General features: G+C 44.8%; 1 protein-coding gene and 1 non-coding gene across 9 annotated transcripts; both read right to left on the bottom strand.

The window, feature by feature from the left end:
* Positions 1–31,564: 31,564 nt before the first annotated feature.
* On the bottom strand, positions 31,565–862,605 carry CDH4 (cadherin 4). Of its 8 annotated transcripts, none has more exons than XM_028735371.2 (16): positions 862,257–862,605; positions 858,516–858,627; positions 386,009–386,232; positions 354,367–354,543; positions 228,468–228,623; positions 208,935–209,079; positions 182,837–183,009; positions 115,476–115,613; positions 78,612–78,797; positions 68,990–69,243; positions 64,060–64,202; positions 58,179–58,412; positions 56,126–56,359; positions 44,850–44,989; positions 43,316–43,480; positions 31,565–36,104 (listed from the first exon to the last, which is right to left on the bottom strand). In XM_028735371.2, the coding sequence occupies exons 1-16, from the start codon at positions 862,314–862,316 to the stop codon at positions 35,898–35,900; spliced, it is 2,748 nt and encodes a 915-aa protein (XP_028591204.2). In that variant the 5' UTR covers positions 862,317–862,605; the 3' UTR covers positions 31,565–35,897. The 8 variants fall into 8 exon arrangements, with proteins under 8 accessions (XP_028591204.2, XP_077785463.1, XP_077785464.1 ...); XM_077929337.1 differs by having other exon boundaries at positions 354,367–354,540; XM_077929338.1 differs by having other exon boundaries at positions 386,132–386,232.
* Positions 612,852–612,925, bottom strand: TRNAK-CUU (transfer RNA lysine (anticodon CUU)). The gene has a single exon. It is a non-coding gene; the product is annotated as a tRNA-Lys (tRNA).
* Positions 862,606–998,723: the final 136,118 nt, after the last annotated feature.

Below are 998,723 nucleotides of genomic sequence, written 5' to 3'. Positions count from 1 at the left end.
TCTTGTTCTCACAGTGGTCGACCAGATGCTTGAGGAAAGCCTGCAAGCTGGGCATGAGCAACGCAGCAGCCAGGTTACCTGTAACTTAGAGCTCACCCATAGTTACTTTTTGCCCCTTGCTTTCTAGGCACAAGTCCACTCTTTAAAGCTCCATGTCTGACCACTCCCCCCCCTCCACCACTTTCCCTGGGAAAACCTGCTCTTTAATGCTGATTCGGAACAAACAGCAATTTAGATTTTCTGCAGATTCCCGTTTGCTCTGATTCAGCAGTAAAGAGCGGGGGTTTTTTTGCCAGGAAAGCGCTGGAGAAGCAGAAAAAGAAAAGAAAAGTGCTCAGGCATAGATATTTAAAAGGGCAGACTTGTGCCTCGAAAGTGTGAGGCAAAATGAAGTCTTGATGATCCTGAAGATTCAGAGGCACAATGCCTGACAGTGGTGGTAGAAACTGCATGAAAGACATTGATGGATGCAGAGAAACCCAATCTATCTGCCTGCTCCTGATGAAAGGCCCATGAATGAAAATTGTCCTCGGTAGTCAGATCTCCTAATTTCTGCAACAATTTGCATTTTTTTTAAAAAGCCGCCTGAAAATTCACCAGTATTTAGTATGAATTATTTCTATTAAACACATTTTTTGGGGGGTGGGGGCAAGTATGTTTAACACACACATTTTCACAAAGCAATTGCCCTTAATATAACATATTTTGGGATGCTGTTTTCCACTAATGTCTGCATTCCCGTGCACATTTTCCTTGAAATATAATGCATTTTTGTATACATGACCTGACTGGAGAACTGCATTGCAGAATTTGGAGAAGGGTGAATTTCAAAAGAAGCCTGAATTTCAGTTTGTGTCTTGTCTCAGAAAGTGAAATTAGGAATGTTCACCTTTAAATGCAAACTGAATGCAGTTTCCTCTCCACCCCTAAAACTGCATGTTGATGGAGACAGAGGAGCCCAAACTCTGTGCTTGCTCCCTACGAAAGGTCACTGAGTGAAATCCATTCCCTCCAGCCGCCTGAATCATGCTAGATTTTAGGCTGCTATCCGATGTGAGAACTTGCTCTTAAGTATTAGCTGTGATTACTATCCATAGTGTCAGATCCAGCCCAGCAGTGCCAACAAGACGGGAGTTTTTGACATCAATTACTGTGGCTCTGTCTCCTCTCTGGGTTTCACAGCAGCCCACAGAGCACATTTCCAAGAAGCAGAGATTTGAATTGCCAGATGTTATGTAAAGCAGCACATTTCAAGGCAAGATGCCGAGTTGAATGACTGGCTCCCTTGCTCCAGAAGAAAGCAGTGGGTTTTAGAAAAACATGATCATGTACAGGCAAGCCAGGCTCCTGGAACAGTTCGTGGAAGGCCAGAGAGCCTGCTGTTTGTAATAAAAGACAATGTCTTTGGGGCTTTGTAGAGAAATGCAGACTTGGTGAGGCGGATGTGGGAATCCAAGGGGTCTGGGAGCATTGCTGATGAAAGTCACCTCAGCAGATAACTGACTTCTCCTGAGATTTACTTCTGACACAGAAGAACACCTCATTTATTTTAAGTTTTGATATCTCGGTTGCAGTGGACAGAAATGGAGAGTTTGGGGAATGGGGTGGGGTGAGGAGTCAGAAATGGACCTTCCCAGTTCAGAAATCCGTGAGCCATTGGGAGTTGAGCTCAGTCCCACTCTGAATTTTGCCCCAGCTCAAAATAGCTCAGTTCTAGCCTTCTTGCCAACCCATTTCCCACCTCCTCCTTTACACATCCTTCCCTAAAAGCACTGGGCCACAGTTGTGGGTGGTGAAGGAGCAATGGGTTGAAGGATAATGGGTGCTGTGACTCAAGTTGAGTGCTGCTTCTAAGGTACGGGTCACCAGCCTTTTTGGGTCCATGACTACATTTGCAAACTGGAAAAATCATTGTGAGCACCACACATGAGGATGCATGCACACACACACACACACACACACACACACACTCCTCCCACCAGCAATGAGGCCCGAAAAAAGTGTTTTTGCTTTTCTTTCAAGTTGAATTGGGGAGGAGGCTGATTTTCCTGCAGAGTGAAGCCGGGAAGGGAAGAGTTAATATTCCCTGCCCAGCTGAAGTCTCTCAGAAGATCCAACAGTCACTACATCAACCATGCTAGAAAAGAACCTTTTGTTGGAGCCTAATTGCAGTGGGGGAGGGACCAATATCTTTATTTGTGAGGGGACCTAGTTGCTGGGAAGGGAAGAGTTAACCAAACATTGCTCTTTTCCATTGCAATTAGGATTTTTTAAAAAAGCATTCTGATGACTACTGTTTCAATTAAAATGTAGATTTCAGATGGTTGAAGTTTCTCTTTCTAAGAAACAAAACGAAATGAAAAACAAAACAAAACCTTATTGCCTTTCAATTTCTCTTGAGTTTTGTATTTAAATTAAAACTCTGCATGGGAGATATTCTCGACAAACTGCCTTGGGAGGAACGTAAATATGATCAAGCAATTAAGCCCATCAGCTTATAGGAATGATGCCGAACTGGTTGGCTAGTTCTGAAGCCACAGCTATCTCCTTTGGAAGCCATGTCATCCAGGATCCCTGGCACTTCCCCCTTAAATCAAGTGTGGCCATGCTTGGTGGGACTGATGGGATTTGTAGTTCTGCAGGGGCCAGAGGTTCCCCACATCTGCCTTAGATGGTAGAATTGAAGGGTATGGCTTTAATCACCAGGGACTGGCATAGGAAACCAAGGAGCTGTTCTAGGTGCTGAAATTCTATAGGGCTGGAAACCATCTATTGCCTGTCTAATGTAGGAGCTTGAAGCTATGGTTATTGGTGTAAATCATATTATGTCTACAGTATAATGCCCGGACAGAGCTTTCTTTTTACATTGGTGTTGCCTGATAACTGATGGTGGACCAGTCCCTTTCTTCTAAAATAAGTGCACAATCAATCCTAATATGGACACTGGAGGAATTACTGCTGGACTCAAGAGACCCCTGCCTTTCCTTTCCGCCCCTGGTAATTGCAGGGACTGGGGCATCTGTGTGGATCTTCTGCATGGGATCTCAAGCTCCCTTTGACTCGATGCAAATGGAACTTGAGGCTTGAGAGAGTTGAAATGAGGATGTTACAGAAGATGAGACTGTGCCTCACAAGTGACCCAACACACAGAAGAGGGTTGTGGGTGGGGAGCATCTCTCTCTTGTGGGAGTGGGGAATCTGTGGCCCTCTAGATCTCGTTGAACTACAACTCCCATCAGCCTCAGCTGGTATGGCCAATGGTAAAGGATAATGGGATGTACAGAGGCAGATTTAGGGGAGTGTGACTGGTTTGGTTGCACTGGGCATTGGACCTTGGGAGTGCCATAGGGGTGCCATAACTATGCTGTTGAAAAGAAGGCAAGAGGTGGGGGTGCTGAATTTTCACATCACACAGGGTGCCACTAAAATTTGAGGTGCAGCTTTTTATTAATTTTTAAATGTTATTTGCCATCTCACAGAAACATTTTCCTAGACAGGGTTCTTCAGATCATAGCATCCCCCTCTGAGGCACAAAGCACTAACTGAGTCTATTTTAAAGCCTAGAGTGAATTTAATTGACTTGGGTGTGATTGACATTATCTGATTATTATTATTTTTTAAGTTCACCTTGATGAACTACAATGCAGCAGAGGTGTATGTGTGAGAGTGTGGCCTTGTGTAGCCACAAGATACCCAAGGCAGAGGGCTGATCTGGCAACCTGCTGCTTCCATGGTCATTGATGGCCCAAACAAATTTGCCAAAGGAAAACTACAGCATCTACTGAACAACTGAATGATGCAGTTTTGTCGCACAATTCTTAATGGCCTCAAACATTTGGTGAGCTGCCTTGAACGGAGAGTGTCTACAGCTTCCTCCAGCCAGGCACTGATGGGAATTGTGTGCTTGAAGAACAGAAACGAAAGCAAATTTATAATATATAAGGTAATATGTGATAGCCACTTTGACCTCTGTGCAAGGCAATTGCCTCCATAGCAGGGGAGATCTAATTAGAGTCATACGTTGGTAGACACCAATCTTCCCTGTCCCTCTTGCAAGTGTGGAGCTATCTATTACTCAGTGGGTACTCTAGTTCTGAGCAGCTGCTGTTTTTGTATTTTGTCTTAGTTTCTGCTTCATTATTGGGATGAGGCCTGTCTCTGTGCTGAAGGGTCCTTGTCCCCTGCAGATGGCACTGCATGTGGGTGTAGTACTTCTCTTGGCACGTTCTCCTGTCATTGAAGATCAACAACCCTGCCCTTGAAAGCAGCCTAACACAGGCTTCAAGGATCAGACTTCATTTCAGACTGTGCACCATGCATCACAATCCTACAAAGGAAGTTCAAATGAGTTTAATGAGACTTAGGACTCCGCTACATCCATAAAGATAGTGCTTTATATACTTTATAACACTGTGACAACAAGATGAGTCCCATCTTTCGCCAATGGGATTTCCCTGTATGAAGTTTACATGAGTTTAACTCAATCACTTTTTTGATGTGTCTAGTTTCAGTCTTATATGTATATGTAGCTTTACAACACAATCCTATACTTGTTTGCTCAGGAGTATCCTATTGATTCCATGAGGCCTACTCTCAGGTAAGTTGGTTGTTGGTATAGGATTTCAGCCTTCATAAGCCTTTGAGCAGCCATCTCTTGGATCAGGCTTCAGCTGGTGGAATTAACAGCAGCAGCAGCAACAACAACAATTATTCCCCACCCATGTAGCTGGGTTTCCCCAGCCACTCTGGGCAGCTTCCAGGAAAATAAAAAAACATAATAAAACGTCAAACATTAGAAACTTCCCATTACAGGGCTGCCTTCAGATGTCTTCTAAAAGTTGTGTATAGTGGTACCTTGGGTTACAGATGCTTCAGGTTACAGACACTTCAGGTTACAGACTCTGCTAACCCAGAAATAGTACCTGAGGTTAATAACTTTGCTTCAGGATGAGAACAGAAATCGCATGGCGGCAGCGCGGTGGCAGTGGGAGGCCCCATTAACTAAAGTGGTACCTCAGGTTAAGAACAGTTTCAGGTTAAGAACGGAGCTCCAGAACGAATCAAGTTCTTAACCCGAGGTACCACTGTAGTTGTTTATCTCCTTGACATCTGATGGGAGGGCATTCCACAGGGAGAGCACCTCTGCTGAGAGGGCCCTCTGCCTGGTTCCCTGTAACTTCACTTCTTGCAGTGTAGGGAACCATCAGAAGGCCCTTGGAGCTGGACCTCAGTGTCTGGGCTGAACGATGGTGGTGGACGCACTCCATTATATCATAAGGTGAAATACAATGGATGGATGCAACCAATGCCAGAATAATTTGGTGCTTGAAGTAAAGCTCTTTTCTGAAAGGGATGCTTTCTTAAGGCTCGCCCCTTCCAGTACTTTCCTTGAGTGAAGTATCCTGCAATAACATGGTCCTGCATTTTATATACTGCTTTAAGAAGAACAGTGTATCCAAAATATAGACCTGCAATGGAAAAAGACATCTCAGCCATCATCACCTTTATAGGAAATTGAGAGGACAGGCAGCTGAAAACTGAATTATACGGAGGTCTTAGCTGTACAAAAATAAATAAATGGTGCAGCTAAAAATGGCATGGGCATATGAAATTGTCCTGGGAGTGGTGATGGAAATATGTCCCTATCACTGGCTATTAGTAATGATTATTGTTCATGAGTTCCTATGGGAGGAAGGACGGGATAAAAATTCAATGAACAGCAACAGCTACTTCCAGGTTCAGAGGCAACAGGCAGTATTCAACAAACAAGTGGCACTAGGATTATCCCTAGCACAATTGGATCTGACCCTCCCATTCTCTTGCCCCTGCACTGCCCCTAAATCTGTCCCAGAGGATTGTGGGAAATGCCAGAGAAGATTTAGGGGTGCATGGGAAGAGGAGATGGGAAATCATTCCATTGCCCATGGAGAAAGCCTTGTGCCAACAGAATGTTCACCTTAGTATTCCCTTAAATAAAACCCTCTGTATAGTTGAACACCAGTTTTTGAAGGGCAACACTGTTTGTGGACTTCCCATAACTATCTGTCCGGACCCTGCAATGTGATCCAGCAAGGCTCTTCCAATGTTCTTATGTCAGGTGTTTGTGGAGTTTTTTGTTTCCTTGTTTTTAAAAAAACCCCTCTGTTTTATAAAACTTTTGAGAGCTACATCCAATGATATATTATACATAATGCTGCCTTGAGTGCATGGATGTTAAATCTTGTTTTATACACTACTTTATATTAATATTGTATATTATGTATGGTACAATATTTTTTTTTATCCTGCATTTCTTGCTTCTGTTTGCAAACAGCTGCAACTCTCTGACCCAGATTTCCATCTCCTTTCAAGGCTTTTAAACACAATGAAGAAAAATGTACAGTAAGTTAATTTTTCTCATGGATGGATATATATATATGAATCTTTCCCCTCTTTCTTTGACAAACTTCACTTTCTGAAAACTTTAACATCACCGACATGCTGGATTTTTTTAGCAGAGAGGCAAGGCAACAGTTAATGAGATTGTCCTTTAGCTTCCAATGTCAGCAAACATTTGAGATTTTCATTGCATGCTTGGTTCAGTTTTCATTCTTTTCCAGTCAAATTTAGCAGCTGAAACTGCAGAGGCCTGGGCAAAATTGACTTTATGTATTCAAGATGTGTCAAGAAGAAGAGGCTAAAAGGTGGTGGCAGTGGAGTGAAAAAGTCAGCTTTATTTATTTTGCTGAATGGTAAACATATTTTATTTATGTATGCAGAGAACTGCTTGCCTGAGATTCTCCACACACCGCCCCCCCCCCCCACTACTACAAGCTCAGGCCTCAGCTGGGCTGACACCATGCACCAAACAGGCTCTGTGTTTGGCTTATTTCCCCAAGAATGAAGCACTCTCTGACACCTCTTGAATTAATGGGATGTGACAGGGATTAATCAATTAATAAGTATGATTAATTGATTATAAAGGCTTGAACTCAGGTTAAAACCTGCCCTCTTATTAATGATAGCAAGTGAAGTCTGTAGAAGTCTTTGAGCTTATCCATACTACAGAGTTGCAAGAAATAACTGTGTATATGTTCTCCCCGTATAGTTAAAGGTCCGTATAGTTAAAGCTATGGTTTTCCCAGTAGTGATGTATGGAAGTGAGAGCTGGACCATAAAGAAGGCTGATCGCCGAAGAATTGATGCTTTTGAATTGTGGTGCTGGAGGAGACTCTTGAGAGTCCCATGGATTGCAAGAAGATCAAACCGATCCATTCTTCAGGAAATCAGCCCTGAGTGCTCACTGGAAGGACAGATCCTGAAGCTGAGGCTCCAATACTTCTGCCACCTCATGAGAAGAGAAGACTCCCTGGAAAAGACCCTGGTGTTGGGAAAGATAGAGGACACAAGGAGAAGGGGATGACAGAGGATGAGATGGTTGGATGGTGTTCTCGAAGCTACGAACATGAGTTTGACCAAACTGCGGGAGGCAGTGGAAGACAGGAGTGCCTGCCGTGCTCTGGTCCAGGGGGTCACGAAGAGTCGGACACGAGTGAACGACTAAACAACAACATGTTCTCCCCACACCAGTAAAAAGAAGTTTCAGTCCGAGCAAAACCATGCAACAACAGCCCTAAGTATATTCTTATACACCATTTTATGTACGTCTTGCTCTTAAAAAAGAAAAGCAAAGCTAGCTGGAAGTGTGCATTGATGTGCAAATTTTACCAGATCATTTTAATAATGGATAGTGCATCTTTTAAAGGGCCTCTTTTTGGTGGAATGCCATGCCTTTTTGTGGAGTTGAAGTATTTTGCTGACTAGGAAGGGTCCCATAAATTTCCAAACGCGGCACTCATTCATCACCCATTTATAATTGCTAAAAATGATTGGTCTCCTCTTATGAAGATCCTATATTACGAACATCCCTTAGAAAGCTGCTACCTTTGATGTTCGCTTCAAAGGGAGACCATGCAACAGTCTTGCTCACTTTGCAGGCAGTCGTGGGCCTACATTACAAATGCTTTCCATTAATCCCACATGCCATATTTTAAAAGATGCCGAAATTAACTGCTCATCTCTTTTCCTCCATTAGGTAGGGGAATAATCTGGCAAAATGGTTGCTAATGAGGCCTTTGAGCTGTGTGCAATATGAAAAAGCATTTCACGGAAATTAGGTTTCTCAAAGTAGCGTATTTATAATTAGTTGATTTCCTCTGTTTCGGGAGAAACAACAACACATCACCCAAGTTGATCATTATGTCTCAGTTAACTAATTATTATTATTATTTTATATATTGCCATCAGTGTACATAGCACTGTACGCAGAAACATCAACAAAAGGCCAAGTTTCTGCTGGAAGTACTAGGCAGACTAGATCAGGGATTCCCAAACTTGGGTCTCCAGCTGTTGTTGCACTACAACTCCCACCATCCTTAACTAGCAGGACCAGTGATCAGGGATGATGGGAATTGTAGTCTAAAACAGCCAGAGACCCAAGTTTTGGAAACACTGATCTAGATGATGACACTGGGCAACACAGGAACTTAGAAAGTTGTTTTATATTGAGTCACACCCACTGATCTATCTAGCTCAGAAATTATTATTATTATTATTATTATTATTATTATTATTATTATTATTATCATCAAACTTTATATCCCACATTCATTAGTTTCAATGGGTCTGCTCTAAGTAACACCTACTTGCCTGCCACCCCTTGAATTAAAATTCATCATGGAACTTTGGCTAGCAGAAAGAGCTTAGATTAATCAAAGTTTGCCTTCTTTCTTTCCTGATGACACTTAGCTTGTGGTTTTCATTACTTTTTAATGATTAGAGCTTGATATACTAAACTATTAATATGAATCTTAAAATATATCAGATGGACGCTATGGGGAAAAACTCCAAAGGTTTGCATTAAAAATGTAGCCTGCTGGGCTTGCAAGATTTTTTTCTGCATCTGTTTGCAACCTATAAATTTGGACATTTGGTATATATGAGGGAAGGATCGTAGCCCTTGCCCACTCCATTTTGAAGAGGTAGATATGAACCTAAAGTGGGCTAACTAATTTTCCTGTTGTGTCATGCTAATCCAACCCATACTTCCATTATAAAGAAGCAATCATTTCCCAAATATCAAAGGAAGACACAGCAAAGAGTGCTTGTTTACTGTGCCAGGATAAACATTGGTCAAAATCTGCAGCCAGAGAACTCAAATTTAGTAGGACATTCTGCTAAAATAAAATAAAATAAAATAAAATAAAATAAAATAAAATGGGAGCTGGAAATTGGCAGCATGACCAATAGGGAAGCTATTTGTGTTCCTTCAAATATTCTGCCATTTTCAGCTTTTCAGAACCTTTCATTCTCTTTACACTTGAGATAAGCTTTTGAGGTTCATGTGATGATTTGGGCTGCACACACGCTAAACCTTTAAAGCACACTTTCTCCCACCCCAAAGAATTCTGGAGACTAGTTTGTTAAGGGTTGGTGGGAACTGTAATGCTGTGAGGGGTAAACGACAGAATTCTTTTAAGGGAAGAAATAATCTTCTCTGCATGTACTTTAAAAGTATAGTGTGTTCACACTCTAAAACCAACGTTTATTTAATTTCCTGTATTTTAATTAATTTTCTTCTGGACAATCTTGCTGACTGCTAATCACTTCAGGCGTTTGCAGTTTATTAAAGCTCCCAGATTCCCCCCTTTCACTGATGTCCAATCCATTGTTAGTAACGAGATGTCCTGTCCCCAAACAGGAATGGAAAATGGGGGAAAGGAGGCTCAGACAAGCTGCTATTCACAATTTGAGTTGGTGTTTTTTGTTTGTTTTTAAAATAAGTGCACCAGTGCTGATTTGGCACGTTGAGGAGAGAAGAGAGGGCACAGTCAGCAAAGCACCTTTTTAGAAAACCAGTCAGTGCTTCTGAACTGACAATCCAGTACTATTTTCCTGCTTATGTGATTATCTCTGAGTATGGAAAATGGCCCTGACATGCTTGCAGTTGTTACCTGTGTTCTATCTTTACATCTACTTCCTCATCCTTTTTGGACTTGGTCTCGTTTCAGCCAGTTCGAGAAACAACAGCAAAATACTTTTGCTGGCAGAGAGCAGCCAGAGAGTACCTGTCAACAACCTTGACAATGCAGAACGCTTTAAGTGAAAAAGGCCTATGACAATCAAAAGGTTAATGCGGACAGGAAAGATAACAGAGCCTGATCCCTTCAGACTTCTTATGAGATATGCTCCACTGACTGATGTTGTCTGCTAAGAGGTGTTCGTCCTGCAAACACAGAGTGAATGAAAATGCAGCAACAGTGGCAGAGCACAAATGGTACAAGGAAGGAAGGTTGTGTGAGCAGGATTTATGCTAGCAGTGAAAATTAGAAACGTGTCTCGGAAGAAAAAGTCTGTTCAAGTCAGTACTCTCTCGGTCATTACAATATCAAGGAAGAGAATCCCTATGGGGAGCCCGTCTTCTGTAGAATTCTTGGGAGCTGAATATTTGAGTGGATGCCAACAATGGTCCGTATAGTTAAAGCTATGGTTTTCCCAGTAGTGATGTATGGAAGTGAGAGCTGGACCATAAAGAAGGCTGATCACTGAAGAATTAATTCTTTTGAATTGTGGTGCTGGAGGAGATTCTTGAGAGTCCCATGGACTGCAAGAAGATCAAACCTATCCATTCTGAAGGAAATCAGCCCTGAGTGCTCGCTGGAAGGACAGATCGTGAAGCTGAGGCTCCAATGCTTTGGCCACCTCATAAGAAGAGAAGACTCCCTGGAAAAGACCCTGATGTTGGGAAAGATGGAGGGCACAAGGAGAAGGGGACGACAGAGGACGAGATGGTTGGACAGTGTTCTCGAAGCTACCAGCATGAGCTTGACCAAACTGCGGGAGGCAGTGGAAGACAGGAGTGCCTGGAGTGCTCTGGTCCATGGGGTCACGAAGAGTCAGACACGACTAAATGACTAAACAACAACAACAACAACAACTACAACAACTACAACAGTACACATCATATGGAACCTGCACTTTCTCCTCTCCTGATTTGTTAGTGAGAGCATCATAAGCACCCTGCTGAGATTTGTTAGTGAGAGCATCATAAGCACCTTTCTAGTCCAGCATCCTGTTGCCTATCATGGTCAACCAGGTGTGTTTGGAAGCAGGACATATGAGCATAAGAGCCCTCTTCCACTTGTGTTCCCCAGCAACTTGTATTCAGCCACTGGAGGCAGTATAGTCCTCATAACTAGTAGCCGTTGAAAACCTTCTCCATGAATTTGTCTAATGCAAGTTGGGTAGCAAGTTGACCAACCCACCAGCCTGTGGTTGTAACTCAGCCATCCAGGTCTTGTCTGCCCCGAACGTGGACCCAACTGTGATGGCTAAAACTGTTGATTGACTAAAGAATATAAACGGGCGAATCACCTGCCCCTACCACCAACTGATTAAGTGACTCTGCTTATATAAATAACATATAGCCAAAACCTCAAGATAGATACATTTCCAAATTACTGAAGTACAAAATAATGGCAAGCAGGGACTTGCCCTCTTGCAAGCTGCAAAGCACTATACATGTTGTAAGTCTATATTAATAAAGAACCAGATAAAGAAAAAAGTTAATTAGCTTTTTGCTAAATTACATCATCTATGGCCGTTTAAACTGTGTGTCCTTGTTGTTTTTTGTTACTATGTTATGCATTTTTGTGCTTTTCTGTTGTGAACCACCCTGTGATCCTCGGATGAAGGGCAGTATAGAAATAACAACAACAACAACAACAACAACAACAACAACAACAACAACAACAACAATTCTTAATGGGTTATCATAGTCCATGTTCCACAATGCGAAATCATTGTAGCTGCAGAGATCCTGCGATTCTTATCCCAGTGTCAGTGTCCGTACAGACCCAACAGGATTGTAAAACATTTCTCATCCAGGGATCAGCGAGAGGACAAAGACAGCATTAATGGGTCCTCAGCAGTGGGGAGTAATGTACATTTCATGTCAGCCTCTTGTCCTGGATCTCCTGGGTTGAGGTTGCCACTGTGCTGAAATGATATTTGGTTGTTGCATGATGGATATTTCTTCTTGACTGCATGTATCTTACAAGGACACATCATGTAATGTCAAGAGAAGCCACTTTGATGATGTGCTCAGAAGCTAAATATTTAATATGGCTCTATATTTATTCTGTGGTGCATTTCAATCTTTAATTTGAAATATACTCAGAAACATGAGAGAGATATATATATCTATATACCTTTTATATTGTTTCATGCCTGTGAAGTCATTTTACATGGCCTGCTTCTTAAGATTTTACGTCCCTTTGCCATGATGCACAGGTTGAGAAGGTAGTAAGCAAGCATGCAGGATGGCAATTAATGGCATACTGTGATCCTGCATAGGTAAAGGGGCCCCTGACCATTAGGTCCAGTCGTGGCTGACTCTGGGGTTGCGGCGCTCATCTCACTTTATTGGCCAAGGGAGCCGGCGTACAGCTTCCGCGTCATGTGGCCAGCATGACTAAGCCACTTCTGGCGAACCAGAGCAGCGCACGGAAGCGCCGTTTACCTTCCCGCCAGAGCGGTACCTATTTATCTACTTGCACTTTGATGTGCTTTTGAACTGCTAGGTTGGCAGGAGCAGGGATCGAGCAATGGGAGCTCACCCCGTCGTGGGGATTCGAACCGCCGACCTTCTAATCGGCAAGTCCTAGGCTCTGTGATTTAACCCACAGCACCACCCATGACCCTGCGTAGGACTGGGCTTATCCGTACTCTTCAGTGCATGACTGGAATAAGAGCTGGTCAGCATCTTGAAGGTGGCAAAGTGTTAACTTCCACACAGAACCATACTCACCGTTCACTCTTTTTTCTCCTACTGTGGCAAATTCCTTCATTTTCTTCACATGGCAATGGTGCCCACCTGAGTTCCAGAACTGAGTTCCAGAACTGAGGTGCCAGCCCCGCTCTCTGAGGCCACCCCCATAGAAACCTAGTGGGAAGAAGTCAACATCATGTTGTTCTGATGTTGTGCTTCATCATCAGCACAAGTGCTCCAGATTGCCAGATGGAACAATCCCTCCTTTGCACCCTCTGCATGCTGTTATTGGGGTTCTCCTGACCCCCTAAGAGCCAATGTGTGTGTGTGTGTGCTTGCGTACGCAAGGAGATGAGAGGAAAAAATCTCCATTGTGCAAGTGGAAATCCTTTGTGTAGAGCTTGTGCTGATGGGGACTCCTGCCCAGCATCTCCAACTCCTAACCTATGGAGATGACCTAAGGGGATAGCATAGTTGATGGCATCCGAAGCCACTGGGAGATTTAGTAAGTGTCAGGAACGTGGCCCCCCAGAACACAGGGGATGAGTTAGACTCAGAGAGTGAATTAAGTGAACGAGGGGCCGGCTCTATAGATGAAAATTGGCTGTCAGAATTGAGAAAGGGCAGTTCGACCCCCCCTTCCCAGAGAAGACTCTATTAGCTTTCACAGAGAGGAAGAGTTGGAAAGCAGCCAGAGCGTTGCTAGGCAATCAGCAGATAAGCAGAGGTCTGAGTCCGGGTCGAATTGGACTGACCAGGAGGGGGGAGGTCAGCCTTTCGATCCCCGATCCAGGCTTCTGGATAAAACCAGAAGGCAACAGAAGGGCAAGAGGGGAAAGACGGAAGTCTGGCGTCCTTCCTGCTGTGGGAGGGGTGAAATTTCAGACTGACCAACAAATGTAAATGCGAGCAGGCAAGATGCTGGGCTCTGGATGTGTCTTTTTGTAAAATAAACGTACATAAAACTGCCGGATAGTCATTACTCCTTATCGGGCTTGATTGCCTGCCAGAGATCATTACAGTAAGAGTAACAGGGTTACACTTCTCCTACCCCTCTCCTGTTAATGCGACCTGGCATGGCTACCAAGGCTGTTTATGTCCCCAAACTGGTTCTCAACTCAGACTGAAATGGGGCTAGATAACCACCCTCTCAATCACCTTGCCTGAAAAGGGGTATTAGTAACTTGGCAGTAGCTCAAAACCTCTAAGTTCTTTGTGTGTGTCCTTTGGTGCTGCATGCGCCCTGCATTTCTAGGTGACTTGATTGCCCACTAATCAGCCCACCAGCTAACTCAAGTCGTAACAGTGTCAACTTATCCTTGAGTCTTGGAAGATGTATCACTAGCTGGCCATGTGATTTCTCAAGAGCAATGATCTATAATGAGCAAGTTTGGCAACTCCCATCCATTCGGCCCAAAGCAAGCAGTTTCTGAACCTTCCTTGTGCTGATGCCTCCTGGAGCTTCTTTGACTTATTGCCTTCAAAGTAAAATAACTGTCTCTGTCTGAGCGCTGTCACCAAGTTCCAAGAGTGTCAGCTTGCATAGCATAACATCAATCATGCTCGTTTCTTTTCGCTCGGGAAAACAGATCCAGAATGTGACCCAAGGTGATAGCAACTCTGAGGAATGTGGCTATCTAAATTGCTTGCCAATATCACTTGAAGGAAATATTAAAGCTTCTCATTGACCTGCCTCCTTTTTCTTTTAGAATATAAGGTTCTCAGACCCTGGAAGCCTCTGCCATCGTGCTTCATGTTAAGCACCCCGCTGTCTTTGGTAAACTTGACTCAGACAGAACTAGGTTTTCCTTGTCAATGACAGTTGATTGAAGGTGAGTTGGCAAGGCTATGTTTCTCCCACCATGAGATCACCCCATGGTGAGATCAGCGTGGAGCCGAGTCTTCTGAAAAACTTCAGCATGCCCTCATATCTCCCATCACCACGTAATTGATATGTCTGGGTTTTGAGGCTAGACATTTAGCTGGTAGTTAGGAAGGCGAATGCATAGAATCATAGAATTGTAGGCTTGGAAGAGAATCCCAAGGGTCATCTAGTCCAACCCTCTGCAATGCAGGAATCACAGCTGAAGAACCCATGGCAGATGGCCATCTACCTCTGTTTACAATCCTCCAGTGAAGGAAACGTCATCACCATCTGAGGCAGCCCATTCCACTGTCGAGAAAGTTATGCCTAATGTTTCATTGTGTGTACGTTATTTTCACAAACAGATGCATTCCCGTGCACAATTTGTCCGAATACAGTGATACCTCGGGTTAAGAACTTAATTCATTCTGGAGGTCCATTCTTAACCTGAAACTGTTCTTTTTTTTTTTTTAATAATTTTTATTAGTTTTCCAAACATGTAATAAAAACAAACAGTAAAACAAAACAAAACGTACAAACAAATAAACATGTATAATTTCATAAACTCATTTTCCTTCACCTTATTTCCCGGACTTCCCCATACCTCCCTTTTTCTGCATCCTTATTTTTCCTTTTAACAGCAACCCTCCATTTAATTAATTAACTCATCTTCTTTATAATTCCCTTAAATTTATGATTTACAGCTGCAATTCTCTGTTTCTTAACACCATAACATCTCAGCACTCCTCAATGTTACAACAATTTTTAAGGTATGTTTTAAATTTCTTCCAATCTTCTTCCACTGTCTCACTCCCCTGGTCACGGATTCTGCCGGTCATCTCTGCCATTCCCATGTAGTCAATCACCTTCGCTTGCCATTCTTCCAGAGTGGGTAGCTGCTGCGTCTTCCAATACTTTGCCAGAAGAATTCTTGCTGCTGTGGTAGCATACATAAAAAAAGTTCTGTCCTTCCTTGGCACCAATTGGCCCACCATGCCCAGGAGAAAAGCCTCTGGTTTTTTAGAAAATGTCCATTTAAGGACCTTTTTCATTTCATTATAGATCATTTCCCAGTAGGCTTTAATCTTCGGGCAGGTCCACCAAAGGTGATAGAAAGTACCTTCAGTCTCATTACATTTCCAGCATTTATTATTGGGCAAATGATAAATTTTTGCAAGTTTGACTGGGGTCATGTACCACCTGTAGATCATTTTCATTATGTTTTCTCTCAAAGCATTACAAGCCGTAAATCTAACACCAGTATTCCATAACCTTTCCCAGTCATCAAACATAATGTCATGACCTATGTCTTGTGCCCATTTGATCATAGCTGATTTTACTGTTTCATCTTGTGTATTCCATTTCAGCAGCAAATTATACATTCTTGACAAGTTCTTAGTATTGGGTTCTAACAATTCTGTTTCTAATTTCGACCTCTCCATCTGAAAACCTATTTTCCTGTCCTGTTTAAATACCTCGTTTATCTGAAGGTAGTGCAACCAATCTCGTACTTTAGACTTTAATTTGTCATAACTCTGTAATTTAACCCTTTCACCATCTTGCTCTAAGATTTCGCAATATTTTGGCCATTTGGACCTTAACCTGAAACTGTTCTTAACCTGAGGTACCGCTTTAGCTAATGGGGCCTCCCACTGTCGCCTCACCACCGCCGCATGATTTCTGTTCTCATCCTGAAGCAAAGTTCTTAACCCGAGGTACTATTTCTGGGTTAGCGGAGTCTGTAACCTGAAGCGCCTGTAACCCGAGGTACCACTGACTATGCATTTCTGAACACATGATTTTGCTGGAGAACTGCATTGCAAAATTCAGGGTGAATCTTCAAAGGGTGGCTGTGTTGGTACTTGTGCTGTTTCGGAGAGCACAAACCAGGTGGGTTCTTTAAATGTGAGCTGAATAGAATTCCCCCCTCATCCCCACGTGAGTGTGCTTTGCAAAGGGACAAAGGGTCAGTTTTGGGGAAGGGCTTCATTACTGCAACTGCCCCTGAGCTCAAATGCAGCTGAGGAGCACTGACTCGACCAGGCAGGTCCAGAATGTTTCCTCTCTAATTAAATGCAAAAGTACATGAAGGAACCCCTTTGTCAAGTGATCTAATTAGCCTGGAAACACGCAGGGCGGTTTGAAAAGAGGTTCTCTTTCCATGTTCCACCAGGTAACGCTCAGTGCCCAAGAGAAGGCAAGGGTTAGGACACTTCAAAAGCAAGCAAATGGCAGGGAGGTGGTGGTGGTGGGGTCAGGTGGGAGAGGTTTCAAGCCACCTGCCCAAGCTGTGTAGGAATATATAAAAAAGCTGCTCGGAGCTCCTTGTTCCAACCTCCCCTTTTTATCTCCCTCATTATGGGCTGGGAAAAAAGAGAGCATGGAAAAGAAAGGAACGACAAAGGAAAGAGAGAGCTGGTTCAAGAAGCAACTTCTGTCTCTTTCAAGCCATGTTACAGCAGGAGAAAGAGCCATAAAGGATTTTGAGTTATCTCAAAGAGTTGGGTTTGAAATTGTTTTAAAGATAGGCAGTTTTAAAAACTTTTTAATGCATGCAATTCCTTTATATATGTCTAAGAACATAAGAAGAGCCTGATGGATCAAACTAGCGCTGACCCATCTAGTCCAGCATCTTCTTTTCCCAGTGGCCAACCAGATTGTTGTTGTTGTTTAGTCCTTTAGTCGTGTCCGACTCTTCGTGACCCCCTGGACCAGAGCACGCCTGGCACTCCTGTCTTCCACTGCCTCCCGCAGTGGTCAAACTCATGTTCGTAGCTTCAGGAACACTATCCAACCATCTCGGCCTCTGTCGTCCCCTTCTCCTTGTGCCCTCCATCTTTCCCAACATCAGGGTCTTTTCCAGGGAGTCTTCTCTTCTCATAAGGTGGCCAAAGTATTGGAGCCTCAGCTTCAGGATCTGTCATTCCAGCGAGCACTCAGGGCTGATTTCCTTCAGAATGGATAGGTTTGATCTTCTTGCAGTCCATGGGACTCTCAAGAGTCTCCTCCAGCACCATAATTCAAAAGCATCAATTCTTCGGCGATCAGCCTTCTTTATGGTCCAGCTCTCACTTCCATACATCACTACTGGGAAAACCATAGCTTTAACTATACGGACCTTTGTTGGCAAGGTGATGTCTCTGCTTTTTAAGATGCTGTCTAGGTTTGTCATTGCTTTTCTCCCAAGAAGCAGGCGTCTTTTAATTTCGTGGCTGCTGTCACCATCTGCAGTGATCATGGAGCCAAAGAAAGTGAAATCTCTCACTGCCTCCATTTCTTCCCCTTCTATTTGCCAGGAGGTGATGGGACCAGTGGCCATGATCTTCGTTTTTTTGATGTTGAGCTTCAGACCATATTTTGCGTTGTCCTCTTTCCAGCCAGATACTTGTGGCAAACTGGCCAGCACAACCAGAGCATAAGATCACTCTCCTCTGATCCAGCTTCCAGCAACGGGAACTGTATTCAGAATCATTACGGTCTCCGCCATGGATGCAGAGCATAGCCATAATAGCTAGTAGCTATAAATTGCCTTCTCCTTCATGAATTTGTCTAATCTTCATTTAAAGTTGTCCAATTTGGTGGCCATCATTGCTTCCTGTGGGACTGAGTGCCACAATTTAACTATATGCATAATAATAATAATAATAATAATTTATTGCCCGCCCATCTGGCTGGGTTTTCCCAGCCACTATGGGTAGCTCCTAACAGAATATTAAAAACATGATAAAACATCAAACATTGAAAAAGTATTATTATTACTATTATTATTATGATTATGTCACTTTGAAATGCTTCACAGGAAGCAATTCATAATCAAGACAAACAATTTGAGGGAGTAAATTGATAGGTGTTCTTTTCCTCGCCTCTCAGTTATACGGCTGCAGTGAGCTTGTGGTCTATTTTTTAAAAATATTTATATTTTATTAAGGTGATTTCAGTTAAAAGAAATAAAGTGATATGGGAAAAAAGAAGGAAAAGCGAGAGGGAGTAAAACATCAACAAAGATACATATAAAAGTGAAGAGAGAGAGAGAGAGAGAGAGAGAGAGAGCACGATATACGTTATTCCCATACATTCTTCTATCAATTGGTATAGTGTTATTGTCCTAGTGCTTCTGTAAATGGTAATAGGCTACTACATTTTGTATAAACTCATTCCAAATGTTATCGTATTTATTTATTCATACATACAGAGTCTGCGCCTGTAAGCAGTCCATTCATAAATTGCCAGTGACGTCATGTCATCAGTCCCTTGACTGATGCGTATCATATCTTTATTTTATGATGTGTAAAGTAAAGGTAAAGGGACCCCTGACCATTAGGTGCAGTCGTGACCAATTCTGGGGTTGTGGTGCTCATCTCGCTTTATTGGCCAAGGGAGCCGGCATACAGCTTCTGGGTCATGTGGCCAGCATGACTAAGCTGCTTTTGGCGAACCAGAGCAGCGCATGGAAACACCGTTTACCTTCCCGCCGGAGCAGTACCTATTTATCTACTTGCACTTTGACGTGCTTTCGAACTGCTAGGTTGGCAGGAGCAGGGACCGAGTAACGGGAGCTCACCCCGTCACGGGGATTCGAACCGCCGACCTTCTGATTGGCAAGTCCTAGGCTCTGTGGTTTAACCCACAGCGCCACCCGCGTCCCTTTTCTGATGTGTATCATATCTTTATTTTTCCAGTTCCTCAATATCAATCTCTGGGTCCCCATTAGGGCATGGAAAATCCATTCCTAGGGAAGGCAGCAAAATCAGGAAGAGCTATAAGGTGCTCTGCAGGCACAGAACCCAAAGACCCTGGGATTTACCACCGATACCTGAATCCACCAAAGGACTGCCGCTTGGTTCTGAAAAAGGTGTTGCAGCAAAAAGCAACCAAACAACAACAAAGCTTCTTAAAAATTGCTGGAAATTATATATATGGAAGATATGGATGACAAATAGGTAAGGGGAAAGAAAGCACACTTCAGGCCTGCTGAGTTTAAGGGGGCAGAACTTACTGGTGGAACTTTGTTACGTTCTTGTTTCAGGAAGTGTAACTTAGGTAAGTTTGCCTTTCAATGTGATATGAATTGAATTTCTGCCCCATCACTACTCGGAAGGGGCACCGTTTGTTTAGCAAAAGGTTCTGTTGCACCCTCAATTCTGGGACTCTTCTTTCCATTGTAGTCAGCCTGGTGTGCATCATTTTTGTTGAAAGCACTTGGCAGCACCGCCTGGAACACAGCGGATCACAAAACAGTGGTTCATCTCTGACTTTGATGCCTGCTTGGCCCCGATCTATAGTGTGAGCCCATATTTTGGGGGAGGGAAAAACCTTGCATGTTCCAATCTCTCTGCCAGCCAGGCTGACATAAGGCAGCTGCTACTGTCAAGACTTTTAAGAGGCATGGCTGTTTTGGTGAGACTTGTATACTGCAGGGATGAGGCTTGGAGGAGGAGGAGATTTTCCTCTTGCTACAGAGAGTGTGAAAGAGACTTGAAAGACCATCCTTCATAAAATGCATATACGGAAAGGATCATCTCTAATTACCCTACAAGGAAGGGCCACCTGGCGTTGCATCAAAATTTGTTTTATCCATGACATTTAACTATGCCGTAGAAGAACAGAAGAAATAAATAAAAAAATAATATCAAACCTATCCATTCTGAAGGAAATCAGCCCTGAGTGCTCACTGGAAGGACAGATCCTGAAGCTGAGGCTCCAATACTTTGGCCACTTCATGAGAAGAGAAGACTCCCTAGAAAAGACCCTGATGTTGGGAAAGATGGAGGGCACAAGGAGAAGGGGACGACAGAGGACGAGATGGTTGGACAGTGTTCTCGAAGCTACTAACATGAGTTTGACCAAACTGCAGGAGGCAGTAGAAGACAGGAGTGCCTGGCATGCTGTGGTCCATGGGGTCATGAAGAGGCGGACAAGACTAAACAACTAAACAACAACAACAAATTTTGTTCTGGGTATAAGCTTTCGTGTGCATGCACACTTCTTCAGATACACTGAAACAGAAGTCTCCAGACCCTTATATATAGTGGGAGGGTGGGGTGGGATTTTTCTCAGAAGGGTAGTAGGAGATGGGTGATTGACTCAATGGGTGTGGTAAACCTGTTGACTACTGTTGACGACTGCAATTAGTCCTACATCCTCCCACTATATATAGGGGTCTGGTGACTTCTGTTTCAGTGTATCTCAATACATGTGTATGCACATGGAAGCTTATACCCAGAACAAACTTAGTTGGTCTCTAAAGGGCTACTGGACTATTTATTTATTTATTTATTTATTTATTTATTTATTTATTTATTTATTTATTTATTTATTTCGCCTGTGTCAGACCAACACAGTTACCTACCTGAATCAAGAACAGAAGAGACAGAGATGTGAATGGAAAGCAGAAATGATTGATATTATAGTTCTTCCAAACCGGGTCATGAACTACAGGCTTTGGGACCATCGCTATGTGGGATATGGTTAACAAAAGCAAGAGCTGATCATTGGTGAATGCCACTTAAATGGCTTTTCCCTTTCATCCAGTGGAGGCTGCCCTCACCTTCATGCCTTCTTACATACAACCGGGGAACGGCGCTGCCTATTAGTTAGAGTCACTGTTACCTTTGTAGAATTCAACACAGAGGAAGTTGAGGACCAAATTTATTTTTGTTGGTTCTCCCTGGCATTGGCTCCACCAACTCTGTCTTCCACCTCCACCAGTTGGCACCAGTTGGCATACACAGTTCTTCACTTCCTTAATTGCTCCCCATAACAATCTTATGAGGTAGATTAGGCTGAGAAACTGTGACTAGCCCAAGCTCGCCCCATGACTTTCATAGCAGAGTGGGGATTTGAGTTCTGGTCTTCCAGGTCCTATACCACAATGACTCTCATGAGTCAGTAATGACTTAAGTTGTGCCTCTACAAGGCTTTGTGTGAAGACAGAGGCATGACCCAGGTCTGGCATACTGTGAAACTCTGATATGAAATACAAGCCATATTATGTACCATTTCAGGTAACTCAGTAACCTGAATCTGCTGAAAACTCAACTCTGATTATGTATCTGTTCCTTGACACAGGAATAAGTGCTGGCGCTCCATACCTGAGGTCAGGATCTCTGTCTCCTATTATGGAGGAAGATCTAAAATGCAGTGTACATGACACATTTCCAGAATAAAGGTACAATAACATGGATGCAATGGACAGGACTTTTAGGGTTCATAGTAAGAGGTGATGGTGATGTCTTACCGGTCTGGAACATATGATTTGGAGAGGATAAGGGAGAAGGGATCCTCCATATGACCTGTTTGCTGAACATTCATCCTGATATCCTTGCATAAACCTTAGAGGTTAGACTATGTCTATGATTTGTACGATGATGACTATTCAATCTGATTTGTTTGTGTAGTGTTCATTGTTGTTACCCATTTTTTTTAATCCCACATTTTTCAAATGCATTTCCTCATCACTTCCCAAGTTTTTTTAAAAAGTGGATTTTTTGTGTTGGGGTGACAGCGCTCTTGAATCCACCTTAATTGCACCAACCTAAATTCCTGTTGTTCGGTCCCTGCTTCTGCCAACCTAGCAGTTCGAAAGCATGTCAAGTGCAAGTAGATAAATAGGTACCGCTCTGGAGGGAAGGTAAACGGTGTTTCCATGAGCTGCTCTGGTTCTCCAGAAGCGGCTTAGTCATGCTGGCAACATGACTCAGAAGCTGTCTGCGGACAAATGCCGGCTCCCTTGGCCAGTAAAGCGAGATGAGTGCCGCAACCCCAGAGTCATCTGTGACAGGACTTAATGGTCAGGGGTCCCTTTACCTTTAAATTTCCTGATATATGTGTGCATCCCCCCTGCAAAAAACTCCAGAGGCTATTGGTGGGTATTATTAGCCACAACACCTAAAAGGAACCTGCATATCCAGAGGATATCAAATGCTAGTGACAATAAACAGATGCTTTGGGGAAGCCCAGGGGAAGTGCATGAAGACATCAATCAACAAAGGACAATCCACAATCCTCAGTTGATTGATGTCTTCATGGGCTGTGCATAGGCTTCCTTGAAGGATTTGATTGACCACTATTAGAATCAGAATTCTAGACAGGAAGGACCTTTGTTTCCTCCAACAGAACTCTTATGACCAGTTGCAAGGAACTGTGTCTGGCTATGATAAAGGATTTTGTAAGAAATGACCAAACAAAGCTATTTAAAAGGAGGACTTTATTTATTACACTGGAGATTGGTGCCAACACACCAATTCAGCTTTTATACACAATAAATCAGCAAAGCTCTTATTCGTTTCTGAACCAAGATTGCAGTGGCACGGAAAACACTGAAAACATCAACTTTCTTCCCTTTTTGTTTTTTATTTCTCTTTTTTCTGTATTATTATTTTTTGGTACAAAACTGGTACAAAGAACAATACAAAAAGAGTTGTGCTGTTTTGATGGGTTACAAAAGAACATTTGAGCTCAGTTTAACTTGTGCACTATTTTTTCCCCCTTGAGCTTTTTGCCACCCTTTCAGCACCCTGTTTTCCAAACATCAGGGATACACCAAGGCTCCTTCTGAATCAGAAAAGGATAATGAGAAAACAAACAGCCTCTCCTCTAAAATAACCACAATCATGCGGGCTTTTCCCCACTGGAAAAGGAAACATGCAAAAGAAATATGAAGAAAGCATCCTCTGTTGCACATTGATATTGGTTTTATGCTCGCCACTTTGATTGACAGCAGCAAGCAAGAGCTAAACTATAAACACAACGAGCAAATTGGAGGTGGCTTGGTCCAGTACCTAATATTCACTATCTCTGCCAAACAAAGGTGCTTTCTGAATTTTGACAAAGCTACAGTGTCCAGTGTCTCATTTTTTAAATGCACACAGACTTTTTAAAAAATGTACCTACTATTTTCACAGACAGTTACTCTGAAGAATTCCAAACACCCTTTTAGAGTCTAGCAATGCTTTGAGCTGCAGAGTGTTCTTCAAGCAAATTGTACTACGTCAACTGTCCAAGTAGTATAGCAGAAATCAGCAACAGAAGTCCCTAGTGCTAAATCTGCCCCTTGAATAGAATATGATTGTATCCCACACCTACAAGTTGCCACCCCAAGGGAAATATGAGTACGAGGAAGGTGAGGTGACCTTGCTTGCAGTCTCTTTTGGAGAATAAGGACATGTTCTGGTCCACCACCTCCCATTCTCTCCTCAAAAACAAATCTCTATGTATAGCAACCCTATGAGCATCTTTCAGGTTGTGCAAAGGGGTAAATCCACTTTTAAAAAACCACACCCGTGCATTATATACATTAATTCATCTTAAAGCGTAAAATAAAAAGTAGGGCTTAAGTTGGGAGAAGCTGTTGCTCAGTGGCAGAGCACATGTTTGATATGCAGAAGGACTTGGGTTCAATCCCTGGCCTCTCCAGGCACCCCCAGTCAGTGTAGAGCAAGCAATACTGAACCAGATGGACCAATAGTCTGATTTAGAATAAGGCAGCTTCATTTGCTCCAATCATGGTTGCTTCTGTGGCCAGGTGACTTGGTTCATTCATACAGGGTCCTCAGCTGAATGCTGATACAGAGATCTGAATTATATCCCTTCTCCTCCTCGCAGATAATTTTCTTGATCCAAGCCCAGACCAATGTGATGAAATGGGTTCTAGTCCAAGAAACCTTATACCAAGCTATTGGTTTTTGAACAGAGGTTGGAAGGCCATCTGTTTTGGATGCTTTAGTTGAGATTCCTTCACTGCAGGGGGTTAGACCAGATTACCCTCAGGGTCCCTTCCAACTCTATGATTCTATAATTCTACCAAAGTGCCACAAGACATTTTGTTGTTTCTGCTGCAATAGACTAACATGCCCTCTTCTATAATTTCACAGGGTTGGTGTATCAAACCAAGAAACTTGCTCTGAGATCCATTTATTTCCAGTATTTCTATTTAGGGCATTTGAAAGGATATTGGTATTGCGAAGATGCCTGGTGGTGATGTTTCTGTTATTGGTGATAGTGATGCTTTTATTAACAGTGAACACTGTAGCTCTCTGGCCCAAGGTGTACTGTGGGATATGATCTGGTAGGACTGGAATCTAGAAGAAAGTCGGGAGAATTCTCCGTGGTAGACGGGAGGTTAAGGATGTTGACCTCTGCTCGGAGCTTGGAAGACCCCTGGCTGGCTTTTCTAGTTGAAGTAATTGCTTTGTCACCTGCAGAGGCCAAAAGGCAATGTCTTGGTAAGAGACCTAGGGGGATAAGTAGAAAATATACACTTTCTGACTTGGACAAGGGCAACTCTTCATCGTGTTGGAGGCTGGTTTCTCTTTCTGTGTTTCCTTGTAGGACTTACCTAGCTCAGGGCACCATTCTATGGCCCCCTAAGACATTCCAGGGGCCACAGGCTATTTCAGGCCTCCTGCTCCAATGTTGGAGACACAAGGTTTCTCCAGAGTGGAGGGCCTCAGTATGTAAGTGAGGCAATAATTGTGCATTAAGGGAGGATTTATATCCGACCTTCCACAAATCGTTCCACTTTATTCGTTCTTCTACAATGCTGCCTCAATGTTATTGCATTATAGCCATTTGGAGGGCACAATAGCATAGCAAAAACCGGACTCTCCCCCAACATTTCTTGGATGAAAAGTTGAAGGATTTCAGCAGGAAGTTGCAAAGCATGCACTGACTAGAAATGGAGAAGAGAAGAAGAGAAGAGTTTGGACCTGATATCCCGCCTTTCACTCCCCTTAAGGAGTCTCAAAGCAGCTAACAATCTCATTTCCCTTCCTCCCCCACAACAAACACTGTGAGGTGAGTGAGGCTGAGAGACTTCAGAGAAGTGTGACTAGCCCAAAATCACCCAGCAGCTGCATGTGGAGGAGTGGGGACGCGAACCCGGTTCACCAGATTACAAGTCCACTGCTCTTAACCACTACACCACACTGGCTCTTCATACTGGCTCTGAAGCAGTATGTCCACTCTGAAACTCTGGCAAGTGCAAACATTATTGAAAGCGAGATCGCATATAGGTACCCTGATACCAGCACAAATAATTTTGACTGCATTATAGAAAGGATGTGTAGAGGATCCCAGGGTTCTGACATGGCAAAGGGAGATATGATATTTGATCCACACCATCCCTGCTGCTGCAGATGTTCTTGAGCTCTAACTCTGGAGCTCTGACCAGTGGCGTAGCGTGGGGGTGCAGGGGGGGCCGGCCGCACCGGGCGCAACATCTGGGGTTAGGGCAAATCCACAGGTTAGGGGGCACAAATCCACGGGTTAGGGGGCGCCTTGCCCCGGGTCCTGACAACCCACGCTACGCCACTGGCTCTGACATCAGCAGGACAAAAAGGATGTGTGTTGGGGACGTATCAGGGACATACCAGGGAAGACCGGGAAATGGCTAGGATCCAAATGATGCTAAGGCATCCCAGCCTCTTGACATACTCAGGAGTGTGCCCAAATCTCTCCCTCCTGTTGCTTCCAATAGGAGAGGAAATGTAAAAAAATAAAGAATAAAGATTTAAGCATAGGACACTTCAGTCTCTCACTATTCTCAGGTGAGATTCAATCACACACTGGTGAATTCAGGTTATGCAATTATAGCTGATCGGGAGGTCTTGCACCTTCTTCCCTAAAATGATTGAACTTTTTGTAATAAGGAAAGTGATGAGAAAATGCATGGAACAACGCTTTCTTTTATGCAATGGCACCTAAACTCCCTGCGAATAAATCAGGACGAATGCTCAGTAAACAAGTCATCTGTAAGCACACACAGAAATGGATGGAGAATTGTAAAATCATTCCTCTGCCCTTACTTTTGCCCTGAGCCTAGCTGATCACTGGATATGATAGAAAAACTGCCCTGCAGACCAGACACCTTAGGATTTCAGCCTTATAAATTATATTTGTTAAGAACAAATTCTAGCAGTGAAGGCAAACACATGATGCTACTCGTCTTGGGTATGCTTCTACATTTTCATATCCTTTTGTTTCATAACCCTTATGAATAGGGATGCAAATGAAGCAAAGTGTGCCATTCTTTTTCACTGAGTTATTATTTCTTAAAAAAGCCATTGCCTTGTCATTACCCACAGTCATGCTCTAGCAAGAGTTAGGCACTTTTACATCCCATTGGTTTCAATGAGAGCACTAAGCACATGTTTGCCCATCGTCACTGAAGCAAATGAGACTTAAAATTAACTTTGGTTGGATTGTACCTGTTCTAATTATCACTACTCACTTTCTATCTACCTGCCCACTGGCTCCAGAAATAGCACAGTTGTTACATCTTTGTATGAAACTACCTTATAGAAAGCCAGACCATTTGGTCCATGTACCCAGTGCTCTGAGTGGCAATGATCCCCCAAGGTCCCTGGCAGAGGTCTTTCCCAGTCCTACTATCCGAGACCCTTTTTAACTTGAGATGTCAGGGACTGGAACCTTCTGCCTTCAAATTGCGCACTCTCCCACCAAGCTAATGCCTCTCCCACAAGCCCTTCCCGCAGCTCTCTAGCTCATGGGATCTAACTAGCCTGAAATTTGGTTACACGCAGTATTATTTTTCTAGAAAAAAAGGTGATGAATGCATCCAGATAATGGCAACGGTGCCCACCTGTGAGGTACTGGAACTGAGTTCCGGTGAGGTCCGTCTGAAAAAAAAGCCCTGGTTAGATGGCAATGAATTGATCAGTTTCAGCATATTTCCAAGCAGTTTTTGAGTAAGGCTGCATTACACAGGATATAGATAAATGCTTCCAAATTACCAGCTTTTCTAATTTCGAAGCACTTGCACATTTGGGCTCAGTTTTCAGAAAAATAAAGGCTCATTTATTGCAAAAATAGTAGTGTCACTGCATCTTCCAGGACATGGGTTATCACATAAGTGACCTATGGTCGTCTGAACATGGAATCTAACTGGGGTTCTATGCATTCAAAGCCTACAAGGCAAGGAAGGACCAGGGAAGCATCAAAGCTGACGCCACATAAATCCAATGGGAACGTCATTTCCGCCCCCTCAACATTTGATGGCCACATCCTTAGTGAATGTAGATATATAATCAGTTCCCTCACCTTTAGGATTAACTGCATCTATCAATGTAGAAAAGTCATGAATCCTTGAGATGCCAGTCTTCTAAAAAATGAAATGGCAAAAAAGTATCACCTCTGAAGGCCTCTCTGCATAAGGCATAAACCATTAAGTGACACTTTCTGCCATGGTGTTGTTGTTAATACTCTGACATGCCCCAGACACATGTTCAGCTTGCATTTGTCTACCTCTTGGCTAAATTGACATCCTGGGATATTTTCAAGGGGGCTGTAAACAATGTGTTCGCAATCAACCAACTGCAGGACAGCATGTCAACCAATTCCATAATGTGGTAAGAAAGTCACCTTGTCATCTGGTTACCCATTTCCTTGAAAGGATTGCTTGTATATGAGAGTCTCTTCAAACTCTAGTAAGAGCTGGCTTACATCGTTGGGGCTGCTGCATAGTCATAAGGACATAAGATAGTTCCTGGTGGATCAGAGCAAGGGGTCATTTTCTTCAGCATCTCAGTGGCCAAAAAATGCCTATGGGTAACCCAGCAAGAAGGACCTGAGTGCAGTAATGCTCTCCCCACTTGTGACTCCCAGTAACTGGTATTCAGAGGCATATTGCCTCTGACATTGTGCTTAGTCAAAGAATCAAGGCATGCAGTGGCTGTTTTGAAGTGGCAAACTCTATAAATTGGATGCTTGTAGCCTCACCACCACCAGTGTGCAAAGGGAGAGGATTGCTGTGGCACGGAGAAAAGTGTGCAGTTATCACAGAGAGCCACCACACACAAACACCTGATTACCAGTTACCACGTGGAAGCTCTGTTAAAGCAGAACCTTCACATGGCAAATATAATGCATGCTCATATTAAGAGTGTTGATGGAATTATATGGCATGCTAAATACTTACCTTTTGCTAGCTTCAGCTTTTTGATCTACAAAGCAAGCCCCGAGCCCTTCTGTTCCTGTTTTTAGAGTGAATCGTTACTAAATACCACTACCAAAGCTCTTTATATGGTGCATGCTCTAGTTATCTCCCGCTTGGACTACTGCAATGCGCTCTACGTGGGGCTACCTTTGAAGGTGACTCGGAAACTACAGCTTATCCAGAATGCGGCAGCTAGACTGGTGACTGGGGGCGGCCGCCGAGACCACATAACAACGGTCTTGAAAGACCTACATTGGCTCCCAGTACGTTTCCGAGCACAATTCAAAGTGTTGGTGTTGACCTTTAAAGCCCTAAACGGCCTCGGCCCAGTATATCTGAAGGAGCGTCTCCTCCCCCATCGTTCTGCCCGGACACTGAGATCCAGCTCCGAGGGCCTTCTGGCGGTTCCCTCACTGCGAGAGGCCAAGTTACAGGGAACCAGGCAGAGGGCCTTTTCGGTAGTGGCGCCCGCCCTGTGGAACGCCCTCCCATCAGATGTCAAAACGATAAACAACTACCTGACATTCAGAAGACATCTTAAGGCAGCCCTGTTCAGGGAAGTTTTTAATGTATGATATTTTAGTGTTTTTTGGTTTCTATGGAAGCCGCCCAGAGTGGCTGGGGAAACCCAGCCAGATGGGCGGGGTACAAATAATAAATTATTATTATTATTATTATTATTATTATTATTATTATTATTATTATTAATATGGAGTCAGATAACTTGTACATCTAGCTGATTGTTTTCACCAGGGGTGGGGAAAGCAGAGGCTGCTGGGTTCCACCTCTCATTGACCAGAGAGGTCAATGGCCATGAAGGCTGAGGTGGATAAGTTCTATCCAATAACAGCTGTAGGGCACCATGGTCCATATCTCTTCACTCACTTGCACTGACTAACAGTGCCTCTTCAGGGTTTCAGGCACAAATTGCTCCCAGGTCCAACCAGAATATGCTTCAGATTTGAATCTGGGAACTCTTGCAATGCATAGTATGTGCTCTACCACTGACCTATGGACCTCCCCCTGGAAGAAGCAATCAGAGCTAGAAAGCTTCTGAATGTTATCTGGTGTGGTGCTCTCCACTGGAGCCAATCAGATACTCCGATAATTTTTGGGGTGGGTGAGTACTTGGTAGTAAAAGGCTCATCTAGAAAGATTTGAGACAGGGGCCAGTCAACATGAACTCTATAGTATGCTGGTATAGACTAAATACTTTCCAAAAGGTTTTCTGGATTCCACATTCGAGCAGAATAGCGTCCTTTATGAGAGGTGGTTCTGGTTCTGGCAGCAAGGCATGAACATGGGATAGTTACTAAGAAACACTGAAGCTCTTCAAAATAAAATCCCACCAGTTTTTTCCATGAACCAGATAGTGTTGCTCTGTAGTACATAATCATTTATGGTCTTGAGTTTGATACTTTCCACCCGTTGTAATTTTTCTTCTCTTTTTAAAAAGGTAAAAGCAATACAAAATAGCTAAAGATCACGTGACTGCAAAAAGAAAGAGAGAGAAATGTATGCAAGGGGCATGCAATTCAGAAAGAGAGGGGGATGAGGTTTGTTTCATCATTTAGGAGATCAGGTAAACTTGGTGCTTGAAGGACACTGGAATGTCAGGTTAAGGGGAAGGAGTGATGTTATGAAGAAGATAGTTTTCATCATGTGTAAGTGCCAGAGTGAAGAAAAATGAGGTCCCAACCTCAAAGCAAGTCTTTTCAGCAGGCATTGGTATCATTCGGTTGACGGGCAGTATACTTCCTCCCGGGAGAGACATTGGTGGACATCCAAGTACTGTTTCACAGAATCTATCGGAACGTTCTCCTGCAGGGTAAAAATGGGAGTTGCCTGATAGCCCAGCCTCCCAGTGGATTGTCATTTGTTAAGCTTCCCTGTTTCCCAAGGATGCCCTCTTCACAGCTTTGCTTTTGTCAAGATACTGAAGTAGAAAGTCATGTTGGTTAACCGTAACGCTTTCCCCAAATAATCCTGGGAATGGTAGTTTGATGAGGATTTGGTTAATAACCCACAGGCATCATCACAGTGGTTCCTTAGGAAGAAGAAACAGCTGTGAAACCAGTTTAAGACTGTTCATGTTGATAGGCCCAGAAAACCTTCACTGGTATCTTCTTCATCCATAATCCCAACCAAAGAAAAACCAGTTAAACCAGAATACTTCAATGTAAGTCTATTTGCAGTCTGGTTCTCTAATGAGGAGAGCTACTTGTGTGTGTGTGCAGCTTGCGCTTAGCATGAACATCCTTTTCACACCAATTTAGCACATGCTGGTAAAGTGGTTGGCAGCCACTTGTTCTTGCACACCCACATGGATGAGCAGGTCTCAATCCTTGCACTTGGTACACAGGAAGCTGTGCCCATCTAGCCCAGAACTGTCTATTTTGGCTGCTGATGGTTCTCCAATAGGGTTTCCTTTCTGGGAAGAGGGACACCTCGTCCCAGTGTCCCAGCCCCAGTCCAGTGCAAAGATAGGTTCGATTGCCCAGTGACTTATTAAAGTTGGGAGCTGGGGTGCAAATGACTTAAATCCAAATGCTCTGGCTTAAGTAGTTGATGGAGACACAGGCCACGGTCTCAACAATAGCACAACCAAGTCATGTGCAAGCAATAGCAGCCCCTCTCCTGCTATGTTTGCATAGTTAACCATTTTCTTTTTGTAATTTTGGGAGTTTCAAAAGTAGCTTTTGATATAGCCTGCTGTTTAAAGGGTACGAGGTGGCAGGGCGAAGGGGGGAGAAGTTATGTGTGTGGGAAGTCTATATGCACCAAAAGTGTGGATTGTGGCTGGTTATCAAATGGCAATGAAATTGCATCCCCAGTGAGTAAAATCATGAAAGATAAGACAGAATGTTCCCTCCAGAATACTTTTTTTAAAAAAAAGAACCACATTCCATTATCAGACACGACACATTTCAAATGCTCGTTAATTTACAGAAATTGCATTTTATAGAAAATATGATACAATGAAATATAAAATGCGCGAGGAGCACTTTCAAAGTCTATAGACAAAGGAGCTTGCATTCTGAGACAGTCTTTTAAAACAACATCCACTTGAAATACATTTCTCCTCGCTCTTTCCCCTCCCTTTTTCAACTTCCAAATGAGAATTAATTTGTAGATTGGAAAAAAAGAAGGGGGGAAGCAGGATCAGCCCCATCCCTCATGGATAATCCGATATCATTTCCCTAAAACTGTGCACATTCTTGGATTTAACAGAAATAATATCTAAGCTCTCCTACATTTTCCTCCTCCTCCTCCAACCTGCTGCAGCAGGACATGTTTCTTATTGTTTAACTCATAGATAATCCAAGATTTCATAGCACAATTAAGTGGCTCATAATCCATTAAATGTGGTTTTTACATTACACAGCCATGCAATCTAAATAATTGTACAAACATTAGACATAAACCTCACTAGTCCAAATCATTAAAGGGGAGAAAAAAAACCTTTTGTTTGATTAAAGAAAGCACATAATCTAGATGGTTTTTTAAAAAATAAAAAATAAATACTGACCCTATTTAAAAACAAAAGGTAGTATGCTACCATTGATAACAGTGAGGTCCCATCAGAATGCAGCAAATCAGTGGCTGAATTGTCACCATTTAAACACATTAATCACAAGATACCTATTTATACCTCTGGCTCTCTGTTCTTATCCAATAGGCACTGGTTACACAACAAAGTACCTACTCATCAGGACAGACATGAGCTGGTTTACATATAGTTGCATCAAGCTGGCTCATGACATTCAAGAGATGATCATGTTGTAGGCCCCAGATGGCATACTGGTGATCCCCAAAGCAATTTTGGTACCTGGTGGCCCAATCAAATTTTAATCAAGGAGAAGCACACAGGTTGTACAACATATAGATAAGTCACACGCCAACATTTCACTTCTCTTTGGGTTTCACATGCAATGTCCCAACCATGCTCAAGTGGCAGGTCTTCATATCTGGGAAGCCTTCAATTCTACATGGCGCCAACTTCAATACAGAGGCTGATCACAGGCGAGGGGCCAGTTTGTGTGTCGGAACACACTTTGCCTCCCAGATTACTGTCTGGAAAATAGCACCCCTTACGGACGTTGACCATCTCTGTAGGACAAAGGGCAAGTATTTAGTGGTTCTTCCCCAGAGAGCTGGGATGGAGAACTTGTGGCCCTCCCAGATGTTGCTGTGACTACAGTGCTTATCATCTGTGACTATTAGCAATGATGGCTGGGATTTGAAGGAATTTAACAGCATATGGAGGGCCACACCTTCCCCACCCTGTTGTAGAGGCACAGAATGATACTAAAGACATCTCTCTTGGGGATATCATTAGTACGAATAACCCAGCACTGTATCCAATAGTTCTCAAAATGTGAAGCTGGCCACTCTATGGCGGTGCAGATTCTCGCCACAGGAAATGCAGTCTCTTCTTGGACTCCACCCTGTGGATATCATATGAATTATGAAGTGGTCTCATCATGAGTCAGACTGTGGCGTATTATCTATTCTGGCTGACAGCAGTTCTCCAGGTTGACGCATTTCCTAGGCATTTCTCTAGGCAAACTTCGAACGCCAGGGGCTGAACCAAGACCTTCTGTACGCAAAACAGGTTAATCATCACTGAGCTATGGCTTCTCAAGGTCTATGTTAGACTGAGAAAAATAATAGCTCACTACCATTCCTTTCAAATAATTGCAGAAAGGAATGCTGTAGTGCTTACTCTCTCTTGAGGATCAACAAGCATCTTCCCTCCTTCTGTGTGCTTTCCTGAGGGTCTTTATTGGACATACTTACACTTCTTTCCTTTTATTTTTCTGGTTTCTTCCCTGACTGAGGGCAAAGGAGGCTGTCTTAATTTTGCATTAGGCCTGATCTGCCTGTTAGTTTTTGACATGATTATAGTTATTGCAACATAACTGTCTCCCATTGTTTTTATAACCTTAATCTTTTCTTAATGCTCCTCAGTACATGGCAAGAGCTGGTGCTTTCTATGTTCTGGAGAACATTAGTTCTAGTAGGCCTCAGGAGAACATGATCAATGCCAGAACACACCATGTGAGCTGTATTCAGAAGCAAAACTCATCATGTGGCAAATGCCTGTTGGATATAATTTTAGCACATACAAGCAGTTTTGAATTTGAGATTTGGACTGGGCTGACTATTCAAGCAGCCCAAAAGCTTGTCTGGGATAGCAAAGTTTTGTTGAGTACCTATATGTGCGAGCAGCTCAAGGGTCCTGGGCTCCATTACTTGGATCATGTGCAGTACAACTGATTTGGGCAGAAATGTTTCTTGAACCAACCCTGACCAGCACCTCACATTGTGGGGACTTAACTCTCCAAAACAAGGACCCTCTGAAGTACCTTCCTTTTGACAATGGAGCAACATACAAATAAATGGTCAGGTAAATATGCTAGATTAATTGCTATGCTCTTTCAGTCTGCGTGTGCTTTTAAAATTAAGTTCATTGGTTTTCCTTGCTGATTCATGGAACAGATTATGTGGGCAAGTATATCAGCTGACTTGACGCAATAAACCATAGACTAAAACCATTCCAGCCGGCAGGCCTAACTAGTCTCCTCCTTAAAAATCTCAAGAGAACAAATGGCGTAACCCTAGTAAGATAGTGGCTTTTGCTGGGTCTACTTCTGATGGTGAAAGAGCACGCAAACTATTTCAAGGGCCTCAAACACCTGCTTCTATGGCACTGAAAACTGACCTATAGCAATGGCCCCCTATACTAAGTTTGCAACTCTTCAAAACAGAGATGGGCAATTTCTTCATTTGGGTACTTACTGATTTCCCGTCCACCAACCCACCTTCCAAATGGCTTATATCTACATTTTTCTTGTGTTTAGCTTCACCTACCTGCTATGCTATGGAAAGGGTGGAAATTCTGGCCAACATCACACAGGCTTCGAAACAGGTAATCTGGGGCTGTGCACGATGCAACTCAATGCATTAGAGTTCATGTGGCTGAACAATGTATACGAGCCGCCCCCTTTTATAAGCTCCGGTGACAGAGCTTCCGCAGCCTCCCTAAAACCATTTCTTCAGTTTGCCCACCGTTCTGCATTCCGAACATTCGCTCAGAATTCCACATTCATCAGGATGAACGTCTGATAAGAAACGTAGTACCTAACCATGGTGGATGGGATTCAGCAGGTGGAGGGAGCTTCAAAGAAAATAAAAGGAAGAAATACAACTCTCACACACAAGCGGCCTTTGGTCTTGTCATCATTTACTGTTGGGCTTATGCAAGGTCTTTTGTGTCACGCGCACCAAAGGCTAACCAATGCTATTGTTCTAGGAAGCTACATCACGTGTGACCAGGTCACAAAGAGAAAACCCAGGTCGATAGTTTGCATCGGCTAAACAATGAATTATATATACACAACAGGTTTACTCAGTTCACCATCTGCTTTAGGCCAAAAGATAGCAGTTTTCTTTTTTGTGTTTTTTTTGTGTTTTAATTCAAAGCATCTTTCTTCCTTAGTTCCCCCCCCCCACCCCACAAACAACTTGCCCACTTTTTTTTTTAAATAGCAAAAAGGCCCAAAAAGAGAAACCATTCCATAGTTCCTGGTTTTTGTTTTTGTTTTGTTAATTCCTTCCCAGCTAGAACTGGCATAGGGTCATATAGAGTGTGGTGTCCAAGACGGTGGAAACGTAAATTATTTTTGTTTGTTTCTTTTGAACACTCCTGAGATTGAGGGAATCTGATACGTGTACCAAAAGGCACTTTCAAATATATATGTCTGTATATATATTTTAAAAACAGTGCTTCTGTTCTAAGAAATTCAAGTTAAGACAGAGTGCCTTTCACTCCCTTTAGTCATAAAGTGGATAGACCAAGCAATATCCCTGCTGACACATCGGGAAAAAGAAAAACAAATTTTTTTTGGGGGGGGGGACAAAAACACACACAACCGCAGCAGAGACGAGTGTTCATGCTAGACAGCTCGATGTTCTTTAAAAAAAGGGGGGGGGGAGAGAGAGAAACAGAACTAAAGAAAAAAAAAGAGGAAAATAAACTTTCTAAGTCACCACTCAAAGGAATACAGTCAGCAGGAGATATTAATTTTAAAAAAGCTGCCACTTCTGTACAGTTCTTGTTTAGTCTGTTTTCACTCCTTTCTTCCTCAACACTGGGTTTCTTCTTTTACTTCTTCATCTTCATCATCATCATCTTCTAATGCTATAGCTTTCCTTTCTTTCTTTCTTTCGTCCTTTTTCCTTTTGCAAAACAATAAAGTGAGGTCAGTTTAGTCGTCCTCGCCTCCCCCGTACATGTCCGCCAGTTTCTTGAACCTTGGCCCCCAGTCGTTAAGGTAGTCATAATCTTGATCTCCGGAGCTCGAGGAGTTAAGTGAGCTAACGGACCCTGCTGTTGAACCACTGCCCTCATAGTCAAAGACAAGAAGGGAGTCGTACGGTGGGGCCGTCGGGTCGTTATCTGCCGCTCTCAAGCCCTGGAATGTCAAAGGAGAAGAAGGAAGAGGTTACCTCGCGCCAGAAGCATCGCTCGTAGGAGCAACCTAAACGTGGCTCCGTGGCTCAGAGCTTAACGCAGAAGGGTTGCATCCGGCAAAGTCACCCCATCTGTATCAGGACTTCAGCCACATTCTTGCCATTCATTTGAGGCAGTCACGTGCCACTTTAAGCAGCTGTGGCTTTCCCCTAAGGCATTCTGGGTACTGTAGTTTGTCAAAGGTGTGCTGAGACTTGTTAGAACAGGCATAGGCAAACTCCGGCCCTCCAGATGCTCGGGACTACAATTCTCATCATCCTTAGCTAACAGGACCAGTGGTCAAGGATGATGGGAATTGTAGTCCCAAACTTCTGGAGGGCTGGAGTTTGCCTATGCCTGTGTTAGAAGGCCCCTGTTCTCCTCACAGAGCTACAGTCTCCAGAATCATTTAACAATAAATCCCTCTTCCCAAGGAGTTAGGGGAATCGTAGCTTCTGGGATGGGAATGGGTGTCTCCTAGCAACTGCCACGACCATTTAAAGTAGCATCATAGTGTTACTTTGCATGGTGTGTATGTTGGACCTCCCCTTGTGCAATGGAACTTCCCTTCCCTTGTCTCTCGCTGTGCTCCCCACCTAAATTAACTCTGGACGGTTGGGGAAACCCCCAGAAGAGATTTTGGGTTCAGGTGGGAGAGGAGAGGGAAGGGAAGTTCTGTTGTGCTAGAGGAACAGGATATTGGTTGGATACAACCCTATGGCCACATCTCTACACTGCAAATGTTTATGGTTTTTTTAAATAAAAAAAAAACAGTTTTACTGTCAGAGTGTCCCTTAAAGAATTGTGATAACTGTACCTTTGCGAGACTACTGTGGAGCCTTGGTTCTTGAATGGCTCAGTTGACGAAAAAATTGGCTCCCAAATGCTGAAAACCCAGAAGTGTTCTGGTTTTTGAATGCTTTTTGGAAGCCAAATGTCCAATGTGGTTGTCGGCTATTGTTTCCGGGGCGCCTGTGCCACTCGGAAGCCGCGACTTGGTTCGCAAATGTTTTGGAAGTCAAATGGACTTCCAGAATGGATTGAGTCAGTGTGGTGTAGTGGTTAAGAGCGGTAGACTCCTAATCTGGTGAACCAGGTTCGCTTTCCCGCTCCTCCACATGCAGCTGCTGGGTGACCTTGGGCCAGTCACACTTCTCTGAAGTCTCTCAGCCCCACTCACCTCACAGAGTGTTTGTTGTGGGGGAGGAAGGGAAAGGAGAATGTTAGCCGCTTTGAGACTCCTTAAAGGGAGTGAAAGGCGGGATATCAAATCCAAACTCTTCTTCTTCTTCTTCTTTGAGAACCAAGGTACCACTGTACTGATATTCCTAGCCTCTCTTGTAGAGTTACTGTTGGCAGGGTTTGCTGGTGACAGCAAAGAGCCATTAGACCAGTTTAAGACTGCAATGCATCGTATGTATATTTGCCTGTGAATAAGGCCCATTTAAAGGTGCTGGACTTACTTCCAAGTAAACATGCACAGGATCATGCTGCATATATATGTAGCATCAATCCAACTGTACCTGCATGAAACCATGAATTTGGTTTTGTGCTGCTAAAACAGAAACCAACCTGCTGCACTTGTATGCCTGTGTGCGAGTGTGAGAGAGAGGAATAATTCATTCGCGTTCTCATAAATCAAATTAGCAGATGCTAGTTTGGGCTACTTATTTGATGAAGATTCTCTCTCTCGTCCCCTGCTCTCTCAAAGGAGAGGGGGGATAAGCTCTGTAATCAGCCCTCTTTTACAAGAGTTGCACTTAAAATCAACGTGCTATCTATTGCTATTAGTCATGATGGCTATTTACTAGTTCCAGCATTAGAGGCACTATGAATACCAGCTGCTGAGAAGGACAAGTGCAGAGAGCACTATTAGGCTCACGTTTGGCTTGTGGGCTTCCATCCCGTACCTGGTTGGGCATGGGAAATAGGATCTTGGACTAGATGGGTCTCAACTAGGGCCAGGGCCTTTTCAGTACTGGCCCCGACTTGGTGGAACGCTCTGTCACAAGAGACTAGGGCCCTGCAGGACTTGACATCTTTCCGCAGGGCCTGCAAGACAGACCTGTTCTGCCTGGCCTTTGCTTTGGACTCAGTCTGACCCTTATGTTTCCCTCCCCTTATGGTCTTGATTTATCGGCTACTTTTAAAATGAGGCTGCATTTTAAATTGCATTTTAACCTGTATTTTAAATTGGTCCCGTCCCCCCATTATGTTTTTACTGTGATTTTATTGGTGTTAGCCGCCCTGAGCCCGGCTCTGGCTGGGGAGGGCAGGGTATAAATAAAATATTATTATTATTATTATTATTATTATTATTATTATTATTATTTGCAGCAGGGAATTGAGATGGCACCACTCAACCCAGTCTGCAAATTCCATGTGCTTATTCCAGTGACCAAACAGAACCTACAGCTCTGTTCTGAACTTAGGGCTGATTTATAGATGTTGAGAGCTGGGCCAGCAGGTACTGAAAATCACAGGGGAGGGGAGTGTTCTTGTTCCTGGATTCTGCTTACGGGTTTCTTACAAGCATCTATTGGGTTACTGTGAGAAGAGGATATTGAACTAGATGGGCCACTGTCGTGATCCAGAAGGGCTCTTCTTATGTTCTTGTGTGAGGGAATGCCATCAGACGTCAGATAATTCCATCCAGAATGGAAACGGGAGCAGAAATGGCCACAATTTACATGCTCATCTGAGGTCAGAAATGGAAATCATGGGAGGGAATTCGAGCGGTATTTGCCACCATTGCATTTAGAACCTGCTAATGTTATTGTTAGGTGTATCGGTTGGTTGCTCGAGAGCAATCAGGGCAATATGCCTCAATAGTCTGTTCTAAAGCTTTCTTATTGGTGGTAAAAATCTTTAAAATGCAGAGCGCCTCTATTCCGTGTCTTGCTTATTCACTGGCAGAATCTGAGAGTGGGCGGTGCTTAAATCTTCCCCAGCAGAGTAGTTTCTTGACCCCCAGTCTGCGCCTCCCCTCTCTGCACGGAAGCCTACTGCGCACGGACGGCTTGGGTAAAGGAGGACCTCCCTCCTCCCCGCTTTGCTCAGGCAAGGTGTCCTGGCACCGCCTTGCCTCCTCCGAGCCCTGCATCTCCTCTCCACTAGAGGCGTGGCTTCCTTCCTCCGCTGAGGAAGTGCTGCTTCCCATGATCTTTGGGGGCTCTCTGTAATCCCCTCTTGCTCCTGAGCCGATGGCAGTTCCCTGACAGTTATGTAAAATTATGTTACTTTCTGTTTTGTTTTTGACATTTCCCCTCCATTGAAATGGACTACATTATTAATTATGTTAATTTTGGCCACAGCGGATACTGAGATGAATAATGTACGTTTTGGTGGAAGCCGAACTGCAGTGGAATGGGAACAGCGCTGATTGAGAAGAACACAGGATGGGATGTAAATCGCTGTCTCCCTACTTCCCTATCAACAGGCACAATCCTTCTCCCCTTTATATGCACTGATTATGTGTGTGATTATTGTGTGAAAAGAGTAACAGGGGGCACATTTTTGATGGGTGAGACCCTCGCACACAGTGTGAGGAATGAGAAGCATGAGTTTAAGGAGAGGAATTCCTGCCGGGCTCCAGAAGCATGTAAATGGGGTTGGTGTGCACCACAGAGGGCAGAGAGGAAGAATTTTTTAATGATTAAAAACCGAGAACAAAATGTCTCAAGAGCAGGAAATGGATATAATAACAAAATTAAATTGCTCCCACATTGATGTATCAGGCTTTATGAAATGGATCACATTTTCGCCTCGGAGGAAATAAAGCATCGATTGGTTTGCAAACACGCCGCCTGTCTTTTCAATAGTAAAAGGATCAAGTTGGCAAATTAAAGAAAAATATTAAATGCACAGTTTCGAGAAATGCACGGGGGAATTCATTCCTTTTCCGGAAGGCTCAAGTTCAGACAAGCAAGCATGGGAGACTGCATGACCGTGATTGCAAATGCTGTGGAATCTGGGGCTGTTTCTATTATTCTTAATTTAAAAACATGTTTCCAGGCCAGATTGGTGGCAAAGAAAATTGTGGTACTGCTAAACATTTGCTAAGGGACACGGGTGGTGCTGTGGGTTAAACCAGAGAGCCTAGGACTTGCCGATCAGAAGGTCGGTGGTTCGAATCCCCGCAACAGGGTGAGCTCCTGTTGCTCAGTCCCTGCTCCTGCCAACCTAGCAGTTCGAAAGCACATCAAAGTGCAAGTAGATAAATAGGTACTGCTCCAGCGGGAAGGTAAACGGTGTTTCCGTGTGCTGCTCTGGTTCTCCAGAAGCGGCTTAGTCATGCTGGCCACATGACCCGGAAGCTGTACGCCGGCTCCCTCAGCCAATAAAGCGAGATGAGCGCTGCAACTCTAGAGTCGGTCATGACTGGACCTAATGCTCAGGGGTCCCTTTACCTTAAACATTTGCTAAATCCAGTTGCAGTGCCTGCTTAGGGAGTTATCCTGTACTTTTGGCAAAGCCCTGATTCTCCAATCCCTGTTGGCACCTGTGTGAGCTGTACCACTTGCTGATTTCTTCCCTCTCCCTCCCTGTGGTGATACTTCCACGCATGGCCACTGAACACACATGGGGGAATATTGGCACTCTTGAAGGGCAGTGGATTGCACCTATTGGTCCTGTCCAGGGGCTCATGCTTATGCATCCCAATTCTCATGGACCCCGAGAATGCAATCTGTACCGGGCAAGAACAGAGAGTACAGGTACTTTATTACACTCACTCCCCACCTTTCCAGGTGGAATGTCCACAGTATCATGTGTGCAAGAAAAGACAGAGATCTGCTGAATGAGGCCAAAGATCCTTCTGGTCTCACACTTTGCTCCCTGGATAAAGCAATATATCCTTTCATAACTCGTTGGATGTTGAACTTGTTGAATGGAAGTCATGAATGTTGGCCTTTTGGAACACCTATTTAAAGAGCATAACTCATTCACAAAGTCTCCAGTGCCCCTAGGTTTGGGGGTGGGGTTCAGGTTCCATAGCTCTGCCACCATTATTAGGTTTCTCGTGTGCTCATGTCTCTTAGGAGCTCTGTGACTTCTACCTCCCTGTGTTTGAAGGCCATCACTACACGAAGCAACCCATTCCCCTCTTTGCTACTTTGCAATGTGTATGTTGCATATATGGTTTTGATTTGCTGTTAAAATGGGATTTTATTGCTTGATTTGATTTCAGATAGGCTTGCTTTATGCTAGGCAATCTGTTGGAAAGTCGGAATACAAGTGCTGTGATTAAGCAAGCAAATAAATGAATAACACTGCGTGACATTTCAGAGTACGCAGGAATTTTCAGGCGCATGGTGCAGTTCTACTGCTGAAGCCAAGTAAGTTCAGCCTTGGATGGTAGACCACCTGGAAATGATGGCTGAGGTTCAAAGGACTATCCAGGGACTTGGGCATGAAAACTTCAATTTTTAGTATTTTCTATTGACCTTGACTATGAATTTAAGACTCTGTTGATGAATGTCTTGGTTAACAGAGCTCTATACAGCTCCCTCCCTGGGCTCTTAATAAAGCCCTACTTCAGGGTTTCTGCTAGGCTAAGGGGCGAGTGGGTTGGTGTTAAGTGGACATTGTTCATTGAATTCACCATTCTTGAATACAAATGCACCCTTGGAGCAGCAGGACTTCCACAACATGCCACACATTGCTTTGGAAATTTGTCTCAGTCCCGAAAGACTTTTTTCACGCAGCATGGAGAGCAAATGTTTGAATGTTTCATATCTAAAGTTCCCTTGGTGTGTACAGAACTAGCATTGGAGATCTTCGGATCAAGGCCCATATTATAAGTCTCGCTGGAGGATAATTTTGGGAGAATATCGGAGTGTACTTGTAATATATGATAATAAACAACTGTTTGCCACATAGAAACCTACAACTGTTTTGGTGCTAGGTTAAAAACCTTGGGTTGTATCTAAAGTAGTGCTATACAACTTGTTCTGTTAGTGCAATAATTTCTGCTTGCACAATGGAACTTTGGAGCTTCTCCCCTCTGTGAGCTCCCTAAATCTGTGCTAGCCTCCGAAGCAGATTTAGGGCAGGCATGTGTTGTGTGTGTGTGTGATGTTCTGTTACACAAGTGTAAATTTTTGCACTTATGGAATGAGTGCATTGGGTATTGCCCCTAATTTATCCAAGCATTTTAAGCACTGATTATGGTACTGGTCTGCTCTATTGTTTTAAGTGTGGTAAAATATACTTTCTTTCATGAATTTGTTCTTGTTGTACTCTTTCTTGGTGGGCAAAATTCAGCAAAAGCGTCCCACCAGTGCAAGCCCACACAAGGATTTCTGCAAGTGCAACATGGTTTTCCTGTTCTCTTTCCCTCATGTACCCCAAATTGGCTATGAGGAAGTTCTGGAGAACCCCTGGAACAGCCTGCAAGGGAAGGGAAGGGCAGATCATTCCATCAGGTGAGTTCCGGGAATTATCTGCTTAGCACTACGTTGAATTCCTTCTGGTACGCTTAGCTCAGCAATGCCCATTTTGCACTATGTGCTAGTATCTTTAAGGGTTAAGGAGGGTCCAAAAATATTTCCCCAGTGCAACCCTAGGCACAGTTAAAGGTAAAGGTAAAGGGACCCCTGACCATTAGTTCCAGTCGTGACCGACTCTGGGGTTGCGGCGCTCAACTCGCTTTATTGGATGAGGGAGCCGGCGTACAGCTTCCAGGTCACGTGGCCGGCATGACTAAGCCGCTTCTGGTGAACCAGAGAAATGCCATTTACCTTCCTGCAGGAGCGGTACCTATTTATCTACTTGCACTTTGACGTCCTTTTGAACTGCTAGGTTGGCAGGAGCAGGGACCGAGCAACAGGAGCTCACCCCGTCGCGGGGATTCGAACCGCCGACCTTCTGATCGGCAAGTCCTAGGCTCTGTGGTTTAACCCACAGCGCCACCCACGTCCCTAGGCACAGTTACCGGGGAGTAAATCCCAAATAAATAAACTGGAACTTACATCTGAACAGACATGCTTAGGATCTTGCTGTTAACGACTAAAATAGTAACAATTTTTTGGGAGCTATCGGCAAAAATTGACAGGCCCCATTTCATGCACACATGCATCTAATTTTGAACTCTGTGTAAGTTAATTGCATCGGTAGCCTTTGCGGGCTATACGAGCCTCCAGCAGCCGTCCTGGGAAGCCTTCAAGAATGTACCTCATTAATAAAGTCCCCGATGTCCCCAGGATGGGGGATTACAGGTCTTATAGGATACTGGGGCTCAGCAACAACTGGTCTCTCGTCTACCCGTCTGACTCCGTTTGCCTTGTTCAAGACGTGATCCATACTCTCTGGCTGCTGAAGTTGACTTAAATCATAATCCTGTAACAAATGGAGAAGCAGAGAGTGAGGCTCAGGCGGCTTTTCACTGAAAACCCTTCAAGTGCCTCTATGCTGCAGAGGTCTGTAAATAACCTCACTGGCTCAAGTTCAACTGGAATTGAGGCAGAACCATTCCACCATGTGGCATTCAGCATTGATGCCTGCACCTATTTAAACATACGTGACTCATGTGATATTGATTGTTTGCTGGAGGCAGCTGAACAGTGCTCCAAGGCACATTGGGGAGTTAAAGACAATCTAGCATTGCCCTTTAATAATCAGTTATTCAGCTCATATTTGGACACCTGACAGCAAAGATCTCAGAGTGAGTTGAGGAGAGGAACAGAGTCCAATGTACCTGTTTTGCTACCTTACAGGCTTTAGGGTTGAGTTAGCCTTCCAAGTTCTGATCTGCAGTTTATTTAGAATAGCCGCACTGACTTCCCAGATTGTCGTTGGACTCTGCAATCCCTTACACTCTTTACTCAGCAATCAACCCCGTTAAGTTCAGTAAAGCTTGCTACCAGGTAAGCAGGTATAGGATTGCATCCCAAGTAAAATAAAACTAGATTACAAATTAAGTGCAAACTGGCATGGCAGGTTACAGAAAACTGGCTCTGGGGAGGGCTGTATGTCAACTATGAATGTTCTGTTATACAGAGCATTGAGCAGCCCTGAACTCATGTTTGACCCTTTTTTGGATTGGGCATGGATTCCATAAAGTATGGAGTGCTGAAACCTCAGAATCCAGCAAAAACCAGTTTGCTGGATTTCAAATAGGGTGTCCTCAGCAGCATATGGAAGTTTACGAATTGCAGCACAACCCAGTCCTGTCTTTGGGCTGATGTTCAAGTACCAGTCGAGGGATGGGGCAGAAAGTCAGTTCAGCTTGAGTTTTAAAGTGGACCTACTTAATTCACACTCCCTGAAACAAACCATGAATCGAAACAAAGCTATTATTAAAAATTCACACTTCTGCGAATCTTGTGGCAAAATTCTCCAGCAAAATAATGTGCACATTAAGGTCAAGTGCGCACATAAATGCATATATTAGTGAAAGTAACATACAAAAAGCCATTGTGTTAGGGGAAAATGCGTATATTGGGGGGAATTAAGGCAAATCTGTGTCTACTGGGAGAAATTCACATGGAAAGACCGGTGAATTTTCACAAGGATCTTAAAAACAACAGCCAGGAACTGATGCAGAAATGCGGAAAAGTAAACTTCGGAAAAATGAGAAACTGGCAAAAACCAAAATTGCCAGGCTTGTCCATCCCTAAATACATGTGGCAGCCATGGAATTGTTACAGAGTGGTCTAAACTGTGAGTCTACATGTAGGAAGCTGGACCATGAAGATGCTCTCCTCACCTGGTCTTCTTCTCCACCTCCTTCCTCATCATACTTCAGAATATTATCCCGGACATCATCCTCAGGGTCGATGAGAAGCTGTTTTGTGTGACGCTCCTTTTCCCTGCGCTTCATCCACACCACAAACAGCAAAACCATGGCTGCAGGGAGAAACAGAAACACAATGGAAGAGACACAGCTGAGTGAGATGATTAACAGTCCCCCATGGGCTAGCAACCCAGCCACAAGGAGGGCATTAAAAGTGCCCTCACCTTTTCTCTATAATTGATGATTATAGAGGTGATGGTATGTCTGGGAGTGGAGCTGCAAAACTCAAAACAGACGGGGGAAATAAATGCCCCCCTCTTGTGCTATTAGGAGCCATGTTTATTAAGCCAGAGTTAAGGGTTGAGGTCACTGTAAATAGTTCCATCACCTGAACACGGAATACCACCAAGGTGCATATTTCAGCTAAACAAGATGGGAACAAACTGTATAGCTCCTTGCTTTTAGCGCATCACACAGCACAGTCTGAAATGAGAGATAACGACTTCCTGGTTAGCTATGAGGTGCTCATGTTAACCTGTGCTGCAGCTTAGATACTTCTATATTATGTGATTTTTTTAAATTTTCAATTGACAGCAGCCTACTTCATCAGAGGCAGGAAGTAGACTGACATGGTAGTGGGTTGGGGGTTCATGAAGAAATGATGAGATGCTCAAGTTCATGGGAATGCCAAAGAGAAACTTCTGAAGAGCTGGAGACCTGGACAAAAATATTACATGTAACCCAATTTTCTGCTGCTGCATGAAAACTGTCTTAGGGAACACCTATACCAACAACAACAACAACAAATACATTATTATTATACCCCATCCATCTGGCTGGGTGCCTACATGAAAGACCACCTGCCTGCAAGATCACTTGAATCATCTGGGGAAATTCTGCTCATGGCACCACACCCTACAGAATATCACAAGGGGCTTTTTCTGCTCTTTCCTTGTACTGTGGAATGCCTCTCCCTGTGCCTCATGTGAAAGAACAACCATCAGTCGCTACAGATATATCTGTTTGCCAAGGCTTTCCCTGACCCGTAAGATCAGACCCTGTTCATCATTATCGGAATTCCTGTTTTTCGTTTGTTTAGTAATATGATTTTATACTCTCGTGGATGACGGGCTTTGTGTTGTATTTTTGTTTTAATGCCATTAAATAAAATGTTGAACAGAACTTGGAGATGTTTAAAACATTAAGCAATTTATAAATGCTTTGAAAAGAGACAGGTAAATATGTCTTGGGGACACTGAGAAACAGGTTTGGGGGTCATGGTCCCCGTGCCAGTGCTTAGCAATACCCAAAGCACCCAATACCTAAAGTTCTCTTTACTACACTCTAGAGCAGGGGTTGCCAACATGGTGCCATCCAGATGTTGCCAGACTCCAATTCCCACCAGCCCCAGTCAGCATGGTTAATGGTGAGGGAGGATGAGATCTGTAGTCCAACCACACCTGGAGGGCAAGCCACTTGCCACCTTCCTAGAGGGCATGGAAACACCTTGAGATGTTCTTCCAAAGAAAACCCAGCTCTCCATTTTGTTGACTTCAATCTGTAAAGGGATATCATTTGCTTACGAAGGCATTCCAGGGCAATTTAACTCCACCGTGATTCCTGGGACGGTGTTTAAAATCTAGCTGTACGACAGATATGCTGGATTTCATTTTAAATTAATAGTTGTTGCTTGCCGCTTTGATTGCTTTGGGAATTTCTACTGTGGCATTCCTATTACGGTGTTGTTACCAGCGTGGCATGTTGCTTTGCGGCACGGAATGTGATGCACACTTCAAAAATGAAAGAAATGTAAATATTAAGCTGTTGCTGGCCTGACTAAGCAACAATGCTGAGGGGAAAAACCAAATGGCGTTCTATTGCTTTCCGTAGGTTGATAAGCACCCTTATTAGTCAGCTTGATTAATGAGCTTTTCCTGATCAATTATATTTGATTAAATTATACACATTTGATACGATCCTTCCTCATGTACATTGTGCTTGCAAGAGTATCCCCGTAAGGCTGAACAAAGTCCTATATTTCTCCACTTCTTCCTGCCTAAGTGCAGAACCTTACATTTGTCCCTACTGACATTCATTTTGCTAGCTTGCACCCAGTTCTCCAATCTGTTAAATTCATTTTGAATTGTGATTTTGTTTTCTGTGGCATTAGCTACCCCTACTACAGTGGTACCTCGCAAGACGAATGCCTCGCAAGACGGAAAACTCGCAAGACGAAAGGGTTTTTGGTTTTTTGAGTTGCTTCACAAGATGATTTTCCCTATGGGCTTGCTTCGCAAGACGGAAACGTCTTGCAAGTTTGTTTCCTTTTTCTTATAACTGTTAATACAGTTGCGACTTGACTTCGAGGAGCAACTCATAGCACGCGGTGTGGTAGCCTTTTTTGAGGTTTTTGAAGACTTTGGTGATTTTTGAAGCTTTTCCAAAACTTTTCCGACACCGTGCTTCGCAAGACGAAAAAAATCGCAAGACGAAAAAACTCGCGAAACAAATTAATCTCGTCTTGCGAGGCACCACTGTAGTTTGGTGTCATCTGCAAATTTGATGAGCATCCCCTCAATTCCTTCATCCAAGTCATTTATAAAGACGTTGAACAACAACAGGTCCAGGACATAACATCATGCCATCTAGTCCAACCCTTTGCATTGCAGGAATCTCAGCTAAAGCACCCATGACAGATGGGACCACAGTGTCTCTCTCCCTGGGACCAAGGCAGCCACAAGCAAAGCATTCCACCCAAAAGAAAAGTGGCCATTTTGGAAAAGAATTGTTTTCATTCTCAAATGCACCCAAAGAGGCACACCAACATGTTAAAACCAGCCACGAGGCCAGCTATTTCTATAGGCTGCTTCCCCTCCCCCCCCCCACCCGCTTGGCCCTACTCTCTGGAAAGAATAAATCCTTTTGAATTTGCAAGTTGTTGCAGCTGGGCTAATTTCATTTTAATGATGTGCGATTCTCTCAGAAGGAATGCAACAGAGGCTGGATAAAACATTAGCTCGCATAATCAAATTTGGACTTATTCTCCTTCTCTTTATGGGCTTTCTATATTTCCGAAATCACATTAACAAATGCACTGTGATACTCTTTCAGCTGCTCTACTTGGAAAGCAGATCTGAGCGTCTTTGAACTCTTTACTGAAAAGTGCTGGTGGGTTTTGCTGAAGGAGAGAAAGCAAATCGAGGAACTGCAGATCTGGTTTGGGCCAGCCTAGATAAACTTCCCTCTCTTCTCTTTGCTTGAAGAGGAGCTTAGTGAAATTAAAAGAGTTGACTGCTGCTTTCGCCATCAGAAGTTGTCCTACCCATTTCCTACCTGCCCGGGAAAATGGCCACAATTGGTATGCAGAGCCAACGCAGTGTCAAGGTTGGAGAATCGGACTATGGCTGGGGAATGTCCAGGGTTAAATTCCTCCACCGCCATGAACCACATTGGGTCTTTGTGTGCTCAACACTATAAGGCAGCTATGGAGACTGGTCTGTAACAGTACACGGAATGCTCTGTACAGTGTAGTGTCAGAAAACGCTTCAGCAGTACTATCTACCTGGTAGCGTGCTGGGCCCATAACCCATGAACCTCAACCAGCCCTTGTCCAGGGGGTTCTGCCACTTGCCAGTTTCCTCCTCTTAGTTTCAGTGCCACCTTAATAGGACACAGCAGTCGGAAGGATGGGGACCAAACTAGAATTAGTAGTCTCTGCCTTCAATGGATTCTGGCTCTACCTACTATTGGTCTCCTTGCCTCCCATCCTATCAGTCCCAATGGGGAGCAGCCATTGAGCGGTGGGGAACCTCTGCTCTGTAAATGGCCTTCCAGGTCTCTCTAACTGACATTCTGGGCTCTTCCCAGGCCACACCATTCTTGAGTGCTTTTGCCTGGCTGGAATTTGTCCTTGGACTATGATAAGGTTTCTTACTTGCCTTGAAGGAGGATGGAGAGGTATGTGTGGGTATAGAAAGCGCTGACTTTTGCGTGGCTGAAATGTAACCAACCATACAAAGGTAAGAGTTACTTTGCTCTTCTACATCAGACCCCATCCACCCCTAGCAGCTGATCCCCATAGGGATGCTTGCAAGGGAATGGGACCATTAGGCTGAAACACAGGTCCCCAGTATCTGCAATACGGTCATACTCCTATATGCTGGTCTTGAGGTTTTGCCATGGATAATTGCCTGGGTGCTAAAATGCTACGGAACGGCATTGGGGGAGACTTCATTTCAGAATAATGAGGAATTATTAAGTATTTATGCTAAGGGAGCTCAATTGGAATAGGAGTGTGTGCTGTCATCTTGGGTATGCCTCTAGCCAACAGGTTTGGAGGTTTGCTTAATATTGTTCCCAAACCCTGCAAATGCAGAGACGGCGGAAGCGTAATGAGAAATCTCCCCCAGGCTCAGACTGGCTTGGCCTGGGAAGAAGCCAAGCTCCTTCGCGCTCACCCAGCCCTGCTAATCAGGAAATGGTTCAGCTTGTTTCTGAATGAATTGGAATGAGGCTGTGTAAACGACATACATTAAAAGCATATGGCACACTCCCCAAGAATCCTGGGAGCAAGTACTTTGCTAAGGCTGCTGGAAATAATTACAGTGGTGCCTCGCAAGACGAAATTAATTCGTTCCGCGAGTTTTTTCGTCTTGCGATTTTTTCGTCTTGCGAAGCACGGTTTCGGGAAAGTTTTGGAAAAGCTTCAAAAATCACCAAAGTCTTCAAAAACCTCAAAAAAGGCTACCACACCGCGTGCTATGAGTTGCTCCTCGAAGTCAAGTCGCAACTGTATTAACGGTTTTAAGAAAAAGGAAACAAACTTGCAAGACGTTTCCGTCTTGCGAAGCAAGCCCATAGGGAAAATCGTCTTGCGAAGCAGCTCAAAAAACAAAAACCCCTTTCGTCTAGCGAGTTTTTTGTCTTGCGAGGCATTCGTCTTGCGAGGTACCACTGTATTGTATTATTATGTGGGGTGTGTGGGGTGTCAGAGGAGTGGTATTATAAAACATTAGCTTGCATAATCAAATTTGGACTTATTCTCCTCCTCTTTATGGGCTTTCTATATTTCCGAAATCACATTAACAAATGCACAGTGATACTCTTTCAGCTGCTCTACTTGGAAAGCAGATCTGAGCGTCTTTGAACTCTTTACTGAAGGCTGCTGGAAATTATTATTGTATTATTATTGGAGTGTGTGGGGTGTCAGCGGAGTGGTATTATCTCTGGTAGGGGGCACATCATGCTTCTTCTGTGGTAGCAGCAACGAGGAAGGAAGGAAGAAGGAAGGAGGAAGAAGAAAGGAAGAAGGAAGGAGGAAGGAGGAAGGGAAGTGTGTCCTCACTCCCAGTTACACAAAATGCTAGGCACAAGTAACACCTGGGAAACAGTTTCCCCAGGAGCTACTGAAATGGCAAGGGCATATTTCCGAACTGCAAAGTACAGATTTCAGTGGCATCGCTACACAGCAGAAAAAGTGCAACCTGCTTCTAATTACTTTCCAGTTTTGTTTTGTCTTTTTTTTTTAATTAAAAAAAATGGTCACCCAGCTTCAGTATTTCCTTTCACCAGCATGTCACCAAATGCAAGATGGAACACAGAGAGAATGTCTTTGGATGTGCACACACCAGCAGATTCATATCCAAAGAATCCATTTGGAGGAAGGTGTTTGGCAGGGAAAGCCTCATGCTTCTTGTTGATGTCCCCCCACCCCACATTCCCCCACTCCCTTTTCTCTTTTCCAAGGGCTTTCTGCAATTTCTACCCAACAAAAATTCACTGAAGTGAGGACAAGAGAACCGGACAGCTAATTACAGCCTCCATATGTCAATTGGCCGCCCTCCCTTCTTTTCTAGCAAAACAAAATTGTTTTCAGAGTGCTTTGCATTTCTTTACCACTTTCCCTCCAGGGCTATTTTTTTTTTGGGGGGGGGGGAGGAATAAAACACAAATGTAACAAAAGAGAGAGATTTCCTCCTCCCTTTAAAAAAGCTCTGTTATTTAATGCCAACTATTGAAGTCCTGCCTACCCACCCCACTTTGTCTCGCACAATAAGCAAACTGCCTGATATGAGAAAACAATATTATAATGGCTGGTTCTCCCCCATCCCCTCCCCCCCGAAAAAAAGATATATCTTTTTTGGTCACACTTATAGAAAAACTGTCCCATTAACAGCTTTACAGCTTTCTTGAAAAAGAGGCTTTCAAAAGTGTCAATAGCAGATCCAGCTCAGCCTTTTTTTATCCGCTCGCACAAATACACAAAGCTCTATTACTGCTGCTAGGCCTGTTTTTTGCTCTGCGCAGAGCTTTCTTGAAACCCATTGTCTTCCTCCGTCACAGTTTTCCCTCTATTGCATTGCTTTTCTCTCCAGTGTCTTAAGAGTCACAGCTTAAGATGCCAAGCACTTGGCGGCTGATGAGGCATTTTGCTGGCGGATAATTTAAATGCCTTGGACAGAACTGACAGGGGACGTGTTGAGGCTACAGGGCCGGCCCTCTTACTACGCAAGGTGAGGCAGCTGCCTCGGGAATAGAAAGTAGCCGCAAGATGTTGGTGGTAGGAGGCTTTTCAATTCAGCTGCATTATTTGTATATTTATTAATTTCTATCCAACTGTATTCTGCTCTGGTCAGACCTCACCTGGAGTACTGTGTCCAGTTCTGGGCACCACAGTTCAAGAAGGACACTGACAAACTGGAACGTGTCCAGAGGAGGGCAACCAAAATGGTCAAAGGTCTGGAAACGATGCCTTATGAGGAACGGCTAAGGGAGCTGGGCATGTTTAGCCTGGAGAAGAGGAGGTTAAGGGGTGATATGATAGCCATGTTCAAATATATAAAAGGATGTCATATAGAGGAGGGAGAAAGGTTGTTTTCTGCTGCTCCAGAGAAGCGGACACGGAGCAATGGATCCAAACTACAAGAAAGAAGATTCCACCTAAACATTAGGAAGAACTTCCTGACAGTAAGAGCTGTTTGACAGTGGAATTTGCTGCCAAGGAGTGTGGTGGAGTCTCCTTCTTTGGAGGTCTTTAAGCAGAGGCTTGACAACCATATGTCAGGAGTGCTCTGATGGTGTTTCCTGCTTGGCAGGGGGTTGGACTCGATGGCCCTTGTGGTCTATTCCAACTCTATGATTCTATGATTCAACCCTCCCCACCTGAGGAGCAGCAGTAAAGCAGCCTGGACGTGAGGGTGGGATGGCTGGGGTGAGGTTATCGCCCGACCTGAGTTATGGCAGTGCTGTGTGATAGCTCTTTATCAGGGCTGAATCCTGCGCCCTTCCTAAATTCTGAAAATAAAAATGAAAGTAGGAAAGATCTTCCTAGTCCCCCAATTCCATTTTTCACCACCGATATAAGCCTAGGGTGGCTGCCGAACATTAAAAAGTCAATTAGAATGACAATGAATGTAAAAAAATATGTGTTTGCAATAAAATCTGTAATTTAGAACAGGGTAATGGATTTGAAAATGGAAAAAGGGTTCTCCTAAATCAAATGTCTTTCAGCTGTAGTTAATTTCAGTCAACAGAATTTTCTCAAGTGTTTAAATCATACTTTAGACTATGATTTATATGTAGAGTATGCGGGGGGGGGGGGGGGAGTAAAAAGACATCTTGTGCTTTATTGCTCCTGTTACTTCCCATGCAAATTTTTTCGCTGTGCAAAACACAAAGGGGGGGGGGGAAGGCTTTAAGAAGCTTTATTACATTCAACATTCTTAAAAAGCAGATGTGTATTTACTGCTCATTATCATCACGTCACTATAAAATTAGCATGTGTATATTAAAAATTGTGCAGGAAATCAAAGTGCTTATTTTGCATGTGTAAATTTGAAGGCTGTTGTCTGTTCCACGTAGATCTTTTTTTAAAATGCCTGAGCACTTTTTTGCCATTCCTGGGATGGGACAGTATCTTCAGAGGCCTATGAGATGCTGCTAAAATGCTTCCTAACATGTAGTGGTGCTTACTTATATCGTGATGGCAGAGTTCTCCAGCCATTCTTCCTCTAATTGGTTGCTGCTGGTGGGAGTGAGGAAATGCATAACACAATGACATCACAATACAGGTAAGCATCTCTAAGGACCACAGTGAGAGGTTGGGGCCACTCACCGCTGGGAGACGGGAAAGACTTGACATGGGCTTCTGGTGCTTCTGTTTTTGTAGGTTTCCGCATTCCACACATAATGTGCAGTGGCACCCTTAGATGGATACCTTAGGGCAGGGGTGCCCAAACTTTTTAAAAGGGGCCAGGTTTGATGAAGTGAACATGTGTGTAAAGGGTAAAGGGACCCCTGACCATTAGGTCCAGTCGGGCTGACTCTGGGGTTGCGGCGCTCATCTCGCTTTACTGGCCAAGGGAGCCGGCGTACAGCTTCTGGGTCATGTGGCCAGCATGACTAAGACGCTTCTGGCGAACCAGAGCAGCGCACGGAAACACCATTTACCTTCCCGCCAGAGCAGTACCTATTTATCTACTTGCACTTTGATGTGCTTTCGAACTGCCAGGTTGGCAGGAGCAGGGACCGAGCAACGGGCGCTCACCCCGTCACGGGGATTCGAACTGCTGACCTTCTGATCGGCAGTCCTAGGCTCTGTGGTTTAATCCACAGTGCCACCCACGTCCCTTGAACATGTGTGAGGGCCGACCAAAGTTGTTGAGCGTTTTTAGGATTGAAGTTGTTGATCTGTTTTTTACAATTTTACCCCAGGACATATACTGCCATGGGGGCTGGATTAAATTGACTGGCGGGCCAGATTAGGCTCCTGAAATGGACTTTGGACATACTTGCCTTAAAGGTACCCCTGCCCGTACGGGCCAGTCTTGACAGACTCTAGGGTTGTGTGCTCATCTCACTCTATAGGCCGGGTGCCAGCGCTGTCTGCAGACACTTCCGGGTTACGTGGCCAGCGTGACAAGCTACTCTGGCGAGCCAGCGCAGCACACGGAACGCCGTTTACCTTCCCGCTGATAAGCGGTCCCTATTTATCTACTTGCACCCGGGGGTGCTTTTGAACTGCTAGGTTGGCAGGCGCTGGGACCGAATGACGGGAGTGCACCCCGCCGCGGGGATTTGAACTGCCGACCATGCGATCGGCAAGTCCTAGGTGCTGAGGTTTTACCCACAGCGCCACCCGCGTCCCTTGCCTTAGGGTCTGCCATAAAACAGCAATGGCTTTTCCCACCTGCCTCTGTTCTCCAGCCCTTGGGAGCCTTGACTTTGAGAACAGAAGAAGCAGTTGGGGAGAGAGAAGAGGAGTTCAGGAATATTTCTTTAAAATAATTTTATATGTTGTGTGTCCTTGTTGCTCAGTTTGACCCTTTTACATGGTTTTGTATGTTTTGTGGTATTTTACGCATTGTGACTTGCCATTATTGATTATAGTTTAATAATTCTCCATTGCAATTTACAAGTGTAAACTGTTTAATTATTGTTTGCTGATATTTAATTTTACCATTTACTATTCTAATGGATTATTGAATATTTCTGAATTTGATATGAGTTGTTTATTTTCAAGTTATTGTGACTTTTTTGTATTGGATCAGATTGTTATTATTACGTGTGTGATCTTTGCTGTCTATTTTGTTGTTTTTTTCAGCTTGTAAACCGCCTTGTGCATAGTAATATACAAATTAAAAATGGAGTGAAAAAGTGAAATGAAATGGAAATCTTGCCTTCAAATTGTGAATGCTAACCAATCAGGCTTCCTACTGCCATCCGGACACTCAGCATTTCCTATTTGTAGCAATTAGTCATGGCAATGAACTCCTGAATAGTTAGAATAGTCATGTGCTACCTGTTTGAAAACTGCAGCTCTTAAGTGGCCACAGCATCTTTGCAAGGGATGAAGATTGGGAGAAAACCAGAGTCACTTGGCCACACCTCTGTCATCTCTTAGCAACCTCGAGTAGGCACCTACAACCACTGTAAACAGCTTAGAGACTGATTTCGTATTAACTGCTACATAAATACATTAACTAAATACATTTATAATAATAAATAGAAAAGGGGTGGGGCTTTGCATTTCTGAAGAGCTAGCCCAAAACTGCTGATCTGCTGTAACCTTGAGATAACTGGGAGCAGCAACTGTGCTGAATGACCGAGAAGATAGTGCCTACGTGTTGAATGAGGTTGTGGCTCCAATGTGACTCTGTTTTTATGACTGAGAAAGTATTTTATGAAAACGGTGGGCTCTGTAGTGTTTTTGTGTGTAAACAGGGACGCGGGTGGCACTGCGGTCTAAACCACTGAGCCTCTTGGGCTTGCCGATCGGAAGTTCGGCGGTTTGAATCCTTGCAATGGGGGGAGTTCCCGTTGCTTGGTCCCTGCTCCTGCCAACCTAGCAGTTCAAAAGCACGCCAAAAAAAATGCAAGTAGATAAATAGGTACCACTCTGGCAGGAAGGAAAATGGCGTTTCCGTGTGCTGCTCTGGTTTCGGTGTTCCGTTGCACCAGAAGCGGCTTAGTCATGCTGGCCACATGACCCAGAAAAACTGTCTGCAGAGTGGACAAACGCCAGCTCCCTCAGCCTGTAAAGCGAGATGAGTGCCGCAACCCCAGAGTTGTCTGCGACTGGACTTAACTGTCAGGGGTCCTTTACCTTTACCTATGTCAGCTGATACCTAACTGGATCAGTCAGAAGCCTCTAGTCAGGACTCTCATGGCAAACCTGGGTCTCTAAACTAACGCAAAGCAAGGAGGAGGGGATCTGTAGCATAAAAGCAGCAAGAAGGAGGGTGTGCTTTAATGCTTCACCCACTAAGTTTCCCTTGAATACCATTGGAGGGGGGTCAGAGTTTGAATGCAGTAAAAAAGGTAAAGGTATGCAGGTGGCACTGTGGTCTAAACCACTGAGCCTCTTGGACTTGCCGAATGGAAGGTCGGCAGTTTGAATCCCCACGACGGAGTGAGCTCATGTTGCTCTGTCCCAGCTCCTGCCAACCTAGCAGTTTGAAAGCATGGCAGTGCAAGTAGATAAATAGGTACCACTACAGCAGGAAGGTAAGCATCATTTCCGTGTGCTCTGGTTTCCGTCACGGTGTTCTGTTGTGCCAGAAGTGGTTTAGTCATGCTGGCCACATGAGCCGGAAAGCTGCCTGTGGACAAACGCCAGCTCCCTCAGCCTGTAAAGTGAGATGAGTACCGAAACCCCGTAATCGCCTTTGACTGAACTTAACTGTCCAGGGTCCTTTTCCTTTACCTTTTTAAGAACTTGTGTGCAGGTACTTTTGAATTGCAACACTTACTTAGTAAAATGATGATGCATATCAGGATAGCAATGATAGCTCCTGTTCCCAGCCCAGCTGCGGCAACGGCTCCTACGGTGGTGCAATCTCCGTTTTCATCACAAGGGCACACCTTGACCTTAATGACGGACGTGTTGTACAGAGGAGGGTTTCCAGAATCTGTCACGATGACCGGAACATCATAGACGCCAGCTTCCAAATACATTATTCGTAAACTGAGTTGGGCGTAGTCACCTGCGGGGAGCAAAAAGGAGACAGCTGCAGCACTGAGGGAGTCATATAATCGTGGGGTTGGAAGGGACCACAAGGAATCTTAAGAACATGTCCACAGGGAAAAGTTCCTCTCCCCGCCCCCATGACCTATGTTAAGAACATAAGTAGATCTTTGCTGGCTCTGGTCTAGCTCTCTGTTCTCACAATTGCCAACCAGATGGCTAAGGAAGCCCACAAGTAGGCTAGGGGGATAAATTCAATTTGGTTTGTATTTAAAAGCAAAACTACTGTACCTAGTTCACATTCTACAAAGCATGTTCTCCCTAAAATGAGAGCACGTGTTGCGGTGGGGGCCGCCGGGCCAACCTTCTGTTGCCAGGCAGGTTAATGGTTATTGCCTGAAGCAATGATTGGATGACCGGGTTGCTGGGGCAAATTGCATGTTTCAAATTGGGTGGGTGGGACCAAAGGCTATAAATATTGGGGGCACACTGCTTTTGCTTTCTCTTTCGCAGAGTGCTTCGGATCACCCGCCCGCCCGCCCGCCCTGTGATCCAGTAGACCTTGCTATGCCTGTCATGGGGTTGTCTGCTGTTGGGGCAGGGGCCTAGTAGGAATTTTATCCATTTGGCTGATTGGCTGGTGCCGCTTGGTTTTTGCCTACTACTTAGCAATTCGTCACAACTTGTAAGGTTGCGGTTAGGCATTGGTTATAAAAATTGGTGGTGGAGGGGTCAGGATAGGCTGTGCCTGCCCCTCCAGTGGTGCTGGAAGGGAATTTCGTTAAAGGAATCCTGGGGCTTGCCACGATTTCGTCCAATCCCGGAAATGGGACCAGGGCCGGCAAGCCTTGGGGAGCTGGTTGGGTGAGCGGTGAGGGACTGACGCTTAGCTCAACTAATCCCCAACATTGTTTTCCCTTCGCTGGCTTCTGAGGGAGTTCGGAATGTCAGTTCTGTCCCAGGCGGGGGGACAGATAGTCATAACCAATGCCTAAGCAACCGCTCACAGATTATGTATTTTAATAAAGTTGTGGCCAAAATAGTGCCAGAAACCTTAAACTAAAATTATGTGTGATTTGTGAATTATTTGAGGGGTGGCTTGGGGACCTCCACAAGCAACACATTATGAGAACCAAAACACAGTCATCCTTTGAAATCCGGACGTCTTTGAAATTGTTATGGAAATGCGAGGAACTGAATTGAAGTTTGTAGACGTGAGAAACTTAGGGAGCCCATACTGACAGATTTCCCCATCCCCAGCTGCCACTGAGTGAGGTTTATGATAAGCCAAGCAATGAGGTCAGTTACAGCTCGCTGATTTCAATAGCCTCTCCACTTCCCTCTTCCTATGACAATGAACGAGCCGTCTTCCTACTTTCCCGTCCTCAAAAGCTACTTCCTTGTTAAAGGAGAAAAGGAGGGTGACTTTTATGCAATTACAGCCGGAGGAATGATCATTGATCCTGATTGTGGCTTGTGACAATAAAAATGGAACATAAGGAAGACTGATAATAGCTTCCCCCCCTGGGCTATTACTGATGATTTATTCCCAGTTCAATCCTGATAACGGTGCGTAATTATGAACTGCATTAAAACCTAGAGGGCGGGGAAGCCGAGTGCCAATGAAAGCGCTTAAGAGATCTGCTCAAGGCCCAATCCATGCAATTTCTTATTAACTACCTTGCCTATAATGTCAGCCAGAATGTGGGGTTTAAAAAATAAAATAAATCAAAGGGAAAGGACTGAAGGAAATTTGAAAGGGCGAAGGCTGATCCCCTCCATTGCTTGCGTCGTGTGCCAAGCTGCAAATGCCGCTGGGTGTTGCCTGCCTGGTTTACCATTTAGCCGCGTAATGGTCCAGTTCTTCCTGATGGCAGATGGCACACTTGGCAGCTCAAAGACAAAGGGCCCGATGTTTGGATCGATGTCAGCATCGGCGGCTGTGATGTTGATGACATTCAGGTTTGGCTTTTCACAGATCTGTGCCTCCTTTGGCTGGAGCTCCGGAGCGTTATCGTTGATGTCAATTAGATAGATCTGGAGTGTGCCAGTGCCGCTGGCTGGGGGGATACCTAAATGAAGGAAGGATCATTTCCGTGAGTGATTGTTAAGGTTGGCATAGAAGTCGCCAGGCAGAAAGAGGGACCTGCTCTCACCATGGCCCCCTGTTTAGAAAGTACAGGAAAAGTCAACTACAGTTACCAAGGCATTGGGACACAGCCACTGAGAGCAAAGGCTAAAGTATTTCAGACTTTTAAAAAAAGTACAGTACAAATACAAACAGGAGAGACAACATGATACTTTATGAATGGTGTGAAGAAGGTGTATTGAGAAATGGTTCTGGACTTGGTTCAGAACAGACACAAGAAAACGTTTCTTCCCACAACTTAGGTCACATCCATACCACTATAACAGACATGGCTTCCTCTGAAGAGGCCTGGGGAACTAGTTCACTAAGAGTTGTTAGGAAACCCCTCACACAGCTACAGTTCCCAGCATCCTTATGGAATTTTCCATCCCTAAAGGTCACGAAGAAGTTATTTTATGGCAGAAATACTTAGAGATTACAGTACCTTGAAAGTCGAACAGAATCCATTCCAGAAGTCCGTTTGACTTCTGAAATGTTCAGAAACCAAAGCGTAGCTTCCGAATGGCTGCAGGAAGCTTCTGCAGCCAATCGGAAGCCGTGGAAGCCCTGTCGGACATTTGGCTTCCAAAAGAACATTTGAAAACCGGAACACTCACTTCTGGTTTTTGATCGTTCGGGGGCCAGAACGTTTGACTCCCAAGGCGTTCGGGAGCTGAGGTATGGCTGTACCTGTGTCCATTCTAGTTCGGTTTCAAACCTGGCAGTGGTACCAAAACTGCCTTGGTTGCCCATCTGATGATATTTGTTGGGAGAAAGGGGTAATGAGACCCTGCTCTTTCTCCTTGATCTCTCAGCAGCTTTTGATACGATTAACCGTGATATCCTTCTGGAAGTTACTATGAAACTCACTGAATCTTGGGTTAGACACTGCCTCTCAGTCTAATGTATCATATTTACTTGAGTCTAATGCATCATGGAATCTAATGTGGACCTCAATTTTCAGAACCTTGAAACCAAAAAAGTATTTGGTGATGAATGTAAATGTGCCATCGTATCTAATGTACGCCTCAATTTTTGCAATGTCATTTGGCCAAAGAAGGTGACCATTAGATTCGAGTAAATATGGTATTTCAAAGGGTCATTGTGCTGATACAATGCAGTTAGGAAGGGAGAACCATGTATGTCACTTTGAGCTCCTTGGAAGAAAGTTGGGATCGAAATGTAATAGCAGATAAACCAAACCAAACCAAACCAAACCAAACCAAACCAAACAGAACCAAATCAAATCAAACCAAACCAAACCAAACCAAACCAAACCAAACCAAACCAAACAGAACCAAACCAAACCAAACCAAACCAAACCAAACCAAACCAAACCAAACCAAACCAAACCAAACCAAAGCAACCCAAGATGAACTGAGGCTAAAAGTAGTACAAGCAACAAGTAAAAAATAACCACTCTCACATTAATAGGAAGTGAAAATAACTAATGTTGAAAACACTAAGTCAATAAAAGATGTTAAAAGGGTGATAAGTCCTGGGAGGGGGAAAAAGGTCTTCACTGGGCAACAAAAACACATTTAAGTAAAGGCAAAGGGACCCCTGACCATTAGGTCCAGTTGTGACCGAGTCTGGGGTTGCGGCGCTCATCTCGCTTTACTGGCCGAGGGAGCCGGCGAACAGCTTCCGGGTCATGTGACCAGCATGACAAAGCCGCTTCTGACGAACCAGAGCAGTGCACGGAAATGCAGTTTACCTTCCCGCTGGAGTGGTACCTATTTATCTACTTGCACTTTGATGTGCTTTTGAACTGCTAGATTGGCAGGAGCAGGGACCGAGCAATGGGAGCTCACCCCGTCACGGGGATTCGAACCGCCAACCTTCTGATCGGCAAGTCCTAGGCTCTGTGGTTTAACCCACAGCGTCACCCGCGTCCCTTAAACACACATTTAAGGAAGTGCTAAGTGAGCATCTATGGGGGCAACATTCCACAAGTTGGGGGCTATGACCGAAAAGGCCCTATATCTAGTTGACACCCTCCATACCTCAGCAGAACAGGGGCCCCAGAGGAGGCTTATAAGGCCCAGGTAGACACGTAGAAGAAGAGGTGTAATTTCAGGCTACCAAGATCCCAAGCCATGTAAGCCTTTCTAGGCTAAAGCAAGCGCCTTTAATTAGGCCCACAGATGAATCGGAGGCCTTCATCTCCTGCTTTGAAGCTTCCAGAGGCATCTGTTGCCATTGGCAACAGAATGCTGGGCTAGGCAGACCTTGATCTGACCCAACAAGGGCAGTTCTTCGAGTCCCAGGTAGTATCACAGTGAAGGATTTATAGCCACATATAACAAAGGTGCAAGCTTTCCCCCTTCACACCGCTGGAGTGATGAGAGTAGCTGAAGGCATCAACCATCTCCCAGGCATGTAAATATTCAAGGTTCAAAAAGCATCCTTCAAGGTTCTAACACTGGTCTCCCTCCCCACAGGGGTCCTGCAAGATCAATGGCTAAGCCTCTAACGAAGGGTCAGCTGTGCCGAAGCTGCCAGATCAGCCTCTCGGCTTTGAGTTTGACTTTTATAAAGGTTAAAAGCCATCACTGTCCTGTATAATCCTTTGCAACACACACACACACACACACACACAGAGAGAGAGAGAGAGAGAGAGAGAGAGAGAGAGAGAGAGAGATATTCTTCAACTCTCCAGACCTGAATGCTTCAGTAACTTCCCTCTAGTTAGAGGGGGGAACACACCACTTTTAAATTGTTTAATATTCTTCTTTTCTCCCATCTACCATCCCCAGTGAACTGCAGACAGTTTTGTTCCAGGCCTCTACCCAGACTATTTCCTCTAAAAGCCTTGCCTGGGTAGTTTTTTTAAAAGCTCATGTTCTTGGCTGGTGTTTTTTTTTAAAATGCTTTGAAAAGAAGAAGAAATAAATAAAGCAACCCTACTCTTAAAAAAAAAGGAACGAAAAGAAACCTTCCACTGATTCTTCCTGGCTATTTTTATAAAGCTTTCCGTCTTACTCTCCTTGTTTGTTTTTGCTCAGAATCCCCAACGAAGCCCTTCCAATCCCTTTCTGATTATTGTTATGTTAACTCTGCCAACCTCAAGGTCTGGTACTGAAGAAACTTTTCATTCAGCCTGGTGGCCCCAGACAGAACTCCTTCTAGGCTTGGTGCCTTGATCAGGCATTGAGTTTGCTGAACAGTAAAGCGAAGCCCAGGGGTTTTTCCGCGACTACCTGCAACCGCTGAGTTAGTTATCATTATGTAGGAATGCTCAAGTGACTCTTCGTCTTACACAGTGCTCAGGTTATGGCTGGCGGGGGCTTAAATCTCATCTATTTATTTTACAACTCACAAACCTCTGAGTTGTGCCTCTAAAAAAAGAAAACTGTCCAAATGTGATGTACATTTAGAGGTGAAGCAGTGAAAACAGACATCAAGCACACACCTGAGTTTAAAATAGAACATTTGTTTTTGACTCGAGCTCAGTTACCAAAACAGTCTTTTAAAACGCGTTTTATTTACTGTTAAAAGGCATCTCTCTCTTTTTTCAGCCTGCTTTCACTGCCCCCTCAAAAACTTCATCTTTTTTACCTTGTTTGTCATCTAAGTCCTAGATGCTGATGACAGAACAGAAGTCTGCAGCAGCCTCGAAAGTGCTAGTTTTAAGCGAGATCACAGGGCGAAATACACAGAGGTTTTATGAGTCGGGGACCTCAATGGTCAGGGACCAGGAAATCTTAGATGGGTACCACGAAAAACCAATTTCACAGAAGCAGGCAAACTTCAGAACCCATCCCTTAAAACAACAGGTAAAACACCAACACCCCACTCCAAACAAACAAAACAGGCATCATCTCCAAGAATAGGCAGCAGTCCCTCCCCAAAACACCTCACTAAAGAAACAACCCCTTCATTTAAAAAACAACAACACAAAACCAAATTTTTTTTAAAAAAAAACAAATTGTATTTAAGTATTATTAAATAAAAATAAATATTGAAAGTCAGTATGTATTGGTTGGTTGGCATCTGCCTGTCTCAGGAAACAATGGAGTGTGCCTTTGGAGGTGAAGTCAAACCCTGGAGAATCACAGAGCCTGTTATGGCTGCAGAGACCGTAACGCCTAACTGCTGCTTCACACATTGTTTTTGCTGCGTGAGCAGTGCTGAAGTGACCTCTCTGGGGCGCAAGCCGGGGCAGCGGGTATGCCCAGACAACAAGACCCCCCTTCTTGACCTCTGTTATGTACTGAGTTGAATAGGATCCAAAATGCAGCAGTCTGATTGGTCCTAGAACAATAGGATCCAAAATGCAGCAGTCTGATTGGTCCTAGAACAATGCAGCAGTATGATTGGTCCGCAGGGGCCATCCAGTCCAGCTCCAGGTGGAAGTGAATCCACAACCTAATTGGCTTACAGGAGAATCCCGGAATTAGCCAATCACGTGCAGCCCATTGTGTAAATAATGTATATTAAGCAGATATGTCTGGTTCCCTGTAACTTGGCTTCTCGCAGTGAGGAAACCGCCAGAAGGCCCTCGGCGCTGGACCTCAGTGTCCTGGCAGAACAATGGGGATGGAGACGCTACTTCAGGTATACTGGACGGAGGCCGTTTAGGGCTTTAAAGGTCAGCACCAGCAAGACCGGTGTTATGTGGTCTCGGCGGCCACTCCCAGTCACCAGTCTAGCTGTCGCATTCTGGATTAGTTGTAGTTTCTGGGTCACCTTCAAAGGTAGCCCCACATAGAATGCAATGCAGTAATCTAAGCGAGAGATAACTAGAGTATGCACCACTCTGGCGAGACAGTCCGCGGGCAGATAGAGTCTCAGCCTGCGTACCAGATGGAGCTGGTAAACAGCTGCCCTGGATACAAAATTGACCTGCACCTCCATGGACAGCTGTGAGTCCAAAATGACTCCCAGGCTGCGCACCTGGTCCTTCAGGGGCACAGTTACCCCATTCAGGACCAAGGAGTCCTCCATACCCACCTGCCTCCTGTCCCCCAAAAACAGTACTTCTGTCTTGTCAGGATTCAACCTCAATCTGTTAGCCGCCATCCATCCTCCAACGGCCTCCAGATACTCACACAGGACCTTCACTGCCTTCACTGGTTCTAATTTGAAAGAGAGGTAGAGCTGGGTATCATCCACATATTGATGGACACCCAACCCTGGTGATAGGATTATAAAATCCCTTCCCTTTCATCCTCGAATTGTTTCTGATTTCCTGAAGGAGCATCTCCTCTTCTGTCCTCAGCTTGGAGCATAATAAGGAGAAGAAACGTACAGCAGACTACCTATTTCTCCTGCCCCATCTTTCTACTGGTTTTACACACTCACGTATGGTGAGAGTCTACATCTTCCCTCCCATCCATCTCCCATTTGTTTCTTCATCATAGTCTGGGACAATTTCACGCATTCAATTTATTCTGGCAATCTCCCGTCCCAGCTTCATGAGGTCTTCCTTCCTCTCCCTTTCTACTTTTTTTTTTGCTTTTTTATTTGAAAACCTGGGGAAAAATATATATCTAACTTACCCTGACAACTCTGTCAGGGCAACATTCCCATTTATGCATCACATTACAGTATTATTGAAGCATGGATGATGTAGGACTTGGGCCTACCGTTGTCAACTGCCAGGAACGTAGCCTCGTAGACGTTGTTCTTAATGTAGGCCGACTCGCGATCAAGGATGGCAGCGGTGGTGATCTGACCATTTGTGGCATTAATGTTCAGCCAGTTTGCAGGATCTGACAGCTTGGAGTATCTGCAGAGAGCCGAGAATAAATACATGGCAGTCTCTTCCAATGACATGTCCTGAATATGGCTTGAAAATAAGGCTTGAGTAGTGTTTGGGCATTCTTGGTTTTCAGACTCCTGGCTCTTCATTTCGAAAGAGCACTTGGACATTTAGTCAGGCCTAAGGTGCATGTTATGTGTGAGAGACCCCCATGACTGGAACTTGCAAGACACACACACAACAGAGTTCTGGGAAGCTGCCAATTTATTGGAACTGTGGCAAGGGCTGGGAAGGAGTGGACGAATCTCTCTATTTTGGTTCCTCTCAGTTGCTCATTTTTCCAATTCTAAATTCAGTTCTCCACATTTTCCATTCACCGTATTTTTCACTCTATAAGACGCACCAGACCATAAGACGCACCTAGTTTTTGGAGGAGGAAAACAAGAAAAAAAATATTCTGAATCTCAGAAGCCAGAACAGCAAGAGGGATTGCTGCGCAGCGAAAGCAGCGATCCCTCTTCCTGTTCTGGATTCTGGGATAGCTGTGCAGCCTGCATTCGCTCCATAAGACGCACACACATTTCCCCTTACTTTTTAGGAGGGAAAAAGTGAGTCTTATAGAGCAAAAATTACGGTACTTTTTAAGTCCTCATGAAAATTCACCAATATTGTAGAGCACGTTTATCCCAATGCACTAATTTTCATCTAGAATTTCTCCTGATTTAATGCATTTTTGTATCTTTACTAAGATATGCAATTTTAAATGCAAACTTTACCCTAGTTATATGCATTTTTGTACACATTACTTGGCTGGAGAACTGCATTGCAAAAATTGGAGAAGCGTGAATTTCAAAGGACAGCTGTGTTTTGATTGGTGTATTGCTTCGGAAAGCACAAATTAGGTAGCTTTGCCTTTAAAAGTGAAATAAATCAACCCCCCCCCCATTCCTATCTCATTGTACTCTTTCCCAGATCAGAACTGTACTCCCCCATGACTGCCTGCCCTGAAGAGAGAAATTGTGTGAAATGTATTTTCCCCACCCACGTCCATGGAGCAAGCAAGAGCCTGAGGTTGAAAATTTGATGTGGAAACAATTCTCAGGTTGCATCTCATTTTAAAAGAAAAAGAAAGAAAGAAAATGTTTGGGGAGCCAGTAAAGGATCTTATGCCTAATGTGCAGTTTGCTCTTTATTGACAAAATAGGGCCCTACAAATGTTTGGCAATTCTTATTTTGACCTCTGTAACTGCACAATTTTCCAGGAAAGTCTTCATGCCCTGTTGTCAGGCTTCGGGGCAACTGGCTTCCTCCCCCATGGCAGTAAATAAGAAGTGATCAAACGAAAGGAACGTCTTACCAGTTAGATACTTTAATAATCACAGGGAGAGACAAAGAACCTGTCTACCTAGAATGGCGGTGCTCCCAATTAAGGGATACTCCCCACTCTGTCCCTATTAATCTACGTCACTCCTACGTCTTGTAATCTCATCTTGTACCTTCTGTGCTTTCTGTTCTGAGACTTTCTGAGTTCTTCTGGACCTTGGGCTGAGCGGAGGAATGCTATCCAGAGACTGTGAATCAATCTGTTAACTCTCTCTCTTCCTGTGTTTCTTCTCCTAGATGTTCCCCATCCAGTATTTCCCAGCTTCTGCCTTCTGAACTATGTCCCTCTGCAAACCACTGTTCCAAATCTATACTGTCCTCCTGCTCCTGGGAAGATTCAGGATCAGGGGGAGGGGGGGGGGGGCTCCCACCATTCCTCTTCAGTGTAGCCCTTCTCAGCACGGTCCCTGACACCTGTGATAAGTGCTGCTTATGGCATGGATACTGCCATGCTAGTGGTAGCAAAAGCATTATTTAGTGATACATGAACAGTAATAATATTGCCAGGTTAAAAATTATGAAACCGACATCACAATATGGACTTCAAAATGGTATTTGATGATATATTGCCCAGCCCTGGTTAATGCATAAAGAGACTCAGCAAAGGATCCTGATCAAGACTGTTCAAATCGAAGGAAAGGAAAATGGAAAAAATAATAATCCAGAACTTTCATCTAGAAAAATAAAAATGCATGCATTTCCAGACACTCTTTATTAGAACTCGTGGACATTCAATGAAGCAGAAGACTCAGGACACACAAAAGGAAATACTTCTTCATCTTGATGGCCAACAACCTGGATAGCTTTCGAAGAAAATTAGGCAATTCATGGAGGATAAGGCTACCCATGGCTATTAGCCACAACGCCTGTCTTCTCCCACTACAGTTGCTGGAAGCCACCAGAGGGGAGAGCGCTGTTGCACTCAGGGGTTCTCCTGGGCATTGTGAGAACAGGATGCTGGACTAGAAGGGCCAGCAAGAATCGCTGAACTTATGGGGAATTAAACTGTGGCTCTTTCTTTTTTTTGCTGTTTCGACTGTGCCACTTGAATTGGACCTGTGGAACATGGCTGGGAAAATCAGCCACAAACAACGAAAGAGACACACAGGCCTTCTAGCACTAAAGCTTGCAAGCGGAAGGAAAGCCGTCCAAGCAATAGCACCACCACCCAATTGTTCTGCTCTTGGACCAAAAAAATCCTAAGCTGGGTCTTTCCCACTCCACACAGCTGGGATGTACAGCCTGCATTTGATCGGAAGGCAAACAGTTTTCCGTCTGCACACCTCAGTGCCGCTACGAGCGAGGAAGGGAAATAAGCACCCTTCAAAAGCCCGGGAGCTTCAGAATGAAACAACTAAGAAAAATGGCCTTGTTAGCTGAGACATTCCCTCTGTCCTTAAAGGTTTCACTGCCTGTCCAAAGCCAACAGGCAGAGGCAGTGAGTAACCACCGTCATTTTCTGCTCCAGACAGCTCCATCCCAGGTGAAATATCTCAACCCTCTAATGATTATAAAATGTCACAAGTGATGTAAGTTTAATTGGCCCCGGCTCTTGTTCCACAGTGTGCCCTCCTGCTATGCCAAATATATCTAGCATTTGCAATAAAGGAGCAGACAGATAACCAGTGAGGCTGGGAGGCAGGGAGGAGAGTTAGAAACCCCCTTTTCCTTAGGATTCAGCTGAGCGTACTGTGGAGAACACGGGTCCTTCTCATTCAAATGGTATTTAAGCTCACCCAGCTGTGCAGTGGGTTGCAGTTAGCAGCTCAAATGGATGGTTCAGTGGCACTCTTGTCTCTGGAGTATGTGTGTCTCTCAGCCACCATAGAGCACGAGAAGGTAAGAAGAGACTGCTGGATCAGACCAAGGACCCATGAAGCCCAGCTCTCTGTTCTCACAGTGGCTAACCAGATGCCTATGGGAATGTCAGGATGCTGTCAGCAGCTCCTGGCTGGTTGCCCGGGAAAGTATAAAGAAAAGGAAAAGTTTCTTACTGTCCTTTTTTATTTCAAACTTCACAGAGAGAGGCTATAGAACCCAGCCTCTTAGATAATGTCATTGTCCCTAGTGAATCTCCACCCCCCCCCCCACTTCTCTCCCTTTCCCTAATTAGTAACCTCTTCCTCTATGGGTGCCATCAATCTTTGAGCTCTTTGCTCTCCTACTTTTAAGGCTCGCCAGGTTCTGGGAGATGCTGGGTCTGGAATGCTTTCTAGTGACAACATGTAAGCCAGCTGCTGCTCTGGTTCTGTCTGCTCCTCCTCTCCCATTATTTCCCAACTTTCCCCTTCATCTGCCTCTGAGCTGTGACCTCCCGCAAATCTATGTTGTAATCTATACTGTCTTCCTCTTCCTCCTCCCTGGAGGAAGATGGGGAGGCAGTCTCCACCATTCCTCCTGCTCTGCCCAGCCCCTGACAGGGAAGCACAACAGCATTGTCCCCACCTGCAGTTCCCAGAAGCTGGTATTCAGAGGCATATTGCCTCCGACCACAGAGGCAGAGCATAGCCATGATGGCTAGTAGCCACTGGTAGCCTAATCTTCCATGATTTTGTCCAATCCTCCTTTAAAGATGGTGGCCATGGTTTAATTATGAGCTGGTATAACTACACTTTCCTGTGTCTGTCCTGAATCTTCCAACCTCCAACTTCATCGGATGACCCAGAATTCTAGCATTATGAGAGAGACACATGAAAAAGTATGGGGCAATTAATACACGATAGGTGGAATTCAACAGCATGCAATGACAATTGTTCTCTGAGTACAAGCATTTCTGTAGATAGTAGTGTTTAGCTGTGTCTTGTGTCTGGAGACAATAAACGCTTTCTTATTTTGAACCATGTGGGAGAGGAGTTTCCCCCTCAACCGGGGACTCTGGAAGAAGCTGTCTGCTGGAAACAGGAAACTTCTGAAGACTCAACCAGGGCTTGGCTGATACATCACACCGGTTGAGGTGTGGTAAACTACCAACTGACTTTCACAAGTCACCAGCAACCAACATGGTGCCTATTTGACTCTAACCCCCATCACTCCCAACCAGCACAATCAATGGACAAAGGCAGTGGGAGTCCAGTAATATATGGAAGGCACCATGTTGGCTATCTCTATAATATATATTCTTGCATATATTTCCCTCCACATCTGCACATGATTTATGGTAAAAAAAAAAATAACAACAACCCTCTTAGCAGGGTGATCCTATGATAATGCTACCCTGTATTCAGAGAGTTCAACCCAGAGCATTTTATCACCATGGTAGAATTGACTACACTACAAGCATCTAGGTCACAAAACTCAGATTCGAGGCACAACATGTGCTAAATCATCTTCAGCATCCATATAGACAAAGGATAGTATTAAACAGACAGCGCCCCTTCTTCCCTGATACTTTCCAAGGAAATGCAATGTTTTAGATGGGGGTTCCTTCTCACCTGACAGCTTGCTGCATGAACCGGTCAGGATCCACAGCTGAAAAAGTCATCAATGCCGTCCCCGTAGGTACTCCTTCCTCCAGCCTGATGAGCTTGTGGTTTGTGGGGAAGTAGGGTGGTTCATTGACATCAGTGACGGAAATGGTGACTCCTGCAGTAGACTGGAAGGACATTTGGATGCCGCTGGCTAGGGGAGCTTGGTTGGACACCATCACCGTCAGCATAAAGGCTCTGTTCATCTCATAGTCAACTTCCTAGGAAATGCAAAGAAATACACAAAAGAGACAGAAAATCTGTGCACGTGAACTACAGACTGGAAATATGATAATCACTAGCTATCTCATTATCTCACGGACATTTCAGAGACATATTTTTAACTTCCAAGGGCAATAGCCACGGTCATTTTGAAAGAACGCCTTTTTAATGGCAAACAAACTTGACTGTTTACTTGGCATGTGTCCCTCATGGTTGAGTACCTGCATTTGTCACATGGTCAAATTGCTTTAGCTGATGTGGGACTGTCACTCCTCCAGAATGCTGGAAGACAGCACTTCAGAATAACATGACCTATGCTGTCTGGTCTGGATAGATGCTTTCCCTGCATCCCACAAAGGCTTCCAAAGGCAGATACAGCTCTAGGTTTGTGGGGGTAGTCGCCAAATAATCCCTGCTGGGCACCCTTCTGCCTTAGCAGTCCTAGGTGGTGGTTGTGGTGCCACAAGACAACAGCAGTGCTGCAGTGAGTGTCAGGTGACTGTCAGCTGCTGTTTTCATTTCCCCACAATGCCATTGGAGTGAGACTATGTTGGAGACATTGTGGGAAAAGTAACTGGTGGCTCCCAGACCTAGCAATGACCCTTTTCCCTCCCTAAAATGGGGAAGCAAGGCAGGCATCTGATGTGAGTCCTGCTGGAATCCTAAGCTCTGTCATCTGCCCAGTGATGCTGTTTCTTGTGGCCTGCCATATTAGCCTGTTGCAGGATGGATAAAAATATGTCTAGTGGCACCCTTAAAGGGTGATTCATATTTATTTCAAAAGCAAGTGATGGCTCTTCAAGTGCTCTGCCAAACAAAGCAATACAAAGCAAAATATGAACAAAATAAAACTGTCAAAATAGTGTGCATTCAGTAAAATGCCTATAGTATGCATTTTTGCACATATTGATTGTCTGCATAAACCCTTGGAAGCAAGATAGAACACACAGCCAGCTTTATCTGGCATAGCTGATTGAACTGCAGTGTCACAACAATAGTAGTATCAATAATCATTATTGTTAGGATTTGTGTAACAAATTTATATACTGCACAAAGAAAAATTTACCTAAGCAACATAAGAATGACAGAAAACATGCATTAAACAAAGAATTGAATTCAAACTTATATAAAAACCATTTGGTCACTCAGATAACTAACAACACATGGTTGCCTGCACTTTGCAGAAAGCTTGATTTGCCACGAATACTATTAATATTTATTTATTTTATTATCCATGCTTTCATACCAAGATGGCTTATGTTTCCCCACCCTCAAAAATCAATAAAACATATATCCATAAAAAATCAGTTAAATACTAGTGGATACTGGTTGGTTAAAAGGGGTGGAAATCGTATTATGAAGACCTGTCTAAATAGTACAGCTACCACTGCCGATGTCTAAACTGTCCCTCTGATGATGATTATGATAATGGTGAAAATCAAGAAACCCTTTTGTCATAATTCTGTGCAAATCTAAATAGGATTGAAATGGTGGTCATAGCAATGCGCAACTCTTTTACCAGTGTAATTTCAGATTTCTAAGGGAGCCTTCTTTTTAAATCTGGGCTCCCAACCTGGGGGTTAATCTGAGTTACAGAAGACCAGGGCTAAGATCTGAATCATCCTTTCAGTGGGAATACTGCATGCATAACCGCACATAAGGACTTTAGCCTATTTAAATGTGCCAGATCCACAGAGGCAGTGCCAGACAAGTCGCTCACCCCAACATATTTAAGATGGAAGTGTTAATATGATAGATATCACTTCTCTACTTAGAAGTTTAACCTGTGAGACAAAGTTTCCACACCACCCTTGAAATGCAATTTGTTCCTGCTGTGTGTCCCCCAATATATTTTGTGTGCTATCCACCAATTTGCTGGCCACCTAATTCCTGATACATTTATGTCATAGGGCTTAATAGTCAGAACCCAACCTGTACATTTGCACTGTCAGAAGTCAGAAAGCATACAAATCTATCTATCTACTATCTTCTTCAACACTCAGGAGCTCAGAGCAGAACACAGGATATTCACTATGAACACATGGCTTAATAAAAACTTGGTGGTGGCACGTTTGAACAGACCGGCGAAGATTAAGTAAGCTTTCTCTAATATTTATTAGTTCACATCTCAAGGGGCCAGAACGGTGCTGTTATGTCAGGCACTGAAAACAAAAGTTACATGGCTAGGAGGCATTTAAGAAAGAATAGCTTACTGCAAGTAAAACATCTCAGGAGGAAAGGTTTAATTTCTCTCCCCCCTGCTTCGGTTAACCTTGAGTGGAGTTATCAAAATAGAATTTGCTGAAACAGTTGGGTTGGAGACACTGAATGGAATATAGGGTTTGATAGCCTACAATGGCCTGAGTAAATTCTCCTATAACATTGAAAGCACTCTTTTGCCACTTCAAACTGCCATGGCTTCCCCCAAAGGACCCTCTTATTCCCCTCCCAGAGCTACAATTCCCAGAGCTCCCTGGGAAGAGTGATTGAATGTTAAGCTACTTTGGGAATTGCAGCACGTTCATAATCTAACACTTTGCTCACCCACAGGGAGAAGCCCTTTGCACCTCTCCTGAGTTTCAAAGATCTGGGAGGGTAGGGGTCCAGTCTTGGCACTCAATGAAATGTGGGTATGCCTAAGGGGACATGTTCAGTGTAGGAGAGGCAGAGCCGGTGCAAACAGGAAACGAGCAGGAAGAGCAAAGCGTCTCTCAAGCACTATGGACTTTTGAGGAAATGTATAGGAAGACCACCAGAAGCACTGGCAAGCACACTAGCACCAATGGGCACTGCGTTGGCGACCCCTGTTGAAAACTTCATGGTACTTTGCTCCAGTCTATGCCAGTATGTCTATGGGACACGGGTGGTGCTGTGGTCTAAACCACAGAGCCTAGGGCTTGCCGATCAGAAGGTCGGCGGTTCGAATCCCCATGACGGGATGAGCTCCCGTTGCTCAGTCCCTGCTCCTGCCAACCTAGCAGTTTGAAAGCACGTCAAAGTGCAAGTAGATAAAAAGGTACCACTCTGGCGGGAAGGTAAACGGTGTTTCCGTGCGCTGCTCTGGTTTGCCAGAAGCAGCTTAGTCATGCTGGCCACATAACCCGGAAGCTGTACGCCGGCTCCCTCGGCCAGTAAAGCGAGATGAGCGCCACAACCCCAGAGTCAACCACAATTGGACCTAACGGTCAAGGGTCCCTTTAGCTTTTACCTATGCCAGCAATTGGTAATTAGTAGCAGAGAGTTTTCTACATGGAGAATGTCCAATAATATGAACACAGTCTGCAGCCTGAATCATAGAATAGTACAGTTGGAAGGGACCCAAAGCGTCATCTAGCGGTCCAACCCCCTGCTATGCAGGAATCTCAACTGAAGCATCCAAGACAGATGGCCTCTGCTTAAGAACCTCCAAGGAAGGAGAGTCCACCACCTTTCGAGGGAATCCATTCCACTGTCAAACAGTTCTTACTGTCAGAAATTTCTTCCTGATGTGTAGTCAAAATCTCCTTTCTTGCAACTTGAAGCCATTGCTTTGAGTCCTACCCTCCAGAGCAGGAGAAAACAAGCTTGTTCCATCTTCCCTCTGTGACAGCCCTTGAGATATTTGAATATGTCTATCATATCTCCTCTCAGCCTCCTCTTTTCCAGGCTAAACAAACCTGGCTTCTTCAACCGTCCCTTAGAAGGCTTAGTTACCAGAGCCTCGATCATCTTGGTTGCTCTCCTCTGCACATATCCCACCTTGTCAACATCCTTGTGGTACCCAGAAGGACCACAACAAAGTGGTGGAACATCTGCATCACACACTAAAGGTCCTTGGCTTCTCTAGGTAGGGGCTGAGAATGTCCCTGGTCTGAAGACCTGGAGAGCTACTGCCAGTCTGTGTAGACATCATTGAGTTGGATGGACCAATGGTCTGATTCAGCCTACGACAACGTCCCATGTTTGTTCTCATGGAGGGCAAGCATAATTTTCATAATAATTATTAAATAATAATAATAATAATAATAATAATAATAATAATAAGTCCATAATTTCCCTGCTTTGGGCCAACAACCCCTCCTGCCAGATTTGAGGAAACCCTTTGAGAAATTAAAGCTTTGGGCTGACTGTTTATGATGAGTCGACTATACATTTTGTCCCATTGTCACTCAGATGCCCTGTTTATTGCATATTATTTCATTGTGTCTCTAAAAGCTTAGACAGGTCCTTCCTGGCGGCTTTGGAGTTTGAGAGGATTGCTGTGACCTCTTTCTAGTGGAACTGAGAGCACATCATGCAGATAAATCGAGCTATGTCTGAGAGTTATTATTTTATTATTACAATATATATAAATATATATATATAATAATAATAAAGTACCTTTTTGTTCTAAAGGCATCTTTAACTATCGGGAACAAGCTACAACTTCTTGCTGTTATGTCAGGAGTCAGACAAACAATAATGGAGAATGCCTCCATTTCAAAATCATTTCTGTAATCCACTAGGGTTCATATTAACATTTTATTGAGTCAGATGCCACAGGGTACCTATTGCAGCACTTGGAGATTCTATGTAGGCCCTACGTGGAACGGAAAAGCCAGACTCCCCTCTCCTCCTCGTCCCCCACCCCCACCCCTGTTTACAAGGCTTACGAGGGAGATAAGTATCTCGCGCCACCAAGGAAATAGCTTTCATTGAGATGAAAAAACAAAATTGAAATTGTACATCATTCGTTGCCTCTTGGCACACAAAGTTCGCGTGGCAGACAAACTTACAGTGAAAGCCAGTTAAAAGGGCTGCAGCTACACAGGTTTAAGTGAGGGATCCCGAAGTCTCTGAAGAGTTCTTTGACTGATGTGATTTTTCAAAGTGCGCCATCCAGCTGTTTGCGATATGCTGGGTCCTCAACCCCACTTGATCAAACCACAGCAAATTTGTCAATTTAGATTTCTCTCTGCTTTTTTATTTTGCCTTTTCTGCATCTGTTCACTTTTCTTCTCCTCATAGACACATGTTTCTATTTATTTAAGGCCTTTTAATTTATTTACTATTGATTATATTTATATCCTGCCTTCCAATGACCTCAGGGTGGTGTACATGGTCCTCCCCCTCCTAATTTTATTCTCACAACAGCACTGTGAGGTAGGTTTGGCTGAGAGACTGGGACTGGTTCATTCAGTGAGCTGCAAGACTGAGTGAGGATTTGAATCCTAGTCTCCCAGGGCCTGGTCCAACACTCTAACCAGTATAGTGGTACCTCGGGTTACATACGCTTCAGGTTACATATGCTTCAGGTTACAGACTCCGCTAACCCAGAAATAGTGCTTCAGGTTAAGAACAGAAATCAGGTTCCGGTGGCGCGGCGGCAGCAGGAGGCCCCATTAGCTAAAGTGGTGCTTCAGGTTAAGAACAGTTTCAGGTTAAGAACCTCCGGAACTAATTAAGTGCTTAACCCGAGGTACCACTCTACTCTTTGCTTAATATACACATTTTTGCAAGGGATTTCACTGTGATAAGGTAAATTTGTTCATTATTTTAGCTAATCTACAAATTGATAGGTACGTTAACTTTGCTCCAATTATACTTCTTTGCCCTCCTCTTTTGGATTAAGGACAGCACTGCAAAATTGGGTGAAGAGACAATCCCTAATATAAAAGCTTCTGACGAACGCTAGTAAATACCGTACTTTTCCGTCTATAAGATGACCCCATGTATAAGACAATCCCTATTTTAGGGGACTCAAATTTAAGAAAAGGGGGGAGATGGCACAGAGTTTTGTTGAGCTTTTTTTAAGGGGGGATTGATGAAAGTCGCTCACCTGTGCGCATCGCTAAATCATACGCCTCCCATTCATCCCAACTGCCAGAGCACCAGCCAATCAACACCACCCATTAACGCAGCAACCAATAACACGCACAATAGGCACTGACAGCCTTGGCAGCAACCAATCAAACATCCACCCTATGCACTACCCATGTATAAGACGACCCCCACTTTTTAGCACAATTTTTAAAGCAAACAACCTCATCTTATACACAGAAAAGTATGGTAAGTCCTTTTATTAAGGGTGGGCGAACAAAGCATGGAATTTTTTTGACTGTTATATATGCAAATATATATGTTACGTATCATATATAACAGAAAAAGTGGCTTTCATCCTAATTTCAAGGATGATTTCTTGAAGAAATTGTTCCTGTTTCTGGCACGAGGCCACTAAATGGGGATGAAGGCAAGGCTTGATGAACTCAAGATGCCAAAAATGATCAAGGGGCTGTAGAAATTCCCCTGTTGAGGAAAAGTTATGACGTTTGGTGCTTTTTCCTTCAGAAAAAGGCAAGAGAGGGACAACATGATAGAGCTGTGCAATATTATGTATTGTGGACTAAGAGGACGGGCGGGAGATTTCCTCCATCTCTTGCAACATTAGAACTTGAGGCTATTCAAGGAAGACGAATGGTGGGGAATTCAGGGCAGATTAAAGGAAGTATTTCTTCACATGGCAAAGATCTAAACTGTGAAATTCACTCTCCTACAAAAGGTAGTGATAGCCACCAGTGTGAATGACACCTAGTAAAGGTAAAGGTAAAGGTACCCCTGCCTGTACGGGCCAGTCTTGACAGACTCTGGGGTTGTGCGCCCATCTCACTCAAGAGGCCGGGGGCCAGCGCTGTCCAGAGACACTTCCGGGTCACGTGGCCAGCGTGACAAAGCTGCATCTGGCGAGCCAGCGCAGCACACGGAACGCCGTTTACCTTCCCGCTGGTAAGCGGTCCCTATTTATCTACTTGCACCCGGGGGTGCTTTCGAACTGCTAGGTTGGCAGGCGCTGGGACCGAGCAGCGGGAGCGCACCCCGCCGCGGGGATTCGAACCGCGACCTTTCGATCGGCAAGCCTTAGATGCTGAGGCTTTTACCCACAGCGCCACCCGCGTCCCATTAGCGTCACCGGCGTCCCATTGACACCTACACTTCTTTTAATAGTTCTCCGAGACATGGAGGGCAGGTAAAAGGAAAACCAGGACATTCCAGATCAACTCAGAAACTGAGATGGCTTCTGCAATCATTTTTAATAATTTCCATGCAATTTTACACACATTCCTATTTACCAAACAAAACTAAATTATATTAATTTAGCTGAAATAGCTTTTGAATCCCCAAGTCATGTTACAACTCTTTCTTTTCTTTTTAAAGCAGCCCTCCTTTTTGAAATTTGAAAATTGAAAAATGCAACATGCTGTAATCCAATCTTCAACAACAGTTCTTACTATCTCACCCAAAACCTTATGTAGTAGAGTAGAAGGGACCCGCTTTTCAGCTGAAAGGCCACATTCCCTCATAAAGAACTTTCCAGGTGGGTGGGACCAAAGGCAAAAGTTGGGGAGCAATGTATGGTAACTCTTACTTTGGGAAGTAGCTTGCATTCCAACCATGCAAAAGTCATAGGGAGTATGGGAAGCTGTCTTAACAGCAAGTCAGACCATTGGTCCATTCAGCTCAGTATTGCTTACACTGACAGGCAACAGCATCTCTCCAGGGTTTCAGGCAGCAAGTATTTCCTAGCCCAATCTAGAGAGTCCAGGGATCACAGAATTGTAGAGCTTGAAAGGACCCTGAGGATCATCTAGTCCAACCCCCTGTCCCATATGGGGATCGAACCTGCAACCTTGCCGTTATCAGCACCGTGCTCTAACATACTGAGCTATCCAATGAGGACCTTCGGCAAAAAAAGCAGATGCTCTGCCAGAGGTTTCCACACATGTATCCATCTGGGCAAACAAGAGACATCAACACAGGTCAAGGACACAATTCAGCTGAGAAAAGCACTAGAGGGGGACATGGGGCAGAGCCAGAGAAGGGTGTTGCTTGGACAGGGAGCACGGCCTAGGGCAGGCACCCCCAAATTTGGCCCTCCAGAAGTTTTGGGACTACAACTCCCATCATCCCTAGCTAACAGGACCAGTGGCCAGGGATGATGGGAACTGTAGTCCCAAAACATCTGGAGGGCCGAGTTTGGGGATGCCTGGCTTAGGGCATCCGAAGAGCCAGACAGATTCAGACTCCAGGCTCTCGGTTTCCTTCTCTGTCAGAGAGTCATTCTCAGGCAGCAAGGCTGTTGGATTCCATAGGAGAATTCTGAATGGATCAGTAAAATGCTACCATTGATGATGAAGAAAGATGCAAGCAACAGAAGATTGTCTTATAGGTCATGGATTGAATCCAAGATAAGGGCGATGAAAAGGGGTGAGGTTTTAGGTATGTGTGTGTGTGTGTGTGTGTGTGTGTGTGTGTGAAGGTTGCAGGAACCACAGATGGAGCAAGTTAAAATGACTTTAAAAATAATAATTGCTTAACCAGGTAGCAACTGTGAATGTCCCCAAGGTCAATGCAAGAACAAGCTCACAAGCTTCTCCCTCCATCCTTGTGGCATTTCACGGATGGCATTGCATTCGGAGGCAGGGCAGTTTGTTAGGTAGCAGCAAATGTTCTTTGCCCATGAATCACTCTCTCACAATGCTGCTCTTTCAACTTTAGCAGCGCAGCATAGTACATTAAAAAAAATTGCTGCTATGGGAAGGTCACACTTTTCAAAAGATTGAAAAAGCTCTGTTCTCAGCAACATGCTTGCAAAAAAGAAGATTCTTTTCGAGAACAGTGTATCGGACACACTGCGCAGGTCCTTGCCGATCAGAGCAGCCTATTCATTCGCACATCCTTTCTTGTCTTGATGGTCTATGCCACAGACTCTATGGAAAACAGCGGCAGGAATCTTATCTGCTAACTGATTCACTTGATGTTCTCTGTGCATAATAACACAAGGGGAGAGAAGGTGTTGACCCGTGCTGCTGATTTTCTAAGCAGCGTTTTCAAACAAATAGCAAATGTGGGTTTCTTTTTGGAAAGACAAAAGGCAACAATCACCTCCACATGCAGGTTAATGGTATGGGCATTGCGCTCAGGGTCTAAAACTTAAATGAGATATTATCAGGTATGCATAGTTACCACTGATGTTGGTAATGTCTCGTTTTGAGGAGAATTGGTTAGATCCAAAGTTGGACTTGGTTCATGTAGAACCATTGAAATCAATAGGGTGAATTGGTCATGCTAATTTAAGGGCCTATTCAGTGAGAGACATGGCCTGGGAAGAGGAGCTGTGGTGGGACAGGTTCTGAGGAAAGCCCTGAGGGCAAGCTAAAAATTGGAGGTAGAGTGTTGCACCCATGGTCTCCACCCTTGCAAAAGTCCTTTATGGTCTAGACCCCTTCATTAGAAGATCTTGACTAACTCTTCTACAGGCAGAGATCTCCAATAAATTGCCCATGACAGAACTCCAAATGGGGTGAGTAGAAGGATGGGGCCCCAAATGAGGTGAGCAGCACAATGTACATACCCTCACAACTGTTACCAACCCTTCATTGGTAACGGGATCTGTCCTGATGGTGAAGTGACCAGAAGGGTCTCCACTGATAATCCGGTAAACGGCATTCCAGTTGGGCGAGTGAGGCTGATCTCTATCCATGACTGTCAAATTAGCGACCACAACTTCCACTCTGTTTTCTGGGACCTCACCGGAATACTGAAAAAGAAAAAGAAAGTGCTGTTAGAAGCATGCATGTTTGTGTGTTCTTCACATCGTCACATAATGGAAGACCAACTGGGATGGTACAGAAAACGTGTGGGCCCAGTGTTTACTTTTTCAAGTGCCCTTTTCAGACAACCAAGCGAACTCTTGGAGTGTGTGTGTGTGTGTGTATTGGGGAAAGTGCCCATTGTCTCTTTAATGCGTGTTTACCTTGTCGTCTGTATGCTTAGAGGCTCTGATCAATCAGAGTTAAACACAGAGGTTCAAGTGCATTTCCCAATCTGCCTCCCCTGTTTATTTTGCTAATTAATTAATTAAGAGTTTTCTATACCACCCTCCAACAAAAATGATGATACCGCAGTTTACAACAACCAAGGAAATATTTAAAAAACACTTAAGAAATAAGAACACTGACAGTAATTATCATAAAATACATAAATTGCCACCGTGACTTAAAAACCTCTCAGTGGTCGTCTGAAGGACAGTTCTCTAATGGGAGGTCTGTCAAGTCCAAGTCCAGTTTAAAGATAAAGAACCACAAGGAGGGAGACTGTGAGGGGCCATGAAGTTGGCCATCAATAGTCAGCACCTGAATAGCAGACTGAGAAGGTCCACAGGTCATCTGGTAACAGAATCTCCCACTACAATACAGTGGAGGCTGATCCAGTAGGCCAAATGGGGTGTTGCCATGCCAACCTCAGCCAGTCCCACCTTGCCAGCCTTCTTACTTACAACCAGTCTGTTATGTACTAAGCTTGGATCCTAGAACAATAGGCAAGTAGGATCCTAGAATGCAACAACTGATTGGCTTGCAGGAAAAGACCAGTCAGGTTCCAGGAGGAAGTTAATCAGCCTATTAGGCTGGTAGGATCGTAGAATGCAACAACTGATTGGCCTGCAGGAAAAGACCAATCAGGCTCCAGGAGGAAAGCATAACCAGCCAGTCAGACAGGACTCATTGTGTAAATAATATATATAAAAGCCTGAGGTTTTGGGGGAAATTCAACCACTGTTTTACAAGCTACAAGAAAGAACACGAAATCACTACAGGTCTCCAAGTATATTTCACAGTCCAAAGGGTCATTCTACCTGTCAGGCTTCCTCCTCCTTACTCTCATTGTTGTTCTTGCGGAAGTTGGTAGGGAGGAGGAGCTAGAATTAGTTGCCTCTGCCTGCCATTGGCCCTAGACCCACCTACTGTTGCCCTTTCTGCCTTCCAGTGGCTTAGGATGCCACCTGGGAGGGAGCGAAACAGACGGCAGTACGGATGCACATTCAACTGCCTAATAGTGTCCACGACTTTCAGGAGATTGCAGCCGCAGAGATAAGACACGAAGAGTTGTCCCGTTGTCTGGAGAGGTTGCTTCCTGGTTCGCATGGAGAAGCCATTTTCAATGGAGTGTCGGGATTCACAGAATGCTGTGTGAGATAGTAAGTCTGCAGGCTTGAGTTTGCTGGCTGATGCAGCTGGCTGATGCAATCAGCCTGCAATACTTTCTATGGAAGTGCTGCGTCAGAATGACTCGGCAGTAATGTGTTGACAGTTGATTGGCTGTCATCGGTTTAAAAGGGTAACCCGTCCAGCAGTAAAAGTGGTGGTGTAGAGGAGTGTGGTCAGAGAGAGTGAGAGAGAGTGAGTTAGAGGTCTTCCTATTTGCCTTAAGGTGCAGCCAGGTACTCTGTTTGACTGTGTGAACTGCTTGTGTAGCCTGTAGCCTGTAGATATTTGTATATATTAAAGGTAAAGGGACCCCTGACTATTAGGTCCAGTCGTGGCCGACTCTGGGGTTGTGGCACTCATCTCGCTTTATTGGCTGAAGGAGCCGGCGTACAGCTTACGGGTCATGTGGCCAGCATGACTAAGCATGGCGAACCAGAGCAGCGCACGGAAACGCCATTTACTTTCCCGCTGGAGCGGTATCTATTTATCTACTTGCACTTTGACGTGCTTTCGAACTGCTAGGTTGGCAGGAGCTGGGACCGAGCAACAGGAGCTCACCCCGTTGCGGGGATTCGAACCGCTCACCTTCTGATTGGCTAGTCCTAGGCTCTGTGGTTTAACCCACTGCGCCACCTGCATCCCTATTTGTATATATAGCTCACAATAAATATACTGCACTGGAGAACCTGGAACTCTGAGCATTTCTGCTAAAGCGCCGTGAAGAATTCACGACATGGAGTGCAGCGATGGAAGTGTGCAGCTGTATTGAGGCAGCATTGGGTGTTGAAATTTGGCACCCCTTAACAATTTTGCACCTGGGGCAACCGCCCCTGTACCCCTCGCTTCAACCAACTGAGCTATTTAGGAACTTGGGAAGCTGCCTTATAGCAAGTTCAGTATGGTCTACGCTGGGGTAGCACGTATCCAGAGTTTCAGGGGGGAGGCATTCCCAGCCTTATCTGGTGATGCCAGGGATTGAACCCGTGGCCTTTTGCATGCAAAGGAGATGCTGTACCAAAGAGCTGTGAGCACACACAGAAAGGGGGGAGGGTGTGTGGAGAAGCCTTCGAAGCTTGCATTAGACTTTCACAGGAAAACTGTACTTTTATCTGTATTCAAAAGCTAATAAAGAGAGAAGCCCTTTCATCAAACTACTTGACTTCTGGGGCCTTGTGTATTGCACAGAAACTCGCAGAGTCTGCCTTTGAGAACACAATAGCCTTTCATCTGTAACCCAACACTCCTGTACGCTCCAGCCCTGATACTATCATCTTGTTAGGAAGAAAAATTGTGAATTTATCCAAAATGGGATCTCATCCCAGTCTTAGTGATGGAGCTCCTGTGCCAATGACCTTTAAGAGCTCTTTGGCTCAACAATAGAAGATCTTTATCTCGCCAACTCTTGGCGGGGGTGAGGGTGAAGAGGACACGTTAAAATTCAGATCTGATAATAATAAAAAAAAGCAAGCAGGGACTTCCGTTTTCAAGTTTTGTCGAGCTTGCTTTCTCATTGAACGTACCTTTGTTTCGGGCCCGAGGAATAGATAACGTGAAACAGGAGCCACCCCAACATTATTTGGTTGTGGAGGGTAACCCAATAGTGCTGCTTCAGTGAGAACTGTTTGAATATATATATATTTTGTAATCAGCTCAATGTAGAATCACAGAGTTGGAAGTGACCACAAAGGTCATCTAGTCCAACCCCTGCAATGCAGGAATCTTTTGCTCAATATAGGTCTCGAACCCACGGCTCTGAGATTAAGTGTCTTGTGGCACCTCAGGTGAATGGGTAGTTAACTAAATCTTCCCTTGATTTCAAGCAAAATCCAGTTTCTGCACCAAGGTAACCAAAATAAGCTGAGGCAGGAATATGTTGTGCAAATTAAGCACATTATTCTACAATTATGTTTTTGTGGGGTTTTTTTGCTTCTGGAAAACACAACAGACCAAAAAGAACAGTAGTCTTGAGAGCATTTTGGACTGAGAATTTGGAGAATTTCTAAGCATTCCTTTTAACCTCTAGAATGGGGTAGGAAACCTGTGGCCCTCCAGAGGTCATTGGACAACCAGGTCCCATCAGCCCCTGCCAGCATGGCAAACAGTCAGGTGGGAGTTGTATTCCTGAAAGATCTGGAGGGCTGAAGGCTCCCTGTCCCTGCTCCAGAAGAAGTTATCTAGAAAATGTAAGTCTATTGCTGTGAAGTAAGAGAATCACAGAGAATGTGTTCCAAAGTCTCAAAAGTTATTGGAAAAATGTCCAGAAGTAGCAGGAATCAGTATTAAATCTGTACATGAAAACTTGCTGAAGTATACACTCTAAGATAAGATTGCTTTTATCTGTGCTCGGAGCGGAATGCATTTTCAGTTTCGTCCTTCGCTGAGAGCACACCCTCAAGATCACTTTAAGCACAATAGCTATCCCATAACACTTGAGTTGGATGAAGCATGCATTAGGCTGGTGCAGTCACAGTAAGTGGATAATCTTCATCTCACACCGCCCTTCAAGGAAGAACAGGATTCTAACCAGTTTTGGGGACCCTAATTGCCGACCCAGGAAGTAGTAGTGACCCCAGGTGGATTGTTTTGGATGAAAGGATATCCGATCCTAAGTGTGCAGCTGTGAATTCTTAGGCTGACTCCATACTGTCACTGTGGTATGGGAAGGATTCAAAAACATATTGAAAATTCAGGTTAGCCCCAGTAAAGTGGATTAAAGGGTACTATGGCTCTCGCATAGCCGATTCACTTGTTGTTGTTGTTTTATTACTCTTTCCAGTTACGGAAATGATCAAGAAATGCATTGAAAAGTGTGTGCTGAATGAATGGGAAGAAGCGTAAGCACCACACAAGCAAAAAAGGATGGATGTTCATTGTCATGTAACCACCCCGCAAACAAATCAGAACAAATGCTCCATAAAGAACAGTCATAGAGTTAGCACCGTGGAAGCGTTGCGCCAGCAAATCAGGATAGATTGGCCACTTACTCATCACCAAAAGAAGAGGAAACATATCACCCCAAAAGAAGACAAAAGGGGACACTGATTTGCTAAATCTATTTGCATATGCTAATTTATATGCATAGATGTAAATCTAGCATATAACTGAACAAGACATACAGTGCATCTCACCAAGCTGACCAGGTGAATTGTGTGGTTACCTGGTTTTCTGTCCAGGTGCTAATTGTTGACCAGCCCATGATTTCGTTTCCAAATTTTTAAAATCATTAAATGGACTGAAGACTGGGCAGTTCTTCAAATGAAGGACTTCAAATGAAAGACTACCCTCTGTAAAGTGGGACTCATACATTAGGAAGCGAGGAATATAATAATAATAATAATAATAATAATAATAATAATAATAATAATTTATTATTTGTACCCCGCCCATCTGGCTGGGTTTCCCCAGCCACTCTGGGCGGCTTCTATAGAAACCAAAAATACAATAACCTATTAAACATTAAAAGCTTCCCTAAACAGGGCTGCCTTCAGATGTCTTCTGAATGTCAGGTAGTTGTTTATCGCTTTGACATCTGATGGGAGGGCGTTCCACAGGGTGGGCGCCACTACCGAGAAGGCCCTCTGCCTGGTTCCCTGTAGCTTTGCTTCTCGCAATGAGGGAACCGCCAGAAGGCCCTCGGCACTGGACCTCAGCGTCCGGGCAGAACGATGGGGGTGGAGACGCTCCTTCAGGTATACTGGGCCGAATGCCATTGAGAATTGTTTGCCCAAAATGCATTAAATATTAGCAAACAGTATGTTTGGAAATGCATACACTAGGATAAAATATGGAGTTAAATACAGACTTTATATCCTTTTTTTGTTATGAAATGTGTAATTATTTACACACTTTTTTGTGTGTGGAGTTCATGCAGGAGGGGCTGATATGGTTGGATTAGTTTTATTTAAACATCATTTTCTGATGGAAAAATCCAAATTCTTTCCACAGTGTCATTTCACTGACTTTGGGGCTATTCGTTAAAAAAAAGGGGGGGGTTGGATTTAGATAATAAGGAATGAAATCTTCAAGAAAGTTCTGATTTGCACTCTTCTTTCTCAGGCATCAATTCAATTCCCCACCTCCCTGGGACACACCGTTTTCTTGTTCTGCTCCAAAGCCTTTTGAGTATGTTCTTCTGGTAAAACTGTCACACCCTTACACGGTTGCAAAGGGGATGGAGAGAGAGAGGTAGGGATGAGCAACAGGCAGCGCCGGCATCTGTAAATGGGCTCATTAGTTAAGGCTAATTGTCTCATTAGAAAAGGGTGTGTGCATAAATGCAGAGATAATTTATAAGATATCCCAGTTGGGAACAAAACAGCTTCAGCCACCCTTCCCCAAACTGATCACCTCCAGATTTTTGGGCTACAGTTCTCATCAGCCCCAGCTAGCACAGCTGGAGGGCAACCAAGTCAAGGAATGCGGCTTTAAAGGGAGCCACTTAAATTAAAAAGACTGACATAAATAGCTGCTTCAAAGCTGTAAACTTCCTAGCTGAAAACTGTCTTCCATAAGGATGTTTTTTACTTTGCTTATTCATCGTTCTTGAGCATTTTTCTTCTTTCCATTCATTGCAACAGAGAGTTTTTATTTCTATTGGCTATAAAATGGAGGAGGTTGGGAGTAAGAGCATAACAAAAGCCCCGTTGGAGAAGATCAAAGGCTTATCCACTCCACCAGAATGCTCTCACAATGGCAAACCAGAGGCCGATAGGAATCCCGCAAACAGGAGATGGTAGAAGGCAAGTTTAAAACAGAATCTGGATGTCAGAGAACGGTAGCCATGGGGCAACCTGTATGTTCCTTTCGTGATGGATTCCACCCTCCCCCAGGTTAGCCAGTACAGAGCAGATGGGGGTGGGTGGGTGGGTGGGAACCTGCTTCAAAGGGCCAACCATGAGCAAGCAAAAGATTTCTATTTGTCCCTGAAGCAACCAGTCACAACTGAAGTGCATCTTAGGAGCCAAGTTGCCAGGAATACAAAAGGGCTGGGTGGAGCTCAGAAGGGGTTTATGTAGTCCTTGAAGTCCTTCTTCTTCTTCTTTCTTTGGCGATCACTTGTAGCCGAGTAAGATTGTCTTCCATAAACACGGTTTTAACAATGAGTCCTTAGGTGACTGTGGAGGCCAGTTCTGGATCCACACGTCCTTCTACAGTGGGGACATTGGTTCCCCGGGTGGGAGTTGATCATGTTGTGGATTTGCCAAGCATGCCTTCCTCTTAGCACATTTCTCCCTTGCGTTCTGAGTTCGAGTGTCTTCAAAGTCCATGACACTTTTGGTAAACACTGTTCTCCAACTGGAGCGCTCGCAGGCCAGTGTTTCCCAGTTGTCGGTGTTTATACTACATTTTTAAAGATTTGCCTTGAGACAGTCTTTAAACCTCTTTTGTTGACCACCAGTATTATGCTTTCCATTTTTAAGTTTGGAAGTCCACCCCCCTCCAGGAATAGAAGAAGCTGTCTTCTGAGCTACAGCTCTACCTCTGAGCTACAGCTCATTCCAGTAGCAACTTCTCGATAGCAACTTCCCTGGCCCATGTTGTTGCACCAGCTAGGGAAGGAGCACCAATCTCAGGAGGTCTCAGGGCCAAAGGATTTCAACTTGCACAGCTTGGAGAATATTATTCTTGAGATTCCACTGAGCTACAGCAAGGGGGAAGAAACAACTCTGGCTCCAGTGATCCAATGGTCCGACTCACCAGATGCACATTGCCTTCTGTGATGCCACGCGACACCCAGAGATTAGCATAATATATGCCGTGAACCCCAGAATAAGTTGCGCCATTATGGCGTCTTTGTTTGTTTCTTTGTAGTGATGCTGTTGGAATTTGCAGAACAGGTGGTTGCTTGGATCGGAAGACTCTGTGCCATTGGAGTCTGCCAGCCAGGAGAAACAGTTTGCTTTATTCTGCCAACAAACACTGCTTTATGATAGCAAAGATGTACCCCAGACTGCTGTTTATAGGAATCCAATGTGAATACATATTAGCTCAATAAAGCTACTACCTGTGGTTTGCTTCCTGACTAAAGCGCAACACGGGGAAGGTTGGAGACCATTTAATTGAATTGTGGACATTTTTGTCGGCAACATCTGGCAACGTTACATCTCATTGCACACATCTAGAAGAGCAGCGCCTTGGCACGGGCATCTCATTTTCACTTTGGACATTTTATCCTCATTATTACATAATACATATTACAGGGGCATTGGCTAATGGATTCCTTCCTCCTGGCTCCACACATATTAATGGAAAAGTGAAAATTGCAGAGAGGTTGCATTGAAGGGAGAATACCACAGCAGGGGGATGTGTAACACGGGCAGATGTTACAAATGAAATGGTTCATGACAAATAGGCTCAGGACAAGCTGACAGGGTACCTGGCATGGACTAGGCTGCACAGTACATAAGCTGTGTAACAGCCCTGGAGAACACATGGCTGCCATGAAATTTAATGCATGGTCCATCAAAACCACCTTGCTTGAAGATCAAATATTAACCACAACTATTCATGCTATCAGGAATATCATGCCCTCAAATAGTCAGGTGTCTATCTGTTTCAAGGTAAAAAAGAGACCATCCCCCAAAAACAAGTACTAATTTTGACATATTCTGGGGACTTCCTGGATGCTGCCATCATGTCCTACTGTTGCTTGCAAATTAAATGTGTTTTATAACGGCCTGATAAGGACCTGCGAACTTTAGGATGTACAAAATGTTGAGGTGTTCATTGAAGGGAAAAAGAAACTAGAGGTGGGGTACATGTTTGCAAACCCAATGGTCACATAAGGCGAGAGAGTCTCATGAGTGAGTGGACAATACCTTGTCTTTAATAGCATGGTGGGAGTGTTGGGAATCATTCTGCAAAGAAACAGTAAATATGTTTGTACCTTTAAGAACAGTTTCTGTAAGCTCTGGGCAAATTGGGTACAGCTGGCCATGACTACAAAAGGAGGAAAAGCTGCAGTTTGAACTTTACCTGCAGGAAAAACACCCACAAACTTTTCTGTTTGTTGCTTTATAATAAAAAACTTTATTTGATTTGGTTTTACACTAGTCTCGTGGTGCCATAGTCTCTGTTATCTGCCACCAGAGGAAAAAACCCCTCTATAACAGGTTATGGGCCTAGTCCTGAGTGGGCAGAGTGTGAAAAGAACCCAGAGACTGGAAGCAACTCAGTGTTTCTCAAGCAGTTGGCTGTGTGAAGGCATCAGCAGAGAGTGTCTGTTTGAGACCAGGAGCCGAACATTTCTTCAAGCCACGTGTGAGTAAGGACTGAGTGGAAAGCTGAAAACTGGGTGGAGCCATGGCTGGACTTGGAGCTGGAGCTCAAGGGGGAGCTTCATGTTTTCCAGTAGAGAAACTGGGAGAATCCAATTATATGTTATGGAGTTTACAGATGCAGGCATTTTTAAAGAGGAAAAACAGGGAGGAGTGTGGAAACTTGTTGGGACATCTTTGTTGCTTCTGACCAGTTTTGAATTTCTTGCCCTGCTCACTCTTGAGCACCGTCTGCTGCTGGGCCTGAATAAAGATCTCTTACTTTCAAGTAACAGCTTTTGTATGTTGGGTGTACATGCATTAATAATATGAACTGATGGTTCCCCCACTTGTCCCCCATTTCTCTCCCCCCTCTCTTAATGAGTTTGCAACAACAATGGTTAAAGGTCACTTACTAACTAAGGTTTATTTGGTTTATAAGCCTTAGTCAGCTTTAGCCTTCCATGTGAAACTGGACTTCCTCCTTAAGGAGTCTTCACCACCCAAAAACTACTGAGCTGTGACTGCAGAGTGTCAAAAAAAATTAAACCGCTCTCAAGGCTCAGCTGCTCTCACTGATGTTTTAACTATTCTGGAACAAAATAGGCCAAGGTTTAAATGATCTTCTGTGAAATGCTTCAGCTCTAACCATGGTTTATTAACTGCGGTTAGCATAGACTATGGTTAATGTTACCCATTGCTTAGCATGGTTATGTGCTAATCAGGCCAGTGTTGTGATTTTGGATTTTGCTTACTTGAATTTTGAGGGTCCTTGGCTCTGACAATGCAAAGGCATTTGTGGATGATGTACTTGTTTCAGCTTTAAGTGGCTTGAGATTGGAACTTGAAAGATCACATTTTGTCACTCTGAAATTTAAACAAGTAGGTTTATATTCCAATTTGAGAAAAGCAAATGTATCTGTCTTCCTTTTTTTGGCAACAGGAAATTGACGTCTACTAGTTTTTTTAAAAAAGAAATGCCCTAATCTTTGGCAATTTTAAACTCCAGGGTCTGAAAAATTCATTATTACTAACTCCCATCAAGGGGGTTCATGAAGCCAAAATTACTTAATCATCTCCGTTTAGCTTCGTGTGTAGACCTCAATTTGAAAAAAATTATCTTCTTGAATTGTTATTGCAATTAATTTTCTCTTCCTTTTTTTTCCTACAGCAGACTATGTTACAGTAATTAGATATTTTATAAAAATGAGTTATATTCATTCAAGATAGCTGGCTTCACTTTTACATTTGATTAATCATATTACCACCGAGGTCTGAGGTTTGTCTCCAGGGAAACTTTAATGACCTCGTTTTAATTCTTCTTTTAACCATAGAGAAGGTGTAAATGAACAAATATAAAACTATCTCCTCCCCCCTCCACAATCTCAAGATTAGATCTTAGAGAGCGTTGGGTTGTTATCCCTCCCCCCCCCCCCCCGTGTGGCTGACCCATTTTAAAAAGACAATCTACCAATTCTAATTAGATATAGGGTGCATTCAGACCTAAATAGAGACTTGAACTATCTCTGATAACTAAAGTTCAGCTTGATCTTTATGGATGAAAGAATTTTTAAAGGAAGGTTTAGTGTTGAAGAGTCTTGTGCCTGATATGCACACAGCTTCACCATCTTCAAAGGCTGCCCTATTTATGAATGGAGGAAATACATTTGCATCTGTGGATGTGCTTACTTTGAAATGAATGGACAGGCCATATATACAGGAGCTAAAATGTACACCAAGCTGCTTTTTACTGACCTACTTCACATTGGAAGGGAGGACTTTTGATGCCTGCTATTGATGGCTACTTAGGGGCGCGGGTGGCACTGTGGGTTAAACCACAGAGCCTAGGACTTGCTGATCGAAAGGTCGGTGGTTCGAATCCCCGCGGCGGGGTGAGCTCCCGTCGTTCGGTCCCAGCTCCTGCCCACCTAGCAGTTCGAAAGCACCCTTAAGTGCAAGTAGATAAATAGGGACCGCTTTCTAGCGGGAAGGTAATATATAAAGGTAAAGGGACCCCTGACCATTAGGTCCAGTCGTGGCTGACTCTGGGGTTGCGGCGCTCATCTCGCTATATTGGCCGAGGGAGCCGGCATACAGCTTCCGGGTCATGGGGCCAGCATGACTAAGCTGCTTCTGGTGAACCAGAGCAGCGCACGGAAACACCGTTTACCTTCCCACCGGAGTGGTACCGATTTATCTACTTGCACTTTGACGTGCTTTCAAACTGCTAGGTTGGCAGGAGCAGGGACCAAGCAATGTGAGCTCATCCCATCACGGGGATTCAAACCGCCGACCTTCTGATCAGCAAGTCCTAGGCTCTGTGGTTTAACCCACAGCGCCACCTGCGTCCCTTCGGTGTACCTGAGTGTATAGTAAAAACCCATTAATTCTACCCCACTGGATGTCGTTCCACTAAAACTACCCCTCGCAAAAACAAAACAAACCACCCCTACCTTTCTCCCACAGGAAACAAAGATACAGCTATCTGCATATTTTCCTTATGTGGTAAACAACACTTGTGGGGGCAACCCAGCCAGATGGGTGGGGTATAAATAATATTAAGATTATCATCATCACCATCATTTGTAGTGGGAAAACTGCAGGAAGAGAAAGTGTTAAGAAGTACTTTACCCTACTTTAGATGGCAGCCCATGTATGTGCATTTTGTAAGACAGTGGTGTCCAAACTTTTTTCAAAGAGGGCCAGATTTGATGAAGTGAAGGGCCACGAGGGCCGACCAATGATGGGCCGAGCTTTTTTTTAGGACTGAAGCTATTCAGCTTTTTTTAAGGATTGAAGTTGTTGAGGGTTTTTTTTAGGATTTTACCCCAGGAAATATGCCTGTTGTAAGAGGAAAAAAGTTGAGCCATAGTTACTCGTGGCTGCAACTTAGCCTTCAGCCTCACTGAGCTCAGTGGGACTCACACCCTGGTAACCCTGCGTAGGACTACCGCCTTGGAAACCGAAATTAAAAGCCCATTATCCCTCGCTTTCTGTGCGCTGCTTTGTGACAAAGAAATGTTATTTCCCATGGAGTGTGCTATGTAGCTCCATTAAGTCAACATCCTTGGATCTAAGCCAAATCAATCTAATCGCCTCTATCGCTGCAAACAGTTATGTGGACATATGTCCTACTCAAACCAATGAGATTGATGCATGCGCAGACCAGAAATAAGCTGCAGAGTTCAATAGGATGCAATTAGCTTAAATTCAAATATGTCAGTTTAACTGGGTTGTAAATGAGGCTGTTAATTACTCGAAGTTGTTGGAAATGACAAAGTTAACTCCTCTCCCCCATTCTTCTAGAAATGTTATTGAAAGAGACAAAAACTAATAATTTTTTTGCGGGGGTGTGGGGAGGAAACCTTTGCAAATTATTTGGTCAGCTTTATCGTAATAATTTGCTGAAATGTGCACACAAATGGGGACGTTAAGCATCAGTCACTTTGAGTTACTTTGAAGTTAGCGGTGAGGAGTATACGGAAAACCCTCTTCAATTCTGGCAGCTGGGAGGAAGAGACACAACGGCGATAGAGGTTCTATGGAAGAATAGTAATAACAATCCTGTTTAATTTTCAGCTAAAAAGCAAAGCTCTGCTGCAACACATGGAGATCAGGGCATGGGTTGGGTGAGCATACATAATATACAACACATAGTATTGTAGCTCCTTGAGATGTCAATCAGAGATGCCTGTTGGCCCCTTTTCTATCTGACTGTTACTTTAATGACAAGGGGAGGGACTTACAGAGCCTAATTTCCCCCTCCCTCAGTTGCAAATGGCAAGCCACCTGTTCTGCTATGGTCCTTTATCCAACTCTAGCTCAAAATAACCATTTCCAAGAGTTGCGGTCATCTTTCCTTCGCTGTTTTCTTTTTTCCAAAACTCTAGACTGACTCCAAGGGTGAGCTAAGAGTGGGAGCAGAATGCATGGCTAGAGGCCACTTTTACTACTTAGTCCCTTTGCAGCTCAAAACCACACTCCCCACGGCTTTCTCCCTGCAGCAGAATATGATTCTAAGCTGAATTATGACGAGAGGGTAAAGAGTTGACTAGCTTCTCCCTGCTCACCTTCCTTCAGCTCATATGTAGCCAGCCTAGGGGAAGAATTGCTGGGGGAGAACCTGCTGAGGAAAGACTCACAGAAATCCAGGTAACTTAAAGTTTGAATATTGCAGCAAGTTGCCCGGCAGCCAGTGCAACTGTCCATCTAGAAGAGTATTGTCTACCATGGGAAAAGTGCTCTAGTGTCTCAGGTAGGTACCCCCTCCAAAGGGATGGGTGAATCTATCAATTATGATTTCTCTTAGTTTCCCTTTTCCACCAGTTTTAGGTTCAGTTCTCCCCATTTCCACATCAGTCTGCAAGTTTTTTTAAAAAAAGTCTTCATGAAAATTTGTCAGCTTTTTAAATTTCTCCTAATATACAGAGTTTTGTCTCCAAATGTTTCTAATGTACACATTATTGAAGAGCAATTTCCCCTAATGCAATGCACTTTTGCATGCTATTTTCAGTAACATATGCATTTTTATGTACAATTTATCCCAGGGTGTGCATTTTTGTGCACAGAACTTGGCTGGAAAACCAAATTGCAAAATTGGGGAAAATGTCAATTTTGAAGGCTGGCTGTGCATTGTTTTGGAAAGTGAGAATTATGAAGGTTGGCCTTTAAATGAGAACAAAACTACATTTCTTCCCCATCACCTGTTTCTCAATCCCTTGAGAAACAGGGATTGAGCTTGAGACCTTTCGTGGGCAAAGCATGTGTCCTGTCACTGATGGTAGCCATGTTAGAGAGAGAAAATATCCACAGCGTACTTTGCAAACAAGAACACTAAACCAGAAATTAAAATGAAACAGAAGTGATGGTGTTCGCTAATAAAAAACACAAGAACCAAAGTGGCTTACGGATAGTTTTGGCTTTAGCGTGGTTCCATAATTTAAATCTTTGACTGTCCAGGGACATTTGTTGACTATCAAGATTTACTTCTGCTAGATTTATCCAAGCAATTGGAAATGCTTCTGTCTGTGGGGAGGAAGGAATCTGGTGGCTAGGGCCACAGTCCATGTAAATATACAGAACAGAATTGTGGATCCAATATTTGTAATCTTTGTTGTTGTTGTTTAGTCGTTTAGTCATGTCCGACTCTTCGTGACCCCATGGACCAGAGCACGCCAGGCACTCCTGTCTTCCACTGCTTCCCGCAGTTTGGTCAAACTCATGCTGTAGCTTCGAGAACACTGTCCAACCATCTTGTCCTCTGTCATACCCTTCTCCTTGTGCCCTCCATCTTTCCCAACATCAGGGTCTTTTCCATGGAGTCTTCTCTTCTCATGAGGTGGCCAAAGTTTTAGAGCCTCAGCTTCAGGATCTGTCCTTCCAGTGAGCACTCAGGGCTGATTTCCTTATGAATGGATCGGTTTGATTTTCTTGCAGTTCATGGGACTCTCAAGTGTCTCCTCCAGCACCATAATTCAAAAGCATCAATTCTTCGGCGATAAGCCTTCTTTGTGGTCCAGCTCTCACTTCCATACATCACTACTGGGAAAACCATGGCTTTTACTATACAGACCTTTGTTGGCAAGGTGATGTCTCTGCTTTTTAAGATGCTGTCTAGGTTTGTCATTGCTTTTCTCCCAAGAAGCAGGCGTCTTTTAATTTCGTGGCTGCTGTCACCATCTGCAGTGATCATGGAGCCCAAGAAGGTAAAATCTCTCACTGCAATCTTTAGAATCTTGTAATCTTTAGAAGTGGGGAAATCAGTTTTTAAAGATTCTCCTGTGTTATCTGGGGGGAAACCAGCCCCCCTGCAACATAGGAAGCTGCCTTATATCGAGTCAGACTATTGGTCTATCTAGCTGAGATGTGTCTACACAGACTGGCAGCATCAGCTATCCAGGGTTTCATGGCCAGGGATGCAGAGGATTGAACCTGGACTCTCTGATGTGCAAAGCTCTGCCAATAATCCTTCTCCGAGACAAAGGAGGTTTGCCGTAGTATCAGGAAGTCACCAGATCCTCTTGGCTGAAGAGGCCATAGATTGAACCTGGGACCTTCTGCCTGTAACTGATGTGTTTTGTCCCTGAGCTATGGCCCTTGTCTCTAAGCCAGGGGTGAGGAACCTGTGGCCCTCTAGATCTTGCCTGGTCAGAACTCTTATGGCTGAGGCTTACGGGAGCTGGAGGTCACCCACCTATTGCCCCAAAGAGATGACAATGAAGGTCATGGTGCCCAGTGGATTCTGTTGTTGTTTTCAGTAGTGAATAGTATTGGGAGATAAGTCATTATTTTTTAAAAAAATGTTTAAGGGAAGTTTTTAATGACTGATGTTTTAATGTACAGTGGTACCTTGGGTTAAGTACTTAATTCATTCCGGAGGTCCGTTCTTAACCTGAAACTGTTCTTAACCTGAAGACCACTTTAGCTAATGGGGCCTCCTGCTGCCGCCGCGCCTCTGGAGCACGATTTCTGTTCTTATCCTGAAGCAAAGTTCTTAACCTGAAGCACTGTTTCTGGGTTAGCAGAGTCTGTAACCTGAAGCGTATGTAACCTGAGGTACCACTGTATTTTCAATCTTTTGTTGGAAGCCGCCCAGAGTGGCTAGAGAAACCCAGCCAGATGGGCAGGGTAGAAAATAATAATAATAATAATAATAATAATAATAATTATAATAATTATAATTATTATTATTATTTTGGCAAAGCACACATTATCTTGTACCTGGTCAAAATGCTGTAAAGCACCCTTGTCGGAGAAATGTTGCTTATTGTTGAATATGGAGAGTGTGAGGAAATTAATCAAAGATAGAGGTTTTGGCAAAGACGCCTGTTTAGATCTGGGAATCATCCAAGGGACTTATTTTTCTAAATGGTACCATCTGTTGGAAGCGGATTGCATCCAGCAAAGGTATTTCCACGAGTTGTCAATTTCCTCTACAAGGCTGCATTTCTAGACAATGCTGTCTGCGTATCTCAATGGCAGATGTTCTGGCGTGCTCAGCCCTTTTCCAGATACAGACAAAACACTTGGAGTGGGGGCAGGGCTGGCTCAGCCCCCACCCTTGAGTTCCTCGTTGGCCCCGTTCCACAAATGCCTGTGCGTTTGGCAGGACAGGTAAAAAGGGGAACTGATGTGCTTACAGTTGAGCGCTTTCACGCTGTGAGCTGCTGTATTAGGCATGGGCGGGGAAAATCTCCAGCCATGGGCCAAATTAGGCCCACCAGGCAGTCCTAATTTTACCCACAAGGCCATTTTCCATCAGCCATGTTTACCTACCTCACACCTGCCATCATGGCCACATCAATAACACAGGGATGAGTGGCATTAAACAATAAGCTGAGATGAGATAATGGATGACAACTGTTATGTACTGAAGTTCTCACCCTGGGCCAGCAGGGGGATACTGTAGATAGTTTTCACTCAGGTCCACGCCAGTTATTTTAGGCGGGAAACCCTGGGTTGTTGTTGCTACAATGTTGACAGCCGGCTGCCTATAAAAGCAGGCTGGCTGAGCTGTTTGCTGTTCAGTTCTGTTCCAGCTTACAAAATAAAGAGCTGCTTTGGAGAAATCGTCTGCCATGTCTACCCACTATTCAACAACAACCATCTGTGTGAGCAGATCAGACCTTCTTCACTCATGCTGGGGTCTTCCTCTCCTGCCCCTACAGCCCACTGCACCCCCTCCCAAATTTCCTCCATAGGTTTGGGGTACCACCCACAGCTAATTTGGGGAGGAAGGGAAAAAAAGGAAAAGGTGAGTCGTGTTGCACAACTGGGAGCTTGCTGACACAACAGTGGATGTCACCCCACTTTTTTTAAATTTCCATTTTCCCAGTTGCCACTTTTGCCTAAACCCCCTAGTTTTGCAATAAATCAAATAGTTTGGAAGCATCACAGATTGCGTCTGCTGTGTCCCCTGCCACCTGCCCCAAAAGGAAACAGTGCTCCTTAATTCTAAGTACGTGGAAACAGCCTGCAAGTTTTCTATGATGAAGGAAAGGCACTTTTAGGAGTCCTTTCCCTTTATTATAAGCCTAAACTGTCTTCTTGGGGTGTGTGTGGTGTCAGGGGAGGTGTATTACCTCTGGTGGGGGACATGTCATGCTCCTTCTGGGGTAGTCCATCCACCTTTGGTCCCCATCCTGCACTCAGCTTTCACCTGTGACTCTTAGAAGCTGTTCGCATGCAACAGCAGCCACAACCCAGGAATGGTTTCGACTGGCCTGCTAAACCGGGTAAAGGTAGGATCAATTCCTGGCATTGGCAGTTAAAAGGATGGTGGGGAAAACCTCTGCTGCAGACCCTGAAGAGTCTCTGCCAGGCAGGTTAGACAATATAGGGCTAAACGGACAAATAACCCAGCTTTCTATGGAAGAGATTCTTCTCCCCTCCTATACACCATTGCACATTTGGCAATCAGAGATGCTCGACCATTTAGAAAGCTATTTTGGAGGGTATGGTTTTGACAAATATTCATCCAGCGACAGCCAGAACAAGACTAAGAAGCATTTTCTATTCTCCTTGGCCTTGGCCATCAAAGAGCAGCTTTCTTCCCTCCCCGCAGCATTCCCTCCCCTGCCGCTGCTGAACCAACAGTTTTGCTCCTTTTAATTATTTACAGGAGTTTTTCTCTGGACCTGAAATGCAATTAAGAGCAGATCGTCCATTTCAACTGAAAAGCGATGAATTCTTTCTTCAAACCAAGCAGGCTGATTTGCAACTTCCTGGATTGGTTGTTTGCGTTGAACTGAGAGGCGCAGGAAATTAAGGGTGCAGTCTCTGGCATCAGGTGAGGAAGGGCTGTGTCAGAAACACGGTGAATGCCACCATCGAGAGAGGAAGATGACTGTTACTCGGTGCAAGTCAGACAGCCATATTTTGTACCTCGCTGCTAAGGCAGTGAGAAGAAAGGTCTAAAGCACAGATGGGGGAACCCTGCAGCCCTCCAGATGTTTTGTGCACTCTAGCAATGTCCAGAGGGCCACAGGTTCCCTATCCCTGTCCTGACTTCCATGTAAAGTAGGGGTAAGAAATCTTGGGCCTGGGGTTCAAATGCTGCCCTCCAAACTGCACACCCATCACTGGTCCTTTTTGATACCCTCCTCAAATGCTTTCGCTTGGCTGGTGTGCATCCTTGCTGGGATGGAGGATGGAGGGGGATGTCAGGAGCTTGGCCTACACTCAAGTAGGACCCTGGCAGAGACACATGCCTGACTGGCATGTTCTCTCCCTCCTGGTCAATTGCTCGGGAGCTTCATTAGCTTTCTTCAGCCCGAACATCACAGCGACCGATGCCAACAGACATCGGCACACTTAGGGATCCGCAGAGTCTTCGCAGTTCACGTGACATACCTCAGCAACTCAGCATTTTAGCTAATCTACTTTATTTACATATCAACACACACGGAGCACTGCAACATGGCTCCCTCTCTCTCTAGCATCAGACAGCAAAGAGAAAGAACAAAGGACAATAGTCCCACTTCACGGAACACAGTAACACAAACATCCTGTCTCCTTCACTTCCCACTCTGCGGAGTCAAAACATATACCGTCATGTGGTAGACAACAATCCCATGACTGTAGTCATGGAGCAGGAATTCTAACAGGGGATCCCTGTCTTGCTTCTATTCCCCCCCCCCAAAAAAAGTTATAAAGAGCTGCCATCTGATGTATTATGAATTGTCAGTTTTCCCTACAATTTCTGCAGCGCGTTGCAAAGTTCACAAATCCTGAGTGCATTTGTTTTTTTTACATATACGCGACAGATGTGGATTCATTATCACAGTGACTGTAGGGTTTCGTTTTATTTAAAAAGAAACCTGGCTACTCTTCATCCATATTGGTACTTCTTTTGTCTTTGTTTCCCTCCCAAGCCACTTCATTAATTACTTGCCTGATACCATGCTTAGCATGAAACGGCTTTCATGCCTGGTATCAAAAAGTCTATGTGGAAAGCTTCTAATAGATGCTCAAGGCAGTTCACAAAGATTCCCCCACAAACCCAACACAGTAACAGCTGAATTAAGACCACATATTTCTCCAATAGCATACCATGTACCATCCAAATCAAAGTGCCTCCTAAAAACTTAAAGAGATGGGAGTTCCAGAATAGATGTATCTGTCAATTTTGGTTTCTTTCAATTTTTCATTCCCTGGTCCCAATCGTAAGTTCATTTTGCTACATTTCCACATCAGCTTGTGAATATATATATATATATATATATATATATATATATATATTCATTCCTCAGGAAATTCAGTAGCAGTTTAGCCCACATTTATCTTTAAAATCAAGCTTTTGCAAGCAATTTCCTGTAGGTATGTCTGTATGTCACTAATATATGAGTTTTATGCATACTTTACTATATACTTTTTGGACACATGATTTGATTGGAGAATTGCACCCCCCAAAATTGGAGGACTGCACATTTCAAACAATAAGAACATAAGAAAAGCCTGTTGGGTCAGGGACCCAACGAGTGCAAAGTCTTGTTATCAGAGCGGCCAACTGAGTTTCAGTTCATATATTGTTTTAGGAAATGCACGTCACGTAAGTCCACATTAAATGTGAACTGGAATGAATGCCTTCCCCATCCTTGTTGCAGAATCCTGAAAGCACAGTAGAAATGGCTCAATTCCATGACCTATCATCATACATCTCAAGCCTAGCTATACTTTCATTCATTTTAACTGAACTTACTTAAGTTCAGTTAAAGTTAAGGGTGGTTAAGGATTACATGGAGCAGACCATGTCCGCCATTTTGTTTTCACAGAGACCACCCAAACTCTTAACCTCACAAGAACGGCACAAAAGCAATTGTTTGTTCCAGCATCTGTAACTCGGAACATTTTTCAGCACAGAGGCAGTTGTGGCTATATCCCTTTTTCCTTCCTCCACAATTCTTCCCTGTGGCCTCATCAAAGTCTGCTTTTCTCTTCATGCACAGACTTGCGAAAGAAAATCCAAGTTGTGATTAGGCAGGGCAGCAACTGAGAAAATGGATATCCGTAGCGTGGTTGCTTTTAAATAGGCTCCTTTTCTGCTTTGGATTCTGGCACTCAACAGGAGTACCTCAAAGCGATGCCAAAGGGCGAAATTTAAAGTAGCTTTTAATAAGACCTCCTAAGGCTTGGAGAAGTGGAACGGACCAGTGTGGTGGTGTGTTTTTTTTAAAGAAGGAAAAGGAGCTTGATTGCAAACGCTCTCTCCCACCCGCTCCTGCCCCGCCACAAATCCACAGCTCTACTAATCACAAACACTTCAGCCTGGCTAACATATTATTTTCCTTACATGGGCTACTGCGAAAGGGATAAGGAAAAAAAATAGAGAAGTTCTGCACAGTAGGCAAATTTAAGCTAACTTTTAATTAACATTTAAGGCACAGAAGTGTGATCATGCAAATTTGTCTGCGTCTCCTCTCGCTTGCTTGATTGTTCTTGATTGAATATGATAAAAATAGACTTTATTTGAGTTGTGTGTGGGCATGGATCCCCCTTTCGGTCCCATTCCTCTCTGATTAAGCATTTGCTAACTTTGAGTGGATGTCCTCCGAAGGCGAAAAACCGCGTCGTAGGCAGAACTGTGGAATGGCATCGTAGGCTTGAAGTTCTGGAATCAGCATGACCACGCAAGTTGGGTAAATAAACTTCTTTCCATCACATGTGAAAAGCCCTTGATTAAAAGGGTTTTCCTTCACAGTGCCAGCATCAGCCTATGGAGGGAAGGAGTGCCGTTCCATGCCTTGACTCTTGCGTTTCAGTTTGCATGCGGCTATCACTCAGGGGTGCAGCATTCACTCAAGGCTAACATGGCTCAGCAGGTCTGGTTCTCCTATCAGCACTGGGAGGGTCAGCACATGGAAACACAGTGATCTCGCAGCAAGACAGAGCACCACACACAGCCTTATCATCCCCAGATACATGCATGCACAGAACAAGAGCCAGGAGCTGCGGGACTGCTGGGCCGGATCAAGCCATGGGCTTGGAGTTCCCTGGTCCTGTTGTAAGTGATGCCGAATTTAGTGCTGCTACAATGCATTTTGATTGGGTTGTGTGCAGTGCTAACCCTACTCACCCATTGAAATGAATAGATAAGACCAAGCACCCCCAAATCCAGCCCTCCAGGTGTTTTGGGACTACAATTCCCATCATCCCTGACCACTGGTCCTGTTATCTAGGGATGATTGTAGTCCCAAAACATCACCTGGAGGGCCAAGTTTGAGGATGCCTGAATAAGACTAACTTATGGACTATTCATTTCAGTAGGCCTAAAACTTAGATAGGGACTCGGGTGGTGCTGTGGGTTAAATCACAGAGCCTAGGACTTGCCGATCAGAAGGTTGACAGTTCGAATCCCCACGACGGGGTGAGCTCCCATTGCTCGGTCCCAGCTCCTGCCAACCTAGCAGTTCAAAAGCACATCAAAGTGCAAGTAGATAAATAGGTACCGCTCCGGCGGGAAGGTAAACGGCATTTCCGTGCACTGCTCTTGTTCACCAGAAGTGGCTTAGTCATGCTGGCCGCATGACCCGGAAGCTGTACGCCGGCTCCCTCGGCCAATAAAGCGAGATGAGCGCCGCAACCCCAGAGTCGGTCATGACTGGACCTAATGGTCAGGGGTCCCTTTACCTTTACCTTTAAAACTTAGTTGCATGCAACCCATTTTTTTGTTTTGTTTTTGAACACTCTAAAGGGCTGGGTATTATCATTCGGGTATCCAAGAAAAAAATAATAATAATAATAATAATAATAATTTATTATTTATACCCCGCCCATCTGGCTGGGCCTCCCCAGCCACTCTGGGCGGCTTCCATAAAAACCAAAAATACAATAAAATATCACATGTTAAAAACTTCCCTGAACAGGGCTGCCTTAAGATGTCTCTTGAATGTCAGGTAGTTATTTATCACTTTGACATCTGCTGGAAGGGCGTTCCACAGGGTGGGCGCCACTACCGAGAAGGCCCTCTGCCTGGTTCCCTGTAGCTTTGCTTCTCGCAATGAGGGAACCGCCAGAAGGCCCTCGGCGCTGGATCTCAGCGTCCGGGCAGAATGATGGGGGTGGAGACGCTCCTTCAGGTATACTGGACCGAGGCCGTTTAGGGCTTTAAAGGTCAGCACCAACACTTTGAATTGTGCTCGGAAACGTACTGGGAGCCAATGCAAGTCTTTCAAGACCGGTGTTATATGGTCTCGGCGGCCGCTCCCAGTCACCAGTCTAGCTGCCGCATTCTGGATTAGTTGTAGTTTCCGAGTCACCTTCAAAGGTAGCCCCACGTAGAGTGCATTGCAGTAGTCCAAGCGGGAGATAACCAGAGCATGTACCACTCTGGCGAGACAGTCCGCAGGCAGATAGGGTCTCAGCCTACGTACCAGATGGAGCTGGTAAACAGCTGCCCTGGACACGGATTTGACCTGTGCCTCCATGGACAGCTGTGAGTCCAAAATGACTCCCAGGCTGCGCACCTGGTCCTTCAGGGGCACAGTTACCCCATTCAGGACCAGGGAATCCTCCACACCTGCCCGCCTCCTGTCCCCCAAAAACAGTACTTCTGTCTTGTCAGGATTCAACCTCAATCTGTTAGCCGCCATCCATCCTCCAACCGCCTCCAGACACTCACACAGGACCTTCACCGCCTTCACTGGTTCTGATTTAAAAGAGAGGTAGAGCTGGGTATCATCCGCATACTGATGAACACCCAGCCCAAACCTCCTGATGATCTCTCCCAGCGGCTGCATGTAAATGTTGAAAAGCATGGGGGAGAGGACAGAACCCTGAGGTACCCCACAAGTGAGAGCCCAGGGGTCTGAACACTCATCCCCCACCACCACTTTCTGAACACGGCCCAGGAGGAAGGAGCGGAACCACTGTATAACAGTGCCCCCAGCTCCCAGCCCCTCAAGACGGTCCAGAAGGATGCTATGGTCGATGGTATCAAACGCCGCTGAGAGATCCAGCAGAACTAGGAAACAGCTCTCACCTTTGTCCCTAGCCCGCCGGAGATCATCAACCAGTGCGACCAAGGCAGTTTCAGTCCCATGATGAGGCCTGAATCCCGACTGGAAGGGATCCAAATGGTCCGCTTCTTCCAGGCGTGCCTGGAGTTGTTCGGCAACCGCTCGCTCAATCACCTTGCCCAGGAATGGAAGATTTGAGACTGGGCGATAGTTGGCCATCGTGGCCGCATCTAAAGATGGTTTTTTAAGAAGCGGTTTAATAACCGCCTCTTTCAGCGGGTCTGGGAAGGCTCCCTCACGGAGGGAAGCATTCACCACCCCACGAAGCCCATTGCCCAGTCCTTCCCGGCTAGCTTTTATAAGCCAGGATGGGCAAGGATCCAGGAGACAGGTGGTTGGTTTCACTCGTCCAAGCAGCCTGTCCACATCCTCGGAGGTAACAGGCAATTGGCTACAAAATAATCAACTCCAATTGCTCTGAGTGCATACTTTGGATGAGCATTGGCCCAGAAAGCAGCCTAATAATAATAATAATATAATAAAAGAGCATTTGTTGTGGCTACATTTCCCCCCTGCCACATAATAATCCAATTCAAAGGAGTTCCTGAGGAATAATACATGTGGCACAGCACACAGGCTGAATTAGGATTCCTGCTTATTCTTCAAGTCACAGGAGATTCAGGACAATGATCTCTACTAACTGACCGAGGGAAAGTGGGATCCCCCCCCCCCAAGAGTGCAATCCTAACTTGGTCTACTTAGAAGTCAGTCGAAGGCAGACAAAATAATGAAAAGAAATACTAGATGCTCCTTCAGATAAGATGAGATGCAAGCAAAGCAAAAACACCACCATTCTCTGGTGTTGATGTCCTGCATAATAATAACAATTTATAATAATAATTTATTCCAGATACCCTGCCCATCTGGCTGGGTTGCCCCAGCCATTCTGGGCGGCTTCCAACATAATAAAAACACAGCAAAGCACTGCCCGTTTATTGTCTGTGAAAAGTAGCTGGGAAGAGATACCTAAGGAGAAGAAGGCCTGCATGGTCCTTTGAGCATCAAGGGGTTCATGGACTAAATATGCCCCAATTTACATATTAAGATAATTAGTTCTTTATCTTCCTTGCACAGACACTTCCTCCTATTTGACATATAGCTATGGGGACAGGGCTTAGCTCGTTGCTTCATTCATGCAATCATTTCCGTCAAAAACCATCATTTGGGGAGAGGGCATTGTTTCTTGTTAGTGGTTTCTCGGCCGTTCTTGTTGGCTATTGCAGATTCTCATTGGCTCTTGATTTAGTACCTTTTATGTGAGTAAGTAAAGGTAAAGGTACCCCTGCCCGTACGGGCCAGTCTTGACAGACTCTAGGGTTGTGCGCCCATCTCACTCAAGAGGCCGGGGGCCAGCACTGTCCGGAGACACTTCCGGGTCACGTGGCCAGCGTGACAAAGCTGCATCTGGCGAGCCAGCGCAGCACACGGAACGCCATTTACCTTCCCGCCAGTAAGCGGTCCCTATTTATCTACTTGCACCCGGGGGTGCTTTCGAACTGCTAGGTGGGCAGGAGCTGGGACCGAGCAGCGGGAGCGCACCCCGCCGCGGGGATTCGAACCGCCAACCTTTCGATCGGCAAGCCCTAGGCGCTGAGGCTTTTACCCACAGCGCCACCCGCGTCCCTTCTTTATGTGAGTAAGTCTGTCTTACTCCACCCTTTAACCAGGAAAAATATATATCTAATAATCATAATAGTATTTGTTTGCTGCTTCGTCCAAAAGAAATGTCTCAAAGGGACTTAGCAACAAAATGAAATACTGACAAAAGCCAAATTTAAAACAACGCACGATACGATATTCCTAAAATGCTCATTCTGCGACGCAAGAAAAAGGATAAGTCCTACTCCACTCCACTAAAAGCACCACAACAGAGGGTAAATTAACCACTAAAAAGCACCTTAGCATGGGGCCTAGTATGGTTGTACAGTGGTACCTCGGGTTAAGAACTTAATTCATTCCGGAGGTCCGTTCTTAACCTGAAGCACCACTTTAGCTAAAGGGGCCTCCTCTTGCCGCCGCACCACCGAAGCACGATTTCTGTTCTCATCCTGAAGCAAAGTACTTAATCCAAGGTACTATTTCTGGGTTAGCGGAGCCTGTAACCTGAAGCGTATGAAACCTGAAGCATATGTAACCCGAGGTACCACTGTAGTGGTTAGCACCTCAGACGAAGACCTGGAAGACCAGGGTTCAAATCCCCACTTGGCCATGAAGCTCCCTGGGTGACCTTGGGCCAGTCACTGTCTGTCAGCCTCACCTACCCCACAGGGTTGTTGTGGATATTAAATGAGGAGGTGGTGAGTCATGTACATGACCTTGAGCTCCTTGGGGTATAAATGCAATAAAATAAAACTGGCAAGCGCGGTGCCAGACATGTTTCTCACAGCCTGGGAGCGACCACTGAAACAGCCTGTTCTTGTGTAAGCACCTTCCATACCTCTTGAAGATGAGGCCCCTGGAAAGGGGCTTCTGTGAAGACTGCAGGGTGTATTCGTGTACAGTGGACACTCGGGTTATGAACGTGATCCGTGCAGGGTGCACGTTCGCAACCCGCAGCATTTGCAACCCGCGTCTGCATGTCTGTGCATGTGCGGGTTGTGATTCGGCACTTTTGCGCATGCTCAAAGCACGATTTAGTGCTTCTGTGCATACGCAACTGCCGAAACCTGGAAGTAACCCATTCCAGTACAGTGGTACCTCTGGATGTGAACGGGATCTGTTCCGGAGCTCTGTTCGCATCCTGAGTAGAACGTAATATGTGACTGCAGATCTGCGCATGCGCAGGTCACATTTTGCTGCTTCCATGCATGTGCGTGACATCATTTTGAGTGCGCATGCGTGAGCAGTGAAACCTGGAAGTAATGCGTTCCGTTACTTCCGAGTCGCCGCTGAGTGTAACCTGAAAACGCTCAACCTGAAGCTTATTCAACCCAAGGTATGACTGTACTTCCAGGTTTCGGCAGTCCGCAACCCGAAAAAACGCAACCTGCAGCAGACGCAACCTGAGGTATGACTGTATATATTTGCACCATAGTGTGTATCACACGCACAATAACTTAAGAAGAGCTTGCTGGACTAGGCCAATGGCCCATCTAGTCCAGCTTCCTGTTCTCACAGTGGCTGACCAGATGCCTGGAGGAAACATCACCGCAGGATTTGCTCCCCTGCAGTGGTCTCCAGCAACTGGTGTTCAGAAGCATTGCTGTGGAGGCAGAGCCTTGCCATCATGGCTAGTATCTATATTCTCCATGAATCTGTCTCACCCTCTTTTAAAGTCATCCAGGTTGGCGGCCATCACTGCTTTCTGTGGCAGCGAGCTCCATAGTTTAACTATGTGCTGTGCGAGGAAGTATTTTATTTCATCTGTCCTGAATCTCCTAATATTCAGCTTCACACTCCTCACTTTGTGCCTCAGAAGCTCATCCACCCGTGTCTTGTGTCTAAAGCCTCGTCCGAGTTATATGAACAAGAAAACCAGATTGCATTTCTCCAGCTGCATGGCTTGACTGTCCCAGTCGACCACCAGCACAGCCAATTCCTTTTTTTGCTCCGGTCCAACTGCTAAGTTTTACATAGCAACGTTAATTCCCGTTGTAGAACACGTGGGGCTTAGCAGCAGTGTATTGCAAAGCCCCCCTGGGCTATGTTTATATCCTGAAACTATTAAGCTTCAAGCCTCCTGCTTTGATTGACAGGTAATTTGAGAGCAAGATAGGATGTGCTTTTGTGCGCGTTAGTGGTGAGCTCAGCCCTTGATTTCTCCTCCGTCGGCGCTGTGCCAAGCGCAAGCCTCCGTTGCCATCTTCCAGCCTCTTTCCTTCCCCCGCCATAACTCAGAGCAGAATTGCTTCAAATAGAACTGTGCGGTTCTCTTGCTGCTGAAACAAATCCTACTCTGAAAAGACACGGTGGGGCTGCAGTGCTGGTGGTTTGAGATATCATAAGAGGGAGGGAGAACAGAGACAGGGCTTTGTGCCACTCTTGCATTTCACAACATCCAAAGCTGGACATGGTTCTGATTGCAAAAGTCAAAGAGAAGCACACTTGACCTGCAGGTGGAGGTGAAGCAATTTGCCATGGATACATTGCAGGATGAAGTCAAGGCACAAAACCATTCCCCACTCCCCTCCAGCTGCTGGATAGAGCAAACATGTGTCTTAAATTCCGGCTGGGGTAACCAAATGTTAGGGACACGGGTGGTGCTGTGGGTTAAACCACAGAGCCTACAACTTGCCGATCAGAAGGTCGGTGGTTCGAATCCCCGTGACGGGGTGAGCTCCCATTGTTAGGTCCCTGCTCCTGCCAACCTAGCAATTCGAAAACACGTCAAAGTGCAAGTAGATAAATAGGTACCACTCCGGCGGGAAGGTAAACGGCGTTTCTGTGTGCTGCTCTGGTTTGCTAGAAGCGGCTTAGTCATGCTGGCCACATGACCCAGAAGCTGTACGCTGGCTCCCTCGGCCAATAAAGCGAGATGAGCGCCGCAACCCCAGAGTCGGCCATGACTGGACCTAATGGTCAGGGGTCCCTTTACCTTTACCTTTACCTTTAACCAAATGTTACATGAGGACTGGCCAGAAATTGCTCACCTGCTTGGATAAGGACCATAGCTTTGTGGTAGAGGGTCTGCTTTGCATGTGAAAAGTCCCAGGTTCAAGACCTGGCATCTCTAGGATGCCCCTGGGGAGCTGCTGCCAGTCATCACAGAAAATTCTAGACTAGGTGGACCAATGGCCTTCCTATACTTAAAGCAGCTTCCTACATTATCATTTGCTTAGCGCATTTAGGCCAGGGTTCTGCAAACCTGGGTCTCCAGCTGTTTTTGGACTACAATCCCCATCTTCCCTGACCACTGGTCCTGTGAACTAGGAATGATAGGAGTTGTAGTCCAAAAGCAGCTGGAGACCCAAGTTTGGGAAACCCCAATTTAGATCCTGCCTTTATCTCACCATGGAAATCAACGCAGGCACATCTGAAATGTCAAGGTGGACTCACATCCAAGCACCAGTCTGATCTATACCAGCTTTCAGGGCTCTGACCATGACCTGGGATGCCAGGATTTCTTGACAAGCAGTGCAGCGCCAGATTTAGTGTGGTGTGGGTGGTTCCCCTGCCCAGGGTGCTGAGCAAAGGGGGCTCAAAATTGAGAAGATCCATCATTGAGAAGATCCATTTGGTGGCATCTGATTTTGTCCACGCTCAGAGAGCCTTGCTACCAAAGATTACCAAAGTCCACCCCTGAGAGGTGGATCTGCTTTTTTGGTCCAAATATGGCAGGTGGGATTCTAGATGCCCTACACCCATCTTTCATGGCAGGGGTGGCTAAGCTGTTACTCTCCAGATGTTGCTGCACTACAACTCCCATCATTCGTGACCATTGGCTATGCTGTCTGGGGCTGATGGAACCTGACACCATCCCTGTTTTAATTTATGATTGTAATTTGGTTGCCCAGAATAAAACGTGGTTTGTTGTATCGTTTGCTGCCTTGATTGCTTTTTGCAAAAATCCAGAATATGTAGGAGATAGCAAATGCTTAGGCAACAGTCCTTGCTTGGGAGCAGGGGCCATCAAACAAATGTGGGGCTCATGTCTAAGAAAACATGCCCAGGACTCGGCTATTAATATTGCTAGAACAAGGCTCTATTTTTGTGCCTACCTGGAATGGATTTCTGACTATAACCAGGAGGCTGATTTATTTTAAAGGTCACTTTTGCTAAAGAGCAGTAGTTTATATAACTGTAAAATACCCTCAGGTTTGAATTATGGAAAAGAGCAATGGGGAACGTGCAAAGCTGTTTCTGGCCCTTGCAAAAACTTTCTGCTCAGTTCTCAAATTTAGAGAAATGGGTGAGTTGTCCTTTATTCCTGCTCGAGGGGGAGGCAGCAGTTTTTGATCCGTTTAAGCTGGATTCTAGGCAGAGATGTCTTGGTGACCGTAATGCCTTGTGGGCTTGCATGCATGTGAGGACTTTTAATGCTCAGCGGATGTTTGAATGCCGCCTCCCAAAGCTTCTCTTCCTAAAGTTGTTGAATAGGCAGGGTGCTCTAAGAGGGGGCAAATGATTTGTGAAATCAAGCCCCACGATCCGCTTCTCCCTTTGCAAAGCGTCTTTCAGAGAGGGATGCTTTGAAGCAAAGAAGAATGTATAGGGAGGGGAGCTCTTAACCCTTCAGCTGCCAGGTGGTCCCCCAATTTTTCTTCTGGTGGCTTCCTTCGCACCAAGGTTGCAGGCTGGTGCTTGGAAGGGAAACATGGGTCTTGAATGCTGAAGTGAGTGGTGGGTAACAGAAGTTATGGGGAAGAATCAGAGGAAACCAGCTGGTAGGGGAAGGGGTTAAGCATTCCCTTCCAAATATGGGAGTTGTTTTAGTGAAAGAAAAGCACACATCATCCATGACCGCCTTGCTACAATACGGGAAGCTCAGTCCCACACTGAAAATTGCAAAGGGCGAGGCAGAAAAATGGAACCGCCTTTTGCTGAGGAAGAAACCTTTCGGGATCTGGAAAGGCAGGCTTGGATGAAACGCTATCATTATTCATTTCAAATCCCTCCCCCCCCCCAATGTTTTGCAGAGGAAAGGGGATGTCAAGACTTCATTGCAAATGGCTTCAGTGTAACCTATAGTTTGCCTTACAACTTCGCACTGGGAAAAGTGAATAATTGGCTCTACTAACTCATCCTGTCATGACCCTGGAGTCAGATTCCCTTTCTCCAATCGCTTGGAACTTAGGAACCTGCCTTATAAAAAGCCAGTCATTGCTCTATTACTATTATTATTATTATTAATAATAATTTATTTCTATACCGCTTTATATTTTTAAGAAAAATCTCTATCCAGTTCAGCACTGCCTACACCAGCAGTTCTCAACCTGTGGGTCCCCAGATGTTGTTGGACTACAACTCCCATCATCCCTGAGCTCTGGCCTTGCTAGCTAGGGGTGATGGGAGTTGTAGTTCAACAACATCTGGGGGCCCACAGGTTGAGAAAGGCTAGCCTACACAGATGGGCAGCATCTCTCCAGGGTTGCAGGAAGGGGTGGTGTACCCCAACCTTACCTGGAGATGCCAGGGATTGAACATTGGAAGTTTAGCATGAATGGCAGGTCTTGTACCACAGATCTATTGCCCCTTCCTTCATGAGGATGTGGACTCTGAATCAGAAGGGGAATGGCCCAGAGGACCAGCCCCAGAAGATGGTACCACTGCCTCTCTGTCCTCAGGATGTCATGCTGCTGTCCTCATAGAATCATGGAATTGTAGAGTTGGAAGAGACCCCATGGGTCCAACCCCTTGCAATGCAGGAATCTCAACCAAAGCCATCCAACCTCTGCTTAAAAACACCCAAGGAAGGAGAGTCCACCACCTTCCACTGTTGAACAGCTCTTACTGACAATACGTTCTTCCTGAGGTTTAGTTGGAATCTCATTTCTTGTAACTGGAAGCCATTGGTTTGCGTCCTACCCTCCGGGACAGGAGAAAACAAGCTTTCTTCATCTTCCACATTAAAGCCCTTGAGATACTTGAATCTGGCTGTCATGTCTCCTCTCATAGTGGATTCCATTGCAGAAGCTGCAGTAGGACCAGAATCTCCCCTGCTCTGCAGGAGTAGTGGATGGCAGGAGAGGATTATTTAGTTGTTTAGTCGTGCCCGAATCTTCATGACGCCATGGACCAGAGCACGCCAGGCACTCCTGCCTTCCAGGAGTGCCAGTATGGTGTAGTGGTTAAGAGCAGTAGACTCGTAATCTGGTGAACCAGGTTCACGTCTCCGCTCCTCCACATGTAGCTGCTGGGTGACCTTGGGCTAGTCACACTTCTCTGAAGTCTCTCAGCCTCACTCACCTCACAGAGTGTTTGTTGCGGGGAAGGAAGGGAAAGGAGAATGTTAGCCGCTTTGAGACTCCTTCAGGTAGTGATAAAGCGGGATATCAAATCCGAACTCTTCTTCTTCACTGCCTCCTGCAGTTTGGTCAAACTCATGTTCGTAGCTTCGAGAACACTGTCCAACCATCTCGTCCTCTGTCATCCCCTTCTCCTTGTGCCCTCCATCTTTCCCAACATCAGGGTCTTTTCCAGGGAGTCTTCTCTTCTCATGAGGTGGCCAAAGTATTGGAGCCTCAGCTTCACGATCTGTCCTTCCAGTGAGCACTCAGAGCTGATTTCATTCAGAATGGATAGGTTTGATATTCTTGCAGTCCATGGGAGGGGGCTAGGTCCCTTTAACTGGAAAGGTTCCTTCCGGTGAGGGTGGGGCCAGCAATTGGGATGCAGCTGTGCTACTATATGGGGCTCAGTCTCAGACTGATAGTTGCTGAAGCAACATCTGAGCCCTGTCATTAGTACATGCATAATAATATGCTGGTTGCTCCTTATGCCAGAAAGCACAGCAAGACATCCAATTTTTCTTAGGAAAGGCATTTTGTGTGTGTGTAGATGGTCAAAATCATTATCTTTTTAAACTGGAAGGGCAAAGGAGGTGTTTACTAGGCAGGACCAGCCCTGCTATTAGGCAGGGTGACACAGCTGCTTTAGGCAGTGGAGGGGAAAGGGACACAGCTGTGTGTGACATAGAGCATGCCATGGGACACTCCCATGGCCTGCACCGAATTAAGAATCGACTGCCAGCCTAGTGAGCTTCTGTGCAAGAAATGGGAAGAAGCAACATCTTGTCCTTTGCCTCAGGCAGCAAAATGACTTGGGCTGGCGCTGTTACTGGAGGCTGTGCCCTTTACATTAGCTCCGGATACAGCTACCACAGAATACTCTTCTGTAATGATAAGAAGTTGGTGATCATTTCTGTTTGAATTTAGCTCTTTTGGGGAACTATATCTGTAGCCTTGATGACAAATGTCTCAAAATTGTTTGTAAACATATGAATTGACTCTGCTTTAATTCTGCAGATTATTTTTTTAGTCATTTTGCTTTATGGCTGCGGTCTTTGATTCTGGTAAAACCGAACTAATTCAATAGCGAATAAGGCGTTAATGAGAGTGAGTCATCTGTACATTATGCAGGATAAAAGCAGGGATTTCTATATTGCAGTATTTCTGTATTACAGATACTGATGCTAGACAGCCGGTAGTTGCTTAAACTCTACTTATTGCATTTACAAAGTATTTGCTCAGGCAGGAGTCAGACCCTATACACTTTGGGTTTTTAATTTTTTAAATAAAAAATGGCCACTAGATGTCACTACCTTTCACTGAAATGAATGTTAAAAGGGAAGCCTCTCTCTCTCTCCCCCCCTCCCCCCACCCCGTTTTTCCTGACAGTTTAAAATGTTTTACCATCTTAACCCCTGCTTTGAGTCTTAGGATGCTGTGAGTAGTCTGTGCTGCAGTGCAGTATGGAAGATGCTTACAAGGCAAGAACCAGTTTAGCTTACTGGTTGTGCTGGGATGGGGAGTCTGTGGCCCTGCAAATATTACTAGGCTACAACTCACATAATCCCTTCATGTGCCTCCTCCGCGAGAGGAGTGTGGCGACATGAGAAAGGGCCTTTTTTGTGGTGGCTCCCTGTTTGTGGAATGCTCTCTCCCCAGGGAGGCTCACCTGGGACCTCCTTCTCCTCATGGCTGGTGGAGTGAGGCCCAGACAGATGGACTACGTCTCTGGCCATGCAGACGGATAGGAGTGAAAAGCTGAACAATATTTGGAAGTCCTCACGCTCCCTATCCCTGCCTTAAATGAGGAACATATCACAGTGTGGAATGTGTACAGCTCTGCTTAAAATCCCCCACAGCTCAAAACATCACAAAACACTGTGAACATCATAAAAAAATAAAATAAAATAAATCCACAGCAGAATACAGTGTACTTACTAACAAGTGAGAAAGTGTAAATACCAAACGTGCCTTTCCAAAGCATTACCTTTGATCCAGATTCTCACACTAGGTGAGAACTCTCTTATGAAGGCACACTCAGATCTGTTTGGATGTTCAAAAGCAATCTATTTACAACTTCCACAAGAAGGCATTTCCATGAGAGAACGATAGGGGAGTCACAAGAACATAAAACGAGTCCTGCTAAATCAGAGCAAAGGACTGTCAAGTCCAGCATCTTGTTTAGCTTTGTGAAAACGATTGTCTAAATTCATGCTGCAGAACGGGCTTTGCTTCCTATTTGCTGTCTTAACTGATAACTGCATTTGAGCTGAGGAAGAAATATTCTGGAACAGAGATATTTCCAGGGTCTGGTAGATCCTGTCAACATCTGGAGGTTTCCAAGCCAGGCACATGCAGGAAGACAAATATGCCACTAGGTTCACACCATACATTTCAAGCACTATGATATCGCTTTAAAGAGTCATGCCTGCCCCAGGAGGATTCTGGGAGCTGTGGTTTGTTAAGGGTGCTGAGAGTTGTTAGGAGACCCCTCACAGAACTACAATTCCCAGAGAGGTTTAACAATTAAGCCTCTTCACAGGAAACTCTGGGAACTGTAACTCTGTGAGGCGAATAGGAGCCGCCTGGCGCTGTGGGTTAAACCACAGAGCCTAGGACTTGCCAATCAGAAGGTCGGTGGTTCGAATCCCCACGACGGGGTGAGCTCCCGTTGCTCAGTCCCTGCTCCTGCCAACCTAGCAGTTCGAAAGCACGTCAAAGTGCAAGTAGATAAATAGGTACCGCTCCGGCGGGAAGGTAGAGCCGTTGCTCTGGTTCACCAGAAGCGGCTTAGTCATGCTGGCCACATGACCCGGAAGCTGTATGCCGGCTCCCTCGGCCAATAAAGCGAGATGAGCGCCGCAACCCCAGAGTCGGCCACGACTGGACCTAATGGTCAGGCGTCCCTTTACCTTTAACAACTCTCAGTACCCTTAGCAAACCACAGCTGCCATAATTCTTTGGGGGAAGCTTCGTCAGTTAACACAGCACTTCAAATACAAACAAAACAAACAAGATGAACTTTAACAGGGAGAAATGTAAAGTATTGCACTTGGGCAAAAAAAATGAGAGGCACAAATACAAGATGGGGGACACCTGGCTTGAGAGCAGTACATGTGAAAAGGATCTAGGAGTCTTGGTTGACCACAAACTTGACATGAGCCAACAGTGTGACGCGGCAGCTAAAAAAGCCAATGCAATTCTGGGCTGCATCAATAGGAGTATAGCATCTAGATCAAGGGAAGTAATAGTGCCACTGTATTCTGCTCTGGTCAGACCTCACCTGGAGTACTGTGTCCAGTTCTGGGCACCACAGTTCAAGAAGGACACTGACAAACTGGAACGTGTCCAGAGGAGGGCAACCAAAATGGTCAAAGGCCTGGAAACGATGCCTTATGAGGAACGGCTAAGGGAGCTGGGCATGTTTAGCCTGGAGAAGAGGAGGTTAAGGGGTGATATGATAGCCATGTTCAAATATATAAAAGGATGTCATATAGAGGAGGGAGAAAGGTTGTTTTCTGCTGCTCCAGAGAAGCGGACACGGAGCAATGGATCCAAACTACAAGAAAGAAGATTCCACCTAAACATTAGGAAGAACTTCCTGACAATAAGAGCTGTTCGACAGTGGAATTTGCTGCCAAGGAGTGTGGTGGAGTCTCCTTCTTTGGAGGTCTTTAAGCAGAGGCTTGACAACCATATGTCAGGAGTGGTCTGATGGTGTTTCCTGCTTGGCAGGGGGTTGGACTCGATGGCCCTTGTGGTCTATTCCAACTCTAAGATTCTATGATTCTATGAAATATGTGGTGTGAATTGTGGACTAGGACATTTTAATGACCCATCAGAAGATGTTCCAAATTCTGAATCCACTCTGATGCTTGGTGGATAATTCCCTGCCGCCACCCTCAGTCTGCAACAGTATTTCTGGAATGCAACTAAACAGCTCTGCCCGCTCCTAGTTTTCACACATAACACAGTCTTTTTTTTTTTTTTAGTTCTTTTGTATCTGCGTAAGTTAAAACCTAAACTTTCTTCTTCTTCTAAAGCTTTTCTGCAACAAGATTCAGACACACACACAAACAGTGCAGAAGAGTGGGTCCCAAGTTTTGTTGGTGTTGGGTATGAAAACCAAGGTGGCCATGCAATCTGATTTATAGAGGACAGTTCTCTATTTGAAGGCACCTTTGTTGTGAAAGTCTGCCTGGCATAAAGGTAATGATCCCTGAGCAGGGACACTAGCATTCACCTTCTGGAAAGCAGCCTGAGTGGACCCAGAGATCACCCAGTTACAGTTTCCTCACTATGTTGAGATGCACTGTATGGAATTATGGTAATCATGTCCAATTATGACCCTATTCATATAATTTAATGGGCTAAGTTCAAGGTGCTGGTTTGGGTGTATAAAGCCCTACTCGGCTTGAGACCAGGATAGGTTAGAGATAATCTCTCCCCTTATATATCCAGTTAAAACATTTTAAGTGCAATATACAATGTGACACTATATGGTGGTGGCGAGCCTTATGGAAAATTCAATGTACAGTGGTACCTTGGGTTACAGATGCTTCAGGTTACAGATGCTTCAGGTTACAGACTCTGCTAACCCAAAAATAGTACCTTGGGTTAATAACTTTGCTTCAGGATGAGAACAGAAATTATGCGGTGGCAGCGGGAGGCCGCATGAGCTAAAGAGGTACCTCAGGTTAAGAACAGTTTCAGGTTATGAATTAAGTTCTTAACTCGAGGTACCACTGTATGTGTTTTAAAAAGCGTTTTTAAAAAAAGCATTTTCAGAATGTTTTTTTAAATGTGTGTAGATTCCACCTAGGTGAGGGGCTTCTGCAGAAACCATCTTATCAGGAAGTCCATTCTGCACAATATAGGAATTAAGTCTTTAGCATTGTGGCACCCAGGGGTGCCAGTCTACTGTGAAACTGATGAAGCTTAAAAGCTTCAGGGGCCCTAATCCCAGAGGGGTTCCAGAAACGACTTTAGTCCACATCGCTTAAAAAAATTGGGTCTAGTCGACTCAATTTGAGTCACACAACTCAAATTGGTTAATTTTTTTGTTGCCTGTGTTTCAACAATCCCAAAGTTTGAGAGTCAGTAGCACAGATGTTGTAAAGATGTGGTGATCTGCTGTGGAACGATTCCATTGAAGAAGATAAAAGCAGTTACCCAGACCTCATTGCTGATTGCGAAGCCCCCCCCCCATGACAGTTCAAGCTTGAGGGCCCCCAAAATGTAGGTCCGCCACTGGCGGCACCTACCTTTTGAAACTCCCTCCTGTTATATATCAGATGGGCGCCATCTTTTCAGCATCTGCTGAAGGTTTCCCTCTTCCAACAATCCTTTTAGGTAGACATATTTCACAGACTGCATCTGTGTTGCAACCAGGTGGCTTTTACTCAGAGTAGCCCCATCAAAATGGATGGACCTTGACTTCGTCACGTCCACTGATTTCAGCGGGTCGACTCTGAGGGAAAGCTAACTGAATACCGCCCATTGTTCTTAGACATTTTTATTGTTCTATCAATTGTTTGTTTGCCACCCTGGACTCCTTTAGGAGGAAGGGTGGGATATAAATTTAAATAATAATAATAACAACATGCCATTTTAATGCAAATATGTGGCTTCTTTTGTCTTCTTTTTCGGCAATGTGTCTCCACTATTTGTTGGTGGTGCCTAAGTGACCAGAATAGTGAACATAAGAGGAAGAAGAAGAGGAAGGAGAGGAAGAAGAATATAATGGAGGAGGAGGAGGAGAAGGATGTGAACATCTCATGACATGGAGAGAATATATATTTCCACAATCTTTTCATTTTCTCAGTATTCCACTTCAGAGCAAACTGGTAGCCAGATAGCGGAGCTTCTTCATGAATCATTTCTCACATCTCCCTCTCTCTCTTTCTCCCCCAACCCCCCCAATTTTTATTTGCTGAAAGTCTTTGTTACACAGTTATCTATCAAGTTCTTTCTATCTGCCAAACCGGCAAACGGAGACGAGCCGTATCAAATGTCCATGAATTACAAACACGTTGTGTGTCCATACATCATTGCGCTGATGTATTGATACTTACGGTGCTGGCAGTGAATTCGGGTGGGTTGTCATTCACATCTGTCACCATAATGATTGCCGTCGCCGTGTTCGAGAGACCGTAGTTAAGATTTCCTTCCATATCTGTGGCCTGAACGATGACTGTGTACTGCTGAACTTTCTGGAAGGGGAAACAACAAAGGGGACAAGAATGTGAAATGTTTTTCCTGTCTCTCCATACTTTTCTGCAACTTCATTTTTTAAAAAGAAAAAAGAAAAATATCACCCTGTTGAGATCTATCTCCGCTGCAAAATGTTTTCTTAGGACAAACTTTTGTCTCCCCTGTAAACACAAGTGACAGCAAAAAAAGCCTCATTCTTTCTCTCTCTCTGTCTCTCCTCACAATAAATGATGCATTAATATCTAGCTGGTTCTAATGGAAACTTTTCTGAAAATAGTAAGTTGTATGTGAGGTGAATAAAACTTGCAAGCCGTGTTTACATGAATCCTGTAAGTCCTATTTGGGTGTTCAGTTTCCTCACATGGTTAGAATTGTGTGAGGGAGAGCTAGTTCAACTATCTTGATCATCGTGCCTATGGCTACTTCCAAATAACATTTAGGGATGAGTTAATCTGTCAAATTCAGTCCCCCCACCCCTTGTCTTAATTTCAATTCTCCACATTTCCACACCAGTTTGCATTTTGTTAAAAAACCCAAACCCCTCATGAAAATTCATTGGCATTTTAGTGCAAATTTCTCTTAATACACTTGTTTTTGCACACCATTTTGCTTAATGCACCCTTTTTTTTGGCAAAGCGATTTCCCCCCAAAATAATGAATTTTTATGTTATTTTCATTTGCATTTTTTTGTTTATGCTTTACCCTTGCATATGCATGCATGCATGCCTGCATTCATTCATTTATTTACTCATCTGATTCCATCTCCAAATTGCTTCCCACAAAACATCTCAAAGCGATTTCTCGGTAAAAACATTAGCAATAGAAACAATTACGCAATTTCATATATGCAAAGCAGATGTAACAATTAAACATAAAATATAGAAAAAACTTTGATATGTTAAAAAACCAGCAGCAATTTCATATTGATAAAAACCTTGCCTCACGGGACTGTTTTGAGGATAAAAACGGGCAGCCCTATCATTAGGCAGGTGGAGGAAATTGAATTTATGTTGGCTCCTCCTCAGCCGCCTGATCATTCCACTCTGCTAGAGACCAGAGTTTTGTGTGCCACTAAAATAGCCTGGTGCAGGTGAGAATGCTGCCTCCTTGCCAGTTCCCAGTCAACTTCTGCTTGGACTGGTCCTGAAAAGGGGTTACATCCATGGACACAGACCTAAAATCTCCTGGAAAACACTAGCTATAAAATGTGATAGGGTGAGGGGAAGGGTGAACAGAGACTTTTTGTTGTGGTATTGTTTTCCCTGGAGGTATAAGAGGTTCTGCTTTCCCCTTATGGAAGCCAAAATAAAAAGGGAGAATTATCAGAGCAATTATCAGGCAAACAACTATAAATACCTGCAACACCAGCTCAGTGAGTTCACTTAGGCAGATGAAAATCCATTAAATGAGCTGCTAATATTGATGTGGAGCTTTAGAAAGGGAAGGGAATCTTGACGCAACAAATGACTTATTGGCCTTATCATTTCAAAGTGTCTCCTTTACTAGGAATCGCTGAAAATTGAATTTCCTCAGAGAGCCAGGATGTCCCATCTGCTATTGACTGGGATCATCAGCCACAGATGATTAGGAATGAACAAAAGCAAGTTTTATTTTTGAAGCTGGTCAGACCCACAAAGCTGAAAGCAGCCTCCTAGAAATGTCTGGACACAAGACGCTGGAGAAAGATCGTCTCCTGAAAGCCACTCTCCCAATGCTACTCTTTGGACTCAGTCCTGGAGGTGGGATTGGAACCAATGTAATACAGGGCCCCCAATTCCCATTCCCCAGAGCCAGTTCAGGAGGATCCCATGGTAGATAGCATCAAATACCAATGGGAGCTCAAAAATATAAAAATAATATCAGCAATACAAAGGAGATAGTGTTGGAGTTTCGGAGGAAGAGAGGGGAACTAGCCCCATTGTACATTGGGGAGGGCTGTGTGGAGAGAGTCTCTTCCTTTAAATTCCTAGGAGTTTATCTCAGTGAAGACCTTACTTGGAAAATAAATACAACCCAGGTGGTTAAGAAAGCCCAACAGAGACTCCATCTCCTCAGAGTATTGTGAAAGAACAATGTCAATCAACATTTGATGATCTCCTTCTACCCGTCCACAATCAAAAGTATCCTTTCATACTGCATCGCGGTGTGGTACGCTGGTTTGACATCAAGTGATAGGAAGTGCCTACAGAGGGTGGTGAATACAGCACAAGATATTATGGGCTGTCCTGTGAATCCACTGGATGAAATGGTGGAAGAACATTGCCGCAGGAGAGTGAGGAAAATTCTCAGGGATGAGTCACACCCTGTCCGGCACTTTCTTGATCTCATGCCCTCGGGCAAAAGATATAGAAGCATGATTAGTCACACCAACAGGGTAAAGAACAGCTTCTATCCATGGACTGCTGAATGAAAAGATAACAACAGGGCAACTGACTTTCGGGTTTGGTGGGTGTGCGTCAGTAAACGAGGGGAATTAAGACTAAGAGAGCTGAGTGGGAGGGGTGCTCGTGTAATCTCACTGTATACAAATTGTACAAGTGACAAAGGAAAGGTCATCCATCAGGGTGACCAAGGTCAACTCAATTTCGTGGCCGGGCCTGGACCCAAATTGGAATGGATCTAAGTACAGTGGTACCTCGGGTTACATATGCTTCAGGTTACATACACGTCAGGTTACACACTCTGCTAACCCAGAAATAGTGCTTCAGGTTAAGAACTTTGCTTCAGGATAAGAACAGAAATCAGGCTCCAGCGGCACAGCGGCAGCAGGAGACCCCATTAGCTAAAGCGGTGCTTCAGGTTAAGAACAGTTTCAGGTTAAGAATGGACCTCCGGAACGAATTAATTACTTAACCCGAGGTACCACTATAATCTGCATCCTCCAAGAATATTTGCAGCTGTGTCCACCACCTTCTCCCCAAAAGCAGGTATTGGCAAAAGGTCCCACCCAAAAGGTCCAGAACCAGTTTCTTTAGCAGTGGTTGCAGCACTGCTTCTTTCAGTGCAGCACATTCCCTTAATATATGAATCACAATATTCAGATAAGTGTGAATTTTGAAAGACGGCTGCGTTTTGCTTTATGTATTGTTTCGGAAAATACAAATTTGATAGATTTTCCTTTAAAGGTGGACTGAATCAAATCCCTCTCCAATTCCTACTCGGTACAGCAGGCCCACAACTTACATGCATTTAACTTGTGCACATTCAGCTTTACGTGTGTTGCAAAAAAACATATTAAAAATTTAGAAGGGGGTAGGATTCTGATCGCCGAAGAATTGATGCTTTTGAATTATGGTGCTGGAGGAGACTCTTGAGAGTCCCATGGACTGCAAGAAAATCAAACCTATCCATTCTGAAGGAAATCAGCCCTGAGTGCTCACTGGAAGGACAGATCCTGAAGCTGAAGCTCCAATAGTTTGGCTACCTCATGAGAAGAGAAGACTCCCTGGGAAAGACCCTGATGTTGGGAAAGATGGAGGGCACAAGGAGAAGGGGACAACAGAGGACGAGATGGTTGGACAGTGTTCTCGAAGCTACCAACATGAGTTTGAGCAAACTGTGGGAGACAGTGGAAGACAGGAGTGCCTGGCGTGCTCTGATCCATGGGGTCATGAAGAATCGGACATGACTAAACGACTAAACAACAGCAACAACAAGGATTCCAGGAAAAATGGCACTGGCAAGCCTGCTTGCCATTTAACCCAATAGGTTTTGAGTATACAAGATTTTGGGTTTAGGTATGAACCCCAGAACTTAACCTGGACAAAACTTCTGTCTACAACAGAAGTGAAGTGGGAGGGGAAAATAATTTCTCCTCCCTGCCCTCCCATCCATCAAAGAATCACGGCATCTCTCTGCTTTCCTGCGCAGCTCCTTCCTCCCATTTAAACTTTGCGGCGCTCTCTTCTACCTTGTTTTCAGCATGACCCCTACAAAGCAGTGTCTGGGCTCAGAGGTCGTCACTTGCAGATTTATCAGTCGGAACAACCTGGGACTGTCAGAGCCGTTTGCCGCTCTTGTCTCACTGTCTTGCCTCCAGCTAGGGCACCGCAAAGACAGCATGGTTTCTGTGTCAAAAGTAATTCGGGAACCCATGATGCAGTTATGCAAACTTTCATCTGAACCTGAAAGCTGAACTGCAAGAGAAGGTCACGCAAGTCTGAGAAAAAGACTTTTTGATAGCAAGGCTTCTAAGTGCTTGCTCCGGCGAAGCCCCATTGCATTGCATTGCATTGCAGAAGGCCTTGCTGGGTGAAGCTGTTTGAAGGTGGTTGTTCCAGTAACGTTGCCTTCTGTTCTGCAACCCACCCATCCCCTGACTTTTGCTCTTTTGGCTTGTCTGTTATTCAAAGAACATTACAGGAGAAAAGGCATCCAACCGCTGACCCATGATAAGAAATCTGAAAAGTTTCATTTTAAAAAAGTTTATTTTTATTTCAAAAACTTCACTATCTTGCCATTCTTGTCCTCCCAGCCCCTCCACCCAAATCCAGGTCACTTATGAAAGCTCTGATTTTTTTGAATACTAATAATGCTATATTTATACTGTGGTACCTTGGTTCTCAAAATTAATCCGTTCTGGAAGTCCGTTCCAAAACGAAAGCGTTCCAAAACCAAGGCACGCTTTCCCATAGAAAGTAATGCAAAATGGATTAATTCATTCCAGACTTTTAAAAACAACCCCTAAAACAGCAATTGAACATGAATTTTACTATCTAATGAGACCATTGATCCATAAAATGAAAGCAATAAACAATGTACTGCAGTCACACAATCAATCAATCAATCAATCAGTAGCTGAACTGGGTTCCACACAGTCACAAAAACAAAGAAAAAAGCTGCAAAAACAAAAACTCAAAATAAATAGCAAAAACAGACAGACCTCAGTGTAACATTCAAAACGAAAGTGTGGCACTCAAATCAGAAGCGTGGCCCTCAAAACAGAAGCATAACACTCAAAACAGAGCACGTTTGGTTCTGAAAAAAGTAAGGGACACTTACTTCCAGGTTTGCAGTGTTTGGGTTTCAAGTTGTTCGAGTACCAAGGCGTTTGAGAACCAAAGTACCCCTGTGCATTGCTAGCTAGGAAAGGTCCCTGCATATCTCAATAACAGCATAAGAACCAATGTCTCTTAGGAACATAGAAAGCTGTCAGTGGCCCATCTAGCCCAATACTGTCTACTGAGACTGGCAGAAACTCTTCAAGGTTTTAGATGGGGCATTCCCAGCCATACCCAGAGATGCTGAGGATTGAACCTGTCTCTACATGCATGACAGAAGTGCTATCAATGAGGTACAATCATTCCATAGACACCTACAGTCTTGCAAGACATCTAAGCCAGGCATAGGCAAACTTGGCCCTCCAGATAACAGGACCAGTGGTCAGGGATGATGGGAGTTGTAGTACCCAAAACATCTGGAGGGCCTAGTCTAAGCAGTGGGAAGGGGTAGAAGATAGAGTGTAAACCAGCTAAACACAACTTTATAAAATTGAGCTACAGGTGATATCCATGATGGAACACATTCAGGACTGGAAAGGTCACCTTACCAAACTAGACCACTGGTTTCATCTGGAATAACATTACCTACCATTGTCTGACAGCAGCTAGCCAGGTTTTTAAGCAAAAGTCTTTCCCGATGCTATCTGGTGATGACAGGATTGAACCTAGGACCTTTCCCCTGCACATTATTTCCCCTTCTACTGAGCTATATGGAGCTCGCTTTGGAGAAAGAGTCATCTTATGGCCCAGAGTTGATGTAATATGCAAGGACAAATGGACTGGATCCAACAGTGTTCCAGTGCTTTTTCACTAACATAAGGAGAGTGGAGGATGACGAAGGAGTTGCTATGACCTGGAACAATAGCCTGCAATCTTCAGTTCCCTTCAACAAGGTAAAGACTCAAACATGTTGAATGTGACAAAAAAGAGAAGGGGGTGGGTGAATGCACCATTGCCTTCAGAATTCTGTTTTTTGCACCTCTGTCCCATCCAAAATTGCAGATACAGTCATACCTTGGTTCTTGAATGCCTTGGTACTTGTACGTTTTGTCTCTCGAACGCCAAAAACCCAGAAGTGTCCCGGTTTTCGAACGTTTTTTGGAAGCTGAATGTCCAACACAGCTTCCACCTGAGTGCAGGAAGCTCCTGCAGTCAACCAGAAGCCACACCTTAGTTTTCAAACATTTTTGGACTTCCGGAACAGATTACATTTGAGAACCAAGGTACGACTGTATGTGCAAACTCTCATTGTGAGGACAGTTCCCCGTTATAGGAAATGCGAAAGAGATGAATAAAGCTAAGACTGAGATCAGTGTGAACACAAAGGAGCAAGGATTGGCATGATAGCTGCTCCATGCACCATTGGTGTAATGAACTTCAGTTTTTCTGGGAAGCCACTTTGAGAAGATTGTATTTGTTGGGATTAGAGGGGAATTCTCCTTGCAGCAGCAGCTTCTCCATGTCCCCCAACCCCTTCGCCACAGCCAAACGACCTTTTGTGGTGCTGTGGTCTAAACCACAGAGCCTAGGGCTTGCCGATCAGAAGGTCGGTGGTTCGAATCCCTGTGACGGGGTGAGCTCCCGTTACTCGGTCCCTGCTCCTGCCAACCTAGCAGTTCGAAAGCACGTCAAAGTGCAAGTAGATAAATAGGTACCACTCTGGCGGGAAGGTAAACAGCATTTCTGTGTGCTGCTCTGGTTCGCCGCATGACCCGGAAGCTGTACGCCGGCTCCCTCGGCCAATAAAGCGAGATGAGCGCCACAACCCCAGAGTCGGTCACAACTGGATCTAATGGTCAGGGGTCCCTTTACCTTTACCTAATTCCCATCCCAGCCTGAAGATGAGGATAAGAGGAGGGGGTGTGATTTCCTCCTTCCTTCTGAAAGGCCAACCAGCACACTCAGAAAGTGGCCTACAGGCTGCCAGTTAGTTGATGATACCTATCTCAGTAGATCTCATCAATGTTGCTACTGAGATCTTTGGCTTAACAAATTCAGCTGCCTAATGGATATCACTGTAGTTGGAAGTGCAGTGACATTTTATCCTAAATAGGAAGTAATGGGTGAAAGCATAGAAGGATAAAAACAAAAAAGAACACCTAGTCTGTGCATTCAGGAAATTAAAGATACCCCTGAAAAGCAGAGAATACCCCAATTATTTTGAGAAGTGATGAAAAATAAGAGGTGATCTGTAAAATATTAGCCATCAAATGCTATTTCATTTGAATGTCTAGAGCCCGGATTCATAAGGCATAGCAATTTCAGATAAGCCTCTTCAGTTATCTCTAATTAAATCACCAGTGAGGCATGCCCCAATATGTGAGAAATTTGAACGAAGCTTCCCCCCTCCCTGAACACTAACTTTTTCATGCTTGTGTGTTAAGCTGATTTTATTGAGCCATTCAGAAAATTACCATTTCAATGTGTCTTTACAATTTGTCACAGCATTTCTCTGGGAAAATCTCCACCCTCCCGCCATTGAATTTTTGGGGATATCATATAGTTATTAAGGCTGCTTGACAGACAAAGAAAGGGCCAATGTCTGAGGCCCAGAGTTTGCAAATACTCAGGTATAACTCAGGTGCTTAAGGATCAGCACATTAAGAGGTGACTTGTTCTTTGAAGGCTCTATAGGACTTGTACAGTCATACCTCGGGTTACAGATGCTTCAGGTCGTGTGATTTCTGGTTGTGCACCGCGCTGAACCCGGAAGAACCGGAATGAGTTACTTCTGGGTTTCAGCGCATGTGCAGAAGCGCTAAATCACACTCTGCGTATGTGCAGAAGCGCCAAATCACAACCCATGCGTGTGCAGACGAACGGGTTGAGGGTTGTGAACTCTGCGGGTTGCGAACGTGCCTCCTGCACGGATCATGTTTGCAACCCGAGCGTCCACTGTACTCTCAGTTTGCTTCATGCCCTGCCTCCAAAGCCAGGTGTTATTATGGGTATGCTATAGTAGCATTTCCCAACCTGTGGGTCATGACCCACACATAGTTGGTGAGGCCCCTGCAAGTTGGTGGTGGGGCTTTTGAAGTAAACCCCAAACAATTGCTTTTAATCCTTAACAAATATGATGAATACCACTTACAACGTGTATCCAAACCTCTTACAACTTGTAGTGGAACATCAGAAAGTCTTAAGACTTATGTTTTAACACTTGGGAACCAGTCTCTGCTGGCTGGTGGCACATGTGGTGAATGTTCACCACAAGGGAGTTGTTTTAAGTGACTATTGCAGCTCCCTTCCGGGTATCCAGCAATCATGTAGTTGGCGTTCTTACATTCCCATAAACAAAACTGTGAATAACTTTGTAAGTACAACAAATTTCACATTAATAGGGGTGTTACGTACATTTTTGCTCGGGTGCCTCAAGCCATGGTTATAAAATTGGCAACATTTCAGTTAAACGTGTACAAAACTGACTTCTGCCGAAGACCTATGGTCTAAAATTCATGTGATGATAAATCAGTGGACCACAACACCAAGCAAATTTGGGTTGGTGGGACGCCATATTGAAAAGGTTGGGAGCAAGGTTTATAGCAGCCATAGGGCTTCAGACAAATCAAAAATTAAGATTAGAATGGCAATGTTTTGAGGAATATATGGGAAAACACTGCTCTGAAAAGAATATGTTGATATACATGGATTAAGTATGTAAAGTATAAGTGAGAAAAATAATTAGAAAGGCGTATAAGAGGTGAATTATCCAAAGAATGCAATGACAATATTTAAAGTCGAACCAAAGGAAGTCGAGTTGTGGTGGAAGGAAGTCACGGTGGTATGTAGAGTCTATGTTTGTAGTATAGGGGGTATATTTATTTTTTCTTTTTTTAATCAGTATTTGTTTGTTTATTTTATTTTCATTTTTTGTATATATATTGAGAATTTTTATTTTATTTTAAAGAAAAGGTTGGGAACCACTATACTACAGCACAGACTGCAGGAGGAAAATCTCAGGCCTGGGGGCAAAATGAAGTCCTCCATTCCCCTCTCTCAGGCCCCGAGTTTCTCCTTTGGCCACGCCCCTTCAGTAAGCCACACCTTCACCAGCCCTTCTTCAAACTCTGCTCGCATGTTTTGCCTGCCTGGAATGTGTTTTTCAACTGTGATAATAACTCTTGCCTCCCTGATGGATGGAGAGATGTATGTAGGGTGCATGGTTTATATAGAAATCACTGAGTTTTGCCTGGGTGGAATGTGGCCATCTGTGAATCTGTTGCTATGCCAACCCAGTCCACAATGGGCATGTAGTCCCTGGAAGGGAATATGGCCCTGGTGTAGAGGCCTCAGAGTCAGCCCAAGTCATTTTAGACCTTTGGCTGCAATTTGGGCAGTTCACCTGGGCTCCCAAACACACTCTGTTCTTTAATTTCATTTGTATATTTAAGAGACTTCAAAGCCACCAATATCTTTTGAAGGATATACTGTATTTTTCGCTCTATAAGACGCACTTCCCCCCTCCTAAAAAGTAAGGGGAAATCTGTGTGCGTCTTATGGAGCGAATGCAGGCTGCGCAGCTTTCGCTGAAGCCAGGAGAGCAAGAGGGATCGGTGCGCACCGATCCCTCTTGCTCTCCTGGCTTCAGCGCAGCCTGCATTCGCTCCATAAGACGCTCCATAGCTGCCTGAAGCCTCCCTTCAGCAAAGCTGGAGGAGAAACGGAGCCCCTTCCATTTCTCCTCCCACTTTGCTGGAGAGGCGCTGAGCAGAGAGGGAGAGAACATTTTTTTTCTTGTTCTCCTCTAAAACTAGGTGCGTCTTATGGTCGGGTGCATCTTATAGAGAGAAAAATATGGATTAAAAGCATTTTAAAGCAAACAAAAGGCTTGCCAGATGGAACAATTACACCCTCTCCCACATTCTGTTCCAGGGATTCTTCCGATCTCCCCAGAACTGATTTTGGGGGGCACAGAAGGAGGGGGTTAATCCCCATTTTGTGCAAGTGAGAGTCCTTGTGCTTAGCTTCTGGTGAAAGGACTTGAAGGGTACGTGGGTTCCCACAAGGCAAGACACAGTGACAACAGCAAGAACCTTTATTAAATTAACAGAACTGGGCAACGGGGCAAAGCAACTGCTTATATATATTTCTAAAGACCTGGGCCACTCCCACTCCCAACGTGATTGGCTGTCTAAACTTCCAAGCTGCGAATCATAACTCAGAGGCCTAAATCCTGAAATGTTCTGTGATTGGATGTCATGTATCGAATCAGAACATGGGCTCAGAATCTGTAGCTCAAGCTCAGACAAACACAGACCACTGAATACATAACAGGACTCATTACTTGAATCCCTCCCAAAGAGTTGCAGCCAATGCTAGCCCTACTCAGAGTAGACCCACTGAAATGAATAGACATTACTAATTTAGGTTTGTTAATTTCAATGGCCCTTCTCAGAGCAGAACTTAGTTGAATACGACCTCATAACAATAATGATATTGGTTAAAAAAAATCACCTTTTTAAAATGCAATTTACAAACGTACCACAAATCAGCTAAAAATAGTTTTAAAAACAGCATAAAAACAACTGAAGATAGGGTGTTCCCTCTTTAAAATCAAAGTAAACATCTAAGACCAAGACCAGGTGGACAAGCTAGGCAAAACAAAAATGTCTTCAGTTGTTTTCAGAAGGCGCAGTTAGTGGGTGCCTGTCATATTTCAACAGGGATGCTTTTCCACAGAACAGGGGCGGCCAAAAGCTCTACTCCACATTTCTCTGGAGCAGTCTTTAAAGAGAAAATACTCTGCAGAGTAGAGCGATTTAACTGGGTGTATAAGGGATAGTGCAGTCTCTCAAGTTACCTTGTACTGAACTGGATCTAACATTACATGTTAGTGACAAAACCTTGAGCTTAACCCAGCAGACGACAGGTAGACAGTGCAAATCCCCCAAACAAGGTGTTATATGTTGGTGGCATTTATATTAAAGGTTCCTATCACCCTTCATGCCTAAATTTTATCTGACTGATTTAAAACAGCAGTCTCGTGAGAAGAAAACCAACAAATACTTAAATGCATTCGTACAATATCAGAGGTGATGATCCCCTTTCCTCCTTCTCTATCAGCTGTGCCAGGGATTGGCATCAAGGCGACAGGGGGGTGAGAATTCCACGTAATCCACCTGATTTACGATTTACGATTTCTGGTGTGGCACTTTGAAAAAGGACAGCCGTTCAATATGCAACATTTAGATCTATCTTAGGTACTTATCTTCGCCTAGATGCCATAAAGTCTAACTCTTAAATAATCTTTTAACACAATTCCGTGATCATTTTAAAAAAGGTAGATTAAAGATTTGTTTGTAATGTTTTGGGTTTCGTTTCTTTTTCTTTTTCTTTTTTTTGCAGCCTAGCATTTAGCACTGAAATTGTGATCTGCTGAACAGTGACGTTTAAATACCAGTTCCGGTTTCACAAGGAATCAATTAATTATTATTTTTTATGGCGTAGTTGCTGTTTCACATCTTCTTGGCTGTGCAACACACAGTGTTTGCCATTAAATTCTGAAGAATGTGCAGCGGCAAAGCAAGGCCTCCTTCAGACACTTCAAAATATATTAGTTATTTCTGTGTAAAAATAACATACATATGTTCAGGGTCAGGCCGAAGGCTGTGGATGGCTATCGCTCTTTTCCAGGCATGGCCAAACTTGGCCCGCCAGCTGTTTTTGGACTACAACTCCCATCATCCCTAGCTAACAGGACTGGTGGTCGGGGATGATGGGAATTGTAGTCCCAAAACAGCTGGAGGGCCGAGTTTGGCCATGCCTGCTCTATACTATATTTGCACTTGATTATCATCAGGCCACACCCCCATTGGAAGATTGACGCTGCTGCATCACAATCCTGAATTTGCATGAAGTCAGGGCAGCGTAGGGGGACGGAAAGAGGAGGCAGTTTGCACTGCAGCAGTGGTCACGGCATGGGAGCAAAAGGGGAGGCACACTGAATGGGGGACCTGGTTACAACAGAACCTTTCCCAACTTCCTTCATGCTCTACTCTCTCATTGTTTAAAACTGCCGTTTCCCCTCCCTCAGGCTGCATCTAGTAGGTACTGCAGTGTGAAAGGAACTGCAGTGTGAATAGGAATTGCCCCTTCCACTCGACAGCTGTCAATCACAGACCGGTGCGGAGGCCAGATGAAACAATTCATTTTGGTTTCCCAAAGGCCAGTGGAGGGCTAGTGAATAAGGGGGAAGATTGATATCCCAAGGTTGGGAGCTCAGCATGCTGGGTGTTGCAAAAGAGAAGCCCCCCTTTTTTTCTTTCACCCAACCATCCTTCTAACACAGCAGGACTTCTCCGCCTGATCTTTGTGGACTGGCAGAATCATATGTTTAGTCATGTTTAGATATCCTGGTCTCATGCCATTTAGTGTAAGCCGTATTAAAAACGTATCACTGAAGTTCAGAGAGTTCACTGGTGGACTAGTGAGCATTTACTCATGAGGATAAACCTTCTTTCCCCTCCTACTGTCCCCAACCACCAGGGATTGTCATGGCAATCATCAGGCGATAATCCCAGGTGATTAATCACCCTGGAAAATTTGTAAAAAACCCCAAAACCCCAAATAAAATGGAGGTAAGTGTGAATTTCGAAGAACCGTTGTGTTTCAGTTTGAACATTGTTTCAGAAAATGCACATTCAGTAAGTCCGTCTTTAAATGCCAATTAAATCAAATTTACTTCCTACATTTACCCACCACTGCAGCCCCTGGAGAATATAAGGTGATCCAGTTTTGGGGCTGAAAAATATGAGCCACCCCTGAAATGGGGCTACTGATTGCTTCCCCTGACCAGTAAATAAATACACATAGCTTCTGCTATCTGCATGCTTGCTATATGATTTTCTGTGAACGCATCGTGTTTGTTAACCAGACCTACAAGTAAATAGATAGATTGATGAACGATAGATAGATAGATAGATGCCCCAAATGTTTTGGAAAGTCAGCTGAACAAGCTGATAATAGATCTTCTTGAGCCCCTTCGCATTTGTTTCCATTTTCTTCATTTTTTAAAATAACCTTCACTAAAACATGGAACTTTGCCATATCTAAGGTTAGCAACAGAAAGTGTGCCCTGTCTTATCAGATACTTGCTCTTGATTAGGAGATGCAAAGAGTGGGGATAGAGGCCATATCTTTTGTTTCCTGAATCCTTTCCGTTTATTACGTGCCAGCAGGAGTCGGGAGAATAAGAAGAAGGTGGGGAGGGAACAAAGTGCTGGACCTGAGTATGAAAAACCGATGCTGTTAAAATCCAAAGAATTTGCTCGCACCTAAATAGTGCCTTTAAATTCACCTCATTCTTCAAAGTTGACACAAGGCCTGGTTTTCTAAATTGCGCATCTATCGTTAAGTTTGCATGTCAGCGATATCTATTTTCTGGGAGTCTGCAGCTTGACTACAAAAAATTGTGGGTCCCCCCCCCCCTTCTTAAATCCAAAACTTGGCAAGCACACAAATGCTCAAGGAAAAATGGGTAAGTGCAAAGGGGGTGGGGGAAAAGGCTGAACTGATTCAATATTATAAGAGTAAAGAGGAATGCAGAGGGGTTTTTTGTTTTTGCAGTCCTTTTAAAAAGTGGCCCTGATCCTTCATGCGGGCGGAGCGACAAACACTTTTGCACAGTATATTAACCTCAACGGAGACAGCAGGCTCCTCAAGACGGATAAATTCCTTAATATACCGTGGCATATTTATCACAAATAATATAAAATTATGCAGCCCTCTTAATGGCAAAAGCATAGGGCACCATCCAATGCGCTCAGCGCCACTAGCATAAGGATTTATGCTTGCGCAAGGGAACTTTCCCCTCTTTCCTCCCTCCCCCCCAGTGCATCCATGCCCTCCCCAAATCTGCTATGGAGAAGTGTGTTTTTTTTTTTGGGGGGGGTGAGAAACCCCAGAACATATTTAGGGACTGCATGGGGAGGAGAGCAGGTGTGTTGCATTGCACAACTATAAATCCTTCTACCAACAGAATGGGTTACTTGGCGCTACATTGGATACAACCAGTTTTTTTTCTTCTAGAAGGAGAAGTGCTGCAGCGAGTGGAGGGGGGGCTTTCTCAGTTAAGGGCTGGGAGGTTTCTTCCCTATGCCTCAGCTCGGTGGATCTAGGAAGCTGCCCTGCCTCTCTGGCTGGAAGGACAGAACAACTTTCCCATGTGTCAGCTGTTAGCAGGGATGCAGAAGAGCCCTAGCAAAGCCCACTTGCAAGGAGACGCTCTCCGGAGCCTGTGTAGATGATGTCTGGTCCAGGCTCCGGGGAGGGTCTCCTTGTGAGGTGGAAGTGCAGCAGGGCTTTCCTGAGGTTGGTCAGGTGCTTCCCACTTGAGATGTGCCGGAGCGCAGCCCTGGATATGACCCTTTGAATCCAGCCAGTTTAGACCTATTCAGTGTTACAGAAAGCAACTTGTGCCTACCGTAGCAACTCAAAATTCCACAATGGGGTGCAACTGATTTGGCGTCAGGGGTACGGAATCACAGAACTGCAGAGCTGGAAGGGACCCCTAAGGGTAATCTAGTCTGCCTGCTGCAACGCAGGAATCACAGCTGAAGAATCTTGTGACATTGCCACCCAACCTCCATTTTTAAGCTTCCTAATGTTCTTCCTGACAAACCTAGACAACATCTTTAAAAAGCAGAGACATCACCTTGCCAACAAAGGTCCGTATAGTTAAAGCTATGGTTTTCCCAGTAGTGATGTATGGAAGTGAGAGCTGGACCATAAAGAAGGCTGATCGGCAAAGAATTGATGCTTTTGAATTATGGTGCTGGAGGAGACTCCTGAAAGTCCCATGGACTGCAAGAAGATCAAACCTCTCCATTCTGAAGGAAATCAGCCCCGAGTGCTCACTGGAAGGACAGATCCTGAAGCTGAGGCTCCAATACTTTGGCCACCTCATGAGAAGGCTCCCTGGAAAAGGCCCTAATGTTGGGAAAGATGGAGGGCACAAGGAGAAGGGGACGACAGAGGACGAGATGGTTGGACAGTGTTCTCGAAGCTACCAGCATGAGTTTCACCAAACTGCAGGAGGCAGTGGAAGACAGGAGTGCCTGGCGTGCTCTGGTCCATGGGGTCACGAAGAGTGGGACACGACTAAACGACTAAACAACAACAACAAATGTTCTTCCTAATGTTTAGTTGGAATCTCCTTGCTTGTAATTTGGTACTGTTAGGCATTGACCAAGGCAGCCCAAGCCCAATATCTTTTAAGGTAGTATTTGGACAAGGTAAAACTGCAGCGGAAGGGAAACAGTGTTGCATGTGATCCATTTTTAGGCAGGGCATGAAATGATACCTAGTTACATCCCCACAGGAATGTGCCTCCTTGAGAAAAGATGAGCAGAGGCTATCGCTTTTCCCTGTTTTTCCTTTCAGGGAGCACAAACTGTTAAGATGACTCCGGAATTTGCATTCAAGTCAGTTCCAGAGCCATAAAGAGCCGCATGCTCATTTTTAGCACAAAAGTTCTAATTCTTGGAGCTCCGCATTCAGAGCCATATGCCAGTTTCTGCACCTGCAGATGCACTGAGTAAACACTCTCTTCTATAGCATACGAATCTGAATTGAAGTCCCGTACCAATCAATATGTTCAATGCGCTTGCAATTAAAAACAATTCAAAAATTGTATCAGAAATGACCAAAATATTTGTCCCTTTTTATGCAGCTCCCCGGCTTCCCAGAATTCTGATAAATAACTCCGTGCAATGCTAAGACTTTGAATTAATACTATGCCAACTCCAAGGGTGCACAGGAAAATGTTTTTCATGTTGTACTTCCATTCATTTTCATTATCAGACTTCATTTGTTTTGCTATTGATTCGTTAATTCAGCATTCATTTCACCCTCTCCTCCTCTTTTTTGGCAAGGTGGGGCATAGAGGAACTGATTCCGGCAGCTGTCTTCTAGAGGCTGCCATTTTATTCTTCCAGAAGGCATGGCCTCCATAAAAAGAAAATGGCAGCCTTCCCTGATTCTGGCTAGAGAAAGTAAGCCCCCCTAAACCTGTATGAGTGATAAGCAGAAATGAATGATCTAAGAACACAAGAAGAGCCTGCTGGATCAGGCCAGCCAGGTGCCTCTGGGAAGCTTGCAATCAGGATTTGAGCACAAGAGGACTCTGCCTTCCTGTGGTTTCCAGCAACTGCTATTCAGAAGTATTGTGCCTCTAACCCTCAAGGCAGAACATAGCCATTAGGAATAGTAGCCAGTCAGTGGCTGAGCATTTCTTGCTGTTGTCCGGGTGCGTGCGCATACATGGGGTGCACTGCCAGAGCCCCTCACAGAAGCCAAGCAGGGCTGCACTGGGCCACCTGCCTGGCCACGAAGTGGGGAGCCTGGGCCAGCCAACTGCTTTGAAGGGTGCACTCACAGCGCCCCTGTGAGCGGTGGCGCTGTAGCCTAAGTCACTGAGCCTCTTGGGCTTGCCAGTCGGAAGGTCGGCGGTTCGAATCTGCATGACGGGTGAGCTCTTGTTGCTCTGTCCCTGCTCCTGCCAACCTAGCAGTTCGAAAGCACGTCAAAGTGCAAGTAGATGAATAGGTACCGCTCTAGCAGGAAGGTAAACCAGTGGCGTAGCGTGGGTTGTCAGCACCCGGGGCAAGGCAAGTAATTTGCGCCCCCTAACCCGTGGATTTGCGCCCCCTAACCTGTGGATTTGCCCTAACCCCAGATGTTGCGCCCGGTGCGGCCGGCCCCCCCTGCACCCCCCACGCTACGCCACTGAGGTAAACAGCGTTTCCGTGTGCTCACGGTGTTCTGTTGCACCAGAAGTGGTTTAGCCATGACCTGGAAGGCTGTTTGTGGACAAATGCCGGCTCCCTTGGCCTGAAAGCGAGATGAGCGCTGCAACACCATCGTCATCTTTGACTGGACTTAACCGTCCAGGGGTCCTTTACCTTTTACCTGCTTTGAGAAACTTGCAGAAGTGGCGCAGTGCTGGCAGGGTACATGCCTGCTATATCCTTCTCAAGCTGCCCTCCAGCATGAGGAATGTGACCCGCCCCAAGAAAACAGTGCTCAATATTACAGCCCCCCCAGTCCCACCCTTGCTACACTTTTGCAGCTAATCTATATCCTGTCCTTCTCCCCCAAGGAGCTCATGCTCATGTTCAACTAAACCCATGCACATAGCTCAGTACTCTCCTTCCTTGCCCTGCATGTGTCATCTGAATAGGACTTTATTCTGGTGGACTGGCATGGCAACAGATCTCTATCATCATCACACTATTTAAACATGAGACAGCCCCCCTACAAAGGTGGGTTGACAAGGAAGCGTGCAAGAGACCTCGGCAATGTTCAAGGAAGCAAATAACTCTTTCCTATCATCCGAGGGGAGCTTTTGGGTAAAGGTGAGCATCTCTTCAAGGTAACATCATCCTAACGAAACCAACAGTTGCCAGGAGATGCCCTCTGGTGAAGATGTCAGGGCTGACTTCCTGCTGTCTGAAGTTTGTTTATTTAGTTGTCATAATGGTCGCAGCTGTCAGAGGGGGGAAAAAAACTAATCAGGAGACAAAGATGAATGGAGAAGACTGTAAGAAAAGGTCCTTTTCTACACTGCTCCAGCGCAAATAAGCTCTATCTCCAGCTGATGTGTAGCATCACTTTGATTCCCTAAAGGGAGCACTCTCAGGTGTTTGTGTGAAATCCTAGCTATGTCCGTTGCTGCTTGATAACGTGCAAAACAAAAATAAAACCAGCCCCCAAATTTCAGCCTTTTGCTGTCACATCCTGCCAGAATCATTTTAATATGCATGGCATGGCAAACATATTAATTCATTCTGAAACTTTTTGTTTTGGTTTTAAAAATATGAATCCTGAACATCTTTAGACCCAAGAAAGCTATTTGCTTTCCTGCTTTTAGTTGCTGGAGCTTTTTTTTCCAGACTGCAATTTTGGCTTCCACTTGGCCGCCTATGCAGGTCAGGGCAGATTTGGTTCATACATCGAGATGAAAAAGATAAATGTAGGTCAATGAGTGCTTGCAATATGGGCTGCAAAGTCCAACATATATCTTGGGTGCGTGTTGCAACAAGGTGGGAGGGAGTCATCTTTCACTAAAAAAAATATTGGTGAACTTACTCACCCATTGCAACCTCAAGCTTGACAGCTTCACTTCAAATGATATGCACTTTCCTTGCAATGCAGGGATGCTGGAGGGCAGGAAAATGCCCACTATGTGTCAACCTTGTAATTGCTTCTTGGAGAAAGAATGGTACAGAGACCAGTGGACCTTTTGCTTCCTCAATGAAAGGGGCCATAGCTCAGTGCTAGGAGTCCTGCTTTGCAGGCAGAAGGTCCCGGGTTCAACCCCTGGCATCTCCAGGTAGGGCTGAGAAAAGATTCATATATGGAACCATGGAGAGCTGCTGCCAGTCAGAGTGGTCAGTACTGAGTAAGATGGACCAATGGTCTAGCTCAATATAAATGCCACTTCCCATATTCTTGTATTTTAAGACAACACCTTTAAAAAGCAGAGACATCACCCTGCCAACAATGGTCCGTATAGTTAAAGCTATGGTTTTCCCAGTAGTGATGTATGGAAGTGAGAGCTGGACCATAAAGAAGGCTGATCGCCGAAGAATTGATGCTTTTGAATTATGGTGCTGGAGGAGACTCTTGAGAGTCCCATGGACTGCAATAATAATAATAATAATAATAATAATAATAATAATAATAATGATAAATTTTATTTATATCCCGCCCTCCCCAGCCGAAGCCAGGCTCAGGGCGGCTAACAACAATAAAACAGTACAAAAGTACAGCATAAACAACATTCTAAAATCATTCATTCTAAAATTAATTAAATCAAGCCACTGGCAACCATTGGGCCAGAGCTCCGCGAAGATTGCCGAGGGAGGGAGTCAGGCTGTGCCCTGGCCAAAGGCCTGGTGGAACAGCTCTGTCTTGCAGGCCCTGCAGAAAGATGTCAAGTCCTGCAGGGCCCTGGTCTCTTGTGACAGAGTGTTCCACTAGATCGGAGCCACAGCCGAAAAAGCCCTGGCTCTAGTTGAGGCCAGCCTAACTTCTCTGTGGCCTGGGACCTTCAAGATGTTTTTATTTGAAGATCGTAAGTTCCTCTGTGGGGCATACCAGGAGAGGCGGTCCCGTAGGTACGAGGGTCCTAGGCCGTATAGGGCTTTAAAGGTTAAAACCAGCACCTTAAACCTGATCCTGTACTCCACCGGGAGCCAGTGCAGCTGGTATAGCACCGGGTGAATGTGATCTCGCAGCGAAGACCCCGTAAGGAGTCTCGCTGCAGCATTCTGCACCCGCTGGAGTTTCTGGGTCAGTCTCAAGGGCAGCCCCACGTAGAGCGAGTTACAATAATCCAGTCTGGAGGTGACCGTCGCGTGGATCACAGTGGCTAGGTCAGGGCGAGAGAGGTAAGGAGCCAACTGCTTAGCTTGGCGGAGATGGAAAAATGCCACCTTTGTTATAGCTGCAATCTGCGCCTCCATGGAAAGGGAGGTGTCGAAGATTACACCCAAACTCTTAACGGACGATGCTGGCACTAATTGCGCCCCTGCAAGAGATGGGAGTTGCCCCCCCATCCCATATCGCCCTGTCCCAGCCACAGGACCTCTGTCTTCGAAGGATTTAGCTTCAACCGGCTCCCACGTAACCATCCAGCCACAGCTTCCAAACATCTGGTCAGTGTGTCTGGGGCCGAGTCAGGATGGCCATCCATCAACAGATAGAGTTGGGTGTCATCGGCATACTGATGGCAACCCAGCCCAAAACTCCGAACAAGCTGGGCGAGGGGGCGCATAAAGATGTTGAAAAGCACCGGGGAGAGAATCGCACCCTGCGGCACTCCACACACCAAGGAGTGGCGCGATGACAATTCCCCCCCAAGCGTCACCCTCTGTCCCCGACCAGAGAGAAACGAGTGCAGCCATTGAAGGACTGTGCCCTGGATCCCCACGTCGGCAAGGCGGTGGTCCAGAAGTTTGTGATCGACCATGTCGAAGGCTGCTGACAGGTCTAGAAGAATCAGCAGCCCCGACCCGCCTCGATCCAGCTGTCTGCGGAGATCATCTGTTAGGGCGACCAGAGCCGTCTCGGTCCCATGACCAGCGCGGAAGCCGGACTGGAATGGATCCAGAGCCGATCCAAGAAGATCAAACCTCTCCATTCTGAAGGAAATCAGCCCTGAGTGCTCACTGGAATGACCTGACCCCGGGGGGGGGGGGGGCAAAGCTGCACCAGGCACAAGCGCCACAGCCAAGGCGCAGCTCCTTCTGGTGTGGAGCCAGGATCAGATGAAGGAGCTTGATGCAGGGGGGCCTGTTGGTGCCTCCTCTCAAAATTGTGCCCGGGGCCATGGCACCCAGGGCTCTGCCTCCTCTGGTCCTTTCCTCAGAGGATAGAGACCTTCCTTTCCTCCTCCCTCCCATTGTAACCTTCTCCGCTTTCCAGGCACCTTTACTCAACCTGCAAGGAGTTGCAGGGGGTGGTATCTGCCTAACCCAAAGCTGTTTCATGGCTAGGGGGTAGAGCAAGCAAATTAGGAGGCACTGGGCAGGTTGTGATACTGAGTGAGCCCAGTGCCAACTGTTTGAGAAACACTGTGTTGGCAAGTTTAAAGAACCCCCCTAGATGAATCAGGGTTCATGCTACATTCCCACCATGCCCTGGGCAAAACTGTTCTGCCAACATTAAGGAAAGACGAATCTGGAAGTGCTGTATCCTGGTTAGAAACGGCTCCAAATCACAGCCTACCCCATTTTGACCTAGCAGGGGCATTCTGTTTAGGTAGGATGCAAAGGGATTTAGATTCCGGTCCAGGGTCTTTCGTAAGCAGAAGCTGCAGATGGTGATAAAACTATGTGTCAAGGTTTTTGCGAAGTGGATTTGTAGCCCTGTAGGGAGAAAGGTGAAAGCATGAAATATGTTTAATTTTATCGTGTGCTGCAGTCATATTTGTATCCAAGAGGGGAAGGGGCACTCTTTGCCTCTGAGGCAGCCAGGCTCACGTATAGCACTATTTTTCTGCCTTGTGTCCTATTTATATGGCTCTATGTGGCTTCAGAAAAAAAAAAAATAAACATCTCTTTTTTCAGTAGCAAATGTCAGCCCATTTCAGGTTTCCACTGGCGGAAGAAACTGGCTTAGTTGTAACAGTTCCCCTGTTTCTTGGGGTGATCCATTATTGAATCAATGCTCTTTAATGCGGAATGCATACTGAACCTGGTTGGTCCACAAGAGGGGAAGACAAGGTGGGAACAAGCACCATGTGACACATCGCCCGGTCCTCTGGCCAGTCATTGCTGGATCCAAATGCTCGTTTGAAAGAACATCACTTCCCACATTAAAGTTCTCACCACAACTGCTAATCTCCTAGATAAACGTAAAGGTAAAGGGACCCCTGGAGGGACGCGGGTAGCGCTGTGGGTTAAACCTCAGAGCCTAGGGCTTGCCGATCAGAAGGTCGGCGGTTCGAATCCCTGTGACAGGGTGAGCTCCTGTTGCTCGGTCCCTGCTCCTGCCAACCTAGCAGTCAGAAAGCACGTCAAAGTGCAAGTAGATAAATAGGTACCGCTCCGGCGGGAAAGTAAACGGCGTTTCCGTGCGCTGCTCTGGCTGACCAGAAGCGGCTTAGTCATGCTGGCCACATGACTCAGAAGCTGTACGCCGGCTCCCTTGGCCAATAAGGCAAGATGAGCACACAACCCCAGAGTCGGCCACGACTGGACCTAATAGTCAGGGGTCCCTTTACCTTTACGCCGTTTACCTTCCCGCTGGAGCGGTACCTATTTATCTACTTGCACTTTTATGTGCTTTCGAACTGCTAGGTTGGCAGGAGCAGGGACCAAGCAACAGGAGCTCATCCCGTCACGGGGATTCGAACCGCCGACCTTCTGATCGGCAAGTCCTAGGCTCTGTGGTTTAAACCACAGCACCACCCTTAATCTCCTGGATAGACTACTGCAATTGACTCTATGTGGTGCTGCCCTTGAAGAAGGTCCAAAAGCGTATGCAAAATGTGAATGCTCAGTTGCTGAATGGATCACTGGTCCTGAAAAAGTTGAACTTGAGAACCAAATACTCAGATGTTATTGAGTTGCAACTCCCATCAGCTCCAGACAACATGGCCAATGGACAGGGATGTTGGGAGTTCAACGCCTGGAGGTTACCAGGCTGGAGGAAGCTGTGTGACTAATCCTGCAATTTAAGATGGCACAGGGGTAGAATGAAGGAATGGGATTCTAAACAAAATGTTTCCCGCTCCCCCCTTTCTGGAGTCTATTGCATAGCATCAGTTGCTTTTCACATCAAACAAAGAGGGAAGCACTCTACTTTTCTCATCTTGACAGCAAAGAACATCTTCTACCTGCATTTGAATAATGTGAATATATTAATTAAGGTTGATAATGGTTCTTAATGATATCCATCAGCAATGGAATGAGGCTATATTTATCTTTACTTTTGTAAAAACGAGATGCCTAAATATAATTCCCCATATTATGAAGGCCTGAAGCTATGCAAACTTTCTGTCTTTTATTAAGCATGCTTTGTACAACGAGAGTTTTAAAGAAACAGGTATTTTCTCAAGGGGCGGGTTGTATCATGCACCAAGCTTATTGGGAAACATCAGCATGAAACGGGCTGTTCATGGCTACAGCTGAAGCTACTGCTATGGACAGCTGGACAAAGCACAATTTCAATTCCATAGAAATGGGTGTTGGTCTTCTCCATACACAGCCCATGGATGCTTGTGTATGACGGGATGGTACAGTTCCATCTTCCATTCAAGAGTCTGAAGATCTCTGCATTCAAAAGGTCCAGGTTAAATCTCTGGCCATCTCTAGGTAAGGTAAGGACTGGGATTGTTCCCTCTCTGAAACACAGAGAGGCTGCCAGTTGGTGTGCACCAGCCTGCCTCATTTGCAAGGATAAAATACAGTCTGAAATCCAGAGGACAGGTGTTGCCTATCAGTGCAGGTAATACTCAGTAAGATGGACCAATGGTATAACTCAATACAAGGCAGCTCTCCTAAACATCAGGTACCTACATGCTACCAGGATCTCAGTGGCAGAGGTGGTCCTTAGGGTCTTAAATTTCAGTGGCACTCAGTGCAACACCAAAATTCTCCCTGGCCTCTGGTGCTCCATTCTAAATAATAGTTGTGGCATTCCCTGCAGTGGCCAGTTCAACCGAAGCGGTCATGTTCCCCTAAATCCACCTTTGTCCATGGCCTACAAGGCTTCCTCTGACTCTATGATTCTAACATTTGACTGGTCAACTGACATTCCACTTATCGGTTCTTCACATGTGAGACTCTGTGATCAAAGATTCTAAATGAGAAATTTTATTTTCCCTACAGGAAGATCTGGCAAATGCTGCTTCTCATTATTCTGGCCAGAGTTCTGTCAGAACAAAACGCAGCAAAACTTTATTTAAACATTTGCAGATGAAATAAATCGAGGACGGTTGTCTAACAGTGCATTAGTAATTACCCCATACATTAATCAAAACAGACAACACGCCTTCTAACGAATGCCTTTTCTCACCTTTGGAACAGTTTTGGAGTGTCTTGTTCACCTACTTATTAGTCCATAAATATTCTAATTAGGCTCCTACTCCAGATGAATAGGATTAGCAATAAAGACATTTTAGACTAGGTACAAAAGAGATACTCCAAACCTCCCTGTCTTGTCTACAGCTCTCCTGACATTTATAATCATGTAGAAATGTTAAATTTACATAGCTTTGCCTAGTTAGACATGGTTGTAATTATCCCCCCTGCCCAAGTATGTCTCCCCACTGTCAAAATAGGAAGACAAAAGCTGAGAATGGAAATGACAACTGGTGGGGAGAACACCTTTATAACCCCCTTTCTCAATATGAAATCTGACATTTTATGTTTGAAATTAGCGTTCCTTAAATCCCAGATACAATCAGTATGAATCAACACATCAGAGGGGAATACACAAACAACCATGATGGCTATACATTGCCCTCTATGGCTGCAAGCAGTTATGTTTCCCAATACCAGTCGCTGGAAGCCATGGGAGAGGAGAGCACTCTTGTGCTCGGATCCTGCGTATGGGATTCCCACAGGCATCTGGTTGGACACTGCAAGAATAGGATGCTGGATGGGTCACTGGTCTGATCCAGCAGGCTCTTTTTGCATTGGGTAGTTTGTATATTTTTGGGAGAATGTTTCTTGAGTAGGGTTACCGGACGTCCCTGGTTCCTGGGGAGAGTCCCCAGATTCACCAATCTGTCCCCGGACAAAATCTGTCCCCGGATTTTAATTAACGTCCCCGGATTTATGCCTGGGGACTTCCGGTGAGGCAACATGGTGGGTGCCATGGCAGTGAGCAGCACCACAGGTCCCAGCCACGTCAAAGTTCCAGCCAGCCAATCCGCTGGTGGGGGGTGGGGCTATTTAAACTGAGGTGTGAGCCAGAGAACTTCCTTCTGGCTCGTTTCCTCAATCAACGCTCGCCCTGCAATCACGCAGAGCTCTGCGCACCCGAGTTCGGGGGTGGGTGGGTGAGCGAGGCGCTGAGGCAGTGAAGAAGAGGATGAGAAGCCTAGAAAAGAGCTGTGCTGTGTTGCGAGACAGACAGAGAGAGAGAGAGAGAGAGAGAGAGAGAGAGAGAGAGAGAGAGAGATGGAGCCTTGTGTGTGTGTTTTAATGCATGTTTTCCCAAGACCAGCGAGCGCCTTTACTCGATCTCTCTCCCTCCCCAAACTCTTTTTCTTGGGCGTTTGTGTGTTTGTAGATTGGCTTCTCTGCCTGCCTTCTGTCGAGGTGCGCACCTGACAATTTTGGGGTTCCTCCCCCCTAAAAAAGGCCAAGAACTCTGGGCAACCCTTTCCTAAAATAATAAAGCATGATTATTATTTTTTAAAGTGTCCCCGGATTCCTTGAAAAAAATCTGGTAACCATATTCTTGAGTGTGTCTGGGATATTGTCAGGGCTGCCTCAGGTCCCAGCTCACAAGAGACCAACGCCAAGTCCAGTTTATATACAAAGATGTTTATTGCAGTACATTGTTCGCTCCACAGCCGAGGCGCGCAGCCCCACGTCTGTTACGCTTAGACCGTTGAAGTCCCCTCTGAGTCAGTCCCTCCCCTGCACCAGTTTAAGAGGGCTGTGCTGCTCCACCTCTTCCTTTCTTTCCTTTTCCGCAGGGTCTTCCTGCCCCCTGGGGTTTCGCCCCTCCTGGATTCCCCTGACGCGGAATCCCCAGACAGCTCTTCCCCCCTCCTGCGTGCTTTGGGACCTGGCTCCTCCCCCGGGCTCCCTGTACTTCCGCGCGCCTCCACATTTGAACTTGGCGCGCGTTCGCAGCCTCTAACTTTCCTCTTGACAGTTACACTACTCCCTGCACTACTCCCCTCCCCTTCCGGGAGGATGTCTTGCTCCGATCTCCCCTCCCTCTCTGCTTTCGGACTTGCTCCTCCTGTCACTGTGGAATCTCCACCCCCTTCACTGCGCTCTGGCGTGGAAGCCGGTCCTGACTCCCAGCTCCCACTCTGGGTTCCCCTGCTGGTCCCCTGCTCCTGACGGGTCTCCCCTGTGACTCCCCTCGACCTGACCACAGGCGCCCCCCTCTGGGAATCCTCCGAATCACTTGAAAGGCTCATGGAATCCCTCAACTCATTGTTATCCTCTTCCTTGCTGTCTCGGGATTCCTCCCCCTCGCTCTCCGTCTCCTCCCTCACCTGTGCCTCTGTCCCTGAACCCCTGACAGATATGTTTTGTATTTGTGGTATTGTGGAAAATCTCCCTATACAGTCAAACCTTGGATCCCGAACGCCTCTGTTTTGGAACGTTTCGGCTCCCAAACGTCAAAAACCCGGAAGTAAAACTCCGGTTTTTGAACCTTTTGTGGAAGACGAACATCTGACATGGCTTGCACTTGAGTGCAGGAAGCTCCTGCAACCAATCAGAAGCTGCACCTCAATTGCCAAACATTTTGGAAGCTCAATAGGCTTCCGGAACAGGTTATTGTATGTTTGACAACCAAGGTTTGACCGTATTGAGTCAGACAATTGGTCCATCTAGCTCAGTTCTTTCTGTACAGACTGGTGGTAACTCTCCAGGGTTTTAGATAGGTATATCTCCAACCCTACTCAGAGAAGACAAGGACAGAACCCTGGTCCTAATTAGCAGCTCCGTGATTGCTTGATCAGTTTGCAACCCAGCCTACTTTTACTTGGTACAGAGAAATGCCAAAAGGGGATTGTCTGATGATGCGATGAACATGGGTTCAAGCTGCATCTGTTCATTGACCTTTTCATTGATGCATGCTATAGAAGTTGAGCAAGTAGGTCTTTCCCCCTAAACACTGATAGGAGACACTTTAGCTGCTGAGCAGATGTGAGCGTCATCGGTGTTAAGGGAGATCTGCTCTGCATATGGATACAGACACTTTTTTTCATAAGCTCCAGGGATAAACTTTCATCATTCAAATCAGATTCTGGGACTGCATCTTAGTTCAAGTTTAAAAGCAGATCAATACCCTTGTCGCAAGTAAAATAGAGTCGGATATAATCAACTCTTGTCTTGTTCCTTTCTAATATAATTTTCCACCATATTAACAGCCCTTTATGATAGCTCGCCTTCTTTCAAACAGATATAATTCAAAATCACTACATAGTTGAATTGGATTAATTTTGTGACACACACACACACACACACACACACACACACACACACACACACGTCCTTTCTCCAGGAATGGAATGCTTCATTTCATTAGCATACCATCTGTTTCATGGGTCAGTGAGAAGGTAATATAGGCAAGGCCAGGGCTGCTGGCACACAGAGGAGTGATGCACAACACCTTGCAAGGGAGCTATTTCCAAAATTAAAGGATCTAACACATTTCACTGCCCAAATAAGGAAAGGGTGCATAGCTTGGTGCTGGTAGAGGTTGGGGAACACTTTCAAGGGCTGCATTCCCTCCAGTGGAGATGGATTTAGGGCAAGTGGGACAAGTTCCAGCACACTGGGTGCCAAGCCTAGGGTTTGCCACAGAATGTCACAACTATGACATAGTGAATTGAGCAGAACGGAAGGCGAGGGACGCCAAAAATTGTGGACTTGCACAGGGCGCTGCTTAAATCTGAAAGACCAAAGCCTGCCTCTGCCTCCAGGGGTTGTAAGTGATTGGTGGGGCCAGGGGCAAAAGTGGGTGGAGCAATGGTTTATTTATTTGTTTCATAAAATTGTAAAAACCAACAAACCTCAAAGCGATTTCCAAAATTTAAAACAACGAGGAGACTCTTTGTACAACTGGCTATATTTCAGCCACGCTAAAGCCAGAGAGTTCTACACACACACACACACACACACACACACACACACACACACACACACCTCTATCCAGGTAATCAAGAAGAATTATCGCCGTTCAAGAACACATTCCAGTCTGGCAAAAACAACTGACGATGGCTTGAAGCAGAGCCATTGTTAGGTGTAGCTTGGGGAGGAGATGTGGCCTTGGGGAGAGTCCCAGGGGTTGGACAGAGAAGCCCTGAGGACCACATTTGGACCCTGAGCCTGAAGTTCCCCACTCATGTGGTGGAGCATTTCCTCTGCAGGCAGAATTATTTGTTTGTTTGTTTGTTTATTATTCCACACCTACCTGGCTGGGTTTCCCCAGCCACTCTGAGCGGCTTACAACATATCTAACAACATGATTAAAAACATTAATCCTTAAAAATTTCCCTAAACAGGGCTTCCTTCAGATGTCTTCTAAAAGTCAGATAGTTGTTTATTTCCTTGACATCTGATGGCTGGGTGTCACTACCGAGAAGGCCCTCTGCCTGGTTCCCTGTAACTTTGCTTTTCACAGTGAGGGAACCAGGAGAGGACCTCAGTGTCCGGGCTGAGCTCAGTGGAGTCGCTCCTTCAGGTATAGTGGGCTGAGGATGTTTAAGGCTTTAAAGGTCCGCACCAACACTTTGAATTGTGCTCGGAATACCCCAATTCCGTCTTCTGCATCTGCATTTACTAAGCTGAGGAAGATGTCTCTGCCTGACATTTTGAACAGTGGTCAGCTGGAAAAGACAGTTTTATCAATCATTGTCAAAACAAAAAAAATTCCTTCCAGTAGCACCTTAAAGACCAACTAAGTCAGTTCTTGGTATGAGCTTTCGTGTGCACGCACACTTCTTCAGATACCAAATAGTATCTGAAGAAGTGTGCATGCACACGAAAGCTCATACCAAGAACTAACTTAGTTGGTCTTTAAGGTGCTACTGGAAGGAATTTTTTTTGTTTTGACTATGGCAGACCAACACGGCTACCTATCTGTAACTTATCAATCATTCTTCCTGCACAAATAGGTAAGAGCACAAAGGGGACACTCTCATGGGCAAACTTCGCAACAGGAGAGCTCCCATAGCTCTTGAGCTGCTCCCATTAATTTCAGTGAGGCTTGCACAAGAGGAAGAAGGTGGATTGTGCCCCCTTTGTTTCCTCCGGTATTTTCAGACCCACTTCCTGCCAGCCAAGTGCCTGTCATACATTTCACACTAATGCCATGACGATAAAGGCATTGTCCTGTGATGATGACCAGTCGCCGCCCGATTGCTTCTTCAACAACTGCCGTGCGACCCTCCAGATGATTCTTTCAGATTTCATTTCAGCTCGGAGGGCGGCGGAGAGAATTCAGAAAAGAGCTCAGTACCTCACATCGCTTGGCTTGTTTCCTTATTTATAAAACCTGGGGAGCCACTAGAGAACATTTCAGTGGTGCTTAAGGAACTTCCGAGAAAATGTCACAATTTATCAGGTAATTGCCTCCTGTTAGATGATAATGCATTAGCAGTAGGCTTTCAATAATATCACCTCAGATCATGACATAGCACTCTTCCTGAATAGTAATAATCTTCGCTTTCAGAATAAGTGGTGGCGTGCAAGCCAGCTGCTGGAATATCTGTCAGGAGCCACACAAGTGCACTAAAAACAAAGTGTTTGCAGTCGCTGGTTTGGTGTACGGGAGGGAGGGTGGGTGGAAGCAAAGGGGAAGGCAAAACAAAACGCAATAGCAGTGTGAGGTTATTCTGCTAACATATGCATCCATCCAGCTACTGCATTGTTGTGATTATTATTATTATTGCTATTACTATGACTATCGTCACCACCGTTTATGAATCACTTCCTATGAAGCATCTCAGAATGATCTGACTGCACAATAAAAGCATATATAAATCAGCTGCATATATAAAAACAATTTGAAATCAAATGCAGGGGTAAAAAAAAAAAATCCACTTAGGTTTGTTGAAAGAGAACAGTGTCTTTTTTCTTTCCCCCCCTTTTAAATAAGTACATCTATCTATCAATGTCTTCTGGATCTTGCCCTTCCAACAAGGAGCTCCAGGGGTGTGTGCATGGGTTTTTTGCTTTCACAACAACCCCATGAAGGAGTTAATTTTGGGAGACAGTATGGGTGCCTCCTCAGGGACGCGGGTGGCGCTGTGGGTTAAAGCCTCAGCGCCTAGGGCTTGCCGATCGAAAGGTTGGCGGTTTGAATCCCCGCGGTGGGGTGCGCTCCCGTTGCTCGGTCCCAGCGCCTGCCAACCTAGCAGTTCGAAAGCACCCCTGGGTGCAAGTAGATAAATAGGGACCGCTTACAAGCGGGAAGGTAAACGGCGTTTCCGTGTGCTGCGCTGGCTCGCCAGAGCAGCGATGTCACGCTGGCCACGTGACCTGGAAGTGTCTCCGGACAGCGCTGGCCCCCGGCCTCTTGAGTGAGATGGGCGCACAACCCTAGAGTCTGTCAAGACTGGCCCGTACGGGCAGGGGTACCTTTACCTTTACCTTTATGGGTGCCTCCAGATGGGGGCTTAATTTGCAAATGCATTGCTGTTGAGTTACAACAACAGGGTTGTTGTTGTTGTTGGGCTTTGTTAAGAAGATTTTCCTCAGAAAGGGTAAATCTGGTGTTGTACAGGCTGAAATTTTGATGTCAACAACTTCAAGTTGGTGCTGCAAAAACACTTGCATGCACGTGGAGTACTGATGCCACAATAAGCAACCATCTGGAAGCACCCTGAGTGTCACAGCTGGGATGGATCCAGCTGCTCAGAGGCAGAACACAAGGCGAAGATGATTTTTTTTTTAAATGAAAACTTTGTTCTTCATGGTTTGGGGTGGGTGGGGAGAAGTTGGTGCCTGAAACTGGGAGAAACTTGGGAGCGGCAGCCAACATAGTGCTCAAAGGCCTAGGTGTAAGATGTATGGTTTTGTAGCAGCCTGCTGTCAGATACGCTGGCAGGCACGGGAGTTTCCCCTTCTCTCAGAGCTTCTGATAAGAATTAATAAGCTTCTGGCAGGTTTATAGCCCATTTTATTTATAACAATGTACAGAGAGCAGCCCCAGGCCACCCTCCACCAGAATAGCAGTTGGTCACTCTGAATCCCCTCTCCTTCCGCAACAAGGAGCACGTCAGCGTCCAGTTTTTCCTCCCCTGTATTTCCATTGTTCTTTAACCCTTTCAACCCTCCAAGTTCGGGAGGAGTGAGGGAAATCCCCCCCCCTCTCGAATGAAAAGCCTTACAAACGCTCCCTATCTCCTGGTTGCTTAGCTACTATCTCAAAGCTGTGCAACTCTTCCCCCAACTGTGTGGCCTCTGAATCTACTACTGGGAATGTTGAATGAAGTTGGGGGGGGGCAAATTCTCCCCTTCTTCATCTGTCAGAGGCTGCTCTGTCTCTGACTGCATTCCTCCATCTTCAGAGTCAGACCAGTCTCTGGCATCTGACTCTGACCAGCCCCTGACACCTGCATTCTGCCAGTGAATGATGGCAATCCTAGGGATATAGTTTTATGGTCTGTTTCAGGTATGGCAAGATGGAGCAGGCCTCTGCAGGTGATAAGAGACTCTGAGGAAGCTAGAAGCAGCCTTCTGGCAAATGTACCACATAGCCTTTCCATCCTGCCCCCTCAAATTTCAATGAAGCTTATTCTTGCCAGAGTTTTAAAGGGGAATGTTTTGAATTTTATATGCCCTATGTCAGGGCTGAGAAACCTGTGGTCCTCCAGATATTGTTGGACTACAACTCCCATGATTCTTGCCTATCACTGCTCTGTTGCATAAGGTCAGCCCTTCCACTGCAAAAATAGAGGCAGCCACGTCACACAGCTGATCTGAGATATCTTGACATGTCAGCAAATTGCTAGGTGGTTTATTTATGTATTGTATTTTTTGCTGCCAGAGAATGGTGCTTGTGTGTTTTTTCTGCCTCAGGTGCCAAAATAACTTGGCTGGCCTTGGGTATTATGCACCTTGACGTGTGTGTGTGTGTGTATGCGCGCGTGTGTGTGTGCAGGGGAACCACACATGTGCCATCTGTTCTGCCTCAGGCACCAAAATAGCTTGGACAGCATTTAGAATATGGCTTGGCTTACTTGCATTATTCACGCCTGGGCTGCTTCTTCATTGGCTGGAAGACCCGCTGATGGCCTCCCGCCCTAGGGCCTGCAAAGGCTTGAAGCTATCCTTGGATACACTGAGGCTGTCTGCCCTGAAATCCTCCTTTGCTTCCTTGCAGGTGAGCACCAGGAATGCAAGCAACTAAGTGATGCAGAAGCAGCGTGCCTGTTGACTGTCTCTCCAGGGGTGTAGAGAATGAAACATTGCTCCTGTCCCAGACAGCCTGAAGCCATTTCTGGATATATAGGAAAGCTGAAGGATGGGATGCTAAAGCCATTTTGATAGACAGCTGTGTGGTAGCAATTAAGGCTCCTTGTTTCCGGCTACATCTGCCCAGAGGAGAAGACATCTTGATAAGCTTAGGATGAGCCAGTCGAGCTATAAGGAGGATGAAGTGTTTTGCCAAGATTTTGCTGGTGCCCGTTGCCTTCCTGCTGCGAACATCTGGTTGTCATTTCCTCTTAACAAAGCTTGCTTGTGGCACAGGAGGAGGAGACCGTCTCACCCACTGTGCTCCTGCCTGCAATATTCAGAGGCTGCAGTGTGTAATATGAGCAGCAAAATGAGGGAAAGTGTCACCCAGTTACTACAAATGCCCTACAGGTGAGGATACAGCAAATGAGGACACCCAGATAGTGGCAGCTCCAGGACATGTGTGTGTGTGTTAAGGGGACAAAAAAAGAAATCTCAGTGAGCACTTTTGACTTGGGAAATGTGTGGTGTGCAAAACTGGGATTTTAGTCACCATGTTGACCACTACTTGCAGATTGAAAAGGGCAGGATTGTTGGGTCAGGGGTGCAGTGCCTTGGAGTCTAAGAAAGTGTGACTTGTTTGAAGCTGGCTCTGAACATGCTTTTAACTTAAAGAAATGAAATAATGGAATTGCATGTTCTCCAACATTTCTCTGATGAAAATAGGGACATCCTATTCCATTAATGGGACGTGGGTGGTGCTGTGGGTAAAACCTCAGCGCCTAGGACTTGCCGATCACATGGTTGGCGGTTCAAATCCCCGTGGCGGGGTGCGCTCCTGTAGTTCAGTCCCAGCGCCTGCCAACCTAGCAGTTCGAAAGCACCCCGGGGTGCAAGTAGATAAATAGGGACCGCTTACTAGCGGGAAGGTAAACGGCGTTCCGTGTGCGGCTCTGGCTCGCCAGAGCAGCGATGTCACGCTGGCCACGTGACCCGGAAGTGTCTCTGGACAGCGCTGGCTCCCGGCCTATAGAGTGAGATGAGCGCACAACCCTAGAGTCTGTCAAGACTGGCCCGTACGGGCAGGGGTACCTTTACCTTTACCTTTTTTTAAAAAAAATAAATTTTTTATTGACATTTTCCAAATTTATATAACAACAAATCAAACACAACAAACAACAAAACAACAACAACGGAAAAAGAAAAAAAGAAAACAAATATAATTTCAATTACCTTATTTTCTTATGCCTTACTTCCCCGACTTCCTCATACCTTCCCTTTCTGAATTCTAATTTCCAATTATTGATTCAGCAAATCCTCTCCCTTATTTTCTTTTAAATTTTTAACCTTTCATTTTTATACTTAACCATTATCACTGTAAGCCACATATTCTCCAATCCAGCGTCATTCTAACACTCATTAATTTTACAATGTTTCTTAAGATAGTCCTTAAATTTCTTCCAATCTTCTTCCGCTGTCTCTCTTCCCTGGTCTCGGATTCTGCCAGTCCCATATAGTCTACCTTTACCTATTCCATTAATAGATCCAGCTCCAAGGACCTTCTGGCGGTTCCCTCACTACGAGAAGCAAAGTTAAAGGGAACCAGACAGAGGGCCTTCATGGTAGTGGCACCTGCCTTGTGGAATGCCCTCCCGTCAGATGTCAAGGAAATAAACAACTATCTGACTTTTAGAAGACATCTGAAGGCAGCCCTGTTTAGGGAAGTTTTTAATGTTTCATGTTTTATTGTATTTTAAATATTTTGTTGGAAGCTGCCCAGAGTGCCTGGGGAAACCCAAGCCAGATGGGCAGGAAATATATATACCCCACCCATTTGACTGGGTTGCTCCAGCCATTCTGGGCAGCTTTCAACATATATAAAAACATAATAAATTATTAAACTTTTTTTAAAAAACTTCCCTATACAAGGCTGCCTTCAGATGTCTTCTAAAGTTTGTACAGTTACATATTTTCTTGTCATTTCTCTGCTGAAAATGGGGACGTCCTCTGGAAAAACGGGGCAATCCAGAATCAAATCAGAAACTGGAATGGCTTCTGTAAATCCGGGGCTCTTCATAGAAAGTAGGGGCACTTGGAGGGTCTTGGAATTATTCAGAGGTTTTAGAAATTACTGCCCTTACTTAGTAACTAGTTTTGCTGGAAAGCTGTTTTGAAAAAGCACCATTCCTACCTGTACAGCTGACATATCCCACTGCTGAAGCTATCACTTCTCTCCACATCCCTATTGCCTCTTGGTTGGTCATTTGGAGAACAGCCCAGTCCATCACCTTTCAAGGGGATGGAAGTGGAGCCTCAATCTGCAGGTTCCTTCTCTTCACCATGGGGTGAGGACATTTTTCTGCCTGAGGCAGAACACCAAATCCACACCCCTCTCAAGTTACAGGGCACAGTTCCAAAGGCCAGGCAAATTATTTTGGCAGCGGAAGTGGAAAATCCCACAGGCACCTCTTGCTGGCAATGAAAAGACCATCGCGGTTTAGGAAATAACAACTAGCTGCCACCTCGTGACATCCAAAATCAGTTGCCCGAGGAAGCTGTCTCACTCTGTTTAATGATAGGACTGGCCCCATGCACAGCTGTGGTAGCATATGTGTCCCTGGTTGGAACGAATCGAGTTGACACACACAGTTGACAGTGTACCAGGTTGCATTCTGTTTTATCTGTTCTACTTTGTTGCCACACTCCCCACCCCAAATCCTGAGGGAGGGGAATGTTATAGTTCAGAATTTATCTGGTTAAATTCCCTGGTGTGTGTCACCTGCTGACGTCAGCTAACAGCTGGGCGGAGACAGAAGCTTTAGAAGCTGGGCGGGACTATTCCCTGTTTGTTCAGTTTCTCTCTGTGTGTCTGAGAGAGAGACATGTTTGCAATGGCTGCCAGCAGCGATGGCTGAACTGTTTCAATAAAGAGCTGTAAATAGACAAACCGGACTGCGTGTGTTTGTCAAAGGACGTGATAGTTTTCCCGCTGTGTCCAACTCTGCTAAGCCGTGAACTGGAGGGAGCAACAATGGCGCAGCTTTTGAAGAAGTGTGCCGGACCCGTTGTAAACTGTTGATTGACGTTCGTAAAGTAATCAGAGGTCACGGCTCATCGATCAGGCTCTGCAGATCGAATTTCGTAACAGGTCATGGGTACTTAATTACCGCTTGTAAAACTATCACGGAAGCTTTGAAGTTGCGTGCAACGGAGCACGGCAGGAGACGGAGGCCGGAATCTGAGGCAAGCGGCTAGCTGAAAGTAATTGCCTGCTTCTGAGAGGCATGAGGAGCTGCTGAAAGAGAGCTGCTGGGACACAGAGCTAAACAGAAAAAAAGCAGCTGAGAAATCGTCGTTTCTCCGGACGGGTGCTGGATAAGCTGTAAGTAGGCTTGGGCCCCCTGGGAGAACGGGAGAAGATGGCAGACTGCCAGGATATACCAGTGGAAAAGCTCACTCTAAAGAGTTGGGCAACCTGGAGCAAAAGAGTGAAGGGGTGGTTCCTGGTCCATGGGCTTTGGGAAGCATGGCAGAGGGAGCCCCTACCACCAACCCCCAGCGCTACAGCGGCTGGAGACGTTGCAGGCTGTGAGGCTGCGTTGCCGGAAGATAGCCAGCAGAAAATGCAAAGAGAGCTGGAGATGCTCAAGGCATGTGTTGATGCATCACTGAGACCCCACTTAGAGGGTGTGAAATCAGCGTGGGCCGCCTGGAATAGGCTGAAAGTTTTGTGCCAAGCTTCAGCGAAAGGCCAGAGCCCTGGAGGAAGCCCTGGAGAGGCAGAAGGATGCCCAGAAAGCCCAATGGGGGCTGGGACAGTGTTGGGGAGCTGTTGTAATGCTTCTACACGTCTGTGTGATGGACTGAGTCCTGGAAAGGCTGGACTGGCAGGCCCTGTTCCCGATGTATTGGCCTCTAGGAGCGCTAGTGAGCAGATCGGGGGGGCGAAGAGTTCCAAAGGCAAGTTTGAAAAACTTTCCCTTTGTGCTGAAGCGGAAAGCAGCTTCAGGGGGGGCGAGGCTGGTGGGAGGCGCCGTTCCAGAAGGAGGAGGGCCAAGCCAGCTCAGAGCCCCGGGCAGTGTTTTTCCACTGGAGTTCGTCGATGCTACGTGTGCAATTCGGCGCAACATCTGAGTGGCAGTTGCCCCCACCGGTGCAGAGAGCCGCGGCAGGATGTTGTGAAGGACATTTCCCATGGGAACCAGGCGGGTTTCCATGGCAACAGGCCTGGGAAGACAGGCAGGCGTGGAACTGAGCCAGGTGGCCGTGGTAAACAGCAGGGAGAAGAGTCTTATCAAGTCTCAGCGAGTATGGCAGTGTTTGAGGAGGGCCGAGTGGAAAATTCCGAGATGGCCTTTGTAATAGACTCTGCAGCTAACCGCAACATGGTTCCAGAGACCCCTGCAGTCGAGAAGTGGAATTGCACGGCAGTTCCGAAGGGACAGACTATTAAGTTTGCAAATGGACAGAAAACTAGAGTTTCCAAGTGTACTAATGCCTATCTTTCTGTTTTACAGGAAACGGTGGATTTTTGTATTGTTCCAGAGATTCAACATTGTTTGTTATCTGTGCCTTATTTGTTAAGTAAGGGGTTCAAAGTTTGTTTTGAAAATGATGTCTGCACAATCTCCAAAGGGGGGAGGTTACTGGCCAAAGTGAAAAAGGGACAGAATGATCTTTTCATTCTTAAAACGTCTCTTGGAGGTGAGGGGAAGGTTGAGAAAGCACAAGCGTTGCGTGCTACAGTTCCCAACCAGCGTGCTACAATTCCCGCTCATAATGTTACATGTGCATGCGTATGGCATCAGAGAACGATTCACAATCCTTTAGAGGATTTGCAGGTGTTACCTGAGGTTGTTACAGGTTGTAAGATTAAAAATTGTCAAAGTGCCATTAATTGTGACACTTGCAAGCAGGCAAAGGTGAGAGGGTGCAGTTACCCAAAGGTGGAACGTGTAGCCGCTAAACCTTTTGAGCTGGTTCACATAGATTTGTCCGGTCCTGTCAAGGCACCAAGTCTGGGGGGGGCCAGGTTTCTGCTAACTTTTTTGGATGATTTCTCGCAGAATTCTTGGGCTCACGGTCTCAAATCCAGGGAGGATGCAGCACAGCTGATCAAGAGCTGGATTGAGGGGGTAGAACAGAGGTTCTCCACCAGGGTTCAAACTATCATCAGTGACAGAAATGCTAAGTACACTGGTTCTGCTTTGCAGAAGTTCTTTCAACAGAAAGGGATACGACACACAGTTCTTTCACCCCAGCAAGGTGGAGTGGCAGAGCTGAGAAGTGGAGCTCTGATTAAAGCTGCACAGGTGATGCTGAAAGAAGCCAGGTTACCTCCTGAGTTTTGGCTGGAGGCTACGAGGGCTGTGTCATTCACCTGGAATCGTGTCTACAACTCATTGGTAGGTGACACACCGTTCTCTTTGTTAAATGGCCGAAAACCCCAGGTTCACTTTCTGCGGACGTTTGGGACTCCTGCGCTTGTCTCTGTGCCTGAGGCTTTGCGAGGGCCAGATGGAGCCAAAGTCCAGAAAATGATCTTCTGTGGGTATGAGCCAGAAGCCCGTGCATGGCGATTTGCTTACCCGTCAGGTGATCAGAGTAAGGTGCTGATCAGTAAACACGCTGAGTTCTTAGAGGAGGAGGTGAAGTCAAAGACTCCTGTTAGGCGTGATATTCTCTCAGATTGTCTCTCTGATCCAGAAGACAGTTCTGATGAGGCAGAGGAAGAAGGGGCTGAGGCTGCTGATGACGACCAAAGTCAGGAGCAAAGTCAGGAGCAGGATGAGGTTTCGGTAGCTTCTCCACAAGATGTTAAGAGAGCACCCAAAAGCGAGCCTAGTTCTCCTGTGAGTGTAATGGAGAGGATTCGAAAACGCTTTAAGTCAGAAGGAGAATCCCATGATGCAGAGGACACACCTGCTGATCAAAGTGAGTCAGAGGAAACACCTGAGTTTGTGCCTAGGAGGTCCAGTCGCCCAACAAAGGGTGTCCCACCAGAGAGGTATCAGGCCACAGGTGCGTGGATAAGTTTCGCACAGTGCGATTCTGAAAGTTGTGAGGTGGTTCCACAAATGCCAAACAGGTTTGCCAAGGGAAGGCGCAAAGCATTGGGGAAGGAATTGATCTCACAAGGTACTGAAGATGTTGCACAGGTATCACGCAGGGACACAAGGGGGGGTGTTATAGTTCAGAATTTATCTGGTTAAATTCCCTGGTGTGTGTCACCTGCTGACGTCAGCTAACAGCTGGGCGGAGACAGAAGCTTTAGAAGCTGGGCGGGACTATTCCCTGTTTGTTCAGTTTCTTTCTGTGTGTCTGAGAGAGAGACATGTTTGCAATGGCTGCCAGCAGCGATGGCTGAACTGTTTCAATAAAGAGCTGTAAATAGACAAACCGGACTGCGTGTGTTTGTCAAAGGACGTGATAGTTTTCCCGCTGTGTCCAACTCTGCTAAGCCGTGAACTGGAGGGAGCAACAATGGCGCAGCTTTTGAAGAAGTGTGCCGGACCCGTTGTAAACTGCTGATTGACGTTCGTAAAGTAATCAGAGGTCACGGCTCATCGATCAGGCTCTGCAGATCGAATTTCGTAACAGGGAAGGCTCAAGGTAGCTTGCAACCACCTTTTCCAACTTGGTGCCCTCCAGATGTTTTGCAGTGGGGACAGCTGACAAACTGCCCCTCCTAATGAACAGACTCCCTACAATGGTACTTAACCTGGGTGATTTCGTTCTGAAGGACAGGTTAGCTGTGAAGGCTGATTCAGAATGTGCTCCATATCTGCATTATCAGAGACCTGCTAAAAAATTCCCCTGAGTGATATTTGCTCCTCAGAGTGCTAAAACAGCTTCTTAGTGGCCAAATACATACCCTCCAGCATTCCTCCGATGAAAATAGGGACATCCTATTCAATAATAATAATAATAATAATAATAATAATAATAATACCTTATTAAAAGTTGTATATGTGCTGGTCCCAGGGGGGATAAGGTACTATTACCGTAGGCCAAGATCAGTCCAGAGTCTCTAGCAGGGTAGATGATCACTAGATGAGACGCGAGGTCCGAGACAGGGAGCTGGGCGGGGTAGCAGGAACGATGGTAGGGCAGAAGCAGGAAGCCAGGCGAGGAACAGGAACACTGGTAGGGCAGAAGCAGGAGTCCAGGCGAGGAACAGGAACCCCGGAGAGTCAGAAACAGGAAGCCGGGCGAGGAACAGGCACACTGGGAGTGCCGAACAAGGACTGGGTAAAGCAGATACTTCACAACGACGTTGCTCCCGCAACCTGGGACCGGGCTGCCTGACCTTTATCTTCTTCTAAGGCCGGGGGCGGTCCCGGCCCCCAGAAGCCCCGCCTCTCTTGGCCTTAAGGCGAGCACTCCTCCTGGGAGACACCAGTTCCCTTCGCCTCTCTGCCCTAAGCCTCTGCAGATCAGGAGAGGCCGAAGGGTTACTGGGCCCCGGGGGAGGCTCACCTGTAGCCACTGAGTCTTCCAGCACCTCTGGGGCCTGAATGATTTCACCTGGTGCCTGCTCTTGAGTTTCCTCAGCATCTAGGCCTTGCCCCAGTTCAGCCGGCCCTGGAGGCAGGGACTCCTGTGCCGGCTGGGATTCCTCCGGATCGCTCTCAGACTCGGAATCCCAGGCCATCACACCATCCCCCCTCCCAGGCCCCCCCCTCACTTGAGGGTCCGGACCCGGCTTGCTGGGGTACGCCGCATGAAACTCCCGGATGCAGGCAGGTGCGTGGACGTTGACCGCTGGTTCCCAGGAACGGTCCTCTGGCCCATACCCCTTCCAGTCAATGAGATACTGCAGCCTTCCCCTGCGGTATCGGGAGTCCAGAATGCGTTCCACCTCGTACTCAGGCTCTCCCTGCACCAAAACTGGCTGCGGTCGGGGACGGTCCGGGTGGAACTCGTCGGGTGGGGCCACCGGACTCAGAAGGGACCTGTGGAATACCGGGTGAACCTTCAGGTTTGCTGGCAACCGGAGACGGAATGCCACAGGCGAGACCTGGTCCACGATAGGGAACGGGCCGGTGAACCGGGCGTCCAGCTTCCGCGAAGGTCGAGAAGGGTGGAGGTGGCGAGTGGAAAGCCATACCAAGTCACCGACGTGAAGTTCCGGCCCCACCTGGCGGTGGCGGTCGGCCTGGACCTTGTACGCCTCCTTGGCCTGGCGCAGCTGCTCTATCAACAGCTGTTGCTGGGACTGGAGCTCCTGAAGCCACTCTGTCACCGCAGGGACCGCAGATGCCGGCAGTACATCCGGAAACAACCGTGGATGAAGGCCATAACTGGCTTGGAACGGGGTCTGCTGGGTGGACGCATTCACCGCGTTGTTATAAGCGAACTCCGCCAATGCTAGGTGGTCGACCCAGTCGTCCTGCTGGTAGCTGCAGTAACACCGGAGGTACTGTTCCAGCACTGCGTTCGCCCGTTCCGTCTGGCCATCAGTCTGTGGGTGGTAAGCAGATGAGAGACAGACCTCTGTTCCGAGGGTCTGGTGCAAAGCACGCCAAAACCGGGATGTGAACTGAACGCCGCGGTCGGACACTACACGCTCAGGTAGGCCATGCAGGCGGAAGACATGCTGAAGGTACACCTGCGCAGTTTCCTTAGCTGAGGGTACGGATGGGCAGGGGGCACAGTGCACCATCTTCGTGAAGTGGTCAGAGAAAACTAGAAGGCAGGTGCAGCCACGAGACGGGGGTAACTCCACTACAAAGTCTAGAGAAACTGTGTGCCAAGGACGTGGTGGAACCGGCAACGGCTGAAGAAGGCCGGGGGGTCGCCCGGTAGGCCCCTTGGCCCGCCTGCAGACGTCACAACCAGCGACGTAGCGAGCCACGTCAGCCTTCAAACGGGGCCACCAAAACTCACGGCTTACCAGATGGGTGGTCCGATACCGCCCAAAGTGCCCCGCCGCTGGAGCGTCATGGGTCATCCGGAGAACCTCAGCCCGCAGCGGCCCTGGTGGGATGTACAGGCGCCCGTGGTGCAGCAGAAGACCCTGATGCGAGACCAGCCCTGGATACTGAGGGCATGATCCTTCGGCCAGTTCCCGGAGTCGTTCCTGGGCCCAAGCGTCGACCCGCTGCTGTTCCCGCACCCGAGCCTGCAGTGGCTCAACCTCCTGGGTGGCCAGGAATGCAGCTGGTGGTAGGATCGTGGTGGGTGCTGCTTGCTGAACCGTGTCTGCGTTGTCTTCAGGTTTCCGGGACAGGGCATCCGCCTTCTGGTTTTGGGAGCTAGGGATGTAGCGGATCCGGAACTGGAACCGGGAAAAGAACAACGCCCACCGGATCTGCCTTTGGTTCAGCTTGCGGGTGGTCTGGAGGTATTCCAGGTTCCGGTGGTCGGTTCTCACCTCCACCGGGTGTCTTGCTCCTTCAAGATGGTGGCGCCAAACCTCAAAGGCCACCTTGATGGCCAGTAGTTCCCGCTCCCACACGGTATAGTTACGCTCTGCTGGAAGGAGCTGGCGAGAATAGAAGGCGCAGGGTAAGAGTGGCGCTTCCGGTCCGTGCTGCTGAGACAAGACGGCACCGAGAGCCGTACTGGAGGCGTCAGTCTCTACCACAAAGGGTCGAGAAGGATCCGGATGTTGCAAGATTGGCGCTCTCTGGAAACAGGCCTTCAACCTTTGAAATGCCTCCTCCGCCTCCTTGTCCCAGGAAAACGGCGTCTTGGGGCGCAGAAGCCGGGTCAACGGGGTGGTGCGGTGAGCATAATCCGCAATGAAGGTCCGGTAATAGTTGGCGAACCCCAGGAAACGCTGTAGGTCCTTGCGGTTCCGAGGTGCCGCCCATTCTCGAACCGCTGCCACCTTCCCAGGATCCATCTGCACCCCACCTGGTGAGAGTCGGTGCCCCAGGAAGTCCACTGACCGCTGATGGAGCTCGCACTTGCTGAGCTTTGCATACAGACGATGCTCGCGCAAGCGCTGCAGCACGGTCCGGACATGGCCCTCGTGGCACGCCGGGTCACGGGAGTAAACCAGAATGTCATCCAAGTACACCACCACGTACTTGTCTAGCAAGTCCTGGAACACGTGGTTGATGTACCGTTGGAACACAGCAGGCGCGTTGCACAAACCAAAGGGCATAACCAGGTATTCGAACTGTCCGTACCGGGTCCCGAATGCTGTCTTCCACTCATCCCCGGCGCGGATCCGAATCAAATTGTAGGCTCCCCGGAGGTCTAGCTTGGTGAACACCTGCGCCCCTTGCACCCGCTCCAGTAACTCCGAAATAAGGGGCAAGGGGTACCGGTCTGGGATGGTAATTTTGTTCAGGGCCCGGTAATCATGGCAAAGGCGGAGTTCCCCACATTTCTTTTTAACAAAGAGCACTGGCGCAGCAGTGGGCGAGGTAGAAGGTCTAATGAACCCACGCTCCAGGTTCTTGCGCAAGAAGTCCTGCAAAGCCTCGCGCTCTGGCTCTGTTAACGAGTATAAGCGACTCACCGGTAGAGGCGCTCCGGGCTGGAGGTCTATGCCGCAGTCAAAGGACCGATGCGGCGGCAGCTGGTCTGCCCCCCGTTCCTCGAACACGTCGTAATAGTCCCGGTACTCAGCGGGGAGCGTTGCAGCAGCCTCCTCAGTGGGTGCAGCTGCTAGCATCTCAGTCTCAGCAGGAGAACTGGGGTCTGGGAAGTGTACAGTCCGTTTGACCCAGTCAATCTGCACATTGTGAGCCTCTAGCCAGTCCATCCCAAGCACCAGGGGGAACCGGGGCATGGAGGCAATATCCAGAGTTCGCATCTCACGGTGCTGCTGGAGGCACAGGACCAGGGGCTGGGTCTCTTGAATGACGGCGCCCGAACGCAGGGGCCGTCCGTCGATTGCCTCCACCTGTACCGGTTCTGGCTTGTTCCGAAGTGGCACCCGATGCTGGGCAGCAAAAGCAGCGTCCATATAAGAGCGGGTTGCCCCTGAATCCACCAGAGCATGGGTAAGAATCCATGGCCCTCCTGGAGGGTATAGATGTACCGGAACCATAAGGTGTTGTAATTCAATTGGTGCGGCCCCATTCTGTGCTGTTTGGGACCCCAGGTAGCCAGGGCCATCAGCTACTGGGGTTGGCGGTTTCCCTGCGGCTGGCATTTTCTCAGGACAGGACCGTGCATAGTGTCCGCTTCCGCCACAATAGAGACATAGATTCCCCTCCCGACGCCGCGACTTCTCTGCGGGGGAGAGGCGTGGCCGCACTGCCCCAAGCTGCATAGGTTCCTCCAATGACTCAGCTGGGCCTGTGGGGCTGCTGGTAGACACTGGGGCCGAGAACTGGAGGTGCCGGCGGCCCCGAGCCTGACGCCGGTCCTCTAGCCGATCGTCTATCTGTAGACTCCGTTGAATGAGGGTGTCTAGCGTGGTGGGGCGTTCCATTGTGGCCAGCTGGTCCAGTATCTCATCTGAAAGCCCCTCGAGATACTGGTCCCGAAGAGCAGAGTCGTTCCAGGTCAAGTCCTGTGCCAGCAGCCGGAATTCTGTGGTGTATGCGGCCACCGTGGACTTGCCCTGTCTCAACCGCCGAATCGCCCGGTTGGCTTGACTCCCCTTCTGAGGGTTGCCGAACGCGGCCTCCAACAGATTGCAAACCCCCCCGTAGTCTGCCAGCAAGGGGGAGTCTTGCCTGAGCAGCGGCAACGCCCACTTGGCCGCCTGGTCCTTTAACAAACTAATCAAAAAATGCACCTTGGTGCGGTCGTCAGGGAAGTTCCGGGCTCGCCCCTGAATATACAGCTTGGCCTGGGCCAGGAACATGGGAAAGCTGGCCGGGGCCCCATCAAATTTCTCAGGCAAGGCCACTGGGTACTTGCCAGAAGCCGGGGCGTCGGTCCCAGGAGCCGGTAGGGCGTCCAAACGCTGCTGTAGTGCCGTAACCACGTTACTGAGCTGCTGCACGGTGTGCCTCAAGGCCTGGTTCTCCTGGGCTATTGCCAACAATGTAGCCGCTTGGTCAGCCATGGCCTCTGACTCTTCCCGAACGCACCCCAACAAAGAGGGAGTGCGGGTGCGGCGGGAGCAAACTGTGCTGGTCCCAGGGGGGATAAGGTACTATTACCGTAGGCCAAGATCAGTCCAGAGTCTCTAGCAGGGTAGATGATCACTAGATGAGACGCGAGGTCCGAGACAGGGAGCTGGGCGGGGTAGCAGGAACGATGGTAGGGCAGAAGCAGGAAGCCAGGCGAGGAACAGGAACACTGGTAGGGCAGAAGCAGGAGTCCAGGCGAGGAACAGGAACCCCGGAGAGTCAGAAACAGGAAGCCGGGCGAGGAACAGGCACACTGGGAGTGCCGAACAAGGACTGGGTAAAGCAGATACTTCACAACGACGTTGCTCCCGCAACCTGGGACCGGGCTGCCTGACCTTTATCTTCTTCTAAGGCCGGGGGCAGTCCCGGCCCCCAGAAGCCCCGCCTCTCTTGGCCTTAAGGCGAGCACTCCTCCTGGGAGACACCAGTTCCCTTCGCCTCTCTGCCCTAAGCCTCTGCAGATCAGGAGAGGCCGAAGGGTTACTGGGCCCCGGGGGAGGCTCACCTGTAGCCACTGAGTCTTCCAGCACCTCTGGGGCCTGAATGATTTCACCTGGTGCCTGCTCTTGAGTTTCCTCAGCATCTAGGCCTTGCCCCAGTTCAGCCGGCCCTGGAGGCAGGGACTCCTGTGCCGGCTGGGATTCCTCCGGATCGCTCTCAGACTCGGAATCCCAGGCCATCACAGTATAGTTATTTATCTCCCTGACTTGGGTGTAGCATGACTCCATAACCTCCAACATTTTTCTGATGAAAACTGGGACATCCTAAGGAAAATGCTTTTGAATTATGGTGCTGGGGGAGACTCTTGAGAGTCCCATGGACTGCAAGAAGATCAAACCTCTCCATTCTTAAGGAAATCAGCCCTGAGTGCTCACTGGAAGGACAGATCCTGAAGCTGAGACTCCAATACTTTGGCCACCTCATGAGAAGAGAAGACTCCCCGGGAAAGACCCTGATGTTGGGAAAGATGGAGGGCACAAGGAGAAGGGGATGACAGAGGACGAGATGGTTGGACAGTGTTCTCGAAGCTACCAGCATGAGTTTGACCAAACTGCGGGAGGCAGTGGAAGACAGGAGTGCCTGGCGTGCTCTGGTCCATGGGGTCACGAAGAGTCGGACACGACTAAACGACTAAACAACAACAACAACAAGGAAAAGCAGGACATTCCAGGATCAAATAAGAAACCGGGACGGCTTCTGGAATTCCAGGACTGTCCTTGGAAAAAGGGACACTTGGAGGGTCTGCAAATAGCAGCTGAGGGTGGGGATGCAATTTCTGCAGAAAACTGGGGTGCAGAAGCAGGTTCTGGATTGGAGCCCTGTGGCTACTTTTACTTCAAAATAAATGCTGGCCAATTTCCACTCACTTTTTTTTTTTTTTTAAGTGGAAGTGGGTTTATCAGAATGGTATACTTTGTCCCTATGCTATGTAGTCAAAAGGGAGCAAACTTTAATACCGTAAAGCTGCAGTTTCCAAACGTGTAGCAATGTCTGGCCTATGTGAACATTTCTGCCTCTGGACCACCAAGGGTTAACAGACTAATCCTGTCTTTAAAATGCTAATACCTAACAATGGTCTGTGGATAAGTTAATTAGTGGAGCCAGCTTGTGTTTAATTATTTCACTTGACCTGGTGCAGCTTTATACAATAATCCCTTTAGAGAGGCGGATGGGGCTATTGGAAAAAAAATATGTGATTTAACCAAAAGAAAACTTTAAATCGTTTTTTGAGCCGAGCAGGTGCTTTTCTCTAACTTGAAATTGGAAGGGTACACTATTTTTCCACCGCAATGCAAGCTCATGTGGGAGAGGGGGGGGGGAAAGAAAAAGTAGATTTAAACTGCTAAGATTATGCTAAAACCTGGTGAGCCTTCCAGTCGAATACTTAACATTTTTTCCCCTTATTCAGCTGGGATTTTATTTATTGAATAATGTAAAAAGCAACCAGCTGTAGACAAGGTGGAGGGATTTGTGTGTGTATGTGTGTGTGTGTGAGAGAGAGAACAATCTGAATCAAAGTGCAGCACCCAGGGCTGGATGTGAAGTTACTCAAATGCACATGGAAATCAAGTGGTCTGCGAAAGTGGAGGTGCTCATAGAGCGTCCTGCCAGGTGGGTTGAATCTGCCAGCTTAACTTCCTGGCAGGCAGTGCTTTATTGCTCCCTGGGAGGGAGGGTGTCCTGGCTCCCAGCTGCTGAAGAACAAGGGCTCTAGGGAGAATTCTTTCCAAGGTCTTTAATGTTTAGGATGATGCTGGTTAAAGACACAGCAGGCAGTTAATCCGAAGAACAGTTATACAAAGGCATGGAAGGTGTCTAGCTAAGATGCTGATCTGACACCAGCTTAACGGCCTCGGTCCAGAATATCTGAAGGAGCGTCTCCACCCCCGTTGTTCTACCTGGACACTGAGGTCCGGTGCTGAGGGCCTTCTGGCGGTTTCCTCACTGCGAGAAGCCAAGTTACAGGGAACCAGGGAAAAAGGCCTTCTCGGCAGTGGCACCTGCCCTGTGAAACGTCCTCCCACCAGATGTCAAAGAGAACAACAACTTTTAGAAGACATCTGAAGGCAGCCCTGTTTAGGGAAGCTTTTAATGTTTGATGCATTACTGTATTTTAATATTGTGTTGGGAAACCCGACCAGATGGGCGGGGTATGTATAAATAAATAAATAAATAAATAAATAAATAAATAAATAATTCCCCATGCCTTCTTTGGTGGATTTGGCAGCTAGGTGATGGGTGTGTGTGTGTGCGCCTCTGCCCCCTCTGGAGAGGCAGGGATATATGCAGCATCAGGGGCACCAACTTGCCTCCCTCATTGGTGAGGCACATCATGTGATTTCACGTGACGTGTCCTGCCCAGTGGGACATTCTATGGGGAGGTGAAAGCAGAGCATCGGGCATGGGGGGGGAGGAGGTAGAATACAACACTGGGCTCCCACGGCTCCTGGGTGGGGGCTGGGGCACCTGGAGGGCACTCGGCAGGGGCGGGGGATGTCGACCCCCTTAATATTGGAGGGGGCCCTGGGCCCCCTGATTCAAAATATTGAGGGGGCTGGAGCTCTATACCTGGTGCCAGTGCCCAGCATCCGACAACTCCAAGGTGGCATGAGAGGCACTGTGGAAGTGTCACAGATAGGCTCTGAAGGCTGTGGAGAGAGTAGCAGGGCTTGGAGAGGGAGGCAGGGCTTGGGACTGGTGATTCGAGGGAGCAGGTTGAGAGGATCCCATACACTTGGAAGCAGGATCCTTATTATCAGACTCCCCCAAGTCTGGCAGAGACCTCCTCAACCTGCTGGAGCTCTCCTCCACATACCCAACAACCCATCTATCTGGATTGTCCTGACTTGGCCAGCCCATGAGAGAGAAGGTGAGGCAGTAGGGAGGTCAGCATGGTGCAAGCAGCCTTTCAAGTTGGTCAGATTGGTTCTGCCAGTGCATTTGCACCATGCCACCCTCGCTGCCCCCCACTCTCCCTCCTGGGAAGCAGCAGTAACCAAACTGCCAGGAATCTAGCTTATCCAACCCATCTGGTGAGCTGCTTCTAGGAGGAACCATATTCAGGATCTTTGGAAGCTTGGTGGTGAATGGGAAAAAGGATATACCTAACAGCAACTTACTGAGATACAAATGTACTGAGTGAGAGACCTAGGGGCCATCCGATATATATACATAGTTTTGACCCTTCCACATGAGAAGGTAAGAAAAGCTTGCTGGATCAGACCAATGGCCCATCTACTCCAGCATCCTGTTCTCACAGTGGCCAACCAGCAGAACCGGATGAAGACCTTTAGAGGGCCTGAGCAATGAAAATATTATGGTGGCCCCATACGGAATTCAAAATGAAGGCAATACATAATGTACAATTAAAATCCAACCGGCTGTGCAGTTCATTCTGCCTTAACATGAGAACACAGATGCAAGTGATTGGAAGCCCTCCAGGCATCTCTATCTGGCCACTGTGATTTTTTCCTAGGTCTCATCATCTCCCTAGCTACACTCCTCACTTCACATCCCCCTTGAGAGGTCTTCCCTGGCTGGAATGCAGCACTGAACTCTGATAATTCTTCCTTGCTTGGATGGAAGTGTTATGTACTGAAGTTCTCAGCCTGGGCCAGCAGGGGGATACTGTAGATAGTTATGCAAATAAGGGATCGAAAGTGACGTTCAGTGATTGGATAGTTTCAGAAAATTGTTGCAGTTACATTGTACTGGAGCTCTATATAAGCAGGCTGACTGAACCCTTCAGTTCAGTTCTGTCCTGGCCTGTGAATAAACAAGAGCTGTTTGAAGAATCGCTGTGTCGTCTGATAATGTTCACCCACAACTTAACAGGAAGATAAGAGATGTGTGGATGCATTCAGAAATGGCCTACCTTACAAAGGCAGATTTCACATCAGTTGCTCCACCCACAATTGCCTCTCTCCATGCCCACTGTTAGCATGTTGCATCCCAAAGGGAATGTGGCCTTTTGGGTTGCAAAAGGTTCTCCACCCCAACATACAATAACATCTGTGATGGAGGTGAGGTGCTTTTAATGCTCACTGTGAGGCACTTTGAGCAAGAGAAGTTGGGTAGAAATATTTCAAGCCAACAAATAAATGTATCTGCTTTCATTTCTAGGAATCCTGAGGAGAGAGCTAAACCTTGAAGAGTGTTGCTAGCAACTCACCCTCGCTAAATATTAATACGGCATCCCCCATTCTTCCCAAGGCAAAAACAGGGCCTGTGATTCAGCAGGCATAGTGAGCAAAATATAGAGGCTGTGTCTGCATTCATACATCAGTTGATTCCGTTCTCCTAGCGTTTCCCTAACTCTTAATTTCAGCATTATATCTGAGCTTCCACACAACTTAAAAGCCAGTTCCAGAAATACACTGGAATGCAGTGCAAGTTTAGCGCTCATTTCCATGTTATTTGCAAATGGATTTCCCCCCCGGAAGCAAAGAACATGGAAATGAGCACTAAACTTGCTATTTTCCCGGAAGTGGCTTTTATGTTGTGCAAAAGCTCAAACATGATGCGGAAATTAACAGTTAGGAAAGCATTGGGAAAACGGACTGAACAGCTGCGGGAATGCAGCCTGCGTCTGGTACACAGGAACAACTCTTGCCACATACCTATGCATGGAAACCCTTAAGAACTTTTCTCCTCATTTAGGTCTTCTAATGAGGCCCTCCTGTTAGGGAAAACTAGACATGACTCCATTAATACAATTAGCAATTGTGTGAATGGCTTTTTAAAAAAGTAAATTGATTGATTGATTACTTGTTTAACAAAATTTACATGCAGCTTACTCGGCAGATGACCTTTGAGTGGTTTACATAGGGCAATTTAAAACAGCCAATGTACAGTGGTACCTCAGGTTAAGTACTTAATTAGTTCTGGAGGTCCATTCTTAACCTGAAACTGTTCTTAACCTGAAGCACCACTTTAGCAAATGGGGCCTCCTGCTGCCGCTGCGCCGCTGGAGCCCGATTTCTGTTCTTATCCTGAAGCAAAGTTTTTAACCTGAAGCACTATTTCTTGGTTAGCGGAGTCTGTAACCTGAAGCATATGTAACCTGAAGTGTCTGTAACCTGAGGTACCACTGTAGACCAACTCTAGGGGGAGAAGGTGTCACCAGCCCCCTCAAGATTCCCCAGCAGGTGTCAGGATGCTGTCAGCAGCTCCCGGCTGGTTGCCCAGGAAAGTATAAAGACAAGGAAAAGTTTCTTACAGTCCTTCTTTATTTCAAACTTTGCAGAGAGAGGCCACAGGACCCAGCCTCTTGGATAATAGAATTGTCTCGAGTGAATCTCCACCCCCATCTCTCCCACTTAATCATTTGTCGTCATCATCACCTACTCTACGGGTGCCGCTAAGTGCCCTCTGTCTTCGAGCTCTTTGCTCGCCTACTTTTAAGGCTCGCCGGGTTCTGGGAGATGGTGGGTCTGGAATGCTTTCTAGTGAAAACTTGTCAGCCACCTGTTGTTCTGGCCCTCCCATGATTTCCCAACTTTCCTCCTCATCGGACTCTGAGCTGTGACCTCCCTCAAATCCCTGTAGGGTCAGGATGGGGAGGCGGTCTCCACCATTCCTACTGTGCCCAGTCCCTGGCAGCAGGGGCCCCCCCCATCCCAATATTAAGGGACGGAGGGGGCTGAACAGCTGAGCTGAGTGCAGTGCGGCATCAAAGGCAGGCTCCTTCTGAGCATGAGAAGAGGCGCTGCAGCCATTGATGCTACATGGCACTGGGCAAGGCCTCCTCGTGATGATGTGCCTCCTCCTGATGACATGCATGTGCTGTGTGCTGCACACGTGATGCCACGGGTGCACATTGGGCGTGTGACATCATTTGTGCAAAATGCTGCCGGGCCCCCAACTTTCAGCCCACGGCGGTGCCTCTGCTCTAGCTAGACATTAGGGACTGCAATTCTCACAATTTCTGCCTATTGGCTATGCTGCCTGGTGCTCAGGGATGCTGGGCACCCAAGTGCCAGGCTCTCAGGGGTGCCAGGCCGAGAGTCCAGGGCCCAAGAGTTGAATCCGGGGAAGAGCCCGTCCATCAGGTGGAGTGCCGCGACGGGCTCTTCTGCTGTGGGTGGCTCTGTGCTATGAGTTTGGGGGCAACTGAGCCAGCAAGACACCGAGGTGGCCAGCAGGCTCTGCCCTCCTGCGCGCCTGGGACTGGACAACCGGGGGGGGCACCAGGTGGATCTTTGCACCCCGGCACTGCAAATGTTTAAGGCAGCCCTGCTGGTGCTGATGGGAGCTGGAGTCCAGCAACACAGGGACTCCACTGTGTTGGATACCATGAATCCATTCATTTACAAATACCTATAAATGCAAACATTAAAATGCAGGTTCAAGGAGGTCCGATCCAGAAAAGGACCTGGGAGGCAGATGAGGTTTCAAGCCTTTGCTTAAATTGGGATGGGTTTGGGCTCCTGTGCCTGCTGACTGGAAGCTTCTTGCCTAGTGGGAAAGGCCATTGCTCAGAGATAGAATGTCTGCTTTGCAGGCTGAAGAAGGTTCTGGATTCAATCCCTGGTTCCTCCACATACAACTGGGAATGTCCAACGTCTAAAATGCTGGAGACCCGCTGCTAGTGAGTGTTGACAATACTGGGCTAAATGATATGACTCAGTATAATGCATTCCTGAGTTCCTATGTGCAAAATGTGATCCAGATTCTGAGTGCAGCGGGGGCAAAGCCCATGCAATCCCCACCACCATGACATGGACTCGACCCTGATCCATCAGAAGTGTGGTGGATGCCATTGTGCAAGACTAAATATTTTGTGTGTGTGTGTGTGTGTGTGTGCGTGCTTGTACTTTTAAAGCTGCTTCTTTCTCCTCCCTCCACAAACCCCTCACGTCCTTGCATTACGACAATTAATTCACCAGAAGGTGCAGAGCACATTTCTAAGAGTATTAGCTTGGGTTACACAAAGAAACTCCTCTTGCTAATGAGTGACATTATACACGACACTAATGTGCTATTAAAGGTCATGGTTGCACATAATGACAAAATCAAAATGGAGCGAGGTGAGATTATTTTATACACTTCTCGTACTAACACCAGCTCCCAGCCAACAGTTTAAATCTATGGCTGGCTAAATTCGGTTTAGCACTAATCAGCTGTTTCCTTTGACAGGAAATGTTGCTGCAGAAATAGGGACAATTTCCTAGTAGAATAATTTCAACCGTTTGATTATTTTAGTAATGATACCCAAGCTTATTAACATATAAAACCTTTGTATTTATGTTTTTATTGCACAGGCCCACAGAGTTAAGAGCTAGCAGCAATAATGCCATAGAAATGAATGCTGTTCATAGAGGTTTGCAGTTCATTACATGCAATGAATGTTCAACTTCACAAATCTCCTGGAAGGGGGCAGGACAAAGAAGCAGCAAATAAGCCATGTGGAACAACTGGCGAAAATGAGAGGAAAGGGTCAATTCATATCTCCTCTTGGATCAGGACCTATTTTTTGTGGGGAGATGGAACACAAGCTCTTGTGGTCCCTGAATTGTTCATTTTTCCACTGGAACATCTTTAATGGCTTCCTACAGCTGAAACCCAACGATCATTTCCCTTACTTCATGGGACAAGCGTGTAAGAGCAGAGCATCTTTGTCCCTTCTCTCTTGCTTCTTCACGATTTCTCTCTCTCTCTCTTCCCTCCCACAACCCCACAACCAAGGATGGAAATAATAAAACCCGAAATAAAAATAAACGCAAGGCCGCCTTGCAACAAAGGTGTCATTTTCCTTATAGCCATTTGTTCTCATTTGACAAGAGACAACCTGCACACTGTGGGAAGTCACAGATATGTAACTTGGTTGCACATCAAGGTCTTTCTGGAGAAATTCTGCAGCAGATGGTGCAACATGCCTGCTCGAAGATGAGGGTAAATCTTTAGACGGGCAAAAAACCAGAAGGAGAGGAAACTGATGAGAAAACGGCAACAGCCAAAAATAACCACCAGCAAAATAGATGAACATAAGAAGAGGCCTGCTGTATCAGGTCAATGGTCCATCTAGGCCAATATCTGGTTCTCACAGTGGCCAACCAGATGCCTTTGGGAAACTCATAGGATCCAAGCAGAAGAGCACTCTTGCCTTCTGTGGTTTCTAGCAACTTGCATTCACAAGTGTTACTGCCACCTTCGTCTGATACTCCCAAGTCAGTGTTTCATCCTTCTCTTCCCAGCTTAAAGAAAGCATAAAATGGCCATGGAAGGAATTCACTTGTTGCAGAGGGAATCTCTAGTAGAGATCAACTGCAGGGCCAGGGTCAAGGGATGGTGAATCCCATGAGCAAAATGCCTAGTTGGAATGATCAACTGCACTGCAGTGAATCAAGAGCCCCAAGTCCAAAGTCTGAGACCTGGTGTACTTAGAGGATTACCTGCTCCCATACTCCAGGGTTGGGGAACTTGATCGCCTCCAAATGTTGTTGGACTACAACTCCTATCATCCCTGATGGCTGGGGCTGGTACAAGTTGGAGTCCCACAAGATATGGAGGGTCACAAGATCTCCATCACTTTACAGTTTGAGCATCCTCTATCTGCCTCCATTGTCTAAAGTGAGACAGGTGGTGACCAGGGAGAGGACTCTTTAGTTATGGCACACAACCTATAGGATGTCTTTGTCATGGAGTCTTGCCTGGCACTCTCATTTATGTCCTTTTGGCTCCAGGTGGGGTCCTATTTATTCTTCCAAGCTTTTAATCTGCAGTGGGAACTGTTCTGATGCTTTGTGGTTTTTATGATGCTATTTATTCTGGCTTTGCCACATTTGGACTGCCACTATTTGGAGGTGGGATTCACTCGTATACTGTCAAATTCTGGTTGCACAATTAAAGTTGATTTGCACAGTAAACCTGTTTTCCCCAAAGACTTGACTATTTGCAATATGGAAAGCGATGGGAAAGTGTGAGATAAGACTTGCTATGATGCAAAGTCATCTAACTCCCCACGGAACATCATCCTGGCTTGTTTTCATATTTTTAAATATTACTATTCATTATCATTTATTTTCTTTTCTTAAATTTAATCCCCACCTTTCCTCCAAAATGAGCCCATATTATTGTCAGGATTTGTAAGATGCCCTGGAAATGCTCTCCATTAAACAGCACGAGGAATATTATACCCAACCCGTCTTGCTAGAACGTTGGGATTTTGTTAATAATAAAAGCTAGAATGAGTGAGCATGTCCAAACCCCTACAATGAAATAGATTATCTGATTTTGTACAAAACTTTGATCTAGCATTATTGGTTCCTTCCACCAGTGTATGCGGGAAAAGGAAATATGATGAAGAAATCTTCAGTTCCCCCACCCCCACCACATTCATAACCAAACAAGCCACTAACTCTTCGACCAGAAAGCTCTCCCTTTTATCTTTCACTTGGTGGAGAAACCCAATCTCAGAGTGCTGCAGTTTCTGAGAGCCAAGCAGCGGTAATCACAGAGCTGGGGGTTCATGCATTTTTTAAAAGCGCTATGCGCGACCCTGCTCCAGTAATTTTTGGAAGAATTTTACTAGGGAAATTCCATATGAAGAGATTCAAAAGCCTCTGACTCTTTGGTTTTTAAGAGGAGATGAATGTGCTAGTAAAGACTATGTGTTTAAAGAAGATTGGGGGAAAGTGAGTGCCATTCCTGCTACAAGCGACACAGAGCTGAAATACTTATTATCTCAAATAAGTCCTGGTGGCATTTGAGAAGTCTCAACATTTATTGCCATGCCAGCAATACGCATGGAAATGCAGTTGCTTTCTCTGCTTTCCCCTCTCTCTGTGTCCTCCCTCCCTCCACTTTTTATGCGCTCAAAGTCCTCTTTTATAAAATATTTAGTTCAAGCTCTCCAGAGGGCTGGATCGCCTTTGCTGTAGACCGGATGAAGCTTTACAAGGCTGCAGAGAAATATACCCAGCCGCAAGAGAGATCAGTGAAGTTGTATCCAAGAATGCTGGGAAATGCTATCAGTATCTCAGCTGTTGGTAGGAACTATGGATGGGGCAGAAATTCAATTCAGTTCGCATTTAAAGACAACATTCAGACTTTCCAAAACAAGTTGAAAACCGAAATGCAGCCATCCTTTGAAATTCACACTTCTCCAAATTTCCAAATGGAATTCTCCAGCCAAATAATGTGTAGAAAAATGCATATATTATTGAGAATGATATACAAAATACATTAGGGACAATTGCGTGGCAAAAATGTGTATATCAGGAGAAAATTGCACTTATGAATTGCACTGATGAATTTTCAGGAGTACTTTTTATTTATTTAAAAAACCTCAAACCAAAGTGAAGAACTGAAGAGTGTTTAAGTTTAAGTTTAAGATTGAAAAAAATGAGAACCTGAGAGAAATCAAAACTGACCAATTGGCCCATCCCTAGTTAGGAACCCAGGGAGATGGCTTGATATTGAATCAGATGGATAGCTCAGTTGGTTAGAGTGTGGTGCTGATAATGCCAAGGCTGAAGGTTCAATCCCTATATGGGACAGCTGCATCTTTCTGCATTGCAGGGCTAGATGATCCTCAGGGTCCCTTTCAACTCTACAATTCTATGATTCTATGACCATAGGCTCATCTAGGTCAGTATTGATCACATTCACTGGCAGCGGGTCTATAGGGTTTCAGACGGGGAAATCCACAGCCCTACCTGGTAATTCCAGGGATTGAATGTGGGACCTTGTGCATGTAAAGCATGTTCTCTACCATTGGGCTTTCCACCCATCTCCAGCCTTTGACCTTGGGTGATGACTGTGGTCCTCTTCAGTGCCACCAAAGACATTCTGACTCTCAGATACAATTAAAGTGGTGCCACAAGAAACTCATCGGGTGTTTCCCCAATCAATTAATAACAGGTAGTCATTCAGTTGGGGACATGGGTGGCGCTGTCGTCTAAACCACATAGCCTAGGGCTTGCTGATCAGAAGGCCGGTGGTTTGAATCCCCGCGACGGTGTGAGCTCCCGTTGCTCGGTCCCTGCTCCTGCCAACCTAGCAGTTTAAAAGCATGTCAAAATGCAAGTAGATAAACAGGTACTGCTGCGGTGGGAAGGTGTTTCTGTGTGCTGTTCTGGTTTGCCAGAAGTGGCTTAGTCATGCTGGTCACATGACCCGGAAGCTGTACACCAGCTCCCTTAGCCAGTAAAGCAAGATGAGCGCCGCAACCCCAGAGTCGTTCACAACTGGACCTAATGGTCAGGGGTCCCTTTATCTTTAGTCATTCAGTTAATAGTAATTTGGTGATAGTTTGCCAATGAAAGATGGTCTATCTCAACACACAAGGCATGTGTTGTGCTGTGTTGTGAGTCCTATACCAAGTCAGAAAATTGGTCCATGATCTGAACTGACTGGTAGATGTTCTCCAAGTGTTTCAATCAGGGATCTCTGCCAGCTCTAGTTGGAGATGGAGGGAGTTGAGCCTGGGACCTTCTGCATGTGGAGCAGGTGCTCTACCACCCCATCAAAGCACAGATGACCATGAGATGTCCATCCTCCTTCGTCTGCTCTCTGTGCTGCAAGTCCTGTACCACATCCCCAGCTCACAGCCTTCCTCCTGTCATGAAGTAATCTGAAATATCTCCTTACTCCATAAGATGCAGGATAGCATGACAAAGAAGACCAAGGATATCATCTGTTTCAGGGAGTCAGCTGAGAAGCTTCTCTTCCCTGCAGTTGTTTCATGGCTCAGGTGCACCAATTTAACATGTGTCATTCCTGGAAGCCATATAATCCCTACAAAGAAAGCCCATACAGATCCCTTTGTTTGTCAGTATCAGTGGCGTGAAGAATAATCTCGCCCAAGCAAGCTGTGCTGCCTTTACAACCCTAGGTGGGATGACACCATCTGTGGTTTATTCTGCACAGCTTCTTTTTAAGATAACTTTTTCTTTGCTGGATTGTGAAGCATTGAAACAGGAGGACATGATGGTGCGATAATGCCAAGGCTGTGTATGCAAGCATGTACATTTGAAGTATGTTTGAAGCACATGAGTTTCTCCAAATAATCCTGGGAATGGTAGTTTACCCCCCAATAGAATTACAGTGTTGGGGCATGTGCAGAGTGCCCATTCGACATGCTAGCAGAAGGTGCCGATAGAACAGAAAAACACCACACAGTTTGGGTAGGGTCATGTCCTTTACTGACAGTATAATGCAGTTCCACGGCTCATAGGATACATGTTGCTGTTGTTTAGTCTTTTAGTAGTGTCTGACTCTTCATGACCCCATGGACCAGAGCACACCAGGCACTCCTGTCTTCCACTGCCTCCCGCAGTTTGGTCAAACTCATGCTGGTAGCTTCGAGAACCCTATCCAGCCATCTCATTCTCTGTCTTCCCCTTCTCCTTGTGCCCTCCATCTTTCCCAACATCAGAGTTTTTTCCAGGGAGTCTTCTCTTCTCATGGAGTGGCCAAAGTATTGGAGCCTCAGCTTCAGGATCTGTCCTTCCAGTGAGCACTCAGGGCCGATTTCCTGGAGAGGTTTGATCTTCTTGCAGTCCATGGGACTCTCAAGAGTCTCCCCCAGTACCATAATTCAAAAGCATCAATTCTTCAGCAATCAGCCTTCTTTATGGTCCAGCTCTCACTTCCATACATCACTACTGGGAAAACCATAGCTTTAACTATACGGACCTTTGTCGGCAAGGTGATGTCTCTGCTTTTTAAGATGCTGTCATAGGATACATACAGTTGTAATATACAGTCCTTCCAGCAGCATACAGATTCCCATGGGAATCTGGTCAGTCACTGTGAGAACAGGATGCTCAATCCAGCAGCCTTTGCTTATGTTAGTGTGATCAGAAACCCTACCTTTATAGACAGGGTGTATCTCCACATGAGAGAGAGGTAGCTTAGTTTCACTCCAAAGAAAAGGCTCCCTATGTTTAAACAAGTATTTAAATGAATAGCTTGAATTTCAATGGGTGGAAGTCAGGGTGGAGCCAGCCACTACAATGCTATTGTATATATATCTCTTTTTTAATTGAGGTCCATGGGCTTGGCAAGAAGGAAAGCTGTTGGAAATGTTGCATGTGGAGCTTTGAAATGTGTTTTGTTTGCCTGTTAAAGCACAGCAGTGGAGGGTCTGGGTTTGTTTGTTTTTAAAGAATACTGTGGCTACAACCCAATTACCAGGGAGAAAAGGGGCCGATATGAAGTTGTAAACTTAAACAATAACAACAATAAGAATAAAAACCACTTGGCCACATCTTGATTATTTTTAAGTCAGAAAGCTACATACTTCAGCTCCCCTCACCCACAAGAGATTATGGAAGAAAGAGAATCATTTTTTACATCACATACAAAAAGTCCCTTTGACCCCCTTGTATATAATTTGGCAACCTTAATTCCCTCTGGAAGAGCTCCTGTGCCTGCAGATTTTATCCGCTTTGGCCAAAAAGATTTTTTTAAAAAAATAAATAGATTTGCCTCATTTTATACAAGCAACTTGGAACCCCAAACACAGATAGAAGTGCAGAAAGCACAGTGTGACTCAGAAGCAGACTGGAATGTTTTAAAAATGCACAGACACAAATATGGTGCAAATCTCAGGGCATCTGCACACTCCTAGTATATTTCTGTATGCCTTCTGCAACAGCTCTAAAAATTCCCTTCCACCAAAATGTCTAATAACACTCCTCTGTCCCTCTTTCTCCTGGCTGTGCATTTTTCTTGCTAATCCATATATTGCTTGCCGGTGCCTGACATTTCCTCTTTAATCTTGAAACATTCCTTAACAAACTACTTTCTTCTCCTTTGCCCTTTACATGTTTCAGCAGCAACATTTGCTTTCAACCTCTTAATTTTTTTCTTTTACACTCACATGTTTATTTCAATGCACCTTTGAATCTCCCATTGATGAAATATCATCTGAACATCCTGAACTACAAACTACCTACTTGCCTAACAATCCCTTCATTAGCTCAATGGAAATGACAACCTTTTGTCCAGCTATGGCATTTTACGCTGTCATGCGAGGACGGAGCTTAAAGCAGGCTGCTGCGAAACCAGCTCCCTTTAATATATTTTTTAAGAACTATAGTCCAATTATCACTATCTTCTTTGGGGATCCATTCAATTAAGCGCAGTCATAATGAGTGAATGGACACATGGCTCTGTCACCATATCTATAGCCTCATTAATGGGAGCCAGGTAATATAGCTGTAAATCCATCAGTAATTCATACGATGCTTCCCTCCTTCTTCTGCAGTTTGGGTGGCTTTTTCTATCTTTACTTATTGAAGACAAAGGTAATATTTCAAGGGGTTAAAGTGTTTTTTTCAACCATGGTATGGGCCTGACTTTATTCAGTTTTGCAAACGGCATGGCAGTATTTGAAACTGAATGCTGGTTCAGCCATGAGCCCCTAGCCCCTGTCCCGCTATTGATAGGCAGACCGTTTATAGTAAAGGATGCTCTAGTGATGTTTCATCAATGGGAGGTAATTGCTGCAAGATGGCCTCTTGACAGCTGGGGATCTCTCTGTGAGTTTGAATGGGATACCCATCAGGGTTTAAAGAAGGTGGCATTTCTCCATCTGAAGGAAGGGAGAATGGGTTCGTGTTTCCATTTGGGAAAGAGAGATAGGAGGTAATGAAGAGCAGAGAGTTTTTTTAAAAAGGCAAGGAGGTTGGAAGAGAGAAAGCTTCTAGCTAGAGTTAGCTAGTACTGGCGGTGTACTGATCACATTGCTCTCTGAGGCTCTACCACATGGGTAGGCAAACTAAGGCATGGGAGCTGGATCCAGCCCAATCGCCTTCTAAATCTGGCCTGCGGACGGTCCGGGAATCAGCATGTTTTTACATGAGTAGAATGTGTTATTTAAAATGCATCTCTGGGTTATTTGTGGGGCATAGGAATTTGTTCATTCCCCCCAAAAAAATATGGTCCGGCCCCCCACAAGTTCTGAGGGGCAGTGGACCAGCTCCCTGCTGAAAAAGTTTGCCAACTCCTGCTCTACCATGTAAGCATGCCTATTGATCAATGGCTGAACAGATGCTTTGCTTGCAGAAGGTCTCAGATTCAATTTCTGGAATCTCCAGTTAAAGCAGATAATGCAGACCACTGTATTAGGCTGTAACATCATTCATTCCTTATTTACACATAAAAATTCTATCCCACCTATTTCTCCAAAGCAAAGTGACTATATCTCCAGCCAGTAGCAAAAGCAGAATGAAGAAAAGATAATGCCCAACTCACAGATATAACTTCAAATTAGTAAGCTAACAATGCCCAACGTGTTCAACAAATTACATCAGCACAAAGATAACACAGAATGAGGTCTTCTTCAACCATCTGGGGCCTGATGGATCTCGAGTAGCAAGGCATTCCAGAAGGTCGATGCCACAACAGAAAACATCCTGCCCCAAGTTGACACCAGCTTTGCCCCCTGAGGCCCAAGCAATCAGAGAAGGGTCCCAGGTGATGAATGAACCATATTGGGGAGACCATAAGTGGTGGTGAAATGCTCCTGTGTACAGTGGTACCTCGGGTTAAGTACTTAATTCATTCCGGAGGTCCATTCTTAACCTGAAACTGTTCTTAACCTGAGGTACCACTTTAGCTAATGGGGCCTCGTGCTACTGTTGCGCCGCTGGAGCACAATTTCTGTTCTCATCCTGAAGCAAAGTTCTTAACCCGAGGTACTATTTCTGGGTAGCAGAGTCTGTAACCTGAAGCGTATGTAACCCGAGGTACCACTGTACGTATAGGTGCCTGTGCACATATAGGTGTCTTTTTCCTTTCTTGTGCAAAGGAAACAGCCATGCTGTCCACTGGGAGCTCTCACCTCTTGGGGAAATGGAGAATATGTAACAGATTCTGCAGCTTCTAACCTGCAATTAATCAATCTGTTCAAAGCCATTGCCCAGAATAATGTTCTGCTGGAAAAACAGGAAGGCAAATGTTGTCCCCAAGCCTTGCTAAACGAAGAGCAACACCTTCAGCTTTTCTTTGGCTGCTGTTCCAAGTAGTGACAGTAAGCCTCCTACTACCATAGGAAGCTGCCTTGTACTTGGTCAGGCCAAATCATGGGTCTATCTGGCTCAGCTCTGTCTACACGGACTGGCAGCAGCTTTCCAGGAGTTCAGGCAGGGGTCCCTTGCAGCCCTAACCTGGAGATGCCCAGGATTGTACCAGGGACCTTCTGTTTGCAAAGCAGGTCTTCCACTGAGCTACGACCTTCTTTGTTAAATTGCCCTGTCTGGGGATGAAGCCAATGGAAGCAATTTTCTCAGGCTCTGTTCAGTCGCTGACACTCGCAGCCTCTTTAACATTCTCCACCTACCCAACTGACTTACCCAACGCGAGCCGATTCTGCTGCCTAAGGGTCAGTTGTAGCTGACAAGTCTGCTTCAGGCGAGCCAGAGAGCTCCATGCCAGCTCCACCTGGCACCCCTCCTGTTTTCTCTTTCCAAATCTTTTTGACGGCCCATCAGGTCCCCCACTGCTGGCTGCTGACTGGCTGTCAATGTTTCCCTCAAGTTCTCTGAATTCACCAGTGGCCACCTTCCTTCTGCTCAGAGGCGGCGTTCAAGGATTTCCGCTCTGAGGCTTGGCGGGGATGTGTCAAAGCAGCCCAGAATCCTTAAAGCCTTTATGCAGCCTCTGAGCAGAAAAAGGCAGCCCGGGGTGTTTGAAAGAAAGAGACAGAAACGCTGGTGCGGGGAGGGCGGGAGCGGAGAAAGGAAGAAGCAGGGAGGGTGGGAGAGCAAGAGTTTGGGCAGCTGCCTCTCCTTGGGAACTTGGAGGCTTTGAGGCAGCTTGCAAGGATGGGAAGAAAGGGGTGGGGGTGCATTACAACTGGCCTCTCCCTGCACATTAGATTTTGGCACTTTAGATCCATGGCTTTCAAAGAAGGAGGCAGGACTCTGAAAGTTACTGCAGTCAGTGCCAGAAGAGGCAGAGTCTCCTCCCGATCTCTCTGACCCTTCACTTTCAAGCAGGAAAAGCATGTTTGGCACAGTCACTACACGTCTGGGAGCTATAGCTCTATGCTGCAAAAGAGGGGGGGGGGTTTCGTCACCATCATCAACACCATTATTTTGTCATCTTCACTATTTACGAAACTTGCTAGTCACTAGCTGTGACTCACAACCCCTTTAAAAACATAAGCACAACTAAAAAGATATTACTCTGCGAACCACCCTTATTCTGTGAACCGCCCTGAGATCTTTTTGATTGAGGGCAGGATATAAATTATAATAAAAGAATCATACTATATAAACCTATTTATGCAAAAACACATGCGATTCATATGAAAATACACAAAGCAACCCTGCTTCCCTCAAGCAACAACATCATAAAGGTTTGGCAGCACATTTATAGCAAACAACACCATCATAGTCGATCAAAAGCCTGGAGGAAAGGTACGTTTTCACCTGGCACAGAAAATGTGTCAGGGAAGGTGCCTGGCAGAACTCACTGGGGAGAACATCCCATAAATCTGAAGCTGCAACTGAAAAGGCCTTTGAATCTGTCATCAGCCTCTGAAGCTCTCCCAAAGGAGGGACTCGGAGAAAGACTTTGGGACCCCTGACCATTAGGTCCAGTCGCGGATGACTCTAGGGTTGCGGCGCTCATCTCGCTTTACTGGCTGAGGAAGCCAGCGTACAGCTTCCAGGTCATGTTGCCAGCATGACTAAGACGCTTCTGGCGAACCAGAGCAGCACATGGAAACGCCGTTTACCTTCCTGCCAAAGCGGTACCCATTTATCTACTTGCACTTTGACGTGCTTTCGAACTGCTAGGTTGGCAGGAGCAGGGACTGAAAACGGGAGCTCACCCCATCGCGGGGATTCGAACCGCCAACCTTCTGATCAGGAAGCCCTAGGCTCTGTGGTTTAACCCACAGTGCCACCTGCGTCCCAGAAAGACTTTAGATTGAGATCTAATGGTCCATGCGTATGGTGGAGATGCAGCACAGGGGAGGATGTGTTTAACCCACCCCCTACCAGCATCACATCCATATCTTCCTCACCTACATTAGAACTGGGGTTCTGGATACACATTTGTCATATCAAAAGCGGAAAGTGGCTGGGAGGCAAGTTGCAGGAGGGAAAGCAGTGCATGGGAGAAAGGGTTAAGAGTGTTGGGATTCGCAGGATACTGGATAAGTCTGCAGGCTTCAACAGGATGATGCAATACTCTGCTGGGTCAGAGTGACTCAGCAGGAGTGTGATTAGTGTAATTGGCTATCACCTGTTTTAAAAAGGAAAGCCTGTTTAACAGTGGTGTGGTGGTTGTGCTGTAGTGTGGTGGTGCTGTGGTGGAGAGTATTCGTTTGTAAGTACTCTGTATGGACTGTTTCTTTTGTATATAGCCTGTGTATAGCTCACATTAAAAAGGACTGCACTGAAAAACCTGGAACTCTTAATGCTTTGCTGAAAACGCCGCGTGGAATACGCGACAGGGTTATGGGCCCAGCACGCTTCCGCTGCGCAAGAGTACAGGTGGCAGTTATCTAGCCGTGGGTGCTGGAGGTGAGCTGCAGGGATGGAGCAGTCCAGAACTGGCATGTTGCTGGAGAAGCTGACGGCCACGAACTACAGCATCTGGTCGGTCCGCATGCAACACTTCCTCAAGCGTGAGGGCCTGTGGAAGGTGGTGGAAGATCCACCGCAGCCCTCTGAGGAGGATGAAAAGGATGAGAAAGCTTTGGCTACAATCATCCTTGGAGTGGACGACAGCCAGCTAGTCTACGTAGCTGATAAGGTGACGGCAAGTGAGGCGTGGAATGCGCTCAAGGCTGTCCATGTGCGAGAGACAGCTGGCTCACTGATAACACTGACCAGGAGACTGTACCGGTGTCGGAAGAAACCGGGGGACTCCCTGGTAAACCACCTAAAATTCCTAACAGGCTGTTTCCAGGAGCTAGCCTTAAGAGGGAGGCCTGTGGGGGAAGAGGACAAAGTCTTTATAGTCCTGAGTTCCCTTGATGACAGCTATGATATGCTGGTCAACTCCCTCGAGTCGGTAGAGACTGATAAGCTGACTCTGGAATACGTTACCGGACGGTTGTATGCAGAGGAGGACAGGCGTGCAGAGCGAAAGATGACCTCAGCCCAGCTGTTGGAGCATCCCAGAGGGAACAACAGCCGGGAAGAGCAGAGGTGTCGGGAGCCGGAGAAACAGCCAGGAGGAGCTGCTGCAGACCAGCCGGTGGTCAACAAAGTAAAAAGGTGTTTTTGCTGCAAGTCCAGTGGACATCTGCTGCGGGACTGCCCAAGAAAACAACAAAAACAGCAGAAGCACAGGAGGCAGCAGAGAGAGTCTACCGCTTGGGTGTCTGCAGATGGTCAAGAAAATGAAGAGCTGTGGGTTCTGGACAGTGGAGCTTCTCAAACCTTTTGTAAAAGAAAAGGACTGCTAACTGATGCTAGGGCTTCAAACAAAAAACATGTAAGTCTTGCTACGGGCCAGAAAGCTAATGTGGTTTGTGAGGGGGAGGTTGTGTTCCCACAGCTGAGACACACATTCAGGAATGTGTTGTGTGTGCCTAGTTTGCAAAACAATCTCCTGAGCATTCCTGACTTGGCAAAAGCAGGCTTTGAAGTAAACTTTGTGGGAGATCAGTGCCAGATAAAGCAAAATGGGGCAGTGTTGGCAAATGCTAACCTTAGAACTAATATGTATGTGCTGCAGTGTGAGTCTAATGTTGCGAATGTGCAAAATGTCCCAACCCATGATATGTGTATTCATCTCCTGCACAGGCGTCTGGCTCATGCTAGCTATAAGGTGCTAAACAAAACATTGGAGTTGTGTGGGGGGATGAAAAACATAAAAAGTTGTGATAATTACTTAGACTGCAATATCTGCAAGGAGGTTAAAAGCAGGGCTTGCCCAGTAGCAAGAGCAAGCCAGAGAGAAACCAAAAAACCACTGGAGTTGATTCATGCTGATGTAACTGGTCCTTTTCCACCAAGTGTCTCCCACAACAAGTACTGTTTGATCCTAGTGGATGACTATTCTAGATTTGGCTGGGTCTATCCATTAAAGCAAAAGTCTGATGTTGCCCAAACTTTGAAGTTTTGGGTAAGAAGGGTAGAAAGGCAACTTGGCGAAAAGGTGTGCTCTATTCAGACAGACAGGGGAGGAGAGTTTATGGCAAGCTCCCTAAGAAACTGGTTGCGTTCCCAAGGGATTAAACATAGGCTTACCAATGTGGCGACGCCTCAGGAGAATGGAGTAGCAGAGCGTAGGGGAGGTGTCTTGCAGACACAAATGAAAGCATTGTTAGCAGATGCAAATCTTCCAATTAAGTACTGGGCTGAGAGTATTAAGACTGCGAACTATATTGGGAATCGCTTGTGGTCAAGGGTACTAGATGACATACCCTATAAAATTCTCTATAACAAAAGTCCCAGTTTGCAACATTTGAGAATCTTTGGGACAAAGGCGTGGGTTGACATACCTGTAAAAAACCGAAGAAAAGGTGGGAAAAGGGCACAGCAGTTGCTATTTCTTGGGTATGAAAGTGGTACGAAAGCCTACAGGTTTGAAGATGATAAAAATCTTTTGAGTTATAGTCGATCAGCCAGCTTTAATGAGCAAAGAAATTGGCCCAAGATACATGCAAACCTGCTGCCAGAAAAAGTTTTACTGCCGAGCATACCTGATAAGGCAGTTGAAACAAAGCTGAGAATTGGCAGCTCTCCCAGAGAAACTGAAAGGGAGGAGGTAAAGGTTGAGCATTTTTCTCCAGCTGCTAGCATAAAGCAGGGGAGAGAAGAAAGTGCAACAGGGACAGGAGGAGGTAGATCTACAGAGTCAATCCACCCCAAAAGCAGTCCTGAAGGTAGCCCAGGGGGTGAGATTGATGAACCAAGGAGGTCTGCAAGAAGTAATAAAGGTCAACCTCCAGACCGTTATGGGTTCCCAGCCACCATAAACCAGGTTTGTGTAACTGAGCCAGAAAACTTTGAAGAAGTGCAAGAGTTACCTACTCTAGAGAAAGAGGCGTGGTTAAAGGCAATGCAGGCAGAGTATAACTCTCTGCTAAACAACAATGTCTTTGTACCTACAGAATTGCCTGAAGGTAAAAAGCCCATAAGCTGTAAGTGGGTTTTTAAAGTGAAAAAACTGGCTGATGGTAGTTGTCAGAGGAAAGCCAGGTTGGTTGCAAGGGGCTTTACACAAAGGAAAATGATACATTATGATGAAGTGTTTGCCCCAACAGCAAAGGCTGAAACAGTAAAATCAGTTTTAGCAATGGCAAGTCTGAGAGGGTTAAAAGTTAATCATTTTGATGTTGCCTCAGCATATTTAAATGCTCCTATCGACGCTGAGGTGTATTTACAGCAAATACCAGGTTATGAGCTGGAAAAAGACAGCATGGTGTTAAAACTGCAAAGGGCACTATACGGTTTACACCAAAGTGCACGTCTATGGCATGAATGCATAGACACAACTTTGAAAAAGATGGGATTCAAACAAAGCCTGGCTGATTCCTGTTTATATTCAGCAATGGTGCAAGGAAGTGTTTGTTATTTACTTTTGTACGTTGATGATATCTGTCTAATAACAACTGCACAAAAGCAAGTGTCTTGGTTTATAAACAGCCTAGGTAACAAATACAAACTGAAGTATTTGGGAGAGATTCAGAATTACTTAGGAGTAGAGGTTCAGAGAAATGAAGAGGGCATCTACTCTCTGAGTCAGAAGGAAAAAATCGAAAAGTTACTGAAGACATATGGAATGGAGAGGGCAAATGAGGTTGACACTCCCATAACTACCCAGTACAAAAATGAACCAGAAGGGCAAAAATGTGAGAATGCAACAGCGTTTCATTCTCTGTTGGGTTCTCTGTTATATTTAAGTTGTTGGACAAGACCCGACATAACATTGGCAGTGCATATGTTAAGCCAAAGAAGTGCAGACCCGGCTCTGAGAGATTGGGTAGCACTTAAAAGGATCCTAAGGTATCTGAAAGGCACAAAAGATTACAAACTGGTGCTGGATACAGGATATGATCAGCAAGTGTATGCATACGCTGATGCCAGCTGGGGGGACAGAGAAAATGGAAAGTCTACCACTGGCTATGCCATATATATTGGAAATGCCCTGGTTCAGTGGAAATCCCAGAAACAAACATTTGTTGCCACAAGTACCTGTGAAGCAGAGTACTCAGCCATAAGTGAATGTGTATCACAAATAGAATGGTTTGCTTGCCTAACAAAAGAGCTTGGAATACCTTCAGAAATGCCAATCACTGTGCTAAGTGACAACATGGCTGCACAACAGCTTGCTAACCAACAGAACTTTAAAAGCAAGAGTAAACATATTGCGATAAGATACGGAAATGTGAAAAATGCTTTGGAAAGAAATGTGTTAAAGGTACAGCACTGTAACACAAAATGTAATGTGGCAGATTTGTATACAAAATGTTTGGATGCTCCTAAATTTCAAGACTTAAGAGAATTATTGGGTCTCAAGCCTTTGACTTAAGGAGGAGTGTTGGGATTCGCAGGATACTGGATAAGTCTGCAGGCTTCAACAGGATGATGCAATACTCTGCTGGGTCAGAGTGACTCAGCAGGAGTGTGATTAGTGTAATTGGCTATCACCTGTTTTAAAAAGGAAAGCCTGTTTAACAGTGGTGTGGTGGTTGTGCTGTAGTGTGGTGGTGCTGTGGTGGAGAGTATTCGTTTGTAAGTACTCTGTATGGACTGTTTCTTTTGTATATAGCCTGTGTATAGCTCACATTAAAAAGGACTGCACTGAAAAACCTGGAACTCTTAATGCTTTGCTGAAAACGCCGCGTGGAATACGCGACAAAGAGACCCTCTCCCACCCACTGATTCTCCTCTGCAAATGTCCCCTCTGCTTCAACTCAGAGGCACATCAGGGGTTCCCAGATGCATTCTAGCAGCTGAATATTTTGTTCAGATAAATTACCCTAAATTAAATAAACTTAAGTTAGGGTAAGAGGTGCCTGGGCTTGTTGGAGCTGCTACTTGGGTACCAAGGCACGCGTTGGAGGTGTTGCACTGGGATGGAGGCAAAGGCCCCCACCCAAGTGTTGAGAAGCCATCATGCATGCTCATTCTGCTTCTCATTGAACTCTTACCTCTCTGTCAAGCCCAGCAGCCACCGTGACGATGTCTCCAGTCTCGCTGTTAATGGTGAACATGTTCTGTGATGGGCTCTGTGGGGTTTGCGTCACGATCCGGTACCTCACCATCCCGTTGGCTGTAGTGACGTCGTCTGCATCGTTGGCCGTCACTGTCATCACGTAGGTTCCTTCACACAAGGTGGAAATGACAACAGAATCAATCATCATCTGAAATGGAGTATGCCTGTGTGTGTTGATGAAAGGGTTTAACTGGAAGATTCCGTAGAAGCTAAAGAAGATCAGGAAGAGCTCTCTAAACATCTTGATTGGTTGATTAATTGATGTTAACTTTTGGTTAACTGTTGTTGTTCTCTGCTAGCCAACACACGAATGTTTAACCTTAAATCACATGGGAGGATATTGAATTGCAAATTGCCATCTTGGTCTTTGAAGTACAATATACATCAGGAGGCTTAGTTTGGTCAGAATCAAGTATACACTTCTGGAGTTAACACTAAATACCGTATTTTTTGCTCTATAAGACTCACTTTTTCCCACCTAAAAAGTAAGGGGAAATGTGTGTGTGTCTTATGGAGCGAATGCAGGCTGCATAGCTATCCCAGAAGCCAGAACAGCAAGAGGGATTGCTGCTTTCGCTGCGCAGCAATTCCTCTTGCTGTTCTGGCTTCTGGGATTCAGAATATTTTTTTTCTTGTTTTCCTCCTCCAAAAACTAGGTGCGTCTTATGGTCTGGTGCGTCTTATAGAGCGAAAAATGCGGTGCATTACTTCTGGTAAATGAGGCACTGTAGCTGCTAGAGGGCTATAAAATTTGGGTCCTGGGCTTTACCAAAAAAGACAAGAGGACACACAGAGAAAACTCTGCCATTGTTATTGCTCATGAAAGTAATCCCCTTCCAGGGAGCCATGAAAAAGCAAACAAATTCCTCCCTCTTGAAAACACTGACATAAGAAGAGACCTGCTGGATCAGGCCAATGGTCCACCTAGCCCAGCATCCTGTTCTCACAGTGGCCAACAAGATGCCTGTTGGAAACCTGCAAGCAGGATTTGAGAAGAAGAGCACTCTCCCCGCAGGAGAGTGAACACCAGCAACTGGTATCCAGAAGCATTGCTGCGTCCAACAAAATGCTGCCCCACTTCCACAGGGGTTGTGAAAGCGGGGCGGCGTTTTTGGCAGCGCTTGGAAACGTGGCTCAATAGCGGAGCGTCCATTTAACCTTTCGCAACCACCACCACAACAAAAAAGATGGTATTCACACAAGAATATCAATGGAGATGGCAGGCAGAGCTGCTGCGTTGACCTGGAGCACTTTCCTGAGCACACAAAAAAATGTACTTAACTTATCTCCCAGAAATTTACAGAGGCAGCAAGGTTGCAGGCTGAAAGCAGCTGAAATCATCAAACATCCCTGGGCTGAATCACGTAGGGAATGCTATCGTACTGGAGTGCACTGAAAGGAACAAGCCACAAAGAAGCTGGAGCTGAAAGCTTCAGGGTTTGAGTTGGCAGAACCTTCCAAGATAGTCTGTTGCCTGGAAGGACCCCCCCCCCCCCAGCTCATATGCTATAGTTCAGGGGTGGCCAACTCCCAAGAGACTGTGATCTACTCACAGAGTTAAAGACTGGCAGTGATCTAACCCCTTTTGGGGAGTTCAAAGTTGTTGAGCTTTATAAGGGAAAGCCCTGGTTTTTTGGGTTGAGATCAAAGTTTCTTTTAGGAGACCCGAACTTGTTGAGCTTCTTTCGGGGGAGCCAGTGATCTTCCAGTGATCTACCACAGACGTCCAGTGATCTGCCGGTAAATCACAATTTACCTGTTGGGCGTGCCTGCTATAGTTGATAAGGGACACAATACACTGAGCAGTTATTTTGCACAATCCTCACTGAAACGAACACGCACGGGCACAATAGTCAATTGTGCTGCATGTATCAGGTTTGCTCACTTTGCAGCCCTTAATGGTACTCAAAATTGAAGATCAGAGGTGACCACATCTCCCCATCTCACATAGGACTGTTTATGGAGCCTTCTTTGTACTTGGGGCTCACGGGGTTAACCCAGTTGGAAAGAGAACCAAATGCAAACCAAGCGTTGGACCTTCCAATTTCTCACACAATGCCAATAAAAACAAATAGTTACATAAATAAACGACCTGCCCGCGAGACGCTGACACAAAACCCCTGCACAAACACTATGCAAAGGTCATCACCCCAACCCTCCCTCTCCCCTCTCATTTCCCCCAATGTCTATGACAATAGTGTCTCAAACCAAATGTAAACGAGCTGTGAAAAATGACTCTATGAATTGAAAGTGGGGATGCTATATGTACTTTCCCTTGTTTATTTGTTTGTTTTGTATCACAAAAAATCTTTGATAAAAACTAAATTACAATAATAATAATAATCTTGGACATCTTAGCAGGGCAGGGATTTTCACAGAGGATAAGGCCATCGATGACCTGTAGGTGTGATGGCTATGCTCTAGCATCACTTTTGGAAGCAATATGTCTCTGAATACCAGCTGCGGAGCATTGCAACATCCCATAATCACATGGTCAGCCACTTTGAGAGTAGGGTGCTGGACTAACTAGACAGAGCTCTTCTTACACTATTATGTACACCCATTTTTTGTCCTTTCCCTGAGAAATGGATGCTTTGTCTCAAGGTAAATGCTCCATAACTTTCTCCCTAAGGGAGAAACACTATTCATGTCTCTCTCTCTCTCTCTCTCTCTCTCTCTCTCTCTCTCTCTCTCACACACACACACACACACACACACACACACTCACACATGCACACACACACACACGCACACATCTCCCCCCCTACCCATTTTTTATGCTTGGACGAAAACTTATTTGTCACCCAGCTTCCTATACAAAGCACCACACACTTCCACCATGGCTTATTTAAGTAGTTAGGAACAAAGCACACCCCATTTAAGTAACATGGGCAATGATGTCTTAAGACACAGCTGCAAGGACCACTCACTAGTTCTTTATCTACTTTTGCAGTCTATTGAAACTGAGATTTCCTCAGCACTCCTACTGGTTTAATCCTCTCTTACATGCAGGAGAGGGGACCACTGTGATCATTCCATCTAGCCACCTGCCACTGCTTTCCTTGTTCCTCCCATAATTTGATATATCAGGAATAGGGATGGATGAACCTGTCCATTTCGGGTTCTCTCGGTTTCTCATTTTTCCAATCTTCAGTTCAGCTCTCCATATTAGTTTGCACTGATTAGCATTTTGTAATGTGAATTTCTCCTAATGGAAATATTTTAGCATGTGATTTTTGACCAAAGCACACATTTTGCAAGGGACGCGGGTGGTGCTGTGGTCTAAACCACTGAGCCTAGGGCTTGCTGACCGGAAGGTCAGCGGTTCGAATCCCCACAATGGGGTGAGCTCCTGTTGCTCGGTCCCTGCTCCTGCCAACCTAGCAGTTCGAAAGCACATCAAAGTGCAAGTAGATAAATAGGTACCACTCCAGCGGGAAGGTAAAGGCGTTTCCGTGCGCTACTCTGGTTTCGCAAGAAGCGGCTTAGTTATGCTGGCCACATGACCCAGAAAAACTGTCTGCAGACAAACGTTGGCTCCCTCGGCCAGTAAAGTGAGACCCCAGAGTTGTTCACGACGGGACTTAAATATCAGGGGTCCTTTACCTTTACCCATTTTGCAAATTAATTTCCCCTGTTTAGCAGTTTGGTACGTTAATTTCACCAGTATAGGTATTTTATGGTGAAATTTACCCTCTGGTATGCATCCTTGTGTACATTAGTTGGATGGAGAAGTGCACTAAAAATTCAGAGAAGCACAAATTTTGAAGGGTGAATTAAGTAGGCTTGCCTTTAAATGTGAACGGAATCAGATTCCTTCCCCATCCCTAGTGAGGGCTCCTCCTTTATTCTAGTATCTTCTTCCGCTATCCTTTGATGTATTGGGAAGGGACTTGTGCCTCTCTCTGTTTTTATTCCACCCCACACTCACTCTTTCCCCCTGCTCTGTTCACTCCTCCTTCCCACAACTCTTTCAGTGCCACTTTTAATACTTCGCCGCTTCAGGCACTACAAGCCTAGGTTTGATATTCTCATTCTGGCACCTCCTTTGGCGCCTCTCCAACCTTTGTGACGAAAGAGCAACACTTCTTTTTCCTTTTTTTATTTAAAGAAATGTTCTGCATTTGCATTAGTCTAGATTTACACCGGATGTACCGAAAGCCACTTCAAGCATGACAAAATCCCTATTTGGGGCAATGCTCCTGGCTTGCAACTCAAGAGTGGATTAGGATGTGTGGCAACTGCACACATGTGTATTTTATTGTGTCAGTGCACATGCCATTTCCGAAATCTAAGTGCTCTTCCTGAGAGCACCTTTATCGCTCAAGTGATAAATGACCTTCTTGAATTCAAGGGGGTAACGGGCAAACATTTATTTTTCTTTCTAAATGGCTTGGTCTTGATCAGTGTTCGCCTCTTGACATTTCCCACTAACATGAGAACTGCCAAAGCTCTGGTCGATGAGCTGAAAAGGTTTCCTGGTTGACTGTTGCCTCTCCTGGCACCTGTGGAAAGCCACATTTGATGGATCTAGAATTGATTCCTATTATTATTATTATTATTATTATTATTATTATTATTATTATTCCAGATCAGGAGGAATGCTTTGTCATTCCCCCGGGCTTTTATCCACACAATGACCTTGTGAAGTAGGCAGAAGACAAAATCAAGATTCAAGATTACCTTAATAGATTGGAGAACCGGGCCAAAACTAAGAAAACAGATTTAAATAGGGACAAATGTCAGGTTCTACACTTAGGCGAGAAGAACCAGTTGCACAAATATAAGATGGGGGACACCTGCCTTGTCCGAAGTACGTGTGAACAGGATCTAGGGGATTATTTAATCTTTTCTAAAATTCTGAGCCTGTGCTGGACAGCACAAGACATTGTATGAATCAGAGGTCAGCAAACTCTTTTCAGCAGGGGGCTGGTCCACTGTCGCTCAGACCTTGTGGGGGGGGCAGGACTATATTTTGGGGGGGGGAAATGAATGAATTCCTATGCCCCACAAATAACCCAGAGATGCATTTTAAATAAAAGGACACATTCTACTCATGTAAAAACTGTCAGGAAAAAGCAGCAATGCAAAAGCAAGCTGCAGGTGTCTGGAATGCAAAACACAATGTTGATGTCTGTGACTGCACTATTGGAAAAAGGAGGCAGTCTATTCAGTGTACTGAGCACCGGATGTTAGCTCAGAGTGTCATGTGACCTGTACTGGAAGTACAGGGGTGGAGTCAGTGTGGTCTTCTGCTGGAGACTGGAGTGTACAGACATGTTTCTCTGTACTGCTAGAATGACAGAAATAAAAGAGATGTAAATAGATTTCTATCTGTCTCTTTTCCCCTCCCTGAGGGTAGCAGGGAGGAGGAGGGTGTGTCCCTCTCACATTGAGTGGGATCGCCGATTTGTGACCTTGCCTGTATCCTGCTGGGGGAAGCAGACGGGAAGGTCATCAAGGATCTCTAGCCGAATGCCTGGTGTGAGGCCAGTTACCTCTGACTGCGGCTGGGAGAATCCTGACACGCTGATTTCCGTGGGCCAGATTTAGAAGGTGATTGGGCTAGATCCAGCCCCTGGGCCTTAGTTTGCCTACCCATGGTATGAATGTTTTGGATGTATCATTTTAATTTTAATTCTGCTATGAAGAAAGTTCTGCAGGTGAAAGTTTGAATAACATTTTTCTGTCTGGAAAATGATTTATTCCAAAAGGAGTCTGTTCTCGTACTTCCAGGTGCTTCAAGCTGCACAATATTAATTTATGAAATGAGGACAATATTAATTTCTGTAATAAGGACAAAGGCTAATTCTGGATGGCTGTGATAGTTTCACAACCACAGCTCCTTCCTTTGGCCAGCAGCACTGGCAAAGCAGGGCTGTGCCTGACCCACAGAATGCTTGTCATTTTTGTCATTAATGTAAGTTAATTGCCAAAAATTATGTGTCCAAAATGGAAGGAAGACCCAAGGGCATGCAGTGTGGAATTATGACCGCCTCTGAAGTTCTAAACTCTTTGAACAGCTATCACCCAAAAGCTTTATTTTTATAGCTGCGTTAGAATTGCCATTATACCAAGCTAGGTTAAAGCAAGATTGATGTTCATTAGTTAGACTTAATGCATGTTAAAACAGAGAGGTAATGGGGCATTTATCAAGAGGCCAAACCCTCGACTAAAAACCCTTTCACTTTGCTCTTTATGCCTCCAAGCAATGTACAACCTTTCCCCAACAACACTTTGTCTAGTGCTGTGATCTAAACATAAAACAGTGATAATTATTCTTTACTGAGCTGCACCTTACAGTTTATGTTTATAAATTCTTATTATTGCCAAATCATTAAAGGTTGGTTAACCTTTTCGGTCTAATTTCCGAACTACACGATAGTTAATTTAATCATTCCCCCATAGAAAAAAAAAATTCAATCATTATGGGCAGACGTGTAGTAACAGCCATATTATATTAGATCTTCATTAACCTGAGCTAATAATGTCTTTCCGTTGATGGAAAGTTTCCCTTCTGGCGATTTTTCCTCCTGAATATGTGATGTTTTGCGGAACGGATAGTGTGCTTATGAGCATTTGAGGGGAAAGGACAGAAGTTGAGTGTGGGAGAGGAGCTTCGCAAGTATGTCATGGGTTCTGAAATGAACTCCTTCAGTTCAGATATCACTGAGTCCTAAGGTCATAAGAAGAGCCTGGTGGATCAGCTCAATGGCCCATCTAGAGCAGCCTCCAGGTCTCACAGTGGCCAATCGTATCCCTGTGGGAAACCTGCAAGGAGGACCCAAACACAAGAGCCCTCTCCCCATTCATGATTTCCAGCAACTGGTCTTCAGAAACATTACTGCCTTTCACCATGGAGGTAGAGCATAGTCATCCTGGCTAGTAGTCATTGATAGCCTTATCTGCCATGATATTTTTTCTATCTATCTATCTATATCGTATTTTTCGCTCCATAAGACACACCTAGTTTTTAGAGGAGGAAAACAAGAAAAAAATATTCTGAACGAAACAGTGGATGTATGATTTTTGTGGTTCATGCTGTGGCCACAGACATGATATGTGATTTTACGGTGAGTTTGGAGGTAGCCCAATGCAAAAATCCTGAGAATCCATGTGGATCTGTGCTTTGTAACCACGTTTTTGCACCATTGCGGCCCCACGAAACAGTGGATGCGTGATTTTTTTGGTGCAGGCTGTAGCCATGGACATGCTATGTGATCTGATGGTGAATTTGGGGTGACACAGTGCAAAAAATCCTGAGGATCCATGTGCTTTTATATCCCCCTCCCAGGCAGCCTCCTTTATTGCTAGAGTCCCTCATCTCCCTCCCGATCGCTTGCTGATCTGCTGCTCAGTGGCTTTGTTTCAACACCCCCTTCCCTCTTGTTTGCCTTAGTGTCTTTTCCTTAGCTGGAGCAGTTTCTTGCTCCTCTTCTAATTTCTCTCCTCATTGCTTGTTTTAGTATTCCTGTCTCCTCTCCTTGCAAGTTTGCTGTCTTTACCTCCCCCCTTCCAGGCAGCCTTTATAGCTCCTTTAGCGCTAGCGTCCCTTATCTCCCTCCCGATCACTTGCCGATCAGCTGCTCAGTGGCTTTGTTTCAACACCCCCTTGCCTCTTTCAAAAAGAAGAAGAAGAAGAAGAAGAAGAAGAAGAAGAAGAAGAAGAAGAAGAAGAAGAAGAAAAGGAAGAAGAAGAAGAAGAAGAGGAAGAAGATGAAGAAGAATCACGTTCTGATCCAGGACCCACGCATTCGCTCCATAAGGCGCACAGACATTTCCCCTTACTTTTTAGAAGGAAAAATGTGTGTCTTATGAAGCAAAAAACACTGTGTGTTTTTTACATTTTCTGTTTTGCAATTTACAATACTTTATTCTTCCATGTATAACATGCCCCCATGTGTAAGACGCCCCCTCTTTTTGGGGACTAAAAATAGAGAAAATGGGGGGAGATTGTCCGGAGTTGTCCAGCTTTTGGGGGGGAGGGATTGCCAGAATTGTTGAGTTTTTTTGGGGGGGGTTGCCCAGATTTGTTGAGCTTTTTTGAGGGGGAGAGGGGTTGCCGAAAATTGCTCACCTGCAGGACCGCAGCAGCCACTCATACACACATCGGCGAAGCAACCAATCATCTGCACGCTCTCCAAAGACAAGCGCCAATCGCCTGCCCAATTGCTGCAGCAGCCAATAGCTAGCGGACTTTCCCGCACCCATCAATCACCCACAAAAATATTGCTGGCAATCTCCTGCTCGCTGCATCCACCAATCGCCCATCCCATCTCTCCACTACACGTGTATAAGACAACCCCATTTTTTCAGCCTAATTTTAAAATAAAGAAACCTCGTCTTATACACAGAAAAATACAGTACTTATTTTACATCCTTAAAATATCAATGACTTCCCTTCTTCTCTTTCCATGGTTCATTTTACATATCATAAATCCCTGCATATTTTACAAAAACCATACCATTCAGTATTCCGTTATTGCATCCATCAACACTTATGTACACCGTTGAATTTACCTTAATGCTGCCAGCATTTTCTGATATACACAATTATTTCCCATATATTCAATAAACGTTTTCCAATCTTCTTTAAATTCTCTGATTCTATATGTTAAGTCTGCAAGTTGTGCACATTCTGTCAACTTAAGTTGCCATTCTTCTTTGGTTGGGACCTCGCTCGTTTTCCAATTTTGGGCTAACAAAACATGGACCGCAGTAGTAGCATACATAAATAACCTTTTTTTGACACCTGGGGATTTCAGTCTGAATTATCCGCAACAGAAAGAACTCTGGGGTTTCTTGGGGGTGGGGGGTGGGGAGGAAGTACTTTTAAACTGCTGGCCATCCCAGCTTCCTGTGGAAGTGAATCCTATACATCTGTGTGAAGAAGTGCTTTGTTTTGTGTGTCTTGAATCCTCCAGCATTCAGTTTCATTGGTTGTCTATAAGTTCTGAGCAAGGGAGAAAACCTTCTCTCTCTCTCCACGCCATGCAAAATTATATAAACTTCTACCATGTCACCTCTTATTATAAGTTAAATGTTCCAAACACTACAAACTTTCTACATGGGGCAGTCCATGGGGCAATCACTTTGATCATTTTGGTTGCCATTTTTGGAACCTTTTCCAACTTTACAATGTTCTTGTATCCAGTGCTATTTTTTCCAGAGAAAGAGGTGCCAGAACTCACCATGAACACCTTCCTTGTTCTCTTCAAATGGCAATGGCACCCACCAGAAAGATGCCAGAACTGATTTCTAGAAAGTTCCAGCAGGAAAAAAGCCATATGCATATCCACTTCCACTTGTGATTCAGTTTTGAGTGGCTCAGTGCCAGATCTTTCATTAGTTCTGTTTTCCTCCTTTCTGCTTTCCCCACACATTTTCACAAACTTACCATATTGCAAGAGAAAGTTGAGGGTTGGTATCTGAGTTGTCTCTCACTATCCGCAAGGAAGTTTTCCAGATTTGCTGGAATTGGGATGGGGGGGGGGGGGAGTAATTTTATTCAGTTCACATTTTAAAACGAACCTACCTAATTTGCACTTTCCAAATCAACATGCAAACCGAAACACAGGAACCCTTCAAAAATTCGCATGTCTCTGAATTTTGCACTGCAGTTCGCCAGGCATGTAATATACAATCAACTGTGTATATTAGGGTGAAAACTGTGCAAAATGCATGTTAGTGAAAGCAGCCTGCAGAAATGCATTATATTAGTGAAGGGTGCTTGGCAAAATGCTTGCCAACATGTGTATATCAGGCAAAATTTAATATATCAGATGAGGAGAAATTCGCATTAAAATAACAATCAGTTTTCACAAGGCCGCCTGACAAGAATTCAGAGCCTGATGTAGCAATGTGAAGAATTGAATGTAAGACTGACAAAACTGAGAAACAGAGAAACTGAAATGGATACATTGCCTCATCCCTCCTGAATTGCAAAGGAAGTGATTTATTGACCAGGAGGGAATACCTCCCCTCCACTGTGGTTTCCAGAATTCCCACTGGCACGGGGGATGCATTACTCATATTCTTTTACATGGAAGCCCTCAAATAGCTCTACCCATTGCTTTCACCCATGATGATGATATGGAGTCTCCACATTTAGAGGAAGTATGTACCACTGGATACCATTTGTTGGGGAACCACAACAGGAGATGGCTATGGCCTTCTCCTCTTCCTCATGGGCTTCCTAGAGGCATCTTACTGATCATGATGGGATCTGCACCGGGGGCGGAGAGCAGGTGGGGGCGTGGCTGGTGCATGCCCAGAGGCATGGTGTGCCACCTGCGGGGGCATGGCATGTGTCCTGGGGGCGTGGTGCACTGTCTGCGGGGGCGTGGCACTCAGTGCAGTGGGAGGGTGTGCGGCACATGTCCAGGGGTGGCCACGATGGTACCTGCTCCCCGATGGTGTCGGGGGCGGTGCGCCCCCCCATTCCTGCCAGTGCGTGTGTGACTGAAATGCAGCCTAGGAAACTGCGCAAAGGCAAGAGAAACATCCATTGCTCCACCCACATTGGCTGTTGGACCTGCCTACTGCTAGCGTACGGCCCTCAGAAGGTTGTCCACAAGACAATGTGGCCCCTGGCTGGAAGAAAGCTTCCCTACCCTCTTCTATAAGGTATACAAAGCAACTCCAACAAATGCATTTAATATAAAAGGCACTGCTTTTCTCTCTCTTGCTTTGCAATTTAAACTTAATAATATCCCTGCGGGCTTTTATAGCTTGCTGTGCATCATGTCGTTCCCCTTATAATCTCCTGGCCCCTTGGTTGCAATCTGGGTGCACGGAATGAAAACATCTGTATCTACATTTAGATACGATTACACATATATGGTTGACAAGGTATGGCGCGAGCAGAGGCAACCAAATAATAGCAATTCATATCCTTGTCTGAAAAGACGTCAAGAAAAAAGAATGGGAACGGGGCTGCCCAAATAACAAGTAACAGCAATCATCAAGAATTTTAAAAAGTCATGCGTAAGGCAAGAAAATGAATGAAATGCCTTCCATTCTTCTGCAGAGGCAATGAGTTGAAAAGAACCTTTGAAAATACAAAAAGCTTCAGCACCAGGAGCTACTATGGCCTCTGCGGAGCTAGGAGGATAGGGAATTGGTCCATCTAGCTCAGTATTGCCTATCCCAGGGGTAGCCAATATGGTGCACTCCAGATGTTGTGGACTACAAAACCCATCAGCCCCAGCCAGCATAGCCAATAGCCAGGGATGATGGGAGTTGTAGTCAAAAAATGTCTGAAAGGCACTGTGTTGACTATGCATGACCTAAACTGACCAGCAGTTGCTCTGCAGGGTTTCAGGTCCTAGAAGGAAATGTGGAAGATCTGAGACCCTTTGCAGGCAAAGCACCACCAGCGAGTGTTGGCCCTTCCATATGTATACCCCACACATTTCTATAATCCCTTTCAAAGTAATTAAACATGTGCAAGTGCAAACAGCTGCAGATGTTAGTGTGGCAGGAATGCTCCCCCCCCCCAAGCCCTCAGATGTCCTTGCTTGAAGCTTGGCCTTCCCTGTAAGATATATTTTGCAGTGCTCTACTGCTATGAATAGGGGACGCGGGTGGCGCTGTGGGTAAAACCTCAGTACCTAGGACTTGCCGATCGTCAGGTCGGCGGTTCGAATCCCCGCGGCGGGGTGTGCTCCCGTTGCTCGGTCCCAGCGCCTGCCAACCTAGCAGTTCGAAAGCACCCCCGGATGCAAGTAGATAAATAGGGACCGCTTACTAGCGGGAATGTAAACGGCGTTTCCGTGTGCTGCGCTGGCTCGCCAGATGCAGCTTGTCACGCTGGCCACGTGACCCGGAAGTGTCTCCGGACAGCGCTGGCCCCCGGCCTCTTAAGTGAGATGGGCGCACAACCCTGGAGTCGGACACGACTGGCCCGTACGGGCAGGGGTACCTTTACCTTTACCTTTACTGCTATGAATGTTCCTCAGCAACCACTGTCCTTTGCTGGTCACGAGGGCAGCAGGGAAGACTGAGAGCATTTCAGCTGCGTGCTGCACTGGCAGCATTTAGTAACAGTGGCTGAAGTTCTTTTCAGGTGTTCAGTGACCACATGGAGAGGGTGAGAATTGGGATAACACTCATGGTTGCTTGGAGAATAGGTCAGTGGGCACCATCCCAAGGGCCCCTGCGCACTTTCCCTGAATGTGTGAAAAGGGCAAGTTACCTTTTGTGTTTGCCCACAAACTGCGAGACATGCAGGAGAAATGCAAAAGATTAGAAACTGAATCTCCAGGGGCACCCAGAAATTGAATTCTGAAATGTTTTGTTTTGTTTTCTGGTGTTTATTTTTACATATTTTTTTATTCTTGTTTTACAGAAGTATGTTTAATGTCTCTTGTATTTTTTCCATGTAACATTTTTACAAATCAGTTTCATTTGTTGAGACATGGGGGGGGGGAAGGGGGGACGATGGGTGGGGGTGGGGTCGGGTGTCAATGTTTCTATTTTGCTTAATGTATGTAGGGTTTGGTGTCAGCGTTTCTCGTGCTGTTCATTTGTGTTTCTTTGGTCGTGAGAGAGGTTGCGGTTGGCCTAGGGTGTGATTGTTTGTTTGTGATTGGTTGTGGTGATCTTTGTTTTCATGTGTGAGTGGGGTGGGTGGGTGTTTTGGATCAGGTAAGCCATATTGATTTGTATGCTGTTGGTGGATTATTGTCATTGTCCTGTTGGGCTGTGTATGTGATAAAGAAATGTTGATATATTCCAAGATAGGAGTTGGCGATGCCTCGGTCATATCTGACCCCTAAGTGGCAACATCTGTCTTCCCAGATGCCGATGCCAAAGGCAGGGGCTGGCTATTTTGGAGATGGAGGCCTGGGGTCTGCTTGCACCCAACTCCCTTGTTAGATTTCCCCTCTGACAAGTTAGTCCAGCTGTCTTGTTGCCCTAGCAGGGATCCCCAAACCAAATCTGCTGCAAACCCAGGATCTAAAAAAAACAACCAACAATTTGCAGACAACAGTAACAGCCTTTTGACACCACGCACTATCGAGCTCCAATTGGAAACTCCAGCCATTCTCATTCACTGTTATTTGTTGTAATCAATGGCAGATTTTGACCTTTCAAGCAGCTAACCTAATTAATAAAGGACGTCACTTCCTAACTGCTGGAGATTATCAGCTTCATGAAAGGTGCAGTGAGATGCCTTAATGAGGATAAAAAAGAACAAGCTGGCCTGAAGAGATTTTTTGGGGAAGAATGCAAGACTGTGAGCCCTGTCGTGAGCGACTGAAGTGATGCCTTTCATGTTAACAAAATTAAGTGCTTGGTTAAGAAAACAAACAAACCTTTTCTTTTGCATGGAAGTCTGCCGAGTTGTGGTCGCATTGTTGGGATGTGTGTTCTGCATGTTTTGTGGAGGTTGATAATCATAACTAATTAACCCTGCAGGAATCGCAGGAGAAGGACAGGAGTGTAATAACGACTCATGGCAAAGCACAATCTGTATCTTCAGAACAAGCTTCATGCATGTTAGCAAATCCACATGGCCTCCATTGTATGGCAAGTCAATGAGGAAATCAGGGGTGACTGTAGGGCCCCATAACAGTCAGAAGTCCTGGGCCCTAAGGAAGTCAGATTATCCTCCACCAGGTCCAGGGCCTTCTCAGTGATGGCTCCGACCTGGTGGAATGCTTTGTCCCATGAGACCAGGGCCCTTCCTTCCGCAAGGCCTGTAAGACAGAGCTATTCCCCCTGGCTTTCAATCTGAATTTAGCTTAATCTTTTATTCCCCTTCCTTCCCTCCCCCTCCCCTTTTTATGAAGATTACCCGTTCTGGGATCCCACAGCTAATTCTCCCCTGGTCTCCACGCTGGCCCAAATAGGACTAATTTAGCCAGCTAGCCCTGGTGATCATCTAATGTTTATTGGATGGATTTCCCCTCTAAATAGATTTTTGAATTCTGAATTTATTGTTATTCATGTTTTATACTGTATTTTATGCTGTTTTTGTTGTTGCATCAATTAAGTGTTTTAAATTTGTTGTTAGCCACCTGAGCCCGGTTTTTTGAACCGGGAAGGGCGGGGTATAAATAAAAAAATATTATTATTATTATTACTACTACAAGGAAAGGGTTGTGGTTCGGTGGCCTATTTTGCATGCAGAAGGGCCCAGATTCTATCTTCTGGTGTTTCCAGGTAGGGTTGAGCAAAGACCTGTATCTGAAACCTTTGAGAGCTGCTGCCAGCCAGAGCTTACAATGCTGACTCAAAGACAGCAATCAACTCTGGTTTCCTTCATTTGAGACAAGGCATGGAGTGTCTGTGAGTGTGTGCTTCGAAGCACTGAGGGCAAACCTCCAAAGGAGACGAGCGTTGCTGGTGTTATTGCTTATGTGAAGAATGTTGTAATTAAAATCCTTTTTGCCTTCTCTAACTCGGTGCCACGGCAGTAGCTCTGCTTCCCCCCCCCCACCCCACCTCCCTTCCACAGTCTTCTTCTTGTTATTGATGTCCCTTTTAAAAAATTAAATAGCTGGGAGTGAGATCTACATGTCACAAATTAAATTGGAGAAATCTCATAAAAATAAATATTCTACAGAATGCCAGGAACGGTGTTTTTTTAAAGAAGCCAAAAAACAAAACAAAACAAAACAAAAAAGAGAGGAGATTATTCTATTAGTTCTCCTGTTGTTTATTTATTTATTTTATTCCTCTGCCGGCGGAGATCCCCCTGAGAGATTAAAACTGTGGACTAATGCACAGATGGGGCGAGATACTTGAAAGTCATCTGGATATTAAGAATTTAAATCTTTTAGCCTCAGCGATTTGAACAGAAAGCCAATTATGGGCCTGAATTAGTTTTCAAATTAAACTGCAATTTAAAGGTTTGTGAAATTAATCCTTTAAGGCATAGCCTTGCATTTCTACATAAGCTCACACAAAGATCCCAAATCTTCTGCCAAGTCTTGTTGGGGGAGGGAAGAGGTGTTCCCTTTTACCTGCTAGTGCACTTAATGAAGAAAAAGCTCCACATCCTGCCACTTGCGTTCCTGGTAAAAGGACACGGAAGAGCGTTGCCGAACGAGTTGGTAAAATTATAGGAGAGAAGGAAATGAAAGTGTCAGAAGCAGAAATTGCAGAGCAGTCGGATGTAAGAAGAGGAACCGGTCATTTTCAAGTGCAGCAGGTGGACTGTGAAAACAGCTCCCTTCCCTGACAAAAGCTGAAGCTTCCCATTAATTTCAAGAATAACAAACCCCCTCTGAGGAAAGGGCTGTAGCTCAGTGGTAGAGCACTTGCTTTGCAAGCAGAAGGTCCCAGGTTCAATCCTCAGGCAGGGCTGGAAGAGAACCCTGTCTGAAATTCTGGAGTGCCTTTGCCCATCAGAGTAGACAATATGAAACTAGATGGACCTTTGTACAGTGGTACCTCAGGTACCAGTTTGAGTGTGACCAAACTGCGGGAGGCAGTGGAAGACAGGAGTGCTTGGCGTGCTCTGGTCCATGGGGTTGCGAAGAGTCGGACACGACTAAACGACTAAACAACAACAACAACCTCGGGTTAAGTACTTAATTCATTCTGGAGGTCCGTACTTAACCTGAAACTGTTCTTAACCTGAAGCACCACTTTCGCACCACTTTAGGCCGCCCACGTCAGGACTGGTGAACAGTCATTCACACCAACGAAGATCAAAATGTGCTGAAACAGAAGCCTTGCAAATAGGAAAACCTTGTGAAAATATTATGAATACACGACAGCAAACCTCCCTGGCAGTTTTGTGGCGGGGTGGACTTGTGCATAACATCTGACTAGGAATGCTCTCGGGGAATTCAGTCTTTACCCATTTGACTGTCCTATGCTAGTGACCAGATGGCAACTGAGCTACCCACAAACATTTGCAATTCCTAAATAGTTTGATTCAGTTCTCGGCTCAGAAAGCAGCAGAATGAATGTGTAAAAAAGAAAGAAATAAAGATGTTTAAAAATACATATTTTAATGCAAATTTTGTGTGGAGACTTATAGGTAGGGATGGCGCTTTCTGAAAATCTTGATGTCAGAATTATCTGCATGGATTTCTCCCTTCTCGTTCCTATCTTGCTGCTTAATCTCAATGAAAGATGAGTCTCCATGCAACAATTCCACTAAAAATGCTGGTTTCCTAAGTAGCCAGCACATACACAGAAACATACTGTACTACAATGTTTATATATTAGGTAAAGGTAAAGGGACCCCTGACCATTAGGTCCAGTCGTGGCCGACTCTGAGGTTGCGGCTCTCTTCTCGCTTTACTGGCCAAAGGAGCCGACGTACAGCTTCCGGGTCATGTGGTCAGCATGCTTCTGGTGAACGAGAGCAGCGCACGGAAACACCGTGTACCTTCCCGCCAGAGTGGCACCTATTTATCTATTTGCACTTTGATGTGCTTTCAAACTGCTAGGTTGGCAGGAGCAGGGACCGAGCAACAGGAGCTCACCCCGTCGCGGGGATTCGAACCGCCGACCTTCTGATTGGCAAGTCCTAGGCTCTGTGGTTTAACCCACAGCACCACCCGCGTCCCATTTATATCTTAGCATATATCTAAAATTATGCTGCATAAATATACAACATATCCGTCCTCCCATTCTACTTGCAGGTGAACACATTCAAAATTGACCTGCACTAGAAACAGACTGGCTCACCCCTTCTGCTCTATTTATTTCTTTCATAAAATATATACTTGATTGCCTGCATAAAATGTATGCTTGATTGCTAAAAATAAAGAACCCTCAAAGCGGCTTACGAAAAAGATAAAACAAAATTATAAATAGGGGGGGGGGGGAAATAACAAGAAGAATTTAAGATTTTCGAAAAGTTAAAATAACAATAGGCTAAAAACAGGTTTAAAAAATCCACACCACTTTCTAAACACAATATGGGTAGGTTTGTCTAAACAAAAAGGCTTTGGGCAGGCACCGAAAAGAGGATGGTGAAGACACCTGCCTGATATCAATAGGCAAGGAGTTCCAAAGATTTTGTTCTTACAAACATGAAATGGGTTTTATGTGGTATCTGCAACATTCTGCTGATGGGAGTGGTTGAGTTGGCATATATGGTTTAAGGAAATCTTTCTTCTGTTGTTGCAGTATGGCTTTAAAAGGTAAAGGGACCCCTGACCATTAGGTCCAGTTGTGGCCGACTCTGGGGTTGCGGCGCTCATCTCGCTTTATTGGCCAAGGGAGCCGGCATACAGCTTCCGGGTCATGTGGCCAGCATGACTAAGCCGCTTCTGGCGAACCAGAGCAGCTCACGGAAACGCTGCTTACCTTCCTGCCGGAGCGGTACCTATTTATCTACTTGCACTTTGACGTGCTTTCAAACTGCTAGGTTGGTAGGAGCAGGGACAGAGCAACGGGAGCTCACCCCATCACGGGGATTCGAACCTCCGACCTTCCGATTGGAAAGTCCTAGGCTCTGTGGTTTAACCCACAGCACCACCCGCGTCCCTGTAGTATGGCTTTAGCTATGCCCAATTTGCAACAAGGAGCATCTTCTGGGGATGGAAAGCGTACCTGCCACCTGTACACCACTGAAAGAGGAAACTGTGGAATCTGGAGACCTTTATCTACTCTTGAAAGGAAACTTCTGCAACCGGAAAAGAACTTTGCTGATTAAGACTGCTGGAGGCTCCAGTGGGAATTTTCAGTTCTGGCTTTGCAGCTGCTATTTTTTTTTTTTTTTTGAAACTTAGCTATGTTCTTCATAGAGAGGCAAAGTTCAAAGAAGCAGAACATTATTTGAGGAGAGTAAAACATGGCCTTTTAAGATACACTTTCAATCAGCAGCAGTGCATTAAATCAAAACAGCTCAGGAAAAAGGGGGATGCTGATTTGGGGTGTGTGTTTTTAAAAATGGTTCAAATCTATTTCATGCTCTGAACTTGTTTCAAAAGCTCAGCAAAGACCCGTGTTTAACACGTAATAAAAAAAAAAAGCGAACACTAAAGGCTTCATCTGCATAACCTTACGCTAATGACATGAGAAGCAGTTAGGGAGAATTTATTCTTCGGCATTTTTAAAGCAGGGAGTTCCTTTTTAATGTGAGCCGGGGGTGCAATATATAGTAGGCTTGATATGCCTTTTCTTACATGGGCTAGCAGTTTAATTCCACAAGGACTATCTTGCTTTCAATATAATAATGTACTGTTTGGCATTATAAAACGACTACTCTCCCCCCTTTCAATAAAAGAAAGAAATAATTTCTTAGAAATCACAAAGGCAACCATAATATTCATGGGCCTCCCTCCCACCTTTATACGAGGAGATTTTAAACTCGCCTCTATCCAAAAGTCTGAGGGTGAGTAACTCAGCTGAAGCAAATCTCCCCATCCCAAACTCCTCCTCTGCAATTCTTGTCTGGGAATTTTGAGGGAGAATATTCTCCAGTGTCTGGCATTTTGACATCTGATGGCATTTAATAACTGATTTCAATATTTGATATGAACTGACAGTTGGTATGATGGTATTTGATAGCTGACAAACTGTGACAGGAAACATCTGTCTGTCTTCAGTTTTTGACATCTATCTTGCAACAGCAGTTCGTTATTTTTGTATTAATGTAGTTAATACCTTTATCCAATTAGGTGATAGGCAGACCTGGATTTTAAAGCATAATGTCAAATTTCAGGATTCAATTCCATCCTTACTAACTACATTTCAAAACAGAAAATCTGCAAAATTTGAATGGGTTAGAACCTTTCAAATTGCTCTGTGCAAAAGCCTGTTGTAGGAGCTACCTTGGCATATTGTCCATTGAAACAAAGCTGAAGAGTTGCACCCAGCTTGTCTCTATAACCCCTCACAACCCTACGTTACCCAATAAACAAACTTGTACACACTTCAATTCCCAGCATTGTTGGTTGTCAACTGTCCAGAACTTCTACTGAACAAACTTCCCCAGGAAAGGAAGTCTGGTGATCAGTAGTAATGTATACATGGGTAGATCTTTTCAAAGTAGGGTTGAATGACCACAGATTTCAGGTTATTCACCACTGTACCTTCCCTAAATGTGACATTAATAACAATAAAATAATAATAATAATAATAATAATAATAATAATAATAATAATAATAATAATAATAATAAAAATAAAAATAAAAATAAAATTTTATTTCTATCCCGCCCTCCCCAGCCGAAGCCAGGCTCAGAGCGGCTAACAATAAAGTAACACAGCATTCTAAAATCAATTCAAAATCAAATTAATGGCAACCATTGGGCTAGAGTTCTATGAGGATTACCAAAGGAGGGGGTCAGACTGTGCCTTGGCCAAAGGCCTGGTGGAACAGCTCCGTCTTGCAGGCCTGTGGAATGATGTCAAGTCCCGCAGGGCCCTAGTCTCTTGTGACAGAGCATTCCACCAGATCGGGGCCACAGCCGAAAAAGCCCTGGCTCTGGTTGAGGCCAGCCTAACCTCCCTGTGGCCTGGGACCTCCAAGATGTTTTTGTTTGAAGACCGTAATGACCCAGCCAGCAAGGTTTTCCCCATAACCTAAAGTGCATCTTTTGCTTCAATGGGCAAAAAAAGAGTTAATTGCTCTGGATAAAGAAAAAAGCAGAATAAAAGGACAAGGCTGAGCCAGTTGGCGCCCACACTTGCAGCTGTCAAGGCACCCATAGGCAGGACCATCTGACTGCATGACCTTGTCTTTTTTCTCAAAGGCATAACATCACCATTATTGCTGTATGTGCAGAATGAGGGCCTCTCATGGCTCGGCCCCCATGAAATTTAGCAAAGGCAAGGAAGAGAAATTCAATACCCAATATAAACCTTTTAAGAGAATACAGATTAAGTAACGGGTTGGTTCTGGGGAAATACATCAAAGGAGAATGTAATTGCTTCTGAATAGGAGAGGCAGTTTTGTACCCGTATTACGGTTTGGGATAGATAGTAAAACAACAAGAAAGGAAAAAATCCCACCCAAGCCCATAGCTCTAACCAGAGGAGCAAGCATTTTGTAGTCAAAGGTATCCAATTCTGATTTAATAGCTTAAAGGCTTATCCGGATTTTAAACAGGAAGAAGCTGCAATTTACTCTATCTATCATCCTAATGAGCAGAGCTAGTTTAACATCTGGTAACTCTTTTCTGTATTGATTTGTTTTAGAGTAAGACACAGGAAGTTTGATTTGCCATGGAAGTGTCAAGAGGACATCAGCTCATTTCAACGTACATGCGAGCTCATAGCAGTTTTTCGCCCGCTAAAATCCTGATGGAGTGTGGGATCCTTCCTGCACTAAGAGCATTTAAAGCGTGCTGAAAACATCTGCATGCACCTGAACGTCAAAGGAATTATCCAAATGCATTCCAGAAACCCAAAGCTTGCTGCCAAAGCTCCTCCAAGACATGCTCTTGTAAAATAGAGGTCTTGCAGGAGAAGGGCTTGCTGTATACTATATAATCACTAAGGCTCACTCAGGTTACTTAGCGGGTGGTCAGTGAGTTCAATCATGTCCTGAGTTTAAAAACTAATCTGAACTTACAGGCAATGTATAAATTGACGGTTATATGTTTCAACCTTTAAACACCTGCTGAATTTTTTTTCTGTGCCAACAGGCTTATGCAGACAATTATGAAAATATATTTCCATAATAGGTTGTTGGTGGTTCCTGACTTTTATTTTTAATTTTTTTTAATTACCATCGCTGCACAGTGAAAGCAGCAATCCCTCTTGCTGTTCTGGCTTCTGGGATAGCTGCACAGCCTGCATTCACTCCATAAGACGCACACACATTTCCCCTTACTTTTTAGGAGGGAAAAAGTGAGTCTTATAGAGCAAAAAATACGGTATATAGATAGATATAGAGATATAAAGTTGTAAACCACTTTGACAATTTTAGAAGATTGTCTGTCTGTCTGTCTGTCTGTCAGTCAGTTAGTTAGTTAGTGTGGGCATGTAAGGGCCCAATATTCAACAATTCTGTCCATGAATCATACAATCATACTGCAGAAAGGCAGAATTGAAAAGAACCCCAAGGGCCATCTTGTTCAACCCCCTGCAATGCAGGAATCTCAGCTAAAGCATCAAAGAAGCAACAAGGGATGAGGGCAGGAGCGGAGGGACTCAGACTTTAGGCAGAATGTGCCCCCCTCTGCCCAGTCTGGCCATTGGCACTCTCCCCCGGGCCACACTCTGCACTGGCCTTGCTCAATAAACTCATTGATTGCTGCTCTTGGCTGGTTGTGTCCTTGAAAGGGTGACCATGCTTGTCTGGCTGGAGAGCAGAGGGGTGTGTGTGTGTGTGTGTGTAGAAATCTGTGACTTTTGCATGGCTGGAACACAGCCTACTCTACCAACGTAAGCATGGCATTCATTGCTCCACACATTGTTGTGGCCCCACCCACCGCTCTCACGTGAGGAAATGCAGTCCTCCTCCAGCTGAAAGAAGGAGGTTGGGGCAAGAGTATTGTTAGCCCAGAAATGGAAGCAAGAAGAAACCCCGACGAAAGAAGAATGGCAGACAAAATTAATGGACTACGCAGAATTAGATAAAATGACAGGAAGGATTCGAAACCTGAGGGACCAGAGATTCACAGAAGACTGGAAGAAATATACGAACTATTTGAAGAGCAACTGTAATCAACGAATTACGCTAGTAGTAAGGAGAAATATATGAAATATCGCAAAGTAAAGAAAGAATAGAGATGTTAGTTATGAGATTTAAATGTAATAGTGAAAGTAAGAAATGTATATTAAGTGAATAGATTGGAAAATTTTCAGATGTGATTGATGGAAGTAAAAAAAAATAATGGTACAAGATATGAAAGTATGTTTAATTATTGTTGAAAATGATATGTTGAAAAGTAATAAAAAATTATATAAAAAAGAAAGAAAGAAGAAGGTTAGTCCCCCCTAGACTAGATAAAGAAGGAGTAACGATGTAGGCAGTAGAATGAAGCAGGCATGTGGGCTGCCCCACAACAAGCTACAGGTAAGGAAGAGCACTTTTGAATGTTGTATGACCTTCAAAACAAAACAAAACCCTCCATGCAGCCAAATGAAACCTTAGCACTTCTGGGAGGCAGGTTCTAGCCTGGACATTCCTGGATGTGTGTCAGGGACTGGCTGGATGAAGAAGAATGGTGGAACCTTGCCTCCCAAGAGACCTCCAGGGAGGGCTCCAAAGATGACACCTTAGAGCCTGGAGCCTGGTGGTGGGTCTAAAGTGGTGTGGTTTGCTCTATCAGCTCATTCTGCTGCAGGTGTAGACCCAGTGTCAGTACAACAGCAAAACAAAGCAAAAGAGAAGAGGTGTGGACTTTCCCCCCTCAAGGCATGAGTCAAAACACTTTGTCCCTGCTACGCATTTTGGTGCCCTATTCCAATTCCTCAACCGGCAGAAAGGCAATCAATCCCAATTGCCTTTCCTCTTGTTAAAAATGGTGTCCTCCAGAGGTTTTTTATATGACAACTACCCCAGGCAATGGAGAAGTTATGACAAATGTTTGCTGACACAATCCAGGAGGCATGTGATATTTAACCCTTCCACCAGGTAAACAACAGTGGAAGACAAATTTATCAAGGGAAAACAACCTCATTAAGTCTGCCCTGAGATCTTGATTTCACAGCACGTTCCCTACTGTTCACAAAATAACCTACATTTCTCCTAAAAAAAATACACCAAACACTGAATTCCTTCACATTTGTTATTATTAAAGCTCCAGACAGATGAAATTTGCTGTCAATTAGCTGCCTTAAATTTGTCAGATGGACCGATTTAATGGACTAATTACTGGAAATAATTGATTTATCTCAATGCAGGTGGTCACATTTTGAAGACGATGAAGGCAACAGTTTCTCTTGACGAAGGAACATAGATGGTTTAAAAAGAGCATTTTGAAGAGCTAACGGGGTGGATAAAAAGCAGAGACATCACCTTGCCAACAAAGGTCTGTATAGTTAAAGCTATGGTTTTCCCAGTAGTGATGTAAGGAAGTGAGAGCTGGACCATAAAGAAGGCTGATCGCCAAAGAATTGATGCTTTTGAATTATGGTGCTGGGGGAGACTCTTGAGAGTCCCATGGAGTGCAAGAAGATCAAACCTATCCATTCTTAAGGAAATCAGCCCTGAGTGCTCACTGGAAGGACAGATCGTGAAGCTGAGGCTCCAATACTTTGGCCACTTCATGAGAAGAGTAGACTCCCTGGAAAAGACCCTGATGTTGGGAGAGATGGAGGGCACAAGCTACCAGCATGAGTTTGACCAAACTGCGGGAGGCAGTGGAAGACAGGAGTGCCTGGTGTGCTCTGGTCCATGGGGTCACGAAGAGTCGGACACGACTAAATGACTAAACAACAACAACAACAACAGGGGTGGATATAAGGTACGGAAACCCTTTCGCAGTGTAGTGTTTCATCATTTTTTGCTATAAAAAAATGTATTTATAAATTGTGGCTAGTGGGTGAGGGGCAGTGACAGTGGTGTGGGAAGTTTGACAAGATAGAAAGAGTGGTGGCGAGACTGGAGGAGTTGAGGGTTGGTAGTGGCAGCCTGGAGTTCCCCTGACCCCACTGCCACCTTGGCTTTCTCCATTCTGATAAATGGAGTTCTACCAGCAGGAAGATCTCACTGCTGACTCCCGCCTTTCACAAGCCACTACTGAAGCTTGGCTTGTTGGGTTAGGTTCACAACAACTGGGAATGCATCCGGGCCCAATCTCTCTCAAAGATTGCAAATCGCTCCGTTCCTTGAGCCGGTGCAGTGATATTCTCCATGGAGGTTGGTTCATTCAGGCAAACTGGGCACTGTCCCACCAACCTTGGCCTGCCCTCGGCCAGCCCCCACCTGCCTGCCTTCCTCCTTAAAAGCAGCCCTGGCTTTCAGCCCTTAGCCTCAGAGTTGCCTGTGTAGAACTCTGCAGGGAGGAGAATGAGCACAAAAGAAGGATTAATTGGCTCTGCCTGTCACTGGCTCCAGTACTAGTTACTGTTGGTCTCCTTGCCTTCTGCCCTACCAGTCCCAATGGATGCTCTGAATAACTGATTTTCAACTGATGGAGAGTGATAGAAGATCTAAGTCCTGCCTAACTTACATTGAATTGCATTACTTGCTATCTGAGACCCAGAAGTGGTTCACGTCCCAGCCTAAGCTGCATTATGCAAGTTTCAGCTACATCATTTCTTCTGTTTTGTTTTTAATTTCCTTCTGCATTTTAATGAGAAGGGAAAAGAGAGAAGCAGAAAAAAGGGGAAAGCCTAGAATCATAGACCAGGAAGGGAGAAATTAGGCTGCCTAAACTAGGATTTTGTGTGATGCAGGAAATCCAAGGGAGTCAATGCATCCCCAACAAATGGCCATTCAGCCTGTGCTCAACTGACGGAAAACTCACCATATTTCCAGGTGATTGCCTCCATTGTTGAACTGCAAGGACATGGATGGTCAACGTGGTGCTCTGCAGATGTTTGTGTCCCTCCAGATTTTGCTGTATTACATATTCCATAATCCCTGACCTTTGGCCATGCTGGTGGGACTGTTGGAAGCTGTAACAACAGCTGGAGGGAATTGCATTGAGTTACCCCACTCAAGGAAAGTCCTTTGGGAATGGAACTTTTGCATGGAAGTCAAAGATAGGGGCTACTCAGCACTAAGCACAGGTCAACGTGTCAGTTTTGGCTTCTGTCAGTTTCTTGTTTTCCAGTATTATTCTCAGTACTACATGAGTTTGCCAAAATAATAATAATAATAATAATAATAATAATAATAATAATAATAATAATAAATAATCATCCTCTCAAAAATTCAACAGCATTTTAGTGCGGATTTCTCCTAATAAACACATTTTTTTATTTGCAGTTCCCCCAATTTATCTATTTTTTGCAAATCGGTGTTTCCTAATATAATACATTTTCATGAATATATCCATTTTTATGCACATTTCAGCCTAGTATATGCATTTTTGTATACATGACTTGGCCAGAGAGCCGCACTGTAAAATTTGGAGAAGTGCGGATTTCAAAGGCTGCCTTTGTTTCAGTTTTAAGAAAGTGCAAATTAGGTACATTTGCCTTTAAATGCAAACTGAATCGAATACCTTCCCCACCCCTACTCATCTCACACAGCCCCCAGAGTTACTTAGTACAGCTCATACCAGGCCCATGCAGAGCTTGTCTGAAACCCAGGGCAGGAGTCTTGAGCATGAGATGTGCTGCCTCAGCTCTGCTGCCTAATCTGATCTGATGCTACACGCAAGTATGCAGTAACTCAGGCCCAGATTTTACTATTGAAGACTTCCATAAAAAAAGGTAAAAGGTAAATGACCCCTGCATGATTAAGTCCAGTCACAGGCGATTATGGGATTGCGGCGCTCATCTCGCTTTCAGGCCGAGGGAGCCGGTGTTTGTCCATGGACAGTTTTACGGGTCATGTGGCCAAGCATGACTAAACCACTTCTGGAGCAACAGGACACCGTGATGGAAACTAGAGTGCACGGAAACTCCATTTACCTTCTCACTGCAGCGGTACCTATTTATCTACTTGCACTGGTGTGCTTTTGAACTGCTAGGTTGGCAGGAGCTGGGACAGAGCAGTGGGAGCTCACCCCGTCACAGGGATTCGAACTGCTGACCTTCTGATCGGCAAGCCCAAGAGACTCAGTGGTTTAGATCCATTACATCATTGGTCAGCTGGGAGGCAAGGGGCATTCATGGCATAACAGTTTAAGTCTGGTGGAGCCCCCAACCAGCTTAGCCCTCTGAAGCCCAGGGCAGGTGTACCCCTGCGTCTGTATGGGTCTAGACTGTGCTTTGGGCTTGTAACGTCTAAATAGGGGTCTTGACTAATAGCATCAATTTCTTTGCACTAAAAGAATCTTGTCGTTTTTATGATTTGGTGTGAACAAACCCAATGCTGTTCAAGGGCTGAATGTGTCAACTGCTCTGGGATTCCTCCACACCCCCTCCTGTTCTTTAATGGACGCTCTACATAGAAATAAACAACAATGCCAAGGATGGGCAAGGGACACAATATAAAACAGCACTTTATTATCTAAAGACTTGCAACAGTTCCACAGGCAATTCCTACCGTACCTGGTTTGGATCCTTCATCAACGGATCCGTTATAGACCTGGTTTATGAACTCTGGTCTGTTGTCATTCATGTCAATAACGTAGATGTAGAGATCAATGGGGTTCTCTACTTTGTTTCCATTCATATCCACTGCATGCGCTCGAAGCTGTTAAGAAAAAGAGAGGAGGGGGAAAACCACGTCAGTAATGGGATTCAGCACTCGGCGAGGCTATGTGTCATCTTCTGTCATTTAGACTCTTCGACAACATTAGGATTTATAACTCTCATAATAATGGAAATTTTCTATGGGGTTTTCTATAGCAAAGCTATCCAGCTGATTTTGGTATGCATAATAATATGAACCTTGAAGTTCTGCTGCAGTTTTAGTGGCTTGCTTGAATTTCTGTGTTCTGGACAAACCTCATGGGTAGTGCAGCTATACATATGAAAAAGCTGCTTTTTCTATAAAAGAGAAAGGAAGAGGAAGAGGAAGATATATTGACTTTCTTTAAGCAAATCCCATCATAGTAATGGGGAAACCTGACCTCATTTCTTGAAAGTTCCACTGGATTTGCACTAAACTCTAAGTGTGGGGTATCAGTTTTGGGGGATGCTATCTGGGATAAGGTTTTTGGATTTCTCAAAAAATGGAGGACACATTGTCATATTTTGAAGTCCTGTTGGGACCTAAGAGTTCTTCATCCTTCCTCCTGGTTTCTGTTTGGCACAGTTTCACTGTGGCAGCCTCACCAGTGGGTTACTTGGTCTCTCAGGCCACTGTGTCAACAAATGTCCATGTACAGGACAGCAGAAAATGCCTTTATAGAGACATATTTTTTATTTTTGCAGCCCAAACCCAGAAACGATAATGGCAAAAGCAGTCAATCAAGAAGAAAGGAAAACTTCCGGAACTTTTTTCTCTGCCAAGCCGTTATCAATACAAATATTAAGAACACATCATTTCTTCAGAACCACCATCTGTTTTTTCATCCTAAAAAAACCCATCTTCCATTTTCTCAGATGATTACTCATTGTTCTGTCTATTTATGTAGGTAGTTTTTAAAAAAATCTTTTTCCTGTTCCTAGTGGGCCATTTTTGTGGTTATTCACACTGATACTAAAAATGATTGAACACAGCATGCCATTTCAGCTGAGGACTCAACAACTAATTGCAAATAAATAATGTGTTGTCGTAGGGATGTAGAGGAGAACTTTGTAGAGTCCTTTTTCTTATAAAAAAAATGAACTGGTCTAATTTTCACCTCCTGGATGGGGATACATGAATCAGAACAATTATTATCTTTCCAATAGTCCACTTCTCTGAATGTTGCAATACAATTCTTGGCTCAATAAATTTTAAAGTCCATCTTTTAGGATAAAATCTGCTTCAAAACCATGTATTTTAGAAACCAAATTTTGTGCAGGTTTAATCCTGAAATGGGATGAAATGGATTTAGGAATAAACACATGCAAAACTGATGTGTACTGGAAAGAAACTGACCTGCCCATTTCCACTGATTAATAATAATAATAATAATAATAATAATAATAATAATAATAATAATAATATATTATTATTTATACCCCACCCATCTGGCTGGGTCCCCCTAGCCACTCTGGGTGGCTTTCAACAAAACACTAAATAACCTATTAAACATTAAAAGGTTCCCTAAACAGGGCTGCCTTTAGATGTCTTCTAAAAGTCTGGTAGTAATTTTTCTCTTTGACATCTGGTGGGAGGGTGTTCCACAGGGCGGGCGCCACTACCGAGAAGGCTCTCTGCCTGGTTTCCTGTAACTTGGCTTCTCTCAGCGAGGGAACCGCCAGAAGGCCCTCGGTGCTGGACCTCAGTGTCCGGGCTGAAAGATGGAGGTGGAGACGCTCCTTCAGGTATACTGGACCGAGGCCGTTTAGGGCTGATGCAGAAATATCTGAATGTGAGCAGCCCAACATGCATCACCTTTGTAGTGTGGGAGCTGCTACTTCCACAGTTCCTTCAAATGCATGAAGGTGATATCAGGAAAATCTTGCTGGTGCTGCTGCTATCCAAGTGGCTTCAGGGGGCAGGGAGGATCATGAAAGAGGAGAGGCTCTGGAAGAATGAGAGGTCTGGTGGGAAAGGCATCCCCCTACCTTCTCCTGTGAAAATGCTGCTGCTGAGTGCCCCCCCTTTCTCCTTTCTCAGCCTTGTCACTCACACTTGCCTCTTCTTCCTGCCTGATGCCCCTCTCCACTGAAAGCCCCAAATGGCTCTGGACTCTCAACCTGACCTGCAGCAATCTGGGACCCAGATCTCTCCAAATAGGTGCACATTGGCTCAGGGTTTGGGCCACAGATAAATCTGGTGACCAGCCCTTCTGATTATAAACCATCCAACACATTGAGGCTGAAAACCAGGACCTGCGTCTTCCAGGCCACTCTCCCAAACAAGTCACGTGACACTTGTGAGAGCATAAAGCTCAAAAATGTGTGGTTTTGGGTTCCGGGCTCTCGTGAGAGATATCACACATACAGGATGTCCTGATTTAATCAGGGCAGTTGAGGGGTATGTGGTTAGTAATGCGACCTTGAGTGTATTGACTTCCAAGAAAATTCCATTGAGAGCAATGGCACTTCTGGATGTAAGCAGGTCTGGAATTTGTTTAATAAGCCCTCATAATGAAGTACTGCCCTGCTACTGAACTGTCTCCACATCCATGGTATACATTTTAAGGTTGCACAACTGACAGTGTGTAGTAGGCTCTAAGCATGGATGGGCCACAATGGTACTAAGATGTTCAGTATTTTAATTTTAGGACCTTCCCTTGGATTTCCCTTTTACCTTGTTCCATTTTCTTTCAGATTTTGTTCGATGAGTTTGCAGCTCTTTCTTGGGGTAAAAGGTAAAGGTAAAGGGACCCCTGACCATTAGGTCCAGTCGTGACTGACTCTGGGGTTGCGGTGCTCATCTCGCTTTATTGGCCAAGGGAGCTGGCATACAGCTTCTGGGTCACGTGGCCAGCATGACTAAGCTGCTTCTGGTGATCCAGAGCAGCGCACGGAAACACCGTTTACCTTCCCGCCGGAGTGGTACCTATTTATTTACTTGTACTGTGACGTGCTTTCGAACTGCTAGGTTGGCAGGAGCAGGGACCGAGCAATGGGAGCTCACCCCATCGCGGGGATTTGAACCACCGACCTTCTGATCGGCAAGTCCTAGGCTCTGTGGTTTAACCCACAGCGCCACCTGCATCCCTCCACTTTCTTGGGGAGATACAGCCAAATGACACCAATCAAGAGCATAAAAAGGTAAAGGTAAAGGTACCCCTGCCCATACAGGCCAGTCTTGACAGACTCTAGGGTTGTGCGCCCATCTCACTCAAGACGCCGGGGGCCAGCGCTGTCTGCAGACACTTCCGGGTCATGTGGCCAGTGTGACAAAGCTGCATCTGGCGAGCCAGCACAGCACACGGAAACACCGTTTACCTTCCCGCCAGTAAGCGGTCCCTATTTATCTACTTGCACCCGAGGGTGCTTTCGAACTGCTAGGTTGGTAGGCGCTGGGACCGAGCAACGGGAGCGCACCCCGCCGCGGGGATTCAAACCGCCGACCTTTCGATCGGCAAGCCCTAGGCGCTGAGGCTTTTACCCACAGCGCCACCTGCGTCCCGATCAAGAGCATATACAAACACTTAACAAATATATTGGATGTCTTGAATTCCATTGCGAATCACTTTGCTTACATTGAATCTGAGCTGGCATTCTCTTGTCCATTCGCCAACATTTAATGCAAATTTAGCTCACAGGCTACATAATTTACTGTCACAAGATGGCCAACTTTAAAAGGGGTTTAGACAAATTTATGGGAAATAAGACCATCAAGGGCTGTTAGCTATCATGGCCATGTGCTACCTCCAGCATCAAAGGCAGTAGGCCTCTGAATTCCAGTTGCTGGGCAGCGCAAGGGAAGAAAATGCTGTTGCATTGAGGTTCTGATTGCAGCTTTAGGACACCTGGTTAGCCACTGTGAGAACAGAATGCTGGACTAGATGGGCCATTGAGCTGATCCAGGAAGTTCTTCTGGTCCTGGGTTTGGAGAAATCCCTTTGGAGCTCTCTCTAGTCTGCTCAGAATTCCAGCCTTCGAAAAAGGCTGGTTTCACCTGCAAAGTTGCCCACTTCGCAATCTATCCCTGACCCTGAAACATTTTTAAATATGCTAAATAATATTAACAGGAGGGGAAAACAGACACACACCTTTATGCTGTTTTCCCTTGGTTGTGAAAGGTTATCCATTTATTCCTAACCTCTTGTTTTAAAATCCATTAACTGGAATGGTAGGAGCTCTGGTTTTCTCATCCAAATATTGCTATGTTTCTTTAGGGTTCTTTGGTGAGGAATTTGTTAAAAGGAAAGGTTAAAAAGTTAGCGAAGGGAAGCATCCCTTTGCAGAAGCCTTTTCCTAAGTGAGGCTTATTTTTCTAAAGGTTTAACAATTCTAGTCTTAATCATGCTTTCGACTGATTTACTAGAGACAGAAGTTAGGTTGACAAGCCTATAATTTCTTGGATCCCACCTGACTCCTTTTGTAAATTGGTTTTACTCTGGCTACCTTCCAGTCAATGGGTTAAGGTATTTTTTTCTGGAGAAGTTGCATATTTTAGTTAATAGTTCAGCAGTTTCATATCTTAGCTCTTCAATAATCCTTAAATGCCACCAATTCTCCATGACTTGTTATTTTTAAATGTCATCCTTTGTCACCTCTATTTGACACAGTTCTTTTGATGCATTATCTGAGGGGGGAAAGTGGTTTTGTGCACATATTTCCCCAGCGTGTCTTGATGTGAAAACACAGGAACACAATTCACTCCATTTCTCTTCCATTTCCCCCTCTCCCCAGGCCATGCTCCCTCTCCCCAGATCATACCCCCTCACCAGCCTTGCTCTGCATCATTCTTGAATGCTTTTGCCTGGCTGGAATTTGCCCTTGAACTGGGATAACGTCTCTTGCTTGTCTGGGTGGAGGTGTATGTGAAGAGACTTAGGGACATAGGAACCTGCCTGATATTGAGTCAGATCATTGGCCTATCCAGATCAGTATTGTTTTTGCTTGGGGGCAGTGGTTCTTCAGGGTTCCATCCATAATTCCTCCTCACCTCTACCTGAAGATGCTGGAGAATCAATCTTGGTCCCAGTAGGGCCTTCTCAATGATGGTTCCGACCTGGTGGAATGCTCTGTCCCATGAGACCAGGGCCCTGCAGGATTTAACTTCCTTCCGCAGGGCCTGTAAGACAGAGCTATTCTGCCTGGCTTTCAATTTGAACAATTTGAAGCCCGATCTTTTATTCCCCTTCCTTCCCTCCCCCTCCCATTTTTATGAAGATTACCTGCTCTGGGATCCCACAGCTAATTCTCCCCTGGTCTCCTCACTGGCCTAGATAGGACTAATTTAGCCAGCTAGTCATCTAATGTTTATTGGATGGATTTCCCCCCTAAATTGTTTTTTGAATTTATTGTTATTCATGTTTTATACTGTATTTCATGCTGTTTTTTGTTGCATCAATTAAATGTTTTAAATTTGTTGTTAGCTGCCCTGAGCCCGGTTTTCTGAACCGGGAAGGGTGGGGTATAAATATATTTTTTTACTATTATTACTAGTATTACTATTATTATTATATTTTTATTAAGTTTGTATACTGCCCTTCATGCCAAGATGGCAGGGTGGATCCCAGCACAAAAATACAAAATAAAAATATGAGCAAAAGCAAACCAACAACCCTCCTCTCACAGACACATTTAAAAGGCTGTAGAATGTTAATCAGCCAAAGGCCTTGTTGAAGACAAATGTTTTTGCCTGGTGCCTAAATATATGTAATGAAGGCTCCAGGCGAGTCTCCTTGGAAAGAATATTTGACAAGTGGGGAGTTACTGCAGAAAAGGCCATTCTCATGTTGCCAACCCCTTGTGTAGGAGTTGCATGAAGAAGGGCCTCAGATGATGATTGCAGGGTTTGGGCCGGTTTACATAGGTTTACATTATGGTGCTGGAGGAGACTCTTGAGAGTCCCATGGACTGCAAGAACAAAAAACCTATCCATTCTGAAGGAAATCAGCCCTGAATGCTCACTGGAAGGACAGATCCTGAAGCTGAGGCTCCAATACTTTGGCCACCTCATGAGAAGAGAAGACTCCCTGGAAAAGACCCTGATGTTGGGAAAGATGGAGGGCACAAGGAGAAGGGGACGACAGAGGATGAGATGGTTGGATAGTGTTCTCGAAGCTACCAGCATGAGTTTGACCAAACTGCGGGAGGCAGTGGAAGACAGGAGTGCCTGGCGTGCTCTGGTCCATGGGGTCACAAAGAGTCGGACACGACTAAACAACAACAACAACACAGGGAGAGGCGGTCCTTGAGGTATTGCAGTTCTGAGCCATTTAAGGCTTTACAGGTAAAAACCAGCACATTGAATTGTGTTCGGAAACTAATTGGCAGCCAGTGCAGTTGGGCCAGGATTGTTGTAATATGCTCAAATGGTTTTGCCCCGGTGAGCAACCTAGCCACTTAATTCTGCACCAGTTGAAGTTTCTGAACCGTTTTCAGAGGCAGTCCCACACATAAAATATTGCAGTAATCTAACATAGAGGTTTCCAGAGCATAGATAACAGAAGTTAGGTTTTCATGTGCAGGTAGGGATATAGCTGGGTCACCAGCTGGAGTTGACGGAATATGCACAAAATTCACATTTAAATACCTATTCTCAGAAAGTAGGCATTTCTAAAAGTATTTATTCTCAAATTATGCCTTAATATTTTTTGAAAATATTTTTTTGAGTGGAGATCTGCACTGGAGGTGTGAAAGGCAGTGATCACCTGAGGCTGCAAGCTCAAATGTGTCTTCTCAGAAGTAAGACCTACTGAATTCAGTGGGGCTTACTCCTATGTACAATTACAGCCATAGTTTTGATTTGGGTTGGTTTTTTTCTGCACAATTCCTCCCGAAACAGCATGAAACCCCATTGCTCCATGGGAAGGGGGTTGTTCTATGTTGATTCAAGGTGCACAATATCAAGTAGAGAACTGCTCAGGCTGTGAGCAGCTGGATACACAATTTCAGAAACGTTAAAGGGGGAAAAGTTGGGGGAATGAAAGCAGAGCACAATCCTCGGACCACACAGTAAGATGCTTTTAAATGTATATTTAAAGCAAACTTTCTAAATGGAGATTCTGATCCCAGTAGCTACTTGAAATTGTTTTTTATTCATGTAATTGCTTTATCTGTTTATATAGATGTAGTGGTTTTGAATTGTTCTTACATACCCACTCGCTTTATCTAAGCGTTTTGTGAAAATGTGCTTTGAGATGTGTCACAAGAAGAGACTTATTAATCAAATAGATAGATAGATGATAGATAGATAGATAGATAGATAGATAGATGATAGATAGATAGATAGATAGATAGATAGATAGATAGATAGATAGATGATAGATAGATAGATAGATAGATAGATAGATAGATAGATAGATAGATAGCATGGTGGGTTTGTAAGGACATTCAGTTAAAAATCCCTGGAAGCAGGGCAGAATGGGTTGAGTCCTGTTCTCTCTGAGAACTGGGATGGACCAGATTACAGTGCGTCCCTCCTTCCCTAGAACTGATTTGCAAATTCATGTGGAAAGCTCAGATCAGGTTAGTTCATATCGGTATCCGCAAAGTCTATATTTGCCAAGCATCCTTCACCGGAACCTCTGCTTGGGGAATCCCCACTTGCCAGCCCAGCTCTTGACACAAATGTGCCATTAAACAGATGTGTCAACCAGGGCTTGTCTGTGTGTATCATGGCAGCAGCTTTAAGTGAGATTACGAGATACTTGCTCGCTGAATTGCTTTTTGCTCGAGTGCAGACCGCGAGCGAATGCATATGTATGTGGGGCAGTGCAGGCGACACGCCGATAGGCTTACAGTGCAAAGAAATTACTTAACTCCTGGAGATTTCAAAGAAGAGCTATCAAATATAATTAAAACTTTGTCTGGGAAGGGTGGGGAGGATGGGGAGGCAGATGTGAAAGGATGAGATATCTGCTTTGCTCTCTGCTTTATCTCAGAAAGGAGGTGTTTTTTTTTCTGAGCTGGAGATAGAGCAAAGAAGGAATCCATCGCCATTTCAGTTTGAAGATAATAACTTTAATTCTAGCTGAGAATTACTTTTCCCCCCACCCCAAGGGCAATCTGCCCTTTGCCCTTTGACATTATTGAATAGCTGCATCTAACACAAGTGGGGATTGCTAAGCAGCGAAGCAGCAAAGCCTTAAATACACAGGTGGGGAATGGACGTATCATACATATTTCATGATTTTAGAATTACACAGTAAAAAATATACATTTAAAGACTAAACATGAGGCTCGGTTTCTTCTTTGTCTTTTTTTTAAAAAAATGCAATAAATGCACTCTTGTCGTGGTGGCCAACCAGATACCTCTGGGAAACCCACAAGTAGAACTTAAGCCCAAAGGTACTTTCCCCAATTTTAATTCCTTAAAACTGACATTCAGAGGCACACTGCCTCCAACAATAGAAGTGGAATGTAGCTATCAGAGTTAGTAGCCTCAACCTCCATGCATATGTCTGATCCTCTCCTAAACTTATCCAAGCTCATCTTACAGGAGTGAACTCCATCGTTTAACTCTGTGCTGTTCAGGACTGAAGGGCAAACTGGGTGGCAGGATGACGGACCAAACTAGAAGTCAGGACCAAAGATTGAGCAAGGCTGCAGACGCACACAAGGGTTCATGTCAGGAATGAGACAGCTCTCAGTGAAGATTTGCAGTCGACTGCAAATCGCAGCCAGGAACAGAGAAGCTCAGAGGTTAATCAGGCTGAGCAAAGGATACAGCAGTTAGAGGCAACTCCTCTGGGCAGTGGAATGCAGGTTGCCAAGGGAACATTGGAGAGTGGGCTGGAAGACAGCCAAAACTCTCCAGACATGCAAAAAGACGCGAGCTTACACAGTGACAGCTTGTCAGGACAGGAAGAGGTTGGAGCTGAGTCAATCAGCCCCTGGTGTCATTGAATGGGAGGGCTGTTAGACAGGAAGCAGAGCAAGAGACATAAAGTACATAAGTTCAGTATCTTCTGTCAAAACCGGAAGCAGTCTTCAGAGGGGTCAGCACAATTGATAATGCTGGCGGCTTGTTAGGACCGTCTGGAGATTTCTGTTTGTTGTTGCAATAAATCTTCTTTTTTAACTATGCTTGCTGTGTTATTAAGCTGGGAACCTGGACTCATGACATCAAGCTAGGCTCAGGAGAACCCGTGAACTCATTTTGTACTCCTTGCTATCCAGATGTGACCCAAATGCCCACCCCCTGGGAGGTGGAGTCAGTACAAGCCCAAAAGGTGCTACCTGCAGTTCAGTAGTTTGCCACATGGGAACGGCTGCACATGGATCCATTAGAGCAGGTAGCAGGATGGCTGATTTTTGTCTCTATGAACCGCAGACCTCCATAGCACATCACAGGCTACTTTTGAAGCTCAAGCTACATGGGGCTCAGTTGCAACAATCTTCGCTATGCACCTAACTGTACTGCCACCACAGGCCTGATTTGCCTTGTTGGGGCAATGGACATACCCTACAACATTTCTCCAATGAAAATAGGGACATCCTAAGGAAAAGCAGGACATTCTGGGATCAAATCAGAAACTGAGGCTGTAAATCCAGGACTGTCCCTGGAAAATAGGGACATTTGGAGGGTCCGAATGGAGTCAGTGGACAACATTGGAACTCAGGGGGAAAGGAGACAGCTTAGTGGCAGACCAGAGGATCTGCTCTGCAGGCAGGTGGTCTCAGGGCCAAATCTTGACATCACCAGCTAGGGCTAGGAATGCCCCCTAGCTGAAACCCTGGAAAAACCCAGTCAGTGTACTGAGCTATATGGGCCAGTGGTCTAACTCTGCCTAAGGCAACTCCCAATGTTTCTAACACATGCACATGGAATCTACACTCTGCTTGTGGGCTTCCCTGAATTACTGAAGACAGAATAAATCACAGAGAAACCAGAGGCGTTAAAAAATGCTCAAAAATGCATTATTCATAATGACTGCAGACTATGTATGCTCGGTGTGCAGAAGCTGGGATTTTGTGCTATGGAGAATTCACTACCTGGCTATTTTTCTGTGATGAGGTGGACTTCCTTTAGAATAAATACAAGAGGCCACTGTTGAAAATGACGTATTTGTCTAGATCGACCATTGGTCTGATCTTGTCAGGCTGCTCTTAATTAAAAGATGAAGGCCTGGAGACTTAATGAAGTCCAAAGGCTATCAACTTGTCTATGGAATTAATTAAAATCCATAGACTGGAATGATTTTTCCCCTGTACTTTGCAACTGGCACCACCACAGGAAGGCACAGAAGGTTAAAAAGGAAACCCTTGCAATTTCTGATATGGGCTGTGCAAACATTTATCCGCTGGCTTTCCTGTTCAGAGGTTTGGGCCACAGCTACTGACTCTTAATCCAAGAGGTGATCTTGTTAGACTAATCAACTGTCAATATTTTTTAAATGTAGGACATAGGAGAAAATGGGCTCCTAAATAAGAATGGACAATCAGCATTCTTAAGGTTTTGGATAGGATTCTGGTATTCTGTACCATTTAGACTAAAATTGTCAACCAAAAGCTTTACTTTTCTGGTTTTTCACCACCACAGTTACTAACACTGGGCTTCAGTAAAACAAATCATTTAATTAGACAGCGCCTATATGATACCAAAGGGACACGGGTGGCGCTGTGGGTTAAACCACAGAGCCTAGGACTTGCCGATCAGAAGGTCGGCGGTTTGAATCCCCACATCGGGGTGAGCTCCCGTTGCTCAGTCCCTGCTCCTGCCAACCTAGCAGTTCGAAAGCACATCAAAGTGCAAGTAGATAAATAGGTACCGCTCCAGCAGGAAGGTAAATGGCGTTTCCGTGCGCTGCTCTGGTTTGCCAGAAGCGGCTTAGTCATGCGGGCCACAAGGTACGCCGGCTCCCTCGGCCAATAAAGCGAGATGAGCACCGCAACCCCAGAGTCGGTCACGACTGGACCTAATGGTCAGGGGTCCCTTTACCTTTTATATGATAGCAAGCGACAGAATAATCTGGCCACAATAAGGAAATTTTGTCCATGATATGATTATTTCCCAACTAGTCATTTTGACACTTTGGCACCCTATTTGCAGAATTTAACAATTCCAAAATACAGACGTGCTTTCACTTTCATAAGATTGAATATACTGCCTTTGACTGTACTTGAGGGTCGATTTCAAAAAATTCCACTGAAAAAGGGTTGTCCCTGTGGAGGGGGCAGTACTGATTCAGTAGCTCATGTGAGGAGTGAGGTTATTACCCCTCTATTATTGTCCATGCTGGGTCGCTCAACCATTGCTACTGTGTCTTTTCTTCTAGCAGATCAAGATGATCAGGTGACAGCAAAAACTGCAAGGTTTTTAGTGGGGGAAATTAGAATAAGATCTATTATTTGATTATTGAAGTAAACCCCCAAAATGTATTTTCTATGGTTAAGTTTCTACCTCTATCTTCAGTGCATTTTATTATATTTTATTGCTATGGCTAGTGGCTGATGCAAATAAAGATTCTATCATCTATCTATCTATCATCTATCTATCTATCTATCTATCTATCTATCTATCTATCTATCTATCATCTATCATCTATCACCTATCATCTCTATCTACAGTGGTACCTAGGGTTACAGACACTTCAGGTTACAGACTCCGCTAACCCAGAAATAGCACCTTGGGTTAAGAACTTTGCTTCAGGATGAGAATTTGCTTCAGAATGAGAACAGAAATCACGCGGCAGTGGCATGGCAGCAGCGGGAGGCCCCATTAGCTAAAGTGGTACCTCAGGTTAAGAACAGTTCCAGGTTAAGAAGGGACCTCCAGAACGAATTAAGTTCTTAACCTGAGGTACCATTCTTTCTATCATCTATCTATCTATCTATCTATCTATCTATCTATCTATCTATCTATCTATCTATCATCTATCTATCTATCTATCTATCTATCTATCATCTATCTATCTATCATCTATCTATCTATCTATCTACCTACCTACAATCTATCTATCATCTATCTATCTATCATCTATCTATCTATCTATCTATCTATCTATCTATCTATCTATCTATCTATCTATCATCTATCTATCTATCTATCTATCTATCTATCTATCTATCTATCTATCTATCATCTATCTATCTATCATCTATCTATCTATCTATCTATCTATCTATCTATCTATCTATCTATCATCTATCTATCTATCATCTATCTATCTAATCTATCTATCTAGATGCATGGCAGAAGCACAATTCTTACAGTTGTTCCTGCTCTGGGTAGCTTTGTCCAAAGCTCTTGAGTATCATTCTCATTTTGGGCAGTTTGTCCGTAGCTTGTGTCTTTTTGAATTACTCTGAGTTATATTTAGACAATTATTTATACCTCACTCTTTGGCTTGCAGAGCTCACAGAAGAGCTTCACAGAACACCCATACAGAACACACACAAACATCAGAAAGCTCTATGGAGCAGAAGTCTAAAACAGAAATACAAAAGCTGGCAGCAGCAGCAGTAGTAAAATCTTAAACAGTAAAATCCTGTTGAAAGAGGAAAGTTTCGGCTTATAGTGAAAGAAGTCCAGAGAGGGAGCCTGGCTGCGGGGTCTTTTTAGGAGGGCTTTTTAGAAGTGTGGAACTGCCACCAAAAGTTTCTGTCTCTTGTGCTGCTGGCCTGAGGTGATGGCACAGAAAGCAATGCCTACCAAGCAAATCCTGACACCAAGGTAGGCTTGGGAGACACTCTTTTCCTCAGATGTCATTACATTCAGGGCTTTTTTTCAGCCGGAACTCACCAGAACTCAGTTCAGGCACCGCTCAGGTGGGCGCCATTGCAATTATAAGAGAACAAGGGATACATTTGTGGTGGCACTTACTTTTCTAGAAAAATAGCACTGATTACAGTACGTTCCATGCAAATGACTCCTGGAATATCTCTTTCCTATGAACCTTGTTTTACTACCCTGGAAGGAGTTTCTTTGGATGGAGGAACGTTCCATCATGCGAGCCCCCACCTGCAGTAAGAAGTGGTCCAGCCCAGCCGCAGGTTTGCTAACTCAAGGCAGTAGCGTTGCAATGGGGTGTGTGTGTGTGTGTGTGGCAGGTTCCATCTTTGCAGGGGTGCCACGAGCAGCCATTGCGCTGCCTTAGCCGCTTTTGGAGGATCCTCTGTTTGCGGCTGCAGCCGCGAGCATAGGATCCCGGCACTGGCAGCAAACCACTAAGTACAGCGCATGTGCAGCTTCACACACATGCGCCGTACATAGTGATGCCACACATGCGCTATATAGTGGTTTGCAGCCAGCGCCACTCCAACACCGTATGGACGGTGCTGGGATCCTCTGCTCGCGGCTGCAGCCGGAGCGGCGCCGGCGGCAAACCACTATACAGCACATGTGCGGCGGCGCTACGTATGGTGCATGCGTCGTACGTAGCAGCGCTGCACATGCACCCTATGTAGTGACGCCCGCCCCGGGTGTCATGACGCCTTCCTTCGCCCCTGACTCAAGGTGAACTTGGTCTAGTCATAATTGGTTGGGCGTAAGGGGGTGTCTCTAGTACTCTTCCCATCACCGCACTACTGTGATGAGAGAATACATTCTGGAATTTCTCTCAGCCTGGAAAACTGCACTTGAAGGCATCCTCAGGGGACCCCAGGGATCATCTAGTCCAACGCCCTGCAATGCAGGAATCTCAACTGAAGCATCCATGACAGATGGCTATCCAATCCCTGATTTACAGCCTCCAAGGAAGGAGAGTTCACAACCTCCTGAGAGAGTCCATTCCACTGTCAAACAGCTTTTACTGTTAGAAGGTTCTTCCTGTATTTAGAGTAGACCCACTAAATTAAATTACTGAATAAGTTGAAGCTATATGAATTTCAATAGCTCTACTCTGAGTAAAAGTCGGTTTAATTCCACCCTAAATTTGTATCTATACATATAAACAAGTAGGTGTAAATGTTTTGTAAATCTATATCTTTTTAAAGTTCTCTTTCCCCCCAGTGATGCATGAGAACCTGGTAGTGTGTGTTGTATCTTTGGTTCCAAAGATCTCCCTTCAACATTAATTGAAGATTGAAGTATTGAAGATTTTGCCAACAGTTCTATTCCAAGCAACTTCCATTACACATCAACCAAATTAATTCGAAAATTACTCTATTCCCCCTTGGTACACACAAAAAATAAGGTTGGTGTTAATTAGGGAAATGGATGATGAACACGGACAATTAAAAAAAGACACACAATGATATAATAATTGTGATCACGAAGCAGTGCAATTAGGTTAAAAGGAAAGCATTTGTTGAAAACTAGGGATGGAATTAAACAGAACTCTGATTAATATCTACACTAATTCTGATTTTAATTGATTTGGAAATTGGACACCGAAAGGCAATAGTAGGAAGACGCGGATCTCTGCATGTGCTCAAAGAGGGTTTATGTGAATCTGCTAATCTAGGTATCTTCATTGCATTTCATGCCTGTAGGAGACCCTCCAAGTGTCCCTATTTTCCAGGAATAGTTCCAGGTTTACAGAAGCCGTCCTGGTTTCTAATTTGATCCCAGAACATCCCTATTTTCATCGGAGAAATGTTGAAGGGTATGGAGTTCTGCAACCCCCAAGCCAAGGAGATAAATAACAATACAACCTTTAGAAGACATCTGAAGGCAGCCTGAGCTCTGTGAGTGCAGCTTTGAAGCGCAGAGTGTTTGAGGACTGGGACATAGCAGGGAAACCAAAATGCTTGTTTACAAAGCTATTGTATTACCAACTTTACTGTACGCTTGTGATATATGAACCACTTATAAAAGCCATCTCCAACTCCTCGAAAGATTCCATCAAGGCTGTCTCTGAAAAATTTTGCACATTGCTTGGGAAGACAGGCGAACTAATGTCAGTGTACTGGAAGAAGCAAAGATCACCAGTGTTGAAGCAATGATTCTTCAACATCAACTTTGTTGGACTGGTCATGTTGTGCGGATGCCTGATTATCATCTTCCTAAGCAACTACTCTATTCCGAACTTAAAAATGGAAAGTGTAATGCTGGTGGTCAACAAAAGAGGTTTAAAGACGCTCTCAAGGCAAATCTTTAAAATGTAGTATAAACACCGACAACTGGAAAACACTGGCCTGCAAGCGCTCCAGTTGGAGAACAGCCTTTACTAAAGATGTCATGGGCTTTGAAGACACTCGAACTCAGGACGCAAGGGAGAAACGTGCTAAGAGGAAAGCACACTTGGCAAATCCACACCGTGATCAACTCCCACCCAGAAACCAATGTCCCCTCTGTGGAAGGACGTGTGGATCCAGAATTGGCCTCCACAGTCACTTAGGGACTCATTGTTAAGACTGTGTTCATGGAAGACAATCTTCCTTGACTATGAGTGATCACCAAAGAAGAAGAAAGAACCCCTTCAATCCAGGAATCTCAGCTAAAGCATTAATGAGACATCGCATTCCTCTGCTTAAAAACCTCTAAGAAATGAGACTCCACCTTCTGAGGGGACTCTGTTCCACTGCCAACAGCTCTTACTACCAGAAAGTTCTTCCTGATGTTTAGTCGGAATCTCCTTCCTTGTAACTTGAAGCCATTGGTTCGGGCCCTACCCTCTGGAGCAGGAGAAAACAAGCTTGCTCCATCTTCCATGCGAAAGCCATTTAGATAGTTGAAGATGGCTATCATATCTCCTCTCAGTCTCCTCTTTTCCAGGCTAAACATACCCAGCCTTATGATTAAATGATTTTAATGTATTGCTAGACGGCTAAACTCAAGATCTATGATTAAAGGAAGTTCTTTTTGGAATTATAAACTCAACGTTTTCACCCCTAGCCATGAATATATCATAACGAGATAGAGGCACCCATTTCTAAGCAACCTTGAAAGCCATTGTCTTAACTCAGTATATTTATTAATGAACGCTTTTTATAAAGTAGTCCCAGGTCGCCGAAAGTCGTCATTATGACAGATAAAGTTATTTCTTTTGGACTGCGAGTTTCTAATGCTGGAATCCTAATGACTCCATCAAAGGCATTATTCTGAGACCATTTCCCCCAATTATCCCCCAGTTATAATGGTCTGCCACCAGTGAAACATTACTGACAGCTCCGAAGCAGCACAAAGCCCAAGTCTCAAATATTCCTTTTGCTTCATATTTCGCCAGGATCACTGGAGAAAATAATTGCTTTTGTTCAAGGAGGATAAAATAACTTTCCCTTAGATTCCCCTTTAACCCTGGGGAAATCTCTTCTTCCCTCCAGCTAAGGAGGTAATATAGTTTAGTCGTCCCTCCACCTCTGTCCACAAGCAATGCCAACAGAGTTCAATGTATGACAAAGCAAACACAGCTTGGCGGGATCAGTGCTTGCCATGGAACTCTTTAAGAAGATGAAGTCAGTGCAAGCAATCCTTACAATTTCATAGTTACTTGATTGTATCCATTTGGAAAGCCATTTGGCTCAGAGGCTCTGCTCTGCATCCACCCATTGCCAGCACAGGAGGCCAAAGGCTTCAGATATTTTCTGGGGATCACAGGAGGTCATTCAGTATATAGGATGCAGACAGGTCTTTGCATCCATGTGTGGGAAGCAATAGATTTTGAACAAGGGCTATAGCTTAGTGGTAGGGGTGCAGGTGGTGCTGTGGGTTAAACCACAGAGCCTAGGACTTGCCAATCAGAAGGTCGGTGGTTTGAATCCCCGCAAAGGGGTGAGCTCCCATTGCTCGGTCCCTGCTCCTGCCCACCTAGCGGTTCGAAAGCACATCAAAGTGCAAGTAGATAAATAGGTACCGCTCTGACGGGAAGGTAAACGGCGTTTCTGTGCGCTGCTCTGGTTCGCCAGAAGCGGCTTAGTCATGCTGGCCAATGACCCGCAAGCTGTATGCTGGCTCCCTCGGCCAATAAAGCGAGATGAGTGCCGCAACCCCAGAGTGGGCCACGACTGGACCTAATGGTCAGGGGTCCCTTTACCTTTACCTTTATCTTTACCTATAGCTTAGTGGTAGAGTAAATTCCTGTATTTAAAAGGTCCTGGGCTGGCTTCAAATTCATTTCTAGACCCAATTCAATGTGCTCACTTTAATGCTTAAATCCCTGAATGACACAGGCCCCAAATATCTGAAAGACCACCTCCTTCCCTATGGAGCACCACCATGAAAATTCATCAGGATTTTAGTGCAAATGCTCCTAATATTGTATGCAATATTGCCTATATATACTCATTTCTGCAAAACAATTTCCCCCAATACAATGCATGTCTATATGCTATTTTCAGTAATATATGCATTTGTATGTGCAATTTTCTCTAATATATGTGTTTTCTACACATTTGGCTGGAGAACTGCACTGCGAAAATTGGAGAAGAGCACATTTCAAAGGGCGGCTATGCTTCGCTTTGCAAAATGTTAATTCGGTAGGTTTACCTTGAAATGCAAACAGAATTGAATTAATCCCCCATCCCTATATAATGAGGATCTTTCTTGCAGCCTCTGTGTAAGAAGCAAACCTGGCCCAGGTGGCTCTGATTTCCAGAAAGCAGCTGACTATTTTCTTCAGACTCTTGTATTTCTTCAGGGAAAACACAAAAACCTGAACTCTGGTGTACTGAGATTGTTGTAGCAGATGAATGTTGGGAATGGGAAAGACGGAGAGGGCTGGACAGAATTTTGGGTGCCAGATGGGCAGGTGGCAGACTGCTGCGCAGGACAGGATGTTGGCAAGACATTTTAGCTTGCAAGAGAATAGTAACAGGTTTGCAGTATCAAGAAGGAAGAGGCACAAAACTATTGGTAAGGTTTTGGTGAGTCAGTGGTTGATAAACTTGCGATTACTAGAGCAGAATTGAAGGATGAAGATAGAAATATAGTGCAAGACAGGAAGGGAAAAATGCTTTTGAAAAATGCAAGCACACAGATGCAAGTTGCAGGGGGGGCATAGCTAAGTTGTAGAACATCTGCCTTGTACACAGGAAGGTTCTGGGTTCAATTCCTGGCATTTCCAGGAGTGTGGGAATGGCTCCTATCTGAAACAAGTACTGCTGCTGCCAGTCACTGTAGACCAGGCATGGCCAAACTTGGTCCTCCAGCTGTTTTGGGACTACAATTCCCATCATCCCTGACCACTGGTCCTGTTAGCTAGGGATGATGGGAGTTGTAGTCCCAGAACAGCTGGAGGACCAAGTTTGGCCATGCCTGCTGTAGACAATCTTTAGTAACGTGGACCAGTTTTCTGACTCAGTGTAGAGCAGTTCCCTATGTTTCTAAATGTAAGTGGAAAAACCAGGCACTCCATAAGCCTTCTGCATATTTTCTGATGTGATGAAAACTCTTATGCCAGACAGATAGTCACCTCTTTGGGTTGGCATGCCTTTAATATCTGAATATAGCAGCCATCAGGTTCTTGGCTCCAAAGTGATGTAATAAATGAATAAATGATAAACGAAATTTAAAAACACCTGCAAAGTACTTCAGATACCAGACTTCTCATGCAAGCAAGCAAGAGAAGCCTGATACGGACATATGGGCTTCCTATGGGAGGCCATGCAATGTTTAAAAAGGAGCAACAAGTGTCATGATTGCTACATGAGACATTTTAGTAGGTAATACTGATCGCCGCAGATCTTCCTCTAAGACAGACAGAGGTGGCGAAGGGGATCCAGCTAGAAGGCAGGATCCTTATCTCCCCCACCTCTCATGGGCCAAGTTTGATAGATAAGGAGCTACAATCACCTGACATCACAATGATCCCTTTTTTTTGTCCATTTGGACAATCAGCTGATCACTGTGGCTTGAAAAGTACAAATCTGCCTTGGCCCAAGCACATCTTTAGCTACCCCACACCTGGTGTCCTAGGGGAGGTGGCCGTGGTTTGGTGAAAACGGTCTGACATGTCAAATGGGGAGACCTGGAAGATGTAATGAGGTTCATCACTCCTGCCATAAGATGTCATTCTGGTTATTTATCTTCTTCCTAATCAGCTAGATGCCTTGTTCCACGGGTCTGGATGTTTAATCACCAGCTCTGGTCAGGAGATCTGACCTATGAGGAAGGGAATGCTCTAGCACAGACCCATAGTAACATTAAGAACTGGTCCTTGAGCTAGTTTTGTCCTCCTCCCTTTCATTTTTCCTCATGTACCAGAGACTCTCTTAGAACTGATTTTTGAAAGCTGCTCTGAGAACCTTTTTTTGGGGGTGGGGGTGGGGTGGGGTAGAGGGAAGGGTAGAAATAAACCAGGAGCTCACTCGTTTTCAGCCTTTCCGTCAAATAATTTCTAAAGCACAATTGTTGCTCTGCCCTCATGCCCCCAGTTAGGAGCTGACGGATTGGTTTCGGTGTTGTCAAAACTGTGTATTCTATGCTTAATTCTGATTGAGCTGTGCTTTGAGATTGTCAGCTCCAACCAGAAGGTAAGAGAAGAAAAGATTTGAGGGCTGAAAGCCTCAAGATACTAGAAGCTGCATGCTTACGTGATAGGATGCTCTTTCTTCTCTGTCCATCGGACGGGTCACGTACATTCTCCCAGACACAGGGTCAATGTTGAAGACTTCCATAGGTGGCTGGTCAGCTCCCACGCCAGTGATGCTGTATCTTATGTGGATCTCGCTGTCCTTATCCGAACGTATCTGAATAAAACATGAAAGGGAACCATGAGAGAGCTTGGAATGCAAGGCAGGTGGGAAAGAAAGTTCATGGTGCCATGCACACAAAGACACACAAAGCTTTCAAGAGTAGAGAAAAATAGCCTATTATTCTACACACATGTGGATTTAGGCAGGGGACAACTCAGCAACCTGTTCACAAAAGACCAAGGAGATGCTTGTTTTAGGAATCTTCCCAACATCTTCTGTGACACAATGCACGCTGTGTGCTTACGCATTTCAGCCATGCGCGGACCCTGTGTTATTTATCCAAGCCCCTGAGATCACAAACAATTTCTGTGAGATCCACAAGCCACTGGTTCATGGGTCCCATGGCTTGCATCAGTAATAGTGCCCAGTGGGTTCCAGAAAGGCAAATGGGAATTTGGGAAACAAAAGATGCAGTCGCTGCCAGACTGGTCTGTTTTAACAATCTGTGAAAATGCACACACACAATCTTTTTATCTGATCAAAATATTTGCATGTCGCCTGCCCTACAGCCATATTATCAGGGCAGCTTGCAACAAAGAAAGAAGCAAATTAAATCTGCATACAATAAATCAATAAAACCTGTGAAAGCAGCATATCACTAAACCATAATACAGATATATATATAAAGAAGAGGCAGATTATGAGACTTGGGAAAATAAAAATGACATCAGGGTAGATGCTGGGTAAGCCTCTCTGGAACAGGTATTCCACTGCTGGAGTGTGACTACTGAAAAGGACCATTTTTTTTTAAAGGATCTGCTGCACATCACATGGAGAAGGTGGAGCCATTCAGAAAATAACACAGTTTCCCTTCTCTTCTCCATTGCACAAAATGGCTATCAGCCCTGATTTGTCAGAAACAGTATGCTTCTGAGTTCCAGTTGGTAGAAATTTGAGAGGGGAGAGTCCTGTTTGGCTCATGTCTTGCTTGTGGTCTTCCCACGGGCAACCATCTGGTTGGCCACTGTGAGAATGAAGGATGCTGAACAGGACAGGCCAATTCTGAGCACAATTCCAAGTGTTGGTATGGACTTACAAAGCCTTAAACGGCCTCGGCCCTGTATACCCAAAGGAGCATCTCACCTCCATCATGCAGCCTGGACACTGAAGTCCAGTTCTGAGGGCCTTTTGGTGGTTCTCTCACTGTGAGACCTGAAGCTACAGGGAACTAGGCAGAGGGCCTTCTCAGTAGTGTTGCTCACCCTGTGAAACGCCCTCCCATCATACGTCAAACAGATAAAACAACTATTTGACATCTTGAAGGCAGCCCTGTTCAGGCAAGTTTTTAATGGTTGATGTTTTACTGTGTTCTTTATATTTTTTTGGAAGCTGCCCAGAGTGGCTGGGGCAACTCAGTCAGGTGGGCGGCATATCATCATCATCATCATCATCATCCAGGAGGGCTCCTCTTATATTCTTAAAATAGGTTTTTACTAGCAGAGAAGTTAATACTAGATAAAGCACTGACACAAACTGATAGATGGCTTTGACTCAGGGTAAGAAAGAGGGGAAGCATCACTCACCATAAAAAGAGGACATACTGTATGAAGATACAGTGGTACCTCGGGTTACAGACGCTTCAGGTTACAGACGCTTCAGGTTGCAGACTCTGCTAACCCAGAAATAGTACCTCGGGTTAAGATCTTTGCTTCAGGATGAGAACAGAAACCGCACGGCGGTGGCGCGGAAGGCCCCATTAGCTAAAGTGGTGCTTCAGGTTAAGAACAGTTTCAGGTTGAGAACGGACCTCCAGAATGAATTAAGTTCTTAACCCGAGGTACCACTGTGTGGGTTTGTTTAAAATGTGCCTATGCTAATTTATCTGTATAGGTCCAGATTTAGAAATTACTTTTGTTCTTTAAATGCAATATGTTTCGCCATTGTCTGCTGTGTCCAGGCAGCATAAAGACCTTGTGTGCAGTGGGACCGTCCCTCAAACAGGGGACCCCCTTCAAACAGCGGTTTCTCCTGTGTAAAGTAGGCCATATTGCTACCCTGTTTCGACTGCGCTTGCAGTTCACCAAAAGTCAGTTTCAAGGCCACCTCTGCCACCCCATCATGCATATTTTCCCAAGGAAAATAAAAGCAAATAAACAACAAGCTCTGCAAAGATAATTTCATTCACGTTTCCAGCCACCAGATACAAGACAGTAAGTAGGCCGGTTGAGACGTAACTGTGGCAACCTTGACCTGTTATCGCTCTGCAATCTGAAGTTAATTTTCTGATCAGCAATGTAAAGGAGTTCTTGTAAGATCAGGACTATTTCTGAAAGGGGTAAGAGAGGTGCAAGGTACAAGGGAGAAACAAACCATCTTGACACCCCTCTCAGCTTCAGAAAACAGTCTGATGAGTATCGTGGTGACAAGCAAATGCTCTCTTTGACATCCCCCCCGCCCAGATTTATGAAAGAAAGAATGTGGAGGGGTGGGGAAATGTGGGTGGAGAGAGAGAGAGAGAGAGATAATAGAAGCCCACTTGACAGCAAAAGAAGATTGAAACTTCACATCTCGATGGCAGCCACTTTTCGGGGTGAGTCGGGATGTGCTGATGAAGATGCACATCCATGTGCAACAGGCACTGATGGGAAGTTTTGTTTCTGCACATGACTCTGGCAAACCGCTCTAAGCTGAAGCATTCCTTCCTCAACCACCCTAGAATGTTTAGTTCACATTGAGTTCATGAAACATCGTACCCTGACCTGTTCTTAATGCATGGTTGACCACATCTACGGAATGCGATGGTTATGCTCTTTTAAGCTTTGCTATATCAATCACTAGTAATAGTTTAATAAGGAGGTTTTCATTCCTGTCCAACTCTGTGTTCCCTTTCCCAACCTTTAATCTATTGATGATTAATGCCTATATGCAACCCTTGCATTGTATTTGTGTTAACCAATCAGCAACAAGCACATATGTGGCAATGCTGTAATATTCAATAAAAGGGACTCCCCGAGACATGCTCGAGAGATGCCTCCCATATGACACTTGTCATTCGTCTGTCGTTTATTTCAACCCAACAAGGCACAAAGGAGATGGCTATGTTAATAAATACTGTATTTTTTGCTCTATAAGACGCACCAGACCACAAGACGCATCTAGTTCTTGGAGGAGGAAAACAAGAAAAAAAATATATTCTGAATCCCAGAAGCCAGAACAGCAAGAGGGATCACTGCGCAGCGAAAGCAGCGATCCCTCTTGCTGTTCTGGCTTCTGGGATAGCTGTGCAGCCTGCATTTGCTCCATAAGACGCACACACATTCCCCCTTAATTTTTAGGAGGGAAAAAGTGAGTCTTGTAGAGCAAAAAATACGGTAAATAAATAAAAGAGCAAGCAAGCAGGCAGGGAAACAGATAAGTTCTGCTCTGGCTGAACGGAGGCAGCTATGCAGGTAGCGACGGCAGGAACATTTTGTCCTTCAGAGCAGAGGTAAGTCAAGGAAGGGATGTAGGATTCCTGCTCTCCCTCACTGGTGTCTTTTAACTTCAAAAGCTATCAACCATTCTTTACAAGTCGGGTGTCAACTGATCAACATATTTTCTAAAAAATTGTGTTGTTCTCAGTGTCTCCTAAAGACTTCATTTATTTAGGCAAGCCTAGCCGGATGTGTAACGTTAAGATGTTATTTTATTTTATTATCCGTATTTTAAACAACTGCTGATTTTACTCACAATTTTTAGGTTAACTTGCTTTTTATAAATTATTTCTTAATGAGCGCTTTGTACACTATGTAAACAGCTTAGAGGTTATGGATGATTAAGCATTATAGAAATCCTGCTAAATAAATAAAAATAAATCATATCATTTGCCTTTTAACTAATTAATCAATTGGTGAGAGTGGATGCTACCCAAACTTCAGTAGAAGAGTTTTTATGAGATACTGAAGGATTTTAAAGATAACTTTCAGCTTAATAAACATGAGCTTCCATTCATTGTTCTAAGAAAGAGCATCTCTCATATTTTGTTTGTCATTTCCCACTGTAGTCTCACACCAGGAATAAAACAGTTCCAGTAATTAAGAACTGTGCTCTCAAATCATCACCCCATTGATTAAGGGCCCCCGTGATTCATTAACTAAAACTTAGCTGATTGATCTACTGATTAAACCACTTGAATCTTGCAACCTTTGTTATTTATTAATTACACCTGTACCACACTCTTTCTCAGAAGACCCCTAAGGGCCAAGCCGTATTTAACAATAACTGGCATAGGGTAGGAGTTCAGACCACGGTGGTGGCAGGGCTTCCATCCTTTACCCCACTGCAGTCCCAATTGGAAATGCTTCTCCCTGTGCCAGTTATTTGCAATGGGAGGAAAGCATCCATTAGAAAGACAAAAGAAATAACTTCTTCACACAATGCATAATTAAACTAGGGAACTTGCCTTCACAAGAGGTGGTAGTGGCCACCAACTTAAAGGTAAAGGGACCCCTGACCATTAGGTCCAGTCGTGGTCAACTCTGAGGTTGCGGCGCTCATCTCGCTTTATTGGCGTACAGCTTCTGGGTCATGTGGCCAGCATGACTAAGCCACTTCTGGCGAACCAGAGCAGCGCATGGAAATGCCATTTACCTTCCCGTCGGAGCGGTACCTATTTATCTACTTGCACTTTGATGTGCTTCAAAATGCTAGGTTGGCAGGAGCAGGGACCGAGCAATGGGAGCTCATCCCATTGCGGGGATTCGAACCACCGACCTTCTGATTGGCAAGTCCTAGGCTCTGTGGTTTAACCCACAGCGCCACCCTTATGGCCACCAACTTGGATGGCTATAAAAGAGGATTAGACAAATTCATAGAGGATAAGTCTATGGATGGCTACTAGCAACCCTTGCTATGTTCCACCTCCAGTGTTGTGGTGGGGGGGACATCCTTCCTGAGTGGCAGTTGCTTGGGAACCACAGGTGTGATGTGTGCTGTTGTGCTCATTTCCTGCTTATGGGCTTCCCATATGCATCAGGCTGGTCGCTGTGAGAAGAGAACGTTGGTCAAGATGCACCTTTGGCCTGATTCATCAAGCTCTTCTTATGTTCCAGCAAAGAGGCTTTCAAGTTTATCATTGTTTGTGTTGTATTAGCAAAGACGAAGCCAGAGAATGAGGCCAGCCTAGTATTCTCTGCTGACTCCAAGATCTAGAATGAATCAACACTTGAGGGAATAGCTTTGGGAGGATGATGAACTCTTGAATGTACTTCTACAACACCACTGATGGGTCACAAACCATTTGGAGGACAGAAGGATCTGGCTAGGCCAAGACTCTGATTGGTGCAAGGGGAGGACAGATGAAAGAGAGTCATAATGGAAGCTGAGGTCAATTTCTAAAAGCAGCCAAGGAATATAATGCAGGCAGTAGGAATAACAACACTGAGGAGTCAGAGAGATGCTTGCAGAAACAGTGATGTGATGTCGGGACTTAGACAAATCTGAATGACTCAGTAACAGGGTCTTTTCACTGTTTTGTTTGTGGTGGGCTAACCCACATGGAAGGCATTGAAATCCAGGAAGCATTGTGCTCACCCTCAATTGCCATCCTTGTCCTTGTTAACTGCTTTGTGTGCAGAATGTCCCAGCTCCAATATGCAGCCACATCATCATGCTGCAATCTTGCACAATCCTGAGATCTTTTTCATTTGTACTATTGTCAAGCAGGACACACACACACACACACACAGTGTGATGGCCTGGGAATCTGATTCAGAGGCTGAACCTGAGGAATCCCAGCCTGCACAGGAGTCCCCGCCTCCAGGGCCGGCTGAGCCGGGGCAGGGGACTTGAACCTGAAGGGCCCTCACCTGTGCCGGATCCTCAGGAGCAGACACCAGCTGAATCCACTCTGGCTCCGGAGGTGATCAAGGACCCATTGCCTGCAGGTGCTCCTCTCCCAGCCCTGTCAGGGGAAGGTGAGGTTGCCTCTGGGTCCAGTAACCCTCCAGCCTCTCCTGAGCTGCAGAGGCTCAGGGCAGAGAGGCGGAGGGAACTATGTTCTCGCAGGAGGAGTGCTCGCTTCCGGGCCAGGAGAGGCCGCCCTATGCCTCAGAGGAGATAAAGGCCAGCCCGCTCAGTCCCAGGTTGCGGGAGCAACGTTGGTTACCTGTTCCTGCTGGCACCCTGTCCTGCTTTCTGCCAGAGTTCCTGACGACGCTCAACTCCCTGCCTTGGACCCCCCTTCAGCCTTGGTCCAGACACGGATCACGCTGTACGGTACCCCCCCCCCCCCAGGACCAGCACACACACACACACACACACACACACACACACACACTCCTACTCCTACACCTGGTGCATTTCATTCCCCTCCCCTAATGGCAGACCTTCTTATTTGTCTCTTTTGAATTTCATTTTAAGAATATAAGAAGAGCCCTTCTGGATCAGGGCCGTGGTCTATCTAGCTGAGCAACCTGTTCTCATAGTGTCCAACCAGCTGCCAATGGGGAGCCCACAACCAGGACCTGAGCACAACAGCAACACTCTCCCCTCTTGCAGTTTCCAGAAATTGATATTTTGTTTGCTTCCATCCCGCTTTTTCTATTGCATTTTGAATTTTATTCCTATCTGCTGAGGTGTTTGCTGTCACCCCCAGTTTATGTGAACCACAAATATGGTAAGATTTCCCTCTGCCCTTTCCTCTAGAAGTCATTGATGAAAACTGTTGCATCCTCTTCTACCTGTAGGTAGGCAGAAGTTCATGGTAGGGCAAACTATACCCTGTTATAAATTCTGCTTCTGGCATTTGTGGAAGGCAAAGGTTTTGGCTAATAGCAAGATTAAAATCAACTGCTGAACTTCAGACTCCAGGGCTGGTTATTTTTTTAAAAAACAACAACAACATGGTCCATTACTGCTGTACTAACAGATTTAATTTCAGAGCTGGAAGATTATAGTCCTTTAGTTATCACTTAAAACTTAAGAGTTTGAAGCAAGGGAAGTGTAGCTCAAGGAGCTTCCAAGTATTTAAAGCTCTGAGACATGATTATGTACGGTCAATGGGATAACACGCTTGAAATATATATATATTATGAACCTAGTCACCGAAATTAAAATTACTTCAAGATGAGGCTATACAAAAATGGTGAGACAATCCGATTAATTTATTCCAAATGGGGAGAGTGGCAGAGTGCAGTCCCCAGCCCTCCCTCCCTGCCCCTGCCAAAGGATGTTTAAGTGTAACAAAAGGAGTCAAAACAGCACAGGAGTTTGTAAAATCCAGAAATGGCAGCAGAAAATCATTTCGGATATTTATTTTTGTACTTTAGGGCATCAGCTGGCGGTGTGGCTTGACACTGCTTCGGTATTAAACTCCGCATTACCACATGTCATCTTAGAAGAGCTGATAATGTGACTACTCCTTGGACAACTCACGAGGCTTTTCACAAACCTCTGTCAAACCAAATCTCTCTCTCTTGATCAATAACGGTGCACAGAGAAGGGGGCTATTTGCAGCGTCTAAAAGGGCTGGATTAGCAGAATACTGTAAATACAGATGGCAGGGACTAATTCCAGCTCTTAAGCAGTGATCATGCAAATCACTTAGGCATGCGAACAGCTCCCTTGAGTTCAAAGGGATTACTCACATGAGCAGAGTAGCTTGCGCACCCTGCATATTAGCTGAAATCAAGACTTATTTTGTGCAATCAGGGCAGCCTGGCTTGGCACCATGCATGCAAACCCAGCGGCTTTGGCCATGATAAGTGCACGGCAGCTGATGTTGTCCTTAGCTTCCCTGCTGATAAGAATTCCAGTTCCTGAAACAGCAGTGGTAGCTGGTGCCATTATTGGGACTGGTAGGGCTGAAGGAAGGGAGACCAGCAATTTTGGAGGCAAAGGCAATGCACACAGCCTCCAACATCCTGGTGAGGAAAATTAGGACACCACGTCAGCGGAGGCCCTGTTCCCTCTCACTCAGACCCCCCTATCTCTCTGCTCTCTGTTCCCCCTTCCTTCACTGTCTCCCTTGGGGATCACAACTCTCACCTCCTGCACCATCACGATGATGGGTCCTTATACACCTTCGCCCACTAACACTGCCCGCCACCTGCCAAGTACAGAAGGAGGAAGGGGGATGGTGGAACGTGACCATAAAGTGAGAGCACAACAGCAAAATAGTCTGTATTTGGCCCCACTCTCTGATGGGAGCCAACTGATTCATGCCAGAGTGCGAGACACAAAAACAGTGCATTATTTTTTTTTGGGTCCCACACTCTGGCACAGCCAGAGTGAAGGAGCTGAAATGGGACACCCTGGGGTGTGTGTGTGTGTGGAATCAGAAGCTGGGGTGGCTTCCGTAATTGTGGGATGTCCTGCTCACCGCATGACTGGGTGTTAGGGAAGAAGGGAGGCAGGCAGTGGTGGAGAGCAGGCGGGGGCAGGGCTGGCATGCATTCTAGGGGTGGGGCGAGCGGGGATGTGGCACCCAGTGCGGGTGGGGGGACAGCCACGATGGCACCCTGCTGGGATCATGCTGCCGGGGGCAATACGCTCCCCCCGCACTCCTCTTCCTCCGCCAGTGGAGGCAGGTGGGTGCTGGCTGAGAGTAGACTGAGGTTGATGGGGCAGTGTTCCTGTCAATAGCTCATCCTACACTCAAGTAGGACCCTGGTGGAGACACATGCCCGACTGGTATGTTCTCTCCCTCCTGGTCGATCATTCGGGAGCTTCATTAGCTTTCTTCAGCCCGAACATCAAAGCAACCGATGCCAACAGACATCAGCACACTTAGGGATCTGCAGAGTCTGCGCAGTTCATGTGACAGACCTCAGCAACTCAGCATTTTGGCTAATCTACTTTATTTACATATAAACACACACGAAGCACTGCAACATGGCTCCCTCCCTCTCTAGCATCAGACAGCAAAGAGAAAAAGGACAATAGTCCCACTTCACAGAACACAGTAACACAAACATCCTGTCTCCGTCACTTCCCACTCTGTGGAGTCAAAACATATACCGTCATGTAATAGACACAATCCCATGACTGCAATCATGGAGCAGGAATTCTAACAGTTCCATTCATGCTAATGGACCAACCTCCACTGTGCAACAGAGAGCTGATGTACATGACCACTGGAGGCACAAAGGCAGACGGAAATCCAGCTCAAAGCACTGCATGCACTGACTTCCCATCTGTGGCATCTAAGCGTGTCAATAAGCACTGGAAATGCACTATTGGGATGCTAAAGTGATAGTTCACCTATGAATAAACTAGGGACATGGGTAGCGCTGTGATCTAAACCACTGAGCCTCTTGGGCTTGCCGATCAGAAGGCTGGCAGTTTGAATCCCTGTGATGGGGTGAGCTCCCGCTGCTCTGTCCCAGCTCCTGCCAACCTAGCAGTTCGAAAGCACACCAGTGCAAGTAGAGAAATAGGTACCGCTGTGGCAGGAAGGTGAACAGCGTTTCTATGCACTCTGGCTCCTGTCACAGTGTTATGTTGTGCCAGAAGCGGTTTAGTTATGCTGGCCACATGACCCAGAAAGCTGTCTGTGGACAAACGCCATCTCCCTTGGCCTGAAAGTGAGATGAGCGCCGCAACCCCATATCGCCTTTGGCTGGACTTAACCACCCAGGGGTCCTTTACCTTCTTTAGTTTACCTATGAATGGGAAGAGAGCAGCTATGTCCAAGCAGATAGGAAAATCTGAACCACACTGATATGGTGAGAGCACTTCTCTGGACCATGGACCTTGCCTCCCTATCAGTGGAGAAGCTTCTCTTTCTCCAGCTGTACAATGCAAAATCACCTTGCACACTTCTCCATTCCACTGTTGATTAACAGCCAACGATCTGAATTATACCAGCTCATCATATTTGTGATGTGATATTGCACACAGACACCCTGCCCCCCCAAAATAGGTTGGCACTTCGGGAAATAAAAAGAAGCATTTTTGCACCTTAAGGAAATCAACAAGAATGGAAGTGACTTGAAGAAAGCTTCTTTGCCTCTTTCAAGTATCCATGAGTTTTCGAGTAAGTGACATGAAACACTGGTAAATGGAAGGCAAATAAGCTTTAAATTGCAGGAGATGAAAGGCAATATATGGAATGGAAGCCCAGGGCCAGACCAGTTAGGGCACAAGAAGTTTTCAGGATTTGTTTCATTGGTCAGCACTTAAAGGAAGCACTAAAGGAAATAAAAATGTCCTTTTATGTATTAATCCACAACTGCCACTCTCCCCTCTTCACTCCTGCCTGAGTCTGTAGATTTAGTACTTAGTTGCTAAAAATACACTGGCAGAATTTTATTATCGGGATTTGTTGTTGTTTTATCTGAGACATAAAGGCGTTCACCCACATTTGTACAAAATCTCTTATTTCACTGTCAGGTACAGCCTCATGAGAGTTTTAATTAAGGGTGCCACTGAGTGTCAGCATGGGGGAAGAGTGGAAACAAACTCCCCCATTTCAGAAAAGGCAATCCAGCTATGTGCTGAAGAAAATTCCTTACTGAAACTTGCCTTTGCTCATTATGACCTTGCTGGGGGAGTCATCTGCAGCACCTTGCTCGTCAAATATGCAGATAACACCAAATTGGGATGGGTTGGTCTTGCCGCAGAAGACAGAATCAGGTTACAAGATGACCTTAAAAGACTGGAGAACTGGACCCAAACTAACAAAATGAATTTCAACAGGGACAAATGTCAGGTTCTATACTTAGGCAGAAATAAACAGCTCCACAAATATAGGATGGGGGACACCTGCTTTGCCAGTAATACATGTGAAAAGGATCTAGGGGTCTTAGTAGACCATGAGCTTAACATGAGTCAACAGTGTGATGCAGCAGCAAAAAAAGCCAATGCTATTCTAGGCTGCATCAACAGACCTCTAGTGTCCAGCTCAAAGGAAGTCATAGTGCCGCTCTATTCTGCCTTGGTCAGACCACACCTGGAGTCCTGTGTCCAGTTCTGGGCATTACAGTTTAAAAAGGATATTGACAAGTTGGAAGGCGTGCAGAGGAGGGTGACCAAGATGATCAAGGGTCTGGAAACCAAGACTTATGAGCAATGGTTGTGGGAGTTGGGAATGTTTAGCTGGAAAAGAGGAGACCTGAGAGGAGATACGATAGCTTTTCTTTCAATATCTTTAGGGCTGTTATATGGAAGATGGAGCAAGCTGGGTTTCTCCTGCTCTGAAGCCACAAACCAATGGCTTCAAGTTACAAGAAAGGGAATTCCAAATAAATATCAGGAGCACTTTTCCGACAGTAAGAGCTGTTTGACAGTGGAACAGACTCCCTAGGAAGGTAGTGGAGTCTCCTTCTTTGCGGGTTTAAGCAGAGGTTGGATGGCCATCTGCCAAAGATGCTTTAGTTGAGATTTTTGCATTGCAGGGAGTTGGATTAGAGGACTCTTTGGGTCCATTCCAACTCTACAGTTCTATTATTCTGTGTTCCAGGATTTCCACCGCTGGTTGTCAGTGCTAATCCAGGGGAATCCCTCTGAGCCATCCTAATGTAACTGCAGAGGGGAATCTGTTTATTTTGTCAAGACGGTTAATCTTTGATTCTTTGGGTGTGTAATATTAGCGGCAGAGTGGCACTATTTATTTCGTTCTTCAATTTATTTACTGCATTTATTCATTGCTTTCCCTGAAAAAAGTCTCTAACACCTCCAGATATATAAAACAAATAATTGTGCTTGTCCCTCCTTTATAGAATGATAATACAATAGAACAAGAATATCTGAAGGGTTTCACCCAACAAGACTCAAAAAGGGCATATCTAACATACACTTTCAGGTCAAAGGGTGACAGTCTTTAGGTATTAAATTTCTGCCAACAACTCAAAAAAAAAATCTAAATCGAAGATAAGCTGTCTCTTGAAGTCAAAAGCTTTCTTCTTTTCCCTGCTTTCACAGCAGCAGCAACAAGAATCAGATGGAAATCCTACCATAGGTATCAGCTTACCCAGTCACTGTCTGGGATACTAATCAGGGATAATGTTGAAAGTTTCTGACTATTTCCATAGGAAAACTTATTCCAATAAGCTATCATTTTGCTATATTTACTAAAGACGCCAATTTTAGTAGATTTGCTTTGGTTCTTAAGGATGAGGACGGCAAGCCATATTGTGCCTAGAATATTGTCCCAAAATTCTTATTTTTAATGGATTCAGCACTTTGGGGGGTCCACATGACTTCAAAGCTGTGCTCCATAGAGCAATTGCCCCACTGCCCTTGCCTGAAAAGGTTAAAGGTGGGATTCATAGAATCATAGAACTGAAGAATTGGAAGGGACTCTGCGGGTCTTCTAATCCAATCAGAGGGTCATCTAATTCAACCATCCAACCTCTGCTTATAAACCTCCAGCGAAGAAGAGTCCACCACCTTCAAAGAGAGTCTTTTCCACTGCCCAACAGCTCATACTACCATAAAGTGTTAGGATCATCCTACTCGCATGTAGGACCCTGGCAGAGACACATGCCCGACTGGCATGTTCTCTCCCTGCTGGTTGATCGTTTGGGAGCTTCAAAAGCTTTCTTCAGCACGAACATCACAGCAACTGATACCAAGAAGCATCAGCACACTTAGGGATCCTGCAGAGTATTGCAGTTTGCATAACAGAACTCAGTAGCACAGCATTTTGGCTAATCTACTTTATGTACATATAATACCCTCAGAGAATTCTGACTCAGCTCCTTCCTCTTTCTCATCAGACAGCAAAGAGAAAGAACAAAGGGCAATAGTCCTACATCACAGAACACAGTAAAATAAACACCCTGTCTCCGTCACTTCCCACTATGTGGAATGAAAACATACACCGTCATGTGACAGAAAACAATCCCATGACTGCAAACACGGAGCAGAATCCTAACAAAGCTCTTTCTGATGTTTAGTCCAAATCTCCTTTCTTGTAACTTGAATCCATTGGTTCAGGTCCTTCCCTCTGAAGCATGAGAAAACAAGCTTGTTCTATCTTCCTCTCAGTCTCTCCTCTTTCCCTCGCTAAGTATACCCAACTGAGTTGTGGCCCTTCTGTATATTTGATCTAACTTGCTTTCTAGGTTCAGTTTCATCTATTCAACAGGAATGGGCCTTTTGTCCAAGCCCTACATGTTATCCTAGCTGAAACCAAGCTACGCTTACATATGCTTACATTCAGATGGTAATATAATAAAATACAATGTAAGACATAAAAGAACAATACAAGTGCAAATCAATACAGATATTTAATTTGATGGATGTGCTGTCTCCTGCCTTCAACTACAGACATGCCACAGACCACCTGAATGAAGCCTAAGGACCATGAGACCACAATTTGGGAATCCTTGTTTTAAGCATATGGCGAGGCCAAAAGCTTTCCCTGCCAGAAACCCTTCCTGGGATTAGTAGTCAGGAGGTGGAAAAAAACTGTTGGTGAACCAAACATTTTAGAACTCTTTCAAAATTAGCTTGGTAAACTGCTTTATCTTTGTAAACTCCTTTGAAGTAGTTTTTTAAACAACAACAACAACCATGCAATGTATAAAATTTTATGGAATGATGTTCCAGGGGTCAGCAAACTTTTTCAGCAGGGGGCCGGTCCACTGTCCTTCAGAGCTTGGGGGGGAGCGGACTACAGTGGTACCTCGGGTTACATACGCTTTAGGTTACAGACTCGGCTACCCCGGAAATATTACCTCGGGTTAAGAAATTTGCTTCAGGGTAAGAATAGAAATCGTGCTCTGGCGGCGTGATGGCAGCAGGAGGCCCCATTAGCTAAAGTGGTGCTTCAGTTTAAGAACAGTTTCAGGTTAATAACGGACCTCCGGAACGAATTAAGTACTTAACCCGAGGTACCACTGCATATTTTTTGAGGGAAATGAACGAATTCCTATGCCCCACAAATAACTCAGAGATGCATTTTAAATAAAAGAACACATACTACTCATGTAAAAACACGCTGATCCCCGGACCGTCCGTGGGCCAGATTTAGAAGGCGATTGGGCTGGATCCGGCCCCCGGGCCTTAGTTTGCTTACCCATGGAATAAACCAACCAACCAACCAACTAACTAACTAAATTGTGGGCAGGTTTTTAGCCTTCTGCATTGATGTTTTTAATTATGCCCTAATTCTGATTTGAGCTGAAGTCTGTTTGCCTGTCACCAACTCTACGTTTGGCTAGAAGGAACCACTTTTTATTATGCAAAAACAAAACAAAAACAAAAAACTGGGATAAGGAGAAGCTTGAATAGCTCATGTTTCTTCTCCTGCCAGTTCTCCATATGTACAAATCGCTCACAATTGCCGCAATATGTTGGGGCGAGGGAAGTGAGGTGGGGGGACGGGGGACAAGCCAATACTCAATATGCTTATTTAGTATCTGAACACAGCTTTGGACTATTTAAACATGGGATATGGCTTTGGTCCTTTACTCGAGAGAAAACAAAGGAAAGTTCTTAAGTTGCACAAAAGTTGGGCAACAGCAGGAGGCTCGCCAATGCCAACGTTAATTAAGAGCATTTCGAACAAAGCATAGCTTATGTGCAGCGGGTTATGCTTGTAAGCATTTGAACTTTGAAATTGCTGTGGCAGGCAGAATGACTGCAAACTTCCTTTAATGAGACCAAGGGAAGAAGAAAAAACACACACCCCAAGAGTTGCTTTGGAAGGGCATTCCATTCATCCGTCTTTATGGCCATATTCCCAGTCATTTGTGCTTTTTTTTGCCCATCCCTTAATGCTCAAGATGTCTTCCCTCTTTGATCATCCCTCTTGCTTACAGACTGCTGCTGTGGGACCATTTTTCTCCTCTAATTAGACAAATGGGAGGATCCGCCTGCATTTCCTGCATCCCTAAGCACCCAGGAAGGAACTGTTCATAGACACTTGTCAACTTTCCCAAAGATTCATAAACACGGGGACATTCCCATGGGCCATCTAAAGTCAACACTGCTTCATTCATGACAAGCCTCCACCTTTCCCCCTTTGAATGCCCCCAAGGAACACGATTCCACAACTCCCCTAGTCAACCTGATCCATTGCTGAATGCTAAGTTCTGGTGGGATGTTTTCCCCCCAATGCTTTCTTTAAATCTAGCTGACTTAATTTCAAAACCCTGTAAGCTAATGCATTAGCCCAAAGTTGAACAGCAAGATTCAGAGCTGAACAGGGTTTTCAACCCAGGATCACGATCCATGCTTTGTTCCATATGCCTGGAGGCTTTTCTAGACCCACTTCATCCCCTCCACCAAAGGTGCTCCTGGAAGTCAAAAGACCCCTAGGAGCAGCATCTGACCCTGCTTCCAACTAGCTTTCATTCAGAAAGTCATCCGGAGGGGGTGTCACTAAAATCCTGCATTTCTCAACTGTTTTCTCTGGGCAACAATAACTCCTGTCCTGGAAAAGAAAGAAAGAAAGAAAGAAAGAAAGAAAGAAAGAAAGAAAGAAAGAAAGAAAGAACTGGCTTCAAAATGAACAGCCCTCTACATGGGCTGAATCAAGACATACACTCCAAGGAAGAAGAAGAAGAAGAAGAAGAATTTGGATTTGATATCCCGCTTTATCACTACCCGAAGGAGTCTCAAAGCATGTAACATTCTCCTTTCCCTTCCTCCTCCACAACAAACACTCTGTGAGGTGAGTGGGGCTGAGAGACTTCAGAGAAGTATGAATAGCCCAAGGTCACCCAGCAGCTGCATGTGGAGGAGCGGAGACGCGAACCCAGTTCCCCAGATTACGAGACTACCACTCTTAACCACTACACCACACTGGCTCCCTTGTGCCCTTGGCAAGTAAATGTATCAGTGTCCCACACCTCGGTCCCTCGTGCCCTTGGCAAGGAGATGTATTGGTGCCTTCCAAGCTGGGAGAGATCATGGCCCAGAAACTCAAAAAAATTGCTTTTCATCACCTTTCGTGTTTTGCCAGTGACTTCTTCTGTGGCCATTGGGGTTGGGGCTGCTCTATTCTGCCTTTCCTCCTCCTCCTCCACTGGTCTTCCTTCTTTCCTGCCTGCCTCCCTCTGCTAGCTGCTTCCTCTCCTAGCCACTCTGAGCCAGAGTGGAGAGACATGATTTGTACACTTACACACAAACAACAAACACCCCTGGACCTGCGCTCTTGGCAGATCCCAACCTGGTAACCCCTAGATACATCCCTGGGTGGGAGCAGGCTATTTTCTCACAAGCTGGTTAGAATGCTGCCTATACATTTTGCTTCGATTGCTTTATTCATAGAGACCTACTTTTTCTTTTTAAATGAAAGCTACACACCTGGCCTCTCTGCTGACTTTGGACCTGGTACATCCGTATCCCCTCTACCCCTGCACATGTCAGCCCTGGAAACATTTTTTCCTCCATCCCACTCTTTCCTTGTATAAGGAAAGAGATCCTTCTGTATGCTGAAAGCTAGCCAAAATGAAGTTTCACCTCTAATAGGAGGTGATCATTTTATTACATAGTTTCCATAAGCATATCTCCTCGTCTCTTTTCTGAAACATGGAAACAGACAGGTAGATAGCAACCTCCCAGCGATGCCAGACGCTTTCCCTTTCGTTTCAGTTATATTGCCAAGGAGGGAGAGGGTTTCATCACAGAAGGAAAGGTGCTTTAAAGGCAAATGACTCATCTCCAAAAAATGGAACAGCTTCACCAAAACAGATCATCCCGACACCTGCTTTCACAACTGATGTGAAAAGACATTACAGTGAATCACCCCAGCCCTAAAATCCACCTAACCTCTAGCATTAAAACCAGAAATGATGAAATCTAAGCGAAGGACCAGAAGCTCAGCAGTGGGGCATGAGGATGGGAGGAAGAAGGAATAGTAGCAGTGCCTTCTTGCTAGCTGCAACACTGCATTTCTCAGGGTGGGAATGGGGCTGGTGGCGGCAACTTGCAGTTGGGTACCAGGAACCCAAAGCACCTCCAGCATCTTCACTGCCTCATGCCTCCCCATCACTTTCCCAGCAAGGACAGTGCTGGCAGGAGGACAGCACTGCTATCACTGTGCTGCTGCAGCCATTAACACAGAAGCAAAGGAAGGCAGATATTTTGCATTATCTCAATCATAACCGGCATGTCCAGTGATGAATGCTACTCCCTTCTAATGAAAATTACCTGACTCCCCAAAAAGCAAAATGTCACATTGATGGGGCAAGGCTAGGCTGGGAGTAGGCCTTCCCAAATATTCTTCCAGGCAGCCCAAAGGCAGGAGACAAAGCTGGAGGCTGGAGTGCCAGCAAGTAAAAACCAACTAAATAAATAATGATTAGGCAGAAAGGTAGGAAGTGGCAGCACACCTGTGGGAGGTCATCCCCAAGAAGGTGGAGCTCCCATGATCTTGCTGACACTTCCCCCCAGCCCTGTCAATGTAGCATCACTGGTGCTGGGAAGCGGCTACTACTGCCTACCCACCCCCTCAGGTGTGCCAACTTGAATAAAACATTGGGGGTTCCAGGTAAGTCCCACCCTGCATAACTGATCACATGACACAGCACGCACACACCATCTGAATGCCCATTTTATTTTTATATTTTATTTTTTTGATTTTATTGGGGAGGCTGAAGCAAAAATATGTCAAAGACTGGGAAAATGTGAAACTGAAAGAAACTGAAATGGGACGGATTTTCCTGAGCAGTGATGCAACACTGGGGGGCACTATGGGAAATTAACATGGCAACCAGACCCAACTACCCAGCACATTTTGGAGCAGTGCTTTCCACTATCAGGAAAATGGAGCTGAGGAGAAGACTCTCCAGAGGTCATTTGCTCAGGTCCTCCTTGTATCTGGGTGTGAGCATGGTGAAGCAGAAGGGAGGTGCCAGAAAGGAGCAAATCCCAATGTCACGAAATGGATGTGAGAAAAGGAGCAGAATCTTCAGCAAACAGCCCTAGAGTTCCAAGAGTGAATGCTTAACCTTCCCGTATTGAGCGTCCCAGGAGCTCAATAATGAATGACAAGAGCAGCATCAAGGGCCCTTACAACCGCACTTGCAGCGCCGGAAATGTCAGCTCCGAAATCTATTATGATAGGGCACGATCCAGCAAAGTTAAGCACTTTTCATTGATTTCAATGGGAGAGTTAAGACAGTCCGTTTGTGCCTGGAAAACGAGATAAGGGAGCCTGCCCTAATTTGCCTGGCACAGGAAGTTATGAAAGTGACAAGCTGACTGCAGCAATAACAAGCCAAGGTTGAAAACATCTCATGCTGGGTTTCAAAGAGTTCCTTCTTTGAGTCCTTTACTTTCTGAACACTAGTAATCGTGGAACATATCCTGTGTGTGAATTGCACGCCTGTGGGGCAGGGGCAGAGGAGTGCTTCTGGATCCACGATGGGTCGAGCTTTCATCAAGCACAGAATCTAGAATGCGACACAGGTGAGTTTTAGTAGATGCATGGAATCATAGAACTGTAAAGTTGGAAGGGACCACAGACGTCATCTAGTCCAGCCTCCTCCAGTGTAGGAATCTTTCATCCAATGTGTGCCTTGAACCCTTGGCCCCGAGATTAAGAATCTCATGCTATACAGGTGGAACCATTTTGCAGGATATAGATGGGCGTTTGTGCAGCAGGAATAAATGGAGGGGGAGGTTGGGACCCAAAATCAGAGATGAAGAGTTGCATCAGGAGTGAGGATGTAGGAGAAATAAGAGCTGGAGGAGGACCTTGGAAGTGCAGATCTTTGCAGAACACCCACTTCCCCACTCTTTTCTTTACAACCATGCCCCACTTACCATATGGAGCTGTGTGCTCCCTACTCTTTCTGCGTACATGTATGTGTGCTTGTGTACAACATGCAGAAAATTATTAGGGGGGTTGCTTTGCCTTGATGCGTTTAAATAAATTTGCTGAACCTCAATTTAAGCAAACACACACAGTTTTAGTAGAGTCAGATAACTACAGCTGTTATTTCTCTTTCAGAGCCTGCTCAATTTTAGGTCTTTCCTGTGGGAAAAGGGTGCTCCACTCGGCCTTTGTTAAGAGGGATGAAAAGGGGCACTGGTTAATTATCAATAAGGTTCAGCAACCTTCTTCCAGAAACTTCCACATTCCATGCTGCAAAGGGATGGCCATTTTAAATTCTGCTAACTAAATGCTAGGGACACGGGTGGCGCTGTGGTCTAAACCACTGAGCCTCTTGGGCTTGCCAATCAGAAGGTCAGCGGTTCGAATCCCTGTGGTGGGATGAGCTCCTGCTGCTCTGTCCCAGCTCCTGCCAACCTAGCAGTTCAAAAGCATGCCAAAAAGTGCAGGTAGATAAATACGTACTGCTCTGGCAGGAAGGTAAACGGCGTTTCTGTGGGCTGTTCTGGTTTTGGAGTTCCATTGCACCAGAAGCAGCTTAGTCATGCTGGCCACATGACCCGGAAAAACTGTCTGTGGATGAACACCGGCTCCTTCGGCCTGTAAAGCGAGATGAGCGCCGCAACCCCAGAGTCATCTGTGACTGGACTTAACTATCAGGGGTCCTTTACCTTTACCTTTTAACTAAATGCTAAACTCACACAAGTGAGAAAGGCGAAGGATATATATATATAACAAATAATACCCCACTCTCCAAATCCAACCCAACACTTCCAACCCATGCTTTACATCTGCATCCAGGAGCTATTTGGGTCAAAGAACTCTGAAAACCTTTTAGTCCTTCGGTCCTTCCATTCTTGTCTTTGATGAAACCATTTGCAGGTGGGATCCTTTGTACCTGCTCGTCTTGCCGAAAGAGACCAGGGGGCCCAGAAAGCTTCAAGGATGTCTGCTTCCCTAGTCTGCTTCACTGCTTGTCATTGTTATGTTGCAGTTCCTTGCTCTGCTGAAGACAGGGATGGGCGTGCTACTCTTTTTCCATTTCTGTGGATGTTCCCAAGAGATACGGCAGTGATCTCCAGGGGCCTACAGCCACAGACTTTCTCTTTGTTCCTGAACCTCTGGCAAGCAGGCTTCCACTCTGGCCTTTCACAGTGTCATTGTTCCTATTTGGATAGTGCAGGTAGGCACACATGAGACAAAGCTGCCTACAGCAATAGCAAGCCAAGCCTGAAGAACAATCTTTCCCCCTTTTTTTTAATGCTCAGATTTCCAGCTTATACTGTGGACACTCTTAGCTCAGTCAGATGAGTCCCAAGAGCAGGGTAGGCAGCGGGCAGCATCTCAGGAGAGCCAGGGAGAAGGATTTAGGCATAAACAATGGCATCCCAAGTGACCCAATAATTTCTGCATTACCGAATATAGAGGAGATAACAGCTCATCCTTTAATGTGCTGTGGAGAGAGATCTCAGGAGGGAAACATTACCCGCCTTCAGAGCAAAGACCAATACTCTGAAAAGGCAGAAATCTGTGTCAGGGGGAACCATTACAGGAGTGGAATGAATGTTCACAAAGATATAGGGGCTCGACACTCTTTGGAAATTGCTAAGGGCAGAACTAAACATTGCAGAGCAAATGCAGGGATTCTAAGCCCACGTCCCCCTTGTAAGGCTAGCGCAGGTGAGGTGCAGACAGGCATAGAACTGAGGTGAATATTTCTCCCCTGGACTGCCACTCCTCCTTGCAGCTCCTTTTCTGACTGATTTTCTCCAGCTAGACTTTGGTGGTAGTGCAAGAATAATAATCAGACAGGGAAATAGTCAAGTACCATCAACCAATGAATGTTGTTGTTGTTTAGTCGTTTAGTCGTGTCCGACTCTTCGTCACCCCATGGACCAGAGCACGCCAGGCACTCCTGTCTTCCACTGCCTCCCGCAGCTTGGTCAAACTCATGCTGGTAGCTTCGAGAACACTATCCAATCATCTCGTCCTCTGTCGTTCTTCTTGTGCCCTCCATCTTTCCCAACATCAGGGTCTTTTCCAGGGAGTCTTCTCTTCTCATGAGGTGGACAAAGTATTGGAGCCTCAGCTTCAGGATCTGTCCTTCCAGTGAGCACTCAGGGCTGATTTCCTTAAGAATGGATGCGTCTGATCTTCTTGCAGTCCATGGGACTCTCAAGAGTCTCCTCCAGCACCATAATTCAAAAGCATCAATTCTTCGGCGATCAGCCTTCTTTATGGTCCAGCTCTCACTTCCATACATCACTATAGGGAAAACCATGGCTTTAACTATACGGACCTTTGTTTTCAAGGTGTTGTCTCTACTTTTTAAGATGCTGTCTAGGTTTGCCATCGCTTTTCTCCCAAGGAGCAGGCGTCTTTTAATTTTGTGACTGCTGTCACCATCTGCAGTGATCATGAAGCCCAAGAAAGTAAAATTTCTCACTGCCTCCATTTCTTCCCCTTCTATTTGCCAGGAGGTGATGGGCCCAGTGGCTATGATCTTCGTTTTTTTTATGTTGAGCTACAGACCATATTTTGCGCTCTCCTCTTTCACCCTCATTAAAAGGTTCTTTAATTCCTCCTCACTTTCTGCCATCAAGGTTGTGTCATCTGCATATCTGAGGTTGTTGATATTTCTTCCGGCAATCTTAATTCCGTTTTGGGATTCATCCAGCCAAGCCTTTCACAAGATGAATTCTGCATATAAGTTAAATAAGCAGGGAGACAATATACAGCCTTGCCGTACTCCTTTCCCAATTTTGAACCATTCAGTTGTTCCATATCCAGTTCTAACTGTAGCTTCTTGTACCACATAGAGATTTCTAAGGAGACAGATGAGGTGATCAGGCACTCCCATTTCTTTAAGAACTTGCCATAGTTTGCAGTGGTCGACACAGTCAAAGGCTTTTGCATAGTCAATGAAGCAGAAGTAGATGTCTTTCTGGAACTCTCTAGATTTCTCCATAATCCAGCGCATGTTTGCAATTTGGTCTCTGGTTCCTCTGCCCCTTAGAAATCCAGCTTGCACTTCTGGGAGTTCTCGGTCCACATACTGCTTAAGCCTGCCTTGTAGAATTTTAAGCATAACCTTGCTAGCGTGTGAAATGAGCGCAATTGTGCGGTAGTTGGAGCATTCTTTGGCACTGCCTTTCTTTGGGATTGGGATGTAGACTGATCTTCTCCAATCCTCTGGCCACTGCTGAGTTTTCCAAATTTGCTGGCATATTGAGTGTAGCACCTTAACAGCATCATCTTTTAAAATTTTAAATAGTTCAGCTGGAATACCATCACTTCCACTGGCCTTGTTATTAGCAGTGCTTTCTAAGGCCCATTTGACTTCACTCTCCAGGATGAATACTTCCCCCAGAATGTCACCCCCGCAATTCACATTACTTTATTTTGGAATCCATGTTGGTTAATAACAAGTATTTCTGCCTTTAGCAAATCCAAGAATTTTGTTCATCCCTGAACAAAAGTTTCCTTGGGATGCACTTCCAGAGGGGCCCCTCTCTGTGGTGAATCGATCTATGTGCCCATTGTCACTGCAGGGGGTTGGACTGGATGACCCCTGGGGTCCCTTCCAACTCAACAATTCTATGATTCTATGAAGTGTGAATCTCAAAGGATATCTGCATTTCACTTTGTGTCTTGTTTCAGAAAATGTGGGAGTGATGAAGGTTTGCGTTAAAATGCAACCAGAGCAAACTTTCTTCTCCCTCCCTAACTCAGGTTTGCATTTGCTGTCTTCTAGTGCAATCGGTTAGCGTGCGGTACTTATACAGCAGTACTTGTGAAAGCAATGCCGAGGTTGTGAGTTAGAGCCTCACCTGGAGCATAAATTTAGGGGACGTGGGTGGCGCTGTGGGTAAAACCTCAGCGCCTAGCTCTGGGTGCAAGTAGATAAATAGGGACCGCTTACCAGCGGGAAGGTAAATGGCGTTCCGTGTGCTGCGCTGGCTCGCCAGATGCAGCTTGTCATGCTGGCCACGTGACCCGGAAGTGTCTGCGGACAGCGCTGGCTCCTGGCCTATAGAGTGAGATGAGCGCACAACCCTAGAGTCTGTCAAGACTGGCCCATACGGGCAGGGGTACCTTTACCTTTACCTAGTGCAGTATAACCACAAAAGCAAAAAAACAGCGACACCCCAAACAAACCCACCTCTGCCACCATTCAAGGATAACACTTGAGCCTTCAGCTGGGATTTATCTGTTTACTTCCTAAACCTCCTGAATGAATGAAAGCTCAAGAGCTCTAACTCTGGAACTGAGCATAGCAAGGGCCTGTTAGCTATTTAAACCGCTCTTTCACTTCAGCCCCTATAAGTGGGAAAATAGACCTGATTTCTTTCGGAGATGCAGGAGTTAATTATGCCCAACTCTGTCAATCATATAATATTACCAAGGGCAGCAAAACCAAGACCCCCACACTTCAAAGAATTGACTTTTTTATTTCCCTCATTCCTCATCAAGAGATGAGATTGTCTCTGTGCCTCGCTGGCTCCTAAGATCCCTTCTAATGGAATTTCCTGGCTCCCATATCAATGCAGAGCTTTAAATAAAAGTCAAACATTTTTTTATCATCTTATGGCATGAGGGTAAACCAGGATGTGTTTGTGGCAATTATGTGTTGTCCAAGAAACCAAGATGGAATGAACCATTATGCTTTTTTTAAACAAAACAAAACAAAACAAAACAAAACAAAACCCAAGCTTCAGAGAAAGGGTCAAGTGAAACTGATATCTCTGTAAGGAGAGTGCTATGGAAACAATATGAAATTCTTAAGAAACTTTACAAATCATTGCCTATGCTATTAGGAACCAGTTTGGCTACTTGACCCAATTCTCATACTAGTAGTTTTTTATTCACTTTCAATTTTATTTCTTTCTCCATTTGTATACCACTTCCCATCAACCAAAGGACCCGAAAGGGTCTTGCAACTGAAACTAAAAACATCACATACAATCATAACCTATCAACAGCTAATGCGGTCCAAGGAACAGCTTAAAATAAACGTCCACTTACAATAAACACGGTTATCGCTATCTTCAGACAGGAGATTTTATACTCGTGTTGTAAAAGAGGTGTTTTTCACAGCATTTTGAAAGGTGGAGAGGGAGGGAGCCACCACTGAAAAGGACCTGGATTGTGCACCCACCAATTTAGGCTCTTGCTGCTGTAAAATTATAGAACAAATGGGATCCACCTATTGTTATGAGATAAAATCATAGAATTGTAGAGTTGGAATGGACCCCCGAGGGTCATCTGATGCAAACCCCTGCAATGCAGGAATCTCAGCTAAAGCACCCATGGCAAATGGCCATCCAACCCCTGCTTAAAAACCTCCAAGGAAGGAGAGTCTACAACCTCCTGAGGGAGACTATTCCACTGCTGAACGGCTCTTACAGTCAGAAAGTTTTTCCTGATGTTTAGTTGGAATCTGCTTTCTTGCCATTGAAGCCATTGGTTCGAGTCCTACTCTCCAGAGCAGTAGAAAACAACCTTATTCTCTCTCCCATGTGAAGCCCCTGATAGCTTTCATATCTCCTCTGTAGATAGCTTTCATATCTCCTCTCAGCCTCCTCTTTTCCAGGCTAAACATACCCAGCTCCTTCAACTGTTCCTCATCAGGCTTGGTTTCCAGACCCTTGATCATCTTAGTTACTCTTATCTGCACATGTTCCAGCTTGTCAACATCCTTCTTAAATTGTGGTGCCCAGAACTGGACACAGTATTCTAGGTGTGGTCTGACCAAGGCAGAACAGAGTGGTACTATTACTTCTCTTGTTCTGGAGACTATACTTCATTTTGAGAAGTTCTCCCACCCAAAAAATGTATGCATGAAAAAGCATATATTGGAGCAAAGTGGGCATGAAAATGCATAGAGTTATGAGTTTTTTTTGGGGGGGTCAGTCTGGATGGAATCATGGGTCCCCTTACAGAACCTGTGTTCCTGATTCCATGGGGGGTAGAGTATATAAGATGAGGAAGCTTTCCAAACCAAGTTAATGGCTTTGGCTTTCTACTAAAGTACCATGATCTAGCATAACCAAAGAAGTTGCTCTGTGCCATAGAATAAATGAGTGGACACCATGTGATCCTAGGTAGAAGAAGTTGGATGTGAGCTGAGCTGCAAAACAGATAGGGAGCTGAAGACATGTGTTTGCTTTGTTCTGAACTTTGGGACTTCCCTGGAAACCAATGGGGAAGCAAGAAGTGCTATTGTTGCGAGCTCCTCTGTCTTAAGCTCAGGTTGCATATATGGGTAAATAAAACCATATATTCTAAAGCAGAGTCAGCAAACGTTTGCAGCAGGGGGCCGGTCCACTGTCCCTCAGACCTTGTGGGGGGCCAGACTATATTTTGAAGGGGGGAAAAAATAACGGATTCCTGTGCCCCATAAATAACCCAGAGATGCATTTTATACAAAAGTACACATTCTACTCATGTTAAAACACCAGGCAGGACCCACAAATAACCCAGAGGTGCATTTTAAATAAAAGGACACATTCTATTCATGTAAAAACACGCTGATTCCCGTACTGTCCGTGGGCTGGATTTAGAAGGTGATTGGGCCGGATCTGGCCCCCAGGCCTTAGTTTGCCTATCCATGTTCTAAAGACACCATGATTTCTGCTAACCCCTGAAACTGAACCCTGCATAAACCCAGGAACCCCTAAAGTCTCTTGCCACTCAAAGATCGGGGTGGCACGTACAGTGAAAATAACATTCTCAAATGCATTACGTTAGAGATGCGTGCTTGCAAAAACATGCATATTGGGGAAAATGCACTTGAAAACTCTTACGTTTTTCATCCGGGAGGAAAGACAGCAACTAGAAGAAAGTTGCCACTGGAATCTGCCCTACATGGAAATTCAGAGGCAACACTCTCAAAGACTTTCAGAGAAGTCCAGAGCCGGGAGAGACCCCTGTCCAGAATCCTGGAGAGTTGCTGTGAGTCAGTATAGACAATAAAGGACTCCTAGACGGTTAAGTCCAGTCAAAGGCGACTATGGGGTGAGAGACTCATCTCTCTTTCAGGCTGAGGGAGCTGGCGTTTGTCCATAGACAGCTTTCCGGGTCTTGTGGCCAGCATGACTAAACCGCTTCTGGCACAATGGGACACTGTGACAGAAACCAGAGCGCATGTGTCAGAGACTGCCTCCCGGTCTCAGCTCACAGAAGACCAACGCTAGCCATTAGAACTGTACAGAAGTCTTTATTGACATTTAGTTTCCATTTTCAAGCACTAGCGTGCGTCTCTACGTCTAGACCCTAGACCAGCGAAGCCTCGTCTGAGTCTCCGCCCCCTGTACACCAGCTTAAGACTCTAGCCTTACTCCACCTTCTACGTTTCTCCTTCCTCCTCTGGGTCCTACTACCCCCCTGGGTGCCTTCCTTCCTGGATGCCTCGGAAGCGGACCCTTCGGACTCCTCCCCTTCTCTCCGGCGGGCTTTGGGACCCGGCTCTCTCTCCGGACTGCCCATTGCGCCCCCCTCTTGTACATTTGAACTTGGCGCGCGCGCGCTGCCCCTGACCTTCCTTTTGACCGTTACCTCGCTCTCTGATGCAGGCGTGGCTAACCCTGACTCCTGTCCTTCCGCTGACGGAAGGCTGCCTGCTGCCGATGTTTGGGACTCCTCCCCCTTACTGCTCTCCGGTGGGGAAGCTGGTCCCGATTTCCAGCTGCTGCTCTCTGAGTCCCCTCTGGCCCCTCCTTCCTGGGGTGTTCCCTCTGGCAACCCCCTGGCTCTGACCACTGGGGCCCCTTTCTGTGAATCCTCTGATTCACTGGAGAGACTTAGAGACCTCGGATGGCTACCCTCGCTGACTTCTCCCTCAGATTCCTCTCCCTCGGTCTCTACTTCCTCCCTTTCCTGTCCCTCTGCTCCTGAACCCCTGACATCCATCCCCCCCTCGAAGCCCCCCCTTCCCCCCTCCCCTCCTTCCGGTGCGGGTACTGGGTGCTCCGTCGTAGCGGGGGTGCTTGCAGGATACAGTTCGTCCCCCATGTACTCGTCAACGTCGCTCTCCTCTGCTTCCATCTCTCTGTCTTCGTGCTCGAACCCCACGTTGTCCCCCAACACGTCCATGTCCGTCTCGCCCCTCTCCCCCTCTTCGTGTGGTCCCATCCAAGGACCCCTCAGCCACTTCCTGCGCCACTGCTCCTCTGGTTGATCGTCCCACCAATACGAGTGGTCTGAGGCAGACCCCGGTGGCGAACCCACCTGGGAGCTGGGGACTGGTGCCTGTTCCTCGTCCGAGTCGAACCCCAGGAATGTGCTGGCTGAAAGAGTGGGTGTGAAAAGCCAGTCGTCGAAATACTCTGCTGGCATGGGCCTGTGCGGGAAGAGGGCATGAAACTCCTCTTTGAGCAGCGGTTCCTCCAAGGCATAGTCCGGTACCCAGCTGTTGGCACTGGCCGGGGTACCCTCTCTGGCTAGGAAATATTCTACTCCCTCTTCCCCCCATCTGGAGTCCAAAATCTCTGTGACCTCATTGATGTGTCCCCTCCTAGGCGACCCCCTCACTCTGGGCCCTTCACTGCTCTGGTCTGGTGCTGTGTCTGGCTCCTGAAACCTATGAGGTGCTTTGTAGGGCGTGAGCACCGATCTATGGAACACCGGATGCATTCTGGAACCCTCCGGAAGAGCCAACCGGAAGGCCACTGGATTGACCTGCGCCTGGACTTGGTAAGGTCCTAGCTGCTTATGTCCTAGCTTCTTCTTAGCTAATGATCTGGTCGGCACTGCTTGCGCTGCTAACCAGACCCAGTCACCCACCTGTATGTCTTCCCCAACTCTTCTGTGTCTGTCGGCCTGCACCTTGTATGCGTGCTTTGCTAGTTCTAACTGCCTCCTGAGCTGTTCGTGGACCTCCTGCAACTCCGACGCTAAGGCTTCCGCTGCCTGTGGCTCCCCCTCCCCCACTCTCTCTAAACCCGGGAAGGTTCTGGGATGCCTCCCGTTGTTGGCGAAGAACGGCGTCACCCCCGTCGACACGTGCTTCGTATTGTTGTAAGCGAACTCGGCGAGCGGCAGGTAGTCCACCCATGTCGTGGGCTGCTGGTTGGCGTAGCATCTTAGGTACTGCTGCATGACGGCGTTGACCCTCTCCGCTTGTCCGTTGGTCTGTGGGTGTCTCGCCGACGCCAAATTGACTTTGACGTTCAGAATGCCCATCAGCTTCTGCCAGAAGTTCGAGATGAACTGTCGCCCCCGGTCGGAGAGAATAGACCGTGGCAGACCGTGGACTTTGAACACGTGGTCTATGAACAGTTTGGCGGTCTGCTCTGCCGTGGCTACCTTCGCACACGGAATGAAGTGTGCCATCTTAGTAAACATGTCCACCACCACTAGCACTGCTGTCTTTCCCCTCGAGCTGGGCAGATCCGTGACGAAGTCCAGGGCCACCCTCTCCCACGGTTCAGACGGTGTCTGCAGCGGTTCCAGCAGTCCCGCCGGCGGTCTGTGAACTGACTTGGCCCTTTGGCAGGTGTCACATCTCGAGACGTAATCCGCTACTTCCCCCCGCATCTTGGGCCACCAAAAGTCTCTGGCTACGAGTTCAACAGTCTTTTCTTTGCCAAAATGCCCTGCGGTGGGAGCGTCGTGTAGCTGCTGCAGGACCCTTGCGCGGAGGTCGTCTCCCGGCACGTAGAGTGCTCCCTTGTGGAGGAGCAACCCATCGCGAATCTGGAACTCGTCGGCCCTCGCTGTGCCCCTGTGCACCTCCTCCATCTTGGCCCGTGCGAAGGGGTCTTCCCGCAGCGCGCGACGTACGGCGTCCAGGTCCACGGTTGCCGACGCGCATGCCCACGCTTCCGGTGCGAAAATGTGCTTGGCCGCCGACGGTGCCGCCTCCTCCAGGTATTGCGGCTTTCTGGACAATGCATCCGCCATCACGTTGTTGTCGCCTGGGATGTACTCTATCTTGAAGTCGAAGTCCGCGAAGAACTCTGCCCATCTAATGTGTCTCTGGTTGAGGAACCTAGCCGTGCGCCAGTACTCCAGATTCTTGTGGTCCGTGTGGACCTGCACTGTATGTCTGGCTCCGATGAGGAAGTGCCTCCATGCCTTGAATGCTGCATGTATGGCTAGCAACTCCCTGTCCCAGATAGTGTAATTCTGCTCCGACTTGCTGAGCTTCCTCGAGTAGAAGGCGCACGGCCTCCAGTCCCCCTGCTGGTCTTGTTGCAACAGGACAGCTCCCACGGCTCTGTCTGAGGCGTCTGTCTCCACCCTCATGGGTCTGCTGGGATTCACATGCAGCAGCTGCTCTTCGGACGCGAAGAGACGCTTGAGTTTCTGAAAGGACTGCTCCGCTTGCTCCGTCCAGATGAATTTCTTCTTCTTGGAGCTGAGCGTGTCGGTGATGGCCGCTGTCTGCATGGCAAATCCCTTGATGAACTTGCGGTAAAAGTTGGCAAAGCCGACAAACCGCTGGACTTCCTTCCGATTGCGTGGGCTTTTCCAGTCCAAAACTGCGCGAACCTTGGCGCTGTCCATGGCGAGCCCCTTGTCCGACAACTTGTAGCCCAGGAAATCCACCTCCGTCACGTCGAACTGGCACTTCTCCAGTTTGGCGTACAGCCTGTGCTCCTTCAGTCTCTGCAGAACTTCCCTGACATCCCTCTCGTGCGCCTCTCGCGATTCTGAAAAAATCAGGATGTCGTCCAGGAAGCATACGCACTTCTTGTAAAGGAGCCCCGCCAGCACGTGATGCATAAAGGCTTGGAAAGTGTGAGAGCCATTTTGTAATCCGAAGGGCATAACTCTGTATTCGTAGGTGCCCAGTGGCGTGAACATGGCCGTCTTCCACTCGTCGCCGTCGCGCATGCGAATCAGGTTGTACGCGCCACGTAGATCCAGCTTGGTGAAAACGCGTCCTTTCCGCACCGTCGCGAGCAGGTCGTCTATCTTGGGCATGGGGAAAGCTGAGGGCTTGGTTTTCGAATTTAAGATTCTGAAGTCCACCACCAGCCTCCGTTGGGGCGTGTCCCGCTTCTTCACAAAGAATACGGGACTGCCTCCCACCGCTTTCGACTCCCGGATGAACCCACGCTTCAAATTGTGATCTATGAACTCCCTGAGTTCTTGCAGTTCATCCTCAGACATGGAGTACAGTTTCCCAGTTGGCAGCGTCGCCCCCGGCAGGAGGTCAATCTTGCAATCATAGGGTCTGTGAGGGGGTAGCTTGTCCGCCTCCTTCTCGCAGAATACCTCCAAAAACTCCGCATACTTGTGGGGTACTGCTTGCAGCGTGCCCAACTGTAACTGCGGGTCCTCCTCTTCCCCTTCTGGGCTGGGTATAATGCAGTGTTCTGCACAGTAGGAGGAGCCAAAAGTCAGTTGGCGCTGGTACCACGCCAATGCTGGGCTGTGTCTGTGCAGCCAACTCATGCCTAATACTATAGGCGTGTCGGACAGTTGGGTGACATTGAAACTGATGACTTCCCGGTGATTCCCAATTTGCATCACCATAGGGGGCGTCTGCTGCACCACCTGCCCCCCTAGCAGTTCCCTGCCATCCACCGTGACAACCTTCAGGGGCAGTGTGGCTGGCAGTAATGCTACGTTGTGTTGTTGAATGAACTCCAATCCTATAAAGTCTGCGTTACTGCCAGAGTCAATTGTAATAGGCACTTCTAAGGTGAGTCCATTGGGCAGCTGAAGCGATGCGGTTAGCTGCACCACTGGCTTGGGCGGGAGGGGGTCTGTGGGCTGCAAAATCTCTGGGGACTTCCTCACTGACTCGTCTGGCTGGGCCCCAGTGCCTCCTCTTCCAGCCAGACTTGGTCGTTTCCCTGCTGTGGTGCTCTCTGCTGAGTTGTTTCCAATACTGTCACTGAAGCTGCAGTGTGCTTGAAAATCCTCTGGGGACACTCTTTCGCCATGTGCTCTGCACTCTCACATATATAACACTTCCTGTTCCTTCTAGGCAGCTTCGATTTTACTGCTCCCGGCGTTAAGGCTCTGGTAGCTGAGTGAGCCCTAGCACCGCCAATCTCCATCTGCTCCTCGCCCCCTCCCTGTGGAGGCGTGGACTGCGCACGCGCTGCCTCTCTGGGCAAGAGGGAGGGCACTCTCGCTGGTGAGCGTCCCCAACGCCCTTCTTCTTTGCTCCACGGGCGTTCTTCCTGCCTCACCCCAATAGACAACGCTCTTTCAACCACTTGTTGAGTGGTTGTGGGTCTCTCTCCCCTTGCCATCTCATCCTTGATCTGTGCATTCAGACCCTCCCAAAAAAGGTCTCTAACCGGCGGAGAATCCTTATCCCAATTCAGCGCGTTGACCAATGCAAAAAACCGGGAATGATACTGCCTTACGCTGGCTTTCCCTTGTCTTAGCCCAAATATGTCCCTCCGGGCAATGTCAAGGTCTATTTTGGATAAGAAACAGGAGTCCATCGCCTTAATGAACGCATCTGCGCTTTGGAGCGCTGGATCCTTATCCCTCCACAGGTTGCGCAGCCATGCTTTCGTGTCCCCATGCAAATGAGACAAAATAAACCCCACTTTCTCCCGCTCATCTCTAAAGTCTCTTTCCAGCAGCTGCAGCGCAAACAGCACATCTGCTCGGAAATTGGGGTACTGCTGCAAATTCCCATCAAAATGAGATACAATGCTGCCTCCTCTCTTCCCCAAACCGATCCCCTCGGATCTGGGTACTGGGATCCCCTGCTTTACAAGCCCTTCCAACCTGGCTTGAAGATCTCTGCAGGCAGCTGCCGCTTCTTCCTCTCTCTTCCTGGATGCGATTATTTCAGCGTTGAGTAGTGTCACCGCTTCTTGCAGGGAAGCTATTTTCTGTTCTGTAGTCATCTTGCCTGACTCTTGTGAGCTCGCAAGGCACCAGTCTTCTACCCTCCCTGCCTCGCTTCCTTAGCGATGCTTGAGGCGAAGAGAACCGATGATACTAGAGACGAGGCTTACTGTCAGAGACTGCCTCCCGGTCTCAGCTCACAGAAGACCAACGCTAGCCATTAGAACTGTACAGAAGTCTTTATTGACATTTAGTTTCCATTTTCAAGCACTAGCGTGCGTCTCTACGTCTAGACCCTAGACCAGCGAAGCCTCGTCTGAGTCTCCGCCCCCTGTACACCAGCTTAAGACTCTAGCCTTACTCCACCTTCTACGTTTCTCCTTCCTCCTCTGGGTCCTACTACCCCCCTGGGTGCCTTCCTTCCTGGATGCCTCGGAAGCGGACCCTTCGGACTCCTCCCCTTCTCTCCGGCGGGCTTTGGGACCCGGCTCTCTCTCCGGACTGCCCATTGCGCCCCCCTCTTGTACATTTGAACTTGGCGCGCGCGCGCTGCCCCTGACCTTCCTTTTGACCGTTACCTCGCTCTCTGATGCAGGCGTGGCTAACCCTGACTCCTGTCCTTCCGCTGACGGAAGGCTGCCTGCTGCCGATGTTTGGGACTCCTCCCCCTTACTGCTCTCCGGTGGGGAAGCTGGTCCCGATTTCCAGCTGCTGCTCTCTGAGTCCCCTCTGGCCCCTCCTTCCTGGGGTGTTCCCTCTGGCAACCCCCTGGCTCTGACCACTGGGGCCCCTTTCTGTGAATCCTCTGATTCACTGGAGAGACTTAGAGACCTCGGATGGCTACCCTCGCTGACTTCTCCCTCAGATTCCTCTCCCTCGGTCTCTACTTCCTCCCTTTCCTGTCCCTCTGCTCCTGAACCCCTGACAGCATGGAAATGCCGTTTACCTTCCCACTGCAGTGGTACCTATTTATCTACTTGCACTGGTATGCTTTTGAACTGCTAGGTTGGCAGAAGCTGGGATAGAGCAATGGGAGCTCACCACTATTGCGTGGATTTGAACCGCAGACCTTCTGATCATCAAGCCCAAGAGGCTCAGTGGTTTAGACCACAGCACCACCCACATCCCCAAATAATAGGTGGACCAAGGGTTTGACTCAATATAAGACAGCTTCCTGTGCACAAAACAAAATAAAAACCTAACTCAAAGCACCTTAAAGGAGGCATATTCAGAAAAAGGGAGCAATGGAGATGATAGGAAAGGAGACAGTAAGAGCAAACCATAAGTAATATTCTTACTTGCACCCTTTTTTTGCACCCCACCTCCTCACTATGTACTGCGATGGATTGCAGCCATAGTTCCCAAGAGGAGTTTCCAATCTGTCACTAAATGTGTAGTAAATACAGAGGAGAAAAGTGTTTGCGATGAAAAAAGGTTCTTGTTGAAAGTCTCCTCGCTGAGAGAGGAGAATGTCTCACTCCAAAAAAAATATAAAAAAATAGAGGAGAATCACACCCAGATGTTGTGGGGTGTGTTTGCTTTGAATGACAGAAGCATTTAAAAAGGATCGCCCAGAACCAATTGGTTTGCCCCCTTCTGGAGCCTTAATGGGAAAGGCAACCAAAATGTTTAGGCTAGGATACCATTTGCAAGGAGTGTCCTCCCCCCAGAAAGCTATAATCTTGGTCAGCAGGAATTCAAGTGACATGACTTGAACAGCGCCGGTGCAAGGCTGTGAAAGAACGGAGCGAAGAACTGTCAGCATTTTTAACTTTGCAGGAACATTCCCTGTCGCTGCAGTGTGTGAACATGTGAATTAAAAAAATGAGAGAAAGACTTGCATTTCTCTGGGGAGCAAGGCGCGGGGAAAGGGGGAATTAGCAAAACCAAATCTGCTTGCCAGATGCTCACACTTCAAAATAATAAGGCATTCATGGACCCAGGGCTGAATGTGGCCCTTTTAATCTCTGTGTCTGGCCCTCAGAATTCTGCTCAGGCCACACACCCTCCCCAACCCCACCCTCTTCTGACCTTGATCCATACCCTCCTTAAGTTTTTTTGTCTGACTGGAATGTGTCCTTCGATCACACCTCTTGCACCCTTAGATGGGCGATGGAGAGGGGTGTATAACCCGCTAGCAATGGATGATGGGAGTTGTAGTCTAACTGCATTCTCCCACCTCTGCAACAGGAGGCCTATTGCCAGTCATGGCAGAAGTCTCTGCAACAGTCCATGGAGATCTTCTCCTACCATCGTTGGTTGGATACCTGCCCTTGGAGCCATCTCCGATTCTCTCAAGAGCAAAAGGCTGAGGCATGAGTCCATGGACGGTGCCAACATTTAGGCAACCCAGAAAGAGCTTGCAGATGAAACCAGCAATTGATACGGCCTCCCCAAGGCAACAGTGTTCGATGTCCTTTCTCTCGTTATGAATGCTTTTAATATAAGCCTGGTCCCGCTTTTTATGACCCAGTATGTCCCTTTCTGATTATTTGGAGAGTTGCAAAAAAAGAGCTAGTCAGCACTTTGGCGCTCCCCACAGCTCATAAGCGATGGATCCAAGACCATCAAATTGAGCTCCCTCAGAGGACTCCTGTTGTCATCTCTTTCTTCATAACCTCTCCAGAGAGAGAGAAGAAGTAACGAAGCACATCAATAACCTTTTTCTCTAACTCCTATATAGGGGTGACGACAACTCATTCCTTTCAATGGCCAGCCATAGACACTGGGGGCTTGATTTTACACTGCAATTTCGGGTGACACCATTTAGCTGGCTAAATGACCCACCACCACCACAATCAAACCCATTAACGTATATTTCTATTCCACCTTTTCCCTCTAAGGACCTCTAAGGTGGCGTGGCATGGTTTCCCCCCTCCTCATATAACCCCCACAACAACTCTGTGAGGTAGGCTATGATTAGCGGCAGTGACTGAGCTTCATGGCCAAGTGGGGATTTGAACCCTGATCTCCCAGGTCCTACTCCAACGCTGTAACCACTACACTACATTGCCCCTTGGTGCTGGTGGGAGACAGAAGATGGTTAAACCTCTCCATCAATTGCCCTTCTGGGTTTTTGCCAGCAGGGCACAAATGAGAGCAATTTCTCACTCATTGTTTTGGTTTTCTTAGTTTATGGTTTCATTCCCATTGGGAAACAACAAGGATCGCAGTAGATCAATTTCTGGGCTGCTCTAGATCTCACCTTGGTTTGAGGGGCATAGTAAGTAGATTTCTCATAGACAAGCTTTCCCTTGGAGCTGTCCAGCATGCTCTCAATGTACCCCACCAGACCCCCTTTTTTTAAAAAAACAGGTGATCTGTGTTCCTGCTCTCTCTCTTGCCTGGGTGCTGCTACCTTCTAATGAGAAGCCCTTAGGTCCCTGCAGTTCTTTTATGTTTATTTTGTTTTAAACTGTACGTCTGACTGTTCACAGCCATGGGAATAGAGGACTGTCAAGTGAAAGACAGGACACCTAGGTACCCTGGTAGAGACAGAGGAAATTTATTCCCACTCACATAATACTGAAAGTTGATTGGGGGGGCGAGGGGAGGGGGAGGGCTCGCCCTGATAAATCAAGTGGCAGTGAAAACTGATCAAAGGAAGTACTCCTCCAAACATCACATGATGAATTTGTAGACTTTAGTATTTCAAAGCATGGTGAAAGCTTAGAGACCATTAAGGAAAAAGCAGGCAATTTCATGGAGGCCAGGATAATCAATAGCTACTTACTCAGATAACATGGTTAGTGCTATTTGATTTGGTATTTACATGCTGTTTACTAGTCATAATTTCTAAGCAGTGTACAGAATTAATTTTTTTTTAAAAAAAAATCATACCAAGAACAATTAAAGAAGAAGAAGAGTTTGAATTTGATATCCCGCTTTATCACTACCCAAAGGAGTCTCAAAGCGGCTAACAATCTCCTTTCCCCTTCCTCCCCCACAACAAACACTCTGTGAGGTGAGTGAGGCTGAGAGACTTCAAAGAAGTGTGACTGGCCCAAGGTCACCCAGCAGCTGCATGTGGAGGAGCGGGGAAGCGAACCCGCTTCACCAGATTACGAGTCTACTGCTCTTAACCACGACACCAACAATCCATCATAAAACCAGAAAACTACCTTAAAATGAGCTTGTACCCAAGAACTGGTTCTTGAGTTTACTTATTTCCTCCCTCCTAATCCATTTTCCTTTCGTGCCATGTCTTTTTGGATTGTAAGGCCAACACCAGGGGCTGCTTTGCTTTTATTGATTTGTAAACCACCCTGAAAGCCTTTATTTATTTTTTTTTTTTTGCTGAAGAGCAGGGTAAAGCATGTTTAAATTAATAAATAAAGCCTTCTTCATGTTTTCAAGTATACCCCTTGGTACATGGGATGGTCTATATAGGCCTTAGCCATCACATTAAAATCCTGCATCATAGTTCAGTCAGTCAGTTTTAGACTCTGAACTTAATATTCACACCCACACCCTATATCTTTAGATAGAAAAGCGTATTACTTCACATTTCAAACTTCCTTCAAAATAACCCTGTGAGGTAGCTTAGGTTGAGAGATTGTGACAGGCCCCAGGTATTCAGCTAATGAACTTCATGGCTGATGGGGGGATTTGAACCCAGGTCTCCAAGGCTCTAGTCAAACACTCCACACCACATTGGTTCAGCAGGGTATGCAAATGAGCTCTAAGGCAGACCTGGCCCAGTCTTCCTGCTGTCATCTAGACAGGTAGGAGTTTGATGGTAGGAAAGCTCCGTTGCTGAAATTAAACGGTGTGCTTGAATTATAGTGAATAACCTTTGCTATTCTCCTCTCGACTTTATATATCTTGCCTTCTCCAGCAGTGTCAAACGAATGTCAGCAGGGAAGATCATTCTTCTATTTATTTCAGATACCTTCGCCAGGATCCTGAACTGCTTTTTTTTTCTTTTCTCCTTTTCCTTTTTAAGAATTGCCAATTACCCACATACCAACTGTCCCACTGACGCTCTGATCTCACCGTAGGAACATTTAGTTCAGAGATACAAAAGCTCTTTCTCTGCCCCCCCCCCACCTCTCCATATTGCAGCAACCATTCTATGGGTTCTAAATTCAGAGCTGGCATAAGGAGGTGCGTTGCAGATGACCTCCCCATAAAAGCTCCCAGACTCAGCTGCCTCTGAATTTCTGCCCTCCGCCACCTTGCAAGCTGACAGTAGGGTGGGGACAAGGCAGGAGTGTAACAAACCCCACAGTGCATCTTTCAAAGAAGTGTGGAACTTCCAGAATTAGGAGAGATACAGAAACACAGGCCATCTGGTGGAATATTGTCTGTGCAGACTGGAAGTGGCCAACCATGGTTAAAGGCAGAGATCTGATGTCCACCTGGATGTGCCGGGGACTCAAAGCAGATGTGGTACCACTGAGCTGCAGCCCTTTCCCTTAAGAGAGGATCACATGCATACATTTTGACGTTGGTGCTGTCTGTTTGTTGAGCATGGAATTCAAATCCTACACAGATGTTGGTAACTGAGCTGGTTTATTAACAGCAGGGGTGAGGAACCTCAGGCCTGGCAGTTCACCACATAAAAATGCAAGATAAAAAACACAAAGTACGATACATAATAAAAAGAACACAAACAAACCAATAGTTTCCCCTTCCCAGACACAAGATCTACCCACCCTGGAAGAATCGCAGATGAAGGTGATGGATTATGGAATTGGCGGAAATGACCAGCAGAATCCGAGACCAGGGAGAAGAGTTGGTGGAAGAAGATTGGAAGAAATTTAAAGATTATTTACAGAAATATTGTAAAATTAATGAATGTTAGAACGATGTTGGATTGAAGCTAAGTGGTTTTCAGCAGTAATGTTATAAAGATGCGTAAAAATGGACTGATAATAGGGGATAATTTAAAGTTATAATATATTAAGATTAAAGATTAGGATAAAAATAAAGAGGGAAAGGATTTGCTGAACCAACCAATTGAACTGGATACAAAAAAGGGAGGTGTGAGGAGGTCTGGGGAACAAGCGAATGAAAGATAAGACATGAAAAGATTGAATTGTTTTTAACTGTTTTTATTTTGTATTTTTTCTTTTTCTTTTTGTAATACTTTGAAAACTTTAATAAAAATCTTTTTTTTTTTTAAAGTTCCCCTTCCCTATCCCCTTCCACAACCAGGGCTTTTTTCAGCCAGAACTTGCCGGAACTGAGTTCCAGAACCTTTCAGGTAGGTGCCATTGCCATTGAGGGAGGTGTTTGTGGTGAGTTCTGACACAGATTGTGCTTCAGGGAACAGTGGATAAAGAAGAAAGTGTGCTTGAATCATTTTTTGAACTCGCTGGATGTTAGCAAAGTGGGTGGGTGGGGAACTGAATAGGGTTTCTTTTGGAGCAACGTCTGCTTTTCCTAGGAGCTCCCCTTGGTGCTGATCCTCACCCTGTTTCCTGCTTTGCCTGCTGCATAATTCCCACTGAGTGACCCCCTCCAACAGTCTGGCTGGAACAGAAGACAGGTTAATGAAGTTGCTGCTGTGTTGTACACAGCCCTATTGTCTGACATGACCTTCTTATCCAAAGCACCCCAGAAGAGTTACTGCCTGCAGCTGAGTGGCTGGATAGACTTGAGCTGGGCATTGGAAGGAATGAGCAGTAAAAAAAACCCTCCTGACCTCTGAACTTGGCTTCCATGGCTGGCTGCTTCTCACAAATATTGGGTTGCCATGGCATCGGAAACTAACCTTCCTGGGCATGCAGCTGGAGCCTGGGTTTTATAATTCTCCTTTTTGAAAACAAAATAAAAAACCTGTGTTCATATTATTTTCATTGCAAAGTCGTGATAAAACATTTTTCACCTAAACTCAGCCATCATTTGGGACTATAAATGTGCCAGCCTTCCTGTGGCATTGTCTCCAATATGAACTGCGGAGTAATATTCTCAGCATTATATGCAACCGTTATTCTATTAACATGATGGAATGACAATTGCTTTTATGATGTGAGTGTCTCTGTTGCAGGGAATGAGGCTCCAGGAAGGAATAATAAACACATTATTCATAGAAACATTGGGGAGTAATCCTCTGGTTTTGCATACTGTGATGATGTAAAAATAATATGCTGAAAAATCCTGACAAATTAAAGGTATGCTGGATTATATAACAGACCGATCCTTTAAAAATCATGGAGAAAGGAAGCAGTGGTCAGCGTCTGTATCTAGGGATGGGGTTGGAACTTCACAGGACTCCAGTCATAAAACAAAAATATAACAGAATTATTATATTACATTTATATGCCATATTTTCCTCCAAGGAGCTCAAGCTGTCATTCATGTTTCTCCCCCTCCTCATTTAATCCCTACAAAAACCCTGTGAGGGAGGTTAAGGTGAGAGGCTGTGGGTGTCCCAAGGTCACCCAATGAGCTTCATGATGGAGTGGGGATTTGAACCCTGGTCTTTCAGGTCCTATGGGATGCAGGTGGTGCTGTGGGTTACACCACAGAGCCTAGGACTTGCCGATCAGAAGGCCGGTGGTTCAAATCCCCGTGACGGGGTGAGCTCCCGTTGCTCGGTCCCTGCTCCTGCCAACCTATTTTTTTAAAAAATAATATTTTTTATTATACAAATTATTATACATATATCCTTGTTTGGACTTCCTTCAGCATCTCTGATAGCCTTCCGTCTTGATTATTTCTCCTGCAATTCTTAACTTAATATTGCCTTTACATTTTCTAACAAATCATTTCTCCCTTTCCATTTTTACAGTATTTCTTAAATTACTCCTGCTCCTGCCAACCTAGCAGTTCGAAAGCACGTCAAAGTGCAAGTAGATAAATAGGTACCGCTCCAGCGGGAAGGTAAACAGCGTTTCCGTGCGCTGCTCTGGTTCACCAGAAGCGGCTTAGTCATGCTGGCCACATGACCTGGAAGCTGTACACCGGCTCCCTCGGCCAATTAAGCGAGATGAGCGCCACAACCCCAGAGTCGGCCACGACTGGACCTAATGGTCAGGGGTCCCTTTACCTTTACCTCTCAGGTCCTAGTCCAACACTCTTAACCGCTACCCCACACTGACTCTCAGAAAATAAAGATCACATGGGATCCCTCTTGTCATGTGACAGGCAGGGGGATCCTGATTTTATAGGATGAGCTTGTGGTCTTCACCATTGTGGGAAAGAAAACTCTGGAAATCACTTATTAATATTTGCTGCGATGAAGAGAAAAAGCAGTGATTTCTTTCTTCACTCTTTGCTAGCAAATAGTTTTTGTGTCCCCTCTCCTATTTCTGGTTCCTTTGTCCTATAGGTGTGCCTGTGTGTTCCATTCACACACCCAAAATTATTAGAACACAAACTGTCTCACCGATGGACCTATGTAAAGAAAAAGATAAATGCCTCTAAGCTAACTGGATGCAACAGCCTGAGCTGCAAGTAGCCCTGAAAAATAACTAGCTCAGACAGCTGGCTAGTCATATCACTGGTCTTCTGACGCAGGTCTATGAGCACAGAGTCCCGCTCTTTGGCTAGTGAGAGAGCAATGTGAAGTGCACAAAACAACCTTTTGCAAAGGCAGTTCTGTACCCAGCACATGAGATGTGCACGAAAGAGTGTTTCTGCAGGTATATGCCCCAAAGCTGGATTGGGGAACAAGTGCATTGGTATCAAACCTGGGGGTCAAAAGGAGATTCTGCACAGGCTTTGCCAAGTGCCAACTATCAGCTTGGTAAACACCAGGGAAGGGGCTTTGCAACTGACTGACAGTACCTGCACAGCACCTTTTGTCCAAGACCCACTTTCCCCATGTCGTGTATGATGTCATTGGCCATGCTTCCTTGGGCTGATGGGAGTTGTAGTTCAGTAACTATGGAGGGTCAAATATTCTCCATGCCTGCATTAGTGCAACACCACTAAAACCAGGCAAAGTCTTGTTTGTGCACATTGCTTTGACGAGACTGTAGGGAAAGCATGTCGCCCCAAACAGAACTATTCCGAACCTTTTGATAAATGTTTGGGACATGGAAATTGCAGCCATCTGACTTCTAGCCATGACCTTGGTTTGCTTTATCTGCCAGCATCTCCAAACAGGAGCAGGAGCAGTGATGATTCGATGTGGAATGTGATAAGGACGCAGATGGAGATACTGTTAGAGATAAGACCGCGGAAGCTAAAAACAGAAAACAAAATGTAAAGCAAAAGGCAAAATGGATCGGCTTGCTGCCTACTTAGCAAGACCATATTTAAATCCTGATTGTAACCGTTGTTATGTTTGGTTTATTTGTGTTTAATTTTAAAAGAGTGCCATTGTTTAGCATTGCCTTAAGAGTTCTATGAAAATAACTGCTTGGATTTGCCTGCCATTCAACACTTCCATATTAATGCAAGTCTGTTAGCATTTAAAATTCATTACACCTTCTCAGAATTTAATCCAACTGCTGTGCAATTTGTTTGTTTTTTCCTCATTAGCATAACATTATCCATTGCATTAAGTCTCTCTGTTCTTATTGTAATAACTGTTGTTTTCAAAAATCTTATCTTAGGCTTGCAACAGTTAGGTTGCAATCATATACACACCGACCTAGAGGTAGATCCCATTGAACTCAATAGGGCTCCCTTCTAAACAGAAAGGTGTGAGATTGCACTGTAGCATTCTTAGGGGCTGCATTTGGCCCCCTGGGGCTGGGTTTCCCCTTTCCTGGCTTCTGCCACAGCAAATTTTTAGCCTTTATTGTTACAGGCAGAGGGTCTTTTCGGTAGTGGCGCCCGCCCTGTGGAACGCCCTCCCATCAGATGTAAAGGAAATAAACAACTATCTTACTTTTAGAAGACATCTGAAGGCAGCCCTGTTTAAGGAAGTTTTTAATGTTTGATGTTTTATCGCTTATTATTATTATTATTATTAATAATATTAATATTCTGTCGAGAGCCACCCAGAGTGGCTGGGGAAACCCAAACTGATGGGGAGGGTATAAATAACAAATTAGATTAGATTAGATTAGATTAGATTAGATTCTTTATTGTCATTACACAAGTGCAACATTGCACAAGTGCAACGAAATTGGATGCCATCCCTTAAAAACAACAAAAGCAAAACAACCACAACAACCAAACAAACCACATTCCAGCCACACCCACACCCACACCCATCAAACTCCCAGGTCACACTATCGAGTTACAGCATTCAAAAAGGCCACAGCTCTTGGATAGAAACTGTTTTTCAGTCTATTTGTCCTTGACTTGATGTTTCTATATCTCCTGCCAGAAGGCAGTAGTGCAAACAGACTGTATCCCGGGTGAGATGAATCCTGCAGGATGTTGTTTGCTTTCCTAAGACAACGGGAACCGTACAGTTCTTCCAAAGATGGGAGAGGATGACCAATAATCCTTTGGGCTGTGGTTATGACCTTCTGGAGCACCTTCCTCTCCCTAGCTCCCTAAATTATTATCATTATTATTATCATTATTATTTTAAGGTGCCACAAAACCCTTTGTTGCTTTTAATTAGACAACATTAACATCAAAACACTTCAAAATATGACAATTAGGGATCTTGGGTGTTCAGAAAGTTTATAAACTAACACCAGCTCCCTGTTTTATTTTTTTCTAAAGTGAACCAAATAATTTAACTTAACTTAACCCTGTTCTGAAACTTTCTCTCCCCCCCCCCCTATTTCACATATTGTGGGCAGGGTAATGATCTCTCTCGCACACCAAGCTATTGCATTTTTAACATACCACTTTAGACTCAGATCCTCAGAGTCCCTATGTTGCTGAGTTCCCTGACAGAAAGCCAATGTTTGTGAAGGAAAACATTTTCACCCTCTCCCAGGGAGAACTAATCTGCTCATTGCCGTGAACAGTGATCCTTGACTGCTTGATTCAACCATGGAAACCTTGTCTAGGAAACCAAATTTCTAACTCAAGCAACATAGACTTGGGCCTTGTCAATATTAGGCTGTTGCCACATCTGGGTCGCCTAGCTCCCCTTTTGTGTTTTGCAATTTGCCACCAGGCGACTCTTTAAACTTTGCATTGCTCCAGAGTTCCTGTCTTTGCAACAGCGCAAAACGTGCCCTTTTCGATGCAAGCTAAGAATGTGTGCTCAGAGAAAGGAGAAGGAGAAAAACAGAAGAGGCAGAAACCCAAATTGGACAGCAATATGTTGCAGCACAAAGAGCGCTCCCATTTGGGGTTGCAGCCAGGCCCCCTTTCCAGGTTATCCTATTTTGCATCCACCCTGGTTTTCCTTAAAAAAGAAGCCTACACCAGTCAGCATTCCAAACCCAACTCACAAACTATAACTCACATCATCCCTGGCCAGTGGCCATGATTGCTGGGGCTGATGGGAACTGTAGTTTAGCAGCATCCAGATGATTCCCTACACTTGCTGTGTCTGAAAGGCTTTTGTGTTCTGTGCAAGTCCAGTTTAAAGATAAAGAACCATAAAAAGGGAGATCAACTGGGGCCTTGAAGTTGCCCATCAACAGTTAGAACCTGGACAGCAGACTGAGCAGGCACCAAGGTCACTTGGTCACAGTCTCTCTGTCCCTCCCCTCACTATGGGGAGATGCATTGTATTTCTATTTTAATTACTGGGTGGGAAGCAATGTAGCACTAAGGAGATGGTTATGTCAGAGTGAGCATTTCTGATTGTCCAGTCAAACCATCTCTCCTTTCCTCCCCCTGAGTGGTGGTTGAGGGGTTATCACGACCCTCCAAAGCAGATTTGGGGAAGGCATGGGGTGAGAAAGAGGGAAGCCCTGTTGTGCTAGCTGGAGTCCTTACATACTTACATACCTAGGTAGTTGAATCCAAGCCATAGTAATTATTTCTAAATGTATAAAGGTAAAGGTAAAGGTACCCCTGCCCGTACGGGCCAGTCTTGACAGACTCTGGGGTTGTGTGCCCATCTCACTCAAGAGGCCGGGGGCCAGTGCTGTCCACAGACACTTCCGGGTCACGTGGCCAGCGTGACAAAGCTGCATCTGGCGAGCCAACGCAGCACACAGAACGCCGTTTACCTTCCCGCTGGTAAGCGGTCCCTATTTATCTACTTGCACCCGGGGGTGCTTTCGAACTGCTAGGTTGGCAGGCACTGGGACCGAGCAGCGGGAGCGCACCCCGCCGCGGGGATTCAAAATGTATACCCATGCATATAAATCAACATATGCAATTTTCATGCAAATCTGTGTCTTCTTTTTGGGGTGATGTGCAAAAAAAACCACACCCTAGATATCAGACTTGAAGCTGGCCCCTGGCTAAACCAGCCATAACCGTGAACACGATAACCTACCAGAAACCTGATAAACTCACCCCCCCAAACTTTCTGGGACTTCAGAAACAGGGAGATTGTCAAGCATCTAGAAGAACACAATACATAGCTGCACCCTTGTGCAAATTAATTGAAACAAAGCATGTTTTCTATCTTATTTGTAAACCTGTACTCAAAACAAACATGGAAAGTCAGTTGATCATTATGGTGTTGGAAGCCTGAAGCTAATAATAATAGTAATAATAATAATAATAATAATAATAATAATAATAATAATAATTTATTATTTATACCCCGCCCATCTGGCTGGGTTTCCCCAGCCACTCTGGACGGCTTCCAACAAAACACTAAAATACAATAACTTATTAAACATTAAAAGCTTCCCTAAACAGGGCTGCCTTCAGATGTCTTCTAAAAGTTTGGTAGTTATTTTTCTCTTTGACATATGATGGGAGGGCATTCCACAGGGTGGGTGCCACTACCAAGAAGGCCCTCTGCCTGGTTCCCTGTAACTAATAGCCAATAGAAGGAATGATGCGCTCAGCACAATATATTGAGGTTCTACAAAAGAGAGTTATTCCAGAGCTGGAAAAGAGGTATCCTGACAGTACTGGGATATTGCAGCAGGACCTAGCCCCCTGTCACACATCGAAAGTGGTGAAGAAATTCATGACAGAGCAGCAAATACAGGTACTTGATTGGCCAGGGAATTCCCCAGACGTAACCCCCATTGAGAATTTGCAAAAGTCGCCTCCATGCTGTAGACTGTACAACTATGAAGAAGCTCATTCAGGCACTGATTCAAGTGTGGTACAGTCATACCTTGGGTTACAGATGCTTCAGGTTGTGTGTTTTGGGGATACGGACGCGCTGAAACCTGGAAGTACTGGAACAGGTTGTTTCTGGGTTTCAGTGCTTGTGCATGTGCAGAAGCGCTAAATCACGCTTTACACATGTGCAGAACGCCGAATCGCAACCTGCGTGTGTGCAGATGTGGCGCTGCGGGTTGCGGATGCTGCGGGTTGCAAACATGCCTCCCGCACGGATCATGTTCGCAACCCGAGCGTCTACTGTACAGGGATCCGAAAATCAACAGTGACTGCTCAAAACTAGTAGACTCCATGCCAAACCATATACAAATGCTGCTTAAAAATAGCGGAGGTCATATCCGTTACTAATGTACATATACATGAGTTTTGTACATGTATCTGTGAGTTTTGTAAAATAAACTACATTGTTTGTTTCAATTAATTTGCACAAGGGTGTACATTCTTCCTGTTGGGTTGCAAGTTGTTCAGGCTTGGATTAGTATCTGCAGCTCTGGGTGATAATCTGGAATTGTTTGTTCTGCATGGAATTGGCTCCATTTCTTTGACTGTGGCACCAATCAATCACTCAATCAACCAACAGCTGTGGAGTCTGGCACAGTTCCCCACCCCCAGCGAAGCTGTTTCAGGGAGATGTGAACCAATGTTTCCAGCTCAATTGCCAACTGACCGGAAAAATGGCCTCGCCTGCTGTGCTGCCTTTAATGGAGCTTGATCTGCAGAAACCAGCCATTGATGTTTTTCGCTGCTTTGGAGCTGGACCCAATCACCTGCTCATATGTGTGGATCAAACTTCTGTTGAAGGCAGAAGAGCCAGGAGCTAGTAAAAATTAAAAAAAATTGGCAAACCCGAAAGAAGAGAGAGAGAGAGAGAGAGAGAGAGAGAGAGAGAGAGAGAGAGAGAAGGTCCTTTCTTTCCAGATACACAGTAAGGAAGAAAGGTTTGTAATTAGATGTGCATTTTAAGTAGCCAAGGCGCAATGGGGGGCTTAGAGCATTCATATAAATTATACCAATCAGCAATGAAAGGGAAATAAATAAGGACATCAAATGTGACACTTTCTTATAAGTGATGTACACCAGTACTAAATCATGGCAAACAGTGGCTTAGAAAACAAGGACTGAAATGTCATCGCGAAATGAATTTTCAGCACCAGCCTTGCTAGATCTGTAAATGCATATGATCATCTTAATGATGTATGTTCAAGAGACATGATGAATCGCTGTGTTAAAGGGGGACTGTGGAATACGCAGACATTCTGAGATTATTCTTTAGAGAAATGAATGGCATATTGTAAACGAATCCAATGAACGGTAGCATTAAGTTTTATGCATTTGTTGCTGCTAGATCAGGCGGTTAAACAAAGGATGAAATGTTTTCCAGTCCAAGAGAGGGGGATCTGGTCCCACATTTGCACCCCTCCCAAAAAGAAACAGTCTGAATTTTAATTTGCTCCCCTTTTACTTTGATGATGGTGATGATTTTTAAAAGGTGCAAAATAGCACTGTGTTTCTGAGTCAGGGTCAGTACTGTGGAAATCAGGCATCTAATCGTAAACAGAGTTACAATAAAGTAATCCCCACTCAATTTATTTCTAATTTTGAGAAGGAATGCATATGGCTGCAATGTAAATTAAGCATATGACCCAGCTTCCTGGGCTACATTCATACCATGAATTTAAAGCACTATGCCACTTTCAACAGTCATGGCTTCCTCCAAAGAATTCTGGGATTTGTAGTTTGTTAAGGGTGATGACTGTTGTTAGGGGGTCCCTATCCCCAACCCACCATAGAGCTACAATTTACAGAGTTTCCTGCGAAAAGGGATTGACTGTTAAACTATTAATTACGAATTAAGCTTGATTTACCAGCAAGTCAGTTTGTAGTGAGTTAGTACAGAAAAAGCAGTATACAGTATTTGATATTAGATGATGGGAAGAACTCTGTTGGATCAATCTAAAGGCCCCACCTATTATCTTGTTTTTACTTTATTTATTAAATCTATATCCTGCCCTTCCTTCCTAAGAAGGCCTGGGTCACAAACACGTTTAAACAGTACAATCAAATATGGAATACTTAATTTAAAGACAATTAAAAGCACCCAAAACATTTAAAAACAATCACATACCCTCACAACTAATAATTTCAAGGTTGCCGGAGAACTGTATCATTCAGCCATCAAATGACTGGGTAAACCGGAATGTATCTAAATTCCCCCTGAGCATTAACAAGGAAGAAGGATGCACCATAATAGGGATGGTATTCTGCAAATGGGCACTGAGAAGGCCCTGTCATGAGTGAACCCCAACCAAGTAGTGACCAATAGCACCTCTTGTTACAATGGCCAATTAGATAGCCCCAAGCAGGACCTGAGCACAACAGCACTCTCCTTACCTGCAATTCCCAGAAACTTTGATCTTTTTTTTTGCATGCCAAAGCATAAATGAACACAACTTTGGCATTGGGAAAAACTATACTCAGAAACCCACGGGAAAACATTTCAATATACCGTGATGCTCCATTGTGGAGCTGACAGTTGCCATTGTGAAACCTTGTACTGCTTATCCCTCTTAAACTACTTTATGCACTGAAATGTGGTTTGATACTGGCAGCTACCAGAGCTAGAAGAAGAAATATGCAGAATTGTGGGCTCCTGCCCATTGCATTAAGTCTTTCCTGAGCTGTGATGCATTCCTAGGCTCCAAGACCCCTGAACAAAAGGGAAAAACGAGAGGGGGAAACCTTATAACTCAGTGTTGTGGAAGGGAGAGAGGAGCTATTGTCCATAGCTTGTTTAATATTATCATTTGTGTCCTGATCCGATTACTCAGAAGCAAATCCCACTAAATCCAATGGGACTTACTCCCTGCTAAGTGTGCTTAGGATCTCTGTCCTAGCCACTTCAAACAAATTATGCAATTATTATGCAGTTACGGAGCTAGCTCCATAAACCTATGACGGTCATAATTAAAATCACATTCACAGCAATGGCATGTCAACTGCTTAACATTTTCTTCGAAGAAAATTGAGACAATATCAATTAGCCAAGCCAAAAGTAACATTTAGTTTTAAATACATTCATAAAGATGATTTTTATGGGTTACGGGTGGAAGAAGTTAGCATTTTCTGTCACGCAGTTACAAAAACCCTGGTTTCACTAGCAATGTAAGAACATTTTTCCACATAGATTCCGGATGGGCAATAAGATACTTGCTAAGCAGATATTTTCTTCAATTCCTTACTCTCTCCTCAAACCATTTCTTGATTCCTGTGTTGCTTGAAAGCTCAGGGTTCACAAAGTTGTAGTTAAAAAACACCAGGGCAAACAGGCAAACAGCACTCCCTCAGGAGGTGGTAGTTTTGGAGATTTTTTAAAGCAGTGTTTAGATGGCCACCTGTCATGGATGTTTCAGTTGAGATTCCTGCATTGCAGGGGGTTGGACTAGAAGACCCGCAGATCATTCTCCTACTTTACCATTCTATGCCTAACAGCCAACTCTGCCCACTACTGCCCACACCAGCTGGTATGCAGTCCCCAAGCACCTACCCATTGTCAAATGTGCCCACCCTGGAGTAGATAGACTTATCCGGTGAAAGAAGAGTTTGGACTTGATATCCCGCCTTTCACTCCCCTTAAGGAGTCTCAAAGTGGCTAACAATCTCCTTTCCCTCCCTCCCCCACAACAAACACACTGTGAGGTGAGTGAGGCTGAAAGACTTCAGAGAAACGTGACTAGCCCAAGGTCACCCAGCAGCTGCATGCAGAGGAGCGGGGAATCGAACCTGGTTCACCAGATTACGAGTCCACTGCTCTTAACCACTACACCACACTGGCTCTTGTGTAGGGGTCTTGTGTCCTCCTGCTGCTTTTAACACTTATGTTTTCCTTTCTGGCAATATTTGTTTATTTCATTTGTGTTTGTGATGTTTTGATACACCTGCAAAGCACAAAACGGTCAAAGGGAAAGGTTTCGAAACACGGCACGTCTCTTGCCTTTATGCATTCATCTTCCAACTTTGTCCTTTCCCACTAAAGTTATCTGAAGGTCACCTGCTCATCCAAATCCCCCAAACCCTTTACCTCTGGCATTCCAAAGGCAGCTTTGCAAGAGGGAAGAAAATATCCAGGCACAAAGGCTGCATTTTAAAACAACAGAGCTCGACACCCTTTATGGAAGCCAGGTGCAAGGAAGCATTCAAATGTTACCTCTTGCCCAAAGAATCAATTTGTGCATTGTTTGTTGTGCAGCCTGTTCTATTCTTGGTGTGCTTAGTACGCAGTTCAAAATAAATGACTACTTTTAGACTCCTTTTTATTTATTTATTTTGCAAATGAGAAGAAATTAGAGGTTTGATCAAACAAACAATTATAACGACCATGATGTAATTATGATGTGCTATCTATAGACAACAGAGTGGGCACAGATAACCTGTTAGAAATGACTTTCAATCTGAAGGGTCACTTATCACAATCTAAGTATACCCATGAAGAACTCCTTCACCACATGTTTGGGCTGTGCTCCAGGAACAGGTTGGCAACATATAGAAGAGGCTGTGGCTTCTGCAACTTGAGAGTTCTATTGAGAGCTAGACCTACCCAGAGGAGAAGCCTTGAAATTACTGAACCCAAGCCAGCCATGTTGCTTAACTACAATGGATCTACAGTGGACATTTGGGTTGCGAATGTGATCCGTGTGGGATGCATGTTCACAACCCGCAGCGGTGCATCTGCGCATGCGCAGGTTGCGATTCGGCAGTTCTGCGCATGCGCAAAGCACGATTTAGCGCTGTGCAACCGCCAAAACCCGGAAGTAACCCGTTCCAGTACTTCCGGGTTTCGGCAGGTCCGTAACCCGAAAAAACGCAACCTGAAGCGTCTGCAGCCCGAGGTATGACTGTACTTTGAGGAAGACCATCATTGGATATACGTAACCCTTAAAAATGGTGCACAAGAGGGAACTTCAGCAACTGTAGCCTATCTGGGAAACACCTAGAGCAGAGTGCGGCGGAGAAAGGCACTTCTCTTTTCTTGTCCCCAACACCTGGGAGATAGTCAGGGCCAGCCCTGTCATGAAGCAGAGTGAAGCAGCTGCCTTCAGGTGGCAGATGTTGAGTGCTGAGGAGGAGGCAGAGCTGCGCACACCACAGGGTCTAAGCTAGCCTGCTGCTTTCAGGCGGAGTGGAGAACGCTGTCCAATTGCCAGTGCTGAACTAAGATCCAGCTGTCATTCTGGTTGGCTTTTGTACATGGAATCAGGTGGTGGGCAGGGAGGGAGCACCATTTTGTCCTTTGCCTCAGCCAGCAAAATATCTCGTGCCAGCCCTGGGGATAGTTTTCTGTCTCAAAAGTCCAACCTGGGATACATGGATCTGGTTTTCAGATTACAGTGGTACCTCAGGCTAAGTACTTAATTTGTTCTGGAGGTCCGTTCTTTACCTGAAACTGTTCTTAACCTGAGGTACCACTTTAGCTAATGGGGCCTCCCGCTGCCGCCACGCCACTGGAGCACGATTTCTGTTCTCATCCTGAAGCAAAGTTCTTAACCTGAAGCACTATTTCTGGGTTAGCGGAGTCTGTAACCTGAAGCGTCTGTAACCTGAAGCGTATGTAACCTGAGGTACCACTGTATTTGAATTCTGGCCTATGGTGTCACTGAGCATTCTGTTTGCATCATAATTTTGGTTTTGCACCTACTTAAGCCCAAGCCGTGGAACATGGATGGCTACTCTTACACCGTTCTTTCCTCTGGGAAAGGATAGTGGAATCAATTTATCTAAAAATGTATAGGCCGAGCAGCCTTTGGGACCGCATACCTCTAGCAGTGATAATTCCATAGGAACATCTAGGCAATGCACTCGTTCCCACAAAATCAGCTCACAGCATAGGGAAAAAAACCAATAATTTTGCTTCTCACAAGCCCTGTGAGTAGCTTATGAAGACAGGCCACCCTAATTCTGCAGAAGGAACTACCATATTTTTCGCCCTATAGGACACACTTTTCCCCCTCCAAAAATGAAGGGGAAATGTGTGTGCGTCCTATGGGGCGAATGCAGGCTTTCGCTGAAGCCTGGAGAGCGAGAGGGGTCGGTCTCCAGGCTTCGCGCACCCTCTCGCTCTCCAGGCTTCGCGCACCTCTCAGTAAGCAGCGGGAGCCAGCGCTGGGCTCCCACGGCTTGCAGAGAGCTGCCTGTTTGGGGGCTGGGGTCAGGGGAAGCTCGGGCTTCCCCCGCCCTAGCCCCGTGCCTGGGGGAAAAAAAATAATTCCCCCCCTTTATTTCCCCCCCAAAAAACTAGGTGCGCCTTATGGGACGGTGCATCCTATAGGGCCAAAAATACGGTAATTTCTCAAAGAAACCCGTAGGCTTCCCAGAAGCATCTTCTTTGATCACTGGATTCTGAGATGGACCTTTCATCTGATCCATTAAGGTTTTTCATATGTTCTTCAGAAAAGCTGTGTGTGTGTGTGTGTGTGTGTGTGTGTGTGTGTGTGTGTGTGTGTTAGAGCCTCCATTCTATCCAAACAGGTTGAAGCTTCTCCGCCATTCCTATCTATCCATTAGCCATTTTAGATCACCCTTATCAATGATCAGACTCCATCTGAAGAGAGTACTCATCTAACATGCAGGCAAATGAAGGAAATATCTCCACTCGGAGGAAGAAGCCATCAATAAAATATGGATAACATATTGATGGTTTAGTAGAGTTAAGGAGCCCACTATTTTTTATTTTGGCAAAGCCTACTTAGGACTGAATCTCTGACCCCACCCCAACCAGCCATTTTCATTCCTCAAAATGAGATTTGCCATCCCCACTAGAATACTAGCTCGCAAAACTGGGATTCTAGTAAAACACAGAAACGGGATTCCTTTCTGTTACCTTTTCTTCACTCTTGATGAATGAGAACATAGGAACACAGAAATCTCCCTCATTCATCTAGCTCAGAAATGTATATTGGGTGGGCAGGTCCAAATCCATGGACAAATACAGCTAATGTGTGTTTTTTCGGAGGATGCTTGTTGAGCGAGTCTATGATGTGTTTTGTGTGAGTGAGAAGAAGCCATCTTATACCAAGTCAGGCAATTGTTCCATCTCAGGATTGCGTACACCAGCCTTTCTCAACCTTGGGTCCCTAGACGTCGTTGGACTACAACTCCCACCATTCCTAGTACGCATGGCCAATGTTGAGAAAGGTTGGTCTACCCTAACTAGCAGTTGGCCCTCCAGTATCTTCAGGCAGGAACCTTTCACAGCCCCACCTGGAGATGCTGGGGATTTAACCTGGGACATTCTGCATGCAGAGCATGTGCTCTACCACTGAGCTAAGTCCCTTCGCTAGCTGCAGTGTGGGTGGCAGAGGGCGCTGAGCTGAGTGGGTGCAGAATAGTAATAATAATAATAATAATAATAATAATAATAATAATAATAATAGTAATAACAATAATACCAATATTTATATGTGTACCTGCTGAGAATATCCATAAAAAACAACTGTACCAAAATGAATTTATGTGAAAATAGGGGTGCGGGTGGTGCTGTGGTTTAAACCACTGAGTCTCTTGAGCCTGCCGATCAGAAAGTTAGCGCTTTGAATCCCTGAGACAGGGTGAGCTCCCGTTGCCCCGTCCCTGTTCCTGCCCACCTAGCAGTTCGAAAGCACACCAGTGCAAGTAAATAAATAGGTACTGCTGTGGCGGGAAGGTAAACGGCGTTTCTGTGCTCTCTGGTTTCCTTCACGGTGTTCTGTTGCACCAGAAGTGGTTTAGTCATGCTGGCCACATGACCTAGAAAGCTGTCTGTGGACAAACACTGGCTCCCTTGACCTGAAAGCAAGATGACCGCCGCAACCCCATAGTCGCTTTTGACTGGACTTAACTGTCCAGGGGTCCTTTACCCTACCTTTTACCTTTATGTGAAAATAAGATATATTTAGGAGGCGTGCCAAGTTTTCTTTCCACTAACTGATTCCTTTGCCAACAAACAAGCAGGGGGGAAAACCTGCCTGTCTATAGCTGTCATAGGTAGGAGACAGAGAATAGTCCAGAGATATGGAAGTAGTTCAGGAGAGGTATCACATCACTTAGTACACAGACACAAGCACATTGTTGCCTCTGATCAAACAGCTTTTACAGCGTTTTGAAGCCGTATACAAAACCTGTTCACCAGAGGACGCAATGGGATGAGAGTACATACTACGGACAGCCTTTCCTCTGTAAAGGCATTTCAACTCTCTGTCTGTCTTCAGGCTCAAATCACCAGCTGCGGACGGCAGATTTGGAGAGCTGAGTTCCTAAGATAATAACAACATGTGATATGACACACACATAGCCAAGTTTGCTTGATCCTAGAGAAGGTGAAGGCGCATAGAGGGAGATTAAGGTAGGAACCTAAATAAATCTGTTTCAAGTAGAATCAAGACTCAGCTTATTCCCTATTGCTGTGCCTTGTGGTTTCTGCTGTAGCGTTGAGGTGAGTGACTCAAAGATTTGAAGTACAACGGAGAGCTGGGCAGTTGTACCAAAAGAAGAAGCAACTGCAGGAGCAGACAATTACTCTAAAATGAATTCTAAATGTTAGCTTTCAACCAACTATATTAATGTATGACACATATGGGTTAAAAATAGCTCAACTAGTACAAATGGAGTATAATCCCATCGTGACAATTACTCCATCTCCAGCTGTTTCGGCACTGCTCAATAGAATCTTTCTTTCCTGGCAAAAGGAATATTTAAATGCTACTTTATCAAATCCTTTATCACTCAATTGTAAACGCCATTCAGTTACCAAAGCATTTCATAAAGGTAGTAATTACAAACAGCTTCAATATTGCACATGTATTTAGGGAAGAGAGTCTTTGAAGAATTTCTAAACGAGATTTGCTGGTGTGGTCCAAATTGATTTTATTTTGGTTTTTTTTGCCTTTGGTCTCCTTTGTAAATTAAATATTGCCTCTTTTGTTTTTGTTTTTGTGTGTGTGTTTTGGAAATGTGATTAGCCAGGAGGGGATAGGATTAAGACCATACTTCAGGTTGCTCCTTTAAAAATGCCACACAGATCAAAGACTATACAAATGAAATAAACGTCAGTTGCATATGAGAACAGGGATACACAACTCCCCGTTTAATTTAGCCTTTCCAAGATGTTGATGAGATAGCTTTACAAATATTGAATTTGTTTTCAGTATCATGATGGCTCATATGGTGTTTTTTGTTTTAAAGACAGTTGTCTTCAACATCTTCAGAGGAAGGATCTGCCTTTAACTCAAACTTGTTACTTCACACTAAGGTTTAATGGTCCTTCTCTCTATTCCTCTCCCTGCCCCTCCATTCTATCTCCCATCGCTCCCCCTTTTAAATACTTAACAAAAATGTGACACCTGGAGTAGTCAGGTGTTCTGGCCTGGCCATGCCTTCTTACACCTGGATGGGCTGTAGCTCAGTGGTACTGCACCTGCTCTGAACGCAGAAGGTTCCGGGTTCAATCCCTGACACAGGATATGAATATTTCAGGGTGGAGGGAAAGGAGAAAAATGAAATTCCGAGTGCTGGAAGTCGGCAAACGGTGTAGGCTCCTGCAGCTGGGAAAAAGGAGGGAGCTATCACATTTCCCAATCTGCATTCCCCAAAAATAAAGCTCTGCAGTAAAACATAAGACATGAAGATACGCCGGCGCCTGTGGAGAAACAAACACTGCAGAACCGAACATGAAAAATCTCCTCTGCTGGAATCCATGCAGCCTTTTAAAACCAGTAAACCTTTATAGAACATAAAACATTTAGATAGCATTTGTATGGCTGCATCTTAAATAGTGTAAAAGAAGGGTAGGTTTGTTAGTTGCACATTTGGAACCAAAGCACTACTGAACCACTCCTGCCCGCTCTCAGCTGCTGAGAATGGACACACATTTTCCGGGAGTCAGCTGTCTCGTCTATACTGCCCCAGCAGCTTTCTTTGTACAGTGGTACCTCGGGTTACAGATGCTTCAGGTTACAGACTCCGCTAACCCAGAAATAGTATCTCAGGTTAAGAACTTTGCTTCAGTATGAGAACAGAAAAATAAATAGCAAAAACAAAAGCGCCAAATACAGTGGTACCTTGGTTCTCAAACTTAATCCATTCCAGAAGTCCGTTTGACTTCTGAAGTGTTCGGAAACCAAGGTGCAGCTTCTGATTGGTGCAGGCGCCCCGCAAACAATAGCTAACAACCACATCAGACGTTCGGCTTCTGAGAAAAACATTCAAAAGCCAGAACACTTACTTCCGGGTTTTCGGTGTTTGGGAACCAAGGCATTTGGAAACCAATGCGTTTGAGAACCAAGGTACTACTGTAGTAATAATAAAGCAGGTTTGAAGAATCCAGTCAAAATGTGAAAAATGCAAATGCCAATTTCTCCCCAACTTGTACTTTGGACAGGTTCTCCTAGCCCAGTCTACTCTGACTGACAACAGATTTTTAGGATCTCAGGAAGACTGTGATCCAGCGCCTGCTACCAGAGATTCCTTGCCCCCGGGGATTGAACCCATGTCTGGCACGGAGCCCCTGCAATGCTCCCCTCTGTTTGCTTCTATCATCCCAAACTCTGCTTGGAAGCCTTTGTCATTTGCAGCTGACAGCGTATGACTAGCTTTGTGCGTGTTAAGCAAGAATCCATTGGATATGCAAAGAGTAATTGGCCAGAATAAGGCCAGGACAGTGCCATTGATGGGTTTCCCTCCTGTTGCCCCTTTGCACCTTCAGCAATGCTTACTGGATTTTAAAAGAGGTTGACCCATGCTCACATGAAACCCTTTGCAGACTCCTGCAGCCTGCACCGCACCTCACTTTTCTATTATTGCAGTTACAAGACGGAAGATTCATCATTAAGAAGCAGTTTGAGAAATTACATCTCAGATGGGAAGATTGAGAAGAGGGAAAAGGTTATGCAGATAAAGACTGAGGAGCCAGTTTTCTTCTTAATGGGCCTGACCTGCAGGTTTCTTCAGATGCTTAAAAACCTTTTATTCATGTTCTACATTTTCTCTCTTCTTCCATGCATTTGAAAAGCACTGGAAGCCAAGTGGAGAGAGGGGGTGGTGGTGCATGGAGAGATCTGTAATGCTTAGATGGGGAACGATGGACTTTTAAAAACTTTGTTTTTTAAAAAGGAAGCATCTCCAAAAGCCTCTGATCAGAATTTGTCTAGAAGAAACCACGCAATTGATTGTTAGAAATAAAAGTCTAGGAAAAAGGAATTGATCCTAATGGTAAATATTGATTTATGCCTTTTCCTCTGCTTTGTGTTCTGGTGTGGAGGAAGAGCAGGCGGCCACAGAAATTTTCGGAAGATTAAAAGAATTGAGGAAATATCAAACCAAAGAGTTGAGCTACTGGTATGTCTGCTGAATTTTGTGAAGGTTAATGTGCAGAGAAAACCAAGAGAGTTAGTTTTAGAGCGACACAAACTTTGGACAGGAAAAAGTGAATCAAGTATGAGATAATAGTTTATCTTGTTTTTGTCTTGTACAGTATACTTGTGCAGGATTTATAAAACGAAAACATTGATTTATGCAGTTGAAACGCTTAAAATTCCTCGCTAATATTATATCGACTTTCCGTTCCTCCTCCCTGTCTCTCATCACCACTTTTGTTGAAATTTAAACTGTAAGCTCTTGGAGCAGGACTAAGCATGCTGTCTGGGAGTACTGACTGCCTTTGGGGGTGGAAAATGATACCCCCCCCCAAAAAAAACTAGGCAGGGGGAGAGAAGAAATGGCTGGCTGAACCCCATACTGGAGGGTTCTGTGTTAAGTCCCCTCCTTGTTTATTCTGATGTCCTTGCAACATTACTGACTTTATATGGCAGAAGCGGGGTGGTGCTTGTTGTGTTTATTCAAAACAGATCCCACACATTTATTTTCTAGAGCTCTATACCCTCCAACACCGGAATAAGGGAAATCAGGATACGACCTCAACGGAGGCTGCACCCCCTCTCACTCCAGCCTCAACCCTTCTTGGCTCCCTCCCTCCCTCGCACCTTTGCCCACCTCTGCGGCCTCTGCCTCCACCATCCATGTGGAAACCAGTAGTGTTGCCATAAATGCAGTGCCAGCATCCAGAAGTATGTCGGCTGGAAAGTCATGGCGGAAGGAGGAAGAGTGGTGATGCACAGGGACATGGTAAGTTTGACTTCTTATTTTGGGTACCATGCTCTGGTGTGAGCCAGCTGACTTGCACCACAGCATGGTATGAATAAATGCGAGTGTTTTGGTCTTCTATTTTGGCATGGGAGCCAATGTCTTGGGATCAGAAGCTGGGGCGGCTTCTCTAAATCCAGGGTGTCCCGCTTAAAATGGGACAGTTGTGCAGTATGGAGGTCTGAGTTCTGCCCCAGGGGCAATTGCCATGACCTTCCTGGCACTTTGAATTATGGGAGGGAGGAAGAATGTAGGGTTGGGTCCAAGAGGATGCAGTCAATACTGTCAGATCAGGAATTTCAGTTCTGGGGAATGAATTCATCATGGATTGGTGCATGAGCTTCCTTTCGGAGCCATGAAACAGGCGCTCTTCTTTATTTAAGTTTCCATTTTAGCTTAATGTCATTTTTTTTTTTTAAAAAAAGGCTGTTATATAGCCAAGGAGGGGAAGCCTTTTCATTCCCAGGGGGCACATTCCATTTTGGGAGACTTTCTAGCAAGGCACATGCCCAAGGTGGGAAGAGCAATGAATGCAGGTGTTACCTTTGCTTGCACACACACACACACACACACACACACACACACACCTCTTTTCTATCCCTCACCCAGGCAAGCAAAAGGCATTATCAGAGTTCAAGGACATCATAAAGCAGACATTTCCACCCTTCCCATAGGGTGAAGCGACGACAAATGTCTCTTTGTAGAAGAGCACAGTGGCATTTTATGCAGCTGGCTTTGCAAAACTTGAAACAAATCCAAGGAAACAGATTGTTATCTTTTAAGGTTAGAAATCAGACCTTGCTTGTCTGAATTGCAGATATCTTAGCAGCCTGCTATGACCTAATACTAAAAACCCCAGCAAATGCAATCTCTGTCACTAAGTAATGAGGGATCCTTGCCTCTCTCTGTGTTCTCTATTGGCTTTTTTTAATCTATTCACTGCAGTCTCATGCCATTATTAAAAAGGCACTATCAACACATCTCTATAGCGTTCACCATTCCATTTCTCCATTATTATTTCTCATGAAGAATCTGACGCCTGAATTTCACTTTTCTTTCTTATGCACCCTCCCCTTCTTCCAAGTGGGCTGTGATGTGGCGGTTTCTGTATAGGGGCTCAAAGAGAACAACGGTATTGAATGCATTTCCATGTTAAGCATGGCATTGGGGATATTTCCAACATAGACTGAGTTGTGCCATAGTTGTGAGCCACTTCGCACTTTAAGATCTTCAGAAGAGATCCTGTTGAGGGCAGGGCAGTCAGGACTGGCAAACAGATCTAGAATGCAGGGTTCATGTGGCAGCAGCCTCTGGGTGGATTCCAGGAAGATTGCCTGCCTAGCTAACAGTACAATTCTAACTCCTGCTGAAGGTGGTTGAAAGGGCTTAAGATGGGACAGGAAACCCCATCTGTTGGCCAGAGATTGTTCTGCTGGCAGGGCAGCATGTCTTCCTTTAAATCCCCTGGTACTTAGATGCAGATCTACTCCACAGTGCTTCAGTTGGTCGTAGAGATTGCTGCAATGCTTCATACATAGGGCTGCCTCTGCAGATTGTTTGGAAACTTCAGCTGGTGCAAAATTCAGCAGCCAGATTGCTCACCAGAGAAGAAGAAGAAGAAGAGTTTGGATTTGATATCCCGCTTTATCACTACCCAAAGGAGTCTCAAAGCGGCTAACATTCTCCTTTCCCTTCCTTCCCCATCACAAACACTTTGTGAGGTGAGTGGGGCTGAGAGACTTCAAAGAAGTGTGGCTAGCCCAAGGTCACCCAGCAGCTGCATGTGGAAGAGCGGGGAAGCGAACCCGGTTCCCCAGATTACGAGACTACCGCTCTTAACCACTACACCACTCCTGGAGCAAGACGGTTTGAGCCAATTACAACAATCCTGGTCCGAATGCACTAGCTGTTGATTTATTTCCAGGCCCAATTCAAAAAGCTGGTTTTTTACCTATAAACCCTTCAATGGCCCAGGACTGCAATACATCAAGGACCACCTCTTTCCATATGAACCTACTTGGACCTTGCAATCATCATCTGAGGCCCTTCTTCATGTTCCCCCTCCATGGAACGTCTGGAGGGTGGCAGAACAAGAGCGGAGCCTTTTCAGTGCTGGCTCCCCATTTGTGGAATCCCTCACCAGGGAGGATCACCTGGCATCTTCATTCTACACCTTTAGGCGCCAGGCAAAACCATTCCTCTTCAACTAGGTTTTGGGTTGATTAACATCCTATACCCTTTTAAATGTGTTGTGAGAGGGAGGGGGGTTTATTGGTTTGTGGTTTTTTTTTGTTATTGTCTTTAGCAGTGTTTCCCAACCTTGGGCCTCCAGCTGTTTTTGGACTACAACTCCCATCATCCCTAGCTAGCAAGACCAGTGGTCAGGGATGATGGGAATTGTAGTTCAAAAACAGCTGGAGGCCCACGGTTGGGAAACACTGGTCTTTAGCATGTATTTCATTTTTGAATCTTGCATTTTTATGTTGTGAACTGCTCTGAGATCTACAGACGAATGGCAGCATACAAATAATAATACAGTGGTACCTTAGTTTATGAACTTAATCCATTCCGGAAGTCCGTTCTTAAACCGAAACCATTCTTAAACCAAGGTGCACTTTCCCTAATGAGGCCTCCTGCCGCTGCTGCCCTGCCACCGTTCGGTTTCCATTCTTAGACCAAGGTAAAGTTTGTAAACCGGGACACCATTTCCGGTTTTGCGGAGTTCGTAAACTGAATCATTCATAAACAGGGCTGTTCTTAAACTGAGGTAAAGGTAAAGGTAAAGGGACCCCTGACCATTAGGTCCAGTCGTGACCGATTCTGGGGTTGCGGCGCTCATCTCGCTTTATTGGCCGAGGGAGCCGGTGTACAGCTTCCGAGTCATGTGGCCAGCATGACTAAGTTCTGGTTCTAGCGAACCAGAGCAGTGCACAGAAACACCGTTTACCTTCCCGCCGGAGCGGTACCTATTTATCTACTTGCACTTTGACGTGCTTTGAAACAGCTAGATTGGCAGGAGCAGGGACCGAGCAACAGGAGCTCACCCCGTTGCGGGGATTTGAACCGCTGACCTTCCGAACGGCAAGTCCTAGGCTCTGCTTTAACCCACAGCACCACGCGCGTCCCTATTAAACCGAGGTACCACTGTAATAAATAGAGACCAAACTGGGGTGGTGTTGGAGCTGCCAGATTGGACGTCCGCTCCCTAGGATTGGGCCCTGTACTTACTTCAACTTTGAGCTGGCACCAGTATTCCCCCTGTCATCTGAAAGCCTTGTCACGCCAGACGAGGAGCATTACTGCTTCAGGGTTCTAGCACTAAGACTTGCTTCACCGTAACTTCTGCTAATGAACTGCATGTCATTTTCATAGCTGAGTCACCACATATCCTTGGGATAAAACTGATGTGCATCTTACCATCCAACACAGGCAACTGGTCTGCATGCACTCTCTTACTAATCAAAGAGTTAGCTCAGTCAATAGCATTTCATTCATAACTGGGAAGGGGAGAGAAATTTGGGGTTGACTTGTTGTTGTTGTTTAGTCGTTTAGTCGTGTCCGACTCTTCGTGACCCCATGGACCAGAGCACGCCAGGCACTCCTGTCTTCCACCGCCTCCCGCAGTTTGGTCAGGCTCATGTTTGTAGCTTCGAGAACACTATCCAACCATCTCATCCTCTGTCGTCCCCTTCTCCTTGTGCCCTCCATCTTTCCCAACATCAGGGTCTTTTCCAGGGAGTCTTCTCTTCTCACGAGGTGGCCAAAGTACTGGAGCCTCAACTTCACGATCTGTCCTTCCAGTGAGCACTCAGGTCTGATTTCCTTAAGAATGGATGCGTTTGATCTTCTTGCAGTCCATGGGACTCTCAAGAGTCTCCTCCAGCACCATAATTCAAAAGCATCAATTCTTCGGCGATCAGCCTTCTTTATGGTCCAGCTCTCACTTCCATACATCACTACTGGGAAAACCATGGCTTTAACTATACGGACCTTTGTTGGCAAGGTGATGTCTCTACTTTTTAAGATGTTGTCTAGATTTGCCATCGCCTTTCTCCCAAGGAGCAGGCGTCTTTTAATTTCGTGACTGCTGTCACCATCTGCAGTGATCATGGAGCCCAAGAACATAAAATCTCTCACTGCCTCCATTTCTTCCCCTTCTATTTGCCAGGAGGTAATGGGACCAGTGGCCATGATCTTCGTTTTTTTGATGTTGAGCTTCAGACCATATTTTGCGCTCTCCTCTTTCACCCTCATTAAAAGGTTCTTTAATTCCTCCTCACTTTCTGCCATCAAGGTTGTGTCATCTGCATATCTGAGGTTGTTGATATTTCTTCCGGCGATCTTAATTCCGGCTTGGGATTCATCCAGCCCAGCCTTTCGCAATTGGGGTTGACTAGGTCCCATCAATTTTGGCGTTGGGCAGCAAGTTCTTAAAGAAATGGGAGTGCCTGATCACCTCATCCGTCTCCTGAGAAATCTCTATGTGGGACAAATAGTGAGAGATTTTACTTTCTTGGGCTCCAGGATCACTGCAGATGGTGGCAGCAGCCACGAAATTAAAAGACGCCTGCTTCTTGGGAGAAAAGCAATGACAAACCTAGACAGCATCTTAAAAAGCAGAGACATCACCTTGCCAACAAAGGTCCGTATAGTTAAAGCTATGGTTTTCCCAGTAGTGATGTATGGAAGTGAGAGCTGGACCATAAAGAAGGCTGACTGCTGAAGAATTGATGCTTTTGAATTATGGTGCTGGAGGAGACTCTTGAGAGTCCCATGGACTGCAAGAAGATCAAACCTCTCCATTCTTAAGGAAATCAGCCCTGAGGGCTCACTGGAAGGACAGATCATGAAGCTGAGGCTCCAATACTTTGGCCACCTCATGAGAAGAGAAGACTCCCCGGAAAAGACCCTGATGTTGGGAAAGATGGAGGGCACAAGGAGAAGGGGACGACAGAGGACGAGATGGTTGGATAGTGTTCTCGAAGCTACCAGCATGAGTTTGACTAAACTGTGGGAGGCAGTGGAAGACAGGAGTGCCTGGCGTGCTCTGGTCCATGGGGTCATGAAGAGTCGGACACGACTAAACGACTAAAAAACAACAACAACAAGGAGCAAAATGCTGCGGTTAATTCTTCACTTCCTTGCAACGTGTGTTCTAGGGGGTGACCGAAACAAACATATTATGTACATATTATCTTCTCTACTTGTGTTCCAGGAGCTAATTCTGCTGGGAACCCCTAGAGAGCATTGCTGAATGAAGTAACCTTTCAGCCTTTGTTAGCAACAAGCACTTCAAGAATCTAAGCCGCTTCTTGTTTTCTATCATCCAGCACAATCTCTTTTCATCAGAGAAAGACTGAAAACATCTCTGCTGGGTAGATCTGACGCTCCCAGAGGCAAAATCTTTAGAGGGGAACTTTGCATACCATCCAGCACTATAGTGTTTACCAGAATGTGGGAAGGAGTTCAAAGCCGCCTTTTGAAAGGTGTGATCCAGGGACAATGTTGAAATCCTTCCCTTTTCCTGCAGCCCTTGGCTTGCTTTCCATTCCTTTCTCTGCTCCGTGGATAAAATAGCACCCACAGTCCCTGGAGCAGGGGCACAAATTAACCTGTAAGCATTTTTTTTTGGCAATCTGAAAGAATCCCTCGAGGTTCAAAACCATGGCAATTCCTGGCAATTTTACTCGGCCTCCGAATGCATATCATGCACAAGGCCTTTGCTGTCATATTTACCATTTGCATAAGATGGTATTTGTCATTCCCCCCCCCCACCCGAGGAGGAGGGGAAAAATATGCGAGAGGAAAGGAGAAAGAAAATGTAGATTACTGGAAAACTGTCAGTCTAGCTTGTGTTTCTGCTCAGATGAGAAGGATGTGGATAAATAATGCCTTTGATTGCCTTCTGAGAGGGTGCGGGTGTCAGAAGTGTTCAAATTGCATCAGTTTCTTTCTGTGTTTCTTCTGCCAGGCATAAACAATGTGGACCTTCCTTACTTTGTTAAGAGATGCCTTTAATTCCACATGCTAATTTGCTATTTGATCAGAGAAAAGGTGCCCTGAATGAAAACTCTTTTGCTGGTGACGGAAGAGAGTATAAGGGGCCGCCGCCGCCCCTTCTGCCCGTTCCTCATACCAAATGCTCATTCTAGTATCATGAGGTCTGAATTAGGGGAATGTGTAGAGAAGCAAACACACACACACACACACACACACACAGAGAGAGACATATATAATTTACTTATGCTATTTACTTACTTATCCTGTATCCCTTATGCTTGAGGGGGCTTGCAAACAACCAAAATGTCCAATAAAAAATGAAATGGCCATCCCCATCACATAATAGTAAAACCACCACCATAGCAATTATAAACATATCCAGTTACCACGGAACAAGGAAGAGCTCACGACCAGCCAGCCACGATGATCCATTTCCAAGTGCTGTCTTTGAAACGTAGGCTCTACAGTTCCATTAAGGTGTTCCATTTTGGGGCAAGGGTCATAGCTAAGTGGTAGAGCATCTGTCTTTCATGCCTTTCAATTCCCAGCATCCCCAGGTAGGATTGGGAGAGACCCCCTTTCTGAAATTTTGGAGAGCCAAGTATTCAGAGCAAAGAATACTGAACCAGGTGGTGTCAGACCTAATATTTAGGAACACAGCATCCTGTGTTCCTAAATAGCTCTGACCCCACTTGCCTGCCCTTATGCCTGAACAGCAACATACAATGACTTTTCTTTTTGCCTTCAGATACTTCTTCAAAGCCCACATTTCCCTGTGAACATTCCACTTAGCCCTTTAATTCTCACCTGCAATGATGAGGAAGTATGGCTTGCTGCCTTTGCCCTCATCTCTTGCTTCCTGCTGCATCCCAAGGGCCTCTTCCAACATTGGTGGGCCCCCAGCTACCATTTTTAAATTTCCCATCGTGCCCCAGGTTGCTCTGGGGTGCTGTGAGAAATGGAAAATGGTGGACCCCTCTGCTAGTGGGAGCCCTGTGCCAGGTTTGGACACTTATTCCCCACCTCTCCTAGATAATGTTGTGTCAGGATCTTAAAAGGCTCGCCTTACATGCTGTATACCTGAAGGTATACCCCCATCGTTCAACCTGGACACTGAGGTCCAGCTCCAAGGGCCTTCTGGTGGTTCCCTCAATGTGAGAAGTAAGGCTACAGGGAGCCAGGCAAAGGGCCTTCTTGGTAGTGGCGCCCGCCTTGTGGAATGCCCTCCCACCAGATGTCAAGGAAATAAACAACTATCTGACTTTTAGAAGACATTTGAAGGCAGCCCTGTTTAGGGAAGTTTTTAATGTTTGACCTTTTATTGTGTTTTTAATATTCTGTTGGAAGCTGCCCAGAATGGCTGGGGAAGCCTGGCCAGATGGGCAGGGTATAAGTAATAAATAATAATAATAATAATAATAATAATAATAATAATAATAATAATTTCCCCAACCCTTCTGTAGACCTTTTGGACAAGGGACCTTTGTGCAAGGGACCTTTGTACTTGTGGACAGAAAATGTTGGGTGTAGCCCACTGTATCATGAAAACCTGGAGAAAATTACACCAAGCATGAGGCTTGGGGACTAAAGGGCTTTTCTATCCAGCACAGGATGTACTAAACACTTCCTTCTATACATAGGTATTCAGAAAAGAGTGAGTTGTTCAGAAACCTTTCTTCAGCTGGCTTACTGGCTTAAATGTTTGATGCACCCGTTCAGCAATGGGGATTGTGCTGAAGGGATGTGAAATGATATCATTTGGTTAAGTTGATCCACTGTGATGCAGACAATGTTCACTGCTTGATGGAACATGAGAAGCATGGTCTCCAAAGAACGTGGGGTGTGTGTGTGTGTGTGTGTGTGTGTGTGTGAAGAATCCTGCAACAAGCCCAATCATGAAACATAGAGAAATTCTTATAGAAAGGCTTTTGGAAGGGAAATTACAATATCTGTTCAAGAAGCGGCAAGGATATTGTATTGGGATCTGGGAGGCTTTAAGGAACAGGACTTAGAAGATGGATTGCAACCGACTAACACTCTGATTTCACCACCCCATGATATTGTAGAGATGGAAGAGGTTCAGAAAAGGACAACCAAAATGCAACAAAGGTTACAATATTTGGGACCGTGGGAGGGGGGAGACGAGGACAGAGAACATGATGGAGGCATTTACTCACAGTGTTGACAAAGTGGATATATATAAATTTCCACCCCGCTCTTCTGCTACTAGTAATACTAGGGGCCACAAATGAAGCTGGTTGGGTTTTTTGGGGGGTGGGGGGAAGGTTAAGGACAGACCTCCTGACCAAAAAGTATTTCTTCACAGAGTTAAAACTATGAAATTCCATTCCCACAAGTGATGGTCACTGAGTTGGGTAGCGTCGCAAATTTACATTGAAATGCGGGACGATCCTTTATTATACAGGATTGGTGGCAACCCTAATTCAGTGCCACATCCCCCTTTGGGGAAACCTTTTGGTGGCCAAATACAAGGGGTGGGTGGAACCAGAAGAAACAGTACACAGAACTATTCGTGTAATTTTTGCTTTTGTACTGTAGGCTAGTTTCTACACCCCTCTCTATCCTGCATCCAGGCCAACAGAGGTATAATCAGGTTACAAGGACGCACATCACAGCCGAGACAAAACAACAACCACCCTTCAAGGAGGCTTCAGTGCAGGGCAAGTCAAGGATGTGACCTGGAAAAGGTCCAATAGGACCAGATAGGGAAGCCTAGAGGGTCACATCCAGGCCCCTCACTGCTGATAGAGGCTAAACCAGTGTTTCTCAAACTTGGGTAGCCAGCTGTTTTTGGACTACAACTCCCATCATCCCTAGCTAGCAAGACCAGTGGTCAGAGATGATGGGAATTGTAGTCCAAAAGCAGCTGGAGACCCAAGTTCAGGAAACACTGGGGTAAATGCAGGTAGCTAGGAAGTTCTGTAGTAGTAATGAATAATAAATAATAAATAACAATGTAGTAATAAATAAATTTTATTTATACCCCACCCTCCCCAGCCAAGACCGGGCTCAGGGCTGCTAACACCAATTATAAAAACAATTGATTGAAACACTTAAAAACAAGATTAAAATACAACATTAAAATGCGGGCTCATTTCAGTAGGAACTCAAATCAAAAACTTTTTTGGGGATGAAAACGTCAAGCCAACTATCCAGACTGGTCCTACGTGGGCCAGAAAAAAGCCAAGGAAGTCCCCAAATAGGAGTTCCATCACAGAAGGAGAAAGGTAAAAGGAAAGAAGGGGAGGGGATCAAGTTGATTCCAAGCCAAAGGCCAGGCGGAACCACTTACAGGCCCTGAGGAAAGAAATCAGATCCTGCAGGGACCTGGTCTCATGAGTCAGAGCGTTCCACCAGGCCGGAGCCAGTGTTGAAAAGGTCCTGGCTCTGGTTGAGGCTAATCTGACTTCCTTAGGGCCCGGGACCTCTAGGATGTTGCTATTTATGGACCTTCGGGTCCTCCGTGTTGGGATTCGCAGGATACTGGATAAGTCTGCAGGCTTCAACAGGATGATGCAATACTCTGCTGGGTCAGAGTGACTCAGCAGGAGTGTGATTAGTGTGATTGGCTATCACCTGTTTTAAAAGGAAAGCCTGTTTAACAGTGGGTGTGGTGGTTGTGCTGTAGTGTGGTGGTGCTGTGGTGGAGAGTATTCGTTTGTAAGTACTCTGTATGGACTGTTTCTTTTGTATATAGCCTGTGTATAGCTCACATTAAAAAGGACTGCACTGAAAAACCTGGAACTCTTAATGCTTTGCTGAAAACGCCGCGTGGAATACGCGACAGGGTTATGGGCCCAGCACGCTTCCGCTGCGCAAGAGTACAGGTGGCAGTTATCTAGTCGTGGGTGTTGGAGGTGAGCTGCAGGGATGGAGCAGTCCAGAACTGGCGTGTTGCTGGAGAAGCTGACGGCCACGAACTACAGCACCTGGTCAGTCCGCATGCAACACTTCCTCAAGCGTGAGGGCCTGTGGAAAGTGGTGGAAGATCCACCGCAGCCCTCTGAGGAGGATGAAAGGGATGAGAAAGCTTTGGCTACGATCATCCTTGGAGTGGACGACAGCCAGCTAGTCTACGTAGCTGATAAGGTGACGGCAAGTGAGGCATGGAATGCGCTCAAGGCTGTCCATGTGCGAGAGACAGCTGGCTCACTGATAACACTGACCAGGAGACTGTACCGGTGTCGGAAGAAACCGGGGGACTCTCTGGTAAACCACCTAAAATTCCTAACAGGCTGTTTCCAGGAGCTAGCCTTAAGAGGGAGGCCTATGGGGGAAGAGGACAAAGTCTTTATAGTCCTGAGTTCCCTTGATGACAGCTATGATATGCTGGTCAACTCCCTCGAGTCGGTAGAGACTGATAAGCTGACTCTGGAATACGTTACCGGACGGTTGTATGCAGAGGAGGACAGGCGTGCAGAGCGAAAGATGACCTCAGCCCAGCTGTTGGAACATCCCAGAAGGAACAACAGCCGGGAAGAGCAGAGGTGTCGGGAGCCGGAGAAACAGCCAGGAGGAGCTGCTGCAGACCAGTCGGTGGTCAACAAAGTAAAAGGGTGTTTTTGCTGCAAGTCCAGTGGACATCTGCTGCGGGACTGCCCAAGAAAACAACAAAAACAGCAGAAGCACAAGAGGCAGCAGAGGGAGTCTACCGCTTGGGTGTCTGCAGATGGTCAAGAAAATGAAGAGCTGTGGGTTCTGGACAGTGGAGCTTCTCAAACCTTTTGTAAAAGAAAAGGACTGCTAACTGATGCTAGGGCTTCAAACAAAAAACATGTAAGTCTTGCTACGGGCCAGAAAGCTAATGTGGTTTGTGAGGGGGAGGTTGTGTTCCCACAGCTGGGACACACATTCAGGAATGTGTTGTGTGTGCCTAGTTTGCAAAACAATCTCCTGAGCATTCCTGACTTGGCAAAAGCAGGCTTTGAAGTAAACTTTGTGGGAGATCAGTGCCAGATAAAGCAAAATGGGGCAGTGCTGGCAAATGCTAACCTTAGAGCTAATATGTATGTACTGCAGTGTGAGTCTAAGGTTGCGAATGTGCAAAATGTCCCAAACCATGATATGTGTATTCATCTCCTGCACAGGCGTCTGGCTCATGCTAGCTATAAAGTGCTAAACAAAACATTGGAGTTGTGTGGGGGGATGAAAAACATAAAAAGTTGTGATAATTACTTAGACTGCAATATCTGCAAGGAGGTTAAAAGCAGGGCTTGCCCAGTAGCAAGAGCAAGCCAGAGAGAAACCAAAAAACCACTGGAGTTGATTCATGCTGATGTAACTGGTCCTTTTCCACCAAGTGTCTCCCATAACAAGTACTGTTTGATCCTAGTGGATGACTATTCTAGATTTGGCTGGGTCTATCCATTAAAGCAAAAGTCTGACGTTGCCCAAACTTTGAAGTTCTGGGTAAGAAGGGTAGAAAGGCAACTTGGCGAAAAGGTGTGCTCTATTCAGACAGACAGGGGAGGAGAGTTTATGGCAAGCTCCCTAAGAAACTGGTTGCGTTCCCAAGGGATTAAACATAGGCTTACCAATGTGGCGACGCCTCAGGAGAACGGGGTAGCAGAGCGTAGGGGAGGTGTCTTGCAGACACAAATGAAAGCATTGTTAGCAGACGCAAATCTTCCAATTAAGTACTGGGCTGAAAGTATTAAGACCGCAAATTATATTGGGAATCGCTTGTGGTCAAGGGTACTAGATGACATACCCTATAAAATTCTCTATAACAAAAGTCCCAGTTTGCAACATTTGAGAATCTTTGGGACAAAGGCATGGGTTGACATACCTGTAAAGAACCGAAGAAAAGGTGGGAAAAGGGCACAGCAGTTGCTATTTCTTGGGTATGAAAGTGGTACGAAAGCCTACAGGTTTGAAGATGATAAAAATCTTTTGAGTTATAGTCGATCAGCCAGCTTTAATGAGCAAAGAAATTGGCCCAAGATACATGCAAACCTGCTGCCAGAAAAAGTTTTACTGCCGAGCATACCTGATAAGGCAGTTGAAACAAAGCTGAGAATTGGCAGCTCTCCCAAAGAAACTGAAAGGGAGGAGGTAAAGGTTGAGCATTTTTCCCCAGCTGCTAGCATGGAGCAGGGGAGAGAAGAAAGTGCAACAGGGACAGGAGGAGGTAAATCTCCAGGGTCAATCCACCCCAAAAGCAGTCCTGAAGGTAGCCCAGGGGGTGAGATTAATGAACCAAGGAGGTCTGCAAGAAGTAATAAAGGTCAACCTCCAGACCGTTATGGGTTCCCAGCCACCATAAACCAGGTTTGTGTAACTGAGCCAGAAAACTTTGAAGAAGTGCAAGAGTTACCTACTCTAGAGAAAGAGGCGTGGTTAAAGGCAATGCAGGCAGAGTATAACTCTCTGCTAAACAACAATGTGTTTGTACCTACAGAATTGCCTAAAGGTAAAAAGCCCATAAGCTGTAAGTGGGTTTTTAAAGTGAAAAAACTGGCTGATGGTAGTTGTCAGAGGAAAGCCAGGTTGGTTGCAAGGGGCTTTACACAAAGGAAAATGATACATTATGATGAAGTGTTTGCCCCAACAGCAAAGGCTGAAACAGTAAAATCAGTTTTAGCAATGGCAAGTCTGAGAGGGTTAAAAGTTAATCATTTTGATGTTGCCTCAGCATATTTAAATGCTCCTATTGACGCCGAGGTGTATTTACAGCAAATACCAGGTTATGAGCTGGAAAAAGACAGCATGGTGTTAAAACTGCAAAGGGCACTATACGGTTTACACCAAAGTGCACGTCTATGGCATGAATGCATAGACACAACTTTGAAAAAGATGGGATTCAAACAAAGCCTGGCTGATTCCTGTTTATATTCAGCAATGGTGCAAGGAAGTGTTTGTTATTTACTTTTGTACGTTGATGATATCTGTCTAATAACAACTGCACAAAAGCAAGTGTCTTGGTTTATAAACAGCCTAGGTAACAAATACAAACTGAAGTATTTGGGAGAGATTCAGAATTACTTAGGAGTAGAGGTTCAGAGAAATGAAGAGGGCGTCTACTCTCTGAGTCAGAAGGAAAAAATCGAAAAGTTACTGAAGACATATGGAATGGAGAGGGCAAATGAGGTTGACACTCCCATAACTACCCAGTACAAAAATGAACCAGAAGGGCAAAAATGTGAGAATGCAACAGCGTTTCATTCTCTGTTGGGTTCTCTGTTATATTTAAGTTGTTGGACAAGACCCGACATAACATTGGCAGTGCACATGTTAAGCCAAAGAAGTGCAGAACCGGCTCAGAGAGATTGGGTAGCACTTAAAAGAATCCTAAGGTATCTGAAAGGCACAAAAGATTACAAACTGGTGCTGGATACAGGATATGATCAGCAAGTGTATGCATACGCTGATGCCAGCTGGGGGGACAGAGAAAATGGAAAGTCTACCACTGGCTATGCCATATATATTGGAAATGCCCTGGTTCAGTGGAAATCCCAGAAACAAACATTTGTTGCCACAAGTACTTGTGAAGCAGAGTACTCAGCCATAAGCGAATGTGTATCACAAATAGAATGGTTTGCTTGCCTAACAGAAGAGCTTGGAATACCTTCTGAAATGCCAATCACTGTGCTAAGTGACAACATGGCTGCACAACAGCTTGCCAACCAACAGAACTTTAAAAGCAAGAGTAAACATATTGCTATAAGATACGGAAATGTGAAAAATGCTTTGGAAAGAAATGTGTTAAAGGTACAGCACTGTAACACAAAATGTAATGTGGCAGATTTGTATACAAAATGTTTGGATGCTCCTAAATTTCGAGACTTAAGAGAATTATTAGGTCTCAAGCCTTTGACTTAAGGAGGAGTGTTGGGATTCGCAGGATACTGGATAAGTCTGCAGGCTTCAACAGGATGATGCAATACTCTGCTGGGTCAGAGTGACTCAGCAGGAGTGTGATTAGTGTGATTGGCTATCACCTGTTTTAAAAGGAAAGCCTGTTTAACAGTGGGTGTGGTGGTTGTGCTGTAGTGTGGTGGTGCTGTGGTGGAGAGTATTCGTTTGTAAGTACTCTGTATGGACTGTTTCTTTTGTATATAGCCTGTGTATAGCTCACATTAAAAAGGACTGCACTGAAAAACCTGGAACTCTTAATGCTTTGCTGAAAACGCCGCGTGGAATACGCGACACTCCGTGGGGCATATCGGGAGAGGCGGTCCTGTAGGTACGTAGAGGACATCCCGTAGAGATTTAGGTAGGTCCTCCATTGTTCCAGTAGCTCAGGTTTGGGGAACCTGCAGCCCTCCAGATTTCTGTTGAACTTCCAACTTCCATCAATCCCAGCCAATGACCAGGGATGATGTGAGTTGCAGCCCAGTAACATGTGGAGTGCTACAGCTTCCCATCCCTGTAGGAGTTGACCCCCCCAAAAAAAATACACATTAAGAATGCTAATTAAAGTTCACACCATTTTACACGGAGGGGGAAACATAGTATGCAGAGAGGAGCAGGTGATGGCGCCGGCACCGAGTGTCGAATCGAATACAATATCCATCAAATCATATAGAATTAGAGTAATCATCTGTTTAATTCGATTTAGCTTGTAGCCGCTAAATGAAATGCGCGTCATGTCCCACAAATGCATCATCATCGCCTTGTAAAATGAAATACATGCAATATTAAAATGGAGATAACATTTATTAAAACCATTATGCAAAGAACCTGAGATGATATTTGAACGGCTCGCAGGGTGTGATGACTTGTTATGGTTACTCAAGCAGCTTAGATATTTATTCACAGACTAAGCAGCTGCACTTTTTTTTCCCCCGATCATGGAAAGAGAAGGGAGGAAGATGCATGTTTCTAGACCTTTCTCCAAAGGCTCAGTTATTAGAATTATGGAGCCCAAAAATTTGTGTAAGGGTGTGAGAGACAGTGGGGTTTGTGTGTGTGTCACGAAGAGTCGGACACGACTAAACAACTAAACAACAACAACGATGGGATGAGCTTTACAAATGGAATGTACTTTTCACCTGCTTAGTTCATTGACTACACACTGTATATTGTGATGTCATGTTGTATATTGTGATGCATATTGTCACTGTCTCATGGTGGACTGAGTTTCTGCCACATTCTTTTTTTAAACTTCTGGGTCATTTTGTATTTTTAACAGGTCTGGGGGGAAAATCCTTTTGTAACAAGGTTGTATTATATAAATGCAACAAACACACTTGACGTTTGCAGGGCAGTGGCCTTACTAAGACCAGTGTAGTTTTAAATATTTCTTTCTTAACAGAGTTTGGCCACTACAGCTGCAGCAATATCACAATGGCCCAGTTCACATTTAACATTAAGAACAACCACAAAGATCACACAACCCTTCCCCCGTCCATTTGCCATCTCAATACCTGGGGAGTAAGCCACAATTTGGCTTAGAGTTGTGTCCGAACCTGGGCTCATGGTTTCTCTTGTTCCAGGAAAGCCACAGGTGGTGAACCAAGAACAAACCTTGCTTGCATCTTGTGGTTCATCTGCATCATGGCTTAGCTCTAGGTCACATGTCAGCAGGACAAGAGGAGGAACACAGTGGCCACAATCTTGGTTCTGGGCATGCTCACATTTGCTCAATTGCACATGGTTAGTGATAAATGTGAACTGAGTCAGGGCCCTGGTTGAAACACAGCTATACCATGACATAGCATTGTTACAGAGGCATTATTGGAAGGTGGTGGTGGCAGGTCCCACTGGCTAGTGACTTTTTCCAGTAGCCCACCCCCAATTCCTGAAAGTTTCTAGGATCTCTTCCACTCACCTGAACAAAATGAAACCCCCTCCCCGTGTTTTGCACCCTGAAAATTGAGCTATGAAGGTGTGTCAGGGGGATGGTGGCATATTTTGGGCTCTGTTATACTTGAAACGGGATGCGGGTGGTGCTGCGGGTAAAACCTCAGTGCCTAGGACTTGCCGATCGCATGGTCAGCGGTTCGAATCCCCGCGGCGGGGTGAGCTCCCGTCGTTCGGTCCCAGCTCCTGCCCACCTAGCAGTTCGAAAGCACCCTTAAGTGCAAGTAGATAAATAGGTACCGCTTTATAGCGGGAAGGTAAACAGCGTTTCTGAGTGCTGCTCTGGTGCCGGCTCGCCAGAGCAGCTTCGTCACACTGGCCACGTGACCCGGAAGTGTCTGGACAGCACTGGCTCCCGGCCTCTAGAGTGAGATGAGCGCACAACCCTAGAGTCTGTCAAGACTGGCCCGTACGGGCAGGGGTACCTTTACCTTTACCTTATACTTGAAACAAGCCTTTGTGCTGATAAACACAGAAACAGAATATGAGCGGTGGCTATGGGTGATGTGCCTATTTACTCAAAAGTAAGCCCATTGATTCCCTGGAACTTACTTCCACGCAAGACTGCTTACACCAGCTGCCTGAAGGAAATAAATTACAGATACATGGGGAAATCGTGCAATGCTTATATTGGTCCACCAAGCCAAAACCTTGAAATTTTTCTACACAAAGCCTCCACGTGTATTTATGCATAAATAAATAAATACACCTGCACTCATCTGTTCCTTTTCCTGCAGCCCCCTTCTTCTTTGCTTACTCTTCCAAAGTTATCCCTGGGCTCACCTGAATCAAACATTTTGCAAGATGGGTTGTTTTGCACATTTTTAATAAGTCTCTGTTTTGCCATCGGAAACATTTGCCAACAGTGCACATTCTGTTTGCCGACATTAACAACAGAAATTCCCTTTGAACCAACACAATCTCAGCAGGTTGGATGACCTGCTGCAAAAAGAGGTGTCTCTCCTCCCCACCCCCGCTTTTGCTGTCTTTTTGCAAACGAGGAAGAGCTTAATTCCTTGGAAACAGCAAGCAAAACTTTCATCCAGAGGTTCCAGCTTAAGCACATCCTAATTATTTTGACTAATCACTGCAAGTCAAGGTGAGAGATCAGCACTCTGGCATGCACAGACAGACTGGTACCTTTGCAAGGTCACTGACAGTGGTAACTGAGACCCATTGGGACTGGTAGGGTGGAAGGCAAGGAGACTGACTGTAGGTGGAGACAGAACCATTGACCGGGAGAGCCTACGGATCCAGAACTGGCCTCCACAGTCACTATGGACACACTGTTAAGACCGTATTCATGGAAGACAATCTTACTTGGCTACAAGTGATCGCCAAAGAGAAGAAAGACAAATGTTAGATTTGTCTCCATCATCCTCCCTGCTGAATTCTACAACAGGCAACATTGACCCAGCAGGCCTCTTCTTAATAATGTTCTTTCCAATCCCAAATCATTGCCATTTTTTTGGGATTTTTGTTGAGCCTTTCAAAGCTCTGCTCAGTTACACAGGAACATAGGAAGCTGATTTTTACTGAGTCAGACCATTGCTTCACCTAGCTCAATATTGTCAGCATTGACCAGACTCAAACCCTGGGTGAGTTAGGGAGTTTCCCTAGATGAGAAGACAGGCTCCAGCAGATTGAGCAAAAACCACAGTTTGCCTTGACCCCTGGAGGCGCACTCCATCGTCTCTTGAGACAGACGGATGCCAACAACAACAACAACAATGGCTCTCTGGGATTTCAGGACGGGGACATTCCCAACCGTTCCTGGAGATGCTGGTGGGGACCTTATGGACTGCCTGTTCCCATGTGAAACTACTCTCACACATTGGTCATCTACAGAGACCCTCTTCCTCTTTCTTCTCCAATCAAAGGTCTGGAGGGCGCTGATGTGGGCTGGGACCTGCCTAGGAGAGGCACCAGAGTTATGAAACTCTCTCCCCATATGAGATACAGCCTGCCCCCTTTCTCGCTTGCTTTTAGATGTTGGATGAAGACAGTTCTGTTCCAGTGGGCATTTGGGATCAACACTGAGTCATAGCTATTGTGTAATTTCCGGTTGCTTTTGTGGTTTTGGGTTGGGGGCATCATCCTTTTGAATCTCTCCTACCGTCAGACGATACGGTTAATGTTATACACGGGGTTGTTTTTTTTTGTGCAAGCTATTTTGTGGTGCCTGCATTTGCCGCACAATAAAAGCAGGATGGTATATTAAACAGATACATTTTTACTACCCAGCTGCAGGGAAATTTGCTTTTCAGAGAAGCTGCCCAGCAAGATTTCTCTTCTTTCCCCGCTGCTAGCTTTGATGAGTCACAAAATGCTGAAGACTTTCTGACCAGGCAGCATCTCGAGAAAGGATTCAAATCAGCTGCGGAAGATGCTGAGAAAGAACACAGTGACATTAGGCATCCTCTTCCTCCGCTGAATAAACAGCAAAGTCGGCTCATTGTTAGGGAACAGGGGGAGAAAAGAGACGTTTGCTGTACAAGAGAATGAAAATACCCCGGGGACACTTTGTCCTCCGAAATCTCTCACCTTCCTACATTCCCTCCCTTCTGACACTGCTGTAGATGGCTGTTGCGAAGAATAATGTGATTGCTGTATTTGTCTATTTCTATATATATTTGACTCTGGGTCTTTCGCAGGCAGCTGGCAAAATATGTTGTAGCGCCTGGCAGATATTATTTTGGAAGGCGGCAAAGTTAAGTTTGTCAAAGTAGGGCTGGCTTCACAGATAAGGCAGGGGAAAGGGTGGAGGGCAGCGGTTCTGGTACAAGAGGAGCTACAATTCCCAGAGTTCGCTGCGAAGAGGGATTGACTGCTAAGCTACTCTGGGAATTGTAGCTTCATGAGAAGAGTAGAGGGTCTCCTAAGAATTCTCAGCACTCTTAACACAACAGGGCTCCCAGGATCCTTTGGGGGAAGCAATAACTGCTCAAAGAGTTATGATGTTGCTTAGTTCTGTGAACTGCCCTGAGACCTCTGGGTATAGGGTGGTATATAAATTCTAATAATAATAATAATAATAATAATAATAATAATAATAATAATGTACAGTGTAGATGGGGCCACAGTTCAAGGACACATTCTAGCTAAACAAAAGCACTCAAGCCTTGGGAGAATTACATGGGCCAGTGTCACAGTGCTGCCGGGCAAGGAATGTCCAGAGTGAGGAATTAACACTTTATTGTCAAAAGCACACTTACAAGCTAGGGAAAGACTTGTCCATCAGTCCTACATCTCTCAGCTACTCCTAGGTGTGCACTCATTGAGGCACCTGCCCCCACCCCCTGCCAACCTCAGCTTATATATTTTCAACCAAGCTGTGCACAAGCAGGCAGAGACTATGCCTGCATGTAACCTGCTTCTGCTCCTCCCTCTTCAACCCTCTTCTGGTCCTGGGAGACAGTGGGACAGGAGAGGTGGAGGTAGGAGGAGGAGGAGGTGTGGAAGCCTTTGGCGTATCTCTTCCTTCTCCTGCACCAATTCTTCACTCTCCAGTCCTGCAGCTTCTCCTGCCTCTGACTCTCATCTCCTGGCTGTTACTGCCTCCCCTAGATCAGTGATCCTTTCTTCCAAGTCAGCCTTCAACCCCGCTTCTCCTGATGCCCACTCATCAGAATCCAGCCACCACCTCTCCTCATCCAGTCAGTCCCTGACAGCTAGACAGAGAGGCTTGGAGGGCCACATGGAGCCCTCAGGCCTTAACTTCCCTGTTCCTAGGGTTCAGGGTTGCCATATTTGCGCATGCACCAACTTCTCCAGTGATTTTCCTAGTGGCACACTATGACAACTCTTCAGTGCAAAACTTTGGGCCATATAATACTAATAATACAAATAATACATACATATAATATATATAATAATACAAAGCCAATGTGATGTAGTGGTTAAGAGCGGTAGTCTTGTAATCTGGTGAACCAGGTTCACATCCCCGCTCTTCCACATGCAGCTGCTGGGTGACCTTGGGCCAGTCACACTTCTTTGAAGTCTCTCAGCCTCACTCACCTCACAGAGTGTTTGTTGTGGGGGAGGAAGGGAAAGGAGATTGTTAGCTGCTTTGAGACTCCTTCGGGTAGTGATAAAGCGGGATATCAAACCCAATCTCTTCTTCTTCATCATCTTCCCAAATGAGTTGCCTTCTTGGAGCAGCTCCCTGGGAAGAGGGATTGACTGTTAAGCCACTCTGGGATTTGTAGTTTCCGTTGTTTAATTAGGCTTCCTTGTTCATATTGTTTTTATCCAGTGGTGTTTAGTTTAGGCCAGGGGTCAGCAACCCGCGGCTCCGGAGCCGCATGTGGCTCTTTTACACCTTTGCTGCGGCTCTGGGGCGGATACTAGCGAGGGGAGGAGGCGCATTGTGTGCCCCGACACTCCCCACTGTTTTAAATGTCGCAATGGTTTTGCGGCTCCCAGTTGTTTTTTCTTCGGTCCAAGTGGCTCTTTTTGTCTTAAAGGTTGCAGACCCCTGGTTTAGGCTGTTAAATTAGCTTATTTGTATGGTCACGTGGATTAATTGGATGGCATACTTCTCGATGATGGGACTTATCATTGTTTCAAATGTTTCCAAATTGTTATGCCTCTTGCTCATCCGATATGTTGTGAACCACTTTGGACACAGTATGCCTCGGCAAAAGAGGCATACAAATAAACAGACGGGCCTCCCAATAGGTTCTTCCTCAGTCCTCTTTTTCATTTGCCCTCTCAACTATTGGGCAACGTAGCTAGAATTCTGTTTTTTTAAATAACTTTTTATTAATTTTCCAAACACATAATAAAAACAAACAATACACAAAACAAAAACATACAAACATATAAACATGTATAATTTCATAATCTTATTTTCATACACCTTACTTCTCGGACTTCCCCATACCTCCCCTTTTCTGCATCCTTGTTTTACATTTCTTCAGCAACTCCTCCAGTTAACTAATTGTCAAGTTCACTTTCATGTAGGTTCTTTTTTAACTTATTAATTACAGCTGTAATTCTCTATTTCCCAGATCCTTAACATCTTAACACTCCTCAATTTTACAGTAATTTTTAAGATATATTTTGAATTTCTTCCAGTCCTCTTCCACTGTCTCTTTCCCCTGGTCACGGATTCTGCCGGTCATCTCTGCCAGTCCCATGTAGTCAATCACCTTCGTCTGCCATTCTTCCAGCGTGGGTAGTTCTTGTGTCTTCCAATGCTTTGCTAAAAGAATTCTTGCTGCTGTCGTAGCATACATAAAGAACGTCCTGTCCTTCTTTGACACCAATTGGCCAACCATGCCCAGAAGAAAAGCCTCTGGTTTTTTAGTAAAAGTCCATTTAAGGACTTTCTTAATTTCATTATAGATCATTTCCCAAAAGGCTTTAATCTTCGGGCAGGTCCACCAAAGGTGATAAAAAGTACCTTCAGTCTCATTACATTTCCAGCATTTGTTATTGGGCGAATGGTAAATTTTTGCAAGCTTGACTGGAGTCATGTACCACCTGTAAACCATTTTCATTATGTTTTCTCTTAAGGCATTACATGCCGTAAACTTAACACCGGTGGATAGAATTCTGCAACAAGCAGAGTTGTGTGCATGAGTGATATGAGACAACAAGGTATGGGAAGGATGGAGAGGTCTCCTCCTCTGCTACATCAACAGATTTAAAGGCACTGATCCAATGTCTGGGTTGCAAGGTCTACCTGAAGTCACACCAGCAGCCTCAAAACAGTTAAATATCCTGAGATGGTCTAATTTATTCTCCACCAAATGGGAGTTCACAGCCCATCCAGATTAAGTCCCAGCCCGGTTTATGCATGACAAACTACGAGGTGCCAATCAGCCCTTTCTGCCTAAATAATAAAATGGATGATGATGGATCCTGTCACTTTAAATACAGTCAGGCATGGTATTTTCTTCCCCTCTCCTCATCCCAATCAATCTGTTTTCAGCCTTCCAGGGGGTCATGACACTCTTGTGTCAAGAAGCCCTAGGGATGCTCAGTCAAGTGGAGTCGATGTGTGAAAGATGGATTGATTGTAAGACACAACTAGCTAGAGAAGAGGCTGGAAGGGAGGTAGAAATATATAGAGAGCCAGAATCTCCAGACTCATTTTCTTTCTGTATTTGCAATAAATAAGTGTGTGGTGGGGATAAAATGAACCTTTATATAGCTGATAGCAAACCCATGTCTTTCTGTATGCATGCTGGATTTGATGGTGGGGTTGTTGTTTTTTTGGCATTTAAATAATGAATTTCAAGAGGTAAAGGTCAGACATTGTGTTTCCATGCCAAGGAGGGCATGTCAGTGCTCACAATCTCCGTGGAACATTCTGCAGTCCAAGCAAGGCAACATATTCAAGTTGTAGCAAAACCATGTTTTCTAATATGCCTCTGCCTCCCGATAACACAGAAGAAAATTAAACGGTGCTCTTTTTATTCCATTATGGTAAAGCCGCTTTCGGGGAATCTCAGCAAATCTCCAGCTATAGATATAAAAAAAGGAGGGCCTGTCTGAAGTTTGACTGGAGTCACAGAATATTCCTATTCTGGCAAAATGATCCTAATAGGACAGCCTCAGATCCTGGTTTTGTGCAACCCGCAACTGCATTTTGAGCCTGAAAACTCTTTCATGTAGAAGAAAAACAACCACCCTGAAATGTACTTCTATAACAAACTGCCCTAAGAGAACTCTTTAGAAAATGGTCCTCAAGATAGCACAGTCCGAAAAGGAAACTATATCATTGCACACTTACTTTTCATTAGTTATATGGTGTCACTGATCTGGGGCTTAAACAGCAAACTTCCTTGCCTGCAGTTGGAAGCCAGGATCAAGAATAAATGTGTTCGTGCCCTGTTCATACTAACATAAGTTAGCCTTGGGTAAGTGCCATAGCTCAGTGATACAAAATCTGCTTTCTATGAAGAAGGCCATGGGTTCAATCCCCAACACCTCCAGAATGGTTTGGGTATGGCTTTCTAGACAATACTGAGCCAATGGTTGGACTTTGTACACAGCAGCTTCCTGCCTTTCTCAAATACATCCTGGAGTCCACTGCCTCCTCAGAGACCGGCTTTAAGGAGAGGGGCTGTCCCTCAGACGTATAGGTAGTGTTTTGCATGCAGAATTTTCCAGACTCAATCCCTGCCATCTCCAGGTACAGCTGGTAATTTTCCTGGTCCAAAATCCTGGAAAGTGTCCACAATGCTGAAATGAACCAATGGTCTAACCTGGTATAATATAGTTTTCTACATTCCTAACCTTGGGCCACCAAATTGCTTCCTATCATGGAGGAGCAATTGTGTACTTTTCCTCATGCATTGTATGGATGTACACATCATGACCCTATTTCCACAATATCCCCCCCCCCCACTGCACACCTTTTGGAGCAGGTATCTCTGGAGACTATGGGAGTTGTAGTTCAGCAACATCTGGAGGGCCACAGGTTCTGTATTCCTGCCCTACTGGATGAGGAAACAGCTGGCTGGAACCCTGAAGAGCACTCCTGCTAGGAGGTAAGGAATACAGTGGCATAGCATGGGTTGCCAGTGGCCAGGGCCACGTGGAGGAAGGGAAACGGATGGAGTACTCATGCAAATTAACTCCCTAATGGTGTCCACGTCACCCAGGAGACCACAGTCACAGAGATAAGAAAAGAAGAGTTGTTCCATCGTCTGGAGAGATCACTTCCCAGAGAAGCTGTTTTCAACAGAGCCCAGCAACGAAAGCACACAGCTGTATTGAGGCAGCATTGGGGGTTGAAATTTTGCGTCCCTAACCATTTTGTGCCTGGGTCAATCACCCTGTGGCGCCCCACACTACGCCACTGAAAGAATATACCGCAAAATTTGTTGCAGGTTCCACTTGTCTGCATCTGAATGAGGAATTCTAGATTATCTCCTCAATGCAGGGGTTTGTTGTCGTTGTTTTTTTGTTTTAAGCTGGTCACAGCTTTCCATTTTCTGCCCAACCTCCCACAAGTATATTTCAGCTTCCGTCGGTTTTGTGCAATGAATTTGCCATGTGCTGTTTGCGTCCCGAGAACAGTAGCCGCGCCTGGTATTTATAGAATGTTTCGACACATCTAGTGCTTCAAAGCGCTTCACAAAAGGAGATAACTCTCTAGGACAGCCAGCCACCTATCTATTACAAAATAAATAAATCGGTTTTAAGTTCAGACTTCAAAAGGGAAGCGGTAGCTGGCCTACTCAAATCTCAGTGGGCAAGGGAATTCCGCAGAGCCAGTCATAATAGCGAAAAAGAGCATGTTCGTGGGGTGGCACACTGCTCCCCTTGCCCGGTATAGATTAATGAACAGCAGGAATGGAAATGTTAATCATTAAGAAAAGGTTAAAATGTTCTTGCTGTGCAAGAGCGCCGCATAAAAGGAGGCGACAACTGTTCGGAATACACCACATCAACGCAGAGATCTTGCAACGGCTAACTTCCAACTGGGAATATATTAGGAAGGAGAAACAACAACAGAAAAGGAATCCTCAGAGGATAAAGAGGATGCAAAAACAGCAAGCGGAAATCAATCGGAACCAGGGCACGGCTCTGGTTGCTTGCTGTAAACTTCAATTTACTCTTTCCAAACTGAAAGCCAAATGCTGTGGGGTTGGAATTGGTACCACATAGCCTTGCCTACCATCCTTTTACCACATTTATAGCTGGAGTATGGCGCTGTGGGTTAAACCACAGAGCCTAGGACTTGCTGATCAGAAGGTCGGCGGTTCGAATCCCCGCAAAGGGGTGAGCTCCCGTTGCTCAGTCCCTGCTCCTGCCAACCTAGCAGTTCAAAAGCACATCAGAGTGCAAGTAGATAAATAGGTGCCGCTCCAGCAGGAAGGTAAACGGTGTTTCCGTGCGCTGCTCTGGTTCGCCAGAAGCTGCTTAGTCATGCTGGCCACATGCTGTACGCTGGCTCCCTCAGCCAATAAAGTGAGATGGGCGCCACAACCCCAGAGTCGGTCATGACTAGACCTATGGTCAGGGGTCCCTTTACCTTTACCTTAGCTGGAGTATTAATCAATTAAACACAGGCTGGAAGCAACTACACATTGTGGGAAACTCCTTCCAACCTGAATGCTAATGGGAAGAGAGGATGCTTCCTGAGGAATCCAACTTGCATCTGATTTGGCGTACATGTGCTACATGTGCTTCATTTTTCTCCCCTCCAAAAGCCAGTGCATGCAAATTTAGCTTATGTTATGTTGTTGTACAGTCAATGCGCATGTACAGGAGAGGCAAAAAGATTAGGCCTGAGGCCTCCACTCGCCTCCTATCTGTGCTCAAAATTCCCCAGGCACCCAACAGGTACATTTTGCTACTGGCGCGAAGGCCCAATTGCGACTTACATGGAGATTTCTGCCTGCCAGGTTGGTAACCACAGTTTAAAAGCCTCTGTCTTAGTCCATAGTTAATACCATTTCCATTTCCACTGTGTGTCTCTCCTTCTTGTATATCAGGACAAGTGAACTGTTTTAAAAGCAAGCTACAGTCAAGCGGGTTGCCATATTCAGGGTTGTTGAGCTTATTGGGGGGGGGGAGAGGGGGAAGTTGTCAAGCCATACATCCAGATTTTTCCTGGACGTTTCAGCGATTTCCGTCCACTCTTTCTGATTGCCGGAAATTCTGTCCAGGAAATTCTGGATGCATGGCAGCCCTAACAACAACAACCAACTTATTATTTATACCCCGCCCATCTGGCTGGGTTTCCCCAGCCACTCTGGGTGACTCTCAACAGAATATTAAAAACACGATAAAACATCCAAAACCTCCCTAAAGTTGAGATAATAGAATCCTAGAATTTAATCCTAAAATGGTGGCATTGGAAGGGATCCCAAGCATCATTTGGTCCAACTCCCTGGCAAACAGGCATTCTCCTGTATCCTAGGTTTAAGGTGCCCTTTGGTGCCTATCTTATATATCTGAGTTTCTAACACTGATGGGGAACCAAGACCCGGCTCAGTTACCCATGCCTTAATTACTGCTGGGATGGATTGCTGCAATGCTCTCTACATGGACCTGCCCTTAGAAACAGTCTAGAAACTTCAAAGGTTCAGAATGTAATGGCCATTTTGCTATCTGGAACTCGAGAGACATCATTTGCACTGGCAATCTCTCTCTCTTCCCAGGATTAATGTCAAGTGCTGGTTTAAGGCCCTAAACAGCGGTGGTGAAACTGTTGACCCGTCAGCCAAGTTTGGCCTGGCACGGGGTAGTCGGTCTCTGTAGAAAGCAGGCTTGAAGTCACAATCTATCAGGCATCAGACAGTGACTTCCAGACTGCTGATCAGTGGTGCCTGACTCTGATAATGAAGGTTGAATAATTAGCAGATATTTAATATGCAGACAGGGAGTGCAGTCTACCACCTGTATTCGAAGTGCCACTGCATTCCAACTTTAACCCACCAAATCTGCTACATGGCCTCAAGAACACTAGTATTGAGAAACTCTTGAGGTCTGGTTTACACTGCTCACAATGAAGAGGGCTGATAATCCTTCAAAAACCTTGGAAGGATTCCATGAAATCATAAGGATGACAAAAGTGCAAGTAAATATCTTTATTAATAAACAGTGGGGGGAAAGCAGGAAGCTCATCCCAACACTCTTCACACCCCCAGAGATTCCCTGAGGTGGCATTATGAGGATTAATTAATCTCTACAAAGCACCCTGCGATCCTGGGGAAAAAAGGTATTATGAGAGGGCAAAGAATTATTAAAGTCTGATTAATCATGTAAGGGGATGTGGGAGGTTGCACACGTTGGTTTACAAAAGTCACCAAAATAAAGAAAAAAGTTAGAAGTTCATAGAATCATAGACTTGGAATATAGGAGGCTAAGTATAGGAGAAATAAAATAACTGAGATTGACAGATTCACCTATTCCTACTCCAAAGTAAGCTCCACTGAGCTCAGTGGGAATTATTCTGTAGTATACAACTGCAGTCTTAAGTTTATCCTTTGAGAACAGGATGCTAGACTAGATGGGGCTTTGACGTTGTCAGATGCGGGTGGCGGTTGCTCGTGAGTAACCAGGCAGGACTCCAACCTGTCTTTTACAGGTTTTATTGGTGCAAAATATTTACAGACTCTTGAGAGTCCCATGGACTGCAAGAAGATCAAACCTCTCCATTCTGAAGGAAATCAGCCCTGAGGGCTCACTGGAAGGACAGATTGTGAAGCTGAGGCTCTAATACTTTGGCCACCTCACGAGAAGAGAAGACTCCCCGGAAAAGACCCTGATGTTGGGAAAGATTAAGGGCACAAGGAGAAGGGGACGGCAGAGGACGAGATGGTTGGACAGTGTTCTCGAAGCTACCAGCATGAGTTTGACCAAACTGCGGGAGGCAGTGGAAGACAGAAGTGCCTGGCGTGCTCTGGTCCATGGGGTCACGAAAGTCAGACATGACTAAATGACTAAACAACAACAACAACACATTTACAGTGCAGAAACACAAAGTTTATGTCCATCTTAGTCACTTGCAGAATCTGGGAGTGGCCCCTTCTGGTTTCTTCCCCAACATAAGAACTTCGGCACCCCAAGCCTCCTCCTCCCCTCCTTACGTTTCACCCCTCTGAGCGGGCTGGGCGACGGAAGGGGTGTGCGTCCCTCCTGGCCAGCCTGGCTATGTGAGGCGCTGGGGCTCTCCGCAGCATCCTCAAGCCCTTTCCCCACTTGGCTAGCCCCTTCCTTCTCTCCTTCACTGGAGGTGTGGCTTTCCCCACCACTGGAGGAGGAGCTGCTCCTCAGGATTTTTGTAGGCACTCTGTATCCCAATGGCCCCCCTGCCTCCCTTCCCTGTTCCGATGGCAGTCCCCTGACAGACATGATCCAGCAGGGGTCTACTTATGAGTTTAACTAAGCAGCAATACCCAGGTGGACATGATTTAGTGATCTTGCTAGTGAAGTGGGAAGGTGGGATTCATTATACAATTGGAAGGGATTTCATTCAGAAACCAATCTCTTCCTTGTCTTTTTCTGTTTTGTTTTGACTAGAGAGCACTCAAAAAAATCTGCAGGGCAGAAGGATTGCATGTTCGCTCCTTCTCATTACAGCAGTCGTCATTAGGCTAGGATGATGTGACTTTTCTCAGGGCTCCATCACCTGAATTTATCTTGGCTAACAGCCACTGATTTCTCTTCTGCCTAGGATGTATGTTTACCTATTCAGAGGGTGAATCAGATGCAGAAGTGAGCTGAGAGTCAAGTACTCCCGGCCAGAAGACCAGTGATTCTCGAATCACCAAGGAAATGATCACATAAACAAGAGCAGGATTATTCTCTTGGGTGAACTCAACACACCATTCTGGACAAAAAAAACAGTGACCTGTGAATGACCCAACGCAGTCAGTGATGGCTTTGTCTGAAAGCTGCTGGAACTCTTAAGTTTGTGCAGGCAGGAATTATCATTGGATAATGCTCCTCAGATAGCAGTGCTGAAACCTTAAATTGTACAAGCAACCAAAGTATTATAAAATATAAGAAATGGCTTGCTGCATAAGGCCCTGAGTCTATCTGCTTCAGTCCTCCGTTTCCTATAATCACCAACCAGAGTCCCCTGGGAAGCAGGGCAAAAAGGAAACTTCCCAACAAAATATAAGAGCTATTCCTCTGCAGCATCCATTTTTCAAAGATACACTGCCCACGAACACGAAGGCCCCATTTAGCTATCAATGCTAAGAGTTGTGAATAAACATAACTTTTCTTAAGTATGCCTTTAAATAAAACCCATCTAAACTAGCCTGTAAGTCTTTGTCGTTGCTACCGAAATGGGCCTTTGAAGGAAGAGAAACTGTATATATATATTTATTAAAACTTATATGCTGCTCTTTGGCTGAAAAAAAATGCCCCCAAGGCAGCTTACAACAGCAATGAAGAGCAATCTTGTTTAAAAAAATATTCCGAGCACAATTCAAAGTGTTGGTGCTGACCTTTAAAGCCCTAAACACCCTCAACCCAGTATACCTGAAGGAGCATCTCCACCCCCATCATTCAACCCGGACACTGAAGTCCAGCTCCGAGGACCTTCTGACCGTTTCCTCACTGCAAGAAGTGAGGTTACAAGGAACCAGGTGGAGGGCCTTCTCAGTAGTGGCGCCTGCCCTGTGGAATGCCCTCCCGTCATATAGCAAGGAAATAAACAACTACCTGACTTTTAGAAGACATCTGAAGGCAGCCCTGTTTAGGGAAGTTTTTAATGTTTGTTATTTTATTCTGTTTAATATTCTGTCGGGAGCCACTCAGAGTGGCTGGGGAAACCCAGCCTGATGGGCAGGGTATAAATGATAATAAGTATTACTACTACTGGGGACGCGGGTGGCGCTGTGGGTAAAAGCCTCAGCGCCTAGGGCTTGCCAATCGAAAGGTCGGCGGTTCGAATCCCCGCGGCGGGGTGCGCTCCCGTTGCTCGGTCCCAGCGCCTGCCAACCTAGCAGTTCGAAAGCACCTCCGGGTGCAAGTAGATAAATAGGGACCGCTTACTGGCGGGAAGGTAAACGGCATTTCCGTGTGCTGCGCTGGCTCGCCAGATGCGGCTTTGTCACACTGGCCACGTGACCCGGAAGTGTCTCGGGACAGCGCTGGCCCCCGGCCTCTTAAGTGAGATGCACGCACAACCCTAGAGTCTGTCAAGACTGGCCCGTACGGGCAGGGGTACCTTTACCTTTACCTTTACTACTACTACTACTACTACTACTACTACTACTACTACTGTTGTTGTTGTTGTTGTTAAAAAAAATCAGCAACAATAATGAACCAGATAAAATGAGCAGCAATAAACATGAAGAACTAGAGGCTTAAAAATATATATACAACAATTCGCTTAAAATGCTCTCCAAATGGTACACACCCACCCACACCATTCACCAGTAAACACACCACACTTTTTCTTGTGGAAACTCAGTGAGGTTGCATTGGAGCACTGAGGCAGCCACCACATCCTGCCTTATGACAGGGCTGCCTCTGTGCCCTTTAATACTGCCAGTCAACTAGTATTTTCCTGTGAAACTGCACATTCCTAGGTAACCATCACAAGACTCAAACAAAATAGTAATCTTCAGACTCTGGCACGCTCCATCCATAATCCACCATCTTCAGCCCTGGCTACACCCTTGACTGGGAAGATTCTGTTCTTGTTTCTTTCCTTAAACTTAGGTTTCGATCCTAGCTCCTAGATGCCCCAAACGCAACTTCTGATCTACCCAATTCCCCCAGTCTCAACCCTTAACACATCATTTCCTGCCTAGGCTCCACCCACCCTGATTCTGCTTCCTGTCTATGGACCTAGTTTTTCAAAATCAACACCTGGCATCTCTAGTCCTTATTAGCTCACAGGGGCCAGGATTATTTCTCCGAAACTCCATTTTCAATCTGGGGTGCTTGTGCTATCCGGAGTCAGGTTTGCTATTTCTGGCGTCTTGTCTTCCTTCTCCTCTAAAATGGATTTTTTTTTTAATAGCTACTGCAGAAGGCCAGCATGTTGCAGAGTAACAAAACCATTTCCCTCCTCCTGCCCGCCTTCTTCATGATATCACATCAAATTGCTGAAGTAGTACCATATGGTGCTTGAGTACTAAGCCAGAACAAGTTGTTCAGCTTGTCATAATCTGGAAAGCTGCAGGAAACTTAAATAATTTCTCTGCGAAGTGGAAGAACTCAAGGCACTTTGCATTCCCCCCCCCCTCTTCCTCCCCAGTTTTTTCTTTGATTCACACACCATTTCCTGGCACTTGCCATCAGCAGAAGTGAATGTGTGCAGTTCCCAAAAGGGATGATGTATATATTTTTTTAAAAAAAACCCTCAACAAAACCATTTTCTCCCCCATTGAAGCTTTCTGATTCTTCAACAGCAAAAGGGATTATACAAGTCCTCATCTACTGTCTGGTGGGTTTGTTGTTTAGATTTGTTTTTTTTTTTTTAAGAAAACCTTCCCACTCATGGGAAACATCATCTTTGCTCAAAAAAGTATGTATTAATCTTATATGACTCTCTCTAAAGGCAAACCTAGGTGGTGAGAAATCAGGATGAACAATATCCAATGAAGTCATGCTGTCTGCGCAAGGCATTCTGGTTGTGCAACGAATTCCTGTTTTCTCCGGGCATCCAGTGCCCTCCCCAAATTTCCAGGGGGCTGGGGAACCCCAATAACAGATTTAGGGGGTGAAAGGGAAGGAAGTAGGGAGGCAGTTCCAGCGTACAAGTGGAAAACCTTGCTCAGATGGAACAAGTTAGTTAGATGCTGCCCTATATGTAGAAATTATGGGCTGTATTTGACTAATTGCGCTAGTGCGGTGGTTCTCGGGGTGTGTGTGTGTGTGTGTGTAGCGCACTACGTTGTTGTGGCAACTTTGGTGGGAAGATTCAAGGGGGGAGAACCATGTGTGACATCCTGGAAGAATGCTGGGATATGAATGTTGTTCTCATTATTATTAGTAGTACAGTGGTACCTTGGTTTGCATACGTCTTGGTTTGCATACGTTTTGGATTACAAACATGTCAAGCCCGGAAGTGTGTGTCCCAATTTGCAACCTTTTTTTGATTACAACCCATTTTTGGGGGCATTACGAACAGTTTTTTGGGGGAGGCTCCATTGGCGAAAGCACACCTTGGGTTACAACCTGTTTTGGTTTACAAACGGACCTCCGGAACGGATTATAGTTGTAAAGCAAGGTACCACTGTAGTATTGATGATGTTAATACAGCGGTGCCCCGCAAGACGAATGCCTCGCAAGACGAAAAACTCGCTAGACGAAAGGGTTTTCCGTTTTTTGAGTCGTTCCGCAAGACGAATTTCCATATGGGCTTGCTTCGCAAGATGAAACGTCTTGCGAGTTCTTGCGAGTTTGTTTCCTTTTTCTTAAAGCCACTAAGCCGTTAATAGCCGCTAAGCCGCTAATAGCCGCTAAGCCGCTAATAGCCGTGTTTCGCAAGACGAAAAAACCGCAAGACGAAGAGACTTGCGGAACAGATTAATTTCGTCTTGCGAGGCACCACTGTAATGGTGCAGCCGTAAAACCGCTAGCAGATTTGCAAAGCTAAGCAGGGGCCTGTATGGTTCCAAATTGGATGGGGGACCGTGTGCTCAGATTCCTGCACTGAAGGGGATTTGACTAGGTGATAATATTGGGGTTCCTTCCAACTGTACAAGTCTATGATTCTATAGTCTATGAATAATAATGATACGGTTGTCATCTTATAAGGAAACCATAAGCCACTATGTGTTTCCAAGAGCTGCTCCACGCCCCCAACTCAAAGCAACAACAATCCACAACCCATTGAAACCAATGAAAATTGGGTATTGTTGCAAATCGGGGGGGGGGGCATTTTGTGTCAACCCTAAATACTGGGAACTTAGGCTGCAGACAAACCATACATTTAAAGCACACAACGTCCTCTAAAGAATCATGTGGACTTTACTAAAAAATGCTGGGGATTGTAGCTTTGTGAGGGGCAAACTACAATACCTAGCATTCTTTGAGAGACATCATGGGTTTAAAATATATAATACAGTGGTACCTCGGGTTACATACGCTTCAGGTTACAGACTCCACTAACCCAGAAATATTACCTTGGGTTAAGAACTTTGCTTCAGGATGAGAACAGAAAGAGTGTTCCGGCGGCGCAGCAACAGCAGGAGGCTCCATTAGCTAAAGTGGTGCTTTAGGTTAAGAACAGTTTCAGGTTGAGAACAGACCTCCAGAACGAATTAAGTTCTTAACCCGAGGTACCACTGTATATAATTTGCATCTTCTCTACTGTCTATGTTTAGTCAACAGAGCAGGAGTAAACCACTGTATTTCTTGCCCCTGGGTTTGGGGACCTAAGTGGGAGATGTGGAGATGGCATCTGCTGGCTTTAACTGGGCCCTGACCAGGCCCTGAAATAAGGAGAAACACTGTATTACAGGCTTCCTCAACCTCGGCCCTCCAGATGTTTTTGGCCTACAGCTCCCATGATCCCTAGCTAGCAGGACCAGTGTTCAGGGATGCTGGGAATCGTAGTCACAAAACATCTGGAGGGCCGAGTTTGAGGAAGCCTGCTGTATTATGTTGCATTATTCTTATCATGAGAAAAGGTCTACAATTTTCATCTTTGCACTGAGCAGAAGAGAAATAAAATGGTGGGGGAATAGAGATGACGTTTCATGTACGATGGGAGGATATAAATACATTTCTTTTTTAACCCACCTGTGTTGTTGTCGTGTTTATTTGACATTGAAAAGTTGGGAAGTAACCCAGACATATGGAGGCTGCCGAAAATAAATATATTAAATTCATTAAGCGCATCAGCCCCTTCCTCTCTTGATGGAAGAAGTGGAGTGAAAATAAGAGATGCATTGCCAGTGATGCGTGCACATTAACGGTGGGCAGGATGGAGGAAATTAGTCACTTCCCCGTCATATATGTTCATAGCAATACAGGTGAGATGATAAAAATAAATACAGGGAAATTCACCAAAGGAATAATACCACTGCAAAAGGGAATAACGGAGGAGAATGGCAGCTACATGTCTCCGCTCCCCCCAAAAAGCCACAAGCATTTGGCCCTGATTCAGAGCATGCTTGATCTTCTCCATGAGTTGCTTGAGATACTCCTGAAAGTAATCCTCCCCACCCACAAAAACACACAGTTGCATCCTGTGCTTTCCCCCCCGGGGGTACGCAGGGGTACACATTGTTGTTGTTTAGTCGTTTAGTCATGTCCGACTCTTCGTGACCCCATGGACCAGAGCACGCCAGGCACTCCTGTCTTCCATTGCCTCCTGCAGTTTGGTCAGACTCATGTTTGTAGCTTCGAGAACACTGTCCAACCATCTCGTCCTCTGCCGTCCCCTTCTCCTTGTGCCCTCCATCTTTGACAATCAGCCTTCTTTATGGTCCAGCTCTCACTTCCATACATCACTACTGGGAAAACCATGGCTTTAACTATACGGACCTTTGTTGGCAAGTACACATACCCCTAAACATTTTGTGAATCTTTGTACTTTTGTCCATTTACTGTATTTATTTCCCCCGATTTGAACTATCAAATGATGGGTTTTTTTGAGTCAAAATGAGAGTACCCCTAAACATTTTTTTAGAAGAAAAGAAAAAAGTACTGGTTGCATCACCCAGATTAACTGCCCCCATGTTTTTACACTCTCCCACCCTCTATTCTGTGGGGAAGCGATACCATGAAAGGAAGGGTTGCCTTCTCTTTTATTTTTTTAAAAAGCCTTTGTTAATGAAGTCATTGCTTCAACAGTGGAACGGTCTCCCTTGGGAAGTTGCACAAAGGTAAACTTTAGATTCATTGCTCTGCTCACTTAACCTCTGACCCAGTGGCGTGCAGCGATTTATTTTATTTTTTTGGTAGGGGGACAGTTAGAGCCAGAGACACCAGCTTGCGAGGGCAATTGGGAGTGTGGAACATCATGTGCGTGAGCATCGTTCCTCCCTTCATAAGCCGAGCAGAAGCTTCCCAGACTTTGGGAAGGAAGCACCAGACTTTAATATTTTAATACTCTAATTTACTGGGAACATTTAGGGGACTGGCTTTGTCCCCCTAATCCACTGACCACACGCCACTGCCATGTGGCTGCTGTAATGTTGAGTAGGGGGAAGGTGCCCCTTGGGGTTAAAAAAAATCCCCACCTGAAGTGTAAGTGGGTTCCCACAAGGCAGGACACAGTGATAACAGCAAGAACCTTTATTGAATTAACAGAATAAGGCAGCAGGGGCTTATATGCATTTCTGAAGGCCTGGGCCACTCCCACTCCCAACGTGATTGGCTGTCTAAACTTCCAAGCTGCGAATCATGACTCAGAGTGTAAGGGCCAATGGCAGAGGCCAAAATCCCGAAATGTTATGTGATTGGATATCATGTATCGAATCAGAACACAGGGGCTCAGAATCCTGAGTCCAGACTCAAGCTCAGGCAAACACTGACCACTGAACACCACCCATCCCTACAAGTGAGCAAGGGTGTTCACCTGGGACAGTGTCACAACTCATGGTGTCCCTCCATCAAAGGTTTCAGCCATGGCCTACTTGAAGTGGACGGTGTCTCCTGTGTTGTGTCACTGACGTGATCTCAGTCCAAATGCTATTTCATGGGCACTCCAGCTGAACATGGTCACTTTAGTGAGGCAGGTGCATAGCATTTGCCCCATCAAGACTGAGGGAGTTATATGACTTCCTCAATGTGCACCATGTTCCTATATAATAATAATAATAATTTATTATTTATACCCCACCCATCTGGCTGGGTTTCCCCAGCCACTCTGGGCGGCTTCCTACCGAATATTAAAAACAATACAGCATCAGACATTAAAAACTTCCCTAAACAGGGCCATCTTCAGTTGTCTTTTAAAAGTAAAATAGTTGTTTATTGCCTTAACATCTGCTGGGAGGGCGTTTCACAGGGCAGGTGCCACTACCGAGAAGGCCATCTGCCTGGTTCCCTGTAACCTCACTTCTCGCAGTGAGGGAACCGCCAGAAGGCCCTCGGCGCTGGACCTCAGTGTCCGGGCTGAATGATGGGGGTGGAGAGGCTCCTTCAGGTATACAGGGCCGAGGCCATTTAGGGCTTTAAAGGTCAGCACCAACACTTTGAATTGTGCTCGGAAACATACTGGGAGCCAATGAAGATCTTTCAGAACCGGTGTTATATGGTCTCGGTGGCCACTCCCAGTCACCAGTCTGCTGTAGGCGACATCTAGTTCTAGTTACAGGAACTGTAGTTTGGGAAGCATGTCGAGAGTTAAGGGGCGCCTATTCCCCTCCCAGAGCTACAGTTTCCAGAGTTTCCTGGGAAGAGGAATTTGTTGTTAAACCACTCTGAGAACTGCGAGGAGAATGGGGGATGCCTAACAACTATCAGCATCCTTAGCAAACCACGACGGACTCATGGGCCAGCCAAACAGAGACATTGAGGCCATTCCCAGGGATCTTGGGCAGTTAACTTCCAAACGGATTCCTGCATCGCAGGAGGGTTGGGCTAGATGACCCTTGGGGTCCCTTCCGACTCTACAGTTCTATGTTTCGATGAAACTACAGCTACCGGAATTGCCCTGGGGGAATTCTCCATGACTGTGGGGATCAGCGCTTTAAATATATGGAGTGAATGTGGCCCTGGTCTTTTCTTAGCTCCGAGATTGTCACTTCCCATCTGGTTTCCTTCCTGGGAAAGTCTTTGTTTCCCGGCATGCACTGGTAAATGTTTCGTGACTAAGAATGCAGCAAAACGTCTCTGTCTGCCTCTCCCCGCCCACATAGAAATGAGGCAAGTGGGAGGTAAGGACTTGTTTACTTCTCAGATATACGAACATGCATGAGTGGACACAGCGAGCGAGAGATTCATTATCTCCTCCCGCTATATTTTTCTTCTACTTTCCCTTCCATTTTCCTGTTCATGGGGGCAAGCTCCATGAATCAGCACTGTGACTCTCCCGCACACCTCCAGCTGTAAATCTAGGCACTGTATGATTCAGCAGCATGTGGATGATGAGCTTGGGTGTTTGTGCAGATATTGCACATATGCGATGCTCACCTTTCCTGCCTGTGACGGCTGGGCCAGAGTCAGTCCCAAAGAGAAAGTCTTGCCTTCCCTGCAACAGCATTCCTGAATAAGGATGCTCAGCTGTTTATTTTTTCTCTTCTTTTTTCAAATAATCTTTATTAGTTTTTCAATTAGATACTCCACAGACACATATTGCATTACATTTTACATTAAGACTTGCTCTTCAGAGCTGACTTCCCTCCCTCCTTCTTCTGGTTTTTTATATCACATATAATTTTATCACATTATTTTCTTCAATTTTATATATTGTTATTCATTTTCCATATTTGTACATAGCGTATCAATAAACAAATAAGTCCTCATGTTTATACAATTCTTGTTGTCTGTCTGTATTCATTTACCACTGCTAGTTATATTAGTTTCCTTATACATTTTGCTTCTTATTATTTTCTTTATCCATCACTTTTCTTAATCTTTCCCATTATGAGGTTTGTTTCCAGTTCTACTGGTTTTACTATTTCATCTTCCCTATATACAACATAATGTTTTCCCATTCTTTTTGAAATGTTTCCTCGCCCTATTGTCAAATTCCCCCTGTTAGTTTGGCTATTTCTGCATATTCCATTACCTTCTGTCGCTTTTCTGTTTCTGTTTCTTTCTTCAATCAGTCTGCATTTTAAAGTGAACTAATCCGATTTTAAGACAGCTAATCTAATTCCTCGGCTAATATGTGGATCAAGAGACAGTCGTCCTTAGGTTCTCGCACATCTCTAGCTTTTCTAGTGCAGTTCCTGGCTAGCTCCCCGCTCCCAACAATCCATAATACTCCTGTCCATCCAAATTGTTTGTGGCAACAGGAACATGGAAGGAGGAGTTATTTGATTTTGCTCGCTTTTCAGTGACCTGATTCCCACTTCTTGGACCAATATACACACTGACCTTCAATATTCAAACTTCTCTGAACTTTGCAATGCCGTTCTCCCACCAAACTATATGTACAACGTGCACTATATTGGCGGGGGGGACGGGACATGTGCATTGAAACATCATTCATGGGAATAAATGCATTATATTAGGGGAAATTGCTGAGCCTGGACAGCTCAGTTGGTTAGAGTGTGGTGCTAATAATGCCAAGGTTGCAGGTTCGATACTCGTATGAGACAGCTGCATATTCCTGCATTGCAGGTGATTGAACTAGATGATCCTCTTCCAACTCTATGTTTCTATGAGTGTGTTGGCTAAAACTGCATACAAAACAGATCAGCAAAAAGATGCTGACGATATTTTCCTGAGCTGTTTTTTTTTTAATCACAACTTTCTCTGAAAGTGTGAAACAAAATTTAAGATTGAATGAAAGATGAGAAACCGAGAAAATGAAAATTGACAGATTCATCCATCCCTAGATGGGACTGAATCCATCCTGTCCTGTTTCCATGTGAAATCTGTGCAGAAATGCAGTTATTTCTGTAACAAAATAAAATAAAAATAATAAATATTCTTACAAAGCTGTCCAAGGGCTGCAGCTTTGCCTCTGATCCCCCCCCCGCCCCCGCCTTTTTAAAAACTCCAAAGCTAGTTGATCCAGACTGTGGTCAGCTGGTTGACCTGTTTTGGAGCTTTTTGTAACGAGGCGAAGAACCAGTTATCAGACAGGAGCAGCTGTGTAGCCCTTGGAAATACAGGACTGTGGATTCTGAAGTGAAGCAAACCTATGATCTGCCTGGACTGAATCAGGTTAGTCTGTTTTTGAATCTGATTTCTGCAGATTCATCTCCCATTTCTCCTCTGGACCCAGTGAGTGTATCTGGAAATGTACTTATTTTTCACCTACCACACCCAGAAAAAGCACACCCTTCACTGATTTCGGTAGGATTGCTTTAAATGATTTTATCCAAGTCTCCAGTCAGAGAAATAAAGAGTGAATTTACCCAGTGGGGGAGGGGGAGCATAGGGTGTAATTAGACCCTCTCTTTGATGAACAGGTTCCCACATCTTTAAGTGAACCTGTTTCCTGCCTCCAAAATGGTGTTTGATGTTGCTAATACAGGGAGGACTTCAATATCAGATCACATCAGTGCAGAATACAGGTTTTTAAAAAAGGAAATGTTTATTAACCTGGATCAGAGAATAGCCTTATTTCCTACATTAGCATCTCCAGAAACTCTTAAGTATTTTACCCAAATTTTACTACAGGAAAAAAAGAAAGGAAGGAAGTTTGAAATACTTCTCCATCTTGGCTTCTGGCGTTCATTATATATTTGGTAAGGTAAAGGTGAAGGGACCCCTGACCCTTAGGTTCAGTCGTGACCGACTCTGGGGTTGCGGCGCCCATCTCACTTTATTGGCTGAGGGAGCCAGCGTACAGCATGTGGCCAGCATGACTAAGCCGCTTCTGGCGAACCAGAGCAGCGCACGGAAACACTGTTTACCTTCCCACTGGAGTGGTACCTATTTATCTACTTGCACTTTGACGTGCTTTCGAACTGCTAGGTTGGCAGGAGCAGGGACCGAGCAACAGGAGCTCACCCCGTCGCAGGGATTCGAACCACTGACCTTCTGATCAGCAAGCCCTAGGCTCTGTGGTTTAACCCACAGCGCCACCTGCGTCCCTATATATTTGGTAAGGACTCATCAAATCTGATGGGATTCCTCCTTTGGTCAAAGGCTGCATGCTTCTGAATTCCAGTTGCTGGAAACTCCAGAGGAAGGGCATTTTCCTATTCCTACCAGACGTGATAAATGCAATGGTGTGCTGGCTGCATTCTTCTTTGGGGTGGAGGTTCTTAACTTCATCGGGTATTCATGCGTCTACCAGTTGGGTGCACAGCACCTCATGCAAAGTGTTCTCCCTTTAGGTGCGTCTTGTGGTCTGGTGCATCTTATAGAGCGAAAAATACGGTACATTAAAACATCAGTCATTAAAAACTTCCCTAAACAGGGCTGCTTTCAGATGTCTTCTAAATGTCATATAGTTGTTTATTTCCTTGACATCTGATGGGAGGGCGTTCCACAGGGCGGGCGCCACTACCAAGAAGCCCTCTGCCTGGTTCCCTGTAACTTCACTTCTCACAGTGAGGGAACCGCCAGAAGGCCCTCGGCATTGGACCTTAGCATCCGGGCTGAACGATGGGGGTGGAGACGCTCCTTCAGGTATACAGAGTATAAGGCGAGCCTTTTAAGATCCTGACACAACAATATCCGGGAGAGGTGGGGAATAAATCTGATTCAATCCACATTTTAATGCAAGCTGACCACTTCTCAAAGCAACACACGGTTCAAAATGTAGCTATCCTTCAAAAGCACACTTCTCAACATTTTGTGGTTCATGGAGGGTAACACTATCAGCAGCTACTAGTCATGATGGTTATGCTTTTTCTCCATGGTTGGAAGCAGAATCAGGGTTGCTTCCGAATATCAGTTGCTGAAAACCGCAGAAAGGAAACGTACTCTTGTGCTCAGGTTCTGCTTGCTATGTTTCAAAAAAGATTGGTCAGATTATGGCTCTGAATGCTAAAGATACAAAAGTTTAATATACATAAAATGCTGTGATCAAATGCATTGTTTTTAAAATGATCGTAAAGAGAAGTTTAAATTAGGTGGAAACTTTTTACTTTAGCTAATACAGTAAAGCCAAGCAGCTATCCCCAGCAGGAAGTTGAAACCTGAGAAACTCAGCTGCCTTTGCCTTGTGGGAAGCCAGCAGAAAGATCACCAGATCAGATTATTGGGAGAAGGAGCTTCCAGAATAATTGAGGCTCTCTCTGGGATCAGAGAGAGATGTTCCTAGGCTGTATTAAAGGAATGAACAGCTTTGCCTGCAGTACATTACTTTGTTCTTAGTAATGTTCAATTGCAACTAGTTTTAAGACTGCTCTGCAGTAAAGCTTTGGGAGGTGGAAAGCTCGTTCATTTCTACACAAAGTCCAGATCAGGGATTGATTCCGCTGAACAACTCTTAACACTGAAGACTCTTTCAGGGCCAAAACAGACAAGGCAGCAGGATACCTAGGCCTAGAACTCTCACCATTTCCCCCTAAAGCTTAAGAGTAAGTAGGGACAGAGGAATAAATTGGGTCAGGGCCACGTTGCTGCAGGAAGATTTTCATTTGTACCATTTTCCTGAGGCTGCCTGAGACTGCCTAGTCTAAATCAAGCATTCTCACCACTGCACCTTACTGACTCTCAAATATCTCTGTAAGCCCTGATACGCCATTCCTTGCCCTTCACGGTGTTGGTGTTACCAATCTGTGGGTGCTAAATGGTTGGGTTTTTATAACTGTTGGGATTTGATTAGAACTGATATGTAAGGATGGAGGGATAGCCAGACCCAAGTGTATATATGGGGTGGTGAGAAGTGTGGTGGACCCACTCATAATCAGCACACGTAAAAGCTAGTTAAATAGACATACTTGCTGGGCTGTGTATTAGGGCAGCCATCCTAGCAAATCAACAAGTGTTAATTGAAAAGACTAATTTCCTTGTGAGGTGACTGCCTGGAGGAGATAGACCATTTGAAGTTCAAAGCATTGAAAGTGTTAAGTGTGAATAAGGTGTGGAAAGCTAATCCCCTTTGAGGTAATGAGCTTTCGCACATCAAAGGAGGGACCTTCCTCTGGGTTATAAAAGAGGCCAGAACTTAGGCTAGCAGTGGAGCTATGGGGTTGGAGTTGAGAGTGATGCAACCAGGAAGCAGAGATGGAATAAACTGGTGCGCTTTGGGATGATGATGCTGTGAGCCCCTCTAGTAGAGGTTGTATATATGTGTAAATAAACTATAAAAATGCTATAGCCTCCGTTATGCCTAATTTTTTAAATTTTGTGACAGCAGTCACGAAATTAAAAGACGCCTGCTTCTTGGGAGAAAAGCAATGACAAAGCTAGACAGCATCCTTAAAAGCAGAGACATCACCTTGCCAACAAAGGTCCGTATAGTTAAAGCTATGGTTTTCCCAGTAGTGATGTATGGAAGTGAGAGCTGGACCATGAAGAAGGCTGATCGCCGAAGAATTGATGCTTTTGAATTATGGAGTTGGAGGAGACTCTTGAGAGTCCCATGGACTGCAAGAAGATCAAACCTCTCCATTCTGAAGGAAATCAGCCCTGAGTGCTCACTGGAAGGACAGATTGTGAAGCTGAGGCTCCAATACTTTGGCCACCTCATGAGAAGAGAAGGCTCCCTGGAAAAGACCCTGATGTTGGGAAAGATGGAGGGCACAAGGAGAAGGGGATGACAGAGGATGAGATGGATAGTGTTCTCGAAGCTGCCAGCATGAGTTTGACCAAACTGCGGGAGGCAGTGGAAGACAGGAGTGCCTGGCGTGCTCTGGTCCATGGGATCATGAAGAGTCGGACACGACTAAACGACTAAACAACAACAAATGCCTAATTTTCCAAAGGAAACACAAATTCTGGGCAAGTGCCTGAAACCATTGAAGTCTTGCACACCACTTGGCAGAGACTGGGGTGCTGTGTAACAGCTAGGTATTCTTAGCCTCCTGTAAGCCAAATCGCAATAAGACAGAGTGCTATTGATGCAGATGTGATAATGTTATGATCACATGCCCTGAAGTGGCACAATATTGACACCCTCCCTGGCTTTTATATTTCATGATTTGGATTTCGGTGTGGAAAGGAGGATACAAGAGGCTTGAAAATCAGTACGGCTCCTTCTCTAATTACTGATTAATCACAAGTGAAGGTTGCTTAAATAATGATTCATGGGGAGAAGAAGGAAGTCTCATTAAGAACAAGAGGTTAAGAAGGAAAGGGGAAAATATCCCAAGACGTGTGTTTTTACAACTCTATGCAAAGAGAGAGAGAGAGGCCAAAATGTAGTATCAGCACATTATGAAACAGGAAACTATTGCCAAGATTTAAATTGTGCATTCATGTCTAATCATACAGCGTAGAGGAAATGTTCTCTCAAAAGCGGCAGGTAAACCATAAGATGTAATTGAAAGGGAACGACAGAGAAATTCTTTTAATGGCTTCAGAAATACATAATAGTGTCACTGTATCCCCAAGACGCTTTACAAGGCCTAGCAGCTGTTTCGTAAATTCTGAATTGCCTCTTAAAAAAAAAAAAGATCTAATGTGCAGAAAACTGCGCCATAAACATAATGCTTGATGCAAAATTATTTGGTAGAACCTAGGCAGTTGTTTTAAAGCGTGCATCGATCTTGGAGTTCCTATTTAAATGCCCGCCTTCCTGCAAAGCCAGATGCTACCCTGTAGTGCTTTCCTGCCATCAAGCTGAATCCATATGCTTGCTAGGTGTGTGTGTGTGTGTGTGTGTGCTTGCGTGTGCACATGTGTGGATGTGTACATTTTCACTCGTGCAAAAGGCATTGCCAAGCTGTACTTTCCATCAGCGACAGAAATCTCTTGCCTTGCCTCTCTAAGTTCTCCTCTGTCAAATGCATAAATAACTATTACAGCCTCGGGAAAATGATTTATGTGCTGATGATATCTGATTCTTTTTGCCCCTAAATGATTTTGTTGTTAGATGCTGCAGAATGCTATTACCAGTAAGTAAATTGTATCATCAGTTTCCTCTAAATCACAATCCTCCCGGTGGAAGGGAGCCTAATACACGCCCCTCCCCCACTGCCACTCTTTAAAATACATGCAAACATCCATACAAGTTTACACACACACACACACACACACACACACACACACACACACACACGTAGATCTCTAATACGTGTAGATCTATAATACAAAGGAAGAATGGTGCTGCTTCCTTTGTAGCTTCCTATGCCAGGGGTCAGCAAACTTTTTCAGTAGGGGGCCGGTCCACTGTCCCTCAGACCTTGTGGGGGGCCGGACTATATTTTGAAATAAAAATAAAAATGAACGAGTTCCTACGCCCCACAAATAACCCAGAGGTACATTTTAAATAAAAGGACATGTAAAAACACACTGGTTCCTGGATCATCCACAGGCCGGATTGAGAAGGCGATTGGGCCGGATCCAGTCCCCGGGGCTTAGTTTTCCCAGCCAAGCCCTATGCTATCAAGGAGGTACATAGATGCATGTACACAGCTTGTTTTTTCATCACCAGGGAAAGGGCTGTGGCTCACTGGTTGACCTTACGTGAGGAAGGTCTCAGGTCCAATCCCTGGCCTCTTCAGGTAACACTGGGAATGTCTGATGTCTGAAACTCTGGAGCCACACTCAGTGCAAACAACCCTGAGCTAGATGGACCAGTGGTTGGACTTAGTAGCAGGTCTTCTTCTGTGTTCCCCATGACTGGTGGTTGGATGTTGTAGAGCTGAGTGCAGACCCTCCAAGTGTCTCTATTTTCCAGGGAAAGTCTAGGATTTAGAAAACAGGCCAGGTTTCTGATTTGATCCTGGAATATCCCACTTTTCCTTAGGACCTTCCTATTTTCATCAGAGAAACGTTGGAGGGGATGGAGTTATGCGAACCCCGAGCCAAGGAGATAAGTAACTAGACAACCTTAAGAAGACATCTGAAGGCAGCCCCGTATAGGGAAATTTCTTTTTTTTAATGTTTAATGTTTTAAAAAGGTAAAGGTACCCCTGCCCGTACGGGCCAGTCTTGACAGACTCTAGGGTTGTGCGCCCATCTCACTCAAGAGCTGCACACGGAAACGCCGTTTACCTTCCCGCTGGTAAGCGGTCCCTATTTATCTACTTGCACCCGGGGGTGCTTTTGAACTGCTAGGTTGGCAGGCGCTGGGACTGAACAACGGGAGCGCACCCCGCCGCGGGGATTCGAACCGCCGACCTTTCGATCGGCAAGCCCTAGGCGCTGAGGCTTTTACCCACAGCGCCACCCGCGTCCCGTTTAATGTTTTAGTATGTTTTAAAATATGTTGGGAGCTGCCCCAGCCACTCTGAGCAGCTTCTAACGTATAACATGTTGTTGTTGTTGTTGTTGTTGTTGTTATGGAATAGGACTCCCCTATTTTCATCAGAGGGACGCAGGTGGCGCTGTGGTCTAAACCACTGAGCCTAGGGCTTGCCGATTGGAAGGTCAGCGGTTCGAATCCCTGCGATGGGGTGAGTTCCTGTTGCTCAGCCCCTGCTCCTGCCAACCTAGCAGTTCGAAAGCACGTCAAAGTGCAAGTAAATAAATAGGTACCGCTCTGGCTGGAAGGTAAACGGCGTTTCCGTGTGCTGCTCTGGTTCGCCAGAAGCAGCTTAGTCATGCTGGCCACATGACCCGGAAGCTGTACGCCGGCTCCCTTGGCCAATAAAGCGAGATGAGCGCCGCAACCCCAGAGTCGGCCACGACTGGACCTAATAGTCAGGGGTCCCTTTACCTTTACTATTTTCATCAGAGAAATGTTGAAGAGTGTGTGAGTGAAAATAACCCCCATTTGGAGTCTGCAAATATGGGGATGAGGAAATTCAGGGGGAGTGTTGCAAAGTGTGTATGTATGTGTGTGTGTGTGTAGAAATTCACCAATCTCCTCAGGCAATTGGCCTCCATTTTTATTTTCCACCAACCCCCCAGAATGATACTTAGCATAGTTTCAAGTAGCATTCTCAGGGGGTAATGACAGTGAGGCTGCCATCCCCCCCAAGAGTGTCCCTTGGAATTATGCTGTGTCATGATTAGGGATGGGTAGATCGATCAGTTTTAGTTTCTCGTTCTTCCAGAATTAAGTTTCACTCCCCACATTTCCACATCAGTTTGCTTCATTTTTAAGTCCCTCATGAGAATATCATCAGCATTTTCATGCAAATGTCTGCTAATATGTGCATCTTTGCAAGCAGTTTCCCCCAAAATGCATTTCTGTATGTTATTTTCACTAGCCTATGATTGTGCACACCGTTATCCTAGTTTGTGCATATTTGTGCACATTATTTGGCTGGAGATTTGCACTGCAAAACCTGAGGATACACACGTTTTGAACGATGGCGTGTTTCAGTTGGCATATTGTTTCAGAAAGGACAAATTAATCATTAAAATGACCAGTGGCTGGTCAAGAATATGCATGCGCAGCAATGATTAGGATCTGTGTGACAAAAACAAAACAAAACACATTTTTGCTTTTGTAGGTTACTGTTCTGAGCATGTGATGAGGTGGAAGGATATTGCTGGAAATGCCCCTGCAGCGGTTGGTTTCTTCATCTTAGGTACAGTGGTACCTTAGGTCAGTGTTTCCCAACCTTTTTTGGGCAAAGGCACACTTGTTTCATGAAAAAAATCTCGAGGCACACCACCATTACAGCCCCGTGACGTCAGCGCGCAGCGTCACGCCGGGAGGGACGCACGAAAGTGTAAGTTTCAATTTTTTCCCCTCCCCCTTGCCTTCCTTCTGTGCCAACCGCCAAAAAGCCAAGAAAAAAGCCAAGACTTTAGGGCAGCAGGTCGACACGGAAGAAGCTCCTACCTAAGGACAGGTGCGACGGCCGTGTCCTCTTCTGCCACACTTGGCAGCCCTGCCTCACGGTCGTGACTCCCACCCTGATTTCTCCCCGCAGGTCGAGCGGCACAGGCAGCCCAATGTGTCCAGCCCAGACACAAGCCCCGCTTCCCCACTCTAGATCCTGAATGCGACCAAGTGCTCTGGACTCCCGAGCAGGGTGGGAAAGAGGACTCTCATCTGGTAGCCTCCGGGCTCCTCGCCTGCTCGAGGGATGGCATTGCAGGCAAGCTGCCGGCCGTCGCCATCGCCGCCCCCTCATGCGAGTGGACCTGCCCGGAGTGGTGGGCCGGGGGAGGCTCGCTCTCTGTGGGGATGTGGCCCGCACGCGCGGCCCCGCTTCCTCCTGCCCAGGGCTGAGCTCCTTACCCGCGATCTCGGTCTCGCGCACGTGGATCCCACTTATTCCGAAGCTCGCGCCACTAGCCGGGGCTCTCACACCGTGCCAGGGCGAGGCGGTGCGGCCCACTGACGTCATCGCGGCTCGCCGCCGCCCTCAACTTCCCTGTTCCCTCCCCTCCCTCGGGTCGCCGTGGTTACCGAAGACTGCAAGCTGCTCGGGCGAGCGTGGGGCATTAAGTGGGAGAAGGAAAATTAAAATTAAAACTCGCCTGAAGGCCGCCTCTCCGGATATCTTTCGAATTTTTTAATTTTTCCCGCGGCACACCAGGCAACGTCTCGCGGCACACTAGTGTGCCGCGGAACACCGGTTGGGAAACACTGCCTTAGGTTACATACGCTTCAGGTTACAGACTCCACTAACCCAGAAATAGTGCTTCAGGTTAAGAACTTTGCTTCAGGTTGAGAACAGAAATCGTGCTCCGGCAGTGCGGCAGCAGCAGGAGGCCCCATTAGCTAAAGTGGTGCTTCAGGTTAAGAACAGTTTCAGGTTAAGAACGGACCTCCGGAACGAATTAAGTACTTAACCCAAGGTACCACTGTATTCAATATTGGGCTACGGTTTTTATTTCTGGCCAAAAAAAAAAGTTTAGTAAACAACCATAAAGGTGCACTTGTCAGCTAAAACCCACTATGAACTATCAGAATAATAAGATGAGGTTCATAAAGTGAAGGATTTGGAGGGGGAAGATACCCTCCCTGCTTTGTCAGAGGAATATTAAAAGGTGCTTATTTGTGTCGCAAAGGTTTCTGAAAAACGGGTAGACGATGCACAAGCATTCTCTCACACAAACACATATCCACCCCTCCAATTTTAGGTGCCTGACACCTCCTTGACAGCTCCACTGGGATAAACACCCATTTCTGAGCAAACAACAGAATGCCTGTAAAGACCGCCTTGAGACAGTCACCCAAATTGTTTAGTTACCCAGATTGTCATCAGCGATTGTCTAATTATACAGATTTTGTTTAACAGAGGTTCCTAACAAGTGTCTGTCAACTGGAGCAAATTAGACACAAATACCAAATGCCATCAAAGACATGATCAGCTGTCCCTCGGGAGTTCTCATCAAAAATCGAAATGCCGAGAGAAGGATTGTATCCCCAGTTCGAAGGAAGTGTTAGCCAACAACGCTCCTGCGGCTCATTCTTGAAACACAGACGAAACGGCACCATTGGGTGAGAGGAGAAGCATCTCCATGAGGATTGACTCTGGAAATCTCAGCCGCTATAACAGCTTGAAGTCCAGTGCAGTTGAAAGCAAAGAAAATGGGCTGATTCCTTCAAATTAATATGTGGACTCCAGCCACTACTTGCTTGGCTGCAAAAACCAGAAGACCTGCTCCCTGCCTTGCTGGTCTTCTCCCACCTAGCTTGGGAGGGCCAAGGGACCTGACTGACTCCAGCTACAAACTCTATGGTTTTCCCAGTAGTGATGTATGGAAGTGAGAGCTGGACCATAAAGAAGGCTGATCACCGAAGAATTGATGCTTTTGAGTTATGGTGCGGGAGGAGACTCTTGAGAGTCCCAAGGACTGCAAGAAGATCAAACGCATCCATTCTTAAGGAAATCAGCCCTGAGTGCTCACTGGAAGGACAGATCCTGAAGCTGAGGCTCCAATACTTTGGCCACCTCATGCGAAGAGAAGACTCCCTGGAAAAGACCCTGATGTTGGGAAAGATGGAGGGCACAAGGAGAAGGGGACGACAGAGGACGAGATGGTTGGACAGTGTTCTCGAAGCTACCAGCATGAGTTTGAGCAAACTGCGGGAGACAGTGGAAGACAGGAGTGCCTGGTGTGCTCTGGTCCATGGGGTCACGAAGAGTCAGACATGACTAAACGACTAAACAACAATAACAAACTCTGGGGCTGCTGAAGAGGCCGGAGACCACCTGGGCTATCTCTTAGGGACACAGGTGGTGCTGTGGTCTAAACCACTGAGCCTCTTGGGCTCACCGATCGGAAGGTTGGCAGTTCGAATCCCAAGGGTGGGGTGAGCTCCCATTGCTCTGTCCCAGCTCCTGCCAACCTAGCAGTTCGAAAGCATACCGGCATGAGTAGATAAATAGGTACCACTGTGGCGGGAAGGTAAACGGCGTTTCCATGCACTCTGGTTCCCGTCATGGTGTTTTGTTGCATCAGAAACAGTTTAGTAATGCTGGTCACATGACCCGGAAAGCTGTGGATGACTGCCTGTTGGCTCGGCCTGAAAGTGAGATGAGCGCCACAACCTCATAGTCGCCTTTGGCTGGACTTAACCGTCCAGGGATCCTTTGCCTTTTTTTACATATCTCTTAGTGCAGACCCAGGTCATCAAGCTTGAGCTTCTATAACCACTACCCAGCATGAATCACCAATGGTTGCAAAGTATGCTTTTAATGCTTATTCTCTCGCTGATTGTGCTGTTTTAAATGTGCATTTTGTATTTGACTTCCTTTAGTAATGTTTTCTTTTGAAATGTTTAAGATAAAAGGTTTTTTTGTTAACTTTGCTGCATTAAGTGTGCATTATGTTGATGACCTCCTTTGTAATATTTTACTTTTGTAATCTTTTAAGATAATTTTAGTTTCCTGCTAATGATTGTTGCTTTGAATGCATACTTTATATTTGACTTTCCTCAGTAATGTTTCATTCTAGATTGATTCATTTGATGTTTTTATGTAGGTTGTAGATAGCTTTGAGATTTTTTCCTTAAAAATGTAAGGTGGTATTATTATTATTATTATTATTATTATTATTATTATTATTATTAATATACTGCCCTATACCCACGGGTCTCAGGGCGGTTCACAGAATAAAATCAAGATATAAAACCACAAAATACATAATAAAAATTAAAACAACAACCCAATAACCCACTCCCCACAAAAAAACACACATTTTAAAAGGGCATAGGATGTAAATCAGATCAACCAAAGGCCTGGTTAAAAAGGAACGTTTTGCCTGGTCCCTAAAGGTGTATAATGAAGGCGCCAGGCAAACTTCCTCGGGGAGAGCATTCCACAGACGGGGAGCCACTGCAGAGAAGGCCCTGTTCTCGTGTTGCCACCCTCTGGACCTCTTGAGGAGGAGGCACATGAAGGAGGGCCTCTGAAGATGATCTCAGGGTCCGGGCAGGTTCATATGGAAAGAGGTATGATGAGGAGGAGTTTGGATTTGATATCCCGCTTTATCACTACCCTAAGGAGTCTCTAAGTGGCTAACAATCTCCCTAAGCAGCTAACAATCTCCATTTCCCTTCGTCCCCCACAACAAACACTCTGTGAGGTGAGTGGGGCTGAGAGACTTCAGAGAAGTGTGACTGGCCCAAGGTCACCCAGCAGCTGCATGTGGAGGAGCGGAGACGCGAACCCGGTTCCCCAGATTACAAGTCCACCGCTCTTAACCACTACACCACACTGGCTCTCATGATGATGATGATGCCAATTTTTCACTTTATTTTTATTTTTTTTTAAAAAAATTACCCTACTTTTCTGCTCAATTCAGTGCCACTCCCGCCTCTCACCTTCTGTTGTTTGTTATTGTTGTGGCGCCCCCTGCAGTGCCCCCTTAAATCCACCTCTCCTCTGAGAATGTGGTCCTCCCTTTTAGACCAAGTTGGACCCCTGGTTCATCTAACTCAGTATGTGTCTACATTGACTGGCAGCCCCTCTTTCCAAGCACTACCTGGAGATGCCAGGATTGAATCTGGGGACCCCCCCCCCACATGCAAACCCCTTAGCTATGTAGGCTCTTCTTATTGTTTGCTCGAGGTGGTTAGATTGGTCTCAACTAGGGCCAGGGCCTTTTCAGTACTGGCCCCGACTTGGTGGAACACTCTGTCACAAGAGACTAGGGCCCTGCGGGACTTGACATCTTTCCGCAGGGCCTGCAAGACAGAGCTGTTCCGCCTGGCCTTTGGTTTGGACTCAGTCTGACCCTTATGTTTCCCTCCCCTTATGGTCTTGATTTATCGTCTACTTTTTAATTGAGGCTGCATTTTAACCTGTATTTTAAATTGGTCCCCCCCCCCCAATTATGTTTTTACTGTGATTTTATTGGTGTTAGCTGCCCTGCGCCCGATTCTGGCCGGGGAGGGCGGGGTATAAATAAAATTTATTATTATTCTTATTCTCTCCATATTGCTTTTTCCCAGAACCTTGTCACAGTAAGAGAGACGCAGCAAGCCAGGATTCAGTCTCCTTCTGCCGCGAATTCAGTGCTAGCGAAGAAGCATTTTATGCCACGGAAAAGCAAGCAGAGAGAGACACCCGTTTGTGGCAGGTGTTTTAAGAGCTCACACTCTGCCCACGCACAGCGCTGCAGCAATTGAAGGGCTAAATTAAATCTCTGAAGATTAAATTAATGATGGAAATCTAAAATATTAATAAATTCTAATTGAATATTCTCCGATAAATTATCGAGGCATTCTCGGCAATTTGGTTCCACTTGCGGTTCTTGGGGAACTTTCAACTGCATAAATACAGCTTTTAAAGCAATTCAGGAAAAGAGGAACATTCCCCCCCCCCTTGCTCAGACAAGAGAATTCTAAATACAAAAGGGGCTAAAATTTCTTTCAGATGATTGATTAAATGATAGAGTCTGAGACAGCTGAAATCATTAAACGACGTTTTTCTTTTCAGTCCCACTGGCTGCAGCAAGGACAGCGCAAAATCCCCATAGGTCTGAATACAAGGAAGTACAATAGGTATAATTATAATATAGTCCTGAATGCTATTGTTAAGAGGAATTCAAACGGTGGATGCATTATTCATTCCATAGTGCAAAGTACGTATGTCTAATGTCCAGTAAACAGCAGCAGTGGAGTTCTGTTGCTGATCGTCTTTTATTTGAAAGAGCTCTTAACAGATTTCAGGGTGGTAATTTGCTCGCGGGTGGAAAAAAATTGGAAGAATCCATGTCCGCAAGGGGTTCAAATATCAGCAATCGTGACACTGACGTATTTGTGGAAAAGCAATATATCCAGCAATTGCTGGATGTGCAGAAAGCCCCAGATTTAATCTCTGACATCGCCAGGCAGGACTGGAAAAGACTCAACTAACTGGATCCAACTAGTTGGTCTCATCACCAGAAGTCCTGTGCAAGAGTAGTAGTAGTAGTAGTAGTAGTAGTAGTAGTAGTAGTAGTAGTAATATATTATTTATACCCCGCCCATCTGGCCGGGCCTCCACAGCCACTCTGGGCGGCTCCAAACAGAAAATTAAAATACAATAATTCATCAAATATTACAAGTTTCCCTAAACAGGGCTGCCTTCAGATGTCTTCTAAAAGTCAGATAGTTGTTTATTTGTTTGACATCTGGTGGGAAGGCATTCCACAGGGCGGGCACCACCACCAAGAAGGCCCTCTGCCTGGTTCCCTGCAGCCTCACTTCTCGCAGTGAGGGAACTGCCAGAAGGCCCTCGGCACTGGATCTCAGTGTCCGGGCTGAACGATGGGGGTGGAGACGCTCCTTTGGGTATATTGGGCCGAGGCCGTTTAGAGCACTTGCACAAATGAGGCTTCCCCCTCTCCTCCCTTCATGCACCCCTACAGAGAGGTTGTGGAGAAGATGGTTAAGAGCAGTGGACTCGTAATCTGGTGAACCGGGTTCGATTCCCCGCTCCTCCACATGCAGCTGCTGGGTGACCTTGGGCCAGTCACACTTCTTTGAAGTCTCTCAGCCCCACTCACCTCACAGAGTGTTTGTTGTGGGGGAGGAAGGGAAAGGTGATTGTTAGCCGCTTTGAGACTCTTTAGGGTGGTGATAAAGCGGGATATCAAATCCAAACTCTTCTTCTTCTTCTTCTTCTTCAACAACGGGCAAAGCCCTTGTCCCACTCTCCGTCTGAAGCTCCAGAGCTTCTGCCAGCTACTGTAGACCAGGCATGTCCAACTTTCAAGAGACTGAGATCTACCCCACACTATAAAGAAATTGGCAGTAATCTACCAAAGTTGTTGAGCTTTTTTAGAGAGCCAAAGTTGTTGAGTTGTGAGTTGTTGTGGGTTTTTTTGAGTGAGGGGGCCGCAATTTACCACGGACCCCCTCTACATTCCTGCTGTAGACAGTACTGAACTAGATGGACCAGTTGCATGACAGAATAAGGTAGTTTCTTGTGTTCTTGCATGCCATACATTTATTTTCTCTGTTCAAACCATCTAAGTCTGTGGACGCTATCATATCTTGTGACAATGAATTTCATGTGTGGGTGTGCTTTACAATACTAATAAAAAAGAAAGATTCCAAATTCTGATGTGTTTCAAGCTGGCCGCATCATTAAATGGAGGATTGTTAGAAATTATTTTAGCTCTTCTCTTAGGAATAATCGAGTAAGATGTCCCCAGGGATCAAAAGAATTTGTTTCTTTGCACAACTATGGCAGCTTGAGTGGTGTATGCTCAGAAATGGAGGGAGGGAACAGTACCAACAAGGGAGAAATACGCCGGATTGGCAAGCTTAACCACTAGAATCAGAGATTGAGAAGAAGAAAAAACATTTTAGGAAGATCAGAAAATGTTTTTAGAATATTTGAAGAATCGTTGTAAACAGGTTACAGGTTTAGATTAAATTCAGCAGTAGAAATTAAGCTGGGATAAAATGAGAAAGAAAAACACACACAGAGCAATCAAAATATGCAGCAGTAATGGATAACTGACAGAGCAGTTCAGCAGTGGAACAGACTCCCACAAGAGGTGATGTAATCTCCTTCCTTGGAGGTTTTTAAGCAGAGGTTAGATGGTCTTGGATGCTTTAGCTGAGATTCTTGTATTGCAGGGGGTTGGACTAGATGACCCCTGGGTCCCTTCAAACTGTAAGATTCTATGACTCTATCAACTAGAATGAACCATGGATGGGGTAAGGGAAGTCGATGACTAATATATGGTTTTTCGGTGAATGTGAAAAATTTGTAACAGTGAAAATTATAAATTATTTATTTTTAAAAAAATATTTTAGACACTGCTCCTTGGAAGGCTGATCACTTTTGATTTGTACAAAGCTCAGGGTTTGAAACCTGTTCTCTCTCTCTCTCTGGCAATGCTGTGGTCACTTCCACTGACACTTTCTGGTCATCTTGGATCACATCCATAAACCAACCGGGGATGACATCAACAATAGTGATTTCTTCATCCTTAATATTTATTTACTAACATCCTTTGATCCATATAAAGAACCTCTGCCATGGGGCACTCCAGTACAGTGGTACCTTGGTTCTCAAACTTAATCCGTTCCGGAAGTCCGTTCCAAAACCAAAGCGTTCCAAAACCAAGGCACGTTTTCCCATAGAAATCAATGCAAAATGGATTAATCCGTTCCAGACTTTTAAAAACAACCCCTAAAACAGCAATTTAACATGAATTTTACTCTCTAATGAGACCATTGATCCATAAAATGATAGCAATAAACAATGTACTGCAGTCACACAATTCATCAATCAGTAGCTGAACTGGGTTTCACACAGTCACAAAAAAAAGAGCCGCAAAAACAAAAACTCAAAATAAATAGCAAAAACAGACAGACCTCAGTGTAACACTCAAAATGGAGACGTTCAGCTTCTGAAAAAAAGTTTGCAAACCAGAACACTTCTGGGTTTGCAGTGTTTGGGTTCCAAGTTGTTTGAGTACCAAGGCGTTGAGAACCAATACAAGGTACCACTGTAAATCTACTCCATGACAACTGATGTTCTGTGCTTGTTTTCTTAAGATGCTTTCAGCAAAACGAATCCTGCCCCAGTGCCAGGGATCATAACCAGAGGCCTAAATTCACACCTGTTCCAGCCTAGCTTTTTGTCCCTAGTTGTTCCCAGGAAATGGGACTTATCGCAAGCACATTGCAGCTACATGAGTCATTTCTCTTTCTCCCTTTCTTCCCCATTAATTTATGCAGGAGTTTTGTACATTTTGTGCTGATAAAGAAAGAAAGAAAGAAAGAAAGAAAGAAAGAAAGAAAGAGAGTTCTTGGTGCAATTCTCTGCTGTAGCAGCTGAGATTGAAGCTTCAATTACCTGTGACTGACAAAACAAGCATAATCTTAATCACCGTGGTGTTGGGTCCAGGTTGCATCATCAAGTCGTATACTGCAACATGCATTAGGTACTGCTAATAATATTATCAGTTTCTGAAGACTTTACACATTTATATATATATACAATGACCACTCTGCAACCTTAAGCAACCACCGTGTGGCAGGACACTCCGGCAGTCCTGTCCACCATGCAAAATGCTCGACCAAACCTTGGGTTTCAAAGCATTTTGTTCCATCTTAACGTCCTTTGTTATTGGAAGCCACAACCAATTGTCCCAATTGGACCACTGAGAGCAGTTTGTCCAGGACCTACCAAAACTTGAAACTGGGCCATGAAGCCAATTGGATTTGGCTATATGAAGATACAATTGAGGGCAAACTCTGGTTCCCTCGGCCTGAAAGCAAGATGAGCGCCGCAACCCAATAGTCATCTTTGACTGGACTTAACCTTTTACCTTTTTTTAACCAAGGGAGAGGGAAGCTGGTAAAAAACCTTGGAGGTTTCCCCCTCCCCACTCTCCTTTTCAAATGCTCAGGAGAAAAACAGCCCTTTAGATTTTTCAAGCATTTTAAAGCAACAAATGAAAAGCACAAATGTTTTTTTAATACAAGCTGGGATGTGTGTGTGTGTGTTTTGTGAGTGGGAGGTTGCTTTTCCACATCACTAATTTTGACACTGCATTAATAAATCTATATTGTCAAGCAGTTATTTCTCTTAATTGTCCATTAGCTTGAGAGAAAGCACAGCACTGACATGCACGTGATAAAACAGGTATTCTGGACAATTTTTCTTAATTGGCCATTAGCTTAGGAAAAGCTTTTACTGGCAGCCATAGCAACAGCGCACATTTGCTGCATGCAAGGTACACAGAGGTGTCTAAAAAATAAGTTTTAAAAATTAGTCTTAAAAGGTCTACATTCAACAAGGATGGACATATTTGTCAATTTCAGTTTCTACTTTTTCCATTCTTGCCTCAGTTCACTCCGTCTCTGTCTCACTTTGCAATTTATTTATATTTTGCAGTTTTTTAGAGACGTCTGCAGAAAAATTGTATGCATTTCCATGCATATTTCTTCTAATAGATGCACATACAATTTCCCCCAACATGTTCATTTCTAAGCTATTTACCCTCATGCAATGCATTTTTAAAACATTGGTTTCTGCTAATCTATGACTTTCTGTGCACACATATCTCTAATGTATGTTTTATTGTAAGCCTCCTTTGGTTGTGGGGAGCAAATGTTGAAGGATTTCAGTTTGCGAATTGGTTTGCGTACTGTAATTTTGGTAGGTTTGCATTAAGATACAAACCAAACTTAATTTCTCCTCTCTCCCTAAATCCACCTTCAGAAAAATCCACATGCCAAACACTTTCTGTGCCTTCAGCCTGACTGACCTGAAACATTGATGCATGCAACATTACTCTTTGAAGAACAGAGGATTTTCTCTAAAACGTTATTGAGAAATCCCATGCTATTTGTTGGGAAAGCCAAGATTTCCACACGGAGAATGCCTTGTTTGATTCATGCTTTGGCTCAATGACAAGAGTTAAGCTCTGCTTTAGCCGGGGGATTTTCAAGATGCACACTTTGATAGCCTCTTCTGTGACAAGTTAGCAGCAGCTGATGAACCTTAGGACTTAGCCAGGACTTTGCATTGTTTTTCCTCTGTGGCTTAACAGTGTATTACAGATGATGCTATGTTACATATGATGTTGGTATGCTTTTTTAAGAACAACAACAACCTCCCTCTCTTCTGAGTGCATAGATCTGAATACCCTAAGAATTCTCTTAGCATTAGACATTGATATTGGTAGACTTGTGGTTTCGCCTGGTGCCTTTGTTGTGTATTTGTAGGCACCAGGCGAAAAAGTTCCTCTTCAACCAGGCCTTTGGCTGATTAATATTCTGCAGTCTTTTAAATGTGTTTGTGGGAAGGGGGGCGTTAATGTTCAGCTGTTTTGTTTTACTTATTTGCTTTGTTTTCATCCTGCATTTTATTCTGTGAACTGCCCTGAGATCTTATATAATGAAGGACAGTATAAAAATGTAAATTATTATTATTATTATTATTATTATTATTATTATTATTATTATTAGCAATGACAAACCTAGGCAGCATCTAGATCTAAAATCAGCCCTGAGTGCTCACTGGAAGGACAGATCGTGAAGCTGAGGCTCCAATACTTTGGCCACTTCATGAGAAGAGAAGACTCCCTGGAAAAGACCCTGATGTTGGGAAAGATGGAGGGCACAAGGAGAAGGGGACGACAGAGGACGAGATGGTTGGACAGTGTTCAGAAGACCTGCTCCCTGCCTTGCTGGTCTTCTCCCACCTAGCTTGGGAGGGCCAAGGGACCTGACTGACTCCAGCTACAAACTCTATGGTTTTCCCAGTAGTGATGTATGGAAGTGAGAGCTGGACCATAAAGAAGGCTGATCACCGAAGAATTGATGCTTTTGAATTATGGTGCTGGAGGAGACTCTTGAGAGTCCCATGGACTGCAAGAAGATCAAACCTATCCATTCTGAAGGAAATCAGCCCTGAGTGCTCACTGGAAGGACAGATCCTGAAGCTGAGGCTCCAATACTTTGGCCACCTCATGAGAAGAGAAGACTCCCTGGAAAAGACCCTGATGTTGGGAAAGATTGAGGGCACAAGGAGAAGGGGACGACAGAGGAGGAGATGGTTGGACAGTGTTCTCGAAGCTACAAACATGAGTCTGGCCAAACTGCGGGAGGCAGTGGAAGACAGGAGTGCCTGGTGTGCTCTGGTCCATGGGGTCACGAAGAGTCAGACATGACTAAACGACTAAACAACAACAATTATTATTTTATTTTGCTCCTGGCAAGGAACAAGGAGGAAGCCACAGGGCACCAAGTGTAATGAAAGAGTATGAATAAAGCAGTATCTTGAACGATGCTGATGGCATTCTTGGAATCTGCACCTGCGTGTAACATTCAGCTGAGAAGCCACTCAAGCATTGGACGTTTCTTGGAGATGATTATTTCCATTTATTTATTTAGCACAAGAACTGCAGGGGGAGGCCATCTTTGGAGGCCCTTCTCTGGATGCTACATCCAATGACAAACAACTGGTGGCCACTGGGAAAAGGAACCTTTTGGTGGTGGAGTGATAAAGATAATGTCTCTTTCCCCTCTGTCATGACCCAAAGTGGCTTGCCAAAAACAGTATAAATATTAAAGCCAGTTGTAGCAAACAAAACCAATAAAAACTGTGAAATACATCTATGTAGATAAAAGACAGATCCTGCCCCACTAAAAGAGGCCACAACTACCTGAAACCTTTCAAACCAAGGACCAAAATCCCTGGCACCTTGAAATAGATAAAGATGGCACTAGGCATGGGGAAAGCATTCCACAAGCAGGGTGCCACCACCAAAAAGGCCCGTTCTCATGTTGCTGCCCTCTGGACCTCTTGTGGAGGTGACACATGAAGAAGGGTCTCAGATGACAATTGCAGGGTCTGGGTCAGTTCACGTGGGGAGAGGCGGTCTTTGAGATATCGGGGTGATGAGCCGCAACAGTCTTTATAGGTCAAAATGAGCAATTTGATTTGAGCCCAGAAACTAATTGGTAGCCAGGGTAGTCATGCCAGAATTGGTGTTCTGTGTTTGAACTGCCATGCCCTGGTCAACGATCTGGCTGCTGAATTCTGCACCACCTGCGTGGCTGCTTTTGAACCACTTTCAAAGCAGCCACACATGTAATGCATTGCAGTAATCCAGTCTAGAAGTTACTAGAGTGTAGACTACAGAAATTAGGCTCTTCCTGTTTGCATAGGGGTGTAACTGGGACATTAAGCTATGTATCTACTTCTTCAGAGAAAGTGTAACTCCATCCAGAGCAGGCCACATCTAATCCATCCAGTCTAAAAAGATCCACTAACTGTCTTATCTGCATTAAAGGTAAAGGGGTAATGGGACCCCTGACCATTAGGTCCAGTCGTGGCCAACTCTGGGGTTGCGGCGCTCATCTCGCTTTACTGGCCGAGGGAGCCGGCGTACAGCTTCCAGGTCATGTGGCCAGCATGACCAAGCCGCTTCTGGCGAACCAGAGCAGTGCACGGAAACACCATTTACCTTCCCGCCGGAGCGGTACCTATTTATCTACTTGCACTTTGACGTGCTTTCGAACTGCTAGGTTGGCAGGAGCAGGGACCGAGCAACAGGAGCTCACCCCGTCGCGGGGATTCGAACCGCCGACCTTCTGATCGGCAAGCCCTAGGTTCTGTGGTTTAACCCACAGCGCCACCTGTGTCCCTTCTTATCTGCATTAAGCTTCCATTAATTGGCTCTCCTCCAGTCCATTACAGAAACAAGACACTGATCTACACCATTCACCACAGCACCTGCCGATGCAAAGAAACCTGGGAACTGCAGTTTGTCAATGGTGCTGGGAATTCTAGTTCTGCAAAGGTGAAACTATATCATTTCCAGGTTTCCTGGGAGAAGTCCTGCACTTTAAATGTGCTTCAAATGAATGGCATGCATGCAGCCTAGAACTGAGCCTGAGGGAGAGAAGGACTTTCCTGTTCATTTTGACCGGCGACAGAAAATTATAGGTGGTCTGCTTTTGTTGTGCCTTTGTCCAGTGTTTCCTTAGTAAAAAGAAAGGTCCTTTATTACCTTTTGAAGGAACACTTGCTGGGCCTTCATTCAACAAACATCGCTTGACTGCAGGCAAATACCATCTGTTGTTTTGCCCCTCATACAGTTAGAGGTTAATGGATACTGAAATGTTAAGTTCCAAACAGCAAGATACATTGAGAACACTGGGCTTGTGATTGATAATTCCACCTCTCTTTTTTTCCTAGGCAGTTGTTTCAAGGATGTTCAAAGAGATGCTGGAACGTTCGTAGCCAAGCAGAGGTGGGCTCAAGTTTCCTTTGACTTCCCTTGCTTGAACCAAATGGTTCTGCTCGAGGCAAAGAGAAGCAGGTATGCGAATGGGCAGACTGTCAAAAGCAATAAAATAGCATAGAAAGTAAGTGCTTAGGGAGGAGTCCAACATGGACATTCCATTGAAGCATAGATTTTTGTCGGAGCAATGGAACATTCTCCTCCTTCTTCTCCCCCCAGATGCTCCCCACACCTGTTGGAGGGGTTACTTCAACCCTTTGGAGAAGATTTTGGTAGGGCATGGGGTTATGCAAGGAACAGAGGAAAGGGAAGAAGTCTCACTGTGCACAGAGAAGAGGGCAATTGATGGCTACTATATACTTCCCCAGGTGTCCCATTTTAAGCGAGACATTCCAGATTGACAGAAGCTGCTCTGGTTATCAGTTACTGGAAACCATAGGAGGGGAGGATGCTCTTGTGCTAGGGTCCTGCTCGCCTGTTTCCCACATGCATCTCGTTTGCCACTGTGAGGACAGGATACTGAACCATATGGACCATTGGCCTGATCCAATAGGCTCTTCTTATGTTCTTCTGTTTAAACAGAAATCCTTCCATTGACAGGACTTGTTGGTAGAACACTGCGCTTGGATTCCCGGGCTGTGTTCACACTTACGTAGGCTCACTGCATTTCTAGAGCTCAGTTTTAAATCTGCATTCACAACACATTATATATTTTTAGGTGTCAGGTGCAAACGTTCCTATTCAACCTGGTCTTTGTCTAATGAATATTCTACAACCTTTAAAATGTGTCTGTGGGAAGGAGGGGCAGGTTATTGTTTTGCTGTTTTGTTTTTAATTATTTGCTTGTTTTTATCCTGTATTTTATTTTGTGAACCACCTGAAATCTTGTAATGAAGGGCAGCATATAAATCTTCATCATCATCATCTCTAGAGTGGATTGGCAGGGAGGAATGTTTCATATTTCCACCCCGAGTTAATGCCTTTTGCATACATTTATAGGCACAGCAGGCTCTATATGGCCAGAGTGTTGGACTAGGAGCTAGGAGACCAAGGTTCAAATGCCCTCTCAGCCAGGAAGCTCACTGGATGCTCTTGGGCTGCTCATTCACTCTCAGCTTGGCATACATCACAGGGTTGTTGTGAAGATAAAATGGGGAGGGGGAAACTATGTATGCCACCTTATATGCCTCCTTGGAGGAAAGATGGGATATAAATGCAACAACCACAGGTAAAGTAAAGGTAAAGGACCCTTGGATGGTTAAGACTAGTCAAAGGTGACTATGGAGTTACGGCACTCATCTCGCTTTTCAGGCCAAGGGAGCCGGTGTTTGTCCGCAGCCAGCTTTCTGGGTCATGTGGCCAGCATGACTAAACCACTTCTGGCACAATGGAACACCGTGACAGAAGCCAGAGCGCACGGAAATGCCGTTTACCTTCCCGCCACAGCGGTACCTATTTATCTACTTGCACTGGTGTGCTTTTGAACACACCAGGTTGGCAGGAGCTGGGACAGAGCAAAGGGGAACCCACTCCATCGTGGGGATTCGAACCACCGACCTTTCGATCGGCAAGCCCAAGAGGCTCAGTGGTTTAGACCACAGCACCACCCGCATCCACAACAACCACAACAACGTACATGTTGGAATGACTGTGCTTAGGTCAGAGAAGGAGTTTCCTGCCCAAAGTTGCTGTCTGAAATGAATCGTAGCCTCTCCTCTGTTGCATCCTTGGCGTACTGGTTCATCAAGGCCCTCGGATCAGATGCAGCTGAGGCTCAGAAAGTAAATTCATGGAATGAAGAGGGATTGCAATTGACAGGGAGGGCTGAATACGTTTGCAAGAATAACGTGGCACGTCTTGTTTCGTTTACCATATTTTCCCAAAGAACGAAACGCTTTAATGAGCAGAGAATTACTGCTCATCCCAGCAGAACTGGAAAGGGGGCTGTACTTTGGGCTTATGTGGGCGCCATCCAGCTTTATTCACCTTGGCAAGGATTGAAACTTCATTCAGGCGGAGCCTCGCTCAAATACTGACAAGCAGCTAATCAACTTCCCATAAAATGGAACTTTCTGTATTCACAATAGAAAGCCGGGTGATGGGGGGAGGGAGCCAAAAAAAGATTTGCCCATGAATTTCAAATTAGTTTGACCTATAAAAAAATGGGAAACAGGATGCAGGCAGCTGCAGGGAAGGCAAATTCAAGTACACTGTAAAATGCTCTCTGTGTTTGTTCCTTGCTGTTGTTTATGAATGGGGTACCTTGGATTCTCTCACTTTTGGTTTGCTCAAGGTTCTCATTTTTAAAATATTAAGTCCACTTCTCTACATTTCCACATAACTTGGCAAAAACCAAAATTAAGTCATTAGCAAAGATTCCTTAGCATTTTGGTGTGACTTGCAACTTTTGCAGAGCAATTTCTCCTTCAATAATGCATTTTTATAGCCTCCCCTCCCCCATGAATATATACATTTTAATGAACATTTTACCCCGGCATATGAATTTTTGTACATATCACTGGACTGGAGAACTGCACTGCAAAATCTGGAGAAGTCCGAAGTTTGAAGAACGGTTGTGTGCTTCAGTTCTTGGGTTGTTTCGCAAAGTGGAAATCAGATAGGTCCACTTCTAAATGCAAATGAATCAGATTTCTCCTCCATCCTTAGTCATAACAGTTGAACCTCCTCTCTCTCTCTCTCTCTCTCTCTCTCTCTCTCTCTCTCTCTTTCTCATGCATACACTGATTTCATTGCACGTGGATGGCAAATGGAGATTCAGAGAGATTGTCCCTGTCATAAAAGAGAGGTCAGTAGGAAGCAGCTCTCTGTTTCAATTCTCACGGTAAGTTGCCGTAGCAACATGGTATAAATGAAGAGAATAAAGGTAAAGGTAAAGGTACCCCTGCCCGTACAGGCCAGTCTTGCCAGACTCTGGGGTTGTGCGCTCATCTCACTCTATAGGCCGGGAGCCAGTGCTGTCCGCAGACACTTCCGGGTCACGTGGCCAGCGTGACATCGCTGCTCTGGCAAGCCAGCGCAGCACACGGAACACCGTTTACCTTCCCGCTAGTAAGCGGTCCCTATTTATCTACTTGCACCCGGGGGTGCTTTCGAACTGCTAGGTTGGCAGGCGCTGGGACCAAACGACAGGAGCGCACCCCGCCGCAGGGATTCGAACCGCCGACCTTTCGATCGGCAAGTCCTAGGTGCTGAGGCTTTAACCCACAGCGCCACCTGCGTCCCTGCAAATGAAGAGAATAAATAAATGTAAAGAATAAACGGATACATAAAATTACTGCATATGTGGAAAGCTCATTGAAGCTTTGGAGAGAGACACCTGGGCTACAGATAGTTTAACTTCCAGGCAATGCCACGATCGATTCAAGGTTTCTGACGCCTGACAAACAGGAGTCTTCGAAACCAGATCAGAACTGTTCCCCTAGATCTTTCCGACAACAGAATACCCTGGGGTGATGATTATCACGAGGACCTGAAAAAGCACTGAATGGTGGTCTCTGAAGACATACAATTTTGTCCTAAATGGTACATTAAAGAGAGTAGCACTTTATGGGTCAAACTACCCTTGATGTCAGATAGTTCACAGTTCTGGCTCATGCTATTTTACTTCAAGTGAAAAGCTTCATTTTGAAACCTTTAAGGTAACGTTTTAGTTTCCTGTTAATTATGTTGCTTTGAATTTATACTGGCTTTCTTTTCCAATATTTTGTTTGGGATTGTTTTATTTGCTATTTTAATGTAGGATTTAATGTAGCCATGGTTTTCCCAGTAGTGATGTATGGAAGTGAGAGCTGGACCATCAAGAAGGCTGATCGCCGAAGAATTGATGCTTTTGAATTATGGTGCTGGAGGAGACTCTTGAGAGTCCCATGGACTGCAAGAAGATCAAACCTCTCCATTCTGAAGGAAATCAGCCCTGAGTGCTCACTGGAAGGACAGATCCTGAAGCTGAGGCTCCAATACTTTGGCCACCTCATGAGAAGAGAAGACTCTCTGGAAAAGACCCTGATGTTGGGAAAGATGGAGGGCACAAGGAGAAGGGGACGGCAGAGGACGAGATGGTTGGACAGTGTTCTCGAAGCTACGAACATGAGTCTGGCCAAACTGCAGGAGGCAGTGGAGGACAGGAGTGCCTGGCGTGCTCTGGTCTGTGGGGTCACAAAGAGTCGGACACGACTAAACGACTAAACAACAACAATGTAGGATCCTCAAGGATCTCTTTACAGGGAGCTGGCTTCAGGCACCAGACCAGTTGGCAGACCATTACAAAGATGTCTGCAGACATGACATGAATGCTGTGTAGGAATCCCCTGCGAATGACCCCAGTGCCTAGAGACAGGCAGCCAGGTTGTGTATCCACAACAGTGACCAGAGACAGAATGACCACTGGGAGGAGCACACCTTCATCTGCCCCACCCAGTGGAGAAGCGTCTTTTCATGTGGAGGCGGGATATGTGCTGCACACCAGCCCAAGCCCTCGCGCCAACCCCGAGCTACTTTCCCCGAAACCAGAAGCTCTAAAAACAGCAAAACTGTATTTAAAATTCATGGGCAATTAATATTCCATAAATGGCTGGGTCAAACCTCAAAGGAAAGAGAAACATATTCAGTAGGCACCTAACATCATAATGCCTAATTTCAGCTGATGACCAATGCCAGAAGGCTGGAGCTGAAACACTAAAAGCCTGGTTTCTAGTAGCCCGTATGCACACCACCTCAAGGGCATGTGTAGGGCTGGATTTAGGTTTGATGAGGCCCTAAGCTACTGAAGGTAATTGGGCCCTTTATATGTCCAGCTGTCCTTTGTCCACAACAAAATGTCACTGTATTTTTGTGTTGAATATATGATATACGGTAATTTATGGACCTAATAGGTATCTAAAGCCATTTGCACATGCAGAATGTAGGCACCCTATATATAGAAATGAACAAACCAGTGATAATTTAGGGAGCAGGCTAGCAGGCGGGGCCCATTATTTACATCATAGGAGCCTACACAACACAAAACACTGTTGCTGTATGTAGGTTTTATTTTATTTGTTTTTTATCTTATATTTTGGAAATGTACATCCAGGGTTTTTTCCTTTAAATTTTTTGAGGGCCCCCAAGAGAGTGAGGCCCTAAGCTATAGCTTGTTTAGCTTATATGTGAATCCAGCCCTGGGCATGTGCTGCTTTCAGTAGTGCTCCATCTGTGGGGTGCAGTTGTTGGACAAAGGTGGTCCCTTAGGTAACTTGGTTCAGAGCAGCTTATAGTATAATCAAACTGTCTGGTGTTCACCACACAGTTTGGCTTACCTCTCTCACCTTTAGTTATGTCTGTTTATGCCTCATACATGCAGAAAATAGAATGTTTAAGACTTGGCAGCTGTGAGGGTCACAGTTTTAGTTACACAGTGGAAAGCATACTGGAAATTATTTTATGGGAAGAAGGGGTTAACTAAAGAATTATGCTCCACTGCAACCCAAGGATTATTCTCCGCTGCCACTTTTTTCAATGCCTCTGTGCACATGACAGAGTCAGCCAATCATGGAATCCATACCTTACAGAATTAATTACTCAACTTAATTGCTTAATGACTGCTGGCAATTCTTAATTGTAGTTGCTTTCTTAACTCTCTGATGCAGGATAGCTTACCGTGAGCATGATCAATCCCCGCAGAATGTTTACGAGTTCTGCGCTACACTAACCATGACAATTTCAACTTGTACTCCAATCAGACTCTGAGTATGTGTCAGCTTCTCAAAATTTAAGTTTGGATACTGATAATTTAACTATTCAAACTGATTTTTATTTTTAAAGATGCTTCATCAGTATTCTCATAGCTGTCAACCTTCCCTTTTTTTTTGCGGGAAATTCCCTTATTCCAGCGCCATTTCCTGCTGCTTCCCACTGCTATCCCGGATTGTTAGATATCTTGTAGACGGTCCCCAGTACAGGTGAGGCTGCTGATCCCTTATTTTTGAGGCTGATGATCCCTTATTTTCAAATCTGAAAGTTGACAGCTATGCGTATTCTTCAATCCACACTCCCAAGTTATCATCACAATAGCCATTTTGGGGATATAGGATCCACTGCTTAAAACAACAACACATGGGGGCGGAGGGGGGGTGAAGTGGGGAGAACAATACGAGCTGCACCCCTCCACTATCATCATTCCCATCACCCTCTACTCATGGAGGCTGCTTTTGTGAAGGAGGAGAATCCATGGAGGTTCCCTGCGCATTTCACAACTCTGGCTTTCCAGGGCTCCAAATTTCCCAGAGAGCCTCTGCAGATCCAGGAAGCCCCTTGCTTAGCACAGGTGTGCTCCGTGACTTGAAGGAGATGGGAATGATGACAAAGTAAGGCAGAGCTAGAACACTCCTCTCCACATGGTCCTAATGCCCAAAGAGGCCTAGGATCTTCTTGCTCCTGACCCACCAAAGATGGAAATGCAAATGTTAGCCATTCCAAAATGGAGGCACTGTTATTGCATTATCAGCTCCTGCTCAATTATTTCCCTTCTTTGTTTTGTTTTTTTTAAAACCCGTGGGTGAGCAGAGACTATTACTGAATCAAACTGGAATGGTTGGCAAGATCAGACACGAATCCTACCCAGAAAGTGAGAAGCTGTCCAAGCCATGGGGTGCTTCCTACGAGCTTTCATTGACCATTAGATTGCTGCAGTGCCTGCTAGGAAAGTGAAGCCTGGCTTGCCCAGCCTTTTCATCTTTTACATGTGGCTTAAGGGAGCTGCCAGGACACTGCCAGGTACTGACGATTCCATGGTCTTCCTCCCTCCCTACAGGTGGCTTGTGTGATGGAAGGGTGAGAGGGCCAGGTTCCACGATTGCAGGAAACTTGGGTAAAGTGTCCTTTGGTGGGGACCCTCCTCTGGCAGTGGACCAAAGCAGAAGAGCCATGGTGGTAGAGCTCTAAACAGCACTGACTAATGTTGTGCAGAACCTTGGGGGGGGGGGGGCTTGTTTCGTTTTTACCATTCAATAGGACTGGAGTTGGAGGCGAAGCAAACATGCCTCCAAAATGGGTGGCTAAAAAAGGGAGGTGGGCGAGGTGTTATTTATCTTATGAGGTGACCTGGTCTTTCCTTCTTCCCAGTGAATTCCTTGAGGATATTCACGGTGTCTCTTTTTAAATGGGCTTCCAGCCTGGGAGCGCTTCCTGGAATGACCACATCGCCATGTGATCTTTTGTCCCAGTGGCAATCCAGGGGGCATGGGGGAAGGCAGAAAGAAGGCTGCGTGAGTCGGCCTCTAGCACTCAAGACACCCCACTTATATTTCATGTGTCATCCCGGAAATGCATTGGGTTAAGGAGAGTATACATTTTCAGATGTAATTTATGTTATCAAGACTGCGCGTACCTCGGAGGGATTTAACAAACCACTTTTCGCTTCCGAGTGTCATGTGCTTAGCGAGGCAATGGCTAATCAGTATGGAGCAGGTAATGACAGCATTCATTTTAATCTTGGAAAGGACTCGGGAAGTATTGTTTCCTGACAAGGCATGCAAATGATGCACCCTCATTTTGTCCAATTATTTTCTAAAATTTCTTGCAATTACGTTGCAATTTTCTTCCAGAGGACAACTTGACAAAATGTTTGCCGGTGGCTTTTACTTCTTCCTTCATTTGTTTTACACAATATTTGTTTGGGGAGGTTGTTGGGTTTTTTTTGCTTCCAAAATAGAAAGCCTGGTAGATGCAAGATACACAGCGTGGGTTTCTGTTTTGCTTTGGCTATTGACAGCAAACATATATCCATATGTACTCTGCGTCATTCAAACTTCCCTGTGCCATCTTCTTGTAAGTGAACTGGACTATAACTTAAAAGTCTCTGCCTGTAGCCTGTCATTTCCAAGAACACCATTAGTGATGCTGATGTCATGGAATGATCACAAACTTTCTAACTTGCTGAAGGGGGTGATGGCCAGTTACAGAGTTTTGACAACTATGCACCTAGTGGGAAGTTTGTTGGGAAGAGCCATCAAACAGGGCCAATTAACAAGGGTGAGTAATGCTGTGAGTGCCAGCTGGCAATTGCCTCTCTGGGAACCGAAGGAGCTAAGCAAAAGAGGAGCAGCTGACAATGAAAGGCGAGGAACAGAGGAGGCCAAAAGCTTTGGAAGAAACCTCAGGCCTGAGGTTGAGTGTGGCCCTCCCCAGGCCACATACACCCTCCCCAGCCACATACTCCTCTTCCCAGGCAACACCCCTCACTGCACCACTATGCATCCTTCTTGAGCATTTCCTCCCCACCTGGAACGAGTCCTTGAGCTGCAGTGCAGCCTATAACCACAGCTAAGCACAATCAACTGAAACAAACGCAGATGGGCGGGGTACAAATAATAAAATTATTATTATTTATTATATTGCTTTCCAGTTCAGCCATGCATTCCCTCCTTCTGTTTTTTCCACCATGCTGGTTGTTGAAATCTAAGTGCCTGATGGAGGGACCTGTCCCCAGGGGCAGAGGAATGGGGATGCGGTGGGGGCGGACCACCCCAGGTGTCTTCGCTGAGGGGGGTGACATTTGGCAGTCATGGGCAGGTGGTGTGCTGAATGTCCACATTGGCGGCTTGCTCTGCCCCCATGGGTGGCTCACTCCAACCCCGGCTGCAGGGTGCGCACGCTGCTCCATGCACCTGAGCAGCTATCCCTGGGAGGGTACCCTCCACGCCCCGCGCCCCTCGGGAGCACGCCCACCCTGGGCAGTGCAGGCATAGGCTCTGACACTGCCTGTCTCCTTGTACTGTGTAAATTGTCATGTTCACTGTCATCACCATAACAATTAAACATCAAAAATAAAAGTGGGTGGATAGTAAGCAAGTAAGAAAAAGAGGTGTCCATGCTGGGATTTGGTAAGGAGCATGTAAGGTAATAATAGAAGCCGTAATGCCTCTAAGCATGTGCAGAGTGTCTCTCCCCCACCCCATGTAACCACTAGCCTTGGATCAGAGTGCAGGACTTCAGCTGAATGGCTACAGCTTCCCTGGGGTAACAAAGCATTACAGATTCATTGCAACTGTGCTTTGATAAGTGTCCCTGTTCCTGTACCATTGTTCTTGAAACGTGCTTTGCTTAGGGTGTCTCTGTGTGGAGAAGCTGTATACCAATGCAAAGAATGATAATGATACAACGGTACTTTCAGCTCTGAGCATCTACAAAAATATGGTGCACCGCTTGGAACTGCAAACAGCCTATCTCCAAAACACAGCCAGCCATCTCCTGACTCATGACAAAACTAATATTACATTAAACGTCTCACTGTGCCTTTAAGTGCAGGTCTGTATGCAGTCACTCAAATTGCCAGCCTGATGGATCAGGACCCTGACATGGGGGTAAAGGGGCTTTAACTGCTGACCCCTTTGCTATAGTCACAGCAAGGTGTGTGTGGGGAGAGCTAAAGACCCCTCCCTCATCCTTTTGCTAGTGTCCCAATCTGGATCACCCCTTCTGAAGCAGCCATTTAAGTTATGGAAGGGGAACCTCAGGCCAGGGGGACAAATGTGGCCCTCCATGTCTCGTTTCCTGGCTCTCAGGACACTCCTAGGTCAAAAAAGCACCTGCCACTGGTGCTGCTTTGCATCTTTGTTGAGTTCCCCTCTTCCAGGCTGGCGTGCGTCCTTCAACTTTGATTATGCATTTCACTTGCCCATGTGAAGAAAACTAGCCCACTGTACAAAGGTAAAATGCACACTCATTGCTCCACCAACGTTTGCCTCTGGCCCTTCCCAGCGCTGCCATGTGGCCCTTGGAAGGCCGCCCAGAATGGAACGTGGCCCTTGAGCTGGAAATAAGTTTCCCATCCCTGTGTTAAAAAGCAAAACCCACTTAAAGGCACAGGTATACTGCTAAAGTTGCACTGAGTTTGGCCTTTGGCGTTGGAGAAATGGGCTTCCTCTCCGAAAACGACACCTCAAACAAGCTTTGGGAAATGTGCAGTGTGACATCGGACCAACAATCAATCACGGGTATCCATTATCCAGCCGTCCCACTCACCCTAACCAGCTGCTGTGGGAAGGGTCCTCTCGAATTCTCTGGCACGTTGATCGGCGGGATGACCCAGTCTCGCTTCTGCCGCCTCAGCCCATGAGAATTCTGCTGATGGCGCCAGGGCAGGAGAGTGTCGCTCGGCTGCTGCAGGAGGTCTGCTGACGTGTTCTTCTTTCCTTTCTGCTGATTTGGAAGGGGGGAGGAAAACAGGTATTGTTTTGATTTTGCTTAGTTTCATTTACAAAAAAAGGAAGACAAAGCAACATTGCAATGCATGTAAGGAAAAATCAACTCCTCGGGACTCATTCGGGTTGAGAAATAACTGGGTGTGTGTGGGGTGTGTGTGTGAATTTTTGTTATTACAATGAAGCAAACATTTCTGCATTACAAAAGCGAGCGGCACTCCTATTGACAACTTCATTTTTCCACACGTATGGAGCTGTCATTAGACAATCAAGCCTTCTTCCACGACGGATTGTCTTCATTATGCCAACTGCAGGAAGCTTTATCAGCCCCTTGGAGGATAAAATCTGCAGATTCCTAATAAATATAATAAATCACAGGGACGAAATGAAACAAGCTGAAAACATCCCTGGCGTTACCAGTGGTAGGTCTGGGTCCATTACGCAGTATTAAGCTCCTCGCTAGCCTGGAATTTTAAAGCACTGCTGACTTATTTGCAGTCATCATGGAATGGGATTCAGGCAGTCTGAATGCTGTCTAAAGAGATCCATCATCTGGTGGACACAAGGTAGAAAGGAGGGTCTAGAAGAAGATCTTGGTACGTCTTGGAGGTCTGCTTCAAACTATATTTACTTCCACACGGATCTCTCCAAATGATGACTGTAAAAACTGTGATTGGCATGATTATGTGTGTGGTCTTTCGTCAGTGGTTCTGGTCCTTAAAATGGGAACCCCATGTATTTAATTTGGCACCTAGCCTACTAAGCACCATGGGACCATGTGTACCAAGGGCTCAGCACCCTCTTGAAGCAGAGAAATGAATATAAATGTGCAACATTAGCCCTTGTGATTGGCAGATGATGATGATTGACATGACTTTGGCTTATGAACCAGATGCAGCTAAATACCAAACCAAAGAGTGTCAGGCCTCCCAGAATGATGCAGGCAAAATCAGGGGGTGGAATGTCAAGCAGAGAAAAAGGTGAGGTAGGCAGCCTCTGCAAAGAGCAATGCTTTAATTGTGCACTCCTGTTACCAGCAGGGGAACACATGGACACAGTCAAACTGTGTAGGATTCCAACACTCACCAGCTAGTGAGTGGAGGATTCAGTCCTGCTAACTGCAGGGTGCTTCACAAGGAGCACCTGGCAGGATTGTATGGAAGGCTCAGTTCTTCTGGCTGAAGGGTGCTTGCAACTTGGCAAGCATGTTCCCCACAGGACAGGCACTTGTGAAGCACCACCCAGCAGAATTGAACTCTCCGCTCACCAGCTCAACCCCAATTAAATTTTCCCACTCCCCATTGATACAGGGCTGCATCTAGGTCAAGGGAGGGTTCTGGAATGGCCTGATCAACAGGAGAGTGGCTTCTGTCTGCTTGTCCTGTTCTGGTATAACAGAGAAGTCCACAGGGGAAGAGAGCATGGGATGTTGCCTGCTTCAGGACCAAGGAGAGCTCCTAGCGTGTGACTTGCTCCATAAGCATTGGAAATGAATTGAGGCCTTATGAGCATCTGACTCCTGTTCGTATCTTCTAGGCTCCTCCTCATTTTAGAGAACCAGGGTGCCTTAAGGGGCAGGCCAAAGTTCAGGCGAAAGCCCCCCAGTCTTCATGAATTCCCCCCTCCCCCATGAACTCAAAATCTCTCCACTACCCAGTCATGCCCTTCTCAGTTTATGTTTGGGGGAAACAAAATGCAGATTTAGATGGTGTTCGGGTTTTCTTCTAGATTGTGTGATTTTGCATTTGCCATCCTGATTTAAGCAAAAACCTGTGGCTATACAACCCATATGGCTTAACTGGGCTCACTTGAGAATTGGGATGGGGAAGAGGGGCATTGGTTCTAAAGCCCCGGGAAACCAAATCATTCCTCCATTTCTGAGCTTGCTCAGAGCTGTTTCTTGGTGCTGATAATGCCAAGGCTGCAGATTCGATCCCCGTATGGGACAGGTGCATATTCCTGCACTGAAGGGGGTTGGACTAGATGATCCTCAGGGTCCCTTCCAACTCTACAATTCTATGATTCTATGAAAGGATGTTATCATGGTTCCCACATCAAATATAAGCATTGAGTCCAAGTGAAAATCATTTGTTGAATATCACCCAAGGGTGTTACAGCTGTACTTTCAATACAATTCTCATATTTATAAATCAAATGTGCTAGTTATCAGACCACAACTTCCGTTAAGGGAAGAACTACAGGCTAAAAAATCAAGCCTGTGTCTTACTGGCAGAAGGTTCCAGGTTCACTACCTGATATCTCCAGGTAAAACTATCACATAGCACTGGGATGGGGAAACTGCAGTCCCTGGCTGTTATCAGATTCCAGCTCCCATCACTTCCAAACAGCATGGACAGTGGTCAGGGATGATTGGAGTTACACATGGAGGGGTGTGTGTATTTCCCATGTCTGATGTAGCAGATGATGTGAAAGACCTGTCTGAGAGTTTGAAGAGCCACTCTAAGTCAGGACTAACAATGTTGGGTTTGATGGGCATATAAGAAGAAGAAGAGTTTGGATTTGATATCCCGCTTTATCACTACCCAAAGGAGTCTCAAAGCGGCTAACAATCTCCTTTCCCTTCCTCCCCCACAACAAACCCTCTGTGAGGTGAGTGGGGCTGAGAGACTTCAGAGAAGTGTGAGTAGCCCAAGGTCACCCAGCAGCTGCATGTGGAGGACCAGAGACGCGAACCCGGTTCACCAGATTATGAGTCCATTGCTCTTAACCACTACACCACGCTGGCTCTCAGATATAATTCAGATATAAGTCTGAATTGGTATCAGGCAGTTTCCTACCACTGTCCTCCTAGTAATTTGGCAACAGATTTACAACACAGGTGCTAAAGGCTTTCCAAATCTGAAGAGTACAAAGTCTTGCTTGTGTGTGCTTATCTCCTTCCTCTTACATTTTGAGCTTTTCTAGCACCCGTCCTTAATCCTCTTCTTGAATATGCTCATTAATAAGTGGCACCAGGAAAGGTAAAAGGGCACCTAGAAGCTCGACATGCATTTATGCATCCACGAGACCTAAACACAATCCACATTTGCTCCATGGAATGGACCCCTTTTAAAAATCAGTTTTCAATTCCCAGCTGGGGGATCTTGAGAGAGCAGAAGCTTAGGTCAGTTTTGATAATTGGCATGCAAGAGTGAGAGACAAATTACGAAGGGACGGTAACATAATTTGTGCTCTGGCAAGTTTACACCAGGGAATGGATGTGGGCTAAAGAGAGACTTGAGAATTAACATGACTCCCAAAGCCCTCTGGATGCAGAAATAATTAGTATCGGCTCAGCAAGACCATCCTGGTACTTTCATTCTTTCAGAAATATTTGATGGCTAGTGAGTGGAACATCACTCTTTGTCACTTGTAATGAGGTTTTCTGACATTAGCATAGATTGCCAACCAGACTTTGAGGTTGACTGTGTGCACTGAAGCTAAGGGGCCAATTTGGACATTTTCAAAAGGGTCTCCCCTCCTCGCCCACTGGCTTGGTCCTCTCCATCACCATACAAAGAGGAAAGAAGTGCGATATCAAACTGTTTTCCATCATGCTTCCAGTTTTCAGCTCCACGTAGGGAGGGGAGAACTTAGTGGGATGCTAGAAGCCTATTGTGCTTTTTCTAAAAATGAAATAAATAGAACTAAATAATTTCCTTGCAAGGGGAGCTGGGTTACTTATATGTATTGATCAGATGTTTCTCATTGCTGAGATATATTGGGCTGGAAATGCACCACAGGACCCAAAGGGAAATTTCCTTCAACTATGCTCTTTCCAAGCCCAAAGAACGTTGGGATGTGCTGCTTGCAAGATTTCTCATCACACTAGGCAATATCAACCCCACAGTTTGCACTGGCAGTGGGTAAATACAAGTGTCTCTCTGCTTCCCACCTGGTCCAGGTGCATGAGGTGACCACATCCCACCTTCAAGCAACTGTGCTTCTGAATAAGCTGAAATTCTCCCATTTACCAGGGACAGCCTCTATTTTCAATCCTTGTCCTTGATTTGCTTCTTAGGGGTATGTTGTAAGTATCAAGGTATTTTGTTTCATTTTTTTAAGTTACAGATTATACAGTGGTACCTTGCGTTACATATGCTTCAGGTTACATACGCTTCAGGTTACAGAGTCCGCTAACCCAGAAATAGTGCTTCAGGTTAAGAACTTTGCTTCAGGATGAGAACAGAAATCATGCTCCAGCGGCGTGGCGGCAGCAGGAGGCCCCATTAGCTAAAGTGGTGCTTCAGGTTAAGAACAGTTTCAGGTTAAGAACGGACCTCCGGAACGAATTAAGTACTTAACCTGAGGTACCACTGTACATCTGCCAAGTGTCCCTTGCGTATTTCACAGATACCATCTCTTTTGTCAGATTAAACATCCCACTAAACTTTTTTTTTTTTGTAAATAATACTTATGGTGAGCTTGCTAACACATCTGCTGCAGAAGTCAGTACAACAGAGATGGGCGCCCTCATGGATACAACTCCCAGCATCCCTGCTCATGTTGCTCAGGACTGATGGGAGGTGCAGTTGAACAATATCTGGAGGGTTACAGATTCCTCATCCCTGCAGTAGAGGATAGGGTATCATAGAGGAAATGAAAGAGATTGCAGAGCAGGTGGAAAAGTCAAGGAAGACCCAAGCAGTGATCTTTCATGCAGGATTCAAAGCATGCAGACTCCATACATTATGCACATAGATACCCGTCTGCAGATGTTTAAAGTTGAATGCAGTTATTGGGAGCAGCACCATAGGGTCAGAGGGGATTACAAAGTCCTTGATATGTTAATATCTTCTATGCCGGCTCTATATACTACAGCATCCATGATAGCATCATATGTTCTATGGATGAAAAGGAACTGTATTGCATTTCACAGGGATTTTTTTCTTTCCTTTTTCTTTCCATGGTTTCAGAATTATGAAACATGCAAAATAGCAATTGCACCAGCGTATCACCAACATAATTCGCCCTACCTAAGCATTACTGATAATGAAAAAAATAAAATAGAATATGAGCAGTGTATGCCAAACCACAGTGACATATTTAATTATAGATAACATAGATCAAATCTCCCCAGTGGCATGCAACTCAGATCCATCCCAAAAGAGACTAAGGTTGAGCTGCATCACTTTCATTCAATACATTCTGGTTTTGAATGAAAGACTCCAGTTATCAATGAGTTGTTATGTTGGAGTCTCTCCTCTCTTTAGCTCTTCCAGATTTGTGAGTTCAATTTCAAAAACCAGTGGTAGAGTTATCTCCTTCCCTTTTTTAAAAGAATGGTCAATTGTGCTGCAGTCGAAAGATGAGTGACCATTTCCACATTCTCAGGTTGCACTGTGCCCTTTAAAAATCCTAGTAAGATAACCAGTGAGTCAAATGGCTCTAATTTTTAAAATTTCTGTCATCAGCTTCTAGGTAGCTCTAACTCTTTCCCTGGTTTAGGGACATGATTTTGGGAGCCAAGCTGTTTCCCAATCCTTTGCCAGCATGACACTAACTCGGCTGTGTTACACCAGTACAGTCAGTTACAACATGCTTCACTTTCTAGAGTGGACGGAGACAGGGGGATGTGTAACTTTCTGTTCCTGCTGTAAGTGACTCAGCAGATGAGTGAGACTCCATAAAAGCAGAGTCACATAGCCGTTTTGTCTCAATTCGAGTCAACTCTCAGTTAAGACTCATCCATTTTGCTGTCTACTTTTTTTGTTTAAAAAGCAGAGACATCACCTTGCCAACAAAGGTCCGTATAGCAAAAGCTATGGTTTTCCCAGTAGTGATGTATGGAAGTGAGAGCTGGACCATAAGGAAGGCTGATCGCCGAAGAATTGATGCTTTTGAATTATGGTGCTGGAGGAGACTCTTGAGAGTCCCATGGACTGCATGAAGATCAAACCTATCCATTCTTAAGGAAATCAGCCCTGAGTGCTCACTGGAAGGACAGATCCTGAAGCTGAGACTCCAATACTTTGGCCACCTCATGACAAGAGAAGATTCCCTGGAAAAGACCCTGATGCTGGGAAAGATGGAGGGCACAAGGCGAAGCGGACGACAGAGGACGAGATGGTTGGACAGTGTTCTCGAAGCTACCAGCATGAGTTTGACCAAACTGCGGGAGACAGTGGAAGACAGAAGTGCCTGGCGTGCTCTGGTCCATGGGGTCACGGAGAGTCGGACACGACTAAACGACTAAACAACAATTTTGCTGTCTGCTGGCGCTCAGCCAGCAGCACTTGGGCCCATCTTCCCAAAGCACGCAAGCCACGTTTTGTGTTTGTAACACACAACGTGTTGTAAAGCCTGCCTTCTAGGATGTGTACTGTGAACAACTTGTGAGTCAACTGATACTTATAAAGACAGACTCGTGAGTCTTTATTGTATTTTAAGAGGGAGAAAAGGGGACACCAGGAATAATCCAAGTGGGGAAGCCAGATTGGATTAGTCATCTTGTAAAGATTCAAATGACTCTAATCAACTAGCTTCTCTGAATATAGAGGGGATTTGCTCTGCTACTTCACTCACTAGTGTGAGTGAAGGAAGGATAATACTTAACAAATATTTCCTTACCTATTATCCTAAACAACCCCACACAAACTGTCATTGACACCACTATATAGCCCTACAGACATTGAAGCTCTGGTGTCACTTGAGCCAGAGTATTTGATGTTTCTGTGGTGGTGAGGTGAGGAAATCCACAGCACTGTCTCCAATGTCAGAAAGGGAGTTCTGAAGGGAACCATGTTTGCTGGAATGCCCTCCATAGGATTGCAGTGTCAGGGAACCAATCCAAGCTTGCGCTCTGGTGCATTTATCCAGTGTAAAAAATAATAATACAAAAAGTACAGAGACTACATGAGAACAAACATGAATCACAAACCTTCCCTTTCAACAAAGCCTCCTTGTCTCCACCCCCAATACCTTCATGTCAAACCAAAACAATAACTCTCTTTCATCTTCATTTGTTGACAATGTGTTCTCATAGCATTAATTTCTCCCATGGTGTTTAAATAAGTTATGCATGTTCTCTGGTGTTCAAAAGCTAAGTAAACTGTGTGAACAAAACTGGTGGTGGGGCTGAATGCCAGATCCGTTCACTTTTCTGTAAAAAGAACAAGCTATGAAAGCAAGAGAGGAAAAGGGAGCGCTATACGCACACATAGAGATTTCCTTTTTCTACAGGATCCTGCAGTTGTAATAAACCTAGGGTGGACTAGATGATGCTTCTCCATGATCTGGACCATGTATATATATTGAGGGCCTCCAGAAGCCCATGCAAATCCATAATATTTGGATGTGGCCCAAGTCAGGGGTCACCAACCTGGTGCCCTTAGGTGACAGCATGCCCACCATTACGTTTTATGCAAGGTGCGGCTCAGATCAGCATGTACCAGAATTTACAAAGATTGCTCAGACATCCATACATATACATTTCACAGCAGGATGCACACACCACAAAATACAAGTGGGTTTGCAATGTGAGCACTACAAATCCCATTGTGAAGCACACCCTAAGTTTGAAAAATGGTGCATATGCCTGTATGGAACCACACAATTTTGACATGTCCTCATTGGGAATACCTGGCTCTCTGGGAAACTTTTTGGGCAATCCTTCCTGCTCTTTTATCCAAACCAACTTCAGTAGAACAAGTCCCTGGGCTACGGGATTCATTTAAATCCCTAGCTTCACATCTCTGTGCCTCTGGTCCTCAACTGCTTCCTGGCCAACACCTGCCTTGACATCGCAGGTGCACAATCACAGGCTTGATGACCCCTTGTCTATGGGCCTCGGCATTGGCAGACAGAGGCTAGGACAGAACTGCATTTTTCTCCGAGATAAAGGCTAAAGTGATCTAGTTAACAGTTGCCACTACCTCGGAGAGCAATGCAGAAAGACTCCAAAAGCCACTGCCTCCTCATTTGGCTGAGAGCAGAACCAGTGAGTGTGAAACAATACCAGCTTTCACCTTACGCTACAGTTAGCAGTAACCAGTCCAGCCAGCTGGCAGTTCTCCCCTTCCAGCCAACCTGCTTTTGTTATTAGTCAGCCCCTGGCTAGAGAGACATCTGGACATTATTACCCAGCCAAGCGTGGACCACCAGCACATTTACATAATACAAGATCAGATTTTGTGTACCAGCTTAACGGCACCTTTTGGATTGCTGTAGGTTTTTTCAGGGGACAGAATAAGCCACCATTGTGAAGCTAAGTGATGGGGTGTCTTAATGCATCCCTTGAAGGCTATTAATTTTATAGTTATCAGCTTGATAAAGGAAATATTATATGTTCTGCATGGCGATGCACTGCTTTGACGCCATGAAGAAATTAGGAATGGAGGAAGGTTTTTTTTTTAATAAAATAAAATAAAATAAAAATAAATACCCTCCCCAAAACCTACCATGTTATTCCTGACATTTTTGTTTCCCTGCCATTAAGCTTTACTCTTTTCAGTTCCTCTTCATACGTGTTTGTCACATTTGTTAGCAACCTTTCAGCAATATGTTCTCACGGCAGCTTTCAATTAAAAGAAGAAACAACCAGCAACAAACCTAACAACTGAAGGAATAAAAAACACAAGGGGAAATCTCCACCCCAGCAACATCCGCCAATAAAAAAAAGAACAGTCAAACTATAAAACAACAATTAAACAGAACTGTATGAGAGCTGTGTAACATATGAAGTCTTTGCTTGGCAACAAAAGACGTCAAAGTAGAGGCCAGGAAAGCATTACTGTGGAGGGCATTCCAAACATAGGGCAACAGACATATGCACACACAATTATGTTTTGGAAAGCGGTTTGTCCATCTGTTCTCCATGGGTTTGGCTACCATTCGAGATATCATCACCAAACTTGGCAGAAGGTGTTGCTGAGCTGGGGGCACAGGTCACTGTCAATGTTTGGATGCTGACCGCCATGTTGAATCAAGATGGCAGACTCAACAGTGACTTTGGTGTGACATTTTTGGCATAGGTTTGGGTGCCTCTCAAGACACAGTTGCCAAATTTGGCATGAGGGCTCATAGATGTTTGGGTGCTGGGTGTCATTTCAATTCAAATTGGGAGATAGTGGACTAAAACATGACTTTTACCTCTCTTTAGCTATTTTGTTTAGCATAGGTTTGGCGAGCTGTTGAGATATTGTTGCCAAACTCTGCATGAAGGTTCCCTCGGTGGGGGGAGATCATCTTCACTGATGTTTGCATGCTGGGTGCCATTTTGAATCAAGATGGCAGATCAAAACATGCCTTTGGCATGACTTCACCTGATTTTTGGCGTGATGGGTCCAAACTCAACAACTGCACTATCCTTTATTATTATTTATTTCACATATTCCTGGGCAGCACAGGGCACTCCCTATTGGTGTGTGTGTGTGTGTGTGTGTGTGTGTGTGTGTGTGTGTGAGATGGGATTAAAGGCAGCTTACAGATAAAGACAAGAGTTACTAAAAGCATAGAAAAAACAATAATTTTTAAAAATCATGTAAACATTAATAGAAACAAAACTATATACATATATGAAATCTGCTTAAAACATACAAATAGTTACAATAAAAAAGCACAGCACCAGCCCTTTCATGAAAAGCAGTCAGTTCCCAAAAGCCTGTTGGAACAAGAAGTTCTTCACTTGTTGGTGGAAGGACAAAAAAGAGGGAGCCACTCTAGCTTCTCCAGGGAGAGAGTTCCAAAGTCTGGGAGCAGCCACTAGGAAGGCCCTGTCCTGCATCTCCACCCAGTGTAACTTTGAGGGTATCGGGACTGAGAAAAAAACCTCCTCTGAAGATGTCAAAATCCATGCACGTTTGTATGAGGGAAAGCCATTCCACTTCCGAGAGGGATGGTGCTGCGGTCAGACCACATGGCCTCCACACACAAGCGGGCGCTGAGGAAGCCCTGTGTCATGGCCCCCGGCAAGCCAATCCGGTTGGCTGGGGGCGTGGCTTACACCTTTTAAACCACAGTGCAGCAAGGGGGATCGCTTTTCATGCATTCATCATATTAGCCTTGCTATGGACCTCAGTTGGTCGCCTGTTGAAGAGGCCTGGTAGGAATTCTTCCCACCTGGCAAATTGGCACTGGCCATTTGGTTTTCCGCCTACCTCGTAACAATCATCACAACTTTGTAAGGTTTGGTGGTTAGGCATTGGTAAAACCTTGTTCGGGGGAGGGGAGGTGTGGCCATCACCTGCCCCTCCATACTAAAGGGTATTCTGTTAAAGGAGGGCATGGTCTCTGTCCAAAGCCCAGACAGGGGCTAGGGCCATGGTATGACCCCTATCGGTGACCCTGGGGGAGATCCTAGTTGATGTGCATCAGCAGGGCTCCCCCTACTGGTGGTTAACCCTTGTGAGACTTCCTACAGGTGGGCAGGAGTCAGATATAGTCGGTTCAATTCCAATGCCTAAGCCAATACCGCTCACATTCTGTAACTAATAAAGTTGTGGCCTAAATTTTGCCCATTAACCTAAATATGGTGTCCACGTGTTATTATTCAACACAAAAGTGGGGGGCGGTCCAAGGTTTTGACATGCAATATGGTCTTTCAGATATCTTTGACTTAAGCCATGTACAGCTTTATAGGTCATAACCAGCACTTTGAATTATGCCAGGAAACAGACTGGTAGTCAGTGGAGCAGTTCTAATAAGGGAGTCATAAGAGACATTATCACAGTTCAAGAACGCATCCCAAGCATGCCAAAATGTGCTCAAGGAGGCTGCAGAGCAGGGCTGGAGAGGACGATGGGTTGAGGAAAAGGGCTCTGGGTTAGCATCTTTTGGGCCAGACTAAGAGGGTGGTATTCAGCCCACGAAACTGAGGTCACCAGACCCTGCACCAAGTTCATGGTGGTGTTCAGGACAGGACATGTACACATTCCCACCCCCAAACTGCCAGTGCTGGATTCATTTCTCAACCAGAATGGACTCCTTCATTACAGAGGAACTCAGTTTCCTGCAATACTTCAGACAATGGCTGAGAAGGTACTGGATTTGCTGTTTTAGATACTCCAGGGTACCTACTCAGGAGCACATCCACAAACCGTGTGGAGAGATGAAATGCGAAGAATTCAATCGAACTTAGTCTGACAACAACAAAAATCACCTTTGCTTGCTAAGTATTTTTTTTAAAAAAATAATGCTAGTGGAGAAACAGAGTGATGTATGAATTCTATTCTACATGTACAAGACATTCAGCTGCCATTGGCAACTGTAAAGGTAACAAACAAGATTCTTTTCATCTTATGGATGTATGTTTATATCTTTTTTTAGCAAATAGGGTGAGATTTCATTTGGCATTGTCATGCAGAAGAAATGAAAGGTTTGTGGACCGAAAGCAGAACACACACACACACACACACACACACACACACACACACACACACACTTGTTTGCTTAAATAATTACTGTGTTTGCATTTAGGTCACTGCCGAATTTGCCAGAACTGAAGCATCAGCAATCCTGAAAATCTGCAGCAACAGTAGACGAAACTACCATGTCCAATGATCCTCTTTATTTCAGACCTTGATTTGCTTCTGCCTATTGATGTTAAGCTGTTCTCTTTGTCAGGGTGTCATCCCCTCTATTTCCTAGCATGTTCCCGTCCCCCTGTTGAAAAGCTATAATGGCTACCTATCAGCCATATTTACAAATAGTTGTAAGCTCCGTGGTGAATTTAATCAAAGGCAGCTTCGCATCGCGTCCTATTAGCATCAAAACACAAATTGCTATTCATGAACGATTTGTGTCAAAGTGCTCCGAAAAACTGGCATTTTTAGCTGCAAGATGCTCTCCTGAGCACAGCGCTTCAGCAAGGGCATTAAATTAATGTGTTTGCATAAAAGGCATTTGCTAATTGACAAAGAAATGGGAATTGGGCATCTGACTTCTACTTTAAAGATAATGAACAGCATTGGGAAGGAATATATGTACAGGTAGACAAGATCACCTCTTTGCTCATAAAAAAAAAAGTATCTTAATTTCGGAAGCAAACAGGAACCAATCCTAACAGGCGGTTTGAAGTGCCAGATCAAACTGTTTGATCATCGGCACTTCCAAAGGCAAACAGAGGCTGTGGCACATTTGCGACCTTTATCAAAACAGGCGGCATACAATCGAGAATGCTATGTTTGCTTAGGAACTCATTAGATAAAATTACCTCCCCGTTTACAGAACAGTATACAATTGCAGGGTGGTTTTTATATTTTATTTTCTGTTAATCAGCTAGTTAAGCAAGAAATTCATTACTTTCTGGGAGGGGTGGTTTCAGTTAACAGGAGGGCTGCATAGAACAGTTCACATTAGAGTCAATTAGTAAGAAAAATTGTCAATTTTGGCAAGCACGCAGAATTCGTCGGTTGACAGACGGGGAAAAGACTGAGTGAGAGACTAACACAGACATCTCATCATGACCAAAAAAAAGGGAAGGAAGGGAAAGAAGGCGGGTGATATCAGATTTGCAGAATGTTCAGTGCAATTGCACTTTGCAAATCTGGTGCGATAAAGGGGGTGTTTATGAAAGTCAGAAGTGGCCAGTTTCTTTACTCTTAGAGGGCACTTGCTTTTGCAAATAAGAGTTTGGGGACCAGAAGTTCATAATTTGTTTAACAAACAGGTTTCATTATGGATTATCAGGTTCTAGGCTCATCTAGCACAATGGTTTTCCACTGGTCTAGACCTGACTCCCAGGCTGCAACATGGAGGCCATATTCATGTTTTCACATTTGTCTTATATGTCATAGTGCTAATAATGCACATTATTAATCATCAAATGGCAATTTGCAGAAATATGCATCTTATTAAAAAAAATGGCTCGTGCCTTTCTCCTGCCACATTGCAGCACTCATAGGAGCTGTTAAAATGAGTGCCTCGTCAGATTAATGTGTCTTAGTCTGGACATGCACGCCGTGTTCCTTTGGCTTGGTCAGAATGACAGCAACAGCTTTGCTGTGACCCATCTGATGTGAACCAATGGTGGGTCCCAAGCTGCTGGTTGAAGATCTATGATCTAGCAGGGGTTTGCTGGTTATGGAGCATCGGTGAAACAGCAGCATTAGATACAAAATCCAATGAGAAGTAGGGATAGTAACATAAGATCAGCCCAGCTTGATCAGCCGAACAGCCCATCGAGTCCAGCACGTTGTTCTCACAGTGGCCTATGGGAACCCCACACGCAGAACCTGAGTGCAACAGTGCTCTCCCCACCTGCATTGCCACCTGCATCAGATGGACAGGTGTAATAATGTGGCCCTCTCCATCAGCATGTCTGAGGACTGCTTCCTCTTAGTTTCTTCTCTGGCACAACTGACTCCATCAGTGATCATTTCTCCTGCAGACATGCATTCATAAAAGGCATATGCTCTTCTGCTATGGCTATGGCTTCTCTCCTCAACGGAAGAATGCACCAGCACTATGGGGTGGCTCGAGGTCCAGCTCTGAGGGCCTTCTGGCGGTTTCCTCACTGCGAGAAGTGAGGTTACAGGGAACCAGGCAGAGGGCCTTCTCGGTAGTGGCACGTGCCCTGTGGAACGCCCTCCCATCAGATGTCAAGGAAATAAACAACTATCTGACTTTTAGAAGACATCTGAAGGCAGCCCTGTTTAGAGAAGTTTTTAATGTTTAATATTTTATCATGTTTTTAATATTCTGTTGGAAGGCGCCCAGAGTGGCTGGGGAAACCCAGCCAGATTGGGGGGATGATAACTATTATTATTATTATTATTATTATTATTATTATTATTATTATTACAAGGTTGAACGGTCTTCAAGTTTATTCCTTAGGCTTCTGCTGCAATTTGCTTGAAGGCTGCAATCCTTTCTCATTCACTCCTTTATAATTGCTTTTTAAATGTTTTTGAAAGAGATGTTATTGCACTGCATTGCTTTCATTTCTTCTGCACAGTGCAAAACTACCTGCATTGCATGTCTTGAGCCCCATTCAACTCCAGTAATCTCTGGTTATAGCACTACAGAGAGCAAAGGGTGGGGAAGAACCCTCCCCTCCCCTCCTGGAAGGTTGTGGCTGCCCATCAAGGAAAACATTACTGAGATAGAGACATCAACCACCTGCCTCCATCTAAAGCAGCTTCGAAAGGGTGCTGTAAACATAAAGCACACAATCAAAGCAAAATTAAGCATGCATAAGTACCATTAATTTAAGTGAGTGAATAGAGCACATAGTTAAATCTCTCTTATTGCAAGTAATATGATTTAATGGTGCTTAACTTTGGCTGGATCACACCCAAAAATACAGTTCTAAGTCTAGCTGTGTTGCAGGAAAAAACAACAACTCAATAGTACCTTAGAGATTAACTAATTTGTTGTAGCATGGGCTCTTGTAGGCAAGAGTTTTACTTCATAAGATGAATGGAAAATGAAAATATAGGCACCCAGAAGTCCAGAGGTGGCATCCTGATCCATGAGGTTGTCTACCACCATGGCTAGGTGATGGCCCAAGCAAGAGGAGGTCATAAATTGCAAGGGTTCCATGCAGATGGCAAGGCAAGGTCAGCACCTTGGAGAGCGTTCCAGACACGCATTTCAGAACCACACTTGGTGATCGTAGAGCTGAGGAGGAACATGCAAATTGCCTCAACCATGTCTTGGGGCATCTGGCAGATTTTTACACCCTAGGCTTGGGATTCATGAAATTCAGGGCCCATTTCCTGAATTCTGCATCAGGGCATTTAAAGGGCTGGTGTCTTCTTCTGCAGCCATTTGCTTCCACTAGGCTCTGAGTTTTCAGTCCGGGGATATACTGCCACAAGGCTCCCCTGATCCTCAAAGGAACCTGTGGACCTCTGCTATCAGAGTCTGGGGGCAAAGGAGTCTCCTTGGGATTAAAGAGAAAAGCTGTGGTCTCTGGTGTCTGCTGCTGCATATAGGACAGACCAGAAAGAGGAGGCATCTCCTCCTTGGGGCTGCCAATGGAAAATAAAGACTCTACCACAAGGGTTTCTGGTCTGCAGCCATGACAAGTGGTGTGTACTGTTATGCAAGTGAAATGAACAATTAAGAATCATGATTAAAATAACAAAACATGTTTAAAACATAGCCTTTTCTCTTTGGGCCATTTGCCATAGCTGAATGCCCTGGTAAAATCTGGGGACTTTACAATTGCTCTGAGCTTAGATTGCTATTAGCAGGGCATGAAGTGAATGATATGAGCCGTCAAGACAATGTCGAAAAAGGACTCAGTCTGAATCATGTAGTAAAAGTTTCCAAATGTCAAAAGTATTTCTTAAATTAAAAAAAACCCCTAGAATTGCACTTTTTTTGTTTTTGTTCCTAACGTTGTCGCTCGCTGTGTTGGCAGTCATGAAACACATTGTCAAAAGTCTCTTAAGATGAAATTTAGAGACCTTCATATTTACCATCTAATTGCAAAGCTTCATCTGAAAACTAGATTTCTCCCATGTCAGTTAACCTGAAACAGGAATGCAGCTGGTGAAGGAGGCAGCAAGCGATAAGAGCATCTGTTCCAAGCACACCTAGAGAAAGTGTGCAAAATGGAAAGCAACGTTTATACAATTGCCTGAAAGTTATTTGGGAGGAGGCTCTCAGTTGCACAAGTGAAAGCATCTTTCCAATGTCATTTGGGTTTGTCAGAAACTTCATGTCAGGTGGGATGAGCCTGGGATATAGGGCTTGCTTTTTTATGTCAATGTCTTACATTCTGGAAGAGTTGCTATTGCCATGAGAAATAACCTAATGGAGATTCACCAAATGACCTGCTTATTGAGCATTCATCCTGATTTAATTGCATAAAGCTTATATTGTGGTTAGAGTATGCCCACATACAAAGCATACATGCAAAGAACTATTATCCCAGTTTAACAGTCATGGCTTCCTTCAAATAATATCGAGAACTGTAGTTTGCTAAGGGTGTAACCCCTGTTTGTCTCCCAGAGCTATAATTCCCAGAGTGGTTTAACATTCAAGTCATCTAGCAATTTTCACTCTGTAAGGCAAACAGGAGTCTCCTAATAACTCTCAGCACCAGTAATAAAATACAGTTCCAATAATTCTTTGGAAGAAGCCAGCATTGCTAAAATGCTATAATCCTGCTTTAAATATCTGACACAAATGTGGCCTATGTCCAGTTGTTCTTGAGCATTTGTTCTGATTCGTTTATGACAAAGAACATTCATTTGGATTAGTCTTCCCTATATCATTCATTCATCCCACATTTTTCAAAGCATTTCCATTTTCCAAACCACAAAAAGTGTTGTTTTTCTCCTTGGTGCTCAGGTGGCAGAGAGCTCTCATTTCCATTGTGCAAACCTAATGCTTTGGTATGCGCTTGAATTCCTCCTGCAAAATATTGACAGTCTGGAGGCACCCATTGTCAGCTTTTCCCAACTGACACCACATTACCAAAGCAGTGTCACAGCAGCGCTGCTAAGCATCTGCCAGAAGAGGCCCTCAATATGTTCTAGAAGTGATGAAAGACCTCTTTATGGAGCAACTCTTTTGACTGTTGCACCACACCTTGAGCAGGATGAAGAAGTTCTGCACAATCAAAGAGCTGCAAGCAAGTAAGTTCAAGACCCATTCAAATGAATTGACCTAAATTAGTTATATTCCTTAATTTCAATAGGGTCTATTTTTAGCACAACTAAAGTGGTTGTATGCAAACCCAAAATAGCATCTATGGACATTGGTTCTATGCTCTTCAGTCGACAAAAGAAGAAAAATGTGACTGAAGGGAACAGAGGAAGCTGCCTTATATTAAGTCAGACCAATGGTTCACCTAGCTCACTGTTGTGTAAACTGACTCCAGGGTTTCAGGTAGGGTATCTCTCTTGGTCCTACCTGGGGATGATGGGGACTGACCCTGGGAGCTTCTGCATGCAAGGCTATTGCTCTACCGTTGATATAAACTATGGAACTTGCTCCCACAGGAGGCAGTGATGGTGGCCAACTTGAGAACTGAAAAATTCAGAGAGGGTAAGGCTCCCAATGGCTACTGGCCTGTTAAGATATTGCGTTCCACCTTAAGAGGAACAGGCTGTTGTGTGTCACATGCCTGTTTACACTCCAGCACAGCTTGCTGTGAACTTCCGTTTTGTGTATAGCTTTTGCTTATGCTTCTTGCTTGGACACGAAAGGGAGAAAACATGTTTTCCCCTTTGTCTGAATAAACTGCTTGTAAATATGCTTTAAAAGGTAAAGGTAAAGGTACCCCTGCCCGTACGGGCCAGTCTTGACAGACTCTAGGGTTGTGCACTCATCTCACTCTAGAGGCCGGGAGCCAGCGCTGTCCGCAGACACTTCCGGGTCACGTGGCCAGCGTGACAAAGCTGCATCTGGCGAGCCAGCGCAGCACACGGAACACCGTTTACCTTCCCGCTATAAAGCGGTACCTATTTATCTACTTGCACTTAAGGGTGCTTTCGAACTGCTAGGTGGGCAGGAGCTGGGACCGAACGACGGGAGCTCACCCCGCCACGGGGATTCGAACCGCTGACCATGCGATCAGCAAGTCCTAGGCGCTGAGGTTTTACCCACAGCGCCACCCGTGTCCCTTAAATATGCTTTACACAGCCTCTATTTGCGCTTCTGTTGCGAAGAGTTTTTTACTCTGCTGGCTTGCGTGCTCAGCTTCTGAAGCTCAAGTCTCAGTTACATGCTGATCCAAGGACTGGAGATCGCCCACCAACCGGCCAGTGGGCTGGAGCCAGCTGGGGGCCTGCCAAATGCCCCTGATTCCTTGGAAGCATCCCAACATGGCCACAATGGCTATGCTCTGCCTCTGTGGTTGGAGGCAGTACAGTGGTACCTCGGGTTACATACGCTTCAGCTTACAGACTCTGCTAACCCAGAAATAGTGCTTCAGGTTAAGAACTTTGCTTCAGGATGAGAACAGAAATCATGCTCTGGCGGCGTGGTGGCAGCAGGAGGCCCCATTAGCTAAAGTGGTGCTTCAGGTTAAGAACAGTTTCAGGTTAAGAACAGACTTCTGGAATGAATTAAGTACGTAACCAGATGTACCACTGTAAAGCTTCCGAATACCAGTTGATGGAAACCACAGGATGTGAGAATGCTCTCCTGCTTGGGTCCTTCTTGCAGGTTTCCTAAGGGTTTCTGGTTGGTCTTTGTGAGAACAGGATGTTGGTCGAGATGGGCCACTGGTCTGATTCAACAGAACTCTTTTTACAGCCCAGTGCTTTAAAAACAACAATAACACCCCACAATGTTTCAAGTTGTGTTCCTTCCTATAAATCTCTTCTCAAGGTTACTCTTAAAACTCCTGCTTCTGGAAACTTGCTTATAAAGAATCTCATATATTTTAACCATGAGGAATCATCACAGCGGTGATTGTGTAAGTTGTGTGTTGGTGTTCTTTATGGAGCTTTTGTTTACACCAACTTTTTGATGCGGCATAATGTGACATTGGCAGGCGGAAATAAGAAACAGGGAAACTGGAGGTCAAAGGGCTGCGATCAGGCAGGGTAAGAAACATACATCATGAGCAGGCGTACCTGGGTCTCTGTGTCTGTTTTCTTTTGTTCAAGAGAAGTGATTTATTAGTGCATGGGTGGCTCGGTTTTATGAAAGACAGGCAGCAAACAAATTTCACCTTGGGGTGAGATTTTAATACATTTCAGGACCTTGACAAGATTAGCATATTATCTCTTCAATGCCTTATACCTTGAGCAAATGAGAGCTCTGTCAAAGTGAACATATTTGTGTGCTAACAGATCTATTTATGAGTATGGCTTGCCTGGGTGATGTGGCAGAAAGTACCTCACATATAACAAGATGGATGTCTTAGCCTGGCCTCAGTTGTTTATGCTCTGATGGCCTCCCATCTGGATCACTGTACTGTGCTGTAAATGGGGCTGCCCTTGAGGATAGACCGGAGGCTGTAGCTGGTGCAGAATGTGGCTGCTAGGTTGGTACGTGGGGTAGCATGATGGGACCATGTGACATCAGACCTGAAAGCACTGTGCTGGCTACCAGTGAGCAACTGGGCCCAATTAAAGGTGTTAATACTACCATATAGTGCCCTCTTTGGCCTGGTGAGGTTGTCTCACTCATCATTGACTTTCAAAAGGAATTTTTGGCTTCATGGGCAAAAGTGTATCTACATGAGACAACTCTGATTGGTGGGTGGGACAACCTACCTATCAATTGTATGGTAGCATCATGACATCAGCTGACCCACCCACCTGTCAAAATCCATTACACAGTGGTTGTTTGGGTGTTTGGGTTGACGTTCGATTCCACAGTGGTTCCCAAGTACTCAACAGTCAACCAGCTATTGGGAACTGAAGGATCAGCTCTCTATCAGCTGCAGAAGAGCCCAAGCCCACCTTCCCTTGCCAACGCACCCTTTAAGACTCCTGATTACACAATCAGCCATGTTTTTACCTGCCCCACATCTGATGTGGGGTCTCACGGGCCAAATTTGCACCCCTGCTGGACCACATCTGATCCTTGACTTGGAGGTTCCCTTGCCCAGGATAGGACACATGGTGGTTGTATGACAAAGATGTAAACAATAACTCCTCAACAACCTATCTAGTATTTGTGGTTTTGATCATCTGACTTTGATTAAGCCAGCAAATACACGCTTCCTAAGATACCCACAAGGAAAGCCCTTATAAGCCATGCCCAGCAAAAAGAGAAATAAAAAGGCTTCCCCTTTTCCCTGGGAATGCAATTTCATTCAAGTGTATCTTTCATAAATGCTGACATGAGCTAGAAGGCCAAATTATTCATTTCATAAACAAGGTTTTCGCTCTCCCCCCATTTCTTCCTTTTGCAGAATATACCCACAGGCGCCATCAACACATTCAACTGCAAAAATAGCCAGTTGGATGAGAACAGTGTGAAAAAACTTTTATCTTAAGTATTTACTGTTATTCCAGAATATCACTCCACTTTTGGGCAGGGAGGGGGGGAAGGCGGTAATTCAGCACTCTGGTGGTAAATCTGTGACCTCATTTGCATTTTCTAATTGAATTGCTATCAGGCTTCTTGCAAGAGTGAACAACCAAAAAGAGAAAACGGGGGGGGGGGGGGAACCACCCTGAAAAGTTCTTACAGTTTCATAACACCACTTGGATTAGCTGGGGGGGGGGGGAGAGAGAAAGCTTACTTTATGGGTCTGTTTAGCATGAAAAATATTGTTAGTTCATGGAATGCCATAGACTTTGCCATTGAACAGACAGCCTCAAGAAGCTGGGATTTCTCCTACATCAGCTGCCATTTGAAGTGCCCCACAATGTCTTGGAATGTCGCTACATCAGGCATTGTAGGGAATTTTCAATGACAGACAACGCTCAGATCTAAACCCCATCACAGGGAGCCAGGATTAATGCCAACAGGGGTTCCTACTGAGCTGCTTGTGCCCAGGCTTCCCCCCCACAGATATTGCCGCCATTCTGCTTAAACATATCCTGAAATGTTTGCCGGGGAGAGGGATGAAAATACCATGCTTTGTTTCAAGGGGGTGACCGGGACCCAGCTTATCATTGGGCAAGACGACAGAGTCCAATTAAAGAGCAAGAAATGGTGAATTATTTAGCTTATCATCAATTTATCATCACCACCATATGGATTTTCTGCCTTAAGCACCAACATGTTTTGGTCCATCTCTGTAAGTGGAAAAGGTTACTTGGCAACTAATAAACAACTGCATCTCCTTTAGGCAATGTGAAGCAAAGCAAATAACACCACATGCATGGTCAGTTATCTCTGGATTTACAGAATTTATATAGGCTGCCCAATGATATTGTCCCCTGGTCAGGTCACTTTTCTGGGTATTGCCACTTTTATATTGTAGAGCATGCCACTAAGGCAGGCATAGGCAAGCTCAGCCCTCCAGATGTTCTGGGACTACAACTCCCATCATCCCTAGCTAACAGGACCAGTGGTCAGGGATGATGGGAATTGTAGTCTCAAAACATCTGGAGGGCCGAGTTTGTCTATGACTGCACTAAGGCATGAGTAGAGAACCTGTGGAGAATCTGTGCCACCCCCATTACTTTGAGCCAGTATGGCCTATAAGGGGTGATGGAAGTTGTTGTCCAATCACATCTAGGGGGCCACAGGTTCTCCACTATGATCATGCAGCTCTGGAATCGACTGGCACTGGGAAAACGTGGGCTCAATCTCAAACAAGGTGCTGTAGGTTGTAGGTCAGAGAAGTCCTGTTGAGATTAATGAACCTAAATTTAGCATGCCCATTCATTTTCAGCAGGTTTACTCTGATTAGGACTAGCATTAATGAGCTGGAGGATCAAGGCCACTGACTAGACAGAAGCTGAACCCTGAGAAGACCTAGAATTGCTATTTTATTATCATCCTTGCTGGAAGTTGCAAGTGGGAAAAGAGTGCTGTTGCTTTCAGGCCCAGCTTGCAGGCTGGCCACTGTGGATGCTGGATTAGATGGGTTATGTTACATCCTTACTATGTTCTGATTATTGAAGAAGGTCTTGCTTAATCAAGTGTGTGTGTGTGTGTGTGTGTGTGTGTGTGTGTGTGTGTGTGCTATTTGCATGCCTATTAAGACATCCAATCCCCCACTTACATCATGCAGAACTACAGTCTAGCTGTAGATTCACCATATGAAGAATTCTTTGTCTACCCTTGTCCTCAGAGAAACATGTGAGAGGAGACCCAGCATGTAACAAAAAGCATATTTTAATTACTGCAAAAAACACACACAACAACACAACAACAACTCTGTGCATAACCTTCAGTGGCCGCTAAGTGTGTGCATGTTTGTTTTAATTCTATTGGATTTCTGAAAAACAACATACCCGATCAATTTCCCTGAACAGACGTGTCAGGGTCAGTGCTTCAAAAGCACTGGGATTTTGACTTGATAATGTTTAGTTTCAGTGCTGTTTGATATCCTTCAAATAATCCCATGGACCTGTTTCATTTCTTTTGCAAACAAAACTCTTGTTTTGTTCATAAAAGCGAAGCAAGAGGCTTTAAATGAAGCAGAAGCTCAGCCTCCCACTATGATGACACACAATAATACAGTCTGTGACCTTGTCATTAGTCTTGTTTTCCACTGTTTTTTCACCCTCCAACTATACACTAATAAGGCTTTTAAGAAAAGAATGATGTGAATTTTAAAAAGCCAGAGTTCTCTCTGTCTTGAACCAGAGTTCAGCTTGTATTAATATTCTACAAATTTCCAATCAAATATTTTGCTAAAGTTGAAATGCACTGCAGCTTGTATTCTCTTCACCGGGGAGAAATTTTACGTAGCTCACTCGAGACGACAGTGTGATCTGTAATACTGAAACGAAATGTGTTCCTATTTGCAGAGTATAGGGCACTCCGGCTCAATTGCAAAAAGCATTAAAACAGTGTTGCTCTATGAAGGACTCAGTTTCAATAGAATCATAGAATCGTAGAGTTGGAAGGGACCCTGAAATTCATCTACTCCAAACCACTGCAATTCAGGAATATGCCGCTGTCTCATACAGGGATCAAACCTGCAACCTTGCCATTATCAGCACCATCAGCCAGTGTGGTGTAGTGGTTAAGAGCAGTAAACTCATGATCTGGTGAACTGGGTTCGATTCCCCGCTCCTCCACATGCAGCTGCTGGGTGACCTTGGGCCAGTCACACTTCTCTGAAGTCTCTCAGCCCCACTCACCTCACAGAGTGTTTGTTGTGGGGGAGGAAGGGAAAGGAGATTGTTAGCCGCTTTGAGACTCCTTTGGGTAGTGATAAAGCGGGGTATCTATAACATAAAGTTGCTATATCTGACCTGGTCTCTGGAGTGAGCGGAAAACAAGTCTTTGCCCTCTTCAGATATTTTAGAGTATTATGCCATCCTGCTCCCCCCACCCCCTCAAGTCTTCACTTCTGCAAGCTAAACACAACCTGCGCCTTAAGTCCTTCTTCACAAAATCCCCCTCCCCTGCCCCGTCCCAGAGCCTATGCAGTCATTGCTTTCCCTAAAGGTCAGGATGAGCTGGCAGCTAATTTTCCAAAAGCGGTCCCTCCAACCTGACAGTCCTCCATCTCTAGATAATAAATCTTCAGGTTGGAAGTCTGGATTACTTCTTCAATAGCAAATGGCACGTCTGCGAAGCTACAGGGCCAAAGAATGGGGTCAATGAAGGGAAATTTATTGCCGTGGGATTCTCTGCTGAAGAGCCTCAGGTACATATTCAGATGTCGGCAACACAGGCAGAGTCAGAGTCAATGTAAAAAGAGGGGCTTGGCAGAAGCTCCAGGAGCAGAGGAGAATTAAGCTTCCCTTTCTACCCATTTGTCTGAAGGCTGTATCTCAACCAAAGGGGACGATACATCACCACAAAAGGGGACGTGAAGGCAGGAAGTGGGTGAGAAATTCTCCCCAGTTCACCAAAGTTCAATCTAAAGGATGATCGAGTGGCCTTTTAAGAATAAGGAAGAACCCAGCTCAAAAGTCAATTCCCCCCTTTAGCTACATTAACCTGAAAGTCTGCACATGGGGAATAGAATTCACAGCCGCGAAATGATTCACAAGGGTCTCACTACTGTGTGTTGCTGCGCCTGTTTGGAAAAACATGCCTGGTCTGATTTATTTATTTATTGCTCACATCTCCCGCCCGCCTTGTTTCTAATGTTTGGATGGCCAACAGCAAGATGAGGTACCATTTTGGGATGGATCCAGGGCCCTGGGTTCTTAAACAAAAGACTAAAAATAGCAATAGCACCCTCCTTCACCCCAGCCTGAGTTTATTCCTGGCCACAAAGGCTGTTGGGAAATTGAGCAAACATCGTAGCCCTTGGTTTGCTGTCTACTATGAATGCAGGGGCAATGGGTGTTGATGGAAGAAAAGAGGCAGGAAACCGTTCCACCATTCATTGATTCTATTGTATAATTGCTTCCTCTACAGACACTTCCCCCTAGCCTAGCTAGCCTAGAGAGCCAGTGTGGTGTAGTGGTTAAGAGCGGTAGTCTCGACTTCCGGTGGAGCGCGGAACCCGCTACAGGCAAGGGCTTTTTCTGATGGGAGAGCCCTAGCTTTTTGGCCGGAAAAAAGGAGGTTTTTGGGGCGCAAAACCTCTGGTTTTACCTCTGGAGGGTGTCTAGGGGTTCAGGTTCCCGGCGGTGCCTGAAAACTGCTGTTTCGGCCGCCAGGTAGCCTCCGTAAAAAAGAGGTGAAGAGTGCGGCGGAACGAGCAGTGGCGATCGGGAGACCATTGCAACGGCTAATAAGCAAAGCCCCGAGCCTGGGGGGGATAGCGCTCCGCTCTCAAGACAAAGAAATTCGGACACAAAAATCTTTAAAATAGCTGGAGTTAAGGAGTGGTAAGAACAAGGAAGTCTCCGAATTAAAAAGAGAAGAGCTCGAGTTCAGCGGACGTCTGTCTTCGTTAAAAGACACAGGCTGTATGCAAAGCCGAAAATGAAAGTAAGTTGCCGCTAGCGGTTACTGTTTTTGTCTCCCCTGCAACAAATTAACTTTGTGGACTTTGGCATGGAGAAATAACTCTCTTCAAAGAAGAAAGGGGAGCAGAAACCTCTGTGATTGAAGTGGGGCCCCAGTGTGGGTGAGCATAGGAAAGATAAAGAGAGCTGTATGAATATATCCCTGTGAACTCTGTGAGACGTTAAGAAAATCTGTGAGTGACTACCATACTAAGAAAACCTCAGACGCCATATTTAGGAGGGCTCTAATGTTATAACTAAAAGATTTTCTAAGATATTTGCTTTACGTTTTTCCCTTTGATAAAGAAGAAAAAAAGAAGGAGGGCCCTGGGTGATCAGCTAAATGACTATTGGTATCTATTTTTATATTGGTTTGGGATTGTAAATTGGTGAAAATTGAAAATTGAACTCTAAAGAGAACTGCCGGAGTAAAAGGAGCCATTTTAGGGCTTTCTCTTCCTGTTTCTTCAAGAACTCTCTCCACGACCTGATAGAATTAGGCTCCCTCTAGGGGTCTAAACTAAACATCACTATTTAAAGTACTAAAGCAGGAAATCTGTGTGGAAGCAATTTAAGACTGCGAAATTGAAGAAGATTGTCTTTAAGACTTCTCTAGCATCTAAAGGAAAATCCTTCTGGAATTATTGAGTATAGAGACCTACTTTAAGGGCCAAATTTATTCCTAAGGGGAATTAAAGATACTTTGAAATTTGGAGGCGAAATTTGAATACATCTGGAATCATAATTTGACTTTATACCCAATATCTTTACTTTTTGAAGCTGGGGATCTGCCTGTTTTACTTTTATCTTCTGAAAAGTTGGGAACTTGCCTCTTTTATTTTCATCGTTCATCTTTCATCCTCTGGAGTATCTTTGAATTATCTTTGGACTATCAAACTAAAGGGACACTATTTTGTGCCTCCTTTGGAGTGCTCTTGGACCCTTAAACCAAAAATAGACTATTCAAAGATCTGATTGGATTAGCCCGAACGGGGGCAAGAAGATTACGGATTGGATTAGCCCAAATGGGGGCAGGAAGATTACAGATCAACAACTAATACTCTTTTAAATTCCAGTGGAGACGTAACAAAACTTTTCATGTGACTCTGAGGGTAAACTGTTAAATCATCTGTAATTTATAACTTACCTCTCTGTGGTGTATTGTTAACCTGCAACGGATATCCCAAATAGCATTTAAAGATAATAACAATTGTAATTGCAAATATTTAGGAATTGTTTAGAAATTGTATAACTTAATTTGTTTTTGTTTTTTGTTTTTTTTATATCCGATATTTGATATTTGGGGGAATGTCGCATACACAAAAAAAGGGGATGGAGGGGGGGACCCCAACAGATAGAAGAGCTTCAAAACAGGAAGCAGAGTTCAAAACAGAAATATTGAAGATGTTTGCAGAAATCAAACAGAGTGAAAAAAATCTGGAGACAAAATTAGAACAGGTTGATAATAAAATTGAGAAAATGGATAAAAAGATTGAGGAGACAGTTAGTGAACTAAAGGGACAAATTAAAGAGGTTTCTAAGAGAGTGGATGAAGGTCTTAAAAAAACAAAACAAGAAATAAAAGAGATGAAACGGGAAGAAGAGAAGATGAAAAACGAGATTGTAGACTTAAACAAAGTACAGGAAGAAATAAAGGACTCTATCGCAATGAATGAACTAAAACAGAGAGAAGTGAATTTGAGATTGAGGCAAATACCGGAAGTACAAAATGAAAATATAAAAGAAAGATTGATAAAAGAGATTGCACAGTGGATGGGGTTATCGGAGGAAGAAGTGGGGAGAACAGTACAAAATGCATTTAGAATGAAAATAAGATCAAGTAAAGCAAAAAAATTCCCTGGTGACTGCCTAATAACATTCAAAGATAGAGAGATGAGAAATCAGATTTTACAAAGAAACAGAGTGAAAAGATTATATATTGATGGGAACTATATAATCATATTTAAAGATATTCCAATAAGACTGCTGAAACGAAGAGAGACTTATAAACCATTGGTGCAACTGCTTAAGAAAAATAAGATCGACTTCAGATGGGAGTTCCCAGAAGGAGTCTCGTTTTTCTATAAAGGGGTCAAAAGAAGATTGAGTAGTCCGGAAGAGATAGGGAAATTCACAAGGAGATATAAAGAGCTTCAAGTAGAGGAGGAAGAGGTTGAAGGGGCAGTAGGAGGACTAAATTTAAGGGAGGAATTTGAATCAAGAGAAGAAGAGGAACAGGTAGAGAGAGAATCAGAAGAAGAGAAAGAAGACGAGGGAAGAGAAGAGATAGAAAGACTATAAGGTAAACTCAAAGCCAAATAGTGACAAGAAAAATGGCGTTAAGACTATGGAACTGGAATGTGAATGGGATGAACGATAAGAGAAAACGGAATAGGATTGAACATATGTTAAAAAAGAAAAATTTAGATATCATATGTCTACAAGAAACCCACGTGATTAAAAAACATAGGAAAATTTTAATAAATAAAAGGTTGGGAAATGAATTTGTATCCTCGGATAAAGAGAAAAAAAGAGGTGTTGTACTTTACATTAAAAATAAAATTGAATCTCACCAATTATTTAAGGATGAAGAAGGTAGAATTATAATGGTTCAAATTAAGTGGCAAGGTGAAAAGTTGATAATTGTTGGGATCTACTCACCAAATGGGAATAAGAGGGAATTCTTTAGATTGATGGAGGAGAAATTACTTGAATATATGGACCAAAAAATTATAATAATGGGGGATATGAACGGGGTGGTTTCATTAGAGATGGATAGACTGAGGAAAACGAAAAATAAGGAAGGAAAACTGCCTAAAACGTTCTTTGAAATGACGAAGAACTGTAACTTAGTAGATATTTGGAGGCTCAGACATCCCTTGGAGAAGCAATTCACATACCACTCAGAACCAAATCAAACAATGTCAAGAATAGATCAAATATGGGTATCAAAGGAGTTAACTCCTAGAATTCAAAAAATAGAAATACAGGCTAAGGTGATCTCAGACCACAACCCAATAGAAATGGAGTTAAAAGGCTTTGAAGAGCGAACCTTCAGGTGGAGGTTGAATGACAACATATGGGACGAGCAAAAATTTGTAGAAAAAGCACAAAAAAACTTATCTAATTACTTTAGAGACAATATGGATAAGGGGACAAAAATGAGTGTGGTATGGGATGCAAGTAAGGCGGTGATGAGGGGCCTTTGTATCCAACAGAATGCATGGAAAAGAAATAACAAAGAAAAAAAGACAAAGGAGATTTTGGAACAGATCATGAGTAAGGAACAAAAACTGATCAAAAAACCCAATAACGAGAAGATAATACAGGAAATAAAGATTCTCCAAACCCAGTTTGCGATGCTAATAAATAAAGAGGTTGAGTGGAACATTAAAAGGTTAAGACAAAAAAATTTCGAGTTTGCTAATAAATCAGGGAAATGGCTTGCTTGGCAAGTTAAGAGGAGAAAAGAACAAAACACAATCAGCAAAATTGAAGTGAATGGAGAAGAAATAACAGATCCGAAAGGAATTAGGAAAGGATTCGTCGACTTTTATAAACAATTATATAGGAATAAAGAAAGGAACAACAAGAAGAAAATAGAAAGGTATTTGAAAGAGAAGATGGTGAAGAAGATCCCAACAGATCAAAAAGAACAGTTGAATGCACCAATTTGCAAAGAAGAAGTAGAAGAAATCATAAAAGAACTAAAAAGAGGGAAAGCACCGGGCCCGGATGGGTTCACCTCAAGTTACTATAAAGAAATGAAAGATACGTTGACGACCCCGTTAATTAAAGTTATGAACAATATCTTAAAAGAAAAGGATATCCCAGGGACATGGAAAGAGGCATTTATCACAATAATACCAAAACAGGATTCGGATTTGACCCAAATTAAGAACTACAGACCTATATCGCTTTTAAATACAGACTATAAAATCTTTACAGGAATCTTAGCAAAGAGATTAAAAAAGATATTAGTGAAAATTATACATAAAGACCAACAAGGCTTCCTACCGGGCAGGCAATTAAGGAATAATATAAGAAATATAGTCAATGTTATAGAGTACCTGTCCGATAGGTATGACAAACCAGCAAGTTTAATATTCATAGACGCGGAGAAAGCCTTCGATAATGTGATCTGGGAATTTATGTTGAGAAATTTGGAGGTTATGGAGGTGGGTCAAGAATTCTTTAATGGTATTGAAGCAATATACACAGAACAGAAGGCAAGGTTAATTATAAATAACATCATCACTGAAGATATAAAAATATCCAAAGGAACAAGGCAGGGTTGTCCGCTTTCGCCATTGTTGTTTATAGTGGTCCTGGAAGTTCTATTAAATGCCATAAGACAAAATAAGCAAATTAAAGGGGTGACATTAGGTATTAATGAATACAAAGTAAAGGCCTTTGCGGATGATGTGGTGGTGACTTTGGAAGAACCGACAGAAAGTACAAAAGAAATTTTGGAAGAGATGGAACAATTTGGGAAATTATCAGGATTCAGATTGAATAAGACGAAGACTAAAATGATAGTGAAAAATATGGACCAAGATAAAATTGAAATACTAAAGCAACAAACGGAAATTGAGGTAGTTAAAAAGATTAAGTATTTGGGAATTTGGCTTTCAGATAAGAATATAGATTTATACCAATATAACTACATTCCTATGTGGAAAGAAATAAAGAAAGATTTGGAGGTCTGGAATAGACTGAAACTAACACTATGGGGAAGAATATCAATGGTAAAAATGATGGTGCTACCTAAGTTGTTATTTTTATTCCAAACTTTACCCATATTAAAGGGTACAAAATCTTTTGGGGAATGGCAAAAGGTGATATCAAGATATGTCTGGGAAGGAAAGAAGCCCAGAATTAAATTTAAGTTATTGACAGACACAAAGGAGAGAGGAGGCTTCGGTCTTCCAGACATGAGATTGTATTACGAGGCAGCATGCCTATGTTGGCTGAAAGATTGGGTAAAATTGGAAGATAAAGAACTACTAGACTTGGAAGGGTTTAATAACAAATTCGGGTGGCACGCATACCTATGGTGTGATAAAAAGAGGCAACATAAGGGATTTGGGGACCATATCTTTAGAGGAGCATTAATAGAAGTTTGGGATAGATATAAAAACATACTAGAACCAAAAGTCCCACATTGGCTATCCCCGTTAGAAATAATGTGTGTTAAGAAAATCAACATGAGAGGAAAGTGGGGAACATATGGAGGAATGGTCATCAATGAAGGAGGGAAGTGGAAAATGAAGCCGTATGACCAAGTCAAAACGTTAACATATGACTGGCTACATTACTTCCAAATTAACGAAATGTTTAAAAAAGAGCTGAAGGAAAGGGGGTATGTAGAAAAAGAATCAATCTTTCAAAAAGAGATAATAAATAGTGAATTTAAAAATCTATCAAAAATGTATAAAATAATGTTAGAATGGTATACGAAGGATGAGGAGGTGAAGTCGGTGATGGTGCAATGGGCAAAGGATTTGGGATACAATATTCAACTGGAGGATTGGGAAAGGCTGTGGAAAGAGAATATAAAATTTACTGCCTGTATGACATTGAAAGAAAACATGATGAAAATGCTCTACAGATGGTATTTATCTCCTGTGAGACTGGCAAAGATGTACAGAGTAGATAACAAATGCTGGAAATGTAAACTTAAAGAAGGCACATTCTTCCACCAGTGGTGGGAGTGTAAGAAAGTTAAAAGCTTCTGGGAAGAGATCTATAACGAGATGAAAAAGATATTGAGGTATACCTTTGTGAAGAGACCAGAGGCTTTCTTATTAGGTATTGTAGGGAAGGACATCAGAAGGAAAGATCATAAACTTTTCCAGTATGCTGCAACAGCTGCCAGAATGGTATTGGCTCAGAGGTGGAAGCAGGAGGAAATTCCAAAGGTAGAGGAATGGAGAGCAAAATTAATAGAGTATGCAGAATTGGATAGATTAACAGGGAAGATTAGATATAAAAAAGATCAAAAATTTATAAAGGACTGGGAGAAATTTACGTGTTATCTGGAAAATAATTATGGTGTAAATACAACGCTGGTGGGGTTTAAAGAGGCTTTGTAAAGAACTAATGAATATTGTTTACTAAAAATATAGGAGGAAAGGAGGTGTAAATGGCAATATGGAAGAATGGAATGTGTATCAAAAGAATAACTATGAAAGAATGTCAGCAACGTTGAAGGAAGTCGAAAATGGGTATGATTTGTTGTAAAATGGATAAAATGTATAATGAGTTGGATTTAATAAAAGCATTAAAATAATAAAAAAAAAAAAAAAAAAAAAAAGAGCGGTAGTCTCGTAATCTGGGGAACCGGGTTCACGTCTCCGCTCCTCCACATGCAGCTGCTGGGTGACCTTGGGACAGTCATACTTCTTTGAAGTCTCTCAGCCCCACTCACCTCACAGAGTGTTTGTTGTGGGGGAGGAAGGGAAAGGAGATTGTTAGCCGCTTTGAGACTCCTTAAAGGGAGTGAAAGGCGGGATATCAAATCCAAACTCCTCCTCCTCCTCCTCCTCTTCTAGAAATGGACATTCTTGGTTGATTCAAACATGATACAGTCTGTCTTGGATTGTACCATTTCAGACTGCAGGTGAAGGATCTGCTTCTGGGATTTATTTATTTTTAAACACCCCGCAGGTCATGGAGAGTTAGCACATTAGGGAGAAGAGTCTATATTGCTTGTTAACATGGAGACCTTTTAAATATACGATTCCCACATTCCAGCCAAGATATTAGCATGCACTGTTTCTGCACATTTTAATTGACCATTAGAGATTGTGGAGGCCTATAATGATGTACAAGGTCCTTTGAGCACAGGGCTCCAAGCCTTTCTGGGCTATAGGCAAAAACACTAACACCTTGCACCAAGGCCAGATTAAGGTGGCGGTGGTGAAATTCCCATAATAAGCCCCCCACCCGCTGCCCACACAAAAGCTTGAAACAATGTGCCACAAAAAGAGTCTTGTGGCATCATAAAGCCAACAAATGTATTGGCAATTCTCCCCCTCCCCTTCTCTGAATTGCCATCATTGTTATTTTTACCTTTTGTCCCTTGTGTTGTGATTTTTCTCCCACCAGTAACCTGACCATAGTTTCCCAGCTTTCTACGGCCTGGTGGTCCCATGCCGTCACCATAAATATTGTCTGCTCCGAGGGGATTTGCACCTGTTGGGTGGCGTAGATAGTCCCATCTGTCCTCACCTTGAAGTCCAAGTTGTCAGTTTCATATTGGATTCCTTTGCTCTCAGAGCAGCCGCTAAATTTCACTGGGGAAAAGGAGACAAAAAGAGAGGACGGTGGTTATTGAAACTGTTATTATGCCCTCGATGTGCGCAGCACTTATCAGGGTAATGTAAGCAACAGCAACAAAATCAAGATAGGTTCCTGCTGTGAGGACCTTGCATTCTAAATATGATGACAGAGGAGAGGCGAATAGAGGGAAAAAAGAAAAGAAAAAGGAGGACAGTTGCGAGAAAATGCAGTTGCACACATTTGGGGTGTGCTTTCATTGGCAAAGAGGGCTATGACATAGCTCAGGGAAGTATGGTATAAAGTTAGAGAATTAGACTGGGAAACCTGGGTTCAAATCCCTTCTCAACTAGAATGCTTAAGAGGTTACCTTGGTGGCTCTCTCAGGTGGCTCGTGTACCACTTAGAAGGGCAAACAAAAATGATCAGGAGGAAGACCACCTATGAGGAGAAGCTACATTGTTTGCATGCTGTCCAACATTTTTGGATCTGAAACTGGGACACGTGTCTTCTGGGATGCGCTTCCGTTCATGTCACATGACCTGCACAGAGTTCTAGCCACCAAAAACACTGGGGGGGGAGGGGCTAGAACGTCACAGCACCCAAAATGGCTGCTGAGATCGCACGTGAAAAAATGTGATGTTCCATTTTTTTGGGGCGCTTGGGAGGTCTGTGTTTGGGACACTTCATTTCACAAAAAAGATAGTGATATGACTCTGAGTGAAGTATAGGTGGGTTCCCACGAGGCAAGACACAGTGATAACATCAAGAACCTTTACTGAACTAGCAGAACTGGACAACAGGGGCAAAGCAACTGCTTATATGCATTTCTGAAGGCCTGGGCTACTCCCACTCCCAACGTGATTGGCTATCTAAACTTCCAAGTTGCGAATCATGACTGCCGCATTCTGGATTAATTGCAGTTCCTGGGTCACCTTTAAAAGTAGCCCCACGTAGAGCGCATTGCAGTAGTCCAAGCAGGAGATAACTAGAGCATGCACCACTCTGGCAAGATAGTCTGCAGGCAGGTAAGGTCTCAGCCTGTGTACCAGGTGGAGCTGGACATTTTGGACAGCTGTGAGTCCAAAATGACTCCCAGGCTGCACACCTGGTCCTTCAGGGGCACAGTTACCCCATTCAGGACCAGGGAGTTATGAGACCTTTCTCATAACACCAGAAGTGATGAACCACCAATGAAGCTGGATATTGGAAGTGTCAGGACAGATAAGAGAAGGCACTACTTCACACTGCACAGAGTTAAACTCTGGAACTCGCACCCACTGGGAGCAGTCACGGCCACCAATTTGGATGGCTGCAGAAGAGGATAAGACAAATTCATGGAGGCTGTCAATGGCTACTAGCCATGATGGCTGTGCTGTACCTCCACAGTTGGAGGCCACAATGCCTCCACATACCAGTTGCTGGAAACGGCAGGAAGCGAGAGGGCTCTTGTGCTCAAGTTCTGCTTCCTGGTTTTCCACAGGCATCTGGTTGGCCGCTGTGAGAATGGGATGCTGGACTTAGATGGGCCATTGGCCTGGATCCAACATCTCAATGATAGACTCTTCTTTTAATCATCACATCTGGAGCCAGCCTAACTTCCATGTTTCAGTGTGTAGCTTTTGGGCTCTTTGTGGGCATCTGGCTGGCTCCTATGAGAACAGGATCTTGCACTAGATTGGCCTCTGGCCTGATCCTGCAGACTTTTCTTATATAAGCTTATCCATCAGGGTTCTTCTTAGGTTCAACCTAGGCTAATTCCCATAATTATTGCGAGGACAAAGTTGTCATGGCGGCCACTTAAGCTGAAATATGTTCTTTTGGGAGAAAGGGCAAGGCAGATCTCTGATCAGCAACTTCACATAAAGAGGAGGTTGGGGGAGAGAGCTGAAGGGAGAAAGGAAAAGGAGGACGAGAGAGTTCAGATGGGAAACAAAACCCCACAAAAGGACAGTGGCTGGATGTCAGACCATTTCTGACAGTGTGCTTGATGTTCTCAAAGAAACATCAAGGAAATTATATAACGGTGTATTTGACCTTTCAAGAAAGCTCTTGAACTTTACTACCATTCCCAGAGAAACTGCTAGTGGCTATTTCTAAAAAAGTCCTTTCTAAAGTTTCATTACATCTGAGAGGCAGTCGATCCCCACTGCTATGAGTAGATTCCTCTCCTGCCTCCATTATCCACTGAATATGATGAGAAGCAATTAGCCACATGGCTGGTCTGTCATTTTGTGAAGCCTACAGCTACCTACCTAGTCTATGGGATGCTTACGCATGCCTTAATGGCAGCTTAAATGTCCATAATCATTCCGTTAACAGATTTTATTTTTTTACTTTGTGGTCGGACGACAATTAAAACACACCACTGAAACCGAATCCTTCTCTCCAACTCAGACATACACTGTCAGTCTTCTTGACAGCCATCTTGCCCTTCCTTATGAAAGAGATTTGAGACACTGTGACACGATACATACTAAGGAAATGCAGCTTAAGTAAATGCCATCCGATAAGCGCGTTCATACTGTAGAAACTACAATTGTGTTTTAATAGCTCGTTAATTGAAAAAAAACAACAACAACAGAGGCCTAAACAGATGGCGGGGAGGTGTGTGTGTCAGCAACAGGCTGGGTGAGAAACAATGGGAGCCACCAGCCCAAGAGCTCCCTGGGGAGGACTCTGAAGATGACACCTTAGAACCTGGAGCCTGGTGGTGGAACACTAGGCAGCAGAACGGAAGAGCTAGGAGCTGATATAAATAGGAGACAAGTGATCAAGGAGAGTCCAGGATAGGATTAGAAGCTGAAAGTCACAGAGTGCACACAGACAGTCCCAGTCCTGCCGCCACCTCCCCCTCTGACTCCCGGCTCAAGGAGGATCCTGCATGCTGAGCAACGTGCCAGACAGGTTCAGAGGAGGAGCCCACCTCCTCAACACAGCCTTCGTCTGCTTGGGAGGGATCCAGAAGGAGAGGCTAGAGGGGAAGGACATGCCTAGGGCTTAGTTTCAGCAACACCTACACTGAGTTAGCACAAACCAGGGACATTGCTGTTTTGTTGTTTTTCTGCTAATGAACAGCTAATTGCATTCCGTGCCTTCTGTGTGTGTGTGTGTGTGTGTGTGTGTGTGCCTGCCCTGTGGATGACCTGCCTTGTTGACAGCTCCTTGATGGGGGTGGAAAAGAAACTTTATATTTTATCCTTAGAAACATTATGTGCGGGAGTCTTCATCCAGTGCTAGTGCTAGGGCTATGATGCACACCCTCTCATGTAAAGCAGGGTTGGGGCAAAGCTTTTCTGTGGCAGATAGGTGGCGAGTGGAAGCTTACCTTAAAATGACGGTCAGACCTACAGGACCCTGTTCACAATCAGTCAAATGCGCAGAAGATGAGGTTTTAAATTTGCCACCCCCCTTCTCTTTTTCTGCATATATCTGTACATATAAAGGTAAAGTAAAGGGACCTCTGACCATTAGGTCCAGTTGTGGCTGACTCTGGGGTTGCGGCGCTCATCTCGCTTTATTGGCCAAGGGAGCCGACGTACAGCTTCCGGGTCACATGGCCAGCATGACTAAGCCGCTTCTGGCAAACCAGAGCAGCGCACGGAAATGCTGTTTATCTTCCCGCCAGAGTGGTACCTATTTATCTACTTGCACTTTGACTTGCTTTTGAACTGCTAGGTTGGCAGGAGAAGAGACCGAGCAACGGGAGCTCACCCCTTCATGGGATTCGAACCACCGACCTTCTGATTGGCAAGTCCTAGGCTCTGTGGTTTAACCCACAGCGCCACCCGCGTCCCATCTGTATATCTATAATGGTGGCAAAATAGCCACATTCAGGCATCCAGTGCCCTCAAGGGATTCTAATGCGCAATGGTCTGGCCCTGCTGCCACTCCATATACATAGGTTAAAGGCCCATAGCAGGTTCAGGTATGTATGTAGACTCCCTATGCAATTTAGAAGCCCAGTCATGTGGGCATCTAAATTGTATGGAGAGCATGAGCTCATATGTCAGAGAATGGGCTTTGGCTCTTCCACTCATGGACCATGGTGGGACTCAGCTGTCAGGGATACAATAGATGTGGTGGGAACAATGGGTTCAGCTCCACTCTCCCAGCCCACGGAATTGTATACATGTTTGCCACGATGCCCAAAGAGAGCTTATATAAATGTCAGTCAGTCAATCAAGATATATTAGTCAGCAAACCCTAATACTTATGTTAATGTATGATGCTCTGGATTTGAACCCTGGAGGCATCTAAGGTACTGCGGTTAAATGCATTTGGCTAATATCTTTTTAATCCACCGTTTTTTACTCTAAAAGCCATCTCACAGCTTCACTTTGACTTGCAAAACTGCCTGGTAACATCCAAGAGAATAACTTGTTTTTAAAACATTTACTCTCAAATGGACAGTCACAAGATGATTTGCAGCTTCAGCTTGCTTTAATGATTTATACACAGTTTGGGGGCACAGTCTGAATATTTTTTGTACATATTTGATACTGTAATATTTTAATGTTATACTTTTGTTTTGTTTTTACCTTGACTCTCCCCGCCCCCCACTTTTTCTTTTAAATAAGCCTTGCTGCAACCGGTGGTTTGGTGCGAGTAGACTAGGTCTCTAGTGACAGCTAAAAGATAGTTTTGGCATTTGATTTGCAGATGCATTGAATGGAGACTAGACACAGACTAGCACATATATTTTTAAATTACTCTCTCCTGGCTCATTTTAATGGCAGACATAAGTGACACCTTCTAGACTAAGAACAGGAACAGACAACAGTTTCTAAAGTCATGAGCAGTTGCTGGAGAAGCATTTTCCATGGGACAAGGCCTCATTTCATTTGTCCCTCCCTCAGTTAGGGTGGCCATACTTAATAAAGGTCCAGAGGTTGAGTCTAGCTGTTTTTGACTGGTTCTCTGTTTGGGAGTCTAAACTGTATATTATTTCCAGGTATGGATGGTGTCTGATGGCAACTTTCACCTACTAGAAGGAAACACAGCAGCATAAGAGGGAGGGGGATAATTTTCAGCTAATCCCCCCCCCCCGCCCGCAGTGTATGTTAAGTACTGTATGTTAAGTACTGGAATTTAATTCATTGAAATTGTTAATGCTTCTATGCATTAAAAAGGTAAAGGAACCCCTGACCATGAGGTCCAGTCATGACCGACTCTGGGGTTGCGGAGCTCATCTCACTTTATTGGCCGAGGGAGCCGGCATACAGCTTCCGGGTCTGGTGGCCAGCATGACTAAGCCGCTTCTGGCAAACCAGAGCAGCGCATGGAAACGCCGTTTACCTTCCCACTGGAGCTGTACCTATTTATCTACTTGCACTTTGACGTGCTTTCGAACTGCTACTAGGTTGGCAGTAGCAGGGACCGAGCAATGGGAGCTCACCCTGTCACAGGGATTCGAACCGCCGACCTTCTGATTGGCAAGTCCTAGGCTCTGTGGTTTAACCCACAGCGCCACCTGCACCCCATTTTATGCATTACTATGTGTTTAAATCTGATCGGTTGGTAACTGAATTCTAGAGAGTTCTCATGGGATTGGCTAACGTTAGTCACATGGGAGGTATCTAGTGAAGGAAAGACTTATGTGAAGCAAGATGACTGTCTTTAAGAATCCACTGTGAACACTGCTAAGCTGAATTGAGTGTTGGAGTGCCTCTTCTCTGCCTGAAAGAAAGAGCAAAGCTGCAGGAGAAGGTAAAAACGGAAATATCTCATAGGAGCTGCAAGGCATATAATTGAGATACAGAAGGGTGAAAGTGCTGAGCTCCGGAAAGAGAGGAAAAATACAGTTGTTTGGAAGTTAAAAGAAGAGACAGTGAACCCATGCTTGGAGAAGCATGCACATATTATGTTTTAATTCACCCATAAGTTTCTGCAAGAAAAGTTTTTGAATGTTAAAATCTGGACAGTGGTTTAATTTCCAAAGAAGTGTGCCAGTCATATATGTGATTTGAGCTTCTCAGCTGCATTTTCGCTCCCCTTTCATCAACACTGTACCCCTTTAATCCTTCTCCAGAGGGTTGAGGAACCCTCCGAAGCAAGTTTAGGGTGAGTGTGGGTTGCTGCAGGGGGCATTGCCGCAAATTGCTTTTATTCCCTTCTGGATATGGATTCTCTTCCATCAGCAGATGGTCACTGTTGGAGATCTCCTTTTGTGTTTAGCCCACCATTTTCTGGCACCAAGCAGAGACCTTTTCATTTGCTCAAGGTGTGTGTGTGTGTGTGTGTGTGTGTGTGTGTGTGTGTGTGGAGTCAGAGAACGAAGTCCCAGGTCTTTCTTTTTCTTGTCTGCTGCCAGCATTGTTGGGATGCTTACTTCAGAGCGTGCATTTCTGAACGTTTTATATTGCTGTCATTTCATGCCACCATTAGCCCGCTCCCGGCTTGCACTCGCAGGCTGCAGAAAGCTATGCACTCTCGTGATGTTAAAAACCTATCAGTAATTCGAAATACTTCTCACTGCTGTTCCTAGGCTTCTCCAGCATCCCCCCCCCCACCTTGCAAATATTTACAAGGGTGGAGTAAAGCAAGTCCACTTTAATGAAGTGGATTGTACTCCTCTTAGAATGGGTGAGAAGAACCCAGTTTTTTGTGCTGAAGGAGATAATCTCCCACAGCCTATTTGTTTCAACACATTGAAATATTTGTAGGTATGAACATTCATTCATTTATTTGGCAGCAGATGCCTTTGAAACCGTCACCTACAGAGGGGTGGAAATGACAAGCCAAGCCAAGAGCAAGTGTCACATTTGACTGATAAACAACGATGGATAATGTCCTAGGTTTTTTTTGTGGGGTGGTTGTTAGTGGGGGTATCTATGCAATTACTGTGGGAGAATTAGGTTTTAAGCAATTTCACTGTCACAGCTTGCTCAGTTTAATTACAGTTTATTCCAAAAACCCAGGAGGGGAAAAGGTGCTTCGCTGTTTTGTTCCGTGAAGTGAATTCCACCCCACCTCAGCCTTTGCTTTCACCTTTTTATTGCCATTTGGCATGTGAAAATGATCTCGTACACCTGCGACGTGCAAAGCATCTCAGTCTTGACATTTCCGCCCCCACAATCAATGCCTCCCACCTCTGACGCTGGGTGGGGGGGAGAGGAAAAGATTGGTTTCTATGGACTAGGTGAAATAGGCATTTCTGGACCCCTTTCTAAACCGGTACATTCAGGAAATGGTATGTTGCCATTAAACTTGTCTGTCATTTCTTTGGACTATTTTAAACACAGGTTGCAAAAATCAAAGCGCTGGGTTTCCCAACTGCACTCAACAGCTTCGAAGATCAATCGTGGAGGGAAAGGACCAATTCCCTGTAGATTTTGGGGTGCTGATTCACATGTGCACGAGAAGGGCTCCCTGACTCTTGTAGCATCATTTGTCACTCCCTCCAACAGCGCCAACAGGATTGGACTAAAAACACAACACTCCACAACAACAATAATAAAAAAAATTAGCCCAGTTAGGATCCAGCATGTCCAGCAGCCACATAATTTTGAGTGTCAGTTGGAAAGGAAAACTGGAGGGTAGGTGAAATGGAGTATACTGGGGGAGGGGGGGAAATGGATAGCTGGCTGGAACAGGAGAACTCCTGTTAGGTGAGGATACACACTGCAGCATTTTGTTGCAGATTCTGCTTAAAAGAGCAACTTTAGAACACTGTTCGAATGCTTGGGAACATTAAAGTCTCCAAGTTATATGTTATCTTACAATCCTTACAACAGTCCTGTAAAGTAGGTATGGACCTCTGAATATGTGCAGGCCTCCATCACATTGTCAGGTGTTCTCATCAGATTCCTAAATATATGGAAGAGCTGTCGATATGTAGAGTCCGTTTTCATATTAACAACAGCAATAGATGCACAGGGTTAAATACAGTGGTGCCTTGGTTCTCAAAAGCCTTGGTTCTCAAATGCCTTGGTTCCTGAACACCGAAAACCTGGAAGTAAGTGTTCCAGTTTTTAAACTTTTTTTTTTTAAGCCAAATGTCTGATGCGGTTGTCGGCTATTGTTTCTGGGGCGCCTGCACCAATCAATAGCCACACCTTGGTTTTTGAACATTTCGGAAGTTAAACGGACTTCCGGAATGGATTAAGTTCGAGAACCAAGGAACCACTGTATTTGGCGCTTCTGGATTTGCTATTTATTTTGCGTTTTTGTTTTTGAGGCTTTTCGGTTAATTTGTTTTTGTGACTGTGCTGAACCCAGTTCAGCTGATCGATTGATTGTGTGACTGCAGAAATGGAAAAAAGTCCTCCCTCCAAACAATGACCATCATCAAAGCAAGTAAGAAAAAAAATATTTTTAATTTTCATCATCTACAATACTGTCTTATTTGTCAATGTACAGTACATTGATTATTGCTTTCATTTTATGGATCAATGGAGTTAGAGAGTAAAATTCATGTTAAATTGCTGTTTTAGGGGTTGTTTTTAAAAGTCTGGAACAGATTAATCCGTTTTGCATTACTTTCTCTGGGGAAACCGCTCCTTGGTTTTGGAACACTTTAGTTTTAGAACGGACTTCCAGAACGGATTAAGTTTGAGAACCAAGGTACCACTGTATATATACACTTTAGCGATACTGAGAATACTTAAACATCTGCTTAAACCACAGCAGGTTGCTCCAATATGCTGCTCTTGAGTCTTGTGTCACTATGTTGATTTCTGTGCTCCATTATCTGAAAATGACTGCCTCAAAGACAAAAGGCCCTCTGTGATTTGCTAATTATTTCTATTAGCTTAAAACAACGCTGGTTAGGGACAGGGGAAGCCAGGAGAGAAATCAACTCTCCTTTTAGAAACAAGCTGAGGGCCATGGTTGGTACTGGGCTTCCCTTGTCAGGAGGCAGAAGGACAAGAGAAACCACCAAGGGCATCTTACGGGCAGAGATGCTGTTTCAGGTATCCGGAGGGAGGGCAAAAGGGATTGCAGGAGGGCAGGACTGGAGAATTTGTGGTCCACAAGGTGTGGCTGGGTTCCATCTCCCATCACCCTGAACCATCAGCCTTGCTGTTTGGAGCTGAAGGGAGTTGGATTCCAACAAGATTTGGAAGCCTACTCCCCAGCATGCCCTCCTACATACCTCAGAGGAAAATAGGGACAACTCTCACTCCCTCACAACTGACCCTCCTTGACGCCCCATTTTTTTGCCCCTGTCCCAGAGCATTTCCTGTCAGAAGAAGGGCGAGTTCCCACCACCACTTCACCAATGGGACACAGCACACACCCCCTCTGCCATCCCGAGAAACCCCTGTAATCCTGATTTTATTTTATTTTATGGTAAGGTAAAGCTAAAGCTAAAGGGACCCTTAACCATTAGGTCCAGTCGTGGCCGACTCTGGGGTTGCGGTGCTCATCTCGCTTTATTGGCCGAGGGAGCCGGCGTACAGCTTCCGGGTCATGTGGCCAGCATGACTAAGCCGCTTCTGGCAAACCAGAGCAGCGCACGGAAACACCATTTACCTTCTCGCAGGAGTGGTACCTATTTATCTACTTGCACTTTGACGTGCTTTCAGTTGGCAGGAGCAGGGACCGAGCAACGGGAGCTCACCCCGTCATGGGGATTCAAACCGCCAACCTCCTGATTGACAAATTCTAGGCTCTGTGGTTTAACCCACAGCGTAGATTAACAAAAAGAAAGAAAGAAAGCACACCGATAAATACATTTTAGAAAGGGGCAAAATTAGATGCAGATGCACAAAGCATTTTCTTTTTTAATGAAGACTCCTTGAACTCTGCTCCCCCTTTCTTCCTGCCCAGGGCAGCCCTGTCCTCTGTCTGCCCCTCAGAGTTAGCACATCATGGGGGGCTGCGTCACAGTGATGACAGCTTCTCCTCTTCTTCGCCTGATCTTCAGCAGTCACTACAAGCTGCCCAAGGAAGGAGGCCAGCAGCGGCCAAGGAAGGAGGCTGCGCAGCTATCCCAGAAGCCAGAACAGCAAGATTGCAGCTGCTGTTGCCCAGGAGAAGCACCGGTTTGTCCTCCTGGGGGGCTCGGCGACAGCAGCACTGGCTGGGAAACAGGGACACTCTGGGACCAAATCTGAAGCCGAGATGGCTTTCATAATTCTGGGACTATCACTGGAAAATCACGACTCTTGGAGGGTACGCAGTAGAGGATGCAAAGATTGACAACCTGCTCTTGGAGATATTCCAAATTACCGTATTTTTTGCTCTATAAGACTCACTTTTTCCCTCCTAAAAAGTAAGGGGAAATGTGTGTGCGTCTTATGGAGCAGATGCAGGCTGCGCAGCTATCCCAGAAGCCAGAACAGCAAGAGGGATTGCTGCTTTCACTGTGCAGCGATCCTTCTTGCTGTTCTAGCTTCTGAGATTCAGAATATTTTTTTTTCTTGTTTCCCTCCTCCCAAAACTAGGTGCGTCTTGTGGTCTGGTGTGTCTTATAGAGCGAGAAATACGGTATATTGCAAAACAAAAAAAAGCAACAAGGGATTTTACCCAAACCTGGTCTGGCTCTTTTTCTATACATTTGCAAGGTGTCGCAGACTCAAATCGAAATCAAGGGAAGTAATAGTGCCACTGTATTCTGCTCTGGTCAGACCTCACCTGGAGTACTGTGTCCAGTTCTGGGCACCACAGTTTAAGAAGGACACTGACAAACTGGAACGTGTCCAGAGGAGGGCAACCAAAATGGTCAAAGGCCTGGAAACGATGCCTTATGAGGAACGGCTAAGGGAGCTGGGCATGTTTAGCCTGGAGAAGAGGAGGTTAAGGGGTGATATGATAGCCATGTTCAAATATATAAAAGGATGTCACATAGAGGAGGGAGAAAGGTTGTTTTCTGCTGCTCCAGAGAAGCGGACATGGAGCAATGGATCCAAACTACAAGAAAGAAGATTCCACCTAAACATTAGGAAGAACTTCCTGACAGTAAGAGCTGTTCGGCAGTGGAATTTGCTGCCAAGGAGTGTGGTGGAGTCTCCTTCTTTGGAGGTCTTTAAGCAGAGGCTTGACAACCATATGTCAGGAGTGCTCTGATGGTGTTTCCTGCTTGGCAGGGGGTTGGACTCAATGGCCCTTGTGGTCTCTTCCAACTCTATGATTCTATGATTCTATGAAATGGGGGAGAAACTGGTTCAGTTTGCATTTTAGTTTGAAGCTATCTAATTTGGATTTCCCCAATCAATAAATGCATCAACATGCACCTGCCCATCAGGAGTTGCACTTGGAAGTTTGCAACACAGTTCTCCAGCGAGAACAACAATGTGCACAAAAATGCCATATGCTAGGGGAAATTGTGCATGTGTGCGTGCGTGCGCGCGCACGCACACACAGTGTCTTTGTGAAAATGATGTCAGAATGCATCATATCAGGGGACGATGCTTGCACAAATGCATATGTTGGGGGAAATAAACAGGCAAATGCACACAACTTTCAATGAGGGCTTTTAAAAAAGTTTTCGAATCGGAGGAGCTGAACGTAAGATTGCAAAAAATGAGAAACAGAGGGTAACCAAAACTGACAGATGGATCCAAGTTTGAGGCTTGGATTCTGGCACAGGAGCCAGGTATCTCTCTTATGACTTGGATAGCACTCAGGTGCAAGGAACTTTGGGTCTGATCCCTGCTGTGACATTTGTGCAATTAGGTAATTTTAAACTTAATTCTAGACTCTGCGGTCTGAAGGAGGGGGGCTCCCTCTTTAGATAGCAATGTGCATTGCTTCACTTACTTTGAAATGCTGCCTTGCAGCAACTGAGAACCTTCATGCTCATTTTGCAGAGCAGGAGATGAGACGTTTGTCCCATGAGACTAGGGCTCTGCTCTGCCATGCTCTGTCCCATGAGGCCAGGGCCCTGCAGGATTTAACTTCCTTCCGCAAGGCCTGTAAAACAGAGCTATTCCACCTGGCTTTCCATTTGAACTTAGCCTGATCTTTTATTCCCCTTCCTTCCTCCCCCCCCCTTTTATGAAGATTACCCGCTCTGGGATCCCACAGCTAATTCTCCCCTGGGTCTCCTCCCTGGCCCAAATAGGACTAATTTAGCCAGCTAGCTCAATAATGTTTATTGGATGGCTTTCCCCCCTAAATTGATTTTTGAATTCTGAATTTATTGTTATTCACGTTTCATATTGTATTTTATGCTGTTTTTTGTTGCACCAATTAAGTGTTTTAAATTTGTTATCAGCCACCCTGAGCCCGGATTTCTGAACCGGGAAGGGCGGGGTATAAATAAAAAATTATTATTATTATTTATTATTAAATATTTGGGCCTGGCTGTTAGCGTGGTAGAATGAATGCTTCAAAAAGGATTGATTCAGAAATGCACAGTTATGGAAAGGCAGTGTTCTTCTGCACGCTTCTTGAATACAACATGCGGCACATGAACGAACTCGCTGGACTGCTCAATTCATCACCTGGGATGCCTTCCCCCAATCCGACACCCGCCCTCCCTTCACAGAGCAAGCAATTAAAAATGACGAGGGTAAAGGGTTAAACCGAAAACTCCTGCTAATGAAGGTACCATGCCTGCTTTCTCTCTGGTGGGCATTTGATGCGCCTTCTGGCATAAGCTTCTGATAAGCATCAGCGAAGCGTTCCACGGGCTGATACGCACATATATTTTTAAACACGGTTTCCCCTCTCCCCAACCCCCATGTAAAATTGATAAAATGCAAAGCTCTGCTGTTTATCTCGAACCCTAATTACAGACGCCGCAGCCTTTGAACGCTAACTGTCTACAGTGGTTCGTGAGACTTTAGGCTGGTCAAAGGAACATAGATCTGAGTCTGGGGAGATCTGAGCTTTGAGTAAAGGCAGCTATATCCCGCCCCCTTTCTTCTTTAATTCAAAAGTTGCTTCCCTTGCAAATTGCAGCCATTCTCAGCTTTCTAAATAGAATTATGCTACTGTAAAAGGTCCTTGTAGGCCCAATCTCCTGTCCGGAGCAAGAGTTAGAGCGCAGGATGCAAACACAACATCCCCTAAAGCCAGGAGGAAAGTAATTTCACCAGCGTGATTTAGAAGAAGAGTTTACACCCATTAAGATTGATTGCTAGCTTTCTTTTCAAGGCAAGCTATTGCATTTATTACAAGGGCTATCCCCGTTGCTTTAGCTCGTAAGAAGCAGTGTCTACACCAGGTAATAATGAATAATAAATAATATTTTTTTATTTATACCCCGCCGTTCCCAGTTCAAAAAACCGGGCTCAGGGTGGTTATTGGTGATTTTAATTATATTTTTGAAGATCTTAAATAGTTGTTTTTATGGTTCTTCACCAATAATATTATTGTTTTATTCTTTTTGTAGGCTGTATTCCAATCAAACGATATATACATGTTGTGAAATATAAATATGATAAATTCACATCAGCAAAAAAAAAAGGGGGGGGACACAGATTTGCAAGTGCTAATCTATGGGTGTATACACAAATTTATAAATGTTGACTATAGGTTAAATAGAAATACGATACATCCCATAATATGGCATGTGTGCTGCTCTATCTGCTGCCCAGGTACTAACTGTTGACGGGCAGTTTAAGGCCTTTTTTCCTCTCCCTTCACAGAGTTCTTTATTTTTAATTTGGACTTGGCATGCTAGTCCTTTAAATGAATTGCTCCATCAAACAGAGGGCTGTCCTCTGACAACTCTTCAAACAGAGGACTGATATCTGTAAGGAAGGGCACATAGCCTCTGTATGCTGGCCCGCTTTAGAACTGATGTTCCAGGTCAGGTAAACCATGGTTTGCTAGAACAGGCATGAACAATGAGCTTGAGTTCTCCCAGTCTTCCTTGAATCCCTTAAAATAAGCAGCACTAAAAAAAAAAAAAAAGTTGGGTTCACTGTAGGGTGCTCTCTCAGTGTGCAATGAGATGAGAAAGGGGCAGGAGACCCACCATTTGACAGTGGAACGGTCTCCCTTAGGAGGTTGTGGCCTCTCCTTCCTTGGAGGTCTTTAAGCAGAGGTTGGATGGATGCTTTAGTTGGGATTCCTGCATTGCAGGGGGTTGGACTAGATGACCCTTGGGGTGCCCCAACTCTACAATTCTATGATTCTATGATCTTCTGTTTTTTTTGCATTAAAAAAGAAAGAGAGAGGGAGAAGTAAAAATGGTGGTGAATTTTGGATCAGTGGTTATTTAAACTCACAGGAGAATTGGAATATAATACAACAACAACAACAACAACAACATATTTATACCCCACCCATCTGGCTGAGTTTCCCCAGCCGCTCTGGGTGGCTCCCAATCAAATGTTAAAAACAACACAGCATTAAACAAGGTGCAAGGCAGTGGCGTAGCGTGGGTTGTCAGCACCCGGGGCAAGGCAAGTAATTTGCGCCCCCTAACCCATGGATTTGCGCCCCCTAACCTGTGGATTTGCGCCCCCTAACCCATAGATTTGCTCTAACCCCAGATGTTGCGCCCAGTGCAGCCGGCCCCCCCTGCACCCCCACGCTACGCCACTGGTGCAAGGTGCCGTGTTTCCTGTATTGCAGGGGGGGAGGGTTGGACTAGATGACCAGATACTTCCCAACTCCACAATTCTACGATTCTAAGCCTTCTCCAAAGAATTACCCATTAGCATGAATCTGGCCTGCTTCCTTATTCTGTCTCGGGGAAAAATTGAGCCTACACTGCCCCCCACTTTCAGCCATGTATCTGCTCACCCAGCCTGCGATGCAACCCAGCGCCTGCATTAAGTGATACTCATTCCAGTAGAAGCAGAAGGCTTTTATTTTGTAAGTAAACACAAGACATTTAGTTCCCTGCCACTCTCCTGGGATTGGATTGTACGGATTACAAAGAGCTAATGATGTAGAGTTTAACGGAAGACACAAAAACTCAAAGGATAGGATTTAGCTCTGCTTTTGCCTGGGAGAACACATTTAGCTCCATGAAATTTTTATCACCTCTAAATGCACCCTTCTTGCAGGTAGAATCTTGGTGGGTTTGTTTTTTTTTTATTGCACTTGGAAAACTAGTTGGCAATCATCTGCTGGCTTCCTCTCTCTCTTTTTTAACACAAAAACTATTGAGTCAGCAATAGGCTATTGCTGTATTTTTCCATGTACAGTGGTACCTCGGGTTAAGTACTTAATTCGTTCCGGAGGTCTGTTCTTAACCTGAAACTGTTCTTAACCTGAAGCAGCACCGCTGCACAATTTCTGTTCTCATCCTGAAGCAAAGTTCTTAACCCAAGGTAATATTTCTGGGTTAGCAGAGTCTGTAACCTGAAGCGTATGTAACCTGAAGCGTATGTAACCTGAAGCGTATGTAACCCGAGGTACCACTGTATAAGATGCCCCCTATTTTTCGTGACTCAAAATTAAGAAAATGCACCATGCACTATCTGTGTATAAGACGACCCCTTATTTTAAACTTCAAAAATTTAGGAAAAAATATAGTCTTATACATGGAAAAATACAATACGGTATATTTGCAGTTTAGCACCAGTGTAAAAAAAAAAGAACCTTTTGTTTATTATTGCAGGCCCATCAGGTTGTGGGAAAACCACCAACCCACAAAGTGTCTCAGCAACATGTCAATGGGTACAGATATGACATCCGGGTGATGGAGGAGAGAAAGGATGCAGTGAAAGGATGCAGCCAACAAAATCTGTGATCCACATCACATAGGAGGCTGCCTTAGGTTGAGTCATTTAGTTCAGCATTGACTGCACTGACTAATAGCAACTCTCTAGGGTTTCAGACAGTGGGTTTTTCCAGCCCTTACCTGGAGATGTCAGGCACTGGACCTGGGACAGACACTCTGCCACAGTGTTTCTTCTTCTCCTTTTTCCTTGACCAGCTGCAATTTACATTTGCAGAGGCTGATTTGCAAAGGCCAGGGGTTGCCATCACACAGCTGGAAGGCAGGCATTGGTGGAGAAGTCACAGGGTGCCCCACTCAACCATGGAGAACTGAACCTGCCTTTCCCTGCCACCAGATCAGCAAGACCAGTCTAATCCCAAGGAGGAATCAACTACAGGACGGACCCAGAAGATAAAATGAAAGAACGCTCTGTCTCATGAGACCAGGGCCCTGCGGTATCTGATTTCTTTCTGCAGAGCCTGTAAGACGGAGTTGTTCCACCTGGCCTTTGGCTTGGAACCAGCCTGATACCCTCCCCCTCTTTCCTTTTCCTTCTGTAATGGAACCCCTATTTGGGGACTTGCCTGGCTTTTCTGACCCACGTTGGACCAGTCTGGATAGTTGGCCTTGGCGAAAACTTGATGTTTTCTCCCCCCCAAACAGTTTTTGATCTGGGCTTCCACTGAAATGAGGCTGCATTTTAAGTAGTATTTTAATCTTGTTTTTAAGTTGTATTTTAATCTTGTTTTTATACCTGATGCTAGCCACCCTGACCCCGGTCTTGGCTGGGGAGGGCAGGGTATAAATAAAATAAAATAAATAAATAAAAGAAGTAAACACCACTTATTGTCCCCTTTAGCTTCCAGTCAACACCATTCCGAAACTTCATTAACAACACAACCTGGAAAAAGTGATATCTCTTTCATACTCTATGGGTGGTAAAAACTGTTCTTGTCTACAGGTAGAATCATAGAATTGTAGAGTTGGAAGGGACAGGGTCATCTAGTGCAACCCACTGTGAGGCAGGAATCTCAGCCAAAGCATCCATGACAGATGGCCATCCAACCTATGTTTAAAAACCTCCAAGGAATGACAGCCTACTACCTCCTGAGGGAGTCTGTTCCACTGTCGAACAGCTCTCACTGTCAGAAAGTTCTTCCTGGTGTTTAGTCGGAATCTCCTTTCTTGTCATTTGAAGCCATTGGTACCTTCTGGGGCGGGAGAAAACAATATTTCTCCATGCAACAGCCCTTGAGACATTTGAAGATGGCTATCATCTCTCCTCCCAGTCTCCTCTTTTCCAGGCTAAACATACCCAGCTCCTTCAACTGTTGCTCATAAGGCTTCTAGATAGTCTCCTAACCTAAAGCAGCTCCTCACCCAAAAAATAGGACACAGGGTGAACCAGACTCAGAGAAACAAACACAAGGGCCAACAGAACCTGTAATAAGTCCAGATACCAACTGAGTCAGCACAGCAAAGCACTTAAGAGTGCTAGAGACCAGGGCTCAAATCCCAATTCAGCATCGAACCTCATGGGGTGACCTTGGACCAGGAACTCTCTTTTAACCTAGCCTCCCTCACAGGGTTGTAGTGAGGAGGAAATGGGGAGGGAGAGAAGCAGTACACCACACTGAGCTCCTTGAAGGAAAGGTAGGATAGATAAGTAATAATAAATAAGTATCCACCCTGGTATAACTATCATGGGACCCAACAACGTCAGCCATAGACCCAGGTTCAATTCCTGGCAGCTCTCCTCTCCAGGTACAGCTAGGAGAGATCTCTGTGTGAAATCTTGAAGGGTTGCTGCCAGTCCATGTAGACAATACTGAAGCAGATGGACCAATGGTCTGACTCAGTATAAGGCAGCATCCTTATGCAACATCTGCTTGTGTCTAGACTTCAGCTATAGAATTGATGCTTTTGAATTATGGTGCTGGAGGAGACTCTTGAGAGTCCCATGGACTGCAAGAAGATCAAACCTCTCCATTCTGAAGGAAATCAGCCCTGAGTGCTCACTGGAAGGACAGATCCTGAAGCTGAGGCTCCAATACTTTGGCCACCTCATGAGAAGAGAAGGCTCCCTGGAAAAGACCCTGATGTTGGGAAAGATTGAGGGCACAAGGAGAAGAGGACAGCAGAGGACAAGATGGCTGGACAGTGTTCTCAAAGCTACCAGTATGAGTTTGACCAAACTGCGGGAGGCAGTGGAAGACAGGAGTGCATGGCGTGCTCTGGTCCATGGGGTCACGAAGAGTCAGACATGACTATACGACTAAACAACAACAGACTTTAGCTGCAGTTTCTGGCTGGACAGCTCCACTGCTCTCTCTCAAATCCTCACCCAGCCTGAAACATGCTCCTTGCTATGTATGGTTGCACAGCTTCCTTGCCGTGCTTGTAAATGGGCAATCTAGGCTCTTGGATATATATAGATAAGGAACGCACAACTCCAGCTCTCGATTGGTAAAGCACATTTGCTTAGGAGATGTGAACAACTGCTATGTTTACTCCTTTCTAATCAAGACTATTGAAAATCTGGAAGAAATTTAACCAATTATATCTCCTTGGTTAAGCTCTCTCACTCTCGAGTCAATGAATCTTCTGCCTTCGTCAATATCTGTTTAGTAAACTGCATGCCAGAAGCTTTCTAATGAATACGATTAGCCTTACATGCAAACAGAAAAGTACTTAGGGCAAAACAAGGCAGTTTACACATCAACTTTGTCTCAAGTCAATTTTTCTCTTTTGGAGAAGTCAATAGCGGACATTATGCTGATGGTCTGAGAAGATCATTCTTTGGCTCACCATTTTTTTTTGGAGTTATTAAACAATATTTGCCCAATATGTCATGGGTTTGCAAAACAGGACCATGATTTAGCTTTGGATATTTATTCAAATGAAGCTAAAACCAATGCATGGGATACAAATAGCATGATGAACTGCAGCTGTTATCATAAAGCACGCTTCGATTAAACTATGTTGTACCAGCTCCAAGGCTGAGAACAATAGGTCCTGTGCTGCTAATAAGAAATTGAACCACCTGTGGCCTATTGTTTTAACTGCAGGGACCAGAAATATCTAATTTAGACTTGCATCTGAGATCATAAGAGAAAGCATTATGGTGACCCAATTAGGGATGGAGGAGGAAACTGCTTTAAAAGGATTTCTGCACAGAATTTGGTGCCTGGTTGAGCCTTTCCTGCATTGGACCACCTCTTTCATCAAGAACCCACTTAATTTTGAGCTGCTCACATATTGCCATTTTTATTTTATTTTTAAAAGCCCGACTAATTATATGCAAAATTATACGCAATATTTTATACATAAATAACATATAAGAGAGTCAAACCCCATGTGATGCAATATTACTGCAGCATAATTTTGTAAGTAGCAATGTACAAGCATTTTTATTGCCATATGAACAGCTGTATGTATCTGTTTATGTCCTGGTTACTTTAGGGAATCTGGTGTGCGTATTCATATACAGCAGTAATGGGAGGAGATGGGGTGATCCAATTATCAAAGATCAGTGGTCTTATTTGACACAGTTTCTCCTGATTGCTCCTGTCCCACCTTCCACAGTGTTCTAAGGACCCCCAAAACCATGGAACTGGTTTTTTGGGTGGGGGGAGAGGCTAAGGGGTAGATAGCAGAAGGAATAGGCAACAATTCCTTCCCTCTCTCTTCTGCTGATGGCAGATTCTGCTGGATTCAAAGAGCCTTCCATCAGCCCAAAGACCATATTCATGACATCCTGGCTTCCAAAGACATCTGGGAGGACTGCTGTTGGAGACTGAAATCCTGAAACTAGAAATAAATCCAGCAAAGGACTTCTTACTCCCGCTAAAGCTGCCCATCTCCCAACGTCCCCCAGTGACGTCCCCCCATTTGCCTGAATCCAGTTTGACTCAAACAGATGTTGCTGTCTCTCACATTTGGGATGGGAGTAAGAGCACCTTGGAGAGGATGACTTCCAGAAAGACTAAGTGGAACCCCCCCCCCAAAAAAAAAGATGACTTATAGCAGCAAGCAGGCACAAACTCATTCTGAATATGCTGGTTAAAGCAGCCTCCTTTCTCCACATAGAACTGCTATTTACCCTGCAGTCCTAACCCCATTTAGGGACACGGGTGGCGCTGTGGGTTAAACCACAGAGCCTAGGGCTTGCCGATCAGAAGGTCGGCAGTTCGAATCCCCATGACAGGGTGAGCTCCCGTTGCTCAGTCCCTGCTCCTGCCAACCTAGCAGTTCGAAAGCATGTCAAATTACAAGTAGATAAATAGGTACCGCTCCAGTGGGAAGGTAAACGGCATTTCCATGCACTGCTGTGGTTCGCCAGAAGCAGCTTAATCATGCTGGCCACATGACCTGGGAGCTGTACGCCGGCTCCCTCGGCCAGTAAAGAAAGATGAGTGCCACAACCCTAGAGTTGGCCACGACTGGACCTAATGGTCAGAGGTCCCTTTACCTTTACCTAACCCCACTTAACTGGAATAAGCCCCATTGAATTCAACAGGACCCACATTTGGAGAGGCACGGTTAGGATCACAGCCTGAGTTAGGTGTTTGCTTGGTTTTATGTCCTCCATCCTTTGTCCTATAACGGAAGCATTCGCTGTAGATTCTAAAAGGCTGATATGCTTAGGATCAATCATTCTGCCTCACCGGAATATAAAATGCATCCGGTCAAATGAAAAAATGAACACACTAGGACAATTTTGAGATGGAAACCATTGTGTTGCAGTAGGGGAGACACCTTATTAAAGGTCCCCCCCCAACCAGACGAAAAAACACTTTCTAACCTACCTGCTCTTATACATATATCTATGACAGTCATTTGAGGCTTAAAATGAGGGGAAGAGCCAATTTGTATAAAGATTCATTGTCTAATGGTCTAGAGATGATGCCTGCTAACCACTGAAATCCAGGTAAATGAATATTTACAAGCCTGTCTCACGACATACAATATTTAAACACAATGTTAGCATACGCACAATGGATCTAGGCCAGAAGTTGCTACAGGGAAACTTCGAGGACACCACTCTGCCTGGCCATCTGCCCTCACTAAGCCTCTGAGCAGCTGACAACTCACTTTTGCTTTATGATATGACATTCAATGTCTACTTTCTGCACCTGCCCAGTTTCACCTGCGCTGCTCTCCATGCCATCCACCCTTAAGCAGGGGCATACTTTGGAAACCTCTCACAAAATGGCACCCTGCGCAAGGCCAAAATTTGCCACTCCCAAATGGAATTCCTGATGGTTCTGCTCTCTAAATCCAGCACTGCCTTAAGTACCTTGCTGTTCTCACACGTTCAGTAAGTCCTCAACTCTTGCGGCAGTTACATTCTGGGGGTCATGCCCAAGGCCCAAATTGTGCAGTCAGAAGACATTGGGTGCAGTGCCAGGTCGGATTTCCAAAGTCTTTTTTCCCAGATGCTGGCCCCCTTTTTATTCTTTTATTTTTTTGCCAAGTGCATATAGCTGAATGTGCACAAGCTGAATGTGCATAAATTGTAAGCTTACCGTACTGTATCTATGAGTCCACCCCAAGGTTTTCTGTATTAATTAGTGCTTGGCAACAAGGGGGTGACTGTGCAATTGCGGCACAATCATTACAGTAATAAGAAGGCATGGAATTAAAAAAAAGTGATCCAGCTTAAAAGGGTGTGAAATATACGGTATTCAGAGTCGAGTGTGAATTTCATGCTCTTTGTCCAGCTCATAGTAGCAATGAATGAAACTTTCCCCAAAACGTCTAGCTATATATACATTATTTACACAACAGGCCCCGCATGATTGGCTAATTCTGGGCTGCTCCTGTAGGCCAATCAGGTTGCAGATTCATTTCATCCAGGAGCCTGATTGGGTGGCTCCTGTGGACCAATCAGACTGCTGCATTCTGGATCCTATCGTTCTAGGGTTCAGCTTAGTACATAACAGGGTGCTAGCTTGACACATGTTTAAAGGCTCCATTCAGAAGTGTCAGCTCTTTGCAGCAGAACCATTCAAAAAGCATACATGCTATTCGTGTTCGCCTGAGGGATATTCTGTATTCCAACCCACCTCAATCAATAGGTGGTTTACAAGATTTGGGAAATACGTCAGCTCTCCCCCCCCAAAAAAAAACCCTTTTTTCTTTCTTTTTGGACAATTTCCCTTTAGTTCTTGATTCTATTTACAACCCCAAAACAAATAATTCCACATTTAATATGGCTTAGTTGGCTGCCTGAAAACCTAAAACTAGAACATGCCACACTGTAACATTTTGTTGCAGCCCTAGGATTATTATTTTCTAACCATTCATCACCGGTGCTCAAACATGCTTTCCTTAAGTTCCCTTTTTTTTTTTTTTTTTTTTTTTGCTGATCAGGCTTATCGCATCCTTACAGCTACTCTTATGCAGCAGCAAGGTTGCATTAAATGGTTATCCCGGCTGCACCTTTCCCGACAGGCAATTGCAGCCTCCTTCGTTAAGGGCGAGTCTGCAAAGGAGATAAGGTGCTCTGTGGGTTGTCAGGCCACACAATTTACACCCCAGTAGGCTATATAACCTGTCTATGGTCCTGGAGCATGGCACGTGGAATCACACCACCTCCTCGTTAGAGTCATCAGGTTTACCGATAAACTAATGAGATGCTTTGCAATTAAAGGTTTCAGCTAGCAGGGAAGCTCTTTTTGCCTTTGCTCAGGCCAGCCTGGGTGCTTTCCTACCTGCCAATAAATAATCCCACACAGCTTCTGGCCTTGTTGCAGGGCTTTCCATGATTAACTCTGCATAAGTTGGCCCAAATGACCTCATGGATTAATCAATGTGTTCCGTCTCTCGGAGAGCAAAGTTCAAGCTGTAGGAGCTACCTCCGATAGGGCTGCGTGTTTTAATTATGACTGGAGTATGAAGTAAATAAATCCCAGTACAGTCAATTTGTCAGTAAAAAGAAAAAAAAGTCTCCCGTTTTGCCATTGTAGCACTAACGATTTATTTTTATTTGGAAAAGCACAGGCGTTTGCTAATATATTTATAAAACTGAACATTTCAGACATCAATATATGTACAGGAGGCTGGCTGCAGATGTAAGCTTTGCAAGCAAATGGTAACAGCAACACTTCAAAGGTGAATAAAATTAGGTAAAATATGAACTGCCCGCATCTAGACAGACAGCTCAAGGCCTGGCCGTTTATTACGTCCATGACAGGCATCAGAACTGAAATGGGTTTGCTTCAAAAGCTGTAGATTTTGACATAAAGTCTTTTTGAATATTCAAATATTCACCACATGTTTGCTAGCCGAACCAGGCAGCCCGCCATGTTTAACAGCAGGGCTGTTTCTGGTTTCTGGTTTCTGACAGCATTCGCTAGATGGATGACATGCAGCGGTGCTTTGAAATTGATGGTCTTTGATGGCTGGCATGCAATAGCATGCAGTATTTAGCTAAAAGAGATCCAGTAAGATCTCTCCCCAGCCTGCCGTCTCACCCAACCAGATGGGAGGTCAGAGAAAAATCCCCGCAGTTTGAGACTTGGTCTTCAAAGCATCAGATTAGGGTGGATGCTTTGGTTTAGGCAATTACAAGCAGTTCCTAGGCACTTCATTCCTCATCCCCACCAATCCTTGAAATGCATTTTTTTTAACCACAGATCACTTGAGCTTCCCTGCTTTCTTTTCTTCCAGTCTCCCAGCAGCCCCTATAAAAGGAAGCACTTGGGATGAACCTCCTGCTATTTTGCTTTCTTTTGCTTCATAAACTGTAGTTTTCTTGCTGTGCCAACTAAATCCTTGGCTTCTCCACCCGCCCTCCGGACACTAAGAGAAAATAAGCAAACATACACCCATAGGCACGACAGCCAAAGTGTTCGGGGGCTGGGGTTAACAAAATCAAATCGCCAAAGAGGCACACGGAACCATTCTGATAAGTTTCTCCCCCCGCCCCACAACACCTTCCTTTAATTTACAATTTGAGATGAACCGTTTGGCAGCTCGATACGCCTGGCACCGCGTCAGCGTCGGTTTGCTGGGGCTGAATCCAAACACGAACCTGAACTTTACCAGCTCCGCTCGTTTTTGTAAACAGATTCTCTTTGCCTGCCAAGCGCTTTCCGAAAGGACACAAAAGACGGTGGCTCCCCCCCCCCCCACACACACAAGGGGGGGGGGGAGATGCACAGCCCTTAGCACACATTCTTTTACTTAATTAAAAAAAAGAGAGAGAAAGCGGGAGAGAGGCACTTCATCATTTGAGTTTCGTTGAGAAGCATGGCAGCGTTCCTGCTGCAGCTTCAGTTGCGCCTGCGCCATCCAGCTGCACCCAGAAAGGTTGGGATAGAAAGCATACAACTGCAATATTTGAATCCCACTTCTGCCAAATGGTACAGCTACAGCCTCTGTGGACTTCCTGGTATTGGTGTGGGAGTCTGGGAGCTAAGCTGTGCTGCCTTGAAGATCTGGAACACAGCTTGATCTGGTAGGGGGCCTTTCCCCGCCTCCAGATTAGGGATGGGAAAGGACATCGGTTTGGTTCGCATTTAAAAGTAAACCTGCCTCATTTGTGCTTTCTGATACAGTATGCCAACCTTTCTCAAACTTGGGTGCCCAGATGTTGTTGGACTACAGCTCCCATCATCCCTGACCACTGGTCCTGGTAGCTAGGGATGATGGGAGTTGTAGTCTAACAACATCTGGGCATCCAAGTCTGAGAAAAACTGCAACAGGATAAGGGAAATGTGGCCATCCTTCGAAACTCACACTTCTCCAGGTTTTGCTATTCTCCAGATAAGTAATGTGTGCATAAAATGCACATGCTACAGAAAAAAATGGGAATAGAAATGTATGCATCAGTGAAAGAAACATATAGAAATGCATTATACAAGGGGGAATAATAATAATAATAATAATAATAATAATAATAAGAAGAAGAAGAAGAAGAAGAAGAAGAAGAAGAAGAAGAAGAAGAAGAAGAATAAGAATATATTTATATCCCGCCCATCTGGCTGGGTTTCCCCAGCCACTCTGGGTGGCTTCCAACAGAATATTAAAATACCATAATCTATTAAACATTAAAAGCTTCCCTAAACAGGGCTGCCTTCAGATGTCTTCTAAAAGTCTGGCAGTTGTTTTTCTCTTTGACATCTGGTGGGAGGGAGTTCCACAGGACAGGTGCCACTACCGAGAAGGCCATCTGCAAAGGTGTTTATGTGCCTGGAGATGCACACCTACAGAGTCTCAGGTAGCTCACGTAGCTAAGGTTTTAGGCTCATACCAAAATTTCAAATATCAGAGACGCCCTGTGCAATGCCAAAATTTGGCACCCCTGCCTCTTGCCTTCAATTCAACATCATTGCTGTGGTACCCCCTGTGGTTCCCCCAAGGCTCCATGCCCAGTGTAATCGAACAGGTCAACCTCCTATAAATCTGCCTCTGACTCAGCTCCCATAGTCCCTAATACAGGCATGGGGACTTGTGGTCAGCAAGTTTTGTGTGCCTTCAATCACAAGTCTGTCCTGTCCTGTTTTCTGAGGATTTCTTTTAACAGTGTGAAAAATTCTCCTTTATACTGTTACCTGTTTTTATTTGCACTCACCCCTAAAATAAGCACTTTCTATGCATTTTCCCCAAAACACATATTGTGCACATTGTCTCCCTCCCCCACCAAAACTTATGCATCATTGCATGCATTAAAACAAAAACTTCACTACAAAATTCAGACTGTGCAATTTGATTGTTAGCTGAGTTCTGCACTGTGTACAGGCCTGGAAGCTATGAATTAGGTCAGTGCACTTTAAAACACAGACTGAATGAAATTCACCTCTATCCTAAGAGATGATGGGAGTTGTAGTCCAACGACATCTGCAGAGCCACTGTTTCACCATGCTTGCCCTAATGAGTGTTCAAGGCTGAATGTATGGAATACCAAAAGTTTTGCCTCATTTTGACAGGGGCTTAATGAAAAAAAGGAGCAATTCATTCAGCTTTTAGGATGGGGCAACTACACTCACTGACACTTGAAGCTTTCCTGCTGCAGCTGCTTCCAGTGGCAGCTGGGACCTACTGGATCTTGGGTAGGTTTTTTTCCCAACACCCCAAAATTTGTCTCCTGAAGAGTCCCAACCCTATAGACAGCCTGCAAATGAGATCTCAAAAAGGGTGTGTAAGAAAAACCCTGCAATGTGCATTGATGGTGTTGCAAAAACGACAATGCAGAAATAATTGGAGTGGATTGCAGATCCTGCTTCCCTTTGGCTGAATCCTGTTTGTTTCTTTTCTGTGTGTTTTTAAAGAATGTAACTGTTCTGCTGTCTTTGGGAAAATCCTCCCTTGCAATTGCTTTCTAAGCAGGAAACTACATATTTTCTTGCTTCAAATTGTTGTTGTGTGTTAAAGCTGCCCTCTTTCCGGAGTGCCTGAGTTGCACAATACACCCAGATTGCGGCGGATATTACAGGTTATCAGAACACCCTGCTGGGTGCATGATTGCTTGGACAACCCCGTCACATCTGTGCTTTGCCTTCAGAAAGCAGCCCCAGGTCAGGGGGCCTCTCTCCCAGCACTGCACACTGCCGAGTTGCGGTTTATCAGACGGTGCTCTTTGTCCTGAGGCACCAATTGCCCATCATTTGTTTCACATCAGGCTTTTGCCATTAGATATTGCTGTCAACGATGAGGGGCATTTCTCCTGAGCTGTCAATCACAGGCAGCACAATTTTAGGGGACTTGCACAGATCCTCCAAGCAAATCACCTAGCATTTGCTCACATCTGTTGAAGACCTTTCTTGTAGAGCTTCTTTAAACTGAGTCAGAATACTAGTCCATCTAAGGTCAGTATCATCTGCTCTAACTGGCAATGGTATGCCATGGTCTTCTTCTTGTTGTTGTTTAGTCGTTTAGTTGTGTCTGACTCTTCGTGACCCCATGGACCAGAGCACGCCAGGCACTCCTGTGTGCTGGTCCCGGGGGTAAGGTACCGTGGGTGTAGCAGAGTCCACACGAAGAGGGGCGAGGTCCGATGCAGAGAGCCGGGCGGGGAACAGGAACGCTGGAACAGAGGGCTGAGCAGGTAACAGGAACACCGGATGGACGGGAACAGGAGGCCGAGCAGGGAACAGGAGTACCGGATAGTCAGGAACAGGAAGCCGAGCAGGGAACAGGAGTACCGGATAGTCAGGAACAGGAGGCCGAGCAGGGATCAGGAACACAGGAAGGTCCGAAGCCAACAACGACGTTGCTCCCGCAACCTGGGGCCGGGCTGACTGGGCTTTTATCCTCTTCTAAGGTCAGGGGCGGTCCCGACCCCCAGGAGCCCCGCCTCCTCTGGCCTTAAGGCGAGCACTCCTCCTGGGGGCAACCAGTTCCCTTCGCCTCTCTGCCCTAAGCCTCTGCAGATCAGGAGAGGCCGAAGGGTTACTGGGCCCTGGAGGAGGCTCACCTGTGGCCACTGAGTCATCAAGCCCCTCTGGGGCCAGAAGGACTTCACCTGGGGCCAGCTCCTGATGCACTGCCACAGGTGCAGGCTCTTCAGCATCTAGGCCTTGCCCCAGTTCAGCCGGCCCTGGAGGCGGGGACTCCTGTGCAGGCTGGGATTCCTCTGTTTCATCCTCCGAATCGGAATCCCAGGCCATCACACCATCCCCCCTCCCAGGCCCCCCCCTCAACCGAGGGTCCGGACCCGGCTTGCCGGGGTACGTCGCATGGAACTCTCGGAGGCAGGCAGGTGCGTGGACGTTGGCCGCTGGTTCCCAGGATCGGTCCTCCGGTCCGTACCCCTTCCAGTCAATGAGATACTGCAGCTTTCCCCTGCGGTATCGGGAGTCCAGGATGCGTTCCACCTCGTACTCAGGCTCTCCCCGAACCAACACTGGCTGCGGTTGGGGACGGTTCGGGTGGAACTCGTCGGGTGGGGCCACCGGACTCAAAAGGGACCTGTGGAAGACCGGGTGAACCTTCAGGGTTGCGGGTAACCGGAGACGGAATGCCACAGGAGAGACTTGGTCTACGATAGGGAACGGGCCGGTGAAGCGGGCGTCCAACTTCCGCGAAGGTCGAGAGGGGTGGAGATGGCGAGTGGAGAGCCAAACCAGGTCACCGACGCGAAGTTCCGGCCCCACCTGGCGGTGGCGGTCGGCCTGGGCTTTGTACGCTTCCTTGGCCTGGTGCAGTTGCTCCACCAAAAGCTGTTGCTGGGACTGGAGCTCTTGAAGCCACTCCGTCACCGCCGGGACCGCGGATGCCGGCAGCACCTCTGGAAACAGCCGTGGATGATAACCATAACTGGCCTGGAACGGGGTCTGCTGGGTGGACGCATTCACCGCGTTGTTATAGGCGAACTCTGCCAATGCCAGGTGGTCGACCCAGTCATCCTGCTGGTAGCTGCAGTAACACCGGAGGTACTGCTCCAGCACCGCGTTCGCCCGTTCCGTCTGGCCATCGGTCTGTGGGTGGTAGGCTGACGAGAGGCAGACCTCTGTCCCGAGGGTCTGGTGTAATGCTCGCCAGAACCGGGATGTGAACTGAACGCCCCGGTCGGACACCACGCGCTCAGGTAGTCCATGCAGGCGGAAGACATGCTGAAGGTACAGCTGAGCAGTTTCCTTGGCTGTGGGTACAGATGGACAGGGAGCGCAGTGCACCATCTTGGTGAAATGGTCGGAGAAAACCAGAAGGCAGGTACAGCCACGAGACGAGGGTAAGTCCACTACAAAGTCCAACGAAACCGTGTGCCAAGGGCGCGGTGGAACTGGCAATGGCTGAAGTAGGCCGGGGGGTCGCCCGGTAGGTCCCTTGGCGCGACGGCAGACATCACAACCAGCAACGTAGCGAGCCACGTCAGCCTTCAGGCGGGGCCACCAAAACTCACGACTGACCAGATGGGTGGTCCGATACCGTCCAAAGTGCCCCGCTGCTGGGGCATCATGGGCCATCCGGAGAACCTCCAGCCGTAGTGGCCCTGGCGGGACGTACAGACGACCGTGGTGCAGCAGAAGGCCCTGATGCAGGACCAGCCCCGGATACTGTGGGCTGGACCCTTCAGCCATCTCCCGGAGTCGTTCCTGGGCCCAAGCGTCGACCCGCTGCTGTTCCCGCACCCGAACCTGCAGTGGCTGCGCCTCCTGGGTGGCCAGGAATGCAGCCGGAGGTAGGATCGTGGTGGGTTCTGCTTGCTGTACCGTGTCTGCGTTGTCTTCAGGTTTCCGGGACAGAGCATCCGCCTTCTGATTCTGAGAGCTAGGGATGTAGCGGATCCGAAACTGGAACCGGGAAAAGAACAACGCCCACCGGATCTGTCTTTGGTTCAGCTTGCGGGTGGTCTGGAGGTACTCCAGGTTCCGGTGGTCGGTTCTCACCTCCACCGGATGTCGTGCCCCCTCAAGATGGTGGCGCCAGACCTCAAAGGCTACCTTGATGGCCAGTAGTTCCCGCTCCCACACAGTATAGTTACGCTCCGCTGGTAGGAGCTGGCGGGAATAGAAGGCACAGGGTAAGAGTGGCGCTTCAGGATCAATCTGTTGAGACAAGACGGCACCGAGAGCCGTACTGGAGGCGTCGGTCTCCACCACAAAGGGTCGAGAGGGGTCAGGATGTTGTAAGATTGGTGCCCTCTGGAAACAGGCCTTCAACCCCTGAAACGCCTCCTCTGCCTCCTTGTCCCAGGAAAACGGTGTCTTTGGGCGCAGTAGCCGGGTCAACGGGGTGGTGCGATGAGCATAATCAGCGATGAAGGTCCGGTAGTAATTGGCGAACCCCAGGAAACGTTGTAGGTCCTTGCGGTTCCGGGGTGCCGCCCATTCTTGAACCGCTGTCACCTTCCCTGGGTCCATTTGCACCCCATCCGGAGAGAGCCGGTGACCAAGGAAGTCCACAGCCCGCTGATGGAACTCGCACTTGCTGAGCTTTGCGTACAAACGGTGCTCACGCAAGCGCTGCAGCACGGTCCGGACATGTCCCTCATGGCGAGCCGGGTCACGGGAGTAAATCAGTATGTCATCCAAATACACCACCACGTACTTGTCTAACAAGTCCTGAAACACGTGGTTGATGTAGCGTTGGAACACAGCAGGCGCGTTGCACAAACCGAAAGGCATAACCAAATATTCAAACTGCCCGTACCGGGTCCCAAACGCTGTCTTCCACTCATCCCCGGCTCGGATCCGAATCAAGTTGTAGGCCCCCCGGAGGTCCAGCTTGGTGAACACCTGTGCCCCTTGCACCCGCTCCAGCAGCTCCGAGATAAGGGGCAAGGGGTACCGGTCTGGGACCGTAATTTTGTTCAGGGCTCGGTAATCATGGCAAGGGCGGAGTTCCCCACATTTCTTCTTAACGAAAAGCACTGGTGCCGCGGTAGGCGAGGTGGAAGGCCTAATGAACCCACGCTCCAGGTTCTTGCGCAAGAAGTCCTGCAAAGCCTCGCGCTCTGGCTCTGTTAGAGAATATAAGCGACTCACTGGTAAAGGCGCTCCGGGTTGGAGGTCTATGCCGCAGTCAAAAGGCCGATGTGGCGGCAGCTGGTCTGCCCCCCGTTCCTCGAACACGTCCTGGTAGTCCTGATACACGGCTGGGAGCGTGGGTGCTGCCTCCTCTGAGGGCGCGGCCGCCAGCGTCCCGGATTGAGCATGGGAACATGGGTCTGGGAAGTGCACGGTCCGTTTGACCCAGTCAATCTGAACGTTGTGGGCTTCCAGCCAGTCCATCCCGAGCACCAGGGGGAAGCGGGGCATAGAGGCAATGTCCAAAGTTCGCAACTCCCGGTGCTGCTGGAAACACAGGACCAGGGGCTGGGTCTCCTGAGTAACGGCACCTGAACGCAGAAGTCGTCCGTCAATCGCTTCCACCTGGACCGGTACTGGCTTGTTCCGAAGTGGCACCTGATGATGGGTGGCAAAAGCAGCGTCCATATAGGAGCGGGTTGCCCCTGAATCTACCAAAGCATGGGTGAGGATCCAGGGCCCACCTGGAGGGTATAAACGTACCGAAACCATAAGATGTTGCAAGTCCATTGGTGCAGGCCCATTCTGCGCGGTTTGGGACCCCCGGTAGCTAGGGCCATCAGCTACTGGGGTTGGCGGTTTCCCTGCGGCTGGCGTTTCTCAGGGCAAGACCGAGCGAAGTGTCCACTTCCGCCACAGTAAAGACAGAGATTTCCCTCCCGACGCCGCGCCTTCTCTGCGGGGGAAAGGCGTGGCCGCACTGCCCCGAGCTGCATAGGCTCCTCCGTTAAATCAGTTGTGACCGTGGGGCTGCCGGAAAAAGCTGGTGCCGTGAACTGGAAGTGTCGGCGACCCCGGGCCTGACGACGATCCTCCAACCGGTCGTCTATTTGTAGACTCCGTTGAATGAGAGTGTCTAGCGTGGTGGGGCGTTCCATTGTGGCCAACTGGTCCAGTACCTCGTCCGAAAGCCCTTCGAGATACTGGTCCCGCAGTGCCGAATCATTCCAGGTCAAGTCCTGTGCCAACAGCCGAAACTCCGTGGTATATGCGGCCACCGTGGACTTGCCCTGTTTCAAACGCCGAATCGCCCGGTTGGCTTGACTCCCTTTCTGGGGGTTGCCGAACGCGGCCTCCAAACGATTGCAAAACCCCGTATAGTCTGCCAGCAAGGGGGAGTCTTGCCTGAGTAGCGGCAACGCCCACTTGGCCGCCTGATCCTTTAACAAACTAATCAAAAAGTGCACCTTGGTGCGGTCGTCAGGAAAGTTCCGGGCTCGCCCCTGAATATACAGCTTGGCCTGGGCAAGGAACATGGGAAAGCTGGCCGGGGCCCCATCAAATTTCTCAGGCAAAGCCACTGGGTACTTGCCAGGAGCCGGGGCGTCGGCCCCAGGAGCCGGTAGGGCTTCCAAGCGTTGCTGAAGTGCCACAACCGCGTCACTGAGCTGCTGCACGGTGTGAGTCAAGGCCTGGTTCTCCTGGGCCAAAGCCACCAGTGCAGCCGCCTGGTCAGCCATGGCCTCTGACTCTTCCCGAACGCACCCCTACGAAGGGGGAGTGCGGGTGTGGCGGGAGCAAACTGTGCTGGTCCCGGGGGTAAGGTACCGTGGGTGTAGCAGAGTCCACACGAAGAGGGGCGAGGTCCGATGCAGAGAGCCGGGCGGGGAACAGGAACGCTGGAACAGAGGGCTGAGCAGGTAACAGGAACACCGGATGGACGGGAACAGGAGGCCGAGCAGGGAACAGGAGTACCGGATAGTCAGGAACAGGAAGCCGAGCAGGGAACAGGAGTACCGGATAGTCAGGAACAGGAGGCCGAGCAGGGATCAGGAACACAGGAAGGTCCGAAGCCAACAACGACGTTGCTCCCGCAACCTGGGGCCGGGCTGACTGGGCTTTTATCCTCTTCTAAGGTCAGGGGCGGTCCCGACCCCCAGGAGCCCCGCCTCCTCTGGCCTTAAGGCGAGCACTCCTCCTGGGGGCAACCAGTTCCCTTCGCCTCTCTGCCCTAAGCCTCTGCAGATCAGGAGAGGCCGAAGGGTTACTGGGCCCTGGAGGAGGCTCACCTGTGGCCACTGAGTCATCAAGCCCCTCTGGGGCCAGAAGGACTTCACCTGGGGCCAGCTCCTGATGCACTGCCACAGGTGCAGGCTCTTCAGCATCTAGGCCTTGCCCCAGTTCAGCCGGCCCTGGAGGCGGGGACTCCTGTGCAGGCTGGGATTCCTCTGTTTCATCCTCCGAATCGGAATCCCAGGCCATCACATCCTGTCTTCCACTGCCTCCTGCAGTTTGGTCAAACTCATGCTGGTAGCTTCGAGAACACTATCCAACCATCTCGTCCTCTGTTGTCCCCTTCTCCTTGTGCCCTCCATCTTTCCCAACATCAGGGTCTTTTCCAGGGAGTCTTCTCTTCTTATGAGGTGGCCAAAGTATTGGAGCCTCAGCTTCACGATCTGTCCTTCCAGTGAGCACTCAGGGCTGATTTCCTTCAGAATGGATAGGTTTGATCTTCTTGTAGTCCATAGGACTCTCAAGAGTCTTCTCCAGCACCATAATTCAAAAGCATCAATTATTCAGCAATAAGCCTTCTTTATGGTCCAGCTCTCACTTCCATACATCACTACTGAGAAAACCATAGCTTTAACTATACGGACCTTTGTTGGCAAGGTGATGTCTCTGCTTTTTAAGATACTGTCTAGGTTTGTCATTAGGCCAGAGATATTTCCCATGACATCAGAAGATAAGAGGACCCTGCTAGATCATTCCAAAGACCCATCTAGTTCAGCATCCTGTTCTCATAGTGGCCAACTAGCTGCCCCTGGGAAGCCCACAAGCGCAAGACCACTCTCTCCACCTGCAACTGGTATTCCAAGGCATATTGCCACCAACTCTGGAGGCAGAACTACTGGAGGCCCAGCTACTTGAGATCCTTTAACTCAGAGATGGAAAACCTGTAGTCCTTTAGACTGTTGGACTCCCAACTCCCATCAGCCCCCACCAGCATAGTCAATGATGGGAATTGTAGTCCAACAAGAGTGGGGGAGCTGTTCTGCCAACAGTTTCCTTCTTTCTGCAGTCATTTTCCAATTGCTCCACCACCGAGCTTTAACCCTCAACATGCACACAACGTTCTTATGATTCAGTGCTGCTATTAGTATTGCCATTGTTCCTAGTCTCCAGAAAGCATAATGATGAGCATGAAAGCGTGTGAGTTCTGGGCAGCATGGATGTCAGAGAATTCAAAACCAAAACAGGCATAGTAACGTTTGATTTTTTCCTGGAAGATAAATTAATCCAGCGAATATTATTGCTATTTGATGTTGTTTCAGCCTATGGATGATGTGTCACTGATTATGTCCCTCCGCCCCATTTGCTTTGAGCTTCCTTTGCGTTGAAATAAACGGGGCTGCAATAATGCAGTGACACTGTAATTTATGTAATTAATTACATAACTTGCATGATTTTGCCACAGCAGACAGCGAGACAAATATTGTAGGTTTTAGCAGAAGGTGAACTGCAGTGGAATGGAAACAGTGTTGCATGCAATGCATACAGGGCGGAAGAGGAAGTGATGCCTCTCTACACACTTAAATAGTCCTTTGTGGGTCAGTGTTCTGTGTTCTGCATGGCTCTTTGCCCATCCATTACCAGCAGATGCAGAACGAATTGTGCGAATTGGAATGTACATGAAATCTCTTAAACATCTCTTAAGTCACAGAATCTACCTTCTCTTGGCAAAGAATTGAAATCCTGGTGCACACTTTTTTTTATAACACACACACACACACACACACACACACACGGAAAGCATGTCTCCTTGAGGACTTAGCAGACATTCAAATGCAGTCAAAAACCATTGCTCTCCTACTGATTACACCAGTATGCTGTATTTGCTGTCCCTCAACTGTTATCCATCGGCTCTGCTAAGACAAGCCAGATTGCTTGCTTGCTTATGTATGTATGTATGTGTAAGCATGTGGGTTGGGAGTGTCTTGTTCCAATTTCATTTCAGATGGGCGGGGTATAAATAATAAATTATTATTATGTTATTATTATTATGCAAGCCGCTCTGGGAGTCTTTTTGGCTGATAAGTGGGCTACAAATGTTACCAACAAACTCAGCATTTAAAATCAATTTTGTTGAGCGAGTCACCCAAGCTCTCAAATGACACCAACGTTGCTTTGCTGCCAGCTATTGATTATTTTCCGTTTGTTGCATTCTTTATTTTTATTTTATAATGAACGGAGGGGGGGGGGGATAAACGAAGGGAGGATTAACGGCACGCAAAGGATGCCCGCATGAATCATTCATTGCACGTTGTTTTGCATACCTTACACTTCGGGAGGGGTATAATTTCGCACGCCAACAAAAAGGCCCACTTTGCAGTGCTCTGCGCAGGTGCGTGAGCGCGCTGCTACCAGACTCTGTCGAGCGACTGCCTCCTCGCTTGCCTCCTCTTCCATCTTTCAGAAACACTGACATTGCTACATTCATCCTTCTGCAGCTAAGGGCCATTTCACACATTACAGAGAGACAAATCTAAGTTTGCCACCGACTGTAAACGCAGCAGGAAAGATGCTGGCAAGCGGGACTCCCTGAGGAGCGTGCTTGCATGATGCATGCCTTTAAATTAAAAACACCTCTTTGTTGCATTCACACTTAACTCAGTTGGAGCTTTTAGCTTATTTGGCAGTTGTCAGGTTTATTTAGATGCTTGTGGTTGTTGTTTTTTTAATCTGTACTTTACATATATATCTATTTTACATATTTCTTATTTCTTTATTGCTGTAAATGCACGTTTCTTTGCTGTCGGATGCCTCAAGTGCTCAGAGAAGAAAAGTGAGATAAAAATGGAAACACAAAATTGTTTATCAATTTATGTTGTTGTTGTTTAATCGTGTCTGACTCTTTGTGACCCCATGGACCAGAGCACGCCAGGCACTCCTGTCTTCCACTGCCTCCCACAGTTTGGTCAAACTCATGCCGGTAGCTTCGAGAACACTGTCCAACCATCTTGTCCTCTGTCATCCCCTTCTCCTTGTGCCCTCCATCTTTCCCAACATCAGGGTCTTTTCCAGGGAGTCTTCTCTTCTCATGAGGTGGCCAAAGTATTGGAGCCTCAGCTTCAGGATCTGTCCTTCCAGTGAGCACTCAGGGCTGATTTCCTTAAGAATGGATAGGTTTGATCTTCTTGCAGTCCATGGGACTCTCAAGAGTCTCCTCCAGCACCATAATTCAGAAGCATCAATTCTTCGGTGATCAGCCTTCTTTATGGTCCAGCTCTCACTTCCATACATCACTACTGGAAAACCATAGCTTTAAGTATACAGATTCATACTATATGGATTTATCAATTTATAGGCTGCTTAATTACCAACATTTCTACGTGGTGCAAGTAAAAATGAAAAAGCAATGGATAAGATCAATTAGAAATGATCCTAGCAACAGAAAAGTCTTTGCAATGCACCTGAAGTTCAACAGGGAGAGGGACTGTGTAATCTCAGCCTGGAGGGAGTTCCAGAGATACAGGCCCACAATGCTGAATGCCGTGAATATGAGCCAGGCAACTGAGCAATGGGGGGGATCACTAACAGAGGATCCCCCAGAGATCCCAGTGAACAGGCAGGGATCCTTGAAACATCCTAGTTCTAAGTTGCTAAGGGCCTTGTAAACTGATACAAGAATGTAGAACTTGGTCCAGTCAACTAACACTTTAAGACAAGCTCCATTCACTTTGAACAATCAAACCCGCAGATCACTTCAGGATCCTGCCTCTGGGGTGAGCATCCCCCTCCTGGCCCATCACTTTGAATGGGCATTGCCTGGAAAAGCAGGCGAGAACGGGTTTATAAAATAAATTTTAAAAACAAGAGAAATCATTGCAACCACTGACAGTGATGCAGAGGCATACAGATGCTACAGCTGCATCCTCACTAGAGCTTGTAGTTCAGGTTCTCCCCGATCCACACAAAACTCCAGCCAAGTTTTAAATGTGGGCTCGACATGTGTGAGCAACTGCATCATGCTGGAGTTAAGGCATTTCTGAATAGATGCCTTCGCTTTGTAGCAGGGACTTTTGGTTGGAAAACGTGCACATTTATTTGCAACCGATGAAGACTTTCCAGATTTAAAACTCAGTCTGCCTATCTATTTATCCGTCTAACTACTTTGCCTATTTTCTCTATATACACATAACTGAATATACTCAGAACCCATTGATGTAGTGGCAGATTTTGAAGTGTAGAAACTCATCATAGGTATATGTAGGTAGCTATCTTATTTTGATTCAGACCACTGCTCCATCTAGCTCAGCATTGCCTAGCCCAGGAATGGCAAAACTTGGCCCTCCAGCTGTTTTGGGACTACAACTCCCATCATCCCTAGCTAACAGGACCAGTGGTCAGGGATGATGGAAACTGTAGTCCCAAAACATCTGGAGGGCCAGTTTGGCCATGCCTGGCCTAGCCTGACTGGCAGTGAGCGGTTGCAGCTCTCCAAAGATTTCCTCCACCTTTTCAAAGTGCTGGTGCTGACCTTTAAAGCCCTAAACGGCCTCGGTCCAGTATACCTGAAGGAGCGTCTCCACCCCCATTGTTCAGCCCGGACACTGAGGTCCAGCACCAATTCATCTTGCCCTGGCCACAAAATACTGCACCAGCTGAAGTTTCCGGTTGTATCAGCTGAGCAGGGGTAGGGCAGATCACAGGGAGGGGAGTTTTAGCATCCCATCCCCACTGACCAGCTGATCGGTTAGCAATTTTGCTGTGGCAAAGAGGAGGCTCTGTGTGTTTGGCCACACATGCATGGGTGTTTGGTCTGTGCCTGTTTGTGTCTGTGAGATAGGGAGTGAACACAACCACTTTTGCCACACCCATGCTGATGCAAGTTGTCCAAGAGAGAATGTGAGCCCCCACCTCAAATCTTTGACATTCTCCCTGGTTTTTGGAGTTCCGCTTGATTATATCAGCTCATAACGCATCTCCCATAGGGATTTACACCACTGGAGTTTATATTTTCTGCAGCAGCTATTAAGGAACATCTCCATCTACAGAATCTCAAGCTACAGGGAATTAGGTTTGGGGAAAACAAGACCAAGCTGCTGTCTTACCATTCGATGTTTCAAGACAGGGAAAGCTGCCTCATCAAAGCAGATTTAGGACAAAAGACAGAGGAGGCCAGAGGAGGAGGAAAAGGATCAGCCAGGAAGGCCTCAGGAAGATTTCAAGTCAGGCACGATCCCTACTGAATTGCGGTGATCTCCCAGCACACATTCCACTCCCTCTCTAGGGCTGAGAAACTAAATTGCATCTGCTTATAACCACATATGAAGCCATCCCACAAAACCTTAAAAAACTAACAGAGTTGCTACTTTGGGGATGGTTTGCCTCTTTGGGTATTCAAGTGTTCAAGTGGGAAATGGATCATTTAAAATAAAAATGATATAGCACCATTTTTAGGCTTCTATCGTTTATCTGTATGTTGCTGTGTTTATACACAGCATATCCTCTCCAGGCATGCCATCCCTCCAGGGGTGAATTTATCCCTCCAGATCTCTCAATATGGCCCCAGGGGGCCACACCCTTCATCTGCCCTGCTTCCCCCCACCCCTCCTGGAGAGATTTTGCCTTGCTGGAATGTGGCCTTGAACTCTGATTGTGCCTCTTGCTCGTCCAGATGGAGGTGTGTGCATGAGCATGTAGAAGCTAGCTGGTTGGCATCCTTCTGTCTCGGGAGACAATGGGGGGTGGAGTCAAACTGTTAGAAGGTTGCAACACCTGCTGTGTGTGTAGACTTATAACTGCTGCCTCCTGTGCTGCTTTTGCTGTGTTTGTAGAACCAAAGTGACCTCCCCAGGGTGCAAGTCTGGGCAGGCCCTGTATGGAGGTCCTGGGATGCCCAGACGAGAAGACCCCTCTCTCAGCCTCACTGATGTGGTCCAAATAAAAGCAGAGCACCAGGTTGGCTGCAGGAGTTGCGGGAAGGAGGCATACAAGACACCATCCAACCACCATACGGCCTGCACTCCAGATCTGTGTAGGGTTTATTCTGTAGCCTTTTCTTCTCCTGAAGATGTCCCACAAGGCATATAGGCGCACTGCAGCAGAGGTTTAGGATAATCATTTTCCTTCTCCTAGATGGACTACCTTCCCATGTTGATGAGCCCCATCTGTCCCTCATTTCCCTCTGCAGCATATACAGAAACCACCTTCTTGACTGTTGGACCCACTATTGGTGTCATCCACTTCATCCACCAGAGCCTGTCTTCACATCAGGGAAAGTCCCTAGCTCATCGATGGTTTGGGACCCACCGGCTACCCTCACCTAGTTTAGCCTGCTAGTCAAAGCTGTTCCCAGGGTGTGGCCATTGTCACATGCTGACAGCTTCTAGGAGCCACAGGTGAGAGCTGAATGCCAAAGGTGGACAGAGTACCCCATAAGAAACATGACATGTCCCTCACCAAAGATACTGCTGTAGAAACTGGCCTACTGTACAAAGGTAAATTTCACACCATTGCTCTGCCCACTTTTTTCTCTGACATGTGGCCCCCAGAAGGTTGCTTCCAAGGGAATTTGGCCCTCAGGCTGAAGAAAGGTTTCCTACTCCTGCTTTGTTGGTCCCCTCTCCCTGTCAACATTTAAATGGTAAGCTCCTTGGGGCAGGGAGCTGGCATTTCCGTCCATGCCGCTGTCTCAACAGAGTCTAAAGCTCTGTGTGAATTGATGGTGCTGTTTAAATAATAGATAGCAATAGCAGCAAAAGCATATTTTAATCGTACTTGAAGCAACAAAACGAGCAGCTTATGCCTGCCTAGAAGGGAAACAACAACAAAAGTGGTGAGTTGATGGCAACACATATATTGCTTGCTTGCAAATGTAAAGCAGTTATGTCTGAGATCGCATTAAGATGCTAAGACGACGGAGGCCTTGATCATTAATTTTGGATAGTGCTGCCCATTAAATTATCTCTGGGAAAGCTCTCTGCGCTTCACCTCCACTCCCTTTCGTCTCAGGGATGCTGAAAGCTAACACTAATTGCTGATGCCTCTCCACCTTCCCTAAAATACTTGGGAGGAGGGTGTAGATGCATGCGCGAGTGCATGGGTCCATGTGGCAAAACGGAAATGCAGCAATTAGCAGCACCCATATCATTAGGAGAAATTATGGAGGTCTTTTGTTAATCATTCAGAAATAATATGATAAATATGCAATGCAGAAGTGTTTGCGGAATAAAACATGATAAAACTAAGTGGTGCAAGATTGAACTTGTCTCAGAGAGAGAGAGAGAGAGAGAGAGAGAGAGAGAGAGAGAGAGGAAAAGAGGGGTTACATTAACATAATAGAATTCAGTGCAGGCGGCCATCTGTTTTAATTGAGCAAGCTTATTCGTACAATGCTCTGCACCGCTAATCTTGTTTAGATTAATGTTAATGTTCTATTAAAAGGCAGTTTATCATCTCACAATGTGAAGTTAAAATAAGCACACCCAGATTCTGCCGTTAAGGCAGAGGGAGAAAATGGATAGCTCATTACCCAGCTATTGATCTCCCTACAACACAACTATTAAGGCTGGGAAGTTTTGCTGGAAAGTAACTCATGATCTTCTTCCTTAAGGTTGAGTGTAAATGAACACAGATGAAAAGTTTGGCTTCCCTAGTTAAAGATTTAAGACAGGCTGCTTGGCAAAATGGGCTCAGATATGTACTGAGGCTGAAGGGGGGGGGGACGGTGGGGGGAGACAGAAGGCGAGTACAGACGGGATCTAATGGCCAGTAAATTCTTTCAAGTCATGAAAGTAGAAATCAAGACAGCTTTTCTTTTTCTTTTTTTCACCCACTGTCATAGCTTATGGTGAGAAAACAGTGTCTATTCCCTCCTGGTCTGTATTTTAATGAGAAAGCCAGGAGTTGACCATTTCTTGGAAACATGCCTATCATTAAGAACAATCCCAAAGGCAAAAGAAAGGAGCTCGCTCTGCGAGCCACAAAGCACATCTGACACGAGAATCAATATAACAGAGATCAGCATTATCAGCAGTGGCAACGGGTATCATTTTCTGCAAACATGGTGGCTCCTGACAGTTTTTCTCGGGACCTCTGACAGCAGAAGTGAAGTCCTTCTGGGGGGCAGAAGAGTAAGTAAGCTTGCTCTCTTAGGCAAAGTCTGCACTAGGCTTCCACAACCTTAATATGCCATGCATAATGCAGTCTAAACACCGTGTTACTGAAACATATTATCAGTGGGACTGCTTCTGAAGACAATTCGGAAACCTCTGCTGGTGCAGAATTCCGTGGTCAGGTTGGTCACTGGGGCAAGGCAGTCTGAACATATAAATCCAACCCTGGCCTGTCTGCTCTGATTGCCAATTAGTTTCTGGGCCCAATTCAAAGTGCTGGTTTTCACCAATAAAGCCTTAAGGACCGCCTCTCCCCATATCAACCTACCCAGACCCTCCAATCATAATCCATGGCGCTTCTTCGTGTGCCTTCTCTGCAAGAGGTCCAGAGGGTGGCAACATGAGAACGGGCCTTTTCTGCAGTGGCTTTCCATTTGTGGAATGTTCTCCCCAGGGAGACTCACCTGGAGCCATCATTATATAGGTGGCAGTCAAAAACTATCGTCTATAACCAGGCTTTATGGCCTTTAGCTACCTGTGGTCTTCTAGTGGGTGGTTTTAATGTATCTACATGGGCTTGTTGGTGGGTTGGTTGGTTTGGTTGTTAGTCACTTGACCCAATCTAGTTGTATGTAGTTGACTACTTGGGTAAGAATATGGGTGCCCATGTCAAATGCACATCCTGGTGTGAATAACACAGCGTGGCTGGATGTCATTTACATCCTTTCTTCTTCTTCTTAGACCATTAGTTTCTCTTGCAACACATTTGCCATCTTGGGATGGAATTGATCAGTGAAATGCAAACAAAACAAACCACAAGGGGAAGAAGATGAAAAGTCAGCTGCAATGTCACAAAACTTCCCTCTTGCACTATTAGCAAATCACTCCTCTCTTCCCCAGATTTCATTCCAAATCTGAACCCAAAGGGTACAATTTAGTACTAATTGTGCCTACATGAACTGGAAACGAATTGAAATAGCACTAAACAGAGCAACCATCAAGCAAGCTCATGTGCTCATTGCATTGCGGTAGAAACACAGGGATAAAAATAATTAACATCCCATTTTACCTCCATCCGAGGATTTCATAATGGTTTGTGGACATTTAATAAACGCCACCATGCGTGTGCTTTAGAAAACGGTGACTTGGAATAAAAGGGGGGCATAAACGGCCGTCGTAGATAACTACCTGACCATTAAGCCTCAGTTCATCGCTGCAGCTAAAAGAGCTAATGTGATCCTTGGGCAATAATCAGGCAAGAATGTTATCGAGAGGAATGAAGAGAGAGAGAGCTTTACCTCCATTGCAGCATGCCATGCATGATGAAATGGCAGCGTTAAGAAAATAACCGCTTTAATGTTCCAGTAGACACCAGGATATGAGCCCATTCAAGGGGTCTTGGGGAAAGAATTCAGTCTGTACAGCAACACAGAGAAAGGGACTATCGGGAGGCAGGCTGCACCAGCAACTAAGTCTCTCAACATCCACAAAGTGGAAACCTCAGACCCAGGGGACTGTACACAGTTCACATCCTCTCCCGACACCAGCCCTGATTTGCACCCACCTCTAGTGTTTTTGCTTGGCTGGAATGCAGCCTTAAACTCTGATAATGCTTCTTGCATGCTTAGATGGAGAGGGGTGTGCATGTACACAAGCGCATGTAGAAACTAGACTACTAAGGTAGAGCTCACATTTGTCGCTCTCCTCACATTATACTCTGCCCCCTCCCCTACCAATGGTATAGGAAGGCCAGATTTCCGCCTTTATTTACTTTCTGGTCCCCAGCAAAATGCTCCCACCACGCCTTACAATCATAACCACAGAGACCGACACATAATAAAAGGCTTCCAAAAAACATCCTATTGTTTAAACCGGAGGCAGTCAACAAGGTGCCCTGCAGACATTGTTGAACTCCAGTGCCCATCCTTCTCAGCTGGTGGACCTGATAGCTGAGGCTGATGGGAGCTGTTATTCAACATTATATGGGGGGGGGCACCATGTTGACTACTGTCGATTTAAATCATTGTGAGAAAGACAACAGTTATAGCAGCCACCTGTGGAGATGCATCAACTCATTTTCCAAGTGACAGGAGGAAGCTGGCTAGGGTCGCCATGTTTCAAACAGTGAAAATCCAGACAGAAACATTGTTGAGCCTTTCTGGCTAGGAAAACTTCTCTGGGGAGGGAGTTCTGGAGATATGGTGCCACCACCAAGAAGGATCTTATCTAAGGGGGCAGCATCTACAGCAAGGTGGTCCAACCCATTGGCCCACGAGGCCATTTTTGGTGGTCCTCAGCAGCATTCAAGAAAAAAACACACATATGAAACCCTTTTTTAAAAAAATAATGGTTGGCTGTCATGTATTTTTAATGAATGCACATACATCTATTTGTGTATTATTTGTGTTTAATAATTAAATATACTAATTCTATTGTGTATTTAAATATCTATATTTAATTAAATATATTCAGTAATATTAAATATATTGTGAACACATTAATTCGCAAAATGGAAATTTAATTCAGCATGTGTTGGCCCACGGTGGTCTGAGAGGTTGGCTGGCCCTCATCTACAGAGTCCCCTCCAACATCCATCAGGCATGAGGATATTTCTATAGGAGCAAAGGTTTTCCTTCATATAACTAGGGCTCTGGCTCTTTAGGGCTTTATCCTCTCGCCCAAGACCCCAGGAAAGAAGAGCATTTGCATATAAATACATATTCATGTGCACATTTCCTCTGTTATGCAAATTGTCACGACACATATTGTGTTAGCTTCAGGCAACTCACATTCTGAAATGAGCAGTGGCCCTTTGGCTCCTGGTCTATTCCTGATTTGGACCTCCTCGCCGAAAAAGCTGCCCACCCATGGACTAACCTTGTGTAAACAGCATACCAATTTTCTGATTATCCAGATGCTTCGCTTGTCCCCATGGCCAATCAGATTAATGAGTTTGCAATGTAATTATTTCACATGCACACACACACAAAAAATATGCATGCAAAGCAAACACATCTTTGCAAAGAAGCGGGTTCTGGCTGTGTCTCCTCCTGGCACTCCCCAGCCGCGGCAGCTCCATCTAATTCCTAAGGTGCATTACATTCTTGGCCCATTTAGGTAATTTGTTGGGATGGACGGAATACACTTTATGTAATCAGAGGCCGGAGGAATTAAAAGAGCTGGCGGAAAGGATCCTGGGAAAACGCATGCAATGCAGAGAATGGGAGCAATCAATACAAAGCATCACACCTTGAGAGCTCTACCCTCTGGCCAATTCTTTCCCCAGAGAAACCTATCCAGAAATAATAATCGGGGAGATGACAGCTGAATGATGGAGGCACAACAGAATATCTATTATTTATTATGTGCCCCTCCAACGCTCTGGGCTGTGTACAGAATCCTGACAACGCTACAAAAAAGAAGAGGTCAAAAGGCAACCAAACCTCAGCAATTTCCCATCCCCCCCCCCATTATGCCAGAGGGGAGGGGAGGTGTCTATCTGGCTACTATTCAGCCAAAATTAAGCATTGGTCCTATTGATTTCAACAGGAGAGAAAATCCCAGGCTTTAGTCTCTCTGGCAGAAATCAATGGGGCTTCAAAGTGCTTAGCTTTGGCTGAATCATGCCCAGTAATAGTTCCCCCATTGGTTTAATATCTTGGAGACCTTAGACCAGGGTTTCCTAGTTTGGGCACCACGGTTTGGTTTAGGTAAAAGGTAAAGGTACCCCTGCCTGTACGGGCCAGTCTTGCCAGACTCTAGGGTTGTGCGCCCATCTCACTTAAGAGGCCGGGGGCCAGCGCTGTCCGCAGACACTTCCGGGTCACGTGGCCAGCGTGACGAAGCTGCATCTGGCGAGCCAGCACAGCACACGGAAACGCCGTTTACCTTCCCGCTAGTAAGCGGTCCCTATTTATCTCCTTGCACCCGGGGGTGCTTTCGAACTGCTAGGTTGGCAGGCGCTGGGACCGAACGACGGGAGCACACCCCGCCGCGGGGATTCGAACTGCCGACCTTTCGATCGGCAAGTCCTAGGCACTGAGGTTTTACCCACAGCGCCACCCGCGTCCCACTCGGTTTGGTTTAGGAAACCACAATAATATCCTAAAAGCTGTGCATGCCCTGGAAGCGACGGCTTGTTCCCAGGCCAATAAACAAAGGTGTTTGGGGTGGCGGGGGGGGGGGGGAGAGGAAAGATTATGTTATCTCATCCACACCACAGAGTTTTCTAAGTTTTGCACATGGCTTGGCTTAGCTTCGTACCCAAATCCAGGCTGGTTTGTCCCCCACGGACAAACCACAGGTGGTAAGCCAACAATAAACCTTGGTTACAGATTCAGGTGGGTAGCCATGTTGGTCTGACACAGTTGAAATATAATAAATAAATAAATAAATAAATAGTCCAGTTGCACCTTAGAGACCAACTAAGTTTGTTCTTGGTATAATAAATAATAATTTATTTATTTTTTATACCTCGCCCTGCCCGGTTCAAAAACTGGGCTCAGGGCGGCTAAGAACAAATTTAAAACACTTTAAAACACTTATTTATAAAAGCAGCATAAAATACAGTATAAAAACATGGATAACAATAAAGTTCAAAAATCAATTGATAACCCCCAGGGCTAGCTGGCTGAATCGGTCCTACTTGGGCCAGCGAGGAGGCCAGGGGAGAATTAGCTGTAGTGTCTCAGAGCGGGTGATCTTCATAAAAGGGGAGGGGGAGGGAAGAGAAGGGAAATAAAAGATCAGGCTGAATTCAAATTAAAGGCCAGCTCTGTCTTACAGGCCCGACGGAAGGAGGTTAAATCCTGAAGGGCCCTAGTCTCATGGGACAGAGCATTCCACCAGGTCGGAGCCATCATTGAAAAAGCCCTGGCTGTGGTGGAGGATAGTCTAACTTCTTTATGGCCCGGGACCTCTAAACTATGGTTATTCATGGACCTTAAGGTCCTCTGTGGGGCATACCAGGAGAGGCGGTCCCATAGATACGAGGGTATAAGCTTTAGTGTGCATGCACACTTCTTTGGATACACTGAGACAGAAGTCACCAGACCCTTATACAGTGGAACCTCGGGTTGGGGACATAATCCGTGATGGAGGCACGTCCGCAACCCGCAGCATTCACATCCTAAAGCACCACATCTGCGCATGCGTGTGAGGCAAAACCAGGTAGTAACCCATTCTGGTACTTCCAGGTTTCCTGCAGTCCGTAACCTGAAAACACATAACCTGAAGCATCTGTAACATGAGGTATGACTGTATATAGTGGGAGGGTGGGGTGGGGTTTACAGCTCATAGTTTGTTTGGAGTAACACCAGACACCTATCCTGGGTTGAGACATAACCATAGCTTAGATCTCAGTTTTATGGTGGCAGCTGGACCAGGGGAGGAGTAAAGTGACTATAATCTACGCTGTGCTTACCAGAAATCCTTGCTCATTCACACTATGTGATAGCTTGGTCCCTTGCGATGTATGTACCATGCCATTTTTGTCACTTTGCAAAAATATTTCATATGCACGTGAATTTTTGATGCAGAAAGAACTCAGCCAATAGGCAAGTCTCCTATTCAACCCATGTAAATGGGGAGTTGCCTATAGCATCTGGAATACCACAATGAGCAACTTAGGCTTCAGACCTAAGCACCCTTACTAGGGAATAAGCCCCACTGAGGACAGCCAGATCATGGGGACCTTGAAGACAGAGCGCAGGATTGCGCTGTTAATTGCCCACTACTGATTTAGACCATTAACCCTCTTTTCCGCCAGCTGCTTTTCCAAGACAGATTGAGAAACATGCGACTTGAGCTAAATGAACCCTGAGCCAAATTTGCCAAGGCATTGTTATCTTCCCCGGGATAAATTATGCATTCACCCATTGTTTGAAAGTTTGGAAATCACCATTGGTGGTAAACTTTTCACTAGAACACACAGATGGTCCTGCCTGATCCTGTTAATGAAAAAAATCTCTCACGCAGCTACAAAAACTGACGCGATCATCTGTTTTTCAACATTCTGGGGGAAAAAAGAATATCGAGCGAGGTGTAAGGTGCGATACAAATGAGAATAATTAGCTTGTGCCATCTGTGGACATTAAAAAAAAAAAAGTAGGGGGAGAAGAAGAAGATGAAGAAGAAAGGAGAGTCTCTTTATTCCAAGGTTTTCTAATGGTAAGCATTATATCTTCAGCAAAGTATGCAGTTAATAACTTTTCAATTTATGGCGACCTTCTGCTCTGATTTACTTAAGGAACTAAGATACTTGCTGCGCCTCACACCTTTCCCACCTTATAATTAGCAAGTAATAAAAAATGCCATTAAAAAGTAATAAGTCTGCAGCTCTCCGACAACCCACTGATTAATTCTACAGTTTGCAAAGCACTTTGGAGGTTACTTGGCCGAACCTCCAGTTTTTAACCCAGTTCTCCGGAAGTAAGGAAGTCTTCCTGCGCCACAAAGTCCAGAAGCCTAGTGATGGCTGTTGAGAGGTGTCCTTTGGGATGACAAATATCAACGCAAGGCTTTTCAAGGTTCGTGAAGGGGTCGCGGTGGGTCTTTGGGGGGCAAGCGTTCAGTCACAGTCTCTTGGCGGTATGAAGGGCCTTGGCGCCACGCTGATATTTACTGAGCTGTGCTGTACCGTGGCTAAATGCCCGATGGAGACCCTTCGTTGAGAACTAGGTCTTGACAGCACATTTCTAAAATGCTGCAGGAGGGTGTGATTACAAGGGGAAGCAGTGAGTTGGGGAGGCATACTTAACTCTTTCCTCCCCTGGCTTTTTTCTTCTGCAATCCCCTCCCCGTACCTGTTTTTCCTCCTATGAACACCACAAGCTCAGCATGCCGTTCTTGCAGTGGCCAACTAGATGCCTGTGGGAAGGTCCTAGGTGCTTCTAAGAACCACATCTGGGGAAAAGAAGCTTGGGGAGGGGTGTGCAAGGCAGAATCAGCAGGTAGGAGACGGGCAAAGCATTCATTTCCCCCCTCCAAATTGCACTCTTATCTAGCCCCTTTTTTTGATGTTCTGCAAGGTCCAGGCTTTGCAGACCAGTCTCATTTGCTTAATATCTACTTTGACTCCAACTTGTACCTTTTCAGAAATGCTGTTTTAAAAGAAACAGCTTCCCACACCACTCCCATTTTGTACCACCCGGCAGAATTGGCCAGCACAGTAGAAATATCCGCAGGTGGAATCCCTTTGCTTCTCATTCCAGCACGCTTCACCACAGTATGGGCACATAGTCAGAAATATATTGGATTGCGGAAGCCTAAGGGTGGCACTGTGGGTTAAACCACAGAGCCTAGGACTTGCCGATTGGAAGGTCGGTGGTTCGAATCCCCGCGACAGGGTGAGCTCCCATTGCTCAGTCCCACCTCCTGCCAACCTTGCAGTTCAAAAGCACGTCAAAGTGCAAATAAATAAATAGGTACCACTCTGGTGGGAAGGTAAACAGTGTTTTCGTGCTCTGCTCTGGTTCACCAGAAGCGGCTTAGTCATGCTGGCCACACGACCCGGAAGCTGTACTCCGGCTCCCTCAGCCAATAAAGCGAGATGAGCGTCGCAACCCCAAAGTCATCCGCGACTGGACCTAATGGTCAGGGGTCCCTTTACCTTTAAGGGTGCATTGCAATGGGAGTTTGCAGGGGGCAGTCCATGCATAAGAGTCAGACTCAGCCAGGGCTGCCAGACATTAACCAAGGCAATGTGGGACCCCAAAGTGGCAAGCCATGCCAAGGTATGATAAGACAGGAAATGTCAGGGGATTGTTGAAACATTTTTCAGACAGGGCCTAAATGCCTGGAATCATAATTTCTAATCACATGCACTTAAAAAAAGAAAGAAAGTAGAAAGGATGTCCCATTTGGGAGCTGCCCACAGGTAATTTGTCTGGTCACCGTGAGAACAGGATGCTGGTCAAGACAGGCCTTTGGCCTGATCCAACGGGGCTCTTGGGATCTTAGAAACCAGGAGCATTGGCCTCTAATAGGAAATCTATGCTGGTCTTCAAATTGTACCATACATTATGCATCCCACTTGGGAGATGTTCCCACAGAAGAATATGCACAAAACACCCTGATGTACAAGGACGGTGCATGAAAAAGATCTTAGCTGCCACTCTCATGCTGTTTTAAATACCATCAAGAAGAAGAACTTCATATATTATTGAGGAAACATGCAACACTTCCTTGCACTTTTCTACCAGGCTGAAGAAGCCATGTTTGGCCTTGTACAATCACCATCAGTAAGTAATGGTACATTTAACTAGTTCACATTCTCCCTAAAAAAATACATTCCATCTTTTATGATGTTGGGTCTGCAATGAACTTCGTGCTGGCATATGCATTTAATCCTGAGTATTTGTTTTCTCCGTTTCCTCTGCACTACCACAATCTGTTGACGAGTGGAGCTGAATCCCAATGAGACTTTCTTGGGAAGCGTCCAAACCAGGATGTGGTCATTGGTGGTGCAAATCCCAATACAGATTCCAGAGAATATGTTTTCCCGCTTAGGAACCCTGAGGTCCATCTGGTGGGAGTTGAAAGCTTGAGCCAGAGCAGGAATGGAGAGCCTTTGTCCCTCCAGATATTCTCAGGCCACAGTTCCCACCATTGCTGCTCATGTTGGGAGTCCAGCAATATCCACAGAGCCACATGGCCAGCACCTGATCTGAGTCAGAAAATTACAAAACTGTGCAAGTGAGCTGGACACTAAGGAGCACAATAACCAGCAAAGCTTCAGAAGAAATGGAAATACTTCTGTCCTCACTGCCAGCTCCTTCTCTTCCTGGCTATCTGCTGAGTTATCTGTTCCTCCAGAGTAGACTCCCTGACAACAGAGGCTTCTGGCAGCCAAACCAATGCTGATGCTGAGCTTCCCTCAAGTCTGCTACCATCTTTGCTATGGAGGTTCAGAGGGCGAGGCGGGGAACACATTATTGAGGCAGTGTTCAGGATGAGAGGGGTTTATTGGAGAGGGCAGACAAAACATCCATGTTCTAAGGCATTTGGAGCTGCCTCGGGATTTGGGTCCATGCCTCTGCTTCAACAGAGTTCTTCCTGGGGTCTGTGTCAGGCAGGATCCTGACCGCTGGATGCTGAAGAAGCCCACAGGCACTATCTTCTGCTCCACTGACTGGAGGGGAGTAGTCAGGCTCCCATTAATAATTATAGGTTTTGTGTTGCCAATCAGTCCCACAAGCTGATGCTCCATAGCCTTTCTTAGTCTGAGAGTCCATGGTCATTTACGAGGCTAGAGCCAGACTGTCTAGGTCAAGCCCTGGAGTCCATGACCAGATGATTCTGTGGAGAACCATTCTCCCCACACTTAGGCCACTACCAGACTGTCACCATTTTGCAGGCGGAATGTATAAGAAGAGCCCTGCTGTATCAAGCCAGTGGCCCATCTGGTCCTGCCCCCTGTTCTCACGGCAGCCAGTCAGATGCCTAAGGGAACCATTTGGATTCTGTGATGTAAAGTCAAATTCCTGTTGCACAATTAAAACAGAGCTGGCCTTCTTGTGTAACAATCCCTCTTCCGCCACCCCCAACTACGCTTTTCGCAGTAAGGAAAGTGATGGAGAAATGAACCAGAAAATATGGGATGACAATTGCTTAACAACGGCCTTGGCCCTGTATACCTGGCGGAGCTTCTCCACCCCCATCGTTCAGCATGGACACTGAGGTCCAGCTCCGAGGGCCTTCTGGTGGTTCCCTCACTGTGAGAAGTGAAGTTACAGAGAACCGGGCAGAGGGTCTTCTCGGTACTGGTGCCCACCCTGTGGAACACCCTTCCTTCAGAAATAAATAACCTTTAAAAGACATCTGAAGGCAGCCCTATAAAGGGAAGTTTTTAATGTTTTTAATATTTGGTGCTTTGGATGTTTTTATATATATGGAAAGCCACTTAGAGTAGATGACAACCCAGTCAGGTGGGCTGCTTGTTGCTGTTGCTGTTGCTGTTGTTTAACCTCACCACAAAACTGTGTGAAAACAAAGATGCTCCACAAGCAGAGCATCTGAAAGTGGCCTCCGTCTGATGGCAACCCTGAGTTGGTTTTGGATTCTGCTTTCCTGTTGCTGCTGGATGATTCACTTGCCCGAAACGAGTTGGGTTGCTGCTCTTGTTTTTTGCCGCACACGCATTCACCTGCTCTCTGCTTGTGACACACTGTGGCTGGCCTGGATTCTCCCTTTTCATCACACATCACAGATGCCGAGGTACATTTTGAACTGAGGCAGTATATAGGCAGCCAGCAATGTTTTTGGTTTTTTTTTCCTGGTACAGCTTTAACCAAAAGAACAAACACAATCTTGGCTTTTAAAATATCCAAAGGACAGCAGCGTTGCAGAGTAAATAAACATTAAGTCGGGCATCTGTGTGTCTCAGAGTTGAATGTGCAATACACAGCTACGTGGTTTCATCAGGGCTTAATTGAAGACTTGGCTTGAATTTTAGGACCACAGCTTAATAAGTGAGCCAGTGAGCCAGTGTGGTGTAGTGGTTAAGAGCGGTGGACTCGTAATCTGGTGAACCGGGTTCGATTCCCCGCTCCTCCACATGCAGCTGCTGGGTGACCTTGGGCCAGTCACACTTCTCTGAAGTCTCTCAGCCTCACTCACCTCACAGAGTGTTTGTTGTGGGGGAGGAAGGGAAAGGAGAATGTTAGCCGCTTTGAGACTCCTTTGGGTAGTGATAAAGCAGGATATCAAATCCAAACTCTTAAACTCTCTTAATAAGAAAGGGAATCTGAGCATACACTGAGTACTGTTCTGCCACAGGACACAATTGGGATGACTAGGTAAGGCTGCAGAGAAAGTAGATCGGATAGGGTGACCATGTGACCTACTTTAGAGAGGACAGTCCTCTGTTTTGACAGGCAGTCAGAATATAGTTCCCTTTATGAAGATGTCCTCAATTTAAGAACTGTTCACGTCAGAATTATTAACAATTAGGTTTTTTTTCTTTCCCCCTCAACTAGCATCTGTGTTGCCAGACTAGGTGGGGTTGAAGAAAGGGTTAAATTCTGCTCAGCCTGAAAACCACCAGGGATTTTGCAAAAGGAGCAGAACTTTGATAAACATCTCCAGTCTTGTATTAGACAAAAGCCTACATGCTACATCAATCCAGGCACTCGCATGCAAAAGGTCTTTCAGCATACCCTGAAGGTCAACTGATGCTGAATACAGATTTGATGCAAAAGGATAAGGAGATGGCCCCATCAAGTCGAACTCAGACCAGGTTCCACATAGGCTGCAGAATTAGGGTGGTGTCCAACTAAATAACTGCTTGTGCAAGGATTACTGCCAGAGCAATGGACTTTCCCCTACCCACCTGCACCCCACAACCCCAAAATCTGTTTCAGGGGATTGGGGGAGACCCCAAAACAGATTTTGGGGTGCAATGGGTGGAGAGGAGGGGAGAGAACAATGATAAATCCTTGGTGGAATGTTCACCTTCGTGCTATAACCCTAAGGGAGTACAGCTTTGTGATGGTGCAATGCAGTATCTTACATCAAAGTTCAGCAGGCCACCTGTGTGTCTGTTTTCGAAAGGCTGCCTTCTATTTGAAGATGCTTTCTGCTTGAAGGTTTCCCAGTTTGAGTCTGGATAAGACGGGAGAGTGAGCCAGAGCCTCAAAGTTGTCCATCTGCAGGCTATGTTGACGCAAAAGCCACTTGGTGTCTTGCTCACTAAATTAGAGCAATTCTTTCTAAACATGCCCCAATAGATATATATTATCTATCTATCTATCTATCTATCTATCTATCTATCTATCTATCTATCTATCCATATACATACATATACATTAGAGATACAATAAATATACAGTAACCTAAGCATACTTCATGATAATTGGTATCCTTTTTGTCCTATTTTTGTGTGATACAAAACCTTGTATTTGGCAATGTACAGCTGGCCCCATCTTAGGACAGGATCCCTGGCAAACATCACAAACATCACAAAAAACCCACCAAGAAAGGGGTCAGATAAAGCAGAGCAGAGGGAGACAGAAAGAAGGGGTGGAAAGAATATCAAGATTCTTATTCATCATTGGCTGCTGAGTAGCATCTCAAAGCCAGCACTTCTGGCAGGGGCACTGCACACCTTACAAATTCAAGTTGTCAGCTAAGGTGTCTTAAGTGGATGTGTGAAAATGTAAAGTATACATTTGATACATTTGCAATGCAGACCAGCCCAATTCACAGTTCTGGAAACAATACATTAATATCCTTTGAAATTCACACTTCTCTGAATTTTGCACCCACCTCAAAATGTGTACAGGAATGTTTATTTTTGTGGAAACTGTGCGTAAAAATGCATATATTAGAAAACATACCAAAACATACAATTCATTATAAAAAGCACCCCCCCCCCCGATTATGAGAAATTGCATATGGCACAGAATATGTTAACAACCATGCAAACAAAAATGCCAATTACTTTTCATGAGGATTTTTTTTTAACCCTGCAAACTGATACCGAAATGTGGCAAACTCAATTAATGACTATGAGAAAATGGGAGGGCCTGAAATTGACAGATTACACCTATCTCTACCTGAAGAGCATTGCAGCTGCTTCACGAGAGCATTAAAGATCCTTCAGCTGAACTTCTTCAGTTACAGGAAATGCTAACAAAACTCTCAGACTTATTTATCTATTCATTTATCACTATCCTAAATTAAACTTCAACTGGGTCATAAGTTCCTGCGAAACTGCAGAAATTGCAAAAGAAAATCTGCCTCCCAAATTCCACTAACACACACATCACACTCCTTTTTCGTTTCCGTGGCTCCCTGACTCCTCCTAACTTGTTGCAAAAGCCACCCTCTAGAGATTTCCCACCGCTGATTGATAGCGTGTCAAAGTGTCCCTTTTAAAGAGTCTCTGAGGCCATTCTGCTGCCTGCTGTTTCCTTCCGCTAAGTGCTGTCTGTCATGTAGCAGCAGTGAGATTTGCAACGATACAGTTGTGGGTCATCCCACAACCCCTTTCGCAAGCCTTTTTAGCCTCACAGTGTATTCAAACAGAAAAGGTCAGCTGTGGGCATTAGCGAGTTTCCTTTGCATGGGGGCAATATTTTATTTTATTTTTTTAACAGACACGAACATTTCAGAACCTAGTTTTGACATCATTGTGCCTTTAAAAAGCAACAACCACAGAATCAAAGTGTTGAAATAGATCCTTGGAGGTCACCTGGTCCAAACCAATGTTCCATGGAGGGTCTGCAATACACACTGCAACTACAGCATCCCTGACAGAGATGGCTGCCCAGTATCTGCTTAAATACCTCCAGCAAATGAGAACTCACCACATCTCAAAGGCGGTCTAATCCATTGTCAAGTGGCTGTGACTATTGGGAACAGCTTTCTAATCTCTAGATCATGGTGGACCAATTTTCCATACTGAGCAGGTCACAAGAGTACTTCAACATGGAACCCACAGTCTGCACGCTGCCTTGTTGCAATGAGGGGGGGGGGAGGGAGCAAGGCCAAAATTTGACTCCCCTTCAGTCTCTGTGCTGCCTTCCCAAAGCCAGATAAGCAAGGCACTAGGGATGCGGGTGGCGCTGTGGGTTAAACCACAGAGCCTAGGACTTGCCAATCAGAAGTTCAGCAGTTCGAATCCCCGCGACGGGGTGAGCTCCCATTGCTCGGTCCCTGCTCCTGCCAACCTAGCAGTTCAAAAGCACGTCAAAGTGCAAGTAGATAAATAGGTACCGCTCCAGCGTGAAGGTAAACGGCGTTTCTGTGCGCTGCTCTGGTTTGCCAGAAGTGGCTTAGTCATGCTGGCCACATGACCCAGAAGCTGTACGCCGGCTCCCTCGGCCAATAAAGCAAGATGAGCGCTGCAACCCCAGAGTCGGTCACGACTGGACCTTTACCTTAGGCTTTGGGAAGGAGGCACAAGGCTCTGGCAGGGTCCTAGAGCACTCCCAGCTCCTTCCCAAAGCTGAGAAAGCATTCACTAGGCTTTGGGACGAAGGTGGAAAGACTATGACCCTGTCATAGAGCTCATGCCTTCTTCCCGAAGGCCAGCACCTGTTTTTTGGGGTGCCAGCACAAGGGCAGAGAAGAGTCATCAAATGTTGACAAGGGTCGTGTGTTGGACCGCGGTGCTGTAAAACAATACAAAACTATTTTTTTAAAAAATGATCTCACTGTGAAAATACTATTTTCCCATTTGGGAAAAGTGGGTGGCATTACTGAGAGCCGGGGATCTAAGATATGGGGGCCAAATGCAGCCCCCACCAAGCCTCTCTTATCGGACCCTCAGAGTATTTTCAGGCCACATCCTAAACTGCCCTTCCTCCACCCCCATCGTTCTACCTGAGGTCCAGCACCGAGGGCCTTCTGGAGGTTCCCTCATTGTGAGAAGCCAAGTTACAGGGAACCAGGCAGAGGGCCTTCTCGGTAGTGGCACCCGCCCTGTGGAACGCCCTCCCACCAGATGTCAAAGAGAATAACAACTACCAAACTTTTAGAAGACATCTGAAGGCAGCGCTGTTTAGGGAAGCTTTTAAGGTTTGATGTATTTTAATATTTTGTTGGAAGCCACCCAGAGTGGCTGGAGAAGCCCAGCCAGATGGGCGGGGTATAAATAATAAATTAATCATCATCATCATCATCATCATCCCATAATGCCTTTTGAGATGGAGGATAGAGAGGGTTGTGGGTGTGTTTAGCAGCCAGCCTACACCCATGGCTCCACCCACTTTCAGTTCTGGTCCCGCCCACCACTGGAACATGGCCTCAGAAGTGAATGTGGCCTTCTGAACCCCAGCCTACTGCCTGATCCTTTTAACTGGAGATTCCAGAGGTTGGACCTGAGTCCTTCTGTATGCAAAGGACGAGGTGTCTTCATCGCCAGCTCCGGACTCCTCCCAATGCATGCAGACAGGGCCACCCCCTCTGGAAAATGTGGGCTATTTCCCTGTCCCTAGAGGGAGCTGCTGGCTAGGCAGTGTTTCCTACGTGCTTCAGAGATGTCAGATCACAGCCAAGGTGTTTGGGATGGGTTGAGCATAACAGTTTGGGGACGTTGCGCAGAATATAAAGACCATCATCATATGCTAGTGAATTAGCAGAAGTGTTTGTTTGATAAGACTATCGCCCTCACCAAAATGCAGAAAAGAAATGTTAATTTAATTGGATTGCTTTGTTTCCTATTTATCTTAAACACATCAACAATGACGGTCGCACTAGACAACATTCCTTAAAAAGAAAAGAAGCCAGACTAAGAAAAGCTGCATTTCTTTTATTCTCTTTGATTTAAATGTAAATTGCCAACTATCTTTACTACCAGAAAGTGTGTGTGTGTGTGTGTGTGTGTGTGTGTTGAAAGAGTGGTGGGTGAAAATATATGAGAATCCACAAAATACATGCTAAATGTTGTGGTTCTCGCTTGCTTTATGGTGCCGCTGACAGATGTCGGCCAAGAATGGTAAATTCCAATCAAGTGAAACTGAAGATTAATTGCAAAATCCTTCAAAGCACTTTTTTTTTTTGGAGAGGGGAGGAGGGAGTAAGGGGAGTGACGGGATGGGTGGGGGGAGGAGGGAACGGGTAAGTATACATAAAGATGCAGAGACTCTCACAAATTTACATCACCTATAATTAGATTTGCTGAATGCTACACAGTCGGAGGACTCAAAACTACAAAAAGTGCCTTTGTGTGCAATAAGATGCACGCTCAGATACATGAGATGTGTATAATTATAAACAGTTGTTGTGCCTGCCCATGTTTAATTCCTATAAAGCAAAATCAAGGCAGCGACAGCCTTCTAAGTAAAGCACAATGATTAACTGAAAAATAAGGAATGCTGACAAGGACACACAACACACACACACACACAGAGAGAGAGAGAGAGAGAGAGAGAGAGAGAAAGAGAGAGAGAGACCTTACAACTCATTGATGAATGTGCTCAGAGCCCCACTCAGACATTTTGATAATATGATCAGTAAACATACTTGGGGATGAGTGCAAAAGATTCACTTAAAATCATAGTTGGAAGGGATCCCATGGACCATCTAGGTAAAGGTAAAGGGACCCCTGACCATTAGGTCCAGTCGTGACCGACTCTGGGGTTGCGGCGCTCTTCTCGCTTTACTGGCCGAGGAAGCCGGCGTACAGCTTCTGGGTCATGTGGCCAGCATGACTAAGCTGCTTCTGGTGAACCAGAGCAGCGCATGGAAATGCCGTTTACCTTCCCGCCAGAGCGGTACCTATTTATCTACTTGCACTTTGACATGCTTTCGAACTGCTAGGTTGGCAGGAGCAGGGACCGAGCAATGGCAGCTCACCCCGTCACAGGGATTCGAACCGCCAATCTTCTGATCGGCAAGTCCTAGGCTCTGTGGTTTAACCCGCAGCGCCACCTGCGTCCCCATGGACCAGCTAGGTGGTTGTTGTTGTTGTTATTATTATTATTATTATTATTATTATTATTATTATTATTATTATTTTATTTATACCCCACCCATCTGGCTGGGTTTCCCTAGCCACTCTGGGCGGCTTTCAACAGAATATTAAAATACCCCCTGCAATGCCCCCAAACGGGGATCAAACCTGTGACCTTCCTCATTTTTACGTTCATCCGCCTCTGTAGGTTGGAAGGGGGCTATGGCCACATTCACACAATACATTTGAAGCACTATGATGCTACTTTAACCAGTCATGGCTTCCCCCCAATAATTCTGGAGCGGTAGTCTGTTAAGGGTGCTATGACTTGTCAGAAGGTCTCACACAGCTAATATGCTCAGAGTTTCCTCGAAAGGGGCATGGACTGTTCAACCTCTCTAAGTTACCATATTTTTTGCTCTATAAGACTCACTTTTTCCCTCCTAAAAAGTAAGGGGAAATGCTTGTGCGTCTTATGGAGCGAATGCAGGCTGCGCAGCTATCCCAGAAGCCAGAAGAAGCAAGAGGGATTGCTGCTTTCACTGCGCAGCGATCCCTCTTGCTGTTCTGGCTTCTGAGATTCAGCATATATTTTTTATTGTTTTCCTCCTCCAAAAACTAGGTGCGTCTTGTGGTCTGGTGCGTCTTATAGAGCAAAAAATACGGTAAATTCGCAGCTTTGGATTCAACATGGAGCAGACGTGCTCCATCCTAGGATGACATGGCACCCAGGAAGGTGAGGTGAGAAAACACTCATCCATTTGTCTCTATGGCAACTGAGCTCACTCTTTAAAATGTGGACGATGGGTACTTAGCTGAGCAGCTAAGACCATTACCTTGACAAAGGTTTGCTCTTATGGATTCTACAGAAGAGGGTATCACAGATAGCACCCAAACTGTATGTAGCACTTTAGCATGTGAAAGAAATTGTGAGTTTCTCTTACATCAACTCCATGCTGGAAATCATATTGCAAATGTGTTTGCATTCCCCAGTAAAAGCAGAATTACAATATTACATGTTACAGTGTATTTAACAAAAAGGCATCTACACACATAACATACACAAACACTCGCAAAGGCACAGCTGATATCCCTTCAAAAGCAAAATTACAGCTGACAATCTTTAGCTTTTATTGTTCCATATAGCCTATATCTGCCAACTAGCGAAAAGGAAAAAGAAGAAGAAAGAATCTGCCTATCAGCGGGATAGCTGGATTATTTCAGAATTAGCTAAACAGTTTCCCCTCCTTCCCTTCCTCTTATTATTAATGGCATATGCATATTTAATTTTAGAAGTGTAAATCGTATAATTAAAGCTCTGCCTGAAGAGATTATTATGTTTCGAACACAGCTCTGCATGGTAGAAGGAAATGGGAGAAAGGGAGACTTTCCTATTTCTAAATTTAATTCAAAATCTAGACAGGTTCGAAGAAAGGAGCAGCGGAGATGGTCTTTGCTAGAGGGGCAGATTCACCATGGTCCTTCGACGCCTGAGGGAGAGTAAATAGATTGGCCTCATTTCGGAAGCTCTAGCCTTTAAACATTATGGAGGTTTAATCTGGGTCTCAACTCAGCATCACATAAGGCATACTGCAATAAGGCACTGTTCCCAAGTCATGTACCCCCTTTTGAGACTTTAGTCTTACAGGCATACCCTGTCTTGGGAAAAGATTTGAATTGTTCTATGCAGCTAAAAAGGGACGCGGGTGGTGCTGTGGGTTAAACTACAGAGCCTAGGACTTGCCGATCAGAAGGTTGGCGGTACGAATCCCCGCGACGGGGTGAGCTCCCATTGCTCGGTCCCTGCTCCTGCCAACCTAGCAGTTTGACAGCACGTCAAAGTGCAAGTAGATAAATAGGTACCGCTCTGGCGAGAAGGTAAATGGCGTTTCTGTGCACTGCTCTGGTTCGCCAGAAGTGGCTTAGTCATGCTGGCCACATGACCCAGAAGCTGTACACCGGCTCTCTCGGCCAATAAAGCAAGATGAGCGCCGCAACCCTAGAGTCAGTCACAACTGGACCTAATGGTCAGGGGTCCCTTTACCTTTTTATGCAGCTAAAAGAAACCTCCAATGGTAGGTCTGCTCACCTTTTCCCGGTGGGCGGTGTTGCAGCCAGATAGCCAGGTCTCAACAGTTTACCGGCCAAAGGAGCCGAGGGACATCACCTCTCTGCTGCGTTATGCTGGCTGTGTCATTGTTGCTGGGGTTCTGCCCCTGTGGGACAGCCCCAGCCAGTCAGCTTTCAGGATGGGAGTGGCCGCTGGTGATTTTACTGCGGCGCAGCTGGCCAGCCCCCTCTTTGAATTGTTTAATGCAGCTAAAAAACCCCCCAAAGATAACGTAATATTTAAACAATCTGCCATGCACTCTTTGGAACCCCAGGGGGTACGTGTACCACAGTTTGAAAAAGACCGAGGGAAATGCTAAAGATTGTTATGAGGCACATGACCTTTGGCATAAATGTACAATTCTGGTTTTACTCAAAGCTCTCGATAAATGAAAAAATTGTCTTCCCAAGACAGCTTGCTTGTGCATTCTCAGAGAGATGGCCACTGTAATGCAATCGTCTAGCAACCAGAGATGAATTATTAAAGCCTGTTTTGTTATGTGCATGGCAAAGTCCACTCCTGGCCTATTCTTGAGGCTGCTAAATAATCACTTGTATGGGACTGGAACTACTATGTCTCCACTGACACCGAGGAGATTGATCATTTTTAAACAATGGCAACAATGCAGACTCCTGGCCCCTTTTGTCATTCACTTGCATAGGAGGAGGCAACAAATATCCATTCCCCATTCTCTCTCTTTGTTTAAGGCAGCGATGAACGTAGAAAGCCGCCTTTAATGGGCAATTCTAAATGTGTTTAAAGGTCGTAAAATTAGACACAGGAGAAATATTGAAGAAATGAATGCCCAAGAAATAATGGTCATATGCTACATATACACGTTCACACTCTTTGAAAACATCTCATTATGGTTTCTTAAAATATCAAAACCATGCCATCCAGGTTCATACCTACAGTCGTGAACTATATGAATGTAACGGAGACTGTAATATTGCAAAATTCCACAAAAATATGAAATGGTATAGAGCCAGGACAGTTTAAATTTCACATCTCCTTAAAAAGTTCATATTGCTATAAAGCAGTAAGATTTTACAGCAGATATCCTTCATCAGTCCTCCATGGCTCACCCAACATCTAACATAATATCTTTCATAAAATATACAATCACACTCTTTAACTCCAGATTAATCACTATATCACTAGTTCCAAACTGACAGTAACTAATGAGATTTAAGCTCATGCAGATTTGGAGGAGGATTATACAAGTGCAATCCACAACTTCCCCAATTAAAGGTTTTGTTTGTTCATTCATGTGTTTTTTTAAAGCAGGGCTAAAACAGACTGGTATTTCAGACAACAGAGTTTCTGTCAGGTACAGTTGGTTGTTGAACGTAATCCGTTCTGGAAGACCATTCAACTTCCGAAACGTTCAACATCAGAGGAGCAATTGCCAGCAGGCAAAATCAACTGAAAAAAAATGGAGAAATGCGCCTGAGGCACTTTCAAAAATGGAAGTATTCACTTCCGGGTTGTCGGCCTTTGAAAGCCGAAATGTTCGCCTTCTGAAGCATTCGACAACCAAGGTTCCACTATAGTACTAGAGATTGCAGATCACTGGTCAGATGTGGCACGAATCCTGTTTTGGGCAGGTCAACCTCTAATCACTCTAACATCACAGTGATATTCTAATACTAGGTAGGAATGGCCAGGAACCAGAACTGAATAAGAACTCCTCAGAGGATGATTCCACCCAAATCCCTAGAATGTACTAGGACATAGGAGAGTTGGCATACCTTGGAGTACACCATGAGGCTGCCACCTGGCTATATGCAGTGCAGGGGTACCTGTAAATTGGGGGATATTTGCACTTTGATAGCACATGCCCCACAGTCCCAGACTCTCCATAATCAGCCGCAAGACCAGAACCAGTGAAGGGCTCAAACTAAACCCTGCACTAGAAGCACACATCTACTGGCAGAAACCTTTGAACAGTACAGTGGTACCTCGGGTTAAGTACTTAATTCGTTCCGGAGGTCCGTTCTTAACCTGAAACTGTTCTTAACCTGAAGCACCACTTTAGCTAATGGGGCCTCCTGCTGCTGCCGCGCCGCCAGAGCACGATTTCTGTTCTCATCCTGAAGCAAAGTTCTTAACCTAAAGCACTATTTCTGGGTTAGCGGAGTCTGAAGCATATGTAACCTGAAGCCTATGTGATCCGAGGTACCACTGTACTCTGGAGCAGGAAAGAAGAATCTAAGCCTTTGGTGGGGGATCTTTCTCAGTTGCGAACTTGCATCCCAACATGGGCAGCCTTTTTGGAGTCTGCATGCCAGTGGTGGGTGGAGCCAGAGGCAAAAGTGGGAGGGGCGAAAGATGTGAATCTTACTCTTGTATACTAGGCTACATTCCGCCCAAAGAGAAGGCAAAGGTTTCTATATGCAAACACACCTCTTCATTCCTCCAGTTGCCAGCAAGCAGAATGACTTATCCCATTCCAGCCAGAAAAAAGGATGTGAGGAGGACAGTCCATCACCACCCATGCCCGCCACCTGAAACAATCATCTCATCTTGCCTGAAAGCCCCTCACTTTAGATGTTGATGGAACAACATCACCATCTGCCCATCTCCATCTCCAAATCCTTGGCTAGACAGCTCCCCTGTTACTGTGGTAAACCTTGCCAAGGACCTGATCCTTGTCCAACTGGTCAACTGTCCACTCCTGCTGGTAGAATAATGAATCTAAGCGCACCACTCAGAATTGGCAGAACTGGGGCAAGTACAAAGAGATAGCTTTGTTGGGTGGGCATGGCCATCTTAAAATGGCCACACAAGCCCAACTGGGTGGCCTGTGGACCTGATTTGTCTCACTGGTTCCCTACTCATGATCTAGAACATGGATGATTGGCACATTGGACCAACACTGATCCATTAAGGTACTGACTTCCTATCTCCAGCCAAGAGTACAAGCATGTGTTTTCCCACATGTAAGGCAAAGAAGGCTACAGATATAGCAAACAAAGCTCTGTGAGATCCCTGTGGCTGGCTGACAAGAGTGCTTGGTGGCTGCATTTGTCACTGACTTCTTTTTCTCCACCACCTTGAAGCTCTCTGCTTCCATTGGTAAACTCCATGAGTGTTGGAAAGGTAGCACCAGAATTGCATGCAGCCAACAACACACAGTATTGTAACGATTTGTGGGTTGCAACGCCAGGCCATTGCAGCAGGAAGTCTTGAACGCTGAGTAATCCTGAACTGTGAATTACAATGTTAATCACTTGATCAGGCCAATTTATTATGTACATCTGACCTGTTTAGAACATTCCGTCTCCAGATGAATGTTTTTTCGCTATAAAAAGCCAAAGATTTGTATTTTGACTCTAAGGACATAATTGTGAGGACAAAGTTAATCTTAAATGCTATTATGGAGGCAAGTTAATTCGCTTTCTCCCAGTGTACTTATAATCCACATTTTGCCAGTTAATTAGATGAGTATATGCTCCTCCATCCCACTATATGTGACACAATTAAGGAACTGGGCTTCTTTGTTTTAATTACAGCAATGTTTTGACATGTTTTGACAGCATCAGTTTTCTACAATTTGCTTGTCTGGGTAGTGGTGGGATAGAGTTATCTGTTTACAGCCTATATAACCTTTATGAAAGAATCATACGGTCAGCCAATTAAAACTCAGAAGATTGAGAAGGTCAATGCTTAGCCTCTCCCATGGTATTTCACATTAAAATGTAAGTAGATCATTCCTGTGGCAGAGGCCATAATGAGAAAACACACAACAGCATGAAATGCAATGCTTTCTTTCTGCCCTTGAGATGAGGTTGAACTACAACTCCCATAATCCACTGGCCTCGGGGTGGTGGAGACATTTGATTCAGTTCACATTTAAAGACGAACTTTTCTAATTTGCATATTCTAAAACAACACCTTAACTGAAACACAGTCATCCTATGAAATTCACATTTCTCCAAATTTTGCAATGCAGTTTTCTAACCAAGTAATGTTTCCCAAAAAATGAATGCACATTTTTTAATGCACCATGGTAAAATGCACATTTCACTGAAAATGACAGGAAAAAGTACAGTACATTACATTTGGAAAAATTGTTTCAAAAATGTGCACATTAAGTGAAATTGCATGCAAAATCTGTATTTCCGGAGAAATTGACACTAAAATGCTGTTGAATTTTCATGAGGACTCAAAAATCTGGAAACTTATGCAGAAATGTGGAGAGCTGGAAAAAAATGGCAAATGGACAAAACTCGAAATGGACAGATTCTCCCATCCCTCTATAGGCAATGCTGGCTGAGGCTGACAGAAGCCTCTCCTTCCTTGGAGGCTTTTAAGCAGAGGTTGGATGGTCATCTCTCATGAATGATCTAATTGAGATCCTTGCATTGCAGGGGGTTGGACTAGATGACCCTTGGGGTCCCTTCCAATTCTACAATTCCCTCCCCAATCCACTGCAGGGTGTGCTTGTGTAAGTGGTGGAGGTCTCCCTCTTTCCAGCCCATAACAGCTTTACTAGCCTCATTCTACCAGCGGAGAGCTTCCCATTCCACCCACTGATGGGCTTTCTTCTGGTGGCAGCCTTGTTGGACTTTCTTCACCAACCGAGTTTGCGCAGTGACTGGGGCGATGGAATAAAAACTTGCCTGCAATATCTTTGCTTACTTTATTTTTAAATAATAATCGAACAGCTGCAACTCACCACTCTACACCAGCCAGTACCATACAAAGCATTTGGTCAATTTAAATACAGTTGTCAAACTAATCAATTACCCTATCACATCGCCGCATTCGGTGCAGCAGGTAAACTCCCCCTGCTAATTAGTTGAATTGTTAGGATGCTACAGGTGTGCTGAATTGTCAAAAGCTCACAGATGTGCTGCCGTGCAGGTTATACAGTCATACCTCAGGTTACAGACGCTTTAGGTTGCGCGTTTTCGGGTTGCGCACCGTGCCAAACATGGAAGTACCGGAATGGGTTACTTCCGGGTTTCGACGCTCGCACATGCGCAGAAGCGCTAGATCGTGCTTTGTGCATGTGCAGAAGCGCCGAATTGAGACCTGTGCGTGGAGACTTGGTGCTGCGGGTTGCAAATGCTTTGGGTTGCAAACGTGCCTCCCGCACGGATCACGTTCGCAACCCGAGCGTCCACTGTAATTACGAACACACACACCTCTGAGCAGCACCATTGACCACATCAATATTAAGACAACCTCCAAAAACAGGTATTCCAGGGGTAGAGATGGATCTCCAGTGCCATCAGTTGACAGCATGGGTCCAATTCGGTTCCGATCTCTATGCCAGCTCCAAGCCGGTGTGGACTGGAATAGGCTTTTGCCTGCTTCCTTGCCTGCTGTCCTGGCCAGAGTGAGTGACAGGCCTGCAGATATGGTGGTGTCTGAACGGCTGCCCCAAGCCCCACTACTGCCCAGACAGAGTTTGAATCATTCTGCAAAGCTCCATGACAGATGACAACAAGGAAGCCTCTTGGGCTCTTGCAGATCTGATCCGCTAATCACAGGCATCAGAGCACCCAATTCTTCATCAGCTTTTCCTGCATGAGCACCACAGAAATGAAGGCCGATTGCATAAGCTTATTCCCTTAAAGAGAATCTATCTCAGACAATTTATAGTGGAATCTAGGTAAGTATGCATGCCATTGCAGCCTTATTGGAGGCTTTTGCCCAGGCATCCGTTAAAGTTTTTATGACTCCTCCATATGGGAATTCCAAATGCGAAACACTAAAAATAAACTTCCAAGTTTGTTTTATTGTGCTTGCCCGTGACGAACAATTGCACACTCAAAAGGCAATGGGTTTCACACTTTACAGTAAAAAAATCCTCCTACATAAACTGCTTTCCTTATAGCAGCTGTTTTCTGTGGCTGTTGGATTCCTTTTTATAACTTGCTGCCTTGCCCCCTTGGCATGTTCTTCCACGGGTGTTACAAAATAGGAAACAGAAACATATTTTATGGGCATATGATTTGTGAACTGGCAGTATTGGCAGGATTATATTTTAACAAAAAATTGTACTGGATGCTGGAGAGGGATAAAAACCCTTGGGTCTCTGATGAGAGAGAGAGAGAGAGAGAGAGAGAGGTTCAGAAAGCAATTATTTGAGGGTGGGTGTTTAGAGCTTTTCTTGCAAGGGGATATAAACTATGGAGCTTGCATATTTTGCATTAGGACCTCTTTCTGGGTATAATGTTTCGGGTCCTTTTAATCCTGAGTCAGAGGCCTGATTAGTTCAAGAGGCCTAAAATTCCTCCATTTGGTCAGAATCTTCTGGCTGGCTGTAACTGATAATGGTTCTGACTATGGATGATGGTAAAATTTGGACATGGGTGCAGTGGTGGAAAGCTCTTCAGTTTGGAAATCCCGAAGCAATTATTATGAGCTGAACCCAACCACCCTGTCTAAATTTTGACTCGACTCATAATTAAATGACATACTAGCTCAGTGCCAATCCTCTCATCCACCAGCTTTCTTCTTACCCCCAAGAGTAAGAGGGTGGGTGCAGAATTTAAGCTTACGATTACTTCTACTTTATCTCAATGATTCTTTGCTCTTTGCAATGAAGGCTTCTTCTGCTCTGAGCATGCTCAGTTGCTTCCCCTGCTGATATAAACGTCCTGGACCAATAAAGCATGGGGCCAGTCACACAGGCCTCTTAGATTAAGCTAATTCCAGCAGAGGAAGTGCATAAACAAACAAGCAAGCAAGCAAGCAAACAAACAAACAAACAAAGTGATCTCAAACAAGCAGAACTGTTTGTTGCCCAAAGTGTCCCAGACAATGTCATCAGAATCACATCCTGCAGCCATGAGGGCAACCAGCTCATTTGCACACACTGATGAAGCCACGGGACATGGGAGGTCTCCTAATTAGCTATATTACTTTGGCTAAGGAGATGATTTAATGAAACCTTGGTTATTTAAACAGCCGGAGGATGTCCAAACAGACAATCCAATTAGCAATCAGACGGTTCAATCAATGAGATTTCTCCTTACAGAAACCAGTATAAAGAAATTACTAGGGACACCTATGATACGGTTTGATTTTCAGGGAATTCCTGGGAGAAAAGGAGATGCACTAAAATGAAAGTTTTCCCAGGTAAGAATCTAAGAAGAGCCTACTGGAGCAGGCTAGTGGCCCAACTTGTCCAGAGCCCTGTTCTCACAATGGCCAATCTGATGTCTATGAGCCCACCAGGAGGACTTGAGCAGAAGAGCACTCTCTCTAGCTGCAGTCCCCAGCAACTGGTATGCAGGGGCTCAGCCTCCAAGATCTTAGCCATCAGGGTTAGTAGCCCCTGATAGCTTTATCCTCCATGAATTTTCCTAATCCCCATTGAAAGCCATCTAAATTGGTAGCATTGTTTAACTACTGAACTGTGTAAAAGAGAACTTGCATAGTTCGTCCTGGATCTTCCAACATTCAGATTGATCCTTGCTCCCATTTCTCTTTCTGTCATACGCAGGAGATGTGACACACAACACAGGGTATAGCTCCCCAAAAGGTCAAGCCAAGTTGAGTTCCCTCTCCTCCCCCCACCCCCAATATGTCATAATGTTAACAGATTATTGCTTGACATTCCTCAGGCCATGAGTGCCTCTGTACTGAATCAGCCAATGACATAGAACAGGGGTCAGCAACCTTTTTCAGCCATGGGCCGGTCCACTGTCCCTCAGATCATGTGGTGGGGGATGAATGATTTTTTTGGGGGGGGATGAATGAATTCCTATGGCCCACAAATAACCCAGAGATGCATTTTAAATAAAAGCACACATTCTACTCATGTAAAAACACCAGGCAGGCCCCACAAATAACCCAGAGATGCATTTTAAATAAAAGGACACATTCTAATGTAAAAACACGCTGATTCCCAGACCGTCCGTGGGCTGGATTGAGAAGGCGATTGGGCTGCATCCAGCCCCCAGATCTTAGGTTGCCTACCCCTGACGTAGAGGATCAGGGCAACCCACAATGTGGTAATATTGCACCACACAATTACATAAACCATAGTTCTTTCTGCAGAGTAAATTATGCAAATTGGCAGTTTGTGTGTGTGTGTGTGTGTGTGTGTGTGTGTGTTTATCTATCTATTCACGCAATGCAACCTTCCTTCCAGAAACAGCCTTACAAAGACGTAGTCTTTTTGGCACAGACCTGATCAGTAGATGAAAGAGGAGTTGAGAAAGCTGCAATAAGGTGTGGGCATTCTGGGACACTGAAGTATACAAGCTGTTATGACCTTACCCAATAACTTCTGGAAGGGTTTTTACAGCAATTGTCTGCATATATTCAAGATTTTCTCTGTGGCAGTGAGAGACAGTTGTAACTGGCGTTTTTTTTTTTTTAAATTAAAAAACCTACAGTTCTCATGATGTTAAGCCCACAGTTATGCACCTAACTTGCTCAAATATTGATACAGGAGTTGTTTTTCACTCTGCCGTGTGAATTTCTTTATCTGTAAAGAAAGCCAGACTGACCTAACTTTCTCTTCCGCCAGATAGCCACAGTTATGTTTACAAAGTACATTGCTAATCACTCGGAGCAAGTATCAGCTTAATATCATTAGCTTTGACAATCTGGATCTGGGATTTCAAAGAATTATTATTTTTCTCCTAGACAACGTAGGCCTCTTTTTGATCTTTCCACAGAGCCAGGCAATTGGGGGGGGGGTCCTCCATATTTTCTGCACCTATCCAAAGAAATTTATCTTTCACACCCTGCCTCGTGCCATATGTTGGAAGCCAAACGAGTGAAGGATTTAGCTGTCAGCTTCTGAAGGCACTACAGGCCCGGTTCCAACTCCTCAGAGCATCAGATCTGAAAAGTATTGAGGCATCTGAATATAGACTGCATTTTTAATCAAGGTTTATATTGGCTTATATTTTGATCAGATACCTGTATTCTTAAAATGAGCTTAAAATATATTTTAAAATATCTGTATCTCTCATGCCAGGCAGCATCTCTCGTGCCAGGCAGTGAGTGCATCGGCAGATGTGCTCATCTTAAAGAGGGCCCCTTTGGTTTATTGGTTTATTGCGGTCATAAAAAGGCTGAGAAGCAAGGTCACTGAACTTACAAATTACAGAATAATCAAGTTGCAAAAACACAATTAAGCTGGTAAATAGTAAGAGTATTGTGCCACAAATAGGACAAACGGCAGGAGCTAATGGAAACAGCAACTGGCTAGGGAAAGGGGGGCTTCTCTCTGAAGAAAGTGTTTTTAAGTTTTTTCTTACTGTGAACGTCTTTGCTTATAAAAAAAACTATATATGTTATGTATTAAATATATTGGCTTAAATGTAATTATGCAAAGGATTTAGAAATTTAGATTCTTATGTTAGATTCTTATTTCATGGAGTCATGGAATCATGGAGTTGGAAGAGACTACAGACCCTGCCGGGCAGGAAGCACCATCGGAGCGCTCCTGACATATGGTGGCCGAGCCTCTGTTTAAAATGAGATTAAAAACCATCTGGTTTGTAGGGAATAGGGAAAGAGGGGCCAAAGGTTATCTGGTAATTAAGGTGCCTTGTAGAGGTTAATGGCTACTTGTTTGCCATTTATAAATAGAAGAAAATATAGCTCTCTGTCTCCCATAAAAGGTAATAGGAAATGGGTGTATCTTTTGTGATTGGATATAGCAGGCAGCCAATAGGAATTTCAACCAGGCTGATTGGACAGATGCAGCCAAAGGAGGAGCAAGGGTGCTGGGCTGAGGGAATATAAGTGCTGGCCATAATGGCAGGAGGCAGGCCAGAGCTTGGTAACCATATACCACTGTGCCTCTCATTTATTTGTCTGACAAATAAATTATTATTTTAATTTCTCTATTGCTGCGTTGAATATTTCATTCCAGCTAAGCGTTAACCACAAGCAGGGTGCTACAGTATGACATTTCACTTTAGCTTCTGTCAGCACTATCTGCAGTGCATCACGGGCACCGTGCGGAAAATATTCTTGATCGGCAGCTCATATGCACTGGATAAAATGTTCATTAATCTTTTGCTATTTTTTGTGGTGAACGGCTGAACTTTTTTGTATGTGTGATGCAAGAAATCTCTCATCTGGCTAGCACTCCCAGGAACATAGGAAGCTGCCTTAAGCTGAGCCAGAATAGTGGTCTGTGTAACACAGTATTGTCCACACAAGGGCTGAGAATGGCATTCCCTTCTGGGCAACTGACTGGGAGTCACATGCCAATGGCAGACATGAGTGTTTGTAGACACCCTCTTTTGTAAAAACAGCACCTCCCCTTCCCATAGAAAGCTAGCACAGCAAATAGTTGTTGTTTAGTCGTGTCCGACTCTTCGTGACCCCATGGACCAGAGCACGCCAGGCACTCCTGTCTTCCACTGCCTCCCGCAGTTTGGTCAGACTCATGTTTGTAGCTTCGATAACACTGTCCCACCATCTCGTCCTCTTTCGTCCCCTTCTCCTTGTGCCCTCCATCTTTCCCAACATCAGGGTCTTTTCCAGGGAGTCTTCTCTTCTCATGAGGTGGCCAAAGTATTGGAGCCTCAGCTTCATGATCTGTCCTTCCAGTGAGCACTCAGGGCTGAATTCCTTAAAAATGGATACGTTTGATCTTCTTGCAGTCCACGGGACTCTCAAGAGTCTCCTCCAGCACCATAATTCAAAAGCATCAATTCTTCGGCGATCAGCCTTCTTTATGGTCCAGCATAGTAGGTTAGTCTATAACTTTTCTCCAGACACGCGCCAAGCTTTTAATTTGTCATTTAGTTGCTGGTCATTTTCCATTAGTGCAGTCCACACACCTCTTCCACCTACATGGAAACCAGGTAGGGCCATGGAGCGTCCCGATTCTCAGAGGACAGAAATGCCATCAGAAATTGGTTAAAGATAAGAGACACATATGATAGAACTCCAAAGTTTATTAATGAGCGTCAACACTTAGATTTTTGAAAGCTCAATAGATTTACGAAATCAAAAGAAACATACAGAATTGCTCATGCATTCCACAGTGCACTATAAGCACATGGTTTTTGCTAAATAGAAGCTTTGGGATATACAACTGGGCACACTCTCTGCCTCTTGCCCCAGCACTGTAGTGCTGGCTCTGACATTAGGCACAGTGAGCCACTTGCCTCAGACAGTGGGTGCTGTGGAGACTGGGGCAGGAAGTGTTGGGGAGGTGCTAGGAGTGCAGAGCTGTGTGCTCAGTTCACCCATCACTGCACCCCAAATCAATGTTCAGCGGTGAGTCAGGTTTATTCTTATTTATTTATTTATTAGCCCTCATCCAGTTCACCTCTGAGTCCAGGTTATCACGTCTTCTCCTGATTTAGAGGTTACAGAGAAACAGAGCTTGGTCCCATCAGTGTTTTGATGGCATCTCACTTTAAATCTCCTAATCCCTGCTCCCTACAGCTTCATATAGCTATTATACAGCACTGGTGACAAGATGGCATCCTGCAGGACTTCACAGCACAACCACCGGGGGCTGAAAGACAACTACCCTACTGACCCTGGGGGTGATGAGAATAGTTTATTACTTATATCCCACCCAACTGACTGGGTTGCCCCAGCCACTCTGTGTGGCTTCCAGCAGAATATAAAAGAAAAAAAATGAAACACAGGACATTACAAACTTCCTGAGCCACCTTTTCAGATAAGACTAGAACCTCTTTAAAACAGTGTCTCCACTACCCATCCCACAATGTCAGCTCAGAAGGAAGCCATGGTCAATGCTATCAAAAGCCAACAGAATTCAAGTAAAAACAACAGGATTGCACTCTACTTGCCCTCCTCCCAAGAAAGGCGATCTTTCTGGGTGACCAAGGCCAATTCATTTCCATGACCAGGCCTGAAAGCAGTTTGAAAGACGTCAAGGCAATCTGCTCCATCCAAGACTACTTGCAGTTCAAATTGGCTTCAAATGGTGCAGGGATACCACCTTGCTTTTCACCTCAGGCAGCAAAATGTTTTGACCTGGCCCTGACGGTCCCCATCCTCTGTGATGCCTCAGCAGCCATTTATGCTGCTGATTCAGTGGTCCTTGGAGAACTTCAACGCTGCTCAGCTTGGCCGTTGCATTTCTGAAGAAGGAAGCCTAGAGAGCAGGGATAGGGAAACTTTGGCCCTCCAAAGTTGGACCCCATCTCCCATCAGCCCCAGCCAACATGGCCAATTTTGCAGGAATGCTGGGATTTGTAGTTCAGCAACACCTGGAGGGCCCTAACTTCTCTACCCATAGTCTAGGGGGTAGGAGATAGGGCTAGAATTCATGCCTTCCACCACATCATGAAGGCCTGATGGCTCTTTTCCACTACAGCTGGTTTCCCATTGTGCCACACATTTGTTGGGAGCATTTCTTGTTGCTGTTTCATCTCTATGTGAAGGTGTTCACTGAATTATGCAATTCGACTGAAATCCTTAAAGCAGCTTGCTTAAAAATAGCCTTGCTGACAACCCTAGAAACATGCCAGAATAAATGTTGCGAGAGATCACAGTTAAGCCTGCTTGAAATATTTTTGTTCTTGTTTGTGTTTCATTTTCTGTAGCTTTATTAGTATATAAAGAGATGCATAATAATAATAATAATGTTGTTGTTTAGTCGTTTAGTCGTGTCCGACTCTTCGTGACCCCATGGACCAGAGCACGCCAGGCACTCCTGTCTTCCACCGAATAATAATAATAATTCATTCCAATTATCATCGTCTTCATAGAATATATAGTTAAGCTCAGGCATTTGGTACAGCAAACCTAAACAGGATCAGCGGAGTACCCACATGTTAGGTGATGGGTGAGCAATTCTGTATTGGCCATCAGAGGATGGACTTGTCTACCCACCTTGACCCATCCTCCAGCCCTAGGAGTCTTCAGAAGGGAGCTGCTGCTAGAACAACTGGAAAGGGTGAGAGGCCCCAGAAAGGAGTGATTTCCAGAGGAAGAACTGCGAGGGGAGAGTGTCTCTGTTGTTGCCATCATGGGACGATTGGTTTCACTGGTGCTGCCCAACCCTTCAGCCCTAGCAGCCTTCAGAAGGAAGTTGCTTAATGGATACTTGAGCTGTGTGCTTCATGGCTGGAGGCAGCAATGCCTCTGAATACTAATGGTGCTTCTGAACACCAGTTGTTGGAAACCACAGGGGGCAGGGGAGAGAGTGCCCTTGTGCTCAGGTTCTGCTTCCAGGTTTCCCACAGGCATCTGGTTGGTCTCTGTAGCTTCCAGGTCAAGCACAAGGGAAGCCTCATACATTGCAGTAATCCAGTCTTGAAGTAACGGATGCATGAACTATGGTGGCCAGGCTCTCCTGGTCCAGGAATGGCCATAGCTGTCCAACCAGTTGCAGTTGATAAAAGACCCTTCTAGCCGCTGAAGCTACCTGACCCTCCAGTAACAGAGATGGATCCAGAAGCACCTCCAACCTGCTCCTTCAGGAGGAGTGCAACCACATCCATGGCAGACAGTTGTCCAATTTCTGGGACACAGGAACTACCAACCCACAGTACCAGTCTTCCCAAGATTCAGGCTCAGCTTTTTTTCCTCATCCATCTCACCAACGGCCATCCAAGCGATGGGCCAGGGACTGCACAACCTCTCCCAATTCAGACGTCATGGAGAAATAGAGCCCAGTGTCATCAGCATACTGATGGTACCCTGTCTCCAAACTCCTAATGACTGCTCCCAATGGCTTCATGTAGATATTAAATAGCACTGGAGATCAGCTAGTGCCCTGCGGCAACCCATGAATAAATAAGCTAAGTTTCCATTTGCACATTGCTCTGTGAGGTGTGGATAAGGTAAGATCATAAAGACAAAATTCACCAAGTATTCCTTATTTAAATAGATTAATCCAAACTGCTCCCAGATCTCCCAGGTCTCCTGGATAAACCAAGCTCACACCAGCCACTGAACATGTAGCCACGGACATTCATCAGCATCAACCTTATGTGGACCACTTATAAATGCCATCTCCAACTCCTTGAAAGTTTCCATCAACGGTGTCTCCAAAAAATTCTACACATCACTTGGGAAGACAGGCAAACTAATATCAGTGTACCGGAAGAAGCAAAAATCACCAGTGTCAAAGCAATGATTCTTCAACATCAACTTCGTTGGACTGGTCATGTTGTGCGGATGCCAATTTTCATCTTCCAAAGCAACTACTCTATTCCAAACTTCAAAATGGAAAGCGTAATGCCGGTGGTCAACAAAAGACGTTTAAAGACTCTCTCAAGGCAAATCTTTAAAAAATGTAGTATAAACACCGACAACTGGGAAGCACTGGCCTGCGAGTGCCCCAATTGGAGAACAGCCTTTACCGAAGGCTCCTCGGGCCATACCAGGAGAGGCAGTCCCGTAGGTACAAGGGTCTTAGGAAGGATGTGTGGATCCAGAATTGGCCTCCACAGTCACTTACGGACTCACTGTTAAGACCGTGTTTTTGGAAGACAATCTTACTCAGCTACGAGTGAGCGCCAAAGAAGAAGAAGAGCCACCGGACATTCATCAACATGGTTTGGAGGCATCAATGTGGAAAACGCAGTCTAATCATGCCTGAGCTTTGAAGAAACAAGGCCAAGCTCTTCAGATATTTGAAAGTGACCATCATATCAGCTCTCAGTCTTCTGCACCTTGGCATGCCAGATGTGGCCTGCAGGTCAGCTGTTCCTACTCTGAACTTTCCACAGTCAATCTGGCTGCACGATACAAAAAGAAGTCCTTTCGTCTGCCACGTTGGACTGTACAGTTCCGTTTTATCTGCTCCTAAGCCATCGTCAGTGGAGCAGAACCAACATGCTTATGGGGAAAGCCGCTTATGCCGCCCGTCTCTCTGCAAGTTCTCTTTCTAAAGCGCCATGAAATAGATACACAATGACGTTATTTTCAACCTGTGTTCCAGTCCCTCTAAAGTGAGGACGGGAATTGAGGACACATGTCAACAGCGTCAGCTCAGGCCCGTCACGCAGGGACACAAATGGGGTTGTCTCTTCCGTGCTGTTTCAGGATTGGTGGGAAACGGTGTGTGTGTGTGCCAGCTGTGGGCTAAGTATTCTAGGAACACAGGGAGCTATCTTATACCAGATCATGCAACTTGTCCACCTAGCCCCATATGACTTACTCTGGCTGGCAGCAGAGTGTGCTCTGCATTTGTGAGTATTCACTGCCACGGTATGTGCTCCGGAACTCCCTGCCTAGTGACATTATGCAGGTGCCTTCACTCTACTGTTTTCAGATTCCTGCCGAAAACCTGTCGGTTTCAGCAAGCCTGTGCCAGCACTTGATCTATTTGAATAGTTACATTTGTTTAAAAAGAGTTGCAGGTTGGGCTTTTGTTTTTTTAAAGCAATTTATTTATTCATATTCATTTAAAAATATTTATATATCACTATTTTTTTAACAAAAGGGTGTTGTACAACAGTAAGCCATACCCTGCAGATGATATCAGTGATCAAGCTGGGATATAAGGGTTTAGGCGGTCCCTAATGTGCCCTGACCTAAGTTGTCCAGGGCATTGTAAATTCATACAAGGTTTTAGGCATCATTGTTTTTAATTGGTCTCTATGTTTTAGCTTGGGACGCGGGTGGCACTGTGGGTTAAACCACAGAGCCTAGGACTTGCCGATCAGAAGGTTGGTGGTTCAAATCCCCGCAACGGGGTGAGCTCCCGTTGCTCGGTCCCTGCTCCTGCCAACCTAGCAGTTCAAAAGCACATCAAAGTGCAAGTAGATAAATAGGTACCGCTCTGGTGGGAAGGTAAACGGCTAAACGGCGTTTCCGTGCACTGCTCTGGTTCGCCAGAAGCAGCTTAGTCATGCTGGACACATGACCCGGAAGCTGTACGCCGGCTCCCTCGGCCAATAAAGCGAGATGAGCGCCGCAACCCCAGAGTCGGCCACAACTGGACCTAATGGTCAGGGGTCCCTTTACCTTATGTTTTAGCTATGGATCTGTACACCGCCTAAAGATTTTTATTTTTGAGCAAGCAGTATATAAATTATCAAGAAAAAACAAGGGAAAAAATCCCTGTTCTGTCATTCTGTCAATGAAATTCATCCCCGTACTTTGGTATCTTCAAATAAAAATATGTCTGCAAACATGTACAGACAGAGACTTATACAGCCTCCCACGAAAATAATATTAGGGTAAACCTGCACTTGTGAGCACTCAATAATGTGAAACTGAACACCCCCAGGGATTCTCTAGTGCAGAATACGTGGAGGAAAAAAACACACTCCAGGCTTTCATTATCTCCCTCTTTCATACTGAGTTAATTTCAGGAGGCTTTGCAAACTTGGAACATGTGAAGTCGAAGGATCTAATGAACAACTATGTATGGGTAAACATGGCTAATTAGGCACCATCAAACCGTTACAAACTGACAACTACAATTTTCATTTATTGATGTGGTATGGATCTTCTGCTCTTTGTAAACAATAGCTAAAAAAGTGGGGCGGGGGGTAAGGAAATTTTTTTGAACTATTAGGCGCAGGATGCATAATTAACTCCTGGGAGCAGAGACATCACCTTGCCATCAAAGGTCCGTATAGTTAAAGCTATGGTTTTCCCAGTAGTGATGTATGGAAGTGAGAGCTGGACCGTAAAGAAGGCTGATCGCCGAAGAATTGATGCTTTTGAATTATGGTGCTGGAGGAGACTCTTGAGAGTCCCATGGACTGCAAGAAGATCAAACCTCTCCATTCTGAAGGAAATCAGCCCCGAGTGCTCACTGGAAGGACAGATCCTGAAGCTGAGGCTCCAATACTTTGGCCACCTCTTGAGATGAGAAGACTCCCTGGAAAAGACCCTGATGTTGGGAAAGATGGAGGGCACAAGGAGAAGGGGACAACAGAGGACGAGATGGCTGGATAGTGTTCTTGAAGCTACCAGCATGAGTTTGACCAAACTGCAGGAGGCAGTGGAAGACAGGAGTGCCTGGCATGCTCTGGTCTGTGGGGTCACAAAGAGTCGGACACGACTAAACGACTAAACAACAACAACAACAATTCACTGCCCCAAGAAGTTGTGATGGCCACTAACTTAGATGGTTTTTTAAAGGGACAAAGGGAAACTGCAACAAATTGTTGCAGAATGTTATGCTCCTATTCACTGTTGGCAGCCTTGTCCTCCCCCATGAGGCTCCAATCTATCCCCAGTTTCACATTTCCCTCCCACATTTCCCTCCCACAATAGCTACTGAGCATGAACAGTTCTCATAGAGTTGGGTCCCCCCTCCCCCCAAAAATGGTTTGTATGTGCGTGTTTGTGTTTGTGTGTGCTTTTGCAGACTTGCGGATCCCCCGTCGGGCCTTCATTGGTGGTTTTTAAGCAGAGATTGGGAAGCTACCTTTCTCGCCCTGATCTGGCCACAGTGATCCATGCGACGGTCACCTCCAGGCTTGATTATTGCAACTTTCTCTATGCGGGGCTGCCCTTGAAGCTGACCCAGAAACTCCAGCGGGTGCAGAATGCAGTGGCGAGGCTCCTTACGGGGTCCTTGCCGCGGGATCACATTCATCCAGTGCTTTACCAACTGCACTGGCTCCCGGTGGAGTACAGGGTCAGGTTTAAGGTGCTGGTTTTGACTTTTAAGGCCGTACACGGCCTAGGACCCCCATACCTACGGGACCGCCTCTCCTGGTATGCCCCGCGGAGGACCTTAAGGTCCACAAATGACAACATTTTGGAGGTCCCAGGTCGCAAGGTGGTTAGATTGGTCTCAACTAGGGTCAGGATCTTTTCAGTACTGGCCCCGACTTGGTGGAACGCTCTGTCACAAGCCCTGCGGGACTTGACATCTTTCCCCAGGGCCTGCAAGACAGAGCTGTTCCCCTTGGCCTTTGGTTTGGACTCAGTCTGACCCTTATGTTTCCCTCCCCTTATGGTTTTGATCTATGGGCTACTTTTAAAATGAGGCTGCACTTTATATTGCATTTTAACCTGTATTTAAAATTGTTTTTCTTTTCTTTTCTCCCCCCTCCCCCATTATGTTTTTACTGTGATTTTATTGGTGTTAGCCGCCCGGAGCCCGGCTCTGGCTGTGGAGGGCAGGGTATAAATAAAATTTATTATTGTTACTGTTATTGTTATTGTTATCTGTCATGGATGCTTTAGCTGAGATTCCTGCATTGCAGGTGGGGTGGGCTAGATGACTCATTGGGTCCCTTCCAACTCTACCATTCTGCAATTCTACTGCTAATCTTTCAATGGGACTTCTATTTCTTCATATGCAACCAAGAAGATTCTGCTCACAACCACATAGCTGGCCGACATTATTTTACTTTCTAAATACACTCATTTATTTCTCCAAACAATGAGCGGACAAAGGGTGCAGAAGTCTGAATATACTAGGTTTTCTTTGTTGGTGAAAAGATTACCCTCCCTCCTTTCAAGAAGAGATGCCTGAACGCAGTAAGGGCAAGGTGTGTGTGTGTGTGTGTGTGTGTGTGTGTGTCTATGTTTACCGCTGGCACAAACAGCTAAATCCTTCTTTATCACGGACCATGAAGGAATGTAATCACACTCATAAAATGAACACCCGCTCATAATAGGTTGGAGATGAAATGCCAGATAGTAGAAGTATAAATCTGGAAATCCCATACTCCCAGAATGCCAGGCCCCGCTGCAGATTTTTGTCAGAGAAATGAGGTTGTTTTGTGTGTTCCCGATAAAGTCTATTGTGAATTTATTCAAGCAGCTAAGTAAGACGGCAGTTGCCTGGAAAGGCAAAACGCCTATCAGGTACGCAACTCCAGGGGCTACACTCATCCCACACGACTTTGATCCATCTTCACAAAGATAGGAGAGCTTGTTGCCATCTGCTGTCTTCCGAGATTTGTTTTCTAATAATATCACCAATTGACGGAGCACTTTGTAGCAGCCACAATGAGCGTTTATGAAGAGGGGTGGGGGAATAATCTGCTAAATACATAGTGAAAGCTTCTCTCTTCGGAGATGAAAACAAAAAGATTTGGTAGGGGCAGCTCTCACATGTGTCAATATCACTTGATTTACTTGGCACTTGTGCCTGGGCCACTGAATGTGGGAATCCGAGTCCCTTGAAAAACTCCCTCGACTGTTCCTCATAAGGCTTGGCTTTAAGACCCTTGATCATTTTGGCCACCCTCCTCTGCACATGTTCCAACTTATCAACATCCTTCCTAAATTGTGGTGCCCATAATTGGACACAGTATTGTGGCGCTGTGAGTTAAACGACAGGGCCTAGGGCTTGCCGACCAGAAGGTCGGTGGTTCGAATCCCCTCAACGGGATGAGCTCTCATTGCTCAGTCCCTGCTCCTGCCAACCTAGCAGTTGGAAAGCACGTCAAAGTGCAAGTAGATAAATAGGTACCGCTCCAGCGGGAAGGTAAACGGTGTTTCCCTGCGCTGCTGTGGTTCACCAGAAGCAGCTTAGTCATGCTGGCCACATGACTTGGAAGCTGTACACCGGCTCCCTCAGCCAATAAAGCAAGATGAGCGCCGCAACCCCAGAGTCGGCCACGACTGGACCTAATGGTCAGGGGTCCCTTTACATTTACCTTACCTATTCCAGGTGTGGTCTGACAGAGGCAGAATAGAATGGTACTATGACTTCCCTTGATCTGGACCCTATACTTCTGTTGATGCAGCCTAGAATAGCATTAGCTTTTTTCGCTGCTGCATCACATTGTTGAAGCTTGTGTCCTACTAAGACCGCCTAGATCCTTTTCACATGTACTACTGGTAATCCAGTTGTCCCTCTTCTTATATTTGTGGAGCTGGTTCTTCCTGCCTAAGTGTAGAACCTGACATTTGACCCTATTGAAATTGATTTTGTTATTTTTGACCCAGTTCTCCAATCTGTTAAGGTCATACTGAATCCCAATTCTGTCTTCTGAGGCCTCCCAGTTTGGTGCCATCTACAAATTTGATGAGCATCCCCTCAATTCCTTCATTCAAATCATTCATAAAGATGTGGAACAGCAACAGGCCCAAGACAGAGCCCTGCGGCACCCCACATTTCATTCCCCCTCCAGGAAAACAAGGAACCATTTATGAGTACTCTTTGGGTTCATTCAGTCAACCAGCTACAAATCCACCTAACAGTTACCTTGTCCAGTCAGCATTTCCAAGCTGCTCCACAAGAATATCATGGGGGATTCTGTCAAAAGCCTTACTTAAATCAAGATACACTATGTCCACAGCATCCCCCTGATCATCGTGTTAGATCAGCGATGGCTATATTACATCAGTGACTTGCTATTTCAGCCGCTAAGGGTACTTCAGATTAACCGTTAACTCCCAAGTTGCACACAATCTCTCATTCTTTAGCCTTATTTATTTCAAATTCCTCCAACCGCTTGCTTCAAAAGTAATCTTCATTGGGACTACTCCAGAGAAAATGGAGCACAGACGTTCTCCAGACAAGTCTGGGTCTCTGAAATGCAGAGAAATCTCTCTTCGCAGCACGGGGGAGAGGAAACCCAGAATAACCAAACCTTGTCCTTCATGCATGGAGACCGGCAGCCATTAGTTTCCATTGGCAGACCTGAAGAACAAAATTTTCTTTTTGATTCCTTCTGTACACTGTGCCGATATTTTATGACCCACTGCAATAACCACAAATTGCTAACATTTATTAATCTCGAAAGTTTTCCCCTCTCCTAAGCATGAGCTATAGTACAGTACGAGTCTTCTATAGAGGGAATCCAGCTCACAGAGCAGGGGTCAGCAAACTTTTTCAGCAGTGGGCCGGTCCACTGTCCCTCAGACCTTGGGGGGGGGGGGCAGACTATATTTTGGAGAGAGAAAAAGAGAACAAATTCCTATGCCCCACAAGGAACCCAGAGATGCATTTTAAATAAGAGGATACATTCTGCTCATGTAAAAACATGCTGATTCCTGGACCGTCCGCGGGCCGGATTGAGAAGGCGATTGGGCCGGATCCGGCCCCTGAGCCTTAGTTTGCCTACCCATGTCACAGACAATGCCTCCCTCCAAATCCAAACTGAAATGTAAAGAATGGTACAAAGGAGCAGAGAAAGTGAAATTCGGGTTACGAACTGCCAAGCAAAATCTGAGCTGGACTTTTCCAGAGAGAGAGAGAGAGAGAGAGAGAGATTCACTCTCACAGGACTCCTACCTGGGGTTGTGCAAAGGTCTGCAGCCAGAGCCCCTCCAACCTCAGAACTGTGACATCAGAAAGGCCCAAAAAAAGGAGGTTGTGTCAGGAGCATGTCATGGGTGCACCAGGAGTAGCTGTGAATCTTCAGGATCCAAAATCCTCCCATTTGCCTGTGTGGTGCAGTGGTCAGAGTGTTGGACTGGGACCTGGGAGGCCAGGGTTCAAATCCCCGCTTAACCATGAAGCTCATTGGGTGACCTTGGGCCAGTTACTTCCTCTCAGCTTAATCTACCTCACAGGGATGTTGTGGGAATTAAATTAAATGAGAGAACCATGCACACCACCTTAAGCTCCTCGGAGTAAAGGGTGTGCTATAAATGCCGCAAATAAATAAGGCAGGAAGCAACTAACCAGTCTTGGGAACAAGGGGAAGAAAAAGGTTTTCGGAACATATCAGTGGTAGAAGGCCAAAAAAAGGAAGAGGACCCTCATTTTCCTATTCGCAATGCAAGCTAACAGGGCATTGGAAAAGGCGGGTCTTATTCTGCCTTGATTCCTCCCTTTCCTATAGGATTACTCTTTTAATCAATTAATATAACCAATTAGCTGATGAAGCATTGCAGCATACCCCAAACTTGTAGGCACTGGGACAATTCAAGCTTTAAGAAATCACCCCACATGGCACTTTTGAATCAAATCAAACAATACGCACTTTCTCTAAATTTTCTAAATGCAAAAGTTAGCAATGCAGCTATGAACCATATTTTAATTTTTTTCCCTTTTGCATCACTGAATACTTACCGAGCAGAAGGTACTATCTGTGATAAATGCTACCTGTCAAAGCTTTTACTTTGATCATGCTTGAAGGAGGGAGGGGGGCCAGAGGAGGAAGGATTTCTAAATCATTTGCTTGGAAATTTTTAATTCTTAAGTGGGTTGTTTGTTTGCCTCAAAGGGAAGCTCTAACCTATTTTACATTGTCAACTCTATTTTTAAACAAAGTTCTTCTTTGTACTTTAAAGCTTCCCCCTAAAATACTTCTTAGGCTCATTTTGTAAAATTAAAACGGGAGAGATGTTTTTAAAACTATCACCTGCATCAGCAAACTTCCTGGCACTTTTATTTATCCGCCGGCTCCAGGAAGCAGAAATCTGACTGAGGGCTCCATTTGCTCAGATTAAAAGCATCTTGCTAATTCTGTTGTTTTGTGTGGCACCACGACTGATCAAAGTGAGTCAAACATCACACAGCGCTGATCTTCGAGGGGTGGGTCAGGATCCACTAGTGCGCCAGGACCTGATCCAAGGTGAGTCACAATAAGAGCCCAATCGCTCCACAAAAACATGGTAAGGGATTAAGGGAATGGGTCTCCAAAGGCATGGTTGGGTTAAAAGTGGGTGGTGGGTTTGAAAAGGATGGAGGCTACTGCCATACAAGAAAACTTCCTCTTCTCTTCACATTGTGCGAGGACCAAACTATATATTGGGGGCATGGATTCATGACATGATCTCATGCTTAAAGATCCACCAGCCCAGCTGCACCCTGTCAACTTCTACGAACATATGAACATAGACAACTACCTTACTCTGAGTCAGACAATGGGCCGACCTAGCTCACTGTTGTCCACACAGACAGGCAGCTGTTTTCCAAGGGGTCAGGTGGGAAACATTCCCAGATTTACCTGGAAATGCCGGGAATGGAAGCAGGGACCTTCTGTACACCATGCAGATGCTCTGCTACTGAGCTATTATATATTTCCTTTATATACCACCTTTCTTTTCAAAGCATCTCAATGTGGTGTAAATGGTTCTCCATTTCCTTATTCCCATCTTTCATGATGGGCTCTGAGTGAACTCCAGGCATGATGCTGGCACATTGCATGCCTCATGTGATAAAGCATTACAAAGGGTATGAAGGGCTGTTGACCCTGATGGCAGCAACACACTCCTAGTGCATACAACAGACCGCCCAAATGTCCCTATTTTCCACGGACAGTCCCAGATTTACAGAAGCCATCCCAGTTTCTGATTTGATTCTGGAATGTCCTGCTTTTCCTTTGTTGTTGTTGTTTAGTAATTTAGTCGTGTCTGGCTCTTCGTGACCCCATGGACCAGAGTACGCCAGGCACTCCTGTCTTCCACTGCCTCCTGCAGTTTGGTCAAACTCATGTAAGTAGCTTCAAGAACACTGCCCAACCATCTTGTCCTCTGTTGTCCCCCTCTCCTTGTGCCCTCAATCTTTCCCAACATCAGGGTCTTTTCCAGGGAGTCTTCTCTTCTCATGAGGTGCTGGAGGAGACTCTTGAGAGTTCCATGGACTGCAAGAAGATCAAACCTATCCATTCTTAAGGAAATCAGCCCTGAATGCTCACTGGAAGGACAGACCCTGAAGCTGAGGCTCCAATACTTTGGGCGCTTTCCCTTAGGATGTCCCTATTTTCATTGGAGAAATGTTGGAGGGTATGAAGTTATCTGATCTCCGAGCCAAGGAGGTAAGTAACTAGACAGCCTTTGGAACACATCTGAAGTTTTTAAATGTTATTATGTTTTTAAATATGTTTGAAGCTGCCCAGAGTGGCTGGAGCAACCCAGTCAGATGGATGGGCTATAAATATTATTATCATTATTGTGAAATAGGACATCCCTATTTTCATCAGATAAATGTGGTAGGGCATGCATATAACAGGGATGGGGAACCTCAGGCAGAAAGGCCCTCCAGGCCTTTGAATCTGGCTCCCAGGATTCTCCCTTGGCCATCTTCCCTCATGAGCCATTTGCCTTGCCTAGCCCTCTCCTTAAGCATTCTTGCCTGGGTGGGATTTGTCCTCCAGCTTGAAAATGCCTCTTGCTTGTCTGGATGGGGCACAGAGAGGCATGTGTAGAAGTTCGCCCACTGTGCAAAAAGTAAAATTTGAATTTGTTGCTCTGCCCACTCCCCCCCCCCAATCCCACCCTCCTGCTGGCATGTAGAAAGGTTCCCTACTTCTGATGGAGAAGTCAGTCAAGAACTCCAGGATCTGCGAAAAACGTCTCTAGGCACAGTGGGTGGGGGGAGATGGAGAGATTCAGAAAGAGGCGTGCCCTCTTATTTTATTTACAGAGAGGTGTAAGCCTCCTCAAAACCTTAAGCTACTTTCACTGGTTGTCTCGTAGGCGAGCGAAACAGATGTGAAGAAGGCTGCTTTCTAACACTGGCGCTTTCGCAGCAGGTCTGCCAACTGTCAATAAATTTATGAACAGTTTGTAGATCTACAGGAAGTTTTGAAGGGGAGGCAAGAGAGAGAGAGAGAGAGAGAGAGAGAGAGAGAGAGAGAGAGAGAGAGAGAGAGGCAGCCCAGGAAGGCAGAGAGGAAACATATTTATTGAGGACAAGCTGGCAAACACTTCTGGTTATAGGCAAGGGAAAGAAGTGTGAAGTTGCAGACTCAAGCCACAGCTGTCTCTTTCCACGAGGGAGAAAAAGAAAAAGAAACTCAGACACAGTCAGAAAGCCTGTGCTCATAAATTATATCATGATAAATACAACCAGCAGGCTTTCAAGATCGCCACCCAAGCAGAATGAACAGGCGTGGTTCTTGGTGGAGCTTCTGATCCCAGATATAACCCTGCTGGGATTCAATGGCATTCCCAGAAACCTGCTGAGATTTTTTTTTAAAATTAGTTGCTGTGGCTGTATGAATCATGGCCACTGCATGTCAGCTCCCACTCTCACATGAAGGAGAGCTGTTTCAGACACCTTGTGCCCCCATGCCATCCTGGTGGGTTTCTGCAGTAATAGTGTGGGAGTTATAAATCATAATCAATCAATCAGAGTATTGAACTAGATTGCCCTTTGAGAAACTTCCAGTACTACAATTCTATGATTCAGTAAAAGGCAATTTGATTTTTTTTTATTATTTTTAAGAAATCAAAGCCATACAAATGTGGCTGCATGAAGCCAAGCCATAAAAGCAGGGACAGGCCTGAGGGAGTTTCGATGTGGGGACCCTAAATTTGAAAATGTGCCCAGTTTCCAAATTCCTATGAGGGCTCGGGAACATCCCTCTTACCTTTCTGATGAACTCATTGCTTTCCTGTCCTTGAACACCTCAGCAAGGGTTAAATTATATTAACAGCGTGAATGAAATTGGCAGGCCTTTTTGTTATGCAAATGGAAGCTGGCACAGCCTCTGAGTTGTGGGGAAGGTTTAACTCTTTCTCTTCCTGCCATGGTTCCCAACAAAATCACTTCTTTGAAGCTTTGGTAAGAGCAGTGGCGTAGCGTGGGGGGTGCAGGGGGGGCCGGCCGCACCGGGCGCAACATCTGGGGTTAGGGCAAATCCACAGGTTAGGGGGCTCAAATCCATGGGTTAGGGGGCGCAAATCCACGGGTTAGGGGGCACAAATTACTTGCCTTGCCCCGGGTGCTGACAACCCACGCTACGCCACTGGGTAAGAGTGAGTTCTGGTGAGAATGTGGCCCAAGAGGAACACATTAAGAAGCCTGCATTTCTCTTGTGTCAAACTCCCCTTGTTGAATTGCAGCTCCAGTGGCTGAATCTTATAATAATGAAAATTTTCCCGATCAAAAATCACAGATATGCAATATTGGATTCTTGTCTCATTACACATGCTAAAGCTATTTTTGGTCAACTGCATGCTTTCCCATGCTTTTTCCTGTAGGACTAATTGCAGTTGTTAACAGTTGTCAACAGGTTTACCATACCCATTGAGTCAATCACCCATCTCCTACTACCCTTCTAAGAAAAACCCCACCCCACCCTCCCACCATATATAAGGGTCTGGTGACTTCTGTTTCAGTGTATCTGAAGAAGTGTGCATGCACACGAAAGCTCATACCAATAACAAACTTGGTTGGTTTCTAAGGTGCTACTGGACAATTTTTTAAATTTATTTTGACTGCCACAGACCAACACGGCTACCTACCTGAATCTAGATATGCAATGTGAGTCTGCTCTCTCAACCTCTTCAGTGAAGAGGTCAGTGCACAGATCAAGGTTTAAAACCCATGTAAACAATATGCTAGACCTCACGGAATCCTGCAGAGGTAGGTAATTTTCACATACCCCAAATCCCATATAAACAAGCCCTATATTTTAACAATCAGGATTCTCTCCAAAACTATACATTGAATGACTTTCTTTGTCAAGTGCTTCCTCCCTCCTTCGTTTCATTAGCATGGATTTACTCTCAGTCTGCATCCACTTTATTTATTCCTGATAGTTTAAAGAAGGCATAATAATGAACCTATCCCTGAATTTTTGGTTACACTAAAAATGCATATCCATGAGGTACTCTTTTGAGTTTCCTATTTTTGTTTGAATTAATTATTTGCTAGGCTCTCGCATGAATAATGTTGCTAAAAGGAATCCTTGACTTTGCTTTTCTATACATTTTCAAAGAGCATGGTGGCATTTTCTTTCCTGAGCTGGGAGCAGAAAGTTCTGAATCAAGCTGGAATACAAATAGCACAGCAGGAGAGAACAAACTTTGGAGGAAGAGCTTCTACTTCCCTGATTTCCTTTTTCCTTTTTCCTCAAATACAGATGTGTTTGGACCTCCAGACAACAACTAAACAACTCCAGACATTGCTGAAATTATCTGTCATCTATCTATCCTCTATCTATCTATCTATCTATCATCTATCTATCTATCTATCTATCTATCTATCATCTATCTATCTATCTATCTATCTATCTATCTATCTATCTATCATCTATCTATCTATCTAATCTATCTATCTATCTATCATTGATCAATCTATATCTATCATCTATCTATCATCATCTAATCTATCTATCTAGCTATCACCTATCATCTATCTATCATCTATCTATCTATCTATCATCTATCTATCTATCTATCTATCTATCTATCTATCTATCTATCTATCACCTATCTATCTATTATCCATCTATCTATCATCTATCTATCTATCATCATCTCACACAAACTGATGTGGAAATGCAGAGCACCAAACTTAATATCAGAACCATGAGAAACTGGTAGAAACTAACATGGACAACTTTGCCCATCTCTAATCAGGAGCACCCTTCAAGTCCACCTCCAGTAAGAGGAGGGCAGGACTCTAGCATCTTTCTGAGTTGTGCAGTAGAGGGAATTTCAGTGAGAGTGGTGTGTTGGCGATCACTCATAGCAGAGTAAGATTGTCTGCCATAAACGCGGTTTTAAAAGTGTAAATGACTTTGGAGGCCAATTCTGGATCCATATGTCGTTCCACAGTGGGAACAGAGGTTTCTGGGTGAGAGTTGATTATGGTGAGGGTTTGCCAAACGTGCCTTCCTCTTAGCATGTTTCTCCCTTGCGTTCTGAGTTCAAGCGTCTTCAAAACCCATGACACTTTTGGTAAAGGCTGTTCTCTAATTGGAGCGCTCGCAGGCCAGTGTTTCCCAGTTGTTGGTGTTTATACTACATTTTTTAATATTTGCCTTGAGAGAGTCTTTGAACCTCTTTTGTTGACCACCAGCATTACACTTACCATTTTTAAGTTTGGAATAGAGTAGTTGCTTTGGAAGACAATAATTAGGCATCCATACAACATGACCAGTCCAACAAAGTTGATGTTGAAGAATCATTGCTTTGACACTGGTGATCTTTGCTTCTTCCAGTGCATAGTTTTCCTGTCTTTCTAAGTGATGTATAATTTTTTTGGGAGACATTGATGGAATATGTTGTGAAGTTGGAGATGGCGATGGCGTTTATAAGTGGTCCATGTTTCACAAGCATACGGTAAGTTTGGTAGTACTATAGCTTTGTAAACAAGCATTTTGGTTTCCCTGAGAATGTCCCAGTCCTCAAACACTTTGCACTTCAGTCGGGAGAAAGCTACACTCTCAGAGCTCAGGAAATGCTGGATTTTGGCAGTGTAGAGCAGGCAGTGTAGACCAGCCTGAGCCAGTTGGGCTAATAATCTGGCTTGATTTATGTCATCTCCTGGTCCTGTGAAGGTTGAATGGTCAGGGCTGCTCCTGCTTCCTGCTCCAGCTGCCAAAGAGAGGATGAGGCATAGAAGAAAGGAAGATCCTTCCTGTCAGAGTGGCAAAATGCTTACACAATTTTGCTCAGCGTCCAATGAGTTACCAGCTGACCAGCCTGGTCTCGAGTCCCTAGGCAAAAAACATGCTTCTTCTTCTTTCTTTCTTTTTGCCTAGGGAAGACTGGAGATGTGTGAAATTTCTCAGCAGGCCTAATTGCTCTTCCGATTCCACAGCATCATTGCTAATATCACATGCAATTAAATGGGAAATGTAGAGTGGCAGCCCAGCACAGAATACCAGTGAGTCGTTCGTACAGTAGAAACTTTGGGATGACAGTGGCAGGGAGCAGGGGAGGGTAGAGGGAAAAAAGGAATGTACAGTAACTGCGGCCTGGGGAACCAGCAGAAAGCACACGGCATACAAAACGCTGGGAAAGTCTGTTCACAGCCGGCGTTTCATTAATTTTGGGAAGGGAAGGAGATTGCTTTGCCCAGCTTTACTATCTCTCTGTTTGGGGGCAGGTTGAAAAGCACAACACAGAGCGCAGCCAAAAGTGCCAAGTTTCATACAGTAAAAAAAAAAGGGGGAGGGAGAGGAAAAGAGAGAGGGTGGGGAGGGGAGAGAAGGGGAAAAGGGAAAGGAAGGAGAATCATCCTCATGCAAATTCCTTTTGGCAAGCCACAGAGAGATGTGCAATCAGTCAGAACTCAAGGCTTAGCAGAAGACCTTTTCAACAAAGCCGGTACTCAGGCAGGGGGAGCAGGTGAGTTTCACACAGTAGCAGGTGCTGCAGTGAGCTTCTTGTATAGTTCTGCCTGGGATCTCTGCAGCAAGGCAGCCACCAAATGAACAGGCTTAGCAAAGGAGCATTTCAACAAAGGCTGGGGGAGCAGGTGGGTTTCAAGCTGGAGTAGAAATGAGACACCTGTAAGGCTCTGCTTGGGATGAACAGTGGCGTTGTCCTCCAGAGTGAGCTTTACAGAAGGCTGTGCGGAAGAAGTTGCCTTGTCCAATTTGCCCATCCATCCCACTATTGTTTATTTTGATTGGCAGTGTCTTTTTGGGATCACAGGCAGAGATCCTTCCCAGTGCCGGATTCCCAGAGTGAGTAGGAAGTGGCCTCCGGGCCCTATGCCTTTTAGGGGCCCCGTGACAATAATAATATTGATTTTATCTTGAAAGATAATTTCAATCAAGCTTCCTTAGTTCAGTGTGATCCCACAAGAGCGCATGAACAAGAAATCTCCAGATACGAAGCTTTCTGCTAGTTAGTGTGTTGCAAGTTCCTGCCATCTCCAGATCCTAGTAGAATATTCGCAAGTAGCTGATAATTTGTGATGAGCCCCCCAAGATTTTGACTGCCTAGGGGCCTCCGCAGGGTTTAATCCAACACTGGTCCTTCCTATCATGCCTTCCTGGTCCAGGGTATATCCTGGGAGCTGTAAGTCCTGTTTTCCTCCTTCCAGGTGTCGATAAGAACACACGGAAAAGGGTGGTGATGAATTAACAGAGAACTTGCCTTCCTCCTTTAATGGCATTTCATTTTTTCCTCTTGGTTTTTTAAGGCTTCTAACTACTGAGGTTCAGCACCTTAACAGCAGTCTGACTCCATATATTAAGATGTCATCTGGCTTTCCAAAAGCACACTAGACCTACGCCAAATATTCACTATATCCACGGGTACGATTTATTTATAACCTACCCTGTCCTTAGTTAACAACTTTATCTCAGTCACCGTGGGGAGGTGAAGGGGAGAAACAAGCATTTTGGAAATTCCTATGGAACAAAGAAATCTACAGAAATCCCTTCATTATCAGCACTCAATCACACAGCTGACAATCAGAGAACGAGACTAAAAAGAACCCTAAATGACAGCCATTGAAAAATTAAAATACTCACGACACAAAAACAAATACACAGGGAATAAAGTTTCAACAGAATGATTGATAGTATGGAGAGTTCAACAGCAACAGAGACGGGTTTGTTACATTGCAATGCCTTTTATTATTTTGAAAGGTTTTTAATGAATATGTCGCAACTCGCATTTTCTGAACCAATAGGCTTTTGACTTAATGGATTTAGATCTATACTCCACTGTAATAATAGGGATAGGTTAAGTTAACAGCCCCTTTTCAGCTCATTCAACAACATAGGTAGCATTCCTAAATAGGGAACAGAAGCTAAGATACTGGTTTGCTTGAGGACCAGTGGATACATATCCAGATTTTGCAGGCATTGCCTTCTCATTCTGGATTCTTATTTCTCAGAAATGCACGGAATCTGCATGAGTTTTCTCCAACACAAATGTCATTCACCTTAGTAGCTCATCCATCTTTTCCACAGCACAAAACTGATTTCAAAACTAAAGGATGTCAATTTTTTAATTGATTCTTTTTACCTCTTAATGTTTTTTGTTTTTTTTTTGAGGTTTTGGGTAAAATCTCAAAGACTAAAGCTTCCTTGCTCCCCCCTCCCCCAAATCCATAAAAATATGGATTTTAAACCAAAACGCTTTAAACACGGAACAAACCTGAGTCCTCTAGATACACCATGTGCCACATACAAGAATTCCCTAAAAAATTGATTAGCAGATCCATGGTTTTCAGCTCTACTAGAAATAAATTGCCAAAAATAAGTGGTCAGAGAATGATTTGAAGGCATCTAATGCGGCTTTCCTGCTGACACTAAGCATCTGTGTTCTTCATGCTGCCTAGACATACTGGTGTACACGTTACCAGTTTAAAATGTAGCTAGGTCACTCTTTTTCTCAATTTGTATCAAACCTGGTTTGGAAGGGGAAGCACATTGACAGGACAGAGGCAGGATAGATGTGGATTGGGGCTAATGTAAGCAGCAGTGGGAGTTAGCTGGATGCAGAGTAAACAGGAGTGTGTACACAACCCCATTTAACAACCACATGTAAACTACTCTTGAATGCCACAGAGCCAAAAGACACATAGCAACAATTTCTTTTGCTGGCAAAATGTTTTGCAGAACATTGTTGTGAAAGAAAATGCATACACAGGTCACTGGTGACTTTTAACCAGTAAGTTTAAAAAGAAGGAAATTTTGGTCTCATACAGTGCTCTCTGTCCATGAATGAAAGGGTGTTTTTTTGTTTTTTTGCGCTAGCAGTCGGTTGAATTTTAATGCTGTGCAACAGAGGAATCCAACGCAAAAGGTAGTGGAAACTCGTTGTGCAACAGAAACAATGCAAGAAAGGCAATAGTCACACTATACAGGTGAAACTCGGAAAATTAGAATATCGTGGAAAAGTTCATTTATTTCAGTAATTCAACTTAAAAGGTGGAACTAATATTTGAGATAGACTCATGACAAGCAAAGCAAGATATGTCAAGCCTTTATTTGTTATAATTTTGATGATCATGGCATGCAGCTGATGAAAACCCAAAATTAAAATGGTAGATCCAGATTAAATGATTAAATTGGGGCAATATAGGATGGCTTCATTGATGAGGACATGTGTGAAATTTTCATGGAAGTGGTTACGCCGTTGACTTTTGAATAAATAAATAAAAATGCAGCTATTGGAGAGCACGTATTAAGACTTGTGCATCTCATTGTCAAGACCCCTGTATTTCTTTTGTGCTTGTATGTGTGTTTGCGGGGAGGGAGTTATGTCATATCTGATTATAGTAAATCTTCCCCATCTCCTCCATTCCATCTGTCCATAATGTTAACATACACTTTAAGGAAAGAGCGGTCTACATTGTCTAAATGCACCCTTCCCCTCAATTTTAATGGATTTGGTTCTGCCTGCAGAGTCTTAGGGAAAGGGTCTTTTTGAAGGCGGCTGCTATGTATTCATGAACAAGCATAATAGGACAGGTAATGTGCATCTGCAAGTATCAGAGGGTAAGACTCACCCTTTAAAAATAATGGCTACGCTCAGATAGTACTGGCCAGGGAGTGAAATACATAAAGCCTTTTCATGTACAAGAGGCATTTATGGATTTGCAAGATAGTATATCTGTTATTTTCCCCTCCCCCTGAGGACAGCATCTTTTGAAGTAAATAATTCACTTCAAAAAGAGAGAGAGAGGGAGAGAAGCAGGGGGAAAGCGAGAGTAACATTTATGAAAAATCAGCAATTGTCTAACCCCTTCTTGCCACCTGCACAGCAATTTACCCTTATTTTAGGCATTGCACTTCATCTCAGCCATTCAGGGAGATTTTGCTGTTATGGTTTTGACTGAGGGGGAGGGCAGGAGGGAGAAGAGAAATCGTATTAAATATTCTGAAGGGAAACTAAGCCAGACTGCATACAATTTGAAGGTAATTTGTATTAAATTATGTCTCCTGCTTCACTGTGTATGGCGGGAGACAATGTACATTGGCAAGAACAGCAGTTGCTCTAAGTTTCTCGGAGGGGTACGGGAAAGGCTTTCTAAGGAACAAAGATTATATATGATCTCAAACGCCAAGGAACCTGCAATGAAGTTGATACTATCTAGAAAGGGCTGCATCTTAATGACATTCCTTTCTCAAAGGGCTGTGTGTTTCTGAGAGTGACCCTATGCCCTGCTTTACAGAGGACAGCCTTCTTTTTGAAGGATTGTTCTGTCTCAGAGTTTCCCAAACTTGGGTCTCCAGCTGTTTTTGGATTACAACTCCCATCATCCCTAGCTAGCAGGACCAGTGGGAGTTGTAGTCTGAAAACAGCTGGAGAGAGGCCCAAGTTTGGGAAACCCTGCTTTATCTGAAGGGTTGTCCCAGTCTGGTTGAAAGGCAAAGATCATAAGCAGCGAGGAGAAGGTCCTTGAAATGGTCCACCCATGGTTAGATCTCAACAGCGGACTTAGCAGGCCCTTAAATCACCTTGTCCAAGTCTTCTCTTCTGTGATGAGATGGACTGCATGTCAGATTTGTTTTCAAATTTCCATCTCTCTGCACATATTGTATTTTGTATGCGTTCTCTTTTGGCATAAGAGGCTACTCTACTCTAGCAAGATCAGACCAAAAGTCTAATTAGTCCAGTATCTTACTTCACAAAGCAGCTAACTAGAAAGCCCAGAAGCAGAGCTAGAGGGGAACAGTCATCTCTCAGTGGTGTTTCCCCAGGGATTCGTATTCAGTCTCTACCAAAGGCTGGGAAATAAATGGTGCTATCAAATAACTAAAAACTGAAAATTCCAACCTCAGGGAACCACAGCTGCTACAGACACGCACACACGCAAGCCACCCAAGATCTCGACACAGTTCCTATTCACTTTCCTGGCAACTGTTTGTGTGAACTCACCCCACTGAAAAGCACTGTGCCTGAGGTGACGCCAGCGGTTTGTTATCTGAGGCGTTGTGTGCTTTCCAACACCCCACAGATGAAAATAGGAACATTTCTCACTCCTCCCCAACTGAACCTCCTTGCCCCCCCCCCCCCATTTCCTGTGGTCCCCTCCTGCAGACCTTTTCCACCACAACTACACCAACCGGACACAGCTCACACGCCCTCCATTGCCCTGAGGAAACCCCTCAATCCATTTTATTTTATTCTTTCATAGGTTTATAAAAAGAAACACACACACACTGTAATGGCCTGGGACTCGGGTTCGGACTCGGAACCAGAGGAGACTCAGTCTGCACCGAATCCTTTGCCTCAGGCATCATCTGAACCAAGCCTGGGGCCTGACCCTGAAGAGTCCCAGTCTGCACAGGTTCCCCTGCAACAAACACCAGCTGGGATGAGTCAGGGGCCTGAGCCTGCCCTGGCTCTAGATGCGGAGGTTACCTCATAGCCTTCAGCTGGGCCATCACAGCTGCTCTGCTACCGGTTTGGTCAGGGGAGGCTAAGGCGGCCTCTGGGTCTAGTAACCCACCAACATCTCCCGAGCTGCAGAGAATAAGGTCTGAGAGAAGGAGAGACCTGAGTACTCGCAGGAGGAGTGCTCGCCTTTGGGCGAGACAGGGAGGTGAGTCACCGGGGGATCAGGACCTGCCGCTACCCCGACAAAGATAAAAGGCTGTTGGACCCCGCCCCAGGTTGCGGTAGCAACATTGCTGTGTGCTAGATTCTGCCTGAGATCCTGTACCTGTCCTTGCCTGGTATCCTGCCTTGGCTCTGTCGGACTGACTCCTAGCCAAACCCAGTGGCGTAGCGTGGGGGGTGCAGGGGGGGGGCCCGGCCGCACCGGGCACAACATCTGGGGGGGGGCGCACGCTCGCACTCGCAGCTCTCTGCCCCTCCCGGGTTAGGGGGCGCAAATTACTTGCCTTGCCTCGGGTGCTGACAACCCACGCTACGCTACTGGCAGAACCTTCGGATTCTGGACCGGTCCTGGACGGTGTTTCACAGGTTACCCCTGGGCCCAGCGCACACACACTAATTTATAAACTATAAAAGGAGCAATGCTAGAAACAGACGCACAAAGCACTTTTTAAAATTAAAAGAATCAAGACTCCTTGTGCTCCGCTCCCCCTTTCTTCCCACCCTGAGTGGCCCTGCCCTCTGCCTGCCCTTCAGAGCTGGTGCACCATGTGGGGCTGGGCCCCAGCCATGGCAGCCTCTCCTCTGCTGCTACGAGCTGCCCAAGGGAGGAGGCTGGCAGCAGCAGCCATATAGAAGCAACAGGATGGTTCCTCACAGCTGCTGTTGCCACCGCCATCATCGTCACTTAGGATAAGTGCTGGCTCATCCTGCTCCCCAAGCTCAGAAGGAGCGGTGCTGGTGGGGGGAAATGGGGACATTCCGGGATCAAATCAGAAGCCGGGAATTCTTTTCGAAATTCCAGGAGTGTCCCTGGAAAGTCTGGACACTTGGAGGGTATGTACGTGTGAAGACTCAGTTCCCAGACGCAATGTGTCTCTGGGCGGCTTCCAATGCATACAAAAACATAATAAAATGCCGAATGTTAATAATACCAGTCTGATCCAATGCAAAAAAAATATAAATTGTCATGATAACTTAAAAATAAACAACTTATATCAAATAAAGCAATATTAAACAATCCATTAGAATTGAATATTAAACAGTAAAATTAAATATCTGCAAATAATAAACAGTTTGAACTTAGCAGTTACGATAAAGAATTGCTAAACTGCAATCAGTGAAAGTAACGGCAAGTCGCCATGCATAAAATTCCGCAAAATGTACAAAACCATGTAAAAGAAACAAGGACTCTATCTATCTATCTATCTATCTATCTATCTATCTATCTATCTAATTTATTTTTTTTTTAATATCCCTGAATTCTTCTGATTAACAGGTGATTAACAGGCCAGCTTTTATATGTCTGCCACTAGCTCCAGCTCCAGCACCAATTTCCAGGCCACAATAGGCCTATATTATCAGACTAGTGTCTGGAAGTCCCAGCCCAGACACATTGCGTCTCCTGCCTAGAAGCCTCTAAGCGCTTTACAGTCCCCATGCATGCCATAGAGCTGAAGTATGCGTTGGACACATGCTGGCATTTGCAGAAGTTTAATATGGCTTAAAGCACGGCATCTGTGAAATGGATGATAACTTGCAGCACTTGTACGGTTCAGCATATTCAGAGGTTTGCCAATCTGGTATCTGTCAGGGTTCAAAAGTTAATTAAAAACCAGCAGGCAAGATGTATGTATGTATTTATTCCTCATATTTTTTTAAATTTTTTTTTTTACTTTTTGCACATTTTCAGGGCAATTCCATCCCTGCAGTACTTAGCCCATTCAACTCCCTTCTTGGCAAATGTTCCGTATTTTTCGCCCCATAGGACGCACTTTTCCCCCTCCAAAAATGAAGGGGAAATGTGTGTGCGTCCTATGGGGCGAATGCAGGCTTTCGCTGAAGCCTGGAAAGCGAGAGGCATCGGTGCGCACCGACCCCTCTCGCTCTCCAGGCTTCAGGAAGCTATCCGCAAGCCTTGCGAGCCCGGCGGGAGTTCCCGCGGGTTCACAAGGCTTGCGGGCATCAGCCTGCAGCCCGAAGCACGGGGAGCCCTCCGGAGGGCGCCCCGTGCTTCGGACAGGTGTGCGCAAGGCTTGGGGCAGCAGCCGCGGCTGGGGGGGGGATATATTTTTTTTTATTCATTCCCCCCCAAAAAACCGAGGTGCGTCCTATGGGCCGGTGCGCCCTATAAGACGAAAAGTACGGTAATCTCTTAAGTATAATTTCATATGATCCTGCAGGTTTCATGCCTCCCAAAAAGATGTGTGAGGGTTTCGTGTTTACTGTTCCTTCCTCTCATTTTTGTTTTGTTTTTGGAGGGTGTGTGTGTGTGCGCGCACGCACGCACGCACGCATGTGTGTGTGTAACGGATCGTATTGTCAGAAACGGATATGTGATTTTGATTTGCCCCCTAGGCATCGAGGTAATTTCCCCATGCTATTTCCTCTGTGGGCATCTTCGCAACACATTGTGAACGGATTTTGTGATGTCTCATTGAAAGCGCTGCATGCACAAGACATGTGGAATCAAACTAATGAAGCAACCTCTCTCTCTCTCGTTCTCTTTCCTCTCTCCCTGGCTCTCAATACTCTTCTCTGATGCTTCCTCAAGCTTATACAAAAGAGGTCTCGGATCGGACACTGACAGACAAATATTAAAAATAGAAAGCTCTTGGAGTTGGCCCGCATGTTCTTGAGATAATGAGGTCTTAAGAAAGACGTGGATGTTCACCTGGAACATTAGATCTGACATCCTTTTTGAGGTGAAAATTGCTAGGCTTTCTGATGACCTGCTTCTTTGCCAGGTACACACAGGGGGAAAGGCTAAGGGCTAAAAGAGGAAGAAAAGAGAGGCAGAGATGAAAGATTTCAGAGAATCGAAGATCTGGAAGGGAACACCAAGTCCATCTAGTCCAACCCCCTGCAATGCAGGAATCTTTGGCCCAACGTGGGGGTCAAACCCACAACCCTGAAATTTAAGAGTCTTATGCTTTACTGAAAGACAGCATAATAATAATAATAATAATAATAATAATAATAATAATAATAATAATAATTTATTTATACCCCACCCATCTGGCTGGGTTTCCCCAGCCACTCTGGGCAGCTTCCAACAGAGTATTAAAACACAATAACCTTGCTGTTTTCACATCCCTAAGTATTTTAGATATTAAATTTATGAAAAAAGGGATGGTACCAGAAACGTGTTTGTGAGAACAGAAGTTGCTGCTTTATGCAGTGTCAGATCTTTGGTCTGTCTGACACTAAAACTGCTAGCACGTTTACAAAGCTAAGCACTTAATAGAAACAGCAACGTTTTGTGCCTGGGGAAAAGGCATTTCTCCAGTCTAGCGACTGATGGGGAGCTGTGTGCAGAAGGGGCTGTGGTGCAGCTGCTACGGTATCTTCCCAGCAGGTGGGTCAACGTTGCTTACCAGGAGGGAGAGGTGGCAGGGAAGTTCTCACGGTGCATGGAGGTTGGCTCCAACAGTGCATTTCCATGGCATCAACCTCCTTACCATCTACCCCTTCCTCTCTTCCACCTGGGAAACATCAGCACTCTACTTGCAAGGATGCCCTGTTCTTTACTCCTGAGAGTGATTCATGCCTGAGGAGCCCTTGCCTGTAGTTGGACACTTCACCAAATGGGCCAGGTTTCCATGGCACATTCACAGGGCCACCTTTCTGTCTGGCTGAGGACCTGATCAGCCTTGATGACAGAGGATGAACTCATCTTGGGGGTATGGATGGCTCCTCCTCAGCCTTGTTGCAGGATCCTGGCTCCTCTTCCCCTAATTGAGTACGACCCAGGGTTTGGTGTAAGGCCAAGGCCTCCTGGCCCTCCTTTAATGAGGACTCCCATGGCTGACTCCACAGGAATTGAGTGGGCCACACCTAGTGAGTCGCTTTTGTCTCTATGCCAAATATGGTTGTAGGAGTTGACTTCCCGTATGGCAAACATCTGAGGAATTCAATCTTTGTGAATCCCTATGCAAAATGATCTCCCTCGCTGATGGAAGCCAAGTTACAGGGAACCAGGCAGAGGGCCTTCTCAGTAGTGGCACCCGCCCTGTGGAACGCCCTCCCACCAGATGTCAAAGAGAACAACAACTATCTGACTTTTAGAAGAGATCTGAAGGCAGCCCTGTTTAGGGAAGCTTTTAATGTTTGATGCATTACTGTATTTTAATATTTTGTTGGAAGCGGCCCAGAGTGGCTGGGGAAGCCCAGCCAGATGGGCGGGGTATAAATAATAATAATTAATAATAATAATAATAATAATAATAATAATAATAATAATAATAATAATAATCTGATCCACCCCTGTGCAGGTCAGAATTTAGCTGCCCACCAAACTCCCCATTTTTCCAAACATGGCAACGTGGTTCTCAGCAGCTTAAACACATACAAACACAAACACAGATACACACATGAAAGACCTTTCCATTCTATTTTTGAGAGAAAACTTACATTTAAATTCACATTTTGAGAGAAAACACACATTTATACACATTTTGAAGGGTTTTTTTAAAAATTGCCAGTGAATACAGAACAGAATGGAATTATGGGTAAAAACATTCAAAAGCAACACGGACCAGAAAGAGACAGGTTCATCCACCCCTATTCCACCTTCCCCTGCTGTGAACACAAATTATGTCTCTTTTCTCCTTAAAAAGAGATAGAAAGGGGAGGGAAAGTGAGGGGGGAGGGAGAGAGGAAGAAGGAAGGGGGGAGACCTGCATTTTTTTGAACTGCTTAGAAATATATATTCATCTGTATTTCGCTGTTGATTATGAAGGAATTGTTTGGCCAAAATCCTAAACGGTTCCAGTGAACAGTAATATTGATGTATGAGCAAACACTCACAGCAAGAAGGCAAGCAAGCTCCACAGAATTAATTTTAATTATTATGCCTCTGTTATACAATTAGATCTTTTTTGTTCCAACATTATTTCATTTATAAATTTTAATTAAAAAGCCCAACCCTCCACAGCGCTTACATTTATGCAGGTATTAAAAAAACCCCAGTAATAACTATAGATTTCCATATATATCTGCTGTTAAAGGGGAAAGCAAACAATAGAGTCATCTCCTAGACGGTCTTTAATTTCTCAGCAGGCATAAGCACTCTATCATTTGAAAAGTGAAAGATACAAATGGCATAATGTGAGAAGAAAACTGCTTTTGTGCACTTAATATGCTATTTTTACATAAAATAAAAATTTGCTAGTGCACACTGACCTCCCTGACTACTGAAATCTCCTCCCTCTACCCCTGTGGGCACATTTGCATAACAGATATAGTGTTGCCAGCACCATTCATCCACTGCAACCTACTTTATAGTGACAACAACAGAATGTGACTTTCAGGGGGAGGGTCAAGGGCCTTGCGGGTGCCAGGAAAAGCCTCAATGAGCACATGCACATCTCTGGGTGCCACACGGGTGACCAGTGTTCTTCCATGTAGGACTTCCACATGCCAAAGTTCTAGGTAGGTAGGTTCCCACAAGCATATGTACATTTCTCATGTGAGATGAACCTCATCTACCTGAATACTCGAGGTAGAAATAAAGAGTGCAAGGGACATGGGTGGTGCTGTGGTCTAAACCACTGAGCCTCTTGGGCTTGTTGATCAGAAGGTCGGCGGTTCAAATCCCTGCAATGGGGTGAACTCTTGTTGCTCTGTCCCAGCTCCTGCCAACCTAGCAGTTCGAAAGCACACCAGTGCAAGTAGATAAATAGGTAACGTTGCAGCGGGAAGGTAAATGGTGTTTCCGTGCGCTCTGGTTTCCGCCACGGTGTTCCGTTGTGCCAGTAGCAGTTTAGTCATGCTGGCCACATGACCCAGAAAGCTGTCTGTGGACAAACGCCGGCTCCCTCGGCCTAAAAGCGAGATGAGTGCCACAACCCCATAGTCGCCTTTGACTGGACTTAACTGTCCAGGGGTCCTTTACCTTTTACCTAAAGAATATTTGTCTCCTACCAGGGTAATAACCAGTTCATTCCCATGTAGCAGGAACTGATTTCTTAAATGTATTCAACGTAGGACAAGTTCTCTCTGAGGGGCGCCTGGGGCAGAATTTCCATTCAGTTGTTATTGTTGTTGTTGTTGTTGTTAATAATAATAGAATTTATATGCTGCCCTATACCTGGAGGTCTCAAGGCAATTCACAGTTTGCATTTAATGGCAGGCCAACCAGATTCACACATTTTGAAACAACCACAGCCTTCCTTTGAAACTGGAACTCCCTTATTTATTAATTTTTCAAAAAAGAAAAGGAAAAAGAAAAGAACCCACAGAGTAGGGCCATGGACGGCTCGGGCTCAGCCTGCTCTGTATGCCAGGGCTGCTGCCAGCCCAAGCTGGAGAAAGAGGCGCAAGGGCGAGGGCACTCTGCATGCTGCAGCTGCTGTCACTTTAAATAGTCAGAGCTCCCTCCCCCAAAGAATTCTGGGAGCTGTAAAACGTGCTGAGAGTTTTTAGGAGACTCTTGTCCCCCCCCCCCCCCAGAGCTATAGAGTTGGCTGGGAAGAGGGATTGATTGTGAAACCCCTCTGGGAATTGTATCTCTGTGATGGGAATAGGAGTCTCCCAGCAACGCTCAGCACCCTTAACAAACCACAGCTCCCAGAATTCTTTGGGGGAAGCCATGATTGTTTAAAGTGGTATGACACCACTTTAGATATATGGTTTGAATGTGACCTTGGACTCACCAGGGTCAGCCTTCCTCAACCTCAAGAGTTTTTGGTCTCCATTCCCATCAGCCCCGGACAGCACAGCTGCATTGTTTGGGGCTGTGCAGAGCTGCAGTCCCAAAACATCTGGCTGCATCAGGTTGCACTGTGCCTAAGTTTAGATCGGGAGCAGGGGCTTCTCTTCGGCTTTGCAAACTGCTGAGCATATTGATGGCGGAGGAAATAATCAATGGCAGCTTGGGAATTGGATTTTTACATATGCTCCTAAATTTACAGCATATACAAAACTAACTCACATTTGCACATGTATGGAGATTGGCATCCACTTTTCAACCAATAGTGCTCTCCTATCCACACACACCCTGCCCCCACGCCCGATGCAACTAATTTATGGAGGTTTGTACTTTGGGATGCTACATTATTCCAGGCCTGTGCCAAATCTCTCAGAGCTCAATAGCCAGCCTGCCGACTTAAATTAAAGGATTCATCAAGCCCCCTTTTTATTCATCCACAATCTGAATGTGCCCATTCTTTTGCACTGCCTCCTTTCCCGCCGCTGCCCTTTTCCCCCCTCTCCAGTTCAGTTCAGCTTGAATTTCATTACAGCTTTTCTTTTCCCCATCTCTTTGTAGGTCCGCATTCATCACATTTGTTCTGAATGGCAAAGTCTCCCTATCTGCGGGGAATGTTGACAACAGATTGTTTCACAATTAATTGAAAAGCAAAACCTGGACATTCTCAATCACCTGCTGATGGGAATTCCTTGGTACAACCTCAGTAAATCAACGGTGCGTAGCTGCGGAGAGGAAAGGCAGCTCCGAGCAAACAGCCAGCCGTCGCTCCAACCATATGAATGCACAGTGAAAATCAGGGGTTAGGTGGGAGTAGAGAGCCTTCGGAAGAAAGATCCCTCTCCTCCACCAAAGCTTGAGTGTGACCAAGGAGATGTCATTTGGCCTGGCGGAGACAGCTCAGCAGGGTTGCCAACTTTTCTGTGAGTTTTGCTCTTATGCATTTAACATCAAACCCAAGGATAGCTATTACACACGGGCAAAAAAGAAAGGCACAGAAGTTTGCATATGCTAAGGTAAAGGTAAAGGGACCCCTGATCATTAGGTCCAGTCGCGGATGACTCTGGGGTTGCGGCACTCATCTTCCTTTATTGGCCGAGGGAGCGGGCGTACAGCTTCCAGGTCATGTGGCCAACATGACTAAGCCACTTCTGGCGAACCAGAGCAGCACACAGAAACGCCGTTTACCTTCCTGCCGGAGTGGTACCTATTTATCTACTTGCACTTTGACATGCTTTCGAACTGCTAGGTGGGCAGGAGCTGGCAAGCCCTAGGCTCTGGGGTTTAGACCAGAGCACCGCCTGCGTCCCTGGATGCTAAGGTACATACGCACATTTAGAAGCAACAGCTATAATTTAAACAGAAATACAATACATAGTGGGAGAAACTGTTAGAAGATCTGCCATATCTCAGGAGAAACTGGCCACTCTCCAGGCACCCGGCATGATCCCCGGTGACCTCCCTGTCTGCATTCCCGGCAGATGCAGGCAAGGTCTCGATCGGCAATCCTCCTCAAATGTGAGAGGAACACACCACTCTTCCCTGCTATCCCCAGGCAGGGGAAAGAGATAGACAGAAATGTATTTACATGCCTTTATTTCTGTCTTTGCAGCGTTACAGAGAAACACGTCTGCTCTCATCAGACTCCATCAAAAGAGAGAGACAAAAACTCCTCCTCCTGTACTTCCTGTACAGGTCACTCTGAGCTATTTCCGGTGCTTTGCACTGAAAACAGACCCTCCCTCTGTTCCCACGGAACAGTTCTAACATTCCCATTATGTTTTGCTTTCAAGCCACCTGCTGCTCGCGGTCGCATTGCATCCATATCGTAACAGAAACCAGGTGTTCTGTGCTAGTGATAGAGCATATGCTACCACTGCCAGGGGTGGGTGGGTGGGGAAGCACCTGCCCCCCGAGAGGGGCAGGGTGCAGAGGGAGCCCGTGGTGGGAGCACCAGGCTAGCCCTCACTGCTGCTTCAAGGGTGCTTTGCAAAGCAGCACGGGGAGCACCTCCTCTTCTCTCCTTCTCTCTGCCCTCAGGTCAGACCTGACCCAGGAATGGAGCTATGGCCAACTGGCTGTGTTGGGCCCTTGTGTGAGGGAGGTGACTCCCTTGCACATTGGAGTCAGGCCCCGAAGGCTCAGCCCAGCCGTGGCTTCCCTCCCCATGGCCTTGATGAGAGAGCCTGCTGTGGGGGTACCTGAACACACCCCCTCAAAAAAATGTGCCCATGGGTCATGTCCCCCATGCTATTCCACTCTTCCTTGTGCCATCCATCTCAGTTGGCTGTTTAGGTGCTGACTGTGGCTGTGCCCCTCCTGCTCTCCTGCTGGAAGATATGACTGAGTTGTGAATGCCATAAAGCCCAATATGAGACTTAGAACTTAAACTACTTCAGATAAGCTTGAGATTCCTGCATCGCAGGGGGTTGGACTAGATAACCCTTGGTATCCCTTCCAACTATGATTCTATGGTCCTCCTAGATCAGTTAGGTTCATCTAGAACAGCCTTTGTCAACCTGTGAGTCCCCAGATGTTGTTGGACTACAACTCCCATCATCCCTGAACTCTGGCCTTGATAGCTAGGGGTGATGGGAGTTGTAGTTCAACAACATCTGGGGACTCACAGGTTGACAAAGGCTGTTCTAGATGAACCTAACTGATCTAGGAGGAAGGCTGGCTCAGAGTATCACTGTCAAATAGGTTCAGCTGACAGCAAAGAGAAGAATGGTTTTGTCTGTAATGGCCCCCAAAGCTAAGGAATAATTGTACTGACAAGATTTAGTAAGCAACCTCCAATTTAGCAAGTTCTGAGTTGAATTAGAGCAAGGGGGTTGCAAAAAGCACCCTTCTCTCATTTACACCTCTTTTAGGTAAAGGTACCCCTGCCCATATGGGCCAGTCTTGCCAGACTCTAGGGTTGTGCGCTCATCTCACTCAAGAGGCCGGGAGCCAGCGCTGTCCACAGACACTTCCGGGTCACGTGGCCAGCGTGACAAGCTGCATCTGGTGAGCCAGCGCAGCACACGGAACGCCGTTTACCTTCCCACTAGTAAGCGGTCCCTATTTATCTACTTGCACCCAGGGGTGCTTTCGAACTGCTAGGTTGGCAGGCGCTGGGACCGAACGACGGGAGCGCACCCCGCCGTGGGGATTTGAACCGCCGACCATGTGATTGGCAAGTCCTAGGCGCTGAGGTTTTACCCACAGCGCCACCCGCGTCCCCACTACACCTCTTTTACACCCCTTTAAAAAGAGGCAAAATGTTTGCAAAGGTATATGTCTCTTGCAGCGCCAGCCCAAAGTGTCTTAATGCCTACAGTGAAGGACAATATGATAGTGTCTCCTAATTCCATGCACAGAAGCTAACTGAATTGGCAGCTTCCTCATGGCTACAGGATGATATTATGCATCATATAACAGAAAAACATGGCTGGGGGCTCATAAGGAGCTGATATTACTGCCCCAAGCATCTCCAGCCCAAGGCGGTTGCCTCACTCTGCCTTATGTTAGGGCAAACCCTGAGTCGCTTGTGTGACTGTGAAATAACCTCCAAGCGTAACAGCAACTTGCCCCATGGTGTACCGTGACCTTGTACGAAAGACCCAGGAATACATGCGTTCATTAGGTCAATGCATGCACATGAATCTGTGTACACACGTAGGCAAGGACATTAAAAAACCCCAGCAACCTTGCTGACACTCTTTCACCGCAAATTAGTTGCATCCTCCTGACATTCAGCAGAAGGCAGATGAGGATGCCCATCTCATAATACGGTCTGGATGGTTGACATTCACAGTTGGCTATGCATTGAAATGCAATGGTGTTGATCTGCATTGAACGCCTTTTAATGGGATGCACATTCAGTGATCCTTCAAGTGCACATTCCCATCGCCATCTTGTGCAACTAGAGCAGGACCAAGTTATGGAGATCTTGCCCTGCAGTGCTGGTGGGCAACAAAATGGCCAGTACAGTCTAGCAAGGCAAGAAGTGCTGGCCCAATAGCCTTAGCAACTGGAACAATTTCCCTCTGCCACCCATTCACAGTGAGGGCAGTGAGAATGAGCTCTGCTCGTCCTCCCTATCGTCAGGACAAATCTGATTGGCTACCTGGTGAATGTTGCCACCACATTCATCCTGTGATCACTGATTGGTTGGAATCACGGTGAAAGAGAAAGAAACTCTAAAATGCATCCCAAATATCATTATATTAGGGCTTCAGACAGGCATGAGGGGGGAAACCTAAAGGTTTGGCTTTTTACTGCTGAGGAAATTGCTATGGTTGAAGAAGGTTTTAAAAGGGCCTTCTTTACCCCACAAAATTCTCAGAAATTGTTTGAATGGGAAGATTTGGCACAGCAATACTCTTTTTCTTTTTAACTTTCCCAAAGGTATTCAACACCCATCTTATCAGGGCGGCATTGGGATACTGATACTAATGCTGGCTAGTTGCAAGTTTCCGGGGGGGGGGGGGGCTGTGTCTACATTCTGGTGCATGTTGAAGATTTTGCAGGCATCATGAAAATCAGCGTATCTAAGGAACTGATTAAAAAACCAAAACAAAACTATGTTGCCTCTACGCCCCAATTCAGATGTTGACTAACAATATGGAAATGTCTCCTTCTGTTCTGTGCAAAACGGTTTATTAAAACAAGAGTCAATATCATCCTATATATTAAAACATCACGCCAAGTGTCAGAATAGTAACGGATCTCTCAAGCTTCCCCATTGCAAAGCCCTATTTCAAGCCATAAAAATCCCCCTTGGGCTGAAAATTGGCATACAAGCAAACTTGAAAGGAAGCCATTATGTGGGGTTTGAATCATAAGAGTGCAAAGAAAATTGATTTAAAATGTTTGAGAGACTTTTTTGTGCTCATATAGCTGTCAAAAATGAGATACACGCTTTAACATCCCCCCACCCCGGGGGGGGGGGGGAATGCTAGCTTTTGTTTTGTTTTTTGTTAAGTCCCCACAGAAAAAGTCAAAATAAAGATAGGGAGAAATGGTCAGACTGAAGAATCAGGGAAGATCGGCTATAAATGATTGGGATAGCTCAGTTGGTTAGAGGATGGTGCTGGTAACACCAAGGCTGCAGGCTCAATCCCTATACGGGATATCTGCATATTTCTCCATTGCAGGAGATTGGACTAGATGATCCTCAGGATCCCTTCCAACTCAACGATTCTATGATTCTATGAAGAACATAAGAATACCCCTGCTGGATTAGGCCAAAGGACCATCTAGTCTAGCATCCTGTTCTCACAGTGGCCAATCAAATGTCTCTAGGAAGTATTAAATCTCCAGGAACATAAGGAGTGATGCCTGCTGTCTACAGAGAAGTGATGTTTGCCAGGAGGTCTTTGCTCTATCTGTGTTGGCAGAAGCAGACTCAAAATCTTGTTGTTCTGGGGAGTTATCTTCTTAGGCTGGGGTGTTAAGAGGCCAGAAGAGGAGTTCATCTCTTATCTCCTACAAGGCAGCATCAGGTCCCCCGCTGTCTCTAGGAAGCTCACCAGAAGGACAAGAGCACAACAGTGCTCTTCCTCCCCACCTCTGAAACTGCAGGACACCTACGTGGTTTGGGTTCCCCAGCAGCAACCATATGCCACTGGTTGGACCCAATTTAGGGACCAGGTGGGGAGTTTGGGGCCAAACTGAAATTGGAAAATGGTGGGTTGTCCTTCCAGACTAAGGAGCACCTTCAACGCTATGTGTTGCACCACTGCGTCTCAACTAGGATGCTTAGAGCAGGGCAGGCTCTTTCTTAACCAAAGTCAATGTGCGATGGCACACTGGATTGACACCACAGCATATGGGGAAAGGGATGTAACCCTTTCTCCCTTGTTTTGCTTCCACCGTCTCCTGGTGACCCTGGGCAGCTCCAGATATGTCCCAGGAGTGTTATCTGTCTGAAACCCTGGCGAGCCACTGTCAATCAGTTCCAGCAATACTGAGCTGGATGGACCAGTGGTTTAACTCAGTATAAGGCAGCTTCCTATGTTCCTCTGCTATATCCTCCAGATACGTTATTTAGTTACTTAAAATTTCAGCTTTAGGAGCAAACAGTAGTATTGGGAAGGTGTAGTCCTGCACATTCTCCATCATGACCAAGCTCCACAATTTTGGGGCCATTACAGAGAAGGCCCTCCTGCAAGTCAGAGGGAGATGGCACTGTAAGAGCCTCTCCTGGAGACTGAAACATCTTGACTGGCACACGGGCAGGGGGATGCACTCTTGTGGGTATTGGGGGGGGAGCTGTTTAGGGCTTAAACACAAAGTTGGGTAGCTTGAACTGGGCTCAGAACAAAATAAGCAACCAGTATAACAGGATGGACATTGTGCTTGTCAAAAGGCAGTGATGGCCATCAGCTTGGGTGGCTTTAACGGAGCAGGAACATCATTGGAACAGGGTTTCCCAAACTTGAGTCTTCAGTTGCTTTTCAACAAAATTCCCATCATCCCAGACCTCTGGTCCCGCTAGCTAGGGATGATGGGAGTTGTGGTCCAAAACAGCTGGGGACCCAAGTTTGGGAAACACTGCTTTAGAGAATATGGCTATTAATGGCTACTAACCCAGATGGTGCAGTGGGCGTGTAACCACAGAGCCTAGGACTTGCTGATCAGAAGGTCGGTGGTTCGAATCCCCGCGACAGGGTGAGCTCCCGTTGCTTGGTCCCAGCTCCTGCCAACCTAGCAGTTCAAAAGCATGTCAAAGTGCAAGTAGATAAATAGGTACCACTCTGGCGGGAAGGTAAATGGCGTTTCTGTGCGCTGCTCTGGTTCGCCAGAAGTGGCTTAGTCATGCTGGCCACATGGCCCAGAAGCTGTACGCTGGCTCCGGCCAATAAAGCGAGATGAGCGCCACAACCCCAGAGTCGGCCACAACTGGACCTAATGGTCAGGGGTCCCTTTACCTTTAACCCATAAGTCTATGTTCTACCTCTACAGTCAGATGTGGTATGTTTCTGAATATCAGTTGCTGGTGGGCAGATTGCTTTTGCTTTCAGGTCCTGCTTGCATGCTTTCTATGGGCATTGGGTTGGCCACTGTAAGAAACAGGATGCTGGAGAACCTAGGCCATTGGCGTGATCCAGCAGGCACTTATTATGTAAGGTCAACATCAACCCAATGCCTACAGCCTCTCATTTCTCACCTCTCTTTATGCTACGATATTAAACCAAGGCTCTCCAAATAAGAGCGGGTTTCAGACATAACTAACTTGAAGAACTCTATTAGCCTTTGGCAATTTGAACTAGGATTAAACTATGTATACATCAAACTTCAGCTGCAGGATGGATCCATTTGTGTTGGGGTAAAATCTGTACGTGAGCAAGGTCATATGCCGTAGGGAACAGGAGCTATTGGAGTTCAAAGCCTGATTGTTCAAGGGCACTTAGAAATAAGGTATCTGAGTTGTTTAAGGCAACCAAAGTATCAAATAATGTTGAGTGCCATATGAACATCAACTCATTTCGGGGCAATAAAGTGGACCTTTGGGAAATAAATAAACTGGTTAATTTATCACACAAAGAAGCGCTCTGGGTATTATCCAGTGTAATTTTCACACTGGTGAAGAGGATCATAAAACAAAAAGTGATTCAAACAACCCTTTGCGGCGTTTGGTTCATTTCCCTTCCCCTTGCAGAAATCAATACAAACTTTTGATTTACCTTGAATCTGCTCTCTCTCTCCAATGCACCTTGTGTGCATAACTCAAACATTCAAAAGCTTCGCATCTCTACAGAAGGCAAGGTAGGTGTTTGTGGCACTCCTTCCTAGCACAGCACACAGAGCGAAAAAAGCACTTATGTTTACTCATATTAATTTGAGTGCTGGTATTACCAGACAAGAAAAGATTATATTTGTGCTCTTTGTTTGCTTCTAATTTCTTTCAGTATTGAAAAGCGATTACCATACCAAAAAAGAAAAAAGAAAAATCTCTCTGCTGTATGAATGCAAACAAGAGGTCAAGAAAGAGACAGAAAAAGCTTGTTGCACAGATGTGCTAGATTTTCTTCATTGTCCCAATTTGCATTCTCCAACTGGAAATCAAGCAGGGCTTGGAAGCTCGGCTGTATTAAAGAAGAAGAGGAAGAGGAGGAGGAGGAGGAGGAGGAGCAGGAGGAGTTCGGACTTGATAGCCCGCTTTATCCCTACCCAAAGGAGTCTCAAAGCGGCTAACAATCTCCTTTTCCCTTCCTCCCCCACAACAAACACTCTGTGAGGTGAGTGAGGCTGAGAGACTTCAGAGAAGTGTGACTGGCCCAAGGTCACCCAGCAGCTGCATGTGGAGGAGTGGGGAATCGAACCCGGTTCACCAGATTACGAGCCTACCACTCTTAACCACTACACCACACTGGCTCAACTAAGTCATTCTGATAAGGGCAATTAGAGAGTATATGAGAGATGCCTCACTAGTGCTTTGGTAGCTGGACTATGGAATCTAAGAAAATAAGAACATAAGAAGAGCCTGCAGGATCAGTCTAATAGCCCAAGTAGTGTCGCATCCTGTTCTCAGAGTGGCCACCCAGATGCCTGTGGGAAACCCGCAAGCATGGCCTGAACATAAGGGCATCCTCCTCTTCTGTGGTTTCCAGCAACTGGTATTCAGAAGAATTACTGCATCCAACCATGGACAAATAATCTAAGACAAATCTTTTCACTGGATGCTGCTGATTTGAAACCAACATGTGCTATTGACATTGTCAGAGTTTGTATAGTTTGATAGCTTGCTATCCAAAATGTCAGGAGTCCAGTCCCCGGCTGATAACACAGTGAGCATAGTTAATTTAAAAGGATGATTTATTGTCAAAACAAAATAGATAACTCCGGACGGCTCTAACATAGCCTCCACCATCATCAATCATGATGAAAAATGCTTCCGGCAAGACCAGAAGCAACTGAACTTTCACTTCATACGTCTTTTGTTTTGCTTCCTATCTTGCAGCCCTCCCATAAGTCGAGACCTCGGTCTGAGGGGGTTAGTTCCCTCCTCTTCCCCATTCTCTAAGAGGCTGTCTCTTAACTCTTTCCCACCTTTTTGCTCTCCGCCATTCCCTTATCAGGCGGCATTCCAAGGGGCGGGGGAGTTGGCACTAGCCGATGCTCATCCTGCATGGCAGTTAACTCTCTCTGTTCCTGACTGCTTTCTTCAAGTGGCAGCAACCCTTCCGTGGGAGCTGGCTGCAAACCTTCCCTGGAAGCTGGCTCATTCATGACACAAAATATCTCATATTCAGAGTACGCTCACTAAAATTGATAAACTGAAGTTACTTACATCTTTTGATTTCACTGTGTCTGCTCTAAAATTGGATATTGCAGGTATCAGCCATAGTTTCCTCATTCTTCCCCTAACCTTGAGCTACAAGCCAAGCTGGAAAAAATCTCCTATCTCCTACTCCTCCAATTCCTAGTTGTTGCTGTGGCATCACCAGTGGCAGGCAGGCAAGGAAGTCTTTCTCACTTTCTTTGGAGTTTGGACATGTTGTTTTCAAGGTGACCAACATCCATAACCAGGGATATCAGATGACTTGGGGAAATCTCACTTTCCAGGGTTCCTGGAGCATAAGATACTGCTGTAGCCATGTTTCAAATGCCATGAAGGAAAAGGGGAAAGATATCTCTATGACCATAGCAGCAGCCAGAGAACTGAATTTAGGAACTCATGGAGAGAAGACTGGAGTTTCAGACTCCATCAAATTTTGGATCATGTCATAGTGAACATGATGAAATCTGAATAAGCATTGGGATTAATCAAATAAAAGCCACTCAAGTTGCTGAAACCAATCCTGTTTTGAATTGGGAGTGTGGGGTGTTCATCACCTATCACTGAGTGTCCTAAAATCCATTACTGCATTAAGATGGCAAAGCTACATCTGTCAGAAATCAGACAAGAGTTTCACAGACAGCAAATTATATGCTTTATCCACCTCCCAATGCTCAAAGACTTTGAGGTTGGGGAAAACATTTGTCCTAAAAATTCAAGTTCTTTTTCATTATCCTGAAACAATACCTTTGAAGAGTCTTGATCCAATTAGCATAATTAGCATAATCCAATATAACCAATATCATTTGAAATTTATGTTGTTGTTTTTTAATGATATACAGTGAATTTTACCAATGAACCGGATGCTCTGTTATTTCCAGAGGGGAAATGGTGTATGTGTTAACCATCACTTTAAAATATGCCAACATTATAAATGTGTACATTTCACTACTCAGGAGCAGGTGGAAGGAGAGAGAAAGAGGACGAGACCCACAAAGTTTATAGCTGTTAAAACTGCAGAAATATCACACATCCTACAAGCTAAGCTGCTGCTTTTCCCGAGAGCTGTCAAACAACCATTACATGGTGGGTTTAATTAAGGAAAATAAATGATAAACTATTCCAAATTTCAGAATATATTTCTCGCTTGAAAACTCTAAAATAACAACAGTATGTGTTTGTGTGCTCATGCACTTGTGTGTTTATGGGAAAAGCGAAAACACAAAATTAATCATCTTCAACTTGGAAAGAAAAGATGAGCAGCACCGTATCTATCTGACAGCCAACATCTGTAATGATTATGAACTGGCTTATTAATTACCAATACTGTGATGAGACCCAAGGCGCCATCGATCCGCTGCATCCAGAAAGTTCGCTTGCAGAAGGAATGAATCTTAAGGTGCTTAACTGTTGCACCTGCAGACATTTAATTATTACGCAAGGTAAATCATTGCAAGAACAACATTTAATTTCAGGGTTAGTTTATTTACTTGAAAACCACTGGGCATCCCAACACAAAGCCCACTAGTTCTTACAACCCCATTGTCTATTAATAAACCAAATTTCCTAAGGAAAAGTGAACTTCAGAACTAACCACGACCTCAGATGCCACATGTTTCTGTTTAATGTTCCCAATGCTGCCATTTATAAGCTGTGTTATGGGCTAGAAATGAATGGTGAGGGTTGTGGTTTAGAGGGAAAGTTCATGCTGTAATAAGGCAGTGATGATGGTGATAACACGTGGTACCCAACCAGGGCATCCTTTTAGCACAAGGATTTACACTTGAGCAATGGTACTTGACCCTCCCCTCCCCTCAAATGTGCCTCACACCTAGAGATCTGAAGTCTGGGGGGGGGGGGACAGAAAAAATCCCATCTCCCCAAAACCCAATCAAACCGTTTCTCCCCCTGTTTTCTCCTTGAAGCTTTTTTTTGCCCCCCCTCCAAAAAAAAAAAACTGAAGAAAATAAAGGCTAGTGAAATATTTTCTTTTAGAATGATGAACAATTTTTTAAAGGCCAGGTCTTCATATATTTACTCCCCATTAAATGATTTCTAAAACTGTGTAACAGGAAGACATGACTGAATAACTCCTTGAAAGATTCCATCAATGGTGTCTCTGAAAAAAATCACACATCACTTGGGAAGACAGGTGAACTAATACCAGTGTACTGGAAGAAGCAAAGATAAGTAATGATTCTTCAACATCAACTTCGTTGGACTGGTCATGTTGTTCGGTTGCTTGATTATCATCTTCCAAAGCAACTACTCTATTCCAAACTTAAAAATGGAAAGCGTAATGCTGGTGGTCAACAAAAGAGGTTCAAAGACTCTCTCAAGGCAAATCTTTAAAAATGTAGTATAAACACCAACAACTAGGAAGCACTGTCCTGAGAGTGCTCCAATTGGAGAACAGCCTTTACCAAAGGTATCATGGGCCTTGAAGACACTCGAACACAGGACGCAAGGGAGAAACGTGCTAAGAGGAAGGCACGCTTGGCAAAGCCACATCGTGGTAAATTACCACCCAGAAACCAATGTCCCCACTGTGGAAGGACGTGTGGATCCAGAATTGGCCTCCACAGTCACTTACGGACTCATTGCTAAAACCGTGTTTATGGAAGACAATCTTACTCAGCTACGAGTGATCGCCAAGGAAGAAGATAGATAGATGATGATAGATGATAGATAGATAGATGATAGATAGATAGATGATAGATAGATAGATGATAGATAGATAGATAGAGTTGATATAGATATAGATGATATAGATATAGATGATAGAGATAGAGATAGAGATAGAGATAAGAGATAGAGATAGATGGCATGAGGATTTCTACTTTGGGGAAGGGGAACACACAGATCAGGCTTCATTCTTCTCTGTGGCTGTGCACCAGAGCTTTCCTTGTTGGTGACACACTTTTTAGACATGCATCATTTTGCGACACAGTAATTCAGTTTTACTGGCAAACTGGAAGTTAAACTAACCCCTTTCCAGCCCCAAGAGGAGCGTGGGGAGCATTCGTGCGACACACCTACACACTGCAGCCGACACACTAACGTGTCGTGACACACCGTTTGGAAAGCTCTGCATTATACCTTTAAATCACAATTGAAGCATATTTCCCCTGTCAAAGAATTGTGGGGACTGGAGTTTGTTAAGCATTTCTGGGAAATGAAATTTTGTAAGGGATAAACTGCAGTTCCCATAATTTGTTGAGGAGGAAAATGTGCTTTGACTGTGCTTTAAAGGTATATTCTCTCATTCTTTCTCTTGTTTAGGGATGGGCAAATCTGCCAGTTTTAGGTTCTTTCAGCTTCTCTTTTTTCTTTTTGCAGTTCTACGTTTAAAAAGAGAGACATCATGAAAATTCATCATTTCAGTGCAAATTTCTCATAACATGCATATGCTTGTATATACTTTTGCCTGGTAGCTTGGCAAAGCAATTTCCATAAATTTAATGTATTTTTGTTATTTTCTCCTATACATGCATTTTAATGCACACTTTACTATGGTATATGAATTTTTGTATGTGCAATATGGCTGGGGAACAGCACCTTGCGAAATTTCAAGAAGTGAGGATTTCATAGGATGCCTGTGCTTCAGCTCTTGTGCCATTTTGAAAACTGAAAATTCACCAGGTTCTCCTTTACACGCAGCCTAAATCAAATCCCCCCCCCCAATCTCTCCTCTCTTTAGACAGAAATTAATCTCAGTGAAGGAAACAGTAACATTTCAAATAGCCTCACTCTCTCAGGTGTCTCAGGACTGTCTCTTTTTATAGACTAACACAGCTGCTCTGCTAGAACACATCCCATAGGAATTATGATCTATACCGCTATGTATTTTGCATTCAAGGAATGATACAGAAACCGAAGGAGAGAGTGACGGCAGGGCATTGAACACAACGGGTTGTTTCAGGTCAACCAAGTTCCATTTTGGCGTTGCAAACGCTTAAGCGAAAGCTCCTGTTTGAAACCCTTTCTGTTCCTTCCACAGACAATGTTGTGTGAAACATGTAAAAAGCTCAGAAACAAACACACATTTGTTACGCAGCAAGCTCTGAAGATCTCGTGCTGAATGCTTTGTAGATTATTCCTCAGCGTTTCTGGGAGGAAGCCAACACACACACACAAAAACACACATCAAAAACCCTGAACTGAACGCCAGAGATAAATAGCACCAAAAATCTGTTTATATTTCCAATCCATCCACCCTTTGCAGACGAAGCTCTGGGAGTCTCTTGTCAGTGACAGTACCATGTGTATGCATGAATCCATGATATACAAAGACACATCTTATGCATTATGAAGACACTATTTCTGTGCCATTTCGGCATCATTCGTATGCTACGGGAGACTCTTGTCCCTTGCAATCAGAGGACCTGGTAAAAACGATACCACTGTGCCATGTTTAATTAACAGAAAGTTAGCTAATGGAGTATTTAATGCCACGCCCTTTGGTGACTGACACTCAGGCCGCATCTGCACTATGCCTTTAAAGCCGTATCACACCACTTTGGCTTTCCGCAAAGAATCCTGGAATTGTAGTGTTTTTTAAGGGTGCCACTCCCCTCAGAGAGCTACAATTCCCACTGCAATTTTACAACCAATCTTCTCTTCCCAGGGATCTCTAAGAACTGCACTTCTCTTAACAGGTCTCTTAACACCTTTGAGCACCCCTAACAAACAACAGTTATGGGACAGAGATGGCTTTGGTCACCTTGGCAGATAACTTATGTCAGGAACAATGTGTGTCCCTGTTCGTTCTTCTGGAACTCTTGGTGGCTTTCATGCTTCGCTGGGATGGGACTTGGAGGTATTTATAGTGGTTCTTCCTGGAAAGGAGTACCTAGAAGGTGATGCTGGGGGACTTGTGTTCAATGCCTTGCCTTAGTCATTGGTCTGTGGGGTCCCTTAGGGTTCTGTTTTGTCCATCGTCCGCCCCCCCCCCCCATGATATGTAACATTTACATGAAACTGCTGGGAGATGCTGTCCGGAGTTTTGAGGTTTGGTGTCACCAATATGCAGCTGACAAGCAGCTCCATTTCTCCCTACACCCAAAGAAGCTATCTGGGTTCTAAACCAGATTTTGTCATCAGTAATGGGCTGGATGAGTGTGAGCAAACTGAAACTTAATCCAGACAAAGCAGAGGTGATTTTGGTCAGTCAGAAGGCAGAACAGGAAATAGGGCTTCAGCCTGTGCGGGATGGAATAACACTCTACCTGAAGACACAGGTTTGCAGTTTGAGGATATAGCCCTGAGCATGGATGCCCAGGTCTCTGCGGTGGGGCACAGCCAAAGCTGGTGTGCAAGCTGTACCTGTTCCTTGAGATGCTTGATTTGGCCACAGTGACCAGTGCCTTAGTTACATCCTGTTTTGATGATGATGATGATGATGATGATGATGATGATTAATAATAATAATAATAATAATAATAATAATAATAATAATAATAATTTATTTGTATCCCACACTCCCTGGTCAAGGCCAGGCTCAGAGTGGCTAACATCATAAAAACAACACAATCTGCATAAAAACAGACACCAGTTAGAATCATAGAATCATAGAGTTGGAATAGACCACAAAGGCCATCGAGTCCAACCCCCTGCCAAGCAGGAAACACCATCAGAGCACTCCTGACATATGGTTGTCAAGCCTCTGCTTAAAGACCTCCAAAGAAGAAGACTCCACCACACTCCTTGGCAGCAAATTCCACTGTCGAACAGCTCTTACTGTCAGGAAGTTCTTCCTAATGTTTAGGTGGAATCTTCTTAATTAAAATACATCTTTAAATTAATTCAGACAAGTTAAAATCTGGGCAGGTGGCAATTATCAGGTTGGAACTGAGAGTGGTTAATGCTTGCCAGGACCAACTGTTTCCATTGATCACACAAGGACCCGTGAGCAGGTCGGAGGCCTCCTTCGGGCTTGTTTTATACAAAGGAAAGTAAGTCAAGCTGCATCCTGCCCCAAGGTCTGGTGGAACAGCTCCGTCTTGCAGGCCCTGCAGAAAGATGTCAAATCCTGCAGTGCTCTGGTCTCTTGTGGGAGAGCGTTCCACCAGGCCGGGGCCATAGCTGAAAAGGCCCTGGCTCTAGTCGAGGCCAGTCTAATTTCCCTGGGGCCCGGGATCTACAAGGTGTTGTTAATAGACCGTAAGATCCTCTGTGGGGCATACCAGAAGAGGCGGTCCCACAATGTGCTCTACATGGGGCTGCCTTTGAAAAGCGCTCAGATACTTCAACTGGCTCAAAGAGCTGCAGCCAGATTGCTGACCGGGGCTGACTATAGGAAGCAGACAATTCCTTTGCTAGAACACCTCCACTGGCTACCAGTCTGATTCTGGGCACAATTCAAAGTGCTTTTCATGACCTATAAAGTCCTACACAGCTTAGGTCCAAGCTCTCTGAAAGACTGTATTACCCCATACAAACCTGCCTGGGTTTTGAGATCTTCAGGGGAGGCCCTTCTCTTTGTCCCATCACCTTTACGGGCACACTTGGTAGGAATCCAGGAGACGACCTTCCCGGTGGCTGCTCTCAGACCTTAGAACTCACTCCCTAGAGAAAATAGATTGGCTGCTTCCTTGTTGTCCTTCCTATGGTAGATGAAGACTTCCTTATCCAACAGGTTTTGGGGAATGGGCTGCTTTTAATAAAAGCCCCAGTGGTGTGCTATTTCTATTGTAATTATTTGTGTGATTTTAATAGATTTTAATATATGCAGATAGCTTTAATGCTATTAAAGTTTAATTCTTGTTTTAAATAATAATAATAATACTTTATTTGTACCCTGCCCATCTGGCTGGGTTTCCCCAGCCACTCTGGGTGGCTTCCAACAAGGATTAAAAATACATAAAAATGTCACACATTAAAAACTTCCCTGAACAGGGCTGCCTTCAGATGACTTCCAAATGTCAGGTAGTTGTTTATCTCTTTGACATCTGGTGGGAGGGCGTTCCACAGGGCAGGTGCCAGTACAGAAAAGGCCCTTTGCCTGGTTCCCTGTAGCTTTGCTTCTCGCAGTGAGGGAACCGCCAGAAGGCCCTCGGCACTGGACCTCAGTGTCCGGGCTGAACATTGGGGGTGGAGACTCTCCTTCAGGCATACTGGGCCGAGGCTGTTTAGGGCTTTAAAGGTCAGCACCAACACTTTGAATTGTGCTCGGAAATGTACTGGGAACCAATGTAGGTCTTTCAAGACTGGTGTTATGTGGTCTCCGCGGCCGCCCCCAGTCACCAGTCTAGCTTGCTTATAATGGTGTCCCGTCCCCCCGTCCCCCCGCACAATGCCTTGAGTCCCATCAGGGGAAAAGGTGGGATATCAATCAATCAATCAATCAATCAATCAATCAACTCCTGCAAGTCTTTGAGGAAAGCCATGACTGTTTAAAGTGGCATGATACTGCTTAAAATGTATAGTGCAGACGGACCCTAGCTTAGATGACTCTGGAACACAAACATTCATGGAAGGCTGTCAGTTATTGGGCAAGTTAGTTAAACAGAACACCCATGCAGAAACAACAGAACTATAAATACCAGATCCATCTGTCGGGCCAGATGAACCACTACCTATGGGTTGCAAACAACAACAACTACAGCCCGCACTTCCACAGATGCACTTGCCATAAGGTCTCATGGTCCAGGTCATGTGGCAGTTATACATACCAACAGCAAACCTCCCTGCTGTATATACCTGCCAGCTGATCCAGTCATCTTGAGAGGAAACAGCTGGTTCCAGATGTCACTGCAGCCATTTGTAGCCCGCAACTATGCAGATAAATATTTGGGGCTTGCTATCGAATAACTATTATCCATAAGGAAGCTGGAGGAGGCTGAGGACCCCCAAAAACCACCTAAAAGAACCCCTCATTAAAGCAACATTTAATATAGGACACAATGAGTACAGGATCAGTGGGTATCTTTAAACCTGTTTGCAAAAGAGCCTTTGGCTACAATCCAGGATGTTGCTAAACATGCTTAAGCCCCACTTATTTAAATGGGGCTTAAGCGTCTGTAACTGTGAACTGGATTGCAGCCTTTGTCAATAGCTAATGTTTACTGGATATATACGTCATTGGGTTCTAACCGTTGTGTGTTTGCAATCTTTGGAATGTGCATGGTACCATTAATGAGAAATCTTCCCCAAAGAGCTGAAATCTGAAAGGGGGGAAATAGAGTGTTTGCAGTTGCTTTATCTCTGTATTTATGCAATCTTTTTTATGATGCTGTTTCTGGCTTCCTCCACAGTGATGGGTGAGGGGGGGGGGGGGAGACAAATCTGCAACAGAAAATAAAACACAGGACCTTTGTCATCCTTGGCACGTAGCAAATTTGTGTTTGATTTTGAGCTTCTAAACATTTCAGAGGCATCGCTCTGGAAATAAATGAAAATGGCATGTACAACAGAAATAGGTGTTTTTCCCTCCTCAATAACAAAATAAAACTGAAATAATACTTATTGCTGTAGGCTATGATCCTAAACCCACTTAACTGGGGATAAGCGCCACTGAGTTCAACAGGACTTTCTAAGAGACATATATAAGATTGTGCTGTTAGGGAGCTTCATGCATTATTTCAACACTGCTTATAACAACCCCAGGACGCGGGTGGCGCTGTGGTCTAAACCACTGAGCCTCTTGGGCTTGCCGATCAGAAGGTCGGTGGTTCAAATCCCCGCAACGGGGTGAGCTCCCGTTGCTCGGTCCCAGCTCCTGCCAACCTAGCAGTTCGAAAGCACACCAAAAAGTTCAAGTAGATAAATAGGTACTGCTCCGGTGGGAAGGTAAACAGTGTTTCTGTCCACTGCTCTGGTTTTGGTGTTCCATTGTGCCCGAAGCAGTTTAGTCATGCTGGCCACATGACCTGGAAAAACTGTCTGTGGACAAATGCCAGCTCTCTCGGCCTATAAAGCGAGATGAGCACAGCAACCCCAGAGTCGCCTTTGACTGGACTTAAGCGACTGGGGGTCCTGTACCTTTTTTGCCTACCTAGATAAACTTAAGTCCAGTGGCAGTTAAGTTATTTAACTGTCAGGGGTCCTTTGCCTTTACCTTTTTTTTATAACAACCCCATAAAGTAGGTTCGTACAACCACCCCCATATCACAGAAGGCACGCTGTGAACAAGAGACAGACAATGGTTTGCCTAACACAGCAGTGGAGAACCTAGCCTAATCCCTTTTGGGCAACCTTCCAGGGACCACATGCCAAAGGTGGGCGTGGCCAGAGGCAAAAGTGGGTGGAGCAACACGTGTGACCCTTACCTTTATACAGTATGCAGTCAGAGGTTTCTGCACGCACCCTCACATCTCTCCATCTCCCATACAGGCATGCAAGAGGCATTCTGACAAGACCCACAGAAGCACTCAAGGAGTGTGTGGAGCAGGGACCATGGTCTAGGGTGCAGGTTGTGGCTTGCGGAGCATCTCAGGGGCCAGGTAGAGAGACCTGCAGGGTGCATTCAGCCCCTGGGCCTGAGGATCCCATCCAGTGGCCTAAGACCAAATTGAGAATTCAGGATGGACCCACAATTGGAATCAGCTCAGCCTGTTAGCCATTGCACCACAGTAGTGCTCAGGGTTCCAGATTGTGGTCAGTCTGGTAAACATGCTTAGCTAAACGTCCTTGTCTTCAGGCTGCCTCAGACAATGCAGACAGCCTTGGATCTGGAGCAGGCAGGAGCAGCACATAGAAGCATAGAATTGTAGATTTGGAAGGGACCCTGAGGATCATCAAGTCCAACCCCCTGCAATGCAGGAAGCTGCAGCTGTCCCATACAGGGATTAAACCTGCAACCTTGGCATTCTGAGCACCAGTCACTAACCAACTGAGGGCAAGCTGAGGGAGAGCCAGTGTGGTGTAGTGGTTAAGAGCGGTAGTCATGTAATCTGGGGAACCGGGTTCGCGTCTCCGCTCCTCCACATGCAGCTGCTGGGTGACCTTGGGCTAGTCACACTTCTTTGAAGTCTCTCAGCCCCACTCACCTCACAGAGTGTTTGTTGTGGGGGAGGAAGGGAAAGGAGATTGTTAGCCGCTTTGAGACTCCTGAAGGGGAGTGAAAGGCGGGATATCAAATCCAAACTCTTCTCTTCTTCTTCTTCTGTGCACCTCCACAACAATTAGACATTTATACCGTGGCCTGGTACCTCCTACACGATAAGACATTTATAATGCTTGGTGGTTGGCTATATTTGCCTTTTCCATAAAGATGCGGAGGGAATTAATGTAAATGTTTCCTCAATGTTTTGACTATGCAAATCGCCATATGCCTTATGCATGATTCTCATTTGCATCCTATGGTGAAAATAAATGAGAGCTCCGTTAAAAACGATGCCACGGCACACCAACAAACCCTCAAACTTTGGCATAATGGAAAGCCTTCTCACAAGTTACCATGGCTGAGCTGCTCAATGTTATCAGCACACATTACATAATGGAGCAGCCAAACAAACGGCACCACATTAAAATCTAGATTTCACTAGGACTGGCAATGTGAATAATCACATGACTCCCTGCTGAAGTTCAGTGCAGACACAAAGCTTGGCACTATTGGGTGTGGAATGAAGCCATTGGAGGATTCCTGCTTTGATTTCTTCCTCTTTTTTTCAGAAAAGGAAAGGCATTGGCAACTCACAGGGCTTCAGAAATAGGGTCTATCATTAGTAGACCATGGGAGGTGAACTCAGAAGTGGCAGGGGGGCTGGGAATGCGGAAAGAACAATGGGAGGGAGACCTGCTGCAAATGGATGTTTCTTTTTCATCACTCCTACAATGTATTCTGCAATCAGAAGCTGCAAGAAAGTACATACATGCAAATGCCTCTCTTCGGAGTAACACAGAGGCCAAACTAGACAAGCTGGCGGGACAGCCACATTTAGACTACTGCAATGCATTGTCTGTGGGGCTGCCCTTGAAGGCAGTTTGAAAGCTGTGGTTAGTGCAAAATGCAGCCTCCAGAATTTTGACTGGGAGAGCTCAGTGGGAACACACACTATCAGTTTTGAGGGATCCGTACTGGTTACTGGTCTGAGCTCAACTCAGTGTGCTGGTGCTCACCTTGGAAGTATTTCAGGGCTGGGGAAACAGGAATCTTAAAGATAACTGTCACACATACTGACCTATCCATGCACTGAGACTCTACTCAGAGTGCTGTCAACTTCAGAGATCATGGAAGTGGCAGCATAGAAGAGGGCACTGCCATCTGTGCCATTCCCTGGTTGCAGAACTCCCTCCTCAAAGAGGATCGCCTGGTCCACCCTGGATTCTCTTTCACGCATTAGCTTAAGACCTTTTTATTCTACTGGGTGTTATAACAGTTTGCATTTTAAAATAATACTGAGAGCATGGTGCTATATTTTTAAACCATGGAATCGAAGTGTTTACTTTGTGGTTGAATTGCTAATCCAATTTGTGCTAATTATATTATTTGTTCACTCCTGTTAATTGGTTTATTGCATATTTTTTATTATTGTGCTTTATTTCAAATTACGTTGAAAAGCTCCCTGGAATAAAGATTACCAAGGGTGGTGTATGAATACCGGGAAACAAACAAAGAAACAAATGAATCCATGACTAGATCTCCCACAAATTCGCTACGGCTTCAAAGATGCTGCGTTGGACTCAATCAGCTTTGGTAAGCCATTTGCCTTGCACTCTCTCCTGTGGTTTCCAGCAACTGGTATTCAGAAATATGGTACTGCTGCCTCCAAGGGTAGAGATGCACCTCTGTAGGGAAAGAGTTCCACATGCACGGAGCTGCCAATGAAAAGGTCCATGGCACTACTGGTTAAATATTAGGAATAACTTCTTGTTGGGACCAGGGGAAGAGTCATACTCAGAAACTGAACTAAGTAAACAAGGGACCGACTCTGCAGATGAGAGCTGGCTGACAGAGCTGAGAAAGGGCAGTTTGACCTCCCTTCCTGGGGAAGACTCTGCTAGCTCTCAAGAAGAGGAAGAGTTGGAAGGCAGCCAGAGAGTTGCCAGGCAATCAGCAGATAAGCAGAGGTCTGATACCATGTCAAGGGGGGGGGGGCCCGCCAGCCTCTCAGTCCTCGTTCTAGGAGACTGGATAAGATCAGAGGGCAACGGAAGGGCAAGAGGGGAAGGGCGGGAGTTTGCCGTCCTTCCTGCTGTGGGAGGGGTGAAGATTCAGACTGACCAACTATCATCAATGTAAGCAGGCGAGAAGCCATGCTCTGCATGTGTGTGGTTTTTTTTGTAAATAAACGTACATAAAACTGCCGGAGAGCCATTACTTCTCATCGGGGCTTGCTTGCCTGCCAGAGATCATTACACAGGCTGCCTTTGGCAGGTGGTGGACTTTCTTTTGTGAAAGTTTGCTAAGCAGAGAATGGCTATAAGGGATGCTGTAACAGCAGATTTACTGCATCAAGAGCAGCCTGGACTAGATAGCCTTTGAGGTTCCTTCCAGCTCTGTGATTCTATGATTGCACTGCAAATTGGTTTCTCAAAAGGCTACGTTGTTGACTTGGGATAATCTGTTAATGGCTATTGTGGATATCCCTTAATTTTGCAAACCAGTCCTTAATTGCCTCATATTCTAGCTAAATGCCTTTGTAGGGCTCTAATTTGCTGACGATCTGCTTTATGAATTTTCAGTTTTACGAACTCTTCCTTAATTTTATGAACTTCTCAATCCTCAATCAGCTCATAAAGATCTTGAAGTGCCTATTTTACTAATTATCTCCTAAGCATCTTGTTTAGCAGTAGAGATCCCCCCCCATCTCAAACACACCTTAAATCATGCCTAATGGGTTTCTATTGAATGCCCACAAATATGACAGCGACGTCAACATTAAGGAATTGCTTTGCCATATATCACTGCATAGTGTGGGTGGGTGTGGGGGGAGTCGTTGATTTAAAGGCTGAGGATCTTTCATCATGAACATCAATCACAGCGATGCTTTGTGGGAAAATCTTTCAAAACACACAAACATCTATTCACTAGCATGGCTATTCACCAGATTTCAAAAACATTAGAATGTTTCAAATGCTTGTGATTTATCATTTGGCATTTGTTTTTGTGACACCCCTCCCACCCCACTTTTCAAGGCAAATAAGGAAGCCTGATTGGTTCGCTGGCAAGGAAAAGAAAAGAAAACCACAAACAGGAGGCTGCTGGCCCATTTGTGATCCAGTCTGAACTGTGGGGATTCTGTGTGAATGGGCTTCTCCCTTTAATGTCAGTCATTTGCATGGATTTGTCCAGAAATGAACTGGGGGGCTTGTAGGATTGTGGAAGTTTGGTGTGCACATCCAAACAGCCGCACCCCAAAGAAACAGATGGATTGGGCTATGGGGACTTGTTCATTAATTTATTACAGTTATAGTTTGGTGGTTCCTCATACCCTATAACAGACCCTCCAAGTGGCCCTATTTTCCAGGGACAGTACCAGATTTACACAAGCCACCCTAGTTTCTGATTTGATCCTGGAATGTGCTACTTTTTTTTTAGGATGTCCTTATTTCCATCAGAGAAATGTTGGAGGGTATGGAGTTATCTGACCTCTGAGCCATCTGAAGGCAGTCCTGTACAGGGAAGGAATTTGTGTTTAATGTTTGATTATGTTTTTATATATGTTGGAAGCCACCCAGAGCCACCCAGATGGGCAGGGTACATAATAATAATAGTAACAACAACAACAACAACAACAACAACAACACAGTGGTACCTCGGGTTAAGTACTTAATTCGTTCTGGAGGTCCTGAAACTGTTCTTAACCTGAAGCACCACTTTAGCTAAGGGGGCCTCCTGCTGCCACCGCGCCGATGGAGCACGATTTCTGTTCTCATCCTGAAGCAAAGTTCTTAACCCTATTTCTGGGTTAGCGGAGTCTGTAACCTGAAGTGTATGTAACCTGAAGTGTATGTAACCCGAGGTACCACTGTAATAGATAAATGAAGGAAATTTTGGCACAGCTGTAGGGTAATCAGAAACTTTGGGTGTGTTTCCATAGCAGAGACTGAGGCAGTTCATTTTGAAAGGATGAAAAGGCTTTGCTCATTAATAGTACAGAACTGTAAAAAAACTAGAACCCACCCCCCTGTCCAGGGCTTGAATTCTTCACTGCCAATCTCAGCTCCCCCCTGCCCAACATATTAACTCTCAGCTCATCCCCCCACAAGCAAGCTCTGCTTCTGAAACATAGCTAGTAAGATGCTGCAATCAATTGCTGCATCTAAGAAAACATGCTGCCATACATTTCTTCCCTCTCTCTTTTAATCAACCAGGCTTAACTAAACCAGTCTCTTTGTGCCAGATAATCTCAGAGGAGAGGGCTCACCCACTTGACCACCTTGGGAAAGCAGTTCTCTTCCAGGGTCTCTACATATAATACGTATCACCTTTTTGAAAGATGATTGTGGTGAGAGCATTCTTCTGTATCTCTGCTAATTATTCTTCAAGCTAAGAACACCAGTAAAGCCTAGTAATGCCCATTTTTCTTCTACAATAAGCACTGTGATGTTCCAACACAGACACAACTAAATAAAATAAAAATACATGGGAAACAATGGCCTATTTTGCAAGTTGACGAAAGCAAAAAAAAAAAAAAAAAGTTAACTGATGACTTCGATCTGGGAACTTTCTTCAGGGATACTTGCATATCCAGTCATTGTTCAGACTCGTCTTCAGTTTCTACCAAAGAAATAAATAAAATGTTCTTGTTCCTAAGCAACTTCGATGCTGAAGCATGAGTCACGTCAGCCAGGGGGGTGGGAAGAGAACAAGCTGCCCTTCTGCGACTCAGAAGGAAGGCGATTGAAAGGGAAACATTTAGCTAGAGCAATTATGTAGGAATAGAACACAATGGAGATTTCATAGAGGAACATCTTGCTCTACAATCCCAGCAGGAGCTGAAAGATGCAAAGGGGAAAGGGCTCCAGGGAGAAGATCTGCACACAGAAAAAAAGACTGTCAGTCAGTGTTACTGAATATCTATACATACTGGTAGATCAGGTGTAGAGAACCTGTGGCCCATAGGCCTCATTAGACTTGCCAAGCCCTGGAGGATGGCCTCCTGGGCTGCTTGGGGCAAACGGTGCCCATGTTCCATGCGCCTGACATGACAGATCACATCAGGCGCTGGGAACTTCAAGCCATGGCTGAAATGAAGAAGTGCGCTCTCAACTCTTCATCCGAACAGAAAAAGCTGGCATTTCTCGTACTTGGCACCTTTTTCTGTCATCCTGAAGTCAAGTTGGAGATGCAAAGGAGCCGTGACATGAGCTTCACCCACAAAGTAAAAAAAATGAGTTGTCTGAAGTCATTGTGACATCAGGTGATGGTCAGATGAATCGCCATACCACCCCCCCCTCAGGATCTGGACCAATGGTTGGAACTTGTTCCCCACTCTGCAATAGACAGACAAGGTTGCTGTGGAGAAGAAACACCTGCTTGTTACCCTCTGGACATCGTTGCCAAATCCTGCCCAGAAAGTCCAGAAGTTTCATGGGAACTCTCCTGAGGTTGATTGGCACAGCCCCAACTAATTTCCCTTGCCTTTGATACCCTCTTCCCTTACCTCCTCTCCATATTGGTCAGGAATCTTTAGAGAACAGGAAGCCACAAGTCCCGCCTGGAAGCATAATTACTGAGAGTGGTTTAGAAAATCCAATTAGTTCTTTGGGTACCACACTGTCCAGAGGTTAAGGGTGATCTATAAAGGTACGTCCACCTTCAGCCAGCTCAACAGTGGCATTACCTTTGATGTGGACTGGTTAATGTCAGAAGGAATCGTGCTCAACCACAGCAGAAGCTTTGATATGTATGCATTTTTCCTTCAAAAAAAGGAGCAACTATGGGTTTCAAAACATGTTTTCAAAAGACGGCAATGTTGGAACATTCAGTAATACGAAAGCTGCTAGATAACAAAATTCTGATTCACACATTATCCTGGGATACGTGGATCAGAATTCGCAAAGACTGAATTCCTCAAGTATATATTGTGTATGTGCGCGGGCGGGCACACACACACACACACACACACACACACTACATACAGCACCTTGAATGGTATTCACATACTCAGTCCCTCTTCAGGTGTTGCCTCCCTGCATGATATAGAACCCTCAGAGTAGAAGCAGGTCTCAAGCTTCAGACATCTCCTCTCCAAGTTGCATAGGCAATGCGGAAGGGGGTGGAAATATGTTCAGCCTCGTGCAACCCTCACACATCACCTAACCCCAGTTCTTCAATCCCTTGAGAGGGCTACAGTCTAGTTACAAGGCTGCTGACCACTTCCATATCATCCAACCAACAGCACATAGCCCCATCGGTCTGTAGACCTTGGACAGCCTTGTGCATTTCTGAGCAAGTGGAATTTCCATTAACGTTCTGTGGCACAAGCTAGGAAAGGCTTTTATTGAAGCCAGAGCACTTGCAGCCACTAGTTAAAACCAGTTTCAAAGACTGCAGCTTATTTCTCTCAACACCCTGCTCTTAATTTGTCATATTTAGCTGGTTTTACGAGTCAGCTGTAAGAAACCCACTATATTTCTGTAAATAGATGTGCTCTGTACTTTAAACTGATATGTCATTTATCTCGTAGTTAAGTGCCCTATGAGGTTATGCAACTCGTCTTTGTCTTTGCAAACAGGTATTTTTGGAATGCTTGCTCTGGCCATTGGCTACTTTATATAAAGCAGTTGAGTCACCCGAAGAAAAGAAAAGAGAAATGTTTATACCTTTGATCAAGAGTCTTTGAAGGGCTCATTAAAAAGGAGAGGCAACAGATAGTTCTAAGGGTACACAGACAGGCATGATTTGTGTGGTGATACAACACAAATTTCCGTTTCTGTGTGCTGCGCTGGTGCTGGCTCGCCTGAGCAGCTTCATCACACTGGCCACGTGACCTGGAAATGTCTCCAGACAGTGCTGGCCCCCGGCCTCTTAAGTGAGATGGGCGCACAACCCTAGAGTCGGACACGACTGGTCCGTACGGGCAGGGGTACCTTTACCTTTACCTTTACAACAGAGAAACCACACTCGTCATGCTATTTTGTTCAGATACATTATATTCTACCTTCAATTGAGCTAAAAGTTGCCGAAGAAGTGGGAAATGCACAGTACTGACTGGCCAGAACCAGTTCAAGCACAACCCCTGTATGCTAAATATGTATATTGTACACTAAATACCTCAATGTAACACATACTATAACACAAAACAATGCAAACTCAAATACTATATGCAGTGACTCAAATCAATATTGGAGAGATATATACAATATTACAAGTTACTATTCAATGTCACCGAGTTCAAGAGTTCAAGTGTAATGTAAAGAAGGCCAGAGTGCAGTTTCTCTGTGTTAAATCTTGTAGATAAGAAGATGTCTATGAGGAGGATGAGAAATCCGGGTAAAAACTCTGTTTCTTCCCCTTCCTTCAGGCTGGTCCAAGAACATTGGTCTAAGAGCTGACTGCCCACTCAGGAGCTGATCCAGTTGCGAGCATTGATTTGCCTGTTCACCAATGCAAAGTGGCCATGGCTGTCTGCTAAACGGCAACAACAACCAAAGACAGAACTGAGATGTGAGAACAAGATGGGCCTGGTCTCTGGTTCTTACTGGGAAGTCTAGAGCTTGTCTTGCAGATGTTGCTGAACTACAACTCCCATCAGCCCCAGCAAGTATGACCACTGGGCAGGAATGTTGGCAGTTGTAGTTCATCAGCATCTGGTGGATCAAAAGTTCCCCACACCTGACCTAAGGAGTATTCACTTCATTTCAAAAACCAAAAATCCATATGCCTAGAATGTGAAGGAGCAAATATCCACCACCATCCAAAAATAATCACTCAGAAACTAGTGGCGACTGTTTAAGTTAATATTCCACTGTGTTGGCATGCTTTCTGTAGTTTAATATATTTTTAAAATGGTCTGATTTGCAATGTTACTTGCTTTACACCAAGGAAATAATGCCACTAGTGGCGGCATGCCTTTCATCCTTTTTAGAATGCTTGTTTATTTCTTCTAATTTAGAGCCACACTATAAAATATTAAGGAGTTATTAGTTTAAAATATAGAACGGAAAGCGTCTGAAAATAGACCTATACTGTAGCCAAAGCATTCACGGCTCTTCATACATTAATCAATAGTTCATATATAAATAATTAGCACCAAGTTCACTTGGTGATGAAAGTGGAATTTCTTTGAATAGAAGGGAAAATATGAATATGAAAATACTGCTCATTCTAAAGTTCATTCTAGAGACTCTTCCCTGCTGAGAAGAGGGCAATAATGGATTTATTTTTTCATGGTCTGAAGCTTTTAGAACTTTTTGAAAAATATATATTTGTGTTTCTTTTTTTTCTTTGAAACATCCAAAAATGAAAGGGCACTGGAGTTTCTTCCAATCTGTCTTTCAAGGTTTCATCATAAACAGAAGTTCTCAAACTTAGTCATACTGAGATGCGGGTCTTCTTGTTCATAGGAGGCTCAGTGTACACTGAATGAGACCCTTGGTCCATTGAGCTCAGTGTAGCAAACCCTAGATGGCAGCAGCTCTCCAAGGTCCAAGATGGGGTGTATCCTAGACCAGGGCTGTCTGGCAGGGCAGGATGGTGACGTTTACATGACCTCCCATCATAAAACTCCTTCCTTGGAGGTTTTTAAGCAGAGGTTGGATGGCCACCTGTCATGGATGCTTTAGCTGATATTCCTGCATTGCAGGGGGTTGGACTAGATGACCCTTGGGGTCCCTTCCAATTCTACAGTTCTATGATCCTATGAAAAGTCTTCCCTTAGAAGTGTGGGCAACTCCCTGGTCCTGAATGGGGCAACTGTGCCCCTGAAGGAGCAGGTGCACAGCCTGGGAGTCATTTTGGACTCACAGCTGTCCATGGAGGCACAGGTCAATTCTGTGTCAGGGCAGCTGTCTACCAGCTCCATCTGGTACGCAGGCTGAGACCCTACCTGCCCATGGACTGTCTTGCCAGAGTGGTGCATGCTCTAGTTATTTCCCGCTTGGACTACTGCAATGTGCTCTACGTGGGGCTACCTTTGAAGGTGACCGGGAAACTACAACTAATCCAGAATGCGGCAGCTAGACTGGTGACTGGGAGCAGCCACCGAGACCACATAACACTGGTCTTCAAAGACCTACATTGGCTCCCAGTACATTTCCGAGCACAATTCAAAATGTTGGTGCTGACCTTTAAAGCCCTAAACGGCCTCGGCCCAGTATACCTGAAGGAGCGTCTCCACCCCCATCGTTCAACCCCGACAATGAGGTCCAGCACTGAGGGCCTTCTGGCGGTGTGTGTTTAATACGCAGGAATATCCAACCCCCTAGGTATAGGAGGACTGAACCTTTTCCACTGGAGAGTCAAATTCCAGGTTGGTCAGCCCTCCCAGGGTTGCACACCAGTGGTAGGCATGCCCAAAGCAAAAAGTGGGTGTAGCCAAAGTAGGTGTCACCACCCACACCTTCCCTCCCTCCCCCCATATCTCATACACATCCACACATACAGACTAAATGCTCACATATGGGGAAAACTTACTCACCCTTGCAGCACACATATTCACGCAGCTCCACCACCAGACAGCACAGCACTTTTCATTTTCATTTTCAGGAGATGATTTCACACATCTCTCATACTAAGCCTACCGGTAATTTGACCCTAAGCTTCTGGTGAAAAAAACCAGCCCCTTATTTCCTAGTACAGGGACAGTTTTAATGGCTCAGGGATGCCTTAGAAACATAGCAAGCTGCCAGAACATTGGCTCATGTAGCTCAGTCTTGTCAACACTGATTGGCAGTGTCTCTCCAGGAGTTCAGGCAACAACTTTCACAGCGCTAACTAGAGATGCCAGAATTTGAACTCGGGACCTTTTGCATCCAAAGCAGATGCTCTGCCACTGAGTTACAGCCCTTCCCCAAGAACCACGGCTGCACCTTCATCTCCTTCGCTTTCCCCAGAGAAGATACCAGCACCACACTTCCTCCCCATCATTATATGGTGAGAGGGGGGAACTACTGCAAGAGATAGAAAGGCGGCACAGAGCACTGAAAGAAAACAATTAACTCTTATCTCCTTCACTTTTTCCATCTTGCAACTAAATTCTGGGTGTTCAGCATAAAAATCTAAACAGTGTTAGCGATCACAAGGCCCACAATCCGCAGCAGTAAGACTCTCTATGTTTTGGCTCCTTTCAAGGATCATCCAAAAGCACCCTTTAAGAAAGATAACAGAAGAAAGTGCACCACAGACAATACACATTGGTCTAGTCGACACACAATGCTAAACCAAACCATTCTCAGAGAGATTATCATGGCTCCAGTGCTCCTTCCCTGGTTCTGCTACTACCATGCTACTGGCAACTAAACCATGGTTTGGTTTACCACTGTATGCAAATATGAGCTAGCAGTCTATTGGCTTCAGATACACCATGTTGGATGAGCCAAGAACAAACCTTGGCCGCAGCTCTTGGTTTGTTTGCAGTGAGACAAAGCCACTCCCGAACTACGGAGGGGGGGGTTGCGGGCGCACGCACCCATCCACATTCTCGCGGGGCTGGTGCCAGCCCCGTGGGACTCCTTTCAAGGATCATCCAAAAGCACCCTTTAAGAAAGATAACAGAAGAAAGTGCACCACAGACAATACACATTGGTCTAGTCGACACACAATGCTAAACCAAACCATTCTCAGAGAGATTATCATGGCTCCAGTGCTCCTTCCCTGGTTCTGCTACTACCATGCTACTGGCAACTAAACCATGGTTTGGTTTACCACTGTATGCAAATATGAGCTAGCAGTCTATTGGCTTCAGATACACCATGTTGGATGAGCCAAGAACAAACCTTGGCCGCAGCTCTTGGTTTGTTTGCAGTGAGACAAAGCCACTCCCGAACTACGGAGGGGGGGGTTGCGGGCGCACGCACCCATCCACATTCTCGCGGGGCTGGTGCCAGCCCCGTGGGACTCAGGGATCCCATTAATATTCATATCTGGCAGCACCAGCCAATGGGCTGGCGCTGGGGGCGGGGCTACCTGAGGGCACTTAAGGTCAGGGCAGCCCGGGCTCGCCCCTTTTCATCCTCGGCAGCAGCCGTGTTTTCCCACCCACCCACCCTTTAGGCATTCATTCGGACTTTGCTATGGGCTTCGGCTGGTCGCCGCAAGGAGCCTGGTAGGAGTTTTTCCATTTGGCTAATTGGCTGAATTTTAAGCCACTTGGTTTTTTCGCCTACCTCGAAGCAAAACGTCACAACTCATTGGTTTTGGCGGTTAGGCATTGGCCGGGGTATTGTTATGCAAATGAGGTGGGGGGGAGGATCGCCATCACCTCCCCCAATGCTTGGAGCGTAGTTCGTTAAAGGACTCCGGGGGGCGTCGCCTCGTCCGAAACCTACGGAGGCTAGGGCCTAAAGCGCGCTCCCGAGCGGTAACCCCTTGGGGAGCGCCTACGGATGTGCATCTGGGGGGCTCCCCCTGTTGGTGCTTAACCCTCTCCCGGTTAGACCGGATAGTCTGTTAGGGGCCAATGCCTAAGGCCAATACCGCTCTTACCTGTAATCAATAAAGTTGTGGCCATTTTTCGCCCATTAACCTAAATTCTGGTGTCCGGCATCTTTATTTATTCCATCTGTGGGAGGGGGCGGGTATCGCCACGCAAACCATAAGCTCAGATTTGGACATAATGCTAAACCATGGTTGAGTTCCTGGTAACATGGCAGAAGTAGAATTGGAAGAGGTGATGGGTCCAGGAAGTTGCAGTGTTTGCTCGTACATGCTATGCCATAGTTTGTCTTAGTGTTAAGTGCAACTTGGGTCATAAGAGAAGCGAATTCCCCAGCCCCCTCGTTTCCTGAGTTGCTCACTCAGCACATGAACCCATCCACTGAGAGAAGTTAGGGCAGTTTTGTCACCTTTCCCAAGCAACTAAGCTATTATTTCTCAAGGGACAAAGAAACACCTACTCCATAAGACCAGCAAAGTTAATAGATCATCATAAGCCTATTGGCTGAGAAGTGAGCTTTCAGAAGAGAAATAGTGTCTACCTCGTATATTTTCAAGGGATTTGTCCTCTGGCTCTCTCCTCTTCTGTCAGCTTTATGTTTTAGAGATGAAACTGTATGTCTATATTATTTCGCAGCTTGTTAACTAGCAGCCTTAGGAAGACATACAAACTATAAGGGATTATTTCCTCTTAATAGTACAATTTTATCTCCGCCATATTTTAATCAGAAAGAAATACTGGAAGAACATTTGAGAAAAGGTTGTTTAAAGGGGTTGAAATGAGAGCTAGTGCGGCATAGACACAATGGCGATGTTCTACCTCCACTGCTGTATAAATTATGCCTCTGAATACTAGTTGCTGAAAACCAGAAGTGAGGAGAGCACTGTTACACTCAGGTCCTGTTTCCAGACTTCTTGTAGGCATCTGGTAGGCCCTTGTAAGAACTCCCATCATCCCTGCCCACTAGATGGCCTGGATGGGGCAGATGGGAGTTGGAGCCCAACAATATGTTTAGGACCAGAGATTATCCACACCTAGTCTGCAATAAAGCCTCCTTTACATATTGCCTAGGGCAGTGGTGGCCAAACTTGGCCCTCCAGCTGTTTTGGGACTACAGTTCTCATAATCCCTGACCATTGGTCCTGTTAGCTAGGGATGTTGGGAGCTGTAGTCCCAAAACAGTTGGAGGGCCAAGTCTGGCCACTACTGCCCTAGGGTGATGTAATCCCTATTGCTTCCTTTGTGGATGTCCCAGTTCTGCTCTAAATAACAGGTACATCTTCTACCCACATGGTTAGGGTGGAGAGCATGCAGTGGTATGACCTCCACAATTAAGCAATATATCACCAGCACTGTACATTGCCTGCCCAAATTATAAAGTAGTGGTTGCCTTCGGAGTTATATATACATGCAGTGCATGTGTGTGTGTGCATTCACTTGTGTGTACCTAACTGGTAATAGAATGGTGGTTGCCCCGGATGCATAACTGTTAGGTGCAAAATTGCAACACCTGGTGCTGCCTCAATACAGCTGTGCACTTCTGTCGCTGGGCTCCATTGAAAGCGGTTTCTCCATGTGAACCAGGAAGTGACCTCTCCAGACAACAGAGTGACTCTTCTTTTCTTATCTCTGTGGCTGCGATCTCCTGGGTGACACAGATGTCATTAAGCAGGTGAATGTGCATCTGTACTCTGTCTGTTTCCTTCCCACCCACTCCCCTCCACATGGCCCCGGGTGCTGGCAACCCATGGTACGCCAGTGAGATCTGGTAGGGTTCTTTTTATGATTCCTTGAAGAATAATTCAGCCTTCTCCCAAACCTCCATTGTTGGAGGCCATATGCTTTTGAATACCGGTTTCTGGAAACCACAGGAGAAGACAGGAGAAGTCTTGCTTGTGGGCTTCCTACAGACATCTGGTTGGCCACTTTGAGAACAAGACGCTGGACTAGATAGACCACTCCTCTGATCCAGGATGCTCTTCTTGTGTTCTGATGATACCCTCCAGATGTTCTGAGCTACAGCTGCCATCCGCCCCAGTCAGCAATGGCCAGCTGCAGGCTGGGGAAAAGAAATAGCACCACATACGAGACAGCGCAAATGAGAAAGTGAAGCTAACTGACATGCCTCTGTGTTGCATTGGCATCTCAGACAGGGCATCTCTTATTATGAGGCGCCCTTAGAGAGTTCAGCTGGATGGAACCGCTTAGCGCAGCAAATGGATTTGCTAAACTGAGAAGAAGTTGGCCCTTTTCTGAACACAGCAATCTGTGCAACTGCACATAGGGCAGGCTGTTTCCTAATTGTTATGGATAAGGTACAAAGCTTTTTAACAATGGTCAACAGCAAGTGAAGAAAAAAAAGGAACTTAAGAGAGGAAAGATTGGGTTTTATGTGAAACTGAGATTAACTGCTCCCTTCCCCATCCACCTCCCTATAGAACCCTATCCAAGGTGATAAAGCTTCACGGGTGCTTTTAGGAAGGTAATTACCTCTAAAACAGAATTAATGTAGCTCAAGTGAAGTAACTGACCTGCGAGCTCAAGTGGCATAAAGGTTATCTCCACGATAGTGACTAATGCAGACCTTTCTGACCACAACCTGATTCTGACATTTAAAGCTACTTCCCAACATTTATTTTTTTTCTTCACTTCTTTGAACACTGGCAGGATTTGCTCTTTCACCATGGCAATAACAGCCCAGACCTGGAAAACGTGTCTCTGCTATACAGGTGAGCCAGCTACAAGCTTTGCTTTTATAACAGCACTCTCCAAAAAAGCATTTCTCAATGTTTTATTCACAACATTGTCACCTTGCCACCTCAGCTATCGCAAAGCTCATTGCTATAGTTCAATTAATCGAGGCCAGAGTGATAATGCTTGGATTTGTTTCTTAACAGCGATTTGCGATGTTCAAAGGTAGACCTGTGGGAGTAAAGTACATTAGAGAAAGGAGAGGTAATCCATATCTCTTCCTCACGAGCCATTTGCTGTCTTCATTTAGCCCATCAGTTGCTAAATACAAGAGGACACCACAAACTGATTGTTACAACTTTGTGGGCACATAGGTTGACTGGAAACTCGGGTGCCTTTGATGTACCCTTCCATTATCATCATGTCAATTACTTCAGACCTATTATTTACATTGTTGCTTGCGGACCATCTAAAAGTCCAATGCCTGCCACTACTGGACCATCAGATAGAGATAGATAGATAGATAGATAGATAGATGATATAGATAGATAGATGATATATGCAGACAGGCAAGTGTCAGGGACTGGGAAGAGGAGGAATGGTGGAAACTACCTCCCCATCCTGACCCTTCCAGAGAGAAGGAAGAGGAAGGCAGTATAAGGGTTTGAGGGAGGTAGCAGCTCAGAAGCAGATGAGAGGGGAAGCTGGGAAATCATGGAAGAGCTAGAACAACACCCAGCTGACACGTTGTCACCAGAAAGCATTCCAGACCCTCTCATCTCCCAGAACCCAGCGAGCCTTAAAGGGCCTTAAAGAGCTCAAGGGCAGAGGGCACACAGCAGCACCCATAGAGGAGGTGGTGGTGGTGATGATGATAGAGGAAGTGGGAGAGACGGGTGTGTGTGTGGAGATTCACTCGGGACAACACCATTATCCAAGAGGCTGGGTTTTATAGCCTCTCTCTGTAAAGACTTTTTTTAAAAAAACAACACCACACACACAATTTTTTCCTTGTCTTTATACTTTCCTGGGCAACCAGCCAGGAGCCGCTGACAGCATCCTGGCAGCAGGTATGCCATCTGGTGCTGATGGGAATTGTAGTCAAAACATCTGGTGACAAATTTCCAATTTTCCTCTTTATTTCCATTGTGGTATTTATTGCACTATGGGTATGAATGTCAAAATGTCAGTTGACCATTGCTGGGGAAACCTAGCCAGATGGATGATGAAGAAGAAGAAGAAGAAGAAGAAGAAGAAGAAGAAGAAGAAGAAGAGTTTGGATTTGATATCCCGCTTTATCACTACCCAAAGGAGTCTCAAAGCGGCTAACATTCTCCTTTCCCTTCCTCCCCCACAACAAACACTCTGTGAGGTAAGTGAGGCTGAGAGACTTCAGAGAAGTGTGACTGGCCCAAGGTCACCCAGCAGCTGCATGTGGAGGAGTGGGGAAGCGAACCCGGTTCCCCAGATTACGAGTCTCCCGCTCTTAACCACTACACCACACTATTATTATTATTATTATTATTATTATTATTATTATTATTATTATTACATGTGTATGCATATATTAACCATCTTCAATCATTGTGTCTAGGAGCTGTGGAGTATAGGGAGTGATGGTAAAAATAGAGCCCCATTTCACTGGGAATCACAATTCCACACATAGTCAAGTGAGCACCGGACAAAACGAGTTTCGCTTAGGAAATATGGCCTTCTATAAGGCCATAAAATTATTTCACTACTGACCATAAGTTTACATTGGGTGCCTTTAAAAGAACACACCCCAAAGCAAACCCAAGTCCATGAGAAACCACAAGACAGAAAGCATCTCTCCACGATGAAAAAGAAAATAGTAAAACACAGCAAATTGTACACAGCAGAGCGAGAAATCAATTAATTCAACAAGACATAAGATGCTAAATTATTGTACCAGTAGATGTAGCCAGTGGTTATCATCAATAGCCTGTTGAGTAATTGCCTTTGCTACTGCAAGAATACAATGTGGTGCCTGTTATGTATTTTAGACACTTTCCAGACTGTACTATAATTTTATTGATCACCAGATCAGCGGCAGGGGGGTCAGTGAGCGGCATTATAATTTAATGTCGATCTAGCATATTCAATTCATTGGTTTTCATGAACTCTGAGAACAGTTGCCAAGTTTCATACATTGCACTGAAACTACTTGGAAAAGCACCATGTGTGTATAAATCATGTTGCCCAATATCAAATCAAGAGTGCATTTTCTTAATCTACTCTGAAGCAGTGACCAGCTCAAGATTTCTAGACACTTGCTAGAAATCCATCTTTCCCCACTTCAGCAATTCCTCCTCTTCAACTTTCAGGGGAGCAAAACTGATGGGGTCATTGACATTGATGGTGGAAAAACCAATGCTGTAATCAACGTGAGACTGATAATGTTTTCCTCCTTAGTACGCCAGGAGACACAAGCATCAATGGCTGGGACTCATCCAGACAGACCTAATTACCAAGTCAGGAACTAAGTCTCTCCAGCATTCTCACAGTCAAAATATGGAGAGCTCCTCCCATGCCCATTGGGGATATCCTGGAAAGTGGCTTTCCCCTGCCTGGACAGAGAGAGATTAACTTCTGTAGTCTGTACTTCTTAGCTACCACCTTCCAGCTCCTGAAATTTCTCCAGGCATTGTCCTGTTACTTTGAGCCTGTACTCAGACTAAGAAAAAGGATGCATGTTGCAGAAGTTTGCAATTAGGGGAAGCAGATGAGGGACTCTCTACAAACAGGGAATGGTTTCGAGGCCTCAGTTACGTTTCCCAGCAAAGAAAGGGGAGTCCTGAGGGGAGTGTGTATGGTGGACTTCTCAAGTTTCTAGGACTCATCATGCTTCTGGTGACATCATCAGAAATGCAAGGAGACCTGGAATTCAGAATGAGTCCAAATTAGCTCCATTTAGGTGAGTTCATTCTGAAGTGTCCTTTAAGACATCTGCAATCAATAGAAATTTTATTTTTTAAATGAAAACTGAAAACTTGCAATATACTGCATTTGTTTGAAACCGTGGACAAAACATCTCTGACAATATTTTCCTTCCAGAAGCATACCTTGTATTTTCTAATTGTTGAACGCTGGACTGGACGTCTCATTTTCTTTTTTAATTGGAAAACTCTTTTTGAGTGGGAAACTTATAGGGTTGTACCCAATGCTAGTGCTATTCATTCCATTTTGTTGGCTATTTTCTGAGTCAATGCCTCCCCTGCTTTTTTTGGTTTCTTTAAAACACAGTTTTGATTCATATTGTGTTACATTTTAGTGTCTCAAAAGCCCCCTTTATTACGTAGAAGGTTCTTCGCTTGAAGTTCAGGGATAACCAATATAAAATGAAGGATGGAGACAGAGGCCAAAAATATGCCAATGGAATTTAAAAAACCTGCTCATTTCCAGATAACCTCCCCCTCTCAAATGTTGGAACATCCTATTTATAGGGAAGGCAAGTTCCCATTTAAAGTAGAAAGGGAACACTAAGAGCAGAAATGAAAGCAACAGAGGCAGCATTAAAGAGCGAGATTATTCAGGAACAAAATGGAAGTGATGGACTTAAAAATGCCACAGGCATCTCTCGGAAAGTATTATTAATAGGGAAGGTATGCAATAATATATTCCTTCAGAATTATATTTTCTACTCTTCAGAAGTGCAAGAAACTTACTACAGGTCCAAGTTCTGATGTGAAATTTTGCAATGGAATTAGAGTTGCTGGCAGAAAAAACAATGCTGCCTGATTTTTGCATATGCTAATCTACTCTCAGGTATTGTCTTGGCTACATTATACTGCTTAGAGATGGATGTGCTTTTAAAGAGGCAACATTAGTCACAATTATGCCTATTACTGCTAATAATGTTCATCCATTTTTATTTTTATTTAAATGATGTGGCTTTGCACTGCAAAAACCATAACCTGCTTTTTGAGGATAAGACATGTCTTAGATACATTATTCCGGTCCGAGCGAAGGGAGGAAAACAACTCAGTGGAAATAAAGAAGTTTCACATGCACCTAATACCCAGCGCCACTTCATGGATCCCTGCCTTGTTGTGGCAAAGGGGCTTGAATAACTCAGAGAAGCTATGAGCTATGCCGTGCAGGGCCACCCAAGACGGACAGGTCATAGTGGAGAGTTTTGACCAAACGTGATCCACCTGGAGAAGGAACTGGCAAGCCGCTCCAGTGTTTTGCCAAGAAAACTCCATGGACATAAAAAAGATGAAGCTTTGAGAAGAAAGTGAGAGTTTCCAAGGCATGCTCTGGTTCATGGGGTCACGGAGAGTCAAACATGACTAAGACGACTAAACAACAACAAAAATACCCAGCCAGATAGATCACTCGGAAGAAGAAATCTAGACAGGAAGAGTAGGTTAAATTGTATCACTGTTGCTTGCTGTAAAGTGGTCCTTGATCAAACAATTGGGGGGGGGGGAGCGACTTCAATCAATAGTGACTGGTGTGACTGAGTCTGGGAGACACTCATCACTGAAAAAAACCTCATGGATAATTGCAGAAAAATGGTTCCCAGTGATTCTTTCTATACAGTTTAGCACCTGTTCCTAGAATGTGAATAAATAACCTCTCCACATCACCTGCTGAAAACATTTCAATGCACCTTCTGTTTGTTTTTCAGGCTTCCTGTCCTTACACCTGTGTTCTAGATACACTCGTAAGCAGGCAAGGTTTCACATTTACACCATGCTGCCTCTCTCCCATTGATTGCGTCTTTTATTTTCTGCCGTTCCTGGAGAGAAAAATAATAATGAAAATACTATACAAATGCTGACTAGAGCGTCATCAAATAGTCATGGGGATGGTTTTTTTATTTTTATTTTTAAGGCTTATAAATAGCTCCTCGACAAAGAACACACAAACTGCACATTTCCAAACAATTACGTGCATGAAACAGAACCGGGTCCAGTTTTTCAAAAGGAATCTGATTCCAATGAGGCAACTCGACTGCTGTATCATTTATAAAGCTACTTCATTATAACATGTTCTGCATGTTTATGGATTTTTACTTCCCCGCTCCACTGAATCAGTATAGAACTATTGTGCTATCCTCTTGCTTTCTGTTGAGGTGCTGCAAAAGTCAGGGGTCCTGATCCAGCTACACACACCAGGAGACAGATGCACACACCTTCCCAGTGGTCCAAGATCAAAGGTTGGTGCTGTCAGATCTGAAGAAAAACTATGAACCTCTCCAGCAGAATATCCAAAGTCTCAATGCATTTGTGGACTTTGCTGTCATTCAGCAGGTTAATATTTGCTGTGTTAAATAAGGCATTCAAATTGTTTGACCTCCACAGGGTGGTGATCAAAGCAGCCACCTACAAAGCTGTTTACACCAGCCTTCTACAAAACATGTCTCTCCCGTATCGGTCTCTACAGTCACAGCAGGCACTGTAACTCTCTAACAGTTTGACTTTACCTGCAAAGGTTTGCTCTTCCATCATCTCCTGAGACAGACAAATGCCAGTGACAACAGCCTCGAACACTGGAGAGAGCTGATGCTGTTATTTCTCTTTCTAAAGAGCTCTCAAGCTACATCTTCAAACTGTGAGATTAAGGTATGCTTTGGGGGTTTCTAAGGGAAGTCCCTGGATGAGACACACTAAGGGAGGTGGATGAGCACATGCATGAATTGCAGTCCTCTGGATCACATCCTAAGAGTTCCTTCCAGTGTTGGCTGAGGCCCATCGGTAGGACAGGAGCCTAAAAGTCAGAGGAGTCAGATCCTACTAATTCTATTTCTGTCCCCTTCCTTTGGTGAGTTCTACTAGAGAAGCACTCAAACTATGGAGGAGGAAGCAGTGCTACCCCTGGACTAGTTGTAAGCAAGAACGGGAAGGGGTTCAGACAACAAACTGAGGTTGGCGGGGCCTTGTTCCATTCATCAAAATGAACCAGCAGATTTTGGAAGTGTGTGTTGTTGGGATGTTCCGTTCCACCTTAAGGCATGATTGTTGTGTGTCACATGCTTGTTTACACTCCAGCACAGCTTCCTGGGAACTTCCGTCTATGTATAGCTTTTGCTTTTGCTGCCTTGCTTTGGACATGAAGGAGATCGGACATGTTTTCCCTTTGTCCTGATGTATGCTGAATAAACTGCTTGTAAATATGCTCACACAGCCTCTCCTGCCACTTCTATTGCGTAGTGTTTACTCTGCTGAATAGAATGCCCTAGCTTTTGAAGCTCGGGTCGCAGATTCATGCTGGACCAAGGACTAGAGTTCACCCGGGACACCGGCGGGTGGGCTGGAGCCCGCTGGGGGCCTGCCAATTGCTCCTGTTTCCTTGGTTGCATGCCAACATGGGGGGGGGGGGGGCTTCAGAAAGAAGGAGAAGAAGGGGAACCCTGCTGTATGAGTGGAAATCTGCTCACACCATGTTTGGTACGACCCCACACAAACAAATGTCTCTTCCCATTCTAATCTCCCATCATAGTTTCCTGTTTCACTTCTTCTCTCTTCCTGATGACATTATGGGGAAGAAAAACACTCTCAACCACTTTTTTTTTTTTTTTTGGTTCCCCGTACATATGTCTAAATAATTATCAAAGAAGCTGCATGGTTTGCTAAGGCGGACCGCATCACTGAACAACTCATTTTCTACCAATGTAGCCCTAGTATAACTTGGTCCTTTCGGTAGTAATTGAATTCAGCCTACTGCTGTCAAAACAGAGAATTTATGAATAATAAACTGATTGTAGCCAGCACAGCTAAGTCCAAGATAGCAAGCTCTGTCAAGGAATCTGATGAAATTTAAAACACAATAAAGATTAATTTAGGCCTAAACTTACGCTGTTTCCACACTGGACAATAAAAAGCAAATAAAGCTGTCACTCTCATGTAACATAATCTATAGAGCTACAAGGTAAAGAAGTGTTGAGACAAAATAAGTTGGCCAGAGATTTTGGGGGGTGGGGTGGGGTCTTATTTAGAAGTAACATGGAAAAAAAATATGCCACAAGTAACTTGAACAGTCTGCACCTCATTCCAGTTAATGTAGTTGTGTTTCTTAATGGGAAAAGTTAGTACCTCAAAAAAACAGATACTAAAACAGATACTGAAGATGTTTATACATGGCCAGTCAGAGGAAGTCAGTCATTCACTCATGATGTAATTTGCAGGTATGCCACTTATTTTTAAAGTTTATTCACAGCTTCTAGTAGTTGTCTCTACGGTGATCCCTAAGTTGGGTTTTCCACAACTCACCCCCTGTCCATCATGAGCAGACTGAGGCTCAGTGTTGGGCTGTTTTGTTGGTCATTGGCCTGATGGCATCCCCAGCATCAAGGCATCTTCAGCCAACCATCAGTGGTGTAATTTGTCCAAGACAGCAGCCAAAGCACATTATCAATAACTCTCCTTGGAGTGGGTGAAGGACAGGGCCTCCACGGTACATAATGTCAAGCTCCCATGGTGATTCAGTTCATATGGCATAAGGCACTGGGGGAGAAGCCCAATTATTTCCACCAGGCTGCCTCAATTGATCCATGAAGCTGTTTTGCCCAAGTAATACCCACCCATGTCTGGATTGAAATGGTTTCTGCAGGTTCAGTCAACCACATGTGCAAGGCCTTGTGCAGATAATCAGTTGCTTGCTGGCAGTTTCAAAGGTGCTGGTGATGAGCTGATAGTCCATAAAGCCAAAAATGGCTCACCAGACACCAGGTGGCTGGCAAAGGGCAGCCCAAATTTTACCTTGCAGGGGTGGGAAAAATAAGGATCTGGCTTGCCATGCAGCTCCAGTCTCCCACCCCATCAGAAGACTTGCTGCGAGTTAGTGAGAAGCAGCAGAAATGACAAAAAATCAAAACAGGAACAATATCTAAATAAAGCAGCTAAGTATGGCAACGCGGCAGCTTCCAAATTTTCCGTTCTTAACCACAGCATTAAAATCATTAACAGGGAAATAAAAAGTACATATTCCTGCTGTCTGGGAATTAATCTTCGAGGTCACCCCGTAAGCCAATGGAGAAGAAGGATGTGTAATCTTATTACAAATTCAATAAAACTATTCCATCATGGGGGGAAAGAGAGAATTCAGCGGAGTCTGTGGCTTCAAACCACAGCCCTCCATAAATCTGTCTATGAACTACAATGTTCAATTAATCTCTGAACCCATTTCAATACTGAGTCATCATCTTTACTGCGGTTGACATCTCTGATCTAAGAATAGGTACCTGTGCATGCTGAACTGTGACTTATGAAGCAAAGCCATTAGCACTTAGCCGGGAAGTTTTATTACTTGAAAATCACAGGTCAGAATTTTGAAATGTGACATTCCCCAGCAGCGCTTAACCAAATTCGGCTGGGAGCTTATTTGTGTAAACTGGCACAGTTGGCCCATTAGTGCACGCTTTGCTTTTTGCAAATGTTGATCTCAGTTGTTGCTTCCACCTGCCTAAGAGGAGATCCAAGTTTCCAGAAAACAATTATTTCTACCTGCTTTATGGGGGGGGGGGACAAAATACACTACAGGGGTCTTTGCAGACCCTGCAATGAGAAAAAAAGAACCTAATAAGAGACCTGATGGATCAGACTAGAGGCCTGTGCAGTTCTCTCAGTGCCCAACCAGATACCTATGGGAAGCCCACAAGCAAGACATGAGTGTAACAGCACTTTCCCACTAAAGTTCCACACAACTGGTATCCTGGAAGTAATGTAGCCATTATGACCAGTAGCCACCAGTACTTCTTGTGGTAGCAGATCTGACTATGTGTTTCATGAATAAGCACTTTTCTTTTCTTTGGCCTGTCTTGAATCTTTCAACATTCAGATTCATTTGACTGTGTGCTGTGTACAGATGGTGAGGAAATTTTGCTCTGTTCATGTTTTAATATGAACCATCCATAGTTCGAAATTCCCTGGAACAAAATGCAGCTATGCTTGACAATTCACTCTTTTCTGAATTTTGCAGTGCTGTTTTCTTTACAAACCAAAATGCGCACAGGGGTGCGTATATTACTGGCAGTAATCTACCACAAAATGCATTCTGTTGGGAGAAATTGCTTGCAAAATGTGTATACTAGGCAAATGTGTGGGCTAAAATATTTCCATCAAAAGCAGTGTACACTGGTGACTAGCATGACTAAACCGCTTCTGGCGCAATGGAACACAGTGACAGAAACCAGAGCGCACAGAAATGCCATTTACTTTCCCACCGCAGTGGTACCTATTTATCTACTTGCACTGGCGTGCTTTTGAACTGCTAGGTTGGCAGAAGCTGGGACAGAGCAACGGGAGCTCACCTCATCACGGGGATTCGAAATGCCGACCTTCTGATCGGGAAGCCCAAGAGGCTCAGTGGTTTAGAACACAGCACCACCCACATCTTTACCTGCAAGCTTCCTGTATAAATAAGCACACCACATGCTTAGAGATTAAATATATATGGAATCAGGGACTGATGGGAATGAAACATGGGCGGTTAACCTGCGGCCTTCCAGGTTTTGCTGAACTCCAGCTCCCATCATCCCTGACCATTTGCCATGCTAGTTAGGGCCAGTGGAAGTCATAGTTCAGAAACATCTGGAGGTCAAGATAAAGCAATTGTGAGGGGCTGTGGAGCTTCAGAATATTAACCAGCCTAGTTTCCTTAACTCCTATACCTGGAGCCTGTCTTTACCTACAAGGGCTAGGGCAAGGCTGTGAATGTGGTGGTATCATAACTCATGTTTGATGCTGGGCAACAGAAACATTGATAAATTGCATGTAGTGGAAACACTCAACTACGTTCGTGACGCAATAATGTATCTGAACGAGCAAGAAAAGGAGGGTGCTACAAAGCCTTCTGCCTGACCCCAACCCCTGCTGGAGGCTTCGTATCTGAATAACATTATTCTGACTGCATCTGCAATCCTTGTTTGCTGTTAAGCTCACCCACCCTCCCACCAGCTCCGGGTAGCCAGAGGTGTTAGCAGAGCAGAGAGGGACAGCTCTACAATTTTGACAGATGCTCCCTTCAAGAACTTTGTTGCTCTCACTGACGATGCAGTGTTTAGGCAAATTAACCTGTCCACAAAAAAATTATTTATTACTATGCTTGAGCACAGATGGAAATATGAACCTGACAGTCCTGGGTACTAGCTCAGCAATTAACTGAAACGTTTCAATAGACTAATGAACTTTCATTCCAGGCATGCTCTCTGTCAGGAAAGGAGACAATCTGTTGTTTGAGGAAATGTGAGAGAATTTCAAATAGATCTTGACAGCAGAGAAATACGAAAGGTTGTGAAAGAACCCAGAGAAAACACTGGAATACCTAAGCAATTGGGGCAGTGGAGGAGGGGGGGCAGTCTTTGTCAACTTGTCCACCCCCTCCGGTGTTCTGGAAGATAACTCCCATCTAATAGGGGCTGATGGAAGTTGTATTCTAAAACATTTGGAGGGCATCAGGCAGGGGAATTCTGTTCTAAGGTAAGCTGGTGTATTATTCTTATATGTCCTAGGGTTTTAGAGATATCTCCACCATGCGGATGCCCAAATGAAAACCTAGCAGGATCTTCTGGGGGTGGCGGGAAGAGAACATCACTTCTTACTGGAGAGGCCAGTCATGGTGGAAACTGTTGGTTCTTTCCATGGGCCAGCTCCCTTGACCCCGAGACACTCATCTTTACAAATAATAGGCTGCTCATGGATGAAGACCAGCTCATAAAGAAGGAAAGAGAGGCTCTGGGGAACAGCTAGATTGTCTGTCACTGTATAGGGCAGATTCCTCTGCTCCTAAGGGTTGAGTAATTTTTCAGAGTGTGTGTAATTCAGTGGTAGGACATCTGCTTTGTCTGCAGAAGGTCCCACATTCAACTCTCAGCACCTCCAGGTATCTTAGTAGCATCTGCTGAGGTAGATGAACCAATGATCTCCCTCAGTATAAGGCAGCTTCCTGTCTTCCAGACAGTAAATGTTAATGGTTTGAAATGGCCTTTGGCTGCCAACCTCAAGAACCTTTCTAGTGACTAAGTTGCATTCATCACAATGGGACTCCCTTCTTTCTGGGTACAGATGCTCAAGCATCTGAGCACACACAGAGTGGTTGGTTGCAACTTTACCAAGTATTTATGAACAGTGAAATCCTATACATGCTGACTCAGAAGTAAGCTCAGCTGACTTGTATATACGATTGCAAGCTAACACCACTATTTAATATGTATTTTTGCCCCTTCTTAGGGCAACACTCTCACAAAGAAATATACCAATTAAAACATGGGAGGATATCTATCTGACAAACCCTTACTTGGGAGTAAGCCACATTGAAGTCAATGATACAAATGTCTGAGTGAATACTATAGGATTGTGCTGAAAAGCTCTTGCATTTTAAATAGCCACGCTATAACCCAGGGAAATAAGTACGTACACACACACACACACACACCACTTAAGATTCATTTATACATTTTAAATACAGGAGACAGAAGAAGCCATTGTGCAGAAACGGGAAATGAGGCATGTTATTCTGTGTAGCAAACAGAATGGTTTGAAAAGGTACGAGTATGCAGAGGTGTTAGCGTAGTTAAATAAGGAATTTGCTCTTTGGGAAATAGATGCATGGTTTTAAGGCATTCAGGAGAAGAAAGTGTATGAAAAATGCATTTGAAAGTTGTAAAAACACATCAGAATGACATTTCTGGGAAGAGATTTAAATTATACATATGGCACACTTTAATGGTCTGTGTGGACTTGGCTTTTTTTAAAAAAACACACAAAAAAAATCCAATAATGACAAAAACATAGTCTGAATCATACTGTTGTGGAGGAGAGGGCTTTCGAAAGATAGTAGCAGTCGGAGGCAGAAATGTTTCTGCAGACCAGTTGCTGCCCTCGGGTCCTGCTTGTGGGTTTGCCATAAGTACCTGTGAAAACAGGATGCCGGACTGGCTCACTGCTTTCTACAGAGACTCTCAGTGCCTCTCCAAGGCAGGAATCTCTCTCAACCCTGCCTGAAGGTGCTGGGGATTGAACTGGGACCTTCTGCAAGCCAGCAGGTGCTCTGTCCCTGAGCAATGGCCCTGCAGGGACACAACAAGAAGCAGAATATATGCACGGCACTTTGCTCTGGTCCAGTGTTTTTCCCTCTACAGTGATAACCACCTATTTGGTTTGTGCAGGTTGGAGCTCCCATAACTGAATGTTCCTGCAGATAAATCAAAATATAGTGTAGACAAACAACTTGCATGGTAGGGAGGCAGCTAGGCTAGAACCCTTTCCCTTGACTTCCAGTTTGTACATGGAGGGCTATTCCCTCCCCACTTTTTGGGTATCATATCTTCCCACTCCAGCTGTGGTTTGAAACTGTACTCTCAGGCAGAGGATGTCACTAGAATTGATAAGTCTGCTAACTGAAAAGGACAGTAGCCATCAGAGCAGGGGGTGGGGCTGTCACAAAAATCAACAACAACCCACAACGAATGAAGCCACCACAACTGTTTTCTGCTTAAGCCAAGACTGTGTGGCTTGTGCCCTACCAAGCTGAAAGTAGAAAAACCCTGCAATTTTAGAAGAAGTTACCTGAGACCTTGATAGTCTGCAGTACATAGTTGGAAACCTGAATTTGGCTGTGTGCGTGTCCACAGTTATGCAAGCTTGGCTTTTCATCTATAGGGAAGCATATTCTTTTGACAATACAAGCTAAGCATCCCAGTAACATATATCACGTTCCACCTGTTTAGCATTTCTTATTGTCAGGGCCACAACTGCATAAACCGATGCAATATTGAAGCTAGCAGAATTTATTGCCTAAGATGGAGAATCCACAAAGGACGTCAAAGTTAACATTTTCCGCGCAGCTCAAAACTTTTGCATATTCAGTAGCTGAATAAAATGGCCCCTTGCCTTTTTGTTTTTGCTATTTCTGAATAAAAACTTGAAAATCTTATTGCTTGCCCGGTGAGTTGAAGGATACAAACAATGACAAAAAAGTATCTATTATTTTTCTGTAATTATCCATCATGTCCTTACTTTGAGGTTTATGGGGGGATAATTTTGCCTTCCAGTTGTATATAACTGAGCACTTAATCTTGGGTGAAAAACTAGCACTGTGATAAAATGGCACATGGCTTTGGCTGCAGTGCTTATAAACAGTTTGCTTCTTTCATAATAAAATATTTAAGCCGAACATTGCAGCTTGTTCCCTCCAAGGATCAGGACTTTGAATAGCCCCAAGCCTGCCATACCGTGGATTGGAAATGCTCCTTTTTTAAAAAACAAACCCAGGAAAAAACCCTCAAAACAAGGTATTAACTGATGTGCTGTGTAATGGATGTTCTTAAGCCCTGGCAGACCTTTTAAAATCTTTAAACTATTAACTTCCTAGGGAGTTAATAGATCCCAGGAATAATTGTTAAAGTTTTAAATGAGTCTTTCCCCCTACCTTTTTATAGGAAAAAAAAGGTCAGCTCAGTAAAAATGTCATCAAGCTCCTAATATTTACCCTCAAATGAGCTGCGTTTGGGGTCAAATCGTTTGGGGAGCTCATTTCACACCGGTTGACATTTTGGGTCAAATGGTCTCGGATCAGCTCACGATGATTGTGCCGAAGGTTTCACCACAAGCACAGACTGGCATCAAAAGTACCTTTCTGTGCTTCCTGCAGGTGCCTCCAAACAAAATGGTGCTTGGACTACTGCAATGTGCTCTACGTGGGGCTACCTTTGAAGGTGACCCGGAAACTGCAATTAATCCAGAATGCGGCAGCTAGACTGGTGACAGGGAGCGGCCGCTGGGATCACATAACACGGGTCCTGAGAGATCTGCATTGGCTCCCAGGACGTTTCTGAGCACAATTCAAAGTGTTGGTGCTGCCCTTTAAAGCCCTAAACAGCCTCGGTCCTGTATACCTGAAGGAGCATCTCCACCTCCATAGTTCAACCCGGACACTGAGATCCAGCACCGAGGGCCTTCTGGCAGTTCCCTCATTGTGAGAAGTGAGGTTACAGGGAACCAGACAGAGGGCCTTCTTGGTAGTGGCGCCCACCCTGTGGAATGCCCTCCCTTCAGATGTGAAGGAAATAAGCAGCTATCTTCTCTTTAAAAGGCATCTGAAGGCAGCCCTGTTTGGGGAAGTTTTTAACATTTAATGCTGTATTGTTTTTAACACTTGATTGGAAGCTGCCCAGAGTGGCTGGGGAAACTCAGCCAGATGGGCAGGGTATAAATAAATTATTATTATTATTATTATTATTATTATTATTATTATTATTATTATTATTATTATTTCTCATTTCCCCTTCTGCCCTTGAAGCTCTTATCAACATCCGATGCCACTCCTAAAGTTTAGTGGAAGAGGTTTGTAGAATTGTTGGATTCCGTTTGTAGTACAGTGGTGCCTCGCAAGACGAAATTTATCCATTCCGTGAGTCTCTTTGCCTTGCGGTTTTTTCGTCTTGCGAAGCACGGCTATTAGCGGCTTAGCGGCTTTTAGCGGCTTAGCGGCTATTAATGGCTTAGCGGCTTAGCGGCTTTAAGAAAAAGTAAACAAACTCGCAAGAACTCGCAAGATGTTTCATCTTGTGAAGCAAGCCTATAGGGAAATTCGTCTTGCGGAACGACTCAAAAAATGGAAAACCCTTTCGTCTAGCGAGTTTTTCGTCTTGCGAGGCATTCGTCTTGCGGGGCACCACTGTATGCAGATGACTACACCAGTCTAATCTGAGGTGGGGATTGGAATCAGATCAGGCCCAATGCCACCATATGGACCCCAAACTTACCCCCCTCCTTGTCCATGGAAGTCCCCATTTCAGGGCTCTCTGTGGGCTTCCAACAACTAGCAGAAGTTCTCCAGAATTTCAGGTCGTGTTATCCTCCAACTTTATCTGGATATGCTGGGGTCTTCTGCATGCCAAGCGGATGTTCTACCACTAAGCTACAACCCTTCACGTTGTGTTATCAGCTGCTGAGCTTGCTAAAAGGAGGAATCCACAGCAGCTTGTGAGTACAACACGAACACCACATTTGGCCTGTCAAGGTTTAGCTATAAAACTAGAGGGGGGTGGAAATAGGCAGATGGCTTATTGACTAAGCGAATCAATTGCTTTTGTTATCCAGGCTCACGAAACCATGCATTATATATCAGCTTTCCATGTCAAACGGTCTCTGCTCACTTCAGGAATGAGGTTTCCTCCACTTAACAAAAAAAGCGCGCAGGTTAATTGAAACAGGTGTTGGAGCAAGTCAATGAAGCTGCTTGGATGGACATGACGCCGTAGCCCGAGAAAAATCTGTGGTTTATAACTGCACGGCTCTCTCAACTCCCTGTGATAATTAAAAATAGAGTCGAGTTTCACTGCAAAGGGGCGAAGAGCTCTGGTGGAGAAACTGAAGGGGGGGAGTAGCAGATGTTATAAACAGACTCAAAAAGGAGGCTGAAGGGATCATGGTGCTGCAAGTGCCACAGAAGGGATCAGATCATTCAGTTTGCAATTGAAGGGTTAATTCTGTTAATGCTCCAGCCAGCTAACAAGATGGAGGCAGGTGGAGGTGCTGCTTAGCAAGCAAGGAGAGTGCCATGATCTTCGCTGAGGTAGCATGTGCTCTAACAGGCAATTGTGAGGGAGTTTTTCCTTTGTATGCTTGATGAAATGTCTTCTTGCTCCATACAAGGCCCGAGCTAGGAAAGGCAAAACCTTCCTGTTCCTTTCTCCTCAAATTATACACAGTTTTTGTTCAGTCGTCCTCAGTAATGACTCTGTGACATGGAGCAGGTTACCCAGCTTTAGCGCATTGGCTATTGTCTGGACATCTGAAGTACCTTTATATCATTTTGGTCCATCTGACCCATAGGGAACAAGTGATAGCAGTCCAAGTGAACGGCATTGCAAAATTCTGAGAAGTGCAAATTTCAAAGGATAACAGCATTTTATTTCGGCAGATGTGTTAGCACTTGTTGTCTGTTCCAAAGCATTCAAGTACCAATGGAAAGAGTCAGTTAACCTTAGGATATTTCCTCAAGCGTTCTGCTGTTAGTCTATAGCAAGCTGAACTGAATAAGCTTGGATCATCATTGACCCATGACATATCTATGGCCATTTCATACTGGGGATCTGATGAGATGACCTGAAAGGGCCCCCAGCTTTCATCAAGATGAATAACTACATTTGTGTGTGTGTGTGATAGGCAGGGTCATCTTGCATTTCAGTTATTTCCTTCTAGATTCTCAGAAGAGTCAGATGTTTTTAATTACCCTTCTACTATAATTTGATTATGGCATCAGCATTCACTGAATTACCCTTCTACTATAATTTGATTATGGCATCAGTATTCACATTGCTGCAGTGCTTTTTTTTTTCTTCCCCCAGCGCTGGCCCGCTCCTATTTTTATACTCCACAGCTGGCAAAGTTTGCTCTTGGTTCAGAGTTGGAAGCAGAAATTGTCAGCCGCAATACAGTCTTGATGGTGAATAAATTTGAAAGCAAACAATGCTTTTGTGGGCTCTCTTGAAGTTGAATGCTGTTCTTGAGTACAGAGAGATTCTATCAGTGACATTGGACGCTGCATGGGCTTGCATACAAATTTGGGTTTAATTCCTTCGAAAAGAAAAGTACTACAATTAGGGATGATGCAAAATTCCTCAAGTGTCAAGGCTAATTCTGATGACAGTGCAGGATCCAGATATTAGGCACATATTGCATATTCCCCACCTTACAAATATTGAAGGGGAATTCAAGTTTTGCATTAGAGAGAGGGCTGAGCGGAAAACTCCTACCCTGTTCTGCAGAATCTGCATCAGACTTGGACTCCAAATGCTGAGATCATTGCAGAAAGGCTACAGCAGGAAGCACTTTGTTTATGACCCCTAATTTATCGGGATCACCCATACTGCTTGTATGTGAGATGTTGCCCTCACTCCAAATGGGTTTCATTTGCCATCATTAGTGATGGTATCAAGTATCCAAACCTGATTGGCTACGTAGTGTTGTGACATCATCATGTCCACTCTAGGATCCCTAACTGGTTTTGATCAGACGAGGAAGAATGAAACATGCTTCATACTACATTGTTTACCATACCTGTGTGCCATAAACTAGGGATAGAGAACCTGTCCACTCACCCACAGATCATTAGCATCAGCACCAGCCAGCATAGCCAGGGGATCATGGGAGTTGTAGTCCAGCAACTGGTTCCCTTTCCCTACCATAAACCCTCAAATTATCTCTGTTTACAACTCCCGTTTTACAGGAACGTTAGACAATGTGGCAAGTGGCTCCTCTTGCTCCTCTACACGTGTTACTGTCACTCTAATTATGACAGGCAATTAATACGGAAACAAGTGTTTGTCACAATAAATCTCCTTTGCACATGCAAATAATACAATTGTATATTTATGCTGCTTTTCATCCCAGAGGATCCCAGAGCACTTCAAAAATGTCCAGGCAGCAGCTGTTTGATAGCAGCAACTAAGACTGAACAACAGTTTAGGGGCAGAAATCAGAGAACAGCGCTGTTCCCTGCTGAAACAACAAGGGGAATTTAGGTAAGGGAAAATGTAATTACCCATGCTGCCATTTGGCCAATATGCCTGGAGGGCTAACATCTTGCCTTATACAAAATGTTGCCTTGAACCACTCTGAGGGCATTCATCTGTTGACAAACAGGGATTTTTTTAACAATGTATTGGGGAAGGTTGTACAACACAAACACAGCTGAGAATTCTAATTGAAGCCGGTTCTAGGTTCTTTATAACATGCAAATGAAACAAATGGCTTATTTCGGATTACCTTAATGATGTGTGTGTGTGTTTTTAAAGCTCCCCTGCCACTGACCATAACAGCTTTATGAACAAAATGAATAAAGAGGGCAAAAAGCATCTGAAACAATGCAGAGCCAGAATCTCTTTGGCACAGATGCAGTAAGCATTTCCGTCCCTACAAATCTGCACTTTTATATATATATAAGAAAAACACAGGCACTGGATGTATTCCTATCTTCCTACATAAGATGTCCAAACAACTCTTTTTAAAAATAAATAAATAAACAGAGATTTTTAAGAGGCCGACTGGGAAATGTTGAACGCAACATTGGTGTGCAGGACTCACATTTAAACCTGTAAATATGAAACTCCATCACATATCCACGCAAGTCAATTAGGCCTATGCATAGGCGCCGACTCCATGGGGCCTGAGGGTTTTTTGAGCCCCCTCAAAAAATTTTATTTCGTCGCGCGCCTTGGCTCCCGCGGCCGGCGAGGGGAGCCCGGGCCGCGCACGGCTGCTGCTGCCGCCGCCGCCTCTCCTGGGGGCGCCGCCTCCCCGGGCGGGAGCGCTGCGGGTGCGCGAGGGAGGAGGGCGGCCCCCGGGGGCTGGGAGAGCCGGGCTGCCGTGGCCGAGAGGGCTGCTCTGCCGGGCGCCGCTGACATTGGAACTTAGAAAACTTCCTGGGGCAGGACCCCGGTATGGGCCCCCCCAATATTTTTTATAAGTCGGCGCCCCTGGGCCTATGGCCAACACAAAATCTTTTAATCTATGAACAAAGTGGCAGAGGGGTACAAGTTAAATTTAATCCATCCAACATCAGGATACAGCATAGCCTATTAGCTAAGTGGAGCCTTGGAGTTCCAACTTAAAGGTAAAGGTACCGCTACCCGTACAGGCCAGTCTTGACAGACTCTAGGGTTGTGCGCTCATCTCACTCTAGAGGCCGGGAGCCAGCGCTGTCCGCAGACACTTCCGGGTCACGTGGCCAGCGTGACGAAGCTGCTCTGGCGAACCAGCACCAGAGCAGCACACGGAACGCTGTTTACCTTCCCGCTATAAAGCGGTACCTATTTATCTACTTGCACTTAAGGGTGCTTTCGAACTGCTAGGTGGGCAGGAGCTGGGACTGAACGACGGGAGCTCACCCCGCCACGGAGATTCGAACCGCCGACCATGCGATCGGCAAGTCCTAGGCGCTGAGGTTTTACCCACAGCGCCACCCGCGTCCCCAGTTCCAACTTAGTTAAGTATAATTAGGGGAAACCCTGGAATCTTGAGAGAGAGAGAGAGAGAGAGAATTATCTTCACCTCCTGTTTCATTGTTATGTGGATTATACACGGGATTCAGGACACACAAAATGAAGTGTTTTGTTCACACAGCACATAGTCCAGCTATGGAATTTGCTCCACAAGCTGTAGAGTTAGATCAGCATTTGCCAAACGTGTGTCTCCAGCTGTTTTTGGACTACAACTCCCATCATCCCCGACCACTGGTCCTGCTAGCTAGGGATCATGGGAGTTGTAGTCCAAAAACAGTTGAAGATCCAAGTTTGGGAAACACTGGGTTAGAGAAAGTCATGGTGAATAAGGCTATCCATGGCTACTAGTCACCCACAGCTGGGAATCAAATGCACGGAAAGTGCTTTTGTGGGCTGCTTGTGGGCTTTCCATGGGCATCTCACTGGCCACTGTGAGAAAAAGGACGCCAATCTAGATTGGCTTTTGGTTTGATCTAGAAGGATTCTGCTTGAGTTCTTACTTTTAATATTGAGCATAGCCAACTCAGTACAGAGATTCTATCAAGTGTATTGAGCCCTCACCTTTCTTTAATGGAAAAAAATATATTAAGGACACCCCTATGTTTACTGCCATTCTTCTATGGGAAAAGGAGGTACTCTATGAATTCAATGAAGTTCTGCCTTTTTCATCAGTCTCCTCCCAAACTGCTGCCAACAAGAAATCAGTTTGGCAAACTGATATAAGCAAGCTCGCTGCACTGCCGAGGAAGAAGAAGAAGAAGAAGAAGAAGAAGAAGAAGAAGAAGAAGAAGAAGAGTTTGGATTTGATATCCCGCCTTTCACTCCCGAGGAGGCACCTTAAACAGAATTTTCTAGCTAGTTTCATCTTCATGAAGGCAAGAAGACACCAAGGAACCTAGTTTGATGTCCTTTGAAACACTATAAAAATAATCAGTGGTGTGTCTATCTCAGGGGATGCGAATCAGTGGCTCTACATATCTTGTTGGACTTCAGTTCCCATCAGTCTTGGCCACTATGGACAATGGAATGATGGGAGTTGGAGTCCAATGACACCTGAAACATGACAGGTCCCCCATCCCTGGGCTAAATATCTATTGACATTTATTTCTGCTTTTTCTTCTTCTTTAGTTCTGTTTTTTTTTTTTTGGGGGGGGGGAGAAATACTTAAGAGGCTCCCCCTCCATTGGCAATTAAAAACAGTCATCAACACTGCATTTCACCCTGGTTTTCCTTGACAATCCCTTATGATTAAAAGACTCAAATAAATACCTGCAGCTTATCCTACGTTTTCAAAAGTAATGAAAACATGCAATTTTAGCAGTATGCCTAATTATTTCTTTTTTTTATTCTTTATAAAAGTGTGTGTTTTGTTCTGACTTGGTGTGATTTCCTCCTCCCACCTCAGTGCAGTTTTTATATCATGATTTCTCCCGCCTGGGACACAAATTGCTTGTTTAGTTATGAGCGTCAGTGATTGGCATACATTCATCCTTAATTACCTTATTTGTCTCATTGTTTCTTTGTGCTGCCCCGCGTTAACTGCTGGCCACCAATTTAGGAAAACTTCACATGGCCAAATTCTCATCTGATGGGAAGGATCGCCGTTGAAGATAATGGGTCTGGAACAAAGACTACTTTGAGCGAACAGCTTCTTCCCGTGACATCACATGGAAACCTCCTCCCCTCCATGCTCATCACATGACTTGAGACACCAGGTGAATATATTTTTATTCTAACATTCTTATTACATCCTGACGGAAGCTTGATTATCCCTGGATATCGTCTGCAGGCAACATTAATTTTTCTGCTCCTCTTGTCTAGGGTTAAATAGCTTTAAAAAAAAGTATGCTTTGTAAAGAAAAGTTTATTAGCAACCTTGAGAGTCTTTGTTAAAGTACAATGGCAGAATTTTTTTAAAAAATGCTTCTAGACATAAAATAGAGTCCTGAATGATTCTTCTTTGTCAGAAATGGAAAATCATACAATTGTGCCACAAACTGGTGACTCAGCAATGCATCTGCATCGTGTGTGACTTTTTAAATTACAGAAGAGGGTGTGAGCACATTCTCAACCTCCTTTACTCCAGAAGCTGGAGTTTTGGCTCAGGTAAGTGTCTGGAAAAGGCCACAATTGCATGAAACCATCATCACTGGTTCATCTGGGCTCTTGTCCACCTGTTCCTCATTACCCACAAATCAGTCGGGAAGGAGAACATCAGATGGGAACCACATGACAATTGAGCTGTTGACAGCAACATTAAGGTCATCATTAAAGCTGTGTTCTAAAACACAAGAAGGGCCTGGTTGGATCTGACCAAAGTCCAAGTAGTCCACCATCCTGTTTGGCAATAGTGGCCAATTGGAACCCCTCCTTCCAATAACAGCATAAAACGGTCCCACCTTATTAGGGGGAATCAACAGACCTGCAGAAACGTCCTACCATTATGACTGGGAATTATGAGAGGCAGAGAGAGAAAAGAACTTATCTCTAGTCCCTTTCTCTATAACCTGCCTACATATTCATTCTCTCTTTCTCTTTTCCATTTGTTGATGCCAATTAGAACTAGGCCCAGGTTGCTGTTGGGGCTGTTGAATTGTGCAGATTTTGTACTATTATTATTGTTACTGTTGCATTTAAATGATTCCCAGGTGCTCTGAATGCTTTTGATCAAAGAGGATAGCACATGTCTTTTTAGAAAAGGACTACAGTGGTACCTCGGGTTACAGACGCTTCAGGTTACAGACACTTCAGGTTACAGACTCTGCTAACCTAGAAATAGTACATCGGGTTAAGAACTTTGCTTCAGGATGAGAACAGAAATTGTGGGGCGGCGGCAGAAGGAGGCCCCAATTAGCTAAAGTGGTACCTCAGGTTAAGAACAGTTTCAGGTTAAGAACGGACCTCCAGAACGAATTAAGTTCTTAACCCGAGGTACCACTGTATAACCCTCTCTGTTCCAGTTTACAAAAGCTTCCCTGCCTTTTTTCCAGACTGTGTGTGATTCTTATTCACGGCTATGTCCCAGGAAGTTGTTTCAAGCCTGTGTCTAGAGATAAGAGATCTGGGATTAATGGATCCTCAGCTTCTTAACTCAGATGGCTAGGGGCAAGCATATTTGTCTCCTATGGGTAGCCTTACAAACCAGACACAGCTGATGGTCAGAGGCTTCTCCAAGGAAACACAACTTAAATCTACAGTGCTGGCTTGGGCATGATTTCTATTAATCGGAATCCAAGTTTTTTCCTCTTCCAATGAATGCATTAACTCTGGCGGCAAAAACACTTTGCAAGACTCAACATTAAATCACTTGGCTTTCCTTTGAAATGTTGGGCTTTTGTAAAAGAAAGAAAAGAACAATCAGTTTTACCTAAAATTTATTTGATTTTATTTTTCCCTTGGACTTTCCTAAAGCGCTCTCTCTCTCTCTCTTCCATTTTGTGTTAAAGAAAGCTGGAAAAATTATGGTAATTTTAATGCCCATTCTTCTCCTCTTTCTCTCTCCCTTTTTTGTGAACCACCCTCAGTTTATATGTATAAATAACTAAATGCTCTTATTAGAGCTAACATACTGAGAAATACATTCACTCTAGCTTGTCTCTGTGTGAAATTGCAGGAAAATCAGCTTCCGTCTCTCGTTTTGATTTTCCCAACACAAGCCCAGTGTTTTTGCTCTATTAGTCCCTTAATGCCTAGTTTGACACTGGGGCCACCTGGCCATTATAGGAAGGCAAAGGACAACTCTTCTGTTGGCAGAAAAACAAAGACAAACCCAACATTTCTTCTAGGACCAAACATATTCATGCCAGCATGGCGGTCAATTTTGGCTTGCATTAACTGAGATGGCTGACAATGACCACCAGAAATGGTATTCCAGCAGAGGCTCTGGAATGTGTCAATCACACAAATTTGTGAATTGTCAACACCAACATCGCCAGGAACCTGCTGTTCCAGCTGGACCACTCATCTAGAACTGCCAATGAGGTCGGCTGCTCTGCTTTATAACTAAGATTTTTTATTTCTTTTAAATAATTTGAACAGCAAATATAACACCAAAGCGACATATTAACCATGCAGTCCTAACCATATATGCTCAGAATTAAGCTGTACTGAATTCAATGGGGTTTACCCACAGGTATGTGATGGTTAGGACCGTAGCCAGCAACACTATTTCCAGACCCAGATTTCCAGAGCCCCCAGTTTCTCAGCAGAGCTTCCATTCACAGGGGGTGAGTAGCAAGAAACCCAGTGTGGAAGCATCAGTTTCTCTGCCACCAAATAATGTCTCTGAACCCACAGGTTGCTCAGAATGCAGCCAAACAGAGGGAGCATAACCCAAGTGGTATTGATGTAAAAGCACTCTACCTCATGGCAGAAATCAATAGCTTAGCAGACATTCCAATACGGAGCCCAGTTGAATGGACCCAAGATCCCTTCTCAAATCCCTGTCTGAGAGTGAGAGCAGGAGGCCAATGGGATCTGAACAGAATTTCCTGTTGAGTCAGGCATAGCCAGAAGTCCACAGATGCCATTCTCATTAAATTCAACATTGCCTTCCACTGACAAGGTCACAGCTGTATTCCTAAGTGAGTACTCCAGCCTATGCATACCAAGTCTAAAGTGGGGTGTATTTTATAACAGAAAAAATAAATAAATGTTAGCTTTCCCCCAGGAAACCTGTCATAACCTGATCATATTGTGGTATACCTTCAAACCTCTCTGTGATTGTTTATTTAAACAACAACCAAAACCACATTTTTTTACCATTTTTTCCTTAAGCTTCTTAGAACCTCAGGCACAGCTTGTGTATACAAATAATAAAAATAATATATTTTTGTTTTTTTAAATGTATCTCCTGCCCACCTTTTTGGGATTCCCCAGCCACTCTGGGCAGCTTACAACATATATAAAAACACAACAAAGCCTCAAGCATTAAAAACAAAATATCCTATACAAGCAACAAACAAACCAAAAAATCAATAGAAACCAATAATAACAACAACAATAACAATAAGAAACAGTTTACAGTTATACTCAAGTTAAAGTAACCGCCAACCCCAACTAAACATTTAACCAACATCAACCCGACAAAAACAAAACAGAGGCGCCAAAATTAGAACCGTTTAAAACATTTTAGCCAGTTGCCCCAACCCAAGAGTGTATGCAAATCCCAAGACTGGGGGATTTCTAGATCTGAATAACGAATGACCTGGCTTCTAGCTTTGATGATGATGTTGTTGATGATGTTGTTGATGATGTTGTGTCCTGATGGCACATGCTTTGGCGATCCTCTGATACATACTTGGAACATACGGTATATCTTTCCCCCACTACAATATGTGCCTCCGATGTTATTTCCTTATTCGTTGAGAACATTACAAGTAGCAACAGAACATACCAATGCTGCTTAAATGCACAAGTGATCCTTTATTGCAGCAGAGGGGGCAGAGGGGGTTGGAACAGATGGCCTTTGGATCCCTTCTCAGTTTGATGAATCTATGATCCAGGGAGCCTAAAGGGTAAACAAGAGTGAACTAATAGTCTCACTCAGACAGAAAGAGACAACTTGTACAGAAAGGGCTGGATAAAATATGAAGCTTGCAGCTGTCTATTTTACAGATTATTATTATTATTTTTCCTTTTACACACCGAAACTTTATGGGATCTCATTAGCTGTTTTATTTTACAAACGAGTGTTCTGATGCTTGCACTTAGAAGGCAAAATGGCTCTTGTATTTTGTGTGTGAAAGAGGGGAGAGATGTGCAGGATAATACCCACATCTACTTAACACAGGACCTCCTCTTTTCAGTTCAAGTTCATGCAGTCATTTGGGGAGGGTACTGTAAGAATAGGGTGCTAGGGCACAAGGGATCTCTTTCTCTCCATCCTTCAAATAAGGTTCAGAATGAATGGGGACAGTATGGGCTGTTCGACAGTGACATGGACTCCCTTGAGAGGATGTGAACTCTCCTTCCTTGGAGAATCTTTATTCACGCATTGTAGGGGGTTAGACTAGTAGACTAGTAGACCTTTGGGGCTCCCTTCCAACTCTACAGTTCTATGATTCTTGATCATGCAGAAGATGAACATGACAACGGTTTTAATTTATTAAAAGGTAAAGGTAAAGGACCCAATGGCAGTTAAGTCTAGTCAAACCTAACTATGGGGTTGCAGCGCTCATCTCACTTCAGGCCAAGGGAGCCAGTGTTTGTCCACAGACAGGTTTCTGGGTCATGTGGCCAGCATGACTAAACCACTTCTGGCACAACGGAACACTGTGATGGAAACCAGAGCGCACAGAAACACCGTTTATCTTCCCGCCACAGCGGTACCTATTTATCTACTTGCACTGGTGTGCTTTCAAACTGCAAGGTTGGCAGAAGCTGGGACAGAGCAACGGGAACTCACGCCGTCACGTGGATTCAAACCGCCGGCCTTCTGATCGGCAAGCCCAAGAGGCTCAGTGGTTTAGACCACAGCACTACCTGTGTCTCTGCCATTCACCCTTTGGTCACAGGCTGGTTTACAACAATTTAAAATATAACATATAAACAGTTTTAAAGTATTATGATTACCAAAAAAAATGTGATCATGAAAAACAACAACCCTAAGGCGTGTTCTGAAAATATAAATCTTATAGCAGACTAAAGAGGTACACTGTCAGCATTCACCAAAAACTGTATAATGAGATTGCCTCACTCTGTGTTGTGGGAGTTCCATAACTTAGAATGTCCTCTTCTGGGCCACTGCCACCCTGAGTGTCTGAGGATGGTTTCTTCTGCTGAACTTAACACTGGGGGGTGGTGTGTGTGTGTGTGTGTGTGTGTGTGTGTGTTTCAGACATTATGATTCCCTCCAAAAGCTGGGGGGAGAATTGTGCAAACAAGGGCTGGTATTCAACTATGTTGTACTCAGATTAGGTCCACTGAAATTAATGGACCACTCTTAGTCATGTTAATTTCAGTTGTTCTGCTCCAAGTAAAATCTAGTTAAGTTCCAACCTGCCCCCCCCCCATTGGGCATTCAAGTCCTGACTCCACTGGATCATGCTGGAAGAGATCTTCATGATGGCTGGGAGGAGATCATGTATCTCTTCCGCCACTTCCGCTCCAAACTAAATCCATGCACAGCAAAATCCTAATACTGACCAAATTACCATCCGTGTACAATAGTCTAAACCCCTGAACTCAGCAGATGGCTTCAGAATAATTCCTTAAAAGTCTGGTGCTTGCATCCACATAAATAGCCACATGACCATTTGCGATTTCAGCTGCCAATCTCTGTAAAATGAATGATGGTAACAGGGTGCCCAGATCTACTCCTGCCTCCTGCTCTCCAACAATTGTATTCAAAAGTACACTAAAAACTAATTCATTCAATGACTTGGACGGGGGCCAGGCTGCCCGAATAATCAGCATAAACAGAAAATTATTCCGAAGGTTCTGTTTGTTGGGTTCTGGAAATGGAGGTGCAATTAATTTTCTGTCTTCCTGGGTGAAAATATTTGGATAGAATGCCCTTTTCGGAAGCAGTAGCCTTTAGGTTCTCTTACTTGCAGTATGAGATGACCGCTATTTTTCTTGTCAGCATGGGAACCAAACAAAGAGAAAGAACCACAGTAAAAATGCCACAGAAACAGGGAATCTTTACTGCGGAAGTTAACTGTCTGAATATAATTAGTAACTTAACACAGTGTACTTGACTGTGGAAGACTTGTACATTGCAGTTTCTATCCAAAGTCAAACTTTTTTGAGGGGGCTTTAACTCTCCTTAATTTTTTCCATACACCTCCAAGTATTTCACTCTCCTTCTTGGTTTATTCCCAGCCAATCAGGGATCATATTGAGAAGGGTGTAATTATGTAACCAATGAGACTTGACCTAAAAGAGTGCAGAGAAATTGTCCAGAAAAGGATGTGTGTGCTTAATGTGTGCACATGTACACACATGTGTGCACATGTACATGCATGTGTGCATGCACACACACAAAAAACTTCTATCATTGTACTCAGAAAAAAGTTTCAGCTCAGCACTATTATGGACCATATGTGATACATGCAGGTAAAAAATTCAAAATGTAAAGGAAGGAATGGCTTTTGTTGTAATTGTTTAAGTCTTTCGCCAAAGCAAAAGACTGCTGTAATAAATAAGCCACTTTTAGCCAGAAACATTAATTTATCTCATTTGACCAGAAACTGAAGAACCATAGAAACTGGTCTAGTTGTCTTTTTATAGCAGCTGTATAGCAAAGCAGGTGTTCCTAATGGAGGGCTTTTTAATAATAATATTTTTTAAAACCCAGTCTTTAATTGTGTCCAGCTATTCAAAAGCAAGCACAACATGAGCCTAAGCTGCTCTTGGTATACTGGCCTTTGACTGAGTCTCGTGAACACAGGGCCCATAAACAAAACAGGGACTTAGGGAAAGCCAACAAGGTCTGGGGTGGAAGAATGTATTCTGTAGAGGGGTTACATGTTCAAACAATGGCACTCCTATTCCTGGATCTCTGGTAGTGGGTCGAGGAAAGATCTTCTCTGGAGATTTTGGCAAGACTTCTTCCAGACAGGGTTGGCTGTGCTGGACTCGATGGAGCCTCTGCCTGACTCAGGAGAAAACAGCTTCTTGTAAAATTATGGATTGTTGAGAGCAATCCCACAACAGTGAGACATGCCAATAAAAATGCATTTGCTGTTTCTGCTGACACTTAACACAATATTATGAATGAAAATATTAGCGTTGGCGCTGTGACAGCTTGTGATGTGCCCTCTTGGATTTAGTATACACACTATGCTAGAAAATGAGAAGGGGGGAAAAAAGAGAGGAATCTTAAGTCTACGGATAGCGGTGGTACTTAAAAAAATAAAAAATAAAGTCAATGATCTGCTTATGAGAAATGGAGACCTACTGATGCAAGCTGCAGTCTTGCTGATAAAAAATGGATTTCCCATAGCTGTGCCAATAGCGGTGGGAACTAATTGGCCTGAGTTTGCTCCTGCTGACAATCCTGCATTTGTTTTTTGGCTCATGGTGGAAGTCCCAATCAATCACCAACCCCAGCTATCTCTCACCCATAAGGAGGCTGCAATTAAGACACAGCTCCTGCGTATTCAGGGAAAGGAAATTGATACAAGATTATCTGAACCTGATAGAGGCTGAGCATGGAATGGCTCATAGATCTCCAGCTAGCCTCCCCAACCCCATCATTAGCCAGCTTTGTATCTTCTGCTCTCTTGTTTAATGGCTTTGGATGTCGCTGAAAGTGCCAGAAAGTGGATGCGTAAAGGACTCGTGGTTCAACTGCAATGGGTCCAAAGGGAAACCTGAACTCAAGGTGAAGGCGCAGCTTGTGCTATTTTCTCCATTCAAGCTTATCTTCAGACAACACATTATTGTCAGGACCAAAAGGATGTAACAATCCCAGTGCCACCAAAAACAAATAAAATGTCAAGTTATCTCCATAACAGACAGCTGTGTTACCGTCCAAAATAAAAAATCCCTTCTGACACAGGCTAACAGCTGTTACTGCAAACAATACTACCTGCTCTTGTCCCTTTGGTTTTGGTATCTTGCGTTTCTTTGTGGCCAATAAACATTCAGTCCCAGCACTGGAACTGGCCAGAGATCGGGACATGAGTAGATGTCTACATAAAGATGGGAATCTAGCAAACAATGAGATCTTGTTATAACCATTTCCCCACAGGAACAAAGCATAGATATACGTGTGGGGTGGGTGGGTGGATGTATAGCTCAGCTTTCAAGAACTGCATAGAGCACATGTGTGCAACTTTCAAAGGTGGAAGCACTTTACTTGAATTTACAAAATAATTTGAGTCACTTTACAGTCTTCAAACAGGTGCTCCAAAATACCCCAAAGCAAACTTAAATAAAATCAAGGTGCACACCCTTTCTGCGTATTTTTAGATGAAATAAAAGTACACATCACTTGCCTCAGTACAACTGAGCCAGCACAGCAAGCAATATAAGGCCAGGTTATGCACAGTCAAAGGGTAAAGCTCTTCCTGGGCTGCATCACTTTGTAAGATTAGCACAATCAAATGCTTCCCTGCACATGGAAAATACACCCTTTTGTGGGAAAGGCTAGACTGAGCCCTTCCTTCCTTGCATGCTAGCTTAACATGTGCAAGGCTAGTATTTGTGCATGAGTTTTGCGCACAGAAATGTGCAAACACGCAGGCCTCCTCATGCATTAAAGGTCACAAACCAAGAAGAGATCATTCAGTTCTTGCATATGAGGGAGAGCTGAGATGCTCTTGCTAGCCTCACAGCCTGCAGTCGCTGAACTCTTGCATCGCAGCATGAAAGTTTGCAGGAGGGACGCCACAATATTTGTGGAGGCTCCCTTTGTTATTTAGAATGCAGACTGCATTGCAATCAACATGGCAGCGGTGGTGGCCACCAATTCTGCTTGGAGAGCTGCTGCCCACCACCGCTGCCAGACAAGCCCACTAGGGCTCATGAACAGAGAAAGAGGCAAACAGGGTCACCTGCCTGCCTTCTTACTTAAAAACCAGACCAAGGGGTTGGCACTGACTTTCAGCTTCCTCCTCCCCAGTCTCTGTAGAACTCAGCAGGGAGAAGGATGGGGACTAAACAAGAATTGATTAGCTTCACCTGTCATTGGCTCCTATCTACTGTTGGGCTTCCACTCTGCCCATCCCAAAGTGCACCAATGACTATTGCCAGGATCTACTCAAACGTGGAGCCAGACCTGGGGGAAGCAGCCTGTGCGGTAGAGAAGTGACAGGAAGTTTAAGCCTCTCCATGCTGATTGCTTCTCCATGGCAACTACCTTCTGCTTCACCCCATAGTGCTCCAAGCACAATGATGGACTTAAAACATGGGTAGGCAAACTAAGGCCCGGGGGCCAGATCCGGCCCAATCGCCTTCTAAATCTGGCCCACGGACGGTCCGGGAATCAGCATGTTTTTACATGAGTACAATGTGTCCTTTTATTTAAAATGCATTTCTGGTTATTTGTGGGGCAAAGGAATTCGTTCATCCCCCCCCAATAGTCTGCCCCCCCAAGGTCTGAGGGACAGTGGACTGGCCCCCTGCTGAAAAAGTCTGTTGACCCCTGACTTAAAACATCCATTGCAAACCATGCAGAATTGAGTGGAAAAGGGGTTGGAGGGGAAGGAAGGGCCAAGAGCCAGTGTGGTGTAGTGGTTAAGAGCGGTGGACTCGTAATCTGGTGAACTGGGTTCGCTTCCCAGCTCCTCCTCATGTAGCTGCTGGGTGACCTTGGGCTAGTCACACTTCTCTGAAGTCTCTCAGCCCCACTCACCTCACAGAGTGTTTGTTGTGGGGGAGGAAGGGAAAGGAGATAGTTAGCTGCTTTGAGACTCCTTAGGGTAGTGATAAAGTGGGGTATCAAATCCAAACTCCTGTTCTTGTTCTTGTTCTTCATCTTCTTGTTCTTCTTCTTCCCACTTTCCTATTTCTCTGCCCCAAATCCCCCCAACCCCCCCACTGTGTTCTCTTAACAAGAGATCATCAGGCTTTTGATGCATGTGTTCGCGTGTAGTGTGCAATCCTACCCCAAGTCTCAAGACAGGGATGGGGATTTTCCAACCTTGTTGTTGGACTACAACTTCCACGATCCGAGATGGCTGTCCATGCTGATTGGGGCTAGGGATGGGGGACAAATTCAATTTTGTTCTCATTTAATGGTTCATCTACCTAATTTGCACCTTTTGAATCAATGCAAGATCTGAAATGCAGACATCCTCCAAAATCCGCACTTTCTGAATGTTGTAATGTTGTAACTCACCAGGCAAGCAATGTGTACAACAGTTCATCTCGTAGAATAAGTTGTGCATAAAGGTGCATGAGTCAGTGGGGAAACACCCATTGAAATTCATTATATTAGGGAGAAGTGCTCTGCATAAATGCGTATATTCAGCAAAATTTCATACAAGCATGTACATGTTATAGGACATAAGAAAAAAGATGAATTTTTATGATTTTTTTTTTAAATGAAAATGGCAAACTGATGTGGAAATGTGGAGTACTGAATTTAAGATTGGGGGGGGGGGGGGAGAGAGAAACTGAACTGGAGATATTCACCTGTCCCTAGCTGAGGAAAATGGTATTTGGGGGCTCAACACCATCTTGAAGTCTGCAAGTTCCCATCCTTGTTTCAAGAAGACATGATATTCTCTATCCTATTGTTTGTAATCTCTCCTGATGAAAAGCATCACAGCTCAACAGTCATTGTGGCTTGCCGTTTTCCTTTAAGAGACCCTTGAGACACACTTATGAAACTTCCTCAGTCACCTTTATCAGTTTTAACTACTTTTATGTCTCCTAAAATTGCCGCATCATGAACCACGGTATTAGAAGAACTTGGTGCTGTCAGCAACTCTCCCTTCGGCTCCAGACACCACAGAATCAAGCGTACTAAAGAACTCTTCACAACTTTGTTTGCAGAAACCCACTTTCATAACACTTCTCATAAATAATAACCGGTCATTTGACTTGGAAGGAATCAAGATTCTCATTTCATTTCTATAAATAGTTCTGGCACCTTTTCATTGAGGACATTTGCAAGCATCGGTTCCATTTTCTGTTGCAAAACCAGTACTTTAATTTTAAGCAAGATGCTGTTTTTCAAGTGGCCAATTCAAGCAGCCTTTTTTCCAGAAATGGAAATTAGTCTTTTGCAGTTCTTTTCACTTAAACCCTAGACAGCGACTGTCAAATTAGGAAACCATTTAGAGTGGTTTCTGTGTACAAGCCATTGTTGCATTCTTTTGGGTCTCCGAAAGCCTTGGGAAGAATATTCCTTTCTACTCCCATGAACATCCTCTGTTAAAATGCTGGGTAAATTGGAACAAATGGCATTTTGTGGAAAACTGTTTGCTCTAATTCAGTGCTTAAAAACAAGGGTTTCCTGGGGGCTGGGGAATGCAGTGGGGCAAACAGAAGTATGGCTGGGCCCTATATTTTCCTGGAGGTAGAAGGTGGGGAGGAAGAGGGGTGAACTTCTTGCTGATTACAGACTTTACCCTCTTAAAATATAGGTGTACATTTATTATTAGTACCCCATCAACTCTGGATGAAAAATGCTGTGAAATGACATATAGGTGTACCTTGGTTCTCAAAAGCCATCCATTCTGGGAGTCTGTTCGACTCCTGAAAACATTCTAAAACCAAGGCGTGGCGTTTGATTGGCTGCAGGAGCTTCCTGCACTCAACTGGAAGCCGCGTCGGAAGTTTGATTTCCAAAAATACATTCGCAACGTAACACTTACTTCCGGGGTTGCGGCGTTTGGGAGCCAAAACGTACGAGTACCAAAGCATTCGAGAACCAAGGTACGACTGTACACTAAAAGCAATTTGATGGAAATGGGACAACTATGAAATGGTCCGACTGTTTGGGAGAAAGGGTGGGATAAAAATTAATAAATAAACACATACCAAAAATGACCAGTTCCTTCCAATTCCTAACCCTGTGCCCTGACAACTGGCAAAAGGAATTTGTAAAGTTAGGTTCATGTTCTCTGCCATGTGGCCTCAGATGTGTGAACCACACATGAATATGTTCTCATCTCACTGAAGTCCTTGTTGATGCCTTCAGAGATCTGCAGATGTTTTATCTGTTCAGGAATCTCAATATTTTCCTTGCACTTCTTTTTTTTGGGGGGGGGCTGCATAAGGACAAGTTCACAAAACACTGGATGATTGTAGCTGTGCAACAGGTACAACATGCAGGAAACACTTCCGTCCTGCACTCGGGGCCCTTTGCATCCTTGTCAACCATTCCTCCTGCAATGTCTGGCTTTTTCTTGAATTAGGAGCAAGGGAGATGAAGTTCTATGAAAAATGCTTAGCACAGCCAGAGGGAATGCAAGTGAGCAGACAGCGCTGAGAGAAAGAGCTAAATGGGGACTCTGCAGGCTATGTCAGTAGTTGCTGGGACTGGTAGCTACCACAGTCATCCAGAGCTCATCACTAAGTGGGGCTTCTTTCACAAGCCCATTTGAACCAGGGCTTGTGTCAGGGACCAGCAGCTGGATTCCTCTTCATGGAGACTGAGAACTCTAGTCCTGAAGAGGAAGGGGATGGAAAGCCAGCCCCAGAGGTATGCCTACCCATCGTAGGAATGTTGCACTGCCCTTCCCTGATTCTGAGGATTCCACTGTGGAAAACCATTGAAGACCTGAGTTTCCTCCACTCCATCACAGTAGATGGTTTATGGAAAAGACTGGGCCCCTTTAAATCTAGCTGCATCTTGCAGTACAGGCAGTACTAACAACAATTAGTAGGCCTATGCCCCAGATTCAAACAAAATCCAAGGCCTAGGATTACTGCTTGGACTCCCTCTGTTCTTCTCAGCTCCTCCTCCTCAAATCTGGAGCAGATTTGGGGAAGGCACAGGGCAAGTGCAGGAGAGAGAGCAGAACTCCGATTGTGCAAGCAGAAATCTTTGTGACATGTTAGTAGAATATTGTCCAATAAACACAAACACTGAATCTCTCTCTCTCTCTCTCTCTCTCTCTCTCTCTCTCTCTCTCTCTCACACACACACACACACACACACACACACACACACAATTTGTAGGCAAGTGGTGGACCAACAAAACTACATCTAAACAGGAATAGAGGGGTCTCTACCAAGAGGATTAAAATTGAAGTACCGGTAGTTGGCTTGAGTGAAGGATGGAAGTTAAAAACAACAGCCTGTTTGCATAGGTATACTAGGGAACTGACAACGACAAGGATCTACTTGAGTAAAGAGATGATGGTTGTAGGTCTTTGGTAAAAAAAAGTAATGCACAGATGGGAAGAAAACGGATACAGACTGACAAGTTTGCCTACAAAAACAGACATATGTACTCATGGGATAAGTGGTGCAGACAGAAAAAGAATGTGCCTAATTATAAGAAATGGGCTCCGTTTATCAGCGTGGAAGGCACACAATCACACAACACAGGATCCAGATAGTTTTCCATAAAGATCAAGATTGATTTGCTGACATACAGATAGCTTTCAGTACCTGACTGATGACTTAACGACTCCCTAAAAACCAAATATTTCAACCCATTCTGGATTATTTAGTGCCTCTTCCATGGCTCGTGCCCATCCTTTGAGGAATGGCTTCCTTCCACCTGGCACTCAAAATGTAGAAAATCAGCATCACAACATTTCGAAGTTGAGGCGTCCATGCACAAAGTGCCAAATGGCGGCAACAGATGGGGAAACCATACATTGCGAAGCACCACCTAAGCAATTTAACATATGCAAAGCCTGGAATTCATAGCATATCACCTGACAAACGACAAAGATGAGTATCAATACCATGAAGACAAAATATGCAAGAAGCATATCTGGAAAGCAACAGAATCCTGCTAGCAACAACAGTAAAAAATTAAAATTAAAATGAGATCATGTAGAATGACATGATCATAGATGTTCAAGGAAATCCATGTCCAACAACTCTTGCTTCTCCTCCAACAATTTCCGAGTGAGCAGACTAGGGTAGAAGAATACTGAAGGAAAACTTGAGCAACCACAGGATCAAAGGCATCTTTCAAATTCAGAAGAATCCCAGCTTCTACCAAGAAGCTAAAATAATAAATCCTACATAATGGGCACAAGGAGAAGGGGATGGCAGAGGATGCGGTGGTTGAACAGTGTTCTTGAAGCTACTAACATGAGTTTGATCAAACTGTGGGAGACAGTGGAAGACAGGAGTGCCTGGTGTGCTCTGGTCCATGGGGTCACGAAGAGTCGGACACGACTAAACGACTAAACAACAACAACAACAAATGGGCTTGTAGGTTGTCTGTCTGCAACAGACCTTAATAGAATGAAAGGAGAGGTCTAAATCTCAAGTTACAGAACACTTTCTTTGCATTGAGAAGGCCTCAGGTTCTCTCTCTAGTATCTTCAGTTGCAGTGGCAGGAATAGCCTCTAGCAGAAACCTTTAAGAGGCACAGCCAATCATAATAAATCATACTTGGCTGGATGGCCCAACAGTCTGACTCATGACAAACCACCTTCATCTCACCCCAGCTCATTCTGTGGCTTTGTCCTTCAATGAAATACATATTGAATGGGATACTTTTCTTCCTTTTTATCGGCCACCGTTCATTATTCAGGGAAGATTTTCTAAGCTAGCTAGGAGTACACACAGAGAGCTCAGAAGCATGAATATAAGCCTAGCTCGTCATTGATCACAGCGGGGATCTGAAAAATAGAGTTGTCACTAAATTACACCTCAAATTGGTAAAAGTTTCACACATTCAAGTTATTGAGTGGTACCTGCAATTACGATGTGTTGGAGGCAAAGTGCTAATAGACAGTTCCAGTGTGTTCGTTCTCACACACACACGCACACACACACGTGCGCGCACACACACACACACACAGAGGAGATATCTGCAGGATGGTTTGACAAAGCGTTTCAGTAAATGAAAATGTTTCAACAGGAGGGGCCAGCTTCACAATTGGATCAAACACAATCCTATCAGCTGAAGATTAAAATGCCAACCAAAGAACCAGAAATCAATTTGTAGGAGTGTATTTCAGCAACTTGCATGACGACTCACACAAATAAAATATTTTTGCAAGTATATATCCATGGGAATTATTCTGCAAAGCCAGCCAGTGTGTGGGGGCACCCTCTCTCTCTGTATGTGTGTGTGTGTGTGTGTGTGTGTGTGTGTGTGTGTTTCCCAAGGCATCTTTGCCTTCCAGCTGAGTTTAAAATTGTGTAAAAACTGTATCTCTCTTTTGACATTTCGTATTGTCAGAGCAGCAGGAGGTTAAAAGTGCAGAAAAGCAGAGCTGTGAAAATTAAGAGGACAAATGCTTTAATTAAGCTTTACTGAACTTCCAAGAAATTCTTGGCTGGAGCTAAGACTTAAAACGACTGCATTTCATCTGAAATTCATGTCCCTGGTCATCATTATTATCATCTGTCTGTCTGTCTGTCTGTCTGTCTGTCTGTCTGTCTATCTATCCAACTAACTGTCTATTTGGAAGCTGTTTTTCTGTTCACTATGAATTTGAACACTTGTTAATATGTCATAACCAAATCTTGCATGGTGGTTCCTGAGATTCAGCAGCATTTTTATGTCTATGTTTGGGCACGGTTGGGTGCCATTTTGAATCAAGATGGCGGACTGAACCTTTCAAAGCTGCACTGACTTTCTCGGGTTTCCAAGGATTCCTGAGCAGCACTGGATATGAGGCTGTTAGTTAGGCTGCAATGTCTTACACACTGACCTGGGAGCACATCTCATTGAACTCAAAGGACTTGCTTTCAGTAGCCATACATAGGATTATGTTGCAAATTATCCATAGCAGACAGTACAAGAGCCATTAAGCAAAATGAGGATTTACTGTTCTGTAAACGTGTACGGGATTGCATTGTAAAAATAGATGCATCACACAAAACTGAGCAAAAAGACCCCCAATTCCTCCTCTCCTGTAGTTTCCCAAAACAGATATAAAAAGCTGAAAAATAGAATGCTGGCATTTTCCCAGTCTTACTGGTTATGTGTTTTCCCTTGGAATGAGATATCAAAGAATATGGAGTTGATAATCTATACTTGTCCAACAGAACGTATCTGACTTGTCCAGCACAATCTATTCTCCACATGTCGACACCACCAAATCTGCCCTGTGTAGACCTTCTTGAAACACATTTGTGATTAATTAAAGGTGTGGTGGCACCTGTACTTGCTTGCAGATATTAAGTGTGCACAGTCCTCTACTCTGAGATGCCTGCTGAACACTTTTCTGTGTTGGTAGGCTTATCCATACAGATCCGTCCTTTGGTTGCATCTCATCACCATCATCATCATCATCATCATCATCATTTTATTTGTATGTCGCCTTTCCACAGTTAAAATAATGCTCAAGGTGACTTACAACATGACAAGGTTTACATAATTACCAACATAACAAAAGCCATAAACAATAAATAAAACACACCAAGAGGTACACAACCAAATGGAAAACAATTTCCACATAAATCATAAAATCTAAAACTAAAAATACAACATTAATATCAATAACATTTTAAAATGACATAGATAAAAAAACAAACAAAAACAATATTCTTGAATTAGTTTTAGGTGTGTTTATTGCTTTTAGATGCTTTTAACTAGTTTAAAGTGTTTTAACTTATTTTATTCTAAACTCCGTGTTGTCATTTTTATTATTTTTATTTTAGGATGGAAGTGATGCGACGCTTCAGGAGAGCTGCGGACATTTGCTGCTACAAAGCTAAATAATTTTCCGCTACACCGTATTGTTTTAACAGGAGCTGCCTTTGAAGAATATATTGTGCTTGTGTTTGCTTGATCAAACATATGGGCATGCTCACCTGCGCCATCTAAATCATCTCTTTATTGGCATGGGGAGTTCTGTGTATCAACAGATGCCCCCAAGCCAGCCCTAGTCTCATATTAATGGAACAATGCACAGGAGTCTCTAAAACAACATCCAAAGACCACGATCTGTTCCGTACCAACGGGCTTTACAGGTGCCGCATGAATGACCAACTGAGCCGCGTGACCGGCTAGCTGATCCCGAAAATAAAAACAGAACACACATGACGTGATAACATTTGGAATTAGCAAATCCAGCACACACTGGAGGATTTGGTAGGGAAATGATGGGAGATGGATTTTTCTGCCCCCTGGAGATGGATAGAGATGAGATTTTCTAGTTGAGAAAGTTCCTATGCAAACGCCATGCATGGTCAAGCTAACTGAATAGTGGACTGTAGAAGGAACTCAGAGCCAAGGAACTCCTTTGTGGTTATCCAGGATGTGGCTGACTACTCAGTGCATCGCCTTGGGCAAACCTCTCCCTGCCTTGTCTTCTGCCAACTGGAACAACACTCACTGACTGCCTGGACCTGTAAATGTCAAGTCAAAGGGAAGAGTTCTGAAGTGTGCATTCTCTTCCCAAATCCCAATATGTTTATTGAACTCAACAAAGGGAAATGTTTTTGGGGGGAGGGGAGGGTGCACAATCATCTGCTCTGATGGGAAACAACATGAACAAATTTCAAAACTCCCTGGAGTTTTGAACCGTTGCAGAGGCAGATTTAGGGGAGCACGATCAGTTTGGTTGCACCAGGTGCAGAGACACAAGGGTGCTGCAGGGGGCATCACCACGATTATTTAGAATGGCATGTGAGTGGCAGGGGGCACCCAATTTTGGCATTGCACAGGGCGTCGCTGAAATCCATCTGTCATGGATGCTTTAGCTGAGATTCCTGCATTGCAGGGGGTTGGACTAGATGGCCAACCATCTAGTAACTGCCTTATATATGCTATTATACAGCAAATAGGGATAGCTCAGTTGGTAAAGCATGAGTCTCTTAATCTCAGGGTCATAGGTTCGAGTTGGGGCAGGGGGTTGGACTAGATGACCCTTGTGGTCCCTTTCCAGTGCTACCATTCTATGATTCTAAAATGGTCTCATTCACCACAGCACAACCTTCTTTCGAACTCGGCCAGGCTGAGGTTGCTGTAGGGTAGAAGTCAGGATTGCCAGAGCCTCTTTTTGGGGACGCAGGTGGTGCTGTGGTCTAAACCACTGAGCCTCTTGAATGTGCCGATCCCGTTGCTCTCTCCCAGCTTCTGCTAACCTAGCTGTTCAAAAGCACACCAGTACAAGTAGATAAATAGGTACCACTGTGGCAGGAAGGTAAATGGCATTTCCGTGCGCTCTGGTTTCCGTCACGGTGTTCCGTTGCGCCAGAAGTGGTTTAATCAGTGCTTTTTTTCTTAAAAAATGTTTAGGGGTGCTCTCATTTTCCTACTCATATTGAAATACTGCCCCTCTATGAGACCAAACTTAGATTCACAAAACGTTTAGGGGTATGTGTACCCCGACATCCCCCCAGAAAAAAAGCACTGGGTTTAGTCATCCTGGCCACATGACCCAGAAAGCTGTTAGCGGACAAACACCGTCTCCCTCAGCCTGAAGCGAGATGAGCACTGCAGCCCCATAGTCACCTTTGAGTGGACTTAACCGTCCAGGGGTCATATACCTTTTTATTGCAATTAAGTTTTGGGAGGCTTATGGGTGGTGATTTAGAAAGGAAATAAATAAATAAACAGACTGACAACTCCACCCTCAAATGCAACCCAGTTTTTGGTAACAGAAAGACCAAAATGTTCATTGAAATGAAATCAAGTGCTATATAATGGTAAGGTTCAAAGATTCAAAAGATTAAAATGTGCTGGAAATGTTTCAACCCAAATCTTCCTTTCATCCTCAGTGCCAGTAACCATTTCACGTGCAATGCTTCCAGTATTCGAAATATTCAAAACAGTGCAAGCCTTCGGCTTCTCGGGACTCGATACGTGACTCTCCACAATCAATGCATCTCATTTTAGTCACCAGAGCCTGAATTCCTACTCCATTAATAAGAGCCAGGGCAATACATCCTAAAAAGATGTTTTAAAGCTGTTCTACGTGTGTTGAGGAGCAAGGCACCATAAGAGAATAAGAATGTAAAAAGAGCCTGTTGGATCAGGCCAATTGCCCATGTTCAGAGATATACCCATTTTACAGATGGAATATTGGAACCGAAACAGAGTGGTCTGCAAGATCCAAAGCTCTAACTGCTCCATCGTGCCAGTTGCTGGGCTCCCCAACCCCTGGAATTGTACTCCAAATGTCTTCTTCAAAATCCATTAACACTATCACTCAAAGGCTCCCAGCCCACTCTCTCATCTCAGTGACCCTTTTCACTTGGGTTAACCTCCCCTTTCTGGTTACCTTTCCATCATCATTTTGTAATCCCCAATGTGATGCTCGGCTCCTATTGTGCGCAAATGCTGCCCGTCCCCTTTTGTTCAGATGCAGAGGCTTGCCTTTGCCACTCTCTCGCTCACATCCTTTGCTCACGACACATCTAGGAGTTTATAGCTTCTTTAAGACACTAATAGCCATCAGATATGGCCATCTTTGACCAGTGCGGAACATGCAAACATACATCTTCTTCACACTAGAAATGGCCTGGCGCGGCCTTAGGCATTCGTAACGCAAGAACTTACAGGCATATTCAAAGGCTGTTTCGGGGGCCTAATCTGGCCCGCCCGTCAATTTAATCCAGCCCCCATGGCAGTATGTCCTGGGGTAAAATCCTAAAAAAAGCTCAGCAACTTCAATCCTTAAAAAACCTCAACAACTCTGGGTTAAAATTGTTTGGGCACCCCTGCGGAGTGAAGCCATCCATACAAACTTTTTCATAGAGCAACAAAGAAGTTCTAGGATGCAATATACTGTACAAAGGGACAAGTTTCACCTTTAACAATCAGGGAAAGCCCGAAGTGAAAAATGTATGTTTTTTCAAAGATTTCTGAAGCAGGTAGCTGATGGTACAAAGGGAAGACAATTCCAAAAAAGAGGGGCAACAGTGGGAAATAAACTTCTACAAATCACCACCATGCGATGGTCTGTAAAATGCAGTGCCACAAGTAGGAGCTCCTCAGATGATGCCCATGATCTATATAGGGGCAGGTGGTCTTTCAGGTAAACAGGGCCCAAGTTGTTCCAGTCTTTATGTGCTATTAACAAGATGTTGCCTATGGCCCGGTGGCTAATTAGCTGCCAGTGCAGCTCTCTAAGCACAGACAGAATGTGTACATGTCTGAATCTCCCATTTAACACCCTGGCTGCAGCATTCTAGAAGACCGTTAAGGGTAGGCCCACAGTGCAGTAATCCAATTGTGAGATTACCAATGCATGGGTTGCAAAGGGCCACAGCTGAAACTGGTACACACCAAGAAGCAGAAAGCAACTTTCCATCTTTGTTTCACTGAGAGTGGGGGAAGGAATGCTAAACCTGTGAAACCTGCCACCAGTAGATGGAAACAGCACCTAAAAGTGCCTTAAAGGTAAAGAGGTAAAGGTACCCCTGCCCGTACGGGCCAGTCTTGACAGACTCTAGGGTTGTGTGCCCATCTCACTCAAGAGGCCGGGGGCCAGCGCTGTCCGGAGACACTTCCGGGTCATGTGGCCAGCGTGACATCGCTGCTCTGGCGAGTGAGAGCCGCACACGGAAACGCCGTTTACCTTCCCGCTAGTAAGCGGTCCCTATTTATCTACTTGCACCCGAAGGTGCTTTCGAACTGCTAGGTTGGCAGGCGCTGGGACCGAACAACGGGAGCGCACCCCGCCGCGGGGATTCGAACCGCCGACCTTTCGATCGGCAAGCCCTAGGCGCTGAGGCTTTTACCCACAGCGCCACCCGCGTCCCTAAAAAGTGCCTTAGAACCATAGAATTGTAGAGTTGGAAGGGACCCTGAGGTCCCAACCCCCTGCAATGCAGGAATCACTGACAGAATCCCTGAGAGATGGCCATCCAGCCTCTGTTTAAAAACCTCCAATGCAGGAGAGCCATTCTAATATTTTAGTGGCATGCTTAGTTTTTATGCAATCATGTAGCAGCTGCTGCTAGTAGACAGAAGCTGAGGACAGAAGCTCTGGTCAGCCATTACTTAGGCTATAAGCTTAGGCAAATAATAATAATAATAATAATAATAATAATAATAATAATAATAATAATAATAATTTATACCCTGCCCATCTGGCTGGGTTTCCCCAGCCACTCTGGGCGGCTTCCAACAGAACACTAAAATACAATAACCTATTAAACATTAAAAGCTTCCCTAAACAGGGCTGCCTTCAGATGTCTTCTAAAATTCTGGTAGTTGTTTTTCTCTTTGACACCTGCTGGGAGGGCATTCCACAGGGTGGGTGCCACTACCGAGAAAGCCCTCTGCCCTGTAACTTGGCTTCTCGCAGCGAGGGAACTGCCAGAAGGCCCTTGGTGCTGGACCTCAGTGTCCGGGCAGAATGATGGAGGTGGAGACGCTCCTTCAGTTGTACTGGACCGAATAACTACTGAATAAGTCAAAGTGAGTACAATGGGACTTGCTTTATAGTAAACATGGATAGATAGGGCTGTACCTCCAGTAACAATAAATCTCAAGTCAATAATAGTCTTGAACTTACACCTGCCTGTCCCTGTCCCATAGCAAAAGGGAGAAAAGTAATCTCTGAAGCAGACTAGAGGGTGTTGATTTAAGCATGGCATCATCCTGACCCATATCTGGAATGCATGGACATTTGGATCATAGCATCCTAGAGACCCCGGCATGCTGTTTGCATCCTGCAGGCTCCTAGCATTTCACATTTTGTCACAAAGAGAGTATTGTGTATGGAGATAGGTTTTGCAGCAGTGTCAATTTTATAAGCAAATGCCGATGCAAATGTTTGCAGCATGTTGCTGGCTGCACACCTGAGATAACATGTTCTATTAAGAAAGCTAGTATCAAAATGTGCACGCACACACAATCTACGGGAATGCTGAAGCAGGTAGAGGGCGAGCTCTATGTGCACATCAAAGCACATATTTACTCTACATTTGTCCCAGCAATTAAGAAATGGCACATGTGGACCCACATTTGTTGATAAAAACTTTCTTAATGAGATTTCCCCACTCAATCATTGATGGCTGTGCTTATGAATGGAATTATACACGCAAAATACTTCTGGGCATTGAGGACTGCAATGTGCCTCCAACGAAACAAGGAAGACCTCCCCCCTCTCTCTCTCACACACACACACCATTAAGTAAGACGAGGTGGAAATAGTCAAGCCCTGTAGTTTGGCTTAGAACCAGCTAATCAGAGGTGTGTGATTGGCTGTGAAAATGGGCCTTCCATTTTTGGCTATCAGTGCTAAAGGCATCAACAGACCATCCCTCCATGGGTTCAACATTTGTGTACAATTTATAGCATTCACAATCTGAGTACACGTCATCTGAACCACAGCTATACATTTCTCTTGCTGAAATTGTCTGAATTTCCTATGCTGCCAGGGGAAACACCATGCATGAATGAAACTACCCACATTCAGCCTGATAGCAGCCTGATATATAGTCTTAATCCAACTGCTAACAATGATGCTTAATCCAAAATGTACACAGGATTGCAACTTTAGATTTAAGCGATAACCCACAGCATATGCAATTATCATAATCCTATCATTTTGCTGTACCTGAGCTCTTCATGATCCTCCATCAACAATGGAGCCATTGGGGGGGGGGGCTTATGGAAAATATAAACAACGTGTTAGGAATTTGGCTGCTGATTTGCCACAGACAATCATGTCTCGTGCTCTTCATCCTATGATTTGGGCAATGAAACCATGCTTAAACTCAATTAGAGTATTTTAAATGTATATCCATCTTTTAATGTGCAGACATTGGTGGTAAGTGAGATTTAACAGGGTAGCAGCTGAACAGATGTTTAGGAAATTGTGTACATCAATCGATGCTGAGTGGGGGGAAAGGAGCCATATTTTAATTTAGCTGTTCAAGGTTTTTGAAGTGCTGCCATTGTGTGTTATGCCTGGAAATTAGTTTCTGGGTTTCTTTTCCCTCCCAGTACAAAGGCCACTGCATTACTTTTGTAAACTGAAAATCTGGATGGAATCAAACAAGCTCCAAATCATTAAAGCCATTCTCAGCAACAAATAAAAGCAGAAAGTCACCAGGGCATACATGTACAATGCTTATTTTAAAAATAAAAGGCACTTTACTCGCATGTGTTCTTCATACATTAGTTACCGTGCTTCTTCCTTGTAGAAGCTTTGCAATGTGCAGCTCATATCTTAACAGTCCACAGATGAGGGTTCACATCAGAATAAAATTTCATTTTCATTCCTCATGCTATTCCTTGAGGGTCCACATTACTAGCAAAGCCACAGACGGAATCCAGAGAGAAAAGATATCCTGACAACACTTTACTGAGCAAAACTGAACAGAAAACAGCATATAATTGGAGGAGATAATAAACAGAGAGCCTTTTCTCCTTCAGGGCTTATATAACACAGGGTTCCTTGGGGGAAGCCATGACGGTTTGAAGTGGCGTCATTTTGCTTCAAATGTATGGTGTGAACATAGCCAATGGCGCCAAGGAGAAGTTGGCCAGGGAATGCAGACGCGATTTGGACAACCTGCGGCGCCATTGCCAAATGACCGCCATCAGCATTCCAATCAGCGGCTGATGGCTTTATTTCCCTGGTGGGTTTCTCTGGATCATCCCTGACAGTAGAGAGGAAGGAGGGAGGGAGAGAGGAAAAAGTGCTTAGTCGTTCGAGTCCTACCCAACAGATGGTTACTGATCAGATATTAGTACTGGAGGCCGAGGTCAGCTGGCTGCCAAGAAAGCTAATCTGAAGGCTGTCTGTTACTTGCCCGCTCCGGGGACGCCGCTTCGCTACCTGGGCTTCCGACAGGTGACTCGCTTGGCAATGTTATTGTCTGTATTGTCTGGAGTGCTCATCTATAATTTATAGCCCTGTGATCCTTCCCCCCGCTACATGGCCGTGGTTGGCACCAGGTCACTCAGGGGAGAATTTTGGACAGACTAGAGGGCAGGAAGGGGCAAGGGAAGAGAAGGGAAGCGGCGTGTTTTAAAGTCAGGGGAATCGTTCGAGAAAAGCCACCTTTACCTCCTGCAACCTTGTGAAAACAACCACCACTATCTGCATTTCTCAGACTTCAGTTTTCACTCTCTTTATTGTTCTCCCGCATCCTTTGCATCCTTGCTAGACTGGTCCACTGTCGGTATACCTCTGAACACCAGTTTCTGGAAGCTGCAGGAGGGGAGAGGGCTGTTGTGTTCAGGTCCTGCTCCTGGGTTTCACATGCATTTGGTTGGCCAGGACTGAATGGGCTTTTACACTCTCAAGGGCTTTTTAAACAATGGTCCCAATGGAGGCTGAAGCAAACAAATGTCGTGTGATGTCCATCACAGGATCTCCAGACTGGGGTAGAGGGATCATTTTCCTGCTCCAAGTTACACCTGTGAGGCTCTTCTTAGTCCCTTAGGGAGGGGGGGCGAGGGGGCGATGCATCAGAACAAATGCCTGAGGATTGCTCTGCTGAGTAAGATGAAGAAGCTGTAACATTACACACTTTTATTTTACAAAATCCATTTACTGCTTACTTGACAGATAATCGCCGAGTGGCTTAAAAATCTAAGCAGTTTGGGTGAATATTCATTTGAGTGAATATTTCACTGGAAATTACTTTAAGGCTGTTCTCTTTGTAGTTGTGTTTTATGCTAGTTTGAAATCAAATCTTTATATATATATATCAAGGTGTGCTTTATAAGCCGCCTTGACTTCACCTGGTGAAAAAGGCGGGGTATATATAGTCAGAGAGAGTTTGCTAAAGACCATTATTTCACTTTCCTCCAGAGCCTGGCATGGATACTCGGTAAGTACACAGAAGTCTTGGCTAAGCATCCCTAGATGCTTAGGATAGATGGACGACGGCGCTTCCTGAAATCAGACTCGTGAGATCCATTAGTTGAGCAAAACCATTATTGCTAAATGAATGGCTACATTAACATCAGTCTAGCTCAAAACAAAACTGAACACAACAGCCATGTAACGATTCTTGTTATTTTGAAGATCAGGTCCACCCCCCCCTCCTCCTCCTCCTCCTTCTTCTTCTTTAAAAAAAGGATCACTTGAAACTAAGGCTAGAGCAAAGATCCACTGCAGCATCTATGTAGGGATACAATTTTGTGAAGTATCTCCCACCCATGCAACCTAAGCACATTTCTGAGAAGGATTTATATTTCTGACCAGTTCATTATTATCCCTTGGCTCTAAGGGACTCAGGATGATGGCCACAGTTCTCTCCCTCCCAGCTTTATCCTCACAACATCCATGTGAGGTAGACACAGTGACCGGCTCAAGGTCACCCAGTGAGCTTCCTTGACAAGGGAGGGTTTGAACCATGGTCTCCCATGTCCTAGTCCAACACTCTAACTCCTATACCACACTGCCTCACAGACAACTTGAGGTAAAGGACCCCTGGATGGTTAAGTCCAGTCAAAGGCAACTATGGGGTTGTGGTGCTCAACTCACTTTCAGGCTGAGGGAGCCGGCATTCATACACAGACAGCTTTCCGGGTCATGTGGCCAGCATGACTAAACCACTTCTGTCACAATGGAACACGGGACGGAAACCAGAGTGCACAGAAACGCCATTTACCTTTCCATCGCAGCAGTATCTACTTCCACTGGCGTGCTTTCAAACTGCTAGGTTGGCAGGAGCTGGGACAGAGCAATGGGAGCTCACTCCATTGTGGGGATTCAAACCTCCGACCTTCTGATCGGCAAGATCAAGAGGCTCAGTGGTTTAGACCACAGTGCCACCCATGTCCCTCACTGCTAACAGATGCCAGGGGAGAAAGGGAAATAGGCTACTGCCAGTCAGTGTAGACAATGCTGATCTAGATGGACTAATGGTCTGACTTGGCAGCCACTTGTTTTTCCTCCTGCTGAGCTGACCCCTCTCCCACCAAAAGGTCATCTGATAGGAACAACAGATTGCCTGTGGAAAGCAATGCTAGATGCCAGTTATTTAAAGAGCACTCTTCATAGTGTGCCCATTTCGTAATTGTTGCAAGCCACTTGGTGGACTCTGGTTGAAAAGCGGGGACAAATAGTCCAAACACAAATACACAAATAAAACCCAATTAATAGAGGCACCAATTCAATCTTGGTTTCACATTATTACAGCTGCAGAGCTAAAAAAAAAACTTGGTTCACTCCATGGGAAGGTGTTGTAAGGCCGCAATTAAAGCTAAAGGTTATTCAACTAAGTATTAACTGACATGGTGAGAATTTTTGTATATCTCATTTCCCCCCCTATGTGTTTCACGTTTCTTCTTTATGACTGCTGTTGTAATAAATAATCCTTCATGAAAGTTACTGCATTACATTCTTAGTTAAATTATCTTTCCGTTGATATATAATTTTATGGTATTGCTCCAAAAAAGTGGTGTTATGAGCCATCAAACCTTGGAAATACACCTTTTCCAAAAGGTTTCCACAATTTTGGCCACTAGTGTAAAAGCTCTCTACCCAAAGGCATGCAAAATGAACCATTTCATAGCTCGACCAAAAAGTGTGGGATGCTAATAGCCATTATGCATCCCATAAACAAGGGACATAATTGCCTTGTTCTTTGGAGAACAATTTGCATCATGAATACACCTAGCAGCAGTCCTTTAAACCTTGCAGAAAGTCTCGCTTCTGGATCCTCACTTTCCCCTGTCCACACACAAATCTTTCACCCCATCCCCATCCCACACAGAGACACTGAAAATCAAGCAGCAGTACTGATCCCATTAAAGGGACAGGGGTGGCATTGTGGGTTAAACCACAGCGCCTAGGACTTGCTGATCAGAAGGTCGGCGGTTCGAATCCCTGCGATGGGGTGAGCTCCCGTTGCTGGGTCCCTGCTCCTGCCAACCTAGCAGTTTGAAAGCACATCAAAGTGCAAGTAGATAAATAGGTACCACTTCAGCGGGAAGGTAAACAGCATTTCCGTGCGCTGCTCTGGTTCACCAGAAGCGGCTTAGTCATGCTGGCCACATGACCTGGAAGCTGTACGCCGGCTCCCTCGGCCAATAAAGTGAGATGAGCACTGCAACCCCAGAGTCGGTCATGACCCTTTACCTTACTGATCCCATTCAGTGAGGGTCAACTATAGTAAGCTAAGTACAGACAGTCTTTCTAAACTTGGGGTGGCCATTTCGCTGTACCTGCTTTCAAGGCATTTGGCTTTCACCTGGGTGGGGAGAAGGAAGCCCCTTACGGCAGGAAGCTAAGACAATCATGATCCATTCATTCATACTGACCCGACTCCACAGGACATTCTACAAATTAATTTATATCACACTTATTAAGCAAGAGCCACACATTCCGATTTTAAGTAGTGCCATTAAGTCCCATTATCACAACTAATAATGCTCATGGCATGAGACTTCAATAGCTGCTCTAAGCTTGCTTTTATTGAAAGGGAACAAGAAGGGGATCAGGACTAGACCTATGAATATCCGCATTGTCTTTTAATAATGATGCTTTTAAACTATAATCTGTCTTAACAGCCCATTGCTACAGGGGAGACATAAGAGAATGGAGTTGTCATCTCTACAGCATGTTAAATACCTTTGAACACATAGCCTTATTCTAATCTGGATTCGGAAATTAGTATTGATTATTTGGTAAGGTGTATCTGTATCTCTTCTCTCTCTCTTTCTCTCCCCCCCCCCCAATGCCTGAGCAGCAGTCATTAAGTTGTTCCACCTAACAGGGGTTTGCGCTCCCCATAAATATGGGACAATCCCCCCCCCCGGCTCAATCAATAGCAAATACTGTTACAACATTGCAAGTATAGCAGAAGGAGTTGTTTGAACAGACCTGGCAGAGTCAAACTTTGTCATTGCAGACCTCCTCCAACCCCAACCCCCCCCCCAAAAAAATCTAATTGAATCTCCCTAACTTGCAGTCAAACATTAATTTACCTGATATACATGTGCAGGAGGGGACACGGGTAGTGCTGTGGGTTAAATCACAGAGCCTAGGACTTGCTGATCAGAAGGTTGGCGGTTCAAATCCCCGTGATGGGGTGAGCTCCCGTTGCTCGGTCCCTGCTCCTGCCAACCTAGCCGTTCGAAAGCACATCAAAGTGCAAGTAGATAAATAGGTACCGCTCCGGCGGGAAGGTAAACGGTATTTCCGTGCGCTGCTCTGGTTCACCAGAAGCGGCTTAGTCATGCTGGCCACATGCCCCGGAAGCTGTATGCTGGCTCCCTCGGCCAATAAAGCGAGATGAGCGCCGCAACCCCAGAGTTGGTGACGACTGGACCTAATGGTTAGGGGTCCCTTTAGCTTTACCTTACGTGTGCAGGAAACCTTGCATGTTTCAGAAAAAAAGCAAAACAAAACAAAAGAACATCAAGCTGAACATTTCTGGTACAGCTCACTACTTGTGATACTACTTTTCTACTTGCAAGGAGTTTGTTTCTGTGCTTGGGAGGGGGGTAAGAGTGTGATCTCTACCTCCAGATGGAAGTGGCACTGTCCATACCTCTACCTTATTTGCATCAAGGGCCTCACTGGGTGGGTTCTGCAGTCATGTGACCTCCAGAATCCTTATCAGTGAGAGACAGACCTTCTGCTGCTAAGGGTGGAGCTCATATTCTGCCCTCATTGCAGCATTGTCCTCAAGAGCAGCACGATTATTTTGCCCATCAGGTATGAGTGGGAACCATTCAATTGCATGGCTAACTGTGCTACTTGAAACATGGTCATCACTATGGCCCCAGCCATTCAATGTCAAGGTGGAACCTATCTACACAGCCATGTCCCTTTAACCACACATCTTGAGTTCCATTCTTGGTCACATTGGAGCGTGACAGAATGTTGCTAAAAAGCTTCGATGTATTTCACAACATTTTGACCACCAGGGGGAAAGAGTGAGCACCATTTGGATTTTTGCCTCTGGCACAAAAAGCCTCTGCTACTTTCTCTTTTTTTCAAAAAAAAAAAAAAAAGTATGAGAACTCTGCAGAAACAGTACTAGCAATGCAATTCACTTGAATGAAACGGGAAGAAGACGTAGAAATTATTAATTCTGCCTTCTCCCTTGGCCGAGTCAGCGAGAATGCTACAGTTTGCAAGGCCTGCTTTGATATTCTGAGCTTGCAGCTTTGCATGTGGCCAATAAGGGAATCTGTTTGATCATTTGCTATTAGACAGAATGTGGCTCTACAAAAGGAAATATGAAACTTTGCATTACAACAAAAGCATTCCAAACTTGTTTGCTTTTAATGTGACAAACACAAGCACACAAACACACCATACACACACACACAGAGGATGTTTATTGCACTACAGATTTGCATTTGACCCTTAGAAAATGAACGCTATGTGTCAAAGCAAACTGCAAAGGCTTCCAGCCCTTTGTGAAGCATTATTGATACATGTCTTGACTATCCTTGCATGCCTCCCCCTGCCTTTCATTTTCTCCAGTAGCTCATAGAAAGTATTAAAATCTCTTATCATAGATTGCAAAGGTGCTTAAAGCTTCCAACATTAAGCTGCTTGTGCAATATTCAGATGAGTGCCAAATGCAATCCTTCAAGATGCCCCCTCCTCAAATAAATTGAGAATAAGTAAATATACCAAATAGCAACTTTTTTTAAAAAAAAGTCTGGAGTGCAGAAAATAATTAGTAGAAGCTTTCTAATGATTTTGTTCAGAGGATGTGTGGGAATTAACCCCCCCCCCCCCCGCTGCCACCCAAGGGATAATATCTACTCAGTCTTGGAGGGTGGAGAGAAGAGGAAAACATTTGCCATCTGTGAAGAACACAGACCTGGTTTTCCTTAGGACAACAGCTAATCTTAAAACTAAGGATTAATATCTGTAGTACAGTCACCTCCTACAATTCAAGACACAATGATTTGGAGCCTTATTCATCTCCAGACAATCCTGAGCCTTCCCATACAACATAAATCCATGGATGTTGGCTCCTGACCAGAATAACCTATTCATACGGAATTTGGCCAGGGCACAGAAGCCTATTCATGCTTTGTTCGATGGCTTGGGCAGAAGAGACCTGTAAGGGAAGCAGGGATTCCATGTCAACAAGTCCCCTTAACTTGCCTACAAATTCAAGGAAGGCCAAAAAATGACTGAAGGAAGCTGTTTCGGGATGCGGATGGGTGGGGGGTGAAGGGAGAAAGCTTCTTATATCTTTTTATAAACACTCTGGAAGTTAATCCCCCGCCAGACTGGATTAACTACCATGGCAGCCTTGTGGGTATGGCGATTGTCAAAGATATTTAAACGAGGAGGAAATGGGAAATCTCTCTCTTTAACCCTCTCCCCGTTCCAATTTCTGCTTTAAGCAGAGGGATGTTCTGGGATCTGTGCGTTGCACTTATATTTGGTTTATGCCTCTCTCTGGGTGAGCATGCATGTGCAAACATGCATGTGCGCAAACATACACACACATTTCAAGATGACAATAATGCCTCTCAGCTGCTCCAGGTCGGTTTCAGAGGTAGACATCACTGGCCATTTGATGAGACTCACACCTTTGCAGTGCCATGGCCCACAACCCATGGACCATGCACTGAGCAATGGAGACACCCAAGGAGGCAGAGGCAGCTCTGAATATCCTTGAGTAAATAAATGCCCAAAGTCTGACCCACCTAGCCTGCTGCTCTCCTCTGATTCAGAGGAAGGGGGTCTCTCTATCTCTGCTTCCCTATGGAGAGAAAAACCGCAAAATAAGGTGAAGGCCATTTAACTGCTCCATCTGCTCCTCTGGGGTTCACTACACTACAGGTCGGGTCAACATTTACAGGGACTGCAGTCTTGCAGTGATGCTTGCAGAGATGTCAGTATGTACAGTTGCCACAGCAGGAGCCGCGGGAGCTATCCAGGGTCCTGAAGGTTCTATGGATGACATGGATCAGGCTTCCTCAAACTCGGCCCTTCAGATGTTTTGAGACTACAATTCCCATCATCCCTGACCACTGGTCCTGCTAGCTAGGGATCATGGGAGTTGTAGGCCAAAAACATCTGGAGGGCTGAGTTTGAGGAAGCCTGACATGGATTCTTGAGTTGGGTCCTCGCCTTGAATTTCTGGCTCAGCCTCTTGATGGTACACTGCTGGGTGTCCCCTGTGAGCATCGGACTCTCACCAAACAAGAAAGCCAGAGTCTCCTGGCACCACTGCTCCACCTCCTTGTGTGCTGTCACTTCCTGTCCACCTGCCCTCTCTGCGCATATAAGCAGTTACAAGAGTAAGGACATGGAACAGCATCCTGCATTTAAGGCAAGAGAGGGCACGAGAATGGGCAGCAAGGGCATCAGTGAGGATGAGGTAAGCCCATTCAGGAACTGGGGCACAGTGAGAGCACCTTGCTCAAGGGCTCTCCAAAACCGGAGAGCAGCCAGCTTTTGAAGTCACATGAGGCCACCACCTTGCTGAAGATAAGAAGGTCTGGATGTGGTCTGGATGAGGATGTGGGTAAGGAGTGTGGACTCGGGAGAGTTCCAAGAGAATGGGAGGTGGAATTTGGCCCATTGCAGACTGAGGCTTCTAATGTTATCAGATGCTATCCTTCTGATATAAAAAGTCCACAGCTTAAGAGCCATAGACATTGTGGCTGCTTCAGTGCTGGGGGTGCAAATGACCCAGGGTGAGACTTTAAACTGAGCAGCAAGATATTATTAATTCTATGGGAACTGACTGTGATAATACTAATTACCAGCACGGTAATGCAGTATTCCTATAATAAAGGCTTCTGCATATAGAAAGACACTGTAATTCTCTCACTAGCCTAGGACCATTAGCGAGGTGTGCTTTGTCATTAGCTATATTATTTGAAACTTTTATTTAAAAGTGTAAATTAGCGGCATGCTTTTTGCAGCTCCCCCCCAACCTGTGGGTTCCCCCCTTCTTTTAAAATCTTTAATTAAACAGAGCTAATGATGGTTAGCTAAATCTGCAGAAATAACTGTAGAGCGTTTCCAGACCAGGATTATTACAAGGAAGCAAGCCAGTGGTATTTTATATCAAGCAAACATGCAGCAGGAGACACTGGGGCAAGGCACTTGAGCTCTACCTCACCATGCCCTTGGCCATGTTTGCAACTGTCCTTCAGATTTCCTTCTGGAAAACAGAATACAGGAAGGTGCCTTTGCTCCATCTCACTCAGTATTTTCTACCCTGGCTGGCAGTGGTTCTGCAGGGTTTCGGACAGGAAATATTCCCAGCCCTATCTGGGGGTGCCAGAGATCCAACCTGGGACCTTCTGCATGCAGAGTAGATCTTCTACCATTGATCTACGGTTGAGCCTACATGGTTAGTAGAGACTTTCCACTTCAGAATATCTCTCTCCAGCTCATGGGGGGTGATCAGAAGGGCGAAGGTGGCAGAACCTGAATACTTATTATATTTCTTTATTTATCACTTTTACATCCCACCATTCCTCCAAGAATCTCTAGGTGGTCTACACACTTCTGTCCCTCATCCTTCCGTCCCTCATCCACATTAACCCTGTGATGTAAGTTAGGCTGAAAGACTGTGACTGGTGGATTTCATTGTGAATTTCATGGCAGCCCATGGAAAGCTAGCACATCAGGGACCTAAGCTAGAATCATCCCTCCTGACATGCTAGTTTGCAATCCAAGGAACATACGCATAGAAACTTAATACTTGGGTCACACATACACCATACATTTAAAGCTCTCTTATACCATTTTAATAGTCATGACTTTCGCCAAAGAAACCTGGAAACTGTAGCTTGCTTGTCACAAAGCTACAATTCCCAACATGCTTAACAAACTGCATTTCCCAGGATGCTTTGGGGGAAAGCCATGTCTGTTAAAGTTGCATAAAGTGGTTTGGAGGTTATGGTGCAAGTGTGACCTTAGTAAAGAAGAAAATACAAAATCTTACCTAGAACATGCTAAGTACTGCAGCTATCAATTGTTTTGGTACTCCAAAAATTAATGGCGACCTTGCCTGTGCAATGGAAGCTTTTGTAGTCCTTGGTGTGGAGGAAAGGAGTGGGGAATTTTATTGTATATTTCATGATTATTACAAATGATTGACCCGATATTGGATAACATGAGATCCAATCGTTTATGCGAAATAATAAGGTAGGCTGCCGAGTAATTATTGAACACAAGGAATTCCTAACTCTCTTCATTGTGAGCGTTTTTAAAAAAGAAATTAATCATTGCAAACGACAGAGAATTCGGTTGCATAATAAAAGGAAGAAACAGCAGAGCACACAATAGGGTATTTAAATGTTAATAGAGTCAAACAGTTTAAAGCGTAGCGTACATTCAAATGCCGGTTTGTGCTGAACCAATTATACTTTCTAAGTAGTGGTGTATACCCTTGATTACAGCTTGATGAACATATTGATCCAGCTGGTGACAAGTGTAATTTTCTTCACTGTACATATCTTTGTTCCCCACCCCCTTTCCTGACCACTTTAACAAGCCATCACACTACCGCACCCTTTAAAAACAAATTTTGTTTCCAGTTGGCACAGCATAGGAGATGGGAAGGGGAAAAGAGCCTGGGTTGTATTTAGGAAAGAATTATCAAAACGTCTTGTCCTTACAGTCAGACGAGAGCATGTAGATGGGAGACCTCTCTGCTATAAAGACTGCATTTTTGTGATATGCGACACCTGTCTCTGTGGAATCACAGAATTACAGAATTGTAGAGTTGGAAGGGACCACAAGGATGATGAAGTCCAATCCTCTGCAATGCAGGAATCATTCATCCAAAATGGGGCTCAAACCCACAACCCTGAAATTAAGAGTCTCATGATCTAATTCTGAGCTAATCCTTCAGGGTCCCCACCACTGATGGCTGAACCAACCATTGTCATTGACTGTGGGCACATTTTGATCTCACTATGACACTATCTTCAAGTGCAACACTTTACTCTTTTCCATAGGAGTGAATGGCAACCATTCACCACAGGAGAAACTGCATTTATGGGCATCACTCGAAAGTATATGCACTGCCCTTGATGACTCCTGCCATTGCTAGTTGAGCCAGTTTCTATCAGTGAGGCATGATTTCTGTTCCTTTGTCACACCAGAATGTGATAGAACACTGAGATGGAGCGTTGCAGCCAATGTTCCTTTTACTCAGAGTGGGCACAATGGAAATAATGGTCATAACTAACTTGGGTTCGTGTAACTGTATAAAGCCCAGAGTCGCAGCATTTTCAGAAATGGCTTTTGCATATTAAATATGCAATGCGATTTAATAAGATGAAAATGTTCACTCCTGTCTAAGTGTAAAATAAATATTGACCTCATTGCTCAAAAGTGTTTGGAATACAGTTAAGCTACACATTTATAAAGGTTTCATATCACTTTACTGGCAAGATTCCTGGGCTGTGTAGGTTGATGAAGAGACAACAAATTCTCAGAAATCCTTAGCTCCCATATAGAATTACTGCTTCTAGATTATCTAATGAGAACGAATGCCTTTTAAAGCAGCTTATTAACTCTGTAGATGTATCCTTCTCTCCTCATCTGAGATCATATTCACATATCGTGTACTTGGTCCTTTCTCCAAAATCAAGAAGGACTGAATATTCACATACTCATTCTAGCTTCCTTTCAGATTTATCAGTTTGTGAGTGCAGGAAATTAATCAAACTTTGAATTCACTAGGCTAAAATCATTCAGGTGATGTGAAGCTGTTTTCTTCCAGCCAAGAAAAAAAACCAACAAAAAAACCCCCGACCCTCATCCACTAATGTAAGTTTCCTTTCCATAAGTCATTAAACTGATTAAAGAAGCTTAATAATTATTGTTTAATGTCAATACATTTGCATTTCATTAACATGCTACACCTGATGCATTAGGTGCACATCAAGTATGTACATAAATTTAACTTAAAGCACAGCCATTTGCTTTTATCTGTTACATCAAAGAGTATCATAATAATAGCTGTGGGGAGAAAAAGAAAAATCCTTTCCCCCTCTCTTTTCTTTAGGTTTTCAGAAACAGCTTACAAGAAGTAGCAGGAACACCAGTGCAGAAATAGATTCTTCCCTATTAACTTTTCATGCTTCTCTAAGACCGCCAGTACCATATAAATACGTCCTTTCCCTTTAATTTCAACTTTGTTCATCCAAGAAATATGAAACCCTGTCCTGGAACCCGGTGTTTCTCAATACTGAATTTTCACTTCTCCTATGGATTTATGATTATGATTTTATTTTTTAAAAAAATAAAGAAATAGATAGGCAGAATTTTCTGACCAAGAAAAAATATATCTGTGTTTTGCTATAAAAAATCATGAAAAGTATTATTCACACGGTGTCTATTTTTGCTGTATCCACACAGAAACCTACAAATCTGGCCATTTTCACAGCTAATTACGAGACAGGAGTGCCTTGATAACGTCTGGCTAACATATTTTTTTCAGAATTTCTACTAAAGCTAGCTAGAGAGATATTTCTGCATTTTGTTTCAGTTTGTTACTGAATTTTTAATTTGCAAATAAGTGATTGTGTATTTAATTGCCGTTTTCATATTTATAACTTTTATTGAGAACATTCAGGCACATATGAGTAGTAATACAAATAAACAGAAACACATGGCTACATACATGACGATATCACAAGTACCAGAAATATCAAAAAGACACATTTAAAGAAGGCAAAGCATTAACATTCCAAAAAGAATCATGATCAAATAATCATACAATCAATTGGCCAGAGGCAACACCAGACAACACCATTTGTAGAGGGGATTTTCCATCTGCATAACAGTGATGTCAACATACTTCAGTTATGAATGCTTCTATTTTAATGTGAATGTTTTTTAGCTTGTATTTTGGCCACAAAAATGTATTTTGTGTTTACATTCCGATGTCTGTGCTGCATGCTTTGATACATTGTGAACAGCTTAAAACCCTACTTTTGGCATTGAGCAGTATATAAATTAATAAACAAAAGGAACAACTTTCTCATGATGCTGGGTTTGGCAATTAAATCTCTTGACTAGGATGGGCTGTATTCAGCCAAGTCCTAATCAGTGTAGCCCCAGCGAAATTAATGAACCCAAGTTATTCACTTGCTGTTTTGTGAGTTGATTATGACGTAAATGTGAAATGCTCTAAGGTTTTGATTTTGGGTCCTATTGCAAGCCAGGGAGGGAGGGGGGAGCGGACTACAACCCTCCAGATCATGTGTAGGCAAACTAAGGCCCGGGGGCCGGATCCGCCTCAATCACCTTCTAAATCCAGCCTGCGGACAGTCCGGGAATCAGAGTGTTTTTACATGAGTAGAATGTGTCATTATATTTAAAATGCATCTCTGGGTTATTTGTGGGGCATAGGAATTCATTCTTCCCCTCAAAAACAACAACAACAAAAAAAAAAAAACACATAGTCCGGCCCCCCACAAGGTCTGCCCCCCCACAAGTGGACTGGCCCCCTGCTGAAAAAGTTTGCTGACCGCCGCTCCAGATGTAGGTGACTTCAGCACCCATCAGCTCCAACTGCTAATGGTCAATGGCGGGGGAATGGTGAGAGTGGTAGTCTTACAACATCTGGGGCAAAGGCTGCAGGTTCCTTTTTTTGGGGGGGGGGGTTATTGGGTTGCTATTTTTATTTTGATTATGTATTTTGTGGTTTTGTGTTTTGATTTTATTCTGTGAACCGCCCTGAGTATAGGGTGGTATATAAATAAATTCAATTCAATTCATCATCATCATCATCATCATCTGTCACGGGATCTTTAGCTATGATTCCTGCACATCAGAGGGTTGGACTGGATGACTCTTAGGGTCCCTTCCAATTCTATACTTCTGTTATTCTATTCCATGAATACCACCCATGAACTTTATATTTAAGCAGTTGATAAGGCAAAAAAACCACCCCACCCCACAAGCTTTCCAAGTTAGAGCCGTTATATATGTGACTGGATTGGGGGCTGGTGGGAGGGATCACACCCTGCCTTCAAAAAAGATCTAGTTGAAATTAGGTTTACCAAATGCCAATTTACGTTTCAGAACGCTCTTATAATCAAAGTATTTTGAGAAGATAAAGAGATCAAAACATGTATTTTGTGTTAAATGCAATTTTGCACTATAGCTAAGAATAAGTCATCCCGCTTGCAATTATTTAGTATATATTTCTAAGCTGTTTGTGTTAGCACCAACAAATCACAGATGTGCTGCACTCTATTTTCCTGGATTTATTTCTATTGCTTAAATTAAATGAAACGAGGAACACTGCTGTGCTCGCGGTGTCAGGAGGGTAACACATTAGTGCTGTGAAATTAAGGGAGGAAAGCAATGCTGATGGAATTAACTTTTTCTTCTCCCACACCAAAACCGAGTTATGGTTAATTGAAAAAAAATAGGTTTAGCAACCAAAAGACATTTCACCTCTGTTAGCATACCCAGGTCAGGTGGCTGTGAAAGGAAGCGCTACACAGGATTTCAGCTATAAATATTATAATAATATTTTAAAAAGAGGGTTTCACTGATAAAGAGTTAACTCCAGCTTTGAACGATGCGATTTACTGACCAGTTTGAACTGTGACACTATGGCAAGCAAGAATGTCACAAAAAAAGTGTAGAACGACACTCACACGCCCATTTGGAGATCTTGCCAATAGGCAAATATATTTAAATTTAATCAATTGCTTAATCAGTCAGTTAAAGGGCAAATGATTAATTAGCTCAAACTTGATTGCCTACAAATAATATAACCAGCAGTGTATACAAACTAGGAGTGAGGGAATCGGTTTACTTCTTGTCTGTCTCATTTTCTTGTGCATTCACTCAAAAGTCTTTTTGCAGAGACTAAAATCATTCCAGAGAGCCAGTGTGGATGAGAAGTTACTATGCTGGACTAGGACTTGCTGAGTGGCCTTGGGCCAGTCAAAGTTTCTCAACCTTCCCTACCTCACAGGGTTGTTGTGGAGACTAAATGAGGAGGGATAACTGTGTACACTACCTGAACTATGTGGACCAAAATTACCATATAAGTGCAATAAATATATATTTTAAAAATCACATTTCCACATTAAGATTTTGAAAATCCATGAAAATTCATATTTCATTGTGAATTTTCCCATTTTCTCTCCAATCTATCAACGTATTTTACTTCAAATTCATATTTCTAAATGTATTTTTATTGGGAAGAAAAGGCTAGGACGGTGTTAAAATGTTCAGGAGGTATGAAACCTGCTGGAAAACTAAGGCTGTAAGCCTTACTTCACTTACTGAGGAGTAAACCGCAATGAATTCAATAGGGCTTACTTCTGAGTAGTCATGAGTCACATCCACACCACACAAGCACATGACTTCTACTAAAGTATCATCCACAGTTTACCCCCTAGAGGGTTGCACTTCCCAGCACTCTTAACAAACTACAGTTGCCAATATTCTTTTGCAGGGAGACCATGAGCTGTGTTGATGTCGCAACAATGAGCATTGCCCTGTGTGAGTTGCAGCCAGCTAAATTCTGCCCAGACCCACTGAAATTGATGGACCTAAATTGGTCACACCCATTAGTCTACTATGACTGTTGCTAGCACTGAATACAACCCTAAGTTTTGATCGGCCTATTTGCCTGTGAGGTAGTGACCTGGACCACTTGCATTTGAATTTGCACCTATCTCATTCATCAATTCCAAATCTCAGTAGAAATCTTTCCGTTCCTAACAACAATTCCATTTTCTGAAAGAAACAATTCAGGACTACTTTTCTAGCAGAATACAGGTGTTGCATATTAGTTACTGCACCTCAGCAGAAAGCCTGTGTAGTTACTTCAGCAAATCCACATTAACACGAAAGATTAACATAATTACAGCAAACATAAAAGAAATCAATAGCAGTGCAGGCTTGCCGTTTCCAAACCTTCCAGGTTCTCTCTTGATACTTCCTGTGGATTGACAGTCACCCCCACTCTCCCTGTTCTGCCTTTAAACTTTGAAGCTACCTGAGTACATTACCATTAACGAGCCACTTTGTACAGCAACTTGAAAGGGTCAAATGTTCTCCCCTGCCAACTTTCGCTTTCTTCCCTGACAGACCCCTTGATGTACCTCCCTGCACAAAAAGCCAAAGATGTAAAGGGCCAAGGGACAGCCGGGGCCCGTGGCGGTGGGGAAAGGAAGGAAGCTTTTAACCAAATAGCTTGCTTGTTTATTACTCTAACTGCGCAGCCAAATGTCAACGCCATCGTTTGGAAGCCACTTAATTCTGCTACTAATGGGGTGCTGCCAAAGCCATTAAGGTTGCTGACTTAGCTATTGGCAGCGCAGATTATTTCTCCGTCTTCAAAGAAATAATAATCTAAAGGCCACTTGCATCGCTCTGAGGAGCTGCACCACGGAGGGAACCGCCACCACTAGCAGAAATAGTCTAGAGAACATGAGAATGTAAGGACTCCCTGGATCAGGCCCATCAATTCTAGCATCCTGTTCTCACAATGGCCAACCAGATGCCTGAGGGAAACCCACAATCAGGATTCGAGCATGAGAGTGCTGGAAGCCACAGTGTTCTCCCCAATTGTGGCTTCTAGCAATGGAAGAAGAAGAAGAAGAGTTTGGATTTGATATCCCGCTTTATCACTACCCTAAGGAGTCTCAAAGCAGCTAACATTCTCCTTTCCCTTCCTCCCCCACAACAAACACTCTGTGAGGTGAGTGGGGCTGAGAGACTTCAAAGAAGTGTGACTAGCCCAAGGTCACCCAGCAGCTGCATGTGGAGGAGCGGAGACGCGAACCCGGTTCCCCAGATTACGAGTCTACCGCTCTTAACCACTACACCACACTGGCTCTGGGTATTCAGAAGCATTGCTGGCTCTGACAGTGGAGGTAGAACACAGCCATCATAAGCTAAAAGTCATTGATAGCCTAAAAGTCATTGATAGACCTACATTGGCTCCCAGTACATTTCCGAACACAATTCAAAGTGTTGGTGCTGACCTTTAAAGCCCTAAACGGCCTCGGCCCAGTATACCGGAAGGAGCATCTCCACCCCCATCATTCAGCCCGGACACGGAGGTCCAGCGCCAAGGGCCTTCTGGCGGTTCCCTCAATGTGAGACATGAGGTTACAGGAAACCAGGCAGAGGGCCTTTTCAGTAGTGGTGCCTGTCCTGCGGAACGCCCTCCCATCAGATGTCAAGGAAATAAACAACTATCTGACTTTTAGAAGACATCTGAAGGCAGCCCTGCTTAGGGAAGTTTTAATGTTTTATCGTGTTTTTAATATTCTGTTGGGAGCTGCCCAGAGGAGCTTGGGAAACCCAGCCAGATGGGCAGGGTATGTATGTATGTATGTATGTATGTATGTATGTATATATGTATAAATTCTTCCCATTTACTTTTAAAGCCATCCAGGTTGGTGACGATCATTACATTTTGTGGGGGGAAATTTGATAGTGTAACTATGCACTGTGTTGATAAATACTTCCTTCTGTCAGTCCTGAATCTTCCAACATTCAGTTTCATTGAACAGCCCTGAGTTCTTATGTTATGACAGAGCAAGAAAAACTTTTCTCTCCATAGGTAAAGGTAAAGGGTAAAGGGACCCCTGACAATTAGGTCCAGTTGCGGACGATTCTGGGGTTGCGGCGCTCATCTCGCTTTACTGGCAGAGGGAGCCAGTGTACAGCTTCCAAGTCATGTGGCCAGCATGACTAAGCCACTTCTGGCGAACCAGAGCAGCGCACGGAAACACCATTTACCTTTCCGCCGGAGCAGTACCTATTTATCTACTTGCACTTTGATGTGCTTTCGAACTGCTAGGTTGTCAGGAGCAGGGACTGAGCAATGGGAGCTCACCCCATCACGGGGATACGAACCACCAACTTTCCAATCGGCAAGCCCTAGGCTCAGTGGTTTAACCCACAGCACCACCCGCATTCTCTCCATACTCCACGTTTCTCTCCGTACCACACATAATTGTCCACACTTTTCTATTGTCCTATCTCCTACTTGCCTTGTCTCTTACTTGTCTTTTCCCTAAACTAAGTCCAAAGAAGAGTCCTTGGGTCAGGAGACGGTGGGATGAAAACTGTTTTCAGCTTACATCCACAGTCTGGGGGTTCCCTACATTTTCCTAGTGTGACCGGATAACATGTCTATGCCATGGGTGAGGAAAAGTCTCTCCCCCCCCTTCTGTGGCCACTTTCTCTCCTGGACAGCCTTCCAGGGCATACAATCCAGTGGTGGACAGAACCATGGGCAATATAGCCAGAAGAAGACTTGTGAATTTTACAGCGATAAACTAGGCTAGCTTCTAAACAGATTAGCAACCCTCCCAATCTATCCTCCAGCCAAGCTAGCGTGAAGCATTTATCAGAGTTCAAGGACACATTCCAGAAGGTAAAAATATATATCAACAAACACAGAGGATGGAAAGCATTTTTTCCAGAGATTTGACCCTCTTGACTTTCCCCTTTAACTTCCTTTTTCATCAGTCCCTCACTTTTGGGATATTTGTAGAAGTCAAATGTGACTGTTGGGTTTTCTTGGCAATTGCCCATTTACGTATATATTGAATTTGATAGCACAATGGTCACTGTTCCCAATCAGTTCAGGAACACTTTCATCTCACACCAGGTTTTGCACACCACTCAAGATGAAATCTGGGTTGCCACCACTTTGGTTGGTTGCACGGCAAAATGTTCCAGAGCACAGTGCATTTACAGCTTCTAGAAACTTTATCTCTTTGTTGGATTCAGGTAAGTAGCCATCTAGGTCTGATGCAGTCGAAATAAAAAATAAAATAAAATAAAAATTGTCCAGTAGCACCTTAGAGACCAACTAAGTTTGTTCTGGGTATAAGCTTTCGTGTGCATGCACATTTCTTCAGATACTTTGTTGGCGCATACATTCATCCAGTCTATGAGAGGTTAGTTAAAGTCACCTATGGCTATAATATTCCCTCTCATTCTCCATCTCAAGGACACCCCAAGCATTTTGATCAGGTGAACGATAGCATGTCCCCAGTAATGTACTAAATCACTCTTGGGGCGTGTTATCACCATCCATGATTTCTGTTTTGAAGTTTGCCCCGTGGGAATTTTTAGCTTGTAGGAGTTATTGCCTCTTGCCCAAGCCAATGATCTGCATATTTTTTTTGCTCTAGTATATGAATCTGTGAACCAGAACCCCCATGCTGAAAAGGCAAGACTGCACTTGCTCCTTAACGAGTGGACAACCGGATAGCTCAGTTGGTTAGAGTGTGGTACTGATAATACCAAAGTCACAGGTTCAATCCCCACATGGGAAAGTGGCATATTCCTGCATTACAAGGGGATGGACTATATGATCCCCAGGGTACCTTCGAACTCTATGATTTTATGATTCTTTTATTCTACCTCTTGCACCCCAAACTCTGCATCTCAATGCTTATCTTCATCAAACTTCTAAATGGCACGCTCAGCTCATACAAGAGTCTTTTTGCATATGACAATCTCTGCATTGAGTTGTTTCAGATGCTCTTCCACCTCCCCAATATTAGTCATACCTTTCAAAATTAACAGCAATCTTAATGATATGTCTAATCCACTCATTACTACTATTTCTTTTGGCTTTCTTTTATTGGCACCACGCAAATCCACCTCTATCACCTGCAGTGTGGAACGTAAACATGCTGTTTGTCTATCCGTCTGCCTGTCTGACACAATATTTCCAACTGGAAGTACAAACAGAATGATTATAGTTCACAGCACTAGATAAAACAGGTTATCATTTCTAAGAGAATGAATGCTAGCTCACACTTTCCTATAGCTGAACAGGCTAATGTACTGATTGGATGCAAACCCGTGCAATGTGAGAGAAAATAAAGCTGGAAACTAAATAGCCCCTGCTCTCATATGCTTCTCATATTCCTATGGGAAGCCGAGAAGGGAGAGAGAGAGAGAATAAAATTCCCTGTGATAGCACAAGTTGCAAAAACACAGACCACATAACACTTGACATAAGCAGCACAATATCTACTTTGTTAGGTTATGCCAGATGAAAGGCGAAAACTCACCCTGTTTCTCCACCTGAAAAACAAGGAAATTGTTCTAAGCGCCCAAGCTGCCTACACAGTAAGTTAATGGAAAGAGACAGAAATTATGCATGTATGGAATATTCCTTACAAGAAAGTAGAGATGCTAACAGCTTTGTTGCTGAGTGCCATCATCATAAGGAAACGGGAAAGCAATAGAAGTGATGGCGAGAACGGGAGCCTTGTACAAAAAAATGGATAATACACTGGATGCAATGGAAGCAGCAGTATACATGAATAGTTCTGGGGGGGAAAGAAGAAGAAGAAGAAGAAGAAGAAGAAGAAGAAGAAGAAGAAGAAGAAGAAGAAGAAGAAGAAGAAGGAGGAGGAGGAGGAGGAGGAGGAGGAGGAGGAAGAGTAGTAGTTTGGACTTGATATCCCACCTTTCACTCCCCTTAAGGAGTCTCATAGCAGCTAACAATCTCCTTTCCCTTCCTTCCCCACAACAAACACTCTGTGAGGTGAGGCTGAGAGACTTCCAAGAAGTGTGACTGGCCCAAGGTCACCCAGCAGCTGCATGTGGAGGAGCAGGGAAGCGAACCTGGTTCACCAGATTACGAGTCCACCGCTCTTAACCACTACACCAAGCTGGGTCTCTAAGTCCCTAAGCAGAGTAAACAATGAAGTCTGTATTGTTATAGCACCCATAGAGACTAAGCCCATTCCAAAGTCTTACATACCCTGTGCACATAAAGTTTCCTTTCATGCAGGCAGCTTCATTTATAAGTGTGCAGACATGGAGTCACTTGTTCCACTGAAACTGAGGAAGTCATTGCAAGATGGGAAGCTCCACACATGCAAAGTAGTTACTATGATGATAGATCAGGGTGACTTAATAGTTATGTCCTCCAATTCAGGGTCAGGACCAAGGCTCGATGGGCCAGCAGGGCTGCACACCTGTCGGTCACCTGACATCACAGTGACATCAGGTGATCCATTTTTTTTCTTACGCAGTTTGGAATCCAACCACACTGGCAAAGGCACAGAGATTTCCAGGCTTGCAGAGTGGTCACCGGTGCTTGCAAAGTGTTGCACCTCCTCGATGGGCAGATTCCTTTCTAATTTATGAGATGATGGTGAAATAGAAACAGTAAACCTTGCTTTACCATACTACCCTTTCAAAAGTGGAAATTAACACAGGGTGCCTCCTCTCCCCTGACTCAGTGGTAAGAGCAGTGCTGAGTAGAGGTTGATATTTTTGCCGCAAGTCATGCAAAAGCTATAGGAATGTAGCAAAACCACCTTATTCAGGCTATTGGTCCATCTGTCTCAGTATTTTTGGCACTCACTGACAGAGGCTCACCAGGGTTTCAAGAAGAAGAAGAAGAAGAAGAAGAAGAAGAAGAAGAAGAAGAAGAAGAAGAAGAAGTAGTAGTAGTATGGATTTGATATCCCGCCTTTCACTCCCTTTAAGAAGTCTCAAAGTGGCTAACATTCTCCTTTCCCTTCCTCCCCCACAACAAACACTCTGTGAGGTGAGTGGGGCTGAGAGACTTCAGAGAAGTGTGACTAGCCCAAGGTCACCCAGCAGCTGCAGGTGGAGGAGCGGAGACGCAAACCCGGTTCCCCAGATTACGAGACTACCACTCTTAACCACTACACCACACTGGCTCTCAGCCCCACTCACTCAGAGAATATTTCCTGCCCTACCTGGAAATACCAGAGATTGAGTCCAGGAGCCTTTGCATGTGAAACATGTGTTCTGACACTGACCTATGGCCTTCTCCTACAATGCCATGCTGGCCCCCGTTGATGTGTTTCCATGCTTCATGTGCTTCCAATGCTGAGAAATGTGCTTCTATTTGCATGTGAAGTAGTATCATTCTTGACTGTGGAGTGTGTATACATGCAAGTTTCTTGCCCAGGTGGGTGGTCAATGTCAAGGCCCCTCCTCATTCACTCTTTACGGTCCTTTATCTTTGAATCCTACTTGGGGCCAAACTGCTCTTCCAAAAGAGGACTCCTTCAGACAGAGGAATGTCCTCTGCCCTATTCCCCTTGCATAGATACAACACTCAGCATGGTTTAACAATCACAATAGTGTCTCATACCAAATATAAACAAACTGTGAAAAAGTCTCTACAGTGGTACCTCAGGTTACAAACGCTTCAGGTTACATACACTTCAGGTTACAGACTCCGCTAATCCAGAAATATTACCTCGGGTTAAGAACTTTGCTTCAGGATGAGAACAGAAATCGTGCAGCAGCGGCGCGGTAGCAGCAGGAGGCCCCATGGTGCTTCAGGTTAAGCACAGTTTCAGTTTAACAATGGACCTCTGGAACGAATTAAGTACTTAACCCGAGGTACCACTGTATGATTGAAAGTGGAGACGCTATATGTACTTTCCCCTGTTTATTTGTTTGTCTTATTACACCAGAAAATCTTTAATAAAAAGTGCTCTCTTTTTTTACAAAAAAATCCCTCTTCACACAGAATTCTAGGAATTGTAGCTCTAGGAGGGAAAATGGGGTCTCCTGAATACTCTCAGCACCCTTAACAGACTACAGCTCCCAGAATTCTTTGGGGGACTGTTTAAAGTAGTATCATAGTGCTTTAAATGTATGGCGTGAATGTGGCCAAAGTGAGAGGCAGGGAGGTAACTGGCCATATAAACTGCTTGCTTGCTGCCCTTCCAGATGCCCTCTAGCCATAAAAAGGGTTAGCCACCCCTGGAGTAAAGGTTTATGATGCAGAATTACTCCTATGGTGAAGCTCTGCATTGGCACCTAAGTGTGAGAGGCCATCTAAGAACTGTACATAAACCATTCTAATCTTCTGGAAGAGCAGCAGAGCCCAAATGCAGAAATAAATAGCAGTCATAGATGATCACAGACTACATTATCAAGAAAGTGGCTTTGGACAAGAAAAGAGGGTGGGATAAGAAGACAAAGCAGCAATAAACATTCTGCCTGCAAAATAGGCTATTTTGTCAGCACACATCTTGAGTGCCATTATCTGTGCACGTCTGTGGGAATACAGCAATCATGGGACGGCAAGAAATAGGATCTCATCTTATGTTTATACTCGTTCTTGCATCCATCCAAAACACCTTCTAAATTTGGTCAACCAGTTCTCTTTAAGAAGTTCGAAACAAAGATCAAACTTTTTGGCTCCGGAAAAGGAGTCGTTCCTGGTGTTTGGGGGTAAAGGAAAGGATTTGTGGGGTTTTTCCCTCTCTGGTTTTTTTCTTTTTCTTTTTTTCTTTTTTAAGCTGAAGATCCAAGATGAAAGCTTGCCATGTTCACAAGTTTCTACACTTGAGCAACACCGGAGATAGGAGCAAACTTTTAAAATCCCAGATAATCCTCACTTTACTAATAAGCAGTTTTATCTAAATCCTTCTTTAAAAATTGTGCTTCCTAGAACGATGCTACGGGAAGTAAGTTGCCACGTCCAATTTACAGTTTCTTTTCAGTGAGTATTAAACCTTGGTGGCGGCTGAGCCACGGCGGCTGAGCAGACCTGCGTGCCTCAACAACCACAAAGCCTTATCTTGATCCCTTGTCCTTAAGTCCCCAACTTCAGCTTGATGGAAGGCCTGGTGGTGCAAAGGGATGATGGCCAGTTGCTCACTAACAAAATTGGTACTAAAAAGCTCTTGGTATTTCACAGCTCCAGTGCTGTTATAGAAATCAGCAACATTTACACACACACACACACACACACACAGAGAGAGAGAGAGAGAGAGAGAGAGAGAGAGAGAGAGAGAGATGGTCAACTCTATTAAATGATTTGGTTCACATGACTCTAACCATGGTTTAGTGTGCTAACCATGGTTTAGTGTGAATGACGGGGGGCTCCTGGAGAGGAGATCACAGTTGCTTCACTCCTCCTCTGCTGCTGCACAGCTGTGAGCTAAACCACGGTTTGGCTTACATGTCATCTGAACCCAGGCTTGTGGTCTGTCTTGCTTCAGACAAACCATGAGTAACTGCCAAGGTTTGCTCTGGCTCTTCATTATTACAGTGGTACCTCGGGTTCCATACGCTTCAGGTTACAGACTCTGCTAACCCAGAAATAGTGCTTCAGGTTAAGAACTTTGCTTCAGGATAAGAACAGAAATCGTGCTCCGGCAACGCAGCAGCAGGAGGCCCCATTAGCTAAAGTGGTGCTTCAGGTTAAGAACAGTTTCAGGTTAAGTACGGACCTCCGGAATGAATTAAGTACTTAACCTGAGGTACCAATGTATTTTTATTTGCACATTCAACAAGAAAAAAAAAGGAAAGAGAAAAAAGTGCAGTTGTACCTTGGTTCTTGAACAGAATGCATTCCGGGAGTCCATCCAACTCCTGGAACCATTCAAAAACCAAGGTGCGGCTTCCAATTGGCTCCCGGAGCGTCCTGCAGCCAATCAGAAGCTGTGGAAGCCGTGCTGGACGTTTGGCTTCCGAAAATTGTTCGAAAACTGGATCACCCACTTCCGGGTTTCAAACATTTGAGAGCTGATTTGTAAGGGAGCCAAGGCATTTGACTCCCTGGAAAATACCCTGTTGTTGGGAAAGATTGAGGGCACAAGGAGAAGGGGACGACAGAGGACGAGATGGTTGGACAGTGTTCTCAAAGCTACGAACATGAGTTTGACTAAACTGCAGGAGGCAGTAGAAGACAGGAGTGCCTGGCGTGCTCTGGTCCAGGGGGTCACGAAGAGTCGGACATGACTAAATGACTAAACGACTAAACAATAACAAAACGATTGTAGCATAGGAACTAACGATGTGAGCCAAAATACCTTGAGTGCCTGGCATGCTCTGTTCCATGGGGTCACAAAGAGCCGGACACGACTAAACGAATAAACAACAACAACAACAACCACCTAATGCAAAAAGCCTACAGCTCACTGGTAGAGCACATGCTTTGGATGCAAAAATCCCCAGGATCAATCCCTGATCGCTCCAGATAGCGAAGCCTCCTGTCTGAAACTGCTAGCCACTGTATAGCAGGCAATCCTCAGTGAGATGCACCAATGGTCTAACTTGGCTCATGGTTTGCTATGAGCTTCCCAGGAGCATCTGGCTGAACAATGTTAGAAACAGGATGCCGTGTAAGTTGCATCTTTGGCCTGATCCAGGAAGGCTTTTCCTATGTAGGTCCCCCCCCCCCTTTTATTTCTTAAGCAAGCTGATAATGAAAAAACCCTCTCAGCAGCAATTTTACACTCTCCCGCCATAGTCTATTGGACAAGAAACTTTTACTGCCTGCAGATGTGCTCCTCAGCATTGTCAAAGTAAATTAGTGTGATGGCATAAAAACCAATCCGTGCCCTGGGATTATATGATAAATAGAATCTATTAAAGCACTTGGTAAGCCCTCCTGTGAGATATTCCCTCCCTGACCCAGAATTTAATTGGAATTATTTAATCATAATGAGACAGTAATAAAGCAGCATCACCTGAATAATCTGTTTTATTACCTGTTCCATAATTAGCTCCTGTTGATTATAATAATTCTTTTTAGATATACAAAGAGTATGATGTAAATGACGTCTTGGAAAATATATTAGAGGCAGAGACTATAGGTATCATACGTAGATGGAGCTGTTATCTGCAATAGGTATTTCCCTCGCATGATATCCCCTGTATCTGAACAACACAGGGCTGCTTCAGACATGGATGTTCATCACCTGATGAATTCTAGGTCAAGTGTTTACAGTGGTACCTTGGGTTACAGATGCTTCAGTTTACAGACGCTTCAGGTTACAGACTCTGCTAACCCAGAAATAGTACCTCGGGTTAAGAACTTTGCTTCAGGATGAGAACAGAAATCGCACGGTGGCAGCGTGGCAGCAGTGGGAGGCCCCATTAGCTAAAGTGGTGTCTCAGGTTAAGAACAGTTTCAGGTTAAGAACGGACCTCCAGAACGAATTAAGTTCTTAACCCTAGGTACCACTGTAATTCCATGTCATAGAGCCAACACTACCCCAAACCACTGGTGGAGGAAGAGGGAGGGCAAGGGGAACACACTGCCCCCGGCACCACAATCCTGGTGGGGTGCCATCACGGCTGCCCCCCCGTGCGCCACGCCCTCAGGATGTGCACCTGATGCCAGAGCATGAAGCTACGCCACTGCCCCAAACACAATGCTTCTTAAGGGTGCTGATCCATACATTCATGTTCAAGTAAGCAAGTAAGCAAGTGGCATGTGTGTTACAGTGATACCTATGGGAATGCACATTGGGGTGTGGAAAGGGTCCTTGCAGGTTAAAAAAAAGTTATTACTTTGAGATGCAGATGGTAGCATGGCACAATTCAGGAAGACCAATGCTTGTATGCAAGGACTTTCATGCATGCATACTGGGACCTAATGTAATTCTAGGCTGCATCAATGGAAGTATAGTGTCCAGATCAAGGGAAGTCATGGTACCGCTCTAGTCTGCCTTGGTCAAAACCCAACTGGAGTGTTGTGTCCAGTTCTGGGTGCCACAATTTAAGAAGGCTATTGACAAGCTGGAATGCGTGCAGAGGAGGGTGACCAAGATGACCAAGGGTCTGGGAACCAAGCCTTGTGACGAACAGCTGAAGGAGCTGGGTATGTTTAGCCTGGCGAAGAGGTGACTGTGAGGAGATATGATAAGCCATCTTCCAATATCTAAACGGCTGTCACATGGAAGATGGAGCAAGCCTGTTATCTCCCGCTCTGGAGAGTAGGACTCGAACCCATGACTTCACATTACCAGAAAGGAGATTCCGACTAAACATCAGGAAGAACTTTCTGACAGTAAGAGCTGTTTGGCAGTGGAATGGTCTCCCGCACTGGAGGTTTTTAAGCAGAGGTTGGATGACCACCTGCCATGGATATTTCAGTTGAGACTCTTGGACAGCAGGGGTCAGACTAGATGATGCTTATTATTATTTGAATGTGTATACTGCCCTACAGTGCTATTTTTCTAGGAAAAGAGGTGCTGGAATTTACCATGAACCCTTGTCCTCTTATAATGACAATGGTGCCCACCTGAGAGGTGCCAGAGCTGAGTTCCAGCAAGTTTCAGATGAAAGAAAGCCCTGCAGATCTCAGCCTCTGGATTCCTTCCAGCCCTACAATTCTATGATTCTATGGCCTCACCCTTTTTTATTTCGGTTGCAGATCTGAAATGACTTGCAAGCTGTTTGGTATTTTACTTTTTTTTTTTTTTTGTAAGTCACTTAAGAGTCATTTTTTATGGCAGAAAGCAATGAATAAATGCAATAAACAACAACAATAACATAATCGCAAGCTTTAAAGCCAATATGAATTCAGTTAAATTAAGAAATAGCAGGAACAATCCCTCAACGCCCGGCAGCTGTGCACTTTCCTTTTCATCTTGATAACTTTTCCATTTTGCTCTCGAAAGGAGTGGAAGTTTGATGGCCTGACAAACCGTTGACACAATTACAATTAGTTGAGGGGGCACATATGGAAGCAGTCCTATTTGCACACCCCATTTCAGATGGATTTCAGTGTGCTCTGAAATAAATGCTAGTTTGAAATATCTAGCCTGCAATAATAATGATTTGATTTCTCATTTCCCTTTGGTGAGCTCCCATGGTGTCCATACGCAGGGCTAACTGCCATTACGACTTTTACTGCTTATAACTCCAGCAGCGAGTCAACTTACTTTCAAATATTTCTGGGAAACGGCTGTGTATTCACAGAAACAAAAATGCCCTATAAACTTTAGTGGCAGCTCGGGAAATTGTAGATAAAGATGCTGCCAGACAATATTTGCAGATATTGTTGATCCATTTTTAATGAACAAGAGCTTAAACTATGCAGCTAATCAGCCAAATTTTAGTGTCCAAACTAATTCCAGTGGATTGAGATAAATGATGGAACCATAAATTGATTCGCGTAAAAAAAAAATAAAAATTGGCTGAGTATAAATACTAGCAGCCAGCCTTTCTGCCCTTGATTGGCCAACAGAGTAGCACCTTCTGCCTTCTGTACTCCAAGCTGTGTTCAACTCAAACCCTTCACTCCAGCTATGGAGTATCAAGGATCTGGGTTCAAAATCACACCCTCTATCTCTGGATTTGAAAATGGGCACCCACAACCACACCGTGGCCTTAATGCTATGAATGGTGAAGCCTACTCTTAAAGTACATCACATATAGACGAATATTACATGCAAAGCAGGTCTTGCTTATCCAGTGGGAGAAGGAAATACTAATTACCTTTTTAAAAAAACTGGAGAGAAATGCAGTATCTGTCCTCTTCAGGACTGTATTGCTCTATGACTGCTGAAACAGCATTTACCATTAAAAAAGCCTTGGACAACCCCTAAGCTTGCACACTCCCCAGTCTACTTCAATGTTCGATTAAGCTCAGCTTGTTGTGTTGTCTGAACCACAGCAAACTGATTAATCGCAACTATTTTTGTGTCACGAGCCCCACAGTGCTGTTAGGATTGTGTTTGGATTCGCAGGCTCTGGTGTAGGAGGAGGAAGAAATGGGGGACACATAATAGCAGGAATGTGGGTTGGAGTAGGAGGATCTCCATTTTCCACCTTGACTCCTTTCAGCCACTTTGCTGGCCTCCCCTTCCCTGACCATCCTGCAAAGCAGAGGCCCTCAGTGGAGGCCATTGAGGGCTTTGAGCAGCTGGGGTCAGGAGATGAAACAAGAGGTGATAGTGACTGAACAGAAGCCCAAACAGGAGGGTGAAGTCTTGTTCCCTAGACCCAAACACCACTTTTTCAGGTGGGAAAAGTCCCTCCCACCCCAATGGGGCACATGTTTGCTATCCTGCTATTTCCAGAAGGAGATTGAGTCTCGTGAGTGAACATACCATGACTCATCCTTAAAAGCTTGCTGGCCAGGGAGTGGAAACTTGTTGGGACATCTTTGTTGCTTCTGTCCAGTTCTGAAGTTCTTGCCTTACTCTTGAACTTCAGAACTGTGATTCCTAAGCCCTGCATCTGCTGGTGAGCATGTATCATTGCCTTTCCCGAATAAAGATAGCTCTTTTACTTAGAAGTAAGAGCCTCTGCTTTAGGAGTGGGAGCAAGACCAGGTTAATGGAACTAGCAAACCCATAGTTTCCACTGACTACAGATATGATTGGCCAGAGCTTAGGGTTCAGACAACATACTAAATTGCAGTTAACCTATAATGGAAGTGAGAGTTTCCTATCTCCATGCAGTTGCATCAGAGAAGGAGAGAGGGAAGTTCACAAATTCAGGGGAAAGGGTGTAGGCTCATTCCTGTAAACTAACTATGGTTTAGTGTTATGTTCCAACTCAGTCACTGGCAGACAAACTCTGTAGAGCCAGACCCATCAGTATTTCAAGGCTAATACATACTGATTACAAAATACTGGGATGCCCTCCAGATGTAGTTAGACTACAACTTCCACCAGCGCCAGCCAGCTTAGTCAATGATCAGGGATGAGGGCACCATTTTGGATCCCCATTAGTCAGGGGGAGCAACAAACCAGATTTGATTATCCCACAGAGAAACCCAACCAAATGACAATAGAGGTAGGGAGGGGCCAAGGAGTGAAAAGATAAAGAGCTCGTGCTTTTATATAAATGTGATCATTCTGCCTAGCTGGAATTACTGACTTGGGGGAAGAGAGGAATGATTCAATTAATACAAATAAATTACTTTTTTTACCAAGTTAAATAAAAGCTAATAAAAATGAAGCAGCAAAGCACATGGCAGATTTATGCTAACGATGAGGAGTTTCAGTCCAAGATGGAAATCACATTCTATGATATTAAAACAGATCAAATTTAAATTTAACAAATGCACATTCAATGACAGATGCTAAATATTCTTCTCTTCCTGTTTGTTTGTTTTTTTTCAGTTGGTGTGGCACAAACTGACCCTCTAGAAACAAATGAAGGGAGAAATAAGAATACAATATGCATTGTCTGTGTGGGAGCGGCAGCTTAAAGCTCAGCAGTTACGCACATACACTTGGAGGTGCTTGCACAAGAGCAAAGGAAGAAAAGAACGGTTGGCGATTATGATAACTGATGACGACAACATATAACAATAGAGACTTACTGGGTTGTAGCTAACAAAGCCATCGCATTAGGCAAGGACTTTCACTGGGGCAATGGGATTCCCTGTCCCTCATCTCTCCACCTGTATGCCCACACACCTCCTTAAATCTGTTATGGGGGCTTCTGCAACTCCCAGAACAGATTTGGGGAGGAGAACAGAGGAGAAGAGAGAGCTGGGGAGTCCTTTGGCACAGATGGAAGTCATGGTACTGACAGAATGACTTTGCGGATACAGTGGTACCTTCGGTTAAGAACTTAGTTTGTTCTGGAGGTCCATTCTTAACCTGAAACTGTTCTTAACCTGAGGTACAACTTTAGCTAATGGGGCCTCCTGCTGCTGGAGCACGATTTCTGTTCTCATCCTGAAGCAAAGTTCTTGATCAGAGGTACTATTTGTGGGTTAGCGGAGTCTGTAACCTGAAGCGTGTGTAACCTGGAGCGTCTGTAACCCGAGGTACCACTGTATAATTATTATTACTATTACTGCTGCTGCTACAGTGGTACCTTGGGTTACAAACACTTCGGGTTACAGACTCCGCTAACCTGGAAGTAGTACCTCAAGTTAAGAACTTTACCTCAGGATGAGAACAGAAATTGTGCGGCAGCAGCAGGAGGCCCCATTAGCTAAAGTTGTACCTCAGGTTAAGAATGGTTTCAGGTTAAGAATGGACTTCCGGAAGGAATTAAGTTCATAACCAGAGGTACCACTGTACTAGGGGCTGCTGCACCAGCTTGCTATGCTCATCAACTCTGCCAACCCCTACCCCATTGCCCCCTCCTATACCACACCTGGTCAACCCCCTCCACCTCCACAGCTCGCCTCAACCCCATTCCCCGGCTCCTATCTCTCCCCTCACTGCTCAGACCTCTCCCCTCAGATCTCTCCCCTCACTCACCTCACCCCCTTCCATCAGAGCTTGTTGAATGTTTAACCAGGATACTGGTACTGTTGCTGCTACCTGTCAACTTCCAGGTAGCTGGGGGATCAAGGGCTGAAATCCCTTAGCAACCACAACACAATCCTCTCCCTTCAATAGCCTGGGAAAAAATGGCTTCCCCAAGATGCCAGGGCTGCTGTAAAAGGTGGTGCCAGGCAGCGTTGGGATATCTGGCTTTTTTAGGATGTGACTTCTTTGCTTTATGTTGCATAAAGCTGACTGAGAACCCAGAGACTGCCCAGAGAGATCCAAAGGCAAGTGGAAAGATTATTGCTGAGAAGGCTGGAACAGGATTCTCCAGGATCTTGGATGGATGTGCAAATCTGTCATTTTCAGTTTTCATATTTTCCAGTCTTAAATTTGGCTCCACACATTTCCAGACCAGTCTGCAAGTTTATTTTAATTACCCCCACCCAAATCCTCATGAAAATTCATCAGCATTTAGGGGTGAATTTCTCATAATATGCACATTTTTGTTGAACGAAGCCCTTTAGTATAATTCATTTTGCATCTCATTTCCCCTGATATACAAAAATTCATGCACACTTTATACATATTTTTTGCATGCATATCTTGGTGGGGAAGGGGAAAGCAAAACTAGAGGAAGTGTGAAATTCAAAGGATGGCCTAGTTTTGGTTCCTGTCTTGTTTGTGGAGAGTGTTGATTAATTCGCCTTCAAATGCAAACTGAGTTGGAATTCCTCTAGTAACTGACCAACCAACAGCAGCCAGTCTGTCCAAAGTTCCTGTGCATGTGGAGATTGAAGGTGGTTAACAGACCCTTGTCTGAACTGGTTTAAGAACATGCTTGTGATTTTAAACAAAGAGGCTTATTGGCTGCATGCTAAGAAGAAATTCAACATTTCGTCTGCTGTAAGGGACTTTTTTTTTTATTTTAGCATAAAGTCACCAAACCACAGAAAACAAAAATGCAAGTTCACAAAAGGCCACCTCAGGAGGTGAGAACGAAAGAAAAGGGTAGAAAAAAAACACAGAGAACAGTTACATGTTTAACAAACTACAGCAGATGTTGTAATTTTAGCTGCTTGGGGTGGAAAGCATTTGACAGCAAACATTGTTATTTCCTTACAAGCAAGCAAGTAAATAAATGCATACACAAGGCCATTTGGAAAACTTTAAGGAGGGATTAAAAGAAAAGACAAGAAAGCTACACAGGCAAAGAAGCAGGGATGCTAATCATGAGTGGGACTCAGCGTTTGAAAAAATAAATGAAACACAATTCAGCAGCAATGTGGGGATCAATCCAGAAGTGCAGGGTCCCTTCTATACAGCTCTGCTCCCTCACAGCCATGCTGCCTTCTAAGATTATGCAACCTTCTAAGATTATATAATGATCTTATAATTATACAATAATAATCTTTAGGGATGCATTGAAATGATCATCACAGTTCTCCACGTGTTGCCTTTCAGTTAACAAGCCAAATCACATCTGAATGGGCAAACAGTTGTAGCATGAGTTTGTCTTTAGGACCTCACAAGTATGGATATGTGAAAGACACATGATTACCAGGGAGCTGGGTGATCCATTTTGACATGGTATTCTGCACCTGCACTGTTAAACCTATGCATTAGCTCACATGTAGACTTCACCACTGCAGAGGTCCATGCTAGTGCATGGAAGTCCAGGGACCTGGTAGTACTATGGCGGACACTGCAGACAACAACAACAATAACTTTATTATGTATGCCCCAGTCATCTGACTGAGTTGCCCCAGTCATGTGGGGATCCATCCCTGTAATTGACAAGTGAATGAGGTTTATCTGGTTAAATAATGGGGAAGGCACTTCAAAATAATATTTTATAGAGGAAAAGAACCTAGGGCAATCATGTCCACAAAAGCAAAAAAGCTGTTCGGTGTGGGAATTCTAATATTTTATCATAATGAAGGCCAGAGAAAAGACTGCTTGAGCCTTCTCATGGCTAACAGTGATTTTCACTTGTTTTGCTTGTTGTGAAGGGCCTATTCACAGAAAGTTGGCACATATTAAAATATGGGTTGCATCGCCTTCTCTGACGTTGTCAGGTCACAGTGACATTCCCCCAAATGCAGTATTTCTGGCAAAGTTGCCGGACTGCACAGCAACCATTCTATCAATGTGATTTATCTCCCAGGAAACCAGTTCACCGGGGACAGTGTTAACTTAATCAATTTCCATCCAGAGTCTAATATGTCCAACTAGAGATTGGCACTGATGTAGCATAGGAGCTAACGATGTGAGCCAAAAAACCTTTGGTTCAGATCTGCTCTTCTTGCATCCTCACTGGGCACTAACCGGGGTCACACCCTAGTCTCCAGACTGCCTGATAGTGAAGGAATTGTCTGATAAATCCCTTATACCAAGGCTATCTTCCCCTGCAAAAAACTTGCCTCCATCATGAGCTGCTTAGCCCTACTCTTTTGCCTCAGCGGTCCTTACTGAGAACTGTTGCCTAGCAACTACCAACAAACCTGGGAAGGGCAGGGGAACAGGCCGCAATAGCTAAAAGGAGAAGCAGTAGTGCCAGGACCTTCCACTGCTGGGGCAAATTCTCCAAACGTTGTTGACGTCCAACCCCCGCCATCATCCCTACTCGATGTCCATGCTAGCTGTGGATGGTGGGAGTTAGAGTCCCACAATATCTGGATGCAGAATGTTGCTTTTCCTTTCTCTGCTTTGTGTGTGTGCAGCTTGGCAGATGCTTAGCAATGATAACTCTTATGGCTGTCCCTGTTTGCAACTTTCACAAATGTAATGAAGTGATGAGGGAATTTACTAGGGATCTAGTCTGTCTCCTTAAACAGGGGATGGGGAACCTCAGGCCCAGGAACTGAATATGGCCCTCTAGACTAGAGCTCTCTTCCTGGCCCTCAAGACCTCCCCCCAACTACATACCTTCTTTGCAGGCCACACCCCTCATTGGTCCTAGATCACACATATCCTTGCCTGCTTTTGTCCATTTGGAATGGGTCCTTGAATGGTTCTTGCTTGTCTGGAGGAAAGTTAGTGTTATGTACTGAAGTTCCCACCCTGGGCCAGCAGGGGGATACTGTAGATAGTTCAGGTCTACATATGCAAATAAGGGATTGAAAGTGACATTCAGTGATTGGACAGTTACAGAAAATGGTTACTGTTGCATTCTAGTGGAGCTCTATATAAGCAGGCTGGCTGAACCCTTCAGTTCAGCTCTGTTCTGGCCTGTGAATAAACAAGAGCTGTTTGAAGAATCGCTGTGTCGTCTGATATGTTCACCCACAACTTAACACTGGCAACAAAGGTGGGATAGATGGACAACAGAGCACAGCCAGATGCAGCCACCATCTGAGCGAAGCTGAATAACTTTCGATCCCTTATTTGCATATGTGGACCTGAACTATCTACAGTATCCCCCTGCTGGCCCAGGGTGAGAACTTCGGTACATAACAGTTAGATAGGGATATGTGTAGCCTACTGCACTTAACTGCTGCTTTGCGGGACATCTTTGGAAGAAGATAAGGCTAAAGAGTCCCTATGCAAATATGGAGTGGAGTCCCTAAGACAGTTGGGTGGCACCTTAGATGCTTCCTTCCAGCAACTCCTGCAGCCAAGCTAGTGTCAAACGTATGCTCTGCTTTCCTTAGGAGCACGTCAGTGAGGCCAAGAGGAGGGTACTGTTCCCTGGGCAGCACCAGGGTCTCCATACACACTGCCCAGGCTTGCACTTCAGTGCTGCTAATGCACAAAAACAATGTCATAAGTGACCTGTCTCTGCAGCCACATGGTCAGCAAGAGAGTGCAACAGACACCATGATATGCTCCACACAAGAAATCCACAAAGCTTAAGCAAACGAGTCAGCGGCAGAGATGGGGGAACCTGACAGTTGTACAGTTTGATGATTTGCATTTCCAAAAACTGATGGGGGAAAAAATTGAAATTTATTATCACGGTCGGAGACCAGCTTGTGAAACACAAATGGAATTACAATCCCCAAAGCAAATCAAACATTTAAAACAATATACAGCAATGGATTTTAGGTTTAAAAATGCGGTAGGCATAAAAACACATAAAAACTTTAAGATAGACTACCATAGAGAAATGACCTAGAATCGCCCGTGGATCTGGGTTTGGAAATTTTCTTAACAAACTAGTTTGTATATACATGGTACCTTGGGTTACAGACACTTCAGGTTACAGACTCTTCAGGTTACAGGCTCTGCTAACCCAGAAATAGTACCCTGGGTTAAGAACTTTGCTTCAGGATGAGAACAGAAATCTTGCGGTGGTGGCAGGAGACCCCATTAGCTAAAGTGGTACCTCAGGTTAAGAACAGTTTCAGGTTAAGAACGGACCTCCAGAACGAATTAAGTTTTTAACCCGGTACCGTGTGTGTGTGTGTGTGTGTGTGTGTGTGTGTGTGTGTGTACTTATTCTTGGATTGGATTGTTGGTTTATTTGCTGTTTAAATGGGTCAGAACTCAAGAGTGTGTAACACTCAAACTGTGACTCAACTGTTCATTTTTTGTTTTACTTAATTCAATTTTCAGTTTACTTAATATATCCTGCCCTTCTTCCAAATGATGGTGAGGACAGCATGCAAGACTGTCTTCCTTTATTGAGAGATGGTGAGCAACCTAAGATCATCCACCGAGTTTCCTGACTGACCAAATATGTGAACCAAGGACTCCCTGGCCAAAGTCTGATATCTGTTGCCCTTCAAGTGTTGCTGGACTACAACTCCCATAATTCCTGACCAATGGACATGGTGGCTGGGGATGATGGGAGCTGATGTCCAATGACACCTATAGTGCCATTGGCTCCACATCCCTGCTCTTCACTGCTTTGTCTTTTCCCATTAGGATTAGAGTCCTTCTGAGACGCAGTTCAAGTAAACCTGGATTTCCGATCCCTTGTCTCTCTACCCCCCCCACTTGTGTTAGGTTAATGAATGTGGATTTTGCCTGGAAAGCAAACAGAATCAATTTCAGAATCACACACACAGATTCCCCTATTAGCAGTAGCAATGGCAGAATCCATAACTGCGGGACATTAATACTACCGTAAATTGGAAAGTATCTATTTCCACGTATCTTATGTAGATCGTATAAAATAAGTATGTGCAATGTGTCCATGCTGCTGATAAGTAGCCTGCAGCAAAGTAGAAAACGTTCATTTCATCTCAATTCCAGAGCTGCGAGACTTGACTTTGGGGATTCGGAAGTCGGCAGTAAACCAAATCACAGCGTTCGCAAGATTTGGCTTCCCCTTTGCTTTTTTTCCTGTCCTCCCCAAAAGTTTGATGAGACTGAGCTCCCTGCAATAGAGGCTGATTGAAGAAGCTGTCAGCTGAGGCGAAGACTGTTCCCATGATGAATTAGTCTGCAGGCATTTCGAGACCAAACATTTTTATAAGATCTCTTCTACACAGCAATAGCTTTTAAATAATTCCATTCTGACATGTCCCAACCATCACTAGATAAACCACCCGTATCCAAACTACGAATATCTGTCAGTGCAGCATTCCTAACACTTGCTGTTCACTCCAAGGCACACCAGTGCACCTCCGCTTCGCTGAATTCTCCTCCAGAAACTAGTGCTTGCTTTGTTTCTTTGGGGAGGGGGGGGGGGCTCAGCCTTTGACATCAATTGCTCCCTTTCATACAACCTTGATCTCAAGGCTAGAGATCAAGACAAGCTGAGGCCCTAAGCGGTGTCAAATTTCCGAGGCCCCGTTGCATTAACTCGCCTCCCTCAAAACGAAAATAGAAATAATGAACTTTTATAATTCTGTGCATGGGTATGGTTTAAGGACGCAATGAAAAAACTAACCATCCAAGTAAAGCATATATCTTGCAATAACTCTTGAATTGTTAATAAAGCAGTATCATTTGAAACTTCCAAAGTATGTTCTATGAAAAGACTAAAATGGCAACAGCAACAACAAACAAGCAATGTGCTGCAGAGAGAAAAATGCTTGGGCCTATCAGTCCTGAGTTCAAATTCCACCTAAGTTTTGGAATTCCTCACCTATTGACATTAGGCAAGCACCTTTTGTATATAGTTTTAGATTCCAGTGGGAAACTTTGTTGTTGTTTTTTCAAGCCTACCCAGACACATAGTTCAATTAGCAATATTTGATTTGAAAGTTTTGTTGAATTTATCTGTGTTTTGATGGTTGATAGAGAGAAGGGGAAGGATTTTAGCTGTGTTTTATCTATAGCTTTATTTTAATACTACTTGAAGAGCTTTTGGATCAAGTGGTTTATAAATCTAAAAACAAATACCACCTCATTTGTGTTCCATTATTTTTCTCACAGCCTCCGCATGCCATATGTATGTATGCATATCTTGCACACCAGGACTAAGACTAACCCACAACCCCGATATCTCTGTGGAGATCATTTGTTTCTGTATGGATGAGCCTTTAATTATGTGACACTGACAGCAGTACAGCTGAGAACACAGATTTGCTGCTTCCTCAGCACCCAGGGTCAGCATCTGGGGTGGGCGGGGGTATTCAGTTTTTGCTTGCATTTCAGATAAACTATTTTGTTTGAAGTTCCCAAACCAATATGTAAACCAAAACACAATCTTTTGAAATTCACACTTCTCCGAATTTTGTGATGTGTGCAAAAATGTATACTGAAATGTGCGGAATGTCAAGAGTTCAAACCAGGTCAGAAACACACACAGAAACACAGACACAGACACACAGACACACACACACTATAGTAGGGGATAGTGCAAAATATCACACTGTATGGGAACCAGAAGTGCTTCTGTTTATTCTTGGACTTCACTGTGAATAAGATGCATGCCTGGTCATCAGAACCTCCTCCCAGTCCAACAAATTGTGTAATTGTGCTAACAAACAAACTAATCTATTCTCTCAACAGAGATACAAAGGCTTTGCCAAATTAAACTTTCATGAAAACTAATGTGCTTTGAACATCTGCTACCACAGCTCATTGAAAACAGCCTTTCTTTAGTTTGTTGTGGGGTGCAATAGAGCATAATTCAGTGTCCCTGTCTGAATAAATATAATAAATAGGGCTATAGGATTTAGCCTTCTCATATTTGGAATTTATAAATTATGTGGTGTTGGGGCCAGTTCAACTCCAATTAAGTAACTTTTAAAAAACAGCACATTCAAACAATAAGACCTATTCCCCAGTGATTCAAACAGAATGTAAAAAAATATAAATCTGTTTTAAGAGTTATTACTACCTATAGTACAGGGATACAATGATACAGTGAATGTTATCCTCAATCTGTAATGAACCACCCTCCCCACTTGGTGTTAATTTTCATGGGGTATCAAAAAACAACGTTTGAAACTTTATTCTTATATTTCCCCTCTCGAACTCAAAACATCCTGGAGCTATGTGGTGGTTTAAATGAAAGAGTTATTAGTGGAAGGAATTCCATTTATACAATTGAGCTTCACCTGCTTCTCCTCAATCCATACTCTTCCCAACAGTGTTTGAAATCTGCCAGGTGGAAGGCGCTTTTGCACATGGCGCGGGTGGTGCTGTGGGTTAAACCACAGAGCCTAGGGCTTGCCGATCAGAAGGTCGGTGGTTCGAATCCCCACAACGGGGTGAGCTCTCGTTGCTCGGTCCCTGCTCCTGCCAACCTAGCAGTTCGAAAGCACGTCAAAGTGCAAGTAGATAAATAGGTACCGCTCTGGCGGGAAGGTAAACGGTGTTTCTGTGCGCTGCTCTGGTTCGCCAGAAGCGGCTTAGTCATGCTGGCCACATGACCCGGAAGCTGTACGCCGGCTCCATCGGCCAATAAAGCGAGTTGAGCGCTGCAACCCCAGAGTCGGTCACGACTGGACCTAATGGTCAGGGGTCCCTTTATCTTTTATTGGCCAATTGTGACCAAGTGAAGATGCCTGGGCTCCTGATGTCTCTACCTGGAGGTGCATGCCTGGGGATCCTTGGATCTTGACTATTTTCACACACCAGAACACATCCTGTAGAATTCTGTCTGTGGTATTTTATCTGCACAATCAGAATGAATTTCGGGAACAATATTTCAAGCCTTCTGGCCCCCAAATGGCAACTAGACATTCCGTTTTGGCGACTGTAACCCTGGTTTAAGGAGCCATTTGGTGCGTAGCTTATCTATCTGAGTTTCTAACACTGTTCTCAAATCTGCTTTGGAGGGCTGCGGGGAACACCAGAACAGATTTAGGAGGTATGTGGGAAGAATGAAGGGAAAGAAAAGGGAGGGGTTTTTCTGCTGCACAGTCAAAAGTCCTTCAAATTTGCTGGATACCACCCATTCATTTAAGAATACAGAATGGTCAGCAACTTAATGTAAGAATTGATGCTTTCGAATTATGGTGCTGGAGGAGACTTTTGAGAGTCCCATGGACTGCAAGAAGATCAAACGGATCCATTCTTAAGGAAATCAGCCCTGAGTGCTCACTGGAAGGACAGATCCTGAAGCTGAGGCTCCAATACTTTGGCCACCACAAGAGAAGAGAAGACTCTCTGGAAAAGACCCTGATGTTGGGAAAGATGGAGAGCACAAGGAGAAGTGGACAACAGAGGACAAAATGGTTGGACAGTGTTCTCAAAGCTACAAACATGAGTTTGACAAAGCTGCGGGAGGCAGTGGAAGACAGGTGTGCCTGGTGTGCTCTGGTCCATGGGGTCATGAAGAGCCGGACATGACTAAACGACTAAACAACAACAAAAAAGTAGCTCGCATGTTGTGAAATGCAATTTGTTCACCACTTTTAAGTATTTGGGATATGACAAAATTCCATTTTACTGAAATCAACAAAGCAAACAAAGGAATGAAGACACTGCAGAAATTAACACAGTCAATTACTTTACTGTGGAAGAAAACATGGAATATGGAAGTGTGGAGAGGAAAAGGTTACACATTTTACTATTTGTTTTAAGCACTCCTGCACATTCAGGATAATGTTAAGCAACAAATAAGTGCATTTTCATAAATGCTTTGCTCACTCCCAATTAATCTTTCCAAACTTTAGCAAAACCCACATTAAACGTATGATTAATGGCCTGCTGTAAGTGCTTAGCGGCTCCTGCGGTAGAACATTTCTGAGGTCTAAAGCAAACTCTGACAAAATCCGCATGCGGAATGACAACCTGAATTGAATTTTGCTGAAGTCATCCTGACTCTTGAACTCCAGGAGTTAAGTCCCTCCGCCCCTTTCTCATATTTCCATGGTATTGAAATGGAAATACGTTTCAGAAGGATAGCCCAAAGCATAGAGAGAATATAGCACTTGGGTAATTGTGGCCAAGTAACAGAACAGACACCATTACAACTCAACTATCGCCGCCCTCGCTACTTACATTACATTGCCAAGTAACCACTGCAATTTCTCCTGCTTTAAATTAGGTCCGACCCCAAAGCTACAATCACCGAAGAAAAAGAAAATTGCCGAATTCCAAATGGAGAAGACGCCTTCCATCTCCCGCATCTAACTCTGATATACTCCCGCTATGTTCCCATATGCATGAAGTAGTTTTAATTGAGAATTCACGATGGAACTCAGGCGCTGTTTAATTAAGGGGTGTATAGGAGGCCTTCGGATCCCGTCGAGAGTTTGCCCTGCCCCTCCAAAGATCTAGGCAGCTTGCCGTCCAACATGAAAACTGAAATGAAGACAAGGAAAATGGGACCTGCAATGTTTAGCTGAATAATCAATCAACCGGATGCTCAGAATTGGGGAGCCAACTGTCCTAACATGATGCCTTGCTGTCACCGGTGTGTGAAACATTTGAAAACAAAGCATGCATTTTTAAAGAATATTTGCTATACCTCATCATCACATTGATGAAAAGAGATAAAAGTGGTTTAATTAGTTGCTTGCACAATTAATCAACATTAATTGGGTGGCAGCCCTACTTAAAAAAAATCACACAATGGCTGAAGCAGAACTCTATATTGTTTCTTGCTGAGAAAAGGCTACTGTTCTATCATTAGTGGGCTGGTTCTAAGGATCTGTGAGATAGATCCCAGGATGGTATAATTAAAATTAAGTCAGTTCAGATTTGCTTTTTAAAATATTTGATGTATTGCATATTAGAATACACACCAGGATAATGTTCCACCATATTTATAGTTTTTGTATTGTGGTTATTTTGCCATTGCTGTGACCTACCTGCACAATATAAAATCATGCAGGGCATTGTTTACCCTGGCAGCACACCTCTTTCCCTTGCACACACAGAGAAGACAATAATATTAATAATCAGTGGTCCTTAATTACCAAAAGCTTTACTGAATAGAGCTTACAAAATCATCTTAAGACTGAAAAAGTGGTAAGCAATGCTAGCTTTTGAGGAAAGTACCACAATCCTGGAACCATTATGAAGAAGGCCTTCTTTCTTGCCACAGATAACATTAATTCCAGGAAGCATACAGCTAGAATCTTAGAATTACAGTGTTATAAAACTGGGAGGTCCATTGGAGGTCATCTATTCCAACTGCCTTCTCAATGCAAGTTTTGCAATCTGGATGGAACTACAGATTCTAAAGCAGATGGCTATCAAACCTCCACTTAATTACCTCCAAGCTCTAGCAAAGGAAGCACTTGATGATGAACTTAGCAGGTTGGATGGTCTATCCACATACAGAATAATAAGCTTATGATACATGGAAGATTTCAAAAGGTCAGAGCCTATGCGCATGCACAGACACACACATGCACGCGCACATGCACATAGTCAGTGCGACAAGTGATTAATAATAATAATAATCCATGTGAGGATCCACATAAAGGAAAACTTAATTCTGCTCCTAGGATACCCAAATTATGTGGTAAGAATACATTACACAAAATCATACTCTTTTGTTGTTGTTGTTGTTGTTGTTGTTGTTGTTACAACTCCAGCAGTGTTTTCCTTTGTACAAATATACCAGTACTTTGCAATTCTTCATGCATCTACCTTGTGGCATGGCTGCATGGTGACTTGTTTTGCACCATCTGCACCCCAGGTCTAGCTTTTCAAGCAATGCAGATTCATTTAAGTTTTGTGTTATGTGAGCAATGACATGGGCATGGAAGAATGGAAGGATTGGGGAGGTATGGAAATCTGTATAACAAGGACCTGCTGGAGGGCAGGTTTGCCTTCCATGTGGTCGGGGGAGATAAAGGCATTCCAGGTGATGCATCCTCTTAGTCAGAAGATGGTGATGGCATGGTCCCAAATAAGGAACTAGTCGTTCTCTTTTTCATGATATGGCCTCGACCTCATTTGATTGGATTCCTCTGCCACACAAATCTGGGACCTCCTCATCTCATGACATGACACATAAGAGTCATTTGTTTGTGCATTTGTGCAGCACTCATGCATTCAAAATGAACCTAGTATGCATATAGAACACATTCGTTAATCTATTATCACACCTTTCTCTCCCACTTCCTCCGTTCCTAGTCCCTTAATCTGGGAGCAGGTGGTGCTGTGGACTAAACAACTGAGCCTCTTGGGCTTGCCGATCGGAAGGTCGGCGGTTCAAATCCGTGTGACGGGGTGAGCTCCAGTTGCTCTGTCCCAGCTCCTGCCAACCTAGCAGTTCGAAAGCAAGCCAGTGCAAGTAGATAAATAGGTACCACTGTGACAGGAAGGTAAATGGCATTTCCATGCGCTCTGGTTTCCGTCACGGTGTTCTGTTGCACCAGAAGCGGTTTAGTCATGCTGGCCACATGACCTGTAAAGCTGTCTGTGGACAAACACTGGCTTTCTCGGCCTGAAACTGAGATGAGCACTGCAACCCCATAGTCGCCTTTGACTGGGTTAAGTGTCCAGGGGTCCTTTACCTTTACCTTTTACCTTAGTCCCTTAATTATGCTCTATGGCTAACTTTGTTCAGTCTAAGACACTCTTTCCTATAGTGAAATAACCCCCTCCATCTAGCCGAATTGGTCAAAAAACATACATTTTAAAATATTATTTAATTTTGTGTTTTTTAAAAAATACTTCCTTGGCACTAGCTATGCCCAGGTAAAAATAAAAGCCACTCTTCTTCCTAAGCAAAAACACTGATGTGAAAAAAATAAAATATAAATGTGTTACCTGGGAAATGGTTTTTACAATCAAGGAAGTTTTTCTGTGCCCTATAATCTCCCAGTGAGGTATGTTGCTCCAGTTTTTATACAAAAAAGCACACACCTTGTGTTTTGCTTTCCTTTTCTGCTAATATGCACACATATACATTTTGCATATGCCCATGGAGAGGGTTTGGGAAGAACTCGTAAAACCACCTGTTCAGCACACCCTGCAGGTGATATTTACAAAACCTTAAGCATGTTGTCAGCAACTGATTGAGGGCTGCAGCAGTTGCCATTCCTCCAAACACATCATGATGTATGAAAACAAGTGCTGTATTTAAGTCGTTGGGAGTATTTATCTTCCCTGAGCAAAACAGTCAGCGTGCTCCCGAGAAACCTTAACTTTCCTTGACAAAGCTCCTATCACAAGTGCAAGAAAAAAATACCAATTCTTTACAATAATCCCCCGCAACGCAAGCACGGAAACCACTGGCATTGCAACGCCTCTAATCGCACAGATGACAGACTAGTTAACAGCCTCCATCACTGCAGAATATCTCATCATATTCTCAAGGAACAGGAGCCTGACAATGGAAGGGGACCTACATTGTTGCCAGAGGTATGATCGGAATCAGTAGCACACAGAATCTGTGATAAGCCGAGATAGAAAAGAGTGAGCTTCCTTTGCGTTACGATAATATTCAGCCATTTCGCTTTAAGCAGGGTTGCCGGTCCCCCTCCCACACCTTCCAAGATTTGTTTGGGTGGTGTTTCTCATGCAGAAGAGCAGCATGTCTGTATCAGGCAGAATGCTTGGCTTGGGCTGAGGTTATCATCATTCCCTTTAATGGAAAACTGGTGGGAGGACAGAATGGAGTATTCTGGAGAAGGGCATGGTTGGCACGATGAACAAGAGCATGGCTTCTAAGATGGACACGCTGCCATGTTTTGTTCCAGGTCCCAATTTGTTTGTTTCCCCAATTTTATAGTTGAGTTGCATATCTAGTCGTCTGGATGTGGACTAGAGCTACTCAAAGTTAAGGCTATGTATTCTACCACACTGTTCATTCCAGAGGAGCAAACAACAAAACTGCAAGCAATACATTTTTTAAAAATGAAACAAATAACAAATATACCTTTAAAAAAATGTTAGAAACATCTGCAAAAAGTTGAAAACAGACACATATCCTCAAAGCTAACAATTTCTAGATTAAAAAGGTCCAGTTGTGGCCAACTCTGGGATTGCGGTGCTCATCTCCCTTTACTGACCAAGGGAGCCGGCGTACAGCTTCTGGGTCATGTGGCCAGCATGACTAAGCCGCTTCTGGCGAACCAGAGCAGTGCACGGAAATGCCATTTACCTTCCTGTCACAGTGGTACCTATTTATCTACTTGCACTTTGATGTGCTTTCAAACTGCTAGGTTGGCAGGAGCAGGGACCGAGCAATGGGAGCTCACCCTGTCACAGGGATTCGAACCGCCGACCTTCTGATCGGCAAGTCCTAGGCTCTGTGGTTTAACCCACAGCGCCACCCACGTCCCAATTTCTAGATTACTGGGAACAATACATTTCAGCCATCAAATGCCAGGGTACAGTAACGGCAAACACACACACGCCAAATACTGCTCTTACTGCTGAGCCTGCACCTAATCTGCAATAACTTCCTCTTGCCTTGCCCATCCCCCCCCCCCCGGGTAAGTGGTAGTGACATGCACCATTAGGAAGATAGGAGATCAAAACAGCTCCACCCACTCAGTCCTGCTGGCTGCCACTTCCTGGGTGAACAGGGATTTTACATTCAGCCTAACTGTTAATAATGAGGGAGAAGGTTGCCTCTCATCAAGGAGAGCATTCCATAAACAGGGAACCACTACCAAGAAGGCCCTGCCACATGTCAGTGCCAGCAAGGCACCACTACTGAGAAGGCCCTGTCATGCTAGAAGCTGTTATTTTAGGAACTTGAGTCCCAAACAATTTGGGGCTTTTTATGCTCATGCTAACACCTTGAATTGAGCCTGGTAGCTCACTGGCAACCAGTGTAGTGCTTTCAGGACTGATGACACAAGATGCCCCACTCACCACCCTAGAAGCTGCGTTCTTCACTAACTGCAGTTTCTGGTCCGTCTTCAAAGGTAAGCCCACATAGAGTGCATTGCAATAGCCCATGCAGAAAGTCACTAGAGTATGGACAACTGAGGCCAGGCTATCCCAGCCTTGAAAGGGGAATTAGTTTAGGAAAAGTTGCAAGGATGCAGTGTACATAAGCCAGAAGGACTGGGCCTCACATTTCTCACCTCTGTGCTAAAGAAATCAACCAGTAAGCATCATTTCAAATCAGAACCAGTCAGTGCACAGTGGATTCAAAGTGAATTATACATGGAGTCCAGCTGAAGCCACTGTTTCAGGGGCAGCATGGCTATTAGGCTGGGTGAGGCAGACTGCCCCAGGTAGCAGATTTGGAAGCATCATTAAAGGGCAGCAAAGAATCAGTTATTCATTGTGATATTTTTACCACCTACGGAGGGGCACCGTTTGGATTTTCTGCAGCAGGCACCATAGTGTCCTGGTTCGCCTCAGAGACCTTTGATTGATACACCTTGCAGCCAGTTTGCAGTGCAAGAGGAGGAAGAGGGAGACAGATCATAATTCTGCCCTGCCCCTTACTTGAAGAGCCAAGCTGGCCGCCACACGGAATAATCAGAAAACCCTGCTGTGAGGACACTGAGCTGAAGCTGCTGCTGCTGCACACTTGTGGCCAATTTTGCAGCAGGAGAATTAGGCCATTGGCAAGAGCACCAAAAGGCATCGGAGGAGAGGCCAGGCTGGTTTGTTGTGGAATGAGATTTGGTAGCCAGTAGCATTTTTCAGGGGTGGGGAATTTTTCAGGACTGGACTCCAACTTCCATCCTCCAGGAACCCTGAACACTGACCAAGATGGTTGGGACTGATGGGATATGGGAATCCAGAAACATTTCGAGGGCTGCAGGTTTCACATCCCAGTGTGGTGTAGTGCGCCAGTGTGGTGTAGTGGTTAAGAGCGGTAGTCTCGTAATCTGGGGAACCAGGTTCACATCTCCGCTCCTCCACATGCAGCTGCTGGGTGACCTTGGGCTAGTCACACTTCTCTGAAGAAGTGTGCATGCACACGAAAGCTCATACCAAGAACTAACTTAGTTGGTCTTTAAGGTGCTACTGGAAGGAATTTTTGTTTTGTTTTGTTTTGTTTTGTTTTGTTTTGTTTTGTTTTGTTTTGTTTTGTTTTGACAATGGCAGACCAACACGGCTACCTATCTGTCACCTCACAGAGTGTTTGTTGTGGGGGAGGAAGGGAAAGGAGAATGTTAGCCACTTTGAGACTCCTTAAAGGGAGTGAAAGGCGGGTTATCAAATCCAAATCCATCCCTGGCCAACTTCATCATATACAGGGAGGCGAATAAACTAGCAGAAGATGCAGAGGCTGAGGTACATGTGAGAATAAAATGAAGTATGAAATCAAGATAATTTCAGTTTAAAATATGCACTAATATTTTGTGAAATGTATCTCTCTTCCTCCCAGAACAGATTTTTCTCCTTCGTAATTTGCCTGCCCCCTGTGCCTTTAGCAGTAACTTAAAACACACGTACAAAGCACGGCTTATACTGGCATCGGGATAAGTGAAGGGGAAACATTTCACTTGCTAGCTTCCCTCATTCCAGCTTACAGATAAAGGCACAGAAGCAGAGCCAGTTTCGTTTCGTTTCCAAACGCAGAAACTCCACCGCTTCCTCTCTTATCTCTTTACCTCCTGAAATGGCTCAAGGGATGGAGAGGCAAGAAGAGATTTGCAGCAGTGGGAGGATAAACAAAGGGGCCTTCTCCTTCCAAGGTCTGGGCTGATGGCACATGAGGCCACCACCCTGCTGAAGCTAAGCCGGTCTGGGCCTGGTCAGTGCCTGGATGGGAGACCCTCTGGGAACTGCCTTGAGTTCCATGATGAATGTAAGGAAAAGAAACATAAAATGCATTTTCCACCCTCTCTGACTCCCAAAGGACAGTAGTGTAAGGAGCAAAAGGTGAGGCTGGCAGAAATGACAATGATGAAGAAAGAGAAAAGGCTGCCTGACTGCATAGAGGGAGATCTTGGTGACCTCCTTCACTGTGACATCCCACAGGGCAGGAGCACATACAGTGGTACAGTGGTACCTCGGGTTAAGTACTTAATTCGTTCTGGAGGTCTGTTCTTAACCTGAAACTGTTCTTAACCTGAAGCACCACTTTAGCTAATGGGGCCTCCCGCTGCCACCGCCCTGCTGCTGCACGATTTCTGTTCTCATCCTGAAGCAAAGTTCTTAACCCGAGGTAATATTTCTGGGTTAGCGGAGTCTGTAACCTGAAGCACATGTATGTAACCCGAGGTACTACTGTACCTCGGTTTAAGAACAGCTCTGTTTATGAACTATTCAGTTTACAAATCCGCAAAACCGGAAGTAGTGTCCCAGTTTGTGAACTTTATCTCGGTTTAAGAACGGAATCGGAATGTTGGAAGGGCACCGGCGGCGGGAGGCCTCAATAGGGAAAGTGCACCTTGGTTTAAGAACTGTTTCAGTTTAAGAACGGACTTCCAGAAAGGATTAAGTTCGTAAACCAAGGTACCACTGTACTGGAGACATTGGCATTTGATTGGCCTCTGCAGGACTGGGGGATTTGGGGCTACCATGAAAGTTTGTCCTCTCCTTTGACCACCAAGTCCAGAGTAAGCCAGTACTGAATCTGCAGGAACCCTGATGCCCCTCTGTACCCAATGACTCCTGCATCTAATGAACCTCTCGAAATGTATACATTCACAGGGGAGAAGGAGGAATGGCCATTTCAAAAATGTCCGTGTTGCGTTTCCCATCCGTTTATGGACTTTACAAGATATATAGACATGTTGGTGGCAAAAATGCCTATTTCCTAACTTGCTAGGTATTGCCTTTCTGGAAGAGAAACCTCTTCTCGCCCCACTACCCACCCTGATGGGAAGCTTTTAACGGGTGGTGTGTTAAATCAAATCGCTCCAGTGTGGTTTTTCATCAGTTAATGGCTGCTGTGAAATGGCATGAAAGACGGTGTACCCTAAGGGGGTGGATTGGGGGGGGGGAATTAACGGGGGAGTCCAGAAGTGGGGAGATGGACGTCGTCTAGGGTTCTCTTTATTAAGCAAAATATTGAAATACACGGCAATGATTCCGAGCAACACAATCAAAAAGGAAACACATATGTCTACTCTTACATTAGGAAAGCTGTGAGCTGATGCTGCCTTTGTTGTTTCATCTCCCCCCCCCCCCCCATTAAATCAGACACTTCTTCTAAATCAAGCCCTCGGGGAGTACGAGACAAAAGTGATGAGAAGGCAGTGTGTGAATACAAAAGTGGAGCATGTGTTTTATAACTAACTCTGCTCAGAGATCAAGGGAAATGTCATTGTTTATAGCCATCAGAAAAGAATCAATGTAATTATATTTGTAGTATCAATTCAGGTCATTATTCTAATACACACACCGCAAAGCCACATGAGCAGTTTGCAGCTGAGCTGATGTGTTTATTGCTTAACTCCTTCCTGTTGAGTTACTTATATAATTATTATTATTATTTTTTAAAAAGACATGTTCCTCTTCCTCCAAATGCATGCACCCAAACCTTGAAGTTGTCACTTTAGCTGAAGGATGTTGTCGGGTCCACATGAGCACACACAAACACACCAAAGTCTCAATGTCTTCACCCTGCACATAGAGGGTCCCTCTCAGTGGCATCTGGTCCATTCGGGCAAATGGGCCACTACCCAACCAACCTCAGTCTGCCTTCAGCCAACCCCACCTGCCCAGGGGAATAAAGATCTACATCGGGACATGCTGACCCCATGGATTCTGCCACCTGAGGCAGTCGCCTCACCTTGCCTCATGGGACATCTAAAAGAGCAGAAAAAGAGGTTGGACCACAAGATGGTGCAGGCAAAATCCTCACCAATGTTGGCCCCATTAATGAAGGAAAGGCCCCGCCTAGATCATCCACTGCAATGCTTGCTCACATAAAGCTCTTTGCACTTCTCCTGTGTTCAGAACAGAGTACACGATGAAATGTCGGTATGTTTAAAGGAGAGGCTGGACCAGTGCAAACAGAAACTGAGCAGGGAGGGCATTGCAGATATTTATTGAGACCTCTCTGACATCCAAGGAGGCACTGGCAGGCACAATGGTGGCCACAGGTGGTGTGTTGGCAACTCAGGTAATCCTTATCCTTATAAAAATTATAAAATCTGCTAAATAAAAGAAAAACAACCCCAAACCTTTGAAGGATGGGCAAGAAACGTGTTTAAAAGCACAAACACCCAGCAACAACAAACAACCGGGATTGCCAAAGTAGTGTCCTCCTAATGGTCTTTGACTACATCTCCCATCATCACCAGCTAGTATGGCCAATGATCAGGGATGATGGGATTTGTAGTTCCAACAACATCAGAATGGCACTATGTTGACTGTCAGCTGTACAGAATCCAGCCATCATCTCAATCCTTCTCAGCTGGCCTTTATTCCACTTACTGACATCCACCCAAGTGCTGATTCCAGGGGAACAGGAAGTGGCAAGCTAGGTTGGGCAGATAATAGTTACGTGCATGTTCTGTAGATGTCCCCTGCCCCTACACAGAGATGCTCAGGAATCCTCCCTCTTCAGAGATACAGACTCACAAAGGATTAGGGTTTCCATCTAAGTATTCATAGATTGTAAAGTCACCTGTCCCATTTGATTCATAGCACCTCAACTGCGCATGTATAAAAACAGCCACAGGGGATTCGAAACCTGGAGTTACACATGTGTTAAACAGAGACTGTGCAATCCCAAAGCCATAAAAGATGACTGAAGCTAAAATCAATAGGACCAAAACATGTATTGAAAGCACAACCCAAAGAAAATTCTACCCATATGGAAAGGGCTAGATTGTTCTTACTTTTCCGCAAAGTTCCAGGATTTTGCTAATCAGAAATATAGGAGAGTCATGTAGAGACATTTTCTTACATCTTTGTGGTAAAGACAGCAGAATCTGGAAGCTGCCAGATGAATTAAGAGCTGAGAGACTTACCTAAGGGAAGAAAAAGAAAGAAAGAAAGAAAGAAAGAAAGAAAGATGTGAATTAATAAATAGAGCTGCATTAGGAAGACACAATCAGATTTGGTTTGTCACGCGCTATGATAAATGACCAGTTTACTTATGTATACTCAATGAGTTGTTGTTGTTGTTGTTATTACTATTAAAATTAAATTTTCAATTATGTTTAGAAGCTAAGCAAATTCTGAGCACTAAGAGAAAGTCATCAATTATTCATCCAGGAGTGACTTATATTATAATCCATATAATCCCTTTTCGAAAGTGTCAATATAAGGTAGGCAGTTTTTCCATTTTAGAATGCAGTCAATGAATCATAGAATCGTAGAGCTGGGAGAGTCCATGAGGGTCATCTAGCCCAACCTCCTGCAATGCAGGAATCCTTTGCCCAAAGTGGGGCTCGAACCCATAACCTTGAGATTAAGAGTCTCATGCTCCACCAACTGAGCTATCCAGCAGCTATGATAAAATAAATCACAGAATACTCTCAGTTACCAGCTGGGCAGAAGACTAAGCAGGTACACAGGGTCACAGTCTTCCCCACTGTGGTCAGCTGTGTTATACTTCTACAGTGGTACCTTGGGTTACAAACACTTCGTGTACACGTCTGTAACCTGAAGTGTCAGTAACCCCAGGTAAAGGTAAAGGGACCCCTGACCATTAGGTCCAGTCGTGACCAACTCTGGGGGTTGTGGTGCTCATCTCGCTTTATTGGCTGAGGGAGCCGGCGTACAGCTTCCGGGTCATGTGGCCAGCATGACTAAGCTGCTTCTGGCAAACCAAAGCAGCACATGGAAACACTGTTTACCTTCCCGCCGGAGTGGTACCTATTTATCTACTTGCACTTTGACGTGCTTTCAAACTGCTAGGTTGGCAGGAGCTGGAACTGAGCAACGGGAACTCACCCCGTCACGGGGATTCGAACTGCCGACCTTCTGATTGGCAAGTCCTAGGCTCTGTGGTTTAACCCACAGCGCCACCCGCGTCCCTCTCATAACCCAAGGTACCACTGTATAATTATTATTACTATTACTGCTGCTACTACAGTGGTACCTTGGGCTACAAACACTTCGGGTTACAGACTCCGCTAACCCGGACGTAGTACCTCGGGTTAAGAACTTTACCTCAGGATGAGAACAGAAATCGCGCGGTGGCGGCAGCAGGAGGCCCCATTACCTAAAGTGGTACCTCAGGTTAAGAACGGTTGCAGGTTAAGAACGGACCTCCAGAATGAATTACCGTAAGTTTGTAACCAGATGTACCACTGTATTTCAATTATTTCTAAATTTCCATCTATTATAATATGCAAATTGCATGCAAATCATTGCCCGCTTTTGGGTAATGCTTCCTTTTTTTCCCACCCTTGCCACGACTCATCTTCCCTTGAAACAAGCAGACATAAAAGGAGCATTTGGTAGGCCCTACTCTCAACTACACATGAGGCTACGGCGGGGGTCAGTTACGCTGGGGGAGTCATGTGCTGAATGCCATCAAAGAAATCCCAGAATCCTTTGCAACACAAATCAGCTCCTCAGTGGGCAGGGCAATAAGAAATGCAGAAAAAGAAATAGAGGGGAGGGGAAAGCCCACATTATTATAAGCAAACCAATACTACTGGATAGTAAAATTCTGGACAACAGCCAACCCCATTATAACTTTATCCCTGTAAGGCTTGAAGACAAGTGTTTTACAGACCTACTATTTCTTCAGCATGCAATTTATAAAGATTAAAGATTAACATTTACAGAAAAAAAAGTTGCTGCTTAATAGTTTGGCGATGCCATAAAAACTAACACTTTTCATTATAATAGCATTTTATGGCACATAAGAGCCAGAACACCCCACAGGTCTTTTCCCTTCCTTCTCAATATCTAATGGGGGTGGGGGAGAGACATATGCACCCTTTAAAGAAAAGAGACCCCTCAAAAGAATAAAAGCTTTCATTGTTGTTTTTCAATCCCCCTGCATCAGCAAATATATATCATTCCTTATGTCCCTACAAGGTGAGGTCTGTTGTGCAGAGAGATAAAGCCTTGAGGAAAGAAATGGTTTAAAATCAAATTAGTCATTGTATATGCATTCTGTGCCCATTTTGACAATGCAGAATTTTAATGAGCCGAAATCTGCAAAGGCATTTGCACTGACAACAAACTGTTTAATTCACTCGGCAATTCCAAAAGCAAGCTGGAGTAATGACTTTATAATTTTTAATTATCATGGAAGAGCCCTCATCTGTGTGTTCCTTTTCTTTCTCTCTCTCTCTCCCTCTCTTTTTCTTTTACGACTGTGCATACTCTATTAAAATTTTAATATCCATATTTTCACCTTCGGCCAGTAATATTTTCATTATTCTGCAAATAAAAACAGTAATGTAAACAAATCGTTGGCAGGCATTCACCAAGAATTTAAAAGAGCGACAACCAGCTGTATTGGTTTGAATTTGCATGCAGATTCAGGCTCTAAACTCCCACACACACACCCTTGCCTGAACTTTATAAAGGACTTGTAAAGGCAAAAATCTCTGCTACAGTTGAGCCCTCAATCCATCTTTTGTTTTTTAATGCAATGGCAGACCATTATTATGTTATATGATGGATAATATAAGATGATGTTTCTGAATATGTGTGGAGTACCTTTCTCAAATCAATGGGTAACCTAAGGGCCCCACACATCTGGAGTGATAGGAAATAGTTTTGAAGACAATTGCATACCCTCCAACACTTTGAACCCCAAATCCAGGACGCCATCTTCCTGGGTTTTTTTAATTGTGAGAGCTCTGCGGCCATTTTGGTTTCTGTGATCTCGCTTGATTTCACTCCACAGCAACCCACCCCCCAAAAAATGTTTTCCCCAAGGCATGCTGCCCTAAAATGTGCAGTTTGGGGAACTGTGCGAGATCATAGCCCTGAAAAAGTGGGGGGGGGGGGTTGGGGGGGAATCACGTTGTGGAATCGCAAGAGATCACAGCAACCAAAATGGCTGCCATTTTCCCATGATAAAAAAACCGGGATGCCCTTTTTCTGGGACACTTAAAGGTAAAGGGACCCCTGACCATTAGTTCCAGTCGTGACCGACTCTCGGGTTGCGGCGCTCATCTTGCTTTATTGGCCGAGGGAGCCGGCGTACAGCTTCCGGATCATGTGGCCAGCATGGCTAAGCCACTTCTGGCGAACCAGAGCAGCGCATGGAAACGCTGTTTACCTTCCCGCCAGAGCGGTACCTATTTATCTACTTGCACTTTTGACATGCTTTCGAACTGCTAGGTTGGCAGGAGCAGGGACCGAGCAACGGGAGCTCACCCCATCACGGGGATTCAAACCGCCGACCTTCTGATTGGCAAGGCCTAGACTCTGTGGTTTAGACCACAGCACTTACAGGGTATGAAATCATTTCCAGGTTGGATTGGGTCCCACTAACTCTCACTTTTGAAACCAAACAATGTCTGATGTAGACCAATGTGTTCGAAATTACTATTGGTTGGGGAGGTTTTGTTGTCAAGGCCAGACTGTCATGAAACACACTGATCTACTTGTATTAGGTGGCAGACTAGGAGGGACAGCAAAACGAGTGTCCCCACACCGAATGTCCAAGACTTATTGGGCCACCAAAATGAGTGAACACAAGTGGTGTCCCATCTAAAGAAGACTGGCAAGTTAAATTAATGGAATATGCTGAAATGGCAAAATTGACTATGAAACTAAGAGGAAGAGATGACAACAAATTTAAGGAAGAATGGAAGATGTTTATTGCATATTTACAAAAGCAATGAACACAGGTTGATACATTATCAGGGTTTTAAGATTACTTGTAATTTTGTTATGAATGTATAATATGAATTCAAATAGGATAAAATTTAACAATAGACATGCAGTACAGTAGTACCTCGGGTTACAGACACTTCAGGTTACACACTCCGCTAACCCAGAAATAGTACCTCGGGTTAAGAACTTTGCTTCAGGATGAGAACAGAAATCGCGCAGCAGCAGCGCGGCGGCAGCAGCGGGAGGCCCCATTAGCTAAAGTGGTGCTTCAGGTTAAGAACCGTTTCAGGTTAAGAACGGACCTCCAGAACAAATTAAGTTCTTAACCCGAGGTACCACTGTATGTTAATAAATAAAAGAACCAAGGAAGGGATTAGAGGGAAGTCAATTTGCTCTGTTTTGTTTTTGTATTGTTGTTGTTCTTATTTTTGTTATTTTGGAAAATCAATAAAATGTTATTAAAAATAAATAAATGAGTGAACACCAGCCATCAAATTCTTGTGGATCCTGGTGGAACAAGACCCCCACACCAGTGCTACAGGATGCAGGTGATGCTGTTGAAATTCTTCATGTCTGGCTCCACAATGATATGATGACTGGTGGTAAATATAGAGGTCATAATGTGACCAGACCCATAAGAGGTACGTTGCCCTTTGCTTACTACTAGTGACATCCGACAGGGTCTTAGACAACAGGGAATTATGCTGGGGGATGTGTGTCACTGAAGAAGTAAATGAATGGATGAATCAATGTAATGTACAGCTTAGCTTTGGATGAAAAGCAGACAGAACGAGCCTTGCTGATGCGGTTCTGCCCACTTTACCTCTAAAGAGCAAAAAAAGAGAAAAGAAAAGAAAAAGAAGGCATATCCCATTTCCCTGATTTAATAGACCATATTGGAAAGCAACCAGAAGCTGAAACGACACCTTTGGTCTCCCCACACACCCCACGAGCCTCTTTCCAGGCCAAGGTAGTAGTTTATGTCATATTTCAGATAGTGTTTGTGCTAGGAAAGGCTAATACGGTTTTATTTTCCTTGAAAAGTTATCCAGCTTCCATCCTTCATATTACTTTGATCTTGCTAAGCTTCCCACCTCTCTGTGTGTACACACACACACACAATTTGGTATCAAGCAGAGTCAGGTACAACAGGCAAATCTTTTCCTCTTCATCAGAGCCTGACAATAGACTCAAAAGTTAAAGGCACCCCGTCTGGAAAAGCTGCAGTGCATGACATTTTATTGAGACAACCCCCATAGGGGAATCAAACAGTGTGAAACATGGCTAACTTCGACTGGAAAGGCAAGCGATTAAAAAGCAACCACATACACAGAAGCGAGCCAAGTTTACAGTCCAGTGCCAATACAAATGGTGCCGAACATCTCCTGTTAAGTTATGCCAAGCCCAAGTCTTGCCCGTCAAAATGTAAACTACGTGGGTTTATATCCAAGCTGCTGGAAACTTACATGGCTTTGGGTGAAACTTTGCAAAACTGTGAAAGGCTTTTTAAAGAGGTGGCAACAGGAATTGTCTAGTTATGACAGCATTGCCGCATGCCACCCCAATCTCTGAGCAGTGCGAGATTCCAGGGGTTGGAGGTACTTACCCAAGATTTGTGTTTCCTTTTGGAAATTGAGGCACAGTGGAGAGTGTGGTGCATTTATGATATGTGGATTATACAACCTGAGGCTAGGATGGAGGGGTTCCCAGCATCAGCACCCTCAATGGGTCTTGTTTCTCTCATAGCCACAGCCTTGGATTCACGCAGAAATCAAACATCATGCTCTGCCTCTCCGGCTTTATTTCTGGGTCACATCATTACCATAAACTTAACTCTAAACTAGCTTTTATCCTTCTAACTTGCTGTGAGCTGGGCCCACCCATTTGCCATCTCACAAACATCCTCCCTTTGTTCTCTTAATGGCCCTTCACCCCAGGTGATGACCTAATGAGGATGCTTGCTTATATTTTAACACTTGCTGGACCTAGGGGTTAGAGAGGAGACTCTTGCGAGTCCCATGGACTGCAAGAAGATCAAACCTATCCATTCTTAAGGAAATCAGCCCTGAGTGCTCACTGGAAGGACAGATCCTGAAGCTGAGGCTCCAATACTTTGGCCACCTCAGGAGAAGAGAAGACTCCCTGGAAAAGACCCTGATGTTGGGAAAGATGGAGGGCACAAGGAGAAGGGGACGACAGAGGACGAGATGGTTGGACAGTGTTCTCGAAGCTACAAACATGAGTTTGACCAAACTGTGGGAGGCAGTGGAAGACAGGAGTGCCTGGCATGCTCTGGTCCATGGGGTCACAAAGAGTCGGACACGACTAAATGACTAAACAACAATGGACCTAGGGGTTAGAAAGGCCTGGCACCCAAACTCATATGACTGTGTCACATTGGTAATGTAGCAGCGTAAAACTACGCAATTCTTGACTGTCAAAGACCACACACTGTCAGTGAACACAAAACGGGGTAGAGGAACAGCAGAATCATCATGAAAGCAAACTTTAGCTATTTTAAAAGTACACTTTGGAGTTGGAGGGGAGTTGTGACCCACAACAATTCAGCCGCCATTTTTTTTCATATGGAAACAAAAAAACAAAAAAAAATCAGCTGATCCATACTTCAGAAGATATGTCCTCAAGACTTCATGGTTAATTTTTCTAAGCACCAGGCACCTGTATTTTTGCAAGCCTGGTCCTGATGGTTTAGCTGGCCAGCACAAAAACAGCCAGGAGCAGCTACCACAGAAAGCTCAGTTTCTTTGGTATGTGGCAGATTCAAGTGTACAGTAGATTAAGATGAGGACGTAAGACGTCTGGGGATTATCCTGGGCAATGGCCGACATAAGAGGAAACACAGATGGCAAGCAAAGGAAGTAAAGCGGGGAATATGATGCTTTATTGTTCAGAAGCTCTCTCTGTGTTGTGCCACATCCCTGGATCTAGGATCCATTGTGAATATTTAGATGACCCATGGGTCACCACAATTTGGGGAAGCCCTCAGCACCCCTTTCTATGCTTGAGAATGTGACTCTTCCATCATCTTCAGACTCTGAAGACAGCTCCTCTTTAACTTCTCCTGCTCCACAGCCATGGAGGACCATGCAACTGCAGAACTGGCTACAGGGCCTTCAGGACTTCAGATCTCTCTCACAGGAGAGAAGTCATTGGAAGGGAAAGCCCAGCCAGCCTTCTTAAGTTTTCAGATGTGTATGGGCCTCTGCTGAGACAACATCTTCCATGGTTCAAGTAACAAGGCCTAATGTGGTCAGAAGAGGTTCTGCTAATTGAGATATAACATTCCTTGAAGCACTAAGTCCAAGAAGGACAGGAAACTGTGAGGTCATATGGAGCAAAGAGTCAGACATGCACAGTGAAAAGAGGAAGAATTAGCCATTCTCTCCCTCTTCCTAACTTATTAGAATCCTCCAGCTTAATGGCAGATGGTTTTGTTAGTAAAAGGAGGCAAGATGGACCCATTGAGGTACTTACTCGCAGCCATTGCTGGAAAGGATTTCCAGTCTCAATGAAAGACAGATTCATTTTCTGTAAATGAGGGCAAAGTCACCCAATAGTCTTTGCTTCATGGATGGCATATTTCTGTTCAGCAACAAGTATTCTGATACATCCTGCTGCATCACTTTGATTCTCTTTCTTCTCCTTCTCCATTTTTATTTTTTAAAAAAATAAGATTTCCACCCACTATCCCTCCCTTCAATATAGATTTCAGGTCAAGTGCAGGGCAGTTTGAAAAGGCTTAGGCAGTTTGAAAAGGAAAATATTAAAAGGGCAGAAGTGACAAGAAAGGCTGCCTCCCTGTCGAAATTCAGGAACAAGGGGAACACTCAGAGGGAAGATCATGACTGTCACTTTGATGAGCGACAAAGTGTGCCGTGCCTGATGCTGTCAGAGAAAGCACACCTTGCACATTTCCTTTTTTGGGGGGAAGCAGGGGATTGTGGAGAATTGTATCATGCATTTGCAGAAATGCATTGCTTTCCATTACTAGAGAATCCTACATGTTGCTAACAATTGCTATAGTTTTTGAATGCTGGGCTGTTACCTTCTCTGGTGGACAGTGAAGGCTGTCGCATTAGAGCTAAAAGCAAACTGCCGCACCAGCCTCTGTCTGTTCTCGGCCAGCTGTCATTTGCCTCCCTTCTTGCTTGCATCCAGTCCGGGGGAAGCCCAGGCTCTCAACGTCCACCTCAGACTCAGTGGTGAAATCAGCAGGGATGAAAGATGGAGGGCAAAACCGGAATTAGTTGGGCCTGTCTGTCATTGCCTGTGACTCCCCCTACTGTTGTCCTCCCTGTCTTCCACCTGAGTCACCTCTGCTTTAGTATTACAGTATTCAGAAAAAATGAGTTCACATTGTACAAGGGTGCGGGGAAAGTTGGCTTTCAACCGAACACACTTCATCTGTTGAAAGATTCCATTCCATCTTTAGTTGCAGACATGGGATTGTTATGTGTCACATGTCTGTTTACAATCCAGCACAGTTAGCTGGCCTTAGACTCAAGGATGCCGACATCATCATCATAATCACCATCGCTTTATTTGTATGCCGCCTTTCCATAGTTGAAACTATGCTAAGGCGCCTTACAACATGACAAGATTGACATAATTACAAACATAGGAGAAGTCATAAGCAATAAATAAAACACATCAAAATGTACACAACCAAATGGAAACAATTTCCACGTAAATCATAAGATCTAAGACTAAAGATACAACAATAATATCAATAACAGCAACAATCTCTCTCAACCCCCCTCCCCAAGAAACAATACTCCAGCCCAAGAATCTGTTCAACAGCTATTGTAGCTGGAGTCAGTCCACACTCTACTCTCCCAGGCCAGATGGAGAAAGGCCACCGAGGCAGGGTGCAGGTCTTCCAGGGCTCACAGCCAAGATGGTCTCATTTAAAACAACACAGATACAAATGAAAAACAATTTAAAAGGGGAGGCCTCGGTGCTAAACAGCAGTCACAGTCTTTGTGAAGCCTGACAAGCCCCTCCCCAAGCCAGGTGGAAAGAGGCAAGGACAGGCCCTGCAGGCCCTCAGTAGGCAGTCCTCCACTTCAGTGTGGTAAGAGATTCAAAAAGGTAAAAGTAAAGGTACCCCTGCCCATACGGGCCAGTCTTGACAGACTCTAGGGTTGTGCGCCCATCTCACGCAAGAGGCCGGGGGCCAGCGCTGTCCGGAGACACTTCCGGGTCACGTGGCCAGCGTGACATCGCTGCTCTGGCGAGCCAGAGCCGCACACGGAAACACCGTTTACCTTCCCGCTAGTAAGCGGTCCCTATTTATCTACTTGCTCTTTGACGTGCTTTCGAACTGCTAGGTTGGCAGGCGCTGGGACCGAGCAACGGGAGCGCACCCCGCCGCGGGGATTCGAACCGCCGACCTTTCGATCGGCAAGACCTAGGCACTGAGCCTTTTACCCACAGCGCCACCCGCGTCCCAAGAGATTCAAAGTCACCATCAATTTACTGATATGCACTGTTTTCCCCTCAGATGTATTGGCTTGACTCCTAACTATCTGCACAATTAAATATTATTTATTTACTGAACTTATTAATCACTATGCAAATAAGTTCTTCAAGTGACTTTTTTAAGTTGCATGGAGCTTAAATAAAAATAATGCACGTGTTTGCCATAAAATACAAGAAACTTCATAAAAAGCCCACAGACAAAGCCCAATAATGCAGCAACCAAAGCTTTGGCAGCAGCAGATCGTCAATAATAGCTGGCAGCTGCCAGTCATCAGAGTCCACCAAATGCAGGAAGGGGGAGGAGGAAAAGAAGTTGTTACCTGGTGCTGAAAACAAGTTAGCGATGATGCCAGGAAGATCCCACTGGGGTAAAATAACTACCACAGTTAGTAGCTCATAGCATGAATGGTTATTTGGGATTTTGTATGTTTGTAAAATTTGCAGGCTGTTTTACATTCAATATTACTGCAATAGAGAAATGATTTGAATATACGCGAGTCACTTTATTTATTGTAAATATGGTTATGAGATGCATATATTTGGACCCTAATTAGGCATCTGCAAAAAAGCTGCTTCCACTCACAGACAGGGCTAAGATAATAATAATAATAATAATAATAATAATAATAATAATAATAATAATAATAATAATAATTTATATCCCGCCCTCCCCAGCCGAAGCCGGGCTCAGGGCGGCTAACAACAACAAAATAATACAGTGGTACCTCGCAAGATGAATGCCTCGCAAGACGGAAAACTCACAAGACGAAAGGGTTTTTGGTTTTTTGAGTTGCTTCGCAAGACGATTTTCCCTATGGGCTTGCTTCGCAAGACGGAAACGTCTTGCAAGTTTGTTTCCTTTTTCTTAAAACCGTTAATACAGTTGCGACTTGACTTCGAGGAGCAACTCATAGCACGCGGTGTGGTAGCCTTTTTTGAGGTTTTTGAAGACTTTGGTGATTTTTGAAGCTTTTCCAAAACTTTTCCGACACAGTGCTTGGCAAGACGAAAAAAATCGCAAGACAACAAAACTCGCGGAACGAATTAATTTCGTCTTGCGAGGCACCACTGTACAACATTCTAAAGTCATTTCATTATAAAATTAATTCAAATCAAATTGATGGCAACCATTGGGCTAGAGTTCTGTGAAGATCCAGCGGAGGTCCCATTGGAAGAAGTGGAGAGAGGCAACTTCCACCATTTCCTGCTTCTTCCTGCATCATCTGACACCACCTCTGGAGCACGTTCCCAGAGGGCATGAAGGAAAGGGGAATCGGCGGAAGTTGCATTCACCCCCACTTCTGCTGAGGAAGCTCTCACTGAGAGAAATTCAAGTTAGGATCTAAGCCTTTGTGATCAGAGTGGTTCACAGAAAATTGAATGTGCAAATACAATAAAAGCAGAATATCCATAATACGCAATTATGCTACACTAACAACACAGCAATGACCATTTGACAAGTAACAGGTCATTCAACACATATCAGAAGATTAACTGAGCACAGAACACGCCAACAGGTCAATTAACAATCCACAGGCAAGCTTCTGCAAAATTCTAGTTGTGAACTGCAAATGAGACTGTGACATGGCATACTGCATGTGAAACTCCTTGTCTTAAAGAGTTTGGCTAATTTCCTTTTTACTCGTGTTCTGCCAATACCTGGAGACACTTCACCGGTGGAGGGGAAGAGTCTCAGCAGCTCAGGGGCGGGGCATCTGCTTTGCATGTAGAGGGTCCTGGGTTCAAATTCTGACATCTCCATTCTTGAAACCCACTTCCAGTCAGAGTCAAGAATACTGAGCTAATTAGACCAAGGAGGAAGCTTCGTGTGTGTGTGTGTGTGTGTGTGTGTGTGTGTGTGTGTGTGTTTTAAGGTGTTCAATCCTATCACAATTTATTTATTGCAAGCTCTAGCCTTCTGTGCTCTTTGTATTATTTCTGGGCTTCTCCTAGTACCGTATTTTTCGCCCTATAGGGCGCACCGGCCCATAGGGTGCACCTAGGTTTTTTTTGGGGGGGGGAATAAAGCCTGCACCCCAGGCTTCGGGATGCAGGCTGCTATCCGCAAGCCTAGGGACCCCAGCGGGAACTCCCGCTGGGTTCCCCAGGCTTGCGGATATCTGCCCAAAGCCCGGGGTGCGCTCCGTTGCGCTCCCCGGATTTCGAGCTGCAGGCTGCTGTCTGCAAGCCTTGGGAGCCTGGCAGGAAGTTGCGCCAGGCTCCCAAGGCTTGCAGATAGCTTCTTGAAGCCTGGAGAGCGAGAGGGGTCGGTGCGCACCGACCACTCTCGCTCTCCAGGCTTCAGCGAAAGCCTGCATTCGCCCCATAGGACGCACACACATTTCCCCTTCATTTTTGGAGGGGGAAAAGTGTGTCCTATAGGGCGAAAAATATGGTATTTGTTGCTGCTGTTTTAGTGACAGACTTGCTTTCTGTCTCATTAGCCACTTTTGGGACAGGTAAAGTGGGACGGAAGGTTTTCTTTTGCTAGAAATGCATAAAACAAAAGCTACTGCAGCCTTATCCTGAGGCAATTTATGGGTCATCGAAAGAACAATCACTCAAAGACTTTTGCCAACTTAAGTGCCAGACACCTAAAAAAGAAAAAGAAATTATTTTTTTGTTTGCCACAATGTGATATTAATTAAATTCTGAGCAGCAGGTCATCAGTAAAGAACAATTCACATGCGTACACCACTCAGAAACAAAACACATTATTTCCACATGAATGTGTGAACTGCTTCAACTGGGGGGGGGGACCTGTGTTAGGGATCATGTGAAGTGACACAAAGAATTACTCTGTGGCGATCAATTTCTGAAATGCAGATGTTCAGAGAGAGAGAGAGAGATGTTTGGAAGACTGGGAGGGTCTGAGGCAGCAGCCATCAGGTGCTTCGAAAACACCGTCCCAGAAATCATGTGTTAAATTAGTCTCGGAGTGCACCATTCTCTTCAGAAAGTGGGACAATGTTTGCTAACCATCGCCCAGACATTAATCTGTGGACATTTGGGATTGCAGCAAGGTTCTTTCAGGGAATATTTGAGCGGAAAGGCTTAAATGCGCAGCTGAAGCAAAGCCAGAGAGACCGAATGAATATAATGCGTATGGCAAGGAGTATGGTGACTGTGAGATAGAGAAACCCCTGTCAATTTATCATTTTAACATTTCTGTTTTCTGTGATCTGGTTGTTGTTGTTTGTATTGCCTTATCCATTTTGTATTTTCTTCCGGTTCAAAGGTGGGAGAACAACAACCATAATTATAATGGTGATAATCAGTGGGATATGAGAGTGACCAAAAAGAAAACAGCAGATTTCTGTGCCATGACACATCCAGGCAGTTTACAACAAAGTCTGATATTATAAAAGGGAGACATAAATTCATAGCGGGGTGTGTGTGTGTGTGGACGCAATCCTTAAATAAGCAACGCAAGAACTCTATGAACTCAAATATCAATATAGCAGTTATACTACTAGCAGTAGCAGCAATTACTCCATTTGTCTAATCCAGTCTCTCTTCCTTTCGTTGCTTCCAAAAAGGAGTGTCTTAACCAACTAGAAAGGGATGGGTCAGATCAGAAGCAGATTTTGGGTTCGCCCGCACTAGGCACCAAGCTGGAGATGCCTAGCGTACTCTCAGAGCCTGAGTTGTGGAACATCAGCTCGTTTGATTGGCAGGCAATATGAAGCCTCTGGATTGGATGGGCCCTATTAAGGGCGAGGCCTCTTTCCCAGACTGATCAACAGCTCAGTTCCTTCAGCATTCAACTCCTCAAACTCAAACTCCAGCACCAGCTCAAGACCTCAACATAAGCTCCAGAAGTGATTTCAGGGATGTGGGCAGGAAAACACATATGCTCCAGGTCTCAATTCAGGTGTGTCCAGCCATGGTCCTGCACTGGCCTGGACTGAAGCACCAGAGCAACAGAAGTCAGTCTGGCCAAGGCATTTGCATTCTCTCTCTCTCTCTCCCAATCTGGTTGATATGTGGCACAAAATTAATGCTTAGCACGCTACATGCCACGCACACCCTGCTCCGTCACAGAAAACGTTAGCTTGAATTCCTGATATGACAACTTGAAGTGTTCAATATTTCATAAAAGCTTCACAGTGGGAGGGAAAAAACAACAATCTGTGATATGGCTCCCATTCTTAAGAGTATCTGACTTTTTTTTTTTTTTTTTAATAGCAAGTATATATAAAAATGCTATAGGCAATCAAGAAAAACAACCACCACCAATATTTTGAGAGTGGAGGAAAAAGAGGCTTAAAAGGTTGGGGGCCATCATAATTATGTTTTAAAGGGAGGTATTGATTGCTTACCGCCAACCACCCAAGGCACGGTGGTTACTAAATTCATAACTCTTTCCATCATACAATAAAAGGAAACCAGCGTCTTAATAATCCAAGAAATATTGCAGTGTCGCTCCCCACCCCAAATTCTCTGGGAATCAATGAAATTTAGAACCCTGGAGGTACTGATCTTCTATATCAGGGGCCATCCCATAATAAGGTATAGTCCTATTATAACAGCACATCTCAGGGGGCGGGTGGTCTTTTTGAGAACAGAGAGGAAAGGCAGTGGGAGTGCATCACTACAAAACCTCAACATGGAGGTCCAGTGATACTCTGATGTGGTCCCCTCATGTCTGTGCCACGAAACATTGGGTACAGGGTCACTGAGCATCCTCAGCTATGGCTCATGCCACATCACTAACATTTTGAGAAATATAGTAAAAGCAGCATTGAGGCATGCTTGTGTTCCCAGCTTTCAAAACCCCAGGAGAATACAAAATAAATTATTATTATTATTATTATTATTATTATTATTATTATTATTATTATTATTTTATTTATACCCCACCCATCTGGCTGAGTTTCCCCAGCCACTCTGGGTGGCTCCCAATCAAGTGTTAAAAACAGTACAGTGTTAAATATTAAAAACTTCCCTGAACAGGGCTGCCTTCAGATGTCTTTTAAAGATAGGATAGCTGCTTATTTCCTTCACATCTGAAGGGAGGGTGTTCCACAGGGTAGGCGCCACTACCGAGAAGGCCCTCTGTCTGGTTCCCTGTAGCCTCACTTCTCACAATGAGGGAACCGCCAGAAGGCCCTCGGCGCTGGATCTCAGAGTCCGGGCTGAACGATGGGGGTGGAGACGCTCCTTCAGGTATACAGGACCGAGGCCGTTTAGGGCTTTAAAGGTCTGCACCAACACTTTGAATTGTGCTCGGAAACGTACTGGGAGGTATTTCTTTGCCTCTCAGAGGTGCGAAAAGATCTAGCCAGGTGAGTATATACAGGACGAAGAGGTATATAATAGCAACATCACAGCAGAAAAGACCTCGTGTCTAACAGAATAAGAGACGGAGCCAGTAGTAATCAGGGGACTTCTTTTAAACTGGTTAGTGGCTGACCTACAGCCCAGCAGCTGCATTCTGGACCAGCTAAACTCTGTGAACTATCTCCCTTCTCAAGGGCAGCCCTGTGCAGAGCACATTGCACTTATCAAAATCAGGACTGGACATACTGCTTCCCCACTTTGCATCGGATTCCAGACGTCTGATATGTTCATCTATTTTGGGGTGCTCAAATGTCTCTCTCCGTGGTGCTGTTTCCCGAGTCTCTGGTGCGCTCATTTCCATAGCCCTCTTGCCTTTTCTTCCTTCCCGGTTGTCTACGTAGATGAGGAACTTCGATTACAGGCAGGCAGAGGAAACTGCTAAGGTTACAGGGACAGTCTGTCAGGAAATGCATAAGAGGTGCTAAAGGACTTTTGAGTTAAAAGGCAAGAGTTCTGCTTTATATAAAAAGCAAATACACAGTCTTTTGCAGATAGATCATTATATTTAGCTTTGCGACATTTAAATGGAGGTTTCCAGCTACACTGTTATTAGTTATGAAAGGGTGGGGTGGGGTGGAAATGTGTTTGGCAGTAGGAATGATTTCCGTTCCTTGGGAAGGCCCAGAACCACTTTGCAGCTTACTGTGCTATGGACTGCCTTGGTATACAGGAATATAGGAAGATGCCTTATACAGAGTCAGAACAATGGTCTACCTAGCTCAGTAGCATCTCCAGTGACTGACAGCAGCTTTCCAGAATTTCAGATGGGAAGTCTCTCCCAACTCTACCTGGAGACGCTAGGGAGTGAACCTGGGATTTTCTGGACGCGAAGTGGATGTTCTGCCACTGAGCTATGCCCCTTTCCCCGGGCAAGAAGAAGTTGACCAGAAGAAGAGAGAAGAGACAGAGGTTCCTGAGACAAATGCTGACCTGAGCATCAAGGAACTGTAAAGAGGAGCCAGGCTAAGGAAAAAGCAAACTCAAGTTTTTCAAGTTACACTTCTTGTAACACAATTACATAGGTTCTGGCTGTCTTGCCCTTGATAAAGGGTAGTCCCTCAATGAAAGCATTCTTCTTCTCACATCTGTTTCAAACACAGAGTGGGTGACAGTGTCTAGGCCAAGAGGACAGCAGGCCCTCCAAGTGTCCCTATTTTCCATGGACAGTCCCAAATTTACAGAAGTCATTCCAGTTTTTGATTTGATCTTGCGTCTCCTTAGGGTGTCCCTATTTTCATCGGAAAAATGTTGAAGGGTATGGTAAAGGTAAAGGGACCCCTGACCATTAGGTCCAGTTGTGGCCGACTCTGGGGTTGCAGCACTCATCTCGCTTAATTGGCTGAGGGAGCCGGCGTACAGCTTCTGGGTCATGTGGCCACCATGACTAAGCCGCTTCTGGCAAACCACAGCAGCCCACGGAAACACCGTTTACCTTCCCCCCACCTATTTATCTACTTGCACTTTGACGTGCTTTCGAACTGCTAGGTTGGCAGGAGCAGGGACCGAGCAATGGGAGCTCACTCAGTCGCGGGGATTCAAACCACCGACCTTCTGATCGGCAAGCCCTAGACTCTGTGGTTTAACCCACAACGCCCCCATGTCCCATTTGAAGGGTATGGTAGGATGGCCCTATTTTCATCAGAGAAATGTTGGAGGGCATGGAAGAAGATGTTCTTATTTTCATTGGCAAAATGTTGGAGGATATGGAACAGAGCAGCTCCCACAACATAGTTCTTCCATTAAACAGCTGACTTGACAGCAGCTAGAGGCTGATGCCACTAGAGGGAGACTGCTCCATGGTACCCACTGCAAAGTTGGGGAGCAGACAGCAGAGGCAGATTTAGGACAGCACAACTGGTTCTGCCACACTGGGCACCGAGCCTAGGGGGTGCCACAGAGCATCACAACTATGTCATGGTGCATGGGAAGGCAAACTAAGGCCCAGGGGGCAGATTTGGCCCAATCACTTTCTAAATCCGGCCCACGGACGGTCCGGGAATCAGCATGTTTTTACATTAGTAGAATGTGTGCTTTTATTTAAAATGCATCTCTGGGTTATTTGTGGGGCATAGGAATTTGTTCTTTGTTCTTTTTTTTCAAAATATAGTCCAGCCCCCCCACAAGGTCTGAGGGACAGTGGACCGGCCCCCTGCTGATAAAGTTTGCTGACCCCTGACTTAGTGAATTGAGCAGAATGAAAGGTAAGAGGTGGTGTGTGGGTGTGGGTGTGGATTTTGGCCGTGCACAGGGCACCACTGAAATTTGAAAGATCAAAGTCTGCCTGTGCAAACAGACAAGTAGGGAAAGCATCAGCCCCCAACAGGGTAAGTGGCAGCTGCCCAAATATGATGGGTGCCAAAGAAGAAGAAGAAGAGGAGGAGGAGGAGGAGGAGGAGGAGGAGGAGTTTGGATTTGATATCCTGCTTTATCACTACCCTAAGGCATCTCAAAGCGGCTAACAATCTCCTTTCACCTCCTCCCCCACAACAAACACTCTGTGAGGTGACTGAGGCTGAGAGACTTCAGAGAAGTGTGACTAGCATGATGAGTCTCTATCCTAGCAAGAGTAGGTACAAGAGAAAACACAAAGGTGCAAAGGCTGGCAGTCTCCCCAATTGTAGGGAGAACTCATTATAGCAATGCAAGCGACAAAATTTAAGAGGTAGTAGAGCCTGGGTCTTTGGAAGTCAGACATTCCTACATTCCATAATAAAAAAGAAGATACAGATATAGATAGTTAGATTCCATCTTTCCCCTCTTTTTGAGTAGATAACAGTCAAATTCATCATTCAAATGAATCAAACTGAGGATGTGCTCTTATGTATCTGTGGCATTAAATAAGATTTGCTCCACATACTGACTTAGCAAAGCAGGATTTTCCGTGTCCAGCACTTGTGTGGTGATAGAAAATTGCTTCCAAGAAATGCAGAGTTTTGTGTCTGACTGCTTTTTTGTGTGTTTGGTGGGGGTAGCTATTGCAAATGCCTTGATGCTTAGCTACAACATTTTGGGCCGTTGAACACCAACAATGTGCAAGGAGAACCTGTCGTTGAAAATGAAGGCTTAACGGCTCATGTCTGCTAAGATGCAAATATATTGAAATAGGAATATATATATTATTGATAGTGCTGTTAGGTGTTCAATACGATCACCAATCTCTCCCTGCAGAAAAGTTGTTATATATTTAGGCCTGTTCAGTGCTGTCATTACTGCAACTACTACTAGAGTTTCCTCCCTGTTTGTAATTTTTTATGGGCTGTTCATATTTTTTAAGCTCTATCCATAGGCAAGTGAAAAACCTATTATGGTTCAGAGTTTTGCCATATTTTCTGCACAAGGCAGAACGATCTGTCTAAGCAAATTTCCATCACTTCAGTTTCAAAAATATGTATTTGAGTCAGCAAAAGAGCAAACAGTAAATATGTTACACATAGACACACACACACACACACAATCTGAACTAAAAACATTTGGGGTTTCTCTCTGTTTTCTCTTCACAGAAACACAACACACAGCCTTGTGGGCTTTTAATAACTGGAAGGCAATTGCGAATTTCATAAATGACATGCAAAAACCTGCATCACATCCATCTAGAAAGCTGAGATGGTTATGTAGGTTAATCAGGATATATATAGTGAAGATTGGACATTACCAAGCTGTTTTCTGCCTCTGTATATAATAAATGAAATCATTATGCTTATGTGATTACATACTCCAAGATTACACCACGGTAGTAAGAAATCTCATTTTGCCCTACTTGCTTCTGTTCCTGATGCCTTGAGTAGCTTGTCCAAAACTTGCTAAGTTAGAGGTTGCAACCCTGATTACTACAGTGATTAAACATGTGCAGTATGTTGTTCAGAGATGGTTAACCTGTGGTCCTCCAGATGTGGCAGGAATATCGTCCCCAAACACTGGCATGGCTGGTGCACATTTGAGTCCAACAATATCTGGAGGGCATCAGGTTGCTTAGTCCTGCTTCACTACTTCCTGGGGGTTGTTTGGCTTCGATGCTATAATGTACAGTGGTACCTCTGGTTACAAACTTAATTCATTCTGGAGGTCTGTTCACGTGCGTATCATCATCACCATCATCTGGAGGGTGTCTCAGGTGAGCTGGCACAGAGCAGCAGGACAAAAACCAAGATGAGGGTGGGTTTAAAAGAAAAAACCTGTGAATGATTCAGAGGTGCCTTTTGGCCACTGCTGCCACATCCACACGATACATTTTAGAGCATCCTTATACCACTTGAACAGTCATGGCTTTCCCCAAAGACTCCCGAGAACTGTAGTTTGTTAACGGTGCCAAGAGTTGTTAGGAGACACGTCAAAGAGCTACAGTTCCCAGGATTCTCTGGGGGAAGCCATGACTGTTCAAGAGACAGAAGAGTGCTTTACAAGCTTTACAATGTATTGTGCTGGCAAATTCACCAGCTCTTTATATGAAGAGGGGCTGGGTAGTGCAGAAAGGAAGAGAGAAAGACAGATAAAACCCTAAAGCATCTTTATATTAAACAGTGACCTGGGCATATCCCTGTGAACATAATGCCTATGGTGTCTTTTCCACCATAGGTCAAAATGAGATAAGTGAGCATTTTGCATTCTTTCATTAAAAATAAATAAATATTATTGCATTGTTTTTATTGCACCACACTTTCCTTATGGTGGCAGAGAAAAAGGTATCTCCCCAACATCAAAAAATAAAATTGAGGAGGGAGTTCCAAACATGGGGTGCCACAGGCTCTGTCTCCTGTCCTCACCTGTTTTCCAGAAGTGAGGAGACTTGAAGAAAGGCTTTACAGGACTATCTTAATACCTGGACTGGTTTGTATAGGAGAAATCCCAAGCCATGTGGGCTTCCAACATTTCAACCAGCACATTCAATTGCTATTGGACTGAGAGCTGGTGCAACGGTGTTACACCTAGTGAGATATACTTCATGAGCTGGCCCCAGTTACCAATCTAGCCACCCTGTTTTAGGCTAGCTGCAGTTTCTGAGCAGTCTTCAAAGGGAAGCCCCATCTACAATTCATTGCAGTAGCCCAGACAAGATTCCACCAGTAAATGCGTAAAGGTAAAGGGTAAAGGGACCCCTGACCATTAGGTCCAGTCATGGCCGACTCTGGGGTTGCAGCGCTCATCTCACTTTATTGGCTGAGAGAGCCAGCGTACAGCTTCCAGGTCATGTGGCCAGCATGACTAAGCTGCTTCTGGCAAACCAGAGCTGCACACGGAAACGGTGTTTACCTTCCTGCCAGAGTGGTACCTATTTATCTACTTGCACTTTGACGTGCTTTTGAACTGCTAGGTTGGCAGGAGCAGGGACCGAGCAACGGGAGCTCACCCTGTTGCGGGGATTTGAACCACCAACCTTCTGATTGGCAAGTCCTAGGCTCTGTGGTTTAACCCACAGCGCCACCCATAGTAAATGGGTACCCCCCCTGCCCGAAGGCCAGTCGTGACTGACTCTAGGGTTGCTTGCTCATCTTGCTCAAGAGGCCGGGAGCCGGCGCTGTCCGAAGACACTTCCGGGTCACGTGGCCAGCGTGACGAAGCTGCATCTGGCGAGCCAGCACCAGCGCCGCACACAGAAACGCCGTTACCTTCCTGCTATAAAGCGGTCCCTATTTATCTACTTGCACTTAAGAGTGCTTTCGAACTACTAGGTTGGCAGGAGCCGGGACCGAACGACGGGAGCTCACCCCGCCGCAGGGATTCGAACCGCCGACCTTACGATCGACAAGTCCTAGGCACTGAGGTTTTACCCACAGCGCCAATGGGTAACCACAGCCAAATGATGAATGAATGAACAAAGAAAGCATTTCAAAACTCTGTGGGGTTGTTGTTGCTTTGTAAAAGTCCACCATAGCAAAAAGAAAAAAAAGGGGGAGAGAGAAGTACAGAGTCTGGATAAATGCACACATTTGATAGGATAAAGCAGAATTCAATACCTAATAGGGAAGGGTAAAAGAGAGGCATTTAGCCGTGTCAAACAGAGCATGGTACCTGTCAAGTATCTGCTCTCTACAATGTCATGCAAGAGTGTACGTGCAATTTCCCAGATGGATCACCCCCTTATACATTTCAGCTCCAAAGAGTTGCTCAGTGCTTCCTTATCTGTTTCCCCATTTTATATAGAAGGCATTTCATATTTGCTAGGCATTCTATTTTGTACTCAGAATGGGGAATTAAAGTCCTTCCATGTTGCCACTGGACAAAGCTCTTGCTAACTTTCAGTGCCTATGATCAAAGTTTCCATCAAGATTCCACAGGGATTTCGAAGTACATTTTTTTAAAAAAAGAAGAAAGAAAGAAAGAAAGAAAGAAAGAAAGAAAGAAAGAAAGAAAGAAAGAAAGAAAGAAAGAAAGAAAGAACCGCATGACACTTTTGGGGAAGGCTGGCCTAGTAAAGAAATCACATTCTACATCTCCAGGCTTAAGCTTATTAAATAGGAGGGAAATGAAAAATGTATGACCAGGGATAAAAGAAGCATTCTTGTCTGCTGGGTTCGCTGGTTTTTGAAGTCAGAATCTTTGTTGTCAGCAATCAGGGCTTGGTGGCAATTTAGCACCCGGTGAATGGAAGGTGGGCTGTGCCGTGAAATGTGAGAAACTTGACACAGATGCCGAACTGGGCTAGGACAGCCGTCCCTTGCTAAGCTGACAAGAAGGCAAGGCAAAATATTATTGCCAAGCAGAATGCTCAATTTGTTCATTAGCTGGGCTGCACACACTAAAGGAGTAAGATCTCGGTGCTGACCACTGGCACAAAAGCCTCCGGACCGCCGTTCTCCCTCTCCCCCACCCCAATTACCCACAGCAATTCACCTCTGGCTGACTTATGTGTAGCACAGACCAAAATATCATGAAATATTAAAGAATGTCTCTGAAGATCATTATCTGACACACTGTGCAAAGTTAAGCACTAACCAAGAAAGCTTAATCGATGCCCTCTTGCTATTTGTTTTTTGCAAGGCAGCACACAGCAAACACCATGTGCCTGTGACTATATAAGCAACCTGAGGGCTGATGTGGCATAGTGGTTAGAGAGCTGGACTAGGAGCCTGGGGGACCAGGGTTCAAATCCCCACTCAGCCACAAAGCTCTCTGGGTGTCCTTGGGCCAGTCACCCCTCTCTCGACCTAACTTGGTGGTCCTGGATTCCAGATTGAATTACAGAGCAGACATAAGGATTACATTCCAGGGCCTTCCCGCATGTAACCGAAATAATGTACATTGGGAGCACCCTGGAGGAGAAGGGGGCTTGCACAGCTTCTTCCCCACATATCAGCTAAGCTGGTCAAGAAGACCTGCTGTCCTTCCACCTTGCACGAGCTGTGTGGCAGCGGGGCTTTCTCAGCTGATGTGCAGGGAAGCAGCTGTGGCAGGCAAACTACCCCACAAGTCAGCTGTTAGTCAGGAAAGCCACCAGCTCACAAGGAGACACTCCCCAAAGCCCGAAGAGGATGTTCTCTTTGGGCTCTATGGAGCGTCTTCTTGAAAGCCAGGAGGACTCTCCAGGGTGCTCCCCATTTCCGGGTTCCCCTTCCACATTCCCAGCACCATGCACAGTCACATGCAAATAGAGTGTGCATAAATACAACCATAGACTAATGGATATTATACACACATCACTGGCTCCCAGTAAGTCTCCAAACACAATTCAAAGTGTTGGTGCTGACCTGTAAGGCCCTAAACGGCCTCAGCCCAGTATACCTGATCCATCCCCATCATTCAGCCCAGACACTCAGGTCCAGCTCCGGGGACCTTCTGGTGGCTCCCTCACTGTGAGGGAACCAGGCAGAGGGCCTTCTTGGTGATGGCACTCGCCCTATGGAACACCCTCCCATCAGATGTCAAGGAAATAAACAACAATCTGACTTTTAGAAGGCAGCCCTGTTTAGGGAAGTTTTTAATGTTTGGTGTTTTATTATCGTGTTTTTAATATTCTGTTGGGAGCCGCCCAGAGTGGCTGGGGAGGCCCTGCCAGATGGGCAGGGTATAAGTTAATAATAATAATAATAATAATAATAATAATAATAATAATAACCATCTTTCCTATTGTTCTTCTGCATCCTATATACCCTTCTACATCCTATACACCCACCCCTTCCTATCTTTCTTCTCTACAGAGGTCAAGGTAGCACAGAGCTCCCAGGTGTCTAATCTTGTCCTCTTCCGACCAAATGCAGGCCTGCTTGCCTCCAAACCTGCTCCATTGTGTGCCTTCAGAACATACCCTTGTCCCACAGTTGTCACGGCTGTGACCTTGAGTGGATCACAGAGGAGGAACCATCTGGGTCAGGTCAGTAGTGCAACCCACAGGGAGGATGAATTAGGCTGCAACCCCACCTCGGAACCAAAGAACCCGGAGCTGTGACTCTCAAAAACAAGAGCCTCACGGCCAGATTCACCAAAGGAAGGACTCACGTTATACCAGGGGCCTCACACATTCCAAGACCTGCTTGCTGGACACAACACAAGGCTGGAGCTCACAAAGCAAAGGAACTAAGAACTGCAGTCCATAGTCAGCCAGGTAACAGAAGGTCCCAAAAAGACTGAGCTTCTTATATGAGAATTCAGCTTCTTGGTCTCAACCCAGAAGTTTCCCAGCTTCCCTACTTCTCAAAACGTGGCAGGGATAAGAAGCGGGAATAGCAGAATTCCCAAAACTATTTATGAACAGGGAATGTTTCTGTGTATCTATTAAGGATAGCACAAGTTGAATTTTAAACAAATGTCTATTTTTCCTCCAGCAAAACAAACAAACAAAACAACAAACCCAGGTATTTAAGTCCTGGACAACTGGATATCCCAAAATGAAAATTGTACACATCTTCTATTTCCTCTTTTAAAAAAAGTTTTAAAAAAGAAACTTCGATGTGACGTGAACTTTATATTGGGGTTACTGTGGAGCCCGAGGGAAGTGGAAGGGAGGGCTGCAGTCCTTAAGAAACCTTAAACTAGGGAGGGGGGGGGGAGGAACCCAGCATTTTCCTATGGAAAGCTAGCAATGGAAAAGTCTAATATACATGGACACATCACAACTTGGCACTTATGTATAATTCCAAAAGCATAGCTCTCTCTGCTCCGCAGCAAATTTCTGATTCCTTCATCAGTTAGTGTTCCGCAGTCTCTCAAGCATGTTGTCAAAAGACATTATCGTCGCCAGGAAACCTAAGGTCATAGGAGCAGCGGAGAAGATTTTTCTTCTTCTTTTTTAAGGGAGGCTGCCGGGCGGGGGTGGGGGGGGTGGGATTCCAAGTATTTACAACAGATTTCAAATTGGTCCTGCTGTACCCTTTGCAAAAATATTTTCTACATCTCTTGGAGACGGATAATCATTTCTAAGAGAGTCAAAAGTGCTTTGTAAGAAGCATCACTACCCCCTAATGTATGTACATTATTTTCTCCCGCTGTCACCTTTGGCCAATTTGGTTGTACAATCTCTCTCTCTCTCTCTCTCTCTCTCTCTCTCTCTCTCTCTCTCTCTCTCTGTGTGTGTGTGTGTGTGTGTGTGTGTGTGTGTGTCTTTGCAAAACCTGTTTAGTGGAGGTAAAAGTGGGAGGGATGTACCCCATTAACTGCTATCCCTATTTCTATCCATCTTCTACCCTTTGGGAACAAAAAGACCAAAAGACCACATTTCCATCTGCTTCTAGTGTAGCCCAACAATATCTCTTTCCTTATACCACAGAAGAGCAGTGATTGGACGTAGCATGTTTGTGTGTGTGGCTGCAAGCATGCATGTGTGCTATATAAGCATTTCTTTGTCAGTTTCTCATGCATTAAAGTATTCACTTTTAATTTTGTCATTATAAAATTACACACACACACACACACACACAAATACATATAGTCAGGTAGCCCCCCCCCCCCCCAATTTAGAGCCCTGTGTGATTAGGCTTTTAAATCACAAGGAGCTACAACAGGTTCATTGAACAGAAGACATTTACACTGACATCCCACCTCTCCTTCAAGGTGGTCACATAGTTTGCCCCCTTTCTACAACAGCCCTGTGAGGTAGGTTAGCAGACCCTACAACTGTTCCTATTTTCCAGGGACAGTCCCAGATTTACAGAAGGTGTCCCGGTTTCTGATCTGATCCCCGAATGTCCCACTTTTCCTTAGGACATCCCTATTTTTATCAGAGAAATGTTGTAGGGTATGGAGTTATGTGGCCCTGAGCCAAGGAGATAAGTAACTCTACAACCTTTAGAAGACATCTGAAGGCAGCTCTGTACAGGGATGTTTTTTAATGTTTAATTATGTTTTTATATATGTTGAAAGCTGCCCTGAGTGGCTGGGGCAACCCAGTCAGAAGGGTGGGGTATAATAATAATAATAATAATAATAGGACATCTCTATTTTCATCTGAGAAATGTTAGAGGGTCTTCTTCTTTAGCGATCACTCGTAGCCGAGTAAGATTGTCTTCTGTGAACACAGTGAGTCCTTAAGTGACTGCAGAGGCTAATTCTGGATCCACATGTCCTTCCACAGTGGGGACATAGGATTCCAGGCAGGAGTTGATCATGGTAAGGGTTTGCCAAACGTGCCATCGTCTTAGCACGTTTCTCCCTTTCATCCTGAGTTTGAGTGTCTTCAAAGTCCACGACACCTTTGGTAAAGGCTGTTCTCCAACTGGAGCGCTCGCAGGCCAGCGTTTCCCAATTGTCAGTGTTTATACTACATATTTTTTAGATTTACCTTGAGAGTCTTTAAACCGCTTTTGTTGACCACCACCATTACGCTCTCTGTTTTTTTGAGTTCAGAATACAGTCTTTGCTTTAGAAGACGGATCATCAGGCATCCGCACAACATGACCAGTCCAACAAAGTTGCTGTTGAAGAATCATTGCATCAACATGGGTGATCTTTGCTTCTTCCAGTACACTGGCATTAGTATGTCTGTCTTCCTAAGTGATGTGTAAATTTTTTCCAGAGAGACAGTTGATGTAATATTTCAAGGAGTTGGAGATGGCATTTATAAGTGGTCCATGTTTCACGAGCATGCAGTAAGGCTATTAGAGGGTATGGTTAAGTTGATAGTTGGGGTCTGGCCCAAGATCACCCAGTGAGGTTTATGGATGAGGAGATTTGAACCTTGGTTCCCAAGCTCCCACTCTAACTACTACTCCACACTGCCTCTCTAATTTGTCTAACTTGATGTGGAGAGTGGTAGGTGAGCCAGGGCCATGGCTGAGGAGACATGGCCTCCATGCGCTCCACCTCACGAATGGCCAGATAGGACTGCTGCTGATCTCTCATTCCTTTCACATTCTCCTCCTACCATACGGCACATGTGTGGGGTTTTATTTGGTTTTCTTTTTAATAGGTGGGTGACTGGCAGCTTGTCAACCCTTCGCTGTTGCTTGCTGTTATGAACTAATCAGCCTTGTTTCTCAGGAACGCTACCCTCCACGAAACTGTCTGCTCTACCCTTTGTTCTTCCTGTCGGCTTTCATTAATTTATTAATCAAACACATTTGGTCGGGGGAAAGTACTCCAACACAAACTGCAATGCACAGCACAACCGCCTCAAACCTCAAACAGCTCCATTAGAAATGTGAGTGCATTTTGTCTCCATTGCTCAAGCTCGGCAAAAAGAAAGAAAGAAAGAAAACAGTGGGTCCAGCCACTAAATGCAACACAGCATATTGCACCAGCTAGCACATTAACCACAAGCCAAATCATGGCTTTACATGAGCATGAAAGGCTCAGAGGGCCTGGTGAGTAGATTGGGGCCGATGTGCTCATCACCTGGTCTCCTGGTTTCTGCACCGCTATGGACTAAGCCATCAGGACATTAGATCGTCACTGGCTCCCAGTACGCTTCCAAGCACAATTCAAAGTGTTGGTGCCGACCTTTAAAGCCCTAAACAGCCTCGACCCTGTATACCTGAAGGAGCATCTCCACCCCCAACATTCAGCCCGGACACGGAGGTCCAGCTCCGAGGGCCTTCTGGCGGTTTCCTCACTGTGTCAGGGCCTCTGCTGCTTGGTGGGGACCTTCAGTCTGGCCAACTGCTCCAGGGAAGGGTTGCTAAGACCAGTAGGCTGAGTCGTGTTTTTGTTTCCTTGGATAAAGAGTTAATTTCACTAGTGCTGTAGTTTTGCTTCCTTTCTTGCAGGCCTGCGTTTGACTCCAGCCCTGACGCATTGCTGGCAGCTTGTGGATTCTCTGGGTGACAACACAGCTTAGGTCACAGTAGACCAGGGGCAGCAGGCCTAGAGGAGGAACAAGGCTGTTATCTTCTCTCCAGGAGGCCCCATGATCACCTATTGCACTCATTCAAACATGAGGATACTGTGGCCTTCCAGATGTTTCCGGATGACAACTCCCATTCTCCTGGGTCATTGGCTATGTATGTGTTCTGGCTGCCAGCAGTATATTATTTATTTATTTTCTTTCTTTTTTTAAAAAAAAGGCTTTCTCCCTGTCATGACCCAAGGCAGCTCACAGTGTGAATTTAAATGAATACAGTTAAAAGCACTTGACCAATATAAACATATATATTTGAAATAAATAAATAACTATTAAAAAACACCACTGAAAACACCTAGAAAGCATTTAAAAGAACAATGAAAAAGGAAATAATGTGCAACACCCACACAACAGCCAGTTAGTGACCCAAGACCTGCCTGAAGAGAAGAGGGCTAAGCCTGCCGCCGAAAGGGAAGCAGAGAGGGGACCATCCTAGCTTCAGGTGGAAGGGAGTTCCACAGACCTGGAGAAGCCACCGAGAAAGCCATTCCTTGTGTCCTCAGCAAATGTGTTTGTGCAGGTGGCAGGACCAAGAGAAAGATATCCTCATAAGATCTCAAAGCCCAGAAAAGTTCCTATAGGGAGATACGGTCCCTCAGACCTTCTCTGTCCAGTCCTGGCCAAACTGCCACAATATATCCTTTGCCAAGAAAGCAAATGTGCCACTGTTCCATAAATTTCTTCCATGAAATCATCAAATCTCTGTCACTCTTTCTGTCTCGGTGCTGAGCATTCCAGGTCATTGCACAGGTTAAGTGAACAACCTCACAAATGCAGAAATAACACAAACAGAGATTGTTCCAATTTCCTACTGGTAACACTTTAAAACAGGGAGAGGGGAAGGCAGAGTAATCAAACCTGCCCTTGCTGTATAGCTTAATCCTACAGGGCTCACTTTCCCCTATTTGGGATGCTTATTTCGTCATTTATTGGCACCTGATAGCTTTCTTGGCGTAACCTCTTAACCCTCCATCGTTACTCGATAGTCAAAGTGTTTTCTCCCACGGAGCGGCTGCTGATTCCAGAGTAGCAAAATGTTCATCACAATGACAGCAGAGAAGGATGTGGAATAAGAGCTTTTATATGGCAGGGCCCTGAGGTGGGGGGGAGGAAGGAAATGTGTCTCTGCATACAGCATAGAGACAGACTGCACTCCCAAGTGGGTCTGCTATAATCATCCCGTGTCCGAAACTGTGGAGCGGAGGGGTATTGTTGCTCACCTCACAAAAGTGCACAAGAGTTACAAGAGAAAATTCACTTTCTGGTTAGAGGGCAATGGGGGCAGAGAACATGGTCCACTCCACAACATGCTGGAGGAGAACTCCTATCAAACCCAGGCAGCATGGCCAATGGTCTGGGATGATGGGAGATGAAGGGCACCTGGCTGGGAAACTGCAACTACTACTTGTTAAGAAGTAAGTTGATTGGCTACACATTTCAGAAGTGGGCAGCTGATCCCCATGGAAAGCTGGACCCAAAGGACTGTTGGTCAAGTCCAGCAGTGCTTTTCTTGTGTTCTGTGGGCTGGGGTGGAACTTGGCACTGCTGAGATGAGATTTTGAAGTGGTGCCTGCCACCTGCATAAGTACACGGGGATGGGTCAACCTGTCAAATTTGCATTACATTTTCTCAATCTTAAATTCAGTTCTGCACTTCTCCACATCAGTTTGTGATTTTTTAAGATAAAAAGATAGTTGCTAAAATTACCAAATTTCTTGCAACAGTCCTGTTCATATGCGATTTTGGACAATATACACATTTTTGAGGAGAGATTTTCCCCAACACTGTGCATTTTTGTACATTCATTTTTATCCACGCTTTACTCTAATACATGAATTTTGTATCTGTGAAGTGGCTGCATTGCAAAAATTCTGAGAAGTATAGAATTTGAAGGTTGGTTGTGTTTAGGTTCTCGTTTTTGCTTTGAATGGTGCAAATTAGGTAGTTTCACCTTAAATGTAGAGCTGATTCAGATTTCTACCCCAAATTACCCAGATAAACACCCCGCCCCAAATTCCCAGCACCACCACCAACCAACAGCAACACAATATAAGCTGGTGTCTTAGATTCAGGATGTAAATTGACTAACTCTCCTTTGTGAGATCTAATGTAGTAAAAACTAAAGACTTGTTCTGCCACAGAAGCAGATGTTTTTAATGTCTGATTTGTCAACACACTTCACCTCCCCACCCCACCCCACCCCACTTTTTAGTACCGGCTAATGTACTTCATTAACCCTGAATAATGCCAAAGAAGATATTCCCTCTCAGAGCAACAACATCTTAAATTTGCAATCCTTTTAATGACTGAAAAATGAATCACTTCGGCACAACACCCTCCTCTCCTGTTAGTTCAGCTGTGGTGAACTTTGCATACTGTTAAAAGCTTTCCCAGGCTGCGGCTAGAAAACAAAAGACTCGTGTAAACAACAACAGCAACGCCATTTAGGTAACACAAAAGAATATGCACACAATAAGAGCTTGGGTTGACAGGGGTGCTATTTACACTGGGGGAAATGCAAACTGAGAAAGAATGAGAGGCTGCTGGCAGTAACTGAAGTTCGAATAAGGCTGTTTCGGTACTGAGAAGTAAGTGAGCATCTAGCTTTTATGGACACACTAGAAACAGCTGATAGCCACTCCTAAGAGTGGCATGGGAACATAGGACCCTGTCGTACACAGAGTTAGACCTATTGGCCCCTGTAGCACAGCATTGTCTACAGTGACTGGAAGGAGACCCTCCTAGACCTGGTGATGCCAGGGTTTGAACCCATAGCAGATGCTCTACCAATGGGCTGTGGCCTTTCCCTAAATGGACTGCTATGTTAGCAGAATATGTACAATATCACACATGACCCCAGTGTTTGTTTTTTCTCAAAAAAAAAAAAGGTGCCAGAACTCACCATGAAGTTGTTACAGTAAGTCGCTGGGCAACTCGGGGTAGCCCTGAACAAATGCTGGCACCCCTGGTTCTGGTGCAGGTCACTTAAATATGCTTCCACCTCCCTTGCTCTCGTAGATTCAGGCAGATGCCTAGGGCAGCTTGCAATGCAACACACGTAAATACATGCTTGTGTGACGATAGAAGCCTAGCTGGAAAGCTTAAAGCCTGCCACCGCTATGCAGGAGATGGGTTAAAGAAAAAGAAATATAAACTGGCCCCGCCAATTGTGGCTAGGAGCTAGGTGGAGTCATAAATCTCAAAAAAATAAATAAAAATGGTGTAGACTCGCACACACTGGCCAGCTTCTGTTTTGACTTGAAATGTTCGTTTTTGGCTTCTCAGAAGTACGGAAAGGCAATATGTGGGCAGGGGAGCACCGGCTCACAATAGTACCCACCTGAGAGGTGCTAGAACTGTGCTCCGGCTGAAAAAAACACACTGCATAACCCAAGGTTCCCAAACATGGTCCCAAGAACTCCTTAGGTGTTCTGATGAATATTGTAATCGTGCAAGGAGCTTGAACCACAGGGATGAGCATGCGAGCTCCACCCCTTTGCTGTTGTTCTCATTGTGCCCCCTTTTCGTCAAAGGGCAATTGTGTGGAGTGGGGAGACTTCTGTACTTCTTGAGGCTCCCCAAATGTTTTGGAACTCTGAGGGTTCAGAGGGTGGAAGACATTAACTATGTAGAAGCTTAAACCTGCCCTGCCCTTATCTCTGCACCAAAGAAGTGTGAGGCAGTTTCTGGTCTTCTGAGTCAAGTATAAAAGTTGTTTTGGGGGTGGGGGTTGCTAGTAGGGATGGGGGATTAATTCAGTTCGGTTTGCGTCCCAGTGAAAAGCTCGGGCTTCTCAAACCAATTCTCTAACTGAAACAGAGCAATCCTACAAAATTCACACTTCCTTGAATTTCATGGTACAATTCTCCAACCAGCGTGTACAAAAATTTCATATATTACGGGTATGTGTGCAAAAAAAGGCACGCAGTAGTGAAAAGAATATACAAGAATGCATTATATTAGGAGGGAAAAAATCTTGCAAAAGTATGTACGTGACTCAAAACTGCATTCAGAACTGGGTGATTATAACTGAAAAATGAGATGCGTGAGTAAGGAATTGTGGCAAATTATTTGTTAACTTCCCTTTTGGATGGCGCTCAGGGCATTTAGCTTGATATTTTAAAGAAGCTACTCTCAGTCTGATCTAATATTTAAATGGTTAAACAAACATGGAGATGTACTTCTGAAAAAGGAGAACTTTAAGCACATTTAATGCACTGAGGGAAAAGCCCCGTCAACCCATTTTCCTGAAAGCATAAGAACCAGCACTAATAAACCCAAGATGAGAAAGCAGCCTCAGATTTATACATATAACTCACTAATTTTCTCTGATATTAAAGTGACATTTAAATTGCTCAGTATATTATAATATCTTCAATTTGATTTTTTTAGCTGAGCCGACTATATCTTTCCATTTCCTTCTGGTATTAAGTGGTTTATTATAAACTGACACGGCTACTTCTCGGGAAAGTTTCATATTCACATCTTGATCTCCTTGCTTAATAAAACCTTTACGACAGCAACACTTCCCAGTGACAGATTTGAAAAGTTTGACAGTAAAAGAGTTTCTAAGTGGGAGATCAAGGCCTGCTCTCCTAAGAAACTTTCTGCTTTGTCCCACATCCTCATCTGTGGAATAAAACTTCTCAAGCAAATACCACACAACCAAACCTTAAAAGAGTTCTATGACCTGGGGGGGGGGGAGCTTTATAAATCTGCAGACTTGGGAAATCTCATTGTATCCTATTTCTCAATGTACCACATTTGAGTGGACTGCAGTGAGAACTTAGTTCTGCTTTAGCAACTGTTTTGCATGTGAAAACCTATGTACCCCTTGGGATGATGGAGTTTAGGTGAACATTGAGTTGCATGATCTGAGTGTTTGTATTCTTAACATAGAGAGGCCAACTTGTTTACTATCCTGGCACGCTCCTTGTCAAATCTTTGTTTGCTGTTCAAGTTGGGGTGCTCGGTCACTAAAGCCTCTTTCACATGATCTAGAAGCGCATGCAATGAACAGACAGGTGAGTGAGATCACACTTACTGACCCCAAAAACTCCTTGGGGTAGATTTTGCAGAAAAGAGAGAAGAACCAGGAAGGGAAAACAAACAGACAAAAGGATAATGAAAACTGTCCATGCTCACAGATAATGCCCACTATGTTACAAGTCTGTGCATCCATTCCCCTGAAATAGGTTTTAATTAATGGGTACATGATCAAACTGCAACAACAGCTAATGAAAATAACTGCTACGACCAGATGTTGCTGTCCGAGAAGACGCTTCCCCAAGTGTCAGCAGTTATGGGGAAGGGAGCCTTTAGAAAGGTCATAATTACAGACATAAATGTCTGTTCGTTCTTATTCATTTCCATGCAGTGTTAATCCTGACACGTAAAAAGCAGCCGCTGAAGACCAAAGGAAAAAAAAATGCCACGTTTATCAAGGAGCAGCATGTAGCATTTTATAAGGCTGAATTGAGAAAAGGGCAAGGAGGATCTGCAAGGAGGACCATCAAGGAGGACCATTAAAATATTTAACCACTTTGTCTTCTTCTTCCATTCTGATGGCAACTTAAGCGCAACGGCCTTGAGCGACCTTTGTTAAATCTTTTCTGTTCCCTGCATTTCACGTGTCTGAAACTTCCTGAAAAGGCTATTGTTCCTTCAAACAGAAGCTGGGTATGGGAACCAGTTCAGACAAATATTGCTGGCTTCCTCTTCCCCATGGTCAAGAGAAAGGAATGCACACACCCTTCTCATGATGGTCCTTTCCCAAGGTGCCTATCAGAATTAAGGAATGCCACAGCACTGGCCTTGGGTTCAGTAGCAGGCAATGTTCAGTCTTAGGTTCAGTCTGGGCAGGGCTGAGTGGAGGTGATGTGGGGGATATGCGGACACCACACTGGAGCCAGTCCAGGGCTGCTGCTGGTGCACCAGTCCCAAACCTACCATCACTCTGTGTTGTCCAGATAAGCTGCAGCAATGCTGGCACCAGAAGGATGGTTCTGCAGCTCTTCCTCACCCCACCAACATTGTTGGCACCTGTCCGTCTTGAGAGGCAATGCAGTGTGTCTCCTGGGGTGAAGTCAAACGGCAGCTTTAGCAGCAATAAAGTGTGTATATGGAGGTCCTGGGCTGCCCAGAGGACAAAACACCCCTCTCGGCCTCACTGGTGTGGTCCAAAGGAAAACAGAGCAATACTTTTTGACACCAGCTTGGCTGCAGGAGTTGATGGAAGGAGGCATTAAAGGTACCATCCAACTGTCTTAGGGACTCCACTCTGGATTTGTGTAGGGTTTACTAAGGGTTTTCTTCTCCCGAAGATATCCTGCAAGGCAGCAGCCATCCAAGTATTTATTCACAGCATCATCCAGAGGCCGGCAAGTAGGAGGCAACAGCACTCTCCCTCTAGTGATTCCTAGCGACTTATATTCAGAGTCACAATGTATTTTCATTACAAAACAACAACAACAATGAAGCAAATTGAGCTTGTGGGTCTTCTTTGCCATTCTCTCTCTCCCCCCCCCCCCAAATCAATGCAAACTTTCTACTTCCTGGTTCTATTCTATTTCCAGGCTAGTTCCTCTTTAACTTACATTGTCTCCCCGCTGCTCCCCACTTCGCTGGAAAGAGGCATTCTGTACGCACTCATTTCACACCAAGTTCTACTATGATTTAGAAGTGAATCCCAGGCAATTGATCGCATTCTCCTGAAGGAACGATCCTACCAGGATTTTTGACTGTTTGTTTTGTTTTTAAATTTGAACAAAACAAATGCTCAGCTCAAACCCAAGTAAGAATAATCTGGATAATTTTCGGTTCACTTTATGTAATAGTTGGATTTCTGTTAGAAAGCACGGTCCCAAAGACGGTCACATACCTGCCTTACAATTAAAGGACTGTTATTCCACTTTATGGCCTCATGGCTTCCCCCCAAAGCATCCTGGGAACTGTAGTTTGTTAAGAGTACTGAGAGTTGTTAGGGAGACCCCTATTACCTTCACTGAGCTACTGATAGTTAAAACCACTTTGTTTCATCCAAACAACTTTCAGCATCCTTAACAAATTCCCAGAATTCTTGGGAGCAAGCCATAACTGCTAAAGTGGTATGAGAGTGGTATAAGGTAAAGGTACCCCTGCCCGTACGGGCAAGTCGTGTCCGACTCTAGGGTTGTGTGCCCATCTCACTTAAGAGGCCGGGGGCCAGCGCTGTCCGGAGACACTTCCGGGTCACGTGGCTAGCGTGACGAAGCTGCTCTGGCAAGCCAGCGCAGCACACAGAACGCCGTTTACCTTCCCGCTATAAAGCGGTACCTATTTATCTACTTGCACTTAGGGGTGCTTTCGAACTGCTAGGTGGGCAGGAGCTGGGACCGAAAGACGGGAGCTCACCCCGCCGCGGGGATTCGAACCGCCGACCATACAATCGGCAAGTCCTAGGCACTGAGGTTTTACCCACAGCGCCACCCGCATGAGAGTGGTATAAGAGTGCTTTAAATGCAAGGTGTGGCTGTGACCTATATTTCTGTTTTCAAGTAGTATCACAAGAAACAGCATATGATCTGAAATAACCTACAGATGAGGACAAAACTACACTGAGCTCCTCTGGAGGGATTAAAGTTCATACCACGTGGAAGTAGATGGGAATTTAGCCCTCAGTAAGGAAGACTACGGGAAAAGGAGGTTATTGACGTTTTTCAGATTATTTAAATCACCCCGGCTGAAGGATAAGAAAGCAATTTCAGAAACAGCACCTCCTCTTTTGCAACCTCCTCCTCCTAGCTTTTGGACGCCATGGTTTTACCCTTTTCCTTTTCTGAGCAAAAGAGAAAGCTGCTGGAGGAAACAATGTGTTATCAGCGGTGGAAATCACAATCTTGCACTACGAAGGGAGGGGGGAAATAATAATAATAAAAAGAACCCAACATTATCTGTGATTAAATCAAATTTGCTTTGTCCCTTTTAAAATGCCTAGGGAACATAATGCATGCTTATTTCAGCACAAACCAAGCCAATATAAATGGGAAATAAATAAAAAAGGCATTATGCTTTTTTGAGGTGATTGGTGGGAAAGCAGGAGAACCGTGAATACCAGGATATATGGTATCCTGGTTCCTGTGGAGATCCTGTGGAGTTATTTTGATTTACCATCCAGCGTGCTTGTCTTGGACAATACAGACTGATCCTCCAAATGCAGAAGAACATAAAAGAATCAGCTGCATCCAGCCAGTGGTCCATCTCGCTCAGCATCTTCTTCCGACAGCAGCTGGCCAGATGCCCACAGGAAGCCCACAAGCAAGAACGGAGTGTGATAGCCCTATCTCTGCATGAGCAAATGGTATTCTGAGGTATGCTGCACTGTAGGCACAGCATAGCCACCATGGCTAGTAGCCTCTGATAGCCTTAGCCTTAATGAATATGTTGAATCCTCTTTTAAAGTCAACTTGCTGGCCACCACTGCCTCTTGTTGGAATGAACTCCATACTTCCCCTATGTCCTGTGCCCTTTTAAAATGTGTTGAAGGCGGTTATTGGGTTGTATTTATTTTGATTATGTACTCTGTGGTTTTATATTCTGATTTTATCCTGTGAACCGCCCTGAGACCTGGGGGTATAGTAGTAGTAGTAGTAGTAGTAGTAGTAGTAGTAATAATAATAATAATAATAATAATAATAATAATAATAATGTAGAAAATCTTCTCTCAATCCGCTTTCTCTATACAACACATAATTTTATTCAAAGGAAAAGAAAAACACAGCAACAGAAGAAGAAAGAAGAAGAAGAAGAAGAAGAAGATAATACCATCTTGTCCCCTGACAGGGACTCAACCAAGGTAGATGTGCACACTTTCAAGGTAGATGCACACAAATCTTTCTTTAGCCAAACTCAGTCACCCCCCACCCAAACAATGAGTTTCAACACTGGACAGCAGGCAATGGAGAACTCCTGCAAAGATGACTTCAGGCAGTTTCGTGTTGAAGTGCTAAGATGGAACCTGTGGGAGGGTTTGCAAGAAATGAGGCAGGGCTATATAATTCCAAAATTTCAGAAGGGGGTGGGGGGTGGCAGAGGCCAAGCAAGAATGCCTTTCTTACGGCCACCAAATGAGTTTGCGGCTAAGGTGAAACCTGGATCAAGGACTTCTCAGCATGCAGCTCACACACTTGGGTAGTACTGCCTGCCAATTATAGTCCCTGTCACCTGAATGTTCTATTTATTATTTATTTGATTTTATTTATTGCGTCTATATACCACCTTTCCTTACAAGGAGTTCCAGGTGGTGCACTTGGTACTCCTCCTCCCTATTTCATCCTCACCCTGTGAGTTGGGTTCGGTTACGAGATTATGAAGGTGAGCTTCATAGCTGAGTGGGGATTCAAACCCTGGTCTCCCAGGTCACAGTCCAGCATTCTAACCATTATGCCACTGTGACAACCATCAGAGAGCACAACCTAGACCCAAGTCTCACTGGGGGGAAAAGGATCCTATTGGAGCAATAAATGCCTTGGTGGCAAGAGGCTATGAGTTTAACAGTGGAGCCAATTAGTTAGAAGGGTGATGGGCTGTCTCTTGTAAGTCCCATCTTCTGGGGATGTCCTAGCCCTGGATTTTCTGCCATTGAGAAGCAGGTGAGACTAGATGGACCTTTGGAACTCTATGGTTTTAGCAGATGGCACACATGGTCCTGGAGCCAGTGTCAGAGAGGCCCAGGAGACTGGGATGGTAAGCTGTGAAAGAAGAAATAAATCTGTGTTGCGGAATTCAAGGAATTCATTTCCCTTTTCACTCTGATTGCCACTTAACACTCCAACTTGGCACATGAGTGTGATGTTAAAAATGAAGAAGAGCTAAATATACAATAGGACTTTGAAAACAGTACAGAGAACCTTGTTCACCTTGGCAGATGCAGAAAAATTAGCTAAAGTGAGACCCAGGATATCATTAAAAATATATTATGGCTTTATTTACTTTTATTTAAAGTGGGACAACAGAACAGCCAACAAAGAAAAAGAAAATGCTGTCCCAGCTCTCCGACATAAATCAAATGAAATCAGAGCTTTCTAGGGGTTTTCTTCCCCCTCTCTCCCCTTCCCCCTTTCAAATTTTATTTTAATAACTTTGCCGACAGTCTTCTTTTGAAATTAATATATCTGCTCTAGTGGCTCCCAGTTTTCCTTGCAAAAATCATGACAGCTAATAAGAAAGCACTGTCATGTATTCTGACTAAAGGTAATGTATATGTGACAGCCGTGTGATCATTAGAAGAAAAGAATTTCCCAAAGACAAAAGGAATAATTAAAATCAGCCTGAAGACCTAGCCTTGGATTTAAATGTTTAAATGTTTTAATCGGAAAGAACAATGGCTCCCTGAATCATTGGCACAACCAATACTGACAACCTGCCATCTATTAATCAAATGTTAAAATAATAGAAGTGCAGCTTTTAACACCAAACAGTAGATTAGTATGTCTGACGAGCCTTAAAAGAGCACTACTTTTTTACCCCTAGATAACAGGTGTATGGAATGAAAGGAACCTTTTGATACATTTATTCCACATCTGAAGTAAGCTTTCATGTGGAACTACAGGTGGGTGAAGACAATCTGGAAAATACTTTGGAGGCATCGCAAGATGATTAGACAAATTCATGTGGGGAGAGGCTCTCAATAGCTACTATCCCCAATGGCTACCTTCTCCCACCTCTAAATACTAGCTGTAATCCATCAATTTTTGGAGGACATGTTTTCCATCTCTGCTTTACACCAGTGTTTCCCAAACTTGGGTCTCCAGATGTTTTGGGACTACAATTCCCATCATCCCTGACCACTGGCCTTGCTAGCTAGGGGCAGTGGGAGTTGTAGTCAAAAAACAGCTGGAGACCCAAATTTGGGAAACACTGCTTTTTACACACACACACACACACACACACACACACACACACACACACACACTTAGAAGAACAAAACACAATTAGCAGCAGTTGGTGGTATCTAAAAAAACAGTTCAGTCAGCACAATGATTCTTCCCCCATCCTCTCCTCTCTCCATGCCTGCCCTGAATCTGTTCTGGGATTTCCCCCAATCTTCTAGAGCAGATTTCGGGAGTGCACAGAGAAAGGATTTGGGGAGGAGGTTCAATTGCCACAAAAATATTTTTGCTCACAGAGCTCCTTTGTTGGCTACCTTCCGATGAGACTAGCTTTGGAGACATTTAATACCCAGCTTGCAGCTTCAGACTCAACTGTTCACTTTTGCCTCTCCTTCTGAGCCCTTCACAGCAACGATATGCAGAAGAAAAAAAGGGGTAGTGCGTTTCTCTAATGCAGCTGATGCTTGCAAACGTTTATTAAAAGCTTTAGCATTCAGCATGTCAAGTATTCAAAGAACAAGATGGATCTTCGTGTCAGAGACGTGATGCATCAATCTTGTCATAGAGAATGAAGTGTTCTAACATTATTTAATTGGCTTTCACCATTAATATGTAGCAGGGGCTTAAAAGAAATAAAGTGATTATTTTTAAAAATAAAACACTAAATATCTGTGTTTATTGTTATTAAACGGTTCAATCTGCGGGGCCCTTTTTAATGCAAGACTGGCTCAGCTGCACTCACTTCCAGAAACTCGCTTGAGCTCAGAGAGAGCTTGAATCTTTTAATTTTTATTATTATGAATTGTACTCTGAAGACCCGCTGAAATTCTGGTATTTTACAGTTTAAGTGATTAATCTTCTTACATTAGCGAACATGCAGCTATTTCCCCCCCTCTATATAAATTAGGAAGAAGTAAATGGATGGCTTTAAAAGAGAATCAGACAAATTTATGGAGGAAAGGTTTTGCATTGGCTACTAGTCATGATGGCTATATTTTAGCCCCTACTGTTGGGGGCAGTATGTCTCTGTGTACCAGTTGCTGGGAACCAGAAATGGGGAAAGTGCTGTTATACTACAGTGGTACCTTGGTTCTCAAACTTAATCTGTTCCGAAAGTCTGTTCCAAAACCAAAGCATTCCAAAACCAATCAGAAATGGAAAGCTTGGGTTACAATGGGGAGGAGGTAAATTAGCAGCGCAACAGGAAACACAGGGGGACGCAAATTAGCAGTGCAACAGGACACATGGAAATGGAAGGCTTGAATTACAATGGGGGGACGCAAATTACCAGCGCAACAGGAAACACAGGGGGGACTAAAAATGGAGCATGTTTGGCTTCCAAAAAAAAGTTTGAAAACCGGAACAACTAATTCTGGTTTTGCAGTGTTTGGGTTCCAAGTTGTTCATGAACTAAGCTGTTCAAAATCTGAGGTACCACTGTATTGGCTTCCTTTGGGCATTGTGTTGTTCAGTATGAAAACCGGATGTTGGACTTCCAAGTTCAGTCTCCAGCATATCCATTTAATATTTTTTTGAAATACCTGTCTCAGAGATTTCAGGGTGCCATTTATCATAGCAGTCAACTTACAGATTTGAAAATAAGGGACCAGCAGCCTCAAAAATAAGGGATCAGCAGCCAAAATAAGGGATTTTCTGAACACAGGTATGTTCAACTGCTGAGCCCCTCCGAGCCATAGCCCAGCCAGCAGCCAAACAAAGCCTCAAGCGATGGTTCCCACAGCGCAGCAACCCGGCAAAGGGGATGCAGCAAGGAAAACCACCGTTACCTCTCCGCTGGGAAGCACTGAGCAAAGGCGAGTCCCCAGGCAATGCAGCCGATTTGATCGGCACAAGGCATGCAAGCTCCATCCCCAGTTGTTCTTAGACTCGTTATTGGGTGAGCAACGCAGCCAAGCAACACAGTTGGGGCCTCCCTCCTCCCTGGCCGGCAGGCAGGGAGGGAGAGGACCTGCCTCCTTTGACACCCGTGAAATTTAAGGGACATCATCAATAAGGGACAGCAGTGGGACACAGCGCTGGGATAAGGGAGTTTCCCGCCAAATAAGGGACGGTTGACAGCTATGCCATTTATTAGTCTCAGTGGACAATTTTAGGTTAGGGATTTAATTCAGGATAAGGCAGCTTTATATAGCTCGGTGTTGATAATGCCAAGGTTGCAGGTTCAATCCCTCTATGGGACAGCTGCATATTCCTGCATGACAGGGAGTTGGACAACATTATCCTCAGGATCCCTTCCAGCCCTATGATTCTATGATGATCTACAGTCATACCTTGCGTTGCAAACGTGATCCATGCGGGAGGCACGTTCGCAACCCGCAGCATTTGCAACCTGCAGCGCCGTGTCTGTGCACGTGTGTGATGCGATTCGGCACTTCTGCGCATGCACAAAGCGCAATTTAGCATTTCTGCGCATGTGCGAGACCAAAACCTGGAAGTAACCTGTTCCGGTACTTCCAGGGTTTGGCGCAGTCCCTAACCCGAAAATGTGCATCCCACAGCGTTCACAACCCGAAGTATGACTGTATCACTTTGCATCTCATTCCCATTTATAGGATATTATGCAGAGGTTTAGAGTTCAGTGGCTTCAGTCCGCTGCTGATCCAAATCCCACATCTCTTTTCCCTTTAACATGGGAAATGCTGTTCGTTCTGTTCTTTCCCAGATTTGTACTGTGGGGGGGGGGGCAGGTTAAACCAAGAAGTTAATATAATACACAGCCCTGCAAGTCAAGAGAACTCGGTCAAAGGCATTTCATGAGTGCTAAGATTGAATGGATGCATAAGAACATTATCTTGCATGGGCTGAAGGAAGAATTCTGCAGAATAAATACATTTGGAAAACTCTGCCAAGAGCAGAAATCTTTTGCGTTTCTGAGATAAAGGCGGAGCTGGCAAGTTCTTTAGACTCCAAACAGTGGAAACAAATTAACTGAAACACTGCAAGCAAAACGGTTCACCCAATGAACCAACAAAATCAAATTACAAAAAAGAAAAGAAAAAGAAAAACAAGACCTGCTCGTCACAAGTGTCAAACCCATGAAGGTCATGCCAGGGAAAAATAAAGAGCAAATAAAGCCTGTAAAAAGGGATAGTTGCAGAAACACCAGCACCTACTGAACAATCCCAAATCCTACAATTTTCAATTTTAATATACACCTTTCTGAGGACAGTCCAACCAAAAATTTAAAATAGGATCTGGGGAAACAGACAAGCTCAATATTAGCTTTAAAAAACATTTTCCCCCTCTCGCAGTACTGCAGTATATTTTCTACTGGAGTAAATTATGCAGGGGGGACCCGGGTGGCACTGTGGGTTAAACCACAGAGCCTAGGATTTGCCGATCAGAAGGTCGGCGGTTCAAATCCCCACGACGGGGTGAGCTCCCATTGCTCGATCCCTGCTCCTGCCAACCTAGCAGTTCAAAAGCACGTCAAAGTGCAAGTAGATAAATAGGTACCGCTCTGGTGGGAAGGTAAACAGCATTTCCATGTGCTGCTCTGGTTCACCAGAAGTGGCTTAGTCATGCTGGCCACATGACCCGGAAGCTGTATGCCGGCTCCCTTGGCCAAAATAGTGAGATGAGCGCTGCAACCCCAGAGTCGGCCACAACTGGACCTAATGGTCAGGGGTCCTTTTACCTTTAAATTATGCAGATCAGACATGGGAAACTTGTGGCTATGCAGGAGTTGTTGGACAACAACTCCCATCATCCCTGACCACTGGCAATGCTGGCTGGGGCTACTGGGATCTGTAGCCCAGCAAGATTTGAAAGGGCACAGGTCCCCCCACCTCTGCCACAAACCGAAATAAACTTCTTTCTTGTTACTGGAGTTACATTCCACCTTTCCACCAAGATGGTTTACAATTTCAAAACATCAGAACAAATGCATTAGATAAAATGAAGTGTGATGGGAGTCCTACCAGGTTCACTGGGAGCTGGTGGCATAATGGGACAGTTATCGCTACCCTGGGCTCCCTCACTTTTCCCTCTGGACACTTAGATCTTTAGCAGCCCCAGGAGAGTTGGAGAGGGAGAAGCTGGCCCAACAGTTCTCTCAGGCCACTGATGGTCCTGTCAGGAGCTGATGGTAAGTAGCTGGTTTTAATGATTTCAATTAGCACTTAGTCTAGGAATGGGTAAACTGTGGCCCTCCTGCATAAGCTTGTTTTCTAAGATTCCTCCTCCTTGGAAGGCACACTGAAGACTGCTTGAGATAACAACTTTAGCCAATGGGGTTCTACTGTTGTCCCAATTGTGACTTTAAAAGAGGATTAGACAATTTCATGAAAGGTAAGGGTAAGTGGCTATGGAATGCCAGTCATTGGGACTCACACATGGGGAGACTGCTGTTGCATTCATGTGCCGCTTGCAGGCATCTGGCTGGCCAGTGTGAGAAGAAGATGCTGGAGAAGACAGGCCTTTGGTCTGGTCCAGCAGGGCTCCTTTTATGTGCTTTCATGGCACAGAGGAACCAGCACAACAAGCAGAAACAAGGCACCACTGCATCTGTTGCTTGTCATAACATCTTCTGAAGCCTGTCCGTAGGGATGGGTGGATCTGATAATTCCAGTTTTCTCATTTTTCCACTTTCAACTTCAGTACTCCCAACATCAGCTTGCTTTTTTTTTTAAGTCCTCATGAAAATTCAGCAACATTCTTTTAATATACACATCTTTGTATACTATTTTACCTATATTTATTTTGCCAAGCAATTTCCCCAATGTATTTGGGGAGCATGTTACTTGGCTGGAGAAGTGCCCTGCAAAATTTGAGAGATGTGAATTTTGACGGATGGGTGTTTGCCTTTGCTTTGGACACAAGTTCACCTTGAAATGCAAACTGAAGTGAATTGCCCTTCCATCCCTACAAAGCTGAACCCATCTATTCCCCCTTCCTTCATGTATGCATGTATGTGACGGACAGCATTTGTCCACTCTATGCAATCTCCCGCCCTTAGTCCTTGGGCTGTGGCTGTATTTAAGCAGCTGTAATTTACATGAATGTAAATGCTGTCTGCATTTCCAATAATGAAAGTTTTAGCAACAAAAACTAGCATTCTGTCCCTGACTTTCCATCACTTATCCCTGCTGTTATCAAAGGTTCCTGTTGTAGCGTACATATTAATTATGCATGCAGGTGGCACTTAAAGGAGAATCGTTTATTTCACCAGCGCTAGTTGGTCAGGAGCAAAGCAATGTGGGAGAAGAAATCTCCAAGGAGAACATAATAACAAAAAAAGACAGAGAAAGTCATGTATCAATATTCTACATATGGAACAAGGGCATTTATCTATGTGGCCTGCGGAGTTGTTAGAAACAGGCAATCGTGTGACTAAATAAATAAACGTATTCTCTCCGGAGGTTGTTGATGCCCATATGACACAACATCGCTGGCTCTTTTATTTTAAAATATCCTGTACTGTGGCACATAACAGACAAACAGGATTTTGTCTGTTATGTGCCACAGACAAAAAGGTTGTTTTCTGCTGCTCCAGAGAAGCGGACATGGAGCAATGGATCCAAACTACAAGAAAGAAGATTCCACCTAAACATTAGGAAGAACTTCCTGACAGTAAGAGCTGTTCGACAGTGGAATTTGCTGCCAAGGAGTGTGGTAGAGTCTCCTTCTTTGGAGATCTTTAAGCAGACGCTTGACACCCATATGTCAGGAGTGCTCTGATGGTATTTCCTGCTTGGCAGGGGGTTGGACTTGATGGCCCTTGTGGTCTATTCCAACTCTATGATTCTATGATTAGCTGAAGGCAAATTCAATCCTCAGTTCCAAACCAGAGGTTGATTGGAACATTCCCATGCAAAATCAGTTCAGGTTCACCTGTCTACCTTGGAAAGAGAAGCCAGTTCTCAGCAGGCTGTCATGCTCTGTGGTGACTAAGAAACTGAACACAGGATGGAGCTTTCCTTATGGTATCATGGCGACTTTTACCCAAAAAGGAACTGAGAATCATCTTCAGTAAAAAGTGAGAAAAAGTTGCACAGAGATACAAAGTTACCTTGACCCAGATCTCTGCATAGCACATAGCACACAGCCAAACAGCCCACCTTTGAAAGATAACTCTCTTAGAAACAACATGGGTTTCTCTCAAAATAACCCAATAAATTCTCTCTCTCTCTCTCTCTCTCTCTCTCTCTCTCTCTCTCTCTCATAGAATCATAGAGTTGGAATAGACCACAAGGGGCATCGAGTCCAACCCCCTGCCAAGCAGGAAACACCATCAGAGCACTCCTGACATATGGGTGTCAAGCCTCTGCTTAAAGACCTCCAAAGAAGGAGACTCCACCACACTCCTTGGCAGCAAATTCCACTGTCGAACAGCTCTTACTGTCAGGAAGTTCTTCCTAATGTTTAGGTGGAATCTTCTTTCTTGTAGTTTGGATCCATTGCTCCGTGTCCGCTTCTCTGGAGCAGCAGAAAACAACCTTTCTCCCTCCTCTATATGACATCCTTTTATATATTTGAACATAGCTATCACATCCCCCCGTAACCTCCTCTTCTCCAGGCTAAACATGCCCAGCTCCCTTAGCCGTTCCTCATAAGGCATCGTTTCCAGGCCTTTGACCATTTTGGTTGCCCTCCTCTGGACACGTTCCAGTTTGTCAGTGTCCTCTCTCTCTCTCTCTCTCTCTCTCTCTCTCTCTCTCTCACACACACACACACACACACACAGTATGCTTAGGTCTTGAAGCAGCTAAAAAACAGTTAGTTTAAAAAACCTAGGAACATAAACGAAAAGGTGGTGAAAGAAAGGAGGGCCTTCTCAGGAGTGGCACCGTGGTTGTGGGAGTCTATTCTCTCTGAGATACTGCTGACACCAGCTCTTGCAAATTTTTAGCACCGGCCGAATGCACATCTTTTCTTTGTGGTATTTAGTGAACATTAATTCCTGAGCTGTTTCTTATTTCCTCCGTTTTCTGCACATGTGTGTGTATATAAAACAGCAACAGATGCACAGAAACACTTCAAACCATGGAGTTGAAAACTCTCTCTCTCCCTCTCCACCCCCATCTCTGAGACTATAACTGAATGCATGACCTCTAATATATTCATGGGGGAGATTCATTAAGTACTTCCTTGAATTGCTGCATGATTTCCACATGATTTTTCTGCATACCAGAAGTGCAAACGGTAGGAAGCTTTCGCCACCATCATAGTAAAATTCAAAGTTGCAAAGCTATATTAGCACCAGCTAGTTTTAGTGAGACTGGTATATGAGCCACTTCTACAGTCTAGGGAGCTTCCTATGTTGTTCTGATGCTCATCTCAATTGTGCTCTACTTCCACATTTATTAGAAACATGAAAGTTAGTGTCTCATTAAATGGGTACTAACTTTCATGCAAGATCTCTTGTTCACAGTTCTGAAAAGCTGTCTTGAGGTTCCCTCCGTCATTTGTTTTCCACACCCAGCAAAAACAATGGTGTTCATAAGATTGTACAGCTGTCTCTGCCTAGCCAGCATGGTGTAGTGGTTCAGAGCAGTGGACTCGTAATCTGGTGAACCGGGTTCGCTTCCCTGCTCCTCCACATGCAGCTGCTGGGTGACCTTGGGCCGGTCACACTTCTTTGAAGTCTCTCAGCCTCACTTACCTCACAGAGTGTTTGTTGTGGGGGAGGAAGGGAAAGGAGATTCTTAGCCACTTTGAGACTCCTTAGGGGGAGTGAAAGGCGGGATATCAAGTCCAAACTCTTCTTCTATATTTAATATCACAGATACTTAAAATTAAACTCCAAGAACTACCCACAATCCTGAGAGGAAAAATCACAGATATAAAAAGTAAATAAAATGTAAACATGGGGGTGCTAATTAAATTGCCACGGACGTTTGAAGTGAAGTGAACATCTGAATGCATTTGGAGATCTCTTCTCTGACAAAGCGTCTGAGGAATGCTCGGTTTCTGCAAAAAGATATGCAACTAAGACACTCAAGGTTCCCCCAGAGATTCTTTACATCCCACATCTTTCACTGTTTTACCTAAAATTGAATTCAACACAAATTCCAAGGTCCCTGAGGCAAAACAGCTGAAGAATTTTGCAAGGAATCTTCTGCTCTGCAAGCAGTGCTTAAGCAACAGTTATTGTCCTGGCTCCTACCCCCAGACGCAATATCCGGACTCACAGACTAAGGAAACTCAGTAAGAAGTCAGCACATGGTCTCAGCACCAGCTCAGAATACTGGACACACAGTTCAAAAGTCCATAAGCAGAGTTCTAGGATGTACGGCAAGGCATAAGCAAAGCCATGCTCCTAACACATGGCACATTCCTCCTGCTCCACTTTAAAGAGTGGGGCAGAGATCATCATTTGCAGAGTTCTCATCCCGAGCTTGCAAGAGAGAACTTCAACAGTTAGTCTGCTTGGTCTGTGGTGCATCCTTAGTGACAGGACCTTAGTCCAACCTTCCAACTCTCACTCCACCTCCACAATCAGCCGGCTCTGCTGATTGGCCAGCCAGCTCTTTGCCACTTTCTCAGAAGGCAGCATAGGGACTGACTCAACCAACTCTTCCTCCAGGAACATCTGGCATTGGCTGGAGCTCCTTCTAAAGGCCCACCGCACACTGTCATTGGGCAGGGCCTTCTCTGCACTGGCACCTCAGCTATGGAATACTCTTCCCTCAAAAGTACCCCTGGGGCAAACACATGCTCTTGGGTGCCTGCTGAAGATATATCTCTTTACCCAGTGTTCTCAGGGTGCCTTGTTTGGTTTGTCCAGCAGATACCTGTCTATGCTTTGGTTTAACTTGAATACGGCTTTTGTTTGGTGCTTCTATACTTTTTTAAAAAACAACAACATATTTTTAATTAAATTTTGTGTTTTACAATTTAAAATACTCATTTTAACATCCTTAAAATATCAATAACTTCCCTTCTTCTCTTTCCGTGGTTCATTTTACATATCATAAATCCCTGCATATTTTACAAAAAAACTAAACCATTCAGTATTCCCTTATAGCATCCATCAAAACTTATTTACACTGCTGAATTTATCTTAACGCTGCCAATGTTTTCAGCTGTAGATAATTATTTCCTATATATTCAATAAACGTTTTCCAATCTTCTCTAAACGTATGTTACTCTTGTTCTCTTATTCTATATGTCTGCAAGCTGAGCATATTCTGTCAGCTTAAGTTGCCATTCTTCTTTAGTTGGGACCTCGCTCGTTTTCCATTTTGGGGCTAACAAAATATGGGCCACAGTAGTAGCATACATAAATAACTTTTTTTGACACCTGGGAATTTCAGTCTGAATTATCCCCAATAGAAAGAACTAGGTTGTTTATTTTTTAGGGGGAATACTTTTAAACATTCCTCAACTCATTATGAATCATTTCCCAATACTTTTTTACCCCTTTACAAGTCCATGGTACTTCTATACTTTTAATGCATAAGCAGCTATGTTTGTGAATCACCCTGGAACCACATGTGAAAAATGGATATATAGAAATCCAATACATAAACAATAAAAGTAACTTTTAATAAAAGCTCTCATAAGTGGCAGTGATGGCTACTAGCCTTAAAAAGGGTGAGACAGATTAATAAGGTTATCACTGTCGACTAGCCATGTTGACTACATTCTGCTTTCATGTCTGAGCCAGTATAGCTCTGAATACAAGTTAATGGAAATAACAAACAGAGAAAGTGCTGTTTGCACACAAATTCTGCTTGCAGGTTTCCCAAAGGCACACGGTTGGCCACTGTGAGAACAAGAGACTGGAGCAGATCAGCCATTGGCTTGATCCAGCAGGATATTCTCATGTTCCTACCTTCCACCTTTTGGCTTCTACCCTTGATCCTCACGTCTATACCCGCTGCTAGGATGCAGTGATACCGCTGGGAATCGAGAGCATCTTTTTACCTGTTCTTGCAAATTCAAGTCCTTGTCAATAAGATACCCCGAGCGGCTTCAGACTTCAATAGCTCGGTTCCGATATGCTTGTAAGTGGTGCTGAATATTCAGAGTGCTGGTGTGTTTTTTGTGTGTGTTTTTTTTATCCCTTCTGTTTCCTTGCCAGTAGGAAATAAAGAACACACTTTTAGCTAAATGAGAACTGAAGTGTATTGGAAGAGTGCTATAAATTATACGCAGGCCACCAAATAAAATTCAATTTTCAGGCAATGTGAAAGTGTAATGCGTCTGGAGAAGCTGTTTTGCATATCACACAAGGCAGCAGGCAATAAGGAGGAAGGAATGACTAAAACTTGATCTGTCACATGTACCTCTTTGATTGTTTCCCCTGCTTTACCTATTCTAATCGCACTGTTGCAGTGTTGATTCAGAACACGGCAGCCCATGAAAAATGTCACCGTTCGGTCGGCGCCGCGGATCCGCTGGCAATTTCGGCAAGCACTGGATGCACATAAAGGGTGATAAGGCGCTCTATCCCGCCATGCTCAGCAGGTTTTCCATTTCCTCCTGCAATTACACATCAAACTGTTTTAGCTTCACAAGCTCCGGCACTATAAATGGCCTGGAGGCAGAAGTCTGCTTCGCACACTGATGAGCCTTTCTTCAAAGCAAGAGTGCAAACTCAGGTTTTGGGTAGGGCTTTCTGGATAAAATAATAATAATAATAATAATAATAATAATAATAATAATATATATATATATATATATATATATATATATATATATATATATATATCTGGTCTCCCAGAGCTTTTAAGCCTCACCTCCAACTTAGTAATGCTACCTAAGCATCATTCCCTTGGGGGATTCCAATTAACACCTAATTTGGTGTCAGCACTAACTGGGATTGTTTATGTAAAAAGGCGGCAAGGCGGCACATCTGAACCCCAACTTTTGCCTTGGGAGCTCAGAACAACACTCATGGGGACAGGTTGCACATAAACAATCTGCTTTCTATTTTTTTAAAAATAGCCCGTGCTCAGTCCCTGAAATCTCCAGTCTGAATAGCCCTAGTTTGAATCCCCATAGAGCACAAAAACCTTGTTCGGATAGCACTCTTTTTAAAAAATTCAACTATTTTGATGGAATGGCATACTTTCAGATCCCACAAAACATGTCTTTCCTGAATAAGCTCTCTGCCTAGTGAGAATCTCTGAAAACCTGCCTACGCGTTTACATTTCTAACGTTTAACTCTGGAATCATATCAGTTGCCATTCATCTGACAACGCAGAAAAGCAAATCATTTCTTGGGGCCAAAGGTAAGCAATCCTCACGTTCAGTCACAGGAAACAATTGCCTATGGAAATTTGCTGAGCAGAAGAGTGGAGTCGAAGAGCAAGTTGGAACTCTGGGTAAATTCATACTAAAGAAGTGCTGGAGCACTGTAACCAGGATACAAACAGGGTTCTGGAAAAAGATCCAAACTTGTGAAGTTCATTCATAAACACTCCATGTCAATGATGAATCAGGCCATGGAACAACAGCTCCTATGTTTTTGAGTGCATATCTGAAGGTTGCTTGTGCTGATTAGAGCAATTTAATGCCCAATGGAAAAGAATACACACACACACAGAGAGAGAGAGAGAAGCAGGAACAAACATACTACTAGAACATAAAGAGAACCCTGCTGGATGGCCACATAACATTTATAGTTACAAAATGGCTGTTGTTGGGTGTGTGGCATAACACAAAATGGCTGCCACCTAAAAGAGCAGAAAAAGAGAGAGGAATGGAAAAAGAGAGGGGAATGGAAAATGGTTGGGGGCATGCTCTCCCATCTCACGAATTGTGGATTTTTGAGAGTATACGTACTGAATGAAAAAATTGTTGGTTATGGTCACAGACCAACAAAATGAGGTATAAAAATAAAACATACAGCTCATTAAAATAATACAAATACAAATAAATACATTTCTTCATCTTGGAAAACATCTCCTGACCTAAACTGAAGTCAGAAAAAAATGGTGACTATCTCAGAAAGGGAAATTTACTGATACCTTTTTACAGGTACCTTAAGAAGCATTGGAAGGCACAGGTGCCCATGGGCATCAGGTTGGCAACCCAAACTACTGCAATCCTCAAGTCCTGTTGAACTCAATGAGTAGACACATACAGGGCAGAATTGTAAAACCTTTATCTTATTTAAGTCTGAATAATTGTTTCACCATTTAGAGAGGCCATGGATGTCCTAAGTATTATCTCCCTCACTGAGTACAAATTTTATAGAAAGCTCTCATCTGCTGTTATATTCCATGCAGAGTTGGAAACTGGATGGGTTGGTTGTGTGTGTGTGTGTGTGTGCGCGCGTGCGTGCGTGTGTGTGTGTGTGTTTAGCATCCCTTTCAGCTCAGCTCTGGCATCGCTCAGTGCTCTAATTTGAGCAGAATTTACCCCATACTGTTTATAATGAAATGATTATTTCCTTCCTGCTTGGCACCTTCTTAAAGGTGGCATTGTTCTAACACTCTCAGATACTGCACAGGAGTTAAAGAGAAGAGGGGGAGAAGCTTGGATAAAAGAATTGAGTCACTGCAGTTTCTTGAGGATAGTGAAAACTTGTAAGGATAGTGGAGGCAACGGATGACCCAAGCTCTGTGGCAACAGACAATGTGGTCAGAAGGGCTAACATCCTCCACAATGCAACTAACAACCCAGGCACAAGCCATCTGCCATACGGTCTTGAAGGAAAATGTTGCTCGTGGCACCGAATCCTACAGAATATTCATAGAATCACTGAATTGTACAGTTGGAAGGAGCCCCAAAGGTTATTTAGTCCAGGAATCTCAGCTAAAGCATCCATGACAGATGGCCATCCAACTTGAAGCCACTTGTTTGGGTCCTACCCTCCGATCAGGAGAAAACAAGTTTGCTCCAATTCCCATGGGACAGCCCTATAGATATTGAAAGAGGGCTACCATATCTCCTCTCAGTCTCTGACACGGTAGTGGCTTGAAAGTGGGCGCTCTTCAACATTTTGCCTGCAAATCATCCATAAGTTGCTTTAGACTTCATGTGAGAATAACGCCACTGGTTTTTATATTGTATCTCTGGTTTTATGGCATTGTCTTGTTTCTGAATACCGCAGAGAGGTTTTTAAATATTAAGTGGTCTAGAAAGGCTTTTAAATGAATAACGTGTTTTAATAGGGAAGGGGACAAAAGTGAAACATAGTGAGAGGGAAAAGAAACATGGGCTTCAGAAACAGGGGGAAAAGGGTCAATGTGCAGAAACAGACTCTGAGGAGAAATGGTATTATGGCTATGGAGGGAAAGGAGGACAAGCAATGATGTGGTTCACATTCCTTGCTGCCTTTCAACCAAACTAGTCCTCAAGGCTAAGTCCAACCCCTGCAATGCAGGAATCCCAACTAAAGCATTCAAGACACAGTAATAACAATAACAATAATTTATTATTTATACCCCACCCATCTGGCTGGGTTTCCCCAGCCACTCTGGGCGGCTTCCAACAGAATTAAAAGCACAATAAAACATCAAACATTACAACTTCCCTAAACAGGGCGGCCTTCAGATGTCTTCTAAAAGTTGTGTAGTTCTTTATACCCTAGACATCTGATGGGAGGGGGTTCCACAAGGCGGGCACCACTACCAAGAAGGCCCTCTGTGACCTCATTTCTCACAGTGAAGGAACCACCAGAAGGCCCTTGGAGCTGGACCTCAGTGTCTGGGCTGAGCAATGGGGGTGGAGACGCTCCTTCGGGTATATTGGGCCGAGGCCATTTAGGGCTTTAAAGGTCAGCACACCTCTGCTTAAAAACCTCCCAAGTAGGATGGTTTCAACCTGAAAGGACAGAAAGGAAGTGTGAAAGTCAAACTAGCCTTATTTTTAAAAATAAAGTGGGATCACGGGGTGTTTACAGGCCCACCTGAGAAGACTGGGGTGGTATCCCACACTGAGCACTGGACTGAACTGGACTGTCCTGTTTCATATGTTCAATTTGAGTCACAATTCTTCAGCTTGAGAACCGGTTGCAAGTGCTGAAATTTAAACAGGCTTTTGCGAAAATTGATCCAATTTCAGCTGTGCCAGTAGTTGGCAGTCTGTCTGTCTCCAGCTCAGGCTAGTTAGAGCACAGGGATTTCCCTCAATCGACTGCAGGCACCCAGGGAATCAATTGCCCCCCTTTGACCTAGCGCTCCCATGAAGGTTACTGATGAATAGAAGGCTGCTGCGTATTGCATTTCATGCAGACGGGTTTCCCTTTCACACACGGGCTGCTTATTGATGCCCTGATGGGTCGTGATCAGCTGCTAAGCTAACATTGATTTACAGAAAGGTGGCGGTGGGAAGGGGGGGGGGGAGGACAAGGATGTTTCGAAGATGGATTGAAGCCTACACTTTTTATTGATGGAAACTTCAGCATACGAATGAGACCGTGGTATCAGGCTACCTGTTTGCTCCGAGGATGACTTTGAAACATTCACATTAAAAGAAACTTTTAAAAGGAAAAAAAGAAACCCAGAAACTCCTTATTTGCAGAAATAAAACAACAAAAAAATACATGGCACTCATCCCTGCCACAAATCATAATATTGTCTATGCACTCAGTGTTGAACACATTCTTACAGAACAGGGAATTGTTCCGATGCCTGTAACCTCAGGTTACATACGCTTCAGGTTACATACGCTTCAGGTTACAGACTCTGCTAACCCAGAAATGGTGCTTCAGGTTAAGAACTTTGCTTCAGGATGAGAACAGAAATCATGCTCCGGAGGCACGGCGGCGGCAGGAGGCCCCATTAGCTAAAGTGGTGCTTCAGGTTAAGAACAGTTTCAGGTTAACAACGGACCTCCGGAATGAATTAAGTACTTAACCCGAGGTACCACTGTACTCTTAATTAGTAGTGTAGTGATTATCAACCCACCTTCACTTGAACATAACTAGAAAGCTCCATGCAACCAGGGACCTGATCCAGTAGGTTCCACAATCACACAAGGCATGACTCAAACTTTGGCCACAATGCAACCCACTAGATGAAGACTTGTGTTCTAGATTCTAACCCCATTCTAGCCCCTGCCCTCCTGCTGGGCAATATTAATCAAACACACTGAGATCAGGCCTGGCCATACGATGAGGCAGAGTGAGGCAGCTGCTTCAGGAGGCAAATGCGGAGGTATGGGGAGTGGCCAAAGCTATGAGTGACATGTGGCCTGCCCTTTAACCCCTATACTAGCCTACTGCCCTCGAGGGCAGTGGAAGACCATTCCCATTTCACTCAAATTCAACCGACAGTCTTATTGGTTTCTGTGTGTGCCTTGAGGGAGGGCGCCATCTTGTCCTCGGCCTCAGGCAGCAAAATGTCTTGGGGCAGCCTTGACTGAAATACTACCAGACTTGTTTCCCCAAGTAGGATCCAGCACAACCAACATAAAGAAAGCAGTCCACAACCCCAAGACATCGTGTGGCAGTAAAGAGGGATCTTACATTGAAGATCAGCATTCACTGATCTCCCTTCCCTTTTCTTGGAGCTTAGTTCTTTCATCTGATCCGCAGTTTCTATGTGCTGCTAAACATGGATTTTTTACATCAAGCAACACAATCCATGTTGCCTGTGAAATATCTTATTTTAATGGCAGCCTGTTTATATCAAGATCAAGCACAGGGAATGTTTTTAAATGCTATCCAGTGATTTGTTTCACACAAACTCAGCAGCCAATTGTAGGCTTTTAAGACATGCCCAGTACACCCTTAGGGTTTATGTTGTTATTTTTGTTGTTGTTTTGATCCATTGTTATGTCAGCATGTTCACCTAGCATTTAAAATCTATGAATACAGGAGACTGATGGCAAAAATAAGGCGCCCCAGGTGTAAAACTACATGCAGAAAAGAAAACCATACATTTATAAGTATCAATGAGATACCCCATTTGATGGGTGTTTGCCACTCAATTGTATACATTCCTAGCAAATAATACAGACCTGGAATTTTTACCACATGGTAGCAATTCACACATTTAAGCATTTCCTTGGGATGATTTGGTAGATTTGCAGTTGTTCAAACTCACTGTCTTTTTGATGTTAGGGAAGGAATTTCCACAAAGATCAGATTGATTTCCAATACTGGAGGCTGAGGGAAGAGGGGACATTTCCTCTCTTAGATGTGTGTGTGTGTGTGTGTGTGTGTGCGCACGCGCGCATGCACACATGCTGCTAGCATTTCCAAACCCTTCATGTTCTCTGGCTGGGCTTCTTGCACCCTTCAACTTTATTATATTGTGTAAGCAGCTTGTGCATAGGTCATCCAAACACCATCCAAATGCATGTATGCACTGAAACATCCAAAACAAGAAATACAAAAGCTCTATATGCTATCAGAGAGCAGATTTGGGTCAAGCAGGGATCAGGATTAACTCCCCTTGCATATAATTATGCACTGCTAACCAACAGACGGCACCTGTAATGAAATGTATAGCCAGAGACCAGATATGTCCCATTTAGCAATCAACAGCATTATTCTTCCCCGCTGTAGACCTTCTGCATTTGGCCAATACACTTTTTTTTTTTGTGAGTGGCTATTGAATATTTCCAAGAGAACATCCTGTCCTCACTCCAAAATCTTTACAGCGGCGCTCACGGTGGAATAGCATTTCAAGCCCGGCGCCAGAGTTTCCACAATCCCCTTTTCTGAAAAGCTTGGGGGTATTCTATTGTTTTGAGGCTTAATTTTCAATTTGCATCTTTAAAAAGGTGCCATTTCATCCAAATTTCACTCGGCCACACATTTATATTTATCTGCAAGGGACCACATTTGAGCTCCTTTTGAAGAAGAGAAAAGGAGGGGAGAGGAAAAACCGTTACCACGCTCACAGAGAATCTGATTTTCTAAAAGAACTGCACACAATGCTGGCTTAACTACAATTTAATTTGAACAAACAACCTGATTTATAGATCTCTTAGGAAAAGCTTCCTACTCAATCCAGAGCTCCAATCAGCTGCAAGAAGTTGGTTGGGTGGTTCTCTACTACTAGAACTAATTATTTACCACTACTACTACTACTAGGGATGTGGGTGGCACTGTGGGTTAAACCACAGAGCCAGGGCTTGCCGATCAGAAGGTCAGCAGTTTGAATCCCCGCAACGGGGTGAGCTCCCGTTGCTCGGTCCCTGCTCCTGCCAACCTAGTAGTTCGAAAGCACAAAGTGCAAGTAGATAAATAGGTACCACTCCGGTGGGAAGGTTAATCTGTGTTTCCATGTGCTGCTTTGGTTCGCCAGAAGCGGCTTAGTCATGCTGGCCACATGACCCGGAAGCTGTACACCAGCTCCCTCGGCCAGTAAAGCGAGAAGAGCACCTCAACCCCCGAGTCGTCCGTGACTGGACCCATTTGAGAAAGACAGAACACCTGGAAAACTGTTAAAAGGATATACATTGAAATTCAACCAAGGGGAAGCGAGGAAGTCACTTAACAATGTCAATAAGTATAATTTTAATAAGGTTATGATTTATGATGTTTGTCTGTTTATCTGTTTGCTTGTTTATAATTTTGTGAAAATCAATAAAAAAAAATTGGAAAAAAGAGAGAAAGACAGAACAGTTGTGCTTCCTTTCCACCATCAAGCCAAGGAAGTGCTGATAGTCCAAGGTTGGGCTTCCATGTTGTCAGACATCAGGACTGTGTACTACTACTACTACTATATAAAATAAACTTTGAGGGCTGGATTCTGAAGAAAAAACCCCATGCGAGTATAGAATATTACATCAATACTGCTCAGTTTAGGGTGCCTAATGATTCTTGACTTTGAGTGACAGGACCCAGACCACCACAGGGTCTTCTGTCAGAGCTGTGTGTCAGGTCCCAACGGCTTGATTTACAAGCTCCATGAGTCAGGCACCAATTAATTATTCCCCACGCATTTATGACCACTGCTTGGATGAAGGGATCACAGCTAGTTCAAGCTGGGATGCTGGAGGCCATAATACAAGTGTATCTCAGTTGATTCCAGAAACTCAATCCAATGCCACAGCCTACTATGTAACTATGATGTGCTCCATTCCTTCAGCCTGGGCAGCCCATTGCAAAGGGAGGCCACCACGCTATCCTTCTGTGTTTCCAGTTATCAGTCTCTCCACTGCTTCCTGTACTCCAATAACTTGCTAGCACATGGACGTGGCCACCACATGGTCCTGATGTCTGAGGTGAGTTGTTGAGAAGATAAAATGGAAGCAGGAAAACTATGCATTCTGCCTTGAGCAGTGGGATCATGTGGATGGGTGGGTGGGTGCATACGTATATGTTTGTGTGTGTGCATGTGTGTGATCAATTGTGTAATATGTGCATTTTTTGTATGCAATTTTGACTAATATATTTCTTGCAACCAATTTTCCACAGTGAAGTGCATATTTTGTGTGCATATATATATGCACATATTGTGTGTATACTTTCCCCCAATCTACTCAACTTTGTAAGCATTTGAGCATGGTGGTGGTGAAGAATTTCATCACAAAATTCAGAAGTGTGTGAATTGCAAAGCACCGCCATGTTTCTGTTGACATGTTGCGAATTAGGTGGGTTCAATGCTGAGATGCAAACTGAATGAATTTCTCCTCCATCCCTAATCAACCTCCTACCTACAGAAACCCCTGCTTCTGCATGTTCGTCCTTTGGCCAACACAACCAGCAAGCTTCCATCCTTTCTCCACTGTATCCTGCTCTTCTTTGCTTTCCCCTCCATTACCTCGTGCCCACCACAACCTGCCTTGATTGATGCTTCCTGGAATGTCAGCCTTGGTTGCCATCTGAGCAACTGAGTAGATCTCTCCTGAACTGGCACTGCAACCTTCTGACCTTGCAATCTCCCATCCTGGTCTCTTAATCTTGTCTTCCTGTCACCAAGCCTGACTCCTAGCATTGTTCAGTGACCAAAAAAATCCATTAACTTCAGACCTAATGCATTAGGTGAAGGTGATTTAAACTCCAGAACTCACATACGCAAAAATGCAGAGCCGTTGTCCTTGCTATCTGGCATGGTAGCTTGAACTTGCTGCTGAAACTTTACCTCTTAATTTGCTTTCTCTTCTCCCCACCAGATTATTTGTCTTCTTAAGAGACACTAGACAACAAAAGCATCAACTGGAGCCAAGTACTTCAAGGTGTTGAACCAAGTGAGAAAGCATTATTCATCATGTAAAAGAACCCTTCACTCTCTCATACGCATTCTAAAAAGGTCAGTTCCCCAATCATTTCCTTCCCATCATTTCCTCATTAAATCAGAATTTCCTAACCTGGTATCTTCCAGGTCTTGTTCAGAAACAGTCAGCATGACCAATGGTCAAGGACAATGGTGTCCAAAACCATCTGAAGGACACCAGACTGGAGAAGGTTGCATTATACCGTCTTGCCTTGGGGAGATTTCAATGCAACACTAAACGGGTGAGAGGTCCTGTGCATGACCTGTACTTCCAGTGCAATATCTATAATGGGAACATGTGGGCAGGTGCTCATTGCAAGAGCAAAGGAAGAGTTTATATTGGGTACAAACAACAACAACAACAACAACAACAACAACAACAACAACAACAATAATGATTCATTCTGCTCTTTTCAAAGCAGTCACTTTCCCAAGAGCAAAAAGGCCTGTTTTTAGTGAAAGTTTATTTGTTTTGCTAGAGTAACAGAGCACTTTAATTGCACAGACTTAATCTTCCCTCTCTATGCTTGTAGCCCTCCCACAAAATATTGACAGTTTAGAGGTGCCCTGTGGCAAAGAGATAGAAAGCCTTCCTGGAGAAAAATTCTATGTCACTCCAATGTTTTCATATCACACTACCCAAAGATTGTTGTAACCAGCTCCTGGGCCCTTGCAGCGAAGGGTAGGTAAGAAATCTAACAAACAAACAAATAATAAAAGGCATCAGCAAGAGACCCAATTTTTTTTTTTAAAAAAAGCATTACTTTTTAAAATATATCTCTTTATCTACTCCCCCCCCCCCATGCTCCAACAGAGCTTTTGTTTTGCAGAATTGCAGCCCTGGTTTGACTCTCTGCTGCTTTTTTTCCTTACAATTAACATTATAGGAACTTTACATGCTGCGTTAACTAGTGATAAAGCTTTCAGGAACCATAATGGTTTGAAAGAGGGCAATTAAGCTGCTACTTATTCCGAACCAAAGTCCCCATTTTCTTGTCCTCCATCTGGCTAAGAGCCTTCGGGCGGCGGAGAAGATGCCACACCAATCACACACAAAAAAGAGAGCTTCCATTACAGCAACGCTTTCACAAGGACTGCACACTTGACTACCAGGAGTTCCATTACCCAGACACAAGTTGTTCTACCCTCCTTAAACCTATTAGCTCCACAGGCATCGTGGACATAAAATGAAACCAAACAGACACAGCCAAAGCAAAGGAGGCGGCACATCAAACTCCCTCCCCTCCTGCTGGTCCTCCATCAGGCATTTCAAGAGAAAACTGCACCCTTCCGAACAGAAGCCAAACTCCAACCTGGATCATGGCTACTTCTGTCAGCATAACAACCTTCCGTTTCCCGGAGACTCCTGTTTTAATTGCTGTGTTGTTCTAATGGGATCGTTTCATTGTGTATTTTAATTATGAATGCTTATATTTTAATGGGAGAGTTTTACTGTGCATTTTAATTATGGTGTTTATATTTTAATGTTTGTTGAACTAGGTCCTATACTTTGTAAATGGCACAGGAGCCTATTTTGGCATTAAACAGAATATAAATGGCATTATTATTATTATTATTATTATTATTATTATTATTATTATTATTTCATCACTACTACCCAAACTCCCTAGATCTAAACAAATTGGGGAAGTATCATTTGTTCTATCAGCAATGTTGCATTTGTTTGTGTAAACTACCACATGACAAAAACTTAATATGCCAACTTTGAAAATCAACATATAAGGACAGTTACTGCCTTGATACCTGGAATCCCCCCCCCCCAAATAAAACACCCCCACATCTCTGTCTGAGGCTGCCTTGCTCTCCTTTCCTTATAATACACCTTTCACCAGTAGCATCTGGCTTAATGCCTTAGCCCTCACCCTCCAACGAAAACCAGACCTTAAGTCCACATTCTCAACCCCAATTATTTATCCATTTGCATTCCTGTTTCTCTTCCCCCTTTCCTCTTCCTCATATGGAAATTTAGATTTATGTATGTATAACCCATGTTGTTAGCCTCATTATTAAGAGTAGGCAAGTACCTTACAAAACCAGCAGAGGACTGACTCCCCTCACTTCACTTTTCTCTAGAGGAGTGGAGCGTGCTCAGTCACTGTCTCCTTAGAGGAGTTCCTGAAGTAGGACTGGAGAGGGAGGCCTAGAATTTTGTTTCAGGCCTGTTCCCTCGACCCCCAAGAGCTGCCCAGGTTTCTGGTCAACCACCAGATTGGGGTCCAGCAGACAGTGCCTGCAAGGAACTGTAAGATTTGTTTCAACCGGAAATGAACTAAGAAATTTGAGGTCTCTTGAACTGTTGGATCTCCAAATTGGTTTGCACCCACCCCCAGTTCAGCTTCTTTTGTTTAGCACAGCCCCAGTGCAGCTGTATAGCCTTGTTTGCAATGCATTCAATATGCCATAGTCGTATCATATATATGTCTGGATATATGAAGAAGCATACATTTCGTTTATAATTTATTTGTTAGGTAAAGGTAAAGGGACCGCTGACCATTAGGCCCAGTCATGGCCGACTCTGGGGTTGCGGCGATCATCTCGCTTTATTGGCTGAGAGAGCCGGCGTACAGCTTCTGGGTCATGTGGCTAAGCCGCTTCTGGCGAACCAGAGCAGCACACGGAAACGCCGTTTACCTTCCCACTGCAGCGGTACCTATTTATCTACTTGCACTTTGACGTGCTTTCGAACTGCTAGGTTGGCAGGAGCAGGGACCAAGCAACGGGAGCTCACCCCGTCGCGGAGATTCGAACCGCCGACCTTCTGATCAGCAAGTCCTAGGCTCTGTGGTTTAACCCACAGCACCACTGCTACTTGTGATTTATTCATTGGATGGGTTAATGCAACTATGGAGGGGTGAGTACCTCCCCTCCCTTCCCCACTTTTGAATTCTGTTTGCAGCAGTGGGCAACTTCAGGGCAACTTCAGGGAATCATCTCTCCTCCCTGCAGTAATAGTCTTGATCCTCCCCAATGATGATATCTGGGAGAAAGACAACCATTTGGTAAGCAAATTGTCTGGTCCAGACCTCAGATGCCTCCTGTGGAAGGCAGCCAGTGTGGTGTGGTGGTTAGAACACAGGACTGGGACCTGGAAGGCCAGGGTTCAAATCCCCACTCAGTCACGAAGATGACCTTGGACCAGTTAACACCTTTCAATCTAACGTACCTCACAGGGTTGGGGGGGGGGGTCATGCATGCCAAATCTTGAGCTCTGTGGAGGAATAATATCAAAGAATGAATGAATTATTCCTGCCCCCTCTGCCTGACATGAGCAGCTCTTTGCTCCGTTCAGCAGAAGAAGTGAGCACATAAAGGGCTTATTCTTGTGCGAGTGCTTCCCAAACATCATGGCGTTAATAGGGGTGAGGAATCAGCTTGAAAAGCTGACACTTCCCTCAGCGGAATCTGCCACTGAGACTACCCCATCTGCTCTTGGTTCTTTTATGAAACAGAAGGTTTCACATATTTCCGATGAAACGAACGCAAAAACATTGCCGCAACATAGCTCCCTTCGACAGAAAATATACACTTAGCAGATTTGCAAACAGATTTCGAAGACATGCAGGAAGAGTTCCCTGAAAGGCTTTTCTTTAAAATAATAATAAAAATAATTAAAAATTGGCTCGTTAAAGAACAAGGGAAATGTTTTATTTTTCACAGGTTTGCTTCTTCCAACAGTTATTTGTTTAGTGATTCTGAAATAGCAGCAAGGCTGCCAAATTTGCAACTTTGCTCTCTTATTGCTTTCCTCCCCCCGCCCCTAATGATCCTGATTGCACAAAGGAGTTGGACCTGCTGGGGTGTTCAGTCTCACCATATATAAGGAAACATGTGCAGAGAAGTGAGGTGCACTGCCAAGCCCCACTCACCCTGGCACAACATTGGTAGGCAGGTGAGGACAGGGGCAGGAAACCTCCAGCCCGCAGGCCAGTTGTTAATTGTGCCACCCATGGGTTAAGATTGGAGGCTGCCCATTGGTGTTGACGCATGACAGGGCCTTGTCGGTGGTGGTTCCCCATCTGTGACATGGCCTCCCTAGTGAGGTGTGCCTGTCTTTCTTGTTACTACCTTTCAGGAGAAATTTTAAAGCAAACATTCCTGCCTACGCAAGCATTTGGTGGTTGAAAGGCCCTGTTCTTGGCAACCCTGAGATCACCGGTTGAGAATATTTTAAATTGTTTTTGGAATGTTTTCAAACTGTTGTCAGTTACTTTAAGAAATGTTTTATCATTGCTGAGTCTGCCACCCTGGGTTCCTTTGGCGAAAAGGACAGGATATCAATCAAACTACTACTACTACTACTAATAATAACATTAATAATGGGGTTAGGAGTTCATTTATAGTGGAACCCAAACACAACATCTGCCAAGGTAAGCAGGTTTGGAATAGGCTCAGTCAGGGCTATGCCAGTGTAAGTCCCTCAACCTTGCAGACCTGGGTTGAAACCAGTGAAACTTAAGCTGGTTTAAAACAACAACAACAACCCACTGTGTAAGTCCCCAAAAGGGGCATCCCAGGGGAATGTTGGGGTGGGATGGTGCAATGAAAGACGTATACCTTTTCCAAAACTCTTTCAGCTGAGTCATGTGACCTGGCGACCTGGCAGAACTTATGCTGGCAACAAAGGATGATGTAAGTCAAAAGATGATGTGTTAAATATGTATTCTGTAGTTGACCTCCTCTGCGATGTTTTATTTTGAAATCTTTAAGATAATATTTTAGTTTCCTGTTAATTATGTTGCTTTGACTATATACTTTATATTTGACTTTCTTCAGAAATGTTTGATTCTGGATTGTTTTATTGACGTTTAATATGCTGCAAACCACTTTGAGATTTTTGTTAAAAATATAAAGAGGTATAGAAATGAAATGGAGAAGAACAAGGAGAAGAAGAAGAAGAAGTCAAAATCAATTTTGAAGGCTCGTTTTTCCTTTCCCAGGCTTAGGCTACCTCAGCTGGCATTAGGCCTGTTCTTGAACGGAGTTTAGGTAACTTACATTGGCTTAAGTTAAACTGGAACAATTTTTATTGGCTTCCTATGCATAGGACTGCTCTGTCAGTAGGCTAATAAGCATGGCTATACACGAGGTTGGTGAGACATCATAACACAATGGAACATTACATAATGGAACGTTAATATGATTTAAACACATACACAGACGCACACACCAATTCAAATTAAAATAAATGAACCAGCTGAAATCAGAGTGTCAAAAGACCAAAGCTGATGAACACTCCCTCCTGCAAGGTGTTTCCATGATGAACCGCTGCCAAGAACAATCATGTTCCTTTGTTTGCCACCATCACAATTACAATTAAATTTCTCTCCAGGCCAGGTGCTGCATGTCGTTTGAATGACATTGGTCGTCCCCCCCACCTGAAATGCTAAGAAGTGTGAAATTTGGCTGATGCATCGAAGCTATAATCCATCCCACCATTGTAAGAGAGAGTGATGGGTGTGAAAATTAAACAAATTAACTCAACCTCTCTTGGGAACACTGACATCCCGAGGGATTCTCCAGAACTGTCAGCTTCAGATTCTGATCGATTCAAGTTTGGTTTTCTGTTTAGATGGGGCACATCATCCTTCAAAGCTCTGAGGAAATTTGAACAGGGATAATGGTACTAAGCAGACATATCCCTACATGGGTGAAAGGCATGTTCTTCTTTTGGGCAATGGAGTTTCAGAACTGGACTTCATTCATCAACATAGCTGCATATTGCAAGGTGTGGCTGTAGGCAATAGGCAGCCACATTCAAGATCTGGAATAGGAGCTGCTCATATGTTTGGGAAAGACCATAGCTCAGTGATACAGCATCTGCTTTGTACACAAAATATTCCAGGTTCAATCTCCAGACATCTCTAGGTAGGGCTGGGAGAAGATCCTGCTGCCAATCAGTGCAGGCAGTTGAGCTAGATGGATCAATGGTATGCCTCCGACTCAGACCTCCTCCTATATTCCAGTAAATGCTTAGTAGAAAAGGCATGGGAGCTGACTGCTGCTCAGGCAATCGCTGGTCATGCAGAATAAATATGGAAATAGAATTAGGAACTTCAGACCAGACGAGCAGCGAGACACTGCAAGTACTTATGGGGAATGTGGGATGAGAAGGGAGCCACCCAGAGCGGCTGTTGCAACCCAGTCTGATGGGTGGCATATTATTATTATTATTATTATTATTATTATTATTATTATTATTATTATTATTATTATAGCTTACACTGAAGTGGCAGTCTGAACACAGAAACAACAACAACTCTCTCTTGACCAAGCAAGGAGAAAAGATCAGGCACTGAGTTTGCCAGTTCAGAGGCATATTACTACCTACCTATCAAATAGGGGCTTAATAGGGGACGCACCATATCAAACAATCTCCCTGACCAGAAGAATAGAGACTTTAGGTTGCTGTTAAAGTAAAATATATATCCACCATTCAGGCTGCTGCATGGATTTCCAGGCTGGAGGAAAAGAAATATTTAAAGAGGAGCTTAGGACAAGCATCTGCAGTGGGTCCTGACAGAGATGTTGGGCTCATGGCAGATGCTCAAGTATTCCAGGTGCTGGACCTCACCCTGCCTGTCTGTATCATTCAGGTACCAAGTTGGAGCAGCATAAGCATGCAGAAGGAGGGTCCCAGAATGCAGAGAATACTTGCCCCACAACTGCCCCTTCTCCTACAATTTCACCATTCTGAGCCTCAGCACCCTCCAGAAATGTCAAAATGGCAAGGCTGGACTGGCATTTAACAGTCAGGGCTGTAGTGGGATCCTAGATCTGGACCTGGAATGGCAAGGAGAAAGCAGAGAGCATTTTGATGGCTTGGAAGGAGCCTTCACAAAGCCTTTTTAAGCTTAAGAAAGAAATGTTCTCCTTTGCAAATCTCAGGTGCCATGACCTAGGGATCTTTCAGTGCATGATGGAGGACTTGGATGAAGATGAGGTTAAGGCTGTTTCAATGGGAAGAGAACCTCGATCACCTCATTTGGGGTCCTCCAACCCTGCCAACATCTTCTGACACAGAGGAGGAGGACACTCCTGTCATACCTCTGTCTCCCCACCTTGTAGAAGCCAAAGGCTACCAAAAAGGTGAGGTGGGCCCTTCAACCAGCCCTACAGAGATAATGTAGCTGCCTTAGTCTGTCTCCTTGGAGCTGTCCAAGGTGCTGCATGCTCTTAGGCTTGTGACCAGACACTTCCCGCTTTCCCTAAGAGCGCCAAGCAGCCACAGAATTGGATACAAGGAAGGAAATGGAGAGCGGATTGCAGAAGATCACCCACACATCTTAAGAAGCATGAGCCTAAAATTGTTGGGGTTATGCTGCAAAAGCAACAGAATAAAACACTTCCCATTTTTGCATGGTTCCACAAAAGTACAGAATATATAGAATATCCAGTAGCTCCTTAGAGACCACGAAAGCTTATACCAAGAACAAACTTAGTTGGTCTCGAAGAAGAAGAGTAGGAAGAGTTTGGATTTGATATCCTGCTTTTTCACCTGAAGGAGTCTCAAAGCAGCTAACATTCTCCTTTCCCTTCCTCCCCCACAACAAATACTCTGTGAGGTGAGTGGGGCTGAGAGACTTCAGAGAAGTGTGACTAGCCCAAGGTCAGCTGCATGTGGAGGAGCGGGGAAGGGAACCCAGTTCACCAGATTACGAGTCTACCACTCTTAACCACTACACCACACTGGTGCTACTGGACTCTCTCTCTCTCTCTCTCTCTCTCTCTCTCTCTCTCTCTCTCTATATATATATATATATATATATATATATATATATAGACTGTGTTAGACCAACACGGCTACTTACCTGAATCTAAAAGTACAGAGTAATTCTGAGGATAGCACTAGCTAAAATAAAGGATACCTCATCACAAACAAATGTACGCACACATACACAGCAGTCTTAGCTGCAGCAAAGCTACCCTTTGAGAGCTTTAAGGAAGGGCCATAGCTCAGTGGTAGAACATCTGCTTTGCATGCAGAAGGTCTCAGGTTCAATTCCCAGCATCTCCTGTTGAGATTTGGGTTGTCTGAAACCCCAGAGATTTGCTGCCAGTCAGTGCAGATGTGGGCAAATGGTCTTACTTGGTATTGGTGTTACAATTGAAAATACTGCCCAGGATTTTTCTGTGGGGGATTGGAGGGGGTCATGTGAAAAGCTCTTTAATCCCTCCAGGAATCTGATTTAACAGCACACTGTTTTATCTGGTTCTTTCCCTTCATTTTCTACATAATTCAGCAAGCAAATATATCCATACATGTTCCTACCCTTTCCTGAAAATGCCTCGCTAAAGGCTAAAATTCATGTTTATTTGCGCAGACAGGAGCTCCATTTCCTCACAAATGAGAAACATATTGGAAGTTAAGGGAGGCTTTAGCATCAAGAAAAGGGCAATGGCTGATGGATCTGAAAAGTCTTCCTAATTCCTTTAATTGCTAAATGCATTTTAAATTACAAAAGGAGCCTTCAGACGACATAATAGCAATTGGAGGAAACATATAAATAGAAAGATTATAGATATATATTGTCCTGTGCAGGACGAGAAGCTAGGGTGTGCATTTTCTGAAAGGAGCATTTCAGTTCATTTTCTCTCTCACACACACACAAAAAGACCAAGCCCTTAGCAATAAATCAAAGATGATGTTATCCTTTGCATGGCACACATCATTAAGCTAGTTCAGGCAGCAACTTGGCTTCCTAGATAGGCCAGAGTTACTATTGCCTCTAAATAAATAAAAAAATGGTATCTGAAGAAGTGGGCATGCACTTGAAAGCTTATACCCAGAACAAACTTAGTTGGTCTCTAAGGTGCTACTAGACAATTTTTAAATTTTTATTTTATTTATTTCGACTGTGTCCGACCAACACAGCTACCTTCCTGAACCACTGTCTCTAAGATACCATGTTTCTCAGTGCTTGATCTGAAAGGGAATCTCTTCTGGACCTCAAAATATACCTGTCCAAGCCATAAAAGCTGGCTGGTTGTTGAGTAGAGGTGTTTTGAGACAAGGATGGTAGCTCTCTCCATTCTTTCTCTCGACCTCACACTCTGTCCCATTACAAACTTCCGCTTTTGAGATGGAGGCGTGAGCAGACACGCTGAGAAGCTCCGCGGCAAGAATGCAAGGAGAAGCATAAATTAAAGGTGATTAAAACCTACTTAATGATTTATGGACTGGAGGAAGGCTGTGGAGGGAACTTCAGAACAACTATAACCGAGCTTATCGGCACTTTACCAGCTGGGGAATATCGGATTTCAAAAAGACGCTGTGGGCTTGCGGAGGGCTAGAAGACCAAGTCAAATAATAATACGGTCTCAAAGCAAATGAAGCGAGAGGCATCAGTCCTAACCCCAGAGTCGTCCATGACTGGACCTAACAGTCAGGGGTCCCTTTCCCTTTACCTTGGAATTTAGAGGATTCATGGATTGGTAATACTGGAATATAATTTATCCAAAACCCAGGAAGGTATGAGGAGGTGGTATCTTAATATATCATTATTAAATGGGGAAAAAAAACTTTATTCAATATATAACCCAAGAAACGCAAATATATTTTTAAAATAACTCCAAATCTTCAACGCCAAGACTGATGGAATGGGAAGGATATAAAGCTTACATCAGAGGGAAGATAATATCCTTCTCTGCCAACAAAGCCAAGCTGCAAAGATTAAAAGAAAATAATCTAAAAATTTCCTTAAAAACACTATGGGGTGATATGGCAATAACCCATCTAAGGTTACATATGAAAGAACACAACAACAAACATTAGAACTGAATAATATACTAGCTCAAAAAGTTGAGTTCAGCCTACTAAGTCTAAGACAAATATATTGGAAACAGGGAGAAAGACCGACAAAAATTCTAGCTAATCGTCTAAAAGAAAAGGAAGCGAACCAAATAATACCTTTAATAAGAAATGAAAATAACATTGCAGCGACCTCATCAATAGATATCAATAATGAATATTTTAAATTCTACAAAAAACTATATGAAGGGCCACAAAATATATCAGAGGATGAGGTGGAGAACTTCTTTCAAGACATTAAAATACCAACCATTGAAGAATATCAAAAAGATGTGCTATCAGCACCCCTAAATAGATCAGATATTGAGAACGTAATAGAAACAATGGGGAATGGGAAATTACCTGGACCAGATGGTTTTCCTATAGAATGGTATAAAATATTCAAAAATCTGCTAGTCCCCAGACTTCTAGAAGTCTATGAGGAAATAGTTCCTAAATCTACTAGTCCCTAGACTATTTTTCATTTTTGGAGGGGAGGGTGTTTAAAGTGATGGAGCAGCCGTTGCTAAGGAGGAATGGAGAGGTCAGGTTTGAATTTCTCAGCCAAAATCAAACAAACAGCTCAACAGAAGCCCATCCTTGCCACAAAAAACCAAACAAAAGTTTAAACCTCAACCCTGTGCATTCTTCTCTGGGAGCAAGAACCACGGACCTCAGTGGGACTACAATCTGAGCAAACATTATTATTATTATTATTATTATTATTATTATTATTATTATTATTATTACCCCACCCACTTGGGTGGCTTACAGCAGATAAAAAATGAGATTCAATGGTAAATTAAGTAGCCCAAAATAGGTTCTGAAGCAGCTTTATTAATTAAGAGGTTTCAGTAACGGCACCTTATTACCTTAAGGCACTGTCTGGAAACAAAGAGCAGGTCTAGTTAAAGGTATTTTCTAAGGAAGGTTATTATTTTGCCAAGAAAAGGGTACTTAAATTTGCCACCCAAGCCAGAATATGCCCTGCTGAGAGATAAACTGCAATTTGATTACTTGCTTCAAAACACAATTTGATTTGATTTGAAGTGGAGGGCTCCTCTCAAACTTCCTTGTTGCAACCACCGGTTAACATGGGCCTGAAATTACGCCTCAGAATTCATAACAATAGCAACGATGGGCCAAGCTATGTGTGGTACCCAGTGGAAAACCAGCACAAGATGGTGATGGGCACAGTTCCTAAACTCCTCACCCACAGTGCCATTTTCCTCATGAAGAATCCCCCCAATTACATTTTTCACCTCAAGTGAAAACATGTGTGTGTGTGTGTGTGTGTGTGTGTGTGTGTGTGTGTGTGTATACATATATATATATCCAGTGGCACCTTAGAGACCAACTAAGTTTGTTCTAGGTATAAGCTTGCGTGTGCATGCACACTTCTTCAGTTACCCAGAACAAACTTAGTTGGTCTCTAAGGTGCCACTGGACCTTTTATTTTATTTTATTTTTTTATTTTGACTGTGTCAGACCAACACGGCTACCTACCTGAAAATATATTCATATTCTTGTAAGTGCACCTGTGTCTGTCCATTTACAAAAAAAAACGCACCTTAAATGACAGATCGTCCTCTTCCTCATCAATTATTATTACAGTGGTACTTCGGGTTAAGTACTTAATTTGTTCCAGAGGTCCGTTCTTAACCTGAAACTGTTCTTACCCTGAAGGACCACTTTAGATAATGGGGCCTCCTGCTGCTGCCATGCCGCTGGAGCACAATTTCTGTTCTCATCCTGAAACAAAGTTCTTAACCCGAGGTACTATTTCTGGGTTAGCGGAGTCTGTAACCTGAAGCGTATGTAACCTGAAGGTACCACTGTATTATAAAACACTAACAATAATATTAGCCTGTCCATTCACCAAGGAGCTCAGGAGAGTCTTCATGCGTTTTCCTAACCCCCAACAACATTTTGGAAATCGAAACCTTAGGCTGGGTGGGGCGATTAAATGAACATTCAAAAAATAGGATGGACAAGCTCACCCCTTCCGCTCTCTCTCTGGAACTAAACATGACTAATTTCTCAGACATCCACTGGAAATGGAAAAGGGTGGCTCCATCCAAGAAACTCATCTGGACTCTGCATTCCAGTCATAGCCCTTGAAGTGTTGTTGCCTGGTTTTCTTCTTGCAGCCATCCCTTTGTACCCTGGTAAATTTTGCACCAGAAAACACACACACACACACACACACACACACGAAGTTCAGTTGCCTCTTAGCAGTGAAAGTAAAAACTGATTTACCGTACTTTTCCGTGTAAAACACGCCCCCTTGTATAAGACGTCCCCTGTTTTGGGGGACTCAAACTTAGGAAAATGGGGGGAATCTGTCCAGAGTTGTTGAGCTTTCTTTGCGGAGGATTGCCCAGAGTTGTTGAACTTCTTTGCGGGGGGGGGGGTGCCGAAAATTGCTCGCCCATCTGAAAAGCCACCTATCAGCTGTTCCCTCACCGCCAAAAGCTGCCAATCGCCCACCCAATTGTGGCAGCGACAACAAATCAACCACAGCCCTTGTCTCAATAACATGACACGGCTATCAGCAGCAACCAATCCCACATCACCAATATGCACTGGCCATGTATAAGCCGCCACCCCCCCCCCCCCATTTTTAAACATAGTTTTTTAGGAAAACAACTCGTCTAATACACAGAAAAGTACGGTGCATTCCTTGGCGGCTGGGGGTACACAGTGTGCATACAGTCTCCAGATGTGCTAGCTGGCTCAGATCTAGGCAAGCAGGCAGGCTGCAAAGGATTTGGCCCAGAAGTAGGGACTGGTGAGCCACCCATTGCTTATTTCAGATTCCCTTGGAAACAAAATGAGGATTTTCCTCCACCTCGGGTTGGGTAATTATAATCACAGATGGATAGTAATGTGGGGAGTTTGCAATGCTCACTTCTTCTCTGGTGGTAAGCCTTATGGAGTGGCCACCAAGACCATGTAACAAGACCATATTTAGGCTTTAAAGCCTAAAGGATCTTCACTGACTCCCAGCATGTTTCTGAGCATAATTCAAAGTGTTGGTACTGACCTTTAAAGCCCAGTATACCTGAAAAAAGCACCTCCACCCCCATCATTCAGCCTGGACACTGAGGTCCACCTCCAAGGGTCTTCTGATGGTTCCCTCACTGCGAGCAGTGAAGTCAAAGGGAACCAGGCCGAGGGCCTTCTTGGCAGTGACACCCTCCCTGTGGAACATCCTCCCATCAAACGTTAAGGAAATGAACAACTATCTGAGTTTTAGAAGACATCTGAAGGCCGCCCTGTATTGAAAGTTGTATTAGGTTTTTATATTCTGCGGGAAGCGACTCAGAGTGGCCGGGGAAACCTAGACAGATGGGAGGGATAGCAATAATAAAATTATTATGAATTATTATGTATGAGCTCCCAGAGTTTGCATCCAGGCCTGAGAGTGCTGAGGTTCAATGGCATCTCTGCCCAGAAGGTTTCCTGGTCTTAGTTAAAGGTAAAGGTAAAGGGACCCCTAACCGTTAGGTCCAGTCGTGACCGACTCTGGGGTTGCGGTGCTCATCTCGCTTTATTGGCTGAGGGAGCCGGCGTACAGCTTCCGGGTCATGTGGCCAGCATGACTAAGTTGCTTCTGGCGAACCAGAGCAGTGCATGGAAACGCCGTTTACCTTCCCACCGGAGTGGTACCTATTTATCTACTTGCACTTTGATGTGTTTTTGAACTGCTAGGTTGGCAGGAGCAGGGACCGAGCAACAGGAGCTCACCCCGTCACAGGGATTCGAACCACCGGCCTTCTGATCGGCAAGTCCTAGGCTCTGTGGTTTAACCCACAGCACCACCCGCGTCCCTTTCCTGGTCTTAGTTACTAGGATACAAATGCCTGGACACTTTTCATTGCACCAGAGTTCGGAAACTTCAGGTCTGGGGGCTGCAGGAAGCCTTTCAAGGGACCCGCACCAGGCCTACTCTGTGTGTTCTTTGAATGCTTCTGCCTGCCTTGAATGTGTTCCTGAGCTGGGATGATGCCTCTGTTTGCTTGGATGAAGAGATGTGGATGTGTGGAGCCAAAAGCTTCTGTCTTTTTGTGCAGTTGGACTACAATAGAGAAGGAAAGAGTTGCATTGGTTGTCCTGGAGTCCTTTGCTGCAGCTACCACCCACTGCTTGTAGGCAGCTCCTCCAAGAGACTGTCCCCACAGCAACGTCCCCAAGGCAACATGACCCGTAGACTCAAAAGTGCTCCCCAACCCTGCTTTCTACCTGTGACTTTCTGTGTTTTTGCAAGGCGGGCGGGGGCGAATAATCAGGTTTCAGTAGCTCGAGTGACACAGTAAAAAGGAAGAGAGATAAATGGCGGAGAGCAATGTGCTTGACATTTCCAAGGAACCGTAGGTTGAAGCGACTGTCCTCTCCCCCCTCCCTCCTTCCCCCTTCAGAAATAAACGTGCAATATTGAATTTCTGGTGAAAGCTTTTGAGACACAGGCCGGGATTCTTTGAAAATGTCAAATTTAACAGCACGAGGAAATGTCTTTTGAATCAGAAGATGAGAACTCAGGGGAGTTAAATTAACAACATAGCACAACATTTTACCAAGTAATAGCACTATATTTTTTCTCTTTTATGGAGCACTGCTCAGGGCAATATCTAATCTCTTGAGTTTAATGAACTTTTAAAACTACTCCATAAATACTCCCGGGCCATGACATATACAGTCCTAAGATAAATTCAAGCCTGACTTCAATGGACGGTATCACATTTCTGTTATTAAAAAGTGTTAATTTTAATATCCGAGGCAATTTCATTTCCTACAAAACGTGGGAGCAGAGGATCTGCACTCAGATCGCAGGGGCAGGCTTTTTTGCTGTACATGTTAAATACAAAGACATTTTAAATATAAAAATATATGCAGAGAAACTCGGCTTGTTGAGCTAATAATAGGACTCTCCAGAACCAGAACAGCCTACAAAAAGGATACTCAATATTTTCATAACCCCATAGCAGTATATTTAGTTTTTCTCTGAATTATATTCACCCAATTGAAGAATAATGTGAGGTCCACTTCCATAGAAAACATTCAAGGAATATCCAACAGAGCTACATGCAAATAGCCAACACGTTTCTTTTCTTCCTTCTGTTCTTCCTTCCTTCAAGTTTTGGAAGGTGAAATATGTCAGCCTAGGAAGCTGCCTTATGCTAAGGTTGCATCCAGACCATACATTTAAAGCAGTATCATACCGCTTTAAACAGTCATGGCTTCATCCAAAGCATCATGGGAGCTGTAGTTTGTTAAAGGTGCAAAGAGGTGTTAGGAGGACCCTGATTCCCCTCACAGAACTACAATACCCAGAGTTCTCTGGGAAGAGGGATATGTTGTTAAACCACTCTAGGAAATGTAGCTCTCATACCCTCCAACATTTCTCCAGTGAAAACAGGTATGTCCCATTCCATAATGATAATTTTACTCTTTCCCCCCCACACATCTTACTGGGTTGCCCCGGCCACTCTGGGCAGCTTCCAACATATATAAAAACATAATAAAACATTAAACATTTTTTAAAAAAACTTCCCTATACAGGATTGCCTTCAGACGGCTCAGGGGCTAGATAAATCCATACCCTCCAACATTTCTCCAATGAAAATAGATAGGGACGTCCTAAGGAAAAGTGGGACATTCTGGGATCAAATCAGAAACTGGGATGGCTTCTCTAAATCAGGGATGTCCCTGGAAAATAGGGACACTTGGAGGGCCTGAGCTCTGCGAGGGGAACAGGGGCTCTCTTAACAACTTTCAACATCCTTTAAAAAACTACAGTTACCAGGTTGCTCTGGGGAAAGCCATGATGGTTAATGTAATCTAGCTGTGTACTGTCTACACGAGGGGCATTCAGCTTGCTCCACTTCCCTCATCCCCAGCTGTTGGCTATGGTCGCTGAGACTGAAGGAAGTTGGAGTCTGACAACATCTGAAGGACACCAGGTTGGCTAATCCCGGTCTACCTGCTGACAGAGCCTCTCTGCCATTTCAGACATGGGACATTCCCAGTCTGCAAATTCTGGGGACTGATCACCAGGCTCCTGCAATTTGGGGCTTCCAGTATATGCTGCAAACATGTCTGGATTTTTTCAATGACATTTTACTGTTTCGTTTGCAAGACATGAAAATGGCAAAGCAGACTGACCAGGTAACATACTAGCACAGGGCAAAGAAAATGACGCCCTATCTTGCATTTCTCTTCCTCTTCCAGTACCATGTGGGCAATTGGCCCTGAAAGCTTGTATCCGCAACAGGCTGAGTTGTGGAGAAATCATTTTCATTTGGCTACTTCCTTAATTTCCTGCAATAGCATTGGAATTATTATTTCAAATCTGGCTGTGTCTCCCCAGCCACTCTGGGCAGCTTCCAACAAAACATTAAAATACAATAATTCACCATATATTAAAAGCTACCCTAAACAGGGCTGCCTTCAGACCTTCAAACCCAGGAGGTAGCCCTCCTGTGTCATTACTAGCAGTGCCTCAGCTAATCCATCAGCAGCAGAAACAGAGTTACCAGGATTCTGACAAGCTACTGAGGCTGCGTTCACATGACAGTTTATTCCATTTTCATGACATTTCCCTGACTGTTAATTTCCAGCTTCTACTTGAGCTTTCATGCATTGTAAACACCTGTTTTTAAATACTGAATAGCTCTCCAAATGTTTCTGGACTACAGTTCCCATCATCCCACACCACTGGCTGTGTTGGCTAAGGCTGATAGGAACTGGAGTCCAGCAGTCTATGGAGGGTACCATTTTGGTGACTATTGGGAGTAAGTTTCATTGACATCATTGGGGCTTGTGTCTGTGTCAAAATGGGCAGCCTTACTCTGCCTTTTCATACAAAATGAGATATTCCCTTCTTCTTCTTCACACAGCTTGAAAAGTCTCTTGTCTAAGGGGCAAACTATTTCTATTTTTCACCAAAAAAAAAGTACCCATAATAGCCATCCATATTTTTGTGCATTCTTCAAAAGGCCTTTTTTCTTCATCACATTGGGGAAAGATGGCATATAATGGTCAAATTGCAACCACATCATCAAATGCTGGGTTCAAAAAAGGAGACCCCCAGTGACCTTTCCACTAGAAAAAGCAAGCTCAGAAAGCAAGCATCTAACTAAAACAAATTAGATGGAAACGAAGAGACACAAATCGGTTCCACAACAGTAAGAAGCAGACAAGACTTTGCAGACAACAGACAAAAGCTTTAAAAAAGAAATCTATAATTTTTCTTTCTCTCTTTCAGACATTGGACTTAAATCCAGAGGACAATCTTGCCAGAATTTGTCTGTGCAAACAAGTTAGAGGAATTGTCTTCTGTCTCCTTGTTGATTGAAACAGTATTCTTTGTTTGTTTGACTATATAGTAAACCCAGCTCCTCAGAGAGAATGAAAGGCTTGCAAAGTTCACAGTGTGCCATATTATGGATGAAGTCAGCCCGATGAACTCTTGCATCTCTGAATAGTAGACTTACAGATAATGCACTAATTATTATATTCTTATTGCCCTCTCCAGTTTACACTCAAGGTTGCTTCATATTACAGACCTAGGAGTTCCAGGAGCCTACTTAAAACATCAGTACACATTTGTGTTAAAAGGAGTTTAGGAGGGGAAAACAGAGAAGGCATCTGAAGGTCATTTCAGCCCACTGGCTGAAAAGCAATAAAATAAAATAAAAGAATAAAATACATAGCTGCAAAACAAAAACTGGATCCCCTAAAATAATCTGGAGAACGGGGACAGTCAGCTCTTTGAAGTGAGAGGGGAAGAAGCAAAAATTATTGGAAGACAAGGTTCCACATTTGAACAGGAAGCCTACATGCAATTATATAATAGTTTTGGTCCAGCTTATACACCACCTAAATTGTGCATTTCTGCAACACTATTCCTAGTAACCAGGGCAACCTGGTTTCCTTGGGCAACTGCTAGGCTCGAAACAGCCTCCTATTGTTATTATTACTGTTGTTCTTTGGCTTTCCTTTTTCTCCCAAGCCTTACCAAATTAGTCTACTTTATATTGGCAGTTTTTTGAAATTTTGTGTGGGTTTTTCAATGTTTTAATGCAATTTTATGTTGGGTTTTATATTTCATTTTTATATATTACTCGGGTATTTTCCTCATGTAGAGAGTTTTATAATTTCTGAAACAAATGCATGCAATTTATTTATTTAATGCACTTCACAAAACAACCTTACAGTCTCTCTCTCTCTCTCTCTCTCTCTCTCTCTCTCTCTCTCTCTCTCGGATAGTTTAGTTGTTAGAATATGAGATTCTTAATCTCAGGGTTTGGGGTTTGAGCCCCACACTGGATGAAAGTTTCCTGCATTGCAGGGGGTGGACTAGATGGCACTGGTCATCCCTTTGAATTCTACAATTCATTCATCTACTGTTCATAACATAAGAATGCTTACGAATGCCTGTCTTGTATCTGAGGTGAATTTGAGGATCACAATTACAAACAAGCATGGCATCATTTTTTTAAAAAAGTATCTTAATAGTTTTCAATGTTCTCATCCCTCCCACTACTTGTTGTTTAGTCGTTTAGTCGTGTCCGACTCTTCGTGACCCCATGGACCAGAGCACGCCAGGCACTCCTGTCTTCCATTGCCTCCCGCAGTTTGGTGAAACTCATGCTGGTAGCTTCGAAGACACTATCCAACCATCTCATCCTCTGTCGTCCCCTTCTCCTTGTGCCCTCCATCTTTCCCAACATCAGGGTCTTTTCCAAGGAGTCTTCTCTTCTCCTGAGGTGGCCAAAGTATTGGAGCCTCAGCTTCAGGATCTGTCCTTCCAGTGAGCATTCAGGGCTGATTTCCTTAAGAATGGATAGGTTTGATCTTCTTGCAGTCCATGGGACTCTCAAGAGTCTCCTCCAGCACCATAATTCAAAAGCATCAATTCTTCGGCAATCAGCCTTCTTTATGGTCCAGCTCTCACTTCCATACATCACTACTGGGAAAACCATAGCTTTAACTATACGGACCTTTGATGGCAAGGTGATGTCTCTACTTTTTACTTTTTTACCTCCCACTACTGGTATTATTTAAACAATGTAAGGGGAGTGAATGCTATCCAGTTTTAATTTTAATTGAAATGTTTCCAACAACAGTAATTTCAGAACAAAAAAGCTGTATTTGTTTGAACATAATAATAACTGACTCCCCAATTGAGCATTTCAATTCAACTACTTTGGGCTACATTCTGCCACTTTTGAAATATCTATACAACATTCAAAATAGAGATGGCGCACATGCCCTGTTTTCATTTATAAATATAAGTCAGTCATGCTAACTCAGATCCCAATCAACTTAAGACATCTGAAAAATGTTCCATTTCAAAATATTTCCATAAAAATGATGGAAGCCTTATTGCAGTGTGTCTGCAATGAGTCCTGTTAAATAAATGAAATTTTGATGATGAAGACCCATGTACTAATCAACAGTCTTGAGGCAGCTTACATTTTGAAACATACAAGAGCTATGATGACAAACCTGTTTTATAGACGTTCCAGCTGCTGCTCTATTCCTGAATCTCAGGGCCTTGACAGACTTCAGAGGATGTGGCTGATCTAGCAGCCCAGAGTTAATCTCTCTCATGAGAAGGATTTCCTCACCTGGGCTACCTGGTGACAGATGTGAGAGGCACTGGGAAGCAAAAGGGTCTCTACAAGAGGAGAACAAGGTGGTATCACTTTGGGGCACCACAGTATGGTCCCACATCTGTGAGGGACACCAATTTAAGATTTATTTGTGTGTGTTTTTTGACCATGGGAAGCAAATGTTTGTCAAAATTTGCAAAAACACAAAATCTCAGGCTGAGCTACCACAATATGAGCATGATCTTCCCTGGACCCAAACTTAAGGCTTCTTTATTTATTTCTAAATGCCTAGAAGGTGGTTAGTAACATAATATCATATTCCACAGGTGTCCCAGAAAAAACACGAGACATTCCGTTTTCTCCATGATAGCACGGCGGCCATTTTGGGTGCTGAGCTCTCACCTTGAAAAACTGCTTTATCAGGGCTGTGATCTCACACGGTGCACCGAAACACACATTTTGGGTGCCATGGGAACACGCCCCCCAATATTTTTTGTGATCTGGCACAGGTCATGTGACTTGCTTGGGAGCATGGAAAAGAGGACACACGTCCCAGTTTTTGGACTCAACAAGTTGGAGGGTATGTCATATCTGCATGTGTGAGAGAGACTATGGCTGCATTTCACATGTGGGGTTTACTGAGCTAGTTTGACTGATTACAGTGGTACCTCTGGTTGTGGACACGATCCGTTCCGGGGGTGCCGTTTGCACCCCAAAAAGTCTGTAACCAGGCCGGCGCTTCTGCGCATGTGCAAACCGCGCAGAACGCTTCTGTGCGTGTGCACGCAGCAAAACCTGGAAGTAAACACTTCCGAGATTGCCATGTTCTTAACCCGAAAAAAAAGGGCACATTAAGCGTTCGCAAGAGGTATGACTCTATAAGGCTAGTGCTTCTGTCCTGTTTTCTGACATTGCTGTCGCACTTTACCTTGCCTGTTCCTTCGCATCTCAATCACTATACAGTGGTACCTTGCGTTACATACGCTTCAGGTTACATACGCTTCAGGTTACAGACTCCGCTAACCCAAGTACTAAGTACGGACCTCCGGAATCAATTAAGTACTTAACCCGAGGTACCACTGTATATCCAAGTTGAGGTCATCCCTCTGTGTCCTCTACATTCTGCCGCTCTTCTAGGTTTTAGCTTTTTGGCAGGGTTTTCTGTACCCCAAACTGGCACACTTTCTGCTCAGGCAAAAACAGAACAAAAGTGCAAGCCTTAAAATGGGCATGGTGCATGCCAATATGCCGCCTCATGGCTTGTCACATAAAAAGGGCAGGAAAACTGTCACACAAAATTCCCACGATTTTCCGGGCTGAGGGGGCTGCAAACTTTCTTTTTTTCTTTTCTTTTCTTTTTTTACAGAACCAAGTAACAGGGAAATGTTACTTGCACTATATTCCATTCCATTCCTTTTCCACGAGCCACGTTTACATCACGTGAAAACTCGACTACAATGTCCACAGTAACAGAGATGTCAGGGAAACAGAATAAACCCCAGTGTGAATGCAGCTAGGGTGTGCACACGCAGGCAGAGAACGTCAGCCCACAATAAATAACAGACAAGAGCTCTCTCTCTCTCTCTCAAAATTAAATCTACCCTATGTCAGATCAGTTTCATATACTCTGTGTTTTGCTCGATTCCCTCCCCCGCCCCAACCAAGAAAAATCTCTCCTAAGCAAAAAGAAATGTTTATCATAAGGGAGCTTGGCACTCAGGATGAATTATCTGAAGCAGTTAAAAACAGGTATTAAGTGCAAACAATGCTAACTGATTATAGCAGTGGGAGAAACATCAGCAGTCTGAATCTGTTTACGTTTGCATTCTCTGTTTTACTGCCATAAAGATTTTTCTTTTTTCCTCCTGCATTTTGCAGCCCTTCCTTTCCAGTTATGGTTTAATCAGAGAGAGACTGGCAGAATGGGATGTGCTTGATGATTCCCACTGAAGGAAGGGGACGTGGGAGCCAGGGGCAGTGTGGCATAGTGGTTAGAATGTTGGACTGGAACCTGGGGGGCCAGAGTTCAAATCCCTACTCAGCCATAAAATCACCTGGGTGATTTTGGCCAGTAATGGTCTCTGAGCCTAAACTACCTCACAGGGCTGTTGTGAGGATAAACTGGGGAAGAGCTCCTTGGAGGAAAGCCGAGGAATGTGGTAAATAAATCTTTGCCAATTCCCCTCCCCCTCCTCTCGTGCTGTTCTGAAGGAACCCCCAATTTTCCGGAGCAGCTTTTAAGGGGACACAGAGAGGCAGCATGTGCAACTGGGGAAATTTGCCTGCCTGCCCCCTTCATTCAGCAAAACTCTGATCAGGGCAATCATGGATCCAGTTTACAGAAATTAGTACTTCCTGAGTTCATAAATGTATTATTCCACCTCGACTGGGATTCAATGGCTCTTTGGGGGAGGAAAAAACGGATAGCAGTTCCAATAAGCAGAGGGGAAAGGAGAGGACGGGATGTCAACAAAAACTAGGAAACAGCAGAAGCAGCATTCTCTTCTGAATGAGGCAAGGAACCTTTCTTAGCCTGAGTGAGTGACGTGGCTTGGGAAGATTTCTGGGGGCCTGGTGAAGAAGACTGGAAGGCCATAATCAGGATCGGCCCTCAGGTTCCCTACTCTTGTCTTCTGACAAAACTGGAATGCATGAAGTCCCAGGAGATAGGTTAAAAAAAACCCACACTTCTGGAACAGTCTCCCTCAGGAGGTTGTAGACTCCACAAGAAGTTTTGAAGCAGAGGTTAGAGGTTGAAGCAGTGGGAATCTGTCATGGATGCTTCAACTGAGATTCAACTGAGATTCCTGCATTGCAGAGGGTTGGACTAGATGACCCTTGGGGTCCCTTCCAAGTCTCTGATTCTATGACCAACATCATTTTACTTTCTTCATAATGAATTGTTTCCTAGTACCCATTGAGGTTCTCCCCTCTCCTGTTTCCTCCGTGTCTGTTTCAGGCCACGTAAAATCTGAGCGACAATCACCCCGCCTCAGATCATGTACATTTCATGTGAAGGCCAAGGCAGCACCATTCCAGAATTCCTGTCCAAAAGCAAGGCGCTTCAGAATTTCAGCACAGAAGGAGAGTGGGATGAAGTTGCGACAAACATGATTAATGTGGAAAACAGTGTCAGCTCAACCGTCGTGGCAGTAATGAAAAGTATTAATTTGTGCAAACATTGAAACATGTAAAGTAAGACGGGGTTTTTTTTAAGAGGTCCAGCATGGCATAACCCTGACACAGTGCATTAAAAACCATTCATTACAATGAATAAATAGCTTAATGAGATTGGAAGCGTCTAGCGGTCTCCACATAAGCAGGTGATGAAGTGAAGCATGCTAACAGCGTCAATGGGCATAAATTATGCAAGAGCAATATTTTTAATGTTGTCTAGTCACTTGCACTGCTGCTTTTGTTAAATATTCAAGCGTACGCCTTTCCGAAACAGTATCAAATTAATCTGGGCAATAAAAAGTGCCTGCAGCAAATGCGACGACCCGATTTGCATAACTCTCGGGGAAAAAACCAGAGAAATGAGAGACCCCGCGGACAGACTCTGCCCGGCCGGTTTTCTCTGCCTGGCGCACGAAGGTTCATCCCTCTCAACCATTCTCAGAAGCCACCTGAGTACTTTGCTGCCTTTGGGCAATGTGGGCTTACAGCTACTATTCCTATCATCCTGATGGTGGCTGGGACTGGTGGGAGCTGGAGCCTAACCAACAACTGGAGGGCACCACGTTGGGTACCCTGGCTTAAATTATGGGGACGAGGGTAGAGGGCCTTATTGAAATCAACAAGCCACCTGACTCCACAACCCCCAAATTATGCCACATAGAACTGGACCATAAAGAAGGCTGATCGCCAAAGAATTGATGCTTTTGAATTATGGTGCTGGAGGAGACTCCTGAGAGTCCCATGGACTGCAAGAAGATCAAACCTATCCATTCTGAAGGAAATCAGCCCTGAGTGCTCACTGGAAGGACAGATTGTGAAGCTGAGGCTCCAATACTTTGGCCACCTCAAGAGAAGAAAAGACTACCTGGAAAAGACCCTGGTGTTGGGAAAGATGGAGGGCACAAGGAGAAGGGGATGACAGAGAACGAGATGGCTGGACAGTGTCTTCAAAGCTACCAGCATGAGTTTGACCAAACTGTGGGAGGCAATGGAAGACAGGAGTGCCTGGCATGTTCTGGTCCATGGGGTCACGAAGAGTCGGACACGACTAAACGACTAAACAACAACAACACAGCTTTCTAAACAGTAGCTAAATGAGGGGGATGAGACAACCTGTCAAATTCTAGGTTTGCCTTCTAATGCACAGTTTTGCTTGCTAGGCCGACATAAAAATAAAAAAGCCACTAGGACCCTTGAAGAGGCAAGCTGCATCAGCACCCAATAATGGCTTCTGCCAGTATCATCCATTGTATTGCACACCCAACCCCCAAAGTACTTTGGCTCCCTTGACCCTGTTCCTTAACCAATGTGCAGCTCCTCTACCCTCTTTCTTAAGTCAAATCTCATGACTTCTCTGCCAAATACCACTGTTATATGTGGCACCTGCAACTCTAGAAGTCCATTATGCTGCATGCTAGACTTCGACACAGCAAGGCTAGCTCCTTCTGGTGGGCTTGCCCTCTACCAGTGGTACAGCATCTGCTTTCTACACAAAAGGTTCACAGCCAAAACCAGAGAAGACCACTGCCTCAAAACCCCTGGAGAGCCATGGCCAATCCATGTAGATAATACTGAGCTAGATTGATCCATGGTCTGACCATAAGGTAGGTTGTTATGTATCAGCAGCCTGTGGTAGTTCTTGAGAGCATCATGGGACATCATGGGACATTAAAATGGTGGCTGGACCCAACTGTGGAGGGTGGAGGGGGCAGTCCAAAGATAGACAGAAGCAGTCAGCACCAGTGATGTGAGGTGAGAATATTCTCTGCTAGAAATTTCTCCAGAGAATATTCTCCACAAACTGTAAATTCTAACATAAGAACCAGTTTTACAACCCACATTTAAAAAATCTAGTAAATAATAAGTCAAGCTGTGATATCGCCAGTGTAAGTAATGAATAATGATTTTTTTCTTCTTCAGTCCAGTTACATTACTGGGCATTGTGTCATTCACCATTGGCCGTTCTGAAATGTGAGCTACAGAAAACATTTCAAAAAGAAAAGGTTTAAAGGGCTATTCATTTAAATTGATGAACATTTGAATTTGTATGTATTTCAACTATATGTAGTAGCTTTTTTTCTATTATGGTGTGACCTTATTCTTAGCAATTCTATACCCTTGGCCATACAGAGTGACTTTTATTTTTATTTTTTTACAGAAAGTAGCTTTAATGCTTTATACACTTAAAGTACCTAGGCCAGGCATGTCCAAAGTCCGTTTCAGGGGCCTAATCTGGCCCGCCAGTCAGTTTCAATCTTGAAAAAAGCTCAACAACTTCAATCCTAAAAAAAGCCAACTTTGGTTAGCTCTTTGGTCGGCCCTCACGGCCCTCCACTTCATCAAATCTGGCGCTCTGAAAAAAGTTTGGACACCACTGACTAGGTCTATATAGATGTGTGTAATAGCACATCTAACACACTGCATTGCCCCATTGAATAAAAGTATCTGTACAGTTTTTGGTTGCCATCTGAACAAGTTTACCCATGAATAAACATTTATATTAACTAATTATATTATTTCCAATGCATTAAAATAATATCATTTTCAATGCATTAAAATGAATATTCTCCAATTTTAAATCAAAATTCTCTAATATTCCCATTAATTGAGAATAATCCAAAAGATTATTCTCGAGAATTTAACATCACTAGTCAGTGCCACCAATGGCTCAAGGTGGCACAGGTTGTGTGTAGGCTAGGCCACACCAACAGCTCAAGAAAACTATAGTGCTAAAGTTATCAAATTTTTGTAGTCTATATTGTGTTTTCATTGCTGTAACCTGCCCCAGGATCTTACGGTGAAGGGCAGGTAATATTTTATTATTCTTATTCTTATTCTTATTCTTATTCTTATTCTTATTCTTATTCTTATTCTTATTCTTATTATGCAAATTTGCATTAATAGATCTTTTCCCACATTTTTTATTCTTAAATTATTACTGATTTTTTAAACCTTTTTTTAGCTAGTCATGGAGATAAGGGGAAGACAAGGGAACAAAACTGCACTGTCATTTCTCCCTAGGCTTTGCCCACATCCTTGCATGCAAATATTCAAAACAATGAGGGCTAGAAACTTGCTTTTTAAAAAATAAAAAAGAACGAAAGCTTTGTTTCTTATAAAGGTGAGATGAGCACCAGAAACCTTCAGTCTGATTTTTCTGTAATTGGGCAGAATCACAGCATACACGAAGCCTTGCCTGTAGGCCACTGCAGTCGCTCAAAGGATCAAACAGAAACAGCTTTAAGGTAGAATATCTTTTTTAAAAAAATAATGAAATAAGACTATTTCTAAAAAGCAGAAGCTTTCATATAACAAACGGTACTGATTTATTTTAACAGCAGGGGTAGTTAATAGACCACTTTAAACTTCAGGAATATTAGGAACATGCTCAAACTTTTTCTTTTCCAATTAATTTAAGGAACTTATTAACAAATCAAACCACTTTATTTAAATTAGGCACCTAGCCATGTAATTAATTAAGTAAAACCATTTAAAGCCCATTTTTCTCCCCATTTTCGATGGCGGTGCTAAAGCAGTTAAATGCTAAAGCAGAGGAGAAAAAAAGCCAATTAATTTACCAATGACTCTCCCCCCGCCCCTTAAACACACACATAGACATACAGTAGCACAGCAAATCAGCTCTCCTCAGCAGAGATGGCATTTTGAATCCCCCCCCCCCTTTGTTTGTTTAATGATCATCTTGGCGGGTTTTCTTTTCCCCTCCCCCCTCTCTCCCTGTGTACAGACACGGCTCTGGTTGTTGGATTAATTTCAATAAACGCAAAAAAAATCTTTATTCTAACTGTTCCGAAGCACTTGTTATTTACATTTCGAAGTGCAGGATTACTCATGCATGGCTGACTGTCAATTAATTCAATATCGCCCTGTGGATTCCTCCATTTGTAATTGGAAAAACAGAGCTTTCCTTGGGCTCTGCAGAGAACAGCAGCTGTTTAACTACAGGTGGTACTTGACGCAGCCACATCTACACACATCTCATTGGGTGGGGGGGGGGGAGAGAGGACGGCCACATCGCCAAGAAAAACGCCTGAGGCCACAATGGCACATTATGACACATGTCACCCTCTAATCCAGGGTTGAGGAACCTCAGGCCCCATTGTGGCCCTCTAAATCTTCGATCTGGCCCTCAGGATTGTCTCCCGGCCACACCTCTTCTTGCCAACAAAGGTCCGTATAGTTAAAGCTATGGTTTTCCCAGTAGTGATGTATGGAAGTGAGAGTTGGACCATAAAGAAGGCTTATCACCGAAGAATTGATGCTTTTGAATTATGGTGCTGGAGGAGACTCTTGAGAGTCCCATAGACTGCAAGAAGATCAAACCAATCGATTCTTAAGGAAATCAGCCCTGAGTGCTCACTGGAAGGACAGATCCTGAAGCTGAGGCTCCAATACTTTGGCCACCTTTTCCACTCCCTGGAAAAGACCCTGATGTTGGGAAAGATGGAGGGCACAAGGAGAAGGGGACGACAGAGGACGAGATGGTTGGACAGTGTTCTCGAAGCTACCAGCATGAGTTTGACCAAACTGCAGGAGTCAGTGGAAGATAGGAGTGCCTGGCGTGCTCTTGTCCATGGGGTCACGAAGAGTCGGACACGACTAAACGACTAAACAACAACAACTGCAATGCAGTCTACCTGGGGCTACCTTTGAAGGTGACCCAGAAACTGCAACTAATCCAGAATGCAGCAGCTAGACTGGTGACTGGGCGTGGCCGCTGAGACCACATAACACCAGTCTTGAAAGTCCTATATTGGCTCCCAGTACGTTTCCAAGCACAATTCAAAGTGTTGGTGCTGACCTTTAAAGCCCTAAACGGCCTCGGCCCAGTATACCTGAAGGAGCGTCTCCACCCCCATCTTTCAACCCACACACTGAGGTCCAACGCTGAGGGCCTTCTGGCTGTTCCCTCCTTGCGAGAAGTGAGGTTACAGGGAACGAGGTGGAGGGCCTTCTCGGTAGTGGCGCCCGCCCTGTGGAACACCCTCCCATCAGATGTCAACAAATACAATTACAATAACCATTAAACACTTCTGCTCCATGCCTTCCTTGAGTGCCTTTACCAGAGTACAATCTGTTTTTTTTAAAAAAAATAAAAGATACAGCTTCTTTTATTTACAACAGTGTCCTGCATTCCAAGGCCCATTGGCTCACACAGGTTAGAAATTTATTTTGTCCAGCATCTCATATCTCATAGCAGGGCCTTCAGATCCATCCAGGGAGATCAACTGCTGCCTCTGTCCCCAAAACCAGTGTTTAGTGGCATGCCACCTTTGGACAATGAAGGTTCCATTGGCCACTAACAGGGCAATCCTCTGTGAATTTATCCAGGCCCATGTTAAAGTCATCTACAGATGCCACAAATCATATATACTGCATGTTCTCCTCTGGGTAGACCCGCTGAAATGAATAAAACCTGACTTAGTCATGTCTATTAACTTCAATGGATCTACTCTGAGTAGGACTAGCACTACAGTCCCATATTTCTTCCTGCCCAGATAGGTTATATACACTGATCTCTGAGGAGTTTAAGGTTGCCATACTCAATTTGGACAGAAATGTTGTTGAGTTTTTTGGGGGGAGGGGGCAAAGTTCTGCAGCAAAGAAATCGGACCTTTTCGAGCTATTTCAGAAGAAAATTGGCAAAAGCGACACTGATGACTCTGCCATATGTCAGACATTTAGCCGATTTTTGCCTGGACACTTCTTGTGATTGCATTATTCTGGATATGTCCAGGAAATTCTGTACGTATGGCAACCCTATTTAATTGCAAAGCCCAAAGAAATCAGCACTGGCTTAGTACAGTAAGCCTGCAACTTACACAGAGGTTACGATTTGCGGGCGGCGCCTAAATGGGCGGGGTATAAATAATAAATTATTATTATTTTTATAAATCCAAAATTTCATACAGTCAAAACCCATTGGGTTCAATGGCAGGTAGGCTTGCCAATGTCATCTTTTCCTGAAACCCTGCTACCTTTTTATTTAATTTTATTTCTTTTTCGCTACACGCATGAAGCTGAATGTGCCCAAGTTAAATGTACATAAGTTGTGGGCTTGTAGGGATATACTCACGTTCCATTAATCAGATGATATGATTTAACCACCACATGCCTTTTTCTTTTCTTTTTTTTAAGGGAATTAATTTGTAATGAACTTAACAACAAGGGTAATTAAAAGGTGTGTGTTGTAAAGGAATAATGCCTGATGACATAGGGTTCTCTATCTCTCTCCCCTTCTCCAAGGATGCTGTAATACAGAGGAAGGGAGCTATGAAGCAGCGATTCAGGAAGCATAATGAACAGGAAGCTTTGATAAGGGGGACAGTTAATCTGTGTAATGAAAAACTCACTAGTTTAATATACTACCAACTCCACCACAGCTTGTTTTACAGTAAGTTTTATGTGGTAATTACATTTAGCCCTCTTATTAAGGGGGTTTAATATCTGATTATTATTAACAACAACAGTAATAGTAGCAGTTGCTGTTACTGTTATTACTAAAATCATCTTTGGTGTAACAACATTATTGAAACACTAGCTTTGAATTATGATTTCAATAAAGTCGGGAAACGCTGTGTGCGTGTTAAGGTCCAAGCTGTTTCTGCCTCCTTACTATTCAAGAGAATCATTTCTTTCAAAGAATGTTTACAGCACCTCAGAGAGACGGCAACTTTCAGAAAATGACTGTTCCTGTAGACCCGTTATGTGGATTTGTGGGGGGAGGGTATCATCTACAATTGGAGAGGGGGGCCATAATTTGGTGCTAGGGCACATGCACAGCACACAGGAGATCTCCAGTTCAGTTCCTGTCATCTCCACCCAAAGGACACAGGTCTTCAAGCAAAGCATGGGCAGGAAGCCTGAGGCTCTTGAGATGTTGCCAGCCTGTAGTTCTCTCCGTGCCTGATCTTTGGCCACCACACCGGGCAAGGTCTGATGCAATCTGGAGTCCAGCAATGCCTGGAGGGCCACAGTTTCCCCAGAGCTGAAGAGCTGCCTCCAGCTGTGAAATATACTCTGAGTCCTGCAGTGATTTCATGCTCTTTATTGCAGCTTGTAAAACAGTGATTGAATTTTCCCCCAAACCTCAGGCCTTTATATACATTATTTACACAATGAGTCCCGTCTGATTGGCTGATTCTGCTTCCCTCTTGGAGCCTGATTGGTCTTCTCCTGCAGGCCAATCAGTTGTTGCATTCTACAATCCTACCAGCCTAATAACTTCATCCTGGAGCCTCATTGGTCTTCTCCTGCAAGCCAATCAGTTGTTGCATTTTAGGATCCTACCTGCCTATTGTTCTAGGATCCAAGCTTAGTACATAACAAACTAGGTAAAGGCTGGCTCAATCAAATACTATTTGGCTACATGTTGCTATAAGGTAAAAGTAAAGGGACCCCTGACCATTAGGTCCAGTCGTGACTGACTCTGGGGTTGCGGCGCTCATCTCACTTTATTGGCCGAGGCAGCCGGCGTACAGCTTCTGGGTCATGTGGCCAGCATGACTAAGCCGCTTCTGGTGAACCAGAGCAGCACACGGAAATGCCATTTACCTTCCCTGTTTGTGGGTTAAACCACAGAGCCTAGGACTTGCCGATCAGAAGATTGGCAGTTCGAATCTCCACGACGGGGAGAGCTCCCGGTGCTCGGTCCAGCTCCTGCCAACCTAGCAGTTCGAAAGCACGTCAAAGTGCAAGTAGATAAATAGGTACCACTCCGGTGGGAAGGTAAACGGTGTTTTCGTGTGCTGCTCTGGTTCGCCAGAAGTGGCTTAGTCATGCTGGCCACATGACCTGGAAGCTCTACGCCGGCTCCCTCAGCCAATAAAGCGAGATGAGCGCCGCAACCCAGAGTCGGCCACGACTGGACCTAATGGTCAGGGGTCCCTTTACCTTTACCTTGAATAAGAAGAGTCAAGAATTTCCATCACGTTTTTACTGCATTTTTTTCCTGTTATTAAGGTTTTGGAGTTGGGTTCCAATTCTAGCCCTACCCATCAAAAATAATGAACGTGACTACCTTAGCTGCATTCATTTCAGTGGGTCTATTCTGAGTAAAAGGGACGCGGGTGGCGCTGTGGGTAAAACCTCAGCGCCTAGGACTTGCCGATCGTCAGGTTGGCGGTTCGAATCCCCGTGGCGGGGTGCGCTCCCGCTGCTCGGTCCCAGCGCCTGCCAACCTAGCAGTTCGAAAGCACCCCCGGGTGCAAGTAGATAAATAGGTAAAAGGTAAAGGTACCCCTGCCCGTACGGGCCAGTCTTGACAGACTCTAGGGTTGTGCGCTCATCTCACTCTAGAGGCCGGGAGCCAGCGCTGTCCGCAGACACTTCCGGGTCACGTGGCCAGCGTGACGAAGCTGCTCTGGTGAACCGGCACCAGAGCAGCACACGGAAACGCCGTTTACCTTCCCGCTATAAAGCGGTACCTATTTATCTACTTGCACTTAAGGGTGCTTTCGAACTGCTAGGTGGGCAGGAGCTGGGACCGAATGACAGGAGCTCACCCCGCCGCGGGGATTCGAACCGCCGACCATGCGATCGGCAAGTCCTAGGCGCTGAGGTTTTACCCACAGCGCCACCTGCGTCCCTAAGTAGATAAATAGGGACCGCTTACTAGCGGGAAGGTAAACAGCGTTTCCGTGTGCTGTTCTGGCTCGCCAGATGCAGCTTGTCACGCTGGCCACGTGACCCGGAAGTGTCTGCGGACAGCGCTGGCTCCCGGCCTATAGAGTGAGATGAGCGCACAACCCTAGAGTCTGTCAAGACTGGCCCGTACGGGCAGGGGTACCTTTACCTTTACCTTATTCTGAGTAAAACTCAGTTGGACACAACCCGGAATATCATTGTACATTTAATTAACATTACATTTGCTTTGCTATTTATTCTTTCAGCTGACATTTGATTCATTTAGTTGCATCCGCTTTCATTTGTCTCTGTTTTGCCCTAACTTCTTTCCTGTTTCCCACCCCCATGAAATAAAATGGACAAAATGAACAGAATTAGCCAGTAAAATCAGCTCCCATGACCAGAATTGGTACATCATCACTCCATCCCTGAAGGGTATGACTATTTGAGGGACCCATTCATTATTCCAAGCATTAGAAGATGATTAACATTTAACAGAATTTATCCTGTTCAATGTAGCTTTTAAGTCCTTCCGAAACAAACACACACCTCCCTTTTCAGTTTCTTCCAGCTCTGAAGCACCTAGGGTTTGTTTGTTCTTTTACTCCGAATCTTTAATTCCTTTTTTCCCCTGACAGTTGTCCACAACACGCACAAGCGATTCACTATGATCCCCAATAATGACTTCCGATACAGGAACCGTCCCTAGCCTCTGCCCGCTCTTCTCCATTCCACAAGCAGAGTTTGTAGCCTTATTGCTATTAACTTGCCTGCACAGTTGCTCAACAAAACCAAACAGGTGTGAGACCAGAGTATGGAACTCAGATAAATGAAAAGGCTGGCTTCCTGCTGCAGACAATCACAGAACAGTGGATGCCCTTGCTTCTACAACCACAGCCAAAACAAACGCAGCGGGATATAATCAGTCTTCCAGTCCAGTTTCACACAGTGCGTTTCCTGCTTCCTAACAGTGTTACTGAGGATTTTGTGGCACAAACACCAAATAAGCATATATTTGATGACACGTTAAAATATGACATCTCCCAAACGGAGTCCTCCCATTTTAATTACTTGTGGGTTTAATGGGAATGCTTTACAGCATATTTTAATTATGAATGTTTCTATTTTAATGTTTTATCGGTGTTGTTATATTTTGTATTTTAAATACAGATGCATTCATTTTAATGAATGCATTTTTATACTTGTAAACGGCTTAGAGGCCTGTTTGGACAAAAAGCAGTATAGAGTTAATAAATAGGAATAGTATTGAAATGAAAATTGAAGACATCCTTAAAAAGATAACTCCTCCTCCAGTATTGTCATGGATCTCCAGGCAAGGGCAGGAAGTAATAAGCAGAATTTGACATTTAAAGAGGATTCTCCAAATGTTCAAAGTAGTTTACAATCCTGTATTAGAATTTGCCCAGGCATTCTGCATTGTTTTAATCTTGCAGTGTGTGTGTTTGTGTGTTTGTATTTGTGTGTGTGTGTGTGTGTGTGTGTGTGTGTGTGTGTGTGTGAGAGAGAGAGAGAGAGAGAGAGAGAGAGAGAGAGAGAGAGAGAGAGAGAAGAGAATTTATTGGGATATTTTGTCTTTTTTATGTCATCCAATTTGTGAGCAAGATTTTAATTTTCTGAAATTCATGTTGGCGGGCTCTAGTAGGGTTTGAAAGGTATAGAAGTGCTCACTCTCACCCTCTCTCTATCCCATTTTAGCCATACTCAAGAGTAGACCTAGTGAAATTAATGGGTTTGACTGTTTTAGGTCTACCATAAGGAATAAATAATTGTATACCACCCAGTATACTGTTGCATACTTTGCAATATTAATTATGTCCCCCCCCCCCCCCGTTCCTACTTTGAGAGTCATCTGGGGGAGGAGTCTTAAAGGAAGGATAGTAATGTCTACAATAATCCTTGTATGGCAATCAGTGTTTTTGTACCCCATAGTTTAGGTTGGGAGGTGAGACAACAAACAAACAGCTTCCCCAAGTTAATTCATGGGGAAGCCACTATGGGATACTGAATATTTTGTAGCTGGCTTCAGTAGTTTGACCTACAACCTTAATTTCAGTGGTGTAACTTAATTTCCTTTTGCTTCTATTTTATTTGCCGTGAACTGGTAGTGGGAGCTGCCGAGAAGGGAAAGGGCACTGTTGACGTGGATAAATCCCAGACTAAAGATCACCACTAACAATTTGAAAGGGGATGTAATCTGGCACCACTGAACATCAGCTTGAGATAGACTGGGACCTTATACTCTGGTTTCCAGAACGACAGACAAGGGCTCACATATAGCATCAGTTCACAATATAGTTGGAAAGCTCCAGCAAACACGTAAGATTAATAATGATATTAAATAGTAATAATAATCATATTGCTAATGCATTTGGTTCCTCAATATCTACTCAGCTTGATTCGTGATTAAGACCATGTTGGATAAAGAGCCAAAAGCCAGTTGATTTAGATTTGCACATTATTATTATTATTATTATTATTATTATTATTATTATTATTACCCATCTGTCAGGGTTTCCCCAGCCAATCTAGGCATCTTCCAGCACATATAAAACCATAATAAAACAGCCCTTGTTGTCTGCTCATTTGTGAAATGGAAATAATAAAAAAAAGGCTTATTTCAGAAAACAATTCTCGCATACGTAAAGGTCCCAAAATATTACATTTATTAATACTGATTCAAAGTGTTTCTTTTGAGCTCTTTATGTACACCATATACACAGGGCCAGCAACATGGTGCTGTTGAGATGTTGTTGGACTCTGGTTCCCATCACCCCCAGCCAGCATCGTCAATGGTCAAGGATGATGGGAGCTGAAGTCCAACAACATTGGGAAGGGAACTTGTCCCATGCCATCCCCAAATCTTGTCTAGAAGGTTTATGGGGTGCACAGGCGTGAGGTGGGGGAGTTCCATTGTGCAAGTGGAAATCCTTGCACCGATAGAATGAGTTCATTCAATAACACTCCCCATGCTACCCACCTTGACACAGGCTGATAATTATGGTAATGGAAAGCTCCTGAATTAAAAACACAAAGAACCTGAGACTCAAGATCCAAATGGAGCCAGCAAGCATGGGCAAAGCTGATTGTTCTTTAGAGAAAGGAGGAAACCCATTACAACCCCTCTAGGAATTCAACTTGCTGGGGGGGGGAAGTACAGCAGTGCTCTGACAGCACCAGGCACCGAAACTTTATTGTTTCAATATATTTCTTTAGAAACCCTACCCATCAGTTGCCACAATATCATTTTCTAATATGCTGTGAGAAAGTTGCACCCTGAAGCCAAAGAGAACCCATTTTTTTTTTCATTTTGAAAGGGGAGAAGATATTCAAAGTGAAGTAAGGGACCGCCACAAAAGCAAAATGAAAGAGAAGCAGCTGTGATCTCTCCATCTCTATCTCTCCCTTCGCTCCTGCTGCCGCACATTCTAGCTTCATATATTGCCAGGTTATTTTAGGGAACTGCTGAGGCAAGACGTTGGTTGCAAGAATGGGCAACCAAAATGATTGGGAGGCAGTGTGAGCCTCCATATAACAGTTGTTGAGGATAATAGGTAGGGCGAGTGCTGTTGCCCTCAGGTCCTATAAGACAGGCTTCCTATAGGCACTTGGTTGGTTACTTCTGGGAACAAGATGGCGCACCTGTTGTTGTTCTTGTTACAGTGGTACCTCAGGTTAAGAACTTAATTTGTTCTGGAGGTCCTGAAACTGTTCTTAACCTGAGGTACCACTTTAGCTAATGGGGCCTCCTGCTGCCACTGCACCACCACCGCGTGATTTCGGTTCTCATCCTGAAGCAAAGTTCTTAACCCGAGGTACTATTTCTGGGTTAGCGGAGTCTGTAACCTGAAGCGTCTGTAACCCAAGGTACCAATGTAATGTATTTATTAAATTTGTTTACCGCCCTATATCCATAGATCTCAGGGTGGTTCACAACATAAAATGACAAATTTTTTTTATAAAAAAAACAACAACCCACAAAATACATTTTAAAAAATTGTTATCAAAGGGCTAGAGCAACTCCCCTATTAAGTTGCTCCAGCCCTTTGAGTCTCCTAATCGTAGAGCCAGGGATCCTCCAATGAAGCTGAAGGATGAAAGATTCAGAAGAGACAAAATAAAGTACTTCTGCACACAGTTAAAACTATGGAATTTGCTGCCGTGAGATGCAGTGGTGGCCACCAATGTGGATGGCTTGAAAACGAAATTAAGACACGTTCATGGAGGTTTTGGTTTGCAATGGCAAGAAGCCTATATAATATCTAGTATTAGAAATGTTGTGCCAGTTCTTGTGGGGCACAGATGGGAAGAGGGCCGGTGGCCTCATGTCCTGCTTGTGGACTTCCCCCACAGGCACCGGGTTGGCCAGTGAGAGCAGAGCACTGGCCCAGAGTGTCCTGAGGTCCCATCCAGCTGGGTTTTTCTCCTGCCCTTTCTTCACAAAGGCCAGTTAGCCTAGTGGGGGGAGAGACTGATTTTCAGCTGGAAGCAGAACTAAAGCAAAGGCTCCACATAACTTTTTAATATTGTGTTATTTATTATCTCCAGCAGTGTCTACTTTGATGGGCAAGTTCCTGCATATATTTGCACAGAAGCAGCGGTGTGTTTTCTGGGAAATTTTGAACTGAATTTTTTCAGGGAAATTTGCAATGCAAATTAGGGCAATTTGTGCTGTCCTTATGCCCTTTAGAGTGATCTAAGTCAGCATGTTTATTTTACTTGTATATAGTAAAGAAAGATAAAAACTTCTGAAACTGCCCAGCTTGCCTTATATTGTTTTTTTGTTTCATCTGACATTCTTTTATTGTTACTAATGAATTTACAAAACAGACAATTTCCCATGGGGGAAAAATAGGGAAATCTTAACTCCCACAGAACAGATTCATTAATTCCAGGAAAAGCCTGACTTCATGTCAGTGACACTCAAACTTTTATCCCTATTTAAGAAATAGCCTTGACTCATCATTTTGATGGGCAGGCAATTTTTGAAGATGTTAGATTATTAAACATTTTGTCTCCCATAAGCCTCCATGTGGGAAAAAGGATGAACATTAACTTATGCAGATCCACGAGTTGACAGTATTAGGACAGAGTAGAGTAATCAAATATTTAATACTAATGATTACATTGATCACATGTATTCTTTAATTAATGGTGCATTCATTAATTAATCAATCGGTGCATAGAACAAAGCGAAATGGTTGCTTTATAAATAAATGCTGTCCAATATCTTGACATTTATTTTAAAATGCTGTTAACAGAAAGAAGAATGGAACAGATTGGGTCCTGATACTAATCCTTGGAGGTAGAAGGAACATTTATTATTTTCCTTGATGTGAGAATCACCTTCTACTTGCGGTTTGTAAGGATGACCTCTCCCTTTTAAGCAGTGCTATTTTTCTAAGAAAAGAGGCGCTGGAACTAAGTTCCTGCGAGTTCCCCCTGGAAAAAATCTCTGCTTTTAACCCATACGTAAAGACACCATAAAATCCATTGGCAAGGGATCAACAGTAAGGTACAATACGTTAGGATGCTAGGGTTATTGCCCTTAGTAAATAACACATGCATCATACTTAAAAGGCTAAAACTCAATTATCTTAGATACGTTCCCATTTTCAAGACAGACAAGAGGTACATTTGCCTGGTGGACTCCAGCATTGAGGTCAAGCTTAGTATGTAGCATCAACTTGCAGAGAGAACGGAAAGCACAAAAACAGATGCCACACAGGCTAAATGGGCACAGCTGGTGAGTTTGCTAACTACTTTCCATGTTCATTGCTCTTTTAACAACATAGGGCCCATTGCCTTCTCTTGATCTGTAATCCACACAGGGCGTCGAGGAAGCAAATGGCCTAAAACAAAATGATTTGTTAACTCTACACAGTGGAGCAAATGAATAGAGCGTGATATCACCTTTGAGCGTAGCAGCCAGCTCCTTCCTGAAGGCGGCGCTCAGAAACAAACCCAAGTCTCTGTGACCATGCAGCTGCAATGTGGAGGAGAAACAGCAGGAGGCTTAACCATTGCCCAGCCCCACTTACCACTGAAATCTCTTCTCCAGCTGAGGCTTCAGAAGCAACTTTGCCATGTTATCATGAAAAGCAACACAGGAGAGGAGGTTGCAAGGGAAACTTAGTGGGTGAAGCATTAAAGCACACCCTTCTTCTTGCTGCTTTTATGCTACAAATCCCCTCCTCCTTGCTTTGCATTCGTTTGGAGACCCAGGTTTGTCATAAGAGTCCTGATTAGAGGCTTCTGACTGAGCCAGCCAGGTATCAGCTAAGGTGGTTAAAGGTAAAGGACCCCTGGAAAGTTAAGTCCAGTCAAAGGCAACTATGGGGTGCGGCGCTCATCTCGTTTTCAGGCTGAGGGAGCCGGCGTTTGTCCACAGACAGCTTTCCAGGTCATGTGGCCAAGCATGACTAAACCGCTTCTGACACAACAGAACACCGTGGTGGAAACCAGAGTGCACGGAAACGCCGTTTACTTTCCCACTGCAGCAGTACCTATTTATCTACTTGCACTGGTGTGCTTTTGAACTCCTAAGTTGGCAGAAGCTGGGACAGAGCAACGGAAGCTCACCCCATCGAGCAGATTCAAACCGCTGACCTCCTGATTGGGAAGCCCAAGAGGCTTGGTGGTTCAGACCACAGCGCCACCCATGTCCCTCTATCAGCTAAGAGACACTGCCTGCAGGAACAGCAGAACTGAGAGGGCAGGGCTAACACTGTACATTCCCACTACCCCCCTCCATGTCTTTGGAAATCAACACCTAAATAGGTGGTGTTGGTGTGTGTGAATTGCTGAAAGGGGAAGGGGAGAAACATCTAAGTGCCTCGTTTTCCCCCCACTAACTGTTCCCATCACATCTTTTAAAAGAGACATCTTGATGAAAGCTATGTTCTACGTTGGAGTGAAATCAAATCAAATGAAGATGGCTTCCCCCCTGTGAGGTGATACTTAAAGGAAAAAAAGGCTCCCGGAAGAGAAAGTTCTTTGTGGAGTAATTAGCTATAATACACTTCTTTGAGACAACAGATCAAACAAAGCCTTTTTAAAAAGCAGTGTTGGAAGGTGGGGAGGAAGAGAGGAGACAGACTTCCTTGAAGGACTATAACCAATGCTTAGAATTGGGTGTTCATCTCAATTCCAGACAGTGCAAAATGCTCAGATATGTAAGTTCATCTGAAGTTGCAGGAAGTCACAGCAAGAAATCTTTTGAGAACTCAATTGTGTCTCTTTAGTAAAGCTCAGAAGCTAGAATCCAAAGACTTGGCTGAGTAGCATGTGCCCAATGGGCATTTTGGACTTACATCAGTCTTAAGAGCAGACACATTATATATTAAAACTGAGGGTGATTTCAAATGACACATGAGATATAGAATCATAGAATCTTTGAGTTGGAAGGGACCCCAAGGGTCATCTAGTCCAACCCCCTGCAATGCAGGAATCTCAGCTAAAACATCCATGACAGATGGCCATCCAGCCTCTGTTTAGAAACCTCCAAGGAAGGAAAGTCCACCACCTCTCGTTGGAGTCTGTTCCACTGCTGAGCAGCTCTTACTGCCAGAAAGTTTTTTCGAATGTTTAGTCGGAATTTCCTTTCTTGTAACTTGAAGTCATTGGTCCTACCCTCCACAGCAAGAGGAAACAAGCATGCTCTCTCTTCCATGTGACAGACCTTAAGATATTTGAAGGTGGCTCCTCTTCTCCTCTCAGTCTCCTCTTTTCTAGGCTAAACATACCCAGCTCCTTCAAGTGCTCCTCATAAGGCTTGGTTTCCAGACCCTGGATCATCTTGGTTGCTTTCCTCTGCACACATTCTATCTTGTCAACATCCCTCTTAAATTGTGGTGCCCAGAAATGGACGCAGTATTCCAAGTGTGGTCTGACTAAGGCAGAATATAGAGGTACTATTACTTCCCTTGATCTGGACACTATACTTCCCACATTTTACCAACCAGCTTCCTTGCAAGAATATAATGGGGGACTTTGTCAAAAGCCTTTCTGAAATCAAGATACACTATGTCCACAGCATTTCCCTGATCCACCAAGTTTGTAATTCCACCCAAAAAAGAAATCCGCTTGGTCTGGCATGACTTATTTTTGAGAAATCTTAGTAATCACAGCATCCTTTTCTAAATGTTCACATACCGACTGCTGAATTATCTGTTCTAGGACCTTCCCTGGTATCGATGTCAAGCTCACCGGTCGCCTCCAGTCTGTAGGGATCTCACCTGTTCTCCAATAATTCTCAAAGGCTCTGAAATTACATCTGCAAGCTCCTTTAGTACCCTTGGAAGCAGCTCATCAGGCCCTGGAGATTTGAATTCATTTAAAGTAGCTAGGTGTTCCCCATACTACCTCTTTTCTTATCTTGGCCTGCAGCTCCCTCCTTACATAATTTATTCTGTTACCACCAGGTTGGGCATTGCTTTCCTTTTGGGTGAAGACAGGGGCAAAGTAAGTGTTGAGTAGTTCCACCTTTTCTCTGTCACCCAATAGCATTTCTCCATCTTCCCCACACAGAGGACCTACCACCTTTTACTTTAGACAAAGCTGAAGAAACCTTTTTTTTTTTAATATTTAACCTCTCTTGCAAGCCTGAACTCATTCTGAGCTTTAGCCAGCCTGACTTTCCCCCTGCAACTGTTGGGTACTCCTTTGTGCAATGGGACAGGGTCTGACATTTTTCCTGCAGCCACCACCAACTTCTAAACCTGGAATGAAGACACGGGGCATCACACCTGGATTTAAATAAAATATGGATTTAAACAAGCTGCAAGCTGCAAAGGGCAAGGTCCAAACTCTGCCACAATCTCCATAACGGTGCCTTCATCTAAGGTGAGCACCAAGAAGTTCTGCCTCAGAGGTAACTCCACCCTGTCTGTAGAGGCTTCCTTAATGTTTTCCATGCAGTTCCTTCATTCAGCCAGAGCTGGATGGGGGTGCAGAGGCTGAATACCTTGCCTGACACCACTCCACAGTCAAGAGCCTAGAGACAAGACAGAACATCACACAGCCTGAAAGGCCTACATCAAAGGGCTCAACCCCTTCCAGCAGAAGCATGACAGCACGGATACCCAACGCAGTAGGAGCTGTTGAAACTCAGACAGCTTCCAGGACAGGATGCCAAAAGCAGGTCTCAGAGTACTAAGCCTGGATTTTATTAACACTATCGAGATATGAGTTCCAATACAAAATTGTGCTCTTGGAGAAGTTAAAATTCTGACACAAAGCACAGCTACAGGTGTGTTGAATAGTAAAGCCCCATTTCAAAAAGGGACAGCGGTTAATTCAGTAGGCTGTTGCATATGAACAAACGTTTAATGCTAGTGCCTTTTTGCTATCTGGTTTCTAGGAATCAAAAGCCTGCGACTGAGCCCCAGTTCCAGCACAAATACACTTTGCCCTCTCTGTATTCTTGAAAAGCTTTGTGCTCAAAGTGTGTCCAACTGATCTGTAATGGCCATCATCGGACAATCAGTTCATTTGCACCAGGCTAAGTAGGGGACAAGTGTGCTGGAACAAAAGTCATTGTATTAGGATGAATTTAGGGGACTTTAGCGGGGGAGGAAATAACTCTACACAGTCATTGACAGACTAAGGACAGAAGGCTTGACAATAGCCATGGTGAATCACACGAAACAAAGACAGACTCCTCAAATGCCCTTTGGTCTTTTGAACTATCACATTGTTTTTAAGTCTTTATTTAGGACAGCGGGATCCTCTCTATTTTTTGAGGGTCAAGATATTTCTTTTGTAAATTTTAGTATATCCTTAAAGGAAAAGAAATAGAACAAAAATGCACTCATCCCAATGTCTTTCCGCTAGACACCTGAACTTGTTTACAGAATGGCACTGAGATGGTGGCAATCTGCCTTGCTTCAGTTTTTTATTTTTTATTTGTGTGTGGGTATAAAAGCAGCTTACCAATTGTTTTCAGCTCCTGGTGCTTCTCCTCCTTACAGGCTACTGCTGTGCCCAAAGATCTGTGCACCTTAGTTAGACCACTACACAAAATGAAATCCTGAAATCCCGTTTTTGTTTTGTGCAGAGTTACAATCGAAGCCGCTCTCCATTTCCACACATCAGAGATGAACACTGCCAAATACTGCAGGTGTCAATTCTAAGATTGATTTTTGAGCTTTTCTTAACTGAAACAGGAAAGCATGTGGAATGAATCACTGGGTCCAATCTACAAACCATAGCCAACCACACCCTAAGCCACCATCTCCTCTCACAACCAAGGAAATACAAGTCAATAGTAAGAGAACCCATACAAGTAATGCTGAAAACAAACTCCCCCCTTCACTAAGTAGAAATTGAAGTATAACCACCTGACCCAACCCCACTCACCATCCCCCCTCTCCTTCCTTCCTTCCTTTCTTTTTCTTTCTTCTTAACTGTTTAAACCAATTCATGAACCAAGAACCTGTACATTGACCACTAACAATGAAAGGTATGTTGTAGATATTTTTCCACATTCATTATGCTATTTTTGTGATATACAAATGACATGAGAAAACTTGGTACTGTATACTTGCTTGTATAACATTATTCTTGTTTACAGAACCCAATAAAAAACCCAAAGTGGAATTGGTGGGAAGGGGACATTCACACATCCTTATTGAGAAAACCAGGCAAAATGGCAGGTTAATGCTTTTATCTGCAAAGATGAGTCATTGTGCGAGTTTCTGATCTAGGTAAGAACTTGGAGTTGGCTTGAGTCGATGATTAGTGACTCCTTGCAGGGAGGCCCGCTCGCAACATGAAAAGAGTGCAACCCGCAGCAGCACATTTGCGCATGCACGGGTTGCGATTCACCACTTCTGCGCATGCATGTGACATCATTTTGTGCTTCTGTGCATGCGCAAGCAGCGAAACCCGGAAGTAACTCTTTTCGGTACTTCCAGGTTGCCACAGGACGTAACCTGAAAAAATGTAACATGAAGCAAACGTAACATGAGATATGACTTTATTTATTTATTTTTGCATTGCACTCTTTCCACATGTTCAGCCAAAAGGTTTGTTTGCAACATAATGTGTTACAATTCCTGCCTTCAAGAGAGGAGTCCTCTATTTTTACTTTTTTTAAAAAAAATGTATTTGCATTTGTATCACCACTGCAGTCTATTGCAACTAGTGCTTGGAAGAAGTGAGCAGCAGATGGATGCATGACAGCCTCAAAATCCTTGGCAGAGAAGCAACAGATGTAACCCTGGCAAAGAGGAGGGAATACGAAGAGGGTTTTGCCAGAAATGCTCTCACACCAGCAGTTAAGGGGAGAGCGCCAAAGAATGTCTTGAGAGAACTGCAATCCATCTCAAGAATTGCACATGTCTATACCATGGTTTGTACATTAATTGCCCATCTTTCCCATGTGATGTAGGAATGACAAAGGAGACATAACATGAATGGCTACAGAATATTAAAAAGGTAAGGTAAAGGTAAAGGAGGGACACAGGTGGCACTGTGGTCTAAACCACTGAGTCCAGGACTTGCCAATCAAAAGGTCGGCAGGTTCGAATCCCCACTACGGGGTGAGCTCCCGTTGCTCAGTCCCTGCTCCTGCCAACCAAGCAGTTTGAAAGCACACCCAAAAGTGCAAGTAGATTAATAGGTACCGCGTTCCCAAGCACTGCTCTGGTGTCGGTGTTCCATTGAGCCAGAAGCCGTATTAAGTCATGCTGGCCACATGACCCAGAAAAAATGTCTGTGGACAAACGCCATCTCCCTCGGCCTGTAAAGCGAGATGAGCGCCACAACCTCAGAGTTGTTCGCAACTGGACTTAACTGTCAGGGGTCCCTTTACCTTTACCTTTAAAGGTAAAGGACCCCTGCATGGTTAAGTCCAGTCAAAGGCAACTAAGTGATAGTGGCACCCATTTCGCTTTCAGGCCAGGGGAGTCGGTATTTGTCCACAGACAGCTTTCCGGGTCATGTGGCCAGCAGGATTAAACCACTTCTGGCGCAACAGGACACAGTGACGGAAGCCAGAGCGCATGGAAACACTGTTTGCCTTCCTAAAGATTTCTGCTTCTGTAGAATGTTTTGGGGTACCTCCTTTCAAGTAAGTAACCTCAGAAGAAAGCCGTGAAGAAATATTTGCTCAAACTGGCTTTAAGGAGCGGCACTGAAGAAGCAAGCGAAAAGGGCAACAATTAATGAGCTCTTGGCAGGATTTCCTCCACTCTGCGATACAAAACAGAGGCTGGTCATACAAGCAGGGCCCTGTGACACCCCTCACAGGTCACCAATCTTTACTTGAACGCAATGTCTCAATCTCCAGTTTTAGCATCACTCTCACATGTAGCAGAAGCTGTTGGTTCATTTCCCTCATTGAATAGTCTATTATTAAACTGGGGGTGGTGGGGGGAAGCAAATGGTTGACATTTAGATTTAGCTCCACACTCCTTGCTTCTAAGATATAGGGAAAGGGAAAGGGACCCCTGACCGTTAGGTCCAGTCGCAGACAACTCTGGGGTTGTGGCGCTCATCTCGCTTTACTGGCCAAGGGAGCCAGCGTACAGCTTCTGGGTCATGTGGCCAGCATGACTAAGCCACTTCTGGCTAACCAAAGCAGCACATGGAATCACCGTTTACCTTTCCGCCGGAGCGGTACCTATTTATCTACTTGCACTTTGTGCTTTTGAACTGTTAGGTTGGCAGGAGCAGGGACTGAGCAATGGGAGCTCACCCCATCGTGGGGATTCAAACAGCCGACCTTCTGATTGGCAAGCGCTAGGCTCTGTGGTTTAATCCACAGCACCACCCGCGTCCCTTGCTTCTAAAGGTATAAATTCTGAAATTTGTTAATGGTATATAAGCCCATTTATAGCAACATGTAAAGGGGCACGGGTGGTGCTGTGGGTTAAACCACAGAGCCTAGGGCTTGCTGATCAGAAGGTTGGCGGTTCAAATCCCCATGACGGGGTGAGCTCCCATTGCTCAGTCCCTGCTCCTGCCAATCTAGCTGTTCAAAAGCATGTCAAAGTGCAAGTAGATAAATAGGTCCCGCTCTGGCAGGAAGGTAAACAGCATTTCCATGCGCTGCTCTGGTTCGCCAGAAGCAGCTTAGTCATGCTGGCCACATGACCCGGAAGCTGTGCGCCAGCTCCCTCAGCCAATACAGCGAGATGAGTGCCGCAACCCCAGAGTCGGCCACGACTGGACCTAACGGTCAGGGGTCCCTTTACTTTTACCTTATAGCAACATGTAGCCAAATAGTATTTGATTGAGCCAGCCACTATTCTAGGATTCGTTCCACCCCCCCCCCCCCAAGCAACTTCTGTTATGGATTTATCTCTCACTCACCTGCAGAAACCTCTCATCTTAAAGTTGCTTTCTGTTTAATCATACCTTTTGTCATGACAAACTGTTATTAGAGTTGCACGCAGCATTGTACTTTTCCATTTCGTATGTGTGTGGGCTGTTCAACAGGAAACAAAATAAATTGCGTGTTTGGCGCTTAATATTGTTACAGAGGAAACAAGAAGAACTAAATAATCATTTCCCCCTGCCTAAGAGCTGCACGCAGCTTGACGCAAGCGATCTGGACAAAAATAAGCAAGTGCAATTTTCTGCAGCAGAGATGGGGGACCTGTGGCCTTCCAGATGTTGTCAGACTCCAACTCCCATCAGCCCCAGCTGACAGGGCCAATGGCCAGGGATTATGGGAGCTGTAGTCTGACAGCATCTGCAGGACTACTAGTTCAGCATTCCGGCTATACAGTAGTCCTAGACATGTGTTACTCATGAGTACAGCCTGGGGCAATGTTAGCCCCCCGCCCCCAGATGTTAGGTCCTCTTTCTTTCTTTTTAAACAACCCCCATGCTGCACAAGAGATCCTCTTTACATGTAGGGCCTCTGTGCTATTTGGGCACTAGGTTCACTGGGTTCCTTAACATGCAAAACCCCCACATCTTTTGGAGCAGCTTGGACACTGGCATAGAAACACAGGTCGGGATGGGATGCCTAATTCCATTCAGTTCAGATGTTCATTTCCCCATCCCCCATTCCTTGTCCCGTTCTGTCCCATTTCCATGTCAAAGAATGGTTTCTTTCCAAAATGCATGAAAATTGTGTGTGTGTGTGTGTGTACATATAAAACTTCCGCTTTGACCATAGGAGTTTTTGTTCCGTTTTGCCACACTTGAAAAATATATTATTTTTGCCATTCCTCTCTATGCACACGCATACCCAAAATGAGAACCTCTTTGCAAAATCAGGAAAACTGCACTACCTGGAAGTTTGATGCGCTGCATCCCACAGAGAATTCTGGGTGGTGTGGGTCAGTTTGCTTCACTTTGGAATGTCAACTAGACAAAAGCCTTGAGCATCCCCAGCTGCAGGGAAAGCTGTGTAGATTTATTTTAATGCTACTTGGCACCACATTTGTATTATTTAGCATAATGTAATGTGCTAAAAGTAACAACAGCTGGCCAAAAGTTCTAAAATTAGAGTGAACCTATAAGTTTTCTTGTGAGAACTTTGGGATTCTGTTTTTATAGGAGGATTATGCCCCTGGTTACAGAAATGGGGCTAACACCAGGGGACTATATATATAATAAAAGTTTGGGAGGCTTACCATGTATGGAAATATGACTCCTTTCTCGTCTGCTTTAAATGCAATGACAGCAACAATGACAGTGGTGGCAGTGACAAAACTGTAGTGCTCAACAGCCTCCAACTTGCACCCCACACTTTCTCCAAACTCCCCTAAAGGATGCCCAGATGTAGTTTTGCTCCATTCTGGAGCAAAATGGCAGCCGTTGGCTGTGTAATAGGAAGTAATAGTGACCCTGTATTCTGCTCTGGTCAGACCTCACCTGGAGTTCTGTGTCCAGTTCTGGGCACCACAGTTCAAGAAGGACACTGTCAAACTGGAACGTGTCCAGAGGAGGGCAACCAAAATGGTCAAAGGCCTGGAAACGATGCCTTATGAGGAACGGCTAAGGGAGCTGGGCATGTTTAGCCTGGAGAAGAGGAGGTTAAGGGGTGATATGATAGCCATGTTCAAATATATAAAAGGATGTCATATAGAGGAGGGAGAAAGGTTGTTTTCTGCTGCTCCAGAGAAGCAGACACGGAGCAATGGATCCAAACTACAAGAAAGAAGATTCCACCTAAACATTAGGAAGAACTTCCTGACAGTAAGAGCTGTTCGACCGTGGAATTTGCTGCCAAGGAGTGTGGTGGAGTCTCCTTCTTTGGAGGTCTTTAAGCAGAGGCTTGACAACCATATGTCAGGAGTGCTCTGATGGTGTTTCCTGCTGGGCAGGGGGTTGGACTTGATGGCCCTTGTGGTCTCTTTCAACTCTATGATTCTATGATTTTCATAAGACAGTCATCACCAAATAGTAGCTGCACTAAAATTGTCTGTGCAAGAACACAAGGATCAGGCCAAAGACCCAACCAACCCAGCTTCCTGCTTTCACTGTGGCCAACCAGATGCCTTTCAGAAGCCCACAAGCCCCAAAACTGGCTGCAGAGAGATGGAAGAACCTGCAGAACAGCGTGCAGGGGGAGGAGAGGGGAGGAATAATTCCATATGGCAAGTTGAAATGCTTGTGCAGATGCAACGATTGGAAAAGTGTGATCTTGGATTCCACTCAGAGAATGGCTCCACCTTCCTATCTTAGGGAGAAGGCAAGATGCTGTGGGAGGAGGCGAGCCCTCAGATACCCTGGGCCCAAACCATTTAGGGCAGGAACAGGGTACCTGTGGCCTTCCAGATGTTGATGGACTTCAAATAGCATCATATCCAGTCAATGGTCAGGGCTAACAGAAGATGTAGTTCAACAACATGTAATTCACTGGTTCAGATAGCTCAGTTGGTTAGAGCATGGTGCTAACAATGTCAAGGTTACAGGTTCGATCCAGGGAAGCTGCATATTCCTGCATTGCAGGGGGTTGGACTAGATGGTCCTCAAGGCCCCTCGAGGATTCTATGATATCCTTCTGTGAGATATCCTTCTATAAACATCTGGAGATCCTGGTTCCTCAACCTTTTCCATCCAGTTTCGACACTAATCATGCACTTAAACCTACATTTAAATACATATTTTATCATATAAATATGCATTTCTAAATGTATTCATTTAAAAATGCATTGTGATCTGTGTATTTTTAGCTGAAAATTGCATGAATCAGGAGAAATGCAAAATTTGGAGACCTACTTTCTGATCCACACATTTATCCAGACAGTTTACAGCAAAATTCACAAATTCCTCAAGCATTCCTAGTTGAGACAATGGTTTGGGTCTCCTGGGTCCCCTTTCATTTGCTGTAGTAAATGTATTCAATTCCTTTAACTTTCCCCATCACACACTTCAAACCTTCTCTTGTCCTTCTGCACTCCTTTATTGTGTTGACTACCACTGCACATGGGACGCGGGTGGCACTGTGGGTTAAACCACAGAGCCTAGGACTTACCGATCAGAAGGTCGGCAGTTCGAATCCCCATGACAGGGTGAGCTTCCATTGCTCGGTCCCAGCTCCTGCCAACCTAGCAGTTCGAAAGCACGTCAAAGTGCAAGTAGATAAATAGGTACCGCTCCTGTGGGAAGGTAAACGGCGTTTCCGTGCACTGCTCTGGTTCGCCAGAAGCGGCTTAGTCATGCTGGCCACATGACTCGGAAGCTGTACACCCAGAGTCGCAACCCCAGAGTCTGTCACGACTGGACCTAATGGTCAGGCGTCCCTTTACCTTTACTTTTTACCACTGCACACAAGATTCCAAGGAAGGTTTAAGCAGAGTCAAGTGGAAGCGACTCTCTCACCTCCTCAAGCCTTGCCCACAAAACCTCTGTCCAGGCAAAAAACTTGCAAAACTGTCACATTGCTGACTCATATAGGCAGCTTGTGTTCTGCTGAAATGAAATTCTCAGATCAAAGGCGCAGTTCCCATTATTGCATGGCATGCTCCCCACTGCCAAACCAGAATAAATATTATATAGAACACCTTTTAACACCCCAGGCATAAATACGTCCTACTGATTTCTATAGAAGAATCCCACCCCCTATACCAAAACTCCTAATGACTTTCTGGACATGGGGAAATTTATTCCTTCTAGAAAGGAAAGGTGTGACACAAAAACACAAAATCAGGTGCGGCCCCCTAGACCCTGGCCTGAATTCTCGTGGGGTGAAGAGACACAGAGCTTATTGATATATAAGCTGGGGTACTGCATTTTGCAGAAATTAATATGGTTGATGGCCACAGTGGATTTAGTTCCAGGGGTCCAGAGGGGGGGGGGTAGTAAGTGGCAGCAAAGACAGATCAAGCGAAATGCCTCTCAGCACAATGAAAGACACTGATTCTGTCCCTTATGTGCTGTATGTTACTCCTCGAAAGATTCCATCAACGGCGTCTCCAAAAAATGTTACACATCACCTGGGAAGACAGGCGAACTAATGCCAGTGTGCTGGAAGAAGCAAAGATCACCAGTGTCAAAGCAGTTATTCTTCAACATCAACTGCGTTGGACTGGTCATGTTGTGCAGGTGCCTGATTATCATTTTCCAAAGCAACTACTCTATTCCGAACTTAAAAATGGAAAGCGTAATGCTGGTGGTCAACAAAAGAGGTACAAAGACTCTCTCTGAGGCAAATCTTTTTAAAAAATGTAGTATAAACAGCGACAGCTGGGGAACACTGGCCTGCGAGCACTCCAACTGGAGAACAGCTTTTTCCAAAGGTGTCATGGACTTTGAAGAAGTTCGAACTCAGGGCGAAAGGGAGAAATGTGCTAAGAGGAAGGCACGCTTAGCAAACCCTCACCATGATTGACTCCCGTCCAGAAACTTATGTCCCCACTGTGGAAGGATGTGAGGAGATCCAGAACTGGCCTCCACAGTCACTTATGGACTATCTGAAGGAGAGTCTCTACCCCCATAGTTCTGCCCGGACACTGAGGTCCAGCGCCGAGGGCCTTCTGGCGGTTCCCTCACTGCGAGAAGCCAAGTTAAAAGAACCAGGCAGAGGGCCTTCACGGTAGTGGCACCCGCCCTGTGGAACGCCCTCCCACCAGATGTCAAAGAGAACAACAACTACCAGACTTTTAAAAGACATCTGAAGGCAGCCCTGTTTAGGGAAGTTTTTAATGTTTGATGCATTACTGTATTTTAATATTTTGTTGGAAGCCATTGCAAGAGAATGGTGAGGTTTGGTGGTGACTGAAAACAATGACTGGCTACTGAGTAATTCCAAATGTTTTGTGTTCCTTTGTAAATACAGGATTTCAAGGCAGAGGGCAAGGTTTGTTTGTCCCCCCAGTTTTTGATGTCCTAAAAAATGGGTGAGTAACAACATAATGCGGGGGGGGGGGGGATATTTCCATATGAAAAGTTGAAAAGGGGGAGGGAATATCATTCTGCAAAAGATTTCTTAACAGACCGGCTGCTTGTTTTGCACTGCTCTGTGATTAGTTAAGGTTTCTGAATGCATGAATGAGAATTACTTGACTGACAGACTCTTTATCAATAGCATAATCAGCTTTCTATTGTTGGAATAAGTCATTTATTTCCAGAGTAGAAACATTTATTTCAGCTGTGGAAATATAGCCTTACTTAAAGTGTATGAAAGCAACCCTCGGTGGTATCAGGAAATTTAGAAAGAGAAAAGGCAGACAAGCGAGAGCAGCTTCTTATCTATAGAACTGTTATTTTAAATCAAAAAACAATGGCATTTATAGGGATTTGCAGAGCAGCCTAGTATTTTCCCACTTTGATTTCTACCTGTGGACCAATATAAACGTCTGGGCTAGAACTAAATTTATGATAATTGCGCCATATATAATTTCAATTGCAGAAACATTCGGGTATTAAACCAGTACTTTATCTCTGTTGAGTGCACTGTCTCAGCAGGAGGATGGAGATACCATTTTGCCACCTGTTGGCATCATTAAAATAAATAAATTTTGATACCAGAAAAAGAGAGGGGGGGGATAATGAAGAACGCAGCCAGGTACTGGCAGGAAGCTGACAGGAGAACATTTTGCTGCAAAATGGACCCACACCAATTTCTGAACCTACTGAATTGCCTGAGTATTTTTAGGCGCCATAATTAATAGCTAGCAGATTTAAGAGTCTAAATGTTCATTATTAGAGGGGGAAATGGAAGGAAGAAAAAAGGTCTGATCCATTTTAAACATCTCTGACAGCTGCCAGTACACTGTCCTTGCGCAATTCATCACAGATATTTGTATTTAGCCAGCACGGGTTTGTGGGAAGCTACATCCTATGGTACATTTCTCTCTCTCTCTCTCTCTCTCTCTCTCTCTCTCATTGTTATAAAGGATCAGAAATACTGGCAGATAGAATTTATGTACAAATTATGCATGCACATACTACAAATGGTGGGTGGAGTTCTCATAAGTCCCTCTCTCTTTCGGCAGACAAATATCTCTCTCTCTCTCTCTCTCTCTCTCTCTCTCTCTCTCTCGTGTGTGTGTGTGTGTGTGTGTGTGTGTGTGTTTGTGTGTGTTTGTGTGTAAATATCAACCCCACTCAGCCATGAAGCCCTTTGGCTAACCTGGGGCCAGTCACTGTCTCTTAGCCTAACCTAACTCACAGGTTTGTTGTGAAAGTAAAATGTGAGCAGACCACTTTGAACTCCTTGGAGAAAACGTGGAATTTCAATTTAAAAATAAATCTCTCTCTTTATACACTGGTACCTCAGGTTATATATGCTTCAGGTTACAGACTCCGCTAACCCAGAAATAGTGCTTCAGGTTAAGAACTTTGCTTCAGGATGAGAACAGAAATTGTGCTCCGGCAGCGCGGCGGCAGCAGGAGGCCCCATTAGCTAAAGTGGTGCTTCAGGTTAAGAACAGTTTCAGGTTAAGAATGGACCTCCGGAATGGATTAAGTACTTAACCTGAGGTACCACTGTATATATAAACACTGTATATATAAACAGAGGGCCAAGTCAGATACATTAAATGTACCTTTGCATTTGCTACTTTGAGGAGGCCACAATTAGGCAGCTGACAAAAGTTATTCTTTCAAAGCTGCTTATTTGCATTGAGAGGAAGACTTCAGTTGACACCAACAGGCTCCCCCGCTCCCCCCCCCCCCAATGCAAGCAGCAGCTCTGGAGTTGCTATTTGCCATTTGGACCAATGAGAAAACAGCAAAGGGTTAAATCCCCCCTCCGCACCTGCTGTGAGCCCAATAACTGTTCTCCCCCCAGGTGGATGCTATCTGCATTTTTTGTTGAATGCGCACGTTAAATGCAAAAACAACAATTTATCACCACATGCAGTTTATCCCCCAGTTTTGAATCATGGAAGTCAAGGTGACAGACACCTGTTTCCCAGGTGAGTCCTCCCCACACATGGCAAGCATCTAGACGCTCACTGGACCCAAACCTGCTTGGCTTCAAGAAGATTGCTTCATCATGCACAGCTATTGGGATATCTTGAGGATAAAAATGGGAATGGGGGCAGGGGTAGAGAGAGAGCCAAGACCTTCGAATTTTCAAAGCTTTTCTTGGCCTCGTAAACTTTCGATAAGAAAACTACTCAAGTGGGGAGACTGAGAGAGTACAGGGGATGCTCGGGTTGTGAACGTGATCCGTGCGGGAGGCACGTTTGCAACCCGCAGCGTTCGCAACCTGCAGCACCGCGTCTGCACATGCAAGGGCCGCGATTCGGCGCTTCTGCACATGGGCAAAGCATGATTTAGTGTTTATGCGCATGAGCGAGCACCGGAGCCCAGAAGTAACCCGTTCTGGTACTTCTGGGTTTGGGCGCATCCGTAACCCAAAAACACGCAACCTGAAGTGTCTGTAACCCGAGGTATGACTGTAATATGCAGGATAGTAGTCATAGAGTTAAGGGATGCGGGTGGCGCTGTGGGTAAAAGCCTCAGTGCCTAGGGCTTGCCGATCGAAAGGTCGGCGGTTCGAATCCCTGCGGCAGGGTGCGCTCCCGTTGTTCGGTCCCAGCGCCTGCCAACCTAGCAGTTCGAAAGCACCCCCGGGTGCAAGTAGATAAATAGGGACCGCTTACTAGCGGGAAGGTAAACGGCGTTCCGTGTGTGGCTCTGGCTCGCCAGAGCAGCGATGTCACGCTGGCCACGTGACCCGGAAGTGTCTCCGGACAGTGCTGGCCCCCGGCCTCTTGAGTGAGATGGGCGCACAACCCTAGAGTCTGTCAAGACTGGCCCGTACGGGCAGGGGTACCTTTACCTTTACCTTTAGTCATAGAGTTGGAAGGGATGCCAAGGGTCATTGAGTTCAACCCCCTGCAATGTAGGAATCTCAGCTAAAGCAAACCATGACAGATGGCCACCCAACCTCTGCGCAAAAGCCTCCAAGGAAGGAGAGTCCACCACTTCCCTACTCCAACAAGTTCTCTGCATCTATGCATCCATTCAAAGACATTAGGAGTTCATTTCTCATTCTTCCTGGGCAAGATCCCTTGAGAGTCGTGCCAATAATGGTGTCTGCCTTGCACGTTGCCTGTCTGAATTAGCAAAGACTACCGCTCCTCCTCTTCCACTATAGCATTCTAAGTGGTTTAAGTCAAATGATCTGATCTTAACAGTCATTGTGCTCTCGGAAAGTTCAAACTTGCCTTTCTTTCTTGTCTTTTCTCCCTCTTCTTTTTCCCCCGGACTGAAATGCACAATTGGCTGCAATCCATAATCCTGACATATATTGTCACCAACGCCAGAGGGGCAAGAATGAGTGCTGCCTTTGCATTTCTGAAGTGTTTTATGAGCTCAAGACTCCAGGATTAGAGCACTCAACGGCTAGCAAGGAACTTGCCCACCCACTAATGCACACATTCCTCCCTGCGCTTCAACAATGTCCAAGAATGATATTGTAATTTTAAATTGCAAGCTGTCCTGTTGAGTGCAAAGGCGCTTGTAGACAGAAAGGTTGAAATAAATACATAAAGCAACACAGAGTTTAACCTGTGCTGCAGGGGTGATGTGGGGGACCAGCAATACCCCCCCAACATTACTGAACTACAACTCCCATCATCCCTGACCATTGAGAATGCTGGAGGGGGCTGATGGGAGTAAATATGTGAAAACATCAGATACAGCGCAAGTCTCCTAACCCGGCTCCATTGTCTTTAATTGCAAAATGATCCTCGGATGTAGGGTTGGGCGATATCAGCTTTTCAACATTGCGGTATATCAGCAGGCAAACCTTGTGGTCTGGCGATATACCATGATGTTGAAAAAACAGGTTGCATTGGTCTCAGACTGCAAGGCGCCAGGTGAAACTGACGTACCTCCCACCACGGGAGCGGAGGTGGTTTCTCCCCAGCGCCTAGCGGGCTGGGACAACACAGCTTTTAAGTTGTATTGGTGCTTCACCAATGTAGCTTTCGTTCTCGCTCTGTCCAGTATGAGGGCAGAATGGGATGGCAGTTTCACTCAATGATATATCGCTGGTGAAACTACCACCACACCTGAGTCCCTATGCTAGCAACGCTCGCTGGAGGAAGGAGTACTGCTGAGTAAAGCCAACATCACGGTCTGCTCCCTTACCGGTCCTGGGTAATATTGATATATTGTCCAGGCCTACTTGGATGAAGGGCAGTACAGTGGTACCTTGGGTTAAGAACTTAAACCATTTTAGCTAATGGGGCCTTCCACTGCCGCCAAGCCGTCAAAGCACGATTTCTGTTCTCATCCTGAAGCAAAGTTCTTTACCCGAGGTACTATTTCTGGGTTAGCCGAGCCTGTAACCTGAAACGTATGTAACCTGAAGTGTATGTAACCCGAGGTACCACTATATATGAGTTTAATAAATAAAAGGTAGATAGATGATAGGTAGATAGATGATAGATAGATGATAGATGATTCATTAATCAATCCATCCATAAAATGTGTGTGTGTGTGTGTGTGTGTGTGTGTGTGTGAGTGTGTGTGTGGAAGAATGCACAAAGTGGTTTGTGAAAGAATAAACCAGTAACATTATCAATCAAAACTCTTTAAAACAATTTTTTAAAACATTCAAAAATAGTTACAATCAACAATAAGCTAAATATATATTTAAAAACACATCAACATTCTTACACGTCTGGGTAGGTTTTCCTAAACATGAAATGCTTTTGGCAGGTGCCAAAAAGAGTTCAGAGAAAGCACCTGCCTGGTGTCAATAGGCAGGGAGTTTCAAAGGGCGACATTTCGTATGTGTATAGAATGAATATTATGTGGCCCAGTAGCAAATTGGCAAACAGTACAGGTCTCTGAGCACAGGAGTTATATGTTGACAAGGTCTCGCTTCTGTCAGCAACCCTGCTGCAGCATTCTGAACTAACGGAGGAATAAATACCGTAATATAAACATAGCTGTCAACTATCCCTTATTTGGTGGGAAACGCCCTTATCCTAGTGCCGTGTCCCGCTGCTGTCCCTTATTGATGATGTCCCTTAAATTTCCCAGGTTTCAAAGGAAGCAGCTCCTCTCCCTCCCTCCCTCCCTGCCGGCCAGGGAGGAGGGAGGCCCCAACTGTGTTGCTTGGCTGAGTTGCTCACCCAATAAGGAGTCTAAGAACGACTGGGGGGGTGGAGCTTGCATTCCTTATGCTGATCAAATCGGCCGTGTTGCCTGGGGACTTGCCTTTGCTCAGCGCTTCCCAGCGGAGAGGTGACGGTGGTTTCCCTTGCTGCATCCCCTTTGCCGGGTTGCTGTGCTGTGGGAACCACTGCTTGAGGCTTCGTTTGGCTGCTGGCTGGGCTTTCTGCCTTTGGCTCGGAGGGGCTCAGAAGTTGAACATACCTGTGCCAGGAAAATCCCTTATTTTGGCTGCTGATCCCTTATTTTCGAGGCTGCTGGTCCCTTATTTTCAAATCTGTAAGCTGACAGCTATGAATATAAACATCTCAGAAAAGTAAAGGAGGGAAAAGATGACCCCCCCCCCATGCAAGAATTTCCACCAGTGTGAGAGACCACCCACTTTTATCAGCCTGAATGTCAGCTTTTCTACCCAAGGTTTCTTTGTGTGTCCTCACCACTTCAATTGGCATAATACTCAGAACGCTCATTTGGAAAACAAGGAATGGGTTTTCTTAAAAAAAATAGTTTGGGAGTGAAATGGAAGAGGTATTGCTCCCTAAGCAGAAGTTATGAGCATGCTAACAGCTGGCACCTAAAATGCCAAGCCATTATGATTTTTAATGTCCTTGTTATCATGATTTTCTTTTTTAAAGCACCCAAAAACCATCGCTCAAAAATGCTTAACAGCACAAAAAGGCCAGAATAAGCCTGTTGCTGAAGGTGGATGTGGTTGATAATATGAGAGACACATCAATGACACTGGACTTTCCCACATTACTGAGCTGGAAACCTAGACAAACAGGAAACACACTTATTTTATAGCTACCCCGCGTACCAGCAAAATATGCATTGCATAAGGCAGTGGCCATCTCATTTTTTTGGTGAGAGGCCTTACCTTTCAGATTGCTGTAGCACACTCTGTGTGGGGTTACCCAGAACTGGTCCAAAATGCAGCAGGCAGATTGCTAGCTAGGGTTCAGTTTACAACTCACATAGCCACCTTTTGGAAGAGCTGTACTGATTGGCAGTTTGTTGCCAGGCCCAATGCAAGCTGCTCACCTTAGCTTCTAAAGCCCTAAATGAGTTAGGTCCCTAATCCCCCAAAGTCCACATTTTCCCCTACAGACCCTCTTGGGTGTTAATATCAGCAGAGGGGGCACTTTGGATAGTTCCACCATGCTCAGAAATTTGGAAGGGGAAAGGTCGTTCTCTGTGGCAGCCACTAAGTTCATACCACTCAACATGACTCTTTGGGGTCCGTACTCCGAAAAGTGCCAGTCCTTTAAAACGTTACTGTTGACTTTGTCACCACCTGTGGTTCAGTGGTAATTACTTACTTACTTACTTACTTATTTTGTTTGTTTGTTTGTTTGATTTATATACACCGTACTACCCTTTGCCATAAGATCTCAGGGCAGTTCACAGAGTAAAATACAGGATGAAAAAAAGTAAAACAAAACACCCAAACTATAAACCACCCCCTTCCCACAGACACATTTAAAAGGCTGTAGAATAGTATTGTGTGGATGCGCTGTGGTCTAAACCACTGAGCCTAGGGCTTGCCGATCAGAAGGTTGGCGGTTCGAATCCCTGCAATGGGGTGATCTCCCATTGCTCAGTCCCAGCTCCTGCCAACTTAGCAGTTTGAAAGCACATCAAAGTACAAGTAGATAAATAGGTACTGCTCCGGCAGGAAGGTAAACAGCGTTTCCGTGCACTGCTCTGGTTCGCCAGAAGTGGCTTAGTCATGCTGGCAACATGACCCAGAAGCTGTACACCTGCTCCCTCGGCCAATAAAGCGAGATGAGCGCCGCAACCCCAGAGTCGGCCATGACTGGACCTAATGGTCAGGGGTCCCTTTACCTTTACCTAGAATAGGAATCAGACCAAGGCCTTGTTGAAGAGAGACATTGAAGGCGCCAGGCGAACCTCCCTGGGGAGAGCATTCCACAAATGGGGAGCAACTACAGAGAAGGCCCCCTTCTCATGTTGCCACCCTTCAGACCTCACGCGGAGGAAGTCCACAAAGAAGGGCCTCAGATGATGAATGCAGAGTCCGGGACAGTTCAAATGGAGAGAGGCGGCTCTTCAGGTATTGCGGTCCTGAGCCATTCAAGGCTTTATAGGTCAAATCCAGCACTTTGAATTGGGCCCGGTAGCAATTGGCAGCCAGTGGAGTTGGGCCAGGATCAGTGCAATATGCTCAAACCTCTTCGTTCCAAGGAGCAACGTTATGTGCTTTGCATTAAGAAGGGCCTTGGTTTAATCACGGATATCTCCAGGTAGGGCTAAGAGAAGATCCTGCCTTGAACCCTGGCAAGAAACTATGAGTCAGAGTAGACAATACTAGACTAGATAGACCAACAGCCTGACTCAATATATGTCAGCTTCCTGTGGAAGAAAGACTAAGTGAAATGAGGGCAGGACTCTTCCCATAATGTTTCTACCTGGCATATTTCCGACTACAATAGATGTAAATGTCTCTGCCGGTTGCAAACCATGCCTGTTGCTTGACTCTTTGTTAATGGCAGGCAGGCTTTCTTCCATAAAAGAACACAATCAATGTCATCGTAAATAACTCTGACACATGTAAAAACACAGTGCACCCCTGCACAGGAAATAGAAAATATCTCTGATCTCCATAGACTCAAATTGTTTTATCAGATGTTAGGATATAATAAGAATATGTGTTCCTCGCCCTCCCATCTCTTTATTCAGAAATAAATCAATAGAATAAAAATGCCAACATAAATCTATGGAGCAATTGGTCCCTGAGAACACCCTGGGAGTGCAGGAAAGAAAAGGAAGAGACGAGACTCTTACCAAGGGCTGCTTCATATAACTTTTCAAGGAGTGTAAGGTGCACTCGGGAGAATTATGCCAATTATACAATGGGAAATGTGTGAGCTAAACTTAACAGGCATATAATTTCAGAGGAGCAGTAAGCACCTGAAATTTTCATTTTCAGCTGTTTTAGAGCTGCATGCAGTTGCCCCGGCTAGAGCAACAAACAGTTTTCAAATAGTGATGGACAAAACTATATTTTGGGGGAGGGACATGTCACTTCCATATGTTTAAAAACATTGTGTTTTTAATATCTTGTTGGAAGCCGCCCAGAGTGGCTGGGGAAACCCAGCCAGATGGGCGGGGTATAAATATGTTGTTGTTGTTGTTGTTGTTGTTGTTGTTGTTGTTGTTGTTGTTGTTGTTGTTGTTATTCCACTCATATATATTTTCCTGCCACAATTCCACATGAAAATTTATATTGAAACTTGTTTAAATAAATAATTCTATTTTCTAAAAAGATGTATTCCCAAATGTTATTTGATGTTTCTTGAGTAAAGAGCTACATTGTCACATTTTGGGGACCCTAATACATATTTGTGGAAATGCCCAAAATATGAGGTCTCGGTGCTCTGCATTTTCAATTGTATCTAAGATTTTGCACCAAGAAGCTGAAACAGAAGCTGGGCTTGCCTTGCTCTATCTTTTCAAAGTTCTGTCAACTGAGTCAGCGTGGGCTGAGCAAGTTATACTGGCAAATCTCTAGCTGAGCCAAAATAAGAGAGTTATGCTGCCATAGCCCCAGTTGAGCCCTGGCTTATCCAGGAGAGCCTGAGATCCTCCTGTTCTGAATTTGCACATCCCAGAAGATCTTGAGTTTGGATTGCACTGTTAGTCTAGTCCGCTGAGCAATAGATGGCTCAAAGACAAAGTGATCAGCACTCAAAACAAAAAAAAATTCCTTCCAGTAGCAACTTAAAGACCAACTAAGTTAGTTCTTGGTATGAGCTTGGGAATTTCTAATATATAATTAAGCCACTGCCCTACAAATGGAACTGTGCACATGGACCTCTGAAAAGGAAGGAAGGAAGGAAGGAAGGAAGGAAGGAAGGAAGGAAGGAAGGAAGGAAGGAAGGAAGGAATAAGTATCTGTACCTTTAGAAAACAATGTACAGTTGTACCTCGGAAGTCAAACGCCTTTTTGAGACAAACATTTTGGCTCCCAAACGGTGCAAACCGCCGTTCCAGTTTGCGAAAGTTCTTTGGAACCCGAACGTCTGTTGCGGCTTCCGCAGCTTCCAATTGGCTGCAGGAGCTTCCTGCAGCCAATCAGAAGCCACGCCTTGGTTCCCAAACGTTTTGGAAGTCAAACAGACTTCTGGAACCGATTCTGTTCAACTTCCGAGGTACCACTGTATATTAATACTAGGATCTATCCCAACCAATTGGGAAATCATAACCTTGAGATTCTATGCCATTTTCACAAACAGGCAATTATAATGAAGGTAGAGCTAGGCTGTGCATCCCATCCCCCTCCCCCCAAAAAACCACAACATGCAATTTGCAACCCCCTCTAGATCCTTACAGCAAAAACATCTCCTCCCACATACCATGATTATGGCCTAGATCCCAAGACCTGCATGCATCATATTCCCTCCTTTACCTCCCAAATGCATCCTCCCACTTTGAGATCAGGTCTCTGCTCCAATATGAGGTCATGAAACCTGGAAATAAAAATGGGGTTCTGGGTGTTTGCATGGGAATCTCTTCTTTGCACTTAAAAGAGCTTCTGTTCCATCCTTCTTCCAGTCTATATAAAAAACCAACCTGTTCAGTAATTCAACAAGCTGCCAAGAAGTGCTAGGAGGCTCATAAGGAAAGGTTTTACAAACTTCCATTGGGGACGAAAACACTGACAAACTGAAAAGAATTCAGAAAGCCATGAAGCTGGTGAGGTGTCTGAAGGGAAAGCTTTCAGGGAAAGCTGGAGGAAACAGTGGATGTATTTGACCCAGAGAGAGAGAAATAAGATCCAGGGAGATTGCTTCAAAAACCTTGTAGAGCAAGCTTCTCTAAAGCTAATGCTTTCCCAGTGCTCTGGACTATGACAGCCATTAACCCCAGCCAGCTCAGCTGAACTGGCTAGGGCTGATGGCAGTTGTAGCATTAAACATCTGGAGGCACCAGGTTCAGGAAGGCTGCTGCAGAGAATGAGCCACTGCAGAGGGAGAAACTACTCAGAGGTGGGCAGCATCCTGTGGAGTAGTAAGGAGCCTTTTAGCACACATTGGATGCAGATGCATAGTACAAGGGTCATCACCTTTAATGGATTAGTACCAAGTCAACTTAAAAAGCAGAGACATCACCTTGCCAACAAAAGTCCCTATAGTTAAAGCTATGGTTTTCCCAGTAGTGATGTATCTAAGTGAGAGCTGGACCATAAAGAAGGCTGATCGCCGAAGAATGGATGCTTTTGAATTATGGTGTTGGAGGAGACTCTTGAGAGTCCCATGGACTGCAAGAAGAGCAAACCTATCCATTCTTAAGGAAATCAGCCCTGAGTGCTCACTGGAAGGACAGATCCTGAAGCTGAGGCTCCAGTACTTTGGCCACCTCATGAGAAGGGAAGACTCCCTAGAAAAGACCCTGATGTTGGGAAAGATGGAGGGCACAAGGAGAAGGGGATGACAGAGGACGAGATGGTTGGATAGTGTTCTTGAAGCTACCAGCATGAGTTTGACCAAACTGCGGGAGGCAGTGGAAGACAGGAGGGCCTGGCGTGCTCTGGTCCATGGGGTCATGAAGAGTCAGACACGACTAAACGACTAAACAACAACAACCAAGACAACTTAACGAACTGCTTCTCCCATATTAAGCTACCCAAGCCTATCAGGGGCCTGCTCTGTATCTTATCTATTAGAAGCAGTGTAGGTGAACACAAGGGACGCAGGTGGCGCTGTGGGTTAAAGCCTCAGCACCTAGGACTTGCCGATCGAAAGGTCGGCGGTTCGAATCCCTGCGGCGGGGTGCGCTCCTGTCGTTCGGTCCCAGCGCCTGCCAACCTAGCAGTTCGAAAGCACCTTCAGGTGCAAGTAGATAAATAGGGACTGCTTACTAGCGGGAAGGTAAACGGTGTTCCGTGTGCTGCGCTGGCTTGCCAGAGCAGCGATGTCACACTGGCCACGTGACCCGGAAGTGTCTGCGGACAGCACTGGCTCCCGGCCTATAGAGTGAGATGAGCGCACAACCCTAGAGTCTGGCAAGACTGGCCCGTACGGGCAGGGGTACCTTTACCTTTACCTTTAGGTGAACACAAGGACTTTTACTATAATGAAGCCTATATTTTGCAAACCCTCCCTGGGCACATCTGTCAAGGTTCCTTAGACAGATCTGTCTTGTTTTAGACAGCTTCAGCTTTGAATCTGTTTGCCTTTTGTGGGTCACATTTTGGCCTAGTCACTGGATGGAGGCTGAAATATGTTATTGGGGTTCTGAACTTGATTTTAACTTTGCGAATCTGTTTCCACCTTGGATTTAGAAATATAGAAATATATAAAAATACATACATGCCCTTGCAGTTCTTGCTTGGGCAGATGGGCTATGCCCAGAGAAGCAGAATAGAACTATTTTTAAATGTGTGGTGTGTCTGTATGTGTGAAACAGAGAGACTTCGTAGTTGTGAGGGTTTTCAAAATGATTATTTAAAAACAAAGCATTATTATTGCTTGTTGTCCACAATGAATGCAAAAATAATGGAAAAGCAACAACAACAAAATAAATCTAAATGGGTTCAGTAAGATGGGCAATTCTCAGATTGACATAAGCTATGACAAGCATCGGCGGGTATCATGTTACAATATTAAATCCTAAATTACACATCTTGGAAATAATAGCTCCTGACTAAAAGAAGAGGGAACCGAAGGAGATCTCATAGTCTCATTCATTGGGGGTTATGTTCAGCACATCACTGAAGCTAAATGAATCCTATTTAGCAGTTCTTCTAGAGGTGACACCTTTTTTTACAAGGAAATGCTGGAAAGAGGTGGAAAGGAAATGTTTTAGCCAAAAAGCTACATCTTTCCTAAGGAGACGTGTAAGCTGCCCCTCAACACAATACAATTTCTGTGAGGCATTCAAGTTCACCACAATGGCTTATTTATTTCTATTAAATACAATTTACTGTGTGTGTGTGTGTGTGTGTGTGTGTGTGTGTGTGTGTTCATATATATATGAATGAGATACCTGCAGAGGCTGGTGGATATATTGCCCTGTAGCCAAGATACTCAACAATGTGCCCCACAGATTATGTGGTCTGCAACTCTCATCAGCACCAGTGGTTAGAAATGATGGAATGATGATAATTGCAGCCATCCTCATATGAAAGGCTGCACGTTGGGTACCACTGCTCTATAGACATATAGATGATTAAGACAAGTCAAGGTGCTTCTCTTACAATATTAGGCACACAGATACAGTTATAATATAGAACCAATAGGAAATCATTTCCGTAACAATATCATCCACCCTATACCAAACATCTGGTTAAATTAAACTGCTTTTGCATGCTTATGAAATCTAAGGAATGGTTGATATGGGCCACTGGAAGGAAGTAAGTTTTAAGAGTTGCCATCAGCATCAACAGCAACAGAGAAGATCATCCTACAAGCACAAAGTCCAAACACATGCCCCAAATACTCAGAAAAGCCAGCAAGTCCTCTCAGGAGTAGAGACATCCCAGCAGGTGCAATGGCCCTATTAGGAATTTAAAGTTTAAAACCAGCACCAAGAATTGAGCCTAGAAGCTGATTGGAATAGTTTGCGTGAAAATACAACGCTCACTAGTGCTCTACCTTAAAGTCAAAGCCTTTGTCGCTATCTTTTTTTATTTATTTCAAACACATATATCTGTCCATTCACCAGGATAGGTGGTAGACACACCTGTTGAAAGCAGGGGGAAATAATCCGTGTTTCCATAAAAATACCTAGCCCTGGAATGTGAAGCTTGTGCATATGCAACCATCATGAATAGGGTGGTTTAGTCCAGTAGAGGGGAGTCACTCAGTTGAAAGAAAGGAGGAGGAAACTAAAATCTGTTTTGCAGGGGAGCTGAAAAATATTTCTGGGCTCTTATTGCCACCTGGCAATAAGACATCTGTACATGTATGGCTACAGTCATGACTCTAGAGCAGTGGTTCTCAACCTGTGGATCCCCAGATGTTGTTGAACTACAACTCCCATCACCCCTAGCTAGCAAGGCCAGAGCTCAGGGATGATGGGAGTTGTAGTCCAACAACATCTGGGGACCCACAGGTTGAGAACCACTGCTCTAGAGTCTTTGGAGACCGTGAGCCCGGGGAGCTAGCATGGGATTGGGAATAGCCCCAGAAGCACCTAACCTACTGAAGGACTTTTGCAGTAAGAGCCTGGCAGGCCAGCTTCCCTCCTCTCCAAGGATACTGCCCTCCTCTGTCTCAGAGGACACTTGTCTCAGAAACCTCAGCACAACTAGAGTCTGGAGTAAAATCGAATAGAGAAGGGTGGGGCTCTTTAAAGGATGAGGAACCTCTTAGTGAAAACAGCTACAGCTCATTTATAAGGCTCAGTCCAGTGTGCTCCTACCTAGTGTTCAGACTGAGCCGTTCCAGGAGCTGTCCATGGTACCTTTGCCTCTGCCCAGATAATTAGCAAGGAGATGGAAAACGCAGGGAGATTTTTTTATTTTCATTTTTTTGTACAGCTGGTATTATTGTTTATAATTGTATTCTAATTGCACAGCTATGTACTCCAAGCTGCAAATTATGTTGTTTGCTGTGCTTGTCCTGTTGCTTTGGGACTGAAGCTATTTGCAAAGACTCGGCTCTGAAGTGCCCAACACCTTGGTGAATTTGAAGAATGTTTGGGCTGGTCAACAACAAAGTCTGTGAGCAAAAATAGACTAATTTTCTTTTTGACTCATGGCATTGAGGGACTACGGCATTGTTCATGTGTTAAACAAATTACTTATTCATTTAGCTCTTTTAGGGCAATTATGGTATTGTTTTGTATAATTATGGTTCCTGACTAAAGAAAGCAGTTCCCCTTAAATACCTCAGTGTTGGAGATGTGGCAAGGACAATGTTTGATCAGTGTTCTTTACTTAACAAGTTTTGGGAGAAAGTGCTGGACTGTGTAACTATGACTGTGCAGAAAATGTTAAATTTTTATTGAATTGTATTGAACTATATCCCTGCAGTATGAAAATTATCTTTTTTTATATTTTTTAATAGTTTTGACTCTGTGCTAGCATTCGAGTGATAAAGGAACTAAAAGGAGGTGGATAACAATTAAGGATTAATTATGTTTTCAGAATGTATTAGAAAAATTATATAGAAAGGTTTATTGTTTTATGTACATTCAAAGAGCCAGTGTGGTGTAGTGGTTAAGAGCGGTAGTCACGTAATCTGGGGAACCGGGTTCGCGTCTCCGCTCCTCCACATGCAGCTGCTGGGTGACTTTGGGCCAGTCACACTTCTCTGAAGTCTCTCAGCCCCACTCACCTCACAGAGTGTTGGTTGTGGGGGAGGAAGGGAAAGGAGAATGTTAGCCGCTTTGAGACTCCTTAAAGGGAGTGAAAGGCGGGATATCAAATCCAAACTCTTCTTCTTCTTCTTCAAATGTAAGATAAAATATATGCAAAGGGACTTGACAGGAAGTCAAAGTTGAAGAAAAGATTTTGGAAGATAAAAGGGGGAAAAATATTTACTTTCATTATTATCATTTTGTGTGAGGGTGTGGGTGTGTGGGTGTCTGCACATATGTGTGTTGTTGTATGCAATCTTTGGGAGGAAATAAGACGGTAAATAACAAATAACAAACTAAATATCAATGTATGTAATTTTTATTTCTTAATTATATTTAGTGGTAGTAAGGCTCTATTGTTTTTTGTAACATAAAATCATTCAATAAAAATTATTAAAAAATAAAGTATGAAAATTATCAATGGGACAATGGAAATGGATTTCCTGTGCCCTAATGGTGGCCAAAAGATTGATATTGAGGAGTTAGAAAAATAAAGATATGATAACCTTCAATCAATGGACTGATGATATGACGTCACTGGCAATTTATGAATGGACTGCTTACAGGCGCAGACTCTGTATGGATAAATTCAATAGCATTTGATTTGGAATGAGTTTATACAAAATGCAGTAGGCTATTAACATTTACATAAGCACTAGGACAGCAACACTATATCAATTTCTACAAGAATGTATGGGAATACTGCATATTGCTTTTTCTGGTATATTTTCGCTTTTATATGTATCTTTGTTGTTGTTTTTCTCCCTCTCGCTTTTCCTTCTTTTTTCCTGTATCACTTTATGTCTTTTAACCGAAATCACATTATATATATATATATATATGCAAAGTTTCATTCCACTTAAGCCCTGCAAGACTCACACAAGCAAAGATTACACATATACTATTTAAAGACCTGAAACCAGCACTTATGGTAGACGTCTTCACAGAGGCTGTCGGTTTGCCAAATTTCCAGGGTCAACATACAGAATGCAACATTAGGACTTCCAGCTACCGGTGAGAAGGAGTCTGAGTGAAAATAGTAATTTTGTACTGCGCACTAAAAGCTTGACATTCTGTGATCCGCACCCACCAAAATGCTATCTTCAAAGTAAACAGCTTAATGTAGTGTAATTACCATCGGACAATGGATACTCTCCTGGGCGTGAGGGGTCCACTTATGGATTCTTAATAGACTCCAATGGGAGAGCTCTCTTTTGGACTAGCGGAGAACACTGCTGGGTATCTAACTTAGAGAACAAAGCCGTAATGGGGGCAGAAGAGAAAGACCTAAGCAGTCAAATCCAATGAGAATATTTTGGGCATTGTACACTCAATGTAAGCACCTCTTTTGGAATGCCCCAATGGAATGCCCCTAGTCACCGCAGCATCCTGCTTTTCTTATTTTATTTTATTTTATAATATATTTTATGATCGGGGCAGCCAACCAGGCATATATATATGCCAACCAGGCATATACATGGTTACAGGTGCATATCATCACTATTTATCTAAAATAAGATTGTTTTCTACTACAAAGTGGAACTTATCCCTAAATAAACTGATTCTATCTGACTAAATTTTGCTCAGAGCACAGTCAAACCTAATAATAATAATAATAATAATAATAATAATAATAATAATAATAATAGGAAGTTGAACGGAATCTGTTCCGGAAGTCCATTCAACTTCCAAAACCAAAGCACAGCGAAGGCTCCTGCAGCCAATCGGAAGCGCGCTGGGTGTTCAGTTTCCGAAAATTGTTCGAAAACTGGAACACTCATTTCCAGGTTTCGATCATTCGGGAGCTGATTTGTTTGGGAGCCAAGGCGTTTGAGATCCAAGGTACGACTGTAAACACATTGAAACAAATGGAGCTAAGTTAGCCATATCCAATAATTTCAATGGGTTGTATTTAATGTCCTCATTTTGGCTGTGCAATGGAACTTTCCCTCTCTCTCTTCTTCCCATGCACCCTCTAACCCTCTAGAGCACATTTGGGGAAATCCTTGGGCTAACAGAGCAAGTGCAATGGGTAATGCCCAGTGGGCATACTCTGAATCCAGCTAATATTTGATAAACATAACTTACATTGGGAATAATGAGAGAGTAACCAAAATGGACAGATTTCTTCCTTCCTAACTAGGACATGGGGTGGACTTTTGTCTTTCAAATTTCAGCAGTGCCCTGGGCTCCCCTGCCTCTCACCTACATCATAGTTGTGATGCCCTGCGGTGCCCCCTAGGTTTGGTACCCAGTGTGGCAGAACCCGCTGTACTGCCCTATATCCGTCTCTGCTAGGACTCCGTAACAGCAATAAAGAAATTCATGGTGACAAGACACTCCATACCCCCAGCCCCAGTTTGCAAGGAAATCTAGCTACAGCCCCCCCACAAGTGTGACTGAATTTTCCAGCCCTTTCATGAGCCCTGCGAAAAAGTATTTGCCAGTCAAGAGTTTGCATTAAATTGCTGGTTAGGCAACGGGCAATTACCATCACCTTTGGTGTGCATGCAAGTGTCACCCTGGAAAAACGTGCCTGCAGAGCATGACGCCCCTTCCTACCACTAGGCTACTGCTCAATGGCGCCATTTGGCTTGCTCTGTGAACACGCTGCCTGTTGTGGTCGTCAAGGCAAGCCTTTTATCCGTCATGCGCAATAAGCTTCACCATAGGCTTCCCCGGAAGCCCAGACTTTAATTTGCCGTTGCTTTGATGCCGAAGCTGTAAACTTTGTATTATTGCACATTTCTGCTAAAATAGCAAACTGGGACCTGTGCAGAACCTAAGCATCGGTCTTTGTGCCTGCTGCACTTGGATGTTCAGTTCAAGCCCGGCACACGGCAGCTGCTTCCGCTTTTTCCTAGTTTAACAATTCAGCCTCCCCTCAGCTCCCAGGGCTGCATCAACAAGCATACGCTGCTGGAGGAAAACTAGTCGCAAGGGCAGGCCTGTGCATAAATTATCATTTTTTTTCTCTCTCCCAATGATTGCTCTGCACTGGCATTTGTCACCTTGTTTTAAACCAAACTCAACTGTGCTTTGACATTGCACTAAGCATTTCCTAATTATACAGTGACCTTTTTTTGTACAATAGAATGCTATTAGTGTTCCATTAATCTGTGGTTCCTGGATGCTAATTTATTTCTTGTTTGGCCTGGAATTTTAATAATAGCATCAGGAGATGTCAAAACTGCAGAAATTTTTTATTGCAACACTTTTGGAGAACAGACGAGGGAGGGAGAAAGCAATATACAGATCACTCCCAGAAGAGACCAAAAACACCCGCCAACCGATTCCATTTCCATTCTGCAATGGATACAGCAGGTCACAGTGTTCAGATTGAACTTGTTTAAAATGAATATGTGCTTTTAGAAACAAACACTCTGGATGCTTAATATTATTTTTAGTCCCAAAATAAACACTTAAGATTAAATATTTATTTCTAACCCTCCTTTTTTCACAGAATAAGGGCAGGTTCTAGTCATTAAAACAAAAGCTCTAGTGTAGAAGAATGGTTAAGAAAATGAGGGAAATCACTCTCCTTCCTTGGAGGTCTTTAAGCAGAGGTTGGATGGCCATCTGTCATGGATGCTTTAGCTGAGATTCCTGCATTGCAGGGGGTTGGACTAGATGACCCCAGAGCCCCTTCCAACTCTATGGTTCTATTTCCTGAAACTGGCTACAGCTGGCCAGGATAAGGATGGAGGAATCTGTCAATCTCTGATCTCACAGTTTCTCATTCCCCCACCCTCAGTTTTGAATTCAGATCTCCACTTTTCCGTAGCAATTTGAAAAATTAATATTATTCTTAAGAAAATGCTCAGAAAAACTTCTCAGCATTTTATTGCAAATTTCTCCATTTGTACATGGTTTTGACTAATATACATTCCGCTGCCCCCAGCAATCTCCCCTAAATGTATGAGTTTCGTGCACATTTCCACCCTAACATATGTATTTTGCACATATTGTTTGGTTGGAGAACTGCATCACAAAACTCGGAGGAGTGCACATTTCAAAGGACAGCAGTGCTTCAGTTCGCATATTGACTCGAGACATGTGAATTGGGCAGCTTCTCATTTAAATACAGTGGTACCTCTGGTTAAGAAGGTCTGTTCTTAACCTGAAACTGTTCTTAACCTGAGGTACCACTTAAGCTAATGGGGCCTCCTGCTGCTGCCACGCCGCTGGAGCACAATTTCTGTTCTCATCCCGAAGCAAAGTTCTTAACCCGAGGTACTATTTCTGGGTTAGTGGAGTCTGTAACCTGAAGCGTCTGTAACCTGAAGCATCTGTAACCCAAGGTACCACTGTACAAACAAAATCAAACGCCTCCTCTAGCCCTACCCCAGGACCTCTGCAGGGGGCTTCCCCATATCATCCTGCTAGTTGTCAATAGATAGATAGATAGGTAGATAGGTAGATAGGTAGGTAGGTAGATAGATGATAGATAGATAGATGATAGGTGATAGATAGATGATAGATGATAGATAGATAGATAGATAGATAGATAGATAGATAGATAGATAGATGATAGATAGATAGATAGATGATAGATAGATAGATAGATAGATAGATGATAGATAGATAGATAGATAGATAGATAGATAGATAGATAGATGATAGATATAGAGAGATATAGATGATGATAGATGATAGATAGATAGATGATAGATAGATAGATAGATAGATAGATAGATAGATAGATAGATAGATAGATATAGATATAGACGCATACTGGGATGTTTCATAGGAAGTGATTCACAGATGAAATGAAATAAATTATAGAAAGTCAAATGAACAGAGCAGGGAAGTGAGTTTGACACCACAATCTCACTCTAATCTCCTGCCATGTCCATTGGGCTCACAACAATCTCTCAACCTACCCTACCTCACAGGGCTGTTGGGAGGATAAAATGGGAGGGGGAGATCAAAGTATGGTGCTTTAAGCTCCTTGGTGGAAACATTAAACGTAAATGTCGCTAAAAACAAATAGATCCCTGCTGCTGGGCTGTCTTCCATGTGTCTCTTTCCATGGCTGCTGTGTGTCTACTGTATCTCTCTGTGTGAGTGAGGGGGCGGGCAGGGATTACATTGTCCCATGTGTAGACCACAATGAAACCATGATTAGAGTAAGCTGCCATAACTGTGTTCAATTTCTAAGACTCCAGCAGGATGTTTGGGTAAAAGATGAGGGAATCCTACCTCTGATAGATAAAGAGAATATCAAGGATGATTGCCCAAAATATTGGACACCTCTAACCTTTGAAATCAAATAATCCTTCTCTCCACTCCATTTCTAAACTGAAGGCAATAAGTTTTGTGCCCAGAAGGCATGTAATAGTATCTGTGTCTTATAGGATATACGAAAGCAGCACCAAAAAGGGGGGGAAACACACAAAGATAAGAACGCCGTGAAGAGTTATCAGTTATTGCAACTACCTCAACTGGATCCGTTCCAGGGTAGCAATTTTCCCCAGGAAAACACATCCACACTTTCTAATGGACCATTTACAACTGGAAATTGCATTTCCATTATTTGTGCATCTCCTTGCAAATGTGTGTGGTTTTTTGTTTGTTTTTGTTTTAAGATATACAGTACAAAAATAAGTTCTGGGTATTTACATTAGGGAACCTCGCTGAGATACGTCCAACAGGAAATCAAGACCAGGCAAGCTAAATTAGCCATCTCCCTGGAAGACAACAAATCAAAAAAGATGTTTCAATGTTATTTCAAGCTGGTCTTAACAGAGTGGGAATCACAAAGGCCTGCAGAAAATGGAACCCCCCTAGAGAATTTTCCTGTAGCATAGTTAAGGTTGCCATATTACTTGAAGCTGGCAACTTCAAGCTAAATGCAGGAGGACTGTGAGAAAATGTCAGTGATGTCCTAAGACATCTGGGTACCTGAGGATGTACTAAGGCACTGAATGTCTCAGGTGTCCTCCCTTCTAGTACAACCCCAAGTTCTCCCACCTCGGTTGCCTTCTCCAACAAGGATAACAAGAGCTGCTGTTCCATCTAACAGCAACAACATTTCCAGGTAGGGCAGGAATGGGGAATCTGTGGCTCTCCAGGTCTAGTGGGACACCAACTCCTATTTGTCTCAGCCAACATCACCTGCCCAGTAGAACCCTGAAGAACTGGAAATTGTATGCATCAAGTCAATGTGTGCCCCACAGGTTCCATGTCAAAGTACTCATGCAGCTCACCTGGTGTGAAAAGTTGGGTCACGCTGATCTTGAGGGTACTGGGTAGGGCTGGATGAGATCTGGTTTTCAACTTTGTGATATATCACTACCTAAACATTGCAATACAGTGGTATCTCAGATTAAGTACTTAATTCATTCCGGAGGGCCGTTCTTAACCTGAAACTATTCTTAACCTGAAGCACCACTTTAGCTAATGGGGCCTCCTTCTGCTGCCATGCCGCCGGAGCACAATTTCTGTTCTCATCCTGAAGCAAAGTACTTAACCCGAGGTACTATTTCTGGGTTAGTGGAGTCTGTAACCTGAAGCGTATGTAACCTGAAGCATATGTAACCCGAGGTACCACTGTATACTGATGCATCAGAATGTCTGAAATCAGGATAGAGCTATGTATAGACATTGGCTGGCTTCATAGCTTTTTCGCCACATTGTGATTTTTGCATAGTGCGCGCGCACGCACACACACACACACACACACACACTTCATGATTCACAATATATTGCCAGGTCAAAAATTCTGACACCAGTATCACGACATGGGCTTGAAACTGGGTTTGGACAATATATCACTTAGCCCTAACATGATTCACAATATATAGCCAGGTCAAAAACTATCAAACGGATATCACAATATGGACTTCAAACCGGTTTTGGGTGATTTATTGGTATATCACCTAGCCTTAGTACGAGGTTGGGTAAGGCTGCATCTGAGTGATGTTTTCCATGGGGTTTATCTGCATACAACAGTGCAGCAGCGATTGGTTCTGTTTTGCAAGCCATTCCAGCCTGCAATTCCTCATTCCCTGCCACATACACAGCTAGTGCATATGATACTACTGTGTTTGACAGTTCCCAAAGCTTTCAGCTCTCCAACGCTGCTAAGTTGGTTTTAGCTCTAAAAACCCTCCAGGCGGTAGCACCACTGATATGTATGATAAACTTCTAGAGCCCAAGTGAGCTTGTGCAGTGCCCTAACTTGTATTTCAGCTCTCAAGTTGTCATATGGATGAATTAACGAATTACGTTTGTAGCAGTAACTGTTCTAGTTACAATTATTACCGGGAGAATGGATTTATAATATGCAAGCTCCCCTTTTCATTACAAGCGTTCTCATGAGAACGTACAATGAGAATTTTAAATGCCTTGCACTCCATATGAAAGACGGCTGTAAAAGGAGCAGCAGCAGCGATATGACCTTTTAAAATAAAATAAAATAAAAAAGATACAGTTATTTGATTCCTTATTGGCTCCCGGGGCTTGTCCACAGTTAAACTTGAACCGGCCTGTTGGAAGGAGATCTGAGTGTGACCTTGTCTGCCCTTTTCCTAACCTTGCGCTAACACCAGTTGCACAGAAAGAAAATCCTTTTCAACTTTTTATCTGCCCTTGGGCAAGACGAGTAAGGAACAATTAGACAGACCAGAACACAATTCTCCAGATGCAAAGCTGTAAAAGATGTAGGCAGGTGCTATGAGGAAGTGCAATGCTCCTCAATCATTTTTTGAAAGGGTCTCAATGGGGCATGTATAGCGAGGGGATAAAATTCAGAATTGGGGGAGTTCGGATTTTTAAACTGCCCCAGTTCAGAAAGCCTTGCTCCACTTTCAGCTTGTCCTAGATCAGGGTTCACTAATGCAACTAGGATCTCCTACAGAACCTGCACAAGAGCTTGCTGGGGTAGCTCAGTTGGTGGAACACGAGATTCTTAATCTCAGAGCCATGGGTTCAAGCCCCACCTTGGGCACAAGATTCCTGCATTGCAGGGGGCTGGACTAGATGACCCTCGTGGTCCCTTCCAACTCTACAATTCTATTATTCTAAGTTCTCAGTCCCCTCAAAAATCCACAATGCATTTGTACCATTTACTCTTCCTGCTCAGTTCCTGCTTGGGGTAGGTAGGTTTGCCCTACCCTTACACAGCTCCAGGTAGCCATTTTGTGACTGGTACCCATGTCTCTTTCTCTAAATTCCAGATGTGCCCATCTGGTCTTTCCAAATTCACACCCAGATCCAGATTTAGTTTGACCTCTGTGCTCTACTAGGCTGCATAGTGTCCAGATCAAGGGAAATAATAGTTCTGCTGTATTCTGCCTTAGACCACGTCCAGAGTACTGTGTCCAGTTCTGGGTGCCACAATTTAAGGCGGCTATTGACAAGCTGGAATGTATGTAGAGGAGGACAACCAAGATGATCAAGGGTCCAGAAAAAATGGGTGGGTGGGGGACCAAAATGTTTAGCAAATTCAGAACACTTTTTCTAGTCCTAGTGAAAACAGCTGCCAAGGGTGCTTTCTGTACAGGTAAGCCTCTTCTTGGGCAAAAAGTTGACCTACGTAGTATGTTGGACTCCTTGCAAGCTTGCTGATATGGTGTAGCGATGGGCTGACATACCTCAAAAAATATTTTGTGGAACTCTGGGCTAAAGAACCTTGTGCCCGATTTGTTTCCAGATGGAACAAGTTCTACCCAGGGCCTAAGAGGGAGAGTCTTCTCCTGCTCTTCAAACTAGATCACTTATGCAGAAAGTGTTAGGGAAGTTTCATTTTTTAATATTCATACCCCACCTTTCCTCCAAAGAGCTCAAAGTGGTGTATACAATTCTTCATGCTGCGGGTATGTTAGGCTCAGGGACTGCGATTGGCCCAGTGAGCTCCATGTTTGCATGGGGACTCGAACCCTGAGTCCCCATGATACCACAGTGGGGACAGCACCCATCAGGCACTGAGCAGACCAATTATATCTGGAAACAGACTCCAAAAGGGTCTGACTCTGATATGTAGTTGAACATAGAAGTCCAGCTCTCAGGACCCCAGTATCTAGCCTCACTTTCCTTTCCAGGTTCGGTTCGGTTCTCTTGCTTAGCAGACCTGAAACTCAGCGAGGGTGTCCCTTCTTTTTCATTGGCTGTTGTGAAAAGAGGAAGCAATAGTAGGACAACACGGCCAGCCTGCAAACAAGGGCGAGCAACTGAGATGTTGTGTATTTGTACCAGTTGGAAGAGATGTAGAAATGGCGTCAACATTCCTTTGGACCATTAATCTGACCTGACTGTTAAGATTTAGTAGCCAAGGGAACTCCAAAGAGCTATTTTTAACAGGTGAGAGAGAGAACATGGCTCCAGCATTGCAACATGGGTCTTTGGAGACAGACCAACTGGCATGTAATAAATAACGACACTTTGGACTGGCGGAGGGAAGGAACAATGAAAAAAATTGGACATAGCAGACTTGCAGGGGGTGGGGAGAGGAAGGAAATAAAAGTTTGGCTACTCTGACATTCCTTTAGCTGTTCTAATTTCAACACGCAAGCACCCTGCCTCATTTGCAAAACAAAGCCAGTGTTGACAATGCCCGACCTCATTTGCTTAGTTAATGAGACACAGAAATCCTCGCAGAAAGTTGCATTTTGCCTTTTAGACGAAAACGAAAAAGGGAAGTCCTGGGTCATTATATTGGCAACCCCAGTAACTTGGTGGCATGTTTGCTGTCACCCTGAAGCCACAGCATACAAGTGACCTTGGGGCATTCTTGCACAGGAACATTAGGAACTTGGCATGTCAAAATGGAAATGCTTTGCGGGAGAAGGAGCTGGTTCGTCACCTTGCCCCTATAGTAATCCCTCTTGCCAGAGCCACAGAGCAGAACCGATGGCAGCCTCCAAGGAGACCCTGCCTCCTGCTCTTTGAAAGCCAAAGGGGGTGGGCAATATGAAGAATGAGACAAATGGGAGATTTATTAAGTAGGACTTCAAAGGTAATGCCAACACATTAGTTCAGATTTCACTAGAGAAAGAGAGAGTTTCAGGGATTTGTAATGCGGCTGAGAGCACCGCATCTCAGAACAAAAACCTGTTATTTACAAAGACACTCCCCCCCCCCATAACTTCCACAGAAGGTACAAATCATCAACACCACAGTGGCACAGCAATAATGTGTGTATTTTAATTAATGCCTTTACAGAATGATTTTGCAATAGACGCTTGCTTTTCTGCTTTTTCTTTGGCAACCCTGCTATTATTAATAGTTGTTTTACAGAACCTTTGAAAAAGTGATCCCAGTACAATTTTCTTCGATAACCTTTGCCAACAAGAAGAAGAGTGGAAAATTAATATTTGCAAGCCGGGCGCACGCAGGGTGGCACCAGAGCACACCCCATGCCCATGCAATTACACCAAGGTTTCACATCATTTCACAAATATTGCCACCTCCCAGAAATGGACTTTGCATCTTCTGTGCCCTCAATATATATGTGTTTCCTGGCATCAGCACTGCAGGCCTACAATATAGATCACTCCTGCTTTGCTGGTCTTAGTAGGAGCCAAGGAACCATGTATGGCAGTGTTTCCCAAACTTGGGTCGTCTGCTGTTTTTGGACTACAGTTCCCATCATCCCTGACCGCCGATCCTACTAGCTAGGGATGATGGGAGTTGTAGTCCAAAAACAGTGGGAGACCCAAGTTTGGGAACCCATGATGTATGGCATGGAATCCTTGCCTGAAATAACCAGAGGCTCAGTTGCAGTCAGCCACAACTCTAGCTTCAGAGTTTTCAAGAAATATGGTCCACGGAGTTCCCAATTTTTCAACCACAAGGGCTAGAAACCTGCATATATATATATATTTGGTGTTTTTTTTAATGGAAATATTTCAGAAAGCTGAAATATTTACTTTTTGTTTTCCTGTGGAACTGTAGCACATAAACACCCTTTGATAATAGTACAGTCATACCTCGGGTTACAGACGCTTCAGGTTGCGTTTTTTCATGTTATGGACTGCCGAAACCCAGAAGTACCGGAACGGGTTAATTCCGGGTTTCGGTGGTCGTGCATGCACAGAAGCGCTAAATCACGCTTTGCACATGCTCAGAAGTGCTGAATCGCAACCTGTGCATGCGCAGACCTGCATGGATCACGTTTGCAACCTGAGCGTCCACTGTACTGTCTTGCATTTCTTCTGGCCAGGAAACACACCCCAAACCCTTGGGACTATTGGATATTGGTGCACTATGGTAGGATGAGAGGGGAGGAAAAAAATTACTCCTTTCCTTGCACGGTCCAGACCATGGAATCACTCCATCAAATGCATAAAGTGAGATAAAATGCAAAAAATAAATAAAAAATTCTGATAGTGACAATTCAGTGGGAGGTAGAATACATGCAAAATATGTATGTAAGTTAAACACCCTTTACAACAGCAGTGGCAGGTGATAAAACAATCGACTTTGAAACGTGGAGTTAATTAACAACTGCAGTGGAAGAGGAAACCATTGTCTCTATTCAGACTCAGATGAATACAGCTGAACTTCTTGATGAATGAAGCCTGCTGTCAACCTGCCTTCTTTGGGCGGTGGCAATGTTACCATGGCAGGAATGCAGTGCATCTGCCGAATCTCCGAGGTGCCTGGCCCCGAAAAAGTACTGTCTATGCATGGCTGCAAATTTCAGCTTCCCAAGTGACCATCAGAAGATGCTGTGGGTTTTACAGATTTTCAGAACTCTGCCCTTATAAAATCCGATAAAGGTTGTGTGGGGAGACACTAATTCAAGGCACCATACATAATGCAAGCTGCATGTCAGAAGACAAGGCAGCAGTCTAAAAGGAATCTTTCCCTGTGCAAATAAATCCTATTGGCCAGCAAAATTTCCTATGAAAGAAATCGGGGTGGGGGTCGCTCCCCCCAATGTTTTTACGACTGCATAAATCATGGGCCACAATATTTGCTTGTGCTAATGTTCAGCCACTTTATCAAATTCATCGAACGCAGTTTATTCGACTTCTGTAGCTTTGCAAAATTAAGCGGAGAACAACCAAGGCAAAAATTATACACAGGGTTTTTTTAAGGGGGGGGGGGATGCTGGGCTTTGCAAAGGCTCCTATTGTCTCTAACGCCCCCACCTGCCACTCCATTGTTCAAATGCATATTGAGAACAACACATTCTGTGCTCATTAGGGTATAATCAGCAATTAGAGTCTCTGTCCCATTTTCTTGGGCACTTTCCTCCCTCGGTTTGCAACAAAATTGTCTTTGTCCAAATTGTGCTGACACATTCAAAACGAGGAGGTTTTTTTGGCACAGCCTGTGCTTCTCCATGGCGAAGCCTGAAACAAAGAGCGATGAGCATGGGAGAAGCTCACACGAAAGTGGTCGACCATGCCATAAAATATCTTTTTTATTTCCTGGGACACTACTCACGGCGCTGGATTTGTCCAATCAGTACGCAAGCACTCCGCTCACACATAAGCATAGCAATTCAGGCACTGTGCAGAAGAGCATTGAGAGAAGATGTTTCCTTGGAGGAGATGGACTCCCACTGAAAATGAGTGGGATGCAATGTCACTTAGAAGTTCCTCAGACTTAGAAGTCCCTCAGAAATATTGCAAAATTAATGAATGTTAGAACGATGTTGGATTTGAGCTAAGTGGTTTTTAGCAGAAATGTTATAAAGATGTGTAAAAATGGACTGTTAACAGGGGATAATTTAAAGTTATAATATATTAAGATTAAAGATTAGGATAAAAATAAAGAGGGAAAGGATTTGCTGAACCAACTAATTGAACTGGATACAAAAAAGGGAGGTGTGAGGAGGTCTGGGGAACAAGCGAATGAAAGATAAGACATGAAAAGAGTGAATTGTTTTTAATTGTTTTTATTTTGTATTTTTCTTTTTCTTTTTTCCTTTTTGTAATACTTTGAAAACTTTAATAAAAATCTTTTTTAAAAAAAGAAAGAAGAAGAAGAAGTCCCTCAGACTCATTGTCCGATTGCTAGCAAGGAAAGGGAGGAGAAACATGCTTGGGCTGCAGAAAGACCCAAATTCATTTCCTAGAACAATTATGAGGAATGTGGGTGTGGCGATCACACAGGGCCCCCCAGACGTTTGATGGTCTATAGATCCCTGTGCCACCACTGTGTTTTCCTCTTCGCTGCCACCAACCCGTTTCTCTCGGGTACACATGGAGTCCAGACAGTTGTTAACATTAACAAATAATCAAGTTTATTTTTATAAGCATGAGCAAGTTTAAGGTTTCAGTTAATTTCTCTTGTTAATTTCTTAATCCTTAACTGTACGTTCCTAACAACTTCAAAACTGATTATCCCAACTATCTATCTGACTCCACCTAACAGTTCCTCTCACTCCCTCACAACACAACTCGACCAACCCACAGACTTATCCTCCCTCTTCCTTCTCCAACTCCCAACTCTCAACTGACTTCCACACAACTCCGACTCTAACTCTAACTCCTCCTATCAGTTTCTCTCTGGCCAATCACATCACACTCATTTAACCCTTTCCTTATGAACCACCTAGGAGGCAAACGCCACAGTGGGTTGCAGAGCAAGAAAGGGGCGCAGCCAAAACTGGCCAAAACTGGGCTAGATGGCCCAAAATGCCGAAGATGGCAGCTTACTGAGTGGTTTTCCATTTAGACTTCACCATAAGCCTTGTTTTAAAAGAGCTGCACCGGTCGGCAGTTCATTTCCAGGCCTAATTCAAACTGCTCACATTATTGCTTAAAACCTTAAGTGACTTAGGACCCAAATACCTGAGGTACCACCTGCTTCCCTCAGACCAGGGGACAGCAAACTTTTTCAGCAGGGGGTCAGTCCACTGTCCCTCAGACCTTGTGGGGGGCCGGACTATATTGGGGTGTGTGTGAACAAATTCCTATGCCCCACAAATAACCCAGAAATGCATTTTAAATAAAAGGACACATTCTACTCATGTAAAAACATGCTGATTCCCGGACCGTCCGCGAGCAGGATTTAGAAGGCGATTGGGCCGGATTCGGCCCCCGGGCCTTAGTTTGCCTACTCATGCCTTAGACCAGTGATGGCCAAACTCGGCCCTCCAGCTGTTTTGGGACTACAATTCCCATCATCCCTAGCTAAAAGGACCAGTGGTCAGGGATGATGGGAACTGTAGTCCCAAAACCGCTGGAGGGCCAAGTTTGGCCATCACTGCCTTAGACCCTCTCAAGTGGGTCTTAAGAACCTTGGTCAGTGGCAGCCTGAGAGAGGACATTCTCTGTGGAGCCCATTAGCTGGGGGGGGGGGCTCATTTCCCACAGAGGGGCGTAGGGAACCTTCACTGTACAGGCATGCCCCATGCACATTCAACTCGTGCATGACCACATATACACGTGGCACTGGGTAACAATTAAATCATTCAATCCATACCTGGAAATGGCAGGAGAGAACTGGCAAGTCCTCGTGGCTCACAAAGAGACTCTCCACAGAGCCCCAAGAGGACGTCAGCGAGGGCGGAGGAAGCCCTGAAGAGACCAGAGGCACAGCGGGGCTTTGTTTAGGCTGTTCCACCTCCCCGCCTAACAGCTGTGTGGGGTGGTACAGCAGCAGTTTCTTTCCTGCGTATGCTCCAGTCACCTGCCAGCCCCAGAACTTCAATTCTGGCTATGGATATTTTCACATACAGTATTTTTTGTATGAGAGAGAGAGATCGCCAGAGAGGGTGCCCAGAGGGTGCTCCCCACTTTAAATGATTTCACTTAGGTCTATAACATTAGTGGGGAGTCGTCTGTATAGCTTTTTAGCATATATACACACACACAATTCTGTATGTAAACTGTTTTAATCTTCTATTTTTACATTGCCGTAACCCACCTAGATTATAATAATTATGATAAGGATGATGATTGATAATTAATAATGCAACCACCACCCACCATTTCCCAAATATAAGTAGATGTTTACATACCCAGTTCTGTGGCCAAAATCCATCCCACATCTGGAGTATGTTATTTAACTCTTAACAACATCCTGCCTTGATTAAATAGTCCAGAGGCAGTTGGTCAGAGCAGGAAATATGGGTGCACGAATTCTGATTCCCTAATTTGCATTTCTACCATCTGCCCATTCCTTGTTTGTTTATTTATTTATTTATTTATTCATATCTCAATACATATACAAAATGTTTACATATTACATATACATTATACTTGTAAATTCACATTTTTCATTTCATTATGTATCAACATTTAGTCATTTCTGACTTACTTCTTGTCTTACCCTATGTCTTCCGTCCACCCCTGCGTGACTTCCTAATTTTTATTTTATAACTTTATTATTGTGATTGTATTCTTCTGTCTTAATAATTAAACATACATTCTTGTATAACTCTTTAAATTCACTTTGTGAGATCAGTCTATACATATCAATAAATTGGCAGAAATGACCGGCAGAATCCGTGACCAGGGAAGAGAGACGGCGGAAGAAGATTGGAAGAAATTTAAAGACTATCTCAGGAAACATTGCAAAATTACTGAATGTTAGAACGATGTGGATCTTAGAAACTAAGGGGTTTTCAGTTGTAATGACTAAGTAAAAAGAAAAGAAAGGTCATAAATTAAACAGAAATTAAGGGAGAGGATTTGCTGAACTAATGAATTAGAACTTGGAATACAGAAAGGGCAGGTACGAGGAGGTCGGGGAAGTAAGTTATAAGAAAATAAGGGATGGAAAGTATACTTGTTTTGTTTGTGTTTTGTTTGTATTATTGTTTTTCTTTGTGTATAACTTTTGAAACTTTAATAAATATCTTTATATATATATATATATATATATATATATATATATATATATATAAATAAATTTTTGTTGGAGCATCTTTTAATTCGTCTACACGCTTCCATTCCTGTTTGAGATTTTGGTTAGACTGCATTCTAATCGTTGCCGTCATTTTTGCTAATTCAATCATTTCAAAAAAATTATATTGCCAATCTGGCACTGACGGTACTTCTTCTGATTTCCAATTTTTAGCAACCAATAACATAGCGGTGGCTGCTGCATATAGAAAAATTCTCTTCATGTCCATTCCTATACACCTCAGTTTCTTGCTGACCTTTCCACAAGGACCTTTCCTCACCACCTAATGGAAGATGGTTCTTCTTCCCGGATGGGAGAAATGCCTCGCATCATTTTGGTAGCATCTTCATCCCCTTGCATTCCTTGTCTCCTCACACCCAGCTAGAAACCCTGCCCTTTCCTTTGAAGCATGTAATAGGCTATGCGCTGAAAAAGGCTATGCAGCCTCATGTTTTGTCTTCCACGGTGGCGACACAGACCTGCCCCGGGGAAGTTCACCAAGAGGGCATGACAGCTACAGCCACCCCATTTGTCTGAAAACACCTGGCAGCTCATCCTTTCCTGTCCATAATTTCCGACGGCGCTGCTTTCATTCCCGTATCTGCTGCCATAGCATCTCGTCTATTAGTTTAGTTTAAACATTAGTCATCTTCCAAAAGGGGCGCAGAAGGCAACTCGCAGAAATAAAATTGTGTCAAGAAATAAGTCAAAAGCAATTACATTACGCTAGCAGCTAAAAAAGGGTTTAGAGTGATTGGAACTGAATGGTTATATTGGGATAGTTTTGGAAATCATGTAGATCTTCACCAATTTTTTATGGAAAAGAATGTGGTGGTGGATGAAAGCTGTCTGTTTAAACCAGTAACATCTGAAGGCTTACTACAGTGGTACCTCTGGATACGAACGGGATCCGTTCCGGAGCCCCATTCGTATCTAGAAGCAAACGTAACTAGTGAGGGCACGTCTGCGCATGCGTGCGTTGCTTTTCGTCGCTTCTGCGGATGCGCGTGACATCATTTTGAGCGTCTGCACATGCGCAAGTGGCGAAACCCGGAAGTAACGCACTCTGTTACTTCCAGGTTGTCGCAGAGCGCAACTCGAACGCGCTCAACCCGAAGCGCATTCAACCCGAGGTATGACTGTACTAAGCTTGACATTAATCCAATTTAAAATCTGGTGGATTCAGAATCAACAATGATCCTAAGCTTTGTCACACTCCTGATATCATGGAGAGTGCAGCAAGACCTAAAGACTTCTCCACTATTTTCACACTCAGATGGAAATCCTCCCTGTAACCCAGGGAGAACCTAAATATATTAAACGCAAAGTATCTGAAGGTCCACCGGATCCTTATGCACCACCTTGATCACTACAGTCTTTTGCTGGGCCTTTAGTGTTTTCAGGTGTTGTCCTGTGGAACTCATTGCCAAGTGATGTTTGGCAGGAGCCACCTCTGCTTCTTTTTAGGGGTTTTCTGAAAATTCAAACAGGCCTTGCAAACCTGAGATACTTTGCCCACCGGCTCTCACCGATGCATTTCATTTTTTTTAATCATTACTGTAATTTGTTCGTATTCTGCCTTGTGATGTTTTATATATTAAAGTGTGGTTTATCAATATTTAAACAAACCTGTGGCCTGCCAGATGTTGTTGAACCCAGTTCCCATCAGCCTTGGTCAGCACGGCCAATACCCAGGGAAGTTAGGAGTTGCAGTCCAGCAACATTCAGAGGTCCAGGTTTCCCATCCCTGTTGTTCTCACCCCTTTCTAAACATTACAGAAGGAAAGGGAGGCTTCCACAGGCCCTGGGGAAAAAGGGACATTCCATTTTTTTCACATGAGATCATGGTGGCCATCTTGGGTGCTGCGCTCTCACCTCAAAAAAAGTCCTTTTTCATGGGCGAATCATTGGGTGTCACGCAAGAGTCATGTGACTCACCCGGGAGCAGTGGCATAGCGTGGGGGGTGCAGGGGGTCCGGCCGCACCGGGCGCAACATCTGGGAGGGGGCGCGCTCACACTCGCAGCTCTCTGCCCCTACCTGGCTCACTCACTCTCTCTCACTGCAGTGCTGGCTGTGCGAATCCGATCTGAGCCGCCGGGTCGCCGCCCACTGTGGAGGGGGGGTGCCAGGTGTGCGGTTAGGGGGCGCAATCCACGGGTTAGGGGGCGCAAATTACTTGCCTTGCCCCGGGTGCTGAGAAACCACGCTACGCCGCTGCCTGGGAGTGCATCCCAGAAGACACACATCGGAAAAAGCTGTGACAGTATGGACTGCAAGGAATGTTGGGCCTCAGGCTGAGAATTGACCCAAAAAACCCCACCATGGGAACGACAGACACAATTTCTCAAGTAAAGGCCTGATCCACAAGAATACGGTATGCAGATGATACCCAGCTCTACCTCTCTTTTAAATCAGAACCAGTGAAGGTGGTGAAGGTCCTGTGTGAGTGTCTGGAGGCGGTTGGAGGATGGATGGCAGCTAACAGATTGAGGTTGAATCCTGACAAGACAGAAGTACTGTTTTTTGGGGGACAGGAGGCGGGCAGGTGTGGAGGATTCCCTGGTCCTGAATGGGGTAACTGTGCCCCTGAAGGACCAGGTGCGCAGCCTGGGAGTCATTTTGGACTCACAGCTGTCCGTGGAGGCGCAGGTCAAATCTGTGTCCAGGGCAGCTGTTTACCAGCTCCATCTGGTACGTAGGCTGAGATCCTATCTGCCTGCGGACTGTCTCGCCAGAGTGGTGCATGCTCTGGTTATCTCCCGCTTGGACTACTGCAATGCGCTCTATTTGGGGCTACCTTTGAAGGTGACCCGGAAACTACAACTAATCCAGAATGCGGCAGCTAGACTGGTGACTGGGGGCGGCCGCCGAGACCACATAACACCGGTCCTGAAAGACCTACATTGGCTCCCAGGACGTTTCCGAGCACAATTCAAAGTGTTGGTGCTGACCTTTAAAGCCCTAAACGGCCTCGGCCCAGTATATCTGAAGGAGCGTCTCCACCCCCATCGTTCTACCCAGACACTGAGGTCCAGTGCCGAGGGCCTTCTGGCGGTTCCCTCACTGCGAGAGGCCAAGTTACAGGGAACCAGGCAGAGGGCCTTCTCGGTGGTGGCACCCGCCCTGTGGAACGCCCTCCCACCAGATGTCAAAGAGAACAACAACTACCAGACTTTTAGAAGACATCTGAAGGCAGCCCTGTTTAGGGAAGCTTTTAATGTTTGATGTATTACAGTATTTTAATATTTTTTTTTGGAAGCCACCCAGATTGGCTGGGGAAGCCCAGCCAGATGGGTGGGGTATAAATAATAAATTATTATTATTATTATATAATACTGGGTGCATGAACTGGGGTGGTACCACAATGGTAACTGTCACTGTCTAGAACGGGGTGGTCCAACCTGTAGGCCTCAAGGCATTTCTTAATGGCCCTCAGCACTATTTGACACCCCTTTCCCCAGACCTCAAACTGTCTTCCCCAAATCGGGGCAAGTGAGGTGTTGAGCTTTGGGAAGGAGGAGTGAGGCTCTGACAGGGTCCCAGAGTCCTTCTGCCTTCTTCCCAAAGCCCAGTTCACACTTTCCCAGCTTTGGGAAGGAGGTGGGAGGGATCTGTTTGATGCTGTATCAGGGGTCAGTAAACTTTTTCAGCAGGGAGCCAGGTACTCTGTCCCTCAGACCCTTTGTGGGAGGCCTGACTATATTTTGAAAAAAGAAGAAGAATGAATTCCTATGCCCCACAAATAACCCAGAGATGCATTTTAAATGAAAGCACACATTCTACTCATGTAAAAACACCAGGCAGGCCCCACAAATAACCCAGAGATGCATTTTAAATAAAAGGACACATTCTACTCATGTAAAAACAGGCTGATTCCCGGACCGTCCGCGGGCCGGATTTAGAAGCTGATTGGGCCGGATCCGACCACAGGCCTTAGTTTGCCTACCCATGCTGTATTGTGTTTTTAATATTCGGTTGGAAGCCACCCAGAGTGGCTGGGGAAACCCAGCCAGATGGGCGGGGTATAAATAAGAAATTATTATTATTATTATTATTATTATTATTATTATTATTATTAACCATTCCAGAGCCTTGTGCCTCCTTACCAAGCTCTGAATATAATTTACCTGGGTTTGGGAAGGCAGTGTGAGGGCTGGGCGGGGTTGTCACTGTCCCCTTGCAATTCTCCTTTGCTGAACTGTCCCGTGCCACAGACGGGAGGCAGCAGCTCAGCACTCCCTCTACAACATTGTCCGCACAGTACTTATTAATGGGTTTTCTTCCTCCAAATGCAGGTGTCATCAGTCAAGAGGATCCCTTCTCCGTTTAATTATCATAGCCAAAAGACAACTTGCTCTCCCCTCAGCACGCAGTGTGATTCATTTTCCCAGACGACATGGCACATATTAGATGAAAAAGGGTAATCTTAGCCAAAAAAGAAAAAAAGAAAAAGCCCTAATCACCGAGACATTGATAAGTATATCCTTTTTTCCCCCTCCAGCCAAAAGATTTATTCAGTCCTCCTTGAAACAATGGATTTATTTTGTCATCACAGCTGTGATTTACGACGACAAATCAGAGCGCTCTCTCTCCCAACGCCTGATTATTATGGCAAGTTCTAAAACTTTGTTAATTATACCGGCTCACGTTGCTTTCCATCTCCTCGGTAAACAAGACATTTCTCTAAGCTTTCGCATGGAGTTACTTGGGGGACAACCCAGATAATGTCAGTAATCAATTCTAAAAATATATTCTCCTCTAGCAGAAAAGACATATTCTGTGTAATACTTCACTTTGTATTTACGCTGTATCGAAAGCTAGCTTCCCCCACTTCTCTTCTGCCCATGCAGGAGATAGCCTTAACATTTGGAAAGGAAAAAGGAAATGACTGATGAGGATGAATGGCCCCCCATGAAAGCCTTGTTGCCTTCTCTTTCCCTCAAGGGAAGTTCTGCCCGCTTTAATTCATGCTGGCATCAACTGGACTATTTGTCGAGAACGATACTATTGGCTCTCAGGGAAGGTCTTAATTTCTACGGTGTTGCTGAAATGCTTCGAGACAAGGGCCTCCGTCAAGTTTTATAGCAGCATTTCCCAACCTAGTGACCTTCAGATGCTTTGGGGGCAGAACTCCCATCAGCTGCAGGCAGTACCATCCAGCCTAGAAAATCTGGAGGGCACTTGGTTGGGGAAGGATGTTTTATAGCATCTGATCAGAATTTATTCTTGCTATCCCAAAGACAAGGCCCTGATGTTGGGAAAGATGGAGGGCACAAGGAGAAGGGGACGACAGAGGACGAGATGATTGGACAGTGTTCTTGAAGCTACCAGCATGAGTTTGACCAAACTGCGGGAGGCAGTGGAAGACAGGAGTGCCTGGCATGCTCTGGTCCATGGGGTCACGAAGAGTCGGACACGACTAAACGACTAAACAACAACAACAATCACAAAGACAAGCAAACACACGTTTTACACAAGATTCGTTCTACTGACATTGGATGGGTACAGCATGGTTGTAAAGCATGCGCATGCACGCGCACACACACACACACACAGACTGCATTGGGATCCTAAAAATAGTTAACGGGCTACATCACTAAAGGTTGATTTCCAAAGAGCACTCCGATCAGACTTCAGAACCTAATGGCTGCAATCTGATATCCAACGAGAGCTGCAACACATTTGATTTGAACTTGATAGGGAAAAAAGGGAAGCAGAAGCACTGCTACAATCAGACAAGAAGCACACATTGATACCTCATCCAAACTTAACATTAGGCAATCGCCTTTGCCATACTGTTTTAGACATCTGCTAAAACACCGGGGATGCGGGTGGCGCTGTGGGATAAACCACAGAGCCTAGGACTTGCCGATCAGAAGGTCGGTGGTTCGAATCCCCGCAACGGGGTGAGCTCCCGTTGCTCGGTCCCTGCTCCTGCCAACCTAGCAATTCGAAAGCACGTCAAAGTGCAAGCAGATAAATAGGTACCGCTCTGGCGGGAAGGTAAACGGCGTTTCCATGTGCTGCTCTGGTTCACCAGAAGCGGCTTAGTCATGCTGGCCACATGACCCGGAAGCGGTAAGCCGGGTCCCTCGGCCAATAAAGCAAGATGAGCACCGCAACCCCCGAGTTGGTCATGAGTGGACCTAATGGTCAGGGGTCTCTTTACCTTTACCTTAAAACCTTTTTTTTTTAGTTAACCCAGCCTACAGGGCCAGATTCAAGCAGTTCAAGCAGAGGGGATTTGGGGGTGGGGGGGGGGACATGCAGGGGCAGAAGAGTAGGGAAAATCCCAATGAACTAAATGAAGTTCTTCCACTTGCTTCTGCTAGCAGAACAGATTAGCTGAATCCAGCCCCTGTTTTCTAAAAATATTTGCCAATTACATACGTATGCTATTGGTAAGTATTTGATGTTCACAGATTAGATATGTTTTCTGTGTTATTAAGTGGTTTATTTTTTTTTTCTAAATAAAATTATTTCCAGCCAAACTGACAACCTCTTCTCCCAGAAGTTGGGCTATTTTGTTGCTGGCAGCTTTATATTGTGAGGAAAGGGGAAATATAGGACCATCTCAACTAAACTGTATTATGGGCAGCTTCCGTGCCAACTATTCAATACAGATGAGTGATGTCATCAGATTGGTGCCTTGCGGTTATTGAAGAATAATTGAGACACAATAAAAAACAAATGAAGTATGCATGGTTGGCCTTTTCTTGAGGAACCAGCCTTTGTTTTGCCAATCATGCATCTCATTTCACTGTCAATATGCCTAGAACATATGAAGAGCTTTTCCAGTTTTGCTCTGCAAACATTTGTTTAGCAAAGACGTTTATATCAGGCAGAATGAGCATGAGGCTCCCAAGAGGTTTTCTGGGTTTTATTTTCTTTCTTTTTTTTAAGGGGAAAAAAAGATCTGTACATTGAAGAAGCCAATATTTATCTGGTATATATATACTGGTAAAAAAAAATGCTTTCTTTAATGAGAAATGAAATCAGTAATAGCAAGGTAACAGTTTTCTATTAGTATTACAGTCATACCTTGGAAGTCGAACGAAATCCATTTCAGAAGTCCACTTGACTTCCAAAACATTCAGCAACCAAAGTGCAGCTTCTGATTGGCTCCTGCAGCAAATAGGAATCTGCGGAAGCCCCGTCGGACATTCGGGTTCCAAAGAACGTTTGCAAAATGGAACACTCATTTCCGGGTTTGCAGTGTTCGGGAGCCAGAACGTTTGACTTACAAGGCGTTCAGGATCCAAGGTTCGACTGTACAGTATTAACAGCAACAATAATTTTATTATTTATTTACTTTATATCCTGCCCTTTGTCCCCAATGAACCCAGGGTGTCTGACAACATTCTAAGCAAACATTCTGAGCAATCTTTGGATTGCTGAAATATATAGGGTTAAACCACAGAGCCTAGGACTTGCCGATCAGAAGGTCGGCAGTTTGAATCCCCGTGACGGGGTGAGCTCCCGTTGCTCGGTCCCTGCTCCTGCCAACCTAGCAGTTCGAAAGCATGTCAAAGTGCAAGTAGATAAATAGGTACCGCTCTGGTGGGAAGGTAAACGGCGTTTCCATGCGCTGCTCTGGTTTGCCAGAAGCTGCTTAGTCATGCTGGCCACATGACCCGGAAGCTGTCTGCGGACAAACGCCATCACCCTCGGCCAATAAAGCGAGATGAGCGCCGCAACCCCAGAGTCGGTCACGACTGGACCTAATGGTCAGGGGTCCCTTTACTTTTATCCAACTAAGCCCCTTCATAGATCACTGCCTTGTTGTGGCAAAGGGGCTTGAATAACTCAGAGAAGCTATGAGCTATGCCATGCGGGGCCACCCAAGATGGACAGGTCATAGCCGAGAGTTTAGACTAAATGTGATCCACCTGGAGAAGGAACTGGCAAACCACTCCAGTATTTTGCCAAGAAGACTCCATGGACATAAAAAAGGAGAAGCTTTGAGAAGCAAATGAGAGTTTCCAATACATGCTTTGGTTCATGGGGTCATGGAGAGTCAAACATGACTAAGATGACTAAACAACAACAAATCCAACTAAGGGCTACTCAGAACACAGCAGACCCACTAAAATTAATAGAACTATGTTTGTCATGTTCATTAATTTCAACAGGTCTACTCTAAGTAGGGCTGGGAACGTCCCCAGTCTGAAATCTCAGAGATCTGTTTCCAGTTAGGGTAAGCCATGTCAAGCTAGATGGACTGGAAACACCCAACAGCACCCCAATTAGTTTTTAAATATAGGGAATGGGAAGCTGTTATAAGAGCCATTAAGGCTTTTGTTCCTCGCCGTGGGACACTAAAGCCTTGCCCAAGTATTTTTAATATGTTGAAGGATAATATCCCACCACACCGACAAAGAGTTTGGGACAAAGAGGCTCCAAACACTCTTAATTCAGGCAGCTGTCAGACCCAATAATCACATTATGCATGTCTTCATAGCAGGACTTGGGTCTCACAGGCCTAGAAACTTGGGCCTTCATCGGTTCAGGAAGGACGGAAGCTATGGAAACAGCTGAGAAGACTGCTTCTGCACCATTCAGATTCATCCTACAGGACGACACTCAACTAACTCTAGTTTCATCACAGGCACTGTGGCACCCATGCTGTATGATGTCAACTGCAGCAGAAGAGTTGAATTTTCACATGTGCTACGACTCTGGACAGAAGTAGCTCAAAATGTTCTGTTTCAACTCTTTTTAACTGGGGTCGAAAAAACTTTTTACAAAGGAGTTTTTTGAGCCAACAAGCTAAAAAGAAGAGGGATGGCACAAATCCCTAAATACGTTAAATACCGTGGAGGAAAAATTTACAAGGACAGTATGTGTAGGTTAATGGAACCCTGGGGCAGCTTTAGCTTATGCATCAGCAACTTACACAGGTTTTACACAACAGTTTACTTTACAGTTCAATAAAACGGGAAGTTACAGGGCAATTACAAGTCCCAGGTCCCTTGCTACTTATACTTTTACCCCTGAGATACCAGAGCACTATCTTCACACTGTGATATCAATATCAAGTTTTTAGGATTGGTAGAAAAGCATATTGGACAAAGTCAAGCTGGTTCATAACATCATAATCCACATTGTCTATGGTGCTGTTGACAAGGGCAAGGAAACATTTAAAAAATAATGTTAAAAAATAAAACCATCAATGGAACAGTCGAAATGTAACAGGAAAATATGGTTCCCCACTGCATGGATGAGTCACATCTTTCATTTCTGCTTTTAAAGAAACTATTTTTAAAATGTGCCAGAATCTAAGTGTGGTTTCCGATACTGCTTGGTTTGAGCTAGCTAGAGTTTAAACAAACCACAGTCTTCCCTGTCAGATGTAACCTTAACAGTGGTTTGTTTAAAAGTCGAAGCAACCGTTTCTGAAGAGCTACTCCTCCTCACACCTAAGAAAGGGGGAAGATGAGCGCTAAAAGCAAGGTATGGTTTGTTCATTTCAAGAAATATGGGGATTTCTCAATAGATCTAAACTAGACCCCCCCCCCCCCGTAAAGTATATAATAGAATTGTAGAGTTAGATGGGATTGCGAGGGTCATCTAGTCCAACCCCCTTCAATGCAGGAAACTTTTGCCCAACATGGGGCTCGAACTGCGCCCCTGGAACTAAGAGCCTAATGTTCTACTAACTGAGCTACATGCATCTCTTCTAGCATCCTTGTCATAGTTTATTACACACCCTGGGACACAATGGATATGATGGGTTAGGAAAATAAAAAATAACACCAATGAGAATACAATTCACCAAATCAGATGGCTACACAGAGACATAATTGTCAGCAATGCATGGAGGTTGACTGGAAGGAGGCCAGAATAAATCTTGAAGAAAGACCGTGGGAAAGCTCTTCTGTCAGCTGATGGCTACTTTGGAGGTTATATAGGTGCTTTATACAGCATACCTCAAAACACACTCTGGGAATTACTGCTTGCATCTAGTTTAAGTCAATAGCTAGACCCAAGAAAAATAGAGAAAGAGAGAGAGAGAAAATAATCACCATACACCCAACAACAACAGATGGTGCAATTTTCATAAAATTAACACACACAAAAATGGAAGTCTCATAAAAATAAGACCTGAGAGACATGAAAAAGATGCAATGAATGCCATTAATGCAGGGTTTATGAAGTTGGAGAATCATTACAGATAAGGTGTGTATTTATTACTCCTACAGGAGCAATCTCTTGGCATAGATTTTGCTATCTGATGCCCAGTGCAGAGACACTTATCTGCAGCTCTATCTGGCTCAAAACTCTCACACGCTTCCCCAGTGATATATTTGCAGTAACTGCTTGTGATATATCAGCATCTTTCCTTTTATTTATTTCCATCTTCTAGCTGGAGGAGAAAAGAATACAGCCCATGAATGCCTTCAGTGAAACTTTGAAGTACTTAAAAAAAACCACCCATCCTCTGATGATACGCTGCCACAACTGGAGCGACGGGGTTCTCTCTTTATATACTGATGATTTGGGAGTGAGAGGAGATGTTGCAAAATTCTTGAAACACAATAACCCAAAGTGTAAAGCTCCAATGCCTGCATAGAAACAGTGAAGCTCCATGTGAACAGAGGATTCATTGTATTGTTTGATTATTGAGGCTGATCTGCAACTTTTGTTACGAGTTACTCATTATTCGCCACCAAAGAGAATGGGAATCACCACCCTGCTCTTGTGGAGCTCAGTGCATGAATGGGAAGAAGAAGAAGAAGAAGAAGAAGAAGAAGAAGAAGAAGAAGAAGAGGAGGAGGAGGAGGAGGAGGAGGAGTTTGGATTTGATATCCCTCTTTATCACTACCTGAAGGAGTCTCAAAGCGGCTAACAATATCCTTTCCCTTCCTCCCCCACAACAAACACTCTGAGGTGAGTGGGGCTGAGAGACTTCAGAGAAGTGTGACTAGCCCAAGGTCACCCAGCAGCTGCATGTGGAGGAGCAGAGACGCGAACCCAGTTCACCAGATTGCAAGACTACTGCTCTTAACCACTACACCACACTGGGAGTCTCGTGGACATTTGAATTGTGGCAAAGACCACAAAACTCTCCAAGAGAAAAGCACTGACAAATGCATTCTGTTCATGACCTACTGTTAATCAACAACCTGTTGTTATTTTGACTCATTGGAGTCAAAAGTTGGGAAAGTAATAGACACAGGGCAGTAGCGGGCAACACACAGTAATTGTGGTAGTGGTCTTTTTTCTATGAACTTGCATTTTAAGAAGCAGACATACAGTACCACCTGGAGATCCCAGCTGCAGTTCAAAATCAGGGATATGCATAATCTTTACTTTGCAGTTTTGTTGCAGATATACCTGCAACTGAAGAGACAAGTCACTGTGCAGGTTTCAGAGTATCTTGTCTCTACAATAGCATGCATGAATCACTTGTAAGAAAGAACATCGCTTTGGGAACACTAGTTATTTACAAAGCCGACTGCAAGATGCCGGTGAACAGGTTTACTACTCCAAGACTGGGAAACAACTGCAACATCCTAGGAATTGGCCAAACCCCTCTAGCTTCCCCCAAATCAAATGTTCATCCACCAAGAGACAGCCAATTAAAAGGTTCCACCTGTGGTAGGATCAATCACATCCCAATGTCTTAAATGGAAAAAATGACCATTAAAAAACCCCCAAAACCCTGAGGTTACAGGAACCAAATGAAGCCCACTAGTCAAGTGTGTCAACCAGCAAGTACTTGATAAACATAATTCTTGATCTCTGGGCATATAGAAGGCAATGGTGCAGGACTCACAAGGAGAACCAGTGCCAGAAGCTGGTGTTCTTGAACATCTGCTAGGGCTCAAGAACCCTGCTAGGGTCTACTGTCGACACCTGCTTTGCATCCTCTGTTTTTCTGACCTGTGATTCCCTGCCCCCCCCCTGCCTTACCATCAGAAAAGCACCAGAAGACTGCATCTAACCGTCCCTTTAAAATTTCCCACAGTGACACCAGCCTAGCACTGTTCTGGGAGATGATGCAAAACTGAAAGGTTGGCTAAGACACAGCCACTCAACGGTGCCAGTAGAGTCAGATAAGCTTGTCAGTGTCCAGTGACAGAGGAGGGGTCAAGCACCCACTCAGACCTGAAGCTGACAAGGTGTGCTGGCCAGTGCTCAATTCTCCCACTGATCTTACAGGGGTTCAAAGCACCTGGACTGAATACACACAGATAGGGGAAGCACTGCATCTCAGTAGTGAAGCATCTACTTTACATACAAAAGGTGATTGGTTCAATCTCAAACATCTCCAGGTAGAGCTGTCAATGCCTCCTGCTTGAACCCTTGGACCCAGTGTAGATAATACTGAGCAATAAGAACCAATGGTCCGACTTGGCATAGGATAGCTTCCTATATTTCTGTACGTTAAGTACAGTTTTATCACCATCACCCTCAGTTTCATAATGTGCCTTAGGCTTTGGGAAAAGCAGGAACAAAATTATCAACAAAATATTCCTTTCTTTGGATCTTGACCAAGAAGAAGAAGAGTTTGGATTTGATATCCCGCTTTATCACTACCCTAAGGAGTCTCAAAGTGGCTCACAATCTCCTTTCCCTTCCTCCCCCAAAACAAACACTCTGTGAGGTGAGTGAGGCTGAGAGACTTCAGAGAAGTGTGACTAGCCCAAGGTCATCCAGCAGCTGCATGTGGAGAAGCAGGGAAGCGAACCCGGTTCACCAGATTACAAGTCCACCGCTCTTAACCACTACACCACACTATGTTTTCAAGTTTGCTCCCAATACAGCAAAATTCCATGAAGCAATATCCTTTAGGTCTGTAACTCTTCTATCTGTGCTTTAAAAAGAGATGCAGAGACAGTAAGAGCTGTTCGACAGTGGAATTTGCTGCCAAGGAGTGTGGTGGAGTCTCCTTCTTTGGAGGTCTTTAAGCAGAGGCTTGACAACCATATGTCAGGAGTGCTCTGATGGTGTTTCCTGCTTGGCAGGGGGTTGGACTCAATGGCCCTTGTGGTCTATTCCAACTCTATGATTGTATGATTCTATGACGACTGAATCACTCAAGAGAAGAACGCTTGGTGCCCAACAAGAATGAAATGTATCCTCCTTGTCCAAAATGCAAGAAAGTTCTGTTTGCACATTTAGAATTTTAGGTCGCTGACAAAAGGCAGTCATCATAGATGCATGACACACCTTGTCATGGGTTTTTGAAAATCCTCTAACTTATTCACATATAAAGTCCTTAAAAAACAGTTTTGCACCATTGAAAGACAATGCGGAGGACCCCACATGGATTAGCAATGCTGAAGGGCGAGAAGGTATATTTAGCTAGAGGTGGCACTGGTGGGTGGTGGGAAGAGAATGAGTAATCTGGTGATGTTGACAGTTTTCTAATTTCAAGAGAGGGAGGAGAGAGAAAACAGTTGCCCACACGATTTGCTCAGGGCATAGCTAGTGGTGGGCTTGGAACACAGCAAGGTAGCATCACAAGGAGAACCATAATAGTGGCAGTTCAGTGATGGGCCCAAGTGCTAGGGACGGGCCTCTTCTTTACTGAAGTCCTCAAGAAGCTGGACAGTCATCTATTGGGGACACCCTATATCTCAATTCCCTAAGGTCACTGAACTAGAAAGCTTACAACACACACACACCGCACCTACTCTATGGTCCCTGAATGCCGAATACTTAAATAGGTTTAAGTAGTGCAATAGGAATGAGAAACAGGACTTGTTGAAATGCCCTCATCTATACAGTTAATATGGATGAAAAACCGTCCCTTGTCTCAACTAGCCTACTTACCTGTAAAACAGGGATGGGAAACCTGTGGCCCTGCAGATGCTGGACCACAACTCCCATGACCATTTATAAATGCATTGGCTAGGTCCGAATAGAGTTGTAGCCCATCATCATCTTGGATAGAAGTGGATTTCCCATTCCTGCTCTAGAGGACATCTAACGTGGTCTATATACTCCCCATCAATGCTGTTTCCCATATGTACCTATTTCATGGTTCTCCTTCTGGGAGTTTAGCTTTCCATTGAGTTTCTTTTGAATGGGGGAACATGGAAGACTTTGTAGTTCTTTTGCCCCGCCATTAGAAATGTTTGGTCCTGTCCCACTGGCCAAATATACAGATATAGGCTGAAGAGGAGGCATAACCTGGGGAGAATCCCAAAGGCCAGGAGGATAGGTCTGGAGAACCACATTTGGGTGCTGAGCCTCAGCTTCCCCGTCTGCTGTGTGCACTATTAAAAGGGTAAATGATGTACCAACGGATGCGGAATTAGGATGTAGCAGAAATCTGCAGGGTCTGCATCACATTAAGAAAAAACACATTTCTTGTTTATCCTTGCAATACAAAGTGCAAAGGAAAAAAAAATCACATAGAAAAGAAAACGAACCTATAAAGGCCCTCATTACTTTTGGAAGGAAGAAAAAAAGAATTAACCTAGAGGAATTAATGGAAATTAATGATTTTTCACATGCAGGTATTAAATGATTAAAAACCTTGTGCCTCCTTTTACTAAGTTTAATTTCGCCTTGCAGATCCCCTAAAAAGCATAATTAATGGGCATTTGTATGGGAAGTGAGCAGGAGGTGCTAAGCCATCGTATAAATAAGAGGCAGGCCATTCGTGATGGCACAGCCAATGCTCCTAGAGGCTCGATATGATATATAACTTGGGGGTGGGGGAAGCCATAAGCTAAGCCTGGAAACCACAGTTTGACCAGGAAGCAGTTGAAGACCCCTAGCCTCCCCACAACTTCCTTAGTCCCCCCCTCCCATACACAACTGCAGTTCCCAAGGTTCCTTGGGGCAAGAAGAGGACTATGAAACTTGGTTAACCCTTTAGCAGATACACCGTAGTGCTCAGCTGTGCTGCCTTTTATTCTGATCCTCAGCTCCCTTTGACTGCAACCATTTCCCCACCGCAGCCCAACTCTCTCCTTTTGGTCAACTGGATCCAACAGCAAAATTAAAATAATCCTCTTTTACTACCGCATTATCCTTTAAGTACTTAAGTTTTAATTATATCCCAAGTCTACCTGAGGACGTTAGAGGGAACCTTCCCAGTAACGTGGCAAACGCATTTTGACTACAGTGTTTGAGTGCATGTAATTTCTGCGGTCCCCAGTTGTTAATGAAATCCCCAACATTCAGATTTTAATTGAACTAGATAAAGATTAAGAAGCTTAGCAGCAGCTGGCAATGTGAATTAGTTCTCAGCAGATTTTTATGTTGTACTCTAAATCATGGCTTTTGTAATCTTCCTAAATTGTCCTTTATCTTCCTAATGCAGATATGATTCTCAGAAAATAACATCAGGCTTCCACTATTCTCCATTGCCTGTAAATTCCTGAACTGTAAAATCTTAATAGTCTTTTTTTAAAAATAAGTATTATGATCTATAGGTATAATGTGCATTCAATAAAAAAATCTTACTGTAATTAGAAGAAAAAGTTTTTTAACGTGACCTGTTTTGCAGATTAGATTTATATTAATGGCATAAAGAGTGCTGAGACTTATTTGGGTCCCTGTAGCATTGAATGAGGGAGCAGAGCTGGATTTAATACTTAGATTTGTTGGCTTAGACTGTCTAGTAAAGTATTCAAAGGCTTTGAGTTTACCTGAAGAATGTGAAACTAAAGACATTGCTACATCACAGGCTTAAAACATTATTATTATTTTAGGCAACAGCAGCAGCAACAACAACCACAGTCATCTCCACTTCCCTGGAAACTCTGGGAACTGTTTTTCTACAGATGACTAAGACTCTCTACAAGAGAATTCAAAGAACTCCAGCCTTAACAAGCAAAACCATGAAGATGGAACAGCTAACAGAGCAATCTATGTCTGTGTGGATATCCCCAAAGTATAAGTGCAGTGGGGAAGCTAAGCAATTCAATGATAATTGAGGATTGTTTCTTAATCACCTACAAAGCAGCTAGTCCACTATAAAAAGTGTTGCTTTTTTAAAAGTTACTTTTAACATTAAATCAGATTAATGTGGGGGAAAGGGTAGTTATTATTTTGCTGTCTTGTTTTACTTCTTTACTTGTTTTTATCCTGTATCTTATATTCTGTGAACAGCCCTGAGATCTTATGATTAAAGGGGGTATATCATAAATAGATAAAGGGACCCCTGACCATTAGGTCCAGTCGTGACCGACTCTGGGGTTGTGGCACTCATCTCACTTTATTGGCCGAGGGAGTCAGCGTACAGCTTCCAGGTCATGTGGCCAGCATGACTAAGCCGCTTCTGGCAAACCAGAGCAGCACATGGAAACGCTGTTCACCTTCCTGCCGGAGCGGTACCTATTTATCTACTTGCACTTTGACATGCTTTCAAACTGCTAGGTTGGCAGGAGCAGGGACCAAGCAACGGGAGCTCACCCCGTCGTGGGGATTCGAACCACCGACCTTCTGATCAGCAAGCCCTAGGCTCTGTGGTTTAACCCACAGCGCCACCCGCGTCCCATATCATAAATAGATAGATATTAAATCCAAGGAGAGGTGTTTCTAGGGCCATGGAGAAACTGTCAAGCTCCCCTGATATTTTTGCTCTTGGGTGTTGTTAATGTAATCTGGTTATATCTTTGGTATTGAAATGTTGCTTTTTAGGCTGTTATATTTGCTGTTGTGCTGCTGTTTTATTTATGTTATTATAACATGGCTTTGCAATGTTTGATTTTGAAATGCATTCCTGTTTCTTTGCTGCAAGTCGCTTTGAGCATGTTTCAGTGTGTGTGGAAAAGGGGAATACAAATAAAATGGGGAATGAATGAATGTAGTCAGTCGTGGGAGGGAAGAAACTTTCAATGTCGTGATGAAAAAGCTTTGTTCTGCACTGTTATGGGCACTTCAGCCAGAATCCACAGACGTACACAAAGGTTTACACAGTTTCTTCTAGCCGAAGAAGATTTCTGACTCTCAGCAACTTCTCCCCATGACATAGAGACTTTTGCAACTCTCTGCAAATTCAAAAGCGGTTGGCCGTGGGGCATTTAGGCAAGGTGCTGGATAAGGTTTGCTATGTGAGAAAAGCACAAGTCTAAAACCCCCACTCCCCAGATCCTGACCTTCATCCTCAGATACTTTGGCTTACTGTCCTTGTATGTGTTAAAAAAAAAATTGGGCTAGGAAAAGCTGAAATCCATTAATTTTACAGTGGCCCCCTCAGCTCTCAGCAGCAGATATAAATTCTGCCGTGTAAAAGACGTATGGATCGCATGACTAAAAGCTTTAAGAGTTACTTCAAAGTAGTATAAAGGCTCTATTTAGTTGTAAACCAATGTTTTAAATTATTCAAGTATGCTCGCTAAATGGTTGCTAGTTCAGGAAATGTATGAATTTACAAAATGGGAAACCAGATGTAAATCAATTATTTAATTGGTCTTTTTTTTCCTCGTTTCCTTCTTGGGCGATTTCAATTGCCTTGATTTAAATCAATCCAGTTTTCTCTAGCATTTGCATTTACCTTCTCAACTTAAACTCTGGATTAACAAAGGGAGGGCTCTTTATGCGACAGCTGCTCTTCGACAGACATACAGAGGAGGCTTATTGCTTGCTGAGCTTATACAGCAAGCCTGCTACATCCCCCCACCAATGTTATGCCCCACTTCCCTGCTGCCCCCGTGCAGATCTTCTAGTCTTCTGTGTGGCCAATGCGACCTCAGATCTGGTTTCTATGTTTCCCTGTAATACGGCAACATATTGGCTGGTGCCAATGGGGGCAGTGCCGGATTTATGTGGTCATACCTCGGGTTACAGACGTTTCAGGTTGCACGTTTTCAGGTTGCGCACCGCGCGAAACCTGGAAGTACCGGAACGGGTTACTTCCGGGTTTTGGCGCTCGCGCATGCGCAACAGCGGTAAATTGTGCTTTGTGCATACGCAGAAGCGTCGAATTGCGACCCACGAGTGCACAGACGAGGAGCTGCGGGTTGCAAACGTGCCTCCCGCACAGATCAGGTTCACAACCCAAGCATCCACTGTATAAGCTAAACAAGCTATAGCTTAGAGCCCCACTCTCTTGGCCCCCCCCCAATTTTTTCCCCCAAAATATAAGATAAAAAACAAATAAAATAAAACCTACATACAGCAACAGTGTTTTGTGTTGTGTAGGCTCCTATGATGTAAATAATAGGCCCTGCCTGCTAGCCTGCTCCCTAAAATATCACATATAAAGGGCCCCATTACCTTCAGTAGCTTAGGGCCCCATCAAACCTGAATCCAGCCCTGAATGGGGGACTTTTAGGGTGGTGCCAGAGCAAATGACAGGCAGTACCAACTAATTCTGCCTTTGTCACCCTCCTCCTCCCTGCTGAGTTCTACAAAGGTAACACTGAGACTGAGGAGAAGGAGACTGACACTGGAGGCCACCTATTAGAATTGGTATCAGTCTGTCTTGAGAGACAATGGAAAAGTGTGCCTTCAGGAGGAAACTGTTGGCAGTGACTGTACCAGCTGCAGCTGTAGAGACCGATAAGGGAGAGACATGTTTTATTGCAAGTGGGGCAGATGAAGGCTTCCGGTTTCGCTGCTACAGGTGCATTATGGCATTTCTTCTCTTTGCACTCCTCCCGGGGGTCATTCTCCGGTCACTGCTTTGGATGCATGACCCACCTGTTGTCTAGCACTGTGCCCCAATATGTGATTTTCCCTAAAGGACTGGACACGATATTTCTGCCCCCCTCACTCACCCATTCCATGCTCGGGGGAGACAAGGGACATTGTCCCTCTCCCCTCCTCCACGTCATTGCCATTTAAAGCCCTGATTTGTCCTGGAGCCCAAATATCTGAGAGAACACCTTGTCCCCTGTCAACTTGACTTATCTACTGAGATCAGTGGGAGAGGCTCTCCTAGCTGTTCCTCCATTAAATGAAGTGTGCATTGCAGAAATCTGTGTGAGAACCTTTTCGGTGGTAGAATGATCTTGCCACTGGGCTGTGTCTTGCACCAACTTCGTATTCTTCCAGATGCCAGTTTAAAAATCCACCTTTAGTGACTGACGGGGTGGCGTCATTTTTGTGGTGTTTCTAAATCGTGTCCTCCCTCAATGAGAGCACGTGTTGCGGTGCGACCTGGCAACCAAACCCTGTGTTGTGGGTGGGTACGATTGGATAGCCACAACACCTTATTGGTAGGTCCCTTGATGCTGGGTTTAATCAGGCCAATGAGACGCTAACCAAACGGATCGAGGGACCTATATATGCCTATGCACATGACCCTGAGCTTCCTCTTTGGGCCAGTGCATCGGAACACCCGCCCACCTCTCCCTATATTTAGGGCTTGTGCTTGACCTTGCTAGTGTGTCGTCTGTCGTTGGGACAGGGGCACGGCAGGAATTTTCCCCACTTGGCTGATTTGGGTTTCGCCTGCCGCGTAGCAAATCATCACAACTTGTAAGGTTGCGGACAGGCTCTGGTTCAGGTGATAGGGATGGGGGAACGCTCTCACCACCCCTTTGAGAAGGGTATTCCGTTAAAGGAATCCAGGGACTCAATGGTTAGGTCAATCCTGAGAGGGGTTGTGCCCGTGCCTGAGTCCAGGGGGGCATCTGGGTGGTGGAGTAGCCTGACCCCGGCTTTCCGCTGTTCCAGGTATTCACCCTAGGCTGACCTATGCTGGTGCCCTGGGTCAGCGCTGCCTGCAAGGGTGCAGGGAGCTAGTTGAACCAGAGCCTATGCAACCACTCACTTGACGTAATCAATAAAGTTGTGGCCAAAATTCTGCCACTACACCAGCCAGTGTGGTGTAGTGGTTAAGAGCGGTGGACTCGTGATCTGGTGAACCAGGTTCGCTTCCCAGCTCCTCCACATGCAGCTGCTGGGTGACCTTGGGCCAGTCACACTTCTCTGAAATCTCTCAGCCCCACTCACCTCACAGAGTGTTTGTTGTGGGGGAGGAAGGGAAAGGAGAATGTTAGCCGCTTTGAGACTCCTTAAAGGGAGTGAAAGGCGGGATATCAAATCCAAACTCTTCTTCAAAAAACCAAACCAAAATTTGAGTCTGGTCTGAATTTATTTAAAGGGGGAGGTTAAAAGGTCTAAACACGCAACTATGCTACTTAGGTATTTTATGAGAATTTTTTTTTTTGCTTTTTATGATCTACTACTTTTATATTACCTTGTTTTTGTAAACCACTAGGTAACCAGATTTGGTGAAGGGTGGTAAAGAATTGGCTGCTGGTGGTTAATGAAATTATGTAACACACTGCATGCCACATGTTTGATTGCTACTCATAAGCAATGATGCAGGGAGGAAAATTCCCCAAACATAAATGGTTTTTGGAAAAGATTCCCAGTGCTTAATTCCCCCCCCCCCCCGTTTCATAGGTTCATTAGCAAAAGAACGGATGCCAACCGCAGATACAGTATTAGGAAATTTTGGCAGCTGTGAAGGTTTCAAGTTTGTTTACTAAATGCAAGTAAAATAAAAGACGGTGATTTAGATCACTCTCTAGGGCAGCGAGAGCCAGGGGATGTTTCAGGCTCCAGCTCCATCAGTCCTGGCCATCATGACCAATGGTCAGGGCTGATGGGAGTTGGCGTCTGAATCATCCAGAGGAAACTACATTGGCAACTCATGCTCTAGTCGACAGCATCAGAAAATTTTCTTTTAAAAAAAATCAATTTTATTCAAGGTTTTCAACCTAATATTACCACAAAATCCAAACTAAACCTTTTCTAAACTAAAGAATTTCCGATGCAGATTGCAGAGGGTTTTTAAAAAGAAGCATACCGTAATATGTTCCTATTTGGAATTTTCTGCAAAGCCCCCGACACTGTCTATAGCACAGGAAAAGGGACTTTTCACAGCAAAAAGCCCATCCTGTCAGTAGCATCTGGTTCTGCCTTATGTCCAGCAGTCCACGTTGGAGGCAGAAGTGATCAGATGCTGAACACATGTCTCCTGGAATACAATATAGCATAATAACTATTCAAATCAAAACACACACACACACACACACACTTTTTATTTATTTTCTCCAAAGAGCTTGGAGGTGGTTTTCATTTAGTTCCAAAACAACCTCCCGTCTTCCACCATTTGACTGCATCATACGCCTTCAGGACCAAGAACCGCTGATCTTTCAAACCCCAGCCCTATTATTTAAAATCGACACACACCAAAAATGCAAATTGAAACCTATTTCGCCCTCTCGCTGCCATTGAAATCAGCTGCTTTCAGAGCAGGGGGTATGTTTGTTTGTTTGTTTGTTTGTTTGTTTGTTTGTTTGTTTGTTTGTTTGTTTGTCATTAGGGGGGGGAGGAAAGCATCGAGGGGAGCCAAGCGCAACAGAAGTTTGGAACGGGGGAAGCGCATTCCTCAGCAGGAAAACTTCAGCCATGAAAGCCTCTCTTACTTTTATACAAGTTGGCTGATGGAAGGGGACGGCCCAATTAGTGTGGTTGTATGTGGTTAGCAAAAGAAGAAATCTAAAGAGGGTGACAACAAGCTGGCTTGAGCTTCTAGACAACTGAGGTGCCCTTGGGGGATAATTAGTGGAAAATTTTAAGACTTCAACAATAACATCTTAGCATAACTAAGCTCAATTTGTGGCTGCCTGGGGAAAGAAAAATATGCTTCACCCCACCCCAAAAGGGAAAAAAATAAATAAATAAGGCATGCATTCATCTAGTAATGCAGGGATGGTGAGAGAACTGCATAAATAGATCAGAAAAAACCAGCTCATATTTTAAAAGTTTTCCCTTCATATTTGTACTAGAAAAAGCTTTTTGGACGAGGAACAGCTCTTAAGTCATGCCAAGACCATGACTGCAAGCTGTCCGTTCACAGACCAAGAGGTTCAACAGTCACTGGGAACCTGTTCAGAAGAACACAGAGAGTTTGAAACAAGACAAACTTTGAGATCCAGTGAGGTGTAGCAGTCAGTGTGCTGGACCTAGGAGACCAGGGGTCAAATGCCCACTCAGCCATGAACCTCAGGGGCTGACCTTGGGACAGTTAATTCCTCATTCTAACCTACCTCACAGGGTTGTGGTGAAGATAGAAAGGGAGAACCAAGTGCCCCACACTGAGAAAGAAGGGCACAAAGGGGAGAGCCTTCTGGAACCATCTTTTCCATCTGCTTTGCCCCACACCCAGCCTAGAAGTGTGTGTAGTTTTTTTGCAGCCATTTGGATGTTTTGTATTTTATCGTTAGCCGTTGTTTTAGGGTTTATTAACATGAAATGTTTGTTTGCCCTCTTGATATTAATGTGACTTTCTATTCCATTTCATAATGGTCTGCCCCGCAGAGGACCTTAAGGTCCATGAATAATCATAGTTTAGAGGTCCCGGGCCCTAAGGAAGCCAGACTATCCTCCGCCAGGGTCAGGGCTTTTCCAGTGACGGCTCCGACCTGGTGGAATGCTCTGTCCCATGAGACTAGGGCCCTGCAGGACTTGACCTCCTTCCATAGGGCCTGTAAGGCAGAACTATTCCGCATGGCCTTTCATTTGAATTAGCCTGATCCTCTATTCCCTTTTCCCTTTCCTCTTCTATGAGGAAACCCTTTCTGGGACCCACATTTAAATTCTTCCTTGGTCTCCTTGCTGGCCCTATTGCAGCAGTTCTCAACCTGTAGGTCCCCAGATGTTGTTGGACTACAACTCCCATCATCCCTGAGCTCTGGCCTTGCTAGCTAGGGGTGATGGGAGTTGTAGTTCAACAACATCTGGGGACCCACAGGTTGAGAAAAGCTGCCCTAGTAGGACCAACTTGGCCAGTTAGCCCTGGTGATCATTTGATGTCTACAGACTGGTTTTTTTGGTCCCCCCCCCCAAAAAAAATGACCCCTGAATTTTTGAATTTTATTGATATTGATGCTGCATTTTATGCTGTTTTATGCTGTTTTTAAGTCACATTTTAATCAATGTTTTATGTTTGCTGTTAGCCGCCCTGAGCCCGGATTTTGAACCAGGAAGGGTGGGGTATAAATAAAAATTTATTTATATTATTTATATAATTGTTCTGTTTCATAATTGTTATGTGTTTTCTTTAAATGTTGTAATATTGTATTCCATACGCTGTTGTGGGCAGCTTTTAGAATGTGGTTCTACCACAGAAAAGCCGCATAAAAATAAACTCAAGATGATCGTAAAAGTTAGAAGGGACTATGCAGGTCATCTAGCTCAACCCAATGCAATGCAGCATTTTCCTTATCCAAAGTGGAGCTCAAACCTATGAATCTGAGATTAAGGGTCTCATTATCTACCAGCTGAAGAAATAATGAAATAAAAGTTAAGGTGGGTGCTCTCTCTCTTCTCTTTAATAGCTGCAGATCCATTTCCCAATTTCTTCCTTCTTGATCCTTTTTTAATCTTTCAGATGAGAAAATCCAAGGTCCCAGTGCCAGAGATGGGACGCAGGCAGCTGAGTATACATGAAATGAGAACAAATCACAAGATCTCATATGAAGCTGATGGGAAGATCCATGGGAGGGCCAATATTGAATCAGAGTCAGAACATGAACTGATACATCTGGAGTGAGAGCCAGAGTGGGAAGGTAAGGAGGCAAACAGCCATACTGACAATGACAACTAGCTAGAGTAAGCATGGAGAAAACTACACAAGGCAGGCTAGCCACTATCTGATGCCCATGAAGGGTGCAGACCCAGCGAAACCTTACAGCCAGACCAGAGAAGAAGTTCTCTGAATGATAAAGTTATCATTATCTAGTTATCTCCCGCTTGGACTACTGCAATGCGCTACCTTTGAAGGTGACCCGGAAACTGCAATTAATCCAGAATGTGGCAGCTAGACTGGTGACTGGGATTGGCCGCTGGGACCACATAACACCGGTCCTGAGAGATCTGCATTGGCTCCCAGTACGTTTCCGAGCACAATTCAAAGTGCTGGTCTGACCTTTAAAGCCCTAAACAGCCTCGGTCCTGTATACCTGAAGGAGCGTCTCCACCCCCATCGTTCAGCCCGGAAACTGAGGTCCAGTGCCGAGGGCCTTCTGGTGGTTCCCTCATTGCAAGAAGTGAGGTTACAGGGAACCAGACAGAGGGCCTTCTCGTTAGTGGCGCCCACCCTGTGGAACACCTCCCTTCAGTGTGAAGGAAATAAGCAGCTATCCTATCTTTAAAAGACATCTGAAGGCAGCCTTGTTCAGGGAAGTTTTTGATATTTAATGCTGTACTGTTTTTAACATTTGATTGGGAGCCGCCCAGAGTGGCTGGGGGAACTCAGCCAGATGGCGGGCGGGGTATAAATAATAAATTATTCTTATTCTTATTCTTATTCTTATTCTTATTCTTATTCTTATTCTTATTCTTATTTATTAAGCCCTGGGTTGTAGCCAATGCTAATCCTACTTAGAGTAGCACCATTGAAGTGAATATTCCTAAAATAATATCAATGGGTCTAGGACTAACATTGGACGCAGCCCTATATTCACACCAAGGAAAGCAAACTAGCTCCTTCTTGAACCATTCATCGGTCAATTCTAGGGGCATCCATACACACAGGTGGAAGATTATGATAGGCTTGTTTTGCATGGTTTTGGAAGCACCCCATTCACCAAGTTGAAATAGGGAACAAGAAAAAAATGTTTGCATCAAATGCTAATTCAGAAGTCTGAGGAGTCAGCTGGTCAAACCACCAGACTATCATAGGCCAGGGAACCTTTGTCCTTCATTATGTTGCTGAACGATAACTCCCACCAGCCCCAGCAAGCAGAGTTGTAGTTCAGCAACTTCTGATAGACCAAAGGTCCAGTTGAAATGCAGAGGGCCGGGAGGCCAGCTGGCTAGCCCCGGCTGGGCCATCTCCTTCCAGCCATCTCGCTGCAAAGACCATCACCTCTGCTCTGACGTAAATCAGCGACCCAGGCTTTAAAGCCAGGGCACACTATCAGCAGATCAAACTGTGCACACAGAATAGGAGTGAGGCTTGTGGAAGCATACTACAACTACAGATTTATTAATAATAAATCAGGACAAAGGAACATGTTGTCTCTCTCTCTTGTCTTCTCAGAGAGAACAGGTAAAGCAAAAGCTATACACAACGGAAGATCCCAGCAAGCTGTGCTGGAATGTAAACAGACATGAGACACGCAACAGTTCCACACATCTGCTCCTTAAGGTGGAATGGAAATCTCAAGAGGTCCCCCACGACTGGTAAGATGCTTTAGACTGCAGGTAGGGGGGCATCCTCATAGCTTCCTGTTCCTCATGGAGTGTATTTCCAGCACATCCTCTGTAAGACAGAGCTGTTCCACCAGGCCTTTGGCCAGGGCACAGCCTGACTCCCTCCCTCGGCAATCTTCGCGGAGCTCTGGCCCAATGGTTGCCAGTGGCTTGAATTAATTAATTTTATAATGAATGATTTTAGAGTGCTGTTTATGCTGTACCTTTGTACTGTTTTATTGTTGTTAGCCGCCCGGAGCCCGGCTTCGGCTGGGGAGGGCGGGATATAAATTATAAATTATTATTATTATTATTATTATTATTATTATTATTATTATTATTCAAAGTTAGTACGTCAGGAAGATGTACACCAGATGTGTTTACATCTGCATCATCAGTGTAGCACAAAGACCTCTCTGTGCATGTATGCCCTACAATGCAGTCCTCATTCACACAATCCATGACCAAAAACCATATGTTGACAGTGCTTTGGTAGTGATATCAAAAGAATCAATACTGGCTCCCACAAACCTAGATGCATTTACTAGGAAACACAACCCGCAGATTAAGAATGGTTTTCCACCCAAAGAATGAAGCTTTGGTGTGAAAATTCAACAAAAAGACATATACTGCTTGATCACAAACAGAACCTCTTAGTGTTTTACAAAAAATTACTATTTTTCTTCCCAAATGCCATTCCTTTATTTCATGGGAATACATTTATTCTCTCATAGCATTGTTGTCTGCGGCCCAAAATGTTATTATATTCTACTAGTGAGAGTGGCAAATGAAGTGATTATTAACCTTTACCTGCTTCACAGGATGATGTTTGGTTTAATTAGCTAATATTTGTAAGGAGCAGAGAAATCCGTTGGATGGAAAATGCCAGGAGTGCTAAGTAATCTCTCCCGCCCCCCTTGGATTGCTAACTTTTTACACATTTTAATGTCCTTTATTACATCCCCCTTCCCTCCTCGTAATCTTATTATAGAATACTGACATTCGGGCAGCCTCTGTTATTTGCAGGGGGGAAATTCGATGGCTCAGCGCACCAGTTAAGGAGACCCGAGGATCATGGGCCACTTTTGTTATTAGAAGTGACAGAGTAGAGAATACGTGATTTGCAACTGCAATCTTTTTAAAATACCTATTCCAACAGTCAGGGAGAATAACCATTTGTCTTAAACTCAGAGTTCAGTCTAAGCTGGTTCGGACCAGGCTATGAACCAAAGCCCTAAAGAACAGAACAAAATTCCCTTAATCATGTCGATACTGTGCAGCACAATCCCATAGTTACTCTGAAGGAAGTCCTAGTGAAATCCAATGTGGCTTACCTCCATGTAAGCATGACTGCTTGGCAGTTTTTGGCCTTCCAGGGATCTTCGTAGCTAATTAATGGATTTATTGGCAGTTTTTGATACATTCATTTGACAGTCATACACAAACATAAAGAGAGACAATCAGAGACAGAGAGATAGAAACAGTCAAGACCGTCCTCCACTAGATCCGATTTTGAAAGGACTCAGTTGTTGTTATTAACCAATATTAATCTATTTCATTTCTAAGAACATTCTGAAGTTTTGACCCATTGCGCTCCCAATGACACCAGGGGTACAATAGAGCCTGAATGCCTACCCCACAGGCATCAATGACCTTGCCTTTGTTTTCCTTCCCTTGCCCAAAAATCTACTAAACGGGCATGGAAGAAAGGCCCTGAAATGTCAATTCCATTATGCCACAGAAACACCAGTAGAGCAGGTTCCATAAATGTTAGTTCTCAGGTCTCCCAGTGTTGGAGGAAAACAAATACATTTCCTTCCCTTAAGCTTCTAGTTGTTGTTGTTGTTGTTGTTGTTGTTGTTGTTGTTGTTGTTGTTGTCGTCGTCGTCATCGTCATCATCATCATTATCATTACTGTACACTACCCATTTGACTGGGTTGGCCCGGCCAGAGTAGAAAAGGGTATAAAAGAACACATGATACATCCGAAATTAAAAGTTTCCCAATATCTACGGGAGGTTGTATAATTGTTGATCTCTTTGACATCTGATGGGAGGGTGTTCCACAGGGCGGGCACCACTACTGAGAAGGACCCTCTGCCTAGTCCCCTGTAACTTCACTTTTTGCAATGAGGGAACCACACATGTTATTTTAAACTACATGAGGGCACTGTTTGTCTAGCAATCTAGCCAATACCTCTTTGTCTAAATTACCTCTGCCCCTAAAGCTAAGCCAATTTGTTTGCTGTTCTTTCCAGGCAAGACATCTGCTATTTTCTCTCTCTCATCTCCACTTATCCTGTAAATATAGTTCCTGCATGAACAATGCCTTTGAACTCCAGAAATTGTAAGTGATTACAGTGGTACTGCAGGTTAAGAACTTAATTAGTTCCGGAGGTCTGTTCTTAACCTGAAACTGTTCTTAACCTTAGGTACCACTTTAGCTAATGGGGCCTCCCGCTGCCGCTGTGCCACCGCCATGTGATTTCTGTTCTCATCCTGAAGCAAAGTTCTTAACCCAAGGTACTATTTCTGGGTTAGCAGAGTCTGTAACCTGAAGCATCTGTTACCTGAAGCATCTGTAACCCAAGGTACCACTGTACTTTAATTTTATTCAGTCAGGCTACAAGGTCTGCCAACAGTTCCTGGGAGGCGAAACTTTGAGAATCGTACCAGGCAAGCCCCTCCTTCCAGCACCATTGCACAGACAAAGACATGTTAAACTCGGGAGAGGCAAGGGACTGTTTCATGAGCACACAGAGGTATTGTGCCCAGGGTATCCATGACTTAAGGCCCTCAGATCAGTAGGCTACTAACTCACATTCTTTCCCCCTTTTTTTTGTAAATTCCCAATTTTTAAGATAATTTTCAACTGCATTGTTTTAGCACGTTGAGTTTTTCTGCCCCGGCTCCTTTGGGAAGAAGGACCGAATATAAATAAATAAATAAGGCAGTGTGTGTATGTGGCTGAACCATCTGATTCACATAAACATCGGAAAAGTAACTATAACCATTCTGCCAGGTGCAGCTATAATCTGACCAATGTGGGCAAAACCACTTTTAACAGCAGGTATCCATTCAAGGCAAGATATTACTCAGCAGATTGTCCAATTAAGGCTACTGCATTAAGGGAAGGATCAGATTGGAGAAGATGGCCTTTATTGATCAATTGTCCCATACAACCACCTTCCTTTTGTCTCCCTGAGGGACCTCTGAGCTTTAATCACAACAGTGCCTTTGCCCTCCCTTCCGTCCGTCTTCTCTCATACATCACATCTCAGATGTACTAAGCACGGCCTCTGTAATTGCAGGATATGCACAGTACAAGATAATGAGTAATGTTATAAACCGAGGCTGAAAGTCGATGTTCCGAGATTCAGGTTCTGGATAACACCACGAAGAAAATCAGCAGGAAACATTAAAGCATTGCAAATAATCTATGGGTTGGCTTCCACTTGCTGAAAGAATTTATACACCACATTTAATTTCGAAGAAACACAAAGGTGGGTCACAACCAAAGCATCACAGCTTGTGAGGTTTGTGCAGAAGGAGCCAGTACAGTGGTACCTTGGGTTACAAACACCTTGGGTTACAAACACGTCGGGTTACAGACTCCGCTAACCCGGAAGTAGTACCTCGGGCTAAGAACCTTACCTCAGGATGAGAACACAAATCGTGCAGTGGCGGTGGCAGCAGGAGGCCCTATTAGCTAAAGTGGTACCTCAGGTTAAGAACGGTTTCAGGTTAAGAACGGACCTCCGGAACGAATGAAGTTCATAACCAGAGGTACCACTGTACTGAGCACTTGTACTGAGCACCTCGCCAAGAAAGCCAAATGTGGACTGAGCATGCTCAGTAGACACAGAATGCTGACTGACAGTTGGGAAAGAATTGGAAATAACACAATTGTGCACTGCATAGAAGGGCATAGGTTTGAACATGGGCAGACCTGCTAAGATGCAAAGACATGCCCCCATGCTTTGCTGCAAACCCCACTTGCTTTTTTCCTAATGGCATCCCCTCCCCCTCCCCCCAATCCCCATTCCGGATGGCAATGGCGTAACACGGGAAAGACAGATCTTTCCTGACAAGCGAAGCGAGCTGCATAATGTTGGCCTAAATGGCAATGAGGTTCATTAATTAGCTGGCTGCTTTAGAGAGTGTTGTTCCCCTGCAGCTATATTCCGCTCAAGGGGCTTTTCAATAGTATTGAATGGATGAAACAATTACTAAACAGAAATCCACTAACTGATAGCCACCATCAGTTTCCTCCAGCTCAGAGTTTTCACACAGGGCTTGTTATGTAACTCACAGAATGCAAGCTAGGGCTGGGGGGAGAGAGGACGTACCGGCATCCTTGCCTCTGCATACTCTTGGGCCTTCACACATGCAGCAGAATGAGGGGTCAGCTGTTCTTCTGCGCCGGCACAGGCTGTGCCACTTCAGACTACAGGTACCAGCATGGCACCGAAGCAGAAGAGCATTCAAAACCCCATGAAACCAGAAGTTTCCAACACAGTGGCTGGTTTTCTGTTGCCACCAACTTCTGAGTGCCTGGAGGCGGATGGAGGATGGATGGCGGCTAATGGATTGAGGTTGAATCCTGACAAGACAGAAGTACTGTTTTTGGGGGACAGGGGGTGGACGGGGGTGGAGGACTCCCTGGTCCTGAATGGGGCAAATGTGCCCCTGAATGACTAGGTACGCAGCTTGGGAGTCATTTTGGATTCACAGCTGTCCATGGAGGCACAGGTCAATTCTGTGTCCAGGGCAGATGTCTACCAGCTCCATCTGGTACACTCCCTATGATGGAAGCTTCGGAAAGCTCGATGGGAAGTGATTCATAAATTGAATAAATAACACCTAGTAAAGATAGGCTCTCAGTTCAGACTGTGGGTGCTGTGTATGCCTGAATGCTCCTCACAAGTAAGCATACAAGAAAGTAGTGCATCTAGTGAAGGCTAAGGATTTGTATCTAATGCAGTGTTAAGTAAGCATCCAATTGGTGCAAGGATTCTCAATTTTCTCCTCCTCCTCCTGTGCACCCCTAAATCTGTTCTGGGTTTTCCACCACGCCTCCAGGGCAGATTTGGGGAGGGCCAGAATTCTTGCACTGACTGGACACTTACTTAGATTAAAACCTAATCTTCTCCCCAGAGTATCATTTTTCTATGTGAAGAATTTGCTTTTCTTTCTTTTTTTAATATAGGGAAGCATCTGTTACCTGATCTCTCACTGGGGATCTGAAATGGGGCAACCCAGGAAAAACTGCTTCATGTCACTCACCGGACCATGTGTTTCGGCTTAGCTCTGAGATGCACACTTAAGGGGAATAAATATAGAACATTTGGATTTCCCACCCCTGCCCGACGGATGGCTAAATGTTTTGTTTTGCCATTTTAAAATGCATTAAGCTTATTTTCATTGTTGATGCCACCATTTTAGTTATGATGCTTTGAGTGCAGCTCATTAAAGTTGGGTGCAGAAGTAAAACAACCTTGAAGCGAGATCATCATATTGAAGGTTTAGGGTATCTGTAATTCTAACTGATCTCCGGCTTGGCATTAAATCTTCAAAGAATGTCAAGGAGCGCCTTAAAAACCAGAGATGCTTGACTGTATATATAGATGGGGAACAGATGCAACTGTGTAATTTGCCCATAAACAAGTAGAAATGGAGCCGTCAGCTATTCAGAGATCCTTGTATGCAAGCTGGCAGGAGCATCCTTTTTCATTGTCTTTTTCTTGTTGTTACAGTTTTAATGCCTTCTGAACTGGTCCAATATGCAGTGCTGTTAAAAAGCTTTTACACTGTCATATGTTTGCTTTCGGGATTACTATCCAGAAGTGCCAGCTCATAACTCGGGTCCTCAGATAAATCCATTGCCTTCAGAGTTTGCTCCCTTCTTGCAACAAAAAAGGACAAAGAATTTTATTACTCCAAGTTAGGCATATGATACTCCTAAAAAGTGGCCATCACCTGCTCCCAAAAAAAATATCTGCTAGGAAATCAGTTTCCTACAATTCACAGGAATCTCAGTGGTGCTGTGTGCTCCATTTCTACCAATATTTTCTCTAAAGCCGGGGTGAACAATGGGGTTCCCTGCTGATGTTTCTGGACTATAATTTCCACTGTCCCTATCCTTGCCATCTTAAGCTGGTGGGATTTGCAGTCCAACAACATATGGGGGCATCATGATAGCTACCCCTGCTCTAAAGGTTTGAGAGCTGTAGACATTGGAATTCAAAGTCTTCCACTATGGCAGTAGTGGCAAGGCCTAATCCTTATAACACCTGAACTAGTCTTCCTTTGTATGGCAGTGGATCTGTGCCGGATGCACGTTCGCAACCTGCAGTGGCGCATCTGCACATGCGCAGGTTGCAATTCGGCGCTTCTGCGCATGCGCAAAGCACAATTTAGCGCTTCTGCGCATGCGCAACCACCGAAATCCGGAAGTAACCCTTTCTGGTACTTCCGGGTTCCGGCGGGTCCGTAACCCAAAAAAACGCAACCTGAAGTATCTGTAACCCGAGGTATGACTGTATTTCATGTTTTCAAGTCCATTATTTTGGAAAAATATAGACTTGCATACACATGATACACGTCACGTGGATCCATATCATAGAATCGTAGAGTTGGAAGGGACCCCGAGGGTCACCAAGTCCAACCCTTTGCAATGAAGGAATCTCAACTAAAGCATCCATGACAGATGTTCATCCAACTTCAGCTTGAAAACCTCCAAGGAAGGGGAGCCCACACAGGGCCATCTTACCCATAGGCGCTAGGGGTGCAGGGCACCCAGGCGCCGGGCTCTCAGGTGCACCAGGCCGAGAGTCCGGGGCCGAGATTTGGAGTCCGGGGATTGGGAAGCGCGAACAGCCGATGCCAAGTGGAGCAGAGCCCGTCGGAGCGCCACAGCTCTTCTGCTCCGGGTGAGCGAGGCGCTGAGGCAGCCGGCCAGCTCTGCCCTCCTGCGCGCCTGGGATTGGCGGGCCGTCGAGAGGCCCACCCAGCACACACTGCTCACACGAGGCTCCCAGCTTTGCTCAGTTGCCGCCGCCTCGGGCTCAACTGTTGTTGTGCTGGGCTCTGCTTGCCCCCCCCCCCGGTACCCGGCCCCGGCCTTGCTCTGCTGCCTCCGCCACCACCTCGGGCTCCTCTGTTGCTGCTGAGGCAGCCGGCCAGGCCAGCTCTGCTGTGCGCCTTGCCAACCTGCCCTAAACAAAGGTCAACAACTATGGGTAATGGGGGGGGCACCGGGTGGATCTTTGCACCCTGGCGCCGCATATGCTTAAGACAGCCCTGAGCCCACAACCTCCCAAGGGAGACCGTTCCACTTTCAAACAGCTCCTACTGTCAGAAAGTTCTTCCTGATGTTTAGTCAGAATCTCCCTTCTTGTGACTTGAAGCCATTGGTTCGAGCCCTACCATATTCCGCTTGTGGTGGTCCAACGTAATCCTCTGGTCTAATATAACCCAAGACAGACTGCGGAGCAGAACAGACTGCCTCATTAGAAACTGCACCTGCCTTTTCTTGGGTTGTTTCTGGAACATTTGGTTGTGACACCTGTCCAAATCAGCAGCTATCATTAACTATTTAGAAAGATAGTTGTATCTGATGATGTGGATTCAAACCTTCAAACGTCTGAGATACACTTACTAAATACCTCCCACATTGATACTGACTGATATGGTTGCCAAGATCCTAGGGCACACCGGAATCTGGAAAGAACCAAAGTTGACTTTGGAAGTTACATAACGCTGAGACAGCAGGGAAAAGAAGAAGCTCACATATAGTTGGCACTTTGTTTCAGAAGCAATGGTGCTTTTGCATGGTGAAATTAACAAAAGCCAGAGGAAGAGACAGCTTGTTCATTTCACCATTGGAGAGAAGTTTGCTCCCCTACTCCTGATGTTCCAAAGGAAGAACATCCACAGGCACATGAGCTTTCTCTGACCCTGTTTCACTTAAAGACACACACATATATATAACCTATTCTAGTATTGACTCTTTCCACAATACTACACATTATTATGTAGTGCTCAAAGCAACACTTAGCACTGTGGAATTGGGGACTCTCTGTACATTATGAGGAAGGGCCACAGGTTAATGGCAGAGCATCTTCTCTGACCACAGAAGACCCCAAATATAATCCCTGACATCTCCAGGTAGGTCTGGAAGAGAGACCTGTGTCTGAAATCCAGGAAGCTGCTTCCAGTCAAGGTTAAGGCAGTTTCAGATGTTTTGGTCTATGTCTCCCATAATACCCATATACTGGCCATGCTAGCTGGGGCCTAGCTGTAGCTGCCCCAGAATATGGGAGAGCAGCAAGCTGGGGAAGAGGATCATATGCAGAACAAACGGTTGAGTCTTCCAACAGCTTTGCATGCTTTTGACACTAAAGAAAGTGGAGACACCTCTGCAAGCTTCCATACAAAAGTATTCCTGGTGATGTATTCTGCATCTTGCATCTTTTCAACCGTTTTGCTCTTCGGGGAAAAATCAGGAGAAGCCAAAACAGCAGAAAGGAATAAGAACTATAAACCTTATTCCCATTTTTCTTCAATTGCTGAGGTTTTGATTCTAGCCTACATTGGTAGACAACTGCAACAGGCACATTTAATTAAGCCCTCTGGGGTTTTAATAAATATGTACCTCTGGAAAAGAAAGGTGGAGAATGTGCTGCTAGGTAGCAATCTAATATGACTATTTTAAAAATATAGAAAAGGGGAAAATCCTGAAGCTTGTAACCTTCATTTAGCATGAGATTTCAGCGAGGAGACATCAACACGAAGGACTTAGAATCAAGGTTTCGGTCAATTCATTTCCATTTAAGAGTGCTTAATTTTCCACTCATTAGGATTAGCCATCAGTTCTTAAATGAAGCAATATATTCATACTCACTAAATACTCAAACACAATCGCTCCTTGGAAATTCAAATAGCTCACAGAGAGGCGCATGGACTGCCACCGATTGGCAGTTGAAATGGGCAGGGAGCTATAAGTTATTATATTACCATACTTTTACGTCTATAAGACACCCCTTATTTTGGGGGACTCAAATTTAAGAAAACGGGGGGAGATAGCACAGAGTTGTTAAGCTTTTTTTGTTGAGTTGTTACCAGTAGCATAGTGTGGGGGGTGCAGGGGGGGCCGGCCGCACCGGGCACAACATCTGGGGTTAGGGCAAATCCACAGGTTAGGGGGCGCAAATCCACGGGTTAGGGGGCGCAAAGTACTTGCCTTGCCCCGGGTGCTGACAACCCACGCTACGCCACTGGTTGTTACCCAGGGTTGTTGAGCTTTTTTTAGGGGGATTGCCGAAAATCGATCACCTAATCAATCACCTGATCAAATCGCAAAATTTGCCTCCCATCTGTCCCATCACCGGCAGCCGGCAGAAGCTGCCAATCGCCCGCCCAACTGATGGAGCGTCAGCCAATCAACACCGCCCATTGACACAGCAACCAATAACACGCGCACTAGCCGCTGACAGCTGTGGCAGCAACCAATCAAACATCCACCCTATGCACTATCCATGTATAGGATTACCCCCGCTTTTTAGCATGCTTTTTAAAGAAAAAAATCATAGTCTTATACGCGGAAATGTACGGTATATTATTACCTTAATTTGTATACTGCCCTTCATCTGTAGATCTCAGGGAGCTTCACAACATAAAAAACTAGATTAAAAAACACAAAATGCATAATAAAAACAAAGACAAAACACCCCAGTCCCAGCCCCCATACATTTAAAAGGGTACAGGATGTTAATCAGCCAAATGCCTGGTTATAAAAAAATACTTTTGCCCAGCTCCTAAAGATATGCAATGAAGGCACAAATGGAGAGTCCCTGCAGAAAAGGGCCATTCTCATGTTACCTCCCTCGGGACCTCTTGTGGAGGAGGCACATGAATAAGGGCCTCAGATAATAATCACAGGGTTCAGGTCGGTTCATATTGGGAGAGGTGGTCTTTGGGGTATTGCAGTCCTCAGCCATAGGTCAAAACCAGCACTTTGAATTGGGCCTGGAAACTACAGTCATACCTCTGAAGTCAAACAGAATCCTTTCTAGAAGTCCGTTCGACTTCTGAAACATTCGAATTTCAAAGTGTGGCTTCTGATTGGCTGCAGGAAGCTCCTGCAGCCAATCAGAAGCCACGGAAGCCCCGTTAGACATTCAGCTTCCAAAAGAATGTTCAAAAACCGTAACACTCACTTCCGGTTTTTGATTGTTCGGGAGCCGGAACATTCGACTCCCAAGGCGTTTGGGAGCCGAGGTATGACTGCAATGGGAAGCCAGTTCAATTGGGCCAGGACTGGCTTTAGAAGCGTTTATCTTTTCTAAGTAACTTTTTACTGTATTTTCGACAGTGATAGTATGCAAAAGAAAAAATGACCACAAGAACCCACTGAGCCAAAGGGGCAAGCAAAATGGCAGGAAAAAAGGAGAAATAAGGAAGAGAGAAAACCATCAAAAAGAAGATTAAGAGACTTCTCCTTTATCTCAGCATGCACATTTTAAAACTCAAAGGGAGGCAGAGAACATCCCGATCACCACAATTTCACCAAAAATGAAAGGAAAGAAGCACGAAGAAAGTGTATGACACTTCCCACTGATAAATCCAGATAAGGCAGGCAAGCTGGTGTTTGGTAGAGGAAACTCTCTTTTTTCCCCCAGCCGAGTTCTAAAAACTACAGTGGTACCTCAGGTTAAGTACTTAATTCGTTCCGGAGGTCTGTACCTAACCTGAAACTGTTCTTAACCTGAAGCACCACTTTAGCTAATGGGGCCTCCTGCTGCTGCCGCGCCGCCAGAGCCCGATTTCTGTTCTCATCCTGAAGCAAAGTTCTTAACCTGAAGCACTATTTCTGGGTTAGCGGAGTCTGTAACCTGAAGTATATGTAACCTGAGGTACCACTGTACAACATCTAATGTGTTTCAACTGGCAATAGCCCTCTCTCCGCCTGTTGTCCTTAGGCCCCTTACTCACAAGGGATCTCTCTCTCTCTAGTCCCTTGAGGAAAATTTCCAATCAAAAGATCTTGCGTGTGCTATGATTTTTCACCCTATGAGAATTAGATTGTTTCTACCCAATGCCAACTGGAGGCTTGCCTCCCTGGTGCTGATCCTCTTCTCCTTCTTTTGCCTCTGTTCCCGAAAAGAGTGCATCTCAGAGCTACCAACAAGGCTGTCTCATACCAGATCAGCCTCCTCAGCCATCTAGCCTAGTTGCTGGCTTTGGGAAGATTCTGTGTCGGTTCTGTGTCGAAGTTCTCTGGCAGCCTACTTGGTATGGAAAGTTGGACCGCCCTGTTCTAGACTGCCTCCCTCCTCGTTGTTCTTCCTCTAGCAGGTGAAGACTGTCTTATTCCAAAAGGCCTTTTGAAAATGACTGTTAGGAAATGATAGGGGTTTAATAGTGCTGTGCATTTAGCTACATAAAAAATATTGAGTTTTAATATAACAACATAAAAGTATGAACTGTAATAACAAAATATAGAACCATACGGATAATTAAAAAGTCATTTTTCTTATTACCTGCATTTAATATATTGTTTTAAGTCTAGAAAGGGAAGGGGTGCCCCTTCGGAGTGGACCAAAATGCTTGGGTTGCATTATGCGGTTTTAAAATGTTGTTTTAATTCTATTAGAGTTTAATTATTTTTTAAAACTATTACCTTGTTGTGTGTTTTTAGCTTTCTGCGTTTTATCTGTGTTTCAATTTGTGTAAGTCACCCTAAGTCTCGGGTCTGGGCAATGGTCGGGATATAAATAAATATAATAAAACAATAATAGGAGCTACCAACTTGCCCACTTTGGAAGTTCTCCTGAGATACTGAAAAGGTCAAAGCTGGTTCTACCACCACTTCTTGAGTCTATCGCTTCTCCCTCTCCATCCACCCTCCTCCAATGCCAGTCGATCATACCACCATGGTACAAAGTCAGGTGTAGCCTCCCCAAAATTGCTGCTTGGCTTGCTCCACCCCAGACTGCCTATGTGGTTGAGACTCTGTACAGTCAACACCACACCCTCATAAGTATCAAGAAGATCTATAGCCCACCCTTCCCTGGTACTTAGGGACATAGGTGGTGCTGTGGTCTAAACCACTGAGCCTCTTGGGCTTGCCGATCAGAAGGTCGGCAGTTCGAATCCCCACGAAGGGGTGAGCTCCCGTTGTTTGGTCCCAGCTCCTGCCCACCTAGCAGTTCAAAAGCTCATCAAAGTGCAAGTAGATAAATAGGTACCACTCTGGCGGGAAGGTAAACGGCATTTCCGTGCGCTGCTCTGGTTTGCCAGAAATGGCTTAGTCATGCTGGCCACATGACCTGGAAGCTGTACGCCGTCTCCCTCGGCCAATAAAGCGAGATGAGCGCCGCAACCCCAGAGTCAGTCACGACTGGACCTAATGGTCAGGGGTCCCTTTACCTTTAAGATGCTACTGGACAATATTTTATTTATTTCGACTACTTTACAAGGTTGTTGTTAGGATTAAATGGGGAGGAGGAGGAGAACCATGTAATACCACCTTGAGATCCTTGGAAGATAAAAGTGGTATATAAATTATTATCATTATCATTATTATTGCAGAGATGGAGCCCCTAGCTTAGCAGCCATACTGCCAAATTGTTATATATTTAGATAAACACATGCACATATACACACAATCAGCAGGAACTTCAAGAACTTTTATCTAAAAGATGAAAATTTTACAACCCACTGCCTGTTCTATTTGTTCGGAAGTTAAGATAATGGAGGGGGGGTTACCTTACCGCAGCATCGTGATATGTTTCCCCCCCTAAAAATGTAATTATAGTTCTCTCCGTCATCCGTGCCTCGTTAATGAGTCCCCCTTCCAGTGTGCAGGCAACTGTAAAATACAAAACCAGTCCACTCTCGACAGAGGGTAAGGCTTCAGCTCAGTTCTGAGCAGAGTCAGGAAGTTTCCTGGCACCGCAGTATAAGCAACTGAGTCATAGTCTCCCCACCATATTTCCCATCTGCCAAGTGTAGCATGTCTTATTTTCTTTTTTTTTCCCTGAAGAAACACCCCCTTTGTTAAGGACTGCCTGTGTTTGCCTTGGGATGTTCAAAACCTCCGGCATAAACTGATAAAAGCTTCTAATCACTTGGATCTTAAAGCAAACAAACAATCCAGATAATGGTTTTAGGAGAGCAAGTATGGACAGCTTCTTCAGACCCTCCAAATGTCCCTACTTTCCAGCGACAGTCCCAGATTTACAGAAGCCGTCCCGGTTTCTGATTTGATCCTGGAATGTCCTGCTTTTCCTTAAAGGTAAAGGTAAAGGGACCCCTGACCATTAGGTCCAGTCATGGCCGACTCTGGGGTTATGGTGCTCATCTCACTTTATTGGCTGAGGAAGCCGGCGTACAGCTTCTGGGTCATGTGACCAGCATGACCAAGCCACTTCTGGCGAACCAGAGCAGCGCACGGAAACGCCGTTTACCTTCCCACCGGAGTGGTACCTATTTATCTACTTGCACTTTGATGTCCTTTCTAACTGCTAGGTTGGCAGGACTGCTTTTTCCTTAGGACGTCCTTATTTTCATCTGAGAAATGTTGGAGGAGTATGGAATAGGGTGTCCTCAGTGCTGAGAGGACGTCTCCTCTCAGGTGGGTGCCATTGCCATTATAAGAGAACAAGGGAGGTGTTTGTGGTGAGTTCCAGTGCATCTTTTTCTAGAAAAATAGCACTGGGTGCCCCTATTTTCATCAGAGAAATGTTGGAGGGTATGGATAGGATGTCCCTACTTTCACTGGAGAGGGGTGTGTCCCCTTCAGAGCAGTCCAAAATGCTTGTGCCACATTTCTGTATAAGCCATAATTGTTTTAACCAGCTTTACCAGCTTGAAGGGGGGGCAGGGAGCAGGACAGAATTGGTCTCCTCCTTAGATGCTCGTCTGCACAGCGTTTACACCCAGGGGTGTTTTTTCTGCATTGTTGTCAAATTACTTTGATATTTCTTTATTGCATGACTAAATTTGCCCTGAGATTTAGATTGAGGTTGAATCCTGACAATACAGAAGTACTGTTTTGCGGGGACAGGAGGTGGGCGGGCAGGTGTGGGGGACTCCCTGGTTGTATAATGCAAAATGGCTGGGTTTTCAGGGAACAGGGTTCTCTTAGGAGCTTCCTTGAATACCACCCACTGTGTGAGAGAAAGGTGGCATCAAAATATATTTAAAATTAAATATGTAATAATGAAATAAGACTCTGGAATACAGAGTTTGAAACTACTTTCCATTAATCCAAGAAATATGTTACAAACAAAAAAACCCCCCAAAAACCCCCTCAATGTCCATATCTGCAGAATCTCGCAAACTCTCAATTCCAGTGTATTTGCAAGTTTCAGCCAGAGAGCTTTTTCCACTTCTGATTTAATTGCATTAATAGAAGGCATCTTCTCTTCACCTTGCAGCCTTCACGCTAAAGCCAAATTATATCACCATATGGTTGCACAAAACTTGCCAACAGGTTGACTAACACTCAAGATCGAGAAATACAATCGACAACAAAACATTGCCTTCAAAAGCTATTGTGAGCGCCCCATGATCAATTCATACCAGAGCAAACAAGTGTAGTGGAACATCTGCAACGACAATGAGCTAATTTAATCACACTTCATCAAGAGCACTCCGCTTTCAGCTACTGTTGTTCCTGGGAAAATGAAGCCTGCGTAAAAATATGTCATGAGTCAATGTGGCATTCTATGGGAACAAGGGGGGGAAAGTTTTAAAAACTGAAGCAAGCCTTCATTAAATGCAATATATCAAATTAGCTCCCACAAAAATGAATGTAATTAGTCAACATATCCAGATTTAAACATACAGAGCTCTTTCTCTCTCACACACACACACTTCTTAAAGATATGTCATTGAAAATGTTTTACATTATGGTGAACTTATCAGGTCTGATCCTGGCAAAGTCAGATTTGCTTATTGTTTATGATGACTTTAGTTATGTTTGCAAATCATTTTTTTTTTTTTTACCTGTTGTAAGCTGCCTTGAAAATGGTTTTGACTTTGGAAAGGCAACATGCAAATAGAGTGGTTGATTATTGTCCCCTGATTTTTTTAAAAAAATGCTCAGGGAGATCTGAGAAGTAGAATGAATTCAAGGAGGCATCTGAAGGAGGAAATGATGCACTCATGGTTGACTTCAGGCAATCTCACATACGCTGGATACATGTGGACCAGTCATGTTATGTATTAAGATTAGCTGCAGTTCTCACTCAGAGCCACCAGTATGCAAATGAAGGATTGAGAACTGCCGCTCACTGATTGGTTAGCTAGTTGGGAGTTGTTACTGTTACAAGTTACTTAGTATTAGGCTGCAGTCAGTCTGACTCCAGGAGCAGTTCTAACTGCTGTAATAAAGAGCTGTGAATCTAACAGAGCTGTGTCCTTCGTCCATCTTTCCCATTATTTAACAAGTCACAACAAAGAAGTGAAATTTCTAGATACCTCAAATGACTGTGTGCTAGTCATGAAACTGACCAGAGGGGCATCAACCATATACTTAATCTTAAACAGGACCTGGTGCAAAAATTAAGCATTGTTGTACCAATTGAGAACATTAAATGCTGGTGCACATCAACCTCCTACAATGTTCTGTTACCACGGTGCAGGACCAGAAGTTCCTCAAAGATGCATCATCCACCCTTTTCTTCCCTGTTTTTGGGTGTCTTATTCGCTAAGCCATATCCACACCAGACCTTGAAAGCATTCTTATGCCTCATTTAACAGTTGTGGCCTCCCCTAAAGCATTCTGGGAACTGTAGTTCAAAGTCACTGAAAGTTGTTAGGAGGTTTCTTATTCCCCCCCCAGCCCCCGAGCTAAAATTCCTAGAATGTTTTTAAACTATCAGTTCTTTTTCTCGTGGAACTCTGGGAATTGCAAGGGGAAATAGGGATCGCCTAATGGTTAAAGCAGCATTAAGAGCTTCTGGCACCTAGTCCAGAGGTTTTCAACTTTTTTTGAGTCCACGGCTCCCTTGACCAACTACAGTCTTTCTATGGCACCTCTGTGGGGCTCAGGAGCCCAGTTATGTCACCCCTTGCCTGCAGAGCTGGCAGCCTCTCCACCCTTTTTCAAACACCCTTGTGGAGTATTTCCTCAGCCTCTTTTCCTCTCCTCTCCTTGGGAGTCCTCTGGGGAGCTGTTGCTGCTGCCGCCCCAGTCTCTAAGCTGCCCCCGCTGCCCCAAAGAGAGGTGCCTTCTCACACTGCTCCACAGGGGTCTGGGAAGTACCCCCTGGCCAGCCCCAGAGGCACCATTCACCTAGGGAGCTTGTGGCTAGGGAAGGAGTGATGTTATGAAGAAGATACTTTTCATCATGTGTAAGTGCCAGAGTGAAGAAAAATGAGGTCCCAACCTCAAAACAAGTCTTTTCAGCAGGCATTGGTATCATTCGGTTGATGGGCAGTATACTTCCTCCCGGGAGAGACATTGGTGGACATCCAAGTACTGTTTTACAGAATCTAGCAGAAAGTTCTCCTGCAGGGTAAAAATGGGAATCCAGCCTCCCAGTGGATTGTCATTTGTTAAGCTTCCCTGTTTCCCAAGGATGCCCTCTTCACAGTTTTGTTTTTGTCAAGATACTAAAGTACAAAGTCATGTTGGTTAACCGTAACGCCTTCCCCCAATAATCCTGGGAATGGTAGTTTGATGAGGATTTGGTTAATAACCCACAGGCATCGTCACAGTGGTTCCTTGGGAAGAAGAAACAGCTGTGAAACCAGTTTAAGACTGTTCATGTAGATAGGCCCACAAAACCTTCACTGGTATCTTCTTCATCCACAATCCCAACCAAAGAAAAACCAGTTAAACCAGAATACTTCAATGTAAGTCTATTTGAAGTCTGGTTCTCTAATGAGGAGAGCTACTTGTGTGGGGGGGATGCGGGTGACGCTGTGGGTTAAACCACAGAGCCTAGGACTTGCTGATCAGAAGGTCGGCGGTTCAAATCCCCGCGATGGGGTGAGCTCCCGTTGCTCGGTCCCTGCTCCTGCCAACCTAGCAGTTCGAAAACACGTCAAAGTGCAAGTAGATAAATAGGTACCACTCGGGCGGGAAGGTAAATGGCGTTTCCGTGCGCTGCTCTGGTTCGCCAGAAGGGGCTTAGTCATGCTGGCCACATGACCCGGAAGCTGTACGCCGGCTCCCTCGGCCAATAAAGTGAGATGAGCGCCACAACCCCAGAGTCGGCCACGACTGGACCTAATGGTTAGGGGTCTCTTTACCTTTTACTTGTGTGTGCGAGGCTTGCGCTTAGCATGAACCAGTGGCGTAGCGTGGGGGGTGCAGGGGGGGCCAGCCGCACCGGGCGCAACATCTGGGGTTAGGGCAAATCCACAGGTTAGGGGGCGCAAATCCACGGGTTAGGGGGCGCAAATCCACGTGTTAGGGGATGCAAATTACTTGCCTTGCCCCGGGTGCTGACAACCCACGCTACGCCACTGGCATGAACATCCTTTTCACACCAATTTAGCACATGCCAGTAAAGTGGTGGGCAGCCACTTGCTCCTGCACACCCACATGGATGAGCAGGTCTCGACCCTTGCACCCCCTGGCCAGCCCCAGAGGCACCATTCACCTAGGGAGCTTGTAGCCAGGGCTGCTGCAACAAACAGCTGTGCAAGCCATTGGGAGGCAGAGACGTGAGAGGGCATCAGAGAAGGAAGGGAAGGAAAGAGGGGCAGAGGCCAGGGTTGCCCACGACACCCCTGAGCATCATTCAAGGCACCCCAGGGTGCCACGGCACTCTGGTTGAAAACCACTGACCCAGTCTGATGGTTCTGTTCTCATTGCCAGCCTAGCTTCACCCAACTCTAAAAAGTGAAAGCGAGTTTTCTCACTGGACATTAGAGAAAACTCACCAACTAATAATTAACGAGCATCTTACATCTGTCACATGCAGGTTCCTTAAGAAAAATCATAAGCCTTGCAAAATGATGCCAGAGTATAGTTATCTGCTGTATGAGAAAGGGGGGGGGGACACCCACTGCCAGCTCATTTCTGAGGAGCTTCAGGCTACTTGTAGCACAGAGAGGAGATGAATCAATAAAAATGTTATCAGTAAAACAGTTTGATTCCTGCACAGTTAAGCAAGTGCACGGCCACCTCCATATCTCCATCCCCTCAGGCCAATATAATTTTACACAGTTACCCAATTTTCAGCAGAGAAAACTATACTGGGAATGTTAACAGATATACTCAAGTGCTTATTTCTGCATAGGAAAGGAGGGGGGAAAGTGGAGAATTTCTCTCCTCACCCCTTCCTTCCATTTTGAAATGTTTTTTGTTTTTTTAATGTAGTAAAAGATATGAAACAAAAACCTCAGACACAAGGAGCTGGGCCTAATCGGGAAACAAAAAACTGCAGAATTCTGTGGTAGAAATACAAAGAAAGGAAGTATTTTTACAGGAATGGAAAGACGTGGATTTGCTTCCCTTATTTAGGCGATTTCAGGAAACAACTAAGGGTGTGGTCTAATTCCCCACTGTAAAGGAACCGTAATAAGAGGACAAGGAGACAGAAGACCAAATATATTTTACCCCTGTGTACATATGCAAGAGGCATCAGTTATTAGTCCAGGTATTCTCATAAGCCAACAGGTGAGGCCATTCTTCAGCACCACTCTCATACTCTCCAAAATTTCTCCGATGGAAATATGGATGTCCTATTTAATAATACCCCTTCATGGATCACTGCCTTGCCGTGGCGAAGGGGCTTGAATAACTCAGAGAAGCTATGAACTATGCCGTGCAGGGCACCCAAAATGGACAGGTCATAGTGGAGAGTTTTGACCAAACGTGATCCACCTGGAGCAGGAACAGGCAAGCCACTCCAGTATCCCTGCCAAGAAAATTCCATGGACAAAGACAACAGGCATATAAAAGTTATGACGCTGGAAGATGAGCCCCTCAGGTCGGAAGGCGTCCAACATGCTACTGAGGAAGAGCGGAGGACAAGTACAAGTAGATTCAGAGCTGATGAAGCGGCTGGGCCAAAGCAGAAAGGTCGCTCAGTTGCGGATATGCCTGGAAGCGAAAGGAAAGTCCAATGCTGTAAAGAAAAATATTGCATAGGAACCTGGAATGTAAGAACCATGAACCTGGGTAAGTTGGATGCGGTCAAAAATGAGATGGCAAGAATAAATATTGACATCCTGGGCATCAGTGAACTAAAATGTACGGGAATGGGCGAATTCAGTTCGGATGACCATTATATCTACTACTGTGGGCAAGAATCCCGTAAAAGAAATGGAGTGGCCCTCATAGTCAACAAAAGAGTGGCAAAAGCTGTACGGCGATGCAATCTCAAAGAGTTGGACACGACTAAATGACTAAACAACAACAACAAATTTAATAATAATAATAATAATAATAATAATAATAATAATAATAATAATTTTATTATTTATACTCCATCCAACTGACTGGGTTGCCCCAGCCACTTCTGGGCGGCTTCCAACATATATAAAAACATAATAAAAACATTAAACATAAAAAAATCACTATACAGGGCTGCCTTCAGAGGTCTTCTAAAGGTTGTACAGTTACTAATATCCTTGGCTTGGGGGCAGCATAACTCCATATCCTCCAACATTTCTCCGATGAAAATAGGGACGTTCTAATGGAAAGCGGGACATTCCAGGATCAAATCAGAAACCTGGATGTAAATCTGGGGTTGTACCTGGAAAACAGGGACACTTGGAGGGTGTGCACTGTCCAGCATGCACTGAAGACATGTGCTGAAGGCACACGATGAAGGCTGCTTGTTGAAGCAAGCTGGCCTGGGTCTGAATGCCATGGCCCTGCTCATCAGACCAAAGGTCCCTGCAGTTAAGAATCCTGCTTTCCATTGAGACCAACCAGCTATCTCTAGGGAAGCCACAATACTACTGCTGCCCCTCCATTACATATACAGTGGTACCTTGGGTTACAGATGCTTCAGGTTACAGACTCCGCTAACCCTGAAATAGCATCTCAGGATAAGAACTTTGCTTCAGGATGAGAACAGAAATCGTGCTCCGGTGGCAGCAGGAGGCCCCATTAGCTAAAGTGGTACCTCAGGTTAAGAACAGTTTCAGGTTAAGAACGGACCTCCAGAACGAATTGAGTTCTTAACCTGAGGTACCACTGTACTCAGCTACAATTGATACAAAGAAGGGATTCCATTAGTGAAACATGGCTTGGACCTTCGCAAGCACAAAACATCTCAAACTCAAGGAATGACCCAGGGGGTCTTGTTGGTGATGCTGCCTGGTTGGTGTGGACCCATGATAGGGGTTTCCCACGGGTGGAGGCAATTCCCAATTTTTGGAATGTCATCCTTACTCTTCAGACTGAAAAAAAGAGGTTGAATGCTATTATAAAGACACCACCCCCATCATTCATCCACCGTCCAGCACCGAGGGTCTTCTAGTGGTTCCCTTACTGCAAGAAGTGAGCTTATAGGGCACCAGGCAGAGGGCCTTCTTGGTGGTGGCGCCCACCCTGTGGAACGCCCTCCCACCAGATGTCAAGGAAATAGACAACTATCTAACTTTTAGAAGACATCTGAAGACAGCCCTGTTTAGGGAAGTTTTTAATGCTTGAAGTTTTATTCTGTTCTTAGTGTTCTGTTGGTAGCCACCCAGAGTGGCTGGAGAAACACAGCCAGATGGGCGAGGTATAAATAAAAAAATTATTATTATTATTATTATTATTATTATTATTATTATTATTATTATTATGATGTCAGAATTTAACACAAGTTGTTAGATGAAGAATAATAAATTTTCTCCATTTCTTGTTTCTTCTCTTCTTTGTCTATTTTCTTTTTCTTCCTATGTTTTAAAAAAATGCTGGATATTTGATGTTTATGCCTGTATACTGTTCTTCTTTCAAGAGTTAATAAAAAATCAAGAAAAAAAAAAGGAATACCATCCTTACTGAGGTGTGCCTGTCTTCTCCCTCTTTATTAACTTTCAGTCGCAATGAATAAGTATGCCTGTTCACCGAAGCATTTGATGGCTGAAAAATACTGTTTTCAGAAACCTTGAAATTACTAGCTGTGACCGCATGTGATTGTTTTGCATGCTTTTAGAGGTTTCTAATTTTTTTAATGTTTCAAATGTGTTATTCTGTTTTTAATTGCAGTGCTTTATCGCCAACGTGTTTGCTGCCCTAGGCTTCTTCAGGAAGAAGGGCAGGATTTAAATGTAATAAAATAAATAAAACACAATTAAACCGTTTGCAGTAAAAAGAAAAAAAGGGGGGGAGTTAGCAATCCCAGATTAAATTTTGCAGATTTGGAGTAGATTGTCAGCAATATCTAGGTGACACACAGCTCTAGTTCTCCTTTCCATCTACAGGTGTGTCAGTGGATTTGCTGGACCAATGTTTTGCCCTGATAACAGGCTGGGAAAGAGCCAACAAACTGAATCCCAATCCAGCCAAATGGAGATGTCAGTCACCAGCTTTGCATCCAGAGATCTCCATGTGGACACAATTGGACCCACACCAGTCACAAAACATGCCTGGTGCCTCGGGAATGTCTGAGAAGCCATGTCCATTGCATGCTTGTAAGTTTCAGATCTGTAACAACAACAACAACAATTTATTATTTATACCCCGCCCATCTGGCTGTGTTTCCCCAGCCACTCTGGGCGGCTTCCAACAAAACACTAAAATACAATAACCTGTTAAACATTAAAAGCTTCCCTAAACAGGGCTGCCTTCAGATGTCTTCTAAAAGTTTGGTAGTTATTTTTCTCTTTGACATCTGGTGGGAGGGCGTTCCACAGGGCGGGTGCCACTACCGAGAAGACCCTCTGCCTGGTTCCCTGTAACTTGGGAACTGCCAAAAGGCCAGTGTAAATCTTTCAAGACCAGTCTTATATGGTCTTGGCAACCACTCCCAGTCACCAATATAGCTGCCGCATTCTGGATTAGTTGTAGTTTCCGGGTCACCTTCAAAGGTAGCCCCACATAGAGCGCATTGCAATAGTCCAACAAGGAACTGTTGTGCTCTAAAACCAACCCATTTCCTTTCCATCCTCAGTTGCGCCCCCCAAAAAACCAATATTTAAAACTTCGAGTGAGCTCTTAAGGCCTTTATTTTGGTGAGCTTTTAGTGCGAGCTGAAGATGCATCTCCCTGTTTTATGCTGAATCGTTCTATCCTGCTCTTCCTTTTAATGTAGAAAATTGATTTCAGTTTCTTGGTCTGGGTTTGCTTGTTTTTCTGCTGTAACTTGAACCGTTTTATGTATTATTAGCCACTCTTGTTGAGGAAAATGGGGCATAGATCTTTAAATGAAAAATAATAACCAAATGTGTGTTTCTATTTTGAGTATACGTGTGCAAAATATTTGCTTTCGTAGATTTGCAAAATATTTGTATATATGGACCCTCCAAATCCACTTTAACTTTATATGGTCTCATGGTTAAGGTGGTAAAACAGGTTCCAATATCTGATCAGCTGTACATTTCACTGGAAGGAGCAATGATCTAGACACAATTTTGGCCTAAATCACCTCACAGGGTTGTTTTGAGGATAAAAGGGGGGGGGGGCATGTATACCCAGGCATTGAGCTGCTTGTAGAATAGGAACACAAATATTGTCATATTTTTCCAAACAAAGTCAATGTCAGTTCAAAAGTTGCAAGTGTTATACAAAATGAGTTTATACAAAATGCAGTAGGCTATTAATATTTACATATGCATTAGGATAATAATATCAAATTTATAAAAGAATCTATGGGTTAGGGTATTTTTTGTATATATTCTCCCCACACACACACACATATTTGTGTGCCTTTTTATTTTCTCCTTCTCTTTTTCTTTGCATCGCTTTATTTCTTTATAATTGAAAGCTTTTCAATAAAATATTAATACGAAAAAACCCCAACAATAATAAAACTAATGCACATCTATGTAAAAATAAACTTTTGACCCCAGCAGAATTCAAGAGGACCAGGATTTACCATAGAGGTGCGGAAAGGAACAATTTACAGCCTCCGAGCAGCACCCCCTAGTTTTGGAGATATAATCTTCCAACCTTCAGCAGAGATTTAGGGTCTGAATATGCCTAGACCAACATAACAGCTATATTTAGCATCTTATAAAGTGTCTTTCAAAGCACTCAAGTTCTGGGGCCTCGTTACAATAGCTCTATAAGAGGCATTTTACAGTCTCCATTGTGCAGGCCGTATCAGATGACACCATTCTTGCCTTGTACTTATATCTTAAGGTGTACATGGAAACTGATGCAGATTTGGAAGTGTTCTTTGAGCGCACCGAAATATGCTAAAATTCAATCTGATGCCTGTAAGAATCCTGAGGTTATCTGCTTTGTGGATTTACTTGTTAGAAAAGAGAATGGCCTTTTAAAAACACTTCAGTCAACAGAAGACACACGACTGGCTAGAAATAAACCTGAGATATTGGTAGTTCACATCTAAAAGCAACAACCCTTAGACAAAATTTGTTCTGCCTATGGTTTTTATGGTTATAATACAATTATTTTAACTGGTAAGTATCATTTTGTGCGTCCAGAGTACTAAATAACCACTTTATAGATGCAGAGATATCTGGAGCAGTGATACAATAGGTTCCGAGTAAGGATGGTGGAGGTGCAAATGACTGTCAGGCTTTGAAAAGCTGGCATCTCTGGATCAAGTGCATCAATGTTATTGAATTAATTAAAGTACATAGTTTTTATTGGATTATGAACAATTATGAAATTAATTAATCCAGCATGGATTCAATTCCTGGAATAGCCAGGCTAGCTTCCTGTTGAGGTAATGGTTCTCTAAGTAACAAAGGAAGTGGCTTTGTGCCGGAGTACTTATGGGTGAGTACCCCTACTTCACTGGAAGGACAGATCCTGAAGCTGAGACTCCAATACTTTGGCCACCTCATGAGAAGAGAAGACCCCCTGGAAAAGACCCTGATGTTGGGAAAGATGGAGGGCACAAGGAGAAGGGGACGACAGAGGACAAGATGGTTGGATAGTGTTCTCAAAGCTACCGGCATGAGTTTGACCAAACTGCAGGAGGCAGTGGAAGACAGGAGTGCCTGGCGTGGTCTGGTCCATGGGGTCATGAAGAGTCGGACACGACTAAACAACTGAACAACAAAATCATATCTCTTCTCAGTCTCCTCTTCTCCAGGCTAAACATCCCCAACTCCCTCAACTGTTCCTCATAAAGCTTGGTTTCCAGACCCTTGATCTTCATGGTCACCATCCTCTGCACACTTTCCAGCTGGTCAACATCACTCTTAAATTGTGGCACCCAGAACTGGTCACAGTACTCCAGGTGTGGTCTGACCAAGGCAGAAGAGAGTGGGACTATTACTTCGCTTGTTCTGGGTGCCATTAGTGTTCGGTTGATGCAGACTAGTATTAGGGTCTTTTTTGGTTTTGCTGCTGCATCACACTGTAGACTCATGTTAAGCTTGTGGGAATCATTCTGTCTGGAAAGCCAAAATGCTTACCCAGATTGAATGCTGAGTTCCTATCAGAATGTTATAGTGGTTCTGTTCCTACCTGTAGCACTGTTACCAGGTAGAAGCATTGGACAACAGCTGCCCTGCATACTTTCAGATTATTCCAGTCTCTGACCTATGTGCACAGCACTGGTTATTCTCTTTTCTACAGTGACTACTAAACTTAACCAGTTCTGAGTGCTCTTCAACTTTCTTGATTTATCCTGGCTCCTTCATTCACTAGAGTTCCACTTGATTCAACTGAGCCAAATACTGTCATTAAGATTTTTTATTTTTTTTAAAATAGATCTTGTGTCTATAGGGCCTTCAGTTGAAATACTGGCATAGAAGGTGAGTCTACCACAGACATATAGGCTTTCATGTTGCTTTGCTGATCCAGCAGTGGATAGAGGATGGATTGATGGTGCCCAAAGTTCCTTTCCAACTCTACAATTCTGTGTCATCTTTACTGCATTTGACACTATCCTTTCAGATCCTCTGGAGAAGTGCCTCCTGTTCCGTACTATCCTCTCAGATTCCCTTTCTCAGGAATGCAGTTAACTTGTACTCCCACAGCAATCTTCAAAGTCTACTAGTTCTGTCTTGGGTCCTCTGAATGATGAAAAATGCTTCCTCCATTCCCAAAAAAATACTATTATTATATATTGTGGCTAGGTATAAATCTTGCATCAGCACTGCTGGCTTCTTTAACTTAAGAATGTTCATTCTCTGTATGAGTCAAATGTCCTTCGATGGCACATTCCTTAGGAATTTTTAATTTTTTTTGCCTATCTTCTCTAGTGCTGAGCATTCTTCCTTTTCAATGCAAATCTGCAGTGAGCAGACACTGGGGACGTTTACTGGGCCATGCAGTCCAAGGGCCTGTTGACCCTTTCCCGTCTGCTTTTAAATTAGCGTACACTAGAGCCTATTGTTCTCGTGTGTTCTTTGGATACTTCATAGGCTCTGTTATCTGAATAACTTTCATCTCAAGTTAATCCAGCCTCAGTCAGTATTATTTTTGCATTGCTTTTTAATTAGATCCAATAAGAATCTTTCAATGTATCACCCTTCTCTGCAAAAAACCCAACCTTGTATTAATTGCATAGGAGTTATGTCGTCTTGTTTTGTTAGTGGGCCTTTGGGTTTCTTACCGTTCTCTATGCTCTGTATAGTCTGTTAATGTATGAACGGTTAATGCATGCCGAGAAAAAGGACAAGAGAGGGTTAAGCTAGGTGTGCTGGTTAATTCTGGGTGTGTTTGTCTCGCACCTGCAACAAGTTCAGCATGTGGGAGTGAGTCAGGAAGCATGGGAAAGTGAGTCAGCACAATCTAAAGTCTAAATATGCTTGTGTTTAAAGCAAGTTTGCTGTTGGCCCCTACCCTTGGCCAGAGCCTGGTCTGTATTGAAATGAGGTTGCAAGGAGACTCTATGCTGCTGGAAGGACTATACAGTGGTGCCCCGCAAGACGAATGCCTCGCAAGACAAAAAACCCGCTAGACGAAAGGGTTTTCCGTTTTTGAGTTGCTTCGCAAGACGATTTTCCCTATGGGCTTGCTTTGCAAGACGAAAACGTCTTGCGAGTCTTGCAATTTTTTTTCGCTCCCCCCCCCTTTTTCAAAGCCGCTAAGCCGCTAAATCGCTAATCCGCTAAGCCGCTAATAGGGTTGCTTCGCAAGACGAAAAAACCGCTAGACGAAGAGACTCGCAGAATGGATTATTTTCGTCTTGCGAGGCACCACTGTATATTACAACTCTATGTAACCTATAAGCTGTGGAACTGCATTATACTGTCAATAAAAGGGACTGACTCTACCTAGCACTGTCTTGTGTTTTTCTGTTCCATTGGCCACACTCCACTGGTGCAACATAGCTGGACGTATCTGAGTATTTCGCCATTTCTTTCCATCCAAGGCCAGCTCTCTGCAGTATTTACAGCTCCAATATCTAGTAAGAGGCACATTTCCTTGAACCCTTGACGTTATTGAACACAATGCACTGTCTCCCAACTATTGTATTCAGGCTCTATGCAGCAACTGTAAATAGCTCAGCTTATTTACCAAGTTTGTATGCAAATTCCTGCCAGCCCTCCTAACCCAGGCCTGAAAGCAGGGTTTCTATAGGCCAAGGGGGAAGCTGGACTGTGTGTACAAGGGTCACAACAGAGTTAACTCACTGCAGTTTAGTAAAATACAATTACACTTCTATGTCTTCATCTTACAGCGCAGTCTAGTGCAAGGCTGAGAAACCTCAGATATGGAGGATATTTCAACCATCCAAGTGCCTTTATCTACCCAGCCTCAGACTCTACCCAAGGGCAATACCTTTATTAGGGCCTATCCAAAACTATGACAAGTAATTTATTCTTATTCTTATACTTATTTGGGAGGGGACTGCATATGAGTTTCATGGAAGTTATACCAGCTGGGAAACCCTAAGATACTGTGTTAATACTTGGAACAAGCGTAGGAAGGGTGTAATCCCTGATGGGGTGTAATCCCTGGATGTAATCCCTGATGGGGGGTGACAAAATCCACACAACCCCCCCCCCCAGCACTGATCACACACACCCCCCGGTGGATTGATGCCGCACTGATCACACACCCTCCGACAGATTGGCACGGCACCAATTGTCCCACCCCCGTAGCTCCGCTACTGTGAACAAGGCAGCTGTTTTTGGACAAGAAAGAACAATGTTGAAGGGTTTAGCAAGCTTTTTAAAGTAATTACAGTCATACCTCGGGTTACAGACTCTTCAGGTTGTGTTTTTTTGGGATGCGGACCGCCGAAACCCGGAAGTACTGGAACGGGTTACTTCCGGATTACAGTGGTCACACATGCACAGAAGCACTAAATCATGCTTTGTGCATGCACGTAAGTGCTGAATAGCAACCCGCACATGCACAGACACGCAGGCGCGGGTTGCGAACACTGCGGGTTGTGAACATGCATCCCACATGGATCACATTCGCAACCCGAGTGTCCACTGTATCAGTGTGACAATAAAAGTTGGGATTTAAAAAACAAAACAAAAACCCTTCGCTTTTCCTACAGCACCATTGCCATTATTATATACCTCAGGTTACATACAGTGGTCCCTCAGGTTACATACGCTTCAGGTTACATTCGCTTCAGTTACAGACTCCGCTAACCCAGAAATAGTGCTTCAGGTTAAGAACTTTGCTTCAGGATGAGAACAGAAATCATACTCTGGTGGCACGGCGGCAGTAGGAGGCCCCATTAGCTAAAGTGGTGCTTCAGTTGAGAACAGTTTCAGGTTAAGAACGGACCTCCGGAACAAATTAAGTACTTAACCCGAGGTACCACTGTAGTACTCAACACACGCAAAACATTCCTTAACAGGAGAAATTGTACCATCTGTGGAAATGTTTAAAACCACAGTCTGTTTTGAAACTTGGTGTGAGCTGGGAGTGAGGTTGGGGAAACAGGTATCCTAGGAGCGCATCAACTTGCAAATCTAGAACTCTGTCGGACACAATCTGACAAATTAATGAGCAATCTACAATCACTGAGGAGGGAGCAGATTCTTTCCACCAAAGCAACTTGCAAGGTAGTACAAACCGTATCAGAGCGCTCTTGGCACTCACTCTTTGCTCCATGCTGTCAGTTAAGCAGTTTAAGGAGTCCGAAATAACAGGCAAAACTCTCTAGCTTTGAATGCACACAGGAGACAGGTGTATTTTTTGCAAGGGGAGAGTGGCACTTCAGAGGTCAGTGGGGAAGGTTGCATTTTGCACACAGCTGAAAGGTTTATTTAAAAGAAGAAAAATAAAGGGGCCATGTGTTCATAGCCCATCAGACTATGACAGTTACTTTATTCAGAAGTAAATAAATAAATAAAATGAGACACCTGGAAGCATGAGAGGGATGGAGGGAACAAAGCTGTTTTGTGTGGCAATAAGCAGTTAGGAACTAGAATTCCCCCTTAAGAGGACCCAATAAAGCAAGAAACTGCAACTGTCAGCACATCAAAGTTCAAGCTGGGTAGGCCCAAGTCTTCAAATTGTCAGAAGGATGGATTTGAAAAGAAGTGAAGTGTATCACTCTGAGTGCTTCAAACTCAGAAAATAAAGTTTGATGAGCTGAAGGGTCTGCTCTTAGAATTTTAGGGGTCACCAAAAAAGATTTCGGTTGAATACTTTGCAGTTGCAACAGACAAAATGCAAGAACACTTAATTCAGGTGGAGAGACTCTCCAGGGAAAAAAATGCAAGAGCTGGTTTATGGTAACAGTGTCATTGTGCTGAGGTTGTCGCGTAAAGCCACATGCAACTCAAGAACCCAGTAGCTAAAGGATTGCCTTTAATCCTGGTTGTTGTTTAGTCATTTAGTCGTGTCCGACTCTTCATGACCCCATGGACCAGAGCACGCCAGGCACTCCTGTCTTCCACCGCCTCCCGCAGTTTGGTCAGGCTCATGTTTGTAGCTTCGAGAATACTGTCCAACCGTCTTGTCCTCTGTCGTCCCCTTCTCCTTGTGCCTTGTGATCTTTCCCAACATCAGGGTCTTTTCAAGGGAGTCTTCTCTTCTCATGAGGTGGCCAAAGTATTGGAGCCTCAACTTCACGATCTGTCCTTCCAGTGAGCACTCAGGGCTGATTTCCTTAAGAATGGATATGTTTGATCTTCTTGCAGTCCATGGGACTCTCAAGAGTCTCCTCCAGCACCATAATTCAAAAGCATCAATTCTTCGGCGATCACCCCTTCTTGATGGTCCAGCTCTCACTTCCATACATCACTACTGGGAAAACCATGGCTTTAACTATACGGACCTTTGTCGACAAGGTGATGTCTCTGCTTTTTAAGATGCTGTCTAGGTTTGCCATCGCCTTTCTCCCAAGGAGCAGGCGTCTTTTAATTTCGTGACTGCTGTCACCATCTGCAGTGATCTTAATCCTGGTAGGTTGTTCAAAAATCTGGAAGAGAGGTCCTTTCTCCATGTACTGCACAGCAGTGGAACATCCTCCTCTCAGACTTTCAGCCAGCATCTATCGCATTATCCTTTGACATCAAGCTTTAAAAACCTATTCCCCCCTGAGCCTTTCAGTGCTGAGATTTTATGGAATCACCTACCACATTTATTAGAATTAGTTTATCCTCATCGGCATCCTGCAAGATCTCCCTCATGAAAACCTCTGAACCAGCCAAGCCTGGTAGAAGGCCACCATATTTTTCTCTGGGTATTGGCTCATACCAACTGGATTCTACTATTTCAACCCAAGCCAGAAAGGCACATTTATTGGCCTATCTTATGTCTTCACTCCTACCCAGATTTTCAGCATGCTGGTGTGTTTTTTGTTTATCGCTGGTTTAAATATTTTGAATGTTTTAATCGTTTTTACTAATAATAGTCATATACTTTCCCTCTTTCCTCAAAACTTTTTGAGGGGTTTTTTTACAATCAAGTGGTTTACTTGACGTAAATGAATATCCATTTATTTCTTTTATGAAGCAAGTAAATGCGTGAGAAGGCGCTGAGCAAAAAGGAGGCAAAGAATGAACTCTTAAAAATCTGTAAAGACTTGATTTCTAGTATGGACAAAATATGGTATGCATCATACCATTTCTGTTTCATTTCTAATTTCACAAGTCTTTGTTTTGAATAGTTTAATTAAAAAGGTAACTACTAGGATTTTCTTGCACTGATTACCAAATTAATGTTGGCTTATACGAAATAGTTTTGGGGGAAGTATACAAAAAACAACAACAACGCCTGCCCAGGCATGTCTTGTTTTCTGTAAATAAAACTTTTTGTGCACTTAAAACAACTAAACCGCCCTGAGACCCCCAGATATGGGCGGTATATAAATTCAATTAATAATAATAATAATAAAAAAATGTTGTTGTTGCTGCTGCTGCTGCTGTTGTTATTTCTGTCCCCCATCCACTCAAATGAGACATCATGGTTTGACATATAGAGAGAATACAAGCCATGAAACTTATTTCCCACTCCTCAATTTCACACAATGATGCCAAAATGTGATTCAGTCAACCCACCCTTAACCCAATGGCCCTATAAATTTAACTCTCTTAGAACTTCTCGTTGTGGCCTCCTCCATTCCACAAACAGCCACTGTTTGTAACTTCATACAACAATATGGAATTCTGCTCAGTATATCTATTAACAGGCAGCACTCCTCATTTTCCCCCTTCGGGTACACAGACAGAAAGTGGGGAGGAAATCATTGTTTTATTAAATCCTGGGTAACAAGAGTCTCAGAGAGGAAGAAGCAGTTGCTAAAGGACTCTAGGGGGTTTGCTGCCCTTTTAATGAGCTTTGCTATCCCTTTGCTAACTGGACCTTAACAGGTAATGGAATATGCTATGAAAGAAATGTCCTTGGCCCCTCTCCAACAGGTGGGACAATTAAAGGGCCTTTCTCCTAAGGGGGAAAAGACATCGAAACTGCCACAGTCTATTCCCTAGATGGTGAAATGAAGATGTTTCTTCAAAGGAGCAACTTAATGGAATATGAGAAGGCTAAGCATTAGGATGCTCTATTGTTTTTTTTTACATTAAAAAGCCAACTCATATAAACTGGAGGGGGATTTTTAAAAGGAAAACCAATTATGTTCTACTTTACTCAGAGCTGGCCTGCGCAGAAAGCCTAAGCGAATTCAGATGTGGCCTTCCAAGGTGAGTGGGAGGAGAGAATAATAGCTAAGTGGTAGAGCAGACGCTTGCTTGGAGAAGGCCCTACATTCAGTTCCCAACACCTCCAGGTCAAGTTGAGAACGTCCCCCGTCTGAATGCCTGGCCAGTTGCTGTCAGTCAGTGCAAGCAATACTGAGGTAAATGGGCCAATGGCCTTACTCCATATAAATCAGCTTTCTATGCTCCTCAGATGCCTTCAACAACCTGTCCATTAGATACAACCAGTGTCAGAAACTCAGATAGATGAGCTAAGTGCCAAATGGCTCCTTAAAGCAAGGTTACAGTTGCCGCAATAAATGTCTGGTTGCCATTTTGGGGCCAGACAGCTTGAAAGTCGTATTAAAGTGGTACATTGGTTCTCAAAAACGCCTTGGTACTCAAACAACTTAGAACCCAAAGTGTTCCAGTTTGTGAACTTTTTTCAGAAGTCAAACATGCTCCATTTTGAGTGCCATGCTTCCGTTTTGAGTGTTATGCTGAGGTCTGTCTGTTTTTGCTATTTATTTTGCATTTTTGTTTTTGAGTTTGACCAAACTGCGGGAGGCAGTGGAAGACAGGAGTGCCTGGCGTGCTCTGGTCCATGGGGTCACAAAGAGTCGGACACAACTAAACAACAACAAAACCATTTATGTGCTCTATCTGCAAGGTGCTGTCAGGAGCTCATCCTACACTCGAGTAGGACCCTAGCAGAGACACATGCCCGACTGGCCGAATGTTCGGGGCTTCAAAAGCTTTCTTCTGCCCAAACATCACAGTGACCAATGCCAACAGACATCAGCACACTTAGGTATCCACAGAGTCTTCACAGCTTGCGTAACAGAACTCAGCAACTCAGCATTTTGGCTAATCTACTTTATTTACATATAAACACACGCGGAGCACTGCAACACGGCTCCCTCTCTCTCTAGCATCAGACAACAAAGTGAAAAAGAACAAAGGACAATAGTCCCACTTCACGGAACACTGTAACACAAACACCCTGTCTCCGTCACTTCCCACTCTGTGGAGTCAAAACATACACCATCATGTGATAGACAAAGTCCCATGACTGCAATCGTGGAGCAGGAATTCTAACAGGAGCAAGCTTGAAATAAGTTATTGTTAAGGGCAATACCTGAGCTGAATGACCCAGCTTCTGCAGTAGACAATTATAATAGCAGGGCAGCTGCAGAATCCCTGGAGACCCCAGCCACCATTACAGGACGGCGTCAGAACCCTGCCTCACGCCTTCCCTTCAGAGTTCCTAAAGCCCCAAGAAGCCTAGGATACCTGCTTGGCTCAGCTGTATAGTACTGGAGTGTGTCTTAATCAATGTTCTGTGAAATACATTAATTGAGTTTTAAGTCAAATCACCAGCCGTGCCAGCTTTATCTCTCCAAGTGTTTTATTACCACAACGAAATTTGCAAGGCGCTCTCAGGCCTGCGCCTGCAAAAGTGGGTTTGAAGCGACTTCAAACAGAGCTGTTGCTTTAAAATATGTCCCACAATTTGATTGTTTCTCTACCAATCACGCGAGAGGAACTTTTGAATCTGCCCAGAAAGTAAACCCTGGCTGCAGGGGTGAAGAACGCACAGCGATGACCGCAGGTGACAGAGCTAGGGAGCTACAGCCATCAGGGTTGGCGACATTTTTCTCCTGGTGCCTTTTTTTCTAAAGGAACAGAAGGCTCTTTTTGAGGCTTGTGCCCAAGTTGACAACACCACTCCTCTGCTATCCTCCATTAGCTGTATGGCAAACCAGTGTCCTCTAGGCAAGTGGTGAGGTGGAGCTGAGTCACTAAGCCGTTTATTTGATTTATCTTTGGAGCAGACTGTTTGGGGAGCCAAGGACACCTGCTCCAAAACACCCCTGGTCTATAAACCTTCTGGATTCAGAGAACAAATATGCACGTTACTGAAATCTTTCACTAGCTAGAGCACAAGTCAAAGTGCTTCATGGTTATGCTTAAGATGAAACTCATTAAAAGATGAAAAGGGCGTCTAAACTCCTCTAACAGAGGAATAAGTGAAAATTTGAGAAACATGGGACTCTGGAGAACCCTAAGATCCTTCGGCACGCTACAAAACAGGGCATCGGGCCTTGTTGTTGTCGTTTAGTCATTTAGTCGTGTCCGACTCTTCGTGACCCCATGGACCAGAGCACGCCAGGCACTCCTGTCTTCCACTGCCTCCCGCAGTTTACCATTTCACAACTCATGGCATCCTAGACCTTTCCAATTTAGTCCCGGAGAACCCAACAGGAAAGGTGAAGAAAGGTGAAGAAATGGAACCAGGAAAGAAATGGAACAAAGCCTGCTCCTACCCAGACAGCCCAGTTTGCCACTTTGGGTTCCATTTCTTACAATCTTTAGAGCACACAGTTGGTGCCTTCCACAGCCACTGCCAATTACACTTCGTAGTATAACAATAGCCTCCCAACTTTTCCATTTCCTGGGTAAATACACACACACACACACACACACACACACACACACACACAGTGGTACCTTGGTTCTTAAACACCTTGGTACTTGAACAGCTTGGAACTGAAACACTGCAAACACAGTAAGTGTTCTGGTTTGCGAACTTTTATCGGAAGCCGAACATGCTCCGTTTTGAGAGTTACGCTTCTGTTTTGAGTGTTACACTGAGGTCTGTCTGTTTTTGCTATTTATTTTGCATTTCTATTTTTGCGGCTCTTTTTGTGTGTGTGTGACTGTATGAAACCCAGTTCAGCTACTGATTGTTTATTGCTTTCATTTTATGGATCAATGGTCTCGTTAGATAGTCAAATTCATGTTAGGGGTTGTTTTTAAAAGTCTGGAATGGATTAATCCATTTTGCATTACTTTCTATGGGAAAGCGCACCTTGGTTTTGGAATGTTTCAGTTTTGGAACCGACTTCTGGAACGGATTAAGTTTGAGAACCAAGGTAGCACTGCAGAAACAATTATTGTCCCTGCAAACCAGCTGCAGCCATCAGAAGGAAGATAAGACACAGAAGAAAACCCCAAAATCCATTTGAACATACTATATTTACTATAATATCATAAGGGGCTCTATCCAGTTCCCATTTGACATAGCAGAAGTCATGCCACTGCTGCCCCCACCCAGAACCTGATATCGTACATTTGAGGATATTTGCACAGATTTACATTCTATCTCCATTTCTTTCCAATTATCTGTCATCCCTTCGTCCTTTGCTATGCAGCTCTTTGCCCTACAGTTGATCCCACAACCATTTTTTTTTTTTTAAGAAAAGAAAACCAGAGGTCATCTGCGGTGCAATCTTGCAATAGTATAACAGCGCCTGCTCTCACATCCAATTTCTCAGGAACAAAATTAATCGCCAATTGTATTGCTAACCCAGAGTCCTACGCGGGGAAGTCTCAAGCTCCTTGCGTTGCTATTGTTTTCTAAGCCTGTTCAGCAACACTCTGTTTACAAGAACCACTTTTAGCAGTGCAGTTTGAACCAGCAAGGTCATTGCAAATATCATACAAACAAAAGGAACGGCACGGAAAAACCTTGTATTATTATTTTTGTTAAAGATGTGCGGGTATTTTATGCACCCATTTTGTCTGTTTCTATATATGTAACACAGAGAGAGCATACTTGCTGCTTTGAGACATTCTGAAAAGCAGGGTATAAATTCCTTTAAGAAAATCAAAGATCCCATCATTATGCATCACTCACATCACACACACACAAAATGAAGCTTATAAAATGCTTGTGACAGGGGAATCTTAGCTTCATGAGAATGGAGGGTGTAGAGGCATTCAGAAATACAAGCCTGCTCTTGCCTACCCACAGTGGCGTAGCGTGGGTTGTCAGCACCCGGGGCAAGGCAAGTAATTTGCGCCCCCTAACCCGTGGATTTGCGCCCCCTAACCTGTGGATTTGCCCTAACCCCAGATGTTGCACCCGGTGCGGCTGGCCCCCCCTGCACCCCCCACGCTACGCCACTGCCTACCCATCAAGATTGTTAAGTCATTAGTAGTTATTATTAAACCCAGTCATATCAGCGACATTAATTTTTAGCACTCAAATAAAGCTGAGCTGTTATAAGAATATTTTTATATGCAAATGGCAAACACAACATCTTCCATACGGCAAATTTCTGCGGGCTCCAGAGCAGTGGTGTCTAGGGACCACTGGGACAGACAGAGCAAAAAGCAGGGAGATCAACAATAAGTAGAGACAAGACCAGTGACAGGCAGAGCCATCTAGTTCAAGTTTTGTCTCCATCCTCCACCATGCTGTGTTCTCCAAAGGCAACATAGAGAGGAAAAGACTGACAGTCAGTGTTGCCCCCGAACTGCTTGTAAGTAAGACAGCAGGTATGGGAGGGTGGGGGCTGGCTGAGGACAGATTGAGATAGGTGGGGCAATGCCCCATTTACCCCAATGTTCCAGAGTGTGCAAGCTTCTGGGTTAGAATTGGCAAGGAGTTTGTCACCCATCTCCTTGGTCACCCATGACTCTTTGTTGGCAAGTAAAGCAGATGGAGGACGCGGGTGGCGTTGTGGGTTAAACCACAGAGCCTAGGACTTGCCGATCAGAAGGTCGGTGGTTCGAATCCCCGCGACGGGGTGAGCTCCCGTTGCTTGGATCCCTGCTCCTGCCAACCTAGCAGTTTGAAAGCACGTCAAAGTGCAAATAGATAAATAGGTACCACTCCAGCGGGAAGGTAAGTGGCATTTCCGTGCGCTGCTCTGGTTCGCCAGAAGCAGCTTAGTCATGCTGGCCACATGACCCAGAAGCTGTACGCCAACTCTCTCGGCCAGTAAGGCGAGATGAGCGCCGCAACCCCAGAGTCGGCCGCGACTGCACCTAATGGTCAGGGGTCCCTTTACCTTTAAAGCAGATGGAAGATTCAGTAACTGGAAACCCTGAAAGAGAAATTGGTCTAACCACAGATTCCCTCCTTCCTTTGGAGCAAGTGATTTCAGCCAATTTGCAAAGCAGGAATATCAAACCCTTTGTTAACACTACAGTGTTGACCTGTGGCACCAAGAACTCCAGCCACGGGGTCTTCAAAAATGCTTCAGTGTGGCATCTATTTCTGCTGGGTCATTGTCTCTTGGCATTACTCCTGTTGGTCTACTCCAGACAATAGCCAGGAGGTAACATACAACACTGAGCCCCTACGACGAATGGACCTCTCTGAAGCCATTCTCACCCAGCCAGTGAGAACATGGCTGGCTAAATTGTGGGGTGTCACAGCCAAATAATGGGACTGAAGATGTACCACTGTGGCCAGCAACACACACCCTTGTTTTCAGTCATTTCGCCCACACATAGGGCAGGATGGGCATTCTTCCTCAGAGGGCAAGGAACTGCTTTTGCATAGCCAACTATTCAGAAGACACAATAATGGGTAACTCTGTATGAGAACCAAGCTTATCACAAACACCACAATATCAAATCCCTTCCTTCTTTGTAAGAACTTCAGAAATCAAATAGCTTCCCAAAGAGAGAGACCAAAGCCTTCTGAATAGCAATTCCATCGGGAGAAAGTAGGTTTAGATTAAAACCACAATACGTTCAGAAATAAATAGATAAGCCTTTCCTTCCACAGTCCTAGCTGATGGAGTAGAACTAGGTCATAGACAACTGTTAAGGATCAACTCCCCATCCATTTGTGTTTTTTTGGAGGGTGGTGGGGGGGGGGAGAATGAAAGCCATCCACGTTAACTACATTTCTCTGTCACACTAGGGATTATAGTCAATGAGGAGTGGGGGAGTGTTCTGTATTGATAACACTTAATTGTAAAATTTGTCCAGCTTTGTATTTAAAAGGAGTGGGGGAGAAAAGAGGTGGTTAATAATAAAAAAACACTACACTGATAAAGCTCAAAAGCAATAAGGGAACTGAAAGATAACCACATGTATGGTCTGCCTTTCTGATATAATACAAGTGGAAAAAAACAATGCAATTAGATACTTGCACTGGTTGGAAAGATAAAAGTTGGCAGTTTTGCTTTATCTGTGCAAATTTCTTAAGCTTTGTTCCCATTTCATTTGAAGGAGGAACGAATTACCTTGGCTGCACCCCAGTTTTCACATAAGCTATTTGTGATTTCGGAGGCAAGAGCAACAAGGTGGAATCTACTGGGCATTCTGGCCTCTTGTCACCCGTCAGAGGAGCAAGGGACATGGGGAGACGGCTTCCTAAGACAGCATCAAAGCAAGGTGAACATCAAAGTGATGCCCAACTATCAACCAGAAAAGGAGTAGCTGCAGGGAGTTCATTGTCCTGCCACAAAAAAATGCTACTCCAACATTAGAACGGGAGTTGAAAGAACTTGGAGGCATGCCAGGTCCAACATGGTCACTGGAGGCTCAGGGTGCTTGGTTCCAGCTGTGGCTGGTCTGCCTGCTACAGCTGCTTTTGGACAGAGGTGACTTGACCAATGTACTCCATTGCTCTGGTAACATCCGAATCAGATTGCTACAGTGTACTGTATGTGAGGCTGCCCTTGAGAACAAGTCAGTCAAAATTTCAGCACACAGATTTCTGGCCATGGTTTCATCTAGAACTCAGACAACCCCCATTTTAAAGTACTTCTTGCCTGATTGCTCCTGGGCCCAATTCAAGGGTGCTCACAGTAGTGAGCCCTAAATGACTTATGCCTCAAATATCAGGAAAACCCTGCCCTTCCCTATGGACTTCCTCGGGTGTTAAGATCAGCAGAGGGAGCTCTCTTGGTAGTTCCATCACTCTCAGAGGTTCAGAAATGGCAGCCTAGCAGAGCGCACCCTCTGCCTCATTCTCTACCATCAATATTTTGCTCTCACCCACCTTGGGACCCTATGGTGAAGGCTGGGTAAAAAAAACTCTATAACCAAGACCAGCCACACATCATAGAAGCTTCCTGGTCAGGTGTAATAGGAGAGCAAGGAGCGCCAGTTTCAAATATGTATTCTCTATATCAGTGACATTCAAACATGTTATGGGAATCCCTTGAGGCTCCTTGAAAGCTAATTGGGGGGGGGGTCTCAGTAAGACACTGGGTCATGGTGGACAATCAGCCTTGAAGAAGAGTCCTGCTCCCTCCCCCCACTGCCAATTAGTAGTGCAACTCCTGGGCAAAGTCTGGCAAAAACCACAGTGAGGTTTATGCATATAGGAAATCAACAGCAATAGGGAAAGAGGCAGTGGCTCGTGCTCTGAATGGGAAGACCAAAAGACTTCATTTAGGCTAAGGATTCCCAATCTACTCTATGAACCTCTTATTAAAGGAGGAGCTGTCCACAGCACCACTTGAAGGAAACAAACACAGAGTTCTGTTCTCGCCTGGCCAACATCTGTTTCCCTTGCTCTGATGAGTTTTGTTACTAAGGGCAGGGCTTTTTTCCTAGACAAAGAGGTGACAGAACTTGTTGACCTTTTTAGGAGGAGCTTTTTTGGGGGAACACGCCCTAAAAAATTCTGACTGTGGGTGTTCACACACTACATTCAGTAAGTGCAGTCTGTACACAACAATTCAGACTTACACATGTAGAGACAGTTTGTACATATGTTCAGTGCAATGTGTGAATAGGTAGAAGACCAGGGGATGGGTCTATAAGATGTATTGGCTAGGCTGTTGTTGGCTAGTCTTCTTTGCTTTAGGATTGACATCTCTTATGGTGGCTGCCAACTCTCTCACTTATAAACTGAGGCTCCCCCATCTGGATGTGATGCACCACTCTGGCACCTCACCTCCCCAGCTCCTGTGCTGTCATCTGACCCCCAGATTCTACCCAGATTCTGGGCATAACTTTCAATCCTGAGATGGTTGCACATCTGCCATTCTGGCCCAGTGTGTATAAACCCATTCTTTCCCAAGGCATCACACATTTTAAGCAACTCAGATTGTTTCTGTAATTTTGTGCCCATCTAATTAAGTTTGCAGTGGCACCTTGTTTTATTAATTTACTGCAGCTGATTCCCACCCCCCCAACGCCCCAAATCCCCACCCCCAGTTCAGTCTTGCAATGTGAAGTTGCTGGGCTTCTGTCTGAAGTTCAGAGCCTTGGGCCTATTCTTATCTCCTTCTTATCTCCTTTCCCTTCGTTGCTAAGTCTCCAAGGAGATAAAGGGACTACATTGTCTCTCATCTATCCCCAGATCATGCACCTGTCATGATCCAAGTGGAAATGTGAAATCCCAATCGATTGGAAAGAATAGCGGCCTTTGACAGAATGAAAAGACTCCACAAATTATGTCATCTGACCACCTGCTCTAAGACAGGGCACTTTACAATACAGATGGCCAAGGTGCAACTCTCAGGTAGTTCATGACAGAGGCATGAAACAGACCACACTGGACCCCTACCCTACTGCTGCCCGCCACACCCAAAGATCAAGCAAGATGAAGACTGTGGAAGAAGCACAGGTTTTTGAGTGCCCAAACACCAAAGAAAGTAGTGACTCTTCCCAAGCGATGGAAGCAAGAAGGAAGGTTCAAGGAGCCAGAAGCATCAGTCCTTGTCAACCCAGCAATGTAGTGAATACAAAGCTCTATATGGTACAGTAGCTATTGCCATCATCATCATATTTTGTGTTAGAGGCTCATTCAACCCCAACAAAAGCCAAGGTCAAATGAAAGCTCAGTTGTTGGTAGCATTCCAAAGAGGAGCTCAGAACTGCAGATGTAAAGTGATGCCAGCGGAAAAGGATATATTACTGAGTACTAGAAGTATTTGCAGATATCAGACAAAGGTATCCATGGGAGATTGATACAGGGCTAGGACTTACAGAGGGAGGGGAGCAGCCAAAAGCTGTCTGCAAAAAATGTCTCATGAGGTTCAGAGAGACAGGTCCTGCTGTTGGTTAAAACACCTTCCACCCATACTTCATTTGCCCCATTGTGTCATTTTAGGAGGTGAAACTCATCTTTTGCAACTATATTCAGTATGCATCTTAAAATTATTTTCTGGGGTGTGAGGAATTCAGATCTGCTATTGTTGTATTTGTGACTGGACAACATTTAGCTTGGTAAGTCCACGTTTGATGAAGAGACACATAAGCTGATTTTGGAAAACCAAATAATTTTAATTTTAGCTTCTGAAAGTATCAGCTAATGCTAAATAAAACTAAGAAATAAAAATAATATTAATAGATAATATAAATGCAAGTCCTTGGCAATCATTTTTAATCATTTTTATGCAATTTTACACATATTTTACTCACCAAGCAAAATTAAATTATATTAATTTAACCAAAATATATTTTGTACTGTCAAGTCATGTTACAACTTATTAGCACCCTTCATTTTTTGGAATTGTAAAACTGAACAATTTGACGTGCCTCTTTACAGGGTTTCTCTCCCAGGGATGGCTTCAAATGTAATACTGAAAGTGGGTGAGATTTCACAAAGTGCAAAGATAATGCATTTAGGTAATAAATGCTTGAAATGCTGCATTGCTGGTGCATTCAACTGGTTTTTAAAAGTTAGTTTTCAGTCTTTTAGCATGCCCTTCTATTCCATGCACACTAGGAGCAAGATCAGTCTTCAACGGTCTAGCCTTCCCTTTTCTAATAAAACCCCCACAAAAAACCTGAATCCACATGATCCATTTGCATGCTCAATTAGGCATAACTAATCTGTTTTTAATGATTTCAAGCATGAACTTTCACTTAACCTGAAGAAGTGTTCTGGCGTGGTGGGGCTGCGTATTTGGTGGAGGAGACTCAGCTGGTGCTCCCAACTGCAAGTGAGACTTTTCGTCTTCTGCTCCAACTTCCTCCAGTATTATGTAAAGCTGGCATCTGGCTCTCAGCCAAGGGTGACCAACCAATTAAGAGCATAAGATGGAGAGGACATTAAGAGAGTGTCGGCCCAGGCACATGAAGACCCACAAGAGGAAGAACCAAATGGCTATAATACGCTAGTGATGTCCCAGGTCTGGAACATTCTCCTCCAGAAGGCATGAATGGTCACATGTTTGTTGCGAGTTCACAGTTTAGCAGAAATTTACCGTATTTTTTGCTCTAGAAGACTCACTTTTTCCCTCCCAAAAAGTAAGGGGAAATGTGTGTGCGTCTTATGGAGCGGATGCAGGCTGCGCAGCTATCCCAGAAGCCAGAACAGCAAGAGGGATTGCTGCTTTCGCTGCGCAGCGATCCCTCTTCCTGTTCTGTCTTCTGAGATTCAGAATATTTTTTTTCTTGTTTTCCTCCTCCAAAAACTAGGCGCGTCTTGTGGTCTGGTGCGTCTTATAGAGCGAAAAATACAGTACTTATTACGTCTAATTTTTGGTGGCTATGGTTATACTGCTTTTGAGTCTTGAGTCTTTTGTTTTAGAATACTAAATATGTGGCTTTATTATTATTGTTGCTAATATTTTACTGATAGTTTAGTTATGTTCTGTGATTTGTAATGATATTTTTAAAAAAATTAACATGAACTGTTGTGAGGTAGCGTGTGACTAAATAAATAAAAAAAACCTTAAATATATACAGTGGTACCTTGGAAGTCGAACGGAGTCCATTATGGAAGTTCAGAAACTAAGGCGTGGCTTCCTATTGGCTGCAGGAAGCTCCTGCAGCCAACTGGAGGCTGTGGAAGTCGAGTCGGACATTCGGGTTCCAAAGAACGTTCGTAAACCGGAACACTCATTTCCGGGTTTGTGGCGTTCGGGAGCCAAAACGTTTGACTTGCAAGGCGCTGACTGTACATTGACTAAATAATACTACTTGGTTGCGCTGCATCCAGACATAGTTCCAGCATTATTTACAAGCATCACATTAATTGGTAGGGCCTTAGAAGTACTACTACAGGGGTCTCCTAGCTTTCCTTGCCTCGGGCCAGTGTCTCCAGCGACGATTGTGCAGTGGGCCGGAGGAGCGCGTGCCCATACGTGCGTGCACACTCTATTTCCAGCACACTTCCAGGTCAGAGGAGCACCAGAAATAGCTTGTGTGCATGCGCATGGGCCTCCTCCGACCTGGATGTGCACTGGAAATAGCATTTGTACACATGTTGTGCACATGCAAACGCTATTTCCGGTGCACATCTGGATTGGAGGAGGCCCATGCGCATGCACACAAGCTTTTTCTGGTGCTCCTCCAACCTGGAAGTGGGTCCCCATGCTGCACTGCACCAGTAAGAGTGGGCAGTGGGCGCTGCCCCGGGCTGGATAAACAAGTCCCTTGGGCCTTATCCGGCCCACAGGCCGTAGGTTGGTGACCCCTGTTTTACTAGTTGCCCTAATTGCCAAGTGGCCCATTGGTACCCTATGCCCAATCCCTACACAAGAGGGGCATTATTTTAGCCTCATGATTGACACCATGTGTCAAAGAGCATACGGTAATACCAAGTGGCATTTTCCATTAGCTCACTGTGCTTATTGTCCAGCATTTTGCAAATACTTCCAACGCACCAGAGAACAGCCAATCAAAGATGACCTTCATCCCAAGGGAGTTCTTGTATTAAGCACATCCCATTTGTGCTCCGTTGCTGAATTAACAAAATCTCATCTTATTGTGAACTGACCAGGCAATCAAAATAGCTTCCCTACTTCCAAAGCGTTACATGCTTATAATGAAGCTGGCAGGCCTGCCTCAAAAGATCATTCATGATAAAAGGGAAGGTTTTATTGTTAGGAGCTAGTAAGCACTATGAAGTGAACACAGCAGGCTAAGCCCAAGGTCTAAGGATGCTATAGAACTGGGTTTCAGATAAACAGGAATCCCTGCTATGGTCAAGTTATCTCAAGAGTTCACTAAAATAAAGAGTGGACTACAATCTTATGCTCTGTTCTGGATGCCATTGTCCTCCCCCAGAATTCAGAATACAGTAGCCATTCTCCTGCTGCTCAGCAGAAGCTACTGCTACTTTACCAGGCTGTGAGAATTTGTTTTTAAAAAGATACCTGGCTCCTTCCTGCATGAAAAAGCAGAATGACCAGACTCTCTATACCGAAGCAGTTTTCAGGTGCCATGCAAACAATGGACTGGCAAGCAACATGCTGCTCTTCTTGCTATTAATTTTGATCTGAGGAGCAGACGAGTTACGGGGCAGTACAGAGCATCTGGGGAGGGAGACAATGCTTACAAAGAATGTTTAAGTATTGTAAAAAAGTATTGTAAAGCTGTAGGATAGAAAGACAAATGAGTATGCGTGTTGAAAGAAACTGATTGGTATGCTTTAAAGTGCACCTGAAATTTGTAATGCAAACTCCATACCCACACTAGTCACTGTAAGCCAGGCATCCCCAACCTTCGGCCCTCCATATGTTTTGGCCTACAACTCCCATGATCCCTAGCTAACAGGACCAGTGGTCAGGGATGATGGGAATTGTAGTCCAAAACATCTGGAGGGCCGAAGGTTGGTGATGCCTGCTGTAAGCCTAAACAGGCTTAAGAAAGAGCCTCAGGAATTCACAGCAGTGGTTAGGACCTAACTCAACCCTTCCTGTGCTCCCCAAGTTTTTTGATTGTGACTCCCATCACTCCTGGTCATGGTGCGGATGAGAGCCTGGAGCCCAACAACATCTCAAGGACATAAGGTTGGTGACAGCTGCCCTAGCCTGTTGAGTTAGCATCCACTGTGGATACTGAGTCCTCATACTTTCGGACACAGAAGAGAATAGGGATATGCAACATGTCCCTGTGATTAGTATGCTTGTTGACACTCTCAAAGAACTCCCAAAGGTTTGTGAGAAGGGATTTGTCCTTGCAGAAGCCATGCTGGCTCCACTTCAGCGAGGGTTGTTCTTCTATAAGCTTAGCTATTTGATCTTCAACAATACTTTCCACCGGTTTCCTAGGGACAGACATCAAGCTAACCAGCCTGTAATTTCCAGGATCCCCTTTGCATCCCTTTATAAAAATTGGTGTTACATTGGCTACTTTCCAGTCCTCAGGTATGGAGGCTGCTATGAGGACAAGTTACATATCTTTGTTAGAAAACCTGGTGATTTGTCAGTTTTTGTTTTGTCTATTAGGCCTAGAACTTCATCTCTGCTCACCGCTATCTGCAGAAAGGGAGTGTCTCATCACTTCCTTCCTGCAAAAGCTCCTTCAGACACTGGGTTATGCCCTATATTTTCTGTTGTGAAGACAAATGCAAAGAATTCATTCAGCTTCGTTGCAATCTCCTTATCCTCTTTTAGCACACCTTTGACTCCCTTGTCATCCAAGGGTGGAAATTGGCCTCCACAGGCACCTACGGACACACAGTTCATGGAAGACAATGTTACTTGGCTATGAGTGATCATCAAAGAAGATGACGACGATGACGACGACGACATCCAAGGGTCCAACTGCCACCCTGTGAGCCTCAATGCTCACATGTTTCCCTAAAGCCAGTGTTTGGCTTGATGTTGCCTGCAGACTGAGCCGCAGACAGTGATGTAGTTTTAAAGCCTGCCTTTGTATTATACAGGGAAGCTTCCGTTCCATTTAGAGTACAGTTTGGGCAGAAGCTGAACAATACCGAGTGATTCAATCTGGGCTCCCGAGCTGCACTTAAAAGTTGCCAGTTGTAACATAAACCAGGACTCCTTGGGGATAACATGGCTTTAAAGCAGAGGAGATGCACAGCCTAATCCAGTGTGTGCCTTCCCCAGGCCTCTCCATTATCAGAACTGCAGGTGCCCATATTTATATTGAATTAATACAAGAACACTCTCCGTAATACCCTCAGAATTAAGCAAGTTGCGCTTTGTTTTTTTATGAATAAAGTAATGTACCCTTTAGGGGGTATGCATGCATTGCAAAGATTTGTATCTCTTTTTATGGCTTTCCACAGACATTTTAAAGGCTCAGGAGGGCATTCTGAGTGCTGAAATAACAGTCTGGCTTTGCTTGAAGATGGCAAACACACAGAGCAAGAATAATCAGAGCCTGCATTACCTCGGCACTCTCAAAGCAATGGAAAGCAATGTAGAGGAGATCTTTAGATTGGTTTTAAGTGCCATCAGTGCCCACACGAACGAGGCTGTGGTAAAGCTGATTATGAGAGAGCTCAGTAGACAAGAGCTGCCGGATGAATTATTGACAATACCCAAAGGGCCCGAACCACTTACTCCAAAGTATTCCCGCAGACTTGAATAAGACTATTTGGGAGCTCCACATTCAGAAACGCCACATGATAATGGGCCCCCAAGGACTGTGGCCTTTCGGGATGCAGACAAAGGAGCGCATGCATAATGGGTTGTTATTATCGCTGGATTTAATACCCATTCTTCACCCGGAGTGTTGCATCCAGAAGGTGTCCTTCTGCACATGGAAAGTGCCTTCCACTCAAAGAATGATGACTTCACAGCAAACACAGGAGCGGCCAACAACAAAGCTGTAGTCAAACCCAAAGAGGATGTCCCAGTGGTCCTCACTTCTGGACTGTTGAACAAATATTCCCCTCACCCCATAAATATGACTTAGGCCAGTCACTACCCTCTGGCTCATCTGTCTCCCAGGATTGTTGTAGAGGTAAAATTATGGGATAACCCACATCCACCCCCAGTGGAGGCTTGGTATTAGGGTAAAATGACGTGGTGCCCTCCCAGCTACACACACAGTCTTCTCCCATGCCACCAACCCTTAACTGCAATGTACAACTCAGTGAAATTGCTTGCAATGTTCTGCTTCAAGTTATTCACTTCGGACTGTTCCATCTCAGTACTGCCTCAGACAACTTGTGAACATATTCCAGAGAGAGGGGGCAGTTTGTATCTCTATGTAACAGCCTCTACTACCTAGAAGGTGCTGTGGGTTAAACCACAGAGCCTAGGACTTGCCAATCAGAAGGTCGGTGGTTCGAATCCCCACAACAGGGTGAGCTGCCGTTGCTCTGTCCTGCTCCTGCCAACCTAACAGTTCGAAAGCACGTCAAAGTGCAAGTAGATAAATAGGTACCGCTCCAGCGGGAAGGTAAACGGCGTTTCCGTGCGCTGCTCTGGTTCGCCAGAAGCGGCTTAGTCATGCTGGCCACATGACACGGAAGCTGTACGCCGGCTCCCTCGGCCAATAAAGCGAGATGAGCGCCGCAACCCCAGAGTCGGCCACGACTGGACCTAATGGTCAGGGGTCCCTTTACCTTTACTACCTAGAATTCCTGCAGTTCCCGGGAGCAGGTCAGAGTAGGCCTGGGAGATATATGGATACAAGGGCAGAGTCCTTCCAACTCTATGATCTACGAAAGGGTGTGAAAGAGAGGAGAGGGATAAAACAACAGATTTGGGGGCTGAATAAACTTTCAAGGGTATTGAGGACCCCCTCTCCCAAATTCTCTAGCTTAATTTCAGGAAGCAGGGAGAAACTAGATCACTGATGGGAAGAACTGAAGGGGAGGTGGACAAAAAAAATTGCCTGCATGGCTAAAAACAACAAATCTATCAACGTGATAACTTTTGCTCAACAGAAGCTTGTGTCTTTCATTGGACTTCATTATTTGAATGAGTCTGAGTGAGTGTCTTGGGAAGGAAGATTGCAACTTGCACTGGTAACTTCTTCTTCTTTTTAATTGCCTTGCTTTTCCTGAGCTTGTCAATGAATTTCTAAATTTTCTAAACTGAAGTTTTGGATGTATGCCTGAGGTGGAGCTTGGAGTGCCACAGCAAGTCTGAGCTCTGCTGTTTTGTTTATTTTAAATGTGGTTTAAATGGTTGTTATTAAGCTAATTTAAACTTGGTAACATATCAGGAGCACAACACCAACTTTTAGAGTTCTATTTTTATTTTATTATCTGGTTGGACGGCAACTCAGTGTTAAAGTACCCGAGCCTACCTGCTTGAAGCTTATCTGTTCAACAGGACCCAGAGCAGCGGAAAGTAATTAAAGATGGAGCTCAAAAAAGAGAGAAAGAAAGAGAAAACAGCCCAGTCAAATCTTCTAGTGAGGAGTTATGGTGGCTGCAATGAGGATTTAGGCCTGCTTAATGCTATTTTTCTAGAAAAGGAGATGCCAGAACTCATCCTGAATACCTCCCTTGTTCTCTTAGAATGGCAATGGTGCCCAACTGAGAGCTGCCAGAACTAAGTTCTGGTGAGTTCTGGCTGAAAAACAGCCCTAGCTGTCATACCTCCTCTAAGTCTCCTCTTCTCCAGGCTAAATAAACCCAGCTCCTTCAACCATTCTTCATAAGGCTTGGTTTGCCAACCCTTGATCATCTTGGCTGCCCTCCTCTGCACACATTCCAGCTGGTCAATATCCTTAAATTGTGGTGCCCAGACACTGTATTCCAGGTATTAATATTTAGTTGGATTTTTACTGTTCTGTGTTTGCACTGGCGTGTTTGCATTTGCATTGTTTGTGAGCTGCCTTGGGGTATCTTTCTGGGCTGAAAGGTGACATATTAACAATAATGTAACATACACTGAACATGGCCCTTTGGAAGTTGTCCTGTGAAAAAAGGGAGGGAGGAGAACAGAGGGTTTGCCATCCCGATAAGCTTAGTAGAAGGGAAGGATGGTTACGAAAAGTGACAGATAAAAAAATGGCATGCAAGATCTAAAACAATTCCTGCTTTCAGCTCAGACACTTGTTCCTAATAATGCCAAACGACTTATAAAATCTTGGGTTTTGTGATGCATCAGGCTTCAAATCTTTTAAAAAGGAAAGAAAGAAATATGTTTGTTTCCCTAAGTAGAAATGTAGTGTGCTGTGCTGCTTTTCTTCTTAAAAGATGCCTGGAAACCCCAAATCGTATTACTTTCCAAGCTAGAGCGAAAACCCATTTTACTTCATCGATTGCTTGACCTGTATTTGTTGTAAAAGGCCCATAGCAAGATACCACAGAGACCAACTTGACTGGTAAAACTGATAAAAAGCTTTGCATAGATCATTTGTTTATAAGCAGCAGCACCCTGTCTTGCTATTAAAAAAAATAAAAATGGTTTCCTCCACATGTTATTCCAGAGTGAAAGGGAAAGCAGTGTCGGGAACTTAAAACACAACCAGACAGAAGCTCTGCAAATTGCAAATATTTTGGCTGGGACATCAATTCAAGAACTGCTAAAAGCCACTTTTGTGGAGTGACTTATAATGGTGGGGGGAGAAAAAAGCCCTGTCCACAACGTATATTTTAAGACTCTTATGCTACTTTAGGCAATCATGGCTTCCTTTAAAGAATCCCAAAAGCTATACCGTACATGGTGAGTTGTTAACAGGCCCCTATTCCCTTCACAGAGCTACAATTCCTAAGTTGCATGGGAAGAGGAATTGATTGTTAAGCCACTGAGCTCTGTGAGGGAAACAGGGGTCTGTTTTTCTTTCTCTGGGGAAAGCCATGACAATTTAAGGTTGCACATGATTGCTTTAAATGTACACGTGAACTTCAAATACAACCTCTTACACACAGCGCTTTTCCCCCATGCCGGAACTCACTAGAACTCTCAGGTGGGCACCATTGTCATCATAAGAGAACAAGGTGAGTTCCAGAACCTCTTTTCTGGAAAAATAGCACTGCTTACATGACAGATGACCCATGGGTCCCTTCCAACTCTAAGATTCCATTATATAGTTTGGTTTGTCTATGTTTAAAGGTAAAGGGACCCCTGACCATTAGGTCCAGTCGTGACTGACTCTGGGGTTACGGCACTCATCTCGCTCTATAGGCCGAGGGAGCTGGCGTACAACTTCCGGGTCATGTGGCCAGCATGACTAAGCCGCTTCTGGCGAACCAGAGCAGCACACGGAAACGCCGTTTACCTTCCCGCCAGAGCGGTACCTATTTATCTACTTGCACTTTGACGTGCTTTCGAACTGTTAGGTTGGCAGGAGCTTGTCTATGTTTAGGTACCAGGAAATCTAGTCCAACCACCTGCAGTGCAGGAATCTCAGCTAAAGCATCCATGACAGATGACCATCCAACCTCTGCTTAAAAACCTCCAGGGAGACCGTCCACAGTCAAACAGCTCTTACTGTCAATAAAGTTTCTCCATATGTTTAATCGGAATCTCCTCTATTGAAACTTGAAGACACTGGGCTTCCAGGTGGAAAAATCAAAATTGGAAACAGAATTGTTAGATCCAAAAATCAAGAATTTGTCAAGAATGTATAACTTGCTGTTGAAATGGAACACTCAGGATGAAATGGTGAAATCAGCTATGGTTAAATGGGCACAAGATGTTGGACATAACATAATGATGGCTGACTGGGAACAGTTATGGACCACAGGTATGAAATTTACGGCATGTAATGCCCTAAGAGAAAATTTAATGAAAATGATTTATAGGTGGTACATGACACCAGTCAAGCTAGAAAAAAATTACCATCTGCCCGACAATAAATGTTGGAAATGTAATGAGATTGAAGGCACATTCTTTCACCTTTGGTGGACATGCCCAAGGATTAAGACATTCTGGGAGATGATTTATAACGAAATGAAAAAGGTATTTAAATATACCTTCCTGAAGAAACCAGAGGCCTTTCTCCTGGGCATGGTCGGCCAATTGGTGCCAAAGAAGGACAGAACTTTTTTTATGTATGCAACAGCAGCAAGAATACTCATCGTGAAATATTGGAAGACACAAGATCTACCCACCTGGGAAGAATGGCAGATGAAGTTGATGGACTATATGGAACTGGCGGAAATGACTGGCAGAATCTGAGACCAGGGAGAAGAGTCGGTGGAAGAAGACTGGAAAAAGTTTAAAGACTATTTACAGAAATATTGTAAAATTAAGGAATGTTAGAAGAATGTTGGAATGAAGCTATATGGCTTTAGTAGAAAGGTTATAAGGAATTAAGTATAAATAGATTAATAGAATATTAAAGGAAAAAATAAGGTTAAGATAATTATAGGATAGAAAACAGAGGAAGATGGAAAGGAATTGCTGAAATAATTAATAGAAGTGGAATACAAAAAGGGAGGTGTGAGGAGGTCGTTGAAATGTGTGAAAGAAAGATAAGATATTGAAATTTTTTCTTTCTTTTTTTTTTTGATGTGTTTTTAAATTGTTTTTGTTTTGTTTTGTTAGTTTAATGTTTTAGTGTTATGTAGTGTTTTTGTATTGTATTGTATTGGTGTGGTTTTGTTTGTTTGTTTGTTTTGTAGCGTTTAAATTGTTGTAAAAGTAATAAATATTATTATAAAAAAATAAAAAGAAACTTGAAGACACTGGTTCGAGTCCTACCCTCCAAAGCATGTTCTCTCTTCCATGTGAAAGCCCTTGAGATATCTGGAGATGGCTATCATATCTCCTCTCAGTCTCCATCTCTGAAGCTCAGCTTCCATCCCTCTATCCTCCACCAAAAGAAGACAGAATGGCCAGGAAGCAAGGAGGGGAGCACCAAACCCTTTGCAGAACCATAAACACTAGACATTATTGTTGCCTTATAAACAAGCCAGACCACTGGGTCTATCAAACTCAGGAGTCTCTCCTGCGACTAGCAGGGAATGCCAGAGACCTCTTCCATACAATGTATGGGCTCTTTCACTGAGTGATGGGCCTTCACCTTCAGTAGTGGTCATATACTTGCTCCAAGTCCATGTTCTGTCCATGACCACAGCTACTACTATGCCATAAGATCCACTGTCTTGTAATATCACATATGTGCTTGAACTACTGATGAAGCCCAGGACGGCGAAACAAGGCCAATATTCCAGAAATCCTTGTTTAGACTCTGTGAAAGGATTTTGTGGAACTGTAACAACCTTTCATGTGGATTGTTTGGACTTTATGAACAGACAGGTGGAATAGACACCATTACACGGATGGACCTTATGCATGAACTGACTAGTGAATGATTTGATCCACTGGGTCTTCTGCTTTGTTCGTTTGTTGAACTTTACGAGATACTTCTGTTGAAAATTACAATTTGATACAATGAATAGTATATCTTATTAATCTAAGAACACAGTCAGTTACATCTTGTGTGTTTATTGAGGATGCTTTACGTGACCATAGGTTTGTTGTTTGTTGTTGTTGTGTTGCCTAGTCCATGTTCTGCAGCAAGCGGGAGCCATGGTAATTAACAAACTTCCCATGCATACCTATTTATTTCTGAATCAGGACTCCAATTTGAATAAATATGAACAGTCTGTTGGCCACAGAACTCTGGGCAAGATTGATCATCAGTCTCGCCAAATAGTTTTGTTTAAATCTACCCATGAGAATGCTACAGTGACTGTGCCCTACTTGCTATGCAGCTAATAGAGATAAAGGATACTGTACACGTAGGAATCTTGAAATTTTACTGGGCACATTTGCTGTATTTGGGGACCAATGTTTCTTTTTTTGGTGTGGGGGGAGGTTGAGAAGACACTCTGTAGAAATACAGAGATGGTCAGTGCTCACAGACATTGCATTATCGCCTTCTGCACAGCCAGGCATTTTGGAAGATAAAACAGGATGGTGGCTTCTGTTGCCACTGGCACCAAACGGGATGCAGCAGAGAGGCTGGAGGCAATCGTGAGACCAGCCTGGAACAGCAAAGCATCTCTCAGACCAAGAAGGGGCAGCAGACAGCTGATCTGATGGTGAGCTGGCCGGCAAGCAGGCAGTCAACATCAGGCAGACAGTGGGAGAACAGGAAGCAGATGTCACCATCGCATCCATTTCAGAAAGGCTGGGTGGCAGACCAGCCAGAACATTTTGGACAGGGATAGGCAACAGGCTTTAGGAGGTGGGTGTTACAATAGAGAAATTGTTTCCTATGGCACTGCGAGCATTTCTTTTTGGTCGTGCTTCTTTGTTGAGGGCAATATGCTTGGCATACTCAAAGTACAATGATGACACCAATGGACTTTAATAACTCGACCATTTATTTCAGCGGGTCTCCATGGAGTATGACTTAGTTGGGAAGAGGGCCCTGGGTCAGTGGCAGAGCATCTACTTTGCATGCAGAAGGTCCCAGGTTCAATCCCCAGCATCTCCAGGTAGGGCTGGGGATGTCCCCTGCCTGGGACCCCACAGAACATCAGTGTAGACAGTACCAAACTACATGGACCTATGCTTTGCCTTAGTGTAAGGTAGTGCTTTAACTATACAGACTGTATAGTTAAAGCTATGGTTTTCCCAGTAGTGATGTATGGAAGTGAGAGCTGGACCATAAAGAAGGCCGATCGCTGAAGAATTGATACTTTTGAATTATGGTGCTGGAGGGAGACTCTTGAGAGTCCCATGGACTGCAAGAAGATCAAACCTCTCCATTCTTAAGGAAATCAGCCCTCAGTGCTCACTGGAAGGACAGATCGTGAAGCTGAGGCTCCAATATTTTGGCCACCTCATGAGAAGAGAAGACTCCCTGGAAAAGACCCTGATGTTGGGAAAGATGGAGGGCACAAGGAGAAGGGGACGACAGAGGACGAGATGGTTGGACAGTGTTCTCGAAGCTACGAACATGAGTTTGACCAAACTGCGGGAGGCAGTGGAAGACAGGAGTGCCTGGCGTTCTCTGGTCCATGGGGTCACGAAGAGTCAGACACGACTAAACGACTAAACAACAACAACAACAACAACAACAAGGTAGTGCTACATGCCACCCCAACCTCTGAGCAGTGCAAGTTTACTAGGGTACCAAACTCACTTACCAGGGTCTGTGTTTCCTTTGCAGAGACTGTGGTGTCTTTAAGATGGATTGTTTATTTACACATATATAGGTAAAAGGTAAAGGACACCTGGATGGTTAGGGCCAGTCAACGACAACTATGGGGTTGTAGCACTCATCTCGCTTTTCAGGCCAAGGGAGCCGGTGTTTGTCCGCAAACAGCTTTCTGGGTCATGTGGCCAGCAGGACTAAACTGCTTCTGATGCAACAGAACACCATGATGGAAACCACAGCACATGGTTCCCTTCCCACCGCAGCAGTACCTATTTATCTACTTGAACTGATGTGTTTTCAAACTGCTAGGTTGGCAGGAGCTGGGACAGAGCAATGGGAGCTCACCCCATCACGGGGATTTGAACCGCAGCATTACACCGCAAGGGGGGTCCTTTGCTTCTCTAGTAAGTGCAGCAGGTTTGGGTCTGCAAGCAGAGAAGTCAGCCATGCTCTGTCTTTGTTATAGCCTGTCCCAAGCCATCCCACATGGTGCTCTCTCCTCCCAGCCTACGTCATCCAAAACCGAAATCCCAAACCCTTCTTTTGTCTCTGCTCACTAATGCAGAGCTGGAGAGCAGCCCCACTCCTCCTTCTCTGACTTGCCAAACTGACACTTTTTTCTGTTTGCTTACATGAGGCAAAGTGGATTCCTAAACCAAAACTACTGGTCTTCTGTCTTACTAACTCTCTCATTTGTGACTGGCACAACCTTTGCTTCGCTGATGGACAATCTTGATGCGTCATGACTCTGTCTTTGTTATGTCAATCATACCAGTGATTACCTCCTGATTTCTCCTCTACCAGGTGGTTTCCTGGACTCTAAAGAACAGGTTTGAACTCCAGCACCTACTACACCCAGGAATTTAGGAGCTTGTTTAAATTTTAGCCCTGTACTGAATGAATCCATATATTTTAGGGGTATATTGATGCCTCCCAAAAACTCACAACAGTAGCTTCCTGTTTTGCTATGACATTGCCCAGTTTAATAGTTTTAGAACACCTGACAAAAATAAATAGAACTGTTTATATATAACACAGAGACGCCGCACAAGCTACAAAAACCAGTAGAAACAGCACAACACACAGTCAGCAGGATTGTAATTGAAAAACAAGCTTAAAGGCTCACCAAAACAAGAAATAAAAAGAGCTTTGCCTGGTGCCTTGAAAGAAGGTGTGCAAGTAGGTAGCCCTCTCTGGGGAGAGAATTCCAAAACCAGGATGCCACCAAGGTGGTCCTCTCTGACGGACACCTGCTTCAGCTCAGATGGCAAGGTCACCCACCCTCCACTGAAGACCTTGGCATCAAAGGTGAAAACTGTTTGGGATTTTTCTTCCAGATCCCGGATGCATTTTTGGAAGAACCACCCAGAAGTACCCCAAGGCTGGAAACAGAGAATACAGCCCAACTGGAGCAATGGGGAAAACTGCTGTTTATCATCATCCACACACCGCAATGCTTTCATCATACAGCTGCCAACTCTGACGGTGCGGGGGGTACTATTCATCTCCAGACTCACTTAACTCCCAACTTCCTCTCTCTTACCCTTGTAACTAATATTTTCACACACCCGAACGTAGTTGTATTTGATAATAAGCGACGAAACATTAAAGCCTGCAGCAGAAAGGAATTCTGCTCAGCTAACTTTTTTTTTTTTTTAATGCACAGCACAGGAATCCACTTGGGAAGGATTCTTGCTCAAGGAAATAAAACAGCCAGCATTACTGACAAATATTTTTGAAGGAAAAACAGATGTTTTCCTTTTATTCTTTACAAAAGAAATATTCATACCACACGGTCATGATTGGGCTTGATGTGCGGCTGTTGTCAGATCTTCATCTCCAGCTCAAGCATTTAGGTCTCGAGTTAATCCAAAGGGGTTTCCACATTGCCAGGAGGAGAAGCAGAGCAGCACCTAAAGAATTCTGCAACTCTCCACTGTGCCACATGCATCACAGACTTGACTAGGAGTGCATTCAGAAGTAGGGAATATCACTTTAGTTTTCCTACTTATAATGCTACCATTTCTGTCCCATTTCTGTACCATAGTTTTTTCAACCAACATCCTGGCATGTCGCACTTGATTTCATTCAAACCAATGGATGTGGTGTGGCACAACAATGGACATCACTGGGCAATGCCACAACTCCCCCATTCTTTTTACTCATGTGTGCTTCTGTTTCCTCATGGTTCCCCCATGAAAACAGGAGAACATTGTATGCCATTGTATCACCCTAAATTCCATCACTTTGGCATTGCAATTTTCTGGGGTAAGGGATTTTGTTCTAGCCGAGTAACATAGAACCGAGCACTAAACATTCCACCGGTTTTCCAGAACCGCCTTCTACATTGTGCGAAAGGTCAAATATGAGTCTGCAATGAACAGTCAGGGAAACATTGGGGAAATGGAATAATCAGCCATGTGAATGCAGCCTAGGTGCATTCTGAAAGCCCAGGCTTTAGCAAGAAGGGGCAGAAGGCAAAGAGGCTAGGCTGACCCAGAACCAATGCCAACCCATTCCAGCTTTGCTCCATAATACTCCTCTGCTGAGTATTCAAGGGCAACACTTAGACTAAGGAGTAGGAATCTGATAGCCAGTGTCACTCCCTGGACTGAATGCAAGAAGATAGGTAAATAAAGGCTGTCTGAAGGGGGCCTCATCTCTAAGACTCTGAAAGTCTGAGTACTGGCAATACCGTATTTGCAGTAGTGGTTGGTGCCCAGTGTGATGGGTAGGACAGAAGGCAGAGAGGCTAGGTTGATCCAGAACCAGTGCCAACCCATTCCCTGCTTATTTGAATGATCTGGGGAATTTTAGTCACCATAGTTCAAGGATGCCTAGAAGGAAAACAACCTGGAACAAGATCTAGAGGCCTTGGTTTACCACCATGATGCTCTTCAGATGATGGTGGCCTGCAGCTCCCATCATCAAGGACACAGAAGCTACCTTATACAGAGTCAGACCATTGGGTCCATCTGTCTCAATCCTATCTATGCTGACTGGGAGCAGCTCAGACAGAGTTTACTCCCAGCCCTACCAAGGGGTGCTGGGGACTAAAATTTCTGCATGCAAAGCAGATACACTGAGCCAATGAACCTGCTAGATGAGGCCGGTGAGAGTTCAACACCTGAAGGGTCACAGGTTGGCTACTCCTGATGAAGATCACAGGAAAGCAGGGAGAGTTCAACGGGAGTGGATATGCATACAGGCATTCCAAGGTTCAGTCCTCAACACCTCTAGTTAAAAGGATCAGGCAAAGGGATAAAAAGACCTGTGCCTGAGGCCATGGGGAGCTGTTGCCAGCCAGAACTCACTACTGACAGAGATGGAGGGTCTGACGTAGGATAATCTATCTCTGTGTACAGTGGTACCTTGGGTTACATACGCTTCAGGTTACATACGCTTCAGGTTACACACTCTGCTAACCCAGAAATAGTGCTTCAGGTTAAGAACTTTGCTTCAGGATAAGAACAGAAATCGGGCTCCGGTGGCACGGCGGCAACGGGAGGCCCCATTAGCTAAAGTGGTGCTTCAGGTTAAGAACAGTTTCAGGTTAAGAATAGACCTCCGGAACGAATTAAGTACTTAACCCGAGGTACCATTGTATTGCCAAGCAATTCAGGTGGAAGAACCAGAAATGCAGCCATAGATGCAACCAGCCCTACCATTGGACAGAGTGAGGAGATTTTGCGTGTTACAAAAGGGCAGAAAATGGTTCACTATTTAACCGGCTATTGTATTTTTACTTCCAATGAAAGGTGCTTACGCAATCTGCTGTCAAAGTAATTTGGCCGGCCTTGATTTGAGGGAGAGCCATGATCTGAGGGAGAGTTGTGGCAGGGCCGCCATTTGCTCCTGTGCCCCAGGAAGCCAAGAGTCACGGGCCACCCATCCTCGCACACAGGTCTCACACTCAAGGCACAAATGCTCAACATCCATGAAGGATCTGATAGCACACCGAGCCCATTCAGTATCACGAATACTGAACAGAAATTAGCAGAAAGCATCAGGTTTTTTCCCTTCAAAATATTTGTCAGCGACGTCGGCTGCTTCATTTCCCCCAGCAAGAATCCATCCTGAGTGGATTCCTGTGCTATGCGTAAAAATACCTTAATCTAAAATACCTTCAATTACCCGGATATTTGTTGGATGTCAAACTCAGCCAAGAGCATAAGGTCAAACAGATTCCTCACTGCCCTTGCAGACAACTTCATTGTCCAGAAAGTGGGAGAAGCAACAAGAGGAACAGCCATTTTAGATCTGGTCCTAACCAATGTTGATGACCTGGTTAGTGGGGTAGAAGTGGAAGGATCATTAGGCGCGAGTGATCATGCTCTTCTGAAGTTTACTATACAGCGGAAAGGAGCAGCCAAGCATACTAGGACTCAATTTCTCGACTTTAAGAAAGCCGACTTCATAAAGCTTAGGGAAGTGCTGGGTGAGATCCCATGGACAGTAATACTAAAAGGAAAGGGAGTTCAAGATGGCTGGGAGTTTGTTAAGAGGGAGATAGTAAAAGCACAACTTCAGGCAATACCAATGAGACGGAAACATGGAAGGTGCCTAAAGAAGCCAGGGTGGCTATCTAAAGAACTTTTAACTGAGTTAAGATTAAAAAAGGATGTGTACAAAAAATGGAAAAGGGGGGAAACCACCAAAGAGGAATTCAAACAAATAGCCAGCACGTGTAGACACAAAGTCAGAAAAGCTAAAGCACAAAATGAACTCAGGCTTGCTAGAGAGGTTAAAAGCAACAAAAAAGGCTTTTATGGGTATGTTCGTAGCAAAAGGAAGAACAAAGAAACCGTGGGGTCACTCAGAGGAGAAGATGGTGAAATGCAAACAGGGGACACAGAAAGGGCTGAACTCCTGAATGCCTTCTTTGCCTCAGTCTTCTCCGATAAAGAAAACAATGCCCGACCTGAAGAATTTGGAGCAAATGATTCAGCAGAGGAAACACAGCCCAGAATAACTAAGGAGATAGTACAAGAATACTTGGCTAGTCTAGATGTATTCAAGTCTCCAGGGCCAGATGAACTGCATCCAAGAGTATTAAAAGAACTGGCAGATGTGATTTCAGAACCACTGGCAGTCATCTTTGAGAATTCCTGGAGAACAGGCGAAGTCCCGGCAGACTGGAGGAGGGCAAATGTTGTCCCTATTTTCAAAAAGGGGAAAAGAGAGGACCCAAATAATTACTGCCCAGTCAGTCTGACATCAATACCAGGGAAGATTCTTGAGCAGATCATTAAGCAAACAGTCTGTGAGCACCTAGAAAGGAATGCTGTGATCACCAATAGTCAGCATGGATTTCTGAAAAATAAGTCATGTCAGACTAACCTGATCTCGTTTTTTGACAGAATTACAAGCCTGGTAGATGAAGGGAACGCAGTGGATGTAGTCTACCTTGATTTCAGCAAGGCATTTGACAAGGTGCCCCATGATATTCTTGTAAAGAAGCTGGTAAAATGCGGTCTTGACTATGCTACCACTCAGTGGATTTGTAACTGGCTGACTGACCGAACCCAAAGGGTGCTCATCAATGGTTCCTCTTCATCCTGGAGAAGAGTGACTAGTGGGGTGCCACAGGGTTCTGTCCTGGGCCCGGTCTTATTCAACATCTTTATCAACGACTTGGATGATGGACTCAAGGGCATCCTGATCAAATTTGCAGATGACACCAAACTGGGAGGGGTGGCTAACACCCCAGAGGACAGGGTCACACTTCAAAACGACCTTGACAGATTAGAGAACTGGGCCAAAACAAACAAGATGAATTTTAACAGGGAGAAATGTAAAGTATTGCACTTGGGCAAAAAAAATGAGAGGCACAAATACAAGATGGGTGACACCTGGCTTGAGAGCAGTACATGTGAAAAGGATCTAGGAGTCTTGGTTGACCACAAACTTGACATGAGCCAACAGTGTGACGCGGCAGCTAAAAAAGCCAATGCAATTCTGGGCCTCATCAATAGGAGTATAGCATCTAGATCAAGGGAAGTAATAGTGCCACTGTATTCTGCTCTGGTCAGACCTCACCTGGAGTACTGTGTCCAGTTCTGGGCACCACAGTTCAAGAAGGACACTGACAAACTGGAACGTGTCCAGAGGAGGGCAACCAAAATGGTCAAAGGCCTGGAAATGATGCCTTATGAGGAACGGCTAAGGGAGCTGGGCATGTTTAGCCTGGAGAAGAGGAGGTTAAGGGGTGATATGATAGCCATGTTCAAATATATAAAAGGATGTCACATAGAGGAGGGAGAAAGGCTGTTTTCTGCTGCTCCAGAGAAGCGGACACGGAGCAATGGATCCAAACTACAAGAAAGAAGATTCCACCTAAACATTAGGAAGAACTTCCTGACAGTAAGAGCTGTTCGACAGTGGAATTTGCTGCCAAGGAGTGTGGTGGAGTCTCCTTCTTTGGAGGTCTTTAAGCAGAGGCTTGACAACCATATGTCAGGAGTGCTCTGATGGTGTTTCCTGCTTGGCAGGGGGTTGGACTCGATGGCCCTTGTGGTCTCTTCCAACTCTATGATTCTATGATTCTAAAAATAGAAGATTAAGTACATAGGGTTCTGGAGCTGGTGAGGTGCTGGCAGATTTCAAATATATTAAGAAAGATAGTTGATGTAGGAAGAGGCAAGTACTGAAGTACCATTTTCTCCCCATATTAATGTGCCCAGTTACTACTGTTGATCATATGAAGCCCTGCAATGGGCGACTCAAAGATTGTACAACAATGACCAGAGAAGGTGCTGATTCGGTTGTGATGGCCTTGTTTTTGGAACCCGCCCCTCACCTCCAGGGAAGCTTGCCACCACAAACCTGATGGCATTTAGGCACAAAGCAAAACTTTTGCATTTTTTCCAGGCCTTTTCAAAAAGAAGTAAGTTCCCCATACAGTGGGTGCTCTCTGCCACTACTGCTGCTGCTGCTGCTGCTGTTGTTTTTAATTGCATTACAGTGGTACCTCGGGTTACAGACATTTCAGGTTACAGACTCCGCTAACCCAAAAATGGTACCTCGGGTTAAGAACTTTGCTTCAGGATGAGAACAGAAATTGTGCACTGGCAGTGCAGCGGCAGTGGGAGGCCCCATTAGCTAAAGTGGTACCTCAGGTTAAGAACAGTTTCGGGTTAAGAACAGACCTCCAGAATGAATTAAGTTCTTAACCCGAGGTACCACTGTATTTTAATTTACTTTTTGGTTTCTGCAAGCTGTCTCAGAAACTGCAATACCAATAGCATTCTTTTTTTTAAGTAAGTCAAACTAATAAAAACACGTTCAGCATACGCATAAAGGGTAAGGCAAGCATCAGATGTTGAGCTAAAAAAGAGGTAGGTGGAAAGGTAATATTAAGAAGACCCCAACTGGATCAGGCCAAAGCCACTTTCTGTACTGACAGTGCCCAACCAGATGCTTATGGAAAGCCTGCAGGCAAGATTCTGCACTTGTGATTCTAAGATGCTACTGTTCAGAAGCATACTACAGTGGTGGGAGAAGATAGCCGTTGTGGCTATTGGCAACCAATATCCTCCATGAATTTTCCCAATTCATGCCTCGGTCCAGTATCCCTGAAGGAGTGTCTTCACCCCCATCGTTCTGCCCGGACACTGAGGTCCTGCTCCGAGGGCCTTCTGGCGGTTCCCTCACTGCGAGAAGTGAGGCTACAGGGAACCAGGCAGAGGGCCTTCTTGGTAGTGGCGCCCTCCCTGTGGAACACCCTCCCATCAGATGTCAAGGAAATAAATAACTATCTGACTTTCAGAAGACACCTGAAGGCAGCCCTGTGTAGAGAAGTTTTTAGTGTTTGGTGTTTTATCACCTTTTATTATTAAGAATAATATTCTGTTGACTTTCTAAGGATAAACCAGGCTTAGAAGATGCTACCTAGAAAGACTGCAAAATCTCTCCTAATGTAAATTGCGTCTGGACTGGCACAGGCTAGCAACATTTACTGTGAGATAGGAGGCAAGTAAATCACCTTAACTTGACCAGTGTCACTGAGTGGATTTTTCTTTCCTGGCTACCTCCCCTAAACAACTTTAACTTTAGGGACTTTAGAAACAAAAACAAAAAACCCCTGTCACAACCAAGTGTTTTTGACGATGAGAAATAGGTTGAATAAGGCAATATCTGACATATTTAAACCCAAAGTTTTTACTTAGCGGGGGGGGGGGGAGGTAAGCAAGTTAAACCACTTTTTAAGCATTGTTCTTAAAATAAGTCTTAAAAAAAAAGTGGACTCCCATAAGAGCAATATTTAAAAAGGTGGGAAGTGCAGCCAACAAACCCTAGAATTGACTGTCCTCCTATCCAAGCCATTACTTATCCTTTCCCAGGCCTCTCAAGAGGTCACTTGCTGGCCAGATTTTCAGCCTTCTCTCTTGGCTTTTCTTCTACGGTGCTCCACACATGGTCTCCAAACTGCACAGTGTTCCAAGCCCCTTTAACTGTGTTTTATCTCTACCCATAATATACATTAGTTCCAACTCAACCCCCACCTCCAAACTCTAGGCCCAGATGAAGAGTCCTGTATTTGTTTCCAAATTCATATTTTTTGGGGGGGAGGGGAGTTTCGTCCTTAAACTACAGTGGTACCGCTACTTATGAATGCGATCCGTTTTGGGGTGCCGTTCGCACCCCGAAAAGTCCATAAGCAGAGCTCTGCTACTGTGCATGCACGAAGCACGATACAGCATGCGCAAAGTGCACAGACTGCTTCTGCGCATGCGCACATAGCGAACCTGGAAGTAAACACATCCGGGTTTGCCACGTTCGTAACCTGAAAAGCCGCAACGTGAAGCAAATGTAACACGAGGTATGAATGTACTGAATCCATTTTTCTCTCTTTTTCCTGTGACCTTTCTGGTGACAACAGCCTATAGAAAGCAGCCATGTGGGTTTGCTTCCAGACTCATGATCTCTGGCCGGCGAGTCATAGAATTGTAGAGTTGGAAGGGACCGTGAGGGTGGTCTAGTCCAAACCCAGTTCAATTGCTTAGCAGCAAATTCAGGTTGCACAATGAATTTGGTGTTCTTATGCTACTTCTTCACACAGTGCATAGTTAACCTGTGGAACTCACACCCACAGGAGGCCATGGTGGGCACCAACCTAAATGTCTTTTAAAGAGGGTTAGACAAATTCATGGAGAATAAAGATACTAGCCATGATAGCCTGGGACACGGTCTAAACCACCGAGCCTCTTGGGCTTGCCGATCAGAAGGTCAGTGGTTCAAATCCCCATGATGGGGTGAGCTCCCGTTGCTCTGTCCCAGCTCCTAGCAGTTCTAAAACATGCCAGTGAAAGTAGATAAGTAGGTACCACTGCAGCGGGAAGGTAAACGGCATTTCCGTGCGCTCTGGTTTCCGTTACGGTGTTCCGTTGCGCCGTTACGGTGTTCTGTTGCGCCAGGAGCGGTTTAGTTATGCTGGCCACATGACCCAGAAAGTTGTCTGTGGACAAACGCCGGCTCCCTCAGCCTGAAAGCAAGACGAGTGCCACAACCCCACAGTCACCTTTGACTGGACTTAACCGCCATGGGGTCCTTTGCTCTGACTCCGCAGTTTGAAGCTAGTGGTGCTTCTAACTACCCACTTACTGGAATCTACAGTAGGATTGGGAACGAGGAGTGTTCTTGTGCCCGGAGCCTGCCTGCAGGTTTCCTGCAGCCGTCTGATTGGCCACTGAGCGCAGGATGCTAGAAGAAATGGGCAATTTGCTCGATCCACCAAGCTCTTCATATGTCCTTATATTCCTGTCAAACCCACTGCCCCGCCCCACCCCCAAAACCAAATTTTGCAATACGGAAAGTGACCCGAAAATGCACCGGAAAAGTACAGAATGACAGTGGCTTTGTAGGTCATATATAAGCTTCCCGCAAACAATATCACCTTCCTGCAAAGAAATCAGAACAAATGTTCCAACAGCAGACACTGTGTAACCTCCTCTGAAACTTTGTGAAAACAAGCCAGGATGAATGCTCATGGGTTGTCTGGAAGTGATCTTTATAACAAAGAACAAAACATAAAAACCCTGGCACAGTTTCATCCCTTCAGAGGGGCTTTGAACTCTCTTCTGAACACCCCTCAAGAGGATACGGTCGGAAGTACCGGCGCAAACCCCAAAACAGTGCAAAAGCTTGAAGCATCAATAAATCCCTCCCTATTATGGATCAATGACATGGCAAGAGCAACTCTACATATCACACACACACACACACACACACACACACACACACACACACACTAAAAGAGCTAGCAGTTTCTCAGTCCCCAAAACAATGCCATAACTCTGAACCTCATCCGTAGCACCCGCTGCTACCTCTGTCACAAACGGAACCCGCGACACAATCCATTTTGTGCCTGGGAAATTGTACTTCAGACTGTGGGACATCTCATCAATCACAGTGACAAAATATCATACCCCAGTGGTATCTACTCTGCAGGCTTCAGTGCCATCAATTGGATAAGTGACCTACATATGGGCATCTAAGGTTGCTGGAATTTTTCCCCCACCCTAAAAAAAGCTGTGTGATAGAAGATTCTTGTACTTTTTTGATGTATTTATTGCTACAAAATCCCAAGAAGGTCTAGAAGAGCCATGTTCTTGGTTTTTACAGATGAGCAGCTGGCGTCCTGAAAAATTACGTGAGGACAGAGATGTTTATTCACTAGCAAATGAATGGATGGATGATCCTAGTGTATCTCAGGACAGACACACCCTCCCCCCAAGCTCCCCATAACTGTATCAGTGATGTCGGGTGGAATTTCCCTCCAGAAGTTTTGTAATGCTCTATTGATGTACTGGAAGTTTTTCCACACCCCCCCCCCCAAAAAAAATCATCATTTTATTTATGCATTCTAACATCTTTTCATTTCAAAACTAATTGTTCAGCATTCCCCAGACACTTCCAGTGGTTTTCAATGGATGTGACTGGAGAGGATAGTAAGTTTGTTGCAAAGATTCAAGGATAATCAAAGACTCATTTGGACATTTCAGCATAGAGTATAGTATCAATGCATCTGAAATTGGGAAACTGGGATGGATGCAAGACTAGCCAAAACTGTAGCAACAGAATGGACAAGACGACCTTCTAAGTACCCTCTCTGATGGGAGGTAGCAACCCTAACCTATTGCTGAAACAGCAGAAGATAACTTACCCATAACTCCTGGAAATAGACTCAAAAATTCTCACTCTTTTGAAAGGATAATGGAACTCTATTATACAAGCAATTTTTGGCAGGTAGGAAGAATCTCGATCTTGTATACAATCGTTACGACATGTTCAAAAGTTTCCCTACTGAAATTTCAACAAGTAAGATCTACTCACCAGCATTCATCACCGCTTTGCACAAACAGCAAGGTATTATGGCTCTTACTAAGAGGTATTTGATCTAGACACAGACTTCCTGCAAATTCACCACTTGGTATTCTGTTTTCTTTCCTTTTTTTGGCCTCCTTTACTGCAGCTACACTTACACCTGAAAGGGTTGTGCCCAGCATATTGGGACAAAAGGTTCAGAAACCACATGATCTATCAATAGAGCTGTCAGTCCTTTTAGACAAGCACAGATTCATTCCTGTGCTGCTTCTGAGGATTTGTGTAAGAAAGAGGGGGGAATGGTACTGTCTGTGTGCATCAGGAAACAAAGGAAATCATATTTCTACAGTCCTTACATAACAGGACAAAACAGAACCAGGCAAAAATGGTTCACAAAGTCCATTAGCCTGTTTTCAACAGAGGCACCCATACCCTGGAATGTCACCCACTGCAAGTCAAATAACCTTTCAATACCTCTTAAAAACATACTGTTGCAAAGGTTGTGCACCACCCACAATCTCTGCTGAGAACCAGTGTGGTGTAGGGGTTAAGAGCAGTGGACTTGTAATTTGGTGAACTGGGTTCCTCCACATGCAGCTGCTTGGTGACCTTGGGCTAGTCACACTTCTCTGAAGTCTCTCAGCCCCACTCACCTCACAGAGTGTTTGTTGTGGGGGAGGAAGGGAAAGGAGAATGTTAGCTGCTTTGAGACTCCTTCGGGTAGTGATAAAATGGGATATCAAATCCAAACTCTTCTTCTAGCAAATTTTCAGAGGGTTCCAGTCACTTACCCTGAGTCGTGTTTCCATTGGGAATTCAAGCACATCAGAGACTGTAGTGTTTTAAGATAGAGGCTTTATTTAAGACCTATATACACCTGGGTCTAGATCAGGGGTCAGCAAACTTTTCCAGCAGGGGGCTGGTCCACTGTCCCTCAGACCTTGTGGGGGGCTGGACTACATTTTGGAGCGGGGGGGAATGAATGAATTCCTATGCCCCACAAATAACCCAGATTCCCGCACCATCCACGGGCCAGATTTAGAAGGCAATTGGGCTGGATCCAGCCCCCAGGCCTTAGTTTGCCTACCCATGGTAGACGGAGGAAGAGAGTTCACAGAATTACATCCCCAAAGAGGTTTGTTCTCCACAGCAGAACAGCGGCAGAGTCCAGGGCATCCTGCATGCCATCTCTGCGCCTCTGCCCCAGCCTGCCAATATGGTTCTGCCCTGCGTGGGTTCTGCCTGGAGTTCAAGCCCCTGCTTTCTCCTTCCCAGCAATATTTGCTCAGTGGTCCCTCACCTTCTTCAAACCTGTTTTAAAATGGACACTTTTTCCTGTGTGACACCATGCCCCCCTCCTCTGTAACCCTGGCAACAAACACCTGTTCTGCACAGACCCAAGGATCTTTCTTTGATGTGTTGATGACTGGGCATCGTTTCATCATGGCTTGCACTCAACAAGCCTGACCAGGCTAGTTTGCATAGGCTAAACCCAGTAATTTCCCTGTTTGGTACACTTCAGGAGAACTGCTGCAGCCTGTATTTTCCCTTCAATATCCCAAATGTTATCTAAATGCTACCATTTTACTAATTTCTAACATTCACTAACTCTAGCAGTTATGGGGGCCTTTGCACCCCTAAACTCTGTTACCTCAAATCTGTAACAATACATTTAGCAAAGCTTTCCTTTACTCCAGTTCCTTGGCTCGCCTCCAACTAAGTTCTCCACAGAGCAGAGCCATTGAAATGTATGTACCTAAATGAGTAGTGTCCATGCATTTCAACAGGTCTACTCTGAGTATGTATGACCAACAGCAGATACAACCCTTATTTTTTGTTTTGTGCATTGTTTGGTTTTATTTGGGTTACACAGAAGTGTTTTCCTTTTATTTTTAAAGATGTTTTATGGAATTCCTCTTGTATTTTTACTGTATTTGTGTAAAACTGCTTATCACATTAGGCAGCATAAAAGTAGAATAAAAGATGCAGTTTCTCACAGTGAAGGTAGCTTCATCTTTTCCACATCCCTTTCATTGTGTCATGGGTTATGAAACTTTGGCCTAGCATTCCCTACGAGAACTGTACCACTTCAGACTTCTATAAAGTGTGCGACTGAACACTCCTTTGTTCAGCAAAATTCCTTGCACAGAAGGTCCCTGACATGCTAGCCATTTATGTGCAGGGATTAATTTGTTTTCATAGAAAGCAGCCTTCAGTTTGAGTGTCCTCACCTCCAGCAGTCTCAAGCAGTACTGTTCAGAGACAGGTTTACTACCCTGAAGATACTCAAGAACAGAGAGGTCTTGGGTGCATTTGCAGACCCTTCAAGTGTCCCTATTTTCCAGGGACAGTCCTGGATTTACAGAAGCCATCCCGGTTTCTGATTTGATCCTGGAATGTCCCTATTTTCATCAGGGAAATGCTAGAGGGTATGGAGTTATGCAATCCCTGAGCCAAGATAAGTAACTATACAATCTTCAGAAAACATCTGAAGGCAGCCCTGTATAGAGAAGTTTTTTTAACGTTTCATGTTTTGTTATGTTTTTATATACCCTGGAACCTACCCATAGTGGCTGGGGCAACCCAGTCCGATGGGCAGGGCACAGATAATAACATTATTACATTATGGAATAGGACATCTCTATTTTCAATGGCACCTGCCAACCTAGCAGTTCGAAAGCACCCACGGGTGCAAGTAGATAAATAGGGACCACTTACTGGCGGGAAGGTAAACGGCATTTCCGTGTGCTGCACTGGCTCGCCAGATGCAGCTTTGTCACGCTGGCCACGTGACCCGGAAGTGTCTCCGGACAGCGCTGGCCCTCGGCCTCTTGAGTGAGATGGGCGCACAACCCTAGAGTCTGTCAAGACTGGCCCGTATGGGCAGGGGTACCTTTACCTTTACCTTTTTATTTTCAATGGAGAAATGTTCAAGGGGATGCATTTGAGAACCTAGCAGATTGGTACTTTCCAAAGTGGTACATGAACCAAAACTCAACTATCCTTCAGAATTCACAATTCTCTGAGTTCCCTGGTGCAGTTCCCCTCCGCAGGGGTGTGATAATGCTCTTTTAAGAAACAACCACGGTATTAGGAAAATTGATTGCAAAAAAAAAAAAAATGTTATTTGAGGCCAAATTGCATATAACAATATTTGTCGTAGGATGAATGAACACTAAAAAGCAAGGAAGTGAAAACTTTTTAATGCAAGCTGATGCAGGAATGTTGCAAATTAAACTAAAGACTGGGAGGTCAGGAAAATAACTGAAACTGAAATTCACAGATCCTTGCATCACTAATGAGAGCTAGGCCTCAAAATTCTGCATTACTTAGGAACAGAGTTTCAGTTCAATGCATTTGTTTAAAAAAAGTTAAAATCAGATATTAATGTGAATGAGGGTTCAGGAAGAATCACAGGGTAGTAAATGGCTTCAACAGCAACATGTTTGCAATTTCTCTCCGGCAATAGACAGATCTCTAGAATAGCCTCTGATAAAAAGCAATTAATCTGAGCCCCTCGGAAGAGAAGGTTACGGTCAAGGGACTCCGCTAAGAAGTAAAGTCTTTTAAATGTTAAACATGGCTCAGTTTATGGAATACTTGAGCTCTAGCCCGTATCAATTATTATTGAACAGAGAAGCGACTGATAGTGAAAGGCTCCTGCAGAGAGAGAGAGAGAGAGAGAGAGAGAGAGAGAGAGAGAGAATATGAAGAATATAAGAAGAGCCCAGCTGGATTCTATGGCCCAACCACCAGATAGAATCATAGAATTGCAGGGTTGGGACCATGGGGTCATCTAGTCCAACCCACTGCAATGCGGGGATGTTTTGCCCAATGTGGAGCTTGAACCCATAGCCCTAATATTATGAGTCTCATGCTCTATCAAGTGAGCTACCCCAAGAAGGATGCTTGGGTGAAGCTTGCAAGCAAGACCTGAGCACAGCTGCCCTCTTCCCATTTGTGAAGCAACTCGAATTCAGAGGTTTACAGCAACCGGTATTCAGAGGCTTACTGCCTTCAACAGTGGAGGGAGAACCCAGCCATCGTGCCTAGTAGCCTTTAACCTCCATAAATCCAAAGCCAATTTAAGGGAAAAGCCAGAGAAGCCAGGCACAGCTCCCTCCACCCAAGGAAATATACAAACATAAATGGCCTCCACTCATAGCCAAACTGTGCTTTGTGTCCATACTTCGCAATTTAAACTCAGCCTATTCTTAATTCCTGAGGCATTTTCCAAGGCGATTGCCTGCCCAGCTTCCTGTATGGTCAGCATTCATCAGACCAGGCTGCTGAGGCCACAGTGTTGGTGCCTGCTCAGAGCCTAATTATTATCCCTGCATTTGTCCTCTTCCATAGTGAAAACCATGCTCAAGGCAGCTCCCAACATGAAAGGATTTACATAATTACAAACGTAGTCCTAAACAATAAATAAAACACATCAAAAAGTACACAGCCAAAGTGAACAATTTCCACATAAACCATAATAAAACCTAAAAATGAAGATACAAAAAAAAAATCACCAAAAGAAACAAACAAACAAAACTCCACCCCCATCATCCAGCCCGGACACTGAGGTCCAGTACCGAGGGCCTCCTGGCGGTTCCCTCACTGTGAGAAGTGAGGTTACAGGGAAGCAGGCAGAGGGCCTTCTTGGTAGTGGCACCCGCCCTGTGGAACACCCTCCCAGCAGATGTCAAGGCAATAAACAACTATTTTACTTTTAAAAGACAACTGAAGGCAGCCCTGTTTAGGAAAGTTTTTAATGTCTGACACTGTACTGTTTTTAATATTCGGTTGGAAGCCGCCCAGAGTAGCTGGGAAAACCCAGCCAGAAGGGTGGGGTATAAATAATAAATTATTATTATTATATAAAACTACAACAACCCCCCTCAACAATCTCTCAGCCCAGGAGTCTGTTCAGCAGCCACAGCTTTTGTAGCTGGAGTCAGTCCCCACCCTCCCAGGCCAGGTGGGAAAAGGCCAGCAAGGCAGAGAGCCAAGATAGTCACAGGAAACTGTATTTCCTTCACAATAGCAAACACTGGGTGGTATTCAACTATGTTTTCCCTGCAGTAGCCCTCATCAAATCAATGGAATTAACTTTCCACTCATTATCTAGTGTTTTTGTTGCTGTTGAACGCTGCAATTTCCAGAAGACTGACCTAGCTCACCATCAGGGGCAGGGACCTCGTCCTCTTACTCTCTCAAGCATCATGGATGCTGACAGTCCCAGCTGGCTTATTATTTCATACACACAGCCAGCCAAGTGATATAAAAGTTTGGCCAGATATGCCAAGGAGTTCAGCATCTCTTCCACACCAATGCTGAGAGAGAGAGAGAGATAGAGATAAATAACTATAAATCCAGCACCCAGGCAACTTTGCCATCACTATTCAATTTGACCATGTGGCTGTGTGGGACTTAAGGATCACACACCCAGGATCTGGAATTAGCAGCACAGATTGTGCCACTCCCCTCACTTTGGACCGCCTTTTTCTGTGCAACAAGCAAAGCATTAAAATATTCTGACTGAGGTTCGTGGGTCCCACTTTTCAGGTACATTGCTTTGACTCAGCTGCTATATTTGGCATGTTGTGTGTGGTCTGCAGATTCTTTCTCATTTGGAATCGCTTAGCAAACAATGTGATTATAGGTTGGGAGATGGCCCTCCATGATCTCTCTAGCTACACCCAAACCATACTACACGGGAGTGAAAGAAGGTCCCACTGACTAGATCATAACCCAGGAATTTTGCTAGAACACCAGAACTTGCCACACTGCATAACCCCCACATAAGCCAAACCTGGCATGCACCTTCCTCCTTTCAGAGATAACCTTGCTCAATTCCAGCATAACTCAAAGCATGTAGATGCCATTACAAACTCACATCAGGAGTGGGGGGTAAGAATATCAAAACACACAGAGCATATGATTAACTCAAGCTGCACCAGAAAAATGTCCAGGAAGTCTTAAGTATTGAGAAGTTAGCCTATATCCTGCACCATCATCAGTGGAGGTGACAGAATACCAATACAGTGGTACCTCGGGTTACATACGCTTCAGGTTACAGAGTCCGCTAACCCAGAAATAGTACCTCGGGTTAAGAACTTTGCTTCAGGATGAGAACAGAAATCGTGCAGTGGCAGCGGGAGGCCCCATTAGCTAAAGTGGTGCTTCAGGTTAAGAACAGTTTCAGGTTAAGAATGGACCTCCAGAACGAATTAAGTACGTAACCCGAGGTACCACTGTATAACCAACTTGACTACAAGACACAGTTGCATATGCACCAAGCATCCAGCCCCATAGTGTGGCTTTCCAGGTACTTTTAAAGACTCCTGTTTACCTGGTTCCAGGTAAGCAACCAAACAAAGGAGGTTTGCAACATCCCTGGGGAGGCACCATAGACAGCTTCATGAGTTGAGACAATGTGTGGAAAGGATCTGGTAGCTGTTATTGCTACAGCATGCAGAAAATAGCTTGCATGGCAGCTGAACCCAAAGCAGCAGTGTGTTGCAATCAGAAGGCAAGATTTAACATCTCACACTTCAAAGCCTGGGCAATTTATTTGCATTTCCCCTCTCCCTTCCCCTCCCCCAACAGGGGCTTGGCATTGCTAATTAAGCTAAATCTTCAAGGCCAAAGATCTTCAAGAGGAGAGTTTAAGTCAGCCTGGAGGAGTCAGCCGGTTCCAGGCCTGACAAAAGGGCACCACAGAAGGGACAATACTTAACTGCGGCTGAGCTTTGAAACACACACACAAACCATTATTTGGTGAACATTAGGTTCAGTCTTAGAAACAATCTCTCTCTCTCTCTTTCTCTCTCTCTCTCTCTATATAAGCTAGGCACCAAATGGGACGTGGGTGGTGCTGTGGGTTAAACCACAGAGCCTAGGACTTGCCAATCAGAAGGTTGGCGGTTCGAATCCCCGCTATGGGGTGAGATCTGGTTGCTTGGTCCCTGCTCCTGCCAACCTAGCAGTTCAAAAGCACGTCAAAGTGCAAGTAGATAAATAGGCACCGCTCCGGCGGGAAGGTAAATGGCATTTCCGTGCGCTGTTCTGGTTCGCCAGAAGTGGCTTAGTCATGCTGGCCACATGACCCGGAAGCTGTACGCCGGCTCCCTCGGCCAATAAAGCGAGAGGAGCGCCGCAACTCCAGAATCGGTCACGACTGGACCTAATGGTCAGGGGTCCCTTTACCTTTTACTAGGCACCAAATGGCTCCTTAAATCCAGGTTACAGATGCCAAAACAGAATACTGAGTTTCCATTTGGGGGCCAGACAGCTCAAAAGTTGAATTTTTCCATACGACTTTTCGTTTACAAAATTCATTCTGATTGTGCAGATAAAATATCATGGCTAGAATTCTGTGGGGTATGTTGCTAGTGTGTGAACACAATCAAGATCCAAGGACTCCCAGGCCTGCAGCTCCAGATGGTGGAGCTGTCAGGCACCATCCCAGCACCCAGGCATCTTCACTTGGTCTCAAGCGGCCGAGAGCCAGGTAAAAAATGCACCTGGTGCCTGGAAAATTTGGAATGCTGATTAGAATGGTCTGGAGCAGGGGTCAGCAAACTCTTTCAAGCAGGGGGCCAGTCCACTGTCCCTCAGACCTTGTGGGGGCCGGACTATATTTTAAAGAAGAAAATGAATGAATTCCTATGCCCCACAAATAAACCAGAAATGAATTTTAAATAAAAGCACACATTCTACTCATGTAAAAACACGCTGATTCCCCGACCTCCATGGGCCAGATTTAGAAGGTGATTGGGCCGTATCCAGCCCTTGGGTCTTAGGTTGCCTACCCATGGTCTGGAGAGATAAAAACATCTCCAGGCATGGCCTTCAGAGTCATCTAAGCGGTAACCATATAACAGGGATAAGACAAACATAGGAACCTGCCTTCTGTAATGGATGAAAATGGTATTCTTCAACCTTGAGTTGCCAGATGTTGCAGGACTGAAACTCTCACCTTTCCCTGTTCATGGGCTAAACTGGCTGGGGATGATGGGAATTTCAGTCCAACACCATGTGGAGACCCACCTGCTATGGACACATCGTTCCCAGATGGTTTTCCATGAGTAAGTGTAGCCTTCAGGCTGAGAAACATCCCTCATCCCTGTTCTCTGGCTAAGAAATGCTAACCAATGAGCAAACTAGTCAAAGTGACTTTCTTAAAGCTGCCTGGGGGAAATGGAGAGAACAGAGCCACCAAGGTTTTTAAACAGTTAATAGCATAAAACAGGTGCTGGCAAACACAATGAGACAGCATAATTAAATACCACCTTCCACTCTCAATTGCTCAACCTCCCTTCTCGGAGCTCTTGAGAGAACCACAAGTGACAGCTGCTAATCATGTTATTTAATGCACGGAAGGCAGGTGTTCAGGAATTACAGCGATGTGATCTGGGTACCAACCCAAACCGAAAAGACGAGCAAGCATCGCTAGGCACCGTGCTTCGGTCTAAATACAGGAGTCAGCCTGAAATTAATTCTTACTTTATTTATTTTTTTTAAAAAAACTTCTTTTTTTACCACTTAAACCAGGAAGAGCCACAAATCCCCTCTCCCCTTTGCCAAATTTCAATCCCCACTGTAAAGTCAGTGTATGACCATTCCAAGTCCCTGACCTCCACGTTTCTCTTGCATCACCAATATTACCAGGCGCTTTCGCCCAACCTTTCATCGACCGCATTTTCCCTTTCTCTTCGCTCCCCAGCCAGCACCCTCCCTAGCCTGCGGCAGGCTGTTCTCACCAGTTTAAGTTAACATTAATAATTAAACAAAGCAGAGAAAGAGATACCAGCGAAGTAATTGTCCTCTGCTACAATGCAGAATTTCTCCCACACACACACTCACTCACATACACGTCTGTTCAATGTTAGCCTAAAGAAAACAGCTATAACCATCTTATTTCATACATTTCCATGCACCAGTGATCATGAGCATAAGTTTATTATCCTGCTAAACAACAAAAAAAGGAAGAAGACGTGGTATATCGAGGGAACGAACAAATAACGGAGCAATAATAAAAGAAACACAAGGCAAAAAATAGCAACACAGAACGCCAATAGTTCTGCAAATCAGTTTCAGCTAAGTATGTCCACATTAAGACGTGGCCTGTGCCGTGGTTTGCAACCTGCTGGATTTGCTACCCTATTGGGGAAAACTATTTGAAGCCTAATTAGCATGGAATTTGGGGAGAATGCAAACACTGGTTTTTTTTATTTTATTTCAGTGAGACATAAAGCAAAATGCCATGGCATTTCCTCCATCCATTCATCATAAACAAGTTAATTACTGTGTAACAAATGGGTGCCTGCTGGATTCCCAATGTTTTGGAGGATGTTAAGAGAGCTGAGTCAGGCAAAGAAGATGAACCACAAAGTAGTAGTTAATAGCTTATGGCGTACTTATAATAAAACAATGACTCTGTGAAAGCTTTTGTTGTCAAATTAAGGCTAAGCCATTTCCATTGGAATAACTCAATTACAAAGTAGTCATTATCTGTTTAACTGAATTCCAACCAGGAAGCCTGGGCTCCCCCCCCCCCTTCTAATCTAGATGCAATGGAAGGAGGAGTCATGCCAGTCCAGGGACCTGAAGAATGACACACAGCTGAGCACTGGAATGCTGATTCAGTTCCAACACACACACACACACACACACACACACACACACACACCAAACAAGAGAACCTCAACAATGAGTCACATCTGCTTTATTATCAGAAGTTCCAAGCATGTGATTTAGATCTCCGTTCTAGAAGGAGGCACAAGCAATTGTCAAGACAATGGCAAACCATTTAAACGCAGCACATCTTTGAAACTAAGGAAATTGTTCCTACAGTGACGGCCACCGATTTGGATGCCTTAAAATAATAATAATGAAGTTTTCACAATACAATAAAAGAAACAAGCTAATCGGCAGGAAATAACGAGAAGAAAGAACCAGAAAAAGAAACTACAAGATCCTCCCTCACAGCTTAACTTCCATCCCCTATGTAGGAAGATGTGTCCTCCCAGATCTCACCTGGGCTCACCCCTCTTCTCACAGCCTCTCACCCTGTGATATCTGTGGGATATATTATTACTAGAGCAGTCAAGTACAACCTTTTCCTGTTGCCTAGAATGGACACACAGAGGAATGTGGCTCCAGACAGGGAGGACTTCCTGTCATACCTTCTCTGGAGCGTCCTCCTCCTCCTGTGTGTGACCAGGTAGGTGGGTGTGACCCTAGCTGACCAGATAAAAGGGCTGGCCACACAACCATCTTTCTCTTCGACTCCTGTTCTCTTATTCTTGGACTCTTGCTCTCCTGGCTCTTAAACAGTGCATGGCTCAACCTTCACATAGGATGGAGCTGACAAGCACAAGTCTGAGATGTAGCCCAGACTTCACTGTAGTTACCACAAGATAAAGCCTGCCTTTGGATTACTGCTGTGAACTGAATGTGAGTAAAACTTTATTCTTACTTTTGAATAAGGCTGTGTTGTGTTATTATTTTAAGAGGGAAATAAAGGGGAAACTTACCAGGAACAATCCAGACTGGACAAGTCAGACTGGATTGCTTAATTAAAGGATTCTAACGAATCATCAGCTTGCTTCCAATAAGTTGCAAAGGGAACGTGCTCTGCTGTTTACTCACAAGCATGAGTGAGGAGGGAAAATAACATATATCCTCTCCTACCTTTCTTAACATTCCCACAATATCTCCCCTTAAGCAACCTCTCACCCGAAATCCAAACTGTCTTTCCCCTTCAGTTGTATACAATTCTTACAATTTGGATGGGTTTTAGAAGAGAATTGGACAACTTCATTTGGGGTGGGGTTATCAATGGCTGCTACAGGGACGCAGGTGGCGCTGTGGGTTAAAGCCTCAGCACCTAGGACTTGCCGATCGAAAGGTCGGCGGTTTGAATCCCTGCGGCGGGGTGCGCTCCTGTCGTTCGGTCCCAGCGCCTGCCAACCTAGCAGTTCGAAAGCACCTTCGGGTGCAAGTAGATAAATAGGGACCGCTTTCTAGCGGGAAGGTAAACGGTGTTCCGAGTGCTGCGCTGGCTTGCCAGAGCAGCGATGTCACGCTGGCCACGTGACCCGGAAGTGTCTGCGGACAGCGCTGGCTCCCGGCCTATAGAGTGAGATGAGCGCACAACCCTAGAGTCTGGCAAGACTGGCCCGTACGGGCAGGGGTACCTTTACCTTTACCTTTTTATCAATGGCTGCTAAGCCTGATGGATATTGTTCTACCTTTGGTGTCTGTTGCAGTATGCCTCTGAACACCAATTCCTGGAAAACGCAGGAGGGCAGGATGCTCTTGTGCTCAAGTCCTGCTTCCTGGATACCATGAGAACAGGATGTTGGGCTACTGCATTGTTAGAAACTCAAGATATGCAAGCTAGGCGCCAAATGGCACCTTGAATCTAGGTTGTGGTTGCCACAACAGAATGTCTATTCACCAGGGGGTTGGACTAAATGTCCCTCGGGATTCCTTCCAACGCTCCAATTCTATGGTTCTGTGATCTCAACTACATTGCGCAACTGTAGCTTGCTCTTACAACAATTCACTTGTCCCAGTATGCAAGGAGGAGAAAAACACAGTAGAATTGGAAATGGAATTAACCATGGAGTAAATCAGAAGTTTTTAACCTGGGGTCACCAATCTGGTGCCCAGAAATCTCCATGTAGTCGCAATTGGACCAGTAGCAAAATGGGCCTGGCTCATTTTGAACACCAATTATTCTCATGTTCTTAAATACGCACACCAGTTCAGTTTGTGTGTTTTTATTGGGCCAAAGAGAAGTATTCCTCTCATTGTCTAAACAGCTCAGCACGTCAGAACACAACTTCCTCCTTGCTGCGCTGATGGTGCCAACGAGATGAGTACCTACTGCAATTGTATTTCTTCATTCTACATCTTTCCTTGGGGTTCTAAAGCAAGAGTAGCTAACATGTGTCCCTCCATATGTTGCTGGATTGCAGCTTGGCTGGGGGTCATGGGAGCTCGAGTCCAACAACAGACGGGGGGCTAAAAGGTTAGCCACCCAGGATCCAACAGAGCTACCTTCCATTGAGTTATCCCAATCTTTTGAGCCCAAGATAAATATCAGAGGTCATGCAGCCATTACACTCCCCTCAGAGACTGGCATCCCAGTGTTATGTTTTCTAACCCCTTCAGGCAAAGAACCTGCTCATCACACAGCAATGTCCTCCATCCCTGCCCCTCCTTATCTATGAAGTCAGCACAATTTCTGCAGAGAGTTCCACTAAGTGGTGCGGGCAGGGAGCTGGGAGGTATTGACAGCCACCTACTGGGAAGCAGTATGCCTCTAAATACCAGTTGTTAGGAATCACAGGTGGGAGGAATGCTAGTGTGCTCAATAGCCTGTTTGCAGCCTTCCCAGGGACATCTGGTTGGCCACTGTGAGAACAAAGCACTGGTGTAGATGAGCCTTTGGCCTCATCCAGCATCGCTTATGCTCTCAGGAGGAGGATGAAAAAGCAACCAAAAAGGCCACTTATTCCCGTAGCAACTACCAGCAGCTGAGGCATATGTCCTAATTTTGATCTCAAGGGATAACTTCAAATTTACCCTTAAAACACTGGTACCCATGTAGTTCTTTTGTGGACTCAGTGCCATGCCTGCATAGGAATATAAGAAACTGTCTTCTAAGCACTCTGACTGCCAGCAGCATTCCAGAATCTCAGGTTATATCACCTGATAGCTGGTCCTCCTAAACTGGAGATGACCGCTGTTGAACCTTGAACCTACTCCATGCAAGGCCAACGCACTGACACTGAGCTCTGTTCCCTTCCCCACACAAAAAATATTTGTGGTCACATTTCTGGTAGTAAACTTGCAGTTCACTGTACCACCAGAGGAGTGGGGACATTTCAAATATGTGAGCTTTGCACGAAATTCCAAGTCAGGGACAACAAATAACCATACTACTTGAAAAGTCTATCTAGACCCTTTGAGTCATGTACACAAAAAGGATATTGAGCAACAAGCATGCAGAAGTACCAATTGATAAACACATATACAAAACCTGTTTGGAGACCTGGAGCTTTTTAGCCTAAGAACAGAAGCACTGCCATATTGAATCACAGTGGTCATCCTGTTTCCATGAGTGACTACAGTATTTTTTGCTGTATAAGACTCACTTTTTCCCTCCTAAAAAGTCAGGGGAAATGTGTGTGCGTCTTATGGAGCGAATGCAGGCTGCACAGCTATCCCAGAAGCCAGAACAGCAAGAGGAATTGGTGCTTTCACTGCACATCGATCCCTCTTGCTGTTCTGGCTTCTGAGATTCAGAATATTTTTTTTCTTGTTTTCCTCCTCCAAAAACTAGGTGTGTCTTGTGGTCTGGTGCGTCTTATAGAGCGAAAAATACGGTAGTCTTCTGATACTAGAAACCCAGAAAAAGCTCCGGTTGGACTTATGTTTAAAAGAAACAAGGCAAACCATGGTTGCTGATGCTGGCTTACTTCACAAAACCATGGAAAGGTCTAACCAGGTACAGACCATAGTTTAGTTGAAATGCAAGCAAAACTTTCTGATCGTCACCTCCCAGCCTCATAGGAAAAACAGAGGGAATGTCACACAGATGGAAATAAAAAGAAATGCATTTATACGAAGTGTCAGGAAATAAAATGAAATGTATCCTTGGATAATTAACTCAATTCATAAGCAAGGAAGAGAATGTGTATGTGGGGGGAGAGTATTTTTAAAGTAACAGATTTATCCCAGTTGTTATACAAATTAGAGATATTTGTTTCACAATGATAAACAGCAACATGTATTTCAGCATACGAATTCCAAAAGGTGCAAAACAGATTTCTCGTCTATTGGCAAACAAAACAATTACTTTTTAAAGATAGATCACAAGGAGTTCCATTGATAAAATTGCTACTCGATTCCCGCTAGCAGAATATGTTCCATAAGCAAACAATGAGGATAGTCCAGTCAGAGTTCTCCAAGGTCAAGACCTTCTGAAATGAATGGGACTACCTGGCAAGGGCATAGTAACCACTCTTCAGTGGAGCTTGTTACTGGCTGCTGCAGCGACATTTCGACATCACTTTAAGCTTCAGCCAGCAACAGAGTCGTTCTGAAGGAAAGGCCAAAAGAACCATGGATCTCAAATGCATCAGATCCAAGCACTGCGTTTGTAGCTGAAAGCTTCAAATATGACCAACAGGATTTTCACGAAGTGAGAGAATTCATACTATGGAGAACAAGGACAGCCCATATTATCAAACTGCTTTGGATGTCTACGTGCACCAAGAAACTCTGGACTCTTGAGAAATTTCCTTCTGCTATCTAGTCTTATGTTAGCTTATTGGCAAGTTGTTCTTTTCTTTTTCTTGGCCATCCTCTGTAGAAGAGCTGGCTCTTTCACAGCTCAAGCTAATTTTAATGGGACTTGCCTGGGTATCTTCCCACTGGATTGTGTCCATTCTCATTATTGCACCATTTATCATATCATGCTCAGATATATTGCTCATCTTGCTCTGGTTCGTTTCCCTCCCCCCTTGCATGTGCAGTACGACATTTATGCTGCAGATCTTGCGATTCTTCCTATTCAATATAAGTGACGCCACTTAGAATCATCAAATTGTAGATATATCATTATATATCCTATTCAATATAAGAGGACTTCCAGTTCTCTGCTGCATAACCATCTCCCCCAAAAAGTTGTGTGGGGGTATTTTTTTCTGGTTGGCTTCTGCTTTTGAAGGTATTAGGTGCTTCTGCAAACCGCAGGGTTCCTGCAAGCGGGACAGTACTTTCTGCTGGTATCTCAATGGCTCCACTCTGGATGCAAACCTGGTGACCTGCACAACCTCAGCTTGCTATCCAAAGTGATAGTCATCTGCTTATTCACCATTTATCAAGGCTCGTGTGTAAGCTCTATATTAGCTCTGAAATGCTAGAAAATATCCAAAAGGAAGAAACTCAGTCAAGACCACGAGGTGTGGCATGTCCATAGGATGCGTCATCCTGTTGTTGAATTCAAGAGGCATGGGGCATGATACATCTGTGTCCTGATTGGGCCACTGGACCACTTTGCCTTTGAAACCGAGGAAGATTCTCTAACAAAACCATGCTGTCTTAAGGACAATTGGCAACTGCTTGCTCCTAGTGTCATAAAACGCCTTCTCTGCAATCAGGCTACAAGAGAGCTGGAGCAGTTAAGTGGCACAACAGTGTTTGAAAAACATCCTGAAAGAGACCCACAAAGACCCTCTCTGCTTGCTTTTGCTTAGGCACAAAGTTAAAGCATGTTTTCCAATGTTTGCTTGCTTTTCAAAAAAAGATGCTAGTTGGTTTTTTCTGCTTGCTTGGTTGGTTGTTTCAAGTATTTCTATGATTTTTGGTTTCTTCCTTGGGATGGCAGCAAGAAGATTTTTTTTGTAATAAATAGCTAGCTTGCCCTCTGCCAAAATAAAAAATAAAAAATCCCCTTTAAAAATACATCTCCCCAGAAACCACTTCTCTTGATATGAATTCAGACAGAAATCACTGGAACTTTTCATTGGCTGAATGAAATTTGAATACATTTAACATATTCCATTAAAACATCCTGGGGCAAAAACTCAGAGTGGGAAATGCCCATGAAAGTAAAAGCCCTGCCCAATAATACCATAGAGACATGCACAAGATCCTCAGCATCTGATGAAGTAAGTTCATGAAAGTTTAGGATACCACAAGAGGGTCGATTTTGTCGCAGCAGACTAGCATGGTTGCTGCTCTGGAAACAGACCCTCTGAAGACTCATAATCTACTCCCAGCATCAACTCAAGGGAGTTTCAACATGATCAGGAGAAACAATCATTGGTGGAAATTGCTCATTCACAGGAAGTGCTTAAATGGCTTATTGTGATATAATTTTCTATTTATTTAAAGATCACAATCAGCTGATGTTATAATTACATGGCAGCTTCTCTGCAGCCTCAGCTGGCACTGCCTTTGAACTGCCTTCCCCAGACCTTCTGTTCCATCTCTATTGTCCAGCCAGCAACAACACAACACAATGCATCAAACACCCAATTGTCATAAATCCCCTTCCAAAAGAACAGGCCAATTACATTGTCTGCAAAGATGAAGAGGCAAGATAAACATTAGGAAAAACACTGTCAGTCAGAGAAAGATAGCAAAACAAGGGGAAGCAGCAGCCTGGGAGCAAATGCATACAAACCACAATGACCCCATTGGATCATGGATACAATGTTAACTCAAAGTATGTGCGAAGCCACTTGTCTGGTTACCTGCTGCAAAGAAGACCCACTTCACCTGAACTGAGCAAGGAACACTTTACGATTTGGAAGATTTAGCTCAATGGAGTAGCAGGTGCTTTGCATACAGACAGACCCAAATCCAGACTAGTCTCCATTTAAAGAGAGCAGAATAAGACCCTGGCCTGAGAGTGGGCTAGATCAGGGATGGAGAACCTGTGGCTATCTAGATATTTGACTTAGAACTCCCTTCATCAATGGCTATGCTGCCTGGGGCTAAGGGCGGATGGAATCCACCAACTTCTGGTGAGCTAAGGAATCCCTATTCCTGAGCTAGAGAGGCTAATCATCTAAGCTTACTGTCCCCATCTCACTTTACAATTATAGAATTGTGGAGATGGAAGGGACAAGGGGGTCATCTAGTAACTCCCTGCAATGCAGGAATCTTTTGCTCAAGGTGGGGCTCAAACTGTTAACCCTGAGATTAAAAGTCTCCTGCTCTACCAACTGAGCTATCTCCTGGAAGTAAGCCCCACTGAATCCAATTGGACACCTAAGCAGACATGGCAATAACCATAGCCTAAGTCAGTATAGGACAGCTTCATGTGTTATTCCCTCCCCACACACCCTTCATGTTGTCAGTCAGTCAATGATCAACCTGCAGGCAGGTGGTGGACGACTGGAAGAAGAAGAGAAGAAGAAGAGAAGAAGAAGAGGAGTTTGGATTTGATATCCCGCTTTATCACTACCCGAAGGAGTCTCAAAGTGGCTAACAATCTTCTTTCCCTTCTTCCCCCACAACAAACACTCCGTGAGGTGAGTGAGGCTGAGAGACTTCAGAGAAGTGTGACTGGCCCAAGGTCACCCAGCAGCTGCATGTGGAGGAGCAGGGAAGCGAACCCGGTTCCCCAGATTACGTGTCTACCGCTCTTAACCACTACACCACACTGGAATAGCCACCAGGCCAACTGAGAAGCTCCCTTCTGCTGCTGCCTCTGATCGTACAAACCCAGCATTAATTCATCCTCCGGAGTGCTTGGATCGAGTCAGTTAAATCCGAAACAGCTCAAACTTTGTTCATTAATTCCAAGTTCAGAGAGGGGGACAAATTAAAATGGACTTCTGAACGTAAGGCAAAGGCACAAAACGGATTGAAAGCCCAGGGTGTAATAAAAGGGTTATAAGACTGAAGTGGCAAAGGTGCACACTCAGCTGCAAATTATGGTCAAGCAATAAAGAAGTTCAGAACTCATATACCTTTCTAAAGGAGTCAGCAGCAGATGCATTGTGCAGCCAACATCTGCTGTATTCTTGGAGGAAGGCCCATATTCCTCTCCCACTTCACCTCCAGCCTGAGGAAATGAAGCCTTTCACAGCCCATGGCCTTCCTCCATTCCTTTCTGAGCTCCCAGTAGGGTTATAAACCCAACACTTGAGGAAATACAGTGGTGCCTCGCAAGATGAAATTAATTCGTTCCGCGAGTTTTTTCGTCTTGCGATTTTTTTGTCTTGCGGAGCACGGTTTCAGAAAAGTTTTGGAAAAGCTTCAAAAATCACCAAAGTCTTCAAAAACCTCAAAAAAGGCTACCACACTGCGTGCTATGAGTTGATCCTCGAAGTCAAGTCGCAACTGTATTAACGGTTTTAAGAAAAAGGAAACAAACTTGCAAGACGTTTTCGTCTTGCGAAGCAAGCCCATAGGGAAATTCGTCTTGCGAAGCAACTCAAAAAACCAAAAACCCTTTCGTCTTGCGAGTTTTTCGTCTTGTGAGGCATTCGTCTTGCGAGGTACCACTGTACTGAACTTTAGACTGCTTATTGTCCACATAACCGGCAAAACACTGACTCGCCCCTTTCTGCCAGTGTCAAGTCACACAGGAATTGTGTGGACTGGGGGGACGCTTGTGGCAAAAATGGTTGTCCGCTCATGTGGTCCTCCCTTGCTCTCCAGCCAACTTTGCTTGCCCTCAGTGGCATCAGATTTGATTGGCTATGTAGCTATGCATCATCGTGACATCATCCCATCCCAGTAATGGTACCCGACTAGTCGGGAAGCAGGAGAAAAAGAGTAGCCAGGAGACAGAGAATTGGGGAGGGTGCAGCAGCAGCAGCAGCAGCAGCAAGATACTAGCTACTCAAGGAAACAATGGATCAAGAAGGTTTCAGCAGCGCACCATCTCCCAAGCCTAGCCAACCTCATAGGGGGGTTGTAAAATGAGAAGAGAGGGAACCATGTGTGTCACTTTAAACCCCTTGGAGGAAATGTGGGATCACAGCTGTCAACTTTTCCCTTTTCTTGCGAGGAATCCTATTCGGAATAAGGGAATTTCCCTTTTAAAAAGGGAAACGTTGACAGCTATGTGTGGGATATAAATGTAATAGTTAAAATTAAGTGGTGGCAGGATATTTGGGGAGGGGGAAATACCCCAAAATAATCAACTCAGTATAAACTGCTACGTTTAATAATTAAAATGGTAGGGGAAAAAAAACAGAAAGTATTTTGCTATGTATAGCTGCACTTGTTAGCATACTGCATCTCAGTAATCCTAGCCTGGAGAAACTTCCGGGTCCCTAGCCAGGTCCTTAAATAAAATTGCACATACCTAAGATTTTGAGCTGTTTTCTCAGGTTCACATAGGATGTTTCCTCACGATATTATTTATATTTCTCAGAATATAATTACTCCTCTGAGATAGGATTTTTAAAAAATGACTCATGACTTACCAGACAGTCCTCTTACATGCCAGTTTCTAGAGCAAGACACACACACACACACACACACACACACACACACACACAAAGCAATGAATGTAACACTGTACAACCATAATCATTCTCCTCTTTCTGGACAGGAAAGACAGGAGGAATGAAATCTTTGCAGAAAATAAAAGGGTTTGGAAGCAGAAAGAAACCATTCAGGACAACGTTCTTGGGTTTCAGTGTGCCATTTTGCTGTCTCATTACAACAGACCCTCAAGGAAACAAAAACAGCCCATCGCAAATTGAGCTTCGTTGGCCTCCTTTGCTAAAGTGTTTGCCATCTCTTGCTTACTCCAAAACTCACTTCTCTTCCTTCAGCAACATCTCCCTGCCATATCAGATTGGCACTGCAGAAGCGGCAGCGTGACATCTACAGCGCCTATTAGCAATTAGGAAGCGGAGTACAGAGAAGTGTTCCAGTTTGGCTTTTAAGATTCTCACAGGACTCAACTAAAGGCTACATTTCCTGTGCCACACAAATAGGAAAGTTTAATTATTGTAATAACTTTAAAAGGCAGAGGCAGGGGAAGGGGACAAAAAGGAAAAGGAACAATGCTCACAAATAAGCTATTTTCCTTCGGATTATGAAGCTGTTTTAAGAGTTTCTAGTCACACACACACACACACACACACACACCAGTTATAATCCTGCAATTACTGTAAAGCTAATTGGTACTTTCTCACTGGCTGTGTTTTCATGTTGTCAGTGGGACAGTAATGAACATGAATGCCACATTTGAGAACAGAATGTCTGTGGGCTTGTTTACCACATAATCCAACAACAATGTCTGCTTTATCAAGCATTGCAAGCAAAGGATGGTTTAAGGATCTTCACATCTCAAATGCAAGGATGCTCTGTACAGAGGTGTGCACACCCACAATATTTAAAAAAATATGACACAGGTACAGATACTTCTGCCAACAGCAGGAAGAGGTTAAAAAACAAACCAAATCCATGAAGTAAGGGCTGGTGTGCCACACTACTCTGACATCCTTTCACTCAAGCCACACAATATGCAACAGAAGAATGTGGTCTTCGTCTCACCAATGCACAAGTCCACAATTCACCATTCATTTTGCTGATGAAACATTTGAGTCTGGGGTCCCTGCTTTTCACATCTGTCAGCTGTTTCCTCTCCACTGGGACAAGTGTTCCTTAACCTATCCCACTGCATTCCCAGTTTATACTTCCTACCTTTGAGTAACTTCTGCCCTTCCATGATGTTTTGGGAAACCAGCGCTGTGTAATCATCTTCCGAGAAGCCTGGCTTGCAAGTGGGTCTGACTGTAAGATCCCCATTGGGCGCCTGCAGAGTCCAAAACAAGAGCAACAGAACACTGTGAATTGTATTGTTGTTTCTAGTCGGAATCTCCAGGGTTGGGGGGGGGGGGGAGGTTTCACAGCCCGTGCGCAAGTGTCTGCAAACAGGCAAGTCTGAGCAACAGAAACAGCGTTCATCAAGTCTTACACTGATAACATGTTTCAAGCCGGGTGGGGAAAATGAAACACCAGTCAGAAAATAGCAGTAGCCTTATGCTGGAGAGATGACTTGGGGGGGGGGGGATATTATTCAGCAAGGTTGCTGGGAATGGTGGAGGCTTGAGTGATGCACACAGCAATAAATCTCCCCAGTTGGATTACAGGCACCCTCACATCTCAGATCAATACAAATCAAGCCGTGGCTGGCAAGCCTGAGGACTCGCATGCCAGAAGCACCCCCCCCCCCCAGGTTTAAGAAACCCATCTGATCACCATCTTTGGCCCTAGTCATTGGACAATCGAGATCTGGAGAGTTACTGTTAAAGCTACAGCAGGATGCTGTTAAGTCTGCATATATACCCAGCCTGTACCTCCCTTAACAAATCAATGCAGAACTGCTGAGCAATCACCACCTGGCAGGCAGGCGGAGGGAGAGGGAGGAAGAGAGTGTACACATGCAAGCATCCCTAGCTGGAACGCAAAGCAAAATCCTGAAAGGTTCACAGGGTAACCCAGAGAAACAGAAATACGCACAGTCCCTCTGCCTGTCCCTGACCACCCCCAGCGAGGCAATTTAGGAGCATCACCTAGACACCCTAACCTGCATGCTACATCCATAGCTTATGCCATGTAACTTCCTCCCTTTAGGGACAGAGATTTGTTTCCAGCTGCACACTGGAGCGAATCGTCGTAGAAAAAGGCTAGTTTCAAGCCCAAGCCTTGGAGGGGAGAATCAATTTTCCTTGTGCCTTGGCTTTCCAGATCTATGTGCTCAATCAGACTCCAGCCAACATGCAGGCACAGAAGCTGAATGGCTTGTTAGCTGGTGATTTGCAAACAAATTCCTATATAGCAAATGAGGTTGGGAAGGTGGTGGTGGTGGTGGGGTGTCACCCCTGTTTTTCTACTACCCCAGGCAAGATTTTTCTAAGGACTCTCCCAAACAGATTAAAGGTACATGCTGATGACAAAACCAAGTGCCCTAAACCCTAGAGAGAGTAGGGGGGGGGGGAGCAAGCCAGGCCAACCCCATGATCACTGGAAAAATTAGGCACTTTGAGGACTTAATATGTAGCAGAAAGAAGCAGGCTCAGTTGAGGTGGCTTTTTAAATAACGGTGGACACGGCATGTGGATGAGAGAGGGAGAGAAGGGGCGAAGAGAACAGAGAGTCTGTCTCCTGGCTTGCAGAGGAGCTTACTAAGCAAAAAGTAAGCCAATGTAATATCGGCGAGAAATCACGCTTGGGAGAGAAATGCCAGCTACCGTCTCTGGAAAGTGCATGAGAGGGACTCGGCTGTGCACTCCGGCAGTCTCCTGGCAAGATCTGCAATTCAGAAGCATTTCAGAGTCTGACAGTAGATAATAGGCTTTGGATTTCCAATCACCCACTTATTACAATGGCCCTAGCAGTGGGGCCACTGCAGCAGAGAGTCGGTGGTAGGGTTACACAGCCAAGCCTTACAAAGCGGCTTTCCCTTGATGGGTTTTTAATTAGGACACTATTCTCTCTCCCCACCCCCAATCAAGTTCTCTCTCTCTCTCTCTCTCTCTCTCTCTCTCTCTCCAGGCTTACAAATAAAGTGCCTCAATTTGTCTAGGGAAAGGAGGTCCCAAACAAGAGCCATTATTGGGGTGCCATTTGCCAGGAAGCTCTCCTGTCCAAGCAATGAATGGCACACTGCTGTAGGCAGATTTATGCAGGAGAACTTCCCAACAGATCGTGTCCGTTGTCAGTCAGATCTCCAGTACTGGAAATGTGCTTAATGATAATAAGACTCTAGAGGGCTTTCCATATCAGCCTGGAAAGGAAGAGAAATTGCAATCTGATCAATTTTAACTCAAAAATGGTTTTGAGAATCAGGCTGATTTGGCAGCCGTGGGTGTCCTTCTGAAATCATCTTAAAATTTAGAAAGAGACAAAATATAGGAATAATCAAAAAGCAGAAAGGGAGCATGGCACCTAATATCCCTCCCACAAAAAAAGTATTTCAGCATTATACATCCCTATCCTTTCGTTTTAAAAGGCAGACCGCATGGTAAATATTCCCTTAAAATACATACAGCACACCAGGATATTGGAAGCAAGTTAGAGCTGCCAACCCAGATTCTGAGCTGCGTTAATACACATTTGCAGTCAAGTAAAAGTCTGTTATTCCCCTAAAAGCTATTAAAGCAAGTTTCTCTAGGGAATACCTATTTTGGGGGAAAGGGGAGGACTTCCCAATTTTTATGTTATGAGTAGTTTTATCAGGTGCGTAGCAGGACTACAGATCTGTATTAGCCTCAGCCATGGGTGTGTCGGGTTGAAAGATGCACAATTTCTGCTCTTAAAAAAATGCTATTAAAAAGCATTTTTAATAGCAGAGGTGAGGCTCAAGAGTCCCACATCCACACAACCACCCTTAAGCCGGTCTCGATTTGCCTGGGTCCTCCGAGTGCTCCAGTTCTCTCTACAGCGTCTGTTGATAAACCGCAACACCCAAGACTTCAGCCACGCCACGTGGGTTAAGCACACGAGGGCAAGATGCATTCTGAAGTTCTGGGAGGACCCTAACAAAGCAAAGCTTTTTAAAAAATAATAACCGATCTCTAATATGCAGATATAATTATATGCTCCTTCCAGCGGTGCTGGCTTTCTTTCTCCCCCCCCCCCCCCGTTTGGATCTCATCGCCAGCTAAAAACAACTTGGGATGCTCTATCCGCGCGGTTGTCTACCAGCCCAGGTCTCTATCCCCGGCTACGGCAAAGAGACACATTTCCGCCCGTTAAGTCGCTTTGCATTTAGCAAAACGACCATCCAGCTTTCCCTAGCACTACCGCCGCCGCCCCCCTACTTTGCTCAATCCTTCCTCCTCCTCTGGATTTTCGTCTGCCAGTTGTCTATGAATTGATAGAGGGGAGAAAGTGGAGGGGAGGGGGGGCTCAGCGGGGAGACACACACAGGCTAACATTGTTGCACATACTCTGCAAAAAAAACAAAAAAAAAGGAAAAGGGAGAGCGCTTAGCCGGCGGGGCGGTGGTGTGTGTGTGTGTGTGTGTGTGTGTGTGTGTGTGTGTGTAAGTGCTGTACGGTGGAGCTTTTGCAGGAGCTCTTCCTCTGCCCCCCCCCCGCTACACACACACATTCACGAGAAACCTCTATTGCACAAGGCATCTGGAGAGGGGGGGGCGCTCAAGCCGCATGCAGAAATAAAGGGGAACCCCTTTCCCCAACACACACACATACATAAGCAGAGCTATAACCCAGCCATCTCCAAGCGTGCAGTTAATGATGTGCGGAAAGAGAGAGGAATTGCAAGGAAAGCGGTACTCTCGTGGCTCCTTCCAGGCGAGCTTCCAAGCCCCGGAACCCAGCACGGTCCCCTTCCCACCCCCCATCCCTCCTCCTCGTCGTCGTCTCCCTCCGGCAGCGCCCCATCCCTCTCCAGGCGGGAGCTGCTGCTGCAACTTACCCGGGCCGAGCCCCCGCAGCAAAAGAACAAGAGAAGTAGCATCCTCGAGCCCAGGGGCATCTCCGCGGATCCCGAGCCGGGCTCGCCCGCCCGCCTGCCCGGCTAGCTGCTGCCGCCTCCTGCCGCCGCTTCCACCGCGCTCAGCCCGGGCAGGGCAACCCCCAGCGCGCGCCCTGCCTGCTCCGCCCGGCGCTGCCTGGTTATCCCGCGGCGCCTCCGAGCCGCCAACTCTTCGCAGCCGCCGCCGTCGCCGCTGCTTCTTCTCCTCTTCCTCCGCCTGCCTTGCCGCGCTCAATTCCTCGCCGCCGCTCTGAACTGCAGGTGAAGCGCTCTCGGTGCTGCTCGAGCGAGTCCCCGCCTCCAAGCCCGGCCCATACGGCGCGGAGGGGCAGGCGGGCGCCCTTAAAGGAGCAGCCGCGGCTGCAGCAGCAGCAGCCAGAAGGGGAGCGCGCGCGCTTGCCGGCTGGGCAGCCCAGCGCGCACACACAAAAAAAGGCTCGGGAGGGAATCCTGCGCTCTCCGGGACGGGCTTACTCGGGAGTCAGCAGAGGTTGGGTGCTGATTCCCAGGATCCACCTAGTAAGGACTTGCCCCAGCTCCAACTCTCCCGCTGGCGCAGGCAGAAGGAAGTTCCGCGGGTCTTACTCCCGAGGAAGCGCCTGCGGGGTTGCAAGGGGCATCATTCGAAGGCGCGCTTCCTCGAGGTTCTCTTGCACGGTTGTGTTTTTGCCGACGATCGGGCCCCGCGGCTGCAAGAGGTTTACTCGGCAGTAGGGCCCGCAGAGTTCAGGCAGGGCTTGCTCCGAAGTAAGCGTGCGCTGCATTAATCGAGCCCGGAGCCCGTTAAGCAGTACTGGGTTGCTTTACCCAGCGATAGCTCGGCCTGCATTTGTCTCCTCTAGGGAGGTGCGCAAACGGGACCTTGAGGCTGCTGCGATCCTGTGCGCGCGAGTGGTGCCCGTTGAATTCAATGGCACTTGCTTCTGAGTAGACATGTGAGCTGCAATGCTATGCACACCTGCTTGGAAGTGGTGCCCCTTCAAACCAATGACCATTGTGATTGCACATCTGTGCTTTGGTTTGGTTTCCTTTTTAAAATAAAATAAAAATACAACGCTTTGCACACTTGCTTGAAAAGGAGCCCACTGAAGTAAACATGGATAAGATCAGGCTGCATGAAAATTTAATAGACTGGATGTATTATGCATGTTTACTCAGAAGTGAGCCTCTCTCTGAGTTTGGTGGAATTTACTCCCAAGTAAGTTTTGCATCCAAACTGAACTCTCTCTCCAGGGCCCCTAGAAAAGCAAAATAAATGTTTTTATCATCTTAAAGTTAGTAGGTTTTAATGATTTTATTGTACACAACAATAACTCAATTTTTTTGAGTTGTGGTTTTTAAAATATTCTTCTAAATAAAATAAAATAAACTAGGTTAGATATTTTAATGACTATAATGATGATAGGATTGTACTCCAACCCAAAACAAGTTTACTGAGAGGTAATATCCCATCAAGTTCTTCTTCTTTTTACCTCTTATAAGAATGAAAAGAAAAGTGTCTTGCCTGGTATTGAATCCTGCTTAAGGCTGCAAACCTAGCCATGCCTACTTAGAAGCAAGTTCTACTGAATTCACTGGAGACTTGAATATGTGGGGTAAGGTCTTCAGGCTTAGTCATGGTCAACCTAGTAGAGTAATAGATTTAAGTATATGTTTTGTTTGGACTTTCCTTTGCCTTTAAACCAGGCTTCCTCAACCTTGGCCCTCCAGATGTTTTTGACCTACAACTCCCATGATCCCTAGCTAGCAGGACCAGTGGTCAGGGATGATGGGAACTGTAGTTTCAAAACATCCAGAGGGTCAAGGTTGAGGAGGCCTGTTTTAGACTTCAATACAGCAAATCTAGCTTCCCTGCCCACCCCGTACCCCCCCAACCCAGGGTAGCCAGATGGAAAGGGGGACTCCTGTACCTTTAATAGTTGTTTGGCAGAGGGGTATTGTTTTCAGCAGGTGAAGCTTATATGACAAGCCACAGCTGCTGACATTTCTTCTTCTACACAACTATTAACAGTCATACAAGCTACAACTAGGGACGCGGGTGGCGCTGTGGGTTAAACCACAGAGCCTAGGACTTGCCAATCAGAAGGTCGGCGGTTCGAATCCCCATGATGGGGTGAGCTCCTGTTGCTCAGTCCCAGCTCCTGCCAACCTAGCAGTTCGAAAGCACGTCAAAGGACCTCCGGCGGGAAGGTAAACGGCGTTTCCGTGCACTGCTCTGGTTCGCCAGAAGTGGCTTAGTCATGCTGGCCACATGACCCGGAAGCTGTATGGCATCTCCCTCAGCCAGTAAAGCGAGATGAGCGCCGCAACCCCAGAGTCATCCGCGACTGGACCTAATGGTTTACCCTTTAAGCTACAACTGCTGAAATTCCTTCTCGGTTAGTCAAAGTCATGTATGTTGCACCTTTGGAATCCCTTCTTGTACTGTATCCCTAAAGGCGCCAAAGCCCTGCCCTCTTTGGCATCTGGTTATCCTACCCACAAGCCTCTTGGCTCAGGCCCTGTAGATCCTCATGCAACAGTTATGATGGACAAAAATCCAATGGCACAAAACATATGAGGAAAAACACACCAATTCAAATAATTAAAAAACAGCACTATTTCTTTCCCAGGTATGGCTTGTTGCATCTCTAATTTGTTTCTCAGAAATGTTAAATTTGGAGCGTGGAAGCTCCTGCCGCTACAATGGGCTGATTGGCACATGTCAGCTCATTGCAGTCTTAAACAATACTCCACCTGTGGGAAACTGCAGCTATGGATCAAAACACCCCAGGCAATACCATCATAGAGAATGTTTTTATTTTCCCCTAGTGGCAACAGCTTACATGCATGACATGGAAGAGAGTACACATGTGGCATGTTCAGCAGCATCTTCGTGGCAACATGGACGCATGATGATGTCGCGAAGCTTTGCAACATGCAGAACGTGCAGTTTTGGGCTTGCTGGATATTTCAGGGACAGTTATTAGTGTACCTAAAGGGGCACTGCCTTTGGAGTATAGTAACAGCCTTAGCCTAGGGCTAATTCATCTGTGAACATGGACGCGAGTGATGTCTCATTATTTGGATAGTCAACATAGCCTCATGGGAAGGAGACATTGGTAGTGGCAAAGGGTCACAGCTTCAATCTTTGGCATCTCCATTTGAAATATATCAGATCATAGAATTGGAAGGGACCCTGAAGATCCTCTAGCTCAGCCTTTCTCAACCTGTGGGTCCCCAGATGTTGTTGAACTACAACTCCCATCACCCCTAGCTAGCAAGGCCAGAGCTCAGGGATGATGGGAGTTGTAGTCCAACAACATCTGGGGACCCACAGGTTGAGAAACGCTGCAACCCCCTGCAATTCAGGACTATGCAGCTGTCCAGGGCCATCTTTACGCAGGGGTACAAGGGATGCGGGGCACCAGGGCGCCGAATTCTGGGGGGTGCCAGGCACCCACAAATGAAGCTGCCTAACTATCTACCTGTTATGAAATAATAAATAGTTTTGATCAAGCTAGGAAAACAAAATACATATATGCCTAGATATTACCAAAATGTATACCGACTGTTTCACTAAATGACTTTTGACTTTGTGCGCTCATTTACCAAAGACGCACCGTGCCTTGTCCTTCACAATGGTGGCACTTGTCATTCTCAACGACGGTGCTTGTCATTCTCACCGGCTCCGTGCACACGAAATTAACTCTTACATCATAATAAAAGTTAATTTGGAGGCTAAACTAAATTTGGGGGCGCTGGGCAGATCTTTGCACCCCGGCGGTGCATATGCTAAAGACTGCGCTGCAGCTGTCCCATACAGGGATCGAACCTGCAACCTTGGTGTTTTAGCACCACAGTCTCACCAACTGAGCTATCCTGAGAGAAAGGGAAGAGTACTCTTGTGCTCTGGTCCTGCTTGCAGGTTTCCCATAGGCATCTGGCTGGCCACTATAAAAACAGGATGCTGGAGTAGATGCTGGACTACTGACCTGACCATTCTTGGCTGTCTCTTTGCGCAGACCCAGGTCCTTCCACAGCCATTGCCCTCCATGAACCACCATTGGCGGGACCAGCAGGAAGAGCAGCAGATACGTTTTCTGCTGATGATAATATTTATTCTCCTGTTAATTATTCTGTTGTGGATGTGCATTTTATATTTGACTTCCTTTATTTATTGTTTTCTTTTGAAATGTTTAAGATAATTTGTTGTTGTTGTTGTTTGTTGGTAACTTTGCTGTGTTAAATGCGTTTTCTGTGGTTGACCTCCTTTGTAATATTTCATTTTGAAATCCTTAAGATAATCGTATTTTGGTTTCCTGTTAATTATGCTGCACTGAATGTATACTTTAGATTTGACTTTCTCCCGTAATGTTTTGTTCTGGGTTGTTTTATCTGATATTTTAATGTGTCATGAAACCACTTTGAATCCCCCCCCCCTTAAAACTATAAAGCAGTAGAGAGATGGGATGAATAATAATGCTAATAATATTAATCCATCAGACTCTTACGTTCTTATGAATGAGTATTGAAGGCATGAGAGAAACCCTTTCACCTATGCTATTTTCATGATTTAGATGTCCATAGGTCTACCACTAGGCTCATGGAGGAAAAAAGGACAGCTGCTTTTATTGAACATCCTTGGTCCATTGGAGCTGGCATGTCGGAAACTAAAGAGGGGAGAAAGATGCAGGAGCCCAGGTCTCTGCATAAGCCCACATTCATTTGCAGATGCCAGTCATCTCCCTCTGACTACTCATTGTCATCCCACCACCTTTCCCCCAGCTCTGAGCTTTCTTCCCTTGGGGGTTCCCCCACTAGCTCCTCTCATCGTTTGTTTGCGTCCAACCAATCCATGACAAAAGTGGACTTGTGCTAGAGAGAGGGAGCAGTGATGGTCTGGAGACATCCTAAATGGCCAATTGACTGAAACCACCCCTCTCCTCAAGGACCTCAATAATAAAGAGAGTGGATGGAGTGGTCTAAGGGAGCACCTAGTTCCAGGAACACTTGATGCTGAGAGCACCCCAGTGTTTTCACCCAGCTTATGCCACCTCCTTTGCTAATTTAATTTTCAGAGTTGGCCATTTGAGTAGGTAAAATGAGGTTGCATGGATTGGGGGGGGGGTAAATTAGGGGGGACCTGACCATTAGATCCAGTCATGGCCAACTCTGGGGTTGCGGCGCTCATCTCGCTTTACTGGCTGAGGGAGCCGGCATACAGCTTCCGGGTCATGTGGCCAGCATGACTAAGCCGCTTCTGGCGAGCCAGAGCAGTGCATGGAAACACTGTTTACCTTCCCGCCGGAGCAGTACCTATTTATCTACTTGCACTTTGACATGCTTTCAAACTGCTAGGTTGGCAGGAGCAGGGACCGAGCAACGGGAGCTCGCCCCATTGCAGGGATTTGAACCATGGATCTTCTGATTGGCAAGTCCTAGGCTCTGTGGTTTAAACCACAGCGCCACCCCATCCCTTTGTGGTTGTGGGGGGGAGGAAGCAGCTAAAAAGAAAGAAAAGGGGAAAGGGGGGTAGAGGGAGAGTTTGGGGGCACAAATAGTTTTATATCTAAAAGCAAGTACTGGGTATCTTGCTACTATATCTTTCTAATATCCAGTGCAGTGGTGAGATGAGACCTGGGGAGGATTATCTGTAAAACTGCCTAGCTTTTGCTCTAGGAAGTTTTGTGGAACCCTACAGGAATTGCTCTACAGTGGTACCTTGGGATGTGAACGGGATCCATTCCAGAGCCCCGTTCACATCCTGAATAGAATGTAAGACGCGACAGCACATGCAAGGGTCGTGTTTTGCCACTTCTGCGTATGCGCGTGACGTAATTTTGACCGTCTGCGCATGCGCGAGCAGCGAAACCTGGAAGTAATGCGCTCCGTTACTTCTGGGTTGCCGCAGAGCGCAACCCGAAAGCGCTCAACCTGAAGCACATTCAACCTGAGGTATGACTGTAAAGAGTTAACTCCAGCCTTCTCAGTGTGATTTACTGATGGCTCGCTCCTGTCAACTTTTTTAAATGACATTTTGCAGTTAGGGAAGTGAGGAGGAAATGCACTGAAAACTCTGGGATAAATGATCAATGGGGAGCCATAGAAACACCCCACAAGTGAATCAGGAAGCAGGCTCATTGTCGTGTAACTTCCCCACAAACAAATCGGAACAAATGGGCAATAAAGACAGTCTAATTTTTGCACAAGTAAATTAAAATGAAGGTTCGATATATAAGTCATCTGGAGATACCCCTCACCTAAAACTGTGCCAGGTTTCTACCTCTTGACTGGGGTGGTTTTTCCTGCCCAGAACACCCACGTGCTACACCCACGGGCACAATGAAGAAATATTAATTCAAATATATTGCCGAAGGCACCGTTTAGAAAAAGTTAAGAGGATGTGAAAGCCCTTAAAAATAAATGAACATCATCTGCCCTTCCTAACTCCACAGCCTGAGGCAGCCCATGCTGATTTGGCTCATAGAAAGGCCAGCTCTTTCAGTGTCTCATTGGTGGTAGGTTTCTTGCAGAGTGAATGTGTGAACAGCCTGCATGTATGAAAATACTGTACATACTGTAACAGGAGCAGAGGGACTTCATTTTTTACTAAAACCCTGATACCTACCAAAAACAGTAGTTCAGGAACGATGGCAGAGAATTTATTTATTTCTATTTAATTCATTGCTGCACTAAGTTAATGATGGCATTATTACATTTTATCCACCCAGTAACCCTGTGATAGAGAGGGAATGACTGGCCAAGGTTACCCAGTGAGCTTCATGGCTGAGGATTTGAACCCTGGTCTTAATCTGATGCTCCAACCACTACAGCACTCTGGAATTGAGGAGCAAAGTGCCTCTGAGCACATGCTTAGCTAAGGAATGCTTTTTTAAAAGTACAGCGGTACCTTGGTTCTCAAACAGCTTAGTTCATGAACAAATCGGCTCCCAAACGCCCAAAACCTGGAAGTAAGTGTTCCGGTTTTCGAACGTTTTTCAGAAGCTGAATGTCTGACACGGCTTCCGCTTGAGTGCTGCCAATCGGAAACCACGCCTTAGTTTTCGAACGGTTTCAGGAGTCAAACGGACTTCTGGAACAGATTAAGTTTGAGAACCAAGGTTCCACTGTACCAGAACTGGAGTTTGCAAACAGATTGTTGGTTTTCTCCTAAGTTTTCTAAAGGAGCCCCACCTCTTTTGCATGTTTCAAGCAAGCATAAAGGTAAAGGGACCCCTGACCATTAGGTCCAGTCGTGGCCGACTCTGGGGTTGCGGTGCTCATCTCGCTCTATTGGCTGAGGGAGCCGGCATACAACTTCCGGGTCATGGGGCCAGCATGACTAAGCTGCTTCTGGCGAACCAGAGCAGCGCACGGAAACACCGTTTACCTTCCCGCTGGAGCGGTACCTATTTATCTACTTGCACTTTGACGTGCTTTCGAACTGCTAGGTTGGCAGGAGCAGGGACCAAGCAACCCCGTCGTGGGGATTCAAACCGCCGACCTTCTGATCAGCAAGCCCTAGGCTCTGTACTTTAACCCACAGCGCCACCCGCATCCCATTCAAGCAAGCATGAAGGCATGCAAAAAATAATAAAATAAAATAAAATAAAATAAAATAAAATGGGATTGTTAATCCTCACAGTTCTAAATGCCCAAAGCAAAAGTTCAATCATTCATCCTCTCCACATTATCCTCCTTTTGCTGTTCTTGACTGTGGTCTCCCTTCTGCATCTCTTCCCCCTCTCCTCTTTTCATATTCTCTTTCCTAGAAGTTGTAAATGACGTGTGTTGTAAAAGATGGGCTGGGAAGGACCGCAGGGGTAATCTATACCACTGACTGTGTGATGTCTTGGGTAGTTTCTTATTTTGAAGAGTTCGTGGCATTGCATCATTAAAAAAAAAAAGTCCCGTAAAATTCCAGATCTTTTTAAAGGCGCCAATTAAACAATTTCGGGAGCAGCCCTCCACACTGCTCCGCGAGACAATTTAGCGACATCTTATCTCTGCAAAGCAAAGCAGAGCACCGTTGTGTTCGCAGAAGTCAGGTTTTCATCTTGGAAATGATTAGGTTAGCCCTTTTTAGTTCTTATTTATGCACCGCAGTGTAATGTTCTGTACAAGAAATATGAGAGGGGGGAAAAACTAACATAGCTAGGAGAAAGCACAGCACGAGCTCAAGCTTGGAATAGCTTCCTTAACAAAGCCACTTGCTGACTGTGAGACTCAATCGTTTCTGCTGAATTTGAAATGTTTTGAATAGGGAAGTGAGGGGGGGGAGCGATGTTAACACAGGTTTCTGGTAGGTATTGCTCTGATGGCCTGACTGGAAATGCTTACAGAAGAAGGAGCTGAGATTTAAAAGGAGCAGAGAGAGTCCTGATGTAAATTTCCATCAGCTCCTTCCCTTCCACAGATCTGGCAAGGCCCCAGGGTGTCCTTCTTAGCGTCGCTGGATGTCTTAGGTGCAAATGCAGAAGTGGGTCAAGGTTTGGCCCAGCAGCACGAGCAAATGCAAGTGACAGAGTTACTTGCGGCAGCAATTTGGGGGACTGCCAGTCAGTGCAGCTAGTACTGAATGAGAGGGAGCAATGGTCTGGGTCAATTTAAGACAGCTTCCTATGTTCGGCTGCAATGGAGCATGGAATCATAGAATCGCAAAGTTGGAAGGGATCCTGAGGATCTAGTCCAGGGTTTTCCAACCTTGGGTCTCCAGCTGTTTTTGGACTCCAGTTCCCATCATCCCTGACCACTGGTCCTGCTAGCTAGGGATGATGGGAGTTGTTGTCCCAAAAAAATCTGCAATGCAGGAATATGCAGCTGGGATCGAACCTGCAACCTTGGCGTTACGAGCACCACCATAGCTGTCAATTTACAGATTTGAAAATAAGGGACCAGCAGCCTCGGAAATAAGGGATCAGCAGCACAGGTATGTTCGACTTCTGAGCCCCTCCGAGCCAAAGGCAGAAAGCCCAGCCAGCAGCCAAATGAAGCCTCAAGCGGTGGTTCCCACAGCGCAGCAACCGGCAAAGGGGATGCAGCAAGTAAAACCACCGTCACCTCTCTGCTGGGAAGCACTGAGCAAAGGCGAGTCCCGAGGCAATGCGGCCGATTTGATAGGCACAAGGCATGCAAGCTCCACCCCCCCAGTCATTCTTAGACTCCTTATTGGGTGAGCAACGCAGCCAAGCAACACAATTGGAGCCTCCCTCCTCCCTGGCAGGCAGGCAGGGAGGGAGGGAGAGGAGCTGCTTCCTTTGAAACCCAGGAAATTTAAGGGACATCATCAATAAGGGACAACAGCGGGACACTGCGCTGGGATAAGGGACTTTCCCACCAAATAAGGGACAGTTGACCGCTATGAGCTGTCTGGCATGCTCAGTAGCAGTACCCAAAGCTCCCCATGCCCATTTTTAATCCTGTCAACAACCCTGTGGGGTAGATTATGCCCAAAGGATGTCCCAAGATGATGACAACGAAGAAATTGGTTTATTACCTACCCTAAGGTTCTAGGGTGGGTTACAACAATCTGGAATGCAATATTAAAAGCATTTTGAAAACAAATGACCGGTGAGCTTTTATGGATGATCCGGATTTGAACCCAGGTCTCTCTGACCCTAGTGCATCCCATCCAATATTTCTGACATGGACTGGCAGGGTCTTTCTAGGGTTTCAGGCAAGGAGCATGGTCTGCCTGGAGAGATGCCAATGACTGAACTCTGGACCTTCTGCATGTAAAACAGATGCTCTCCCACCAAGCTACTGCCCTTTCCTGATATGTATGTAAAACATGCCTCATCAGCCCTCCTCTAAAACAGGGTTGTCAGTTTTATTACTGAACCTGCTTACATGCCTCTAACAGCAGGCTTCTGCATTGCAATTTAGCAGGCAAAGCTTTTCCAGGCGCAGAGACAAAAGCACGCTGTTGAATTTCTGCGCACAAGGCTGTGGTTAAAGGGACAAAACCAGGGCCGGTAATAAAGGGGGCAACACGATTAAAAAAAACCACCCAGAGAATTTTGTGCATCCAGCTTTGTTCCCCAGGTCTGTTCTGCAGTTAACTCAGTCTTATAAACGCTCAACGTGAAACATGAAAGAAACATGTGCTTATTTGTGAAATGCGGTGGTCCTCCCCCCTATTTTTTCAGGAAGAATCTTTGAGTTCTTTCAAAGCATAACCAGGGTTCCCAGAAATACATGGGGTACAGCTGCACTAGACCCAAAGCCAGCAAGGGGGCAGACTCTGAGCTTTTTTAAAAATAAAATAAAATAATTCACCCCACCTAAAGAAAAAAGTAAGTCTCCAGCCCTTATGGAACTAAAGATATGATGGGGGGGGGGGAAATGCACAGACATCATTCAAACTAACAAGTCTGTGGTATACACACACAAATAAGCCTGCTATTGATTGATTGATTGATTGATTGATTGATATGCCATCTATTCCTCCAAGGAGCTCAAAGGAGCTTCCCTGCAAAGTAGCCCAGTGTTGCTATGCTAATATTATATCAGTGAGAAAGGGGGAGGTTGATTTTGAGGGAGTAGTGCACAACAACAAAATAAAATAAAGGGAATTACAAAGGGGTGTGGTTCCTGATCAAAGCAAAAATTTAGTAGGGGCAAGGTTAATAAATTTTGTCGCCGCTCATGGGGAAAAGTAGGGGGGTTACTATGGGTGAGCTCTTGCTGTTGGTATAACGGTTAGAGTTCTGGACTCTAACCAGGGAGGCCAGAGTTCAACTCCCCACTCAGCCATGAAGGCTAGCCTTAGGCCAATTACTCTCTCTCAGCCTAACCTACCTCACAGGGTTGTTGTGCAGATACAATGGGTAAGGGAGAACAACATACGCCACCTTGGGGAGAAACGTGGTTTGTAAAATGTAAGGAATAAGCAGACATTTCAACGGGCGTATTCACCATGTCATATGCCTTTTAACCACAGCCAGGCATACAGAAATTTAGCAGCTGAAGTTTTTCCTAGCATGGAGATCAAAAGATAGCCAGAAACATCACTGGCTTTAGCTATATGCATGCCCGGCTGCTGTTCAAGTAACAACACACACAACGTAACAGGCTGTTTTTAACTATGTAACTTCTATTTCAAACACAATTCAACATATAATATCTCACAAAGTGTAATTCCATAGACCAACACATCGTGCAAACAGAACATATCAAGAGAAATTAAAGTCCAATGGATGGTCAGGAGATGAGGTCCATTTGGTTCCTAAATTGGCATATCAGCAATAACCACAATATAGCATGGTTATCTTTTGATGTTCCACATATCGCTGCTTCGAGGATTCTAACATTCCTTCTTTGTAGATATCAGATCAGATGGAAAACTTGAAGGTATGGCACGACAAGTATTCCGGGATAATACCTTGTTTCATCCAACCAGGCTTCGTCAGCCGTGCATACTCTAAATTAAACAAACATGATATAATACAATCCTTATACAAACTAAGTAACATAACATACAAATTAAACAAGAAGTTTACATACCATATTCTTGTATGACGGAAACATGGAACAAAATAAATTCAGTTAATCCAATCACTGGCCAAAGTTCCTTTTTATACAGAGAGGCAGTGCAGTGGTACCTCGGGTTACATATGCTTCAGGTTACAGACTCCACTAACCCAGAAATAGCTTCAGGATTAGAACAGAAATTGTGCTCCAACGGCATGGCAGCAGTGGGAGGCCCCATTGGCTAAAGTGGTGCGTCAGTTTAAGAACAGTTTCAGGTTAAGAACAGACCTCCTGAACGAATTAAGCTCTTAACCCGAGGTACCACTGTATAGATTCTAACACAGGTGGCTACAATGTCTGCAAATGTAAATGTTTTGCAGGCTGCTGTTCAAAGCATAGGAGCTGAGAGAAGGGGCGAACAAAGAGTTCCTGTGTTCCAGGAGTGAGGTTTTCAGCCCAAGATCATATTTCCCCATGGACACCCCTTTTGGACCACATAGAATAGGTGGGCAGGCTCAGAATCAAGCAAGAGGCATGGTCATAGCTCAAGGAAACATTCCAGCCAGGCAAAAACAGTTGAGGAAGGTCAATGATGGGGTATGGTTTGGGGAAAGTCTTGAGAGCCAGATAGGGAGGCCTCGGGGGCCACATTCAGCTTGAGGCTCCTCATCCTTGCGAAATCCAGAATGCTGCAGCATGATTGCTGACAGAGTACCATATAATACTCATTCTGCATTTCATGGGATCATAGAATCGTAGAGTTTGAACCTGAGACCTTCTGCATGCAAAGAATATGCTCCACCACTAAGCTATGACCCTTCCAGCTCTAATTTGTGCCCATGATAGCTCCTGAAGGAACCCGGGTATCCCTTGCCACACAATTTGAAAACCACTGACCCAGTGGAAGGATTTAGCAATAATCTCTACTAATGCATCGCCTAAATGCGGCCTTCTGTAATCTTCCCCTCGGGACCCAAACATTTGGATGAGGAGTTGCGGGGGACTTGGTGCAGCTGTTGCGGCTGCCATATGAAATCTAAAGATCTCAGGGGGCAAGGATTTGTGCTTCAGCTTCGCTGTGTTGTTCTTCGTTCCTTAAAAAAAATTGAAGCTGATTTGTGTGAGCTGAGTGTAAGCGAGTATTCTCTTGAAAACACCTATGAATCGTTGACTCTGGCTGGACTACAGCTGTTGCTCAGCGTGAATTCTCTCTCAAATAACTATTAGCATGACAAGTTCTGCCGGTATTGTCAAAATAAGTCTCACACCACGAGATACTGTGAAGAAAAAGGCAGAGCAGGAGAAATAGATTTCTTCAGTGTATTTAAAATAGGCTTCTAATCTGGCGACAAAAGCACCGGAGCTGTTTCCCCCACCCTCCGCAGCCAAAGAAACAAGCTTTTTCCATCTTCAGTTTTAGCACATTTGCTACTACCTCCAGACACTTGATAAATATATACATATATTCCTTTCCAAGTTCTTTGTATTTCTTCCAACTTTCTGGAGGGATAAGTGTAGTCATGATAGCTGCATGCTCCATCTAGATGTGGTTGGATTTCCAGCCCCAGGCAGAATCAGGAGTGGCCACAGAGGATGGGACTTGTGGTCCACCAACATCTGGAGGTCAGAAGGTTGGTGAAATAGACATTTCCCTAGGTAAACGTCCATATATGGAAATCCCCTCAAGAAGGCCACAATATCTCAAGAACCCCACTCCCCAAATGAACCTACCCAAGTGTCCCTATTTTCCAGCGACAGTCCCAGATTTACAGAAGCCATCCCTGTTTCTGATTTGATCCCGGAATGTCCCCCTTTTCTTTAGGACGTCCCAATTTTCATCACAGAAATGTTGGAGTGTATGGAGTTATGTGACCCCTGAGCCAAGGAGATGAGCAACTATGCAACCATCAGAAGACATCTGAAGGCAGCCCTGCATAGGGAAGTTTTGGTTTTAATGTTTAATGTCTCACTATGATTTTATATATGTTGGAAGCTGCCCAGAGTGGCTGGGGCAACCCAGTCAGATGGGCAGAGTATAAATAATAAAGTCAGTGTGGTGTAGTGGTTAAGAGCGGTTGACTCGTAATCTGGTGAACCGGGTTCGCGTCTCCACTCCTCCACATGCGGCTGCTGGGTGACCTTGGGCCAGTCACACTTCTCTGAAGTCTCTCAGCCCCACTCAACTCACAGAGTGTTTGTTGTGGGGGAGGAAGGGAAAGGAGAATGTTAGCCACTTTGAGACTCCTTAGGGTAGTGATAAAGCGGGATATCAAATCCAAACGCTTCTTCTTCTCATCATCATCCTCTTTATTGAATAGGACGTCTCTATTATCATCAGAGAAATGTTGGAGGATATGGACCCTCTTATCATAATCGGAGGCCCTTCTTGATGTTCCTCCTCCACATGAGGTCCGGAGGGAGGCAACACGAGAACAGGGGCTTTTCTGCAGTGACTCCCTATTTGTGGAATGCTCTCCCCAGGGAAGTTCAGCTGGCGCCTTCATTATGCACCATTAGGTGCCAGGCAAAAACATTCCACTTCAACCAGTCTTTGGGCTGCTTAACATCTTCTACCCCTTTTAAATGCTTAACATCTTCTACCCCTTTTGCAGAAGAGGAGTGGGGTGGGGTTATTGGTATGGGGGGGGGCTCTTTGTTCTTGTTTTTATTATGTATTTTGCGTGGTTTTTAAAAATCATATATTGTTATGTTATGAACTTTCCTGAGATCTACGGATGAAGGGTGATATATAAATTCAATAAATAAATATATAATAATAATTAATTAATAAACCTTTGACAGCGTCTTGAGATAATTGAACAGATTGCAAATGCATGGATTGTTTTTAATATTCGGTTGGAAGCTGCCCAGAGTGGCTGGGGAAACCCAGCCAGATGGGTGGGGTGGTAATAATAATAATAATAATAATAATAATAATAATAATAATAATAATAATAATTGATGATGATGATGATGAATGAACTGGAGCTGTTTGGAGTGCATGGATCTGAATGAGCTGGCTGATGTCCAGCGTTTATTGAGAACCAGAGTGATGCTGTGAATACAGTGACCGACTAGAATTGCAGGATTCTGGGTTTAAATGCTCACTCACAGCTCAGGTAGGTATGAAGTGGATGAACTATGAATAGGAATACCCACTTTTTTATTGAATAGCAGCCACTGGGAGCATTTGGATCAGAATGGAGGATTTAGTGACTTTCCCACCAAATCCAATAAAATCTTTCTGCCCCTCCCTCCGTACTGCTCTTTGTCCAGTTGGAAAAAACACAGAGAGATCTCTGAGATCTGGATGCCTGAAATGACTTCGGGCTCACAAGTCTCTCACCAGAATGAGATCTGCAATTTCCTCTTTCAATTGTTCTGCTAGAAACAAGGAACTGGAGGGAGGGAATACCTCTTGCTTTAGAAACCCCCATTCCTCGTCTCTCCCTTTTGATTGTCTGAATTGGCGAAAGGGTTTCGATGGGAAAGGGGTGTGTGTGTGGAATGGGAGGTTCATCCTGCACCATCTGAGCTCTGTAACAAGGCACGTGGCTTGCTAGCTGACAACTTTTACAGGAATGTACATGTGTGCATTAAATCAACTTACTAAATGTCTGAAGAGCGAGGCTGTTTCTCTGGAGAGCCAACTTGTTACATTACACCGCACTCGAGAGAATAGAGGGCTCTAAAAGATGAGAAATCCATGGAACAGACTGTGCCAAGATAATGAATGGAATGTGGAAAACAATGAAGGAACTTTCTCCCCTCACTGAGCACACGCAATTCTCAATGACAGCAATGGGAGTTATATGTGCGTGTCAAGGGGATAATGGAACCGTGAGTATTAAGAAGAGAACTATCGGATGTCAGGTAAGGTGCTCAAAATAGAAAATAAGCTCAAAGGAGGGGCAAAGCATCTGCGAAGTTCTATAAAGCAATGTGGGCCTGATCAATATAAATGTATGGGAACAACAGGTTCTCTCAACAGGAAGTAGGGCCACTGAGATGCCACCTAAATTTCTGACTATAAGCTGGGGGGGGTAGCTTTCCATGCAGATGGCTTCATAGGCGCCGACTCCATGGGGCCTGAGGGGGCCCGAGCCCCCTCAAAAATTCGTTTGGGGGGGCTCCGCCCCCCCAATAATTTAAGAAAATTATTAGTTATATTATGCTTTGTAAAATCACAAAATTATGTTGGTATTTTTTATTTTCCTTGTTTGACGATAGTTACCTTTTAAAATACATTCAGTAATGAGTTAAAACAAAGCCACTCCCGATCTAGAGAGGGGGTGGGGTTGCGGGCTCTCGACCCATCAACAATCTCGAGGGGCTGGCATCAGCCCTGCGAGAAGCGGGGATTCCCCCTAGCTCATTAATATTCACCGCCCACGGCGGCAGCCAATCGGCTGCCGCAAAGGGCAGGCCCTCACAGGTTCACTTAAGGTCGGGGCAGCCCGGGGCTCGCCCCTTTCGTTCCCCCAGCAGCAGCGGTTTGGAGGTCTTGGGCCCCCCCCAATATTTTTTATAAGTCGGTATGGGCCCCCCAATATTTTTTATAAGTCGGCGCCCCTGGATGGCTTTAGGTACAATCCCTGGCATCTCTAGGTTCAACAGCATCAGGTAGAACATGCACCTGGGGAGTCAGTATCAGAGTAGTTTAATGCTAGGCTAGATGATCTGGTGCAAATCTGCTTCCTATGGACTAGGGGTAGCTAATGTCATGCCCAGTTGGCTGAACTGACATGGGCACAATGGTCAAATAACATCTGGTAAGCGCTGGGTATCCCTGCATCCCAGGATGCCACTATCCATATAGCAACATGCTTGAGTCTATTGCACCTTGAGTCTATTACAGCTAATAATAATAATAATAATAATTTATTATTTATACCCCGCCCATCTGGCTGGGTTTCCCCAGCCACTCTGGGCGGCTTCCAAAAGAATATTAAAATACTGTGATACATCAAACATTAAAAGCTTCCCTAAACAGGGCTGCCTTCAGATGTCTTCTAAAAGTCTGGTAGTTGTTGTTCTCTTTGACATCTGGTGGGAGGGCGTTCCACAGGGAGGGCGCCACTACCGAGAAGGCCCTCTGCCTGGTTCCCTGTAACTTGGCTTCTCGCAGTGAGGGAACCGCCAGAAGGCCCTCGGTGCTGGACCTCAGTGTCCGGGTAGAACGATGGAGGTGGAGACGCTCCTTCAGGTATACTGGACCGAGGCCGTTTTTATTAATAGCTATTAATATTGCACAGCTTGAACGGACTGGATCAGGCATAGGCAAACTCGGCCCTCCAGATGTTTTGGGACTACAACTCCCATGATCCCTAGCTAACAGGACCAGTGGTCAGGGACGATGGGAATTGTAGTCCCAAAACACCTGGAGGACCGAGTTTGCCTATGCCTGGACCGGATGCATAAAAACTGAGTCCTTTTGGAATGAAACTTCGTCTAGACCTATTTGTTTGATTCAGAACTTTATTTGCAGAACTTTATTCAAAGCAGAACAAACGCATCAAAGATACATCCAAATAGTTCCATAAAGCACATGCCGATCAAAGCATAGGATCAGCATCTTCTTAGAAATAACTTTAAACAGGATTGAGATCATAACTCTGTCTTTTCCTCCATCCCAGCCTCCGTTCCAGCCTCAGGTTGTGCACTCCTGGAGAGATTCATTTACATCCTTACTCCCACAGAGCCTGGGAACAAAGACTCGGCTACCACCCTTCCAAGATGGTGAATTTGCAATTCAATAGCTCTCATGTGATCTAAGGCTATTCACTCAGGTGTTAGCTGCTAGAGGAGATAGTTAATTATCAACCCATTAAGCAGCGGAGAGCCCTCTTTGCTGTTCTTTAGCTTCAATGGATTCTTCCAGTTAAACCCTTTCGGCAATACACACAGGCATTCTCCATTTCAGTGTCAATTAAGCAATTATACTTTACAGGATCTCTGTGTGTGCCATCACTGTAGTGGGGTGTGTTCGCTCTGCAGGGACAGCCATCAGGTTTTAACATCAACCCCAGTGGTGTTCTCCAAATGCACCCCATTGCTTCTCCACCACAGAAAATTTGTTGTTGTTTAGTCATTTAGTCGTGTCCGACTCTTCATGACCCCATGGACCAGAGCACGCCAGGCACTCCTGTCTTCCACTGCCTCCCGCAGGTTGGTCAAACTCATGCTGGTAGCTTTGAGAACACTGTCCAACCATCTCGTCCTCTGCCGTCCCCTTCTCCTTGTGCCCTCCATCTTTCCCAGCATCAGGGTCTTTTCCAGGGAGTCTTCTTTTCTCATGAGGTGGCCAAAGTACTGGAGCCTCAGCTTCAGGATCTGTCCTTCCAGTGAGCACCCAGGGCTGATTTCCTTAAGAATGGAGAGGTTTGATCTTCTTGTAGTCCATGGGACACAAAGAACAATGTAAGCAAATCACTGCCATCTATTCTTATGGGTAGGTAAAGGGGGATCAATGGTACACTTGATAGCATTGTTGCAGCAAGGGTACTTTTTTATCGCCATTTTTTAATATCGGCAACTCAAGCATTGCAGACAGGACTTTCTAGAGGTCCTTGCAGGAGGTACCCACACACACCCTACCCATCATAATGGCAGACATCTTCAAGTTGTAATGAATTGATGTTGGATTGCAAAACATTACTATTCTGAAGTCAAGCAGAGTGCTTAAAAAGAAAAACAACTCCCAGTGGAAGAAGAGAGGATGGAGACAGTAAGCAGATGCCACCAAAGCATGAACAACAGCTGAAAAATCGTAACTGGGAGGCAAATGATCACAATTTTCACCAGGGTGTTTCGATTCAATTTTGTAGCACAGAGGCCAGGGTGGTAGTTCAGGCTGAAAACTCACAAGACCTCTCAATGAAATACATTAGTGTCAACTTAGCAACACTATGTTTAGATGAGGTGACCGAAAGCATGTTGGGGCATCCATGTCTTGAGCTAGTCATTTTGTCCAAGTCGAGAGCACACACACACCCTTTTGAAAAAAATGTAACTAGTGATGCTGCACCACAGTTTGCAGGTCAGCTTAACATGGACTCCCTGGAGATGCAAAATGCAAACTTGTCTCTCCTGAGCCAAAATTGTAATAGGTTTTGGTTTCAGCTCACATCGAAGGAAGAGGATCTGCTCTCCGAATGCAAGACTCAAACAGCCAAACAGTTGGCGACTGGTCAAGTCTTGTTTTTTTCTGTTTAGCATAGTGCCACCTTGCAGATGGCATGATGTGTATGTGTTTGTGTTAAATCAGGCAGTGTGACACAGGAAAGTAACACCCTGATAAGGAGGGGAAACTTGTTGAAGTTTCCTTATTGACTATTTGTTTGGACGGCAAGAAACAAGACAATTAAAAATGATTGAAGATTGATTGACATCCCACATTTTCTCCACCGAGCTCAAGGCAGTGCACATAATTCTCCCTTCCCAAATTAATCCCCCCAACAACCCTGTGAGGTAGGTTAGGCTGAGAAGCAGTGATTGACCCAAGGACACCCAGCGAGCTTCGTGGCTGAGTAGGGACCAGCCTTAGTCTGACATTCAAACTACTGCATCACACTGTCATTGACTTTGCAAGATGAGCTGAGGCACAAAAATGGTGGAGAATTTGTGGAGGATTTCAGCAGCTGCAGCTTGCTAGGCAAGTGAAGTGCTTTCTTCTATACAACTGTTAAAGGTGCAGGAGGCTCCTGTCTCCTTTCTGCATTTGGCCAGCATACCACACTGTGGGAGGGACGCTGGTGGCGCTGTGGGTTAAACCACAGAGCCTAGGACTTGCCGATCAGAAGGTCGGCGGTTCGAATCCCCGCGACGGGGTGACCTCCCGTTGCTCAGTCCCTGCTCCTGCCAACCTAGCAGTTCGAAAGCACGTCAAAGTGCAAGTAGATAAGTAGGTACCGCTCTGGCAGGAAGGTAAACGGTGTTTCCGTGCGCTGCTTTGGTTTGCCAGAAGCGGCTTAGTCATGCTGGCCACATGACCCGGAAGCTGTACACTGGCTCCCTCAGCCAATAAAGCGAGATGAGCGCTGCAACCCCAGAGTCGGTCACGACTAGACCTGATGGTCAGGGGTCCCTTTACCTTTACTTTACCACACTGTGGGAAGTTTGTTGTTGTTGTAGTAGTAGTTGTAATAGTAGTAATTGCTGTGCATTGTTCCCTTAGGTACATACAAGACCCTCTTCTCCTCTTGGCTTACGACAAGGGTGGGGAACTGGTTTTTTTGGGAAATATCCTTGTATGTCCCCCATGGGCCAAGTCTGACAGGTGGGTGTGACAATCCACCTGCCAACCTTATGACATCAGGTGACTGGCAGTTGTCCTCACACAACGACCTGTCAACATTTTCATCGAAATCGCTGCTAAAATGGAAATGCCCTGCTGCAGGCTTGTGTTAAGGGCCCTGCCACAGAGCTGTATAAGAACCCTGCTAATAAGCCAGATAATAAGTCATACCACAGAATAATAGAATTGTGGAGTTGGAAGGGACCCCAAGGGTCATCTAGTCCAACCCTCTGAAATGCAGGAATCTACCAAAAGACACACCTGCTCTGAGACCCAAATGAACCGAATCCTTAACCAAACTGACCTTTCCCTTTGCTCCCAGAGAATTGTCCTGTTGCCCCTATTCTTTGATTGATCCTTCTCCTGCAGCAGCGAAGAAATGAACATTCTGTGACATCACAGCTGCTTGGCCATTGGCCGAGACTCACAGGCAATACGTGGCAGTATATTTGTAGTCAAATATATAGGAGAGACATAGGCACGAATCTGTTTTCTGTTTTGAGGCCAGCTTGGCTCACTTACTTGATTCTGAGGTAAAGGTAGGAATAAACTTGACTGTCAGGGTTCTTTAAAAAAAAAAAAGAATCAAAAGAAAGGATTATAAATTCTATATTCAGACATTAAGCTCATTAATTTCACATTATGGCAGGATAAAGTGTGTTAGTTTAAACTATGTTTAACTTCACCGAATGTGAAAAATGACTTTGAAATAGGGGTTTTTAATTGACTGTAATGTAGCTATTGTTGGATTTCTTCCAGGCAGAGCCTGAAACAGTTCACTGAAGACACCATTGCGTCTTCTCCTTCCTTATGCGAGGTCACGTTACTGTTGAGTTGATTTAAGCAATGTATTATTACTGTCACTACTATCTTTCTCATTACAATGGCATGAAGCCATTTTCCCTGCTTCACACAACCAGTTCAGATTTCCCTTTCTTAAATCAGACATAGAACAGCAACCATCTACTTATTTTGTTTATTCTTGTGTTTCTGTCTCACCTTTCCTTCCAAAGGACACAAGGTGGCATACAATGACTCCTGTCTTCTCTCACAACAACCCTGAGAGGCAGGGTTAGGCTGGGAAAGTTGCCCAGAAATTGTTGTGGCTGAGTGGGAATCTGAATTCACATTTCTCCACATCAGCCTACAATACTTACTTACTTACTTACTTACTTACTTACTTACTTAAAAAGGTCCTCAGGAAACTCCATCAGCATTTTGGTGAAAATTTCTCTCAATACCCACAATTTCTATGCAATTATGTCTAAGATGCCCATATTTGCAATCTTCCCTACTACCATCTATCTATCTATCATCTATCTATCTTAGTGATGTATGGAAGTGAGAGCTGGACCATAAAGAAGGCTGATCGCCGAAGAATTGATGCTTTTGAATTATGGTGCTGGAGGAGACTCTTGAGAGTCCCATGGACTGCAAGAAGATCAAACCTATCCATTATGAAGGAAATCAGCCCTGAGTGCTCACTGGAAGGACAGATCATGAAGCTGAGGCTCCAATACTTTGGCCACCTCATGAGAAGAGAAGACTCCCTGGAGAAGACACTGATGCTGGGAAAGATGGAGGGCACAAGGAGAAGGGGGCGACAGAGGATGAGATGGTTGGATAGTGTTTTCGAGGTTACCAGCATGAGTTTGACCAAACTGCGGGAGGTAGTGGAGGACAGAGGTGCCTGGCGTGCTCTGGTCCATGGGGTCACGAAGAGTCGGACACGACTAAATGACTAAACAACAACAACAATCTATCTATCTATCTATCTATCTATCTATCTATCTATCTATCTATCTATCATCTATCTATCTATCTATCTATCTATCTATCTATCTATCATCTATCTATCTATCTATCTATCTATCTATCTATCTATCTATCTATCATCTATCTATCTATCTAATCTATCTATCTATCATCTATATCTATCATCTATATCATCTATCATCTATCTCTATTTGTATCCTAGTTTAGTAATATATGCATCTCTGTGCACATCACATAGCAGGAGAACTTCTTTGCAAAATTAGGAGAACTGCAGATTTCAAAAGATGCCTGTTTTGTATTGTTTCGGAAACAGCAAAATAGACTAAGCAGTTTTTAATTTCAAACGGAATCAAATTTCAGGGGAGAGATGATTCAGAACATGTGGACTGATCTCATCCATAGACCCCCCCCCCCCGACACACACACCCCAGTCATTCTGCCCTCTCTCCACCAAATGATGCTTGATTAGCATCAGTCTAAAGGGATCCTAGGTGTATATGGCTCCCTCCATTAATAAGCGATGCCTGATTGACTAGGATTCTCACTCCCCCAAGGTACCCAAGGCTACCAAATGCTTGAATTGGGAATATACGCATCCGAACAAAAACAAAACGAAACACCTCCTGCTCCTCCCCCACTCCCCCAAAGTACCGAATGCAAAAAATTAATTATGTGTGGCTGGGTATTCCATTTATTTAATTCGTATATCATTGTCTAGCTGAGCTGATAGAAATAAATATTTTAAAGTGTCATTCTGCCACTAAGTGGTGCTATTTACAGTACAGCGCCTTCATGATGATCACAATTTATAAGGGAAGGAGAGCTTTGTCAGAGCGATTAGACCGATGCAGACTCCTAGGTAGAATCTAGTATAACTTCATTAATCCTTTTGCTCAATGAGATAAATCAGGAAGAAACGAGCAAAGCAGATAAACAAAAGGAATCTTCTAACAGGAATCTTTAAAACTCCAGTTCAAATCTTGACATAGCTCTTTGTATTGCAAAAACTACTGGCTTTTCCAGAGAATATTCACTGGAATATTGGGATTCACTAATCCAACAGGGTCAATTTCTAATGTGGATATTGGTGTGCACAACTATGTGAAACCTTGCTTACATCTAATTCTATGTTGTTTGTTTGTTTGTTTGTTTGTCAGGCAAAATCCATCCAGCAATCAGAAGCTGAATGCATAAGCCCTTGTGCGAACTAGCCAGAGAAGGAGGATATAATAATAATAATAATAATAATAATAATAATAATAATAATAATACCCTGCCCATCTGGCTGGGTTTCCAAGTTACAACGTAACTTAATAATAACATAACAAAAACAACATAATAAAAACATCAGTCTTTAAAAACTTCTCTAAACAGAGCTGCCTTCAGATGCCTTATAAAAGTCAGATAGTTGTTTATTTCCTTGACATTTGATGGGAGGACATTCCACAGGGCGGGCGCCACTACCAAGAAGGCCCTCTGCCTGGTTCCCTTCTCACAGTGAGGGAACCGCCAGAAGGCCCTCAGTGTTGGACCTCCAGGATGAACGATGGGGGTGGAGACGCTCCTTCAGGTATATTGGGCCGAGGCTGTTTAGGGCTTTAAAGGTCAGCACCAATACTTTGAATTGTGCCCGGAAACAGACTTGAAGCCAATGTAGGTCTTTCAGGATTGGTGTTATATGGTCTCGGTGGCTGCTCCCAGTCACCAGTCTAGCTGCCGCCTTCTGGATTAATTGTAGTTTTCGGGTCACCTTCAAATTAGCCCCACATAGAGCGCATTGCAGTAGTCCAAGCGGGAGATAACCAAAGCATGGACCACTCTGGCAAGACAGTCCACGGGCAGGTAGGGTCTTAGCCTGTGTACCAGATGGAGCTGGTAGACAGCTGCCCTGGACACAGAATTGACCTGTGCCTCCATGGACAGCTGTGAGTCCAAAATGACTCCCAGGCTGCGCACCTGGTCTTTCAGGGACACGATTACTTCATTTAGGGCCCCAAGAACAGTACCTCTGTCTTGTCAGGATTCAACCTCAATTTCCTAGCCTCCATCCACCTGCCAACTGCATCCAGACACTCACACAGGACCTTCACTGGCCTCACTGGTTCCGATCTGAAGGAGGGATAGAAACATCTAGTCCAACTCCTTCCAATGCTGGAATCACAATGAAACCAACCCTGACAGATGGCCTGACAGTTTATTTTAGTTCTGCAATAGTGTTGGGACCATGCCTTGCCCTATAGCTGAAGCTAGCAGGCTAGCTTAGGAGGCACAAATAGAGTGGCTGGGTTAAAAAGAGGACAGAGCTTCTGCACCCTTAACAACTGTGTGCAAGATGGATGGAGAAGCTGCAGCTGCTTCTCCCATGGAACTATTAAAGATGCAGGATGCTGTGGTTCAGTCAGCAGAGCATGAGACTCTCAATCTCAGGGTCGTGGGTTCAAGCCCCACGTTGGGTGAAAGATTCTATGCTTCTATGAATACTGTCCTCTATTTCATCTGGACCACCTCAGAAATGTAAGACTGAAGATATTACAGAAAACATTAATGAGAACACTTCATTCACCCCCCATTTCCATCTAGTGATGGCTGGTCCATTAGGGAAAATGGGGCACTGACCTACCAAAGTCTACCCACAGCCAGCCCCCACCTACCTGCCTTCCCACTTACAACAGTCCAGGTGATTGGGTTAGCCAACTTTTCCTCCTCCATCTCAGCTATGCCCTTGTAGAACCGAGGAGAGGAGAGGACAGGGCTAGAACTTGTTGGTTCTGACTGTCATTGGCTTTGGTTCCATCTACTGTTTGGGCTCCCTGCTTTCCACCCTGCCAGTCCCAAAGGGCGCCAGACACCACTTCTCTCTGCAAGTTTCAGGACAGCGACTTAACAATTCTGTTGATGCAAGAAAGTGAAAGAAATGAATGGAAGTGTTCTTTGTCTACCATCCATTAAGTTGGAATCAAACTGAGATTTTAATTATGTATTGAGTAGATGACTAAGAGTGTGATCAAGGTTAATAAAATTAGGGAAAATGACTTTTCTCTCCCCCTCTCATATAATATTAGAAGTCAGTGGGATGCTGATGGGGAGTAGGTTCCGGGCTGACAAAAGGAAATATTTCTTAACACAGTGGATAATTAACTTATGGGTTCCAATGCCATGAGATGTGGTGATGTGCGCCAATTTAGAAACCTTCCGAAGAAGAAGAAGAAGAAGAAGAAGGGGAAGAAGAAGACTTAGACAAATTCCCAGAGAATAGGCATGCCAATGACTATTGCCCCAAGATGGGCAAACAAACTTCCATGTTCAGAGGCAATCTACCTGTCAATACCAAGTTAAGAATATAAGAACCTAAGAATAGCCCACTGGATCAGGCTAATGGCCTATCTAGTCTAACATCCTGTTCTCACAGTCGCCAACTGTGGTGTAGTGGTTAAGAGCGGTAGTCTCGTAATCTGGGCAACCAGGTTCGCTTCCCTGCTCCTCCACATGCAGCTGCTGGGTGACCTTGGGCCAGTCACACTTCTTTGAAGTCTCTCAGCCCCACTCACCTCACAGAGTGTTTGTTGTGGGGGAGGAAGGGAAAGGAGAATGTTAGCCACTTTGAGACTCCTTAAAGGGAGTGAAAGGCGGGATATCAAATCCAAACTCTTCTTCTTCTTCTTCAACCTGTGGGAAACCAGACAGCAGAACACATATAATATAATAATACCTTTATTGTCAATGTACACCCTGTGTACAATGATATTAACCAAACTCCCCCCCCCAAACACTCAATCTCATTGCACTCTGTGTGCTTATCGCACAACACACCACCTTGCAAGTCAGTTGCGCTGTTATTTTCCGTTCAACAGCCTAACCGCCCACGGATAGAAGCTATTTTTTAGCCTGTTGGTATGACTGATTATACTTCTATATCTCCTGCCCGAGGGTAGAAGATTAAAGAGGGGCTGGCCGGGGTGTGAGTGAACCCTGAGAATTTTTCTTGCTCTCCTAAGGCAACAATCCTTTGCGATGTCATCTAGCAGAATCAAGGGACAGTTCATGATATCATGTGCTGTATTCACCACCCTCTGTAGAGACTTTCTGTCCGTGGCTGTCAAGCCAGCATACCACACTGTGATACAATATGAAAGGACACTTTCTACTGTGGACCAGTAAAAGGAGTTCATCAGTTGTTGTTTAACATTATTCTTTCGCAAGACCCTGGGGAAATGGAGTCTCTGTTGGGCCTTTCTGACCACCTGAGTTGTGTTGATTTTCCAAGTGAGGTCCTCACTAAGGTAAACTCCCAGGAATTTAAAGGAGGAGACTCTCTCCACACAGCTCCCCCTGATATACAATGAGGCATGTTTCCCTCTCTTCCTCCAGAAGTCCAACACCATCTCCTTTGTTTTACTAATATTTAGGTACAAGTTATTCTCTAAGCACCATGTGGATACATGAGTACCAGAGCATTCTCTGCTGTGGTTTCCAGCAACTGTTATTCGGAAGCATTATCACCTCCAACTGTGGAGGTAGAGCATAGACATAATGGCTAGTAGCAACTGATAGTGCTGTCCTCCATGAATTTCTCGAATCCTCTTTTAAAGCCATCTAAATTGGTGGCCCTCACTGCCTCCTGTGGGACTGTGTTCCAACCTGGTAGATTTTGGGTTAAGGTTGCCCCATAAGAATATGGAAGCTATGGCCTTCCAGATGTTGCACTCCAGGTCCTGTCACCCCCAGGCATCATGGTCAATGGTCAGGGATGATGGGAATGGTTGTCTAGGCCAGTGTTTGGGAAACACTGGTCTAGGCACATCAAGGAGGCCACATCTTCTTAATCCCTGCACAACAGGGAAGTAACAGCTGTTCTGCTAGTTCTATCTGGAAGATAAAAATGGCAGTGGGCTCTTTCCAGTGTATAGGAGGAGGATGTCTTGCACTGTGAAGCCCACCAGAGCAGATCCCTGATCATCTGTCAACTTAAAAGGCATGGTGCCCAAGCTACATGATGATGTCTGAGTGGAGATAGTCCAATGGCAAAGTTCCAGGAGCAGGTCTAGTCTACAGCCACGGTTTGCACATGTTAGATCCATTAATTTTCTTTGCAATCTCCTTTGCAACTTTTGTGAGCATTTCAGAGGAGGAAGAATACATGTCAATCAAGAGGTGTACTTCCAGAGTTTGTTTTAATTTAAAGTCATATTATAGATGATTTCTACAGTATATTTTGCCCAAAACAACGCTTGCCAATTGTTTGGCCATTCTCATTATGACTGTTCTGGGGAATGTGGTGTTAAGCCACTAAATTAACTTGTCTCAATTTTGCATCTGCCCCCCTCCGAGTCCTATGAATTATTCTTCGAGCGTGAGTTGTTAAGTCCATTTTTGAAACGATATTGATGTGCAGGGGTGCAGCTTCTCCTTGAGAATAAGGGATGATTTATTGACCAAAATTCATAAAAAAATACCCACAAAATTAATGTTTCTTTCAGTGTTTGCACACAAAAATGAGGACAGATGCCAGAAACAGACGTGAATTTCCCAGGGGGAGAAGAAATATCAGAGGTAAATCAGGTTTATGCTAGAGACGTTATTAAAAAAAAATATCTGAAAAAATAAACAAACTCCTATATGCAAAAATCCGGAAAAATAAATAAACTCCTGCATGCAAAAATAAATGCTCAAAACATCTAGAAGAGCTGGCAAGATAATTCAATACTGTGTGCATTCACACTTCCCAGAATGATGAGTGGGCTGCTCATCAATGGAAAGTTCCCAAAGAGGCTTTCTTATTAAGAAAGCATTTTGGGAGAAAAGCTGTAGCTCCATGGTTGAGCATCCATTTTGCATGCAGAAGGTCCCAGCTTCAACCTCTGGTTTCTCCAGGCAGAGTTGGGAATATCTCCTGTTTGAAAGCCTGGAGACCCTCTGCCCATCACTGTGGAAACTGCTAAGAAAGATAGCCTCAGTATAATGCAGCTTTCTGTGTTACTGATTCAAACATGCAAAGAGCTCTTCTTTGCTAAAATCTTAGCTAGCCTTATCTACTTAAGTCCACAGAGGAAATGCCAAGAATATTGAACTGGTGGTTTCCAAACATCCTGCCCTCAGAGAACCCCTTCCACACTGTATTTTCTGCTGCACTATCCTCAGGACTCAGTCCAGTCCCAATGTACTTACCCAGACTTACTTCTGAGTAGAAGTGAATAGGATTGTGCTGCTGCTTAGTATTACTATGGCATTCCTGTGCACTGGGCAGGGGGAGAACCATTTATGCCACCTTGAGCTCTTTCCTTCCATTTTTTAAATCTTATTATAACTTTTTGGTTTCTCACAAAATTCCTCAGATGCATCAAAATGAAGAACTCCCAAATGGGCGGGTGCCACTACCGAGAAGGCCCTCTGCCTGGTTCCCTGTAACTTGGCTTCTCACAGCGAGGGAACCGCCAGAAGGCCCTCAGAGCTGGACCTCAGTCCGGGTTGAACGATGGAGGTGGAGATGCTCCTTCAGGTATACTGGACTGAGTCCGTTTAGTCATGTGACACATGAGAGAGCACAGCCCCAAAAGATGCTCATCCCGATTTTCCTCTGTGGCATGTTGGCAGGTATGAGAGGGTTTGGGTGGCACCCGCTACAATCCAGTTTTCCAATTTCTGGAAGCTTCCAAACTCATCTTGCAGATTCGTGTTGCAAAAGAAATTGCCCCCTCCCAGCATATGAAACCAGTAGTTTTAGATTTCTGGAGAACACCTGTCCAACATGAAACTTCCTGGGGGTTTAGCTTTTTCTAGTTATTGCCTGTAGGTAAACTATGAATGCTTCATATTTAGTCTCTGCGCCTGTTGTGCTCAGTAGATGGTTTGAATGTAGGTGTTATCACAGAGACAGGAAGCAGCTATTTATGTATCATGCAACTGCAGTTTGCAGCATCTGGAAAGAAATTATAGTTCTTTGAGAAGCCAAGGCTACCACATCGTTACCATGTTTATTGACAGACATCCTTGTTTAGAACTTAATAGTTAACCTCACAGCTGGATAGAAGAATCTGTCAAGTCAATTCGGAGACTGCGAAAAATTATTTGAATGCAACCATGATGCATTTGTGACTCTCTTCTACCCTTTCTTAAAAAAAACTCAACAGCATGGCACCTGCCAGTCTCCACAGATGTATAGATGTATCTGACAGCAGGTGAAAAACTTCAGCAAAAGGGTGTTCTTCACCTTCCTTGGGAAAGTGCCATAGCTCAGGAGTAGAACAATGGCTTTTCATGCAGAAGGTTGAATGCTCAAGCCTTGGCAACCCTAGGTAGGAAATGTGCCCAGTCTGAAACCCTGGAGAGACAAGAGAAAGCTAGTGGGACCGGTGGCGTGATAAGACAACTTTCTATGTTTAGTATTTTGAAGGTGGTTCAGAAACTTCAGCTGGTGCAGAATTTGGTGGCCAGGGCAAGACTGCTTGAGCATATTACACCGATCCTGGCCTCACTGCACTGCCTGCCAATTAGTCTCTGGTCCCAATTCAAAGTTCTGGTCAAAACCTACAAAGCCTTGAATGGCTCAGGACCACAATACCTCAAGGACTGCCTCTCTCCCTATGAACCATATTCTGTAACATTTCTCCGATGAAAATCAGGACGTCCCATTCCATAAAGATAATTTTACTGTTTATACCCCACACATCTTACTGGGTTGCCCCCAGCCACTCTGAGCAGCTTCCAGCATATATAAAAACATAATAAAACATTAAACATTTTTTAAAAAAACCTTGCCTTCAGATAGCTCGGGGGTCAGATAACTGCATATCCTCCAACATTTCTCCAATGAAAATAGGGACATCCTACCATACCCTCCAACTTTGCTCCGATGAAAATAGGAACATCCTAAGGAAAAGTGGGACATTCTGGGATCAAATCAGAAACCGGGATACCTTATCTAAATCAGGAACATCCCTGGAAAATAGGAACACTTGGAGGGTCTGTATGAGCTACCCAAACCCTGAGATCATCCTCTAAGGCCCTTATTCGTATGCCTCCTCCATGAGAGGTCTGGAGGCAACACGAAAATGGGCCTTTTCTGCAGTGGCTCCCTGTTTGTGGAATGCTGTCCCCAGGGAGGTTTGGCAGATACTACTTTTGTATAATAGGCCACTTTCGACACTTGCACGTCACTCTCTATCCTTCATCCAGGCAAGTATGGGGTATTATCAGAGCTCAACGACACATATCAGCTAGGCATAAACATGAATTGAGGGTGCAAAGTAGGACTGGTGATGGGTGTACCTTGGGAGAAGGCAGGAGCAAGGGAAGGATGATGGGTTGGGGCAGGTGGAGGCAGAGGTGGGGACGTAGGATGTGTCAGAAGCAGAGGAAGGGGCTGTCCAAGAGAGGGGTGGGCCGGTAGAATCCCCACCACCCCCTGCCTCGCTGTCTCTTAGAACCAGGAGAGGTTTGAAGAGGGAGGAGCAGTGATGGTTTCTGTGTCGGAGAAGTCTCAGGTTGCATGCTTATGAGCGTACATAAGGAAAAAATAAGGGGACACAGGGGACACTGAGCCTCTTGGGCTTGCCGATTGGAAGGTTAGCAGTTTGAATCTGCATGATGGGGTGAGTTCCTGTTGCTCTGTCCAAGCTTCTGCCAGCCTAGCAGTTCAAAAGCATACCAGTGCAAGTAGATAAATAGGTACCACTGCAGTAGGAAGGTAAACGGCATTTCCATGCGCTCTGGCACACATCACGGTCCTCCATGCGCCAAAAGTGGTTTAGTTATGCTGGTCACATGACCCGGAAAGCTGTCTGCAGACAAACGCCGGCTCCCTTGGCCTGAAAAGCAAGATGAGCACCACATCCCATAGCTGCCTTTGACTGGACTTAACCGTCCAGAGGTCCTTTACCTTATAAGCATGCAGGAAGGTGTGCTCCCAATGTTGTTGCAACTGCTCCTTAGGGCACAGAACTGGGAACAGCTGCCTGCTGACTAGAAGTGTATATGTGGAAATTGCTGTCACTGTGTGTCTCCTCCCCCCCCAAAAAAAGAATTAACCCCCAGAAGTATGCCTCCATTGCCTGGGTGCTCTGGACAGCACTTATATTTAGGAGTAAATCCTATAGCACTAAGTAGTTCTTAGGTCTGAGTAGACACACACGTAGGGTGTTAAATTTTGTGTTGGGGATATACACCACCTGGTGGTTTTCTGGCAGGAACTACCACTACTTCTGGGTGGGGAGGTTCAGCATCTCTCTCTCTCTCTCTCTCTCTGTGTGTGTGTGTGTGTGTGTGTGTGTGTGTGTGTGTGTGTGTGTAGAATGCCTTGTAGCAAGAAGTAGGAAGATTCACCTGGGTGGAATGGAGGACAAGAAAGGTCAGGTACATTGTGCATGCCTTCAGGTAGCTGTTATCAAGGAGATCAGGATGCTGGGGGAAAGAGGAGTGGCAGGTAAAGTGTACCGCAGGTGGGGAATGGTGATGTGTGCAGCTGGTGAAGGGGCAAAGTGAGTGTTGCTGGGATCCTTCATAGATTTATCAAGGCAGGAGATGATGCCAGGAACTGACAGAAGCGTTTGGTCCAGGGACGAAGCATTGCAGCCTGTGCTGCGAGGTACAGAACACCTGTGAGGACCATGGGAACTGGCAGGCCTCAGCACATCACTTTGGTACCTGAGCATCACTGAGTACAATCTGGCTAATGCAGAGAACTACAATGTCATCCCACTGCACAGCTTTAAACTGCAGTGTTAACTAACAGATTCTTTCACCCCTCGAAAAAAATTAACCTGCAGAAACACCAAATGTAGGAAGGTGCGGCAAAATGGCATTTTTCATTATTTCAATTAAGATTACGAGTTATGGAGCAGGAAATTTGTTCACAGTCCTTCCGTGAGTAGTGAATCCGAGCTGATGTGGGGGTTTATTTTTTGTATGAACTACATACTTAACATTTTCAAACGGCAACCAAATCCCTAAATAGCACATTTTACAGAGTGGTTCCTAATGAAAATGACTTATATTCACCTTCTGACTAAAATAAGCACAGAAGATAAACAGACAATGCATTCTATCCAATTAGGGCACCATACAGAAAAAGGTTAAATATTCCATCTCAAAATCACACCCCCAAAATGTGAAAAGGATTCATTCAAGGCCTTCTGTTTAAAAATTGCTCAAATGGAAACCTCTGAATGCTCTCTACTAGCTTTGTCTCAAAAATGTACTTATGCGCCTCAAATGCCAAACAGCCCCAAAGCATTGCATTACATGCAAAGGTGTGTAGCAAGACTGAGATGGCTGGTATTTCTGTATCAACAACAGCAGGGAAAACATACTGTGAGGTGGCGGCAACAAGGGAGAGAAGGTGCTTAACCCTTCCTGTATCACTCTTCCTAGTTTGCTCCTTGCTTCCAACCACTTTCTGAAACCTTTTCCTTTTCAGAAGTTTATTTGTGTTAAAATTTCAAACAGAGGCCCCCTGGGTTTCGTACTATTGTGTATTAGTGTGAAATGTTTAGTGGTCACATACTGGCACATGCATTCATTGGGCTTTGGGCTCTTGTCCCAGATCAGGGACCTGATTTTAAACCTTCCATTCTCATCGCTACTGACCCATGAAATGGGAACAAAATTAAAGCTCTGTGCTTATTGCAAGTGATGCACTGCCAAGCCAGAATTGCATGCTTCAAGCTATCTACCACTGGTTGCCGCTGGGTGAGCACTGCAGCCATGAGTTCAACTGTTACGGCATCACAGAATGTTCACAAACATTCTGCATTCCAATGGGGAAAGATTAGGTCGACTTTCACTTTCAGAAGTGCTCACTAAGCCATGCCTTGTTAAACACTAGTTCATAATTTGCTTCATTTATATGTAACGACACTGATTTTATTGTTTGTGTTGTATATTAAATTTCCTGCTTATTTTATGTATGGGCTCTAATTAGCTGTGTTACATTCCACATTTATGTTATGCTGTGTATGTTTTCTGGGAAATAATTGTGTGAAAATTTTTGTTAGCACAGTAATTAGAAGAGGGGTGGGAATAGTGTCAAAGCAGAAGGCAGGGGAAACAAGGACAGTGCCAGAGAATGGGGGTGGGGTGGGAGTGGAATGTGAAATTTCTCACAATCAAGGTCCCTCATCCAGCAATATTTCTCCTTGCCTGAAAGCACTACTTTGAACTCAAAACTGAAATGTAGGAACATGAATCACAGAATACTGTGGATTTAAGACCACACCTGATTTTTGCTTTGCAACAGGAAATTCTAATGCATTGGATAAATTAATCTATTGGGGAAATTTTATATTGTTCTTAACGAAGCAGTTATGCCTGATAATTCTTTGTGCTTAAAAAAAAAATCAACCAAGAGTCTTGTGGCCTGTTCAAGAGTAAAGCATCAATCATGGCATAAACTTAAGTGGACTACACTCTATTTCATCAGATGCATAATAACCCTGAGTTATAGATGTATGTATATGTGTCTGTATATACACACAATGTTTTTAGGGGTGGGCAAATGTGAGATCATAAGGAAATAAAGTGCAGAGTAAAAGCAGTGATAATTGCATACTCAACACCAGTCATTCACAAAACATTTCTCGGTGATACAGACTTTTGGGCATTGGTCAGCCAATTAACACATATCATTGGTTAAAAATCTGTTGTCTTCAATCCACGAGTGGCAGTTCAATCCACGAGTGGCAGTTTGGAAACTCTAGATGTGCTGCAGATCTGGGAGCCTGCTAGCAAATATTTTGCATGTGATTTGAAATGATGTGAACTTCAGCGCTGGTATGTTCTGCAGTTCCTGTGTACTAATAGCAAACTCATTCTCCAAGCGCCAATCCAGCATCTAGCCAAAAGGACATGGCCCATGAAGAAGGAGGAGCTGTGAGGGACCCCAAAGTTCTCAGAAGGAAACAGAAAACCCTGTAGGACCAAAGCCTTATGAAGGCAAGCTCAGAAACTGCTGGTCCATAAGGGCAAATGGGGTCAACCTCAGTCAGCCTGTCTTTCTACCTAGGGGACAGCACTGCATGTCAGCTTCTTCCTCCTCTGTAGAATTCAGCAAGGAGGAGTCTGGGGACAAAACAAGAATTCATTGGCTCTCCCTGTCATTGGCTCCGGCTCCAGCTACTGAATGGGCTCCCTGCCTTATGCCCTTCCAGTCCCAATGAGCAGCAGCCACGACTGCCAGACTGCAACTTTTATTTGCTGCTGGTCCCACCTGGCTTTCCAGCTGTCCACCCCTCTGTTTGCTCCATCTCTGGCTGAATTTCCTGGATTGTCAGCCCCCTTCCCTTCTTGCTTCCCTTATTCTGCTGCCTTCTCAGGCTTTGAAGGCAGATTGTTTTTTTTCAACCTCCCCTTCCTCAGCTGTTCTGGCTGCCTTTTCTTGGCTGAGAACAGCTCAAGACCTTTCTGCCCGCCTCATCCCTCCCTCTGTGACATTAAGGCAACTTAGTCAATGGCTCCATAGTTAGAGGCAGCCATGTTTCTGAATGCCAGTTGGTGGGAGTCATAGGTGGACAAAGGACTCTTCTTCTTCTTCTTCTTATGCATGGATCCTGCTTGCAGTTTCTCGCAGGCCTCTGGTTGGCCACTGTAAGAACTGGATGCTGGACAGAATGGAGCATTGGTCTGATCCAGCAGGCTCTTCTTATGTCTGCTAGATTTTAATAACAATACTACTACTACTACTAATTTATTTATATCCCACCCTCCCCAGCCAAAGCCAGGCTCAGAGCGGCTAACAACAATAAAAGTAACACAGCATTCTAAAATCAATTCATTCTAAAATCAATTCAAAATCAAATTAATGGCAACCACTGGGCTAGAGTTCTGTGAGGATTACCAAAGGAGGGGGTCAGACTGTGCCTTAGCCAAAGGCCTGGTGGAACAGCTCTGTCTTGCAGGCCCTGCGGAAAGATGTCAAGTCCCGCAGGGCCCTAGTCTCTTGTGACAGAGCGTTCCACCAGATCGGGGCCACAGCTGAAAAAGCCCTGCTCTGGTTGAGGCCAGCTTAACCTCCCTGTGGCCCTGGACCTCCAAGATGTTTTTGTTTAAAGAATGTAAGGTCCTCCGTGGGACATACCAGGAGAGGCAGTCCTGTAGGTATGAGAGTCTGAGGCCGAATAGGGCTTTAAAGGTTAAAACCAGCACCTTAAACTTGATCCTTTACTCCACCGAGAGCCAGTGCAGCTGGTATAGCACTGGGTGAATGTGATCCCACGACGAGGACCCCGTAAGGAGTCTCACTGCAGCATTCTGCACCCACTGGAGTTTCTGGGTCAGTCTCAAGGGCAGCCCCACGTAGAGTGAGGTGCAATAATCAAGTCTGGAGGTGACTGTCGCATGGATCACAGTGTCTAGGTCAGGCTGCTTTCAAATAACTCATTGCTTAAAACTCTTGATAGCCACCTTTCTAGGAGATCAGGTGATTCTTTGTTTCATTTCGTTTTTTAAAATGTGTCAAAAAATAAAAGTGAGTTTTTATTACCACTTGTGGAAGCATTCTAAAGCCACAGAGCAAGCTTCAAAAACAAAACTATTTTATATATACTATTTCCCCCCCTAACGGTTAATGCACTGCTCTCCAGAACAACCTTTTAAAATCTTCTCCATCAAAATGGAGTAATAAAAAAGGGGGAAAGAAAAACCAAAAGGGGTTACAGGAAGAATTGGAGGTTTTGTAACGGAAGTCTCAGTACTTTTAATGAAAGCCGAAGTTTCCAAAAAGTTCCTGGATATCATTTCTTCTTAGCTTCCAGACTGAAATATTCCTCATAGCCTTGAATGTAAGTGGAACTATATTTTGTGCCATTTTGTTAGTACTTTAGCCCCAAATTGATTTCCCTTTGGGGGGGAGGGGGTTGAGCGAACGAGAATGTTCAAAAAGTAGTGAAAAAACGGCCTAAACTTCACAGAAGGCTACATAATGTAAGTGAGAAGACTCAAAAGAAGACCAAATATAAGCACTACAGAAGAAGGGCCGTGGCTCAGTGGCTCTTCTTCATTTGCCCCTTCAAGAGAAGGGGTGGGTGGATTCAAGAGAATGGGCTACTCCAGGGGTGGTTCCCTGCTTGTGAAATTCACTCCCTGGCACTGGCAGAAGAACGGGGGCGACGGCGACGGGAGCGCACCGCCCCGGCACCATTGGGGAGGGGGTACCATTGCGGCCGCCCCCGGACACGCACTGCAACCCCCCCACGCCAGTATCACGCCCCTGCAGGTGGCACACCATGCCCCGTACGCAAGCCACACCCCCGCGGGCAGCATGCCACGCTCCTGGGATGCACACCACACCCCTGCGGGTGACGTGCAATGCCCCCGGGACGCACGCCAGCCACACCCCCGCCTGCTCTCCGTCCCCGGTGCCAGAGCATGCAGCTTCGCCACTGCTCCCTGGGAAGGCCTAGCACCATCATTGGCTGTTTCATTCATTTGAGAGCCAGTGTGGTGTAGTGGTTAGGAGCGATAGACTCGTAATCTGGGGAACCGGGTTTGCATCTCTGCTCCTCCACATGCAGCTGTTGGGTGACCTTGGGCCAGTCACACTTCTCTGAAGTCTCTCAGCCTCACTCACCTCACAGAGTGTTTGTTGTTGGGGGAGGAAGGGAAAGGAGAATGTTAGCAGCTTTGAGACTCCTTCCGGTAGTGATAAAGCGGGATATCAAATCCAAGCTCTTCTTCTTCTTCTTGTTTATGTACCAAGCTTTCAGATCTATATTTGGGAGGGTTATGTCTCTGGTTTCTTTTAGTGTGTGTTCAGCTTTTTAGTAGGGTAGCTTGGATTTGTCTATTTTAGATGTATTTATGAATAAGCATTTCAGGCTGCTGCTGCTCTTGCCATTGGTTTGAATGATCCTTGTTATTTCTACTCTGAAAACTACTTTGAGACGCTTCCATGTAAAAAAGGTGACAAATAAATATAAGAAAGAAAAAACAAGCATGCAGTGCTACCGCCAGCATGTGGTGGACCTTCAGGAGGACCACCATGGCCCCAGAGAGGCCCTCTTATCCCCTATTGGCAAGCACAAGCTAGAAAAATGCAAGCAGACATCTTACTTACCCTCTCTAAGACCAGTGTAGCTCAAGCATGGAGGAAGCTCCTTTATCTGGCCGTTGCTCATCCACAATGTCACCCTGATAATTGCTGAAAGGTGTGCTGCAACTTCTTAGCTTCTTCCAGGAATGGGGAACCTTTTTTCTCCAGATTGAGGGGCATGTTCCCTTCTGGGTGTCAGAGACATGGCCCACAGAGAGGAATTGGCAGATGGGGAGGAAGAGGCAGAGGAAAACAGAGGGCTGCCTGACACTTCTCAAAGCAACACTGAGATGCAGCAGCAGGAGGCAGGTGGTCATAAGGGGTTGGATTCAACTCCAGAGGAGAAGGAATTGGCTGCACCTGAGTTTCCTAGAAGTAGGAGGCGGAGCAAGCAATTACAGCAAAGGAAGACCAGCTGATATCTTGGAAGGGGCCGGAGGTCAGTCGAGTCAACTGACTCCGATAGTGAAGAATGAGCTGTGGGAGGCTCTGTTTGCTGTAAGCCTGTAATCGCCAAATAAAGTTAAAGGAGTTAAACTGCCAGCTTTCTGTGTCGTGTGTGAGAGGTGTGCTAAACCTAACACTGGGCAATATTCTGCAGGACACATGCCAGTGATGGGCAGTGCCAGAGGCAAAACTAAGCAAAGTAAGTAGCTCAAATTTTGTGAGAATGGTGCATCCATAATACTATGCAAAGGGTTAATGCTGTAGCATAGAATCTTGTGATGTCATATGATGTAAAAATTGGGGTTTTGCTTTTGCTGCCCAACATCCCATGGGACTCTGGGTCCCCTAAATCCATGATTGGTCAGAGAAAAATGGATGGAGGGGAGGATCCAGTGGAAAACAAGGCAGATATTTATTTTTCTGTTGCAACAGAGTTCCCTCCCCTCCTTCTGAGGAGGGAGAGACCCTGAACAAAAGTATGCAGGAAACTTTAAAGACTTTTGACATTGCCCAACCCCCTTAGCAAAAGACCACCCCAAAATCATCATACATACACCATAGAAGGAGGTGGTCTGCAGCAGAAATCCTGTCTGCCGGGATACCTGATAATGGTCACTGATTGCATTACCTGGGCAGCCTGGCCATTCTTTTGAGATGGTTAATACTTTAGTTCCTGATTCCAGGCTCACCCTGTTCATGCATGCCCTTAAGACAGGATTTGTAAGCAAAAAGACAATGGGAAGGCTTTCCCCCTTTGCCTCCCTTGTTGTTTAGTCGTTTAGTCATGTCCGACTCTTCGTGACCCCCTGGACCAGAGCACGCCAGGCACTCCTGTCTTCCACTGTCTCCCGCAGTTTGGTCAAACTCATGCTGGTAGCTTCAAGAACACTGTCCCACCATCTCGTCCTCTGTCCTCCCCTTCTCCTTGTGCCCTCAACCTTTCCCAACATCAGGGTCTTTCCCAGGGAGTCTTCTCTTCTCATGATTTTCCTCCCTTACTGCAGAGGAATATTTGAGGTCATTGCGAGAGTCAATATGGCTTCAGGATTGCTCTCCCGTACTATTTCAGACACATGGTTTATATATTTAGATATGTGTGCATTCATGAATATTTATTCTATATTTGAGACCTTAAAAATTACAACACACACACACACTGAGGCAGGTTTTTCCAGTTAGTTCGGTTATCAACTGTGTGAGAATTTTAACTGTGAGAGCAGGAAGTGTGTTGCATTATGCTTCTGCCAGCATCAGAGCCAGTCTGTAAATACCAGTCAGATGCAAATTCATGTAAATATAGGTATCACCTGCCTGTCTTGTACATTCAATCTGACAAGAGCAAGTAAAAGTCACATGTTATTTTTAAACTTTAAAAGCAAGTGTCGCATGGTTGTTCGAGGAGAAAAGAGAAGTATTTAAAAGGGTCAAAGGACCTGCCTGTCAAAGGAACTTCCGCACAACTAATTACCACAATTTTTTTTTACCTTTTTCCTATAGACTAGTTTCTACAAGTACCCCCTCCTCACCCACTGTTCAGGCAGGGAAGAATTACCTCTGAGGACCAATTCTAGCCAGATCGGCTGGTATGGATGGGAATAGGGACTCTGCTGGTCTTCAAGTAGGCCACAAAAGTCTCAAGCACTTGACACTTCCAAAAGGAAAAAAAATCTCCTGTAGTCCATATGAGATTTTACCAGTAAGAATGCTCAAGTCACTGCTTATTGGCTACTAGTAATCATGGCTCTATATTACCTCCATGGCCAGAGGCCGTATGTCCTTGAAGGAAACCATCAATGGTAACTACAGTGGCACCTTGGTTGTCAAACGGCTTGGCTCCCGAACAAATCGGCTCCCAAATGCCACAAACCCAGAAATGAGTGTTCCGGTTTGCGAATGTTTTTCGGATGTTGAACATCCTCCGTGGCTTCTGGTTGAGTGCAGGAAGCTCCTGCAGCCAATCTGAAGCCACACCTTGGTTTTTGAAGCGTTCCAGGAGTCGAACAGACTCCTGGAACAGATTAAGTTTGACAACCAAAGTACTACTGTATTCTGCCGCACTCACAGCCTGCTTGTGGACTTCCCATTGGCATCTGGTCACTGCAAGAACAGGTTGTTGAACTAGATGGGCTGTGATGGCCTGGGAATTGGATTCAGAGGCTGAACCTGAGGAATCCCAGCCTGCACAGGAGTCCCCACCTCTAGGTGGCTTGAACCTGAAGGGCCCTCACTTGTACCAGATCCTCAGGAGCAGACACCAGCTGAATCTGCTCTGGCTCCGGAGGTGATCGAGGACCCATTGCCTGCAGGTGCTCCTCTCTCAGCACTGTTAGGGAAAGTGAGGTTGCCTCTGGGTCTAGTCACCCTCCAGCCTCTCCTGAGCTGAAGAGGCTCAGGGCAGAGAGGCGGGGGAACTAAGTTCTCACAGGAGGAGTGTTCGCCTTCAGGCTAGGAGAGGCAAGTCACCTGTGGACTGGGGCTGCCCTATGCCTCAGAGGAGATAAAGGCCAGCCCACCCAGTCCCAGGTTGTGGGAGCAACATCGTTGGTTACCTGTTCCTGCTGGCACCCTGTCCTGCTTTCTGCCAGAGTTCCTGACCATGCCCGACTCCCTGCCTTGGACCTCACTTCAGCCTCGGACCGGACACGGGCCACGCTGCACGGTAACCCCCCCCCCCCCCGGAACCAGCACATGGGCCTTTGTCCTCTGTTTGCCGTTGGGGATGGTTGGTTTCTCCTGAGCTGTCCTACCTCCAGCCTGAAGAACCTTCAGAAGGGAGTGGCTGCCATGGGCATTATGTGTATGTGTATTTTAATGAGCTGAATAGAGTGGAAGATTATTAGGAGTCTTTGGCTGCTATTTTGCTAATGCTGTTAATGTTGTTCTAAGGATTATAAGGGACGCGGGTGGCGCTGTGGGTTAAACCACAGAGCCTATGACTTGCTGATCAGAAGGTCGGTGGTTCGCATCCCCGCGACAGGGTGAGCTCCCGTTGCTGGGTCCCTGCTCCTGCCAACCTAGCAGTTCGAAAGCACGTCAAAATGCAAGTAGATAAATAGGTACTGCTCTGGTGGGAAGGTAAATGGCGTTTCCGTGCGCTGCTCTGGTTCGCCAGAAGCAGCTTAGTCATGCTGGCCACATGACCCGGAAGCTACATGCCAGCTCCCTCGGCCAATAAAGCGAGATGAGCGCCGCAACCCCAGAGTCAGTCACGACTGGAACTAATGGTCAGGGGTCCCTTTACCTTTACCCTTTAAGGATTAGAAACGTTGTACTGATTTGTTAATTGTATAACATGACTTTTGCTTCAGTTGTGATGCTTAACATATTTTTTCAGTGGTTGCTGAACTAACAGTGTTTTATAGATTGTAATTGTTCCACTGGTGATTTGTTAATTATTTGATATGATTTATTCTGCACTTGTGATGTTATATCATGTTGTTAATGTTTGTAAACCGTGTTGGGATTCATTTGAATGAAAAGCAGCATAGAAATATAATAAACAAAAACAAAGTATTTGTCTTGACACAACAGGCCTCTTCCTTCCTTCTTATACTATCAACACAAATTCCTCATCTGCATTCAAATAATAGGAAAACATATGTAGACTTTGCAGTAAATACATAATTTATAAATCTCAAAATTTTGCAGGCACAATTAAGAATCTTGGGTCAACCTTTGACCTACCAAATTCCCCTTCTCTGTCTCAATAACGATATGGTCAATGGCAAACAAGAAACATTGTTTACCAGCTTCTGCCTGAATCAATGGAGGGTTGTTGTTGTTTAATTCATAAAGATATGTTTTCAGAATGAGGTAGAAGCTCTGACATTTAGCCAGAAGCAGGATGTTTGCTTTACTAGTTTCACTGGAAAGCCCAATGCTTCTCATGTGTATAAAGTGAATTATCCAAAACTGAATGTGATTTTGCACATCTATGCCACATTAGGTTTAATGATAACTCAAAATATTGGTACAAATGGAACATGCAGCTGAGGTATTCGCCGAAGTTCTCATACATTGCAATTCTGGGGCAGCTATTTCACACGTGTGTGTGTGTGTGTGTGTGTGTAAATGTGTGTGCATGGCTAGTTGTCACTGAGATGGTGAATTTGTGTTTGAGTCAGTGGAGGTTGATTCATTAGGGTGAGTATCCCACCCACACCAATATGTTCTCAGCCAGCTCCACCTTCCTGCCTTATTACCTTCAGCCAGCTCATGGGCTAGAAGTGGCTATCAGCTTCTTTCTCCTTAGTGCCTGTAGAACTCAACGGGGACTGGGGGGCAAGGCTAAAATTAGCTGGCTCCATCTGTTGTTGGTCTCACGGAAAAGTCTCATTGGGCACCAACCGCCTCTGGTCTGCGCTTTACAAAGTGTAGGAGGAAGCCCACATAGCTGAATGAACAACAGCAAGGAGAAGATCCCTGTACACAGAAAACCACCATGTACAAGAGCAGGGTCTAGCATCATATTTGACTTGCTAGTTTTTGATGTGTAGGAATCTTCCTTCATGCCTGCTGGGGAGCATTCGGTTGTTGTTTAGTCTTTTAGTCGTGTCCTACTCTTCGTGACCCCATGGACCAGAGCACACCAGGTACTTCCGTCTTCCACTGCCTCCCGCAGTTTGGTCAAACTCATGTTCGTAACTTCGAGAACACTGTCCAACCATCTCGCCCTCTGTCGTCCCCTTCTCCTTGTGCCCTCAATATTTCCCAACATCAGGGTCTTTCCCAGGGAGTCTTCTCTTCTCATCAGGTGGCCAAAGTATTGGAGCCTCAGCTTCAGGATCTGTCCTTCCAGTGAGCACTCAGGGCTGATTTCCTTAAGAATAGATAGGTTTGATCTTCTTGCAGTCCATGGGACTCTCAAGAGTCTCCTCCAGACCATAATTCAAAAGCATCAATTCTTCGGCGATCAGCTACATACCCCTCAACCGTCCCAGACATCCCAGAATTACAGAAGCCATCCAAGCTTCTGATTGGATTCCAGGATGTCCTGTTTTGGCTCCCGCAAGAGCACCACCCCAAAGATTCCCTTTGGGGGGGGTGCACTCTCATGTGAGTCACATGACTTGTGCAAGAGTGCAGTCCCCAAAGATGTGCAGGGTATACAAAGGCTATGCATCCCATAATTTGAGCTCCTGCAAGATCATGGCCCTGAAAGATGCACGTTTTGGGGGGCACTCTCGCATGAGTCACATGACTTGTGCAAGAGTCCAGTCCCCAAAGATGTGCAAACCCAATTTTCCTCCACAGCATCTGGGAGGGTATGCATCCCATCATTTGAGCCCACCTGTACATCCAGATTTGCCACTTTCACAATAGACACTAGACTTAAGTATGCAGCCTTCTGTTGTCCGCAACTCACGCTTTGCTTGTATGTTTTTCAATAAGCAGACATTGCTTTTCCAATAAGCAGACCCCCAGCCTCTGTGCTTTCTCATCTAGGGATGGGGGAGGAATTCAGCTGGGTAGGACACACCATGCAGGAGCAGGCCAACAGAAGAGGGCATTGCCACCTACTGGGCTGGTGCAGGGCAGTGTATGTGCCCTGGTGGAGTCAGTTCTTGCTCTCCTGCTCACATGGTAAGCAGCAGCAAAACTGCAACCAGGAGTCTAGCTGCCCAGCTACCTCCTTCTGCTGCTGTGACTTGGCCAAACAACAGCCAAGATTTTGCAGAGGTATGTATTGCAGCTGTACATACACACAGGGCTCACAGCCAGTGGCAGAGCTAGCTGCTCAGGCACCCAGAGCGGTGCACTCCCCGGGGGTGCGGCGATCTGCACGGGGAGGCCCAGTTGGCGTGGTGGCGATCTGCCTGGGGGCCCCGATCGGCACGGCGGTGATCCTCCCAGAGGGGATTTTGTCAACCCCCTCTGAGATGACACCCAGGGCGGACCACCCCCACTGCCTCCTTCCTACGCCCCTGCTCACAGCTCCCCACCCTGGGGGTGATTGCATTGTGAAACCCCTTTCTCTGCATAGAACCCACGTACTCTAATGGCAGGCATTTTGCCAGTGATCTAATACACAGCCAGGCAGCGCAGGCTGCGGATGTACTTTGTTAGAAAGAGGAGTTGCACACCAGCAGAAATCCTAAGCAGCTCGAACTGCTGTCTAGCTAGGCATAGGAAAGGGCAAACAAACATTTTTAGAATGTGCATCTAGCCCTCAGGATTCACCGTTGATTTTGATATAAAATGTTATTAACTTTGGCTCCTTGTACGAAAGGTCGTGATCAATAATTGTTTCAATCTGCCTGTTTCCCCCCACCCCTCCTCCTTCTTTCTCGTCTGTCTCCCGAGACATTTCTGGGCTGCTGCCAATGTAGTTTTTGGCTCACCAGCACATTGCCTTGTATCGCCCGCTCCAGATCTGTGGGTGTTTATCTTATCTTTTCATTAGCTTGAAGATGTGTATATGTGTTCTGCTTTTCTTAAATTTACGCAGATTAGAAGTGTCCATAACTCTTCTGAGGTCAGCCCAAGGAGAAAAGGAAAGGCTCAGCTCTGGCTTACCACTCTATTCTGTCTCGGTCAGACCACACCTGGAATACTGTGTCCAATTCTAGGCACCACAATTTGAAACGGATGTTGACAAGCTGGAACATGTGCAGAGGAGGGCAACCAAGATGGAAACCAAGCCTTATGAGGAGCGCTTGAAGGAGCTGGGTATGTTTAGCCTGGAAAAGAGGAGGCTGAGAGGAGACATGATAGCCATCTTCAAATATTTCAAGGGCTGTCACAGGGAGGATGGAGCAAGCTGGTTTTCTCCTGCTCTGGAGAGTAGGACTTGAACCAATGACTTCAAGTTACAGGAAAAGAGATTCCAACTAAACTTCAGGAAGAACTTTCTGACGGTGAGAACTGTTTGACAGTGGAACAGAATCCCTCAGGAGGTTGTTGGGTCTCCTTCCTTGGAGGTTTTTAAGCAGAGGTTGGATGGCCATCTGTCAGTTGAGATTCCTGCATTGCAGAGGGTTGGACTAGATGACCCTTGTGGTCCCTTCCAACTCTACAATTCTATGATTCTAAACCAGTAGTGTGTGTCTTTTATATCATTGGCTCAACTTATACTCCATGCTGAAGATATCAAGCAGAACAGTTACCCAGAGCACAATGACTTGTATCAACTGGAAAGGAACTTCCCCTCCCTTTCACTGAAGCCTTTCTTAAAAATAAATAAATATGCACACAGTGACATGACACCCTTTTAAGATCTAGACATTTTGAAGTGAATACTGCATTGGTCACCTAGCAACAATCTATCATCACTCCATTGGATATAGTTAAAAAGGATCCCAGGAAGTATGAGAAGCAACCTATTACCTTGTGTTAGGTGAGCAATCCTATATCCCAGTTGTGCTGAAAGTGAAGTTATACTTTGGAAAGTTGATTTGAAGTTTACAGATTGTATATTGTTAAAAGAGAACTACATGAAGATGATGTACAGGTGGTATGTCACACCAACAAAATTGGCAAGAATGTATAAAACAGAACGAAGGAATTGTTGGAGATGTAAAGAAAGGGAAGGTACTTTTATCATATGTGGTGGGAATGTAAGAATATTCAAATTTTTTGGGAAATGATATGTAATGAATTGAAAAAAAAATGTTTAAAATGACATTTACAAAAAAAAAACAGAAGCTTTTTTGATAGGAATATTAGGACAGCTGCCGAAACAAAAATGGACATTATTTATGTATGCAATGAGAGCAGCAAGAATTCTGATAGCACAGAACTGGAAGACTGGAGAAATACCATCAAAGGAACAATGGCAAGAAAAGTTGATGAACTATGCAGAGTTGGCAAAGTTAACAGATAAACTATGTGAAAAAGACAATAATGACTTTGAAAAAGAATGGGAACCTTTTACATCATATTTGCAGAAACAACAACAAAAAATAGTCATTTAAATAAACATTTGCAATTTTATTTATAAAAAACAAGAAACTTAATAGTACGATAATACAGAAGTATATATAAACAACAGAATATAACATGAGATGCAATAAACCAGGGATGGAAGTTGAGGGAAGTCAGCTGGAAAGGGGGAAATTGAAACCTGAATGTAATGTAATGATTACAGATATTGTAAAAATGAAAAACCCAATAAAAAAAGAATAGCGGGGGGGAAATGAAAGAGAGGTTATGCCATTGTGGAGTTGTGCTGGCTTGTCCACACAACTGGGCTGGCATATCTCTACTGGTGGTAGTGGACCATATGTTCATCTGGTGCAGAAATATTTCTCTGTATCCAAAATCCTCCTGCCAGCACCCATCTTTCATGCTGTTACTAGAAGTGCAGATCCTCCAACTGTTGTGCCTGATAATTATTTGTGCCTGCCTTTTTAAATTCAACCAAGAGTCATGTGGCAAGTTCAAGAGTAAGTCATTCATCATGGCATAACTCTTTGTGGGCCACAGTCCGATTTATCATTGCCAAAAAGTATTGTCCTGAGTTATAGCTATTTGTGTGTATACAAATACACAGAGAATTTGGGGGGGGGGGGGGCGGAGGTGTGTGTGTGTAAATTCGATGTAAGAGGGAAATGAAATGCAGAAAAATGCAGAAAAGTACAGAAAGTGATAATTACATACTTAACATTGGTAACCCAAAAAACAGCTCTCGATGATACAGACATCCTGGCACTGGTAAGCCAATTAACACATGCAATGAGTTGAAAATCCTTTGTCTTGTGGTTCAGCCCATAAGTGATAGCACTGAAACTCTTGTGTTCTTCACCCTTGGGAAAGGGACTTGCGGTCTCATTTGTAGTGGCATCCTTCCCTGGACAGTGGCTAAATGTAAGGTGTGATAATGTAAACTCACATAATATAAAGACAATGATCTAGATTAGAAATGGCCACCACTTCATTGATTACAGATGTAGGTGGAATTTTGGCTCAGACATTGGAAGTAAATCCGTTTTAGCCTCCTGATAGAGGTTTGAAACTTTTCCAGGGTCATGCCAAGGATTATGGCCTCCCCAAGATGCCAGTCTACCGAGATGGCCCTCCTAAGGTTGCTGCTGGAAGCTCTGTGGCCCATCTGTGCCATGCTTGGCTTTGGGACAGAGACTTCCACCAAGACCCCTCTAATGGGGGTACCCTAAATATGCTAGTGGATCAGAATGTTGCACCACCTCACCCAAAGTAAAGCTTTATTTCAGCAATGTTAATTCACACTCCTGCGTCTGCCAAGCTCCTAGATTACTTTGCTTTTCAACAGGTCTTGTCTCCCAGCGGTGGCAGCTTCAGCATTCTTCCTTCTCCGGTTTTCCTTTTTTTACTTAAGTCTCCTTTAGAGTAAATCCCAGATTTCAGGGACAGTCAGATCCTGCCAGGGTTCTGTGGCATGCTCTTGCTAAAGGGGATGGGAGTGTCCTAGCTCCTTGCTGTTGGTCTTGTTGTTTAGTCGTTTAGTCGTGTCTGACTCTTCATGACCCCATGGAGCAGAGCACACCAGGCACTCCTGTCTTCCACTGCCTCCAACAGTTTGGTCAAACTCATGCTGGTAGCTTCGAGAACACTGTCCAACCATCTCGTCCTCTGTTGTCCCCTTCTCCTTGTGCCTTCCATCTTTCCCAACATCAGGGTCTTTTCCAGGGAGTCTTCTCTTCTCATGAGGTGGCCAAAGTATTGGAGCCTCAGCTTCAGGATCTGACCTTCCAGTGAGCACTTCCAGTGATTTCCTTCAGAATGGATAGGTTTGATCTTCTTGCAGTCCATGGGACTCTCAAGAGTCTCCTCCAGCACCATAATTCAAAAGCATCAATTCTTTGGCGATCAGCCTTCTTTATGGTCCAGCTCTCCCTTCCATACATCACTACTGGGAAAACCATAGCTTTAACTATACAGACCTTTGTTGGCAAGGTGATATCTCTGCTGCTCTTATGCTTCCCCATGGGGAAGGAGGGCTGGGTAAATCCAGTCTTTGAGTTTTCCCAGTGGAACTTCCATGGATAGTGCAAGTTTCCAAAAATTCCAGGAGGACCCCTCACTAAAGGGCCCAGCTATTCCAGCTTTCTCTCTGGGAGATCCTGTTACCACCACATACCAACAACACTACCAATACCACATTGGAGCAGGGGAATGAGCATGGGATGGTGTAGATGACCTTATTAGCAGCTGTAACAGCATTGCCAGAGGAAATAGTGTCCAGAGTTGACATCAAGGTCTGTCACCAGAGGCTAGTCCTTGGTTTTTCTAAATTTTAAGCCTGTGGCAAGCAGAGTTTTTACTCCAAATGATTATCACCTGCTTAACTGGTTTGAAACCAATTTGCATCTTTGGAGGAGAGAATGACTGTGGCAGGTTTCCTGACTCTGAATTTGCAAGGGACTTCTTGCCCACTGCACATTGCAGAGAAATAACCTCTTTGTAGGAAGCTGCGGAGTGGGGTAAGTCAGAGATCAATTTGTGAATAATAGGCACATCCTTTCATTATGTGAAGCATTTTTTTCCTTCCATACAATTTTGTACCACCCATAGAGATAACATATCTGCTCTTCTGAAGAAGGGTTTTGAGAAATATTTATTATTTCTCCCTCTTGTAATTGTTAAAAGATAACTGAAACTTCCAATGAAGGACTGATTTTTTTGTTTTGTTTTTGCAAACAAATCTAAATGCTTGTTCAATGCCTTGTTGCGTCTCATGCCTTGAATTCACATTATACTAAAATAGATGGAGCCTAGAGCAACTGGTCCCCATTCAAATCTCAAACCACTCCCTTTCCCCTTCCCACTTGCTTTCCATTCAGCCCCTCAACTATTTCTCAACATTTTATGACCACTAGACATTCTCAGCCTTCATTCGCTATTGGGCTCAGTTCTCCACACTGCCTACTCCTCCACCCAAGATACTTATGCAGACCTTGTAGTTTTTCCCCAAATCCTGCTAATTCTTCCCTCTAGTATATGGTCCGTGCCATATTGTCCACACAAGCAAGAGCCTTCAAACCTGACTATTAGAACTGGATGGACTTATAAATGTTGCCAGAGTTTGGGGAAGTCCATTCAGTCTCAAATCTGCATCAGGGACGTTGCACATCACATGCAAAATACACTTTTAAAAAATGATTCGCGCAGATTTCACAGATGTCTTGGAAAACAGACAAGCTGGCAACTGCGTGTTTGATGCCCTCTGTTCCGATTTCATAAATGCAAATTCTGAAACGAAACAAAAGCGCCCCTCCCCGTCCCCAACCCTTATCTGCTCTATGAAGACTTGGCATGTTTAAATAACTATTATCCCTTAAATGTATTCAAGTGATGTTGGAATCATTATTCTAACAGATAGAATAGGCATTAAATCCACAGGGGAGTCATTAAAAGATGGCTATTTCTCTCTGTTTGACCGAAGCAGCAGTTATAATGTATTTATTCAGGATTTAGCAAATGGAATTCAATTAGAACTGAAATGGTGTTAAATTGAGTAATTCCTATTGTGTTTGCTTGACAGACAGGAGTGGCATGACCTGAAAAGCTAAAAGGAGCTGAGTCCCAGGGATTCTGCTGCACTTGTTGACAGCATGTCACTAAACTGTTGTATATCCTGCTTAACTCCTTAATCACCCACTTAACACCTGAGGAAAAACTAAAGGCCTCACCAGTGTATTGATATTAGGTGATCAGAGTCCTACCTTTGTACGAGTAATCCCCTTTATTCAAGATGGCTTGAAGGGGGCTTAGCATTCCCCTCTTAATGTCATGTTAGACTCAGGTGTGCTGGTAGCAATTATACTTTACATAACGAGAGAGAATGGAAAACTATACAGCTTCTTTCCTCTTCCGTGATACCATTCTATGTTTGGGAGGCTTTGCAATTGCAAATGTCTCCGGAGACTTAAAATAAACAAATAATTAAAAAAAGGGAAATGTGTCTACACATGCTCATGATGAAATCTAACGGGGATTGGCATATTAAAAAACAATAACACAAAACCCACCCCTCGACAATGGATATTATTTATTTGTTTCATACAATTTACACACCAGTAGGTTGCAAAAAAAGAAGCTCAAAGCGGTTCGCAGAAAGATAAAACTATAAAATGAATAGTAATATTGTGTTATTCAGTCAAATACATTCTTAGAAATGTTGCCAAATTGGTGCTAGAGATGAATTAGGCCGATGGTGATTATATTATATAATATATTGGTTTTGTGTGTGCATACATAACAAACACACAGAGTAAACTGAGTAAGCAACTCAGGACGCGGGTGGCGCTGTGGGTAAAACCTCAGCGCCTAGGACTTGCCGATCGCATGGTCGGCGGTTCGAATCCCCGCGGCGGGGTGTGCTCCCGTTGCTCGGTCCCAGCGCCTGCCAACCTAGCAGTTCGAAAGCACCCCCGGGTGCAAGTAGATAAATAGGTACCGCTTACCAGCGGGAAGGTAAATGGCGTTCCGTGTGTGCTGCGCTGGCTCGCCAGATGCAGCTTGTCACGCTGGCCGTGTGACCCGGAAGTGTCTGCAGACAGCACTGGCTCCCGGCCTATAGAGTGAGATGAGTGCACAACCCTAGAGTCTGGCAAGACTGGCCCATACGGGCAGGGGTACCTTTACCTTTTAAACTGAGTAAGCAACAGTCGGAGTGAAATGAGTTTGAGCCACAACTGTCCTAAATGTTTCCATTTCCCCTTCACTCAAACCATATAACAAACTTTATTTCCTCCAAAAGTTCGTTTTTATTTATTTTTTTGCTTCATGACATTAAAATCCGTCCAAAAAGACACCTGGGACTTCAGCAGGAAAAACCTATGGGTTCTTACTTCCATATGGCATTAAAGGAAAACAGGTTTCTCTAAACTGATCTTATTTATTCTTCCTTTACAGTCCCCCTAATTAGTCTACTACTTAACCTCTGACAATGCTAACCACCATATCTCAACAAACCATCCTTGACACATCTATGAACTTTTGACCTGTTGGTACTATGACTGCAAGCCTCAGTTGGCTTTATTCGTGAATTACTTAGCTGAACATTTCATCGATGAGTGGCAGCTGGCCAGTTTTAATTGGTGACATTGCAAGCTAAGGGCTAGTTTCAGTAAAGTATGTTACTATCGTAAGGCATACATGGGAAAATATTACAAATCTCTGAGTCCAATCCCAAGTTCCTTTCTTAAGCATTGCAAGAACCACCAGTTTGAGTTGGCCTCTGGGGATTAGGATTAAGTCTAGAATAGACAGATTTAGATGAAACTATTTTCCTTTTTGCTGATTTAGTTTTTCTTTGTTACATGCCTTGAGCTTTCACATTGGGGAGGCCTATAAATCTAAATGGATTGCCAAGGAAATAAATAATAATAATAATAATGGTATCCTCATGGGAATGATGGGTAACTTTTGTTGCATGATCCTATTCTTTTTTCACCATCTCAGGAAAGACCACCTAAATGAAGGCTTTGGTAACTGGCAAATTTATTAAAAGGTAATTGAGCCCTGAGTGCTCACTGGAAGGACAGATTGTGAAGCTTAGGCTCCAATACTTTGGCCACCTCATGAGAAGAGAAGACTCCCTGGAAAAGACCCTGATGTTGGGAAAGATGGAGGGCACAAGGAGAAGGGGACGACAGAGGACGAGATGGTTGGACAGTGTTCTCGAAGCTACAAACATGAGTCTGACCAAACTGCGGGAGGCAGTGGAAGACAGGAGTGTCTGGTGTGCTCTGGTCCGTGGGGTCGGGCAAGACTAAATGACTAAACAACAACAATTGATTAAGCCATTATTTAACTGGTCAAAAGGCAGGTGATTGGGGCATTAAAATCGTATCATCAGTTGGCAGACTTTACAGAAGAATTCTGTCTTCCTGGCAAAGTATTCGGCATTAGCAGAGAGTCTAGTTGTATATTTACACAACCTGCTCCAATTAAATATACTATGTTACCTATGGTGCAGCAGCTACATAGAGTGCAGATGCCTTAATGACTTGCAGAAAAAAATAATCCAGCTCACTTCATCAAACAGAAGGCATCACTATTAATTTGCAGGATTGTCTCCAAAAGGGCATTTACCTGGCTGTGGGCAGAATGTTTCATTTACAATCAAATTTAGAGGTGATGACTTTGCATGGAGGTAAATATATGGAAAAGCAAAATGGAAATTCTGGGCCATCAGAGAAAATAGATGTTCCGGTGGATTTATGAATGCTATTAACACTACAACCACCTACACTCTCTGATACCTTATAATCATTGCTGCGGTACCTCTGCAATAAAATAATGCATTAAAGAAATAATTATAGCTGCAGACTACATACAATGGGGATATAAATAGCATTTTAAAACAGCAGCAAGTCAGAGTCCTTATTTAATGCCTCTGGAGCGCAGTCATACGAATTACTCTAGGCAGCCTCGGTTAAATGGAAAGAATATGTTTTCAATTTCCTTACAAGCAATTCGGCTGCTCTCCATGGTCCTTATCCTGCAATTAGTTAAACACATACATAACTCTGCTCTTGTGAGGGGCCCCCATTCATCTCCACAGACGATTCAGCAGAGCACTAAAAGTGCATGCAGGATTTTAAACAGAGGCAGAGTTTGAGTTGAGGTGTTGTTGGCAATAGTGGGCATTTTAGGTTGGAATAGCAGACTGGGAATCTCTGCTAGGGTTGCCCACTGCATTTGAGTCCCTTCTGCTCTGGAGTTCATGGGCTCTGTGGCAGGTGCTGGGCATGCAAAGAGAGGCCAAACAATACATGGAAGAGGTGGAGACACCAGCCCGCAGAGGCTCATCACACGCCACTGTCATCACAAGCCATAGTTTGCTCACCTCTCACACAAAGCCATGAAAGAATGCCTTCTCAAATATCTGCCATTTTGGGACTTCGGATCACCTGGTGCTGACTCATCATGATGGGGCCTTCTCAGTGCGGTGTGTCTGTCTCCTTCATTATTTACTTCCAGAAACAATTTTAATATATCCCTGTCCACCCAAGCATTTGATGGCTTGAAAGATACAGTACCCCAAATCCTTGAAATTATTAGCTGATGATACATGAGTGTTTTTAAATGATACATGAGTGCTTTTAAATGTCTTTAGATATTTTTAATGCTTTCAAACCACTTTTAAAACAATTAAACTCTTTTCCTGCAGTGTTGTTTCCTGCCCTGGGCTCCTTTGGGAAGAAGGATGGAACAGAAATGTAATTGATAGAATAAATGAAGTATTTGGAATAAACCCACAAACCCGTTAGAAAGCAGTGGAAAACCATGGTTCACTGTGGCCGGGATTCTCTTTGGGGTGGAACTCCTCTCATTTTGGATTCTCCATGGTGAGATTGCCTGTCAATCAGTTTGCCACCCTCACCTTCTGCAACCGCTTGGACAGGTTCATTTGTGCTATAACCCAGTGATAATAGTGGTCAGGGATGAGCCAATTGTCCAGTACTGGCAAAATTATCATGGGCCCAGGTCAGATTTACATTGAGAATCACCTGGATCCTTTGGGAGCACTGGGTTTGCAACATGGCAAGGACTGCACAGAGGTGCAGATGGTATAATACAGTGCTGCAACATTCACATGGGCGGGATAACTTATGGTTGCTTCTGTTTGTACAATTGTAGCAGCTCAAAAAGGTGGTGGTGGGAGCAAACAAATTGCAGAAGCCACACGTCCACCCCCGCACCATCTTGAGGTTCCAGTGATATGATTTGGCACCTACACACAATCCCAGCTGGGTCAGAAGTTGGCTAGCAGCCCAGCTCCTGCAGGAAGTTGTGTGGGGCTCAGTGAGCATCTGCCATGGGAATTCCACAGGCTCATTTCAAAACTTAGCTTTTTAAAAATAGGTGTGTGTGTGTGTTCGTGGGAAAGGTGTTGCAGGAGTTTCAGAAAAACCCACCATTCCATTTCACCGCTGATTGGGATCTATCTCTCAATCTCTGCTCCCTGTCATAAAACAGCAGTAAACCTGTCAAGCAAGGTTGTTGCAAGGACATATGGATCTCGAAGCACCATGTGTAGTTTAAAGGTGTTTTAGGAATGGCAGATGCCAAAGAGAAGGAGATGGGAAGAGTACTAGAAAAACTTACATAAAAAAACAGCAACAAAAACAACCCAGCACTCTAAACTGACACTCAGCATTGACTGGGTAGTTCTCCAAAATATAAGCCCAACTGAAAAGAAAAAGGCGCAGTGTTGTGGACGGAAGCACAACTAACATTTTGAGCAGCTCCCATGCCTTTCAATGGGCTTTCACTGGGGAAGGTCTTGATTGATTGTGCCAGAAAGATATTTAAAGAGACTTGTTTTCAGGGCAAATAGTGGTGGGTTTGGCTTTTCTGTAAATACTGAGATGTTGATAAAAGAGGTAAACATATGACAAAAAAATCCCACTGGACACTGAAATCCCTGCTGCAGTGCAGGGAACCAGATGGCATGCCTTTTTCAATAACTAACAAGCCAAGATTGTTTTTTCCAGAAGGCATGTGCAGCTACATTTTCCATTAAAGAACATGGGTACCCAATAAGGTTTTAGACAATAAAGTTTTGTTGACTTGGGGGAAAAAAAGATTCAAGCTCAGGGTAGAGATAATTACTTTAAAAAAAAAATCATCTAGGAAATAAATAACCCGAGGTTCAATTAAATTAAAATTTTATTGTATATAACTATGATTTCCTTTGCTTCAACCCAAACCATTTCAAATCATCTGGAAATCTAAAGGGGGGGTGGGCAACCACTACTGTACTCATATATAAAAGAAAAAGAAACAAAGAATACAATGTTAAGTGAAGTAATTTCAAAGCTTTAGGAAATGGGATGTTCAATACACCCATTGCACATTAATTAGTATTTCTTCTTTGTCGGGCAAGTTAATTGCACTCTGTAAATGCTATGAAAGCTGCTGAACACTTCTGATTACCATCCTGAGCTTTACTCAAGGAAAAAAATATGTCATGCACCATTTGTAGTAAGAAAGGAAGAGGATTAGCATTAGAGCTGACATATAGAGGAGGTCAGTATATGTCAGTTCCTTTCCCCCTCCCATGTATAATTTAAAGATAAACCCACACATTTATTTATTTCCTAATGGGCATTTCATCCTGTAGAACTCATGCCTCTTAAGAGTTCACTGAGACAAATTCTGTAGCTGGATTTTAATGGGGATGGTCACTAAATGAAGGTGGACAGGCAATGTTTTCGCTACCAGCACTGATTGCAATGCATACAGTGGTACCTCGGGTTACAGACACTTCAGGTTGCAGACGCTTCAGGTTACAGACTCCGCTAACCCAGAAATAGTACCTCGGGTTAAGAACTTTGCTTCAGGATGAGAACAGAAATCGTGCTGCGGCAGCACAGCAGCAGCCGGAGGCCCCATTAGCTAAAGTGGTGCTTCAGGTTAAGAATGGACCTCCAGAACAAATTGAGTTCTTAACCCGAGGTACCACTGTACTCAAGGAGGAAGGGCAATAAGGTTTCATGATGATATACAAGAAAGTATCCTCCTGTCCACATTTCAGCACAAAGGACAGTGCATAAGTTGAAAAGGGATATAGTAAGAATAATCATTTGTGGTCAAGCACGCTGATTCAGCAGTTTCGTATGGGTGTGGAGCTCTGATAGTCATACATTCATTGCTATGGAGCTAGAAGATCAATGTGTGCTTTTTAAGGGTATGTGTGGATTTCCTCTTCCATTGAAATGGGAACCACATTCGGGGTGAGTGCTATTGCCCTCCTGCTTGAGGACTTCCCATAAGCATCTGGTTGGCCAGTATGAGAACAGGATGCTGGACTTGATAGGCCTTTGGTCTGACTCACAACTCTGTTAATGAAAGTTTCAACCAACCCACAGTAGAGTGTTGCCCATATATATCTGACTACCCACAGAGCTCTGGACCAAAGCAAGGTTCTACTTCATTCTTCCTTTGGATTTCATGCACCTGCTTAAACCTGGGTCCTTGCATTTCTTTCACTTTGCCTTTGTCCTACAAACTTCCTGGCCAGAGATTCATGCTAGTAAATTTTGCAGCTCATTTCTTCCTCTGGTTCCGCTAGGGCTGAAGTGATTGTAGTTCATACTGTGATCCGGTTAATTACAGTTGAATTCAGTATGACAGCATGAACTGATTCTGACAGGGCTTATTCTTCACTAAATGCAAATAGGGTTTCCAAAAGTGGGTAGAGTAGGCCAAAATATCTAAAAAGGCCCATTTCAAAGATTAGGTAGCAGCAAATCTAGGTTTGCCCTGAGAGCTGCAACCAATCCTAGCTGTCTTATGAGTGTAACTGTGTGACGCAAATACTATTTTACTTGCTTCATGTACTTTCCTTAATTACCGTAGGTGTACACTTAAAATGTCTTAGGTTCTTCTGTCACAAAGACCTTGATAATCATTCAGGACACAAGAAGCAAGCACCCAGTATCTAAAAATCTCAGTGTTCTAAAGTGAAGCTGTTGCTATGAGGCTGATAAGGATAAGGATGGATTTTAGGAACAGGCCTGCACAGTACCAGAAGCATAATTTGAAACTCTTTTGCTGAGCCTAAACTGGAACCAAAACTAGTTAATGAATAAAATTCAGTAAAGAGTCTTTAAAGTGCTTCAAGTTGGTTTTGATTCACTTAAAGAAAAAAGAAAGAAAGAAGTAGTTCATACCAAACTGTGCTTGATTTACCTTCCTGCTTCTCCTTTTCAAATCTCTGAAAACCACTCAAAGACAGAGAACAAGAAATCTTTTTTGCTCCATTTTTCTTCTTCTTTTCAGTAGAACTAAAATATAATTTTGTTTACTTGGTACCTGTAATATTCCTTTTGTATTGCCAGTTCTGTTCCAGAGGAATGAAAAATTGATTTTTCTCTTATATGCTATAGCAACACCTATGATCTTCATACAATTACAATTGTGTGTGTGGTCAATCTGTTATATAAAATTCTGTGATGATTCTCCAGGAAAGACTGTCAGCACATCTGCCTAGAAGTGTGATGGGAGCGCACAGAAAGCCTTGCACATTTCTTCAGAGACCAGCCATTTGTATGCATTTGCTTTGCATACTTGCCTTTTCTGCATCCCCAAATTATTATTTGTACTTTTGTGGCATTGCTAAAGTAGCATTTCCCAAACTGACACTTTTAAGCTATCTATAATGGAGCAACATGGCTCCATTGCATTCAAAACTGAGCCAACAATTCCGCCCACTCTCTTTGTCACACACACAAACACACACTTTACAAACAAATGGGAAGAAGACTTCTGGAGCCTACACAGGGTAAGAGCATCTGCCTTGCACACAGAAATCCCAGGTTCCATCCCTTGCAGGTAGGGGAAGGAATGTCCTTTACCTGACACCCTGGAGAGTCCTTGCTAGTCACAGTGTTGACAATACTGAGCTACTGTAGATGGACCAATGATCTGACTTGGAATACTTACTCAGCAGCTTCCTGTGTTGCCTCTCCTTTGAACAGGCTTCCTTTGTGAGCCTGTTTCAGAATAACTTTGCTGGCTTCTCTATAGGAGGCAGAGCTGGATAGGTATAAACGAAACACAGTATTTGGAAGAACATTTCTGCAGTATAGCTGAAATGGAACCTTCTCTAGTTTGTTTCACTAACAGCAATACCTCCTCTGTTTCCTTTTGGTGTGTTTTCAAGTGCTCCCTGGAAGGTTTGCCTGTTTGTGGGAGTATTAGTGATAGGTGATAGATAGTAGGCCAAGCAATTTAACTATGTATTAATGAAGAATAACTGTGGGACACAATGAGAATCTGTTTTTTAAAATGCCAGGTAACATGGAGAAACAAAGTTTGCACCATCAGGAAAGTGCCATAAGTATCTCACCAATAAGGCACATGATTCTCATGCAGAAGATCCTAGGTTTATTGGCATCCCAAGGAGACCTGAGAAAGCCCGCTGTCTAAAACCCCGGAAAGTCACTACATGAACCATTTCCCAGGAATGGGAAACCCAAGGCTCTCTAAATTGTTGCTGGACTCCAGATCCCATCAGGTCCTGTCAGCATGGCCAACAGGCAGGGATTATGGGAGCTGCAGTTCAAAAGCATATGGAGGGTAATCTACTTTAGATAAGTAAAGGTAAAGGTAAAGGGACCCCTGACTATTAGGTCCAGTTGTGACCGACTCTGGGGTTGCGGCGCTCATCTCGCTTTATTGGCCGAGGGAGCTGGCCTACAGCTTCTAGGTCATGTGGCCAGCATGACTAAGCTGCTTCTGGTGAACCAGAGCAGCGCACGGAAACGCCGTTTACCTTCCCGCCAGAGCAGTACCTATTTAACTACTTGCACTTTGACGTGCTTTCGAACTGCTAGGTTGGCAGGAGCTGGGACAGAACAACGGGAGCTCACCCCGTCACAGGGATTTGAACCACCGACCTTCTGATCGGCAAGTCCTAGGCTTTGTGGTTTAACCCACAGCACCACCCACATCCTTCTATTTTAGGTAATAGGACCTAAATCAGGAATAGTGAACCTGGCCATTGGACTGCAGCTTCCATAATTGGCCATTGCTGGTTGGAGTTGATGGGAGTTGGAGGCCAAACATCTGGTGGGCCACAGGATCACTCTGTGACTTTAAGCTTAAAGGTAAAGGGATCCCTGACCACCAGGTCCTGTAGTGGACGACTCTGGGATTGCGGCGCTCATCTCGCTTTACTGGCCAAGGGAGCCGGCGTACAACTTCTGGGTCATGTGGCTAGCATGACTGAGCCGCTTCTGGTGAACCAGAGCAGCGCACGGAAATGCTGTTTGCCTTCCTGCTGGAGCGGTACCTATTTATCTACTTGCACATTGATGTGCTTTCGTACTCCTAGGTTGGCAGGAGCAGGGAGCAATGGGGGCGAGAATCTGTTTAAGTGCTCTGTGTAAGGGATCCCGTAGCCTCCAGTCACAATGGCTGGGAGAAGAGCTTTGGATGAAGATAGCAAACAGAAAATCAGTCAAGTTAATCTAGGTCTTGTGTATCTGTGAATCAAACAGCCTTAAAAAAAGGTATCATTCTTTCATTTACTTGGCTGACATTTACTGCGTACTTGAAGCTAATATCGCTTGACATCTCTTTCAATCAATCATTTGAAAGAACAATTGTTTCCCTCAAACTCTACCATAAACACCATTTGTTTTCTTCGAGAAACTTCCCAAGCTACAGATAGTAACTACCCAATCAGATAATGTTTCATCTGCTTTAGATCTTACAGGTGGATGATGTACAATTGTGTAGAGCATAAAAGACATGCCCCATCCATTCTGCTGAAGAGAATATCTGTTTCCTGTTGTTCAGGGATGCAACTCCAGGTTTCAAAGTGTGTACATTCACCAAGAGCGAAGGTGAGCTTGTATACCTTGTACAAAAGCCAGGAATGTGTGCTCTTGCCAGTGTGTGACATTGACACTCCTTATTTGGGGACACAAAGGGCACTTCCAGGCTCACTCTGTTTTCAGGTGGGATTCAGTCATATACTAGCAAATTCAGGTTGCGTAATTATAGTTGATTGAGATGTCTTGTGCACTGAGCCTGAACCCCTAAAAGATCATACTGATTTGCTGGAAGAAAAGTGACAGGAAAGTGCAGTCACGTGCTTTGACATAGCATGATCCAGCCTCCCTGTGAACAAACCAGAGTAAATGCTTATTAGTTACTGTTATTGGATTCCCTTGCAAACAAATCAGGGTGGATTTTCGGTGGATGGTAGGTTGGTTAAGCAACCCCATCATTCCTGGAAGAGCAAACAAACTATGACGTGCTTGAAATTGAAACTTTTAAGAGATTTAAACTTTAACAGCACAATTCACAAGATTATTCTAAGTGGTCTGTGTGCAAAAAACCATTCTTTTGTACCTGAGAAAGATAATCAACCATTGTTGTGTTACTCATTCTTGCAATTTAAACTAAATTTAGCAGTTTCAAGTTTTGTGATTTTCATCCCCCCCCCCCCGACAAGTCCTCTGTTTTTGAAAACTGAGGTTAGCTAGCCTCGCCTAGAGTGGAAAATAGATTGGCACCGGAACCGATGGCAGGTCTGGAAAAAGTGTGGCCAAAAAAGAGAGAGTGTGGCTTGGGGAATGGCTCAAGGGCCACATAGAGAGTTTTGGAGGGGCATATTTGACTCCCAGGCTTGAGGTTCCATGTCTCTGGTTTAGTTTGATAGAGATTTCTGGAGAACTCAAAAGCTGACACACTGTTTTGTGGCATTCTGGTTGACCGAATAAAGGCAATGCCTTACTGTGGCTTTTGGATGTTTTTGTCCTATGGGCCAACATGGCTCCTATTGCCTTTTCTGATGTATAGTTCTCTGCGGAGTCTTTCATGCTTCATTTTGTGAAACTAGCTTAGCTTCTGGGAACCCTGGATCTGTACCACATGCCAATTCACTATTTTAATTGGGTCTTTCAGTGGACAGGAAATGCAATATCCATTTTAGAAATTCAGTAAGGTGAGAAGGAACACCTTATGATTTAGTGTTTTCCTTAGCTGTGTAGCATAACACAGTGAAGCACCATCCATCTCTGGCACACAGAGTGTGATATTCACCCCTTCTTAGATATGAATTCATGACCTTCCTTATATATTAGATATTAGGAGTTCTCAAACATCACTGTACTTTGTCACAATAAAGCCAACATCTTCCTCATGAAAAGTCAGCTTTTCTGTAGATGTGACAGTCAGAGTTCTTATCAAGCTTGTCTTGTGATACCTCTTGAAAACGCTCTGCCGTAAGTTTGCTGACATGACCCCAATCTCGACAGGCATCCGCTGAGATATTTTCCTTGCTTATGCAAGCCCTCCCTCCAATCTCCAAACAAACCCATACAATTTAAATGTGAATGCAGTGGAGTCTTAATAATCACAATGATTTCAGTGGCACTTTGCATAGGCTCAGAAGCACTGCCCTCTCAAAAACATCCAACAATTTTGATCCATTCAAAACTCTCAGATCTAGCAAAGTAATGTATGAAACGGCTAATTTCACCTCCTGAGGCACAAAGACTATAGATACCATGGCGGAGATAAGAATAAAGGGAAGGGCCATGACTTAGTGATAGAGCATCTGTTTTGCATGCAGAAATTTGGGGGCCAATCATTGGCATCTCTGGACAAGACTGGAAGACAGCCCTGTCTGGAATTCTGGAGGGACACTGCCACTCAGTGTAAACAGTACTGAGTTTGATGGACCAATGGTCTGACTTGTATAGGGTATCTTCCAATATAAAGCACTAAGCAAAACCACTCTCTGGGTCAGCTGCTAGGGTCAGCATGGTCTTGTGTAGACATGAACAGACCAAATACATTTTATTTACTGGAACTCCAAGATCCACCTACTGAAGCCACATGCAAAACAGTGGGTCCATGGGGGGCAGAATGAAAAAGATTAATTTTACCCTGGTAGAGTAGGCCAGATTCTCTTCACAGCCCCCACCATCACATCTCCCAACTTGGCAAACTAGAAGCAATATCAGAGTTCAAATAGCATTTATAGTCAGGAGAAACACTCAAGGAGGATGCAAAGCAGGGCTTCAAGGACCAACCAGAAAGGCCTGGAGGGCTGCATTGGCCCTCCAGGCTTCAGGTTCCCCATCCCTGCCCTAAATGGTCAGGGACTCCAATCCCAAAGGATTCTATCCATCAATGTTATAAGATCTTCCATTACTCCAAGTGCCTTCTTAACTGGAAGTATGTTATGTGATCACACAAAGCAGACGGCTTCTCAGTGGTGGATGTGGAATGCCCTCTCAAAATGCCCTCTCTGACTCCAGAGTAGGCAACCAAGGCGTTGGGTCTTGGAGAGAAAGCTGTGTTGGTTTCTAGCTGTGGATGGTATTAAGATGAATCCCCTCTTTTCACCTAAGTGTTCTACATGGGGAGCCTTCATCCTTCTGATGTTATCAGCCTCTAGGTCCACTGATCATTGGCCATGTTGGCTGGAGATGCAGCTTGGTTTTCCACCTCTTCTTAGGTCAGGGATGTGGAACCTGTGCTCCTCCATATGACGTTTGACTCCAGCTCCCATCAGCTGCAGCCAACTTGGCCAATGGCCAGGGATCATGGGAGTTGTAGTCCAGCAACATTTGGAGGGCCACAGGTTCCACATCTGCAACAGAGCTGCACAGTGCATCATTTCAAGTTTCACTGCAGTAAAAGAAAACCCTCAAACCACTCAGCTTACACAACTTATTATTCAGCTTAGTCAACTTTTGTGCATGCTGCGCTTGCTCTTTGAACTTTAGAACTTAAGTGCTGGATTTCAGAGTGGGCAGAATGGAGGAGATGATTTACAGAGTTCTCTGTGGTGGTGTACAAGCGGAGGATATTTATGGGCATGAAGGGTTGACAGAGAGGCGAGCACAGAGCAGGAAGTTAGCAGCACAGATTAATGACATGGGTCATTAAAGCAGGGTAGGCAGCAATGTTAATAATCAGCTAATAAAACATGTGCGTACACACACACACACACACACACACACACACACACACACACACCAACCACAGAAGGCTAGGAATCAATCCACAGATAGAGCTTCTATTTGTCTACTGTATAACGAAACATGCTAATTGCCTCATATATTGTGGCAGATGCCAGGATGCCCTGTGTGATCCTGGCATATTTCTCTGCTTTGGGGATTCTGCTATATCTTGGAGATTTTGCTTTTTAAAAGTTGGACTGTGTGAGCTCTGGTCCAGCTGTTTGCCTCTTAGTGTAGCATCAACATGGGAAGAAGCCTCCCTTCTCCTGTAGTGGCTGCAAGGCTCCAAAACAGGGAGGAGCAGCAGCTGTGTGTTGAGATGCTGTTTTCAGCCCTTGGATAAGGAGAGAGTTGCCACTATCACTGCTCATCCAACATCATGGCATCTCAGCAGTTTTGCTAATTCAGGCAAGGGTTTGCACCGATTTTTGCTAATCTGAGCAGGATTAAGCCCCTGCCCCAAAGGGTTAGCGTATTTGAAATCCTACAGCCCTTGCTACACATGGCAGGTCCCTAACAGGAACTGATACATGTAGTCAATGTGATATTGAACCCCACCCCAATTAGTTGGTTGACTCATCACCCATCAGAGCGACATCAGCTGACGGAGAGGTGGGCATTTCCTTTTTTTAAAAAATGACACACGGGTCAAATTGGAACTCCTGGGGAGAGTTATAATCAACACCTTAAATTGGACCCAATAGCATATAGCAGGGGTTGGCAACCTAAGATCCATTGGCCACAAGCGGCCCATGGGGGTTGTTTAACCGGCCCCCGAGCCACCCCTGAACCGAGCTGCCTGCTCAGCGAGTCCCTGCGCACTGTGCTAAACCAGCACAGCATGGCGCGGGGAATCACTTCCGCAGTGCCAGAAATTGCATCTGTGCAGACGCAGACACCGGAAATCGCAGGCGTGCAGATGAAGGCACTGGAAATCTCGGGGGGCGAGCAGACGTTGGAAATTGTGGGTGCATGTGTGATCTGGCCCACAGAGGGATCTCTGCTGGAGTAACCGGCTCAGGCGAGCTAAACTTTGCTGACCCCTGGCACAATAATAATAATAATAATAATAATAATAATAATAATAATAATAATAATAAAATTTATTTATACCCTGCCCTCCCCTGCCAAAGACAGGCTCAGGGCGGCTAACACCAATAAAATTACAATAAAAACATAATAGAAAAAAATAAAATAAAGGAATTTAAAATACAGGTTGAAATGCAGTTTAAAATGCAGCCTCATTTTAAAGTCCGTAGGTCAAAACCACAAGGGGAGGGAAACATAAGGGTCAGCCTGAGTCCAAACCTAAGGCCAGGTGAAACAGTTCTGTCTTGCAGGCCCTGCGGAAATATAGGCATCCAGTGCAAAGCTTGCAAGATAAGTTTTATATGGCTGTGCACTGAAGTGCACAGGCAACATGCTAGTGACAGCATTTTGCAGTTTCTAAACTGTCTTCAAGGTTAGACCTATGTGGAGGGCATTACAGGACTCAAGACCACATAGAACGCACTACGACACTGTTGCTATGAAATTTCGAACCTGGGGAATATAGCTTTGGCAGACCATCTTATTCATTTAACTCCCCTCCCACTCCCATATGTACCTCTAATATGTACCTATATATAGTCACATATATTTATATGGAAAGCACTCCCCAGTGTATTAATATTGTTGTGCCTTCCTGAAGACTTGAATTGAAGCCAGTGCTGGAGAATATGCATTTCTGCTGTCACCAGCAGTGAAGACTGACTCATTGTTTATGGAATATTTCCTGTCAAAGTCTGCAGGTTTTGAAGAACTTATTTGAAGAAAACGAATATGGGGGGGGGGGGGAGCCCTCACTTGTCAAATAAGATGCACACCTACGTACTTCAGGAGAATACAATATTGGATGTCGAAAAACCTGAGGAGTCAGCAACAAGAGTTTCTCCACTATCCAGAGGGATCAATGGGGAAGTTCTTCCAGAGAAAGGCTTGGTCTACCCATGCAGTTGAATGGGAAAGTAGAATCTTGAGTGATAAAAGAGTGGACTGTGTCATTTTATGTTGCAGGTAGAGGATGTATCTAATGCTCTCCATGTAACTTCCCCTGCAAGTTAAAAAAGAAAAAAGTTGGTACTTGAGAAATAAAGATTCAAGGCCAGACTGTTTCTTGCTGGGTTAATTTTCTACTTGCAGAAGTGGGGGTTTTCATACTAACATCAGGTGTAAACTGTTGGGAAACTGCCAGGGAGATATTGTCCATCATGGCCCCAAGCCGGCTGTCGGACGTCCATCGATCTCCCGTAGCCAGGCAGATCCAGCAGTTAGCGACACGAAGCCTCAGAAATAGATTGCCACATTCCAGGCTTGTGCACACTGTTCTTTATCAGCAGAAAACACAGCCAGAAAGCTTGCACCGTAGAAAGAGCATATTTTACAGACTTTATTTAGCGTTGAACAGAACAAAGGAAAAACATGACCGTTCTGTGTCAGTGTCTCTGACCGACTGAAATCGAAAGGAAACAGCAAAGATAAACATCCTGTAACAGGAAATACGCAGACTCTGTGACTCACAAGCCTGCTCTCTCTTAAGGTGGAACGGAAATATCCTAACATCCTCCCCCTTTCCGTGTAACCTGTAGTACCTGTGGTTCACCCAATTGCAACCTCTGTGTGTAAACCTTAAGTTGTTCTTTGTTAACAACCTTAGACAACAGATCAGCAGGAATTTCATTTCCTGGCATGTAGGACACCTGAATCAGTCCCTTTTGAATACACTCTCTTGCACGATGTAGCTTAATCTGCAAGTACTTGGTTCTTTGCTTGCAACTCTCGGAGTTCAGCAAAGCCAAACACGATCTATTGTCTTGATACACTTGTATAGGACATTTCACAGAAACCCCGATGTCCTTAAACAGTTGCATCAACCATTCACAATCCATGAGTGAAAATGACAGAGCATTGAGTTCTGCTTCACAGGAACTTAGGCTCACTGTTGTTTGCTTCTTGCACAACCAGTCAAACAGGCAGTGGTTGTACATGTAGCATACTCCAGAAGTGCTCGTACCATCCGTGGTGTCACTTCCAAAACTTGCATCTGCAAAGATTTCAAGACCTCCAGTCTTCTGACTGGTGAACCTCAGCCTGTAGTGCATAGTCCCTTTCAAATAGCGGGCTATGCGCTTCAGAGCTTTCCAATCCTGAACCGTAGGATTGTTGGCATGTCTGCTAAGCAGATTACAGCTTACAGCTATGTCAGGTCTTGAACATCTGGCAATGAAATTCAGCTTGCCTAGAATGCATCTGTACAGCGTTGTGTCAGAAAACGCTTCAGCAGTACTGTCTACCTGGTAACCTGTCACCATCGGTGTGTCTGCTGGGTTTGCATCAACCAAATTCAACCTGGTTAATACATCAGCAATTTTCTGTGTTTGGTGTACCAGAAAATTACCTGCTTGGTCCTTCTCCACCTGCAGAGAAAGATAGTTGGATACCTCACCAAGATCCTTCATGTCAAAGTGCTCCTTCAGCTGAGCTAGGGTGCTTTGATAGAAAGCCTGATTCTTCCAAAACATCAGAAGATCATCAACAAAACATAAACAATACAGTTTGTTTTGCCCCTCCTCCTTGACAAACACACATGGATCAGCTTTGCCCTGGTGAAAACCTAGAGAAAGCAACGTTTCAGTGAGTTTTGTGTTCCAACACCTAGCACTCTGCTTGAGACCATATAAGGATTTCCGCAGTTTACAGACCATTCCCTTCTGTATCTGCATCCCGTCAGGTGGAAGCATAAACAGCTCCTCGTTCAAAATCCCGTACAAAAAAGCTGTATTAATGTCATGATGAGAAACATGCAGTTTCTCCTCCGCAGCGATCTTGAGCATCAGCCGAATGCTCTCATATTTGACGGTGGGTGAGTAGGTCTCGTGGTAATCCTGTCCTGGTACCTGTGAAAAACCTCTGGCAACCAATCTGGCTTTGTGTCTGACTACCTTGCCATTCTGGTCTGTCTTGGCCTTGAAGACCCATTTGCTGCCAACCAGTCTCATACCTGGGACTACCGGTACCAGCTCCCAAGTTTGGTTCCTGTTCAAGGAATCAACTTCAGCCTTCATGGCATTTAGCCAAGGCTCAGCATCTTTTGAGGTTAACTCCTGAACCTCTTTGAAGCTTGAAGGTTCCCACACCTTCTCTGAGCTACTAAGAACAGCAGTTGCAGTCTTAGCAAACTCATCAGCAAATCTCTTAGGAGGTCTGCCTTTGGTCGCCCTTTCAGACCTACGTACTAGACGCAAGTCTTCTGGACTCATCTCCTCTTTCTTAGGAGAAAAATGACCAATGGTGAACAGTGGTTCTTCCAGTTCATTGTCAGACGCATCAGATGGTCTGACTGAGGCCTTTGCACTCTTGTAGTCTGCTGTGTCATCACTCTCACTGACATCAGCAGCAGCGCCGCCCACTGAACTGGAATCCGAACTCTGATCATCATCATCATCATCATCATCCTCATCATCATCATCCTCAGCAGCTTCCTCAGCTTTAGCTGCTTGCTTGACATCACCTTCATCCTCCTCTGGGTAACTCTGGAAAATTCCCACATTTTCCCCCCACTTAGGATTGTACTCAACACTCCTTGTGAACTTAATGGACTTAGAGTTAGTCATCCATACCCTGTATGCACCTTTTTCGTACCCCATGAACAAACCATGTGCCCCACGCTTCCCAAGCTTGTTGGTTTGTTGGGTGCGTACCCACATGTCAGAACCAAAAATTCTCATGTGTTTGGTGTTGGGTTTCTTGCCAAACATCTTCTCATAGGGGGTACAACCAATGGGTGATGACAATCTGCGATTATAGGAGTAAACCAGATTCCCCAAAGCCTCCCCCCAAAACTTATCAGGGAGATTGGCATCATGCAACAAGGTTTTCATTCCTTGCAGCAATGTCTGATTTGCTCTCTCCGCAAGCCCATTCATCCATGGCGATCTGGGGGTTGACATGTCATGCTGGATTCCCTTCTCAGTCAGGAAAGCTTCAAACTGCTGAGAAGTGAACTCCCCGCCCCGATTGGTAAACAGACAGGAAATACGTTTACCGTGAGCATTCTCCAACCAAGCACAGAATGCCTTAAACTTCGGAAACGCTTGCGATTTCTGTTCGAGCAAAAACACATGAATGTACCTAGAAAAAGAATCAATTAGAACCATGAAGAACCTTGCTCCTCCTAAAGAGGGCGTAAGTGGCCCAACCAGGTCTGCGTGCACTAGCTGGTAGGGCTTGGAAGCCTGCCTGCTAGACTCTTTGCCTTTTGGAGCAACCTTCACCTTGTTCTCTGCACAAGATACACATTTCATATGAAATTTACAGGGTTTGATGTTCAAACCCTCAACCACCTCTGGCATCTTGGCCAGTGCCTTCCAAGAGAGGTGACCAAACCTTCGATGCGCTTCATGAATGCAACCTGCATGAAGAACTTTGTTAGTTTGTGCAACACAACAAGAATCAGCATTAGATACAACAGCAGTGTCCTCATAAGTTATATGGAACAAACCATCCATAAACTTTGCATGCAAATAGTCCTCTTTGCCTTTACTGATGACACAGACGCTCCTCTTGAAGGAAATCTGAAAACCACGTCCAGTAAGCTGCGGGACGCTCAACAAATTGCTTGCAGCGCCTGGAACATATAGTACACCGCTGATGGTTGTGTGCAAACTTGCAAGTTTCACAGTCCCTTCTCCTGCAATTTGCAACGTCCTTCCATCAGCCAGGTGGATCTCACCTTCCTGAGGCTTGAAGGAGATAAAGAGATGGTGATCCTTCGAGATGTGGCGGGTACAGCCTGAATCAACAACAAAGCTGCCTTTGGCTGTTGGAGCAGTCTTCACAGCAAGCAAACCCTTGTTTTCCACTGGCTTGGGCTTTTGCAGCTTGCCCCCCTGCTGCTCCTGGCCAGCAGACGTGCCTTTAGCCTTTGGTGAAGCTGTGCCAGCAGACATAGCCTTGTCTTCCACTGGCGTGGGCTTTTGCAGCTTGCCCCCCTGCTTCTGGTCAGCAGACGTGCCTTTAGCCTTTGGTGAAGCAGTGCCAGCTAACAAAGCCTTGTTTTCCACTAGCGTGGGCTCTTCACCCCCCTTCTGCTTCGGGCCATCTGCAGGCATCTGTCTTTGTTTACCTTTGCCTTTCCGGCCTCTGCAAAGGCGATGACCTTGGTTCTCACGAGAAACAGAGCTCTCAGCTGCCGACTCCTTGGCTCCCTCTGGAGGCTGGAATGCTGCCTGGGATGACGTGACGGTCAGCTCCCCCTGCAGCTTGCAACCGGTGCCCTCAGCATCCCTGCATACACTCGCATTCTGGGAAACAGCTTGGACCTCCGATGCAGTCAAACTCTGGGCTGGGATGACTGACTTGTGAGCTTTCATCAAAGCATACCACATTCCACGTGCAGTGGTGTTGCCAGCCAGCGTCTTAATTTCCTCAAGAGATACGGATAAGACTATTACGTCTATCGCCTTCGAATCATCGGCTTTCCATCTCTCTGTCAGAGGAACTGGGGGGGCCTCACTCACGGTATGCCACACCCTAAACTGACGCAGCAAACTCTCACACCATTTTGCCCAGGTTTCATAATTCTGCCCATGTAACTTAGGGCATTCAGCAGCCTCTGAAGCTTCAAAAGCATGGAAAAACTCCATTCCAGCTTTTACTTGAGCCGTGAGCCTTTATGCCTTCAAAGACTCCTTATCGTGGCAGCTCATTAATCACGATGCCTTTTGGCTCGGCTCCCAGGCCAATTAAGCCTTGCCGGACATCAAAAGCTCTTGCCGGGGCCCACAGAAAAGCCTCTGCTTTCGCTTTTCCCACGTACCTCTCAAACGCAGTCTGTTGCAGCTTTACTCTCCTGTAGGTGCTGTGAATCTGGGCCCGAAACCTTGTTGTTGGGAAACTGCCAGGGAGATATTGTCCATCATGGCCCCAAGCCGGCTGTCGGACGTCCATCGATCTCCCGTAGCCAGGCAGATCCAGCAGTTAGCGACACGAAGCCTCAGAAATAGATTGCCACATTCCAGGCTTGTGCACACTGTTCTTTATCAGCAGAAAACACAGCCAGAAAGCTTGCACCGTAGAAAGAGCATATTTTACAGACTTTATTTAGCGTTGAACAGAACAAAGGAAAAACATGACCGTTCTGTGTCAGTGTCTCTGACCGACTGAAATCGAAAGGAAACAGCAAAGATAAACATCCTGTAACAGGAAATACGCAGACTCTGTGACTCACAAGCCTGCTCTCTCTTAAGGTGGAACGGAAATATCCTAACATCCTCCCCCTTTCCGTGTAACCTGTAGTACCTGTGGTTCACCCAATTGCAACCTCTGTGTGTAAACCTTAAGTTGTTCTTTGTTAACAACCTTAGACAACAGATCAGCAGGAATTTCATTTCCTGGCATGTAGGACACCTGAATCAGTCCCTTTTGAATACACTCTCTTGCACGATGTAGCTTAATCTGCAAGTACTTGGTTCTTTGCTTGCAACTCTCGGAGTTCAGCAAAGCCAAACACGATCTATTGTCTTGATACACTTGTATAGGACATTTCACAGAAACCCCGATGTCCTTAAACAGTTGCATCAACCATTCACAATCCATGAGTGAAAATGACAGAGCATTGAGTTCTGCTTCACAGGAACTTAGGCTCACTGTTGTTTGCTTCTTGCACAACCAGTCAAACAGGCAGTGGTTGTACATGTAGCATACTCCAGAAGTGCTCGTACCATCCGTGGTGTCACTTCCAAAACTTGCATCTGCAAAGATTTCAAGACCTCCAGTCTTCTGACTGGTGAACCTCAGCCTGTAGTGCATAGTCCCTTTCAAATAGCGGGCTATGCGCTTCAGAGCTTTCCAATCCTGAACCGTAGGATTGTTGGCATGTCTGCTAAGCAGATTACAGCTTACAGCTATGTCAGGTCTTGAACATCTGGCAATGAAATTCAGCTTGCCTAGAATGCATCTGTACAGCGTTGTGTCAGAAAACGCTTCAGCAGTACTGTCTACCTGGTAACCTGTCACCATCGGTGTGTCTGCTGGGTTTGCATCAACCAAATTCAACCTGGTTAATACATCAGCAATTTTCTGTGTTTGGTGTACCAGAAAATTACCTGCTTGGTCCTTCTCCACCTGCAGAGAAAGATAGTTGGATACCTCACCAAGATCCTTCATGTCAAAGTGCTCCTTCAGCTGAGCTAGGGTGCTTTGATAGAAAGCCTGATTCTTCCAAAACATCAGAAGATCATCAACAAAACATAAACAATACAGTTTGTTTTGCCCCTCCTCCTTGACAAACACACATGGATCAGCTTTGCCCTGGTGAAAACCTAGAGAAAGCAACGTTTCAGTGAGTTTTGTGTTCCAACACCTAGCACTCTGCTTGAGACCATATAAGGATTTCCGCAGTTTACAGACCATTCCCTTCTGTATCTGCATCCCGTCAGGTGGAAGCATAAACAGCTCCTCGTTCAAAATCCCGTACAAAAAAGCTGTATTAATGTCATGATGAGAAACATGCAGTTTCTCCTCCGCAGCGATCTTGAGCATCAGCCGAATGCTCTCATATTTGACGGTGGGTGAGTAGGTCTCGTGGTAATCCTGTCCTGGTACCTGTGAAAAACCTCTGGCAACCAATCTGGCTTTGTGTCTGACTACCTTGCCATTCTGGTCTGTCTTGGCCTTGAAGACCCATTTGCTGCCAACCAGTCTCATACCTGGGACTACCGGTACCAGCTCCCAAGTTTGGTTCCTGTTCAAGGAATCAACTTCAGCCTTCATGGCATTTAGCCAAGGCTCAGCATCTTTTGAGGTTAACTCCTGAACCTCTTTGAAGCTTGAAGGTTCCCACACCTTCTCTGAGCTACTAAGAACAGCAGTTGCAGTCTTAGCAAACTCATCAGCAAATCTCTTAGGAGGTCTGCCTTTGGTCGCCCTTTCAGACCTACGTACTAGACGCAAGTCTTCTGGACTCATCTCCTCTTTCTTAGGAGAAAAATGACCAATGGTGAACAGTGGTTCTTCCAGTTCATTGTCAGACGCATCAGATGGTCTGACTGAGGCCTTTGCACTCTTGTAGTCTGCTGTGTCATCACTCTCACTGACATCAGCAGCAGCGCCGCCCACTGAACTGGAATCCGAACTCTGATCATCATCATCATCATCATCATCCTCATCATCATCATCCTCAGCAGCTTCCTCAGCTTTAGCTGCTTGCTTGACATCACCTTCATCCTCCTCTGGGTAACTCTGGAAAATTCCCACATTTTCCCCCCACTTAGGATTGTACTCAACACTCCTTGTGAACTTAATGGACTTAGAGTTAGTCATCCATACCCTGTATGCACCTTTTTCGTACCCCATGAACAAACCATGTGCCCCACGCTTCCCAAGCTTGTTGGTTTGTTGGGTGCGTACCCACATGTCAGAACCAAAAATTCTCATGTGTTTGGTGTTGGGTTTCTTGCCAAACATCTTCTCATAGGGGGTACAACCAATGGGTGATGACAATCTGCGATTATAGGAGTAAACCAGATTCCCCAAAGCCTCCCCCCAAAACTTATCAGGGAGATTGGCATCATGCAACAAGGTTTTCATTCCTTGCAGCAATGTCTGATTTGCTCTCTCCGCAAGCCCATTCATCCATGGCGATCTGGGGGTTGACATGTCATGCTGGATTCCCTTCTCAGTCAGGAAAGCTTCAAACTGCTGAGAAGTGAACTCCCCGCCCCGATTGGTAAACAGACAGGAAATACGTTTACCGTGAGCATTCTCCAACCAAGCACAGAATGCCTTAAACTTCGGAAACGCTTGCGATTTCTGTTCGAGCAAAAACACATGAATGTACCTAGAAAAAGAATCAATTAGAACCATGAAGAACCTTGCTCCTCCTAAAGAGGGCGTAAGTGGCCCAACCAGGTCTGCGTGCACTAGCTGGTAGGGCTTGGAAGCCTGCCTGCTAGACTCTTTGCCTTTTGGAGCAACCTTCACCTTGTTCTCTGCACAAGATACACATTTCATATGAAATTTACAGGGTTTGATGTTCAAACCCTCAACCACCTCTGGCATCTTGGCCAGTGCCTTCCAAGAGAGGTGACCAAACCTTCGATGCGCTTCATGAATGCAACCTGCATGAAGAACTTTGTTAGTTTGTGCAACACAACAAGAATCAGCATTAGATACAACAGCAGTGTCCTCATAAGTTATATGGAACAAACCATCCATAAACTTTGCATGCAAATAGTCCTCTTTGCCTTTACTGATGACACAGACGCTCCTCTTGAAGGAAATCTGAAAACCACGTCCAGTAAGCTGCGGGACGCTCAACAAATTGCTTGCAGCGCCTGGAACATATAGTACACCGCTGATGGTTGTGTGCAAACTTGCAAGTTTCACAGTCCCTTCTCCTGCAATTTGCAACGTCCTTCCATCAGCCAGGTGGATCTCACCTTCCTGAGGCTTGAAGGAGATAAAGAGATGGTGATCCTTCGAGATGTGGCGGGTACAGCCTGAATCAACAACAAAGCTGCCTTTGGCTGTTGGAGCAGTCTTCACAGCAAGCAAACCCTTGTTTTCCACTGGCTTGGGCTTTTGCAGCTTGCCCCCCTGCTGCTCCTGGCCAGCAGACGTGCCTTTAGCCTTTGGTGAAGCTGTGCCAGCAGACATAGCCTTGTCTTCCACTGGCGTGGGCTTTTGCAGCTTGCCCCCCTGCTTCTGGTCAGCAGACGTGCCTTTAGCCTTTGGTGAAGCAGTGCCAGCTAACAAAGCCTTGTTTTCCACTAGCGTGGGCTCTTCACCCCCCTTCTGCTTCGGGCCATCTGCAGGCATCTGTCTTTGTTTACCTTTGCCTTTCCGGCCTCTGCAAAGGCGATGACCTTGGTTCTCACGAGAAACAGAGCTCTCAGCTGCCGACTCCTTGGCTCCCTCTGGAGGCTGGAATGCTGCCTGGGATGACGTGACGGTCAGCTCCCCCTGCAGCTTGCAACCGGTGCCCTCAGCATCCCTGCATACACTCGCATTCTGGGAAACAGCTTGGACCTCCGATGCAGTCAAACTCTGGGCTGGGATGACTGACTTGTGAGCTTTCATCAAAGCATACCACATTCCACGTGCAGTGGTGTTGCCAGCCAGCGTCTTAATTTCCTCAAGAGATACGGATAAGACTATTACGTCTATCGCCTTCGAATCATCGGCTTTCCATCTCTCTGTCAGAGGAACTGGGGGGGCCTCACTCACGGTATGCCACACCCTAAACTGACGCAGCAAACTCTCACACCATTTTGCCCAGGTTTCATAATTCTGCCCATGTAACTTAGGGCATTCAGCAGCCTCTGAAGCTTCAAAAGCATGGAAAAACTCCATTCCAGCTTTTACTTGAGCCGTGAGCCTTTATGCCTTCAAAGACTCCTTATCGTGGCAGCTCATTAATCACGATGCCTTTTGGCTCGGCTCCCAGGCCAATTAAGCCTTGCCGGACATCAAAAGCTCTTGCCGGGGCCCACAGAAAAGCCTCTGCTTTCGCTTTTCCCACGTACCTCTCAAACGCAGTCTGTTGCAGCTTTACTCTCCTGTAGGTGCTGTGAATCTGGGCCCGAAACCTTGTTGTTGGGAAACTGCCAGGGAGATATTGTCCATCATGGCCCCAAGCCGGCTGTCGGACGTCCATCGATCTCCCGTAGCCAGGCAGATCCAGCAGTTAGCGACACGAAGCCTCAGAAATAGATTGCCACATTCCAGGCTTGTGCACACTGTTCTTTATCAGCAGAAAACACAGCCAGAAAGCTTGCACCGTAGAAAGAGCATATTTTACAGACTTTATTTAGCGTTGAACAGAACAAAGGAAAAACATGACCGTTCTGTGTCAGTGTCTCTGACCGACTGAAATCGAAAGGAAACAGCAAAGATAAACATCCTGTAACAGGAAATACGCAGACTCTGTGACTCACAAGCCTGCTCTCTCTTAAGGTGGAACGGAAATATCCTAATATGACGGGGATTCGAACCACCGACCTTCTAATCGGCAAGTCCTAGGCCCTGTGGATTAACTCGCAACACCACCCACGTCCCTCTTATTTTACTGTACAAGTCAACTAAATGGCTCTTTATTTCTCTTTAAGTGTTGCTTTAAAATGTTGGCTTCCAACTTGGCAGTCCTTTCTGAGGTGGCCAATGCTGCAAGTATCTGCAAGGCTTTAAATTAATTCCAAGAGCAAATCTTAAGGATGGGCAGGATAGAAGGCGATAGAAATGTGCCAGAGGTGGAGAAAATGGAGAGAGGATTTCATCCTCTCTCATAACTCTACAAGCCACAAGCCACAGTCACCAAATAAATGCTGAATGAGGGGAGGTTCGGGGTTGACAAAATGAAGTATCCCCCCCCCCCGAGCATGTATTTCTACACACAGCACATAGTTAAATAATGGTATTAGTTTTGGTGCTGACCATTAAAGCCCTAGGTTCAGCCCTGTATACCTGAAGGAACATCTCCACCCCAGTCATTCAGCCTGGACACTGAGGTTCACCACTGACAGTCCCCTCACTGTGAGAAGCGAGGTTACAGGGAATTGGGCAGAGGGCCTTCTCTGTAATGGTGTCCACCCTGTGGAATGCCCTCCCATCCTTAACATCTGTTAAGGAGATAAATAACTATGTAAGGTTACCATACGGCCAGAACTTCCTGGAAATCAGCAGAAAATGTCTGGACACATGCCAAACCATGTTGGCAGTGTCATTTTTGCCAATTTTCTTTAAAAGTAGCCTAAGAAAAACAAAAACACAAAAATGTTGGGCAAAACTTTAAAAAGCTCAATTTTCACTTCTTGAAACATGGCAACCCTATAACTAACTATACAACCTTTAGAAGACATCTGAAGGTAGCTCTGTATAGGAAAGTTTATAATGTTTAATGTTTACCTTTGTTTTTATATGCTGGAAGCTGCCCAGAGTGGCTGGGGCAACCCAGTCAGATGGGCTGGGTACAAATACATCATCATCATCATCAACATCATTACAAGAGGTGGCAATGGCCATCAACTTCAATGACAAATTGATGGAGGATCAGCCTACCAATGATTACTAGCAATGATGAATATATACACACAGTGCTTCCACTATCAGAGCAAGTATGATTCTGCAGACCAGTCACTGGAATGCAACGGGAAGAGTGGGATATTGAGCTCATCTCCTGCTTGCGAACTTCTCCTAGGCATCTGGTTGGCCACTGTGGGAATGAAGATGCTGGAGAAGATGTGCCTTTGGTCTGATCTGGATGAACTATTACAGTGTTGCCATGCAAACTTTCCATCTAGTTAGTAGAATTGACTTAATAAATTACAGCACCAAACACATTATAGGGGATGCAGTTTCTGGTGTCTGCTGCACGACCCACGTAGCATATGGCGAGAACATTAGTTTATAGCTCTAACATCTGACAGGGATGGGGCACCTGTGGCCTCTAGATGTTGTTGGTCTCCAACTCACACCAGCCACAGCCAATACTACCTGCAGTCCAGGTTTCCCACTCTTGTTTTGACTGACAGATTAAATTACTAAAGAGTTACACTTGATTACTTGATGCTTGCTGTATTGATTACACTGAAAGGACAAGCTTGCTTGTTGCTTAATAAGGAATGAAAAAGAAAAATATTAAAGGGGATCTTCCCATCTAACAAAGAGTAGTATCTGTTCCTTATTGAACTGTATGTTTTCTTATGTGTCTTTCTTACATCCCTTAAAAGGCATCTACACTGAAGTTTTGCTATAAATTCACATTTAAACTGGATCAAATAATTAATTGGTTGACAGGCATCTACACAGTCTTTAATTGGCTGACATCCCCGGTGCTAATTATCGTCAAGAAGTTTGAAAGCAGAAGTACAGCCTCCCTCACTTTTTGCTACATGTTGGAATACAAAAAAAAACCAACCACACATTCAAAGCATGTTGCTATGGAGATGGCGATCCATTTTGGGGACTGATCATTTCCTAGAAATTAAGACCTCTTACACTAAATAGTATGAAGACGTTTTTGTGTGGGTTTGAATGTTATATAAGGAACTAGCTACGGATCTGACAGGTATAGCAATGCGCAAATAGAATAATTTACAAAAAAAACCCTCATCATCTCCATTTGTATGCAAGGCTGAGCCTCATCATTTCCTAAGAATATCTATCTGTCTATCCAATATACCACATTTCCTTTAAAAAGCTCATGGCAGTTAGTGAAATAAATCGAAAACAAATAACTTCCAAATTACTGAAAGAATACAGAAGGACAGACAGTCACTAAGGCAGGCATAAGGAACCTGTGGCCCTCCAGATGTTGTTGAAGCAGATGTTGTCATCCAGCTTGGTTAATAGCCAGGCAAGATGGGAGATGTCATCCAACAAATTTCTGAAGAGCCCCATTCTCCCCATCCCTGCATATTATATATATATGAAGTCATATGAGGTGTAGGCTGAATTTCTGATGAGGGTCTGTGGGGAATGGCTGAAAAAGGTGGCTATGTTTAGCTGGAGTAGACAGCATTAAGATGTCTTCAAACATCTGGAGCAGACAACCATGATAGTGGTCTTCAAATATCTCAAGGGCTTTCATGAAGAAAATGCCACAAGCTTGTTCTCTGTTGCTTCAGTGGCCAGAACTAGAACCAATGGGTGGAGATTACTAAGACAAGTACAAATACCTGTTGGAAATGTAAAAAGAAAGAAGGTACCTTTTATCATATGTGGTGGTCATGTAAGGTAATGAAAGCTTTCTGGGAAATGATACATAATGAATTGAAAAAAAATGTTTAAAATAACCTTTGTAAAAAAAACAACCTGAAGCTTTTTTACTAGGAATTTTAGGTACTGACATTCCAAAGGAGCAGAAAAGACTGTTTATGTATGTGACAACAGCCACATGGATGCTACTAGCCCAGAGATGGAAAGAAGACAAAGTCCCCACAAGAGAGGAATGGCAAATTAAGCTGATGGAATATGCCGAAATGGCAAAACTGACCGTAAAGCTCAGGAGAAGACAACGGGAAGACAACAGGAAGAACTGCAGGAAATTGTGACTTATTTAATAATATGCAGGTGAAAATGTTGATAGTGGGGATGTGGGAGGTCAAGGGATTCAGAGAAATCCCACCATATAGTTATGTATTTGGTAATGTGATAACTTTTTTTACTTGTGAAATCAAATAAAAACTATTTCAAAAATAATAATAATGGGTGGAGATTACAAGGAAGCAGATTTTGGCTAAACATTAGGAGAAAACAACAGTTTCTCACAGAAACTAAACCACATCCTGGTTTTCTACAATCAAGCGCTATGTAAATTTTATGAAAATGAACAGTACAAGCTCTTCAGCAGTGGAACAGATTAACTCAGGAAGTGGTGGGTTCTCCTTTGCCAGAGGTGTTGAAGCAGAGACCCAGAGAGACCCAGAAGAATCAATAAGGTCATGTTCCTAAACCCTGCTCACCTCTCTCCCTCCTAATGGCTAGATTCCTGCAGCCTGCTTCCAGGGCACTGTGGAGATTTACTAAAATGAGATGGTTCAGCAGATTAGGGCCCGAACATAACACAGTAGAATGGCCTGCAAAATGATTGCTAAAAATTCCACAGTCCAGACTGACATGCTGTCAAAAGACATCACTGAAAACTAGGAGACTCTTCATTATATTATAGGGGTGGGGAGACTGTGCCACCAGATTTTGTTGGATTCCGGTCTCCATCATCCCTGACCATTGGCCATGGTGGCTGGGATTGGTGGAAGATGTACTCTACAAGTTCTAGAGGGCCACAGGTTCATCACTCTTCACAGTTTTACCTGCTGCAGTGCTGTGTCGGAAATTCCTGCTCTTTAAAGGCTTTCTGACGGCAAGTGGGGCCGAGCAGGGAAGCTCTGTTCTAGCTCCTCTGCTTAGGATGGCAAAACCACAGCTCCTTAGGATCCGTCTGTCAGTCGTGGTTCAGCTTTTTCAGTGTATAAAGCTATGAAAAATAGCTTGATGATTACGGAGAATAAGGCAACACAGAGATTGCCTTTGCCCAGGAGGTGGCATACGAAACGTGCTGTGATGTACTCCTTCCGTGAATGTTTCATTAAAATAAAAAATGCTGCGAGACCAAAATTTCGTGTAGCAGTTAATTTCTCTTTGCTTTGTAATGCCCCTGTTCTAGCTCTGTTCTTGAAGAAGCCAGCCATTTGTAATCGGATTCAGCACTTGCAAGCTGTGTACCCCTCCTCAGGATCTTATGCCTACAACTGTTTTCCCCATGCAAACATGTTGAGTTTAATCAATTATCTGGGATATAAAGCTCTATTTGCTCAGCACAAATCCATAGATTAGGTCTCACGGATAGCGAAGGATGCAAAAGAAGAGACAAGCAGAAATGGACCATTTGAATGTGAAGATCAGTAAGCACGGCAGCACATTATTATTTTTTAAAGCACAGTGATATAAAGGCACATGGTTTGAGCAACCTAATCAAGGACTGCATTCACAGGATTATTTGCTCATAATGTAAAGGTGATTGTTAAGTGTCTGAAACCAACTTACCTTTATCAGTTTTCTTCAGCCTTGGGTTGGACTACAGTTCCTATCATCCTTTGTGTGCTTAGCCAATGGCCAGGGATGATGGGAGTTATAGTCTAACCACATCTGGGGGCTTGAGGTTGAAGAACACTAACCTCCATCATTGATTGTGATGTTCTGGTTGAGATTGGCTCACTTAACTTTGGCTGAACGGAGGGATGAAAGGGATCTGCCAGCTTGCCAAAGGAGTTGATAAGGTTCATTACTGAGTCATTTGCAATTCGATGGATCACTCTTCTTCCCAGGCTGAGAGGGAAAATGGTGAAAACAGGGTATTTATTGGGACAGTGTGGTTTTTGCAACTGCTGTTAAAGTTGCAAAACAATGAAGCACAGGATGGAGCAATGGAGAATTTCTAAAACAACAATGGGATATTAGCTCCACCCAAGGCATGATGGAGAACAGCAACAACCGGGAAAAGATAGACATACTATTTTACAAAGACAGGAAGAAACATCACCGACAGAATAATTGCCACACACAGGAAGAACAAGGATGTAGTTTGAGTGCCTCACCTGTAGATTTATAAATAATATAATGTGTCAATACAAATGTAAGTTATTAATATTGCAGTTGTTGTATAAGGGATTGTTATTTTGACTGGAGTTTATTTGAAATTAATAAGATTTTGGAATGCAGAAATAAAGTAAATAATCAAACAATCAATTCTAGCATGCAGGGGCGACCTAAATTATATAATTTGTTATCTGAATGATTAGTATTAGTAATTGTATTATAATTTGGCATTGTTATAATGGATTGGATTATTGTAACTGAAAACTAATAAAAATTATTATCAAAAAAAGAGATAGGCTTCCACAATTTGGAATCATGAAATGTGAAGTGCCAAGACGACATATGTCTGCCAGCTGTCGTGTTTCCTCTTTTATTTGCAATGTTTAATACCCTACCTTTCAGGTCAATGAAAGTAAGGGAGGTCTATAGTTAAAAAGAAACAAAGCAATTAAAATGCATGTACGAGAAAACAACAGTGTAAGAGGAGAAAACAGTAATGTTTTCTCTGCAAAAGCAGACTATTGGGTCGGCCTGAGATATTTTGCTCCCTATCGGCTATGATAAAATGGGCACAAGATATAGGCCATAACATTATGTTCGCTGACTGGGAGAAGTTGTGGACCACCGGGATTAAATTCACGGCATGTAATGCCTTAAGAGAGAATATTATGAAAATGATGTATAGGGGGTACATGACCCCAGTCAAGCTTGCAAAGATATATCATTTGCCCAATAATAAATGTTGGAAGTGTAAAGAAATTGAAGGTACTTTTTTCACCTTTGGTGGACGTGCCCAAGGATTAAGGCTTTCTGGGAAATGATATATAATGAACTGAAAAGGGTATTTAAATATACCTTCCCGAAGAAACCAGAGGCCTTTCTCCTGGGCATAGTTGACCAATCGGTGTTAAAGAAGGATAGAACTTTTTTTATGTACGCTACAGCAGCAGCAAGAATTCTTATAGCAAAACATTGGAAGACAGAAGATCTACCCACCATGGAAGACTGGCAGATGCAACTAATTGACTACATGGAGATGGCGGAGATGACTGGCAGAATTCGAGACCAGGGAGAGGAGCAAGTGGAAGAAGATTGAGGGAAATTTAAAATCTATTTGCAGAAATATTGTAAAATTTCTGAATGTTGATGACATTGAAATGAACTGTGGGGGTTCTAGCAACAAGATAAAATTTAAGATTAAACCAACAACAGATAAATTAATGGCTAAGAATTTGCTGAACCAACTTTTAAAAGGGATACAAGAACGGGGGATGTGAGGAAGCCAGGAAAATATGTGAATTTAAGATAGAAAACGAAGAAAGAGGGAATTTTTGTGTTTTTCCTATATGCTTTTATTATTATTATTATTATTATTATTATTAGTTTTTTAATGAATGCATTTTTGTATTTTTGTGTTTAATATCTGTATTGTTGTATTTTGTAGTATGTATTTTGTATTTTTATATCTCTTTTGTTTTTGTCTTTGTATTTCTCTATTTTATACTGTGCATTGTTAAAACTTAATATATATTTTTTTTTAAAGAGATATTTTGCTCCCTGAGGCAGGAAAGTTATGGGGGTTCCGGGAGTGGCTCACACAATCCTGTCCTCCAGCAGACAGGTACAGTCAAGGAGGAACAAATGAGAAGGGGCATACCACTAGTGTACCCCAGCCGACACAAGCGTCAAAAGGAGTTCCAGTGTGGTGTAGTGGTTAAGAGCGGTAGTCTCGTAATCTGGTGAACGGGGTTCGCGTCTCCGCTCCTCCACATGCAGCTGCTGGGTGACCTTGGGCCAGTCACACTTCTTTGAAGTCTCTCAGCCCCACTCACCTCACAGAGTGTTTGTTGTGGGGGAGGAAGGGGAAGGAGATTGTTAGCCGCTTTGAAACTCCTTCGGGTAGTGATAAAGCGGGGTATCAAATCCAAACTCTTCTTCTTCTTCTTCCTGGCCACCACTGTCCCCATAGAAAGTGTCAAGTCCAGGAGAAACTCCAAATTATGCCCTTCTTCCTTCAAGGGAATGCAACCCCCTGAAGGGCATTCAGCCAATTGCTGCTATAACTATGCCCTGATCCTACAGTTTGCAACTTCAGATAACATTTATTCCATCATGATCCAGGGGAAATACAAGTAGTTCCCAGAGCAGTGGAACATGTGATTTCATTTTCACATAACTATCTGTAATCACAGAGCAAAAGCCCTTGAAATATTCCCCCAAATGTGGCAAAACGACTTCTCATTCTTAATGGAGGGAACAGAGTCGAAGCTTATCTATATGAGCTACCAAGAGACCAGTCAACCAGATGCCTTTTTTTTGGTGTCTTCCCTCTGTTGCATTTTTTAAAACAATTTCGAGTTATGAGTGCATTTTATTGCCAAGGGGTCCATAACTCCCAGACTCTACTTTAATGCAGCTGCAAAAGGGGATGTAATAAGTGGCAGCTGGGTCAAGGTTCATAGCTGTTTGCACTGAATACAAAAAGCAGGCAGGGGAATCAAACCGTATTAGCAAATATCACAGGGCCAATGCATAATGGGGAAAGTGAGGGTTATATTGCCACTTTCATTCATACAGGATAGTTGCACATTATACTTTACTGATAAGTATTATTGTTAGTATCCGTCTGTCTCGAGAGACAATGGAGTGTGCCTCCAGGGGTGAAGTCAAACCTCTGGAGAATCACAGTGTCTGCTGCGGCTGCAGAGTCCAGTTACTCGTAGCTGCTGCCTCCAGCATTGTTTTTGTTGCATTAGCAGCACTGAAGTGATCTCCCCAGGGTGCAAGCCTGGGAAGTGTGTCTGGTGAGGGGAGAGACTCCATCAGGCAAGGCCTCTTTCCACCTGCCTTGCTCCACCCTCTGGCCCTAGGAGTCCCCATAAGGGAGCTGGTCCTGGAGGAAGAACTGAGGGGAGAGACTCCATCAGGCAAGGCCTCCTTCCACCTGCCTTGCTCCACCCTCTTATCTCTGCTTCCCAATTTGAATTTTATTTTATGTGCAGTGGTACCTCTGGTTACGTACTTAATTCGTTCCAGAGGTCCGTTCTTAACCTGAAACTGTTCTTAACCTGAAGCACCACTTTAGCTAATGGGGCCTCCCGCTGCCACCGCACCACCGCCACACGATTTCTGTTCTTATCCTGAAGCAAAGTTCTTAACCCGAGGTATTATTTCTGGGTTAGCCGAGTCTGTAACCTGAAGCGTATGGAACCTGAAGCATATGTAACCCGAGGTACCACTGTACTGTGGCTTGCCATTGTTTTATTGATTATAGTTTAGAAATTATTTATTGTAACTGTTGAGTGGAATTCAGTTTAACTTTTATATGTTATTATTATTTTATGCTATTCTAATGATTGTTGATCGGGACGTGGGTGGCGGTGTGGGTAAAAGCCTCAGCGCCTAGGGCTTGCCGATCGAAAGGTCGGCGGTTTGAATCCCCGCGGCAGGGTGCGCTCCTGTTGCTCGGTCCCAGCGCCTGCCAACCTAGCAGTTCGAAAGCACCCCCGGGTGCAAGTAGATAAATAGGGACCGCTTACAAACGGGAAGGTAAACGGCGTTTCCGTGTGCGGCTCTGGCTCGCCAGAGCAGCGATGTCACGCTGGCCACATGACCTGGAAGTGTCTCCGGACAGCACTGGCCCCTGGCCTCTTGAGTGAGATGGGCGCACAACCCTAGAGTCTGGCAAGACTGGCCCGTACGGGCAGGGGTACCTTTACCTTTACCTTTAATGATTGTTGAATGTTACTTTTTTGATGTAGGTTGCCTATTTTAAAGTTGTCTTATTATCACATTTTGTATTGCATTAGATTGTTATAAGATGTACATTTTTTGTTTCTTCAGCTTGTAAACCGCCTTGAGTATTGTAAGATAGAAAGATGGTAAACAAATAAAAAATGATGATGATGATGGAGGTCCTGGGCTGCCCAGGTGACAAGTACTCCCTATCAACCTTGCAGGTGTGGTTTGAAGGAAAGCAGAGCAGTGCATCTGGCACCAGCTTGGCTGCAGGAGTTGCCGGAAGGAGGTGTAAAGGATGCCATCCAACCATCTTAGGGACTTCACTCTGAATTAGCCTTTTCTTCTCTTGAAGTGGTCCTGCAAGGCAGCAGGTACGGATCTTTCCTCGGGGTTGTGAAATCTACAAATGTGATTTTAACGGTTGCCACTATTCGTTCCCAAAACAAACCGAGTTACGAGGGGCACTGAGGACGTCTGGAGCCATACCAAGGGGCATCCAAAAAAGGCAAGGTGAAGGCAAGGTCAAACACAAGAGAGCAATCCTAAGTCAAATCTATCCGAAAGACAGGGATCCCTGTTCTGCCCTGCCTCCTGTCAGAGCCTGGCCTGGCATGGCTGCTGCATCCCTGTCCTTCTCACTGAATAGTTGCCTGGCTAGCATGGGGGGGGGGGAGCTGTCTGCCAAGGGCCAAATTGGCAAGCCAGGCTCCTCCCTGCATGGGTGGGAGCAGCACAGTCCTGCTTGGCCAGTTGGCCAGGGCTGAGATGGTACATGGGCTCCGTGAATCCTCCATGTGCCCAGTAGCATTGGTGGCAAAGGCTGGCCTGGCCTAGTGTCAGGGGCTGGGCAGAGAAGTAAGAATGGTGGAGACCACCTCCCCATCCTGACCCTTCCAGGGAGGAGGAAGAGGAAGACAGTATAGATTTACAGCAGTGGTTTGCAGGAGGTCACAGCTCAGAGGCAGATGAGGGGTGAAGCGGAGAAATACAGTGGTACCTCAGGTTACATATGCTTCAGGTTACATACGCTTCAGGTTACAGATTCCGTTAGCCCAGAAATAGTGCTTCAGGTTAAGAACTTTGCTTCAGAATGAGAACAGAAATCGTGAGGTGGCGGCACGGCGGCAGTGGGAGGCCCCATTTGCTAAAGTGGTGCTTCAGGTTAAGAACAGTTTCAAGTTAAGAACAGACCTCTGGAACGAATTAAGTTCTAAACCCGAGGTACCACTGTTATGAGAGAAGAGGAGCAAGCAGAGCTGGGCAGCAGCTGGCTGACATGTTGTCACTAGAACACACATCATAAAGAGCTCATAGTCCACTACTCTCAGCAGCCAGAAACATCATAGTCAGACACCGGAGAGACCTGTCAGGAGTAAGCATGGACCAAGGGTATCAAATAGTATGGGAAATAGCCTTATTAGAATAATTAACCAATAAACTGAAACTGACACGGGGACAAATAACGACAAGAATCCGCCAACAGCATACACATCAATATGGCTAACCTGATTCAAAAATGCCCACCCACCTCACTCACACATGAAAACAAAGTTCACCACAGCCAATCACAAGCAACCACACCCTAGGCCAACCCCAACCTCTCTCAGCACCAAAGGAACAAAAGTGAATAGCAAAGAGAACCTGCACAAGCGACGCTGACACAAAACCCCACACATATATTAAGTAGAATAGAAGCATTGCTACCTGACCCCACCCCCACTCAAGATGGCCCCCTCCACCTCTTTCCCCCTTTTCTTCCTAATGTAACACTAATGTCTCAACAAATGAAACTGATCTGTAGAAAATGTAACTTGAAAAAAGAGACATTGCCCATACTTGTGTAAACCAAGAAATCTTTAATAAAAAAATGTGAAAAAGAAAGAAAGAAAGCATCCAAGACCCAGCATCTCCCAGAACCCGTCAAGCCTTAAAAGTAGGAGAGCAAAGAGCTCGAAGACCGAGGGCACCTAGCAGCACCCGTAGAGAAGAAGAAGAGTTTGGATTTGATATCCCGCTTTATCACTACCCTAAGGAGTCTCAAAGTGGCTAACAATCTCCTTTCTCTTCCTCCCCTACAACAAACACTCTGTGAGGTGAGTGGGGCTGAGAGACTTCAGAGAAGTATGACTAGCCCAAGGTCACCCAGCAGCTGCATGTGGCAGAGCAGGGAAGTGAACCTGGTTCACCAGATCACGAGTCCACCGCTCTTAACTACTACACCAAACTGAGGAGAAGGTGATGATGATGCAGAATGAGGAAGAGGGAGAGAAGGGGGTGGAGATTCACTCGGGACAATGCCATTATCCAAGAGGCTGGGTTCTACAGCCTCTCTGTAAAGTTTGAAATCAAAAAGGACTGTAAGATACTTTTCCTCGTCTTTATACTTTCCTGGGTAACCAGCCGGGAGCCACTGACAGCATCTTGACACATGGTGGGTTCTGCTGGCCCTGCATGCCCTGTGTCTGCACAGTCACAATCTCCCTGCCACTTTACTTCTCCCCCTGCTGGTGAGCTTCAATGACACCGCTGCTGAAAATCTAGCATTGCAGTTCTGCTCCATCAAGTGAGCCACTTCTGAATTCACTCCCAAGCAAGTATATTCAGGATTTAACCTCTGACTTCTCCCTTTCAGGATTGCTTCCTACATTCAGTTTTCTTATTTTAAAAAAATACACACCAAGGTCTGACTCTCTATGTCTTGACACTTCACATGCTGCTTCATGCAACATTATGTTCCTCTGGTTCTGTTTCCTCTCTTGTCTAGAGGTCACAAGTTTCGTGCGATCACCAATATTATTAACTCTGCCTGATGTGCATACAGGATGACATTATAAATGCTGTTGCTGTGCTGTCATGGTAGGAAATGCTGTTACTATGAATAGTTGAGCAGATAAAAGCTAAACAGCAGGTGGAAAATAAGATGAAGATAGCTAAATAATACTGGAAATCTCTCCAAAAGGTCTACAGGGGGAAAACTTCACATAGAATAAAGAAATGCAAATCATGGACTGTTTTGTCCATAAGGATCTGCAAATTATTATTATTATTATTATTATTATTATTATTATTATTAAAAGGTTTCCCAATAGGTTAGCCAGAATTTGCACCAAATTATTAGTTAAGTAATTAACTTTTTTAAAAAACAACTCAACAACCCTGCTGTGTTGCCCTTAGAAGTTTACCAAGGTGGCTTATGATAAAATAATACCGATAAATATAACAGCAGCAATATTAGTTAAACAATTAAAAATGAAAGTAGAGAAGATCAGGTTTTTTTATTATGAGGTGCCTCCTGTGAAACATCCTGAGGTGATTTAACATTGAAAACATGTATAAAAATTATTTCATATTTAATAGTGAGGCACACAGGCATAAAATAGCTCTACCACAAAGGCTTGCTGAAAAAGGAAGGTCATGGGGAAACAGTGCAGATTGCACCTCTCAGATGTAACGGGAGGGAGGTGGTTTTACACTAAAAGGCCCAATTCCTACATTGTATGGAGTAGACCTTGCAATGAGAGGGTGTTGGCTGTCTCTTATAGGGCACATGGAGCAGTTGTGGGTAATAAAACACCATCAGCCAGGGGGAACAAAAGACAAAGACTCAATCCCAATCATAAGATTTTAAGGATTTGAGGTTCCCCTGCACTCAGAAAGGAGTGCGGAATTTTTTTAGGATGGGAGTTCCATAGTCTGGCAGTGGTGGACTTTGGGCTCTCAAATTTCAGTGGCTAAAGTGTGGAGCTAAAATTGGGCATCCCCACTGCCTCTCCCACTCTGTTCTACGGCATTGTTGTGGCACCCCCTGCAGTGCAGCACCCAGTGCCGCTGCAATGTCCATGCTGCCCTAAAACTGCCTCTGCAGTCTGGGCACCACAACTGAAAAGGCCCTGCCCTGAGTCTTATGGTTGGGAGACTCTGTGGCCCTATCAGAGGCAGAGCTAACATGCTGTGCACCCGGGGGTGGGGTCATAGGGGCGGGGCGAGCGTCCAAGGGGGGCACCACCTGCGGCGAGCATCCCAGGGGCGATACGCCCATGGGGGCGGAGCAAGCTGCCCATGGAGTGCTGCTTCCGGGGGGGGGGGTGGAGGAGTTGTGCAGCTTTGCCAGCAGCCTTCCTCCCTTCCCTCTTCCTTTTGACAGCTCAGGGGATGCTCCCCCCTCCCCTCCAGGAAGCAGCCTGGGAGTGGGGGGGGGGCAATGACGTGCCGCCTGCCCACGACTCCCAAACCTCCCCTGAGCTGTCAAAATGACAGTTCGGGGTAGGCTTGGGAGTCACAGGCCGGCAGCACGCCAAATGTCACCCCCTCAGTGATGACACCCAGGGCAGACCATCCCCACCGCACCCCCTTCCTCCACCCCTGGACCCTATGGATTTTGATGTGGTGTAACTCTCATCTCCCCGATCCTTAACTGTGCTGGATGGGGTTGATGGGAATTGGAGTCCAAGGACACCTGAAGAGGTTCCCTCCAGCCTTGCTTTACATTGATTGCTCATGTCTTTGGAAAAGACAGACAATTTGGCAACTCGTCATTGGGCAAAAGCTTCAGATGACCAGCCAATCAACACACGAAACAGCATCACCTGCAATCCTATATCCAGTTACCTAGGAGTAAGTGAATACCAGCATGCCTCTGAATAACAGTTGCTAGGAAGCATGAATGGGGAGAGTGCTATAGGGCTTAGGTTAGGGTTGCCATTTTGGGGGGTGATCGTCCAAGATTGTTGACCTTTCTTTGGGTGATTGGCACTGGCGGTGTCGAGCGGGCTTCTGCAATCACTGTCTGGGAGGCAAAAGCGAGCTTCTGCTTCCGCTGGGGAACAGACAGGAATCCAGATATTGACTATTACATTTAAAATTCCACCTGGGCATCCATGTTTGTCATTGCCCCATGGACATGACCAGAATTTTCCAGTTTAGATGGCAAGCCTAGCTTAGATTCAGTTTGCAGGTTTCCCATAGACAACTGGCTGGCTGCTGTGACAGGATGTTAAGCTGAACTTTGGCCGGACCCAGAAGGCTCCTCTTCTGTATGTTTGTATGCAAGATTTATATCCTGTCCCTCATCATGTATGATCTCAGTACAAGTCAAACCAAATAATACAAAACAGATAAAACAAGTACAATTGGAAACCAAATTCGCAGACAATTCTTCAGTCTGGGCATGTTCTTATGAGTAAGCTCTATTGTACTTAAGAGGGATTCATTTTCGAATAGATGTGTGTAGGATGGTGCTATGACTCAACCCAATGCGATGTGGGCTGATCCATCGCCTCGGGTACATTTTCCTCAGCAATTCTCATCAAATGAACAGGGTGTTTTAGGAAAGGTTTGTTCTGAAATGCATCAAGCCTAGAAAAAAAATATTTACAAACCAAAATTATGAAGGGAAGGGGGGGAGCCGAAACAAAATCAACGTCACTTGATGCACTAATAGCTCCAATGGATTTAAATGCTGACCAGTTAAACTTAGACCTTTAAATACAGGATGTGGGTACAGCTTGACCTTAGGTCATACATTTACCTAAGTAGGTCCTTCAGAATAAAAATCCAGAAACAGCTTCAAGTTCTTCACATACGTTTTTCATAACTGTTATGAGTTTAAAAGGATTCCACTTAAACAAAATTCTCCTTTTCAATCACTGAAAGCCTTTTACTCTCTGCCCCCTGCCCCTACCTTTGGTTTATGCCCAATTTAAATATTTTAGGAATGCTTTTATGCTCACAACTAGACTTTGAAGAACTGGCTTTCCACACACGTTTCTTTGCTAGGAGTCAATGTTGGTATGGAATACAGTATTTCATTGTTCCAAGTATGTACAACACGCAGCACTACTGTATCAGGTAAACATGTGCCCAGGGAAAGATGAGGCGTGGGCTTATAGAAAGCAGTCAAATGGAAATCAAAACAACAACAGAATAGCTCGAGAATGGACTCAGAAGTATGCGATGTAATTAAAGAAATTATTGGATAACCTCTACAAATAAAGATAGGGGAACTCTGAAGGAGAAAGTCCTTTTGATTCAGTGCCCTCCACACCTCGGCTTCCATTCTGCTGTGCTCACTATGTCCTACGTGTGACTGGTCATGTTGTGTGGATGCCTAATTATCGTCTTCCAAAGCAACTACTCTATTTCAAACTTAAAAATGGAAAGCGTAATGCTGATGGTCAACAAAAGAGGTTTAAAGACTGTCTCAAGGCAATTTTTTTAAAAATGTGGTATAAACACCAACAATTGGGAAACACTGGCCTTGGAGAACAGCCTTTACCAAAGGTGCCATGGGCTTTGAAGACACTCGAACTCAGGACACAAGGGAGAAACATGCTAAGAGGAAGGCACACTTGGCAAACCCACACCACGATCAACTCCCACCTGGAAACCAGTGTCCCTACTGTGGAAGGACGTGTGGATCCAGAATCGGCCTCCACAGTCACTTACAGACTCATTGTTAAAACTGTGTTTATTGGAAGACAATCTTACTCGGCTATGAGTGATCACAGAAGAAGAAGAAGAAGAAGAAGAAGAAGAAGAAGAAGAAGAAGAAGAAGAAGAAGAAGAAGAAGATGAAGATGAAACAACTAACCCTTGCAGTGTCTCATCCTGCCAGTGACAGGTTCAAAGAAATGTATTTATCACATTGGGCTTTTTGCATTATCTGTACTGCTGGCAAGTGTGCCAAAACCCACTCCATAATAAAGAACTATTTGTATATCTGCCCCCTCAGCCCCCAACTTTTTGACATACTTGTAGTTCAGTGGAATTATATTCAAGAATGAAAGAGAAAACTTGATACAATTCAGGGAGGGTGGGTGGGGGGATAATGCCTACTTTAAAAAAATACACTACATTAAAATCTTTCTAGTCTGCCAGTGCCCCAGATTTCTCCACTATTGGGGAAATTCAGCAATCCAGTGTTCCATTCGTGTTTGGTGACAATTGCCTGAAAATCATGCTATGCTCTAGGAAAAAGGTAAATAGATTGCTAGTGACTTTGTCTCTATAGAAACAGGACTGGTGATACAACTACAGCATCTCTGGACAAGTCCATTTTCCCCCTATGAGCAGTGATGGAAGTGAGGTAATTTGACCAGGTCTGGGTGATTTAGACTCAAACCTTCCCTGTTAGAAACAGCTATGAATTCAGAGATTCTATGTGTGTGGTAAAGGTAAAGGTAAAGGGACCCCTGACCATTTGGTCCAGTCGTGACCAACTCTGGGGTTGCGGCGCTCATCTCGCTTTATTGGCCGAGGGAGCCGGAGTACAGCTTCTGGGTCATGTGGCCAGCATGACTAAGCCGCTTCTGGTGAACCAGAGCAGCGCACGGAAACGCCGTTTACCTTCCCGCCGGAGCGGTACCTATTTATCTACTTGCACTTTGATGAGCTTTTGAACTGCTAGGTGGGCAGGAGCTGGGACCGAACAATGGGAGCTCACCCTGTTGCAGGGATTCGAACCGCCGACCTTCTGATCGGCAAGTCCTAGGCTGTGTGGTTTAACTGTTGGTTTCTGTTTTCCTTCACTGTGCAGCGAAAGGGCTTGTCACGAGACAGGTGTTTACATTCCACAGTCTGTACTGTTGGAGTTTCTCACGGGAAAGGGAGACTGGATGTGACGTACACTGGTTTCCTGTTTTTCACTGTGTGATTCTCTCCAAGCTGTCGAGGAGAGAGGATGCAGAGGCAAGATGTCTTTCTGTAATATATCTGCTTTGAACTGTAAATAAAGCAATACTGAGTATGTAGTACGTACTCCTCATCCTTCCGCTGGGCACGGAACTCTGCTTTACACCAACACGTGGTTATGGGCTCCAGAAGTCGGATCGGAGTGCCGGCAAAGCATCGGAATGCAGAGGGACAGATCGGATTGGAATCTGCTCTGCGCGTAAAAGTGATTGATGAGGTATGTACTACTGCTCCGGGCAGCCTGCCAGCTTCTAGTTAATGGCTTTATGGCTGGACTTTGAACTTTTAAAGCCGTTTTGCCGGGAATACGCAAAAGGCTCCCAGGCACAAGTTACTATGCTGGGGAAATCGAAAGTAACTTTTAAGTGCGCTTTTGGAATGAAGCAGCTGCAGCAGTGACGCAGCAAGATTTAAAGCAGCATATATAACGCTGAAGGCTAATGCCAGAGTCATGATGGCCCTTCAGGATGCTTGTGGGATTCCTAAGCTCAACAAGAAAAATTATGCGGACTGGGTTCAGTATGCAGAGGCAATTCTGCGGAAAGAGGGTTTGTTTGAGGTGATTACAGAAACCCCCCCAGCTCCAGTTACAGATGCATGGAAAGCTAAGGATTCCAAAGCACGGGGAACACTTACATTGATAGTATCCCCAGAAGAGCTCTGTCTATTGCGTGATAAGACCTCAGCCAGAGAAATTTGGGAATCTTTGAGGGAGGCTCACTTAAGGACAGAAGCTGGATCTACTATGTTTTACTTCAACAAGCTGCATAATATGGCTCTTGCTGAAGGTGGAGATGTGCGTTTACATCTGATGGAGATGCAAAATCTGAGACATGAGCTGCAACAGAGAGGACTCAACTTTCCAGAGGCTGTGTATTCTTTCATGATACTACAATCTTTGGGTTCAGGTTGGGAGTCTGTTGCAACCCAGATTGCTGTGCAGCCAACAGCTCAGCTGACAGTGGACTTTGTTACTGCCGTGATTCAGAATGAAGCAGATCGCCGGGGTGCTAGCTGCATGGGCAAGGGGGAGTCTTCACAGACGTCATCCCATAGTGCAGTGGAACCACCAGATGGCGCCAAAGCTTTGAAGGCAGTGAAATGCTACTCATGTGGACGTCTAGGCCATATGAAGAGGGAATGCAGATATCCCAGGGCCAAGACAGAGCAGCGCAGTGAAAGCTCATCGCGTGGAAAAGGCCGAGGCATAGGCAAAGGTCCGGTGTCTAGGACAACGCAGCACAAGGCTATGGTTTCACGCTTCACTCCAAAGGTTGCAGAGATCCAGAAGACGTCTAGATCTTTCTTCGTTGTTGATTCGGCGGCAACCCACCACATGTGCAACGATAAGAGACTGTTTGTGTCTTTTACACCGCAGGAAGGTGCGATTCACCAGGCGGATGACCACACTATTCCCAGTAAAGGCTACGGAACTGTTGTTCTTCACAGTTTGGACTTATCGATACAGAATGTCCTTTACGTGCCAGACGCCAAACATAATCTTCTCAGCGTAGGACAGCTAATTGAGCGGAATATTGACGTGTCCTTCAAGAACAAGAAGTGCATCATCACAAAGAAAAATGACTATGTATTGTATGCTGAATATGTTGATCGTTTGTTTGTTTTGTATTATGATGATGTTGTGCAGGATGACACTTGTTGCATTGCAGGTTCTAACAAAAGTTTGCATGCAGGATGTATTCATGATTTTCATCGAAAATTTGGTCATTTGCATTTTGAGGCAGTATCTAAAATGCCTGCCTTGGTTGAAGGTATGACTATTAAACCCTGCAGGTACCACATGAAGTGCAAAGCATGCGCAGCAAACAAGGTGAAAATGGCTGCGAAAGGTAAGGTGTCTAGTAGGCAAGCTACGGAACCATACCAGATTGTTCATGCTGATTTGGTTGGACCACTAGCGCCCTCTTTGGGTAGAAATAGGTACTTCATGGTTCTCATTGATGCATTTTCTAGATATATTTTTGTGTACAATCTCAAGCAGAAATCAGAGGCTTTTCCTAGGTTCAAGGAATTCTGTGCTTGGTTGGAAAATGTGCATGGTAAGAAGATAAAGACTCTTTTCAGTGATCGCGGGGGAGAATTCACTTCTCAGCAGTTTGAAGCTTTTCTGACTGAGAAAGGAATTCAACACGATTTGTCTAGTCCTCGCTCGCCATGGCAGAATGGACTTGCGGAACGGGCAAATCAGACATTGCTTCAAGGGTTAAAAACCTTGCTGCATGATGCCAATCTTCCAGAGAGTTATTGGGCCGAATCTCTCTCGTGTTTTGTTTACAGTTACAATCGCAGGTTATCTTCAGCGATTGGTTGTACCCCCTATGAGAAGATGTTTGGCAAAAAGCCTTACATCAAACACATGAAAATTTTTGGTTCTGACATGTGGGTTCATTCACCACAAAACTCCAAGTTAGACAAGCGTGGTTTGCATGGAATCTTTCTAGGTTATCAGAAAGGGTCTTACAGAATAATGATGACTGACTCTAAGACAATTAAGCTCACGAGAAGTGTTGAGTACAATGCAAAGTGGGGGGAGAATGTGGGAATTTTCCAATGTTATCCTGATGACGGTGATGAGACTGAGGATAGTCAAAAGCAACCACAACAACCCACACCCACTGATGAAGGTTCTGAGTCTGAATCTGAAACTGAATCGGGTGATTCAGAGGATTTCAAGAGTGCGAAAGCCTCTATGCGACCCTCTGAAAGCTCTGATCAAGAATTGGAAGAACCATTGTTCACAATAGGTCGTTTTTCTCCTAAGAAGGAAGAGGAGAGTGTTGAAGACTTAAGGCTAATTCGTAGGTCACAGAGAGCCACAAAAGGCAAACCTCCAAAGAGATTTGCTGATGAGTTTGCTACGATAGCAGTAACAGCTGTTAAAAGCTCCAAGAAGGTATTTGAACCTTCAAGTTTCCAAGAAATCCAGGGTTTGGATTCAAAGGAAGCTGAGCCATGGTTAAATGCCATGAAGGCTGAGCTTGATTCCTTAGAAAGGAACAAAACTTGGGAGCTAGTTCCAGTAGTTCCAGGAATGAAACTGCTTGGAAGCAAATGGGTCTTCAAAGCGAAGACAGATCAAAATGGCAAGATAGTCAGACACAAAGCCAGATTGGTAGCCAGAGGTTTTGCACAGGTACCAGGTGAAGACTATCACGAGACCTACTCACCCACAGTGAGGTATGAAAGCATTAGGCTTATGCTCAAGCTAGCTGCAGAGGAAAATCTACACATTAGTCACCATGATATTAATACAGCTTTTCTGTACGGATCTCTAAATGAGTCACTTTATATGCTTCCACCTGATGGCGTACAGGTAAAACAGGGATTTGTTTGTGCTCTGAAGAAATCCCTTTATGGTCTCAAACAAAGTGCACGGTGTTGGCACACAAAACTCACTGAAGTATTGTTTTCTCTAGGTTTTCAGCAGGGGAAAGCTGATCCATGTGTATTTGTCAAAGAGGAGGGGCAAAAGAAACTGTACTGTTTGTTTTATGTTGATGATTTATTATTCTTTTGGAAAGATGTCGCAATGTACAATAACGCCCTAGCTCAACTGAAAGAGCACTTTGACATGAAAGATCTTGGTGAGGTAAGCAACTACCTATCTCTGGAAATAGAGAGAGATCAAGATGGTAACATTCTAGTACACCAGTCACGGAAAATTGCTGATGTGTTAAGCAAACTAAACCTGATGGATGCTAACCCTGTAGACACACCGATGACAACAGGTTATCAGGTAGATGACACTGAAGAAGCATTTTCTGACACTACACTGTACAGAAGTGTGCTAGGCAAGCTAAACTTCATTGCCAGATGTTCAAGACCAGACATTGCTGTTAGCTGTAATTTGCTAAGCAGACAAGTCAACAATCCTAGTGTCAAGGATTGGAAAGCTCTGAAACGCATAGCGCGGTATTTGAAAGGCACTATGCATTACAGACTGAGACTTAACAATCAGAAATCTGGTGGTTTTGAAATATTTGCAGATGCAAGTTTTGGAAGTGACACTGCAGACAGGAAAAGTACGTCTGGAGTTTGCTACATGTACAATCAGGGTCTGTTTGATTGGTCATGCAAGAAGCAAACAACAGTTAGCTTAAGTACTTGTGAAGCCGAACTGAATGCACTGTCTTATTCACTTAAGGATTGTGAATGGTTGGTACAATTGTGCAAAGATATGAAAATTCCTGTCAAATGTCCAATCCAGGTTTACCAGGACAACAAAGCATGTTTGACTTTGCTGAAGTCTGAAGGTTGTAAGCAAAGCACAAAGCACTTGCAATTAAAGTTGCAGCATGCTAGGGAATGTATTCAGAAGGGACTCGTAACGGTGTCCTATATGCCAGGTAATGAAATTCCTGCTGATGTATTGTCCAAGATTGTATCAAGGGATCAACACTGTACCTATGTACAGAAGTTGGGTTTGTACTGATATTGTACGAACACGCTGCCCAGTGATGTTCACAGAAAGGGGGAGGATGTTGGTTTCTGTTTTCCTTCACTGTGCAGCGAAAGGGCTTGTCACGAGACAGGTGTTTACATTCCACAGTCTGTACTGTTGGAGTTTCTCACGGGAAAGGGAGACTGGATGTGACGTACACTGGTTTCCTGTTTTTCACTGTGTGATTCTCTCCAAGCTGTCGAGGAGAGAGGATGCAGAGGCAAGATGTCTTTCTGTAATATATCTGCTTTGAACTGTAAATAAAGCAATACTGAGTATGTAGTACGTACTCCTCATCCTTCCGCTGGGCACGGAACTCTGCTTTACACCAACATTAACCCACAGCACCACCCGTGTCCCATTATGTTTGTGGTAGTGTTTTCAGTAACAAGGACTTTTCTTTATGTGTGGGAGGTCCTGTTACCAGGTATTTCTTGAACTGGGATAAAACTAAAGATGAGGCAGAATGGAAATAAAAATGGAATTTTATTAACAAGCACTCTATGAGGAATGAAGCGTAGTGGTTTCACTAGTAAAGGCACAGTACTTAGTTTCAATCCAACCTTTTTTTTACAAATGTAATAAAGAACTTTATTTATAACTACCATGCTGTTTCTAAGAAATCCAATGCTTACTAGGATGGTTATCTGTTTTACCTTGCCTGTAAAATGCCTCTAGCCCCTTTCCAGGATCTCTTCTGACCCCTATGGATATTAAACCACTTTGTCCTCCCTAACAAGCTCCAAACCACACAGGCCCTATCTCACAGTTAAATTGCCAAATTCTATCTTCTTATTTTTGACTGAAACCTGATTATTTGTTTCTCCACTTGGCCAGCAGGATGACCCAAGATCTTTCAGTCACGTCCATTACCCACTTTGTGTCTCCCTTTGGGTTACCTAGATTGACTGAATTCCCACCCAATTTTGATTCCACCAACGGATTCCTTAAAAAAAAAATTATTAGAATTTCAACATAACAATTTATCAAAGATACACCATCCTCATTCCCCCCCCATTTTTCCCTCCCCAAAAAAGAACCCCACCACCACCCAGACGTCCCTCAGCCCCTCTCTCTGGTTTTTCAACACTTGTTATTCTCTGCCTATTATAAAATTGTAAAGATCCTTAATTTATCTATATATATGTTACCAAGAAAAAGTTTGTGTATGTTTATTCAGAACCTGCCAAGGAGTCCAGCTCATTTTGTTGTTTCTTTAAGTACTTTGTAAAGGGTTCCCATTCTTCTTTAAAGTCACAGTTGTCCTTATCATGTAGTTTGTGTGTCAGTTTCGCCAATTCCGCATAGTCCATCAGTTTCTCTTGCCACAGTTCTTTGGTCAGGATTTCCTCGTTCTAACGGATTCCAACATCTTTGGGGCATCAACTGAATTTTCACTGATTCTCCTGACTGAGATCCGATATCCAACTCTATTGCAAAGATTTCCACTTTCACAAGTGGAACTTTCCTCCCCCTCAGTGTTCCACCTGCATCTCATGCCTTTCACAAATCTGCTCTGGTTGGTTGAGGAAATCCTTGGAGGAGATTCTGAAGGATATGGGAAGAAGGAGGCATCAAAGTGGAAATCCTTGCTTTCCTTGGAACGAAGGAGTCAGTGCTACTTTGTGGATTTCCTTTTATTTCATCCCCTGTCCCTCAAAAATGTGGCATTGTAATTTTTGCCCATAAATTTCGGTGTTCTTTCTGAAAGTAAACCATGGTGCGCATTAAGGTTACTATTGTAAATGCATTGACCTTTTTTTTTTGGGGGGGGAACATGACAGTAGACATTCTCTTTCAAAGGCACATTCAGCGTATAGAAATATATTAAACAGCTGCTGTGCTTCCAAGCCAGATTGCAGCTGATTTATGCCACATACCTCTTTTGCTCACCTTATCACGAAAAGCCACCCTGTTGAACATCCCTTTCCATTGTGGTGAGAAAAGCTAGCAGTGAAAATTGTGTGTCAGCAGCATGGGGCTTCTCTGTCGTGCATGTGAATCAAGCGGTTGCGGGGAGCTTGGGCTGGGACTCTGTGTTCTTTGTGAACTTCCACAAACATTAATTATGCAGCCATCAAAATAATTTCCCCATGCATAGTGCTGACCTCATTCACTAGAGGGCAACCAAACCCCAGCTTAAAAAACAAAACAAAACAAAAACCCCTAGCTCCTCCTTTCGACTTCTCCTTTCAGTGACAGAGCAGATTTAATAAGACTCTGCCTGGATTTCATAATGAATACCCTATTAATTTTGCATAAGTGCAAAGTTACTGCTCAAAAAGCCAGTTAGGCTGTTGAATATACATGATCTGCTCTGCCGACAGGTACCCAAGGAGCCATTTATTTCAGTCCTACCCCCTCCCCCCCCCCACTGCACAGAAGGCAAGCAGTGGGTGTGTTCCTCTGTTTGAGGCTTTATTGTTTGACTCAAGTTCCCCCTACAGAGCTCCGTGTAATAGAGCCCCTTCCGAACGTTAAACAGTTTCTGCAGATCAAAACGTGTGGGTTTATCGGCAAGATCAGAAAAGCTGCAACTGTGAGATTCTGCTGAATTGGGGGGGAGAGAGGGAGAGAGAGGGAAAAAGAGAAGACATGCTCCTGGTTTGCTCAGATGAGAGTTTCTTTCCTGTTTGAGAAGGCCTGTTTCGAGTGTTCCCTGGCCACCTCTCACCTCATCAGTGCATCACCTCTCCCCCAGCCCTCCTCGTTTCCAATGAATGTGGGAGTTTCCAACCCACATTCTGACAGCAAATCCCCTTTGTGCTTCCAGATATTCACATCCGAACAGGAGAGCCAAGGTGGCCCTGCCAAGAGGAGCAATTAGCTCACAACGAGAGGCGCCGCTGTAAGCACCACTAATTTAATTTTTAAAAAGTTCACCCTACATCATAAAAATAAAATAAAAACAAAGTCCGACTGCCAGATCATTTCCTTCTGAGCAGTAAATATGAAGGAGCCATTAACCAGGATGTTTTATGGAGGAATGGCTGTGTATGATGGGAAGGGGGGAAAGAAATAATAGGAAGAATGATTACACAAGCATGGACCAAACCAACTGGAAAATAATTATAGGAATTTATCTTTTGTTCTTAGATGCAATACAAATAAAGACTCTGTGAATTATTCCCCATTGCTAGTCCTAGCCTTGATTGTGCTATATTTTCTTCTAATATTTCCCCCCCTCTCAAAGTAGGACTCTCTCTTTCCCTCCTCCCCCTTTCCTTTTTTTGCCAGCCAAAGGGAAGACATCATTAAGAACTGTTGGATGCACAAGCAGAATAAAGTATGCTCACATGTGTGTGGACCTTGCTTACAATTGCTCTATTCCCAACAGTGACTGAATTGTGCATTGTGCAGTTTCTGAGAAATAAGAGCAAAGGGGTCTGTGGGTCTGGGAGGAGGCTGGAAGGGGGAGATGTGCAAATACATTTTTCCTCCTGTTACACAGCTGACAGCGCCTTGGGAAAACAAGCCTAAGAAACGAGCAACCTTGAGAAGTGTGCATATGCCAGCAGGGATATTTTCAATGTGAACCCTCAGCTCTCACACTCGGTCCTTAATCATCCTGCTCTGCTGGGCAAGGGGACCCCTCGGAAACTTGCAAAGCACCAAAACAAACGAACAACCATGCCAGCATTAATGTTTGGGCCATGTTGCGCTGTTGGTGTGCACTAAAGGTGAAATTCATGTCCAGATTCTCCTCCCTGCAAATTGGGGTGGTGAATATTCACTGGCTGTGCATATTTTTTGCCATTTGGTATGCAGTTATTTCCTGCTTTCAACAGCAGCCAACATTTGACAGTATGTGATATGGTAAAATTCATTGCCTGACAGTGACCAATGGTGCATTTTCCATAGTAGCTGCTACCTGATGATATCTGCCTCGCAGTAAGCATTTCCTTTTCTTTTTGTTCCTACTCCATTCATTCCTTCATTTCCCCACAGATTCCAAAGGTTTTTCAGCAGCCTAATTCAGACTCACCCACCAAGCTGGCATTTGGGAGTCTCTATGAAGGTAGTGGGCGGGGCGCGGGTGGCGCTGTGAGTAAAAGCCTCAGCGCCTAGGGCTTGCCGATCGAAATGTCGGCGGTTCGAATCCCCGCGGCGGGGTGCGCTCCCGTCACTCAGTCCCAGCGCCTGCCAACCTAGCAGTTCGAAAGCACCCCCGGGTGCAAGTAGATAAATAGGGACCGCTTACTGGCGGGAAGGTAAACGGCGTTTCTGTGTGCTGCGCTGGCTCGCCAGATGCAGCTTTGTCACACTGGCCACGTGACCCGGAAGTGTCTCCGGACAGCGCTGGCCCCCGGCCTCTTGAGTGAGATGGGCGCACAACCCCAGAGTCTGTCAAGACTGGCCCGTACGGGCAGGGGTACCTTTACCTTTACCTTTATGAAGGTAGTGAACTTTCCAAAATGTTCTTGGGATATTCCGGATCTCAGTGTACCGTACTTCCAATGAGTACATGGGCCACCTGTCATGGATGCTTTAGCTGAAATTCCTGCCTTGCAGGGGGTTGGAGATTGCACTTGGGGGGTATTTCTAACTCTAAAATTCTATAATTAGAAGCATGTCAAGTCTAGAAGCCTTGGTGCATGTTATGTCCATGCCATTGTGAACCTGACCTGGCTACGCCTTTAAATGATTTGGGAGATGCCATCATGCACTTGGCTCCCTGCCAGCAGTGTCACTGCACTTATTGGGAAGGGAGAGGTAGCGGGGATATCAGCATGGTGCAGGAACAGTGCTGGGAGCACCAGATAGGCCTCCTTGTGGTCTTTCCCTGAAGGAATGATCGCTGGGTGTGGAGCACACTTCCACCAGCAGACAAACCGCAGCTGTCTGAACATCATGCCCTCTATCTAACCTTTTGCTCTCTTAGTAGTCTGCCATGCCCTGTCTGTGACCTTTGTCTCTTTTGATTAAACATTGTGCAAGGGGAAAGTGACGTGGTGGAAACTGGTGCCCAAATAACCTTGTACCACCCCTCGATCTTGGGATTGGAAGATGTGTAAAGGTCACAGTCCAAAATGTGTCTGACTGGTTTTGCATATTGTGTTAATAAAAAAAGCTTTGGCAGAGCTAGCTGGCAGCTTGCTTATGCACAGCTCACCCGATAACCAACACCTGACTCATGTCCTTCACTTCATTGCCATGCTCCCTTTCCCTCTCTGTAAGCACAGTATTGCTGCTGAGGTAAGGTGTGTGCTGCCCCCCTCTCTGCTAGACACCCTGTATGGAAGTGGAGAGGGGGCCTGTCTGGGAGAGACATGGCAAACCTTATAGGACACCCTGTCAGAGAGAAGATCATGACCCCTCTAGAAGCCTCCTTAGAACCTCTGCTACTACTGGAGCTGGAGAATGGAATGGTGGGAGCAGGTAGGGTCCCATCAGAGTAGAGCACAGGCTATAGACAGTCCTCATGACAGCATGTCTCAAGTATCTTGACATCACGGGGATTTCAGATCTTATAGTTGCCGAATGCTGTAGCTACCCTGCAGAAGCATGGGTACCCTAACAAGTCTCTTTGTAGCCTGCACCCCTCTGGTCTTTGGTGGAACCTTCTACATTGTCTCCCATCACTGATGTCAGGGACAGGGCAGAGGAGGAGTGGTGAAGACCACCTTTCCAGCCTGGCCCTTCTAGAGAAGAAGGAGACAGGTCAGAATTACGACAGGGTTTTGAGGGAGGTCACAGCTCAGAGGCAGATGAGGGGGAAAGCTGGGGAATAATGGGAGAGGAGGAGGAGGAAGAGGAAGCACCAGGAGAGAGACAGCTGACAGACTCAGTGTCCTTAGCATTCCAGACCCCCCTCTCTCCCACAACATGGCGGGCCTTGAAAGTAGGAGAGCAAAGAGCTCAAAGGCAGAAGGCATGTCCCAGCACCCGTAGTGATGACTCATGAGGAAGTGGGAGGGGTGGAGATTCACTGTCATTATTCCGAGAGGCCACATTCCCAAGCCTCTCTATGTGAATATTGAAGAAAAGCAGATGGTAAGGACTTTCCCTTGTCTTCTCCATTCCTGGCAACCTGTCGTGGGGGTTGGTTCCTCTGCTGGCTGACAACTACTAACTAAGACGAATTTGGTGGTGATAAGATCCTGATCAGCAGGGATTCAGGCTACAGGGAAGTCTGGGCCCTTGTGTGAGGCTGAATAAGTACCATAGCTTGAAAGCACATTAAAAGAATCCTAGGAACTGTAGTTCACTATGGGCGATTGGAATTGTAGCCCTGCTAGGGGTCAAGTACAGTTCCCAGGATTCTTGTGTGCACTTTGAATGTGCTTTAAAGGTATGGTATGTGTGCAGCCTAAGTCTTTGTTGTTCATGTCAACAGCTACCTGTGCAAATGAGCCAAAAGATTTGAACTGGTTTGTTGTCATCTATTATCAGAACAGCAGTCCTGGTGCCATGTCTTGGGATGGATGGACCACAGCTGAATAATCACTTTTCTTGTTTTTTTAACAAAGGCAAGGAATGGTACTCGAAAAGCAGATACCTTCTTCTTCCCACGTCTCCCAAGAGCAAGCATCAAAGCACACCACCACCATGTCATTCTCCACGCCCAATTAGAAGTGCTTTTCACCTTCCCAAATGGCCCCCAGCCCATCTCCTTTTTCCTCCGACGCATCTAACAATTTCCTTGGAAATGCAATTCATTATACCAAAGCAGAACTAAATAAATAAAAAATACATATACCCCAGAGAGGGAAACAGATTGCTAGATATAGATTAGATGTTCAGGCTAATCCTTCAAAACCATTAAATATTTAACGTAATCACACCACAGGTGACAGGAAGATGTCTGCATTGTTTAATTAGACTTAATTAAACATAAGGAAAAAAAATCTAATATTAATTCAGGACTAGTTTCTCTCTGAATTGATTAAAGGAGGAAGAACACCCACCCTATATCCTCTTTATTGAGAACCAAATGAAATGTATTCCTTCATTCATTAATAGGATTCTAGCCAGGCAGTGCTCATGATCAATGAAGGGAAGAGTTGGTGATGTTAAAAAAATCAACCCTCAGCACCAAAGCCTTGTGGATGCAATTTCACACTGAATCCTAATTGAAATTCCTTCAGTTCAGCTGAATCTGTTCTGATTCATACCTCTTGAATCAAGAAGGGAACTGAAATGCAGCTACCTTGCAAAATTCACACAGCTCTGGGTTTTATGGTGCATCTCTCCAACAACAGAAGTAAAAACCAGGCAGAAATTTATGTTGAGTGGTACTCTACTAACTCATCCCATCAACTTGCAAAATGGAATCCTCCACTTTCCTTCCTCTCCCCACATCTGCTCCAGAGGGTTGGGGGGGACCCCTAGATCAGATTCCTGTTGGGGGGAAAGAGGAAAAAAGTTCTGTTGTGCAAGCAGAAATTGCTGTACTAAGTTGAATACAACCCATTCTATTAGAGAATTATCACTTTTCAGGAATGCATTTGCTGTTGTTGTTGTTTAGCTGTTTAGTCGTTTAGTTTGTCTGACTCTTCGTGACCCCATGGACCAGAGCACGCCAGGCACTCCTGTCTTCCACTGCCTCCCGCAGTTTGGTCAAGTTCATGCTGGTAGCTTCGAGAACACTGTCCAGCCATCTCCTCCTCTGTCGTCCCCTTCTCCTTGTGCCCTCCATCTTTCCCAACATCAGGGTCTTTTCCAGGGAGCCTTCTCTTCTCATGAAGTGGCCAAAGTATTGGAGCCTCAGCTTCAGCATCTGTCCTTCCAGTGAGCACTCAGGGCTCATTTCCTTAAGAATAGAGAGGTTTGATCTTCTTGCAGTCCATGGTACTCTCAAGAGTCTCCTCCAGCACCAGAATTCAAAAGCATCAATTCTTCGGCGATCAGCCTTCTTTATGGTCCAGTTCTCACTTCCATACATCACTACTGGGAAAACCATAGCTTTAACTATACGGACCTTTGTCGGCAAGGCGATGTCTCTGCTTTTTAAGATGCTGTGTAAGTTTGTCATTGCTTTTCTCCCAAGAAGCAGGCAAATTGCATGCAAAAATCCATATACTACAGTACCTCAAGGATCGCCTCTCCTTGTATGAACCAGCCTGGTACCTAAGATCATAACCTGAGGCTCTTCTTCATTTGACCCTTCCACAGAAGATTTGGAGGATGGCAACACAAGACTGGGCCTTTTCAGCAGTGGCTCCCTGCTTGTGGAATGATCTCTCCAGGGAGGCATGCCTGGTGCCATCCCCCCCCCCCCACATTTTTAGGTGCCAGGCAAAGGCATTTCTCTTTACTTGGATTTTGGTCCTTAATTTGAAGGGTGGCATCATGGCCTCTATTAGTGCCGTGGAATGTATAAGTCCTGCTTTTTATCTGTTTGTTGTGTTTTTAGGTCCCAGTCCCCCACAATGTTCTTAACTGGTTTCAATATAAGTTGAATTTGAGTGTACTCTGTGGGAAAAGTGACTTTTATTATCAAGGTGGACCTCCCAATAAAACAAAAAATACATACTTTTGGGCTGTTATTTTAAAATAAATATTGATGTGGAAACGTGGTGAACTGAACAAGGCTGAATGAAAAACTAAAACTTTTGAGAAGTTAATAAATGAATGGAATCATAGAATCATAGAGTTGGAAGAGACCACAAGGGCCATCGAGTCCAACCCCCTACCAAGCAGGAAACACCATCAGAGCACTCCTGACATATGGTTGTCAAGCCTCTGCTTAAAGACCTCCAAAGAAGGAGACTCCACCACACTCCTTGGCAGCAAATTCCACTGTCGAACAGCTCTTACTGTCAGGAAGTTCTTCCTAATGTTTAGGTGGAATCTTCTTTCTTGTAGTTTGGATCCATTGCTTCCGTGTCCGCTTCTCTGGAGCAGCAGAAAACAACCTTTCTCCCTCCTCTATATGACATCCTTTTATATATTTGAACATGGCTATCATATCACCCCTTAACCTCCTCTTCTCCAGGCTAAACATGCCCAGCTCCCTTAGCCGTTCCTCATAAGGCATCATTTCCAGGCCTTTGACCATTTTGGTTGCCCTCCTCTGGACACGTTCCAGTTTGTCAGTGTCCTTCTTGAACTGTGGTGCCCAGAACTGGACACAGTACTCCAGGTGAGGTCTGACCAGAGCAGAATACAGTGGCACTATTACTTCCCTTGATCTAGATGCTATACTCCTATTGATGAGGCCCAGAATTGCATTGGCTTTTTTAGCTGCCGCGTCACACTGTTGGCTCATGTCAAGTTTGTGGTCAACCAAGACTCCTAGATCCTTTTCACATGTACTGCTCTCAAGCCAGATGTCCCCCATCTTGTATTTGTGCCTCTCATTTTTTTTGCCCAAGTGCAATACTTTACATTTCTCCCTGTTAAAGTTCATCTTGTTTGTTTTGGCCCAGTTCTCTAATCTGTCAAGGTCGTTTTGAAGTGTGATCCTGTCCTCTGGGGTGTTAGCCACCCCTCCCAGTTTGGTGTCATCTGCAAATTTGATCAGGATGCCCTTGAGTCCATCATCCAAGTCGTTGATAAAGATGTTGAATAAGACCGGGCCCAGGACAGAACCCTGTGGCACCCCACTAGTCACTCTTCTCCAGGATGAAGAGGAACCATTGATGAGCACCCTTTGGGTTCGGTCAGTCAGCCAGTTACAAATCCACTGAGTGGTAGCATAGTCAAGACCGCATTTTACCAGCTTCTTTACAAGAATATCATGGGGCACCTTGTCAAATGCCTTGCTGAAATCAAGGTAGACTACATCCACTGCGTTCCCTTCATCTACCAGGCTTGTAATTCTGTCAAAAAACGAGATCAGGTTAGTCTGACATGACTTATTTTTCAGAAATCCATGCTGACTATTGGTGATCACAGCATTCCTTTCTAGGTGCTCACAGACTGTTTGCTTAATGATCTGCTCCAGAATCTTCCCTGGTATTGATGTCAGACTGACTGGGCGGTAATTATTTGGGTCCTCTCTTTTCCCCTTTTTGAAAATAGGGACAACATTTGCCCTCCTCCAGTCTGCCGGGACTTCGCCTGTTCTCCAGGAATTCTCAAAGATGACTGCCAGTGGTTCTGAAATCACATCTGCCAGTTCTTTTAATACTCTTGTTTTTTTTTTTTATAAAATTTTTTATTGCGTTTCTTTCCATAATTTTGTACATTCCAGACACATTCAGCAGATACAAGAAACAATTTTTTTCTTTTTTAACAAAAAAAAACAAAAACAACACAAAAAGAAAATAAATCCCTATTTGGACTTCCCCACCCCTTCCGGATCTGCGTTCTTTAAATTGACAATGTCAGCAATTTGTTACCTTATTTCATACCTCACTGTAACTTTCAATTGTTATGTATCCAAATTCAATGTATTGTATCTCAGTTTTAATGCCTTTAAAATAAACATAACATATTCGATTCAATTTGTCTCCTTTTCTCTTTTATCACTTGTTTTACCATTTACTTGATCATAGTTGCTAAAGCATAACATTTCCTGATCGTGCACTATCTTAAGACTCATACAGTTTGTAATATTTTTGCAAATAGTCTTTAAATTTTTTCCAGTCCCCCTCAATTGTTTCTTCATCCAAATCTCGGATTCTGCCGGTCAGTTCAGCTATCTCCATGTAGTCCATCAACTGCGTCTGCCATTCCTCCAGCGTGGGCAAATCTTGTGTCTTCCAACTCTTTGCGATGAGTATTCTTGCTGCTGTGCTAGCGTACATAAACAAAGTTCTGTCCTTCTTTGACATTTTCTGGTCCACCATACCCAGCAGGAAGGCCTCTGGTTTCTTGGGAAAGGTATACCTAAATACCTTTTTCAATTCATTATAAATCATTTCCCAGAAGGCCCTCACTTTTGGGCAGGTCCACCAGAGATGGAAGAAGGTCCCCTCTGCCTCCTTACACTTCCAACATTTGTTGTCAGACAGGTGATGTATCTTAGCTAACTTGACTGGGGTCATGTACCACCGGTATATCATTTTCATAATGTTTTCCTTCAGGGCACTACATGCCGTGAATTTCATTCCGGTGTTCCATAACCTTTCCCAGTCTTCAAACATAATGTTGTGTCCAACATCCTGTGCCCATTTTATCATGGCAGATTTAACTGTCTCATCCTGTGTATTCCATTTAAGCAGCAAGTTATACATTTTCGAAAGTGTCTTAGTTTTTGATTCTAACAATTCCGTCTCTAATTTCGATTTTTCCACCTGGAAACCAACTTTTTTGTCCATTTTAAAAACCTCTTGAATTTGAGCATAGTGTAACCAATCTCGCACCTTATTTTTTAATTTATCCTGGCTCTGCAACTTCCAGTTATCTCCAATTTTTTCAATTAATTCCCAATATTTCGGCCAATAGGCCTCCATATTGGGTCTTTTTCGAGCCTTGGCCTCCACCGGTGATAACCACCTCGGTGTTTTGCTCTCTAATAAGTCTTTGTATTTCAACCAGACTGCAAACTCTTGGATGCAGTTCATCTGGCCCTGGAGACTTGAATACATCTAGACTAGCCAAGTATTCTTGTACTATCTCCTTAGTTATTCTGGGCTGTGTTTCCTCTGCTGAATCATTTGCTCCAAATTCTTCAGGTCGGGCATTGTTTTCTTTATCGGAGAAGACTGAGGCAAAGAAGGCATTGAGGAGTTCAGCCCTTTCTGTGTCCCCTGTTTGCATTTCACCATCTTCTCCTCTGAGTGACCCCACGGTTTCTTTGTTCTTCCTTTTGCTACGAACATACCCATAAAAGCCTTTTTTGTTGCTTTTAACCTCTCTAGCAAGCCTGAGTTTTGTGCTTTAGCTTTTCTGACTTTGTGACTACACGTGCTGGCTATTTGTTTGAATTCCTCTTTGGTGGTTTCCCCCCTTTTCCATTTTTTGTACACATCCTTTTTTAATCTTAACTCAGTTAAAAGTTCTTTAGATAGCCACCCTGGCTTCTTTAGGCACCTTCCATGTTTCCGTCTCATTGGTATTGCCTGAAGTTGTGCTTTTACTATCTCCCTCTTAACAAACTCCCAGCCATCTTGAACTCCCTTTCCTTTTAGTATTACTGTCCATGGGATCTCACCCAGCACTTCCCTAAGCTTTATGAAGTCGGCTTTCTTAAAGTCGAGAAATTGAGTCCTAGTATGCTTGGCTGCTCCTTTCCGCTGTATAGTAAACTTCAGAAGAGCATGATCACTCGCGCCTAATGATCCTTCCACTTCTACCCCACTAACCAGGTCATCAACATTGGTTAGGACCAGATCTAAAATGGCTGTTCCTCTTGTTGCTTCTCCCACTTTCTGGACAATGAAGTTGTCTGCAAGGGCAGTGAGGAATCTGTTTGACCTTATGCTCTTGGCTGAGTTTGACATCCAACAAATATCCGGGTAATTGAAGTCCCCCATTACTACTATCTCCCTTCCTTTTGCATGCTTGGCCATCTGTTCCAGGAAGGCATCATCTATGTCCTCCGTTTGGCTTGGGGATCTATAGTAAACTCCCACAATGAGGTCACTGTTATTCTTCTCTCCCTTAATTTTGACCCAAATGCTCTCACTTTGGCTTTGAGGTTCTAAATCTTGGATCTCTTCACAGGTATACACATCCCTGACATATAACGCCACTCCTCCTCCTTTCTTGTCTGGTCTGTTTCTTTGAAATAGATTGTATCCCTCCATTATTACATTCCAATCGTGGGATTTATCCCACCAGGTTTCAGTGATTCCTATTATGTCATATTTAGTTTGCTGTACCAGGAGCTCAAGCTCATCTTGTTTATTTCCCATGCTTTGTGCATTAGTGTACAGACATTGAAGTCCATTAATCATTCCCCCGTGTCTCTTATTTAAGGATTTTCTCCTCCCACCACTAGGTCTGCATGCTCTTTGCTCCATTCGGTCTATGACATTTGGATGATCATCTTCATCAATTGATAGACTCCTACCTTCAGGAGCACTGTCTCCCTCCCCCACATTAGTCAGTTTAAAGCCCTCCTGATGAGGTTTCTGAGATTTTTTGCAAAAACATTCCTCCCAACCGTTGTGAGGTGCAGCCCATCGCTTGCCAGAAGTCCATCTTCAAGAAACTGCATTCCGTGATCTAAGAATCCAAACCGTTCCTGTTTGCACCATTTGCGAAGCCAGTTGTTCACTTCCACTATTTTCCCCTCTCTCCCTGGGCCACGTCGTTCAACTGGGAGGACAGATGAGATGACAATTTGTGCATTTAATTGCTTCAATTTCCTGCCCAGAGCCTCGCAATCTCTTTTGATCTTCTGGAGGCTATTGCTTGCAGTGTCATTGGTTCCCACATGAACCAAGAGGAAGGGGTATTTGTCAGTGGGTTTTATGATTCCTTGCAGTCGTTCAGTTACATCTTGGATCTTAGCCCCGGGGAGACAGCACACTTCCCGAGACATCTTGTCAGGCCCACAGATCACTGCTTCTGTTCCCCTCAGTAGGGAATCCCCTATCACCACTACACGCCTCCTCTTAGGTCTGGTCGGGGTTCTTCTGTGAGCTGTCGGTTCCAAGGTCGCCTGGACATTCCCAGAGGACTGCCTTTGCTCCTCGTCTTCATATACCTGATCGACTGTAATGAGGGAGAGATCCTCAAATGGAGTCTGCTCTTCGTCTTCCATGCTAGGGGAAAGGACCTCAAAGCGATTGCGTATTTCTAAACAATCAGAGCGAACCCTGGGCCTCCTACTTCTTTGAGTCACGTTTCTCCATATATCTGGCTCCTGTGTTGGTGAACTAGCCACCTTCTCAGGGGAGTCCCCTGTCTCTTCCTTGGTGGAGACGGTGTGCTCTGTTGCTTCCAAGAAGAGTTCCAGCTCTCTAATTCTTTGGAGCGTAGCTACACATTCCTCCAGTTGCTGGACTTTGTCTTTTAAGAGGGCAATCAACATGCAATTGCTGCAGGTAAAGCTGCCTGCAACCTTTGGCAAGATGGCAAACATTGCGCAGGAACCACAGGCGACTGCAGCTGTTCCCTCACCCTCCATCTTGGGAACGTGTCGTTGGGGGTGACTACAGTGGTCCTCTATCATAAAAAGTGTGGAGACAGGACAAATAAATCCCTCCCAAAAAACCTAGGTCTCCCCCAACAAATGTTTGAGACTAGCTCCCCTAAATCTAAAATATGGATCAAACTGCGCACGCCGCTAGGCGCGCGCCGCTGCCCTAAAGCTCTGATAAGCTCCTCCCACAGCTAATCACCTACCTCAACAGAAGCCCTGCCCCCTCTGACCTTTGCCCAGAGAGAGCAGCTAAACAGCCACAAGAAACTCACACCTACCTCAACAGAAGCCCTGCCCCCTCTGACCTTTGCCCAGAGAGAGCAGCTAATCAGCCACAAGAAACTCACACAAGAAAACCCTTTTTGTTCCTTCTTCAGCTGCTGCCCTAAAGCTCTGATAAGCTCCTCCCACAGCTAATCACCTACCTCAACAGAAGCCCTGCCCCCTCTGACCTTTGCCCAGAGAGAGCAGCTAAACTGTTCTAGCTGCTGCTGCTACAAAATGTAAAATACAAAGGAATTAAAATATACTCCCATAAAATCAGAGAAAGTACCCCCCAAAAATGTGTGGTTTTCATATGGGCCCCCAATACTTGTAGCCCCCTTCATTAGATCCCTAACACAAGTCCCTGGCAGGTTTTTGAATAAGGCGAATTCCTCTTATAATTAATGGTGAGTTTCAATTTCAAAATATCATCTTTTACTCTGGCCTTGTTTGCGAGAACATGGAACATCTAAAAGGTGAGACGGACCTAATGTCCTATTAAAAAACAGCTGCACGCAGGTCATTGACTCAAGAATTTTGTGCACAATTCATGCTAATTCTGCAAGTTCTGTGCGTGAGAGAGAGAGGAAAAGAGGGAACACTTTAAAGGAGATGTTGCCATGCAATGCAGGGCTCGTATCCAATGTTATGAATCATTTACTGATAGCGTTTTGACACCTCTCTTTGGGAAAAGATATGGCTCAGAACTCTATTTAAGTGTAGATGAGCACATCTGCCGTAGTCAAGATCTACAGAAACTTTCTGTGCCTTGGTACCTATTCTGTAATCGTTGCCATTTTTAATGACACTTAACTGGGAAAGCTGGCAATTGATCCAACCCAAATTGTTGCATGCTTGAATACCTGGGTAAATGTGAAAAACATTCCTTCCTCTTTCTCCCCCATATGCTTCCCCGTCATCTTTTAAGACAGACCTAGTGCCCTCTAAATGTGTAGAACTACAACTCATATCAGACCCAGCCAGCTTGACCAAATGATGGAGGCACAGCTGTGCTGGATGGGGCTGATGGGCATTGGAGTCTAAAACATCTGGGAGGGTATCAGGTTGATGAAAGTTGTTCTCCTTCTATTTCTTATGGAGAGATTACAAAGGGAATTTGGAGTTGGGCCTTTCCTGTGCTGGCACAAGATGCAGAAATGAGATGAATGTAAGACTGGATAAATGAGAAACTGGAAAAACAACAACCCCAAAATTAACAGATTTGGCCATCTCTGAGTGAGAGGAGACTTCAGTTCTGTTCTAAAGTGGGTTGTACCAAGGCAGTGTTTGGTGAAGAGACCTGCTTTCCAAGGTGCTAAAGCCGGATATTAAGTGAATCTTGCTTTACTTCTAGCAAATGTTAAAGGTGTGTACTGACCAGATGATTTGACTGGTCTCTGCAGCTTTGGAAAGTGGTCTGATCTGTTTTGGAGGTGCTCTGTGTCTTCAGACCCAGAGCAGATCTGTAGAAAACTGAGTTCTGCTTTCAACTCCTGTCATGGGGAATCTAAACATTGTTTTCGCTCCCCCTTTTCACAGAACTGGATGAAATAGACAGGCACAGCAGAGTGGATTAAGACTGCCAAATTGTAGCCAGAGATATCCATGAGTTTATGTACAGGGCACCTTTAAAATCTGATTTCTATATGTTTATAAAAAGGGGGGGAACCCTATAACTTTTTCATTTTCTACCAGAATTGGATGCATTTTTCAAGCAGTGCTTCACCTTTGGAGGATAAATGCAATGATTCTCCCACAATGGCAAACTCTAACACTTTATCACAGGGGGTGTGGAGGTGGTGGAAAAATAGCACGTTTTCCCAGGAAAGACTGGGGTGGGTGAAATGCCATTCTCAGCAGGGACCCCAAGCATCATGTGGTGGGGGCTGAGCTTCTTCTCGCAACCTTGTGGAATGCTGGAGCTACAGCTTGTTCTCTCTGGGAGAGAGGTCTTACACAGGGGATGATGGAAAAATAGCAGAAATCGCTAGGAATTATGAAACGCCAGCTGTTGCTCCAATGGTTGTTGTTAAAATTTCAATACTGCCTCTTCATCCAAAGATCATTGGGCAGTTTACAATATAGAAGAAGAAGAAGAAGAAGAAGAAGAAGAAGAAGAAGAAGAAGAAGAAGAAGAAGAAATGAAATCAATACCTCCCCAATTTAAAAAGCCATAGATGGTTTGATTAGCCAAAATCCAGGGAGAAGAGGAATTTTTTCCCCCTGGTGGGGATAAGCTTATGTTCCCCACAACAGAGTTTTGAGGAGACAATGGATGTCTCTCCATTGACCTTCATAGGAGAGTACAGGCACCCACATGAAACCAAAAACAGTTTGCTTCTCTCCACAGTGACAGGAAAGCCCTGGGATAATTCTTCACTAGGATTAAAAGCTAGACCTGTAAATCACAACCAAAGATCCCCCACCTTACCACTCTCCTATCTCAGAGCTTCTGGCATTTCCCCAATAAGCTTTGCTTGCAGGGAAACAATGGTCATGCCTTCATATTCTTCTGGACACCCAAGGCCACAGAGCCACTTTGAAAACAAAGGAAATTCCTGAATCGCCTTGAACTGCAGGATCCACATTAAAAAGGTGAGGACCTCCTCCAAATCACCTCAATTCACCTTTTAATTGGGGGGGGGTATGCAGAAAATATTTACCCGCAGTAAATATTTTTGGCATGTATTTGAATGGGTTGAGGAACCAACACCAGCCAGAGGAAGAACAAGCAAATACGAGGTCCTTTGCATGAAGACAGAGAAATGCCATTGGGTCACAGAGAGAAGGTGGAACTGTTCAATGTCTGCTTTTCCTCCATCTTCACTCAAATGGAAAGCAGGGCCCAACCTGCTGAGAACAGAATAAAAGATTCAAGGAGGGAGCTGCAGCCCAAGATAGGAGAAAAGTTGGTAAGGGAACAGTTAGCTGCTTTAAATGAATTCAAATCTCCAGGGCCTGATGAGCTGCATCCAAGGGTACTTAAAGAGCTTGCAGATGTGATCTCAGAGTCTCTGTTTATAAGCTTCGTGGTTTCCTAGAGAACAGGTTAGGTCCCTGCAGACTGGAGGTGGGCAAATGTCCCCATTTTCAAAAGGGGGGGGGGAAATGTAGACCCAAGTAACTACCAAACGGTGAGCTTGACATCAATACCAGGAAAATTCCTAGAACAGATAATCCAACAGCTGGTCTGTGAGCACTTAGAAAAGGATGCTGTGATTACTAAGACCCAGCACGGGTTTCTCAAAAGCAAGCCAAGCCAGACAAATCTCATTTATTTTTCTGATAGAGTTACAAGCTTGGTGGATCAGGGGAATGCTGTGGACATAGTATATATTGATTTCAGTAAGGCTTTTGACAAAGTCCCCCATGATATGATTGCAGAGAGGGTGGTAAGATGTGGGCTGGACGAGATAACTGTAAGGTGGATTTGTAACTGAAAGACTGACTAAACCTGAAGAGTATTCACTAACAGTACCTTGTCATCCGGGGGAAAAGTTACAGGGGGGGGGGAGGCACAGGATTCTGTTTGTTGTTCAGTATAAATGACTCGATGCAGTAACTGAGGGGATGCTCATCAAATCTGTAGAGGACACCAAATTGGAAGGGGTAGCTAATGCTGCAGAAGACAGACTTGGGATTCAAGATGAGACCAAGCCTTATGAGGAAAGGTTGAGGGAGTTGGGTATGTTTAGCCAGGAAAAGATGTTGCAGAGTGTCACAACTATGACTTAGTAAATTGAGCAGAATGGAAGGGGGAGCACCAAATTTTGGCATCGCACAGGGCATGGCTGTAATGTAAAAGACTGCTGCTGCTGCTGCGAGCTGTTTGACAGTAGAAAAATCTCCATTGGAAGGTGGTGGACTCTTCTTTTGTGGATGTTTTTAAGCAGAGGTTTTTAAGGGGACACAGAGAGGGGGCAGGTGTGCAACTGGGGAACTGCCCACCTGCCCCCTTCATTAAGCAAAACTCTGATCAGGGCAATCATGGATCCAGTTTACAGAAATTAGTACCTCCTGAGTTCAAAAATGTATTATTCCACCTCGACTGGGATTCAATGGCTCTTTGGGGGAAAGAAGAAAATATGGATAGGGGAAAAGGAGAGGAGGGGATGTCAACAAGAACTAGGAAACAGCAGAAGCACTGTTCTCTTCTGAATGAGGCAAGGAACCTTTCTTAGTGAGTGACGTGGCTTGGGAAGATTTCTGGGGGCCTGATGAAGAAGACTGGAAGGCCATAATCAGGATCGGGCCTCAGGTTCCCTACTCTTGTCTTCTGACAAAACTGGAATGCATGAAGTCCCAGGAGATAGGTTAAAAAACAACCACAGTTCTGGAACAGTCTCCCTCAGGAGGTTGTAGACTCCACAGGAGGTTTTGAAGCAGAGGGTGGATGGCTATCTGTCATGGATGATTCAACTGAGATTCCTTCATTGCAGGGGGTTGGAATAGATGACCCTTGGGGTCCCTTCCAAGTCTCTGATTCTATAGCCAACATCATTTACTTTCTTCATAATGAATTGTTTCCTAGTAGCCATTGAGGTTCTCCCCTCTCCTGTTTTCTCCGTGTCTGTTTCAGGCCATGTAAAATCTGAGCGACAATCATGTATGTATGATTCTATGATTCTGAGTGCTTTTTATAATACAGTGGAACCTCGTGTTATGGGCAGGATCCATTCCTGAGGCCCGTCCGTAACACGGAACTGATGCAAGCTGAAGCGCCGCATCTGTGCATGCGTGTGGCACAATTTAGCATTTCTGCGCATGTGCATGGCATTACTTCTGTGCATGCGCAAAATGCGATTTAGTGTTTCTGCGCATGTGTGAGTGGCAAAACCCGGAAGTAACCCGTTCCGGTACTTCCGGGTTGCCACGGGACGCAACACAAAAACACGTAACCTGAAGCGGATGCAACATGAGGTATGAGTGTAACGCATTGATAATTTTGTGAATCAACAATAGGGAATGAAAGTTGCTTCCCTGCCTTGTTTCTGAGCATTTGGAAGCCACTGGCTAGCCACAGTTGGAAACTAAATGCTTGACTAGATTGACCTTTGGTTTGATACAGCAGGGCTCTGATGTTCGTAGAGGAGTCCTGCTCAAGCCGTAGCTGAATAGAGCGTACATATATTGACTTCAGTATTCCCGAGGATCATCTGCTGTATGATATTGATTCCATGTGCTGCCAGTTTCATCGGTAAACTATGCCGGGAGGGTGAGGGTGGAGTAAATCATTTTCGTGCATGGGAGCTTCTTCCTTCCCAAAGTGAAAACGCATGCAAAATGATGATGCAACCGCCCAGAATGGAGTGACTTTTCAGACCCAGTTTCCTTCATCAAACTTAAGGGCAAAACGAACTAGGAATGAAGTGCTGGAAGGAACACAGTGTTCTAAACATATTCACATTTGATAGCAAAGATGCTTCCTTTATAGACATCAAGATTACACATTTCAAGAACAGCAAATCAGATACATACAACAAATCTCAACGGAGTGAAAAATAAAAAAGATGAGACAGAGAATCATTTCTCTTTGAACATCGGGCTTTTCTGTTCTCTTCTTTTCCTGCCGGCTCTCTCCCTTGTTGGTTTTCAATGTGATATCGGAGTCAAACTGCCGTCCTTCCTCTGGAGGAGGAAGGAATTCATCAAGCATCAATTATGGAAAAAGGAGGATAGTGATTCCAGTTTCACAGAAAGACCTTTCTAACAGGTAGTGATCGTTGGACATTGCAGAGGTACCAGAAACTCTCTTATTGTTAGCATCCATATGTCTCGAGAGACAATGGAGTGCGGCTTTGGTGGTGAAGTCAAATTGTAGCATTAGCAGCACTGACGTGACCTCCCCGGGGTGCAAGCAGTGTGTATGGAGGTCCTGGGCTGCTCAGATGACAAGATTCCCTTCTTAGCCTCACTGATGTGGTCCAAAGGAAAGCAAAGCGATATGTTTGGCACCAGCTTAGCTTCAGGAGTTGCTGGAAGGAGTGCAAGGAGGCATTGAACCATCGTAGGGAATCCACTCCAGATTTGTGTAGAGTTTACTCTTTATCCTTTTTCTTCTCCTCCTTAAGATATCCCACAAGGCAGTGAAGGTATAGCATCAGAGTGGAAGGTAGGGTTGTGCATGGACCCCCACACCTGCCCTGTGGCGCCAATCTGTGGCCCTACCAATGACCCACTTGCTGGGAAGCTGGCATAGCTACTATACCTTACCTGAGAAACCACTTTTGCCTAGATGACGACTAAGGGAGCCAGTGTGGTGTAGTGGTTAAGAGCGGTAGATTCGCAATCTGGGGAACCGGGTTCACTTCTCCGCTCCTCCACATGCAGCTGCTGGGTGACCTTGGGCTAGTCACACTTCTCTGAAGTCTCTCAGCCCCACTCACCTCACAGAATGTTTGTTGTGGAGGAGGAAGGGAAAGGAGAATGTTAGCCACTTTGAGACTCCTTCGGGTAGTGATAAAGCGGGATATCAAATCCAAACTCTTCTTCTTCTTCTTCTAAAGACTCAGCTAGACTGGTAGAGAAAAGGTGATTTATATGTGTTGTCAGGGGCATAGGAAGGGGTGTGTGGGGTGTGTGGTCCTCCCCGGGTGTCATCCTTGAGGGGTGTGTGTGACAAAATGGCACACTGCGGGGGTCAGCACTTACTGTGGGGCCTGGTCTGCAGTGTGCCTGAGCCACGTGTCTCTCCTGGGAGTGACGCGGTGGCTTGGGGCCCTGCACTGCCCGAAACAGCAGCGTGTTGCTTGTGTCCACGAGGCGGACTCCATGGACAGCTCACTCCGCCACCCCCCCTGGGCGGATCGCTGCGGCACTCCCGTGGGCCGTTCGCCCCGCCCCCGCCATAGCAGCTAGCCACGCCCCTGTGTGTTGTATGTGCAATATAACACTGTGCCACCAGATGGTGCAGTGGAGTCCCAGTTTGCTCTACCTGTTTTCCCTGTCTAAATTTACAATGCTTTAAACTCAAACGCTCCTTTGATATGTCTAGATCTAGCCATGGCATCATTTTCAGGAGCATGGGGGGGGCAGCGGAGGATGGTTATTCGCATAAAGCATGGCTGCAGTTATGTTTGTTGCCGAAAGGGTGGAGGTTCTGCATCTGGCTAGACAGGTCAATTGCTGGTCCTGAAGGATTCATTGAATTGGCCAAGGGCAGCCTTAATTAGTAATATAGCGTCAATACAAACAGCTAATTAATTGCACAATGGAATCAAAAGCACAGCAATGCATTAATTACAGTTCTACATAGCCTTACTCGTGAAGTATTTTCAAAACAATTCCAAAATTCCCCTCCTTCCTAAAAAAAGGATTGGTTTGGGTGAGGGAGTTTAAAAAAAGAAAAAAAAGTAGACTCAATCTAATGCCAATCTTTTTTTTCCCCCTACCCCACCTGGAGAACTTTCTGCAATGTATTTTGACAAGGCAATTCATCAAATTATTGAAAAGCAAATACCGGCAGAGCTGCGTTTATTGCCGCAGGCAGCATTTTAGCACTATCAATACCCTACTGTATTTGTCATAAATCTGACATTCAAATCCCACCTAAATAGAAACCTACTTTCTCTGTATGGGTCAAGAATGGAATGAGAGGAGGAGGGAAAAGGACATCAAATCATTTGCATTTTTCATGTAATTGGTAAGCTGATTACACACATTCAGTACTTTGTTAGAAATAATCAATCAATCATCTCAGGAGGAAAAATGTCTTTAAATGCTCATTATGGGCTTGGTATTCAATTCATCCTCTTGAGCAAAACATGAGTGAGAAAATTAGGCTCCCTGTAAATGTGGGTGAGCTGCAGGCCTGAATTTCTGCACAAAACAAGTTTCTGGTAAATTTAATGAGAAATTTCTTTTTTGGGGCTCTCTTTGAACTTTGGGAGAATCAATACACACACAACCTATTGAAAATATTTGCCAAAATGCTTGCCCCCATCCCAGTTTTTTCCCCTCTTTTGAAAAGGGTCAAGAGTTTCAAGTTGTCCTGTTTGGGTCTTGCAGGGCAAGACATCAACTTGCTCTTTAAAATCCTAGAGGTGGACCGAGGCTTTTTGAGAAAACTCCTGCTTGAGAAATCTTGGTTTGCCAACGGTCTGGAAATAGACCCTTTACCTGTCTCATACCCTCCAACATTTCTCCGATGGAAATGGGGATGTTCTATTCCATGATGATGATAATAATAATTTTACCATTTATACTCCACCCATCAGCCACTCTGGGCAGCTTCCAATATATATCAAAGCGTATTAAAACATTAAAATAAAAAAATAAACAAACAAAAAACTTCCCTATGCAGGGCTTACTTCAGGTGTCTTCTAAAGGTTGTATAGTTACTTATCTCCTTGGCTCAGGGGTTGCATAACTCCATACCCCTCCAAAATTTCTCTGATGAATATAGGGATGTCCTAAACAAAATTGGGACATTCCAGGATCAAATCACAAACTGGGACTGCTTCTGTAAATCTGGAACTGTCCCTGGAAAATAGGGACACTTGGAGGATCTGCCAGGGTCTTGGACCATGTGATCTCTATATTTGGCTGCCTGTCGTGGAACATAACCAATGAATCACGTTGCTTGCTTCTGGAATCTTGGAATCTGATTATGGTTTTCAGACTTGACCATTGTCTTGGATCACATCATTTGCCTGTGACCCTCCTAGGTCATGTTGTAGGATGATGAGTTGACCCAAGCATGTCAATTGCCTGTTGTTGTTTCATGTTGTTGTTGTTTAGTTGTTTAATCGTGTCCGACTCTTCGTGGCCCCATGGACCAGAGCACGCCAGGCACTCCTGTCTTTCACTGTCTCCTGCAGTTTGGTCAAACTCATGTTAGTAGCTTCGAGAACACTATCCAACCATCTCGTCCTCTGTCGTCCCCTTCTCTTTGTGCCCTCCATCTTTCCCAACATCAGGGTCTTTTCCAGGGAGTCTTCTCTTCTCATGAGGTGGCCAAAGTACTGGAGCCTCAGCTTCACGATCTGTCCTTCCAGTGAGCACTCAGGGCTGATTTCTTTAAGAATGGAGAGGTTTGATCTTCTTGCAGCTCGAAGTCCTTTATGACATTAGTTCTGCTTGGAAGCAAGGATTTTTTGGGGGGTGTTGGTGGTGGAGGGGATGCCTAATTCACACTTCCTGAAATACTGTGTGAAGCACCGCTGTTCTTTGAAATTCGCACTTCTTCAAATGTTGTGAAGCAGTTGTGATGCACACATCAAGGGAAAATGTGCATGTTGTAGCAAAATCAATATACAGAAATTCATTTGTTAGGGGGATTTGCTTGCAAAACTGGTATATTAAGCAAAACTGTGCATGGCACAATGTATATTATGCAAAAGGCATGCTAAAAGGCTAACACATTTTCCTGATGACTACAAACAACAACAACCAGAAATTGATGCAGAAATGTGGAAGAAAAAATGGGAAAATGAGAAAGGGGGCAGAAACTGAAATTGACTGAGTTGTCCATCCCTGCTCAGAAGTGTCATGTATCTAATTATATGGGTTGACACAAGTGTCCGGGTTTGGATATTTGCATGCTATGTTCTGAGAGAATGGATGAATGACAAGTTGTCATATTTGGGTAGGGGTGGGCATGTCAATTACAAACCTGGGGGAAAAAGCAGGTAAAACTTGCAAGAGTTTGTCTGCCTTAGAGTCGAGCCAATATCCTCTTAGATTTGACCTACTAACATTTGTTTCTACTGCTTAATTAATACAAAGTGCTTTTGCAGTGTGTGTGTAACTATCACAATACAAACAGAAACCACTCTATACTCCATGGTAGGTTTTTTAATAAAAGCCTTGAAGTTTTTCCAAGTAATTAATGAATCTAGTTACCTAAGAAAAGAAAACAGAATAATGATTATAATTAGAAGTATTCAGTGACTTTGCTTCCCACTATTTAGATGTAGTTACAGGCAGGGTTTCTAATTAAAGCCCTCTTGATGTTTAGGTATCTCTCTGTTCAGTTCTCATTAAAACAGAGGAATTTCTCTCTCCCCACTTACATTGGTGGAATTGCTTAATACTAGAAGTTTCTTGTCACTAAATGATTTATGCTGGTGTGATGGTGTACCAGAGAATATTTTAACTAATTTGCTGTTCTTAACGATCTCTTTTTAATTGACACGTCATTGCAGTGGTATAACAAAATTGTTAGAATCCAATCATAAGGACTAGGACCCTAAAACTCAAAATTAAATTCTGATGAAAAATAGCATGGCCAAATGCAATAAGATTTTTCAATCACTTAAACTATACTCATTGAAATTATTTTATCTACACCTTGGGGTCCTCACCCTCTTTTGCATCCAGCAAACTCAATGAAAAGGCAGGGAAACTCCAAATATTTATTAACTCATTTACAGAGCAATGTAAATTCCCACGGTGGAAAATGAGTCCTACTGTGTTCTGTGAGATTTCCTGAATGCAATTTCCCTGTAATCCTGTACTTTCTTACCTGGGAGCAAATCCTGTCAAACACAAAGGAGCTTACCTCTGAGTAAACACATGTAGTGCTACACAGCAAATATACATCTATCCCACTACTCCTTTAGAAATCTGAGTATACTCCTTTAGAAATCCAGTATACCTGAAAAAGCATCTCCACCCCCATCGTTCAGCCTGGACACTGAGGTCCAGCTCCGAGGGCCTTCTGGTGGTTCCCTCACTGTGAGAAGTGAGGTTACAGGGAACCAGGCAGAGGGCCTTCTTGGTAGTGGCACCCGCCCTGTGGAATGCCCTCCCAACAGATGTCAAGGAAATAAACAACCATCTGACTTTTAGAAGATATCTGAACATCTGTTTAGGGAAGTTTTTAATGTTTGATGTTTTATCATGTTTTTAATATTCAGTTGGGAGCCGCCCAGAATGGCTGGGGAAACCCAGCCAGATGGGTGGGGTATAAATAATAAATTATTATTCTAAAATATTATTATTATGAGAGCTATATCCCACTTTTAGGTGTACACATCCAAAACATTTAAATGTATCCTTTATTGAAGTGTAAAGTGTGAGTATGTCAAATGAGCGCATTGCAGAACTACATTGTGATGGTTTGCAGTTGAGTGAACACTCAGAGCTTGTCCACAACAGAGTTTACTGTGAGAGTCCACCGTTTGCATTCCCATTTAATTTTTGCAGCCCTCGTGACATCACCCTCAAAAACCACCAATCTTAATGTTGGCTGATGGAATTGCTTTCTTCTTCTTCTGTGTTTCATCGAGTTCAGTGGGAACCACTGCTATATGAACCTCACCCCTATCTACATAATCCCACTTCTTCGCCTGCATGGCTTCTGTCTGGGAGCAGGGTTGAAAAAACATTTACAGGCCAGATCTTCACGGCCTTCCGGGCAACCTTCACAGATCCACATGCCTGGAGTGGGTGTGGCCAGAGGCAAAGTGGGCAGAGCAAGGAATGGCAATGCTACCTTTGTAGTACAAGGCTAGCTTCTACACACCCACGCACCCACCCTTACCTCCAAACAGGCAAGCAAGATGCATGATCAGAGGTCAAAGGACACATTCCAGCCAAGCAAAACTTCAGAAGTTGGGTTGCCAAACAGGACCAGGGATAGGTGTGGTCTAGAGAGAAAACAGGTGGCTAAGGAAGGGGTATGTATGGGCAGGGGAGAGTCCACACACATAGAAGCTAGGAGGCTACAGTTGGGCCCTAGGGCTTGAGGCTCTAGAACAGGCATCCCCAACCTGCGGCCCTCCAGATGTTTTGGCCTACAACTCCCATGATCTCTAGCTAACAGGACCAGTGGTCAGGGATGATGGGAGTTGTAGTCCAAAACATCTGGAGGACCGAAGGTTGGGGATGCCTGTTCTAGAATGTTCCAGAATCCTAAGGTCATGGCAGACCCTCTAAGTGTCTCTGTTTTCCAGGGGCAATCGTCGATTTACAGAAGCCATCCCGGTTTCTGATTTGACCCTGGAATGTCCCGCTTTCCCTTAGGACGTCCCGATTTTCGTTGTAGAAATATTGGAGGATAAGGAGTTATGCAACCCCCGAGCCAAGGAGATATGTTACTCTACAACTTTTAGGAAATGTCTGAAAGAAGCCTTGTATAAGGAAGTTTTTTTAATGCTTAATGTTTTTATATATGTTCGAAACCACCCAGAGTGGCTGAGGCAACCCAGCAAGATGGGTGGGGTATTAATAATAATAATAATAATAATAATAATAATAATAATAATAATAATAATAATATACAATAGGATAGGATGTCCTTATTTTCATCGGATAAATGTTGGAGGGCATGTCACGGCTCTTATCTATCTCTATATATTTATTGTTCCTGATGGTGAAAACTGAAGCATATAATCTGCAGACTATGACGACATAGTCCCAGTGTCCCCTGGTCCTGCCAACAAAGGGAGTTAATCATTAGCATTGACTAGAATAGGCCTCATTGGCTGTTAGGAACATTTCAGCACACTTAGAAAATCCACCTGGAATCCTGGTGTGTAGTTTCTGGGTTTCATTAGCCGGAGCACAAAAGAAATCGGTGTCCCTTTGCTGCGTTTTGTTGGACATCCGTGGAAACTTTAAATGGTGCTCTCTGGGAAAATGAGGACTGTAGGAGAGCTTGTGCTGGATTCTGTTATTAACACAGCTGCGCCCTTGTCAGGGTAAAAAAAAGGTATAATTCAGCACTGCCTTAGATGAAAAATAATTTCAAAGGAAAGTCTCTGTTGCCGGCTGCTTTGAATGGGTCTGTAAAATACCTGAACTCTGAAATCAAACCTGCTCTGAAGAATGGCGGATTAATCAACTGCCCTAAAACCACAAAGACCTGTCCACGAACTCCCAATTTTACCACCAGAATTGGCTTGAAAGTGTCACACAACTTTTGTTTCCTTGGAGTTAAAATTCATTCATTGTCTTACTGGGGGCGGGACAAACGCAGCCTTGATTAATGAGTTCCGTAGTGCATTATTTAACTATAAAACCAGATATAAATCACTCTGTTCTTAATACATTATATATATATATTTCCTGCTGGAAGGTATTGAACTCACGAAGACAGAGCCCATATTTAAGATGGCACAAGGCAGTATCTTTTGAAACACTCTCAAAATGTGTTGCCGTTGGCGGAACACAAGGCAGTGATTGGGTTAGCTGCCCTTATGTCACAGTGGGGTCGTAATTGGCTGAGCTGCTCAAATCCTAGAGAGGACAAAAACAACTGTAAGAGCCTAGGGCAGAGATGGGGAACATTCAACCAGATGGGTGCATTCTCTTGTGAATCATACCTTTGTATGGCAGAATACATTCCAGATATATAAAAATCAGCACTCCCACATCCATCCATCCATCTACCTCTGTATCCTCTGCCCAGGCAAGCAAGAGACAATATCATAGTTCAAGGTCACATTCCAGCCAGCAAAAGCACTCATGGATGGCTTAGAAGAGAGCTGGTGAAGCCTAGGGAGACCCAGGGGTCCAGAGAGGGCTAGAGGCAGATATTTGGCTCTTTAGCCTGGTGTTCCCTACCCTTGGCTGAGGGATTTAGGTTGAAGGGGCTAGGAAAGGAACACCGTAGGTAGGGACTTCAGGAGAAGGCAAATCCCTAGAAGCAGAGGGACGAGGAATGGAGGGAGGGAATGGTCCAGAGGAAGGAGTAGAAGGAGGAGGTGGCCAGAGGAGAAACCTAAGGCCTAATGTGATTTCACAAAATGTTTTGCCCTTGTTGTCCCCTCATCCATGATATCTGGGGTGGGGTTATTTGGATCAGGTGCACAGCTTGGTGGCATTTAACTCTTTGCAAAAAACGCAGTCCTGACCAGGACTGGGATGCTATTTGCCCTGGGACTGTAGTGGTGGCTCATTCAACTTCCTCTCTTCCCATGTTGTCCTCTCACTTCAGCTTGGCCACCTCTGCAGCTGGTATGTAGTAGGCAGGTGAGGGTCCATCCCAGGCCATTTGCATCACATTCCACTGAGCCATAGGAGAGGAGGGTAAACCAACAGAGCTTCTCCCTTTTCAGGAAGACACATTTTTTCTCATTTGGAAAAAATGTTAGTAATATGATTAGGGGACTATCTAGGCCAGTATTATCTATGTTGAGTGGTAGCTGCTCTCTGACAGAGAAGAAGAAGAGTTTGGATTTGATATCCTGCTTTATCACTACCCAAAGGAGTCTCAAAGCGGCTAACATTCTCCTTTCCCTTTCTCCCCCACAACAAACACTCTGTGAGGTGAGTGGGGCTGAGAGACTTCAAAGAAGTATGAATAGCCCAAGGTCACCCAGCAGCTGCATGTGGAGGAGCGAAGACGTGAACCCGGTTCCCCAGATTATGAGTCTACTGCTCTTAACCACTACACCACACTGGCTCTCAAAGAGGTGTGTTCCATTACCTGCTACCAGGGCCGGCCCACCCATTAGGCAGCATGAAGTGATAAGCACCTGCTTCTTATGGCACATGGTTAAACTATGGAATTTCTTACCATAAGAGAGTATTTTTTTTGCCACCACCTTCGATGGCTCAAAAAGAGGATTAGAAAACAAGTGGATGGCTCTGGTCTACCTCCGCTACTTGAGACAGTTATTGGGAATCACAAGTGGGGAGACTTCTCATAGGCATCTGGTTGGCCACTCTGAAAATTGGATATTGGACTAGATGGGATTTGGTTTGGTCCAGCAGGCCTGCTCTTAAGTTTTGAGCTTTGTAAGGGAGTAAGAGGAAAGTTATGGGACGCGGGTGGTGGTGTGGTCTAAACCACAGAGCCTAGGGCTTGCGAATCAGAAGGCCGGCGGTTCGAATCCCCATGGCGGGGTGAGCTCCCGTTGCTCAGTCCCAGCTCCTGCCAACCTAGCAGTTCGAAAGCATGCCAAAAAGTCCAAGTAGATAAATAGGTACCGCTCTGGTGGGAAGGTAAATGGTGTTTCTGTGCGCTGCTCTGATTTACCAGAAGCGGCTTAGTCATGCTGGCCACATGACCTGGAAGCTGTCTGTGGACAAATGCCGGCTCCCTCGGCCCATAGAGTGAGACGAGCGCCACAACCCAAGAGTTGTCCGCAACTGGACCTAATGGTCAGGGGTACCTTTAGCTTTACCTAAGAGGAAAGTTGGGATGGCCAAAGATGGAATGAAGGTCACTAGCAGGAAAAGGTTGGAGGTAAGGGTGGAAAGATAGGATGGGACATACCTATGGAAGTCTTCAAAGGTAAACACAAGAGCTGGGAGGACCAGGAAGATCAGAGTTCACATCCTCACACAGTCATGAATCTCACTGGGTGATCTTGGACCAGTCAGTCTCTTAGACTAACCTACATCACAGAGTTACTGTGAGGATAAAATGGGGAGCGGGAGAAGTGTTTATGCCACCTTGAGGTCCTACATATATACATTCAATAAATAAATTTAATTGTAGCATTTGAGGTGAGCATCGCAAGGAATTCTCACTTCACCAGGCCTGTAAAATATGTATCTTTTCTTACTCTCAAAGAGTTATGGTTGAAATTTCCACTTCTTGCAAGCCTTCCTTGGGAGGGGAAATCAACTCAGCCGTTGCGCCCAAATCTCTATGCAAATGGGTGGCAAAGTGACAGCATTAGTGCAAGCCAAGCTAATTATTGGAAGGCAAGAAGGGTGAGAATATATATATTGTTCAGAACTTCATAGTTTCAATCTAGCAGCTTCAAGAGCAAAAGCCAAGGTCATGAAGTATTCAAAAAGAACACGTTTCTAAGCCTCTTGTTGCAGGAGTAAATATCCACCGCAGACACAGAGGTTTGCCGTAGCCAAAGGAAGAGAGAAGGGGAAAGAAGTGGAGAGCCCATGCCAGTGCGTAAACAAGCAACATTATGCAAATGAGAGTTATGTAAATGAGAGGAAGATTTACTCAAGTTATTTACATGCTTTCTAATGGTTTCCAAAAGCAATAATCCCCTTTTCCTTTTTACAGTGGTAGATATCTTGCAATTGTGTCTTCTAGCTATTCGATAATAGCTTGGATCCTCTCCTGGCAAATGCTTCATTTCAGAGAAGGGAACTTTTCAGTCACTCTTGCTGTAAATGGCCTTCAAATTAAGGGCACAAGAATTGCTTTGCTGGGTCATTGCAACAGGCCCATCATGTCCAGCACTTGGATGACAACTGTGAACAGCCGGGTGCTGTGGGGAACTCTCGAATGGGGCATGATCTAAACATTCATATCTCGTTTATTGCCAGCACATGCTATTCCCAGATAGATTGCCTCTGGCTGTGGAGGTTCCATGTGGTGTGCAAATGTCTCTTGGAAGGCCTATTTGCCATTAATTTGTATAATATAATGATTTTTTTAAAAAAAATCTTTAAGCTGGTGACTGTTGTGGTAATGGGATTCCATAAGTTAATTATGTGCCGTGGCAAGGAGTGCTCTGTTTTGTGATACCTCAATCAATTTAATTTATTGATCCTGACTTATAGTATTGTGAGAGACAGAACAGAACGTCTGTTAATTTACTCTCTCTCCATCATTCATAAAAAATTCCAAGGTACCAGATTCTGGGGACGAACTGCAGTGAAAGGCCAGCACTTTCATCCTTTGCTTCTGCTCTGATTATTCAGAGGCGTCTAATATTTTTTGTGGCCTTAGCTGGCAATATAACACTGGACTTTCAGCTGATCTAGCAAAGCAGAGTTTTTTTGTTTAAAAAAAGAAACAGTCCTTTGAAAAACCTGGAACGATTCTCTGAGACATTCAAGAGAAATGCCGTTGCAAATAATTGAGGGCTTTATAAACCAATTGACCCGCAAATTAACCAACCCATTTTTAATCAGCTTGAACATTCTTTAAAACGATTGTGAGCAAAGGCTGCTTTGCCTGTTTGTTGGTTGGGCCGAGCTAATGTGACCGTCTTGGGTCAAGTCAACCCCATAAATGTGGCCTTCAATCAGTACAATCAGCCACTCTGTAATTTATCAGAAAATGTTACGAATAACTATGGGCTATTTATTTTTCTCTACACATCATTAGCATTCAAAATTAAAACAAACCCACTCAATCAGAATCAAAATCATTGGATCCCCGCCTTTACTCTTAAGAAGTGGCTCATCTGACATCAAAAAAGATGGGCAAAACTTTAAACATAGTAGGGTGTCTTTATTCAATTATGTGTCTGTTCCACAAAATTCATTATTCTTCTGGCGTCTAGTTATATTGCTTCGTTTTCTTTTGCTTTCCTCTCCCTCCTAGTGATGAAACTTCCTGACACTTCTGTCAGCCACATCTCCTACGACGTTCTTCCAGGCTTACGATGTTCATTCAACAGTCGGGTGGCTAGTATCAAAGTGAGAGCTTCTCTCCTTCCAAGCTATGATCATTGTTTTGGTAAGCTACAGAACTCCAGGAGGCTTCGAAAATACCAGCTCTGTTCCCCAGGTCTCACACTGTGTATTCAAAGGCGTATCAGTTACTTCAAGTGCCTTTTAAGTATCTCTCATGGTAATATCAAATATCTTCTTTTTTCATAAATAATTAACATTAAGCAACAAGTTTGAAAACACTTCAATTGTAAGTAGATGGCTGGTTTCTCGTTTCCTGCAAACAGGAAGTCTGGAACTCATTTCAGATACTTGACTGTACCTCACCCAAGTCTCGTTCACACACGACACACAATGCAGGTACAAGCTGTTTTTGAACGTGCACGAGTGCGAAACTGCACACATGCTGATTTCTACAACTCAGTTATTGTGTGAACAGGTGTGTGAACGATACACTTCTTGAATGCTGCATGTGAATAATTGCATGTGAATTAAACACGTATTCAGGTCAATTTAGTGTACAGGGGCACACAAACACTACGCTCATTGAATGTAACAGGCGTTGTTTAGTCGATTAGTCATGTCCGACTCTTTGTGACCCATGGACCAGAGCACGCCAGGCACTCCTGTCTTCTACTGCCTCCCGCAGCTTGGTCAAACTCATGTTAGTAGCTTCGAGAACACTGCCCAAACATCTCGTCCCCTGTTGTCCCCTTTTCCTTGTGCCCTCAATCTTTCCCAACATCAGGGTCTTTTCCAGGGAGTCTTCTCTTCTCATGAGGAGTCTCAGCTTCACGATCTGTCCTTCCAGGCGTAACAGGTGTATATTACTATAATTAGGGATGCAGGTGTTGCTGTGGTCTAAACCATGAGGCCTCTTGGGCTTGCCGACTGGAAGGTTGGTGGTTCAAATCCATGCAACGAGATGAGCTCTTTTCACTTTGCCCCAGCTCCTGCCAACCTAGCAATCCGAAAGCACACCAGTACGAGTAGATAAATAGGTACCACTGCGGCGGGAAGGTAAATGCCATCTCTGTGCGCTCTGGCTTCTGCCCCAATGTGCCAGAAGCGATTTTGTCATGCTGGCCACATGACCCAGAAAGCTGTCTGTGGACAAACGCCGGCTCCCTTGGCCTCAAAAGTGAGAGGAGCGCCGCAACCCCATAGTCGCCTTTCACTGGACTTAACCATCCAAGGGTCTTTTACCTTTTTACCTTTACCTTACCTTACAATAATAATCAGCCACTGTCTATTTCTGGTTGCTGACTCTTTTGCATGCGTTGACTCAAAAGTCAGTTCAGTTTCACTTCTGCATTAATCGGCAATTTTTCCAAGAAAAAAAAACATCAGCAGGGAAATCTACATTTAAATAAGAAACATGCACTATCTTAAGGTCTGCATTTCTTAAGGTGCCATTTTATGGTGGTTTAACTACACACCCAAAGCTCTGCCAGGCTCCCATTTGCAAGGTGGAAGTAAGGTTGGAGAAATACTCTTCTCCCCAAACCTCCATTGTGTTAATCAGTGTTGCTGAGGTTGGGAACAATGTAAGGGAAATTCACAGGAGAGATTTAGGTTGCATCCACTTGAAAGCACTCTTTCCCCATAGTCATGGCTCCACCAAAAGAACCCTGAGAACTCTGTTTTGCTAAGGGTGCTGAAAGTTCTTATGAGACCCCTGTTCCCCTCAGGGAATACAATTCCCAGAGTGGTTTAACAATCAATCTCTTTTCCCAGGGAAATCTGGGAATTTCAGCTCTGTGAAGAGAATGGGGGGTCTCCTAAGAACTCTCAGAAGTGGACTTTGGTAATATGGTGCCCCAAGTGAGGACAAAATCATCCCCCCTTTCTTATTTTCATAATAATAATTTCTTTTGGTCCTGTTGCTTTTTAATGGATTTTTGCAATAGGTATCCATATAAATACAGGTATGATGATGATTTTAATGTTGAATATGTTCCCCCTCGAATCCCCGCGGGGGGGGGTGCGCTCCTGTTGTTCGGTCCCAGCGCCTGCCAACCTAGCAGTTCGAAAGCACTCCCAGGTGCAAGTAGATAAATAGGGACCGCTTACTAGCGGGAAGGTAAACGGCGTTTCCGTGTGTGGCTCTGGCTCGCCAGAGCAGCGATGTCACGCTGGCCACGTGACCCGGAAGTGTCTGCGGACAGCGCTAGCCCCCGGCCTCTAGAGTGAGATGGGCGCACAACCCTAGAGTCTGTCAAGACTGGCCCGTACGGGCAGGGGTACCTTTACCTTTACCTTTTTATGTTCCCCCTTGGCTCAGCGCCCTGTGTGGAGGGGAACCACCTGCACCACCCTAAATCTGGTGCTGCAATTCTCCTCACCCTTAACAAAACTATAGTTCAGGAGAAGGTGAGCCTTGACTGTTAAATTGGTATCATAGTAACTCAAAGGTATTGTTCAAATGGGGACTTCGACCTGCCCATGAATTGGTCTAGATCTCCATATCCTCCAACATTTCTCCATCAGGGCATCCTATTCAAGAACAACAATACCCCATCCATCTGACTGGGTTGCTCCAGCCACTCTGGTGGCTTCCAACATATATAAACATAATAAAACATTTTTAAAAACCTTCCCTATACAGGGCTGCCTTCAGGTGTCTTCTAAAAGTTGTATAGCTACTTATCTCCTTTCCCTGGGGAGTCCATGCCCTCCAACAGTTCTCTGATGAAAATAGGGACATCCTAAGGAAAAGCAGGAGATTCCGGGATCAAATCAGAAACCAGGACAGCTTCTATAAATGTGCGACTGTCCCTGGAAAATAGTGACGTTTGGAGGGTTTGAATCTCTCTTTGGTTTTGGGATGTGTCAGTGGACCATGATGTCTTTGGATCCTTGAGATCCAAGCCCTTTCCTATTCTGCCCATGACACAGTCCTGAACAATCCCCACGCTTCACCTTTGGGGCTCTACCGACATTGGAGCACTGATGTCAACTGGGCTAAAGCCATGGATGTTTCTGCAAAGACAGGGAGGCAGCATCCGACATCAGATTTTGCTCTCTCATTTTCATAATAATAATGTTTCCTTTTGGTCCTGTTGCAAAGGCTGCTTTGCCTGTTTGTTTACTTCAGAGTGGGCGATTCAGTATCTCCTATGGTCTCTGGGATGCCCTCGCAGGGTCCATAAAATTGCATTTCCCCTAATATGCACATTCTAAACACATTTTGGAGTGTAGTCCAAGAGATCTGAATGACGCTAGTTAGGTTGAGGAAGGCATTTCTAAAGACCTCAGCATAAATTGCTTTTTATCTGTATGCCTTAAAAAATCAGAAAACCTACATATGTCCTGAGGATCATGTCAAGGCCATCTGGGGATGCTGAGATTCCGTACTGCTTGTCTTCAAAAGCCATGTCAGATGTGTGACCATCAGTTCCCATGGCAAGAAATGATCCATTCCACAGAGAAGGGCTCTTTCTCCAATAATCAGATGCAAAAAAAACCCCACACTTGCCCAAGCATTCCCTCAACAGAAGGATATTCCCCCATCTAGTGGATTAATGTAACATTTATTTTCCAAACTGGAAAGAAACACAATCCATGCTCATTAGATAATGCATACTTTGAAATGTAAGTAGAGAAATATGTGCCATCCATTCGCTGTGTTTTGTTCTTGCCCCACCGCATTTCACATCTCTGTCTTCCACTCACAGGTCCTTATCAGCTGTGAGATTCCACCCCTCCCTCATTATTTAACATTATTTTGAGGGTAATTTTATGCAAAGCCAACAGCATATCAACTTTCCAGATGGTTGGCAAGGAAACTGCCAGCCCATATTTGATGCCTTTGATGGGATACATTAATGAAGTAATTTTGAGCTTTGCAGAGGGAGAGCGCTCTTCATCAGATGGCTTTTGTGTTTTGTTATCTGTGTTGCTTCAGAGTGGACAAATAAAACACTCTGTTGACACTGTCGTGACATTCCTCTATTATTCACCAAAGCATTCAGCTCCCTGGTTCATCATCTATGGGTGAAGATGGATGGAACATTTTAAGAGTAGCCAGTTTGGTAGCAAGACCAATGGTTTGTTTTTCACTTTCAGAGCAAGGTGGACAGAACAAAAACACAGAGGACACTGCAGTTGTTTGTTTTAAATGGTTTAGCTTCAGTAGGAAAATCTGGTGATGGAGGTACTATTGGCTAGTGTCTGTGTCATCAGTAGCATACCTAACTCTGCCCCCCTGCAAAACAAGAACAACCCTGGAGCAGTTTTGCAATTGTCTTTAAGGCTGCAGTTCTTTGCACACTTACTTGAGACCTTCACTAGGCACAGTGGGATTTAATTCCAAGGAAACATATGCAACATTCCTCTGTAAATGTTTGTGATGTTAAAGGGTAGAGTGCAAGAAATTAATTTATGAGCAGATGCTCATATGCCATCTCCATAATTATTTAAAAGGCAAAAACACTGTATGATGTTCATCTAGAGCCACATGGCTGTGGGCTGATCCTGTGTTTGACTTCTTGGTAATGTATGTCTGCAACCTGGAAATCTGGGCTCATACTGCAGATGAAGGATCTATTGCAGGTTTATTTATTTATTTATTTTTAAAAAGCCCATGTGTTGGATCCAGGCTTTGTGATGGTTAGAGCAGACTAATGGAAATCAATAGGATTTAGGTTAGTCACAATAAGAATGACTAAGCGGTGATCCTAACACCCCCTACCTGGGAGTAAGTCTCATTGAATTAAATGAGACTTACTTCTGAGTAGACGTGGTTAGAATTGCCGCCTAAGTCTGGCTCTAACCCTATGGGCTTCATTTGAAATGCACAGAGGACTGTAGCTTTAGTATAGCCTACAACATCGATTGAGTAACAGCTAACATTGCACCAGGAGCAGGAATCAGAGCAAGTGGATCATCAATAACCAGTGCGATTTTGTTATATTTCCCCCTAGGATTGGCTGTTTTTTGTCACTAAGCCATACAAAGTGCTTGCAGTAGAATTACTCTTACATCTTTGCCCCAATAAGTTACTTATTCAGAGAGAAGTGAAGAAAATCTTTTTGCTATATGACAACCGTGATACTTCTCTGTATTGCTTTCACTTTAACTATTTACGCTTTCTGTAGGCTGTGCAGATTTGGAAAAACAACAACAACCTATCTGTAGAAAGAGAGCTAGCCTTGCCTATGGGCATAACAGATATTTTCTCCATCTGATTAAGATGCTCTCATGACTCGTTTTCCATCTTATACCACTTCATTTGAGGGCAATATGCAGAGTGCCTGTCTCACCTGCTAAAGTCAAGGCATGAAGCCATCCGAAGGCAAATCGGCAGCAGAGCCTAAAGTCCAGGGATGAGGGAGGAATTCATTTGGTCCACTTTTCACAGTGGACTAACCTGATCTTACCTCCCTATGGATCAGGATGCAGCTATCAGATCAAACACACTTCCAGATTTTACATGGAGTTTTGGTGCCTTGCCCACAACATTGATCAGAAGAAGTCCTCTAGGTTTGGCCATGTCTTCTGGATATTCATCATCCCCCTGGATTCCCCACATGGGCTCACAATGCCGATATTTCTTCAGCTAGTCAAAATCTCACCTGTTCACTCAGGCCTTCCTGGCACTGGATGACTGAGTGCCAGTGTGGTGTAGTGGTTAGAGCATTGGACTACGAATTAAGAAACCAGGGTTCATATCCCCACTCAGCCATGAAGCTCGCTGGGCAATGTTAGGCCAGTCACAGAAATATTTTTAGCACATGCTGAAAACAGTACAGTGGTACCTTGGGTTACAGACACCTCGGGTTACAGACACTTCAGGTTACAGACTCCGCTAATCCAGAAATAGTACCTTGGGTTAAGAACTTTGCTTGAGGATGAGAACAGAAATCGTGCTGGCGGCAGCAGGAGGCCCCGTTAGCTAAAGTGGTACCTCAGGTTAAGAACGGTTTCAGGTTAAGAATGGACCTCCGGAACGAATTAAGTTCTCAACCAGAGGTACCACTGTACACTGAAGGTGCCTGCCTGAGATCAAGAGGCAGGGAGTTCCAAAGAATGGGTGCTGCTGCACTGAAAGATCAATTCTGACAAGTGTGGAATGAGTATTATGTGGCACCAGTGAAAGTGCAAGCAGAGGCGGATTTCGGGCAGCACAACTGGGTGCCAAGCCTAGGGGGTGCCACAGAGCACCAACTAGGAAGTAGTGAATTGCGCAGGAAAGAAGGCAAGTTGTGGGGCAGGGTGCCAAATTTTATCTTCACACGGGGCACCGCGGAAAGGTGAAAAAACAAAGTCTGCCCCTGCTGCAAGCTCTGCAGATCAAAGTGGTCAAGTGGGCATATACCAGGGGTGCCACCTCCTAGGAATCATAGAATCATAGAATCATAGAGTTGGAATAGACCACAAGGGCCATCGAGTCCAACCCCCTGCCAAGCAGGAAACACCATCAGAGCACTCCTGACATATGGTTGTCAAGCCTCTGCTTAAAGACCTCCAAAGAAGGAGACTCCACCACACTCCTTGGCAGCAAATTCCACTGTCGAACAGCTCTTACTGTCAGGAAGTTCTTCCTAATGTTTAGGTGGAATCTTCTTTCTTGTAGTTTGGATCCATTGCTCCGTGTCCGCTTCTCTATATGACATCCTTTTATATATTTGAACATGGCTATCATATCACCCCTTAACCTCCTCTTCTCCAGGCTAAACATGCCCAGCTCCCTTAGCCGTTCCTCATAAGGCATCGTTTCCAGGCCTTTGACCATTTGGGTTGCCCTCCTCTGGACACGTCCCAGTTTGTCAGTGTCCTTCTTGAACTGTGGTGCCCAGAACTGGACACAGTACTCCAGGTGAGGTCTGACCAGAGCAGAATACAGTGGCACTATTACTTCCCTTGATCTAGATGCTATACTCCTATTGATGCAGCCCAGAATTGCATTGGCTTTTTTAGCTGCTGCGTCACACTGTTGGCTCATGTCAAGTTTGTGGTCAACCAAGACTCCTAGATCCTTTTCACATGTACTGCTCTCAAGCCAGGTGTCCCCCATCTTGTATTTGTGCCTCTCATTTTTTTTTGCCCAAGTGCAATACTTTACATTTCTCCCTGTTAAAGTTCATCTTGTTTGTTTTGGCCCAGTTCTCTAATCTGTCAAGGTCGTTTTGAAGTGTGATCCTGTCCTCTGGGGTGTTAGCCACCCCTCCCAGTTTGGTGTCAAACTTGGCTCCAGTTTGGAGCCAAGCCCCAATATATTTTGGGAGGGGGCCAGACTCCCACAATGTTCAAAGGGGGTGGAAGAGGCCCAGCATGGTGTGGCTTCAGAGGCTGGTCCCTCCTTTTCCTCCTGCAGATGCGAAGGAGCAGGAAAGCACCCAGTGTCCGCTGGCGGTGGCAGGAGGAGGAGCCGCTGGCCACTGATGCTTCACTGCTGCCAGTTTCAGCTCCATCCCCAGCTTCTCCCAATGTCCTGATGTCATGTGCATGACTTCACCCCCCCCCCCCACACATTGTCCCTCAGAAGTTGGCGCCTCTGGCAAATATGGTGCCATCTCAATCTACAACTAATGGCTTATCCTTTCCTTTCCCCTGCTCTTTCCAGGAACAGTCTACACTTTAAAGTTCCTCCTTGTCTGGCCCCCCACCCTTTTCCTTTGCTCCAGAGAATTCCACATAAAAACCCACACTTTACAGCTCAGCTGGACAAACGTCAATGCGAGAAACCCCCGAATTATGTCTGCTTCCCATGGAGTGCTAAAGAGCGGGTTTCCACGTGGAAAGCTTCGGACCATAAAAAAAATTACGCACTCTCAGACGCAGAGCTTTTAAGTGTGGACCTGTGCCTGGAAAAAGTGGAGGAAAAGATAAATGTGGATGAGCCCTGTGTGAAATAATAATAATAATAATAATAATAATAATAATAATAATAATAATAATTTATTATTTATACCCTGCCCATCTGGCTGAGTTTCCCCAGCCACTCTGGGCGGCTCCCAATCAAGTGTTAAAAACAATACAGTGTTAAATATTAAAAACTTCCCTGAACAGGGCTGCCTTCAGATGGCTTTTAAAGATAGGATAGCTACTTATTTCCTTCACATCTGAAGGGAGGGTGTTCCATAAGGTGGGCACCACTACCGAGAAAGCCCTCTGTCTGGTTCCCTGTAACCTTAATTCTTGCAATGAGGGAACCGCCAGAAGGCCCTCGGCGCTGGATCTCAGTGTCTGGGCTGAATGATAGGGGGTGGAGATGCTCCTTCAGGTGTACAGGACCGAGGCCGTAACTAAACTAATACCTTATTAAAGAGAACAATATTAACCACTTAAAGACCAATTCCCATGGGATTTCTAGTCGTAAAAGGATTTCTAGACATACTTTTGCCTACATCTTGTCAAACACTTCTACCCCCCCCGCAAGAATGACATGTATATGAAAGAGTGGTGCCTGTCTTATATTATTCCATTATACCCAATGCACAGGTTCTTCTGAGTTAATACAGCTACAGCATGTGGATGGTATCCAACAAAGAGCTTCTGCCAGCACAGGGATTTCCACTTAAGCAAAGGAACTTCTTCTCCCTTTCTTCTCCTACCACACCCACTTAAAAGGTAAAGGGACCCTGACCATTAGGTCCAGTCGTGACCGACTCTGGGGTTGCGGCGCTCATCTCGCTTTATTCGTTGAGGGGATTCAAATAACTGACCTACCAATTGGCAAGCCCTAGGCTCAGTGGTTTATACCACAGCGCCACCTGCGTCCCTACTACACCCACTTAATCCTCCCTAAATGCAGAGGGTTGGAGGAAACACCAGAACAGATTTAGGAGGTACCTAAGGCGAGAAGACGCGGGTGGTGATGTGGGTTATACCACTGCTGATCAGAAAGACGGCAGTTCGAATCCCCGCAATGGGGTGAGCTCCCGTTGCTCAGTCCCTGCTCCTGCCAACCTAGCAGTTCAAAAGCACGTTAAAGTGCAAGTAGATAAATAGGTACCGCTCCGGCGGGAAGGTAAACAGCATTTCCGTGCACTGCTCTGGTTCACCAGAAGTAGCTTAGTCATGCTGGCCACATGACCCAGAAGCTGTACGCCGGCTCCCTCAGCCAATAAAGCAAGATGAGCGCCGCAACCCCAGAGTCGTCTGCAACTGGACCTAATGGTCAGGGGTCCCTTTACCTTTAAGGCGAGAAGAAGAAAGGGAAATTCCATTGTGCAGCCAAAATTCACTGGACTAGAGGAAGCACTTCACTGGTACTTCTTTGTGTCAACCAAGTTTTTCGGGTGGCAACAGCACTTTTTCAAAGGTGGGTATTTGAAGAGAATCATTGTCTTTAATTAGCAGATTATCTTCCTTTAACATGGGAGGGTGCTCACCAGTGCTTCTTCCAAAGCATTTAAGAAGGCAGCTGTTTATTTGAAGTGCCAACAACAATGAACACATTTTTGCTTCTGCTTGGTGGTGGCTCTGTCATATGACGCTAAAAAGCAGATTCTCCCATCTGAAGGCTCAGATAGACAACCAAAAACATCCTTCTGTGCTCATCTCTCTATATGTCATCCAGAAAATAGTATCGATTAGGAAGTCATATGTTCAAGGAATGGTACTGCCAATTGGCATCCTTTTGTAACTGGCAGTTCTTCAAAACAAAGAAAATATGGGGTGGGGGTTAACTGCATTTATATGGCAGTCCCTAAAGAGGACATCTGTTCATGGAAGAGGGGTTGGGGGAAAACCTACCAAAAGTAGTGATTGATTTATGATCTGTTAAATTGCATCTGTACAAAACACACAAAAAATCACAGAAGAAGAAATCACAGGGGAAGAGACTGGGGGAGGAATCAGGAGCTGCTGGAGAACTAACAGCTGTTGTGCTGGCTTTCTATGACAGTATTTGGAGAAACAGAAAATGCAAAATAGGTGAGGCATTATCTTTTATTATAGCATCAACAGAGAATGGCTGCATCCTGATCCTATATGCTTACTAGTCCGCTATTACATACGTACACCTAAGGCCCATGGTATTCAATGGAAAACCAGGTAAAAAGAGTCTGTGTAAATCACTTCAATATAATAGGAAGTTCTGCTTTTATGCAGGGCTGGCTCTACCGTTGGGCAGTGTGAGGAATCCAGGGGGGGTGGAGGTTGCCAAAGGGCAGTGGGAGCTCCTTCTGGATTTCTCCCGAACCCCCAACTATTCCCACAAGCATCCCAATCTTTGCTTGTGGTCGACTTGGGGTGGTTGGCTGCCTTGCCAAGTCACCACCTCCGAGCGCATCACAGATGTTCCACCTCTCCAGAATGTGCCACTGCTTCTAAACCCATCCATCTCCTTGCCCAGCCTCCCGGAGGCTCATCCTAACTGAAGCAAGACCACGCTAGCATAAGGGTAACAGTTTCCTGTTCTTAGCCTTCATTCAAGAGTGGCGCATGTTTTTCAGTCTAAGGGTCAGTTCTGTGGGCTGTATGCCTCATGCGCATGTGCACGTACACAGGTGC

This window comes from Podarcis muralis, chromosome 5, assembly GCF_964188315.1.
Source record: "Podarcis muralis chromosome 5, rPodMur119.hap1.1, whole genome shotgun sequence".
Lineage (NCBI taxonomy): Eukaryota > Metazoa > Chordata > Lepidosauria > Squamata > Lacertidae > Podarcis > Podarcis muralis.
The sequence above is the reverse complement of the archived record's forward strand: the minus strand, read 5'-3'. Positions and strand labels throughout refer to the sequence as shown.

Bases quoted from the DNA above. Each gene is read 5' to 3' on its own strand.
- CDH4 (XM_028735371.2), bottom strand. From the start codon at position 862,316: ATGCCCCTGGGCTCGAGGATGCTACTTCTCTTGTTCTTTTGCTGCGGG. The intron at 78,798-115,475 runs GTAAGTATCAAT...TTTCTTTTTCAG, and splicing joins CCGAATTCACTGCCAGCACC to TATTCCGGTGAGGTCCCAGA. The intron at 36,105-43,315 runs GTACATTCTTGA...TTGACATTCCAG, and splicing joins TCGGGGACTTTATTAATGAG to GGCTTGAGAGCGGCAGATAA.